The sequence below is a fragment of the Hippopotamus amphibius genome, chromosome 13, assembly GCF_030028045.1.
Source record: "Hippopotamus amphibius kiboko isolate mHipAmp2 chromosome 13, mHipAmp2.hap2, whole genome shotgun sequence".
In the NCBI taxonomy this organism is placed as follows: domain Eukaryota; kingdom Metazoa; phylum Chordata; class Mammalia; order Artiodactyla; family Hippopotamidae; genus Hippopotamus; species Hippopotamus amphibius.
In genome coordinates, this window is record NC_080198.1 from 99167457 (window position 1) to 100303822 (window position 1136366).

The window sequence follows — 1136366 nt, forward strand, 5'->3', positions numbered from 1 at the left end:
CCATTCTGACACTATCTTCCTAGAATAAGCCTCAGATCCCACAAGTTAAGCGCGCAGCCCCAGAAGACTACAACACTTCAGACTCCAGTCGAGAGTCCCAAGATGACACAACATTGTAAATCAACTATACTCCAATAAATAGAAAGAAAGAAGGAAGGAAGGAAGGAAGGAAGGAAGGAAGGAAGGAAAGGAAAGAAAGAAAGAAAGAAAGAAAGAAAGAAAGAAAGAAAGAAAGAAAGAAAGAAAGAAAGAAAGAAAGAAAGAAAGAAAGAAAGAAAGAAAGAGAAAAAGAAAGAAAGAAAGAAAGAAAGGAAGGAAAAGAAAGAGAGAGAGAGAGAGAAAGAAAGAAAGAAAGAAAGAAAGAAAGAAAGAAAGAAAGAAAGAGAGAAAGGGAGAGAAAGAAAGAAAGGAAGGAAGGAAGGAAGGAAGAAAGGAAGAAGGAAGGAAAGAAAGGAAAGAAACAGAAAGAAAGAAAGAGAGAGAGAGAGAAGGAAAGAAAGAGAAAGAGAAAGAAAAAGAAAGAAAGAAAGAAAGAAAGAAAGAAAGAAAGAAAGAAAGAAAGAAAGAAAAAGAAAGAAAGAAAGAGAAAGAAAGAGAGGGAAAGAAAGAAAGGAGCAAAGAAGGAAAGAAGGAAAATCCCGTGATGTCACCTGCAATACTTTTTTTTTTTTCTTTAATTATTTTTGGCTGCGTTGGGTCTTCGTTGCTGCACGAGTGGGCTTTCTCTAGCTGCGGCGAGCAGGGGCTGCTCTTCATTGTGGTGCATGGGCTTCTCATTGCGGTGGCTCCTCTTGTTGCGGAGTACGGGCTCTCAGCACTCAGGCTTCAGTCATTGTGGCATGTGGGCTCAATAGTTGTGGCTTGAGGGCTTAGTTTCTCCAAAGCACATGGGATCTTCCCGAACTAGGGTTCGAACCCGTGTCCCCTACATTGTCAGGCAGATTCTTAATCATTGCACCACCTGGGAAGTCCCTCGCCTTTCCCTCTGACTGATTGACCGTTCCTATGTCTGTGTCTACCTCCTTGGGTTCAGCAACTTCGTAGGATGGCTCACAGCACCCAGGGTTCTCAACTTACTTGGGTTTGCTGGTTTATTATAAAGAATATGAATGAGCAGATGAAGAGAAGCAAGGGTCCCAAGTGCAGGAGCTTCTGTCCTCATGGAGATGGGGTGCAGTAGCCTCGCAGTACCGAGATGTGTTCACCGCCCCAGAAGCTCCCACAACCCTGTACTGTTGGGATCTTTATGGAGGCTTCCTCGCATAGGCATGATAGATTATTAACTCCATCTCCAGGCCCTCTCCCCTCGCTAGAGAAGGCGGAATGGGGCTGAAAAGTCCAAGCCTCTGATCACGGCTTGGTCTCTCTGGATGGGTGCCCAGCCCCATTCCAGGAGCCCCTCAACAGTCACCTCATTAAAACAAAAGACACTGCCATCACCCAGGAAATCCCAAGGAACTGAGAAGCCCCATGTCAAGAACTATGGGCAGAGATATATATACACACACACACACACCACACATATTTTCACAAATAACAAGTGCAAAGATCAAACTGCAGGTAGCTATCAAAGCTATTGAATAAATAGTTGTGCTTGGTTGTGCTTTGAGAACTTGAAGGAACTTGAAGCACTTTTTGTTGTGAAACCAGCAACTTGTCCGTAATTATTCTGAGTTTCATTAAGAAATGGGAAGAGTGGGCACCCCAGACCTTGACTTCATGGAGCTCAAGAACGACAATAATAACAACAACAAAATTTAAGCAAAAGAAGAGGCAACTGAAGCAATATCTGGGTCTATTTTGAAATACAAAATGCCTACAACATCACATACAGTTTTATTTCACATTTATTACTGTAAATAATTTTGACATAGAGGAGGGAGTATTAAAAAAAATTATCCCTTCTGAGGGTCAAATATGCTCGGTTCTGCCTTAGAAGGGGGAAGGGGTCCCTGAGCCTCTGCCCCATTAGCTTCTTTAGCCCAACCTCTCCCCCTTTGAAAGGGGGGTAAGGCTGTACCTGTTGGTCTCCAGGACCTCTCAGAGACAACTGCTTAGGGGTCCCCGAGTGTCCTCTCCATCAAGGCCCAGGTAGCAGGTGGAGCCCCAGTGACCTGAAAGTCCTGCTGTCCTTGTGACTGCTCAGCTGAGAAGTGAGATGGGATGCAAGAGCAGGAAAGGAAGGCTGGAGGGAGGCCACTTGCTTTGGGAGACGTGGTGGAGATGTTCTAAAATGCCACACCCAGAGGCTCCAGAGATTACAACAAACTTCCCTCTAAATGCATTGCTGAGCTTGCAAGCATGTCAGGGAAGTCCCTAAAGGTGGCTTGGAGGGAACTGAATACTAAAACCAGATAGGTGAGCAAAGGTCAAATCCAGAGCTACCAACAGCAGAAACACAAAGGATGGGAGACCAGGTCTTGGATGGGTTGAACCAACCCTGCCACTGAAAATCTTCCAATCTGTGCAAAGATACCAAAAGGAATTAGTTTGTGTATTCTGGTTACAGGAGGAAAAAACTAATATAAATATATATATTTCAATCTGAAAAAAAATTCTGTGAATTTGTAATAATGGAATTGCTCTCAACCAGATCAGGAGGTTTAAACCCAACAGAAACAACCATAAATCCCTGCTGGAGAAGCTTTCTCAATCAAGCCTGTCAGGATTCCCTCAAATTAAGTTCAGCCAAATGTTATACACACATACACACACACACACAAACACACGGGAAAAAAGTATCATGAATAAGTCAGCAAAAACAAAAAGCAACTGATACTAGAATGATCAGCTACAGAATATAAAATGACTATTTATGAATTGTTTAAAGAAATGAAAGGTAATTGAAGGGAAAAAAAAAAGAAGCAAGGAACAAAATGCTATGCAAATTAACCTAGCAATGTTAGCAACAATCCTGGCCTCTACTTACTACATGCCAGTAGCTGTCCTCCCCTCCAAGCAGTAACAGTAAAGATGTCTCCAGACATTGCCAAATATACCCTAGGGGACAAAATTGCCTTCTAGAGGAAGGTACAGGATGATACTACATAAGAAAGTTAGATAACTGAGCAAGCAGCAAAATAACATTAAAATTTTGAAATCATATGGAATTTTGTCACATCTAAGAAGCCATGGGACTTCCCTGGTGGCGCAGTGGTTAAGAATCCACCTGCCAATGCAGGGGACATAGGTTCAAGCCCTGGTCCAGGAAGATCCCACGTGCTACGGAGCAACTAAGCCCATGCACCACAACTACTGAGCCTAAAGCCCACAAGCCACAACTACTGAGCCCACATGCCACAACTACTGAAGCCCGTGCGCCTAGAGCCCATGCTCCACAAGAGAAGCCACTGCAATGAGAAGCCCGTGCACTGCAACGAAGAGTAGCCTCTGCTTGCCACAACTAGAGAAAGCCCGTGCACAGCAACGAAGACCCAACACAGCCATAAATAAATAAATAAATAAATAAAGTAAATTTATTTATTTATTTAAAAAAATCTAAGAAGCCATCAATTTTAAGGTTCGCTGTTATTTTAAATAACTCTAAGAATGAGAATATACTACAGGTAAAGTGTGAATCAATGTCTTCTATCACAGCAACTGAAAGATGCAACACAATTTCAGAGAAATTAAACATGGAAAAAAAAGGTGCAATGAGAATCTATGAAAAATATTACTGGGGGGAGTCAAGGAAGGGAGGGAATACGGGGATATGTGTATAAAAAACAGATGATTGTACTTGGTGTACCCCCAAAAAAATTAAAAAAAAAGAAAAATATTACTTTAGTAAAACAAAAAAATCATCCAGGCAGACTTGAAAGAAAGAACCAAATAAATTCTGAATGAAAGAACACTTATAATGATTCTAACCCCTGTGCCCTGAATAAAATAGCTACATGTGTACATTATATGTTCGTGCAAAAAAAGTGACAGAATTACAAGGAAAAGTTAACAAAATCATCAACATAATGACATAATGGATAGGTCAGGCAGACAACAATTTAACAAGGTTATAGAAACTACGAACAAGTTTGAGTTTCATTCATTCAGCAAATGATCAAAGCTCTTAAGAAGGCGAGAGCAGAGCTTCACGTTGACCTCCGCAAGAAGAGCATTTCAAGCAAAGGAAACAGAATGCAAAGGTCTTGAGGTCAGAGGCTACCTAATACATTCCAGAAGCAGTATGGAGGCTGGTACAGCTGGAGTGGAGTAACCAAGGGGGATGTATTGGCAGATGTGGTGAGGAGGGCAGGGTCAAGACTAGGGTAAGGCACGTTGTGTATCTAGATGCCCAGGTTAGGCACTCACTCTCAGGGTCATGCAATTGCCTACCCTGCGGAGAGATCATGCAGACCATTGTAAGGACTTTGGTTTTGACACCACTTAGAATGTGTAAGGTTCTGAAGCCAATGAGTGACACGATCTGCTCTGTGTTTTAAAGGATGCCTGGACTTCCCAGGTGGCACAGTGGTTAAGAATCCACCTGCCAATGCAGGGGACACGAGTTCAAGCCGTGGTCCAGGAAGATTCCACACGCCATGGAGCAATTAAGCCTGTGTGCCACAACTACTGAGCCTACACTCTAGATCCTGTGAGCTGCAACTATTGAGCCCTCGAGCCACAACTACTGAAGCCCTGTGCTCTTAGAGCCCATGCTCCGCAACAAGAGAAGCCACCACAATGAGAAGCCTACGCACCACAGCAAAGAATAGCCCCTGCTCGCCATAACTAGAGAAAGCCCGCATGCAGCAACGAAGACCCAACACAGCCAAAAATAAATAAATAAATAAATAAATAAATAAATAAATAAATAAAGGACGCCTATGGAAGCTGTGCAGAGATTAGACTGCAGGGGAACAAGGGCAAAAACAGGAAGCTATCGCAGTAACAGAGACACAGTTGGTGGACAGGTACAGAACCCTGCTCGCAACAATTTGGAGAATGCTTTGTCTACTCAAGCACACACGCAAAATTTACTAAAATTGACCAGGTCATAAAGCTAGTCTTAACAAATTTCAAAGAATTAGCAACAAACAGAACTCCATTTCTAAGCATAATGCAAATTAAGTTAAAAGTCAGTAAAGGACCTCCTAGATGGCACAGTGGTTAAGAATACGCCTCCCAGTGCAAGGGACATGGGTTCAATCCCTGCTCCAGGAAGATCCCACATGCTGTGGAGCAACTAAGCCCATGAGCCACAACTATTGAGCCTGTGTGCCGCAACTACTAAAGCCCGCTCACCTAGAGCCTGTGCTCTGCAACAAGAGAAGCCACCGCAATGAGGAGCCCACACACCACAATGAAGAGTAGCCCCCGCTCACCGCAACTAGAGAAAGCCCGTGTGCAGCAATGAAGACCCAACACAGCCAATAAATAAGTAAATAATTAAAAAAAAAAAGTCAGTAAAAGAAGAGCATAATAGCTCCATGTGGTTGAAATTTTTAAAAAAATAATTCTAATAATTTATGGGTCAAAAAAATCATAGTGGAAATAGGATATACTTAGAATCAAATAATAATGAAAATATATATATCAAAAGTTATGGCGTGCAGCTAAAGCCATACTTGATGGAAATTTAAGAGCTCAAATTCTTATACTAGAAAAAAAAGAAAAGTATTAATGAGTCAAGAGAATAACCTAAGAAGTTTAAAAAAAGGAACATAGGATCAACAAAAGAAAGTACAAGGAAGGAGATAATGAAGAACAGAAATTAATAAAAGAAAAAATGAAGACATGCCAGAAGGCAGACCCTGCACAAAAGCACCTGGCTGAGAGGGGCCCAATCTAATTACATCCTAGGAAACAGGCACTGTTTTTCAATGTATCCACCTGGTGAGAGACATTTACTTTCTTTCCTTTCAAATAGACTTCATTTTTTAGAGCAATTTTAGGTTTGCAGCAAAATTGAGCAGGAAGTACAGAAAGTTCTCATACACCCCCTGCCCATACATGCACAATCAACATCCCCCACCAGAGTGGTACCCTTCTAACAATGAATGAACCTGAATTATAACCTCATCATCACTCAAAGTCCATAGTTTACATTAGTGTTTGCTCTTGGTGTTGTACATTCTGTGGGCTTGGACAAATGCATAATGGCATATCCACCATTACAGTATCACAGAGAATAAGTTTCACTGTCCTAAAAAATCCTCTGTGCACCACCTATTCCTTACTCCAGACTCCCAACCCCTGACAACTAATGATCTTTTTACCGTCTCCATAGACGTGTCTTTTCCAGAATGTCGAGGGCTTGGAATCGTACAGTATGAAGCCTTTTCAGATGGGCTTCTTTCACTTAGTAATATGCAATTGCACTTCCCCCATGTTCCCCGTGGCTTGATAGCTCATTTCTAGTTATTGCTGAATGATGTTCCACCATCTGGATATACCACAGTTACTTTTCCACTCACCTTTTGAAGGATATCTTGATTGCTTCCAAATTTTAGCAAGTATGAATAAAGCTGCTATAAACAACCATGTGCAGGTTTTTGTGTGGACCTAAGTTTCCAATACATTTGAGTAAATATCAAAGAGCACATTTGCCATATGGTATGGTAAGAGTATGTTTAGTGTTATGAGAAACTGACACATCATCTTCCAACGTGACGGTACTATTTTGCATTCCCACCAAGCTATAAGTGATTGAGTTCCTGTTGCTCCACATCCTCACCAGCTTTGGTGTTGTCCGTGGTCTGGATTTTGGGCATTTTAACAAGTGTGTAGTGGTATCTCATCATTTGAGCCATTTCTTTTCATTCACACGAAGAATTTACAAACTAGGTACCTCTGATATATCAAGAAAGCCCCAAAGTTGGATTTTTACAAGACAACCAAACGTAAAGAACCAAGACAAATCAACAAAAGACAAGCACTTTACCTACGTCTATGCTTGGTATTTAACAAGCATTTTCATGACTCTCACTTCTCTTCATCCTTAACTCTGCAACATTCAAAACTGGGAGTTTTGTCCACAGTGACTGGAAAACGGAAACCAAACCAGTGCACCTGTGCAAGCTAGATTCCTGCCATTTTTATTGCTCTTTTGTCACTGGGTCAACAGGCTCTGAAATTAACTTATCTTTACTATCTTGTGTTAAATGGAGGCTAAGGCAAATGTACTGACATGTGTCTAGCTCTGTTCCAGGCTTTAGAGACACAGAGCTGAATAAGACCCTCGAGGAGCTTTCAATCCGATAAAAGGCGTGAAGACCAGGCCAGTGGAACCTCAGGATAAATCAGAACAGGGCTTTTATGCTGGGGGTGTGGGGTTCGATCTGGTGAAAAGACACTCAGACACTTCTAATCGTTATCCAAAAAAGAACGAAAATAAGCCTGTAAGACCTTTGGGAGGGGTCCAGTCGTGGTAGTAAACAGGAAGGCGCTATCCGCGCTGGAGCAGGATGTTACAGACTTTGAGTACACTGTTTCATAGGCTCGTCCCCGTTTGGTGTAGGAAGGCAGCGTTTACATCTCCAAAAGATGGGAGGGCTTCCCTGGCGGTGCAGTGGTTAAGAATCCGCCTGCCAATGCAGGGCGCACGGGTTCGGGCCCTGGTCCAGGAGGATCCCACATGCCGCGTTGCAACTAGGCCCGTGCGCCACGACTACTGAGCCTGCGCTCTAGAGCTTGCAAGCCACAACTATTGAGCTCACGTGCCACAACTACTAAAGCCTGCGTGCTAGAGCCCGTGCTCTGCAACAGGAGAAGCTACCGCAGTGAGAAGCCTGTGCACCGCAATGAAGAGTAGGCCCCACTCTCCGCACCTAGAGAAAGCCCCTGCAGCAACGAAGACGCCACACAGCCAATAAATAAAAGTAAAATCAAATCAAATAAAGATAGAAATCCTTTAGGAGAAACCCTTCAGGAGGAACCCTTCAGGAGGAGCGAGCACCAGGAGTGCTCACCTCCGAAGCCAGGGTAGCAGACGCGCGAAGAGCAGAAGGGAGCTCGTGCATGCGCGCCCGCGCGTGCGTGGGTAGCAGAGGGGCGCGCACGGTGCTGAAGGAGGAGGGGACTACGGGAGCGCGGGCGCAGGCGCGCGTGTGCGGGCGCGGCCGCGGTAGAGCGAATGGCGTCGCCGGCTGTTGACGTGCGCGCGCCCGCGCCTGGGTCTCCCGGCGGCGTGACCGTAAAGCGGTTACGGCCGTGTCGTGAAAGGGGCCGCAACACGCAGGGCGCTGGTTGACGGCCGCGAGACTCCATTTTGTCCTCCGCTTCTCCCGCTCGTAAGCCGCTCGCCTTCGTGGCTTGTCTGAGGCGAAAAGTTGAAAAGGGGTGAAAGTTTGAGAGCCTGTTGCGGCGTCTCCGTCGTCTCTCCGCCGCCGACGCGCACCCTCGGTTCCGGAACAGCGGGGGACGATGCGGCCCTTGGACGTCGTGGAGCTGGCGGAGCCGGAGGAGGTGGAGGTGCTGGAGCCCGAGGAGGACTTCGAGCAGTTCCTGCTGCCGGTCATCAACGAGATGCGCGAGGACATCGCGGCGCTGACGCGCGAGCGCGGGCGCGCCTACCTGCGCAACCGCAGCAAGCTCTGGGAGATGGACAATATGCTCGTCCAGATCAAGACGCAGGTGGAGGCCTCGGAGGAGAGCGCGCTCAACCACCTGCAGGGCCCGGACGGCGGCGGCGAGGGCCGGGGCGCCCGGCGCTGCGAGAAGGCGGAGGAGAAGGCCAAGGAGATCGCGAAGATGGCAGAGATGCTGGTGGAGCTGGTGCGGCGGATAGAGAAGAGCGAGTCGTCCTGAGGCGGGGCAGGCGGTAAGGCGGCGGGGGCGAGGTGCGGGGGCCGCGAGTCGGAGCGCGCGCTCTTCTTCGCTTTAGGAGCTGTTAGCAGATACGCCGGGTGCTTGTTTGTTTGCTTGTTTTAAACCGCCGGGAACTCGGGAAGGAGGCAGGGGGGTGGGCTTGGACCGCGTGCGTGTGTGGTTGAAACCTGAGGTCGCGGTCGGTGGGATAACTGCAGGGCATTACGAAATCATCATACAGGCCGTTGAGCAAAGGGGGACTGAAATAGAGGATTATCAGAGGGAAGGCCGTTGTTGGACGGCCCCGGATTTTGCTGGAAGGCTGGAAGGAGTCAGATGGTATCCAGAAGAGGCGGTGTCCTGGGACGCTGAATTCCTGAGGGTCTTTGATTGGTTTGTTTCTCTCTGATTAACCTCTTAATGATGAGTTTCTCCCAACTGCATTTCAGGTTTACAGCCAATGGATTCTGGTCAACTGATGGAGATTGGCTGACACCCTGGAGAAGCTGAAACCAGAGAGCCTTTTGTTTTCTTTTTTTTTTTTTTATTTTTCTGTGTACACTCTGTCCTCACTTACACTACGTTTCTGCTATGGTCTGTGGTTAATGACCTCGATATGAGTTTTGACTGTTAAATGTTTTTGTTTGGGGAGGTAACTTTTATTTGGAAGATGCTGTCAACAAGAGTTAGGGCCTAGATTGTAAGCTCTTGCAGCAGCCACATTTGTTCCTGGGCTTTCGTTATTTCTAAATTTTTGAGGTGCTTTGCTCTTTCCTGTGTGACCTGATAGCTCCCTGGAACTTTGGGTCTGTGTGTGACAGATGACACTCAAGAGTTGGAGTTCTCCAGCTCTGAAGGTACTGAAGGAACTGCATTATTTCTAGAAGACGCCTCCATGCAGCGATTGCTAAAGAAGCTGAAGACGGGACCAGACTTCAACTGGGAATGTGACTGGGGCTGATCTGGCTAGGACTGATGAATCAGAAGAAGGGCTAGAGGATGGTATTGTGTTTGGGGACTTTCATTTCTGTGAGACCAAAGGAGGAGAGATGTATTTTGTTCAAAATTTAAGTTTTACACGGCACAGTGTCTGATGTAACCTGTCTGGTCAGTTTGTTTGGACAACCTAACTCAGCTTTATGTGACATGGAACCTAGAATAGGAGACAAGATAGGTCTTGGTGTTCTGTGTAATCGACATAATAACCTGATGCATTTCAGGGGATTCTGGACATATAATGAAAGCAACATTTGCAAAGGCCCTTGAAGGTCTGGGGAAGAAAAGCAAGGGCTGTCTGTTTTGGACCCTAAACTGGACAGGGACTAGGTATCTTCAAGATTAATCAGTTGTCTAGCCGTAAGTTCAGATCAGTAGCAGACCTGACAAGTATTTGAGGTCAAAACCCTACCGTGTGTTTAAAAAAGAAATTTACCGTGTTAATAAAAGTATTCATTTGCTTGAAAAGACAAAAAACCTAAAAGGTTATTGACTAAGAAGTTTTCTTTAAAAATGAAATTTTTCTCCTTGAATGTTATCATTGCGGAATGAGGGGATGAATGTCCTGGTTTTTGAGGCTCTCAGTAAGCCTTGGTCACAGGGAAGGTTCATCTCTGCACGCTGCTGTGGAATCTGAGGAAAGAGCAGGACGCCGCCTTCCCACAAAATCCAGGGCTGGTCCAGTTCGTTATGTCAGTGCAGTTGGCCCTCCAGCCTTTTGTATCCACGAGTCTGCCTCCTGCAAAACTTAACCTGCACTCTAATTTTTACCTTAAAGTCTGCTTCCTGGGGAATCTAGTTGATAGCAAGTATGAAACAGTTGTAAACCATGTGTTACAAGCTGGATGCCATGTCTTTGGGCACTGAGGAGGGGAGGCAGGGAAACCATTTCAGAGCAAGTAACTGGTGAACTTGGTCTTGAAGGATGGGTACAGCTTCCAAGGAGGAGGAGAGAATGGGGGACATCCCACACACAGAGAACAGTATGAGAAAAAGCCAGAGTTCTAGTAGCAGGGAGCAGTGGGTGTGATGACTAAAGAACCAGGAAAAACCACCACCAAAACTACATTTGGTACATTGGCCAAAACTAGGACATTTACTAACTAGAATATACTTTATTCTTATTTTATTAGTTTTCCACTAATGCTTTTTTTCTGTCTCAGGATACCACATTGCATTTAGTAATTTATTTTTAAAAGGGGTAATACAAATGGCACAGAATTTAAAGGGAAAAAAGTGATCCTCTCCTCTCTCTAGCTTCCCATTTCCCTGCTAGGAAGACAGCCATTCACCAGTGTCATATATATCCTTCCAAATATGTGTGTTTGCACATATGCATATATAACTTTTTCCAACCTGTTCTTTGTGTAAGTAGAAACACACCTGTGAATGTCCTTTAATTTTTTCTTTTCCACCTAAGACTACAGTTTGCAAGTTAACTACCCAAATATCCAGACCTGCGTTCTTGTTTTAATGGCTGCGTGTCGTTCATTGTACAGTGAATTAAGTAGTCAGAGGTGATTCTTAACACACCCAAAAGTTTTAGAACTATTGTCCTAGATTATTTTCTCTCCTTACTTCCTCTTGCTTGTGATTTCAGTAACAGTTGCCGTGCAGCCAACAATTCCCAATTTCCCCAGCTCCTGAAATCAGTCCTCCTGGCGCGCTGGCAATTGGAGGAGCAATTGAATCTTGCATTTTCTAAGCAAAGAATGTGGTAAGGAGCCATTCTGAGGCAGTCTTACAGGGCTGTATAATATTAAATTGAGTCTAGCTGGGGTTGCCAGAATTTTTATTACTGATCCACATGTTCCTCATGGGCCCCAGGCTCTCTGTCCATGTCCTGGCTGTTCAGAGGTAGGTCATGGACAGCTGTGCAGAAAGTCCTGCTGGGGTTCTTGGTGAGGTTCTTGACACAGCAGAGGCTCCCTGAAGCTGGGATCTATCTTTGCTCCGAAGTGACAAGTGTCCTTTTGCATCAAAGTGCCATCCCGGAAAGAAGCATGGGGGCTGTGGGAGCACAGAGGTCTGGAGAGGCGTGCAGGAGGAGTAAACAAGGTATTGCGTGACAGACCCTCTGATGAGGCATGGATGGGGGCAGAGTATGCAGGATGTGCAAGATCTGCTGGGCCCACACTTGGTCAGGATCAGGCCAGGGAGATCACAAAGCAGGACTGCAGCGCCTTCGGCACCTGGTTTCGTCAGCCAAGATGGCCCCTGGGAAGAAAGCAGATTTCATTCTAGTGGACACCAGTAGGACTGGCAACAGCCGAGGACACTCAACACCGTGGGTCAGTGGTGTGGGGAGCATTAGCGAAAGTCTGACTCCAGGTGAAGGAGGGTGAGTCTAAAGTGTAACCTCAGCAAAGATAAAACCTCAGAGTCCAGGCGGCTGCGGAGCAGGGGCTGGGAAGCAGGCTTCTCTCTGATCTTCCACAGGTACTGGCTTGTCCCAGGTTCATTTCCAGCCCTGGCGTTCTGTACAACTCCTAGATAAAGCTTATCTACGATAAAATGCCGTGGGCGTCACGAGTGCTGTTCGCCAAATTCCAATTCCTCATTTTCCACACATCTAGTCAAATTGTGTCCCTAGGTCCCCAGTGGTGGTGGTGCTGTGTGTGTGTGTGTGTCTCTCATTCTGGCCATGAGTTGTGAGCGAAAGTAACATCCAGTCACATCCAAGCTGCAGTCGCCAACATGAGACCCTCCAGAGCGCTCCCTTCCGGCACAGGGACCAACAGTCTTCAAGCTGGTGGTTGATCATCAGCCTACGTTCTTTGCCAACCAATGATGAACGTGTAGCGCCAACAAGGAAAAACTTTGCTGGAAAACCTTTGCTGTTTTGTCACTGAGATTTGGGGATTGTTACAATGACACGACCTAGCCTGAGATGACTGATAATTTTCATCCATTTCCTGTGTTTTGTTGAAAGGCTTGTCCTCCTCTCTGAGGCCTGTATCCTCATGTATCACATCTCCCACTTGCTCAGGGCATTGTCCAAAAAGTGATCTTTCTCACTCATTCATCTGTAGCTATTTGGTCTCCTCTGCCCTCAATGACCCCCAGGCAAAAGAAAGCCCAAATTCACCCTCCCTGTTCCAGGCAGCAGATAAACGAGTTTCCACCATCTTCCAGAGGTAAGTGGGGGATTTGGTATCTGCTTAACACTGTGGCCAGATAAATCTAAATCCGAACCAGGTTTGCCCAAAGTAAGATGCCCCATCCCGCCCCCATCACTTCTATTTTCCCCTTCTCTGATCCCCATAAGTCTCTGTAGTTCCTTTCTCCTGATTTATATTCCTATTCCTCCTTCCTTCAGACTCTCTGTGATTCACAAAATCATTCTGTTATTCCCACACTCATCCATATTCTTCGCCTCTTGAAAGAACGTTTCTTTCCCACCTATAACAGCTGAGACCAGACTTCCCCAGGCCTTGGGCTTTCCTGCAGCCTCCTTGATGATGGTCCCTAGCCACGCCCCAGTGATCAAGGTCTGCATTTTTGACTGAGAGGAGTGAAGGGGAAAAAGGAAACAAAAGAGGAGTAGGAGGTTGGGGTTGTGACCAGGGTGTTACTGCAGCCATGACTGTGCACACTAAGTGGATGATGGGGAAGTGAAGAGCAGGGCAGCTGTGGGAGAAAGCTGTTCAACTGAGCTGAGGGCCCGGTGAGAAAAGGGTGCTAGTGGACTTCCCTGGCTGTCCAGTGGTTAAGACTCCGTGCTCCCAGCACAGGGGACCCAGGTTCAATCCCTGGTGGGGGAAGATCCTGCATGGCGCATGGAGTGGCCAGAAAAAAAAAAAAGTGCTAGTGACTGTAGTGAAAGTGATGGAAGGATGGGGATGAGGTCAGAAAAGAGGAGGGTGAAGCAGGTACTGAGCAGGTTTGGGGCAGTAATGAGCCCTAAGTCACCCTTGGGAATGAGTCGCCAAGGGGCATGGAGTTGCTCATTGGACATGAAGAGGCCAAGGACCTGCGGGCCCAGGTGTGGAATGGTGGCCGTGTGAGCGTGGAACTCACCTAGGATGATGGCGACAGGATATGGGGTGGGGAAGAGGGCCAGGAGCCAGGTGGGAAAGCCTGCCATGAATGAGGGGCATCCAGTGGGGTGGGGGTGGGGGGTGGAGGATGACAAAGGCAACAGAGGGTCAGGTGAACAGCAAGGGATCCAAAGCCAGGTCACATTAGACAAGAGGGAGGACAGGAGCAGTGCAGCGACAGCCCAGGGAGGAGGCTGGCCCCAGCTCCCGAGCACACGTGAGGAACACAGGGAAATGAGCAGCTTTCCTTTCGTGGGCCTGAGTACAAAGTGGGCACAATTCTCTGTGGACAGTCCAGTGAGCAGCAAGGTGGGGGTGGAGGGCGGGGAGCCAGGCACGTGCTAGCAAAGGCTCACCAGTTCCCACAGGCCCAGGAGAGGGTTTGGGGGTGGAGAGCGTTATAGGAAACTTGTCATAAGATTAGCACCCTAGGCTGACGTCTACTTGCTTCATCCATGGGAGAAACAGGGTGATGGACAGTGTAAGTTTAGTCCTGAACTTTGTCTCTCTGGGGGGAGGGGAGCATGGCCTTGGCGCTGAAGATTGTCACTCAACTGTGCTTCCCGAGTAGCTTCTTTGAAGGAGGTCTAAGAGGCCACCACTGCTGGTCATCTGGGATTGAAAATGGCAAGGGTTTCTGCACCCCAACCTGAAACAGTTATAAGAGGTGGCTCCAGAAGAAGCTGTCTTCCAGATGAGATGAGACCGAGGCCCCAAAATCTTTTTTGAGCGTCTCCTTTAAAGATTCTTCCCTAGACAGTGAACACCAGCCAAGCAGCAAAGACCAGATCATAACGGTCACCTTCCTATCAAAGCCACTTGGTTACATGGACACCACTGAGCTGAAAGAGTCAAGAAGGACAGGGCACAGAGACCACTGAACAAAAAACGAGAGTCTTCAGAGATTTTTGCCTGTGATTACCTGCATGTTGGAACTGACTGAAAGTAAACAGAAAAGAAGCATCCTAGGGTATTGAAGAAATTACATTGCCAGATGTGTGAAATCCTGTGGTTGTCCAACGTCCTCAGGAACTCCTGGGTCTGGACCTGCAGCAGCAGGAAGCAGGCTTCCAAAGCTGCGTTGCCCCCAGAAGGGTGCACTTCCCAGGGCATATTTCATATGTGACCTAGGAAGAAAATGAGACACAAAGAAGAGCCTCCCTGAGTGGTTCCTCTTAGGGAGAAAAACAAGCGGTGCTACAAAGGCTGAGCTGGAGCTTTGCACTCCCGCCTGTGGACTCTGATGGCTCCTGGGGGCTAGAGGTGCTATGTGCCTCCCATTCTTCCCTTTTCTTTTTTTTTTATTGATTTATTTATTGGCTGTGTTGGGTCTTCGTTACAGTGCGCGGGCTTCTCATCGCGGTGGCTTCTCTTGTCTCTGAGCATGGGCTCTAGGCACACAGGCTTCAGTAGTTGTGGCACCTGGGCTTAGTTGCTCCATGGCATGTGGGATCTTCCTGGACCAGGGATTTGAAACCGTGTTCCCTACATTGGCAGGTGGATTTTTAACCACTGTGCCACCAGGGAAGCCCCCCATTCTTCCCTTTTCTGAATGGAAGTTGTGTACAGTTGTCTTATACCAACTCCACAGCAGCTGGTTTCCCCCAAAGGGAGTGATCCAAGAGAGAGAGAGAAAGCACAGGTGAAAGCTGCAGCTTTTTTTTTTTTTTAAACTGTGCTGCTGGGCTTGTGGGATGTTAATTCCCCAACCAGGAATTGAACCCACACCCTGGGCAGTGAGAGGGAGGAGTGCTAACCACTAGACTGCCAGGGAATTCCCAAAAAGCTGCAGTCTTTTGACAACTCAATATTACAAGTGAAATGTACCATCACTTCTGCTGTGCTCTGTCAGCAACAAGTCTGGCCCACACTCCAAGGAAGGGGAATCAAGTTCCACCTCTTGGGAACTCCCTGGATGTCCAGTGGTTAGGACCCGGCTCTTCCACTGCAGGGGGCACGGGTTCAATCCCTGGTCAGGGAACTAAGATCCTGCAAGCCATGTGGTGTGGCCAAAGAAAACAACAAAAAATTCCACCTCCCAACAAGGGAAGCAGCAAAGAATTTGTGGACGTATTTTTAAAACCACAACAGCTATTATCATTACATTCCAGAGAAATGTTTTTGAAGTATCATAGATTCGAAAGAATCTAAAGATTAATTATCAGCAATACTAGTAGAGTTTAACAAGTTCTCTAGAAACAAAATCAATACATAAAAGTCAGTAGTGTTTCTGGGCTTCCATGGTGGTGCAGTGGTTAAGAATCCACCTGCCAGTGCAGGGGACACGGGTAGAGCCCTGGGCGGGGAAGATCCTACATGCCGCGAAGCAACTAAGCCCACATGCCGCAACTAGTGAAGCCCCCGAGCGCACCTAGAGCCCGTGCTCTGCAACAAGAGAAGCCACTGCAATGAGAAGCCTGCGCACCACAACCAAGAGCAGTCTCCACTCTCCGCCACTACAGAAAGCACTGCACGCAGCAATGAAGACCCAACACAGCCAATAAATAAATAAATTTATTTTAAAAAAAAAGTCAGTAGTCTTTCTATTCACCAGAGGAAGTTACATATATTTTGTTGTTGTTGGCCGCACCACACAGGGATCTTAGTTCCCTGACCAAGGATTGAATCCAGGCCCTCGGCAGTGAGAGCCGTGGAGTTCTAACCACTGGACAGCCAGGGAATTCCCCAAATATATTTTCTAAAAGTTATCACTTGTAATATCCAAAAAAAATTGTTTTTTTTTATTGAAGTATAGTTGATGCACAATACTGTGTTAGTTTCAGGTGTACAGCAAGGTGACTCAGTTATATATATTTTTTTCAGATTCTTTTCCATTGTAGGTTATTAAAAGATATTAAATACAGATCCCTGTGCTATACAGTAAATCCTTGTTGCTTATCTATCTTATATAATATATATTGGTGTGTATCTGTTAATCCCATACTCCTAATTTATCCCCCTACTTTTCCCCTTTGGTAACCAGAAGTTGGTCTTCTATGTCTGTGAGTCTGTTTCTGTTTTGTAAATAAATTCAGTTATGTTATTTTTTAGATTCCACATATAAGTGGATATCATTTTGTATTTGTCTTTCTCTGTCTGACTTACTTCTGAGTAAGTCTGACTGAGTAGTATTCCATTGTATATATATATATACCACATATTCTCTATCCATTCATCTGTTGATGGACATTTAAGTTGCTTCCACATCTTGGCTATTGTAAATAGTGCTGCTATGAACATTGGTGTGCATGTACCTTTTTAAATTAGAGTTTTCTCCTTATATATGCCCAGGAGTGGGATTGCTGGGTCATATGGTAACCCTATTTTTAGTTTTTTAAGGAACCTCCATACTGTTCTGCATAGTGGCTGCACCAATTGACATTCCCACTAACAGTGTAGGAGGGGTCCTTTTGCTCCACACCTCTCCAGCATTTACTATTTACAGACTTCTTGATGATGGCTATTCTGACTGGTGTGAGGTGATACCTCATTGTGGTTTTGATTTGCATTTCTCTAATAATTAGTGATGTTGAGCATCTTTTCATGTGCTTTTTGGCCATCTGTGTGTCTTCTTTGGAGAAATGTCTATCTGTGTCATCTACCCATTTTTTGATTGGGTTGTTTGGTTTTTTGATGTTGAGCTGTATGAGCTGTTTGCATATTTTGGAAATTAATCCCTTGACAGTCACTTCATTTGCAAATATTTTTCCCAGTCTGTAGGGTGTCTTTTTGTTTTGCTTATGGCTTAAAGACTTTAAAATATAAGACTCCTAGAAGAGAATATAGGCAAAACATTCTCTTACATAAATCATAGCAATGTTTTCTTAGGTCAGTCTCCCAAGGCAATAGAAAGAAAAGCAAAAATAAACAAATGGGACCTTATCAAGCTTAAAAGCTTATGCACAGCAAAGGAAACCATAAACAAAACAAAGACAACCTATGGACTGGGAGAAAATATTTGCAAACAATGTGACTGACAAGGGGCTAATTTCCAAAATATACAAACACCTCATACAGCTCAACATCAAAAACACAAACAACCTAAATGAAAAATGGACAGAAGACCTAAGTAGACACTTCTCCATAGAAGACATACAGATGGCCAACAGGCACATGAAAAGATGCTCAACATGGCTAATTATTAGAGAAATGCAAATCAAAACTACAATGAGGTATCACCTCACGCCAGTCAGAATGGCATCATAAAACGTCTACAAATAAAAAATGCTGGAGAGGCTGTGAAGAAAAGGGATCCCTCCTACACTCTTAGTGGGAATGTAAATTGATGCAGCCACTATGGAAAACAGTATGGAGGTTTCTTAAAAGACAAAAAATAGAGCTACCATATGGTCCAGTAATTCCACTGCTAGGCATATATCCGGAGAAAACTCTAATTCGAAAAGATACATGTACCCCAATGTTCACAGAAGCACTACTCATAACAGCGAAGACATGGAAGCAACCTAAATGTCCATGGACAGAGAAATGGATAAAGAAGATGTGATATACATATTGGGTTGGCCAAAAAGTTTCCTCAGGTTTTTCCATAAGATGTTTCAGAAAAACCCAAATGATCTTTTTGGCCAATGCAATGTATACAATGGAATATTACTCAGCCATAAAAAAGAATGAAATAATGCCATTTGCAGCAACATGGATGGACCTAGACATTATCATATTGAGTGAAGTAAGTCACACAGAGAAAGACAAATATCATATGATATCCCTTATATGTGGAATCCTAAAAAAATGATACAAATAAACTTATTTACAAAACAAAAAACAGGGACTTCCCTGGCAGTAAGAAACAAACAAACAAAAACTCACAGACATAGAAAAACAACTTATGGTTACCAAAAGGGAAAGGAGGGGAGGGATAAATTGGGAGATTGGGATTAGCAGATACAAACTACTCTAAATAAAGTAGATAAACAACAAGGTCTTGCTGTATAGCACAAGAAACTATAGTCAATATCTTGTTAATAAACTATAATGGGAAAGAATCTGAAAAATAATGAATGAATGAATGAATGAATGAATAAATAAATAAATAAATAAATAAATAAATAAAATTCATATGTTGAAACTGTAATCCCAAATGTGACTAAGACTTTGTCTAACATCTGGGCTGTTATAACAAAATACTACAGACTAGGTAGCTTATAAACAACAGAAGTTTATTTCTCACAGTTCATAGATTTGAAAGAATCTAAAGCTAAATCCTCAGCATTAGTAGCAGAGTTTAGCTAGGGTTCTAGAAACACAATTGGCTGGAAGTCCAAGATCAAAGTGCCAGCATGGTCGAGTTCTGCTAAGAGCTCCCTTCCTAGTTTATAGCTCTTCTCACTGAGCCCTCACATGGTGGAAAGGGTTAGAGAGTTCTGGGGGGTCTCACTGATAACAGCATTAATCCCATTTATGGGGACTCCACCCTCCCGACTTTAACAATATAAGAGCCAGTTATTTTACCAGCAAAGCTGAGTTTATTTAGGAATAGCCTGAGGAATTGTAGTTAGAATATAGAAACTATGGCATACCATAAGCAAACCCAGAGAACAAGGAAGAGGAACTTGCTTTTATAGGGAAAGAAGGCTATTTGGGAGCGACTATAGTAACCAAAGAGCCCAGTGGAGGAGCTTGGAGTCCAGTCCAAAGTATGGAGGCTCCTCATTGGTTGGCTGGGCTGTCATCTGGTGGAGAGGTTTCTTCTTGCAGCTGGATAGCAATGTAGGCAACACCTTCCTGTCTGAGATGCAGGTATAGGTGTCTTCATGTTTGGAGTTGTTGACAATGCATGGCCTGTCCTGACTCCAATTTCAGCTGAGGCTTCTTGAATTAACTCCATAACACTCATTACCTCGCAAAGGCCCACCTCCTAACACCATCACGTTGGGAGCTAAGATTTCAACATATGAATTTGGGGGGAGACAAACATTCAGACCATAGTAGCCTTTAAAGAGGTAACTGAAATTAAATGAGGTCATTAGGGTGGGATCCTAACCCAATATGACTGATGTCCTCAGAAGAAGAGGAAGAGATACAAACTATGCTCACGCATATGAGGACACAGGGAGAAGACGGCTGTCTACAAGCCAAGGAGAGAGGACCCAGAGAAACCAACCTGTCCTCACCTTGGTCTTGGACTTCCAGCCACCAGAACTGTGAGAACATAAACTTCTGTCGTTTAAACTATCCATATACATACAATATATCCAGAATAGGTAAATTCATAGAGACAGAAAATAAATTAGTGATATCTAGGGGATGAGGGGAAGGGGAATGTGGAGTGATTACTTAATGGGTAATGGGTGGTTTCTGGGGTGATGAAAAAGTTTTAAAACTAGACAGCTGTTAGTCACATAACATTGTGGATACACTAAACATCACTGAATTCTACACTTTAAAGTAATTAATTGCATATTACATGAATTTTACCTCAATTTTTTTAAAGCTAGAGCATTAAAATTCACAGACACAGAAAGCAGAATGGTGGCCACCAGTGACTGGGTGAAGGGAATGGGGAGTTATTGGTTGATAGGTACGGAGTTTCAATTTGGAAAGATGAAAAGTTCTGGAGATTGATGGTAGTAATGGTTGCACAACAATGTGAATATACTTAACACCACTGAACTGTAATTTTAAATATTTAAAATGGTAGATTTTATGTTATGCATACTCTACCATAATTTTCTTTGAAATTTTAAACTACAATCTTGTGTTTATCAAAGAAACCTTAACCAAAGTGAAAAGTTGAACCACATACTCTCTACTATCTTCTCAACTTTTCTGCAAAACTAAAAGTGTTCTAAAAAATAAAGTCTATTTTGAAAAAATAGTCGTCTCAATTGGGTGAAGATACTTGGAACCCACATCTTAGCAAAAAAGAAAGACAGAGATAGACAAAGCCAGAGACAGAGGGTCCAGAATGAATGAAAAGAGAGGTCAGAGGGGAATTCCCTGGTGGTCCAGCAGTTAGGACTCGCACTTTCACTGCTGTGAGCTGGAGTTCAGTCTCTGGTTGGGGCACTATGATTCCACAAGCTGCTCAGCATGGCCGAAAAGACAGAGAGCGAGGTCAGAGGAGAAAAAGGCTGTGGCAAGGCATGGGGGTCTTTATTCACTTTCCCCCATCCTTAGGCTCATGATCAACTTTCCTCTAACTTTATATAAATGTTCTGCAGACTAAATTTCAAGCCCCACTTCCAACCAGACCCCTCCTGCACTAGTTTTCTATTGCTACTGTAAGAAATTACCACAAATTTAGCAGCTCAAAACAACACAGTTTGGGACTGACCTGGGGTCACAGTGATTAAGAATCCACCTGCCAATGCAGGGGACACGGGTTTGATCCTTGGTCCAGGAAGATCCCACACGCTGCGGAGCAACTGAGCCCATGTGCCACAACTACTGAGCCTGTGCTCTAGTGCCCGCAAGCTACAAGTACTGGGCCCATGTGCCACAACTACTGAAGCTTGAGTGTCTAGAGCCTGTGCTCCGCAACAAGAAAAGCCACTGCACTGAGAAGCCCAAACACCACAATGAAGAGTAGCCCTGGCTTGCCACAACTAGAGGAAGCAACGAAGACCCTACACAGCCTAAATAAATATTAAAACACACACACACACACACACACACACAGTTTATTATCACAGTTCTGAAAGCCAGAAGCCCGAGTCGAGTCAGCTTAGAAGCTTTTTCTGCTTTAGGTCTCTGACAAGGTCAAAAGCAAGGTGTTAGCTGACTGGTGTCTTATCAGGAGACTGTGGGAAGAATCTGCTTCCAGGCTCATTCAGGGTGTTGGCAGAATCTAGTTCCTAGGGGATGTAGGACTGCCGTCTCCATGTCTTTGCTGGCTGTTGGCTAGGGGCCACCCTCAGTTCCTAGTAGCCTCTCTCTCGTCCTTTTTAAACTCTCAGGTTTTCAATAATGGGCATTTTTAAGTCCTTTGTCATTTGTAGACAGTTATTGTTTTACTCTGATACTTTTACAAATATGTTTCATCTTAAGAGAGATCTGTGGACTTCCTAAGTGGTGCAGTGGTTAAGAATCTGCCTGCCTGGGCTTCCTAGGTGGTGCAGTGGTTAAGAATCTGCCTGCCAATGCAGGGGACACGGGTTCCATCCCTGCTCCAAGAGGATCCCACATGCCACAGAGTGACTGGGCCCATGCACCACAACTATTGAACCTGCGCTTTAGAGTCCATGAGCCACAACTATTGAGCCCATGTGCTGCAACTACTGAGGTCCACATGCCTGGAGCCCGTGCTCCGTAGCAGGGGAAGCCACGGCAGTGAGGAGCCCACTCACCACAATGAAGAGTAGCCCACTTTCACCACAACTAGAGAAAGCCCGCGCACAGCAAAAAAAGACCCAACACAACCAATAAAATTAAATAAACTTATTTAAAAAAAAAAAACTTTAAGAATCTGCCTGCCAATGCAGGGGACACAGGTTCAAGCCCTCGTCTGGGAAGATCCCACATGCTGCGGAGCAACTAAGCCCATGCACCACAAATACTGAGCCAGCGCTCTAGAGCCTGTGAGCCACAACTATTGAGCCCGTGTGCCACAACTACTGAAGCCTATGCACCTAGAGCCGGTGCTCACAAGAGAAGCCACCACAATGAGAAGCACGTGCACCACAACGAAGAGTAGCCCCCATTCCCTGCAACTAGGGAAAGCCCACGCGCAGCAACGAAGACCCAACGCAGCCAATAAATAAATAAATTTTAAAAAAGAGAGAGAGAGATTCATGGAAAGGACTCAGACACATACTTTAGAGTACAAGTTTCTAATAAACTTTCAGATCATACCATTGAACTGGGAATAATGATAGTTCAACGTCTTGAGATGATTAACCACTCCTATAAGATTCCTCCTTGTTGTCCAATGTGGCCATAAACTCTCTAAAGGCATACCTCTCACAAAACCGCCTCTTTCTCTCCTCCATGGGACATGACTCTCTGGGAATGAGCCTTCCCAGCACTGAGGGAGTTGATACTAATGCCAAGTAACCAAATGATTGCTTGTCAATGCTTTCTAAAGAAAGATCTCGATCAAAAGGGAGAAATGTGAAAGGAAAAATCAAAATGGAGTCAGTGTTGCTCAGAGTGCTCTCTAAAATGAAGTCGGAGGCCATTAAGGAAGTATGAATTATGCACATCTCCTAAGGATGGAAAATGACCTTTTGACCTGATGAAGATATCCAGAACACCTGCCAGAAACTCAAGATACTTATCAGAACCTTACCCTAAAATAAGTCGTGACAGGCCATCTACTTATCTGACCCTTACTCTAAAGCAACTTGTGATTCCTTAAGGATAAATGTTTTCTGACTCACGTCAGAGTCAATTACAATTTTTGCCAGGCAATTTTTTACATGCCTTTTTGTCTTTTAAGCCCCTGACTCTTTCTCTTCCTCAGAACACGCTTTTTGCGGTTACTGCGAATCTATGTCTCCCAAATTGCAATTCTTAAGATCCCAAATGAACTCTTTTCTTATTTGCAGCCTCTTGGGTCATTTATTTTGGTTGACACCTTGTATGTGGCTGCCTGCATCTCAGAGCCAGTCGTGGCAGCTCAGGTCCTTCTCATGCTTTAGATGTGTCCAAAGTCTCTCAGACAACAAGTTGCGTAGCTAGAGTCCAAACCCTATCTCAGAGCCAGCAACAGCACATCCATTTATCTCATGCTTGGAATATCTCTGATTCCTCCTGCTTTCCTTTTCGACCTCATTTCTCTAAATCCAGCCCGAGAACATTCTTTGCTTTACAGGGCAGATTGAGCCCATTCGGATGATCCAGGCCAGTCCCCTTATTTTATGACCCTTCACTTCAACGGCATCAGCAAAGCCCCTTTTACAGTGTAATACAGTCATAATTACAAAATATGCTACGTAATTCACAATAGAATCTCAGGTTCCAGGGATCAGGATATGGACATATTTGGGGTCACTCTGCCTACTACACCTCCCTAGAGGTCTTGATTCCCGACCGCACGAGGCACAGGTGGGGACACTGAGGCCCAGAGAGCCATCTTCTGGCTGGTACCTAATTTGCTCTAAGACTCCCAGCCAGCAAGCTGCAGAGTCAGGATCCAAATCCCAGATCTGTCTGATGCCAACACTTTGCCCTCAGCCACCCCATTATACAATCTAATAATACCACCACTTGCATCTGCCTAGTACTTTAGCAAGTTTACAAAGCACTTTTGCACCTTCTCCCTTAATCCTCTCAACAGCCCTGATGGGTATTCTGAAGTGGGACTACCGACTCCACTTGATTGTTGACATAAGGGAAAAATGCATAATGTAAAAGCTGAGCTCAGTTTTATTCAGGGACCTTACCGAGGACTAGCTAGAGCCCGGGAAACAGCCTCTCAGATGGCTCTTGACAAGCTGGGCTATACACCAATTTTCTGCTGGGAAAAAACCGGTGTTTCCAATATCAAAAGAGTACTGCTAATCCCAAAGAAGAGACGTCTCAAGTTAATGATTTTAGTGCTTTTCTCTGTGTGGGACGATGCAAGAATCTGAGGTGAATGAAATTTTCCCTCAGGCATGTATCTTCAGCATCTAGGGGGCTGGTCTAGCCACAGCACGAAACGCTTTCTGGTTCTCCACCCTGAGTTCCTCGCAGGGCGCCCCACAGCGAGATGAGAGGACAACCACGGTGGCTGACGGCTCAATCCTTGCAGAACTGGAACGGCAGGCAACAGCTTTTTCCTTCACACGCTCCGCTGGGAAACTGAGGCCCAAGTCCAGGGCACGGGTGCACGCAGGACCCACCGCGCCCCACTCTTTCCTGCCAGGGAGTCTGGGGCCCGCCCGGGGGCTGGAGCATACACTCAGCCTTCCAGACGGGGAGGGCAGACCAGCACTTCCTGAGCCTTTGCGGGGCCCAGGGAGGGAGCGCAGGCACAGAGCTGACGCCCAGGCTCGCTCCTCCAAGCGCTCTCCTCACAGACGTTAGGCTGGGAAAGACTTCGTGTCCACAGACGCTCCCTGAGCACCCGCTCCGTGCCGGGAGGCCTGGGCTGGGGAGCTCGGTGAGGCGGGGCAGGCAGGCAGCCGTGCGCTTCGCAGCCCTGGGACACCGTGCTCGGTGCAACTCGGGATTTCCGGTGTGGAAAGAGCACTTTTGCAACCCACAGTTAAAACCCAGGCCCTCAAGACCCGACGCCGAAGACGGGCCGCGACGGGTAAACGGGACGAGCTAGCACCACTGCGCACCCGCACGCCCCTCGCCCACCCCCGGCGGGCACGCGTCAGCCCGGCGTTGCCGCCCGGGGCGTGGCCGTAAAGGGGTCCCGGCGTGTCGTGAAAGGGGCTGCAGAGCCACACGGCGCCGGCCCACGGCTGGGGGTGTGGTTTTCGCGCGGAAAGCAAAGTTCTGTGGGACAGCAAACAGAACTCAAGAAGCCGTTGCTCGCCACAGGGACGCTCCGCGGAGCTCAGCCCCGCTCCCGGCGCTCGCTGTCGGCCGGCCTCCCGGAGGGGGCAGTGGGGGGGGGGGGGGGCGGTGACCGAGCCCCGAGGCCCCGGGCAGTGGGGGCGCGAGGTGGCCCGTGGACGCGCACCGGAGCGGGCGCCCGACGCCGCCTCAGAGGCACCCGGGCCCCACGCCGCCCGCGGGCGCGAGCACGTGCGCGCGCACCTAAGGGCGCGCCTGCGCGTGCGGCCGCGGGAGAGCGAGGCGGGGGCGTCGGAGGGCGGCGCCAGGCGGAGGGGCGGAGGCGGTGGAGCCCGCGCTGCCGGGGAGGAGGGCCGTGGGGCTGCAGCGGCAGGGGCGCGGGGGCGCGCGGCCTGGCCCACATCCAACCTCCCGCTGAGCTTCTCGCTTAGATATCATTTCATTTTTTCACGTTGGCAGTTAGAAGAAAATGACTTGGTACCTGTCGTGGTCCGAGCACGGGTTGGAAAAGAATTTGCAGACACAAGGCAGCAAGTAAGGAAGGTAGCGTGTATTAGAGAGAAGGGTTGCTGCAAGAACAGGGGACCGAGTGCCTGGAAGCCTCCGAAAGCCGACCCTGGGCATGGGCAGTTATCTGCTGAATGGGCAGAGCATGTATACTTTTAGTGTGCTGAGCGGGAGAAAAATGGGGCAGATATTTTTCCTTATGTGGGATGGGCAAGGGATGGGCACGCTGTTTCGGGAAGTTTGGGGACATTGCAGTGGTTACGTTGTGCAGAGTGCTAGGAGTCCTGCAGCTCTTTGCTCTGGCAGTATTGGCCCTTTGAGTCTATCTTGTTCTTTGTCCTTAGAGCACGCGGCAGTTATGTTGTTGTGAACCAAAAAGACCACTTCTAGTAAAATATTTGCAGAACGCGGACCAGCTCAGTCCCTAGGGTGAAAATCCCGGCCATAGGGCCAAGGAAAGGAGGAGGCGCTTTAGAGGCCGGCTGCAATGAGCCTGCACCGTCTCAGAGGACCTTAGGGCAAGTGGTAGCATTTTGCACGGGTGGTCGCGGTCGCTTGTTTGCCTACTTGATATGAGTCTTAGAATTTACAGTGTGGTGATGAACTTCCCCCACTTGTACTCTCTGTTACCGCTGATGGACTCTGTTCAGCTGATGAGGAGGGCTGACTGCTTGGAGAGGCTGAAACCAAGAGTCTTTCGTTTTCTCTCCTTAAGTTTCTATCTGCGTTTTCATCTTAAACACTAAATCTGTAGTACCAGCATGGTAGATGGTTTCAGTATTATATTGTCACGTGGATTTTGACTGTTAGATGAATTCAGCTTGGAAAAGACAGCTTTTAACTAAATGTTCTTACTTAATGAAACAGGGCCTAGGTTGTAAACTGCTGTGTAGTCCTGCTTTTGTTACTGTGATTTTATTGGGTTTTTAAAGTTTGAAGGTATGTTGTTGTGCTTTGCTGTTTTTATTGCTTCCTGGAATTTGGGACCCAAGAAAGAGACTTGCAGTCAGAGGTCTACAAGAAAGAAGACACTACTTGTCTGTAGCTGTGGAAGAAAGAACCCGAACCCCAGTCAAGGGTGTGGATGGCGCTACTTGGATAAGAGAAGGCCCAGGTGGCTGTTGGGCATGGAGAGTGGTGGTGTGTGAATTTGGGGGTTTTGCAAGTCCATCACATCAACGGAGGGGAGCTGTGTTCTTTCCGTTTTCTTTGTTTTTTCAGAATTGTAATTTTTCTGTGGTATGTTAACTGGTGCACATGATGTAGCCTGCCTGGTGAGTAACCTGAAATAGGGGATGAGTTCTAGGTACTACATGTGTTTGCTGACTTCAGGGTAAAATTATTTCATGTTGTATAATTATGGTTTCAGGGGCTTCTCTGCCACAGATGCTCGTGACCTCTGCAGAGGCCTGGCAGGGTTGGGGAGGGCAGCATGGAGCTGGCTCTGGTCGGCCCCAAACTGATAGTAGGAGGCATCTTCCAGGTGTAGGTGGTGTCCGGGCTGGGTCATCAGAGCAGACCTCACAGGGGTTGAGGTCAGAACTCTGGCTTGTTACGATGAAGTTCATTTGCTCAGAAAAACAAATGCTGAAAGCCAGGTTTTAGAGTCTTTGTGCAAATGACCAAAGCCGTTGAGCTGGGCAAGAAAAGCTGAGACAAACTTTTTTCAGAATGAAAGTTTCTCCTTGATTGTTGTCATGTCCAGAGGAGGCCAGATACTTCTGGTTTAGGAAACGTGTTCAAAACGGAGTGCCCCCAGGTGCTGGGGAATATCAGGGAACAAAATGCTTATATAGGTAAATCTGATATTCACAAGAAACTTAGAACTGTGCCTGACCGTAGTAAGGCGGGGGAGAAATAACACTGATAGTGGCAAGTTCTGTAGAAAAAGCAGAAGGGGGCTTTGGAACATAGGGTGCTGGGGACACATTGCTGTCTTGTAGAGGATGGTCAGGTGACATCTGGTATAGTGACATCTGGGCAAAGATGGGTATGTGGAATATACAGGGATATCTAGGGGAAGAGCGCATCAGGCAGGGGGACAAGCAGAGCAGAGAGGTGAGGAGCAGCCTGAGCCCCAGGTGGTACGGGATAAAATAGTAGTTGCTGGGTCAGAAGTAGTCGCTCCGACTGCCAGTGGCATGGGAAGGGGTTGGGGGGTGTAAGCAGAGGAGTGACAGGATCTGACCACATGTGCAGAGGCCTCTGGCTGCTGTGTTGAAGACTGATCGTTGTGAGCAGAGCAAGGATGAGCGTGAGGGAAGCAGCCCGCAGAGAGCTGGGGCCCTTTGGCGCGGAATGGTCGCCGCGGGCGCGGGCATGTGTGTGAACTGCGTTCTGAAGGTGGTGCCGACGGGATGTGCTGAGGGGCTGGATGTGGAGGCGCGCGAGGATTCAACCTTGGTCCTGGGGCTCATGGCCTGAGCACCTGTTTAGGGCGGTCATATCATTTGTCAGACCGAGGCAGTTTTGAAAGTGAAAGGTGTTGGGAATTCCCTGGTGGGCCAGTGGTTGGGATTCCGAGCTTTCACTGCCAAGCACACAGGTCCGATCCCTGGTCGGGGAACTAAGATCCCACAAGCCCTGTAACGCGGCGGAAAAAGGGGAAAAGGAAAAAGGGAGGGGGGAAAGAAAGTGAAAAGTAGCCCTGGTAACAGTTAGTCTGGGATCATAAGTGTAAACCAGGACTGCCGAAGGCATCAAGGAAGTGTGGGTGCCCTGTGCTTATGCTGTGGTGGGAGCACGGAGGAGAGAGTCACCTGAGCATCGGGGAGTTTGAGGAAAAAAGCTTTCAGACCCAGGGACTCTTGGTCTGGGCCTGGAAGCATAAGCACCACTGCCCAGGGACTGAGGGTACAGCACTGACCCCAGGGTCCATGGGCAGGTGGGAGCGTGGCATGGTGGAGAGGGCTTTGGGATATTTGAAGAGAACAGGGAGACAGTGTCTGACATAGGAAGCATGGTTGTGGAGGTCTTCATACGATTTGGAGGAGTTTAAACTTGATCCTGTGTGCCCATGCTTCTCCAGCTGCGGTCTGTGTTTGGGCGGTACCTAGATGTGCTGTAGGGTACCTGTTGCCAAGGAATATATTGGTGCATTCTGAATAGTCAATTTTGAATGTTTGACAGGAAAATTATTTTGTTAATTTTTAAAATGACATGCCACTGGCCAAAGAAGTTTCCCACTTGGAGCTGCTTCTTGCTTTGCCCTGAGCCTCTAGAGCAAAGCTAATACTCAAACTTGAAGTGCATCTGAACCCCTGGGGTCTTGTTAAAATGCAGATTCTAATCCTGTGGTTAAGGACCTGACTTAGGCGTTTCTAACAAGCTCCCAAGTGTTGGCTTTGCTGCTGGTTGAGGTGCCACAGTTCTGGTAGCCAGGCCCTCTGAAGTTCAGGGTGGTGTGCTGAAACCCTTTGCGAAGTGGAGTAACGGAGAGCCGTGGGTAGCTTTGAGCAGCTCAGCAGCACTCTCCTGTGTGTGGTTTAGAAAATGCGTGTGCGGCTGTGGAGCATGGACAGGCAAGGGCATGAGTGAAGGTGGAGGTGTCACTGCTGTGGCTGCACAGACGGGCAGTGAGGGCCTGACCCACCCCCGCCCTCACTTCCTCTACCTGTTTGTGATGTGCGTCAGGACTGGAATTGCAGCCGCCAGTTTCAGACCCAACCCACCCCCCACGTCTGTCATCCTTGCTTGTGAAAAGGGTACCTGTGTCTGGTGCCATGGCTGAACCAGTGAATGACGCCCAGGGCCATTGTGAATGCAGCCAGTCAGGGCTGGGGTTGCCAGGGCTGAGGACTGAGGGTCTGCACGTCCCCTCTCAGGAGCCCTGCGCTCCACAGTCCCGGTCCTGGCCAGACAGTGGATGATGGTGCCGCAGTGTCAAGTGGAGAAAGGCAGCAGGTGGAAATATGGGGAATTCTTTGTGAGTCCCTATCTTTGATATGGTGTCTGTTAAGGCAAATGTGTTTTTACTTCAAAGAAATACATTTTTTTTAATGAGTGGTAATTGGGATTGTTACCTTTGCTTTCAGCAAACTCATGAAGGGGAAAATCAGCCTTAGGATATGAATAGGATGGAATAGGTGCAACTCGAAGATCACTCAAGGGGCCAAAAGTGAAAACAGCGTTGATCCTGTTTCTGCTGTTACCCCCCAGCTGAGTTCCTATACCTCCTGGCCAATAACAGGATATTGGGTGTGTGAAAATGAGAAGCAAAAGTCTGTATTACAAGAATCTGTTTGGGATCAGGCACTTAATATACCTTAACTCATTTTCACACATTTCAGAGATCATTTTATTATCTTTATTGTTCAGGCAGGGAAACTTGGGTGCAAAAACTCTCAGGAACTTGCCCAGGAGCACTGAACTGACTGATGCCAGAGCTCTTCCCACAACACCGCTGGCACCTGGTGCACCTCTGCCTCTTCTCTCAGCAGCCTGGTCTTCAGCAGTTTTCTAAATAACAGTCCACGATGCTGAGGACTCTATAGAGGGATGCGGCAGCAAGCACAGGTTGTTTCTGGCCTTGAGGATGTTACAGCAAGGCCGTGATGGACCGTGTCTAGGCTGAGGAGAAGTGGGAGGAATCCCCAGGGGCCGGGTGGGATTAGGGAGCCCAAATGCAGGCATCCCTCCTTCTCCTCAGGATGTCCCATGTTCCAGATGTCTTGAGTCTCCAGCAGACACTGACCAGCTCATTTCATAGAGTGGATTCACTTATTTGTTTGTTCATTTATTCATTCAGCAAATATTTGTTTTGCTGGCAATACACTGAGAACAGTTGGCTCCCTGATGAGAGTCACTGACCTGTTCATTCCCACACTGGAGTACGTGTGTGAGAGAGCTAACGTGCTAGACTCTAGCTAGACGTCATAGCCCCAACTCTTCCACAGGTGCTGCCTTCAAAGGGCTTGTACCCTGGTGGGTGAGATGGCCAGTTTAACAGACCCCACAGTGGGGGGTGAGAAGTGCTGAGAGTGAGGAAGTCCTGGGGTAGGGGACAGGAAGGCAGTATTTAACCCAGCCAGGGCATGGGGAAGGCTCTAGATGATTGAAGCTGTATGGAGAGGTGGCAGCGGGGAGGAGAGGGTGTGTGGCAGGTTCCAGTCTGACTGGTCCGCAGCCTCTCCGTACAGAACTGCTGAGGCCTCTGCATCTGGGTGTTTCCTCAGCCAAGCTAGCCCCTTGGACAAAGGCCTGTTGGGTCTTGGGCACCATGAGGGTGAACTGGCGACAGCCAGGTGCATGAAGTCTGCACCTTAGGACTCCAAGGCAGTATCTGCTGTCCGAGCCCAGCAGGAGGGGAGGCGCTTGTGGGGAAGAGCTCCTGACTCCGCTGACGGTAGAGAGGACAGTGGATGGTGCAGAAAGCATGGTTCGAGCATGGTTTCTTGGGGTGTTGGCGTTCCATTTGTCAAAGATTCCTGTAAAGTAACCACCACCTCCTGGACAGTTTTAGCCCTGCCCCTTAAGGCAGAGCTTTGAGGACAGGTGTCTCAGGCCCTTTCGTAGCCTTTCAGGAGTTTATTTTTACGGTCCAGCTACACTGGGACTTCCAAATAGGTTCTGTATTTGACTGAGTCTCATTAGGTGGCAGAAGGTGCCTAGGTTCCAGGGAGGCCCTGAGACATTCTAACTGGAAAAAGGCTACAGGACAAATGAAATTGATCTTTGATCATCCTCCCCATGGCCATCTGGTAACACCCACGACATAGTTCTTGCTTAAAGGCATCCTGCACTTGGGTTGGGGTGCATAGTCATTCTTAGCATTTATTCAGAGTCCTGTAAGTCACACCCACATCACCCACGTTCCGTACCTCCCACAGTCATAGCTGTGTATATACTGAGGCAGAGAAGATGGATGAAGAGTTCCCTAGTGTGGTCCCTTAAATCCTCCCTGTCTGATGTCCCAAGTCTTCTTACCTGCCTGAGCGGTCAGTCACCTGCTCTAATGATGGTTTTGTCAGTCTTTCCTGTAGGTCTGTCAGGTTTTGATTCAGAGGGTTGGAAGCTATGTGATTAAGTGCATACAGGTTTAGAGATGTATTCTTTCCCCATTGAATTAAAATTTTTATCACTATGTAGTGACCTTCTCTCTCTAGTACTACTTCTGGCTGCTGCTAATATAAGCTACCCCAGCTTGCTTTTGATTACTCTCTGCCTTTTAATCATTTATTATTCTATTTTCAGTCTTTCTGTGCCCTTCTATATTGTGTTTCTTAGAAACTACATACATCCGGATTTTGTTTGGTTTCGCTTGTTTATCCAGGTCAACAATTTTTGTCCTTTGACATGAGAAATTTAATCCTTACACATTTATTATAATTGCTAATATGTTTGGGCTTATTTTTATCATCCTTTGACCTGTTCCGCTTTTCCCATTTCTTCCTTTTTTTTCCTTCCTTTCTTGCCTTTTTATGGATTATGACTTTCTTTTTAATCTTTAATCCACTCTCTGCTGGTTTAAAAGTTAGGTACTCTTTTTCTATTCCTTTATTTAATTATTAATAACTTAATAATTATGTGATTATTCTGTTCCTTTAATTATTACCCTCAGAATTTTAACGTGCATAGTTTACCAAAATTTAAAGTTTATCGGTATCTCAACCCTCCTCATTTTGTGTATTTACACAAGGACCTAAGAACTTCTGATATGCTATAGTTTTCTTTAACCTTACACATTAGAAATAGTGTTTTATTTAATCCATTTTTATTTATGTTTGCACACATATTTATCAGTTTCTTTGCTCGCCCTTCTTTCTTGCATGTAAGTCCTTCCCTCTGAGGTCATCAGCCTTCACCCTGAAATTCACATTTTAGAATCACCTTTTGTGAAGAGTGGTAACAGTGAACATCCTCGGTTTCTGTTTGCCCCTTTTCTTGGAAAATAGTTTTGCTGGGTATACAATTGTAGGCTGACAAATGTTCTCTCTTGGTACCTTTAAGATATTTCAGTAACTTTGTGGCATCTATTGTTGAGAATGCATCTGTCACTCTAATTTTTGACCCTTAGCATAAAATCCAAAGTCGGGACCATAGTGAAGAGCGAGCCGACTCCTGCAGGCTCCTCACCGCTTGTCGCACAGGCGGCTTTGCTCTCCCCTCACCACGGCAAGCTCAGGATGGCCTCAGGGCCTTGGCCCATGTTGATTCCTCTGGCTGGGACCCTCCAGTGTACCTGAACGGTGGTGAAAATGGAGAAAGAAAATGTGGGGCGCTCTCTGAGGGAGGTCTGCTGTGAAGTGGAGGAGAGAGATGAGGTGACTGGAGGGGTAGCTCAAGGGAGGGTTTCTTCCTTGGATGATGTGTGGTGTGGAGATAACATGCCTGCTGAAGAGACCAACCTGTTGCAGCACAACAGACACATGATGCAGGCTGGGCACGGCCCTGGCCCCTCTGGCTGTGGGGTAACAGGAGCTCCCCCCTTCCCCCCAGTTCTCTCTGAAGCCAGTAGCTAGGGGTGCATCAGCACTGACATTCCATTTCTAAAACATTCCAACCAACCACAGTCGAAATTTGTCTTTCCCTGCAACCCCCCCCCCCCCCCCCCGAACTCCCAAGCGCTAGGGATCTCCAGCCCAGCTTAGGCACGTCTCATGTGACTTGTCCCACAGTTCAGTCCACCCCAGGGTGGACCCTGTCCTGTCCTACTGACCACTCCATGGCATCTTGGGTCCCTTTCCCTCCTGGTGCAATCTGCTTAATTCTAAAATTCTGTGTCGGGTGATATGGATTTATGAGCCATGACCCACAGACCCTCCCCACCCTCCAGCCCACCCCCCCCAGGTCTCCTGGGTTCTTCCCCAGTGGTGCCAGTGTGCCATCCACAGGCCCTGAGCAGCCGTCTCCTGGCAGTTCAGAGGCCTCACCACCATTTAGTGATCTGGGGTGTAACCTGCCCCAGGTGCTGCCCAGCAGGCACACTTGCAGTGTTGAGCTGTGCAGGCAGGTACAGCCCACCGCTGGCCCTGGGGCGGCGCTTTTAGTCAAGCTCACAGTCCTGAGTCCGCAGCTCGTAGCTGTGGAGTCTGTCTGCAGATCTGTTCTCTCCCCTATTCCCACAGAAGGACAGCCCTTGGTGACAGCTGTGCGCTCACCCCACATGCTCAGCACCCAGGCAGCAGGCTTCTCAGGGCTTTTCCTCAGGAGCACAGACCGGTGGTAAGGACTTCCAGGTCCTTCTCAGTGCCCAGGCTCAGGGAGAGGCACCTGGTGCACAGCCTTAGAGGAGAATCACATTTTATGTGCTGCTTGAATTCCACAAAGGTCCGTTCAGAGAACTGTCACCCTACATGTCCCACTTCACCAAGGGACGGAGCCAGAGTTCTCATCAGTGACTAGTCAGGGGGGTGTTTTCCCAGCTTTTTCGTTAGTTTACTTAGGATGCTATGGTCAGGCCCTCCCAAGATGTCTGATTACTGTGATAGAATGTTTATTTTGTTACTGAAAGAGGAGAAGGGCTTGTTAACATATTCCCGGCTCTCATCCCAGACCTACTCACACAGATCCTCTTGGCGGGTCTGGGTCTTGCCCTGATGAAGGTGGAGCAGGTGAGTCTGGCAGGTGAGGTTTCTCGTGGCTTCTGCATCCGTGAGCTGTACGGCCCTGGCAGAGGCACCAGACCTTCCTGAATCTCACTTTCACCAGCTCTGCCTGTATTCCAGAACTGCTGGGAGAACTGGTCGGCTGGAGAAAACTTTGTCTGAGGCCCAGGATCAGCAAGTGTTTTCTGTAAGGAGCCAGGTAATAAAACCTTAGGCTCTGCAGAGCATAATGTCTCTGTCGTGGCTACTCAACCTCAGTAAGTCCCCTAATACAGTTCACCCCATTGGCAGACTTTTAGTGGAGGAAAAACCATATGAAGGTCTCACTAGACGTGGAAAAAGCATTTCATGCAATCCAGTGCAACAGCCTCCATTTAAAACCTTCTGCTTGCAGTAGCAGGATAAAGATATTCCCTTAAAACCTGAGGTAGCGGGCGTGGAGGTTAGGACTCCGTACTCCCAATATAGAGGGCCCGGGTTTGATCACTGGTCAGGAAGCTAGATCCCACGTGCATGCCGCAACTAAGAGTTCGCATGCCACAACTACGAAGCTCTCGGGCCACAATTATGGAGCCTGCCTGCCACAACTAAGACCTGGCGCAACCAAATAAATAAAACCTGAGACAGTCATTCTCCTTAAGCTGGAAGGTGATGAAATGATGTCATTGAGTATGAGAGCAGGCCAAGATATTTGTGGCTGGAGCACAAGGATGGGAGATGGGAAACATTCAAACATGGAAATGGTTGGTTTTAAATCTTTGCAACCAGGTACAATACCTGGGGAAACACTAGCCAGCCTTCCTCACCCAGTTGCAGGGAGCTCCACAAGCTTCTCAGGGGCAGCAGAATTTGACAAGATGCTGGACGTTTCACCCTGACCTTCACCTTGACCCTGCCCTTCAGGCCTGACTTCTAATGTCTGCCTCCTGGCTCCCTGCCTCCATCCCAGCCCTGGGTTGGGTCTGGGGCACTCAGAGGAGGGCTGGGCCCCACATCCAGCACCTTTGGCAGAGCTCCCAAGCCACTGGTGGGGCAGTACCATGGCACCAGTGCCAGTGGAGAGGGAGGCTAAAAGGACGAGTGGAGGCTAAGGAGGCTGGTCAGGGAGGCACTCTTGCCAAACGGGCCAGGAGAGCAAGGCCGCCGTGCTGGTGCTGGAACGGAACTCTTGCTGGGAGGGCCAGGGTGGGACAGTGCCATGGCACCAGTCTTTTCTAGTGAGGCCCACCCTGTTGTGAGGGTCACCTGCTTTACCCAGAGCCCACTGATTTAAATGTTAATCACATCTAAAAATACCTTCACAGCAACACCTAGGCTGGTGTTTGGCCAAACAGCTTGGCCCCCTAGTCTAGCCAGGTTGACAGATAACTGACCATCACAGCTGTCAGCGGGCAGCCTGTGGCTGAGGGACACCGTCACTCCTCCCTATAGCTCTTGGGGTGATACTTCACCCCATCCCACAGAGGACAAAATGGGCTCACAGAGGTCACCAGCCAGGAAAGGCAGAGCCCTGGGCCTCGGCTCCGTTCACCTCACACCAGAGGGCTTGGCCCAGAGTCTGACGCTCAGCCCTGGCAGGCCTCGGAAGTGCAGCGGAGGGGAGAGGCAGCAAGTGCAGGACGTCAGGAGGTCACAGCCTCTCTCCCTCCGCCTCCCAGCCCTTCTTCCTCCCTGTCCTCAAATGGGCCTCCCCTCTAGTCACCCAAGGTCCAGCCAGGGGAGGGGACCCCGGAGATGAATTCACACAGGTCAGGGCCCCAGTCATGGCTGGCTGGCGGGGCTGGCGAGGACGGTCTTGCCAGGAACCAGCTGAGTAGGCCTGGCAGATGGGAAAAGCTGTTCACCATCGGGGCCGCTGTTTCAGCTTAGAAGTTCATGTGAGTTTCTCTGTCTAAATAGAAATATTTCTAAAATCCCAGGTGTTCTAGTACACCCCGCATGGGCACCATGCTCGCCAAGGACCATGGGCCCCTCTGCTTGAGAAGGCAGGCTTCGAGAGGTCAGAGTCCTGGAGGAGTCTAACCTGAACCCCTCATTTTACAGATGAAGAGAGTAGTCCTACAGGGGAGAAGGGACTCAGGGTCGCTCAGCAGGTCAGTGGCCCAGTGGGGACAGGGCCAGGTAGACCTCGGGCTCCCCGCCCTGCACGCATGCGCAGGAGCCCCGTCCCACCGCCTCGCGGGCACTTCCCGGGAGCCCCGCGTGCTTCTGCTCTACACGAAGGTCATGGGGTGGAATTCGCGCTGCTGTGTCAGGAGGATCCGCTGGCAGCAGCCACCTGGAGGAACACGGTGAGGCCTGCGCCCTGGGGTCTGCAGAACGTGCAACTCCAGGCCCACAGAGATGGTGGGAGGCCACCGTCCAACCTGCGTCCTCACCAAGAGGGTGGGCTTTTGTCTCCATCAAGGCCCTTTGCCAGCACTTAGTATTTCACTGCCGTTACCAAACTCAGTCCGCGGGGGCCAGAATTGCAGACTTCCAGCTTTAGGTAAAACAAATTCCTCACCCAGGTCTCCAGACCACCTGGCAGCCTCGCCCACCTTCCATTCTGAGCCGCATCCTGGCCACTGCGGCCATGGGCTGCTGCAGCCTGCGTCCGCGCCACGCTGGCCCAGCTCCGGTCCTTGGCACAGGCTAGCGCCTCTGGTGAGGATCACTCCCTTTGTCCAGGCGGGTGGTTCTCACACCAGGGCACACACCAGAAGGTTTGTCCTCCGGTTCCCAGCCTCCCTTGTGGCTGGGGGCCCTGCCCCCAGGGTTTCTAATTCAGGGGACACAGATGCTGCTGGCCTTTGAAGACCACTGGTCTAAACAAGCCTCATCTTAAGCACCACCTCCAGAAGCTGTCCTGACCTGTCTGGGTTAGCCCCTCTTCGGGGCTCCCTTGGGCATCTGGTGCGTCACCTATCACTCTGTCCTGTCATTACTTCTCCATGTTTGGGCACAGGTCTGCCTTAGAGCATCTTGTCCAGAGCAGGCAGCTGGGAAACGTGGAGGGCAGAGGGGAGAGAGGGAAGGAGCGCTCATTCCGAGTGCGCAGGCTCCTGGCACCCTGCCAGCGGCTGGCCGTGCTCGGCTGCAGCTATCCTGCATCTTATGCCCCTTGGAGTCTTCTCCCCGTCACTGAGGGGTGATGGTTTCTGTTACTACTTCAGTGAAAGTTGATCCACGTTACAGAGCTTGCCCAAAGTGTCACAGAGCAAGTAAAAGACAGAGGCTGGAACACAACTGAAGACAACCTAGCACGACCACTTCAGGGCATTACTGTCAAGCGGCTGGGCTGTGTGACCAAGCCCCGCACCAGCGCACTGGGTTGAATAAGTGTCCCCCCAAATTCATGCCTTCCCAGAACCTCTGAATGTGATCTTATTTGGAAATAGGGTCACTGCAGATGTAGTAAGGTCATGCTGGAATGGACCCTTAATCCAATATGAGTGGTGTCCTGAAAAGAGACACAGAGACACACCAAGCAAGGGGAGGCCCCGTGATGGCAAGCAGAAATTGGAGCTGAGCAAATGCAAGCCCTCGAGCTCCACAGAAGCCAGCACAGAGACATGGAACAGATTCCCCTCTGAGGCCCCAAAAAGGGACCAGCTCTGCCGACACCTTGATTTTGGAATTATGGCTTTCCAATTATGGCTGCGGGAAACAGATTTCTGTTGTTTTGAGCCACCCAGTTTGTGGTGACTTGTTCCAGCGGCCCCAGGGACTCTTACAACCTGTTTGGAATGGTCTTCAGCACAAGCAAGACTCCATTATAGCCTCATCCATGTGGTTGTAACTTACCTGCTGCTTCTCCAGATACCACTTCCAGGTTTTAGGAAGGAAAAATGCAGAAGGCCACCTCCCACAGTCCTCAAGGAACCATCATTTGACCAGAACAGTGGTGCGAGGGCCTCCCAGCTATGAGGGGGGCTGGGGGACAGAGTCGTCTAGCTTTCTAGCCTGGAGAAAGGTTTGCTAGTGACCACCCTCGGGCCCAGGGCTCAGCTCACTGTGCCTTCCCCGGGAGCTGTGTGCCCAGGGTCAGACGAACCCCCCCCCCCAACCCCAACCCCCACACAGCCCCGTGGTCCGTGACCCCAACATTCACCTTGTCCCCAAGAGACTCATTTCCTCAGCTCTCTCAACCTCCTCCCTCATCAAGGAGGAGATGTTATCAGGGATTACCCCAGTTTGATCCCAGAGCTGTTTGTGTCCTGAGAGTGGAGAGGAGTCAGGGGGCCTGAGCCTGTGCCCCCGTGTCCTTGCTCTGAGCCTCATTTCCTTCCTGCAAAGTATGGAGGTTGCAATAGATGGAGAGACCCCCTCCTTTTCCTTCTCTTTTCTGCCCCCTGCTGAGGCTTCCACAGCTCCCGGACATCCTTTGGGCAGGTGGCTGCAGGACCCTGAACGGGGCATGGCTGGCAGGCTCCTTACTGTGCAACCTTCTCACTGGCCTCCCTGCCTCCAGCCTCACCATCCTCATCCCGTGTCTCACATCAGCTGCCAAGCGGGCCTCAAAAGGGCAACCAACCACGTGTCCCCAGCTGAAAACCCTCCAGACCACTGGTCTTAAGCTGACGGCACTGCAGGGTCACCTGGGAGGCTTTGGGCCAGCCCGGCCCAGACAGCTGGCCTTTAAATTCACCCAGGAGCTCTGCTGTGGCTGGGCTGCGAGGCTACAGTCCTGCAGGGCCTTTCCTGATCGGTACCCCCTACCTGGCCTCCAGCCCACCCCAACCTTCCACGTCCCCAGAGTATCGGCTCTCCGGCTCTCCGTGCCTCTGCTGCTTCGCCGCCCCACGCCCCACAGCTCCGTCTCCCCCGAGCCCACTTCCCTCTCCAAACTCCGCTTCATCCTTCAGGTGCTGCTTGTGGCCCGGGTTCCCCGCACCTCTCTGCTTCTCCCCTCCTTCAGTTGCCACCTGCTCTCTGGCTGGGGAGCCCCTGGAGTCAGAGTCTGAGGCTCTCTAATCGTGCACCCCCCAGCCCAGCCCAGGGGCCTGGGTAACACATGCACTTGCCGGACCAGCGTGGGGCCTGTGCTTGCTGGGTGCTGTGCTGACCTGGGGCCACGCGTGGGGCCTTTGAGCGCGTTTGCTGAGCACAGATGTCCTTCTCAGAGCCTCTCATCTGACCCAGGCTCCAGAGGACAGACGGCTGTTCCCGCAGCAGGCGCACCTGGCCTGCCCCGCCACACACTGTGGCTTTGCCAGACCCTCCCAACCCCACCACAGGGCTGGACCCACAGGAGACATTCCCTGCCTGCCTGCCCGTTGGCAGAAGCGGGGGGCGCGTTCTGAGCTCCTGGTGGGATGGGGATTACCCAGGGCCCTTTGTCTTTCAGTGGCTCCTCTTTCCCCGGCCTCCCTCATCGGACCTCTAGATACCAGATGGGGGGGCAGGGGTGGGGCCTGAGGCAGGAGTTGGATGGGCCCCAGGCTGAGCAGCTGGAGTCTGTCCCCTGTGGACAGATGCTCCAAGTTGAAGATGACGGCAGGAGCAAAGAGGAGCTGAGCCCGCCCAGACAAGAGATAAAGAGACCGCGTGTTTCTCATTCTCGAGGTCAAGGAGACCCTCCCAACTACACATGCACAGAAAGGCTCCTTGGGGGTCAAAAAGGGAGGGGACGCCACCCCATAGTAGGTGATGTCAGCCTTCCCACAGGCCTGTGCACTAGAACCCATCTTGGCTAAGAGATGTGCGCACGCGGGGAGGACCCTGAGAGGAACCAAATATGGACTGAGAGCCGGGCAGGGCAGGATGATTGCAGACCCGGAAGAAATGCCCCGTAAAACGGATGCAGACTACCGCGAGGGCACAGCTCAGCCCGCCTGTGTCAGTTTATTCACATGTGCTGCTTTCCTCCTCATAAACACTATGTGTTTCACTACTTTACATCTCTTTGTGGAAATTCATTTCTACAAAAACCGCCTGGCCAGAGCCTTGTCACTGGCCACTGTCTCTGGTGGTCTAGTGGCTAGGATTCAGCACTCAGTGCTGTGGCCTGACTTTAATCTCTGCCGCGGAACCAAAATTCCTATTTGAAGCCGCTGCAGGCCCAGGCCACCTGAGATCGGGCCCAGTGCCCAGATGTCTAGGTCAGCCAGGTGGGCAGTGCCAGTGAGCAGTGGGTGACCAAGAGCCAGGAGCTTGCAGGGGAAGCCTGGAGGCACGTGGCCCGGGGTGAGAGTAAACGTCTCTGTTTCCTCGACTCCTGACCACATAACACCAACGTTAAGATGATTATGGGGGGCATTCCCTGGTGGTCCAGTGGTAAAGAATCTGTCCTGCAATGCAGGGGACACGGGTTCAGTCTCTGGTCGGGAAAGTAAGATCCCGCGTGCTGCAGGGCAACTAAGCCCACACGCCACAGCTACTGAGCCTCAACTAGGGAGCCCTCGTACCGCAAACTACAAGAGCCTACGCGCTCTGGAGCCCACGTGCCCTGGAGCCCACGTGCCACAATTAGAGAAGAAAAGGCCCACAGGCCACAACTAGAGAGAATTCCACAGGCCGCAGTGAAATATCCCACCCGCCACAACGAAGACCCCTAGGCCACCATGAATAAATAAATAGATGATTATGGGGGAGCGTGAATTGTGTGTGTGGGGGGGGCATTTGTGCTGAGGCAGGAGCACTTTTCTTTCCCAGATCAGCGTGTTCAGAAGATCCATGCTGGAGCCCGCAGGAAACATCCTTCCCAACGTCTCCCACTCCCTGTCCTGCTTCTTTGCTGCTATTACCCGCGGACCCCACAGAATCTCACTGCTGCAAAGGAGACTTTGGGTGCCCACGCCTGGAGGGCGGGAAGAAAAATGCCCCTGACCTGGCCAGGGACCGAAAGGTCCTTCTGCATGATGTAATTCACAACCTCCTTTGGGGAAGAAACTGCTTTCCAGATAAATGCAATTTCTCCTAAATTTTTAATACAGTTAAGACGTGCTCTGTGAAGTTAGTTGTCTACCCACAGAGAGACGGTCTGCTGGCAGAGGTCAGGCGTTTAGTGATCCTTAGCTGGGCGCTCTTTCCTATTTGTGTTCACGCTGACAGTGGTGATGTAACCACTTTCACTTCTAATCCCTACAAAGATCTCCACCAAGAGGGGTCTTTGCATGGGCCTGCTTTGGCTCTTGCAGTAAGTTTGAAAACAAAACTTTGGAAAAAACACATATTCATAACCACGTGTATGGGAAAAGCATGCTTTTTTTTAAAGAGGTGGGAATGTGGGCTGCGACTGTGCTGCTGTGGGTCAGACCTGTGCAGGCACTGGCCTGCCTCTCGGCTGCCACGGGCTGTCCTGTCACCATGGGGACTGCCACAGGCCGGGCCTCTTCTGTCCCGTGTCTGGGCCCAACAGGTCAGAGAGCCGTCCTCTGAGTCTGCCAGACTCTCTCCTTGACCAAACTTTAGTCAGGGTCCTCTGAGTCCTCTTTTTTTTTTTTAATATTTATTTATTTATTTGGCTGCGCTGGGTCTTAGTTGCAGGCAGGATCCTTAGTTGCGGCAGGCAAACTCTTAGTTGCAGCATGTATGTGAGATCTAGTTCCCTGACCAGGGATCGAACCCGGGCCCCCTGCGTTGGGAGCACTGAGTCTTAACCCTTGTGCCATCAGGGAAGTCCCCTTCTGAGCCCTCTTTAACGCTGTGGCCTCATCCTCAGGACCTGCCTAGCCCAGCTGTAACAAATGTGAACCAAGATTTTTTAAAAAAAATGCGGAAGGCTGCAAATAAGAAAAAAGTTTATTTGGAGTCTTAAGAATTGCAATTCAGGAGACACAGATTCAGGTAAAACTAAAATGTGTTCCGGGAAAGGGAGAGTCAGGGGTTTATAAGGCAAAGGCCACGGGTGGTTAAAAGTGCTTGGCAGAAGTCAGGGAACACTTGCCCTTAGGGAGTTACAAGCTGTTTTAGGGTGAGGGCCCCGTAGGTAGAGTTATTTCAGGAGTTATTTTAGCGCAAGTTTCAGATACGTATCTTGAGTTCCTGGCAGGTGCTCTGGATGACTCCTTTAGGGCGATAAGTGGTCAAAAGGTCAGATTCCACCCAGGCTGAGATGTGCGTGAGTCACGCTTCCTCAGTGGCTTTCTGGCTCCATTTCTGAGACTCTGAGCACCACCAACTCCATTTTGATTTTCCTTCCACGCGAGAATCACCAAGTCATCTCCTGACTCTTGACTCTTGACTCTTGTTATATGACCAGGTTCCTCATCCCCCACCTTTGATGTGTAGGTCGTGGGCCTGCCTTTAGCAAGATACCCCCCACCAACACTCGCCATCTCCTGCAAGTAGTTTTCCACCCACTGACCCCTTGCTCTGCTCCTTGGCTATAAACGCCCAGCTGTCCCCGTCGTATTCGGAGTTGAGCCTGGTCTCTCTCCCCGATTGCCACAGTCCTGAAGAGTCATCCTTCCATCTTAACGAGCATCAGAATATTTTCTCTCCTGGGCCCTCTGACACAGGGCGTCCCCTATAACCCTTTCTTGGAACTGCGGGCCTGCCCCTGAGGAGGGGTTCCTGGGGCCGGCACCCATTCTTACAGGGCTTCCTGGTGAGTTACTCCAGCTGGGGCCCCCCCTGTGGTTGCTGACACTTCGGGGGTGGGGGAGGAGCTCCCACCTGATGTCCTTGTCCTGCCGCCACAGTCATGACGCTTAAAGTGAATGAAGGGGCTTCGCTGTGGGGTAAGCGCCCTGCTCCTGTTGTGCTGGCCAGGTCCCCAGCTAATGCACTCCTTTGGGAGGTCCGCCCTCCTGAGAATCCGGTCCTGAGAGGGAATTAAGTGCCCAGCACCAAGGTGAGTGGGGCTGACCTTTCCCTGCTCCCCAGATGATCACCAGCAGGGCCACACCGAGCCTGCCTTGCAGGAGACCTGGAAAAAGGCGGCGCGTCCACGGGAGAACCCTGTGCCGTTCCAGCTGGTGCTGAGCCCATGGTCCACATCGCCTGAGTTCCTCTCCCCGCCACCCCGACCTCCAGGTTCTGTCCGGGCTCTTCCTCCACCTCCACCTCCACCTCCACCTTCAGTGCCCAGCCCTGGGGAAGCGTGCAAACCTGACCTAGACCCTGCGGAGAAGGGAAGGGTGCAAACCTGACCTAGACCCTGGGGAGAGGGGAAGGGTGCAAACCTGACCTAGACCCTGGGGAGAGAGGGCAAGGGTGCAAACCTGACCTAGACCCTGGGGAGAGAGGGCAAGGGTGCAAACCTGACCTAGACCCTGGGGAGAGGGGAAGGATGCAAACCTGACCTAGACCCTGCGGAGAGGGGAAGGATGCAAACCTGACCTAGACCCTGCGGAGAGGGGAAGGGTGCAAACCTGACCTAGACCGTGGGGAGAGAGGGGAAGGGTGCAAACCTGACCTAGACCCTGGGGAGAGGGGAAGGGTGCAAACCTGACCTAGACCCTGGGGAGAGAGGGCAAGGGTGCAAACCTGACCTTGACCTTGGGGAGGGGGGGAAGAGTGAAAACCTGACCTAGACCCTGGGGAGAGAGGAAGGGTGCAAACCTGACCTTGACCTTGGGGAGGGGGGGAAGAGTGAAAACCTGACCTAGACCCTGGGGAGAGAGGAAGGGTGCAAACCTGACCTAGACTGTGGGGAGAGAGGGCAAGGGTGCAAACCTGACCTTGACCTTGGGGAGAGGGGGAAGAGTGAAAACCTGACCTAGACCCTGGGGAGAGAGGAAGGGTGCAAACCTGACCTAGACCGTGAGGAGAGAGGGCAAGTGTGCAAACCTGACCTAGACCCTGGGGAGAGGGGGGAAGGGTGCAAACCTGACCTAGACCCTGGGATCAGCGCACTCCTGACACGCAGAGGCCCAGAGGAGGCTCCACTTGTCTAACACCTGCAAGTGCCATGGGCTTGGGGAGCGTGGCTGGGGTGTAAGCTGGTCCACTGAATGACCCAGGTGCTCTGAAAAGCGGGCTACATGAGCTTAACTGTGTTCACGCAATGTGCTTTCGCTCAAACAACCTTTTCTCACGTCCGCCCACTGAGTGCCAGGCCCACCCCATCTCTACACGGACAGGGCCACTCCCTCCTCACTCAGCACCAGACACCCACTTACCCCAGAGACCCCACTGGTCCCCCAGGGCAGGGGACGCCACTGTAATTCAGTGACGACCACAAGACACAGGGAAGCACAGTAAAGCATGGGCGCACCAGGGTGGCCCATACCCGACCTGGGCTGGGGAAGGTTCCAGACAGGATGTTGCGTGGGTTTCATGAGCACTGAGCAAGACAGGATGGGAAGGCGCAGGGTTTGTTGGACGGTCTGGCCCTGTTTGTCCTGTGTTGATACGAGGCTGGGCCTCTTGAAATGCCGAGAGGTCTCCGGAGGGACATTTCCTGGGCCACAGCCCCCAGCAGGAAGGTGGGTCCGGACCCAGCACCAGGGCAGACCTGGACACAGCCATGGGCATGACCATCAGTGTCTCTGCCCCGTTCTCAGGTGCCAAGAGCAGCAACGGGACCCTGACCAAGGGAGAGCTGCAGGTGCTCATGGAGGAGATTCCGGGCTCCCTGCAAGTGAGGGCCTAGGGACAGGCTGGGGGCTCCACCTGGGGCAGGACAGGCTTGGTGGGGGGACAGGGGTAATGGTGGGGGCAGGAAAAAGAGCAGGGCGTGAAAGGCAGAAGGGACAGGAAGGGCCAAGACCCCGCTGCACTCAAAGAGCCGGCGCAGGAAGGGGAGGCCAGCGAGCCGCGGCCTGGACCTGCTGCCCCAGGAGCTTCTGAGCAGGGAGGGGCTGGGGCCAGGCTGATCCCTGACACGTGGAGCTGGAGCCCCAACTCACCGGCGACCAGGATTCTTCCTCTGCAGGGGCCGCGTGGCAGAGAGGAGTGGGAACCCGAGTGGGGGGCGGGGGGCACAGGGATGGAAGCCAGGGCCTCTGCGGGGCGGGTGTGCTGGTCTTTCCCCGGGGCTCCCTGCCCCACCACCTGCCTGCCGCCTGCCTCTCCAGATCCCTGGTTCCCGGGCCCACGTTGCCAGGTGCTGGTGAGACTGGCAGGAATAAGGACGGGAGGAGGCCCCATCCTGGCACTTGTCTGCCCGGAGCCATGGGGCCTGGAGGCCCACAGGGGGCCTCCGCAGGGACCTCTGAACCGAGGGCTGCCCTCCGCCACCTCCCCTCTCCCTCCTCTCCCTCCTCCCCACCCCTCGCCTTCCCTCACTTCCCTCCTCCTCCCTGCTCTTCACCCTCAGGCCCCTTCTTCACCGCTCCCCCTGCCCCCCAGATTTCACCTACCAGCCCCCTAAGGGGGCTAAGCTGAATCTTGCAAATGAAAGCCTGAGGCTTTCAGCCTGAAGAGTCCCTTCAAAGACACTGAGCACTCCAGCATGTTCGGTTCCTCTTTCTCTATATGCGAATGCCATGAAGATTTTTCTCCATTACAAATGTGTTTGTGGTAGAAAAATGTAAACATACAGCAATGTAGAGGGGAAAAAAATCCCCCCAACACAGACTCCCCCTCCCTTCCGGTCTTCTTCCCAACTTGCCATGCTAACGTGGATGTGAGTGAACTTCTAATTTACATGCAATTTAATTTCTTTTTGAACTCAATATTATAGCATGCATTCTCAAACTCTGGTGCTCACTGAACACCCTGCACCATTCAGGGGATCCCAGGAACACATTCTGAGAACGAGTGGATGAACCAGGGGTTCTCAGACTTGGGTTACATCAGAATCACCGGGAAACTGGAAAACTTCGGGGGCTCAGGCCCTTCATCAAGCCAGGCCTGCAGCTGGTGCTGAAGCCCAGGGAAGCTGGAGACGCTCCAGGCTCAGCAGTGCCCGGGCCTTGCGCCCAGCCCAGCGCCTGGCCGTCGGAGCTTCCTCCACACTGCTGGCTGTCCAGCTGCAGACTCCCTGAGCCTCCTTCCCAGGTACCCTGCTGCTTGGACACACCGGTTTGTTTACTGTCGAATGTGGGTCGTCAGCGCCCCCTGCTGCTGCTTTTCGGATCTGCACTGCGGTGCTGCGTGGTCCTTCCCTGAGGACAGCGCTCTCCCACGCACGTCCCGCGAGCCCGCTCTCAGAGGCCCCCACCCAGCCTCTCAAACAGCTGGGCCCTGGGGCCCGAGCTGGGTGCCTGAGCCGCGGGGAGAACAGGACTTCTGTCCCCTCAGGCCTGGTCTCCACCCCTCTGAAGGTATCTTGAGCCTTCTGGGCCTCATTTTCTTCTCTGGTACCTGGGGTGATGCATTTTCCTTGCCTGGCGGTTGAGTGGAGGTGTGTGTAAAGCAGCTAGTTTGGTGCCGGCAGGAGACGGGTGTTCAATAAACGTGATGCAAAGAACTTTAATAAAGTAACAGCCACAGAGCCGGTGGTACACAAAGGACAGAGGATTGAGTGGCTACATTTTCAGGGAATAATCATTTTAAAGCATATTGGGGAATTCCCTGGTGGCCAGTGGTTGGGACTCGGCGCGTTCCCTGCCGAGGGCCTGGGTTCCATCCCTGATTGGGGAACTCAGATCCCGCGAGCCACAAGGCTCAGCCGCAAAAAAATTTTTAAAAACATTCTTTAGTAAAAAATAAAGCCTATTATACAATCCAAAGACAATCCCCTTCAAAAGATAACAGTAAAATACATACTCCCTTCTGCAGAGCATAACACAGTTCAAGTTCGGCCTAAAAAGAAACCGTAGGTTAGCTCCTGTGAAGTCACAGACGCTGGGCCCGCTCACCGCGGCTCAGAGTCCGAGTGTTCTTTCAGGGGCGCCGCGTGCCTGGTCCTGGCATCAGGCCCGCGTGCAGCAAAGGTGGCGCAAACTCGGCTGAGGCCACGCCCCGCACCGGCACACGCGTCGCTGCTGCTGGACCCGTCCCCTCTGGACGGGAAATGACACGGATGCCGCGGACGACCTGCCCAAGGACCTGGACGCTGGCGGAGGCTCCGAGGTGGACGTCGGCCAGTTCCCGGCATTTGCGGCCGCTCCCCATAGCTGGGCACGGGCACGTGGAGCAGGGAGACTTCAACAGGGGCCCTGCAGACCCAGATTCCTGAAGGGGGCGGGGGCAGGGATCAGGCCACTGGCTTCCAGAAAGCCCGTGGTGATAATTACTTCCCTGGGCTGAGCCTGCTGATGGCCCTCTGATTAATAAAATCCTCACGAAATGATGCGGGTCTCAGAGAAACGGTCTCCTCAGACCTTGGCACCATCTCCTCACAGCACGGCTACATACACAACAAAGTTCGCTGATGTGTCACCTAACGCTCGCTGCCTGCCCAGTGGAGATGAAAACGACAGAATCCATTCACGGGCCATTTCCTGAGTGGAGTGCCCACCGTGTGCCAGCCTGATGGCAGAGGCACAGTCCCTGCTTTTGCTTCTTCATCACCACAAAGTAAGCACCACCCAGTACTGGACCCAAGGGAGGAGCGTGGTACCCACATCCATCCATCCATCCATCCATCCATCCAGTCAGTCATGTGGCCACTCATCAAACCCTGGCCCCTGCATCTCTCCAAACATGTTTTTTCAAGTAACATATTGATGGTACAATACAATTCTTTTTTTTTGGCCACCAAGACCATAAAACACAACAGAGAAGAAATTAATTACAGCTGAGGATAAGAATCACCAGTGAACAACTGCCCACATGAGTGTGTTTACAGTTTTATGAAACTGTCTTTAGAAAGCAACCAGTGACCCAAGTGAGCTCTTGAGTATTAGGTCAGTAATCTACCCTGATTTTGAGACTCCCATCTTTCTTTTTCTTTTTTTTTTTTTTAAATACCCAGCAGTTGAAGCTTCTTCTTAATATTTGAAGACATTTTCACCACAGCAGAAACGGGCATCACAGAGAGATCCTGGACTTGGTGGTGGACTCCTTGACCTGAGGCTTCGGCAGACCCTTCGCTGGGGAAGGGGTGGCACACGTGTTTGGAAGAGGGGGAGTTGCCTTAGGTCAGAAAGGAGCAGGTACACACATTTCACTAAAGCATGAAAAGTCAAATTAGTACGATGTGCAGGAGCTGAAAGTGTGGACCACAGTAGAAACTGTGTTTTTCCTTTTTTCTTGCTGCATCACCAGTTAGTCGCCACTCCATCCTGTGAATGGCACGTGGCCCAGCTTACTTGTGTTGGGGCAGGCAGAGCCTGCAGAAGCTGAGCCCTAGGTGCGGGGACCTCGCGGGTTTTGCAGCGTGGTGGTAGGAGAGGTTTCCAGCTATGCAGCCCTGAACACTGTTCTCCAGGTCTCTTGGTCATTCTGGACTCCTTAGTACCTAGAAGGGGGGGGGGGGGTACTCCTTTCTGAATCACCACCCAGGGCAGGTTTCTGTGCTTTCCAACTAAGAACCCAAGCCACTCAAATAGGAAAGCAGCGTCACACCACTTCCTTCAAGTGTCCTTCCTGGGGCTTCTCCATCCTTACAATTCCCGGCCTCTCCTCATGCGACAACAGGGCCCATCTCTGTCAGTCTTTCACCTCACAGGATGGTCTCCATCACAATGTCCTGCTGTGAAGATTCTTTTCCCAGCAAGTGCAGATCCCATAGCTGCCCCTGCTGCCCTGGAATTCTTTTCATCCCATCACGGCTGTTCCCCCTCATCCAACCAGGAGATCACGTCTGGTTTGGAGAGCAGATCCCGGCCTCCCGTGGTCCTGCCCAGGGTCCTCTGAGCAGGATCAGAGCGCCCCGTTCCTCCAGGTGAAGTCTGCAGTCCCCTCTCTGGAGTTCACAGCCCCCTGTGGCGGCGGGGGGCTATCTGGCATCCAGGTTGTCATGAAGCAAAAGCCCTGTCCAACCAGCATGTGTTTTTTTCCAGGAGCTGCCTTTTATTTTTTAAACTATTATTTCTGCAATGCCATGATTCTTGGCCCAGGAAGAAGAGGTGGTAAAAGTCAAGTCTAAAGCGGGCGGCCCCCAGTCTGTGTGGACATCCATTGTTCCCTTCCTCTCACTGCGCAACACAGTTGCTCGTGGGTGACCTGACCACCACCCAGAGTGCGGTCCAAGCAGCGTGTTTTGACGGCTGCAAGGAATTGACCAGCATGAGTGTAGCCACATTTGCTCACTATTAAAGATACAGTTCTCTTATTTTTAAAAGTATGCTACAGTTAATATTTCCATACACAAAGCTTCGTCTTAAGCTCAGACAATTTCCCAGAAATGAATTCCATTGTTAACCTAGGATTACCAGGTCAAAGGAGAATTTTTTATCGTGGTAAAAAACACACAAAATTTACCATCTGAACTATTGCTAAGAACACGAACACTTCAATATCGTTCAGTATATTCATATTGTCATGCAACCAACCTCCAAAACTTGTCCTCTTGCAAAACTGAAACTGTCCCTGTTAGACACAGCACCCCCACCCCGACGCCCACCACTCCACTTTCCATCTCTATGGATGTGACGACTCCAGGGACCTCACGAACGTGGAATCGTGCTGGATTTGTCTTTTTTGTGACTGGTCCATTTCACTCAGGATAGTGTCTTCAAGGTTGATCTGCGGCGTGGCATGTGTCAGGATTCCTTCCCTTTGAAGGCTGAGGAACAGCCCGTTGGGTGAGCAGACCACACTCCACTCTTCCATTCATCTGTCGATGGACACTTGGGTTGCTACCAGACTTTAAAAAAAAAAAAAAAATTTAACCCAAGTCCGCTGTTTCTCCATTATCAAGCTTGGGAAAACAAGCAGCAGCCATTTCCCAGATGAACCCCCCCAGTTCTGTCTGCTTGTTTCCAGCAGAAGCAGCCGCCTAAGCTGTCGGCTCTCCTGGCCCTCGGGGCATCGCCGGAGCCTCCCGCTGCTGATCTGCGGAACTGCTCCTCGGCTCAGCTCTGCCCCAAGTCCCCGAGCCAGGGTGGCGCAGCCTCACCTTCTCGGGAAGGCCGGGTGCTGTGGGCGCTGTGACCGCCTGCCGGGCCTGGTAACGCCCGGCTGAGCACACCAAGTCACCCGCCTCGTGCACTGGGCCCGGCCCGAACTCAGGATTAACCTCTCCAGGCCTGTCAGCCTGTCCTCCTCTCTGTGCAGAGCAGGAGGTGGCCTAAGGCGCCGCTCTCCTCCACAGCTTCCTCGCCCATCCCGGAGCCCATCTCCCCTCTTCTCTCCAGGGCTCCCTGCCTCCCTCTTGTCAAAGCCCAGCCCTCTCTCTCTTATCGCTCGCTCGCTGGGGGCTTCGGCACCTGCTTCCCTCCTCTCCCTCCAAGTCCCTCCACTGTCCCAGGTGCCCACAGGATGACCTATCGCACACCAGGGCATGTGGGCTCTCTAGTTGAGACGTGCAGGCTCAGTAGTTGTGGCGTGCGGGCTTTGCTGCCCCACGGCGTGTGGGATCTTAGTTCCCCAACCAGGGATCGAACCCGCATCCCCTGCATTGGAAGGCAGATTCCTTACGACTGGACCACCAAGGAAGTCCCCTGTTATCTTAACGTGTCTGGCTGTTTTCCCTGCTCCTGTTGGTATTTCCGTCTCGAAGTGCAGACAGGAGCCTGGTCATAAATGTGTAGCCCAGAGCCCACTTGCCTCCTGCCTCAGGAAATGTAAACAGGAGGCTGATAATAAATGTCCAGCCTGGAACCCATCTATCTCCCGCCTCAAGGCTGCTCCAAAGAGGTAAGGGAACAGCCAGGATATATAGGAGTTTTTACAACAAAGACCAGATAGTCGAACATCAAAAGATTACTGTTAACTAAAGAAAACCACACATCTCAAGTTAAGGAATTTAGCACTTTTCTGTGTATGGGAAGATACAAAGTCTGGGCTCACTGAAATCATTCCTTTGATATGCACCTCGGCTCTCTGGGGCCAGTATCCTGTGTTTTCTCATCCTCAGTCTCCTTGGGGTGCACTGTTGGCGGGTGACTGCTGTGGCTGACTGCCAGATGGCCTTGGCAGTCGTAATGTGATCTTTTTTTTTTAATAAATTTATTTACTCATTTATCTATTTTTGGCTGCATTGGGTCTTCATTGCTGCGCACGGGCTTTCTCTAGTTGCCACAAGCGGGGGCTATTCTTCATTGTGGTGTGTGGGCTCCTCATTGTGGTGGCTTCTCTTGTTGCAGAGCATGGGCTCTAGGCACGCAGGCTTCAGTAGTTGTGGTACATGGGCTCAAGAGTTGTGGCGCACGGACTTAGTTGCTCTGCGGCATGTGGTATCCTCCTGGGGCAGGGATCGAACCTGTGTCCCCTGCATTTGCAAGTGGATTCTTAACCCCTGCACCACCTAGGAAGTCCCTGTAATGTGATTTTGATGGCTGCAACATTCATTGGTTACTGATATGGCAGGTGTTGGCCTTAAAAAAATGCACAACGTGAGAGTCGTGAGTTAAGTTTTATTTGGGGCAAAATGAAGACTGCAGCCTGGGAGACAGCATCCCAGATAGCTCTGAGAAACTGCTCCGAAGAGGTAGGGGGAAGGTCAGTATATGTGTCATCTTGGTGAAGGAGGAGTACAGGCAATCAAACACATGTTTTTGTAGGGGGTTTCTGCTCGTCACGAGGAGCAGACGTCACCATGCAGGGATTTAGTGCTTTTCCAGAGGTGAGGAGGTGCAAAGATTGGCTCAAAATATCAGCTCCTGAAAACATCTATCTGGAGACCTGTTCCCCCATTTTTCCAAAGCACAGAGTGCCTCATCCCTGGTCTCCACCCTGAATTCCCTTCAGGGGTTGTGGAAGGTCAGCGGCTGCAGCAGCACGTGTGGTTCCATCCTTGTAGAGGTGGACGGCACGCGCCCATGGCCGGTGCCAGTTTATAGTTGACAGGGCCCCTCATGGTCATAAATTCAACCAATTTGTACTTGACACAGGCAACATTTTTCATTCACAGTCAGAATTTGAACCCAGAGCTATTTGGGTCCACAGTCCCTGCTCTTAACTACCGCACATGCTCCCTCTTCTGTGACAGAGCCCTTAAGTCAAAACCCACGGATGGGAACACGGCCCTTTCCTCTCAACTCCCCACCCCTCACTCTCCTACTTAGGTTCTCAGAGATTTCTCACTCACTGCCTTGGGTTGTCTGGTCAGTAGTTTCTTGGTCTTGAGGTAGGACGTGGCTGGGCTCCAGGCTAGGCATTTACAACTGCCCTCCTGTTTACATCTCATGAGGCAGAGAAGAAGATGAGCTCCAGGCTGGACATTCATTACCAGCCCCCTGTTTACATTTCTTGAGGCAAGAGACAAACAGGCTTCGGGACTACAAATGTATGACTGGACTCCTGCCTGTATTTTGATATCTGCACTTTGATATAAGAAACCCCAACAAGAATAAGGTAAATAACCAGACACTGGACACTTTTATGGCAGGGACAGAGAGGGGCTACACTTTGTTAAGAGAGCAAGAGGTCACACACTCCCCATCCTTGGGACAAGGGAGACATGACACATGCACAGAAAGGCTCCTTGGAGGTCAAAAAGGAGGAGGCACCACCCCATAATATGTCATGGTAAGGCTTTCCCATAAGCCTCTGGGCTGAAATCCATCTTGGAAAAAAGTTGCACACACGTGATGGGGAAGGTCCTAGGACAGGTCAGGTGTGGAGGAAGAAGCCAGATAATTGGGCAAAGGTAAACAAAGACCTGGAAGACCTGCCCTATGTAAATGATTTAACTGCCTCCTTATGGCATGCCTCCTCATTAGGGGGGATGCCCACACCCTTTCTTTCCGGGTGTGCATCTCTGCCTCGCTTCTGTCTTAACTAAACGAACTGTTTCTCTGTGAGCTCTCCCACTTGTTGTTGTGCTATATCTCTAATAATAAACTTTGTACCTGCTTTTACAGTTTTAGCCTCCATGAGAAATGCATTTTTCACTGGGGGCAAGAGCCAGGGAAACATAGCCTCTAGCCTCTCGCCCTTGCTGGTCTGGTGGCCAGGATTCCTGGTTTTCATCCAGGCTACCCAGGTCCATTTCCTGGGCAGGGAACTAAGATCTCACTTCACACCACCCCTCACTGCTGCCTCGCTGAGATCAGTCTCTCTTCACCAGACTGCAAGCAACCCAAGATGAAGGGCCACTGCTGATTCACCTCTGTCCTCGGCCTCTCCTGGCAGCCTGGCTGCATGCAGGACCTCAGGGCATGTATTAAAGAGAAGGCCTTCTTGGGACTTCCCTGGTGGCCCAGTGGTTGAGACTTCACCTTCCAAAGCAGGAGGTGCATATTTGATCCCTGATCGGGGAGCTAAGGTTCCACATACCTTGGGGCCAAAAAACCAAAACACTAAAAACAACAACAACAACAAAAAAAACCCCACAGAAGCAATATTGTAACAAATTCAATAAAAACTTTAAAAATGGTCCATATCAAAAAAAAAAAAAAAAAAGGGAGAAGGCCTTCTTCCCTAAAATAGAAGCCCCTCTTCCTAGTGGCAAGCTCCATGTGGGCAGCTTCTGGTCTTGGTCACCCCTGAGACCCCCTACCCACAGGGCCTGAAAAACAGCAGGGGCTCAGTAAATGCTGCTTTAATATTCATCAAACAAAATTTTATGACCACCCGTAGCATGCACTGTGGACTGAATGGAGTCTATCTCCAGGCTGTTTCTGGGCTTGCTATACCAGTATCGATTTGGAGGGATCCTGCGCACACGAGTGCCACAGATCAGGGCTTCAGTTTTCCAGGCTGATAAATAAAGACGACTGGTCCCAGCCTGAACATCTGTCAGTGGGAAGAGGCATAAGACAGACGAGCGCACGACAGTGTTTTGCAAATACCAACCCACCGGCAGATGTGAGTGGTGGGAGTTTCAGCAGTGTTACAAGTCAGTTTATGGAGATATTTGATGCCAAAGGTTTTGGAGTCAGACAAACCCAGAAACAGGTCCTAGTCCCTCCAGTTACTTGCTCGTTGGCCTTGGAGAAGTTGATTAACCTGAACACATCTCTCTGGGTTTCAATCTCCACCTATCACCCTAGGGTGGGCATTAGACCTATGATCCTTAGGAGTCATACTATGATCCACGTGGCCCGTAATAATCACAGGATATGGCTTACCCAAGATTTCACATCTCCTGTCCTGATGTGACTGTCAACAGTGTCCCCTTTCGCTCCCCAAACTTTCCTGGTTTGGTAAATAGGACTTTATTAAAATTACGAACTTCTATTCATCAAAAGACACTATGAAGAGAGTGAAAAGGCATATCGCAGAGTGGAGAAGACATTTCAATAGGTATTTCTGACAAAGAACTCATATTCAAACTATATTGAGAACTTCTACAGATCAATGAGCAAAAGACAAATAACTCATTTTTTTAAAAGGGGGAAAGACTTAAGCTGGCACTTCACAAAAGGGAATATCCAAATAGCCAAAAAGTATATAAAAATGTGCTCAATTTCATGATTCCACAGGGAAATGCAAATTAAAACCACAATGAGATAACGTAGTACATCCACTAGAATGGCTAAAATGTAAAATGTGACAATACCAAGTACTGGGGAAGACGTGGAGCATCTGGAACGCTCATACATTCTCAATGGGAGTCTCAGTCAGCTCAGACGACGAAACACCACAGACTGGGGGGCCTAAACCACAGACTTTCCCCTGCCCCCTCACAGTTCTGAAAGCTAGAAGTCCATAATCAAGGTGACAGGATATTCAGTTTCTGGTGAGATCTCTCTTCCTGACTTACAGATGGCCACATTCTTGCTGCAGTCCTTACATGACCTTTTTGTGTGTGTACAGGTAGGGGTGGGGTGGGAAGGGAGAGAGCAGTGAGCTGTGACGTCTCTTCTTACAAGAACCTTAACCCTATCAGATCAGCACTCCACTGTTATGACCTCATTTAACCTCAATTTTTGGACTTCCCTGGTGGCGCAGTGGTTAAGGATCTGCCTGCCAATGCAGGGGACACGGGTTCAATCCCTGGTCCAGGAAGGTCCCACATGCCTCGGAGAAACTAAGCCCATGAGCCATAACTATTCATCCCTCGTATGACAACTACTGAAGCCCACACACCTAGAGCCCATGCTCTGCAACAAGAGAAACCACTGCAATGAAAAGCCCACACACCACAATGAAGAGTAGCCCTCGCTGGCCGCAACTAGAGAAAGCCCGTGTGCAGGAATGAAGACCCAACACAGCCAAAAATTTAAAAAAAAAAAAATTTTTTTTTTATATATATATATAGAGCTTCAACATGATTTGGGGGAGATGCATACATTCAGTTCATAACAATACGAATGTACATTGGTACAACTTTGAAAGACTACCTGGCAGTGACTACTAAGACTAAACATATACCAACCCTATGATCTAGCAGATTTGATGCCTTGGTTAACACTCAAGAGATTCTGAGCACATGTGTCCACAAAACAATATACAGAAGAATATTCATAGCAGCTTTACTATAGTAGCTCTAAAGCTAAAACAACATAAATGTTCATCAACCAGAGAGTAAGTAAAACAAATAAATTGTAGTATATTCCTTCAAAGGTAGATTAATTATCTGTTGCTGCATAACAGATTACCCCCAAATTCAGCAGCTTAAAACAACAGATATTTATTATCTCACAGTTTCAGCTCAGCACATTTACTTAAGCTGCAGTCAAGGACTTCCCTGGTGGCGCAGTGGTTAAGAATCCACCTGCGAATGCAGGGGACACGGGTTCAAGGCCTGGTCTGGAAAGATTCCATATGCCACAGAGCAACTAATCCCATGCACCACAACTATTGAGCCTGTGCTCTAAAGCCCCTAAGCCACAACTATTGAGCCCATGTGCCACAACTACTGAAGCCCACACGCCTACAGCCCATGCTCCACAACAAGAGAAGCCACTACAATGAGAAGCCCACGTACCACAACGAAGAGTAGCCTCCACTCTCAGCAAAGCCCGTGTGCAGCAACGAAAACCCAATGCAGCCAAAAAATAAATTAAATAAATAAATAAATAAATTTATTTTTTAAAAAAAGCTGCAGTCAAGAGATCAGTTGGGTCTGCAGTCATCTCTGGGCTTCAGAGGGGCTGGAGGATCTGCTTCCTGGGGTTATCGGAAGGAGGCTTGTCTTGCTGGCTGTTGGTAAAAGGCCTCAGTTCCTTGCTATGTAGGTTTCTCCAAAATGTCCACAAGAAGTCCAAGCAAGTGATTTGAGAAAAAGAGATAATGAGATAGGCTGGGACCTGAGACCCTTTGCTGCAGCGTTTGCACTTGGACAAACATCTCCTCCAGCAACAAAATACAAAGAAACTATAAGGGACTAAAAATAACCATGTGCATGCAAAGTTGAGGCAAATTATAGACAACAAGATACAAAAAGACCAAAAACCCAGCTGCCACTTCTGAAGAGTGGGAGCAAAAGCAGGGTACTGGGCATGCCGCCTGCATACACCACCACCTAAGGGGTGGGCAAACCACCTAAGCCACCTCTCTGGCCCAACCCCCGGACACACCCTACGCTCACCCCACATAAGGAACAAGCTCACCCGGGCTGCACCTCAGGGAGCGAGCAAGGGAACATGTCTCTCGTTCTCATTTCCTCCTGCTGGAGCAGGAGCCTTCATACAGCCTGAATTTCTTGTCTGGCCTCTTATCAATTTATATTGATTAAGGAGGCTAAGAATCCTGGTTGGTAGCAATAACATACCTCCTCTTATGACCTAATCCCTAAGTCACACACCGTCACTTCTGCCTTTTTCTATTTATTATGAACAAGCCACTATGTCCAGGACATACTCAACAGGAAGGAGGTTGTGCTGTGGGGAAGGGAGACGGATTTGTAAACCCCGGAGCGAGGTTCTGCCTACCTGAGGCCGCTGCTGTGCGGAGACCCCGGGGGAAGCCACCGTCACCATGTCTGACCAGGAGGCAAAACCTTCAACTGAGGACATGGGGGATAAGAAGGAAGGAGAATATATTAAACTCAAAGTCATCGGACAGGATAGCAGTGAGATTCACTTCAAAGTGAAAATGACGACACATCTCAAGAAACTCAAAGAATCATACTGTCAAAGACAGGGAGTTCCCATGAATCCACTCAGGTTTCTCTTTGAAGGTCAGAGAATTGATGATCATCACACTCCAAAAGAACTGGGAATGGAGGAAGAAGATGTGATTGAAGTTTATCAGGAACAAACAGGGGGTCATTCAACGGTTTAGATATTCTTTTTATTTTTTTTTCTTTTCCCTTAATCCTTTTTTATTTTTAAAAATAGTTCTTTTGTAATGTGGTGTTCAAAACAATTGAAAACTGGCACCCCATCTCTTTAAAACATCTGGTAATTGGAATTCTAGTGCCCATTATTCATTGTTGTTTGTTTTCATTGTGCTGATTTTTGGTGATCAAACCTCAGCCCCCTTCATATCGCCCTCTCCTTTTTAAAAATTACATGTGTGCACAGAGAGGCCGCTTTTTCCAGGACTGTGCATTTCCAGGCTTGTGATAAATAAGATTGACTGATGCGAGTGTTCATAATGACTTTCCAATTGGCCCTGCAGTTCTAGCATGTGATTGCTTCACTCCTGGACTGTGACTTTCAGTGGGAGATGGAAGTTTTTCAGAGAACTGAACTGTGGAAAAATGACCTTTGCTTAACTTGAAGCTACTTTTAAACTATGAGGGTCTGGACCAAAAGAAGAGGAATATCAGGCTGGAGTCAAAATGACAGAGGTGGTGAGAATAATGACTAACTCCAAAGATGGCTTCACTGAAGAGAAAGCATTTTAAGATGAAAGAAAAATCTTGTCAGAAGATCCCAGAAAATTTCTAATTTTCATTAGCAGTTAAACTTATTCATGCAGAAGTGTATACAACAGAACACGGCTCTTTTTGACTTTATTTGTACTTTTGGGCCTTGGATATGGGTTTTAAATGGACATTGTCTGTACCAGCTTCATTAAAATAAACAAAATATTTGTAAAAAAAAACAAAAAAACAAAAAAACCACACACAAGAGTGTGAACAAGAGGTGGAGATCGTTGGGGGTCATCTTGAAGGCTGGCTACCACAGTCTGCTCTCTGGCCACTCATGATTCATGTCCCTCCAACACGAAAAGCACACCCCTACACAAGGTCCCCAAAAGTTACATCCTATTGTACCATCATCTCCAAGTCTAGAATTTTGCTCTCTAAATTAGGTCAGATGTGGATAAATCATCATGGTTGTAGTTTCTTAAATCCAGCACCTAGACTACAGCTCTATTTGATCTGTAGAACTTTAAAACTAGAGACAAGTTATCAGACCCCATACATCCAATATACAATTGTGGGACAGGCATAGGATAACCATTACAAACATCCCTGTTCAAATAAGGGGCAAAATGGGAGGCACAAAGGAGTCACTGGTGCATAGTAATTCTGCCATTCAGTCTCAAAGTCTAGGAATAATTCTCCATGGCTCTCAGCTCTATCATCTGGGCTCTTGGTTCCACCCTTTGAGTCATTCTTCCTTCTTCATGAAAGATAGTATGTATTTACAGATGAGAAATTTTCTCTGCCTGCTTCATGCTTCTAGAAATTTGGGGTGGGGGTGGGGTGTCCAAAGGCCTTTCATTTTGTACCTCTCTGTCCCTCCTAGTCCAAGCTGCAATGTTTCTTCTGATATAATTGTCTTAAAACACTTTGTAGGTTTCCTGTGAATCTCATTGGGGTTCACTCTATTAGACAAAAAGCCCACCTTCAAACCCCTTTGAGATAAGTCCATTTCTACATTGGGCTCCTGCTAATAATGCCAAGGGATAAGGCTTTTTTTTTTCCCTGTCCTTTTTTTTATATATAAATTTATTTATTTATTTAATTTATTGGCTGCATTGGGTCTTCCTTGCTGCACACAGGCTTTCTTTAGTTGCTGTGAGCGGGGGCTACTCTTCATTGTGGTGCGCAGGCTGCTCATTGTAGTTGCAGAGCATGGGCGCTAGGGGCGTAGGCTTCAATAGTTGCAGCACATGGGCTCAATAGTTGTGGCTCACGGGCTCTAGAGCACAGGCTCAATAGTTGTGGCGCACGGGCTTAGTTGCTCTGTGGCATGTGGAATCTTCCCAGAGCAAGGCTCGAACCCGTGTCCCCTGCATTGGCAGGCGGATTCTTAACCACTGTGCCACCTAGGAAGTCCGGGACAAGACTTTAATCATATAAAGAGCTTACTGTTTGATTGAGAGGCTCTGAGAGGCACATCTTTAATCTCCTTAAAGAGCTGTTATTCTGACTGAATGGTACTTTGACCTGCCATCTTTGATTTTTTTGAGGTTTTTTTTTTTAATTTTACATCATTTGCCTCTCTGTTTTCTAAGTTTCTCCATTCAACCCATAATGATGGAGCAACTGGAAAATGGGGGGAAATTTTTTAGACAAAGATGATGTTTTCTTATTCAACAATAAACTCGGCAACCAAAAGGGAGGGGGTTTGATGAAATACAATTACTTTTAGGGCAGGACAAGAAAAAAATTTTAAACACAATTCTCTCTCTGCCTATTTGGGCCACTATGCATCTTTAGTGTGCACTGTGCATCTGCATTATACATTAAAAAGATTCCTTTAGAAGACACTGGAGTGCCTGCTTGCCCCCCCCCCCAAAAAAAAGCAATTTTCTTTCTCAATCTTGTAAGGGGTCATGATGACCCATTATTTGCGGCGCACGTGCAGCTCTGGACTATGTAAACTGTCAATATGTTAGTTAGTTGTATAATCCTTTGTCTCAAAACCATGTAATTGTGCTTTGACCTCTAACTGGTGGAACAGTTCTCAGAGCTTTCGGAAAGACTGTCCTCGTGTTATAATCCTCAGGTGGGCTCAAATAAATTTTCCATTTCTTTCTTTGATTGACTATTGATTAAGAGGTATTTTATAGTCACAACTGCTTGTTTTTTTTTCTGACAGTGCCCTGGATTGATCTTTGCTATAAAGCCATGTCTTAATTTTGTCTCTTTATTTTAAGACATCAAAAATATCAAGGTTTAGGAATTGCCTGGCGATCCAGCGGTGAGGACTCTGCCCTTCCATTGCAGGAGGCACAGGTTCTATCTCTGGTGGGGAAACTACGATTCCACAAGTGGCACAGCCACAACAAAACAAATGAAGAAAAAACAACAACAACAAAAAAACCCCCAAGGTTTAACAGACCTTGCTGTTGCTTATCTCACTTCTCTTTCATTCAACTACGAACAGCAAGAAGAAACCAGGGACAGCAGTGGGGGAGGCCGTCATGGTTCCTGGACACGTTCTGTATCTTGACCTGGACAGAGATTACGTGGTTGCATGGATATGTAAAACATAATCAACGTGTACACTTACGATGCCTACACTTTCTCGTAATTCCTGTTACACGTTCATACTTTTAGAAGCGGTTCTGAGCGCGAGCACCTGCACGCGGAGACGTGCGCGCGCGCGCGTGAGCGTTCGGAGGCCGGAAGCAGAGACGGGTGCGCGGGCGCGGGCGCGCGGAGGCCCGGACCAAGGGCGGGCGCGCGGGGGGGCGCGCGTACGTGCTCGCGCCGAGGCCGGACGGGGTGCGGTGCGTGCGCATGCGCGCGCGCGCGCGGAGGCCGGAAGCGGCGCCGGCCGTCGGCGGGACATGGAGGGGTCGCCGCCGGCCGAGGAAGCCGACCCCCAGGGTGCGGCCTGGAGCGGGGACAGCGGCCGCGTGTCCCAGAGCCAGAGCAGCGCCTCGGGGCCGTGGGAGGAGGACGAGGGCCCGGAGGCGGGCGCGCCGAGCCGGGCCCTGCCGCTGCTGCGCCGCGCCGCCGCGGGCTACGCCGCCTGCCTGCTGCCCGGCGCGGGCGTGCGGCCCGAGGTGGGCGCCCTGGACGCGAGCCTGGAGGCCCTGCTCACCAGGGTGGACGAGTTCGTGGGCATGCTGGACATGCTGCGCGGCGACTCCTCGCACGTGGTCCGCGAGGGCGTGCCCCGCATCCACGCCAAGGCCGCCGAGATGCGGCGGGTGTACGGCAGGATCGACCGGCTGGAGGCCTTCGTGGGCATGGTCGGCGCCAGCGTGGCCAGGCTGGAGGAGCAGGTGGCCAGGGCGGAGGCCGAGCTGGGAGCGTTGCCCGGCCCGCTCCGCAGGCTGCTGCGCACCGTTCGCGCGCCCTCCTTCTTCGGCAAGGCGCCCGCCGGCGCGTCCCAGCAGGCCGGCTACGAGCCCCCCGTGGTGTTCCGCACCGAAGACCACTTCCCCTGCTGCGGCGGAGGCCCCCAGGCCTGAGCCTGCCGGACAGCGCTGCCGGAGGACGGGCCTGAAATGGCCGGGAGGGTTCCTCGCGTCGGATGGGACCCCTGTCGCTAGGCAGAGTGATGCTGGAGTGTGGGATTGTGACGTTTGCTTTCTTTGCGCGCTCGATTTCTCGCTGCCCTCGCCGTCTCATGGAGGATGTGTGATTTTCTGCGTCTTCCAGTTCACACTTGAAACTTGAAAGCTGCTTGGTGGGGTTGGGGGTGGGGGACCCGGGAGGCAAAATGAATGAACTTCCCTGGGCACTGCGGCAGAACTGTTATTTTTATGGATTTTACAGCTCAGCTAACAGTGTTAGCTTTCCAAGATTCGTATATTTGTATATTCTAAGGAAAACATACTGAGCCTTTAAAGCCTTGTTAATTCCATCCTGATAGTGATTCCGTTTTCTGTAGCTTGCTTTCAAGATAGATGGTAAATTATTTAAAATTCTGTTAAACTTTCCACGTAACGGATTGCAAACCGAAGGAAATTATACAGTTTCTGAGAAAACGTATTGATTTGTTGCAACTCATTCTGAAGTTGTATTTGCGAGTATGACCTCACAGTCTTAATATGTCCATAGTAAACTTGTCTGTATAAGATTCCCAACGTTTGGTTTATAATTTAAATATTAATAAAAAAAACTTAAATTTTATTGGAAAAGCTTTCCATCCGAAAAAGACTTTATATATTTCCTTTTTGTTTGTTTGAAAATAGACTTGTTGTATGTATGGTTTTAGGAATGGGATGGAATGGGATAAAGAAGGTTCACAACATTAGATTCTTCTCAAAACGAATAGTTCAACTATTTGTGTGGTGATATGACTGGCATTAGGATTCTGTTCTTTCACCCTAACGACGTGGACTCTTAAAGAACCCTTGCAGGTACAACAGGCTTTGATCTTGATTTTAATCGGTTGTATAAGGTGGTCCTCTTAGGTAGTAGACCTCAAATAAGCATACAGCTTAAGTTGCTTTTTTTTGTCATTTATCACAGATCTTTGAGGTTTATAAAGTCGGTGTATTCTCACTTAGCTGAGTATTATGAAAAATCCAATTGTGTAATCTCCAACCTTAGCTTTCATGGACCTTCTGTGTCACACATTTACATTTTTTACTCAGGTAGTTCACTGATTACAAATTAAAAAACTCCGAAATTTAGAAGTGGAGAGGACAAGTAACCTACATTTAGTATTTGGCAACTACTGGGTACCTGCTGTAGGTAATTAGTACATGCCTATGGCATGTTCACTGAATATGAAAATAGCTTCCTTACATAACATGTATTACTAAAATGGTTTTTTAATTTGTGGTTAATATTAAAAAGTAGTAATTAAGACAGATCATGAAAAGTTAGAATAATTGTTAAAGGTGAGATTTAATATCTGCATAATAGAAACCCCAAATTCCAGAAAACATAAGTGTGCTATAAAGTAAAACTTTTTAAATTAGGAATATATAATGTTTAGATGTTTGCTTTCATTACCTACAAAAAAGTAAATTGCGTTGAGAAAATTAAAAGTATAATAACCAGTAAAACATGAAATTCAGTTTAACAGTTTTTTATTCTTGCTTTTGGGGGTGGGTTTTGGCCATGCTGCACAGCATGTGGGATCTTAGTTTCCCAACCAGGGATCGAACCCGTGCCCCCAGCAGTGGAAGTATGGAGTTTTAACCACTGGACCGCCAGGGAAGTCCCCAGTTTAACAGTTTTTAAAGCTAATAATATGCAATTTACTTACTTTTTTCTTTTTCTTTTCGTTTTTTTGTTGTTGGCTGCACCACATGGCTTGCAGGATCTTAGTTCCCCAACCAGGGAATGAACCCAGTCCCTCCACCATGAAAGCGAGGTATCCTAACCACTGGCCCAGCAGGGAATTCCCTAAAAGTCCTGGTTTGGAAGATAATTTACTTCATTCTCCGTTTGCCTTGTCTCTAAGGGAACTGGGGTTCAGAAGTCCTCTTAGTCATTCAGTGTTGTTTCTGAGGTCTCTACTAGAGATTAGTGCCTCATTGGGAATGGGGACTTGAAGCTGGTTTGCATAGTACAAGACGGATATTAGACCAAGGTCATTTTCTGCCTCCGGAATGGAGGTTGGGGGAGCAAGGTACACCCTGCTCTATTTGGCACTTCCACCTTCAGAGCTTCTCCTGGTTCCCTCCTCTGCCACCCCTGACCAGCTGGAGAGTTCAGAGGGCCCTTCTGGATCTTGAAAAACTGGTCCTTCCACTCTTCCTAAGTCAGTAACAAGTTGGGAGGGCAGCCCCCATTCCTGGGGGGGAGTGTCATTCCCAGGTGACCCCTGCAGACCGTCTCTGCTGCTGGGGTCTAGAGCTCCCCCCCTTTCTAGAAGAATAAAAACAGGGATGGGGTCTAATAATGGTGGAGAGGAGCACCCCACCAATCACCCTAGAGTCAATTAGCTTTTTAAAAAATTTTTATTGGAGTATAGTTGGTTTACAGTGTTGTGTTAGTTTTTGCTGCACAGCACAGTGAATCAGTTATACGTATACATATATCCACTCTTTTTATAGATTCTTTTCCCATATAGGTCATTATGGAGTATTGAGTAGAGTTCCCTGTGCAGTTAGCTTGTTAATTCCCACAGCCAAGAGCACAATAGCCACTTAGAGGGCTCAGGAGTACCTAGGACATCCCCTCGTCCTTCCAAGGGCAGCCCAGACGCACTCATAAAATTGAGTGCTAATTAGTCACACACTTAAAATTCACACGTGTAAAATAAGGCTGTAAGCACCTTGTGGCTTTTTATCCTCCGAGCCAGAACTTTCAGGAATATGAGCCTTGGACCATGTGTGAGGAGGCGGGTCTTGGAGTCTGGCCCCTCAGTGTGGACCTTCTGGCTGTGACCTAGGACAGGGGTCAGCAGAGTCCTTAAAGGGCCAGACAGTGAAAAGAATTGCAGGCCACCTGGTCTCACAATTACTCCCTCCATCCTTGAGCAAAAACAGCCACAGACAACATGTAAACAAACATGCAGGCTATATGCAAATGAAACTTTACTTATAACAGGTATCTCTTGGGCTTCCTAGGTGGCGCAGTGGTTAAGAATCTGCCTGCCAATGCAGGGGACACGGGTTCAATCCCTGCTCCAGGAAGATCCCACATGCTGCAGAGCAACTAAGCCCGTGAGCCACAACCATTGAGCCCACGTGCTGCAACTAATGAAGCCCACGCGCCTAGAGCCCATGTTCTGCAACAAGAGAAGCCACGGCAATGAGGAGCCCACGCACCACACACAATAAAGAGTAGCCCCTGCTCGCCACAACTAGAGAAGGCCCGTGTGCAGCAACGAAGACCCAACACAGCGAATAAATAAATTTATTAAAAAATAAATAAACAGGTATCTCTTGAAACACAAGGGACATACTGAGAGGAAAAAACTAATAACGGTCAGGAACGTAAAGTTTTAAACTAGCTAAACGGCTGTGAGGAGGGGCAGCACAGGAAGAGGCAAAGCATAATTTTGTAAGGATTTCTTCCTGCTGCCGACAGAATAAGGAGAAAGACAGGCTCAGGATGGCAGGCGGGTCCAGGTCACCAGTCGTCCTTGGCTGTGACACAAGGCACAAATGAGTGCAGCCCAGCACAGGTCCTGTCTGCTTCATCACCCCTACTTTCTTTATCTGGAACTTTGCCTCATGAACTCACGGCAGTATCGTCTAAGGACTTTTTGACTGGGAGTGATGTGCTGTGAATAGTAAGAGTTCACACCTGATTCATCAGTGCGCCTGCAGGCACCACCCCAAGACATCCTCAGTGCATCCCCTCTGTCCATCCTCACGGCCACTGCATCTCACCTGGGCCACTCAGTCATCTCTTAAATGGTTTCCTGCTTCCCCCGTCCCCTCTCCAAGCCACTTTTCACGTAGCACACAGCGGCCAGAAGGGTCTTTAAAAAACAGAAATCGGATGTATTGGGCTTTGCCTAAAACCCTCATCAGTTTCTCTCGTTTTGTGTGAATAAAATCCAAGATCTGACCTGTGCCCTGCCGGGCCTGCGGGGTCTGTCTCCCAGCCCTCACTGGTCCCGGGCCTCTCTCCTCACACTCACTCACGTCCCTCCAGCTTCACCTGGATCCTGAGAGATGCCCAGCCTGTTCCCTTCACAGCACTCACCACAGTTGTGTCCGGGTCATTATGTCATGACTGTCTGCCCCCTCCAGGCAGGCGTGGGCTCCGGCAGTCCCACTCCTCCTCGGCTGTGTTCTCACGGTGCCCAGCACACTCTGATACCCGTTGAGGGACTGACTGCTGGAGGGAATGCGCCGCTGCACGAAAACCAAGCACCTGACGAGGAACGGGAGGCAGGCAGGTACAGGGGCTCAGTCACGTTTGCTGGGAAATCAGTCACCACAAGAGGGTGGAGGACCCCCAAGGGAACTAAGGCGCGGTTCCCCCAAGAGCTCGACAGGCCGGTGGGACGGAAGGTCGGACACCAACCTAATCCCACCCAAGTTTCGTGGACTGAACTTGTTAAATCTGTACAAGCAACCCTGTGGGCTCCAAGAAGGCTGTGTCGTTAACCGTGCCTCGGGAATGCTGATGTAGGACTTGTAGAACTACCTACCATCTTTCTAACGAGACGTCTTTCACGCGTCAAAAAGTTAAAAAACTATTTGTTAAAAAAACATTTTCCAAAGTGACCTAAATCCTTCGTCCCAGTAACAGAGAAGGAAAGGCACTGCTTTTAGAATGAGAGACTCTTAAGATGTTCACCCTCAAAGGGGAGGGGATCCGTCTGTGGTCCCAGGAGACCGTGGGGCTGAGGTAGGGAGTAACCAGGTGCTGTCCCCCCGAAACTGCGGGAGAGCCCTGGGCTGCAGGAGCAGCCCCTGTCCAGCAGGGGCGGCTGTGGGAACAGCAACGGCCCCCGGGAAGCCGCGGGTCCAGCCCCAGCCTCAGGGGATGCGCACACCAGCATCTGGCCGAGGCAGCCGCCAGCCCCGGCCCGCCCACCAGGCTCGCAGCGCGAGGACCACGGCTGTGCTCCGAGGCCCAGCGGGCTGCTCTGCCTGCCAGGGGCGCGCGGGGGTGGGGGGGTGGATGGGAGCCGAGGGCGACGCCCCTCAGTCCGTTTGCAGTCCTTGTCGCTCTTCTCTCTACCGGAACGTGCTCATTTATTTACTTGCTTGTTTTTTCTGTCTCCCCTGCGAGGACGAGGGGCTCGGCCTTTGTCCGCGTGCGAGGCACCCGGCACCATGCGGGGCACAGGGCAGGCACCCCAGCCGTGTGTGCTGGATGAAGGCAAGCGGACAGACAGGAGGATGAGCGGGACGCGGGGAACCAGGAGCGGGGATGTGCCGAGGCCCCGTCCTTCAGGCTCCTGCATGCTCGTTCAGCTCTTCGTCCTGGCAAAACCAGAAAAGCGATTTCAGCCTCTTCTCGGAAAAGAAAAAACCAAAAAACAGAAAGCAGACCTCCCCCCACCCCACCCCACACACGTGTACACATCAGCTCTCTCCCCCCCCACCCCAGATGTCTGTCACTTTCTAGACTGTGGAAATGCTTGTCCATAGACTTTCTTTCTTTTTTATTTATTTATTTAAAAATTTTTTTTTAATTTATTGGCTGCGTTGGCTCTTTGTGGCTGCGCACGGGCTTTCTCTAGTTGCAGCGAGCGGGGGCTGCTCCTCGTTGCGGTGCACGGGCTTCTCATGGCAGTGGCTTCTCTTGTTGCGGAGCACGGGCTCTAGGTGTGCGGGCTTCAGTAGTTGTGATATGTGGACTCAGTAGTTGTGGCTCTCGGGCTTAGTTGCTCCACGGCATGTGGGATCTTCCTGGTTCAGGGCTAGAACCCATGTCCCCTGCACTGGCAGGGGGATTCTTAACCACTGCACCACCAGGGAACCCCCCATAGACTTTCTTAATAGCACATAGTTCCCTATGACACTATTAATTAAGAACCAGCAGGATGGAAGGTTTGGGGGGGGTGTTACTGATGTAGCAATTCTCAGTAGTTTGGGACAGGCTGAGTTTCAAGTGCCAGCACTACTGCTTTATAGGATTGTCCGGGAAGGCATTTAAGTTGTAAATGTAAGTGTTCTTTTATTTTTTTTAACCGATTTTTTTTAATCGTTGTTTCTATTCTCCCCACCCCCACACCAAATTGTGGTAAAATAGCCATAACATAAATGTACCAGCTTAACCATTTTTCAGTGTGCGGTTTAATGGCATTAAGAACATTTACATGGCTGTGTACCCCTCAGCACCGTGCAGCCCTTCATCTTGCAAAACGGAAACTCTGTCCCCGTGGAACACCTCCCCGCTGCCTCCCCCCAGCCCCTGGTGACCACCACGACAGTTTCTGTCCCTGTGGACATGACTGCTCTAAGGACCTCATGTGAGCACCCTCACACAGCATTTGTCTTTTCGTTACTGGCTTATTTCACTGAGCATCATGTCTTCAGGTTTCACCCCTGTTGTAGTGTGTGACAGAATTTCCTTCCTTTTGGAAGACCGAATCATATTCCATTGTATGGATGGATCATGCTTTGTTTATCCATCTTTGTGTTTGTTCGTTTGCTTCTTTTGTTTTGTTCTCGCCACACCGCATGGCTTGCAGGATCTTAGTTCCCTGACCAGGGATCGAACGGGGGCCCTGGGCAGTGAATGCACCAAGTCCTAACCACTGGACCGCCAGGGAATTCCCAATATCCATCCATCTTTGATGGGCACTTGGGCTGCTTCCATCTTTTGGGCATTGTGAATAACACTGCTGTGAACATGGGGGTATAAAAATCTCTTTGAGACCCTGTTTTAATTTGGAGGGGGGTATATACCCAGAAGTGGAATTTCTGGATCATATAGTGGTTCTATTTTCAATTTCTTTGAGGAACCAACATACTGTTTCCCACGCGGCCGCACTGTTGACATCCCCACCAGCAGTGCCTGAGGGTTCCTGTTCCTCCGCATCCTCACCGACAATTGTTATTTTCAGGGTTTTTGACAATGGCCATCGCAATGGTGTGAGGAGGTGAGGAGGCAGAGGCTTTTCGGGGTAGATAATGGTGGTGGTGATGAGGAAGATGCCAACAGGAATAACAACAACCATAGCAGGCGCTCCGTTCCTCAGTCTTCCCGTCCACGCTCCCCCCACAACCCAGGGGGAGGAGTGATTTCTCTGGGTGCTGGATTGAGCCTCGGGCATCCCTGGTTCATCCCTCATCTGGGTGGAGTTACTGAGCTGCAGCCTTTCTGACAGGGGTGAGGTGATAGCTCATTGTGGTTTTGATTTGCATTTTCCTGGTGATTAGTGATGTGGAGCATCTATTCATGAGCCTGTTGGCCATCTGTGCTTACTTCGGATTGAATTTACGCTTCTTTTTCTAGCAGCTTAGATGATTGAATTTAGATGTGTCTTCTAATAGATGCATTCAATTCTATAAACTTCCCTCTAAGAACTGCTTTCATTGCATCCCACAAAGTCTGGTAAGTTGCATTTTCACTCTCATTTAGTTCAAACTCTTAGTATTTCTCTTGAGATTTCTTCTTTGACTCGTACGTTATTTAGAAGAGTGTTGTTTAATCTCCAAGCATCTTGGGGTTTTCCAGCTATCTTTCTGTTATTGATTTCTAGTTTAATCCATCGAGGTCTGAGAGTATACATTGTATGATCTGTACTCTTTTATTTTATTTTTTTTACATTTTTAATATTTGATTTGATTTTACTTTTTCTGGCCGCATCACAAGGCTTGCGGGATCTTAAAGTTCTCCAACCAGGGATCAAACCCATGCCCCCTGCAGTGAAAGCACGGAGTCCTAATCACTGGACTGCCAGGGAATTCCCAATCTGTTTTCTTTTACATTTAAGGTGTGTTTTGTGGCCTATCTTAGATGTGATCTATGTTGGTGAATGTTCCATTGATGAGGAAATTGAAACTTCCTCTCCTCTATCTTGCAAAGGCCTGCTCGCCACTCTCAGTTAAACAGTAAAATGAATTACTAAAAGTGATCAGATAAGGGAAGACTGTCTCGCTCTCAGGCACCCACCCCAAGCCTTTGTTGGAGACCCTTTGCACATAGACTCGTTAAGTGACCATTAACTTCAACCTGCAACCAATGTGAGAATGCAAATTGTGACCTTAGTCCTGATAGGAATGGAATGTCCGGCTCCTACAAGTTCCTGTTAGGACCCCCTACTATGTGTGTAACCCCTGGCAACTCCAGCACTCTGTAACTGCCCATGACCTATAGTAATTTGTAGCCAATCAGTTTGTACCAATTATAGCTGTATGTTTTAACCTATATAAGGAGAAGACTCCCCTGAAACGGGGCCCCAGAATTTTGGAGCGTTAGCTCGCCTGGGTCCGCCGGCTTAATAAACCTGAGTTCTCCAACTCTCCGAGTGTTGTGCTTGGTTTCTCGTGGGATCAGTTTTTTTTCTGCAACACCACGTGAACTTGAAAAGAATGTATATTCTGCTGCTGTTGGATGAAGTAGTCCTAGTGTTTGTACTTTGAAGTAGTTTTAGACTTGCCGAGAAGTTGCAGCAATAATTCAGAGAGCTCTCGTGTGCCCTTCACGCAGCTCCCCCAGTGAGGGCACCTTACAAAACCATCATGTGATGGCCAAGGCCTGGAAACTGACACTGGCATGATACTACTAACCAAACCACAGACCTTATGATTCCTGCTGTTTTTCCGTGCACTGACCTTTCCTCTTCGTGTGTAGTTCTATGAATTTTATGCACACAGATTTGTGTAAGCACCACCCCACGCAGAATACAAAGCTGTTCCATCATTCCAGAAAATCCCCTTATGCTGTTCCCTATGCTCATCCTCCTCACCATCCCGACCCCGGGCAACCACTGACCTGCTCTCCACAATTTTATATATAATTCTGAGAGTGTTATGTAAATGAAATTGCAGCATGCAGTCTTTTGAGAGCGGCTTTGTCCACATAGCACAAGCCCCTGAGCTCCATCCAGGCTGCGTCCAGAGTTTATTCCTTTTGGTCTCAGGATGTCTGCCTTCCCCTCTAGCGAAGAGGCCTTGACCCCTATTCTCCCCGAGGTTCCAGGCTCCATGCGGGCTGGATGCTCTGCTCTAGGCAGCAGGACCCTGGGCTCTGTGGCCTCAGCTCCCAGGGACCCCGGGCAGTGGTTCCCCTCAGCCTGTCTCCACGTTCCACAGCCAGCATAGACTCTACTAGATGAGGACCAAGGGGTGATCCCCACTTCCCAGATGGAGAGCAGAAGAAGCACAGAGGGAATGTCATGTGCTTCTCATCTGGCTGCGAGCAGAGATGCCCTGCAAGCTGGGAAACCACTCCAGCCATGCCCGGGGACCACCACGCCATCCCACTCCAAATGCAAGATGCGGTCCCACTCCCAAGATGGTCCAGGATGTAGAGGCCTCTGGCAGGAGGTATCATCCACGCTGAGACCTGAACCAGGAAAGGGAGGCAGCCTGACCATGATCGGGAGCAGAGCTGCTGAGGCACAAGGGAACAACAAGCGGTGGCACCCAGTGCCTCAGTGAGGTTTCGAGTGAACACAGGGACAGAGGCCCTGGTGTTGGGCATGTATCCCCTACATGTGGGGATTTCACTTCCTGGACACTCGTCCTGACTTTCACTGCATGAATCTGGGTCAGGGACAGTGCAGCTGTCACTTGCACAGTCCTGTGCACAGGACCCGTGCACAGAGAAAGAGGACAGAAAACCACGCTTTTTCAGGCAAAGACACGTGCACATGTGTGCATGTACATGCGTGCATGTACATGCGTGTGCACGTGTGTGTTGAGGCCCAGTCCACTGCATACTGAAGCCGAGAGGAGTGCGGGGGCTTTGGGGGACCCAGCCACGGCGGGCGGGCGGGAGGCTGAATCTCGAGAAGGCAGGGAACTGCAAACAGGGCGGGTGCTGCAGTGAAGCGGCTGAGTGCCTGGTTCGAGGGCCAGACTGCGTGGGTTGAAACCCCAGCTCCACCACTTTGCGCCTGTCTTACCCTGGGAAAGGTGTTTACCTTCGGTTCCTCTGTTTCCCCATCTATAAAATGTCGACGATCATACTCGTGAAGGATTCACTCATGGGAGGGTTCAATGAGCTAATTGAATTTCTGGCCCATAGTTAGCACTTCAGAAAGGCAAGACCTACATTTCCCAGAAGGGAGAGGGGAGGGGGAGGGGAGGGGAGCCACACCCAGCTGCGTCAAGGCTCCGACTCCAGGGCTCTTTCTCCATCTCAGCGTTCCAATTGTATCTTACGTATTTTTATGTTTCCTCCCAGTCTTAGAATCATCTGAGATTAAAAAAAAAATGCTCACTGTTTGATGAAAATATCTGGATAGGAGCTGGCAGACTCCTTTCAGACTCTCCTAGCCTTTGAGAGGACTGAGGCCCAGAGAAGCCAAGGAACGTATTGATATCTAAGGCCACACAGCCTATAAGTGGTGGAAATGGAAGCTGGACCCAGGCAGGCTGGTTCCAGCATCTGAGATCTTAGCCACGCACCTGGATGGCCTCATTTGACATGCAATTCTTTATACACGCACCCAACAAATACTGTCTAGAGTTTATAACATGTGCTGGGTGCTGGTCTGAACAAGGAGGACACAGATATGAATAAGACCTAGTCCCTGACCTCAAGGGACAGCAGGGAAAGAGACAGCTAAAGAGGCATCTAGGTGATCACAAGAAAAAAACTTAGCCTTCTATATGAGGTCTGGCGATGGGGTGGGCAGTCAGGAATGGATCCCTGGAGAAGGTGGTGACTGAGCTGAATCTTGCAGGAGGAGTCGAAGTTTGCCAGAGAGAGATTTAAGGGGAAGGGCACTCCTGGCAGAGAGAACGGCATGTGCAAACACACAGAGCCAGGACAGAGAGAGCGTACAATACAGTGGGGTCATCACAGTGCAATTAACTTATGAGAATTCAGTTTGGCAAACTGAATTTTACATTTTTGAAAGAAAAAAAATAGGCTAAGCACGAGACAGGAGCAAGGAACCTGCAGCTGGGCTGTTGGTCTGACTCCCACAGCCTGCAGAAGCTGGACCTCTTGTTCTTTTTTTTGGTCCTTTTTTTTTTTTTTTTTTTTTTTACATTTTTATTTATTTATTTATTGGCTGTGTTGGGTCTTCGTTGCTGCTGCGTGGTCTTTCTCTAGCTGTGGCGAGCACGGGCTACTCTTCATTGCAGTGTGCAGTGGCTTCTCATTGCAGTGGCTTCTCTTGTTGCAGAGCACGGGCTCTAGGCACATGGGCTTCATTAGCTGTGGCACACAGGCTTAGTTGCTCCGCAGCATGTGGGATCTTCCCAGACCAGGAATCAAACCCTTGTCCCCTGCATTGGCAGGCGGATTCTTAACCAATGCACCACCAGGGAAGTTCTGGGCCTCTTGTTCTGCTGATGGTGGACTTCAAGTGGTGGGAACCCCTGGGGTCTTGACAATTTGAGGCTGGGGGAGGACAGGGGGCAGGTGGGGCATCCCAAGACACTTCAAAAACTGTGGCCTTATATATGCATTACTAATAAGAAAAAAAAATCAAATTGTACACTTTAAATATATGCAGTTTATTGTATGTCAATTGTATCTCAATAAAAGTTCTCAAAGAGAAAAACAACAAAAAAAACGTGGCCTTTATCCTGGGGACCACGGGAGTCATTGATGGCTACCCCAAATAAGTCAAAGTGGACTTTGACCCTGTGGCCATCTGGGCTCTCAGGAGGCAGCAGGTCCAGTCTGTACCACACTGCCCCTTGGTGGAGATCTCTAAGGATGTCACTGATGGGGGTCACCAGGATGACGGAGCCTGATGACATACACGTGCATTGACCCCACTCTGTGTGGGACCTGCTGAGGTTCAAGAGTTTGCCCGCTGGTCCAGGAGGGGCAGGGCCAGCTCCCTGCCGTCAATGCAGATTCTCAGGCCCCGGCTCCTGGACATCCTGCCTCTAGCCACTAGGCGGCAGTGTCCTGCAGCTGAACTGGCATCCCCAGAGGGAGGGCCTTGGGGAAGTTCTCTGGGCCTCAGTTTCCTCTTCTGGAAGCTGCAGCAGGACTATGGGGGCTCAACAGAGCACAAAATGTCCTGAGAACCTGCTGGGGGCCGGCCCTGTAGCTTCCTAAATGACCATAATCCCATGGACCCTCCCTACACAGCTCCCACCAAGGTGGGTGGGTGTCTATGTTCCCTCACTTGAAGGACCCCTCCACCTCCCTCCACTTTCTTTTTTTTTTTTTTTTTTTTTTTTTTTTGGCTGCATGACATACGGAATCTTAGTTCCCCCACCAGGGATCGAACCCACACCCCCTTCAGTGGAAGCGCGGAGTCCTAACCACTGGACCAGCAGGGACGTCCCAGACCTGCCTCCATCTTGAGGGGGATGCTGGCCTCCCACATGGAGGGCCTACCTAGAGAGGAATGGAGCCCCCACTGGACAGCCAGCGTCGACCACAAGACCCGAACAAATCTCCAGGTGATTCCAGCTAAGGCCCCGCACGAGCCCAAACTCCCAGCCCATGGAATCTGTGAACTTAGCACATGGTTGTTTCAGGCCACGAAGTCTTGGGGTAAATTGCTCCGTAGCCAGAGTAATGGGACCCCCCACCCTACCGTTGCGAGGGCACCAGCCCCGGAGTGGGACAGCGGCCGTCCGTGTCCACCGTGACCAGTACTGGCCAGGGAACGTGCAAGGGCCCGGGAGCAGGGGTGGAGGGGAGAGGACCTGCCTGGTGGGGCGGCCGGGCGGGGCAAGGATGCCAGCAGAGCTTCCCCAGGAGCACCGGCAGGCAGGCTGGGCCTGGCGTGCCTGGAGAGCTTCCTGAGAGTGCCAAGTCCAAAGTCGGGGGAGGCAGGAGGTGCAGGCCCAGCGGCCTTGGAATTTGTTCCCAGGAAGCTCTAAACAAGAGGAAGGGCGGGGCAGATTTGATGAAGAGCGTTTCCCAGGACTAGAGATGGGGGAGGGCAGAGGGCGGAGAGGGCGGGGGAGGGGGAGGGTCCTGGTCAGAGGCCAGTGAACTGTGAAGAGGATACAGCCCCGTAACACTGGCTCCCCGCTTCCTGGCCAGGGGGGTCTGCCTTCGGGTGGGGAGGTACAGCAGGCCCCCCCCACCTCTACCCCCTCCCCCTCTCCAGTGCTCTGTTCAGTCTCCTGCCCACCAGCCTTCCAGGGCCTGACCCAGCTCCCCAGACCGTTGACCCCATGAAGGAAATGCCCTAGCCTGAAGCAGGTGCTCTGCTCTGGTCACGGGGGCGTGCAATTTGACATGGTACTTTTCCCCTACAGTTGCAGTGAGTAAGCCCACCCTGTGTGTCCTGACCAAGTCAGATTTCTGAATGCCCCCTAAACAAGCAGACCACCCACCCACACACACACACACACACACACACATGCACCCCATGATGGTGAACTACACAGGTGCAGGGTCCAGACAGGCCTGGGTTCCATCCTGGCCAAGTTCCTGATGCTCTCTGACCCTCAGTTTCCTCATCTGCAGAGTGGGGTTCCTAAGGGCACCTGCCTCGTGGGATTGCTAGGGGAGCAACTGAGCCCCAGGGCACCGAGGCCCCCACATGGCTGGCATTATTCACCAGCCAGCACCTTTCATGTAAGAATTTTAGAAATTTTCCCCGTGCTAGGGGAGGGAAGAGGAGGGAAGGGAGCCGGGCGTGTGTGTGTGTGTGTGTGTGTGTGTGTGTGTGTGTGTGTGTGTGTGTGTGTGAGATCACCCTGTGGATTATAAATGTGGACTCACTGTGTCTGTGTCCAGTCCCCAACCCCGTGAAGCCTCGGGAAGATGGACAGCCCGGTGTGTCCTCCGTTTCAGGCCGTGCCGGGCCTCCCTGTAATAAAGACCTGTTTCTTCCTGGCCGCACACTTGGCCTGGAGACTGAGGGCTCCGTGAGCAACTCTGAGCTCCCGCCTGCCCGCCCTGGACACACTCGGGCCTTCTGTTTGCCCGCGGCGGCCTGTGGGATGCTCACAGTGCAGCCCTGTTCTCCCCTCTGTGCAGCCACCCTCTCCTCTGGCCTCAGGGGGAGGAGCCCTTGCCAGCTGGGGGGAGGCTGTCCTTGCTGGTTTCCAGGAAGACACTTGCACTGTGTGTGGCCGGAGACAGGGCACCTCCTCGCTGGCAGCCTCTTGGAATTAGGGTGTGATTTGTTAAGGGCAAAACACGTGTTCATCAGGCAGGGCTGCCGGTCAGCTCACGCAGGCCCACTCGGACGCCGGGCCTTTGCACAGGCTGTTCCTCTGATCTCTGTGGGGCTGCCTCCCCCACACCTGCAAGCCTGAGCTTCAGTGGTTCCCCCTTGGGCTGGGTGGCCCACTGCTGTCTCACATTTTCCGCATGTATTTAGCATTTGTCTTGTCCCTCGAGAGGGTGAGCGTCACGGATCAAAGAGCTGTCTTGTTCCAGCCGGTTCCCCAAAGCCCAGAACAGTGCCTGGCTCCAGAACGCCACAGTCGAACCTAAAATGTGACACAAGTGAACTTCTCTACCAAACAGAAACAGACCGGCAGACTTAGAGAACAGTCTTGTGGTTGCCAAGGGGGAGGGGGTGGGGAGGGATGGAGTGGGAGTTTGGGATTAGCAGATGCAAACGATTACATATAGAATGGATAAACAACAAGCTCCTGCTGTGTAGTAAAGGGAGCTAGATTCAGTATTCTGTTATAAACCATAACGGAAAAGAATATGAAAAAGAATATATGTGTTTGTAAAACTGAATCACTTTGTTGTATAGCAGAAATTAACACATTGTACATCAACTATACTTCAATAAAATAAAAAAAAATAAAAGGCCACAGTCAAGATTTGCTAGCTGAACCAATGACTAAACCAACCGCCCTATTGAGAAATCAACCTATGAGTCAGAGGCTGTGATTCAACGGATCAATGACCGCGTTAATGAGCTCAGGGCACACAGGCAGGAATCCTTGTCTAATACATCTGTCTTTAGCCATCTGATCTTCCCCACTCACCTCTAAGCCCTTCCAGGGCAGTGGAGGGGCCAGCGGATGCAAAGATGGAGCTGAAGCTGCGCGTGAAGGAGACAGGCAGGAAAAGAGACCTGTGTTTCCCCAGAGTCGGGACCGGACAGGGCTCTCGGGGAGGGCTGGTCAGGGAAGGCTCCGTGGGGGAGGTGAGACAATCCCTGGGTGGGATCCCAAGAGAGGAACTGCCATTCAGCAGGGGCTGGGAGCCGGGTGAGCATCCCTGCAAAAGACAGCCCTCTGAGGGGACGTGGAGCTAGCCTCAGGCTCAGCAGGGTTGATGCAAGAATGAGGCCTGGATTTGCTCTGCATGGTGTCAAGAAAACCAGGGTCAGCGGTGGAAGCCCAGGAGGACCCATTTCATTTCGATTACAGGGGCAGGTGTCCCAGGGCAGAGCCATGCAAAGATGGAATGAACCGTGCTAGGAAGGAATGAGTTCTCTGTCCCTGGGGGTATGTAAGCTACATAAGGAGAGAAATGAGGGGTTAGCCTAGACAGGAAAGCTGCAAAATCTCTTCTAACTCAGAGAATCTACAGATCTATGATAGAAAATTGTCCAATACAGGCAGAGGAGGTATTTATCAGGTAATAGATACATACACAGATGATCATTACAGTTTTTTTTTCAATAATGGAAAACATCCTGTCTCCCAAATTCCACCTTTCCAACGTTATCTTTATGCAATCAGCATGTGTGTATTCAGGCCCTTGGCTGTAAGAATGCTGAACGCAGTATTGTTTGTAACAGAGGAAAAATTGGAGCCAGCCTGAAAGTTCATTTATAGGTTTATTTTCTGTCTCCCTCTAGACTGAGTTCCAAGAGGAACTCACTCATTCACTGCTGTATCTGTCAGATCTACACGAGATAAAATGCAATCTTTTCTCTTTTTTTTAATTTTTGCATTCTTTGACTAGAGGGAGGGAGAGAGAGAGAGGGAGAGAGAGAGAGAGAAATGCAAGAAACGCATCACGATGTTAACAGTGACTGTTTCTGGGAGATAGAACCAAAGGTAATTTTTGTTTTCTTCTTTGTTGTACTATCTACAAAAAACATGTATTGTGTTTATAATGTGAAAAAATTTTAAGTGAAAATAGAGTGACATCAGCGTAAAAAAAATTGCTTCATTTGCTGAGCTCCGAGAATGGATTTCTAAAGCCAAACTAAATCGTTTAAGGCTATCTGAAGGTCCCTGGTGGCAGCCTTTTGCCATCTGGCTAGGATAACATAAGAGCAATCCAACTCATGTGGGTGGGGAAGAAAATAATTTTCAGTTTCACAGCAGCCACCCCTAAAACCATCCCCTCCCCCCAAGGTGGCTTTTTTATAACCTCCTTTGAGTGCAGACGACATTTATCTGTGCAGACAAGGCGTCCACGCTGTTTGGGTGTTTCAAAGCACTTCTGCTCAAGGCAGATAACAAAACACAGATAACTCCACCATCAGGAATCTGCCTTTGAATTTGTCTTCCAAAACAAGCAAGCTCTCTCACTGTTCAGGGAGAAAACAACCTGTTTTGAATTGTTCAAGACTGTGAGATGGCCCTCTCCGTTTCTCCAGGGCCAGAGGGATTAGCCTCCAGGAGGGGCTGCTTAGAAGGATGGCAGCCATCCGCTAGAAGTCGCCATCACCATTTATCACCTGGGAAGGTACAGAGCTCCCTGTCACTGGAGGTGTGCAAGCCAAGGCTGGGAAACCCCTTGTCAGGGGCATTGTATAGGGAATTTGAGGGTCAAGTTAGGGGCAGGGCCAAGGGCTGTATTGTGTTCCCCCAAAATCCATGTGGTGGAGCCCTAACCACGCACCCCCCCAACCACACCCCCCACCCCCACCCCCGCCTGTACAGCAAAATGTGACTGTATTTGGAGATGGACCTTTAAAGAGGTGATCAAGTTAAGATGAGGTCACTAGGGTGGGCCCTAATCCAATAGGACTGATGTCCTCATAAGAAGAGATTAGGACCCAGACACACACAGAGAAGGTGATATGGAGACACAGGGAGAAGAGAGCCGTCTGCAAGCCATGGGGAGAGGCCTCAGAAGAACCCTGCCCTCAACCTTGATCTTGGACTTCCAGCCTCCAAAACTGTGAGAGCATGAGTTTCTGTTATTCAAGCCCTGTCTGTGGTCCTTTATTACAGCGGCCCCGGCAGGGTGGGTACCCGTGTCTCCACTGTCCGGGTGAGAGAGCCATGCTCGGGGGAGGGGGCAAAGTGATACCCCCAGGGTCTCACGGCTACTGGCAAGTCCAGATTCGAGTCCAGGCAGACCTGCCCCAAGTCTTCCCACTGTACTTGTGATTTGCCGTAACAGACACCCTAGCAGGACTTTGTACAAGATTCTAGAATTGTCTAGAGGAGGAAGGGGGCTTGGGGGAGACCCAGGGAAGCCTTCCTAGAGGAGGTGTCGCTTAAGCCAGGGCTTGGAGGAGTAAGCCCTCAGCAGGAGGGAGGAGGGGACCGTCATCCTCCAGGAGAGCACAGAAGCTGCCAATCCCAGGGCTCGGAACCTAGGAGCACGTGCACGAGGCCGGAGGTGACAGGATGTTGTGTCACGTTGCACAGAGAGAAGCACGTGCACAGCCCACAGGGGACCCCCAGGTTCTGACTCTTGGGAGGAGGCCTGGTTCAAGTCACAGCCCCGCCCCTTTCTGGCTGTGTGCTCTCAGAGAAGTTACACAACCTCTCTGAAAAAAATTGTTGCAAGTAAACTTTCTTCACAGGATGCATTCTTTCCTCAGGTATGTATTTCACAAGCACCTGCTACACGCCACTCACTGCTGTAAGCGCTGCGGAAAGAGCAGGGAACAAAGCGCTGGTCGAATGGACCCATCATTCTAGCACAGCACCCACAGGGAGGGGGGAGTGTAGCCACGTGGTCAGGGAGGCCTCTCTGCAGAGGGGTGCCCTGCGGAAGGCTGGGGTGGAGACGAGAAACAGAGAAACAGTGATGAGGGCACAGTGCTCACCGGCCAGGCAGCATCAGCGCTGTTGTTTCTAGTCACCCCTCCTCCTCCTCCAGCCACTGCTGCAGCTTCCATCCGGCCACTCCTAGGACCGACCATCCCAAAGCACCTCTCCAAAACCACCTGCTACTTTCTTGACATCAAATCCAAGAAACAAGCCCTCCTCTTGGCTTAAACCTGAAGTGTTGGCGACCAGAAGGGACCTCAGAAAGGACCCCACCTCTCTCTCACCTCCAATACACTCCTTGTTTGCCCGGACTTGGGGACCGAGGGCCCCTGTCTGGTGTCCCTGCTCTTGAGGAGATGATTTCCCAGGGAGCCAGCACCCCATGTGGAGGGAGACGGAGGCGGCTGCCGGGCTCTGCTGAGCCCTGCTCAGATCCCACAGGTGGTTCCCCCCACCCGCTCCCCCCAGGGTGACTGAGCCATTCCTGCAGCTGGGGGTGGGCAGAGTCCTTCAGTGAAGCCTGGAACCAGGCCAGACTGGGGCAGGGTGGGGGTGGGGGGACATGTGGAGAAGCTCATCAGCTCTCTCTGGGTTCTTACTTTTCTTTCAAAGCCCCCAGCCCATTGCCCTGGGGGACAAGGTGCACTCAGCCTGCTGGAAAAGTCCAAGCATCCTTCTTACCAGCTGCCTCCTCCTTGGAAAAACCTCCATGACTGGAAAAGCCAGGTGGGACTTAAAGATCAAACCTACCAAGCCCTTTGCCTGTTTTTATTTTTTCTTATTTTATTTTTATTATTTATTATTCATTTTATTTGTTTTTGGCTGTGTTGGGTCTTCATTGCTGTGAGCAGGCTTTCTCTAGTTGTGGCGAGTGGAGGCTACTCTTTGTTGTGGTGTGTGCTGTTTCTCATTGCAGTGGCTTCTCTTGTTGTGGATCGCGGGCTCTAGGCGCATGGGCTTCAGTAGTTGTGGCTCATGGGCTCAGTAGTTGTGGCTTGCAGGCTCTAGAGCTCAGGATCAGTAGCTGTGGCACACAGGCTTTGTTGCTCCATGGCACGTGGCATCTTCCTGGCCCAGGGATGGAACCCGTGTCCCCTGCATTGGCAGGTAGATTCTTAACCACTGCGCCACCAGGGAAGCCCCCTTTGCCTATTTTTTAAATCGGGTTGTTTGGGAACTTTGGGTTGTTGAGCTGTAGGAGTTCTCTATATAGTTTGCATTTTAATGTCTTATTAGATGTATTATCTGCACATATTTTCTTCCATTTCATGGGTAGCCTTTTCAGTCTGTGATGGTATCCTTTGATGCACAGAAGTTTTTAATCTTGATAAAATCCAATGTATCTATTTTTTCCTTTGTTGTCTGTGCTTCTGGTGTCGTATCCAAGAAATCATTGCCAAGTCCAATGTCATAAAGCTTTTCCCCAATATTTTCTTCTAAGCATTGTATATTTTCAGGCCTATGTTTAGACCCATTTTGAGTTAATTTTTGTATATGGTGTTAGATAAGGGTCCAACTTCATTTGTTTGTATGTGGATATTCAGTTTTCCCAACACCGTTTGTTAAAAAGACTGTCCTTTCCCCATTGAATGGTCTTGATACTCTTATTGAAAATCATTTGCCCATGTATGCAAGGTTTTATTTCTGGGCGCTCTATTCTATTCCATTGGTCTACGCATCTGCCTTTACGCCATTACCACACTGTTTTGATAACTGTAGCTTTATAATAAGTTTTGAAATCAGGAAGTGTGAGACTTCCAACTTTGTTCTTTTTTTAAAATTTATTTATTTATTTATTTATTTATTTATTTATTTATTTATTAGCTGTGTTGGGTCTTCATTGCTGCACACAGGCTTTCTCTAGTTGCAGTGAGTGGGGGCTACTCTTCATTATGGTGCGTGGGCTTCTCATTGCAGTGGCTTCTCTTATTGTGGAGCACAGGCTCTAGGCGCAAAGACTTCAGTAGTTGTGGCACACAGGCTCAACAGCTGTGGCACACAGGCTTAGTTGCTCCAAGTCACATGGGATCTTTCTGGAGCAGGGCTCAAATCTGTGTCCCCTGTGTTGGCAGATGGATTCTTAACCACTCCACCACCTAGGAAGTCCCCAACTTTGTTCTTTTTTTAAGATTATTTTCACTATTCAGGGTCTGTGAGATTCTATATGAATTTAGGATGGGTTTTTCTATTTCTGTGATAAAAGTCATTGGGATTTTTATGGGAATCACACTGAATCTATAGATCACTTTGGGTAGTATTGACATCTTAACAGTATTAAAGATAAATTTTTTTGAATACCCTTTAGTCATGCAGCTGCTGTGGAGGACAGTTTGGCAGTTCCTCAAAAAGTGGAACAGAACTACCAGATGAACCAGCAATTCCACTCCTAGGTATGCACCCAAAAGAGCTGAAAGCAGGAATCAGACACTCATACACCAGTGTTCAGCATTATTCATAGCAGCCAAAAAGCTGCAAGCAGCCCAAGTGTCCATCCCCAGATGAGTGGATAAATGGAACGTGGTCCATCCACGTGAGGAAATAGTATCCAGCCATAAAAAGGAGTGAACTTTGACACCTGCTACAAAACAGAAGTACCTTGAAAACATCATGCTGAGTGAACTAAGCCAGACACAAAAAGAACAAATATTGTATGATTCTACTTATACAAGACACCCGAAATAGACTAATTCACAGAGGTGGAAAGTAGAATAGAGGTTATGTGGGGTGGAGGGCAGGGAGGAGTAGGGAGTTACTTTCAATGTGTCAGAGTTTTTGTTTGGTATGATGAAAAAAGTTCCGGAAATAAATTATGGTGATGGTTACACAACATCAGGCTGTATAGGTGTTGTAATTTTAAGTGCTTTTTTAAATCTTGTTTTTCTCTTAGGCAAACTGAACATTCATCAGAAGGCGAGTAAGTGTGCTCCTGTTGGGGTGAGATTAGAGGTGAATTTTTTCTTTCTTTTCCTATTTTATTTTGTTTTATTTTATTTGTTATTTGTTATTTTATTTTTTGGTCATGGCACACAGCTTGTGGGATCTTAGTTCCCCAACCAGGGATCAAACCCAGGCCCTTGGCAATGAAAGCACGGAGTTCTAACCACTGGACCGCCAGGGAACTCCCTTTCTTTTCCTGTCTTAAAAATGTTGACTTGCCTTATTGTATTGCTGTCATGATAAACTCTACGTACATGATATTGTCAACACATCCAATGGAGCCACTTTCCTTATCACCTTTCCACCACCCCACCCCAAGCCCAGATGCCTGGGACCTAAGCTTATCTGGGGACCACAGTATGCAGTTGATGTCTTCTTGTTATTCTGAGTCTACAAGACTCAGGCAGGGAACAAGGCACACAGGTGAAGCCAGCAGGCCTGACCTCCCCACATCTTGGTGACTCAGTGGCTATAATCACTGCTCCTCCTCCCAGCCCCTGCCCTGCACAGAGCTGCCCCTGGGGTGGGGAGGATGAGCATAAAGGGTGTCTATTTCCGCACAGGCTGGGAAAGGCCTTCTCCACCCAGATGCACATTCCTGAAAATACCGTGCAAGGAAACCCTAATGAAGTGGGAAGGTGCCCTGTGTCTGCTATGGGTAACGTCAGAGCCGAGCAAGATCTGCGGGCTCATCAGCCCCACGGCTTCCAGATCAGGAAGGAAAAAAGGTTTAGGAGTCCATTTAGGGCTGGCGACTCCGTTCCTCCCCACCAAGGACATTTTGTTTAAGACTTTCATCTAGGGACTTCCCTAGCTGTCCAGTGGTTAGGACTCTCAGTTTCCACTGCAGGGGGGGCACAGGTTCGATCCCTCATCGGGGAACGAAGATCCTGCATGCCGCCTTACCATGCAGCAAGGCCAAAAAATTTAAAAAAAGAAAAAGACTTCCATCTAGATTCACCATCATTTCCTAAAAGAAAAAAAATTCATCCCAGAATAGGGAAAATAATAAGAAAGGAGAGTTCTCAACTGCACACTGTTTCCAAAATAATTTCAGAATGATATATCTTAAAAGTTTGTATCGCCAGGTGAATGGGTAAACAAAATGTGGGTTAGCCACATGCGGAATAATGTTCCTGACACATGTGACAATGCAGAGGACCCTCCCAGTGTTCACGGCAGCACCGTTTACAACAGCCAGGACACGGAAGCAACCTACATGCCCATCCACAGATGAATGGATGAAGAAGATGGGGCACATATACACAATGGAGTATGGCTCAGCCATAAGAAGGAATGAAATTGTGTCATTTGTAAAGAAGCAGATGGACCTAGTCTGTTATACGGAGTGAAGGGAGCCTGAAAGAGAAAAACAAATATCATATATTAACGCTTATATGTGGAATCTAGAAAAATGGTACGGATGAACCTATTTGCAGGGCAGAAGTAGACACAGAGAGACATAGAGAACAGACATGTGGACACAGAGAGGGCAGGTGGGATGAATTGGGAGATTGGGATTGACATACAAACACCACCATGCGTACAGTAGATAGCTAGTGGGAACCTGCTGTATAACACAAGGAGCTCAGCTGGGTGCTCTGTGATGACCTAGATGGGTGGGATGTGCGGGGAGGGAGGTCCAAGAGGGAAGGGATGTATGTATGCAAATAGCTGATTCACTTCCTTGTACAGCAGAAACTGACACAACACTGTAAAGCAATTATACTCCAATTAAAAAATTTAAAAACAAACAAAAAAACCTGATGCTCAGTGAAAGAAGCCAGGCACAGAGGGCCACATACTGTATGATTCCATTTACCAGAAATGTCCAAACTAGGCAAATCGAGAGAAACAGAAAGCGGATGGGTGGTTGCCAGGGGCTGGGGGAGGGAGGAATGGGTACAAGGTTCCTTTCGAGGGTGATGAAAATGTTCTAGAATTAGATAGTTGTGATGGTTGCACAGCCCTGTGAATGTGTCAAAAACCACTGACTTGTGTACCATACTTTAAAATGACAAATTTTATGTCTTGTGAATTTTATCTAAATAAAAAGTACAATTTAAAAAAGTAAATGGAAACAAAAAAAAGGTAAATGGGGGATTTCCCTGGTGGTGCAGTGGTTAAGTATCTGCCTGCCAATGCAGGCGACATGGGTTCGAGCCCTGGTCCGTAAAGATCCCACATGCCTCAGAGCAACTAAGCCCATGCGCCACAACCGCTGAGCCTGCGCTCTGGAGCCCCTGAGCCACAACTACTGAGCCCATGTGCCACAACTACTGAAGCCCATGTGCATAGAGCCCGGGCTCCGCAACAAAGAGAAGGCACCGCAATGAGAAGCCTGTGCACCGCAACGAAGGCCCAACGTGGCCAAAAATAAATAAATAAATAAATAAATTTAAAATAATTATAAAATAAAAAAGTAAATGTAGGAAAACAGTTTTGCGAGAGTACTAACATGACAACCTTGAGTTATTTGGTGATCCTCACTCTTCACTGACTGTGCGTCTTGAGTTGTTCTGCTGCATGGATTTTGTAACTGTTACAAATCCATTTTCACAGAGATGACTTAATCAAAACAGAACTGAGAGAACTCACTTGTCCACTCAAGGCAGAATATTCTGAGCTGTCAGGGGTCTAGGGCTGCTAGGATGGGGTCAACCCGGCCCTTGCAGTCTGCCCTGAACTTGAGTGGAGGGCAGAGGGGAGTGGGCCAAGGCACGGACCACGACGGTGGCGCCCTCAGATGGCCATCCACATCCGGATGTCTTTGGCATGGATGGTGGGTACTACTGTGTCCCCATTTGGCCATGTCTGTGCTGCTGTCCTGGGAAACCCCTTCTGCCTGCTCCTGCCTGATTCCCTGAGCCCTACTCTGCCCACAGATCCCCTGTCCACGATGCTGGTGGGAGTGGATTTTTGGTGTCCAGTGTGAAGCGGGAGCTGCATGTCACACCAGGACCAAAGGGGAACAGCAGGGTCACACAAGGCAGTGGGCCCACAACACAGAAACTCCGGGTAGAGGCTCTCCGAGGGGCGGGGTCCCAGCTGTCACCTGGGTTGTGCAATGAACGGGGTCAGGGTGGGGGCAGAGCATGCAGAATTGGCTCTGAGGCAGGGCTTGTGTGGCCCCTGCAGGGAAACACGCCCCCAGCTGAAGGTCCAGGAGGTTGCAGGCCCCTGCCAGGTGCTTCAGGGGTACTTGTGGGCGGTGGCACTGGCAGCCTGGGGGCGGAGAGTTGGGGGGTGGGACAGGGTCCCGGACACGGGCCTGCCTGGTCTTTTCTCACCTCCCCAGCAGAAGGGAGCCCTGGGTCATGCCAGCCACATGTGTGCGGGGCTGAGTTGAGCGTGGGCACACCGGCAGTCGTGAGTGATGGTGAGTGTGTGTGAGCATGTGACTGCCGCGTGTGCAACGAAGGGGTGTCGGCGGGCAGTGTGTGTTTGCTGGGGAGCGAGACAGAGTGTAAGGGCTGTCCACGGCTGGGAACAGGGAGGAGGGGACTGCTGGAGGGCCGCGGGGGCCTCCCCGTCTCCAGCTGCCGCCCAGGCTTCTGTGCGCTCTGGCGGGGCTGCCCAGCCCTTGGCGGCCAGGCTGCTCTCTCCAGGCCACCTCTCATAAGATTCCCCTCCTCCCTCATCCCCTCCCTGTCTGTCTCTCCCCACCCTCTGGGCTCCCTTTCGTCATCTCTCTGTCTCCAGCCCTGTCTGTGAGCCTTCCAACCTCCACCTCTCTCCCTCTCCCCCCTCCCTCTGTCTCTCCGTCTCTCTCACTCACCTCCCCTGGAAGGAAGGGCTGGCCCAGGGCCACCCTGCTGGGTTCTCCGGCGGCCGCAGCCCAGCTGTCCCTGGGGAGCCCGTCCTTCCCCCACCCCCGTGCCTGTTTGGTCGGGAGGCCTCTGCGAAGCCGTCTGTCCTCATGTCTGACGTGCCTTGTTGTCACGCCGTTTTATGGGGCCTCGGTGACTGTGTCCAGGCGGACGGGCCGCATAGGTGTGGGGACAGACACGATAATTAAAGAGCACGGCTGGCAGCAGGGGGCCCGGGAGCGTGAATGAAAGGGAGCCGTCTGCTCCGGATGCCCCCCGAGCCCGCCCACGGAGCCTGGGGGCTCCAGAGAGGCCAGACGGACAACCTCCGGGAGCGCAGCCTCGCTGTCTGCTCACCCTCCCACCCACACAGCACTGTGTGCGCCCGGCCCGCCACGGTCACGACCCGTCTCCTGGGTGGGAAGACCGAGGCCGACAGTCGGCCGCTGGCCTGAGGCCACACCGCACAGCAAGGGCTCCGGCTGCCAGGACTTCCCTGCCCCTGGGCTGGATAGACCTCACGAGTGAGAAGGCCTGGTAGCCAAAGGGGACTGTCCACCCTGCAGTCACCAAACGTTCCCGGACGCTTCCATCACCGCCGAAGAGGCCCGACTATGTAACCTCCCAGAGCTGAGTTCTCTCCCCAAGAAGAATTCTGAGTCGGATGTAAAGATACTAAAATGTTCTGCACCCTATTTCATTCACTCACTCATTCATTTATTCTAGGAACATTCACTGGACCCTCCCAAACCCCAGGCATGCGTTGGGCCTTGGTGGCCAACAATGAACTTGCACTTAACCCACGGTCCGAGGGGCAGGCACCCTGGCCGTGGGGCCCTCCAAGGCCCAGCCTGAGGGCACAGCCTCAGGAAAGCCTTGCCTGACCCCTCCCCAAGCCCCGCACCTTCCCGTCTGCCTTTTGGTGGAGGGCGCTGGCCATGGCTGTCCGTCTGTGTCCCCTGGCCCGTGGCCTTGAGGGCCCAGCACGGGGCCTGCCCACAGCAGCCCCTCAACAGCGCTGTTTGTGTGAGGGGCGCTGACAGCATCTTCTAGGTGAAACGCCTTGTGAACAGCGAGGGTTTGTGCACGGGAGAGGGATTCGCAGAGTTAGCGCTTCAGGCTGGTGGGGGGAGGGAGGGTGTGGCAGGGGCAGGGGTGGCATCAGGAGGCCAGGGCAGTGGCCTGGACTTGGTCCATGAGGATGCCGCTTCTGATTTCGCAGTTGCCCCACCCGGGCCCCGCCCTCCTGGGCTGACCTTGGCCGTTCCCGGAGCCTGGGCACCCCCATTGCAGAGTCTAGGGTGCACCCCCGCTAGATGGTCACAGGCGGGGAAACTGAGGTTCACAGGAGTGACCCGTGAAGACCCACAGCTGCCCAGAAGCAGAACTGGAATTCAAATCCAGACGTGTCTGACTTTTCCCACTGATCGGACCAGCCTCCCGTGTGCTAAGCATAAAGAGTAATAATAATCCTGGCACCGGCAACAGCAGTCCTCTGCAGATGAGCGTGCCTTGTTTAAACGCATTTTCTCTGGGACTTCCCTGGTGGTCCAGTCGTTAGGACTCCACATTTCCACTGCGGGGAGCCCACGTTCGATCCCTGATTGGGGAACTAAGATCCCACAAACTGCATGGTGCGGCCAAAAAATAAAAAAATTTTTAGAAATGCCCTTTTTCAAACATTGTCTCCCTGGAAGCTCATTGCAGAGCTGTGGGGAAACAGGCTCAGAGGGGCTGCGCTCTTGGCCAGCTCCCACCTCGCCGAGGGGCAGATCCAGGCCACACGAGGCTGGGCCCGGATCCTGGGCGGAGCTGCGTCAGGACTTCTGGGCAGGGACGGGGCTCCCACCCACGCTGCGGGCGACGAGGCAGCCCTCCAGCTCCTCCTGGGCCGGCAGGCCACAGCCGCCTGCAAACTCGCTGGGTGGCCTGGACGTCAGGGTGGGAGTGACAGCCCCGGAGAGGCTGGGGGGCCAGTACAGTCACACCCCTGCCCCGCTCACCCCCCTCCTCTGCTCGGGCTGCGTGTCCCAGCCGGGCTCGCGTGCAAAGCCGCCAGGGTCCTTCCCACTCTGACCTGTTTTCCTGGCAGCTGCTGTCAGGGTTGGGTCAGGCCAGCCCTGGGTGACCTGCCAAAGCAGAGGTGGCCATGGGGTCAGACGCAGCGTCCTCTGGCCTCCCTGCCTTTGCACACACGCCCCGTCCACAGCTGAGAAGTCTTTCTCTTCTCAGCTCTCTTGTCAAACTCGGCAGTCACAACCGTGCCAGAATGGCATCACCTCCAGGAAGCTTCTGGACTCCCCCAGGCAGGATCAGCCTGGCCACTGTCCCTGCTGTATTGCCATCATGGGTTAGCCATCTCCCTGGCCATCCTGGCCACAGCAGAGGTCCCCAGGCCTGTCCAGGGCCTTGACTCCCGCTTTTTGCTAGGTTGGGATGGGTCACTTTAAATCAGGGCACGTGGGGGCATGGCGGCTCCAGACTCAGGTGTGGGTCAGGCAGAGAGAGGGAGCTGTGCAGATATGCAGTCAGATCGAGGGGCTCTGCTCTGCCCGGAAGCTCAGCTGACCCCCTAAGAAGCTCAATTTCCTTTAATCAGCAAACATCATATATGCTCTGGACCAGGCACGGTTCACTGACTCCTCGCGGCTGTCCTACAAGATGGGTTGTACCACTGTACCCATTTTGCAGATGCGTAAACTGGGGGGCACAGAGAGGTTAGGAAGCTGGCTCGAGGTCACACTGCTTGTATGTGGCACAACCAGGATTGCAGCTCTGGCCATCTGGTGCCAGAGTGCATGTACTGCCACCCAGCTCCTTCACCAAAGCCCTTTGCCCATCACCAAGGACCAAATCCCCCTGGAGACCAGAACCCAGAGCCAGGAGGGCTGGCGTGGGGGCCAGGAGCACTGGTGTTGAATCTGACAGTCCAGACTCCACGGGCCAGCCTCGTCCTGCTTGTGTCGCTCTAGGTAAGGTGCCTAACCTCTCTGGGCCTCAGACATCTCCGTTCTAGAGTCAGAATGGGACGATACCTTCCATTCGGCATGTACCGAGCACCTCCCGTGCGCCTGGCCCTGTTCCAGAGCCCGGGAACACAGGCGTGATCAGGACAGGCAACACTGCCTCTGGGGAGGTGGGGAGCACTGCCCGAGACAGGGCTGTGGACGCACCTGTACAGCGCAGCCAGGACAAACACCTTCCCCTCATTGTGGGCGGCTCTGTTCAGTGCTCCACTGGGCCCTGCTAACTGTGCCCGAGGGCAGCGAGGACTTGGAAAACGCGGGGGGAAGGGACTCCACGTGGGAGGCAGTGTGCAAGCAAAGGCAAGGTGGCCGGGATGGGTGGGCAGCACAAGGACAGCCCAGGGCTGAGATGCCCTGCTCCAGGTGCTGTGCTGGAGGCCCTGGGGTTGGAGCGTCCTCACCGTGTCCCTGGGGTGCGGGTGAGCTGACAGGTGGCAGTGTCAGGCTGGCAGCCCCTGGGTGTGTCTCTCGGCGCAGGAACCCTGGCTGCCAGCTTCCCCATGAGTTCCCTGGACTTTCCCAGCAGGTCAAAGCCACCTGCCTGGCCGGGGCCAAAGCCGAAACACGCATGGGGTCCGGCTGAGAATGTCTGTCTTTTGCTTTTAAAATTACTCTCTCTCAGAATGTAAAAGTGACACTTGCTTGTTGTCATACGAAAGTTGGAAAAGCTGGAGAGACATCAAATTCGTGAAAAATCAGGTAATCACCTCATCCGGACCCCAGAGACAAACCTTATTCATATGTCGGCAAACAGCCCTGCCCCCACCCCCCGGGGGTTTCTTCTGCATTTTTCAACACAGTTGGGATCAAGCTGTGCCTGAAATCTTGTGTTCAGCTCTTTTCACATAACATATAACGTCAGCATCTAAAATCATTACTGTTTCTTTCCGATTACAAAATTATGATGTGCTCGCTGTGAAAACAAATAAATCAAGCACTTACAGAGATGTGGAACAGAGAAAGTCCAGGGGAGAAAAGAAAGTGAAAGTGCCGCACAGTCCCGGACCTGGAGGTGACTATCCTAAATGTCACTAAGGACAGCTGTGTCAACTATCCCCAAGAGTGTAGACCAGCAGAGGCTGCAGGATCACATGGGCTGAGTTCAAATCTTGCCTCCAAAGGCAACTCATTAGCTGAGCTCTCTGGGCCTAGTCTTTTCTGTTTGTTTGTTTGTTTTTCAAAGTCTTTTTATTTTTTATTTTATTTTTGGCAGCAACTCACAGCTTGTGGGATCTTAGTTCCCTGGCCAGAGATTGAACCCAGGCCCTCAGCAGTGAGAGACTGGAGTCCTAACCAATGGACCTCAAGGGAATTCTCCTGGGCTTAGCTTTTTTTTTAATTAATTAATTTATTCATTTATTAATTTATTGGTTGTACTGGGTCTTCATTGTTGCACACGGGCTTTCTCTAGTTGTGGTGAGTGGGGGCTGCTCTTCATGGTGGTGCACAGCCTCCTCATTGCAGAGGCTTCTCTTGTTGTGGAGCAAGGGCTCTAGGCGCTTGGGCTTCAGTAGTTGGGATGCACAGGCTCGATAGTTGTGGTGCATGGGCTTAGTTGCTCCACGGCATGTGGGATCTTCCTGGGGCAGGGATCGAACCCATGTCCACTGCACTGGCAGGTGGATTTTTAACCACTGTGTCACCTAGGAAGCCCTGGGCCTAGTCTTTTTTTATAAAGTGGAATTGATCAGAGAGGCCTACCTAAAGTTGCTGGAGGAACCAATGAACAAATGAAAGGCATTTCCATAAATGACTGAAAACAGGTAAGTGCTTAGAAATGTACACGGTAAGGGCTCAATCAATGTTAGGTTGTGCAGTGAACACCCACCGGAAGCTGTAGTGCAGTGTCACGGAGGGCTAGGCAATGGCTTTACATTCATAACTCATTTCATGCTCCCCAAACCCCACACACGAGATACCTTTTTAAAAAAAAATTTCAAAATCGAAGTATAGGTGCTGTACAATATTATATAAATTTCAGGTGTATGATGTAGTGATTCACGTTTTCTAAAGGTTATACTCCATTTATAGTTATTATAAAATACTGGCTGTATTCCTTGCATTGTACAATATATCCTTGTAGCTTATTTCATACCTAATAGTTTGTACCTCTTACTCCCCTACCCCTACGTTGTCCCGCCTCGGTGGGGAGAGGGAAGGGGGGGTACTTTTATTATCTGAATTTTCCAGACGTGAGAACAGAGGCTGAGAAAGAGCAGTGTCATAGCGGCCACTGCTCACAACACCCAGAAGGTGGAAACAGCCCTAAGGTCCGTAGACAGAAGGACAGATAAAACAACATACGTGGTCTATTCACATAGTGGAATGTTACTCAACCATTTCAAGGAAGGAAGCACTGACACGCTGCAACACAGATGAGCTTTGAGAACAGAAGACCACGCGTTGCAAGATCCCATGTACGTAAAACGTCCAGGAGAGGCCAATCCACAGACACAAAACGCAGACAGGTGGCCGCCAGGGGCCGGTGGGGGTGGGGTGGGGTGGGGGGGGGGCGTGACTGCTTCACGGGCACGTCTCCCTTGGTGGTGAGGAAAACGTCCCAGAAGCAGACAGAGGGGCAGCCTCATGTCGTGAGTGCACTAAATGTCACTGAATAGGACGCTTCGAAATAGTTAATTTGGTGTTATATGAATTTCACCTCAATTTTAAAACAAACAGAAAAAAAAGAAAGAAAAAAGAAAGGCCAGTGACTTGCCCAGGCTCAGGGTCACTCGGCCGGTGACAATCAAAGCAGCCGCGATGAAGCATGGGGGGTGGAGCCTCACCCCGTGCCGGCACCTGGGTGGGCACCTGGGTGGGCACGAGCGAGGGCCACCGGCCTGAATCCCGTGAGCCCCGGAGGGTGAGGACGGGCCTGCCCTCTGGCCTGCACTTCCTAGTGAGGCCGGGGCTTGCGACACTCACCTCCCGCCTGCCGGGGTTATCTTTAATCCTGCTCTCTTCCAGAAACCAGGACTTGAGGACAGCGTGGCCTCCCTCTGGCCCCAGGGCCCCACGGGGTTAATCAGGGTATGGAGTTGCCTCCGGTCACCGCCATGTGGACTCAGAACCCCACTGTGTTTTCTGGGCCTCAGGTTCCCCATCTGAAAATAGAGGTAACGGTGACTCAACCATAGGGAGGTTTCAACGGGATCCAGGCAGTTCTGACAAAGCTTGTGGGAAGTGTTTATTCGCGTGCCTCCCAGGACACACCAGGCTACTTTTGCAGTCTCTTGAAAAGCTGATTATGGATGAAGAAATACATCGGAGACATATTAATTGAAAAAAGCAAGCATCCTCATTGAGCCTGGCACCTAGGAAACATTCAGTAAGTAGGAGCTGTTATTATTATTTGTTTGGGCTTCTCGTGTTTTGCGCACGTAGGTCTGCATGCACACGGAACATTTCTGGAAGGCTACACGAGAAACTGTGGATACAATTTGGTCCCTTCCAGGGAAGAGCAGGGACGGAAACTTTTCACCTAATACCTTTCTGTTCTCTTGAAATTTTTCATCAGGAACACGTACTACGTTTATTTTATTTTTTAAGAACTTGATTATTGACATACAATTGACATACAATAAACTGCATATATTTAAAGTGTACAATTTGATATTTTTTTTCTTATTAGTAATGTATGTATGGCAATCCCAGTCTCCCAATTCACTCCCCCCAACCCCCCTCCCTCCCAATTTCCCCACTTGGTGTCCATATGTTTGTTCTCTACATCTGTGTCTCTATTTCTGCCTTGCAAACCAGTTGATTTGTACCATTTTTCTATAGTCCGCATATATATGTTAATATACGATATCTGTTTTTCTTTTTCTGACTCACTTCACTCTGTATGACAGTCTCTAGGTCCATCCATGTCTCTACAAATGTCCCAGTTTCATCGCTTTTTACAGCTGAGTAATATTCCACTGTATGTATGTACCACATCTTCTTTATCCATTCATCTGTTGATGGACATTTGGGTTGCTTCCATGTCCTGGCTATTGTAAATAGTGCTGCAATGAACATTGGGGTGCACGTGTCTTTTTGAAGTATGGTGTTCTCTGGGTATATGCCCAGTAGTGGGATTGCTGGGTCATATGGTAACTCTATTTTTAGTTTTTCAAGGAACCTCCATACTGTTCTCCATAGTGGCTGTATCAATTTACATTCCCACCAACCATGTAAGAGCATTCCCTTGTCTCCACACCCTCTCTAGCATTTATTGTTTGAACATTTTCTGATGATGCCCATTCTAACCGGTGTGAGGTGATACCTCATTGTAGTTTTGATTTGCATTTCTCTAATAATTAGTGATGTGGAGCAGCTTTTCATGTGCCTCTTGGCCATCCATCTGTATGTCTTCTTTGGAGAAATGCCTATTTAGGCCTTCTGCCCATTTTTTGATTGGGTTGTTTGTTTTTTTGATATTGACCTGCATGAACTGTTTATATATTTCAGGGATTAATCCTTTGTTGATTCGTTTGCAAATATTTTCTCCCATTTTGAGGGTTGTCTTTTCGTCTTGCTTATAGTTTCCTTTGCTGTGCAGAAGCTTTGACATTCCATTAGGTCCCACTTATTTATTTATTTTTTTTAAGACTCTAGCTGAGGAGCCTTTTTTTTTTAAGATTTACTTTTTAAATTATTTATTTATTTTATTTTTGGCTGCATTGGGTCTTTGTTGCTGCGCGCGAGCCTCCTCTAGTTCTAGTGAGCAGGGGCTACTCCTCGTTGCGGTGCGCGGGTTTCTCATTGCGGTGTGCGGGTTTCTCATTGCGGTGTCTTCTCTTGTTGTGGAGCACAGGCTCTAGGCACATGGGCTTCAGTAGTTGCAGCAAATGGGCTCAGTATTTGTGGCTCACGGGCTCTAGAGCACAGGCTCAGTAGTTGTGGCACACGGGCGTAGTTTCTCTGCGGCATGTGGGATCTTCCCGGCGCAGGGATTGAACCCGTGTGCTCTTCATTGGCAGGCGGATTCTTAACCACTTCGCCACCAAGGAAGCCCTACCACTTATTTATTTTTGTTTTTATTTCCATTACTCTAGAATGTAGGTCAAAAAGGATCTTGCTGTGATTTATGTCAAAGAGTGTTCTTCCAATGTTTTCCTTCAGGAGTTTTACAGTGTCTGGCCTTACATTTAGGTCTAATCCATTTTCAGTTTATTTTTGTATATGGTGTTAGGGAGTATTCTAATTTCATTCTTTTACATGTAGCTGTCCAGTTTTCCCAGCACCACCTATTGAAGAGGCTGTCTTTTCTCCATTGTATATCCTTGCCTCCTTTATCGTAGATTAGCTGACCATAGTTTATCTCTGGGCTTTCTATCCTGTTTCACTGATCTATATTTCTGTTTTTGTGCCAGTACCACGTATTACGTTTATGATAAAATTGTTTAAAATAAAATTATACTTCAAGATTAAAAATGTTACTTATTTTAGCCTTCTCAATTAACAGAAGAGGAAAAATGTGACCCGACCTCACCTCCTCCAAGAAGTCCTCCTAATGTCCACTGTCTGTCATTGTCTGTTTCCTTGGCTGCCTCTCGCATGAAACTGGGAGGGCCTGTTTGACTCACTCCTAAGTCCCCAGGGCCCAGCCTTGAGTACAGCTGAGTGAAGTAATGAGGCTCAGGAAGGTTAAGCCACCCGACTAAGATGACACAGTAAGTGGTTTTATAGGGCAAGACCCAGGTCTCTGGACTCGGATTCCACCCCACCCCGGACAAGACTCATGCTCCAGGTTGCAGGAATGTGTTTCCTGCCCACTCACCATAAATTTCCAAAACAGGCCACCTGGGAATCATCCAAATGGCTGCCCGCCCTGGTGCAGCTGCTATGATATTTGGGTTTGGGGAGGAAAGGTTACTCAGGCCCCAAGAGACAGCTGGGGATGCCCCAGGCATGGAAAATGCCAGACAGTGCTCCCAGCAGAACCAACTAGAAAAGCCACAAAAATAAGGGTGGTTTGTCCTCCTATGTTATCCGATCCAACACTTCAAAACTGAGATTTCAGCCTTTGAAATTTAGGCACAAACTTTTCTGGTATGGCAGAGCCCTTCCTGGGCAGAGCAGTTGCCACTGCCTGGACCTTTTTGTTGATGAGAAAACTGTGGATCAGAGAGGGTTAATGCCTCACTCAAGATCACAGAGTTGCAAGCAGAAGCAAAAAGAGTCAAATCGACCCTTCAGAGTCTAGAACGTGTCTGTGTTCACACCGTCATCTAATGTACGATGTGGCCTGGAGTCAGGCTGCCTGGGTTTCCAATTACTCCGCACTCACAGGCTGTTTGAGGATGAGATACCAGCACTGAGGTCAGTGCCTGGCACAGAGGAAGCCACGGGCTGTTTCTGCTCTTGCAGAGACAGAAGTTTGGGGTGTGTATGTCCTTCACGGGTGACCTTCCCAACATCTGCTCATCTGCCCTCTGGGAAAATCAACATCTCACCTCCCGTCACAGCAAGAGCTGGGACCAGGCTCCAATCTTGTCTAGAAAAGCAGGGGTCCTCCAGGAGGTCTGCCCATCTCAGGAGCAGCACCTTGGCCTTGGCTGCTTCCCTTTCACCCTTCTGGTCGGCCAGCCTGCCCGTCCAAAGGCCAACAGCCAGCCCGTGGTCCACCGGCGCTGCTGGAGAGCCAGGCCTACCCGGAGCAGGCTGACTTCAACCTCCCGTTACGCATCTACAGTTCCAGCACCTGTTTTGCACTTACTAGAAACACATAGAGACAAAGATAGGAAGATCTAGCTCCGTGCCTGGGCCAGCACCATGGAGTCTGATCCAGAATGGGGGAGAGAGGACCTTTCCTGCGTAGGATCAGAGAGGTGGGTGGTGGGAAGGGAGCCGGGAAGGAGCATCGCCCTGACTTCTCAACAGTGGACGACCTGGGAATCCCGGTTTAAACTCTGCCCATGAGCCGCTTGGAAAGTCTTTGCAGACCGCCAGCTCAGACACACCCCTGGAAAGGTCAATGCCCTGGGGGTACTCTTAGAATTGGAAGTACTCAATTGGAGGTCGCAGCTCTCTGGGACCCAGCCTCCCATCTTTTTCCTCCCACTTCATCCTCCTCTCAGACGCCAGAGGCCTTTCCCAAGCCTGACCTGGTGGCTCCTCGGCTTAAAGTTCTCCAAGGCTCCTGCTGCCCTGAGGCTCAAGGCAGCCACCCGGGCCAGGCCTTTGGAGCCCCACAGCATCTGGTCCTGCCTGGACCCCCAGCCCCATCTCCTGCTGGCCCCCAGTCCCTACCTCACACCACACAGTCTCTGCACCTGAGTGATTCCAGCTCACCCTCAGTCTGCATCTGTAAAATGGGCTGATAGCAGATCCATCCATCATCGGGCTGTTGTTAGAATTGAGCAAGTGCTCAGAGTGCTGGGGAGAGAAAGAACTCCTCAGTCGGAGTTCATATCCCACCCTCCCCCAGCCAGCAACAATTCCCACCCTACCACCCCCTGCTTTGGGCCTTGAACAGGTGGGCTTGTAAAAAGGAAGACAATTCAAACAGTGCAGGGTCTGTGGGGTAGACCAGACCCAATGTGTGGCAGCCTGGTCTGGACCCCAGACCCCATTTGCATGTGTGACCCCTGAAAAGACTTTTCTCCCTCTGGACCTCAGTTTCCCCATCTGCAAACTAGGGAGGCTGGGCTAAATGATGCCAGATGTCCCTAAGTGTTCAAGGTTCAAGGATTCTCCACCCACATCCCTCCCTGGACATGAACAGATGGCAATGACTCCATCTTGTTACTGACATGTATCAGGCCCTGTTAAGTTAGTGGGCTAAGTAACCTACAGGTGGTTCTTACTATCCCGCTGTCCCTCCCCCGCACCGCCCACATTTGGAACAGGGAAACTCTTCACCCCGTCCTCCAGCCTCTGAGGGGAGAAGTCCCCTGGCACACCGAGGGACAAAGGCAGCTCTGAGCCCAGTCCAGTGGCTAGTCAGTGCTCATCACAGTGTCCTTCCCTCCCACCTCCAAGCCTTGAGGATGGGCTGAAGCTCGAGCTCGGGCAGCTGACCTATTTCCTGCTGCAGAAACGCACCGAGAGCCTTCAGAGGCTTCCCGAGCTGTGCAGGGAGCCCAGCCTGGCAGTCAGCGAGGCCAGGGGCCAGGAGGGAGAGGTACAGGCTGAGTGTTCAGGGTTCCAATGCACAAAATGCCAGGCAGCCCAACTGGAATAGAGAAGCTGAAAGGCCTGCAGGGCTGGGATAGGCTGGGCCGCCCAGGCACAGGCAGGAGGGGGAGTCGATGAGAAAGGGATGTGAGGGCAGTGGATTTGGGAGGTGGAAATGCTCTTTATCTTGAAGGGAATGGCAGTAACAGAGTATCTATTTTTGGAGAAGCTGATCAAATACTAAAATTCTGTGCATTTTACTACATGAAATTATTGCTAAAAAAAGAGAGGGAGAAGGATGGGAAAGAGGAAGGAAGGAAGAGAGGGAGGGAGGGAAGAAAAAGGCAGTGATAGGATAAAATGGGATGAAGAATCAGAAAAATCAAATCAAATGAAGAAGCCAGCCTCATGACCTCAACCAGGTTGTTTAACCTTTCTGAACCTCAGTTTCCCCATGTCTAGAAATGAAACGCTCACCTGGAAGTCTGCGCACAGTGCCTGGTGCGTAGGGGCATGTACCAGGCTGTTCTGGTCCCCTCCCTCTCCCCCTCTCTGGACCACACTTTCCTCACCATGAACAGGGATGAGGGGCTGATGGTTGCTAACAGAGACCCCCATGGCCTGCAAGCATCTCTGCCCAAGACCGGCCTCTACACCCTGCTGCCTGCCTTGGCCATGTCAACTTTTAAAACATTCCTTCGTTTGCTTTCTAAGTGCACATTACAGTTCAGAGCTATCCTTAGCTGAGCCATGTTCACCTCCTGGGACCGTGCAGCCAGCAGTTCCTCTGTTGAGGGGCTGTGGCTTGGCCGTCCACCCCAATCTCTCAGAGCCCTCTGGCAGCTTCCATCTGCAGGAGGAGGACCTCTCAGGGACAGTGGTGACAACCAAATGACAGTGAACGGAACTGCCTCTTATATGTGGCTAATGACCCTGGGATCGTGCACAGCCCTAGAAAGCACCTCAACACCTATTCTTTCCATACACCTTGGCCTTGGCCTGGTGCCAGGCCCTGGTCAGGGCACTGAGGACACATGGAGTGACCACAGTGTGACTTTCACCTTGGGATGAGAATCATGTCTGGGGACAAAAGAAAGAGAGGCCTAGGGAGAGGTGGGACAGGGCAGTAGAAGCTAGATGGTGAAGAGCTGGCAGGTCTGAGCAAGAAGTCTGAATTTTACGTGTCCACACGAGAGGCGTGGGGGATTGTTAAGCCAGGAAGTGGGAGAACCATGGGAGAAAGACAGTACTGCTGAGATTGCTGCCTCTCCTCTTCCCTTCCAACAAAACCCTGATTTAAATGTGTCCCACCAAAGACTACATTTCCCAGCCTCCCTTGCAGCCAGGTGTGGCATGTGACCTAGTTCTGACCAGTGAGCCGTAGGAGAAGTTGGTAAGGGGGGCTTTGCAGAAAGCTCATTAAAAAGGGGACAGAGAGCTGATGGAAGCTTATTTTGCCCATCTTCACGTCTTCTTTCCACCTGGGATGAAGACATGATGGTTGGAGCTTCAGCAGTTATTTTGGACCCTGAAGTGGCCTCTAGGTTAGAGGCCAGGACTCAGGAGGGCAGAGCAAAGAGATGAACTAGTTGTTCCTAATCCCGAGCCAGTGGCCAGTAGTCCAAAGCTGTCTGGCAGACTGGTGGCTTAACCCTTTATCTGCCCCAAGCAGAAATGCATTCAGCTTTTCATGGTCCATTCAGAACTCTTGAGGCCCACCCCCAACACCTATCCCCCCACACCCTCCCCATCTCTGTCATTGCACCACTGTCCCCCAGTTTCTCAGGCCAGAAACAAGGGTGGCATCCTCCACTTCCTCTTTCTCATCTATAAGCTGCATGAGCAGTCCTCGAAAGAGATCCCTAATGCAGCCACTTCTCTTCTTTTACGTCATTGTCCATCTGACCTGGCCACTGCCCCCTCCCCACTGGATACAGCTCTTACTGTCTTAGCTGCTCTCCCTGTTTCCACTCCCCTGGCAGCCTCAGTGGTGCTTAAAAATATTAATCAGATCATGTCTCTATCCTGTGGCTTCCTATTGAGCTTGGAAAAGAATCTGCACCCCTTACCTTGACCTCAAGGCCGACCTTTCCACCCTCAGCTCCTGCCAGTCTCCCCTGGCTTTCAGATGAGGAAACCAGGCATGGTGACAAGCCCGAGGTCACCCAGCTCAGGGTGGCTCTGCTGGGCGCTGCAAATCCCCCACCAGGAGCCCCCCGTCTGGAGGGAAACCCAGACAAGTGAGAGGGTGATGAGACAACAAAGCTCTTTCCCTCCTCAGGGCCTCCTTACATGCTGTTCCCTCCGCCCAGCTGCCCTTCCCTCCATTCCCCACCTAGTTTAGTCCCTAGATTAGTCTTTGGGCCTCACTCAGACGTCACTCACTCCAAGAAGCCTTCCTTGATTCCCTCCAGCCCCTAATCTAAGTTGGTCCCTTGTCACATTCTTATAGCCAGTGGTGCACTGGTGAGCAGGGGGGACGGGGAGAACCCGAATTGGCAGCATCTGACAATGTCCGTGGTGTAAACACTCACAACCACAGCCAATGTCAAGTCACCGATGCGACATCGTTGAACGCGGAGTTAGGAAGGGATGTGCCTGTTGCGTGAGCTACAGCACACCGCGCACGCAGGAATCACCACTTACACCGAGTGTGTCTCTTCCCTGCTGGTCTGGACGGTGTCGGCCGTGGTCACCAGCATGTACTGGGGGTCTGGCATGGTGTCCGTGGCATCGTGGGCTCCAAGGAATGAATGGAAAGAAGGAAGGGGAGGTGAACCGGGGTTGGACGTCTGTTTCCTCCGTGCCAGCCGCAGTCCAGCAGAGAAATGGAGATTCAGTTTAAGGAAGTGGCGTATGTGGTTGTGGGGTATGGCTGGGCGAGTCTGAGATTTGCGGGGCAGGCCTGTGAGCTGGAGACTCAGGCAGGAGCTGCCATCCACAGGCAGAATTTCTTCATTTCCAAGGAAACCTCAGGTTTGCTCTTCAAGTCTTCAGCTGATTGGATGACACCATGTGATTGGGACGATCTCTTTCACTTGAGTCAACCGATTGTAGAACCACGTCGTCGGCAGATGCCTTCACAGCAAAACCCACCCGCACGTTTGACTGAATAACTGGGAACAGGAGCCTGGCCGCACTGACACGGAAACAGACCAGCACACTCATCTCAGGGGAGGATTCTCTTCCTCTCTCTCGGAGGTCCCTGCTGTAATAATTTCTCCCCCGAGCATGCACGGTGCATTCAGAGTAAGTGTCTGGGGTGGCCGGTCCCCCGCGTCCAGGGAGCTTCCTGGTGCACAGTGGGGCCTGAACCCCGAGAGCATGGCCATCCTCTCCTCTCTCCCAGGTCTGGCGGGAGCGGCCCATCTGGCTGGCATGGCACAGGGACTTTGGTGTCTGAGTGCAGAGCCCCAGTTGGAACCGACAAGGAGCAGATATGGGCAGAGTCCAAGGTTCACGGCTTTCAGGGCCATTGTCCCACCCTCGGCCCCTCTCTGAGAGCATCCTGGGCCCGTCAGAGATTTCTGGCTTCTCGTTTCATAGCCTGAGGCTGTGAGGTCTCCTTGTCCTCAAGACCCCTGCCCTTCCTCCTAGAAGACCCTCCCCTGGGGCTGGTGGAGCCCATTGGCACAGGTTCTTCTCCTCCAAATCCACTTTTTTCAGTTTCCACGTTTGAGGCATCCTCACTAGGCATTGCTATCTTTGTGAGTGCACAGTCTGCTATCCGGGTCCCCTCCCAAGGTCTTAGGCTTCTGTCCTGGGTGATGCTGGGGCCCTGCTACAGAGAGCCGGGTGAGAAAGGGTCCACCTCCTTGGAGATGGGTGGAAAATATTCTCCCTGTGTTGAGCTTGACACAGACACTGACTAACCTCTTCCAGGGTGATGAGTTATGCCATTTTCCAGGAGGAATCAAGCTTGGGGAGACTAAGTAGCTTGTCCACAGTCACACACCGGAGTCAGGACTGGATTTAGCTCTGACATTTCAGGACTTACTGATCCCCACGCAGGTCTGCCCCACAGCGGAAAGAGGTGCATCAGCTGTCCCATCTCAGACGTGAGCTGGGCATAAGTCCTGGGACCCGGGGCAGCAGGGAGGGCAGCCGTACAGAGCTCCGTGCCGCTAGGCACTGAATCAAAGTCAGGCAAATACAAGAGCCCTACCGGTCGAGTAAAGTTCTGAGGACGACCAGGCTTCCCAGTAAATCGCTCTAATCAAGATGAGTGATGGTAGCAGATGAGACCATTGGGCACACAGCAAGGAAGGGGTGTTCCCACCTGGGGATGCCTGAAGAATTGCCGATCTGCTGTCCTTGATGGGAAGAGGGTTTTCTGGAAGGAAGGGCTTTACAGTTCTTTCTTACTTAACACAGCCATGAGGAACAACTGTCATTGTGCCCATTTTATAGATGAGGAGACTGAGGCTGAGCGAGGTTGTTATTTGTCCAGAGTCACTCAAAGGTAAGGGGCAGAGGCAGGTCCACATGAAACCAAAACCTTTACTGTTGGAACCGTATCACACAAACTCTTTGCAGAAGCTAGTCCCAAGCTCCCCAGAAATGATCTTAATTCCAGAGGAGGCTTGGAAATCTACACCCAAGCTCTTAGCTGGAATGTGATTCTGTCCTGGGGGAGGGTGACTGTGGGCACGATTATTCTTCTCTGCTGTGCAGACATGTGGCTCATTGTAAATCAGCCCCTGGGCATCTAGATCTGCCATCGGGTCCCTGTGAGTCTGGTCCCTATGAGTCAGCCCTCCAGCGTAGAGGAAGGGGACCCCCTGGAACTGCAGCCTCTGACAAGATGGGGTCTATGCCTGGGTGCAGCTGAGGCAGAGGCAGGCTTCCAGCAATGCTCCTCCCCTTCGGCCTGCTCTCCACTCCTGTCCCCTATCCTGGGCGCCCAGCCAGGTCTGCAGCCGCCTCTGCTGCCTACCCAGCCTGGGCCAGAGCAGCTGCGGCCAATGCAGACGAATACGGGCCAACCTGGGTGTGCCCACTTCCAGGAGCTGAATGTGGTGCTGACAGCAGAGTCCCCAGGCCAGGCCTTGCCCAGGATGGAGCACCCCACACCCCAACTGTCTTGGGAGCCATCGCTTGGCCTGGCTTACACCCCAACCATGGTCAGTCTCCAGGTGCAGCTAGTGGGGCGTGTGTGGGTGGTGGACAGAGCCTGGAGTTCAGCAGAGTGACTGTGGGTGAGTCGCCTCCCTGGACCTGTTTCTTCCTAGTATTATAGATGGTGGTGTTGCTGCTGGCTGACATTCCTCTCTGCCGTGCACTGTGCTGATCACTTTAAAGAGATAACCTCATTTAATTCTCACAGCCACCCACGAGGCAGCTACTATTATCACCTCCATTCTACAGACAGGAAACTGAGGACCAGAGAGCTCGAGTGACTTGCCTGAGGTCACACAGCTAGTAGACGGCCGAGCTAGGCTTTGAACCCAGGCAGTCGGGCTCCAGGGACCACACTGTGAGCCTGTCCACTCCCCGTAGCTCCAGAGACAAACAGTGGTGGGAGGACTGTGGACGTGGTGTAGAGAGGAAGCCACACCTACCTAGCTGTGCCTCGGTTTCCTCATCTGTAAAATGGGAAAGAGGATGCCTCCCTTACCCAGCAAATCTTGAACAAGCAACTATCATGTGCTGGCCAGGTGGGTTCCAGGCGCCAGAGATGACTGGTGAACTGCACAGATGAGCCCCTGCCCTGGCATTTGAGTGGGGGGACAACAGATGGCAAACAATTAAGCAGGAATATTCTAGGTCAGGTGACTGAGTGATGTATGAGGTATGAAAGCTCAGAGCAAACCACAAAGTTTCTATGACTGACCCCGTCCTCCACAGAAAGGCAGCCCAAAGCGTATTAGGGTTGATGTGGTCAATACGATTTTATCCTCATCTGCCGCATGACTTTACCTGTAACATCTGATTTTACCTCTCCATGACCTCTATGGTAGATTTTATCCCTTCCATCTTACACATGAGGAAACTGAGGCTCAGAGAGGTTAAGCAACTTACCCAATGTCACACAGCTGATATGTGAGACAATTTGAATTCAAAGAAGCCCCCCGATTCTAAGTCCAGGGCCTCCTATTCCTGAGGGAACACAACATGTTACAGAATTTAAACACACCGAGAGTTCTTATTTTACGCGTTTAAGATTGAAATCAGCAATACCTGATGTCAGGGGAGCAGAAGAATTCTTTCATGTATTTGTTCAATCTTATTCCAGGCCTTGTCCCAAGAGCCCTGGGTGGGTATGGTAGGGATAGGCCCCTGGAGCCAAATGAGCTGTGGGTAGCCCTGCCTTCTAGAAGCTCAGGGTTTAGTGGGGGCAGCTCAAATGGCAACTGGAATCCCAGTGATGCTTTGGGGTGCCCCGACAAGGTATAGGTGAACACCCTTTCCACACTGGCATTGATTAAACACTTCCCATATGACAGGTAGGGCGGGGCTGGACCTACATTCTGGTTCTGGGCCTGTCACACCCTTGCTGTGTGACCTGGGGCAAGGCCCTGCCGTCTCTGGACATTAGGGCACCACGAGGGTGTGGGTTGCCTGGCACGGGGTCCTTCAGCCTGACACAGGTGACTGCAGGAGGAAGGTGGGGCACCATCGGATGTGTGGGAGGCTGGGCAGACACTTTCCTCCTTAATGATTGTCCATAGATGTGGGGCCCTCACGGGGACCACTTGGGTATGCCTGTCATGCCTGGAACCTGGGACACTTGCCTGGGGACAGGTCATCAGAAGCCAAGTGGTTCTGAGCACAGGCTTTGGGGTCCAAAACCAGGGCTTGATTCCTGGCTCTGCCACCAGCCAGCTGTATGACCTTGACCAAGTCACCCAGCCTCTTTGAGCCTCAGTTTCCTCATCCATAAAATGGGAATAATATTGGCAGGGAACCTAGCACAGTGCCTTGTAGCTGCTCAGTCAATGAACAGTAGTTGACACTGATAATTATGAAGCTGATGATGACAGAGGGTGAAGCATCAAAGCTAACATTTATGAGCATAGTCGTGTGTCAAAGCATATAGCCCAGAATAGGCACTCCATAATGGGGCCTGCGTGTGTGTAAACATAAGTGGAAACATATACATTCTCATAACAGCCTCTGGCTCCCTCTCTCTCTGTCCCTTTCTCTATCTACCTATCTACCTATCTATATATCTATCTATCCATCCATCCATCATCCATCCATCCATCCATCCATCCATCCATCCATCCACCCATCTTTTTATCTATCTATCCATTCATTCATCTATCATCTATCTATCATCTATCTATCTATCTATCTATCTATCTATCTATCCATCTACCTATATTTATCTACGTAATTATATCTGTATATCTATAGAGTAAGAGAAAAGGAGAGAGGGAGGGAGGGAAGGAAGAAGAGGAGAGGGAGAGAGAATAGCCACATTTGTGACTTCACGGAGGACAGCTGTCTGTCTGGAGATAAGGTCTGGATTGCACTGAGTAGATACCCCTTTCTATATTTCGAATTTTGAATTATGTGACTGTTTTGCCTATTGAAAATCTCATTCAGATTAGACATGTCTACCATATGGATCACTCTAGCCTCAGGATGACTTGCAAGAGAGAGCTAGACTCCTGCCCACCTGGCAGACGAGGTGACAGGACTTGCTCAAGGTCACCCAGAGAGTACGTGGCAAAGCTGGGCCCTGAACCCAGCTCCGTCTTATGGGACTCTCCCGGGGCCAGTGGGTTCGTGACTCTGAGCCTGCAGCTCCCCCCGCTGCGGTCAAGGGGCTGTGCTCTGTCCAGAGGAAGAGCCCCCGTGGCTACTCCTGCCGGCCTCCGGCTGGAGAGGCACTGCAAGTGTCTTTGCTCCGTCTGGCAGGTCTCACTGGCTCAGTTCGAGAACCTGCCCTGCAGGCCGCAGCTCTGCAGGGGGAAGAAGTAAAAATAGCCAGGCCGAGCGGCCAGCGGCTGAGCTGTGGGCAGCAAGGCATGCCTTTCCCATGACTTGGGTTCTGCAGAGCAGGGCAGAGCAGAGTCCTTCCTGAGCCCTCCTGTGTGCCAGGCCCGGGGCCAGGTTCCTGGGAGGCAGTGCTGAGTCAGGCGCAGCTGCGTGGGGGCGGGACACATCCGGGGTGGCACCATAGGGTGGGAGCCCGGGAGGGGCTAGCCCTGGCCATGTGCAATAGACTGTGCAAGAGAGGCCTCGCACCCAGCCACAGGGGTGGGGCAGGGAAGGCTTCCAAAAATAGGTCATATGGGTGAATGCAGGAATGAAGAAGAGGTGTGAGTATGGGGGCGCGTTCCAGGCAGTGGGAACAGCATCTGCAAAGGCAGAGACGTGTGACGAATACGTCCCATCAGCAAGTGCAAGTACCTGGGTGATCTGGAGTGTGGGGCGCCTGTCGGGGCAGGAGAAGGGTCTGGCGGGGGAAGCAGGCAGCCCCCATGACAGGGGCCAAATGGGCCTGTGGGCCACTGAGGAGCCCAGGGAGGATGTGGAACATGGGGTGAGATGTCGGGCCAGCATCTTAGGAAGACTGCAGATTCCTGTACTCAATGAGACCGTCACACCGAGGCTGAGACTCCACCGTCCGGTCCCTGCGTGTTCCTGTCACGGGTGCTCTGGAGCCCTCTTCCAGTTTCAGGCACCTGCAACTCTCTTCCTGGGGGCTCTCTCTGGCTGCCAGAATTCGTGCGCCCTCCCCACCTCCTTCCACTCCCACCAGGAGCCCTAGCGCCTCAGGTTGGGGGGACTGAACGCCAGGTGCTCTCTGGCCACTGGTTTGAGGACGCACCTGAACTAGGGGCCTCCTCATTTGTCTTGCTTCCCTTTTCTCCTGCCAGCCTTTACTAGGGTCACCTGCTGTGCTAGTTTCCTGTCACTGCTGTAACAAATGACCCCAAACATAGCAGCTGAAACAACACGCACTTATTACCTTATAGTTCTAGGGGATCAGAAGTCTGGCACAGACATCCCTGAATCAAGGTGTCTGCAGGGGTATGTTCCTTTCTGGAGGCTCTAGGGGAGAATCTTTTCCTGGCCTTTTCCAGCTTCTAGAGACGGCCTGCATTCCTTGGCTCGGGGCCCCTTCCTCCATCCTCAAAGCCAGCAGGTCAAGTTCTCTCATTGTGTCTCTCTGATCCATGCATCTCTCTCTCTCCTTCCACTTTTTTAAAAAAATAAATAAATTTATTTATTTATTTATTGGTTGTGTTGGGTCTTCATTGCTGTGTGCAGGCCTTCTCCAGTTTCGGAGAGCGGGGGCTGCTCTTTGTTGTGGTGCATGGGCTTCTCAGTGTGGTGGCTTCTCTTGTTGTGGAGCACAGGCTCTAGGCACATGGGCTTCAGTAGTTGTGGCACTCAGGCTCAGTAGTTGTGGCTCTCAGGCTCTAGAGCACAGGCTCAATAGCTGTGGCACACGGGCTTAGTTGCTCCAAGGCATGTGGGATCTTCCCGGACCAGCGCTCAGAACCTGTGTCCCTTGCATTGGCAGGCAGATTCTTAACCACTGCACCACCAGGGAAGCCCCTCTCCTTCCACTTTTAAAGACTCATGTGATTAGATTATTGGCCAGACAATCCAGGATAATCTCCCTATCTCAAGGTCTGTAACCTTATTCACATCTGCAAAGTAATTCAGGGGTTCCTGGTCAATGGCCTGTTAGGAAAAAAAATCAAGGCGGAATAATACCCTGAGGTTTCCACAAAAGCACTGAAAAGCCTGCTTCCATGTCCAACATCCTATCTTTGTGAAGCAGGGTTTTCTGCAGTGACAGCAACCAAAATGAAATTACAGAGTAGACCAGACGTAAGCAACACACTTCGGGTGCCACCGTCTCCCATCACTCCCAGATGGGACCATCTAGTTGCAGGAAAACAAGCTCAGCGCTCCCACCCATTCCGCATTATGGTGAATTGTATAATTATTTCATTATATATTACAGTGTAATAATAATAGAAATAAACTGCACGACAAATGTGCTTGAATCATCCCGAAACCATCCCACCCCCCCGTCCATCTTCCACAAAACTAGTCCCTGTTGCCAAAAAGGTTGAGGACCGCTGGTGTAATGTAGCAGATTCACAGGTGCCGGGATTCCCCAGTGGACACCTCTGGGAGCCGTTATTCTGCTGACTGCACCTCTATAATAAGCCATTCGCCCTGAATATTTGCCCCAAGGTCTGATAGGGGCCCCAAACTAAGAACCCCAAACCTTAATCCTGGGCCCCTTGCTCCCCTCCACATGCCCCAGCCCCGGCCAGCAGTGTTCCCCCTTCTCTGAGTGTCAGCCTCCAACAGGCATTGTGTTTTGCTGGACTTTCCTCCCTGAATTATCTCCTCCGAGGCCAAACCCCCAACCAAGGACTCACCCACAGCCCTGGGAGTCTCAAACTGGGACAATCTAGGTCAAAAGCCAGGCAAAGCCATCAACAAATGAATGGATACAGAAGATGTGGCATATATATACAATGGAATATTACTCAGCTATAAAAAGGGATGAGGTGGAGCTATGTGTAGTGAGGTGGATGGAACTACAGTCTGTCATGCAGAGTGAAGTAAGTCAGAAAGAGAAGGACAAATATTGTATGCTAACTCACATATACGGAATCTAAAAGTAGTACTGTTGGACTCAGTGACCAGAACAAGGATGCAGATGCAGAGAATGGACTGGAGAACTCGAGGTGTGGGAGGGGGCGGGGGGTGAAGGGGAGACTGAGATGAAGCGAGAGAGTAACACAGACATATATATACTACCAACTGTAAAATAGTCAGTGGGAAGTTGTTGTATAGCAGGGGGAGTCCAACTCGAGGATGGAAGATGCCTTTGAGGACTGGGGCGGGGAGGATGGGGGGGGCTTGGGGGGGGCGTCAAGGAAGGGAGGGAAGATGGGGATATGTGTATAAAAACGGATGATTGAACCTGGTGTACCCCCCCAAAAAATAAATAAATAAATAAAAAATTAAAAAAAAAGCCAGGCAAAGAATTGGAGCAACACTTAGGATAGAGAAAAGGGCGCAGCTTTGGCCACTGCCAGCGCTGGGTTCAAATTCTGCCCCTGCAGCTTCCTCGTTCTGTGGCCTTGGGAGACTCATTGGTCCTTTCAGAGCCTCGGTGTCCTCACCTGACAAAGAAATGAGGGGCCTCGAGGGGGTCACTAAGCAGGTTAGAGAGTTGGCGGTGGGAAGTGCCTGGCACGCAGAAGGCTCTCGGGGAAACGAGAGCTGTTGTCAGGGACCAGGTGGTTCTAGCCCTAGGTGGTTACCATCTTCTTTATGGAAAATAATAATGATAAATAAATAGGTGCTTTGCTACCACCCTGAATTGCTAATCTGATTAGGGGCCAAAGAAGTCTGTTTCCTGGATGCAAAAACCATCTGATTTCTCCAAGCCTGGTGCAACTGACAATTACCCCAGACAACGCTGACGCCGTCTGGAAGGTAGCTGAAATGTTAGGGCAGCACGGGAGAAGGAGGAGGCTCTTCAGAGGACCCACAAGCCCCTTTCCTTCAAAAGTGGGACCTGTGCCAGCCACCAGGGTAAGTAGGCCAGATGGTCTTGAGGTAGACATTGCAAACCTCCGGAAATGCTTATAAAACAAGCCACAGATGGAAAGGGTGTCTGATTTACAGCAACTTTCCCCTTCAGGTAAGTCTTCCATGGGACCCTATGTACTCTTCCTTCCATTTGACGGTGGAAATAAGTTAGATGATGGATTTTGATGTTTTTCGGCATAAAATTAATGTGCTGTTCCTTGTGAATACTGTTAGATATTCCCCTCGATCATGTCAACTGGATGGAATGTGGGGGTTTTTTTAGCCTTTTTTCCAAAGGAGATGGATGAAATAGGAGTTTCCACACGATTCCTGAGTGCGTTTCATTGTTGTTTTGTTTTTCAAAAGCTGGGTTGAAGGAACATCTACTTTGCAGGGACAACTGGACACGTTTCTGCCAACTAGATTGTCTGCAGAAACTTCTAGTGCTTTTCTCCATCTTCCTTCCCAGGGCAACCAGGACTGATCCCTTCGGTGGTTCACTCCATGCCACCAGGAATGCTTGGGACAAGCCAGGGACTCAGCAGTGGGGTGTCATGAGAACGGTCCCCTGGGAATTTGTGAAGACACTGCCCCCAGCACCATGGATGGGAGACACCGAGTCACGTGGCAACATATGTGACTGAGGGAGACCGGGCTTTGGAGCTGTGAGTCTCCGTCCCAGCCCTGCCATTTCCTGGCTGTTGGACCCTGGGCAAGGTCGTGACTTCTCTCTGCTTCCGTAAAATGGGATAGCAAGGGCCCCTGCCTCACAGGGTTGTGAGAATTCGATGCATCAACACATGTAAAGTCCAGAGGGGTACCCGGCACACAGAGAGCACTTAGCAGATACTGCATTTTTACCCTGCTTACGAGGCCTCCGTGGCTTGTTGAGCAAATGGCAGGAAAATTAATTCATCTAAAATATCAGGACAGGGACACCATTTTGCAAATGAGGAATGAGGTTTAAAAAGAAATGAACCATGGCAGTGCTCTTCACAGTAGCCAAAAGGTGGAAGGAATCCTCGTACCCATCAATAAACAAAGTAGATCCATATGATGGAATGCTATTGAGGCTTAAAAAGGGGGGAAGTTCTGACACTTTCTACATGGATGGACCTTGAGGTCATTATGCTAAGTGAAATAATCCAGTCCCCAAAAGAAAAACCCTGTATGAGCTCACTTACACAAGGTCCCCAGAGAAGTCAAACTCACAGAAACAGAAAGTGGAATGGTTGCCAGGAGTTCGGGTGTGGGGGTGGGGGTGGGGAATGGAAGTTATTGTTTACTGTGTACAGTTTCAGTTTTGCAAGATGAAGATTAAGGAGATGGATGGTGGTGGAGTTTGCACCACATCGTGAATGCATTTAATACTACTGAACTGGATACTTAGAAATGGTTAAGCTAGTGTATTTTATGTTATGTGTCTTTTACTGCAATTAAAATTTTTTTCAAAAGGAAAAAGAAATGGGGACTTCCCTGGTGGCACAGTGGTTGAGAATCCACCTGCCAATACAGGAGACATGGGTTCGATCCCTGGGCCAGGAAGATCCCACATGCCACAGAGCAACTAAGCCCATGCGCCACAACTACTGACCCTGCGCTCTGGAGCCCACGAGCCACAGCTACTGCGCCCACACGCTACAACTACTGAAGCCCACGTACCTAGAGCCTGTGCTCTGCAGCGAAGAGAAGCCACCGCAATTAGAAGCCTGTGCACCGCAACAAAGAGTAGCCCCTGCTCACCTCAACTAGAGAAAACCTGCGCAGCAACAAAGACTCAATGTGGCCAAAAGTAAAACAAATCAATAAATAAATTTATGAAAAAAAAAAAAAGGAAAAAGAAATGACCCAACTTGCCCAGGTCCCTCTTCTGGGGAGTGTGAGAGACAGGATTCAGACTCAGGACAGTGAAACCACCACCTCCACCCCCCACCCCCACCCTCGCCCTCAGCCAGATGTCTGTTCAATGGGTGGGATTCCGGGGAAGAGTGTAGCACCCAGAAAGAGAGCTGAATAATGAGGGAAGACACGAAAGGTGACCAGAGAGAGAGGAGCAATCAGGGGGCATGAAGTCAGGAGGATGGGGTGTCAGGCGACTTCTGCTGTGTGAGCTTGGGCACACCACTTACCCTCTCTGGACTCTTGTATGAGGCTTAGGTCAGGAGGGCATCCAGGTCCTTCCAGCTCTAAGGTCTAGGGAGCGGTGAGATGAGGTGCCCAGGTACGTGCCGATGGCTCCAACCCCCCGACTGAGTGCCCCCCGCCCCCCAACCTGAAGATCCCTGCTGGGTGCTGGGGACTGCCTTCTCGCTTGGGTACCTACCATGTACCAAGCTCCATTCTGGGCCAGTCCCCTGCCCTGGAGCTGATGTCCCATGAGGGAGGACAGGCAACAGACAAGTAAGTGCAAAGGAATAGAGCCTATGAAGGGAGAAAGACAGATGGTAGGGTAGGGTTTTTCTTTTTTTTTTAATTAAATTTATTTATGTATTTACTTAGGCCGGGCCAGGTCTTAGTTGCAGCATGCTGGATCTTCGCTGCGGCGTGTGCACTTAGTTGCAACGTGCGTGTGGGATCTAGTTCCCCAACCAGGGATTGTACCCGGGCCCCCTGCATTGGGAGCGCAGAGTCTTACCCACTAGACCATCAGGGGAGTCCCTAGGGTAGGGTTTTTCATTGGCGGGGCCACCGCAGTTCCCAGAGAGGGAAGGCAGCCCTCTGGTTGGGGCCCCAGGAAGGCATCCTGGAGGAGGTGGCATTTGGGCCCCCGAGCTTGAGCCTGGTTCCATAAGCCCTTATTGAGCACAGAGTGTGCCAGCCAAGCAGAGGGGCAAGAGAGAAAGAACTCGGGGGCCCAGTCTTGTGGGGAAGACAGACATAGCTGCAAACACATCACCACATAGCTACGGGGCAGGAGAGAGGGGGGCGGCAGACCACCTCACAGGAGATTTTCCTGGACAAAAGGACACATGAGCTGGACTTTGGAGGATAAATACGTGAATCAGAGCTGAGAAGTGCCTCCCAGGCTTGGGGTCAGACAGGCAGGGCAGGTGGAGGTTCCTGCCACCGAGGTCTCCCTGTCTGATCTGAAGGGGTCTTAGGGATCCACCACCCAGTCCAACTTTTCCATGTGGGAAACAGAGGCTCTGAGGTGCAAAACCACCTGCCTCGACAGCTTGCTCCATGGCAGGCTCTGTGCCGTGAGCTTTACCTGACATGTCTTCTCATCTAAGGTCACCTCTTTCTGGAAGATGCCAGCTTCCTGCTAAGGATCCTTGAGCATTGTCATCAGACTGTGACAGAATTATGGCATAGAAACATGACTGTAATGTCCATTTTAAAGGCACCCATTATATCCATTCCCTCTGTAAACACCATAGTATCCTGAGCTGTTAGTAACCGTTCTGTCTCTTAGGAATGACCCAAATCGGACTGTAAATCTTTGGCATCCTCTGATCTTTATTTATTCATTCAACCAGTATTTATTTTGAGCACCTGCTGTGTGTGAGGCCCTGTGCTAGGGCCTGGGAAGCAGTAGTGCTCAAAGTAGACAGAGCCCTGGGGACGTCCCTGGAGGTCCAGTGGCTAGGGCTCTGCACTTCCACTGCAGGGGTCACGGATTCGATTGCTGGTCAGGGAAGTAAGATCCCTGCATGCCATGTGGCATGGCCAAAAAAAAAAAAAAAAAGTAGACAGAGCCCTGTCTGCCTGCCCTCCTGAAGCTTACAGAGAGAAGGGCCAGAGACAAATACACATGCAAGGAAGCAGGCGGTGATTAGTGCTATGAAGATAACACAACAGGAAGGACAAGGGGTTGTGATATTTTGTGACCACAGAAGATTTTTAGGGCCATAACGTAGTGGGTTGAATGGGGTGCCTCAAAGATATGTCCACCCAGAACCTGTGAATGTGACTATATTTGGAAAAAAGGTCTTTGCCAATGTAATTAAATTACAAATCTCGAGACAGGTTTATCCAGGATTATCCAGGTGGGCCCTAAAGCTAAAGCCAAGGGTCCTTATAAGAATAAGAGAAGACAGTGGGGGGTGGGGGATGGGGTGAGATTGGATGAATTGGCAGATTGGGATTGCCATATATATATCACTAACAAGAAAAAAATATCAAATTGTACACTTTAAATATATGCAGTTTATTATATGTCAATAATATCTCAATAAAAGCTCTTAAAAGAATAAGAGGAGACAGAGATGCACAGAGAAGGCCACGTGAAGGCCCAATGTGACCACAGAGGTACCGAGTGGGGTGATGTGGCCACAAGCCATGGAATGTCTGGAACCATCAGAAGCTGGAAGAGACAAGGGATTCCCCCTCAGAGCCCTGGGAGGGAGTGTGGCCCTTGATGACACCTTGACTTTGGACTTCTGGCTTCTGGAACTGTGAGAGAATTGATTTCTGTTGTTTAAAGCCACCCAGTATGTGGTCATTTGTTACAGCAGCCACAGGAAAAAAATACACATAATTTCTGCCTGAAGCTTGAACACAGGGAAGAAGTAATCACGCAGGTGTGAGGGAGAAAAGCATTACAGGTCAAGGGAATAGCAAGTGCAAAGGCCCTGAGGCTGACTGTGCAGAATTAGGGAACAGCAAAAGGCCAATATAGCTATAGCAGGGGGCATGGTGGGATATGTGGGCAGGTCAGAGCAGCCTGGTGTTGAGGACCTTGTGGGAAAAGGACTTGACATTTACTCTGCATGATGTGGGAAACAGCTGGGGGGTTTAGGGTAGGAGAGTAACATGGCCTGATGTGATTTATAATCAGACCACTGGGCTTCCTAGGTGGCGCAGTGGTTAAGAATCCGCCTGCCAATGCAGAGGACACGGGTTTGATCCCTGCTCCAGGAAGATCCCACATGCCACGGAGCAACTAAGCCTGTGTGCCAAAAAAAAAAAAAAGTATAATCAGACCACTCTGGTGGCTGAGATGAGAGTAGACTGAGGGGATGGGGTGGAAGCCAATTTGACATGACCCCCAAGTCAAATCAAATTTCAAAAACATCAGGGTTGGGCTTCCTAGGTGGCGCAGTGGTTGAGAATCCGCCTGACAATGCAGAAGTCACAGGTTCGATCCCAGCTCCAGGAAGATCCCACATGCCACGGAGCAACTAAGCCCGTGTGCCAAAAAAAAAAAAAAAAAATACATCAGGGTCTCATGTTTTACTGAAGTTTTGACGGGAGAACAGAAGGCTCAGTTGCACGGCCGGCACCCAGGAAATGCTGTGCTCTTTCCTCTTTGAACATCTCATTTCCTTTCTGAATGTGTTTCCCATAGAAGCTACCAGTCCTCTCTCTCTCCAGGCAAAGTCTCTTACAGCCAAAGCCTCCTGCAAACCCCAGGAAATGACTCCAGCCTTCCTGATTATCCTTGTCAATGTTATCTGCTTATGGTTCAGATCTGGTGCCGGACAGTGAGCAAGTGTGTTAGATAGATTTTCTCTCTCCCTCCAAACTCACAACAACCTAGGAGGTGGAAAAGGTTATCCTCATACCTATTTTACAGATAAGAAAGCTAAGGCCCAGAGAGGGGCAGGGTCTCTGCCCAAGGCCATGCAACTTACAAGTGGAGGAGTCAGTCCTTTGAACTTGGGTTTTAATGTCAACTTAACTCCAATTGGACTCAAGTGGGGAAGTGTCCATATTGCACAGGCATGAACTGGCAAAGGCATCCACCAGCCACCCTTTTCATTGGGGTTTCACAGTGGCCTTGGAAGTGACCAAGTGCATCCAGGAGACTCAACAGTGGCCTGTCTGGTACCAGGAGTTTCCAGGCCTCTGGGTATATCCCAGCAGATTAGGAGTCAGCCCTCCAGGCTCCGACTGTAACCACCACCCTCCCTGCCTCCTCCTCAGGTTGTGGCCTAATAAATGCTCTCTTTAGCCAGCCTTCAATCCTATTGTCCAAACTTGCAGAGTTGGAGGGGTCCTTGGAGCTCAGCCTATCTAGCACATACCAAGTGCTTCAATAGCCCCTGCAGGGTCTCAGCTAAGCGATCAGGCCACACACACATACTCCATTTACAAGTTTCTCACCACTCCTGAGAAGATCGGTCCCATTTTGGGACACCCATGGCTGTCTAAAGTGGACAGAGCACTAGCAGGGAGAGGACGGTTTCCGATGCTGGGTCCACTCACCTGGGACAAGTCACTTAATCTCTCTGAACCTCAGTGTCCTCACCTGTAAAATGGGGACTCATGGGGCAGTGGGTGAGGTTGAAAGGAAATAGTATCAGGTAAAGTTCTTTGCACAGAAAATGCACATAGTAGGTGCTCAGTAAAAGCATCACTTGCTAACGGTCCAAACATGTACAGCCTTCCTGGAGGCACTTCCAGGTGTAGCAAGAGTTCTGAATGCTCATTCTCCGTACCAGGTACATATCATTAACCCTCTCTTACAGGTAAGGAAACTGAGGCTCAGTGGTGACCATAAGTCAGACAGCTTCGGCCACAATCTGGCTCTTGGCACTATACAAACTTGCCACTTCACATGAGCCTGAGATATGGTTAGAAGTCAAAGGCAGAGGGTCACCAGGAGGACCTTCCTCTTTTTCTCTCTTTCACAGGTTCTAAACGCACACATGACACTGGCGACTTTGCAAGGGAGGAGATGGGAGCCCTAAGAAAGGACATCACTTGTCCGGATCACCTGCAAGTGAGACCTGGAAGCCTGGCTCCTTCTCCTGATGCACAGCTTCTGAATGGTGGCCTTGCCTTGGGGACATTTTTGAACTGAGATTTGCCCTGGCACCCAGGAGATCTGAGTCCCATCCCCATGCAAAGACCTCCAGAACATGAAGCATACCATAAGTGCTCAATCCAAACGTGTTGAATAGGTAAACGAATTATTCCATAGCACACTCATCATAGATTCACAGCTCTCATCTGCACTACAAAGAAATTCCAAACTCCTTGCCATAGCCTACAAGGCTGGTCTTGATCTGTACTCTACTCACACACTCACACATACACACACAGACACACCGCTCCAATGTCACCTGGAATCCTCCAGCCCTGCCAAACTGCTCTCATTTTCTCAGTGCCCTATGACCTGACTCAGGACACTTGCATGTGCTATTCCTCTGCCTAGAACACTCCCTTCAACTCCCTTCCTGTACTGATCACAAAGACCTGAGTCCTTTCCATTTTTCAAACCTCAAGCTGAATATCACTTCCTCCGAGGAGCCTTTTGCTGATAAAAAACTAAGTAGATAGCTAAGTAGATTCCTCCTGTTTGTTTATTCTTGTAGCATTTATCAGGCTAGTAATGTTATGTTTCTATTTTTTTTATAGTCGGTCTCCATCCTTAGATTGTAGGTTCCATGGAGTCACACTCGCTTTACTTACCAATGTGTACCAACAGTCTAGCACAGTGCCTGCCACGTTTGTTGAATCAATGGACAGAGGATGGAATGGAAGAGAACTAGATTTGGGATCGACAGGGACCTGGCTGTTTCCCAGTCCTGAATCTATGAACTAGCTGAACTGTAAACTTGTGAAAATTACTTCAATTCTCTGAGCCTCAGTTTCCCCCTCTGTAAAACAAAGATAATAATAGCCCCTCCCTTCTTGTGAGAATTAAATAAGATAGTGTGTTTAATACACAAGACCAAGAACATAGAAGGTGTTGTGGGTTGAACTCTATCCCCCCCAGAAGATATGTTGAAATCCTAATCCCCAGTACCTCAGTGACCATATTTGGAAATAGTCTTTGCAGATGTAATTAGTATAGATGAGGTCATACTGAGTAGGGTGGGCCCCGACTCCAATATGATTGGTGTCCTTATGAGAAGAGAGGGAGACAGAGAAAAGATGGCCATGTGACAACCAAAGCAGAGATTGGAGTAATGCATCTACAAGCCGTGGGACATCAGAATGGCTGGAAAACAACAGAAGCTAGAAGAGGCAAGAAAGAATTCTCCCCCAGAGGCTTCAGAGGGACACAGCCCTGCTGACACCTTGATTTCAGACTTCCAGCTTCTATTGCCACGAGACAACAAATTTCTGTTGTACTTTTTACAGCGGTGCTAGGAAACGGATACAGTAGGTGCTGAACAAATGTCAGGGCAGTGTGCCTTCCTTCTTTTTTGCTCTGTCATGTTCTGTTCTGCACACGTAGTTCCTGGGAGATGGTGGGGTCCTCAAAGTGTCTGTGTCTGATCCATATAGCACAGCCCTGGCCTGAGAGTGCAGGAAGTGGGAGTCAAGCATGTCAGTGCCCTCGTAAGGGCCCTGTGCACTTAGCTCTTGGAGGACAAGGGCCGATTTCCTGTCATCCTGGCCTGGCTGGGAACCGCCCCACACTGTGCACTGACAAGAACGGTGCGAGAGCTGGTCTGGCCCAAGACGTGGAGGTAAATGGAGAGGATCTGGGTCTGCCCAGGCTTCCCAGTGGTGGGACCTGCTTTTCTTTTTTCTATTAAAATATTTTATTTAGTTAGTTAGTTGTGCCATGTCTTAGTTGTGGCTCACTGGTTCCTCAGTTGTGGCATGAGGATTCTTAGTTGCGGCATGTGGGATCTAGTTCCCCAACCAGGGATCGAACCCGCGTCCCCTGCACTGGGAGCTCAGAGTCTTAACCACTGGACCACCAGGGAAGTCCCGGACCAGCTTTTCTGAACGGCACCCCTCCTATGCTTTCCTGGACCCTCCTCCTGGTACAGCAGTGGGAGAGCCCCTTTCGATGGAGAAGAAGGGATGACTACCTTCCAGCTCTCCTGCTCCAGGCTTTTGAATATCACCTGGATAGAGCACCCTCTGCTATAGAAGCCCTGATTGCAGACAAGCTGCTGGTAGGCTATGCTCACAGTTTAATACCTTGATTAAAAATCACCTCCAAGCCCTTTGCATATCAGTCGCCCAGATGCAGGGCGTGGAAGAGCAAACCAGTGCAGAGGAAGCCTCTGTTATTAATAATAACAAGCCATCAGTGCTGAGGCCGGGAGGTCGGGAGGTGTGGTCAGGGTCCTATAGAGGGACATGGGCCTTGCCTCCCACCCAGACTCACAAGGGGATGGGGATGGTTTCCCCAATCACAGAAACGGGCTTCAGATCCTGGGAAGCCCAATCAACAGACTGGTGTTTGCTCCTGGAGGGCGCTCTGGTTATTTCTATCTTCAAGGTTTGGAAGCCAGCTCAGAGAGAGGAAGTAACTCGCTCAAGGTGGCACAGCTGCCGAACGGCGGCCCTGGACGCCTGCTCCGGTCTGCCGGCCCTCAGAGCCTGACTGCAAGGTCATTTCTGAAGCACATTTAATAGGGCAGAGCAGGAGGGCTCTAGCGCAGCGGCTGGGGCGAGGGCGAGGCCGTAAATCAGCGATGGGCGGGGAAGAGGGCACCAGCAAGGTGGCAAGGGCAGGAGGCAATTCTGAGGCCTCGGAGAAAGGTCAGAGTGAGGGGAGAGATACACATGCCCTTCAGCTCCATGTCAGCTCAAGCTGCGGAATGGATGAAACTGCCCCAGCAGCATGCTGAGTGATGGCGTGAAGCCGTGGAGTGATGGGGGGAGCAGGGGAAGAAGGGCCTGAGCTGGGGCCAGCGTCCATGGGCTGTTTCCTGTGCACCGGGCACTGTTCGGACCCTATACGTGGATTCACCTATTCCACCCACACTCCAGCCCCCGCACCACAACCCTCTCAGGTGGATACTGTTATTATTACGCCATTTTACAGATGAGGAAACCGAGAGGCCACATAGCTTACCCATGTCCGCAAGCTATTAAGTGGTGGAGCCCAGTGTCAACCTAGTGGGCTTAATCAGTGTGCTGCCCGACCACTAGACTGGCTGGTCGCTGGAGTTCTCCATGGATCGGGGTGGAGGGGTAGGGACGAGGAACAAGCCAGCAGCCATCAGAACAAATCTGGAAGAATGATGGCAAGACCACACCTCTGACTTTGGCCTTGAACACAACCAGCAGCTGAGCAGGGCAGGCCTATTACCCCTCCATCTTCTCATGGACATGGAAGTCCTGTGAAGGTCAGCGGGCTCCTCAAGGTCGTACCGTGAGGCTGTGTCAGAGGCTTGACCTCAACTCTCCAGCGGCTAGAAGGGTATCTGCCACCCCTAAGAGGAAGGCAGGGCTGCTTAGAGGTGGGGCGGTCGGTCAGGAGGAGCTGTAGGTCCAGCTGGCTTTCCTGAGTGACAGTGTCTGAGCTGAGAGGAACGCTAGAATCCTAAAGGAGAGCATGGGTTCCCAGGGGAGGTCACGGGGAGCGTCTCTGGTCAGGGATCGTTCAGGGAAAAGCTGGACTCTCAGGACCCAGTTGGGCAGTGTAAAGGGCAGGGCTACAGTCCACTGCTGCTGCCTGCCACGTAGCAGCAGCGTGGCCTGAGGCAGGCCACCTAACTCCTCCAGAGCCACTCCTGGCAATAACCTCCCCCTGCCGGCTGCTGTGGAGGTCAGAAGCGCATGACTAAAGCACCTGGCAGACAGCTGGCAGGGGGTGGTCCGTACACGGGCTGCTAGTGTCAGTGTTGGACACAGCTGAGGTTTGTACACGTTCTTTTATTTTTAAAATCAAGCTTTATTTTCTAGAGCAATCTAAGGTTCATAGCAAAATTGAGCAGAAAGGACAGAAGTTTCCCATGTACCTCCTGCCCCCTCTCCCCATCCAGCCTCCTACTTTGACCAAAGGGTAGCTGCATTGAAATTTTGTTTCCAAAGTTCACAGGCAAAGGGGGTGGGAGGGGGGAGGAGACTTTTGAAAACTTCCTGAGTTTCTTGCTGTGTTGAAGGGGAATCGGAGGCCCAGAGAGGGAGATTACATACCCAAGGTCACAGAGCCAAGGGGGCCTGGCCCCTGCTTTCTAACTGTCAGTCAGTGTGGCCTGCAAGGCATCACCAAGCATCCTGATCTCAGCCTCATCCCGCTGTTCACCACGCACGCGCGGGGTTACAGAACCACTGCCCCAGCTGGCGTCTGTGGGAATCCCTGCCGGCATGCAGAACATCCAAGTCAGAGGGCACTGGGAGTTGTCACATTCCCCCCTCACTGCCTTGTCCTCATGCAGGGGTTAGAGCTGAGACAGGTGGTTCTGAGACTGGAGAAATGAATGATTGCGGACACACAGAGGCCAAGATGGTTTCTCTTTAGAAAAATCCCCTGTTTCCACACCAGTTGTGCTTTATTGCCAGAGTCCTCTGGCCTCTTTTGCATTCCCTGGGGACCTTGGCCCACAAGAGCAAGGAAACTACTATAATACTGAGTTTGTGTAGACTGATTACAAACCCTAGAGGAGATTTAAGGAATGTCAAGGGCAGCGTGGCACACTAAAGAGAGTGGGTTCCTACTTGAGAACCCAGTTCCTGACTGCTCCCACCAACATAAGGTGGTTTTCTCTCGTATGTCCACTTGGACGACACTACAGATGACCTTTCAGTCATTCATCTACAAACTGGCAGGCCCTGTGGTGGGCTGGTGAACACCATGGACAAGACGACTGCTCTCCTGGGATACAGGTCTTGGGGGGAAGGGAGGCTGAGTTTAAAGAGTAAACAAAAGTACCACCGAGATAATTTCAGATACGGATAAGAGCTATGTGCAAAAACCCAAACAAAACAGGATGGTGGCATCATGACTGGGAAGTCAGGCTACTCTAAAGTGGGGTTTGGGGAAGGTGTCTCTGAGCCGCTGAGCCTTGAGCAAGGAGGAGCCAGCTGTGCGAACATCTGGGGAGAGCGGGTTCTGTGAAGAGAAATCAGCAAGAGCAAAGGCCCTGAGGCTGGATTCGGCCAAGCCTTCTAGGACTTTTATCAAAACAAATCATCTGAAGGCAAGGGGGCAGTTTTGTTAAGGAAACAAAGTAAACAAGATACTTTCATTCTCTAGCCTGTAATCTTCCCCCACCACCTTGGTTTAGGCAGGGTTGGTTCCAGGACCCTTTCAATACCAAAATGGGAGGATACTCAAGTCCCTTATATAAAATAGCACAGTATTTGCATATAGAAGCTATGCAAATTCCCTCCCTCCATACTTTAAATCATCTCTAGGTTACTTATACCACCTCATATAGTGTAAATAGTTATAAATACAATGTAAACGGTATTTAAATAGTTGGGACAAAGTCAAATTTTGCTTTTTGGAACTTCCTGGAGTTCTTTTCTCGAATTTTTTTTTTTTAATATTTCTTTCTCGAGTATCGTAGTTTATTTTTCATGTGCGTAATTAATTTTATGTTATGTATAACATCGTAATCTGATAAAAGAATTTTGCTAGGAGCCTTTTTTTCTGATTTCAAATGGTATATGTTTATCATTAACTTCTCAGAAATACTGACTTCTGCCAGTTTTCATTATCAGAACTTCGTTTTCATTAGTAGAAATGTGATTGTCAATAATGCCTTTGTAGCTGTGTTCCCTTCTCTACCTTAAATGATAAAATTAATTTTGTATCAGAAATGGTATTTTTTAACTTATTCTTGGAAAATTTAATTGATTAATTATTTTGAATGAAAAAATACCTATTTCTCTCAGCCGTGCTTGGCCTTAGTTACAGCATGTGGGATCTTCGTTGCAGCCTGTTTAGTTGTGGCGTGCTGACTTCTTAGTTGCGGCATGCGAACTCTTAGCTGTGACATGCCTGTGGGATCTAGCTCCCCAACCAGGGATGGAGCCCCAGCCCCCTGCATTGTGAGCACAGAGTCATAACCACTGGACCAGCAGGGAAGTCCCTTCTCTAATATTTTTGACCCATGGTTGGTTGCATCTGCCTATGCGGACCCATGTGTACAGAGGGGTTGGCTGTATTTTATTTTTTGCTGTTAATAAGTCCTTTTCACTACATGATGAGTGTAGATGACAACAAAATTAACAATGTGGCAAAAATTAAAAGCTGACTGCTCTTTGCAAAGCCCCTGTATCTGGGGGGAAATTTCACTGGTCTGTGAATCCCAGGTTGGGGGGAAGGGGCACCCGGAAACTAGACCCTGAAGCTCCATTACTTGCCCCTTCTTTGCACCCAGCTCACTCTGGATTTCCCACACCTTTTCATCCTCTCCCTCTTTTCGGAGTGCCACCCCTGCCTGGTGTTCAGCCAGGCCCAGAACAGGTGCTCAGAAGACACTGATTGAATGCGCTGTGATTCACGATGAGACACGTTCAACTGAGATGAACTTCACAGAATAAACGTGGGAGCAAGCTGATGAAGGGAGAGAGCTGTATAGAGAAGACCCCAGACCTCAGAGCCAGGAACCTGGGTTCAAATCCTGCAGGAGGCAGTGTGGTTTTGGGGAGTCAGGAGACCTCACCTACTGGGGAGCAGTAAAGTTTAGGTGAAATTGTTTACATTCTCTGAGCCTCAGGCGTCTCTCCTGTGAGATGGGGATGGTAACACTTTGACCCAGGATTCTTCTCAAAAGACAGGTGTACAGAAGAGCACTTTGTAGATAGCGAGCAAATAATTCGTGGTCCATCCCTACAGCACCCCCAGCCCGTAGTATCCGATTTGCCCCTTCCTAGCCTGTAGGTCAGCTTCTCGGTGCGGGAACTTCGCTTCACAAGTTCTGAACGGGAAAGCTCAGGGCCTGGCACCTAGCAGGTGCTCAACAAATAAATCAATGAACAATGACCCCCCAGGCAGCTTACGTTCCCTCTTAAGTAAGCGGGTAATCTCCCAGGATCTTTCCTCTCCGGTGCCTATGATATTATTTGCCTTTTTAAGGACAGGCCTCGGGCTCACATTTAGGAAAAGTGGGTGGGTGTGAAGACACTTTGATTAAAAGGTTAGTGCACGTTTTTGGTTCCCACTTCCGAATCTTCCAGAATTTATTTTTGCCTACTTAATAAAAAGAGCCATGTCACATTTCTTTAGCTTGTCTCCTGGGTTAAAAACATTTTTTTAAAGCCTGTATTTTAAACCACCCACTCCAGCCATCCCAGGACGCGGCGAGGAAGTGGGGGCGCAGACAGGTGGAGAGGGTGCCTCGAAGGCGGTAACCGAGGCGGCCCGGGCGGCGGCGTTCCGGAGCCCCACGCGTCCCTCGGCAGCGGGCGGCTCCGCTCCGAAGCCCCGCACCCTGGGTGGGCTCCCGCCTCCGGGCCTCCAAACTCTCGGCGGCCCCCGGACACCACCGGCAGCCGCAGAGCTCGGCCGGGCTCCAGGGCCCTCCGCCCGCTCTCCCGGAGGCCCAGCGCCGGCCGGAGGGGCGGGGCCAGGGCGGGGCGGCAGCGCTGATGTAATCCCGGCGCCTGGGCGGAAGGATATGGAACGCGCCCGGGTGGCGGGGCGCTGAGGCCGGTTGCCGGGTAACGGAGCGGAGCGGCCGCGGTGCGCCGCCTCCCGCCCTCCGCCGAGTGGCGCCGGAGCCGCCGCCGCTTTACGTAAGGCGCAGGCCAGGGCCGCCCGGCGCTCGGCAGCCGCTCGGCAGCCGCTCGGAGCCGTCGGAGCCAGGAGGCGCCTCCGCCGGCCGCCGCGCCGCCCGGCCGCTCGGCAGGTACCGCGGGCGGGCCAACTGGGCCGGGGCTCCTCGGGCGGGCGGGCGGGCCAGGGCTCCTCGGGCGGGCGGGCCGGGGCGGGCCGCCTCCGAGGCGGCCGAGTGGCTCCGGGGCCGGCCTGAGGGAGGCCGGGCCGTCCCGCCGGGCCGCGGGCTCCGCGAGGACGCCGGCCGGGCCCCGGGCGTGCGGTGGGCTGCGGGCCCGGGGACCCCGGCCCTGGGGACCCGGGCGCCGGCGCGCGGGGCGGACGATGAGTCCGCACAATGGGCCGGTGTCGCCGCGCTGGGAGCGGCTCTCCGGGGGCGGGCGCGGCCAGGCGGGGGCGGGGGGGGGCGCTCGCGGCGCGGGCCTCGCCCGGCGGCGCCCCTCCGTCCCCTCCCCTCCTGCATTGTCCTCTGGGGGCCCCGGCCGGGGAGCCGCCGGCGGGGGAGGGGCGGGGCGGGGCGGCGGGACGGACGGGCGCGCGGGCCCGTGGCGCTGCGCGCGCGGGGCGGGCCCTGGCGGCGGGGCGGGCCCTGCGGCCCGCGGTTCGGCGGAGGGTATGGCAGCCCGCGGGAGGGGCGGGCCCGCCGAGCTGCCCGCGGCCCCCTCTGAGCCCTCGGCGCCCCCGCGCGCGGGGAGCGGGTGGTCGCCGGGGAAATGCCCGCCACCCCGGGATGCGGCGGGCGGGGCGCAGCGGAGCGGGCCCGCCGGGCTGCTGGTGGCGGACCCCCAGACCGTGGGAGGACCCGGTTTTGGTTGCTCTTTCGCGAGCTTTCCGGTGTCGTCCTCCGTGGGCAAGCTGCGGAGACCTCGGCTAGGAAAACGCGCAGGCGATGAGGCGGGTGGGGGGACGTGCGGTTCTTTGGTACGGTTGAACTAAACGTACTTTCTGCTGATAATTACCTGGATTGGATTCTTGGATATCTAGGTCGGATTGTTGGTCCAAGTTCCTAAGAATGAGTTTTACGTGTTTGGGTCTTCGCTGGTTTAAAAAACCAGTGGTAGGCGATCGGTGAAGAGGTCGGGGCAAGCAGTTTTGATAATAGCTGATGCCGCGGGTAAAACTAACTGTACAGTCAAATCCCTGAGCTAGATTTCCCTGTGCAGTGTAAGACCGGTGCCAGAGCACCTTGACCGCTTCATAGACTTTGAATCCGACTGGGGGGAGGGGGGATCTATCGCTTTGCAGCCTGAAGGTCAAACATTCTCCAGTCGGTTATTTCGGATTGCTCCATTCATAAATGGTTCTCAGGATCTTTATGACATTTCCTTATGACAAGTTATCTCTGAAATTGTGCCTTTGCATACTTATAGGTAAGTTTCTTGCGGGTAGTACTTATGTTCAATATTCAGTTGCTGTACTTACTAAATAATGAATTTTTAATAATTCAAAAAACATTTACTGCTTCAGTTTGGGAACATGTATAACGGGTTTTACGTAAGCCTGTGTCATCAAGGAAATGCCAATTTGGCCACTGAAACATTGAAGGAAGGAGAGACTATTACTCTCAAGTATTTAATTTTGTAGAAAGTAGGATTAGAGGTACAGATATTTTGTTTTTAAAGAGAAGTACCAGTCTCTACTATGGCGTTAACGTAAGGCAAATCCGTAACTATTTTAAGGGTCGTTAGTTTATTTGTTATACAAGTTGCAAACATTTAAGAAAATTAAATGGATTTTTAGCACTTGTCTAATGATACCATAGATCACTGTGTGCTTTATTTTACAGGAGCACTTTTTGAAAGCAGTAAGGTTGTTTTTATTTTGCGTTGTGTGGAAAAGTACCGAGCCTGGGTGGTTCTCCTTGTTTTAGCAGCATTTGACTTGGAGCAGTTAATGCCCTCTGAGCCAGTTTTCTCATCTGTAAAATGGGAAGGGTGATGATACCTGTCTCACAGGGTGGTTGGAGTGATCAAGTGAGGGGAGAGGGGAGATTGTTCCATCAACATGCAGTCTCTTAAAATATTGGATAGTGCTAGTGTGCCAAAGCTTCAGATTCCTTTCTTGGCTTTAAAGCTTTCTTAGGCTCCTCCCCATCCCTTCCTATCTGCACTTTGCCTGGCTGTCAGGTCATCTTTCCTAAACGCAGATTGGATCTTGTCAGTATCTGGCTCAGAAAGCTTCTAAGACTGCCTGTTGTTTGGAGGCCAGAATCCAGATTCAGCAGCAGCACGTTCAGGGCCCTTCACAGCCTGGCCCCAGGTATCTCTGAACTCTACCTGTCTTCTTAGTTCCCTTTCCACACGGTTCCTCCAAGTGAGACTCCTCTTGGTTCTCTTAACAGGCCAGGCTGCTTCATCCCTTCTTTCCTTATATCTTTTTCTCTGATTGGAATGCTGCATCTCACTTCCAGCCACTCCACTTTTTAAAAGTCCACATCTGATTTTATGTCCTCTCTGGAGCCCTTTGGAAATCCTGTGAAAGTGAGTTATTCATTTCTGCAGTCATAATCCTCTGTTTACTTTCATGATTGCCTCTATCACGTGTTGTGTATGTTAAACTCTGGCTGTGGTCACCATGTCATTATTTTATCCCCAACACCTTGCTCAAGGGTTTAAACGTGAAAATGTTCAAAAGTTTGCTAAATAAAGTCAAAGTCTGTAATTTACCTTATGGAGGATATTACTATTATAAAGTATTTTAATAACAAACATCAGTACTAACCACAGTACTGGGAATGAGATTTTATTATGTTGAAGATAGTTAATACTTAGCATATTTCTTTTCAATTATTTTTGACCTCTCACCAAATACCAAGTGGTATTTTTATACAAAGTCCAAACAACCACCTCTCCCATGTGTGTTGAAACTTTCAAGGTCCACAAGCCGAGCACCGCTGACTGCAGTCGCTGCACCCTGTGTCTCAGGAGGAGATCAGGGCACATGTTTTAAAATATTCCTTACCTTTGAAATGTAATTGTGCTCCCGGCAGATTGTTTAAAGTATTTCTGGTGGGTTTATTTTTTGGAGATTTATTATACTCACAAAAAGTAAACTGTTTTTGAGGGCGCTTATTTAAAGTACATTAGATCTGGATTCGAAAGACTCGGGTTTGTGCGTTGGCTCATCTCACCCTGGGTCACTGTGGGCAAGTTGATTAAATCTCTCTTGAACTTCAGTTTCTTTATTTTGTGAAATGAGAGCAGTCTTGTCTGTACTATTTTTGCTCTGCGGTGTGACTTAAAGTGGCTATTCTTTGTGTACTGCATGTTATTGTTCAGATAAAAGGTGATAAAATGATATCACTTCACAGGACATTCGTCCTCCTTGTCACGCTTTTTGAGTCTTCCTTTTCTTGACCAGATTTTGACCAGGTCTACCTCAGTGTGTCTTTTCCCTCAACCTTTTTGCTTTTGTTTTCCCAGAAGTTCCTCTGCCACTGCCCTCCCTGGCCCTTGTCAGTCCTTGTGGAGGGTGTTCCTGTAGGCCTGCTGACTGGCCTGCCTTTTTCTAGTCTCTCTAGTCCTCCTCTGTTCTGTTGCCAGAATTATTCAATATGTAAATCAAATCATATCATGGCCTGCCCCCAAGGTATATACCAGAGGTTCTCAACATTTCCCCCCATTCCATCACACCTGGGGCTATGACTTAGTTCTGTCGGTAGGCTAATTCCTATAAAGATTTTCACCTTGGAGACATCACCACCTGGCCGGTTGAGAATTAGTGTTAAAGGGTTAGGAAATCATTCTAAGACCTGTGCCATCTGGCCTCATGCTAACTTAGCTTCATATTTTATTGCATCTCTCTCATTACCTGGTATTTCAACACTAGACCTCTGGCCACTTTCCTGGTTGTTTGTCCGACTTCTTGGCTCTGGAACGTTCTTTCTGCCTTTTTCTTATCAAAATCCTTAGTACTGCAGTCTTGGCTTAAATGCTTCTACGTCTAAGAAAGAAGCTTCCCCTGATTTTCAGTATTAACGCCTCGTTATTCTCCTACACAGGGCTTGATGATACCTCCACTCAGCTAGTTGTTGTTTTTGACTTGTTTATTCTTTATGTGGGTTATTGTCTCCTTAAGGGAAGAGGGGAAGATCTTACCCATTGCTGATTCCCTCTAGTGTGTAATGTAGTCTTTCACACGGTACTTTTTGATTTAAGTGCTTGATTGCGTTAACCCAGTCACTCTGCACTCTCTGATTTAGCAGAGGGGAGTGGGGTTGGAGTGACTTTCTGTGAGAGCTTCACGAATCCGCATGATACACTCAGAACAGCACGTAGTAAATGCTCAATAAGTGGAAGCTTTTAGCTATTAGTTGGAGCAGGTGTAGAGAACACTGGTGGTTGGGTATGTTGACTGATTGTATATGCTGGTTACTGTAACAGTGTTCACAGATTTATTTCTGGCTCCTTGTAAAGGAAAAAAAATCATCTGGTCTCTCCACCTTGGGAATAAGCAGAAAAGTGAGTATTTGGTTGGAGGGAGCACAAGCAGATTCATGGTGGTGGTCCTGAATTATTCTGAAGATGCACACACCTTCCTGTAACTGAGCCAGGGGTTTTGCAGTGGCTCAAGAAGTGGAAAATGGACTATCAGATTTTTATACATTATTTTTCAGTAAAGCACGTGTTTTTGTTTTAACCTTATATCTTGTTAATTATATATTAAGCAGTAGAATCTCCTTATTTACTGTTTGGAATGACTGTTGAAATTTTGTTTTTGACTTCGTCGCCAAAGCTTTTTCCTGTCACCAGGCTTTCTCTTAGAGTTTTCTATCTCTTCCTTTGTCTGCCCAGCAGTCTTGCCTGGTGGCTGGATAGGGAGAAGCTAGGTGAGGAAAACCAGCTATAATTTTGAAACTTTTAATTAAATATTTACTTACTGTTTTTAAGCTTTTATGCGTTACTGATTGACAAGTTGTATCCAGAAACCTTAAAAAGTGGTATCTTTGGTTCTAACATAATATGGAATTCCCTACTTGGAGCAACATAAGAATATGTATTGATTGCCACTTAACTTACATTGACTGTATTTATGATTATGAGCTTTTAAAAAATCATTGGAAATCTGTATATTCCTAATAAATCTCTCTTAAAACCTGCCCCAAAGAATTGAGGTTGATAGGCACATCCCAGTGGATGAACTAGTGTCAACTGGAAATGAAAGCAGTAGCATAGTTAGGAGAGTAATAATAGCAGACATGCTCGAGACTGTGTGAGTTCTGTGCATGCAGGCGCTGTTTGTGTGTGTGTGTGTATCCACCTGTGTGTATGTATGTGGTTCTCTCGTGGCGGAGCCGAGCCTAGGCACTGTGTGTCTGTAGTCTTTATAGTGCCTGGCACAGGGAGTGGTCCCTCAGCACACACTGATATCAGATGAGTCAGTCACACATGGAGATAAGTAAGTGTAAAGACATGGGCCTCAGCACATTTCCACATTTCTTTTTTGGTAATATGGTTGCTACCTCAGTCACAGGGAGAGGTGGAAAGTGGGGAGGGATTTATTTTCCCTTTCAGCCAGGAGTTTGTTTCTAGCTCAGTTACATTTTTCCAAGTGTCTGTGGAATCTTAATAGCCAGTCCATGACTATGTCAAAATTGTTTGCCCAGTTTGGGGGGTTATTCAGGCCCTTTTTTTCTTTTCTTTTTCTTGGTGTTTGATTAACATTTTGATCCTTGTTAGTGTCTTCCCTGAAGATTTTAATGGTGAGAAAGTTGAAAAAAAATTTTTGTTAAAGTATAAATGACTTACAATATTCTGTTAGTTTTGGGTACACAGCATAGTGATTCAGTTATTTTTATACATTACAAACTGATCACCACAAGAAAGTTGAAATTGAATAGACACATTTTTTAAAGAACTTTTATTGAGATACAGTTAACATACAATAAACTGCATATATTTAGAGTGTACAATTTGGTATCCCAGTCTCCCAGTTCATTCCCCCCCAAGCCTCCCCGCTTTCCCTGCTTGGTGTCCATATGTTTGTTCTCTACAAAGTAGACACATTTTTGGTCCTTCTTTGGTCCCTGTTATTGTTGTTACTTGCCTCTGCTTCCTTTGATTACCACCAGAGATAACTATTACTGATTGTGTTGTTAATTACCTTTTGCTAGTACCATCAAAGGAGTTTCTTGTTTTTATAAAACATAAAGCTTAGTTTAAAACTATCGCAATATATTTTGTATGATTTACCAAAACACTGTTTTGAATATAAGTAACTCTTATAAAGCCTATTTATTTTTTAAAAAGTGCATGTTAAATCTAAAAGGGCAGTAAATCATGAGATAAATAGTAAATCTTCTCTTTCACTCCCCTTCTCATCCTTGTACTCATCTTGAAAAATCACTGATAAGCTTCTTTGATGTCATAGAAAAAAAATTATGCCTGTACTTGTAAAAAGTGGAGTCATGGTAGAGAGTGTTCTACTAAACAAACACTAAACTTTGTATCTTGGAGTGCTTTCCACATCAGCGTGTATAGATCTTCCTCAGGTACAGATCTGCTTCATTGTGTTTTTTAAGGTGCTTCGTGTTCTGGGGTATTTAGTTAGTTGGTGGAGTAGGCTTCCATGTTGTTAGTGTAACACGGTGAACATTTCTGTACATAATGTTTTGGTGAACTTTGTGAGAAACCTCCTTACTCTAGGCAGCCTAAAAACAAAACAAAACAAAAACACAAAAAACCCAACAAGTTTCTAACTTCTCTAAATTATCATTGATCATATTAAAATTTTTCTTCTTGGCTCTGTTAGTTTTAATAATTGTAGTCGTTAGACTGGATATTTTCTTCCCTGAAGTAGTCCTGTGGGTATTTAGGGTTATTTGGGGCTTTACTTAGTCTAAAAGTGGTCAGAGTTTGTGGTGAAGGGTAAGGGCTTCTTAGAAGTAGCTGTAAGAAACGGGTAAGGAGGAGAAGGAGGCCACTCTTGTGAGAGCACTTCCTACGCGTGAGGCCTTTTGTCAGGGACCTTAGGTAAACTGTTTCCTTTAATCCTCCTGAGAGCTCTTGAGATAGGTGGTGTTATCCTCATTTTACAGGTGGTGAAGCTGCAGCTCGGAGGCCTGAGGAAACATCCCTGAGGTTACACGTAGTGTGTGGCAGAGCCAGAGCCCCAGCTTCCGTCTTTGCAACTTAATGTACTTTCTGCTGCCTGGCTCTTCCGAGAGATTCATTCATTCACACGGTACTTGGCTGCTCACGATGTCCTAGGCGTAGATGCCTAGATGGTCAAGACATGCAGGAGACTTACACAAGAAGAACGAGCGAGGGAGGGAGCAGAAGTGCTGGGAAGAGCCGTCGGCTTGCACGCAGGTGTGATCCTGTGCAAGGAGAGATGGAGGAGGGCTGGGCAGTTTGGAGACAGTCTTGGCCTGGCTGTCGGCTCTGCGGCAGGTCGGGTCTAGTACCCTCTCCGGGTCAGCATTGCTGGGAGCAGCCTGAGGGACACGTGGCCTGATGTCTTTGCCGTGGTGACTCCGACTGTGCCACAGCTGGAGGCTCTCAGGCAGCTGGGCCCCGCACGGCAGGCTGTCTGACCACCCCATGGCCACCATGCTGTTCAGTGCTGGTGGGGGTGGGGGAGACTAAGAAGATGCGTACGCATGCCAAGTGAAAATGCACGCTAAGAGGAAAAATAAAGTAGACGAGAAGGGTGTTGTGTGTTTTGGGTGGAAGGGAAGGGCTCCTGGTAAGATGACACTTGAGCTGAGACCTGAGGGGAGTAAGGGAGGAAGAGATGGAGCTGCCTGAGGAGCAGAACATTATCCAGGGGGCAGGCAGAACAAGCTGAAGACCCCAATTCTGGGTCGTTACAAAGCTGGAACTGAGAGGGCTTGCTGATGGGTTGGATGTGGAATGTGAGAGGAACAGGAGGAGTCAAGGAGGATGCTGGAGCTTTTGACTTGAGCAGTGGAAGCATGGAGTTGCCCTTGACTGACATTGGGAAGGTCATGGCAAGGGTTGTGGTGGTAAGAATTTGTGGGTTTTTGTTTGTGTTTTTTAAGAGATGTTGTAAGTTGAGGTGCTAGTTAAACATGTGTCTAGCTTGATGGCTCTGTAATTTTTAGGTTCATGAGAGAGAAGTGGGGGTGAGAGAGTTTGACATAATCTCTACTCAGATATATTTACAATCATGGGAGTAGAGATCAGCTAGGCCTGTGCCGTTCACTAAGCCTGAGCCACAGGCGGCTTCTGAGCACGTGAAATGAGGCTAATTTCACTTGAGATGTTCCGTGTCAGATACACACCAAATTTCAAAAACTTAGTGTGGAGAAAAAGAATGTAAAGTAGCTCATAATGATCTTTTACCTTGATTATATTTGGAGTGATAATATTTTGGGTCTGTTGAGTTAAATGAAGTAAATTTTTAAAATTAATTTCATCTGCTTTTCATTTTTAATTTGGCTACTAGAAACTTTTAAATTACATTGGTGTAACTCAGGTTTTGCTATTGGATGGCACTGAAGGGGGAAGTGAATGTGAATGGAGAAGTGCGAGGCCTAGCTGGGAGCTGTGCAAGAGGAGGGGCCAGCAGAGGAGGGGCCAAGAGGACAGCATGGTGGGGGTGGTAATAGTTGTGGTCTCTAGAGCTTGAGGAAAAGAAGAGGACCAGAGAGCAACTAGGACTGACCACCACGTACTGGAGGGACATGACTCTTTAGGCGTGAACAAGTCTTGGAGGTGGCCTGTATCTTTCCCTATGCTGTTTTGTTTTTGTTTTTTAAGTGAGTCTCATCAGAACAAGAATGCAACCTTTTCAACCAGAGTTATAAGGTAGCTTCTCTGCGGACACAGCCACAGCCGTAGGAAGAAACACACATTTAGAAGATTGGACACAGTTAATGCAGGCAAGTGACTGTGACCTCAAAGCCTTGCTCTCAGGGCTTTCTTTCATCTTGCAGCCTTCCCTTGATGAAACGACCATAAGAATTTCTTACCTTCCTTCCCCCAGTTCTAAGCCCTGGAGTGGACCTAGCTACCACGTTACCGTCCATTATCTAAACCTACAGTTTGGTTTTCTGTTTTACATGTAGCTCATTTGGTTGCGTTAGTCGGCCTGATTTGGCACCCCCTGCCCCCGCCCCTAGTCCGCTTCTGGCCTGATCACTGCACAGGGCTCCAGGGCTGAGGAACAGGCTTGGCCCTTCACTGGCAACAGGCGGGCCAAGGACCTTCCGGTGCCGCTCAGGGGCTTCTTTTTACCATGTGGGTATGTGTATCAGGCACATGTTTTTGCCCTTAGACATTATACTTTTTTGACCTGCGTTTCATTCTCCTATTTCCAGAAAAACACACTTGCACGTCTCAGAACAGTTTTTCACTACTGTGCCCTAGAAGCTGTCATGGAACCCGGAACTCCTCCGAGTGGAACTTACTTGAGCCTTGCCAGGGCAGGCCGGCGATCACCTGGAAAAGGCTCAGGTAGCGCCCTGTGGTCTACAGCGGCTGCGGTGGGGCAGGACTGGTCTCGCTTTCTCTCTGGCTCCGGCATCAGTTCTGTCAGCTTCTCGAGATGCCTCCAGGCCTGTGGGGACAGTCCAAACCAGAAACTTTGATTTAAAAGGATATGTTAAATGCAAAGTAAAAAGGCTTGGCTTTCATGCTTCAAAATTGCATGACGGCCAGGCTAGAAGTTAGATGAGGGGCGAATGGTATGATGGAAGGGGCATCAGCCCTGGACCTAGGCCCACACTGGCCCTGGTGGTGACTCACCTGGGACTCTGAACACACGTTTAAGTTTCTTAATCCATAAAATGAGGAGGTTTGGCTTAGCTCAGGGTTTGTTCATGCTGTGAAAGCAGTATCTGCACAAAGTAGGTGCTCAAAGATGTATTGAATGGATGGATAAAAGAATTCTAGAGAGCCCAGGTACTTACAGCCTCAGGCGGGGGTGGGACAGGGCCCCCACTCCTCACCTGTGCCCCTTTAGCCCGTCTCAGATATGCTACTGGCTTCTACTGCTTTGAGCAGTGTTGGCGCAACACTAGACTCGATGACCTCTCTCTGAACATGAAGATGGCATGCTGCTGATGCTCCCCGCTGTCACATCCTCGTCTACTTTTTACCAAAAGTCGTGGGAGAATAAATGCAGTTTCAGTCCTATGTAGGGTGGGAAGTGCCACAGAGGGGTTGTGTTGTTTCCTAGCACAGCTGTAATAAAGTGCCACAAACTAGGTGGCTTAGAACAACAGACGTTCTCTCTCAGTTCTGGAGGCCAGAACTTTGCAGTCCAGGTGTTGTCAGCAGGGTTGGTTCCTTCTGGAGGTTCTGAGGGAGGACCTGCTCTGTGCCCCTCTCCTAACTTCTGGTGGTTACTGGCAATCTTTGGCATTTCTTGGGTTGCAGGCACACCAGTCCAATCTCTACTTCTGTCTCTGTGTGACATTCTCTGTGTGTCTCTTTCCAAATTTCCTTCTTCTTATATGGACATCCATCCTTGGATTAGGGTCTGAACAGAGGTAGATTGAAAATGAATAGTGATTGTAAGAGAATGAAGAGTTGCTAGTTGAAAGTGATTACGTTGCCTAGAACTTTGGTTAGCATATTCATGTTCTTAAACATAAAACAGAATTTCCATAGGGTGCAATAGTGGATTCTGGTTTTTCTGCAGAGCAGATGATGTGTGAGGATGATCATTTCGTGAATGTGCTGAAATCACATTCTCTTAGCTTCAAAATTACTATCTAGGACGCTGCCATTACCTTCCAGGTTAAGCTGCCTTGTGTCTTGCACAAAGTAAGCCTAAACCAAACGGTGATTGTTTCTGGTATTTAAATACTCGTACAATTAAGGGGCATGTGACTGTGATGGGGTGGTCGGTTCCTTTATGAGTTCTTCGGTAGGTGGGTTCTCTGGAAGGGAGCAGTTTAGCATGCAGAATGTTGATTAAGGAGTACCCCTGGGGTCCACACCTGCAAAAGGAAGGGAGAATTTGGGCTGCTTTGCAGGTCCAGCTGTGGCCTTAACCTACTGCGTGGGGAGCTGTGAAGCTAGAACTCCCAGAGTTGCCCCGGGTTGGACCCGTGTACTCTCATCAGCCAGTCATCGACTGCGGAGCATTCCTGGGAAAGGCAGGGCATCGGGTGGGGTGGCTCCCTGCAGCCGAGGCAGGCAGTCCCGAAGGGGCCGTCACAGCACGCCCAGCAGCCGGCAGCGCATCCTTTGCTCAGGGGTCTGAGTGGTACATCACAGTGTCTGCCACAGTTGGACTACTTTTCTTAGAAAATTTTTGGTTGATTTGATTCTTTAGTTGTCCTTCTGGAGGAATATAGGATGTCTGTTCCCCTTTGTCTGTGACTCCCCTCAGTGTCCCCACCCCCCATCATGTATGTGTGTGGCAGGGGTGGGGTGGGGTGGCGAACAGGGTTATAGTACACATGAAGCTTTTCTTCTGCGGATTAAACACACTGGTTCCCTTAAGCTTACATTATTTCACATGGTATCTATGCTAAACTGCTGTTTTCTTGGTGTGGTTGAGACTTCCTTGGTTTTCTTTAGCCATGTGTCTGCATGTTTTCAAATATTTATCCGTGGCATTGAGGTCCTTGGAGCAATAGCTCAGTCTCAAAAATTTGAAACCTATTTCATGTGAATTTAAATTCTCATTTAATCCTGCCTCTCTCTTTCCCCTGTTGATTTGTCCTGCTTTGATGATTTGAAGGACCCTTTACAGAATCCGTGGTCAAGTTGGACTACATTAGAGCAGAATGTAATTCCTGGAAAGCCAGAGTTAGATGCAGACTGTTGCTGCTCAAGTCATCCCCTTTGGGGCCAGAAGGACCCTTCTGGGTTGTTGTGCATTGTTATCGGACGGTCTGTGGTGGTGAAGAGCTTGACCCTGGCCTTAGCTCAGTCTGCAATTCAAATCCCAACTCTTCCTCTTTTCTTGCTGTTTGGGGAAATTACTTTTCTAAGTTTCAGTTTCATCATCTGTAAAAAGGGAACACTTAGTGAGGATTCAATAAACGTAAGCTGCTTCTGCTGTTGCTGGAAGAAATTCACACTTATAAGAAAGTATTCACTCATTCTAGAAAGTTCACTAATTCTAGATATAGGTAACTGAGCAATATCCATGGTCTTAGCAAATGTCAAGTAGAAGGAAATAAAGCATGTCTACAGAAAACCTAGAGAGACATCCATCTTAGTGAGGAAGTGTGGAAACATTTCCTGTATAATCTTGTACAATACAAAGGACTCCCCACCGATACTACTTCTCTTGAGCACGAGCCCACACAGAAAGAACAGCATTAATGGGATTGGAATGCCGGGAACACAAAACTGTTGTCATATGCAGACAGTGATTGTGTAGAAGACCCGAGAGAATCTGTAATCTAGTGCCTGGGAGTGAATCTAACAGCCAAGGTCTGTGTGTTGAAAATTAAAACTTATTTGAAGGACATAAAAGGAGACCCAAATCAATGAGAAATGGCCCTTGTTCAGTATTGTAAAGCAATCAGTTCTCCTCAAATTGGTCTGTGTATTTAATGCATTTCCAATGAAAGTCACAGTAGGATTTCTCATAGAATGTGATGGCTGATTCTAAAATTATAAGAGAGCAAAGGGCCAAGATTGGGGAGACACCTCTGGAGAGAAATGTCGAGACTGTGTGGAAAGGTCTAGTGATGAAGGCAGCGTGGTGTTCGCGTGGGATGAATACACTGCGCACAAGACCTGTGATTGTATGGAACTTTGATAAGGGAGAGAAGTGGGTTACACATGGGGTTTGGAGGGCTGATCCTCAGTGATGCGGATGGTTGGTTTTACATGTAGAAAAAAAAAAATGAGGGCTTCCTAGGTGGCGCAGTGGTTGAGAATCCGCCTGCCAATGCAGGAGACACGGGTTCAATCCCTGCACCAGGAAGATCCTACATGCCACGGAGCAACTAAGCCCATGCGCCACACCTCTTGAGTCTGTGCTTTAGAGCCCGTGAGCCACAGCCATTGAGCCCATGTGCTGCAGCTGCTGAAGCCCACGCACCTGGAGCCTGTGCTCCACAACAAGAGAAGCCACAGCAATGCGGAGCTCGCGCACCGCAGCGAAGTGTAGTCCCCACTCACCACAGCTAAAAAGAAAGCCCGTACACAGCAAAAAAGACCCAACACAGCCAATAAAATAAATAAAATTTTTAAAAAATGAAATTAGATGCCTTCTTCACAATTCTACTTAGCTAATTCTAGATATAGGTAACTTGTAGATGGATTAAGGATTGAATATTTTATTAGATTTCTCAGGGTTTTACTTTGATGACCAAAACCCCAAATCTCAGTGGCTTAAACATCAAACATTTCTTCCTGGCTCTCATCACATACTGGCTGCCCTGAGTCGGCTGCTGTGGCTCTCTTCTAGGTGTCTTCTCATTCTGGGGCCCATGCTGTTCCTGTGATACCAGAAGAGGCCAGGCTGAGTCACATGATCACTTTTAAAGCTTCTGCTTGGACCTGGTTTATGCCATGTCCAACTGGTCATTGTGAATGGTGCAGGGGCATATACTGAGGCTTCAGGGAGGTACTGCCAGTCTGTTCCGTGGTGACAGCAGAGACCTGCTGGGTAAAGGGATGTATAAGGGAATGAAAAGGATAGTTGGGAACATACTATTTCAGTCTGCCACCAATGGGAGAAGAGAAACTTGAATACTTTCAGAAGAAAATACAGACAAGTATCTTTCTGATCTTGAGGTAAGGAAGGATATCTGAAGACAGTGTTCTCAAACTTTAACATATATTTGTCATCTGGGGGAACGTGGTAAAATGCAGCTTCTGATTCAGTGGACCTGGAGTGACGTCTTAGAGTCTGCATTTCTGACAAGCTCCCAGGGGACGCTGGTGCTGGTGCATGCACCACACTTTGAGTAGCAAAGTCTTAAGACAAAAAATGCCAGCCATAAAAAGGGAAGATTGGTAAACTCGGCGTATTAAAGTTAGGAGTTTTTATCAAAGGATAGTGTGAAGAAAATGATGAGCCACACACTGGGAAAAGTACTTCTGGTATATTTAACTAGTAAGGGGTTAGTGTCCATATATGAAGAACTTCTAGAAATCCACAAAAAAGAAACAGTTCAACAGAAGAATGAGTAAAAAACGTGCACAGATAGTTCAGATAAGAAGAAATATAGCCAATAAGTATATGAAAAGTTGCTGTCATTAATGATAAGGGAAAGCAAATTAAATCTCAACGAGATATTTTTCTTTTACATTCACTACAGTGACAAAGATTAATGTCTCTGAGTACCATGTATTAGAATGTAGATTAAGGGATAACTTGCATACATTGCTGATTAAAGTGTAGTACTGGTATGACTGCTTTGGGAAATACTTTTACATTATCTTGGAAAGTTAAGCATTTGTATATCCTGTAACTTGACAGTCCCACTTCTGGGTATATATGCAAGAGAAATGTATACCAAGAACCCTATACCGTACTGTTCACAGGTGTTGTATTTATAATAGCAAAATATTGGAAACAAATGTTCATTCACAGGAGATTGAGTGACATATGGTATTTATACAGTGGAGTATTATACAATAGGAAACGTGAATAAACTTCTGCATACAACATGAGTGAATTTTGGAAACATAATGCTGAGTGCAAAAAGGAATTTCCAGGAGATTATATACATTGTAATACCATTTTTACAGAGCTCAAGAATAAGTAAAACTGAACAAAATATTGTTTAAGCATATATGCATTTGTGACAAGTTTTATTTTTTAAAAAAACTAAAGAAATGACAGTAGCTATTGCTGGATGGGGAAGCAGTGGAATGGGGTAGGGGAAGAAGGGACAAATAAATGGTAATATGTTCTAGGCTGGGTGGTACTTATTACCTTTTTGTATTTTATAACTGAAAAATGTTATGCATAGGTGTTTTATCTGTAATAAAGGCAAATGTTAATACCACTAATAGGCTGCATTCTAGAAGCCAGGTGAAAGAGACAGGGCTACTCTGTCTTAAGTGATTGGGTTAGTCAGGTTCCTCCAGGGAAACAACCGATGGGATTGGGGGTGGGGTGGGGAACATGGGATGGCGGCGGGGGGGGGGGGGGGGCGGATAAGGAATTGGCTCAGGTGATGGTGGAGGCTGATGGTGAAGTTCCGGCCTGAGAACCAGGAGAGCTGATGGTGTACCTCCAGTTCAGTCTGCAAGCGGGAGAGGACCAGTATCCCAGTTCAAAGACAGGCAGAGAGAAAGAGAATCCTTTCTTACTCAGACTTTTGTTCTCTTCCGGCTCAGCTGCGTAGGGGAGGACATCTGCTTTACTCAGTCTACTGATTCACATGCTAATCTCACCTAGAAAACACCCTCGCACACAACCCAGAAACACGGTTAAGCGAGTATCTGGGCACCCAGGGCCCAGTCGAGTTGACACCTAAAATTCATCCTCATAGTGACTGTCTCCCCTCCTAACCTCAGTTGCTCCTCTAGTAAAGATCACAGAGCCCTGTATAGGTATCTTATATTTTAGTGAAGACTTTCTCAGAGTTTCATGATACCTGCCTCTTTCTGAGCAGCCGTCATGCTAGAGTACTTGTTGGTTAGCTTTGTAGGAGGCCTGGGTGGTGTTGGCGCTGCTGTGCTTCATCTTCAGCCCTCCCACAGGACATAGTGACACAAAGGGGGTTTTGCTGGGACGTAGTAGGGTTCACAGTGCTCATTCAGGTATAGAACAAGGCAGAGCAGGCTGGTGATGCAGGGGGTGCAGAAGAAGGAAATTACGTGACGTGAGATGATCTCAGGGAAGCGAGGAACAACGGAGCAGTGAAGAAAGGCTAGCAGTTAATATGAGCGCTCGTACGTACAGTTCTTGTACAAACTGCGGCCTAGCTAGCGTACATTCAAACAGAAACATCCTCTGCGTAGCTGGATATATTAGACTCAGGGGTCAAGGGAGGAGAATTGATTTGTAGGTGGTGACATTTGCATACATTACACAGATTTTTTTTTTTTTCAGATGTTCATTCTTGTTTTATTTGTTCATGTAATGTGGAAAAGCAGAGGTGAGCAAACGTGCCATTTCCTCATACATTAAAACTACTCGGCCAGCTTAGGCATTACTTACTTGCTGTGCTTCTTTCCAGTGAGTTTCTAAGTAGCTGTATAGAAATAATTTTTAATTGAATAATTTCACCCACTTTGACTTTGCTTCAGAAGTACTTTATCAGTATTGATCGGTAAGGAAAAATGACTGTATGATCTCTTAGGGGTATCAATGACTACAGCGCAGGACTGACCGCTAAAATAATGACACCCTCATTAAACAAAGATTAGCTTTTATGAGTTTAATGGGGTAACCTCAATATATCTGGATTGGTTTGTTATGTGAAACATCTTTTCTATGGCTCAGTTTAAATGAAGTCCTCTACTATTTGTAGAGCTCTTGGTCATGTTAAGTATTATAGAAGATATGCAGATTAGTACACATAAACCTTGTTTTCTCAGAGTGCTTAATTTTCTGATTCTTCGACATTTAAAATTTGGAAGCTTTTTTGACAACTATAGGATAAAATAGAGTAAAATCAAATGTAAATGTTTATAAGGAAGATGTTGGGAATCCCCGTGAGGTAGACATTATGGTGGATTTGTACTGTGTCCCATGAGTCAAGTGAAACCTTTTTTCATAGTATCCCTTTTTTTTATAATTTTGGGTTAAGGTTGGCGACAAAGGGAATTTGTGCAGTAGCTAAAAGGCAGAAATAAGAGAGCTCTGATGTGTGCACGCTGAAGGTTGGTATAGGGCAGGTGCTGCTGCCATTCTGCACGTTGTTACACAGATCTTTAACGTTGCCATTGAAGAGTTAAAACATAAATGTTCATAGGGTCTCTGACACAACTCTAGGTAAAAACCACTCCATAGTTATAATTACTGGTAGGTAGGTAACACCTGGCAGATGCGTTTGGATAAGATTACTCTCACTTTTTAAATATTTCAAGGGATGATAATCTCTTTCTGGAGTTGTCTAATCATATTCATCTGAGTAGAATACTCATTACTAACTCCCAAATCAACTATTTCACATGACAGGAAACTTGACCAGAATCTATAAGAAAGAAATAATCAATTTTATATTGGATATGAGTTGTTTGAAAGTTGATTTTTATGTTTAGTGTTAGGATAATTGACGATTTTTCTTCCATCTTTGTTTACATGCTTTTCCGAAGGATGCTGCGTATGTTTATGCTACTTTTTTCCTTCTTTTACATTTACCTTTGTAATGTAATACTTATGATTTGCATGTATCTGTGAAATTTTAAAGAGTTTTGACCTGTATTGGGCTCTACAGATAGTCATCTTGGTCTGTTTTTTTAGGGGAAGAGTTTTAATTAGTGTAAAATTCCAATCCAAAATGTATCACCTTTGTTGAGTATCATACTTTCCTGAATACAGTATTTTTAATATATTTTTTAAGAATGTTGCATTGTTAACCTATCTTTAAAGTATTGGGTTGGCCAAAAGTTTCGTTTGGGTTTTTTTTGTACGCTCTCATGGAAAAACCCGAACGAACTTTTTGGCCAACCCAATACTTATATTTTGGATTTTGAAGAGTATGTCTATTTCATTGATCTAGGGAGAATTCCATAGATAAGTAGTCACTTGAGCTCCAGTTGTAGTAGGGCTTCTCAGCATGTTTCCCAGATTCAGGAATGCCTCAAAGTACACTTTAAATTCAGTAGCATTTCTAAATTTTTTAGCAGCAGTGCTTGACGTCCAGCAAAAGTTTATTAAATACAGGTACTTTGCATTTAGCCTGCATCTCCACCAGACCCTGGAGCGTGCCCTCTGAGCACCATCCTCTTTCCTCCATTGTAGATCCACCTGCCAGTTGGATTCACTCTTGGTGGTGCCTCTACCATTAACATCCTGTTGTCAGATGTCTGTCTTGATCCACTACAAAATAGCTTGGTTGTTCTGTGATATAGAACAAACCCAAGACCATTTCAATGGCTGTAGGCACCCCCATGATGTTCAGGTGCCTGCCTTGCTGCTGTGCGTGTCGTGTGCACCGGTAGGTAGGTCACCGTGGACCCTGACCTTGCAGTGCTGCAGAGAATGCAGGCATCAACCAATAGCCTCTAGGTGTGTGTACTCAAAGGTAATAAATGAGGATAAGGCATGCCCAGGGGAAAAGGGAGATTCTGGAAGTTCCTGGTATCATTAAAAAAAGGAGTACTGATTGATTTTACTGTATAGAGCAGTACAATTTATGCAGATTGTTTAAAGAAAAGGAGAAGAATATACTTAGTGATCTCATTCCTAAATTATATCTTCAGTTTAACTTTTCAACCCTGGGAAATTGAGACTGTAAGGATTCTAGGTGATCTATGTCTTGCTTATAATGTGGGCCATAGAGAAAATGTTAATTCTTTCTGGTTAGAAGATTATATTTACCAAAGCATATTCTTAGGAGCACAGAAAGGGTCCTTAACAAGTATGGAAAATGCTGTTTACTTTGTTTCCTTCCTGGAAACATACCATATTAAAAGTTCAACATGTCCTAAAACAAACAAACCTGCTTTTGTTTCAGCTCTGGTATTTCCCTAATTTATGCAAAAGGAAGAAGTCCTATAACAAAAGTAATACATTGTTATATCACCTGGAACATACCTTCGGGAAACTGTAGCAGCTTATCTTTTAAATGATGACACTGTTTATTTAAATAGCTTCCGAGGAGCTATAACTGTGGTTATTATAAGAGTGACATCTAAAAACTTCATTTAATCTTTGAAGCATGTATTGAGTAATTAATGGGTGCAAAATGAAAATATGTACTTTGAACCTATTCTGAATTCTCAAACATACATCTTTTTGTGAAATGAAACAGAATTTTACTCTGATTCTTTAAACTTCCTAACTGCTAGGGTATGAGTCAGATAACCGACGTGCAATGTTTGTGCTGAATCCACTATCTCTTGTTGACAGGCACCAAACATCATCGAAGTATTGCTTGGTACCTAAGTTCATTTTAGAGAACTGTAACATGTATTACTTAGATTATGGCTTTCAATAGTAACTACAAAAAAAATTGACCCACTGTCTTACCAGTGAGTTGTAGACTGTCAGGCCATTTTTTTCCCCACTCATGGAAACTCAGAAGGTAGATCACTTTGTAGTTTTGAGATGCGTAATTGAAAGCTGTAAAATTTTTATACACAGACATTTTGACAAGCAACAGTATCACTTTGAAAAATTATTTTAGTACACAGTGATCTAGTATTTTACTTGATAAAGTGTTTCGTCCTTGACAAAGTGGGTTTCATCATGTTAGAGCTTTTTGCATTTTCGAAAATTCTAAAAATCTACTTGTTTTAACTTTGTGTTTCCGAATAAACTTGCGTTGGGTTTGTGAAAAGTTGCATTTCTTAGAGTGAAGATCAATTTACGTTTCTCCTAATGGATCTTTTAAGGTTTCTAAAATTTAGTTGTTCCATCACTTTTCCAGCCATTTTTCTAAAAGCTTTCTAGAATTTCATAGTAGTGAACTGTTTTGATTTTTGGATTTTGTTTGATAGCTGGTTTGTAATCTTTGACACTTTTTTTATTTTAGATGTAAGTGTATACATTTCCCCCTCCCTTTTGACCCAAATGGCTTTCATGCGTGTTTTTTTTATCCTGTAAATTGTGTGACATGAAGTTTTCCGCTTTTAGGGAAAAAAGGGCATTTTTCTAAATCCCCGTAAATACTTTTTTGAAGGCATAAAAACTACTGTTTTGTAGCCCTGCCACAAAATTCTGACATCTAATAAATCCTGAATTAAACACCTCATAGGTTATTGTACTGTGATAACCTGCAAAGAAATGATAACCTTTGAAAAGCAGTTCAGCTTTCCAAACTAGATATTAACAGGTGAGTATGAATCAGCAAATAATTGCCAGTCAGTTGAAAGTTAGAAATAAAGCAATGTACTTTACATAAGCAGTTCATCTCCTTAGTATTTATTTAGCCTATTAAAACTATAAGAACATAGAGGCTAGTCCAGACTCTCATTTCTATAAGCATTTGACAGCAGCACAGTCAGTAGAGGAGAATTCATCCAAGTTGGACAGAAAGCTCTTCCCTTTCATTCATTCTCATTACAAATTTGATCTACATCTCATTTGTTTTGCTTTAATGGAAGTCTGCTTAGTACTTCTTTTTTTTAATTTATTTATTTTATTGGCTGTGTTGGGTCTTTTTTGCTGTGCGTGGGCTTTCTTTTAGTTGTGGTGAGTGGGGGTTACTCTGTTGTGGTACGCGGGCTCCTCATTGCCATGGCTTCTCGTGTTGCAGAGCACAGGCCCTAGGCGCGCAGGCTTCAGTAGTTGCAGCACATGGGCTCAGTAGTTGTGGCTCACGGGCTCTAAAGCACAGGCTCAGTAGTTGTGGTGCACGGACTTAGTTGGTCCGCGGGATGTGGGATCTTCTTGGAGCAGGGATTGAACCCGTGCGCCCTGCATTGGCAGGTAGATTCTTAACCACTGCACAACCTGGGAAACCCTCTTCCTTATTTTTTTTAAAATAAATTTATTTATTTAATTTATTTATTGGCTGCGTTGGGTCTTCGTTGCTGCACACGGGCTTTTTCTAGTTGCTGCTAGCAGGGGCTACTCTTCATTGTGGTACGCAGTCTTCTCATTGTAGTGGCTTCTCTTGTTTTGGAGCACAGGCCCTAGGCGTGTGGGCTTCAATAGTTGCGGCACATGGGCTCAATAGTTGTGGCTCATGGGCTCTAGAGCACAGGCTCAATAGTTGTGGTGCTCAGGCTTAGTTGCTCCGTAGCATGTGGAATCTTCCCAGGGCAGGGCTGGAACCCGTGTCCCCTGTGTTAGCAGGCGGATTCTTTACCACTGGCGCCACCTAGGAAGTCCCTCTTCCTTATCTTTTAAACATAGATATTAACCCAGGTCTGTTACATACCTGCAATTTATTAAGACATTTGCTGGTTCCTGTTACTGTCAAGTAGTAGTCTTATCTATAAGAACAATCCTACATTCATGAAAAAATTTGTCACTGGAGAATATATACTGATCAGTTCATTTCTGGTAACCTGGCTAGTAAAAATGGAATTTCCTAATCTATTATGCAGTTCTTCCTATTTGCACGGAAGAAGCTCATGTCCCACAGTAGATTTATTGATTACATTGTTTTAAAATGGAGTCTCATTCATTTTCTGGGACTTGACACACTTCTAAATGGGGAAGAGACTGTAGGTCTGATTGTCCATTTCTACGTAGTTTTCCAGTTACGTGGCTAAACAGGTGGACATGACCAGCTTTTACCCTTGGTCCTGTATTCAGTGATAGAGTTGTAGGTTAGGTTATAGATTGTCTGTGGATTTTCTTTTCTGTCCATAAAGTGGCTCTGGAGCCAGCTTGCCTACTAAAGAGAATACACAGTACCTTGTGTTCCACATTGATGCACTGAGATCTGAAAATAACAGGCAAAGATTATATGCATATGTATAACTACAAGGGTGAGTCAGAAATTATCTGCACTCTGGTTCTATTAAAATTTCTGTTGGCCACAGTCTTATCAGCGCCTTCGTTCAAGGCTGCTTGTCTCCTCAGTCACTTCTGTGCAGTTGTGAACGTGTTACCTCAGTTCATTTGTAACTGTGGTGTGAGCAAAAATGGATGCCCACTTGTGATGTGCACGAAAGAAGAGCAGCGTGCAGTGACTCGTTTTTTGTGGTCTGAGGGTGTGCACTTCCACACTCTTCTGCCCACACTGTTGACACTCTGCAGAAACTTCGTTTTGAGGTGTTAAAGCATCCTCCCTGTAGTCCTGATCTCGCTCCATTGGACATTCACCTGTTTGGTCCCCTGAAAGCAGCCCTATGAGGACAAAGAGTCACTTCTGATGAAGAAGTGAATATGATGGTGCATTTGTGGCTCACAGCTCAGCCTAAAACATTTTTTAACGAGGGGATACGAAAGCTTGTTGACAGGTGGACAAAGAGTATTGAAAAGCAAGGAGGGGCTTCCCTGGTGGCGCAGTGGTTAAGAATCCACCTGCCAATGCAGGGAACACAGATTCGATCCCTGCTCCAGGAAGATCCCATATGCCACGGAGCAGCTAAGCCCATGCACCACAGCTACTGAGCCCGTGCTCTAGAGCCTGTGAGCCGCAACTACTGAAGCCCACTAGCCTAGAGCCTGTGCTCCGCCACAAGAGGAGCCACAGCAATGAGGAGCCTGCGCACCACAACAAAGAGTAGTCCCCACTCTCCACACCTAGAGAAAGCCTGTGTGCAGCAACGAAGACCCAACACTGCCAATAAGTAAGTAAATTTATTTAAAAAAAAGAAAGAAAAGCAAGGAGACTATGTCAAAAACTCATGTATTTGTCTTTTCTAAAAGTTAAATTCTACAGCCAGCATGCGGATAATTTTTGACTCACCCCTGTAGCTCATTTTACGAGTGCACGCTCTGGTTTGCCTGGCAAATATTATTTAGGAAATTTGAGAAAGTAGTAGAATATGAAAGCCAGAGTCTTTGTATTTCAGACATCTATTCTCTTTATTCTCTTTTCCCTGTTCTTTTTTCTATTTATATCTTATACCCTTTACCCTTCCCCTTCAAAGACTTTTCTTTACGTGAAAATCCTAAGGACACCCAAATTGAAGAATTATGGAAAGATAGTTGCAGGTAATGTAGGCCTGTGATGAATACTGAGCATTTTAACAATTTTTTGATGAAACTTATAGTGAAGAAGGACCAGTTAAAAATAGAGTGAAGGCATAAATTGCGAAAGCACCATACTAGTCAGAGGGAGGACAACGAGTTTCAGTAGGAAGAGGCCCCGGTTGGCCGCCTAAGGATGAAGAGCAAGGCCCACTGGTGCAGGACGGTGGCACCACAGGACCCGCCGCCTGTGCGACACTAACCCCGCGCAACGCCTGCCTCCAGCAGGTGTGTGGCTGGTGAGAGAACGTAGTCCTGACTTAGAGGGTTACTCCCTGCTGGGGGCGGGTAGAACTTGACTGGAGTTGAGTCCCCCTCAACATCCCCCTCCCTGGGCCAGTGTTATGAATATTGTTTTACTTCCCAGACTTTCTTCAGAATTCATTCTCCCCATTAGATTTGGAAAGTATTCGGCTAGACACAGTTTTGATCACTTGTCAAGGCCTAAGCATTCTGCTAAATAGCACCTGGACTATGTCCCAGTTTGGCCTCTAGACCATTTAGCTTCATTTGAGGGAACCCACACGCAGGAGGCAGTTGGAGAATGGATATCACTGAAAGGCGAGGGTGATGAGGACAGCGGGAGCCCTCAGTGTCGCAGGAGAGAGCAGTGCAGCCTGGCCTTACGTAGAGAAGGCTTCTTCGAGGAGATGGGGCAGGACTCAACTCCATTGCCACTTAGGTATGAATGTTTCAGTGGTGTTCATGCCATCCAAAACCTTTTTGAGCGTATTAGTCTCTTTTATATGAATTATTTTTCTTTTGCAATTCATGTGTGCCTTTGAATATTTCATCTAAGTTTACCAGATGGCTGGTTTCAACAGTGTTAGACTTTAGTCTTGCTTCCTATCAAGAGTCCCATATTTTTTGCCCCTTGAAGTAGTCCTTAGGGCCACTGACACCTGTTCCTGTTCTTCCCGCTCCTTCACAGGCCTGTGAGAGTGTACCTCCCCACCTTGTGGAAGTAAAGTGAGGCTGTGGGACTTGGTTTGATGGGAGAGGTGTGAGTGACTTGCTTCCAGGAGGAAGCTTTCAAAGCACTGGTACACACTTTGGTGCAGATCTTCTTTTTCTTTCACTGCTGGACTAGCAGGGGTTGAGACTGGCCACCGTGGTCGTCCTGTGTCCCAGGTGATTCTGCTGAGTGCTTGAGCCGAGCATCCCCGCCAACCTGAGGTGGGCTTGTAGCATGAGCAAGATACAGACCTTTGTGTTAGCTGTGGCAGTTTGGGAGTCGTTTCTGTAGCACATCTACCCTCTTTGGACTAAATAATCTTTCCTCCCAAATTTTGTCCCTTGGCCCTCATCCTGTTTATTCTCAATCTTCTTTCTGCTCTGTTAATAAGCTTCATCTCTTATTGCTGTTCTGTACAGTCTGGCTTCGACATTGAACCTTCCATGATTACATTCTGCTGTGATGAAATTTGACTTGACATTTGAGGCCTCTTAAAGGTAAATCTTTTCCAGTTCCCTCACACGGTTCCTCTTGGGCACAGTGTTATCTCAGAATAGCTGTGGTTGGCACCCCACCTTCTGGGTGTAAAGAAGGGTGTCTGGTACAGCCTACAGGCACATGAGGATGGACATGTGAAATCTTGAGAAGAGCTAATAGTCCTTTGTTTAGCCCAATATAGTCATTTGCTGGAGAGCGTCAAAGCAAGCATTGTCCAGTAGAGCTTCTGTGATGTTGTAAGTGTCCTGTATTTTATATTTGCACAGTATCCACTAGCCATGTGTGGCTATTGAGCACTTGAAAGGTGGCTGGTGTGGCCGAGGAACTGATTTTTAATTTAAATTTAAATAGCCACATATGACTAGTGGCTACTGTATTGGACAACGTAGTGAGGTCCTAGAGCAACACTGGGGTGACGTAATGTTAGGTGAAAAATGTAGGATACAGAAGTATATATTTGTATTTAACATGTTGAAATGATGAAAAATTTAAGGTTTTTTGGGCCTTTCCTTTCCTCCTCTTCCACCTTCCTTTTGTTTTTTCTTTTGTTTGGTTTTCTTTGGCTGTGAGGAATGCTGGATCTTAGTTCCCCTGCTAGGAATTGAACCCATGCCCCCTGCAGTGGAAGTGTGGAGTCTTAACGATTGGACTGCCAGGGAGGTCCCGAAAAATTTTAAGTTCTATGCGAAGAAAAAACACCAATAATCACACCAGTGTACTAACAGTGAATTATGTTCGGGTGGAGAAGGTATGTATGCGTGCCCTTCTGTTTTCATATTTGAAAAATACTTAAAAAAACTTTTATAATAAAAGTATATATGATAAACTTAAGCATAAAAAAAAGTACTCTGAGCCTAAAAGAGTGCTTCAGCAAGTGAATATATTGCTTGAACAGAGCCCCACAGATATTTCTCCACGAGATCTGCATTTTACATTTTGCCCAAAGAAGCCAGATTTACAGCTGTTTACCATTTGGTGCTCTTTATGATTAGTTGTGCTGTAACACAAGTAAATTGAGAAAACAATCCACAAATAACATGTATGTACCGTGTCAGAAAGAGATTATGCTTTTGGTGGGGGGGCTGCGTTGGGTCTTCGTTGCTGCACGTGGGCTTTCTCTAGTTGCAGGGATTGAGGGCTACTCTTTGTTGCGGTGTGCGGGCTTCTCATTGAGGTGACTTCTTTTGTTGCGGAGCATGGGCTCTAAGCGCGCAGGCTCCAGTAGTTGCAGCACATGGGCTCAGTAGTTGCAGCCCATGGGCTCTAGGGCATGCAGGCTCAGTAATTGTGGCGCGTGGGCTTAGTTGCTCCATGACATGTGGGATCTTAGTTCCCCAACCAGGAATCCAACTCGCATCCCCTGCATTGGAAGGAGGATTCTTAACCACTGGACCACCGGGGAAGTCTCTCTTATAGTTATTTAAGAACACTAACAGGAGCTGTAATTTGAATTATTTTCAGTAATGTATGTGGTGTTACAAAAAGTATAAAAAGAACTACATTTCTTAGAACATTGTTACATAGGAGATGAGATTTTGGAAGATCAGTGAACTTCTTCAAAGCCACTCCTCAGCAGTGTTTAATAATGAAACATGCTTCATTATTAAATTACTCATTTGAAGATTGTAGCATTACCGTGTTTTGTGTGGCTATTTGTTGAAAAAGTACTTATGTAATAACTTAAGTACCTAGATCTGTTTTCTTTTCTCCTTAATAAACAAATCATTTGGGACTAATTATGTCACTGAAAACATGTGGACCAGATAGTTAAAGAATTAAATGCTTTCGTTCTAAGAATTCAGTTTGTTATTCTACTTCCAAGTCTGATCATAAGCATTGCAGGCCCCGGGGCCCTGACTCCTGGAGACTGAGGGTGACATGGGGTTTCTTGGGGGGGGGGGCCGGGGCTTGACCGCATTCCCCCCTCACTCCACCACTTTAACTTCCAGGCTCACATTAATACTAGGCCTGGAGGTTTTCATCCATCCCCAAGCCTGCACAGAGTTGCCCCATTCTTTGGGAGCTGATTTTCATTCACCACCAGGGTTATTTTTAATTCTAGGGTCCTTAAAGTTTGCAGGAATTGTACACAAGGCTACAGAAGGAAAGGGGTGGGTGCTAAGCTTTTGAGTCTGTACTGTTTGGGGAGAGTGTGGCTTAAATGTGCAGAAGTTGCTCTACAGATGTGCACGTTCCAAAACACAGGAAGTGACAGCAAAGGGAGTCCTTAGCATTTCTGTGTTCATCCTTTGCACTTCACCACCTTGAGTCCTTTGCAGTGTTGCACTAGAATTTGTAGTAGGGACCAAACTATTACTTAATAAGAGGAAAGGCTTTGGTGTGACTAGAACTAAATTATTATAAATGAAAGTGATTTCATGGTGTGTTTTTTGTTTTTTTAAGGATAGTGAGGAAATGGAGTATTTTTTGCACTAAAAGCCTAATGTATTTAATATAATTAGGTTTTATTTAATATAATGTATAAATATAATATAATTATATAATATAATTATTCTTCAGATGATCATATTAGTGAAGATCCCTGTAAGAGTAAGCAGGTACAAACAATTTGAAGGGGTAGTATATAATAAGGCCACCTTCCATTGGTATGACATTTTGTGAAATGCAAAGGCCACAGATACTTGGATGCATGTCTCATTTGCTCATTGCAACAACCTTTTGAGAAGTTGAGAGGTAGGGAGAGCAACCATTCATTATTCTCTTCTACAGATGAGTTAGGGGCACAAATCCCAGCTATTCAGTAGCAGAGGTGAGACTGACTACAAAAACCTGAATGTGATGGATGGCTAGGCTGGTGCACTTTCTGCTCTTCCATTCTGTTTTCATGAATTAAAGAAGACATGCTTCTATGAACATTTAACTAGCTATATATATTTTTGGTATCCTTAATAGAAACCATTTAGAGTTTAGAGTAAAAAAGACAAAAGAAATTCTAAAATAAGTGTATTATTGTTGGACCTTTAAAATTATCATTTATACAGCCCAGTCTTTAGGATGATGCAGGTTAATTTCGCATGGGAGAGAGATGCTCAAGACAATTTGATGGCCCTTTTTCCTCAGCATAAACCTTTGGAGAAGGAAAAGTTGAAAAAAACGAAACAAAACCAAGACCATTTGAGTATATATGGTGGTGCTTTTTCTTTAAAACTCTTGTAGAGAATTTAAACTAAAATGCAGTGTAACTTCATTCTGACTAAACGCATTCGAAATGAGTTTGAAGGCGAATAGAGTTTGACATTTGGGTGTTTGCCAGCTCTGTTCTTGAACTTGCCAGGTGGATGTTAAGTGGGTTTTGCACGTGCCCTCCATTGTTTTGACCACATGGTGGATTGAACCTGAGATAAAGTAAACATAATTTTCAATTCAGAACTAGAAATAGAGTCTGTCTGTCAAATGTTTGCTTCGCTACCAAAGGCTTGCAGGTTAGGGGAGGGGATGCTTAGTTATGACCCAGTATTTTATACCTGGGTCATCTGTTTAGAAATTCACAATAAGGAGAACGGACACCCTTGAGCTCCAGGAACATTTAGACCTGTCATCATGCACAGGAGGAAGCCAGCTTGGCGTGCTTCTCGCTTAGTCCCTCGTTATTCATGTCCACTTACAGGTGCGTCTGTCTGTAAATCTGACATGGTCTGATGCTTACAGACTTAGCAGCCTTTCCTGTCTTTTCCTCAGCCCTCTGAGTCTGCTCTGTGCAGAGGGTAAAGACAAATTATAATCACTAATGAATAGGGGTGTGGCCAGTGTAAAAATTACATGGGGTCAGCTATTGAACATGTTATAATGAGAGTTCAGTTAGGGCAGTGATGCAAGGGAAGCTTTTAATTGGCTTTGATGAGATCGTGGGCATTCAGTGCGGATTGCTTTATTTTGCATCTCACTTCTTGAATCCTTTGACTTGGCTAAATCTGTGATGGTGACAGAATAGAATCCCATTGTTGGGTTGATACCATGTTTTAACATAAGCGTAGTAAACTAAAAGTTTTTCTTTATCAGCATTTACAGTGAACCAGGTCTGTCATATGTGAATTTAAGGCCTTTATGCATTTGCATAGTGGAAAACAGCCTTATACTAAGTTGTTCACATGAAACTAATTTTTAGAAGCTCTCTGGCAAAGGCAGTTATACACATTTCATTAATGACATTCTTCTGATACCACAGTGCTCTCTGGGTCTGGTATATATTGTTAGATTTAATTCTCTAAATTTGTGTTTAGAATTTTTGCATCTGTGTTCATGAGCCATATTGGTCTGTAGTTTCCTTATAATGTCATAGTCTGGTCTTGATGTTAGGATAATGCTGGCCTCTAACATGATTTGGGAAATGTTCCCTCCTCTTCATTTTTTGAGAAGAGTTTATATAGAATGGACATTATACTTTGCTTGAATATCTGGTAGAAGTCATCTTTGAAGCCACCTGGGCCTGGAAATTTCCTTATGGTAAAGTTTTAAACTGTATACCCAGTTCCTTTTATAGGTACAGGGCTATTCGTTCTACTTCTTCTTGAGTGAACTTCGGTAGTTTGTGTTTTTTAAAACATATATTTATTTATTTATTCATTCATTCATTCATTCATTCATTTGGCTGCTCTGGGTCTTAGTTGTGCATGTGGGATCTTTGTTGCTACATGTGGCATCTTTAGTTGCGACGTGGGATCTAGTTCCCTGACCAGGGATCGAACCCTGGCCCCCTGCATTGGGAGCAGGGAGTCTTAGCCGCTGGACCACCAGGGAAGTCTGTCATTTGCTCTTTTTTTCTAGTTTTTTAAGATGAAAACTTAGGTCATTGATTTGAGACCTTTTCTAATATAGGCTGTTTGTGCTATAGAATTTCCCCTAAATACTGTTTAGTGGCAGCCTAAAAATATTGATCTGTTGTGTTTTTATTTTCATTCAGTTCAAAATACTTTCTAATTTTTCCTTTGATTTCTTCTTTGCCCTATTATTGGTTATGTAGAAATATGTTCTTTAGTTCTCAAATATTTGGGGGATTTTCCCGACATCTGTCTGTTATTCATAACTTAATTCCATGTGGTCAGGGATTATACTTTATATGAGTTGAATCCTTTAAAATTTGTTGCAACTTTTTCTATAGCCCAGAACACAGTCTTATCTTAGGTCAAATTGGTTGATAATGTTACTTGAGTCGTCTATAGAAGGCCTTGCTGATTTTCTGTCTTCTATCAATACTTTTTTTAATGATTGGAAAAGGGATATTAAAATCTAGTATACTTGTGAATTTGTCTATTTCTCCATGTAGTTCTGTCATTTTTTATTCGTGTATTTTGGGACCCTATTAGAAATATAATGTATAGGACTGTTATGTCCTCTTGATGAACTGACCCCTTTGTCCTATGAAATGACCTTTTTATCTCTGTTTAGTGTTCTTTGCTCTGAAATCTACTGTCAAATATTAATGTAGACACTCTTGCTTTCTTTTCGTTAGTGTTGGCATGATATGTCTTTTTCCAGACTTTTACTTTTAACCTATTTGTGTCTTTATATTTAACGTAGAACTATATATATATATATTTAAGATAAATTTATTTATTTATTGACTGTTGGGTCTTCATTGTTGTGCACGGGCTTTCTCTAATTGTGGTGAGTGAGGGCTACTCTCTGTTGTGGTGCAGGGGCTCATTGCGGTGGCTTCTCTTGTTGTGGAGCACGAGCTCTAGGTGCACAGGCTTCAGTAGTTGCAGCACGTGGGCTCAGTAGTTGTGGCTCGCGGGCTCTAGAGTACAGGCTCAGTAGTTGTGGCACACGGGCTTCATTGCTCCACGGCGTGTGGTGTCTTCCCAGCCCAGGGATCGAACCCGTGTCCCCTGCATTGGCAGGCAGATTCTTAACCACTGCGCCACCTAGGAAGTCCATTAATATATTTTTTATAATTGGGTCTTGCTGTTTTAAAATCCGGTCTGACCATCTCTGCCTTTTAATTGGTTACTTAAGCCATTTAAATTTATTATGATTATTAACAGCTATCTTCTCACAGTCTGTCTTGGAGAGGTATCATACCATTTCATGTGATATATAAGGACCTTATAATAGTGTTCCGTCTTCCCACTCCTGGTCTTTATGCTGTTGTTGTCATACATTTTATTTATACGTATGTTACAAACCTCACAGTGTGCTGTTATTTTTGTCTCAACAGTTGTTTATCTTTTAAAGATATTTAAATAAAAAGAAAAATGTAGTTACTGTTTCTGGTGCTCTTTGTTCCTTTGTGTAGCTTCACATTTTGTTCTGTCATTTTCCTTCTGCCTAAAGGACTTCCTTTAACATTTCTTTTAGGGCAGGATTGATGGTGGTGAATTTCAGCTTTTTCATGTCTGAAGAAGTCTTTGTTTCACTTTCGTTTTGAAATATACTTTTGATGAGTAGAGAATGCTCATTTGACAGGGGTTTTTTTTTTCCAGTACTTTAAAGTTTTTGCGCCATTGTCCTCTCACTTGCATTGTTTCCAGGAAGAAATCTGATGTCATCCGCATCTTTAGTCTACCTAATATTTCTTTTTTCTCTGGTGACTTTTTCTCCTCTTTATCACTAGTTTGAATAGTTTTATTGTGTGTTGATTTCTGCATGTTTCTTGTGCTTAGAGTTCATTGAACTTCTTGTGTGTTTTGGTTTTTATCAGTTTTGGAAAAATTTTGGGCATTATTTCTTCAAATATTTTTTTTCTGTCCTCTCTCTCTTCCAATTAAATTTATGTTAGTTTTCTCAAAGTTATTGCACAGCTCACTGAAGCTGTTAATTTTTTAAAATTCTTTTTCTCTCCATATTTCATTTTGTATATTTTTTGTGTATGTGTGTGGTTTAAGATGCAGTAATCTTTTCTTCTCAGATGTCTAAGCTGCCATTAGTCCCATCATATATTTTTAATCTCAGGCATTGTAGTTTTCATCTTTAGACACTTGATTCTTTTCTTTTCAAACATATGGAATAGAGTCATAATAACTGTTTTAAAGTCTTCTGCTAATTCCAACTTTTGTGTCAATTCTGGATTGGCTTCAGTTAATTTTTCTCCTCATTTCCATTCCCTTTGTGTCCCATTTCTTTGCATGCCTGCTAATTTTTTGTTTTTTATTTTTATTTTTTGTCTGTGCCACATGGCTTGTGGGATCTTAGTTCCCTGACCAGGGATTGAGTCCAGGCCCTCAGCAGTGAGAGTGCAGAGTCCTAACCACTGGGCAGCCAGGGAATTCCCTCATGCCTGCTAATTTTTGATTGGATGCCAAACATTGTAAATTTTATCTTCTTGGGTGGTGGGTATTTTTGTATTCCTTTAAGTTCCTTGAGCTTTGTTTTGTGACCATAGTGAAAATAGTTGGGAACAGTTCGGTCTTTTGGGTCTTGGTTTTAAGATTTGTTAGGCAGGTCCAGAGCAGTGTTTAGTGTAGGGCTAATTATTCCCCATTACTAAGTCGAGACCCTTCTGAGAACTCTAACTAGTGTGCCCCGAATTATGAGATTTTCCAGTCTGACTGGTGGGAAACAGACACCATCCCCAGCCATGATGAGTCCTGTTTCCTCCTTTCTTTTGTGGTGATCCCTTCCAGTGCTGTGGCTGGGTCCTCCCATGCCATGCCCTGATTAACACTCTGCTGAAGGAAGAACACTCTCCTCTCAGTACCTTTTTCCTGTGATCTCCAGCTGCCTTAGATTCTCTTATCTACTTCCTTTGGCCACTGCTGCAAGTCTCCTCATCATCTTGGTGCATCTTCATTGAATGAGTACTGACTTGTCCACTTGCTTCAAGTGATGTCCCCAGAATTGAATATATTGTTTAATTGAGGATCTGTCTGGCATCCTGAGATCCAAACGTATTAAAGAATTTATGGAAAATGTTTTAATTTTGAAAGTCAGCTGGAGAATTTCAGCAAGTAAAAATTACAGAAAATCTTTGGTTTAATTTATCTAGTTTTTATAATTCAGAAAAGATAGTATGGTGGAGAAGATTTTGGAAAGTAGCAGAATACATGTTAGTGATACATTAATCTAGTAACTTGGTCCTGTGGTATTTTCTTTATATTTAATGTTTGTAACATTTAGTGTGTAATTCCAGATGAAATGCAAGAAACTGAGTCTTAAACCTTTGGTGAAGAGTGTCTTTCTGACTTGATGCTCTTACTAAAAATAGTTATTAGTACTTTTTTAAAAGTTACTTTTGGTAGCCCTCTTGTTATCTGCTAAAATTCATGCAAAAGCTGATCCAATGAGATTTACCTGTCACTGTGTTGGTTTTCATTGTCTAGTGGCATAAATTAATCAGAACTATAGCATAAAGAATATTAAGAATAACAAAGCCGTTGTTAAATTAGTTTGACATATTGAAAGTATGTTAATTTAGTGGGAAAAGCTATTAAAAGTGTCATCTGTCACAAGTAGTCAGAAAGTCAACCTAGGTATATAAGAAGTTAAAATAGATATAGTAGTATATATAGCCTGGCAGGGCTATAAGACAAAATGCATGTTTCATCTTCATTTTTATGAAATAAGTGTTGAGCAGTCCAAAGTTCTTAGCCATACAAAAAATTGATTACCTATGTAAAACAGATTTATGGGACTAATTTTTTTTTACCACTGTTTCAATGAAATTACTATGCAGCTGCTTATTTCTGTTTAACTTTAAAATGAACTAGTGATTTGTTACCAGATAAATTCTTTCAGCATAACAGATAAACAAAATTTTACTAGTCCAGTCTCTTGAGATACAACAAAGTAAACATCAGTATAATTAAGCACAAGCACAAAAATATAAATTTGAGTTTTCCTTACTTTTAAAAATTGAAAATGTCACTTAGCTTAAAATGTCAATGATTACAGGAAGAACAAAAAAAAATCAGTGTTCCAAGGTTACCAAAGGTATTTTAATAAAGAGGAAATGGTTCATTTCGATTTTTTTTCAAAAGACCAATAATTTAATTTATATATAATGCATACCTTTTTTCTCTCTTACTTTTGTAGGTTCTGCTGGAGACTTACATTTGGCCTCAATGTGAAATTAAAGTAGAAAGTCACATCTACATGTACGTTGCTATCAGGATATTGATTTACTGGCCATGCCTGAAGAGGGAGATTCAGTTCTAGATGGCTGACTGCCAGCAAAAATAAGTGCTTACCCTAGATGTCAAGCATCTCTCCTTTTTACTGGAGTGAAAATCCCCTCCAGATATCAACAGAACATCACTGCAGAAAATGCTTCACATTTTAAGGATGTCAGCAACCTAAATTCATGCGCCCTATCTGTACAGTGGTTGTGGATGGTTTACCATCTGAAAGCTCCTCAAGCTCTTATCCAGGCCCTGTATCTGTCTCTGAAATGTCTCTGCTTCATGCTTTGGGTCCAGTGCAGACCTGGCTGGGACAAGAGCTAGAGAAATGTGGCATTGATGCCATGATTTATACTCGATACGTCCTCAGTCTTCTGCTGCATGACAGCTATGACTACGACCTGCAGGAACAGGTATTTACATATTGTAAATGTTTTGTGAAAATTTGTGATTGTGTCTACATGTCTACATTTTCCTTCAGAGAGCGCTTTCATATTCTAGAACAGGTAGATGGCTGTGTTCCACAAACTTTTAAGCTGTCAGTGAATATAGATGAGCCGTGTCACTAAGCACACTGGTTCAGTCATTTTCCCTGAGACTTTCCCTGTGTCGATTACATTCTGGCACAGACTCTGATCTTGTCACGGACGGTAATAGTTTGATGACCTGCTGCCTTTGAGTAGCATTGCTCCAGAATGTTGGTTTCTACTCTTCAGGAAAGTCACACATTTTAATCATTGTATCTATTATACTTCTTAACATTCCAAAGTTTAATATTTCATTTTATTTCCAAGAATGATGATAAACTGCTTATTAAAGTCTGTATTTTGAATCAGGCAAAATTTTGGTAAAGCACATAACCTTAAATTGGCCTTTATACATTTTATTGAATAGTTGACTTAGGTGCTTAGGTGAAGAAAGCAACCAAATCTAGGTTCTTGAAAAAAATCTCAGCTTCAGTCTCACCGTCTAAGAGAAGCTGCTGGATGAGAAGCTTGCTGAAAGGGAAGCAGAGCCATCAAAACTGCTCAGATGGGCTCTGGGTGGCTTCTGGGTGCAGATTGTATATCAAAGGGAGTGTGCTGGGACTTCCCTGGGGGTCCAGTGGTGAGGACTCCATGCTTCCATTGCAGGGGGCACAGGTTCAATCCCTAGTCGGGGAACTAAGATCCTACAAGCGGCCTGGCAGGAAAAAAAATGAAAGTTTTATGGGCAGTTTTTGTTGTTGTTCTATTTTTATTTTTTTAACATTTAGTAATTTAATTGTTGGCTGCATTGGGTCTTTGCTGCTGTGCTTGGGCTCTCTCCAGTTGTTTTTTATAAACCATTGTTACTAACACTGAAAGCAGGAACAAAGTTTCATTGACAGAAGAAACTGGCTTTGACCTTCCAAACCACAGAGAAGTCTCAGAGTCCTGTAAAAACAGAGGGTTTCACAGCATGCCTAACATTTGTTACACGTCAGTTGTGCAGAGTATTTTTCACTGCTGGTGTTTCTCCTCCTTTCTAGCTGGACACAACTACGTTTTCCCTGCTTCCAGGTTGCTTACTGCCCTGGCTGGTGAGAATTGGGTCAAGTAAGGTTTTGAGGGAGTTGACTTACAACCTAATAATCAGAATATGTGTTATTTTCGTGGTCAATATTTTGTATAATTTTCTTACCAAAGCTCTATTATTTTCCATCATCTTTCCAGTACATGTAAATATACTTCTTTAGGGGCAAGTAAAATGTTAAATCTACCAACATGGAAGAATTTTTATTTCTAGAAATGAGGAAGATATTTCTCTTAACTCAGAAATCATGTACTTCAGTTGTAAATATGTACTTACAGGAAACTAATAGTTTTTTAGTAGCGGTCTAATAAGACTTCTCACTTCTTAAAATTGTATGTTAACAGTATCAGACTGTAATGTTTAATCAACGCCAATAAATTTATTAGCACAAAGTATATGTTAGGTGCTGTAGGACATTGAAAAAGGGATAAACATAGGCCTGCTATTAAGATTATAGCTGACTACCTCTATGACGAGACTTGTTTGTGAATCCCTCTGGTCTCTGGATTAGCTGTAGGGTCGGGAGAGGGATCTTGGAAGCTGTCAGTGCCCTCCTGTGTTGATCCTCCCTGGTCTGGTTCATCGTTAGGACACAGGACAGAAAAAGGTTACTGAAAACAGAGCATGTCTGGAATTACAAGGAGAACCCACAGGGAACTAAAAGGCCCCTAAAAGCCTTTTCTCCTCAGCCCAGGGTAGCAGAGTGCCAAGTCCCAAGCTGTTGGTGAAAGTCACATTGAAAATGACCTTTCATGGGAGATGACCCATAGCTTTTCCGTGATGTGAGGAGGAGGAAATGCTCACTGAATCCCCCTGAGAGAGTCAGGGTGTAGGGCCGAGGGAAGGGCCTGAGCTGACCTGCTGTGGTTCAGACTCCAGCTAACGGGCATGCTCCCCAGCCTGCTGTAGGCGCAGAAGCATGCCACCTCTCCTGATCCCTGGGTCATACTTAGGGAGGCCAAGCCCCTCAGTTGGAGGCCAAGTGACTCCACTTTTGGGTGTTTGTTTCCTTGCATCTTTTCTCACTCCTCAGTCCTTGAATTAGTCTAATGCTGACTTGAAAATGGCTAGTTTTAAGGCCATTGCTTTGAAGACTGGCCTTATTTGTCATGTTGGATTCATGGCTTTTTACAGTTTTGGTTAAAAAGAAACAAAGAGCTCTTGAGTTCTAGGAAACAGGTTTTGTACTTGTCTCAGCAGTCCCAGTGATTGGGTAGGAAGTACAGCTGATAAGGCCCTGGTCTTGGTTGAGGCTGACGAACTATCAGAGTTGTATGTGAACCTCTGATTTGGGCAGGGTTGTAACTACAGCTGTGACATCAGCTGATTACTATGTAGTTCTGGAGAACAACTGCCTTCTAATATGTAGATATTATAGTTGGGTCACAGTAATTTTATTTCAACGAATTCTTTTTCTTTTTTTCTTTTGGTTAAGATTACAATATTCTGATAAATGTATGCTTAGATAAATCAGGAATTCACTATATATCGTTTTTAGATGTAAATATAAACTACTTTTCTAACCCATCCTTTAAGGCCCAGGTCACCTTTCTCTATGAATCCACTTCTGATAATTCCCAATGAAAACAATGTCTTCTTCGAAACTTGACCATATTAGTGCTATAGAGCTCTTCAGTATAGTTATTAGAATGTATTATCTTTCCCAGTAGTTTATAAAATGCTTAATGGCAGAAATCATATATTCATCTTAAAAAATTTTTTGAACTTATTTTTTGAAATAATTTCAAACATCAGAAGGATTAGAAGAATAGGACAGAGAGCTTCAGTCAGCCACCAGTTGCTAATATGTCCCCACTTTTGCTTTCTCTCCTCTCCTTTTGATGCCTGTTTATACAACATAAATCAGCATATTATTTCTTAAGATTGGAAGAACAAGTGTCAAATTCAGGAAGTTAACCCTGGCACGTTGGTATCCAATGTACTGTCAGGGTTCAGTTTCTGTCCGTTGTCCCAGTGACATCCTCCAGTGTAATCCGTTCCCTCATCTGGGGTCATGCGTCCACCTCCATGGTCACACGACTTTAACTTCTTTTAATCGGGAAGAGTTCCTCATCTTCCCTTTGTGTCTCATGGCGTTGACATTTTTGAAGAGCACAGGGCAGTGATTTTTCAGAATACCCCTTATGTGGGGTTTATCTGATGTTTCCTCCTCCTGTGCTGGTTTGTTTTTTATTGATTGATTGATTGATTGATTGATTGATTGATTGGTTATGTTGGGTCTTCGTTGCTGCATATGGGCCCTCTAGTTGCAGGGAGCAGGGCTGCTCTTCATTGCTGTGCTCAGGCTTCTCATTGCGATGGCTTCTCTTGTTGTGGAGCACGGGCTCTAGGCACTGGGGCTTCAGTAGTTGTGGCACGTGGGCCCAATAGTTGTGGCTCGTGGGCTCTAGAGCACAGGCTCAGTAGCTGTGGCGCACGGGCTTAGTTGCTCTGCAGCATGTGGGTTCTTCCCGGACCAGGGATCAAACCTGTGTTGTTAATCACTGCGCCACCAGGGAAGCCCTTTCCTCCTGTTTAGAGTCAGTTTACGATTTACGGCACTAACATTACACAAGTGATGAGTTTCCTTCTTTTTTGTGCCTCACGACGGATGGCACACAATGTCAGTCTGTTTCGTTCTTGTCGGCGCTGACTTTGGTTCAGATGGTGGCTGCCAGTTTTCTTTTTTCTTTTTCTTTTTTTTTAAGGATTTCTTTCTTTTTTTTTTCAGGGTCTAATTGGTTTTATTTATTTTTTTAAAAACTTTTATTGAGATACAGTTAACAGACAATAAACTGCATATATTTAGAGTGTACAATTTGGTATCCCAGTCTCCCAGTTCATTCCCCCCCAACCCTCCCCACTTTCGCCACTTGGTGTCCATGTTTGTTCTCTACATCTGTGTCTCTATTTCTGCCTTGCAAACAGGTTGATTTGTACCATTTTTCTATAGTCCGCATATATGTGTTAATATACAATATTTGTTTTTCTCTTTCTAATTCACTTCACTCTGTATGACAGTCTCTAGGTCCATCCATGTCTCTACAGATGTCCCAGTTTCATTGCTTTTTACAGCTGAGTAATACCCCATTGTATATATGTGCCACATCTTTTTTATCCATTCACCAGATGTCTTTTGCAAATATTTCTTCCATTCTTTGGCTTGTCTTCTAATCCTCTTGACACTGTTTCCCACAGAGCAGTTTTATTTTAATGAAGTCCAGCTTAGCTATTTTCTCTTTCATGAATTGACCACCTGTTACTTTTCAAAAGAGGGTATTTGTTTATTTACTTGTTCAGTTTGGTGTTCATTTTGCTTGTCTTATCCTCAGTCTTCCCTTGACCATCATATTCAAAAAGAAATCTTCCATTCCCAGTCCTCTTTTTTACTATATTTTTCTTCATAACGCTTGTTACTACCCAGAATTGTATGATTATTTTTGATATTTTATGTTTATTTGTTTCCTCTGATGGAATATTCAGTGTACCGTGAAGTTAGGGACCTTGTCTGCCATGTTTTCTACTATATTCCCAGCCCTTAAAGCAATTCATGGGATGTAGAAGACGCTAAGAGATCTACTAAAGGAAGGAATAGACGTGTGCTTCTTTCTCAGGTGTGTGACTTGTGTGTGGAGGGGGAGGCATGATGGAGGTGAGCGAGGATGCCATAGCTACACACTGAGGCCAGCCCTTCAGAGAAGTTACTGGAGTTTCTTCCCTCATCACCAGCACCGTCTTTCCTGTTTTCAAGTGTGCTGTTCAGTGGTATTCAGTGCATTCACAGTGTTGTGCGGCCATCACCACCGCCCGTCTTCAGAGCTCTTTTCATGTTGTAAAATGGAAACTTTATAATCCCTCTCCTCTCAGCCCCTGGCAACCACCATTATACTTTTTTGTCTTTATGATTTTGACTGCTTTTAAGTACCTCATATCAGTGGAATCATATGATGTTTGTCTTTTTGTGACTGGCTCATTTCAATCAGCATAATGTCTTCAGGATTCATCCATGTTGTAGCAGGTGTCAGAATTTCCTTCCTTTTTAGGGCTGAATAATGTTCCATCATATGGGTATGCCACATTTTACTTATCCATTCATCCATCAGTGGACACTTGAGTTTCTTCCACGTTTTAGCTACTGTGAACAGTTCTGCTGTGAACGTGAGTGTGCACATATCTCATTGAGACTCTGATTTCGACTTTGGGGGGTATATATCCAGAAGTGGGATTGCTGGATTGTGTGGTAATTCTGATTTTTAATCTTTTGAGGAACTGACACTAGCTGCACCATTTTACATTCCCACCAGTAGTGTACAGGGTTCCATTTCTCCACATCCTCACCAACACTTGTTTCCTGTTTGCTTTTTTTCTTTTTTTTAAATAGTAGCCATCCTAATTGATGTGGGGGTATCTCATTTTTGTTTTGATTCACATTTTCCCTGGTGAGTAAGATGTTGAGCATCTTTCCATGTGTTTACTGGCTATTGTGTATCTTCTTTGGAGACTTTCAAGTCCTTTTCCCATTTTTGAATCTGGTTGTTTTGTTGTTGTTGAGTTTTAGAAGTTCCCTATAGTTTCTGGACATTAACCCCTTATCAGATATATGATTTGCAAATACTTCCTCCTCTTCTGTGGGCTTTGCCTTTTCACTCTGTACATAGTGTCTTTCAGTGCACAAAATTTATTTAAAAATTTTCGCGAAGCCCAGTTTGTCTGTTTTTGTGTGTGTGTCTTTGCTGTCGTATCCAAGAAATCTTTGTCAAAACCAGTGCCGAGAAGCGTTGCCCTATGTTTCTTCTAAGAGTTTTATACTTTTAGTTTTAGCTTTTACGTATAGGTCTTTGGTCAATTTTGAGTTAACTTTTGTATACGGTGTGTGATAAGAGTCAAATTTCATTCTTCTGCATGTGAATATCTAGTTTTCCCAGCACCATTGTTGAAAAGACTATCCTTTCCTCATTGGATGGTCTTGATACCCTTGTTGAAAATAATTTGAGCACATACGCCAGGGTCTGTTATTGGGCTGTCTGTTCTAGTCGTTGGTCTATATGTCTGTTTTTATGCCAGTACTTCACTGTCTTGATTTTTGTAGCTTTGTTGCAGTTTCTTTTAAATCCCTAGGTAATTGTATCTTCTACCTCATAGTCTGTCATTCTAGAAATGCAGCTAGATTATTGCGTTTTCTATTTTTGCCCACACATTAAATAAGAATAATGCCCGTACCAATTGCTAGTTGAGATGGACCATTTCTGTATTCAACAAACTTGTTTGTTCTTTCAGACCACTTGTAACATACTTTACAGTGTACCCCCATTAGTTTAGCATTTCATTGCTTGGAAAAGCTAGCACTTGCTGTGTTTTCCTTTACAAATTACTATAATCTTTAATAATAACAGCTGACCTATCCTGGGTTCCTTAGGTGTCTAGCTGCATATGCTGTTTTTCAACAATCATTCACTCAACAGACATTAATTTAAATTAACTTTACACATAAGGAGTATGAAAAAAACTTTAGAGTAGGAGTTAGTACTAATGGGGAGGTGCACAAGTTCATGTCCACAGACTCCCTCAGATACCAGAGTAAAAAAAGGTGGGGTTTTTGGTAAGATCTTTTCATGGAATAGAGAAAGTGTCTTGGAAATAAATACTGCATTTAATACACATTTGTGGGTTTTTACTTACCACATGAATGGCCATGAGGTGCTGGACACTGGTGGGGGCCCAGGACTTCAGGGATGACTGGGGATGGGCCCTGGGAGGCAACCGCCAGGTTAGGGATTTGTGACGTGCTCCGGCCATGCAAAGTCTGGGACATGCCTGGGGGGCAGCGGCAGCAGGAACCACAGAGGAGATAAGGGTTGAACAGCCTTGAAGGAAGAAGAAAAGAGTGCATGTGAGGTCACAGAAGCAGGAAGGGGCCTGATACCGGGAGGCCGGAGGAGTGTAGTGAGGGAGTGGGAGGAGATCAGACTGAGAGAGGCCAGCAGGGAGCCAATTCCCAAGAACCTGGTGTGCTCTGCTGGGGGATTTATATTTTAGTCCCGGAGACAAAAAGACCCGTTGCTATATTTAGTCAGCAGTACCAAATGGCAGGCATGGTGGCGGGTGAGCGGGTTGGCAACTGAAAGCAGGGAGGCCAGTGAGGAACTTGCTGGCTGAAGACCTAGTAAGAAAAAAAAAATGGAGGTGCTTACCCCGAAATTACACTTGTTTAGTTGGTGCTGCTCATGTTTTAGAGGCAATTTACAGTTCCTTTGAGCAATGAGAGGTGTATGTATTATTGAGGCCTTTCTTCAAATTCTAGCTGTATCTTTCATTTACAGGCACCCGAAAATTTGGCATAAATTGGCTTAATTGGAAAAAAAGGTCCAGAGTGAGGACACCCCCTGATTCAGTTCAGAGCTTCGCAGTGTCTTTAGGGCTTCTCTGCTGCCTCTCTGCCTGCCTCCCACTGCTGGCGGGTTTTTGTTTTTGTTTTTTAATAAATTTATTTATTTTATTAATTTATTGGCTGCATTGGGTCTTTGTTGCTGCACACGGGCTTTCTCTAGTTGCTGAGAGCGGGGGCTACTCTTCATGGTGGTGCGCGGGCTTCTCATTGCCGTTCCTTCTCTTGTTGTGGAGCACAGGCCCTAGGCACGTGGGCTTCAATAGTTGGCGGCACATGGGCTTAGTTGCTCCGTGGCATGTGGAATCTTCCCAGGGCAGGGCTCGAACCTGTGTCCCCCGCACTGGTAGGCAGATCCTTTACCACTGCGCCACCTAAGAAGTCCTGGCAGGTTTTTGCAGCCACTCCCAGGGGGGCCAGAGGGCAAATGACAGCACAGCATTTCCAGTATCCTGTTCTCACACAATCCAGAGGATGTATTCCCCGCATTCCCAGTGGAAATCTTCTTTGGGGGGCTCATTTTCAAGTGCTCATTTCTGATTGGTCACGTGCCTGCCCCTGGGCCAATCTTTGTGGCCAGAGGGATGAAACATGCTGATTGGTCTTAAGGTGATTAGGGCCCAAAGATGGGAGTGGCATTAGTCTCATTCAGATACTGGTGGTTTTGATTTTTCAGGACTCTGTTAAGGGAAGGTGTGGGAGGCAGGGGTGGGTGCTGAGCAGCAAGCAGCAGGCGTCACTGATCCCAGCTGTGTTTCAGAATGTTGTGTTCCTTTTCTTCCTCCAGCTCTCAATTTCCTTTTTGACAGAAGACAGCAAGACAAAGTCAATCAAAACTCTAGCCTTATGTTACCTCACAGTAGTATCTGGAAAAGTACCTGGTAATAGAGTCTCAGGCTGAGAAGTTCTTTAGCCATATCTTCTTTTGGCACTCGATAATTGTATTCTGCCTTTAAGGTTATGACTTTGAAAAATCATACTTGATTTACTGAGTTTACCTAGTAGATATTTGGCACATGCTTAATATTACATGTTTATGTCTACGTGGACTTTAAATCAGTATAGAACAGAAAATGTACCAAGTAAAATAGAAATATCTTGAGCTTTTTTTTGTACTGTTCTTTTTTATGTATATAAATTAATTAATTAATTTATTTATTGGCTGTGTTGGGTCTGTTGCTGCACATGGGCTTTCTCTAGTTGTGGCGAGCAGGGGCTACTCTTCCTTATGGTGCACGGGCTCCTAATTGTGGTGGCTTCTCTTGTTGCAGAGCACAGGCTCTAGGCACATGGGCTTCAGTAGTTGCAGCACATGGGCTCAATAGTCGTGGCGCACGTGCTTAGTTGCTCCGCGGCATGTGGGATCTCCCTAGAGCAGGGATTGAACCCGTGTCCCCTGCATTGGCAGGCGGGTTCTTAACCACTGTGCCACCAGGAAAGTCCCTGTACTGTGTTCTTTTAAAATCTGATCATGAGTTCAGCGCTATGATACCTGAGTAAGTCACCATGCATTTACACAGTTCACAGAGCCAGAAAAAATAGAATCGGGGGCTCTCAAATATAGTAAGTGGAAAGAGCAGAATGCGTGAAAATATATCTAATAGACTGTTGTTTGTAGAGCTTTTGCTGTAGACTTGGTGGTGTTTCTTAATGAATTCAGCCTAAAGTTACAAGGCAGAACAGCACTTGGATGCAAAATGCGGTAAAGTGATTCTGATATGTTAACGTCGTTTGAATCACAATATGTCAAGCTGCTGTATGCATTTTCATTATGTCAGAAGTTAAAACAAGAAGCAGAATCCCCATTCCCACACAGATTTGCACTGGATGTGTTGTCCAAGGTCAAACTGCAGTTCCAGCAGCATTTTTCACACTTTGACACAGCGCAAAGGAGATTTCTGTATTTCAGAATCTATTTAACTTCAGTGAGCAGCTCCCATCTAATTCTCACTTGGGAGTGATTGAGCTGCAGTATGATGACACGCTAAAAGGCACATATCAAGAGAAGCCGCTAACAGAATTTTATAAATGCCTTCGAAGCAATGAATGTGTTCTGTTGAATCCAAGCCTGTGGATTTACATCAGCAAAGACATTTTCAAACATGAAATACATAAAATCTTACAAATTAGCATTAAAAGGGCAGTTAGGTAAGAACAAAAAAAGACATCTAGATTGGAAAGGAAGAATGAAAACTGTCTCTTGATATATGACGTGATGTTGTATATAGAAAATCCTAAGGAATGAAATTAAGAAAATTCCATTTACAATAGTATCAAAAAGAATAAAATACTTAGAAATAAATTTAACAAAAGAAGTGTAAGACTTGCACACTAAAAATTAGGAGACATCATTGACAGAAATCTAAGAAGACCTAATAAATGGAAAAACATCCCGTGTTCATGATCAGAAGACTTAGTAATTGTTATCATAGCAGTGCTCCCCAAACTGATCTACAGATTCAGGGCCATCCCTATCCGAATAGGGATTTGCAGAAATTGGCAGGCTGGTCCTAAAATTCACGCAGAAGTGCACGGGGCCCAGAACAGCCAAAAGAATTTGAAAAAGAGGAGCAGAGTTGGAGGACTCACACTTCCCCATTTAAAACTTACTGCAAGGTTCCTGTGATCCTGGCATACGTGTGGCTGGCTGTATGTAATGGAACTGGGAGTTCAGAAAGAAACCTTTGTAGTTTCCAACAAGACCATTCAGTGGGGAAAGAACAGTCTTTTTTTTTTTTTTTTTTTTTTAATTTACTTATTTATTTATTTTTGGGGGGGGGGGTACACCAGGTTAAGAACAGTCTTTAACGGGAGGTGCTGGGACCGCAGGGTAACCACATGAAAAAGAATGAAGTTGAACTCATATCACATATAAATATGAACTCAAAATGGATTATAGACCTAAATGTAAGAGCTAAAACTATAAAACTTAGGAGAAAACATAAGAGTAAATCTTTGTGACTTGGATTAGGCAGTGATTTCTTAGATACCAAAGCACAAGCAGCCAAAGAAGACATCAATATATTAACTTCATCACAATGAAAAACTTTTATACTTCAAAGGACATTAAGAAAGTGAAAAGACAACTCACAGAGTTAGATAAAATATTTGCAAATCCTTTATCTGATAAGGGATGTGTATTCAGAATAGATAATTTAAAAATGGGCAAAAGATTTGAATAGACATTTGTCCAAAGATACAAATGGCCAATAAGCACATTAAAAGATGCTTAACTTCATTGGTCATTAGGGAACATGATGAGATACCACTTCATCCTCACTAGGATGGCTAAAATAAAAAACAGACAGTAACAAATGTAGATGAGGGTGTAGAGAAATTAGAGCCCTCACACACTTCTGGTGTAATTGTAAGATGGTGTAGCTGCTTTGAAGAATAATCTGGTAGCTCTTCAAAAGGCTGAACATATAGTTACCATGTGACCCAGCAATTCCACTCCTAGGTATATCCCCAACAAGATTGAAAATACAAAAACTTGTATGTGAGTGTTCATAGTAGTAGTATTCACAACAGCCTGAATGTAAGAGCTAAAACCTTAAAAGGTGGGAACAATCCGGATATCCCTCCGTGGATGAATAGATAAACAAAATGTGGTACTGATACATTCCACAACATGGATGAGCCTTTAAAACATCACATTAAGCAAAAGAAGCCAGGCAGAAAATGACATGGATTGTATAATTCCATTTATGTGACATGTCCAGCATAGGAAAATGTATAGAGACAGCAGGTTAGTAGTTACTGGTGACTTGGGAGAGAGAGGAATGGGGAATAACTGCTAATGGGTACAGGGCTTCTTTTTGGGGTGATGAAAAATGTTTTAAAATGAGGTAATGGTGATTGTTGCATAACTGTGAATTATACTAAAAACCACTGAATCGTATATTTAAAAAGTAAGTTCTATGGTATATGACAAACAGAACAAGTGCCAAATACCTGTTCTAGGTGGAGAGCTACAGGAACCCTTCTTATTTCTCTATTCTTGACTTGTAAATATTCCATTAAAACAAAACAAAACAAAATTTTTGACTGTTAAAAAGAAGTGTGACCTAGTTACAAGAAAAATTATAAATTCCTGTTCCTGCTCACCAAGAGACAAGCTCCTTGGTGGCCTCTTAGTACATTTCTCTCAGGCTTTTCTTTTTTATATATAAATTTATTTATTTATTTATTTATTTATTTATTTATTGGCTGCGTTGGGTCTTCGTTGCTGCACACGGACTTTTGCTAGTTGCTGCGAGCGGGGGCTACTCTTCATTGTAGTGTGCTGGTTCCTCATTGCAGTGACTTCTCTTGTTGTGGAGCATGGGTTTCAATAGTTGTGGCACTTGGGCTCAGTAGCTGTGGCTCACGGGCTCTAGAGCACAGGCTCAGTACTTGTGGCACACAGGCTTAGTTGCTCCGTGGCATGTGGAATCTTCCCAGGGCAGGGCTCGAACCCGTGTCCCCTGCATTGGCAGGTGGATTCTTTACCACTGCACCACCTAGGAAGTCCCCTCAGACATTTTAATGCACGTTAATAGGTGTGTGTGTGTATTTTAACCAAAAATGAAATCATACTGTTGTATGAACTAATTCTCTCATATATATATATATACATTATATATATATATACATATATATATAAATACATTATATATATATATACATATATATATAAATACATTTCATAACCTCTTTAATGGCTGTGATACCTTATTGTCTGGAAGAATTGTAACTTATTAACCAAGTCCTCCTTTTTGACATTTCGGGTGTTTCTACATGTTTGCTGTTATTGACAGCTATATGATCAACATCACTGTAGCTAAATCTGTGCACACTTCAGTGGTTTTTTTCCTTAGGCTAAATTCCCAGAAGTAGAATTATTGATTGAAAGTACATATACATGTTTAGGATATTTGATACATGTTGTCAAACTGCCCTCCAGAAGGACTGTGTGTCCATGTGAATTTTGAAAGTCCCTTCTGTCTAATAAAACTTTATTTGACCTTTGAATGTGTTGTTAACCCTGCCGAGCTTTAATAAGCTTCAGTAGAGAAACGTGTTTATAATGCTCAGTGAAGAGAAAGAGCCAACCTCAGCAACTCAGAGAGTTCTGTTTTCAGTTAATTGCACAGAACTTTTTCTGCCTTGTTTCATACACTGTGAACAGTAGAGGAAAATTATAACATTTTTCTCTGCCTTCAGAAGCTTTGAATCTGCATTGTTAAGGTTCTGTTTCTGTTCCTGTGAAGGGACAAGCTCTATCTCCGGAAGATATCACTGATGAGAAATGTCAGGTTTCGAGTGTCATCCAGCCAAACACGTTAGATAAATGGAAATATACCGAGTGAGAGTTCCTACTTGGCCATCAAGCACATTTTCCCTTGGCAAGTGGAATTGACAGCACGCAGCCAGAAAATATGTTTTTTGGGTTCATGAGATCTGCAAACATGCCCAAGAAATTAAGTCAAACAGTATGTTAATTATGATGAGTATAAAGGGAAGGCTACTCCCACTCTTGTCTGGTGGCGTAAAAGTAATTTTTATGTATTTGATCAAAGTAGAGATTGGTTACACAGTTGATGGCATATGATTTGCTCCTTAAAAGATCTTTTCAATTAATTATTACTGTGCTTTTCCTTCTGTATTCCATCTCATTCATTAATTCATATCTATTTCCCGAAGGCCCACTGTAGGCCAGATATTCTTCTAAGTAGTTTTCTTAATTTTGCCTTCGTCTTTCTTGCTAATCCTTTCTTTTCCCTTGTTGTCTGTCCACTAGTTTTAATAATAATTTATCAAATGAAAGGCAAAATGAAGTGGCAAAGCAATTAAAAATACTCAAGTCCCAGTTTAGGGAAGTAAAGTAAACCTATATCCTGGAATATTATATAGCCAAAGAATTTGTAGTAACACGGGGGTAATCTTTACAATGTAAGTTAAGTACAAAATTGTACAAATGATATGAATTCAATCGTGGGTTTTTTTTTTAAGTCTTTATTGAATTTGTTATAATATCGCTTCTGTTTTATGTTCTGGTTTTTTGGCCACGAGGCACGTGGGATCTTAGCTCCCTGACCAGGGATCAAGCCCTCATCCCCTGCATTGGAAGGCGACGTCTTAACCACTGGACCATGAGGGAAGTCCCCATGTGTTTTTTTAAAGCATGTGAAAAGGACCAAATGAAGCATACCAAATAGTTCTAATTTTTGCTGGGTGGTAGGATCGTGGAAGAAAGGTTTGCTTTCTTCCTGCTTTTAAAATTTTTCTTAGTTTTTATAACAGGCATATATTGATATACTCAAGGGAAAATAAGCTTAAAATACTGTCATAAAATATTTTATATCTGTTGTTTTTTAGACTGCAAGACACAGAAATAGGGATGAACCATTCAACATTAAATGTTAAAATCTGCTAGTAAGGGAATTCCCTGGTGGTCCAGTGTTTAGGACTTTGCCCTTCCACCGCAGGGGGCGCGGGTTCTATCCCTGCTCTGGGAGGTAGGATCTGGCATGCCTCACTGCTTGTCCAGGGGGAAAAAAAGAAAAAAAAAATCTGGTAGTAACATCAACACTTACTATTGACAAGTGGGAAGTACAGAAAAGAGGACATTTAATTGTGTGTATAGTTTAGGATTTATACTGAAATTTAAATGATAACATTTGCGTTTACATATGAAGTCTGAGTTATTTATTAGCATTTAGTGTAAATATAAATGGATCAGATTTATTGAGATCATAATTCCTAAATAATAACCTAATAAGAATCTCAGTAATAGATGTCAAAACAGTGGAGTATCCTGAAATGTTCTGATTGGCAGTGTCCTGTGATCTCTTATCAGTATGTACCGACTTGTGGATGAAAATACTTAGTAAGGGAATGTATGTGGAAGTATGTGGGAAATAGTAAGTGTTTGAAATTTGTTATTTAGTGTTGATCATTGAAACTCGTCCAATCTTATTTTAGGAGAATGACATCTTCCTGGGCTGGGAGAAAGGAGCTTATAAGAAATGGGGAAAGAGTAAGAAAAAGTGCTCAGATCTAACTCTAGAAGAAATGAAAAAACAGGCTGCTGTCCAGTGTCTTCGATCTGCTTCTGATGAAGTAAGTTTACATTTGATTTCTAATACTTGGGGGAGAAAAAAAGGAAGAGGTGTTTTTTAAAAGTTTACAAATAATACATCCTGACCGAAAACAACTTAGAAAAATTCAGTTCTCATTGTCTCACCACTACTATGTAAACATGCCATGCTTTCCTGTGTAGCGTGTTTCTATACAGATTGAGTTTTATATAGTGTATTCTTTTCTATGTACTATTGTAATTAGAGAATATATAAAATTTTATGTATTTTTCCCCATTTAACATGTATTTCATTTTGTTACTACAGTATCTTTATTCTTTGAGTGGCTAAGTTATATTTCATGAAGCAGTATTCCAGTAGCCATGTAATATGCTCTTTCTTACCGGATATTTAGGTGGCTCTTGGTTTTTTTGTTATGCTGTCTAGAATATTCTCATGCGTGGCCTTTTCCATTGTCTATATTATTTCTTTTGAATACATTGCCAGAAGTGGGTTAGCGCTTCTAACATTTAAGAACAGTGTATTTGCTTGATTCATAATTTTTTGTTTGTTTTTAAAGAACCTGTTATAAAGTTATTTTAGTGATATTTTAACATTACATGTAAAATATTTCTCATGTCCTTCAGTATCCTGAAATAACAACATAGTTTTAGGATATAATTGCCTATTTAAATTGATACTATGAATTCTTACTTTATTACTCACTGTAAGACATAATCTCTGAGATCATAACTACTTAGAAAATTATTTTGCTTTTACCATGCCATTTGAGATAGTGTGCTTTAAGTACCTTTGTAATGCAAAGTTAAATTGAGAAGATTCATACAAGGTGTCTAGAGAGGCTTCCAACCTCCAGAAACTTCCTTTCTAAATTATCTAACTGTCTGATGTTGGGGTAACTCGCTTCACTACATTGGATAATCTGCAGAAGTTTATTTTGTCTGACTACCACCTACCACACATGCCTTTTAAAGCTTGTTCAGTGCTTCCCAGCTGTGTGTTCTCATCCTGCTCAGAGCTGTCTGGGAGCCCGGCTCCCCTGGCCTGTGCCCGTGGTACCTAGTGCATTTCTTTCTTCCCTTCACAACTGTGCTCCTTGGGGGCCACGACTGTGAGTTCCCATCTTTGCATCTCCTGGTGCCTAACAGAATGAATGCCTATCGTATGGAAGGTACTGAATTTCTCTTGAATTGAATTGAACCTCAGTTTCCAGAGTCTTCCACTTTCATCCTATCCTTTTTCCCTCTTCCCACCATTTTCCTCTCCCTCACCCCTTTGGTTTTTTCTTTTTTTCTTTTTCTTTTTTTTTTTTAATGTCTGATTTCTTAAAGTTGCTGCCTCATAGGAATTTGGAAGTTACCGCTCATGTGGCTGTCCTTTTCATTACCAAGAGTAAGAACATAATTAACCTAGTTTAAGAAAAAATGGAAATATACATAAAGGATACAGGGATATCTCACTGAAACCCAGTGCTGGAAATGCAGCGGCCTCGGGAGTGGCCTGAACTCAGAACCAAGTGATTGGCTGCTGAAGTCATTTTCTGTAATGACCCACAACCTCTCATTCGCTTCTCTCTCTGCTTCTGGGTCATTCCCTGTCTACCTGAAGTCTGGCTTTCTCTCCTTCAGCACGCACATGGTGAAAAAATGACCATCTAGCCCCAGCCCAGCATGACTGCTGAAGTCTGGTACCCAGCCCCATTCAGTTAGAGGGAGAATCTGATTGGCTAGGCTTGGACCAGTTGTCCACCTGTGCTTTGATAAGCTGTGCAAGGGGGCTGAGTGACGGGCAGTCATCAGAGAAAAGGGGTTGGACAGCTACCCAAAGGGTGTTTTCTATGTGACACTGAAGGGGGTAATAGATTGGTAAAGGAATTCAGAGCTTTTAAAAAGGAATTCAAAACAGACTTTTTAAAAGTGAGAGGTTAGCTCAGGTAAATTCTTTGAGCAAAATCCAAAGAAGCAACTGCTGAGTCATGGTTGGGAGGAAAATATGAGTAGGGAGTTTCAGTCTGGGAAAGGATCCTATTTCTGCTTTGGACCAAAGTTGCTGAGAAATGACTCTAGCCTTCAACTCATGGTGAAGTGGAGTGAAAAACAAGGGCAGCTGCAATCAGCTGTGGGGGAAGGGGGAACACGGACACCTTGCTAGTGGGCCGTGCCAGGCCCTGCTCCTCCAGCAGCTTGTTGGGTGTGTGTAATTCATCCTAGCAGAGCATGATGTGTGGCGACAAGAACTTGGTGTCAGGCAGAAGCAGTGCAGGGGAGGAGAGTGGCTTGCACAGATCTTTGATTCTTTAAGTTGTTGCTTTAAAAAATGCTTTCCCCTGCCTGGTTGTCAAAGACGGGATTTTTGTTTTCAAACCCAGTGAAGCATATTTGTCCTAACTCTTTCCTTCTCATTTTATTAAAAATTATTGCATTGCTTTTTCCTTCTAAGGATTGTTTTTTTAATCTTATCAAATTTAAGTCGGCTGAGGAAGTTAATGTGCCAGGCATGCACCAGGAGCTCAGCTGAGTGCTTGGGGACCGAATGAAAAGGAGATAGGAAGTCCTCAAGCCCTGAGTCCTGTCCCGAGCTGCCTGCTATATGTGTGCATCAGTGCACAGACCCCTTAAGCCCCCCTCGCTTGGCTCTTGGGAGCCAGTGGGAAGAAGTTGAAAAGAACCCTCTTTAACTGTGGCCTGTAACAATGGAAAGGAATCACTGTGGTCATTTATGAACTGTAGGCTATTTGTGTGTCCCCTGGTTTTTCTTTCTAGAATCTGCCTGGTGGCGTCAGTGAAAAGAGAAGAGCAAAGAAGGGCCCTATGTGGGAAATTGTAATGCAGAAGTTCTATTTTATCTTATATTTTGGCTACAGTGAATGTTTGCATGTGGCTGTGTTGTTCATTCTCTAAATGCTGAGGATGGTAATGTTTGCAATTCTGTGCTTTGCTTTCCCACCCAGTTTTTTAACTTTTTTTTTTTTTTTTTGGCCACACCTCACCCACACCCCCCTGCATTGAGAGCAGGGAGTCCTAACCACTGGACCACCAGGGAAGTCCCCTCCCACCCCATTCTAATGCCTTAGAGCCCTTCTGAGTGCAACTCTGTGTAGTCACTACAAACTGTTCGGAGTCAAAAGCCACTAACAAGTTTACAGTGTGATTAAAATGTTAATGACATAATCAGAAGACAATAAAGTAGATGATGCTGTCACTGTATTAGGTAGGTAGTAGAGGCAATGTTATGCATTACATGTGAGATGAATTCTTCTCTCGTTACTTTCTCATGTGCATGTGTGACTATTACAGCTGCAGTGTTAGCTGTTTCTGTAAAAGCATCCACAGTTATCACTCTTTGCTGCGTCATGGTGTAATAGAATGGTGAACTTCTCCGACTGCACTTCCACCTCCCTGCAGTGTGGCGCTGTGCCCCCACTTAGTCCTTACATCCAGCTGTCCCCACATCAGAGCAGGTCTCAGACCTGCTCAGCCCAGTATTTATCAGAGAAACATCTCCAAAACCATATGGAAACTCAGTTATGTCAGAATTTTATTTTATACATTGATTATAGTTGGCAGCACCCGGGAAGATCTGTGAGCCAAAGTTTATTCCTCTGGGGGACCACGGCCTTTAATGGGCTTTGTTGAACGGCCTTTGCTAATACTCTTCGTTTACATATGCAGATAACATGGAATTCTCTTGGACTCATTTTTTTCTGTAACATCTTGCATTTGCTTTGAGTGCAGTTAGTAATGGGGCCTGTAAAGAAGAACGGTGCTATGACTCAGTGATAGGCCACTCAGACCTCCCTCAGGTGGGCATTTTATAGCTACACGATGCTGTTCTAAGCTGTTTTGTTTCTGTTATCCATGGACATGGACATGCCTGATACGGTTAACTATATCCAGATCTTCCTTCCTTTTAAAAACATAAAACAGAAAGTTGAACTGTGCCAACTGTTGTTTTTTGAATCCTCAGGTTTACTTGGTTCTGTTTTCTCTTTCCCCAGATTTAGAGCTTTCACTATTGTTTGTTTTCGTTTTGTTCTTAATAATTAGTTATAGTTCTGTTTTATTTTTATTGAGGTACTTAAAGCTGAATCAAAGCTAGTACTTCATCTTCCATTTTGGGAACAGTTAGAATATTAGAAACTCGGGAAGGTCCTGTTTGGGGAATAAATAAAGTTAGGATGCAGTGATAACTAATTTCAGTTAGTTTTGAAAGTTAACAGCACTCCTTCTTACCCTGGGTAACTGACTTGATCTGTGGTTATTTAAGAGTCTTGTAGGGGATTATGTCCTCGTTATAGTGGAGTCTTATTGCAGTTGTTCATAATTTTCACATTCAGCTAAGTTCACCAGTGAAATTCTTTTTGCCACTAAAAGTACACAGTATTAATACATCTCAGTATTTTGCATATGCATTGTTTATATGCTGTACAGAGTTGTATATAAAAAACCATGAAAAGTCGCTCTTAGCAGTTTACTTTCAAAGTTAATTTTGACCATGTGCATTGTTTTTTTGCATGCTGACATTTGAACTTAATTCATTCTAAAATAGAGCATCAAAACAATGATAGCTAATACTTACCGAGCCCTTAAGTGTGTGCAGTACCTGTCTGGGTGCTCTGTGTACGTTATAAGAGGTGATGCTGTGCTCCCTCTACAGGCCAGACCCCTGAGAAGCCAGTGGTTATTAAAGCCGAGAATGCTCACAGTCGCTGTGTTGTCACAGCCGGCCCTGCCTGAGGAAGCCTAGGCTTTATCTCCTTGGGCATAGATGGTGCTCGGCATTCAAGGAAGCCTGTTGGTCATTATGAGGGTTTTGTCTTTTCCTCTGAGAAGCCGCAGAAGTTGGAGAGTTTGGAGCAGAGGGGTAGTGTAACTTGACTTAAATGCTAATAGCATGCCGCTGGCTGCTGCATTAAGAGTAGATGGGCTGGGCGTAAAAAGGAACGAAATTGGGACATTTGTAGAGATATGGATGGACCTGGAGACTGTCATATAGAGTGAAGTGAGTCAGAAAGAGAAAAACAAATATCGTATATTAACACATATATACGGAATATAGAAGAATGGTACACATCAACCTGTTTGCAAGGCAGAAATTGAGACACAGATGTCGAGAACAAACATGGACGCCAAGTGGGGAAAGCGGGGGTGGGGGTTGGGGTGGGATGAATTGGGAGATTGGGATTGCCATATATACGTTACTTAATAAGAAAAAAAATATCAAATTGTACGCTTTAAATATATGCAGTTTATTGTATGTCAATTGTATCCCAATAAAAGTTCTTTAAAAAGAAAAAAGTAAAAGAGTAGATGGGCTGGGAACTTCTGGTGGCGTGGTGGTTAAGAATCTGCCTGCCAATGCAGGGGACATGGGTTCAATCCCCGGTCCGGGAAGATCCCACATACCGCAGAGCAGCTAAGCCCATGAGCCACAACTACTGAGCTTGTGCTTTAGAGCCCGCAAGTCACAACTACTGAACCCGAGTGCCACAACTACTGAAGCCCACCTGCCTGGAGCCTGTGCTCCACAACAAGAGAAGCCACTGCACTGAGAAGCCAGAGCACCACAACGAAGAGTAGCCTCTGCCCTCCACAACTACAGAAAGCCCACACGCACCTACAAAGACCCAACACAGCCAAGATATTTTGAAAATAAGTATATAAAGAGTAGATGGGCTGAGGTGAGGTGGGGTAGATGGGAGGGGTAGAGGCAGATGCAGAGAGAGCAGGTAAGGCGCTATTACCTTATTATTAATGCAGAAGGCCAGTGATTCTAAATATATTTTGAAGGTAGAGCTGACAAGATGGGGTGTAGTGTGGAGGAAGAGGGCGGAGTCAAGGAAGATAGCCAGGGTTTGGGGGCTGAGCAGTGGCAAGAATGGAAGCTTCATTTACGGAGGAAAAGAAAATTGGGGAAGGGACACTGATTTGTGGGGGGATGGGTATGAATTAAGATTTGAACGTGAGATGCCTGTGAGAGAGCTGGTCTTCGAGGTGTTGAAAACACAGTTGGATATGCATGTCTCGGGTTGACATGCTGGGTGGTTTGGGGCAGGAGGCTGACAATAGGCTGCTCACTTGCTTGTCTGGCCAGAGCCTGCCGCCTCTGGTGTCTCCAGGGGCTGAGTAGGACGCTAAACGAGGGAGGCAAGGGGAAGAGGGGAGGCCTGCGGGAAACACCGTTCTGGTCTTCTCTCTTCTTAGAAAAGGTAGAAAATTGGGATCTTTATAGGAAATTTCCTGAACTTTTAAATGATGAAAGTGAGGATGTGAAAAAGGAAACAGATGGGAGGGGCTGCTCTAAAAATTGGAGGGTGAGGTAAGCCTAAGGGCATGAAAGGAGGCGTGGGGCGTGTGGTGTGGGGTGTGACAGACTGAGTGTGTGAGGGTGGGGAGGTGGACACAGGGAGGGCTAGCGACCAGAACAGTGAGCACCTTGTGTACGTGGCTTGAGAAACACATAATTACGACAGCCCAAGCCTGCGAGTGCCCTTCGCTCATGGCGCTTCCCTGTCTCTCTCCGAGGTTGCCGGCACTCTGAACTTGGTGTTCATCTCTCCTGCGCACATCTTTGTGCTTTCACTAGATACTGTTTGAGGGGATACACACATGTGTGACTGTTCTGCATGTTAACTTTATATGAATGGTATCATACTGTGTGTACTTTGTAACTTGCTTCTTTTAGTTAACATTTTGAAAGATTTATCTGTGTTGATAGTATGATCTTACAATTTCTTTTCACTGCTGAATGTCCATTGTAACTCTATAAAGCTACTTATTCTGGTAATGGACCTTTCAGTTGTTTCCCAGTTTAGATTGTTATAAAGAACACAGCATGGACCATTCCTGTGCCCTGTCCTTGTGTGCATGTACAGTACTTTTTCTGGAGTATATACTTAGGCACCAGACGGCTACATTAAAGCCAGTTGTCTTTTCGCCATTTTAGCATCACAGGCTTGAGTGTCTGACGAAAGCTATGGACCAAACCAGAAAGATTATCTTTTCTTACATGCCTCCTTGGCCTGTAGTAGGTGTGCAAGAATGTTTATCCATGGCATGCTTCTCTCCTCCTCTGTACCACATGCTGGAGAGCAAATGTAAATAAGAGCTGGAGGCAGGCCAGTGGGTGGGTTTTTGTATATCCTCCTGTGTGAGCACGGGACTCACAGCCCTCACGCAGGTACCTTGGCAGACACAGCCTTTTGTTCGTTTGGCTTTTTTTTTTTTTTTTTTTTTAAGTATTTATCCTTCAGTGGCTGTAGGCCAGGGATGTTTATTCCACCCACGTAGCCACATGCCCCGCTGCTTCCTCTGCATTATACCTGGCTGTCACGTGTTTGTGTTATTTCCCTGGCCACCAGAGGCATGAGTTTATGAACCCTGGTACATATTCTCAGTTGTCTCACTGGTTTCTCTTTTGTTTATTGACTTAGCAAGTCTGTGCGTTGGGTAGGGCTCTGCTGGGAGGTTCTTCTGTTGGTCTTGGGTGAGGTCTCAGGCTGCTGTGGTCGGTGGCAGCTGGGACCGGGACACCCAGGATCACTCTCTTTGCTTGTCTGGCGCCTCGGCAGCAGCAGCTCGGAGCTGTGACCATCTCCACCCGGCTAGCTTAGGCTTCTGTCCATGGCAGACGGAGCCCAGGAGTTAGCATTCCCAGATGGCATGCGTCACACTTGCTAGTGTCTCACTGAGGAATCCCAGCAGACTTGGGGCGGGGTCTGCACTAGGGCTGAGCGCCAGGAGACATGGCTTACAGGGAGCACCAGAGTGACAGGCTTTCCCCATCCTGCCAGTACTTTCTGGAGAGGTGGAAACCAGGCAGGCTGGGGACACCAGGCCTCTCTGAGGGAAGGGAAGTATGAGATACCATGATGAAAACTGCGGACTAGATGAAAGTCGGCAAATTGGTGAATCCCTATCCCTTTCTTCTCCCTGGCTGCCAGAACTCTGAAGATTGGGGGATTTCTCTTTGAGGAAAAGGTTACTGCAAAGAAGAAGCAATCAGGGGACAAGATGATCTGTTGAAAATTCTAAACATGATAATAGAAATGAAAAAACTCAATGGAGGGTTGGAAGGTATAGCTGAGGAAATCTCCCAGGAAGTAGAACCAAAAGATGAAGGCATGGTAAATAGGAAAGAAAAAAAGAAATTAGGGGACCAATACAAGAAGTCCAAAACCCAGCTGTTTGGAAGTGTTAGTGGTATGCTCACCATTTTCCAGATGTGGAAAGTGAGGCTTCGATAGGTGAATGACTTACAGGCGGTCATGTGGCTAGCCCTGAGATGAAATTCAAACTCACAGCTCTCTGACTCCCACCTTGCCGCCCCTGCATGGAACAGGCAGTTGAGTGCTCCTGAGTACCACGGTTAGTGGTCACAGGGTTGGTATTAACCTTTGAGATGATTAACATAGCTGCAGAAACCTTTGAACATGGAGAAGGTAAGTCAGATTGCCTTAGTTCCCTTGATGCTCATGATTAAGGTCATTAGTTGAGAAGGAAGGGAAGCACAGAGAGGAGAGGGAAGCATTGGAAGTGCTGTGGGATGGGAAATGATAGAAATCCATCAGGGAACAAACAGGAAAGCTTTCCCAGAAGCAGTGGGAGTGTAGCTGCCATGTTTGACGTAGGCTCCATCATCTTGAAAGTGTCTTTGACCCCCTCCTGTAGCCTAGGAGAGGGAAGTGGCAGTGCCAGCACCATGCAGCCCAGGCAGAATCCAGAGGACTTTGCGTTATCTGGATCAGGTTAGTTAGCTTTCTTACTCTTCTAACCTCAAACTCAAATCAGAGCAAAAATTCAAGGCATTTTGAAAGCCATGAATCAAAACATGAGACTCTGGAAAATAAAAAACATATCCACAGTCTAGAGATGGCACCAGTATTTAGGTGACCAGTGTGATGGGCACTCTGATAGGTGCCTCACATGTGCATCATCTTAGCTAGCCCTCGGGGATCTTGAGAGAGAGGTGTTCCCAGACCAGCTGTGGCACCGCACCCTGCTGCCCAGAGAGTGTGGGCAAGGCAAGAATTCAGACCCACATACGTTGGTCCGGGTCATCTCCTCTGACAAGTGAGAGTCCCTAGAGTGTCAGCTCCCTGAGGGCGGGGAGCTCCTCTCTCCAGGTGTCCTGCCTGCCACGTTGGGGGATCCTGACCTCTTGTTGGCTGAGTGAGCGAGTGAGAAATAGACGTGTGAATGGCCGTGCATCTGGGCAACTGCTCGCTGAACATCTCCTGAAGAGTGCCCAGCTCCGTGTGTGTTCCCCAGGGTTCTGACGTGGGTGCCGCAGCTTGGGCTGTAGAGCGCTGCTGTGGTTCGCAGAGCAGTGTTTCAGTGTCTCATTCACCTGCAGCCCTTCCTCTCTCAGCGCTGTCACCTCCCTGAAATAGGGATGCAGTGTGCTTCCTCTTTCTTAGGGTACCACAGCCTCTCAGTAGTCTTGGTGCCCTTGTGGGCATGGCATACTATTAAAACGTGATTATTAAAATTGTCTAGTAGTTAATATCGTAACTGGGAAAGTGGATAAAATTTCTCCTTAGCAGCACCAAATCAGCCCTTCAGAATACCTGCCAGGAGAGGACACGGGCCAGTGCTGCTTCTGACGCCCCTTTTCGTTTCCCAGTTTGCTGTTATGATAACCCAGGGGTCTGATGATGTTTTGAAAAAATATAATTAGGATGCTGCAAGAATCAAGGAAGGAAGACAAAAGCCTGGTCGGTCGGGAGAGCTTGCTCTTGTGTACAGGGTTAAGGAGTAAGCGTGTTGTTTCTTTTCCATTTATTCGTGAGAGCAAATGTATATACTTCTAAGCTGTATCACTATTCAGAACAACTAAATTTTACAGTTGCTTGGAAGTAATTTCCAAGACAAAGCATAAAACATAACATCTGGTGACTGTGTTGTAATGATCGTTCTGTGGAGAATAGTAGACAGCCCGCCGTTTCAGAGCATTGAACTGAGTTGACTAAGCGATCCCTAGGGCTTGTGTTCTGCCCTGGAGACGGGCACCGCGTTTAGAAACACAGTGACACAGGCTTGCTGTACAGAACAGCGTGCAGCCGCGAGTCAGCTGACACTGGTGTTAGGTTCAGGGTCTGGAGGAAATGGAATAAAACGGCCCTACTCATCACACCTTGAACGTTATGGTAAGCAGAGTCTTTCCGATGGAATTGTGTAGTCAGAGCCGTGTGTATGACTAATATCTGCCATGGTTTTTAAGGAAAGGACAGCTCTCTTCTGGCCCATTTCCCTTTCTTCTGTCCTGTCTCCTGTTAAAAGCTGAGATATGATGTGGATAGGATGTGACTATCAGTGTTTACAGTTAACCATTTTCATTGTAATCTTTCTTGCTGCTCAGACTGTAGCTGTGCGGGTTCTTGTTGAGGATATCTGTAATGCTTGTGCTGAGTCATTTTGAGTGAAGTGAATGGGGTAGCGTCTATTTTTAGCCCCTCAAGGCCCTATGAGGGCGCGGGCGGCAGAGTCCTATGCGTCCATTCCAGTCGTGTCCACCCAGAGACTCGATTCCAATTTAAATAGGACTTTCAGCCACTGAAGAATTAAGAAGTTCCTGAGAAATACGTTCACTTTTTTTGTACCTTGTAAAAGATTTTTTTTCCTCCTGTGAGAAATAGAAAATTTTAAAAGTTCAAAAGTCTACATAGTAAAAGATCTGCTTATGCCTGTTTCCGTCATTCATTTTTCTTTAGAGTTTGACTCTTATTCTTTTCCTCCTGATTTCAGGCTCTTCCATGCACTCTCCTTAAATTTTACCCCAGTTCTGTACAGAGGCTAATACCCTGTTCATGACCCTTCAGGGAGAGCTTTCACGTTCGCTCGCAGTAATGACACATGTTTTCCATCTGCTGTTTGTTCCAGTTGTGAGTGTGCACTTTAAAAGAGAGAGAAAAAAAAAATCACCTGTTTTCTTTAGACTGTGAACTCTTGGAGGACCACGGGGAGATTTTTGTGATTTTAATTTGTATTGAGTCTGTTACAAGCCCTTGCTCACATAGATACTGAATCATGTTTCTTGTAGTGACTGACTTTTAACCGTAAAATGGGCATTTAGGTCCTCAGGCTCCCCCATGAGCAAGATGGTGTATCCCTGGGAGGCCACCCTGGGAGGCGCATTAGTATTTTCACATTTTATCAGGAAGCGCCAGTGATTGTACTTTATTATTAACATACACACACTAAATTGAATCTGCAAGTCTATAGTTTTTAAACTCTTACGTTCATTTAAATATTGATAATGTATTTCTTTTGAAACATGGAAGATTTGTGAAGCTTTTGTGTTAAGACAGAAGTGTACAGGTGCCTGACTGTCGTGTGCCTGGCAGTAAGTGCTGTGTGTTTGTGTCCCCACGCAGAGCTCTGGCATCGAGACTTTGGTGGAGGAGCTCTGCTCCAGACTGAAGGACCTGCGGAGCCAGCAAGGTGAGGGCACCGCCGCCGAGGGCTGTCGCGCACGGGTAGAGCCACCACATTGTAGAGCTGCTCAGAAAGAAAGGCAGCAGGGACAGCGTTTGTCTTCAGTGTGTCCAGGCCAGTGTCATTCTCCGTCTTTAGCCTCGAGTGGCTTCTGGGTCAGTCCATAGCCGTCACCCGTAGGTAGATCCCTGCTCTCAAAGGAGTGACTTAATCCACAAGTGCCCTTGTGAAGCGGAGACATTTCATATGTTTGTCTTCAGATTGAAGCTCAGGGGTCTGGAGCAATAATCTCTTATCTTTCCCATCCTCCCCCCCACCCCCAAATTAATATCTGCCTGTTCACATCAAGGCCTGCAAAGCTGTCAGCTAATTATTTCAGGTTTGGAAGGAAGTTTTGCCTTGACTCTTGAAGTTTTTGGAAAGGCAGACTTGACAGGCTCATGAAGTCATTCCGATTTGTGAACCCTCACAGCTTCTTTTCCCACCTTTTCTGCAAGCCCATGGGATGAGAAATACCTGTTAAGGTTAAAGATCTTTATTTTCCTTGTCCTCTTCATGGTCATTTTGCTGCCCACCAAGCTTTGAGCCTTCTTTTTAAGGGCACAGTTTGTTTCTCACCTGAGGGCAGTATCATGAGCTAAGCTGAGAGTACAGCCCTTTGCTTCTAGTTTAGCTGAAACGCAGCCCTCACCTAGACGTTAAGTAACCGAGAACTAATGGTAATAACTTCCTTTACAGATTAGTGTTAGTCAAGATGAGGCAATGTAAAGTCTGTGAGTGCAGAATTTTGTTAGAAAGTATTTTTGGAATCTAAACAGATGTTCTCTCCTCCTGTTGTAATTAAGAAATACACAGGGGCTTTCAGTCTTTTAATTAAGTGCCTCTAGGGCCTCTGTCGGTGATGAGGTGAACCTCTCAGTACTCAGCCCAGAGTTAATGTGGTTTAGCAAGAGAGTTCCCTCTGGCACACTGAAGAAATAGATTTTTATTAAAAAGATAAATTGGTATAGAGTTCTTTTTAAGCCACAAAAGCCTATGCAATTTCTGATTAAATTTACTTGAGAATCTTTTAAAAACAGCGTTTACTAACTAAATATGACAAGTCTTTCTGAATTTTTGTTTCATAACAGAAGAGAAGATTCACAAAAAGTTAGAGGGGTCTCCCTCTCCAGAGGCAGAATTATCCCCTACAGCAAAGGATCAAGTGGAAATGTATGTAAAATTGTATTCAGTAATAAAGTGTGCAGTTGTTAAAATCAGACTAATGACTGCTACATGGTTTACAGTTTTTGTTTGTCATATTCTCTTTAGTTTGATGTTTTATAATTCAGGAATTTATTGAGCACTTAACTGTGTGCTTGAGACTGAGAATTCAAAGGTGAATTAAGATGGCCTTGTCTTTTTCACACATGTTGAATCAATATTTGTGAAATTAACGAATGAAACAAACAAGGTTATTATTTACAGTCCATTCATATACGAACTTTGAAATTCACGCCAGCCCTTTGAGACAGCTGTAAGAAACTAGGCTTGTCCTTGTTTTACACACGAGGAAGCCAAATTCCCACTGCTGATTACAGAGGGAACGCAGGCAAGTCATCGGCCTTGTCAGACTTGTTTCCTAAAGATGCTTTTCTGTCTTTCTTTGTAAATGGTTCGTATATAAATTGGCTGCATTGTAGAGAGACTTCCTTATTATACATTTTATTTGAATCTTCTGAACTTCTAAATCTTAAGGAAAAAGTACTGTTTAGTTGGTTGTGTTGCGAGTGCTGTCCAGCGTGGTAGCCATAGCCGTGGGTGGCTGTTGACCACGTCGCTGTTTCAGATTGAGATGTGCTGTATGTATCGTACTCACCAGAGTTGAAAGATTTCATGTAAAAAAGAACGTAAAAACGATGTTAATATTTTTTACTTTTGATTACATGTGAAATGATAAATACGGATGTATTTGGTTAAGTAAAATATATTCTTGAAATAATTTCACTTCTTTCTTCTTACGCTTTTAATGGGATTCCTAGAACATTAAAGATTACTTACGAAGCTCACAGTATATTGCTATTGGACAGCTCTGGTTTAGACTGAGAGGAGAGTCAAGTATAGGCCCTCTGAAAACCTGGCCTTTTATCACTTCCTGTGTGACCTTGACGTGCCTCCAGAATGACAGTCCCTGCTTCGGCAGCCAGCCTGACTCCCAAGTCTTCCTTTGGCAGTCTGTCTTGCTCTGAGAGCGTCCGTGGCCGCCAGTTTCCCAGCAGACTGAAAACCCTTCTTTCCTGTTTTCAGGCCCTCTGGAGGCAGTGCCCTGGTTTCCCTGCTGTGTTTCCAGCAGTCTCTGGTCTCACGGGGCACAGCACCTTCGTGCCCTCACTCAGGCTCCCGTGCCTCACAGTTAGGAGGCACCAAACCGCTGCGTGTCTGGGACGTCAGGCCTCGCTATGGTCCACTTTGTGTGGCTGTTGTGGGCCTCACCAGCATCCCCTTTTCTGAACACTTGAATTCCATGATGCCTGCCATTTCTGAGGGCCTGCTTAACGCTGGGCATTGCACTTGCCTCCTGAGAAAAGATGCGATCACAGCAGTCACTGAAGGTGCCTTTCCGACTCACTTTGTTTGTTGACGCCTTTATTCCTCACACTCTGTGAGGTAGACACTATAATTAGCCCATTTTTCCAGGCCACAGAAGGGTTAAGGACCCTGCCTGAAGTCCCGTAGCTAGGAAATAGCAGAGTGAGGACTCAGACTCAGGCAGTGTGGCCTCAGAGCTCGTGCTCTCGACTGCATTGCTGTCCAGCGTTTCATCTACATCTGTTTCCAGTGCTCATGACATGATACCGTGAGGTAAGGCATAGTATCACCATTTTACAGGTGAGGAAACAGACCAAGACATTACGTAATTAGCTTAAAGTCACAAGCGTAGTAAGTGACTGAGCTGGGATTCAAATTCAGATATTTCTTAGCAAAGTATTACATTCTTTCCACTGTATTACATTTGTAATTTGTGACTTATGGAAATCCAAACTTCAGAGATAAAAGTCATCATCCTAATATATTTTCTAAATATTCCTGTAGTGCTTATCTCCGTGCTGAACATAAAGGTGCTTGATCTATAGATCTAAATATAAAGCATATTTGACTGTGTTATTACTTTTTTGAAAGTTATTAATTCATGGATGATGTAAACATTGACTATTGAAATGAAACATCCCATTTTTCCGGTCGTTGATGTTGTTTTACTGTATATGACCCATCTGAACACTCATTTTTGAATTCTCTGCTTATTTTGCAGGTACTATGAAGCATTTCCACCGCTTTCTGAGAAACCAGTTTGCCTGCAAGAAATCATGACTGTGTGGAACAAGTCAGCAGTCTGTTCTTACTCTAGCTCCTCTTCATCATCCACAGCCCCACCAGCTAGCACAGACACGTCCTCCCCCAAGGACTGCAACAGCGAAGGTGAGGTCATCAAGGAGAGAAGCAGTGACGTGCCCACCACCGTGCACGAGAAAACCCAGAGCAGAAGTCAAAACGAGAAGGAGAATAAATTTAGGAATGGCATAGGTGAAGAGAAGCCAGCTTTGTACAAAAAGCAGATCCGACACAAGCCTGAAGGAAAGATGCGCCCTCGCTCCTGGTCTTCCGGCTCCAGCGAAGGAGGCTCGAGCTCAAGTGGTAACCAGGGAGAATTCAAAGCATCCATGAAGTGTGTGAAAGTACGACACAAGACGCGAGAAATCCGGAGCAAGAAAGGGCGGAACGGGCAGAGCAGGCTTTCGTTGAAGCATGGCGAAAAGGCGGAAAGAAACATGCACGCAGGAAGCAGCAGCAGCAGCAGCAGCGGTTCCATCAGACAGCTGTGCAAGCGGGGTAAACGGCCGCTGAAGGAGACGGCGAGGAAAGACGTGGGGAGCACTGAGGGCAGAGACCTGTACCTGGAGAGCAGAACCGACCGGGAGTACAAGGAGGAGCCGCTGTGGTATACCGAGCCCATTGCTGAGTACTTTGTTCCTTTGAGCAGAAAAAGTAAACTAGAGACCACATACCGAAACAGGCAGGACACGAGCGATCTGACCTCAGAGGCAGTAGAAGAATTGTCTGAATCCGTGCATGGTCTTTGTATCAGCAACAATAATATTCATAAAACATACCTCGCAGCAGGTACTTTCATTGATGGTCATTTTGTAGAAATGCCTGCAGTTATAGATGAGGATATCGACCTCACTGGGACCTCATTCTGTTCTCTCCCGGAGGACGACAAGTACTTGGATGATGTTCATCTGTCAGAATTAACACACTTCTATGAAGTGGATATCGACCAATCCATGTTGGATCCTGGTGCCTCAGAAACAAGGCAAGGAGAAAGTCGGATTTTGAATATGATTCGACAGAAAAGCAAAGAGAGCACGGATTTTGAGGCAGAATGTTGCATAGTGTTAGATGGAATGGAGTTGCGAGGGGAACGTGCAATATGGACAGATTCTGCCAGCTCTGTGGGTGCTGAGGGCTTATTCCTGCAAGGCCTTGGCAGTCTGGCTCAGTTCTGGGAGTGCTGTTCATCCAGCTCTGGCGACGCCGACGGAGAGAGTTTTGGAGGAGACTCTCCAGCTAGACTCTCCCCGATCTTGGACGGCACAGCGCTCAGTCCGCACTTGCTTGCTGGCAATCAAGAGCTCTTCTCAGATATTCATGAAGGATCTGGTATAAACTCTTGTTTTTCAGTGTTTGAAGTGCAATGCGGTAATTCTGTTTTACCATTTTCTTTCGAAACGCTCAACTTGGGAAATGAAAATACAGATTCTAGTGCTAGTGTGCTTGGAAAAACACAGTCTAGATTACTAATATGGACCAAAAATAGTGCCTTTGAAGAAACTGAACACTGTTCTAATCTCTCAACAAGAACTTGTAGTCCATGGTCCCATTCAGAAGAAACACGTTCAGACAATGAGACGTTAAACATTCAGTTTGAAGAATCCACACAGTTTAATGCAGAAGATATGAATTACGTAGTTCCTAGCGTCTCCTCGAATTATGTAGATGAAGAACTTCTAGATTTTTTGCAAGATGAAACTTGCCAGCAAAACAGTAGAACTTTAGGAGAAATTCCGACATTAGTTTTCCAAAAAAAATCTAAACTAGAATCTGTCTGTGGTATTCAACTAGAACAAAAAACAGAAAACAAAACCTTTGAAACTACGCAAGTATGTAGTGAAAGCAGCCCACATGGAGATGGCTACAGCTCAGGGGTTATTAAAGACATTTGGACAAAGATGGCAGATAGAAATTCTGTAGCTATGGTAGAGATAGAACGGATTGATGATGAGTTGTTTTCGACAGATGTAAATAACTACTGCTGCTGTTTGGATGCTGAAGCTAAAATGGAGCCCCTCCAGGAGCCTAATAAGGCTGTGCAGAGATCGGAATACCATCTGTGGGAGGGACAGAAAGAGAACCCGGAGAAAAGAGCTTTTGTTTCTGGCGAGCTATCAAAGGTGGATGGTGGTGATTATACCACCCCCTCTAAACCTTGGGACGTGGCCCAAGATAAAGAGAACTCATTCATTCTCGGAGGAGTTTACGGAGAGCTCAAGACCTTTAGTAGCGATGGGGAGTGGGCAGTTGTACCACCCAGTCACACAAAAGGAAGTTTGTTACAGTGTGCAGCTTCTGACGTGGTGACAATAGCTGGTACAGATGTCTTTATGACCCCAGGAAACAGTTTTGCTCCTGGTCACAGGCAGTTGTGGAAACCCTTCGTGTCATTTGAACAGAACGATCAGCCGAAGAGTGGGGAAAACGGATTGAATAAGGGATTTTCTTTTATCTTCCATGAAGACTTACTAGGAGCTTGTGGTAACTTTCAAGTCGAAGATCCTGGACTTGAATATTCATTCTCTTCCTTTGACTTAAGCAATCCATTTTCACAAGTCCTTCACGTAGAATGTTCATTTGAACCCGAAGGGATTGCATCTTTCAGTCCTAGTTTTAAACCGAAATCAATCCTCTGCTCTGACTCAGACAGTGAAGTTTTCCACCCCAGGATATGTGGCGTTGACAGGACACAGTACAGGGCTATCCGGATCTCTCCCAGGACTCACTTTCGCCCCATTTCTGCATCTGAACTGTCCCCAGGAGGAGGAAGCGAGTCAGAATTTGAATCGGAAAAAGACGAGGCGGATATGCCTGTTCCCTCTCAGGTGGATGCATTTGAAGGTCCACAGGCAGATCTCAAGCCACTGGAAGAAGATGCAGAGAAGGAAGGCCACTACTACGGAAAATCGGAGCTCGAGTCTGGAAAATTCCTTCCCAGGTTAAAGAAATCTGGAATGGAAAAGAGTGCTCAGACATCGCTGGATTCCCAGGAGGAATCCACTGGGGTTCTGCCGGTAGGAAAGCAGAATCAGTGTTTGGAATGTAGCATGAGTGAATCTCTGGAAATCGATTTAGAAAGCTCAGAAGCAAATTGTAAAATAATGGCACAATGTGAGGAAGAAATTAATAATTTTTGCAGTTGCAAAGCAGGTTGCCAGTTCCCTGCTTATGAAGATAATCCAGCTTCTTCAGGACAGCCGGGAGAGGTATGTGTCAGTGTGTATTGTTATTTGGTAAAAGGATTTGATCAGACTTTAATTCTAAAGAACAGCCATTTCAGGCAATGAACGATAGGGATAAATTATTAGAAATTCAGCTTAAGTGTCTCAAAACTTAGCGTTCTGTTGATTTTTACATAGGACAGCATGGATTTGATATTTTTAAATTTGAACTAGTGCCATTTTCTGAAGAGAAAAGACATTTCTAAATAGATCAGGGTATGAGATGTTTCTGTGTTGTCTTAACGTGCATGTACTATGCTTAAAGCAAAGGCTGGTATGTAAGTGCTCCAGTTTTGAAAACCGATGAATCCGGAAGTGGCTGTTTACTCTTCAGAAGGTCCTTTGCCCTTCAGAAGTGGCAGCGAAGGGTTTCTTTACGTAGGAAGCCTGTCTAACTGCCTCTGAAACACTGATTCATTTATTGAAACTTAGCTTTTACATGTAAAATAAATTACATCTGTCTAGAATTCTCTAAAGCTTGTTGTGGTACATGCAAAAATTCACCCACAATCCAAACGCAGCAGAACAGCTTCTGCAGAACCCACGCAGAGGTACCTTGCTTTATACCACGTGCACGTTCCTGAAGCTACGGGAGTTAAGTGGGTCAGTCTGTCAGCCAAGGTTAATAGTGATGGTTTTGTTAATGGGAGTCATTGTACCATTTGACAATTGCGAAGAAGTGATTTGAGGTTACATTGAGTATACAGGAAAGAACTCTTAAGGCAGTAACCTCTTTCACAAAAAAAGCGTCGTGTTCTGCCCATCTTCACCCATCATTGCTGTAGCATTGCCTGGCCTTTTAGCGGGGACAGCTTTTTAAAGAGATAGTTGGAGCTGTTTAGAAGTCAGGCCTCCTGTTGCTGGAGAGCAGATGTGTCGCCCTTCCTCCCACCTGTCCTCCTGCACTCTCTGCCCACGCTTCGCACGGCTCAGCCCCATCAGTACCACGAGGCTCCCTCCGGCTCCCACGTCCCTCACTGACGCATCCCCTCGTTCCTCCTCTCCCCTGCTCTACCCCACCCGCACCAAAAATCATTTCTCCCTTCTTTTAACTCTCATGCGCTTTATGCCTCTTCTTTTAATTGCATTGCCGTTTTTCATGAGTCATTGCTGTGCTTTCTTCATTAGATTATAAGCTCCTTATGGATACAGATCGTGCCTTACTCGTTTGTCGGGTTGGTCCTGAGGTGCGGACCTGAGTGCATGCGATGGTAGGAAGCCACACAGGCACTCGAGAATCACTGGTCTGATGAGCTCACCTGGGCTCACCTGGGGGTCTTTAGACGTGAATTGAATCACATTGAAACACTGAAACCTCAACTGCTCCGAACAACAACAAAAAATAATGTTGTTAGCCTTTATCTGTTTGTTTATTGCCCCACTTTTCATCCGTAAAAATTCCTTTATGTACTTTGTATTTCACCTGGTTCCAGTTTGGGAAGAAAGAAGCAAGAGTCTACGTCACACCACTATCATAATCCTTTGCGTTCTAGTATGTTGACCTACGTATGTGTTACCAGAACTCTGGGTTGTCTTGCAAGGTCTTAGCTGCCAATAAAGTCCTCAGAGGATAGCAGGGTTGTCTGATAGCCTAGCTGTCGGCGGTACCAAGCCCTGGTGTCTCAGCAGCATCGCTTAGAGTTCAGAGCTGGGTTGGAGCTCATTTCAGAGATTCATCTGCGGTACAGAAAGGTTGAGTGGCCCGAAAGGACGGGCTGGGACCAGAATCTGTGCCTTTGCACTGTCTCACACTGTCCGTCTTGGGGAGCTCCTGCCAGGGTCTTCTTCCCCTCCTTTCCTGAGCGAGGGCAGTTTTACTGCCTGAGGGAGGGCAGAGCTCCATTTTAAAAGTCACTAGCTGCCAGTCTGTTTCAGAGCACATGGTCTAGAATGTAGGATTTCTAATAGAATCGGTACCCAGGAACATGAATTATGATCCTTTTCAAAAATGTAGTTGAATCAGTCAGTAGCCATCAGCCTCAAGGCAAGACCCTCCACCAGCAAGAAGATGACGGCTTGTTGAGGCTCAGGTGATGGCTAGCATTTCTTAGCAATAAAGTATTTTTAAATTAAAAAAATTCAGTTTAGCAAACGTTAATTAAACATTTACCTGTTCTGTGCCCATCGCTAAGGTGGGTGCCCTGGATGAACAAGATGCTATCCTTTCCCTGGGAGAGTTCAGTCTAGTCCTGAAGACCAGTCTGCAGACAGATCATTTCTTTTCCTTTATGTGGGTAATTCACTCAAACTCAGGAGTTACAGGAGGATATACATGCAGTGCACGCGTCCCTCCTTAGCAGCAGCTGTGAGTGCAAGTTCTGGCATGTGTCCTCTGAGGATACCGTGTGCTTGTACAGACATACATGTTCCAGTATGTTTCCTCCTGCTTTTGCTTTTAACTGAAGTGACTCTTTATTATAATCACATTTCCGTTTTTATTTTGTGCATATTATCCCATTGTATGGATGTACCAAAACTTCCTAGCCAGTTCCTTATCTTTTAGGGTGTTGGGGCCAACATAATTTTAGGTAACATGGTGGGTGGCAGGGAGGGTGAGCACAGGGTGCCGTGGGGTCCCAGAGGAGAACCGACCTGGCCTTTGAGAGTGGAGGAAGGCTTTTTGCATGTACCTGAGCGTACAGGGCAGAAAGGAGGCAGCTGGACACTCTAGGCAGAAGCAACACATTTCTCACATGTGCAGCAAAGCTGCCGGCTTTTGGGTCGTGGCTGCTGAAGTAGGAAGTGAAAGGTGAGGCGCAGTGTGCCACGGGTGTCCGTTTGTGCCTGAATTTGTGGCAAGACTGTCCTCTCTGGTATTCGCTGGATCGCTGACTCCACGTGCACTTTAAGGCACAGAGAAGCAGCAGGAGGCCGAGGCCCATCTCCAGGAGTTTATAGTCCAGTCCAGGAAGGGAGGCCGTTCCACGCCGCAGACAGTGTGCCCCACGGCAGGCAGCATGGCCTGGGGTCGGGGAGGCTCTGCAAAGTGGCCAGTGCGAGGGCCCAGCCCACCTGTGCTGGGCACTGTGCCCACTGCTTTGCCACCTTTTCCTACTGAATGCCCTTAGTGACGCACTGCGGTGGCTTTATTACACACACACACACACACACACACACACACACCCCGTGACGGCCAAGGACGTGTAGGCGGAGGCCCCGTGCAAGGGACAGAGCTGAAGTTCCTTCCACAACTGGGCACTTCCTGTCAGTAAAGGAAAATTTAGGACTGCAGTGTCCCTTGCTGGTCTCTGTTGCACAGGGTTATCTCTTCATTTACATTTTTTCTTTCTCCTTTTCCAAAGAACAAGACTTATTATATGAGGTTTTCTTTTCCTTTTGTGACACAACTAATAGAGCTGACTGTGGCAGAGGGCATTATTCAGTGCCCTATTCCCAGAGTCGAACTTAAAGAGGAGCACCAGACGCCTCTCTCCACAAGAGCTAGGAATATTTAGTGAGACTGTAAAATGGTGAGCCTTTACCTAACTTTCATCTTCTAAAGAATTACTGAGTATTACATCTGTTGCTAAAATGTTTCTGATAGGCTTTCTGGATTCAGTTCATTTTTTTTTAACTGTTTCATTCATACATTAAATATTAAGAGCCTCCTATGTCTGGGTGCTATTCTAGGTGCTAGGTATAAAGGAACAGACATAGACCCCTGCATCTGTGGAGGTATATTCAGTAAACAACATGAGGTTACACGGTATGTTAGAATCACAGTGCTGTGAAAGAGAAGAGCTGGATGAGGGATGTGGTGGGATGGGAGTGCTTGGAGGAGTTTGGCATAATAAGTGTGGGGTCAGGGCAAGCATCCTTGCCAAGGTACAGTTGGAAAAAAGGCTCACAGGTGGAAAGTGGGCCAAGAAGTTACGGGGGGTAGGGGTGGGGGGCAGCAGGGGGCATTGCTGAGGCAGAGGTGTGCCTGGACCATCCAAGGTTGTGTTCTGTTCCGTTTTCCGTGTCCTCCGTTCCTTCCGTCTTTTCATCCTCAACCAAACCAGAAGTTGCATTAATACATTAAACAGACATTATTTGGGCAAAGCCTGGTCATCTTTGCCGTGCAGCCTAAAAGTTGGAAATAGCTCAGTGGAGAGATGTCATGACGTAATGCATACCCATGGACCACGCGTTCGTGTAACTGAAAACAGGAAGAAGTAGTCCTTGCCATTGGAACTGATGCTTCAGTGAAGGATGCAGAGAAAATCCTAAGCCTGTGCCAGCAGCTGCGTGAACGGGCAGTGGTTTCAGCAGGGGAGGGAGAGTGGTGTGCTAGATAATCAGGGTCTTCAGCTGGGGGAACCTTTTGCTAAGTCCGTAGACGTGGAGTGTCTGCTTTGTGCCAGGCTCTGTTCCTGGAGTGTGAAGATCAGGAAGATGTGGTTCCTGCCCTCATGCTCACCGTCTGGGTCCACTTGTATCTAACCTCCTGTTCATGCTGACGGACCCTCCGGCTGTACCTTGGCCTCTGCAGCCTGCTTTCCCCACCACGTCCTGTCCGTCCTGGTGAATTCTCTCCCCTTTCCTAGTCTCTACCTAACTCCCACAATCTCAAGAAAGGATTGAAAGATAAGCAGTCTTATTGCACTCGCGCGAATAAAACACTGATCCTTCCATGGCCGGCCCCAGACATTTTCTTTCTCAAGTAGGAACTTGTTACCTTCAAATCCATATCTCTTCGGTAGTGCCTTGGCGATGCTGGAGAGACTTGTCCAGGGGACCATCCTTGCTCCTCCTGGGTAGCGCTAAGTAAACCGCTCACAGATAGGTATACTTCGGAGAGAAGGCACAGCCTTTCCGGGAAGGTCTTACCCTGCTGGGAGTTACACAGGAATCACCTTGAATTAACTGCAGGCCTGGCATGTTGCTGGCGTCATTTGCATTAACCCTGGCCTTGTCAGTGCTGTTGGCCTTGGTAACTGTTTATCTAATAGCTTTACTTTTATTGTTAGAATAAGCTGCAGGAAAAAATGGTGAAGGTTAACTTACCACTCTGGGTAGACAGTACAACTCTTCAGTTTCTAATTGAGGAGTATTTCTGAAAAGTTAAATGAAAGTGAAAATTTGAAATATATTTTCCATTTAGTTAATAAATTGGTTAGTTTATTAGATTCTTAGTGTAATAAAAGTCACATTACTGAATTAAACAGTTTTTGATAAAGTAAAATGATATATTTTGTTAGGGGAATAACAAAATCCTGTTAGAGAATTGAAGATCATTAGTTGCTAGAACGGTTCAGGTTTTAAATTTGAACACATAATGAAATGTCTTCTGAAACAAAGATACGCAGTGTTTACAGGTCGTATGTAGCGAGCAGACATTGTTGAGACTGTGAGGGGCGGTGGAAGGCTTTGCTTACTCTGGGAGGGCCTGTTGTCAGGAACAGTGAGAAAGCAGCATGGAGGAGGGTTGCCCTGACCCCCAGCAGACCCATGGTATGTACATCCAGGATGTGTCTGTGGTGGCCGCAGCTGGCCACATCCTTTAATGACTGCTCACCAGCACACTCCTTGATCATGAATGGCAGCCGCATTGCATTTGGTCCTCGCTGCCCGGGCGGGTGGGTGCGTCCAGCTGGGACTTGAGAGCTCCCCCGTGAAGGATGGAGCCTGGGTTTGGACCCTTCCGGGCATGGGTGCCTTCCACTCTGCCAGGGTCGTGGATGTGCATGGAATATGGGGTCTCTCCTGCTCTCAGGAGTCCTGCCCTCCTCTCACTCCAATGTCTGTTTCTTGTTTTGAATTTGAATTACTGTCAATTTTATTATTTGGTTTTAGTCTCAACTTCCTTCGGGTTCTCACTGAAGCAGATAATTGTTATAAAGACATTAGGGTGGTAACTCTGCCTATAAGACTTCCTCTGTCCCATTTCCTCTTTGACTCCCTCCTGCCTAAGTGTGTGAAGAGGGTCCTCCCTGCTCTCTCTCAAGCACCTAACACTGGTGGAGGCTCAGGGCCACCCCGTTACCTCTGCAGTTTCAGGCTCTAGAAACTTGCCTTACTTGAGGCTGTTTCTTGCTACGTTTTTGCCTTTTAAGAGTTTTGTTGTGTTTTTTAAGAAGATTTTTCATTCCATTTCCAGTATAAGTGCTTTTTAAGAAAAACTTCCTTTATATGCTATGAATGTGTTGGCTTTTTAAATTCACCTTGTCTAGAACAGTTAGAAAAAAAAACTCACCGATTAAAAAATCCTGGGTTTGTAGTCCATAGTTAATAAATGCTTGAATTTTTCTCCCTTATCTTGAAAGTTTGTGAACTTTGTCTGTATTTGGTTTAATCTAAACAGTTTCCTGTATTGAACACTGATGTACAAGGAATGAATAGAAGTCAAGACAAGCAGACCTGGTGGGAAAAAGCCTTGTACTCTCCTCTTTTTCCTGCCTCAGAGTGTGAAGGTAAGGAGACCTGCATTAGGGCATTCATTCATCCGCTCAGGTTTCTGATTCATTAAGAGCAATCTGAAAATCAGTCCAAAAACATTGTGTGTGGCTAGTGTTTGTCAGGCACTGGGGACACAGAGATGAATGAGGACCAACCCTGCGCGTCCACCCACCACAGCCTGGTGGGGGCGGGGCACGGAACATACCGGAGCCGCACTGCTGGCCACTCCCAGCGGGAGGTGGAGGAGTCCAGGGAGGCCCCCGCTGGGAAGGCTGGGGATAGGCGGGAGGGTCTGCGGCAAGCGGGGTGGGGGCCGGGGACCCACTGGGCCCAGCTGGGGCGTAGCTGAGGCTGGAGACGTCAGGCAGGGGACGAGCTGAGCTGGTCGGGAGGTTCGGGGGTTCAGCTCAGTTGGGTAAAGTGAAGCAGGCAGGAGAGAGGGCCACTTAAAGGAGTTCACATTGGAGGGTGTCAGGTCAGGTGTGTTTTTTAAATAATTCCAGCAACAGAATGGAGTAGGGAAGGAATTGAAAAACTGAAGGGCCCCTGCTGGGGTTCTTAGGCTCTTGCGGTGGTCTGGGCGTGACAGGATAGAGGCCTGGACTGAGGCCCTCGCAGGGGCAGAGAGAGCACAGAGCAGTATCGAGGTTCTGTGGAGGGTGCCAGAGTCTGTTTGACTTTCTGTGAGGAGTGAACAGGGGGAGACCGGGGCGAGAGGGACATGGGCGCGGTGACAGGCCTGGTGAAGCTGAGCTGCATCTGCGAGCCTGCCAGCTGGGCCTGCTCGGGGGCTGTGAGAGTCCTGGGCTGTGAGGGCGGGGGGAGTGAGAATTAGGAGGCAGCCTGAGTGGTCAGCTCCAGGTGCTGCGCTTGTGCAGACTGCCCTGGGCTCCCGGGCGCTGTCAGCTCCAGCGCTTCCTTAACAAGCTCTCAACAGGTCAGTCTCTTGCTAGTATTTGCATGTCCCCATAAGTCGTCTGTCCCCAGCTAATCAGTAGTTAACCTGGAGCAGTGATGTCCCTCACTGCCCGCGGGGGTTTGCGCACTCTGGGGGCTCTGGACGCCTGCGCTGGCCTCCCCTCGCAGCCTGGCCTCAGCCGATCGGGGTGGGGCAGGGGGAAGGCTGGAATCGTTTGCTTCTCTGTTCTATGGGCACAAAAACGGCTTCTCCGACCCTGCCTTCCTCCTTCCCATGGAGTCATGAGGGTAGCATAGAGCAGAGTTTTCATTGTTAGCATCTTTTTTATTTAGCAGCATTTATTAAAGGCCTGTTCCTCCATCATTAGCTGGTTGCTATTCATTATTTACAAGATGTTCTCAATCTTTTATATAACCCCCACGAACGCCTGGTGTTCAGGTGAGGTAGCTGAGTCTCAGGTTAATTGCCCAGAATCAGGCACTAGCCGTTGAGCTCAGGCTTGAGTCCAGGCTGCCTCCTTGTGGTCCAGAAGCTTGCTCTCTATATCAGCTGTCTGCACTTGGGGCCTGGGAGACGCCAGGGTGAGAGGAGTGCAAACCAGACCTTGACCTAAGTGCAGTCCGGTGCACTGAGTGAGTCCCAGATGCAGTTGATGGGAATGCCTGTGGGGAGGGCCAGGGGCCCCGGAGCAGTGTGGCGGGAGAGCGCGCCCACCCTGGAAGGAGGGACGCAGTAGTGGGGTGGGGGGTGGCGGGGGTGACCTCCGAGCACACTGCGTTGGTGCTTCCTCGGTGTGTGGCTGGCAGCCTGGGCCTGGTCTTCTGTCCTTAGTGAGAGCTGCGCTTCAGCGCTCATCTCTGGGTCCGTGGTTATCTGTGCAGTGCCTCGTAGGTGTCGTACGCGGTGGTTAGTACGTTCGGCTTTTTGTAGGTTGCGGAGTGCACGCAGGGAAACTTAGTGTGTAACTACAGTAACCAGGCTTTTGAATGGCTTGAAGTCGACGGTGAGTTCAGTCCCTGCACAGTTGCCTTGTGGTGACGTTATGAAGCGTGGTTCCCTCGGCCTGTGGGCTGGGGGTGCAGAGTCTCCAGAGACGCTTGGCTGAGAGCAGGGGGCCCCTCCTGCTCAGCAGCCGTGCCTGCCGGCCCTCATCCCTGCCCCTGAAGCTGCTGCCGTCGCTGAGGATGAGCCAGCAGCCCTGCAGCCCTGAGTCAGCACCTGACCTGGAACCCCGCCCCCCTGGGAAGCGGGGCAGGAGCGTTGTCCCTTTCTCCAGCGAGTCCGGGGACGGAGGCTCCTAAGGGAGGCAGTGTGACCCGGAACAGCGAGGGCACCCATCTGGCACAAGAGCCCAGCCCCTGCTGTGCCGCCCATCCCTGCTGTGTGTCCACACACACACACCCCTTCGGCAAACATTTCTTGCATGCTTACCTTGTGCTAGATGCTGGGAACACAAAGACCTTGTTCCTGCCCTCCTAATCAGCTGACCTCGGAGCAGGACCTGAGGGAGTCAGAACACAAGCATGTGGCCGCTGGGGCTACCTATAGGGGGAGGTCCATGCAGGAGCGCCAGCTGGGGCAGGAGCAGGGGTGCACTTGCTGTGGCCCCTGTGTGCCTGGCACTGGATGGGGCAGGCGGGGGGCCAAGACAGCCAGGCAGCAGGGAGCCCGACCACACCGGCCTTGCAGACTGTGTGCCACGGCAGGTCTGACCTGTGCTTGTGTCTCTAGAGCTCATACACTGGATTCAAAATGTTTGGAAGGCTCCCTTTGAAAACCCTTAGAAAAGTGTTTGTGTTATTTGAGTCTTAAAGGGAGAGTCCTGCAGGGAAACAGTATAGGTGATACTTAGGGGCTCAGGAGACAAAACTGAGCTGGAGCCCAGTGCCTCCATCCCCAGCTGCTGGACCTTGGGCCATGACAGACCTTTCTGTGCCTCCATTGTCGGTATTTGTGAAAGTGGCTAAGAGTAACTAGAGTATCCTCCCTTAGAGGAGAATTGTGAAGAGATCGAAGACACGGGTTCGATCCCTGCTCCAGGAAGATCCCACATGCCGTGGAGCACCTAAGCCCGTGCACCACAACTATTGAACCCATGTGCTGCAACTACTGAAGCCCATGCACCTAGAGCCCATGCTCTGCAACAAGAGAAGCCACGGCAATGAGGAGCCCGCACACCACAACGAAGAGTAGCCCCCACTCACTGCAACTAAAGAAAGCCGGCGCACAGCAAAAAAAAAAAAAAAAAAAAGACCCAACACAGTCAGTAAATTAATTAATTTTAAAAAAAAAGTAAAGTGCCTAGAACGGGCCTAGCACATGGTCACACCCGGAACACGGGAGTTGTCAACCTGCGGACCATGGACAGCCCTGACAGCAGTCCGCGTTGCCTTTTCCTAACTCCTGTGGCTTCGCTGACCCCTCCCGTCCGTACAGGATTCCTAAGGCAGGAAGAGAAGATGAGGGAGGTGGGAACGGGGAGACCCGCTCCATCTGTGGGCGTATCCTCGCCAAGGATGGTTACCTTCCCACCTCATACACGCGGTTACCAAATGCAGTGGGGTGTGGGGGTGATGAGGGCTTGGTAGGCGAGCTGCGAAATGATGACGGCCCAGAATGGGTGAGGGTGAGGGGTTCCCTGCCTCTTGGGAGTGCGGGGCACCTTCCCCGGCTGTCCTGAGGCGGGCCGGCCCCAAGCCCAGGGCTCTGGATGGTAGCGGCTGTGGAAGGTGTGATACTTGAGGCTGCACACCCATTCTCTCTTAACTTGCACAGAAATCTGTGAGGGCGGATGGTGATCCTGTTTTAGAGATGAGAGTACGGGGGTTCCAACAGGTTCAGTGATGTGCTGCAAGTTAAATTACAAGTACGTAGCCTCATCAGGAATCAGCTGACATCTGTCTAATCCCAGAGCCTGGGGTTTTCATGAACTGACACTAGTGTGAGGGCCCGAGGCTGTCAGAACTGAAGGTGGTGGCGAGTGCGGCCTTGCGTGGGAGGCCAAGCAGGGCCTAGGGGACCTTCCCTCTGGCACAGGCTGCCTGCCCCCAGTGACAGCAGGAGGGCCCACAGTCACTGAGCGGGCCCTGCTGCTGCTGTGACGCCTGGGTGGTGTGCCCGCTCCTGGGGCACCTCGCAGTGACTGACTGCTGCAGGCGGCCAGGCGGGCGTACCGACTCCTGGTGATGCCAGCCCCACCCCTCTCCCTGCACCTTTCCGTGGAGGTAAGGTGACTGGGGGCCGAGCTCAGTGAAGGCTGGTGGGCCTCAGCCCTGGCTGTGCGTCAGAATCACCCGGGAGCTTTTCAGAACATGCTGATCCCCGGACCCTCCCCCAGACCAAGTCGGTCAGAATCTCAGGTGTGGGCCGGGGCTTCCAGACTTTTCTTAAAGCTCCCCAGGTGATTTGAATGCGAAAGCAGTGTTAGAGCCATTGGACTAAATGATTTATTTGATTCCTTCCAGTTCCCGCTTACAGTCCCACCCCTACGAGGGCCGCTCCCCCGGTCACACCGCGAGCCCCCTCTCCTCTCGTCCCACAGATGGCTTAGTTTGTGCTGAATTGAGGAAGAGCAAAGGGGATATCACCTGGCTTTGTTTTCTCCACTGCACCTCCTCTTGTCTGAAATTCCTTTGTTCATTTGTTCTATGAATACATACATGGTCCCCCTCATCTGTCTCCCACACCCCATCCACGCGTGAGAGCTTGGACCTTGCCGGTCTTTTTCTCCTGTGTTCCCAGGGCCTGTCACTTAGAGGCGTGAGTGTGTACGTGTTGAATGAAAGTGTCATGGTGGGTTAAGAAGGATGTGTGGTTATGCTGGCCTATTTTCTTTCTTTGTTTTTTTTTTTTTTTTTTAACTCCATGAACAAATTGATAGGAGAATTTTTAAATTGGCCTAACGATTTCCTTGTACACACCTGGCTGGCTGACATTGACCACGTCTGCTTTTAATGACTACTTAAAATCTCCAAAGGGTTATAGACCTAACGAATCTGACTTTTCAGTGAAAAATGAAACAAGAATGTATGTTTCATAACTGTGTCTTAATGAAATTTCCCCCCCTTTCCCTCTTTTCCCTTCTCCACTCAAAATGACTAAGAATGTTATACAAATGCCAAGGGAGAGAATGGTATAGAAGAAAATCCAGATGTTAAAGAAATGCCCAGTAATGAAGAGCGTCTGTTAGATTTTAATAGGGTAAGTGGACCGCCCCCTCCTCACTGTGAACTTACCAACGGCCACCAGCGCCCCCGAAGCCTGGGAGTCCTGTGACTGCCTCTCCCCGTCGCCACCTCTTTGGACGTGGCCTTTCTCGTCTGTGGCCCTTTGGTCTGCATCACCTCCCACGTGTGCTCAGGCTCCCCTCTCTGCCTCCAGCCTGCCCGTCACACTGCCGCCAGAGGGAGTTTCTCCACACAGATCTGGCCCTTTCACTGCCCCTGCAACCCCTCGGGTGGGTGCCCTCTCACCTCCCGAGTGTTCCCCCGAGGGAGCCCGTATGGTGCGCACTCGCCCTGTTCCCGTGAGTGCCCTGGGGCGGGTAGGCAGGCAGGTGCGTGAGTCGAGGGAGCTTCATGGGCCTCTCAGTGTGACTGTCAGTGTCAGTTGAAGTCTTGTGAGAAATTGCTCCCAGAGCGCCCTGTGGTCTTGTTGTCCGTGGACCTGTCGGACTTAACACATCAAGACACCTGTTGGGGGCGTCCCTCCGTCTCCGTGGATGTCCGGCCCCCCAGCATCAGTCCCCGGACCCAGAACTCATTCTCAGTTCCTCCTCCTCTCACCTCCACACACAGTCTGTGTGCCCGTCCTGACCACCCACCTCTCAACCGGCCCTAGTCCTCCTGCTTCTCCACCTCCATCCTTCACGCTCCCTCTGCATCACCGCCTGCTGCCGGACCGCTGCCATGGGCTTTGCTGTGGGCTTCCTGCCCACCCCTGTCCCTCCCCTGTCTTCTACCCACACCGCGAGGCAGAATGACCTCACGAGTGTTCTTCGTTTAGTCTCACAGCTGCCCTGGGACATGGGTGCTGTTACGGTGTCGTTTTGCGGAAGCAAAAACTAAAGGCCCATAAAGATTCAGAACGAGTATTTAAGGTCGTGCGGGCCTGAGCCGTGACCCTCCGCCCTGAGTCTGACTCCCTCTGCCGACCGCACTGTCCTCTGGCCCTCGCGCACGCGCGCTCCCCGGCCGGCCCTGTGTTCACCCTCGTCTGCCTCTCCAGCCCACGTCCCTGCTCCCCCTCCTCAGTGTGGGGTCTTTCTGTGCTCCTTTCTCGGGGGCTCTCAACCGGGGACAGGACTGCCATCTGAAAGTGCGGAGTGGATGCTTGGGGGGTGTTGCTCGCCACTGTGACGGGGGGGCATTGCTAGTTATAAGCGGGGGGTGCTGCTTACTGTGACGGGAGTGGTGCTAGTTACTGCAACGGGGGGGCATCGCTCATCACGTGCGGGGGGGGGGGAATTAGCAGTCGCTCCTGGGGCGAGGTTCGTGTTGCTGGTAACTGCCGGGGTGCAGGGAGGCATTACCAGGTGTTACGACTGGGGAGGGACTACCACTTGCACTTCGTGTCCTGAGGGCCAGAGATGCTGACCATCTTGTGGGTGGGGAAGAGTCACACACAACCAGAAGTTTCCCTAACAAGTACCAGGTACCGATGCACCCCCAGGTCAGAAACACAGCCCCAAGGTCCCAAGCCAGCGCTGGCTGTTTCTGTGGCTCAGCTCGCTTCTCAGCCTTCAGGCGAGGGCACCTCTCCTCCAGGGAACCACCCTCCCCCCACTCCTCCCTGGGAGCCCCATCAGCCACAGCCCCGCTGTTCAGTGCAGCAGGAAGCTGGGAAGCCGTGCTGGTTGGCCTGCTTGTGGTCCTCTGCCCTGGAACATGAGCCCCAGGAGGGAGAGGCCGTGCCGTCTTCCCAGCTCAGAGGCTCGTTTCCATCCAGCCCTGACATCGGCAGCATGTTGTCCAAGGAGCTGAATGTGGAGAATTAGGATTTGGGATCCTGTACAGATCAGAGAGGAAAGCGTGTTTGTTTTGCTTTCAAACAGGAAAACTTCATATTTTTGTAACTCTGTACCGGAAATCATCAATGATTTGTTTCTTAATCTCTGTATATGAAGAGAATCAAAAATATCTGGCTTTTGACCTGTTGAAAATTGTCCCTTTAATCTTAGGTGTCTTCTGTTTATGAAGCAAGGTGCACAGGAGAGAGAAATTCTGGAGCAAAGTCGAACGGCTTCCGCAGAAAGATGTACTCCAGTGCCAGCTCCAGCTCGGAGGACACGGGCTCAGAAGGTGGAGGCGAGTGGGTGGACCCCGGCGAGGAGGAGCTCTTTTCTCGAACTCATCTCTAAACCTGCAGAGTAGTACAAATTATTTTTAAAAATTGATACGTGAGCGAAAAGTACCCTTTTGTGAGGCCTGTTAATCTAAAACAACAACTTAGGTTTCTTCTTCAATTAACTGGTTCAGATCAGTAATTATCTTTCTCTTCTTGCTTATTTTAGAGTTGAGGACAGCTATCCTGTTGAAGATTTTTTTTCCAAGCTGTTAAATTCTTGGCTATTTGAAATAGACTAGATGTGTTGTCAAACCAAGAATGGGTGTGCATGTGCTCGTCTTAGAAGCATCACTGCCTTCCGCATCTTCACTGCAGTTTCCTTCCTTCCAGCTGCAGTCACGTCACTGTCACCTTACTAGCACCGCGGTGTCAGCAACCACTTCCGCTCTTCAGAGACTTTAGCTTTGGAACCTTTAGGCTTTGTCCTCTCAGAACTGGGATGTGAACACTTACCCTGCAGTGGGTCAGTGCCTTTCTGACGGCAGGAGGGCAGCATGGGTGACACATGCCCAGTCTTCATTCAGTAAAATCTCATGTACATTAAAGTAGGAGCCACAAAGGGTGTGCTTCTAGAGACTTACAAATTACTGTGTTTTCTCTCGTAGGATTTTCCCTCTAGAGTATCATGGACAGTACCATGGTTTGTGACATTCTTGCTAACCGAGGCAGCCAGGGGTTTGAGGTGTGCGGTAGCGTGTGAGGCCACGTGGGGTGAGAGCGCACCCCAGCCTGCTCTTAACCTTGCAGTTACGTGTCCCCCAGACACCGTCAGGCTTATTTGCGGTGAGTCTTAAAATGCTCAGTGAGGACCTTAGTTGCAGATGAGATTTTTCTGGTGACCGACATTGAATCGAAGCCCCAGAACGTGAGATTGTAAACGTTTGGCCTGCAGTGAAGGCCACCTCATCTCCCCAAAGAGACCTGGGCTGCTGCAGCTGGCTGCTCTTGTGGCTGTGACTTCGTGTAGCTTAGGTCTCACTTTGTGTCTGAAAGAATGTTCTGGGCAAGTTCTGTGTGTGGCGGCCCGGGGGGTCGAGTGCTGATTGCTCCCTGCCTGTGGGACTGCTTCACGGGACCCGCCTTCCCGAGTCACTCGGGAGGGAACCCGAGGGTCAGTCCATCTCGTCCGGTCCTGTCCGTTCGTGATGGTCGACACTTCCTTGAGCTTTCATGCCGCCGTGCAGCAGGTTGAAGTTAAAAAGAGCAATATTTGCAAAACCTAAACGTTTAAAATTGTTTTTCTTTTTTAACCAGTTCATTGTTTTTTTTTTTTTTTAAGAAAAAAAAAAACAATGTGTGAAATCAGTTTAGCATGTCTAACATCAGGAAGTCTAATAGGGATGAGACAGCTTCACCACGGATCCTGGAGGGCAGCATAAACACGTAATTTACCAGCTGGGAGCTGAACAGGCTGAGAAATACATGATTTGCTTCTAGCATTGGGTTTTGTTGCCTTTCTCTTGATTGATGACGCAGAAAACTCCATCCAGGGCTGTGGAGTCATCCCCGGCGCTGTCTGTCCTCACTGTGGGAAACCTGACGGGCCGTCGGGTTTGGTCTCACCACATGTCAGGGTTTGTTTTTATACAGCACATCTTTGACACTTTAAAGTGGGTTTGTGTGTGTGTGCGTGTGTGCGTGTGTAAGGTTTTATGTTGCTGTTATTTATTTACAGACTTTATAAGGTTTTATGTATTTTTCTTTCTTCCAGAGCTTCCTAAAAATTGATTAGCATCTGCACTGAAATATAATTTAACAGCAAAGGCAAAAAAAGAATTGGAAGTTGTAAATTCCTAAAATCACTACAGTGACGATCACCCTAGAAATCGTTGCTTATGTAGCCGAGACCAAATAAATCTATTTCAGACACAGCCTTTAGCTCGGTTGATTTTGGACAGCTGCTTTTTTATCACGAAAGGGCTCCAGGTGGTAAAGGTGCGACTTCCTCACACGCTGGTGGGAAGATTGCACCTCCCACGGGGGAGGGGAATGGATGATAAGCGGGCAAGGGGATTCGCGGATTGTGTATTTATCTGTTTCACCGCTGAGTGGCTGCAGCCCGCGGCTCTCAGCCACAGCGTGGAAAGCGTGGTTTTCAGTTTTGGGAATGGATGGTCACAAAGAAAAAGCATTTTTTAAAAAGTTGGCAAAACGCTGAAACGCACTGTGGTATGAAGCGCATTGCATTTCCACAGCACTGAAGTATCAGTTTTCCATTCCTGGGCTGAGATTTTTTTCCCCGTGGTTGTATTGTTCTGATTTCACGTACACCAGAGTAACTGATTTTTTGTTTTCTTGTGGAGTTAACACCAAATAAAAAAAATTAAAAACAGTTGGTTGTCTTTATTTATCATAGCAAAGATTCTTTTATAAAGAATCCCAGCCTCCTCCTAAATTACACGTGCCCAGGTCACATCATTCCAGAAGACTGTTTAGCTCTAACTGTAGGCATTGCAGAAAGTATGGGCATCAGCTTTGCTGGAGAAGAAAGTGGGTGGGACCTGCTGAGAAAAGTCTGTCTCCCCATCCCCACCCCTAGGAACTGCTACCTGAATCTTGCAAAGAACACACCATTTCTGTCACGTGGTGGTAGACAAAGCTTAGTCTTTTTGTTCTGGGAGATAAAAAAATCCACGTGTTTATATTAGCACGATCACTGTACATTGTAAGAAAGGAATCAGTAGACATCTTTGCATGTCAATAATGAAAGATCTGTGTAATCAGCTGTAGGATTCTATTATATGGATTTAACAGGTTCCTTGTGGATCAGCATGTAGAATGTTTCTTTCATGTTTGCTCATTATTCTAAATAGCATTTCTGTGGACGTCCTGAAACATGGGTCTCCTCGGGCAGTGGCTCCGGAAGGGCCGTTCCAGCCTGCGGGACACCTGCTGCTGGGGGGTGGGGGTGTGGCCAGCATCACACGGACACGAGGCCCTTGAGATCCGTGCGTGAGCTTAGACGTCCTTTTCTCGTCGTCCCCGAGCTGAGCCCGTGCCCTTCATCAGCGGAGGGGAGGGTTCGCGTTGTGTTCTACCCATCTTTTCCTTTATGGTTTCTGGGATGTGTAGGCGTGTTTTTAAATGCTTTCTCCATCTTAAGAGCATAAAAATATTCTCCCACATCATGTGGCATAAATCTCTGAAGCGTACGACATGCAGACAAGGACCAAAGCTGAGGGCGTCGGCCTCACTTTCCCCAGCTAGCTGACTGGCCTCTCCCACACTGTCAGTAGGGTGCCCTCTGCCGCTGCCAGGACCTCTCCCTCGGTCACCTCTGTGCCCAGGTGTGCACCCCGTGGCCACACCGACCACTGGCTGCAGCTCTGCTGTGGCTCTTTGAGAACTGTGAGCGTAGCTGCTTCACACGCGCTCCCCCCTGCACAGGGGTAGGGGTGCCGAGCTAGACTTGAGAAGGGTGGCCGTGTGCACAGCCCCTCGTCACCCAGAGACAGGGCCCTGGCCTGTTACTGTCCCCGGGAACTGTGGCATCACAGCCAAGTGAACAACAAAGGGGTGTGAAGACCCCTGTTTGGGTGTCCCTAAGGTTCTGGGTGGCCGCTTCTGCCACTGTAGATGCTGCCCCGGTGGCCCTGGGCACATGGGCGAAGGGGCCGTGGCAGGGCCTGGGAGGCCCGCGTCTGCACAGCTGTCTAGGAGCAGGAGGAGGGCCCAGCCCCGGTTTCTCAGGAACAGCTGGGTGGACGGCCCCCCAGGCTGGGCTGTCGCAGGCAGAGACCAGGACGTGAGCTTCTGCTTCTGAGACCACTGCTGGCCTCTCGTCGCTGGCAGGTAGTTAATAACATTTTCAGGGACAGTTGCCTCAGTTTACCGAACCAGCAGCAGCACCTGACACGTGGGTGGGGTCAGCCGGTGCTGGAAACAGCACACGCCGAGCCTGGGGGCTTACCATGTGCCGGGCATTGTAAGCAGTGTTCCGTGTTTACTCACCACCCTGTGGGGCAGGTGCCACTGGCCCCATTTTACGGGTGAGTAAACAGACATGGTGAGAAGTGAGTCACGTGCTAAGGCCTCACACCTTAGGAACAGTGGACAGGATTTGAACCCGTCCCAAAGCCTCCATCTGGCTAAAATCCACTGCAAAAAGTGTGCCAGGGGGTGTTGGGCCGCTGTTTCTGCCCAGTGATCTCTTTCTGGCCCCCATGAGTTATGTAATCATAAGGATGGCATCCCCAGGAGTTCAGACTGCATCAGGATGCCAGGGCCTGAGTCCTGGCCCTGCCACCCGCTGGCCACGCTCTCCTGGGCGAGTGTCCACACCTCGATGTCCTCGCCGGTAAGTGGAGAGCACACCAGGACCTCTCATCAGGGTTGGCTGTAAAGATGAAATAGTGCAGCCACACGGGATGCAGCGAGCATCAGGACCCCTCCTGAAGCTGCCCCTCCCAGGAAAGGAAGAAAGTCAGCGCTTCTGCAGGCTGCCCCTCTTCCCTCCCCTCCTCCCTCCACCCATGGCAGCAGAGCCCTGGTCTCAAATTTAGGCCCAGCACAGGGGGTGGCTCACCACGGTCACGTGGCCATCAGGTGGCTGGCTCAGCCCTAGCCTTTCACCCTCACGAGATCACACCGTTCCTCCCAGCGGGGCCCAGGTCAGCAGCAGAACCAGGTGTGCCCATCGGGGCGGAGCCAGGGTGGCAGGAGGGCCCTGACCCTGTGACAGAGTGGCAGCTGGGACCCCGCCAGCCCCTGCTTCCCTGGCACGTGGCCTGCTGCAGCTCACACTGGGCCAGCCACTTCATGTCACAGTCCAGGGGACCATTGGGGTCCCAGAGCTGGGGAGGCCTGTTTGGGAGGGGTCGAAAGAGGCACCACCCTATGGCCTGCCATCCCAGCAGGCCCTGGCTTCCCTGAGCCCCAGCCTCGATCACAGAGGAGGCTGGGAGGGGGTAGGTTAGGGCTCGACGCCTGCCTGAGCACGGCCCCTCCCTCCCTTCCTGTTGCCCACCTGAGAAGGTGTGAAGTGACCTCAGCCAGCCGTGTGACCCTGAGCTGGTCACTGTGTTCCCGCGTGTGGAGTGAGGACACCCCCTGGGCCCTCCCAGGGCCAGGCTGGCCAGGTGGTGACAGGCAGGTAGAGCTGCCTCCTCCACCTCTCCCTCCCCTTCCTGCACCAGGAGCTGAGCAGGCCTGCCACGTGCCTGCCCGCTCCAGCCCCTCACTTGGAAAGTCCAGGGGCCTGGCCAGGCGCGCGGCCAGTGTGGGGAGCAGGCCTGTGCTGTCACTCCCAGGTCAGGCCACCGAGCAGCCTCTGGGCCCCCTGCCCCACCTCCCGTGTCCCTGCCCCTGCACCATCAGACCCTCGGCAGAGGGAAGAGCCCCTGGAGGAACCTGGACTGACTGCAGAACTGTGCGCTCGGGGCCCCCTCGAGGGCGCACGGAGGCCTGGTGGCCGCAGGCCATGAGCCCAGGGGCGACAGTACAGGGTTTGGGGCTGGCCCAGCCGGGAGCCTGGCTTTGGGGCACTTCCTCCCTTTGCCGAAGAGACACCCTGGACTCTGCTGAAAACCCCAGGCTCACTGAGGATCTCGAGCACATCCCGGCCCCTCTGGGCCTGATTCTCAGCTCTGCTCTTCCCAGCCCTGAGGGCACTTCCTGTGGCCCTGCTCAGGCCCAGTTCCTGCTGGTCACAAATGCCAGATGTGACCACAGCGTCCTCCCACACACCACAGTGTCCTCCCACACTCCGCAAGCTGCGAGCCAGTGATACGGGGCAGCCGCGTTCAGCGGCTCCCCCACTGGGCTGCCTGACCTCGGCCTCGCTCCATCTCGCAGCGAGGGCAGGCCCCGGGACTGCTCAGAGAGGTTGGGACCCTATGGGAGACACACCCATCGTGGCAGGCACACGCTGTCAGCAGCCGCACTGCACTGGTCCCCACCCCAGCACACGCCTGTGCCTGCCTCCATGCCCCAGCCTTGGGTGCCTACAGTTGCCTGGCACTCAGTCCCGCTGGCAACCCCACCTTCCCAGTTAGGCCCTACCCAGGGTGCTGGGTGAGCCTGGCCTCTCCTCCAGGAGCAGGTGTTTGTAGGATCTCAGGTGACCCTTCCTGACTTCCTGACTTCCCTACCTCTTCTACTTCCCCAGCCCACCCCTGACCTGGGCCTCCTCTTCCCGAGCTTGGGAGGAAGTGGGGAGACCTAAGCCTCTGGGCCACGGCCTCACGCTGAACTCGGGTCTCCTGCTCAAAAACGCTCCTCCCAGGCTTGGTGGCATCACGCTGGGAGTGGCTTTTGTTGCCTGGACAAGGCCGGAGAGCCGCGGAGCCTTGCAGTCTATGCCTTGCCCTTACTGAGTCGTCTCGTGGAAGTAGAGACAGCAGTTTGGGGCCTTTGGGAAGCCAGTGTGTCTTCGTGTCGGCATTAAGCTACTAATTAGGAAGAAAAGGAGGTCTTTGGGTCTTGGTTGCAAAAATAGGGTTTGGAAATATTCATTCATTCATTCAACAAACACATGGTAAGAGCCTACGAGACGCCAAGCCCTCAACCTAATGCTGGTAACACATTTTATTTTCCTACGTCAGTAAGCCTCCTTTGGCCCTAGTTGTCTGGTGATAAAGAGACAACAATTTCCTCTTTCTTCTCTCCTCGATACACTTCAGAGGGTCTCTCCAGCCTGCCTGAGCTCTGGCCATCTGAGTTTTCCAGCCGTTTGAAGGAAAGCGGCGATGCCTCTCCACCCGCCACCCGCCGACTCAGGCAGCCCCATGCATTAGAAAGCTGGCTCTTCCTTATCGTTCCCCCAAATTTCCCTGGCTGGCAGCCCCCTAGTCCCGCCGCTCAGAAGTCGGCAGGCTGGGGGTGCAAGGTGAAGCGTGTGGGGCCCGGCTCTTCCCTGGACGGCTGGGTGGCCTTGGCAAGGCCCCGCGGTGTCCCTGGGCGGGGCGGGGGCAGGAAGGAGGAGGGTCATCGATTTTACACACGCAGAGGGTGTACAGGCGGCCCTTCCTGCGCAACGAGCTAAGCGATTCATCTGGAAGAAACACACGGGGGTCGGTTTCCACCCCGTGACTCTGCAGATGGGCCGCGGACAACGCGGTTTCCTTCCTGGCAGTGAGCTCTCTCCAGGGCAGCTGCAGATCACAGAAAGCAGAGGAGACCAAGGCCCTCACGGCCTCCCTGACACTGGGCGCTCCGATGGAGTGTGCAGTGGGGGGGCCTCCGCCTCGCTTTCTGGGGCTGACCTTTCTCCAGCCCTGAGGATGTGGCTGCCTGGGGCACTGGGAGGAGCCCAGGGTGAGGCCCGCCTGGCCTGGCTCTTCAGGAGCTCTGGCCCCTGCAGTGTGGCCTTCGGCGAGTCAGTCACCCTCTCCAAGCCTCAGTTTTCTCATCTGAAAAACTGGGAAGGTGAAATCCATGCCCCAGAATTAAGAGCAATAACCTGTCTGCACGTGTGGGTGCCGGACAGGGGCTAACGCTCCTTAGTGCCCCCCAAGATCAGCTGGTCGAGCCGTAGCACAGTCTCCTGTTAGTGTATCGGAATCCCAGTTGGCTGTCCTAGTTGGGTTCAGCTGGGATGGGGGCAGTGATGTGGGGAAAGAGGGGAAGAGAGAAGTGGGGGGGGGGGCCTTGAATGCCGCTTGAGAGGGTTCGGATCTCATCCTGGAGATGGCAGGAGGCCTGAAGGGGTGTGAGTCAGGCCACCATTTGTATCGTGGGTGAGTGGCGGTCTTCCAAGGTGGGGGAGGGATGTTCGAAACAGCTGACGCATAGCAGAGAAACTTAGAACTTGCGTAGCTTCTAAAAGATCACAGGGTGTTTCCTCCCTTCCCTGCAGCCGGCTGAGCTCAGCATGCGCCTGTGAATGGAGCTCTGGGCGGCGGCCCTGCCCAGGCCTGGCCTGGTGCTCTTACTGAGCTGTGGGGTCTTGTGGGGTCCTGTGCCACTTCCCTCCTCTGATCTCAGCCTGCTTGTCTGGAGAAAATTATTAGAAGGTTATCGACAAATTGGGAGATTGGGATTGACATAGACACACTACTATATATAAAGTAGAAAACAAATAAGAACCTACTATATAGCACAGGGAACTCTAACCCTAACCCTAACCTATATGGGAAAAGAATCTAAAAAAGAGTGGAGATTATATATATATATATATATATATATACACACATATGTATAGCGGATTCACTTTGCTGTGCACCTGAGATTAACACAACAGTGTAAATCCACTATACTCCAATAAAAATTAATTAAAAAAAAAAAAGAAGATTACCAGACCTGCCTCCAGCACAGCAGTGAGTTTGGTTATTCCATCCTGGATGGGAAAGCCCTTTGTAAACAGTACGTGAGAAAGTATTAAAGTCATAATTGCATTACACTGACAACAAAAAATGTCTCACCATCCTGCAACCCTAATGGCTGATCTAGACACTGATCACGAATGACTGCAGATTCATCAGGTGACGTGCTGACAGCACCGGGACCCCCTAGACCAAGGGGACGTTGCTAAGAGTGGGAGAAGCCGTTCACTCCTGATGGGACATGTAGGAAGTACACATGCATGGATGCTGGGAGCGACCTCTAGACGCACACCCCTCTACTGGTCCTGCTCCCATCCCCAGCCCAGTGCCTCCTAAGGGACTCTCTTCAGAGGACACTGCAAAATATCCCTTGGGGCAAAATTGAGGACCACTGCTCGAGATGAAACTGAGCTTATAGGAAGTACTGGAGCTAGAGGAGCTTTTTGACGCCATCACAAGTATATAATCTGCTAAATCCATAATTCAGAAAATTCTACAAGACAAATAATGCGATGTCATCAACAAATATGTGGCATAGGAAAAACAAACCAAGGGAGAACGATTTCCAACTAAAAGAGATGTAACAACCCATCTACCAAGTGCAGTGTGTCACCTTTGGAACCTAGTGCGAGATCTTAGTTCCCTGACCAGGGATGCAACCCGCGGCCCCTGTGATGGAAGCACAGAATTCTAACCACTGGACCGCCAGGGAATTCCCTGGAACCTGATTTGAACAAACTATAGAAAGACATTTTTAGAGATAATTGGGGAATTATAAAACATCAAGGAATTATTGTTAATTTTATTAGGTATCTTACAGTATTGTGATTATGCCTCAAAAAAAAAAAAAAAACACTGCTGGAGATGTGCATAGAACAAGCTGAAGTATTTTCATGGGCTCTGATATAGCTGAGATACACTCTCAATGAACCCAGGAAAAATAAAAATAACAAGAACATGGAGAGGGGACAGGAAGAGCTGAACACGATCAGTGTTGAGACGGGTACACAGGGGATCACTACACTCTCCACTCTGTGTATGTTTGAAATTTTCTACAATAAAAATGGCTCTCGGGACTTTCCTGGTGGTGCAGTGGTTGGGACCCCGCGCTCCCAATGCAGGGGGCCCGGGTTCGATCCCTGGTCAGGGAACTAGATCCCACATGCCGCAACTAAGAGTTCTCATGCCACAACGAAGAAGCCTGTGTGCTGCAACTAAGACCCCACACAACCAAATCAATTAATGAATATTTTTTTTAAATGGCTCTCAAGATTTAAAAAAAAATAAGTTAGAAGTGGAGAGAGTGAGGTTTCAGTCAGCAGCGGAGCCTAATTCTGAAGAGTCCAGCTGAATCCCAAGGAGGGGAGCAGCAGACACTTGAGGCCCCGGCCCCGCCTCTCAGAGACAGGAGCGCTGCTGCTTCTGCGCTGTCCAGGGAGCCCAGGGGGTTCTGAGGCCCCACGGCCGCCCCGGCCCCCTCGCGCAGGGCACCCCACCTCCCCGCCTGGCCCTGTCTGGCCTGGGGAGAGTTCCCCATCAGTACTATAAATGGAAGTCCTGCCGCTGGAGAACAGAGTGTAGAATCAGTGTCCAACCCCTCCCCGGGCCGCCCTGAGCCATGCTGGGTGGCTGATGCGCTGGGGAGGAGAGAGCCCTCCTTCCACCCTTTCAGACCCTGAGCTGCCCCCCACACACCTGGGCGCAGGGAGAGCAGTGGCTGCAGGCTCCACGGGTCTGCACAGACCCCCTCTTGCCACTGGACTCCAGGTTGCCTCCACCTGCTCGCACCCCTCGAGGTGTGGCTTCCTCCTGGTCTTTTGAAGCTGTATCTTCAAGGTGCCCAGCTGTTCTTATACTGCAGACAGTGCGATCTTTGCAGAATGCAAATCTGATCTCACCCCCTCACATTTACCTCCGCCTCAGCTCCAGCCTTGCTGGTGGGCCCTCCCAACTGTGGCTCCCATCACCACCACAGGGCCTTTGCACATGCTGTTTGCTCTGCGGGATGCTCTTTCCTGCCCTTTTCCCCTAACTCCCACCAGCCTTTGGGTCTCAGCCTCCTGGACCAGGCCAACCCACTTCCCCTAATCCCAGTGCATGTTTTGGTGACACGGGTCTCAGTTTCTGTATCTCTACTTTGTGTGACTATATTTGATCCATGTCTCCCTTCCCCCTAAAACCGCAGGCCGCACAAAGACCAGGACTGTGCCTGCCTCTGTTCTCCAAAAGCCCAGCCCGGAGCACGTGCCCCTCACACTCAGGATGGGCCCTCCAGGAGGATGTGTGAACTGGGCAGGGGAGGGGGCAGTAACCTCCCTGCAACCCTGTAATTCTGCTCCCTTGCACCACTTTATTTTATTAAAGATTTTAAAAATCTGATTATAAAGACAAAATCAGATTGTAGGAATTTTGAAAATTAACAAATTATAAAGTATATGTGGTAAAACCGCACCACATGTATAGGTTTGATTTTACACCCAGCCCTTTTTGTGGAAGCTCACAAAGCATCATCTCACACCAGAAAGATGTTCTAAAACCTCCCGCCAGAGGAGCAGCCCCGCCTCCCTGGACTTTCCCCACTGGGGCTCTAGAACCACTGTCATTTATGCAAAAGCAATGCTTTGCCAACTGGCTCAGACTCACAGGCAGGCTTCCTGGAGAAGCAGGCACCTTCGAGAAACTCCACTTTTTGCTGCAGGGGCCACAGCACAGAAGGGGATGGATCAGACGTTCTAAGGCTGTGCCCGGCCATGGTGGGTCCCAGGCAGGAGAGGAAAAGGCTGGGTTCTCATCTTGGCTCCTTGTAACCCTTGCCTCCCTGGGCCTCAGTTTCTCCACCTGGAGAACAAGGTGTTGGGCGGTGATGTCGGCTGCGATAAAGAGAAATTAACAGCCTATAAACAGGCTGCTCATCGCCACACAGCAGCCTCTTTCCTCCAAGCACCTGCCCGCCCCGCCGGCTACACTGCGCCACGTTCATTGCTGCGCTTACGTCACACAGTCCCACAGGGGAGGGGATGCTTTTTAATCTATCTCAGAGATGAGGAAGGTGCAGCTCACAGAGGGGACTCGCACCGAATAAGCAGCAGGGAAGGACCGCATCGGGGCTCTCTGACTTGTCAGTCACTCACAGAGCATAGTACGTGGGATGTTTGAGCGGCTCACATCTCAGTGGCTCTCTCTGGAAGGCAGGATTGCAGGCGCCGTGTGTTTTCTTCTGTGGACACATCTGCATTTGCCAAATTTCCCACAGTGTGTATTGCTCTCACTTGAAGGTAAAGTAAAAGTTTGAAATAAATATATTTTACACATTTGTCTCCTCTATAAACTGAGAAGGGATTGTTTCTGAATCAATTCTGGGTCCTTAGCTTTTACTACACGACCTGGCATGCATGAGATAATTTCGTAAATATTTTAGTAATGATAAAAGATCCGGTTTTTTAACCCATAAAAAGTACCAGGGTGAAAATCATTCCATTGGCCGCTTAATAAGCAGGAGCCCAGGCTACCTGGGCGCTCGACCCATCGAGGGGCACTCAGGGTCTCCGTGAAGATGCTCTATATCGTCTGGAAACGTAAGGTCAGACTTTCCCTCTAATATTAATATCTTTTTTGGTCTTTTTTTTTTTTTTGGTCACACTGCCTGGCATGCGGGATCTTAGTTCCCCAAGCAGGGACTGAACCTGTGCCCCCTGCATTGGAAGTGTGGAGTCCTAACCACTGGGAAACCAGGGAAGTCCCCACCTCTAACATCTAAAGCACGTAAAATTGCAAGTGCTTGTTCCTGTACATCTGAAATTATCCTTGTGAAAGTCTAGCTTGTCTCACTCCACACACACACGTTAGAGCTCTGTCTGTGCCACACATTCTGTATCTCGGGTAAATCCCACACCTCCTGACATGCCCATTTCACAGAGAGGAGCCTGAAGTTCAGGCATGTTAAATACACCACCCCATCGTCACACAGGTACAGTGAGCTGCGCCACTGGGATGAGGACCTCGGTCTCCTGGCTCGCCTCTTTCCTGACCCCACGAGGTCTCTCTGCATAAGCCCCTAGAGGGGCTCGGGGGGGTACTTCTTGGGCCCCTCCTATGTCTTCGATGTGGACCTCTGCCGGGAGCCTGGATGGGGAGCCGAGGGTGGCTCTGTGTTGCCCAGAATGTGGGCCTGGGTGAGGGCCCCCTGGACCCAGATGCTCACCTCCTCTAGGTGGTGCTGCACCTGCCCCTTCCACACGCAGACCCCCACCTGCCACTCCAGCCCCATCTCTCCCCAGGGAGGCACCTCCCCACCGGCTCCCAGGAGCCCAGGGAGGTGGCGACAGTCATCCCCATTTTACAGATGAGGAAACCGAGGCTCAGAGAGGGGCACGGTCAAGAGAAGCCAGTGCCACATGGGTGTCTCCAGGCCCCACCGCATGCTGGGGGAGCGGAGACAGGCAGAGCAGGGCCGCTTGGCCCTGCATTTCAAGCGCCCTGAGAGGGCGGGCGGCAGTGTGGACCCGAGTATGCCAACTGCCCTTTCTGGAAGCTCAGCTGGGCAGGTTTGTGGAGAGGTGGCGGCCGCTGGAGGGCAGCTGGGAATGAGCCAGCCTTGGAAGAGGTTTATCTCCTGGGACAGGAGGCGGCTGAGCCGTGCTCGCGCCCAGGGGAGGAGCTGGTATTGGGGAGGGAAAATGGAGACTGACCCTGGGTGCGGGGAGGCTCCCGGGGAAGGGCCCGGGGCCTGGTGGACCCTGCGGGAGGCCAGGTGACCAGATTCTCCTTTCCCTCCCCAGAATCCCAGACCCAGCTCTGCTTAGCCCCACCCTCCTCGGGCAGCCCCAGGCCCAGCTTTTCTGGATGTCCCCCCCCCGGGGAGTGGTTGTGCTTGTTGGGTGAAGCCTGGGTCTCCCCAGAGGGCTGGGCCCGCTGGGATTGGGGACGCCTGGAGGGGGGACCCCGATGCCTGGAACAGCCACCCTCAAACCGTCCTGGGCACTTCCTGTTGCCAGGCTCAGTCTTACAGCTGAATGGGGGAGGCAGGCGGATGGACAATTCTAGAGGCCACTGACCAGGGCCTGAGGCTACGTCCAGAGGGCCCAGGGGGGGATCTCTGGGAGAAAACCAGAGGCCAGGGCGCTTGGCCTGGTCCCCCTGCGGCTCCAGAAATCACCCTTCATGTGTGGTTCTTGGCAAATCTCTTGGCCTATTCTAGAGTTTAGGGGCTGTCTTTCCCCACCCCAACCCCTGCAGGGGAGGAGGAGGACCGAGCACTTCCCAGGCCAGGCTGCGTGAGGTCCCCGTAATCCCGGGGCTGCCACCCCCTGGGAGGATCTTGTTCACTTGCCACATGTCCGCCACGCAGGGCCCCAGGGGGCGACGTGCAAGGGTGTCCCGGGCCCCTCAGGAGGGAGTGACCAGCTCTGCCCGGCGTGGGCACTGGCGGGTGGCACGTGGCAGAGGGGTACTGGGCTGTGATGGCTGGAGAGAGCAGGAGGGGGTCTGTGCAGAAGGAAAAGGACCAGCAAAGGCGGGGGCTGTGCAGCCAGGATCTTGATGCATCTGGAAGACTCCAGTCTGGGTGGGAGGGGCAGGCAAGGGTTGTAAGGTTAGGCTGGACCCTGATTTGGGAGAGGGAGGGCTGGAAAGATCAGGGTTGGTGGCCTGGTGGCGGTCGGGGGTGGGGTAGAAGTGAAGAAGCGCACTTTGGAAGCGGATCTGCCCCCCTCTGTCTACTGTGTCACCTGGCCGGCCTCCTGGGACACTGGGCCGGGCCCTGCCTTGGTCCTCTCGGGCCCGCCCACTCTCACCCTCACCTCTCCAGGCCCGTCCTTGGGAAGTGCCCCGACGCAGATTAAAACAAGAGCAAAAGCCTATAGGCCAGCTGCGTCCCAGCCACGCGCTCACCCTCCACACGAGGCCATGGGCAGTGGATGCTCAGAGGGGCAGCGTGATTAGCAGAATCTCACGCTTCTCCCTGGAGACTTCTGAGACCTTGAAAGGCAGGGAAGGACCCTGCTGGTGCGCTCACCTGGGTATTGCTGGACATCGGAGCCCAGAACCGCGCTCAGGGCAGAGGGGCTGCCTGCGATAGCTGGGGGATGCGGGTGGACGGGCAGCGGGAGCGACAGGCCTCCTGATGGGTGTTGCTCACGGGGGAGGAAGGTCAGCAGGCCCGGGGCTCGTGTGAGGCCCCTCCGGGCAGAGACCCAGAAGTGGGGAGGCTGAGGCCTGCTCCCTCCATAACGAGGAGGGTGCCGCTGCTCTGCAGGGGAAAAGGCAAGGAGCCGCCAGGGTGTCTTCCTGAGAGCTGAGAACATCTGCCCCTCCAGGTGCAGAACGGGGAGGGGGAGGGGGGTGCTGGACTGGGCGCTGGGACATTCAGGAAGCCAATTTCTTTTTTTAAAAAAATAATTTATTTATTTATTTTGATTGGGTACATTGGGTCTTCGTTGCTGCACACGGCCTTTCTCTAGTTGCAGCAAGCAGGGGCTACTCTTCATTGCGGTGTGCGGGCTTCTCACTGTGGTGACTTCTCTTGTTGTGGAGCACAGGCTCTAGGTGCGTGGGCTTCAGTAGCTGTGGCGCGTGGGCTCAGTAGTTGTGGCGCACGGGCTTAGTTGCTCCGCGGCATGTGGGATCTTCCCGGACCAGGGCTTGAACCCGTGACCCCTGCATTGGCAGGTGGATTCTTAACCACTGCGCCACCAGGGAAGCCCAGGAAGCCAATTTCTGTAGCTAGGAGGGGGCTGGGGCCAACTCTGTGTGTGTGTGTGTGTGTGTGTGTGTGTGTGTGTGTGTAGCTGTTGGTTGCTGGGAGGATGAGTTAGGAGGAAACAGGGGCTGAGGTTTGACAAGAAGAGGAACATGGGGTGCATTCAGCAAGCTTCCTCTAAGGCAGGCGAGATCTGAGGTTGTTTTAGGATCAAGGGGGAAAGGGAGAGTTTGAAGTTAGGGCAGGTAGTTGCTTCAGGAAGAAAGACAACACGTATTAAACCCCTCCCCTACCTGAGGCGTGTGGGACACCCCTTCCTCTGAGAGAGGAAACCGAGGTTCAGAGAGGTTAAGAAACTTGCCCAAAGTCACATAGTAAACACCAGAGCTGGGATTCCAGCCCAGATCTGCCTGACCTGAAAACTCACGTTCTCTCACATCATCACCTCCTTCTCAGGGGCTGGAAAAGAGTGGGTCACTGGTGGAGGACAGTGGAAGGAGGGGTGGGGAGAGGGTGGCACGGGCATGGCCTCACTTGACGTGTCCCATCTGTCACCACCAAACAAGCACCACACTCTACGTTACCTGGGGCCAGAGGGCCTGGGTGCAAATCCTGCCTGTGTCCTCAGCAGCTGTGGAGCCTTGGGCAGGAAGGGTCCCCCGGGGGAGCCTCAGTTCCTCTCTGCGAAACGGGCGGCTGTGAGGAGAAAGGGATGGACCCTCAGGGAGCGGAGCTCAGTCAGGCTGTGCTGTTACCCCTCCTCTGCGTGGGCCCTGGCTGCCGGGCACCTGGGGATGGCACAGAGACCAGGTAAGGCGATGAGGCATCTGGGAGGTGGCCCGGGGGCTGCCGGAGCCCGGCACAGCCTGGGGGTGGGGGTGGGGTTAGAGTTGGGGATGCCATTAGGGTACCGTTTTCTTTGTTTGGTTTTGTTTTGATTTTAATATTTATTTGTTTGGCCATGCAGGGTCTTAGTTGCGGCACACGGGATCTTCTAGTTGTGGCATGGGGGCTCTTAAGTTTCCTGGCCAGGGATTGAACCTGGGCCCCCTGCGATGGGAGCTCAGCGTCTTAACCTCTGGACCACCAGGGAAGTCAACACACCTGAGGGGCCTACGAAGTAAAGGGGAAGGGAATCCCAGGAGGTCCGGATGGAGGGCAGGGCAGGTGCAAAGGCAAGGACGTGACGGAGTTCGAGGTGCTTCCGGGGAGCCCCTGGGAGCTCTGGGAGCCTCACGCATGGGAGGGGTGGGAGAGTTGCCTGCAGTGGGTGATCGGGCGTGAGAAGGAAGCATCTGCACCCCCGCCATCTCTGCCCTCTGCGCCCACCTTACGTGGCTCCCACGTGAGACCTGATCCTGCAGCTTCTAAATCAGGTTTCGCTTTCTGATGGTGGTGGCAGCAGCAGGCAGGGCGATGCCTCTAAAAAACAAGGCTGTTTGGAAAATTCCACTGTGGTGTGTGTAGCACGCAGCCCTGCCCCCACGTGCTTTCTGCCGTTTCTTAGTCCCTGGAGCCTTAAGCCTGCAGCCCTGGGCTCCTCTTAAGCATCAGTGAGCCGCAAGCCACAGGGGGTCCCCTGCACCACACCTCCCACCCCTCCTCGCCAGGCTGTGGGTTCTATTCTTTGCAGGGTCTATTGGTTTCATTATAACATACTTCTTACAAGCAATTACTTGGGATGCTCTGAGACTTAGTGACCTTTGATTTGGGTACCAGACCCCCTGGTTCAAGCGTCCCCAGTAAAATGGGGCAACAATACAGCATCATGAGGCTGCTAGGGTGGCTAGAGACCCTGTTACAGACAGTGGGACACAAAGACCGCAGTCACAGGGCTCTGTGGTCAGCACTCCTATCACGGCAAGTGTGTTTGGCTGTGTATTGATTACACGTGTGTTCCTACTCATAAAATGGTAACAGGACTTGTTTTGCTTTGGTGAGGAGGGCCAGGGTGCAGAGCCCTCATCTGATGGCTTCAGGTTTCTGTGCCTCTTGAATCCTGTCAGTTACCCATCACTTGGCATCTTAACACATCTATTACAGGTGGCGCACACGGGGACTTCCCTGGAGGTCCAGTGGCTAGGACTCCGTGCTTCCACTGTAGGGGGCCCAGGTTCGATCCCTGGTTGGGGAACTAAGATCCCACAAACAACGTGGCGTGGCCAAAAAACAAAAACAAGAACAAAACAAAAAAACAACTAAAAATAGAGCATACGTTTGTTGCAGGAAATCTAAAAGTTTCAAAATACATAATCAGAAGGTAATCCTGTGTATTCTGATATTTCAGTGTTTCTTCCTGTTTATGTAACAGGGAAGAGCTCAATTGGACTCCAGGCTGGCTCTGTGTCTTTGACTGTAACCTTTGCTTTTCAAGGCTTTATTCATATAGGATGGCCTGCCTCAGGGAGCCCTATCCACCTGTGAAATTAACACATCCCTTCCCCCGAGGCTAGTCATTCCAGGAGATGTTTTGCAAGACTGATAACCCTTTTTACTCTACTTCCCTGCCTCTCCCTCTCTGATTCTATAAAAGAAAGTGGCATCCAGACCCCCATTAGATGGTTTTTGGGAGACACTACTCTGCCATCTTCTCAGTCTGCCGGCTTTCCGAATAAAGTAGAATTCCTTGCCTCAATACCTCGTCTCCGATTCACTGGCCTGTCGTGCAGCGAGCAGAGCAAGCTTGCACTCGGTAACATTTATTTTTGTGGATGACATTCCATATTCTTTGATTATATTTAAAATTCAGTAGCACTCTTACAAAGTATGCATTTCCTCTTTGCTATAGTAAACTATTTTAAGATTTTTTTAATGGCTGCATAGAAGTCTCTCCATTTGGGGGACTTTCCTGGTGGTCCAGTGGTTAAGACTCTGCCCTCCCAGTGCAGGGGGCCCAGGTTCGATCCCTGCCCAGGGAACTGCATCCCACATGCCGCAACGAAAGGTCCCGCATGCCACAACTAAGACCTGGCACAGCCAAATAAATAAATCAGTAAATATTAAAAAAAAAAGTCTCTCCATGTAGTTAACATTGTCCCATGGTTGGACATCCACAGCATCCCCATTTCACTGTTGTAGGTAACACAGCCATGAGCATCTTTTTACTATAGTCTCTGCCTGAATTTGGGGGTAATTTTATTAGGGGAGCTCCCTTCAAGTGCACTATTAGATGAAAAGGATTAGTGTGTTCATATTTTTGTCTTTTTCTCGAGCCATGCCTTCTCCCTTTTATGAATGTGCTCTTTTTAGGAGTTCCACCTGCCTGAATTCACTGATTTTAATCTCTGCAGGTAAGAAACAGGTAACGGCACTTGTTACAACCGAGTAAGATACAGGTTGATGGGCTGGGGTGAGGGTCTGGTGCTGCTTCTCGCAGCAAAGTGAAGAGGCTCATGGTTGCTACTCTGTTGTGACACTTTTCGGACTTTGCATCTCTGGCCGTCTTCTACGGGCCTGAGGTAGCTGCAAGGCTTGCCTCCAGCTACCTGGGCCAGTCCCGACTTTGTTTTTTTCTCATCTTGCGCAATTTTCAGAAGCAACAATAGAAACCCAAGTTTTAGGCATTGTGTGCTAAAAATGAGGACTCCCATCTCCACAGTGAATTCCTTTATTCCAAAGAACAAAGACAGAAAGGATAGGCTTTCCTGGATTTCTAAAGCCCTTGGGACAGAGGGGGGCTCTTTTGACATAAATGATGGTTTACCATCTGCCTCTGCCTGTGGCCTGCACTGCCTGAAATGTGACCACCGCAGATACTTTCCTTCACACTGTGGCCCGGCACAGACGCTGGGGGCAAGGAGGGTGGGAGGGAGGGTGGCCAGGGGATAGGAGCTTCTGGACAGTGGGGGGCAAGCTGTGAGAGCCGGGCTGAGTGGCCTCACCGCCCAGCGCCTGTTTCCTCACCTGTAAAATAGGAGTCAGTGTGGCCGCTTGGCAGGTGTGGGCTCGCCTAGCAGGCATGGCAGTGGGGGGTGAAACAGCACAGCATGGGGCACCTGGGAGGGCTCCCAGGAGTGCAGGTATGAGAAAGGTTTATTCATCCATTCAACAAATATTTAAGGAGCTCACATTGGGGGGGCTGGGGAAGAGTCGGGGGCAAAACACGCATTTAGGAGACTAGATCCCCATATCTCCCGAGGAGAGATGCAAAGGGGGCTGGCAGGGCAGGGGCTGCTGGCCAGGCTCCTATGCCCACCCGCTTTCCCACCTGACCTGGGGACTCTCCCCATGTCTCTCTCTGGGCTCATTTTCCCCACTGGATAATGAGAGGGGTGGGCTTGAGGACTTGTAAAGTTGCCACCAGCTCTGATGGCAGAGCTGTGGCCCTTCTGGGGTCTGCACCTGGTCAGTCACCATTTTCCTGGCAAGGGGATGTGGCTGCATTCGCAAGGTGCCACACCTCTCTGCGCCGTGAGACTGGGGCTCTGTGTGGGCAGGGACTGTGGGCTGTCGGTCATTCTAGTCTTCCCAGAGCCCAGGGGGCTGGCACAGAGTGGGCTCAGGGCTGGTTTTCGTGGGTATCAGACACCCCGGAAAGGGCTTCCCACTCCTGCTTGGCAAGCTTGGGGAGGCTCAGAGGTCGGGCTTGAAGTCCCTCCGTGGGGTCCCTGGGGAGTCACCGTGTCTCTCCTCGCCTTGGTGGGTTGACCAACACACTTTTTCTACGTTATAGTGCTAGGAAGAGCTCCCCCAGACGTGCCAGAAACTGACAAAACCAGACAGTTGGGTTTTTGTTTTTTAAGTAATTAATTAATTTCTTGGCTACATTGGGTCTTTGTTGCTGCGCGCGGGCTTTCTCTAGTTGTGGTGAGCAGGGACTACTCTTCCTTGAATTGCGCGGGTTTCTTATTGTGGTGGCTTCTCTTGTTGCAGAGCACGGGCTCTAGGTGTGCAGGCTTCAGTAGTTGTGGCACATGGTCTCAGCAGTTGTGGCTCACGGGCTTAGTTGCTCCTCGGCTTGTGGAATCTTCCTGGACCAGGGACTGAACCCCTGTCGCCTGCATGGGCAGGCGGATTCTTTTTTTTTTTATGAACTTTTATTAAGATACAGCTGACATACAATAAACTGCATATATTTAAAGTGTACAATTTGATATTTTTTTTCTTATTAGTAATGTATATATGGCAATCCCAATCTCCCAATTCATTCCCCCGCAACCCTCCCCACTTTCCCCACTTGGTGTCCATATGTTTGTTCTCTACATCTGCGTCTCTATTTCTGCTTTGTAAACTGGTTGATTTGTACCATTTTTCTATATTCCGCATATATTGTCAATATATGATATTTCTTTCTGACTCACTTCACTCTGTATGACAGTCTCTAGGTCCATCCATGTCTCTACACATGTTCCAATTTTGTTCCTTTTTATAGCTGAGTAATATTCCATTCTATATATGTACCACATTTTTATTATCCACTCGTCTGTCAGTGGACATTTAGGTTGCTTTCATGTCCTGGCTATTGTAAATAGTGCTGCACTGAACATTGGAGTGCATGTGTCTTTTTCAATTATGGTGTTCTCTGGGTATATGCCCAGTAAGGGGGTTGCTGGGTCATATGGTAGTTCTATTTTTAGTTTCTCAAGGAACCTCCATGCTGTTCTCCATAGTGGCTGTATCAATTTACATTCCCACCAACAGCGCAAGAGCGTTCCCTTTTCTCCACACCCTCTCCAGCATTTACTGTTTGTAGATTTTCTGATGATGCCCATTCTAACCGGTGTGAGGTAATACCTCATTGTAGTTTTGATGTGCATTTCTCTAATAATTAGTGATGGGCAGGTGGGTTCTTAACCACTGTGCCACCAGGGAAGTCCAGACAGTTGGGTTTTGTTTGCTTGTTTTTCTGGCAGCTTGTGGGATCTTAGTTCCCTGACCAGGGACTGAACCCGGGCCTTCGGCAGTGAAAGCGTGGAGTCCTAACCACTCGACCACCAGGGAATTCCCCAGACAGTTGTTTTACATTTAATCCTCACACAGTTTGGGAGGTGGAGATGCTATGAGCCTTGTTGAGATGGGGAAAGCTGGGGAAGGGAGTGGAGGGAAGATTTCAGGGCTAAGCCAGGCCAGGCCACCCCCCACCAGTCCTGTGCCTGGAACGGAGGTGAGGGAGCTGCAGGCATGGTGCTTCTCTCCATCAAGCAGCAGCTTTACAGCCCCCAAAGGAGGGACCCGGTGAGAATCAGCCTGCGACCCTGGTGGTTAGGTCTGCACAGGGGAGAGGGGGTATAGCTCAGGGGTAGAGCATTTGACTGCAGGTCTGCACAGGGGAACCGGGACGGCTTCCCTCAGATGGGCAGCAGTGAGCCTGCAGAGGGGGACACGGCACTGACCACCCTGTTACAGCTGTCTCCACATCAGAGACGGGCACGGAGGTACCGAGGGTCTGAGAGGTGACGTGAGTGCCACAGCCATGCAGCTCATCTTGTTCGCTGTTTTTTTTTAATTTTGTTAGATTGAAGTTGCAATGAGGATTTATCTAGAACCCTTCTGGGTGCTGATGACAAGAGGTAAGAAATGTCAAATCACACTGAGGGTGTGACAGATGGGCTCCAGGGGGAGCTCTGGGCTGGGGCAGGGGGATGGGTGGCAGCAGGGTGTCCAGAGGGTGAGGAAAAGGCAGGCAGAGGGCGCCAAATGCAAATCCGTGGACCACATACTTTCTCCGTTCTGGATTTAGAACAATGCTTCCTGTCATCATGGGGTTTTAAAACCCTACGCCTCAGAACGAGGGCTGGAAGGGATTTGGGCAGTCGCAAAGGGCACTGTAAAAGCAGATTTATTAATCTGATGTATTAAGTTGCTAATTAAGTCAGGCCTGAAGCCCGTCTATACTTTGCTGTTTCCTTAAAATAAGCTCAGGAGGGCACACTGGGGTTTGAAGGAGAGCTGGTATTATTTTTCCTTAAAACGTCCAGAAATGGAAGCATTTATAAAGCTTCTATTATGCCCTAAGCACTGTGAAGGGTGTTAATGTATCCTATTAACAGATCTCCTTTTTAAAGTTCTCCGCCCTCCTGCAATCATTATAGGTGCTAAGAGTTCTTAGAGCTACAACGCAGGCAGGAGGAAGAAGTCAGAGGTTCTCTGCGCCAGCGCTCGTGCCCACAGCCCAACCTCGTCTTCCACTGCATGCTTCCAGATGCTGTGAGGGAGAGCTCATCCTTCCTGTCCCCGACCGCTCTGCCACATGCAGCTGCTTGTCTGAAGTTTCCTCTCTGGTAGGTCTGCCTGTGACAGCCCTCAGGGCTCCCGGTTGGCAGGGACCAAGCCTAGCTTGGAACCCAAGCCTTCCAGCTCCCAACCACCGGAGTCTTTCCTGTTGCCTTGATGTCCTCAGGATATAATCACTCAAGGTTTGGCTCCGGAAGCCTACATTCTGGGAGCGGGACGAGGAAGGGCTCGGTAACCTGCGAACAGGAGCTTTCTCACTCAGGGCCTTGCATGATCCTGGAGGGGTCTGGGGCGGGCATCTGGCTCCTGCCCTTTCTCAGCTGCTGACCAGCCCTGGCCTTGGGCAAGCGACTTCATCTCCCACTCGGTCCCACCGACGGTTTTGATCACTGACCCTTGTCTCTGGAGTTTCTGCAATATGGACGGGAAATAAGGCACACGAACGCTAAGCCAGCGGTTCCTAAACTTGTCTGCACGTTACACAGCTTCCAAAACTGTCTTACCTCCAGAAGCTGATTTACCTGGCCTGGGGCATGGCCTGGGCTTTGAAATTTGCAGAGTATCCCCAGGTGATGCCGAAGTGCAGACAATTTGGGGAGGCACGGCGCTAGGCACTGTGTGACAGCTCAATAATAGAGAACTGCCAGAAAAGCCCGTGTTACAGATTAAGAGACAAGGCCGGGACTAACTCAAGGCGACGTTCCCGAGGCGGAACGTCCCGGGCCGACACGAATCTTGCCCACCTGACATCTCGCCCGCGGCCAAGTGGGGGCCGGGCCCCTCCTCCCCCACATACCACACCTGCCCAGGGGTGGGGTGGGGTGGGGTGGGGGATGGGGGGGGCGGGCAGGGGCGCCCATCGATGCGCTCCGCCGCTCGGCTCCCCATGCCTGGTCGCTGCCCGCTCGTGCCCCTTCCCCCTCCCGGCCGCTTCCCACTTCCAAGATGGCCGCGGGTGGAGCCGACCAGGTGAGGAGGCCCCTGGCGGGTGTCCACGCGGGCTCTGCGGGCATGAAGATCCCCTCAGTTCTCCGCTCGAGACTCCTCTCGGCCTTCGGGAGAGAAAAGGGCCGGCAACGCCGCTCCGAGGCCCGTGGCGGGCAGACGAGCGGGGCAGAGGAGGGGCAGCGGGACGAGCGACGAGCTGGAGGCACGGCGGTGCGCGGCGGGGGGCGGCAGCCCGGGCGGAAGAGCGGCCGCGCAGGCGGGGGGCGGGGCGAGGGCGCGCGGGGCGGGGCGAGGGCGCGCGGGGCGGGGCGAGGGCGCGCGCCGATCTCGGCCGCGGGCGGCTCGCGCGCACCTGCCCGCCGGGCCAGCAGCCTGCAGCGCTCGGGGCCCTTGCCTGTGCAGGGTGCGGGTCCCGCGGGGGCCTGGGCTGCGCGGGCCCCGGGGATGGCGTCGGAGCGGCGCTGACTCCGGTACTGAGGGCCTGCGGCGAGGGCCGGGCCGCGGGGGAGGGAGGGGGCCGGGGCGCGCGGGGCCGCTGCCACCTGCTGCAGCGACGGCCGGAGCGGGAGGCGGCCTGGGGCGGGGCGGGCCGCGCGGGTTCGGGTCCCGCCTGGGCGCCCCCTCGCCGCGCGGCCGCCGCTCCCTCCCGCGCCGGGGGAGCGCGTGGGGCCCGGGGGGCTTCGCGGGGCCCGGGCGGCGCTCGGCTCGCTCGCTCCTCCGTGAGACGCGCACCCCGACCCGCTCCTTTCCCGGAACTTGACGGAAAGTTTTCCCCCTCAGACGCGCGGGGCTCCCGGGCCGGGAGAGGGGCCGGCTGGGCGCGCGGAACCGCCCCCCGCGACCCGCGAGAGCCCGCACCGCCTCGGAGCAATCAGACCCCGCGTCCCGCCACTCAGAGTCCGGGACCCGCGGGACCCTCCACCGCGAATCTCCCCTCTCCTTGGAGGTCCCCCCACGGTGGAGCCCCTTCTGCCGCCGGGACCCCCTCCACCTCAGGGCCCCGATCCCTGGGACCCCCGGCCCTTTGGGGTTCCCGACTCCCGAGAGCCCCACCCCCCACCTCGGAGCTCCCCAATCCCTGGGCCCCCTCTACCCTGGAGCCCGCGATCCCCCGGGACCCCCTCCACCTCTGGGTCCCCGACCCTGGGGATCCCCCTCCACCTCGGAGCTCCCGATCTCCGAGCTTCTCATATCCCAGTCCTTGGGCCACAGGCGCCCCCCGTTCCCTGGGGGCCCCCTGTCCCCCAGGCAGGGACTCCCTTTTGCTTGAGAGACCCCTGTCCTGGACTGCAGCCCCCCTCAGCCTCAGAGACGCGGGCCTGGGGGTGCTTCCTACCGGGAGGCTGGGAGGCAGGAGCCCATGGGGGGCGGGGAGCTGCCGTGAGGAAGGAGTGGGGGCGGTCGGAGCTGCGGGGCTGAGGCCACAGGAAGACTCCTCCTGGGCCGAGTGGCTGGATCCTCCTCTGGACTCGTGAAACCTCGGCTCTTTCAACATTGCACAGGCACCATTTGCCCCAACGTGGAAGTGGAAGTGGACGCTTTGCTTTGGAAAGTTCTGTGTGCCGGAGGCTCCTGGGCACAGACTCATTTTATTTACTGAGGCTAGCTGAGGAGGGCGGCGTCCGCGGCGTGTTGGCACCTCACTGTTGTCTTGGCTGCCTTTGTAGAGGGTGGGCAGCTGCTGGGCACTGTTCGGGGCTTTGCATGGACCAAGCCAGACCTTACAGCTGTCACTTCTTCTTACCCAGTTTATCTGGCCAGTAGCAACCCGTGTCTCAAGTTAGGGTGTGACTTCTTCCCGACTTCTTACCTCCTGTCCCACCTGGGTTGCTCCTCCCCGCCACCCCCAACCACGGCCGTCTTGGTTGTGGTATGTTTGACCCCTTGAGACGGTGGGCTCCACCCGATTTGCAGCTGGAATGAGAACCTGGTATGTCCTCGGGGCTCAGGGTTATTGAGTGAATACACCCTTTGGGAAACATCAGGGGAGGTCAGGTAACTGGTTCAGGGTCACCCAGCTGGAAAGAGGCAGGGATGAGATGTAAACTGAGGCAGGGCACAGGGCAAGCTCTGCTCATCTCAGTGTCCTTCGTGGCCCCAGCAGGCTCTGGCAGGTCCCTGCTCAGCACTTTGCATTGTGCGGAGCTGGGCTTGCTCTATGCATGTGAAACTGAGTGTTTACAGTCCGCCCCCAGCCCACGCTCTCATATTCTAGTGGGAGCCGCCTCACCTGGCCTCCGCGGACCCCCGCGGTTCCCCTCAGGTACCCTCTCTCTCCCCCACCCTTCTCCTTCTCCACCCCTCCCTCCCACTACCCTAGTTCCCTCTGTCCAGAGGGTGGGTGCCTGGCCTTCCTACCTCTGCTTCCCCCGGCTTGTGCCCTGTTGAAGACCTCTCTAGTGGGAGGACACAGCTTATCAGAGCAGCTTATTTTAGACTGTGTCTTCCCTGTTGGTCAGAGCTTCTGACCGCCATGTCGCCACCCTCAGCACGGAGGATGCCTGCCCAGCACGTGGTGGGTGCTCATGGAGCTTTGAGACCTTGCAGGAGATTTGCTATCACAGTAGACATTTACACATAATATGTGAGAGAGGGTTTTAGGAAAATGGGTATGTCCTGTCTGTCCGTGTTTGTTGTAGGGAGGGTGTAAAATTTCTAGGGCCTGGATGTAGAATTGTAGATTGTCAAGTTGGAAGGACTTCAGATAGCTCGGCTGGGCTTAATCACCTCATTTGACAGATGGGGAAGCTGAGGCCCAGTGCTCAGCCAGTGCTGCAGCAGAGGTGTGAGGAGAGATGTTGGTGACAGGAGGAAGCTGTACAGTGAGGCTGTGCAGACAGGCTGTGTCTGGGCTTGCTCATGCAAATGAGTTGCTAAAACAGTGGGCCTGAGCTGGCTGGCCATGTCGGTGCCCGGGGAAGAGTAACACCAGTCAGCATCTTCTCAGGCCCGATTCTAAAGGCTTCACGTGGATTTCTTCCCCCCATCTTGTCAGCTGCCTAGTGAGTTAGGGCCTGTTATTGTCCCCCTCTGACTATATGGAAATTGAGGGACAGAGAAGTTAAACTAGTACAAAATCACACAACTAGTAGGTGAAGGAGCCAGGATTTGAACCTAGGCAGTTTACCTCCAGAACCTGCATTATTTTTTCCCCTTGTGTATTTTGTTTTAAAAACATCTATTGAAGTCTAATATACATGCAGAGAAGTCTAAGTATTGTTGTGTTTAGCTTCTTGATGATCACAAAGCGTAGGGTCTGTATTCTTAAGCACTCCAGCAAGCCGTGTCTGGCCTTTGGTATCAGACCTGGTTTGAATCCCGTTTCTCTTGCTGTGTGACGTTGGGTGAGTCACTTGGCCTCACTGAAGCTCACAGTTTCTTCAGTGTACTTGGCATGCTTGTGATGGTTAGAGCATGTGATAGCTCCTAGTGTGTTTGGTATATGGTAAATGTCCAGTAAATTGTCTGTCTTACGAATAATTGAGATCATAAATTGTGTTGGCTTTGTTAAGTGGTCTATCTTCCTGACCTGTCAGTTGCCTCTGAGTCACTTTACAGGTACTTATGATGATTAGTTTTGGTAAATCACTATATGAAGCTGAAACATTTTGGGATGGTGGGGAAACCCCCTGGTGCACTGAAAATCCTTAATTTAAAATCCCCCACCGATCCCTGATAAACATAACCATCTTTGGGCAGTGTAAGTTAAGTGTCTGTTCCTTAGGGTTGGGAGGGAGCCTTTGGGGACTCTCAACAGTTTAATGCCAGTTTCTGCCTGGTTTGCTGATGGACTGAAACTTACTAAACTGCAGTGTGTTGAATTCCGGGTGCCCCAAAGTTGCCATTCACCTTCCAGAGGACTATATTGGGCTTCTAGGAAATCCGTTTTTAGGATTGTTTTATCCTAAAGACTAACTCATTTAAAAAACAAACTACTTTTCTAGTTGACTTTCCCATTCTGTGTTTTTGGTTTTTTTGTTTTTTTTTGGCCTTGCCGCAAGGCATGTGGGATCTCAGTTCCCTGACCAGGGGTTGAACCCGTGCTCCCCGCAGTGGAAGCCAGGGAAGTTCTGACTTTCCCATTCTGTGTGATGCACATGGATCCAATACTGGAGGCCGCTTGTGCAGCCGTGGGAAGAGTAAGCACCACAGAGTCAGCCCCAGGTCAGCCCCAGCAGGACCGCTTCAGTCTGTGTTCCATCTGCACCTTGGTCTTGTCTGTGAGACGGTGATGACGGTGTCCTCAGCTCTGGGGGTTGCTGTGGAGGTTACGCAGGTCACAGATGGTGGGTGTGGACGCTGTACGTAGTGCTCAACACGCAGCGTGCACTGGGAAGCAGGGGCGGCTGCTCACAATAATTGCTAATGTCCTGTGCCTTTCTTCCCAGGCTCCTTTCTGCTCAAGCCAGGACTTGAATTAAAAAGAGAAAGAGACTCACAGCGGCTGGTGCTTGTGAGCCCTCTACACAAATGTCTGATTCTCATGGGAGATGTCTCATAGGTCAGTGGGTTCTCCTTGGTGTTCGGTCAAGGCTCGAGGTGAAGGCCTAGGGGAGCCACTCCTGTGGGGAGCCTGGCGGTCCCACCAGAATCCTCACCAGGACACGTGAAGGATCCCTGAGAGGCCTTCTGGAAGACTCGGTGGGGCCCTTCCTGCAAGACCTGGGGCAGGTGACTGCAGGAAGAATGAGGGTTTGAGGAGGTACTTAATGTCTGCATTAGGGCTGTAAGTAGCAAAGCTTACCAAGGGGCTGTGGGGTCACAGACTTTGGCTTAAGCCCCAGCTACTGCCACAGGAAAGTGGAGACCTGGGTAAGCTGTGTGCCTCAGTTTCCTCCCATGTGCAGTGGGATAGTACCTGGCACAGAGGGCTTCTGACGGCTCTAAGACAGAGTGGCATGTTCCGAGCTTAGAACAGTGCCCAGTACTCATGAAATGGTAGCTTTATGGTGATGCTGTGGTGTCGTTGGGAGTTGCAGACCTAGTTCCTGCCCTCTTGAAACTTGGGATTTGTGGCAGATGTGCCCTCAGGCCGTGGCTGACAGAAAGGAGCTGTGCGTGCTTGACTCTTAAGCAGCAGGGTAGCGGTAGGGCTGGGTTGATGGGAGGCTTGGCAGCGAAGATGAGCGCACCCTCTTTGAGGATCAGGGAGAGCGGCGCAGTCCCCATGCTGACGGAGGTGTGGCACACGCCCTGTGGACAGGAAGGAGCCACAGAAGATGAGTGCAGAGGATGTCTGCATGGATGGGCAGAATTATTTCTCCCTGAAACCAGCAGTGAGTGGATTTTTTTCCCCTGGGGCCATAACTAAATCATTTAATTTGGTTTCATAAACTGTTTCTTTTATTTACGAAGACTTGGTCAAGACTTAGTCCCATTACTTTTTTTTTTTTAATAAATTTATTTATTTGTTTATTGGCTGCATTGAGTCTTTGTTGCTGCACACGGGCTTTCTCTAGTTGCGGAAAGCGGGGGCTACTCTTCATTGTGGTGCACGGGCTTCTGGTTGTGGTGGCTTCTCTTATTGCTGAGCACTGGCTCTAGGTGCATGGGCTTCAGTAGTTGTGGCGCACAGGCTTAGTTGCTTCGTGGCATGTGGGATCTTCCTGGAGCAGGGATCGAACCCGTGTCCCCTGCATTGGCAGGCGGATTCTTAACCACTGCGCCACCTAGAATGTCCCCCCATTACTTTTTAAGTAGGAGAAAATTAAATCGTTGCTTCAAGATGCACTTGTTTTCCAGAGTCTTATTCAGAGTCACTGGCAGAGCTGCTGTCCACTCTCTGACTTGTATTTTTTTTTTTTTTTTTTGGCTGCATTGGGTTTTCCTTGCTGCGCGCGGGCTTTCTCTAGTTGCGGTAAGCGGGGGCTGCTCTTTGTTTTGGTGCACGGGGTTCTCATTGCGGTGGCTTCTCTTGTGGAGCACGGGCTCTAGGCGCGAGGGCTTCAGTAGTTGTGGCATGTAGGCTCAGTAGTTGTGGCACAGGGGCTTAGTTGCTCTGCAGCACGTGGGATCTTCCCCGACCAGGGATCGAACCCATGTCCCCTCCATTGGCAGGCGAATTCTTGACCACTGTGCCACCAGCGAAGTCCCTCTGACTTGTATTAAACTAAAGATGGGCCCCTGGTGAAGTAAAGGTTGTTCCATTCTCAGGGCACTTTTCCTCTTTGCTTCCTTCAGAACTCAGTTTTGTGGTAGGTAAATAAAATTCAGGTGGCCTTGCCTCCTGGAAGAAGTCTCCCTCGGACCCGCGCTTGACGTCTTGTGTGTTTCTCTCCTGCGGGCGGTGATGTTGCTCTCACCATCAGACTTGCGTCTGGTGCCGGGCTGTGCCTGCGGGACGTGGGAGCCCAGGTCACGTGCCATGGTGGCCACCGCGCAGGGGGTCACGTGAGACTTTGGGAAACAACTGCAGAGGGAAACTTTGTTTTACTTTCCAGAGCCGTCAAGTGTTGACAGTGTTCCTCGCCGTCTAGTCTAGCAGCCGACATGGCACGCAGGACGATCCTCTCTCACTTGCTGGGTGTGCTGTCCGCGTGCGCTGCTGGGAGCGGGGTGGATTTTCTTCCTCCTCTGTGGCCTCCCCAGCTCAGCTTGTTTTTTGAAACACAACCTAGCTATCAACAGGTGTTTCTTGGATGGACTGCCCCTGAAACCTGCCCACAACTAGAATGTGGGTGTTAGTAGTAATTAATTCAGCAAATATAATTTTTTGGGTTTTTTTGGCCGCGCTGTGCGGCTCGTGGGATCTCAGTTCCCCAACCAGAAATCAAACGTACGCCCCCTGCAGCGGAAGCACAGCGTCTTCACCCCTGGAAATCCCACAATAGATTTTTTTAATCCTTAACCATGCTAGGCATTTGACCAGGCAGTGGTATCTGGAGACTGTTAGCATGTGCCTGCCTGAAGCTTAGGAGCCTGGGGGGAGAGAGACGGAAACTGCTGTAGGTGGGGTGTGGCCACAAGGAGCCCAGGAGGAAGGAGGGCCTGCAGTTTCCTGGGAGAGGTGGGGAAGCCTTCTCAGAGGAGCGGCCTTGGAAGTGTGCTGCGTCTCCTTGTGGCACGTGCTCCCAGACCCCCAGGGGCGCTGATGGCCGAGCCAGAGAGGGTACCTGAGGCAGTGGTGCAGGACGGCTGGGCGTTGAGAGAGGTGAGGGTGACAGCACGAGGCTGGTGGGGCTGGCAGGGACGGAGCCAGAGGGCCCCGTGCCGGCCTGGAGAATTTAGGCGTACCCTGTCTTTAGAAAACGTGTGGCCTGGAGGCAGGCCGTCTGCATCTGGCCTTCTGGCTGGCTTCCAGAGTCCACCCCGCAGCCTCCCTCAGAAGCGCCCTTTTTGTGCAGCATCCCCCTGCAGGGCCCCGTGGGAAGGCAGGTGCTCTGGAGGGCGGCTCCTGGTTTTATGGCACTGGTGGCACCAGGTGAGAGGGCTTGAGGACAGATGGCCTTGGCCCTTTCAGAGTTTGGTTTTAGAGTATGTTGCCAGAGGAAGTACTTTTTTCCTTTTAGGTTTATTTCCCCGAAGGCTATTCTCTGAGGCCATTCCTCAGGTTTAAGGAACTTACACTGGGCTTGGAACCATGGGAGGCCTCAAAGGTCCCTCAGCTTCTCCCTAGAAGAGGCCCTCAGGCTGCTCTCTGTGGCCCGCAAGGCAGAGGAGAGCAGACAGAGGATGAGGCCACCACCAAGCGGCTTTGGACTCTGTCCGACCTTGTTTCTTTCTTCCCCTGTGCTTCCATCTTGGCGACTCAGAGGAGGAGAGGTCCTTGGGTTCACTTAACACACTTGTTCCATGTTCCTGGCTATTCTAGTGTCAGAATTTCAGTTTAGGACTTCCCTGGTCCAGTGGTTAAGACTCCTGCGCTTCCACTGCAGGGGGTGCGGGTTCGACCCCTGGCTGGGGAACTGAGATGCCGCGTGCCGTGTGCTGTGGCCAAAAAAATAAATAAATAAATAAATAAGAGAAATGATTATTAAAAAAAAAATTCAGTTTAAATTCATTTTTTCCCCAGGTGCTTCAGCTCTTTATGTGGCTAACGTAGAGGACATTCCCATTTATGGGGCACCTACCGTGTGTCACACGGGTATGCCGCTGCATCACCAAACCTCCTCATTTCATTTATCCTTAGCCAGCCTGTGGGTTGTATGGTATTGCCCCATTTTGCTCCTGGGGAGGAGGGAAGGCGAGGCTCAGAAAGATTAAGCATCTCCCCAGCGAGTGAGTGGCACGGCCAGAATTTCAGTTGGGCTCGTCAGAGGGTCTCAGCTCTGCTTCCTGAGAATGTTTCCTCTTGTGTTTATGGCTTTTTGCCAGTTTGACCTGTTGTTGTGTTGATGGTGTTTGGATAATTCTCATTACCTTTGACGTTGCCAAAGATTAGCTCTTAACTATGTGCTAGAAATGTTTCTTACTGTATTTTCCTTTAAATTAAAAAAAAAATGTGAAACTTTCAGGTTTGTATACAGACCTGTCTTCCTGTTGTGAATCCTGTTGTTTCACAGCATAGTTTGGTTCGGGAGTTTTCCCAGCGCAGAGTTCCAGGGATAATTCGCTGTGGCTTTGCCTGGGAGGAACTCATGGCTGGGGATTCAGGGTAGCGGCTGCGGCCCGGGACATTCAGGGCATTGTGAACTGCAAAACATCTAAAACGTGTTCCCGCGTGTCGAGGTCATGCCCAGATGCTTTCAGAGGATGGGCTGAGTTTTTGCTCTGTAGGTTAGGGAAGCACTTTATTTTGCTCAGTACGTGTATAAGCTCATTTTTTATATTAAGCTCTAATTTTGCTTGTAGTTTTGTTTTGGTTAGTGAAGTGTGGTTCTACCTTCCAAGAAAAATTGATAACCAATTAGTACGACACCACAGTTAAATAATCCTTCCTTCTCGCTGGGTCATGTTTCAGGTTTTTATATATAGTTCAGTCTATTTCTGAATTCTGCATTTGAGTTCATTCCTTCTTATTTCTGTTTTTCTCCAGTGCTGCACTGTGTGACTGGTTCCTTCAGTGTCTGCTGGGAGGGAGGGAGATTATCCCTGCCCCGTTTTCTGCTTTTAATGAATTTGCTTTTGCTGTGTTGACATTGAGAGGCAGGCCAGGCTTCCTGAAGGGGAGCGGGAAGCTCATTGCAAAAGCTGAAATAACACCCGAAAGGGAGTGGTTACCAGTGTTACTGCCAGGCTTCAAACCTCCAACTGCTTGCTATTTGATGATAGCAGTTTCCAGCAGAGAGCCCGCGGAGGGCGGGTGGGGGCGGTGCCTCCAGAACGCCTTCTCGGCACTGTGTTTAATTCTCCCGGGGCAATCTAGTGGGGCTGGGATTAGAACCCAGGAAGGACTGAGTCCAAAGTTCCCTTCTTGATGGTGTGTCTAGTCCACGGATCAAATGTAAACGCACCACCAGCTTTCTTTAGTTTTTGATGTTTTAAAAGGACAGTAGACGGTAACATAACACACGCCAGGGGTCTCAGGCTGCGGGGGACTGTGCTGTCCAGGCTGATGCGCCCACCCCCTCACCCCCGCCCCCGTCTTAGGCCAGGGAACCGCAGGCAGGGCCTGTGTGCCGCCGCCGGCCGCCCTGACTGTCCTCGCCCAGGTGCTCGCCGCAGGCTCGGGGCCTTTGTTTTTCCCTTTATTGATTACCTGTCTCCACGGAGCCAGCCTTCTGACCTGGGTTTTTTGTGTTCCTTTTTTGGACGGACCTGGGTGTTTATAACCCCAAACTAACCCATTCGTCCCCTGCTGTGGCTTATTTTGGGGTCAGTCCCGTGGAGCCCAGCTCTGCCGCTAAATAACCGTATGATCCTGGACCCATTTCTTACCCTGGGCCTCAGTTTCTTCTGTGGTAAAGGGGATAACATGCCCTGCCTTGTGGACCTGAGTAAGGAGACTAAACATTGTGGAGACCCGAGGCTCACTTGGTGTGTTTGGGGTAATCTCACTGCACGTGGCACACACAGCTCATCTTGTCTGCTGGCATGAGGAAGGCGTCTTGATGTTTATGCTGTCTCAGAACACGTTGAACCTTGACTCACGTAGGTGTCATGAACTCACGTATTTTTGACAGAGGTATCCTGTGTATCATTAAAAAAAACATGAAAACCAAAACCCCATCTCTCTGTCCAGCACAGTCCTCACCTCCTGGTGCTGCCCTGGGGATCACAGATGTGGCTGGTGGCACCGTGATGAGGATGGCAGAGGGGATTATTTTATATATTTTTACCCTAGATGTATCCTTTGTTTGAATTATCTTCCTGTTGTTTTATATCATGATAATGTATGTTAAAACTCTAGCTTCTGGTCCTGAATTAAAACTTGGGTATGTAGGACTTTTCAAGGATTCCTCTTTTAAAAGGGGCGTCAGAACATTTGAACGTGCATCAGAGGAGTTGCATCTTTAGCTTTTATATCCACTGTCTTGATTTCCATTTTTGTGGTTTTTCTAGTTTTTCCTTGGACCAAGATGACTGATGGAAACCTTTCCACCACTACAAATGGCGTAGCCTTGATGGGCATTCTGGATGGTCGACCAGGAAGCCACATTCAGAACCTGCAACACTTGAATCTCAAGGCACCCAGATCCCTCTCTCTGCCTGAGTATGGGCCCAAGCTGAAACTTGGTGCTTTAGAAGATCGGCAGAGCCTGAAGTCGGTGGACTCTGGCATCCCTACCCTAGAGATCGGCAACCCAGAACCTGTCCCCTGCAGCGTGGTCCACGTGAAGAGGAAGCAGTCCGAGTCAGAGGTCATCCCCGAGCGAGCCTGCCAGAGTGCGTGCCCCCTGCCTTCGTACGCACCGCCGGCCCCCACCAGCGCCGAGCGGGAGCAGAGCGTGCGCAAGTCCTCCACGTTTCCCAGGACAGGCTATGACTCAGTGAAGCTCTACAGCCCCACCTCCAAAACCCTGAACCGCAGCGACAATGTCTCCGTGTGCAGCGTGTCCAGTCTCGGCACAGAGCTGTCAGCCACGCTGTCCGTCAGCAATGAGGACATCTTGGACCTCGTGGTCACGAGCAGCTCCAGTGCCATCGTGACCCTGGAGAATGACGATGACCCACAGTTTACAGACGTCACCTTGAGCTCCGTCAAGGAAACCCGGGACCTCCGCCAGCGGGACTGTGTTGATGACAGTGAGGAGGGGAGGAAAGTGAAAAAATTGGGACCGTTTAGTAACTTCTTTACAAGGTAATGCCATCTCTGTCTCTCTAGAAGAGCCAGGTTTTTCATTTCAGACCAGTCACGTTGTTGTTCTTGTCTGACACGTGTCACGTGTTTCCTGCCCAATTGAGCAGACACTGTCCTGCAGAGAAGCCTGCCGCTTCCGCGCCCAGGAGCCTGTGGACTTGTGCGGAGGACTGGTGTGTTGGTGATTCTGCTGTTTGCTTCCTCACTGCTGGCTGTCACTTCCCTGTCCCTGTCACTCGCACAGTCTCGTCACTTCCTGGCCTCTGACCTGCTGTGGCTGAGGGTGACCTGCACGTGGCCACTGTTGTCAAGTCAGCAGCCTTTGTCAGCTTCATCCTCTGAGGGGCCCTTTATGCTGATGACTTGAGATTCTTGGGCCAAGCAGAGGGTGCTGATGAGGGTGCTGTCAGAGTCTGGGTAACTGCAGCCCCCACTGGCGTCACCCAGAGCTGGTATTCTGGGCGCCCCGGAGGTGTGGCTGTGCTCGGCCGTTCGTGTCCTGGCCCTGGACCTGCTGCTGAGAGGTGTGCTCTCACCGCACTGCGGTCCCACACGTTCCCACCTGTGTTAGCACCAGGCCACCACCCCACTCCCCATGGTGCCCCGTCACCAGGCGCCGGAGCAGGGATCCTGGGGTCCCTGCGCAGCAGCTCCCACAGCTTCTTTTTTGTGCCCTCGTGTTTTCATTCAACAAGTGTTTTGTGTTTGTGTCCTAGGCTCTGCTCTTGACAGGTAATACAGGAGTGATACAATAATGACTTTGGGTGGGCTTGCAGGCTTTGGGTGGTAGAAGTGGACACATCAGTCAATCACATAGGCAAACGTGAACTCCCACACTGTGGAGTGCTGTGCGGAAGGGCCAAGGGCCCTGGGGAGTATGTGCAGAGGGCCATCTGCTCCCTAGCAGCTCTGTGGAGGACCTGGGCCCAGAAAGCAGAGCCCGTGTTGGACACCTTGCGGTCTTGCGTGTCCCTTTGAGGTGGCGTGATGTGCTGGCTGGAGTCCCCCGGAGACTTCAGTGGTGTGGGGCCGCCTCAGCTGTGTCGTCAGCTGAAGGTGGGGGTCATCTTGGATGAGCCTGAGACCAGTCCTCAGTGGGAAGCTCTCCGATGTGGGCTGTGGTTTTGTGGGGCACCTCTTCTCTCCGACGCACCCGTAGATGGGTATTGTGCTTCCCCCAGGAGAATTCCTGGCTCCAGAGCTTGGCGATTCCACGATCGCCTTCCGTGGGAGGAACCCAGGAACTGTGGGAGAGGCTCACTGTCCCCGCTGAGGCCACAGCCCGAAAATAGTGCTGCTGCAGCTCAGATTTGTGTGGCTGAGCTGTTCCCTCTGCTCAAGTCAGTGTTTTCAGCTTTCCCTGTTTATATACCATCTGGGTGCCTATTAAACTTGGCTCTTCAGGATCCATCCCAGAACTCCGGGGTCAGAATCTCAGGGGAAGAGCCTTGGAGACAGGTTTTTAGGATCACCGGAGGTTGTTGGCAAATTTGGGAAACCTTGCTCAAAAATGGGGGTGCCTGGGAAACAGCATAGAGGAAAGAGCTTAGCTTTAGAATTGCACCCACATTCTATCTATAAGACCTTGAACAAGTTACTTCAATTCTCTGAGTTTTCTCATCTCTAAAATAGCATCAGTAAGTGCCTAGCACAGGATGTGTATTATGTTGTTGATGTTTTTCTAAATTAATTAATTAACTAATTAATTTACTTGTTTGTTGGCTACATTGGGTCTTCATTGCTACGTGCGGGCTTTCTCTGGTTGTGGCAAGCAGGGGCTACTCTTCATTGCGGTACACGGACTTCTCATTGCGGTGGCTTCTCTTGTGGAGCGTGGGCTCTATGCGTGTGAGCTTCAGGAGTTGTGTGGCACGTGGGGTCAATAGCTGTGGCTTGCAGGCTCTAGAGCGCAGGCTCAGTTGTGGCGCACAGGCTTAGTTGCTCTACAGCATGTGGGATCTTCCCAGACCAGGGCTCAAACCCATGTCCCCTGCATTGGCAGGCGGATTCTTAACCACTGTGCCACCAGGGAAGTCCTGTTGTTGATGTATTGATGCTGTGTGTGTACTTTTTTCTGCATTGTCCTCATCATACTTTGCTTTCTGTCTCAGCTTCTTCATCTGCAAAATGGGTATGATGAGGCCTACTCACATGGTGGTCATGGGGCCGAAGTGGGCTCACATGTGTGACCTTAGCACAGACCCAGACAGAGTAAACTTTGAAGCATCAAGTTGCTCGTGATGGTCGTGACTGCGTCTTGCTTTGTCTGCTGCCTTTGTCTTACTACTGTCTGTGTTGGAGCCTCTTTTCCTTTGAAAGGAAACACCATCATTTACTGCAGATGGTTTCTTGAAAATCTTTCGCAGCTTTGCGCCGCAGAGAAAATCTTTCTTGGCTTTGTGCCACATCAAATATCTCCTCTTTGTTTTATTTCTTAATTCTTGTCTCCTTACCCTTGCTTCAATGACTTTGACATTATTGTGAGCCATTGTTAAGTACCTTTGGGAAGCAGGTGGGCTATTCATGACACGCGAGTCAAGATGTGTGATACGATATCATGGGCCAAGTGTAGTGGAGTTTTTGTCCTAGAGTCTTAAGCGTTAGAGAAGAGTTTCGACCTATAATTCCTTCGAGGGGGAGAAAGGGGGGTTCTGTGCCAAAAATGTTTGGAACCCACTAACATTTTACAGGTGAATTATGGAGAGAGCCTGGCACACAGCAGGTACTCGGAGGACTGTGGGCCGTGTGAGCTTTTGTCGAGGGCAAGTCTGGGCCTGGAGCTGGTCCTTCGCGGTTCCCAGCCCAGGCTCATAAGTCATCCTGTGTCTCCACTCTGTCCTCCCAGCCCAGCAACTCCCTGGACCCTCGTGCCCATCTGTTCTCCTTGTCCTCACTGAGTCCACGTCTAGGCTGTAGAAAGCAGTGGGGGCAGTATTGTGGAAGGCCAGTCTAGGAGAACGGGGCTCAGAGGAAGCCGTAGAGGTGGTTAGGGAACTCGTAGCCTGAGGAAGCAGACCTGTTGGTGACCCTGACTGCTTGATGAGGGTGGCCTGGGCGAGTCACGAGCAGAGGAGCACCAGGAGGGCTGGCTGGGCCTGATCACTGAGCCGCGGAAGCCCAGGCCCAGCTCCCGTTTGTGCGCAGCTCCTCTTTGCCACTTTCTTTACACAGACTGCGGTAAGCACCTCTGTTGGAAACTCCACCCTGAGCTTAGAGTTAGTCCCTGCCCTTAAGGAGCTCCCTGCCAGTGGGGGAGATGGACACACACTGCAGGGGTGGGGGCACGAGTCTTGACGTGGGTGTGTGCGTGTGCGTGCGTGTTGGGGGTACTGGTTCCGGAGTGCTGGTTCAGGAGTCAGGCTGGCTGGGTTCAGTGCAAGCTGTCCTACTTAATAGCTGTGTGACCATGGGTAAGTTACTTCACCTCTCTGAGCCTTAAATGGGGCATAAAACTACTGTTCAAGGTTAGAGGTCAAATAGGTAAAGCATCTAGCACACTTCTGGCACTCTGTAGATAGTAGCTGTCAGTGATTCTAACACAAATATTGTTATTTCTAAAAAACATGTTTTCCAAAGCTTTCTCTAGTTCTTATCCGCACATTGTGCTTTACTTTGATTAGTCCATTATTGAAAAAGATCAAGATTTCTCCACTTTGGCTGTGTTGACATTTAGGGAAGGATGAATCTTTGTGGTGGGGCTGTCCTGTGCCTTGAAGGCTGTTTAGCAGCATCCCTGGGCTCTACCCACTAGATGCCAGCAGCACCTTTCCAGTTGTGACAACCGAAAATATCCTCAGACGTTGCCAAATGTCCCCAGAGGGCTGGGGTGGGTTGGGGTCGGAGAGGTGGGCAAAACCACCCAGCCGTTGAGAGTGGCTGAGTGGGCAGGTTGTGAATGTTGGTATTTAATTGCTTCTTTGAAGGAAAATGTGTGTGTGTGTGTGTGTGTGTGTGTATTACAGCACAGTTGACTTGCGGTATTACGGTAGTTTCAGTGATTCAGTATTTTAATAGATGCACTCACGTAAAGTTATAGAACGTTGACTCTCTCCCACTAATGTCGTGTGTCCTGAGCGGGACCCTCATGTCACACGGAAGAGAGGGGCTGCGGTGAGGGCTCCTCTGGGCCAGAGCGGCATAACAGCCCTCATCTAGGAAGCTGGGCAGCAAGCATGAGAGGAATTCAGTAACACGCGTGTTTTCCGCGGGAGACAGGGCTGGGGTTTCTGTGAAGCCCAGGCTTAAGGCTACTAATCTGCTCCGGTGTGGAAGGTAATAATTAGCTTTGACCACTTACATCTTCTCTTGTGCAGCCCTTTATTAAGCTCTCAGAAGAGATGATCTGAGCACCGTTTGCTGAGAAGAGGTGCTTGAACTGCATCTGAGGGCGAGAAGGAGCTCGCCAAGGGAAGGCGTGGGGCCGAGGGGACAGCTTGCGGCCGGCCGGGAGGTGTGGGCACCGGGCTGTGCTTAAAGGGCTGAAATGAAGCACTTTTCCGGTCTGCTTCCTGACCTGGCCGAGAGCCCCTTGGGGGCACAGGCTGTGTCTGGTTCGCCCTGGCGCTGTGTTGTAATTCAAAGACGGAGCCAGAGGAGGTGGTGGTTGAGAGCCAGAGCCGCGCAGACCCGAGTTGGAACCTCAGCTCTGCCATTTTTGACCTGTGTGATCCCTGGGGGCGTAACTGGGTGACAGGGGGTTAATTGCAACTCTTGTGAAGAGTTGAGGTGGGGGTTAAGTGAGACTGTGCAGGTGAAGCTCTGGGTAGCGCACGTACCCAACGTGAGCAGGTTGGATTCCTGGCCCTGCTCTCTGCTTTTGTTGGGTTTCACATAAGATTTCACTGTTCAAAAAAGGGTCTGCTATGTCAAAAAACTTGAAAAACCACTGGCTTAAGAAAAATAAATCTTTAGATGGGCACTTTGACTCCATGCGAGAGTGCTCAGTTAAAATTTTAGTTCCTGTACTGCTCTCGGCCTTTGGGATTTGACCATGAGCCGTGCTGAGGAACATATCTGCTCCTTGCTTTCTTTTTAGGGAGGGGAGTTAGTGTGCCGCCAGGGAGGATGCGCTTCAGAGACACGTGGCAGCCGGAGCCCTTGGCACAGGGAATAACAGACAGCGTCCAGTGCTTGCCGGTGCCACTCCCAGCAGTTGTGTGGGGTCACCTTGTTCAGTCTTTAACTACCACACCAGAGAGCGTGGTGTGTTAGGTTCTGTGGGCTGGCTTGTTCATCCTTCTAGGGGGCCTTCCTGCACTGTGGAAGCTGGAGAGTTACAGATGTGTGTTTCCCAGTGTTGCTTGCAGCTAGGGTTCTGGGCATAATTTAGGTCCCATTTGTGAAAGATTTGAGGCAGAAGTTAGGCGGAGACCATTTTTCTTCCCTTTCTGGCTGTTTTCTGCTGTTTAGTGATGTCATAGAGATGTGAGGCTTTCCTGCAGCATCATCCCTGAATGTGTGGAGGCAGCTGAGGTGGGGGAGGTGGCTGCATCCTGCATCCCAGGGTTGAGAGGCCGTTGTGGTGGCTTCCTGATCCTGTTGCATTCTCAGATTCTGTAGTCCCGGTGGCAGCTTGGATGTGGCATCTCTCCCGGTGCGTCAGTTCTTCATTGTTCAGGGAACCTTTCCTGGGGGCCCAGTTTAGAGCCGACTGCTTCAGCCCTTACAACAGTTTTGAAGTCATCTAAATCCTTGAGTTAAATCCCTTTCTGCTGAAAATTCCCAGAGCGGGTTCTGTATCCTGCACTGAAAGCTGAGGGATTCAGGTCAGTGCTGTAAATAATTCTCATTTATAGGTGAGGAAACTGAGGCCAGAGGTGATTAAGTAGCTTGCAAGGGATACACAGATGATGTGGGGTTTGGGGCTGTGACTCTTCTGGAAAACAGGAGTAAGATCATGCTTCAGAGGATTAAATGGGGAGGAAGTGGACATGGATGTGAAGCACCCCGCACAAGGCAGGCATAATAATGTCTCATTTATTTGTTTATTTTTTTTTGCCTGATTGTAGTTTTCTACTGCTTTGACCATTTCAGAATTGGCATCAGTGAATTGAGGTGTAACATTGTAACTATGACTTTTCTGTAAAGTCTGCTTGTCAGCATGCTTGGTGACTTTCACCTAGCGTTAGTGATATACAGAGAACACCTGCTGTATATCTGAGCTGCTGGGTGTGTGTACGTGTGTGTGTGTAACACACACGCACCACTGTGATATCTGGAAGGAACACTGGTTGGCGTTCTCTTGACCTACCTGTTTGCTGGCGTGTGGTCTTGGTGACAGACACTCAACCTCTTTGGGGCTTAGTGTCCTTGTTTGCAAAGCGAACTGAGGGTCTCCACCTTTCAGAGTTGTGAAAATGAAAGGAGGGATCCAATCAAGGTATTGAGCTCTGCAGGAAGATGCAAAGATGGGCAGACACAGCTGGAGGCGGCTTTGCAAATCCCTGTACTGTACAGTGTGATGAAGGTTTGACAAGAGATAGGGGCACAGCAGCAACCCCCCTGGGGAGATCCAGAAAGAAATACAGGGACTGACGCGCCAGCAGGCCCTAGAAAGTGTCTTCAATGTGTGCAGGGTTGAGACAGTGTTTCTTTGGCAAAGTCATAGCAGGGAAAAGCTCAGCATTTCTGGGAAAGCCCTGTAGCAGGAGGTGCTCAGGGCGGAGAGCTGAAGTGGGAGAGGAGATGGAAAGGTGGGTAGGAGCTCAGATTGGACGAGGCTTTTGGGACCGCGTTTAGACCCAAGACTCAAGACATGTAAGAGCCACACAGAGTAGGATACAGGTCTGCCCAGGAGCTGATGAACTGCCTTGGCAGAGGGTCGACCCTGGTTAGAGGGGGGCTCCCCTTGGGGGAGGGAGTCGCTGCCCCGTGCTGAGCACCCTGAGTCCACACCGGGCCCTTCATTCTCCCTCAGGTGATTCACAGCCCTTCAGCAGGGGTTGTGAAGGTTCGCTTGTCCATCTCCGAAGTCTGTGCTCTTTCTACAAAAGACACCGCACTGCCCCATGTCACGTGTGTGCCGTGATCAGAAAGTGGGGGGACTCGGGTAGGGAGGGCAGGAGGAGAGGAGCTGAAAGCAGAGGTGCAGTGGCCGTTCTGCAGGCTGGATGAGCAGAGGCTGCAGCCCTCTGCTGTGACCCGGCTCAGGGCGGGCGGTGCCTCGGGGCTCCTCGGGGCGCAGGAGCTCCTGGGGTGGGGGTAGCAGCCCTTGTGGGCACCCAGGTGGAGAACGCCTTTTCCTCCTGGGTGTTGGAGTTATCCGAGACGGTCCAAAGGGTGGGAGGGGGCGGGGGTCAGCCCTGAGTCCTGGGGCTTGCTGGCTCGGGCAGGGGAGACCACCGTGGAGCCGGGTCACAGACAGGTGCCGCCTAGGCCTTGAGCGTGAGAGAAGCGGGAAAGGTGGCAGCAGGCAAGGGTCCCAGTAGGGTGGTTCCTGTTGTGACTGACGAAGGATCTGTGAGGTGTCTCCGTTATGCCCAGCACCGTCCTTTCTGTTTTATTTCCATATTTTCACAGGCACACGTTTACCCTGGGTCCTCTGACACTGTTTTGAAACACCCACCCCAGGGTTTTCAGTTCCTCCGATGTGAGTTTGTGTACCAGATGGATTTCCAGTAGCTCAGCCCCCTTGATTACGGAATGCCTGCACTTCTTTTCCAACCCCTATTCACCCAGCTCAGCTCTCACCAACCGTCGTTTCGGCACCTGGGAGGTCATCGGTGACCTTGACTAGGGATGTTTCTCTGACTGCAGGTGAGCTTCAACTTGAGGTTGTTGGAGAGCGTGCAGGAGATGGTGTCCCTCTGGAGACGTGTGACGGGAGCCGCAGGAGGCCAGCTGTCTGTGCTGGGAGCTTGGGGGAGGTTGGGTGCCGCTGCGGGCACCGTTGGAGAGCCCTTCTGTCGGCGATGCAGCTGTGTGCAGAAAGAACAGCTGGGTGTGTTGAGGGTGTGTCGCCTCCCTGTGCTTTGCTAGGCTTCGTTTATTTTCTTTTGGCAGCAAATCACAGCCATAATTGTTTGTTTATTGAGTGCCTGCAGTGTACCAGGCCTTGTGCTAGGCCCTTAATTATGTTTCTCATCATACATTCTTTCCAGAAATAGTTACTGAGCAGCTGCCCTATGCCAAGGCACTATTCCAGGTGCTTGGGATTCATTTGTGGACAAAACAAAGAGCTTTGTCTTCAGAGAGCTTATATTCTAGTGAGGGGGGCAGCTAATCACAGTTAATAAATGCAGCATGTATGTTGGCAGTGATAAGTGCTGGGAAGAAGATAAGAGTGTAGAGGCAGCAGGAGGAACGGGGGACTGGGGAAGGCAGGTTGAGGAAAAGGCTGGTCAGTGTTGCCCACCAAAGCAGTGCCTGTCGGGTGAGTGAGGAGGAGGGGTTTCGGCAAAGACTTGAAGCAGGTAAGGAGGTTCACGGAGCGGACACCTGGGAGAGGAGCGGCTCAGGCTGGGGATGCATGGGCAGGCCTGGTGCGTCTGAGGAACAGCGAAGAGGCCCACGCAGTGGACTGAGTGAGCGATGAGGGGGGATGAGGTCAGTGGGACCAGGTCCCTTGTGGGCCTGGAGGCTGCTCTAGGTGAGGACAGAGGAGGCTGGACTTGGGAAGTTGGGTCTGAGCAGGCGATACAAGTTCGGAGTTGTTGGCATTGTAGGGGGTTTGGAGCAAGGTGAGGTCACCACGAAGTGAGCATGGACAGAGAAGAGGACCAGGGAGTGAGCCTGAGGCACTAGAGCGCTGAGAGGCCTGGGCGAGGGGGAACCTCACAGGAGGTGGGGCTGCCAGGGAGGTGCGGTAGCCTAGGGAAGCCAGGGGAAGACAAGTTGTCAGGGTGGGGGTGTGATCGGCTGGGTCACGGGTGCTCAGGGGTCAGGGGAGATGAGGACAGACAAGTGACTGTAGTGAAGGGACCTTGGCCAGAGCGGATCCCGTGGAGCGGTGCAGGCGAAGCATAATTGGAGCAAAGTTAAGGGAACGGGAGGAGGGTGGCTGCAGAGAGCACAGCCAGTTCTGGTGGGTTAGCTGCATCAGGGCCAAGAAATGGGGTGATAGCTGGAGGGAAAAGCGGTGTGAGGTTGCTTTCTCTCTTTTCTTAAATTTTTTTTTATTGGAATATAATTAAAAAAACATTTATTTATTTATTTATTTATTGGCTGCATTGGGTCTTCGTTGCTGCATGCAGGTTTTCTCTAGTTGCACCTCATCCTGGTGGCTTCTCTTGTTGTGGAGCACAGGCTCTAGGCGCTCAGGCTCAATAGTTGTGGCTCACGGGCTCTAGAGCACAGGCCCAGTAGTTGTGGCGCACAAGCTTAGTTGCTCCGCGGCATGTGGGATCTTCGTGGATCAGGGATGGAACCCGTGTCCTGTCCATTGACAGGCAGATTCTTAACCACTGTGCCACCAGGGAGGTCCTTATTGGAATATAATTGCTTTACCATGTTGTGTTAGTTGCTGCTGTACAATGAAGTGAATCAGCTATTTGTATACATACATCCCCTCCCTCTTGGACCTCCTTCCCACCTCCCCATCCCACCCATCTAGGTCATCACGGAGCACCAAGCTGAGCTCCCTGTGCTATACAGCAGGTTAAGATTGGAGAGATCTTTTTTTGTTTTGCTTTTGTTACTGTTTTTGTTTACTGTTAAGTAAAAGAGAAGTTGACCGTGTCAGGGGGAGGAGAGAAGCCTGGAGCATTGTCCTTGAGTTGCCTCCACAGGAGTGGGATCTCTGTGCTCAAGAGAGACTGGCTTTGGCTGGGTGGTGGAGCCGGGTGTGGGCACGGGTGCTGGGGGCTAGGTGCGGCCTGGGAGGCTGGAGTCCTCTCTTGCTCTTGTTCAGTGCATGGAGACTATATTGTTTTCAGTGCTGCTTCATTGTTTTTTGTGTGTGAATATAGATTTTAATCAGAATATTTGCTTTTTGAAAGGTAGACTGTATTTTTTAGAGCAGTTTTAGGTTCACTGCAAAATTAAGCAGAGATCCCGTGTACCTCCTCCCCATGCACAGCCTCCCCCACCGTCAGCATCCCCTCCAGAGTGGTACCTTTGTTACAGTCAGTGCACCTGCATGGACACCCCATTCTCACACAGAGTTTATAGTTTACACGCGGGTGCACTCTTGGTGGTGTACATTCTGTGGGTTTGGACAAATGCATAATGACATGTATTCACCATTCCGGTGTCAGACAGAGTCCTTTCCCTGCCCTAGAAATCCCTTCGCTCCACCTCCTCAGCCCCGCCACTAACCCGTGGTGACTGCTGATCTTTCTGACATCTCCACAGTTTTGTCTTCTCCAGGATGTCATGTAGTTGGGATCATAGAGCACACAGCCTTTTCAGATCGGCCTCTTTCACTTAGTGATGCGTGTTTAAGGTTCCTCTGTGGCTTCAGTGCCGTGCTGGCTCATCTCATTTTAGTGCTGAGAGGTAGTCACGGTCTGGAGGGAGCACAGTGTATTCGTCCCTTCACCTGCTGAAGGACATCTTGGTTGCTTCCAAGGTCTGGCAGTTCTGAGTAAAGCTGCTGTGAGCCTGTGTGTGCGGGTTCCTGTGTGGACGTAAGGTTTCAGTTCCTTTGGGTGAATACCAAGGAAGCCTGATTGCCGGATCGAATGGTAAGAGTGTGTTTAGTTTTGTAAGAAACTGCCAAACTGCCTCCCGGAGTGGCTGTCCCGTTTTGCACCCCCAGCAGCAGTGAGCGAGAGTTCCTGCTGCTCCCCGTCCTCACCAGCATTTGCTGTTGTCAGTGGAGGTCCTCTTTCTGTTGCTTCGTTTTCTTGGCGAGCAGGAAGTAAGATCCGCAGTTCACCGTGACGGTGGGGATGGAGGAGCAGGAGGAGGGGTGAACGCCGTCGAGGTGGTGGCCGGATAAAGGGCAGAGCAGCACGACCGCGGGCCCGTGACGGGAGGGCAGGCAGCGCGCTGAGCCTGTGCTCCCATGCGATCCCTGCACGGGCACACGCGTGGGGCAGGGGTGTGGTTTTGCTGAGTGAGTCCGGTGACATGAGAGGCAGGCAGGGAGTTGAGGGTATGTGTAAGAGTGTGACCTGGGCTTTAAGCTTTGGTCAGGGGTAGAGGGTATCTGGAGGCTGGGGGTCAGTGAAAGGAGGAAGGATTAGCAGAGACCCCGGTGGGTGGGGAAATTAGAGGAGCAAGTGGGAAAGACACAAGACTTGAGGTTGGGGGCCGGGGTGTTTTCACTTCGTGAGCAGACAGGCTTATGGTCACGCGGCTGGTTGGCAGTGGGGCCTGGAGGGGTTCAGGCCCCCCTGCCCAGCCCCAGTCTGTCTGACGGTAGAGGTCTGCTTGGGGCAGTCACATCGTGTTTGAGCTGCGTCTGATGAGTCTGGGTCGGGAAGGTGGATGAAAGGGGGTGAAGTGCCTTTACGCTGCTCCTCTTGCCTGCTGGGTGGGGGCGGAAGGCTGCAGTCTGTCCCAGAGTCATTGTTACGGTGGGTGCTGCTGGGCTGGCCGTAGGTGTTAGACAACCCCATTTGTGATCAGCACCCCATCCTCAGGGAGAGGTTGGTATGGGGTGCGGGGTCGCACAGCTGGGGCCGGGGGAGAAGTGTGGTAAATAGCACCGAGGGCTGTGCGGCTCCCCCTTCCCTGGGGCTCACTGCAGGCCCCACTGCTAAGGAGCTGTGTGGGACAGGGGTGCCCTGCCCTGGGGCGTTGTGCCCTGGAGTGGCCGCCCAGGCCGGGATAGCAAGAGGGGAGAGAGATGCCACGAAGAAATGTCTGAGAGGAGGGTGACTGTTGCCAAGCTGGGCACAGGGTATCCCTTCGTCTCCTTCAGTCCTTGGTCTCCAGGGGGCCCCACCCTCGCTCCAGCTGGCTGCCTGGGCCTTGGCATTGATGTTCCTTTGGCCCTCCTGGCCCAGACCCAGGCCTGCTCCCTCGGGGGCACCTTTTCCACGCTCGCTTCTCTGAGGATCTGCACCCTGAACCGTTTCTGCAGATGCTTGACCAGTGTCAGGAGGGCCAGTCCGGCCTCTGTGTGTTGACCTGCCTCACAGGGCTTCTGTGTGCCCCGAGGAGCCCGTGTTCACATAGAGGGGGCACACAGAAGATCCTGAGGGGGCTTGTGTGTGTCGTCACAGTTGCCCGGTGCTGGGGCTCTGGCCGCCCTCCCCCTGTGGGCCCCATCGCCCGGTTGTTCCAGGTTTGTGGGTGCCCCCCTGCAGCAGCACACCCCAGAATGTAAGTCGGGGCTGGAGCCCACTCGAGGACAGCGTGGGGGCTGCACAGGAGAGACGTGGACATGCAGTGACACAACAGCAGCTGCCGCTTCCTGGGCTGGCGTGGGCTCAGCTGGAGTGACGTGTGGGAGAGGGCCGTGGGAACCTGACTGAAGCCCTCCCAGACGTCGGACGGCGACCGCTTCCTCAGCCGCTCTGCCACTTACTCCCCCTGCACCTGTGGCGAGTCGCTTTGCAGGTGCCATGTTCCCGTGTGTGACACGGAGAGCTGAGCCAGATGGTCGACCTAGCAGAGGCGTCATGTGGAATCAGCATCTCATCTGCTTTCTTCCCCCCAGGCTTGCTGACGGCTCCAGGAGCTGGTTCCTTTTCTGCCCCGCGCTGCTGTGCACACGTGGAACAAGAAGTTTCTGAAGGTTCCCAGGGAAGAGTGGAGGGCTCGCCGTGCTGTGGTCCCATGGCCCCTAGCTCGTGCTGTGGCTGGGGCAGCTGCCCCTGTGCAGGGTCATCCGATGGCTCCCCCCTCGGCCTGGGTGCCCCTTGAGGGACTGCATCTCACCCATCCCATGCCAGCATCTAGTTAGAACTCTGTAGGTGCTCGTCAGGTAGTTGAATTCAGGTGTCATTCATTTCCTCAGTGGATACCTACCCAGGACCTGGTGCCAGGGTGTAGCAGCCCCTCCCCCCCAATAAAAGTACCGAGCGGCAGTTGTAGTCTACTGTGGCCACAGCATTGCAAGAGAGGCTCCATGTCAGGCTTTAACTGCTGGGGAGAGACCAAAAGCACATACCGGGAGAGGGATGAGGGATGGTGGGGGGTCGGGCTGGGGGAGGTTCCGTTTTAAATAGGTTGGTCAAGGAGGGCTCACCAAGCAGGTGACATATGAGCAGAGATCCGAGTGAGGTGAAGAAGAGTGTTCTGGTGGAAGGACACGGCAGGTACAGAGGTTCTGAGTCTGGCGGGGACTTGCCTTGCTTCTCTGATGAGTGTGTCTTATGGGCTCCACCAACCTATACCCATCTCCCCGAGATGCAAACCAGTGGGCTCTGTGTCCCTGGTCCCACGGCACCTCGCACACGCTTCAGCAGAGGTGCCCTGCTTGGCCGTCTGGGGCCTTATGTCAGGGCACAGTTGGTGCGTATGCTGGAGTCCACACCTGTGCAGTCCAGCACGCTAGCCACTGGCCACCTGTAGCGGTTTACATTTAATTAACACGGGAGCTTTGGTTCCTCAGTCACACCGGCCACATTCCAGTGCTCAGTAGCCACACGTGGCCAGTGTCTGCCTCATGAGACAGCTCAGATTGATACTCTCCCATCATTGGGGGACGCTCTGTTGTCCAGTGCTGGTCTAGATAGTCCAGATGACAATCTGTGACTTTATTTTTAACCTGTTTTCACATGGTGGTTGTGAAACAAGTGAATCAGTCATGAGGTGTATGAAGCCAGGGGAAGCCTGTAGAAAGAACCAAACTTGGGACCCCTGGGGAGAGGGTGGAAGCGGGCAGGGTGGCCTGCCTCCTCCTCTGGGGCGGCGGGGGTGGGGAGCGCTGCTTGCAGGGTGTCGAGGATCTCCTGTGAGGCCCTGCTGGACCCTGTCTGTGAGCTCTAGTGTGGGTTTCAATATCCCTCGATACTTAAGAGTGGAGGGGGAGGAGCCTGCTGCCTCAGAGGTGTGTTCTGAAGGTGTCTGTCGTGCCAGCAGCAAACTCAGTGGGGATTCAGAGAGTGCAGTTATAGAGCCTGGGATGCGAATGTCCGTTCTGCCCTTCTGGCTGGGCTGCGGGCAGGTTGCTTTGTTTTCCTGAGCCTTGGTGGCGATAAGGAGGCAGTACGTATAATGAAGTGCTTGGCATAGTGGCTGGGGCTGCACCCTCTCTGAAGTGGCTTCCTGCTTGAGTGAGTGAGTGAGTGAATGAACGCTCGTAAGTGCCAGCTTGCCCAAGAGAAGAGCAGCAGAAAAGGGAGAACAGAAACAAAGGGTTTGGTCAGTCCTGAAGGGTTCACATGATGGATTTCTTTCACATTCCTGGGGACTTGATTAAAATCAGGCCACTGGTTGGTTGTCTGTGGTCTAGCCAGTTCTCTGTACGGGGTGGAACTTAAGGGAACAAGAAGGTATTCTGGGAAATCCCAGCTGGGTTTGATGGTCTGTTTCCTTCCCGTTTGTGGGTTAGGGAACTTGGCTGTATCTGGGGAAAGGAAGCTTTTAAGTACAGACACTTATTGTTGGGTGCTGACATTGAAATGCGTGTTGGCCTCAGGTGGGGAGGGCAGGGACTTTTCACTGCGGAGTACTGGAATCAGTAACATTCGGGAGCAGCCTGAACTGAACCGAGAAAGGATGTCTTCAGCCTGCACATCTGTGTGTATGTCCTATCCAGCAGCCAGACCATGTTCCAGGTCAACCTCAAGGCTACACTGCTTTCTCTGCAGTGTTTCTGCCCTGGCTTCTGGAAGGTGTTCATGTCCTTAGAGATTTCACAGCCGTAAGCAGGGTAGTCTTGGGGAGTGGGGGATGGAGAGAATGTATTTGCTCTTTGCAAGATTCGTTTGGCTTCCTGAGTCGATGCACACCCTCAGTGTACTGGCCCCACTGGGAAATCATACACTGCGTCTTCGTGGAAATTGAAGTCAGGGTCAGCCTGGGAGGGGTGATTCGGTATGAAATGCAGGACACTTTATGGGGGTGTAGGAGTTTGTGGGGTTTTGAGAAACCCACAGGCAGACCCATTCCTGCAAAGTAGCCATCAGCTACTTTCTACTCATAAATTAACTTCCCTTTGCCCAGGTGGGTATAAAGTCTGTTCTACTTAAAAAATGTTAGTGGAATGATACAACAATTAAAACTGTCTTATTCTGTTTTCTGCCTTGAGTAGTGCCTGTTCTAATGTGATTACATGTTTGTTTGTAGAACACTGGATACTTGATGTAGCCAACATTAAACTCTTGTGCCTTTTGTCCTGTTCATGTGTGCGTCTTACTGGATTGCCACATCAAATCAGCTAGTTCCTGTTTATGTGATGTGAGCCGGGTTTGTCACTGAGAGTTGTTTCAATTCCAGTTTTGCTGATTCTTTGTTGTGAATAGTTGTGGTTTGTCTCAGGATTCCTGTAAGGTTCTATATATGGAAGGGTGATGAGTCATCCAGATTTGCCTAATAGCTGCTTTGGGCTCCGCAAGAGTCCAGTTTTCCTGTTAGTTCCCCTTTGCTTCCAGCCACAGGCTTTTAGAATCCAGGCTCTGTGTACGGTGTGACAGGGAATAGTAAATGTTTGTACAGGTTTGAAACTTATGGTTTTGAATTAAGTCCTAATTTCCTTTAGGTTTCAGATTTGGGTGGTTAAACACATTTCCTATTCCTACTGTTGCAGGAAGGAAGATCGCTTCCAGGGCCTGAGACGGGGCTCTTGTCTAACACTCAGAAATGAATTGTCCGAGGAGACACATGTGCTGACAAGGCAAGAGACTTTATTGGGAAGCGGCGCCCGGGGGAGAGCAGGAGGGTAAGGGAACCCACGAGAACCACTCTGCCACTTGGCTCACAGTCTCGGGTTTTATGGTGACGGGGTGGGTTTCCAGGTTGTCTCTGGCCAGTCACTCTGACTTAGGGTCCTTTCTGGTGGCATGTGGATCTCTCAGCCAAGATGAACTATGGCGAGGAGAGTTCTGGGAGGTGGGTAGGACCTGTGGACTGGTGTCTCCTTTTGACCTTTCCCATTTTCTTCCTGTTAGTGGTGGCTTGTTAGTTCCCTGTCGTGAAATAACTCATGCAAATTGTTCTTGTCTGCCTGGCAGGGTGGGCGGTTATAATGTGTTTCCCCTGACACTACCAGGATGGAGAGGTCCAGGGGAAAAGGTCGGGGGGCATGCGCTCTGCCTCCCAGTCCACATCCTGCAGAGGTATACTGACTGAAAAAAGACGCACAACCTAAAAGTTGAGAATTATGTTTCATTCAGTGGCCTTACTGAGGACTATAGCCCAGGAAGGCAGCCTCTCAGATAGCTCTGAGGGACTGTTCCAAAGAGATAAGCAAGGAGCCACGACATATAGGAGTTTTTTTGCTGGAGGGAAAAAAAAAACAACTTGTCGTCAAAGACAGAAGGTTATTGCTAATCACAGAAAAACAGATGTATCAAGTTAAGGATTTTAGAGCTTTTCTGTGTATGGAAAGATGCAGGAGTCTGTGCTGGTTGAAATTATTCCTTTGATATGCACCTTAACTGTCTAGGGCCAGTACCCTGGTTTTCTCCATCTTGAATCCCCTCAGGGCACACCAGAGGGTTGGTTGTAGTGGCTGGTGGCAGCATTCCTCGTTTACTGGAATGGCAGGCAGGCGGCATTTTTTTGTCCGCAGGTAGAAGGAAGCCCAGGGTGAGGAGGAAGAAGAGGGCGAGAGGCCAGTTAGATATGGAAAAATATTTCCTGATCAACCCTCACCCTAGCACCTGAGTGTTCATTTACTCTAAGTCTTTACCCTGGAGTGAACAGGTTTCATTCTTTTTAGAAGTTCCTTTGACAGCAGTTGTTTTTAAAGCAGAAAAAATTGAGCGGTGATCAAAATTTGTGGGGAGGATACGTGAACATGAAAGCTAGCTGCTGTGGCAAAGTTGAAATGTATATAATGGCTCGGACCCAGTGGAGGTTTATTTCCATCCTCTCCCGTGTTCTTTCCGTCCTGTGGCTGTGGATTTCCGCGTGAGGACTCTGGGCTCCTGTGCATCAAGCCAAAGAGGGGACAGAGCCTGGCGGCGCTGGGCGTGCGCGGTTTCCTGGGCTAGGCACACTGGAGGTGGTGCGCAGCACTCCGCTCAGGTTTATTGTCTGGAGCTCCGTCCTGTGGCCACACCTACCTGTGAGGGAGGTTGGGGAGTGGGACCAGTGCCTGGGGTAGTGAGGAAACGGGTTTGGGGAAGAGCTAGGAGCCTCGCCGGCCGTTTTGGGGGATCATTTTTCTTGATCCCCCTTCTTCATGGCAGTTGAGTGCCTGGAGTCGATGAGTTGAATGCTCTGTCGTTCTCTTGCGTACATGGCAGTTCTCACCACCTGCAGCATAAACTCCAAACTATTTGATGTGACGTAAGGAGCATTCTGGATCCAGCCCCTGCCCACCTCCCAGGCCTCCAGCTCCCATCTGCGCCACAGCCACAAAACCCTAATAAGACGTTACTTAGAGTTCTGTGGGGTCTTCCCTGGCAGTCCAGTGGTTAAGACTCTTGTGCTTCCAATGCGGGGGGCACAGGTTCGATCCCTGCTTGGGGCACTAAGATCCCGCATGCCGTGCAGCGCCCCCCACTCCCAAGGGAGTTCTCTGAATCAGCCGTGGCTTATCCCTGCACCTTTGCCCGCACTGCTCCCTCTGCCTGGCAAACTCCTGTTGTCCTTTAGGATTCAGCTTAAGTGACACCCCCTCTGGGAAGCCGTCTCTGATCACCCTGCCCCCTTCCAGAGCCTTCATTTGGATCCCACAGTCTGTGGACTTCTTTTGCGACAGCACTCACACCCTCTGCAGCCCCACCTCGACCATGAGCTTCTTTTCTTTTTTTGTTAAGGGTTTATTTTATTATTTATTTATGTATTTTATTTTTGGCTGCGTTGGGTCTTCATTGCTGCGCACAGGCTTTCTCTAGCTGTGTAGAGCAGGGGCTACTCTTGGGTGCGGTGCTTCTCATTGTGGCGGCTTCTCTTGTTGTGGGGCACGGGCTCTAGGGGCACAGGCTTCAGTAGTTGTGGCTTGTGGGCTCTAGAGCACAGGCTCAGTAGTTGTGGTGCATGGGATTAGTTTCTCCGTGGCATGTGGGCTCTTCCCGGCCCAGGGCTCGAACCCATGTCTCCTGCATTGGCAGGCGGATTCTCAACCACTATGCCGCCAGGGAAGCTTGACCATGAGCTTCTCGAAGGCAGGGCTGCGTCTTATTCTTTTTCCCTAGCCAGTGCAGGCACTTAGTAGATGTTCAATAAGTTAACTTAAGGGATTGAGGGGTAGACTATAAATCTAAAAAAGTGATAAAGAGATCTGGAATACTTAACTTTTAAAATCTAAATATTTTCCTTTTCAGTTATATTATTGTTCTAGAATTTGGGAGAAGCGCCCCCCCCCCCCCCGCCCCCAGCAGTTTGGTCTCCCTTATCAGGTCACCCATCAGAGTAGGTTTCAGATTGCTCCTGTGGCATCCACACCTGTGATGTCTGTGAAACTGGCATGTTCTTCTGAGAGGTTTTTGCTTTTTGGTTTTGATAATAAACTTTTTTTACGTATCTTTTGAAAGCTTCTCTTTGTTTAAAAATATGTGGGAAAATTTTGGCTTTTTATGTTCATCATTCTATTTTTGTCTTTTCCACTTTTATACCTACTGCTAGTTTTCCTTTCTACTGTATCTCCTTACAGACTTTCTATGAATTTTAAATATAAAAATGGGTATTGTTTCTACAGCTTGGTATCCTGCTTTTTTTTTTTACTTACAGAAAACATTTTCTCACAGGATTAAAAATTAATTGTTCATACACTTATTAATGTCTTTGTGGTATTCCATCCTGTGAATCATTTACTTATCCAGCAATAGGGAAATAGTTTTTGTTCCTGCTTTTTGGTGATAAAATTACCCGTGTGCACCTCAGTGTGTGCATTTCAGACGATTTCCTGGGACAGAATCCCAGCAGTGATTCTTGCTTCCCGACCATGGTCCTGACCCCTGGTCAGCTCTGATCTGCCCTCTCCTGAGGTGATGACGGCGAACCTCTGGGAGCCTCTGTCGTTGGCGCAAGTTCACTGACAGTGAAAGTCCAGCCTTTGTTTTGTCATTGAGGAAACTCATTGCTCGTAGCTCTGGCATCAGGTTACTGTAAACTGAAGTTTGGGAGGATCTGTCCTCCAGGTCCTAGGGTCGACAGAATGCAGAGATGCCTGTGCTTTCCTCCTCTCCTTCTCCTGGGCCCTTGCTCATGGGACTGAATGCTCTGAGCCCAGCATTGCTGGTTCACACTGCCTTGCCTTTACCTGAGATGCTCTCTTCCCCTCTGCCCTGTGTCCCCTTGGCCCAGCACAGCTGACTCCTCTTCTATGAAGCCTTCCCAGCACGGCCAGGGCAGAGCCGGCCTCCTCCAGGCATGCTGCTCTCTGCGCCTGCAGCCTCACTTAGTCTCGTCTGGTTGTGTTCTGTGTGTCTTGCTCTTACTGTGAGCCCCTCAGGGACAGGGCCTGGGTCTTGGTCATCCCTGATGCCCAACTGATGCCCAGCTAGTGTTCTTGACTGGCCCTGGCACATTAGAACATGGCTTGGCTCTGTTCGATTATGCAGTACAGACTCTTGTTCCTGGGGCCGCATGTGAGAGCCTGGTTTGTTTTAATCCCCACCGGCAGGGCCTGCTCTGTGCATGGCCTGGGCTAAGCGTTTTCCTGAGAGGGGACAGGGATCTGCTGGGTTCAGCAAGTCTGGGGGCATGGCCTGGATCTGCTGTGGTGGAGGGAGAGGGCACCCTCAGGTGAGCTCCAGAAGCTCCCCGGGTTAGGGATCTGCACGTAGCCTGGTCAGTGGAAGATAGGAGAGAAGTTTACGTTATGAGGCAGGTGTTCACAGTTTGGTTCACAGTTTAGTGAGTAGAATTGTTGGAATAGTTTAAAGCAAAATCTAAAAGTAATTCACTGTTCATGGAAACTGCTGGAAAGGAGTGAATCTTAAGTTCATATTTAAGATTAAAGCATCAATTAAAGAAACGAGATAGCATGGGAAGGGAACATTTATTAGTTAAGGAGCAAAGTTCTCAGCCGTTGCTGAGAACAATAGAATTGTTCAAGAAACTTAAAAAAAAACCAACAAAAAAACCGTTCAAGCCCTGCCCTCAGAGATCAGTTTTCATTGGTGGTTTGGGGTGAGAGCTGGGCATTAGGATTTTTGAAAAAGCTCCCAAGGTGACTCTAGTTGTTTTTTTTTTTTTGTTTTTGTTTTTTAGGGTGACTCTAGTTTGCAGCCAGGATTGAGACCTCCCAGTAGAAGATATAGACTTAAGTCTAAATCCAGGCCTTTTGGTTTACCGCGTGACTTTAGGCAGGGTTCTGTTTCTGCATTTCCTCATCTTGAGGAAGGTCATACACAGCCTGTCGAGGATGGGGACCTGTGTCTCTGGTCATGATCAGTTGTATTCCCTGAACTTGGCATAGCCTCGGACATGATCAGCGCTCAGTGTGTACTTGTCGAATGAAAAAGATAACATGTATGAGTAGGGTCAGGATGAAACCAGGGGAGATGCTTGGCCCTTCGTAATGAATGAACTGCCTTCAGTGTGACCGATAAGCACACTTCACGGTCACAGACCAGGTGACAGAGTGGTGGTGCCTCTGCTCCACTGGGGAAGCTGAGAGGCTCGTTTCTTACCACAGTCGGGCAGCTCGTTATGAAGCTGGGGTTTGAGCCCAGATCTGCCAGACGCTGAGTCCTGTTTGCCCTTTCCGCCTCAGGTCAGGCCTCACTCCTTACATTCCCTAAAACTGAAAGAACGCGGCCATTTCATCCCTTCTCTCAACTGTCGCCATGGTCCCCAGACCACTCATGATTTTCGGTGCGTACAGACTGTTGCTGACTAGCAATTCTGCTCTCCCTCTCTTCTTTAGTATTCCACTGGAGATTAAGAATAAATTTGTATTTTTTTCCCTTAACAACATTCTGTACTACATTACATAGGCATTTTCACCCTGCCTTCTCTTTCTCTCCTTGTAAAAGCTGAAGCTGATGTTAGAGAAGGCATCTCTATTTACTGTTTCCTTCCTGTATGTAGATGTTGAGAGCGTTTGAAGGAGATTTCAAGGAGGTTGGGTCGCAGGAGGACACTGGGTTTTGTTTTGCACCCTGACTTCTCAGTGAGAGGCACACAGGCAGGAGTGCGTTTCAGGGTTAGTTAATGAATGACCTGTTAGCGCAGCAAATCCAGCAGGTTTCATGCCAGGCCTTGGGGGTACAGAGACCGAGGAGGACCCGCCCCCGCCCCGTGCCCCCCCATGTGGTGGCAGCTGATGCATGAATAACTAACACAGCGGCCCAGCCCTCTGTCAGGCATCCATGTAAGAGTGCCCCGGGGCCAGAGGGGGGCCGGTGGGAAGGGGGCCCGTCAGCCTGAAAGGCTCCGGAGGAGAGTGGTTGGAGCTGAGCTGGTGTTTGCTGAACACGGACAAAGTGAGCCCTCACACGTGTGCCCCGGAGAGTATCCCCAGTGCCCCCCGCACGCCCCTTCGCAGTCAGCACTGGCTCCCCAGGGGCAGCCACTGTTCTGACTTCCGTCTGCGTAGATGAGTTTCGCTTTTTTTGATCTTCAGGTAAATGGAGTCATGGAGCACATACTTTTGTGTGTGGCCTTCTTTGCTCAGCTCTGTCTGAGGCTCACCCAGGTGGTTATGGGTGGCAGCAGTATTCATTTGCTTTCGTTCTGTGTAGGTTTTAGTTGTACAAATGTACCTCTTTGTGTTTGATGGATATGTGACGTGTTCCGCTTTTGACCACTGGGGAGAATGCTGACCGTAATGTCCCTTGGTGCACGTGTACCTCAGGTGGCAAGGCTGGGTCTGCTTCAGTGGACACCGCTGAGTGGTTTTCCGGCGTGGGTGTACAGTATACACTCGGACTAGCACCATGTAGGGCTTCTTGTTGCACTCCATCCTCTCCAAAACTTGATAGTGTCAGTTTTCTGTTTTTTTTTCTTTTCATCATTCTGGTAATAGGGTAAGGCTGTTTGGTGGTTTTTTTTTTTTTTTTTTAATAAATGTATGTATGTACGTATTTTATTGGCTGCATTGGGTCTTCGTTGCTGTACAGAGGCTTTCTGTACTTGTGGAGAGCGGGGGCTACTCTTCGTTATGGTGCACAGGCTTCTCATTGTGGTGGCTTCTCTTGTTGTGGAGCACGGGCTCTAGGCGCACGGGTTTCAGTAGTTGCAGCACGTGGGCTCAGTAGTTGTGGCTTGGGGGCTCTAGAGCGCAGGCTCAGGAGTTGTGGCACACCAGCTTCGTAGCTCCACGGCATGTGGGATCTTCCCGGACCAGGGCTTGAACCCGTGTCCCCTGCATTGGCAGGTGGATTCTTAACCACTGTGCTACCAGGGAAGCCCAGGGTATTTGGGTTTAATTTACATTTCTCTGATGACTAATGATTTGATACACTTTTTTGTATCATATTGACCATTTGGAATCTTCCATGTGACTTGCCTGTCTGGGGTTGTCTTACTGATTTGTAAGCGTACTTTCTGTATTCAAGTGGAGAGTCTTTTGTGAGATACATGTATTGCAATATCTTCTTCTGCACTATGGCTTACTTTTTTATTCTCTTAATGTTTTAAAATTTTGTTTTCTTAACTAACGAAAGTTCTTAATAGTGATGAATTCTGCTTTATAGATTTTTTTTTTTTTATGGGTAGTGCCTCTTGTGTCCTGTTTAAGAAATTCTATGTTATCTTCTAGGAGCTTAGTTTTTGCCATTACCAACTAGAGCCATGATCCATCGTAATTAATTTTCTATTATACTGTGAGGTAGTGAGCGGTTCATGTTTATTTATTGTAAAGAGTATCCATCCCACTGAACCTTTGAAATAAATCAGACGACTGTATATCCATTTGTCTTCTCACTAACATTCTTTTAGTATTACTTTTTTTAATAGCATTGCTTTATTATTATATTAAAAAATATTTATTTATTTGACGGCACTGGGTCTTTAGTTGCAGCACATGGGACCTTAGTTGCAGCATGAGGGATCTAGTTCCCTGGGCCTCCTGCATTGGGAGCGCGGAGTCTTAACCCCTGGACCAGCAGGGAAGTCCCTGATTACTATTACTATATAAGAGGTCTTGTTGTCTATAGAGTCAGCCCTCCTGCTTTGTTCTTCTTTAACATTGTTTTGGTTATTTTAGGTCCTTTTCATTTCCATATAAATTTAAAAATCAATTTGGCAATTACCACAAAAAAACCTGCTGTGATTTTGTTCGGGATTACATTGAATCTGTTGGTCATTTTTTTATTATATGAAGACTTCTGATCTCTGAATATGGTATGTTCTTCCATTTATTTAGGTTTTTAAAAATTTCTCCACAGTATTTTATAGTTTTTTTATGTAAAGGTCTTGTGTTTCTTTATTAAATTTATTCCAAGATATTTGTTACTTTTTGATGGTTTTTTTAAAATGTTGTTTTATAAATGTTAGTTGGAAATTGAGTCATTTTTTGTGTGTGGACCTTGAATCCCATGATCTTGCTAAATTCAGTTGTTCTGATAGTTTATCTGTGGATTCTTTTGAATTTTCTCTGTAGAAAATCATGCTGTCTGTGGATGAGTTTTGTTTCTTTTCAATTCTCATACCTTTTATTTAGTTTTCTTGCCTTATTGCATGACTAGGAACTCCCATACAGTGCTAAATTGAAGTGGTGCTGGCAGAAAGCCTTGTGCTGACCTCTGGGAAAGCTTTCACCATTTCCTCATTAAGTGTGATTTTTGTGGTAAGATACTTTTTATCAGATACCTTACTTTATAATAAGTATTTTTTTTATCAGATTAAGGAAGTTCCCTTTTATTTCTAGTTTTATGATTTTAAAAAGTCATGAATATGTTATGTTTATCAAATGCTTTTTTCCTGCATTTGTTGATGGTTCTATGTGTTTTTCCTTGCTTTTGTTCATGTGGCGAATAACACATTTTTCTAATGTTAAGTAAGCTAACTTTGCATTCTTAGAATAATCCCAACTTGTTCTTGATAGATCATCCTTTATATCTGTTACTGAATTTGATTTGCTAATATTTTGGGTTTTTAAAATTTTATTTTTCTGTCTCTATTCATAAGAGTATAGCCTGTAATTTTCCTTTCTTAAAATGTTCTTATCAAGTTTTGGTATCAAGATTATGCTGACCTCATAAAATGAGTTGAGGAATGTTCTTCCTTCTGTTTTCTCAAAGAGTTTCTATAAAATTTTTCTCTGGTGGTTAAATGAACTGACCAATGTGTTAAAACTCATAGAACTGTACACCAAAAAGTCAGTTTTATTGCATATGAATTTTAAAAAATAATGAAAAACTCTCATGGGAAATTTTAAAAGTGTACATACACACATGTGCACACATACACACACACACACACACACTCCATGTCAAATGATCCTTGGAGGAGCCTCAGAAAGTCCTGGTTTTTTCTTGGTGAATAATACCTATGAATGTATTCACTGAGTGACCTAATAAATTTGCTTTGGGAAGGCAGTGTGTGGGGATGAAAAGGTTTGTTCTCTGAAAGAGTTTGTGTGCTTCTTCCTTAAATGTTTGGAAGAATTCACCAGTAAGACCATTTGGACCTGAGTTTTCTCTGTGAGTTTTTAAATTATGGATATTTTTGGAAATTTTTTTTGTTGTTGAGGTATAATTATAAAACATGAATACGGCAGGTTGAGGAAGAATTTGGAAGGATGTAGGAACATGAAGCTGTAGGTTCTATAGTTAGGAGAAAACAAAGCATCCTGAGAAAGACTGAAGGTAAAGCGCGAGAAAGGGGGCTGTGTGTGGGGGGGGAGCTGACCCGCTGTTGCGGCTGCTTCGTGGAGGTCACTCTGCTCACCCCGAGCTGCGGATGTGCCAGACGGGAAAGGTTTGACTCCCTGGGTAGTGAGGAATTTGACCAGAGGTTTTATGTAGGATAGCAGGAATTTTGAGTGCAGAAACAGAGCAGTGCTTCTCAAACTTGAGCAGCATCAGAGCCACCTGGAGGGCTCGTTAAACAGAGGTGGCTGGGCCCCACCCCAGAGTTTCTGATTCAGTAGGTCTGGCTGGGGCTCAAGAATTTGTGTGTCTGGGGAGCTCCTGGGTAGTGCTGCCTCTCGTCCAGACACCCCACTTTGGGGTCCCCAGCATTGTAGAGTGAGTGTGTTAGTGTCAGCTGCACCAGGGCAGGAATTTTATCGGTTTTGTTCACTGGTCCCCGGGGCCTGGCACAGACGAGGTGCTCAGTACCACTCTTGTGCCCTCTTATCTCCCACATTTGATTGTTTTTTCTTTTTAGTTGCAAAAGTTTGATTTTTTTTAAAGCAATACAGAAATCTGTAATGTAAAAGTAAAATTTCCCTCCTCGTTCCTCACCGCCTCCTCTTGCCAGAGATGTCCATCTACTGACTGTGTCCGGTCACACTTTTTTTGTGTAGTTTCAAACATACCAACATGCCAACAGATGGTTTTCTTTTTTTAAAGGGACGATGGGGCTGATTATGAGAGAGAGGACCCTGGCCGGGCGCCTGGAGGGGTGTATTGCCATGGGCTAGTTGTTGGCACAGGATTGAGTAATGCTGCCCAAGGGTGGCCCTGCTGTAGTATCTTCTTGTGGATTTAGAATAGATCAGTTCTGTAGACCTTGAAGTTGTTAGTCAGATCGTGTCCTTTAAAATTTTTTAACACTATTTGAAGTCACGGAGGGAGAATCCCCCTAGTGATGGTTCTAATGCAGCTACTTGGACAGAGATTTATGTGAACCGTGTCTGTGACTCACCTAAATACCTGGTCGCTTCTTCACAAAGCACCGTGTCTGGCCCAAAGGAGATGCTCAGAGTTGTTCCAGATGTGATTTGCCTTGCTTTTTGGTCAGCAGTGCCTGTGGGTTTCATGGTCATGGGCCAGTCCTGGTGTGGTGTGGGGCTGGGTCTCTGCAGGGTGCCGAGATGCGCGAGCAGAGCTATGCTGGGGCCCCCGGGAACCGGGAACCGGTCACTCAACTTTGCTTCCCAGGCTGCCCGCACCCGCCCTCCCTGTGACTCGTTAGGCGTCAGAGCCCTGCCCACCCCCACCGCCTGCCTTTCCAGCTGGGCCGCTCTGCCCTGCATGCCTTAACCTTCCAGACTGTGTGGAGCAGGGCTCGGAAGGGCGCCCCTGGTGCTTCCTGGGACTGCGGCTCCGGCTGGTCAGGAATGTTTCCAGGGGAGGGTCCGCGCACCTGTGGCTGGCCTTTCAGAGCGGGGTACTCCCCGTAGAGGCCATGGCCTGCTCCCCTGCGTTCCTGTTAATGGACAGGTTTGTGGTCGCGGTCTTGCCTTTCTTGCTTTTGTAATTGGAGACTTAACGGGAGCAAGGTTTCTACCACGTTATGGAGGTTTTAAGGTGATTTAGCCCCCCGCCGCTCCACGGGGCAGAGTTGTTTCCTCGGATATTCCTCAGTTTGAAACGGGTGTGATCCAGCCAAGGGTCTGCTGTGTGTGCCGAGCTCTCGGGCCTGTGTGAACATCCATGCTCACTGCCCCCGCCCTTTGAGTGTTATCACTGTTTTTAGGGGATTAAATGTTTAGCGTCAGATGCTACTTGGGTAACATTTTCTGAGAGAGGAGAGACTCCTGGGTACTTTTAGTTGTGTGTGGAGCTAGGAATTTTGGGCATAATGATTGCTCGCAGTAATAACACCTCAGTGTCTGTCTTACTTCCTGTTCCCCACAGGGTAGGTGGGATTTTATCGCACAGGAGGTGTGCTTTGCAGAGTGCTGTTTTGTCTTTGGTGTTTCTGTGGCAGTCGAAGTGGGCCAGCCTCTTCCTTTTGCGTCTGAGAGCGGTCAGACGCCCAGTGTAAGTGTGTGTGGCTGTGGAGCGCGTCAGGCTTTGAGGGGTGGCGATCTGGAAGAACACCTGTGAGATGGGCTTTGGCGGAAGCAGTGGAGATTTTTCCCGTCTCTGCCTCAGATGAGGGTCAGGATTGACATGTCCCTTGAGGAGCAAATTTCTTAACCTCACCGAGCCTGTGTCCTGTCTGGGTAGTAGTAGCTATGGTAGCTTTCTTGTAGGGTTGTGTCACACGTAAAATACACGAGAAGTGCCTGTGCAGGACCAGTGCCTGACGGGTGGTCTGTGATCCAGGAAACGGTGACGACACCCACCTGGGCCAGGCGGTTCTCGGGGGAACTGAATGCTGTGTGTTTCCACTTGTTTCTGATGGCTTTGGAATCCGAAATTGCTAACAGTTTGTTAATGAGACGGGAGGGTGGGAGCCAGAGGCCCCACGTGATTACCAAATTACAAACAGGCGTTCACGCCTACAGTGTCTTGAAGGAGGAGTCTGAGAAGTTTTGAGGAACCCCTGAGGAGCGTCGTCTTGGGTGACTTGTGGAACCTGCCCCACCGGGTCAGGGAGGATGGCGTCCTTCCATCCCAGCCGCCCTCCGCCTCTGCCTCGCCTCCGCCCTCCGGGGCAGCCCGACTCCAGGTCTGCCGGGGAGCAGCCTCGCTCCGCGTCGCTTAGCCCGTTTAGCCGTGTCTCTCTGGGCAGGACTCCTCAGCCTCCCCGAATCCTAGCTGCTTCTGTTTCAAATGGGCAGGACTAATTCTCATGTAATCTTTATGAAAATTCCCTGAAAAAGCATACATTCAGTACGTTTGAGTCTTTTCCTACATGCCAGCAACTGTTCCAGACACTGGAGGCACCGCAGTAAGTAGAAGAGACCTCGGCACTCACCCTCCTGGACGCTACATTCTGGTGACGAAGACAGGATCACAGGGTGATACTATCTAGGGATGTGTTTGAGTGCCCGCTGTAGGGCCGCGCGAGCAGTGCTTTGCCGTTCCCAAGTGCAGGGACGCAGGTCCAGCACCTCGTCTCGTGGTCAGTCAGCATTTTTAATTGCTCCTGGAATCACCTTCTTTTGGCTCCAGTAACTTGGGATGGTGACGTTCGTGAGGGGCGGAGGTGAAGGTAGCAACCTCAGCCTCACAGCACCTACGGAGAAAGGGTACTGGTTCTTTGGCTCTATGATTCCTGGTCTAAAAACAGAGACGTGGGACGTTGGACGTGAGTCTGAGCTGGAGTTTCACCTGCTGGAGATTCATCCCCTGTGAGCACCGGCAGCCACTGCGTCATTTGTCCCAAGTTCTAGAAGTCAAAGACGTAGGATTGGGTTTATGACAATCTTAATGATACTTCAGCCTCAGAACCCCTCACTTGTACCTAATTAGGTACAATTTTGTGTACATGATTAGACTTTTTTCTTTAAAGGGGATTTTCCAAATTGTATAAGCTTCAAGGCTCCCCAATCCTTTAAGGCTGCATATGAATAGGTCATGGACCCTTGGGTTGTTTCAGTCTTTTTGTGACACTTGAAAGAAAATCTTTAAGCCAGTATATCATTGCAACACGATCGTGTACCCATTTCAGGTGCTCGGTGGCCACGTGTGGCTGGTGGCTCAGGTGTTGGCCAGCGCAGGGCCACACCTTTTCTCAGAAGGTGAGGGGTGCTCGCGTCTCCAGGTGCTGTTTTCTCCACTCACACTCAGCCACCTTTTGCCTCTTTTCAGATGTCAGCCTTCTTTGTACCTCCTGCCCGTGGGGCGCACTGGACAAGCCCTCGGCAGTAAGGATCCTGGTGACTTAGAGTGTAGAGGAGGCTGAGAAGAGGAAAGCTTCGGTTGGATCTGTGCAGGCTCATACTTGACTCTTCCTGGCGGGGACTGGGATCCTGCAGGTCCAGCTTGTCCCCGTTAAATGTCAGCAACCAAGCTTGCCCCTAAATCCGATGGCGCCGGTTTCTTGCGGCATGGCATCCGCAGTGCGGTGCGCGTCCAGCCTCACAGGGGAGCTGGCAGGACCTGACACGCCCTTATTTTTAACATTACTTTGTCATTGGTGTCCCATATCTTGTCCTCTGAGTTGGTGCCTGTTGAGACAAGAATAAATGTTTTGCAAGCCATGGGATACATGCCGGGAGAGACCCTGGCTCCTTTTTCTTGCCCCGGGCTTTCTTGCCTCCCTCAGGCTTTTAGGACGAGGCCCTTCCCTTGCAGTTGGATGTGGCTTAACCACTGACAGCCCCCCGAAGTGTGTTTCCTGAGATGGAGCAGGTGCCTCTAGGTCACCTTTCTTCGGCCCGCAGTTCTTGAAGCCTTGCCGTCAGGTGCAGGGCACTGGCTCGGCTGAAGGCGGTTGAGCCTGGAGACAGTCACTGCCTGGTCTCCAGCGCTTGGTCCCCAAGTGGTGTTTCCATGGCCAAATGTGCGTGCAAGTGCCCGTGAGGTCCAGCGCCTCCTTTAACCCTCATGACTCCCCGTGAGGCAGGCCCCTCCTGACTCCACTTTCAGGAGCACCTTGAAGGCAGAGGGAACAGTCTGTGTGATGGTGCCACGAACAGGTGGAAGCCACTGAAGGGGTTTGGGGGCTGGGCTCGCGGGGCCATCTGTGCTGACCTCTGTGCGACGAGATGGCTGCTGGAGTTTCGCAGGCACCCAGGGCTTGTTGGGTCATGGAGCTGTGCCTGAGGGACACCTGAGGAAAGGGGGGCAAGCACCTGCAGGGCGACAGGCCCTCAGAGACCCCGGGGGGAGGACGGGGAGGGGGCCAGACGACAGCCGCGTAGGGCTGAGCGTTAGGAGCTGACCTGAGGAGAGACTGAAGGTCTCTGAGCACACAAGACTGCCTTTGTTGTGGCTCAGTGTATGGTTGAGGCCCCATGGAAGCAGGGGGCTGGTTGGGCGTTAAGCCGTGTCCTCTCCCGTGTGTGTGGGGCGTGTGTGTGTGGTTGTGTGGGGGTGTGTGTGTGGGGTTGTGTGTGGGTGGGGTGTGTGTGTGTGGTTGTGTGTGTGGGGTGTTGTATGTGGGGTGTGTGTGTGGGGGTGTGTGTGTGGTGTGTGTGTATGTTGTGTGTGTGTGGGTTGTGTGGGGGCGTGGGGGTGTGTGGAGGGTGTGGGGGTGTGTGTGGGTTGTGTGTGTATGGTGTGTGTGGGGGATGTGTGTGGCTTGGGTGTGTGGGTTGTGTGTGTGTGTGGGGTGTGTGTGTGGGGGTTGTATGTGTGGGGTGTGGGGGGGTTGTGTGGGTGTGTGTGGGGTGTGTGTGGGTTGGGTTTGTGGGGGGTGTGTGTGTGGGTGTCTGGGAGTATGTGTGTGTTGTGTGGGGGGTGTGGGAGGTGTGTGTGGGATGTGTGTGGGGGTTGTGTGTGCGGGGGTGTATGTGGGGGTGTGTGTGGTGTGCGTGTGTGTGGGTGTGGGTGTATGTGTGTGTGGGGTGTGGGTGGTGTGTGTGCATGTGTGTGTGTAGCTGGGGTGAGGTTCTGCCGAGCCGGTATGCGTGCCTGTGTGTGTGTGCGGGTAGGACTCATCGTCTGGAGCGCTGGGTGGCTCCCAGGGACGTGGGAGCGGGCAGTTGTGGTAAGGTGGTCATCGTGCCCCGGGGATCGGGACGGGACGTATGCAGGAGCAGCACTGGTTGTGTGTAAGCTCTTGGTGGTTTGATTCCCTTCAGGTGCAGGTGAGAGTCTCCTCCATTTCCTTGTTGTTTTCGCTCGTCAGAGACGGAACTGCGGGCGACAGCTGCGGTCGCTAATGCTGCCAGTCAAGCAGGTGCTTGTTTTCCTTACAACAAAGGAATTGAGGTCTCCCGCGGAAGGGCCCTTTACGGGGGATGGCTGGGTCTCATCTCCTCCTTGGAAACGTCCTCAGGTGCTCCCCTTGAGCCGTCCCTCACCCCTGCTGGCGGCCTCCCCGAGGAGGCAGGTTGTGGTGTTCTACTCTGCCACCCCTCCCCCGTCTCTCCCAGCCCCCCACCTTCCACAGCCCCTTGTTTCCGGGGGACTGCTGCCCCTGCTCAGAGGTTCCCTTGTGTAGGTCTCGGTCCAGATATGTCTCGCCTTGAGGATGCCCATGTGTGCGCCCCACCCTTGGAGGTGGCCGGCTCCCACTGGCCTTGGGGTGGGGTCCCCCCCGCCTCCCCGTCGCCCCGCACTGCCTCCCCTGCAGACACAGAGGGTGGCTGCTCCGCTTGCTCCACGTTGAGCACTTGCTGCACGCAGGATGGAATCTGGGGATGCAGAGATGACTCTGCCCTGCCCCCCGGGCCACCCCACCCCAGGGGAAAGGTGTGTGCAGAGGGAAGGGCACAGAGTACATCCAACAAGCACAAAATAACTTGGTGAGTGCTCTCGAAACAGCTGGTGTGGGAGCCCAGGCCTGGGGGCTGGGTTGGTGGCAGCCAGACTGGGAAGGCTTTGCAGAGTAACCTGAGTTTAGTAAGCGAGGACTGGCTAAAGCTGTAAAGGTAGATTTGAAAGGAAGCTTGAATCAAACGGTTCCTGTGTTCTACCACCTGGTGAAGTGTCAGAGATGGTGGCTGTGACCACCGCCTTCTCCAGTGTCACGAGAGTACTCTTAGGCATCAGAGGGCCCAGGCTTGGGCTAACGCTGTGGTCCTAAAGCTCGCCTAGGGACATCACGAGGGACCCAAAGACATGGCTTCCCTCTGGGCCTTCCTGGACTGGGGAGGACCAGCACCACTTGTGGGCGTCCCTGAGGGCTCCTCCGAGACCCAGGTCAGGAAGACGGCACAGATGCTGAAGGGACTGGACAGGCTAACGGGCTGGCCCTGCTGCCTGTGTTCTCTCATTGCACTTGGCCCCCGGAGTGGGGTTGGGTCATGTGATGGGCAGAGGCGGGTCCTTGGCTCCACCTGGCTTCTGGGCCCAGCAGCCAGCCCCATGCTAGGCTCCCCATGACCCTCGACCGGAAAGGGGATCAGGGGGCTGGAATCTTTTTCTGGCTGGGCTCTCCGCTCCCTGTGCCGGCACCAGTGCTTCAGGTGAAGCTGGGGAGGGGTTCCTTTCTGCTCAGAGTTCCTGGTACTCGTGGTGACTTCAACTTCACAGAAAAGCATATATCCAAAGATTTTACAAATCTTTCAAAAGTCGTGGCCTATCATGTATAGCTTAAGCTCTTATGCTAAAAATAATTATGCAACTTGGATTTTTTTTTTTTTGGCCTCGCCATGCGGCATGTGGGATCTTAGTTCCCCAACCAGGGATCGAATCTGCACCCCCTGCGCTGGAAGCACGGAGTCTTAACCACTGGACTGCCAGGGAAGTCCCACAACTTTGATTTTTGATAAACTTTATCTACACTGCTTTTGTGTGAAATTATGTAGCCTTAGTGGACAGAGAAACCAAGGTTTCTGTTCCTCTTGGTTCATCTCCTGCTGGCCAGTCTCAGCGAACAGCACCACCGTTTACATTCAGCCCCCCAGATCACAAAGCCCAGACTTCTTTTGAGTTTTCCTGTACCCCGTTGCTTCTGAGTGGTTCTCTGCTGTTACCCCTCTAGACCCTCAGCAACTTCCATCCCTCTAGAGTAAGGTCAGGGTCCTTTAGGAGGCGTACCTCTCACTCCTGGCCCCTCCCTTTTCTGGGTGCCTTTTTTCCCCTCACCTTTTGTCCGTTGCACCCAGTTCCTTTCCTCAGAGGCAACTCCTCTTTAGCAAAATGTAAGCCCGTAGTGAACCCAAGCTCTGGATGCCCAAATTCTTAGAACCTTTCTCGGTGCCTGAGGCTTTAGCTTGGTTTTAATTGTGTAAGTCTTTCACCTCTGGCTGAATCTTAGATGTTAAACAGGTTGGGCCTGGAGACACCTCAAACTTCATTTCTTACAAATGTAAATAGAAATTGCCTTGGGGTATGAAACCATTTCTCAAATAAGCTCCATTATAACCACAACAGAGAAGAAGGAAGAGTACAAAGAAACCTTTTCTGAAAGTTTTTGTAACTTTTTTTGGATATAATTTCAAATTTATTGAGACTTTGCAAGAAAAATACAAGGAACTCCCACATATTCTTTACCCAAGTTCACTAGCCATTTACATTTTACTCCATGTGTTTTTATTCATGCTGTGAGTGTGGCATCTATTCTGTGTAAGCGTATAAGAATTTTGGAGAAGCGTTAGAAGAATCAGTTGAACATACCATGCCCTTTACCCCTAAGTATATCAGTACGTTTCCTAAGAACTGGGTCATTCTCTTCCCTAACGGTAGGTCAGGAAATTTAACATTAACCCAGTGCTGTTCTATAGTCTATGTTCATATTGCGTCAGTTGTCCCAATGGTTTTCTTTATACCTTTTTTGACCCTTGGCCCAAGATTTGGTACAGGCTCCACCTGCTGCATTTAATTGTCAGGTCTCTAACCTCCTTTTAATCTGGAACAATTCTTCAGCCTTTGTTGACTGAAAAAAAAAAAAAAAAAGCACAACCTAAAAGTTGAGAGTTGTATTTTATTTGGTGGCCTTGCTGAGGACTATAGCCCAGGAAGGCAGCCTCTCAGGTGGCTCTGAGGGACTGTTCCAAAGAGATAAGCAAGGAGCCAGGATACATAGGAGTTTTTGCTGGAAAAAACAAAAGCAAAAAACCATGCAGCTGAACATTAAAAGGTTACTGCTAATCACAAAAAACAATCTCAAGTTGGTGATTATAATGTTTTTATATGTATGGTAAGATGCAAGAGTCTGTGCTGACTGAAATTATTCCTTGTTATGCATCTTAACTATCTATGGCCAGTATCCTGGTTTTCTCCATCCTGAATCCCCTCAGGGCGTGCCCATGAGATGGCTACAGTGCCTGATGGCTTGATGGCAGGCAACATTCTTTGTTTACTGAAATGACAGGCAACATTTTTTTGGCCACATTTGACACTGACATTTTTAGTCAGATTCATTATTTCATAGGCTGTCCCTCAGTTTGGGTGTGTCTACGTTTCCTCATGGTTATATTCAGGTGATGCATTTTTGGTAACTGCCATCGACATAGTGTGTTGTTCTCAGCATCAGAACAGGGGACATGTGCTGTTCATTCTGACATTGGGGATGCCAGCTTTGCTCACTTGGCTAATGAGGTTTCTCCACTGTAAAGTTAACTATTTTTGCCTTTGTAATTAAGTAATTTGTGGGAGATACTTTGTTTTATTGATTTCAGTCCTCTCCCTCGTTTTCTTTTTTTTTAAAATTTATTTATTTATTTATTTTATTGCCTGTGTTGGGTCTTTTTTGCTGTGTGCGGGCTTTCTTTTTAGTTGCGGTGAGTGGGGGCTACTCTTCATTGTGGTGCGCGGGATCCTCATTGCCATGGCTTCTCTTGTTGCAGAGCACGGGCTCTAAGTGCATGGGCTTCAGTAGTTGCAGCACCTGGGCTCAATAGTTGTGGCTCACGGGCTCTAAAGCTCAGGCTCAATAGTTGTGGCGCACGGGCTTCGTTGCTCTGCAGCATGTGGGATCTTCCTGGAACAGGGATTGAACCCGTGTCCCCTGCATTGGCAGGCAGATTCTCAACCACTGTGCCACCTAGGAAGCCCCTCCCTCTTGATGAGCCTGGCTAAAGGTTTATGAATTTTGTTTATTTTCTCAAAGAACCTGCTTTTAGTTTTGATGCTTTTTGCTGTTGTTTTCTTTGTTTCTATTTCATTTGTTTCTGCTCTGATCTTTATGATTTCTCTCCTTCTGCTAACTTTGGGTTTTGTTTGTTCTTTAGTTTCTTTAGGTGTAAGGTTAGATTGTTTATTTGGAATTTTTCTTGTTTCTTGAGGTAGGACTGTATTGCTATAACCTTCGCTCTTAGAACTGCTTTTGCTGCATCCCATGGGTTTTGGATCATTGTGTTTTTGTTGTCATTTGTCTCTAGGTATTTTTTGATTTCCTCTTTGATTTCCTCAGTGATCTCTTTGTTATTTAGTAGCGTATTCTCTAGCCTCCATGTGTTTCTGTTACAGTTTTTTTCCTGTAATTTATTTCTTGTTTATTTATTTATTTATTTATTTATTGGTTGCGTTGGGTCTTCATTGCTGCGCATGGGCTTTCTCTAGCTGTGGCAAGCAGGGGCTACTCTTCGTTGTGGTGTGTGAGCTCCTCATTGTGATGGCTTCTCGTTGCAGAGCACGGGCTCTAGGCCTGTGGACTTCAGTAGTTGTGGCACATGGGCTCAATAGTTGTGGCTTACGGGCTTAGTTGCTCTGCGGCATGTGGGATCTTCCTGGAGCAGGGATCGAACCCGTGTCCCCTACATTGGTAGGCACATTCTTAGCCACTGTGCCACCAGGGAAATCCCTCCTGTAATTGATTTCTAATCTCATAGCATGTGGCCGCAAAAGATGCTTGATGTGATTTCAATTTTCTTAAACTTACCAAGGCTTGTTTTGTAACCCAAGATGTGATCTATCCTGGAGAGTGTTCCGTGTGCACTTGAGAAGAACGTGTAATCTGTTTTTGGATGGAATGTCATATAAATATCAATTAAATCTAGCTGGTTTATTGTGTCATTTAAAGCTTTTGTTTCCTTATTAATTTTCTGTGTGGATGATCTGTCCATTGGTGTAAAGTGGGGTGTTAAAGTCCCCCACTATGATTGTGTTACTGTCGATTTCCTCTTTCATAGTTGTTAGCATTTGCCTTACGTCTTGAGGTGCTCCTATATTGGGTGCATATATATTTATAATTGGTATCTCTTCTTCTTGGATTGATCCCTTGATCATTATGTAGTGTCCTTCCTTGTCTCTTGTAACATTATTTTAAAGTCTATTTTATCTGATATGAGTATTGCTACTCCAGCTTTCTTTTGATTTCCATTTGCATGGAATATCTTTTTCCATCCCCTCACTTTCAGTCTGTATGTGTCCGTAGGTCTGAAGTAGGTCTCTTCTGGACAGCATATATACGGGTCCTGTTTTTATATCCATTCAGCCAGTCTGTGTCTTCTGGTTGGTGCATTTAGTCCATTTACATTCAAGGTAATTATCGATATGTATATTCCTATTACCATTTTCTTAATTGTTTTGTTTATGTTTTTGTAGGTCCTTTTCTTCTCTTATGTTTCCTGCTTAGAGAAGTTCCTTTAGCATTTGTTGTAGGGCTGGTTTGGTGGTGCTGAATTCTCTTAGCTGTTGCTTGTCTGTAAAGCTTTTGAATCTGAATGAGATCCTTGCTGGGTAGAGTATCCTTGGTTGTAGGTTCTTCCCTTTCATCACTTGAAATATACCGTGCCACTCCCTTCTGGCTTGCAGAGTTTCTGCTAAGAAATCAGCTGTTACCCTTATGGGCGTTCCCTTGTTATTTGTCGTTTTTCCCTTGTTGCTTTTAATAACTTTTCTCTGTCTTTAATTTTTGTCAATTTGATTACTGTGTATCTTGGCGTATTTCTCCTTGGGTTTATCCTGTCTAGGACTCTCTGTGCTTCTTGGACTTGGGTGGTTGTTTCCTTTCCCATGTTAGGGAAGTTTTCAACTATAATCTCTTCCAATATTTTCTTGGGTCCTTTCTCTCTCTCCTCCTTCTGGGACCCCTAATAATGCGAATGTTGGTGCGTTTAATGTTGTCCCAGAAGTCTCTTAGGCTGTCTTCACTTCTTTTCAGTCTTTTTTCTTTCTTCTCTTCCACGGCAGTGATTTCCACCATTCTGTCTTCCAGGTCACTTATCCGTTCTTCTGCCTCAGTTATTCTGCTATTGGTTCCTTCTAGTGTATTTTTCATTGCAGTTATTGTATTGCTTATCTCTGTTTGTTTGTTCTTTAATTCTTCTAGGTCTTTGTTAAACTTTTCTTGCATCTTTTCGATCTTTGCATCCAGTCTTTTTCCGAGGTCCTGGGTCATCTTCACTATCATTATTCTGAATTCTTTTTCTGGAAGGTTGCCTATCTCCACTTCATTTAGTTGTTTTTCTGGGGTTTCATCTTGTTCTTTCATCTAGTACAAAGTCCTCTGCCTTTTCATTTTCTCTGTCTTTCTGTGGCTGTGGTTTTCATTCCACAGGCTGCAGAAGTATAGTTCTTCTTGATAATTTTGTGTGCCCTCTGATAGATGAGGCGATCTAAGAGGCTTGTGCACACTTCCTGATGGGAGGGACTGGTGGTGGGTAGGGCTGGGTGCTGCTCTGGTGGGCAGAGCTCAGTAAAACTTTAGTCTGCTTGTCTACTGATGGGTGGGGCTGAGTTCCCACCCTGTTGGTTGTTTGGCCTGAGGCAAGCCGGCACTGGAGCTTACAGGCTCCTTGGTGGGGCTAATGGCAGACTCCGGGAGGGCTCATGCCAATGAGCACTTCCCAGAACCCCCACCCCCAGTGTCCCTGTTCCTGTGGTGAGCCACAGCTGCCCCCCACCTCTGCAGGGGACCCTCCAACACCAGCAGGTAGGTCTGGTTCATCTCCTTTGGGGTCACTGCTCCTTCCCTCTGCGTCCTGGTAAGCACACTATTTTTTGTGTGCCTTCCAAGAGTGGAGTCTCTTTTTCGCCCAGTCCTGTGGAGGTTCTGCAGTCAAATCCCACTGGCCTTCAAAGTCTGATTCTCTGGGGATTGCTCCTCCTGTTGCCAGACCCCCAGGTTGGGAAGCCCCATGTGGGGCTCAGAACCCTCACTCCAGTGGGTGGACTTCTGTGGTATAACTTCTCCAGTTCGTGAGTCGCCCACCCAGCAGTTATGGGATTTGTTTGTGTCGTGATTGTGCCCCTCCTACCCTCTCACTGCGGCTTCTCCTTTGTCTCTGGATGTGGGGTGTCTTTTATGGTGAGTTCCAGGGTCTTCCTGTCAATGATTGTTCAGCAGTTAGTTGTGATACCAGTGCTCTAGCAGGAGAGAGTGAGCACACGTCCTTCTGTTCCGCCATCTTGAACCAATCTCGTGGGAGATGCTGTCAAATTGTGTAAAAATTCTTTTCTTCGTCCAGCTTTCACCTACTAGTTTTAGCATCCATTAACTCCATCAATCATTCTTTGCTTATTAGGGGGCATCCTAAGAGTTTTCCTTCCTCCTCCTTTTGTGTGTTTATTTATTTGTGTCCATGTCCATTTGGGCTCATGGATTTCTTGTTTATTTGATGGGTTATAATCCCTTGTCCTCATTATTTATCTTGATGATTAGGTTGTTCCGGATTTAGCCAGTGAGAGCCCCTGCAAGCTGGCTGTTTTCATTAAACTCATCCCCGTATTTCTTTGAGCACCTTCTTTTAAGCACACAAGATGCTTCCTGCTCATCTTACACTTTCCAGCAAGCCCTGGAAACCATTTGTTTTCAATGAATGCGCCAATGCAGTGCATTCCAAAACATAGTTTGTAGTACCATTTGGGATTTATTTCTGTTGTTTAGGTTTGTTTACATGTTGGGAGAGAAGACCTTGTGATGGTCTCGTGAGTGGCTTTCTTCTCATTATACATGGAGACCCTTTAGAAGTAGATAATACAGGTTTCCCTTGTAGATAATTTAAACTAAGCTAGAGGTTAAGTACTAAAGCAACTGTTATCCTTTGAGCCCTGATCATTACCTGTAATTTTAATTCATATAGTGACCCTTGTTAAACATGCGGAAACTGAGCCTCAGAGAGGTTCATATAGTGGTCAGAGTCACACAGCTAGTGAATGATTGAGCCAGGGTTTCAATTCAGTTTGGTCTGACTTCAAAGCTCACTTTTTCAGGTATACTTTGTTTTGCTATAACACATTTCCGTACTCTAAATGATAGTACTTGTACATGTTATCATTGAATTACAAAAAGCTTATTTATTGTGGTTCCGGGTCTTTTTACCTGCTTCATAATTCTGTGTCTACAATAAAATCAAGGCTGCAGAATTAAAGTTTGTGATTCATCACATTGTTCTCTCAAAGGAAAGTCTACTTGTTTTCATTAGACAGTGATTTGGCTGTACATACCCAACGATTCCCTAACCCTTTTATTTTCTTCCTATAGGAATTTGCTTGCTAGAAAACAAAATGCAAGACTTGACAAACAAAATGACTTGGGATGGAAGTTATTTGGAAAAGTACCACTCCGAGAGAATGCTCAGAAAGATTCAAAGAAAATACAAAAGGTATACAAGATACAAAAAACACAGAAATATGCTGTACGGCATATATTTATGAACCATGCAAAAATGAACATTATTGAGGCTTTGAAATTGGAAAGCTTTGTTTTAACTTGCATGCTAAGTACCTGAAATTTAAGTCTGTCTTCAGAATGTGGATAACTTTAACCTTTTTCATTTCTTATAGCTTGTATGTGCACCTAGGAAAGGTCAGTTGAGAGAGTTGGGCTTTAGATATTTATAACTTGATTAAATTTAATCAGTTTTTTTAATAAGACTTAAAAATGTGTTTATTATCAATTTTTTATTTGATATTAAAGAATTCTCCCTCTCTGACCCCAAGGGTTTCTTGGAACTTAATCCTTCCAGTGCTGCCTCGGACCAGGAAGCCTAGGGCCGTTGTTACCCCGGCTACAGGGTACCCCCCTTCCCCTTGCTGGCTGAAGCTGCCTGCGTGTCCTGGGGGGAGGGATGGGGTTCAGGGTCAGCCCAGGCCTGTGGTGTCTCACCACCACCGGGCCAGCTTGCTCCTCAGGCAGGGAATGCTGCCGGCCGCTGGAGGCATGTGCGCATCTCTCTAGGGAGGGGCTCAAGCACGGACTCAGGACGGCGGGGGTGTCTGTGGCCTCGGCAGTCCCGACTGCACCTGCGTCTTCTGCGTGGCCCTGAGTCCCGGCCTTCCTGGCGGTGTGGCGTTTGCCCGGTGCTGTGACACTGCTCCCCAGCGGCCTTGCCCCCCACCCTCAGTTTTGTATTCATTGGCAGTTGTTCAGTAAAGACGTCTAAGTGCCAGCACTGGGGTTAGAGAAATGGCACTGCACCCGTGCTGCAGAGCACCCCTCTGGTGAGGAGACGATTCCAGTGCCGGTGTCGCAGGGAGCAGCACAGTGTGTGGGGAGGGGGGCCGGGCCTGCTTGGGGCGAGGCCACACGGACGTCTGCGGATCACGTCCTGAGTGATTACTGTGTACTGGGGTTAAATGAGCCAGCACTTGGGTCCCGTGTGAAGAAGTTACTGTTACTGTTCCCGTCTTCATTTTACAAAGACACCCCGAGACCAGGCTGAGTGACTTGTGCAGCTAGTGGGCGGCAGAGCTGGAATTCAGCCCCAGGCATCCGGGCGCCAGGGCCTCACGGCTGCGCTGCCTCTGCAGGAAGTACAGGCAGGTGCTGGGCGGCTCGTGCTCAGGGGCCGTGTGCAGCGCGAGCCCAGGGAGCAGTGAGAGGGGCTGTCCGTGGGCCTCGTGGGATGCCATGTAATGCGCTCGGGGCCTGTCTCTAACCTGGAGGCTCTGGGGAGCCCCCGAAGGGTTTTCCTTATGTAGGGAGTGATGAGGTACCCCTGGCAAGAGTGTGGCTCTTGGACTAGTCCAGGGGAGAGAAAGCGGGGTCTGGATCGGTGCTGTGGTGGACGTGGGGTTGCAGAGTCCTGCGGCCCCTGAGTGTGAACACGTTAGGTCCAGAGGTGCCGTGTGTGAGCACGTGCTGGGGCTCTGGCTCGCACAACAAGCTGGCTTTGCACGCACAGTATTTCACTTTTTATGCTTCGTCAAATTAAAGATGTTTTGAGTGTTGTCTGATGTTCCTTATAGAAGTTGTGCGGATCTAGGAGACTCACAAATCAGTGTTGGAATTCGTTTTTGTAGATTGTTACGCTTAAATTTGAATCACTTACTGTGTAGGCTTCTTAAAATAGCATACAATTAAAATATGATGTGTTCCTATGCAGAGCTCAGCTATACATTTCTTAGGAAACTCAGTAGCTAAGCTGTTATAAAGTTTTTAAAGAAATCTACACTTTTCAAAAAAGTAACCATTATGCTAAATAGATTTTCCCATGGCTCTTCGCTGGGCATTGTGTTTGCATTTCTTTGTTATCTTTGTCGTGCCCCGTTTTTTTAAGGTGAACGTGGATTATGTTCTTGGACTTAAAGGATTTTTGTGAACTGAAGTGACTAGGTCAACTAATGATGTCGTAACACGATACTGCAAATAAGAAGACCATCTGGCCCTAACCATCAATAATGAAGGATGTAATTGTAGCTGCATGCGTCATACAGTCCTGCCTCTGTCCTGTGTGCTCGTGCTTTGTGTCTCTGGCCCTCTCATCTCTCACCCTGTTCCCCCCTCCCCCAAGCTGGCAAGGCCCGAGAGGGACCCAGAGCCAGGGACCAGCACCTGTGAGGAGGCTCCTGGGCACCAGGTGCGAGTTGGCCCCTGTCACAGGTGTCGGCTCATGCAGCTGCCCCTTCCCACTTTAGGGAGCCCATTGCTGGGGCCTGAGTGTCCAGACTTGTGATCCCAAATGGTGACAGTAACTCTAGTTAGAGCTAAAGCGTAATTAAGGTATTTAGTAAACTCCAATTCCTTTTCCCTTTCTCTTTGCAAATTTTTTATACTTGAGAGGAGTAGCTTCATGTAGTGATTTAAAAATGTGGACTTTGGAGTCAGACTTATTGGGTTTGGATTCCAGCTCTGCTACAGTTTGGCTGTGTGACTTTGGGCAAGTTACTTACCCCTTCTGAGCCTCATCTTCCTGCTCTTTAAAATTAGGAGAATAATAGTACCTTCCTCCAAGGTGGTGAGGATTAAATGGGTAAGTATACATCATGGGCTCCGAGCAGTGCTGAATGTCACAAGTGCTAGAAAGTGTTTGCTGTTATCATTGTTTCCTGTGAGCAGGAAATGGACTGCATTGTTGAGAGGGTGAGGCTGTGCCCTCTGTAGATCCCTTTGTTTGCTTCGTTCACCAAACCCTGCACCAGGTTGGGGCCAGGTCTTGTACTGGGCATTGGAAACACAAAAGCGGTTGGGTGGACGTGCCTCAAGGAGCCCATGGTGAGCCCAGGGGACAGGTACGCAGGGTTTGATTTCTGGCGTCCCCTCTTCCTGTCTGCATGACCTTGGGCCAGTGACTTCTCATCTGCAGAATGGGCTGTATGATTCCTTCTCACGGAATTGTTATGAAATAACAGATAATGTACGTGAAGTATTTTTGCCTAAAGTTTAGCACAGTGTGTGGCCCAGAATTAGTACTCAGGGTGTAGCTGTCATGACTTTTTGTTACTGAATAGGCCCATTAAGTGGACCGGGTGCTGTATGTGGTTTGCCCAGGGTACTCTGGGGCACAGCTGACTTCACTCTAAGTGGGTCACCTTTCTCTTGATTTGGGCCTTCTTTTTTGGCTGCCATTTTTAAGGAAATATGAAATGTTATTGATACTTTCAGTTATCTTTTCAAATTTCATAAAAATTTTGAAATGCAAGTAATTTTCTATTAGCTTATGTTATGATTTCAGAGAGATTTTCTTTCTAGGAGAAACAAAAATGAGCAAGAATAACTGTGGGACTCACACTAAACCAGTGGCTCTCAAGTTGTGGTCCCCAGGCTGACATGGTCATCACCTGGGCATCTGTTAGAAGTGCAAGTTCTCAGGCCTCTCACCCCAGACACACTGAAACAAACTCTGGGGCTGGGGCGCAACAAGTTGTGTCTTAACAAATGCTCCAGGCAGTGCTCATGCACTCTAAAATTCAAGAACCCCTTAAAGGGAGTGCTGGCTATTAGGAGGGAGATAGCCATCTTTGCCCACAGCAGGTTCAATAAAGGACCCAAAGTATACCATAGACGCTTCTGGCAATTGCTGGTGAACTGCAGAAGCTCTTGAGAATAAAGCTGGGGAGAGCATATTTAAAGATAGCTGCCTTCAGGTTTCCTGTCGTTGGGTTTGTATGGACCAGGGCTCTGGCCAGATTGGCGCAGATGGTCGCCATCTCAGGAGTACAGTCCTTTGCTTTGCGAATGAAGAGGAACCTTCTTTCTTGAATTCCACGGTCCTTTCACGTGTTCCACAACTTCGAGCCACTGTGTGGATCCATCCTGGTATTATCGTGAAGGGCAGAGACTTATTTGGCCCCTGCCTTCATTGGAACTTACCAGGGGTCAGGGAACAAAGATTGGAACAAATAACTCTGCAGATAATTGTAGCTGTGATAAATGTTGAGAAGGAAAAGTAGAGTGCAGCCATCCTGAAGTTTCTGTACCACTGAGCACATTTCTCTGAGGTTGTTTTTCAGGTGACCTCCAGTTGCCAGGTCCAGTGGTTATTTCTCAGCCCTTGTCCACTTCTCTGCTCCTTGGGAGGCTTTCTTACCTTGGCTTCGGGTCACCACACTCTTCCTGCTCTTCAGTTTCCTTTGCTGGGTGCCCCCAGCTTTCCAGCCCTCTGAACATTAGGGTGCCTCTCGGCGCTTCTCAGTCTGTGGGCACCTCTGGGAGGTCTCTGCTGGACTCAGGCTGTAGATGTCATGCCTGTGCTGACCACCAGCCAGGCTCTCACCCCGATCTCCAGAGGTCGGCATGCAGCTGCCTACTGGACAGCTCCACCTGGACATCTGATAGGCGCTTCCTGGTTAACAGGTGCTGAGCTAAACTCTGATTTTCTTTTTGCACTCTGTCAGACCTGTTCCCTTTGCAGCTTTCCCCATTTGGGTAAATGACAGCCTTAGCCTTCTCTCTCAGGTCTGAAACTTTAGAATTGCTCTTGACTTGTCTTTCTCATACCCCGCTTCCAGTCTGACAGGTGTTTTATTTGTTTAGGCTCTGTGAGTGCATCCGATGTGCAGTCGGGTTTGAGAAGCAGTGACTTGCTGGGAAGTTTTGAGCCTCTGCTCTAGCGAGGCTGTGCGGATGAAATCTTCTTAGAGAGGGGTTCCTGCTCTAGCCTGGCAGGAGGTGGTCATGGCTTAGTGGTCCCCCAGTTGCTCAAGTTATTGGGAAATGAGAAAGGATTCCTTTAGATAAGTTTGTAATACTTACTTCTAGGTTACATTAATATATAGAAGTTGTATAAGATATTAACAAATTAAAAAAAACACTTGGAGTCTTATTGCATGCAAATAATCACTGTTTGCATTTTGGTATTTTTCCTTTTGGTAATTTTTCCATGTACTTTATTTTTATTTTTTTTTTAAAAGAAAAGACCGTTTGAGAAGTAAAAGTGAGTTTTGGTAATTTGAGTACATGTATAGGGGCTCAGGACTGTAAACATTTGGGGATGCTTTAGAACAGAGTTTTTGAATCTTTTAGGCCTAACACACTGTTTACACAATCGTGAGGAATTGGCACTATTGCTAGGAAATGAGGCTGAGCAGAAGGTTTGAGTCCTGGTTGGGCTCTGAGGCAGCCGCTGGCTGTGGCAGGGGCAGCTGTAGGGAAGACAGGCTCGCGGGTTCGGTGTCCTGGATAAAACACTGTCGTGGGAGCACACATGAGTACATGTGTTTGGTTTGTATGACCTGGAATGTCTTCAGTGGCCTTCTAGAATTTCAAGTTAGCTTTCAGAGGTTGAAGAGAGAATCCCAGAAGAAGGCAAATCCAGGACAACTTAAAGTGTTATGAATATCACTTTCTGAGAACCTCTGGCTTCTCAGAAAATAACAAATCACCATAAACCGCAGGAAGAGTAAGCTTGGTAGTCAGTGCAAGTCCCCGGTGGCTGGCCGGTAGGTGCATTCCAGAACAGTTTCATTTCATTTAAAGACAAGAACTTTCTTCATTTTTATCTTCCCTTATGCCTTTGGAAAGTGGGTTTGAACCAGTTTACAAAAAAGATCAGGTCTCAGTTATGGGTAAGAAGGACCAAGCATACCCTGTGTCTCCCAATAAATGCAGCTATAAAACTTGAACAGGGACTTCCCTGGTGGTGCAGTGGGGAAGACTCTGCGCTTCCAATTCAGGGGGCCCAGCTTCCACCCCTGATCAGGGAACTAGATCCCACATGCATGCTGCAACTCAGAGTCCACATGCCACAACTAAGAATCCTGTGTGCCTCAGTGAAGATCCCGCGTGCTGCAACTAAGACCCGGTGAAGCCTAAGTAAATAAATATTAAGAAGAATAAAACTTGAACATAGTGTTCAAGTTGGAGCAGCAATTTGAGATTCTGAAAAGGCACTGGTAGCAGGTGGATTGGGGAAGAAGACTGGAATTCCAGGTCCCGCTGAATTGATTGAGTTTGCCATCCTTTCCCTCCTCTGATGTTTCCAGCTTGAGACAGGGTAGTATAAGTAATGGTTGACTGTGTCCCGAATCTTGCAAAAGACATAAACCTACAGATTCTGTGGGCAAGGGGGCTCAATGAACAAACAAGATAAAGCCAAAGAAGTCGATGCCCAGACACATCATAACCAAATTGCTAAAAATACAGAGAAAAAAAAATCTCAGAAGCAGCCAGAGAAAGTGCATCAGTGATTGGGGAATGGCAATTTGGATGACTGTGATTTTCCCATCAGAAACCGTGGGGGCCAGCAGGAAGCGAAACAGCTTTTTTAAAGTGCTGAAAGAAAAGTACTGTCAGCCCCAAATTCTATATCCAGCAAACATGCCCTTCAGGAATGAAAGCAAAATAAAGATCTCTTCAGATAAAGGAAAACTGAGAGAATTTATTGCCAGCAGATCGAAAAAAATTACTAAAGGAAGTTTTTCAGACAGTGGGGACATTATATTAGAAGGAAACTTGAAACATTAGGAAGGAAGAGGAACCACAGTGGTGAATGTGCAGACAAATACAGTAGACCATTGTTCTCTCTTTAAAAAAAAAAATTTATTTAGTTTATTTTTGGCTGTGTTGGGTCTTCATGGCTGTGTGCGGGCTTTCTCTAGTTGCAGCATGCGGGGGCTATGCTTCACTGAGGTGGCTTCTCTTGTTGCGGAGCACGGGCTCTAGGTGCACGGGCTCAGTAGTTGTGATGCACGGGCTTAGTTGCTCCACGGGCACGTGGGATCTTCCCGGGCCAGGGCTCGAATCCGTGTCCCCTACATTGCCAGGCAGATTCTTTTCTTTTTTTTTAAGCTGTTTGTTGGAATATAATTGCTTTACACTGTTGTGCCAGTTTCTGCTGTACACCAAAGTGAATCAGCTGTATTTACACATATATGCCCATATCCCTCCCTCCTGTGACTCCCTCCCGCTCTCCCTATCCCAGCCCTCTAAGTCATCACCCATCATCGAGGTGATCTCCCTGTGCTATGCAGCAGCTTCCACTCGCCATCTGTTTTACATTTGGTGGTGTATAAATGTCAATGCTACTCTCTCACTTCGTCCCAGCTTCCCCTTGGCAGGTGGATTCTTAATCACTGTGCCACCAGGGAAGCCCTGACCATTGTTCTCTTAATGAGCTCTTTAAAATATGTTTGGTTGAAAGCAAAAAGTATAACATTGTGTGGGGTTTGCAGATGTAATATATATTGCAAATAAAACATGAAGGGGGAGGGCACATGATGGCTACATTCCACTTGAAGTGCTAAAATATCAATTCTGATTAGGTTGCACAAAATATATATTGTAAATCTCAGCTCAGCCACTAAACTACACAAAGAGAAAGTGAAAAACACAGTATATTAAAATGGAATTGTAAAAAAGTTCCAAGAACTGAAATCAAGATAGGAAAGAGGGAATAGAGGAAGGAAAAATAGAAAACAAAAAAGATGGTAGAGGCCCAAATTGAAACATACCAGTAATTTACCTTAATGTCGATGTTGTGAACATACCAATTGTGTGTCTGAATGCTCAGTCCTGACAGATTGTCAGAATGGGTTAAAAAGTAATGACCCAACTATATGCTGTCCAAAAGAAATTCACTTCAAATATAAAGCAGGTAGTTGAAAGAATGGAAAAAGATAACCCTACCATGAAAACATTAGTCAGAATGAAGATGGAGTAGATACATTAATATCAGAAAAAGTAGACTTCACAGCAAAGAAAATTACCAGGGATAAGGTGGGATGTTACCAATGAAGACATAATGCTATTAAATGAGTGTGTACCTAATAAAAGAGCTGCAAATACATGGTACAAAGCCCAACAGACCTGAAACCAGTAGACAAGTCCACAGTTACACGTGAAGTGTCAGCACCCCTCTTTGTAATTGATAGAACTATTGACAGAATTAGCCAGGACATAGAAGAACCTGCTGTCAGTGAGCCCGGCTAAATGGACATTTAGAGAACACTCCACCCTCCAGCAGGAGCACAACACACATTCTTTTCAAGCACACACGGATGGTCGTAGACCGTAGCCTGCGTTATAAAAGAAACTAAAACAGAAAGGATTAAATTTACACAAAATACGTTCTCTAACCGCAGCGAAATTACACTAAAACAGTGACAGAAAGATAACAAGAACATCTCTTCAAACTTGGAAATTATACAAGTAACATGCTTCTAAATAAGTTTTGGGACAATAAGGCAGTCACAAGGAAAATGAGAAAATACTTTGAACTGAACAAAAATACAGTGTATCAAAATTTAGCTGACCTAGTCACTTCAGTTCACAAAAATCCTTTAAGTCCAAGAACATAATCCATGTTCACCTTAAAAAAAAAAAAAACAGGGTATGACACAGATGATGGAACTCAAACATGATTCAAGTGACATTAAGAGCCAAGTTGTCCTGTAATTATTAATGAAATGGAAATCGTAGTTTAAAATCTCCCGGAAAAGAAATCTCCAAGCCCAGAGGGGGTTTCATTGATGAGTTCTCCCAAATATTTGATGAAAAATAATAGCAATTTTAGAAGAGGAAGGAGTGACTCATTTTATGAGGCCAGTATTACCCTGATAATGAAACCAGACAAGGACAGTACAAAAAAAAGCAAACTGGAGACCAGTCTTCCTTATGAAGAAGACACACAAAGTCCTCAACATATTATTAGCAAATTGAATTCAGCAATACGTTTCAATGTGGCATTTATCGAGGAATGCGAAGCTGGTTTAGTATTTGAAAATCAGTGTAATTCACTATATCAACAATCTGGGGCAGATCCTCACTGTGTTATCTAACTGTAGGAATCCAGGTTAATCCTCAGAAGTTACATACGTGCTGTATGATTTCTTTATATGATGTGCTTGAAAAGAGAAAGCTGTGGTTCCAAGAGTGGGCACTAAGGGAGAGCGTAGATGCGGTTGGGGGAGGAGGGAACTATCCTGCAGCTTGATTGTGGTGGTGGCGGCTGCACGACAACATGTGTTAATAGTCATAGAACTTACACACCAGAAAGCTAACTATATGTTAAATTAACATATAAATTAAAAAAATAAAACTAACGTGAACGAATGACTTAACCAGTCAAGCAGTTAGGGTACTTTTGACCCAGCATTTCCACTTCTAATAATTTATCTTATGGATGAATTAGTATGTAGACAAAATGATGGTTTTATAAGGGTACTGATTGCAAAAGATTGGAAGATTACAAAAAAGATTGATTAGAAGAGATTGGAAGTGGGACTTCTCTGGTGGTGCAGTGGTTAAGAATCCGCCTGCCAACACAGGGGACACGGGTTTGAGCCCTGGTGCAGGGAGATCCCACGTGCCACAGAGCAACTAATAAGCTGGTGCGCCACAACTACTGAGCCTGTGCTCTAGAGCCCGAGAGCCACAACTACTGATTCTGCACGCCTAAAGCCAGTGCTCTGCAACAAGAGAAGCCACTGCACTGAGAAGCCTGCGCACCTCAGTGAAGAGTAGCCCCTGCTCTCTGCACCTAGAGAAAGCCCACGTGCAGTAACAAAGACTCAGTGCAGCCATAAATAAAATTAATTAAAAAAAAAAAAAGAAAAGATCGGAAGCCATCTAAATGCCTGGCAGTAGGGAACTGGTTAAATCCCGAAGTGCAGTACAGTGCACACCTTAAAAAGGCAAGCTGAATAACCCCCTGTATTCATGTGCTGTGTATACATAAGATACTTGCATATGCTTGTAAGTGCAGGTACTGTATCAGGAAGGCCACTTGTGAAACTGATGATAATAGCATTGCTTTGGAGAGGCGAACGAACTGGGGGAGGAGGGAGACTTGCTTTCACTGTTTACTCTTTGGTACCTTTTGAATTTTGTTTTGTGTGCATGTCTACTCTAAAAAAAGTTTTTAAAAGGTGTGCAGAAAAAAGGTGTATGCAGATAGAGGAAAAAATGTTGAGGAATTTGGGCAAAGGACCACAAGATGAAACCCAAGCCTAATGGATTCCCCAAAATACAGCTCTCAAATTCCCATGTAACTCCAGAGGCACACTACAGATTTGACACTGAGCTTCCTAGTGGTAGAGCAGCAGCTGGTGATCCAGAGTAGACAGCTGAGCCTGTCCTGGAAGTCTTGGCTTGTCAGGGTGGCAGATGACATGCTTGGGCAGGGTCAGGACCTTTCGGTTGAGAGTGAGTCTATCAGGAAGTTATTTCATAAATTTGTAGAGACATAGATGGATGTAGAGACTCATACAGAGTGAAGTAAGTCAGAGAAAAACAATTATTATATATTAATGCATATATGTGGAATCTAGAAAAATGGTACAGATCAACTGGTTTGCAAGGCAGAAATAGGGACACAGATGTAGAGAACAAACATGGACACCAAGGGGGGAAAGCAGGGTGGGGTGGGGGGTTGGGGTGGGATGAATTGGGAGATTGGGATTGCCATATGTACATTACTAATAAGAAAAAAAAACCAAGAAAAAAACATCAAATTGCACACTTTAAATATATGCCATTTATTGTATGTCAGTTATATCTCAAAAGTCCTAAAAAGAAGAAAAAAAATGTCTAATTCCTATTAATTTTAGATTTTAGAGAGGTAGCATGTTAATTACATCAAATTTCTACATGATGCCTTTCTGGAAGAGAAAGAAAAGGGGAAGAGAGAAGAAAGGGAAATGGCAGTGTGGTCATTTAATTTGAACTTTGTTTTTATTCTCTGAATAGGTTGTCTCCTGCTGTTGTCGTGGCAAGAGTTAGTTTATCTGAGAAGTATAACGCTCTTACCTCAGATGCCTTTAATGACATAAACTGAAATTCTAGTGCGTAGTGCTTCTTAAGATTTGCTTATTTTTCCTAATGTGGACACTTCTCCGTCAGTCCGAGAGGGCAGCATTCAGAGCACGCTTTCAGTCTTACCGCCGTGGCTCCCAGGAAGAGACAGGAGTTCAGAGAGTAGGAAATGGACAAATCTTTTCGGTGACCACTAACAGTGCTGGCGTCAGAGGGGTCTCAGGCTTGGGAAGGCAGGGGGCCAGGGAAGGACTCTGACTTTGGGATCATAGGGCCCCTTGTGTGTGTCCTGATTCTGTCACTCAGTCAGTTGTGTGACTTTAGGCCACCGACTTGACTTTGCCTCTCTGACTTTTGGTCTCCTTCTCTGCAAAGATAATGCCCATCTTGCCTGTGCTCATGAAGGTTCAGTAGGATAGAGTGTAGGTGTTCCTGGAGCAGTGGTTGCTCAGTAAAGGTCAGTGGTTTGCCTTGCTCTGGTCTTACCTCATGGCTACACCTTTACTCCTGTGGGTGGATAAAATTTTAAAACAAAAACTTTGTTGCTGCTAAGGTGTGTTCAATGTGTTTTGGAAATTGCAGTTGGCAAAATCAGTCCTGGATTCCATCTGAAATGGCTAAAAAATGATTTTTTGCAAATTATAAAAATAGTTCATGAACAAATACCCATTAAATACCCAAATGACAGAGATAGGCAGAATCAAACGGAAAAGCCTTCTTCACTCGAGACTCCACAGCCCCTTCCTGGTTGGAGTCTCTGACGGTTTAGTGCCCACCCTCCCAGGCCATTCTCTGAGCCACATTATGTTTGTGTACGTTTCACCGATGTACATACGTTTGTGATGGAATTATGCAGCTTCTCTCCAGTGCGTACACGATCGGTTCTGAGGAGACTTGCCCAATGCTGACCTTGAAGATTCCATGGCTGGGATTGTTCAGAGGGGACCACCCGTGTTCTGAATCCAGTTTCTGACTGACTGTGGGCTTGGGCGATAGCGTCTGCAGCTGGGTGGCCTTTTGAATAACCTGAACCAGAAAAGTGCATTTCATGGAAGTAGCCGAATCTAGGCAGCTTTCTAGGAATGCCTGGGGAGGTGGCTCTTGAGAGCTTTCAGATGCTTTTGCTTTTCCCTGAGCAGTTTAATGTGTTGATATGAAAATACTGACAGCCACAAAAAACTGCTTTTTTCACATTGATCTAATTCCCGATGGAAGGTTGAGATTTTAAAGTATTTTATAATCTCTAAACACTGTTGGATCAGCAGGGGAGATGCTTCCTGGGCCTTTTCCAGGGGTCGACAGGCACAGACCCAGCTGGCTTGTCTTGGGTGGTGGTGTGTGGTGCAGGGCCCAGAGCACAGCTGGCCATCTCCAGGAGGTGTAATTAGAAAGTGCCCACGTAGACTTGGAGAAATCTCAGATATGAGACGAGTAAGGCTATTAACCTTACTTTCCTTTAAGTTTCCTCTAAACTCTCCTTTAAGTTACTTGTCTGAGTTGAACTCAGAATATTACTTAACGTCTTGTCAGCGTGTGGAAGCACTTTGGGTGGAGTGCTCACTGGCGCTGGAAACTCCGTGGTATCCCTGATTAGTAGGCAAGTGCTGTGTTTGTTCTGTGATCTTATGCCTGTGTCTGGGAGTTAATGTGGCCTTAGGGCCCAAAGGGAACACTGTGATTTTGGGAGACTGAGATCCTAGTTCAGAGGCAGTGCATCAGGGGAGCTGACAGGAAGAGGCTCTGGAGTCAGACTGCCTGGGTTTAAATCCCACCTTGCATCTGACCAGCAGTGACTTAAGCGGGGAAGTTACTCAGAGCCTTTAGCTGCTGTATCTGGGGAAGAGAGGTGGGTAGGGGAGGTGACACTGATAGCACCTATATTCGTTTCCTGTTGCTCCTGTAGTAAATTACCACAAACTTGTTGGCCTAAAACAATTCAGATTTATTCTCTTAAAGTTCGGGGGTCAGAAGTCTGAAAAGAGTCTTCTGGATTAAAATCAAAGTGTTGGCAGGGCTGGTCTTTTTAGAGGCTCCAGGGGAGAATCTGTTCTTTCTTTTCCAGATTCTATAAGCTGCTGGCATTCCTTGGCTTGTGGCTGCATCACTCCAGTTTCCGTTTCCATCAACACATTGCCTTCCCCTTCTATAGTCACATCTCTCTCTGCTTCCATCTTTTGAGGACACTTGTGGTTATTTTCGGCCCACCCAGATGATCAAGGATAATCTCCCCATCTTGATACTTCCCTGGTGGCACAGTGGTTAAGAATCCGCCTGCCAATGAGGGGACATGGGTTTGAGCCCTGGTCTGGGAAGATCCCACATGCTGAGGAGCTACTAAAGCCATGTGCCACAACTACTGAGCCTGTGCTCTAGAGCCCATGAGCCACAACTAATGAGCCTGTGTACCACAGCTACTGAAGTCCGCACGCCTAGAGCCCATGCTCCACAAGAAAAGCCACTGCACGGAGAAGCCCTCACACGGCAATGAAGAGTAGCCCCTGCTCGCCACTAGAGAAAGCCTGCATGCAGCAACGAAAACCCAACACAGCCAAAAAAAAAAAAAATCTCCCCATCTCAAGGTCCATAACGTTAATCCCATTTGCAAAGTCCCTTGTGCCGTGTAAGGTAACAGTCACAGGTGCCAGGGATTAAGACATGGGCATATTTGGGGGCTGTCACTCAGCCTGACACAGTACTTACCTTGTGGGATTGTTAGGGTTGAATGAGACTCTTTGGGTCTTAGCTCAGATGCTCCCTCCTAAGTGGTGTCTTCTAAGCCGTTTTCCCTGACCACCCCACCTGAAGGACTACCCACCATCGCCCCACTGGCTGTCACTCTGTCACAGGACTTTCGGGTATTTTCTGCACAGCACTTTGCTCCATCTTAAATTCTTGCCGTTTGTTTGCTCCTTTTTTGTTTGTTTGTTTGTTTAAGGACTTTTATTGAGATATAATTGACATACAGTAAACTGCATATATTTAAATTGTACAATTTGATATTTTGTTTCTTATTAGTAACATATATATGGCAGTCCCAATCTCCCAATTCACCCCACCCCAACCTGTTTGCTTTTTTATTGCCTGCCTCTCACCCCCTCCCAGAATATGAATGCGTGAAATCTAGGACCAGACCTTGTCTGGTTCTCAGTCACTGTACCTCCAGGCCTAGAACAGTACCTTGCTGTAATGGATGGTCAATACATATTTGTCAAATGGATGAATGAATGTCAGAATTTCAAAACATACCACTTCGTGGGCTTTCCTCTCATCTCTGTGCCAACCTAGGCACTTCCCCATATCATTAAGTGTTCTTCCATGGTCTCAGCTTTACTCACTAAGCAGTGGCCTTTGTGTAGCTGTATCATGGTTTGCTTAATCATTCTCCTAGATTGGGCACTAAAGTCATTCCTTCAGTGACTGTCTGATCCCCTGAAACCGGTCCGTGGTCTGTAACAAGGCTGGGTTTGTCAGCCTGCTGTTAGGATGCTACATCAAACAGATCACCCAGTCTTACCTTCTTGACCTCACAGGATAGAGACAACAATTGTTGTAGGTTAACCAAATAAGCAAATAAATCCAGGGTGCCGGTGGAGATACAGGAAGCCCAGCAGTGAACTCAAAACCTTCAGGAGGAACAGTTCTTTACAGGTGGATTAAGATAGAAGTCAAATCTAATGCCAGATTGAGATAGAGAAAAGGCTCTGTTAACGTCTTATTTTTTTTTTAATATCTATACCATTAGTTTTCTTTTTAAAATTTATTTATTTTATTTTTGGCTGTGTTGGGTCTTTGTTGCTGCGCGTGGGCTTTCTCTAGTTGAGGGGAGCGGGGGCTACTCTTTGTTGCGGTGCGTGGGCTTCTCAGTGCGGTGGCTTCTCCGGCGGAGCACAGGCTCTAGGCGTGCAGGCTTCAGTAGTTGTGGCACATGGGCTCAGTAGTTGTGGCTCGTGGGCTCTAGAGCGCAGGCTCAGTAGCTGTGGCGCACGGGGCTTTAGTAGCTCTGTGGCACGTGGGATCTTCCCAGACCAGGGCTCGAACCTGTGCCCCCTGCATTGGCAGGTGGATTCTTAACCACTGTGCCGCCAGGGAAGCCCTTTTTTATTTTTGCTTTAAGTTTCAAAATTTAGTAAAAGTCAACCTGTCATCACATGGTACAATATATAGTTAAAACTTTATAAATGGTACCCAATTCTAAAATACGTGATGGAAACCACTGTGAAAGTACCTTGCAGGTTACAGCCTGACAGGGGAGATAAGCAGGCAGGCGTGTGTTAATGTGTACTTAACACATGCTTGATGCATCTCTCTCATATTTAAATTTAGTGAGTCTGTGGACCCCCTTGGCTGACCTCTAAAGTACCAGGTGTTGGTAGGAGGCATGGAGGGGCTGAGAACCCACGCTTCTCTGTGAGAAGGACGCTAGCTTTCTTCCCATTGCAAGAATTATTTCCGGAAAGTCACAAGTAACTCCTCAGGCTGGGTCAGCTGCCTCCTGGGGCTCTTGGACCCCCAGATTTCTCTCAGTTACAGGACTGAGCACTGTATAGTGTGGTAGTTGTCTGTTTGCTGGTCTGTGAGGGACTCAAGGGCAGGGACCTTGTTCATCTTTATTCCTAGGGCCAAGCACCATTAGTGCTTGTTACAGGGATGAAATGAAGGATGGGACAGTGGTGCTGAGGGTCTCCTCTGTGCTGTGAACTTCGTTAGCCTTCAGTGGTGAAGAGGCTACAGCAAGTCCCCACCCTCAGAGGTTTCGTAGTCTCTTGAGGGAAATAAACATTAATTAGAGAGTCATGTAATTACAAGCTGTGATTAAGTGCTACGAGAAAACAGAATCTGATGCTAGGAGAGAGAGGAACAGCGCCTTGCTGTAGTTTACATGGTAGGGCAGGAGTGTTTCTGTGAGGATGGGTATTTAAGTTGAGATCTGAAGGATTCGTCATCAGCCTTCTTACTGGTTTATTCCCCTTGTGAAGAAGAACTTCAACCCTGGAGAAGGGTTCACAGAGTAACTGAATGATGAACAGCCACATATGCTCCGCGTAGACTGACCAGTTGTTGACATTTTGCCATGTTCATTTTATTGTGCCTCTTTCTAGTTTTAAAAAATGGAATCATTTGAAAGTAAGTTGCAGATATCATGACATCTTACCTGTAAATGCATCAACATTCAGTGCTCTATACGACCATGAAGGTGTTATCAGGCTTAAGCAAATTATCAGTAATTTCCATATAGCTAGCATCTGGTCATGACATGTGCAGACCATGTTCATGACCAGGTCATGCTCTGCTTTCTCGCTGCACCCAGCTGTTCTTCGTGACGCAGCATGCAGTCAGGTTTGTGTGTTGCCCTTGGTTATTCGTCACTGTTCTTGTCACAGAACACAGTTATTCTACCATTCTTTCATGATATTTACCTTTTTTTTTTTTGAATGATCATGGGTTAAAGATTCATTTAACACATTAAGGAGATGCATTAAATGAATCAGTTAAATGAACCAGTAAGATGGTAAAATTGATTCCAAAGGTATTTGAGGAACTAGGTATTTATAGACATAAGAAAACATCATCTTTGGATTATCTTTTCTGTTGGACATAAATCCACAAGTTAATATGTCACTTCACAGTTTCTGGGCTCTAACTGAATAGTAAGTAGCACAGGCACATTCTCCTAGAGAGTTAAACAAACTTCAGGCAGGCATGTTCAAAACGCCTAGGTGTAAATTGAAAAGACACCGCTCCCCCATGCTTTTGTCTTATTTCTAAATTTTGAATAATTTTTTTAAACAAGGCTTTCCCTAATCCTTCCAGCTACAATCAGCCTCTCTTTATCCTATTACTTAAAAAAAAAAAGGCTTTATTGCGGTATAATTATACCATAAAATTCACTCATTGTACATGTTCATGATTTTTAATAAACTTACGCAGTTATGCAACTATCACTGCATTCCAGTTTTAGAATATTTTCGTTCCCTCATGCCTGTTTGCAGTGGGTCTCCTCTTCTGCCTGCAGCTCCAGGCAAACATTCATTTGCTTTCCTCTCGACAGGTTTGCTTTTTAGAGAAATTTCCTGTAAGTGGAATCGTGCACATTATCTTCTGTTTGGCAGCTCTCACTCAGCAGCGTCCCTGAGGCTCACCCGTGCGGTGTCCACGCGGCTGTGTGTCTCAGTGTCCCTTTTCATTGCTGTGTCCGTGCTATTTATCCATTCCTCACGTAATGGGCTTTTGGGGTTTTTTTGGTGTTGGATTATTATGAATAATGCCGCTGTGAGCATTTGCATGCCGGTCTTTTTTGTGGATGTATTTTTTTATTTCTCTTGGGTAGGTTCCTAGGACTGTGGTAGGTGTATAGTGAACTATATAATAAGAAACTGCCAGATTCTTCTAAAAATGGCTGCAAGTACCAGTGACTTGGGAACATTCCAGATTTTCCACATCCTTGCCATCCCTGGTCACTGTGGGCTGCTTATGAGTGAAGACGTCTCTGGTGGCAGCCTGGTCATGCCCTTCTCCAGAGGGCAGCTGGGGACGGCCTGGTGCCGTGCTCGGGCCGTGTCAGCCTCCGCCACGGAGGGAGAGCCTGTGTGGTCGCAGGCCCAGCGTGCTCAGCCCTCGGACAGGGGACCCACGGGCCGACCAGAAATAACCCTGCCCTCGGGCAGATCTGCAAGGCTTCCAGCGCCGAGGTGCGCTCCCCCGCCAGTGCGGCGCTGCCTGCCGGAGCGCACGCCTCGGGCCGCTGTCCGCGTGCTTGTGAGGGTGGTATTTGGGTGCCCCCGGAAGCGGCCCCGCGTCGGCTTTCTGCCTCTGCGGGCTTCCGCGCGCCCCGGCGCGGGGGTGGAGCGGCTCTCCTTGCGGGAAACGCCTGCAGCGCAGGGGACGCGGGGAGAATCCGAGGCCCGCGACCACCCGCGTCCCCGGAGGCGGCCAGCGCTGCCGTTTACGCGGTTCCTCCAGCAACGTGCGCGTCTCGTCCCTTTAAAGCCGCCGAGGCAGCGCCGCGGCGCACGCGGCTGGGCGTCCCGGCGCCGCCCCCGCGGAGCGAGGCTACGCTGTCCAGCGCGGTGCGCGCTCCCGCAGGACGCAGCCCTTGCAGCTGGCCCCCCGCCCGCGCGGGGACCCCGGGGCCGGGGGTGGGGGGTGGGGGGGTCCGGGGTCCTCCCGCAGCCCCGCCCCGGGGCCGGCGAGCCAGGCCTGACGCGCCGAAACCGAGCCGCGGATGGGCGGCGCGGCATCTGCGCGCGATTGAGCGTCCTGCCGCCCCCGCCCGGCCGCCGGAGCCGCCGCCCCAGGTGCGGCCGCGCAGCCCAGCCTGCCCGCCTGCCCGCCCGGGCATGGAGCCGCCGGCCGCGCGCCTCTGAGCCCCGCGGCGTTCATGGTGAGTGGGGCCGGGGCCTGCTGGCCCGTCGCCCGCCGGAGGCCCCTGCGCGGCGCGCCCGTGGGCGTGGGCGCGGGCCCCCCGCGTCTGCTCCCGCGGGCTGAGCTTGCGCGCGCGGCCGCGGCGATGCGCCCTCCTCGCCGCTGCCCTCCTTTGTCTGTGCCTCCGTGTCGTCCCCGCACGGGGCGGGGTGTCCATGGGCGCAGAGGGGGCGCCCGCGCGTCCTATGGCTCGGCGCCGCGAAGGGGACCGCGGCCTGGGTTCAGATCGAGGCCGGTCCCGGCCAGGCCGCCCTCCTAGAGGCCTGGGTGTGTTCGCTGCCCGTGACCCTGGGGGGAAGCCTCTGTTCGGAGGTCAGGCTGCACCCCGTTTGCGCCCGGTCCGAGTAAGCTGCTCAGGTGGCAACAGGAACCAAGCGTGTTAAAACCCGCGGTTCAGTTTTAATACGTATCAGTCACCAGTCCGCGGATGGACCTTTGTGTTCTGCATGTTTTGTAAGTAATAGGACAGTTAGAAAGGCCTCCTGAGAGTTGCTGTTCCACATGCCAACATATCCGGTACCCTAGAGGATGTTTTCTGGGAAAAAGACTGTGTGGTGAGTATAATAGATAAAAGAGTTGAAGTATGAGCAGCGCTGTCAGAGGGTTCCGAGGGGTCCTTGTTACTTGCTGTGAGGTCAGCCTTGTTGGTCACCAGGACTGTCGCTTTGAAAGTCCCAGCATTTGTAAGACCTGTTCAGGCCACTCTTACCCACTAAAAAGGGCGAAACAAAACATCTCCCAGATTGTGAAACAACAACCCCTCTCTCCCCAGGATTGCTTGTTACAGATGGCAAAGTGTAAAGCCAGCTGCAGTGTTCTGGGCGCTTTACTTTCATCTGCTCTCCACCATAACCTTATTAAGCACCCCTCTTAGCGGGAAATACTGTGAAAAGTAATTTTGTAGCAATACAGTGCAGTAATACTCCCTTTCATTTTGGGGGTACCTGGTATGGCTGTGTGCATTACACTAATTCATTCTCATTTAATAGAGGAAACCGGCTTGGAGGGGTGAAGGAACATACTCAAGGTCACACTGCTGGTGGTGATGGTCTGGAGGTGATGGTTCAGACCCAGGCCTGCTGCCAACTCCCAGTGGGTCCCCTGCAGGGTCCTCAGCCTATGCCCGCGTGGTTACTGTGTTGTCACTCATGGTAATAGGTGCCACGTGGTGACCTGTGATGCTTTATTCCAGACATACCTCTGAAACCCTCTGGTTATTTTAAAAGGCTAATCTTGCTACTGTAACCAGTTGAGTCCAAGACTTACCCCAGGTTTTAGCTGATGACCCTTTCTCCGTGTAGCTAACATAGATTTCCAGGAAGCCAGGGGGCTTCTGTTACCAGGTCATTTGGGCATAATTGGCTGTCTTTCACAGCACTCTTCCAGTTCTATAAGTAGCAGTGACACCCCTCCTGTCATCCTACCAGAATACGAGAATCTTGATCTTTTCCTCTTATGCAAATGTCTGTCGAGCTAGACTTTTTTTTCTTTTCTTCTTTAACTGGCAGATTATACAGTTTATTTAGGAGTCTAACGCCCTGTCCTCATCCCCAGCACGTTCAGATCATGGGCGGGAGGTAGACCTCGCCATTGGATGTATCTAATGGGCTCATCACACCTCACACTGCTTACTTTTTGGCTGTACACCAAGTCTGGCTCTTCCTCTCTCTCTCCTGCTTGCTCTCGGCTTGTCCCATCAGCTGTAGGTAGCTTGTTGTTGAGACCCTGAAATCTAGAACAGAGCTTTGACTCAGCGTCACTCCCCGTCTGAAGTGTTCATGGTGACCCACAAGAAGCCTGTTCACCATCATCTCTTGGCTGCTGCCTGTGCCGTCAAGGATGCCCTTCTTTTGTGGCTTCTCGCCCAGACCTCCCCTGTCCTTTGTCCACTAGGGTGGCACCTTTATGAGACGTTTCCTTTGATGCTCTCCAGCCATAGGTGTCCTGTCCTTGGGGTTCCCACAGCATGTGGCTTGCCCTCTCATGGCATTTTTTATTATCTGCTCTGGTTTCATAGCCTCTGCTGACATCTCACTGCCCCTGCTAGAGTGAGTCCTTCAAGCCTGGGGTCCGCAGGTCTCCTGAAGTGCCAGGCCCCTTGCGGCCTCTTCACAAGTGAGGTCCTGGCCCTGTGTGGCGTTGAGGCCTGCTCAGCTGCTCTGGCTTACTGCTTTGTCCCTGAACCTCTGCTGGGCTATCAGACCACACCCCCCCCTTCGCCCCCCCTTCTGTCTGGTGTTGGTCTTACCTCCTCAGCAGGATACAAGGTTAACTACTGGGGGCAAGGATTGTGATCTATTCTAAATTAGTGAATTGCAGACTTTTTTGACACAGTCCCTGACCCCCACCCCTGGGTTAGACAGTTTAGGTTGAGACTCAGTGCTCTCATAAAGGCATAGCTATAATTAGGTATAGAACTGAAACAAACTGTTCTTACTGTATGTACTCTGTATTTTTTTTTTTTTGCACTCTGTATTTTTGTATTATTTGATAAAAAAAATAGTCATGACCAGGTAAACTGATTTGCCACCAGAACTTTGAAGAACCCTGTTCTAAATTCCCTTTAGGGTTACACGGGGTGTTGGAATCTGTAGCAGTTCCTTGAATGGGTGGTTTATACTGATTGGACTGCAGGACTTGCGATGGGCACAGCTATGAATGGCATTGTTACTTGGTTTAAACCAGGAGACTGAAACTTGATCCCCCTAAGGGCCCCAAGAGGAGAAGAAACTTTGGAACCCTGCCCAGGGAAGGGCACATGGAAAGGGCTCCTACTTCATGGGCAGCCATCAAACAGATGTCACGTGATCTCATCATCAGAGGCGTCTTCACACTTGCTACTGTTTTATAGCTGAGAGAGAGGCAAGGTGATTTGCCTCAGATCAGAGCCAGGACTTAGGACTCAGTCTTTTTGCTTCCAAAGCCCCAGCTCTTGTCACATCACATGCTGACCTCTGTGTTGATAACTCGCAGCTGAAAGTTGTTTTTCCTGAGAGTGGATCGTCCTCCCTCTTGTTCCTGAAGTTGGTCTGTCTGGTTTGGAAGATGAGCTTACCATTGACGCCTCTAGGTAGCAGTCTGAGAACTATGTTTGGACTTAGGCTCTGTTAACAATTTCCAAAGCCATTCGTGTTCTGAAATGCCATTCAGAATTCTGAAAACGCTTTCCCTGGGCTTTCAAGTATGGACAGGCCAGGCCAGGCCTCTTCTACGTTTTTTCTTTTTTTTAAATCATGCAGTGCTCTGTGTGATTAAAACATAAGTCTTTGCCTTGCATATGCACTTAATTCACTATTACAGGTTTGTGTCATAGTTGAAAGCTTTATTTAGACTGAATATAAATGATTAAATTACTTCGGCCCGTGCATTCTAGCGAGTGGCAGTCTGCGGCGAGCAGTGTGGCTGCAGAACCAGGGCGCTGGGCTTCTGGTCCAGCTGCTCCAGCCCCAGCCCGGCCTCCACCTTGTGGCAGCTCCTCTCTCGGGGGTGGGGTGGGGGTGGGGGAGCGTGAAGGGGAAGTTAAGCCAATTCCATGCGTGTAAAGCCCTTGGAAAGCGCTTGGCCCGTTGCGGCTGTGCTGTGTGTTATCGTTTGTGATGGAGCCTCTGAGCTCCAACTGAAGAGACTGATTTTTTAAAAATCACAAATCAAGGCATGTAATTAACGCTGCAGCTCCTTTCATGTGTGTGCTCTTCGCAGACTTTGCAGGGCTCCTTGATTGTTGTTTGGCTGGGGTCATTTTCTCTGCCTTACACAGTTTCGAGCCTGAGGAAGGAAAGGGCCGTGTCGGACAGCAGCCAGGGCCGGGCTGGCCTTCATGGATGGAGCGCTTCCGCTGTTCCGAGGGCTGTGCTGACCGCTTCACGAGCCTCTCCCCGCTCCTTAGACAGTCCTCTCTGCTAGGGGCTGCTTCCCTCTCTGCACGCGTGGAAGCGAGGCACAGGGGTTGTAAGCTGTGCCTTGCAGGAGGCCGCAGTTGGTTCTCGGTGGATCTGAATTTGCTCCCAGGCCTGTCTGGCCCTGGAGACTACACTTAACTCAAGTAGGACCGGCCTTTTCCCTCCGGAGCCGCACGCCTGTTTGTTGAGTACATCCACAGGAGAGGTTGGGACTGCGCACAGTGGCAGAGCGGAGAGTCCTGCCGGCCCAGCTCCTTGCTGGCTGTGGACTTGGGGGCAGGTCACTTCGCTCTGAACCTCAGTGGCCCTACCTGTAAAATGCAGTGACACTTGCCATAGAGATTGTTGTGGAAATAAAGTTAAACTATGTGTGTAAAGCACACAAAAGCAAGTGGAAGTGGGCATCCACATTCTGGGGCGTCTAACTTTGGGGCTCAGCATCTTTGGCCTTGGCATATAGTGCACGAGACCAGGATCAGCAGACAAGTAGCACCTTACAGGCTGTTCATGAACAATTCTTGTTAATATGCAACGTGCCTCAGAACCTTCTCAGCACGCAGCTTTTGGTAGATTTCCTATAAAATACAAGATTTTACATCGCGTGCTACACGGGATGCTTCTGATGGCTGCTTAGTACCATGTTAAGAGCAGCCGAGTGCCCGGCACACGGAGGTGTGCAGACGTTTGAATGGGTGAAGAATGAGTCCATTTTCTCAGCTTTGGGTAAGTGGAGGTCATTTTAGATTTTAATGGAACTATTTTACACCAGGGTAAACAATGTTAAGACATCTAACCTTGTAGGTCCAGATGTACAGAAACTGCCCCACCCACCTGGTTCTTGGTGCACGCCCTTCTCATGGCTTGTGGGTTCTGAGGAAGTAATCTTTTCTTTTAAATTTTTAGAAGCCTCTATAGGCTTTTCTGTCTGAGAGAATAATTGCTTGTTGAATAATTTTACCAGTAACACCCCCACTTGACAACTAGTGTTAATAAAATTCATTTAGCAATTCATCATTTTCTACTCTTGATACTGCTTCTGTTGTATCTGGAGTGGTTATTTAAATCTTAGGCTGACTACTCAGTTGTTTGTCGTATCTTCCCACCTAGGGTGCCTTGCCTTAAGGGAGGGTCCTGAGAGCTTTGTCTATAATAGGTTACAAGAAAATACTGCTTTTTTATTTTTGCAGAGGGCTAAGGGTATGTGCACGCACACGCATGCACACACAGCTTCAGAAACTGGACTCTTTGGCACAAATTACTTGGCTCTCCTGAACTCTGCTGGTTGGGGTTTGGAATGTGGGTCACCAGGTGTGACTGAGGTTTTGTGGTTGCAATTCATAGGACAAATTAGTGACCTGGAAGAAGTGTGGAGGCTGCTCTTAGATTTCCAGGGCATGGCACAATTATTTATGTGACAACTTGCAGTGATGGCTTCATACAAAAATGTTAAAGAATTTCTTTTTTGATGTTTCTGCTTTAAACAGCTTTAATCATCTTCAAGCAAATGGTTTTTAACCCCTTCCTCATTTCAGAAAATATTTGAAAGGTGAACAAAAATAGATAAAATGCTGTGGGATTAAAGGAAATGCATTAGAAACTTAGACTGGAGTGGGAGATGAAGCCGGGGTGGGGTGGCTGTCACTCTGACTCTGAGCTTCCCGGTGGCCACTGCAGTAATCAGGAGGCAGCATACACACCTCTTGCCCAGAAGAAGCATAGAAGACCTGCGTCGATGCTCGTGGGCCCTTAGAGGGACGGCTGGGATGATGAGATCCTTAGTGACTTCCCTACCCGTATGGGAAGCCCATAGTCCCCATAAAGGGATGGCCTGAACTGCAGAGCTGTAGGACCCCTTTCATTGGCAGTTTTTCCTTCTAAAGAGCAAGAAATATTTTCAGTGCATCATCCTCAAAATTGCCTTAGAGGACTGCATAACGAAACACCTTTCTTACTTTGAGAAGGGCTTCGTAGTATCAGAATTGGCCAGGCCTGGAGTTATCCCTGGTTTCTTTGTCCTAGGAATATGAAGACAAGGCTGGACGACCTAGCAGACCACCCTCTCCAAAGCAGAATGTGAGGAAGAATCTTGACTTTGAGCCTCTTTCCACCACCGCACTCATCCTGGAAGACAGACCAGCGTGAGTCTGAAGAACTGTCTGTAGATTTGTTTTGGGGGATAAGTACGTTTGTTAGTCATTTTTTCATTAGAAAAGGCGAAGAAAAATTAGCACGTCACCTACTAAAAATGAGGGGCCCCTCTTCATTCCTTGCACTAATGTGTATTCTATATGATAGCATGACTAATTGGGAAAGCTTTCGTTTAACGTAGAAGTTTTGATCAGGATTTTCCATGTGGGTGATTTTGTACTTTAATTCAGCATTTGCAAATACTTAAATAGCTGTCATTAATCATAGACCAGCTTGTAACTGTGAGAAACACTAGGAGGTATGCTCTGAAGTGGGTGTTCTGGAGGTACCCCAGTATTGTAGAACAATTCCTGGACTAGCCTACTGGTTCTTTGGGACCTGCAATAAACAGGCTGGGTGATCTCAGCAAGTCCCTTCCCCCCTGGGCCTCTGGTTTCCATTGATCGGATGAAGAGATGGGTTTTGATGGCGGGCTCATAGATCGTGTTTGGAGACCTTAGTAAGGTAAAGGGATTGCGCCATCATACCAGGCCATAGCTTATCTCTCTTTAAGCATCTAGTTTCCATAGAACACTCTGTTTGAATAGAAAAATTCCACAGCTTTTAAAAAAGAGAGAGATTGTAAAACATTGGGCTAGAATCCCTAAAGTCTCAGCCAGCCCTGACATTTAAAATTGATGAAGTCTGAAGAAGATAGGTGTCTTCCGATGTTAATTTTTGGTCCTTGGAAATTGTGAATGTGTGGGTAGCTGGGGAGAGAACCCTGGAATGGAGGATTCAAAAGGTAGGTGGAGACTATGGGTAAAAGCTGCCACAGGGTGAGGACCAGCCCTTGTAATGCTCTCTAAACCGTGAGCTGTGGGAAATGGCACCCTCTTCTTCTGCAACAGAAACACTGTGAGTTGCACAAACAGCCAGACGTTGCCGCCCTCCCAGTTTTGAAGGGCCAGCACATTTCTGAAAGAGAATATGCATTTTATGTTTTTAACCAGGATTTGAAGCTGTACACCACATTTAGATGTTTAGAACTATTGTCTCAATCTGTGTGTGTGTGTGTGTGTGTGTGTGTGTGTGTAAATGAGATGAACCACATAGCTGGTATGAAACTTACACACTTAAAAAACTGGCCAGGGAATATATTCCTACGTCTGTGTCCATAACGCATGCTGTTAGGGTACCCGATTTCAGGGGTAACTTGACACTTATTGTATTCATGCATTGTGGTCAAATCAAAGTTTCTTTGGAGACTGGGGTGAAAAAAAACACCAGAAGATTAAGTGTTTATCTCTATTGGAGTTATAGGTAATTGCTATTTTCTTCTTTCTGCTAATCTTTAGACTTCAAGTTTTTAAAAATGAGCTTAATACTTTTGTAAAAAAATACTTTTAATTTATGAAAGAGCTGTGTCTTTGTCATCTAACAAATGTGGTTTTGGACTTCGAGCTTTTTATTTTTTAATAAATGATGCTTCAAGTTTCCCTTATTTAGTATTTAAAATGGTGAAAAATCATTTATTTTCTATCAAGAAATCTCCCGGCGAAGCCAGCTGAAGAAGCTCAGAAACACAGGCAACAATATGAAGAAATGGTGGTTCAGGCCAAAAAACGAGGTAATGGAATTCCCATGTGTTTGGTTATGTAAGGAAGCACAAGGTTTTGTGTCTTTCTGGATATTTTCTCTTTACGTTTTGGAGCTATAGAACCTGAACTTCGGTGAATGCTTTATTTAATATTTTGAAATTTATAATTTTTCATCGAAAATGCATGTTTCTACTAACTGCTCATTCCTGACTACTCTATTCAAGATGATAACACTTTGAATTTACATGAGGAAAGAGACTGTAGGATAAAAGTACTAGGCTGGAGAAAGCTTTAGCCAGTGATGCTGGAGAGGCAGATCTCTTTCCCTCTGTGGGCTCAGTTTTCCTTATTTACAAGAAGATGTGATGGGATTTGATAAAGTGCCTTGTAACACCTAAAAACCCTGTGATTCTTAGATGTTTAAAAAGTATATATAATAAAATATGGTCTGTCCATACAGTGAAATATTATTCAGCCTTAAAAAAGGAATAAAATTCTGACACACGCTCAATGTGAAGCTTGAAGACATTATTCTAAGTGAAATAAGCCAGACACAAAAGGACAAATACTGTATGATTTCACTTATATGAGGTATCTAGAATAGTCAGATTCACAGACACAGAAAGTAGAATGGAAGTTGCTGGGAGCTGGGGTGGGACGGGAATGGGAAATTATTGTTTCATGGGGACAGAGTTCCAGTTTGGGAAGATGAAAAAGTTGTGGAGATGATGATGGTGATGGTTGCATAACAATATGGATATCTTTCATGCCACTGAATGCATGCTTATTTTTTTTTTTTTTAATTTTTTTAATTTTTTATTTTTTTTGGGGGGTACACCAGGTTCAATCCTCTGTTTTTATACACATATCCCCGTATTCCCTCCCTTCCTTGACTCCCCCCCCTCGAGTCCCCCCACCCTCCCTGCCCCAGTCCTCTAAGGCATCTTCCATCCTCGAGTTGGACTCCCTTTGTTATACAACAACTTCCCACAGACTATTTTACAGTTGGTAGTATATATATGTCTGTGCTACTCTCTCGCTTCATCTCAGTTTCCCCTTCACCCCCCGCCCCCTCCCATACCTCGAGTTCTCCAGTCCATTCTCTGTATCTGCATCCTTATTCTTGTCACTGAGTTCATCAGTACCATTTTTAGATTCCGTATGTGTGAGTTAGCATACAATATTTGTCCTTCTCTTTCTGACTTACTTCACTATGTATGACAGATTGTAGTTCTGTCCACCTCTGAATGCATGCTTAAAATGGTTATAATGGTAAAGTTTATATTTTGTGTATTTTATCACAAAAAAATACAAAAAAAAAGTATGTATAAATGAAAATGCATGGTATTTCTCTGAGTTGCTGTTACACACTAAGAGTTATTCTTAAGCTGTGAGAAGTGAGGTTGCAGGTTCCATTGGAAAGGGTGAGGGGAGCACAGTGAGGCTTCTGATGTCTGTTCATTTTATGTCATTTGATTCGGGCTGTAGTTTCAAGGGTTTGTCTATTTTGTGATAATTTTATGTTATTTGTATACTTTTCTGTATATATGTTATACAGTATGTGTGTTACAGAAAGCTTACTAAAAGATGGATAACACATAACTTCTAAACTCTGTAAGGTGTGAAATGAGTCTTAGAAGGTCAGGTCTCGCAGCTCTACTTCATTGCCTTCTTCCTGGTCTTTCTGCAGGCTGACGCTTTGAGAAAAGTCACTGAGCTTGAAATCGGTGGATATCAGTTAATAGATGTTTCCTTCTTATTTTAATTGTGATTTCTAGAGCTGAAAGAAGCCCAGAGGAGGAAAAAGCAGCTAGAAGAAAGATGCAGATTAGAAGAAAGTATTGGAAATGCTGTCCTCACTTGGAATAATGAGATTTTGCCTAACTGGGAAACAATGTAAGCTCTCTAGACGCTACATCATTTCTTTGCAGAATTCATGGGAAGCAGCTGTATTAATTGTAGCTCCTCTCACAGCCCTTGAAAATTACCTGAGAAGTTTAAGTTGCACAGAGTCTCTTTCCCCTGCCTTGGTCCAGCCCTCCTCGTTTCTCACCTGGCACTGTGACAGCCCCCCTCCCACCCCTTCCAGTTTGTTTTCTGCTCAGCAGCCAGAGGGATCTTCTAAGGCATGAATCTGTCACTTCCATACTTAACATTTCAGGAACTTCCTGTGACTCAGCGTAAAATTGGAATTGCTTAGCTTAGCTGATGGGATAGCCAGTCCCTTTCCTGTAGCCTCGCCTTTCATCTCTCCTTTGCTTGGATAGAGCCCTTTCCTTAGGGAGCCTCAGGGCCTTTGCACATTCCATTTCTTCTGCCTCGAGTGCTCTTGCCCTGTTTCTCCTCATCCAGTTAACACTTTGTTCTTTAAAGCTCAGTCTTCCTTGGAGAAGCCTTTCCTGCTTCGCCCTGGCTCTAGGTGCCTGTAGGGGACCCCCTGGGTATGCTGATCTGTCTGTTCAAGTTTCTGTTGTCCCCTCTGAGGATGGTCGCCAGGTCTGCTTTGATGACAACGCCCAGTAGCCAGTGCCCAGGAGAGTCTGGCAGCTGCTATCTCCTTACATCTGAGAGACAGCTGTAGATCTTTTCCTCCTGCGCGGTCAGAATGGTTAGGGGCTGGTGTGCAGACAGCAGTCCTGGGGCCATGCACAGAGGCTGGTGGCTCCTTTGGGGCCTCCGCCCATCAGCAGGAGGTGTGGGGGAGCTTGGATGCCAGTTTCCTGTTTTCCCTTCCTTTCAACCTGAGCCATGTGTCAGGGTATTGGGGGCTTGCTTCTGGCACTTACCTGGGTGTCACTCACTCTCATTATGGGGGTGGAGATTGCCCTGTTGAGGCTCTGCACTAGGAGCACGAGCTGTGCCCAGAGCCTGCTTTTCTAGGCAGTGCCTTTATCGGCTGGGCATGGTCAGGAAACACTTTTTCTCAAATGGGACCCAGTAACAAGAGGTAAGCTCCTCAGGACTCTTGGACCGTCTACCTGTGTGGCTGCGGAACCCACCCCAGCCCAGCCTGCACTGACTGGTGCTTGATGTGACCCAGATGGTGCGTGCGTTCATAGAACTGCCACGTAATGACCACCAGCCGGGCGCCGGGTGCCTTTGTGATTTGTCTCACTTCATCACAGCCCTTTGGGGTCGGGGGAAGGTGCCACCCTCTTGGTTTGGGGAGGGTGGTACTGAGTGAGAGAGGAGAAGTGGTTGGCCCCGGGTTTCCCAGTGATGTTGTCACAGGGCTGCTGCCCTGGTTTCTGCAGTGTCAGCTGGTGCCCTCCCCCCTGTGCTGTGCCGAGAAGCACCATGTTGGGAGTCTTTGGCACCTTTACGTCTGTCCCAGTCTGTTCGCGGTGTGCATTCATTGTGACTGGCAGACCTCAGCAACTGTAGTTCAGACTGTTCTGAGTTAGAATCTCCAGCTCCTTGCCTGGGCGCTTCACCTGGGTGCAGCAGTGCAGAGGCTGGCAGCTGTGCTCTCGGGCTCCCTTCCCGAGGCCCCCTGGAGTCTGCCCTCCACCTGCCCCTCTGCGGCTGTGCCTTCTGCCCCGCCCCCCGCCACGCGCCCAGCTGTTCGCGGCTCCTGGAGCAGGCCAGGCCATTTCTTGTTGCTGTGCTTTCTGCTCAGAAAGTCCTTCCCACCCTTTATCCGCTTAAACTGCTACTGGTCACTCAGAATTGGGCACCAGAATAGCGCTCTGGGCCCCTCTGGTTTGCGGCGCCCGTCTCGGTGTGTGCAGTGCCTGTGGCGCACCCGGCACAGGAGTTACCCAGCGGAAGGTAGGCGTTGATCTCCTGGTCTGTATGGAACACTGGACTGTAAGCTCCCTGAGGCCGGGGGCTGTCACATACGACTGCATCCCCCGCTTCTATGGTTTGGGGGTAAGCATGTTGGGTAGACAGGTATTTCTTCACTGAGAACAAGCCTAAACTCATGTTTCTGTTTTTGTGCAGGTGGTGCTCTAGAAAAGTTCGAGACTTGTGGTGGCAGGGAATCCCTCCCAGCGTGAGAGGCAAAGTCTGGAGTTTAGCCATCGGCAACGAGTTAAACATCACCCACGGTGAGTGGCTTGCGTGATACTAGGCCCGGGGTCCGCCCCAGGTCCTGTGGCTGCTCCTGTCCTGTTTGCCCCGTTAGGAGGAAAGGCAGCCGTCGCCAGGCAGCTGTGCCTTTGGGGAGGCTGGTGAGTGTGTCTTCCAGGAAGGGAGCCGGAGGGGAGCCTGGGTTCACTCCGGGTTGCTTCAGTTGTCTGGTAATTCAGAGCAGATGCTTGCCTTCTTCCTGATAGCTGGCATCTCCCCTGAGTCACGGGGCAGCACACGTGGTCTCCAAGCATCAGTGGGCTGAGCTACGTTTGGGTATCCTCTCAGAGTCCTGTAGAAAGTAAGCCTTGATGGGGACGTGAGAGTGGAAGGGAGGGGGTGTTTCTTTCTGTAGAGGTGCTGTGTTTGGGGTACATTTGGTTTTTTGTGACATTTTTTTCCCCAGGCATCTTTTATGTAAGCACCTCAGAGGGGACAGCATACTGTGCTAGGACAGGGTCCTTGAGGGTCCAGTGGGAGGTGAGCTCTGTACCCGCCTTTCTTAGGGCTGTTTGTCCTGCCCCACGGACTCACACCGTTTGGGCGTGCTTCTCCTTCACCAGTGTGTTCACTGGTGCCCTCCCCTCTCTGCCCAGTGCTCTGTAGGCTGTGAGCCGAGTGAAACGGACCCTGGAAGCTCACAGACTTCTAGTGAGGTGCTTAATAAATGGTAATCCTTGCTTTTTCCCTTTTCCTCCCTGTCTGCAGTCCTCGCTTCCCGGGACAGGGAACCCTTCCTTGTCTTTGTGTTAGTGCCCAGCTGTGGAGTTGGCGGTGGCAGTTCTTAGCCAGTTGAAGGCCCTTGAGTTTAAAATAGATTGAGCTGGGGTTCGTATTGTTATTGTGATTTTTATCCTGTAAGTTGTTGCTCTTACCACGGGATCGAGATCGTAGCCTTGCCCGGCAGGGTGCTCCATCTTGAGTAATGATGGCTGATTGGGGGGACGGTGACTGGTTTCTTTTCATTGTGATCTCCTCAAAGTTCCGTTTTTTGGCTAATCCATAAGTGCCCAAAAATTAACATCTGTACGTGAGGAGATGCGTAACATTTACCTCGTGGAAATGGTTCTTCAGTAGCCTCCCTGCAGCTAGATGTTTGGGGAAATGGATGACCATGTATCTCAGTCCCTGTTCTTGAAAATTTGTAAACTGTATCTGCAGCTCCATGCCAGTTGGATATAACGCAGAGAACTGTGTGTGTGTGTCTTTAATTTTTGATTCCCACTGTTGGCTGCACTGATTTTATTTAAAAATCTTCCATAGATTTTATTTAAAAGCTTCCATAGACCATATCATAGTATATCAGGCTAAATGGCTAATTAGTCAGTCACATGCTTTGAAAGTGTGTTTAAATTATGATGTTGGCTTGTTTTATTTAAGCTGTGTCTTTCTTGTAGAATCTGCTACGTAATGTCAGTTTCCCACCTAGAGTTGATGCTCAGGATGCTGGCGTCTCACCTGTCATGCTTTCCATTCTGTCACCTGAGCCCAGCACAGCTCTCTGTGCAGTCAGGCCCTTGGGTCGGCAAAAAAGTTCCTTCAGTTCATAAGTAAAAGTAAAAGACGCGGTTTTCATTTTCACCAAGAACTTTACTGAACAATGTATTCACCCTTTTGTTCCACTACCTTCTGCCATTTTCCAGGCAATTTCATAATTCTGTCTTCCCCAAACTTTTTATTTTTTTGAGCAAAGAACTGTTCCTGGTGCCTTTTACAGTCTTCCAGGGAATTTAAATTTTTTCCGTTAAGAGAATTTTGTAAAGACCAAAATAAGTGGAAATCTGAAGGTGCAATGTCTGACGAATAGGGCGGATGAATCAGAACTTCCCAGCCAAGCTGTAACAGTTTTTCGTGGTCATCAAAGAAACATGTGGTCTTGCGTTATCCTGATGGAAGATAATGCTTTTTCTGTTAACTAATTCTGGACACTTTTCATCGAGTGCTGCTTTCACTTATTCTAATTGGGAGCAGTACTTGCTGGAATTAATTGTTTGGTTTTCCGGAAGGAGCTCATAATAGAGGACTCCCTTCCAATCCCACCATATACACAACATCACCTTCTTTGGACGAAGACCGGCCTTCGGTGTGGTGGGTGGTGGTTCATTTCACTTGCCCCACGATCTCTTCTGTTCCACATTATTCTACAGTATCCAGTTTTCATCGCCCGTCACAATTTGTTTTAAAAACAGAACGTTTTCGTTATGTTTAAGTAGAGAATTGCATGCAGAAATACAGTCAGGATTGTTTTCTGCTTAACGTATGTGGAACCCAAACATCAGAACGATTAGCATAACCGAGCTGGTGCAAGTGATTTTCAGTGCTTGATATTCTGAGTGTGTCGGCTGTCTCCCGCGTGGCGTAACACAGATTGTCCTCAGTTAGTGTCTCGATTTGATCACTGTCACCTGCAACTGGTCTACTTGACCGTGGAGCATCGTCCAGCGAGAAATCTCCAGCACGAAACTTTGCAAATCACTTCTGACACATCCAATCCGTCACGGCACCTTCTCCGTACACTGCACAGATCTTTTTTTGCATTTTTACCTTTCTTGAAATAATAAAGCATAATACGCCGAAAATGTTGTTTTTCTTCCATCTTCACTGTTAAAATGGCTACACAAAAATCCACCAATTTTGGTAAGTTTTTTTTAAATGCACGCTGATATGACAGCTGTCACATACAATCTAACAAAATTGTTTCGAATGAATTTCAAGACAGCTTAGCGCTACTGGAGCCAGCTTACGGGAAAACCGAAGGAACCTTTTGGCCAACCCAGTATTTGCTGAATGATGAGTGAGTGAATGAGTGGCGCCTTATTGGGTCCTTCTTAGTCTCAGTTTTGCTGCATATTCAAGCCAGTGTGACAGCACAGAGGATCTTGAAGTGTGCTGTGGAGGCCAGGCATCAGGTCAGGTTCTTTACTCACGTCTTAGTTAACATTGGCAGCACTCTGAGGGGCAGGTATTGTTGACCTTACTTCCCTACTGAGAAGGTCAGCCACTGGCTGACTCTGAGGCCTGTGTTGTGATTTGGGAAGCCCCAGGGTTTTGCTCTTTTTGTGGCTGTGCAATTGGAAACTCACCGAGAGTCAGCCTAATGGTACTGGTAAACTTTAGTCTTTGAGGAGTCAGCCTTGTACTTTGAAGCTTCGTCTGGAAAGAGCGTGTATTCATGGTTCTAACTCCCTCTCCCCCACAAATGCACGCCAGTAAAACCAGGGTGGTGTTTTAAAAACTGACACTTTGACCCATTTTACCCTGAGGCTGCCAGCATCTGTGCATTTAACTGTCAAGTACCTCATTTGGAAAGTGAGTCCCAGCGGTCAGGGCCCACACAGTTGTTTTCCTCCACCTCCTGCCAAAATGAGCAAAGCTGAGCCCACCTCTTGGAAACTGAGAGCGGGCCCGGGTTCCCCAGACCCTCTAACCTCCAGCTCAGCACACCTCCAAATCTGTCCCGTGGGCATTTGAATTAAGATGCTTGCAATCCTTCCAAGTGATGACATGAACATGAAGTTATATTTCATAATTGTACTGCCCTTGCAGACTAGTGTAGATTGTAAGTCAGATCCTTCACAAGGTTAGAAGGTCATTAATCAAAATTTAGCTTGTTGGAACACAATAGTGTTACTAGAACTTGACTTGTATTTTTAAAAATTGCATATACTGTCCAGAAGGCAGATGTTCTCCGCTTATTTTCCAGAAGTATTGATGGAAAAAATGACGTGGTAGACATTCTCTGGGTGGCTGCAGTTAAAGTCTTAGTGATTGACTGGTGATGGTTCGTGATCCAGGGCAGCCGGAGGCGCGGGAAGCGCCTGGGGCTGGATGGGTGGGCAGCGGGGCCTGGGAGGCCTCTCTCTGCGGGCTCAGTCTTTCAAGAGGAGGGGGCCATGGGTACGCCCATGAGGTCTGTGTAAGGACGTGAGATTTGTGAGCATGTTACTATGTCACTATTGCCAGGCTACCCAAAGGGAAGCATTATTGAAAAAACAAGTTGTGAATATGGAGGGGACGTGGAAGCTGTCTTGTGAGAGGCCTGTCTTGCTCCTTCTCTGCCACCAAGAAGCCTTAGTTTTTGAAAATTCTGCCTGTGTTGCACCCCTCCCCCATTTTCAGGCAGTAAGTTCAGGAAAACTGGGCTGGGGGTGGCGGGCCCATCTTGTCTTTATTTGAAACCAGGTTTTCTGCTTGTGTTGGGTTTCCTGCTTGTCTCTTCCTTCCTTCATCAGTCAGATACTCATTGATTATATTGATCTGGGTCAGTCCCGGAGCTGTTTGCTCTGGATACAGATATGAACTCGAGATCCTTATGGTCTTACCCCAGGGAGCTCACAGTCTAGTGAGGCAGTAGACTCACACACACATCAAAGCAAAATAGCTTTATAGGTGGGTTGTATAATAGAGTAAATACCAGGCATGGTGGCGTTTTGTGTATTTCTTTGTATATGGTGGTGTCTTTAGACGATAGAAGTACCTTACAGCCAAGTTGGGATTAAGTAGCCGTAATAAGCGTGTGGTCTGTAGTTGAACTTTAAATATTTGAATGAGGCAGTAGTGTCTTCTCTGGTGTTCCTGAGGAGACATACATGTGCACGTGATACTTACCCAAAGGCTTTTCTTCCAGAGCTCTTTGACATCTGTCTTGCCCGAGCCAAGGAGCGGTGGCGGTCCTTTAGCACGGGAGGCCCTGAAGTGGAGAATGAAGGTATATGTGATGCTGACACTGGTGGGCTCCTTCGGGCAGTTGTGTGTATCTATTTATTACATAAGTGGGAAAGTTTACTTCACTGAAGTAGTGGTTGGTACAAATTTATAAAAGCTTCTTGGGAAAGGGATTTTTTATTTTTTATTTTTTGGCATGCAGCGTGGCTTGTGGGATCTTAGTTCCCTGACCAGGGATTGAAGCTGGGCCACGGCGGTGAAAACACTGAGTCCTAACCACTGGACTGCCAGGGAATTCCTGAAAAGGGATTTTTTTTTAGAACAAACAAGTTAAAGAAAAAAACAATTATAGGGCTTCCTAGGTGGCGCAGTGGTTGAGAATCCGCCTGCCAGTGCAGGAGACACTGGTTCAATCCCTGCTCCAGGAAGATCCCACATGCCGCGGAGCAACTAAGCCTGTGTGCCACAACTATTGAGCCTGGGCTTTAGAGCCCGTGAGCCACAACTATTGAGCCCATGTGCTGCAACTACTGAAGCCCACACGCCTAGAGCCCGTGCTCCAGAACAAGAGAAACCACGGCAGTAAGGAGCCTGCGCACCATAGTGAAGAGTAGCCTCCACTCACCGCAACTAAAAAGAAAGCCTGTGCACAGCAAAAAAGACCCAACACAGCCAATAAAATAAATAAACAAAAAACAAAACAAAAAAAAACCTTATATATTAAAAAAAAAACAAAACAAAACTATTATAAGAAAGATTACACGAGTTCCTGAGAGTTGTTTGTGTCCTAACGTGCTGAAGAGCTGATTGTAACCAGTATCTTTTCCTGTGTTCACATGATGGACAGCAGCCTGGCACCCAGGACTGTGTGAGCGTTGTTTATAGGGGAGCATCAGAACTACTTCCAAAGAGACAAGAATACTGCATGTTTCCTAGATTGTGCTCTTAGAATTTTCCATGACACACAAGAATGGTTATGATTACTTCTCTTGGTTAAGTAGCACCTTTTTTGCTGATCTTTTTTTACACTGTCTGTGTGGTATTAGAATTTAAAAAATATAAAGCAAGTTACTCATAATTTTTTGTTAGAAATAGTACACAGGAGTGTTGTGCTGCAGTAACTCCCACATATTCTACATTCATACCAGTGACGTTGTGGATCAAATCATGATTCTTTTGGAGTTTTCTGTGCCTGGAATTCATTTGTGTCTGTTCCCTTACTTGTCCTTACGTCCACTGACAATTGTTAATAAAAGGTAATATCAAATTAGATTTTGATTTCAGACTCTAGAAAATATCTAATGATGATCTAGCATTAGATGGTGCTCTGAGATTTTTACTCCTAAAGTAAGAAACTCTACAAACTGTTGATGCTGTTGGTTCAAGTTGTAATTAGGTCCATGTGCTTCTGAAGAACTTCCTTTCCTTGTTCCATTCTTGTAAAAGTTCTAAGCCTCACAGTTATTTCACACACTCACCTCTGAGAGGTGTGATGTCTGTTGATCTTTTGACAGATGCTGGTTTTTCAGCAGCAGACAGAGAAGCCAGTCTGGAGCTTATTAAACTGGACATTTCCAGAACGTTCCCTAATCTCTGCATTTTCCAGCAAGTAGGTGGTAGTGATTTGTTGCTTTAAGTATGTTTTGTCTAAAATTCGTAATGCCAAATTGCATGTATTTGTAATCACGTTTGAGAAGTACTAGGGATTTTTGTTGGGGGGAGGGTCTTTCGTTAATACATTTAGAGTTTTAAAAATAAGGATAACTGATCCTTTCCAACAAATATTTAATATGACTTAGGAATGCCCAATCTGATTCTGTTATACCCATGTTTCCAGCATCATGCCTCGCACACGCTCGGTAACCGGTAAAGGATAGTGGAATAAATTACAGCAGATCAGTTAGTGGCCACCTAGCGTGAGCCAGGAGATGTCGAGTTTAGAGACAGTTGGGCTTTTCAGAAATGTGGTGTGCGCCTGTACTCTCCTGGTAGTGCTACAGCAGCTGGGAGAGGTCAGGGACGAGGGGTCAGGTGTGCTGTCACTGAGGAAACGGCTCTTGGGCTGTGGCTGGACTAAGTTTGAATGACAGTCTGACCAGAGAATGGGAAAGACATTCCGGGGAGAAGGAGGACCAGCATGGAGGCCTCACAGAGCTGATGGTGCAGGGAATCCCCACTTCCTTTTGGGAGAGGGAACCTCACTAAAGGAATGAACAGAGAGGATACAGCTCAGTTCCGTGGTCCCTACTTACAGTCTGTTGGCTGCTCTGTTTGAGGTAGAAACACACTTGGAGTATAGCCGAGAAGGGCCATCAGAGAACTGGGACAGGACCTGAGAGGGTATTTGCAACCTGTGGGCACTGAGGTCCAGCCTGTTCCGGACCCAGCACCCAGAATGTTTTCCGTGGAACATCTCTAAGGAATTTGGCATCATTGACTTTGAGGGTCACCTGGTGATGATCTCGGTGCAGAAAGATGTGTTCAGAAGAGGCGGAGGAGAGCTTTATGGATCTCTTTTGGGTGAGGTTGGGGACAAGTGGCTTTTCTCTTTGCTCTGAGTTCCTTCGGGTGTGTATCCCTCAGTCTGTGGTTCCCAAAGTTCTAGATTTCATAAACGGGCAGTATTTTAAAAAAAAAAAAAAAGGAGGAGTGTGGGGAAACTCGGAAGTGTCCAAAACAAGTTAAGGGCATTTAAAATAAGGAACTGCCATCTACTAGCCCTATGTTTTCATCAAAGGACATTTAGCACCAAAGTAAGAGGGACATAATCAGAAGGATGGTGGAAAATCTTTTAGGTGAAGACTATGTAGCTTTAAGCCAAGTTCAGTATAGCGCTTTTGCTTTTTTCTCATTTGGCCTTAGAGCAGATTTCACTTGGTGACAGTTGACGCTAATCCCCAGGTGGGCATTTGGTGCCACCGCAGGTCCCTCCTCGTCCCCTCTTCTCTTACCCGCTTAGCCCTGGATGTCGTCTTTTTTATCCTCCCATTGCTGTTTGCGTTTGTCTGTGATTCGGAAGTGCCTCTTCTCTGTGTATCAGAATGCGATGGCTGGACCACGGCATTCTTCTGTAGCTGCAGGGAGATGTGCGCAGGGAGCGTGTGCCGTGGGTCAAGCCCGTCGTCTCGGTGTCTTCATTCATGTTAGCATCAGCGTGAGGCACCTCTGTGCTCGCTTAGGAGAGAGAAATTCCAGCACTTACATTTTTGGACGAAGTTACAGGAACAGATGGAAATCTTGGAGGGGTGGCGGAGCTGGAGAATGCTTGGAATAAAAAGGTAGCTATTAGGACTCGAGAATTAGAGTGTATTTCCTGCACCTGCCATGCTGAAAAACACAAAAAGAAACACAGACAGTGGCAGGCAGGACAAAGGAGGCAGAAAAGGTCCTCAGGATGAGGGCGCACGCGGAGGCAGAGTGACGAGGGGCATGCACCTGCTCTGAGGGATCTGGGTACCTGTCACCTGTTGAACTTGAAGCGGAAATACAGTTACACAGCAGGAGCCAGGTCACAGGTCTTGTTCTAGCACAGTGCTCACACCTGGCCCACCAGCTTATTTCAGAGCAGCTTTGTAGGCTGAGCTACCGATGACCTGGTCAGCTGTGGGTTGGTAGTTAACGTGTCCAGTCACATGATTACGTGCTGAGCTGCTACGTAACGCGTGGCAACTAGTTCTCCCTGTAAACAGCAGGCGCACCTGGCGGCGGTGGCATGCACCCTCCGAGCACCAGCGCGGCTGACCTGTGTCTCTGGTGTGTTGGTCCTTGTAGGGTGGCCCGTACCACGACGTGTTGCACAGCATTTTGGGCGCGTACACTTGTTACCGACCGGATGTGGGTTACGTAAGTGAACTTTTCCAATATTTTATGATGTTTTCCTCTAGAAAGAAAGCCCCAGTATTGCCCAGCACATCGTAGCTGCGGATGTCGGGTTGAATGCCCCCATTTTTTGTTGGGCATGAAAAGTCTCACGGTAAATGACTCGCCTCAGTTTCCTCCTAGAGAAATTGAGCCAACATGGCTGCTCTGTGGCATGAACCATTTTAATTGGGTTTGATTTTCATTTTTGGCATATGCTTTTTTTCTCAGCATTAAATCAAAAAAGCTTTTAGTAGTAACCGTTTTTTAAAACTATGCTGCTGACGTTTCTGCAGCTTAGCAGACGTGTGCGTGCATGGCTTTAGAGTGACGTGTGCGCCTGGATGTGCCCTTCTGCGGCACCGGGAAGCTGTACATTCTGGAGGGCAGCGTGTCAAATGCAGAGGGAGGAGCGGGTTATGGTTTCCCGTGTGTTGGGGGGTGGGGCTGACGGAGTGCACACGGGTGGCGGGCGTGGCAGGGCGGTGGTTCTGAGTCAGGACGGGTGGGGATCCATGAGGCTGTCGGTCCAGCCTCTGGTGGGTGGCAGGGGTGGGTGCAGTGCGGGCCCTTCTGGCACGAGGGCGTTTGGGTCCCTCTTTCAGTAAGATGGAGGAGCTGCTCTGACCGCGGTGGGTGCCGTTCCTTTAACGCCCCCTTCTCTCCTCTCAGGTTCAGGGCATGTCCTTCATAGCGGCTGTGTTGATCTTGAACCTAGACACTGCAGATGCCTTCATTGCTTTTTCTAATCTTTTGAATAAACCCTGTCAAATGGCGTTTTTCCGAGTGGACCATGGCCTTGTAAGTATCCCCTGTGTGTGCTGTGCCCTGGATGCTGTGTCCTCACACAGCAAGAGTTGCCAAATCACTCTCTTGAGCGGGGAGAAGAGTACCTTTTCCCTCCACTGAGATACTTAGAGTAAGTAGCCCTGTATAACCTGGAGGATTATGTGGGGCACTGTATGAAACTTTAAACACTTGTGGTTAATAGCCATATGTATGAATTTCTCAATACACTCTTTCAGAGAGTATTTCTGACAATATATTCTTCACACGAGGGAGGAGGGGTGACTCCTGCACACTCATACATGCTTGGCGTGAAAGCAGAAGCTCAGGAGCAGCCCCCTCGTTTGGGTCTGTCATGTAGACCGTCGCACAGCGGGACTCCGGTGCTGCTGCCTGCTCCGCAGGGCTGCGCTTCACGCAGCGGGCTGGTACCCAGGAGGGGGGACACGTGTGAGGCCAGCGCCTCCGTCGGCAGCAGTGTGTTCAGGGAGGGGCTGGCAGTCCTGGCCTGCGGAGGCCCCACCGCCCCTGGCGCGGATGAGGGAGCGCGGCTCGGGGGTGACGTGGCTCCTTCGAGGCACCTCGATGGTCAGTGAGCAGCCGGCCTTGGGACCCCTTCTGCTTTCTGCAGCCCAGGAGAGGAGTCACCAGTTCAGCAAATCATCAGCTTTTCAATGAGCAGTGTCTTGATTTGCTGATCATTTGTTGATGGTTCACTGATAATTTATCACCAGTACTTTAGGACCAAAACAATTTTATAGTTTAGATCAGCTAGGGAATTTCTCTCCGTAATACCTTAAGGACTCCTGAGTACTTCTTGCCCGGGCCGTTCATACATTTGTTGTTAAAAAAATGTTTTCAGGCTGCTGCTGGACGCTGGCTGTGACGGGAAGCGTAAGTCGGCGGTCTTTCTAGCAGACAGTTTGGTGTTAGGTGTCAGTAGCAGTCAGTGGCATTGGTTGGTGATTCTGCTCGTAAGAGTCGGTTCTAAGAACGTTGCAAGTGTGGGCAGGGCACCCTACACAAAGGTGGTTGTCACACAGTTGTTTATAATTATTCAATACAGTTTAAAATTACTTTTCATTGTAAAAATGTGAACATTTAAAAATCGGGATTTAGGGGAATGCAGAATGGTTCATTAAAATCCGGAAATATATCTAGTGCAGTACTGATGTTTGCAAAGAATCGTATTGGAGAGACATTTAAGATAAAAATGCTGATTTTATAGACGACACCATCAGCCGTGTTGGTGGATGACTTTAGTTCGTTTCTGTGCCTCGTCAGTTTTTTACGGTGAGCGTTTTTACAGATATTGCTTTCACAGTCAGGAAGAAACTCTTTATATGTCATAAAATGATCTACATCTAAACGTCTCCTAATTTTGAAGATAAGACCCCAGCGTCCTCTTTGGAAACAGATGATAAAAGCTGTACTTAAAACTTTTTACTTGTATTCTTGAGGACAAATTACAGAATTGTGGTGCGGAGTGGGACCTGCGTTTACAGCAGGGTTTCTCTGTGGCTGCGCCGTGGGCGTTTGGGGCTGGGCGGCTGTGGTGTTTGCGGCTCTCCTGTGCATCGGAGGCGGGTTGGAGCATCCCTGGTCTCCACCCACCAGACGCCAGCAGCACCTCCCCCCTCGTTGGAACAACCAGGAACGTCCTGAGGCACAGCAGCCTGTGCCCGGGGAGGCGAAGTCCCCGCGGTTGGGCCCCCCTGGTTTAGGGTGCATCCCTTCATTAACACGTGCAGACAACACCTGGGGGGTGCCCTCTCCCCACGTGCATCCGGCCTCTCAGGTGCATACCACTCCCAACCCAGTCGTAGCCGTGCTTTCCGTTTCAGCATCGCACCCCTGCTCTGTGCGTTTTCCTGCAAACCCTGTGAGAAGGTGAAACACACGTGCTGGGAACACGCAGGCTGTGGCCGCTCCCTTTCCCCTCAGCGTTTTCTCCCCAACGGCACCAGGAGGGCCGCACTCTCGAGCCGGGGCGCCGTTGCCCTTGCCTCAGTGTTAGCAGTGTCATCCCCTCTGGAAGTGCCAGGGGTCGGCAGGCAGGTAGGTGTGTTTTTGGGATCACGTTAGACAGGTAACTCGTTCCTGGTTCTTAGAGAAGACTGAGCTGCCAGGAGCCAGCCTTTTCTGTGGGACTGGCACGGGTTCACGGCCCCGCCTTGCCACATGCTGGTGATGTGACCTCGTTAGGCGAGGTGCGTACCTACTCTGGGTTTCGGTTCTCTTAGCTAGTGCCTGGTTTCAGGTTGCTGATGAAGATGTGTGAGAACGTGCACACGAAGAGGATGCTTAGATTCTGCAGGTGTCAGTATGCTGACTTTTTTTGCAGGTTGGAAACGTGTGCTGATAATGCGTTTATTAGTGTATTTCACATTGTCTCCCTAGATGTTGACTTATTTTGCTGCATTTGAAGTATTCTTTGAAGAAAATTTGCCGAAATTATTTGCTCATTTCAAGAAAAACAACTTAACTCCAGACATCTACCTGATTGACTGGTAAGACTGCATTTTCATGTGTTTTCTCATCTCCGTGCCCCCGTTTTTCATTCCTTGCTGCCCGCGCCTTTCAGGGCTCAGGACCCCTGCGTTCTGCTAGAGTCCCCCAGCTGCCCCGAGTGTGAGGCGGCCTGTGTCCTCAGCCCCGGACTGCTGGTCACCTGCTCGGTCTGTTACTCTCTTGAGTACCGCCTGTGACTCTAACTGGTCCTCCTGAACTCTCTTGAGGGGAGCAGAGTGTCATGGACTCTCTGTTTCTAGGTGACGTTTATCCATTCCTTCCACGAGACGTCACTAAGCACCAGGTCTGTGCGGGCTGTCCGCTAGGATCAGAGACGGACACAGCGCTTGCCTGTCCAGAGCACCTGTCTAGAAGGGGAGGCTGTCTGTAGGCAGCGAGGCTGCGCAGCACGTGAGGCGTGCTGTCTCTGGAGCATGAGAAAGACCGAAGCCTGGAGGCAGGCCGAGGGGTCAGAATGCACAAGGGTAACACAGGAGTTTGAGCCAGGGCATGACACGAGGGTGCGGTGTTCCCGAGTCAGCAGGGCCGCGGTGGTTGGTGTGATGTGGGGCCTAAAGTAGAGGGCGGAGAGCGGCAGGCCAGCGCATGGGAGGGGCCCAGCTGAGGAGCTCAGACGGGATTCCGGGGGCCAGAGGGGGTGGCTGAAGTCTTTTGCTTGGGGTGAAGATGGAGGCGCGTTCTGTCCAGAAGTGAGGTTTAGGGGACTTGGGAGTCATGGAAGCCTGGAGGCAGAGACGAATGAAGGGGAAAAGACCAGGGCTGGAGCTGAGGCTACGGAAGTGGGCGGAGAGCAGGGAGGGAGAGAGGCAGGCTGTGGTCCCAGGGAAGATGCTGTGCCGTGCAGGGGGGGCGGGGGCGGGTTGGGGTGCTGTGCCACCAGCTGAGGTCAGAACACACGGGGGCTGGACTTGGCAGGACACAGTGGTTTTAGGGAACCTACTGGACATCGAAGTAGCCTTACAGATACAAGGTTCCAGGGAGTTCTGGGGTGGAGCAGCAGCCCAGGCAAGCCTGAGGAAGGGCTGGGATGTCACCCAGAGAGGGCTCCGTGAGAAGGCTGACGGTAACCAGGGAACACAGGGAGCAGTGTCTCAGGTCCCCGGAATCCTGCAGTCCCGCCCGAGCCCCAGGCGCTCTCGTTGCTTACCTGTGGCCTGAGTGAGGGCTGTGGAACCTCTCTGAGCCTGTTCCTCATCTGTCCACCCAGATGATTAACCTTTCAGGGCCTTGTAAGGTGATCACCCAGCATCCCCACCTCCGCTGTGCAGAAGGGGCTCTGCAGAAAGAAAGGTGTCCCTTGACTGAAAGGCCTGTTTGGGCTCTGACACTAACCTATGCAGTGAATCTAAAACTGCTGGGAACACACAGCTGGTTTGACTTTTTTTTTTTGCTCACTTTTTCAGGAGACAAAAGGCTTCTAGAAGGTAAAGTCCAAATGTCACCTGAAACGAGGTTCAGTCCCTTAAATAAAGCCGATTTGTCTGTACCCGTGGGAGCGAGCCTTCGGGACCGTTGGCGTTCGTTACTTCTGTCCTAAACCCTGAGACTCTTCCGACTCTGCTGAATTCTTGCTGGGAACAAGGGTTTGGAGGTCAGAGCTCGCAGCTGAGGCCACAAGTGCTGGTGTCACTGTGGCAGAGTACAGACGTCAGGCCATGAAGCGGGCGCCAGTGGGGGTGCTGGGCTGGCCTGTCTGGCTGTGCTGGCTGGGACTGTTTGGGGCCTGCTTTAGAGGCCACCAACAGGTGGTTTCTCCACAGTGTGAACACTCAGCTCTTGCATAGGCTGTACCTCTGCACCCCTGTTGGTGCACCTGTGCCGTAATTTGACTGTGACCCCTGACCTTGCAGATTCCCGGCCAGGGGCCCTTGACCCCTGCTGGAGGGTGTTGGGAGAGGATCACGTAGGACCAGAGTCTTCAGCTTCTGCCTTATCTATTTTAGGCCCCAGGTTAGATTCTTAGGATTCCAGGCTAAAGGGAAGTTTGGAAAACACTGTCCTGGAATAGTGTCTTTCACACTTTTTTCACCCCAACTTGCAAAAGGAGATAAATTTTATGTTGTGGCCCGGTGTGTGGCCGTGTGTGCGGCAGTATAACGTGTGTGTACGACAGAAACAAGTTTTATGAAACAGTACGTAGCGTTTGCTATACGCAGAGCACTCTGAAATTTCCTGCTTTGTTTGTTCAGATAAAGAGCTGGTGCTGATGCCCTCTGATGGTGTCACAGTGCGGTGATCAGCGACGGTCACGCGGGCGGTGTGAGGAGCGCCGGCCTGGAGGGCGCGTGTCTGTGTCTGTCCTAGGCGGGAGATGGCTGTCACCCGCTGGGGGCGGAGGCCAAGGGGGCTCCCACTGATTAACCGCAGCGCCTCTCACATCATCTCACTTAACCTTAGAACAAGCCCTCGGAGTGAATTGTAACACCTCTGTCTTACACGTGAGGAAACGGAGTCTTGGAGAGGCAGAGTGACCTGCCCACGGTCATATGGCTGGCTGAACCCGGCGCTGGTGGTCACGCTCAAGTTGCCTGCTCCAGAGCCTGCGCTTCCCCAGGGTCCCCTCTGAGGGATTTAGGTACGAGGCAGCACAGCCCACGAGGTGGGTCCCAGAGCTCAGGCTCCAAAGACGCGTCCGCACGCTGACGCGAGAGTACAGCGTGTGTCAGACCCGTGGGCAGGGAACGCGGAGCAGAGCACAGGGTGCCTAGTGGAAGGCAGCTCCAGGGACTCCTCTCCTGAGACCTTTGTGACGTGATGTGACGGTACCCTAAGGCCTGCTGAGTGCTGCCTGCTGTGCTTTGACGAGGCCTCTGCGGATGTTGGCTTGTTCTTGGTGGAATGCTTGACTGCTTTCTAGAATTAGGACCAAGAAGAAGATTGCCCGTGTCCTGGCCCAGGGCTGGGCACTTACTAAGTGCTTAGTAAGTATTTCAGTTGAATTAAGCACAGGAAAGCCATGCATTCATGATGGCTTTTTTATAAATCCTTGTTTATAGGTGGTTGGCAGTGCTTTAGGCTCACGGTGAAAGCTGAGGCCAGAACCAGGGTGGGCAGTGGGAAGAAGCCCAGGGAAAGAACAGGTGTTGCGTCTGAAGTGGGTTTGTCTGAGCACGAAGGAAGCCGCCGGGGCCCTCACTTCACATCACACCCGTAGTGAGTGGTCCAGGTCGTCTCACTCCAGAGCTTTTGCGTCTTCTGCCGTATCTCATCACCTTCCCCAAGCCACGTCTACGCTCCTGATGGCAGGGCCTGCCTGAGTTGCACACGCCTGGTGGAACTGCCCTGTGCACGTGGTCTGTGAAGGGTGCTGGTCGCTGCCTCTCCTCGTCCGTGTCGGAGGGGCGTGGGGCCCCTGTGATTTGACCGCTGAGTGTCCTGGGTGAGCTGTGTGGGTGCTCAGGTAAGATGACAAGGTCTTTCCTGCCCTGCCCTCCGCCCACCAGAGGCCACCTAGGGATTGTGCTTCCTGGTGCCCAGGACAGTTCTCCAGCCCCTGGGTTATAACCCTGTGGCTGCATGAGGCATCGTCTTGCCTCGTTAGAGAGCTGCTCTGCCAGGTTCCTCGTTTCTCTCCCCTCCACCACGGCGCCGGCCCCCTGAGAGCATGGTGGGTTTCTTGCTGCCCCGGGAACAGACTGAACTTTGTCAGTCCCCTCTGTGGCCCTAGTGCCTGGCCCCGTGCTTGGCTCGGAGTCCTCGGTGCGGGAACGCATCTGTGCCTGGGGCCCTTCCTGGGTTTAAAGCCCACGGAGTCCAGCCCGAGGCCCCCTTGGGAGCCCGCCCCCACGTGGACTGGGGCCTGCGGTCTGCCCAGTGTTGCTGAGACTTAGGTTTACTCACCGATGCCACCTTCCTGGCAAGGGGTCTTACTGAGGGTGCTCGTCACTCTTCTCTGCTCCCACGGAGACGGGAGGGTCGCAGCAGGGTCTCTCCAGCTGTGCGGAGTCTTGAGTGTTCAGGCAGTCGGGTGTCCGTGTTTTGTGGGAGGACTGACACGAGGTCATTTAACTTAGACTATTTTGCACTGCTGTCAAATGGCAGGATTATTCAGATGCGTGAGTGGGCTTTGTAATAAGGAATCCTGAACTAACGAAAGAGTCAAGCAGAACATTCTCTGTCCTGACGAATGTTTCTTGAGTGACGTTTGGCGATACTTGGAGGGCCTGTCATTACACCGAGTCTCTACCTTAAGGGCAGGTTCAGGGTGAAATGACCGTCGGAAGATGTTAGCTTCCATCGCCTCTTGCATGCATTTTGCTCGCAGCTTCTAACTTTCGGGATTCGGGGCTGCCTGAGAGCTCCTCCGGAGCCAGTGGTCGTGCTCAGCTGCGGGCACCCGGAGTAGCATCTGGCCTGAGGGCCTCCTCAGTGTGTGCAGGGCGGGAGGAGGGTTCCGAGCCTGCAGGTGGGAACCCTGCTTGCAGGAAGGGCCCGCACAGCCTGTGGTCACCAGCGCACCCCAGCCTGCCTGAAGATGGAGCCTAGGTGCTCAGGCAGGGGTCACTTATCTACCTCCCGTTTGCTGCCCCTGCTTGGCCCCGGCTCCTAAGGTGAGAATGCATTTGGGCTCAATTAGAGGGTGCGCTGGGGGCTTGGAGGTGGATCTGTCTGATTGCTTCCAGGATTAGGGTGGCGGTGGGGGTGGGCTTGTTAATTGTTTGAACTGAGACTTATGTAACTACCTTCGATTTTTTTAACAAATGCAATTCTGTATTGGGTGTTTAATGTTTGATTTCATCCTTACAAAATCTGAGGAGTCTAAGTAGCTATCTAGCAATGTCTACACTGCTTGTCCGAGTTTTTAGGATACTGGGAGCATCATAGTGGTGGTGGGTTGGGGTTCAGAGCCACTTCCTAAGCCAGCTCTGGGGACAGAGGCTCATTCTTAGGAACGGGTCAAGATGGAAAGATGTGGGCACAGCTGGAAGTTGGTGGTGTCAGGCCTTGAAGGTCCAGGTCTCTGGTTGTGGCTTCTCAAGGAGTGAGACTGCTAGGTGAGCTTTACCCTTTTGCCTCAGCTAAATCTCCCTTTATTTGTGGTTTGCTCACCCGTAAAATGGGGGTGATTGCACTTCCTCAAGGAGTGAACTGGGTAATCCTGTTGGGAGCGTGGAAAGCAGGGCCCAGCCCTGGGAAGCACATGTTCCCGGCGGCTCTGGGTTCCTGGCAGCGGGGGCCTGTGAGGAGCAGACCAGGGTGGGTGTGCGTTTCTGAGAAGGAGCTTTGCCTCCCCGCCTGGCTTTGGAAGTGGTGGACTCCCCATCTCCCTTCCCCGACTGTGCTCCCTGTTTGCAGGTGAGCAGGTAGATTAGGCGTTGCCAGATAAGAATGTTTTCTGGAAATTGTGAAGGCTTGACAGGAAGAAAACTGTTTCTCTTATATGTGTTATGGGGGAATAGCTACACACAATTCGTGCTTGTAGTCTTCTGTGAGCCTATAGCCACTCCATCAGTTCAGCAACGTAAAAAGACATTTTTTTGCGTTGGTTGAATTGGTACCTGAAGCCGTCGTTTTTGATATACAGTGCAGTAATACGCAGTGGTCCAGGGGAGAAAAACAAACATCTCTCTGGGGAGGAAAAGCCTTGAATTCTCTCTTCCTGCGTGGGAAGAGCACCAGCAGTCCTGGGAGGGCCAGTGGGGCTCCCGCCGTCCGTCCCTGTCTCTCCACACTCATCCTGGTTGGAGCCGGGTGAGGCCCAGGCTCCACCATGGGGAGCAGACTTGCAGGGCTGGGGACAGGGAGGGCCGTGTGCCCACAGCAGCCCTCGTGCTCCTGAGCTGTGACCGCGGCGTCCTGGGCTGTGGGCTGGTGCGGCTCATTCAGCCCCACAGGAGCCGAGGGGCCCCTCATGTGCACGAATGGTGCTGGATGAACCCTCTCCTGAGAGTAAACCAGGAGAGCGCTGCTTCCGTGTCCTATTCGCAGCTGGTTTTGAGTCTAAATGTGGTTTAAAATAGAGTCAAGCATTTGAAAGCTGCTGGTAATGAATGGTTTTCTAGTGAAAGGGGAGGTGGGAGGAGAGGGAGGGAGCCTGAGGACACTGGAGCATATCCGAGCAGCCCTGCTAGGAGGGGAGGATGCGAGGAGAACACCTTCCCTGCTCAGAGGCTGGCCGTGTAGGGCAGGAGGCTGGGAGGCAGTGACCCTGGACTCTTGGTGTGGAGCACAGACTGGCCCTGGAGCCCAGGGCCTAGGAGCTGGGTGTTGGAACGCTGGCCAGAGTCTGCAGGGCTCAGAGTCAGAAGGTAGCCAGGGGGGTCCTTCCCCCTTTGATGACTGATATGATGTATGAGGTGTAAACGTCTAACAGGAGAAACCCAGCCTAACCCAGTGGCCAGGAAACAGCCTCCCAGAGAGGGTCACCTAGGCTGAGCAGTAGATGAGCAGACATTTGCCAGGGCAAAATTTTTAAATGTTTTTCTTTAAAAGGCACATTTTATTTAAGATATAATAACATTCAAGGCCTTAATTTTAAGTATGTAAACAATAGTAAATGATACAGCATATGGCACAATTTATATCCTTTTCTACGTCAGGTACATGCTTGGGCATCAGTTCTCAGTCTTATGTGGCTTTTCAGCAGCAATTAACATTCTTCACTCTGATTCTAGATACTTCCTTTATCTGGTACCATCTGTACACAAGCTGTCGCCAGCCCAGAGCCCTCCTCTGAACTCCAGATTAATTCATTTACCCGCTTGGATGTCTGGCTTACAAAGTTAACATGCCTCAAACTCAACTCTTGACCTTCCTGTCCAACCAGAGATCCCCGACTCCTTGAACAACAGCTCCATCCTTTGACTGTATCTTAGACTCCTCCGTTGCATTCCGTGAGACGCGTGCATCGCGGTCTGTTCACGTTCTCTCTGCTGCAGCACCTCCGCTGCTCCCGCACCTCACTGACCTGCTACCCAGTGCAGCCTGCGCTTCCCTGCAGGCACTCCTCAGCACAGCGGATGGGACCCTCCCCCATCAGACCCTCCACTCGTTTTCCATTTCATGTAGAATAAAACTTGCAGGCCTGTAACAGCCTGTAAGGTCCTGTGTGCTGGGCCCCGCAGGCATCTTATGTGTTCTTCCGTCGGCTGTTCTTGGCTTCAGCCCAGTGGCCTCCTTGCTCTTCTGCAGACGTGCTGGGTTTATTCCATAGCTCGTGAATTCACCACTTCCTCTGTGTGGATACTTCCCTGATCGCTTCTCCTGCCTTGCGGCTTCCTCTTTGTGGAAATGTCACTTTTCAGTGATGCACTCTCCTTGACCATCCTGTTTACACACCCAGACTGGGAGTCCCTGTCTCCCACCCCTGCTTTTATTTAAATTGACATCTGACATTGTGTACACTTCATTTATCCTTTCCACCCCCGAGGGCTGTATATCCTCACCACAAAGAACAGTGACTGGCATAGGGCAGGCTTTAAAAACTATTTATGATGAACGGACTGACTTGCTTAGAACCAGCAGGACTCAGATATCACAAGTATCCTGACGGAGTGATGGGAATGCCTAGGATGGTTGGCAAGATCGAGCAGGTGGGCATCACAAGCATTGAGGGTGGTGTCCTTTTTTGTAGGGGGAGGTGGGCAGGACTTGGCTGTAGTCTTTATATCTTAAGTATAAGTTCATCCTAAGTTCAGGGTGAGTTTTTTGAACTTTGAACAGTTGACTTACCACAAATGCCACCTGCAAAGAATCCGTATTTGCTAACCCAGTAAAGCACATGGTTGATAACAGCTTGACTGATAAATTCTTGTGAATTTTTTAAAAAACGTAAATTGAGGAGGATTAAATTAATCATACTTCAAAGTTCATAGTAAACTAGTGTCACTGTTTCATGCAAGGCCCCTCTTGTTTGTCTGTAGTTATTCCTTTTTATCCCATCCCCATTCCATTCCCTGTAGACAGTACTTCTAATGTGTTTAATGTCTATCTTTTTCAGTATACTTTTCTTTTAAAACATAGTAGTAAATAACACTTGTATAGAACTTACTATGTGCCAGATGGGTGTGGCATTTTTCATCATTCGGATGGTGGCTTAATTTTACAAAGTTCAAAATATGTGTGAAGTAGTTTATGAAGACCCTCACACAAATCTGAACTCAAGAATGTTATGTTCAAGAATTTTTTCTTTTTCTCCCTCTTTGCCTACAGCTGCTCAATTTTCCCATCTTTTTTTGCTTAAGACTCTGCTTTTAAAATGTAAAGGTTTGATTTCCACCCATAAATTGGCAGGTAAGTAGTATTGGGGATTAGGTCAGTTCTTTTTCATTTTTTAGAAATAAAATGTCTTGGGCTTCCTAGGTGGCGCAGTGGTTAAGAATCCGCCTGACAATGCAGAGGTCACGGGTTCGATCCCAGCTCCAGGAAGATCCCACATGCCGCAGAGCAACTAAGCCCGTGTGCCAAAAAAAAGTAAAATGTCTTCTAGGTAGAACTGAGAATGTTCAGACTGAGACTCAAAGCAAAGATGTCTCCGTTCTCTCTTGAACTGTGTTTTCTGGACCGAGTAATGAGATGGTTTTCTGTTTTTTGAGATAGTAAGAGGCTCAGGCTGAAGATTTGTTGTGGCTTTTAAAGGTACGTCGTCCCCCTAAGAGTGTTGCCTGAGGGCACGGGCCCACTCTGGACATCAGGGCACAGGTTCAGGCTCTGGCTCTGCTACTGTTGGTGGCAGGACCTGGGTGACTTTCTCTGACATCTGCCTCCCTCTTCCATCATCTGAGTTGAAGTTTAAATGATCATGCCTTTCTTGAATCTCTTAGAGTTTTGAAGCAACGACAGGGGATAGCCCTGAACGTTGTCGGGTCTTAATTAGCGTGCCGTGTGAATGTTCCTTCGCTTCCCGGAGGAAAGGCTGTTTCTGGGGCAGAACGTCCTGTCTGGGGAGAGAGGGGAGTAAATTGCACCCGGAGCTCATGGCAGACAGGAAGCCCGTGCCCGTGAACCCTGTGAGCAGATTTGCCAGCATGGTGTCATATTTCTGGTAGAATCTGTTACAGGAAAGCAAGAGTCCTGCTGTTAAAGGTGTGGTGACATTACCCCTGACCAAGGCAGCCGTGCAGTCTGGGTCTAGCACCTGAGTTCAGGGGCCTTCACAGGCCCTGTGTGTCTCTCACGTCAGCACTGAGGAAATACTAAAACCTGTGGAGAAGTGATTTTCCAGGAGGGACAGAGAAGGTCCCCGCTTGTAATGAGGGCCAATACTGGTGAGAAGGCGGTGGGAGCCACTAGCGTCTGTGACATCCTGAGGGACACAGTTCCTCAGCAGAGATCACCAGGAGCTGCGCCTGGTGCTGAGCATGGAAATGGGGGGGGGGGTCCCTACTCTTGTGCAGTGTCCGTGGGGAAGACAGGAGCAGACCGCCCATTGTCCAGGCACTGGGGTGGAGGGAGGCCCGGCGTGGGGGGATCAGGGGACACCCTGGAGATGGTACCCGGGCTGCGTCTCACAGCGGCGGGAGGAGGGCTGGTTCACAGGGAATCAGCTTGGCCTGCATCTCAACTTGGACTCGCCTCGCTTTGGGACGTAGGCCAGGCCCAGGGTAGAGATGATTAGACCTGCTGACATGTTTGGTCCCCTGAGACGGTATTTGTTTGGTCGTCTGAATTGTGATTACCACAGTTTTGAAGGGAATACATACCTGTATTTCACGTATTTATTTTTCCATCTGATGGTTTGCATTATTAAATATAAGATCAATTTCTTATAATCCACTGTCAAATTTATTTGGAAAAATTTGCTCTGCTCCTTTGCTGACCTCTACTGGGAGAAAAGTGTATGGTACTCTTCAGAAGAGAGGTGTGCTCGTGCGCACTGAATTCTTTCTTTCTTTTTTCTTTTTGGTGGCTGCACTGCGTGGCATGCAGGATCTTAGTTCCCTGAGCAGTGATGGAACCCATGCCCCCTGCAGTGGGGGCGTGGAGTCTTAACCACTAGACTGCCAGGGAAGTCCCTGAATTATACCTTTCTATTTACTGTTTCTATTCCGCACTGGACTCTCAGCTCTGTCTGCCTTATTAACCTTATATCTAGGGCTTACCTCAGAGTGATAAGCGCATAGTAGGTACGCAGTAAATATGTGGTACATGCATAAATAATTGATGTCTAATTCAGAAACTGTACAGTGTTTGAGATTCTCTGTGAAAGCTGATAATGCAGTTTTAGAAAATACTTAAATTGGCCGTCAGAGTGAAGGCAGGCCTAGGGCTCCTCCTCCCCCCGAGTGTAAGCATTAAAGTGGCTAACTCAGGCAGCGTTTTAATGGATTCGACCCGAATGCAGAGCTCTTTCTTGGTGCCATCCAAAATGTGAGGAACTCAAACTTTTTCTTGCAGGATCTTTACTTTATATAGCAAGTCTTTGCCCCTGGATCTGGCCTGTCGCGTATGGGATGTGTTCTGTCGTGATGGGGAGGAGTTTCTGTTCCGCACAGCCCTGGGCCTCCTGAAGCTGTTCGAGGACATTCTCACCAAGATGGACTTCATCCACATAGCCCAGTTCCTCACGCGGCTGCCCGAGGACTTGCCTGCAGAGGAATTTTTTGCTTCCATCGCTACCATTCAGATGCAAAGTCGAAACAAGAAGTGGGCTCAGGTAAGCAGGTCTGCTGTTCCGCAGAGCAGTGGCTCCACAGTCTAATTCAGGGAGCCAGTTACACTGAGTGCCCTTCATGGAGACAGCCCTCTCTAAAGTAGTAGTTCTTGGGCTTGGAAGTGAGGTGACCTGGGCTTCAGGCTCAGCTCTGCCACAGGGGGTCTTGGGCAATCATTTCCTCTTTGGGTTTCTGGCCGAGGAAGGGGCTGGAGAATAAAAGCCCTCCCACCCATTCTTCAGGTGGCATTGGGAGGTCAGAACTTCTGGTTTGCCATCACTGCTCTCTGCACGTTAGATAGTATTTGGTAAAACAAGCCTTCCCCCCTTTTTGTAAATGCCAGAGACAGAAAGCAAAGGGAACTGACTTGTCCCCATCTCACTGATAAACAAAGGAGGCCCAGAGAGGTGAAATGTGTGTTCTCAGCAGTTGCAGAGGCAGAGGAGGGGAGGGGGGGGCAGAGGGGGAGGGCCGGGGGAGGGCTCCCCCGGATGTGGGGATGTGTTTGTTGCTCCAGCTTTAGCAGCAGGTGTTAGTGGAGCAGCTGAGCTGGTAGCATGGGAGCACGTCCACCCTGGGGCCGCTTCTTCCAGGTTCCTCACTGCTCCTCCGGACATTCCTCATAGGTTTTGTCCCCCGTGGGACTGGCCGGTGTTGTCTGGTTCCTAGTCTTTTTCATTCTAAAAGGGAAAAACACCAGTTGGTTCTTGACCCTGCATGTGCTCAGTTTGCCTGAGCATCCCGTCCAGGGGAGGCTTGTGCTGGCCCCTGTATGCCATACAGTGCTTGTTCCTGATTTGTGTGTCTTCTTAGTGGAAGATTTAAAGTACATTCAAGGATAGAATAAAATAGGATAACGAACCTCTATGTGCCTGTCAAATATCCAGTCAGTTTTCAGACTTCCAGCTGTTTTCAAATGTCAGCAGTAGCTTTACCGTTTGGTTAAATCAAAATCCAAATAAGGTCTACACATTGCAATTGGTTGAAAGGTCTTTTAAGTTTTTTTAATGTATAGGCTACCCACCTTGCCACTTCTCCCTTCCCCCTTTTTGTATGGAAGAAACAAGGTCAGCTGTCCAATAGCAGTTCCCACAGTCTGGATTTAGCTGGTTCTTTCCCTGTGCTGGTATTTTAAAGAATTAATTAATTAATTAAGGTCTTGCAGCACGGTATGCGGGATCTTAGTTCCCTGATCAGGGGTTGACCCTGTGCCCCCCGCGGTGGAAGCACGGAGTCAACCACTGGACCACCAGGGGAGTCCCCTGTGGTGGTGTTTAACGTGGTCCTTCTACTCTGTGTTTCCTGTAAATTGACAGATCTAAAGGCTTGATCAACTCTTAAGTTTGGCCAGATTACTTCATAGGTGATCAGACTCTCTCTCTGATCTTAGCAGCCTCTGTATTTTTATAACAGCTTTTTTAATTTACATACCATAAGATTCACCCTTTTCAAAGTGTACAATTCAGTGCTTATTTATTTACTAACCAGAGAGAGGTTCCCCTCTCACCTCCCTTTGGTCTGCCTCCTTAGCTGGTCCTTCCTTACCTCCCTGTCCTGTTATGTGATGCTCTCTGGCTGGTGGACTTCCTTCCCACCTGGGTCTTTCGGGAAGGAGCACAGCTGCTGTAGTGGGCCCTTGGGTGATACTGTGAAGTGCCCGCCTGGTTTTGCAGGGCAGGGTGGGCACTATTTAGTGCTTAGTGTGAAATGAGTTGGATTTCTGAAATAAATACATTCAGTTTATAAAAAGGAATGAAGTACTGACTTGTGCTACAGTGTGGATGCACCTTCAGAACATTATGTCACGGGAACAAGCCAGACACTAAAGACCACGTACTGTATGGCTCCACACATATGCAGTTGCAGGAAGGGAAATCTATAGGGACAGGAAGTAGATTAGTGGTTGCCAAGGGAATGGGTGAGATGGGGGCAGGGCTGTGATCGCTGGAGGACAGGGGCTACTTCCTGCGGTGATGAAAATGTTCTAAAACTGACTGTGGCGAGGGTTGTACATATCTGTGAATATACTAAAAGCCATTGAATTGTACGCTTTAAATGGGTGAATTGTATGGTATGTGAATTATGTCTCAATAAAGCTGTTAAAAAAAAAACAGCTCATGCGAGCAGGACTGGCTATATAATTATCGGCGATCTGGTGAGAGGGAAGAAGAGCCTTTTTCTGATTAAGAAGTAAATGGTCAATGCAGAATGAAACTACGGGGCCACGTGTTCAGAGTTAGAATTAAGGATTTCAGGGTCGCGACTACAGAGCATTCGCTGAGCAGGGCCCTGCCTGACTGCACAGGTGCACGCCCACGAAGTCGGCCTCTGCCTGAGAGCGTGCTGTGGAGGGTCCGGCGATTCAGCCACTTATGGTGATTTTCTGAAGTAGCTGCAGAAAGCCAGGGCCTTTCCTCACGGCCTTTATTCAACACACGGAGCTGTGACTACCTTGACTTTTCCTCTTGCACAGTCACAGGTCTGCTGACTTAATGTTGCTACTTCATTGGCCCTCCCTCCCCCCACCTCCCCCCCACCTGCATACCCACAGAGACTGGCAAAGAGAGAAGGATTAAATCCAGATCTGTCGTTTTGCTTCTTGCATTTTCAGTGAAAATTATCGGTTAAAACCAGCCAAAGGTTATTAAATAGGATATCCTCTAATAGTGGGACAGTAATAGGAGTTAGCCTGATGGTAGGCGTCAGTAAGTTTATTTAGTTCCGGGTCCCGTGGGACTTGTGGTTTGTGCACATTTCTCTTAAAAACTGTGCTTAAGGTTAAGATCCTGGTGCGCTTTACAAAACAGTTACATGTTTGTGTTTGGTTGGCAGTCTCATTTACTTAGAGGTAGAGAAGGGGGCTTTTCTCTACCAGTAGCCCTTCTATGCAGTTTATTTGAAACCCACATAAAATGTTTCTGCTTTACGCCTTGTAATTTGTAATTCAGTTAAAGTGGTGTAGTGCCTGGGCCAGGTCGTTCAGCACTGGTGCTACAAGGAGTCCCTTGGTTTTGGAGTCAGACAGATTGGGGTTTGAATCCATACGAGCTGTTTGGCCTCTAGTGGGTCACTTGTATGACTGTCTGTTGTTCAGGTGACTTACAGTGTTTTGGGGATTAAACAGCTGCTATGCTGGCGGTGCCTGGTGAGTGCCCTGCTTCAGTGGGCATATGATAAATGGGGCCTCTTGTGATGTCACTGCTGTTATTAAGCAGTCACAGTGGAATGTAATGTTTTTAAAAATAAAGGGGCTAAGAGCTGAGTGCAGGGAGGAGAGAGCTAAGTCGCCCTGGGGACACATGGAAGGCACGCGAGGAGCTGATGTCTTCTAGGCCTCAGAAGGATAAATCATTTGCTGGTGAAGAGAAGGGATAGGGCAGCGGGGGCAGCTGCATGTGACGGCCTGGGAGGGCACGTTAGCATCCTGGAGTGGAGAGTGTGGGGGCTGTAGCCAGACTGTGGAAGGAGCAGAGCCCTGTAGCCCTGCGTTGACATGGGTACCTGGCTGGTGGGAAGTGGTTGTAGGACGTTAGCCCAGAGATAGCGTGGCCGGATTACCACGATAGACAGGTGAGCCTGGATGCAGGGGTGGAAGATGGACCAGAGGAGTGGCAGGTGGGGAGGCAGAGATGCAGGCGGCATCAGGGCCTGGGCTCAGCGTGTGCTGCAGGTCACCCACCCACGTCTTCCTGTGCTTCTCAGGTGCTGACCGCCTTGCAGAAGGACAGCCGGGAGGTGGAGAAAGGAAGCCCATCTCTCAGACACTGAGGAGGCAGGTGGACTTGCACTCGGCACTGAAGCAGATCTCCAAGTGGCACCTGTGTTGTTTCAGGCAGACACACTGGCAGCTCCGAAGAACGGGCTGTTTTCATGTTTGATACCTAATGCTGGAGTTAGCCTTAAAACAAAACAAACAAAAAAACTTTTAAAAGAATTAAACCAAGGCTAAGCCTTAAGAAGCTCAGTGGAATGATGACCGTGGCCAACCACTGCATATTCTGCATGGTTTAAAAATAGGGCAGTGGCTAATTCCCTCCCCTCATTTCAGCAAAAGTTAATTAAATTGTAATGCTTTTATGTCAACTACTGGAAAGTATATTATAATTTTTCATAGCCAAGGTGCATGAGAAATGTTATTTGGGAGACCTCAGAGATGTTATTGGCTCATATCTGCATATTTTAGTCAGAAAGGGATTGCTGATGTAGCTATCGAGATAGTCTTTCCAGGGCTGCAGGTCACGTTTTTAAAGCCCAACTACCAAAGATGGCATTACCGGAGAACGGGCTCTCACAGGACAGCCGCTGCTGAGTGCGCCTGGGCTCCCCAGGACACGACCTGACCTTTAGGTTGACCTCTTACCACGTTGCCTTGACAAAACTCCAGCACGGGGGCTGACAGCGCCCGCTTAGGTTCCGGTGGGAGCCCCGCTGTCCCGGAGACGGCGCCCACGTCTGTGCAGTGTGGTGGCGCGTTCCAGCAGGGAGAGCTGCTCACGCAGGTGCTGCGATGGTAGAGACGGGCTGAACGCTGGTGGGAAGCAGGTGGAGGTGCCTGTAGGCCCGAGGGAGGCGAGAGGGTGTCCGGGCCTGCCCCGCCCACCCCCTGCCAGTTCCCCTGGAGCCCGGGTAGCACGGGCGGGGCGCTGCTCCCTTGCTCTGACAGCGCGCTCCTCTTGTCCCCTGAACGGCAGGCACGGTCCTGTGTGCGGCGACCCCGCCTCATGCATTTGACTTACAGATGGACGGCCGTCAGGACTGAGGTGCGAGCAGCGCGCTTCCAGCAGCCCAGACGTGTCGTCGGGATTCTCAGTGTCTGTGCTGGCAGCCTTTCCCCCGCATAGCTGGTTCGCCCTCAGTTCGTTAGCAGTTTTTCTGTTCTAGCTTTTCCTTGACTCATTTGAAGAACTTTGTATTGAGACCTTTGGTTATCCAAATTCAAAGATGTGAACAGTTTTGGCACAGAAAAGTCCAAAGGACAGGCAAATCTGTATGGAAACAGGTTCCCACGTGCGAACGAACGCATTGGCATGTTGGTCTCTAGCGCACTCAGTAGGCCAGGTTCAAGGGCACCTGCTGCCCTGCAGCCCTTCTCAGCCATACGTCCCACCCCCAGGGCATGCCCCCAGCTGACCTGGTTCCTGATGTTGGGGGTGCCCTCGGCTCGGAGGGCGTGGCGTGCGGCAGGGAGACGTGGGTGGGGGTAGAGCCTGACTATGGCATTATTTTTATAGGTTTTCTATATCTGCCATGTCCGCCGATGGCACTTTAGGTACAAAGCAAGTTGGCAAGCCAGTGACCATCCTCCTGCCCTGCGTCCCAGCTCCGCTCCACGTGTCGTTCTTTCCCTCATGTTCCCGGCTGAACCCTCCAGGGAGGCTGCAGAGCGTCTCGTGTACCACTTTCTGCCTCAGCCTTTAAATGCTGACTTGTCTGACCTCTCGGAGGAGGAGCTCTGTCTCCACCAAGCTCTCGGCAGCCTTCCAGACACAGCCGTTCGCTGACCTCGCGAGGCTGAGCGTAACCCGGGCTGAATCGGGCCGCGAGCCCTGTCACACCGTTCCTCGCGGAGGTACTTGGTTTTGTTCCATGACAGGGGCTTTCTGTTCTCAAAAGATGTATATATTTTCTTACTGTACATAAAGATGTTCTGTGAGTGGTGACAGAACGTGATGCAGCATGGGGCGTGGCAGTTGCTGAAAAGGCCTTTGTGCCACTTCACGTGCAGTCAGAGCGCGGCGCTCAACGTGGTTGCAGGCAGTTGACGTAAGTCTCTCTGGCTGGCACCATGTACACATCATGTTTTTAAGCAGGGCTCCAGGCCAGGCTGGAACACTTCCAAATCTTTCGTTCAGGGGCGGTTTCCGTGACCTGTTCAGGGACCACATGAGCTCTTTCTGGTTTGACGTGTCCATTTCAGAGGCCGGGACATTCTGGGTCCGTGTCTAGGGTCACTTTGCCCCTTTGCACAGAGGGCAGAGGGCAGCCGGCCAGCCCAGGGCCGTGCTTCTCTGCTTGACGTTCTCATTTAGGAAAACTGGAAACCGAAGTTGAAGTGCAGCCCCTGGGAAGTCTGCCCTCTCCACTTCCCATGCCATTGACTTTCGGGACGTGCGACTCCAGGTTTGGGACCTCTGTGCAGCCGGCACTTGAGCGTCGCACACCGTGTCCCCACCGGTCATTGAAATCCCATCTGGAAAAATGTTCACTTTAAAGGGTACTTTTTAACTGCTCAGTTTTTGACTATTTTAAATAGTTTGCTGATAGACAACTCCTGATAACACGTGCTACATATCATGTTTTAATTGCTTGTACAGTTAACCTTTAATTTTATTTAGTAAAGTGTATCAAACTAGGACTTTTTCAATTGTAAATATGTGGTTTTATTAAATAAAAGTCATGTAAAATTGTTACGTTCACTGCAGTTTGGTTTAAAGTTGGAGCCCTCACCCTGACGTATGGTAAAATTTTACTTTGAGCAGCATGCATTTTGAATATTTTCAAATCCACCTACTCGTCTCAGTTAAATAAAAAAGGTGATACAGTTATGATGGTGTGGTCAAGGGATCGGAAGGTTAGTGCTGCACCCCTTCTAGGCTGAGGGGAGCTGCAGGCGTGCTGCTCCTGGAGCCTGACCGCCTGCGGCTTTAGTCCCTCGACCCCCAGGCCCACGTGTCTGCCATACTCACCGGCTCACACCCCCGAGCCTGCCATCCAAGCCAGCAGGGCATCAGCCTTCCTCTGGGCCAGCTGCCGGGCTCTTCACACGCCCTAGAACCTGCTCACAGCTGTGTCACGTCAGCGCGGGGCCGTGGCCTCTTCCCTGGGTGCTGTGCCTCCGTTCCCATCTGGGGAGGGGAGCCCAGCAATGCTGTCCCTTTGCGGTGGCGGTGAGTGGGAAGCAGGCCTCCAGGTCCCGTAGAGCCGGGCAGAGCGGTGCTGACGTTTCGGTGTGCTTGTCTTTCCAGGACTCGGGCGCCTGGAGAGACAGTGGCTCGTGGGGCCTTTGCTTCGATGTCTTTGGCCCCCACGTGATGCTCAGAAGCGGTGCCCTGCCTCTCCACGCGTGCCCTGCCTCACGGCTCTGGGCCGCTGCCCTAGGGGCTCCATCCTCCGCGGGCTGAAGGTGGTCGAGGGTTGACTCCCTGGGGCTCGCTCACTGCTCCACCCACGCCAGGCCCTGCTCACTGAATGACCTCATCTATCTCCGCAGTCGTTCTGTCACTGCCCCGTGTCTGAGGTGTGGTCCAGAAACACCCCTCCCCAGAGAACACATAACTCTGGAGCCTTCGGAAGCCTTCCTCAGGGAGCTCTGACCTCAGCTCCGAGGAGGCAGAGCCATGCCCGACGGCCGGCCCCTGGGGAGGACCCCCGGGAAACGCACGAGCCGTGAGCGGGGGTGGAAGTTGGGGAGTGTTTTCCCCAGAGAAACTGGGGGGCTGACGGTTCAGAAACCACCCCCAGAAGTGTGCGGCCTGCCGAGAAGGCAAGAGAGGGAACGAGGCGCTGAGCCAGCAGGGCGGGGAGGTGGGAGCCACCCAGCTGGGGTGTGGGGTGAGCTGATGGTCACCAGGTGGACGAGGGGAAGGGTGCGGCCAAGCAGAGGGACGCCTTAGACCGGGGCACGTCCTCAGGTGGGACACGGCGGAAGTGGGCTCCTGGCGTCCTTTTCATTCACAGCATTTGCGTACCTCATCACTCTGACTTAAGACCATCTGAAAGTTTAAAACATAAACAGTACCAAATTGGGGTGCGTGAGCTCTCTTTTGATAGACAGGCACCCCTGACAAGTGGAAAAAGTCTAAATTATGGCTGCAGGTGAACGTATAAAAAAAGAAAGCATGTATTTCCACTTACGTGGTAAAAAATTTCCAATGTGATAAGTCACCAAAAAATGATTTTCATTTACCAATGAAAAAAGTGTTTCCTTTTCAGGTACTTTGGGCTCTCTCCAGGTAGTGCCTGCTTCACTCCTGCCACTGCTGCCAGAATCAAACAAAAAACCCTCTGTAACAGTGGCCACATCCGACTCAGACCCAGTTTTTGAAAAACAGGCTAGTTCACCCTGAATGTTCCTGCCTAGTAGGCTGCTCTCTGGCACGTCTGCATCTGCTTCCACGCGTTGAGTGTAAGTCGTGATCGCTGTTGGAAAGTTTGTTTATGCCACTGGTAGGAGTTACTGTATTTACATAATTTAATTAAATGTTATGTAAACCAATGGTGCAAAAGGAAACTGTGGTTTCTAAGAACACTAAAAGCTTTGAAAAGTCTCAATAAAGGCAAATCTCTTCAAAATGTTATTGAATTGGGTGTGGGTGAGACTACGGGGAAATAGTTAACATCTGTTGAATGTTTACTGTGTCAGGCGCTACATTAAGCCTTTGTGTAATATCTGTTTGATCCTCGCCATAACTCTGATGTGAGTACTGAGGAAACCGAGGCACAAAAGGGCCGAGCAATCTCATGATTTAGGAAGCGGTGCGGCCAGGATTTGAGAGAAAATAATCATGGAGTCTGCGCTGACATTATTTTATGAGAAATTTAAGTTTCTGAAATCCATAGACAATTCAACATGGGTGCCGTCATTCGAGAATCAAAGACTCTACCCTTAAGGAAAGGCCTTGGCTGTCTGAGGATTAGCAAGTGGCTGTGCATTTGTATATTCTAAATTAGAATACAATGTTGAAAAGAAAAAAACTAAAAGGCTAGTTTCACCTAACATGTCATTCAAATTTTCTCATGCCTGCGTTTTTCAGGCCCTGTACTTTTTGACAGGATGAAAAAAAAACTTTAGCCTTTTAGTGTTCATAAAAATAATCTTAGTTTTAGGGGTTTCTAGTCCAGACTCGGGTACTACTCGTTAACTTTCCCCTCACGGAAGGCAGAGTTTCTGCTGGAATGGACAGCTCTGCGTCTGTATGTCCTCCTTCCAAGCCTGCCTCCCTGTCGTTTTCCTCAGTGGTTCTGCTTGGTGAGAGATCGTCTTTTCTACCTGTAATTATTTTTGAATCCAACACAGGACTTGGTGCCTGACATATAATAGGCATTCAAGTAACCCTTATTTTCAGAAAATGAGACTGACATTATATTAATGTATTAATCCAACAAATTTATTCAACACCGATTATGTGCGTGGCACTGTGCTGGCCACTAGGCTGGATGAGAAGCCAACAGTCCTTGTCTTCTGGGGCCTTTGTCTCGTTGGGGTACAGCGGACACAGCAGACAGTCACAAAATGGTGGGTCAAAGGCTGGCAAGGCGGTAAACAGGCTGCCGTGGGGTGCAGAGGGCTGTCGGTGAGACAGCGGAGAGGACGCTTTAGGGTCCATGGCATTCTTCCTCAGAAGCAATCTGCCTAAAACATTTTAAAATGCGTTGCTATTTCATGATCAAGCGTTCTCTTATCTAATTAGAAACAACCTTGTTATGAAATAATGAACAGATTATTTATCTTCTAGTCAATTGGAACATCTCCAGCACAGGGAATACAATTTGAGATAACATCGGTAACTTTGCTGCTTAAAGCCAAGGCGGCCTCATCAGGCTATTTTGTATCTTTGTGCTCTCAGAGCAGGTCTCAGAGACCTGCTTGTCAATAGGTTGAAGGCTGATGGGGAAATGTTTGGATCCACCTGGGTAATTGCCAGTGGTTCAACATCAGCTGGAAAAACCTGTTCTCTCTCTAGTGAACCAAAGGGCTGGACACTTTTATAATAAAAGCCACTTGCTTGGTGAAGGCACCGAGCCTATTGGCAGTTTCACTTTGAAGCCTCGCCAACCACAAAAGAACCTAGTGGGCCTGTGTTGTTTTCATTTTGAGGCACAGGGAAAACCAGGTTCAATTTGTTGGTGATTCACTGCTTCGCTTTGGTCTTGATGAATAAGGTGGCGAGAAGACAAAAATGGTGGGGGATAAAGAGACTGCAAGCAGGAGGGCGAAGCTTTTTACTCCCCTCGTACGTTCGTGTGCTTTGATAGGTACCATATTATTTTTTTTAAAAAGTGTATTCATGCTGTGGAAGTTAGAAAAGGAATTTTAATCAATCTTTATCAGCTTTAAAGGGAACACACTTTAGAAAACAAAATCATGTCATCAAAAGATGAAACTTCTGATACTCTCACGACCGAGTCATCTGCCTAGAGTGAGGTTTCTGAAGGTGTTTAGCACCAAAAGCAAGATCACCCTTCTTATGACCTTTCTTATTCTTAAGTGTACGGGTGGGAGAATACTTTTAATCCCAAATGTGCACATCTCAAAATTCAAGCTAAGATTAAGAAGAAATAAAACCAAGCCCCTACCTCCAAAGGCATCAAAGAAACCTGAAAATTTTCATCACTGATTTCCGGGTTCGGGAGATAGACCTATCAGGTGTTTTTTACATTAACTCAAGGAATGATAGACATTTTAATATTTGATACAGGGTAAAATCATGTGCGCAGTCAGCGTCCAAGATCCGAGAATATCTCGCTGAAAACACAAGGCTTGTGGACAGTCAGCAGCTACCCTCCATATATTTTGCACCTGGCAGAACACAGTCACCATTTTGTCTTCCCTGGAAAACAAAATTTCATTTTTTGGTCCAGATCAATGCATTTCTTTAGTGGATCCAAGAAAACGTTTCATTAGAATTGAAGACTGTCATTGAGCCAGAAACAAACGTTCACAGTGAAGCAGGCAGACTGAGCCTCCTTTCACTGGAGAAGGAGAGATGAGGAACGTCGGCTCCTCCCCCTGGTGCTCATTCATTCTGCTCCTGGGTATTTTTTATTACCCCAGGAGCTTGTGTTACTTACAGGCAAAACAGTTTTAGATTGAGGGAATTATTAGTGAGGTTCAAACTGAGACGGCGACGCGGGAGCACACAGTTCAACACATTCAGAGGGGATTTAATACTGAGCTTACTGCACGGGATCTTTCCGGCACCCTGCCTGTCTGTTGACGCCTCTCACACATGGAGGAGGAACAGTTCTCCTCTGCGTCAGGACACTGAGACGATGGAGTTGCTCAGATACAAAAAGACTTCTGACAGCTTTTTATGAGGAGTCAGGCACATTAAATCATCCCTGTTTGTTTCTCTGTTTTACTTAACCCTGTATAAACTGAGTGCTAACTCAATCTCATGCTCGGCACTAATTTGGAAGCTGAAAAATTAAGAACACAAAACACAATTCCATCCTAAATGTCCCAGGCCTTTTTAAGAGTGGCGACAAATGGAGAATAAGAGTTAATGAAGGATGATGTTTTCTGAGATTGAAGACGTTCTGCTGACTCTTCCCATCAATCGTGTCAAGAGGGCAGAAAGGCCTTGGCCTCCCTAATCTTCTGCTTCACGCCTCTGCAGGACAGAATCAGCCCGGTGTGGTGGTGCTTCAGGGATCCCAAGCGCTGTTTGAGCTCCTCAGTCCTGTCCACTTTCTCTTCCATGTCCCGAAGGAGGGCTTCCTTGCCCAGGAGCCCACACTTCTGATTCAGCTTCAGGTTGCTGATCCGCAGGCTGTCTCGGGCTTGCTTAGTCTTGGTCAAGATGTCCCTCTTTAGAGCCACCTGTGCCTCGATCTCCATAAGCTCTGACTTTTTACACGCATTCTCTATGTCCATAAAGTGTAACTTTTCCTTCACATGGGTTATTATTTGCACGTTGTTGGTCACCTTGCTGCGCAGTTTCAAAAGCTCCTCATTTCGCTCCTCAACTTTCTCATTGAAGGTCTGGTTCTCAATCTTAAGCTGTTCAAAATCTATAAGGAGCAGGCCCTCTGTGAGGTCCTCCTGGGCCCTCATCCTGGTTTCAAAATGCACCAGACTCTGCTTCAGCTGCACGTTCTCTAGCCTCACAGCGCTCATCTCCTTCTCCTTCTTATCCTCCAACGCCTGGATCTGCTCCACCTCTCGCAGAGCCGCCTGGCGCCCGCCCCTCATCCGACAGCTGCCCATGGCCTGCATCACCACCTGCTTCTTGAGTGCCTGGAAGCTTCGCCATTCCTTCTCCACCCTGGAGAGCTTCTCTTTGCACTCCTGCTTCAGCTGGTCCACCTCGTGGTGGTACCAGCGCAGGTCGTCTGCCTCCTGCTGCCTCAGATCCTCCAGCATGGCCAGATGGCGTAGGTATGCTTGCTCTTTCTCGGGGGCCTCAGGCTCCGCGCCCTTATCGGGCCCCTCGGCTGCATCCAGGCCCTTCTTCCTGCGCAGCGCCTCGAAGATCTTGTGCTGCAGGTAGATGTTGTAGCGCTGGTAGCGGCCGCGCTCCACCATCAGGGAGCGGTACTGTTCCAGGAGCTCGGCGCGCAGCTGCTGCTCCTGCTGCTTCTGCACCTCCTCAGTCCAGTCGTAGCTCTCAAGCCCGAGTCCCTCGTCCAAACCGCTCAGCGCGTCCTTGCCTTTCCCCAGGCCTCCTTCCGCAGGCTTCCCTTCGCTCTCCTCGCTCTCTTCTCCCTCCTCCTCCACCTGTCCTTCCCGCTCAGCCTCTCGTTCTGGCACAGCCTCTTCCTTGCCGGCTGTGGCCTGCCGCAGAGACACCTGCGATGGGACTTCCTTCCTCCTCGGCTCCGCCGCCACCTCCGCCGCCGCCTCGTCGTCGTCCTCCTCCTCCTCCTCCCACTGCTCCTCCGGTTCCTTGGGGCCGCCTTCGGGCTCCGGCTTGGCTGGCTCCTCAGGCCCGGCCTCCGCCGGCTCGGCCTCCGCCTCGTCCTCGGCCGGCCACTCCGACTCTCCGGGCCCCTCCTCGCCAGCAGCCTCGGAGGCCGCCGGCCCTTCCTGGGACCCGGCCGGCTCGGCGCCTTCCTCTGAGGCCTCTACGGCCTCCGGCCCCGGCTCCGCGGGTTCGGCCGGGGACTGGGGGCCAGAGCTGGTCTTGATCCCGGACAGCCGCGAGGTCAGGCTCTCCACATCTCCATATTCCTTCTCCGGGTCCCCAGTGTGGTCGGAGCGCTCCTCCATCTCCCTGCCGCCGGGCGGGCGTGGTGGACCGGGGCTGCAGGCTGTTAGGTTTCCAGGGGCAACCAGGGGCGCGCGCGGTGGGCCCGGCGATTGGCTGGACGTCAGCCCGACGCCCTGCCCCCCCTCTCCCCGCCTCCCGGCAAGAGCAGGCCAATGGGAGGCCGCGAACGGACGACGGGTAGCGTTGATTGGCGGGCGGCGTAGGCTCGCTCCGCGAGGGGTGTAGCGTGCCCGCCTCGCTTCCTTTCCGCCCTTTTCCCCGCGCCCGGCCTGGGGCGGGGCGTCGGGGAGGAGCTGGGGGCGACGGGCGGCCGGCGCGGGGGGCGCGCAGGCGCAGAGCGGCGGGCCGGGTCTCCGCGCGGTGGCGCGCGCGGGGCGCCTGCGCGGTGCAGCGGGGCGACGGCGGCGGCGGCGGCGGCGGTGGCGGCGGCCGGGCCGGCCCGAGGGCGCCTGCGTGCTGAGGCGCGACGCGGCCCGGCAGGCCGGCTCCGGCGGCGCCTGGGCGGGGCGGCGCGGTGGCGGCGGCCGCGGCGGCGGGCGACGGTGGCCGGAGCGCGGCGGCGGGCCCGGACGGCGGCGCGCTGACGGCGGGCACGGCGGCGGCGGGCGCGGGCGGCGGGCGGGGGAAGATGGCGGAGCTCGGTAAGAAGTACTGCGTGTACTGCCTGGCCGAGGTGAGCCCGCTGCGCTTCCGCTGCACCGAGTGCCAGGACATCGAGCTGTGCCCCGAGTGCTTCTCGGCCGGCGCCGAGATCGGCCACCACCGCCGCTACCACGGCTACCAGCTGGTGGACGGCGGGCGCTTCACGCTGTGGGGGCCCGAGGCCGAGGGCGGCTGGACCAGCCGCGAGGAGCAGCTGCTGCTGGACGCCATCGAGCAGTTCGGCTTCGGAAACTGGGTGAGCGGCGGGCTCGGCGCACCTGCGGGGTCGGCGCGGCGGCGGAGGGCCGGCGGGCGGGGCCAGGGCGCGCCCCGGACCCGGCGCAGAGAGGTGAAGCCACCCGCCCAAGGTCACACAGCAGGAAGTAGCGGAGCGGGGGTTCGGGCCGTGGCTGCCTGACGCCGGGGCCGTTTTCCCAGCCTTCGGGATTACTTGCGTAGGTGTCAGCCGAGCGCACCTCTGGGCGAGACCCGGCGCCTCCGCGGACCGCGCGGGAGCCGGGGGACACAGGCAGGGCCGCGGACTTGACAGCAGCAGGCGCCGGGGGAAGGCGTTGGTGTCGCCCGGAGGACAGGGGTGGGGGAGGCCACACGAGCTTCCCGCGGGCCCGCGGCCTCTCCCCCCGCCTCGCAGGCGCTCACCTTGTCCTCATGGCCCCCGCTCGCTTTTGTGGCCTGTGCCCCCTGCCAGGCCCTCGTTTATCCTCGCGTCCCCGCGACACCAGGACGCCGTGTGAGGAGGGCTCCGTGGGTTCCGCCACGGGAGCGTCAACTGGGATGCGCCCGTCCTGGGTTTTGGGCTGTTCATCTATCAGGAGCTTTCTGTGGGGACATTTATCTGAGAGGGAAAGGCGAGAACTGGACTGGATTCGTTTACATTCGGCTCCTTGAGAGAGAGGCGTGGCGCCTCTACTCTAGCTGGTCTCTGCGAGCGGAAGCTTTCATCACTGTTAGAAGGGGGAAGCCTGCGTGTGTTCTGGTCCATAACCGCCAGGGATGTGCGGCCACCTCCAGGCATTGTGAGAAGTAGGGAGGAGAGACATGACCCCAGTTCCGTCTTTCCAGACCCTTCCACTTGATGGTCCTCCAGCTGCCCTGCAACCAGTATTTCATCTTGCTGTCACTTCTCCCCCAGTACAGCCGTCCCTCGGTATCCAAGGGGAATGGGTTCCAGAACCCTCCCAGGCCGCCAAAATCCTCCAGTACTCAGTCCCTTGTATAAAATGGCAAAACGGGGTTGAACCCACAGATACCGAGGGATGACCGTATGCCCCTCCTTCTGAGCTTACTGGAAGACGTTCCACACTTCTCCCCACATTCCCATACCTGCCCGGCCTTTATTTGTTTGCTTTTCCTTATATAAGGTGAACCAGTCTTCAGGGACCAGTACCCATTCCATAGCCCTGGAATCTTTACTCTTCTCCCAACTCCTTAGAGGCTCTGCTCTGCAAATTCTCACCTAGGCGCCAGCATCATGGTTGCCACCCGTCAGAACCCTCCATCTCATTTTGTCCTGAAGTACTGTGTATTGAGCATCTGCTCTGTGCACATTATACGATGGTGAAGGAGTCAGAAGGAAAGGCTTCCCCCTGGTCTTCAGGGGCTTACAGTGTTGTGAGCATTTGGTCCTGAGCCTGGAGTTCTGCCCTGAGCCCCAGCCTTCGATTGCAAATCCATCCCTGACGTCCTGGAGCTTATCTCCTGGACATCTCGACATTCCTTGACCCAAATCTCACACCTCGATCAGTTACTTGGGCTGCAAATGAAAAACCATCCTCAGGGCTTGCTTCCAGGTCCAGTTCAGCAGCAGCCCTGTCTTCAGAATATTTCCAGAACCTAACCACTTGTCACAGCCTTAGTCCAGGCTGATGTTTATCTCTTTCCTGACCACTTCGGAGCCTTGTGACAGGCCTCTGCTTCATTCTTGTGCCCTGCAGCCCATTCCAGGCAGCAGGATCAGAGTGATCCTTGAGGACATGTCCCGTCACATCAACCTTCAGTGGCTTCCAGCTCTACGCAGATGGAAATGAGGGCCTGCAGGGCCTTGCAGTATCTGCCTAGCCCTGGGATCTCAGCTGCTATTCTCCTTGATCATCTATTTCTGCTTAGAGAGCTCTTCCCCCAAATCATGGCTGGTGACTGGTCTTTCTAGTTGCATATCAGTGCCTCAGAGAGACTTCCCTTCCCCACTTCATCCTTGCAGCTCTTATCACTACAGTAGCAGCTAAAAATAGCTCGCGTGGACCAAGGGCCTTGCCGGGTGCCAGGCACCGTGCTGAGCGCTTGTGCGTTTCTTGCGCAATCTTCCCAGCAGCCCCGGGCAGCAAGGTTCGAACTGAATAGTTTGACTTCAGAGTCTGTGCTTGTGTGCTGCACTGTCTACACTGCCTTCCCTGCAGCACTGTGGAACATACTCGAAAAACAAGCCCCGGGGACTAAAACATTTATAGTGTGTTGGAGGAAGCTGGGAGGGTGTTCCTGAAAGCAGTACTTTTCAAACTTAAACTTGCACGTGAATCACCTGGGAGCTGCAGATTGTCATTCAAGGTCGGCAGCAGGCTCAGCTGTTGCTTCTCCTTGCTGAACCGGTGGTGGGTGCTGGGGGAGGCTAGCCAGGCCTGGAGGCCGACAGGCCACGCCGAGGTGCGGGCTCTGTTGTCTGTAGCTGTGCTCTCTGGGGCTGCTTTACCCTGAGCTTCGTTGTGCTTCATCAGAGCTCCTCTGCAGCTCTGAGATGTGTGTTGTTTCCAGGTGTGTGCTGGTCAGTGGTGTCCCACGCGTGCTGTTGTGAGCAAGGACCGGTTCTGGGTGAGGCTCCTCCTAGCAGCCCTGTGGGGTGGCTCTTAGTTTACAGTTGAAGGACAGCAACTCCAAGAACTTAAACTACCTGTGCGGGATGCCCCAGCTTCCCACGTGGTAGAGCCAGGGCTTAGACGCAGGCTGACTCCGGAGTCTGGGCCTTAACCTCCTGGTGTAGGAGCAACAGGGACTGTGGGTGGGAGGCTGGGAGCTCATTGGCGAGACGGGAGGGGGCTTTACTGAGGAGCAAGGTCTTGACCCGGCTTGGCGGGAGGTGAGTGTGTGGCACGGGCAGGGGGAAGGTGACCGGGTGGGCGCAGGACCCGGGTTTCACGGGCTGGGTGTGGAGTGTGCAGAAAGGCCGTGGAGACGGTGGTGTAGAGGAAGCTGCGACCGTTCACTGTGCTTGCTCCGGTGGTTCGGGTGAAAGCGGGGTCGTGTGGACTGTGTGGGGACGGGCCATTTGCTCGCACTTTGTCCCTGGGCGGGGGCCCGGCTGGGGAGTGCCGACAGTGACGGGGCGGGGGCGGGATGGGGACACCTGTGAAGGCGAGACCGGGGGAGGGTCGGCAGCTGGGCCCACAGGGTCTCGTCTCCGTGGGTGCTGAGGCCCTCCCCCGAGGGCAGCCGGTCGCGCAGTGGACGCAGTGCAGATTCAGAATTAGAAGACACACATCCTGCTGCAACACACACACGCGGACGTAAACGCAAAGGCGAAATGCTCTACGACAGCGGCGCACGTTCGGTCACTGGTTGCCGTAGCCTCGAACCGTTTGAGGGAGTCCCGGCTCGTGCGCACGGTGGGCGGGAGGATCCTAGGGGGACGTGGGCTTCCAGCCGGCCTGGAAGCCAGATTGCACGTTGAAAAAGGCTGCGCGGCTCTCTGTGGACTCTGCGGGGCCTTGTGCTCGTGCGCGTACGTTCGGAGGCAGGTGGAATGCCCTGCACAGGGGCGTTTCCTTCCGCGGGGACAGCGGGTGCCCGCGGGCTGGGCGGTGCTGCGAGTGCGGGTGACCGCCGAGCTGTGCGGGTCCTGCGTCCGGCACGGCCCCGGGGCCCGTTCCACGTCAGCCCCTGTGCTACGCACAGAGTATCCCCCGGTGAGGCCTGGAAATAGGCGCTTACAGAGATGCTCAGGGAGTTCTGATGTAGGGAGTCAGCAGAGCCTCGTTTGGGGACCACGAGAATGGTCACCTTCTCAACAAGGTAGAAGTCCCTTCTGCGTGTTGGTGGGAACGGGGAAGTCCAGTCCGTGAGCCTCCTGACAGTGGGGTTCTTGATTGCCATTAAGGATGGGGAGGAGGAGGAAGAGCCTGGGTGGAGAAACCAGCTGGAATTAATAGGGTTATGCAGAGCGGTGTGATTGAGAACATCCTGGAGGGCTCCTTAAACGCACGTCCTGCCCCCTCCCCGTCCTGGTTTTGAAGGCAGTAGGTCTGGGGCTTGGTGTGAGAAGTTCCATTTCCAGCAACTTCACAGGCGTTGTTGCTGCCGCTGGCCCAGGGACCCTACTTTAAGAACCTCTGATGCAGAGTAAGGCATGTGGCTTTGAAAACTTTCATTATTTTTAAAAATGTATATATTTTTATTGTGGTAAGATATACATAACATAAAATTTGGGACTTTCTAGGTGGCGCAGTGGTTAAGAATCTGCTTGCCAATGCAGGGGACACGGGTTTGATCCCTGCCCCAGGAAGATCCCACTTGCCATGGAGTAACTAAGCCCGTGTGCCACAATCACTGAGCCTGTGCTCTAGAGCCCGCCAGCCACAACTATGGAGCCCATGCTCCGCAACAAGAGAAGGCACCGCAGTGAGGAGCCCACGCACCACAATGAAGAGTAGCCACCCGCTCTCCACAACTAGAGAAAGCCCACATTCAGCAACAAAGACCCAGAGCAGCCAATTAATTAATTTATTTATTTATTAAAATAAAAAAATATATATACATAAGATAAACTCCACCGTGTTAACCGTTTGTAAGTGCTCAGTTCAGTGGCATCAAGTACACACACGCTGGGCAGCCGTCACCCCCATCATCCCCAGGACCCTTCATCTCCATGAACAGGAACTTTCTCCTCGTTAAACACGAACCCCCATTTCCGCCTCCCCAGCCCCTCATAGCTGCTCGTCTACTTTGTGTTTCTGCGGGTTTGTCTGTTCTAGGCACCTCACATAAGTGGGTTCGTGTAACGTGTGTGCTTTTGTGACTGGCTTGTTTCGCTGAGCATCATATTTCCCAGGTTGGTCAGTGTTGTAGCAGGTGTCAGAACTGCCTTCCTTTTTAAGGCTGAATGATATTCCCTTGTGTGCACGGACCACGTTTTGTTTGCCCGGTCATCCACTGCTGGTCACCTGGGTTGCTTCCGCTTTCGGCCCTTGGAGTGATGCCGCAGTGAGCACAGGTGTGCCGATACCTGCTGGAACCCTTATTTTGAGTAAATACCAGGAGGTGGAATTGCTGGGTCGTAAGGTAACTGTGTGTGTTTTCTTGAGGACCTGCCATGCTGTTTTTGCCGTGGGGCTCGCAGCTTTTAGAAGCTCTTTCCCAGGTAGCCTGATTTGACCTGAGAGGCTTTAGTCCCCTTGAGGGCCAGTCACCTATGTGAGTTGGTGAATTCTGAGTGAGTTTAGGGAGGCGGACAGGGAACCTGGAACTGACGGGGAGGCTTGCAGAACTTTCCAGCTAAAAAACCTAGCAGACAGGAGTGGTGGCCCCTGGAGTGGCTGATGACCTGGAAGCACAGACGAGAGACCAGTGTTAGTCACCGGCCTCTGGAGGAGGGGTCGAACGGGAAGGCAGGGCAGGGTCTGGGCCGAGGATGCAGAGTGGTGGCGAGAGGCAGGCAGGCTGTTCTCTTCAGAGTGAGAGGTGGCCGACCCGGGCTGGAGGAGGAAATGGCTGCGTCTGGGGCCCCATGTGAGTGCTCTGGACTCCAGCGCAGGGGGCTGGCTCGGCCGCCGGTCCTCGCAGCTGGTCCGGGGAGGAGGGTGCATGAGGGCACGAGGGCGCGGAGGCCCAGGCAGGGCTGCAGGCCTGGGGCCAGGTCCGAAGCCCAGGTTCAGTCCACGGGGAAGGAGGACTTGTGTGAGGAGCCACTGAGGGAGGCTCGTGCCAGGGCTCCTGCTCACATCCCTCTTCACAGGCCCGGCCGGGCTGGGCAGGGGGTGTCCCTCCTCTGGGCGCCAGGAGAGCTGTTGGGGGTGGGGGGCCGCGGAGTGCCCTTTGGGCCAGCGGCTCTGATGCTCCCTCCTCGGCCTTGGACGCTGTGCTCTCCTGGCCCCGCAGGCTGCGCTCCCTCTGCTGCCCCCGGGCCCCTGCAGCGTCCTGGCTGCTCCTGTGGTGTCTGCCACCCCTCCCCCCGCCGGCCCCCCTGGGCCACAGGTTCACGTGGTGGGCCTTCTGGTTGCTTCTGTCCCCTTGAGGCTTCTTCCGTTAAACAAAAAGGAAGCTGGAGCCCCGTCTCCCTCGGGAGGTGCAGCACAGGCCCCGCCCCAGGCCTGGCCCCGGAGCCTTGGGAGCGAAGCCAGCCTCCGGGCCTCCACCTCCGCCTCGCAGGCAGACGCTGCCAGCCGAGAAAGGGTGTGCGCGCCTCAGGGTGCTCCAGAGCGAACCCCAGCCTGCACAGGAAGGATGCTCTGTGATGCTGGAGGTAGTCGTTCTGTAAAGGCACTGGTTTGTGCACAAAGATTGGACTGAATTCTCTGCCTGGAAAAGAAGTAGGTCCCGCAGTGCCCCCCACGCATCTTGGAGGTTAGAGAGGGAGCCGGGGCCACCCTTCTGGGATGTGGGCTGTCTGGAGGGGAGAGCGGGAGCCCGGCGGTGTGGCCTTGTGGTGCCTTTTTTAAATCTCAGAAAGCAGTTGACTGCACGGCCCGCTTTTGGTGTGTGCTGTGCCACTTCCCCTGGGGTGGGCAGGTGCTGGCCTGTGCACTGGGGGGCAGCTTCACCGGTTATTCTCCTCATCTGTGAAATATGGGGAGTGAAAGTCGTGATGCCTCGTGGGAACTGCTAGGAGGATGAAATGAAGTGACATGCTTAAAAGCGCGTAAATTTTTTTTTTTTTGAAATTTATGTATACACACACTATATATATATTTTAATATTCATTTATTTGGTTTGCTGGGTCTTAGTTGCGGCAGGCAGCCTCCTTAGTTGTGGCATGCATGTGGGATCTAGTTCCCTGACCAGGGACTGAACCCATGCCCCCTGCATTGGGAACACAGAGTCCTTTCCACTGCGCCACCAGGGAAGTCCCAAAAGCTCGTAAATGTTAACTGTTATTATTCATGGTGACTTTTGTTTTATCCTGACAAAACCCTTTAAGATGGAGGAGTTACAGATCTACACTAGTAAGTAATAGAGCCAGTATCTGAACCTGGCTCTGGGGATCCTCAAAGCCTTCCTGGAGGAGATGATCTGGTCTTGAGGATAAATACTGGCTGTGGAAGTGGTGCTGACAGCTTGGTAGTAGTACTAAGAGCAGGCATCCGTGGGGGCAAACATTGCCCATCCCTGGCCGAGCCCTGTGCGTGTATTACCTCATTTAACCCCCTACTGTCCCGTGAAGGACGTAGCAGTGTTACGTCCATAATTCCGACAGGGAGACTGGGGCACAGAAAATGAAGTGATTTGTCCCGGTTACGCAGCAGTGGGGGGTGGCGCCGGGAGCAGGTGCCGAAGCCCAGCCCTGCCTCTGCACGTGGGGGATAGTTGGCCTTTGTCTGGCGGGTGTCGGCACAGCAGCCCGCGAGCACACGTCCAGGTCAGGAGGGGCAGAGGGGGCCTCGGGCGCGGAGCGTGGCGGGGGGACCCTGAGGCAGCCCTGCTGGCGGGCACTGCCAGCCTGCAGCCCTGATGATTCTCCCGACTGTTCCTTCTTCCTTGCCGTGCTCAGGTGCTGGAGGCTGGCACGAGTGCGCCCTGGAAGGGCCGGAGGGAGGGCGTGCAGAGCAGCCAGAGAGCGCGGTGGAGCTGTTGCCCACTGGGGCCTGCTTCCTTTCCTGGAGAGGCTGCGTCCTGGCCTGAGTCTAGTGACCTTGGAAGGTCAACCTCACAGGCCCAGTTCAGGGTCTGAGACATGTTTTGCTTTCTTTTTCAAAGGACTTAAGGAAGCAGCATACCTAAATCTCCTCATGTTTTTCCAAAGACGGGAGTCTCTTTTTTTCTAAATTAGTGTGTAGAAGACAAACCTCGTAGACTCTGGGCTGTTTACCGGCATGTTACGAAGTGCTGCGGTGGGAAGGGCCCCAACCTCAGGATGCAGGTGTGTTCCTTGTTTAGTTTTAGCTGTACTTGAACTTTCTCTTCAAATCTCTTTCCCCCAAACTCACTTCTGTTGCTTCTGCCTGCCCTGCTGTCTGTCTGTCTATCCCTCCTTCTGTTCATGTCCCTCCATCCATCCATCCTTCTGTCCATCTGTCTGTCCATCCTTCCAGGTTAAGCAACAACTATGACCTTGAACATGTGAGGGAAAGAACCTCCCTCCCAGTCAGTCTTCTGCTGTCACATGTGACGCTGTAATTCGGTGATGGGACACTTGTCTCCCTTGCATGGGCTGGTCTTGTGTGGCCACTGACACGTAAAGATTGAAGGACGTGACAACCAGGAGGCTGGGCCCCTGGCAGGAGTGCTGTAGCTGTTGCTGTTTTTAACCGTCGTCTTTTAAAATATGTTCATCACTATGGTTTCGCTTCCCTGAACCTGCCTGTCCTCCGTGGAGTCCTGTTAGAATCAGAGCTGGGTCATCGCTCTCATTTAGGCTCTTCTATCCTGACCCTCACTGTTTCACAGTCCTTGGAGATTAGGATCTTGTGTGCTTTCCTGGGCCTTCCTCCTGGTCATTAAGCTGACGTGCTGGTCCCTGGGGGGCGATTCTCTCAGCACTGGCTGACGGCCAGTGTCTCTCCAGCAGTGATCTTCCTTAAGCAGTGGCTAAGGTGGTTGCTGATGGGAGACCTTGGGCTCCTGGTGACAGGGCGCTAGCCCCACTGATTTGTGGCTTCATAAATACCCATCGCCTGGGTCCATCTGGAGCCAGAGACCCCTTTGTTACCCTAAAGAGGAGCTGGATAATTGAGGTGTCAGCGCAGGGGCCACAGCCGTCTGGCCTGCTTGCCTGGCGGGGCTGGGAACCCAGGCCACCCACCGCCTCCACACAGCCCCGGGAGTGTGAATGTTTGCAGAGCAAGACGGGGTGCTGTGAACACATCCGGGGTGTCGCCACCTGCCTGTGAACGCAGGGTAACCGCACCTGTGTGCTGCCAGGGAGCTGCCTCCCAGAATGCGAGAGGCATCGCTTTTAGGGCCTCTGCATTTTTTTTTTTCTTTAAATATTTTGGGTGAAGATCTTAGACCTGTTTAAACAGAGAATTGAGGCAGAGTTTAACTTTACTTAAAACACTTTTAGTTTTATTCAAAAAAGTGAAAAAATATTACGTAAAGTTCCCATATGCCTTCCCCAGATCCCTCCCGAAATTGAGCATCTTGTATCTGCTCAGTACGGGAAGTCAGTGTTGGCCCAGAACCATTACCTTGCGCACAGACGGGCCGGGGTCCTGCCAGGTCTCCTCCGGTCTGGGTCTGCACACTTCCTTCTACGTCTCTGCGCCTGGGACGCGTGTGAGGAGCACTGGCCTGGTACCTGTGGGGTGTCTGTAATTTGGGGTTGGTTGCTGTGCCCTGGCGATGCGGGCGGGGCGCCACGTCCTGGCCTCACCGTGGTGAACAGAGCATGGATCAGGGTCCCCTCTCCTGATGCTTCTTCCTGCTTGAGATGTTTCCTTAGCTTTAAAAATGGGCGATATACTCATAATGTGGAAAACGCTAAGTCATGAGAAGGTATGCAGTGACGGGGCCGCCTCCCAACCCTGCCCGATGCCCTGGGTAACAGGGCTGGGGTTGCGTGTCCTTAGAAAGGGTCTGAGGCACCACAGGCAGAGAGCATTCAGTCTGCCAGCCGCTTTTGCCCGAGGGCAGTGGTGTGTGTTCTCCGCTGTCTCACGCGGGAGGGAACCCCGCGAGGCCCCAGGAGCCCTCTCTGGGAGGAGGCGCCTCGTGTCCTGGCCTGGGGCTCCCAGGCTTGCTGCTGCCTCCACCCGCTGCTGTCTGTTCCCAGGGTGTCAGGACTTCAGACAGATCAAGAAAAATTCCTTGGTTTGGTCAGATGGGACTTTCCTACTCAGAATCCTTCTTGCAGGGTTTAAATTCACCCCCAGTGTGGTGCGCTGAGCACCTGATGACTTCTGGGAGGCAGATCACTGGGGCTCACGGCGGACAGCAGGCTTGTTGAGGGCAGAGCTCTCTCAGCACTGGACCAGGGACGGGGCCCAGGTCTGGAGCCCAAATTCCTACCCACACAGCCTTGGTGGAAGCTGCGGAGAGGGTGAGGCGGGCACAGCTCCCACACCTCTGGCCGCCCGCCCGGCGCCGGCAGCTCAGACCAGGTGCAGGTGGGCATCCCGCTCCCCAGACACCCCGCTGTCTCGCACGCGTGTCAGGGACAGTGTCTTCCCAGTGTATCATGGGGGCTCCTTGGTCCCAAGGTGGGGTGGGGGGAAGAGCGTGGCCATCCCGCAGCGCCTTGCCGGCTGCTGAGGGGGCCCTCCTGCTCCTTTACTGTGAGGACTGAGGCTCCGAGGTGGGAGTGGCCAGCCTGGGTCAGTGACAGTAGCTGTTGGGAATGGTCGTGACTTGCTTTTGTGTTGTTTTGTTTGGACGAAATGCTTCCTGGGAAGAATAATGACAGAGTTGATGCTAAGAGTGATTTTTGAAGCAGAAACCATGCCGTTTCTCCATGAGACAGCCTAGATTGAGCTCTGATCTTCCCTTTTCCTTTCATGGTGCTCAGATAGAGCCTTGCAGGTGAAGTCCTGGTTTTGCCTTCTCTGTTCCGGTGCCTTTGAGCCCCGCCCTCTGCGTGGCACTTTGTGGGAAGAGGCCGGCAGGGCCGGGTCGCCAGGTCTGGTCATTGTGCCACGGGTCCTCCCCAATACTTCCCTCCCGTCGGTGCCCGAGGGGACCGGCTGGTCTCTTGGGTTCCAGTTTGGCCTTTGGGGACGCAGGGACCATCCCTATCTCGGGGGGGGGTGCGTGTTTCTGGGGCGGAGGCAGCCTGTGCGGCGCCCCGGCCAGAGCGGGAGGGCAGAGGAGGGCGGGCAGGGTGCTGAGTGGCTGCCGGAGAATGAGTGCGCATTTTGGGCAGTGACTTTCTGAAGTGGCTTTAGCGGTTGACTCTAAGGAAGAGGCCTCTTGGCAGAAGGAAAAGATTGAGGGAGTTGTACAATTTCCTCCCGCTAATAACCCTGTGCTCACGGGCGGGTCCCTTCTGTAGGAGTGAACGCCTGCTTGCAGCCCAGGCAGGTTTCCAGCTGCCAGACCTTGGGGGCTGTCAGAAGTGATGGCCTGCCGCCCCCTTTGAGAGGCTCTTTCCCAGTCACCTGACCGCCACCTAGCAGAGGGACACACTGGCCTTTGGGGCTGGGGTGTCAAAGACGGAGCCTTGGCCCTTTCTGTTGGGAGGCGGGCAGTGCGGTAGAGACCCAGGCATGTCTGCCCTCTCTTCTGAGGATGCAGAGGTGGACTGGGCCGAGGCAGCACCCCAGGGCCCTGACTGCCCGCCCGAGTCCTCTCAGCCAGAGAGCCGGCGGGCAGGACGGCCGTGCCAGGGGCCTCTGCTCGCCCTCTTGGGGAACCAGGAGAAGAGCTGGGATCTCAGGTGTGGGTTCCAGCTCGCTCTACTGCCAACCCGCGCCATGACCCCAGGCACGTCAGCCCCTCTGCACCCTCCCTCCTCACGGGTGGGATCCCGGAGGTTCCCTTCAGCGCCACATCCACATGACCAGCCCGAGAGAGCTGCAGGAGCATCTCCGGGGAGGGGACCATACTGATGTCACAGGAAGTAGGTCAGGTGAACCTCTGTGAAAGTGTTAAGGGAATTCGAGCAAACCCGGAGTCTGATGCTGACTTTGAAAATGACCTCTGACCTTTGTCATTGTAGGAGGATATGGCTGCTCACGTGGGCGCTTCCCGGACTCCCCAGGAAGTGATGGAGCATTATGTAAGCATGTACATCCACGGAAACCTGGGGAAAGCCTGCATCCCCGACACCATCCCCAATCGGGTGACAGACCACACCTGCCCCAGTGGAGGCCCCCTGTCTCCCAGCCTCACCACCCCCTTGCCTCCCCTAGACATCTCGGTGGCCGAGCAGCAGCAGCTGGGCTACATGCCGCTGCGGGACGACTACGAGATCGAGTACGACCAGGACGCCGAGACGCTTATCAGCGGGCTCTCGGTCAACTACGACGACGACGACGTGGAGATCGAGCTGAAGCGCGCGCACGTGGACATGTACGTGCGGAAGCTCAAGGAGCGGCAGCGGCGCAAGAACATCGCGCGCGACTACAACCTGGTGCCCGCCTTCCTGGGCAAGGACAAGAAGGAGAAGGAGAAGGCGGCCAAGCGCAAGGTCACCAAGGAGGAGCGGGAGCTGCGGATGAAGCTGCGGCCGCTCTACCAGTTCATGTCCTGCAAGGAGTTCGACGACCTGTTTGAGAACATGCACAAGGAGAAGATGCTGCGCGCCAAGATCCGGGAGCTGCAGCGGTACCGGCGCAACGGCATCACCAAGATGGAGGAGTCGGCCGAGTACGAGGCGGCGCGGCACAAGCGCGAGAAGCGCAAGGAGAACAAGAGCGCGGCCGGCGCCCGGCGCGGGAAGGAGGACGGCAAGGACGGCGAGCTCGCCGCCATCGAGCACCTGCCGGGCTTCGAGCTGCTGTCGGACCGCGAGAAGGTGCTGTGCGGCTCCCTGGGCCTGAGCCCCGCGCGCTACGTGACCGTGAAGACCATCATCATCAAGGACCACCTGCAGCGGCGGCAGGGCGTGCCCGCCAAGAGCCGCCTGCCCGGCTACCTGGACAAGGTGCTCAAGAAGCGGATTTTGAACTTCCTCACGGAGAGCGGCTGGATAGCCCGGGACGCGTCCTGAGGCCGAGGCGCCGCGGGCCGAGGGCCGGGCCCAGGGAGGGCCGAGGAGACGCTCTCCCCATTGTTGCTCTTTTTTAAACAAAGTGAGTTCTTTTTTTAGGATATAAAGTCTTTTTACGGCCCTCAGAAGAAGCAATAGAAACACTCTTATATCGGATCGTGGGGGAGACAAATATATGTATATTTTACCTTAGTCCTAAAAGTAATACTTTAAGAGGACGATCTGCCATTAAGTGTTCAGTTTGGAGAATATTATGAGATTGGGTAATTCCCTTCTGTTTGTGAGTTTCTTCCCTTTGGTTCCTGACTCTCGTGCTGTGGGTAGAGGGACGCCCTCCCCTGCCGGGCCGCCAGCTCCACCCTGGGACCCGAGCCCGGGCGGCTGCCCCGCGGCCGCCCGCGACCCCCGGGCGCACTTTAGACGGGGGCCGGGCCGGGCAGGGGGAGGCGGCGGGGAAGGACAGGGCGGGGCGCCGCAGGGACTTGAGAGGAGGAATCGGGGCTTCAACAGCCTGGCCGAGCTGGGCTCCCCGGTAACCGCTGGCAGCGGCAGAGTGTGCGCCTGCACCTCCCGCGTCCGACCGCCCCGGCTTGTTTCTGGGGGCTCCCTGTGGGAGGAGTGGGGCCCTTGGCAGGCTCCCCGGGGTCTCGGGGGACGCGGGACCAGCACAGACCGCCAGAACGCTGGGGGTGCTTCTTGCTCTTAGAACTTGTGTGCATTTTACTTGGAAGAACTCATGTTAGAGAGGTCACGGCGGAGAGTTCTGGATTCTGGCACTAGCTCCCTCCAGGGTTTTCACCCCAGTTGCGAGTAACTCTTTTACTAAGATTGGCCACGTGTCTCACTCGGGGTGGCATCCAGTGCTCGGCTAGGGGAGGGTGGGAGGGGCTCCCGGGGGCCTCGAGGCCAGGGCGCAGAGGCGCTTCTGCCCAGCCCTGTAGAGATGTTTTCAGGGGCGCTGTTTCACGAACGTGCGTGGTACCTGCCTTCTGGAACTCGAGGAGTCCTTTGTCTTCCCGCTGCTCGTGCCTCTTGTATCCACAGCCCTGCCTTAGAGTCAGTGGACTGGCCAGACCCCAGCACCCCATTTCTCCCGGGGCCCATCCTGCCTCTCCCTCAGAGCTACTAAGACTGTTTACCTCCCAGAATGTTTGGGCTTGAAGTTACATTACAGTCAAGTTATTTGAAAGAAAGAAAGAAAAAAAAAAAAAACAAAAAAACACCTCATTTCCAAGAACGACTTAATTACGGTGCCTTTTCCTTTCTTTTTACATCCTTACACCCTAGGATAAGGTTTTCAGCATTAAATAAACACTTCAGATATACTGGGTATGGCTTCAGTTGTAAACTGCATTGCATGCTAGCACAGAAATGCTCCCTGTGACCTAGTAATGAGCCCAGGACATCCCTTTGACTGCAGGAAGTAGTAGGCGGTGGTTCCTCCCGAGGCCACCTCCACACTGTCCCTGCAGGTAACTGCAGCTGAGAGAGTGGGGCCTGTCTCCCACTGAGCAGAGATGGAGACAGTGCTACATTTTCACAGCTGTCCCAGCCGGTGGTTCCCACCTGGGGTTCCTGGACCATCAGTGTCAGCATCCCCTGGGAATCTGCTAGATATTCAGGTACTCAGGCCCTGCCCAGGCCTCAGAAACTGTAGGGGTGGGGTCCATGGAGCTGTGTGGGCTAAAGTTTGAGGACTGCTGGCTGTAGCTACGTTGATGTCATTGATTTTTCTACATCAAATTCCTAGTTTGGTGAGGTTTTAAATTGTCTTATTTTTATATAAAGTGATTGCCAGACTTTCATTAAGCTTGAGAAGTAAAAGCTCCCTGCAAATGTGCAAGGCCCTGGCTGAGAGCTGTCAGGTGAAAACCTCTGTGTTTAAGCAGGTTTTCCGTATGCATATCTTTCTGAGGGTATGAAGAAGTTATTTAGGCTTGACTGTTTTTAAACACCATGATGAATGTATAATTTATGTTGAAGTGTTCACACTTTCTTACAAGGGAAATGTAATTTTATGATAGGTTGCCTCTTATCCCATCAACTCCAGCTGTTCCTGTCACCTTAGTCTCTACCCTGCTGTTAGCGCGGAGCCTTTACATTTCTATATTTAATTCTTATGATGAATTAGTCACCATAATCCCATGGAATTAGGTCTTTTCAAAATTTAAACTCTTTGAGTCACAAAAGATAATCAGCTATTCAGAATAATGCTCTGGGTGGCCAACATTCCGAGAATGTATTAAAACCCAAACTCTGCCTACCGTTCTGATTTCCCTTTTACATATTAAACAGGTTGAGAACCAAAGAGTGTCACTGCTTGCTTTTTCCCGCCTGTCCTGGGGCCTCAGCCTTTCAGTCTCGTAGGTGGTGTGAGCCAGCCTTCAGAATCAGGATGGGGGACCGCCTGTGACATGGCTTAGTGTGGCACTTCTGTGTCACAACAGTTTTTCCTCCAAACTGTGAGTTAAAACAGATTTCAATACGCAGAAAACCCTTCACGCCAGCCCTCCTTGCCTGACAGTAGAGGAACACCCAGAGCTCCCGTGGAGCCAGGCTGTGAAAGGCTGTGGTGGGCAGACAGCGCTGGCTCCGTCAGCTGCACTGCGCCGCGAATCCAGGCCGCAGTGACGCAAAACCCAGGAACTCGACGAGAGTGTGGCCCACGGGTCTTTAATTGCCAGTGTCAAGTTTTCCTGTTAGTGGTGACTGTGGATGAGTGAACAGTAAACAAATAGTTCATCACATCTGAGCGAGACCACCTCTAGGTTTAGCACACCTGTCAGCAGGTGCAGTTACAGCTGAAAAGGGAGGGGAAGGGACTGCACACATTCACAGACATTAGTTTGAAAATTACTTTTCTTAATCACTCTCTTTTTACAGATGAATCCAGGGAAGCAAAATGATGCGCTCACAGCCCGAGTGTAAAAAGCAGGCGTAACTACTCTCAGCTGATTCTCAGTATGCCACGCTGCTGCCTTTAGTTCTGGGCTACGCTTTTGACCAAAAAATTATTTAAAGCAGCTTAAGAGGGGGAAGTGTCTTGAAATGGTATAAAATGGAATTTTAGTTATGGGAATATTACCTGCACCTTTCAAACAGACTGCCCACCTTTTTAATGCAGTAAATAGATGTAACAGTACTGATCTTTAATCCTAGAAGTACCTCTTAGAAGCAAAGCTAGTGGAAGGTTATTTTCTCTCGTTTCTAAGAGTACCTCAAGCATTCAACTTTTCCTCTAACGTGTGGAACGGAGGATCCTACGGCGAAAGTCACAGGGTCAGCGTTTGCTGGCCATGCATCCTTGCTGCTGCTCCTGAGTGTCTGTGGTCCCTTTCAGGGTCGCAGGGTCTGCCCCCAGCACAGGCCCAGTCACTCACCAGCCAGGGATGGCCCTAGAAGGAAGCCACTCTCCCTTCCAGGACAGAAGCCAACACGACTGCGTGTGTCAGGCACACAGCTGCAGGATCTGAGCAGAGACCCAGAAAACTAAGTCACGCTTTCCTTAGGAAGGATCTCCTCCACCAAAGCACACAAAATAGTTATCAGAATGTAGGAAAATAAACACCAGGGCTTTAATCCTCTTAAATAAAACTCAACATTTAAAGTATACCAAGCATGCAGTCCTCAGATTTCTAAGCAAGTCCATCTTACTAGGGAAAATACCTTCAGGTCATCAGTAACTAGTTGGGTATAGACTTCAACACGTCTATAAAGAAAGGAACAAAACAGGACAAAAGTAACTGACTGTCAAAATCAGTTACTGGCAAAAGGAGGAGGTGAGAATGTTAGGATGTGCCCACTGGTCTCACGTCTTCCAAAGCCAGAAGATGGTCATTCTCAGCAGCGAGATAGTAACTGATTATAAATGAACTCAAATACGTTCTTCACCAAGGGCATCATAAAAGTTTTCTTAGCAAGAAAAATGTTTATAAACTCTTGCCTTCCCATCACCGGTGACAGGCGGTGGGCTAGGCATTCCAGGAGCTCGCATGTGACAGTGAAACGCAGAGGACGTGGCGCGGCCGCGAGCAAACAGCGGGACTCCCGAAGACCTTTTATTCATCTCCAACACCCTGATGCCGCCAGGGTCTGAGCAGACACAGTGCTTTGCACGATACCCCGGGGTCCAGTCGTGTCCCGTGGGCCTGTTCTGTGAGCACGTGGAGCTATTAAACACGTGTTACAAATCAACGAACAGACTCCCGAATTCCAGTTCCTCAACACAGCTGCGCAACTGGCTTCCTGGTCTGTGGAGCCACTGGTTACTAAAGCCTCGCAGCAAGGTTTAGGAAAAGGTCAAGAGCATTCGTAGAGGAGAAGAGATGAAGCAGGCCGAGCCCCAGCGCGGGGGGCTCGCGCAGAGCGCCTAAGCCCCCTTCACCACCCCCACCAGGGCGGGCCTCAGGGTGCGCCCGTGCAGCTTGTAGCCCACTTTGTTAACCAGCGCCACCGTGCCCGGCTCCCTCCCCTCAGCCGGCGTGTGGAACAGGGCCTCGTGCTCGTACGGGTCGAACCTGGCCCCCACGGGGTCCAGCCGCAGCAGGCCGTGCTTCGTGAACACCTTCTGGATCTGGGCCTCCGTCATCACGAGCCCCTCGTACAGGTTCTTCAGGTGGGGGTTATCGTCTCTGATCTCTTCCTTAGGGACGCACTGCGTTGCCTTCTCCAAAATGTCGGCCACCTCCAGCAAGTCCTTGCAGAAGCCCTGGATGCCTACACCAGGGTGGAGAAGAACATCGTCTGCGTCCTGTATCCATTGCACGGGCAACTCAGAACTACAGGCCCCACTTACTTACGCCACATGCGGGCTATTTAATGACATCTTTTCAAATCACTAGTTTGTCCTAGAATTGCAATGGCTGGATTAAAAAACAAACTTTTCCAACGTGTAGAGAAAAGCCAATGAGGGATAAAGACCGGCAGCTGAAAACCTGCAGAACCACCATCAGCCCTGCTCCAGACTAAGAGGCTGGGCAAACTCCAGAGCACGTCGTTCCCACAGACAGCACAGCAGGGACACAGGGCCTGGGGCCACATCCTGGCTGTCACTGAACTGCCATGTGATCTTAGTTAACCACTCTGGGTCTCAGTTTCTTTGGTTATAAAACAGGGATAACAGTACCTAACACAGTGAGGTTATGAGGATGGAAAGCCACACACACACTCAGAGCGCCTAGAGCACTGTGAGTCCTCAATAAATGGTATTGGCACCTTGGGGTAAAATTACCGGGACAGTCCCCAAGCCTTAACCTTTATCCAACAGAAAAAAGAATATGTTAAAAATTTTTACATAAATACAAATGTTTGTGGTTTGAAGAAAACGCTTCAGATGCTGAATGAAGGGAGAGGCCCACACTTGTCAGCTACACTGCCCCCTGCACCTGGCCCTGGCAGTGCAGCTACTGAGGCTCTAACAGGCCCCCCTCAAGTCTTCTCACGTTTCAAAGGCTCCACACTTCAAAGGAGGCAGTGCTGGTTTAAAACGTTACTCGTATGGGTGGAGGTCTACTGTGGCCCCTCGGCCTGGGGTGTGGAGCAGTGATGCCAGAGCTGAGGCTGGCTGGACCGGGCGGAGGCCGCAGAGAGCAGTGGATGTGGCAGAGCCCAGGCGTCCCCACTCACAGGACAGGAGGGAAGTGGGCTGCGGGAGGACAGGGTAGTTTCAGATGACTGACCTAAACACCTGGTGGGCAACAGTACCCGCGACTCAAGTGAGGAAGAAGGAAGCCCAGGTAAAGGGGAGAATTCAGTTAAGATACCTGTGAGACACCCAGATAAAGACATACGGACTAGAACGCAGAGGAAATGTCTGAACCGGAAAGAGACCCGTGCGTGGATGCTGCTCAGACCTGTCGGAGGGCAAGTCAGCAGGGGAGACGGTGAGAGGAGGAGGGGAGGCCCGGTTCCAAGCCCTGAAAAACCCAGACATTTGGAGGGCAACAGACACACAGCCAGTGCAAGGGGATGACCAGAAAGAGGCAAGAGAACAGGAGCCGAGGTGCCGGCATCCAGGAACAAAGAGTGTTTCCACCAGGAGTGAAGTGCCGCTGCTAAGGACCCGTGAAGGGAGCGGGGCCATGGCAGCCTCTTGCTGGGCACTGCTTCCGTGAGCTCTGGGGGACCAGGTGCCCGTGCCAGCAGGCTGCCCGCACACAGAGGTGGGGCTGGAAACAGAGCCCTCTCCCTGCGCTGGGTGGATGCACGCCACTGCTGCCAGCTCTGTAACCTCAGCAGCGCCTGCGGGACATCTGCGGGGACGATGGGTGCTCCCGAGGTGGGGTGGGTCCGGCCTTAGCAGCTGTGGGCTTTGTGGGCACGTGCACCCAGAGGCAGGGCCAGGGTCTGGGCTGCTCCCACGGCAGGTCCAGGTGTGCACGACTGCTGCGGTCCTGGTACCTGACTTCAGTGGACCTGCGCTGGTGGTTTTGTGAACACAGCACCCGAGGGACACCAAGGCCGAGTGCCTGCATTCCCACATGGAGGCGGGGCTGAGGGCAGTGTGACCACGGTGTACTCTGCGAGCCTGCACAACAGGTAACAAGTGACACCACCAAGCACACTCCCTGGTGGATGGCTCCAGCGGAGGAATACTCAGCGATTCCTCGTCCAGTCCTGCCGACCTCACACTGCAGCTCAGAAACGCGTGTGGGGGCCTCTGTTCCAACAACTCGGGAGCAGAACCTGCCCCTAGCAGGGCTGTGACAACCACAGAGCGAAGAGGAGGCCCTGCTCAAATCCAGTGCGGACTCTGGTCACACCAGCAGTCACACCCCTGTTAAGGGGATGATGGCCAGCACACGCTGAGGAGAGAGGTGGCAGGCACCCGTGCTCAACACAGGCCTCGCACCCAAACCACCACGCCCGTGCCGGCCACACTGGGACACTCCCACATAACAACAGCCCTCTAGGACCACGGTAGGGAACTGCTTCTCCTGTCGAATACGTGATCTGGAAGGCGGAATAATGGAAATCACCCAAGCAGAACAGCAGACAGAAAGCCAAATAAAAAAAAAATGAAAGCAATACAGGAGACCTGTGGGACAGTTTAAAGTGTGCTCATCTACGCAGAGTAGGGATTCCAGGAGAAGAAGAGAAAAGGGGACTGAAAGTGTACTTGAAGAAATCACGGCTGAAGGAAACAGATATCCAGGTACAGAAGCACAGAGGGTCCCAAGACAAGATGGTCCTGAACAGACTTACACAGCGACACACTGCAATTAAAATGGCAAAAGTTGAAGAGAGGGTTCTAACGACAAGAGAACAAGAACTAATTACAAGGGAACCCCCACAGGACTATCAGCTAACTTCTGCACAGAAACACCGCAGGCCAGAAGGGAGCCACAAGATCTGCTCAAAGTCCCGAGAGGGAAAGCAATCCACAACCCAGGATACTCTACCCAGCGAGATTATCACTTAGAATGGGAGGGCAGAGAAAGAATGTCCTAGACAAGCAAAAACTAAAAGAATACAGCAATATTAATCCTATCCCCAAAGAAATATGGAAAGGTTTCTCTAACTAGGAAAGAAGCAAGAAGCTATAGGAAAGAGAAAAATCACCACTGGAAAGTAATATCACTTAAGCCAGTATGCAGGTTAAAAAATTTTTTTTCCTGTGGAAACACAACCACAATGAACAGCAGGAGGGTAAACGTGACGTGAGAGAACATCAAAATCATAAGATGTGGGGGAGGAGAGTAAGGAAATGCAGATTTTTTCCGGAATGTGTTTGAGACTCTATGACTAGCAGTCTAAACCAAGCAGATAGGAAGGGGCTAACACACTTGAAAAACAGGGTAGGGGCTTCCCTGGTAGCACAGTGGTTAAGAATCTGTCTGCTAAAGCAGGGGACACAGGTTCGATCCCTGGCTGGGTAAGATCCCACATGCTGCAGAGCAACTAAGCACGTGTGCCACAACTACTGAAGCCTGTGTGCCTAGAGCCCATGCTCTGCAACAAGAGAAGCCACCACAATGAAAAGCCCACACACTGCAATGAAGAGTGGCCCCCGCTTTCCACAACTAGAGAAAGTATGCATGCAGCAACGAAGACCCAACACAGCCAATAAATAAAATAAATAAATTTAAAAAAAAAAGAAAAAAAAGAAAAATAGGGTAACCACAAATCAGACACATAACAACAGATCCACAAAAACCAAAAAGAAGAGAACACAAGCATAATACAAAAAACACATCAAACCATAAGAGGAAAAACAAAAAGAAAAATGAAGAAAAAATACAAAATCAAAGGGAAAACAAGATTTAAAATGTCAATAAATACATATCTATCAATAATTACTTTAAATGTCAATGGACTAAATGTTCCAATCAAAAGACACAGAGTGGCAGACTGCATAAAAACTGAAGAGCCTACAATATGCTGCCTACAAGAGACCTACGTTAAGCCAAAGGACACACACAGACTGAAAGTTGAGGGGACAGAAAAAGCTATTTCATGCAAACGGAAGTGACAAGAAAGCGGGGTTGCAATACTCTCATCAGACATAACAAACTTTAAAACAAAAGCTATAAAGACAGATAAAGAAGGACACTATATGAGAGAAGAATCAATACAAGAGGATATTACACTCATCAACATACATGCACCCAATACAGGAGCACCTGAACACATAAAACAAATACTAACAGACATAAAGGGAGAAACTGGTGGAGATACAATAATAGTAGGAGACTTTAACAGCCCACTCACATCAATGCACGGATCTTCAAGACAGAAAATCAATAAGGCAGCAGTGATCCTAAATGACACAACAGAACAGACTTAATTGATATTCTCAGGATATTACATCCAAAAAAACCAGAATACAAATTCAAATGCACATGGAATATTCTCTAGGACTGACCACATACTAGGGCACAAAACAAGCCTCAACAAAATATTTCAAGCATCTTTTCTGACCACAATTGCATGAAACTAGCTATCAACCACAGAAAAAGAAAAAAATTACATGGAGATAAACAACATGCTACTAAAATACCAAAGGGTCAATGATGAAATCAAAGAGAAAAGTAAAAAATATCTTGGGACTTCCCTGGTGGTACAGTAGTTAAGAGTTCACCTGCCAATGCAGGGGACATGGGTTTGATCCCTGGTCTGGGAAGATTCCACATGCCGCGGAGCAACTAAGCCTGTGCGCCACAACTGCTGAGCCTGTGCTTTAGAGCCCGTGAGCCACAACTACTGAGTCCACATGCCACAACTACTGAAGCCTGCGCTCCTGGAGCTGGCACTCTGCAACAAGAGAAACCACCACACTGAGAAGCCCATGCACTGCTATGAAGAATAGCTCCTGCTCTCCGCAGCTAAAGAAAGGGCGCACACAGTAACAAAGACCCAACACAGCCCAAAAAAAAGAAAGAAAAAGTTTTTTAAAAAATTTGAAGAAAAAAAAAAAATCTTGAGACAAATGACAACAAAAACACAACCATACACAATCTATGGGACACAGCAAAAGCAATTCTTAGAGGGAAGCTCATAGAGATAGAGGACATCTTCAAGAAACAAGAAAAATCTCAAATAAACAACCTAACCTACCACCTAAAAGAATTCAAAAAAGAACAAAACAAAACCTAAAGTCAGCAGAAGGAAGGAAATAATATAAATTAGAGAGGAAATCAATAGATTAAAAAAAACATAGGAAAAAAAAAATCAATCAATCAATAAAACCAAGAGCTGGTTCTGTGCAAGACTAAACAAAATTGACAAACTTCTGGCCAGGCTCACCAAGAAGAAAAGGGAGAGGACCCAAATAAACAAAATAAGAAATGAAAGAGAAATCACAACTGATACTGCAGAAATAAAAAAATTGTAAAAGAATACTATGAACAATTATATGCCAACAAACTGGACAACCTAGAAGACATGAATGAGTTTCTAGAAACAAACAGCCCACCAAAACCGAATCAAGATACAGATAATCTGAACGGACTGACCGGAAATAGAGGTGAAATAGAATCTGTAACTTAAAAAACTCACTACAAACAGAAGTCCAGGATACTTATACCAATTCTTCTCAAACTCTTCCAAAAGACTGAAGAGGAAGGATGTTCTGTGAAGCCATCATCACCCTGATACCAAAACCAGACAGACACCACCAAAAAAGAAAATTACAGGCCAATATCTTTGATGAATATAGATGCAAAAATTCTCAACAAAATATTAGCAAACCAAATCCAAGAACACATAAAAAAGATCACACACCACAACCAAGATGGATTCATTCCAGGGTCGCAAGAATGGTTCAACACATGCAAATCAATATGACAGACCACATCAACAAAAGACAAAAACCACATGATCATCTTAACAGATGCAAAAAAAGCATCTGATAAAATCCAACGACTCATGATAAAAACTCTTATGAAAGTAGGCATAAAGGGAGCATATCTCAACATAATTAATGCTATTTATGACAAACCCACAGCCAACATAATATTCAATGGTTAAAAGCTGAAAGCCTTCCTGCTAAAATCTGGAACAAGACAAGGATGCCCACTTTCATCACCACTTCTATTCAACACAGCATCAGATGTCCTAGCCACAGGAATCACAAACAAAAGAAGAAATAAAAGGTCTCCAGAGTGGTAGGGAAGAGGTAAAACTGTCACTATATGCAGATGACATATTACTATATGTTAAAAACCCTAAAAACTCCACACAAAAACTACTAGAACTGATAAACAAATTTAGCAAGGTAGCAGGATACAAGATTAATATACAGAAATTGGTTGCATTTCCTTACACTAACAATGAAATACCAGAAAGGGAATGTAAAAAAACAATACCTTTTAAAATCACATCAAGCAATAAAATACTTAAGAATAAACCTGACAAGGAGGTGAAACACTTATATGCTGAAAACTATAAACCATTAGTAAAGGAAACTGAAGATGATTAAAAGAAATGGAGATACCCCATGCTCCTGGAATAGAAGAATTAACATTGTTAAAATGGCCATACTACTCAAGCAATCTACAGATTCAATGTGATCCCTATCAAATTTACCCAAGACACTTTCCACAGAACTAGAACAAATAATTTTAAAATTTATATGGAACTACAAAAGACCCAGAATTGCCATAGCAATCCTGAAGAAAAAGAACAAAGCTGGAGGCATAGCCCTCCCAAACTTCAGACTATACTACAAAGCTATAATAATCTAAACATCGTGGTACTAGCACAAAAACAGACATATGGAACAGAACAGAGAGCCCAGAAATCAACCCACACACCTTGGCCAATCAATCTTCAACAAAAATGGAGGCGAAGAATATACAACGGGGAGAAGACTATCTCTTCAGCAAGTGGTGCTGGGAGTGTTGGACAGCTGCATGTAAATCAGAGATGTTAGGACACACCCTCACAACACACACACAAATAAACTCAAAATGACTTAAAGACTTAAACATAAGACACGACACCATGAAACTCCTAGAAGAGGACACAGGCAACATCTGGTGACATAAATCGTACCAATGTTTTCTCAGGTCAGTCTTCCAAGGCAACAGAAATAAAAGCAAAAATAAACAAATGGGACCAGATCAAACTTGTAAGCTTTGGCACAGCAAAGGAAACCATAAACAAAAAGACAACCTACAGACTGGGAGAAAATATTTGCCAATGATGTGACCTAAAGGGCTTAATTTCCAAAATATACAAACAGCTCATAAAACTCAGTAACCAAAAACCAAACAACTCAATCAAAAAATGGGCAGAAGACCTAAAGAGACATTTCTCCAAAGAAGACATACAGATGGCCAATAAGCACATGAAAAGATGCTCAACATCACTAACTATTAGAGAAACGCAAATCGTAACGACAGTGAGGTACCACCTCACATGGGTCAGAATGGTGGGAGTGTAAATTGGTGCAGCCAATGGAAAACAGTATGGCAGTTCCTCAAAAAATTAAAAATAGAGTTGCCATATGATCCAGCAGTCCCACTGGGCATATATGCGGAAAAACTACAATTCCAAAAGATGCACACACTACTTACAATAGCCAACATGTGAAAACAACTTAAATATCCATTGACATATTAATGGATAAAGACGTGGTGTTTATGCATACACACACACATGAATATTATTCAGCCATAAAAAAGAATGAAATAGCGCCATTTGCAGCAACACGGTTGGACCCAGAGATGATCATACTAAGTGAAGTAAGTCAGACAGAGAAAGACAAATACCATATGATATCACATATGTGGAATCTAAAATATGACACAAATGAACTTACCTATGAAAGAGAAACAGACTCACAGACATAGAAAACAGACTTGTGGTTGCCAAGGGGGAGGAGGGCAAGGGACGGATGGACTGGGAGTTTGGGGTTGGTAGATGCAAACTATTACATTTAGAATGGATAAACAACAAGGTCCTACTGTAGAGCACAGGGAACTATACGCAGTATTCTGTGATAAACCATAACGGAAAAAAAAATACAAAAAAGAACGTGTGTGTGTGTACATATGTGTGTATATATATGTATACATATGTGTATATGTGTGTGTATATATATGTAACTGATCACTTTGCTGTACGGCAGAAATTAACACAACATTGTAAACCAACTATACTTTAAGAAAATTTAAAAAAGACAGAGAGATTTGTTCTCTGTGTTGAACCTGGATCGTACCAATAGTTTCCACTGCGAGCACCCAAGGTCACCCCTTGTGAACCTGAGGTCCTGCATCTAGAACAGGGGGACTGAAAGCTCCATCCCTGTAAGTACTCAAATGGCAGTCTTCTGTGTAACCAAACACGGCACGTGGGGTTGGGAGCCGGGCCTCAGTGCCAGCGCCATTACCAGATTCGTGCTGAATGGCAAATCACTTCAGCCTCACTGCTCTCAACTGTGACACGGGAAGGAGGATGACAGGAACATCCGAAGGTGACAATGCACACAGCATCTGAGGAGGTCCTAAGTGAGACTACTGTTAGGGCTGCTCTAGCTAAGGAACTGAACCTCACAGAGCCGGCCTGCTAGTTACCGGCAGGGTGACACCAAGGTCTTCGTGTAGAAGAGCAAAGGACACACTCCTCACTGAAGGAATTAATGCTCACCACTCCGAGTGTGAGCCACAGGGCAATTTTGTTCCTTCTAGACAACAGCTGACCCACCTCAAAAACTGGAGGGAATGCAACCAGCAGGCTCCCCACCTCCTTTCCTGGTTAATCATGTTGTCTGATACTATAATATGCCCCCCACTCCTTGTCCCATGTTTTCCCAGGATCAATATCATATAGTGTTTAAAGTTACCATATAGTTTTGCCTCCTCCACCAATTTCTGGCTCCTCTGCCGCAAGTTCTCAGTATCTGCTAAAGCTCGTTTATATTTTTCCTTAAAAAAAAAAGAAAGGGAGAGAGGGATGGAGGGAGAAAGAAAGAAAGGAAGAAAAATTTACATGAATTAAGTATGGAACAAATTCATAGGAAAGCAAATCTGATACAACAAACTCCAAGTCAAAATACAAATAAGAGCTGTCATCACTTTTGAGATTCTGGATTACAGACAGCTGCTACTTAACGATCGGAAATAAATTAACCTGCATCACTATTTCCACCAAGTGGGGCATACAATGGTCAGGTGTTTCACATTCACACAGCCCCCCAAGGCCATTCTCACTCGGCGTACAGCTGGGAAAGGACAAGAAAAAGCTTCTAGCTCCTCGTGGTTCTGATGGTTCCCCTCAAGGAAGGACCATTCAGTCCTTAGCAGAATCTCCAACTTAAGGGGACCCTGGTTAGGGGCTGACCCGCCTCGGCTCCCACACCCTGAGCAGAGGTTCAGGAGAACGACAAACCTGAGTGGACAGCTCTGGCCTCTACCTCACAGAACAGGAAAAACCCCATCAATGAACCTTGTATTTTTCACACTGCCCAGATATGGTTCCGTTGAAACATTTACTGCGTAATAATGATATGAGTTCTGGGATACTCCCCATTTTGTACCAGCTTTTCCTGTAATCTCACCCATCTCCTGGCATTTCTATCTCACATGCACTAGGTTACTGTTTTCAGCCTTCAGGCGATTCCAGTGCCATGGTTAAGAGCAAGGCCTCCCAGGCTCAGGCCCTGGTCCTGCCACTCAGTGGCCAGGTGACCTTGGGAAGTTTCCCAAACCATCCTGGGCCTCAGTTTCCTCATCTGTAAACACGGATATTAACAGCTGGTTCACAGGGGTGTTGTGAGGATTAATATAAATAAAGGGGCTAGAACAGTCCCAGGACGCAGTACTGGAGACTCTCATTCTTAAATGCTTACAGAGCTGGATCTGTGCCAGGTATGCTTTCCCACATGGGGTCATAATCCACACCACTAGTTAGTTTATAAACCTCCTACCTCCCTAGGAGAGCACCATGTGACCGCACCTCTGCCCACTCCGCCCCACTCCCTTGTCCTTCCCGAAGGCCCAGCTTAAAGGGTCCTATTGAATATTCCTCACTTGTAAAGACCACTTAAGTCTTAATTCCGTAGAATCTACGTAGCACATAAAAAGGGCTCTCACAACAGAACCCGAGCCACACAGGACTTGGATTCTTCCCTTCCTCAGCAGTAACGTGTCGTAGGACCCAACCGTAGTCCTTGGACAACGACGGAATCTGTCCAGCTCCTGCCTCTGTCGTCATGGAGGCTGGCCAGACATCCTCGGAAAAGACTCACCTGGAGGTGGAGAGACCACGTTCCCCACAAGAGCCCTACAGCCTTACCATGGTCTCCTTTAGCTGTTCTTCCAGCTTGACCTTCTCTTCCATGAGTGTCTTCTCTGTAGAGGGAAGATCTGTCTTCTGTTCATTCTGACCCACGTCCTCTTCCAAGTTTTGGCCAGTGTTCTTCTGTTTTGTAGCTGTGCATAGCAGCCGAGGAGAGGACCTAAAGACAAGTCCACATGCTAGAAATTAAGATTATGGTTCTTCTGCTAGTTAAGTCAGATGTATGACTTCAGAAATTAGAGATAATTTAAAACTATTTCCTACTGACTCATGGGGGAGGAAGGATGTGTCTTAGATCCAATAAAGGCAAACTTCATATGACGTATAGAAGCTCCTTGTTTATATAAAGTCTTCTACAACACATGCCTAAACTAACAAGTCAATGTACCAAGGCTACGGTACTAACCTCCTCTTCTCCCCACTCTAAACATCTCCTTCTGAGATACAGTCATCCAAGCCCACCACGTACTGATGTAGTAGCTACTACTGGAGGTGAGGCCCAGTGCTGATGCTGATTACAAAGCCGGACGGGCAGAGATCTTGCCCACAGGGTACTTACGGTCATGCAAAAAGGTATCTACACACAAAGAACTGTAACCTGGGGTTTGAAAGTGATACAAGAGGAACCATGCACTTTGGGAGGCTCAGAGTAGAATATTTCTAACTTTGGGGAAACAGAAGGCCATGAAAGGGTTTGTGCAGCAGGGCTTTGAAGGACAGGTAAGAGTTCATATACAGAGTCAGGAATGGATGGGAGAGACCCACTTCAGGAAGAGGGAAGGGACTGGACAAAGGCATGGAGGTTGGAAAGCATGGGGGTGGTATGTACAGGGGAAATACACAGAACTCTAAAACTAATGCTGGAAGTGACTTAAGATGTTACCCAATCTGATCCCCACATGAAAAAGGTTAAATGATAAACCCAAGGCCACAAGCCATTAATGACTGATACAGATCTCTTCTCCAGGCCCAGTGGAGCTCTTAATTATGCCACAGTCCAATCTGAAAATAAACGACATTCAATTTCTTCCCAGATTACCGAAAACTGCCTCAATGAGCAGGAAAGCTAGCAGCACACAGAACATATGTACAAGAATGTTTATGGCAGCTGGAAACTGAATGCTGGTCAGAAAAAGATGGCTGAACAAACTGTTGCTTCCACGACCTGGAGTACTGAGCACCTACCAAACAGAATGTGTTAAACTGCCATCTTTGGGCCACACCACGGGTGTCCTGTGCAGGAAGGAATGCAACTTAGAGAAATACACAAACCACCACCCCACTGCTACAAACACAAATCAGAAATCCTGTGCACGGCAGAAAGGAATAAAATGATCCATTACTCTGTTACCCTCTGGGTGAAGAACAATAACCTTTTCACTTTTACCTTTGTGATTAAAAAAAAAGTAATCATCTGAAACTGAGTGTGCTGTTGTGAAGCCTACCTTACTTTCTAGATGTCCTGACCTCGGGGTGCGACAGCCACAGCCATTCTGCAGGTCAGCTCCGCTCTGCTGACCCGCTCCTGCAGCGCCAGGGAGGGAAACGGAGGCTCAGGGAGCTCCCTCACCCCAAGACCCACGCATACAATTCAGCTATCCTGACTCCCCTACCTGAGCCTTGTTCCACAAAACCAGTTTTCAGAGGCAGAACTTCACGCAGAAATTAATTCCAGATACAAAATCACAAACGACTTGAGCCAAAGAGCTTGCACTCAGGCTTTCCAGGGGGGTGTGCCCCCACGCCGTCCGACACAGTGTATCAGGCTAGAATCACAGCTCCATCCCCCTGCACTCGTCCCCGCTCACCCACCTGGACTCCCCATCACTCAAGAAGCTCTTGCTTCGCGCAGCTTCTACCCAGCGCTTGGCCCAGAGCAGCTCCTCCAACAGATAACCTGGGTCTGGGACGCTTCCCCAAGGCAGAAGGCCCTAGTCACTTGCTAAACTACGATGAGGCTGGACTCTGAACACGCAGAAACCGCAGGTTTAAAAAAAACCACACACAAAAGGAGAAACACCAAGGTGAGGGCACTGCCTCGTGACCCCCGCGCGGTGTCGCCGCCCTCGCCTAAATGAGCTGCTGTCCCCACGGCGGGGGGCACGCGCCCCCGCCCTTCTGGCCTCAGGCTCCGGGGCACGCGGGCGCCGTCCCGCCCGCCCCGGGCAGCGCGGCCGAAGCGCAGGCCCCGCAGGGCGGCCCGGCCGTGCCCGCGCCCCGCGTCGGGGGACCGCCGGCCACGGCGCCCGGGCCGGAGCCGGGCAGGGCGGGCATCGCAGCGGGCGGGGCGCCACTAGCCCCGCGCCCCGCGCCGCTTACCTGAGAGACAACGCCAGAGCCGGGAGGCTGCGCCGCGCCAGCCTCACGCACCGAGCCGCCATGACTGCCGCCGGCACTGCGCGCGCACCGCGCAGGCGCGGAGGCTGCTGGCCCGGCCCCCCGGGCCGCTAGGTCACTCGCGCAGACTCTGTGCTTGCTTCCCCGCCCAACGACTTCCCCTCAGCCAATCCAGCACCGCATATCCTCTGATGGGCAGGCCATAATCACCACTAAGTGCGGGCCGGGACGGAGCCCTCGCCCCTCCCTCGGTGGGCGGGGCCCGAGGCCTTCGGGAACCTGAGGAGGTGAAAGGTGAAGGAAACCGTGGGAGGAGGCTTCCGTAGAGGGGCGTAGTCAAGGGAAGAACCAATAGGGAGGGAGCGCGGGGGAGGGGTGGGGCGCCGGAAGTGCGGACCCCGGGGGCCCGGAGCCTCGCCCGCGCGTTTTCCGGTCTGGCTGCGCGGGTCGAGTTCCGGGCCGCCTTCTGCTCCGGGAGCCAGCGAGGCGCCGGGGCTGGCAGGTGCCCCGTCCTCCCTCACAGCCCGAGCTCCCGGAGCCCTGGCCTGGCCCCTGCTTCGGCCCTGCCTGGCCTGCAGCCCTCCCCGCCGGGGTGGAGCCGGGGGCGTCCCGCGTGGAGGGCCGCCTGCACGTCGCCTGCGTGAGGACCAGACCTCTGTGCTTTCCCTTTGCTCCCCTCAAAAGCATCCTGTTGAATGAAGCTCGCCTGCTGCGGGCCAGGCCCTGTGCCACCTGCAGAAGGAGGCGGAACGACACATCCAGGATGTGAGGTGTTCTCCTGGACAAATGACCCGGTTTATGAGTGAGATAAGGGCCTGGAGGAAAAAAGGCGGTAAAGACTGAGGATAAAAGAGCGTAAAAGACATAGTGGAAAGGAATGTGTGGACCTTATCTGCATCGTGATAGAACATCAACTGTGAAAGAAGACGAATTTGTGGGGCGAAGGGGAACGTTGAGTATAAACAGTGTTAGGTGATGGTGAGGAGTTACTGATACTTTTGTGAGGGAGAGATGGCCTGGTGGTTAGGTAAAAACACCTTAACCGTTTAGAGATGCCAATGGAAATGTTTACTGTAAATCATCACAGTGTGTTGAATTTGCTTTTTGGTTACTAAGGTAAAAAAAAAAATGAGGATAAGAGAAACACAAGAGGCAAAATGTGATAATGGTTGAAGCTGGTTGATGAATAATGTGGGAGATTTCTTTTTTTAATTATTTATTTTTTGGTTGCATTGGGTCTTCGTTGCTGCGTGCAGGCTTTTGCTAGTTGTGGCGAGCAGGGGCTAGTCTTTGTTGCAGTGTGCGGGCTTTTCGTTGCTGTGGCTTCTGTGTTGCAGAGCATGCGCTCTAGGTGCACGAGCTTCAGTAGTTGTGGCATGCGGGCTCAGTAGTTGTGGTGCACGGGCTTAGTTGCTCTGTGGCGTGTGAGATCTTCCTGGACTAGGGCTCAAACCCGCGTCCCCTGCATTGGCAGGTGGATTCTTAACTACTGCGCCACCAGGGAAGTCCCTAGTGTGGGAGTTACGAGTATTTTCTTCTGTATGTTTGAAGTTTTCTGTAATAAAATTTAAAACATGTCATGTTTCTCACTGGCTGTGACCTTGGGCAAGTCATTTAATTGCTCTCAGCATTGATCTGCTCACCTGTAAAACGGGGATTATATCATTTATTGTGAGGTTTAAAAGAGGTCCAGATATTCATTTCGTAACTCTTAGGGCTGAAGGGAATCAGATGGGAATCCTGCTGTAAATAGCTCACAGTGCAGCATGGGGACAATCAACAGTGATAGCTGCTGTGTCATGAGGCAGAGACAAGCACTGGCTGTTGCAGTGGCGATGTTTCTGGGGACACCGAACCCCTGATCCCTTCAGGACAGCGGAGAGGCCATGCCCCAGATCTATTAATACCTCCAAAATGATAGGAGGCTGTCTGTGCTGCCACCTCGTGGCCGCATTGGGAACTACGCCCTTGGGAGGCTGCTCCTGTAGTTCCCAGAGGTATGCAAATTCAGCACCTCTTTGCAAGTCATCGGCACATGGAGATGAGGCTGCCTATATGGGAAGACTCCTGCATCAGCCCTTGAAACACCTTTCCAGCGAAGGGAGTGGGTGGCCCAGGCAAGGGCTGCAGGAAGAGTAAGCTAAACGCCCGTGGTGCCCCCAACAAGGGTGGGGCCGTGTTTAAAAGAAAATGTCCTCAGGAGAAGGTTGTGCAGAAGGCACAGCGGCATGTGGGCCGTGGGTGTGATGCACATGACAGCTGAGTGCCCGCAAGTGCCAGGCTCCATGCAGGTGTCCTCTCCTGCACCAGCCCGTCCTGCGGTGATGGGGAGACGGGATGGGGCAGGTTCGTCACACACTCGGAAAAAGGCAGAGCTTTTGCCTGTTTTTCCCGGCTGATTCCAGCCCATGTGACCATCAGGGCCAGAACCCTCATCAGAGTGTCAGCTGCTGCCACCAGCCGCATCACCATCTTTATTATTATTGTTATTATAAGTGTCCCTCAGCTGGAGCATGGAATTTCATCCTTTTATCTAACTCTGAAATAAGCAAATAAAAAAAAATATATGGGTGTGGTGGACAGAATTCTAAAGATGGGCTCAAGATACCCACCCCCTGGTTATTCAGTCAAACGCTAATCCAGGTGCTGCTGTGAAGGGACTTTGCAGATGTAGTTGGAGTCCCAAGCCAGTGACCTTCATGGGGAGTATCTGGTGGGCTTGACCTTGGTGAGCCCTTTCAAAGCAGAGAGCTTCCTCCAGTAGGCGAAGTCAGAGAGCTTCACAGCATGAGAAAGACTTGGATCACTGCTGCTGGTGTGAAGATGGAGGGGTGGAGTGGGACGGTGGCCTCAGGAAGCAGAGAGGGGCCCCCCTCTGGCCATCAGTGAGGACGTGAGGGCCTCAGATCTGCTGTCTCAGGGCGCTAGACTCCACAGGCCATCTGCACAGGCCCCCAGACCAGAGCCCAGCCCGGCCTTGTGAGACGCGCAGTGGAGGAGCCCGCCTGGCTCACTAAGCCACATCTCCATCCCATGAGGTGGGCATCACTTCTATCCTCTCTGCTTTATTTTATCTGTATTTGGGGCTCAGGGCACAGAATGGAGTAACCATACACCTTGTTCCCATTCCCATCATGGGGTCTCATCCTTTCCCCACTTTTGTTTGTTCATTTGTTTTGGTGCTACAGGAACCCCCCCACCCCAACCCCAAAGAAAAGAAAAACGAAACAAACAAAAAACCCCTCCATTTGGAGGAAACAGGCTTCCTGGTTAAGAGACTTTCCTGGAAGAGAGACCTGAAACAGTCAGCAGATTTCACTGCCATTCCTCCCAAGCACACAGGCTCCAAACTGAAATGTATGTGCTTGGTATGAAAATACCACCAGAAGGGGCCACAGATGTTCAGGCTGAAATAACTTTCTGCCAAAAAAGCCAAATCAGTTGCATGAGGAACGAGCAAACATGTTAACTGGCAGCCGTTTCCCTAAGAGCATGTGAAGGCCAGCAGGAGCTGCCTAGAACTAGCGGCCTCCAGGTGTCCAGGTGTGGCTCGGGGAGGTGGGGGGGCAGCCCTGGGCACCATAGAGATGCTGGAAGGACAGGGAGGGAGAGAGCAGCGGCAAACTCCCGAATCCCAAGGAGAGCATCTTAAAAAGCCCGTGGGCACGAGAGGGATTTGAATCTGATGCTGATTAAATGGTTCATCACAAGCGTTCATCACTGCGGTCGGAGCTCTCCTCCGTGTTGGTCAAATCAGCCCTTAGCCAGAACAGTCAGAGCTGTGCGAAGCGTGAGGGTTGGCAGGAGGGAGTTTCTCATTATAAAAATAATGGATGCTCATTATACAAAGGTGAGTCAAAAATTATCCGCCCTCTGGCTGTAGACTATTTTAATTAACTTTTAGAAAAGACACATACATCATTTTTTGACATAATCTCCTTGCTTTTCAGTAACACTTTGTCCATCTGTCAACAAGCTTTCATAGTCCCTCGTTAAAAAATGTTTAAAAGCTGTGAGCCACGAATGCACCGCTGGCTTCACTTCTTCATCAGAAGCGAATCTTCGTCCTCGTAGGGCTGCTTTCAGGGGACCAAACAGGTGAAAATCCTATGGAGCGAGATCAGGACTACGGGAGGATGCTTTAACACCTCAGAATGAAGTTTTTGCAGAGTGTCCACAGTGTGGGCAGAAGTGTGCGGATGTGCACACCCTCAGACCACAAAAACGAATCACTGCATGCTGCTCTTCTGTCGTGCAAATCACAAGTGGGATATCCATTTTTGCTCGCACCGGTTACAAATGAACGGATGTAACAACGTTCACACCTGCACAGCAGTGACTGGGGAGACAGTAGCCTTGAACGGAAAGCGCTGATAAGACAGTGCGGCCAACAGAAGTTTTAATATAACCAGAGTGTGGGTAATTTTTGACTCACCCTTGTAGAAATGTTAGAAGATGTAAACGGTAGGCAAGTGTGGACTATTAACCTTAACCTCTGAGTCCCTCTTTCTCCTGTCCCTGTTGGTACCTTGGGCATCTGCACTCTGTCTCCCCTTGACCCTGACCATGGATTGATTGCAAACCCAGAACTGGAGTCAGAGGCATCTTGAGGTGACAGCTGCGACCCTGTGACCAGCAGAGATGAAGTGGGTCCCTTGCCTGTACTGTGAGGCTAATGACATACATTATTGTGAGAAGCCTGGCTTCCCCTGAGCGGGGCTCGAGGGCAGAGGAGCACCTGGGAGCTGTGGCTGAACCCAGGATGCTTAGGAACCTTCTTCCCCTGCCACTGGTGGCCTGGGGTGGCTGTTAGGAAACACAGATCCGGATGCAGGGCCCACGCAGGGGAGCCATGGACGCAGTGGGCACACCTGTGCCTGCTCTCATCCATCCTTAAGCCCTCCTGGATCAAGAGCCAGAGCAACAGTCGCTTAAACCAGAGAGGTTTATTTCCCCCATCTGCGAAAGTCCAGGTGGCTCTGTGGCCCCAGGTCTTCAGGGGCCCAGGCTCCTTCCTGCTCTCGGCCCTGCCCTCCCCAGGGTGTGGCCCTTGCCTTCACAGGACAGATCTCCGGTCCTCACAGCAACATCCATCCCAAGCAGCAGGATGGCAGAGGTGGAGAAACGGAAAGGCCACACAGTCGGAGTCTTCTAAGGAGGTTGCCAGGGTGCCAGGCGCCGTATCAGCATGCACCCTATTGCCCTGAGTCCCATGGCCACACCTAGCTGCAAGGGAATCCGGGAAAGAGGCTCCTGCTCCTTATGATCCCTTCCCAGTGTAGAATTCTCGTCCCGCAGAGGAGCAAGGATGCCTGGGGACACCAGCGACAGCCCCACGCGCTCTGGGTGTGGAGGGTCTCCCACCCCGACACCCCAGGGATTGGCTCAGACCCCTCCTACGAGCAAGGGCCTTGCTCTCACCAGCCCATGAGGGCGGGTTCTCCATCCACGCATTCAACACCCCCACGTTCTGGGCTTTGCCCATTCTCCCCACCCCACTGATTGATAAACTGAGGCCCAGAGAGGTGAAGTGGCCCCCACCCCACAGCATCGTCCACAGCCAAATGTGTGCTGAAACCAGGACTCGAGCCGGGGGTCTGTGCTGGGCCCACAACCCAGCCCCTGATTCCCCAGCCCCTCTTGGCCGCAGCCCCCATCTCTGGCCCAACCCCCTGGGGTCCTCCCACTCTCATCCCCCAACACCCAATGTGTCAGCAGGTCCTGCTGCTCCTACCCCTGCCACCCCGTGCCACAGGCGGCACCACCCAGTCCATTCTGCTCCAGTCCTCGCTGCACGGAGTGCCCCCAGCCCACGCAGTCCTGGCTATGAGGCCAGCCCCACGTTGGGACCTACCTGCCCTCTCCCCTGTGCCCTCTGACGTCCACTAGCTCGTAGCAGGCACGGCAGACACCATTAGCCCCTAGGGTGCCTACGTGCCAGTTGGAGGTGCTCTCCCTGAGGGTGTGGCTTGCAGGGCTTGGCAGGGGGGCCCAGCCCGGAGCTCAGACCCCTTTGGTCCTCGTGGGCGATGTGAGAGGCTGCAAGCTGGGACGCTGGGTCACTGTGCACCTGGCTGGCCAGCTTGCTCCTTCCAGGCTTTGCTCCCCCCGTCCATCCACCCCCGACCAGTTCAGCCCGCTGCAGATCTATCTTGTGTATTCATCTCGTCTTCCGTGGGCCTCTCCTGACCAGAACGTAAGCTCCATGAGGGCAGGAGGGGTCTGTTTCATATGCTGTTGATCTCAACAGCTCACGACAGCCCCGGGGGCTCAGTGCAAGCCCTGTAGGTGAGTGGATGCATGAATAAGGGCCTCGTGAAGTCTGGGGAGAGAACATCCCTTTCGTGACCACATGAGAATTGTTTCCGTGACGTGGTTGAAGTTATAGCTGCTTCATGGGTGTGCCTGCTTTCCCTTAGGTATGGAAGCCTGGAAAGCACTTTCTCTAAGCAGAGTTTTCAAAACTGAAGATTTTCCTTCCAACAGAGACAAAACCAGTGCCCTGAGGCAGTAGGATAGTAGATTGGAGCCTGGCTGGGGCCAAGACCCCAGGGAGAAGTCCGTCCACTCCCCGCCGGCTTCCCCGCCCTCCAGCTGGCCCTCGGCCCACCTGCCCATCTTTGTGCTCTACAGATGGCCGGTTCTGAGTTTCATTTCTGAACAAGAAGTATCTTGAGTCCAAAGCAAACATGCTTCAGTCCAGATATTGTTTCTCAAAAAATTGGGTTCAAAAAACAAGCACCATGCTTTTAAGTGTTTTTTGGGGCGGATTTTCTGCTGGTAGGGGTGGCGGTAGGTGATGGCTGGGGAAGGGAACCTCACTGGTGTCTTCTCCATCCCAAGTTGAGGACCTACTGTGTGCCAGGGCTTCTTCCAGGGCGTCACAAACCTGCACTCATTGAGTCCTGTAGCCCCGCTGGTTGTTTTCTCTTGTTTTGTAATAAATAATTACAATTGGCTTCTTTGGGTTTGTTTGAACGTCCCAGCATGTGTTTCGATTCCGCTCTTTTCATGACAGACTGGGCGGAAGGCTGTGCCTGAAACCCAGGCTTTTATAGACGCCCATCTTTTTGGTCCAAGCACTGGCCATGTGACCCAGGCAGGGCCAGTCAGATCCTTCCCTGGCAATGCTGTATGGAAGCTGGGGGAAGCTTTCTCCCTGCCCGGGTTCTCATACTGGGAAATGCATCTGGGCCCTGTGATCCCTGCCTGCCCCTCCCCAGAGGGAACCAGCAGAGACAAGCCGAGAGGCGAGGTGGGGAGACTGAGGTCTGAGGGCCTGAGTCCCTGTTCCAGTGCCCAAAGCCTCACTTCTGGCAGCCCTTCCCTCACTCCTGAGGCATTTCAGCATCCGTCCCAGCCTTGAGAACCAACTTTGAAGCAGCCGCATCTGCTTCAGTTGGTCTGAGTTGGTGGTCTGCCCCGTAGACCTGATGGTCATCACTGACCTTCATGTTGACAGTCACATCCAAGGCAGGCCTGCCGAACCGCAAGGGGCAGGGCACGTGGTGCCTCCAGGATGTAGATCCCAGTCCCTCTCGCCCTGGACCTTGTGCTCTTCCCAGCACACACTGCCTCTCATGTAATTATGTCGTGACCGCCTCAGTGTGACTGCTTCATCATAGCCCTGCGAGGGTTTTCTCGAGGAGGAACCTGAGGCCCAGCGCCTAAGCCAGATGCACAGAGCTTGGGCCGGGCCCCTGCATGGTGCCAGCCACGGCCCCACACTGCACATGACACCAGCAGGAGGACCTCAGCAGGTGCATGGGCGGCCGAGCGTGATGTGCGGTGACAGAAATCAGAAACCCACAAACCCGCCCGGAGTGAGGGCGCTGCCTGCGACCGGCTTCCACTGACATTCTCACTGTCACCTCGTGGGTGTGAGGATAGTGACTTCAGCAGCAACAACGGCGCTGGTGAGAGCACGGGTGTCGCTGCCGGCTCCTGCTCACGCCGCCTACCAGCCACGCGTGCTGGGCCCTGGGCGGGGCGCTCCCGGTCTCAGCCCACGGCAGCTCTGCCCATCAGGGCTTCACCCCGTCCTGCGGACGAGGGATGGAGTGTCCGAGGGGTCGCTGGGAAGAGTGGGGGGAGGATCACGTCCGTCTGACCCAGGGCTCAGGGCAGTAGGAGGGCCAGCTACGTCAGCGTCAGGGTAAAATCCTCTGCATTATTAAAAACGTTTTCTTTTTTTGATTACACAAATAGTCAGTGAATACCTTCTTGTAAAAATCCGAACAACACAGAATGAAAGTCTGCATGCCTGAGATGGTCAACTACTTTTAAAGGTTGTCATATATTCTTCCAGATACATTCCTAGCCATTTACACACATGTGTATGTGGGTAGGTGATAGGTAGGTAGAGATATAGGTAAATATGTAGATTTGGTTCTATAAAGACAGGTTCATCATGTTATTTCTATGTTCTACACTTGCCTTTTTTTTTTTTTTTAATAAAAAGACTGATTTCCATGCCAGTAAATACATTCTTTACTGGTAACTACTGATTGTGTAACCATTTCCGTAATAATGAATAGATTGTGTTTAGGTTGTTTCTTTTTTCACTGTTAAAGCCACATTTCTTGAGCAAAAATGGATGCCCCACTTGTGATGTGCACAAAAGAAGAGCAGCGTGCAGTGATTCATTTTTTGTGGTCTGAGGGTGTGCCTGGTGCCGTTAGTTCTCGAAGACTTTGTGCGCAGTATGGAGAAAGGGTTTTGTCACGAAGAAGTATGTAGAAATGGTAGAGAAATTCAAGGAAGGTCACACAAGTGTTAGCTAACACGAAGGAACTGGACATCAAAACTACGGTGAGGTATCACCTCACACTGGTTAGAATGGGCATCATCAGAAAATCTACAAACAGTAAATGCTGGAGAGGGTGTGGAGAAAAGGGAACCCTCTTGCACTGCTGGTGGGAATGTAAATTGATACAGCCACTATGGAGAACAGTATGGAGGTTCCTTGGAAAACTAAAATTAGAATTACCGTATGACCCAGCAATCCCACTGCTGGGCATATACTCAGAGAACACCATAATTCAAAAAGACACATGCACTCCAATGTTCAGTGCAGCACTATTTACAATAGCCAGGACATGAAAGCAACCCAAATGTCCACCAAAAGATGAATGGATAAAGAAGATGTGATGCATGTATACAATGGAATATTACTCAGCCATAAAAAGGAACGAAATTGGGACATTTGTAGAGATGTGGATGGACCTAGAGACTATCACACAGAGTGAAGTAAGCCAGAAAGAGAAAAACAAATATCATATATTAACGAATGTATGCAGAATCTAGAAAATGGTACAGATCAACCAGTTTGCAAGGCAGAAATAGACAGATGTAGAGAACAAACATATGGAGACCAGGGGAGAATGTGGGGGAGGGGGAGTGTTGGGATGGGATGAATTGGGAGATTGGGATTGCCATATATACATTACTAATAAGAAAAAAACTATCAAGTTGTACACTTTAAATATATGCAGCTTATTGTATGTCAGAAAAAAAAAAAAAAGCCGGATTCACTTCTGATGGAGAAGTGAAGACAGCGGTGCATTCGTGGCTCGCAGCTCAGCCTAAAACATTTTTAAATGAGGGAAGACGAAAGCTTGTTGACAGATGGACAAAGTGTATTGAAAAGCAAAGAGACTGTGTTGAAAAATGATGTATTTGTCTTTTCTAAAAGTTAATTAAAATAAATTCTGCAGCCAGCGTGCGGATAATTTTTGACTCACTTTCGTACTTTTTTCCTCTTTCAGGTGAACTTTAGGGTCAGCTTTTTAGTCTTGTGAACTGGAACATTTACTTTGATAGGTGTAAATGTACAGATTAATTGGGGGAGAACTGACATCTTTATTAAATAATCTCTCCCGGAAGAATGATATAATTCTTTTGTTCAGATCCTCTTAAATGTTTTTTTTCCTTAGAAAGGGTTGTGTTGTTTTCTTGCATATACACTGTGTTAGAGTTACCCCAGGTGTTGCCTAGGTTTTGCTGCTTTTGTGAGCGGCTGTTCTGGGACCTTGCACGTCGGCTGCTGGCATGTAGGAAGCGTCTGAGGGTCACATGTTGACCTCGTGTTATGTAAATGGATTAAAGATGGCCCCATATTGGCCCCGAATTGCTTCCTTTTTCACACCGCCAGGGACTGTGCGCGCAACGCCTGCGGGCCTCACACTCAAATTTTTACATATCCTGTTACTTTAGATATATGGCAAATAAACATATTTTTGCCATTTGGTGCCTGCCTCCTCTGCACACCCCAGATCTGCTAGCAAACGGGGCCTGTGCAAGATCCCGGGTGGCCACTGCTCTTCAGAGCCCTCTGGCCCGGAGACTCCCCACGTGGCGCTGAGCGAAGTCACTGATTCCCCCCGAGGTCCCTCCTCCCTCTCTGGGTGGTGGCCCTGGGCTGCAGTCTCTGGAAGGTTTCCTGCTGTGAGGGTCTCGCCCTCCCCCATCCGCACGTGAAGAAAGGCAGCCCAATGATGCTCCCCCCGCACTCCTGCCACCCCGAGGTCAGACCTTTTCCTTGATCAGCCCCAAAATCCTCAGATGCACTACAACTCATTACAACGTACTGAATTATTACTGAAAGTTGTTTTCAGTTGATTAATGTTATTTTTCAAATAACTGTATAGTCAGCTATGGCGCTCTGTATCTTCCTTTCTGTTATTTACATCTCACTTTGTTACCAAGGCCAAGCTGGTCTTGCTCCCCGCACGACAGGCCAGTAAATTGAGTTTTCAGGGCAAGGAATAGGGAGACTTTATTCAGAAAGCCCGTAGTCTGAGAAGATGGTGGACTCGTGCCCCAAAGAACCATCTTGCCTGCATTAGAATTCAGGCCTCTTTTATACTAAAGGGGGAGGTAACGTCAAACACGTCCTGGTTCCCGTCAGCCTCCAGAGGGGGTGTGTTAGTTTCTTCCTCCCTGTAGTCATTCACTGGTGGGCCTGGTCCGGATGTTTTCTGTGAGTTAAACAAAGGTATTTTAGCGTAATGCTCTTTAGCTGGGAGGCAGGATTCCCAGAGATGGGCCATTATATGTAATTTAGGGCAACATCCTTTTAGTGCTTAGCGTGTACTAGATTACAAAGATTCTTCACTTTTGCAGAAGGAGGACCAGCATTGGCATCCCAGGAACAGAGGCCTTTCACGTTTATTTTTAATTTTTAATTTTTTTAAATTTATTTTTCTTTGGCTGTGCTGGGTCTGTGTTGCTGCACACGGGCTTTCTCTAGCTGCAGTGAGCAGGGGCTACTCTTTGTTGCTGTGCATGGGCTTCTCATTGCCGTGGCTTTTCTTGCTGTGGAGCACGGGCTCTAGGCGCATGGGCTCTAGGCACATGGGCTTCAGTAGTTGCAGCATGCAGACTCAGTAGTTGTGGTGCACGGGTTTAGTTGCTTCGAGGCATGTGGGATCTACCCAGACCAGGGATCAAACCCATGTCCCCTGCATTGGCAGGCGGATTCTTAACCACTGCACCACCAGGGAAGTCCCCTAATTTTTATTTTTGACATGGATAGTCTTTACCTCTGGTCAATGTGCCCTTTTCTTCAATAATTAAAGCAGATGTACAATATATGTGTGATAGGCTGCAAACAGGCTGAGTTAGCATGAAATTCAAGTTGACTTCCCCAGACCTCAACATGTGAGCATTGCTTTTATCGCTATACGTGGTGGCGGGGCGGGGACTCTGTGCTCCTGCCCTGCGTCCAGGGTCGGGGGCTCCGCTGCTCCCGTCACCCGGGAGCCCAGCGACAAGGGCCTGCCCTCGGGCAGTGGCACCCTCTGGGCCACATGGCCTCCCTGGTGGGTTCGCACAGTCTGCCCCGCTGACGGCCTCGGGGCCCCTGGGCGTGGCCGCGGCCTCTGGTCCCAGTGGTTTCCCAGGGCGCAGGCTCAGCCCTCCCGCCAGCAGCCATTCTCCGGCCAGCGCTGGGCGGCACTCAGGGACAGGTGCGGGGGTGATGGAGCGAGCCGAGGAGCCGGTGGGCGCAGGCGCTGGCCCGGCCTCTGGTTTGCGTAGCTCTCGTTGCCGCTCCTGCCTCTGGGGGCCTCGGTCTCTCCCGTCTCTGCTCGGTCACTCCCGTCACCACCCGCCCACCTGGTCCCTCCCGGGTCACAGAGGGGCCTCCGGTTCCTCTCAGTCGCCTCTCAGGGGTTCCGCTGCTCCCTTCACACCACGCACTCCACAGAGGGGCCCCTCCTGAGAGAGTGTGTGTGTGTGTGTGTGTGTGTGTGTGTGTGTGTGTATGTGAGTGTGTGTCCTGGCTCTAGGAGTCTCAGTCCTGCTGTTCTCTTACTTCTCAAACATGACAGACGTCTGACTTCCCCTCTGAGTTTTGTTGCCCATTTTTCAACCCAGGATCCTTTTCCTGCCAGCACTCTTGCTGGGCTTTTCGGAAAATTTTTTAAATTTATTTTTGACAAATACAAATTGTATATCTTTTTTAAATTTAATGTTATTTATTTATTTATTGGCTGTGTTGGGTCTTCGTTGCTGCATACGGGCTTTGCCTAGTTGTGGTGAGCAGGGGCTACTCTTCATTGCGGTGCGTGGGCTTTTCATTGCCGTGGCTTCTCTTGTTATGGAGCACAGGCTCTAGGCATGTGGGCTTCAGTAGCTGTGGCTCATGAGCTCTAGAGAGCAGGCTCAGGAGTTGTGGCTCATGGGCTTAGTTGCTCCGCGGCATGTGGGATCTTCCTGGAGCAGGGCTCAAAACTGTGTCCCCTGCATTGGCAGGCAGATTCTTAACCACCGTGCCACCAGGGAAGTCCCTCCTGCTGGGCTTTTATCCCAACTGAATTCAGCCTGCACTCAGGCAGGGCCAGAGAGTCCTAACGTTAGTTTAACAGATTGTGAACAGATTGCGTGGAAATCCTCAAGTCCACCCCAAACCAGTTTGGAGTCACCCAGGGGATTACCACTTTACTCCACTCTCCTTGAAGGATCAAAACTGAGTCAAGCTGTGCAGAGATGACAGGAAGGGGGTCAGAGGTCAGTCCTCACATCCTTCCCTCCAGGGAACATGGTCAGTTTCCCAGAGTTTCAGATTAGAAATCCCTAGGGAACTGTTTGGTTTCTACTAATTTGTTAGACAATCAAGTAAGACTCAAGTGCATAGACCTAAAGATTTTTGACAGTTAAATGTACCTGGGATTAAAAAAACCCCGAAAAACAATGACAAAAAAACATACCTGGGATTAGCAATTCCACACCCAGGTACTCACCCAAAAGAATTGAAAGCAGGAACTCAAAGAGATATTTGCACAGTCACGTTCATAACAGCGTTACTCCTAATGGCCAAAAGGTGGAAACAGCCCAAATGTTCATTGGCAAATAAATGGATAAACAAAATGTGTCATGTACATACAATGGAATATTATTCACCCTTAAAAAGGAAGAAAATTCTGACGTGCTACAACGTGGATGAAACTGGAAAACATAAATCTCTCTCCATCCCTGGTTCCGTTTCTTTGGAGAACTCAGACCTCTGCTTCTGGGCTCTGAGCCAGTGACAGGTGGCTGTCCTAGTACACGAAGACTGCCAGGAGACCGAACACACTTCTCTCGGCCCCATGAGGACACCTGCCCACACTGGGGAGGCCTGGGGCCGGCGCCAGGAGACCCACTAGCCTGCAGATAGAAGCCACATTCTCCAAAATCAACTCTCAGCAACAGAGGAGTATTTTTTTTTAAATATTTATTTATTTGGTTGCGCCAGGTCTTCATTGCAGCACGTGGGCTCCTTTTTAGTTGCAGCAGGCAGGTTCCTTAGTTGTAGCTTGAGGGCTTCTTAGTTGCAGCTCGCCAGCTTCTTAGTTGTGGCATGCAAACTCTTAGTTGTGGCATGCATGTGGGATCTAGTTTCCCAGCCAGCGATCAAACCTGGGCCCCCTGCTTTGGGAATGCAGAGTCTTAACCACTGCCCCACCAGGGAAGTCCCAACAGAGGAATATTTTGGTTTCTTATCTACCAAGTCACTTTCCTGATATCTTTTCTTGTTGAAAACATAGCAGATGAGCCATTGGCTGGGCCCCTGGGAATGCCTGATCACATGGTTCCTTTTAGCCACCATAGGTGGCTCCCTGCTGCCACCAGGATGAAGCTCACATCCCCAGGATGGCCAGCCTCAATTCCCTATGTGCCCCCCCAGGCCCCATCAGCACACTGAACTATCTTGCAGACCCTCTGTGCTCCAGAGTCTTAGCCTGGAACATTCCTTCCTCTCCTTCCCCCATCCCATAATCCCTTTGCCTGGCTGATAGTTATCTTTTGACTCAGGTCCCAACTTGGCTGTCACCTCCTCTGGGAAGCATTCCCAGATTGCCCAGTTTCCTCCTCTGTGCCTTCCTCCATCAGGGCCCTGGCCACACAGAGAGAGGTGTGTGTGTGGGAGTCTTTGCTCTTGTCTTGGCTGATTATGTAGGCTCAGCTTGACTCCTCTCAGGGCTGTTGAGCAGAATAGAAGGAACTGTCTTTCCTCCTGTCCTTCTGCCATCACTGCCCCCTCCTGGTCCCTTCCTTCCTTCTTGGCTTCGCCTTGTCCTCCTCCTTCCGAGCCACTGACACCCCCTCTCGGAGTCCAGCCTTCTCTCCGGGCCACTCCCGCCTTCAGTTCCATACCAGCCTTGATTTACTGGACAGGTCGGGCTGTTGGCCAGTGTCTGATCCTGTCTAGAAGCAAGCGATTTGCGTCGAGGTGATAGGTGCGGCTCAACGGGCCTCAGCCCAGCGGTGGCTCCCGGGGCAGCGCCAAGCCGCCTTGTTGCTCACCCCACCCCCCAGCCCCAACTCTGCCAAGAGTCCAGCCAAGAGAGATGGTTTAAGTAAGTGGCCCCCAATTTTCCTTTGTTCCTGGAAATGTCCCGCACACACTATGTTTTGGAAAGTCCATGTAACACGTGAAGTTCAATATACTGCTTAGCTGGGAAAGATGGACTTCTTTCTGCCCGTGCATCTCTATTCCTGCCGGCAGGGAAGGCATCTGGGCCGATGCATGCCCACCGCGAGAAGGACTGCAGGCTTCGGAATTTGTCTTCAGAGAGCCGAGGAGGAGCAGGCGTTCTGGCTGCTTTGTGCAGCCGGGGGAAATAGTACTCGTATCTCTGGGCTCATGAGCGTTTTGAGTGAACAGTGTGACCGTATGCCCTCAGAATGGCCCTCCCGGCAGGACCCCGAGCCAGGGCAGGGGACGTGCCCTTGTGTCACGAAGCCATCTCAGCCCGGATGCCCGCGTGGCAGGAACAAAGCTAAATAAAACAAAACACCCGATCATCAGGCAGAGAAGTGCAGCTAAGTGCCTCCCACGGCTCTGAGAGGGAATATTCTGTGTTCGATCGCAACACAGTTTACGATGTTCAAAAAGGCAATATATGAGGTAGTTTCTGTGGCAGAATTCTAACTGGTAGAAAATCACGGAGTGCGAGGGAGGGCGCTGCTTGGGGCGTGGAGCAGGGGGCTCCGTCTGCAAGCCCTGACCTGGCCTGTGCGTTGGCCTGACTTGCAGCTCCTGGTACCTGCTTCTCTTTGCCTGGTCCGCTTTGGGCTTCCGGGCCCAACTGTCATTGCGCACGAACGCCTGAGAACCAGCCCGTGCCAGGGCTGACGCCTGTTCAACAAACGTGACGGGTGACCCCCTGTGCCCGGCACTGCCATGAGTGCCAGCGCTGGAGGAGGGGTGAGACACCCTGCTCCTGCTCTCCAGGTGCCCCAGGTGAGACAGAAAAGCGATGTACGAGTCAGAACCCTCCCCTGTGACCTTCTCTGTGAGTCACCGTCACGTGCGGTGCCAGCTCTTTTGTGGGTTCATCCGGCCTCCAGACGACAAGCTTCTTGAGGCCAAGGACTCTGTCTGGTGCCCTCTGTCTCCCCAGCATTCACCCAGGGCCGGGCACCTGGAAGACGCGGATAGAGGAGAGTCACGTTGAACTAAATAAAAGCGGGCTTCTGAGCAGTCAGGGGTGGGAGGTGGTGGGTTGCCTGCTCCGGCCACTGCTGCCTTCTTCCAGCTGCGTGTGCACCCAGTAGAGGTGCTGACAGGTCTGGAGGAAAGAGCTGGAGAGGGGCCACCTGCTCCTCCTCTCTGCGTACTTGGTGAGCCAGACGGGTTCCTGCCCCTCGCTGCCACTGCAGGGTGCACCCCGGGCTCCGTTACCCACAGGAACTTCTCTGGGGTTGTCTGGAGCAGGGTGAGGGCTTGCGTGTTGGAGGTTTTTTGTTGTTGTGTTTTGTTTGTTTGTTTACTTATTTTAGGCTGCATTGGGTCTTTGTTGCTGTGTGCGGGCTTTCTCTAGTTGCGGTGACCAATGTGTTGCAGTGCGGGGGCTTCTCATTGCGGGGGCTTCTCATTGCGGTGGCTTCTCTCATTGCAGGCTAGGTGCACGGGCTTCAGTCGTTGTGGCACACGGGCTCAGTCGTTGTGGCACACGGGCTCAGTTGCTCCGTGGCATGTGGGATCTTCCTGGACCAGGGCTCAATGTCCCCTGCATTCGCAGGCGGATTCTTAACCACTGTGCCACCAGGGAAGTCCTTGAGTGTTGGAGTTTGATGGGCCCAAGTTTCAGCCCACCTCCACCCACCCTGGCTAGTAATTCCCCACCACCGAGCATCCACTTCCTCCCCTAAACACACAGGGGAAAGAGCAGCAGCCCCACAGGGTGCTGTGCAGGTTAGAGAGGGGACAGGTTCCAGCACTGCATGGGGCTCGGAGCAAGGGCTCGATGCATAGCAGTGGTCCCTGTGATTGATGTCGGCCCTGAAGGGCAGCGCACTGCGGTGAAGATGCAGCCGTGCGCTCCAGAAATGCGTCCCTGCTGAGGAGCCCGGGAGCTGGTTTCTGATCCGGACCCCGCAGCTAGCCTCTCCGGGGAGGCGGTAGAGGCAGAGAAGGCTGGCTCGCTTAGTTTATTTGAAACGGGCTCCATCCCTTCCTAATTGTGTGGTCTTGGACAAACTGCTTAACCACTCAAACCCCAGTTTCCTCATCTATAAGAGGGTGTGATCTTGACATTATATGGAGGAAGGTGCATGGAGGGAGCGGCCCCGGCATGATTTCGGCTGCTGCGTCTCTGGACAGCACATCCACATCCCAGGCAGAAAGATGGAGGACAGGAAGACCTTTTCCCTCCATGGTCTTTGCTTTTGGGGTCAAGAAGGGAAGCTCCTCCAGCAGAGTCCCCTTGCATCTCATGGGTCATCACTGGGTCCTATGCCCACCCTTTAACCAATCATAGGCCAGAGGAATGTGATGCCAGGAGTGGTGTGGGCCAATCACGACTCACCCCTTTCATGGGTGGACCTGCCTCTTCTGGGATCCTGAAAGCTCCAGGTGCTGCCTGCCGCCTGGGGCTGTCGGGGTCAGAGACAGTGTAGTGGCCGGGCGGGGGGCGGGGCAGGCAGTGAAACGTCCAGGCACATGTTGCCTTGCCTGCACAGGAGCCGCCTCTGTGCCTTGTAAAGATGGAGAAAAGAGGATGGGCGACCTAGTCCCGCGTGCAAGGTCACACCTGGTGAGGACTTGCCCCAAGCCACCACTGTCCACACCTGCTCCTGTTCCCCTGGCAGATGCGGAAGCCGAGACCCTGGCAGGGAGGGTCCCTGTGAGAAGTTGCTTAGGCAGTGCAAATCCAGCTGGGTGCCAGAGGCCCTGGGAGCCATCTCCATTGGAGGCATCCCTGGCTTGCCCGCCTGCAGCGACGGGGAGCTGTCCACTTGCCCAGGCCTGGCAGCTCTGGCCAGGCCCTGTGAGCACAGGGAGAACCTCTCAGTCCCCGGGGAGGCCGGAAAACAAACAGACAACGGAAACCCAGCCGGGAACGTTTCATGCAGCATCTGCACTCTGGCCATGGTGTCTAGAGAAAGAGCCTAGAAAAATGCAGCCTTCGAGCCAGGCCCAGGGGTCAGGGGATGGACGCGTCCAGCCCCTGGCTTTCAAGTTGTTAAGCAAATCTCTGCATCCCTCCCCCACCCTCAGGCGTGTCCTCGTCCCGTGGCTGTGAGGGATGAACCAGATCCAAGGGGGTCTTCAGATATCTCCCTCTCTGTCTGTCTCACCCCTCTTCTCTCCTCTTCCACTAAAGCTATAAGCGTACTTAACAAAAAACACATTGAAAATTTCCAGGGCCTGCATGGAGCTGCCAGACTCTGGAAAACAAGCAGTTGGCAGTGATCCTTCGGCCTGACCAAGGAACGTCTGAGGGGAGATTCACCTTCAACCTCCCTCCAAACTCCCTACCAAAGATGGAACCCCGTCCCCAGGGGGGTCCAAAGTGGGGCCACCAAGGCCACTCTTAGTGGGGTGCCTGCATGTAGAGGCTGGCGGGCGTTCTCCCAGGTGGATGAGAAAGGGGGTGCTGCTTTGTCGGGGGGAGAATGTGAACACCAGAGGAGACTGTCATCTTTTCCAGACCCTGGGCCAACACCAGGTCTGGCTGAAGAGCAGAAACGGCCCCCAGTGGGGAGGAGAGAAGCGGCCACAGGATGCGGGAGAGTGCGGACCAGCTGGGGAGCCACTCTTGCAGCCAGGAGCCCTGGGCCCTGTGGGTCCAAGCAGACTGGGAGGGGTCACCTCCGTGCCTCCCTCCTCCTGCACTAACAGGTGGCTAAGGCGCCTGCCCTGGAGCGGCTTAGCTCTGCAAGCGGACCCGCTCTGTCACTTGCTCCCTGAGCCTCGTGTCTGCAGGTCCAGACGGGATCACAGTTACTGGCTCGGTTGAGTTTTGCTGCTGTAACAAACAGCTCCCTAACCACAGGGGCTTGAAGCAAAGACTTGTTTCCTGCTCAGATCCCATGCCCCTCAGGGGCCAGATGAGGTCCCTATAAGATGTCTTTCTCATCCTTTGTGTGAGGTTGGGGTCCTTTAAAGCCATCTTTGAGATAAAGCTTCGCCTGCAAGCAGTTTACCTGGGAGATGATGGCAGGAAGTGCCAGTAGGGGAAGGAGAGAAGGAGGGAAGGAGCCACAGAAGCTGCTTTTTGTTTTTTGTTTTTTTTTTGAGGGCTCTGCAGACCTCAATCAGTAATTATTTTAATTCTTTTTGAAATAATTTCAGACTTTAAGAAGGTACAAAAACAGCACTAAGGATTTCTGTAAGCACTCCACTAAGATTCTTACACCATTAATATCTGACATAACAATCATGTAATTATAAAAATCAGGAAACTAACATTGATACAGTGCAATTATGTAATCTTACAGACATCATTCAAATTGCAGCATTGTCCCACCAATGTCCTTATTTTTGGTTCAGGATCCAATCCACAGTCACACATTGCATTTTTCTTCATGCCTTCTTGGTCTCCTCCAATTTGAAACACTTACTCAATCCTTCTTGACCTTGACGTTAAAAAAAAATTTTATTTATTCATTTATTCACTTTGGCTGCGCTGGGTCCCAGCTCCACACAAGGCTGCTTTATTGGGGGCAGACGACTCCAGTGGAAACGGGCTCAATCCCACGGGGCCCTGGGAGAAGGTGCAGAACCGCCCCACCCAAGGGCAAGGTTACCTAGCCCAGGGCAAGGAAGCTGTGGGTAGTCCTGCTGTCATAGGCCCTGGAGGTGGGTTGCCCATCACTTTCACCTGCCTGCAGAGGAACCCAGGCCAAACACCCTGAGACAGAGCTGGGCTTCTGGAAGGAAGCCCAAGCACCAGCGACACTGAGGATGGGCCCCAATCCCGTCTGCTCTGCTCTGTATCCCAGGCGGGCCAGGAGTCCACTCCCTGAAGTGCTGCCAGAGATTCTGCAGGACAAGGGGACAAGATGTCCAAAACTGGTTCTGAAGCTTCCGCCAGGAGTGACGGGGGCTACTGGAGCTCATGTTTTATTGGCCAAAGACTGGGACCTGCCCCTGAGTCCTCCTGGGTGGGCTCGACAATCCTCACACAGGGAAAGGGGTGGGGGGGCAGGCGGGGGGGACGTGGGGAGGAGTCTATCAAGTGTGATGGCAAGGGAGTAAGCATTAGCTTAAGGGACTATGTCAAGTAGGCGCTAAGCAAATGTGACTTTCTTTCTTTTGCATTAATTCAGCAAACCTTTCTCAGCCCCTCTGGGGGATCCAGCATGGAGCCGGGCCAGTCCCTGCCCTCTGTGAGCTTGGACTCAAGGGGGCAGCCAGGCTGGCACGTCATCACAGTGCTGTGGGAAAGCCGTGTCTGGGGTCTGCACCCTGGAATCCTGCAGGGAGGAGTCACGATAAACATCCCAGAGCGGGGATGTTGGGGTGGGGCTTTGAAGGATGCCTAAGAGCTCTTCTGGTGGAGAAGTGGGTCTAAATAACAAAGTCATCTTTTCTCAGGAAGTAAAATGCTGCCGTAACAACTCATGGAGCCTAGAACTTTGCAGTTTACAGCAGTATTTCTTTTCTTTTTAATTAATTAAATTAATTAATTAGGCTGCATTGGGTCTTTGTTGCTGCACATGGGTTTTCTCTAGTTGCAGAGAGCGGGGGCTTCTCTTCATTGCAGTGCACAGGCTTCTCATTGCATTAGCTTCTCTTGCTGTGAAGCACAGGCTCTAGGCGTGCGGGCTTCAGTAGTTGTGGCACGCAGGCTCAGTAGTTGCGGCTCACAGGCTCTAGAGTGCAGGCTCAGTAGTTGTGGCGCACGGGCTTTGTTGCTCTGCGGCATGTGGGATCTTCCTGGACCAAGGCTCAAACCTGTGTCCCTTGCGTTGGCAGGTGGATTCTTAACCACTGAGCCACCAGGGAAGTCCCTACAGCAGTATTTCTTGTATGTAATTTCATTTAAATGTTGAAATAGTCCTCTTTGGGGTAAACACTATTATTCCCATTTTATGGATGAGTAAAACTGAGGCTCAAGGTTAAGTCAATTTCCCAGGGTGACACGGTGAGAGGATGACTTAGGATTTGAGCCTGGGTCTCCAGAATGGTCCACCCAAATGTGTCCACTTCTGTCCAGCACCACGGCCGCCATCCCGCTGGTCTAGGATGGCTTCTACCAGCCTCAGCCTCGTCTCTCTCCTCGAACCCACCTTCCTTGCAGTATCCAGAGGCATCTTCCTAAAAGGCAGATCTGACCCTGGCAACCAGCCGCCCCAACCCTGCCAGGCCTACTCATTGCCTTTAGGTACAATACCTCTGCTTCACACAGCCCCAGCGCCCAGGGTCTGGTCCTCATTTTCCTCTGTGAGGTCACCTTTCTCTGCCTTACTCCCTAAACACTAGGCCGATGGAATGGATTTTGGCTCTGGTGGCTGAGCTCTGCACGCCATCTGAGAGCTTGTCTCCTCCCTCCCCCATCTGCTTCTCTGCCTCGCTCCCCACCCCCTGGCTGCCTCCCAGCCCTTCCCACCCACGTTGGGTCAGGGCCCTCCGTGCTCCAGCGCCTGTGTGTCCTGCACGCCCCACCAGCCCTGCCCAGGAGAGGCAGGTCAGCACCACGTGGGGCTCCAGAGCTGGGCTGCCTGGGTTCACATCATTCCCACCTGGAGGCCTGGCAGGTGGGTAACATGCCCACCCTCTGCTTCTGCTTCCCTCCGGCCCCTGCCCGATGGGGAGCTAGTGGGGATGCACAGGAAGGGCTTGGCGGTAGCTCCATGAGTGTCCGCAGTGCGCGCAGGGCTGGCCCCGTGGGCAATCAGGGAAGCTCGCGGTCACTCAGCGCGCAGTCCGTCCTCTGATTTTGCAGACACGGGCTCCCTGAAGGCAAGGCTGTGATTCGTCCACCGCACGGTGTGGCCAGAGCCAGGGCTCGGGCAGTGTGTGCGGAAGAGTCAGAGACCCTGCTGTCTCCTTGCTTCCTGGTCCTTGGAGTGTGGAATTGCTGTGTGAAGACACCTTGGTTCCTTTCCCTGCTCCTGTGACTCAGACTTGATGACTACTTTATTTTGCCTGGAAGACTAGCAATTAGAGATTTATGTGCAAAGCCCCTGCTGGGTCAGTACTAGGCTGGCAATTGTCCACCTAATCTTCCTCCCCTCTGCCTCCTCCACCTCCCTTCCCTCCCTCCTCCCTCCCTCTATTCACCCTCCTCCTCTCCCCTCTTCCCTCCCCACTCCCTCCCTCCCATCTCTATTTAAGTCTCTGGTTTTGGTGTTAGGTGCTTAGCGTTCAGGGCTGAATGAGCTCCCACCTGCCCTTCTGTTATGGTCTTACAGGTCATTCCACTTCTCTCCAAAGCAGACACCAAAGGTGGTGTGATGACACAGGTGTGAAAGGAGCAGGGAGGTCAGAGGTCAAGAAGGTAAGAGGCAACCAGGTGACAAGAAAAGTTCTGCCTCCTGAAATAGGAAAGTGCAGGTGCTGCTGGGCTGGCCCTGGGCTCAGGCAGATTCTTTCCTTTCTAGTTGGACAATGACAGAAACCTTATCACCTCCCCCCGATCCTGACATGGGCTAATCCTGCCAGGTCGTTTTGGAGACCAAATAAAACAGTGGCTGTGTAAGATCTCTGTAAATAGCAAAGCCTGTACCAATTTTTGATTTATGGAATTCTACCTTCCCATGTAAATGAAATTTTCTTGTTTAACCATTTTTTAAATTGCAAAACGTGCATTGAAAAAAGTTGAGCCACAGGCAAGCTGGTACACAAAATGCAAAAGGTTTCTCTCTGAATCCCAAGGTTCACTCCTGTTAACACTGTTTATGTGGTAAATGCAGAAACATCTAGAAAGTATGAAGGCTTGGCCACAGAGGCTGGGCTGGGCTCACTGCTGCGTGTTCTTAGCGCGTTCCGGATGGTCTCCGAGCCTCGGCTTTGCCAAGTTTACACTGGGGATGAGAATCGTCTACCTTTTGTTCAGGGATTAAACGATATTTACCAGGCACAGCCTCACGGCAAGCAGGGTCGGCTTCTTCCACGACTGTGGTTGCAAAGCTCCAAGATGCATCTACTGAGCAGGCGTGATTCTCGACTAGGGTTTTGCAAAGGCCCAAAACATCATGACTCCTGGTATGATCCCAACGGCGATTTTCACGGCAAACACGTTGCGTTGGGCTTCCCTATTTTCTTTGCTGAAGTTACTTGATGCCTCCCATTTAATGTGTTTCAAGTCCTGCTTTCCAGGTATTTTAAAAAGTTGTGATGAAATACCCATAACGTAAGACCATCTCAACCATTAAGTGTGCGGTTCAGCAGCATTCACACCGCTGTGCAACCATCACCGCCATCCGTCTCCAGGATCCTTGCATCTTCCCCTGCTGAAACTCTTCCCCCGTGAAACAACAACTCCCTGGCCCCCAGCCCCCAGCCCCCGGCCCCAACCATTCTACTTTCTGTCTCCAGGAATTTGACTGCTCTGGGGACTTATGTACATAGAATCATACGTATATAAGTGGATTTGTCCTTTTGTGAGGGACTTGTTTCACTGAGCATGGTGTCCTCAAGGTTCGTCCATGTTGTAGCCTGTGTCGGAACTTCCTTTTTTTTTTTTAATTTTTAAATTTATTTTATTTTTTAAATGTATTTTATTTTGGCTGCATTGGGTCTTTGTTGCGGCATGGGGGCTTTCTCTAGTTGCGGCGAGCGGGGGCTACTCTTCGTTGCGGTGTGAGGGCTTCTTATCGCGGTGGCTTCTCTTGTTGCGGAGCACGGGCTCTAGGCACGTGGGCTTCAGTAGTTGCGGCATGTGGGCTCAGTAGTTGTGGCTTGTGGGCTCTAGCACACAAGCTCAGTAGTTGTGGCACACAGGCTCAGCTGTTCCACGGCATGTGGGGTTTTCCCGGACCAGGGATCAAACCCGTGTCACCTGCACTGGCAGGCGGATTCTTAACCGCTGAGCCACCAAGGAAGCCCAGAACTTCCTTCCTTTTTAAGAATGGATGTGAAGGGCTTCCTAGGTGGCGCAGTGGTTAAGAATCTGCCTGCCAATGCAGAGGTCACGGGTTCGATCCCAGCTCCAGGAAGATCCCACATGCTGCGGAGCAACTAAGCCTGTGTGCCAAAAAAAAGAATGGATGTTACCCTGCTGTGTGCCTGGCTGTGTTTTGCTGGTCCCTTCACCTGTGCAGGGACCCCAGGCTGCTTCCGCCTCTGGCTGCTGTGAACATGCTACTGTGGACATGGGTGTGCAAATATCTGTCCTGGTCTCTGCTTTCAGTTCTTTTGGGTGTAAACCCACCCAGGTTTTTAGGACCTTCCAGGCCTGGCGCCAGGTGTCGGGGGCGAAGAGGTGAGGGGGATGAGGCTTCTGTTCTCAGGGAGCCGCAGTCTGGAAGGGGAGGAGGAAGTGAGGGACAAGTAGCGCCGCTGGATGGGAGACACCGGCTGTTCCTCTGAACAGGGCTTTGACGTTGTAGCATCCTCTCCCATCTGTCACTTCGTCACTTCCTCACAGGGGCTGAGAAGCAGCTCTGAATATCATCTCCATTTTATAGGTGGGAAGCCGAGTCACGGGAAGATGCAGTGCCTTGGCTGAGATCACCTGGTTAGTTGTGAAGCTAGTGCCAGAATTTGGGTCCACAGAGCCCAATTCACCGAGATGTTCTCAAAATTAAAAGATCCCCCGTGCAGCTAGTTTTAGACATATTTGACTGCACTTGGAGGTGACAGAAACCCAGCTCACACTGGCTCCAGCAAAGGAGTTGACGGCTCACGTAATTAGTAAGGCCAGGTGCTGGGCTGGTTCCTGGTGACACTGAACCTGGGGGTTGGGGACGGCTCTCTCTGCTTCTCTCTCCACCTCCTGGGTCCGCTTCCTCTGGGCCTTGACTTTATTGGGCAGTTCTTCCAGGCAGCTGGGAAAGCCGACTGCCTGAAATCCAGGCTTCCGTGGTCCCCAGGACTCAGATCCCAGAGCAAGAGAGCTTCCCCAGCCCTCCTGGCCCAGGGGGCCACTCTTCAGAGACCTTCTGGGGCCTAGTTTGGTTCCTGGGCCCGGGCTCAAGCTAGTCATGGGTCAAGAAGACAGACTGTGGATTAGGGTCCAGCAGACCGCAGGAGTAAGGGGGGAGAAGCAGGTGAGCAGGAAAGGCCCGGAGTCCTCGCAGGGTGGGGCGGGCCCAAACAAGAATGGAAAGGTAACATCGACAGTGGGCGTTACAGGCCCCAGGTGCTGTTTATCTTCATTAGGTGAGAGCCCCCTCTGACCAGGGGTGGAAGTAAGAATAGCCTCCTTTCTAAGCAGCTGGCTGAAGTTGATCATCCAAAGGGATTCTTGTTTGAAAACCTTTCTTGTTTTTTGATACAGTGGTTTAACTTTGGTTCTTCAATGTGCAGATACAGATTTCTGCCAGCTTGTTCTCCCAGGCAGAAGGGCTCCTCCAGTTCCTTTCCTGAGCGCCGCCCCCAGGCTGAGCTGGCCACGTCTGTCCTGGCACACCTGCTGCCTGGGGGCAGAGAGTGGGAGACCCCGAGCCTGGCCCCCGTTCCGTGTCCACGCTCGCCTCTGACGTGCGCAGCTCCTTGGGTAAGATTTTTTTTTTTAATTGATTGGTTGATTGATTGTGTTGGGTCTTTTTTGCTGTGCGCTGGTTTTCTTTAGTTGTGGTGAGTGGGGGCTCCTCTTCATTGTGGTGCGCGGGCTCTTCATTGCCGTGGCTTCTCTTATTACGGAGCATGGGTCTAGGCATGTGGGCTTCAGTAGTTGTAGCACATGGGCTCAATAGTTGTGGCTCACGGGCTCTAAAGCGCAGGCTCAATCGTTGTGGCACACGGGCTTCGTTGCTCTGCAGCATGTGGGATCTTCCTGTGTCCCAGGGCTCGAACCTGTGTCCCCTGCATTGGCAGGCGGATTCTTAACCACTGCGCCACCTAGGAAGCCCTCCCTGGGTAAGATTTAAATAAAAACAACAACCTCGGAAGATGAAGGGGTTGAGGAGGAATCGAGTCACCTTTCTGTTTTCTACGTCGGCTCTTGCAGCAGGGAGGCAGGACCCCCGTGGCCACCCCTTCCCCAGTGCTGGGACTTTTGCGCAGCTGCTGTCGGGGCCTCTCCTTGGCGTCTTCAAAACCTCCTCATCAGACAGACAAGGCTTGGGGGTCTGGACGGGGTGGTGGCAGCGCGACGGGGCAGTGGATGGTTGGGGGTCCCACTGGGAGATGCTGTGTCACAGGGTTACCATGGCTCGGAGCAGGGAGTGAAGCAGAACCTGGGTGGGTGGCGGTGCCCTGCGCTGCGCTGGGTGGAAGGGGCGGGAGGCCGGTGCAGGAAGGGACGAAGACTGCCCTTTGGACCTGCATGAGTTTGGACTCCTGTGGGAATCCAGGGGACCATCGGATCTACAAGCCCCTCTGCTTTATTTCTGGAGCTAGTCATTGCTTCTTTTCGGGGGGGCTCAGGAACCTCACTTCTGTTCCCTCCAACCCCTCCGATCTTCCCCATCTCCCAAATATGTTTTAAGCTCCGACTGGGTACCGGGCGCTGGCCTAGGGGCTGGGGATACAGCCGGGGACAACACAGACAGACTCCCTCCTGCACGTGGTGCTCACGGTCCAGTGGGGAGACGAGGCAGCAGCGAACAAGGAACAGAAGCAAGGAGGCAGGTTGCACCGAATGTTTGTTAGAAGATGCAGCGCTACGGAGAAGGGGAAATGGGGGTGAGGGTGCTGGATGAGATGGGAGCCGGGGCAGGCCCCACGGACGGACGGGGTGAGGGAGCTGCTCTCTGGGGGGGGAGAATGTTCTAGGAGAGGGAGAGGCCGGGGTAAGGCACGAAGGCGGAAGGGGCCTGGCTGGCAGGAGGGAAGTGAGAGGAGACCAGACCACACAGGGCTTCTGCCTTTTCTCCCAGGCAAACAGGGGCCATGGCATCTTTTTAAAAAAAAAATTTAACAGTTTTATTGAGAGATCATTCTCATACCATATAATCCATCCATTTAGTAGACAATTAAATAGATGTAACATGTTCGATCATTGTGCAATCATCACCATGATTATAGACCATTGTCATCACCTCGAAGAGAAACCCTGCACCGTTGAGTCATGGCCTCTGTCCCTCTTGTTCCCCCACCCAGGCCCTGAGCAACCACTGACCTGCTTTCCGTCTTGGTAGATTTCCCTGTTCCGGACATTTCTCAGGAATGGCCTCCCGCAGAGTGTGGCCTCTTCTGCCTGGCCCAGCGCCCCGTCCTCCAGGTTCACCCATGTTGTAACTGTGTCAACCCCATTCCTTTCTCTGCTGAATAATATTCTGCTGCGTGGATGGACCACATTCCGTTCACCCCTTCATCCCACGTGGACGCACGTGGTTCCCGTCCTTTGGTGACTGTGGGTGGTGCCGCTGTGAACATGCGTGTGCAAGGTAGCGTGTGGACACGCTCTCACGGTAGCGTTTACGTGGAGGAGACTCACGCTCTAGTGCACATCCGAAGTTCTTGTTCAGGTTCATATTTTCATCACTCTGGGGAAGGAGAAATAGGGAGTGACGGCCCTAAATGGGAAGCCGGAACCCAGGCGGCCCCTCGTGGTTGGAGGAGCTTCCCTTCCAGCCCCACCTTCGCTCCAGACATGGGCTCAGGTGCCCTGATCCTGGCTCAGCCTCCCCCTCTCTCTGGGATTTTTTTCTTTTGGCCATGCTACTTGTGGGTGGCGTGTGGGATCTTAGTTCCCCGACCAGGGATCGAACCTCCTGCAGTGGAAGCACGGAGTCCTAACCACTGGACCCCCAGGGAAGTCCCTCTCCCTCTCTCTCTTTACGTTTATCTTTGAGATGGTTTCAGAAGAGCTGAACATCAGCTTCCCCTAATGTTAACTGTGAGTCTCATTACAGTGTATCAGAAGAATTATTTAAAAAATTAGGTAACTCACGTACACAATACAAAACTCAAAATGTACGAAAGGTATGTCCTGAGATATCCATCCCCTCTTGGCCGCCAGCCCATCCTCAGCTGATCCGACAGTCATCAGCCCAGAACCTCCTGCTCTAACCTGGGAACAGGGTTGCCAGGTAAAACACAGGATGCCCAGTTAAACTTAAATTGCAGATAAACAGTGAATCATTTTTGGTTTTTTTAAAGGTGTATTTTTTTCAAAGTAGGATTTTTATTTTGCTGGTTTCTAGCCTCTTTCAATGACTAATTTACAGAATTGCAGACTTTTTATTTTGGCCACGCTTGTGGGATGTTAGCTCCCTGACCAGGGATCGAACCCAGGTCCCCAGCAGTGGAAGCGTGGAGTCCTAACCACTGGACCACCAGGAAAGTCCCAGGGAATCGTTTTTAGTATAAATACATCCCAAATAATATATGGGACATACTCATTACTAAAAATCATTTGTTGCTTAATTTGAAATTCAAATTTCGCTGAAGGTCCTGCATTTTTATTTGCTAAAACTGCAAGCCTGCCAAGGAGAGAAAGAGGCCCATGAGAGAGAGAGAGAGAGAGAGAGATTCAATGTGGGGAATAAAACAAGGGCTGCAGTGGATCAACCACTTCTGGGCTGCAGCTGTGTTCCTGATTATTTATGTTTGGGTTACTTTATTCGCATTTAGCAAACTGGTTCTACAGATCTCATTTTATTTTCCGTTTGTTTACTCATTTATTCAACCCAAGACACCTCCTGCGTGCAGGCCATAGTACAGGCAGATGCTGAGCCCCACAGCTCTTTTCCCAAGCTGCTGAGAGAACAGATAAAATAGCATCACCCTCCCCTGGCATGTCCTTCACTGTTTTCCTCTAAAAACGTCAGCCCCACGAGGCCGGGGGTCCTGCGTGTCTCGGTCACTGTTGCATCACCAGTGCCCAGAGCAGGGCCAGACAGAGCAAAGCTTTCAATCAATATTTGTTAAGTGAATGACTCTGAAAGTGGACATCAAGCATTAATGGTCACGTGACACTCAGCAAGGCGATGGGGGCGTGTCAGTGAATTCAGCGCGCCCCTTTCCTGGGTACCTTCATAGGAAATACTTGCAGGAAAATGGGTTTCTGCTAGATTGCATCTTTCAATTACTGCCCAGGAAAACAGCTCCGTTTCCCCTGTCATCGTGTGAGTGCGCATTGCTGTGCCTGGGGATTCTGGAATCTCTTCCAGGCAAATGTGTTATCCTGGGGACGCCTGTAAGCTTCCTACTTCCTGGGTTCTCCCCGCCTTCCCTCCCCTCCCCTGCTCCCCTGGTCTCCACATGGCCTCCACCTGCGAGCTGGGGGCCGGGATCCTGAAGCCAAGTCCTCACCTCAACTTTGCAAGGTGTGTGGACCAGAAGGAAGGACCCAGCAGGGAGGAGGAGTCAGGGTGATGTTTCTCCACGTGTGTATGGAGTGTGTGGCTTTGGTGGAGATGCACGTGTGTGGTGCCTCCCCATGTGTACGGTGCTTTCTGTGTGCATAGAACGAGGTAAGAGGGACCAGGGACCCAGCCCTGTTGCAGTACATGAGGCGAACACAAGACTGCCTGCTTCTCCTTGGCCAGGACAGCCCTCCATGCCCTGAGCACCCTGGTCGCCTGGTGTGTTCCCAGCTGGAACCTGGCAGTGCAAACGTCACCTTGAAGTGTGTGTGTGTGTGTGTGTGCGTGCGCGCGCGCGTGCCCATGCTTGCATGAGAGGACTGTTTGCGGGAAATGAGAATTTGGCAGTAACGCAGCCGAGTGGGTTTTTTACCCGGTATCTCCTGCTTTGGGGCCCTGCCTGCACCTTCTGCAGACCAGTGAGTTTCCGTCCAGACCCATTCCCCCCCATCTGGTCCACGCCTCCTCCCAGACCCAGATCCAGAAACCAGCCCTTCTGGAGATTAAGTTAAAACCAAGAGGTTTCTAGCCAGCAGCCAGCCTGGGGCCATGGGAAGGGCCTTTATTTGGGAGGGGTGGCTGTTGTTCTTTCAGAAAAGTGGACGAGCTAATCTCCCTTTAGAGGCAGAAAGAGCTACACAGGCACCGACCCAATGATTCTCATGGCTCCCACGCTGGGGAGACAGTGGCACACATGCCCCTGTGGTCTGTCCAGCATCCCTGAGTTTTTGGAACTCCCCACGCTTCCATGTGACTCCAGTGGGGCTGTCCAGGAGGGGCTGTGACCTCCCTGCCACAGGTGGGCACATGACCCCAACAGGCAGGTCAGAGCGACCTGTACCTCTGCATGCAATGATTGGGCCAAGGATGAGCTCAGGACTGGAGCAGAGTCCAGTATCCCTGTCCTAAGATGTGGATATTGAGGCTCAGAGAGGTTACGTGACCTGCCTTAAGACACACAGCTGGACCAGAACCAGAGGTGCCCCCAAGGCTGTGGCATCTACGGGGGGGGGGCAGGAGGCTGAACCCTGGGGCCGCGAGCTGGGAGAGAGTGATGGTGGAGTTCTGACTCTGACCTGAGAAGGGCCCTGGGGATGCAAGATGGGGGGGCAGTGGAATGTCCAAACACAACCAGAACTTTCTGACAGAGACAGAGGCAGCCAGACAGCTCCTCCACCAGCCGTGGAGGGTGGAGAGTTACTGCCTGGGGAGTCTGCTGGAGTCACGGGCCAGGACCATGGCGCCTGCATGGGGAAAGGAGCCCGGGGGAGGCGGCACAGCAGGAGGAGGCGTGGGGGGCCCACACTGCCTGGAGTGAAGCGAGGGGGAGAGGCCAGCTGTGTGGTGTGGCTGCAGCAGGGCCCCTGGGCCAGAGCCGGGATGGTCCTGGCAGGGTGGGTGTGGGCTGTGGTGGGCATGGGGGCGTGTGGAAAGGAGGGCGTGTGCGGGTGTGTGAGTATGCACACGTGAGAGTGTGTACATGTGCATGTGTGTGTGTGCGCACGTGTACACGTGCATGTCTGTACACATGCATATGTGAGATGTGCGTAGTGTGTACACATGCATACCTGTGTACCTGTGCATACATGTGTGTGCTGTATATGTGCGTGTGTGTACACGTGCATATGCATGTGTAGCGTATGTGTACACATGCATGTGTGTGCAAGTTGTGTGTGAACGTGTGTCCTTTCAGGGCTGGGGCACGCAGAGGCACCGCTGGCGGGGCTGCAGGGCAGACCGCAGGGAAGGGGTGATGGCGAGGCAGTGGAGGGAAACTGAGGCAGGCTTCAGGCAAACGGCTGTGTCAGGGTCCTGCTGCTGTGGACTCGGGGTGGGGGGTGGTGAGGGGGGTCGGGACAGGGTCCCCCAGGGAGAAGGCCCGGCTCAGGACCCCGCCAGGCCAGGAAAGAAAGCTGAGCTGCCTTCTGCCGCGGCCGCTGGAGATCTCCCAAGCCGGTGGCTTCCGAGGCAGAGGTTTTGGCAAATGCCGCAGAATGAAAACCTGGGAGGATATCAAGAAAACCACCCAAGCAAGCCACACCCACAGCCCTCCAGTCTGAGGCGGCTTTAACATGTGCCCGCTGCCTGCACAGGGAAAGGAGTTCACTCGGGAATTTCTAAAAAAGGCCTGTTCCCAGCCCCAACTGCACGGCCGACACTGCCTCCCTGGGCCTGTCCTGCCAACCTCCCCACTGCCCACCCCTCCTCTGGGCCTGGGCTGGGCCTGGGCTGTGCACCAGGACGAGGTCACCAAGGAAAACCAGGCGGCTGACTGGGGCAAGGAGGACGGAGGGGCGTGGCGGGGCTGCGTGAGGGGGGCGGGGCAGGCTGCTATGGGACTGTCCTGATGGCCCCACACAACCAGCTGCGCGAGGTCATGGGCTCCAGGGCACCTGCACGCTGGCTCAAACCCTGCCAGCTCGCTCCTCCCATGGACCAGTAGGAGGTAGCCCTGCTGTGTGGGGTGCTGTCCTCTCCTCCTGTCCCATCCCCATGGCCTCTCAGCTCTCATCCGGACCACTGCCCAGCCCCCTCCCTGGGCTCCTGTCTCCATCCTGAACCTTCCCACCCACCCTCCACACAGCTGGAAGATGAGTTGCCTACCCAATATTCCCTTCCCTCTTTACATCAGGCAGAACCCTGATTTTGTGTAGGGCCTGCATTGTGTCTGGATAAGGTGCAGATTCGCCAGGCTCTGGTGCAGTTTGGGTGGCCATGCGACTCAGTGCTGGCCATGAGATTTGAGTGGAAGTTCCCGAGTGGGGCTTCTGGAACATCTTTTGTACTTAGTCTGTTCTCATCCCTCCTGCCTGGAATGGCAATGTGATGCCTGGTGTTCTGGCAGCCATTTTGTGACCATAAGGAGAGACACTATCCCAAGGATCCTACTGACAGAGTCTGGGTCCCTGAACAAGTTCTGGGTCCTGATGAGCCCTGGACTGCCGTGTTTGTTATCTGAGAAAGGGTGGTGGGAGAGAGTGTTCTAAAACCTTACAGTGGAGAAAACAGCTGGTTCCAAGGAATGGAGATAATAACATAGCTGGAGAGTCCAGGGGGTAGAATGCATCCCCGAGTCTTCCTGGCTCTTTGCCTGAGGCAGTCTGCTCTGTTCCCTCAGGCCCTTGCTATCCCTGGTGGAGCACCCCAGGATGAACTCAGGAGAGACCAGCCTCACCCTCCTCCTGTTCTCAGCCCTCACCTCCAACTTCAGCCCCTCTGTGCCCCTGAGGGCCCCCTCACCTCCACGATGGCCCTGAAGCCCCTCTCTGACTCCTTTCTTCTTCCCCAACCAGAGGCAAAGCCTCTGCCCCCGGCTGCTGCCTGAGCCTGCCGGACCCTCAGCCCCAGGGTGAAGGCTCCTGGACCTAGGATGCGACAGCTGCACAGAGAGGGGGGTTGAGCTTTCATAACGTGGCAGCAGGGTTCACGGCCTCCCAGCATCTGCAGGCGGCCCAGGGACTCCTACTGCCCAGAGGCTGTGGTCCAGGCCGGTGGGGCAATGGTCTGCTGCATCTCTCCAGACTGCGTGGCTGTTCAAACACCTGATGACGGAAATCCTATACCCAGCAGCACCTTCCTGTGCGTCTCATTCCTGCACAGAGACAGGACTGTCCTGATTGTCCAGGTGTGGAGGGACACCACGGCAGCCACAGGTGTGCGTGAGCACAGGGGCGTGCTCTGCCTGCCAGACTGCGGTTGTCAGGCCCTGTCCCTGCGGCCTCGCCCCTCCTCTCCCACCACTGCACCGCTGGGCTTGCACGCAGCTTGGCCGTGTCCTTGGCCGCAGGACCTGTCCTTCCTGGACACTGGAAGGGCTTCGCAGCTCTGGCCCCTGAGACGTGCTGGTGCCCTTGTACTTCCTCCTGAGTCCGCTGTTGGGACCCTGCTGTTCCTCCAGTGCCGTAACTGGGAGTATCCACTGCGCCTCTGGGGAGGCACATGCTACATCTTGGTGTCCCAGGCTGGGCCTCATGGGAAGCTGACCTTGAAGTGGCGTTATTGTGCCAGGGCTGTATCAGGGAATGCCCTGGGGGATACCGGGAAAGGGAGGGGAGGGTAGCAGGATTCGGTAGGAGGAGAAGTGCAGTTGAGCTCAGGCCCGGGGGCAGCCCCGTCCAGCCTGACAAGGAGGGCTCTAAAGCTAAAAGGCCCTTCAGAGTTGTGAAATGTTGGGTCCACATGGTCAGGTCATCCTATTCCAGCTTGGACCATCCTTGAATGTGGGCTGCCCTGCAAGGGCGTGGCCTTGGGTGCAGGCCTGGCAGCCGAGGCCTGTCCTGAGGGGCCTGGGGATTGAGGGCCGGCTGCCTCCTTCCTTGATGTGGGGGGGGGGTAGTCTGGGGGTGATCTCCATTCCACCCTAGGGGATCAGTTCCTAAGATGTGGTTCTTGAAACCGCACCCGCTGGTGAAAGCAGAAAGTCCACGCCCCCCCCCCTTGGACCAGTCTAAGGACCAATTTGACATCAACTGTAATGCGTGCCCTTCCAAGGGCCAGTCGTCCTCCCAAGGTGGGTCCTGAGGGCCTGTGGGCACCAGCGGGGACAGCGAGTGTCCAGCGCGGCCCAGCCCTGCCTTGAGGCTCTGACTGTGGAAAGAAGGCCGCCATGACCAGCAGTTGAATGGAATCATGGCTGAAGCAGACGCGTGCCCAGAAGTGGACACCGTAACGAAACCAAAAATGTGGACTTGGCTGAATGGAAAAGGGAGGGAGCGGGAGGAAGTGCAGACTCATGGCAGGTTGGAAAGCTGGTGACCCCTGCGATGTGGTGGAGAAGTATTTTCTCTGACCGTCCTCTGCTGTGCTTTGGACACGTGCTGTCTGGGCCGTAGTATGAGGGGGGTAGGTGGAAAAGTTCAGATGTTGGCATGCACTGGTTCCTCGGGGTTTTTAGAAAGATCCCTCAAGAGGTGTGTGAGCTGAGACTACAGCCATTCCATCTATAAGGAGGGATGGAGGAGGGCACAGCGCGTATGAGGCCGTGCTAGCCATCTGTGGTGACCAGCGCAGGCCTCCCAGAGGTGCAAGGTCACACTGAAAAGTGATGTGGGCAGACTTGGGCCGGCGGGGCACAGGCAGAGCAGGAAATGGGCTGGATGCCCCAGTCCTCCTGCCAGCACGTACTCTTGAGAGAACCACCCAGGAATAACCTGGCTGAGGGTGGTGTTTATCTCTGGAGCCTGGTGTCTTGAATGACCTCAAGACAGAGACAGCTGGGCTAAGGCCAGGGCCCTGGGCAGAGCACAAGGTGGACACACTTGAGTCTTCAGGCTTTGAGCCTGAGCAAGGCTATAGAAGTGAGCACGTGGAATGGACTGGAAGCTTTCTAGGTTTTTGAGGGGATTAGGTTACTAAAGCAGCCCTGGGTCTGTCTGGGCTTGTGGCTATTGAACCCTTAAGGCTGTCCCCGGGTTCCCCAAGGTGCACCAGAAACAGGTGCGCTGTGAAGGGGTTGGTCCCCAGGAATGATGCATTCTCTCCAATGCCCATCTCAGAGGTGGCCATAGGGACCCAGGGACCAGCAGATTCTCTCCCCCAGAGCACTGAGCCAGGGCTCTGGAGGACAGCAGGCAACAGAACGTCTCCCAGGGGCAGAACGGGGGTGGCCACTGGCTCCCCAAGGACGAACTACTGCTCAGGCTTGACCATTGCCAGGGAGCATGTGGGTTTCCTGTTCTGCTGTGGTCCAGCGGGGCTGTTATTGTGATGCTTATGTCCCACGTGCTCTGGTTGCACTGAGCATCTCGTAGTGCAGCTTCCCTGCCAAGCGCACGTTCTTCCCTGCCTTTGTTCCTTTTCTGTGCTTATTCTATCTGCCTGGAATGTCTTCCAATTTTCTTTTCATACTCATCCTTCAAGGCTCAGTCCACATATCATCTCCTCCCAGAAGCTTTCTCTGACTGCTCAGGGCTTCCTCTGAGCTCACTTGGGTATACTTCCAACTAAACACTGGTTGTACCATTATGTATCAGTCAGTTATGGCCCCAATAATGCTGCATAACAAATTATCCCCCCCCCCCCAAATTAGGTGGCTTGTGAAGGGAAGTACTTATTTTCTCACTTATGGGTCTTTAGGATGGCTGCAGCACGTCTGGCCAAGGCTGTGGGTCAGCAGGGCTTGGCTCCCAGCCTTGGGTTGTTTCAGGTTTCCTCCATGCGTCTCATTCTGGGGGCCAGGCTCGTGGCAGATCACCAGAGCACAGGAGGCAAAGTCTCACAACGCAAGTGCATTTAAAGCCTCTGTTTGCATCACTTCCTCTAATATGCCATGGCCCCAAGTCATAGTGGGGCAGAGAAGTATCCTCCACACATGCTGCTTGTGTGTTGACTCCTCCACTGGACTGTGAGCTTCTCACGGCCTGTGTCTGAGTCTCATGTGGTCCCAGTGCCAGTGAAAAGCAGGTGCCCAGAGTCTTTGAAGAACTGACCCCACCCCCTGGGGCCACCTGCCTGCCTGTTGCTGCCCTCACCAGCTGCTGGGTCTGTCCATACAACCCTTCCTTCCATCGGGGGTGTCTTCAATTAATTAAATAATGTCTCCTCTTCCTCACTCGTCTTATTGATTCTGTCAGTTCCTTCTGATCTAGGAAGTAAATTCGTTCTCCTCATGGGGAAGGAGGCACAGAGACTGAATTCTTTGCCTCAGATACATGGTGGCATTGTGCACCCAGCAGGTGCTTTTTTAATGTTGGCTGGCCGGAAGGCAGACTGGGATTTGGGGTGTCATCCGGGTCAAGCAGGCTGCCAGGCAGGCGTGAGCAGCAGTACTGGTGGTGGTGCTTGCACACAGTAGGCGCTCAGTGGGTGTTCTTTTCCTTCCCTCTGTTGGGTGGCCCCACCCCTGGATCGGAACCCCTCATAGGCTTCCTTTCCTCCTTTTCCTTCTCTGCACCCACCCTGTCTGTTCACCACCTCCCAGGCCTCTTTCCCCGGCAGGTGTTGTGTGCCTTCTGTCTGAGCACATCGTTTCTCCCGAATGGTGGAGAGGCTCCGGGAAGGAGGTTGCCAAAAATACAGGCTTGAAACTGGAGATGTTTTTCCAAGAGGAAAAAGAATTATAAAATCTTGGCCTAAGAGTTTTGTTCCAGGGAGAAAGTGAAGCCCAAATCTTCCTTTTGGCCTTAGCTTCTTCCAGCTCCTCATCTTGAGACGAGTTTAAAAAGGGAGATTCACGGAGGCTGGAAGGGACTCCGTTTTAACCTGCAGCTTTGCCCTCCTGGCTGCTCACCTCTGTGCGTTAGCTCATCCTGCTCCCCTTTCCAGGAAAGGCCTTTCCCTGCCCTAAACGCCTCTGGCTCTTACTTACCCTTCAGGGCTCAGCACAAACACTTCCTCCTCCATGAAGCCTTCCTGATCACTCTGTGCTCACACGGTGAGCGGCAGGTGAGTGGTTTGGATTCAGAATTAGACAGCCCTGGACTCAGGTCCAGGCCCTGCCAGCTGTGTGAGCTTGAGCAAGTCCCCAGTAATCCTGGGCCTCAGTTTCCCACCTGTACCATGGGGATGGTTAAAGGCAGCACTTACCTTCGGGGGTGACCGAGAGAATCAAACAGCATCTATCCTCAGAGGGACTGGCCCTGCACATTGCAGGGACTGCTGCCTCTTCATCACTGCCCCTGAGTTTCTGCAAAAGCCTCACAGCGCCCATGCCCTGTGGACCCTGTTCAGACTGGGAAGAAGCTAGCAGAGTGCTCAGCTTGGGGCTTCCTGGCAGACTCCCCTCTCTGTTGCTGCCTACAGAAGCAGTACAGCTTCTGGACTTTGTCTTCCAGGCCTGGGTCTAAGATCTACCCCCATTCCCGCCCCTCCCCACCCCGCCCCGGGTTGCCCCTGAGACCCCGACAAAGTTTGACCTTTCTCCCTCACTGCTCCCACATTGCTCTAAAATGTCTTCAGCTTCCTTTATTACACACAGACAAGCACTGTCATCTGGCAAAGGTTTTGTTTAAATTAATGTAGCATAAAACGATGAAATTCACCTATCAGCCTCGGCAGTCATTGAGAGGAGACAGCCTTAAACCTAGTGACCTGGTCACTGGCTTTCAAGAGTTACAGAAACATTTTGCTGGTCTGTGTAGAGGTTTGTGTCTCCCTGAAGCAGCTCAGATGATTTTGGCAGGATCAGAGCTGGAGAGCAAACTCTCTTCTCATGCTTGGGGTTGCAGCAGGATGTGACTGAAAAAGCCTGGGTTTGGTGTCAGCTGTCGCTGTGCCCCTAACCAGGTGGCCTGTGTGAGCAGGCTGCTCCCTCATTTGCACCTCAGGCCCCTCATCTGGGAGAGAGATTACTCTCGCCCTCAGAGGCGAGCTGTGTGGATTCGCTGAGATGGTGTGGGGACCCGACTGGCCCAAGGTAGGAGCTCAGAGGATGTCAGAGTCCCCTCTCCAAGGCCCCTAAGTCCAGGAAAATTCCCTAAAATGTCAATTCCAGTAGGTGACCCTTTGGTCAAAATCTCATGACCTTAAGAATAAAGTCAAACTTCTTCTGCTCAGTGTTCAGGTTCCTCCAGGGTTTGCCCTCTGCGGTGTTCTTGCCCTGTGACCTTCCGGGTTCTCACCTGAGAGAGGGCAGTGAACCCCCGGAGCTCCACCTTCTCTCATGTCCGCCTCTAACCACACTCCCTTATTCCTGTCTGGATGCCACTGCTCCTTGGCAGACAGGCCTGCGTTCAGACTCTCTGTATCATCAGGGTTCTAAGCTGCAAGTAACCGAAATCTACTCTGGCTGATTTAAACACACAAAGAATTTGCTGCAAAGGTGAGTCACCATGGAATTGCTGGACAACGAGGTGGGGAGGCAGCTGGGGGCGTACAAAGGAAAAGAACAGCGGACTCGGCTCAGAATGACTAAAACAACAGGGAAATTCACAGGTCCCGCTAACAAGCCGAAATCCAAAGGCAGGGCAGCCCCAGGTGTGATTAATGCAGGGGCTGCGTGAGGGACGCTAAAACCCAGATCTTTCCATCTTCTCTGCTCAGCTGGGCTCTCCTGGTGGTCCCAAGGTGGCTGGAGAATCACATCCAGACACAAGGATGTCCACACGGAGAGGAGAGCCCGTCTCTCCCCGTAAGCCGTTCCTGGAATTAAGGGAATCTCCCAGCATCCCTTGGGCAGCTCAATCTCATTGGCCAGATGGATATCACATGCCTACGCACCGGCCAATCGTTGGCAGGGACGCGAACCTGTCGGGAGACTTGTCGGTAGCCGCGGGGCCTGGAAGCTGGGGGCAGGGCTTTGGAGACAGGCCCGGCGGGGTCTCCTGCAGGTGGGCGTGCAGTGCCTCAGGACCAGCAGTTCCACCCGCACAGCGGGAGCCGCGCGGCAGTGCAGCAGCCGCTCTTTGGTCCTCGCAGAGCCCGGGGACCAGCCCGGTGCCCGTCCCCCGGGGAGTGGACGAGTCGCCTGCAGAAGTCACCCAGCGGAATGTCACACAGCAGGCAGCCCGAACAGCCGCAGGTCTGTTTAAAGGTACGTTTAAAAGATTATAGAGTGCATAAGTGCAGTAACTTACAAATCTGAAAACAGAATTTGGAGCTTTTGCCAAGGAGGCCGACTTACCTGTGAAGGAGAGCGAGGGAGGGATGCAGCCGCATCAGGACAGGGTTACCTTGGGTTGCGGGTGGGGCAAGCCGTTTGGCCCTGCTGGGCTGTTTCCAAGGAGGGTAAGTGACATGGGATGGAGATGGTGTCCGTGGATGCCACCTGTGTCCCTCTGTTCTGGGGCTGGGGAGGGGCAGACCCTCAGAACGCGCCTCCTGGACGGCCCCAGTCTCCGACCTCCACACCTTTGAGCCGCGGCACCTCCTCCTTGTCTCTCTCCGCTGTGTCCGCTCTAACAGGCCTCCCTGCTGGGCCTCGGCTCTGTCTGCCCTGCTCTCCCACCCAGCACCCTCCAGCCAGGCAGGACCCCTCTGCCTGGAAGGGCCTCTCTTCCTCCATTTGACAAACCCCTACTCATCCCTCAAGGCCCAGCTCAAAGGTCATGTTCTCTGTGACATCATCACTGACTGCACAAAGCCCTGAAGGAGGGTGGAGCAACCCTGGAGTACTGAGGGGAGTGGATTCCTGATAGAGGGCACAGTACGTGGCAAAGGCCCTGAGGCAGGAGGGTACCCTCAGTGTTTCTGGAACAGCAAGGAGGCCAGTGTGGATGGTGCAGAGGGGGTGTGGGGGAGTAGGCGAGAGGGGCTCACAAGATGAGGTCTGGGTAGTGTAGGTTGTGGGTTTTAGTTTTTAATTTTTATTTTATATTGGACTCATTTATAATGTGTTAGTTTCAGGTGTACAGCAAAGTGATTGTTATACATATTCATGTATCTATTCTTTTTCAAGTTCTTTTTCCGTTTAGGTTATCACAGAATATTAAGCAGAGTTCCCTGTGCTGTACAGTAGGTCCTTGTTGGTTATCTATTTTAAATATAGCAGTGTGTACATGTCAGTCCCAATAGATTGTGGGGTTTTGTAGGACTGTGGCTTGTACGCCGCCTGTGATGGGAGGGAAAGGTCAGACTTTGGGTTTCAAGGGAGCCTCTGGCTGCTGAGGTGAGAGCAGATTGTGGGGGCAGTAAGGAGGTGAGGATGAAGTAAAGTCCTAGGTGTGGCTATCATGGCCTTGCAGGTGCTGGGCCCCAGTGTCACCTCGTGCCCTGTCCCTCCCTGTCCCCCAGTGTCTTGAGAAACACACACACGTACGCCCCAGTGACACCCACCATGTGGGCCCCTTTGTCTTACTTTCCTTCCTGATCTGTCTACCTGGTGAACTTCTGCCTTTGGGGCCCTAGGTGGGTGACCCTTCCCAGGGAAGCCTCTGAGCTCCTCTGTGTCCCAATGGCATACTCACCATTCCCTCCTGTCAGTGTTCCAGAACCTTCCACATCCCCCCTCCCCCCCCCCGGCCGTGTACCATAAGACCAGTGACACTTGACTGAACACCACCTATGACCAGGTCACATTTGACTCCAAAATAGTCCCACCACTGTCCGCATTTTACATATGGAAGAACTGAGACTAGGAGAGAGGGCCAGGCCACCTGCGGAAGAGCAGACAGCCTAGAGGTGGCCAGGGCACCGGACACAGTGTGTGTGTTTCCTCCGCTGGGCTGGGAGTCTCGGGGGGCAGGGGCCTGGCCCCATTCACCTCTGGGTCCCAGAGCCTGCTGCGGGCCATCTCTTGTGGGCAGCCTGTCTCTGGGTCTCGGGCCTGGGAGCATTTCCTCCCTGCGAAGCTGCATTCTTGCTCTGCTGGGAACGATGGAGCTTGTCTGCTTGCTTCCGTGTGAGGGGCTGACTCTTTAGCACTGTCTAGTGATCTATTCGTTTTCCTCATGTATGTTGTTTGCTGTCTCTCCCCCTAGAACAGTGCTCCTCAGCCTGGGCACTCTCGATATTTTGAGCTGGGTGACCCTGGGGCTCCTGTCCTGTAGGTTTAGCAGCTTTCGTGTCCTCCAGCCACCGGAGGCCAGGAGCAGCCCCACCTCCAGGTTTGTGAAGACCGGACACATCTCAACATTGTCAAGTGGCCTCTGGGGGGCAAAACCACCCCCAGTTGAGAACTACTGCCTGGAATGTCAGCTGCGTGAGGGCAGGAAGTTTGGTCCCTGTGTTCACTCTGGTGTCCACCCCGCCCCCTACCTGCCCAGGATGGGGCCTCAGTAGATGCGTGCTGAGTGTCGCTGAGCCGATCACATGCGGGCAGGCCAGGTCCCTGCAGGAGCTGGTGTCGCCCCCTTTCTCAGGTGAAGAAATGAGGCTCAGGAGAGTCGAGCGCCTGCCAAAGGCGAACGTGATACAGGAGGTGCCAGGAACGGGGCACACCTTCGGGTCACAGTGTCCTTGGTGTCCCAGTGCAGGGACAGCCTTCAACTGACCGATGCCAGGCCTGGAGGGGCCACGTGGTGAATGTGTTGAAGGGGCCAGGGGGTGCGTCTTCTCTTAGCTCTCGCGTGGACTGATGGTAGCCGATGGCAAAGTGCAGCAAAACTAATGGGAAAAAGAACCATCAAAACATCATCTAGCCGCGGGAAACAGCACATCCTGCCACTTTTGACCACATGGCTGGACCTTGAGGGCATTATGCTAAGTGAGATAAGTGAGACAGAGAAAGACAAATGCTGCCTGGTGTCACTTATATGTGGAATCTTTAAAAACAGTCAAATTCATAGAAACAGAGTAGAAAAGTAGTTGCCAGGGGCAATGGGGGGTGGGGTGACAGGGGAAGAGGGAGAGGTTGGTGAGAGGGTACCAACTTTCAGCCAGAAGATGAATGAATAAGGGGTGAGGATCTAACATAAAACATGGGAACATGATAACGTGTAATTGTGTGTGTAATTGAACTTTGCTAAGAGAGCAGAACTTAAATGTTCTCACACACACAAGAAGCAAAGAAAGAAATGAAAAAAAGATAAATGTGTGACGTGACGGATGTGTTAATTAACTAGAAGGGAGGAATCGTCTCACAGTGTATCTGTGTATCAAATCACCGTGACATACACTTCAACGATCTTACAGATTTGTCAATTGGACCTTGATAAAGCTGGAAAAAACCCACATCAACTGGAGATTTCTGGGTGGAAGGCTGGTGTGGACCCTGACCTCGGAAGGCAGGGCCTGTCTTGGCACAAAGCCGCCGCCTGCCTGTCTTGATGCTCTGGGCTCCTCTGGGAAAGCCACTCGCTCAGATGCCCAAGGGGCTGGCGGGCCGTGCGGGGACCAGGCACTGATTGACGGGCTCTGGAAGATGGGTTACAGTCAATCTGAATCAACTCCGGGCCTGATTTGAAATTCACATCCTGACTAAACAGAACATTAATCTGAATTTCATATTTTGTTGTCCTCACAGACCCAGCTGTGTCTGTGCCAGGCAGGGCGGGGCTGCGTAGGCTTCACTGGGGAGGACGGTGCCCACCTGCCTCCCTGCCCCCACCGCAGCCCCGTTGGAGGGACATGGCTTCTCTCTTTTTGGATGATTCAGCTGCAGGTAAACAACAAGACAGAACAGCAAAGACGCGTGCCAGCCTCCCCCAGCAAAGGTGAAGTGGGCACTTCTGAAGATCGGAGGTCCCAAGTCACCTCAGCACTACCACCGTGCTTCAGAGCATCCAGGAGGCCTGGCCTCAGCCCTGGGATGTGGGCTCTGGGAAGAGGGGGACGTGGGTCCCAGCTGGGCCTGGCAGCGGAGCTGGGAAGTGGGCTTGTGGGCCACTTGTCCTTGACCTTGTGATGAAGGGGTGGGAAATGCGAATCAGTGGAGGCTCACAGACGACTTCCATTTAGGGCCACAGGCCTGCTGCCATCACTGCTGAGCCCCGCGTGTGGCCCCAGCTCCGCTGTCCCAGTGCTGCTCCTCACTGCCGTGTGCGGGGTTGTGCCCAGGCCTCCACCTCCAGCTTCATCCTCCACCCATCTCCCCTCCACCCAGGCCCCTCCCTTACTCACTAACCTTCAGTGGCTCCCTATTGCCTGAGAGGCATTAAGGCACCGGCTTTGAGGGTCAAATCCTGTTCAGTCAATGTATGAGCCAAGTGGCCTTGGGCAAGTTTCTTAGCCTCTTTGTGCCTCAGTCTTCTCATCTGTACATGGGGATAAGAGCACTCAGCCCCAGGGTGATGTAGGGTCAGGTGAGTAAATGTGTGATGCCCTCGGGCAGTGCTGGCCTGCCCTGGGCCTATCTGCTTCCCCTGCTACCTCCTCCTCCTCGTCCTGCCTCCTCACTCTCTGGAGAGGACCAGGGAGCCCGGCCAACGCCCTTCCCCACACTCAGGGGGAGGGTTGTTGTTTCTGAGCCTCCTGAAGCCCACTGACACTCCAGCCCCCAGAGCTGGGGGCTCCGCTGGGATTGCTGGCAGTGGACGGTGGGCTGTCTGTCTGTGTCTGTCTCTGACGCGGCAGCCCCTTCCTGGGCTCCAGCACCTTATTTACGGCCAACCTGAGGGGCTTGCTAAATCTCTTGTGGGTTCATCTCTGTTTGTCAGCCCCTCTGACAGGGCTGATCATGGCCTCATCACTCTCCTGCCTTGGCTTCCCCGCCTCCCTTTCCCAGCCTTACCCGGGAGGAAGAGGGGCGGAGGGCAAGACAAGTTATCCTTATTAATGATTGTAACAACAGTGACTTCTTCTCATTCTCCTTCCCCTCCTCCTCCTCCTCCTCCTTGTTCTTTTTTAAAATATTTATTTATTGATTGATTTGGCTGAGTTGGGTCTTAGGTGCGGCAGGTGTGATCTAGTTGCGTGACCAGGGATTGAACCTGGGCCCCCTGCACTGGAAACGTGTGTCTTAACCACTTGACCACCAGGGAGGTCCCAACAGTGACTTCTTCAGGGCTCACCGTGCACCTTTTATGCATCCTCTGGGCCATCGCCCAGGCATTTTTAGGGCATCTCCATTTATTGTCCAGAAACAGAAAGGTTGAGGGGCCACCTGGTGTCATACAGCGCAGAGTCGGCAGGGCTGGGATTGGAATCTGGCAGCCTGGCTCCAGAGTCCATACTGTTTAGCCTCCACATCACTGCTTGGCAGGCGCAGTGTTATTACCAGAAAGAGGCCATGGCGAGGTGACCTGGGGCAAAGCTGTTTGCCCAGTCAGTCAACAAGTGTTTCCGAGACCTGGGCACTGGGGACACAGATGATAAATGTCAAAAACATTTTATATATATTCCCTCATTTAATTTGCTAAAGTAAAATACATACAAGTTAGGTGCTATCATTATTATTTTTTCTTTTCCATTATAGAGTATCCCAGGATATGGGATATAGTTCCCTGTGCTGTATGGTAGCACCTTGTTGTTTATCTGTTTTGTATATAATAGTTTGCATCTGCTAATCCCAGACTCCACTCCATCCCTCCCCTGCCCTGGCAACCACCAGTCCATTCTCTGCATCCCTGATTCTGTTTCTGTTTCATAGATTGGTTCATTTGTGTCATATTTTAGATTCCACATATAAGTGATATCATGGTATCTGTCTTTCTTTTGCTGACTTACTTCGCTTAGTACGATCACCTCTATTTGCATCCATGTTGCTGCAAATGACATTATTTCATTTTTTTTATGGCTGAAGAGTATTCCATTATATATATGTACCACATCTTCTTTATCCAGTCCTCTGTGGATGAACATTTCCATGTTTCCATGTTTTGGCTATTGTAAATTGTGCTGCTGTGAACATAGGGGTGCATGTATCCTTTTGAATTATAGAATTATAGTTTTGTCTGGGTCTATGCCCAGGAGTGGGATTGCTGGATCATATGGTAGTTCTATTTTTAGTTTTTTGAGGAACCTCTGTACTGTTTTCTACAGTGGCTGCACCAGTTTACATTCCCACCAACAGTGTAGGAGGCTCCCTTTTCTCCACACCCTCTCCAGCCTTTGTTATTTGTAGACTTTTTAATGATGGCCATTCTGACTGGTGTGAGGTGGTAAGTTCGGTGCTATCATTAACCCCATTTTACAAATGAGGAGCAGGCACAGGGGTATTAAGTGACTTGCTTGAGGTTACACAGCGAATAAGTGGGGACGACAGAGTTGGGGCCCAGCTGTGTCCTGCCTCGGAGATGTTCATGGTCCAGTCCAGCCAACACCATGCAGGGCTGTGGGGTCCCCAGGGAGCACTGAGGAGCCTGAACCTGGGTGAGGGCCTGGCAGGCCGACACGTGGAGAGGTGGCTGTACCGAGGGGGAGAGGGGAAGGTCTGTGTGGGGAGGCCTGAGGGTGCCCTGTCTCCACCCGCTACCCCTCTCACCCTGCAGACACGCCCTGCGGTTACTGACCGCTGGGCTCACGGCCTGAAGGGGCTTGGCTCCTGCCGTCTGGGGGCTCTTCCAGGACCAGGGCTGCGGGAAGGGCAGGCCCACTTCCATGACCTGGTGCTGAGCCCTGAAGGAGCTCTGGGCACAGAGTCCTCCACTCCTCTGAGGCCCACTTGGTCTCCAGGTGGGGTGGGCCGGGGAGCCAGGTACCCCCTCCTGCTGGGGACGTAAGGGCTTTGGTGGCGGACCTGGCGCCAAGGCCCAGAGGCAGCCGAGTCTCTGGTGTCCCTCCCACCCGGCTCACCCAGCCACCATGAAGTCGCCGCCCTCCTGACCTCATCTGGTAGGATTTAGACTTGCCATTGGAGGCCTGGTTTCACCAAACCATTTAAAAGTCACTGTGAAGCTCGTGTGATTTTTGCACTTTCCGCCCCTCGTTATCCTCTGTCCGCCTCGGGCCTCTGGGCTGGAGAGAAAGGCCACGAAGAAGAGCTCATGGTGGGGAGGATGCGATTGTGGCGGGGACAGCGAGGGGGTCTGCGGCGGCGGAGGGGCAGAGGGTTTGGGACTTCTGCCACCAGGTGCTGTGTGACTCTGGGTACATGATTTAACCTCCCTGGGCTTCAGGGTTAGCGGTTGGAGAAACCCGCAGGTGTGGGGAAGGCTGTTGTCTCACTACAGAAACATCCAACTGCTTTGTGCCTAAGAACCCGTTAGTTTCTATCCAGTAGGGTCACATTAACGGAACGTCTCCCGTCTGTCCTGTTCTCTGTTACCACTGACCCTGTCCTAGCTCAGCCCCTTGGTATAGGATGGTGTTGTCCTAAGTACCATACACATTCCACTGGTACACAGGCCACTGGGCCCAAGAGGACAGCTTTAGGGGCACAAGGGAACTTTTTGGGGTGATGGAAATGCTCTCCATCCTGATTGTGCTGGTGGTTACCTGACTCTGTGTATTTGTGAAGACTCAGAACCTTACACTAGAAAGGGTGGATTTAACTGTATAGGTATTTATCTCAAAAGTATTTCTCTGTAAATGTCTGGCACTTAGTGTTTTAGTTTGGTTTAACGTAACATTTGGGAAGCAGCAAGGTGCGGGACTATGCTTTACGTCGTTTACATACGTTTCAAAAACACAAGACAGTTCTCTAATTTCTCTATGGACACATAGTAGTGGAAGTGAAGGCTAGGTGTCTATGTGCTGACGTCACCGTAATTGTTGCCCTGGGAGAGGGAGGGAGGACAGGTTCCTGGTGAGGAGTGTGAAGGAGAGCTGTGTCTGCAGCATTTTATTTCTTATAATAAAAAGATCTCAGGCAATGACAGTAAGAACTGTAAGAAACTATTGTAAATTGTAAGAATTTAAAAAACTAGACGAGCTTCCTTAAACTGTAAGAGAAAGCGATCATTTGTGAGTTCTGAATGGTGAGTACCCAGGTGTGTGCCACCTTGCTCTGCCTGGGATGGAACGTTTTTGCAACTATAACTTTGTGGGCATTAGAGTAAGGGGAAAATAAAGAGATTAAGACCAGGCCTGAGAGTAGCCCCTACAGTGCACATTGTGGCGTCCTGAACAGCTGCAGAGGAGGCCGCTACCCAGCTTCTAGGCAGCTGAATTAAAACAAGGCTTTGGGCAGTGATTTATCACTGTTTCTCAAGAGCCTTCCTGTTTGGTTTAGGAATTCCACTTTGGGGAATTAAGGGAAGAAAAGGAATTTGGACACAGAAATAAAGAGGTGAGAAGATGTTTATGAAAATCATTTACAATAGTAAACATTTGGAAACAATAGAGGATTAATAAAGAAGTTATATATTTATGTGTTAGGAGATTTTGTATCGTTTTAATAAAAATGGGGGTGATAAAAATTTTAATAACATAGGAAAACGCTTATGGTTACATTTTAAGTGAAAAAAGCAACAGGCAAAATTATTTATACCATACCATACGTGTGTGGGAAGAAAAACAAACTTAAAGCATCCAGAATGTTATCAGGGACGTCTCCAGCTGGTTTTTATTTCCCAAAGTGTAAGAGTTTAGATCTGATTTAAGAACAGAAAAACTGTGCCACAGGGCAGCCTGGTAACAAGGAGCAAGCGAGAGCTCCCTTCTAGCCAGGTGAGCTCTAAGTGCTGCGTGTGTGATGGTCTCGTTCGAGCCATCCCTGTCGGTCAGCACTGGGATTGTCCCCAGTTACGGAGGAGGACACTGAGGCCCAGAGGAGTTCAGCGATTCACCCATGGTCACTCGCCTGTAAGTGGCAGAGCTGGGGCCCCAACCCAGTGTCAAGGAGAGAGAGCTGTCAGGTGACCTGCCCCTGGCTCAGAGCCCAGGTTCTCCTGGACGGGCCACTCCTGGCAGGCTCCCAGGTCTGCCTGCTGTGTTAATTTGGTTGAGCTGCGGCGCCCAAATATTTGGTCAAAGACCAGTCTAGGTGTTGCCATGAAGATGTTTTTCAGAGGAAAGTAACATTGAAATCCATAGACTTGCAGTAAAGCAGACCACCCTCTGCGGTGTGGGTGGGCCTCACCCAACCCGGTGAAGGCTTTGGCGATAAAAGGACTGAAATCCCTAAGGAAGAGCGAGGTCTGCCAGCAGACGGCCTTCAGCTCTTCCCGGAGTCTCCGGCTCGTTGGCCTGCCCTGCAGACTTTGGATTTGCCAGCCTCACCACTGCACGAGCCAGTTCCTCAGAATCAGTCTCCCTCTCTGCGTGTACACGTGCATGCAGTCTGCTGGTGCTGTGTCTCTGGAGAGTCCTGATGGCTGCAGGCCCCTTCGCGGGCCGGGTCAGAGAACCTCCTGTCACCTCTGTTAGGACCTGAGTCCTGCGTGTCCCCCTGGATGAGTGACCTTTGGACACTGAGGGCCTGGCTTCCAGACCAGAGAGGTGCGTGGGCAGTCCTGTGCTAATTGCACATGCAGAGCATGGCCTGCTGCTCTCTGCTGCTTGTGGGGCGACTCTCCGCTGCTGGCAGAAAATCCCCTCCCAATATTGCAAAGCCACTTCCTACTTTCAAACTGCATGTTCACCTGTCAGCTTTTCTCCTGGTCTCGCCCCACAGGTCAGCCCCAAGATGCAATTTCTCAGGGCCGCTGTTCCTCCGCTGCACGTCCCTCGGCTCTGGCCCATCTTACCCCCTCTAGCGATCCAGGCTGGGCTCCTCTAACATCCCCTCATAAATCAAAACCCCGGCTATTAGTCATACGTGTCTCGCAGAGCGGTCTTTTTCCTTCTCTCCTGTGGGTAACAGTGCTTGTCCCCTTTTCCTACCCCAAGTGGAGATTGACCATCCTCATTTGTGTACGGGGAGGTAAGAATCACTGTGCTGTGAGCGCAGACGGGGCCACGCAGGATGTGGGAGCTCCGGGGCGGGGAGTCTGGCTCCCAACACCCACTCCCAGTGTCCTTGGCCAGTTGGAGCTGAGCGCTCTGTCCGGCCAAGGCTGGGCCTCCAGGTGCCGTGGATGACGAAAGATGGTACCAACGCTTCCAGCCCCCAGGCTGCCCTGCGCCTGCCTTAGCGCATGCCAGCCTTGCTGTTTCTCCCTCTTAATAGCTCTGGTCTCTGTGGCATCCTCCGTCCGTCCCTGCCCAGATCCCAACACCCACCATCTCATTGCTGAATCCTCAGAGCCTTCTCTTTCCTCATTGGCTTCTCAAACCCCAGTGTGTCCTTCACACTTTAGCAAGAGCAAGTCCGCTCGCAGGCAAATCTGACTCTGCCATGTCTGTTCAAACCCCACTGCAGTCAGGAGGCCCTGTCCTGACCTGACTCTGGAGGCCTGTCTGCCACCCTCACCCGTGCACCCTTGCTCCAGCCGGGTCCAGCCATGTGGTTCTGAGGGCAAGGCCTGTCTCTCTTGCCTCTGGGCCTTTGCATGTGATGCTTCCTTTCCTGGTTCAGGTCTCAGTTTAATATAAAATAGCGGCAATAACAACCACGGCCTTGGTGGGTTAATGCGTTCGGCCTGACCAGCTGCACTTCAGTTTAAAGAAGTTATAATGTGGATGCATAAGTAAACTCAGGCAAGGAGAAAAGTATTTCGGGCAAAGTTTTGAATTGGGATCCTTGAAGGCATGGTCCGTGACTGATTCATCTCTGATTCCTTCCCAGTAAATTCTCAATAAATTCCAGTGAGTGGATGAAAAATAAAAAATAAAAATAAGTATATTCGGCCTATGAAGAAAGAGAGGCAGCTCTTGTCTCGCCCCCAGGCACCCCTCCCACATGAGCCACACCTGGGCCAGGTGCACTGATTCTCACCCAGCACGTGTGTCCACGCTGGCCTATAGGGCAGGTGGGCACTCCCCTGTGTGGAGTGGCTCAGAGAGGCTGAGAAACCTGCCCAGGGCACACAGTCGTGGGGGCAGCGCCCCAGACACGCTGTGCTGAGGGTGCAGGCCCGGAACTGGGCTCTCCACCCGCCCCCTCCCCAGCTCCCAGCCCTAACACAAGCTCCCTGGCTTGGCTCCTGGGGAAGCAGGCAGTTCTGGGTGGCGCTGTCATCCAGAATCGTGGGAGCCTCGCACGGAGCATGTCAGTGGATGTGGCGTGTCCCTGTTGCAAAGGCTCATGTCGTGTCCATGGTGACAGTCTGCTTGTGGGTGTGGGCTGCTGCCCTGGGCAGCGTTCTGGACCTTTGTGGAGTCAGTCAAGATTCCCAGCTATGGTGAGGAGGGAGGCTTCTCGGGTGCAGGAAGAACCTTGGAACTCAGCCGGCATGTCAGGGGACAGGCTGGTCAGCGTGGTGGGAGTGGTGTGTGTCACCCGCCATGTGTCGTGCTCAGCCTGGCTGTGGGCACCCGCTGGGACTCCAGCCCCCTGCCGTCTGGGCCCCTTCCACAGTATCCACTGCCCTGGGCTGCCGGTGTAAACAGTTCAAGTTTAAGTGTATTCACTGTGAATGCCAGCACACAGTAGGACACAGAGCTGGTAAAGGGACCAACGAATGGATGATTCTTCATGCTCTGCTCTGTGGTTTGGTGTGAGAATTTGGCTTAACCGTGGAGACCCCATGTGCACTGGGTGGGTGACCAGTGTCAGAGATAACAAAGCTGGCCACTGGCCACAGTGGCAAGGACAGATTTCAGCCAGTGAAAACTGTCTCATAGGGAGGAGTCCAGCGTGTCCTGAGCTTCACTTGAATTTGTGCAGAGGTGACTGGGCGTCGCACAGGGAGTAGGGAGGCGGGGTCTCGGCGGAGTCGGGGAGGCGAAAATTACAAAGATGGGATGGGTGTGGGTCCGTGTGACACCCGTCTGGGTTTTCTGACTGTGCTTCTGGAGTCAGGCCCTCCCATCCCTCAGAGGCTGGGACACGGGCCCTCCTCAGGTGTGGGCTGAAACAGTCAGTTCCTGTTGGCTTTCAGCTGCCCAGGCAGGCTCTGCAAGTGGGCCTGGTGTCCTCCGAGGGAGGCGGCCCTGAGCTGTAAGAAACTACGGTGCTGTTTGGCCGAGACTTTGCCGGCCAAGGTTGAGGCCTGAGAGAGGACTCCATGGAGGCTGTCTCACGTTGGGTTGGGGAGGGCTTCTTTGTTACCAGCCAGCTGGGGACTTGGGATTCTCATGGGGGTGAGCCTCCGTGGAGGAGGGGGCTTCTCTTGGCTGCAGAGACGTGTGCACCGGACCAAATGCAGAAGATGAAACCCCAGGAGGATAAAGATGCCTGCTATGGGCTGAAGTGTGTCCCCCAAGTTCACGCGTTGAAGCCACAACCCCCAGTGTATTTGGAGACAGGGCCTTAAGGAGGTGATTAAGGTTAAATGAGGCCATGAGGGTGGGGCCCTGATCCTATGGGGTTAGTGTCCTTATAAGAAGGGACACCTGAGCGCACGCTCTCTCCACCACGTGAGGACACAGTGAGCAGGAGGCCGTCTGCACCCCAGGAAGAGGGCCCTCACCAGATACGGACCCTGATGTCACCTTGATCTCCGACCTCTGGCCTCCGGAGCTGTGAGAACACACATTTCTGTTATTTAAACCACTCGATCTGCAGTATTTTGTTACATGACAGGCCCAGCTGACTCAGACAGTGACTAATGACACTGACAGGGAGGAGAAAGAAGACGAAATTGGCCAAACCCAGAGGCTTCAGCTGTGTTTTCTGCTGACAAGAAAGACCCTGCAGAACACTCACTTTTACTAAATAACAGCGTCCGTCTCCAGATGCGGCTTCACGCTGTTTTGAGCGGCTAAAGGACGAGGGAAAACTGCAGACACCCAGATGGATGTCCTGGCCCGAGGCCCCGGATCCGCCCCACAGGCCGAGTTCTGGCCGCGTCCACGCGCCCAAGAGTTGCAGGCAGAAGCTGCTGGGAGCTGGTGGGGCGGGGCTGGCGGGCCTGGCCCCCCTCTTGGCCATGTGATTCTGTGGGCCTCCCCCAAAGGCGGCTTGAGCAGGGCCGTCGATGGGTGAGGTGGGCCTGTGACACACCATGCAGAGCGGGGACACCTCTGAGACAGGTTTTCGGGTCCCCTGGAGAGAGGGTCCATTGAGCTGCATGTTCTGTCGTCTGTCACCGGTGACAGCAGCTTTGGGAAAGCGAGACCCGCCGGGTGCTGCATGCAGCTGTGATTTCTCCGGGGCGACGGGCCCAAAGCAGAGGGGGCCGCAGCCCTCTTCCGTGGCCCTGTGGTCACCAGGGCCCCAGAGGGTGCGTCAGTGTCCTGGAGCTGGAGGAACAAGTGGCCACACCCTGAGGGCCTTGAAACAACAGACATTTGCCAGGAGTCTGACACAAAGGCTGCTGCCCGGCGGCCCCTCTGGAGGCTGCGGGGAGGGTCCGTTCCAGACCCCCCGCCCCCCACCCGTTCCCGGCAGTTTCCAGCAGTCCTCGGGGTGGCACGGCTCTGCCTCCGTCTGCACACGGTCTCTTCCGCATGTCCCTGTGTGTCCGGTCTCCCTCCTTTCTCGCATGGCGGCACCGGTCATTGCATTAGGGCCACCTTAAGTCCAGGATAGGCTCGTCTCCAGAGCCTGAATTACATCTGCAAAGACCCTGTTTCCAAAGAAGGCCATGCTGGCAGGTTCTGGGGTTTAGGATGTGGGCGTGCCTTTCTGGGGCCCCCATGTAACCTCCTCCGGAGGGGAGCAACCGGGCAGGGGCTAACGAGGGCACCTCTCACAGGGACGTGTTGGGGTAAGGGAAACGCGGGGCCCTCCCTTCAGCAACCACGTCTGAACCCCCAGGATAACGAGGTGCGTGGACACCCTCGCACCGGGGCGGCCTCCAGACCCGCGGGCCGGGCTGACCCGCGCCCGGATGACGAGCTGATGCCTGCGGGCTGGAGGGCTGGTCCGTGGGCGGCAGCAGGGGCGGGGGATCCACCATGCGAGAAGGGGCGGGAGGCGGGCGGGTTGTTCTGGACCCAGAGGGAACCCCCCGGGCAAGGCCAGAAGCGAGATGCCAAAGAGCCGATTCCTCCGAGTTCACCGCGGCTGAGCCGGCCAGGCCAGCGTCTCCGTGCCCTCCGCTGCCCTCACGGTGGCTGATGGCCAGCAGGCAGGTGGGCAGCCCCAGGCCTTTCTGAGGCTGGACCCCGGTGGCAAGGGGCGGGAGGGGGCTGAGCTGGGGCGGTGCCCAGGGGAGAGGGTAACCGTGGGGGCAGGTTCTGACGGGCTGCAGGAAATGACCTTGTCCAGCTCCTGGGATGGCCATGTGCTGCTGAGCCCGGGCCGGACAGGAGGGGCGGGGTCACGTTCCCACCGCGGCTGGGAACCCAGCTCTCTGCTTCTCCTGCGAATACACACCAAAACCGAGTCAGAACGTGTTACTCCAGGCCCTTCTCACGACAAGGAACCTGGTGTCGCATTCAGCAAGCCCGTCCCTTCATCTCAACACTGCAGAAGCGGCGCGTGTGCTTCGAGGAGCGTGGGCATCCGACCGTACGGGGGAACCCTCCCGGCTGCCCAGCGCCGCCCTGACGTGACCGCCCCGCCGCTCGGCGGGCCTTTCAGATTTGCTGTGATTTGTTCAATAAATGGATGAACACTGAACCCCCCCCCCCCCCCGTTCCAGAAGTGGAACTTGGCGCCTCCTGTTCGCCTGCTGTCCGTGCGCGCTCAGTCCTGGTTCTTTGTCCGGTGGCCGCCAGGCCGCGTCGCTCTGCGGCGGCCGGGTCCCTGGCCGGATCTGGGTCTAACTTGTCCTCCGCTCACGTTGCGAGGCGGATGCGGAGAGATGCCTTGGTGTTTCTGGTGTCCCGGCTGCAGACGTCGCCGCCGCGGTGCCTCGGTGCCCGCCTGCTCGTGCGTGCCCACTGGCTCTCAACCGCTGGAAGTGGGACACATTGCTGGGTCAGAGCAGCCAGGCGTTTCATGCTTTGACGGAGATCAAAACATCGCCCGCCAGTTAGGGCTGAGCCACACTCTCACGGCTCCGAGGGTTGGCAGCCTTTACAACACGTGTCTGATGAGTGGAGGCTCTCACTGCAGCCCAGGACAGCCACGACGCCGTGGGAACCTCCTTTTCTGCTTCAGCCCCTGGTGCCTCTGCTCCGTCCGCAGGGGCCCAGGCGCGGGCTTGTCCTGAGTTCACCGCCTGCGTTCCCCAGTCCCTGCAGGGCCTCTCTGGTGTCTATTCATCTGTTTATTCCTCCAGATCTCCCTTCCCCGCTCTCCCCTCCCTCCCCGCCCCCTCCTCTCCTCCCCCCCCCCCCCCCGCACCCCCAGAAGACTGTTCTAAGTGTTTAATGCACGGCTTCGTCTTTATAAATTGTGCACAGGTCTTTTCTGGGCGTGGATTTTGAGTAAACTTTTAATTGAACAATCACACACATAGAACATACATGTAGAAAAGCACACAGATGGTAAGTGTATAGCTAGAAGGATTTTCACAGTGTTTGCTACACCTCTGTGATCAGCGCCCAGGTCAAGACACAGGGTGACCCCGTGCCCCAGGGCCCACGTCCCCTCCATGCTGGGCAGCGGCTGCTCTGTGGGGTGCTTCCGGTTGGCTGTGGCTTTTGGTGAGCACGTGTGTGTGCGTGTAAGTTAAATGCATGCCAGTGAAGTTATGATATACAGATGGCATGGTTTCACTGAGTTCTGTGTTTTTAAAGCTTTGTCCCTATTACTCTGTACATTGTGGAAATAAACAGAGAGCAACCAAGGCTGCTCGGAGCTGGCTGAGCAGGGGGTCGGCCACTGTCACTTGTGTTCGGTGAAGACTCAGAGGCAGGCAGAGGAGTGGGCGAGCTTCCCAGCGGCTCGGGGTGCCCTGATGGGGGATGGGGGGTCTAGAAGGGGGGCATCCTAGGTGACTGGTCAGGGGGCAGGAGGGCCTTGTCGGGTGGGTCCCAGGTAGGAAGCAGGACAACAATTAAGGAGGCTGCCAGTTATTGATTGAGCCCTGGCCGATGGTCCAGGGGTGGCTGTTTGGCTTCCTGCGTGGGCACGAGAGACAGCAGCCTGACCTCCTGCAGGTCTGCCTCCCAGCGGGCTGGCTCCGGGGCTTTTGGCTGCAGGCTGTGGGCTGTGGGTCAGAGCTCCGCTTTCACACGTGGTCTGGGCACTGTCTATACACTGATTCCCAGCATTGACCGGGCTGGTCCTCACTGCGCATCGCGCTCTGCGGCCTAACCCACCACGGGGCCCACGGAGGCCTCCAGGTCGCATCCAACTCCCGCCAGCCCAGCAGCGCTGTAGGGAGCAGGCTGCCGCCGTCCCCTTGTGGGCCAGTGTGGGGGTGTCTTTGGCCCACATGACCAGGGATGGCTTGCTGGTGACAGAGCACAGAGCAGCCCCCCGGCTGCTCAGAGCCACCCAGAGGGGCCGGAGGCTTCAGGGCGTCCCCCTCAGCGTCCCTACCCCGGGTGCTCCACCCCCTGGTCCAGTGCTGCCCGCGGTGTCTCCCCTTGTCCCTGAGTCAGAGCTGGGGCTCCGGAGGAGGTCAGAGGCCACAGGGACTGGGAGAGAGGCGTCAGCAGCCGGGACAGAGTCGTAAACCCCAGGCCTCACCTGGAGGGCAGGAGCTCCCCACCCCCCGCAGCACCTGCGCTGATGTGGCCCTGAGATCAGTTTCGTACCCAGGTTTATTTACACTCACTTCGCAACTGCATCTAGTGCTTGGTCTGGCCAGCGTCACGGCGGCCAGGGGTGGGATTTGCCGTGCCACAGTCGTGAGTTCTCTGTGCTCACGTGGACGCAGAGGAGGGTGGCCGGGCTTGCTGGTCCCTTTCCCAAGACAGATGTCCGCAGGCAAGGGCACCACCACCAGAGACTGGGGAGGGGTGGGGGCTTGGGGAGGGATGCAGCACGGTGCAGAGGGCTCCCTGGGGAGGCAGGGAGAGGCCGGGGGAGCCACGGTGGTTAAGCAGGGAGGCTGTGGTGGGTCTGGGCCACGAGAAGCCCAGGAAGAGCAGACCGTGGAGCACAGGTGGGCATGGTCAGTGTGCGGGGGACGGAGGTCCTTGTTGCAGGACACCCGCACCTGGCCCCGTCCTTGGCTACCCGGGAGGAGGAGAAGGAGGAGGAGGAGGAGGGCTGCCCTGTCCGTCGGCTGACTCCCTGGTCCGCGTTTCTTGCCATCAAAGGTCTAGGGTTGGGGGGGTCTTTGGGCCTGCACTCCCTCCCCCGCCCCTGGACCAGCGCCCGGGAAGGCAGGCCTCCTCTGCAGACTCCCTCTCCTCGGGGGGTTGCTTCCAGGCCAGGGGGCGGCGGCGGCCCGGCTGCTCGCATCAGGTCATTCCTCCAAGCCAGCGTCGTCAGCGTCCGTGACCGAGCTGATGTTTTGCTCCTTATCTGCTGGCTGCTTTGCCCTCCTTCTCAGTTGACTCAGCGCCAGGGCAGGGAAGTGGGGCGCCGCTTATTGGGCCCCCATCGCCCTCCCAGAACGCGCTGAGTCTTAACTCCACTGGGAGGTAATAGGAAGGCATCAAAGGACACCTGGTATTTTTATTTTAAAACATTTAGAAGCTTTAGAAACGTGGGAAGAATAGAACGATGTGACTCTGTGGCCTCTTTCCTAGGGCTAGTGATGTTAACCTTTAACCACAGCTGCCTGCCTGCTCTCTCTCTCTCCCCACAGACACACACACAGACACACCCACACCCCCTCTACCCCCACCATCCTGCACACACTTTCTTGTTTGCTGAGTCATTTGAGAGCAAGTTGTAGGCATCACGACACTTCCCTGCTAAATACCTGAGCCCACATCTCCTAGGAACAAGGAGGTTTTCCTACACAACCACAGCACCGTTGTATTCGCCAAGGCTCTCCAGAGAAACAGAAGCAACCAGGTGGGGGGATATATGTGTACATGTGTATAGATACGATTTCTTATAGGGAACTGGCTCATGTGATTATGGAGCTTGGCGAGCCCGAAGTCTGCAGTGCGGGCCCGCAGGCTGGAAACACAGGAGAGTCAGTGGTGCAGGTGGAGCCTGAGGCTCTCTGCTGGAGAATCCCCTGGTCCTTGGGGAGACCCGTCTTCCTTCCGTTCAGGCCTTCAACTGATTGGCTGCAGCCCACCTGCACTGTGGAAGGCAACCTACTTTACCCCAGGTTGACTGATGTAAATGTTAATCTTATCCAGAAACATTCTCCAAGCTGAGACATAAAACTAACCATCACCACAGTGATCACCCTCCAGAAATTTGGCATTGATACGATCTTATTATGTAGAATAAATCCATCTTCAAATTTCCCCGCTCATCCCAATAATATTCTTTATGGCTTTGTTTGTTTGTTTGTTTGTTCTTTTAAGCCAGGATCCAAACAAGGATCACACATTGCATTTAGTCATCATGCCTCCTGGTCTGCTTTAACCTAGCACAGCCCTGCCCCCCCTGCCACCACCTTAAAAGATGTGTATGACATTGACACTTTAGAAGAATTCAGGCCACTTATTTTTCAGAGTGTCTTGCACTTTGGATTAGCGGATTATTTCCTCACTGTCGATTTAGGGCAAACATTTGTTGTGTCTTTCTTGGTACGTCTGGTTAAGGTGGTTTCCGCTTGGTTTCTCCAGTGTAAAGATGCCTTTCCCTTGATAATTCATTGGTAACACATGAGGTGATGTTCTGAGACTGTGGAATAATAGTTCATGACCCAGCATCCCCTCACCAGTAGCTTCAGCATCCATCCATGGTCCTTGCCTGAATCAGTGAGTACAATGATGGCTACGAAGTGGTGATTTTCTAGTTATTCTGTCTCCATTTAATAATGTCCATTCTTCTGAAAAGAGTGTTCTCTCCCCCACTCCACACCCCATGTGTATGTTCCCTTTTTCCTCCCAGTGTGCTACAATCCCTCATTGTCATTATTTTTTGCAGTGTTCAGACTATCCCAGATTTGAGCAATGGGAGCCCGTCCTGCCCTTTAGCCGTGTCCCCATCATTTTGGGGTTCTTTGTTAGTTACACTGTATCACACCAGCAAGATGCCTCAGTTTCTCCACCTCATGGGGAGGACGATAGTCCTCACACTGCAGGCTCAGCGTGAGCGTTAAAAGCGAGACTAAACGGGAAAGTGCTTGCCCAGAATCTGGCACAAAGCTTGTAACTAATAAATAGTGCTGTAAATATTACTAAATGGAGTAACTAATATGAACCCTAAAGTGCTCTATAATTATTGAGTTGATCATTTAACCCTAAAAGTCAGGAACCTTACGACTCTATACCAATGCTGGCTCACAGGAAAACCTACCTCCCAGCCCTCAGGGAGCTCTCACGTGGGAGAGCATGGTGAACTCCCGTTTCCTAGAAGGGTTGGAGGACTATCCCTCCCTCCAAGGACAGCTAGGAAACGGAGCACTAATAATAGGTCAGGGTCTCGGGGGTGGGGGGATGCAGGCTCAGGGAGGGGAGCACAGCATGTGGATCCACGGTTGCCCTAGAGCATGCTTTCTGAGATGCTGAGTGGCTGAGTGGTGCCTTGACAGCCTCATATGGTGACAGGACAGGATCTGGAGTCCAGGGCTCCAGTCGGCTGAATAATGGCCCCCCAAAGACATCAGGTCTTAGTCTCTGGGACCTGTGAATGTTACTTTCCATGGCAGAGGGACTTTAAAGGTGTGAAGGGATCTTGAGGAGATTGTCCTGGACTATCTGGGCCCTAAGTGGTACCGCTTGCCTCATAAGAGGCAGGCAGAGGGAGAAGACACAGACAGAAGGTGAGGGCACGTGGCCACACTGCTGGCGTTGAAGGTGCAGGAAGGGGCCCTGAGCAAGGGATGTGGGAAGCCATCAGAAGCTGGAAAAGGCCAGGAAGCGGATTCTCTCCAGAGCCTCTAGAGGGAGTACAGCCCTGCCAACACCTTGATTTTGTCCCAGAGGAACTGACTTCAGACTTCTGGCCTCCAGAATTGTAAGAAAATAAATGTGTGTTGTCTCAAGCCACCAAATTTGTGTGTAGTTTGTTACGGCAGCCACAGGAAATGAATACAGGTGCTCTCCAAGGCAACCTGACCTGGTAAACCCACCTTGTTTTGAGTTAGGACCCCAAAGGGCTGTGCCTCATAAGTGAGGGTGAACAGGAGTAGACAGACCCTTGCAAACTTCACTGAAGCCTCACATGATCCTAATCCCTGAAACTGCATAGGTGCTGCCTCAGACAACCAGCAGACACATGTAAATCCTTTCTGGATAGAGATAACATCCTCCTAAGCCTCAGTTTTGTAAATACAGGGTTTAGACCCAATAGCAGTTTACTAGGCATGTGAGGAGACAAGACAACATGATGAAACCTACAGAAACAACAGACCGAAGAAGCAGACCCACAGGGAATTCAGATAAACAGGTGATCAGATGCGAGCTTTAAAATAACTACGTTTCCTGCATTCAAAGGGATAAAAAACAGGATTTCAGTGAAGAACGGAAAACTATAAAAAGGAGCTCACTGGAAATTGTAGAACTCAAAAGTACACTAAATGAAGTTAGGAACCTCATGGATGGGTTTTAACAGCAAGTTGGACAGCGTCGAAGAGAGAATTGGTGACTTAGAGGAAAGGTTGAAAGAAAATAACCAGAATGAACCACAGAGTCAGAGGACAGAAAATAGAAGAGAGGAAGAAACAGAGGGTAAGCTATGGTTAGAAATCTATCATACATGTAACTGAAATTCCAGGAGTAAAGGAAAGAAATGGGCAGAAGCAGTATTTGAAGAGATAATGGCTGAGAACTGATGAAAAACTCCATTAGTTTGCTCGGGCTGTCATAACAAAATGCCAGATTTTGGGGGGCGGGGAGGGGTGTTGCTTAAGCAACAGAACTTGATTTTATCATGGCTCTGGAGGCTGGAAGTCCAAGACCAAGGTGTTGGCCGGGGTGGTTCCTCCTGAGGCCTCTCTTGTTGGCTTGCAGACGGCTGCCTTCTCGCTGTGTCTTTACGTGGCCTTTCCTCTGTGTGTGTCTGTATCAAAATGCCCTACCCACCAGACAGCAGAGAACTGGGCTGGGTTTCCCAGTTATTTTTAACATCTATCAATGCATCCATCCATCTAATAAATACCCATTCACCATAACATCCATTCATCAATCTACCTATCTTGTTTATACATCCATCCATCCAACAGATACCCATTCATTCTAATGTATATACACCCATCTACTCGTCCACCCATCCACCTACCCACTCACTCATACACTCATGCATCCATCCACACACAATCCATCCACCCACAATCCATCCATCCATCCATCATCCATCCATCCATCCATCCATCCATTCACCATCCATCCACTGTTCATCCACCATCCATCCATCCATCCATCCATCCATCCATCCATCCATCCATCCAACCATCCATCCATCCACCCATCTATCCATCCACCATCCAACCATCCACCCACCCACCCACCCAATTCTCAGACTCTTTTCTTATTAATCTATACTTTTTACCTTGCAACCTCATCTAGTCTCAAAGCATTAACATGAACATGGACTATCACATGTCCATCTCATCCTCAGTCACCTCCCTCAGCTGGAGTCTTGCATGTCCAGCTGCCTATGTTATTTCCCACCTTGGGAGTAGGATCGATGCTCACACTTAATGTGTCCAAACACAGACTGCTGCCCTTTCTCCGCATACTGCGCCTCTCTTTTTTTTCCCATCTTAGTTGATGGTGATTCCATCCTTCCAGTTGCTCAGACTGGGGTCTTGGGGGTCGTCCTTGAATCTTATCTTCCTCCTGTGCTCCATCTTCAATACAGCAGCACAGCCTGTTCACTCTACCAACCGAATGTATCCAGAATTCCTCTTCTGGTCTCTCCTCTTTTGCCACTTTCATCCTGATTCAAGCCCTGGATTTCATCCTGATTATTGAATTATCAGGTCTCCCTGCCTCCCCGCTCCATGCCCCAAGTCTATTTTCAACTCCACAGCCAGAATGACCTTTATAAAGCTTTGAGCTGGATCAAGTCACCACCTCCAGTGGTTCCCACTTCCTCTCTTGCCTGCTCACGTGTTCCCTCCACGCTGGCCTCCGTGCTGTCTCTAGGAGCCACCAGAGATGCTCCTGCCTCAGGGCCTTTGCACTTGCTGTTTCCTCTGCCTAGAATGCTCTTTCCCCAAATATGCACGTGGCTGCTTCTCTCACCACTTTGATGCTTTTGTCAAATGCCCTTTCTTAGTGAGGATAGTGCCTTTTGGAACATTTAAAATTGCATCCTGTTTGAGCTGTGGTCCTCAAGAAAGCAGAGCCCAAGGCTAGGATTGCAGTGTTCATGCTTCATTTGGGAGGTGCAAGTCCAGGCTGGTGAGGATGAGGGGAAGGGACCACTGTGTCACCAGTTTCATGGTGAACCGTGACAATGCACAGGAGGCCACTTGGCACATAGGAATTCTCCAGAAAGTCTGCAGGAAGAGGTCGTGTTTTGGAGGAGTCCACAGGTGAGAGCACAGAGTGGGGTGTCTGCTCTCCTTTCTCTCCATCCCGTTTCTTACTGGTTGAGGTCCAGGCCCAAGGATTTCGCCCACTCACGGGTCTTGGTTGTTTCATCCAGACCTCGCGACCACTCAGGGACCCAGATCCCAGGCTCCGGGCATGATGTTTCCTCCCAGTTTGAAAGTGCCCGGGCCCCGGGCACAGGTGGGTGCCGAGGGAGAGGGGGGCAGGAGACGGGCCAGTGACCGGAGCGGTGCCCAAGGTCAGTGGTCAGACCCCCACTGCATCCCCGGCTCCCTTCCTGCCTTGTTTTCCTCCTTGGAACGCAGTGCCCGACACACTCCGGAGTTTTGCTTATTTCTCTGTTTATGGTCTCCCTCCCTCCTCTAGAAAATAAGCTCAAGAAGGCAGGAATGCCTGCCGCGTGCTGCTTGCTTCCAGCGGTCAGAGAAGCATCCTCTCCATGAGAGGCACTCAGTAAATATTTGTTGAGTGAAAGAATGAAACAGGATTCTCTCTCACTGACCCAAAGAAGAGTCTCTTTTGAGTGGTAGTTTTAATGACGTTGGGTTACATTTTTTCTCTGTGCATCTTAAATGCTTTCTTGACTCTGGGCAGTGGATAATATTTATTTAACCACATCATTACGAAGGCTGGGTGTCGAACTCCGTGTTTTAGAATCTTCTTTTAGACAAAGCACACAGGCTTTGTTGGAGTTAGAGGACAGAACTTGAATGCTGAAATCTAGGTGTTGTGAAATAGACGCTGGTGTGTGTGTTGGGGTTGGGGGGGGCAAATATCTGGCAGGGTCCACACCCACTTGTTCACAATGGCTGGGTGGGGGAGAGGATGGTACTCTTATTCTATTATATGTTCTTATTTATATGCCTCTGAACGTTGAGGTTCTTTTTCAACAAGCATACTGTTACTTCTACATTAAACAATTTGTTTCTAAATTAATAAAAAAAAGTCCAACTTGAGGCTCTGGGAAAGTGACCCTCAGTCTGAGTCTGGCTCAGGCCCCTGGGGTCAGAGGAACCCTGGACAGTGTGGCCATGCCACCCCTCCTGGGGAGCGCGGTGCCTCTGGGGCCCTGGGCATCCTGGCCCTCGGGAGGCTGGCTGGAGTGGAGCTCTGGTTCCTTCTGGAATGGGCATCTCGTGGAGTGCCATATGTAGGCAGCTCCAGTGGGGCTGGCGTGTTTACTGCGGTCACGCTGAGGGTACGCTTGGCATCAGGCGTACAGGGTCGCCCATTAACTGCGCATGTGACCTTGGGCAAGTCGCTTCACTGTCTTGTTCATGCATTCATTCATTCCTCATACCCTGAAGGCCCACTTTGTGCTGGGCCCCGGGTGTGAGGAATGAGACACAGCCACTGCCCTCAGGGAGCCCACAGACTAGTGGGGGAGACGACACACACACCAATGTCCTTCATTCCATGTGGGTGACGTGTGGGTGCTGCTCTGGCGGGGAGGGGCCCAGAGTCCCACACTCGGAATCAGGGCAGGCCTCCTGGAGGAGGTGGTTCCGGAGCTGAGTCTATGAGGCATGAGCCAGGCAGATGGGGGAGGAGGGGCATGGGGTGGGGCAGTTTAAGGGAGGTTGCAGAGGCAGAGGGGAGGCTGTGAGTAAGGGGTGACTTTATCTCTGCCCAGGTCGGGGGAGTAGGGAGGGTAAACAGACAGCACGGGGAGAAGCTGGCTGAGGACACAGAGTCCCATCCCCCAGTGGGAGGGTTGGGGCTTGATCTTACCCCACGGACGAGCTCGATGAGGTGGGCCTGCCACCTTCATCCATGAGACCTGCCAGCACCGGGGGCGGATCCTAACGTGCTGGGCTGCCCTGTAAGCTGCGGCACACGGGCCTCGCGCGACCCCGGGAGGTGGCATCGTGTGTCCTCGAGCTGCCTCACACCCAGTGCCGACCCCTGCGAGATCTAGGGCTCGATTCTCCACGAGGAGGAGCAAGGGCACCACAGTGACCTGCGAGTGGGCTGCGGGGGCTGCGGGTGGGGGTGGCAGTGCTGACCGAGGGATGGAGGGACCGGTCCACCCACAGGTCTACCAGACATTTGAAGATCTTCTCCAAGTTTGGCCAAGTCCTTGGATTATAAATGGCAGGCCCAGGTATTAGACGCAACTTAAATGTTTTAAAAACTCTTACAGCACGCAGAAAAATTAAGAAAATAACCCCAAAACACCCACATACCCGCCACTGATACTGTTTACAGTTTTAGATTTCTTTTTCTCCAGACCCATCCATGGACCTGAATCTTGCTGGTACGGTGAGGGTGCTGACCCTTCGTGCCCCTCCTCCCATCCCCATGCCCGCAGGGTGATGCCACATTCCTTGGAGGCTTGGCACTTGCACCGCAGGCAGTTTTATCTGTAGTGATACACACTGTCACCCGTGTTTACACAGAGTTATCCCCTTGGCCATTGGCCCGGCTCACTGCACACCACGTTTCTGGAGATTTGTCTGTGTTGATACACGTGGATCTAGTTCATTGATTTCAATTGTGATCTCCTGTCTGAATGGGCTTCCCGGCTCCCATGAGGAGGGGCCCCGAGCCGGCTTCCGTTTTCACATTGTTCTGTGTATTGTATGAGCTTCCCACCCCTGCGTAACAAATGACCCCAGCCTAAAAGCACACACACTCATTATCTCCCAGCTCTGAAGACCAGGGGTCTGCACAAAGTGAGCTGGGTCTCTGCTCAGGGCCACTGTAGTGATCCCCTCCTCCAGATGTCTTGTGATGTGGGGTTAGTACCTTTTCCTTATTGTTTAAGCCATTTGGGGGAGAGATTTAAGTATTTGCTGTCAAAGGCAATCTTAACTCTTAAAGACTCTGAAGCTCCAAGGAGGTGGGAGGCCCAGTCCAGGGTGCCTGGCCAGCAGCGTGGGGCCCATGTTTGGACTCCAGCCTCAAGCTCCTGCACATACTGCTAAGCAAAGGGCGGTGCCCTGCTGTCCTGCTGCAACAAGGTCTGCAGCCTGGGGCCTCGCACCACGTTGCACAGGCCAGAAGTCCAAAATCAAGGTGTCGGCAGTCTTGGTTCTCTCTGAGGCCGAGAAGGAGCCTCTGTCCCAGGCCTCTGCCACAGCTTCTGGGGTTTGCTGGTGAACTCTGGTTTTTAGAAGTATCAGCTCCATCTCTACTTCCATTGTCGCATGGCCTTCTCCCCATGTGCCTGTGTCCAAGTGTCTTCTTATTAAAAGGACATTGGTCACATTGGATTAGGTCCACCCTACTCCAGCAGGACCTCATCTTAATGAATTACTCTTGCAGTGGAACTTATTATTTCCAAATAAGGCCATGTTCTGAGGCACAGGGTTTAGGACTTCAGTGTGTGAATTCTGAGAGGACGCAGTTCACACCATCCCAGGCAGTTAATATTGTTAACCTCGCTGCTTCCGTAGAAGTGGTTCCCACCATGTCAATCCCCCACGCAGACTGGAAACTGGGGTTTCCTTGGTCCTGTGACCACAGTGCTCAGATGAGCCGTTGGGAAGAGCAGTGTGGTCCCAGCTCTGGCCCTGGTGTTAGCTCTGTGACCCGGTGGCTTGGCCAAATATGCCGTTTCCTTATCTGGTGAAACAGGGCCACCCGTTGCCTCCTCTGCTCCCTGTGAATGGGCTTTGTAACCTGAAAAGTGCTGGCCGAGGGTAACTTATCCTGGGTTGGAAGCCACTGTAGTGCCGCGGGGAGAGGGCCTGGTCCCGTGGAAGGAGAGGCCCAGAGCCATGAGGACAGACTTAGCGTGTTGACGATTTCACCAGGGTGCAAAGATGGGCTGGAGATGGGTCTCCAGTGGATGAATTAAGGGTTTCCAGTTAACTGCTGGCATGTCTCACTGCCCTGAATGGTTCTTAAAACCACTGCGTGAGAGATGATGAGGCAGTCAGGGAGCAAAGCCCAGGTTCTACCTAAGAATAAATTCTCCGAGACTTCCCTGGTGAGAACAGATCCTTCAAGGCTACCAGAAGGGAGAAGCACTGTCTGCTTGCTCAGTAGACCAGAAATAACTTGCATAACTGCTCCTTTGCCAACGTGCGCGCTGCGGCCATCTGACCAGCTTTCTCCAGGGCCTCATCTATAAACCATGAAACACAAAACACATTTAAATCGCCCCGAGGTTTTAACACAACTGGGGCAGCTTGTTGGAGTCCAGGAGCTAATAGTGTGAGGGATTCGGGGTCGGGGAGAATTAAGTGATATTGTGCCTGTTTGGAGATGCCATGTCCTGTTCTGCTCTCTCAGCTCGCTGCTGGCATGATGGTGTTAGATCTGAAAGCTTCTCTCCTCACGACTGCCTTGTGTGCATCCCCTTGCAGTTAGTTGTGCGCGGATAGGTCTGGGTTCCAAACTCATATCTGCCGTGTGACCCTGGACCAGTCACTCATCCTTCTCACTTCTCACCCCGGAAGTGGGGATATGTGGGCCACACGTCTCAGGGCCATTAGGAGAGGATTCCAAATGGACTCCCAGAAGTGGCCACCCTCCGGTGGATACCAGCCACCCCGCTCTGGAGAGCAGACGTTCGGCTTCCTCTGGGTGCTCTGCTCCGTTCTCTCCCCGAAACTTGCTCTCGGGCGGCGCCACCACTTGGGAAAACAGTTTGCCGTCCTCCAGGGAAGTCAAGAGGCCCAACCCCTTGGGCCCAGCAGCTCGCCCTGACATTCGTGGGCAGGGATGCACGGACAGCCGGAGAGGATGGTGCTGCGTCCACACGGTGGAAGCGGATGTGGACGGTGCTGTGTTCACGCGATGGGGAAGCCATGCTCGGCGACGGGTGAACCTGATGAACACGATGGGTGAAGGAAGCTGGCCTCTGTGTGTGACTCCATTCACATGACGTCATAACAGCTGAGCTCTGGGTCCAGATGCACGTGGGTTGTGGGTGCAGAACCACACAGCGCGGCAAGGCTGCCGTGATACCACAGTTGGGTCCTGGCTGCCTCGGGAAGGGCACAGGGGCCTCTGGGGCCACCAGTTCTGCTTCTTGTCCTGGGTTGTGGTCACTTGGATGAGAGTCCCAGTGAGGCTGGACATTTCCATTTCATGTACTCTCGTGTGTGTGTATTAGACTGTGTTGTGGGTTTAATTGTGGTTTCCCTGCCTGCCCCCTACCAATTCATATGCTGGAGTCCTAACCCCCAGGATCTCAGAATGAGACCTTATTTGGAGACAAGGTCTCTACAGATGATCAAACTAAAGAGAGGTCATTAGGGTGCGTCCTAATCCAACCTGACTGGGTCCTTTTAAAAAAAGGGACATTTGGATGTGGGGTCACACGCACACATACAGAAAGCCACGTAATGATGAAGGCAGAAACCTACAGGCCAAGGAGCACCAAGGATGGCCGGCAAACACCCAGAAACCAGGAGAGGGGCCTGGGACACATCCTCCCTCTCAGCCTCAGAAGCAACCAGCCTTCTGAGCCCTGATCCCAAACTTCTAACCTCCAGAACCGGGAGACAGTACATTCTGTTGTTTAAGCCAGTTGATTTGTGATGCTTTGTGACAGCAGCCCTGGTACTTCCAGGGTATGTTACACAATAGAAAAAGTTGAAGAAAAAGCCTTGTGTTCAAGTCTTGGGCCAGGTGCTTCAGTTTATGGAAATCAGGGTGAACGATGGAACCCACACCCCCGACTCCAATCCCTTGGGTCACTCTCACCACCTCTTTGGGTGGGTGAGGCCCTGAACAGACCTTTGTTCTCCACGAAAGGGACACGTGGGTTTAGGGAGGAGCCCTCACTGGTGATTTCTGGTTCAGGGTCACCCAATCCCCCAGAATTCTGACCTGGGGGATCGGAGGCTGCTGTGGTGCCACGCCCTCCCCCGGAGAAATGGGAGTGTCTGCTTAGCATCCAGTGTGTCAGGAGAGGTACCAGCCATCGTTCCTAATAAGGGCCTTTTATGGACTATCAGGCATGAGCCCCCCCGGGTTCAGCAGGAAGTAGGTACCTCAGTTCATTAACATGGGATGTGGTGACGGGAGGTAGCGGGGGAGGCAGCGTGGTGACGAGGACTGGCCTGAGGACCTGGGGGCAGTGAGGCCCGGCTGAAATCTCAGACGCCACTCTCGGGCTGTGCTGCCTTTGGCGAGTTCCTCTGTATGGTGGTCCCTGGGGCCACCATAATAGAGGACCATGGACTTTAACAACAGAAACTTCTTTCCTCACAGTTCTGGAGGCCAGAAGTCTAAAATCAAGGTGAAGGCACGTTGGTTTCTTCTGAGGCCTCTCTCCTTCTTGTAGATGGTTGTCCTCACATGGTCATCCCTGTGTGCGTGTCTGTGTCCTAGTCTCTCCCTGTAAGGATACCAGTCATGTGCCGTCAGGGCCCGCCCATATGACCTCATTCACCTTAATTGCTTCTTTTTTATCGTAATAAATTTATTTATTTACTTTATTGGCTGTGTTGGGTCTTTTTTTGCTGTGCGTGGGCTTTCTTTAGTTGCGGGGAGTGGGGGCTACTCTTCGTTGTGGTGTGCGGGCTCCTCATTGCAGTGGCTTCTCTTGTTGTGGAGCACGGGCTCTAGGTGTGTGGGCTTTGGTAATTGCAGCACATGGGCTCAATAGTTGTGGCTCACGGGCTCTAAAGCTCAGGCTCAGTAGTTGTGGTGCGTGGGCTTAGTTGCTCCTCGGCATGTGGGTTCTTCCTGGAGCAGGGATCGAACCTGCATCCCCTGCATTGGCAGGCAGATTCTTAACCACTGCGCCACCTAGGAAGCCCCACCTTAATTGCTTCTTAAAGGGCATTATCTCCAAATACAGTCACATTCTGAGGTGTTGGGTTTTAGGACTTCAACATGTGGATTTTGGAGGGACACAGTTCAGCCGATAATATCGTTCACAACTGTAAAGTGACAGTAAGAATTATATCCATCTCTTAGTGGTGTCATGAGGACCAGTCGCAGCCCTTGTACCTTCCCAGTGTGCGGGCCCTCGTCTGTTTGCCACCGCCGGACCCCAACCCTGCTCCTGCCCCAGAGGCTGACCTCTATGGATGTGCCCACCCAGGCGGTCAGCTCTGACTTCCTGTCGTGTTCAGCCAGTGGGAGGCACCAGCGGGAGGCTGGAAGGCAGGACCAGAGAGAGGCCGGGCTATTTCCCCCTCTATTCCTACCTGCCTGCTCTTGGTCCTGGAAGAGCCTGTGCTCTCCCGTCTGGAGGCCCTGCCCACGGCTACAGATGTCAGTGTGTCCACAATCAGCCCCTTTACCCCTTCAGGTCTAGGAGTGGGGACACTTCCGGCTCTTGACCCTGGAAAGCTACACCTTCCTGTGGGGGTCCCTCAACCCCAGCCCGTGCCTATGCAAAAGCCCTTCCACTGAACCCTTGTCAACACCTCTCTGAGTGAGGCACCCAGACAGCACCCCCGGGTCTTTCCTGAATGCACGGATGATTCCGGAATACCCAGTGCCCAGCTTAGTGAGGAGGTGTTTAGAGGATGCTCCCTGAGTCAAATGTGTGATTTTCAAAGGGCCTGAAGCCCTTGGATTAAAGCATTTTAAACGTGCAGAGTTATATGGTTATTCATATATTATTCATCCAAGGAGCCTTGGAAGTTTTGCAGCGTAAGTTCCCTGGCATTCTGGGGCCTCGTTTGTTTTCTGTAATGAAAGCCAGTGCCCTTTCCTGTCCTGGCCTGTGTGTTCTTTACCTGTGTTCTCCGCATCATTGCGTTGAAGGAGGAGGGTGGGGGCAGAGGCCGCTTGAGCGCAAGAAAGCCTGGAAACCCAGGGGAAGGGTGGCGGGTCCAGGTCTGGGGGTCCCCGGATGCTGCAGTGGGGCTGGCTGTGGTCAGCTACGCCTGGCACCCCCCGGAGAGGAGGTCTGAGCGGTAATTTAGGGACAGCACAAAATCGCCCAGCACCCCCCCCCCCCCCCCCGCTGAGCAGCCACCGGGGGCGCGTCCCGAAGGGCAACGGGGTGGGGGGGGCGCCCTCCCTGTCTCAGCACCCCGCGGGGACCCCGCGGCCTGGGGGACAGCGTCCGAAGCCCTTCATCGCTCTGCCTGGCTGGCCTCTCCTGCCTCGTGCCCGCCGCTGGCGGCCCCGCCCCGGATGAGTCTCGCCCGTGCTGTGCACTCCAGCTGGGATGCCGTCGCTTGCGATCGAAGTCATCTCAACGTAAAGAAAAATGTCAAAGGTAAGAAGAGAGAAGAGCGCGCTCCTTTGTGAGTGAGTGAGCGTCTGCAGGGAGAGCACGGGTTCCAGAGCCGTGGAAAATGCCGGACTCTTCCTGGCAGTGGCCCCACCCCCTTCTTCCCACGGACCCAGCTGCCGGTGGTGGTCCAGACGCGGGGTGAGGACCTCTTTCTGTGGAGTCAGACAGGTGGGATTTAATCCCAGCCCAGCCACGTGCCAGCAACGGGAGCCAGAACAGGTTCCTCCAGGAGCCTCAGTTTCTTCCTCTGGGAAGTGGGAGGATGATGCTGTTCACATAAGACGCAGGGAGGTGACCCATGTAAAGAGCTGGCACATGGGCTGGCACATAGGACTCACTCCAGAGGTGGTCCTGGCAGTGATTTAGGGCTGGTGTTCAGGGGCAGAGCTGGACCCCAGTACCTATCTTGGGCTGAGTCTGGACTGGGGGCTTGTTTTACAAAGTCACGATAGTAGGTCCTTGAACTGGAGGCTGGGCTGTGGACTAATGACGAGCCACTTGGCATAGACTTCAGGCTCCTCAAGTCCCCCCAGGTTTGGGGGATGGTCTGTTCCTGTCTGTCCCCAGACCTGTGATAGGGCTGAGCTTGCAGGTGGGGACCAGCGAACCCCATGTTAAGTGCAGGTCTCCAAGCATCTGTCAGTCCTGTTCTGTGCTGGATGCTAGAATGACTCCCACACTCTGCCCCAGATGGCTCCCAGTCCAGTGGGGGAGGCTGATGTGCAAAAGTCAGTGACCCCCCTGAGTGATGGGATCTGCAGGAGGCTGTGGGAGGATAGGGGGTCATCATTGTTCTGAGGGTGTGGGTGGTCAGGGCAGGCTTCTTGGAGGAGGTGATGTTGAATGAGCATCAGTTTTAAAAGGTGAGTAGGAAGTAATTAACCAGGGTGAAGGGGCCGGGGAATGTGTGCACAGGAACCAGCGGAAAACCAGGCAGCGATGCGTGGGTCATGGGAGAAGAGTGGTGGGAACTGCACGCAGCTTGGTGTCCGGCCAGTCCCTGCTTTTACCTGTGGGACTTCTGGGTGAGCCAACCAGAGAGAGGGCAGTGCTCTCCATCTGGGAAGCGACATGTCCCAAGGCTGCTCGTGGTCAGCTCAGGCCTGAGACCCGAAGCTACACCTCCCGACATCTCTGCACCAGGGCCCCCAGCTCAAACTTCAGAGAAAAGAGGATGTCTTGGTCAGGCCAGGCTGCCACAACACGACATCGCAGACTTGGGCTCTTGAACAGCAGACGTTTATTTCTCACCGTTCTGGAAGTTGAGGAGTCCAATGTCAAGGTCTAAGATTACTAGAAGTTTCAGTGTCTGGCGGGGACTCCCTTCCTGGCTTTGGAGGTGCTGCCTTTTCACGGTGTCCTCGTGTGGCCAAGGAAGAGAGGAAGGGCCGTGTCCCTTCCTCTTCTTGTAAGGACACTAATTCCATCCTGGGGACCCCACACTCACGACCTCAAGTAACCTACTCACAACCCAAGGCCCCACCTCCAAATACCATCAGCGTATAAATTTGGGGGGTGAGGGGAACATGGTTTAGTCCATAACAGAGAGGAAGACCCAGCTTCTGGCCTCTTTGTCACCAGGCCTCTTAGAGCATTGTGACGTTGGCTTTCTCGTGTATGTGAAATTTGCTGATTGTACCAAATGTGATCAGCCACTGTTAACTCATGCCCTCAAGCCCCAGGCCCCTTGCCTGTCACCTGCTCATCATCCCCACGGATGAGGAGGATTGCACACTGCAAAAAACCTGTGCTTTGGAGAGGATAAAACACCCTCTAAATGCACATTATTGTTATTTTTATTACAGGCATCAGAGCAAAACCACCCGTTCAAAAGAGCTAATTTAGTTAGATCAGGCATAAGTGCTACTTGAGTTGAAAACTCATCTCCTTTGCAATATTTTCTTTTGGGCATAAATCAAGAGAATGGCTTTTAAAATATTTTTAGTACAAATGTGTTTCAATCATATGGTCAGGCACCTCTCAGCACACTTACCTATCAGGATCTCCATGTGATTCCGGAAATTGACTTGCCTTGACAACCCTGCAAACCTTTCTCTGTTCAAACCATATTTGATTTCATCTCTTTGGAAAGGAAGCCCGGAAAATCACGCACAACTTGGCATTGAAAATCAGGTGTCCTGCAGGATGGTGGAAGGTTCCACTGCAGACCTGACCTCTACGTGGAATAGGAAATCACTCTATGGTTTCATGGGGTGGGGGGTGGGGCTCTAGGAAAGTTCCCTCCCCCAAATGGCCCCTCCCATTATACACATGCTGCAAATTCCACCCTTGAACACACAACCCTCAGATCCTCCTGTTAAAGTTAAATGTCCCTGGAGGCAAAACACCTTAAACCAGAACTGATAAACCAGAAATGATAAACCACACAGCTGCTGACATTCCCTAGCCCGAAGCAGACATCACTAATCAATCAGGCACAGGGTCCTGTTAAGCCCTGATCTTAAGATGAAGGTGGTGGTGGTAACTCATTATATTTTTTAAAAAATTGTGGTAAAATACACATAACATAAAATTTACCATCGTAACCACTTTTAAGTGTATAGTTCAACATCGTAAGTGCGTTCACATTGTCATGAGATCATCAGCCCCATCTATTTCCAGAACTCTTTTCATTTTTTAAAACTGAAACTGTACCCAGTAAACAACTCCCCAGGCCCCTTCCCTAGCCCCTGGCGACCACCGTCACAGTGTCTGTCTCTGTGGACCTGCCTGTTCTGAGTCCCTCATGTAAGTGGACTCGTACAGTGTTTGTCTTCATGTGACAGGCTTGCTTCCCAGGGCACGTGTCCTCCTGGTTCACTCAGGGTGCAGCGTGTGTCAGCATCTCCTTCCTTTTTAAGCCCAAATAACATTCCATCGTACGGACAGACCACATTTTGCTTATTCACCCATCCGTTGATGAACACTTGGTCCATCACAGTTTTATACTTTGTTTTTGCCCCTTACAAACCCCCTCTGTCTCATTTAGTCCCACAAATGAGATACAGGCGGGCAGATACAGGACTAGCGGTAGTTGGTTTTGATGTTATTGAATAGTCAGGGCCCCGGAAATGCATGCTTTGGGGTTTTCCACGCCCTTCTTCTCCTCCTGGGGCTCCTGAGGAGGTTGTGCCCACTTCAGTGTCTAGACACGAATGCCCAGCACCGGAATGTGGGGTTCCCGTGAGTGCTGGGGCAGCACACGTGTCCAGGGTTGAAACCCCTATGAGACCTTCCTCCCCTGATTCTAAGTGGTGGACTCACCACTGGAGACAGGGGACATGGGAAGCCCTGTCCTAAGCGCTTACCCACCTGCCACCTGGACGGCACGGCCACAGGCAGATTTGCACCATGTCTGATATCCGGGCCCCTGCCCACCGGTCCATGTGGCCCTGTCACCGGCCTGAACCCTGACTAATGGGCGGGTGGGTTAAGGAGGGACTGAGCAGAGGATGATGTCCTTTCCAATGCTGCGAACCTGGCAGGGAGATGAGATGAGACGTGTTGCTGAGAGATTGGGTGGAGATTCGGACATTCAGGGACCTCCTGAGTCACCCAGGGAGTCGGCGATGGACTGGTGGTGGGAGTCATCTGGTCCTCAACGGGGACGAGCTCACCCCTGAGCAGGGCGTGGGGCTGCAGGGCTGCAGGGCTTGGGCCGCTGGTTGGCCCGAGGAGGAGGAAGATGTGGGGTGGGCTCTGGGCAGCTAGGGGAGAGCAAGGAGCAGGTGTTGGCTGGGTTGGGGGTGTGTGTGGAGGTGGTTGGTAACGTGGAATCATCCCTCCCAGGCATGTCTGCGCCCTAACCCCCAGAACCTGTGATGCTGTTGCCTCACGTGGCAGAAAGGACTTTGCAGGTACGAAAAAGTTAAGGATCTTGAGGTGGAGAGGTTGTCCTGGATTATCCAGGTGGCCCAAGGTCATCACCAGGGTCCTGCTGAGTGGGAGGCAGGAGGTCTGAGAAGGAGATGTGATGCTGACTGAGAGGTCAGACAGAGACAGATGGGAAGACGTCAGGCGTCCGGCTCCGAGCGTGGAGGAAGGGGCCGCTGGCCAAGGACGACGGGCACCTCTAGAAGCTGGAAAAGGCTCGGAAATGGATTCTCCTCTAGAGCTTTTAGAAGGAGCCCACCTTGCCAACATGTTGATTTTAGACTTCTGGTCTGCAGCACTGCGAGAGAATAAATGTTGTTGTTTTAGACACAAGTTTCTGGTACTTTGTTACAGCGGCCCTAGAAATCCAGGACACCTGGCCACTTAGAAGTTAGTCCCCCATCACCACCCTGTGTCTGACCACAGGGATCGCGCTCACCTGCCAAGTCAGCGTGGCTGGTGTCCCTGTGATATCTGGACTCTACGGACTTTCTCCAGAGTCAGGCAGACACGAGGCAGACCGGCAGCAAAGGGAAGCTGTGAGTCTTGGCAAAGGTGCAGAGTCTCTTGAGGTCCTGCAGGTGAGGTCAGGGAGCTGCTTCTGTCACAAGCAAATGGGGAAGGAGAGTCTGGTGGTGTTGGACGGCGAGCGACAGAAGAACGGGGAAGCGGCAAGGTGCTCCCCGAAGAACGGGCTGACGTGGCGAAGCCCTCGGCTCTGCTGGAGAAAGGGCCCGCTTTCACGGCTCTATTCGTCAGGCTTCTCTGGAGAAACAGAACGAATAGAATATATTGTATCTCATAAGAAATCTCATTTCAGGTGTTGGCTCACGCAGTTACGGAGGCTGAGAAGCCCCGCAACCTGCTGTCTGCAGCTGGAGACCCAGCAAAGCCGGTGCTGTAACTTGAAGGCCTGGGAGTCAGAGAGCGGAGGTGTAGGTTCCTGTCCGGGTCTGAAGGCCTGAGAACCAGGGCACCAAGGGCGGGTTGAGTCCCAGCTCGAGCAGCCGGACAGCGAACAAATTCCCCCTCCCTCTGCCTTTAGCTCTATTCAGGGCCTCAGTGGATAAGGCCCGCCTACACTGGGGGACCATCTGCCTTACTCAGTCCACCGCTGCAGATCTCTTCCGGAAACGCCCTCACAGACACACCCAGAAGTGATGTTCTGCTCGCTCTCTGGGCATCATGTGGGCCAGCCAAGTTGACACAAAAAAACACAGAGTGGAGGATGTTGTATTTCACTATCACAGGATTTTCTTAGAAAAAAATTACACCAGAAAATACCCCACTGCAAGCCTTGACCTCTATCTGACTGGTCCTAAAAATCAGCGCTTAGTCCAACTATATCTACAGTTTTGTTACATAGAGGACAAAATACGTTTATGTTCATAAATCTTGGCTGCATTTGTAAGACATCTGATGGAAGTAGAGTACACATCCTGCAGAGGGCAGGTATCATGAGGATACAGCTCTGCGATTTCTCCAGCTGTGTCCCAGCACCCAGAGCAGGAAGGAGAAGGTCTGCTCCTTGAGTCCCTGGAGGCCCTTTGTTCTTTCCTTTATAACTGCCCCCCCCCCGCGCCCCCGCCTCACCATGACATCATCCCGCCTCGCCATGACATCATGACATTCTGATTTCTGTTCTCATTCTAAGTGGTTCTTCTCCTGGACCGATTTTGCTGTGAGGACAGAGCCTCTTGCTCTGCAATGGCGAGGAGCTCTCAGTAAAGAGGGGCAGGCAGGGACCGTGGATCACGGATGCAGTATCCGCTTCTCTAGAAAAGACAAAACCATCCCTCAAACAGCTCTGACCGTCTCAGGGAGGAAGCTCAAGTTGATGAATCAGAGAGACAAGGAGGTTTTGACTCAGACAGGCTTCTGGTTCACCTGGACGGGGCCAGCCAGCCCTATGCCCGGGCTGGCGGTGCAGACACGCACAGGGCACGGACCCTGTCTGTGTTTCCTGAGGCTGCTGTAAACAGATGACCACAGGCTGCACGCGTGAAAACCAACGGGAAGCTATTCTCTCACAGTTCAGAGGCCGGAAGTCCAAGACCGAGGGGTGGGCAGGGCTGGTTCCCTCTGGAGGCTCTGAGGGAAACCTGTTCCAGGACTCTTTCCTGGCTTCTGGGGGTTGCTGGCCACCTGTGGTGTTTCTTGGCTTGTAGACACATCACCCGATCTCTGCGTCCATCTCCATGTGGCCGTCCCCTCTGTGTCTTCTTTTCTGTCTCTCTCTCTCTCTCTCTTTTTTTTTTAAGTTTTGGCCGCACCGTGCAGCATGCGGGATCTTAGTTCCCTGACCAGGGATCGAACCCTCACCCCCTGCAGTGGAAGCACAGAGTCTTAACCACTGGACCACCAGGGACGTCCCCTTTTCTCTCTCTTATATGATTGGATTTAGGACCCATGAGGATCTCACCTCCAGATCCTTAACTAATTCCACCTGCAAAGATCTTATTTCCAAATAAGGTCACATTCACAGGTTCTGGGGGTTAGGATTTGGACGGATCTTCTTGGGGGACACAAGTCAACTCACTACAGACCCTCACCCCCTAGACCAGCCCTCAAGGTCTGGGGGTGGGGAAGACAGGCACCCCAATAACCAGGCCAAGGCAAGGAGATGTGCCCCCGCGTGGGACCCCATGCTGGAGGAGGAGGACGTTCAGGACCGGAGGGACACGAGAGCAGGTTGTGGAGAGTGGGGGGGAACTGGGAAGTGGGGGAGGTGGCCAGGGGAGGCTGTTGCAGGGCGAGGGGGGCGTGAGCAAAGGTGCAAAGGAGCAAGGGGAGGTCGTCACCCAGAGGGGTGGAGGCCAGCTTCGTGTGAAGGCTTTCGGGCTGGCTCTGCGGTGCCGAGATGGACCAGAACAGGGGGAGGTGTGAGGACCAAGGTGGAGGTGAAGGGGGTGGAGCGAGGGCTGGGCTGCAGGCTGCGAGGGTTCAGACCTTCGCTCTGACAATTATCTGGTTACTTTATGCAATGCTCCCCCTCGGAGCCTCAGTCTTCCCATCTGTAAATCGGGCTGAGGATCACAGGGCCCACCCCACAGGGCCCTTGGGAGGGCTGAGAGGCTAGGTAAGAAAAGCAGAGGCCTTGTAGTTCCCGTCAGCTACTTGTACTATAATTTACCCCCTGTGCCCAGCAGATAACAGAGGCCACATGTGGGAAACACTGAAGAGATGGAGGTTGAACGAGTGAAGGATGAAAGTCCGAAGCACTTTTCTTTCTTTTTAAAAAACAGCTTTGTTGAGGTACAATTTGTACACCATAAAATCCACCATTTTAAGTGTCACATCCAGCGGCTTTCAGTACATTTCTAGATTCGTGCAGTCATCCCTCAATCCAGCTTTGGAGCATGGCCATCCCCCAAGCGGGGCCGCTTTGCAGTCAATCCCCGTCCCCACCCCCAGCCCCAGGCAACCACGGGTTTGCTCTCTGTTCATATAAACTGGCCTTGTCTGCACATTTGAAATAAATGGAATCAAACAATGTGTCGTATTTGGAGTCTGGCTTTCTCGCACTTGGCATGATGTTTCTGAGGTTCGTCCGTGGTGTAGCACGCCTCAGATATTCATTCATCCCCTTTCACGGATAAAGAGCGTTTCCTTGGATGCATCTGCCCTAGTTTATCTGCCGCTCATTCGCTGGACATGTGGGTTGTTTCTACTTTGGAGCTACTGTGAATGGTGCTGCTGTGAACATTCACATCCTCTCTTTGTGTGTGGGGGATGTTTTCTTTCTCTTGGGTGGATTCTTAGGAGTGAAATTGCTCTCACATCCCTGCGAGGTGGGGGCACCCTTATAGTCACCCCATTTTACAGATGAGGAGAGTAAGGCTCAGGGCATTGAGTGTGTTATGCAGAGTTCATGTTAACTTTTTAAGACACTATCAGCTTTTTTCCCTCTAAAGTGGCTATGCCACTGTATATATCCACCCCAGCAATGTACGCAGCTCTAGTTTCCCCATATCTTTTCTATGTCTTTCTTTTTTATTATGGTCACTTTAGTGGGGGTGTAGAATGATATCATTGAGTTTTAATGTGCATTTCCCTAATGACTCATGGTGCTGAATTTTTTTTATGTACTTATCCGTTTGCATATCTCCTTTGGTGGAATGTCTATTCAATTCTTTTGTCCATGTTTAAATTGCTTTTTATTTTTGGGGGGTCTTCTCAAGTTTTAATAGTTCATATATTCTGGATACAAGGCTATCCTTTACCCCATTGAATTCTTTTGCCACCTTTGCCAAAAATCAATTATCTAATGTAAGGCTTTATTTCTGGACCCTTAATTCTGTTCCATTGATCTATACATCTAGCCTTCCATGAAGGCCCTGATGTCTTAATTATTGAGGCTTCATAGGAAGTTGGAAATCAGGTAGAGAAAGTCTTCCAACTTTGTTCTTTTGAAAAATTGTTTTGGCAATTCTAAGTCTTTTTGCATCTTGATATAAAATTTAAGATCAATTTATGAATTTCCATTGAAAAGTCTAATGAGATTTTGGTAGGGATTGCATTGGATTTATTGATCAGTTTGTGGAGAATTACCTACCATCTTGACAATACTGAGTCTTCCAATCCATGAACATGGAATATTTCTCCATTTATTTAGCGCGTCTTTAATTTCTCCCTCTTGGCAATGTTTGGTAGATTTCAGTGTAGGTCTTGCAGTTCTTTTGTTAAATTCACTCCTAAGCACTTTGTTCTTTTGGATACTCTTATAAATGGAACTGTTTTCTTAATTTCATTTTTGGATTGTTTGTTTCTAGTATATGGAAATACAGTTGGTTTTTGTATAGGGATCTTGTACGGTGAGCCTTGCGAACCTCGTTTATTAGTTCTAGTAGTGTTTTCATGGATCTATGGGGATTTTCCACCTAAAGGATCGTGTCATCTGTAAATAGAGGTAGTTTAATGTTATTTTGAATCTGGATGCTTTTGATTATTTACTTTGTCTTATTGCTCTGGTTAGAACCTCCACGAAACTATTGAATAAAAGTGGTATACGCAGATGTCCATGGCTTATTCCTGATCTTTGAGGGGAAAGCATTCAGGTTTTTTGTTTGTTTTCACCATTAAGTATGATATTGGCCATGGACTTTTGTAGATGTCCTTGCTCAGGTTGAGGAAGTTCCCTTTTATTTCTACTTTGTTGAAAGTTTTTATCAGTGGGTCCTGAGTTTTTTCCAAATGCTTTTTCTGTGAGATAATCGTGTGATTTTTTTTTCTTTGTTTTCTTGATATGGTATATTACATTAATTGATATTTGGATGTAAACTAACCTTGCATTCCTAGGATAAATCCCACTGGATCATGGTGTAGAATCCTTTTTACATGTTGCTGGATTCAGTTTGTTGACATTTTATTAAGGGTTTTGGTGTCAATTTAATAAGGGATAAATTGACAAATAAATGAATCAAAAGTGTTTTCTCCTCTTCTATTTTCTGAAAGGTTTTGTGAAGGATTGATATTATTTCTTCTTTAAATGTTTGGTAGAATTCACCAGTGAAGCTGTGTGGGGCTGGGCTTTTCTTGTGGGAAGATTTAAAATTATTAGCTCAGTTTCTTTGTTGCAGGTCTATTCAGATTTTACATTTCATCTTGAGTCAGTTTTGGTAATTTGTGTATTTCTAGGAATGTGTCCATTTATCTAAGTTGTATAATTTGTTGGCATTAGTTTCTGTATGATTGGTCATGATACCCCCTTTCGTACTTGATTTTGGTAATTTGTGTGTTTTTTTTTTGTTTTTCCTTGCCCATCTAGCTAAGTTACCTTTTTAAAGAACCAGTTTTTAGTTTCATTGATTTTCTCTATTGCTTTTCTGTTTTCTGTTTCATTGATTTCTGTTCTAATCTTTCCTGTTTCCTTTTTTCTCTTTGCTCTTCTTTTTCTAGCCTCTTTATGTTACTTAAGACCTTTTTTTTTTCTAACATAGGCATTTAAAGTTATCCATTTCCTTTTAAGCACTGCTTTAGCTGCATGCCGTACATTTGCATATGTTGTAGGGATTTTTCATCCATTTCATAATATTTCCTAATTCTTTTGTAGTTGCTTCTTTGATCCTTGAGTTACTTAGAAGCATATTGTTCAATATTGAAATATTTGAGACTTTCACAGATTTCTTTCTGTTGTTGATATCTAATTTGAATTAGTGTTTTTGTTTTCTCTGGATTTGTATTCAGGAATGAAATTTGTACTCATGTGGTAGTTCTATCTTTAGTTTTTTAAGGAACCTCCATACTGTTTTCCATACTGGCTGCACCAATTTGTATTCCTACCAACAGTGCACGAGGATTCCCTTTTCTCCATATCCTCACCAGCGTTTGTTATTTGTAGACTTTTTGATGAGAGCCATTCTGACTGGTATGGTTATTGTTTTTATGGTGTATCTTTGTTCCATCCTTTTACTTTCAACTATTTGTGTCTTTGAATCTCAGATGTGCCTCTTGTAGATAGAATATAGTTGTATCTTGCTTATTTATCTTGCCTGACAATCCCTGCCTTTTGTTTTTGTTTTTGTTTGTTTGTTTTTTCAGATTTTATTTTACATATACATGTATCTATTCTCTTTCAAATTTTTTTCCCATTTGGGGTATTACAAAATATTGAGCAGTGTTGCCTGTGCTATACAGTAGGTCCTTGTTGGTTATCTACTTTATTTTTGTTTTTTAAATTTTAAATTTTTTTAAGCTCTTTATTGTAGTATAATTGCTTTACACTGTTGTGCCAGTTTTTGCTATACAACAAAGTGAATCAGCTGTATTTATACTTATATCCCCATATCCCCTCCCTCCTGCAACTCACTCCCACCCTCCCTATCCCACCCCTCTAAGTGATCACCCATCATCGAGTTGATCTGCCTGTGTTATGCAGCAGCTTCTCACTAGCTATCTATTTCACATTTGGTAGTGTATATATGTCAATGCTACTCTCTCACTTCATCCCAGCTTCCCCATGCGCCCCTGCCCGCCCCCCCCCCCCAGGTGTCCTCAAGTTCATTCTCTACATCTGCATCTTTATTCTTGCCTGTCACTGGGTTCATCTGTACCGCTTTTTTAGATTCCATATATGAGTTAGCATACAGTATTTGTTCTTCTCTTTCTGGCTTACTTCACTCTGTATGACAGACTCTAGGTCTATCCACCTCACTACAAATAACTCAATTTCGTTCCTTTTTATGGCTGAGTAATATTCCATTGTATATATGTGCCACATCTTTATCCATTCATCTGTTGATGGGCATTTAGGTTGATTCCATGTCCTAGCTATTGTAAATAGTGCTGCAGTGAACATTGTGGTACATGTTTCTTTTTGGATTATGGTTTTCTCAGGGTATATGCCCAGTAGTGGGATTGCTGGGTCATGTGGTAGTTCTATTTTTAGTTTTTTAAGGAATCTCCATGCTGAATCTCTGCCTTTTGATTGGGATGTAAACATCTATTCACATGCAATGTAATTTATATCTATGTCCTTACACGGGCCATTTTGCTGTTTTCTCTATTTCTCCTGTGGGTTTTGCTGTTGTTGCTATTGTTCTCTGGTTCTTCTCTTCTTCCTTTATTGTTTTCTTTTGTGTTAAATAAATATTTTTAATGTCCCATTTTAATTCTTTTTTAAAAAAATAATACATTTTAAATTATTTTCTTAGTGGTTGCTCTAGGGACTGCAAAATACACTTTAATTTGTCATAATATACTTCAGGTTAATACTAACTTACTTTTAATCAAATGTGGAAATTTTGCTCTAATATAGTTTCAATTTTCCCCCTCTTTGGGCTATGATTATCACATATATGTTACATTTTTAATGTTATAAACCCAACAACAAGAGTTATGATTATTATGAATGTCTTTTAAAGAATTTAAGAGAGTATTTGGAGAGTATTTTATATTAACCCTCATATTTACCATTGCTGGTGTTTTTTATTTCTTCTTATCAATTTCATTTACCATCTGGTGTTACTGCTTTTCAGCCTGAGGGACTTCCTTCAGTATTTCTTGTAAGGCAAGTCTGTTAAGCAATGAGTTTTGTCATTCATTGTTTATCTGGAAATGTCTTGATTTCATATACATTTTTTGGAGGATAGTTTTGCTGGATATAGAATTCTTAGTGGCAATTTTTGTTTGTTTGTTTCTTTAGCATTTTGAATATGTCATTTCACAGCATCAGTCCTCTGTTTTTTTCCTGTTGATCATATTGTTCCCCAATACCTAATAAGTTGGTTTTCTCTTGCTTCTTTCATGCTTTTCTCTTTATTTTTCAGCAGGTTGATTATGATGTGCCTAGGTGTACATCTCTTTGTATTTAACCTACTTAGGGTTTCTTGAGTTTCTTGGATGTTTAAAGATTTGCATCAGTCTTGAAAAGTTTTTTGGCTACTGTTTCTCAAGTGTTTTTTTCAGCACCAATCTCTCTTTCCTCTCCACCGGGATCCACATTACACATAGGTTGGTGTGCTGAATGCTGTTCTATGGGTCTCTGAGGCTCTGTTCATTTTCACCAATATTTTATTTCTTTCTGTTTTTCGTATTGATAATTTTTGTTACTCTATCTTCAAGTTCACTGAGTCTTCTGCCATCTCAAATCTGCCCTTGGTTCTTTTATATTATTACTCTTCCTTATTGAGACTCTTTATTTATTGATTTATTACTGTCATGCTTTCCTTTAATTCGTTGATCATATTTCTAATAGCTGCTTTGAAGTCTTTCACTACCAAATCCAATTTCTGGAGACTTCTAAAGACTTCCCACCCCCAGATATTGGTTATATTTTCCTGTTTCTTTGCATTTCTTAGTAATTTTTGTTGTCGTTGAAAACTGGGCATTTTAGGTTATATACTGTATCAACTCTGGATTTTGATTTCATCCAGAAGGTTTTTGCTGTTTTTTGCTTGTTCATTTGTTTGTTTGTTTAGCAACATGCATGGGTTAAATCTGTGAAATCCATCTCCCTTGCTGTGTGCGGCTGCTGATGCTGTTTTTTTTTTTTTTTTTTTTTAATTTCTAATTTTTATTTTTAAGTCTGGCTTTTGACCCCTGTTTCTGCATAGCTCAGAGGTCAGCCAGCATTTGATCAGAGGTCATTCTGAAATACCTTGAGCTAGTAAGCCTTCTATCTGCTGTCAAGACCTGTGTGTGATAGAGGAGCACATTCAAAATTTAGGCATTTTCAAGTCTGCCTGCCTTTTACTTTTCACCAGGCTGTGTATGTTTTCCATGTGCATACACATGGCCGTAAGGTCAGCTAGGAGTCTGTGGCTGGCTTCGGCCCTTTCCAGAGGCACACTGCCTCAGTCGTTCTACACAATCTCCAAGATGGTAATTTCTTTGGACAGTGCTACTGGTCATGGCCATCACCCACTGTTCCAAATGGTGTGATTTCCCTTCACCCCTGGCACTGCAGCTGCTGGTCCTCAGGGCCTGCCCCATTTTTCAGAATCTCTGTGTCTCCCCAGTTGCAATGGTGGTGTGGCAGCAGCCCTGGGCCAGAATGCTGCAATCTTCCACTGCTTGTACCTGAAGTTCAGCAGTTTTCAAGCATAAGCACTTCTCTGATGGTTGCATGCTCTTGGATGACTTCCAAAGTGTGGAAATGGTTGTTTTTGTCAATTTGTGCAGTTTCATAATTGATTTTTGGAGAGAGGATTTGCCAGCCCTTCACTTGGCCATAAGTGGAAGTTCTACCTCCCTAAAGTGCACTTTTGACTAGGAGTGTTGTGGGCACAATTTAGGTCCTTGAAAGGAGGGGGAAAGGGGAGATGGGGCTGGATATGAGGCTATAACTGTTGGCTTGAGTGGATGAGGCCTCATTTCGCAGAGGAGGAAAAAATAGTAGTATCCACAGGGAAAGGGATTTTCCCAAGTTCTTAGAGCTCACTCCATGCAGTACTGACATGGGACCTGGATCTCCTGACTGCCAATCCAGTGCTCTTTCCTTCCACCAAATTGCTGTTCATTTTAGCAGCTGTAGTTTAGAAGTCGGAATGTCTAGGGGTTTCCAGTGTAACAGGGCTGGCCATCCATCCATCCATCGTGGATTGAGTGCCTAGTGTGTGCCCAGCAGGGTGCTGGATAGTGAGGATAAGTGGAGAACAAACCCTGACACAGTCCCAGGGCTCATGACCCTTATGGTCTCTGAGTGAGGACACTAGCCTCAGGAAAAGGCTTTGCAAGAGCCATTTGGAAGAAGCATCCCGTGCTTCTCTGTTAGTCTTGATAAAGGCAGGAGTACTTTCCAAGGAAAATAGTGAGTTTTGATTAACCTCCAAGCTGAAATCCCTCAAACTATGATTTTCAACCACAGTTTTACTTGTGGAAAATTTTAGTTTTGAAAAAAAAGTGTACAAAACATTTAAATAAGTATCAGTTTCATATTCAGTAATTTCGCAGCAAAAATTTTGATTTCTGAAGTGAATCTTAAAGGAAGAATAGGGTGAGTTTGCTTTCAAAATGTTTATTGAAATTAAAGGCTTTGACGATCTCTGCTCCAGACACATCATCACCGTGAGGCCCTTGGCCTTACACAGAGAGAGTGTTACGGACCGGCGTGGTACTCAAAGCCTTGCCAGCTGCTTTTGGCTGCCTGTGCGATGCCAAGGAACCATATGGAAACTGAAAAATTCAGGAAAAATCTGGATGCCTTGTCTACATGATGACAAATAATCAGATATTTGGAAACAAGAGATTTTGGACTAAATCTTGTCATCCTCTGGGAATTCCTAAATACCACCTTGGAGGTATTACCTATTTTACCCCTTGTTCTCTTCTCTTTTTTTGTTTTTCTTTCCTGGGTGATCTCATTCAACAGTCATGCTCAAATCTAGGTCCCAGGCCCTGATACTCTGTGGATCCCCATTTCCAGGGCCTCTGGAGCCTCTCTGCCAGTGTGACAGTGGCAAATAGGGCTTGCTAAATGTCCATGTGCTCCTATATCTGCCGCCTGCCCTGCAGGTAGGTGGAGGCCGTCAACCCAGACTCTGGCTAATGGGATGTGAGTGATGGGGCGCCTCCCAGGTCCGACCCCCACACAACATCTTGTGTGGTTCTCTCTCCTCTGCCACAGCGACCCTGGAGGTCACATGTTCCAGATGGCAGGGCCACAGGATGACCAGTTGACCTGAATCAGACTTTGTGAGTGAGCGAGATGCACCTTTCTTAGGTTACACATCTGAGATTTGGGGTTCTTTGTTACTGCAGCCCAGCCTGGCCTCACCTGACTAATACTCCAGGATGCCCTGCAGACACCTTCTCCTTCAAATTTTGTTCCCTAATGAGGAACATGGCATCCTTGTTTCCCCAAATACCTCAGAGCCTCTTTGCCTCCTCCCTCCTCCCCAGGTTCTGGGGACCCACCTCTACCTTCTCCTCTCCTCCACTGCCCATGGTTCTGATCAGGTCTCATCATTGCTCTCCTGGACCAAAGCTGTGGCCCCCCAGCTGGTCACTGTGTCTCTCTTCTAAGCTCCAGCTTTCAGAAGCTGCCAGGATTAGCTTCCTGAAACACAAATCTGATCACGTTACTCCTTTTCTGAAAACCCCAGAAGGTTCTCTTTGACCTCAGGAGAAGGCAAAAACCAGTAGGCCCTGGGCCTGCTTTCTCCTCCAGTCTGACGGCCACGGCTCCGTCCTGCAGGGGCCAGGCCCACGTGCCCACCCTGTGTGGACCAGGCACCTTTATTCCTCTGGGTCCCGACTCATCATTCAGGACCTACTCAAATGTATTTTTTTCTGACATCAACACCTCAGGCAGAATAAATTCTTCCCTCTGTCTCTTCCTCCGTGCTCAGCACATATTTCCATAATAGCCCATGTTCTCTGGGGTGTTTGTGCTGTTAAGCAGAAGTAAAGAAGTACAGGGTCAGAAAGTTGGGGGAAAAACTGAATTAATCAAAGTCAAACAGATTTTTAAATTGCAGAAATTTTCTGTCCTTAATAAGTACATGTCACAGGATAGAGTCAGGCATTTCCTAAACCACAGATACATTTCTGCAGGGTGTCTCATTGGGCTCATGTCCTGTTGAAGTTCTTACGTATCTCACCCCCTCATTCCACACGTGGGGAGACTGAGGCCCCGAGCACACAGCAGTGGGTGGTCAGGCTGAGGAAGCTGGCTTCCCGTGGGGCTGCCCTGCGGGCAGAGGGGGGCCCCTCCCCTCAGGGACCCCCACCCACCAAGCATCTGCGGGCCTTACTGCTCCGCCCCAGCCTCGGGGAACATTCTCCTTACGAATGAACACGCACTGCCTCCCAGCCGGGGTGTTTGGGGGTCTGGACTGAGTCTTCAGAGTGGACTGTCACGGACCACAGATGAGGTGTCTGTGACACAGACGGGACTTACTGTGGGTCATTCTGTCACTGTCCCCCACGCCGGCCTTCTCTCTGCAGCGCACCCCACAGAAACGCCCTTCTGAGCATCTTATAGACACACATTTATCTGCATGACAACCGATGCCCATTCTCACTGAACACACGAGGAGACAGAGGGATGAAGACATCCAGCGACTCATCTGCAGGGCTGGACCGAGGTCAGCTCCGGCCTCGCGGCCGCCCCCACTCTGAACTCATTTCCCCTGAAAGAACAAACGCTAATTACACACTGATGAGGCAGGCGCTTTCACACACAGGACAAGCGCCTGTGAGGCAGGTGTTGTCAGTGTCCTCACAGCCATGTCTGAAACATGACCGTGAGCGCCCGTGTCCCGAGAGCTGCTGCTCTCCAGCTGTGTGATCCAAGGCAGGTTACTTAGCCTCTCTGGGCCTCTCTGTATCTGAAATCAGTATAACTATGCACCAAAACACTGGCACGTGGAGGCAATTGGCACGTTCTGCCCCTCCCCCAATTCCAGTGAACCCTGGTGTGAGGTGTGGGGGTGGGTGGAGGGGACTTGCCTTCAGCCCCGTGGGTGGGTGAGGCTGACGGAGGCTGCGCCCACCGAGGCTGGGCCCACCGAGGCTGGCTGTGTCCCTCCCTTTTCCCTCCACCCTGCTTTGGTCCCTCCGTTACAGACATTCACGGGGCTCCTACCGCAGGCCAGGGCCTGAGCATTTGGCCTCAGTGGTGAGACTCCGGCCTCTGCCGTCTTCCCCAAGGATGGTTTCTGTTTGGTTGTATGTCACTCCCAAGTCCAGCCATCCTCCCATCCGCCCTGCCTGCTACAGTGACCAAACTGGGCACTGGCCCCAGATGGACCGATGGGGGATCCCACTTCCCTGGGCCCCTGGGGGCCACTTTCCCAGGCCTCCCCTGGTGCCCGTCAGGAGATGACCAGGTACCGCAAGTGCTCCAAGGCCCCGAGGGCTCACTTCTGAGTCACACTCCAACCCAGTAAGAGCGGGGTCTCTGGGGCGGCACCCTTGCTTTTCCTGGCCAGTGCTGGTCCCTGCCCCTGCGCTGTCCCTGCAGTGATTTGTGTGACAAAGTGGGGAGCCGTGGGGCTCAGGGCAGCCCAGGCTTAGGCGCTTCCCTGATGCCCAGGGTGGGCTTGTCACTGTCTCACTGGGAGCCTCGGTCTCACCGGTCTCAGTGGAGCTGATGACCATCCCAGCCTCACAGGGTCAGGAGAATAACAGATGTGAAAGCCTAGGCAGAGGAGCCTGGTGTGGGGGGCACCCCAGGCCCACCCCCCTCCCCAGAGCGCATTGGCTCATACGGAAGCACGAGCCCATGCGCGCTACCAGCCCCTTGCTGCTGGTGGAAACGTGGGCAAGCCCCTCTGCCTGGTTGTGCGGTGCCGCAGGTTCTTCCTCTGTGACAAGGAGATGGGGATGGACCCCTCCCCGCAGGTGTGGGGCGGGGGGCAAGGTAACCCTGCAGAGCACCTGGGGCAGAGCTGGTGGAAGCGTTGCAGTCTCTGCTGCAGTGTCGTTGACCTGCCCGTCCCCACTGCTGCCGTTGACCTCCCCGCGGCCGGGCGCTGGTTCTGGTCATCGCCTGGCCCCCGACACCGCGGGGGATGCTCCACGGACCGGGGAGCCCCGCTCTCACTGCCCCTGCCCTCCCTGCCCTGCACTCAGCTGCCCTGAAGCTCTTCGCCCCCTGGTTCCTCTAAAGTCCCCCGCGCCCTCTTCCTCCAGCTCATGCCACATGCTGCTCCCTCTGCCAGGACCCCTCTTCCCTGTCTCTCCACCATTTCCTGTTTATGCCTCCAGGGATTTGGTCTGGTTCGTTCCCTGCTCTCTCCCTGGGGCCTGGACTCATGCCAGGCACACAGTAGGTGCTCAGTAAACATTTGATGAGCAGAAGAAATGAACCAAGCCGTCCGCAGGCACTAACTGTGGGGCGTCCGTGATTAAAGAGAGCCCTGATGGCCGGGAAACGCTGATTGTCATCTGTTCTCTGTCCAGTTTGGGCCTCCTGCCTGGCTGGCCTCTCACACGGCAGGGGCTTGGCGGCCCACAGCACTGGTGCTCCGGGGATGGAGATCCCTGCCTCCGTGAAAAAGCGGCCACCGCCCCCGCCCCCACAGTGCACCACCCACGGAGCTGCCCCTGCCTTCTCCCTGTCTCCCCACCCTCTTTGGCTCAGGGCGGCCAGCCCACCGTCTGTCTCCCTTTGGGGCCTCACCTTCCTCCTCCGTCTGGACACGTTTCCCTTTCGTCTCGGGATCAGACTTTTGTCCTGGTCCGAGTTCACATCCCCACGAGCTGTCCCCGCTGCCTTCTCCCCGACAACCTGGTAATGAGACTGTAGCGCTGGTCCTTCTCAAAACCAGCACCTCTAACCCTTGTCGTTCACCAACAGTCATTGGGAGACTTGTCTGCAAGTCACCGCTGCCCCCCTGCCCCGGAGCAGGTACAGAACTTCTTAGTGTCACTGGAGGCCGAGCTGGGCAGCTGAGGGAGTGGCCAGGGCTGCCCTCTGTGGAGCCCAGCACCCCAAAAACCTGTCCCCTCAGTCTCCCTCCTGCCTGGTCCCCCAGGGTCCCTGGTGAAGGTGGCTCATGATTCCTTGACCCTCGGAGACGGGCCCGCGTGGGGAGCCGTATCTGTTGAGCTTTGTCACGATCATAAAGATAAAGTATTATCACTAGAGACCTTTGATAATTTAAAAAAGCTTGAGGCTTTTAATGAGCGAGTGGTCTGATGAAACGTTGGAGGGACAAAGTGTTTCTTCTCCTTTTCGGATGGGGAGGTGTGTCGTGGAACGGGGACGCAAGGGTGGATCCTGAAGCTAAAAGATTTGGCCGGGGGCTCAGGGGCCCCCACTCACCTCTCGGGAAAGGCACCGTGTACCGTGGTCCAGCCGTCGGTACGCCAGGCACCCGGCATCTGTTCTTTCACGAATCCTTATAGGAAGCTGTGCTGCAGGCCAGGGGCTCACGGCTGGCTGCACACCTGCGTCACCTGGGAGCTTAGAGATGCCCCCTCAGAGGTGGAGCTCGGGCATCAGCATTTTTCTAAAGTTCTCCACGTGACTCGAATGTGCAGCCTGGGCCCAGAACCGCCGGGTGTGTCAGAACCACCCAGAGGGCGTGTTGGACACAGACCAGGGCCCCACCTCGGAGTTTCTGGTTCAGTAGGTCTGGGGTGGGCCCAGAAACCAGCATTTCTAACCAGTTCCCATTAACGCTGATGCTGCGGGACCAGGGATGACACACTGAGAGCCACCGAGTCAGGGCCGCGCTGGTCCCGTTTCACAGGTGAGGCAGTTTGTGAAACAGAGAGGTGACGTTGGGCCACGCTCAGGACACCCAGTTGGTACATGAGGACGAGGGCCTTTGACTCCTTCGGGTAAATTACTGCCCCCGTGTGCTTTCAACTTCCTCACCTTTAAGCTCGGGGAACTAGTACTTACCCTAAATGGGCGTCAGAGGGTCACTGAGTTCTTCCACGAACAGTGCCTGGCCCAGGGGAGACGCGCAACATGTGGCGTTTTCAGGTATTATTGTTACTATTACCCGGAAGGGTGAGTTGAAGGGCATCCCCCTCTGAGCAGCCTTCCTCCTCAAGCCCCAGGCAGCGGCTCCCCTTTCCTTTATGCCCCCAGACACCTCCCTGGGAGCACCTGCTTCCCTGTTCTCACTGTCTGTTCACCCGTGCACCTCCCCTATCAGACCGTGAGCTCGCCAGGAGCAGGACCAGCCCTGATTTGTCTGGAGCCCTGTGGCCTGCGTGGAGGTGAAGACGGAGGGTGGCCGGGGCTGCTTTCTCTATCTTAGGATCTTGTTGTTGTGAAGATCGGGTGTTACAGACCTGGAAAGGGCATTCCATGCCCCCCGATGCCAGGCGCTGAGCCCCAGTGTCCACACGTGGCCCGCCTCCATCAGTGTTCATTCCCGGACACCTGCTGAGCTGTCCGTCACCTGGTGGGCACCGCAGACACTGCCTCTGTGGCTTCCGGCGACCCCTCTGCACTGGGGGTGTGGGACAGGATGCCTAATCGAAGCTCTCCTTTGTTTCTACTCTTGCCCATGTGTTTCTCTTGCATCCGTGTCCCCGAGTCCCTGACGTGAGTCACTAAGGAGGGTGAGCACAGAGGGTGGAGGGGTGAGATTGGGGGGTGGGGGGAGGGACCCGGAAGCAGGCTTCCCTCCACTTCACCCTCCTCCATCGCTGCCCGCCGCCTGTGCCCAGCCACCCTGGCCTGGACAGTCTGATCCTGGACAGTCGTGTCCTAAGTGCCTTCCTGCACCTGTCCTCCCAGCGGCCAGAGTGACGCGATAAGAACACCGCTGGTCTCGTCCCCTGCCTGAAACCCTCCAGAGGCTGTGTAGCAGTCTGTGAATACAAATCAAGCCCGGCAGTTCCTCCTCTGAACACCCAGCTGCTCTGCGCCGGGCTGGGGCTCACGTGCTCCCCTTCTGCTGGGATGGCTCTTTCCACCAGGCCCATGCTGGGCTCTCTCCCTCTCAGCTCAAAGGTACCTGGCCCCTAGCACCCCCCCATCGCCATCCCACGCCGGCCTTATTCTCTCCCGGGTACGGAGCCCTGTCTGGGTCCCCCCCACCCCCATCTGTCTATCTGCAGGAAGATGGATGCTCCTCCCCCCACAGGGGACTCGTCTGTCTCCCTCATCCCTGTGGCCCTAGGTGCAGCAATGTTTGTGAGCTGGGCCATCCGGGGGAACCACAGTGTCTCTAGATTTGGATTCAGAGAAGGGATGCATCAGTGCTACTCTTCCCAAGGCCTTGCGGCCTTTTCAGGCAGCTGTTTGTTCTGGAAAGAGCACTGGTGCAGCATCAGGGCCTTGCATTCCAGGCCCGGACCCTCTCCCCAGTCTGTTGGGACGTTAAGCAAATCACTGATGATGTGGCCTCGGTCTGAGCCTGGGGGTGGTGTGTGTTCACCGTGTCCTCCCTGCCTGGCTGAGCGCTCTCCAAGCCTCAGAGGGGCAACCTGTGCAGACCCCTGCCCGCATGGCAAGTAACGGGCGCGCAGTGGAAAGCACGCCATGTTGGGGCCAGAAAACCTGCCTGGAGTCTGGCCTCTGACTCTGGCCAGGTGGCCTCGGGCAGTCACCACTCTGTTTCCTTGTCTGTAAGATGGGAACAGCCTGGCGGTGAGAATTAAATAGGATAACCTGCCCACCCCAGAGAGCAGAGGCCTTCTCTTCCAGGACACAGCCAGTCCCTAGGAAAGTGCCCAGCACATAGTAGGTGCTTGATGGCTCGTCGCTGTCAGGGTTTCTTGAGGACCGTACGTAGAGGCCTTCCTTCATTTAAAAACGAGACAAAACAAACAAACCAAAAAGCCACTGGAAGAGACCTTAGAGATGGTGCAGCCCCCTTGCCTTTACAGCCGGGGCGCTGGAGACAGCCAGCGTCAGGGCCTGTTGGTGAGTTTGTGTCTAAGCTGGGACGGACCCAGCTCTTTTCCCACTGCTGTGCCGCACCGTGGCCACCAGCCCTCGTGGGCAGAGTTGGTTTGCTTGTAAGCTTTTTCTAGTGCCACCCCCCACCCCCTGCTTTGCCTCGGCTCCCCTCCCCTCAGCCCTGCACTGACCCCATGCTGTTCTCCGCTCCCTGTGCTAGACCAGATGTTCCCACAGCTGCCGGCTCCCCCTTCTCTCCTGACCCTGGGCCTGAGCTGGAGATTTAGACTCTGACACATGGAGAATTTACACCATGGAGGGGGCAGGGGCACATTCCAAAGGCGGAGGCTTCACAGATCGCCAGGCCTCCGTCCCCCACCACTGCACTGGGCACAGGACGAGCACAGTCTGCTATTGGATGTGAATTTGGGGTGAGCCTGGGTGAGCAAGCAGAAGAGGGAGCGCTGGGTGCCTCAGCTCTTCGGGGGTCAGCAGGAAGCCCCACTGTCTTTCCCGAACGTTCGAGGCTTCGCTCCTCTGCCCTGTTAGGCTCTTTGACTCTGTTCTCTCTCTCTCTGGAGCACAGAGGCCCAACTGGGAGGTGAGTGTGACAGGGACGCCGAGCCTGAGGGTTTTCAGCTAAGGCAGGGGCCACTGGTGAAGGGGAGGCGAGGGGCCACGGGCCTGGCAGACGTCGCAAGCTGACCCTGACCTTGGCCTTGCCTCGGAGCATCTCCTGCTCCTGTTTCTTCCCTGAGGCCTGTGTGGAGCACATGGTGGGCGCTCAGTGGAGTTATGTTGAAATCTATCTAAAGAAGATTCATGACCTTGGGTGGGGATTTTGTGCTCTGAGCCTCTGTTTCCCCACTCTGCACTGTGGCTTGCCAGCCTCTGAATGGGACGTTGCCCCGCCGGCCCAGTGTCTGTCCCTACTACGTTCAGGGGCTGCCCCCTTGGTGGCCCCTGGGGTTGGGACATAAAGCCACTGTCTGCAAGTCCTGAAGCCTAAGCCTCCAGGTCGTCTGGAAGCTGTCGTAGGGTCTTCGCAGTGCCCCTGGCTGCCTAGAAGGCCTCCTCTCCGTCCCCAAGGTGCCAGGTTCTGTCTCCCCTGCTGCTCCTTCAGAGGCTCCTACAGGAGACCACCTCCCCACTTAGGGTCTGGCTTCCTTCTGGCTCTCTGGGTGATTCTGTCCATGAACCTGTCCGCTTGGGTGTGCTCTGTCTCCCACATCAGACTCTCAGCTGCTGGAACAGGCACCTGGCTGTGTCCACCCCCAGATCGGTGTCCCCCAGTGCCTGGAACTTGGCTGGCCCGCAGTAGGTGCTCAGTAAATACCGGAAGAAAGGGAGGGAGGAAGACAAGAGGGCGGGAGGGGAGGGAAGGAGCGCGGGAGGGAGGAGAGGGGGCTCTGGCCTGTGGCCCAGGAGGGTGGGGGCGCGCCCCAGGACCTCCAGCGCCTGACTCCTGAGCGCCGGGCGCCCGCTCGGGCGCGCGCGGGGCCGGCCGGCAGGTGGCGGTGCGCCCTCGGCTGCGCTGGTGGCGGCGGCGGAGCGGCGAGTCCCCTCCTCCCGCCGGCGCCCTCCCCTCGCCGGCTCCTTTCTCTGCGCTCTCGCTCGCGCTCCCCAGCGCCCTCCGCTCTCCCGGCCGCGGTCTCCCTCGCCCGCGCCGCCCCGCCGCCGCCCCTCGGCGACCATGGCGCACCGGGGACCCCCGCGCGCCCCGAAGGGCCCCGGCCCCGCCGCCCGAGCCCCGAGTCCCCGGGCGCCGCCGCCGCCGCGCTGGCCGCGCTCGCGGCCGCTCCTGCTGCTGCTGCTGCTGCTGGCCGCCTGCGGGGCGGCGGGGCGCTCCCCCGAGCCCGTGCGCCTGGGTCCCCGCGCCCGGCTGAGCCGGGCGCCTCCGAGCCCTCCTGCGGGGCGCGCGCTGCCCGGCGGCGGTGAGGACCGGCAGGCGCGAGGCGCGGAGCCCGGCGCCCCGGGTCCCGCTCCGGCCCCGGGTCCCGGCGAGGACGGCGCCCCCGCCGCGGGCCAGGGGCGCTGGGCGCGGGCGGCGCCGGTGGCCGGAGCGGCTTCGCGGGCGCAGGTCTCACTCATCAGCACGTCGTTCGTGCTCAAGGGGGACGCGACGCACAACCAGGCGATGGTGCACTGGACGGGCGAGAACAGCAGCGTAAGTGACCTCCGCGCGCCCCCCGCGGGCCCTGCCCCGGACACCTCGGTGCCCCCACTTCCGGACGGCCCCGCGGTCACCCGGGAATTCTTGGAGACTTGGGGACGCGAGTCACCTCGGCGGCGCCCCTACTGGCCCCTGGCCACCGGTTCCTTGGGAAGAGGTCCCCAGATATGTGAGCACTCCGCCTCACCTCGGGGGACATTTCCTCTGATTTCCGAGACCCTGAGCCACCTCAGGGACGCCCCCACTGGCCTCCAGATCGCAGGTTGGGGGGGGTGTCTCCGGAGGTTTCCGGACCCCGGCCATCTTGGGGCGCCCCCAGGCCCTTTAAGATCACTCCCAACTCCGCGTTGCGCCTCGATCGCCTTCAGACTCCACCTGGTCCACCCAGCGTTGCTTTGGGATTTTTGGTTCCGTGACCCTCTCCACCCTGGGCTACCCGGGACCCCGCTCGTGGCAGCTCCACGGGCTCTAGGACTTCCCCGGTCAGCCCGGCATCTGATTCTGGGACCCTCGATTCTGGGGCCACCCCTCTCCCCGCGTTCCCGTACTGCGACCGGCGACTGCCTTGAGGACCCGCCGCCTGACGCACCTGGATGCGCGGGGATCTGCGTACCCACGGAGCGGGGCTCTGCGCCGCGCTCCGGACCGCTGCTGCGGCCAGCTCTCTGAGCTCCCTGCCCTCCCCCCACCTTCGCCGTTACTTTGGCCTCGCTCCAGCTGGAAGTTCCACACCCCTTGCCCTGCAAAGACACTTCTGTTAGGGTCCTCTGGCACCTCCTTCCACCAGCTCTGTGGGTCCCGGCCCCCTCCGGGATCCTGCCTCTTCCTTTTGGGTGGTGTGTCCCGGCAGGGGGATACCCTTATATTCTTCCCCGGGTGGGGGGGAGGGAAGGGTGCCATAGCGACGCTTCCCTCCCACCTCGTTCTGTTCCAGCCTGAGCAGATAACCCATTATCACGTTGGGGTCATCTCCACGCAGCCCCACGTGGGTCATCTCTAGTTTGGGGAGAGGAAGTGGTGCAGGGATGTGGCAGCTGTGTGTGTGTGTGTGTGGGGGGGTGCTGGTTGTGGAGAGGAGGGATGGGAACCCCTCCTCACTCCCCTGCGTCAATGTCCACTCACTGTCCAATGGCTGACCCCAACCCTTCTCCTTGACCACTGCTCGCCAAACTTCTGGGGAAGCTGCATAGGGCCAGGGCCCCCGCATCCCTTGGGAGTGGAGGGGCGGGGATCCAGGCGCTTCCCTAGTCCGGGTAGGAGTGTAGCCTGGGCTGGGCGGCCCTTTTACCCACCTCCTCTGTCCAGCCCTGCTTGCTGGGCTGGCCCGCGGTGGGGAGTTCTGTGAGAGAAGGGACAGGGCGAGTGGATGAGTGTGTTGGATGGGCAGCTGATTGGTCCAGAGGTCAGCTCGCTGCCAGCCCCCCTCCCCGCCGGCCCCCCTCCCAAACCAGCTTCTCGCGCAGACGCCAGGTCTCTGGTCCTTGGTCATTTCTGCCATCTCCAGTCAGACTGGAAGCCCTGGGGGAGGGGCGGGGTGGCGCTGACTGCCTGCGCCCCGCCGGCCAGCAGGGGGCAGCCAGGGCCCTGAGGGGCGGTGCTTCACGGAGGGGAGGGGAACAGGCGCCCCTCCCTCGAAGAGCCCTGCGGGGACCATCCCCCACCCCCCGCATCTGGAGAGAGGGGTCAGACCGCAGACGTGCAGCTCGACGTCCTGCCCCCTCCCCCTCCCTCCCTCTTCCACCCTCCCTCCCTCCTTCATCCCCCCTCCCCCTTCCTCCCCTCCCCATCCCCTTCCCCCCTCCCTCCCTCTCCCTCCCCCCTCCCTCCTTCTAATTCTCGGGAGCAAACCGTGTCCTGTGCACCTTAAGCTGCAATTCAGGGACTGCAGGGTAACCCGGACACCAGTCACTCAAAACAACAGACAGACAGTAACAGTCAGTCCTGTGGAGCCAGAACATCTAAACCAGCCCCCCCCACCCCCACCCCGTGTTCATCCAGCCCCTTACACATTTCAGCTTCTTGCCGGGGAAGACGGGGAGAAGTTAGGGAGAGACACGGAGGGGTGGGACCAGCACCTTCAGGACTCACTGACACCCTGCCCGCCCACCCCCATTCTGAGCGCAGAGCTTCCTTGGAGACACTGAGGAGGGGTCTGGGTCCGCGGGGCTGGGGCACTGGGGGCAGGGCCTGGCAGAGGAGCCCGCCTGGCTCTGCTCCTTGGGGACAGTGGCTGAGCTGAGTGACTCCATTGTGACTTTGTCCCCGGCTGGTGGCAGGTGAATGCCTGGAGTGTGGGGGGTGGGAGTGGGGAGTGGGAGAGTGTGTGTGTGTGTGTGTGTGGGGGGGGGGGTGCTGGCTTCTCTTTAGTGGGAGGTAGGAAGTCCAGATCTGGAGAGGAGCTTTGAGAGCGGCAGTGCTCCCCTGGCCTCTGGGAAGTGGGCGGCCCGGGGTGGCGGGGAGAGCAGGGTGTGGCCTGGCACTTAGCAGACACTTAGGAGGCAGAAGCCCAAGTACTCGTTCCTGTTCGCGTCTGTGGGTGAGAAGGCGAGCCTGTGCAGATGCTGACCAGGCGTTTGTCTCAAGCGCCTTGCACTTTGCTTGTCAGCCTTGCCCCCCCCCCAGCTCACCCATTCTCTGGAGTGGGAAGTCGGGGAGACCGGAGTTCTCTCTGGAAAAGCTCATCGTCCAGTGGCTTGGGGAGCAGGTGGTGCTTTAAGAGTTTCACTTACCTGGGAAAAACTCAAGAGGAGTGAAAGCTGTACCCAAGCGCCAAGTAAAACCATCTTCTCTAATCATTAATTTCTCAGCACTCCGCGCATGCGTTGGGTTGTTTTCTCCGCACATAAAGTGTCTCTTTATGCACTTGGGTCCCTCTGGCAGCCACAGGGCTAAGGATTTTCGCCAGGATTCTGCACTTGGTTCACCTCCGCTTGAAAGCACCATCTTTGAAAGCTGCAACAGAAAGGAAACTAACTTGAGGCTGATTTGCTGAGCAGAATCTTTTAAAAATTTTATTTCATCTAATTTGCTCAGGTATCCAAACCCAAGGAGCTAAGCTCTGCAGATGTGCTCTACGTGAGCAGAGGCAGTGTTTGCTTTACCCTGTAGGGTGTTTTTCAAAGTTAAAGAAAGCATTTGGAGAGGGATAGACTTTTGAAAGTGACATTTGAGAGCATCTGCAGAAAGGAATGGCAGGATTCGAGCTGGTGCCAGGGCAGGCGCCGTAGCTGTCGCCCTGGGAACATATGTGCATTTTCCTTCCAAAGGCTTGGTTTCTTCCTGTGCCCATGGAGATGCGGAAGGGCACTTGCTTGGAAGTTGAAACACTGCCTTTCTGTCTGCCGTTTTGCTGTAGAAATGAACTGTTAGGTGTGAAATGACTGTCTCATTGAGACCAACTGATGTTACCTTCCGTGGATCCAGAAAGGGTCCTGCACAGAGGCTCCAAGTTCTGGGTCGCCCGAACCACCCTCGGAGGCAGAGGTGTGATTTGGAGACAAGTATGACAGAGTGCAGGTCCCTGCCTCCGGGGTCCAGGTTTCCTGCTACCCCAGTGGGGTGGTGCCGTGCCCTGTCCCAGTGTTACCGTTTCTGGGAAATGGTGTGCTTGTTATACTTGTTTTAAGTACAGCTCACCTGTACGCCCTCCCTCACGGCACTGGGACTTCAGCTTTGGTGCGCCAGTGGACTAGAGTGCGAGCTTCCCACAGCCAGGCCCACGTCGTTCCGCTTCGTGACTGCTGGTCAGCATATGGGCACGCCCTCCCCCCATCTGCTCTGTGCTGTGTCTGCAGGGTTGGGGGTGTCGAGGGGAGCTGTATGCGGACACGATTCTGGCCTGACTATCCTTGCTCTCTGCTCAGGGATCTTCAGGGACCTAGTATTTGTGCATATTTTATACCCAGAGAGCCAGGGCTCCAAATCAGAAGTGTGGAGCTTCTGAAGGTGTGAAATGGGTCGCACCTAACACACCTGTCAGATGTCAAGTTCCTTGAGGGCGGGTGCAGCAGACTCCTCGAGCTGCCGTAACAAAGTGCCCCAGACTGGACGGCTTTAACCACAGAATGCATTCTCTTATTTTGGAGGCTGGATGTCCAAGATCAAGGGGTCGGTAGGGTTGGTTCCTCCTAAGGCCTCTCTCTTCGGCTTACAGTTGGCTGGCTGTCTTCTCTTTGTGTCTGTGTCCTGATCTTTTCTTATAAGGACACTGATCATATTGAATCAGGGCCCACTCCAATGGGCTCATTTTACCTTAATCCCCTCTTTAAAGACCATATCTCCAGCTACAGTCACATCCTGAGGTCCTGAGGATTAGGACTTAAACATATGATTTGTGGGGGGAGCAGGGAAGGGGTCTCAGTCACTTTTGCATCCCCTGAACTTAATGCAGGGGAGCACAGAGTAGTCCTGTGGGGAAAGAAGGGACGGACACAAACAGCTAGGATACGAGGGGTGAGCGACATCTTCCCCAGTGGGGAAATCAGGGAAGACTGCATGGAAGAGGTGGTATCAGGGTGGACTTATGGAATGAGGAGGGGGAGCATATGGGAGATGGAGAGGAACATTCTGGGGGAGGCACTGCTTAGCAAGGTCTGGGAGGTGGGAGTCTGAAGGTGTGTATGTGTCATACACGGAGATAGTGAATGCGTTGCGTGTGGAGAGAAATCAGAGGAAAGAAGTTTGGAAAAACTGGTTGATGGCAGCTCCTAATGGTCCCAGACCCAAGGCTGAAGGGCCCAGCGTGGCAGTGCAGAGCGGTGGTTCCTGGTGCTTGAGCTTCCGCTTGCCTGGGTTGGTACCTGCCGTGCTTCCTTCTGGCTCTGAGATTTGGGGTGGCTGGACTGATCTCTCTGGGCCTCGGTGTCTTAGATTTGGGGGAAGTGAAGGCTCATAGGTCTGTCTGTGGTGCAGGTTTGATAGGGTAATCCACGTGAAGTGCTTGGACAGGGCCAGGTCTGCAGTGAGGGCGCAGGGAGTGATAGCAGGGCTGGGCTGACTTTCACTGCTGGAGGCAGTGTGCTGGGTGGGCTTGGTGAGGGGCCGTGGAGGTGAGACCCTGTGCAGGGACTCAAGGAGAAGGCTGTGATGGTGAGGCCTGGCCCAGGACCCTGGAGGGGGCAGAGGGATGGAAGAGTGGGAGGGTTCAGGTGAGGAAGGACAGGACATGGTCTCCCCCTACCCCGGCCCACCCCGTAAGCCTCTCTCTTTCCTGGACTGCCCTGGCCTCATGGCTCACGGCCAGCCTCCAGCGACCTGAGGCCATACAGGCCTTCGTGGAAAGCCCTTCAAGTTCTTGAATGAATCCAGCGACAAAGCTGATTTATAGCCTTGCGATTGATGGCTGTGGTTTCGTGGTGACAGCTCCACTCCGCTCTTGTGGGCGGGCTTGGTGGCTCCAGGGTCTTATATTTAAGTCTGCTGAAATTTCTGTGAGATATTTTGGAATTCCAGGCCACGACGGTGCGGGCCTGCCAGTGTTTTGGAGTGGGGACTGGACTGGAGAGAGCGATCTGGTTCACGGATGGCTGAGCTGTGACTGCTCAGTGCTCGGCTGGTGGGCCTCGGCCCAGATGAAGCGCTTCTCTGTCATGGCAGCTTCACCAAGGGCAGCCAGCGGCCACCTAGACAGAGACAGAGGCAGACAGAGGTCGAGGGATGCAGTGACCAGCACTGAGCGCCTTCACATTTGTTGTCAGGAGGCCAGCTCTGCCAGCCTGTCGGGGAGCCTGGGCCTGGCGGCTGGACCAAGGATGAGGAGAGAGCAAGGGCAGCCTGTATCGTGGGGCAGGTGTTGGTGAGTGGACACGTACGCTGGGTGGGCAGAGTCTGGGAAAGTCTTGACGTGGAAGCCGGCAGTGTTGTACTTGGGGATGTGCTTGCCCTGTGCCCAGGGCCGCCTAGGGTCTCCTGCATTCTGTCTGTGCCTGGGGAGATCACACAAAGTTTGAGAGCCTCAGGTGAGAAGAGACCTCGTATTAGCCCTCAAAGCAGCTGCTTTCTAAGAGGGTCTGTTAGGTGCTGGGGTACAGCAGTGAGCAAAATCAATTGTGGCCGCTGTCCTGGGGGGACATTGGGACTGGACAGGAATTCTCTCTCTCTCTCTCTCTTTTTTTTTTTTTTGCTGCGCGACACGGCATCTGGGATCTTAGCTTCCTGACCAGGGATCAAACCCGTGCCCCCTGCACTGGAATAGCAGAGTCCTAACCACTGGACAGCCAGGGAAGTCCCCGGACAGGAATTGATTACAGAATTCTGGTGCCCTAAGGATCTGCCCTGGGGAGGTCAGGGAGGACTTCTTGGAGGAGGTGATGATCAAGCATCTGTGAAGGGTGGGCAGAGTCAGTGTCACCTGGGCTGAGGAAGAGGTTGGAATGGTGAGACTGTGCAGGCTGAGGGAGGGGCACGGGGTCCTAAAAAGCCTGGAGCACTAGGTGGAGAAAAACACGTCTGTCAATCAAGAAGCTTGGCTCAAAGGCATAAAAACAGCCCCGTTGATAATGTTCTGGAACACATCGCGCAAATCTACTTTTACGTTAATGAAGTGGCTATTTAATTTGTAGTTGCATGAGGGTTCCTGAGAGTGTTTTAAAGAGGTCATAAATACACTTCATTCTTCTGCACACCCCTTCAGATTAGGACGCGGCCCAGTGCTTGCACGGGCCTTCTGTAGAGTTCCTGTTGTTTTGACATTTGATTTTATTATAATTTGTCAGTGGTAGGCTAAGCCCCCAAGGATGACACCGGGGAGTGCAGAGGCACCCATGAGAACATGTGTTGGCAACACGCTGGGTGTCCCTGGGTGTTTCTGGTTCAGGAAGACCCAGAGGGCGAGCTTGTAAACTGCCTTCTGTTTGGGGGCTTCCTCCTTTTTTTTTTTTTAACATCCAAAGAGTGAGTTATTTATAGATTCTTACCAATGGCCCATTCCGCCCTCAGGCTCCTAATTCCCGAGTTTGCATGGGTGCTTTATGGAGTGTGGAGGGATGTGATGACCCGCCAAGCCAGCTGTTACTGTGGCCCTGTTCCTGGTCAGCGAGTGCCCAGGTGTGGATGCTCAGGGAGCAGGGAAACCCTGGTTCTCGTCATGGGCATGGCAAAGTCTCCATCCCGCATCTGGAGGGTGAAGCGTGCGTGTGGTTCTGTCCCCAGCCTGCTCCTGCTGTGGAAATCCTTTGAACGCCTCATCTGGGGTATGAGCTTGGATGCTGGGCTTAGTACTGCAATGCAAACATGCACCCGTGGCTCTTCTGGTTCCGCCGAGTGCATGGTGGGGGTGTTGAAGGCCCCGCCGCTGCCCCACGCGGGTTCCCACCGTGTGGCCCTCCCTGACCTGCTCCCCTGGGTTGTAAAGCACTGACTCCTGCAGCCTGTTCACAGTCTCGCTGTGAGCTGATGACTGACAGGCAACCCACTGAGGGCAGGCACAAAACCCTTTCTACTTCAGCCCCGTGATTCCAGGACACTCCCCAGAGCACAGGGTGTGTGCATCATTTCATCCCGATACGCTCTGTTTGTTGTTTTAAACATTTAATAGAAACACTTGAATGTGAGCTCTCACTGGAGAACCGGAGAGAAAGAAAATGAAAACTCTGATGTTCTTTTGAGGTGGAAAAGTTCCTTCTTATTTTGCATCTCTGTGGCAGTCAGTTACTGTATTTGCACAGAAAATTACAATCATTTAATTAGTTTCTTCTCACACCAGCTCAGAGATCTTAAAATAACAGCACCCTCCTTCCTTCGTGATTTTCTTGCAAAAGCGGATAATTTCCTGCCATGTCGAGCTCGCCTTGACTCTGACAGGGCACATCTCTCGCACGACGCTGTTTCCTGATGCTCAGAGATAAATTAAGTTCAAATTAAAGTAAGAAAAGAGCCAGGCTGAGTCTGGCTGCTTCTATTCAGATCACTTTTAATTCAGAAAGGGTTCTTTATGAGCTTTCTGTGCCTTGCATATTTTTGAGGTGTCAGCGGTAGAGATACCATCTTCCAGGCCTCAGCTGGAGAGATGGCATTTAGAATCACCTCCCTGCCTCTGCTTTGGAGGTAATTTTATCTTATAATAACAGTTTCTCATTATTTACACATTGCCTCTGATTAGTAGTAATGAAGTTAATAATCACAGTCCCCTTTTATGTGCCCATGGCTGTGCCAAGCTCATCACAGGCATTAACTCGTTTAGTCCTAGAAACAGTTCTAAAAAAGTAGATACGATTACCAGATTCATTTTACGGACGAGAAAAGAGAGGTTCACAGCGTCCAGGGGACTTGCCCAAAGTCACACAGCTAAAAAGGGTCCAAGATGTGGTTTCATTCTTCAGTCTTGAGCCTGAGTGCTACTTTAAGTGCAAGAAATATTTTTACTCTTTTTTTCTTTATTATTGTTTTTTTAATGGTGGTAAAATACAAATGACTTAAAATTTACCCTCTTAACCATTTTTAAGAGTACAGTTGAGTGGCACTCAGCACATTCACGTTGTCATGCAACCATCATCACCATCATCTTCAGAACGTGTTCATCTTCCTAAACTGAAAGTGTGTCCCCGTTAAACTCTAGCCCCCCACCCCCTTCTCCCGCCCGCTTTCCCTGGAAACCAGCATTCTACTTCTGTCTGGGAATTTTACCATTCTAGGGACCTCATATAAGCGGAGTCAGACATTATTTGTCTTTTTGTGTCTGGCTTATTTCACTTGGTATGATGTCCTCAAGGTTCATCCGTGTTGTAGCCTGTGTCAGAATTGCCTTCCTTTTTTTTTTTTTTTTTTTTTAATATTTTTAAAAAAAATTTTTTTGGGGGTACACCAGGTTCAATCATCTGTTTTTATACACATATCCCCGTATTCCCTCCCTTCCTTGACTCCCCCCCCCGAGTCCCCCCCACCCTCCCTGCCCCAGTCCTCTAAGGCATCTTCCATCCTCGAGTTGGACTCCCTTTGTGATACAACAACTTCCCACTGACTATTTTACAGTTGGTAGTATATATATGTCTGTGCTCCTCTCTCGCTTCGTCTCAGTTTCCCCTTCACCCCCCGCCTTCCTTTTTAAAGCTGAATCAGATTCCACTGTGTGGATGGCCCACATCTGTTTACCCGCTTATCCGTCCGTGGACACGTGGGCTGCTCCCATCTCTGGGCTTTTGTGAACAGTGCTGCTGTGGACGTGGGGGTACACATGTCTGTTCAAACCCCTGCTTTCCCTTCTTGTGGGTGTGTACCCAGAAGTGAGATTGCCAGATCATACAGTAATGCTGTGTAGTTTTTGGGTAGAATGAGGGCTTCACTACAGCAGACGTCACTCCTGTGACTGCCTTGAGTTTTGCCCATTTGCCAATTAGTTGCGTGGTTGCAATCCCCAGAGAAATCCGCTGCCCTGTGGTTTTGGAGGAGAAATATTCACAGCGCTAAGGACCATCCCATACCTGGAAAGGACACAGTGGCGAGATGGTGCTGTGGGAGCAGTGTTGTTTCTGGTTTCTTCTGATAACTGCTCCATTCTGCCGTGTGTGACCCAAGGGGAGGGGGCTGCTGGAGCCCCGGAAATCCACATCTATCAACGTTGGAAAGTCAGAAATGGGCTGACTGGTCCAGGGTGGGAAGAGGAGATGGTCCACGGGGGCGTGGTCCGGAGCTGCTGCCTTTACTAAGGTGAACTGTTTGTATCTCAAGTTCACGTGCACTTCACTTCCTCCCTGCTTTTAGGCCCTTTTCCTTATTGACTACCTCATTGACCAGTTAAATAATTCAATTTTCACTCCGTTAAAATAAAACACTCCGTAAAAAGTCTTATGTTTTTCTCGATTTATTCCTATCAATACTGCTTAATCCCATCCAAGTGCATGTTCTGATTTATCACTTGACCGTTGAGGGGCTTTGGATTTTTTATTTAATTCCTGCAGCCGTTCTTCGTCAGTGATGGGAGGCTGCTGCTGGGTGCCTTCCTGGGTGTCAGCGCCACGGGCTGCCCCAGGACCCACGTGGACGGGCCTCCCGGCTCCAAGGACGTGCCGCACCCCCACCCCTCCCCTGCCCTGCATCCTGGTCAGGGATTCTCAGCTCTCTCTGTGCTGTAGACTCCCCTCACCTCAAGTCTGGAGAAGCCCATGGAAGTGTCTCAGAATGTAGTTTTTATAACCAGCATAACATCAAAGAGATAGGATTAAAGGATATTTTTTAAAATTTATTATTTTTTGGGGGGTACACCAAGTTCAATCATCTGTTTTTATACACATATCCCCGTATTCCCTCCCTCCCTCAACTCCCCCCCTACCCTCCCCGTCCCAGTCCTCTAAGGCATCATCCATCCTCGAGTTGAACTCCCTTTGTTATACAGCAACTTCCCACTGGCTATTTTACAGTTGGTAGTATATATATGTCTATGCTACTCTCTCACTTCATCTCAGCTTCCCCTTCACCCTCTGTCCCCCCAAACCTCGAGTTCTCCAGTCCATTCTCTGCATCTGCGTCCTTGTTCTTGTCTTGTCACTGAGTTCATCAGTACCATTTTTAGATTCCGTATATGTGAGTTAGCAGGATTAAAGGATTATTATTAAAAAGTAAATTCTATGGCAATAAAGGTACCAAAATATTAAAGCGAATTTCTTTTTTAATTTTTTCAATTTTTTCTTTTTTTTAAACATTTCTTGGCTGCGTTGGGTCTTTGTTGCTGCACGTGGGCTTTCTCTAGTTGTGGAGAGCAGGGGCTATTCTTCGTTGTGGTGTGTGGGCTTCTCATTGCGGTGGCTTCTCTTGTGGAGCACGGGCTCTAGGCACGCGGGCTTCAGTCGTTGTGGCACACGGTCTCAATAGTTGTGGCTCACGGGCTCTAGAGCACAGCCTCAATAGCTGTGCTGCACGGGCTTAGTAGCTCCGCAGCATGTGGGATCTTCCCGGACCAGGGCTCGAACCTGTGTCCCCTGCATTGGCAGGCGGATTCTTAACCACTGCGCCACCAGGGAAGACCAAAACGAAGTTCTCTAGTAACACGTCAACAAGAGTTAGCAGCAGGTGTGATAGGACCACAATTGCGAAGTTGCCAAGAGCGTAAACGCTATTTCGAGATTGGCAATGATCCTCAGTGTGCCCTGGGAACACCTGTGATTTCTGCTGGGGGCAAAGTCCCAGGTCCTGATGACACCATTGTGACTTGTTTCCTACTTCATGATGAAGGAAATGCCCGATTTCAGTTGCAGTTGGTGAAAATAAAGAGGTTATTGTTTCTCCATCCAAGTTCACAGGTCCCTGGATTCTGTGGTCCCGGAAGAGCCAGGGCAGGGTGGGGGAATCACAGGTGCACAGCAGTGAAGGTAACGCCAGGTGGGATGTGGCTCCTGGGAAACAGAGGGGACAGACAGACTCTATGGGGGTCTGCCTTCCCTGCCACCCCCTGCCCCAGCGCCTGCTCCCAGCATCCTGTCTCCCCTGGGCCCCAGCCCCTCCTTGGCCCCCACAGGCCCCTAAGGGTGTGGACTCCAGGAGGCTGGGGCCTTGGCCTGTCTGTTCTTTGCTGTCCCCCAGTGCCTGGTGCTTGGCAGATGCCAAGTAAACATTGGCAACTTACCACATGAGTAGGATAGGAGGGGCTCACTGGTCCTAAAGGGCGGTCAGCTGGGAGGCCTGGCCCACCTCCTTCTCTGCTGAGGACCTGGGAAGGACCATATGGCCTGTGGGTGACAGAGCTGGCCTCCCTGTTCCGCTGCCTGCTCCCCACGTGACCTCTGAAGCTCTGTAAAGCACTGTTTTGTCCCCACCTGTGTTTGGAGAGGATCCCAAGCCTTTCCTGAGGGGAAGAGCACTTCCGGGGAGAGGGACAGACGGCTTCCTGCCCGGGAGGAGGCACGGGGAGAGAATCCAGAAGCTTCGATTCGCAGCAGTGGTCCAGCAGCCAGGCCATGGCACCCCGTGCCTCCCACCGGCCAGACCTCTGCCCTTTAGCCGGGGTGGGTCCGTCAGGAGCCAGGGTGCTCGGTGGGAGGAGGGCATCAGTCCCAAAATAAAGTTGGGGCTTTTAAATCGCCTCTCTGGTCCCAGCTTTACTTCATTCACATGCAACATCACACAGCACCCAGGAGATGGCTGGCTCAGCTTTTCACCAAAGATAAACGACTTCGGATGGGTTTAAACATGCAGGAGCTTTCTGCGGGGCAGCTTGGGGGAAGCTGGGAAGGTCTGCTTTCTGATGGGTGTCTTTCTCTGTGTCCCTCACTTGGTCACTCGTTTGTGCGTCCGTCCGTCCGTCAGACCTGCATTGAGCGTTTCCTCTGGGCCAGCCTCACGGGGATAACCAGGTTCTGATGTCAGCCCTGGGGTGGGGGGAGCCCTTGAAAGCAGCTTTTGTCCTTGTCACTTGGCTCTGTGTTTGCCTGTGTCTTTTCTTCAAAGTCGCATCAGCATGTTACTTTTTAAAGGCTTGAGAAGATGCCCCTTTGGAGGCTGTGGCTGCGTGTTCACACCCTCCTCTCACACTGGCGCCCCGGGGGCCGGCCCGAGGGATGCTCGGTGGGAGCTCACCCTGGCGTCTGGCCAGGGCCCCGTCCCCGTGCTGGGGGTGGCGTCCACCGGGGAGTTTTGTGTGGTTCCGTTTTCGGCCCATTTCCTGAGTAGTTTGCTAAAGCCAAGCCCAGCCCGGCCGTGTCGGCTCCGAGAGCCCACTTTTAAAGGGAGTGTTTCTCTCTGACGTCCAGTGTTTTGCAAGTTTCCTGGTATGGATTATTGCCTGGAATGCTCACCTCCTAAGGTCAAGTCAGACTTTCTTTCCATCTCGCTGAGCAGGGGCCGGGCAGCCGCGGGGAAACCCGAAACCCGTGGCCTTCCGGGCGGGTCCAGCGGGGTGGGTGCTTTGGGATTCCCTTCTCCAAGATCCTGCGGCCGCCCCCGCCCCCAGGGAGGGCCGCTGGCCCTGCGGTCACACGTGCCCGCCCCGGCACAGCGGAGCAAGCCAGACGGGCCCTGGACACTGAGATGGCCTCGTCCTGCCCTGCCTGCCCTGGGGCCTCGCCCTCCTGGGATGTGGAGACTTGGCTGACTGTGGTGCTGGTCACCTTGACCTCTGACCTGGGAGGCGGGTGGGGCTGGGGGCCGTCCACGTGGCATGTGCGGGAAGGACGTGGATTGCTCTCATTTTTCCAGGGCTCGTGAGGTTCCTGCTTTCCGGAGCATTTCCCAGTGACCCTGTGCACTGGAGTGATGGGGAATTAGCGTCAGGACGGGGTCTTGGTGGGAGGGGACCGGAGGGGGGGCTGTGGCTGAGGCGCCTGTCACGTGATGCTGCCCCCACCCCCAGCCCTGCCTGTCCTGTGCCAGCTGCAGAGCACGCGCTGCGTTACCCGCTGAGGTCCCCAGGCCGGAACGGGGCCCACACCGCCGCTGAAGGATGAGACAGGCCGTGCGCTGTCCCCGCTCTGCCTCGGTGGGACCCAGCAGGACCCCAGGGCTGGGCTTGCCGTGCCCTGTCTCCCTCGGGGTCTCCGGGGTCCTTGGTGGGGATGAATCGTCTCTCGTCCCTTAGATGAGCCTGCGGCCGTGCTCTGGTCTGGGTCTCGTCAGCCTGGAAAGCGGCTCCGAGAGCCTGGCTGGGTCTGCCAGCCGTCTGGCTCCCCTGCCTTGGCTTGGGAAGGGCAGAGCATGGAGGGTGGCCCTGTCTGCCTCCCCCAGCTGCCCTCGCCACACTCAGGCCCTCTTCCTGCCCACTGCCCTCCACCGGGGTGTCTGCTCTGTCACCTCCTGGCCACGTGTGGCCCTGGCCAGCTCCTAATCCCGTGCAGCTTTGTCTTTCTCATCCTTAAAGGGATGACGAGACCGGCCCAGGCCTGTGGACCTAAGGCTGGTGCGGGTGAGGGCTTGGCTCCCGCATTGGCTGTTCCTGAGAGAAGCCTTTTGGGGGAGGGGGAGGGGCAGGGGGTGGTGGGCTGCGAGCTGCCAGCACCGCGGTGTCCCCAGGGCTCTCCCAGGAGCTCCCCTGCTCCTCAGAATGCCTGAAAGTTTATAGCAGGCCTGCATCAGGGCTACAAAACCACTGTGAGAGAAATTCCACGTGTCTGCATTTTTGTCTTAAGTCAATAAATTCTGACTTTTAGTTCTCATCCTGTTGTAGGGAACAAAACTTTCCCCTGAGCTTCCCTGCCTGGAGAAATCTGGAAAGGCTTCCCAGAGGTGGTGGCGGGGAAAGGAGAGTGGGGGAAGGAGGGCACGCACGTGGTGGGAACAGCAGGGCAAAGGCTGGGCCTGTGCTGCAGCTTGGCCAGTTTGGGAATTGGGGGTGGGGTGGGGGAGAGAGAACCCAGGAGGGAGGGTCCCTGGGAGGAGCCAGGCGGTGACACTGGGACAGTCACTTCCCTAAAGGGTGCCTTTTAAAAGGCGTGGAGTTGGGACTTCCTAGGTGGCATCGTGGTTAAGAATCCGCCTGCCAATGCAGGGGACACAGGTTTGATCCCTGCTCCAGGAAGATCCCACGTGCCTCGGAGCAACTAAGCCCGTGCGCCACAACTGTTGAGCCTGAGCTCTAGAGCCTGCAAGCCACAACTATTGAGCCCACGTGCCGCAACTACTGAAGCCCATGCGCCTGGAGCCTGTGCTCCCCAACAAGAGAAGCCACTGCAATGAAGAGCCTGTGCACCACAACGAGGAGTAGCTCCCAACTGCCACAACTAGACAAAGCCTGTGTGCAGCAACGAAGACCCAACACAGCAATAAATAAATAAATAAAATAAAATAAAATAAAAGGCATGGAACATCTACTTGAAATTCCACCAAGTGCATACAAGTCATTAAGAGGGAAGTGGGTGTGACGGGGCAGAGGAGGCTGGACGCTAATCCTTAATCCCTTTTATTCTTGTTCCACCTGGAAGCTAATGTGATGGCCATTTTCTGCAGTAGTGCAGGTATATAATGATATGCCATCTGCTGTCTGTGTCTGCCTGGTTCTATCAAGAATGTTCCCAGCAGAACGTGTGCATGTCTCCTTCATACCCTGAGTCTCCAGGTGCCCTGGGGGAGTTCCTGTCCTCCCAGCAGGGGAGAGGAATTCTTGTGGAAAGAAGGGAGGGGGCAGAGTGCAGGGGCCCAGGAGTGAGAGCTGGCTCCTACCACTTGGCCCTCCAGGGGCTTCCTCTCCCAGCTTCGAATGGGCAGCATTGGTCAAACCGTGTGTCCCTGCCTGGTGTGTTTGGGCTGATTGGTCACATCTTCCTGGTTTGGTCTAAGGTTACTTGAGGGTGGGGTGCATGTTCTCACTTCCTGCCATTCCCTTGGCTCCTATAATGCTGTGCACAGAAGGGAGTGTGTTAAGCCAGATTCTTGGTCTCAAGTCACAGAAACCTGACTCCAACTAGCCTAAGTGAAAAAGTGGACTCACTGGCTCACAGGCCCAAAAAGGCCAGGGTTCTGGCTTCAGGCGTGGCTGGCTCCAGGTGCGGTCTCTCAGCCTCTGTCCCTCAGCCTCTGTCTCTGTCTCTGGGCTCTGCTTCCCTGTGTGTTGGCCTCCTTCTCTGACAGCCCACCTGGGTCATGGCTCCCCAAGAACCTGAGGCTGAAGAATGCTGCCGTCTGCCAGCGCTTCCCAATGGAAGGCTAGGACGGAGACCCACTGGCTGGCATGCGTCACATGCCCGCCCTGACCCATCATCTTGGCCAGAGGGCTGACAAGCTGATTGCCAGGCCAGGGTCCCAACCCTGGACCCACCAGACGAGACGGAAAGTGTCGTGCTGGGTAGGACCCTGCAGAGGGTGCTGTGGTGCGTCAGGGGACCACGCGGCAGCCTCGCTTCTCCCCCTGCTTTGTTGTTGGAGGGTCACCCGCCCACGTTGGGAGAACATCACAGCTGCTGCTGATGCCTCAGCCCCTCCCCCAATGCCCTGCACTCCCAGAGGGGTCAGTTACGGGCTGCGCGATTTCCACACAGTCAAGCCCAAGACAGTCCTGCACTTCTGCTTTTTATGGTGCGCTGCGCGGTGAAGCCCCAAGCCTGTCGTCCAGGGTCCCTCGGCTCTGCTGGGGTCCGCGCCCACGTCCACACAGCTCAGAGTAGGGGAGGCCCTTGGCATGTGGCCCTCGCTGCAACTCACCATGGCCTGCGTGCTCCTTCGCGGCTGCCCGTGCTGTCTTTTGGTCCGTGCGCACACCGTGGGTCCCCTGGGACCTAGTGGCGGTGACGGCCCATGGGGTGAAGTGCAGGCTGGTGCCCCACCCCCTGGTAGGGACACCGAGGGCTTGGCACCCTGCACGTGGCCCCCAGGACAGCCCAGGCAGGCTGGAGGTGGCCCTCTCTGATGGTGACATGAACGGAAGACCATCAGGGAAGTGGGGCCGTGACTGGGTGGTCGCCCTGGCCTGGAGCTGAGGGGCCCCCGTGCGCCCCCTCATTCAGCTGTGATTTGAGTCTCTCCGCCCCTGTGCTGCCCACATCTCAACCCAAAGAAGTCAAGAGCCACGGAGTTAAATCAGGGAACATGGGTGTCATGAGGCACCTCAAAGCCTGTGGCCTCATTTTACAGATGAGAAAAGTGAGGCCCTGGAAAGTCGAGTGGTTTCAACAGAGTCCAAAGCGGCAGGCGGCAGAGCGGGGCTAGACCAGGTCTGCAGGGTCCCCGGCCAGGGCCCTTTCCAGATGGAGACCCAGAGGGCCTTGGGTGGGTGGGGGGACCCTGGGAAAGGCTCTCAGATACCTGAGCAGCCTTCCCAGGCTTTTATTTCCCGACTCTACCCTGAGCTGTGGATTTCCTGCCGTGAGCAAGCTGTGGGCAGTGTTTGGATTCCCTCTGCCAGGAAGTCTTTGTTTTGGTGTCTTTGCCTCCAGTCTCCAGCCCTGGGTGTCTGACAGGAGTCGTAGGAGAAGGTGAATCACAGGCAGGTCTCCTCTCGTCTTCAAGAAGGAAGCCAGCCTGTGCTCACAGCTTCTTCTGCCAAAAGGACAGCTGTTGGGTGGGAAGGCTCTCAGGGCATATTCATTCAGCAAACACCACGTGGGTACCTACTGTGCACAGGATGCTTGCTAAGGAGGAGTTCCGGGGTGGACTTAGAGGTCTCAGAGTTTCCAGGATGCTCAGAGGTCACCGAGTCCCAGCTGGGATCTTTCCAGCGATGGGAGGCTCACCCCCTTCCTGAGACAGCACATTCCAAGGTGTCTGGCCTTGCTGAGAGCTGCTGAGGTCAGCACCGAGTTGAGGTTGTGTTAGAAGGCGTTCTGCAAGCAGGGTGTGTCGTCTGGATGGACCGAAGGCTGCCTGTCTTTGCTGGCTGGGTTTCCGGGCTGCGAGGCTTTTTGACTCATGAACTTTAGGGAAAGCAGGGTGAAGCCCAGCATGGCAGCGTGGCCCCAGCTTTGCCTCCAGGTGACGGCTTACATTAGAAAGCAGAGGTGAAGGTGAGATCAGCTTGCCTTGTCTTTGTGAAGGGTGAGCACTGCCCCCAGTGGAAACCCAGCCCAGGACCGGTCCACCTGGGGCCAGCTCTGGCGGGCAGAGGGGTGGGGTCTGGGGCCGTTCTCCCAAGGCCATGTCTCCCTGCCTTGGTTCCTCCTTGGCTGCTGTAACACACAACACAAACTTGGTGGCTGAGAACAGCACACACGTATTTTCGTACGGTCCTGGAGGTCAGAAGCCCAAAGGCAGTCTCACCGGGCGGACGTCCAGGTGCGGGCAGAGCTGGTTCCCTCTGGAGGCCCCAGGGGAGAGCCTGGAGGCGCCTGCGTTCCTTGGCCTTCAGCCTTCTGTGCAGCACCGCGGCTGTCTGTGCTGCTGTCATCGCTTCTCTGTCTCCTGCCTGACTCTGCCCCGCAGTCCTCAGCTCGCAGCTGCGGGACCCCAAGCTCTGCCTCCGTCGTCCCGTTCCCTCCCCCTGTGTCAAATCTCCCTCCGCCTCCCTCTCACGAGGACGCTCGTGAGTACATTGGGCGCACCTGGCTAGTCCAGGGGCCGCTCCCCATCTCAAGATCCCTCATCACCTCTGCAAAGTCCCTTACAAGGTAACCTTGGCACGGGTTACGGGCATTCGGATGTGGGCGTCTTTGGGGGCTGTTATTGGCCTGTCACCACCCTCTTCTCTCACCAGCCTCGCCGGGCCTTTGTGCCACAGCTGTCACCGACTTGTTCTCAGCTCCCTCCCTCCCCTTCTGTCTTGGCTGTGGCACCTGTGACCGCCTCTCCCCGACCTGGAAACTGCCAGCCTGGGCTCCTAACTGCTGGCCTCCCCCGACGTGCCCCCACCGTAGCCCACACTCGAGACCATCCTGTCCCGCCCTCTCTCATCTCCCTGGGACACTGTGGCCCCACTTGGGGCCCAAGGACCTCACGGCCTTGAAGGTGCCGGAGCCCTTGGGCATAGCAGGTCTCGGTGAATGTGTGTGGAACCGATGGGTGAGTGGAAGAGTCCGTAGTGAGTTGCGGACAAATGAAAGTTATTTTTAAAGCACCTTTAACCAACTTGCCTGACTCTTGGCCTCTCGGGTCCATCGTTCTGTCTGTAGACCTGCTTGGGTCCACGGGACAAACAGCCCCTATCATGAGTCTGCAGGCTTTTACTTAACACAAAGGTTTTTAAGCCGCTTGGAGGTAAAATTTGGCCAACTTTTTGTTTTTGGCTGCACGGCACCGCCTGCAGAATCTTAGTTCCCCGACCAGGGATCAAACCTCACCCTTGGCAGTGAATGCTCGGAGTCCTAACCACTGGACCGCCGGGGAATTCCCAAGGCCAACTTTGAATGATATCGAATCAGCAAATATTTATCGAACATTTATGAATGGAAGGCGGATCCCCCGGGGTGGGTGGAGGGATGTGTGCCCAGGGCCTGTGGCTTCTGCTCTCAAGTTACTTATTATTTAGTTGTGTGTGTGGGTGTGTGTGACAACAGTGCACAGACGGATGGAAAGGGGAAACAGCCGGTGGTTAGAGAATGAGCGGGAAAGGAAGCCCCCAGGTGGCTGGTTGGTGGGCAGCTCCTCTTGCAGGGTCGGGGTCTTGAATGGATGCCTGGTTTTTAGGGCGGGGAGGGGTGAGGGACCTGGGGGCTGGTTGAGAGCCCTGGAGAGGGGCAGCTAAGCCAAGCTGGGGTCACGGTGAACTTGGGGAACAGGGTCCCAGCCCTGCACCTCCCGCTGGTTAGCTGTGACCTTGGGCGGACCATCGCACTCTCTGTGGCCTGGCTGCCCCACGTGAGATGCCGGGCTCTCCCTGCAGACCAGGGTGAGTGGCCAGGGTGGGCTGAGCTGGTGGACAGACCAGGAGTCAGGAGGGCCCCTCCAGAAGCAGAAGTTCATCTTGGGAGCCGTCGGACTTGGCTGAAGCGGAAGGTTGGGCTAAACAGTGAAAGAAACCCAAACAAGGAGATTCTGTGCTCCTAATTGCACCTGGCCGGCTCACCTCCCGTCCGGCCAGGTGTCACCTCCTATTTGCGCTGTGTCAGTGGATTCTAATAGCTTTCTTCTCCTCCATCACTCAAAGAATGGCCTTGGTAGCCAAAAAGGAAATTAATTTCAGTGGAAGCCTATTTTTACCGTGGTGGAGGCCAAATTGTTAATTACCTAGAAATCACATGAGGGTTTTTAGCCTGAAAAAGTTTTTTTCTTGGGTTCAACTTTTCATAGATATTAATTATAGATATCGGCTTCAGCCCACTGAAATAATTCCTCTCTCCAGAGATTAAAGACATTTAAAACACTGTGCCTTGTTAAACGTAATGCGTATTCTTCCTCTGTTTCTGCTCGGCGTATGGGATGCAAATAGGAGACTGGGGAATTTAAAACTGATTTGATACCTTTTTCTGTCTAACTCATGCTTGGTTCCGTACTCCGTGTGTGTTTTCAAGTCTCTGAAGGTGGTGGGAATTTGATGCTAAAGGTTGAGAAGCCAGCCCTTTACTTTGTGACGATGGGTCCTGACAGGGACGTCGTGGCTCGTCCCTGATTTGCACCCATCCACCCACATTTGTGTCCGGAGAACCGTCCTGGGGCTTCCCAGTGTTGCTGGTTTGAAATCCATACCCTTGGCCTGGCCTCCACTCACCCTGCCCTCTGCCCTCTTCCCTCTGCAGAGCCCTGTTCTTCCAGCTTCTGCGACACGCCAGGCACCCCCCCCCCAACCCCAGCCCCCGTGTCCCCACAATTCCCTCCATCTTACTTTGAAGATCCTTTCAGCAAAGCCTTCCCATCAGTCTCCTTAAAGGTGTCCTTCTAGTCTCCACCTGTTTCCTTAATTACACTGTGCAACCTGTATTTGGTTTATCTTTTCATTGCATGTTTGCCTGTCTGTTTTTCTGTCTCCATCAGAGATAGTAGTTTTCAGGAACGGTGTCAGACTTCGGGGCCACGTTCAGTTCGAGGTGTCATGTGGGACAGCCGGGTGACAAAGTCCCGCAGATCCGGGGGGCCCTAACTTGACTTTAGGACATCTGCTGCCCGGGCCCCACCCCAGGGAGCCTGGTTTAGTGGGTCTGGGCTGGGGCCTGGCGCCTGGATGATTCTAACTTAACCTGCAACCACTTCTGAGAACCGCTGTCATGGGTTGGGAATTTGGAGGGTACGTGGGAGGGCCTGCAGGGCAGATGGGACCCTGATGTGGAGCCAGGAGCAGCCCCAGCCCAGCCCCTCAGGGGCCACCACGCAGCCTCAGAATCACGCCTCCGTGTCTGTGTGAAAATAAAGGAGCATTTGGTGTAAGAAGCTGGAGATGTGTGGGATGGATTTTAGTACTAGTTCCACGAAGAGCATTCTCAGCACGGAAACAGCAGCCAGCGCTGGCCGCCCAGCCCAGCGGGCTCAGGGTCGCTGGGGTCGGGCTGAGCCTGCAGGTTCCGAGCCTGGCTTTGTCATCAAGCCTTGGCCGCAGCCCCGATGGGGGGAGGCCGCCCTGGAGTGAGGAGGACCAGCTTCGCGCCGTTTTCCCTCTGAAGCAGAGACAGAGGATCGGGGACGTGTGGGGACCGAGCCACGCTCTCCCGGTGTGTGGTGCGTATTGGAGCTGGTGTGACCTCCACCGCTGGAGGGGGCAGAGTTGGAACAGGGGCCCCTGATTCACCTCTGCACCTGAATAGCTAAGTGAAGGCTTGGTGCTTCGTGGGACCTCAGGAAGTAACTGGGGTATAGAAATACGTGGATGGAGGAGAGGCAGAGGGAAAGGGAAGGGCCGGTTTTCCTAATTCCTAAACCCAGGAGGGGCCGTGGGCATGTCTCAGGCAGGCCAAGATATCGGTGCCCCTCCAGACTGATTTTCTGGCAATATCTACTCAGTGTTCATGTTGGTGGGTGGGAATGATTCAGGCAAGGGCTGGGGCTGCTGCCTGGCGCCGAGGGGAGGTGCCCTACGCGGTGCCCAGCGTGGTGCTTGGATGCTGCTCTTGTCTGTCCCTTCCCAAGTGCCTGCGGGGTCCTGGGCCGTGGGAAGGGATTTGGGGGGTGAGCTTGCGTGAAGCCTCCAAGGAATGATTTCAGCACGCTGCAGGTTTCCTTTGTGTCCAAGTTGCTATAGAAAGTAAATGATTAATTAAGCAGTACCCACACAGTGTTTAAAAAAAGGAATGATTTTCCAAAACAAAGTAATGCCCCACTGATTTGTCAGAGAGAGGAAAGGAGGCTTTAATAAGCAGAATGCTATTTAATAAATCATAATTACTTACGTGGGCAAATGCACCAGCTCGCGGAGGCGCCCAATTAGACATTGAACCACGTTGACTTTCTCCTTCATGCTGTCAGAGCTGGCCCACCCCTGGGGTCGGCCAGATGTCCCCAAGTTCTGGGGGCACATATTATCACCTTTGTTTCTGTGTGTCTGTTTGTCCCTGAGTTGCTGACCTGATGTTCTTGAAGACTTATTTCCAAACTGGTGTGTATCAGACTCTCCTGGGGGAACTTGTTATCAAGGCAGAGGCCAGAAGTCACCGCCTATGTCCTGAGTGGGAGTCGGGGGTGGGCCCAGTGCCGGCATTTCTGTGAGCCCTGGGCTGTCGGCAGTATCCCTACCCCCTCCGTGGGGAGCCAGCTCTCAGGCAGTGCGACCAGCGGAATCAGAGAAGTCCGTCGTGACTTCCTGCGTGGCTGGGGTTACGTTCAGAGTCCTTCCAATTCGAGGTGCACAAGAGGGCGAATTGGATTGGGAGACAGGTGAGAATCACCCCATTCTCTGAGTGATGTGAACCATCGCAGGGTGGAGAGGTATCGGGGGACCCGTGATTTGCCAGAACTCACCTGAGCCCGCTAGGCGCCAGTCCTGTGTGAGCAGGTGTGAGGCAGAGAAAGAAAACACAGAGATCCTGCCCTCCAGCCGCCCCGAGTTCAGTGAGCAGACGGACGAGTAAACACCAACCAGGGCTACTGGAGCAGAGGAGGAGGGGACAGGATCAGGGCAGGCTTCCTGGAAGAGGGGGCACTTCACTGAGACGTAGGGAATTGAATCAAATTACATTAAACTAAGCCCATACGCATTGAGTAATCTGTGAGTGTCCAGCCCTGTGCTAGGTGTAGAGATTTAGTAATGACCAAGTCAGACAGACCCCTGCCTTCATGGAGCTGGCATTTTAGTGGGGCAGACGGACCGAGAAGCTACAACCAGCAACGTAAGTTCAGGTGGTGGTAAATGCCATGGAGAAAAATCAAACTAATGATGACCTGCAGGGGACAGGGTGGTCAGGGAAAGCTTTGGAGCCTGTCGTGCAGGACCAGGGTCTGAGCTGGGAATGGCTTAGCAGGTTTAGGGGACAGAAAAGACAGTGCCTCACAACCCAGCAATCTCACCCCTAGATCGATCTGTCTATCTCTATCTATCTGTGTATCCATCCATCCATCCATCCATCCATCCATCCATCCATCCATCCATCCATCTGTCTATCTATCTATCTATCTATCTATCTATCTATCTATCTATCTATCTATCTATCTATCTATCTAATCTATCTGCCATCTGTAAGTATACCCAAGAGAAGTAGAAACCTATGTCCACACAGAAACGTGTGCTTGAATGTTCATTGTAGCATCGTTCGTAACAGCCCAAAGTGGAAACCACCCAAATGCCCACCAACTGGTGAATGAGTAAACTACGTGCTGTACCCATAACTGGAATATTATTTGGCCATTGAAAGAAATGAAGTACTGATACACCCCACAAAATGGATGAACTTTGAAAACATGATGCAGAGTGAAGGTAGCCAGACACAGAAGACCACATATTGTGTGGTCCCATTTGTGTGAAATGTCCAGAAGAGGCCAATCCGTAGAGACAGAAGGTAGGGAAGTGGTTGCCAGGGGCCAGGGGGTTGGAGGGATGGAGGGATGGGGAGTGATACCTAAAGGTATGGGGTTTCTTTTTGAGGTGATGAAAATATCCTAAATGAATATGGCGATGTTTGCACGACTCTGCACTAAGAACCACTGAATTGTACCCTTTAAACAGATACATTGTATGGTGTGTGACTTTTATCTCAACAGAACTGTTAAAAAGAAGGTGGTGCTGCTGGAGCAGATGGATGGGGGGCTGTGGGGAGGCAGGGGAACAGGTGGGGTGAGAAAGGACACCCCGGGCAGTGGCTAGAGAGAGAGCTGGAGCATCAGGAAACAACGGGGGAGGCTCGGGATGGCTGGGGTGAGTGTGGATGTGCACAGGTGGGCAGGGCCGGGCACAGCAGGTGTGAGCATCCCTGAGGGTGGGCACGGGGCAGGCCTGGAGAGACTTGCTGCACAAGAACCAAATGGAGGCTGGAAAATCACTCCTCTTCTCTCGCCACTCTGCCTCGATTAATCCACTAGCTACCCTGCAGGAGCTTCTTCTGTCTCTTGTTTGGGCAGACCCCTGCCGGGCGGGTGGAGGGAGGCCTCCTCTGCTTGGGTCCTGCTCCCTAACAGGGCCCCAGGGTGCTGAAATTACAGACCTCCCGAGCCCTGAATTGACCAGGGTGAGTAGTTCATTAAAAACCAACCACCAACCAAACAGCAGAAAATCCAGGCTCATGTTACCATGGATTAAGGATGACACCCATGCTCATTTTAGAGCTGGCAAGAGGAAAGGTCTAAGAAAAAAGACACGTGAAATTACCGATAATCCTCAGAAGTAACAGTGTCCAAGCTTTTGATCTTTCCCTTCCTGAGCAGAGATTAGAACCTTGTGACACAGTTTGGAATTCTTTGTGCACTTAACATTATATTGTCAGCATTTTCCTCCATCATTGGAAATCCTTTGAAAACGACAGTGACTGAACTATTACTTCTTCTGTTGTTGTTTTAGAACTTTATTAAAAACTTTTTTCTTCTAGTTTTATTGAGATGTAATGGACACACAGCACTGTGTAAGTTTAAGGTGGGCAGCATGGTGATTTGACGGACACGGTGAAATGATGACTGCAGTAAGTTGGGTGAAACCCATCATCTCATACAGACACCACCTTAAAGAAACAGAAAAAAAAAGCCTCTTTTCCTTGTGGTGAGAACTCAGGATTTATTCTCTTAACAACTTTCATAGATAGCACACAGCAGTGTTAACAGCATTTCTCACGTTGTACATTGCACCCCTAGTACTTATGTATCTTACAACTGGAAGTTTGTACCTTCTGACTGTCTCTATCCGATCCCCCCTCGCCACACTGTCCTGACTCTGGTCACCACAAATCCGACCTCTTTTTCCACGAGTTTGTTTGCTTGCTTGTATTTGAAGTATAATTGGCCTACAGCACTGTGTGAGTTCCTGTTACACAAGATAGTGATGGGATATTTCTGCACATATCAGAATCACCACCATGTAAAATCTCGATTCGATCTGTCATCGCCCAAAGATGTTACCTGATTGGTGACTGTGCTTCCCACACTGTCCATCCCACGCCTGTGACTGTCTTGCATCTGGACGTTTGTACGTCTTAAGAACTATCCTTTCTTTATTGTTCTCCTGTAGTTGTATCCTTGGAAGGAAGCTCCGTTTTTATTACCAACAATTGTATTGACATCATTAACCCAGTCAACACCCTTGGATGCAACTCTTTATCCATGCATCTGACAGTTTCCTAGGACAAATTCCCTGAAAGGGTCACCAGTCCAAGGTCATGAACCTCGAACACACCAGCTGCCTAGTTACGCAGATGCTTTCTGGAAAGATCCACGGATGTGACCCAGAATCACAGTGTGGCTCCGAGTGCTGGTGTCACACGGGCCCTCTGGTCCCTTGCTGCCAAGGGCTGGGCTTGGGAAGGGCTCCGTGGAGGCTGCATGGTCCGGCGAGGGCCACTGTAGGATGGTGCAAGGGGGGCCAGCTTGTGTGAAGTCTCCATGGCTGGAACAAACACCTTTGTCTGGTGGGGGGGGGGGAGGGAGCTGAGTGGTCCCCCAGGGATGGACAGACCGGGGAGCTGGCCGCTCACTTCTCCCTGCCCAGCCCTGCGGCTCAGCCTGCAGCCTCTCATGGGCGTGGCTGCTGAGGCTGGCCTCTGGGTTCTCGCTGGGCCCGGATCCACACAGTTATTTCTGCACGTGGGTGAAGCCCGTCAGCCTTGGCCTGCGCCTGTTAGACGCTGTTCTTTTGGGAAGTGCAGCCAGCCCAGAAGTGCTTTTCCTGTGATCTCATAGTGGCTGTGGTTACCCTCCTGCCACAGTCCCCTCCGCCCAACTCTTTGCTGAAGTTTTATTGAAAGATTAAAAAAGAAATCCAGGAATCTTTACTTAATTAAGGCTTTTATGACTTGCATAGCTGAGCCTTCAGACTCTTTCCTTTGGTGTTCTGGAGTGTCCTGAGTGCTGGTCAGCAGGGCAGCCTGGTTCCATGCGGGAATGACCTGCATTCCAGGAGTCATTCGTCGGTCAGCGCCTGGTCCAGCGAGTGTGGTCATCACAGGAGGATGCTGGGTGACTGAGAGGGTTCAGGGGCCCCCGGACACCGCCCCCACGTGGCCTACCCCGAGTGCTCAGGGCTGTGGCTCTCAGTTGCTACTCCAGTGGTCACTCCAGTGTCCCGGGAAGATGGAGGTCCCCCGCATGGGTCCCTGGTTTCCACGGATAACTAACTTGATTTGATGGTTGGTAACACGTGGGTGGATGGCTGTTGGGCGCGAGCATAGGTGCCCCTGGGGACGGCTCATATCTACGTGCCTGCGGGGTGAGGGGATGGTGGGTGAGGAGGCAGTGGTGGCCTGGCGTCTGATTCCAGGTGTGACCTTGGACAGGACAAGCTCTTTAACCAAGAGGCTGCTGCTTGAAAATCTTGCTGGGATGAAGGTTGGGATCTGCAGAGAAGGGGCTTTTTGCAAAGAGCCGGGGAGCATCCTCTCGGCCCAGACCTGAGCTGCTGCTGCCGGGCTGGTGTGAGGCGCCCAAGGAAGGAGGCAGACCAGGGCTCCAGGGGTGACAGGGTGACCCGGCAGGGTGGGGGCTCTCCCCTCACCCCCACATACGCTCACCCGGTGCTTTGTTGCTCCAGGTCTGTGCTCGGGCTTTACATGAATGAACTTGTTCAGTCCTCATGACAATCCCACGAGGCAGGTGCTGTGCTTACCCCATTTGCAGACAGAAGAGCCAAGGCACAGAGATGTTAAGTAAGTTGCACTGGGTCACACAGCTCAGTGGCCAGCCATGGAACTTGAACCTGGCCACCTCATTCTAGAATCCATGTTCTTAAGCAGCTGTGAGGTAGGTAATTTCTCAGGGCCTCAGTTTTCTGCCACCACCCAGGCGCAGAGCAGGAACTCGATGGCTGTTTGATCTTATTAATCGTATCAGCAAATGAATAGAAATGTGCAAAGAGAGCATGGCTGCCACAGGACGGGGGGACCCTGGGCTGGTTGGGGAAGCCTGTGGTGCCTTGGGGTGCTGGTTTCCAGGGCCCCCCAGGCACCATGGGCAGGAAGCCAACTCAGACCCACCTACTGGGAGGACAGAAGCTCCCGAGAGGCTCAGCCCTGGCCAGGTGGTCCAGGAGCCTCGCAGGCACAGCCCCCGGGGCAGCCCCCGGAGCCTGGCTGAGCAGGCTGGGGAAGGCAGGTCTGACAGCGTTTAATTTTCTCCTCTAAATCTGCCTCCTTTAGCCGAATCCTCGAGTGTGAGGCAAATGCACCATTAAGGCACCAAGCAGGGAATGTGGAATTACTTTTTAATAATTTGTGATGGGGGTGGAGTGAGTGGAAGGCAGAGCTGTGATCCCAGATCCACAGAAGCTGCATATCTGCAAGCACTAGGCTGCTGTCTTCTCTGTGCTTAAAAACCCTGCCTTTCCGTCTTTTGCTTTGGTCACCTCCTTCTTCTGCCCACACCTCGTGATCGTGGTGGTCCTGGCTGGGGGAGGTGGAAGCGTGAAATCAGGGAGGAGCTGGAGGTCATCCCGTCCGTCCTCCCCTCCCCTCTCCTCCCCTCCCCTCCAGGGAAACCATGAGGCTGTGACCTGTCCCACGAGCTCTCTGGGGGCCATGTGGGCTGATCTGAGGAGGCTGAGCTTCATTATGCATTTTATTTGTGGGAGACATTTAGTATCTTTGCTTGGGTGTTTCCTCTACATGATGGTAAACAGACAAATCTTCCCTCCACCTTACGGGGAGTGATGTGCACATGTTATGTCCCATAAAATGCTTCAAAGCTGGCGAACCAGGGTGGGGGGTGGGGCGAAGGAGGGAGGGAGGAAGAGGGAGTGATTGAGGGTAGGATCCAATTATACAAAATACGTTGGCAGACTCCTGTTCATCCTTTAAAACCCTAACTGGGTATTGCCTTCTCTATGAAGCCTTTCCTGATTCCCCTGGACAGAGTTACACTGGTTGCTCACACTGGTGTTTTGCTGTACACATGGTTTTATCATTGTAGAGTCCTACCCAGCCATTATTACGGTTCCTTGGTGTCTGCGTCTGGCCTGCTGGACCGGGAGCTATATCTTCATCTTTGTGCAGCACTGCTCTTGGCTAAGAATGGGCCACAACCACTGTTGGATGCAAAGGAATACTGACAACAGCCTTTGGGCAGACACAGAGCACGGCAGGGATGCTCGTTGCATCGTCTCCTGAACACTTCCTCTTTTCTCCTCTTAGTTGTTTGACCCCAGCCAGCCTGGGAGTTGTCGGGATGGGACCCTGTGTGTACTGGGACCAGTCCTGCGAAGCGGCAGAGACTGTCAGGTGGGGCAGCCTTGGCTTGAGCTCCCACAACTGGGGGCCAGAGGGGGGTCCCTGGGGTCAGTGCAGACGCCCCTCTCTTCGTGAGCTCCCAGGGTGCTCCAGGTGTGCTTTGCCCGTGGGCCAGTTTGAGCTTCCTCCCGGCACAGTGGCCTCAGAGCAGTGGGGTACTCACGCGGCTGTCCTGGGCTCCAGCACGGGGCTCCTGTAGAGAAGTGGAGGCCCAGTGACCTTTCAGGATGCAGCCTTGGAAATCACAAACTGTCACCTCCACCACCAACCTGCCAGGAGCCTGTCCAGGTGCAGGGGAGGAAACATAGGCTATGGGGGGCAAAGGCAGAGTTTGGAGCTGTGTTTTCAAATCACCAGGGTGAGAAATCATGGCTGTGGCAGGTCTGAACTGCGGTCCCCCCCGCCCCCTGCCATGCAACCCTCACAGCCCGGGGCCTTTAATCTTCTGTAACAGCTTTCCATCACGCCGGGAGGGGCAGAAGCCTCGGGTCACTGTTTATGGTGTGTGTGCGGAAGGAGGACCTTGCAGGCTCGACCCTCTCTGCTCCCAACCCCGGGAGGCAGGCCTCACTCACCTCCTTTACGGCCAAGGCGGGGGGAGGCCACGTAGCTGGCCTGAGGTCACAAAGCCTGAGGAACAGAGCCTGGCTTTGAACCTGAGTCCATCGGACCGCACGCCTGGCCTTGCTCAGCCCCCACACGCCCCTCCAGCAGAGGGGTCCAGCGTAGGAGGTGACAGAGCTGTTTTAAACGCACCCCATAGGTGTGGCCGGTGCCGTCCTGTTGGCTGAGGGTGAAGTCCTGATGTCTACGACGAAACAGCAAAGGGATATTTGTGACCAGATTTCTTCCTAACAGGTGGAGGGCGCAGGGCCGTGGTTCTGCAGGCCCTGACAGCCTGCTAGATGCCGTGCAAGATAAAGCAAGCTCTGGCCCCTCCTCCAAGACCCACTAATCCAGACCGCCATCTGTCCCTGCTGTCATAGGCCATCTCCTGCTCAGTGTCACCGTTCAGGTTAAGACCCAGTGGCTCCCCTGTGGGAGGGAATCTCGCTGGTCAAGGGTTCATGGCCAGGTCCTACTTTGTTTTGGGGTTGGGGGGGGGTGGCACCGCTGTTCCGTGTCTTTGAGGACCCCCAGGAAGTGCCAGGGCAGGGGCTTTTCCTGTTTTCGTGGTCTCATTTCTGGGCGTCCTTATCGCCAAGATCACAAGCATCTTAACTGAACGATGTGCTCTTTGCTAGGAATTTAGTTCTCTGACTCACAGGGGCGGAGCTGGATGCCGGCCGGGCATCGCGAAGATGCTGCGGTGGCGGCGGAGGGCTGGGATGAGTGCGTCCCTGCCGCCCACACACGCCCCCGCCGCCCGTGCACACTCACACGCACCGGACACCAGCTAGCGGGTCTCTCCGCGGCTTGAGCGATCCTGAGCTGCAGGCCAGACGGCGACTGAGGCTTTCCTGCTTCCTGACATCGAGACAAGACCGGCTGACGCCGCTGAGTCCACGCCTCGCGGGCCGGAGACCTCTGTGGTTTCTGTGCACGTCGGGGCGCCTGGCGCTCTGGTCACCGCTGGCTCTGGGTTCCCCTCTGCGGCTCCGGCTTTGCTTCCACCACAGGAACTGGGATGAGAGGCTCCACGTGGTTCTCAGTTTCTTTAGGAAACCCCATGTGACACGCTCAGGTCGGGAGCCCAGCCCCACTCTTGGTAGCGTGGCTGAGGGGGCAGAGTCTCCGCCAGCCCTGTCACCCGGGAGCAGGACCAGCGAGGAGGGGGTAGGGACAGGTGGGAAGGCCACCGTGGCAGAGGGGAGGAAGGTGGGAGCCCTGATGATGCCACGACCTCCACCCTGGGAGGCGGCTGCAGACGGACTGCGCGGTGCTCCTCCCAGGTGAGCGGCTCCCCGGGGCATCCAGGCCCTGGGGCCCTGGGCCCAGCGTGGTCCCCGGAGAGCTCCAGTTAGCAAGTGAGCCTGGCATGCATTCTACCTGCGCCAGTCCCCCCGGCGCCCAGGACGGCGGATTCATTCTTCTCATCATCTCTGACGCCCCCCAGGGTTTGGGTCCCGAGCTCTTAATTTGCTTCCCTGCCGAGCCTCGTGGTCCGTGACCTTTAGACTCCTGCTCAGCTCTGACAGACATTCCGACATTTCAATCGTGCCCTCGGCAGCCCGCCAGGCCTTGCACGAGGTGGGGGCTTCCACCATGCCAGCTGCGGCCATTTCAGGGGAAGGTGCCGTGGCTGGGTAGGCGCCTGCCTTCCTCCCTCCTGGGGCGGGTCGCCGTGGGCCCCTCCGTGGGAGGGGTGCCGTGAGTCCTCTCGCATCTGTGGGAGATGCTGTGGAGGAGCCCAGGTGCTCCGTTCAACTTCACTTAATGGGCTTTCAGGCACCAACAGGCGCCAGGGGTCAAGGTCAAGCGGGCAAAGCTCTGAACATCCCCGCCCCTGGGTATCCTGGGGTCCCACGGGGACATGGCTGTGTGGCCAGGGCGAGGCATGGTGGGGCAGGTAGAGGGATGGGTGCCGCGTTGCGGTAGCCCAACCTCACGGCTGCCCCGCCAGGTGCCGCTCTGGGGCTCCCGTGGTTCAGGCCAGTCCATCTGTTGTGATCACAGCGCCATGAGGTGGGCACTACCTCCTCACCAGCTGTGTACAGGCGAGAAAGCTGAGGAACTGAGAGGGTCGGTCCCACATCTGAGAGTGGCAGGGCTGGGGTTCGAACCCAGGAGTCTGACACCATAGCCCGTTCGTGGTGGAGGTGGGTGGGCCGGAGGCAGGTGTGGTCCCAGCCCCAGGTCGCAGGAGACGAGGCGCCCCAGGTGGTAGGAAGAGCTAGGAGGTGAAGGCCTGGGACGCTTTGGAGCAGGGGGAGGTGCAGGACAGCCAGAGAGCTGCAGGCACCGTCCGGGGCCGCCCGCCCACTGTGGACTTGATCTGCAGAAGCCACGAGGGGACGGGGGACCCGTGAGCACAGTCGGGGTGACCGTGACCGTATCTTCTGACCTTTGCTGAGCACGGCCTCCATGACGGACAGAGGCTGTAAGCGCATCACCTGGAGCCCCACTGCTCACACCTGCGGCCAGGACTTGGCCTTGGCGGGGAGTGCACCCCGTGGGGTTCAGAGGGCAGCTGGCTCCCGCGGCAGTGGGGCTGGGCATGCGCGGCCCAGAGGAAGATCCAGAGCGAGGCTGGTGGTTCCCGCGTGGCGGCGTACCTCTCAGGGCATCATAAAGTCCCCAGGTGGTGCTGGCACGGCCTCCCATTTTGTACCGTGAGGCACCTTCCGGGCCAGTCAGAGCCCGGCTCTGTGGCCACGCTTCCTGCGTTTGAGTCCTGTCCCCGGCCCTGCCTGCAGGGGCCTCAGGCGAGTCCCTGCCCCTGCCATCCTCAGTTTCCCCGTCTGTAAAATGGACGTCATCACCGCGCACACAACAGAGGGTGGTTATGAATGTTCTGAGAGTGACATGTGGTACACTGTCCTGTCCCTTCCTTGGGCCTTGGTTTCCTCATCTGTAGAATAAAGCAGCTGGACCTGACGGACAGGTTGGAAACGGTGGGAGAAGGCTACGTGAGCCTCTGTGTGGGCCGCATGTTATGACAGGTGGGCTCAGGCTCCTTGTGGTCCAGGGCTCGGGGAAGAGAGCACTGGGATGCCGGACTGGTCACCCCCGCTGAGCCCCCAGCCTTGTAGCCCGGTCACCCCAGGCACTGGGGTTCTGGGATGGTGACTCAGGATTTGGACTGTCACCGAGGTGGCAGGTTTGTCCATCACCCTCGAATGTGTCCATTCCTTTGATTGCTTGAACTGATTTTGAGTAGCTGGGGGAGGGGCAAGGGCGGCAGAGCTGGCTTCGCTGTTGCAGGGATGCCCCTCGCTCCTCTCTCCGCCAGCAGCTTGTTTTGCTGCTGCAGAAAGGAGGGCGCTGAGTTCTCTGAGAAGTTGACAGCTGTAGTCAATTTATTGGTCTTTTTTTCAGGAAGAGAGTATGACTCTGAATTATGTCCTGTGTCCTTGGAGGGCTGTGGGCCCGAGGATTCCCAGGAGGGCTCACCCTGGTGACGCTGCATGGTGACTGCTCTGGGGCACCCCTGGGTGGTGCAGCCCGGGAGGCAGACAAGCACCCCCCTGGGGGGCCTCCGGAGGGCGGGGAGACCCAGATTCACCATAGCTATGGGCTCTGAGGTCCAGGGGGCCGCCCTCCACCACTGTCCTTTGTGATCTGTCCCCCAGGTACCTCCTGGGCCCCTCAGGGCAGGGTCCGGAATCTGGTTGCCACGGTGCCTGGCACACAGGTGAAGCTCGGCTCGCGGCCCCTCAAGCTGCCTGACAAAGGGCCGCCCAGGCTCCGGCCGTGAGGCAGCTTGTCCACGGCAGCCACGTGTCAGGGGACACGTTCAGGGCCAGTGACTGCTCTGAGCTGGTGGCTGTGGACTCTTGCAGAGAAGATGGGCTGGGGCTTGTGGAGACAGTGGCGGGAGTTAACCGCCCGGACGGACAGAGCAGGGTGAGAAAGCTGTGGCCACTCGGCCAAGGTCACACAGAAGGTCCTGTCGTGGTCCCCTTGGCCTCGAAGCCCGTGCCTTAGCTCTGGATCACCACTTTTCTGCTGGAGGCATCTCCGGTGCTGTGGACACGGGGCGGGTGGATGGGAACCCCTCCCTGGGGGTGATTAGAGGGAAGAGTTTGGGCAGCCAGGCCCCTGAGGGCACAGCTTCCTGGGGATGAGTCCCTGGCTGAGCCCCCAGGGCCACTGGGATCCATGCTGGCTGCTTGAGTGACCATTGAGAGGCCAGGCCCTGGGTGGGCACAGGGACTGACCGTGCCCCTTGGGGTCCACTGGGGCCATGCTGATGAGTGCACAGGGGTGGAGACACTTGGAGTTCACGGCAAGGATGAGGCATCTGTGTCTGGATTCCAAGGGCAGCTTCTCAGGGTAGGTGAGCCCTTTCGGTCACATTGCTAGCGCCAAAGTTCGATTTGGAGACAGGCGTGAACATCTGTGAAGCATCAGCTGTAGGTACTGTCCTGGGAAAGTGTGCACACCTCCTTACTGAGCACTGACTGTGCACAGGCACTGTCCCAGGTGCCAGCACAAAGCAGGAAACCAAATAGCTGAAAGTCCCTCTCTCCTGGCATCTTCGTGGAGAAGGGGCCTGCTGCAAACGCAGGAATGAGAAAACACGTGCCTACGTACATTCACACACACACACACACATACGTGCATTCACCTGCGTGAGGGCGTGTAATGTGCAATGGAGAAAATAAAATGGCTTGGGGAGGAGCAGGAGGGGGAGGAGCAGGAGGGGGGGGGGAGGAGGGGAGGAAGTGTCTGGAAGTGCAGGTGGCACTTTAGGGAGGGTGACCAGAGGAGCTCTCGCTGTGGGGAAATGAGGGAATGAGCCATGGGGGTGCCTGGGGCCCAAGCGTTCAGGCCGGGAGTAAGTGCAAAGGCCCTGGGGCAGGAATGTGTCCATCTGTGTGAGGACCAGTGGAGTGAGTGAGTGAAGGGCAGTGAGTGAGGGGTTGAGGGTGATAGGAGACGAGGCCAGGCGGTGAGGGGGGCTGGAGCCTGTATTCTCAGCCCCCTCTGTGTGTTGCTCTACAGTTACTCACTGTGAACAGCTCATTAACTGTGGTTTTAACTTTCTGGCACAGTCTCACATGTCACAGGAGTGAGAAGCAGCTGTCATTTTCTAGACAGAGACCCCAAGCCTTCGGGGAAGTCGGACGGCTCCCCCAGGGGTGAAACGGGCTCCCGAGCTCGGATTCAGCCATCTGACGACACTGGCCTCTGTGGCTGGCCGCTCGGTGGCAAGAGGTGATTTTTAGTCACTTGCGGAGGTGCAGGGGCCTCAAGTCCAGCTGCGAACGGAAATGGAAATGTGGTTTCTGACAAGCAGCAGATAACGCGGGCAATTTCCCTCTTCTTTAGGAAATCCAACTTTAACAAAATTGATGGCAATAAAAATAGATGGCCTTTTCAAAATGCCCAGTGAAAGCTCATCATCCAAAGGGATTCCTGCTTAAGACAGTTTCTGTCGGGTTAGGGAAAAAGCCTCATTTTTCTGATGGCTTTCCTGTCACGCCCACGAACGCCTGTTGAGAAGAGACCCCTCTTGACTCACAGGCATCAACAGGGCCCCAGCTGTTTGTCCCTCTGATGGGACCCCACCCACGTCCGTCTGAGCAGAGTGGAGCCAGGCAGCACGTGGAGTGAACCTGGGAGTCCCGGGACTGGGGTCTGACTCTGGCGTTCACAGTTTTCTCTTTTCATTTATTCATGTATTTATTCAGCAATTTTATGGAGTCTTTCCTGCGGACCAGGTATTATGCTTGGTGCCACGGATGCCGTTGTGAGGAGAGCGGATGTGATTCTGTGTCCTGGAGTGTCTGGTCAGTCTTGGGTCTCTGAGCCTCTGGTGTCCCGTCCGTAAAGTGGGAATAGTAATACCCATCGGGGTGTTTCGAGGGGTCCCATCACGTCACGCATGGGAAAGCTCTTTGGAAGCAGTGGAGTGCTGGTCCCAAGGAAGGGGAGTTTTGGTTCCTCCTTTTCCTTCACTCATTCCATCGTGGACGTTTTATTGAGCTGAATTTCTCTAAGATTTGCACCATGGTCCACCTGAAATGTAATTTTTTTATACATATTTTTTATATATCTCTTTTGCTTCTAAATTAGAGAACGAAAGTGAAAGAACAGTGCCGAACCGTTCAGGGGTTTTAAAGATACGAATGGATTGTGGACCAAGGGTGTTGTTGAATGTCTGTCATCTGGAACGTGAAATGCATTTTCTTTCAGAAACAATGCTCTTTCTGACGCAACGGCAATGGAGACAAGATTCTATTTAACTCGCGGTGGGAATGAAGGGGCTGCGTTTGCCGAGGCAAAATGAAATGGTTGGAACACGACCGTTCAGTGCCCCAGATGTACTCAGAAGAGTGAACCATGATTTCATTAATCGCGGGTGCTGGGGCTTTTGGAAAGACAGATTTAATTAGAAGAGGTGGTGGAGGTAGAGGGAGGCTCTGCAAGGGATCCTAAGGGGATCTCTGGGTACCACAAGGGTATGAGATGCTGCTGGTGATGTTCTTTACTGTGTATAAAACCAAATGCAATCTGAGTCCATCTTTTTTAAAAGAAGTAAGTCGTACCCCCGCGCTGTTAGGAGAGCAGCTGGGCTCCCAGAGGCGGCGGGGCAGGCAGTTCTGTGGACCACTGAGTGGCGCTGTCCACGCGGAACAGCGTGGTCGCTCTCAGGAGGGAGGGGGCCGGCGTGTATGTGCACGTGTGCACGTGTGTGTACGTGTGCCTGTGCGTGCATGGGAGGGGGAGGGTGGAGTCGGCGGGGAGCACGTGTCTTCAGGTGTTTGTGTCAGTGGCCTGATGGAGCACGTGGGCTCTGCTGTCCCGCGTGGAGTCAGCATCCCAGTCCCGCGCCTCCAGTGACCCAAGTGCGCGCGCAGTGCTGTCATCCTGCCTCCTGCGCCGTCTGGAGTGCGTGGCCCCCTCTCCCCCGGCGCCCTGGTTGGAGCCGAGCAGGTGGTGCGGCCTGTTTGCTACCCGCTCTGCCACCCACCCGCCCCCTCCCCATCCTGGGCTTCCCCGGGCACGTGCGCACCTGCCTCACGGGATCCCGCTGCTCGGAGCCGCAGGCGCCCACCTCCAGGAGCCGGGACACAGCTGCCCCTTTCCTCCCCGGTGCCCACTTGTCCTCCTCTCCGCGTCGGTGGTCCTGTCCCTTGTCTCCTGGAGAGTCTCTCTCGACGTTCTGTCCCTCCTTTCCTTCTCGCTCTGGTCCTCTGCCCGCCCCCCCCCCCCCCGAGGGGCACTTCCTTGTGCTCAACCTGCGGTCACGGTCAGGGAGCCCGTCTCCTCCCCGCTGTCAGGGCCCCACGTGGGCACGGTGGCAGCGTCTGGGCCTCCACAGAGGGGACGGAGGCCAGCGACCAGGGGCTGGGGCAGGGCTGTGGCCGCAAGGTGACCCAGCCTCCTCTGGGCAGGGGGACTCTCTGTCTAAAATAGCTGTCCTGCGGATACAGTGTGCCTAATGGGAACCCTCAGGCCCTAACGAGTGACCCCCCCCCCCCAAAGCCATGCTTCTCTTTCTGCCTCTGTCTTGATGGCTTCCCTGGGGGGCTTCAGTTTCCCATCTGGAATCTTCCTGACCACCCCTCCACCCCCACCCCCGTGCCCTCCCCAAGGTGCAAGTTGGCCCCAGGCTGCTGCCCTCTTGGGGGAAGGGACTTGGAGAGGACGGCCTTCCAGGGTCTGGGCAGTGCCTGACTGGTCTCTAGGCAGGACCTGACCTTGGCATTGGGTCAAGCCCTTCGCATGCTGTTTCCTTCCTGTAAGCTAGAAACCAGAGGTTCTGGGTGAGAAGCCCACGGCCCCTTTCGGATGTTCACAGAGGGAACCAAAGGGGAAAGAAACAACTCTTTGATTCTTTTGTCTTTGAAGATAAAAGCCAGGTGTTTGTCAAAGAGGGTCAACGGGGCTGATGCTGCCTTCATCCATCCGTCTGGTCAAACAGCTCTGGGAAGACAGACCCTGTTCTGGAACCGTCGACAGAGGGCTGCTGTGCTGGTTTCCCGTCTGAGGGCAGGGCAGCAGCTCTGGTCACAGGAAGGAGCCTGGTCTGCACCCTGGACGTGGGTTCTCATTTCAGCTCTACCCCCTGAAAAGTGTGGGGACTGGATGCGTGGCCTGACCTCATAGCTCAGGGCTGGGGCAGTGATCCCAGGGCCACAGGGGCGGCGTCACAGGTGTGCTCTGGTGCGTTCAGGTATCTGCGAGCACCGTTGTCCCTGGTGGGGAGGAGACTTCGCTGTCTGGGGAGGGCCCTGGTCACCCAGCACTGGGCCCTGGCGGTGGCACTAACGTTTCACCTGCTCTGGAGGATGGAGGAGAGGAGTTCACGGGCGAGTTTTGCTCTAATCAGGTTTTGCTTCTGCAAAAAATGTTTTACCAGCAAATTACCGCGAGGAGCCCTTCCTGGGGATTCGTAATTTGTTTGATACAGAATGCGGAGCCATCCAGGGTGTCAGCTGGAATGAAAGATAAACTCTAATTTGCTGGGGCGCACGGAGGCTGGAGTGACGGTAATTAGAAGTGATTATCTGCTCCTGATTCTGCCAAAGCGCTTCTCCCTTCCTGGTCCTCGAGGTCAGAATGGAGCGGAGGTTGGCCACTCTGGGCCCTGCTTTGCGGCGTGGCTGCCTGAGGAGTTCTGTCCTGTCCTTGTCTCCTGGGCTGGATCATGCTGGATCATGGGGCACTGTCTTTCAAAGAGGACTTAACCTTCTCAGCCCTGGCTCCTGTTGGAGTCCTGTGGCCGTAACTGATAAAATTCTCCCTGGAGAGGCAGTGGGTGACTAAGACCATAGCCATCACAGGCCCTGCACCCCAGGCTCTGTTCACCAAGGCCGCAGCTGCTGCAGGAGACACATATTTCAGACCCAGCTTGACCCTCCGTTGGGGTCCAGATAAAATACAGGATGCTCAGTTAAATTTGAGTTTCAGATAAACAACAAATGCTTTTTCAGTATAGGTGTGTCCCCTGTCATATTTGGGGTGTATTTATACTTAAAAAGTTGTTTATTTTGAACTTCAAATCTTATAAGGGACATACTTATACTAAGAAACTACTTGAATATTCTGTAGTTTATCTGAAATCCAAATTTAACTGCGAGTCCTGTAATTTTTCTATTGCAATCTGCAACCTACCCTTAGCAGCCTGGGACCTTGGCTGGTTCCACAACTGCCGGGTCTCTGCCCTCCTGCCCTCAGGGGTGGTGGTGGTGATCGTTCTTTCTGTGCTTACTCCGCAGGGCGGCTGGAAGCAGTGAGGCGGTGGGACCCCACACGTATCTCTAAATGTCCACCCGGCTCTCTCATGCCCTTGTCAGCCTCAGAGCTCCTTCCAGAGGTCCCCGTCTCACGCTGCGGGGGAGGCGGAGGGGGGTTCGTGGGGGCCTGGCTGGAGGTCCGAGGATGCCCAGTTTTGTAAGGTCCTGGCTTCTCCCCTCTGTCCAGGCCTTGCTGCTGTGTCCCTCTTGGACCCTGGCCAGCATTGCAGAGAAGGGACTGGGCAACAGCAGCCCAGGAGTTGGGGCTGGTTGTCTTCTGGTGACCATGAACTCTCTGAGGGGTCCTGGTCAGGCCGTCTTTATTTTATCTTCCACTCGCCATTTTGGACACACCTCTCTGTATCCTTGCTGATATGATGGAGCTGCAGAGGAAACGGGTGAGCGTGTGGAGGGAGGAATGGAAGTCTTCCTGCGTGTGTGCTGAGTTTTGGGACACCCCCTCTTGGCTGTCTTGACCACGTCCCATGTCCTCTCTATGCCAGGTGGCAGGGATGCAAACACACCAGCAGAGACCACAGCGGCACCAGGGAGGGGCTGCCACTTTGGTGGATGAGGAAGCTACCTGCTGGGATGTCTCTCTTGGTTATTACATCACCCGGTCGGCTTCGGCCTCCCAGACCCACGTGGCTGCCATGTTGGTTCCACCGGGATGTCCGTCCACCCTCCGTGGGCAGCCAGGGTCAGGCTCGTGCCTGTGGAAGCAGCTGGATGAGGGTTGACGAGATGCTCTGCTCTGGAGCCTGGAGGCCCCGTTGCCTCCTGATTCAGCCCCTGAATCTTTAGCCCTATGTGCCTTGTCCATCCTGCTTGCCCCAACCCCGCCTTCCTCTCCAACTTGACCAGCTGATTGGACTTTCCTGTCCTTTGCTCTCTCTCGGGAAAAATTTCCCACCCCCATGCTGCTTTCCAAAGCCTGCTCATACTTCAAGATGCAGTGCAGACATCAGGTCTTGGGTACAGCTTTCCCTGGACCTCCCGCCCCGCCCTGACCACACTGCCCATTGTTTCTGCCAGGATTTGAGCTGGCACCTCGTTGGCCCTGGACCAGACTTAGCTGTGAACGTGTTCGCATGCCCACGGCTTGTCGCTTAGCCCAGGGCTCGGAAGTGGAAGACGCTGGGATGCTCCCAGGAAGCCCAGCGGCACATGCCAGCGAGTTTCCGGAGGGATGTCGGCCCTGGTTCTCTGAGTGCACCGTCGGAGACCGTGGAGTCCCCACCTGTGTGTTCGCAGCTCTGGCCCTGGGTCTGTTTCCTGGGGGTTTTCTCTCACTGCGGGGGGCCCTGTACAGACCATGCTCTTGATCATCAGATAGAATATTCTGGTCTCCCCAACACTGAGGCTGCTCTCTGAATTATAGAAATTGGCAGGGGCTGGATCTTGGCTGTGGGTCTTGGGTTTGGGGCAAAGGTGGGGCTCGGGGTGAGGAGACGCTAGCCATCCTCCCACCTGTTAGGCCTTGCCAGAGAACTGAGGTTCAGAGAAAGGGGTCCCCAAGACCAGTCCCACATTTGGTGACTTACAGGACTCATGGCACTGGGCATATAGCCCTACTTGGAGCTCTGATTTTATTACAGGGCAGGGTCCAAAGCCAAGGGGAAAGCTGGGCGAGGGGAGGCTGAGCACCAGATGTGCGCTCCGGGGGCATCTCCTGGTGCAGTGGCTCAGGGCGAGCTCCATTATCCTGCGTCCGGTCACAACAGCTCCTGGGAAGTGTTGTCCACCCGGGAAGTCCACCTGGGAGCTGGTCACATGCACACCGTTTGCCTGGCACGTTCCCAGATCCCAGGCTCCCAGAGGGATGGCGGGTGTTCAGTGTGGCCCACGCTGTTGCACAGATAGCTTAGGCACCGTGGTTCGCACTTCTCAGCCAGGGTGGGGGAACCCTCTGGACATCCAAGTGCCCAGATGCCATCTGGGCGAGCAGACCTCTCTAAGGGCAGTTACAGAGCCGGACCTCACACCTGCTCTCGGTCTTCAAGTGCCACCCCCCACGGGCACGTGGGAGGCCTGACCAGGGGCCAGGATTCTGGGGGAGCTGGCGGCAGCCCGGTGGCCAGAAGGGAAACCCTCGCCCTTCCTTTAGCGTTGAGTCGCTGCCCCCTGCCCTGCAGAGTCACCTCTGCCCTCTTTGCCCACACGGACTGGCAAGGAGAGCTCCCGTATCCGAAGCGTGTGGGAAGGGGAGGCCCTGCCCCCTGCCCTCCAGAACCTGCCATCTCCCACCTCCTGCCAAGGCTCCGTTCTCAGAGCCCAGTTTGGCCGCAGCCCGGGCACAGCCGCGGAGGCTCCTCCGCTGGGATCGCGTGCAGGGAGGCGAGGGTTCTTCTAAATGCAGACGCTGACCTGCGTGATGACGTGTCTCCAAGACCATCCTCAAGATTCACGCGCGAGGCTTCTCGCGGCCTCCTCTTTCCCGGCCGCTGGCGGCTGTCGGGGGCACACGATGTTGTTCCTCCAGGAGCGGGTGACATCCATCCTGGGCGCCATCCCTGCCGTGCTCTCCCCGCCCCCTCCGGCGCCTGCCCTGCATGTTAAGCGAGGGGTGCCTGGCAGGCCTGCCAAGGCCCTTTTCAGGGCCCGTGCGTTCTCAGGGGCGATGAAAAGCATGGAGCAGGCAAGTTGGGCCTTGGCAACGCACCCCGCCCCCCATTCTGAGCGCCCAAGGCCCCGTTCAGCCCCCCAGGCAGCCCGTGAGCCCTGGCAGACCTGCCTCTGTGCTGTTGCCCCCTGCACCCCCACCCACTCCCACCCTGACCCCCCGCCTGCCTCCCCAAACGCTTGTTTAAACAATTAGGGAAAACCCTTTTTAGGCAGTTAGGAAAAGGCAGGTGCAGCCTAAATAGGCTCCTCTGACTATATTGTTCTACCCAGCGGAAGGTTCCAGAACATGGGGGAGGGAGCCCGTGCGCCTTAATATGCAAGTCAGCCGGGCCAGGGAGAGAGGCCTGCGCCCCAGGCAGGCCCCAGGGCCCGCCCTTGTGCGGGAAGCGGGGGCGGGGGGGAGGTGGGGGAGAAGGAAGCAGCCACGGGAGCCCTAGGTGGCCGCCCTGCCCCTGCGCCAGGCGAGCAGGCTCCAGCAGGTGTGGGTGGGTGTGGGTGGCCTGGGCCCCCTGGGCCCTGCAGGGGCCGGGGTGTAGGGACGGGGGAGTGCGGGGGAGGTCAGGCCATCTCCCCCGACACCTCGAGTTCTGCAGGAGCCTGGAAGGAAGCCCCTTTGGTCCTAGTCACCGCTCCACCCTTACCAGCTGCTAACCTGTACGAACAGGGTCTCCTCAACCAGAAAATGGGCAGAATCACAGTAGTACCCACCCCACCCCGTGCCCGGGTGGTGGGGAGAGTGCTTGGCGTGGTCTGGCCTGGCGCCCGGTAAACGTCCTGACGCGTGTTACCGTCGTGGGTGGGATGCGGCCTGACGTTGCTCTGCGCACCTGCTTCAGGTCCCATGTAGGATTTTGGCTGTAGGACACGTCCATCAGTTCTGCCTGATTTCGTTTCTCTCTGCAGTAACTCGGGCTCTAGGCTCAGAAACAGCTCACTTCTGGCTCTCACGGCTCACCTGGCCTCGGTTTACTCCCTGGAGCCTCTGTTTCTTCATCTATAAAATGGGAACGGGGCCTCCGCGCAGGCCCGTGGGGAGGGTTTCAAATGTGCACGGTGCTGAGGGGGCGCCTCGCTTGGGGGGATGAGGGTCCAGCCCTGCTGTCTTGACAGATGACTGGCCCTGTGCTAAGTGGACAGAAATGTTCCCGCCAGGGGTTAGGAGACTGGGCACGGCCTGTGTGGTGGTGATGGTGGGGGGGGTGCCCTGAAGGGTGGGCAGGACCACCCTCCTTTCCAGATGAGGAAACAGCGAGTGACGTGTGCAGGGCCGCCCACGGGGCTCCCAGTGCTCAGAGTTAAATGCGCGGGGCTGCAGCGTTCACACCAGAGTGTGTGCTCAGCGAATATTCAGTCAGTGACAGAGTGGACAGTCACAGCTACGGCTGGCACAGCTGAGGGACACTCCCACGGGATTGGGCGACCACGAATGGGGGGTATAGCAGCATCGTTAGGGTTCCCAAAAGGCACTGCCTCTGAGCCAGGCTCAGACTTTACGTCCGTAACTGGCAAAGGGTGGCCCAGGATGGCCTCCTCTGGCCTTTGGAAACGATGTGCACCTGTCAGCTTCACAGAACCACAGATCCCTGTCTGGCCCACAGAGGGCTGGAGCGTTTTCTGTGCACAGGAGGGTGTGGGGGCAGGTTTGGTCTCACAGGTGGGAGAGGCACCGAAGTCCAGGCTCCAAGGTCACCGTGGAGTTCCCGCTGCTCTGGCCTGAGGGGTTGAGAAAGGCCTGGGGGCTGCGAGTGAGGCCAGGAGGGCCGGTTCCAACCCAGGCAGACGGAGGGGGCTGGGGGGCAGCCACAGGTCCAGGCCTGGGGCTGGGATTCAGCTTGGAGGCGACCCATCCTTGAGATAGAGGATCCCTTTGGGCCCTCGAGGCACTCAGGGAGTCTTGGGGTGACCCTGCCATCCACACACAGCCCTGCAGGCCCTGTGGCCCCTTGAACCCTCTTTCCTGAGGGTTTCCTCATGTCGTAGAAATGCAGGAACCCTAATATCCCGCGAGGGAGTCTCCCGTGGGTGGACGTGGGAGCTTCCAGCTCCAGCGTTCCTTCCGTTGTGCTGGACAATGCGCCCACAGCCGCCAGGGTACCGGGTTGGCAGCACGAAGGGGTGAGGTGCTCTTGTGTTAAGACCCTGGCTTTACCCTAGAACTCGGCTGAACCCTAGAACTCGGTGGGCTGAGGGATCAGAGGACAGAGTGGCCTGGAGAGAGCACAGTTGGCTCCAGAAATAGGAGGCATAATTCGGAAAGAAGGGGAGGTGGCGAAGTGCCCGCCAGGCTCCCTGGAGAGGAGCTCATCAGCACGTGGACCTGTCACGGGGCCTGGGAGATGCTGCAGTGAAGGGACTGAGCGAGTTCAGAGACCCTGATGTGCTTATGGGGACGGGGCTGGAGGCCCCCAGTGAGGGGCAGGAGGTGGACTACGATGCTTTAGTGGCAGGGGCGGGTCTGCCTGGTAGAATTTCTCTGGCTCCTGAGTTCCCCGGTGTCTAGAGCGGGGCCAGAGCCCAGGAAGACGCAGATCGTGGTCTCCAGGCCCGGCCCTGACCACGGGCCTGCCGCACCCTCCCAGCCATTCAGTCTGCTGGCTTTGGCCGAGACCAAGAGCCTCACTTAGAGATTCGTGTGGGGCTGCTGGGGGCTCCAGGGAGGGTGGGCACTTCAGGTCCCTTACCGTAAGCAGACTTGGGAAATCAACCAGGAAATGCGCTCTAACCCCTAGCTGTGTGCTCAGCACAGGCCACTCCACACAGACACAGGATCTCATTTGCTCTTCACGGCACTGGGTGGGGGGAAGGGGTGTCCCCCATTTACTGATGAAGAAGCTGAGGCTCTGAGAGGTGAGGTCCCAAGTCAGGGTCACACAAGCTGGACCATCCACGTTGTGTGGAAGGTCCGGGGCAGTCAGGGAGGACTTCCTGGAGGTGGAGACCCTGCTGACCTGGGACTTGCGTCCTGGTGTAGTGTTACCATAAACAGCTGCCTCTCAGAGGATGCTCACCTGGGCCTCCTCCGGGCCAGGTGCAGTGCTATGAGTGACATGAGCATGAACTCTCTTATTTTCACAGTAACCCAGCACGACAGGAGCTATCAGTGCCCCCATTTTACACACGTGGAAACTGGGGCTCACTTGCTCAAACATGCAAATGTAGAGGCTCCAAATAAGCAGTGGTGCCAGGACTTGAACTCAGGACATGATCAGGGCACCTTCCCTGGCTTTTGAGGATGTGTAGAGAGTGTAGAGGAACTTCTCTATCCTCCGAGCTCTGATTGCAAAGTGAAGCCACCACCAGCACACGAGGAAAAGCCTCTTGTCCTGAGGGCAGGGCCCCTCTGCTCCTGCCCCGTGGTCCCGTCTTCTGCCAGCTGCAGGGGATGCTGCAGCTGCGCTGTCCCTAGCTTCCCCATCCACAGCATCCCACCGTCCTCTAACAATGTCAGTATTTGGCAGGGGTCATAGTTGAGGGGTTGCCCATGAGATACTGGCAGGTCATGTGAATGAGGGAAGGGGGCCAGGGGAGAAGTAGAGAGTGTTGGGGGGGGGGGTAGGGCACACTGAAGAGAACCACTTGTCTGACGGTATTCAAACCTAAAAGAATTTAAGACCATGCCTTTGTCAAACAAAACCCAACTTTTGACCATATTTGGCCTGGGCTCCTGGTTTGTGACCTCTGACTGTTGGGGCAACCTCTGGCTTCTAGGAGACCCCACTAGAGCCTTGTGCTGGAAGTGGGATGGGGAGACTCTGTTGAAAGCGGGACACTGACCCCCAATTTGGCCACAGTCAGCTTTGTTTTTTGATTGGCCTGCGGTGATCTGAGGTCAGTCACACATTTTTGTCTCCAGCTATCAGAGAGACGGAAAGTAGCGGCTTCCAGAGATGCTGTGACAGAGCCCAGGTCTGGGTCAGAGGGACCAGGGTTCGCGTCCTGTGCCCCTGAGATTCTATCTTCGTCTGGAAGGTGGGAGTGACCGCTCTCCGTTGTCGGTTGTGGGAGGTGAGCGGGCACAGTCGGTGTGCAGGCTTGGCACGTGGTACACGCTCCGAGAAGGGGAGCTGCTCCTCCTCCCGGGGTGACACAGGAGGTAGACGCCACCTCCTAGGGGGACAGCGGGAACGGGCACTGTGCCAGCCCCCACCGGACAGTGCTGAGGGGCCGGGTGGGGGGCGTCCACGTCCCGCTTTATAGGTGAGTGAAGTGAACCCTTGGGAAGTTATGGGACTTTTCCAAAGGTGCCGGGGAGGCGGGGCCTGGGACGTGGGGGCCTGACTCCCAGTCCCGGCGACCGTGGGCTGCACTTCGCACCCAAGGGTTAGCCAAGGTCCGTGCTGCTGCCGCCACCCCCACGGGCTTGGATGCTCCAGCACAGTGGATAGGTGACTGGCCTGGGTACTGGGAGTTCCCTGAAAGCCCATTTTAAGGAGGCGCCAAGCTGCCCGTCGGTGATTCCATACCGTGTCGTTTCAGTCCTGGGCCAATACTGGAAGCCACAGCCATGCGGAAAACGCCAGGGCAGAGCGCTGGAAGGTTCCACGGCCTGGGTCCTCTGTGCCCTAGCACGCGCCCCCTGAGTCTGCGTTCAGGGTTCCCGGCCACGTCCGCTCAGAAGCCCGCACCCCCTCTTGTCCTTTTTTCTTCACTGGAACCTGCATTCTTGTGTCTCATCTGTAGGTTTCAGGGTTCAGAGGTTACAGGTCATGTGGCATCACCCCGCCCACCCAGCTCTTTCCTACCCTCTTTGGCACCAAATGCCTCTGGGTCCCTCCGGGGCGTGGTTAGAAAAGGAACGTACAGGCTCCGTCAGTGGCTCCAAGCCAAAGCGTTGGCCCCTGTGGAGGGATGGCACTGGGCAGGGCTGGTCGGGGCCGGAGGGGAACCTGCGGCTGCCATTCTGAGCTCCCGTGCAGCGCCCCGCCTCCTCCGAGAGAGATGCCGGTAGGGCGGTGTCACCCGTCCCTGCGTCGAGGGCGCGGGGGGTTTGTATGCTGAGTGTCCCACGGAGGGGGTGATAAGATCCAGCACTCTCTCCCCTGACCCTGATGTTCCTTCTGCCAGGGGTGCTGTCCACCCCCACCCTGCTGTCTCCACCGGCAGGACCCCCTTCCTGCCACGCGCCGCCTATGGGCTTCCTCCTCCAGGAAGCCTGCTCTGATGTCCCCCGTCCCCGCCTTCTCCACGGGACACACAGCTGGTGCTCAGGTGGGGTGTGCCAAGCAGGCAGAGGTGAGAACCTCACTCTGAAAGCCAGAGGTACTTGGTGGGGTGGGGGGGCGGCCCCGACTCGGTATGTGCTCCCCGAGGGCACCGGTCACTGGCGAACCCTGGGGCCCAGCAGGTGTGCGTGGCGGAGGGCGCAGCCTGAGTGCGGAGCTGCAGGCTTTGTTTCCAGTGGAGCTGATGCGGCTGAGTGAGAATTACACACTCTAGACGGACGACGCTGTCTTCAATGTATTTTTTTTGCGTTTATTGGAAGCTTTAATGTTTCTGGGTAATGAAATCCATTATCTGGTTTTCAGTGGAATACTTGGAAAAGAAAGTTATTGGAATGAATAAACAATGCAATATTTGTACCCAAACATACCTTTAAAATATAATGAAAAACATTTCTTCAACACTTGGAGCGTTTTGGTTGTTTGGCCGACCCTAAATAGCGTCGTAAAACGAAAAGAAGCAGCAAATTTATTAGTCTTCGTGGGGACGTTTCCTATGTGTTTTCTTTGGAGGATCTGGGGCGTAAACACAGAGTCTTGGAGGAGCTGGAGGGCTGGCGGCTCTCTCTTTACGGAGGTAAAAACTGAGGCTCAGGGAGAGCTGTCCTCGCCGCGTACGAACGAGGGGTCATGGCCAAGGTTCCTCCCTCGCCGGGCCAGTCTCCTCATCACCAGTGATGTCGACTGGGAGTCCATCTTGAGGACTGTCAGGGGTCAAGTACGATGGAGGCTAGGGTGGTGGGGGGTGGAGGGAAGTGCTTTGTAAACCCTTCTTGTAACCAGAATCCAAATCCTTGGAAAGTGTAATTCCTTCTCGTCCCAAACCCCTACCCCTGTCCTGCCAGTCACCGAAAAAGCCAAGCTCCTCACCCCCTGTGTTACATAAATTGGTGCCCTAAGGGCGGGGAGCCCTGGGCAGGGGTGTCAGAACGTGAGATCTGAGCCCAGCACTTACACAGCTGGGAGGCCCCAGGCTCCGTGGAGAGAGTTGCCCAGCCCGAGCTCAAGCACTAGCTCAGCTGCTCACCGTACGTGGTCACAGGCAATGGAGGAGCCTTCCCCAGCCCAGGATGCTCGTCTGTAAATCGGGGCAATTCCGTGACCTGCAGGTAGGGCTGGATGGAGAGATGTTGCCTGGAGGAGGTTTTGCCAGTTGGAGGGTGCCCTGCATATGTTAGCTGCGGTTACAGGCCACACCCTCCTTCTGCTGATGTACAGGGCGGCGTGGGGCAGTGGGTTGGAGTCAGACTTTACATCCAAACACCAGGTGTGTGGCCTCGCTGTGTGACTTTGGGCAAATTACTTAACCTCTCTGGGCCTCCAGTTCCTCACCAGTCAAAAAGAGGGTGATGGCCTTTTCTGGACGGTTTCTTGTGAGAAGTAGAGACCGCATCCTGAAGTGCCTGGCATGTGGAAGCATTTTGGAAATGGTGGCGGTTATCAGTATCCCTCTCTGTGACCTTGGCTGGGCACCTGGTGTGTCTCATTCTGTTTTCGCATCTTGACTCTTTGATGTTAAAAGGTCTCTGCCCTTTATTTAATTTTATTTCTCTTTCAAGGCGTATAATTCTCCTGTAGCAGTTACAGTATTTGCAGCCCTGTGCTTTAATCAGAGTTTTGCAAAAATATGTCAGTACCTTAAGAGATGCAGCGCTCCACTCGTGGTCTTAGTGGGAAAGGCTGGCCTCTGTGTTGGGCCAGGGCATGGAGAAAACTCAGGGGGCGGGACCCTTGAGAGCTCGTGTCCGCAGCTGGCGGGGCGGTGAGCCCGCAGAGTTTAGCCATCTTCTTCCGAAGCGTCTCGGGCCCTCACCTGTTGTTGGGTCACTTTGGCCGTGGTATGTGGCTGCTGAGGTTTCGCCTCAGGGTTTCTAGATAGTGATTTAGAGACAGCCAGCTCCAAACCTCCGTGTCTTAAGACAGTCATTTATTATTACCGTTACACGGGTTGACCGGACCTACCGGGTCTTGCTTGGTTCTGGTCGAATGGTGGAGGGGCTGGAGTTGTCCGAAGGCCTGACTAGGCTTCCTCATTCTTGCTTTGGGTGCCCGGGCTGGACCGGCCGGGACAGCTTGGGGTTGTCCAAGGTGTCGCTCTCTCTCCCTGCGGCCCCTCAGTGGGTTTGGGCTTCCTCACACCGTGGTGGTCACAAAAGAACAAGTACCCTAAAGGCAAAGAGTGGGAGCTGCTGGTCTCCCGAGATGTGGAGCCAGGTCCTGGCTTAGTGTCACTTCCGCTGTATCTTTGGTTGGAGGAGTTCCAGAGCCGGCCCAGGTTCAAGGGTGTGGGGGACATAGATTTCCCCCCCTTGATGGGAGTGATGGCCGCGCGTTCGTGGCCTTCTTTATTCCTCTGCAGCCACCATCTGCGAGAGTTTACCCTGGACCAGATACCCATCAAAGGCTTTTCACCTCATTTAAGCTTCAAAGTTTCCTAGGAGATAGGCACTAGAAGATGCCCATTTTACAGATGAGGAAATAAAGGTGGAGGGGACGTAACCTGCTCAAGGCCTCAGAGGGGTACGTGGGGGAGCCGGATTCGAACTGAGGCTCCCTTCCCGCTGCAGCACAGATGTGTGTGAACAACAAAAGAGGTGCTGGGGCCTGCAGCTTCCTCTTCTCCAGTGAGAGCTGGATTTATGAACGGACGTTTATCCTGCGCGCCCCCGAGCGGGCCCCCGTGCAGGACTCTGCCCTTGGCAGGCTCAGGCAGGAGCGCGTCTTACGTCTTACGTAAGAAAGGGGTGACAGTATGCTACAACTTAGCAATTATCCCATCACCTGGGCCTCCTGGACTTGGACGGTTTCTTTTCTGTAGGCTGCTCTGTCCATAATTTAAAAAACCCCAGAGATGCTCTTTAACGAGAAACACACTGGCTCTTCTGGTGTGGTTTAAAATAAGCAGCGTATTCCAGAGACATTTCGTTGTGAGTATTAATAAAAACAACATGCATTTTTGTGTGTTTCCATAGAGACTTCCCAAGATTTATGTCCGCGAGACATATCTTTGGATCCCATGGAATAAATATCTTCCAAACGTCCCCTGATATTCTGCAGGTCTCCCCGGCCCAGAGGCAGATGTTGGGGATATTTGGGTATGAAATAAAGACCGGGTGGACGCAGCCAGCCCGAGGTCTTTTGTGTACTTGAGAAGGCGAGTTGTTGGGTACAAAGAGGCAAGAAACATCTGGGCACGCGGGGCTGTCGCATCCGCGGTTCAGGCTGTTTAGAAGTTGGCGTATGTCTGCCAAGAACAGTGGGTTCCCTTTTGCTTTGCCACCTAATAAGAGAACCTCGGGCTTTCACTGAAGCCAGAAGAACTGAGCCTTTTTGTAAAGACTGTTTGCGTGAACCACCATGGCGCCAGGGCACTGTCTAGTCGGCTGAGGGCAGCGGCCCCGATGGCATGGAAGACGGCGAGGACCCTGGAGTGGGAGTTAGAGCAGAGTCCTTGTCCCTGCTGCCAAAAAGCTGAATGACTCAGGGTAAGATAGAGCTGTTTGGAGCTCAGTCTCTTCGTCTCTAAAGTGGGTGCATTAGATTAATATCCTTTTATTTGCAGATGACAGAAGGCCAGTTCAAACTAAGAAAGAAAAAAAGAAGAAGAGAGGTGTATATGGCTTTGCATAATGGAAAATTCTAGGGCTAGAACTCTAGTTTCAGGTATGGCTTGATCTAGGGGCTCAAACAACATCTTCTGAACTCTGTCCTTTCCTCTTGCTCTACCTCTGGGTTCTGCAAAGTGAAGGAACAAATTTTAGAGGAATTTGTGAAAAATTTCACCATAAAATTTTTCTAAGGAATTGAACAAATAGGAGGTTTTTTAAAAAAATATTTATTTGTTTATTTTTTTTTAAGAAATATACACATCTATATTAACAGCATGGAGGATGGGTTGGAGGATCAAGCCTACATTTTGTTTTGTCCAGTTGTTAGACGATCTCACCTAATGGTGTACAGGAAGCCTCACCATAAGCCATAACATGCTGTTCTTGGACAAAGGGTGGTTATAACACTGGGGAAGAAAATTTTGGACCCAGATGGCCAGGATATTGAATTTTGCTCTGGTATTTTCACGTCTGTGACTCCAGGTGGGAGAGCTCTCTCCTCCCTAAGCCTTAGTGTTCCTTCTCTAATTAGTAGAATACTATGCATTTGTGCCTTGATTGGGTAGTTGTGAAGAAATAACTTAGACTGATGCCTGGGGTGTGGCAGGTGCTCCCCAAATGGTACCTTTCTCCCAGACCTCTGTGTGCTTCAAAGCTCTCTTGGTCCAGCTGCCTCTTGTCCAACTGATTGGAATTTAGTTTAGCCCCCTGCTCTGGGGGGCAGTTGGCTACTGGTGGTTTAACTGGTTAGGAGTATACTTGTCCCATGCTAGAAAATGCCTGCGGTGAGCCAGCTAGTGCTGAGGTGGCAGCTTCTGTCTGACGCTCCTTCTGCCTTCCTGCTCTGCTGGCCTTGCCATGTGGCTTCATCCTTAGGTGTACAACGTGGCTGCCATACCTCCAGGCATCACGTCTGTATTCCAAACAGGAAGGAGCGGGTAGGGAGGTGAGGGGTAAAGGGAAGACTTCGGAGAGCCTAGCCTTTTAAAAAAGCTATTCCAGAAGTCCCACCCAGTGACTTTCACTTCTGTCTTGTGGATCAGAACTGAGTCACACGGCCACTCCCAGAGCCATGGAGTCTGGGAGGTTGGGGTTTCAGCTGAGCACACTGCCTCCCAGGACGAAGGGAGGTTATAACACAGTGGGGAGGAAAGTTTTGGACCAAGATGGCCAGGATACTGAGTTTTGCTCTGTACTCAGTTAGTTAACTCTGTTCTGAGTTAACTCAGAACTGGGTTAGGTTGGCAAGGAGGAAATGTGCAGACCTCAGTTTCCCCATCTGCGCAATGGGGAGGGATTGGGGTGTGTGTGCCGTTTAGCCAGTTGCCAGTTAGTCAGAGATTTGGGGCCCAGATGCCGCGCTCTGCTAGGAGCTCCGTTCTCAGCCCCCTGAGCCCTGAGCACATCCGTGAAGTCCCATCACTGCTGCTTCTGCGGGGGTGGAATTAGGCACATTCATCATAGAAGAGGAGGGACGGAGCAGGGAAAGCACCCACCGTGTGCAGGGCCCCCTTCGGAGGTGAAGTGGCTGAGCAGGGGGCGCTGCCCAAGATGCTTCCCCGGGAGGGGTCCCCACAAGATGCCCAGCAGTGGGGATGAGAGGGTGGGGCTACTGCCCCAGGGCAAGGCCAGGGTCCTCTGAGCTGCCGTGGCACACCCAGTGTCGGTCACGGGCACGTGGGGGCCGTCGAGGCTGAGACGTCGTCACCTGTCCCTTGTCTGTGAGGGCAGGCTGGCCGGATGGTGGCCGGGTGGGAGCGTGACTGGGGAGTGAGGGTGGCGTCCATGCGCTCCAGGGCAGACTGTGGGGTGAGCCTTCCCTGTTGGGGGCCCCACATTCCCTTGAGAATTCTCCAGAAGCGGTGGCTCCCTCCTGCAGTTCCGCGTACCGTGTCAGGGCTCCAGGGACGCTGCGAGGCCAGTTGATGAGCCCGCAACTCCAGGGCATGTGTGTTTTATTGTTTGTGTCCAGACCTACCACGCATGCTCGGACCGAACTTTACAGTGTAATGAAGTTCTGCAGAGCAGCCCAGACACCTGGACAAGTGACTGGATGTACGTAGATAAGAAGGTGCCTCTTGTAATTGTTTTTGATGTTGAAAAATGGGTGTCGACCCACACGGTTTCCGGCAGGAGATTGGTTAAAGGATGCCTCTGCAGCCATTGACACGGCACGTGTCTTTCTGCCCCAGGAACGGGCACCAGAGTGTGCTAGTGAGTGTGAAGCTGCTGCACAGACATTGGTTTAGTTTGGTTTTGTGTATATGATTGTGTTGTGCTGTGTGTGTCTGAGCAAATGTGTGCCATTAGCCCTTCCAAACAGCAGGTTCCTTGGGACGGGAACCCCCATCAGCTGCTCTGTGTAAAAAGGGATCCTCGGTCGTGCAAGTGTGGGGATTGGGTCCTGGGACCCCTTCGAGAGGTGCATTGTCCACAGGCCACTAAAGGCCCTGACAAGTCCTGTAAAGAAGCAGTTTACCTCCGCTTAACCCTCTGTCTCCCAAGCTTACGTGATGATAGGACACTTTTCCAGTCACCCCTAGTTCCCTCTCGGGGAACGTACTCCGAGAAGTTCTGTCACAGTATCTGCTCCACTCAGCAGATACGTACTGCCCTCCGCTGCCAGGCACTGTGCCCGGTCCTCGGGACAGTAGACATGACCGAGAGAGACCCAGCCGAGGCTGCCAGTGCTCTCGGCAACCGATGAGTCACCATCGTGGTCTGGCAGAGTGGAGGGGTGGGTCCTGAGCCCCATCTCAGGGCCTCCTCTGTGACGGGACAGAGGTGGGGAGGGTGTGGGTCGTCACCCATTTTTCACCGTCGCCTGGGATTGGGCTGGAAGTGCAGACTCTTGGCCCTGCCCCCGGCCCGCTGAATCAGGAACTCCAGGCTGCGGCCCAGTCGTGTCGGGGTGTGGACGCTCCTGGAGTTTGAGAACCACTGCTCTGGAGGGGGTGGGGGGCTGGCCAGGGGCGGCCTGAGCAGGAGGGCGGTGGGGGGGCCAGGGCCTCCCAGGCAGAGGGTGCTGCCCGAGCCAAGGCCCTGTGGGAGGCAGCTCTGGGGCGCTCACGGGGGTGGCTGGGAGGTGGGAGAGACACGGACGTAGTGCAGGCGGGGTCTGGGTGGGGCAGGGCGGAGCTCAGGGCGCTGGGGCCCGGGAGTGCGTGTGTCTGCAGTAGAATGTCTGCTCTGGGGGCGCGGGGTCGGGAGGGTGTTCCTTGCCCCCTTTTTAAAATATTTCTGTGTTGGTGGAACTCTTTTGGCATAGGCGTAACGGGGGCCACCGCAGGAGCGAGTGGTTCTCCCAGCCGAACTCCAGGTAGATGAGCGTTCTAAAACTTATTACAGACAGAAGTCTCCAGCCAGCCTGGGTCCTCAAGGGTGCACCTGAAATAGTCGCTGTATTTCGGTTTGAAACATTTGAAACAGTCGAATGGAAAATTCCCCCGGTGGATTGCCGGGCCGGGTGGCACTGTCTCTGTCGCCCAGACGGAGCCTCGTGGCCTCCCCATTCAGTGCCCGCGTTCCGGATGAGATCCCAGCTGGGACCCGCTGCGCTGCCCGGATTCAGCCCCCGCCTCACCCAGCTGGGCTCAGACCCCCGCGGCCAGGTTTCTCCCAGCCAAGAGGCACCTGGAAGACCTGGGGGGTCATGACAGCAATTAGGCATTTAAATAATGAGTCCCCTGGCCTTCCCCACCTGTGAGCTTCCTGAGCAGCCTGTTACCACCCACCCCCATCCAAGTCCCTTGTCTCCAGGAGTCCTCCCCACTGAGGTTTGCGGGAGGAGGGACCCCAGGGTGGCTCTGGGCGCGAGGGCCCCGAGGTTGCATCCTGAATCCGTGGCCGCATCCTGCCTCCTCCACCCCCTGGAAGTGACATGTTCAGTTTACGCTGAGCAGTGGCACCAGGCTGTCCTGTCCCCACCAGGGTCCGGCACTCATCCCAGAGCTGGCGGGATCTTGCAGAAAGGGGGATGGTTCTGTAGGGCTGGCGGGAGAGAGGGGAGGACCAAGAGCAGCAGAAGCACAGTGGTGGGAAGTCGGGTCTCTTGGGGGAAGGGCAGGGACCTCAGTCTGGGCCGGGGTGGTGGTGAGTTGGGGTCAGAGCGAATCAGCGGTGCTGGGACCACGACCAGAGGCTATGATGTCAGCTGAGGAGCTCAGACTGGCTTCTTCCTGGAGGGGGTTGGTGCTCGGCCAGGCTGGTCATCCTAAGAGACTCAACTCAGAAACGCCCAGACCAGGGAAGAGACAAATCACGCAGAACCCCCGGTACTTCACGAGGACCCTCCGCCCTCCAGGAAGGCTGCCTCCTCCCCGCCCCGAGTCAGGTGTGGGCTGTTCACCGCGGCTTCCTCCCAAAGAGCACAGGGTGGGTGGAGAAAGGAGCTGGACGGGGAGAATCCTGGCCGACACGACTCGGCCACGGGGTCAAGGTCAATCGCAGTGGTAGGTCATGTGGAAGGCAGTGCCCCTAACGTGATGGGGTGGGGGCGCCTCCTTTCCATGCTCTTTCTCCCAAACCCACGAGCCCGTCCAATCCTGAGAAAACATCTGACAAACCCCAACGGAGGACAGTCTGCAAAACACCCGACCGGCACTTTTCAAAACTGCCAAGGTCATGAAATGCAAGGGGAGTCTGAGAAACGGTCACAGCCCAAGGGAGTCTGAGGACGCGTGAGGACCCGTGTCGCCTGGTGTCCCGGACAGATCCTGGGATACAAAAAGGGTGTGAGGGGAAGAACTGAAGAAATCTGAATGAAGTACGGGCTCTTGTTACTTATAACGCATCAACCTGGACTCATTTGCTGTGACAAGTACACTGTGGGAACGCAGAATGCTAACACTGGGGGAAACTGGGTGCGTGGGATTCGGGAATTCTCTGTACTATTTTTGCAACTTTCCTATAACTCCAAAACCTTCTAATATAAAAAGGTTTATTTAAAACCAACCCCCCCAGATCCATCCCTGTCCATGCTTGGTCCAGGGGCAAAGCAAAGCCCCCTTTGTATCAGAGCCCCTCCCCCCACTCCCCCCGCCGCGGAACCAGCACCCCCTGTGGAACCAGCCCCGAGAATTTGAACTTGGCTTTTGTGAGTGGAGACGTGCTCCTGGCAGACGTTCTCACTCCTCCTCCCCGACTCCCCCTCTTTCCCTACCCCTCAGCCTTCTCTCCCTCTAGATGCAGACACACAGGAGTCCCTCCTCCATCTAGATCAGGGAGGGCTTCTCCATCGTGGGCAGTTTTCAGTTGTCATGACGGGTGTGGGAGGAGGGGAAGCCGTGCCTCTGGGTAGAAGTCAGGGCCGCTGCCTTACACCCTGCAGTGCACACCCACAGCAAAGAATGACCCGGATCCAAATGTCAGTCGTGCCCAAGTCGAGCGCTCCTGTCCTAGAAGGATGCCACGCAGGCCGACTGTGGTCTTGGCTGAGAAGCACCTAAGCGCTGACTTTCTGTACCAGCAACTGAATCTTTCTAGCAGACTCTGCCTTGCTTGCAAATTATAAGCAGCTTAGGGGGAAGATGATGCAGACAACTAACACTTATTGAGCATTTATTGTTTGTCAGGCCTTACGGTGAACTGACTCACAGGCGCTACGATTATTATGCTCGTTGTACAGGTGGGGATACTGGGGCACAGAGAGGTTAAGCAACTTGCCTCAAGTCACACAGCTAGCAAGTGGCTGAGCAGAGCTTCCCAGCCAGGCCGTCCAGTTCCAGAGGGCATGGTTGTACCCAGTGTGCCAGCGGCCTTTCCTGCGGGAGCGCTGGGGCCTCCCAGTTGCTGTGGGCAGGTGCTCTCACAGGGCTCTCCACCCGCGGTGGGGCAGGGGAGGGAGGGGCCCCGCTGTGAAAGGGGGACCCACCCAAGCTGTGCCTTCACCTGGGAGATGTCCCTCACCTTTGCGGGCTGCTCCTCCCCCAGATGTTGCTCCCATTTCACGCTGTCACTCGGTGCTCACTGGCGGGGTGTGGGCACCAGCCCGGAGCACTCATCCGCGTGCCCTGCAGGCGTGGGCGTCGGGGTGCCGTGGAGACCGCACTGGCGTCATCATTAATTTACAGCTCTGGGGCATTTGCTGGTGATTTGAGAAACTCAGTGGGAATTTCTCAGTCCTTTTCGAACAGAGCAGGTTTTGATATTTTCACATCTGGGGCCCCGCAGGGCAGGAGAGGGGGCAGGGTGTTAGGAGAATGTGCAAATCATGGGCCCTCTCCCTCCGGCCCTGGAGGCGGGCAGCTGGCCAGAGGATGGAGTGATATTTTCACGGAGAGGAGCCATCTCCCCTCCCCTTTCTCATGGCAGTAACCTCACCTGCAGGGGTTCCTGAGGTCAGCCTGTCTGCCCGGGCCCGGGGTGCCCACCAGTAAGAACACTTAACCGGAGGAGGCAGGATGGGCTGCCTTGCTCGGTGTTGTCCAAGGAGCAGGGCCTGGGCTGGCGTCCTGCTCCTCCGCCGACCGGGAGGGAGTGTGTCCGTGGACAAGTCTCTTAGCATCCCTGCCTGGACACTTTGGAGGCTCCTGCGAGGTGACAGTTGCTCGACACTCTGCGCTGCTCAAGCTCCCCTGTCTCCCCCAGACCCACTGGCCCGTCTCTGTCCTGCTCTGTGCCCCAGGGGGTGGCTGCCTTGCTCACCTGGGCCCCCTTGTCCTCTGCTCGGGCGTCTCCCCCTTTCCACGTTGGGTGGTGAGGCTGCGGGCTGTGGGCTCAGGGCGCTTCAGCAGCCCTGCTGTTTGCCCCGCTGCCACCCACACCCCGGTGAATCCTCGTGCTGTAGGTCCTCTGCCACTAACCTCTGATGAGCCTGCAGTTTCTTGCACAAACCCAGCTGACACAGACGTGTTATCTGTTTCATCTTCAAGACATCTCTTCCCAGTGCAAAAGCACCGTCATCTTTTACATGTGGACCCTGAATGCCAGGCAGTGAAGTTACTTGCCTGGGGAATTCGAACTCAGGACATCCTTAGGGCCCACCTTTATACCCACTGGTGAGGTTGTGGGAGCTCAAAGGGGTTATATTCCCAGGCTCACAGCCTGTAGGAGGAGCTCAGGGAAGGATGCTGTGTTGTGTGCTTCTCCGTGAGAGCAGTGGAGCTGCCCAGGGACAGGAGCTGTCCCTGCATGGCCAGCAGTGGCCTGAGTCCTTGGTGCTGCCTCTCCCAGAACCCCTCTGGCTTCCCGTGCCCTGCCCAGGCCTGTCCATTCTTTGGGGTAGGGGTTCATGCCCATGGCATCCTAGGAGGTGGTTGCATGCTCAGCTGTCTTGTGATTCCTGGTTCTCTCCTAGTCATCATCTCATGTACTCGTCACACCCCTTGGTGTTTGAAGCATCTTCCCCATCTTGCAGGTGAGGACCCAAGACTCAGAGGAGCAGCCAGCTCCCTGCATCGTTGAGGATGGAGCAAAGATTTGCCCCTGTGTTGGGCTGACTCTAAGGCCTGAGTGTTCATCATTGGGTCCCCCGCCTTCTGGGTGGGACAAGGGTTTCCCCTGATGCCCAGGTTAGGGCTGGCAGGGGTTGAGGGATATCTGGGAGGAAAGGCAGAAGGCCCCCCATCTGTGTGCACTACTGCTGCCTCCTCCCCCCTCCCCCCATCCTTTTCTGGGCCCCAGAAGGCCCAGGTGAGGAGGGGTAGGATGGAGAACCTCCTGCCCATTTCCTCCAGGACTCAGCACATACAGAGCACACACAGTTATCTTTGTCTGTGAGTGGGAGGGGCATCGGCAAGAGTAGGGGAGGGGGCTGCCCCTCCGGATGCCCCGGGGTCTCTGGGCCCACTGCCCCTGGGAGGCTGACTCTCCCCTCCACGTGGGGCATCCTGAGGTTGGAGGGGGCAGCGTACGGAGAAGCATGTCGCCTCGTGCCCACCTGGCCTTCATCCTGTGTCCCCAGCGCCAGAAGGTCTTCGGCAGGTGTTTGTGGAAGGAGTGAATGAATGGGGGGGGTGGGAACTAAGATTTAGTCCCCCAAATGCTTATGGGCTGTTCTGGGGGCGATGCACCAGCCGAATCACCCTAAACCAGGCAGGCAACACTCTGCCCTCCACAAGAGGTGCAGAGAGAGAGAGTCAGGAGCGTTTTGGGGAAAGGGAGTTTGCTCCAGCTTAGAGTCAAGGGGACAGGGTAGTGGGAGGCCAGAACCAGGAAGGCTGCCTGGAGGAAGTGGCTTTCCAGCAGGGCCTTGAAGGCTTAAGATGCATGGAATTGCACTCCCTGATGAGCCAACAGCAAAAGTGGGCATGGGGGAGGGACAGGCGGCTTGCTTTGCTGGGGCGTGTGCAGGGGTGGGGGTGGGGGGGTGAGGGGGCAGTGGGACCTGGGCCTGGGCCAAGGTTGGAGCAGAGTGGGAGGCTACCCCAGGTGATTCTGTGAGCCAGCGCCTGGCTGGGCTCCGGTCTCAGGTCTGGATGGGAATAGGCGATACCCAATGTCAGGGCCCCCGTCTTTGCCTCTCATCTGGCAAAGACCTGAAGGGTACCAGGACGTGCCCAGAATTCCCGAGGCCTGACATCGATTCTGCTGTCGTGACTCTACAACTGGGACATGGGCTCCTGAGGTCAGGATCGTTCAAGTTCCTCAGCTTTGCCCCCAGCGCAGCCTCAAAGAAGCCTCCCAGGGTTACACACCTGGGTCAGGCCCAGCCTTTGTCTCTGCCTCCTTCCCCCTCCCAGCCCTGATCCCAGCTCCGTGAGTGTGATCACTGCCTCTGAGCTCATCCGGCACCGCCTACCCCAGGAATCCCATGGAGGAGGCCGCAGGTGGCCCAGCTGGGGTGCTGGCAGCGTCCAGCCCAGGCCAGCCCTGGGTGGGCTCCCTTGGTTGGGCCAGAGTGTGGCCTCGCCAGCAGGGGAACCCTGGGCTGCACCCATGGAGAGTTTCCGGGATTAGTGACCCTGTGCCCTTCCCACCCTCCAGGGAGGCTGGCCTCATGTGTGACCCCCTCGCTCACGTTGTCGTGTGATGGCCGGAGCTGCTCCAGGACCAGGTTGTCTGGGTCAGTGGGAGGCAGATCTTCCTGGCTCGGCCCAGTCCCGGTGCCTTCCTCCTCGGAGAGCACAGGTGTGTTTGGGTCCGGTCGGAGTGACCACCTGCCCAGTGCTGCTGCTGCTCTAAGCGAAGGAGAGGCCGTGATGGGAGGCATCCTTCGGATCAGGGAGGTGGGTCTTTGGGAGCTCTCAGTTGCTTTCAGCAGCGTTTCCTGAGCTGAGCTCCAGGGAACAGTGGGTCTAGTTTCTCCTAATAGGTGTTGGGAAGGGGAAGAGGAGGAGCTGGGGGAGAGTCCCAAAGCCTCAGCTTGTCCAGCTGCCTTTAAAGGCTCTGACAAGTCCTGTAGTAAAGGAGTATATTAACTTTAACAGAGTGTCCCCAAACTTACTTGATCATGGGACCCTGGTTTCTCCCCCCACCACCCCTCAGGGCTCCTATAACATCTGTAGGACACACCAGATTGGGAAAAGCTGACTTATGGAGTAGAGTCCTCACCGCCCGTCTCCCTCTGTGTGTGCTGGGCACCGTGACAGCTGCTGGGACCAGCTGGGGGTTCTCTTACACCCTGTCCCCTTACTAGCTCGTGTAATTGGCCAATGTGACCCGCTCTGCTGTCTAACATTGTTTTGTTATTGTTTCCATTTTTTCATCTTCTGGGCCACAGGGCTTGCAGGATCTCAGTTCTGCGACCAGGGACTGAACCCATGCCCCCTACAGTGGAAGCGTAGAGTCTTAACTAGGACCACCAGGGGGGTCCCTCTAACATTATGTTTTTAAGGCAGGTATTTGGTCCAGCCGTGGGGGCGGGCGATTCCCGTGTAGAGGATTTTACGTGGTGGAATTTGGAGGTCCCTCAAAGGGGGGTTCTGGCTCAGGCAGCTCAGGTGCGGCCCCGTGAATGCCCCAGTGCACCACGTCTTGAGTTCTGGTCCAGGCCATCCACGCTGCTTCGTGAGGAAGCGTGCTGCTTGTCTGCCACGGCCCCTGGGGCCAAGGCATGAGATTATATCAAACGCGAATCATGCCGCGGAAATTTATTTCCCTGTCTTGCTTTTCCTCCCTCCTTCCTCCACGTCCCAGATTTATGAAACATATGGATCTTCTCTTTAAACAATCCCTCAAAAGCTCAGACTTGCAAATTAGTTCCTTGAGTGATCAGCTGTATATATCCTGCATTTAATAAATTCAGTTATTAAGGAAGCAGCAATTGATTATTCAATTACAGTGGATGGGGAATCAGACTCCTCAGCGAGCTGCCTGAGACACTGGGCTGAGAGAGAATACAAGGAAGAAACACCCTTTACAGCAGCGTTTCCTGGTGGTGAAAGAGGATGCAGAGGCTGTGTCCAGGCCAGGGTCCCCTGAGTGTGGCTCTCTGTGCATCCTGACATTGTAAAGAAATGGGCGAACCAGCCAACCACGGGCCTTTTTGTTTGATTTGTGTGGACTGGAGAATTTGCATTATGTATGAAATGCAATTTGCATTCCGTTCCAGGAAAAAAAACAAACAATATTGATAAATATATTTTATGTGTATACAAAATAGATTTGAAAAACATATAGGGGTCCTTGGGGGTGGAGGTGCATTAGGAAATTAGCTTTATAAAAACGATGTGAAAGCAGTGGAAAGATGGTAATGAAAACTCCAGAGAGCCTCAGCTGGAATGCAGGACCTGACTGCACCTTCCCCTTCTCCATCCAGCCAATATGTGCCCAGCATCCAGGGGCTATCTCAAAGGCCACCTCCTCCAAGAAGCAACCCTGATTTCCCTTTCTTCCTTTTGAAACTGTACAGGACTCCATTGTTATTCTTTACCAAGAGTAGCAGGAGCTGATGATGCCTCTTCCTTCCTTCTATCCTTCCTCTCTTCCTGACTTTTATTCTTTCTATTTATTCTTTCTTCCATCCATCCACCCACATGTCCATCCATTGGTCTATCCCATCTACCCATCCATTATCCACCCACCCTTCCACTCCGGTTACCATCCATCCATCCAGCCACCCACCAACCCATCCATTCACCCACCCTACCATCTATCCATCCATCACCCTCCCATCTATCTATTCACCCACCCACCAACCTATCCATCCATTCATCCATCCCTCCACCCACCCACCTATCTATCCACCCATCAGTCTGTCATCCACCTGTTCATCCATCCACCCACCCACGGTGCACTGAGGGCCTCCCCTCATAGACCACATTCTAAGCTCTGGGATAGAGAAATAACAAGGCAGATACAGGTCCCCGTCTGCTCAGAGTTTTCTGTCTGGTATGAGGGACACAAAATAAGAGGCAAATCAGCAAGCAGGGTCCCAGGTAACCGCTGGTGGGGTTACATGTTACTAAGGAAATACAGTTGACCTTTGAACAACGCAGGTTCGAACTTCGTGCCTCCACGTACACGTGGATTTTTTTCAATAGTAAATACCAAGTGCGAACAGACGTGCAGTCGGTCGAATCTGCCGTGCAGAACTGTGGATGTGCAGGGCCGACTGTGAGTGACACACGATTTTCGGCTGTGCAAAGGGTTGGCGCCCTCATCCTCCACGTTTTTCAAGGGCCCACTGAATATGCAAAGAGCTAGGCTGGATGATGGCCGGGGGTCTTTGGTGAGGTGGTCAAGGAGGGTCCCTGAGTGCAGGCTGAGAGCACGTGGCCATTCTTCTGAGGGTTCCCACGAGGGGACCACTGAGCACACGGTGGTGGTGACCTCCAGGACGCCCCTTAGCAACTGTGGCCACAGAAACCACTTGTCTGTGGCTTACCACGGCCCTCTGAGTGTGGATCGGCCAGGTGTGTGTCAGCACAGTGAATGGAGAGAGCGGCAGGGATGGTCCAGCTGCACGTGCTGTGCGGGGCTGGCTGAGGCTGGGCGGATCTGCAGCGGGGGCAGTGCCCCCAGGGACTGCGCCTGCCAGGAGGACCCCTCGGACCCTCTGGCCATGCAGAAGGCTCTGTATTGTCCTCATGGGTGGGGACTGTCTCTCCCCCAAGTGCTGCTCCTCGAGGCCGTGAGGTGTGGAGCAAGGACAGTCTGCCCCAGCCTCTCCACCGACCAGTGACCTTGGATGTGTTCTGGAACCTTCCTGAGCCTTAGCTTCCTTTGCGGGGAGATATTCCAAGGATTCGGACGATGGATCGGCCTGCGTCCTCGTCCTCTCCCTGCCCGGCCCAGCCGCGGGCTCCTCTGCCTCCACCCTCCACTCCCCCAGCCCCTCGACTGCTGGTCCCGTGACCACCTGGCCTCCCTGTGCCGGCTTCTTGGGATGTAAGCGAGTGATCACCGTTACCCCCAGCTTTCCTCACCTTCCTGTCGGGGAGGTGAAGGGACTCAGGGCTTGTCTTCAGGTCCAGAAGTTCTTGGTTAAATAGCTGTGATGCTCAGCCAGCCGATGTGGGATTTTGTGGTCCAGATTGGAGGAGCCCTGGGCAGTCCTGCAGCTGGAATCTTTGCCCCTTGGGGGTCCAGGGGCCCATCCCAACAGTTAACACATTCTGTTCCCAGAACACCGCAGAGGGAACCAGAGATTCCAGACCCAGAACCGAATTGAATCATGTCACCCCAGTGAACCTCAGTTTCCTTATCTGTGAAATGGGCCCAGTGGCCCTGAGAGGAGCAGATGCGTGTGTGCAGAATACCCAGACTGTTGTAAATACTCAGGGCAGCTGTGAGGATTAGCGGTGAGGAAGGCACCAGCCATGGTTGGAATCTGTAGTGAGGCCGGCCACGTGGTGTAGCAGGGAAACGTGGGCCAGGAGTTGGGAGACGGGCCACAGTCCAGCTCTGCCCTGACCGGCTGTGGGGTCTCCTGCCCTGGTCTCCTGTGGAAGTCGCCTGTCCGGGGAGGGGGTTTGGAGGTGACCTTCGAGCTGAGTTGTTTAGTGAGCAGGTGAAAAGGGGCAGCTGGCCTCTCCTTGCACCCTTGGCCAGGGGGGTCGGGTGTGTGGCTCTGCAGGTGTGGAGGCCAGGCTCCCCAGCTGGCCCGGCCTCGGTGTCTCCAGAGCCCGAGCCGCTGCTGTCACCTGGCCCCCTCTGTCTCCCCCTCTAGCCCTACGCGGTGGCTGGTGCTGGCCGGCCGTGCACAGAGCCGGGGTGGGGTCCTCCTCCCCTGGGACGCGGGCACACGGCACGTGTACAGATGGCGAGGTCGTGCAGTCCTCTGTGAAGTGCCCCGTGGCATGTTGGTTGGCAGGGGTCCATTTTCTCCTGTGGTTGAAAATGGGCCAGTCTCTCACCAGCCCTCGGACACTGGGTGTTGGGAGCAGGGGCGGGGGGTGCCCTCTGACGTGGGAACCTCCCGCAGTCTGCTTCCGGCCGTCCTGCCCTCCGGTGCCCTCAGGTGAGGACCGCCAGGCCCTGCCTCCCTGCTGGGACAGGAGGCCCCGGCCCACAGGTCGAGCCCTGCCTTGGGGGTGGCCTGTCCTGTTTGGTTCTGGTCTCGCTCTCCCATGTCAGAGTCCAGCCTGAGTGTGTGCTCTTCTCAAACACTGTAGCAAAGTACCCCACGCTGGGTGACTTAAGTAATAGGAGTTCATTCTCGCAATTCTGGAGACCTGGGTCATGGTGTCAGCAGGGCCAAGCTCCCTCCGAAGGCTCTAGGGGAGGGTGCTTTCTGCCTCTTCCAGCTTCTGTGCCTCCAGGTGTTGCTTGGCTTCTGGCCGCATCACCGCACTCTCTGTCTCCGTCCTCACGAGGTCTTCCACTCTTTTTCCTCTTCTGTCTCTTACAGGACACTTGTCACTGGATTTAGCGTCCACCTGGGTAATCCAGGAGGACCTCACCTCGAGATCCGTCACTCGCGTCGTAACATCTGCAAAGACCCTTTGTCCGCATTGGGTCACGTGGCAGGATCGGGGTATTAGGACGTGGACATATGTTGGGTGGCCGGCACTTGCCCACCACAGGGGCTCATTTCCTCCCCCAAGGGCAGGAAATGTTCTGTCTTCGTTTTCAGCCCAGGACCAGGGCCAAGGCTGCAGTTGTCTGTGGGAAAACAGACTCCTCCCCTTCCTCCTCCCAGCCCCACTTCCACAGGGCAGTGGTCTCAGTGGACGCACGTGGCATTTCTGCTCTCTGAGCTGCTGCAGAGCTCTGTGTGTGTGTGTGTGTGTGTGTGTGTGTGCGCGCGCACGCATGCGCGTGCATGGGGGGCTTTCCTGCTACCACCAGGTGGGTCTCAGCTCACCCCCGAAGCCTGCGTTCTCCCTGGCTCCATACCGTCAGGGCTGTAGAGGCGCTGGTGACCTGGCCTCGGCGGGCAGCTTGGCAGCTCAGGGTTTCTCAGTGGAAGTCAGGGAAAGGCTGTGGACTCAGTGGCTGAAATAACCTGAGATCTGGCTTTGATTCAGGGGATGGCTGTGAATGCTACGGGGGCTGAAACCTCCTCCTCCATCCCTCTCCCTCCCTCATTCTTCCCTTTTTTCAAGGGGCCTTTGCTCAGACCTTCCAAGCACCCTGTGCTCTGAGTTTGCTCAGGATGACCCCAGGTTGCCTCCTGGGATGGGTCTAAGATGATGCAGAAACAGCGATTCCTACCCAAAACGTTAGGACCCCTTTCTTTGCCTCCAAAGCCAGTCAGCTGTGATTCATCCATTCATTTATTCAGCAAACACTCCCTGTGCCCCGGCCTGGTCACCAGGGTGTGGCGATGAGCAGAGCTGCCCCTCAGTAGGTCTCATGTGCTGCGTCCTCCGGGCCGGCTCAGACGCCACCTCCTCCGGGAGGCTTTCCCTGATTGCCCAGGACCTATAGGAATGGTCCCTCAGGCGCTGCTGTTTTGGATCTCAGTTAAGATGTGGGTGACCTTCTGCCTCAGTTGTCCAGCAATGCAGGGCTCAGCCTAAAACGCTGGAGCCAGGCTGCCTGCACTCAGCCTGGCCCCTTGTGGTGGGGGCATTAGGGAAGGTCACAGGCCCCTGCGAGCCGCAGTTCCCTCCTCACCGTGGCCAGCTCCTGGGGTGTCCTGAAGTTTCCGTGGGAGGAGGCGTGGCAGGCTGGGGCATCCCCGGGACGGCCAATGAGCGTGGCTGGTATCAGGACCAGCGCGGGGCCGTGGTCCCCTCAGAGCACTTAGTAGTTTCTCAGTAAATGTGTATCGATTGAATGAATGGGTTAAACAAGCGCCTCCTTCCTAATTTAGCTGGAAAATCACTACCACAAGGGACAGACAGAGGGGTTGTTAGAAACGAGTAGGCATTTCCTTTCCCCTAAGCCTTTAAAATTTTGTTGTTTTTCTAGTACTACTATGGCTAACTTTTTTTCCCCTTTTCGCCTAAGAGTGGTGTGTTACGTACATGATGTATTAAAGTCATTTCAATTGTTTGCACAAGACACCTGCTTAATCAAGGGCAGAGCCTGGGGTCCTTGGAGAAGCCCCCACAGGTGGTTCCAGCTCTGAGGGTCCTGTTCTGGGGGGGGGTGTCTATCTCCCCCCTTGGAGCCGACTGGGGACATGCCTCCCTGCGTCTGGTCCTGGCAGACCCTGTGGCCCTACTTGTTGGATAAAGGAGGGAAAGATTGAAAGGATGAGAAGACAGGCTTGTCTTGGGCTCGGGGGGTGAGGGGCTGTCAGTCTGTCTGTCAGTAAGTCATAAGAGCAGCTGCTGGTGGTGACGGCCTGCCTTTGTGACAGCTCCGCAGGTAGGTGAGCTTTGTGCTCAGGAAAGTTGGCAAACCACCTGCCTTGGGCGAGCCGGCGCCAGCCGTGTGCAGAAGGGGCTTTCTGGGAGGGATCCTGGTCGGTTGTCTACACAGCCTGAAACATGATCTGAGTAGCGGGCCTGGCCTCCTGCAGGGCCCCCAGAGTGAGCCTCAGGTCTTCTCCCGCTGCAGGGTCTTCCTTGTCCTTGAAGGACCCTGAGACGCGGGCCCCTGGATGGGACGAGGTCCACACGTTTGCACAGAGCAGGGAGCTACAACGGGGGTGGGATGGGGTTAGGGTTAAAGCTCCCTTTCTTTTGTGCAACCCCTTCCCTTAGTGGGAGCTCCTGGGAGAGCTGGCAATGGTGTTTCTCTGGGAGGAGTTGATAATTTGCTCAAATAGCTCCCGGTTCATCCACAAACCAATCTGTCACTCACCCTCCCCTTCCGGCCCACCCACCCAGCGATGGTTGCTAACTAATTGAAGGCATTGGTGCCCAAACAGACAGGGTCACGTACTGTCATTAGCAGTAATGACAGCGATGGCTGAGGGCCCGTGGCTGAGGGCCTTGCTGCTTATCAGTGGCGCTGTGCAGGGAATGGGGCCTGGCGCTGTCCTCTGGGGCTCCCTGATGGGCGAGTGGGGACCTGGCTGTGTGTGAAGGGAGCTGGGAAGGTGGCAGGAGCACTGAGGAGGTATCAACCCAGCCTGGGGGACAGAGAAGAATCAGGGAAGCCTTCCTGGAGGAGGTGACACCGGAAACGTGTCTTAAAGCCTGTGTAGAGGGTAGCAAGCCTGTGGGCTTTCTAGGGAGAGGGGGTCAGCATGAGGAAGGGTCAGCCTGGGGCATGAGGGGAGGGGTGGCAAATGATTGCTGAGTTAGAATGTCGAAGGGGAAGGATGGGGATCAGGGCATTCTAGGATGGAGGGCACTTAGTGAGGGAAGGAGAGAGGAGTCAGGGACTGAGGCTGGGACTCCAGGAATGGGGGAGTGCGGGGGTCCTGGGAGAGACAAGGAGGCCTGGCCTGGCAGGGGGACCTTGGGAAGCGAAGGGGTTGGGACCTGGTGGTTGGCAGAGGGGAACAGAGTCCAGGAGCGGCCTTACGGAATGCTGCCTCCTCCGGGCCCTGCGCTGGGCTCGGCGACCGTCCCTGGGGCCGCGGGCCTGGTGGAGCGGATGTCCGAGTGCTGGGGCGAGGACCGGATGGCGCCAGGGTGCTGGCGGTGTCCCGGGAGGATGACATTGTCTTCACGGCAGAGGTCCTGGGTGGGGGAGACGGGCGACAGCCAGTGGCAGAGGAGATTGTGGGTTGGAGCAAGGGGCCTACGCTTGGCGGGGGCGGGGGTGGGGGTGCGGTGTTGACCGGGGCTCGTGTCACCCTGGCCTGATGGTGGGTGTCCCCACAGAGGCGTGCCCATGTCCTAACCCCGTCACCTGCGAAGGTGAGCTTGTTTGGAAGCAGAGTCACATTAGGGATTTCGGGGTGACATCATCCAGGCCTTAACTCCAATGACTGGTGTCCTTACCGGGAGAGGAGAGAGGATTTGAGACACGGGGACACAGGGAGGGAGAAGGCCATGTGGAGATGGAGGCGGAGATGGGAAGGATGCAGGCGGGAGCCGAGAGCCCCTGAAATTGCCGGGTGTCACCAGGGACAAGGAGGGGCCTGCAACTCCTCCTGCAGGGGACCCAGCCCTGCCCACACCCGGATTCTGCCCAGGGATCCTGACTTCAGACGTCCGGTGTCCAGAACTGCGAGGAAAAGAAATTTTTGTTGTTCTAAGCCCCCCAGTTTGTGGTTATTTGTACGGCAGCCACGGGAAACGAACACGGTGTGGCTTTAAAGCCTCGTCATCCCGTCCAGGGACATCTGTGGGTGCCGGGTCGCCGATGCACGGTGGTGGTGGAGCAGGCTGCCCGGGAGCAGAGTGCACGCGTGTGGGTGGGCGCGCCGTGCAAGCACACTGTGTTCCAGAAATATCGCGGCTCCCTGCTGGCACCCTCACCCTGACGGGGCTCACTGAGCAGGTCTGATCTAAACTCCAGCAGGAGGAGCGCCTGACAGCTGGCGTGCCTGTCCCTCTGTCCACGACACTCAGTGCAGTGGTGACAGTGTGGTCCATCTCCCAGCCCCTCCAGGGTGGGACCCCGACGCCTCCCTCCCTCCCCCTGACCTGGGGCGTGGTGGTCCAGCCCACTCACTTACAGATTCCATCCCCACATCTCTGCCAAGTTGGATGTTTTTAAAGTCACATCTAGGGACTAATAGTTGCTATGAAAATTGTTGCTTAGAATACTTAACCTAAAATTAAAATGTGCCTTTCCATGAAAAACTGATCCTGCCTAGATCCAACAGTCCTCCTTAAAGCCACTGTCAAGGAGGTGAGGACCAAAATAGAGCTTTAGTGTTCTTTTTGTGAAGTGTTTTACCAAATGTAAAATAAGTAGAAAAAAAGACTCTATTTTCTGAGTTAGAACCGTGCACCCCACTGGGGAATGAAGTTCCTGGTTAGAAGCCCAGCTTCTCTGCACTGGCCACGCACTGCCCCCAGCTCAGCTGGCCTTCCTCTTGGGCACCGAGAGGCAGCAGAAGGTTGGTGATAATACTGTCCTCTCCAGTGTCCCTTCATTCGTTCACCAGTTCTTTCATTCATTCATTCATGCCTGTGCCTGATGTGGTCATATGCACTGGGCAGACACTTGGAAGAGTGAAGCACAGTTCTTGCTAAGGGAACTGGGTGTTTCCATGACGACAACAGGCCGAACTCCAAATGCCGAGGCTTCTGCGGGAAGCTCTATGATGGAGGTAGGTGTTACTGTGACAGCTTTCCAGCTGGTCTCCCTGCTCCTGCCCTGGTCCCTTCGCTCTGTTCTGCACTCAGGGATCCTGTGAAAACACCATCCTGTGCTCCGAAGATGTCACTGCTCTGAGCCCTCCCTGATCTCCCCAGTTCTCTCAGAGAAAGAGTCACATGATCCCAGTGGACCACAAGGCCCTGCTGGGTCTGGTCTCTGTTTCTATTCAACCTCGTCTCTTGCTGCTCTCCTTCCCGGCCACGTCAGCCTCCTTGCTGCTGCTTGAATGTTCCAAGCATGATCCCGTCTCAGGCCTTTGCACTGGCTGTTCCCCCAGCCTGGAATGCCCTCCCCAGATGGCCACACGCCCCCCCCCCCCCTCGCCCCTCCTTCAGGTCTATGCTCCAAAGTCACCTTCTCAGGGAGACTTCCCTGGCCACTCTGTCTAAAATGTCAATACCCCAACTCTTCTTATGCTTCTTCCTGATGGTGTCACTCCAGAGCACTTGTTTTTCTTGCGGCTACTCCCCCCCCCCCCCACCAGAATGCAAACTCCAGGAGGGCAGGACTCTGCCTGTTTTGTTTGCTGTGGCTTCCTCAGTGCCTGGGATGGGGCTTGGCGTGTAGCAGGTGCTGAGTAAATGATGATTGCATGATGAGTAGCCTGGGGTCTTGAAGGATGAATAGGAGTTTCCCAGCTGGAGAAGAGCTGGGAGAGCAGCATGTGCAAAGGGACTGAGGCAGGAAAGAGTGTGTCTGTTCAGGGAAGGGTGGGGTGGACCCTGGGTGGGCGATTGAGGATGCAGAGCCAGCTCAGGATGGGGATGAGCTCTGGGAGTTTGACAGGAAGTGTTGATCTTACCCAGGAGCAACGGGCGGTTTCTGGGGCATTTAAGCACGGAGGCAGCAAGCTAGGCATATAGGAAGTGTGTGAGCATGTGCTCAGGGCATGTGGATGGGGTTGGCGGGGTGGAGGGTGGGGCGCGTCTCTATGATTTACCAGGGTCTGCTTTGCCACCTTTATTAACAATCTGTACCTCCAGTGTGAGTCCATTTTAAAGGACTCCATTCTCGTGAGCACGGGGCAGTATGAAAGGCCTGCAGTGAGTCGATCTGGATGAGGCAAAGTAGGGTGTCAGCAAGAAAAAGAGGTGCAGTCTTAGCCTTGCTGTATTTAAACATGTCAGCTACTGCACTTCACGCAATCGGAAAGCTCTCCTAGATGCTCTCTAAATCGCGTCATTATTTCATTCACCACTAAGGAATGGCATTGATTATAAGCCACATTCCAATTTCAAAGAAGTTAAAGTGTGGGAAAAAAGAGCCCGCAGGTCTTAGAGTCAGTGAAGTATGGTAGTAGTGGAATGTACAGATCTATGGGGTAGCACGCCAGTTTTTTCTTGTAAATGCATCCAGTCAAACTGGTGTTCTGGAGAACCAAGCCAAACAAGCTAGGACGAGCCCCACATCCCAGGGCACGTGTGTGCAGATGTCCTCAGGGGCATCCCCCCCCCCCCCCCCCCCGCCGTGTGAGGTGGGCTCGGGATTTCCCGGCGAGGGGCCGTTTGGGACAGGGTAATCCTGTCTGCAGCAGCCGGCCTGGGATAATTGCCGTCAGATCCTGTGCTCCGGGGCGTAAGCCGAACTCCGGAGCAGGCAGGAAGGAATGTTTGTTCAAAGGGAAGCAAAAGTTTCCAGAGCGTTTCCACTCCAACTTCCCCCACCTGCCCGGGCTCTCCGAGACCCCACTTTGCTCTGTCATCATTTCTACTTACCCCTGGGGCTGTTTCCCACCCAGCGAGCCCTGGACCAACATGGCCAAGTGTGAGGTCAGGGGAGCTGTGTGGAGCGGGAGGCTCTGGGCGTCCATCCAGGCACACGGGCTGAGCAGTGTGCTCCCTGTCGTCCTAAGTGGCTGTTAGAACCTGGGCTTCCAGAGGTGGGAACGGGACGCGTTCCAGAGGGCATCTGGCCTGCAGCTCGTGATGTAATCTCAGGGGTATTTAGGACGCAAAGCAGATGCAAAGGTGCCACAATGAGAACGAAGATGGACAGACAGTATCCCCAGGGTCAGGGGACGTGACCTGTCTGGGAAAGGCTGCGAAGGTGGGTGGAGAGAAGGAAAAGGGGTGCTCTCTGCCTGGTGGGACCACCAGGAAGCATGTCCTGTCCTTCGCCCCGTCCTCCCCGCCCCAGGGACCCACACGGAGACACCGCTGAAAACCGCCTCCCCGGTCCTGTCTCTTCCCCCATCGTGGTTGGGGTCCCCCAGAGGCAGACCCTGAGGCGAGGCTTGGAGCACACCTTGTTTATTTAGGGGAGCGGAGAGGGAGCGGGGCGTTGCCAGCAGCATGTGCGGTCACGCGGTCTCTGCTGTGGGCACCAGGGCTCAGTCACTGCTGGGACTTGGGGAGACATGGCAGAACACGCATCTCAGGTGTGTCCGGTCAGCAGCTTCAGCGTGTGGGGTGAAGCCGAGGGGGATGTGAGGGGGACATCAAGTCCTCGGTCCTTGGTCTTTGCATCTCCACTGAGAGGTGTGTAGACGCACAAACTTTGAAAGTGTAAGACATTGAAATGATGCCATTTGCAGCAACAAGGATGGGCCTAGAGATTGTCATACTGAGGAAGTAAGTCAGGCAGAGAAAGACAAATATCATCATTTATATGCAGAATGTAAAAAAAAATTGATACAAATGAACTTATTTACCAAACAGAAACAGACTCACAGAGTTAGAGAAGGAAGTTATGGTTACCGGGGGGGAAGGGTGCAGGGGATGGATAGTTAGGGAGTTTGGGATGGGCATGTACACACTGCTATATTTAAAATGGATAACCAACAAGGACCTACTATATAGCACCGGGCACTCTGCTCAATGTTACGTGGTAGCCTAGAGGGGAGTTTGGGGAGGGTGGATATAAGTATGGCTGAATCGCTTTGCTGTGCGCATGAAAACACCACAACATTGTGAATCAGCTATACTCCGGTATAAAATAAAAAGTTAAAAAAAAAAAAACCCATTGCTTGTTGATATCACATTTGCTGATACTGTTCTAACTCTGACTAGAGCAGTCGGTCGGATCCCTGCCTGGCCTCCTGGACACCTCTTTCCCCATCTATGAAATGGGGAGATTCGATTCAACATTGACCGTGACCATGAGGTGAGAGGGCTTTGTGCAAATGGTGGGGGCAGTGCTCACGGAAAAGGGGAGCGTTAGCCCCAGAGGAGCCTCGCTGACCTCCTGGTGTGTGCTGGGCTGCAGGTGCTGCGGGGAAGACCCAGGGGTGTGTGCACAGTTGGGGGGCAAAACACAGGAAGGGGAGGCCTTAGAGTTGCAGGAGCCAGCAGACGGGACCTGGGCAGTGGGGTGGCAAAGTTGCCCTGCTGACCTGTTCCCTCTGGCATCTGGCTGAGAGTCAGGCCATCCCTGGATCTCCAGGGTTTACCGCATGTGCCACTTGAGGGGCAGGCGGCACTTTAGCAAAGGGTTAAGAGTGCGGCTTTGGAACAGGACACCCCGGGGGTAAAATCTAGCTCCATCAGTTGAAAGCTGTGTGACTCTGGGCACCGTCCCAGCCTCTCTGAACCGAACCTCAGTGTCCCATGTGCCAAGAGAGCTCTGGCACAGTGCCTGTTTCCCAGGCTGTTTGGGAAGACTGGATGCTTGGTCACAAGAAAGCTTGGTGCCTGGTTGGGGGGAACCCAAGGGACCAGCAGGAGCACCCTGGTCTCCACTGCTCACAGGCCTGGCCTCCAACACACCCCTCGGGCAGAACAGACCAACCCCCTCCACCCTCAGACACCCGGTTTTAATATCCTAAGCTCCAAGTTTCCAAACGAAAGTGGATCGTCCCTGGCTGCCCTGCGGCCTGGATTTTATTAAGTCTGCAGTCTTCCCTCCTGTGACCTTTCAGCCCCTCTCTCCTCTCTTCCTGGCATCCAGTCACTGCCCAGTCGGCCTGAAAACAGCTTCATCACTTGGTGTCCTTTCCCCGTAGACGGTGGCTGTGTAATATTGAACTTCAGAGGTGCTGGTTTGGAATTGAACGTGGTTCCATTTCACGTCTCCTCACGGGGAGGGGGGGTTTGTTCGTTCATTCATTTGTTCACCTGAAAATTTTGTGTGCGGGGTCTGCTCCACGCGGCTCTGATATGGCACGAATCGGTGTTCTCCGGAGCGAGAGGCGTAGGCTGGCCTGACGAAGATGCCTGCACTGGGCTCGGAGCCCTGGGTTCGCGTCCCGGCCGCACCAGCCGATGTCGCGCTCGCTCCTCTCCGGGCACAGCTTCTTCTTCCCTCGACAGGCGTGCTGGTGTGGCCTTCCCGGGGTGCTTGGGGCGCCGAGGTGAGCAGGGCGTGCCCAGTGAACCCCGGCTCCCTAGGCGCGACCTTTCAGCGCCAACGCTTTTTATTTTCTTTTAGTGACTTTTGGTGACAGTATTTCCACAATGCCTCATGGGATTTTCCGGGAGGCATGGGGCAGCGGCGTCGATGGCCACGTGTGTCCTGGTTATTCAGTCACATGAGCCAGAGTCTCCTCATCTGTAAAGTGGGGGTAAGCGGCTCTCGGCTGCTGTGAGTGTTGGGTGGGCGCCGCAGCCTGGCACCCGGCGGGGGCCCGGGGCACCGGTCTCGGCAGGTTGGATTCTTGTGTCTCTCCGCGGCCTGGGTCACAGATCGCCTTTCCTTAGCGTGAAGTGGTCAGGCTGTCAGCTCTCACCTCCCGCTGCTGTCTCTGGGATTCCGCCCCCTTGCCATTTTGTGCTTCTCGTCGCCTGTGGTCTGGAAACCGGCGTTGCTAATCTACCAGCGTTGTGAGCACACTGGGTCCGTAAGCTCTGAGGGAGGGTTCGAGGCCGTTCTCCCGCGACGGAGGGGCGTGAGCCTCGGGTGGAACAATGTGGCATCTGCTGTGACACACACCGGGCTGCCCTCCAGGGTCTGACTGCCGTGTCCTGCCTCGTTTTCCCATTCATCCACTCCTCAGCCTCGCGCTAAGCGCCCGGTGCAAGCACGCAAGGCCGAGGGCGTCCGCACAGGCGCCCACACCCTGGGCGTGGAGAGTGGGAGGTGCCGGGTGGAAAATCCCCAGTAGGGGGAGGGATACCGCTGCTCCAATCATGTAACCGGGGGTTTCTGTCTATTACCAGACATTAACCCTCCCCCCCCCCCCCCCCCCCGCCCAGCCCCGCCCACCCCCGCCCGGTGTGAGCCGAGCGCTGACTGTTCCAGGTTCCCTTCCAGCCACTGGACACCCTTGTGGCCTCTGTTGCTCCCAGAGGCAAGTCCCACTTTGCTGGGCGGTGTGGAGACTGAGATGTCCTAGGACATTGGAAAGACTGCTGTTAACCCCCCGGCTCGAAAGGCAGTCCCTCCACACGGCACACGGGAGGCCCTGGGGCCCACATCTGGTGCTGCTGCAGCTGGCAGACGTGGGCAGGGGGGAGCGCTGGCCCCAGCTCGGAGCAGGGCCCCCCCACCCACCGGAAGGGCCTTTGTCTGCTGGTCCCGGTTCATTCCCCAAACCAGTCCTTTCTGAGTCCCTCCTGTTTCTCAAAGCCATCTCCTTCCCGCCAGCCCCTTTGCCCACCCTCTGGTGAGGGGCTTCTGCCCCAGGCCCCCCACTGGTTCCCAGCCTCCCCTCCCTCCAGGCACACGGCGCACAAGGTGGACCTGGTTCTCGCCCTCAGAGCTTACGCTGCACCCAGGGAGCTCCTAAAACCACTTCCCTGCCTGGGACCTTCCAGCCCCGAATCCCAGGACCGCTGGGCAGGACTGCCCGCACTGGAATGACCACGTGCCTGGTACCTGCTGTGGGCCTTCAAACGTCTCGGCTCTGTTGGTAGCGCCTCTCCAGACCCAGCTCAGTGGCATCTGCCTCGGGAAGCTTTCTCTGCCCCCCAGGCCTGGCGAGGGCCTCCCCCTCAGCTGAGCGGAGAGTAGATAGTAGGAGAGTGGTTCGTGCATGGGTGGGTGAGGCCTTTTTTAGCTTCCAAAAGCTCAGCTTAAACTGGACTGCAGGGGCAGGGGCAGAGGACGCGGGAGGGAAGCGGAGGCGAAGAGGGGGCAGGGCAGGGGCAGATTTTCTGACATACGCATATGCCACCGAGGAGGAGAAGCTTGAGGTTTCTGTGACCCGGGCTGACGGCGTCCCGTCACCAGCTGACGGGCACTGCGTTGCCCCCATATCCGAGCAGCAGCTCCGCACGTGGGTGCCGCCCCGCCCGCCGAATGCAGACAGGTCTGACGTGAGGAAGACGAGAAAAACAGCCCTAAAAAGGCAATCGGGAGTCCCAGGGAGAGGGTAGAGCGCTGAGCATCTGACATGCCCTCTGCGTTTTGGAATTCCTGGGGCAAACCAAGGTCTCATTATCTGCCCACGAAACTGTTAATTTGCTTGAAGGTCAGAAGGCGAGCTCGTTAGATTAAATGAGCGATAGGAGTCGCTGCCTGGGCTCCGGACTCTGCTCTCCCCAACTCTCAGCCGAGCTTCTGGAAGCAAAAACGTCCCCAGGCACCCATGCCCCCACCCCCCACCCACCAGGGAGCCCTCACTGCCCACGGCACAGGCTGGAGCGGAAGCCCAGGGTGCCAGGCCAAGGGGCTGGGCTGGGCCACTGCCGCATCAGGTCCTAGCCTGTCGGACACTGCAGCCCCCCCTTCTCTAACCCGAGATCCTCACGGCCTTCCTGGCACTGTAAATAAATCCTCCCCTGGGGTGGAATTTGCTCTGGGATGTCCTTCTCTGTAGAAGATTGCTCTTTGATCTGGAGGCTGGACTGAACTTGTGCTGTGAGCAAAACGTGTCTCACGACGATCCCGCTGGGCCTGTCTGCACACTCCCCCGCCTGGGTTCTAGCATCCTCCCCATTTCACGGATGAGGAGGCGGAGGCCGGGGGGTTAAACGGCGTTGCTTGAGGTCAGTAGGAAGGAAGTGTTAAGGGCAGGACGTGCTGCAGGCAGCCTGACCCCTGGTGCTCGAGGGCTGCTCCTGAAACTTACCTGGACGTACACAGCGCTTTATGAACCTGCCTTCACGTGCAAGGTCATGTCCATTCTCACGGTGGCCTCTGGGAAGAGGGACACAGCCCCAATTTACTGGTGAGGGGACTGAGGCTTGAATAAGTGTTGCTCAGCTTGAAGGTGGCAGGGGGCACCGTCCTGCTCAGGGCTTGCTCTCACCCCTGCAGCCTCCGGGTTCTCACCTCCTCTGAGCACCGGCATCCTGGCAGAGGTGCTGGCTGAGCCCTGAACTCCATCAGGCCCCCTCCTGGGTGATGTGGAGCAGCGTCTTGGCGGGGTGACTGCCCGCCCCGGCTCCTGGAGAGGCTCGGGTGCGTCCTTGTCTGGGCCAGGTCTGCAGCCGGATGGACCGTCCTGGGACGCTCTGAGCCAGCCTGTCCACCCGCCAGGCCCTCCCGCAGAGTGGCAGTGTGGCGGTTCCTCTGGAGGGCCCAGCTGTGCGCATCTGTGCCCCAGGGTTCTGGCCCCGAGATGGCTGAGAGCCAAGTGCTGGCTTTCTGGGCTCTGAAGTGTCCATGGAGCGGGGCTGTGGGGGCCACACCTGCATCCTGGATGCTGCTGTGCACACCTGGGGGTGGCTCATTTGTCCCGCACCCTCGGGGAGGAGGCCCTGTCACTGTGCCCATGCGACAGGTGAAGAAATGGGCTGGTGAGGTTCAGCAAACACTGAAGGGTGTGTGCAGGGGCGGGAGAGCTGGGTTCCCACTGGGCGCTCCTGGGCTCATGTCTCCTTCTGCGGCGGCCCCCTGCTGCATCCCAGGCTGGGCAGGAATCACAGCCCTCCCTCCCCTGAGCAACCTGGAGTCTCAGTGCTCTGCCAGAACTGGCATTTATCTGGTGGGAATTAATTCCCTGAACGTGACGGGGTCTCCATAATCATCACCTTCTCAGCCATCATTCTGGCTTTGCCTCTGTTTTTAAAGAGAGAGAGGCCAGGACTATTGCGATGCCCCAAGTGAGCTGTCCATGAGGAAGGAGGTTTCCGGAGGTACCAGCCACTCAGGTTCCTCTTTGCCCTCCCTTTTCGCAGGTCTAGTCTGTGTTGGATAATGATTGAAACAGGACAAGGTGCCAGGCTTGTGATGTTAGAGGTTCCAGAGAACAGCTGTTTATAGATCCAAGGACGTCCCTCCCTTCCTTCCTTCAGCAGGTGTTGTGGAGTGTCTCTGCTGTGCGGACTGGCATTCGCGTCCCTGGGGCAGCTCTCCTGACCAGGGACAGGGCGTTAGAGCACAGAGAGCAGCCTGGCATTGTGCTCAGCCTTTACTGCCACTGAAGGCTCCCTCTTTTTACACAAAATGGGATGCAGCTGCAGTGAAAGGAGACCCTTCTATCTGGCTCCCTGAAAGGAGATCTAACACAGGGATTACCTGCTCTTAAAATCCTTGGAAAGGCTCGAAGAGCAAGCCAAAGCTTGAATCTCCAAGGTGAAGCTTCTAGAAAACCCGCTGCCTGGTCCGAGGTCAGAAAGCCAGCAGTCAGCGTGTCCAGCTGCAGAACCACCCTTGCTGGCCACCATCCACCCCTGCAAAGCAGCTGCCTCACACACCACCTCCCTCCCCACCCAACTCAGCCCCTAATTTAAGTGTTGCTGAAGTGCTTCTGAGAACTGACATCCCAGGTGTGACCCTAGCTGCAAGAGAGTCCTGGAAATTTATTTTAAAGGATTTTGCTTACTAATGCACCTTCTCTTTTTTTGTTTGTTTGTTTTTCAAAAAGAGGAATTGAGGTGACTTACAAAGATGTGAAAGCAACATAAAAATAGACTAAGCAAGGGAAAAAGCAGAAAAAAGGTGGAGCTAGGGACAAGCTCAGCTCATAAAATACTTGCTGTATTGCTGAAGGTGGGTCACAGATTTGGCTCTGAGCTTCCTAGCAGCTAGAGTAAAGAGGGAAAGTGGAACAGATGCACGTAAACCCATAGCTCATGGGAGCTTTTCTGAACTGAGCGGTGATACCAATGGCTATTGGGGTGATCCCATATCCTTGCAGAAAATGCAATGGTCAGTTTCGTTCAGCTATTACCTATAATGGCTCAAAATGCAGTTTGGTGGCTTAATCCCCAAATCCAGTTTACCAGGGTGTTTCTGCCAGAAACCAAGACAGCAAATTGAAAGGATCTCTGGGTTGTCAAGGGGCAGCGAAGGCATTGTACTCCATGTGATAGAGGAAACATAGGTGGTAGTGTCCAGCCTTGCACCACAGGGAGACACACCAGAAGGAGCAGGGGATAGATGCTGAGGGAGACCGTATCCGGGGATACAGATCTGCCGCATTTGGAGACACGGATGAAGTGAATGTTCTACATGCTCAACAGTCCGTCATGGGTAACGTTTGTGTTTACAGCTAGTAGGACAAACTCAAAATAAAATTTGGTTTAAAAGTATCTATTTTGGGTCTTTCCCCCCACCCCACCTCCTGCCCGATTAGTCCACCACGTTGCATTTCTGCAACTTTCACCTCCGAAGTGTCGTCACTGCCCAGGAGACATTGTCTTTACACCTGCATGCCCAGCTGCCCTTAACCTTCGCACCTCAAACCTTTCTTTCTGAAAACTGGCTGCAGTCAGATCAGATGGCTGTCTACTGCAGCCTCTGACACCTTTGGGACATGTAGGGTACTGGGAAGTTACCTGGAATTCAGGCCTCTCGCCTCCTTTTTGGGTGGTTGCCACTTGTGTTCTCTAAGGACCAGGAAGTCAGAACTCGGGAGGCACGCCCGGCCACACCCCCCACCGGATTTTCATATCAGGCACCCACAGGACAATAGGGACTCCACACGCACGAGGCCACCTTCTTATTTCTGTGCCTCTTTAGGAAGGGGGACGATGGTGCATCTTTAAACACAAATGCACCCTCAGGAGGTGAAGATGCACGGATTGGACCAAAGTCGACCTTTGGAAAATCCTTGGGTTTTGAAACTGTGGTTGACATTTCCAGAATTTATATGAAAGAGTGTCTTTATTCTTAAATTGTGGCAGAATGGGCATTTGGGAACCCGCTCCACCCCTTTTCCTTCTTAAAGCAGGATAAAACCATCTTTCACTCATTGCCTCTCTTTTGTCCTCTGTGGGAGGGAACCGTGCTTGTAATTCTGGGAGGGCCAGTGTTTAGGGGGATATTTGGGTCTGATTTGACGTGGCAGTGTGGGTGGAAGCGGATTGGGGTGTGTTAGGACGGCAGGGGCTGGGATCCAGTCCAACTTGACCAAGTCACTTAACCTCTGGGTGCCTCAGCCTCCCCTTTGTAAAATGCAGAGCTGACCCGTGCTGACCGTGTCCCGGTGTAGTGAGGCAGGAAGGATTTAACCCGAGTACAGCGCTCGCCCAGCGCCTGGTACCCAGGAAGTGCTCACCAAGTGTCACTAACGGTTGTGCAGCAGGCATCTGACAACGATGAGAGCTACATAAATGAATTAACCTGCGACTGAATAATTGAGGCCTTTCCTCCCAGCTCCCGAAGAGCCTGGTGCGAGAGAGTAATTAGTTCCGTGAAAACAGGGCAGCCCTGTCACACCACAAATCAAGTCACTCACGGAAATGTGCTGCAGCCGGAATGTCCCCGGATTGCGGAAACGCAGCCTGGGAAAGGGGGCACATGGCAAAGCCCAGCAGAGGACAAGCCTCGGCCTTCCGCTCTGCACGCTGCACAGAACTGATTTTACTTGTCAGCCTCGCTGATGGAATCGGAGCGCGGGGGTCAATCTTGTGACAACGCTGACCCACTCTTGAGAGGGGACTGCTGTTTCGGGGAGAAGTCTCTGCTCGTCAGGTGCTGCCTGACATGTTTGAAGACCTCTCTCATTCCCTTGTAACCCCCTTGTTTGGGTCTGGGGCGTCATTTAACTCCTGAAGGTCTGAACTCAGCGGCTGCCCCCTGGCAGCCCACGTCCCCTTCTGCTGTCCTGCCTCCCTTCCCCTTGGCCTCCGAGCACAAGGGCTTTCTCTGGAGTCTCTCCAGCCTCCGGGATGTTCGTGGATCTGGTCATCTTTCTCTGATTCTAGAACTCCCCATCCTTGTTTTCTCACAGTCCCGTGTTGGGTACATTCATTTCATGCCAACCGGTTCTTGCAAACCTGGAGAACTTTCGAGCCTCTGTTGAGCCATTTGGTGGGCAGCATGTCCAGACCATGGTGATGCAGCCTGGCAGGGCCCTGGAGGGCTGTTCTGTTGGGAATAACTGTGTTGGTTCCTTGTCCCCTCCCTTCTGGTGTGAATCCTTATGTGCTATAATGGCAGTGGCCTCTGATGTTCAGTGCTGCCCGCTGGTGGGGGCTGGGGCATCTGCTTCCTTCTTACTCCTTTTCGGGCCAGGAATCAATGCAGAGGATCCTCATTGTGCCTCCACAGCTGCATGCGCTCCAGACCTCACAAACACATTCCAGCTCTGACAGTGCCTCCTGTGCTCGGAACTGGGGCAGCCCCTCTGCCCAGGGGCTCCGTCAGGAAGGTAACCTGATCCGGGCCCACTTTTGCTCTGCACCTGCTCTCACCACAGAGTCTGGTTTCACTACCTGGTTCTTCCCATGTTACTCAGCCCCAGGCCACCTTCCTGGCCCCGTGCCCAGGCCCGGCCGATAGCCCAGAGATGAAGGTTGATGTTTCTGACAGGGCGCTGTTATCACTGCCGGTTGCTGCCCCATCTGTGTCTGGCCTGGGGGGCCTTTGCCTCCCAATGCACGTTTAAATATCAACATATAATTATTCAAGCACTCTCCAGAGGGCTTAGAGCTTTGTTAGAACTATGGACATGTTTTTGAAACAGAGTGTCCCTCTCCACCCCTTTAAAGTAGATCATGCAATGACATTTGGGGGAAAATATCAAGGTTTGAATGCATAAGCCCATATACCTTGTTAATTCTGAGTGCAAAGGAATTGGGGTACAAGGTATAAATGAACTCGGTCTGTGTTACTGAACTGCTTGGTGCCGTGTTCTATTTTGACCTAATGAGGATGTGGCTGTATATTGTAGGGGCACCAAAGCAGCCTGGATTGCAGTCTGTTCTTAGCTCCTCCACTAATTATGTGGCGAGCCTGGCAAGAGCTGGAGGTTAAGGGCAGCAGTGCTGGTCTGTGTGTGTGCCAGGCATGTTAGGCCCCCAGATTGGATGTCCCCAGTATGCGGATGAGGAAACTGAGGCCGAGAGAGGTGACGTAATCTCGCTGCCAGGCTCACCCAGCAACAGGTGGTGGAGTTGGGATCACACGCAGGTGGGTCTGTCCTGAGGCCTCTATTCCCAGCCCCTGGCTACATGGCAGGCAGGGCCTCCATCAGCAAACACCATTCACTAAGCGCGCCTGTGCCTGCCGGCCCGGGGAGGGCGGGTATGAACATCTGCGGTGAAAAGTCAAGGTGAGCATCCTTTCATTGATGCATGGATTCCCTCCCTCCCTCCCTCCCTCAGTAAGTGGGGTATCACTGTGTACCAGGCACCATTCGAGGACGCCGGGATGGACCAGACCAGGTCCCTTCCTCTTTGGGCTTTGTGTCTTAGTGGGGAGGACGGATGATGGACAAGAACATGGATGAGATGATGTCGGGAGGCTGTGGGCTACAGGGAGTGCAGATACAAGTGACCAATGGCAGAGGGTCGGGGAGAAAGTGGAGTAGCTAGAGCTGGCCGTGGAGACAGTTTTCTGAGTTTGCTGTATTGGGGAGCAGAGAGTGGGTGTTGGCTGGAAGGGCAGTGGGACGAATGTCTGGCACTAGTGCACGTTTCTGTGTTGACTGAGTGGCGTCTGTGCTGAGTGAGTGATGCGGAGGCACTGCGTTCATCTGTTTGGGCTGCGTAACAAAATACGACACACGTGGTGGCTTCTCAGCCTCAGAAACTTACTCCGTCACAGTCGTGGAGGCTGTGAGTCCCACAGCGTGGTTCCAGCGTAGCCCGATTCCGGTGAGAACTCTCTTCTAGGCTGCAGACAGCTGCCCTCTCCTTGTATCCTCATGTGGTGGAAAAGGGGTGAGCTAGCTGTCTGGCCTCCTCTTATACAGACATTAGTCCCATTCGTGAGGGCTTCGTCTTCACAACCTCATTTAGCCCCCAAGGCTCCACCTCTTAATACCGTCACACTGGGGATTAGATTTCAACATGCACATTTGGGTTGAGGAAGGCACAAACATTCCGACCATAGTAGGCACAAGGAATGGATGAATGGAGGGCATGATGGATGATGGATGGATGAATGGATGGATGAGTGGCATGATGGATGGATGAATGAATGGATGAGTAAATGGAAGAATGGATGGATGGATGGATGAATGGATGGATGGATGGATGGGTGGATGGATGGATGGACGGTTGGATGGATGGATGGATGGATGAATGAATGGATGGATGAATGGCATGATGGATGAATGAATGAATGAAGGGCACGGTGAATGGATGAATGGATGAGAGGCACTTTGAAGTCGTACCACCCTGGCTCTGGGTGTCGGTGGAAGGGCTGCAATGATGCTCCAAGTTTCCCAGCTCCCAGGTGGGGTGTCTCTCTTGCATCCCTCCAGGGAAGGCCTCCCTACTCTAGGGTCATTTCGTTTGCCATTGCCTGGAGGTTGGCAGCGTGGCCTCCTTCCCTCTTTGCCGTGCTCACCCCGGGGGGCTGACGTGCAGTCAGAGGCAGGTTTTGAAGCACAGGGGCTCAGGCAGGTGATTTATGCCCATCTTTCTCTCCTATGATTTCCACCAAATGCAGGGTGGGCACCCTGGGGACCCAGGAGGAGCTTGGTCTGGCTGGAGCATCCAGGGTGAGGGGTTGGGGGAGGGGGAGGTGGGGTGGGGACAGGAATGAGGGGAGCCTTGGAGGCCAGTTTTGGCTCCTCTGGCCGGGACTGGGGAGCCAAGGAAGCGAGGGCATCCTTTGCCCTGTGGGCCTCATCCTTTGGCCTTGAGGGACCTGTTTGCAGGATCCTTCGCCAGCACCCTGATGGGGACCACCAGAGTGGGGGTTGTTGGCTCGAAGCTGGGGAAACCCGAGGCGCAGTGAGCCAGCTCGGAGTGAGATGGTTGCCTTGCACCATTTTGCCTGGGTCGCCTGTGACAGCTACAGGAAGGAGGCAGGACAGTGCCCTCCAAATGATACTTGTCACTGGATTCAGAGCCCACCTGGATAGGCCAGGATGCTCTCACCTCAAGATCCTTCACGAATGTCTTTTTATTTATTTTAATTTTTATTGGAGTCTAGTTGCTTTACCATGTTGTGTTAGTTTCTGCTGTACAGCAAAGTGAATCAGCTGTACATATACATGTATCCCCTCTTTTATAGATTTCCTTTCCATTTAGGTCACCTCAGAGCAATGAGTAGAGTTCCCTGTGCTATAGAGTAGGTTCTCATTAGTTATCTATTTTATACGTATTAGTGTATATATGCCAATTCCAATCTCCCAGTTCATCCCACCCCCCCCTTCCCCCTTGGTATCCATACGTTTGTTCTCTACGTCTGTCTCTATTTCTGCTTTGCAAATGAGATCATCTATACCACTTTTTTAGATTCCACATATATGCGTTAGTATACGATATTTGTTTTTCTACTAACATCTTAACATCTGCAAAGACCCTTTGTCCAGATCGGGTTGCGTCGGAGGGGCTGGGTGTTGGGATGTGAGCATATCTTTGGGGGGGACACCATTCAGCTCACCACACCTGCCGCCACCTCACACACCCCGCAGGAGCTCCTCGCCACGAGAGCCTGGTCGTAGAGGGGGGTTGATCTGAATTTTCTGTCAAGAGCAGTTTCCCTCCCCAGGGACGCGGCTGCTGGGAGCCCTGCCTTCCCAGGCTGTCTGTGTGCTTTGCAGCCAGCCCTCCAGGTCTTGACAGCTGGCCAAGCGGGGGCGGGGAGGCCCAGGAGGGGCGGGTGGGGGCGATTCGCCCTGGGGGCTCAGCCCTTCCTTCCTCTGGGGAGACAAGACCGCCAGTAGAGCCTTCTAGAACATTCCCACCCGGCTCACATCCCTTATTCTTTTGGTCTGGCTCAGGCTTCGGACTCCCAAGGCGGCAGGGAGCATGTGGGCCACTGGCTATTAAAGCGAAGCTGAGAGCAAATTAAAGATTCTCCTGCTGTGGTGGTGAGTTTCTCAGATGTGCGGTGCGGCCCTGCTGAGCCCAGGTGGCTCAGGCGAGGCTCACCTGGGGATCCTGGTGCTGGCGGCCCCGCCATTAACTGTCACCATGAGCAGGTGCCCTTCCCGTGCCCCGCTGAGGGCCAGCTGCCCTCCTGCTGTCTCCCCTCCATCCTCCTGGGTCCCCTCCACGGTAGGTGTTACTGTCCATCCATCCTTGCCACTCCTCCCCGACCCCGGTGAGCCCGGAGACCATTTCCCAGGCTCACCAGTGGTTCCCCAGGCCTGCGCTTGTTCTCACTGTACGACTCAGACCCTGAGCCTTCTCCCGTGTGACGGGGGGTGGGGAGCACTGCCCTGCCTCCTGGGAGACGCTGGGACAGGAGATGCTGCAGGAGAAAACGGGGGCCAGAGCAGCCGTGGAAGCAGCCTGTGCCCGGGGGCCAGGCGAGGCAGCCACCCACGTGGCCTGGCCAGGAAGACGAGTGCTTCGGGGAGCAGAGCGGGAGGGGATGCACGGGAAAGGAGGGGTCCTGGAGAGGCCTGAAGTTTGAGATGCACTGTCTGCCCAGGCCGTTTCCTTTCTCCTCTTGCAGGGCTGCAGGGCCAGGCAGGACGAACAGTGGCAGGCTGCCCTGGCCTGCAGCTGGGCTGGTTCCAGGGCTAGAAGGGAGCATGGCCATGGTTGGTCCCAGGACAGCCCCCAGTTGCAGAGGTGGAGGACAGAGGCCCAGAGGGAGGCTTGCTCATGGGCACAAAAGTCCAGACAGAGTTGGGACTGGAACTCAGGTCTCTGAGGGCTCATGGGCATTGTTTGACCAGAGCCGAGGAGAGCAGATGCTAACTGAGGCCGACTGGGAGGGGCCTTGGCCCCGGAGTATGGAGACTGTTGTAAATGGGTCTGATTGAGGAGGGACTGGTCAGTGGCAGCAAAGACAGGGGTCAGGGGGTCTTGGCCTGAGCCCTTCTTGCTTGTGGTGGCTAGGAGCCACCTCCTCCAGGAAGCCTTCCGTCCTCCTCTGAGTCTCAAGCTGCCGGTGCTGCCCTGGGTCCCAGCCCTCTGTATTGACTTGATCTGCACACTCCCTGAGGGTGGGAATGGGGGTCTCTGTGGGGGTCTTGGGTTTCTCTTCTCCATGGGAAGGCCGTTGCTGGAGCCCTGATGTGCGTCCACCTGCACACTGGCTCCTTCCCGCCAGCCTCTGGGGAGAAAGTCTAATATTACAGGTTTACAGTTCATCCAATAGATTATTTGTCTTTTTTTTTTTTTTTAAAGAACGACACTACAATACTAGTATTGACTGCCTTTAATTTGACACTTGACTGAGAGAAAAAAACAGCTTCTTAGGAATTCAAAGTATTGATTGGTGTTGCAGGCAGAGGTGAGGATTCCCGTCTCAGGGGATGAAAGGGTGAAGGACACAGTAGATTTATTTAAGGTAGTTTTCGCTTTGAAGGTAAGGCTGCTTCTTCTCTTATTTTAAAAATGGTGTCTTGTTTGGAGGAAAGCATTAAACTGTTCGTTGAAAGCCCCATCACATTCCCCTCCGGAGCCCTCTCCTGATGGCTTTGTTCAGCTGCTCTGGACGTGTGGGAGGAGGAGCCCGGGCTGTTGGCCCACGGATCCAGCTCAGGAAGGCAGGGGGCCTTTATGAAAACCAATTCATGCCGTTTGGCTGCATCTGATGGTTTCAGACAGCCGTTCCTGGGGCTCTGCTGCGCCGCTTAAAAATTCAAAAGTGCAGTATATTAATTAACGAGTTAATCCGCGGAAAAGCTCGAGGAATTAGCCAGAATCGTCACCCGTGTTCTCAGATGAGCACCTGAAGCAAAAGGCCGACTGGACCGTGAGAACCTGAACCCTCCGCCCGGGCCCGGGAGGCACCTCTTCCACCGCGAGCAGGTGCCTGCCGAGGACGCTGGCCTCGTGGTCCCCCTTGCTTGCGTTGAAGGGGGACTGCTTTTGTGTTGGAGGCCCCTGGAGGCAGAGAGGGGGGTGAGGGGGTTGGCCTCAATGTGCCCGTGCTGCTGTGACCGTAACTGGGGTTCGACAACAGACAGTTGTTTCTCACGGTGCTGGGGACTGGACGTCCAAGATCAAGGTGTCAGCCGATTCTGTAGCTGGTGGGGGTCTGCCTGCGCCCTGAATTGCAGACGCCGCCTCCTCACTGTGTGCTCACTCAGTGGGGAGAGATCTCTCTTGCTCTTACAAGGACACAGTCCTATTGATTTAGGACCCCACCCTAATGACCTCATTTAACCTTAATTACATCCTGTAATCACATTGGGAGTTTGGTCTTCAACATATGAATTTTGGGGAAGGGACACAATTAAGCCCATAGCAGAGTTGTGGGTATGAGCTCTTCTTGCCTGAGGTGGCTGCTCCCCAGTCCAGGCACCACCTCCTCCAGGAAGCCTGCCCTGCTCTCCTCTAGGTCTCGGGGTGCCCTGTGCTGTCCGGGTTGTGGCCTTCTGTGTTGACTTTATTGTCAGTAGACCTTCGCCGTCTAGGCTTGGCACTAAGGTTAGACCTCGAGGGGCTAACCTGGGGAATCAGCACGTGTCGCGTGTGGGTGGTACCCTGATATCTCCCATCCAGGGAGCCCAGATGCAATTCGGGGATTATTGGAGACTTGGGTGCTTTCAGGATTAGTGACTGAGCTAATCTGATTCTGTGATTTTCCGGACACACTGTGAGGCTTCATCCCTTCCGGCCCTTGCCTGCCTGGAGTGCCCTCTTTCCCTTCTTTTCGGCCCACTTCTCCTTGGGACTCAGCGGATGTTTCTTCCTCCAGGAAGCCTTCTGGAGTGCATGGCGCGGAGCCCATCATGCTGTCTTTGAGCGATCACTTATCTGTCTTCAGTGCCTTGCAGACAAGTCCTGGCTCTCCTCCCCTTTGTTGTTCAGTGTCTACCATCAGGGGGGTGCTGGGTAAATATTTGTTGATGGAAGGAAGCCTCCCCCCACATGCCTGGAACAGTGTCTAACACCTTGTGGGCACTCAGTACATGTCTGATGAATTGAACTCATTGAAGTCGGCACCACGGATCAGTGGAAACTGCCAGGAAGATCGAGCCGCAGTTAATAAAGCCCTCCCAGACCTGGGACATTCATAAAATATCACAATTTATGTAAAGCTTTTCATTATAACTCTGCAGGGAGTTTCCTCCCGTATTAGCATTTTTCAGACTCTTAGCAGCAGCTCTTCAAGGATGAAAGCTGTGAGCTGCAGGAGGTGGGTGTCAGAGAACAAACACAGGCTATTTGCACATCCCACATAGGAATCAGCACAGCCTGCCGGCCTCTGGAGACGCGGCTGGTCCTCGCCCCGGCTCCGCCTGTGAAGGACACGTAACACAGAAGCTCCTCGCCACCTGGACCCAGGGCCACCTGATGGCTACTGGAAGAGAAGGACAAGAGTCCCCTTCCGACTGCCAGAAAAGCAGCCTCTGAGTCGGCCCCTGACCCTCCACGGGGGCCTGGGGGAGGGCGCCACACAGGGGTGGGGGGCGGGGCCTGTCTTTGCCTCCGGAGCTTCACGACCGACCGGGGGTGGGGAGGAGCTCTGGGCAGCTGTGTGAACCCCTGCTGGCAGGATCCCCACAGCTGACCTCAGGGGAGGCCGGTCAACTCCATGGTGGCCCAGCTTTGTGGGCCCCAAGACTGTCTGGGATTTGGTGGGAGGGACTGGGGAGTCCCACCAAGCTTTCATCCCCACCATTGATGGGAACGAGATCAGCAGGACCGCAGAATCGCAGCTCCAGGGAAGACTTAAACCTGTCCCCAGACCCCACAGAGATGCATTCTCTTTGTCTAATTTCCTGCTGTCATTAGGGTAATCGTATATGCTCACTGCAGAAAAACAGGAAAGTACAGCCCATAGAGCAGCGGTCCCTTTAATGTTGAGGCAGCCCCTATCACCATCCTGGCATTCCCCCCTCTCCCAGCCCTTTCCTATTTTGGGGGGTGGAAGGGTGTGTGTCACACTTTGCTGCGAAATGAATTTTGGCTCCAAACTTGGGCCAGACTTTTAGGTTGTCACAGGACTTTTTTTTCCTGCCTCTATTGAGAAAATTTTATCTGTTTTCCTTTATACTGTCTGTGTGTGAGTTACATTAGTTTGTTTTTCAAACATTAATCTTACATTTATGGGATTTGCATCACTTATTAATAACATGGTTTTGTGCATTTTTGCATTAATTATCTTATTCTTATTTTATTGAAATATAGTTGATTTACAGTGCTGTGTTAATTACTGCTGTGCAGCGAAGTGATTCAGTTATACGTACATATATATACAATTCCATTTTAAAAAATATATTCTTTTCCATTATAGTTTATCATAGGATATTGAATATAGTTCCCTGTGCTATACAGTAGGACTTTGTTGTTTATCCATCCTATATGTAATAATTTACATCTGCTAAGCCCAACCTCCCGCTCCATCCCTCCCACACCCCTCCCCCCTCCTCCTTGGCAACCACCAGTCTGTTCTCTATGTCTGTCCCAGGACTTTTGATATTGGGGTGATGTGGAGGGGCTAAAGCCTGCCCCCACCTCTGCAGCTCTGGTTGGGTTAGAGTGGGGCGTTGGCATAGGGGTGGTGTGAAGAGCCACTGCCCTTTCCAACTTTCTTTGAACCTTTCATCCTTGTGAACCTGAACTTCTTCTCTGTGCTTGTTTAATACAATGAATATGGTCCCTCATCCCCTCCCCCTGATGGTGGCATCAAAAGGACAACAGAGGAGAACGTTCACGCTTACCACATGGCCTTGGCCCAGCCACCAAACCTCTCCAAGCCTCAGCTTCTCCATTTGTGGTTGGAGACAGTGTCCCTATTGTGTTGTGCAGTTGTGAGGGTTAAGTACAGCAGCATCTGTAAAACATAGGCCACGATGTGTGGCAGGCCCACAGGAAGGGCCCAGGGGGGTTAGGAGTACTGCCGCCTGTTGTGTACTAGTCAGGACAACCAGTGCTAGCTGCTGTAACAAGCATCTCCATGTGCTGACAAAGTGACTGTTGACTTCGCTGTGGTGCTGGTGGGCAGTGACCGGTGACCTGGGCCCCTCCATTGTGTGGCTCCACAACCTTGTGGCCTTGACTTCAGCCCTTTAGACAGGAGGGAAGGAGCACGGTCATCACCGGATCGTGTGGGGTGGTGACCGTCACCTGATCCCAGGGCTGTGGGGGGACATGCCGGGGCTTACACACCTCCCTTCACCTGCAGGCAAAGTCCTGCATCTGGGTTCACTTCTCACTCCTGGGAGATCCTTTTTCCTCTTCTCCACACTGTGGACAGGTCCTCCCTTCTTTTCCTCTGGCCCCACCATCCCTACTCTTCTGTCCCTGCACTCTGTGAGCTGGGGCCAGGGGGCAAAGGGTGTGGAGAGGGGAGACGTGGCTGCTGCCTCTGCTCAGACCTCATTTCTGCACCTGTGACATGGGAGCCTTTCTGTGCTCACCTCGTGACCAGTGGGCTCCTCACTAAGGCTCCTCCACGGCTGCCTCTGTGGGCTGACCCCTACTTCCTGCAGGGACTGTCGGGCTCTAAGCCCCTGAGGGTGGGCTGCGTCTTCCATGCCGCTGGGTCCCCTGTGCCTTGCACAGGAGTTTTAGCATCGTTGATAGAAGCTTAGTGCTGAGAGGCCCTTAGGGGCCCCCTGGTCCCATAAACCCATCGGCCAGATGGGGAAACTGAGGCCTGGAAAGGCCAAGGACTTGCTGCGAACCACAGTGACTCGGTGGGAGGATGGAGGCTGGAATCCAGGTCTGCAGACTCCCAGCCAGTGTCCCTTTCGCGCTGTCACACGCGCGTGTGTGCATGTGTGCATGCAGGAGGGTGGGGGCAGGGCTGGTCTCTGAGCTGGTCTGTTGACTGAAGTGACTGTACGAGGCAGAATATAGTCTTCATTCATTTGTTCAGTGACGAGGTTTGAGGGCCTGCCCTGAGCCCAGCGGTGCTGACGAGACGATGAGGAACAAGGCGGATGTGGTCCTGGCCCGGCCCGCTTGGCAGGGGGCACTGACATTAAAGAACTAATTTCACGGTTAGTGATTTAATTATGGCAGCCGTGAGCACTGCTGCAAAGGAGCATGGTGCTGGGAGAGTGGTTCAGCTGGGGGTCGGGAAGCCTCTCTGAGGAGGGGCCATGTTAGCAGAGACCCCAAGGACGGATGGGAGATGGCCGAGTGAAGCGGCACATGGAGGAGTGTCAGGCAGAGGGTGTAGCATGTGCAAAGGTCCTGAGGTGGGAATGACGGCAGAGGCGGATGGAAGAGAATACAAGCAGAGTGGGGAGGGGGTGCTCAGATGGGGCAGGATGGTGGGGGCAGAGCACGAGGGCCACGTAGCCAGTGAGAGGGGTTTTAAGCGAAAGCAGTGGGAAGTAGGGAGAAGGTCGAACAGCCAGACAGGCATACGATCAGGCTTGCTTTCCATACCATCCCTCTGGCTGCAGGTGCACAGTGGGTGACATGGGGCCTAGGAGGAGGCCACAGCCCTGGGCCCGAGGCAACCACTCTACCATCCAGCCAGGCCTGGGGCTTGGGCCAGCCTGGAGGCTGGGGTCTGGGGGAGGAGGACAGGGTAGAGAATCCACAGGACTGGCGATGGGGAGAGGGCGCCATGAGGGAGGAGGCTTCCAGGACGGCTTGCGGGTTTCTGGCTGGACCCTGGGTGCAGAGTGGTGCCCTTCCTGGGAGAGAAAAGTCTTGTGGAGATTGAGGACCAGGCCTCAGGGGATCCAGGCCAGCGTTTTTTCTACTGCAGCTGCAGAAATGCCGCAGCACGAGCATAAAGTGTCAGTGAACTGGGTCTGGGAAGGAGTAAGAGCGGGGGTATCAGAATCTCCGAGCAGGGAGCAACGGAGGAAGGTCCCTGAGATGCTGCAGGTGCTGTGTCCCCATCACGATCAGGTCCTTGCGTGTGATTCTCACCAGGGCCCAGAGAATGCAGCGTAAATTCTGTCTTTATGGACAAGGAGGCTGATGGGCAGAGAGGAAGGCCACTCGGCTTGTCCAAGGTCACCTAAATGCCTCCGTAGCCGGGTTGGGGACCTGTCCACACTGGTCCACAGGGCCGAGGAAAGGGGCAGGAGACAGCGTGTGGGGAGGTGGCGTGTGGTCTGGGGAGGACGTTCCTTGGGGCTGAGACTTGCACCGAGAACCAGACCAACCTTGCAGGCTGAGTGATGCCAGGACTTGGCTTTCCCACACCCGATGTGCGCTGAGATGCCCCATCTCCCACAGAGACAGGCGAGCCGAGTCCCCCTCCTCACAGGAGATGCACCGAGGCCGCTTTCTCCTGCATTTCTCATCACTCCAGCCCCGCCGTGGGCCGCCGTGGAGGCTACAATCACAGACAGACTCATGGGGACCCGGCTGCACCTGGGAGGAAAAATCACTGTGTCTTCAGAATGTGCAGAAGAAAAAGTGTCTGAAGTTCTCTTTGTTTATTTTCTCTGTTAGCATTGCACGTAGCTCATAAAGGGAGAGGAGGTGGGCTGCCGAGGAAATGAGCTAACGAAAGGAGGGGTTTGTGGACTTCGGTGACATCTGTCTGCCACCCAGCTGCATCCTGCTGGTCTGGCCAGCGCTGGGAGGGGGCTGCGTGGTGGTCCTGGTGGGCCGGCAATCTCCAGCCCTTCCTGGGAAAGTTGTCCTGGTGTCGTAAATGAAGATGACGTTGGCGTAGAGCCCACGCCGGCCATGAAACTTGGCAGCGTGCTGAGTGTTTTTGTCCAGAAGACACTTATTAATTAAAAAAGAAAAATAGTGTGTGCTCATTAGAAAAGACAGAAAAGCAGGAAGAAGGAGGGTGGCCGTGGCAACGGCATGCAGACAGCCCCTGGCGGGTTATCTTTGGTGAATTTCCTTCCAGTCTTTTTTCCTTTTAGGATTCTGGGGGTTGAAACTTTCCCGACCGCATGCATTTGTGTCCTGACTTATTTTTCACTTTGCTTTGTATCGTATGCATTCCCACGTCCCTCCACAGTCCTTGCGGGTACTGTTTCCGACAGCGGCCTAAATGTCCATCGAGTGTATATTCCCAAATTTGTTCCACTGTTCCTTTGCTGTTGGATAGTTTTAGTTCTCCACAAGTTTGGATATACCACTTTTGGAGTTTAAGACTCTTTCCTCAGGAGAGATTCCTAGAAGGGGGACCATTCGTCCCAGGTGTGACCATCTGGGGGATCTGTCTCACCCAGGCTGCTGGACGTGGGCCGACATTTTCGATGCCAGTGCAGGCGGCCCCTCCTTCCAGGAGCGTGTCCGTGAGTGCTGTTTCCTGGACAGCCACTGAGGTTGAGATGCGATGCTTTCTTTGGCTGAGAAGGACAGCAGGGGTCCCATGAGCGGCTCTCCTTAGCACTGCTGGTGTAAACTTCTTAGGTCTTAACCGTGCCGAGGACTCCTCCTGCAGGTTGCGTCACATGGCCTGGCCTGCTGGGATCTTTCCTTCCTTCCAAGGCAGTCAGCGTATCCTCCTTATTGCTGCTGATGGTCCCCTTTGTTTTTGTTCATGGTCTCACATGCTCCCAGGCCACGGTGCTGCCTTCCCGCCAGGCCCAGCTGTCGTCGAATCCACGCAGCGGTTGAGGAAGGCTGGCTGTGTTTCATCCTCATTAACTGAGAGGTCCTGAGTGTCACACACACAGGTCACACATCTGTGGCAACTAAGAGAGCCAAGAAGTGGTGCTGGGGAGTGGGGAAGGAGCGATCTGGGGGGCTTCTTGGAAGCGGTGTGGATGGGCAGGTACGGGGTGGGTTTCTTACGGAGGGAAAATCTGAAGCAAAAGTCTGTGATGGGGTGTGGGCGGTGACGAGCTTGAGAACAGCATGTCCTCTGGAGTAAGTAACGAGGATGGGGCTAGGAGGTGAAGGGAAGGAGGGAGGGAAGAGGAGGTGGGAGGTGGGTCAGGACCAGACTTGAGCAGCCTCACAGGTGTTGAACAGCCAAGGTGAGGGGTTGGATTTATCCCGTAGGTAATGCAGAGTTGTTGATGATTTCTGGACGGAGACGTCTCTGAATTCGACTGCAGATGTCAGTGACGCCAGCAGTGTGCTCTCTGGCCTGATTCGATTTCATTTCCCAGAAGTTCATTTGAAAAAAATAATCCCGTACTCCATTTCTTTTTTTATTTATCCTCTAAAACCACTCTGGTTCTTTGGGCTTCCTGGCCGTCTGGATTCTGGATGAATGGGAGTTGTTCTGGTCTTTAATTGTTGAGCCGTCCTGGACCACGTTGTTTGCACATAAACCCCGCGAGGGCCAGAACCAGGTGTCCTATTGCTCTTGGCCCCCAGGACGGAGACCCCAGGAGGTACCACTGAGTCCTTCTGGGAGGGGGCACGGAGACCTTCAGATCGCCAGCGTGGCCTCTGACCGTGTGCAGGGAGCACCTTTGACAGGGAACACCGTCACCCCAGGCTTGAAGGTGGTGGGGACGCAGGGCTCTGGAACTGTGGGGGGGAGAGTCTGCTCTGCCCTCTGGGCCCAACCAGTTTCTACCTTGGGAAAAGCCCTCCCCGCCTCCTCCTTTCCTTCTTCCTCCTTCCCTGCTTCTCTTCCTCCCTGCCCTCCTCCCTCTCCCTCCTCCTCCCCTCCCCCCTCCTTTCCTTCCTCCCTCTTCCCCCCTCTAGCCATCTCTCCTCCTCCTTCCCCTCCCTCCTCCTCCCCCCTCCCCCCTTCCCTTCTTCCCCCCTCTCCCCATCTGTGGTCTTTCCTCTTCCTTACCCTTCCTCTCCCTTCCTCTCCTCCTCCTTCCCCTCCCCCTCCTCCTCCACCCCTCCCTCCCCCTCTCCCCCACGCCCCCTCCCTCCCCTCCTCTCCTTCCCTTCTCCTTCCCCTCCAGAGACACCACTATGGCCACCCACACAAAGAGGCGATTGTGGATCCAGCCCCACCGAAGCGCAAGGAACATGGTGGAGGCCTGATTTCCATGAATAATCAGACTCCCGGCCGGGGCCACTGCGGACGACAAACTGAGCTGGGGCGGCCAGCCGGGTGGTTTGCTCCGGGGCTTTGTCTGAGGATGAAGAGCCCTGGCCGGGTGCCACGTTGCTTTGGCAGTGGGGGTGGGGCCCAGGGCCGGCCAAGGCTGGCTGCCCAGCCGCGGGGGTGGTCCGCAGGGATCTGGGATGGGAGATGCTGGCCAGGGACTGGACTGGACGCTCTGGTTTGAGACTCTGCCTGTTCCGGTCCCGTGCGTGGGGGCACCTGTGGGGCAGCTTTGGTACATGCGTGTGGACAGGATGACACCGTCCTCCCAATTTATTATGGGGGCTGTGGGGGGTGGTGGGATGTGCCCGGTGTGGGTGTGGCGCCCCCACTGTTCAAACAGATGCTTCCTGGGGCTGAGCCTCAGTTTTCTCACCTGCCAAATGGGCCTCCTAAAACCTCCCCAGCTGGGCTGTGGTGGGACCGCCCGGTTAGTGGACACGAGGGGCCCAGCTCACGGCAGGGGCTCCGTGATGACACTTGAAGGCAAAGATGACAACCCTCCCATGGCCGTGCAGTTCTGCCTCCCGGACAGGAGGCAGGCCTCCCCTGAGGTCCCCACGGCCAGGTCCCCACAGGGATGGATCGCCCGCCCCTGGGGCATCTGCACAGGGGAATTGGAACCCAGCACCCGCAGTGCCACCTGCTGGCTGGCCCCAGGCTGACCCCATCACTGGGGCTCCTCGGCCTGGTGTCCCTGTCTCCCCGGCCACGCAGGAAACCCCTGCGGAACCCCCAATCTCTCACGGCCTCCAGGAGCAGGAAGTTCCTTCCACTCGGACAGACACTGTTTCCTCTCCAGTGGTGACAGCAGAGAGCCTGTGTGCAGCCTCTTCTCCAAAGGCCCTTAGGGGGCTCCTGGGACCCCGCGTGGCCCCCTCTCTTTTGCCCCTGAGGACAGTCTGCACTGGCAGAATGTGGACCTTGGGCAGGTGATTGCATCTCTCTGAGCCTCGGTTTCCGCACCTGTCAAATGGGAATCAGTCTCACAGCCACGCGGGGCTGTGGGGAGGGGCGAATGAGTTAATATTTGCAAACACTAGACCAGGCCACCCTCCCCCCTGCAGGTCAGCAGCCGAAAACAGCAAACTCTGTCCAGAAGGCAGAGCCCTCTGCTGTGTGTGCCCGCAGTGGCCTTCTTGTCACTCGGCACCCCTGTCTGCTGGGGACAGGTGAGGCACGGGGCCTCCTCTTCTCAGCCACCACTGGGTAAAGTCCACGTGCCTGGCTGCATCTGAGATGCCCAGAACCAGCTTTGTGGCCACCGCCTCCCCAGACATCAGTATCTTCAAGGCCCTGAATTCACACGCACAGTGGCCCATCTGGGGCGCCCCTGCTCCACTGTCTTCTGCCTTCAGGACACAGCTGCCCTTTCTCCTTCACTGGGGGCGTCCTCCCCACCTCCCCAGACGCCTGTGGGTTCCCTCTCTGGGCCTCTGCTCTGTGCCTGCTGGAGAGGGCAGGGATCCCTCATACATGCCCCCACTTCCTGGGGGGCGGGTACCCCGGCTGAGTCACCCCCGGGCCCCCACTGCCCATCTTGGAGTCCCGTGTGGTGCCCAGTGGCTGTGGGAGGACCCAGTGAATAGGGCTGGAAGGAGAAGTGGGCCGCCCCCTGCCTCTGCAGCCCCGTCCCTGCATGAATGCTGCTTTTGTATTTGTTCTCCCGGGGAAAGTGCCGGGTGGGGGCACTGGCTCGGGAGGGGGAGCCTGACTCTGGTCCTGCTGCCCCCTGAGGCCCTGAGGCCCTGGGGGAGCCGCTGGCCCGGGCTGAGTCATGGGCGGGGGTGGTGCTGAGTGACTTGAAGGCCGCTCTCGGGTCTGGTGTTCACGGGCCCGGTACCCAGGTCCCTGTCTGAGCTCCTGGAGGGTTAGAATCTGTGTGTCAAACCCGGCGACAGGAGAGCTACCGAGGAGGCAGAGTTAGACATATTCTCTGTGACTCCAAGGTCAAGGCCAGCCCCAGACGTAGGCCTGGTCTAGGGAAGTGCTTGGGGCCCAAAATGCTGCTTGGGGGGCCCTGCCTGGCCCCACAGTTTGGAGGGCCCAGCTGTGCCTTTCCTCAGGTCGTGACCTCTCAGAGGGCCGGAAGGTCTCTGGGGGCCGGGGGAATGGGCCTCCCGGAGCTGGTCCCTCTTCCAGGCCACATCCGAGGTACCTGGGACCCTGTGATTCTGTGTGCAGATGGCCTGAGCTTGCTTCCAGGGCCTAAGAAACCTGTTCTCCGAGTCTGTCCTCCCAGAGTGGGCTGTGTGGCCAGTATGTGCCCCCAAAGCCTGAGGTCTGGCTGAGGGAGGCTACGGAGGGGTGGGGCACAGAGGGGAACAGAGCTGGGGGGTCCATGCCAGTGTCCACGCACATGTGTGCAAGGCCGCTTGGGGTCCAGGATGGGGCTGTGGTGGGAAGAGAAGGGGGGGTTTGGGGGCATCCATTGTCCTGGAATCCTGGGCTCTGCCCGTATTCGGGGGAGGGAGGGGTGAGTTCCAGGCATGGAGTGAACGAGAAAGGGCTGGGTTATTGGAAAGGGAGACATGGGAGGTCAGAGGTCCGTCTGGTCTCTCCTGGGATCTTCATCTGGCTTCTGGATGAGTGCCGAGGCCAGGAGGCCCCAGACTGTGGGCAACAATGCACACTTTTCTGGGGAGGGTGGCTGGAGCCTTCCCCAGCTCCCCGAGGGGTCGGCGTCCCCGGCGAGGGCAGCACCAGGGGCCTGGAAGCCCCGTGTGTTGGAGCTGGGCCTCTCAGAGGACCATGTGTTTCTCAGAGCCACCGGCCTCCCTTCATACAAGTGTTTGTCCTCCTCCGGGACAGGCCTGGTGGGAAGATCATTAAAAGTGACCCGGCACTGCAGAGTTGTGCAAATTGCGGGATTAGCGGGGCATTAGCGGGAGGGCTCACCGAAGGGCCACCCTGGCCCTGCCACCCGCCCCAGCCCCCAGCCCCCGGCCCCCGCTCAGTGGGGGGAGGTGAGCAGAAAGGGGGCAGGAGGACTGAGCCCAGCGTGCGGTGGGGGATGTACTCTGGTTTGGTTCGCAGGGATGAATAGGGACTTTGCAGACAAAGTGGGCGGCCTGGGGGGCCTGCCCTGGCAGCTGGGAGCCCGGAGAGGCGGGGGTGGGCTGTGAGCGGAGCCCGGGGCCCCTGTGTGGCTGGCGGGCTGGGCCTTGGGTGATGCACAGCCTGGGATGAGCCCTGCAGCCCGCACCCCAGCAGCTCAGTGCTGCTTGTTTCCCCCTCAGAGAGGCTCGCCTCCGCTGGCTCTCCCTCTGAGCCAGGCGAGGTTCCTTTTGGTATGAATTGCACGGCCCCGGATAAATCTCTCCGAGACCATCTGGCCTGTAACATCAAAGAACAGCTGGAGATAACATTTTTCCCTTCCTTTTAAAACAAGGCGAAAGCACCCACACTTCTCTGAAGTGAGAGTGTGTTAGATCCTGCAGAAGTTTTTACTCAGTTGATTTTTATTGTTCTTTCTTCTTAAAGGTATACGGGAAAGGCACCGAGGGCCTTAGACAGCCCTGGTTGTCCAATTATCTGAAAACGGGGAGTCGGGAACCCCGTGGCCCAGGGCTTGTGGGCACCCCTGACTTAAGCACTTCATCTGATCCCCTGGGGCCCGATGGGCCCGTCCAGCTACCCGTGGTTCGTTTCTGCTGCCTGGGCTCCAGCTCAGCACACCCACCCCTGAGCTCTCCGTAATCCCATCTCACCACCCAGCAGGCACTTGAGCCAGAGAGCTGGCCTTGACCTTGACTCGTCCTTCCCCCAGAGCCCCCAGACACCCACCCTGCCCTGACTCTGGCTGCCCTCTGAGCGGAGGCAGGGGTGTAGGGCAGGGGTGGCAAGGCAGGTCCTGGAGACCCCCCTGAGCTAGAAGGGCAGGAGTCAGGGTCTGATGGAACCAGCTTTTCTCGTTGGGAGCTGGTAAGACAACTAAAGTCTGGCAGATTTGGGTCAGGAGAGAGCGACCTGCCCTCTGCTGATCCCTTCGACGGGGAGATGGGAAAGGCATTGTCCTGTCCTTCAGAGCGACTGGCTAGAGGGTTGATCAGGGGGCTGAGCTGGATTCTTGTGGCATGGGAGCCTGGAGAGCTTCCTGGAGGAGGGGGCCCCGGAGTGAGAGGGCCTGAGGGAGGAGAGGGTCCTTTCCAAGGGATGGAGTAGAAGGCACTATGGGTGGAAGTGAGGGCCCCTTTCCTGGAGAGGGGGAGGGACACTGTCTATCTCACCTCTGGGTCCTACGACAGCCCAGAGCTCAGCCTTCAGCGTCCTTTCACCCACCTCATTCGTTTGTTCCTCAAGTATTTGTTTAGCACCTACCATGTGCCAGGCATCAAAGACACAGCAGCGATCAAGACAGAATCCCCACCCTCATGATACCTACCTCGTGGTGGGGAGTAGGGAGCCGGTGCTGACTGCGTCGTCCTCAGCACACACTCCGGGGGACCAGGGGTGCGGAAATGGGGTCTTCACACACCCGCGGGGATGAACGGACGGACGAGTGAATGGGCTGCGGATCAGTGTCACATGGGGTTCTCAGAAGCTGGTCTCTACGTCCCAGAGGACTGAGTCCGGGCTTCCGGGGGCGGGGGGAGGCTGACACCTGGTTGTACTCTCGGCCGTGGCAGAGACGCACACTGGCCTGGCCTGGGGGGCCCTGTGCACAGAGCTCGCCGGACCCCTCCTCCCCAGGGGGCAAAGGCCTAGGCTGGCCCTCTCTGCCGCCCGAGCCCCGCGGCTGGTGGAAATCCACCCAGCTGCCCTGACCGCCGGCTCTGCGTCTTTGAATCTTTGGGGTCCCAGGGGAGAGCGTTTCCTGACATCATCAAAACGAGTGAAAATGGGCAGTTTCCGTTCTTTTTCCATTCACTGAGCTGACCTCCCAAATGGTCTGTCACTTGGCGCATGTTTCTGGACTCTCGCTGACCTGGAAGGGTGTGGGTAACACCTAGGATCCGTTTTCCTGCATTATTTGATTCCTGCTTGGGCAAATCCACGGACACAGCACCACGTCCATGCCGTGGTCCCCTCTCGCCTGCCCTCATTGGCCTCTCCCCTCGCCCCTGCAGTGGCCTCTGTGGCGCACCTGGAACCCACAGGCAGCTCAGAAAGTGGGTGCTTGGGCCAACCGCCTACACTGCACTGTCTACACCTGCAGCCCATCTTTCCCGGCTCAGCACTTAATTACGTGGCATTTTGTTCACTATTTCCTATCCCTGGTCTCATCCCCAGGGCCCGATTGCAGGCGCCATCTCCTTTCCCTGGGATTTATGGGCCAGGTGTTTGCAAGGATGCATGTTGCAGATGGAGTCAGTCGTGGTCCCTGCCCTCAAAGAGCTTGCACTTTGCTGGAGAAAGGATGCATAAACGACCAATCTCTGTGCAGTGGCTCCCATCACTCAGGAAAGCCAAACTCATTACCGGGCCTCCAAGATCCACACCTTCCCCTCCCGCCCCCATCTCCTATCACAGCCCACTCCAGCGTCCAGGCCTCCTGCTGAGCACGATCCTGCCTCAGGGTCTTTGCACCTGCCATTTCCTCCACCCACATGCCCTTCCTGCGGCCAAACGCCTGCCCGGCTCTGCCTCCTCCTTGGGACACTGCACCGGCATCACTCCTCAGTGAGGCCTCCCCGACCTCCTTATTTAGAATCGAAACCCAGGGCCCACCCCACGTGCTCTGGGTCCCTCCTCCGTTCGGTGTCTCTCCATGCATTTGCCAGTTGCACATAACTGTGTCCTATTTATTTACTGTCTATCTCCCCCAGTGGATGGAAGCTTGTTTGTCCTTTCTGTCCACTGCTGTACCCCCAGCTTCTAGAATAGTGTCTGGCACACCGTGGGCAATCCGTGTGTGTGTGTGTGTGTGTGTGTGTGGTGTGTGTATATGTCTCCTTTTATATGCTATAATAAGGATATCAAATAGCATTTTATGGTGTCAATAAATGTAAGACTATCACCTGATGAGTGCTTCAAAGCTTGCCTCATCATGCATTAATAGCTTCAGTTTGTGTCCCTGGCTATGTGAGGGTCTCGGCCAGGCAGTGATTTCACCTGCAAATCTCTGTGGCTGAGGGTGTCCGTGGGCCCTGGGTGCCACGTTCATGATGGAATATTAACACAACAGCTGCTCTGGGCCCTCCTCCACGTGTGCAAAACAGAGCTCAGACAGGGTCATGAGAAGCAAGTCTAATTCGATTTTCCAAAATTAGTGCCCTGGAGGACATTTTCAAGAATGATCCAGTGAGCGTGGTCAAGGAAGATGGCCACAGCAGGGGAAGCCCCTCCCCGGGGACACACAACATCCAGATCAATGAGGCGTCCCCACCTTCATTAAGTGAAGACGGCAACTTTTAAATTGCGTCAGTGACTCAGATTTTAAGGAGTTATTAATGGATCTTATCTGTTGGCAATGATGAGGTCTTTTACGCTTTTTTTCTTTTCCTTTCTCCAGTTCTTCCTCTCCTATAAAGAAAGCCATCTCATTGCTTTCTGTTTCTTCAGTGCCTCTTGCTGGTCCTTGAAATGCATTAGGTGTGAATTGGCACCATCCCAGATGCAATCAAATGCTCTCGGTCCCTTCTTGTTCTTTCTTCTTTGCATCCATATTTGGTTTTTAACCTAGGCTGGGATGACCTAGTGCCACTGCCAAGTTTAACGAGACTTTTTGAAGAAGGGTTCATTTCGGCATTTGGCGTGGCCTCCGTACCCCACAAACTCCTTGGGGGGACTGAGGGTTTATGGTACTGAAGTCCGAGGATCTCCTCGTCATCTACCGCCTGCTCCTCGTTTCTGGGTCTTGAATGGGGTCCGCACACAGTAGGTGCTTAACCATCATTTGCTGAGTCACGGGTGAAGACAAACACCACTTAAAACCAGCCAAGCACTGGGCACAGAACTCGGCAGAGCTTACCATCCTGGCGGGGGATGGTGACATTCACTGGGGGACTCGCCGTGAGAACGCCCTGGGGGACGGAGGCCAGAGGCAGGGGGATGGAGGGGTCACCACGGCCGCTGCGCCGGGCTCGTCAGGCCCTGTGCGTGGTGATTCCAGGGGCTTCTCCCGAGAACTCTAGGAAGGGAACGCGATCGTCAACCTCAGTTTACAGCTGGAAAACCAACGCACGGCTCCTTTCCAAGACTCCATATCATTCATTCATTCATTCATTCATCACATACTTGTTGAGCGCCTACTATGTGCCAGGCATGGTCTCAGTGCTGGAGATGCAGCCAAGAGCAAAAGACCAAACCTTTCCTTTTTTCTTTTGGCTTTATATTCTCATCTGGAGGCGGGGGACAAAGATAAAAAACCAAGAGGTGATAAAGAAGCAGTCAACAGCTAGACAAGTGGATCTCTTGGGCTCAAAACTCTCCTCCTCGTTAGGAATAGGGGTGGTTTATGGTCTGGGGAGAGAAGTCCTTCCTCTGTCCCTCCGTCTTCCCTCCTTCTCTCCGTCCCTTCCTCCCTCTTCCTCCTTCCTTCCCTCTTTCCTTCCTTCCTTCCTTCCCTCCCTCCCTCCTTCCTTCCCTCCTTCCTTCCTTCCCTCCTTCCCTCCTTCCTTCATTGATTCACAGATACCTGTCGAGCATCTCTTCCAGGCTCTGCAGGGGGGAGGATTGATGGGGAAGAGGTGGGATGTGGATGGATGGGCGGCCTGCCTTCCTCCCATCCATGCGGTGTGCTCGTTGAGCAGATGGATCTTGAGGCTGTGCTGTCCACGGGCCCCGTTCTGTCCTCAGGACTGTGCGAGCGATGAGGCGTTCGTGACGCACCCTGAGTGTTCAGTAGAGGCTGGCCGCCTCTCAGCTTTCTCTTCTTCTCCAAAGAGCTGGACCCGGGCTGGGGAGAGAGCAGAGAGGCCGGAGCAGAGCAGGGCTGGGATTCCTGGTGGGCCCACAGAAGGGAGAACTCCCGGGGCTGGGGCTGCACATGGGGGTCACCCTCCGTTCCTAGAAGCTTGTCCTGGGGAAGGGGGAGACGGTCAGACATGTTCTTTGCTGGTCTGAGGGTCTTTCCTGCAGACAGATCTCTGCTTGGGTGCCAGGGGTGGCCCGGTCCCTGGAGGGGTGCAGGCACAGTGCAGGCAACCAGGACCGATGTCAGGTCAGTGGAACAGTGGGTGGGAGAACTTGTAGGGGACCCCTCAGATGCAGTGGGGGCTGGGCCGGGGGGGCCTTTCCAGTGCCCAGCATCTAGAGTTAGTTCTTTGACAAAGGAGGGGTCTGTTTGACTCCCTTCCCCCTGGGGGTCAGAGCTATTTTTGTGCCTGGGGGAGTCTGAAAGGGCACGCTGTCCACCTCCTGGGTTTCCTCGACGATCCGGTTCTCCGGAGTCTGCTGTAGTTTGGGGAGACTGAGGCAGGGAAGGCCACAGGGCTCGGCCAAAGGTTCCCAGGAAGGGGAGGAGCCTCTGGCTGACCATGTCCGAGGCCCTGTTTCCGTGCAGCCCCCTTCTTTCCCAGACCCAACCGCTCTCAGAGCCAGACAAAGACCTCGCTGTGCTGGAAGGACGCGCACAGGCCCTGGGAGGGGATTCCGGAAGATTCCTGGCATGACTCGCCTCTCCTTCACGTCCCAGCAGCCTGGAAGTTCCTTCCATAACTAAGTCACGCGGAGAAGAAGAAAAACAGCCCCTCGGATGTGCACAGCTTCCTGTGCTTTCTCTCGACACCCCCCGTGGGGAGCCCGGGGCGGGGGAGCGTTCCCTCACGTTGTCAACGAGGAAACGGAGGCTCGGGGGCCGCGCGCCTGCCCGGCCACGGCAGCCGCGCAGGGATGCGGACGGGGCCTTGGACCTGGGCCTCTGCCACCGCTCCTCCAGGCTTTGCCCGACTCCTTCCCTCTGTGCTGAGCTGTTCCTTGTTTCCGCGTTTGTTCTCCTGGCAAGAAGGGAAAGGGCTGCGGGTGGGCACTGACAGCTGCTCTGTAAACAGTGGCAGGAGGAGAGCAGGGCTTCAGCCGGCCGCACGGGCAGGCGCGACGCTGAGAGCAGCGTGGGTGTCTGTGCGTATGTGCGTGTGTGTGCGGGCGTGGGCGTAGTGTCCTGTGGGGCGTGGGCTTCTGCCTTTTTGCTTTCCCACCAGCCGTCTTGGGCCCCCCTCCAGCCCCTCTGTTCACGTCCCAGCTGCAGTTGGTCGTGTGGACCCTGCTCCAAGCCGGGGTGTCTGGGGAGCACCCCTTTTGCCCCTCACTCCCCCACCCCTGCAGGGGCGCTTCCTCGTCTCTGGCCCGACCCGCTCCCCTGCTCCACGATCTGTGGATGCTTGGCTGGCCTCGCGGTAGGACCTCTCTCCCACCTCTGTGCGGGCCTCACCTGCTGACCTGGGGCTCTGCCTGAGCAGCCACCTCCTGGTCACTGGTCACCTTTCTGGGCACACCAGGGGGCACCTGGGGGCTCTTCCAACCCACGTACTTGGGGTTAGTGGGGTTGAGCCGTGCCCACCTCCTCCCACCATGGGGTCCACAGCGGGACACTGGGTTCTGCATTTGGGGCGAGCACCTGCTCCTCTCCCTTCTTGGGTTTCTAGAACAGCATCACACTGGCTTGGTACTCGAGCACTAGCAAGTTGGGGACTTTCTGTGGAGGCTGATGGAGTTGGGGTTTACGCTGCAGACACACCAGCAACCTCAGGGCTGGACGCATCTCTGTCCCTAAAGGAGTCGGTTGGCTGCCCCATCCTCCCCCAGCCCCTCACCTGCCCCCAGCATGTCTGGTCCTCATGCACCAACCCCTCTCCCTCTCCTCCCAGCCCCTCCCTCCTGTCTCTCCAGGAGAAACCCGCAGACCCAGTCTGGCTTGTGTGAGCAGCTCTGTCCACATGCCATGACCTTGCACATTCTATGCCAAGGCCTCCTGTCCCCCCAACAGGCTCCTCCTGAATCCTGGGGCCCACTGTTCACAGGACCATATTTTCTGCGCCTCCGCAAGGCTCACCTGGTGGCCTCCTCTGTTATGGAGCTTTCCTGGAGCCCCCGGCGAATCCTCCCTTCCTCGGCCACATTCCACCCATCCCGGCCCTGCATGCTGGGTTGTGGGCCTCTGAGTCGAGTGTCCCGCCAGCCTTGATGGTGCCACCGCTGGCACGTGGTAGGGTCTAGGGCACCGTGCGCACTTTGGTGCACGGCCGTGAACTCCCTTGAACTGTGGGTGCTTCATCTCCTGCGTGTGAATGTACGAGCAGCCCAGAGAGGTCAAGCGACTCATCCAGGTGACCCAGTGAATTGGAGGCACGTGGGTGATGGAGTTTAGGGCTCTGATTTCTGGGTTTGTTTCCTAGCAACAGAGGACCCAGGGATTCAGAGTGCTTTATGTGCACCTGAAAACCACACAAGGACTTTGACCCTCCCGGCAGCCAAAGGTCAGCCCTCTTCTGTGTATGATGCCCTGGTCAGGGGCCAGCTTGAATTTCTCATTGACACCAGGAGAGAGGCGACTGGAGGATGAACTGAGCCTTCCACACAGGTGCGTGGCTTCTGCTTGCTGCTGAATGTTTTTGAGATATTTTCCTTTATTTGAGTTCTTCTGAAATGGAGCTGCAAAGCTGTGGGAATTGAATTCCATTCGATCAGTGGTTACGATGCATTTTCTCTCCTCTCTGCTCTGGGCTGGGTTCCAGGGGGAGGCAGGGACTCAGCCCCACCTTGTGTAGCTCCGTTGGGGGCAGAGGGATGGAGCTGTGTAACGCGGCCAAGATCAGATCTTCCAGGGAGCACCGCCGGCATATGTGCTTGGTGGGCACCAGGCAGGCGGTTCTGTGTCTGCTTGTTCCCTCCCTGCAGCAGCTCTGCAAGCCTGGGGGGGTCACCAAGGGGCAGAGCGGGGTACGGAGCTTCAGGGAGGTGGCCGAAGTGACCAAGACCACGGCGTTAAGAGAAGGTGGGAATTCCCACATGTGGACTTCACACTGTCTGGAGTGGGGAAGACTTCCTGGGGGAGGCTTAAGGGTGGGTGGATCTGGGGAACTTGGAGTGGGGAGAGCGGCACTGGCAGAGCAGGGAGCAGCGCGGACGGTGACAGGACGGGAGGGCCAGCGGGATGTTGGCGTGAAGAGCTAACGGTTATCCGGCCCCATCCCTGGCCTGGCCTCTGCTGAGCGTCACATTTCATCTCCTCAACAACTCATGGAAACTGAGTCACAGAGGGGCTAAGACAGGTGTCCGAGGTCACACAGCTACTACGCGGTGGACTGCGGCTTGAACCCTGGCCTCTTGATTCATTTACAAGTAGGTACTCAGTTGGGAGAAGAAGGAAGAGCACAGGCATCCCTCCAGGGCCGGGTTCCTTTCCTGCACCTACGACGTCGGGTAGGTCTCTGGGGAGGCATCCTCCAGGCCTCAGCTGCCCATCGACAAAACGGGACGTGTGCGTGAAAGGTGGATTCTGAAGCTTGGGCTTCCTCGGGGCAGACGTCAGGGGTGCCACAGACATTTGATTCGGATTTCAGTTTTAAAGTCACTTGACTGTTTAGCACCAGTGGAGACGTGTGCGCGCCCTGACCGCTGGGCCCAGACATCTTCCTTGTGTTTGTAGGGACCAGGCGAGAAAGCTCCTCCGGCCGTCAGTGTGCGTGTGTCTGCTCCCCGTGAATAGGGTATAGATCCCAGGCCTGAGTGTGTCTCTCGGGGAGGATTCCGTAAGTGATGCACCTGCCTGTCTGAATCAGGGTTTCCCACAAAACAGAGGCGGCTCGGGATGCGGCGAGGACACGGGCGGGGACAGGGCAGCCCCCAGGGATGCACGTTCTTGGGGGCGGCCTCCCTGTCCGCATAGATTGGCTTTAAACGCTGACTTTATTATGTAAACCTGCATACTGATAAAGTACAACTTCTGTCCACTTTATAAGTTGGCTTTTGCAAGTGGATTTCATTCTAACAATGGTTTGTGAGCCCCTTGGGCTAGAAACCTGCGGGAGACTTGAGCAGGCCCCAGTTCCAGAAACACAAAGCTGTGGACCCTGGGAGCCCTGGGCCTCCTACAGGCTCATCCCAGGCTCAGGGGCAAAAGGCAGACAGAAACTGGGTCGGGAGTCGGTGGGGGAAGGTCTTCCCTCCAGGGCCTCCACCTTCCATGTGAGTTTGTCCTGCCCTGGTCTGTGAAGATTTTAGGCTGCAAAGATGGATTTTAACAGGAAACCTTGGCAAGTCTACAAAGAGAAAATGGCGACTGGAACTACCCCTGTGTATCTGTGATGCTGCTCGTGTGGCCCAGAGTAAAATGCTCAGCATGAGCTGGAGGCACCAGCCAGCCTTCAGCAGGGTTAAAAAAAAAAAAGGTTTATTGAGGTTTAATCGATATTCAATTAATGGTGTGTATTTAAAGCGTACAATTTGATAAGTTTGGACACGCGCACACACCTGTGAAACCATCATCACATCCGGGAAGGTATCCTTCACCCCCAAGCTTCCCTGTGTCCTTTTACAACCCCCCACCGGCTCCCCGGATAACCAGAGCTCCATCACTGTCCCCTTTCCTCCCCACAGTTGTTTTGAGATTCACCCGTGTTGTCACGTCCACCCATCGACGGTTTGTTCTTTTCATCCCACTGTTTGGACATCCCGCAATTCGTTGATCCATTAGCCTGCTGGTGGACATTTGGTTTGTTTCTAGTTTTTTGCTGTTACGAATACAGCTGCCACGAGCATTCCTGCACAAGTCTCTGTGGGGACCTATGCCTTCCTTTCTCTTGGGTAAATATCTAGGCTTGGAGGGGATGGCTGAAGCCGGTTGAGCTTTTGGAATAGCTGCCAACTGCATGATTTTATATCCCCACCGACGATGAAGATGAATGAGATCCCAGTTTCTCCCCGGCCTCGCCCGCACTTGGTGTGCTCTGTCTTTTTGATTTCAGCCATTCTCGTAGGTGTGTGGTGGGATCTCACTGTGGTTTAGATTTGCGTTTCCCCGAAGACCGATGATACCTGCATCTCTTTTTGTGCCTGTCTGCCATCTCTCTTTCTGTCTTCTTTGGTGAGGTGTCTGCTAGAATCCTTTGTCCATCTTTGAAGCTGTTGCTTTTGTCGTTGTGTTTTGAGAGTTCTCCGTACAGGCAGGACACGAGTCCTTTATCATATGCGTAACTTGCAAATGTTTCTCCCAGTCTGTGGCTTGTCTTTTTCCTTCTCTTCTTTTGAAGAGAACAGTGTCTTTTGAAAGAGGGAAGTATTCAATTTTGATGACGGGCAATCCATCAGTTTCATGCCTGGTACTTTTGTTGCTCTTTCACGCATCGTGCTTTTGGTGGTGTAACTAAGAAAGCTTGTCCTCTCGCTCAGGCTCCCGTCAGTGCTCAGCTGGACACTGGAGACGTTCCCACTCTGGCCGGCTGGCTTTGGTCCTGGGCTGCCAGTGCTGAGGCGCCCACGTGGCTTTTCCCTGGGGTGGGGAGGAGGAGCCCTCCGCCCCTCTGTCCCTTGGCCCCTCCGTCCTCTTTCCTGTCCTGCCTCCTCCTCCTCCCATCTGTACCTGCCTCAGGTGTTAGCAAGACCCAGGCCTTCTTTCCTGGGTCTCACAGTCCCCAGCCGGGGCCACCATCCCCGGAGCTCGTGCTGCACCTGCTGCTATGGTGGCGGGGGGTGGTCTGTGGAGCCAGGCTACGCAGAGGGGGTCCCCACTCTTTATCTCAGGGAGCCCCCTCCACGCCTGTTGCCACAGCCCATGGCCTGGAGGGTGGTCTCTTCCCATTTCCACACTGTAAATGTTAGCTCTTCACAGGAAGAACTTGTTGGAACTGAGCTTATGGGCCCTGTGTGGAGGGGCTGCTGAACTCCCCCCAAAGCCCTGGGCCCGCTTGGGATACACCAGAACCTTCATGTCTGCAGGGGCCACGGAGAGGTTGGCCAGAGGCCACGGCTGGGATCCCACGTGGCCTCACAGAGTTGGCCCGGCCACGGCCAGGAGGGGCAGCTCCCCGAGGAGAGTGGTGGATGTGAACAGCTTCCTCCTTGGCCAAGAGCCTCCCCTTCAGATGTCCCGGAATGTTCCAGATGCGTGGGGACCCCAGTGGAGTTGGAGAGTCACCAGCTCCCCACGTGAGCCCACCTGACCTCCGGAAAGGAGCCCTGAGCTAGGAGGGAAGAGACGGAAGATCTTTGTGGGGAGGCCAACGGGCGTGACTGAGATGAGCTCCCAGCTGTGGAGAAGCCTGTTTTCCACGTGAACGGTCCGGCGGGGACCGGGGAGGGCTCTGCCGGGTTTGCTGGGAAGTGAAACGACAGTGTTTGTTCACAGCAGCAATGTGTGGGGGAAGAAGCGTGGCCTGAGCTGGGGTGAACAGTGTCTCCCAAGTTCACATCCACCCGGAACCTGTGAATGTGACCTTATTTATCAATAGGGCCTTTGCAGATGTGATCTAGTTAAGGCGGGGTGGGGGAGGGGGTGATGCTGGAGTAGGTGGACCCCTAATCCAATGACTTTATGAGAGAAGGGAGATTTGGACGCAGACACAGAGAGGAGGCCGTGTGAACGTGGGGCAGAGTTGTGGTGATGTGGCCACAAGCCCAGAGAAGCCCGGAGCCCCCAGAAGAGGCAGGAAGGGTCCTCCCCAAGAGCACCCCATGGGAGCCTGGCCCTGCCAGCACCTTGACTTGACTTCTGGCCTGCAGACTGTGAGAGACCACATGCGGTTGTTTTAAGCCCCTAGTTTGTGGTGTTTTGGTACAGCAGCCTCAGGAAGCTAAGATGGTGCCTAAAGCCAGACAGGCAGGAGACTTCCAGTCTCTGAGCCTCCGGGGTCACGATACCAACCCCATGCAGATGTTGTAAGGATCAGATGAGCTGCATGGACAGAGGAGGCAGTGCTGCTCAGCCTACCCTGGTGTCCTGCCCTTGGACTTTCCTCAGTTGGTGGGGGATGAGCAGATGTCCTACTATGCGCCAGGCACTCTGCTGCCCACCTGGGGGCCTGATGGGGCAAAGTCACGCCCCTACTGGGCCCTCACACGGTCCCGGCGGAAGCCCCAGGACCCTAGCTGGCTGCTCCGCCCATCAGGGCCCTTTCTCTGCCACGTGAAGTGTGTTCTGTATAATTGGACATCACGGGGCTCTGGCATGGGCGCCAGGTCCCCGTGGGTCTCCAGGCCTCCGGGCTGAGCTGGAGCCAGCTGGGCAGTAAACGTCTTGCACAGCCGGGCCCTGGGGCGGCGATCTCCCCAGGCCTCGTGAACGGGCCGAGCAGCCGGGTGGAGGCCTGCCGGGGCCTGAGGGGCCTCAGTGTGGTTTTTAAGGGTGCTGCAGCCTCCAAGCCACCCTAGACTTGTGGATCCCTACGGTGTGCAGTGCCTGGACTTGGGGAGGACAGGACGCTTAATTTCACTGAAGCAAACGAGCTGCCTTGATGACGATTCAATAACCGACCCACTGACTGAGCGCCAGTATGCGGGAAATTGATGGTATAAATGCAATTGGTTCAGAGCAGTGCACCGCGTGGCGTCATCTGGGTGGGATGCCCATACGTCATCCATCCCGCCGTTAGGCAGTCGCGGAGCGCCTGCTGTGTGCCAGGCCCTGGACACACAAAGGCAGCGAGGACACAGCCCTCCTTCTCTGGGGAGGAGGCAGCACAGGGGAGAGACGTACCTGAGGACGAAGGGCAGAGGAGCTGGGGCGGGCAGGGAGTGCAGGTTGGGAGAGGGTGCCCGGCAGGGGGATGGCTGGGGTAAGATGGGGAGGAGGGAAGGGGGAGCCGTGGGGACAGAAAGACCCCTTTGGCCCAAGCTGGAGGTCACTAAGGGCAGCAGGTAAAACTGGCCTGGACGTGGTCTCTTTTCTGGACACTTGCATGGCTTGGTCCACTTGCTTGGAGGGGCCTCACTGATTCTGGCAGTGGAATGGCTGGAAGATAGACCTCAGCCCTTGTCCTTTTTTTTTTTGGCCATGCCACATGGCTTGTGGGATCTTAGTTCCCTGACTAGGGATCGGACCCGGGCCATGGCAGCGAAAGCGCCGAGTCCTGACCGCTGGACTGCCCGGGCACTCCCAGTTCTTGTCGTCTTTGAAGAAGGAATTCAGCAAAGAGACCAAGACTGTGAAATAGAGACAGTGTTTATAAGAAGCAAAGCACGTGTGGAACACAGGTGAACTCAGAGTGAGTTGTGTGCAGTAGGGCAGCTGAGGTTGCTTTCACAGGGGCAGTGCTCCGGGTTGTCTCTGGTCAGTCGTCTTGCTTGTGCTGCATTTGATCTGACACAGAGTCCTTCCTGGTGGCCGCACTTGCATCTCTCAGACAGGATGGATTCCAGCACGAAGGTGTCTGGGAGGTTGGCAGGACATATTATGGGCTGGCGTCTCCTCCGTCCTTTGGTCCCTCCCCTAGACTGAGGACCTCGTCTGCACATATGGAGAAATCCCCTTGACCACAGGAATGAGGAAGTGGTGGTCTCTTTGTCTTTCACCTAATCAAGGCCGACTGCTGCTGCTGGTATCTTATTCAGCAGGAGACCAGTGGCAGGTGCTCAGCCTGGGGCCCGTCTGCCTCCTACGACACCCCCACTGGCTTTGCTGCTCCAGCCTCCCCGACCTGCATGCTGTCCTGGGTGATGTTTCCAAAGACGGCTCTGATGGTGTCACTCCTTGGCTCCAGGGCCTTCAGTGGCTCCCCAGTGCTATGGGATCCAGTCTGGGCCCCACCCTGCTTGCAGGACATCTCCCCCTCAGGGCCTCCCAGGCACCAAGCTCCCCTGGTCATTCCCCACAAGCCTGCCTTTGACGCACTGTCCCCTTAGCCTGGAAGGCCCTGCTTTTCCTCCCCAGTTCAGCAAACTTCAGTATCGTCTCCTCTGTGAGGTGTCCTGGGCCCTCCTGCAAAGCTGGGTCCTCTCCCTGGTCCCCAGTGATGAGTCCACACTCCTCTCCACACACCTGTCACCAGGACCAGCTGAGCATCTCTGATTCCTCACCTGCCCCACCAACCAGGACCTCTGCCATGGACTCAGTGTTTGTGTCCCCCAACCCTCACCAAATTCATGTGTTGCAATTCCAACCCCCAATATGATGGTGTTGGGAGATGGGGTTTTGGGGAGGTGATTAGTCATGAGGGTGGAGCCCTCGTGAATGGGATTAGTGCCCTTAGAAAAGAGACCCCAGAGAGCTCTCTTGCTTCTTCCACCATGTGAGGACACACTGAGAAGTCCACCCTGATCGTGGACTTCCAGCCTCCGGACCTGTGAGAAATAAGTGATTGTTGTTTAAGCCACACAGTGATGGGATTTTTGTTGTAGCAGCTCAAACAGACTAAGACATCCCCTTGAAAGCAGGAATGGCAGCACGTTCACCTCCTCCAGACCCCAGAGCCCACCCCAGCGGGCACTCAGGCAATACAGGAATGACACTCAAGGGACACACCTGGTAGCATTCTCTTCAGGAAGACTCCAGAAACTCATGTGGAGACTGGAGACCTCAGAGCCCCTCTTCTCCTTGCAGGAGTGGTCCTTTCAGCTGCACAGCCACCTTCTTTTTTTTTCACCTGGAGTCTGACTCCTTCATGGGCCACACTGCAGTGACAGGGGTGACAGCGGCCAAGCCAGCCCGCCAGGTGAGAGGGCAGGCTGGCCTCGTCCACACCTCTGCAGTGATGCAGGATGAGGTAGCAGAACGGGGATGCATGGCTCTGTATTCACACGGCCCCTTCCTCCAGCGTTCCTAAGAAAATTGTGGATTTTCTTAGTGCGTCCTGATGAATCATTAGGAACTGTTATGTGGAGAGTAAGCAGCTGAAGCTCTTGTAAATTGACTTTGCTGTGCTGCACAGGGGTGGGTGTGAAGGCCAGCGCATGAGCTGTGCCCGGGCCTCACCGCTGGCCCTATTCCTCTCCTGCCCCCATTGGAGATGGTCAGGGGCTTCCAGCCAGCTGCTCCAGGCTCAAACCCAGCCTCTCCAGCCCCTGGCTGTGTGATCCAGGCCAGGCCAGTCTCCCATTTGTAAGCATGACCAGGTCATTTCAAGGGTCACTGAGGTCAAGCATGTCAGGCACTTGGCAGGCAGTAGGCACTCAATACGTGCTTGTTTCTGTGTTCATGCATGTCATCACACCCTGGGCTCTGACCAGATGGACATGTGGCATGAGCTGAACCTGTCCGAGAAGTAAGTCCTCACCACCTGTCAGTACACTTCTTGGGTCAGGCCAGCGCTGGTGCTGTGGGAGGAGAGGGACGTGACTGGACCTTGACCTACAGGAACTCAGGGTCCTGGGAGGGAGCCAGGTGAGGAGGCTGGTGACTCCAAGTTGCACATCACCTCTCTCCCACCCTGTCACCTTGCTCATGCTCTCCCTCCTCCCAGGAGGACCCTTCCCCTAGATCTCTCATGGTAACTTTTATAGGTGCAGCCCAAATACCGCATCTCCCCGGAAGCCTTTCTTTCTCCTAGTTAGGAGGACTCTCTGTCACCTCTGAAGGCCCTTGGCTCTTCATCTCTCTTATGTCCCTCAGCTGCTTCTGCCCTCTACTCCTGCAAGTCATACCCATAGCTTCTCTACCCAACAAATTACCGTGAGCTTTGTGTCTCTACATCAGTGTCTTCCCTAGCACTGACAAGGGGACTAGGCTGGGGATCCATCCACCTATTCATCCATCCATCCATCCATCCATCCATCCATCCATTCCTCCATCCATCCATCATCCATCATCCATCCATCCATCCATCCATCCATCCATCCATCCATTCCTCCATTTATCCATCCATCTATCCATCCATCCATCCATCCATCCATCCATCCATCCATCATCCATCCATCCATCCATCCATCCATCCATCCATCCATCCATCCATCATCCATCATCCATCCATCCATCCATCCATCCATCCATCCATCCATCATCCATTATTCATCCATCCATTCCTCCACCCATCCATCCATCATCCATCCATCCATCCATCCAGTCATCTCTCTAACCATCCACCTATTCCTCCATTTATCCATCCAACCATCCCCTAGCCGTCACTTCATCCATCCTTTCTTTTGTCCACTTTTCCACCATCCTTCCAGCCTAACAAGCATTCATCCACCTGTCCACTCATCTATCCATTCATCCATCCTTTTACTCTTCCTCCCTTCCTCCTTTCCTTCATTCCTCCATGTACCCCAAAAGCAAATATTTATTGAGCATCTCCAGTGCTGACTATCTGGGATACAGGAAAAGATACAGAAAAGACCATTCAGTAGGCTTTTGTTGAGTACCTACTCTATGCCAGTGTAGCCCCAGCCCTCAAACACAAAGTGTCCAGGATAAACACATGAATATAAGCTAAATGCTTAGGACAGTACCTGATAATTGCTGTGGAAGAGTTGGCCTCATTAGTGCTTGTAACAAGACCCTGGACAAGTTATCAGAACTTCCTGAGCCTTTACATGGATGAAATGTGATGATGACTGTAAAGTGCTTAGCTTGGGAAATGTTAATTCTTGTTGTTAGCTATTAAGGGTGACAGGGTGAATTATGGGAGAATGCTAAAATGTTCTGTTTGTACAAGAAACAAATGGGGGACCAAGGGGCAGTGTCCTTGAATAGGTCCCAACCATTGTGAATGTGGTACCAGAAGTTCCAGCCCCAGCCCCTGTGCAGGACACACAGCTGGGTGAGAGGGGCGTGTGGAAGGGAGGGGAGACCCCAGAGGCTGGTGACCCCTCAGGCTCTGGAGCCTTTGAATGAAGGAACTGGGGTCTCTACAGGCTTCCATTTCATCACTGGAACTGGGTCCCCCCGAAGCAGACAGACTTCCACAAGTCCTTCACATGAGCCCCCAGGTCAGGAGGTTTCACAGAGAGTTTTTGTCACTGCCCCCAAGCAACCACAGCATCAGAGACCCTCAAGGGCACCAGACCAAAGCTTCAGGGGTCCCCAGTGCCCTGAGAAAACAGTATTAACAGATCAACAGCTTGCTCATTCAATACGTGTTCACACACCTGCTATGTGCCTGGTGCAGTGCTGCTGGCCGGGGACTCAGAAATGTCAAAGATGCCTGTGGCAGTAGTAACAAAGGGAGCGCGGGATGCACGGGGGTGGGGTGGGGTGGGGGGGTGGGGAGCCCAGAGGAGGGGCCCAGCCTGGGGGCGGGGGGAGGGGCCTCCAAGCTGAGATCTGACGGGTGAATGTGGCATGGGCAGGGGATGGGCTGGAGCGGGAGAAGACTCCTGTGGGTGCTGGGGGGGGGCCAGCATGTACGGAGGCTGGGGTGCTCACAAAGGGCGTGAGACCCAGCAGGGGCCCCCAGACCAGTGGGTTAAATGCTGAGCAAGTGCCCAGGTGCATGGGCCGAAGTGCACCCCCCCCAAATCCATACATTGAAGCCCTAACCCCTAGCACCTCAGAATGTGACTGTATGTGAAGTGAGGGCCTTTACGGGGCGATTACAGTAAAATGAGGTCCCTAGGGTGGGCCCTGATCCACTGTGACTGGTGAGGAGACCAGGACACAGACACACATGGAGGGAATTCCATGTGAGGACCCGGGGAGAAGGTGGTCATCTCCAGGCCAGGGCGAGGGGCCCAAGGGAACTGTTCCTCCCCACACCTTGATCTTGGGCTTTCAGACTCTGGAATAGACTCCTATTGTGGGAGCCACCTCGTCTGTAGTACTTTGTTACGGCAGCTCTGGCAAACTGATACCCCAGGCCCCAAGCCATGTTCTCCAGTGACAACTGGGCCGGAGCACAGTTTACCTGGGCCTGGAGTGCACCTGCCATTAGCTGCTGAAGATTAATGCTCCCTCACCATGCTGACCTCTCTCCTAAAAGCTTCCCCAGGGTTCTCTCCATCCTCTGCTGGGGAAACCGAGGCCCAGAGACGCTAAGCCACTTGCCCCAGGCTGCCCAGCCGGTGCATAGGGGAGCCAGGATTGGAGCCTGCTACCCTGTCCACACTCCTGAGTCCAAGATGGCCTGGCCCTCAGAGCGGGCCTGGTGTGACACCCCCACACCGCTGGGTACACGGGACCCTCCTTTGAGGGCCTGGGCCTCCCCATTTCTTATGCACTGTGATGGGAATGTCAGTGAGCAGAAGACCCCCAACACCTTGTTCCCAGCTCGGGTGCTGCAGGTGGGTGCTGTGTGGAGCTGCTCCAGTGGGTGCACGAGAGCCCTTTTGCCTTCAGCACGGGGCTTCTGGAGTCTGTAAATGACACAGGTGGGATTCACACGGTGGTTCAGACAAGCTCCGAGTGGAGGGGGAAGACCTGGGACCTGGTGGAGGAGGGGTCCCCCAGCACACCTGGTGTGTGTCCCACCTCCAGCCACCAGCCCAGCACGAGCGGTCTTGTGGGAGCCTCAGCCCTCTGGGCTCAGGGAGGGGAGGGGGCGCAGGTCAATATTTCTAAGTTTGCCACCACGCAAGGCTGCACACGGCTCACCTGGCTGGGGTAATTGACGCGGGTGGTGGTGTTGCTCAGGATGAAAGGTCATGGCCATCTAGCATGACGGCACTGACTGCCCTGTGGATTCTCTTCTGCTTCAGCCCTTACAGGAAGTTAACCCTTCTGTCCCCACCCAAGTCTTTGATGTTGTAGGGTCTTGGGCGTCAGTTATTTGGTATTTTCTATCTGTACAAAGCTCAGGAGGCTAGGTTGGCGTTAACATCCCCTGACTGCAAATACAGATGTTGGGGGACCAGCCATGTCTTCAGCAAGAAGGTGGACTACCTACTGTGTGCCAGACACAACCAGACACACACCTGCTGATTTGCTTTTTGTCTGTAGCTTTGCCTCTTCCAGGCACCATGTACGTGGAATCACACGGCACGTAGCCTTCGAGTCTGGCTGCTCCGACTTAATACAGTCATTTGAGATGCATCCGTGCTGTAGTACGTATCAGTTGTTTTTCCTTTTTATTTCTGAACAGTGTTCCATTAGAGACCACAGTTTGTGCTTTTCCATTCACCATGTAGATTGTTTCTATTTAAACAAAAAATGTGTCTTGTAGCTTTTGATTGAGTGCTAGACATTGTTTGTAGACTGGAGGTAGACAGTATTATGCCTGGAAAAGGGCCTGGCTCCTCTTTTACCAGGGTGCTAGTGTGGAGGGTTCAGCCTCTAGTGAGGAACTGAGCTGGGTTTGGGTTTAGTTGCTTAAAGACCAAACTGGACCCTCTGACCTGTCCTATCTGGCTCGTAAGGCATTTTGCAGCTTTTAAAGAGCAGGAACTTTAACATAAAAATCTGGAATTCTGGTTTCTTTTGAAAAATCAAGAGATTGGTAAGTCAAGTATTGGATAACCCTGGTCCTTCTTTACCCCATGTCAGCATTCAGCTTGCGCATAGTGGCCAGCCCACCGAGGGCAGGGCCTGTGCTCTCTGCTTTGCTGCGGGTCCCCCTTCTCCCTAATGTGCTCTCCCACCCTGCTTCTCCTTTGTGTTATCTTTCTGGTTCTCACAGATGGTTGGGTTTGTGGTGTCAGATACTGAATGATATTCAGTGTACTCTTCTAAAAAAGATAGGGAGATATATGCATCGCTTAAAAATAGGTTTCCACCACGCTGGTTACAGTTAAAGCAATATATGCTGGAGGTTTTAGAAAACTCAACTTCAGGGAGGCCTTCTTTCCATTTAGTGGGGCTCAAGGGAAGCCTCACTTTCGAGACGCCCTCTGGGTCAGCTCAGTGCAGAGCACAGGTGACGGGGCACCCTCTGCTGTCTGAGCTGTGGGTTCAGGGATGGACGCTGGATCCCCACGGAAGAGAAGGCTTTTTACTGATGTCTGGAAACAATGAACACGGAAAAGGCCAGGTTTTCCACCTCCACCTGAGGTGTGTGGTATTACCTGCTGGGAAGACTCACATTTGACAGTTTATTTAGAGGACACAGCTTTCCGAGTCTGCTGCCAGATGGCTGGGGAGACAGCTGACGTCCGTCCTCCAGACGGCTGTTCACGGGGGATTTAGAAACGCAAACACATCCACGCCTTTGGACGAGCTGCTGTTTCCGGAAGAAAGGGCAGAACCCGCGACTCTTTGATGACGTCGGCCAGGGTTACTCTGAACACCACGGAGCTGGGGCCCCCATGTCACTGTCCCTTGCCCGTGGAAAGGCCAGGGGTGGGACGGTGAGAGTAGTGTGAACGCCAGGCTGCTTGGGTCATCTGGTCACCCCCATGCACTGCGTTCACACATTCGCTTAAAGAAAGCGCCTCAACCTTACTGCTCTTCCATAGTGGTGAGCGGAGCAGAGTCCCTGCTCTCACGGAGCCCACATTCTAACAGGAGAAACAAAACTAGGAGGCTGACAGGTCAGCGAACAGGTGGTAATTTCATGTGGACGTGAGTGCTGTAGAGACTGAGGCGCAGGTCTGGAAGCTGAAGAGTGACCCGCTGGGCAGGGGCAGGAGGGGCGTGGGATTCCGCACAGTGCGGTCACGGTCAGATGCGGGTGGAGGGCGGCCAGCACCGTGGAGCTGGGCCGAGACTGGGCAGGTGCGGGCACCGCCGGGGCAGAGGCCCTGTGGCGGGAGCCGGGCGCGGGCGGTGTGCGTTCAGCGCCAGGGAGGGTGTGGGGGTGAGCCAGGGTGTGAGGGGGGTTCCGTCGTGTGGGAGGCGCTCGATTTTATTCCAAGTGCAAGGGGAGGCGATGAGTGGTGTGACGTAGGCGCTTCTCACTTGGGCGACTCTGTTGACCTTTGCTCTCGGGTGAAGAGGACAAAGTTGGGGCCACTTGACTTATTCCTGGTGAGATTTCACCAAGAAACAGGCCATCGTCCCCTGAGCTGTGAGCCACAGAGCGCGCCCCTGCCCTCAGACAGGCTGGGCTTGCAGCAGGCTGTCCAGTGGCGGGCTGATCAGACCAGAGGTTGCTTGACCGGAGGGGATGAGATTCGGTGGCCAGACCGGTGACCCGACGCTTGTCCTCAGGGACAGGGAAGGGTGTGGGAGCTGAGGGGACGAGGAGGACGAGGCAGCTGGTGTGATGGACACTGAGCCGGCGGCCAGAGGGCGGTCCAAACAGGCAGCAGGGAAGGAGGCGCATGGAGCCGAGAGCACAGCGGGCGGTGCAGAGGGGCTCTGGGGAGCACAGTGAGGGGGCACTGGGAGCCCCCGAGGCTGGGCCTTTTCACAACTGGACACGCCTGGGAGTAATTCTGAGCATGTCATTTATTTGCTTGAAGTGTGGCTCTCTGCCGCTTATAGAGTGAAGCTCCGGTTCCGGGGAGCAGCCCGCCTCCCTGCTGCCCTGTCCGGTGTCCCATCACGCCCTCCTCTGTCCTGGGCCCTAGCACAGGCTCTTCCTCTGGACAGAATGTGTTCCCTCCATCCTTCTCTCCACCTGGCTCGGCGTGGTCCCGACTCCTGTCTCCTGCCGGCCCTGCGCCTGCCTCCTCGGCCTCATGGCCTTGGTGTCTGTGAGGTGCCCGGCTCCCCACTGTGTGGTGGCTTCCTCCGCGGAAGCCCGTGTGCCCGGATCATCTCGGCTTTGCCAGGGTCTTGGGAGGTGTGCCCACACGGGCTGCTGGAGGGATGTCATGGAATGACTAACACGGAAAGGAAGTTGGAAATGCAGGGAGGGGGCAGGGATGCCCTGGGAGAGGCCGTGACACCCCACTCCGGCTTGTCCAGCCCCTCAGAAATCACAGCCCCCGGGCCCTCCCCCATCTGCACACCCTCCGTTAAGCTTTGCAAAGAGGTTTTTTTTTCTCTCTTGAGGAACTTGTGCTTTGGATTCAGAAAAAGGAGGACCTGTTTTGACTTTCAAATGAGGTGCTGAAAGGAAGGCTGGAACACCAGTGTCCTCCGCAAAGCGGCCCCCATGTGCCTTGTGCCTGCCCCCCACCCCCACTCCACCTGCCGCCAAGGGCTCTGTTGCTCCTGAAATCTTCCGTGTCCTTGAGGATCTCCTCAGCCTTTTTTCCCAACAACATTCTGATAGTTCTAGTTCCCATAACTGTGCATTTGCTGGGTGTTGTAACATGTAGGAAAAGTCTTTGTAAATTTTGCATCTTTACACAGTTAGCAGTGATATTGGATATTATTTATGTATTTATAACTGCCTAGTTCCACAAATGGCTTTAGGGGGCTTACTTAAAATATGCATTTATACTTGAAAATAACAAATAGTTGAGGGAAGTCGTACAAAGGGCACGTAATGGTAGGAAAAGAACAAAACCAAATGTAAGATGAGCATCCTAGCAACCAAAGCAAAAAGGGAAACAGGATTGGTTACAACATCCCCCCAGAGATAAAGCAAGCTGACTGTCCGAGAGAACCATAGCTTTTTTGGACAGTGGGGTTGAGTGAAATGTAGCTTGTGGGCCTCCTGATGGGGCACAGTGTGAAACTGCTCAGTGCAATCCGTGCTCAGATGCACTATTAGCCCAAGGATTAATTAAGAGGTTGCCCTTGACTTTGAGGAGGCAGGTTCAGACTCCCACACACATGGCTCTGGAGCTGAAAGCAGGTGGGGAGGGCAGACTATCAGGGTGGCTGGGAAGAGCTGAGGAGGCTCCTTTGAGGGGGTGGTTGTATCCCAGCCCATGAAGGAGGGACAGGGTCGTTAACAGCTCCGTCTTGGGTTGAGTAGCTGGATTCCTGCCTAGGAATCCTGTCAGTCACACGGGGACCGACTGCCAGGGGCCAGGGGAGTCAGTCCTTTCCCTGCTGGTGCCTAGTCCTGGTCTGCTACTTCCAGGTGAATTTCCCCCAAGGCCTCCCCATCTGAGAATAGGGAGCAGAACCCCCTTCTCCTCCCAGGAGGGGACCATGTCCTCAAAGATCAAGGAGACTGAAAGCATCATTCGACCTAAGTGCTTGTTGTTTGAAGGACTGTGCTCTTGACATAGATGTGCACCACACATCCCCTGGGAGGGGACAGGACTGATTTTGCTAACGGCCCTCTGTGTGCCACGTGCGCTACTTGTCCTTGGAGGCTAACGCTGACCTTGGGCAGGGCACGTCCCGCAGGGGTCTCCTGTTTGATGGACGGGTGCTCCAGACTCAGAGAGGTGGGTGCCCAGACCTCACTGCCAGCAGTGACGGGGCTGGGATGCAAACCTAGGCAGTCTGGCTCTAAAGCTCTTCCCTTTCCACTAAGCCAGGGTGCCACGGCAGAGTCCCTGGCCGGACGGCTTTGGGCTTTGCTCTGGTCCCTCTCGCCTCCCCCTCCACCGCCGCCCCAACCCCAGGGGTGTTGCTCTACTGATGACCTGTCACGTGGCAGGGGTGAGGCAGGGCTGCAGCTCCGGGAGGAATTCAGAGGTGCCAGAACCTCATGGGGCGGGCAAGCCGGACTCCTAACCGCTCCCGCCCTGCCTCTGGCGGGCACCCCAGCAGCGCAGACAGGGGCTGGCGGGTGGGGGAGGGAAGGACTGTCCCCCAGCATCACGCCCCACCCCCACTGCCCAGCCGTCAGAGGGGATGTCAGCTCGAGCTGCAGCTGAGCCCTTGAAGTGGGGTCTCCCTTTCATTCTCTCTCTCTCTCCCATCCGCCCCCCCCACCCCCCGCCGCCCCACCTCCTTTGTTCTCTCCGCAACATGTAGCAACAGTCCATCCGGGCAGGACAGGCGTGCTCCCCTGCTCTCTGGGACCCTCCAGCCTGAGTGCCCCAGCACCGGGGAGGGATGACTGGCTGGTTGCTCCCCCTTTCACCCTTAAATAAACCCATCTTGAGTTCCATTTGCTTTTCAAGGCAACCTCAGAGTGAGGCTGTGGGGGCAGGCACCGGGGTTTAGAAAGTCACAGGCTTGTCACGTGTGAGTGACAGCTGCAAGAGCTGTCATCTTCCTCCGAAGCAGACAGGGTGGGAGGTTGCTCTTCCCTGGGCCTAGGCCTCTGTCCCTGTTGTGTGGCGGTGCAGTGAGGTCGCGAAGCCTCTGGTGCTGGTGTCCTGCTCCGGGGTTTGAATCCGGCTCTGCTGAGCTGCCTGCCCACAGAAGAGTGGGTTAATCTCTCTGAATGTGTCAAAGAGGATGCGGGGTGGTTTCCTACCCTGTCAGAGGAAGTGGGTTGTCGTAGGAGGAGCCAGGGCTGGCTGGCTCAAGGTGTGGCCCCCGGGGGCGGCGCTGGGCTTTCTGACACCATCTCCTGGACCCTCTCAGCCCTTGGGTGGGATGGTTATGAGCTCCTCTTATAGACGAGGAGGCACAGGAGGCCGGGGCATGGTGGAGGGGCTTTCCACCTCGGTCCCTCCCTGGGATGAAGGCCAGCAGATGCTGGGAGGATGAGGTGCAGCATGGGGGTGAGATGGGAGTAGCAGGTGAGGCAGATGTGGCTCCAATGCCTACCTACCCCTACGATCCTCAGTGTGTCCGTCTGTAAAATGGGGCTTGTCGCCATTGTGAGGTTAAATTAGATGATGTGGGCGAAGACACCTCTTGTGGTCCCTGGTCCCCAGGGAATGAATGAATGAATGAATGAATGAAAGCGGGCAGGAAGGAACAGTGGAATAAAGTCACTGGTTCTCTGTATCTTGGAAGGGAGAAGTTCAGGGAATCATGCTGGCCTCACAGATCTGCACAGGGGCCTCTGCTGGGTGCCCCGAGAGCCAGGGTGGGGCTGAGAGGGGCTGTGGCGGAATGACGATTTTACAATTGTAACTCTATGGTATGGACTAAGTGTTCCCGGAGAGGGAGTGAGCTCACCATCTCTGGGAGCATGCAAACAGCTCTGAAAGCCCCCTTGGCAGGGCTTTTCAGGCACAGTCCTGCTCAGATAAGGGGGTTTCATGGCCACCAAGTTTCCTCCCAGCCTGAGCTCTGGGGCTTTCCCCTGTGCATCCCTGCTTATCAGGCACACAGCCACCCATCACCACTCAGCAAGCATCTACTGAACACTTATGTGTGCCAGGACCTGTCCTCGGGGGTCCACCCCCTGGGGTGGCAGGTGAGGGTGGGAGCCCCCATACCCCCGAGAAGAGGGTGTGGGAATGAGCAGGAGGTGCTTCTCAGAGGAGGCATTATTTGGTAGCCAGTTGGATTCCATGGGGTGGGAGAGCCGGGAAGGGTGTTCTGGATAGAAGGATCAGCACTGGCAGAGGCTCAGAGGCAGGCGATGAGGGGCTGTGTCCTGGCGTTTCTGGAGGGGGTCAGACCGAATCATAAGCTGAGTAGTGGGAGCCAGGGGGCTTCAGGCAGGTTCGGACGAGGTCACTGGGGGCCTAAGACACAGAGATCTTGTCCTGCAGGCAGGGGTGTCCATCCTGGGGCCTTGAGCAGACGGGTGTCAGGATCTGTTTCACCGGGTGGCTCCTGGGCAGACCCTGGGCTTTCTTTTGGTTTCCTCTCCTGCCAGTGGGGACAGGAGGGCCCCCATGTCGCCAGGCACCAGTGGGGCCCAGGGCGCATGGCCCCGAGCTGATAGACATTGATTTTCCTCCCTTCCCCTGCCTGAGCTTGTAACATCACTGCTGCCGAAACAGACGTGCACCCTGGCCTTTGCATAGGTCATTTTCTTGGGCAAACTTGGCACTTGAGCTGAAGCTCTGTCTTGGTCACCGTGGAGCTGCTGTCAATCCCTCGCGGGGCCTTGGGGCTCAGGGGGATCTGCCGCTCTGAGCCGGGTGGCGCCGTGGACCTCCCAGCCCGGCCCCAGGGCCCCCAGCTCTGAGATGCGATGCGTGAGCTTGAATGGTGCGTTCCCTCTGCCTCCGGCGGGGGGCTGAGTGTCTGGGTGCAGACCCCATGCTGGGCCTTGGGGCTCCCAGAAAGGCTCAGCCTGGTATCCAAGGCCGCAGAGCAGCGTGCTCACCGTCGCCCGTGCCTCCTCCCCGGGGTGCGAGACACAGGGACTTTTGTGTCCTTTGCCGGACACAAGGCCCGGCCCCAAGTAGATCCCATGACCGTGATCGGGGTTCTCACGGTGGAGGTTTCTTCCCAAACACGGACATCACGGTTCTCAGCGTCCAGTATCCGCTTTCTGGACAGTGAAGGTTGGCTCTGTAACACGTGAGCTTGTGTCCTCTGGAGCTGCAAGCTGGAAGGGAACCACGGGGCCATCCACTTGGGTTTTACAAATAAAGAAACCGGGGTGCCCTGAGGCCAGAGAGCGAGGCCTCCCATGTGCGGGGCTCCGGGGGCCCTGAGTGAGCACTGCCTCTTCTGACCCTGGCAAGCCCCGCACAGAGGATGTCTCCCCATTCCGTGGGGGAGGACGCGGAGGCCTGGCGTCCACCACACACTGCCTGCCCCAAGGCCTGCCCGCCGCCTCATTCACTGTTCCCCAGCAGGCCCCTCTAGACCCTCACGGCCCTGGCACCCTGGCAGGCTGGTGACGACAGAGATGACAGACTGGTGTCCTTGTCACCCTCCCAGCCCGGGACAGGAGGGAGGCTGAAGCGTGGTCCCTCTGGGCCTGGCCAGAGGCCAGCCTTGCTTGCGCGGGGGGCATCGGGCAGGAAGCGCGGCTGCGGAGGTGGAAGGGCGGGGCGGGGCGCCGGGGGCTGGTGCAGGGCCAGCGGGCCGCTCTGAAGGGCCCCATTGATGGGTGGGCGGCAGGAGTGGGGACGCGGCGGCCTTCCTGCTGTCCCCCCGTCCCCCGTGGTTCAGGGGCCCCCGGCCTCCGCCCTGCTCACAGCTGCTTGGCCAGCATGCCGGGGGCTGCGTCACCTCAACCAGGACTCAGCCATCCTGTTCCTGGTCTGATCTGGTTCCTGTGAGAGCCGGCGGCCCAAGCCCAGGGCTGCGCCGGTTTCCTAGGGCTGCATCAACGACCCCACAACCGGGGCTCAAGACAGCAGAATTCGCTCTGCACCATCGGGCAGCCATCTGAGACCTGGAGGTGGAACCGTGCTCCCTCGAAGGCTCTGGGAAGCACCCCTCCCTGCCTCGTCCAGCTTCCGTGGCTCCTGGCCATCCCAGGCTTCCTCGTCCTGCAGCTGCGTCGTGGCCTTCCTCCCCCGGTGCCTGCATCCACCCTCCTCTCCTTGCTGTTATGAGACTCCAGTCATTGGATTCAGGGCCCACCCTACGCTCACACGACCCCATCTTAACGTGGTCACATCTACAAAGACCCCATTTCCAAGCAAGCTCCTGTTCTGAGGAGGGGACATGAATTTGGGGGGACCCCATTCAACCCCCAACTCAGCCTCCAGGCCCAGGCCCAGAGGCGTGGCTTCTCCTCCCGCCCCCAGACCACTTTCTGCTCCCAAACCACCCGTGGGCTCTTGCTTTCTCCCCCAGGTTGGCCCATCAGAAGCTTTCCTGCCCTTTGAGACTCAGTCTCCACGTGGCTTCCTCCGCGAAGCCTCTTTTCTTTCCCAGGCATGTGAGGGTGGAGGCCCCCAGATCTGGCCTCTCTAGGGCCGCTCTGCCCTGTTGCAGGTGTGCGAGGTTTCTCTTGTCTCCTTGTGGACCCCTGAGGCTGGTGATGCCACCCTGACGTTCTCGGTACCTTCCTTCTCTTCCCTATTCTCAGAGGTCCAGCGCCTGCTCTGCTGGGCATCGTACTAGGCTTTTTTGTATGTTCACTGTTGAATCCTCATGGCCACCCCCGGAGGCAGGGCTATTGTCATTCCCATTTTACAGATGAAGAAACTGAGACTCTGAGAGGTTATAACTTGCCCAGTGGGACTGAGGCTAGCTGGGTTTGACACTCAGGGCTGTTCAGGTCCATCAGTGAGTTGGTCCTCGTGGACTGTCCTAGGACCAGTCCAGGCAGAGAGTCTGGAGTTGGTTCATTTATTCAAAAATTATTTTCTGAGCACCTTCCATGTGCTATGCGTTAGGGACCTAGCAGGCAGCTGGCAGCCCCTGCTGCATGGACTTCCAGTCTGTAAAGATGGAAAGACCAATATGCTTTATCATTCACCACACTGTGAAGGGCACTGGTTTTGCCACTGACCCCTTCTGTGATCTTGGCCAAGGTCAGCTCCTCTGGGGACATGTAGCCAGCTGATCCCTGCGGGCCCTTTCGGCCTGAGAAGGAACGTGCTGCGTCCAGCAGATCCGCTCGCTGTGTCCACCCTGTCCCTCAGCTCAGGCAGGCCTGCAGTCCTGCCTCCCGAGAGGCCCAGGCCAGACCACCGCTGGCCAACGACGGCAGTCAGGTGGAGTGCATTCTCCCCGAGGCCCCGGCAGACTCAGAAGCCTCATCCACAAAGGCCAGATTGGAGCAAAAGTGGCTTTTGAATCCCTCTGGGCCTGTGTCCTGGCTCTGGGAAAGAATCCAGAGGCTCTTTCCAAGTCCTGTGACTCACAGCTCCCAGCAAGGCCACCGGGTCAGGCTCCAGCGCTCAATAGGGGCTTTGAGAGTCCTGCAGAGCTCGCCTGCGGCAGGACCAGGCTGCAGGAGGGCGATCTGTCCGCTGCCCACACGGGGAAAGCGGAGTTAACGCTTGGCTTACCTGGGAAGACCCACGGGGGTCGGGGGGTTGAGGGAGTGGGATGACCTTTGGGCAGAGCCAAATGTCAAAAGGAAAGTCCGCCACCCACTGAGGTCAGCTCCTGCCAGCTGCTCAGAGCCACGTGAGGAACGGTTAGTGTCTGTGTTTCTGGTCATGCATGTAGATGAGGGGTCATCTGAACCACGGGTCATGGGGCCCCGCCCTGAACACGGGAGTTTAGCCTGCAGGAGAGCCCAGTTCACATCCACTTTTCTTTTTCTTTTTTAAAAGTTTTATTGGAGTGTAGTTGAGTTACAATGTTGTTAGTTTCAGGTGCAAAGCAAAGTGAATCAATTATACATGTACATACATCCACACTTTTTTTTAGATTATTTTCCCACATAGGTCATTACAGAGCATCGAGCAGAGTTCCCCATACGTTAGGTCCTTATTAGTTATCTATTTTACATATACTAGTGTGTATGTGTCCATCCCAATGCACTTTTCTTTAGCGAAAACCTTCAACCCAAATTCTTGTGCCAAACTCAGTTTAGGAGGGAAACATGAAGATGAATGTGTGAGTCTCCTGTGGCTGCTGTAACAAGTGACCACAGATTTAGTGACTGAAACAGCACCAGTCTCTCCTCCTGCGGTGCTGGAGGCCCAGAGTCTGCAGTGAGTCTTCAGGACCTAAGATCAAGGTGGGGCAGGGCCCCCGGGCAGAGCCCTAACCCTCGCCAGTCCAGCTTCTGGCGATGCCTGCGTTCCCTGGCTCACGGCCCTTCCTTGCCCCACTCCAGCCCGCCTCCACTGGCACGCGTCCGGTTTCCTCCTTTGCTGTCACATCTCCTTCAGCCTCACTTTTTTTTATAACTTTTTCATAAATTATTTATTTGTTTATTGGCTGCATTGGGCCTTTGTTGGTGTGCATGGGCTTTTCTCTTTAGTTTTGGCAGGGGGACGCTTCTCATTGTGTTGGCTTCTCTTGTTGCAGAGCACAGGCTCTAGGCTTGCGGGGTTCAGTAGTTGCAGCACATGGGCTCAGTAGTTGTGGCACATGGGCTCAGTAGTTGTGGCTCAAGGGCTCTAGAGCACAGGTTCAGCAGTTGTGGCCCATGGGCTTAGTTGCTCCAAGACATGTAGGATCTTCCCGGACCAGGGATCGAACCCGTGTCCCTTGCATTGGCAGGTGGATTCTTAACCACTGCGCCACCAGGGAAGCCCCAGCCTCACTCTTATGAGGACACTTGAGAGTGCATTTCGGGCCCACCTGGATCATCTGGGATAGTCCCCATCTCAAGATCCTTAACCTCATCCCACCTGCAAAATCCCTTTTGCCATGTGAGGTGACCTACTCTAGGTTTAGGGGATTGGGATGTGGATGTCTTTGGGGGCCGTTAGCCGACCGCAGAGTCTCTTGGCCAGTTCCAGGTCAGGCCAGCTGTGCCAAAGGCTTCTGTGTCCTTCCAGGAGGATGGGACTCTGACTCCACCACCACTGCCACCCCTGGGCTGTGGGGCATCCGTGTTGAACACAGCCTGTCCAACACCATCTCCCTGACGGGGAAATAGCATGTAGTGTCCCAGCCAGGCCTTGAACTGGGGTCTCCCACCTCCTTCTACTTGGTATAGTACCCCCAGAATTTAGAAACGAACTAAGATTTTAGAAATAAAATGTTGAATTTGGAAGCGAAAATCAGTGCCGCCGTGGACAGGCCTCTGGTCCTCGCAGTGCTGGTCGCACCCACGCTGGCCTGGGAGCCCTGCCCCTGCCTCTGCCCTGAGAAGCACGCTTCATTTTGCTCATAATATCGAGCAAAGAGCCCAGAGGGAGGGAATATCCCCTCGACCTCCTGGTGAGCCCATGGCAGCTGGGTTTCTCCCACCACGTTTATCCCACAAGTGGACACAGAGGGGCCAGCAGATCAGAGGCCTGAGGGAGTCCGCGCTTAGTGTGTTTTCAGGGCCCAGATGCTGGCGGACAGGGCGGAGGAGGCGCTGAAGGTCGGGGCACATGGTGGTGGCTCGGCCCACACGGAGGAGTCTGGGTTTCTTTCTCTTTGGTCTGGAAACCTCCAGGGGGCCAGTGTGGGACTCGTGTGCTCCAAGCCTGTTCACACCCCTGGCCTCAGGCTTGAGAAGGTTCTTGGGGCAGGGCTGGGGCAGGGTCTTGCCCCCCGAGCCCAGGGCTGGCGGCGTGAAGCTCGGTCAGGGCAACTGGGAGCTGGTGCCTGGTGGGTGGCCGTGTGTGTCTTTGCGGAGCTGGCAGCGACAGGACCCACAGGAGAGGGGGTTGGGGACTTGAGAGATTCTGGCGAAGGTGAAGCAGAGTCCAACCACAGGTGGGAGGGACAGGCACTGGAGCCGGAGCGAGTCGGGGATTGATTTAAATCCCAAGCGCTGCAGGCGGGTGGGGGGTGGGGGGGTGGGGGGGTGGGGGGGGGTGGGTGAGGGGGAGGTGCCCACCCTTCCAGAGCCTCCTGAGCAGCACTTCTCAGATTTTCATTCGCCCACCATCTCCTGGGATCTTGTTAAAATGCAGGTTCTGATTCAGTGGGTCCGGGTGAGGCCGGATTCTGTTTCTAATGAGCTCCCAGGTGACCGGCGGGGCTGCTCCGTGGGGCTCCGCGAGAGGCAGAGGGTCAGGCGGCTTCCGTCCTTCATCTGGTGTAAACCTCCAGACCCTGCAGGGTGGACCTTGGGAACCCCACGTGGCAGATGGGGACACAGAGGCTCCGAGAGGGGAAGTGAGTTGCTAGAGGCCTTGCAGGAAGGGGTGGGTTGGGGGCTTGAGCACAGAACTGTCTCCAACGTCCACCTTCCACCAGGCTGTCCCAAGAGAGGTGCCTGCCCAAGTCGCCTGGCCAGTCCAGGGGGCAGGTGGGAAGCCCAGCAAAGGCTCTGAGGGTGGGGACAGCTTCTACATGAACGAACATCCACAGGCTTACCAGGGCTCGGGAGGAGCAGGAAGAGGACCGTGTTTAATGAGCACCTCCTACATGCCAGGCAGCACGTGTGTTTCCTCGTTTATCCTTGTTAGAGGGACAGCAGCTTTCTCGTGGCTCCTGCAGCGTTCAGCACACAGTAGGTGCTCAGGAAAGGTCACGATGATGGGGCGTCTCCCAGCCAGGCCCACAATGGCCAGAAGCACCCGCTGGACGTGCCAACAGCCCTGGCGCTGCTGCCGGATGCTTCATGTGCCTCCCAGCTTCTCCGAGGCCGTTGGCTCGCCGAGGTCTCCCGCGGGGGGTGGCTGTTTTCCAGGTGAAATGTTGGTATTGCAGGGGCGAGGGTCGGCTGGCTCTCACACTCAACGTGCCTCCATTTGGGCTCAAGGGCGACCTAGGAGTCACCCGGAGCCTCGAGAAATCACCTTCCCCACCAGGCCCCCGCCCGGGGCCAGGTGACCAGAGTCACGTCTCAGCAGCTCTCCAGGCTGGGCACCTCCTCCAGGGCAGCTTTCAGCCCTGCAGAGCATCCAGAAGGACGTGGGGAGAGCCCACTGTGAAGGACTTAATCCTCGCCCCACCCACTGGCCCCAACTGGACAGAGGCAGATGGAGAAAGTGCGCCATGGGTGGGGCTAGAACTGCTCACGGAACACGTTGTTATGAACACAAGCTGATCGCCAGGGCTGAAACCTCTGTGGTTGCCCGTGGCCGTCGTAATCTCTGCCTTTGGTGGAGCACAGGGGCCCGGCCGCTGGGGATGGCAGAGCTGGGGGAGGGCAGTGGGGAAGGGGAGGCGGAATGAGGAGGGGCTCTGGGTTCTCATGCATCTGGCTCAGGTCCCAGTGCTGCCTTTTACTGTGCATGGCCTGTGGGCCAGACTCCGCTTCTACGTCAGCGAGACGGGGAGAGCGTCAGGCTTGCCAGGAGCATGGCCCCCAGGGCAGGCGTGACCCACGCAGGGTCGTGCTGGAAGTGTCGTCCTTCACACGGTGCGTCGTCCTGACTGTGGTCGTCACACCAGGACCGGAGGCCGAGGGGATGAGATGGCCGAGGCCATGCAGGCAGGACCCCCGCCGGAGCGCCCGTTTCTGACTTGCCTTGGGATTGGAAGGAGCAGCCGGGCCGGGACCCTGCGCCCACACCTGCCCCTGGGTGGCCTGTGGGCTCCCTCTGCCCGGGGCGGGGGGGCGTGTGGAATTAATTTAATGTCTGGGTCCCCCACTGTCCTCTGCTCTTCTTTAATCTCACCCCAAAGGAACTCGCCCAGCTGGCTTACAGGGCCTTCTTGCTACCGACTCAGTTGCAGAAGGTGCTGAGGTCCTCCGTGTGATGCCAGCGTTCCCGGGTGCAGGGCCTCTGACAGCAGCTGGTGGTCCAGCCCAGGGACAGGACATCCTCCTGTGCTCTGTTGGGGGCTGCTGGGACCCCCACGTGTCTGGGTGGAGGCACTTCCTGGACTGTGCAGGGCCTGGCATATCATAGGAGCTGATCTTGGAGACCTGCTGGTCCAGCCTTGGGGACCCTGAAGCCCGGGGTCGCACCTGCCCCCATCCCCTGGGACTGAGCCAGGGCCCTGACCCCCGTGCCCCTGCTTCCCTGAGACCTGGACCCAGACTCTGCCTCTGGGCCCCGCCACCCCCCACTCCCCCGACCCCGCTGCCCAGGTTTCCCTCCCGCAGGCTCCAAGCTGGTTATTTCAAATCATCTGTAAGTCATGAGGAAGCAGCTTATGGATGAAATACCTTTAACATGAAGCTGCATCGTGCGGTCAGCTTTTCCTTCTGTCAAAACATTTCTCCTCGCTGAGCTGGGCTGGGGAAGGGGGCCCAGGGAACTGTGGGCCTGAAACTGGCCGAGAGAAGCCCGCTCTGCACTTCACAGGGTGCGAAATGGTAGGGCTGGTCTTTGAGCTGATGTGCCCTGTCTCTTCCCCTTTGGTCCAGCCTCCACACAGCCAAGGGGAGCTTCCTAAAACCAGAGCTGACCAGACACAGCCCGGTGCCAGGGCCTTCCGTGGCGCCCCGCTGTTTCGGACGGATGCCTGAGCCCCGGGCGTCTTGGTCCTGTCGACACCTCCTGCCCCCCAGAACCTGCCCGGGGGGAGGCATCTGGGGCACAGAACGCGAGGGGGTCCACACTCAGGGACGGGCCCCGAGAGTGAGGCTCCCCTCAGATGCCGCGCCTTCGCTGCCCGGCTTCCCTCGCCCTGGCCCTGGCCCTGCTTCTTTCTCACCAGCCCCCTCCCCGCCGTGCAGCCATCCTGGGGTTCCTTTCACGCCCAGCCTTCTGCTGTGCTGGCTCCTTCACCTGGACCCCCCTCCTCCCCTTTCTCTTAGCCAATCGTGACTCCTACTCATGATTCCCCAGACCCCAGCAGGCACCCGCGGCCCCCAGGTGGCCCTGTCAGGCCCTCATCACACCTCCTGATTCTTTGTCGTCTGTCAGATCCTTCAGGCTGTGAATTCTGTGAGGGCCAGGACTTAACCTGTTGTGTTTATTCCCCAGGCCTATCTCAGGGCCTGGCACATAGTAGTTGCTCAAGAAACGTGTGTTGGATGGATGGGTGGGTAGGTGAATAGATGGATGGATGGATGGATGGATGGGTGGGTGAGTGGATGGATGGAAGGATGGATGGGGGGGTGGGTGGCTGGATGGGTGGGTGGGTGGCTGGATGGGTGGAAGGATAGATAGATGGGTGGATGGATGGATGGGTGGGTGGATGGATGGAAGGATGGGTGGGTGGATGGGTGGGTGGGTGCATGGATAGGTGGATGGATGGGTGGATGGATGGGTGGGTAGTTGGGTGGATGGATGGATGGCTGGCTGGATGGGTGGATAGATGGATGGGTGGATAGATGGTTGGATGGGTAGGTGAGTGAGTGGATAGTCTCAAGGCTGAGCTTTATTTGTGAGTAATTTGAAGCCCTTCACAGATGTACATGAATCCTGTGCTTAGCCAGGTAGGCGACCTGGACTTCATTGATTGCTGTAGGAGGCCACATTTCCCAGGGCCACAAACAAGGGATAAAAGCTGAGGAGATATGTCCAAGGCCTGGGGATACACAGCAGAGTTGGACACAGTGCCTGCCCTCTTGGAGCTCACCATCCATTGTGGGACGTGGGGTGGGGCAAGAACATGGTAGCCCACTGTGATCACGTGGTAGTGGTGGCATAATGTGCCCTGGGACACGGGGAGGGGCACCTGTTCTTCAGGACATGCTGAGGAAGGCTTCATGGAAGAGGTGGCATTTGAGCAGACTTTGTGGGATGAGTGGGTGTTGGTTGGTAAAGCTGGTGGATATGGGAGCTCTTGGCAGAGAGAGCAGCGTGGGTCAGGGTGCCAGGCATTTTCTGGGAACAGAGACAAGCGCTCTGTGGCTGGAGGTTAGGAGGTGAACTGAGATGCAATCTGCCAGGTTAAGGACTTTGAACTAGCTGTTGGCATAAAGTGGCAACGGGGAGCCACGGAGGGTTTTACACAGACGGTACTTGCATTCCTTCGCCCAGCCCAGAGCTGGTAAACAGTGCTAAGGCAGATCCAAGTTCATGCCTGAGATTCCCAAATTCCTGGACATTCTTGTCCAGGACACTCCCCACTCCCACCCCTCTAGTTCTCACCTCCATGCTCTTTCAGTTTTAGCCTCTGAGGCCCAACAACAGGGCAAGAGATGTTTTGTTTTTAGTGGGTTTTGTACAGGTCTCCACTTAGTCTGGGAAAGGGGGGGGGGGGGGAAGAGAAAGAAACCTACTTTTGTTCTGCAAAACCTGGGAGTGAAGGGCATTTTAAAGGGTGGGAGGGCGCTTTGATAACCCAAACATTTCTCAGAGAACCCAAACACGTGCGAGCAGCTCCTCCTCCTCCAGGCTCCTCCGTCAGACCCCCGACCAGCTGAGAGCTGCCTCCCGGGGACGGTTTTCTCCCGGTCGTGGGCCTCGCCACGCCACTCGGCTTCCCTCTTGCTCTCGCCCACGTTCTCATCTTCCTGCAGAGAGGAGGCGGCTGTTTCAGAAAGGCAGGTGCGTCTTGCCGGAGGCAGGTTGGAGGCGGAATTTCCAGGACTGTTCATCAGCAGCCCTCATCCTTAAACGTAAGCAGCCCCCGCCGGCTTTCTTAGCCACCCTCCCTCTGGGCTGCGTTGGCCCATTTCACAGCTGTGGAGGTGGAGGCTCTGTGAGGGTCCCAGCCGGGTGGGCGTGGCCAACCGGCTCTTCCTGCAAGTAGGGATGCCTGGGGAGCTGGGGTGGTTCAGGGCGCGGGGACAGGCGGGGGCTGCCTGACTCACGTCTCAGCTCTGCCCCCTACTGGCTGGGGCTGGCAGGCGCCTGGCTTTCTCATTTGTGATTCGGGGGATGGTAGCTGGAAACTCACTTCTTCCCCACCCCCAGCTATGCAGTCCACAGTTTTCTTTTTTTCCACACCATGCAGCTTGCAGGATCTTAGTTCCCCAACCAGGGATTGAACCTGTGCTCTTGACATTAAAAGCGCGGAGTCCTAACCACTGGACCACCAGGGAATTCCTCTCGGAATTTTTAAACTGGAGTCTCAGAGAGGTGACAGTTGCCTCGTTCCGTGTCCTGGTTTGCGCTGTCATTTGAGGGTGTGGACAGCAGCCTCTGAAGCTAAAGGCCCAGCCGTCCTGGAGGGGATGGACTCCCCCACCTCCCCAGGGAAGAAACTAGACCAGCTAGAGGAGGCCCCACCCACCCTTTTGTGACACGCCCCCCTCCCCGTCCCACTCTGCTGCAGGAAGGGAGGTGACAGTGTATCTGGCAGGTAGTTCAGTGACACTCGTTGGCTCCGACCACGTGGAGGGCTCCTGGGAGGAGGTGTGAGCCTGGCCTCCTTGTGACGGCTGTGCTCTCAGGAGTGGCTTTAGGGGGAGACCCTAACCTCTTGTAGTCCCTCCTCGGGGCTGGGGAACAAAGGGGGTTGCAGGGCCTTGGCCTGGGTGAGCAGGTAGCTGAAGGGCTCTTGTCTCCCAGGATGGGGTTTCTTGGGTCACGGGATATTCTCCCAGATCCTTGTGGAGTCGCCAAGGGCAGCTCGAGTGAGCCGGGCCCCAGGTGCTGTTCTGAAGCCCGAGGTGTGAGGCAGCTTCCGAGTTCAGACGATCTTTGTGCTTTGGGCTCAGGGCCGAGTTGGCTGAGTCAGAAAGAGCGTGGAGCTGGGGACAGATCGCCCTGGACCTCGCCCCATCACCAAGCTGCCCTGAGCCCTCGTTTCCACCTGAGAAACAGGAATCGTAGCTGTTACGGCCAGCGTGGTTGCAGGGGTTATTGAGATGCCGTGTGTGCAAGGGCTGGGCATACATTAGGGGTCTGATAAATACTTGTGACTGAAGAGGGAGGAAGGCTTATTTTGACGAGATCCAGTTCTACACGTCAGAGCCCCATCGGCCTGCGGATTGCTGTGGGATAGACATCCCGTCGCAGAAGCTCAGAATGGGGGGGCCAGAGGAGTTTTCGTTAATGGATTCATTCATTCCTGCGTTCCTTCAGCTCCAGGGATTTAGCAGATACCTGCTCCGTGGGGGCCTGGTGGGACCGGCCAGCACACAGCACCGAGGGGGAGGCGTGTGTCCCTGCCTGCTGGGATGTGCAGTCTGGTGGCGGGGAGAGACCCTAAGCTGATAATTGCTCAGGTGATTGGTGACAGTAGTGGTTGGCGCTCGGAAGAAGGAGAGGATGCGGGGGAGGGGCAGGAGCTGGACAGGGAGGGCGCTCCTGGAAGGTGACCTGTGTGCGGATACGTGATGGAAGTTCAAGCAGAGTCAGGAGAGGGGCATTCTAGGCAGCAGGACTGCAAGTGCAAAGGCCCTGCGGTGGGGGAAACCTGGCTTGTTGCAGGAACTGGCAGGAGGTCAGGTGGCCACAGGGGGGTGGCGGGCAGGCACACGGTGCCTTCCAGCCAGAGTGAGGGTCTCGGACTTTGAAGATTGCATGGAGCCCCTGAAGGGTCGGCTTTGCAGCCCGGCTGCAGTGTGGGGAATGGTTGCAAGGGTCTAAAGCCTGATGGAAGACTGGGATCTGAGTGCCCTCAGCCAACGTGTATGATGAGGTCCACGTTTCTCAGCAGGGGGTGCGTGGCTGCCCGGGAGCTGACCCTGCAGCCTTCTGCCCCGTCTTCCCCTCCAGGCACCCAGGGCCCCTTCGAGTTTCTGGAGCAAGCATACTCTCTGTGAGTCTGCATTTGCATATGCTGTTCCCCCACTGGAAACACCCTTCCCTGACCTCTGAGCTCTCTGTGGGGTCGGGTGTGTGGGTCCCTGCAGGTGCTCTGCAGCTGCCTTTATACCCCACCCCCACTTTGTGGTTGGGTCCCTGCTGGGGTCTGAGTTCCCTGGCTGTAGCACGGAGCCTGGCGCCTGGCAGGCGCACCGGGCATGTTGGTTGAATGAATGAATGAATGGCATGCTGGGCTGTCTAGCCTGTGCTGCACAGAGCTCATGCACTAAGAGGCCATCTGGTCCAAGTGTCTCTGAACTGGTGAGGAAACCGAGGCCCGGCGTCAGGGCTGGGGCAGGGCCGGATGGGAGGCTCTGGGACTCCCCGTCCAGGGCTCTTTCTGTAGCACTTTCCTGCCCACCCCTCCCCCACACTGCTGTCCCCATCCCTCAGCGCGCACATAAAACGTTCATGCCCTCGCTGATTCTTTAAAAATTAATTTTGAGATATTTTATGCACCGCCTCAGTCACAGTGAGAAACCATTTATTTAATCCCAAGCGGCAGGACGCCAGACAGCCGCCGTGATTGGTTACAATTTCTGGGGCCACCCGGCCTGTTTCGCAGCGGCTGCTTGGGGTGGGTCTGCAGCCCCTTCGGAGGCCTGTGGCCCGTGCGGCGCCAAAGCCCTTCCCGCAGCAGGAGCCGTTGCCTCCACGGAAAACACTCGGAGACCCGGCAAGACCAGACGCGCTGCTGCAACTTAGAAGCCGCTTAGGGCGGAGACAGACCTGGGTGGTCTGGGGTGGGAGGAGGCGCCCTGTGTGCGAGGCCAGTGCAGGGCTGGGGGTGGGGGCTTCTGCAGTGGGCCCACAGGGCGTCAGGCACTGTGCCAGCCCTGCCACGCTGCATCTCCAGGACCCAGAAGTGCCTGCAAGATGGGCGCCCACGTCTATATCCGATAGATGTGGAAACTGAGGCTGGAGGCAGGTCGACGTCGCCCGGGGCCCCACAGTTAGTAAAAGGCTGGGCCAGGACTCCAACCCGGGCCTGCGTGACCCCTGAGCCCCACGTGGTGCTGCCTCGCGTGGCATGTGAATGTGTCCGCCAGTGCCGTCGTGGCCGTGCGGGCTGGGCTGGGGCGGTTTGCTGGGACTGAGTGGCTCTCAGGATGTGGGCGCCCAGGGCCCAAAGTGGGATGGTCCCAGGCGGACAGGGACAGTCCCCCAAGCTGAGTGGGGCTTCTGTATCTCCTTGTGTTTGTGGCAGAGGCCCGACTTTCAGCCTGTGCCTGCCCTGAAAGGTGCCAGCTTCCCCCCTTCGAAAGGTTCCTCCCACGTGGGTTTCGTGAATCTGCTGTCTCTGCGGCCTCCCTCCCTCACTGCTGGGTCTGAAGGCGACGTCTTCCTGATGAAAAAGATGTGATTGTCCCTCTGCAGCCTTGCTCTCAGGCCGGTGGCACCCACACACCTTTCCCCTCCACCATTCCGTGGGTGTCAGCTCCCGGGGACCTGGCTGCAGGCCCAACCCGGGGCCAGGAGTGGGGCAGACGCCAGGTGAGGAAGAGGCAAGTGTGTCTCCCAACAGGAAAAGTGGGGTCCCATGGATATTCAGTGACACCCCCATTCCCATCCTGTGCTCAGGACCAGTTGAGAAGTAAGACACAGGAAGCAAAGGTCAGAGATCAAATGGCAGCTTTATTATTGTCAAGGGTGATGGGAGGATGCAGTTTTAGGTCTGTAGCCAAGAGCAATTGCTCCGCTCTCACCCCTGAGCCCCATCACTGGACAGTCTCTGCCCTCATCCCTCCTGCGTGGCCAGAGCAGCTGGAACAAACCCAGCCTGCAGGCCATAGCCATGAGCAGCAAGGCAAGCAGGAGGCGCAAGGAGGAAGTGGTCCCACCTCTCAGAAAGGAAAGTCGTGCGCAGCCTGGGAGGATGGTCTTGTTGACTGTTGGGTCACAGACCCGGGCTCCGTGCCTGGGCCAGCATCCGTGCACAGGACATGTTTGCTGAATGGAAGCATGTCAGTGGCATGGGGCTGACCCCTGAGAGTATTTGTGGGAAGCTGGTGAATCCTTCCACGCTTACTGCTCTGTTCTGGCCTCTGGCTGCTCCTTCGCTCTGGAGTATCCTTCCCCCTCTACCTGTCCAAGGCCCAGCCCCAAGGCCCCTCCTCCAGGAAGCCTGCCTGGTCCTGCAGATGGTTCTGTGTCTGGGCATCGTGCACCGTGACTTTCAGAAAGCTTTCCCTGGGCTGGGGATGGGCAGAGCCAAGTGGTCATCTTTCGAAAGTGGTCTGTGGCCAGAGCATCTGGCCCAAAGCTTGTCGCTCTGGGTGCCCCAGCCTCTAGGCAGCACTTCCAGTTCCATTGTCAGGGCCGCTCTACCTGCAGATGGGCTGCCCTGCAGGTCCCTGCACTCAGGCCCCTGCTGTGGGCTCCAGGGGGCCCTGTGCTCAGGAGGGTTCCACGCTCAGGGGGGCCCCATGCTTGGGAGGGTCCGGCATTTAGTTTACACTGCTGTTGCCATCTTGACGTTCTTAATCATTTTTTAACAAGAGGCCCTGCATCTTCATTTTGTATTTGGCTTCACAAGCTACACAGCCGGCCCTGCATGGATCCAATGGGGACGTGTGACTGCCTTCATTTCTTTGGACTTCATTCAGAGAACAAAAGCCAAGCGCGGTGTGTGGTGGGGATGCAAGGAGGGGGCTGTCTTGCAGGCCAAGCTGTGTCCTGGTGCCCTTGGAGACACGGATCTGAAAGGGGGTGTGCGGGGTGTGCTGCAGGGACCCTGGCCCGGTCCCCTCGGCATTCCGGAGCTGAGCCCCCGGAACAGGCCTCGAGAGGCTTTTCTCATCTTCCCTTTCCCAGACGGCCCTCCCTGCGGGGTTTCTGGAGCCTGGGTAATGAAGTGTCCCCTATAAAGTTTCATATAAAGTAATCTGCCTTAAAGGATGGCCCGAGTGGGGTAATTGGCCGCTGCCACGGGTAGTAACGATAACAGTTGTTAACTGAGCCTCGGAGCTGTGAGCAGGGAGGCGGAGCTGATGTGACGTGTTCAGTCGTAACTGCAGTTGCCAAGGCAGGAGGGAGACGCAGTGACAGTGAAGGTGGAGACGCCGTGACAGTGAAGGTGGAGATGCCCACTGCCTTGGGTGCCAGCCTGGCGGCGGAGGGGCCCGTGGGGGTGTGTGGAACCGAGGGACGTGGGGTGGATGCTGTGGGCAGGTGTGGGCAGGTGTGGGATAGCACAGGTGTGGACAGGTGTGGGCAGGTGTGGGATAGCACAGGTGTGGACAGGTGTGGGCAGGTGTGGGTAGGTGTGGACAGGTGTGAGACAGCGCAGGTGTGGACAGGTGTGGGCAGGTGTGGGCAGGTGTGGACAGGTGTGAGACAGCGCAGGTGTGGGCAGGTGTGGGCAGGTGTGGGCAGGTGTGAGACAGCGCAGGTGTGGACAGGTGTGGGCAGGTGTGGGCAGGTGTGAGACAGCGCAGGTGGGGACGGGAACGGAATGACATTTGACCACCCCTGTGCACGCCATCCTCTGCTGAGGCTCTTCCCGTCACATGACTCTGCCGTTGGGACAAAGTGACACTGCACCTGGGAGAGCCAAGGCTCTGGCCCAGGATCGCCTGGCTAAAAGTCTAGTGCCCGGTGTGAGCCCGGTCTGACTGTGCCGTTGGCAGACATGCCCAGGCGCTCGCAGGGCCTCTGAGCGCTGGTCGAGAGCATGGGTTTCAGAGGGATTCAGACGGTCTGGGTGGTCCTGAGTGGCGGTGGGCGCTGTGGTGCTGCAGCTGGGACTTGGCAGCCAGAGGGTCTCGGTTTGGCTCCTGGCGTGTCCATTCGCCCAGCTGTGACACCCAGTGAAGCAGGTGACATGTCTGAGCCTCGGCCTCGGCGTATACACGGTAGACGTGGCAGTCCTGATACCCGGGACGGGGCAGGTGTCCCTCGTCGTGGCCAGCACAGCCCTGTGCCTGGTACGCAAAGAGTGCCCGTGGGTGCGTCTTTCCTCCTCACTCCTCTGAAGAGAGACGTGACCTACATGAGCGGCAGGCGGCACAGCACGAGAATGGGGCTCCCGGCTCCCGCTGCGGAGCCCGGAGGGGCTGCTTCTACCTGGGTGACCCTGGGCACGTTTCCCAACCTGCCTGCCTCAGTTTCCCCATCTGGAAAATAGGGCTAATAGTACTCGTATCTGTGTCCATCGTGTTTGGAGGATTCAGTGGGTCAATACAGAGACGAGAGTAAGTATTCGAAATGGGAGCTGCTCTCCACTTACACAGCACCGTGCCTTGTCGCGCCTGTGTCCCCGAGGTGGGCCGACGGGTCCCCTCAGGAGGATCGCGAGGTTTCCGGGTTCAGTGGCCGGTCCGAGGCCTGCCGTTGGGAAGGGGCCCTGCCAGCAGCCTCCGGGTGGCCGTCTGCTGGGAGCAGCTGGTGAGCCTCCGTGGTGGCCGCCCTGGGTGTTCATTTCCCTAGGCCTGCGCGTGTAGACCGCCGTGGAGCGTTGGGGCGGTGCGGTTTGGACGCTGGGTCCTGACACTCCCTGCCCTGCGCGGTCCATCATGCGAAGACCGCTGCACCTGCACAGCCGCTGAGAGCTGATCAACCACCAGTGCCACTGCCCCCACCCCACCCCCAGCACGGGGCCTGGGATCTGAGGTCTCCGTGAGCTCTCTCTGCTGAGTCCCCCGTCGCTGGGCCCTCAGAGTAGAGGCTGAGCCTCCTCCAGGGGACACTAGGCCCCCAGGAGGCTGGGCCTCACTTATCCCATGGAACCTTCTAGAAATGGAGGAAAACCAGACTACTTGCCAGCACCCCCAGGCCTTTACTGCTGCCGCGGGTTGGAAGGAGACGGTTAGACGGGGTCAGGGTCAGGGTCGGCGTCAGGGTCAGGGTCACGGTCAGGGTGCTGTTCTGTTACAGCAGGGGTCCCCCCTAGTCAGCTGGGGGCCAGAACAGCCCTAGCGGACACACCCGATGGCAGCACCCCTCCCTCAGGGCTGGGAGCAGTGAGGAGCGCGGGGACGACTAAGACGTGTGACCCCCAACCCTCCTTGCACCTGGAAAAGGCAGAGTGGTCTGGGTGGTCCCTGCCACCCGATGGGCTGAGGGGGAAGCGTGAAGTGAGGGGCAGAAATGTGACCTTGACCATCGAGCCCTTTCCAGACAGGGCAGGAGGTGGGGGGTGGGCACTGTGCCAAACGGGAAATTGGGAGAAGGGGCTCTGGTTTGGAAGTGAGGCTGATGTCACAAGGCTGATGAAGGCCTCTTCCACTCACGTCAGGCTCCTCCTGTTCGTACTCATTGTTTATCCACACAGACGGTGATCCTGGATTCTTTCTGTGAGGAGCCCAGCTGAACTGGGGTGGGGCCCGGGGTTCTTGGGGGTCCAGGGTAGAGCTTTGGGCTCTACCTTCCAGCTCTGGGGCCACCCAGACCCCCAACCACGCCAACACTGTGGGAGGGGATGGCATGGTGGTCCTCCTTCCCGGGGTCCTTCCAAGCTGCTCTCAGCTCACAGGTGGTCCTGGGGCCTCCTTTGTATCCCTGGCTGGAAGAGTGTGCTGTGGCTCACCTCCAGGGGTTTGGATGGGGGATGGGTAGAGATTTTTATCTTATGATAAAAACGTCACTTATGTTGGGGCCTGATTTTCCAAGAATTTGGGCACCAGAGAAACATGTTCCAGGGAGCAGAGACTGTGGCATTTATTTCTGCTTGGTGTCTGTTCTGAAATCTTAAAACTTTGTAGTATGTGACACAGGAAAGGTTGAGTTGTGCTGTGCTAGTAACACCAATATAAAGTCTACCAAACATAGATCAGGTATGATTTCAGGACAGCAGAAGTTGTCTCTTTATTTAGAATCGTGCATGCCGTTGTTGGAAGGAGCTGCGGGAGCTTTACCAGCAGCCCTGACAATTTACAGCTGCCCCCAGTGATGGGCGGCGACTTGGGGGGTCTCTTGACTGCCCCTCCAGTACTCTGTCCAGGATGATTTGTTGGAAATTGCTATGTGCTGCAACAATGCCACTGGCAGCTCTGTGACCTTAGGCAAGTCCCAAGACCTCTCCAAGTCTCAGTTTCCCATCTTTGAGATGCAATGACCATAAAAACATCTGACCGTGTCTCTTTTCTGCTTAAAATCTTCAAGTGATGGCTTATTGCATTTAGGGTGAGCACATTGAAAAAGCCATAAGACAGCATTCTCCCCCATGCCATGCTTCAGTTTCTGGAGTGTCACCATATCCCCCATCCTCTCTCATCTCTGGGTTTTTATTCTAGCTGATTCCTCAGCCTGGAACGCTTTTGTCCTCCTTCCTTCATCTTCTTCCTGCTATCTTTCCTCTGGCCAATTCCTTCTCTTTCTTCAAGGTCAGTCTAGCTAAAAGTTTATCATTTCTAGTTACTTTCTCCAAGAACCATCTTTTGGTGTCATTGATTTCTTCCTATTGCTTTTTTTTTGTCATCTGTTTCATTTATTTCTGCCCTGATCTTTATTATTTCTTCCTTCTACTTACTTTGGGTTTGATTTTCTCTTCCTTTTCTAGCTTCTTGAGGTGGAGCTTAGATGATTGATTTTAGATCTTCCTTCCTTTTTAATATAAGCATTTTAAAGCTATAAATTTTCCTTTTCACACTGCTTTAGCTGCATTCTATACATTATGATGTATTGTGTTTCATTTTCATTCAGTTCAAGATCTTTTCTAATTTCCCTTGTGGTTTCTTCTTTGATCCATGGGTGTTTAGAAGTATGTTGTTTATTTCTCAATATTAGAGGGTTTCCTAAATTTCTTTCTGTTGTGACCTCTAATTTAGTCCCATTGTGGTCAGAGAACATACTTTGTATGGTTGTATGAGGCTTGTTTTACAGCCTGGCATGTGAGAGAATGTTCCCTGTGCCCTAGAAAAGACTGTTTTTTTTTCTTCTGTTGTTGGGTGGAGGGTTCGATAAATGCCAATTAGGTCAAGTTGGTTGATAGCATTGTTCAGGTCTTCTATATCCATCCTGATCTTCTGTCTAGCTGTTCTAAGTTATTGAAAGTGGAGTACTGAAATCTCTGACTGTGATTGTTGACTTTACCTTTTCTCCTTTCAATTCTGTCAGTCTTGCTTTATGTATATCGGGGCTCTGTTGTTAGGCGCATATACATTTGTACTTGTTATATCTTCCTGAAGGATTGACCCTTCTTCTCCTTTAGCCTCACTTAAATGTCCCCCTTCCAGCAAGGTCTTGCCAGACCTCGATGGCACCAGTTTCCCCTGCCACGAGTTCCTATGACTTCCTGTATTTTCCCTATCATAACATGCATCAAGCTGTATTATAATTGCTTGGAAGGTCTATGGGGCCAGGGAGAATGTCAAACCTACTCAGCTCTTCATGCCCGGCACCTAACATATCGCCTGTGCACAGTCGCAGGAGCTCTGTGAATATCTGCCAATTGAATAAAATCGTGTCTCTGAGGAATATTTTATTAATATTGTTATTAGTATTCCTGTCATGCAGCATGGTCTTCACCTACAAACGTGAAAAAGATTAGTGCTTGAGGACAGCTACGACCCAGTGACCTAGGTGCCACACAAAATGCTTCTTGAACAGAACTGAATTAGGATAAAGCCTTTGTCCCAAGGGAGGGTGTCAGGGCAGCTCCTCCAGTGTTTGGGACTGCTCAGGGTCACTTGTCTGAGGTGGGACACCTGCCCCAGTATCCCCCACTCTTTCTTTGGATTTGATTTGTCATTGGCTTGTCTGTTGTTGTCGTCTACCTGTCTCATTGCACCCGGTCTCCTTGGCAACCCTGGATCCATTTAAAGTGGACTTCCCATGTGCCATGCCTGATACTCAACAGTATCAGCTATTGAGGATGCGATGGTGAATAAGAATAAAAAGTACCTACTGTGTGCCACACATTCTGCTGGGCCTTCTAGTTACCTGTTTCAGCCTCATGACATCCAACGAAATAAGGATTCCTGCAGTCCTTTGCAGATGAGGAACTCAAGGCGTTTTGCCCAAAGTCACACAGCACATACACACAGAGCTGAAAAACTCACCTGAGCGGTTCCAAATCCATGCTTATTTCCATTCTTCCCTTCTCCCCTGGGAGGTGAGGAAGGCCACTCTGATTCTGTGGGTGTGTGTGGATGCTTTTGTCCCAGATCAAAGCACCATGTGTTTAAACCACGGCATCTAACATGGAGATGAAAAATTATGTAATAACAACACTTTAAGGCAAATTAACCTTGATAAGATCTTTAATGTCATGTATTAGACTATTTTCCCTCAGTAATGCATTAAAACTGTCAAACCTGATATGATCGCACAATTAATGCGATTACACACGATGTAAATTTCATTTCATTATTACAGTGTCTGTGCTAATAGACTTGCGATTAACACCCAGAAACCATGCTGGTTCAAAAGGACAACTTTTTGTGAATCGCATGAAATGAACAGGCAACCCGTTTCCACGAGCTGGAGTGAGGATGGTTTCTGCAATTGTCTAATGATGTCCTAAGATTAGCCGTAAAGATGGAGCTCATTGAGAGTCCTGCGTGTGAGGCCAAGCAGCTGACGTGAGATTGGCTCGCCTCCCTGGGTTTCCTTTTTGGAATTCCTGGGGAAATTACTTACCGTTAACTGCGTGCCTGTCCAGCAGCTCATTCTTCCAACGCTGCTGGCTCTCTGGCAAGAGTTAGGAAATTGGAGTTCATTCCGAGAAAGCAAATCGTGTGAGGAAGTTCTTCTGTGAACTTGAGGAATAATAAAAATAACTCGTATTTCTTGAGTTCTGACAATATGTCAGGCACTGGGATCAGATGTTTGTGGTGCGTTTGTGTATTCAGCACCTCGCCCCCCCGTCCCTCCCCCCTCCCCCCGCAACAGCCTGGCTCCTTTTGATAACTCCTACTTTGCAGCTGATGAAACTGAGGTTTCCAGGTGCTGAGTAACTGGACCAAGTCACATGGCTGGTTGGGATCAGATTTGAATCCCGTATTTTTAACAGTTGTCTTTTTCTGCCTTTTTGCTATTGGAAAGTGAGCTGTCATTAAAGGAGAGCGTTTACGTTGCTGGAATATGACGCTAGCATTCTCCTTGGTTCTAGACAGAGGATACAGGGATACACACACTTCTCCATACGTGTAATTTACCAACCCTGCAAAGGAGAAGCTCAGCTTCGTGGAACGCCTACCTCACGTGCCGATTGCTCAGCTAGCGCTCCAAGTACCTGAGATGCTTCGTCCTGACAACAAGCGTTTGAGAGAGGACCCAGGGGCTGCACAGCTGAGTGGAGCTGCTGGGATTTAAGCTCCAGTCCATATCACTCTAACACTTGCCTTTTCCTCCCGTCCCTGGGGGCGCCAAGGGCCTCTCTGCCTCGGTGACAGCTCTGGACAGCTGCAGGTCATCCCTGTGGTGTCTCAGCCTTTCTATTCTAAACGTCCTGAGGGGTGCCCTTTGCAAACCCACTGCACATCCCTTTGCCTTCCCCACATGCATTTTTATCAACACGTTATCATTTTCTTGGATGCCTTGGTGGCAGAAATACCTGGCAAGTTTTTACAAAGGGGCTGGGAGCACGTGAACCGAAGGTAGTATCTAGGGCTAGCAAAAGTGCAGTGGAAAGGGTATTTTCTCGCATTGTTCTGCAGTAAATTGATGTAGTCTTATGAAGCTCACTCACCCTGAGACTGGAGAATCCTACTCTGGGAATTCCTCTGAAGACACTGGATCACTCACAGTCAGGAAGACACTCCACGTGAAGCTGTTCACATCAGTGTCGTTTATGGCGTCCACAATTAGGAGACAATGTTGATGCCCTACGGTGGGGCTGTGGTTAAACATAAATCGTTAGCTTCTCATTATGATCAGTGTTAAATAATTTAAAATGATCATCTGAAGACTGTACAGTGGAAAAAAGAGCTTATAACATGTGGACGTCGGGATGTGTCCTTGAGCGGGTTCACTGGGTGTTGGATGCCGTGCTTAGGAATTTTGACCCCCGATGTTGGGTTGCAGGCCCACATCCCCACAGGCGGTGTGCTCCTGAAGGGTGGCCTAGCCGGGCCTAGATTCTGGGCGGCCAGCTCAGTGCCAGGGTGTAGCTGGGCTCCACAAGAGTATGCTGAATTCACGGAGCCTCCCAGGCTGTTAGGTAGGCGAGTTTCAAAGGAGCGCGCGGGGTGCTGGGTGGACCCAGCGAGTTGTCGGGGGTTCCCGAAGGCCAGACACGGGGAGGCAGGCAGGGTGGGGCTGTGCCCGGCGTGGCCAGGTCCACTGGGAGGGCTGGGCTGTAGAGACTTTCACCAAGGCCCCACGCAAGCCTCCTCTCCTGCCTTACTCATAAAATACCATTGGCCACAGTCGCTTTTATAATTGGCTCTGAAAAATTCACTGCTCTTAATTGCTGCTGTAATCACTAATCTCCCTAATAGAGTTGGGCTCACTTTGGAACGTACCCCAGGGGTCAGCTCCCTTCATCTGTGTTCGCTCTGCACAGACACTGTTCCCCGCGCTCCTCTGAACCCGAGGCCCACGCGGGTGCATCTTCCCTCGCTGTGTCATCCGGGGGAGGGCGTGGGGGCAGTGACAGGGGCCAGGCAGGGGCGGCCAGCGGGTTGGGAGTGCTCGGCCAGCCTGGGGCCGCCTGCGGCCCTGTGGGGGTGTCCCAGGCTGGGGTTTACAGACCAGGGCGCCGTAGTCTCACTGTGCTCACGTTTACTTATTGCCTGCCCCTTTGGGACCAGGTGGCTGGCAAGGGCGGTGGGGGCGCCGTGGCCGTGTCCTCGTGGCGCGCATGCACTGCCCCTACCCGCCCCTGGTCGCCTCCAGGCCCTGGACCATTGGCCGGTGGGAGCTACCAGCCCTCTGTTGCCCGGGTCACTGTCGCCTGCTGTGTAGCTTTGAGTCCGGGTCGCTGCAGTTGCTGCTTCCTGGCAGATCTTCGTAAAACAGCACACCAGCAGCCTGCTCAGAATGTCACCCGGTCATCAGCCTGGTGTCCTGGTTAACCACGTGGGCAGCGGACCGCTCCCGCCCGCTCCTGCCCCGCCGCCCGCCGCCCACGGCCGGCACGTTCCCGCCTCTGCTTTCCTCCCAGCGCCGTCCTGTCCCCCATGGTGTTCTCCAGCTCTGCTTCCCTTTCTGACTTCCCCGCCTCTCTTCTTTCCTTCTGTCTTTGGCTTATCTGTCTCTTCTCCCTCATCTCTGTCTGTCTGTCTGGTTAAATGGGTCTGGACAGCAGTTCTTGCTGAGTGAGTTTCTCTGGGGCCGCACGGGAAGGGACAGCGGAGACGTCACGCAGGTCCCCTGTCCGTCCGTCCACCCACCTTCTCACCTGTCTTCTCTTCCACCCAGCATGCACACGCACCCACCACGCACACGCGCCCAACACGCACATCTGCCCGCCACGCACGTCCACCTGTCCACCCGACATTTCCTGAGCTTGCTCTGTACCAGCTGCTGGGGACAGAGCGACAGACAAGGCAGATGGAGTACATGGCTTCTTTTTCTGGGCTCCCTGAAACCTTCTGTGTATCCACGCCTCACAACCCTGGTCACTTTTAAACTGTGAAATATTTTCGCAGCTCTGCCTCCCTCGCCAGCCTTTGAATGCTCCCGGAGCTTGGGCCGGGTCTCTTTATGTCCTCGTGCCCAGCAGTAAGCACGGAGGAACCCGGCGTGTCACGGGCTTTCCGTGAGTTCGGGTGTGGAGATGCCTGTGCTCAGGATCTGGAGGGTCTGGGCGTGGGACGTGCCTGGGAGTCTCCCTGCTGACAGCCTGTGAAGGGCCCACGGCCTTGCCCGAGCCCCTGCCCGCTCTCTGTCCACTTCTGCAACTTGAGCTCTGAGCATTCACGTCTCTGCTCTACAGGTGAAAACACGATTCCAGCAGCAGCTCTGTGCCGTGTGAGCCGGGGCCAAGGTCCCTACAGTCGCCGCAGGCCTGGACAGGACTGGCAGCAGCGAGGGGACAGCCCAGGCGCCTGGGGCGGGAGAGGCAGCCAGGAGACACGCACACTTCTTGGTGGGAAGGCAGACCTTGAACCCATCCAACCGTGATAAAGCGAGACCTGATTTCTATTCTTGTGACCTCCGCAGAGGCATCCGAGGGCATTTTACAAACCAGAGCAGGGAGGAAACATGCACCAATTAAATAAGAAAGCATGCCTAACATGGATGGAAAGGCAGGTGAGGGAGGGCGTGAGGGAGGAAAAGGAGCCCAGGTCGCGTGTGGAAAATCTGAACTCCCAAGTGTACGTGAAAACCAGATTCGACCTCATCAATTGGCCAAACCATCCATTGACTCTTTTTACACGATGGGGAGTTTTATTGTCGGTGATGTTTGGTGCCTCTGTGTAAAATATGATGCAGCTTTTATGAATGTTTTGTTTATCCCAATCTCATCTTTTGTTTTCAAACAGTATCAAGTGATGGAAAAACACAAACATACACAGAAAAAAAGAAACGCCCCACGTTTTACTGACAACACTCAATCTGTTCTGTTTATCTGTCTGTTAATGATTTTTTGTTGGTTTGCCTAATTCTGGAATTGTGGGGGGCGGGGACCCTGGGCTCACTTGGAGGGACCCCGAGCTGGGCCCAGGAGCCACACTAATGCAAGGCCCCTCTCCCCTCTCTGCCTCAGGTAGACTTTCCAGGTAACCCCTTCATGCTCCTCTGGCTTTATGGTGTCTCACAGGCCTCCCCGGGGCCTCCCCCGGCCTCAGGACACATCCCTCTTGTTTAGGACAATCTTCAAACATCTTTGGACAAAGAACTCTGCCACACAATCTGTATCAGCCAGCAGAGACTCACTGCTATAACAAAAATCCCCCCTCATGTGAGGAGCTTTACACACTAAGTGCTTCCTTTTTTGTTCATGCAGCAACAAAACGGGGTGGTCCCAGGAGGCTGGGGGTCCTGCAGGCGGTGACGCAGGGACCTGGTTGCCTTGACCCCGTGTCTCTGCCGTGTCCTCTGGCCTCGAGTCCTCCGTTCCCTCTGCGTGGGTGGGAAGGAGGGGATGGACAGGGCTGTGGGTTCGTAGCAAGGAAGTGAAGTTCCAGTGGAGGCAGCTGTGAATGAAACCGGGGTGGGGCGGGGGTTGTCCCAGCACAGGGAGCCTCGGGCTAAACATTGGGAATATAAACTCTGCTGGACAGGGAAACCACCTTCCCCTTCTTCCTGCCCCAGGGCTCAGCTCGACTTCAAGGGAGACTGAAATATGGTCTTGTTGTGCGTCCCGGGGAGGAGCAAATGGCCTCTGGTGAACACCGAGCCCTTCTTTACTCCAGCTGGTTGTTCTTGCTTGAGTGAGATCAAGAAATCAAGGGGCCTAGGCCAGCTGGCAGGAGGTGATTCATCCTATCCTGAGATGCCTCCAAGCCCCACACCCTCTCTGACCTCCCTTTTTCCCACCCTCCCCTGGTCTCCTGGCCCCTGCCCCTTAGGCCTTCTTTCTGTCCATTGGTTTGCCTAAGTTTGTATGTAGCTGCCTCAGGGCCTTTGCACTGACTTGTCTGCTTGGAACAGTTTTCATGGTTGTTTTCTTTCTGCAGGTCTGCCCTGTTGCTTCTTCAAAGAGTTTCTCAGCAGACCACCCAGAGTAGGGCAGTCCCCCAGCCCTCAGGGCCACTCACCGTGCAGGGCCAGGCCCCTTTTCTGCTGTTTCCCCCCATGGTTTATACCATCTGACATACTGTGCATCTGGCTTATTTGATTTCTGTCTTGGCCCCTGTCTTAGTCTACTCAGGCTGCTCTAACAAAATGCCACAGGGGCTTAAACAGCAGCTATTTATTTCTCACAGCTCTGGAGGCTGGAAGACTGGGGTCGAGGTATCGGCAGATTCGGTTCTCGGTGAGGACCCTCTTCTGGCTTGTTCAGAGCCCCTGTCTGCTCTCTGCTCACAGAACCTTTCCTTATCACAGGGAGGAAGCTATCTCTCTGTCTTCCTCTTCTTATAAGGACACTAACCCCAGCACGAGGGCCCCACCCTTACGACCTCATCTAAACCTTATCACCCCCAAGGGCCCCACCTCCTAGTACATCTTTAGGGCTTCAGCAGATGCATGTGAAGGGGACACAGACACTCAGTCCCCAGCGGCCCCCTCTGCATGCACTGCAGTGTGAACAGGAAGGGAGAGACCTGTGTGTCCTGCTCAAAGCTACGTCTTCAGGGACTAAGATGGCCCCTGCCACCTGGTGGCCCCTCAGGAATGTTTGCTGCGTGAGGCAATGCGTCCATGAGTGAATGCTTCCAGGGTTTCTGGAGACGCCTCTGGTCCTGCCCTGCTGATTGGACCCAGCTTTGTCCTGGAGGCGACGGGCCAGCCACCCGCTCTGCCCCAGTGTGGGCCAGACATTTTACACCCATCATCTCATGGAATCCTCCCAATGAACTGAGAAGAAGGTATTCTGAGCCCTGTTGTAGAAGTGAGGAAGCTGCGGGAGGGCTGGAGCGCGCCGGAACCCTGCCCCTTCCCTTGGCCCCAGGGCCTGGTGGGAGCCCTGGCTGCTCTGTCCGAGACCTCGCGCGTGCTTCTTTCCCTCCACTTGGACATCTCCAGCCCTGTGTCTCTGACCGTCTGACCCTGGGATTTGGGTAGGTTCCAGCTCAAATCTGCCTTTGGGGCTCAGCCTTTGTGCTTTTATTTGAAAAATGTAATTAAAAAGTCTAAAACGTGAGCATATTAGCATGGCCATTGCTTCCTAATCGCAGATGTGAAAATTTGGATGGCTTAATGAGGGGCGAGAGCAGATAACAGACTCGCAGGTCCTGAAAGTTTGTCTAAAACTTCAGCTGGTGGTGACGTGTGCTGGCAGGTCCCTGAGGTGGTTTTTGGAGTGGTCTGGCAGGAGCCAGGCCTGGGCGCTGGGATACTTAGCAGGGGCACTGGGTTGAAGGAGGTGCTAATTGCACACTTAAAGTGTTAATAACCGCTAATCGTGAGCAACGCTCATTGAGTGATAATTTTGTTCTTTCGAGGTGACTTAACCTTTCAGAGGCGAGGGTTTTTAAGAAGATTCTGTGAGATGATACGAGCTCTGTTGGGGAGGATAGAGAAATACAAATCCTCTCTTGGTGTGGAACGAGAGGTTTGATTTTGGCGTGATGCCCGCCCTCAGCTCCAGGCCGGGCTGGGGGGGGGGGGGGTTGGGGGCAGATCTGCAGGCCCTCCCCCTGGTCCGCTCTACCTTGGGGGGCGGGGCTGGGGCATCTGTGGACAGTGCCATCTGCCAGCATCTGCTTCCCATGGCCTCGAAAGGAGGAATGTGGTTCCTCCGGTTAGGGACTGTTTCAAGGTGGCCCCTTGGGACTCCGTTTGCGTCCACACAAGCAGCCTACTGAAAATGTTTGTGCGCCTCCGGTTCCCAAGGAGGGGATTGAGCAGGCTCGGGTTTCCTGAGCAGGTCAGAGAGGAAATACTACGCCGGGTGTCGCTGATGTGGAATCTGTTCTCTTCAGAAGGGTTTCAGAGACAAGTTTTCTTAACATCGGTGCAAGTTCAGATCCGCCCGGGAGTGCCTGGCGCCAGCGGGGGCGAGGAGACCAGCTGGTGTGACCTGGTTAAGGAGAGGGGTCACGGGCTGACATCCGTGAGCGCCTGCTGCATACCGGGTGCTTGGTTTATGTTATCTCTGCAATAGCCCCCTGGGTTGATATCAGTATTTCCATGAACCCCGTGTTACAGATGACAGCATGGAGGCTCAGAGAGGTTACCTGTCCAAGGTCATGATCCTGAGAGGCTGGTGGTGTTGTCATTATGATTATATTCTCTTTGTTCCCATTTCACAGAAGAGGAGACTGAGACCCAGAGAGGTCACGATGCTGAGGGCTGGCCCTTCTGTTATTATGGTTGTAATTATTCCTGTTTCACAGGAGAGGAGATTGAGGCATGGAAAGTAAGGTGTTTGCTGGGTCCACCTGTCCATAGTAAGCTCCTGAGACTGTGTTCTTTCCTCTTTTTGAGGCTGACTTTCGACCTACTTTTGAACTATTGGCTTTTAAATATTAGGCCTTTACACCAGTGTGCCTTGGTTCATACCCTCTAAGGGGTACCTATAGTTACAGATGTAGATCTCAGTCTGACCATCTGATGAGTGGAGGGGTGAGCTTGAAAACAGCGACATTCATTTTTCTGGAAGGGATTTTTGGAACGTATCGAGGTTTTTTTCATGGCCCATACCGGGTCAATGTTTGTGACTGTCCCACGGGCAATGGAAAAGATGCTTTGTTTTGCTCTAAGTTATCAGTTAACACTGTGTTTTTAATAATATCATTTAGGTCTTTTGGGTCCTTCCCTAATGTTTCCTCTTTCCATCTGACTAGAACTGAGAGCAGGAAATTGAAAGGTCCCACGTGAATTTCACGATCTCCTCGCGCCTTTTTTCCCCTGGCATCTGTTGTAGTTTCCACTTAGTGCATGTCGATGCTGTGCGATTTGGTGACAAAATACTCACAAATGTTGTGCCTTCCTCTTGAATCACAGCGTTTGCATCATGCAGTGCATTTACCAAGTACCTACAACGGGCCAGGAGCTGGCTTGGTGCTTGTTTTCTGCACGTAGAAGCTGTAGACGCTGCAGAACATCTGGAAAATGCATAAAGGTGCACAAAATAAAATAGAGGCATCTATGTCTTGGGACGGTGGTCATGACTCTATAAGGGTGTAAGTGTCTCCCTTCGTTATGAAGGAGGAGGACGCATCTGAGCTCAGAGAGGTTACGTGGCCTTTCTGGCCCTGCAGCCTGAGTGGCAGGGTTGGTGTAGCTGGGAACTGCTGGAGGGCCCTGAACTTGGGACTTTGCAGGTTTAAGCACCAGAGGTCTGGGACTGGCAAGGCCCCAACCAGGGCCTTGGCCTTGTTCTCTGAAAGTCTTTTTGTCACCCCGTAAATGTGACTTCACTCACTGTGCCAGGACTCCATGCCAGTGGAGCAGGGCAGAGGCTGGACCACGGTGCTGCTCTCTGTCAGCCATGGCACCGCAGACATTGGAGAGCGAGCGACTTTCTCAGTTTGCCAGGGCTGCCTGGACAAAGAACCCCAGCCTGGTGGCTTAGACAGCAGAAACGTATTCTCTCCCAACTCCGGGGGCCGGAATCCCAAGACCAAGGTGTCGGTGGGGCTGGTTGCCTGAGGCTGTGGAGGGGGTTCTGTACCAGGCATCCCTCCTCGTGTGGAGGTGCTGTTTGCCCTCTGTGTCTGTCTCTCTTCACACACGTACTCTTTTCTAAGGACCCTGGTCAGAGTGGATCAGGGCCACCCTGTGCCAGCCTGACCTTACCGTATCGAATTACATCTGTAACGATCTTATTCCAGATAAGGTTGCATTCTGAGGTGCGGGGAGGTTAGGACATCAATATGTGAATTTGGAGGAGGGACCCAGTTCAATTCATAGTAGTTACTGATCTTTAAAAAGTGGGAGCTGTTGCTTCAGAGCCTGGACGTTCAGGTTCTCTTGAAACACGGGAGGGTCCAACCACACTGGGTATCATCTCAGAGCTGTTGCCCGCCCTGCGGCCCAGTCACCTCGCCCGCGGGGTCTTCCTGCCCTCCGTACGTCGCCGTGTGACCTTTGGGAGGCTGGTTGCAGGCACAGGCTGTGTGGTCCGGCAGACCTAGACGCGAATCCCTGTTGACCCACGTCACAGCTGGATGAGCCGGAGCAAGTCACAGGGCCTTCTGGAGGCTTCTTGCTGCGTCCATCACGTTCACACAGCCTCCACTCTTGGGGTTGCGGAGGGGAGCACGTGACCCGACGCCGGGGAGCGCGGGATGGTGCACGTGGCCCGCCCTTGAGCGGCTGTCTTCCTTATCACTGATGATAATAGTGTGTCTGCCCAGGATGGGGCTGGAGAATCGGGATCAAGCTCAGACTCCAGACACCCCGCTGAAGGGTCCCCGTTTGCAGATGCACGTGTCGAAGCCTGTCCACCAAGGTATTTTATCTGACAGTTGCTGGCGCTCGCGGGTGCCGGGCTCAGCGATGTCGGGTAATTTATTTTTAGGGAAACCCACTCGGGAAAAGTGCTCAGGGACGCTGCTATTTGTTTAATTGGCTTTGTGCAAGCCGGGGCCAGGGCAGGATCTAAAAATACCCCAGCTGAGCTCCTCGTCTGCGCTCCCACTTCAAAAGGACCCATTCCGTTTCTAAAGATCGACGCCGGAGATCCCGGCAGCCTGGCGGAAACGGCATCCGTCTTTGACCTTTGCCGGCGGCTGTTAGAGCATCATTCTATAAGGATGAATTTATTTTTCCACGGAACGTATTCCATTCGATGGCTGTAGACGTTAATGTAGCGGGGATTAAAATCAGGTCAAGAGGCTTGAGAGTGAATAGCACTTTAACCTGAAGGATACAAATGGGACACCAAGGGGCCAGCCTCAGCCGACAGGCAGCCCTTCTGAGGTCAAGAGGGTGTCCCCAAGGGTCTCCCGCTGCAGGAGGTGACAGAAGGACAGCGCAGAGGGCAACCTGGGGCCGAGAAGGTCTGCAGCGGTGGCTATCGCTGGGACAGGAGCCAGCCAGAATAATAATTACGCAGAGCGGTGGCAATAGCAGCTCTCACTTTGAGAGTGTGCCCTGTAACAGCCAGCGTAGTAAAACGATCACAGGCATTATTTTAATGAATCCTCATAGTATTTTATTATTTTAGCTAATGCCCCATGAGGTGGATAATTATCTTTTTAATATTCCCACCATTGATCAATATTAAATGCTATTGATCTGCCTACTGTTTGCCTAACAGAACACACGGTGCTGTTTCTGCATTAATGTATGCCGTCTTCATAATATCATCATTGTATTGTTTTATTTCTGTTTTATGGACAAGGAAGCTGAGGCTCAGCGTGGTGAGGTGACGTGGCCCACGTGTCACAGCAGGACAGTGGCAGGGAAAGGGTCCAGCCCTGTCTGACATCACCCTCCCCCATCCTCCGCCCTCTCTGCTGGGGGGTCCTGGGTGGTCCCCCATCCCCTGTAAAGCCCATTCCATCCAGGGCAGCTGTCTCTCTAATTCCCGCCCCCTGGAGTCCTGCAGAGGCGTCCACGTCCTTTCCCCAGGACAGCATCGAGGTCCACTGACTGTGGCCGCCCCTCCATGGCCCCTTTTATCCTTCCCCTCACCATCCGGGCATCCTCCCCTGGACAGCTGCAAGGGGCAAGGCCAGCTCAGAAGGGCCCCCGCAGGTGGTCTGACCAGACCAAGAGGAGCAGGACCATTCCCTCCCTACTTCCTGCGTCACCAAGCCTTCATGAGTGTCACCCCTTCTGGAGGCCACAGAAAGTGGCCCATCAGACTGCCTGATGACTGACGCATCCTCACACCCACAACAGGGCCACGTAACCCCGCTCTGGACTGTGGCATCGACAGGGACCTTGTTGATGTCACCCTCATGGATCAATGCCCTCTGTGTCCTCCCAAGACGAGACAGATGGCCCCGTGGCCCGTGGGGGCAGCGTGGTGCTAGGAAAGAGCTGTCTCATATCCTGGAAGGTCTGTGTCTCCCACTGCCAGCTCCGGCTTAGGAGGCACACGGCAGCTGCCCTTTTGCTTAGGGCGTGATCTACAGCCTGGTGGGAGGGAATCCCTCCACTTGGCAGTTGAATGGAAAGCGTCAGGCCACAGGACACTGAAACTTACCATGTGTGATGTGTCGAGAGAGACTTTAGGCCAAGGCTATGCAGGGTGGGTACCATGAGGATGGGGTCAGGCCCCAAGGGGTCTATACAGGAGGGCCTCAGCTGCGGGGGCAGACACTCCCCTCTGAAACTTTACAGTGAGACTGCGTTTCACAAGTTGTTTGTGGATTATAAAAACAGCAAAAGGAGAAGAGATTAAAAATCTTTGAGCATAGGACTTCCCTGGCAGTCCAGTGGTTAGGACTTTGCCTTTCAATGCAGGGTGTGTAGGTTCGATCCCTGGTCGAGGAACTAATATCCCACATGCCTCGCGGCCAAAAACCAAAACGTAAAACAGAAGCAATATTGTAACAAATTCAATAAAGACTTTACAAATGGTCTATCTCAAAAAAATCTTTAAAAAAAAAATCTTTGAGCATTTACGACATGCCCGACTCTGTGCTAGGGAAATTGTTATTTCCCTTTTAAGATGAGGAATTGGAGGCTCAGAGAAGTTAGGTGGTTTACCCAAGGTCACCCAGCTAATAAGGGGTGAATGGGTGAATGGGCCAGTGAAGGAGATTGTAAAGCTGGAATTTGAACGCAGCTGTGTCTGGCCTCAGAGTCTCTGCCTGCTGAGTTCATTCACTGTTGTTGGGTCCTGCCTCTGACTGCCAGGAGGCAGATACGGGGGTCCTGTGGGCCACGCGGACAGGAATCCACAGCGACTCCAGAGTTCCGTCTTGTTCCCCTTCTGGTGCATCTTTCTGCGTCTTCTCTCTGAGGCAGCACTCGGTTTAAGGGATTTTGCTGGGACCCTTGTGTTGTGTGAGGCTCCGTGAGATAGAGACACAGGAGCTGTGGGGGCAGATCTAAGTGGTCTCAGCTCAGGCCACGTGCAGGTCCTGTGGGTGTGGTTCCAGGGCCCACAGCATCTCCGAGTCCACGAACACTGACCACTGAGCCCGTGGTCCCCCGGCTCCCTCCCGAGGCCACCATGTGTTCTTGGTGAGTCCATACTGGTGCCTCCTGACGGTCTCTCTTGGAAATCTCAAAGCTGTCTGTTTTACATTGATTCTATTATTGTGCTGGCATTGATGCCAAGCTCACTAGGCTGTTCTTTCTGGATTCAGATATTTCCACTTTTTTAAAGAAATGGGGACATTTAGCCTTCTCTGGGTCTCTGGCAGCCCCTCAATCCCACTGGGAGCAGGTGACACGGCCCAAAGAGTCAGCTGGATCCAGTCGGGGTCCCAGATCAGCCACCAGTTGTCTGATTTTGGACTGAGAGCCCGAGGCTCAGTTTTCCCATCTGTGAAATGGGTACAACAGCGCTCACCTCCAAGGGTGGAGGGTGAGCATTCAGTGAGGCATGTGGGTGAACATCTGGGGAAGGGAGAGCTCACAAACACTGGTTCCGCGCAACGTCTCCCTCTTCAGGATGTGGGTTCATGGTGGACCCTCCATGTTATCTCAGCCCATAGGGACGAGTCCCCGTCCCTAGAGGCTGAAGCTGCTGCACGGTCATTGCTTCGTCCTCCTGCTGGAAGACCTTGGTGCCAGACGGTTGGAGCCAGGCTGGCTCCCCAAACCCCGTCCTGGTCCCTTCTTCGTGCATCTTTCTGCTCTTGGGGATGATAAATGTCCTCTAATTTGGACACAAGAGTGCAGGCCTTGGGTCCCCGGTTTCTGTTTCTCCGTCCCCTGCCCGAGTCCCAGCCCTGGGCTCTGTGCCCATCCTCCCCCCGACCCCCGGGCTTCCTCGCAGCCACACTGGGATTTATGAAACCACTTCCCTTCCTTCTCCTTCGTGTTTCCTTCAGACTCTCTGAGACGGCCCTTTCCCCTTCCCCATCTGCCCCCCACATTCCCCACCAGTAGGACCGTTATTTTAGTGAAAATACGTAATGCGGAGGTAACTTCAACATGCCTGATTGTGGCACGTAGATGCCAGGCGGAGTTTTAAAATGATGATCACTTATGAGTTTCCTTGTGGAAACATTGTCAACACAATGACTTTAGAAATGAGCCTGCGTCTCCGGTGACTGCTTCCCCCATAAATGTCACTCCTTGCCAGGAAGCAGAGAGGCAAGGCAGCGGGACCTGATTTGGGTTTAGCGTGTTCGTTTGGAAGCGAACGCCTATAGCTGTTGCCCAAATTAGCAGCTGCTTGCCGGGAGCACGGCCTGGCTGCTGGGCCCCTGGTGCAGTCTCGCGAGCGGCCGCCAGGCACGGGCCGGACCCATCACAGCAGCATTGGCCCCCTGCCTCTGTTAGTACAGTCCCAGGGAGCCAGTGGGGACGAATAACATTATTCTATAAAGAAAAAATATAGAAGCTGCTTGCCTGGCTCCAAAAAAAAAGGAGGTGTCCCCATGCGGAGAGAGGAGGGGATGTTGGAGCACTGGGGTGCTGGGGGCCCTGCTGCTGGCAGCTGTAAGGCTTTTATTAAACTGACCTTCACACGATGGCTAAGGAGGGAAAGAGAAACCCATGAGCTGCTGCAGGTTGAATGCTAATGACGGAGCTTGTGCTGGAACGCAGAGGCGGTTCAGGGCCCTCCAGGAGCCCCACGCTCTCCCGAGGCAGCCCCGAAGGGCAGGCATGGAGCACAGCCAGCGGGGCTTGGCCCTGCCCCGAAGGGGCACGCACGCCTCCTCTTGGTTCTGACCTGGTTTATGACACGAGCTGCCCATGTCATCTGTCTGAGAGGTGGAGGTATGGGGCTAAAAGGGCACTGAACTTGGAGTCAGAGAGCCAGGGTCTGCGTCTTCACCCCAGGACCCACTCTGTGATCTTTTTAAAAAAAATTGATCTATTTTTATTTATTTATTGTTATTATTATTTTGGCTGCGTTGGGTCTTTGTTGCTGCATGCAGGCTTTCTCTAGCTGTGGCGAGCAGGTCTACTCTTCGTGGTGGTGCGTGGGCTTCTCAGTGCGGTGGCCTCTCTTGTTGCGGAGCACGGGCTCTAGGCACACGGACTTCAGTAGTTGTGGCTCACGGGCTCTAGAGTGCAAGCTCAGTAGTTGCGGTGCACGGGCTTAGTTGCTCCATAGCATGTGGAATCTTCCTGGAGCAGGGCTCGAACCCATGTCTCCTGCATTGGCAGATGGGAATGAGCCACCAGGGAAGCCCCCCGTTCTGTGATCTTGGGCCAGGAAGACAGAATGTGGAAGGGCAGAGGGAGCAGCCTATGCAAAGGCAGGGGGCTCTGAGAGAACAGGATGGCAAGATGAGACTGGAGGTGAACGAACCCGTAGCCCAGACTCAGAACCTGCCGGCCTGGTGTGGACCGGTTCCCTCGGAATGTGCACTTCAGGTAGGCATGGTAAGGGGTCCTGGCATTTTAACAAATGAGCTCAAGGCTTGCTAAGAAATGGTGTCCCTGCATTGTATCCCACTTTACCTCGTACCTAGTCCAGGTCGATAATTTTACCTGTCAAGTTGAAGATCAGAGACCTGGCCACAGGCCCTGGAGAAGATGCCACTGTGTTTTTTGCTTTCTTTGGCTTTTCATGATGGATTAATTAGTAGGTACTCCCTGAGCTGGTCCTATGTGCTCATCATCCGTCCAGCCACTGGACCAGCTCCTGGGCTCCTGCAACAAGCTTGTCTCTGCTGGGGGCCGAGCCCCAGGGCCCAGGAAGAGGGTCCTGCCCCACAGAGCTGTGCACCAGGGGGAGGCTGACCATGGAGGCTGACCTCATCACAGCAGGGCATGGGCCATGCCGACTGCTGGCCTCCTCTGCTGGCACCCCACTGCCCAGCCATGACATCTGAGCCCCCTGGTCTGGCCTGGCCTGCAAGTCTCACCTGGCCGACTCTAGCCACACCTTCTGCTCCAGAAGCCCCCACACCAACCCCCAGCTCAGGGACCTTCCTAAGGTTCCCGTAACCCATTGGGATCTTTTGTGACTCCCCGTTAATGTACTTCTCGCCCTGTCACATCTCCTCAGCCTGCCTCTTCAACCGGCAGACCCCCACTGTAGGCCCTGGGGTCAGACGGATCTGAGCGCAAATGTCAGCTCTGCCAGTGAGGAGGGACGTGACCTTGAGAAACATACCTGGTCCTTTGTGGCTTGTGTGTCCATCTATGAAATGGGAATGATAATAGCATCTACTCCTTCACAGGGCTGTTGTGAGAGGTGAGTGGGACACAGCATCTACTGTACTAGGTACAGTGCAGAGGGCTCAGTAATTGTTAGTGGTCACCTCCACCATCACCTCCACCATCACCACCACCACCACCACCACCACGGCAGCAACATCCACTGCTGCCACCATCACCTTCATCATCATCACCACCACCACTGCCATGACATCAACATCACCACCACCACCACCACCATCACCACCACGGCATCAACATCCACTACTACCACCATCACCTTCATCATTATCACCACCACCACTGCCATGACATCACCATCACCACCACCACCACCACCACCACCACCACCATCACCATCACCACCACCACCACCACCTTCATCACAGTCGCCACCACACCATCTGCAAAACTTGTAAAGCCCCATGCGCAGGCTGCAGGTTAGAATCCAGGTCCGGCACAGGTCTTGTTAGCAGGAGACGCCTCCTTACCCTGGCTGACCTCACATCAGCTGCGTTTATTGGAGGGCATCTTTCCACGTGGGAACATTCTGGGTTGTCCTTGGGCAGGGAAAGGCACCTGTCTTCATGGTGACATTTTGTTCTTGTGTCTCTCAGTGTGATGAAAGCCATGTGACTGACCTTTTCTCTGGGCTGACTCCAGATCCAGGGAGACCACCACGTGTCCACAAGGTGGGCTGTCAGGCAGCCCGCTGCTGCGGGGCTGGCGAGGGCCTCTCGTGGGGTCCGTGTGCAGGTGCTCCGTTTGCTGGGGTGTCTCCATCTCCTGCTCAGGGTGACGCACGGGGACTTAGCAAAGGGTCAGGCAGAGCAGAAGTCTTGGCAATAACATTTTCTCTCCCTTTAAGAATGGCTTTCGCTTGATTCCCTTTACAAAACAGAACGAAAGTCAGGGGTGGTGAACTAACCTTGGCTGGAGCACCTGCTACGTGCCAGACCCTGTTGTGCGGACAGCATTCACCTTGATTCCTTAGGCCAGGCGGTGACCACTGAGGCCAGCGCTTTCACCTCCAGTTTACGGAGGAGAAACTTCAGGTCATGGGGCTAAGACCCTTACCCCATGTCACACGGTGCGTCAGTGACAGAACCTGGCTTCATAAGCGTTCACACCAGTGGCACGTCTGGCTCCTCTGCTTTCCGGTTCCCGGGCAGAAGGAGCCTGGAAGAAGCCCATTCTGGAGCCAGCCGGCCTGGGTTCAAATCCCAGCTCTGCCGGGTCCCAGCTGCACGCTTCATAATCTTTCTGCGCCTCTGAGGTCTCATCGGTGGAGTGGGGAGGGGCTCGTCCTGCCTGGTAGAGATGCTGTCAGGCCTCACGAGTGATTCAGCAGCTCAGCAACGTCAGCTGTGGTTTGTGCTGTCATTGCAGAGGGCGAACCAGGCAGGCAGTGCTTTGCGGGCTGGGATGAAAGCTGTGAGGGGCCGTGGAAGGGGACCCGGATCAGACTGGCATTTGGGAAATAGGATCCTGGCTGCAGCGTGGGGGCTGGGAAGAGGGGGGGCCCAGGTGTCCCTGCGAGGACTGGGGAGAGCTGTAGTGGTCCAGGCGAGAGAGGGCGGGGGCTCCCTCTGGAGTGATGTGAGCAGAGCTGGAGGGATGTGGAGGGTGTGGGGGAGATGAAAATGGATGGGGATTGGTGGTAGCTTGGGCAGGGTGTGGGAGGAGGGCCCCGAGGCTTTTGTTTGGGGGCACCTGGGTAGACGGTGCTGCAGCCTGAGATGGGGGCCCAGATGAGGGCTGGGCTTGGGACATCTGGTGCAGTCAGGAGGTCCATTTTGGACATGGTGGTCAGCGGCTTTCACATGTTTTTAAGGTCTAGAACCATTTCTTCAAAAAGGATCTCAGGGACTTCCCTGGCGGTCTAAGTGGTTAAGACCCCAAGCTTCCAATGCAGGGGACCCAGGTTTGATCCCTGGTCAGGAAACTAAAATCCCACATGCCGTGCGGTATGGCCAAAAAATAAAAATTTAAAAAAGATTTTAAAAAAGGATCTCAAACAGCGCCTGATATGCAAAACAGAGATCTTGTGTCTACCAGCCGGCCCTGCCCGAGTGCCATGTGGAGCCCCAGGCCTCCCTGGAAGGGGCGGTGAGACTCTCTTATGTCGGTGGGGGGGCCCGCTTTGTGGCCCCGGGAACCCGACACGTACCTGCTCGTCCCCGTGACACTCACAGCAGCCACGGCTGCACTCATGATAATAAATGACGTGGACCGTTCCGCTGGGACTCCCCAGGAGCGCGAGCTGGTCACCTTCTTTGCAGAGTGTCACATAAATTCACAGCCACCCCCTCATCTGCCTTACTTGGCAGGGACCACGGATGCCACTGCCAGGGCTGCCCCCACCCCCTCCCTCAGACAGAACATGCCCAGGGCTGTCAGCGCGTGCGATTTGCCACCGACAGGTACGGGTCGTGAGCTCTCTGTCTCTTGTTCTTGTGTCACAGCGACGTCCACCAGCATGGGCGTGTGAGCCCCTGCGAGGCACACGCAGAGGGTCGGGCCTGGGTGAGGCTCTCCCCGCATCCCCGCATAACACCCTCGCCCTCCTCAGCAGCTCCGAGGTCTCCTGTCCTCCGGTGGACCAGGAAGGAAAGGCGGGGAGCCCCTCTTTGACCTTTCTCTCCTTCTCTTCCTTCCTCCCCTCCCCCTCCCCTGTGTCCCCGTCTCTGAGATGCTGTCCATACCCCTCACCCTGGCGCCTCCGCGGCCTTCGTCGCCATCGGTGGGCTGTGTGCTGCCTCATCTGGGCTTGTCCACCTCCCTCCCCCGAGGCGGTCTGCTCTGCGGGGCGGGGAGCTGTCTGGCTCACAACAGAGCCGGACGCACAGCAGGCCCTCGGGGTACAGTTGCTGGATGACGGCATTCCTTCCTTCATTTGTTCACTTATACTCTGAAGCGCTGATTGAGAACCTGCTCCTAAGAGGCCGCGGTTGGGCAGCCACTTGGTCAAGCCTTCAGATCCCCTTTTATAGTTAAGGACACCATGGCCCAGGCCACTGGGGGATGAGGGGAGGCCCTGGCTCAAGTCTGTGAGCAGGTTAATGGCAGATCCTGACCTGGCCGGAGGGACTTAGAGTCACAGAAGCAATCTTACGGGGATGGATGTAATTTGTGCACCCAGGTTCCCAATCCAGCTGCCCCAGAAGCAGGTGGCCCTCCTTTCCAAGCCGCAGAGGATGTTAGAGACCCCCAGGGTCTCTGTGGAGTACCAGCTCCCCAAAGGGGAATCGTGTGACGCTTCCGTACCAGGCCGCATTAACAGAAGTATAGGGTCTACGGCAAAGGAGGTGATAGTCTGCTGTACCTGACCACACCTGGAATACTGTTCAAGTGAGGTCACACCTTAAGAGGGGCAGCGATAATCTTCAGGGCGTCCAGAACACAGTGGCCAGAATGGGGAACCAGCAAATCCATAAACACAGCTGTGGGGCACAGAGCATTGCACTCCGACAGCCTGGGCTTGAGTTTCTGCTCTGATACTTGCTAGCTGTGTGACCTTGGGCAAATTCATTAACCTCTCTGAGTCTCGAGTTCCTCATCTGTAAAATAGGAATGATCTTATCTACGCTGCAGAGTTGTTGGAGAATTAAACAATAACATCTTTGTGGAGGTGGCTAGCACAGGAACAGTGGACAGGACACAACCGAAAACGGAGGTTGCCAAGCAAGTCCTCCGAGTGGACCCCCGCCACGTTTCTTTTCTTGGGGGTTGGTTGCTGAGCTCCTGGGAACCTCTGACAGGCCCGGGTGCGTGCGCGCTCAGGAGGTGGCGTTGGCTCTGACACTCGCTAGGAAATTGCTTATTATGGGGCTGTGAAAGCGTGCATTGAATTCACGCAGTTTATTTTTAAATAAATTTGGGGGAGTGGGAAAACAAAAAGAGACAATTTAAAAAGCACATTCTCCAAGCATAATGAAGGCTTTGGCAGGGACCCAAAACCTGACCCCGAATCCCAGCTCTTGAGCGCAAGCTGGTGACAGACGCCCCCGCCCGCCGCCTTCCCACGCCGTCCCCGGGGGCTGTGTGTCAGCTGCGCTTTCAGCTTTGCCTCTGAAAGGCTGAGCTTCCTACGGCCCTAAATCCTCTGCTCTGGGCTGCATGAAGATTTACGGGGGACTGGAGGGCAGCTTAACTACGGAAGGATCTCTCTTCCTACAGAGGGCTTTCCAGCCATCACCGCCTGCCCTCTTCACACACAGGGGGAGGGGAGAGCGTGCAGGGAGCCCTGTTCTACAGCAGGGCCCAGCCTCCTGGGGAAGATTTCAGACTCACCTTCAGGGCTCGGTCCTAACCCCCCTCAGGTGCAGCCCCTGGAGTCTCCCCTAAGGAGGACCACCCCTTGGTCTTTAATGACAGGTCAAGTCACGCCCCCCAGATGGTCTGAAAGATGTGACTCTTGTTCCCCGAAACAGCATTTAAGAGTGAAATTGACCAAGTGCAAGTGAAGTTCCTGACCTCCAGCCAGAGCTGTGTTCATGGCACCAAAACGGTCAAGAAACAGGACTGCAGTAGAGTTTTGCCTCCGTTTCGATGTATGAGCCTGGGCAGAGGGAGGGAGCGTTGGACCCCTGGTTTCCTCCTCTGAGTGTGCAGGTTGGCGCCGGGCAAGGAGGAGGAGGGGAGAAGTTTGTATTCAGAGGATGGACTGGCCATCTGGGAGCTTTGTCATTACAGTTCTTGATAATTAGTTATAAGGAAGCTGAGAATAGAATTAACAACTCGAGTAAAACTATTTAAAATTAGGGTCCCTGGCAGCTTGGCTGACTAATTTTTATTGAAAAATTATACACCAACACTATCAAAGCTTTTCCAAAAAGAAACAAGGTCGCCCGTCACCATCAGGCGGCTCTTTTCCTGCTCCAATGGCCCCTTCTGGCCTGTCTGCAAACGCGGCCGTTTTGTGGGGCTGTGGTTGGAACTCCGGGGCCGTCTCCTGCCCGTTCATCTTTCACTCCCCAACCCCCCGCCCCCGCTGTCCTGCAGCCCCAGTAACCGTCCTCATGCCCAGCTGAGGTGGTATTTCTCTGGGCAAATCGGCTGTATTCCGCGTGCCCAGTGCCTTCTGGCTGCAGCCTGGGGTTGCTGGCTTTTATGTTCTGCTTTACCCCAGCTGAGTCCCTGCCTTTGTGCACACGGCCTGTCACTTCCCCTGCTCATCACCCTGTGCTTCGTCCTCCTTCCCGAGTCCACCTGCCGGGAGCATCCCCACCCCCCCCCCCCCCCCCCCCCCCCGCCAGGCAGCCCTGCTGCTGAGTCAAGCCTCTCCCAGGCATCTCCCCTCCAGGAACCTGCCCGGGGCCTCGGTCTGACTCGGGTCTCTCCCTGCTCCGGGGCTCCTGCAGGCAGGGATGAGGCTTCCCCAGCACCAAGCAGAGCAGGGCATTTGCTGAACGTTCTCGGCACCTGGAGCATGGAGTCGTGCTGTTCGTCCTGAGGTCCTCAGTGTCCCGAGGACCCTTCCGCTGCATCTCTGCGGATGTTTGCAAGGGGCTGTGCCCGCCTGTGTACCTGCTGCAGATTCTGAGGACACAAGCCCCTCCCCCCCCAGTCCTGGTTTGAGAAGCTGCCCATTTGCACCCTGGTGGGTGGATGGTTCTGAGGCCGGCGAGGGTCCGGCCCAAGGGCTGCTTGCTCACTCATGGAGTACATCTGAAGGGCCCTCCTCCGTCCTCCTGGAGAACCTCATGACACTTCCCTGGTTTCCATGGTGATGTCAGTTTCCATCCTGACTGCTCTTGAGAGGGATTATAAATTCATTATTTCATACTCAGGTCTGGCACTCCACCTTCTTCAGCCTCCAGGTTTCAGTGTCTTGGTAGGTCTCTATTCATTTATTATCTGATGGAAAAAATGGATTGAGTCAGAGCCGGAGTTATATTTCCTTCTCCCCGGGGTCCAAGGATCGCTGTGTTCGAAGAGGAACCCGGACCCCATGAGATGCCGGGTGGGCGATTTGGAGTTCCCGGCATTTACCGCGGGCTTCGGAGCTGTAGGTTTTAATTACATGTAGATGAACTGAGCTGCCGTGGGGTCGCATACACACAGGCCCTGAAAGCCGCAGAGTTCAGGGGGCCCTCAGCTCACCATGGGTCCCGTCCCCGCTGGTCACTCAGTAGCTGGTTTCTGCTGAGTTTCTCCCATGGAGACCGGTTGCCATGTAGGCAGCAGTAGTGGGACACTCCCCACCCCCAGACCCCTGGGCACTGGTTTTTCAGATGAAATGGGCTGACCTGCCTGTTTCCTACCTTTCTATTCACACTATCTGACCAAATTCGCCTCTGACCTCACATGGCCTAGTCTTGGCCGGCGTCTTGGTGGCCATCAGCGCCTGAGGCCTCCAGTCACCGAGAAGCCCACGCTTTGCAGGCAGCATTCAGAGGGGGCCCCGATGGCCCTGCGTTACCCACCCCCCGCCCCACCCCCAGCAGGGACACAGGCCTGGGTCCTGTGCTGTCACCCTGCCTCTGCTGCGGCCGCGTGCTCCTGCCCAGGTGCACAGTACTCGGGGAGGGAGGGCCTTGAGCTGGGACACCCCAACCGCAGCTCGCCTTACGGTCGGCCTCCGTGCTTTGGTTGGGATTTGGCTGCAGACAGATCGACAGGTCGCTAACCTGGACTGGGACTGGAGGGAGCCTCACAGGGTTAGGGTCTGACCAAGTCCATCCATCACTGGCTCCTGGCATGGCCGTGAGGAGAGCCCATGTGCAGCACGTGGGCATGAGACAGGTGAGGCTGCCTGGTCCAGCTCCGGCGTGTGCGAACCCCCTGGACACCTTGTGCGGGCCCTCCCCAGGTGTCTGCTTGCTTGTCCCCAGTGATGAGGAGCTCACTAGTCTGATCCAGGGGAAACAGCCTGAGATGGGGCGCCTGTGTCTTCTCCTCCGAGTCAAGCGTGGGGATGCGGGATCACTGAGTAGGGTGCTGGGTGTCTGTATCAGTGTCTCATTCAGGTGAGAAACGGAAGAATTCCAGGAGCATCCAGGCCAGCTCCAAGGACCTCTGTCTCCGAGCGTGGAAACGCCCCCATTTCCCCCTCCTGGGTTGGGTGAGAGACCTGTTTCCAGGCCTGACAGCCTCGCGGGGCTGGCGGCAGTGCAGTGCGGTGGCATTTCTGGAGGGGGCTGGCCAGGGCCAGCGGGTGGGGATCCTTGTCTCACACGTCCAGTTCTTGTGAGCAGAGGTGGGGGGCGTGAGGGGACCCCAAGCCCCCCAGCCTCAGTCTGCGTGGAGGAGAATCTCAGTTCTGGCCGGGCTGCCCAGAACCAGCCTGGGCCGGCCCAGTGGAAGTGGTAACAGCAGCGAAACAAAAACACAGACAAAGCAACTCACGTTTGCATACTTCGGCTACACTGAAATAAGCATCCATCCACCCAAGAATCCTTAGAGGTGACTGTGAGGCTCTCGGGTGGCCAGAGCTGTGCGTGTCCACAGGGTGAGGGAAGGGCAGGAACAAATGGGTCTGATTTCTGGTTGGGTAGACCTGGCTGGTCCATCAGTCTCACTCCAGCCCCTTTCTCTACCATTGGCTGCGTGGTAGCTGCGTGCACGTTACTTAACTTCTTGGAGCATTGGCTGTAAACGGGGATAATAGTACGTAATCATAGGGTTGTTATCAGGATTAATTTGGGTGAATGCTTACAGCTTAGAAAGTTCCAGATAATGCCTGTGATATAAACACAAGAGCCGGGTGAATTCAACGCGCGAAGATGTGGAGGCGATTCTTGGTGCGTAACCGGGCGCAGTTGGATGGCGGAGTGTGCCTCTCTGGCCACCTCAAAGCCCACCTGGACAGAGCTCTGTAACTGAGCGCAGCTGTACCGAACACGACCTCTGCTGCCAGAGAATGTCCCCCCCAGGCTGTAAATACAAAGCATGCGTATTGCAGAAACATCTGCAAGTGTGCAAAAGAGAAAACAGTTCACTAACACCCGCTCTTCCACTCAGACACATTTCCGTCTGGCTCGTCTTCTGCGTCTGTGTGTGTACGTGCCCATGTCTTTGTGGGCTCACACGTGCGTGTGCGTGTAGGAAGGATCTCACAGAGTTACCAGGATCATCGCTCCTAGTTCGTTTACCAGGAGTGTGTGGTTCCTCCACTGGGTACTGGCCCTGCACCAGGGCTGGGGTCGGGAGGTGGGTATGGGTCACGGTGGTTGCCTTCCAAGAGTTTATAGACTCATGGAGGAAACAGACACACACAGAGATTTTCAACGTGTTTGTGCAAGCGTAGCACGGACCTGTGTATAGAATCTCAAATAACTCTTGCAATGTTGTGTATGCGCGTTTTCTCGCGTTGCTGTTTGACTTTGTTCCCGTGATTTGTGTTTGCCAATTGCGTTAAACAGTTTCACTGCAGTTACTCACCCAACAGTCGCTGCTCCTGCCTCGCTCGTCTAGGTCAATAGCGCCGAGATGACACGCAGACGCAGCTTTGAATGTTGACAAGCAGATGTGTTAGCCCAGCCCCAGAGCGGGGGGGCAGCGATGGGCTGACAGATCAGACCTTCCGCCAAGGGTCTGATTCTAGTGGAAGGGAGGGTCTCACCAAGCCACATGCCGAGACGTCAGCTGGAGCTCCGGCAACATCTGCCACTTCGGCCTCCTGTCTGAAAGCCGAGACCATATCGTGATGCGTGTTGGAATCCTTCTGCCAGATCTGCCCCATCATTAACTTTCAGTCACTGTTCATTCTAGACAGGGCGCTTAATTCAGGTTTTTTGTCTTTGTCAAGTTGATGGAGATGGGTCTGTTTTTAGCCCTGGTGTGATGGTGGCGGGATGCTCCTTCACCCAGGATGCTGGAACGCCCTCCGACACAGCTGGTGATGAAATGCCAAGCTTGTGATTTAGCTACATCAGCTCAGGAAGTTTCCATCTGGAGCCGGATTTGACAGGTCTGCTGTACAACAAGTCACTCCTGCGAAGGGAGCGTCCTGTCTGATGTACGTAAGGTACAGTTCAGCCAGACATGTGGGTCTCGACAGAACTGTTCACCTCCTCATCCTTTGGAGGAAGATACAGTGACTTTACCCTGGGGAGAGCTCATAAATTAGATGTCAAAAATGAAGATCTTTTTTGTGTTCAGGAACTCAACCCTTCCACCATTTTCTTCTCTTCAAACAAGTTACCAATATATGCCGGTTTTCATGATGAAGGATCTATAGATACAGTTTTCCCTCTGCTGTTAGCTATAATTCCATAGGCTAACCTGAAATATTTAGACAAGCAGGATCATATTTATTTATTAGAGGTGTATTTATATCAAATACAAATCTGGGAAGATGGTGGCTCTTCTTGGCCATGGAAACGAAACCAGTTTGGTTGATGAACGTGACCTTGAATGAAACTATCATCTCTGTTGAAGTTTACTTGATTGCTTCTCTTCTGCCTGGTGTTTATTATTGGGGGGGGGGGTCCATTCAGATATCTCAAAGCACCTTTATGGGGTGCCTTCTCTGCCCCACTGCTCAGAGAACCCCGTGCACCAGGCTTTGCCCATGGCATCCCACCCAGGCTTTGGTCCCTTCTGTGACGGTCTCAGTTAGAGGAAGGGTCACGTTTCTCTTCTGGCCCCGTGGTCAAACATGGACACAGATTAATTCTCGGCATTTTTAATTGACCTTGGCTGAGACAGGCAGCAAAAGGGGGCCTTTTATCAAATCCTTCTCAGTTTTCCAGTATCACACATAGCCCATCTTTATCTGATCTGGTGTGATGAGTGTCTCGATCACACATCTGAAGCAGGAGCGAGCAGTTATTGTGGAGTTCTGTTGCCCTGGACTCTGTGCCCGGGAGGGTGGCTGAGGGTGCCTGGGGTGGAGGGAGGCAAACTGGAGAACGGGTCACTTCTCCTGGTGGACCTGCTTTGAGAATAAGGACTCGTTCAGAAATCACACACGGGCTGTGGTTTACTCCCTAGTTTACGACTCTGTGGCAGGTTCAGTGGGAGCTAGACCACGTGAGCCTGGGGCAGGGAAGCGGGAGGGCAGGATCGCTGTGCAGTGTCTGTAGGGCGACTGCAGGGAGCAGATGCTGCCTGTGCGGTCCCACAAGGCAGAGCTGGGGCTGATGGGTAGAAACGCGGGGAGACGGGTCCAGCTAAACGCAAGGAGGGGCTTTGGGAAGTGGGGAGCGTCCCGTCATATGAGGTGTGTAAGCCAAACGGCCTCTTGGCTGTGGCGCTGCCATTGTAATGGTGTGTGAATGAGGCGTCACCATCCACAGGTGAGACTTACTCAGTATCCGTCTCCCCACTAAACATTCTTCTCACAATAGGCACGCAGATCTTATAGGAGTCCCATTTTACAGACCGGATGCCTGAGGCGCCCAGTGATGGGGGCCTTTCCAAGGCCGCTTAGCTGGAATGGGGCAGAATCTTGTAGACCCTGAGGGTTTCTGGGGCTCTTTTTCTAAGCAGAGGCAAGGGACTCGCTAGAACTATATCGCTTTGTTTGGAGGATTTTTACTGAGACCACTATGAAAGCCCCATGTTCTTTTATGCTGTGGCATGCTTAGAAAACATGGTGAAGACAGCTGTAGACATTTGCTTTTTAGAAACCACCAAATGTTATTTTTAAAATGCTTTTCTTAAAATACTTAGTCTCAGACGTTCAAAGCACGACTGGGATCATTTGCCTCTTCCTGGGGCTGGTCCCCCACCCCCCTTTCCCCCAAGTCCGCCAGCTACATTCTGTCTTCCCAGCTGCCCAGAGCTGGCTGGGGATTGGGTTAGGAGATGTGGGACATCTCTGGTCGCAGGGCCCTGAAGATTTCTCAGTAGCAGCCACTTCCAGAAAAGGTGTGAGCATCTGAGGCTGCTCAGGGAAGTGGTTTCTGGGGAGGTCACCAGAAGAATCTCCGTCTAAGGGGCACAGTCTTCCACAGGCAGCCTCGGTGACAGTGCTCGTGTGTCAGAAAGCCCAGTTAAGGGCTGACGGAGGCCAGGGTCACTGTTCTCAAAGACACACTCAACACCAGCCTGGGATTTGGGGCTTAACCTGAGCCTCCACGTAAGCCTGGCTCTGTTTGAAGAGAGTCACTGCCCACGAATACAGATCTTGTCTGCGAGCTCCCACAGCTTTTTGGCTTTACAGAAATAGCATTCGTAGGGGATGGGCTTTTGCTGTCAGCCTGGTTTTACAGAAGCTGAAGTTGCTGAGACTTGTCAGCAGTCTCACTGACGTTTCCCGTCCTGCTGGAGTTCCGTCGGCGAGGTAGTGAGCTCCCCATCCCTGGGTTCCTGGGCTGCCGGCTGTGGCGAGGAAGCTGAGCAGGGCAGGGATTCTGCGTCCTGAGAGGCTGAGTGTTTTCCAAAGAGCGGAACTTCTGCTGCCGGGGAGGGGCCGGGACAAGAGCATCCAATGACCCTGGAGGCCGGGAAGGGGGACAGCCTTGCTGCCGTCTTCCCACAGCCTGGCCAGGGGCAAGCACGCGTCTGACCTCCCTCTGGTTCCCTGTTCGTAAATTGAGGGCAGGCCCCAGGCCCGGGGCTCGTCTCGGGTAAACCACGACGTGTGGTCAGAGAGGACGCATTGTCTTCGTTGTGTTTGTCTTGTGGTTGCTTTCCAGTGACTGCTGTGTCAGACGTGCTCCCTTTTTCATTTATAGAGACGCTGTGAAACGTTCCTGTTTAGGTAAAAGACGTGGGTTGATTTAAAAAAAGAACGTCGTACGGGACTGTCCTGGTGGCTGATTGTGGTGCGGACGTGGAAGGTGACTCCTGAGTGATCAGACACGGGTTTCTCCAGCCGTTTGGCTGCCCGACGCTGACGAGCCTGCCTGGGCCTGTCTGAATGGGGCCAGGCGTCCACCATGACCTGCAGCGCGTTCGGGCACCGGGGCTGCCAGAGGGACGGGGAGCCCAGAGCCGGGAGACGAGCCCCAAGGGGAGCAGGCTGTGCTCAAGGCTGCCCCGAATTAGGGGCAGCCTTCCCCGGAGGTGCCATCAAAGGCCCCTCCTGTGCCCCACCCCCCCACCCCTTTCCGCAGAAAGCCCGCTTTCCCAAAGCCGTCTTCCTCCTCCTCCTCCCTGGGGAAGGCTGATTCCCCTCAAGCGTGGCACTGCTGGCAGCGTGGCCACTGCGTGGTGGGTGAGTGAGCGGGGTCTGGGTGCAGAAAGAAAGGCTCCTCCAGCTGCCCCACCCCCTCCACTGTTTCTTACTCAAAGTAGGATTTGAACTTTCTTTGAAAAAATGTCCCAGAATAGCGGGTACTCTAATCCCAAGCCTCCCGAGATGTCCCAGTGGGAGGGGCAGGGTCATTCCCGCCCCCTTCAACGTGTCGGCCCGAGGACGGCTGCACCAACCCTGGCCTGCAGCCACTGGCAGCCAGAGGGCCTATTGTGCACCAGGCGCTGGGGAGGCGGGATGGGCAAGCCCTTGGTCCTTGAACTCCGGGAGGGACAGATCTCAACTGTGGGCGTCAGAGGGGGCAGGATGCCATGCAGTTGGTGGTGATGAGGAGGAGGAACAAACCCCCTTCATGGCACCAGCCCCTCCCAATGCCAGGCCGGTGGGCACAGAGCCCACCCTCGAGGAGCCTCCAGGGAGAAAATGGGCCAGTGCACGAGGGTGGGTTAGAGGAAGAAAGGGATGCAGGTCACAAGACACGGCGCCGTCGGGAATGCCTGAGACAGGAGAGGCTCTGAGGTCTCTGGAGGACCCCGAAGGGCAGGTGGCGTCCCTTGGGTTGGGGACCGCTCTTCAGGGTGAGGAGTGGGGTAAAGCTGGCGCCTGGAGCTGAGCGGGGGAGCGATGCGGGGTCTTGTCCCGCAGGTCTTGACTGCAGGTGAGGGGTCTGGGCAGCGGGAGACGTCCGGGAGTGGAGGCCTTGTCGTCCTCCTTTGTGTTCTGTAGCATCACCAGTTGTAAATCGAGTTCCCGCGTGACATCTCCAGGCCACCCCCACACTTAATGGCCCAGTGAAGCACAGAGTCCAGGCCCGTCCGGAGAGGGCCCCAAGACCGGTCAAGGCCACCGAGGTGAGTTTGAAATTGACTTCCTGCCCAGCCTGCGGGGGAAATGGAAAGGGATTTTTGGCCCCATAGACTGATTGGGGCCCAGACTGGTCTGTAAACCCTGGAATGGGGTGGAAGATTGTGCTGATACGCCTACATGTTTATAGATTTCCTGAGATTCTTAACAGGGTCCCCTTTCGGAGGAAATGTGAGAGGCCCGGTCCTCCTAGGTGAGGGCTGGGTATCCTGACTCATCTGCACTCGAGAAGCAGCAGGTTGGGGGTGCTGAGGGACAGGCTGCAGGTCTGGAGAGCGGGGATGGGGTGCTGCCCAGGGGTCCAGGGAGGGGAGAACAGGCTGGGCTGTGGTGCGCTGCTGGGGGGTCTCCTGCAGGCACAGGGCTCTGTGCCGCGGGCCCACAAGACATTTAGAGACCCACAAAGATGTTTTAATTTCCTTTAAAATCAGAAGACGAGAAATAAATTTTTGGGTCAAGGACATGTTTTGATATATAACAGGAATATATTCTTTTTTTTTTTTTTTTTACACCAGTGCAGCTGTAAACTAGAAATGTTAATATTTTTTTATGGAGGAAGTGGTCCACAGAGGCGCAAATGCCTCAGGCCCCCAGAAGTCATTTTGCACCCCAGATGGCTTGGAGGAGCGGATTCTGGAAACAGGGACAGAATCCATTGTTGGTCTCCTCCACTGGCTTTCTCAGAAGATAAATTAGTCTTTGCAGGGCTCAGATGGGCCCTGGTGGCTTCCGCCGAAGCTGGTGACTGATCCACCAATCCCCACCCCCACCTCCGCCCCCACTTTCCTGACACTCCTGAGGGACAGGGCTTTGTGGGCGACCGGGCTGTCTGGACTCTGTAAGGTCAAGGGACCTTGTTCAGGGGCTGCCGTGGCCAAAATCGCCTTCCCAGTTGGGTGCAGCCAAAGGTTTCACGACCCCATCACCTGCGTTTCCTTTGTTCTGGATGCCTCTATCCTGATGTGACAACACCGTTGCCAAAGAGAAATTCTTGGAAGTAATGAACATGTGGTTTCCTGGCTGGAGACTGGTGGGGAGAAGGGAGAGGGCACTGGAGCCTGGGGTGGGACTTCTGTCTTAAAAACAGGATCAGCTCTTTCCACCCACCTCCAGGAGATACCCCGGGCACTCTTTATGTTGAGAGACGTGTGGTACCCGCCGCATCACGACTTCTCCAATTACCTTTTATTACCGTAAATAGATCTGAAAAATGCCAACTTTCCCAGGTAGAGACACAGAGCATCATTCTGAATAGGGATGGCCAAAAGAAAAAAATCCTGTAATTGTATTAAAAATTTTACTTACAGTGACTATTAAAAAGGAAGGATGGGTGAAATTAAAATTCAATCAGGTCATGAGAAATGGGGAGTAAATAATATTTTTAAAGGACAGATGAGGCGGAAACATCTACGCAGACCCACCTATTAAAATATACTTTATCCATTAAACAGATTTGATGTAAAAATGCCATTTTCCACAGATCGGTCATGTTCCTACATTTATTTTCTGCTGACTGATTTTGATTTATGGGGAGACTTTCAAAGCTTAGTTCTCCCCTCTCTTTCTTAAAACACTGGGCTCCGTGCCCGTGAAGGTGGCTGATTGATGGAGGCCTGCGCTCCCTTTCACCTGCTCTCTGTTGAGGCACAGCCCGTGGTGGGAGCCCAGCATCCTCCAAGGGGAACTTGGGGAGGGTGGGCGTAGGGACCCCCGGGGAGCTGGGCTGCTGTGTGGAGCCTCCCAGTTCCCCCTTCTGTCTGTGGCCAGCTCTATGTGAAGGGGCGCCTGGGGCAGTGATAGGGGTCCCTGACTGCGGAGTCTGGCAGCCCCCAGTGGAGACCCCAGCCACGCCCCTTCCCAGCTGTCACCTCCAAAAAGCTGAGCCTCGGTGTCCCCGTCTGGGAAATGGGTGAGTGCCTGTGTCAGTGTCCTGAGGCCGCCATAACAAAGTACCACAAACTGAGTGGTTAAACAGCAGAAATGTATTCTCCCACAGCCTGGAGGCTGGAAGTCCAGGGTCGATGAGTGGGCAGGGTCGGGTCCTTCTGAGGCTGAGACTCTGTTCCAGGCCTCTCCCCCAGCTTCTGGGGCTTTGCTGGCCATTCTTGGCATTCCTTGGACCGTGGAAGCATCACCCCGACCTCTGCCTTCATCTTCTCAGGGCATCTCAGTGTGTCGTTTCTCCTCTTCTTCATAAGAACACTTGTCACGGAGTCTAGGGCCCACTCATGTAACCCAGGATGATCTTGAGATCTCCCAAGTACTGATGCATCCTCAAAGGCCCTTTTCCCAAATAAGGTCACATTCACCGGCTCCTGGTGGACAACCTTTGGGGGGACTTCATCCAACCCACTACACCCAGGCTCTGTGGGGGCGCAGAGTGGGGGATGGGCAGAGGGTTCCGGAAGACTTCCCAGACGGACGTGCCAGCAGTGAGTTCCTGGGCGGAGTGGGGAGGGGCGGGGGTGGGGGCGGGGGGTAAGGCTGTTTAGGAACAGTGAGCTGAAGGCTGGGGGGAGGAGGGCGGGATGAAGGTGAAGAACGACAGGTGTGCGGGGGTGGGGCCTGTTCCGGGTGGGCGGCTGTCCGTCCTGCCTGACGGGCACGTGCTGTCCCCCTGTGCCTGCACGTGTTCATTCGTTCCCCAAACCCTGCCCAGTGCTGCCACGAAGGTGAGCCTGGAGGCCCGGCCCCGGCTGCGGATGCGCTGGGAGTCAGTCTGTTCGTGAGGTGCTTTTGAGACCTTATGAATAAATCAACCTTAACGTAGCATTTTGTTTGGACGAGGGCTCTCGGTGGAGTGGTGAAGTACATCCACGTCGCCCACTGAAATTGGAACCATAAAACATGCAGTGCAAAGCCGCTGGAAGGCAAACTGGGGACTTGGCTGGGTCACAGTGAGCCCGTGGCGGGCGGGGGTGGGCTGGCATGGGAGGCTGCCACGGCCCCCTGGTAGCCCCGAGCCCAGCCTGGCTCCCAGGGCCCAACCTGCCAAGGTCAAGGAAAGCCCGTGAGCACGCGGCGTCCAGCTCTGAACCAAGTGAGTGTGTTGGCCGTTGGGCAGTGCTGGGGTCCGTGAGCCCTGGGATCCACTGTGAGGGAGGAGCTCTGAGCCTGCTCTACTGGGCACCTCTGGGGGTCAAAGCTCAGGATGGGAGTTTGGTTACAGCGGGAAGCAGGCTTTGCTGCCCTCTGGCCCCACAGGTTCGGCTGGGATGCACGGGGCAAAGGGCCTCCTTTCTCCCGGTCAGGACCCCAGAGGCCTCGGGGCTGCATTCTGGAGTCCCACTGCTGAGCTGAGGGCAAGCAGACCCCCACCCCCGTGTGCCTCCATGTCCTCACCTGCGAAATGGGGGCAGCGCGTTTCCCAGTGACCAGGACTCCTGGAAGGATTAAATGAGCTAATGTCTGTCAAGAGCTTAGCATGGGGCCCAGGACAGAGTAAACCCATGTGATTTGAATGCACAGGGATGATACAGAGGAGCTTTGCGTGGCTCAGGCACCCAAGGGACACACACGCTGCTGTCCACCTGCGGTGGATTCTGTGGGCCGGAAGTTAGTCTAAAGCCACATCTGCAAAAAAAAAAAAAAAAAAAAAAAGCCACATCTGCCTCCAGGGAGGCTGGGCAGCTGTGCCAGGAAGTGGGTTTAGGTGAAGACACGTGCCTCTGCAGACCGCACTTCAGCGGCTCTGGGTGACGAGTGTCCTGCCAGTGTGGACACTGCAGGGGCCAGGAGGAGGGCCCCCAGGACCCTATGTCGGGGACCCTGCATCTTACTGTCTCCCCCAGGGAGAAGGGGCCATGGCCACTAGTGGGCAGGGTCACGGGTTCAAGGCCATGGCTCTTGTAAGTTGTTCTCTCTCGCCTCCAGCGTCCTCTTTTATGTCTCACATCCCTGCTTGTGTCTGGTCCTCACATGCTGGGGACACCTGGGCTGGGCCCTCCCATCATGCAGAGGGACCCCACCGTTGCTGCTGTTCTGATGGGCGTTTGTGACAGGCCTTGGTCTCCAACACAGGGCCAGCTGGAGAGTGGCCTTGAGCATGGCTGCAGGCCCAGCTGTGTCCCGGGGGGCCCTCTGGGTGGGCACATCCTGAGATCCTCGGGATGGGGGGAGGTGGGAGTTTCATAGTCTCAAACCATTTATTTTTGTTTGCATCTAGTTGATATGTCTCTCAAGTCTCTCTCTCTCTTTTTATTATACCTTTTTATTTAAAAATAACAAGAAGTTACAGAAATAGCTCAGAGGGCCATGTATCCTTCACCCAGCTTCCGCCGATGGTTACCGTCAGAAGCAGGAAACTGACGTCAAGCCTTTTTGCAGAGAATCCTGTGTTTGGATTAAAGCTGGTGCTCAGATCCAGACTGCCCTGTCTGCTTTGTTTGGCCAACATCCTCTGTGTGCACCTGTCATTCCTCCTAGAAGGGAGAGGAACCAGTGTCCTCCCACCCCAGACCCTCATCAGAAATCCTCCCCTCCGCTCCCCAAACCACGAAAATGCCGTCCTTGGATTGCCTCATTGTCTTGGCAAAAGCTTCTGAAACTCCGGGCCTTCCGTAGGGTCATCTGGCTTCTGCATCTACAGAGAGCAGCTGTCTCCCCTTCTGAGGTCCTTCTAGATCCTCCCAGATCCTCCCAGGTCCTCCCCGATCCTCCCAGGTCCTCCCAAATCCTCCCAGATCCTCCCAGGTCCTCCCCTGCTCCTGGAAGCACCAGCTGCTCGCTCCCGCCTTTCCTAAGCCTGTTGGTGGGGGGTGGGGGGCTGGGGAGGGAGATTGCACGTCACCACCAGCGACTTGGAGTGAGGTCCAACTCAGGACTTGCTGGGTGGCCTCTGACCTCTGTTCCTGCAGCTGGGCTGCTGCCGGGCCCCCTGCAGCCAAGACAGAATGGCCGGATGAGGTCACAGCTCTCTGGGGAGAAAGGGATCCTATTCGGGCCCGAGTGACTCAAGAGCGTGGTAAGGCATCCCTGAGGCCGGCCATGCCTGGGTCTCACCCTAGTTATTGAGGAGGGAAGTATGGTCAATGTCCAGCCCCCCTCCGATCGAGTCAGGGGGATGCCAGGCCCTCTACACGTTGTCACATTTCACCATCACAGCCACTAGGAGACGTGTGGCCTTTATCCTCCCGTGTTGCTGACCGGGAGGTGACGAGAGAGCAGGGAGGGGCCGCAGAGCAGTGAGGGCTCACCCGTGGGCTGGGCTGGGCCGGGTCCGAGGCTGTGCACCTTCCCCTGCAATGGGCCTCATGCTGGTGAGGGGATGGGGTCCAGCCCCCAAAACATCTTCATGCTTCAGCTCGCACCTGCTGGCAGAAAATCAGATGTAATCAAATCGCCAAGCTAGACTGGAGACATCCTGGATGGCTTCCTGAAAGAGGTGGCAGCTCTCTGGCCCAGGAGGTGGAAAGGTGCAGGGACTTGGGCCAGGGGAGACGGGAGGGTGGGCACAGAGGTGGGCAGGTGGGTCTGACCACGCATTAATTTATTTATTTAACAGACTTCTTACCGAGTACTTCATTGGACACAATAGCCCCTCACCTACACTGCTACACACAGCGTTTCTCACAAACATCAGTGAACAAGTATTGCCCAAACCGCCAGATGCAGAATGGTGTTTCAGAGAGATAGCACATGCGACTCTTGTCCCAACCTCAGCCCTGAATCTAGCACTTACTGTAACCCTCTTTGTACCCCCATTTTAAACCCAACCCTAAGTTTAACCCTAACTTTAACCCTAAAGCTCACACTAACTCTAACTTTTGTCCTAACTCTAGGCCTAGACCCCAACCCTGGCCCTACCCCAAGCTCGCTATAGACTCACAACCCTCATTTCATCCCTGCTCCAGCTCTGGAGCCGACAGCACCATCCCCGCGTCACAGACGAGGCAACTGAGCCCCTGAGAGGTTAAGCCCGGGAGTACACGGCTCGTGTGGTATGGGGCCAGCGTTCAGACAAGACCCTTCGGGCTCCAGGAACATGGCCGCCCCCTTGTGAAGTCCTCCAGGATCCGCAGAGGAAGGGACTGGCAGGTGGGGGGCACCCAGGCTCTCTGTTCTGCAGAAGATTCTGCTGGAGGGAAATGTCTGGTGCCACCCACAGTTTGCCAAGTACTTTCTTGCCCCACTTGGGAGTGAGAACCTCCAGGGAGGCTCTGAGAGCACCTGGGAATCCCCCCAGCTTGGAGAATCAAGGAGGGCTTCATGGAGCAGGTGGAGAGGGTGGTGAGGCTCCTGGGGTGGTGGCAGTGAATGAGGGCAGGCCGGTGGCAGCCCTGGGTGTCTGCCAGGTGGCGCTGGGATTGACCGAGGCTCGACTTGGGGAACCAGCACCTGCCGTGGGGCTTTCTGAGCCTAAGGGATTCCCTCGCCCTTCCCCTCGGCAGTCTTTAGCAGAGAGAAATAGGATTCCTCTCCCTGGTAAATAAATGCAAAATCAATTTCTCTTAAATGGAGTCGATTTCTTTGCGGAGGATGCATCTGGGGTGAAGGCGCCCAGTGCTGAGCCTGGTGGCCTTCCTGGGGGAGTGGGGAGTGGGCTGTCTAGCTGGCTTGTGGGTCAGCAGGAAGCCCCCTCCTCTTTTGTTCAGGCTGGGGAGAGCTTTCTGGGGGGCTGTTCTAGAAAGAGCCATGGTCTTGGCCTCAGGTCAACCCGTCTGGTTCCAGCTCCGCTGTCTCTCAAGTATGCCTTTGGGGTGGCCACTGCCCCCACCCCCAACTTCAGCTTCTAATCTGGGATGTAGGAACCTCGGTGCCCATTTACAAGTTCTTTGGTATCTGTTCTCCGATGCACTGTCACCTTTCAACGAGGTTAGGGAGGATGGAGCAGGGACTTTTGTTCCCATTTATTAGATGAGTAAACTGAGACTCAAGGGAACAGAGAATTTGCCCAAGGGATGGGGCATGACCAGCAGTGGGGCAAGTGAAACAAGCTGAGGCCTTCTCCACAGTGAGGGCCCCCCCCCGCCAGGGCCCAGGAAGGCCCCCATGGCCTCTCTGAGAACCTCATCTTCTTTGGAACAGGATGTAAGATGCCATGGCTGGATCAGGCCTCCACAAAGGCTCACCTGGGGTGCCTTTAGCTCACAGCTTGGTACAGAAAGCATCCCTTTGCATGTGGGTGTGTCCCACAATCTCTCCATAATATCGTATGGAAAGATCGCCACGTGTGGGTGGCCTCCCATGCTTTCTATACGTGAACACATGTTTACAGAGAGCGAGAAACATACCTACACCTGAGCAGTGCTCTTCTGAGAGTCCCAGAAGCGTACGTGCAGGGGGAATGTCATCATCAACGGGCTCTGGGTCCCTGGCTGCCTTCTTCTCTGTGGCTCTTCATGCCTGGCGTGTGGAGAGATTAGACTGTTTGTTGAATGAATACTTGAAGTCACCATAAAAAATCTTATTCTCTGCCTTCTTTCTTGACCTCCCTTTTCTCTTCCTAACATTTGATTCCTAATTTGTTTTACTTGTTCCCATATCCAAGGACCATCATGCACAATCTGTCATGATCTTGAAGCCATTGTTTTATCTTTCTGTTCCTCAACTTGTTCATCTGTGTAATGGAGCAGTTGGTGGATGTAAAGTGCAGAGTGGGTGGTGTATAAGCATTTGCTGTCATCACTGTTATCACTAGAGGTTTGGTAAAAGACCTTGACCTACTATAGTGGGCAGTGCATCACAGTGCAGAGAGCCAGGAGGGGGGTTCTGCCAGGGGACATACCTACCAGGTGACCCTGGGCTGGATCCTTCCCCTTTCTGTCCTCAGTCCTCAGGTGGGCTCCTAAACCCATGAGTTCTTGTTCCAAGATGGTGGACTGTCGTACACATTCCAGAGTCAACTTCCACACCTGGGCAAGTGGACAGGTGGGGTGAGGGTGGGGAAAGCCCACACAAGAGACAGTCTTGGCTTTTTGGAGCCAATTTTCTTTCTTTCTTTTTTTAATAAATTTATTTATTTATTTATTTATTTATTTATTTATTTATTTATATTGGCTGCGTTGGGTCTTCGATGCTGCACATGGGCTTTCTCTAGTTGCGGCGAGCGGGGGCTGCTCTTCATTGAGGTGTGCGGGCTCCTCAATGCACTCTAGGTGTGTGGGCTTCAGTAGCTGTGGCACATGGACTCAACAGTTGTGGCTCACGGGCTTAGTTGCTCTGTGGCATGTGGGATCCTCCTGGAGGACGGATCGAACCCATGTCCCCTGCTTTGGCAGACGGATTCTCAACCACTGTGCCACCTAGGAAGTACCGGAGCCAATTTTCAACTGATTAATTCACTCAGCAGAAGGAGGGAGCTAGTGCAGAGGGGCAGAAAAGCACTCTACATGCAGGTATCAGCACATGCAAAGGCCCTGGGGTGACTGAAAGTCATGGCAGTGAGTGCCTGCCTGAGGGTGGTGTGTGTTTGCTGCCAGTTCAGTGGGAACAGGTCAGCAGTGTGAGGATGGAGAGATCAGGGCTCTCCTGAGTGATATGAGGCGACCCAGCTTCTCATGTAGGTGAGCAGATGGGATCCAAGCCTGGGGAGGCAAGGACCTGCCCGTGCAGCTTCTCAAACATCAAAGCGCAGATTCTGAATCAGCAGATTTGGGGTGGGGCCTCACTCAGGTTCTGCACTTCTGGGAGCTCCTGAGGAGCCTGTGTGGCTGGTCCAGACCCCACTGTGAGCAGTGAGGCCCCAGGCTCGACCACACCATGGCTGGACCCATTCTGCTTGGCCTGGAGGACATCAGTGATGCAGGGGGCCTCCTAGGGCGTCAATTCTAAGTTTTCTGTTTTTCTGTTGGGAAGTTGATTTCAGAGTTCAGGATGAGCCCTGAGTTCTTCCTGCCCCCCCACCCCCCCTTTTTTTTTGCAACATGCTTATTGATTGACAGCAGAATTAAGCCTGAGTGTTTGTTATTATTTTCTGATTATTCTTGAGCTCTTGGGTGGCACACAAGTTTAAGGCTGCTTCGAAGTCCATTCCTATTAGCTGTTTGGAAGACTCAGGGCCCTGGATTGGAGGTGATCTGGTTGTGTCTCATTCTGAGATGGGCACATTTTGAGTGGCAATGCTGAGCACTCCTAATGGCAAACTTGGTGAAGATGAAGCTCGGTGAAACCCGTACAGGTGCTGGGGTTAAACCAGCTCATCTCGGCCCCTCAAAAAGCCCATCACTGCCTTGCTGACTCTGACCTGACTGGGTACCGACCAAGGGGAAGATGCTCCAGGAACTTTCCATCAGTGGTGATGTTCTTGTAAACCCAACCCCAGGATTCCAGAAATAGCTGACCTAGAAATGTGCCGGTGGCCACGCAGGGGGCAAAGCCTTAGCCCTGGTATCTGTGTTCTGATTTCTGGTATAAGCTCGTGTAGATGGACATCACCCTCCCACAGCCTTATGAGGTCATACGTGAATCAGCTCCATCTCACAGATGAGGAAACTGAGGCTGAGGGTTTAACTGATTCTGGCCACGGTCTCCCGACCACGCTGCCCCACTTTGTTTTATTCTAATGCATCTGAGAAGCGGTGCCAGAAGTGTGAGCGAGACCTGAGGGAGAAAATATAAGCAGCACAGCGGACGCTGTTAGAAGTGGGGACTGGCCTCTGTCAGCCCTGGGCAGCCTCCCCTCAGAGTGAGAGGTCTGTTCATGACACATCAGGGCCCTCGGCTGGTGGCCAGGGCTTCCTCCAGCTACCAGGCTGTTACCATGAGCCCCTTTCAGGGGCTTTGAGACACAGGCCCGATGCCTTGTTGCAAAGTGAATTTAACAGGTTCACTGGAGAGAAGAGAGAAGAGCACATTGAATGACTCACTGTTGGGTTTGGAACTGAGCTGTGGAGTGGGGGCAGGGCACAGGCTGGTGGTGATGGAGGTGGGGGCTTGGCTGCCCACCCGAGGGTCTCTCCGAGAGCGGAGCGTGGACACCAGGGTTTCCTTCCCTTCCTGGGGAGAGCGCCGTCGGCCACCTGCAATGAGGAGCAGGCTGGCACGGTCCACCTGGCCCGTCCCTGGAATCACTCGAGGGTCAGTGGATGCATGGCTGGGCCCTGGACCAGGATCTCTGGGGACCAGGGTCTGTCCCCACTGAGCCCCTTCCCCTCTCTGAACCTCACTTTCCCCACTTCTAGAATGAGGCACTGGGTGAAACGGCCCCAGGTTCCCGTGGTTTCTGGTGTTTAATCTATGCCCACGTGGGCCTCCTTCTGGCCCCTGACCTTGACCTGCCCTCCTTGCTTGCCTGCCCAGGGAGACGGGGCTCAGCAGGCTTGGTGGAACTGGGTGTCCAGCAGACGCGCTCTCTCCAGTGCATGGGGAGCTGGAGGGGCATTGAACTTGGGAACATCAGAGCAGCGGGCAGCTGCCTGGGGACCCGCTACTCTATTTGCAGAGTCCGGTGCGTCGTGAAAACCGAGGGCCCCTGTTCAAACTTTTTAAGCGTTTCAAGACACAATGACAGCAGAGCATGAAACCAAGCACAGGGCCTCCTGAGCGCAGGCCCCGCCCCTGCACAGGTCGGTGCCCGCCCACTGGCCCGGCTGCCGGGCACGCCCGCTGGGCTCTCGCTGGGTACGCGGGGTGGGGTTCCACGTGCGCCAGGGTTCCTGGGCTTCCTCGCCTGAGGGCCGGGCTGGGCATTGCCGTGAGTGGGCCTTGGGCCTCAAGAGCAGGGCGTGCTCTGCACCCTCGGGTGGTGTCCGCAGGGGTCAGGAGGCGGGGTGGCCCGGTGGGCAGGCTCTGCGGGGGACCGGGCATCGGGGTAGCGGGGCTGGCTGCGGCTCGGCCTGAAGGACAGATGCTGGTCCCTCTCGCCATCAGCTTCTATGCGGGGATGCTCCTTCGTTTTCTTACCGACACATCCACTCACTCCCTCATTCACTCAGCAAACACTTGGTGAACTTCTGCTCTGTGCTAAGCTCTGGGCATTTAGGGTGGATCAAAGGAGAACTCACCTCGAGTTTTCGTCACTGAGTTCATGTATAAAAACAGATGATTGAACTTGGTGTACCCCCCAAAAAAATAATTAAAAAAAAAAAAAAAAGGAGAACTCACCATAACCCCTGCCTTCACGAACCTTCCGGCCCAGCAGCCTCAGCCACAGGCAGGTTTGGGGAAGTCCAGAGAGGTTGGCTCCTCTGGGGCCACTGCCTCTCAGGGTGGAGGGCTGCTGGGCTGGACCCGGGTGAGGGCACAGGCAGGGGGCCGGGGCGTCGGTGCCTCCCGTGCCGGGAAGGCAGACGTCACGGGGAAGTCGGGGGATGGAAACGGAGCAAACGAAGGCCCTGGATTGGCCACAAGAGGCCCTGGTTCTGCCGCGTACGATGTCAAGCTTCTTGTCAGTTCTGTGCCTCGGTTTCCTCATCAGTAAAATGGGGACAGTAGTAGCGATCCGTCCCCGGGGCGGCCGACGGAGGCCCCGATGAGCCGATGCTCTAAACGTGCTGGGTGGGGGCAGCGCCCCCACTGTGAGGCTGCCCACCCCCAGGGCCCGGAGGAGCGGAAGAGAGAAAACCGGCCGCGCGGGTGACTGTGGTGACAGTGGTGCTGTGGCCTGTCCTCCCTTGGGCAGGGGCAGCTCGCAATCTTTGCCTTCTCCTTGGCTATTCCCTGCCATCCTAAAAGACTCCACCAGGCTGTGGGCTCAGGCAGCCTCTGGCGGGGGGAGGGGACCCTTGGCAAAGGCCAGGACACAGAAGCTCCAACTCACATTCTGGATTTTTCTCCCACCCAGATCAAAGCGCCCCATAGCTGTGGTAACACACCAGCCGCTGGAAAAATAGCTCCTGGGAGATTTCATTTCCAAACCCGCTAGCTGAGGACCCCAGAAGGCACTGTCATATTCTTTAGTTCTTTGAAACAACGTTGCATAGACATTTCTTCAGGAACATGGGTTTAGCCGGGCAGTTAAGAGCCGAGCTCTGAAGTCCCATAGTTCGGGATCACATCCCAGCTCGCCTGCTTCCTGGATGAGTCGTTTTGGGCACAGTATTTAAGCTTCTCTGCGGTAGTTTCATCTGCCAAACAGGGATCATAACAGGAGTGGCCCCTTAGTGTTCCCAGGGGTAGACACGATGGGGGGGAACCACGTGCCCCGGAGCCCACAGGTCGGTGACTAAGTTGGCATCAGTGAGTGTTAACACGGTGTGTGGGGTCCCTTCCCAGGTGCTGCTGACAGCTTCATCCTCATCCTTCCGGGGGATGCTGGGTATTATTTCCTCACTGAAGATCCAGAAACCGAGGTGCATGGGGCTTGAAGGGTCTGCCCCCAAAGCAGAGGGGTCCTTCCTGCTGCCAACTACAGAGTCAGGGGTGCTGGCCGGGGCTGCCCTGTTCTCTCCACCCCCAGGCTGACCAGCCAGGCAGCTTCTAGAATCAGCCCAGAGCAGGCACGACCTGGGTCCTGGCCTCAGGACCCCAAACTCTCCTCTGGCTTCGTGGGTCAGGGATGGTGCGTGACGGAAGAACGTGGCTTGTGAATGGGTGCCCAGGGCATCACCTCTGCCCAGCTTCATTGCCTTAATTATTGTCACTTTGGGTAATGCCAGCTCTGTTTCTTCCAACAAGTGGTTTGAGTGCTCATTATACAGCAGGCATTGTGCCCAGCATGGGAACGTAAAACAAGACCCAGTCCCCTCCCTCAAAGGGCTTGTTATCCAGTGGTGGTAACAGACCCCTTGAGCTGTGCAGGGGGAGCGAGAAGCACAGGGTCTGAAGGAGTTTGGAGGGCACATTGAATCCAGGGGAGAGGCCTGGGGGACTTCCTGGAGGCGGTGTCAATTAGCCTGAGATCTGAAAGCTGAGTAGGATTTAACCAAGGAATTAGAGATGGAGGGGGCAAGAGGATCCCAAGATGAGGACCCGTTTGTGCAAAGGCCAGGAATGGCTGCAGCTTAGAATGAAGGGGGTGGGCGTGAGTGGGGAATCTCACCCAGAAGGGCGTGGGAGGGGGAACCCCTCAGTGATCATCCCCAGTGGCAGAACGAGTCCACAAGGGCAGAAGTTACCAGGAGGCTGGGCTCAGCCCACGGAGGGACCCGAGCGCCGAGGTAGGGGCTGAGCCCCCCACCCCTCCAGGTGTGCGCGCAGAGCCCAGATGGCAGGTGCTCGAAAAGGATGGGGAGTGAGGGTTTCACCCTGGATGAGGCTGGATTAAACAGACTTTGAGGTCCCTTCCAGCTCTCACACTCCCGCTTCTTGAAATCCCCTCTGGGAACGGCAAGACTATAAAATATAAATCAATAGGTTAAAAATACGCTTGTCTCCTGCACGTCCAGGGCCTGTCATTCTGCTGCCTTCCCCGATCTTCAGAGGATTCCTGCGTGACTTGGGCAGCCTGAGAGCCCGGCAGGAGAAAATCGCTTTGTTCCCAAGCAAGGCAGGCTGATCGCGCCTCCAGTGACAAGACCTCAGGGTTTTTTTTTTAATCATTGCTGCCTCTAAAATGCACACTGTCCCGTTTCACTTGACATCTTCTCCTTATATCTTCCCCGCTTTAATCACCAGGGAAAGACCAGCCCAGCTGCTGTAGCGCCTACACCCCCAAAGATGGAGAGCAGAGCGAGTCCTGCTCGTGAGAAGGAAGGAAACTTGGGGATGGCCAGTGGGGTGACCCCAAATTAACCAGGCCAATGGCTCCGCTGGGACCCAGGGGCTGCTCCCACTTTACCTCCCGGGGTTCCCATGGCAACGGGAGTGTTAGGAGCAGCTAATAGGGTCTGGCAGTGAGTGAAATGAAATTTGATGTACGTGAAAATGCAGCGGCTTGTGAAGTCATTGGGGAGGGGGCTCTTTTCCCGCCCGGCAGGTGAAAGAAGCCTTGTTTCCTTGTTGTTCATACATTTTGTGGGGGAGAACTTTTGGATGCTCTTACACACATTTATTTTCATTTTTATAAACAGTTGCATTTGCTGCACAGGCATGAAATGAAGACGCCTTGCTAAGTGGGCCCAGTGTGTACGGTGAATAGTTTAGCACCAATAAAAAGTGTGTGTGCCGGCGATGATTCACGGGCCCCTCTGGCTGTCCCGGCTGTCCTCGCTCGTCTTCCCAGCCCACAGTCCGTGGCTCTGCCATCAGCCGCCGCTCCGGGGAATGTGATGACAGCACGTACTTCTGGGGATGCCCTTGTCTTTTAGCTGTTTCTGGCTGGCTGCTGGTCATTCTCGAAAGTGCTGGAGGGGCAAAGCCCCTCTTTGGATGCCTTGCCCGTTGTGTTCTGTGCTCGCCGGGACCACCGCCGCAGCACCCCTAGGACCACAGTTTGAGATAGTCTAGGGCTGAGATGGAGTGATTCCCGCCGCGTGGCAGCTGCTGGGTGGACCTCACAGGGCTGGGATGTCCCCAACAGCATTCTGAGGAGCAGAGTGAGTTCTCGGAGCAGAAACCAGCGCCGGGTCTGATGCTCAGGGGCAAGGTGGCCGGGACTCCCAGGGCTTGCCTGGGCAGCTGACAGTGGAGAGACCCCAAATCTTGGATGGGGGAGGGGGCTGTCATTACATCCCACGCTGAGAACCTCGAAACCCGCTGATTTCTGCCTTTGTCGTCACACAGGTGATCTTGATCCTGACGAAGTATTACCATGCAGACATGGGGAAGGTGCTGGAAAGTTCTCTGTGGCGGTAAGTCAGCCCGAACGTGGGCCTTTCCTCCTCACGTACCTGCGCCTCTCCAGGGCGGGGCACTGAGATCCCAAGGCCCGGCGGGAGCAGCCCCCTTTGGTTGGCGGCCACTCGACGTTTCTTTGGCTAGAAAATGCAGGTAGAAGTTGAAAGGTAATGACAAGTTTCGTCAGTGGCACAGATGGGGCTGAAGGACAGATGACCGTTCAGGAAGCTTCTTTGCTTTCTTCCCTTTCTGTCTGTGTTCTTTTCCCATTGCTTTTTTCCTCCCCGGGGGAAGGGGATTTGTGCTGTGAATTCAGGTCAGTGCACAATTTCCTTTGCTTGTGCTCTGAGCTTCCGACGCAGCCCCTGGCATCCCCCAAACATGCCGATTACCCTCACAGGCGTCTTTCTTTCTTCCTGGCTCAGCCCGAGAGCTCAGTGAATAAATAACCCGCCAGCGACGGGCGCTACCTGTTTATATGTGAAATGTGAATTCAGCCCAAGAACTGGGCAGCGTCTTTGATGTTTTAAATGAGGTGGGAGAGAAGGAGGCCTTGAGAAGTCATTTTCGGCATGAACATCTTTGTATTTACATCTGCTCACCCAGGAAGCCGAAGGAAGCTTCCCAGCATCTTGGGCTGTGGTTTCAAAGCTTCTCTTGGGCGAGGATGCTGCGTCCTCGGGGCACCGCGTGCCTTTCCCATGTTCTCTGGGTGTTGAACCGTTTTGCTTTCCAAGGTGTGTTTCTCAAGTAATAATTCATTTTTCTATTTGAAACCCATTAAAACACTGAAAGCTACTGATCAGGACTGCTGATTTGTGGGCAGCCACCTTGAGTCGATTTATTTTTGGCTTTTGGCTTTGCCCTCAGCGAAGGGGCTTCATGGTTCACTGTTGGTTCTCACCGAGGGCTCTCCATGATGCTTCGGAAAGTTGCTGAAATGACCCTTGAGGTGGGTGAGAAGCAGGGTCACTTTGGGCCAGCCGGCTTGGTTGCCCTGGTGCCGATGAGGCCGGGGCTGGGGGGCCGTGTGTTTTCCTCCCCCTTTCCAACAGAAACACCTTTCCAACCCCCTCCCCGCCCCCAGCCTTGGATTTGCCTCCCAAACTCACCAGCCTGCTTCCCAATTCCACCACCAGCCTCAGGACAAGGCATCTGCAAGGGGTGTTTTCCTGCCCTGACCCCCCACTTCTGTATGTGTTGGTACATTTTAATCTCGTGCCTTGAAGCGACTCATCTACCAAGGAGGTAGCTTTCAAAAGTGCCCCTCCAGGGTCGGATGTAAGGCTGTTCATTGTCTGGGATGAGAGCGGAAAGTGATGTGAGCATTAAAGTTCTAGTGAAATCTCCTCGGCTGCCCTTTGAAGATTCACATTTGGGGGCTGGCTTCAGGGCCAGGCTCCTTGGGAAGGGCCAGCCCCTTGAGGGCTCCCTCCTGCTAGGTGGGTGGTCCAAGGACAGGTCCCCTTGGCTGCCAAGTGAACTTGTCTGCAAAGGCACTTGTCTTCTCTTCCTGCAAGCAGAATTCCTCGACTAACTAACTGATTCCCCAACCCCACCTGTCAGCCCAGATCTTCATGAATGTTCGCTAATCCACCCGGAGTGTGGGTGCCGGGTTCCCTCTGTTCCCTCAGCATCTCAGTGTGGCTGGTGATGGAGGAAGTGATGTTATCATAGATGTTGCTTGAGTAGCCAATGGTCCTTCCTGGTGTAATCTGTGCTGATTCAGACAGAGTTGGTGGGTGTAGTTAAAATTTGCCACAAGTCCTCACTGGGGTTGGGTGGGGGTGGAAATGACCTAGGCCAGCCCCACGGCATGGGGACCGGGCCTCCAGACTCAGAATTCTGCAGAAGCAGGTAGGAAAGCCAGGATGTTACTGACCAGGGTTCTTGGTCTCCTTAATCAATAGAAATTGATCAGAGGCCTGACAAGAATTTCAGGCAAGGCTTTACTGGGGCCCCTGCTGCAGCAGGGCAAGGAGTGAGAACAAACAACAGGTTCCCTTGCTAGCTCACTCCCTGAGGGGAGGCGAGCTGATTCCTGACTGTGGGGTGAGGGTAGGGGTGTGTCCAGGGGTTGAGCCTGAGGGCTGGCCTAGGTGGTTTGCCCACCCCTTAGGTGGTGTTATGTGCGGGGGGGCATGTACAGGACGCTGCTTTTGCTCCGGGCTCTTCCGAAGTGGCAGCTGGGTCTTTTTGTATCTTGTTGTGCAGAATTTGCCCTAACTGCACACGCACGGCATGGCACGCACAGTTATTTTTAGTCCCTTATAGTTTCTTTGTATTTTGTTGCTCAAGGAGACCTTTGTCCAGGTGCAAGCCCTGCAGCAAAGGGTCCCAGGTCCCAGCTTGTCTCAAGGAAGCAGAACCACCCCCCTCTGAGCTGCTCCACAGGGGCCTCCTTTTCTTCCCGAGAGTCTCAGTCTTCTTGTCTGTAAAATGGGGATAAAACATCCCCGGATGGGAAGTTGTGAGGACTGAAGAAGATTACATATGAATCATCTCCAGAACAGCGCACTGTCTAAATTTAGTTTTTCTCCAAAGCGACTCAACAGATTTTAATTTTCCACATTCCTTTCTCATCACCGTCTCTAGACTCAGATGTTTCCTCTCCTTTATTAAAAATACATGCAGAAGCATTAGTCATTTCAAGAAAGTTCACCCACATCCCCACCCGTCGGGCCCAATTTCTTTCTGTGTTTATCTCATCCCTCTTATGCTGAGATAGTTGTACAGTGGGATATAAAGTTGTGCATCTTCTTTCTTTCACACACACACGCTGTTTCCATTTTTCCGTGTTGTACCACGGGCTGCATCACCATTTCTTATGGCCTTGCTCTCACCCCTTGAGTTGATTCATTCTAGTATTTGGTCCTGCTGCCGCCATCAGACATTTCGGGATGGCGCTCTGCTTTCTGTTTCGCTCCCTGGGAAGCACCTTAGAGGGTCCGATTTCTGAGCCAGACGGTCTGAGCAGATTTATGGCTGGCGTGCAGCAGCACCAAATTCTTTCTCAGGCGGAAAGCAACCCTCCTCCTGGGGCAGTGTCCTGCCTCCTGGCCGCCTTCAGGCTGACAGCTTTTCTAGAACCTGGTAACCGACCGGCCCAGAGGACTGCAGTGCCGTTTTCATTCGCATGCGTGTGACTCCTAGTGAGGGTGGGCAGTTTCTGTGTTTCATCGCATTTTCTCTTGCAAGCATCATTTGCTCACGTCCTCTCCATTTTGAGATTTGTGCGAGTTTGTTTAGAAGGGGAAAGGTCGCCATTGGTCTTTTGTTGGGATGCCACCTGGCCCTCTGCTGTTTAGGGCGCACGTGGAGGGAGGTTAAGGGTGCCGGTGCCCGGACAACACGTATTCAATGGGGTTATTAAACACAACTTATTGGATGCGTACCCAGCCTCCCAAGAATTCTCCTGTGTGATCCCAGTACGTACATTTTTAATGGCAGGTATGGTATTTGCATTCCGGAAATGACTCTCCGAAATCTAAGCTGAATGCATTTTTAATTGTCTGCACTTCATGGGCCGTGTGTTGGGAGTGTCTCTCCCTGGCTGGCTTCGGTCGTCCGGCACTCTGCCCCTTCCTTCTGCGTGGGTGCTGTTCTCGCTCAGACTCTGGGCCCCTTTGCATCAATGCAAGGGGGGTGGGGGGGAGGGAGCCCCTCCATGATAAGAAAGCTGCTGGTTGCCCTGAGGGGTTGGACGTGCACAGAGCTGGTCCACGTCCCCTCCCGGAGCCTTCCGAGGTGAATGGTGACTAGAGGAGCCGGCTGACCTTGCCCTGGCCTGCGTGTCCAGTCTGTGCAAGTGTCCTGAGGCTGCTGGAACACATGGCTGAACACTGGGGGCTTAAAAGGAGAAGAACAAGTCCTACAGACCAGAAGTCTGACATGGAGATGCAGGCAGGGCCGGGCTCCCTCTGGAGGCCCTGGGGGAGGAGCTTTCCTGCCTCTTCCAGCTCCTGGTGGCTGGGGGTGTTCCCAGTGGCCGCAGCTTTCCGATCTCTGCCTCCGTCTTCACAGGGCCTCCCCCACATGTCTCTCCTCTGTGTGTTCCTTATAAAGACACTTATCTTTGGATTTAGGACCCACCCGGGAATCCAGGGAGATCTCATCTCCAGATCTCTAACTTAATTACATCTGCAAAGGCCTCTTTTCCAAATAAGGCCGCACGCAGTCTCTGGGGGTTAGGACACGGACGGATCTCTCTGGTCCACCATTCAGCCCAGTACACAGTCTGTCACCAAGCTCTGCGCCGACACCTGGACCCGATTTCCTCCATGGCTCCCGCACCTGTCCCCATCCTCTGTCCCCTTGGCCATACTTCTCTTCTGCCTCTGCATCCTCAGCAGGTCCCAGCAGCTTTTCCCAGCTCACCCCCTGTGCCCCACCAAATCCCTCTCCTTGCAAGGCCTTAGGGATTTGACGTGCATACACGCCCAGGTCTCGTCCTGCTTACTGCCCTGGTAGCCCCCGTGGCCGACACCCGTGCATCCCAAACCCCCTGTCCAAGCCTGAGCAGGGGGTGGGAGGGGGCGTCGGAATTCCGTGGGCAGAGCCAGAAGCTGCGTTGGCGAGTATAGAATATGGGGCGGTCATTTGCAGAGACGTGGACGGACCTAGAGAGTGTCATACAGAGTGAAGTAAGTCAGAAAGAGAAAAGCAAATGCTGTATCGTGTATTAATGCATAGGTGTGGAATCCAGAAAAATGGTATAGGTGATCTTATTGGCAAAGCAGAAATAGAGACACAGTCGTAGAGAACAAACGTATGGATACCTGGGGGAAAGGGTGGGGTGGGAGGAATTGGGAGATGGATATTGACACATATACACTATTGATACTACATATAAAATAGATAACTAATGAGAACATACTGTAGAGCACAGGGAACTACTCAGTGCCCTGTGGTGACCTAAATGGGAAGGAAATCCAAAAAAGAGGGGATATATGTACATGTATAGCTGATTCATTTTGCTGTAGGGTAGAAACTAACATAACATTGTAAAGCGACTATACTCCAATAAAAATTAATTAAAAAAAAAAAAAAGGAAGAACATGGGTGCTCATGGAGCATCTAAAGGCCTCATGTGCAATTTGTATCTCTTCTGTGATAGAGCTGGAACGATTTTAAGATCAGGATAAACAGTCTTAGAAATATGAAAATTAGAACAAAACGACCTGTACATGTCCCCCTGTGTTCCCGCACCGCAGCTTGCAAGAAGATGTCAGAGGTCCTTCCTGTGGTTCAGGGCTCTCTGCCAGGTGCGGGGGTGACAGACGGGAACTGAGGGGGCTCCAGAAAGCTGGCCTCTCAGTGTGGAAATGGGGACCACTGTTTCTCCACGATCGCCCCTTCCCTCCTGCAAGAAACCTTCCTAGACGTTCTCCTGCTAATCACTCCTCTGCCCATCACTGTATTTCTGTCTAGGGTCTATGTGGGATGTGTGCTTTATACAAGAATGATGAGATTTTTCAACCCCCTCAAGAACCAATTTGTACCCCCTTGGGGGTGACATTGTCCCCAGCTCCCAAAGAAGGGCTTCTCCCACTTTCAGGGGCGTGTGAATCACCTGGGGTCTGGCTGAAGTTCAGCCTCCGATTCCCAGGTCTGGGCAGGCACAGAGACTCTACATTAAAAAAAAAAAATATATATATATATATATGTATGTATATATATATATATATACATACATATATAGGCTGTGCCGGGTCTTAGCTGAGGCACTCGGGATCTAGTTCCCTGACCAGGGATCAAAACTGGGCCCCCTGTATTGGGAGTGCGGAGTCTTAACCGGTAGACCAGCAGGGAAGTCCCGAGACTCTACATTTTTAACAAGTTCCAGGTGACATTGACCTTGCTGGGCCACCAGGCACACTCTGAGCAGCGCTGGACAATGCCCACCGCTCGCATTACTTGGTCTGGGCAGCTGCCGGGCCCAGAGTTTCAAGAGCCCATGTTGCTGCCGGCCAACCCGAGCTGGGGTCCTGAGAGGGCCATTTGGTGTTTCTGAAGCTGGATCTCAAAGGGCCAGTGAGGCTCATAAATGTTCCTAAAAAGGTAAATGCAAGCCATGGGGAACTGAGCAATGGCTGATGCATAGATAGCAGGTCCTCAGCAGGGGGGATGTAAGAGTCACCAAAAAAGCTCTTAAAAACTACTGCCGCTAGGACCCTGGCTTGGAAGATGTGGACTCAGTGTGGGGATCTCTGTGCCCCAGGGGAGAATGGCCCAGGAAGGGCTGGTCCAGAGCAGTGCTCCTCAGACTTCCCTGGTCTGCATTTCTGACAGGCTCCTGGATATGCCCAGGCTGCTGGTCCAGGGACCACACTTTGAGGAGCCAGGGGTTGGGCTGGGTGGGAGTGAGGCTCAGCATCCTGCTGGCTTCCCAGGGCACTTGGACCAGCATCCAAGCCCCACCCCCTGCAGAGATGCTGTGCGACTGACTCCTGTCCCATCCCCCACCGCTGCTCCTCCACTCTCCCCCTTACTCCGCAGTCTCCAGCCACCCAGCCTGCTGGCTGAACGTTGACCGTGTAAGGGCCTGTCCCTTCTGTAGCAACCTGCACGGCATGCACTTGTGCTGACCGTCAGGTACTGGCTCCTTGTGGACATTTGGTCTCAGCATAAACCTCTTTTCCTCAAAGAAGCCACCCCACTGCTCAGCATAAAGCCACCCCCAGGCATTTTTATCACACCTCTCCTTGAGTGTGGAGTTCCTGTGTGTGGTTTGTCCCCCTGTGCCGCCCACACGCCCCCCCCCCCCCCCCCCGGTTGCCAGAACATACACTGATTAAGGATGGAGACCTGTCAGGTCCACCTTGATGATCTCCCGATGCCCAGAACCTAGATCAGATTTGGCACAGAAGGTGATGTTTGGCATTGGATGGGTGGATGGATGGATGGATGGGTGGATGGGTAGACAGATGGGTGGATGGGTAGACAGATAGAGGGATAGAGGTATAGATAAACGTACAGCTGAGAGGATGGAGGGACAGATGGACAGATGACAGATGAATGAATGGATGGAGTATGGTGATGTGGTCCTTGGGAAACACTGCTGGGACCTAGAAGACCCTTCGCATCTGTGAGGCCATCCCAGTGGGTGTTATAGGAGCCAGGAGCAGAATTGGCTCCGATTCGTCAGAACAAGAGGGGCTGGGAGCGCTCTGAGCCAGAGAGAAAGCAGACCTCGGCCCACCTTTCCTCCGCTGTGATGGAGCCCCGGCCCATGGCCCCGTTCACACCGTGCCTGGGTGGTGTAAAGGCCACGCCAGCCCTGTCCTCCCACCTGCATGTGGGACCTTGGGCGGGACCTTTAGCTGGGGCAACCTCGGGAATATTAGGGTGGGGTGGGTCTCAGGTTTTCTCTGAGTAACTTGGTGGACCCCACCCTTTTGTTGGGGTGGGGGAGGCTGATTCTCTTCCACCATCTTCACTTTAATCACGAAATCTTTAACACACGCAGAAAGCTCAAAATGTGGTCTGCCAGCTACCTCGGTACCCATGTGCCAGAGGCAACTCTGTGCTCACCAAATAATCCAAGCTCTTGCTCCCTTCCCTGGCCTCCCTTGGGGTCATGTGTTTTGTCCGAGCCAGTGGATGGTGAGCAGGAATAATAAGGGTTAAGTCACTGAAATTTAGGGCTTCAGATGTTACTGCAGCAGACTAGTCTAACCCAATACTGGTTCCCGAGCTGTAATAGATGTTAATTTTTTTCTTTCTGGGATCTCCATGTCTTAAAGAAACACACAATTCCCGATTCTGGTCCAGCCCAGCTCTCTCCTCCCTCCTTTCACCTTCCCCACACCCCATCATCCTATCCCAGAAGTAACCCTGCCTGGATCAAGCCCAAGGGGGCTTCATGTGTTAAGTACACATGTACATGTCTATCCACAGTCAATATGTTCTATGGTTTAGTAGGTTTTAAAAATTAATGGCATCGTGCTGCCTTTAGAAATGTGATTGACACTCCCGCCAAGTCATTGGTAGTTTATCCCTGTAGCCCACATAAACTGGTTGAGCTATGCCTTCCCCTGCTGTGGGAACGTGAGGGTTTTTATCCCCCAGAGTTCGCTGATCCCATCAGGGCTCGGAGAGTGTCCGTCCATGTCCTCACCTTCCTTTTTCTCTCCCTTTGTCAGTCTGTCTGCAGAGTGATTCCTGCTTCACGTCTCTGGAATCATCAGATTTTATATGTCTGCATTCAAGTGGGTGTGAGAGCATAGTTCAATGTTATTTTATTTTGCATTTGCATGATTCTTTATGAGACTGAGCATACTTTCCTTTGTTTATTGACTATTCAAGTCTCCTCCTCTGGGATTTACCTGTTCATATCTCGTGCCCATATTTTTCTGTTGCTTACGTTTTCTTCTGCCCTGCCCATCCAATACAAATAGCCCACATCCTCTCCAGGACCCTTAATTTTAAGATGGGTGTCATCCAACTGTGTCCTGAGGTCCTACCATGTGCCATTCATTCTTTCCCAACACCTTCTAAGAATGTTTCCTCTTAAGAATGTTCTTCTATATCATATATTTTTATATGGGATTCTTAGAAGTGTGATTCTTAGAAGAGTATTTCTGTAGGATACTGTGTATTAGTCAGCTTCTGTGATGATGCTGTGTAACAAGTCACCCCAAACTTGGTGGCATACACCAGGCACTTCTTCTTACCCCCTGGGGCAGCTGTGGTTTGGTTGCCTTAGGCTGGGGTAGCCGGGCAGCTCCACCTGAGCTGCAGGTTGGTGGGCTTGGCTCTGCTACATCTGCATTTGTGCTAGGACTCCAGCTGACTGGCCAGAGGCCATCAGGACCCATTCTTCCCATGCACAACACAGGAGGGAGAGAGCCAAGCCCCCCACCCCACCCAGCCCCCTGCTGCAAGTACCTTTAAGGTTTCTGTTCACTCATATTTGCTGAATTTCATTGGCCAATGAAAGTCACAGGTCAAACCCAACACCAGTGGGGGAAGGGAGGGGAGTGAAGCTAGTGTTTGCTGAATGACAGTTTCCAGAAAATACATGCTATGTGGTCATGTACGTTAGGTAAATACACTTAGGTGGAAGAAAACCAATCAGGCTTGTTTGCGGTAGGATGTACTGGGGCCTCTCACACGCCTAGGGGTATCATACATCTCCAGGGAGAAGGTCGTGTGGCATTTCTCCACCCCATCTGATTCCAGGAGCTTTCATTTTTTAAAAAATTTTGTTGAAATTTTATTTTATTTAAAATGTTAATTTAATTTTTATTTGCTTCAATTAATTTTACTTGTTTAAATTTTGTTTTACTTTTACACTTTAATACTTAAGTATTTTACTTTCGTCTGCTGAACATTTTCTGGGGTTGGTTTCCATGGAACAAGCTTTGGGAAACTCTGCTGTATAGACTATATTCCAGGCAAGCTGGCCTTTGACACTTCCAGACCACTTCTGTCTACCTGTAATGTTAGTGTGTTTTGTTACTATTCCATTTCAAACCAGATTTGGGTCTCTGATCCTAGGGTATCTCCCTCTCTCTCCATTTTTAACGTAGAGTATTGTAGGGTTGTGTGTTGAGGATGCAGAGGCTAGGGAATTTGAGCTGTCAAATCACAGCCAGACAGTGACCTCTTAACATTCACTAACATAAAGAAGCATCAAGGTCCTTCTCTGTGGAGGTGGATGGCAGCCTGGAGGTGGGGTTGTCGGCCCGGCTGGACTGTCCTGAGGGTGAGGCGGGCAGAGCCAGGCTGTGTGCAGAGCATTCCAGAAGCCCGTGGGCAGTTCCGGGCATCACAGCCTATGTTTCAGGGGCCCTGAATGTCCAGGCAAACAAGGAGCTGTTGTGCCGTTAGGGTCCTTACAGGTGGACAGTGCTGAGTGTTCGTTGGGAACATTAAACAGGTGATAAGCCTTGCCCTTGGGGGCCTGGAAGAGGGGGGCTTATTTTAGAGAGAAAGTCTTAGACGGTGATGTGATTCACTGTAGGCTGACAGCAGGCGCTGTGGGCTGGGCGGCTGCGTGGTCAGTGCCCCCGGACAGATCCAGTTTCCACTCTGGCTCCGAGCCTTCCCTGCTTTGTGGCCTCCCCAGGCCTCATCTGTACCAGGAGCCTGGTGGCACAGACCTCATGGCGGCTGTGCGGATGACAACAGGTCCTGCGTGGATGACGCCTGGCACCTGGGAGGTGTCCGGGGCTGCTTCCTCCCTAGGCCTTTTCCCCTGAAGTGTCCAGCTGGCATCCCAGTCACGTTCCACCCCCGGGCCCATCTCTCCCTGTGTTTGCTTAAGCGTCACCATGGAGATCTGAGTTTGATTTAAACAAGACTCAGAGCAGATAGGGATCGAGGGAGGCACTGACTTAAAAGCTTCTAGGGTCTGAGTCTATTCAATAAATAATTCAATTGGAATCAACAGTTGGCTGAGGTCAGACCCCAAGGCCTCGAAGTGCCTGTAAAATGCTCTGGGACAGATCTGGGGTGGCTAAGAGATCATAGGAAGTTTGAGGAAATTCCTCAGCATCCCCAGCCCCCAAGCCCCTTCTTCTTCTGTCTTGACCCTTGGCCTTCCTCAGGTCCCAGCTCGCTCTGTCCCCTGCCAATCACTAGAACTGACTGTCTTCTCTGCCGACTGGCTTTCCCTCCCTTTCTGCCTCTTTCCTCTCTTCCCATCCCCCTTGCCTCCCTCTCTCCATCCCTCCCAGCCACCATCCATCCATCCTTTGGTCCATCCATCCCCTATCTGTCCATCTGTGCGTCATCCATCTGTCCACCACCCATCATCCGTCTACCCATCCTTCCGTCCAGGCTCTGTGTTTGCGGGAGCTACGGTAAATGACTCCCAAGGCGCACAGTTTAGTACGGTTAACAGATAAGCACATGACCCATGGTTATGCAGGGAGTCTGCACTGTGATGAGGCTGAGAGACCCAGGGGAGCACTGGAGAGCCCCACTCTGTTGAGCAGAGGAAGTAGCAGTCAGGGAAGACTTTCTGGAAGTAGATTCAGCTCCGGTCCTCGTGCACCACAGGCTCCCTGCTCTTCCAGGGCAGCTCTGGGGACTGCACAGTGTCTTCCATGTTGCCATGGCCACAGTGGCATCTCACTTGTGCTCCTCCTCACCCTCACCAGCATCCATCCTCAGATGGATGAGAGAGCTCTGGCAGATCGCTGAGCTCTGCCAGATCACGTGCAGCACACATCAAAACTCCTTTTGCACCCGCGGCTGCATCCCAGGAGGGCAGCAGCTGGCCTTGGGAGGTGATGGGAACATCTGGCCTCCTCCATCCCAGTCAGGCCCGAGTCCAAGCTTCCCACATGGTACCTACCCCTAGGGAGCCCCTCCCCACCTGGGCTCACCCGTGTGCCGTGTACCATCTGTGGTTTCCTCTCTCCCTCTCCCGCGTCCTGCTCCCCTGACCCGTTCCTGTGGGCTGGAAAGGGCTTCCTCGGGCTCTGGAAGAATTCTCCGAGGAAGAGCAGACAGGAGTAGAAGGCATGCAGGTTCCCAGTTTCCTCGGGACAGACCCGAGCAGCGTGTTGGTTCTGCACTGAGCTTTCTGATGGTTTGCAGGGGCGTCTGGCTCCTCTCACAGCAGTTATGACAGCCCAGCCCGCGCAGGCGACCCTGTGCGTTTTGAGCTGACGGCAGGGCTTCCCGACGCGTACGGTCATCTCAGATGCTTTTTTGAGAAACAGGAGGCAGATGTTCCGTGGGGAGAGGCAGCCCGTGAATTTCGTGGTGATGATCTGATTCTCGGGCCTGCATTCAGATAAGAACCATCTCGTGGGTCCCCCTGACACTGCAGATTCTCCCCCCACCCGCCACCCACCTTCAACCATCCAACAGGGCGGCAGCCGCCCACCCCCGGGCCTCAGCAGCAGTCCTTGAAGGACCCCTCCTGCTTCCCCTGTCTCCCCACCCGCTGTGCCCAGGTGTCCCCTCCCCCCCATCCTGACCCCACCCCGCCTCCACCCTGGATGGGTCAGGCCCCTCCTCTGGACTCTCCCAGACCCTCTCCTACAGCTCTCTCCTCATCTCTTCTTGAGATCCGGGTTTCCTGTGATCTCTGGACCTGGCAGAAGCTTGTGACAGACATGAGCCTAGGGCTTTACTGAGCTGGACTGAAATCCACTCCGCCACTCCTGAGTTCAGTGGTAACCACCTCACATTTCCTCAAAGCAGGACGCTGTATAACACTATTAAAACTTTTAAAGGTTTAATCATATATTAAAGATATTCTTGATAAGAGTGTTGCTAAATTCCTCTCCAAAAAAATTCTCCCTAAAAATTATCTTATTTTTAAAAACGATAATACATGATCATCGCAGAAATTTTAGAAAGTATAGAATAAATGAAGCATCGAAACGCTTCCGTGTTAAACCGCCTTAGGAGATTACAAATGCTAATGTTTAGCATGAATAGTCTCGCCAGTCTTTTTAAGATGTCCATATATACGTTTTATAAAGTTTGAATCCCAATTTAATATTATGTATTAAACATTTTCTTATGCGCCCACATATTTTCAAAACCACTGTATTTAGTGGCCGTGCAATATACCCTCAGCTGAAGGAGGTAGTATTTATTTAGTCAAATCCTCATTTTTAGGCATTTGCATCTTTTTCAGTTTTCGCTGACGTAAAGATGTAAAGAAAGCTGTGTTCTTGGCCTTGTATGTACGTTATTCCATGTTTCTGATTATTTTCTTAAGGTGAATTTTAAGCGTGAACTCTCCTGCCTATCGGATTACAGGGTATTGGGATTCCACCGTGTATCTGAGTGTAGAGGGGCTTTGTCTCTGAGGCTGTTATTGATTGTACTGGAAGCAGAGAAATTAAAGAGCCGTTTAGGCAAGAGGAAATAAGATAAATGTGCCTCCTTTCCTGACGTGAATTACCTCCAGCTAAAGCACAGCTTCAGCAGCAAGGTGAGGGCCTCCTTATTATTCTACAAATCCCTCGAATGGTTGGAGGCCTCTGACCCTGACCACCCCAAGCCCTGGTCACTTACCAGTTGCTTCCCCAGGTCCTGTGGTGTGTCAGACACTGCTCTGGCACCAAAGATTCAGAATCAACAGAGCACAGGCCCTTGCCGTCCAGGATCTGGCCGACTGGTGGGAGAGCAGAGAATCCAAGGTGGTGCCCTACAGTGTGTGCTGGGAGGCGCGGCCGAGCCTCGGGGGCTGCGAGGCCCAGGTCTACCCCAGGGCACAGGGTCCCATCAGAGGGACCTGGGAAACAGGTTCTGAAGGGTGAATAGGAGTTCACTAGGCAGAAAAGGGCAGATGAAGTAGAAGAAGGCAGTCTAGGCAGTGGGGCAACAGTGCAGAGGCTGGGCGATGCCCAGGGACTGGGAGAAGCCACGGTAAAGCAGCCAGGCTGGTGCACAGGGCGCGTCAGCTTTCTCTTGCTGCTGTAACAAGTTACCACAAACATAGGGGCTCAAAGCCACACAAGTTTACTATCACACAGTTCTGGAGGGCGGAAGTCTGATATGGGTCTCGCTGGCTAAAATGAAGTGTGAAAAGGGCTGACTTCCTTTCCTGAAACTTTAGGGGCGGTTCTCTTCCTGCCTTTTCCAGCTTCTGGAGGTGCCTGCCTTGCTTGGTTTATGGTCCTTTCCTCCGTCTTTGAAGGCACCAGTGCTACCTCCCTCTGATTCTTGTTTCCCCATCTCTTTCTCTGACCATAGCTTGGAAATGTTCTCCTTTTTAAGGACCAGTGTGATTTGATTAGGTTCATTTGGATAACGCAAGATAATCTCCCCATCTCCAAGTTCTTAACTTAATCACACCAAAGTCCCTTTTGCCTATAAGGTAACATGTGCACAAACTCCAGGCTTCAGGATGTGGACATGTTTGGGGGTTGATTATTCTCTTGACCACAGAGGGCATGAAGGCACCCAGAGGTGATGGCCCTTAGGTGGTCTCTGTTTCTGGTCAGTTGAAGTCTTGACTAGGGCACCAAGATTGAACATGAGATAGTAAGACGGTTTTCAGATAATCGAGTTCTGTAAACATTTTGAGTGTCTTCTTTTTCCTAGGCCACTTTGGCAGGCCTTAGGATTGGCCGTGAATGAGACATCAGCCTCGTTAGAGAGGAAGGGATTGAAGGAGGGACCAATATCTATCTATTGTTGAGGAACCCATGGAAGAGGGTGACTGGACACTTCAGAGGAGGTGATGTCTGAACGGGGCTTTGAAGGATGAACAGGAGTTTTCTAGGCAGTCAGGCAGAGGAAGAGCATTTCAGGCAGAGGAAACATCATGTGCAAAAGCACAGAGGCACGAACCAGCCTGGCATGGCAGGAATTGTAAGAAGTCTGGAGTGGCGAAAATGTGAGGTGGGCAGAGGAGAGCGGGGAAACACACTGGGGATTCCAGCTGGGGTTGGACCAAGGTCACCTTGTGTGTCAGCCGGAGAGCACTGAACTCTCTCCTGTAGGCAGTGAGGTGCTATGCATGGGCTTGTGGATTAGAGCAAGCACGTGTCTGCAGTGTTCAGAGGGGACAGCGAGATGGGACAGTGAGGCTGCAGGGTGTGGGGGGCATGGATGGGGAGCACCACGGAGAGGGGAGGCGGTATCTGACAAGGTGCTTGGACCACAAAGCCTCACTCCCCTTGTCCTCCGGGACCCAGCTGAGTACAAAGTCCCATTCCTTGTAGTTCCCGGAAGGGGCTGAGCCCGGGGTGGGCGGAGCCCAGGAGGTGGCATCCTCATCCCCCACTCACCTCCTGCATGCCTCCCCTCTGCCCCCCACCCCCACCGCGGCCCCAGCCTTCCCCTGGGGTCTGCCGAAGAGCAGAGCTGCATCTCCTGCCCTTTGCATTAAAGTCATACTCTGTCCTGGAGATTGATTGCATTTTAATAAAACTCCCTGAGTGGGAAACATATGAAAAGAACTATCTTTGTTTTCTATTATGTAATAAACCTCGCCTGAGTGTGCTTTGAAGGATGGAGCCGTAAACCAGGATGGAGCCGTAAACCTGTTTATGGGCCACACAGCATCCAGGGAACATGCCGGCGGCCGAGGGGCGTCGAGGGGCTTGGCCGGCTCTGCCACAGACCAGCCGGTGCCGGGGACGGTTGGGCCATCTTGCTAAGCCCTGGCTTCCTCGTCTACAAAAAGGGCGCTGCTGGGGTGGAGTGCACGATACTCTTGGTAAAGTTTGCGCAGCACAGGGTCCAAGACGCGGCGCTGTTTTTGTGATGCTAAGAATGTTACTTTGTTTTGGGGTAAAGACGAGTGTTTGTTGTATTGGGGGCATCACGGGCGCCTGATTCTGGATGTCCCAGCTCTGCCATGGATGATTTTCCCCAGGCAAGCGGCTCGCTGTTTCTGAGCCTGTTTGCCCACCTGTAAGATGGGTCTGTTTCCTCCCCGAGCTCTGCAGAGCAGGGGGGTGGCTACAGGGGAGTGGGGGGTGGGGCGGCACTTCTTGAGGAACTTGTTCTTCCTGGGCGTGACCCTTCACCTCTCTCGTGACTCTGGACACCTGTTCCCTGTACTCAGGCCGGTGTGAGCGCTGGAGGATTGGGAGAGGGAAGCGCCGTGGTCAGGTCTATGAGGCGTGGGCTGAGGACCACCCTGCCGCCTTGGGTGGGAGGGGTCAGCGAGGCTCCCCGGGCCTGGGGGAAAGGATTGGGGGGCGCGGCCCCTCAGGGGGCTCTGGTTGTAGAGCATCTGCAGCTGACAGCCCAAGAGCACACGGGAATAAGCCTGTGGGAGGTTGGAAGGATCCTGGATGAGGCTGAGGTTCCGGACTGTTTCACACAATCAGACCTGATTACGGAGCACCTGCTAGGTGCCCTCAGCCCGAAGCCCTTACCAGCCTAAGACACTGCCACCCTCCCTCCTCTCCACGCCCCCTCCCTCCCTCTCTGGGCACTTACCCCCTCCCGGTGCTCTCCTAGACCCGGAGCACGCAGAGTTCAAGGAGAGATGCAGCCTTTGCCCTCCCAGGGCTTCCCTCCTAGGGGGAGGCAGACAGGTGGCCAGGACGCTGTTCCTCATGGAGGAAGTGTGTGGGGGTGTCGAGGGGCAGGGTGCAACGCTAGACCAGAGGTTAGACAGGCTTCCTGGAGGAAGCGGCACCCGACTGAGACTTCAGGACGGACCCAAGCGAGTGAGCAGCTAGGGGAGAATTTCGGACCACCCATGCCAAGTCCTGGAACGGGAAAGAGTGGGGAGAGTTTGAGAAACAGTGTGGTAGGCCACGGTGCCAGGTGGCACGTGGAGGCAGGTGCGTGGAGGCCAGCAGAGGCCATGGTCTCCACTCTGCGAGGGAGCCTTTGAAAAATGATGTCACATCGCAAAGAAGTCTAGCTCAGAAATGGAGGGAGCTGGAAGCCATGCCCTCTGCAGGGCAAACCACTGAAGGAACAGGGCCGTTGATGTGTGGGTTAGCTTTTGCTGCGACAACTGGACCCCAAAGTTAGTGGCTTAAAATAGCAACTGTCCATCTGGCATATGCTTCTGTGGTTGGACAGTGTGGGCTGGCACCGCTGGGGGACTCCTGTTCTGGGCCAGGCTCCCTCGTGTGTCTGCAGCCCGTCCTCTGGGCAGCTGTGCCGCTGGGGCTTGGCTGGCTGGTGCTTGGGGTGAAGGGGATACTGGGCCACTTATCCCTCTCGTCCTCCAGCATGTGGCCCTGGCTTGTACACAGGACAGTTGGACGGAGGTTTGAGAAAGAATGGAAATACACAGGACGGCAGGCCTGGGCTTGAAACTCACATGACATCACTTCCACACATTGTATTGACCAAAGCAGGGGCAAGACCAGCCTCCATTCAAGGGTTAGGGAAATACCTCCACCTCTTGAGGGGGGGACCATTGCAAAGGGGCATGCATATTGGCCATTTTTGGCAACAGGGGGACTTGGTCTGGAGATGACTAGGTTTAAAGAGAGCATGATGGCTATTTCCAGACTCCCAAGTGCTGCCCTGGGGGCCAGGAAGTGAGCAGTGTGTGGGGTCCAGCAGGCAGAGCTGGGATCTGGGTTCCGTCCACGGGGGGCCTTTCTGTGGTGGCGGCCCCTCATGGGGACTGGGTGGCCTCAGACACTGGGGGAGGGGGTGAGTATCAGGAAAGATGTGTGTGCCTTGTCGGGGAGGAGGGGGCAAGCCCGGGTGCTAGGGAAAGCGTGCCCTCTGAGATTGCAGTGCTGAGCCGGGGTGGGGGGTGGGGCGGTGGTGTGGGGATTCAGGAGTGATCCTGGGGCCTCTTCTCAGACCCGGTCTGTCTTACCCTGCCAGCCAGAGCCCACATGGCATGCACGACGCCAAACAGAGCTGAAGTGAGTCTGCGGCTTGGCACCGAGCTGCGCGCCGCCGTGGGGAGGCGGGCCCCGTGCCCAGGGCTCCAAGCAGATGCTTGCCAGCACTTCTGCGGGGTTTTGCTTCCTCCGTGGAGACGGAGCCCTGGGCCTGGTTCCCGGTTCCCTCGGGACCGGGGACCCTGCCTCTGCTTTGCTCCTTCTCTGGCCTACGCGGTATTTGAAGTTGAAATTCTGCCTGGGTCCCCACACAGGATGCTGGCTGCAGACACCGGAGGGCTCTGGGCTCTGCCGTGTGTCCAAGGGAGCAGCCCCCCCAACCGCTGTGGCACTGTGTCACACGTTTCCCAAGAGACGCCCTGTTCTCACAGCTCCTCTGCCGCTTTCTCTCTCCTGAAGACTCCACAAGAGGTGCTAAAGCCCAGGCTCTAAGGCCTGAGATGAGTTCCTCCTGGCTCTGTCTTATTTAGCTGTATGGCCTTGGGAAAGTCACTTCCCCTCTCTGAGCCCAGGTTATCCCATCTGTAAAATGGGTCCAATGAGGTAATGGGTGAAAAATACATAACCCAGTGCCTAGCTTATAGGCAGCTTTGGCAGTTATGTCATCAGTGTCCTTCTTTAACCAGCCTTGTTGTGCTTGGCCAAGGCAGTGTAGAGCTGATGTTACTGAATCAGGCCTGAGTCCCTTCGTGCAGTGAATGTGGTCTCCAAAGCCACCAGCCCAGCATCTCTGCCCACTGGGCACTGGGGCCAGTGGGGTGACTAGGCCACAGTCCTGGCTCTCGAGGGGTCTCGAGGCTCTGTCACCATCTCCCACGTCCCCCCGTATCTGTGCCACCACCGTCTCTCTGCTGGACGACCGCTGAGGCCTCACCCTGCACCTGTCTCCTCTTCGGCCTCCTCCAGTCCCCTGGGTCTTTGTGAGGGTTAGATCGTGTCCCGAGGCTTCCTGCTGCTCTGAGAAGGACATCCAGCGGGGCGGGGCCGGCTTGCAGGAGAGGGCGGCCGGCAGTGGAGGGGTGGACCCGAGGCCCACTCTCTCCCTCGGTGTGACCTTCAGCCACTCACTGCCCTTGTTGACCCCCGACCCCTCACTTGTGACGTGAAGGACCAGACGGGTAGGTTCCAACCTGATCGGTGCCACCTTCCATCTTTTTTCCTGAATGCACCCCCTCGTCTTTTGAGACAGAGCCCACCAAACTATGTGGGTTGAACGGACACGCGACCTCCGTTCAACATCTCTGAACCGAACTCCACTGCCCCTGCCCCCTGTCCCCCGACTTGCTTCCGTTCCTGCACCTCTTCATCTCCGTGGACTGTGCCACCTCTGGTCCCCCTGCTAGACCTGGCAGCCCGGGCCCCCTTCATTGCAGGGCCCCCTGCTCTGGGCCTCCTCGGGCCACACCCGGGATGAGGGATGAGGGATGCCCCCCCCGGGCAGGCCCCTCCCCCGCCCTCCTGCGGGATGGGCAGTGAGTGGCTGTGTGTGGATGCGGAGGGGAAGCTCAGGTTGCCGTCCACACACGTGCACGAGGCCCCTCGCAGTGCGGGACAGAGCAGGGTCGGGGGAGAAGTGGCGTGGCCCCCAGCCCCCGTCTGTGCTCCTGCCCCAGGCCTGGTGTATGTCAGGGCTAGGATGTGTTCGGACTAGGACCCCCTGCACCCGATTCTGACTCACACCCTTAATCTCTTCCCCATCTAATCCACCAGCGAGCCCTGTTGGTTCTTCCTGCAGGGTCTGTCCTGAACGTGGACCCCTGCCCCTCCGTCCCCAAGGCACCTCCAGCACCTGGACGCCTGCACCAGCCACTGCTCTGGTCTCCCTACTCCTTCCCTTCCCCTTAGAGTCCACCTACCAGCAAAGTGAGCTGTCAGAGAGCAAAGGGGACTCGTCACTGCCCAGCTTGTAACCGACACACCTGGAGGTCCATGCAGCCCCTCCCTGTGCCCCACGGGGATCCCCAGAGAACGCCTCATACCTCTCGGGTCACTTCTCCCATGGCCCTGGTACCCACTCCAGTCACGCACGCCGCCTTCCCCACCCCGCTCTCCCACTCCCCAGCCTTTGCCCCAGCTCATCCCTCTCCTGGCGCCCTTCCCTGGACATAGCAGGCTCCAATGAGCCAGATGTCAGCTCAGGACCACCTCCTCAGAGCCACTGTCCCTGACAACCCTCTCTTAAGTAGCTCTTCCCATGAGATGCTATTCCTCCACACTCTTTTCTCTGCATTGCATTTATCATAATCTCTCAGGGTTTCGATGGATTATTTGTGATGATACTATTTTAATGAAATTTCCATTTCCAAGCATTGGTGTTATGTCTTCACAGATGGCTTGTCTGTCTGCCCCCATCAGGCAGCAGCCTCCGGGGAGCAGCAGCCTTGCCTGTGCTTCACGTGTGTGTCCCAGTGCCTAGAAAAGCGCCTGGCACACAGTAGGTCCACCCGTGGAGTCGCGAGCAGAGAGGCTGGATGTTCTTTTTGGCCGATCTGGGAGCTGCACTAGGGGGGCATGTCTGCCTTGGGCCTGGGACCAGCTCCCCCCTCGTCCAGCATTGGTTGCACTCAGTACTCAGGAAGGCTGGAGAGGCCTGGCAGGTGTCTCAGGGGCGTGAGGCTGCTTTTGGTTCTCAAATTCTGGAGCTTTAGGAGCAGTGGTAAATGTTTAACAGCCAGCACTCCAGGAAGACACAAAGCAAAAGAAAACCAAAACCAAAACCAAATAAATACATCTAATTTGAAGTGCTTGCCAATGTCCGTGGTGTAAATTTTCCCACCATGGTTGGTTTCAAGCTTCCAGCAGGAAGTCACTGAACACAACCTTGGAAGGAGATGAGCTCCATCAGCTCTGTTTCGCTGGTGTGAGCTGGTGTGAACTGGTGGGGCTGTTGGCACTGGTGTGAGCTGGTGGAGCTGGTGGAGCTGTTGGTACTGATGTGAGCTTGTGTGAACTGGTGTGAGCTGGTGGGGCTGGTGTGAGCTGGTGGAGCTGTTGGTACTGATGTGAGCTTGTGTGAACTGGTGTGAGCTGGTGGGGCTGGTGTGAGCTGGTGTGGACTGGGGGAGCTGGTGTGAGCTGGTGGAGCTGTTGGTACTGATGTGAGCTGGTGTGGACTGGTGGAGCTATTGGCACAGACATGAGCTGGTGGAGCTGGTGTGAGCTGGGGGAGCTGGTGGAGCTGTTGGTACTGATGTGAGCTGTTTTGAGCTGGTGTGAGCTCGGGGAGCGGGTTTGAGCTGGCGTGAGCTGGGGGAGCTGGTTTGAGCTGGTGTGAGCTGGCACAAGCACACCACCATTTAGGAAGATCCTGGAGCCCTCCAGCCTGCTAGGAGTCTGTAGGTCTGCAGGCACAGCTGGCTGGGAGGATGCTGCTGGCCCAGCCAAGCAGATGGGGTGCTGGTGGTTTTTCCCAGGAACCTTGGCCCACCCCCCGGCCCTGTAACCCTGGCCCCTCACGTTTTTTCCTGGACGGGTATGGGATGGAAGTGGTGGGGGCTGCACCTGGCCTCTGCTTCCTCTTCTGAGCAACGGGGTAATAATCACACCCCCCTTCAGAAAACCCTCCGCCAGTAGGAGCAGCAAGGGCGCTAAGGACTGGGGAGCTCCGTCTGCAGCCTAGGCCATCCCAGCTTGAGTGCCGTGTGACTTCGCGACGTCCCTTTGCCTCTCTTCTTCACTGCCTTTGTCCGCCCGGTGCGGACGCTGAGCCTGCCTCTTGGCTGAAGAATCTGGGTCTACACAGCCCTCTGAACTAGGTGGAGAGATAGAATGGTCCAGAGGCTTGCCCACAGCCCCCCAGCACGTCTGTAGCAGCGCTCTCCTCTGGGCTGCCCCTCCCCACCCCGGCCGGGCTGGCTCCTGGCAGCTCATTGGCCCACAGCCCCTGTGGGTGATGGCTCTTCCCGAGAGGGTCTCAGCAGGAGAAGCAGGGCAAGGGACCAGTGCTTTGTCACCCGTAAGGAGTACACGTAAGACCTGCTAAGTGGCTCCCACCTGTCCCAGGAAGGTCCCTGACCAGTGCCCATCACAGCCAGCACAAAAGTCAGGATGTAAGTCACATCGGACCACAGGCCCCAAGCTCCCCGACGCCTGGAGGTGCAGGGGCTGTCTCCAGGGACAGCTGGCCCACATGGGGTGTGGGATCAGCACACCTTGGCCCTGCGTGGGCTGAGCCCAGGAGCCTGGGGGCTGGGGGGCAGGTGAAGGCAGAGCCCTGCCTGGAGGATTCCAAGGCCGCCCTGATCCCTCTCCTGATTTCTTCATTGGGTCACATTCCAGAGTGTCAGGTTCTGCTCAACTAACCTCGGCACAGCGATGCCAGAGCCTGGTGTTCTCAGTTTTGCCGGGTGCCCCCAATCCCTGTCCCTCGATGGCTGTGGAGTGACAGTGTGGGGTCCCCCAGGACTGGCGGAAGGGCTCTCGGGCAATGCACACAGCTTCTCCATCCCATCCCCGTGACATTTAAGGAAGACAGCGCCTGGAAGGCCCCTCTCTCCAGCTCTGCTGTCCGGGGTTTTGTCATCTAGCCCCTCCCCTGGGAAGGTCAACCTGAGAAACTGGTTTGGGAGGGTGAAGCTTCCCCTCCCTCTGCATCCCTCACAGTGTCCTAAATAAACATGATCCCCTCCCGTCAGCAACCTGACACCAGAGGGTTCCAGCGCCTTCCGGGGCTGGATGAGGAATCAGACACAGGCTGGATATTGAATGTAATGGAAAAGAATATATTAAAAAAAAGAATGTGTGTGTGTATAACTGAGTCACTTTGCTATACAGCAGAGATTGGCACAACATTGTAAATCAACTCTACTTCAGTTAAAAAAATAATAATTAAAAAAAAAAAAAAAGACACAGGTCGGGCTTCTGAGCATCCGCGAGTTGTCAGGAGGCCCAGGCGCTGAGTTCCCACAAGAGATTCCCAGCCTGCGGAGGTCACGTGCTGGGGGCCTGCGGACCAGGCCTCATCTCCAGGCATGTTTGCTTTGGCCAGAGGAGGACTTTAAAATAAGGCTATTGGGCTGTCAGCCTTTAAGAATTTCGAGATCTCCCACAGGCAGCCTGGGGAAATGGGCCACATCCTCCAAGGGCCACCAGGCTGCCCCCTAGAAAGGGCCACCTTTGGTCATTGTCCACGACCCCTGGGCCCTGGGGAGTTTGTGCTCTGTCCCCATCTCATCCAAACTCTTCCAGATGCAGAAGGGAACCTGAGGCACAGAGGAGAGGTGGTCCAGTTCTGGAGAGGCAGGCCTGCCGCCCAGGCCCGCAGTGGGGTAACCCTGTCCTCTCCCCGTGGGACCCAGGAAGGGACAGTGTGATGGTTTTCAGACGCCATAGCTGTTACCCCTCAGCAGGAAGCATCTCACTTCTCTGGCTGCAGACCCGGGAGGATGCGTGAGGGGCTGCGGCAGGGGCCAGGGCCCAGTTTTTCTCGGGGAGAGATCTCCAGGTCAACCCTGCTGTTCCCGGGGCATCTTTTCCCACGGCCAGCGAGCACGTGTTTGGATCCCAGGGCCGGCTGGCTGGTGGCCCCGAGCCAGTGGAGAACTAGGGGGCTGTGTGGGCTTTGCTGCTGGGGTTTCCCCTGGAAAGGACCTTCCCAGCACACACAGCTGACCCGGGCAAGGCTCTCGGGGGTCCGTTATCAACCACGTGCTTTCAAAGTGTTGCAGGTGCCACGTTCTGGAGGGAAAACAGGATGCTTCACGGAGACGGGAAGATTCCTTTTTTCTCCATCTCTCAGGCTCCCTCACTTCCTCTCTCTCCTACTTGCTACCCACTATTCCTGTATCCATCAGGTTCTCCCAGCCAACCACATTTAGGCTTGGCTCAGCGGGACAGATTTCTGGGACTGGCCAGGACACCTGACCAACAGGCTGTCTCAGGCCAGCCTGGTGAACGTGAGCCCGGGTCTCCCTCTGGGCCTTGGCCCGGGTTCCGGGGCTCTCCGAGCTCAGGCAGGGACTGGTATCATGACTCCCCGGGGGGGCACAGGCACCTGGGGCCGTGTGAGCCCAGCTCTGACCTGGCACCTCGCTTAACCCTCCCGCAGGTGCCGTGGGAGGGGTACCTTTATCATCTGTTGTACTCACCGGGAAACCGAGGCTCAGACGTGTTAGGGAACTTGCCGAAGGTCACACAGCAGTGAGTGGGGAAGTCAAGCGGGAACTGGCCTCTCTGCACAGCCCGCGCGCTCTCTGCTCTGCTGCGTGGCCCCAAAGACTCCCCGAGTTCCGGAACTGTCCCATCGTGCTGCATCAGGCCTGGCCCCAGTGACAGTCGGGAGGTGATGACTCTGGGAGGCTTGAGAGCAACGGGGTGACGAGGGCGGCCTCCCTGGGGTGGCGGGGTGGTCAGAGGAAGCTGGGCCGTGCCGACAAGGAAGGTCTTTGGGAGACGGGGACGGGGGGCCATTTCTGGGCTTGGTGTGATGGCGACGGAGACTGCCTGCCGCCAGCGCGGCCTCTACACTAGCGCCCGGGTGTGGAGAGTCCTGGTTGTCCTGGGGCGAGTTCTCCAGGGTGGTGTGACGGCCACTGTGTCAGTGTGGGGGACACGATGCACTCCTTCGGGGCCTCTTGGGGAGAGAAGAGCAAATCCTCGTGTGTGTATGTGTGTATCAGGGGTGGGGCTGCTCAGGCCCCTGCGGGTCTCTGAGTGATCAGACGCAGCTGTGTCTCTCCCCAGCCCCTGCACCGGAGCCAGGCCCTAAATGCCATCGAAGCTTAAGTTGGGACCTGAACCCCATGGCCGGGCCCAGATACGACCCCGTCCCTCTCTGGGCCACAGGGATGTGAGCCTGCTGGGCTGGGCGTCTGCCCCATCCCTCATTCACCAGCGTTCGAACCCAGCAGGGAGTGAGCAGAACCAACGGTGACTCACGCTGGGGGTGGCCTCCTGCCCCCGCCTACCACCCACCGCCACGCCTGCGCTCCTGTGGGCCTGGGATGGGCCAGCGTGTCAGCGTGGGGGCCAGTGGGGACAGCAGTGGGGGTGGGAGGGCGGGGAGGGTCCAGGAGCTTGAGTGAGCCCCTGGTTCGGGGACCGGGCTGCCTCTGACGGTGACCTCATGGCGGGGGACGAGTACAGGCGCTGGCAGAGAGGGGCAAGGGCACGCTCACCCGGGGGTCTGCGTGGAGGGCTGCTAGGGGAGGAGCAAGCTCCTGTGCACACCCAGGCCCAGGCCGGCGGTCAGCCCCGGGTCCTCGGGATGCAGCCCCTCTGGCCACGGAGGATGCTCCTGTGTGTACAGCATCCCTGGGAAGGCAGCTGGGACTGAGCAGAACTGACTCACTTTCATTCACTGAAGGATTGACTATCCGTATGTTATACCTGGGGGGTCTGACCGCGGCTGGGCCTTTTCAGAATCATCTGACTCCCTGGAGACGCTCAGCCCGGGTGGTCCCTGCCCACGAAGGGCGGAGCAGTGGGAGGTTTAGGGTGAAGATGGTGGTCACATTCATTAATTCACCTGACAAACTTGGGGCCTGGTTCAAGGCTGGCTCTGTCCTGGGAGATGGGAACACACCGAGGCCCACTGAGGCAAAAAAAATCCCTGCCCCCCGGGGGGTCACGTTGCACGAGGGGAGACAGGCCGAAGACAAGATAGACACGTGAAATCAACAGGCCATCCCGTGGTGGGAACAGTGAAGGTAGAAGCTGAGCTGCGAGCAGAGCTAGGAGGTGTCGAGCTGGGAACTGGACCGGACCTGACCTCACTGGGAGGGGACATGGAGACAGAGGTCCACAGGAAGGAGAGACCCTCACAGAGGCCTGGATGAGGATGAGGACAGACTGGGTGGGGTGGGGTGATGGAGGAAGCAGGACCCAGGTGGGGCGTCTATTGCACTGGTCCCAGCGAGCCAGGGGCTGCCTTGTGAAGCATTCCCACTGCCGGGATACATTTTGGGGGTCGCTGGGCCCATTTCCCAGACAAGGAGACGGAGGCAGAGGAAGGGGCATGAAAGGCTGGCCTGCTCGCCCCGCCCCACCTGCCTTCCGGGGTGTGGCGAGTTGGGGCTGGCCCAGCCCTGACTCTGGGCTCTGCGCAAACCGTCTGTGCAGACGTGAGCGTGTGCACAGACACACGCCGTGCCGAGAGGTCTGGGGGTGGTGGTGAAGTCACGCGTGCCTGGGCTGAGCGAGTCCTTCCCCGAAGCCCTCCGTCCGCCCGGCGGAGACCTTGGCGGGCTCCCCGCGGCCGGGTATCCTGGCGCCCCTGCACGCTCGCTCTCACGGCCTCTGCAGCAGCAATCAGCTAATTTACCCACCCCAGCTTTCTAATCAAAAAGGAATTTGATGAGGGAAACGATAAGAAAGCAGCAGCAGAGAGTGGTTAAGACGCTAGCTCACTCGGGGAAAGTAAATCAGCCGTATCGGATCGAGAAATGTCAGTGCGTCTTAGGAGGAAGATATGCAGAAAGAAAACAATGAAACGCACTTTAAGAGGCAGCCGCGAAATGCAGAAGGACGTGTCCGATGGGAGGAAGGGGTTTAAAAGCCCCCATCCTTGCCCATGTATCCATCGAGTGGGCCCTTCTCATACATCGTCATCGGTCCTGCTGAGGACCCGGAAGGTGCAGGCATCCACTCAGGAGTGGGAAACTGAGGCAGAGGCCCTAGAATGGTGGAGTCAGGCCTTGAACTCCACCAGCGGGTGGGAGGGTCAGGAACACAGGTCCTGGAGCCAGCTCCTGCCTGGGTTGGACTCCTGGCTCCATTGCCTACTGGCTGTGTGACCTTGAGCCAGTTACTGAACCTCTCTGGTCTCTGTTTCTACCTCTATGAAACAGGGTGATAATGGTGCCTCCCTCAGGGTGGTTGTGGAGGGTGAGGAGTGAAGACAGGCAGAGCTCTCAGGACAGTGCCCCATGGGGCGGGTGGGAAGCCCTCGGTAGGTGAGCAGGGGTCCCTGTCCTTGGATGAGCAGCATGCCCGGGTGCATGGCTGGACTTATGTCCAGTCACAGCTCTGAAGTGGCTTAGTGGGAGCAGATGGTTCCCAGGCCTGGGAGTGGGGCAGGCAGAGGGAGGGCATGTGTAGACCTTGCGATGACCACCTGCTACAGGTCACTTTGGGTTGGGGGAGGGTGATGGGACAGCATTGCAGCTCTGCATGGATGGGACACCTGGGAGACGTGGTGCTCACCCCTCCTGGCCACTCACAGGCCGCCGTGGGTGACCAGTGACATCCCAGGAAGCTGAGATCTGTGGCACAACTGTCAGCAGGTGTCCCCCAGACAAGCCAGAGAAGGGGCCGCAGCCCCATCCTGTCCCAAGGAGGAGACACGCGCCCGAAGACCGACAGCCTCTAGGGCTGTTCCCAGAGACGTTGGCTCGTGCACAGTTCCAACAGTTTCCAAGTCCATCCGTCACAAGGTGTCCGTGTTGGGAACCTGGCCCGGGCTGCCTTCCCCGCCGATGTCCGGGCCCCCAGGTCGGTGGGGGGCCAGCACGATCGCCATCTTGGACTCGGTCCTCCTCTGGGACAGGGCTGAGCAGTGCGCCCAGCCTCAGCCAACAGGCACCAGCATTGAGGAGTGTGGAAACTCAGGCCGTGCACACCCGTCTTCCTGGGGCGATGGCTGGGGCCCAGGAGATTTACCTAAGAGCTCAGGTGTGGCTTCTCAGAGCAGGGCGCCCACGCAGATCTCTTTCATCCGAGGCCTGGGCACTTCTGTTCCTCCAGAGGAATTCATGTGAAGGTGACCACGGGGCCTCTCCAGGCCAGGCCTCAACTGAAACCCTTCTGTGTGTGTCCCACGAATGTTTCAGCACCTACTTTGTGCCTGCCCTGCGCTGGGCACGAGACACAGCGGGGGTCCCGCCCCGTGGCCACCCCAGAGGGACTCACAGTGTGCTGGGGGGACTGGTGATGGCAATAGGACAGGATGGGGAAACCACAGCGGGCGCCTAAACCGGGCCGGGAGCCTCAGGAAGGCTTCCTGGAGGAGGGGATGTCTGGGCGAGGCCAGAAGGAGGGGGTGCCACAGCGGCCCGTGGACCAGGGCCTCCTGAGAATGAAACACAGCAAATGCCGTTTGGAGGAAGCTTGCAGTTTATTCAGTCCCTGCACAGCCAGCTTCTGCCGGGCGTCCCTGAGCTGGGTCTTGTCGGCCCAGGCAGACCGATGGATGCTGGCCCTTTCGGGGAGAAGCTCACGGACATCGCCTCTAGTGGTCTGTCCCAGCAACCCCATGAGACAGGTGTGATCACCCCTATTCTACAGATTAGGAAAGCCAGGCTCAACAGCTGGAGGGATCTGCCCACCAGCGCCTGACCCCCGGGGCTGTCCCCATGGGCTCTTACCTGGCGCATTTTCCTCTCCTCACTTAGAGCGCGGCACCAGGCTTTCCTTCTGCCTGCCACCAGGGCAGCGTAGAGTCCGGGGTACAGGGAGAGGGTCCTGCAGTGGGCAGTGACATCAGAAGGGCGGCGCTGAGCCCAAGGACCCCTGGGGACATTTAGTCAAAGCCTCAGCCTCCTTCCCAGAAAGGTCCACAGACACTCACACCCCATATGCCCCTTTGAGGCCCCCACCGGGACCCCAGGTTGAGCAGTGAGCGGTGAGGTCTGGCCTGAGCAAGTGATGGTGGTTGTGGGTGAGACCTAGGGCCCACCCCCGCCGCCAGCTGTTTGACAGGAGGGGTGGGCCTCCATCCGTGGCGGCTCCTCTCCACCCACGCTCTGCCCTGCCACTGCTCGCCCCAGCCAGGACCCCATCAGCAAGGTATAGAGGGGGCCCCAGAGGCCACGGCCAGGCCCCCCACAGCGTCAGCCACAGCACAGTGAGGGAGACTTGGGGCCCTCAGCCGGGCGGGGGCGGGGCGCGGGGGCGGGGCAGTCAGTTTGTGTCAGTCCATCAGGGCAGAGCCGCGGGGCCCGGTGGGCAGGACAGAGCTCAGCTCCTTTCCAGCCTCCCTGCTGGGAGTCTCCCTTTCTCATCTGTGACGTGGGGATGGGACAGCACCCACCTCGCAGGGCCCCTGTGGGGTTCACGGAGACGAGGGCCTCCCGGGGGAGAGGGGTGCCCCCTGGCACCAGGTCTCGGGTGGCCGTGGTCACGCGTGCTCTCCGGCGGGGAGGGGCGTCCCTCTCCACGCGTGGCTCTGGCAGTGTTCCACGGCGCCGCCCATCTTGGCCGCCTCCTGGCTCTTGCACCAGAAGCTCGGCCCCAGGACGCACGGGTTGGTGCCCAGCAGCTCGGCCCTGGGGGCGTGTCAGGTGCCCATCTTCGTGCACAGGAGCGTGGGGCCCGTGATTTCCCTGAGGGTCTCGATGAACACGGGCGGGTCATCGCTCATGACGTGGTTACACTGCCCCGTGACGGGTAGGGGCAGGATGCTGCAGCCGCCCTTGAAGACCCTCAGGATGCGGTGCTTGGTGCGCTCCTGCTCCAGGTTGTGGGCGGACATGCCGAGCAGCCGCGTGCACCTCCTGCAGATGCTGTCCTGCTTCTCCGCGTCCTGCAGGGGCGGCAGGGTCGCGGGGCCCTCCTGCCCTGCCCGGGTGCGCCGCTGTCTGCCGCACAGCCGGATGGCCGTGCACAGCCCTTCTGGGGTGACTCTGCTCAAGAGCTCCACCAAGGAGGGGATGTAGGCATCTACTAAGCTGATGCACTCCTGGACCACGGGAGCGGGCAGCACTGAACACACACGCTCCAGGGCATGGCTGATGGCGACCTTGCTGCTGTTGGATTCCAGCCAGTGGTCCAGCTTCTGGACCATCTGTAGACACACATCACAGGGCACGCTGGCCTGCATCTGGACCTCGCCCTTCTTCCTCGGCCATGCCAACTCCAGGGAAGGGACCCCGTCCACAGCAGCCCCGGGAGCCAAGCGGGCTGGTCCCTTCGGCTCCTCACAGAAGCCCTCCATCCTGCAGATCTCATTCGGCGGCACGAACCTCAGTGTTTGCTTGGTAGGGGCAAAAAACTGGCGGATGTCGTTCTTGCAAAGGGGAGCCAGGCCCAGCCCCAGGGACGTGCACTGCTCCCTTGGGGTCACCTCTGCCAGGTTGGACAGGTTGGGCCCAATGGCATCCTGGAGCTGGGTGACCAGCCGGACACAGTCCTGGCACACCGAGCTCGCAGGGACTCGCCGAGGGTGGAAGCTGAGGGGCCCATTGGCCATGAATGGGGCCGCGACCTCGGGTGTGTCCTCCTCGGAGAGTGGCCCTGGGGTGGCCGGGAGCCTCTGCCGTGGCTGGCAGAGGGTGAGTGCCGCACACGTCTGCGCCGGGGTGCTGCCTGGGGCTCCGCCGAGCATGGTCAGGATGGCTAAGCCGTGGGCGTCCACCATCCCCTTGCATTTGGCCGAAGACTCCTGGCTGGGGAGCCACTCACAGGTCTTCTTCACCACGGCCAGGACGTCGGTCTCCGTGGCCTCAGGGTTCAGTCCATTGCTGGCGGCGGCCGCCACGTCCAGGCACACGACGCAGGGCAGGGGCTTGGCGACAGGCTGGCTCCAGATGGCGCTGCGGCAGTGCCCCACCGCCCCGCACCTTGTTGCCACCTGCAGGTCCCGACACGGCCCTGCCGAGCCCTCTGCACACTCCTCGGGGCCAGGGATGGAGCCGGCCAGGGTGGCGCCCAGGACGCCGGGCAGTAGAAGCAGCGCACAGAGCATGCTGGCGGTCACGGGCCAGCTCCACTGCGCCTGGCCGCCGGCCGCTGCTATAAACCCAGAGGTCCCGCCTGGCCCCTGAGCAGTGCACGGGGCAGCCCCGCCCTGCTGGCACCTCCTCAGCCTGACTCATCCATCACCCTGGTTCCCTGGTTCCCTGCTGCCAAGTGGAGGGCACTTCTACCTGGAGCACCCTTCTTGATAAACGCTCACTCATCTTCCCAAACCCAGCTTGTTTTTGGTTGAAGCACGACTCACAGACCCCTTTCCTAGAAGCCCATTCATCACGGCTCATCATCCCATCCTGATTTGTCTCCTGGCTGAGTCCCCTCCTAGAATATAAGACCCTTGGGGGCATTTTGGCCCCTCTCTGGGAGGTCCATAAAGGCATTCTATCCTTTTGATGCCAGGAGATTAAGTGAATGTAATGACCAACCAGCTACTGAAGCTCTGTTTTCTACATCTGGCCTTGAAATGACTTGGATGGCTGGCTCTCTTCCTAGCCCTGGCGCTGGCCGGCGGTGCTGTGTGGGGGACCCTCATGTCTTCATCCACGATGAGAGCACCCATCGGCCACCCAGGACAGCCACATGCGGGGAAGCCGCCAGAAGACGGGTCCCTGGGCCCAGTCCGTTTCTTCCTTCTGGAAACTTGGCCGAAAGTGCTGGTTGAAAGTATACATCCACGAGAGGAATTTCTTTCATTCCTGTGTCACTCATTATCTTATTATTTTCCTTCCTCAGTTTTTAAGCGAGTTATCAGGCAAGAGTGTGAGCGCTGGGCAGACACACACAGGTGTCCTGAGTTGGAGCCTCTTCATTAAATGGAGAACTCCGGAGCCAGTGTCGCCTGTGGCCCGATTTCCACACAGCTCACCGCTCCCACGGGGCCCTCCCAGGGATGGACGGGTCAGGGGCCCGAGGGTAGGGAGCTCCCTGGGGCCGCCTGCACCCCTAGGTGGGCGTGAGGCCCCTGTGTGGTGCCGCCTCTCAGATCCAGGGCTCTGAGTGCCCAGAGGGGGCATTCCACACCCCAGCTATGTGGGTCAGGCCTTGGGGAGAGGTTGCAGCGGCCGTGGTGGAGGAATGTGGCCAGGGTGGTTCCCTCTGCCTTCCTCCAGAGTGCGGGGTTGGGAAGAGCACACGGAAAATAGGATTTGCTGAGCTCTTCACACCGGCCCTCGGACTGTGGTCCCTTTGGACCAGAGGAGGGATGGACAGCCTTTGGGATGAAGTGAGCCTGGGCGCTTGGATGCCCGGCTTCTGGGCTTTACCCCCAAAGGGGGGGCTGGAGGCATGGCGCCCCATCTCGAGTTGCCTGGGGCCGACAGGGGTTGGTTCACATCAGCACACTTTCCCGGTACCTGCTCTTTATTCAGCACACGCCCAAGATTCCAGAGCACCCACTCGCATCCTACGAGGGCTGTGAGCACCGGGTGGGCCGGGCAAGCAGGAGGCCCTGCCCAGGGCCCTGGCCAGACAGCCCCCAACCTCCTGCTTGATGCTCAGGACTGCTGTCCTGGTCTCCGTCCCCCAACGCTGCACTTCCCGGACGCCCAGAACCTTCTCCCCGCTGATGAAACGCAGAATTGTTTTTTATTTTAAAAAAGTATATAGGAGAGTTTTCTCTCTTGGACTTTCTAGGTTTTTAATTTTAAAAAAATTGTTTGTTTGTTTGTTTATTTATTTATGGCCGTGCAGTGCAGGTTTCAGGATCTTAGTTCCCAGACTAGGGATCAAACCCAAGTCACAGGCACGGAGTCCTAACCACGGGACCGCCAGGGAATTCTCTCTAATTTTTAAATTTTTATTAAAATATCTTATGTATACAGGTGAAGGTACAAATTCTGAATATTTAGCTCCGTGGAGATCCACAAACCGAACCAGCACCCAGATCCAGACAGAGTATCCATCCAGGCAGCCCCTTGCCCAGAACCCGGACTGTTTCCTGTCTGGCTTCTTCAGTGCAATAGTGCACCTGTGAGATCTGTCCGTGCTTCTGGGTGGCTCTTCATTTCTGTGCAGAAACTGTTGGGTGAATTCACAATTTATGTATTTATGTATTTATTTATCTGTGGCGGGTCCTAGCTGCGGCAGGCGGGCTCCCCAGTTGTGGCTGGTGGGCTCCCCAGTTGTGGCATGCAAACGTCTAGTTGCAGTGTGCATGTGGGATCTAGTTCCCTGACCAGGGATGGAACCTGGGCCCCCTGCACTGGAAGCACAGAGTCACAGCCACTGGACCTCCAGGGAAGGCCCCTGAATTCACAGTTTATTAATCTAGTCTACCCTCGTGAGCTTTTCAGTTGTGTCCAGTTTGGGGCTGTGTCCATCTTGGGATGCGCATGTGCCCCATCTCTGCTGGGTTTTCTCAAGGAGCGGAATTGCGGGGTCCATGGGCAGATGTCCAGTCCATGCTGGCAGAGGCTTTTCCACGGTGGCCATGCCGGTCCCCACTACCCTCAGCAGTGTTCGAAGAGCTCTGTTTTCTCCACGTCTGTTTTCTTTGGGGGGAGGTTATGTTTTATTTTGATATGATTTCAAACTTAGAGAACCATTGCAAAAATAGAGCAAGGAACTCCTGGCCATCCATCACTCAGGCCCGTTTGCCCCCTTTGCTTTGTGGTACCCGCCCCTCCACACACCAGCTTTCCTCTCATCTATCTGCCCATCCCCACACATTTACATTTACAGATACTTTTTCCTAACCTGCTGACAGTATGGAGATGCCGTGACCCTTGACACCAACTCCTCCAGTGTATGTTTCCTGAGGACAAGGACATTCTCTCAGATCATCACAGGGCATTTATCAACATCAAGGACTGTAATGTTGACACAATACTATCGTTTAACCCGCAGCCCATGTTTGGACTGCACAGCGGTCCCAGATCTGCCCTGTGTCTCACTTTCTGGTCCCAGCCGCAGGGTCACGGGCTGTGCGTGCTCACCGTGGCTCCTCAGTCACCTTTCACGTGTCTTTTGTGACACTGGAGTCCAGGCGGGTTATTTGTAGAACACCCTCCCCTTGGGTCTGCCCAGGTTTCCTTAAGGACGGATGCGGCAGGAATTGCTCTGTGCACCACATGGGAAGGGTGTGGGCCAGTCCAGTACTGCTCATCTGGGGTCACTTGCTGAAGATCTGCCTGTTTCTTTCTATGTGAAGTGATGGTTTCCTTTTTGTAATTATTACTTTTTAGAAAGGTACTTTAAGAGTGTGTAAATATTCTGTTCTCACCAAAGGTTTACCCACTGTTAGCATCACCAATCATTTTCTAACCCCACCTCCATCTCTATTTATAAGTTGGCATTCTTCTGTAAAAATGCTTTTCCATCCCTCCCCACTTCCCCCTCCCTCCCTTCCTCCATCCCTCCCCACTTCCCCCTCCCTCCCTTCCTCCATCCCTCCCCACTTCCCCCTCCCTCCCTTCCTCCAGCCCTCCCCACTTCCCCCTCCCTCCCTTCCTCCATCCCTCCCTCCCTTCCAGGGTGGACTGGTGAGTGTTTCTTTGATTTAGTAGACTGTAATCCGTGACTACAATTTCTCTGATGCCTAAGTGGCTCGGACCAAATCCGTGGGTCACTCTGAGCTGGCCTGTGTGTCTCTGACGTGCGTCCATCGTTCTCGGAGCACGTCTGTGCTTTCTGGTGCAAGACTTGCTCCAGGCTCATATTGTGTGTTCCTTGAACCAGCCCTGGAATCAGCCTGTTTTCCGAGGAAGATGGTGTTTAGAAACCAAGACCGAGACACGAGATGTGCTCATGGTTTCCTGTGGTGTCATCGCGGCCGTCTTGGTGAACAGAGCGGTGGACATCTTACCTCTTGTTGATGGGGGTAAAGGAGGAAGGAGAGAGGAAGGCTGTACTCACACAGAAAGAGAGGCATTTGTAAATACAGAAACAGACACGTACATACATGTGTAGACACACATGCACCTGTAACATATCATCCAGGCATCATACGTCTTCATAAGGCAATGCGTTCACTCTGATCCTTAGACAACAACACCTTGGACCACATTCGAGTTTTCTTCCTTTCCATATTTTTAACTCACCCACTCAACAGCGAGGAGTCGGGCTCCCATTATCCTTAATAATATTTACTCATTTGCTGAACTCTAAAATATCGATATGAAAAAAGTAGTTTCAGAAAACCTAACTGCTACCACTGTGAAAAGCAAAACCTACTAACTGGACTTCCGTATTTGTACACATTTGTCTTTATCTTATTGAGATAAAATTTACAAATAGCAGAATGCACACACTGTAACTGTGCAGTTCAGTTACAAATAGAGCCGTGTGTAAACCACCCCTGCAGAGATGTGGGAGGCGCCTGTGCCCCCTTCCCATCGCTTTCCCGGCTGTCTTCACCGTGGATGGGTTTCACCTCTTCCTGAATCCGTATCCGTGGGATGGGGCGGCGTGTTCTCTGTGTCTGCTGCTTTCTGTCTCCAGACGAGATCCAGCCCTGTGGTGCCCGCAGCTCCCTGGGCCTCCACCGGGTGGTGTCCCCTGTGCCAGCTGCCGTGGCTGGGTTGGCATCAGGCGCTGCTCTGTACATTCTTGGGCACGTCTTGCGGGTGGGCCTGGGTGGGCACCTCTGTTGGGTGGGCACACGGGGGAGCTCTGCTGGGGCCTGGGGTCCGTGTTTGCTGAGCAGATGCACCAGGCACTGACACGGTGGCCCCAGGCCCTGTCACCTCGGCGGCGTTGCTCCACACGGCTCTGACGTCCCCCCACAGAAAGTGCTGGAAATGACATGAGGCGTGTTCATTCACCACCCACAGTCCAACACATGGCAGCACTTGCTGTATTTTTATAAATTTCTCTGGAAGCTATTTACTTTTTCTTCTGAAGCAGAGATAAGCCTGGTCCCAATGGGACTGGGGGGGCGTGAGGGGGGCATTTTGTGGGTGGGACCCTTATGTGGAGCCAGGGTCAGGGAGGGGACGCACAGGAGGTGGGGCTGGAGCTCGCCAACCACTTGCTTCCAGGGGGACCCGCGTGGAGAGGGAGGGAACCAGGAAGGTTTTGATGCTTCGCCGGGCCCTCTGGCCTCCATTTCACCATGAGTCGCCGAGGCTGCCCTGCCGTGTGGGCGGGAAGGAGCTGTCCCCAGGTGCACGGGGACACCTGCTCACTCCTCTGCCCACACAGAGTGACAGGGCTCCAGCCCAGCAGGGCTCCCCAGCCCGTGTCCTGGAATCTCTGGACCTGGAGGCAGCAGCTTCCCTTCATTCTGCCTCGGCCCTGCCTGGCACTGATGCCCGCTCCCCACTCCCAGGGCTGCCCCTCCTCCTCCCTGCCCCTCCTGCCTCTGCTGGGTGACACTCCTCTTGGGGGGGGGGCGAGGCACCGGGTGTGGGTATAGCACCTGCGACGCACCAGCCACTGGGTGTGTTTGCGAAGCTCTCCTGAGCCGGTGGCGCGTCTTGTAGGATCAGAGCTCAGCTCGGGGACACGCAGGCCTGAGCGGCAGGGAGATTTGAAGGGCAGCCCCTAGTCCTGGTCTCTGCAACCCGAAAGCCTTGGGAGGCCCTGGATCTTCCAGCCCCAGTGGCCTCCTCTCCAGGCACGTGGGAGCCTTGTCTTAAGGCTGTGAAGCCGTAGCCCCCAGGATGGGAGGGGCATAAAGAAGGGAGGCCAGGGAGTGTGCAGAAAGGGGTGTAGACACACGCGTGTGGGACTCTGAAGCCCAGGGCCTTAGACACACAAGTCTCCAGAGCCCGGAGACCCTCCCTCAGGGGCCCAGGACGTTGGTGGGGGCTGCGTGTCTCCCTGTGCCCAGCGTCTCAGGGTGGTCCTGTGCGTCCTCCCCTGAGTTCTGGTTCCTCCCGGCACATCCCGCAGCTCACGCAGGTGCTCTCCTGCCTGCACCCTCCCGCCCGGTGGGGTGCCCTGCCTCCCCGGGCCAGGCTGCAGCTCCAGGACGGTCCTAACATAACAAGCCCCACTCGGCCTGCCCACCCTGGGAGGGAGGTGGCCGCAGGAGGGCACCTGAGGGAGCTGGCAGGGCCTCCCCAGAAGTTAAAGTAGGTCGTCTCATCCCCACGGGTGCAGGCAGAAGGCTGATGGCATGGGCAGAGTTCTTTTTTTTTTTTTTTTTTTTGCGTTGAATGTGTGGTTTATTTATTTATTTACGGAGTTCTTATTACTCTGGTAGAAGAGGGAAAATAAGAAGATCCTAAAGGCAGACGGGCGACGCCGTATCTATTTGCTTGACTTTCAGGTACATATTTAGCAATTATATCTTGAGCCCCTACTGTGGGCTCTGTGCTGCTGTTCTAAGTACAGAGGACATTTGAATGAATGAAACAGACAGAAAAACTCCACGTTCCTGGAACTAGTGGGAGGAAGTAGAAATTAAACAACAATTATAATACATAAGTAGGTGTTGTAAGATGAAAAGAGGTGAGGATGAGAGAGAGAGAAATTAAGCGGGGGAGGATCAGAAGTGGGAGTGGTCAGTGATTCAACAATATCAGGGTAAAGACTTGAGAAAGTGAGGGTGAGAACCAGGTGGGTGTCTGGGGAAAGCATGGTCCAGGAGGTGCTGTGCAAAGGCCCTGTGGCAGGTGGGAGCAGGGACAACAAGGAGACCAGGCTGGCCAGGAAGAGCCAGAGGTCACTGCAGTGATCCACGTGCAGTCCAGGTGAGGGCCTGGGTGGCAGGGGTGGGTGGCGGCCGTGGTTCTGCATCTGTTTGAAGGTAGAGCCAACAGGATGTGCTGCGGGTTTGAATGTGGAACGTGAGAGAGAGGAATCAGGGACCAACCGTACGTTTGACCTGAGCAGCCAGGCAGCTGGTCTGGAGGAGGCGGATGCAGGCAGGCACACCTGTCGGCCTGTTGTGACATGCAGGTGAGAGGCAGGGGCCTGATCTAGGGCGTGGCGTGGAGGAGGACAGGGAGGGGTACTGAGGACCGTACCTTCGCCCTGGGTGATGAGACGGGGAGGAGGGGAGACCTTCTTCCCGGGAGGAGTGGGGTGGGATGGGGGAGGGCAAATGGTGACCTCTGGATGGAGGTGACCAGGGTGAGCAGCTTTGGAACAGGCAGTGGGGAGGTCCAGACCGGAGTGACAGCGTGGAAGTCACAGCCTCTGGGTGGTCTTTGAGGTTCCGAGGTTGAGAACATGCTGGGCAAACGGTGGGGAGGAGCCATGGTTGGTGGGAGAGGGGCACATGGGAAGGATTTGAAGATTTCAACTGTGGGGTGACTACGCTTCCGCCCTCATGAGGGACCCGATTTCTCACGTCTGCGCCCAGCCTGCAGCATCCTCTCCGTCAGTCCTTGGGTTAGTTTCCTCGGCGGCATGACTAAGAAGCTGGGCGCTTGGGCAGCAGATGTTTATTGCCTCTGGTCTGGAGGCCAGGAGATCAGGGTGCCGGCAGGCTTGGTTCCTTCTGAGGCTGAGAGGGAGCCTCTGTCCCAGGCCTCTGCCCTGGCTTCTGGGGTTTGCTGGTGATCTTGGTTTCTAGAAGCGTCACCTCGATCTCTGACTCCATCTTCACTTGGTCTTCTCCCCGTGTGCCTATCTCTGTCCAAATTTCCTCCTTTTTATAAGGACACCAGTCATGTTGGATAGGGGCTCACCCTACTCCAGCGTGACCTCATTTTAACTTTTCCTCGTTGAATTATCTTTGCAGCTTTGTCAAAAACTCAATTGACCATATACTGGTGGGTCTATTTCTGGACTGTCTCTTCTGTTCCACAGGCCATATGTCAATTCTCCTGTCAGTACCATACTGTCTTGGTTATTGTAGACCTTGAAAGCAAGCAGTATAAGTCCTCCTTTTGTAAAGTTGTCTTGTCTATTCTAGGGCTTTTGCCGCTTCCATATGTAGGATGGTAGGATATCTGCCCTCCCCCCGACGCTCCATCCTGCCCACAGGGTTGTGGGGGGCCTGCCTGGGCCAGGTGCTGTGCGGACCCCACCCAGGTACGCCCCCGTGTAGTCCTCCCTGCAGCCTGGAGGGAGGCACTGTGCCTGCCTCATTTCAAGGTGAGATCGGGCGGTTTAAGAACCTGCAGCTCACAGCGCTAGTGACAGCTGAGGCTGGGGTTCGAACCAGGCAGCCGCCCTCTGAGTCCCCAGGCCCCGTGGCTGTGGCTCCCTGGGGACCCTCTGCCCGCCTCCTGTCTCTCCACACACTGGGTTCTTTAGATCCTGGGGCAGCCCAGCCAGGAGGAGGGGGCTCAGGGTAGGGATTAGGGTTATCCTGGTTTTGCCGCTGTGAAACCGGGGCTGAATGCTCCCAGGCACGAACCCCAGGTCATCCTCTCCTTCCTCCATCCGGAAGGACCTGGCAGGGCACTGGGGAGTCATGGGAGCTACTAGAGCACCAGAGGGGCTTGTTCCAGGCGTGGGACAGGGCTAGATGGGCCTGGGCTCTGCTGGGAGACTGGCTGGCAGGGGGGCCCACAGGCCTGGCTCACCAGGGCACGGCCAGAAGACCTGTCCTTAGAGGGGAGGCGAGGTACTTCCTCTAATGGTGAAGGGGCTGCAAGCCACTGTCCCTGCCCTCTTCCAAGCAGCCCTGTTGCTGGGCAGAGGGGAGGGGTTCCCTCTGGTTTTGGAAGAAGAGGATGGGAGTCTGTGAAACAGCTGACGTGCCTGGATGGAGGCATTGGGCCGAGAGCCCCTTTCCGGGGCCCCCGGAGGGTCTGTCGGGCGGACGGTGCTCACTGTCAGGGCTCCAGCTCATGGGACCCACCCACGGTGGCTTGTCCTCCCCTTAATTGGTCACTTAGGACATGCAGGGCCCTGTGCTAACTGCTCACCCCTTAAAAACGATCACTGCTTCTCCAGGACGACCTCGTGGGGCGGTATCACAGTGTCCATTGTCACCCATTTCACAGATGAGAAAACTGAGGCTCAGAGAAGTCGAACCACTCTCCTCGGGTTCAGCCAGTGTGTGCTCAGCCCTCATCTTGGATCCTGTCACTTCTAGTTTGTTTGTTAATCCCATCTTGGAAAAGATCCTATTTTCCACGGAGGGATACACACACAGTTCACAAGTGAATGAATCCACGTGCTGGGAATGTGGGCTTCAGACCATGGCAGTCAGATGCAGCATCGGGGGTCCTCGGGCGCCACAGCCAGGGAGGAGGCTCAGGACAGGAACCCCGGCTCCTGCCACCTCCCCGGAGAACGCTGCCACCCTCAGAGGTGGATCCTAACGTTGAAACAGTGCAGTTATGAAACCATCAGGCCATGGGAAGCCACGTCACCGGCCCCTCTACGTCCGTGGACATTAGGCAGATGTTAACGTCTTGCACACGTGTTGCAGATTGTTGAGAGCAGTGAAGCGCTGCAGACACGGTCGCGGCGTTCCGTCCCCCGCACACGTGACCCCCGCCCTCACTCTGATGCGCCCCATCCTCTCCGTGTTTTCACGGTTTCACCACATCTGTCTGCGTCCATAAGCAAAGATGCCACTGTGTCGTGCGCCTTCAGTCCGCACGAGGGGTCCCAAGCTGGACGCCTCTGCTGGTGGCTTGTTCTTCACTCAGTGCTGTGTTCGTGAAACGCATCCCTGTTGATAGGTGGGATTCCGTTGTGTGAGTAACCCGCAGTTGATCTGTTTCCCTTCAGAGGAAACAAACAAAACAGATCAACTCTTTTGTTCCTCCCACTTTTTTCTTTCTTTTTTTTTTTTTTTGCTGTTTTGGCCAGTTCCACAGCCAACAGCCTTGCGTGGGGATCCTGGCGCACCTGCGACAGCCAGCCAGCATCTCAGGCGTGGTCCTCTGGAGGTGGACTGTTGCTCAGAGCACAGAGCATCTCTGAGTCACTAGATGTGGCCAGGCTGTGCTCCAGAGCCCTGTGCCAGCCCAGCGGAGACAGAGGCTGGAGTTCAAGTTCATCTACTCAAAAGAAGATTTCTGCGTCCCTCCCTCCCTTCCCCTCGTCCTTCCTTCCTTCCCCTCCTCCCTCCTCCCTCCCCTTCCTCCCTCCTCCCTTCCCTCTCCACCCGCCCCCCACCCCTCACCTGCACAGGGGTGCCGTGTAAGATTCATCCCGACAGACCAGGATGCAAATCCTTGCTTTGTCCCCCACTTGTGGGTGAAGTGGGACACGTTTCCACGTGGTTCTGTGCCTCTGTCTCCTGCCTCTAAGGTGGGGTGGTCACTCGCCCTAGACAGGCTGCTGGGACCCGGAGTCTTGCTCAGATGGGTGATGCGTGGGGCATGGTTTTCAGTAAACGTCGGACAGGGACATTCGTTCGTTCGTGGATTCATTGGCCCGTCCACCTCCTCGCTGAGCCTTCAGGGCTCACACGCGACGGCCGGCTCCCAGCCGTGGCTGGGCCCCCTGGTGCCTCCGGCGCATCCCCTTCCCCCACTGGGCCCTGAGGTCAAGCTTCTCTGGTGGATTCTGTGTTGTCTCCGCCGGTCTTTGGCCTGGAAAATCGCTCCACTTTTCCAGGAATCTGACGGCCTCCTCCCTGTGGAGCTTCAACAGCCAGAAATTCCGCCACACCCGGGGGCCCCAAGGGAGCCGCCCCTTCTCCCCCAGAGGGGTGTTTGTGAGGGAGGCACCTGGGGCCAGGAGGAGGGGCGGGACCTGGGGAAACATCTGGAAATTCTTGATCCTTGAAATTAGTTAAACAAATACCATTTGCTCTCTGCTTTACCCTCCAAACAACCCGAAGGATGGGGCCCCCGGGACGAGCCCGGCAGCTGCATCTTCCTGCTCGTGGTGGAGGGTCCCGCATGGATGTGGGCGGGGCCTGCAGAGCCACGGGTCTGGGCTCTGGTTCCCGGCCTGTGGACCGGCTGTGGCCTCAGGCCTGCCTGACCCCCACCCCCCCGCCCACCGGCCTCAGTTTTCTCATCTGTGTCCGGGGATTTGATGAAGGGTCTTCTCTGACTCCCGAGGTCTGCCTGGTGAGGCTGGGTTCCCTGCTGTCACGCTGGTGGGTGCCACATCACCTCCCCAGCCAAGGGGAGGAACTAGAGAAACCAGAGGAGCCACGGCTGAAACGGGGTGGAGGGGAGCAGCCCCGGTCCCCCGCCCCCCGCCCTTGCCCGGGACCCTGCGGTTCCAGCAGGGTCGGGCTTCACGAACGAGGCCTCAGCTGAGACCGTCTCCTCGTCACGCCTGCTCAGCAGCAGCCTGGCTCCTGCCCACCGAGGTCTCCCATGCCACGTGAGGGGCCACCAGGCCCCCCTCCGCCCCCGTGCAACTAGTTACACAGTCTGGAGGCCCCGCACCCAGCTGGGCAGCGCTCACCACGGCTGCAGGTCGTTTGCTTAATGATCCATCCTGTGGCTGCTTCTCCCAACTCACGTGGCCCTGTCGTCCAGGGCTCTCCTGTCTGGGGTCCAGCTCCTGCAGGGGGCCCAGCACCTGGCAGGTGTCCATCAGCCACAGGACGAGTGAGTGAGTGAGTGAGTGAATGGCCAGGTGAGTAGGTGAGTGGGTGAACGAGTGAAGTAGCCTGGGCCCAGACCCAGGGCTGGAAGGCCGCCGGTCCTGGCGGCTGGGCGGCTCCGCCACAGACCAGCCTGGAGCCCTGAGGCCAAGCCACGGCCCACACTGGGCCTCAGCTTCCCCTTAAGGCACAGGGGAGGTAGTTTCCAGGTTCCACCCACTCACAGAGATCCACAGGGCACCCCCGTGTGGGGCGTTAGGAATCTCCAGCCCAGGCCCGTCTGCCCTCACCCCTGAGAGCACAGGCCAGGGAGGGGACCCAGCCCCCGCACACCCGACACAGCAGGGACCTCGCCCACACTCCCCACTGGGACATCACAGCACTCTCCCCTCACGTGCGAGGGGATTCTCCCGAAGCTCTTGGCTGGGTGCACGCTTGGCCATGGCACTGGGGGCCCCGCTGGGCTGACCCCAAGATTCTCTTCCTTGGGCTCCTTCAAGCATCTTTTCCTCAACACACCTGCACCCAGCTCTTCTGAACCTTGGCTTCTGCTGCGCCTCCATCTGGAAGGCTCCACTCCCCCTCCTCTCTGCCTGCCAAAAGCTAAAATGCTTTTCCATGGCCAGCTCAAATGGTGGCCCCACCTCTGCAGTTTCTGACCCAGCCATGAGCCTCTGCTAGTTCTTTATCTGCACTCTGGACTCCTGGATGGGACATGGATGTCCTTGAGGGCAGGGTAATGCCATGATCATCTCTTTATCCTCAGTGCCTAGCAAGTGACTCACTTGCTCTGTGCCTCAGTTTCTGCTTCTGCAAAATTGGTTAATAACAGGCCCTATTTCATAGGACTGCCAGGAGGATGAAATGAGTGAACACAGGAAAAGCAATCAGAGCAGCGCCTGGCAGTATAGGCGCCCAGCACATGCACGTCAGGTGCTGCGTCATTTTCCTGTGGCTGCGATAGCAGTGCACAGCCTGGGTAGCATGGAAACTCATCTCCTTACAGCTCTGCTCGCAGTACAACAGGCCAACGAATCAGAGGAAACGAGGTGTTGAAGCAAGGAATATGACTTTATTCAGCAAGCCGGCAGGCCGAGAATATGGTAGACTAGTGTCTCCAAAAAGCACCATCTTATCGGAGTCTGGATGCCAGTTTCTTTTACAGAATCAGAGAGGGAGGGGCAGTGAGAAAGTAAAGTGAAGAGGCCATCAGTCTTGCAAAACATCACAGGGAATGACCAGCCTCTATGAGGGGATGTGTTAATTTCTTCTTTTCTGCAGCCATCCACACAGGTGGGCGGGGCAGGTTGTCTGCGTGTGAGCTGAACAGAGGCACTTTAGTTCAACATTCAGGCAGAGGGGTAGGGTTCCCCGAAGCAGGCCATCATGTATAATTATAATAACAAACAGAGCTAAAAGCAAAGGTTAAAGTCAAAGAAACAGATCCAACATGGAGTCCGAGTTAGCTCTTCCTGCTTACACGGGAGACTGGAAGTCTGAGCCCAAGGTAGGGGCAGGTTGGTGTCTCCTGAGGCCTCTCTCCTTGTTGTGTAGATGGCCGTCTTCATCTTCTCCCGGTGTCCTCATGTGGTCATCCCTCTGTGCGTGTCTGTGTCCTAATCTCCTCTTCTCATAAGGACACCAGTCAGATTGGGTTAGGACCCACCCTAATGACCTCATTTTACTTAATCACCTCTTCAAAGACCTGGTCTCTAATTACAGCCACTTTCTGAAGGGTGAGGGTTAGGACTTCAACATGTGGATTTGAGGGGGACATGATTCAGCCTATCTCAGGTGCTCCCTGCTGTTTGTGAGGTGAAGGAATGAATGAATGAATGAGATCCTTTCTGGTCAGGAAATCAGAGGCACCAAGGAAATGGTCTTCTGTTTTACATTCATGGCAAGTTACAAATCTGCTTTTATATGCATTTTTTCCACTCTGTTTCCCATCCATAAGCTTCTGTGTGTGGGTGGGAGGGCCCTCCCTTGCAGGACAGAAACCTTGATAGGAGAGCACGGGGATCCAGGAGCAGGGGGGATGGGGAAGCGCTCTTTCCGTGGAGGATTTGGTTTCTGTGACCACCACCTCTGTCTTCACCTGGAATGCGTAGGCGGAGGCAGGAAGGAGGCTTCTTGGTGCAAACGCTTGGATCTTCAGTGATGTGAATGGAAGAGTTCCCAACCTTGGGTTTGCGGAGCTGGAGAAACCTGATACCCAGTGGCCTGGACCCGGGGTGCCCGGCTGCACAGCCCCCCTTTTTACACCTGTTAACCTCACTGTCTGCTCCATCCTGGTGCTTCTTGGGTGTTGACCTTGGCCGGCCCCTTCACTGCTCTGAAACCATCTTGCCCCTGACAAAGAGAAGGGGTGCCTGCTGCTGAGTTTTGGGGAGGGGGGTGAATAAGAGGAGGTCAGCGTGAAGGCCCAGGCCCGGCGCCCAGCATTTCAGCCCCACATGGACAAAATCTTCCGGTCCATCCCTCTCCGCATCATTCCCAGGCCGTCCCGGGGCCCAGCACACAGTAGGTACTCAACCAATATAGCACCTGGTAGGTCCGCAGACAGATTTCCCACCCCCAGCCCTTCCCGGAGGGCACTTTCTCTTCCCGAGCACCTGTTTGTTTGGCCTGAATTCTGACCTCTCATCTCAGTGCTGTTTGGCCTCAGAGCCAGGCGATTTTATTCCAGAAAGGACAGGAGGTGGACCTGGAGGTGGAGGCCCAGCCAGGGGTGGGAAGGGGACATCCGTGCCCTGGCCCTAAGCGGCTTTCAGCCAGTGAACCAGTTGAGTGCCCCATGGACGTCATCCCAAGTGACAGACGTGGGCCTGGGGCAGGGGGCCTGCCTCAGCAGGGGCTGCGCCAAGTGCGTTTTCCTCTCGTGTCTCCGGCTGACTTGCTCAGCTTTCTTGGCCTCGGGGAAAGGCCAGGAAGGGAGACCGGAAAGTCCTTGTGCTTCACTTCTGAGCTGACGCGCTCTGGCCGTGGGCTGGGCCTCTGCAGAGGGGGCCTGAGCTCCAGGGCAGGGCCAGGGCTGGGGATCCCTGGCCTGTGGGCTGGCCATGTCTCATCGAGGGGATACCCATACGTAAACCTGTCCATTGACCTGGGTGGGTGGTACCCTACTCCCCTCAGGGCGCTGGGTGGCACCATACTTCTGAGAAAAAACGGAGAGAGGGAAGAGCATTCCAGAAGGAGAGAATAGAGAAGACTCTGTGAAGGCAGGGGTCCCCTGAAAGCCTTGCGGGAGGCAGGGTGTGTGGTGCTGCGGGGCAGGGCTAGCAGGGAAGTTTGAGGTCAAGGGTGGGGGCTCTGGAGACAGGCAAGGTCAAGGCACTGCAGGTACTGGGGAGACATTGAATGTTGTTGCGTGAGGGAGGCTGCGTGTAGAGCCAGTCTTACACGTTACTGTAGTGGTTTCCCAGCTGTGCTCCCCCGAGCCCTTTGGGGGTCCCTGAGCTGAGCAGGATGAGGGGAAGCCAGGCTGAATTCTGCTCCCCTCCTCATGTCTCTTTTGACTCCAAGCCAAGCAGCTCACTTTCATCGGTTTCATTTCTGATACACGAGCTTCTGGGTAAGAGTTTATTTGGGACAAAGGGTTCTGCTCCTTAAAAGCTGTTAAAATCCTTTGATAAGCGAGACTGATGTGGTATGATTCCAATTTCATTTATTCATTCATCATACACGACCTGAGCCTCCTTCCTCCAAGTCCTGGGCTTGGCCGCACTGGGAACTCAGGTGACCCAGACATGGTCCTGGCCAGAGAGGAGCCCACTGTCCTGTGGGGCAGCCCCAGGGCTCAGGGCTAGGCCAAGGGGAGCCCTGGCACCCGAGCCGTCGTCCTGCCTGGGAGGCTTCCTGGTGGAGGCGATGCTTACCCAAAACCCTAAAGGATGAGCAGCAGATGAAGGTGGGATGCGTGTGCAAAGGCATGGAGATGGGCAGAACAGCTGGGAGGACCCGGGTTCTGGCCTGTGGCATGCAGGGTCCGAGTGATGGATCAGTGGGCGGTGTATGGAGGGGCTGGCAACGAGTGTGGAAAAAACAGCCTGAAGCTGCAGCTTTAATCTCCGATTCCCATAAAGGGTCCGATTTATATACAATTACATGCGACGTCAAAAGCGCTTTTCCCTTTTGGCTTTAACAAGCCCTGACATGCCCCCTCATCCAGAGCCCTTCACGGCAATCCGGGCAGCTCGGCGGCGCGGGGAATGCCGTGTCCGTGGGAGCAACCGCAGGCTTGTCAGAATTACACGTGGAGAGCCGTGTAATCGAGATCGGGGGAGATTCGTTTCTTGTGAGCAGGATCTTGGTGGGAAAGGCAAGACGACTTGGCTGGGTTCAGATCTGGGAGCAACGGGTGCATCCCCCACCCCACATCCCAGCCCCCGTCCTGGTCCAGCTGATGCTGTACTGCGGCCTCAACCCCGCGGCAAACTCACCTTGGCCTTCCCAAGGGCTTGGATGGCGTATTCAGTACATGCAGCTGAGTTATTTAGATGTTTCGCGGCAGCACGCTTGAGAAGAGGCACCACATTTCACGTAACGACTTGGTTTCTCTCCCCACTGCGCCCTCTCCAGGCTCCTCTTCTCCCTTCCGGGCACCTCCCGCCAGGGAACAGTGGGGAAAGCCCACCCTGGAGGCAGAGCTGAGGTGTGCTGAAGGCCCCCCACCCCAGAAATGTCAAAAGAAGTTGGAGAGCAGGTAATGCCAGGCCTGAGGACGCGGAGATTCCATCAGCGGTGTAATTCTTTCTGCAAATTAAATTATTCATCATTCCCTGGCCCTTAATAAAATAATTACTGCCGTTGTTTTTTTTTTTTCCCTACTGTAAAGGGACTGACTTCATGTCTGAAAGTGAAATATGCAGTTAAAGCATCCCAGCCCCGAGAGCGAGGGCCAGTTCTGCGCCTCCTGCACCCCGACTTTCTCTGCCTGGATCCCACCATGCCCACCACTCCTAAGTGGCCAAGCTTCCCCTTGGCCTCTGGGCCGCCGGCCTGGCCATTCCTTCTCTGCACGGTGGCTGCAGACGCTGTGATCTCTAGCAAAGACGTGGAACATCCACTAGGGAGATGGACTCTAATTCATAACTAGGATTTTATGGATGTGACAAAATCATTCTCAAAACAGAGATTTTCAAAGGTGAGATAAAATGTGAAACGGAGGTCTGATATTTTCGCACGCCCGAGGCTCCTGCCGGCAACTCCGTGATCAGATGCCTTTGCTGAGGCTCTTCCACGGCTCGCTGGCCTCCTCCGGGGTCGGAGCCAAAATCTGGGCAGGGCGTTCTGCGTGCAGCACCTCTGACCCCTGCGTAACTCTCAAACACCTGCTACCCCAAATGCGGTCTGAGAACCTGCCCCCTCAGAGTCTGCATTTGCACCAGACCCTCGGGTGAATCTGGACACCTCACCGTGTGAGTAGCGTGGCTCTGCAGGGCCCCGGGGGCCTCTCCGCGCCCCGCCCCTGCCTGGCAACCCCGCCCTCCAGTCCTGGTCACCAGCCCTGGCGGGGTTGTCTGTGCAGCCCCACGGACCAACCCTCCCCAAGTCTCCTCCATCACAACCCGGGCCTCTCTCTCTGGAAGCTTCCCGGACCGATGGTCATCCATCTCTAGAACTCTTTTGGGGAGTTGAGGGGGTGATGGGGGCCAAGGGAAACTCTGTCCCATCGCTCACTCCCCATCCCCCTCGCCCGGCCCCCCGGCCCCACCATCCTGGTTGCTCCCTGAGTTTGACTCCTCCCGGGACCTCATGTAAATGGAATCGTATTTTTCTTTTTGACTGGCTTTTCTCACGAATCGTAATGTCCTCAAGGTTCATCCCTGCGTGCGGCAGGATTTCCGTCCTTCTCAAGGCTGAACGATATTTCATTGTGTACGTTGACCACCTTTTGTTTCTGCTTTCATCCATCGATGGACGCTTGGGTTTCTTCCACGTTTTAGCTACTGTGAACAGTGCTGCTATGAACGTGAGTGTACAAACACCCCGCTTTCAATTCTTTCGGGTGTATATCCAGAGGCAGAACTGCTGGATCATATGGTGATTCTACCTTTAATTTTTCAAGGACCCGCCATACTATTTTCCTTAGTGGCTGCACCATTTTATGTCCCCACAGCTGTATACAAAGATTCCAATTTCTCCACGTCCTTGCCAACACTTACTGTTTTCTTTTTCTCTCTTTTTTTTTTCTTTTAATCGTCGCCATCCTCATGGCTGTGAGGTGGTATCACATTGTGGTTTTGATGTTCGTTTCCCTGATGATTAGTGACACTGAGCACCTGTTCATGTGTTTATTGGTTGCTTGTATATCTTCTTTGGAAAAATGTCTCTGCAAGTCCTTCATCCATTTTTTAATCAGATTGTTTGTTTTTCTGTGGTTAGAGAACAACGCTTGATGGTATATGAAAGGCCGTCTATGTCCTCATCTGGTTTGCATGTAGACAGGGCAAGGGATTCTGGTTCCCATTTCACAGGCGAGGGCACCCAGCCGGGGTAATGCACCTACCTTGCATGGGGTCGCACGCCTCAGTAAGTGGCAGAGGCTCCGAGCCCGGGACATCTTCCTCACACATGCTGTGCCTGGACTCCTCTTGTCCAGGCTGAGTGAGAACCGGGGGGCCGTTAGCCTGTGTCCTGCCCGAGAGGGAAGGGACCTCGCCCTGGCACACCAGGGCCGAGTACTAGGTGGTGTAAGTGGCAGGTGTCACAGGTTTACTGGATCATTACGGGTGGCTGGGATCACTGACAACACCAGACATGTCCTCGAGATAAGTAGGACCAGCTAGAAATCTAGACGGTTGTGGTTTTGGTGTCCATCACCACCCCTGGTCCTCCTAAATTAGACGCTTGGATGCCGGGCTTTGGCGGGGGAGGGAAGACACGCGAGGGGGTCCTGGGGTGTAAGCTTGGTGGTTGAAGCCAAATCTTGACCCTGGCACTTGCTGATGTAGACCCCTCCCAAGCCTCAGTTTCCTCATCTGTGAAGTGGGGCCTCACAAACTCTCAGGAAAGAGGGTTTCCACGTGGAGTGCATGCCGTAATATGCAAAGCCACTTATAAACAAAGGGAGAGGAACGCACATCTGGTGGATGTGACGAAAGCTGCTTTCTCGGCCTCCTGATGCTTTGGGACTGTTGGGAAACAGCGTGGTGCAGTGCAAAGAGGGCGCTTTCAAATGAGAAAACTGTGTGCTGGTTAGCTTTTGCTGTGTAACAAACCACTCCCAAGTTTGGGGGCTTTAAAAACAACTCTTTCTGTAGCTGACCTTGGAGGTTAGCACTCTGGGCTGAGCTCGCTCAGGCATCTGCGTTCACTTGCTGGTCAGCTAGGTGTCTCTGCCCCCAGGGGGTAGGCGAGACTCGGCCACGTGCCTCTCAGATGCAGAATGCAGGTGAAGGAGCAGACTCACCTTTATGGAGGGGCTGTGACGTCCCAGGGCAAGGACACGGGCATTTTCACGACCTGACACACTGTGGAGTGAACCCTGCACCTGCACTTATTACCTGAATGTGTTATATTTTCCTAAAGCATCTGGTTTTGTATTTGTAAAGTGGGGTCGGTGACACCATCTAACCAGGGAGATCTGTGGATTACGTCACCGGCGGCTGTGAAGGAGCCCAGTGCTTGGCTTGCACGTAGTAGGTGGTCCGTTCTGCTCACCGATCCTCCACGGCCAGGCTCTGGGCCGAGGGCTAGAGACCAGGACGGTGCAGGGAGGGTCCATCTTGTGCTTCCTCCTGAGAGAGGAGGAGGGGTATTGAGCACAGAGACATTTGAGCCAGGCAGTGAGAACATTCCAGAACACTGCTGTGATGATTCCTCTCCCTGGAGGTGGGGGGCAGGATCAGGAAGAGGGGTTTGGATTTTAACGTTGGTGCTTTATGGAGACAGTGTGAAAATGAGTTTTCTGGGAAGGGCTCCGTGAGGCGGTGACACAGAGGTCACCTGGGTTTCCAGGAGGAAAGAGGTGATGCCCAGGTAGCAGCCCATGTGTCCTTGGACAGGTGTGTTCGCCAGCGATTGTGGCAAAGCGGCACTTCTGTTGGGCGCTTCCTTCCTGCACGTACCAGTCGGACTATGGCTTCTTGCCTGATGAGCCCAGTTCAGCTCTCCCTGGCCTCAGTGGCACAAGCTGGGGTCTCATCCCTCACATCCCCCGCTGCCCTGTGGCCGCTGGTAGCTTGAGTCTGACAGTCACCGCATCAGACCCAACTTCCTCGGGGCTCAGAGCTCCGAGCAATAAAACCAAACCTTCAAAAAAAGCTGCAGCACAAGCGTCAGGGAGAGGACGCCCAGGGGACCCTCAGGGAGCGTGTGCACTGGAGCCCCCTCTGCTGGCCCCGGGCTCCAGGTGAAAACCGTGAAGCCGCGGGAAGGGCAGGGGCTGGCGTTTGCTGAGGCTGCACCAGGGCCAGCGCCCCCACAAGCGCTCTATGGGGAAGATTGGGAGTCAGATCAGGCTGTGAGCAAATCACTTTTGTGAGCCTCAGTGGTTCCACCTGTGGAATGGGGTGAAGGGCAGCACGAGATCTAAAGATGGGCTTGGGGGGCGGGGGTGGGACTAAGAGTGCTGGCGTGTGCTCCGTGCTTCTTCCAGGCCGAGGGGTGGGTTGGGGATTCCTGAAGCACAGGAGACTAAGGGAAGACAGGCAGAGCACCCAGTATGTGGTCTACACTCCAGAAACGTCGTGCTGAAGATTGGATCAAAATCCTGGGCTCGTGGCCCCACCAGGGAGGCCACGCACATTCTCAGCACGCATGTGACTGGGGTCTGTTTCCAGGGTGCCCTGTGCTGCCCAGTGTGATCTTCTCCAAGGACAGGGCTCGGTGACCTCAGGACTCAGCTCCAGGTCTGGCTTGCAGGAGGAGCTGAGTAAGGGAGGCCGGCTGGTCCCTGGCACGCGCTTCACGTAGCACCTAGAAGCTGCCTGGCACGTGGTTGTCTGGTGGATGGATAACAATTGCATGTAGTGGGTACTTTGTGCAGGGCACACTTGTACGTGCTTCTCATGCAGCGCTCAGCACTGCCCTCCTGGGAGGCCCTGTTGTACAGGCGAGGAAACCGAGTCGCTGACCATGTATAGCCCGGGGGGCAAAAGACAGGGGCGGGGCCCCCAAGGCCAGCTCTGACCGGCAAGGTGGGGCTGGGGAGCCCTTCTGAGTGAGTGGTGGCAGGATTCAATGGGGGCTCCGGGAAATTCAGTCCCACGTTGATAGGATTTGCCACATAGCCTATCAGTGGAAAGCAAATGGGACCCTGATGTCAGAGCCCCGGCGTGGAATCCTAGACGTACTCCAGCTGTTTGACTTTGGGGGTGGGAGGGGGACAGTCACTGGCTTCCCTGGAGCCTCCCTCATGCATTTTGAAAAGGGGATTTTTAAAAGAGACACTGGCATAGTAGGTGCTTAGTAAACGTTTTCCTTCCCAGAGTGGAGGTGTGAGTTTTATCTGATCTCCATGGTGGGGGGGTGGGGGGCAGCTCAAGGGTGTCTGGGGACAAACCCAGATCTGCTGGTAAAGGCCTTGCTGTTCCCCATGTCCCGTTAAAACAGTGGACATTGGAGCAGTAAAGCAATTTGTTGTTTAACTTTGGGAAAAAATTAGATCAGTGATTTGTGCTTATTGAATGTGGAAATAGTAGGGAGGGAAGTTGGGCGGATTTGGGGAGATGGTGGGTGCCTCTAGTTCGCGGCCCCAGGGCGGCACAGCGCATACAAATGGGCTGATTAATTGTTCATCAGGAGGCCTGAGCCACCTGCATCCTGATGTGCACCGGGCCGGCATGATGTTGGTTTCCCAGGGGACCCACTGGGAGCCTAGATACCACAGCAGAGGGCAGGATGTGGGGCGGCTGTGATTTCAAACGGGCCACCCTGAGCCCCTGTGCCGGTGGGTCTCAGGACGTGGAAAAAGAAGCGGCAAGAATGTCATTTCTTGGTTTGGCTTTTGGAACCAACTGTGAACCACAGTATTAATTAATTCGGTCATTGCACTTAAGAAGCATGTGTTGAGCGTCTCCTCTGGCCAGAAGTAAGCTAAGAGCTGGAGATGTCACAGTGAATGGTCCAGAACTTTCCAGTCTAGAGAACAGAAATGGATGCAGACAGCTTCACTATCACGCAATGTTATAGTGCTGGGATCCAACCCACAGAAGCTGCCCGAATCCTCGTGGGTAAGCTGCTGACTAGCTGGGGTAGTCAGACAACACTCCATGGGAGTGGGACAGGTGGGGTCTTTTGTGATGGGCATTGAGGGATGAATAGAAGTTCACTGCAGGGGGTGGGAAGTGGGCACTATAGGAGGGATACAGCCTGAGGTCAGGATGCCTGAGGGGCTGTAGTGTATTCAGGGAAAAGGGAGCAGCATGTGGGTGAGGAGGAGGTTGGATGGGGTGGAGGGAGAAAGGAGAGAGCAGCCGACCAGAGGCCTTGAATGCCAGGGTAACCACAAGCCGAGGCCGAGTCCTGATGGCAGGGGGAGCCACGGCAGGACTTTAAGCAGAGGAGGGCCGTGATCAGATTTGTCGTCTGGGAAGGTATGTGTTGCATCAAGAATGGACTATTTTAGGGTGTTTGTGTTACCAACCAGGGTTCTTGGCCTTCTCCAATCAATAGAAATTGACTAGAGGCCAGACAAGAAATTCAGGCCAGGATTTATTGGGGCCCCTGCTTCAGCAGGAGGGGGAGCGAGAACAAACAACAGGTTTCCTTGCTCACTCCCTCCCAAAGGGCTGCAGGCGTACATGGGGTGAGGGTGGGGTGTGTCCAGGGGTCCAGCTGGAGGGGTGGCTTGGGTGGTTTGCCCACCCCATAGGTGGAGTTGCATGCAGGGGGTGTGCTCAGGACCCTGATTTTGCTCCCGACCCTCTGCTTTGGCTCTGGGCTCTTCAAAAGTGGCAGTTGGGTTTTTTGGTCTCTTGTATCTTTTGTCCAGAATTTGCCCCGACTGCGCACGTGTGCAGTTAGTTTTCGTCCCACGTAGTTTCCTTGTAGTTTGTTGCTGAAGGAGAGGTGTGTCCAGGTGCAAGCACCGCGGCACAGGGGCCCAGGTCCCAGCCTGTCTCATTTGTATACAGTCAGTGGTGTGGGGAGTAGAACTGGGGGACCCACACTCCTGGGGACCCCAAGAAACCGTGTGCTGTGACCATTTCCATTGAAATCAGTGAAAAATGGAAAACACAACGAAAGCCCACCCTAAATTCCCCCCGGGTACCCAGCCTTTCTGGAATGCTGGCAGGTACAGGGCCTGGCACAGAGCAGGGAGGAGCCCAAGTGTGTGTCTGGGGAGGGGAGAGGTGGGCAGCCGGTCCCACAGTGCCCTGGGACCCCCTGGCTCCCTCTCACTTCGGGCTGAGGTCCAGAGAGCCCTCGGGGGCTTTGCCCCACGTCCCGGGGATCCTAGCCAAGTTACCTGACTTCTCTGTAAAAGGAGGACCGGAAGTGCCCCCTCACAGGACTTTTGCGAAGGTGAAATGAGGCTAGTTTTAGCTTTCCCAGGGGCCCGGGCGGCCCGATGTCAGGAATGTTCTCCTATGTTTAGCCCTGAAGAGTCCCTGGGGCATAAATATTTAATCTGTGTGGTTGCGATTCTCCTTTGCACTGCTAATACTCCTTTTCTTTTTAATTTAGCAGAACGGTATTCTTTACAATGTACGATGCATGGTGTCGCGGCTTCTTTCCGCAGCTGGCTGGGACATGAGCCCACTAGGGTGGGGGGAGCTGGTGGGAGGAGCTGGGCTGCACGACGTGTTCTTATTTCTGCTGATTTTCATGTTTGTAGCGACACGTCTTTCATCCCCAGGGGGCTGTGCTACAGATGCGTTCATCATTTCTTTAAAGTTTGTTTTTCTCTCCTTTATAAAAACGCAGTCTTTTTAGAAAATGTAGGAAATGTTGACAAGAAAAAGATTCACCTTTAATCTCCCTTCCAAAGCTCAGAGGCTTCACTCTTTCTAACAGTTATGCATTTTAAAGTGGGGTTAATATATAATCTCTATAGACAAAGATAGAAAACAAGTCAGACAGAAAGCGGGACTTACCAGCAGTGCCCGTCTGGAGCTAAACAGCCACAGGGTCACTCGGGGGGAGGGGTTCTCTCTTGTTCCCATTGTGCAGATGAGGAGACTGAGATTCAGAGCGACCAGGGCAGGGCCAGGGCTGGAAGTCAGACTGCAGAGCAAGCTTGTTAGAAATTAAAACCAAATGGCATTTGTAAGGCAGAAATAGACACACGAACATAGAGAACAGACGTATGGACACCAAGTGGGGAAAGTGGAGGGGATTGGGGTGGGATGAATTGGAAGATTGGGGTTGCCATATATGCATTACTAATAAGAAAAAAAATCAAATTGTACACTTTAAATATATGCAGTTTATTATAAAAAACAAACAAACAAACAAAAAACAAATGGCTCCAAATCTCACTGGCGGGAGACCGCCGCTCTCCACGAGGGTAACCTTCCTCCAGGTAGTTTCCAAGCACAGGGGCACGAAGCCAAACATTGTCTCAGGGTGTTACCAGCTCTAACCAACAACCCCAAACCCCGGGTGTCTTCCTGGCCTTGTCCAGCCTGATGTGGCCTCTGGGGTGGGTGGGGCCTTGGGCTCTCCTCCCTGCAGTCATTCAGGGGCCCAGGCTCCCTCCAGCTTATGGCTCTGCCCTCCTCGAGGTCCCGAGGTCCTGGGGGAGGGGCTGAGGGTGGGGGGGCTTAATGGGCCAGTCCTGGGTGGCACCCATCCCACTGGCCAGGGCTCGGTCATAGGGCCACACCTCGTGCAAGAGGGTCTGGAAGATGTGGTCTGGGAGTTGGGGGTGGGGGGCAGGGGAGGCGGGGCGCAGCTTACAGAACAGTTTTGGGAAATTGCGTCTTCTCTGATGCGCCCACCTGCCCGCCTACACCCACCCGTTGCCCAAAGTGGAATCATGTCGTAAAGTCCCTCTGGCTGCTGGTGCAACATGGGTTGTGGGCAGAGTCTGGCTGAGAGCTGGTTCACCCTGAAGTGTGGGAGCAGGGACAGAACGGGGAGATTCATGACCCGTTTACGGGGCAGAACCAGTGGGTGGCTGACCTGTTCGACATGGGGTGACGGGGAGAGAGACGCTGAGGCGGGGCCTCATGGGGCTGTGGGTCCCGCGGGGCAGAGGCCCTGGGAGGGTCCAGGACACGGCGCCTGCCGGGAAGGGTCTGAGCCGTAGGTTGGGGGGACACCCTGTTGCCCTTCCCTCTGGAGGTGTGTGGGGCTCGTGGGTGCCCAAGGCTTCACGGATGGATGACACGGTGGCATGGTCCAGTGTCACCTCAGCACCTGGGGTCCCTGCCCCGGCCAGCCTGGCTCCCGTCCAGGTGCTGGCGGCTGCCGCTCTCTGGGCCGCAGCAGGTCACACCGGCCCCTGGGCATCCGGACAGCAGTCCGGGTGATCCGCGGGGTCTACGTGCTGCTGTTAGAGGCTGCCGAGCACGGCCGAGTGACCTGTCACCCCATTCTGCCACCATCGTCCGCGCGGACCTTGCAGGGATGGCAGCAGCAGGCTGGAACTTCCCCCCAGGGAGACTAGGATGTGTCATTCTTTATTCTCAGCCCCCTGACATGAGGAGACCACCACACCCTGGCTTCCATGGCCCCTGGGACCCTTATGCATCCTCCCTGGGAGACCTTCTCCTACTCAGCGATCTGTCCTGCTGGGAGGGCCTGACTGCTCCAGCCCAGTGGCGCTCAACAGTGGAGATGGCTACAGGCTTCATTAGGGGTGGGCACCTGTCTAAGGCTCCACCCTCCTGGCTTCAGAAGTGAGGTCTGTGCCCCTCACGCCCTCCCCCACCCCCCGCCCAGCTCCCACACCTGGTCCATCCCAACTGTCTCCTGCAGGGCATGGCTCTCTCTCCTCGGATAACTCTGCCATCCTCTTGTGAACATGCTCTGGTTCTGTTTCTCCCCAGTCACTGCACGAGGCCTTGGTATGACTAGCCCAGGTCCCAGTGGGAAGCTCCACCCTCCTTCTAGTTGCGAGGCTGTGTCTGTTAACGTAGCCTCTGGTTGCAGCCTTGTTTATGGAGGCCAGGTCCTGCACTGTGTCATGCTGACCTCACTGCCCAATAGCGCCCAAAGCCTTTTGCAGGTGGCTGCCCCTAAGCTGCCTTATCTCCCTCATCCGCGTCCCAGTCATCTCAGTATCCAGTATCCTGGGACCAGCGACTGGAACAGAGCATGTGTTCCAGACGACTTTGGGAGCCTGCTCTGCGAAAAGATGATGTATAAGCATCGTGGGTTGGAGTTACCCTCTGCCCATGTGAAAGCCAGAGTGGCTTCATGGTTCTGGATGCAGGGGTTGGGGGGTGGGACACTTGGGAAGATTTGTGGAATGCATGAATGCATGAATGCTTGAATGTATAAATGAACTTACAGAGCCCAAGAGCAGGGCCTTGCTTTTGTCCTCACCCAACTTCATCTTCCTCAGTTGAAGTGCACTGCCTGGTCCCAGTTGGTTGTTTTGGATTCTAATTATCTGTTCTACCTTGAGATTCTCACTGTCAGCATTGCGGGGGGATTCAATGAGGGAAAGGCAAGGCTGTTCCCAGACATTCAGGAGTTTGGGTCTTGACATCATCCCCTTCACGTTAAAAGCACCGAATCAGGTGTCAGGCAGACCTGCATCCAAATCCCCACCTCACAATCTCATGGCTGTGTGACCTTGAACAAGCTGTTTAAACTCTCTGAACTACAGTGTTCATTTGGAAAATAAGGAAAATAAACCACAGTATCCTGAAGACTTGTTGTGAGGACAGCTGTGAAGAACAACAAGGAAGCTCTCAGCACAGGGTTTGACAATGAACGTTAGACACGGCAATGATGTCGATGATGGTGATGGTGGTGGTGGTGATGGTGGTGATGATGGAGATGGTGGTGATGGTGGTGATGGTGGAGATGGTGATGATGGAGATGGTGGTGATGGTGATGGTGGTGATGGAGGTGATGGAGATGGTGGTGATGGTGATGGTGGTGATGGAGGTGATGGTGGAGATGGTGATGGTGGAGATGGTGGTGATGATGATGGTGGTGATGGAGGTGATGGTGGAGATGGTGGTGATGGTGGTGACGATGGTGGTGATGGTGATGATGATGGAGATGGTGGTGATGGAGGTGATGATGGAGATGGTGGTGATGGAGGTGATGGTGGAGATGGTGGAGATGGTGGTGATGGTGATGGTGGTGATGGAGGTGATGGTGGAGATGGTGGTGATGGTGGTGACGATGGAGATGGTGGTGATGGAGGTGATGGTGGAGATGGTGGTGATGGTGATGGTAGTGATGGAGGTGATGGTGGAGATGGTGGTGATGGTGGTGACGATGGTGGTGATGGTGATGATGATGGAGATGGTGGTGATGGGGGTGATGGTGGAGATGGTGGTGATGGAGGTGATGGTGGAGATGGTGGTGATGGTGATGGTGGTGATGGAGGTGATGGAGGTGATGGTGGTGTTGATGGTGATGGTGATGATGATGGAAATGGTAGTGATGGTGGTGATGGTGGTGATGATGGTGATGGTGATGATGATGGAGATGGTGGTGATGGGGGTGATGGTGGAGATGGTGGTGATGGAGGTGATGGTGGAGATGGTGGTGATGGTGATGGTGGTGATGGAGGTGATGGAGGTGATGGTGGTGTTGATGGTGATGGTGATGATGATGGAAATGGTAGTGATGGTGGTGATGGTGGTGATGATGGTGATGGTGATGATGATGGAGATGGTGGTGATGGAGGTGATGGAGGTGATGGTGGTGTTGATGGTGATGGTGATGATGATGGAAATGGTAGTGATGGTGGTGATGGTGGTGATGATGGAGATGGTGGTGATGGTGGTGATGGAGGTGATGGTGGTGATGATAGAGATGGTGGTGATGGTGATGGTGGTGATGGAGGTGATGATGGTGATGGTGGTAATGATGATGGAGATGGTGGTGATGGTGGTGATGATGGTGATGATGGAGATGGTGGTGATGGTGATGGTGGTGATGAAATTCACAGCAAGGAACTGAAAAGGGGATGATAGAGACAGAGATCAAATGCTTAACCTCATGGATGAGGATTGTTTCTCCAAGAGCTTCAGCACTCAACCCACAGTTGGCTTGGCGCAGACCCTGATTGTAAACTGTGTGGTTCATTTCTCTTCCCTTGGGTTCCCTGGACGAATCCCAGGAGAGCAGGAGGTGATGGATCAGAACCTCCAGGAGGAGTCTTGTTAATTCAGACAGGTTCTGCTCTCAAATAGCCTGTCTAGTCTGTCGCTTTCTTCCAGCTGCCGAGGGCTGCCAAGTCTCTAGCCGATTGGTCCCCAGTCTGTGAGGGTGCTTTAAAAATTATGAGCCTGGACCGCACCCCCCAGAGATTCTGAGTAAATTGGATTGCAGTGGGGCCCCTGTGTCTATTTAAAAAGCTCCCCCAGTGATTCTCATCTGCAGCCAAGGCTGAGAACCCTGCAAGGAATTTCATTCTTTTGCATCGCATTGCGGAGCTGTTTAAAAACAATCTCCCACCTGGCGTCTGGCGGGGAGGTGAGATTAGTGTCACAGCCAGAGTCTGTCATCAGAGAGCGGGAGGCAGCTATTATCAGACAATGGTCCTCACATTCAGCCATGTTGAAAAGAAAAAAGAAGAGGTCAGAGGTCACAAAGGAGGGGGACAGATCGACTGAAGCCACAAGACTAGGGTGGCAAGTCTTCCCTGGGCACGTTTGTGACCAAGGGAAAACCTTTCCTTCTCCTCCTTATCATCTCTGTTCCCCAGATGACTAAATGGGACTCAGATTGGCTAAGGGAGCTGCTCAGGGTCACACAGCAAGCCACTATATCTATGCAACCAGCTACCCACCCACCCATCCACTCATTCACCCACCATCCATTCATTGTCCTATCCATCCATCCATCCATCCATCCATCCATCCATCCCTCCATCCATCCATCCACACATCCATCCATCCACACATCCATCCATCCATCCATCCATCCATCCATCCATCCATTCTTCCATCCATCCGTCCATCCTCCCACCCACCCATCCACTCAGAGGTCACCGCAGGTAGGTGGCACCTGAGTTAAGTCTCTGGATAGGTTTGCAGGAGGGGGGGTCTGTGTGGGAGGGACACCCTGGGAGGAAAGAGAAGGCAGGAGTGTTGGGGGCAGGCCTGAGTCCAGAGGGTGGTGGGAGCGGAGGGGCAGGTAGGGGCCGGTTGGATAGGTGCACGGGTACACCGTGGTGGCCTTGGCTGCCAGGCAGGAAGTTAGTCTGCCTGGGGCTGAGGGAGCCACAGGCTGCTTTAGAGGGAGGACCTATTGTAATGGTCCTGGAGAGGTGCCTGGGGACACACGGGCTGGGCCCTGAGCCAGGAGGAGGGACCTGTGAGAACCATCAGGACTGAGCTTTTGAACAAAGCGCTCCAGCCCCACGGAGCTCATGAGCCCTTGCAGGAGACAGGCCACTAAAGGAAGAAATATCCATGCTTTACCCTGATGGCCCCACAGCGTCATCCCGAGCCCACGGCAGTGGTCGGTGCCGGGTGGGCATTTCGTGCGTGAAGACCCGTGACGTCACAGTGATGAGTGGAGGAGGCGGGTGACTGTGGTGGAGGGAACAAGAGGTGGTGTTTTAGATGGGAGGTCAGGGAGGCCCCCCTCCAGGAGGAACCATTCAAGCTGATCCCTCGATGAGGGAGGTGGCCGGCCCTGGAGGGGTCAAAGGAGAGAGAGTTCCGGGCCAAGGGAACAGCTGAGGCAAAGGCTGGAGGCCAGGGGACGTGTTTCTGTAGCTCTAGGTCAGGGTTCTGCAGGGTCCGAGGAGCTCGGAAGGGCTGCCTCTGCCCAGTGTCCCAACGAGCATCCTTCCCGTCAGCCCCCTCCTCTCCCTCCTCCATCTCCCGCTCCTTCTTCAGATTCACGGAACCCACTTCAGATTCCAGAGAGCAATCTCGTGCCTTCTCCCTTCGTGAGGCTCCCCTGTGATTATCTTTTCAATTAAACCCTGGACGCTGTCAGGGCTCCGTTTATGAATTCATAGGAAAAGCCTCAGACCCATGACTGCCACCCGGGCCCCAATTTGTTCTTAAAGGCACCTGTAAGTGATTGGACGGGGCTGGGCATCCCGGCCACGTCACCGTCACCTCCCTCCTAGGGAAGGGGCAGTGGTGCTCCCAGAAGAGGCTCGCTGGGCCCCCCACCCCACTGCCATGCAGCAAGCTGACCTGGCACCTATCGGAGGTCTGAAGGGATCCCATCCCCTTGTACGCGCTTGAGTCCTGGGAGGAGGCCGTTCCTGGGGGCAGACGTGTGTAGACCAGGCAGGTCCTCGGTGCTGCTGGGTCGGCAACGAGGCTCCTTCCTCTGGGTCTGGAAACAAGTCTTGCTTTGCAGAATGACCCCCGATGGGCGGCCTTTACACCAGCTTTGCTGATAATGGACGTGCAAATCAAGGTCCAAGCTGTCTCGGCCCCGCCCCCACCCCCACGCGTCCAGGACGTGAGGCTTAAGGAGTAGGAACCCGGGCTCTGGAGGAAGACCTGGGCGTCCGAGTCTGCTTGGCTGTTCCCTAGTCTGGGGTTCCATTTCCTCATCTACAGAGCAGGGATGAGTGGGACACCAGCGGGTAGCCCGGGGCACACGGGGACGCTCCTGCTGCCAGTTCTGTTTCCGGTGCCGCCTGGGCTGGCTGCCACAGGCAGAGCCCTCAGCTGCAGGGGACAGAGGGGCCCAGGGATATGCTGGGACAGGGGAAGGGCCGGCGGCTGGCTGTACGGAGGGACCTCCCTCCCTGCTGGCTGGGGAAGGTTCAGGGAAGGCGTTGGGAGGAGCAGTGGCCAGTGGGCATTCGCAGGATGGGGAAGGGTCAAGGAGGCGGGGCTGAGCTAGGTGGGCTCCCCACCCTGGGGGGACGAGGGGGGACGTGGAGCCTCCAGAGAGCCCACACCTGGGTTGAGGGGGGCAGGCATGGGGGGGGGCGCAGGTGGCAGGGACGGAGCCCAGGTCTCAGAGGACCTTGCACGTCGGTGCCAAAGCCGAGTGCTTGGTCGCTGCCCTCCGGGAGGGGCCTGTGAAGGGGGCACAGGGGTGGACAGAGACCCTCCCCCTTACCCATCACCTCCCCGCCCCGTGTTTCTTTCACGCTTCTCAGAAGGAGCCGGGAGCACAGACTCCGAAGCCAGGAGCCGTGTGGAGGGGCAGGGAGGGCGTCCAGCCACACCTCCCGCTGATCCTATTAGGAAGGGGCTCCCCGAGACGGGGGCGGGTGGGGCCCTCATGGCCTTTGTCATTAACGTCCCCCTGGGAGGCTCCCACCCTCTGGACCTGATTTGATTGGGGGGCAGGACGGGATGAGCTTCACCATCAAGACTTCCTCAGCCCAGGTTGCAGAGGGAGTCACGACGCGCGCGGGGCCGAAGTGTTCGTAAGAAGAAAAACTTCATCCTTAAGACCGTAACTGTCAACTAGCTCCTTCATTTCATTGATTTCCTTCACAAAAAAGGTGCGAGCCCCTGGCGCGTGTGGTTTTGCGAGCTGAGCATGGAGGAGTTTGCTGGACTGACACCTCTAGGCGCGTGATGTCAGCCAGCCTTTGTTCTGGACATTGATTATTCATTTTTTGATATTAAAGAATCTAAAGGAGGAATGTTATTAGGAATGCAGAAGCTCATGAGTAAACATAAACTATTTCTGGGACAAATATCCCATCAATAAAACATCAACAGATGTGTGTTTGCCGGATTGAATGTGAAGCATCGGGTCCACAGCCCAGGGCGAGGGGGAGACGGTCTGCTACATGCTGGGTGTCCTGAGGAGCAGGGGACAGTGTGTGTCCACAAGGAGCCCAGAGGTCAGTGGGGTGACTCAGGTTCCTAAAGGGACAGTGGTGTCCAACAGGGGGTGGGTGTGTCAGGAGGCACCTGGGGGGAGGAGTCTGCCTTGGCCAGGGGCGGCCCCAGAGATGGAGGTCAACCCGCAGGCTCAAGTAGGGCTGGAGGGGGGCTGCTCCAGGCAGAGGCAGCAGCAGGTGCCAAGGTTCAGAAGTGGGATGCCTGGAACCTTCTAGAAGGTTGGTAGGCTGACGTCTAGGGGTCATATTATAGGGATCCTGGTGGGATGGGGCTGGAACCCCAAGATGGGATTGGTTCACAAAGGGCCCTGAATGCACACGTATGTGTGTGCAAGCACACGTGTGCACGCTCACACACACACACACACACACACACACACACACACGCCCTGCTTCTGGCTTGGACTGTGGTGCTGCGGTCTGGGGCCTGGCCCCGGGCCTTCGGACAACAGCATCGGGGCTTCGGCATCTGAAAACACGGATCAGAAGGACAGACTGTGTGCCTGGCCCTGGGCGCCACTGCCATTTTCACGTTCTTGCCCCTCTCACAGGGCTTGGGCAAAGGACCCTGGTCTCCGTGGCTGGGGTCAGGGGTTCTGTGGCTGCTTGGGGGAGTGAACGAGGCACTGCAGGAAGGCACCGTGCCAACGCCCGGGGGAGCAGGCGGGGCTGAGGGCAGGCTCCGGCGAGTGTGCAGGGGTTCTCTTTCCAGAGAGGCTCCGCAGGTGGGCGGGGCTCAGGTGGCGGGTCAGCCAGGACTCTCCAGAGAAGAAGCAAAGGGAGATGGATGGGCAGGTGGACAGGTAGGTGGATGGATGGATGGATGGATGATAGATAGATAGATGATAGATAATGGATAGATAGATAGGTAGATAGATAGATAAATAGATGGTGGATAGATAGATGATAGATAGGAAGATAGAGACATAGGCAGAGCCTAGGTTAATAGATTTACTTTGAGGACTTGACCTCTGTAATTGGGGTTAGTGAGTCGGAAAGTTGTAGGGCAGGCCTGCAGGCTGGACACTCCGGCAGGAGTTGAACGTGCTGTCATGAGGCAGAATTTCTTTTTTGGGAAACTTGCTCTCAAGGCCTTGGGTGAATTGGATAAGGTGCCCCCACAGGATAAAGGGTAATCTCCTTACTGATCACAGACGTGAACCACATCGACAAAATACTGAAACAGGAGGCCAGGGACCCTGGTTGGTAACAGTACCTTCACAGCAATGCCTGGACGCGTGCTTGATAGAGTCACTGGGACTGCGCCCCGGCCTGGTTGACACATGCGCTGTCACAGGTGACCTGCCACTTTCCTCGACAACAAGCAGTGAGGACACGGGCCTGGGAAAAAGCAAAGTGGAAAGGCCCCAGGGAAGCCAGAACGCTGGCCGGCCAGCGGCACCCAGGTCGCCAGGCGGGCCCCTCCTCCCACCCCCGGCCCTCCCTCTGCTGCCTGTCCTCCCGCAGCAGAGCTCCATCAGCACCCGCTCCGAGCTTTCACTGCGCAGCCCTTTTCCCCGTGACCCCGGTCATGGCTTCACATCCTATTCCCGGACATCGGCCTGTTGTCTGCTTCCCTTAATGGAAAGGCAGGTCGTCTTCAACTAGCCAGCTCAGAAAGTCTGTCTCAGAGCTGGGTCGGGGAGGTGCATACCTCCTTGTCTCTTACAATTTCCTAAGATGCTGTGAACTTACCTGTCTCCTTTCAACCACCCTAGAACCCCAGGGCCCAGCTGGGGACATAGCTAGGGTGCCGACACCCCCAACCCAAGGCCTCACAGCCACGTGACCACGAGGGATTGGAAATAGCCATCAGGGTCCCCTCTGGGCCCTGGGGAGGGGCTCAGCTGGCCGGGTCAGAGGCAGGACTGGTATCTGGGTAGGAGTCTCTGTATGAGTCTCTGATGGGCATCACTCAGAGCGAAGGCCACTGGGCGATCCTGGTGGCCGTAAGGGGAGCTTGTAGGGGAGATGCGTGGTGAACCGTACGGTCCCACAGGATGGTGGAGGCCCAGGGCTCCTGGCAGGGAGAGCAGAGCAGCTAAGCGAGCCGATCCCGGGTCTGTGTGGAGGTCAGGCTGGGTGAGGGCTCAGCAAAGTGTGGTCCTGCACCCCAGGGAGGGAGAGGCTGGCCAGCACGCCCGGCCTCCCCTGGGTGATGGTGGGGTGACTGCGGATGACCAGGTGGAGGGGGCTTTTGATCCTGGATGCCTGAACGACCTTCTTCACAGAGACCCCACCCCCACCACCGGCAGAGGGTGCAGCCCTCACCCTTCCCAGAGTGGCACTGGTGCAGGGATTCAGTGCCAGCTGGGGGGGGGGGGGGGGCGCGGCCTGCAGCCGTGTACGTTACCTTGACCCCTGGGACCCACATCCCTGATCTTAGGCCCCCAGCCCCAGCCCCCAGGGCCCTCTAGCCCTCAGGCGGACGGGCACAGGGGCTCAGCAGAGGGGCAGCATGCTAAGAAGCCCCCCGTGAGAGGCTCGGGGCCTTGGTATCAGGTCAGCCTGTGGCATGAGCCCCTGCTAATGTGGCGGCTTGAAGTTTGCTCATTGAGGCAGTTTGAGAAGAGCCCTGGTGCGTAGTAGGTGTGCAGTAAAATGTGAGTAAAAAACAGAAAGAAATGGGCAAAGACTCAGTGATGGCCAAGGAGACTTTGCATGGAGGGCTTCCTCTTGGGGGCGGTGGCCAGCCCAGGAGGCCCTTCCCCTGGGTCTGCATGACTTGCCCCACCTCCTTGAGGCCTGTGTTGAAAGGTCCTTCTGGGTGAGGCCTTCCGTGTCCCCTTCTTTGAAATAGCCTCTGCAGCCCAGCTGCTACCATCCTTCCCCATCACTCATCACCGATCACTTCAACCACCTCTGGGCTCTATGATCTGGTTGTTAATTACATGTCTCCTGTCCTTCCCAGGAGGCAGGGGCTTGGTCTGTCCTGTTCTCTCCCCAGTGTGAGGACCGAGCACCTGGCAGGCCCCCAACACACGTGTCAGGGCCTCTCTGTGCATGGGAGCAGGGCCACTCCGGTCACCGCTGCACCCCCAGCACTTGGCACATGGTTTCCCGGCCATGGTGCCTGATGATTCTTTGGTCAGTGCCCAGAACATGGAGGAAGTGGCCTGGCGGCCCCCACTGACTGTGACCAGTACAGAGGAGACGGGGGGCAGGGCAAAGGCCAGGTGTGTTGTAGGTGCTCAGCCCTGGTGAGGTCCTGCCCCCTCCCCATACTGCTCTATAAGATGGAGACCGCTCTCCCCACAGCAGACCCAGACCCACCCAGTGGGGACCCAAAGCTCTGGGGCCGGGGGCACCTGCAGGGTGGTGCAGGCTGTGCCCAGCTGTGGGGACGGATTAGCCGCCCTCGCCCCGAGGCCACGCGTTGTCCAATGGTGGCACGGCTGGGGCCCTGGCTTCCCTGTCCGGTGGGTGGTTATTCCAAGGGGGACCACGTGTGACCAGTGCAGAGCAGAGTGGCGCTCGGAGGTGTGCACTCACGGTCGCTGCTGTGATTCTCTTGGTGATGCAGCTGCAGGCAAGAGGCTCAGCACGCCGGCCTCCACCTGCCCCTGGCGCGGAAGGCCAGCTCACGGGCCCGTCTCGCTGAGGCTCGGCCATGAGCTGGGGCGTGAGCTCCCTGGAGCTGTGTTTGCAGGGAAGGGTACGGAGCCCAGGGTGTCTGCAACCTTGAAAAGAGTCTATACCCACCGCGGTGATTCCATTTTATTCGGTGCACAGGGGTCTTCTCTGCACCGGGACCTCATCCTACCGTCCCCTCCCCCGGGACATCACAGCACACAAGGGAGCGGGGGCACAGCATGAGTGCCAGACGGTGGGCTCTGTCACTGGCGGGGGGACAATGCCGGGTGTGGGGATTCTGTGAGCCCCAAGCTGTGACCTCTGGGGGGGATCCCAGAGGCCCGAGCAGCAGGGGGCATCTAGCGAGATTGGAGATGCACAGTTGGGGCAGAATCCCTGACATGAATATTTGGGGAGGTTGGGGGACCTGAGGGTGGTCCTGAATGTGGCTTACTGGTGCCTCAGCTGACCTGATCAGGACCCGCTCCTGAGCCCACTGGGGATACTGAGATGTTGGGTTTCAACATTTGAAAGTTAACTTGGGGCCACGGCTCTGGTGCTTCTCTGGAACCTTAAGGGAAGGGCCTTCCAAGCCCCTGCGGTGGGGAAAGTGCTGTCGGGACACGTGGGTCTTTGTGGGAAAATAGAGCGGGTGCTCTGGGTGGACAGAGCCCAGGCCAGCGTTAGAGACGGTCCGGAAGGAGAAGGGTGCGCACAGTGAGGACGGAGGAGTGTCAGTGACGTGTCACCGGCCGTGCCCGTGGGTCTGGCTGGATGCGTTCTTTCTCCTCCATCAGCCACTGTTCAGACCTCCTTCCTTGCTAAGAATGCACTTTGCTTGTTGTACCAGGGTGAATAGTTTCCTCCCAAATCCGTGCCACCCGGAACCTCTGAACGTGACCATATTTGGAAATGGAGTCTTTGCAGAGGTAGCTTAGATGAGGCCCCAGTGGAGCCCGGTCCTGATAAGAAGAGGAGGGGCACACAGAGGAGGCCCAGAGGCCAAGGCCAAGGGAAAACGGAGGCAGGTTTGCTGGACGCGTCTACAAGCCAAGGACTGCCAGCAGCCCCCAGGAGCTGGGAGAGGGAGGAAGGACCTTTGCCTGGAGCTTCTGGATGGAGCCTGGCCCCGTGGACACCTTGATAGACTTCCGGCCCCGGACTGTGAGGGGAGAAATATGTGTGTGAAGCCCCAGCATGCAGTACTTGGTTGCAGTGGCCGAGCTGTCACAGCCACTCTCTCCTGTGTCGGCGCCTTCACCAGGAGCCCAGTTTCTTCCTTATGTGCAGCCATTGTTGAACTACGAGGGTGAATCAAAAATTATCCACATTCTGGCTGTAGAATTTAATTAACTTTTAGAAAAGATAAATACATCATTTTTTGACATAATCTCCTTGCTTTTCAATACACTTTGTCCATCTGTCAACAGGCTTTTGTATTCCCTCATTAAAAATGTTTTAGGCTGAGCTGCGAGCCACGAATACACTGCTGTCTTCACATCTTCATCAGAAGTGAATTTTTGTCCTCATAAGGCAGCTTTCAGGGAAGCAAACAGGTGAAAGTCCAATGGAGTAAGATCAGAACTATAGGGAGGATGCTTTAACACCTCAAACCAAGTTTTTGCAGAACGTGGACAGTGTGGGCAGAAGTGTGCAGATGTGCATTGTCGTGCAAGATCACAACACCCTTGGATAGCAGGCCTCCACATTTAATCCAAAGTTTAGGCTTCAGCTCTTCAATAAGCATCTCACTGTAATGAGCACTGTTGGTTATTGAACGTTTTTCCTGATAATGTTCCAATACTGGCCCTTGAGAATCCCAGAAAACTGTAAGCATCCATTTTCCAGCTGATGGCTGACTTCTGAACTTTTTCTTGGTCAGTGATTGAGGATGTTTCCATTCCATACTCTGCCATTTACTCTCAGGCTCGTAGATGAATCCATGTCTCGTCACCAGTAATGATTCTCTAAGAAACTTTCACCTTCCTTGGAGTATCAGTCCAAATTTTGTTTGCAGATATCCAAAGGCTTCTGTGTATGCTCTTCTGTGAGCTGTTTCGGTACCCATCTCACACAAACTTTTCGAAACTTAAGCCTGTCGCGGATTACTTCATTTTGGGGTGTTAAAGCATCCTCCCTGTAGTCCTGGTCTTGCTCCATCAGACTTTCACCTGTTTGGTCCCCTGAAAGCAGCCTATGAGGACAAAGAGTCACTTCTGATGAAGACGTGAAGACAGCAGTGCTTTTGTGGCTCACAGCTCAGCCTAAAACATTTTTTAATGAGGGAATACGAAAGCCTGTTGACAGATGGACAAAGTGTATTGAAAAGCAAGGAGATTATGTCAAAAAATGATATATTTATCTTTTCTAAAAGTTAATTATTAAGTAAATTCTACAGCCAGAGTGCGGATAATTTTTGACTCACCCTGATAGATTGTGCCAAACCCCTGACCCTGATGCGAGGGGCAGGCAGTGAGGCAAACCCAGCCTCTTTTCCTCAGTGAAATCCACTCCCAGTGCTACCCCCAAACCCCATCCTTGTTAGAAAGCCGTGCTGGAGGTCATCCACAAGAATTCACCCAAGTGGGCTCGCAAAGTGTGTGGTGGTGTGTGCCGCGGAGGGGGCCGCCCTGTTCACAGGGTCTGAGTCTGGTGGTGGAGGCTGGTATACCATGTGGGTAAGAGTTGGTACCATCCCTTCCAGCAGGCCGAGTCAGCTCCCCATCTTTGTTGGGGGGGGGTCTCAGAAATGGGTGGGCTTCATTGGAACCTATTGTTTGATACTCTTGGGGGCTGGGTCTGATTTGCTTTGTGTTGGATGGAAGATGCTGCCTCACCTTTACTGTGTCGTAGAGTCAGAGGTTGCCTTGGTGGGGGGCTAGTGGAGAGGTTCAACCGTAAGTTCGGGGGTGAAGCAGGTGCTGGGGGGAGGCAGGAAGAGGGGAAACCTCCAAACCAGATGCTCTGTCTGGGCCCCGGCCTTTCCTGGGAAAGGAGTGCTGGACCCAGGACTTGGGCTTTGGGCCTCGCCTTCTCTTCCTGTCCTGATGTTTTCCTGGAATCATGGAGGCTGATGTGCTGATTGCCTCAGCTAATTCAAAGCCAGCCCTGGGGAACAAGACTCAAAGTTATCTGCTGGGCAGGAGCCCACAGAATATTCTAGTTCAAACAGCACTTTCAGAGTACCTGTGACATTCCAGGGCTCGCTAGGCCTGGGGAATCCCAACAGGGACAAGAGACTTGGCCCTCTGGGAGCTCACAGTCTAGTGAGGGGATGGTCACACATGCCAAGAAGTCTTATGCAATGTCACCGTGCTTTACAGTGAGATGTAGAAAAGATGAAAGAGCAATCGATATTGGCCGAGATTGTGTGTGAGCTTCAGAGAGAGCCACAAGACGAGGTGACATTTGAGAAGGGTTTTGGGGGGTCGGTAGGAGTTTTCCAGGCCAACCTGGAGGATGTCATCTTTGAAAACAGAAGACAGAACATGCAAGGGCAGGGAGGCTGGAAAATGCAGGGCCAGCGGTGGGTATGCTGTTTGGGTGTGGTGGTGGCTATAGGAGGTGAGGCTTGAAAGTCAGGTTGGGATCAGGTTAAGAGAGGCCTGCATTCTAGTTAAGGGAGGTGGAGTTGATCCGGAGGTGGTGGGGAAGTGTGCAAGCTGGAGAGAGACATGTGGTCAGGTGGGCAGCCCCAGCGTGGAGGGGTGAGGGCACACAGGCATCTGGAGACCAGGGAGGAGGTGACAGCTCTGACCCAGGTGAGAAGGTCTGGGCCAGCACTGAAGCCTGCACAGGGCCCCAGAGGGTGGGAGGGCTCGTCTGGCCTCACTGATGCCTGTCCCTGGGATCGAGGGAGAAGGAACCTTGCCAGGCAGTCACAGGGACCCATGGGAGGGACCACACCATGACAGGCTTATCACAACCTGGACTTGTCACTTAGCAGGCGTGAAAGCAGGTGACTCGGAAGGTGGACACATAGGATATAGGGCCCTGGGGTGGGAAGGGAGGTAAAAACACCACCCACCCTGAGGCCGTGGCCAAAGCCAGAGTGCTCCTCTGTGACCCCCCTCCTCTCTCTGTCCGTCTCCCAACGTATAATTCTGCAGCGTCTGGGAGCAGAGAGCTGAGGCTGAACCATGCAGCCCCCTTTCGTGTCCTAGTTAGGGCTCTGCAGGTTGCAAAACAGAAAATGACTCCAGTCAGACGTGCTCCTGAACGCACAGGCAGGCAGCAATGGGGGTGTGAGCATCGTGGCGTGGGGACAGCGGGCTTGGAAAGCTGGGCGGCACCTGTTCCCTCTCTCTCCCTCTTCAAACACTGGCTCCTCCCTCTTCCCGTCGGTGGACTAGCTCTTCCCCTGCTGGCCCCACCAGCCGGGTGCTCTTGGCCTGCTCCACAGATGCCCTGTCTGACATGGCAGGCTTGGACCACCTGTCCATATCATGGAACAGCTCAGGAACCCGCTCAGCCAGCTTCTCCACACCTAGTTCCCAATTCCCAGGAGAGAGACGACGACAGATTTACCCAGGGTCGGTGTCCAGACCCAGTGCGGCCAGCTATGGCCCGATGGGCAGAGTCCTGGAGCATGTGCTCCCTCGGCGAGAGTCCTCCCGAGGAGGTTCTCATCACGGAGAAGGGACTGGAGAAAATCGTGTGCATCTCTGCTGGACTTGGGCGTGGACCTGGAGAGCTCTGGTCCTCAGCGTCTTGTCTGTGAAACACAGGGCTGGGCGCGTAGACCTCCCTCTTGGGGGGCTGACGGAGGAAAATGAGATAGTCTGTTAAAGTAGCGGCATGGTGAAAAGCACTTCGAATCCCCTGCATGTCGTGTCTGTTTTCTGTCACAGTCCTCCTTACAGTGTGCTTTCCTAGCAGGAAATACGGGCACGGGGTGCTCAGCTGGGGGAAGGCCCATCTTGGCTCCCCACCAGTTTCCCAGATGACCTCACCAGTTTTCAGCGCCTCTTGTCATTGTATCAGCTGCCCTGCTGGCCTCATGGCTTTGCTGGAAAGTCCAGTGAAATAAGGTTGAAGGGTACCTGGCTCACAGTAGGTCCCTGTGTGTGTGTGTGTGTGTGTGTGTGTGTGGGTGGGTGGGGGGCTATTTTTAATAAATGAGTGAATGAAAGGTAAGACATTTTTTGGTAATGTCTTCTACTAAGGTAAATATGAAAATAACTTTGAAATCAAGTCTAAGCAGAACTTTTTCCAGCTGGATTCTTTGAATTTGGGGACTTTGAGATAATCTAACTCAAACCTTTCATTTATCAGAAGTGGGGCTTACAGGGAAGAGAGAGGGAAACTCACATTTATTGAGCATTTTACAATGTGCCAGGGCCCAGGCCAGCCACCTCCCGAACATCTTCCCTTTTAAGGGGCTGACAACACTCCTCCTTGGCCCCTTAGAAACGGGGGTATCACTGAGTCCCTACATTTGGGAAACTGAAGCCAAAAAGGTTGATGTCCCGCTGACTTAGAAAGCAGCATTTCTGGAATTCAAAAAGCCAGGCTGTCCTATAGCTATAAATGTTATTTACCAGCCTATTTTTTTCAAGCGCTCAGGTGTCTTTCCCTTTCTTTGCTTTGCCGGTGTTTCCTAGAAAACATTGTGCGGTAAAAATCAACATGTGATGAGAGGCATCTTAGAGTTATCCATCCCCGAGACCCTGCCATCTACTCGCGGGAACTCACCCGCCGCCTGCGGCATCCAAGTGTATTTTCCAAGGTGATTGATTTCGGTGAGCTGAGAATTACATCTCCGTCTTCCCCACGAAAGGCCACCGCGCCTGTCACTGGCTCACACGTTCCCATATTTCTCAAGTCGGGAACAAAAGTGACCTGCGCCGTATCAAGTTCATCTTCTCCATACGTTATGGATTCTCTTCCTGATGGAGCCGGGATGGAGCGGCTGGCTGGGGACTACGGTGGTGTTGCCGTGGGAAGGGATGCTGTCACGGGAAGCCTGCTTTCGTGAGATTTGTGGAACAGACAGGAGTGCGGACCTCATAAGGATCTAAAAGGCTTTGGCCAGAAAGCGCTGATGCTGTTGCGGAGAGAACAGGGTTTTCGTCCTCAGCACCCCCGTGGGGTGTTCCTCTCCTTTTCACCTCCTCCACTCTGATCTTATTTAAAAGGAAAAAAACCAAAATGATGCTATCTTTAAATGAGAGGATGCTGAGCTGGAAGGGACGTTGCAGATTAAATGTCACCTCCTGAGAGCCGCCTTCACCTCCTCTGACCCCGTCCCTCTGGCTGATCTCCTCTCCCTTTCTCGTGAGTGTGTGTGTGTGTGTGCGTGTGTGTGTGTGTGTGTGTGTGTGTTGCCTGCCACCCCTGCTGCAAGGGGGGCCCCTCCCCAAGTGTGGAGCCTGGCTGCTGGTTCCCACAGGGGCTCGAGGTGCGTACTCAAGTGGCGTTTGTTGAATGAATGAGTGAGTGAGCAATGCAGGGCTCTGGCCGCAGGCAGGGCCTCCCCATGGGCACAGGCTCCCGAGAGTCCTGCCAGAAACCCCTGCACCCTCATTCCCTTTCTGGGGGTCCTCACAGCCCTCCTGAGCCTACCTGCAGTCCTGATCTCCGGGTGAGACCCGTTCGCCCCTTTTGCCACTGTGGACAGCCGTATCCCGCTATCACATGGACTCCGTGTTATGGGAACATGACTTCTTTGTGCAGGATGGGCTCCGGGCAGAGCACCGGGGTCATCCCAGCCCATAGCCTTGGCGGCTGCCCCACCCCCCCAACTTCTCCATCACATCAGGGGTCTAGCCTTGCCCTGAGGAGACCTTTTCATCCCCAGCAGGCTGGCTCTGCGGGCCTCTTCCCCACACAGCCTCCTGTCTACCTCCGAAGCCCCACGGGGAAGCCAGTGTCTCCGGCTCTTCTCTTACAAGTCCCAGCACAGTCTTCACTTTTCCTTGTAATGGAAAACACCAGATGGGAAACAGGTCATGGGGCTGGCTGGCCTCCAGGTCCTACGGATTGGGCCTTGGTGTGGACACCGCCACGGGGGCCAGGAGCTGGGGCACAGGGTGGGTGGCTCTAGGGCTGGCTCCTCTCAGAAGGGCAGCTTCCATGGCGACAGCCTGAGAGATGGAGGGAGAGGAGGGAGGAGCCTCTAGGAGGGATCCTGCCCTGGGCTCCAGGGAGCCAGGTTAGGTAAGGCCCAGAGGAGCATAGATGCTGGACTGAGAGGCTGGGAACCGAGAGAGACGGGAACGAGGCTCAGAGCTGGGAGGCAGGCGGCTCAGGACCTGGACTTCAGTGTGGCCACTCGGCCCCGGGGACTTCCTTGAACCCAGCCGGTACCCACAGTCCCATCATCACTGCCAGCATTACGGTCACCGTCCTGGCCGCTGGCTGATAGCTCGTGCCGGGTACCAGGTACCACAAGGCCCATTGAGGTCACCATCATTACAGGCCTGGATTCCCGCTCGTGGGAAGAAACATCTCTTTATAGTTCCATTAAATTGCTTGGAGCTCCGCATGCCCATAATAGCAGGATCTCCGAAATTCTTGAGGCTTTTTCCAAATGTTCTTCCCAGCGGTTGAAAGTGAGCCCTGCCCAGTCTGAGGGACCCCAATTTGCTGCCGAGCCCACACAGGCCTGCAGAGTGGCTGCCGGCAGAGCTGGAGCAGGTGGGTGCAGGTCTTCCGGCCCCAGCTGCACATGGGGCTGGACTCAGCCTCCTCCTCTGGGACCCCCTGGCCCCTGGCAGGGTCCCAGGATGGAGCCCCTTTTCTCATGAGGAGGTCCCATTCAGGGCCCTCCGTGCCCGTGCTCCCTGGGGACCTAGGGCCGAACCATCCCCTCCTGGCCCAGCTGAGACCCCCTGATAACTGTGAGCCTGGGTCAGTGTCCTGGGGCTGCTGTAACAAGTTACAACAAACTGGGGGCTTAAGATAACAGACTTCTCTCACTGTCTGGAGGCCAGACGTCTGAAATCAAGGTGTCAGCAGGGCGGTGCTCCCTCTGAAGGCTCTAGGGCAGGCCCCTTCCTTACTTCTTCCAGCTTCTGGTGGCCCCAGGCGTTCCTTGGCTTGTGGCTGCATCACCCCAGGCTCTGCCTCCGTCTTCCCACGGCCTCTTTCTTGTGTGTCCGTGTGTCTCCTCTTATGCCTCTTGGAAAAACACTTGTCATGGATTTAAGGCCCGCTCAGGTAATCCAGGGTGATCTTGTCTTGAGATGCTACGTTTTTTTCCCAAATAATGTCACATGCGCAGGTTCTGGGGGTTCAGATACAGACATATCTTTTGGAGGTCACTGTTCGACCTCCTACAGATCCCAAAGGGAAGAGGCTGAGGTTTCAGTCCCTCTCTGTCCCGGATGCTCCCGGGCCCCAGCCCGCCCCCGTCTCCCTCCTCCCCAAGGGCCAGCTCAGAGGACACAAAGCCCCACCGCCCTCCCCTCCTGGATGGGGCTGGATGACTCATCCTCACGTGTGCACGGGGGGCTCCGCGGTGACCTCTCTCTGAACCCAGAAGCGCATGACATCAGAGGCAGCCGGAGCCGTCTCTCAGGAGTAAATCCTGAGGTCCCTGTGACATTCTGTCATCAGAAGGGCCTTCAGCTGTGGGCCCCGCTGCCCCATCTTTCAGGGGACGGGATGGAGGCTAGAGGGACCGTGATGTGCCCGGGATCCCCGTGGGCAGAGGCGGGGCGTGGTCTGGAAACTGAGATTCCTGCCCCTTGTCCAGGCTGCGGGAGGATCCCTGCCAGCATCCACACTTGGGTGGCGGCTTGTTGGCTACGATCTAAATTGTATGGAAAAATTTGAAAATGGGGCTGTTAAAATGGTCTCTCACCCGCCCCTGTTGGAGAGACCGAGCTGCATTCCGCTGGCCTCTGCCCTTGCCACTGTCTGGGGATTACCAGCCTGCGGGGAGACGGCGCGTTAATATCAGCTTGCACGAGACTCACTTAATGTGATGGTCCGGCCCCATTTCAGGAGCTCAGAGCCGCCTTGGAGGGGCTCGGCTCCCCCGCCACGGCCCCGTGCTGCCCGGCTGCCTACCTCTGTGCTTCTCTTCTCTCAATTAAGCCGCAGCAGCTACGGCACCAAGCGGTGCCGGCTGTGTGCTCTCTGCGGCTTAATTAGGGGTCACGGCGCCTGGTAGTATTTCCCAGGCTTGCCAGGATTCTATTAAAATTCCTCTTTGTAGACCTCAGGCCAGCCTGATTCCACCCAGGGACAAAGGAGAAAGAATCCAGGGCAGAGAGGCTCGCTCACCAGCAAGTTGTGAGCTTTCTTCCCCGGCAGTTTAGCCTGGAGGGGGCCGAGAGGTTTCAACATTTAAGGTAATTCAGATCGTGCGGTACCTGGACTCTGTGCTGGGAGAGGTTCTGAAGTTAAGATGGTCTCAGTGACAGCGTGGTGATTAGTTAGTGACATCTGCTGTGGGCCCAGGGGAGGGCTACGGGTTCCGTGCACCATCGATTTACCTTCTAGGCCAAGTCCTTCAGGTCTGGCCAGCCTGGCTTTTGCTGTCACCAAGGGAGTGTTTCCAGCTCCCAGAGCTCACCGAGACCCACAGTGGTGGCCACAGCTGTGCAGCCTTTGGGAGGGTCCCACAGCCAGGGCCCAAAGTGGGCCATGGGGCTCTCTGGTCGGGGTCCCGTGGGTCAGTTTCAGCCTCAGAGTTTGGGAAATCAGGCTGGAAAGAAGGGGCAGTTGTCCCCACATGCCCTGCTTCCCCCTCCGTGTGGTATAAATGCCCCCACCTAGGTCCCCAGACCCACTCTGGTGTAGACCAGGCCTCCTGCAGACCTGCTGCCCAGTTTTCCCAGTGCCGCCGCCCCTTACACAGCACCCCCCAGACCTCCCTGCCTCGGGGCCCACAGCCCCTGCGACTCACAGGACAGGGCTGGCAGCTCATTTACAGGCTCCGTGATGGTGGTACCAAGCTCGGGTTTGACTGCGTATTGCTCAAGAATCCAGTACTGAGAGACACGTGTTGGGTAAAAGGAAAGATAGCTTTGAGTAAGCGGGCAGTCCTGGGGAGAAGGTGGACTCACGTCCCAAAGAATCAACTCCCTGTTGCTGATAGGGGGCAAGCGCTTTTAAAGGGGGGTATCGGGGTGTATAGGCTGGGGGAGGGGCTCCACGCAGAAACAGCACCGTCAGCTCTGACATTCGTCTTGAAACTGGTCCTGTGCTGGTCTGATCAGCAGCATCTCGATTGTTTTAAGTACAGTTCATCTTCAGTTGCAGGGTTGATTTGTTCACCCTTTCTTTCTCTCTCTCTCTCTCTTTCTATCCCCCCCGCCCTCTCTCCCTCCCTTCCTTCCTTCCTTTCTTTCTTTTGGCTGTGTTGGGTCTTTGTTGCTGCACGCAGGCTTTCTCTAGTTGTGGCAAGTGGGGGCTACCCTTCGTTGTGATGTGCGGGCTTCTCGTTGTGATGGCTTCTCCTGTTGCAAAGCACAGGCTCTAGGTGTGTGGCCTTCAGCAGTTGCAGCACGCGGGCTCAGTAGTTGTGGCACACGGGCTTCGTTGCTCTGCAGCATGTGGGATCTTCCCAGACCAGGGATCGAACCCGTGTCCCCTGCATTGGCAGGTGGATTCTTAACCGCTGTGCCACCAGGGAAGTCCCCCTTCCCATTTTCTTGAAGCCAGTTCTTGGAATTGTGGCAGCTATGTCATGGCTACAGTCTGGTCATCATGTAGTTAACCTTCCACATGGCAGGGGTTTTAGTCTCTACAAAACAGCTCAAAGGACATGGCTCAGAATATTACCTATAGCCCTTGAGGAGAAACTGAAGGTCCTTGACTTTGTTTAATGACTAAACTTATTTTGTCTTCTTTGACTATTTTCCTTTGCTTCTGCATTTTCTCACTTCTCTGATTAAATTTATTCTTTGGCTGAAGTTTTTCTATAGAGAAGAGGCAGGGGGAGGACATGGGTAGGGGAGAGGTCTGTCCTGGGAAGGCCCCATCGAGCCCTGCTCCATTACAAAGGGACCACTGGTGGCACCCACATCACTGCCACTTCACGTAAAAGCGTCACGTTCTGTTTGTGGACATGTAATCAGTGCTGACCACTGCCTGTCTTCTGTCTTCTGAGCACCTAGGAGATGAGAGGAGACCCTTGCATCTTAAAATAGGTATGATTCTGACACTAATTCTGATATGTGGGTTCTTTCCAACACCAAACAGTTCTCGACACCAGCTGGGTGTCCTACAGTCCAGCTCAGTTCCAACACTGTCTACCTGGACAGAGCCTCAGGCCCCACAGGGGAAGGGCTGAGACCCACCAGACTGCCCCCTACTCCCACTTCAGACACCAGCTTCTACCAACCAGCTACGGATTGGGGGTTCCAAACACCGCCTCCTTGGGTTTGATTAGTTTGCTGCAACGGCTCACAGAACTCAGAGAAACATTTTACTTATTAGATCATCAGTTTATTATAAAAGGTATGACTCAGGGCTGGCCAGATGGAAGAGAAGCACAGGACAAGGCCCAGGGAAGGGGCCAGAGCCGCCACGCCCCCCGGGTGCCCTGTCCCTCTGCAGATTCACCAACAGGAAGCTCTCAGAACACTGTCCTTTTGGGATTTTTATAGAAGCTTCATTATATAGACATAATTAAGCAAATCACTGGCCGTGGGCCGATTGATTCAACCTCCAGTGCCTCTCTGCTCCCAGGAGGTGGCAGGGGGCGGGGAATTGAAAGTTCCAACCCTCCAGTCACAGGGTGGGCTCCACAGGCTAGCAGCCCCCATCCTTCGGTGACCTAGGGTCTTTCCCAAAGTCACCTTATTAACATAACAAAAGACACAGTTCTGGCTGGGTCACAGAGGAAATTCCCGGGGTTTTAGGAGCGCCATACCAGGAAGGGAGGAAGAATATATATTTATCATTATAAATCACAACAGGGCATCAGTTTACAAAGCTGCACATAAATGAGCACAGAATTCAATGCTCAAACATCCTCAGCAGGTGTGTTTGTCATCCCGCACGCCCACGCTTACTTTCAGGGTAACAGGTTACTGGCTTCTTTCCTGTGTTCATGCATTTCTCATTCGTTCGTTCGCTCCTTCGTTCAGTCATTACTTGGCAGTGCCTCTCGCACACTTGCAACCATCTAGGGCGGGGGGACACCTTCCTGGCCCGACACTGGAGGTGGGGAGATGGATGCTGGTGGAATCACTGCGGAGACAGTGAGAAGGAGGCTCAGACTCCCGCCGTGCTGGAGCCGGAAGCCCTCTTTCCGCATCCTTTGGCTCCTTGACTTTCTCTCCAGCAGCCGGTCAGGTCTGCGGGGAGCAGGAAGCAGGGGCCAGGGGGCGTTGCCTGCAGCCCCGCACTCAGGTCTGCCTCCCTGAATCCGCCCTTCTAGACGCTGCTCTCTCTTTTCTTTTTCCTTTGTCTTTTTATTTCTTTCTATTTTTTGTTGAAGTAGAGTTGATTTACAATGTTAATTCCTGCTACGCAGCAACGTGATTCAGTTTTACATATATATACATGCACATTCTTTTTAAAATTCCTTTCCATTATGGTGTATCACAAGATATTGAATATAGTTCCCTGAGTGACCCAGTAGGACCTTGTTGTTTGTGCATTCTCTATGTAATAGTTTACATCTGCTAATCCCAACCTCCCCGTCTAGCCCTCCCTACCCACCCCGCCAACCCTCATTAACTAAGATGGACAGCTGTGTGCAACGTGACTACCATGACCAGCCAGAACATATCTTAAAAATCTTAATTACTCGTTTAGAATATTCATACGATTGACTAACATGCCTTTTCTTAAAAATCGAACACGTGACGATGTCAAAGTTTTCAACAAAAAAGTTTTGTTTTTTTTTTTAATTAATTTGTATTGGGGTATCGTTGCTTTACAATGCTGTGTTAGTTTCTGTTGTACAGCAAAGTGAGTCAGCCCTACGTATACATATATCCCCTCTTTTTTGGGTTTCCTTCCCATTTAGGCCACTGAGTAGAGGTCCCTGTGCTACACAGCAGGTTCGCCTCAGTTACCTGTTTTATACATAGTGGTGTATGTACCGGACGCTGCTGTTTCTAAGCACCGCCACTTCCGGATCCCCCCTTGCCAATCACTGCGGCTCTCCAGGCCGCGTTACGATTGCGGAGGGTCTTACACACGTGGGAATCCTTTCTCAAGACGCCGCCGTCCTCCTGGTGGCAGATAATCCACAGGCTGTGTAGCTGTACCCACGCCCCACCCCTGCCCCGCGCCGTGTTGTCGTGTGGTTGATTTGGTGTCTGTGCCGTCAAGGCAGCGAGAAGCCTGTTATTTGGGGTTTGAAAATCCTGTCTGTACACAAAATGTGAGGCATGGAATTTCATAGTCAGAGTAATTGCGCATAGGTCAGACAAACGTTCCATCTCTGATGTTCAGAGTCTGTGTTTGGAGAAACACAGGTGTCTCATCAAAGCCCGGTGATAAACCTTCCTCTTCAGGAGAATGCTCTTAAGTTGTCCCCTGCTGGGGCTCTCGAGCGCTCAGAAGTCCTGCTGGTCAGTGCGTGGACCTAGACGGGCAGGGTGAGCTTGGCAAGGGATCTCAGCCACGTGGAGGGGTCGGAGGGGAGGAGAGGGGCCCGTACGAAGGAGCAGTCCAGGCAGCAGGAGGGCGTGATGTGAGGGGCAAGGTCGGCCTTGGAGGGCAGAGGGAGGGTCCTGGAGCCCAGACCCCCGAGGGCCACACTCGGGCAGCAGGGAAAGGCTGTGACCCCCAGACTGAGCTGGGGAAGGGGTGCTGACCGGCGCTGGACTCTGCAGAGGAACCTGCAGGCCCCCATGCTGGTTATTTATACTCTGGGTTCTGCCTACCTTCCTGGGGGCCCCGGAAGCTGCTCTGTCCTCCCCTCGCAGTGGAAAAAACTGTTTCCCTTCCAATTCCGTGTGGGGAACCTGGCTCAGCTCAGGACCGGGTGGGGGCCTACACATGTAGCGCTCTGCCCGGCCTGGGCAGTGCAGGGCCAGTATAGGCGCCAAGGCCTTCACAGGCAGCCCTCCTCCTGGATGGGCAGAGCCCGGGGGTGCCCTCTGAGGAGGCCACAGAGCTCGCTCTCAAGAATGCTCCTGCCCCCTGGGTTGGTCCTTTAAAGCATCTGTCCTCAGGGCCATGCAGGCACCTTGGGACAGCCAGTGTCAGGGGACCGGCCTCAGAGCCCACTGCAACCCGGAGAACCCAGCCTGGAGACTGCCTTTCCTTGAAGGAGGTGGGGGAGGCCCAGCAGGAATGGGGATGGCAAACCTGCAGAGGAAAGACAGACAGACAGACAGCTCCACGAGCATCACAGCACCCGGAGCTTGCCTCCTTCCATACCCGTCTGCCCGCCCCTGTTGGGGGATCCTGTGAAATGGGGACAGGTTGCTTGTCCCCTTTCCTACCAGCTGCCTGTCCTCCCCGCCCCAATCCGTCCTCACTGTGCTGCGTTTTCTGTCAGTGAATCCTTTCACTGGTTTCCCTCTGCCCTCCTGTGGGTATAAACCAAATCCTCCCCCCAAGCTCTCCACCTCCCCGAGTCCGAGTTCCTCCCACCCTGGACCTCCTCAACATCCTCTGAGCACACGATACTGGCTTTCTTTTCCAGGCCCCAGCACATGCCGTTCCCTATACCCTCTCGCCTGAGTAGCCTGTACTCACTGTCCAGTCCTGCATGGATATCCTGTCCTCCAAGAGGCTGTCCCCGGTGCTGGGGGGCCCCTGAGGCTGTGTTGGGGGGGCACCCTCGCCTCTGCTCCCACAGCAGCTCTGCACCCTGGCCACGAGGTTTCCTGCACTTGCCTGTGAATCATACCTGCGGCTTCTGTCGCCTGATCCCTGGGAGACCACATCCTCCCTGAGGGCAGACACAGTAGCTGCACTTTGCACATTGGTGTCGCCAGATACCCAGGCACTAGCACAGGGTGAGGCATACAGTAGGTGCTTATCTCATGCTGGTTGACTGAATAAATGCAGGGGGACCACTACGATTAAGATCTACCCAGATTTGACTCTTCCTGATACTGTGTGACCTTGGGCACGTCACCTGACCTCTCTGAGCTTGCATGTTTGCATCTTTGGCAGTAACAGCTGGAGTTTAAGGATGTGTTAAGTCCCTGTGCCACACGCTCCTCTGAGCCCATTCTGTGTGCACAGCAGCTCATCCGTGCTTCACAAGCATCGTCTGAGGCAGCCTGGTTGCTGTTATCCCTGTTGGTCGTGTAAGTTCAGGCAGGCGGGAGAGGCCTGGCTGGCTCAGGGTCCCACAGGCCAGGGGCAGTGGGCTTGGAGACTGCTGGTGGGCTCTTGGACCATAAGCACCGTGCCCTCACCTGCCTGGATGAGATGCTGGACGCAGCAGAAACTCCTGGGACTCTGTCTCTGCTTGGACCTGCACTGATTCAGGCTTCAGGGTGTCTAGGGATCCGCTGGAGTAAAGGACAGGACGTGGTAGAAAACAAGGACTTGGGAGAGAGGCAAGGCTGGGCTCAAATGGTCACCTACTGCCTTCCAGCTGTGTGTCCCTGTAAGTCTTCATGCTTCTCTGAGACTCAGTTTTGTCATCTGTAAAATGGGGACAGTCACATCTTGCTCACAGAGGTCTGAGTGCCCATGGGGGGTTGCCCAGAACGTAGTTTGGGCTCCATAGATGTTACCTCTTATCCCCTTCACATGCAAACACACCGCCCCACACGTGGGTCTTTTAAAGCTAATTTCCTCCCAGGTCAGGGGTGGGGCTGCAGTCAGCTGAGGTCTGGAGGGAGAGGCTTCCAGGCTGGCCTTGGTTCCCACAACCTGCTTCCTAGTGAGGCCAGCGTGGCGGGCCTGGGCCAGGTCTCTGTTGGGCCGTGGCCTCCTCCAGCTTTCCCTGAGGCTGCCCCCTTCCTCCCTCCTGGTGCCCTCCCTGGCTCCAGCTCTCACTGGGATGTGCCCACTGCCCCTGCAGAGATGACCGAGCTCAGTGTTAGGACTTCCCAGACCCAAGCCCAAGCCTTGCTCCAGTCCTGACCAGCTGGGAGGCTGGGCAAGTCACTGCCCCTCTTGGGACCTCAGGGTCTTCATCTGTGAAGCGGGAGCGATCAGGCTGGCCTGGCCCTTCTCACAGGAGAGTTTGTGTGTGTGGATGCATCCATGGACTGGAAAGTGGGGGAACCTGTGATCACAGTGGTGTACCGACCCTGCAAGGGACCTCCTCCACTTCTGGTGCTGACAAAGGAAACACTGGCTTCAGAAGGATGGTGGACGCTGTGGGCAGTACTCTTCCCTGAGCCCCTGGTCTTGGCCAAGCACTGTCTGAAAGTGATCGAGTTTTAGCCCTGGCAGTGGTCCCTTGAGCAGTCGAGGAAGGGCACTCTCTTTTTTTGAGAACCTAGGGCACGCTGAGCCCTGAAGCATGCCTCCTCCCTTCAGCCTCAAGACAATCTCACCAGGCTGTGGCTGAGCCCCATTGGGCAGTGGGGAACTCAGAGAGGGTGTGCGACTTGCCCCAGGTCACGCAGCTGCCTAGCAGCAGAACTGGGAATCACATCACAGTTCATCTGGCTCTAGCGTGGTGCTGGTCCCAGGCCCCCAGGCTGCCTGCTCAGGCCGGGCCGTTAATGGTATGAGATGGCCTTCTGCTTCCTTTGAGGACTCCTGAGTACAGTCAGCCAGCAAACGTGGCCACTCAGCATCCAATACAAACAGAAGAAGAGAGGAGGATGCGGCCTAGCTGGGAAGGGAGAGAGCTCGGGAACCCCGCTCTGGCTCCGGGCCTCGCAGCCAGCCCACGCAGTTTGGGAAAGGGCCTGCCCTTACAAGTATCACACAAGACTGCACAGCGTGGACCCAACAGGCTGGAGTCAAAAATGCAGAAAATGAGAAAAACACACCGCAGAAGTCAGGACATGTAGGCGTGGGGCAGTGGGTGGGGCGCTGAGCCCTCAGGGCAGTGTCGGGGTTGCCTTTCAAACATCCCTCTTAACCCACCTGGGCCGAGGAAGACCTGGGGGCAGATTCCACCGCAACCAGCTGGGTGTCCTTCAGCAGCTCTCCTCCTTTCTCTGGGCCTCAGTTTCCTCATCTATTAAATGGGAACAGCAGTTGTGAGGTCAAGTGTGTCCCCAGCACAGCTGGCACCCATGAAGTCTCCCTCCTTGACACACCCGCCACCCAAGCCTCCGTGTTCCCAGTATTCCCCGTTCATCTTGGAAATGAATAGTTGCCCTGAGGACCATCAGCTCACACCATCTCACAGCTGGAGGGTCTGGCAGATGGTTAGGTCATTGTGCAGATGGGGAAACTGAGGCTCGGGAGGAAGGGGAGTGGCCTCTGGTGTCTGCAGTCCTGATGCCTGGGCCCAGGCTCTGGCTCAACAGGAGCCCTCTGCACTGACTCTCTGCTTCCTTATCTGAGCTGCGCAACAACCCTGTGGGGGGTTTTAGACCAACGGACCCAGAAAAGAAACTGAGACCTGGAGAGCTTGGGTACTTTATGGGGGTCACCCAGTGAATCAGGGCATCACTAAGTTCAGAATTTTGATATTTGATTGTCAAACAGCTGGTACAGCATCTGGCACATAAAGGTCCTTATTAGTGGTGGCTCCCTTTACCTTCCCCCAACACATCATACCAGCACCCTTGCCACCACCATCACCACCACCACCAGCACCACCATCACTATCACCACCTTCACCACCACCACCACCATCACCACCACCACCACTATCACCACCATCACCACCACCACCACCGTCGTCACCACCACCACCACCACTATCACCATCACCACCACCTTCACTACCACCACCATCACCACCATCATCATCACCACCATTATCACCATAGCCTTTACTGAGCATTCACCCTGTGCTAATTTGTTCACAGGAATTATTTAACACCCTCAGAGAAGCCCTCTGAAGTGGGTTTTTTAAATTCTCTTGTATTCTCTCCATTTTACAGAGGGGCTAAGTGACTTGGGAGGGCCATGTAGCTGGCTAGAGGTGGGCTTGGGGTGTGAGCGGAGAGCCTGAAGCCTTGACCAGAGTGTGGCACAGCCTCCCGTTTGCACAAAGGCCCAGCCAGTCAGGTCTTCGTGGGTAACAGGCTCTTCTGCTCAGATTCGTTCGTTCCTGAGCCTATTTGTTCATTTGCTCACCCGGCTCTTGTACTGGTTCGGAGCTGTGCTGAGCACTGGGCTAAGCTCTCCAGGAGGACCTGGTCAGGGCTGCCGGTGAGGCAGGAGGCCAGGCCGAGTTCCTGAGACTCTTGGAGCCTAAGCGTGTGGCGGTTGTTGGGCTGGAGAAGGGTGGGTGTGGGGGGAAGCTGATAAGGAAAGCCTGACATCGCAGAGCACTGAAGACCTGCGTAACCACAGCTCAGCCAGGATAAGAGAAGGGCCTGAATGAATGAGGGGTGTGTCACCAGGAGAGGCCTCCTGGCAGTGGCCTCAAAAGAAGGCGAGGACGGGACGTGAGGAAGGAGAGAGGAGCACGGGCCAACGAAGGGGGCTGGGCTTCTGCCCTTTGTAGCTCAGCGCTGTGTGACATTCGGGCATCCCCTTTGGCTGTCCCGCACTGCTGCCCCCATGGGACAGAGACGCTCCGGGAGCGCGGGGCCTATGTCTCTCCCTTTCCTGTGTCTTGGCTCCTGCCCAGGCCTGGCAGAGCAAAGGATGGGAGAGGGGGTGAGGCCTGGCCCCAGAGGGAGCATGGGAGGCACAGGTCAGCTCCAAAGTTCTGCAGGGGAGAGTGGACGGGGGAGGGAATTTGGAACTCTTAAGAATGTTCTGGAAGGTTCTGGTGCCTCCTGAAGTACTCAGGATAAAGGAGGAGACAGAGCTGTGGGCCTCACTTTACGGCAGCATCACCACCCAGCCATGTGTCCTTGTGTCACAGAACTCTCCCAGGAAGCCTGCAAAGAACATCCTCTCCTCCGTGTTGCTCAGATAAGGGTTCCAAAGCCCAGAGAAGTGAGACGCTTGCCCAGGCCGCCCCGGGAGTAGGGATCGGAGATTCCCACCTGGATCTGACTCCAAGGCCCATGCCCTTCCCACTGCACCACCCCGCCCCCAGGAGTTAGAGCTTTCTGGAAAGCTACTGGGGCCCTCCCTACCCCTTCCCTGACCCCCGACTCGGGGCAGCAAGCCAGTAGAGCTCCTCCGCACAGACGCTGTAAAATTAGCAACTTAATTTTGGTTGTCAGGAAATCCGTTGAGGGAAAAATGTGTTTTCAAGAGATCCGTTTTCTTACAAGCCAGCATGATAAAAATAAAGAGAAAGGCCAAGCTGCAGGGAGAAAGGACGTTTTCTAAATTTACAACAGGGATTCATTATTCATGGGTCACATTTGAAAAGGCCAAAGCCACAGAAAGGAAGTAGGCGTGAGTGGAAGGGGCTCGGCTGGAAAGGGGGCCTTGCCAGGGAGCCGGCAGAGGGACGTGGCCACGGGGAGGGACCTGCTGCTCAGGGAAGGGGCCGAGGGGCTTGGACATCCAGTGGCTACAAACACATCTGAGCTCTATCAGAGCGGCCAGGGCTGCCACTCCAAGAATAGCGGGCTTTCGTTTGTGCATTTACCTGCACATAGTAGGAGGGCCAATTAAAACTCGGGTGCGGGCTCTTATTGTTACACATGTGACCTCGTTTACTGCAAACATCAACGCTGTGAATGACTATTGGCATTCTGTAGAAGAGGACACCGAGGGTCAGAGTGGCAAAGAGACATAGCAGCATCACATGGCTGGTTTCAGTGGCTAAGGCCTCAGGCTTGAGCATTCTGCATCCCCCCGTTCCCCAACCTGCCATGCTCTGACATGCCGTCTTCCTTTGCTCAGGCTGTTTGGTCCATGAAGGATGCAGAAAGGAGGATGAGGGAGGCCTGCTGTGCCTCTTACCCAGCCCTGACTCCCACAAGGAGGGTCTTTTTCAGCCCTCCCCACAGCGCTGGGGGGTTGCTGCTATTGTCAGATGAGGAGACAAACATCTGACATTGTCTGGAAGATCCAGGACTTGCCCAGGGCTGTGCAACTTCCTAAACCAGAGCTCCTCCCTTTGCCAGCCCCCCGGCACACACGGAGTGGAGGACTAGGCTGTCTCGCTGCCCTTTGTGCCAAGAGCATGCTAGCTCTCCAGCAACAGCCTGACCCCAGCGGCTCACTGCCTGGCTGGCTCCCAGCCAAGGGTCGCAAGAGTCACACCATCACCTCCAAAGTATCCCAGTTTGGATTTCTCCGTTAGTTCATAGTCCCCATCCCTGCCACAGCGAGGGCTCTCTCTGTGCCCGGCCCTGCCCTCAGAAACTGACATATTTCATCCCCACACGACCCACGGAGGCAGGTGCTCCATTGCACAGAGGGGGAAACTGAGGCTCACGAGGGGAAGTGACTTGCCCCAGGTCACGGCCTAGTGGGAGAGCCAGGTCCAGACCCCACACAGTTTTCCTTGCTATCCCAAAGTGGAGCATTCCTACGAAACCTTTTTAAGCTCAAATGGTATAAAACAAAGTAGCAGTTACCTTAGGAGGTATCTTGCTAACAGATGCACAAAATACACGGTTCTCAGCTCTGGCGGCTAGATGCTAAGATGCTGAGTGTAGTTTCTGGGAAAAGAGCTGGGGTGCCGCTCTTGCTGCTTGGGGGGTACACTGCTTCTATAACAACCCTAGCCACTCTGGGCTGCCTCACAAGGGACGGAGCAAGGACACACTTAGTGCACTTGGGCCAAGTGTCCATCTCGGCTCCACAGACAGATTTCAGGCTCCTCAGACACCCATGTCTGCTGCTGGAGCCCACGCTTCCTTCCTGGGAGATCAGGGGTGACGGTTCTTCCAGTGTAATTACAGTAGAAATTAAGAAAATCACTAACCCTACTGTCAGGTGCATAATTAATTTGAGAAACTTAATTGTGTCTTAGTGGGGGAGGATCTCCCTGGTCGAGACATACTTGAAAAAAAGAGAAAGAGGAAGAAGGGAAAATACACCTCTGGATTCCTTCAGACTCAAGGCGCAAAGACACAATCAGACAATAGTCCCCTTTGTAGGCGGGGATGCCGGGGTGCAGAGACGTCTGCTGCCTTGCCCTGGGCCCGGTTTTGGCGTATTTGCCACGGAGGAAAGCGCCCAAGCCACAGTGCCCCACGAGGCTCGCCTTCTGTCCTGGCCACTAGCGCCAGCCCGATGTCCGAAAGCCGGGTGGTCAAACCGCACCAAAGTCCCCCTGAAAACCAGACTCCAGGAGGGTGGCGACGGCTGGCTCCCCACCCCCTAGGCTGCTTCCTGCTAGCACACGCCAGGGTGCCCCCCACCTACCGTCTCTATCCGTGTGCCGCCCAGGCCAGGTGGGAACCACAGCAGGAAATCGTCTCTCAAAGAACTCTTCCTCCCATGTGCGTTCATCTGCCTTTTTTACAAAGCTCCTGGCGACCCTCTGGCTTCTGTATTTCATGGCAAGGAGTTTTCTGGAAAGATGATAGTACAGGTCCTCCCATTTCAAAAGTGTGTTCTCCACCACTCCGGTTTTACAAAAGACCTACATCAGTGCCTGTTTTTGCTAACTGAAAGAAATCTGAGGTTGATTTTTGTTTGTATGGAAAAAAAAGTGAAAAGTGAAAATAACATTCGACGTTCTAGAAGCTGTTATGGAAGCAGTGCACCCCCCCAGGATCGCCTCGTCCCTCCCCGTGACTCCCCTGACAGGTCTGTCTCCCTTCTGGCCCACAACACCTTGAGGACAGGGAGCACAGGCGCGGGTCTGAGAATGGAAATGACCTGCCCAAGGCCGCTTGGCCGGAAGGGGAGAAGCTGGAGCCAGGTTGCTGATAGGATCCTTGTGTTCAAATTCGCTGTGCAGGAGAAAGAGAGGCTGGCGCTTCCCTCCAAGGCAGCCACTGGTACGCTTTGCTGCAAGGTTTATTTCTTCAGCCTCCCCAGCTGAGGGAGAAAGGAATATTAGGAAACCATTAGGAGGGCAGTAGGAGGCACCACCTATTTAAATACTTTTTCACGTTTTTAAAAAGAATCCGGCTACTTTATCCTTCCGTGCATTTATTGGATAAGTTCCACCCGATTTCATGTTTTAAAAATAAACAGCCGAGCAGAGAGGCTCTGCCCATAATAGCATCCTGGCACTTAGATCATAGGCCTATCTCCGTGCATGGGCCCAAACTCAGCTGAGGGCCTGGGGATTCAAAACCTAACAATACATTTTTTTTAATGTACGTCTTACATAAACATATATATGTGTGTTTAAGTAAACATATGTGTGTTTATGTAAACATATGTGTGTTTATGTAAATATATATATATTTTATCTTTGTCATCTTTTCAGAAGCCCCAAACAGGAAAATTATTACTTCATAGGGCAGGGAAATCCAAACTCGAAAGGGGAAAGAAAGGCAGACATATGTCACCCATATTCACAGCCTCGGAATTCCTGGCCTATTGAAAGAAAGTAGTGAGACTACTTGCTTAAAAATATAGTAACAGTTCTGGTACAGATTTCATCTTCTAGAAATACAAAGTTGGTCGTGACCTTGACTTGAATCTAGTCCATACAGATTCTTCAGCCCCAACCACAAGAAGATGAGATGGAGATGGAGATGGAGAAGGACATGGAAATACAGATATGGATACAGATACAGATACATGTACAGATTCAGTAACAGATGGAGATGGGTATAGATGGAGGTACAGGGAGAGATACAGACACAGGTACAGATGGAGATGGATGCAGATGAGAGATAGATATAGAAAGAAATGGAGATGGAGACGGAGGTGGAGATGGCATAGATGCAGGTGGAAATGGGCACAGATACAGGGCATAGATGCAGGGTGGAAATGGGCACAGATGCAGGGCATAGATGCAGGGTGGAAATGACCATGTGTTCCCCAGGGGCTAACGCAGGCCCAAGGCCAGCAGAGATGCTCGTGCAGCATGCTTTGAACTAAGCACACGGACCTGGCCCCTGGCTGGCTGGATATCACATTTCAATATTTCTCATTTTAAACTCCACCGAGAACCATAGGCTGGAGGCCGGGTGCAAAGGGCTTCTTGGTTGCCGTGGGAGACGGTTCTGAGGCCCCTCAGACGCTTGTTTTGGGGCGCTAGAAGAGAGAGGCTTCCCTCTGCCACCGCACCCTGAACGCTGACTCAGAACTGTGTGGTGCACGCCCACCCCGCAGGCCCTGGGCAGAGAGAAGGAGCTGGTGCTCTTATGAGCTCCTGCCGCTGGCCTGAGCCCTTCCAGAGCTCAGCTTGGTCCTGCCCAGCTCATCTCACTGCTCTCCAAGTGCCAGGGCTGAGGGGTGGCGCCTCGTCGCAAGGCAGCCTCTGTCATGGTCTCAGCATCAGGTTGGAGGTGGGAATGACAGGTCATGGGGGTGGGGTGGGGTAGGGGGTCCTGTCTCCTGCTCGAGGCTCTTTTCACTACACGTGCCGTTGAAATGGCTTTTCAGTTATTCATCAACATTCCTTTGGTGAATCTAGAACCCAGTGCAGAACCCAGAATATTTTCAGGTGGTTTTGGCACTCCGTTCAGCTCTTCTCTTGTTCTCGTGATTTTTTGGGGTACAGAGCAGAAGTCTTGGGACACGTATTAGGTATCTGTTGGGTGCTGGGGTGACACTAAATTCCTTGGCGATAGATCAGTTTATTTCATTTTAGCACTAATCCTTGTTCATTTTATAAACGAAGAAACCAAACTGTTCATTTTATAAACGAAGAAACCAAACTCGGAGAGGTTACGTCGCTGCTAACATCATTCAGTTAATGAGTGGCTGTGCTGGGACTGGAACCCACGTCCCTCCGACGACTCCTGGCCCTGGGGCTGGTGACCTGTGGGGTCGTGAGGGCCCCACCCTCAGCAGGATCCGGGACGTTAAATGCTCTCCCGCCACCATCTTGAAATTCCCAGCAACTCTTGACCAAGGGGCGGGCATTTTCACTTTGCCCTGGGCCAGTCCTGCCTGATCGTGTGATATTTCTGCCACCACGCGCCATCTTCTTGCTCTGGTCAAGCTGGAGCAAGAGCCTGGCCATCGGGGACGGTGAGAGACCCGTGGTGAGAAGGGAAGCCCGGGGCCTGTCTGATGGCGTGGGGATACGTTCTCCGGAGAACCCGGTGTACACGCGTCTTCTGGAAGAGGAGACATTCCACCCCAGAGCCAATCAACGGATTGAAACCCTGGCCTCTCACCTGTAAAGCAGAGTAAACAGGGTCCAACAGGGTGGGAAACTGGAGTAAAAGTGGGAATGGGGGTCATGAGCGTGGATCCCACGGCCAAAACTACATGAATCGACTAATATTATGGAAACTTTAAGGTGAGAAATCAATGAAAAGGTTTCCCTTCACGGAGACCTGCTTAAGTTACAGTATGATCACATCAGTGGGCCAGGCGACTTTCCCTGGAAGGGGTGCAGGGGATCCAACCTGGCAGTGGGGGATGGTCCACGGGGCGGGGGTGGGGGTGAGGGGCGGGCATGAGAGCTGCCATGTATCCCGCCTGCTGGGCACCAGGCACTGGGGTGGGGCCTGACCACAGTGAATAGTCTCATCCGTCTACCCCATGTGCCCGTGAAGACCGCTCGGCCCACCCGACAGCAGGAGGGGCCCTAGCCACCTGCCTCACGCTGGACCCCGGCCTGGCCTCTTCTCTTTGGGAATCTCTGCCTCTTCCTGTCTCTCCATGGCTCAGACCCTATAAGCATCACTGTCCAAGGTATCTCCCCGCCCACTTCATGCTAGTGCCCAAGGGAGCTCCTGGCCCCGAAGTGCCCCGTCCCCTAAGTGCCCCTGGCCTGTAAGTGCCCCTGGCCCCTAAGTGCCCCATCCCCAAGGGCCCCCGTCCCCTAAGTGCCCTGTCCCCTAAGTGCCCCGTCCCCTAAGTGCCCCGTCCCCTAAGTGCCCCGTCCCCTAAGTGCCCTGTCCCCTAAGTGCCCCATCCCCTAAGTGCCCTGGCCCCTAAGTGCCCCGTCCCCTAAGTGCCCCATCCCCTAAGTGCCCTGTCCCCTAAGTGCCCTTGGCCCCTAAGTGCCCTGTCCCCTAAGTGCCCCATCCCCTAAGTGCCCTTGGCCCCTAAATGCCCCGTCCCCTAAGTGCCCTGGCCCCTAAGTGCCCTGTCCCCTAAGTGCCCCATCCCCTAAGTGCCCTGTCCCCTAAGTGCCCTGTCTCCTAAGTGCCCTTGGCCCCTAAGTGCCCCATCCCCTAAGTGCCCTTGACCCCTAAGTGCCCCGTCCCCTAAGTGCCCCGTCCCCTAAGTGCCCCATCCCCTAAGTGCCCTGTCCCCTAAGTGCCCTGTCCCCTAAGTGCCCTTGGCCCCTAAGTGCCCCATCCCCTAAGTGCCCTTGACCCCTAAGTGCCCCGTCCCCTAAGTGCCCCGTCCCCTAAGTGCCCTGTCCCCTAAGTGCCCTTGGCCCCTAAGTGCCCCGTCCCCTAAGTGCCCCGTCCCCTAAGTGCCCCGTCCCCTAAGTGCCCCTGGCCCGTAAGTGCCCCTGGCCCCTAAGTGCCCCGTCCCCTAAGTGCCCCCATCCCCTAAGTGCCCCGTCCCCTAAGTGCCCCTGGCCCCTAAGTGCCCCGTCCCCTAAGTGCCCCCATCCCCTAAGTGCCCCGGCCCCGCTTTGGGACAGCCTGCTTTGCTCCCCCCGCTCACATGACTGACTCCCATGCTGGCACTATACCCCGCCTCCTGCACTGTCACCTAGGTTGTCCCTGACCAGCCCCAGGACACTCGAATGTTCCTTGGAGATCAGCCCACTTTGCTGGAAGTGTACCAAGGAAGAAAAAGTCCTACAGGGAAGCAGTTAGCACCCAGGCTCAGCAAGCGAGGCCATCTCTCCCAGCAGGTGGACAGCGAGGGGGTGAGCCTCAGGCTGCCTGAGTTAGAAGCCCGGTTCTGCTCTGCGACCTTTGTGAGTTAATGAACTTCAAGAGCCTCAGTTTTCTCATAGGAAAAATGGGGCGATTGTTGAACCATCCTCCTGGAACTAGAGCGAGGATTTGTTGGTGGCATGTAAATGACACTTAGGATAGAGGTGCCAGGGAATGCTATTAACCTCTGATCTCCTCTCTGCCTCCATTTCCCCATCTGTAAGAACAGGGTAATAGCACCTAACTCCCAGAGACGTTGCGAGGATGCCAGGCAAAGGAAACAGTCATGCAGCGCCCTGCTAAGGGTTAAATCCTCACCATCTAGCCTGGCATGAATTTGGGAGGGGAAGCTGCTGGGAGCTGGAAGGGACAACTGTGCACAGCACAGGGGCTACAGCTGCTGTCGGCCATGGTGTCTTACGTGCACGAACCCCAGGAAACAGCGTGTGGGAAAAGGAACTTTTTTCAGTCTGAATAAATTGCTTCCACCAAAGCGCAAGAGGCTTCTGTGGTCTGAGCCTAACGAGGGCTAAAGATGTCAACAGTGGAGGCTGTGGCCTCTGGTCAATATTTGGCATCCAGCGCTGTTTGGCATGGTTGTGTTTGCTCCATTGGGGGAGAAAAAGTAACTCCCTGTTTCCCACAGCAATGGGTTTGTGTTTTTCCACTTAGCAGTGTCCAGAAGCTGCAGACAGAGTTGTTTTATCTGTGTGTCTGTGCATCCCTTCATTCATTCACACCTCAGCGGACGTTACTGAGATCTTACTCTGTTAGGGCAGCGAGGTGACCAGTGGTGTGAGGGAGCCACAAGCTGGCTGTGTGTCCCTGGGCTGGTCATTGCCCCTCTCTGAGCCTCGATGCTCCTGCCTCTAAAGGGTGAGTCCTTGTTTCTGACAAAGTGGGGCTGTTGGGAGGTGCGAGTGAGACAACATTGATAAAGTGCACAGACTGTGCATGCAGTAGGAGCCTACGAAACATCACCTGAGGCTGCTGTGGTCCGGGAGGGCTTCCTGGTGGCAGCAGAGCTTGAAACAGGTCTGAGAGATAAATAGACTCTTGTTCCTTAATACACAGCTACAGAACAAAGCAGGGTAAGTAAGGGCCGTAAACGGAAAACCGCATTCACCTGCTGTATCAAGAGTTTAGGAATACTTCCTCCACACTAGCTGGTTTTTACTGGATCCCTTGCACCAATGAAAGCACCAGCATCTAATTGTCCAACACCCCCCACAAAAATCCATGATAATTGGCAGAAAGTTGTGACTGTTAGAATTAAGTGTGTTTCTGAGCATTTCTGGCTTAAAAAAGGATTGTGGCATTTTAAACCCAACATTTATTTAACCTCAGGCTTAGATGTTCTACTGTATACAAACGAATGTGGATAAAATTCTCTTAAAGTTGCTGTGAAAGGATAAGCATTCAAGAATAGCGAAAATTCCTAAAAATAGAAAAAGAGACCAAAGAAAGGGAACTCACTTAGAAACTATTAAAACTCACCATAAAGTAGTGGCCCTCAGAAATAGTCTATCAGTGGACAAATGAGTCCCCCTGAGATAGACTCCAATGGACACACTCGTGCGCTGACAGACAAGTATTGATGAGGAAGGTGGTTTATCAAGTCAGGGGAAAAAATGTCACTGGCCCATTCGGTACTTCCAATGGGGGGAAATTGTGCCCTCTTTTTGGGAAGGGACTAGGTGGGAACACGGGGTAGGGTGTCCAGATTGAAGCCGTGTGCCCAAATGGATTTCAGACACAAATTAAAGTAAGAAAATCCAAATATTGTAAGGATTTGGAGACTATTGTAAGGAAAATATTGTAAGGAAAGGAGAATGCATACAGTCATTTAAGCAAGACAGGAAACCCAGAATTTATAAGAGAAAATCTAGACACATTTGATAAATAAAACATAATTGTGTGTAAGACAAAAGCACTGAAACTGAAATCAACAGATAATATGGATTAATGAGAAATGCAACACTTCTGACGAGGACAGGGTTAATAGCGAATGATAACTAGCTCTGATGAGTTTCTAGAGAGCTCTCGTAAGGGGTTAGCAGGAGGATGTGAAGAGGGGCGGCACGGACAGGAGGTGAGTGGATAGTCACAAGACACCAGAATTACCTGGGGAAAGATGCTCCGTCTCCAGGAGGCAGGGAGGTGCAAAGTAAAGGGAGGATTTTGCCACTTTCGACTCGCCCAGCAAAGAGGCATAAATAAGAGGGTCAGGAAGAGAGAGAGAGAGAGGAATCCTCTTCTCAGTGAGTTCCGGAAACAGTGCGAGTGGAGCAGGCAAGGCTGCCTCGTGTTCCGGGTGGGGCCAGCCAGCCACAACATGCACCACCAGGAAAGATGCTCTGCTTCAGTACCACCCCTGCTGTCTCTCCTGGAGCAGTGAAAGCAGCGGCATTTAAGGTTCTCCTGGTGGGGATGTTTCTTACAGCCGGCATGGCTGAGAGTGACAAAAACGGTCACGGGCAAAGGGGAGCAAGGTGGATGCCCACAGACAGGGCGCCACGGGGAGGTGCCTCCACGCCAGGGCGGCTTGGGCAGCCAGGGGCAGGGGGGTGTTTGCCGTCGACGTGGCGGGGCTTCCACTTCGTGTTAAGTGAGAGAATAAAGACAGCCACCCAGGTGTTGACATTTGCGTGCACATGTACGTGAGCTTGGAGAGGGATCCAGAGGGGTCCTCGCTGGGATGTTTGTTTTGACTTGCTTGCCCGGGAGTGGGCAGAGGGAAGCTCTGTAGGCAGCGGCGGCAGTGGCGGAGGGGCGGGGGGGCGGACACTGAATTTTATAACAGGTATAGAAAGGGAGGGAAGGTGGCAGAGAGGAACATAAAGGGTGGATCCCAGACCCCACTCGCCAGCTCACCTACCATCGCGGTGACGTCAGGGCGATGGGACTTCAGACTATTTATCCTTCTTTTCTTACACGTGTGTGCGTTACTCAGGTTTCGACAATGCCCAAGTGTGATTGATACAACCAGAAATTCAACAACAAAGCCATTTTCATTGCGTGAAAAAAATGACTGTACCATGTGTCAGAGCTCCAAGGAGAGACCCAAAGGATTGAAATTAAACCCGATATTGATAAAAAGAGAATATCGTAGAAAGAAAACAAAGTAGACAAGGCAAGAAAGGGCTGTAGAAAAGGCAAGAAAGGGCTAGAGTGTGGTAGGCTCATGGGAAATCTGGACGTGAGCTATCAGGGAACCACGTCCCCTGGGAAAGCGTGTCACACCGAGCAGGACAGTGAAGGAGACCGGCCCCACGGCGGACACGCTGTGTTCGTGTAGCAGCATCATCGGTCACGTGAATTTCTGTGACGGCAACATACGTCAAGGCCCAAACAGGAGATCAGTACCTGCCCAAAGTACGTGGAAGAGAGACTGGGTTACATGGCGATGGTGAGGCCAACAGGGCGGCGGCTGGAGAGGAGGACTGTGGGGTTTGCCACCTCCTCTGGGGCAGGAGGATGGAGAGAGAGGGTGGTGTTCCTGCAGCTCAGGACCAGGACCCAGCAGGAGCTGGAGAAGGAGCAGACACCGCCCCTGCTGGAGACACACTGGAGGCAGAGGGCAGAGAGAGAAATACCCTGGCTTCTCCCTCCTCCCACCCTCCAGCCTCTCACCGGAGCCTCCCATTGGCTGAGCCCAACAGGAAGTCGGCTGGGAGTTGGACAGGCTGGGATGGGGTGGGGCTCCCATGGCTCAGACAGAGCAGGTCAGGCAGTGGACTTGGAGGGAAACAGGAGGGTGGCCGGCACAGCCAGGAAAAACGTTTCCAAGTCCATGCTGCTCATCTGCGTAAACAGGAGGACTCTGAGGTAGATACCGAGGGCGCCCTGACCATTCCCATTTCACAGATGGGAAACGTGACGCTTCAAGAGGGCTGGATACACCACCAGGAAAAGGCTCTGCAGGCTGAGGAAGGCTGTGTAGGATGAAAAGAGGAAACAGCCTTGCGGGGAGGCCGGGAAAGCCATGCTCTCCTGTTTGTGATGACGCCCCTGTGTTCTGGGGAGAAGGCTCGGCCTCCCCACTCTGACAGGCTGTGTCCTGGGGGCCCGGGCGAGGCTCTGTCTCTGGAGGGAGCCCAGACAGGGCGTGTGGGGCCAGAGTGCCGGGAGAGGAGACCCCCGCTCCAGCCCCGCCTTCTCAACCGCAAACCCCAGCAAGGCGGCCGCCGTCACTGCTTCAGGGACCGCGAAATTACATCTCTCCAAACACCCCTTTCTTCCTTTTTTTTCTTTCTTAATTGCTATGACTAGAATAATCCCAGTCTGTCTTCTCTTTCACCCTTGATGCTGAGTTTAATTTAATAGACTGTAGCTGCTGTGCCTCTGATCTTTAAATGCCATGTTTATTTGCCTTATTAGCGTGGATGTGATGTCTGAAGAAAGTGTGCAGATGTCTTGCGAAGTGGGTTTCGACGAGCGGTCTGATTGGTTCAGCGGTCTTGCTGTGTTCGTAGCCCCAGGTTGAGATCGACGTGGACGCAAAGCCTTCCCCTCCCGAGGGTTTGCCAGACCCCACCTGAGTGCGGGGCTGGCGGGGAGGTTGAGCAGGCAGTAGGGGGCTGAGGCTGCCCCTGCTGAAGGTTCTGGAGTCCTGCCTGGGAGAGTCCTGTTTGGAGGCCCGAGACTGGACGGTGCCCCTGCCCTCCCAGAGGTCAGAGCTCCTGTGTGTGTGGCGGCCCCCTGCCCTGACTCCTGCACCTCAGACATCACGCTGGCCAGACCAGCGGAGGTTGAAACCTGAAGGGCCCTGGCTTCATGATAGGCCAGTACGAGGTCCCTGGAATCCACTGGTCATGAGCAAGGAGCCCGGGAGGGGACATGTCCTGTTCCAGAGGAAACATGCCCAGGAAATGCAGCCTGGACGTGGAGTCCCACCTCAGGGCCTTTGCACATGCTCATCTCTTTTCCAGATACCCTTGTGGACTGACTCCTGGATGCATTCCAGCCTCTGTTCAAATGTCCCCTCACAGAGGAGCATGCCCTGGGCCACTTTGCCTGAAAAAGCGCCCCCCCCCACCCCACCGGCTCTCTGCTCCTTTTTCTTTTATTCGCAGTACATGGTGTACCTGACACTATAATTCACTCAGTTTACCTTTTGCCTGGTCCTCCAGGGTGTCGGTCAGCTCTCTGGGACCAGGAGCCCTGCAGGGGGTCTCCTGCTTCCCTGTGGCCGAAGGGAGATGCCACTTGTTGTCCCCAGGCCTTTCTGTCACGGGAGGTCTGCTCTTGAGATGACCTTAGGGGAAAGGGAACAGGGAGGTGGAAGGCGTGAATGGAGGAGAAAATGGCTCGCACAGAAAATTAGAGACATGTGGACAGACAGACAGACACACCAAAAGAGGCAAGGATAGAGCTGCACCTGTGGAGAGACCCTCAGAGACATAGAGAGACAGAGATACCAACAGACAGAAACAGAGACAGAATTATAGGTGCAGAAAGAGAAGCAGAGGCCCATGCCCAGAGAGACAGACGGAGAGGGTGTGTCCGGTGAAGGCCAGAGGTGCCCCTGGGGGCTGGGAGGCAGATGCCAACAGGGCCGGGAGAGGCCCGCAATAGCCCGTTTCTTCCTGGTGCTGAAAAATCGAGCGCCTCCCCTTCCCTGTGTCTGGAATCCCAGCTTCAGTTGTCTGCTCCTCCCCTAGACACTCAGACGCAGAGAATTCAGATGAGTTTTGGGCTGGCTCATTTCCAGGTAAGAGTCTGTCCTAAGGAGAAAATCTCCTTAATGGGGAGGAAAACAGAACTGACATCACCCCGGGCCCAAATCATGCAGGTTCTTCTTTAGCAGGTCCTGGGAGTTGGCACACGGTTATCAAAGACACGTGATGCACCAACACCCCCACCCCCACCCCCCTGGTGGCAGCAGTGTGGGCCCCGCGGATTCATTCATGGGCTACCTCTGAAGGACACCACGTGTGGCAAACTGGTGTCTTTAAAATAGAAAAGTTGAGTCACATCCTGAAATCAGTCCAGGAGCAGGTCCTGGGATACAGCAGACACAACGATGGCGTAAACAGGCACCAGAGATCACCTTTCAGGCAGACAGTGATGGGAGAGCATCCTAAAGACTTCCTCGGTCACCCGTCAAATGTCCCCTGTGCCCCTGGAGGCAAAGCCTCTCCAAGGCACTCTGTGTCCCCATCTCAAAGCCCAGCCTGCGGCCAGGCACGGAGCAGGGACCCAGTAATGTTTGGTGTATGAGCTGGAGGGAGGAGGGAGGAGGGAAGAAAGGAAGGAAGGAAGGAAGGAAGGAAGGAAGGAAGGAAGGAAGGAAGGAAGGAAGGAAGGAAGGAGGGAGGGAGAGAGATAAGGAAGGAAGGGATAGATGAGCAGGTAGGTGGCAGATGGAAGGATGGATGGATGGGTGGTTGGATGGATGGACCCTCATTGAGGGAAGCAGATGGAAAGTGTCCCTAGAGGGCCGGGGGTGTCCAACGGAAAATCAACCCAGAATACCATGAGGCACGGCTCACTGGTCTACAGCCCTCCCCAGAACTCCGCCCCTCGGACGCCATCCTTACCCCCATCTTGAAACCTACCCCCGGGCTTTCCAAGGGCAGGACCTGAGAGCAAGTCTGCTCCCTCCCTCCCCTTCCCCTCCTCCCAGGACCCACTCAGGCCTGTGCTCACCTCCTTTTCCACGTTACCGTGGGAGGAGTAGCGCCTCTGTTGATGGGCACATGCAGGTGTGGCTGTCCTTGTGGCTGTCCTTTGTGGGCACCACCCTCCAACCCCAGGAGTGTGCTACACGACCCCACATCTCTGCAAGGCCAGAGCACCAAGCAGTCAGAGCTTGTCTTCCAAGTCAGAGCCTGTCCCAAGGCGCTGCTGTCAGGGACCACAGGGCGTCGGCCCAGCTGCTTCTGGCCCCGGAACCTCTGTTTCGTTTCTTCCTTTTTCATGGCAGATCCTCACACCTCCCTCCAGGCTGCAGGGGAGACAAGAGTAGGTAAAGCCCGCGGCACAGTTTCTGGAACACAGGGGTGCTCGGAGGACCACAGGCACTGCTTTCTCTGCAGGCAGAAGGAGAAGGTCGAGGGCTGTAGGATCCGACAGGCCTGGGACCACCCTGCCTCTCCACTTGCTCTCTGTGGGTTTCTGGGCAAATCGCTTAACCTCTCTGAGCCTTGATTTTCTGGTCTCTAAAAGGGGACCCAATGTGGTCACAATGTAAGAGGGCACTTTGAAAAAGCAGGACGTGCACACAGGGGTCAGTTGCATGACTTTTAAAAATAGTTTTGCTGTGGACAAGTGGGAGTTCCAATCCCAGCCAGCAGAAGCCCCCACGCCCCGCCCTGCTGAGATGGCACTGCTGGCAGAAGCTCCCCTGGAGGAGGAAACCCAGCTTCAGCCTGGTTCCAGGAGTGGGCCGTGGATAAAGGGTCACGTTCTCCATTCACAAGCTGTGGAGTTGAGGGAGCCCAGCTGGGACCTTGGCCAGAGCCAGGGACTGCGGGCACCGTCTGGTTAGCACCTCTGGGCACAGCCAGGGCGCTGGGGAGCCCGAGGGAGATGCAGGGCCGGGGTGGCAGGTCCTGCTGCTGAAGTGAGGTTCCCGGGTCCGGGTGACGCCCGCGGGCTTCAGAGGAGCGCGATCCCAGCCTGAGCCACCGTTCGCAGCCCTTCCCCCCACCCCACCCGCCCGCCTGCAGACCTGCGTGCCTGCTGGATGACGTGCCTTCCCCGGGAACGGCTTAGCTCATAATTTTCCAGCGCTTAAAGGCATCGTGTCATTATTTAACTCTCAAATGGGATTCTTAGGAATTGGAGAAATACGTTCTGCCAATTTCCACCCGCTTTGGTTTCCTTGCCTGGAGAGCCAAGTGCATTAAGCTATCACAGTGCGCCCGTGGGTGGAGGCGGAGCGAGGGGGCCCCTGTGCGGAGACAGGGCGTTAGGGAGGCGGGAACGCGGCCGGCTCCTCGCTGTACTTTTCCTGTCATTTATTGCCATTATGGAAATAGTTTGGGCATCATTTATCCAGTTCAGCGAACTTTCACTCTGCTCGGCCGGGAGCGGGGGACACGGAGGGGAGGGCCATGTCCTCAGCTCTCACAGGGTCACAGGGGCCGGGGGACAGACCCACGGGCGGCTCCACGGGCCAGAGTGAGCTCGGACCAGCGCTGACTTACGAGCAAAGTTGCTGCACGGGGCGGCGAGGGAAGGAGGATGTTCAGTAGGTGCAGCAGCCCTTGGGGGGAAGGCAAAACTCGACCTCTGACCACACCTAACACAGAACCCCAAGAAAGCATCAGTGATGGGGCCCCCGGGGCAGGGAGATCTTGCTGCAGCTTCCCAGGGAGGAGGGAAACCGGACAACGGTGCTCTCCCCCGGGAGCCGATGTCCTAGAGCGAGACAGACGGTAAGTCAGCAAGACACATGTGCGGCGTCAGGTAGCAACGTGTCCGTGGACAGAAGCCAAGCAGGAGAGTTACTGGGGGAGGAGGAGCAGAGAGCTCTCCTCAGTAAGGTGACATTTGAGCAGAGCCTGGAATGCAGTGAGGCGTCCGTCCGTGTGGGTATCTGGGAAGGAGAACAGCCTGTGCAAAGGCCCTGGTCACACTGCCTGGGCCTTACGGACAGGGCTTCATTCTTTGAGCGACGACGTGTGATGACACACAGGAAGGACCCCAACCGGGGAAACTCACCCGAGCCCTGGTGTCCAGAGTTTTGCTGGGGGTCGGTCACGGATGATAGCTCTGTGGCAGGCCTCAGCCTCCAGCCCCTCCAGAGGTGAAGCTGAGACCCGTTGACCCAAGACCGCACCCGGAATCGTATTGTGAGGGTAGACTAACCTGCCGACCCAAGGCCTCAGGAAACAGACACTCTTAACACGCGGGATCTTCCAAGGACGTAGAGGTGACCTTCCAGGCGCAGGTCAAGGGCCAAACCTTTCTTGGGAATGTGTAGGGTTTGGACAACCCAGACCTGCTCAGTTAACCCCTTACCGCACCATCACCACACACCTTCTGCTCCCGAGATGGGTGGGCAGGGAGCAGAGGGGGAGGAAGGGAAGGGCCCCATCCCAGGCCAGTTACGGTGCTGGAAGGTTCCGTTTTGTCACTTGATTTAACCCTCGTGACGACCCCGGGGTGGACGGTGTGTCCCCATTGTACAGAAGGGACCCCTGAGGTCCAGCAAGTCAAACGACCAGTCCCGGTCGTGTCAGCCTGTCACCACGCCTTCTCCACGCGCGTGTGACGTGGACCACGGATGCTCTCTTGGAAGGATGCTTTATCCATGGAGGCGTCTGCAGAAGGTTGGTTCTGAGGAAGATGTGGTCCTCTCCTGGGCGGGCCCCCAGCGCGGCCAGGAAGGTGCCTGGAGTGGGTGGGGAGCTCTGTAGGACCCGCTCTGCTGCAGGTCCTCGGCCGAGCTACTTACATTCTCAGGTGGTTGCCGTGGCCCCAGCTCATCCTCTCCCAGGGTGCCTGGCGCATAGGCTCGGGCATTTGCCTGGTAGACATAGAGCTGCCTCCTGCGCATGTCGAGAGGACGCCTGGATGCCTGTCGTCCTGCCGACTCCCCGGGGCTGCAGGGACAGATGTGCAGCTGCAGACCACCTGTGCTCTGCTCCCCCATCACTCACCTGAGGCATTTTGGAGAAGCCTCTGGCGCTCAAAGGTGCGAGGAGTTGAGTCTTGTCTTCTTGACTGTAGGCAGGAGCGGGGAACTGTTCTAACATCCGCCCTGCAGCTGTCGGCCCATGACAACCTAGAGTACCCTGGATAAAGAAGCACTGACCTTGGGGCCGGGAGACCTCAGTCAGAGTTGCTCCCTCAGCTGCTCAGCTACTGCATGACCTTGGACACGTTGCTGCCACTCTCTGGGCCTGGGTCCTTTTCCCGGGAGGGGTGCGGTCAGGGGCCCAGAGGTCTCGAAGTCCCTCGCGGCTCTTACAGTGGGGCTGGGTGCGGACCGCTTGTGTGGGTGTCGCAATACCAGTGATGGTGCCTGGGTGACAACTGTGTCATTCACTCACCCATTTATTCATCCATGCCCTCGTCCACCAGCATCTACTGGCACTCACTTCACGTGAGGCGTTGGGCCAGAGAGCTGGCCAGATCCTGTCCTGGCCCTCGAGGAGCGTCCAGGTGGATGAAGGGACGAGGAAATCCATTTATGGTGGAGCAGGTGTCGCGGGGGGGCTGTGGGCGTCCAGAGGAGCAGCGAGGGGGCCTGTGTGGGAGGGTCGGGAGGGTCCGCAGGCGTCCTGCGTCCGGTCTTCACCTGCCGACGGCTCTGCAGTGAGTAAGGGTCTGCTCTCTGAGCCCCGCTTCCCTCCTGTGCAGATGGGTAGCTGTCAGCAGCCCCTCCCCGTGTGCTCTCCCAGGCCTGCCCAGGGCCTGCGGTTGTTAGGGACTCCAGCTCCATCCTCGAGGCGCTAGGGACACCCTGAAGGGTGTTCAGAGGGTGATTTGCATGATTTGGGAGAAGAGGAAACTCGTGTAGGTGGAAGGGTCAGAGAGCACTTTGGGCCTCTGGCTGGCATGCCTGCAGGTTCTATCGGCTGGGGAAACACAGGCCACATGGGTGTGAACCCAGAGGCGCTTCTCACCCTCCGTGGCCCTCGTATGTGGTTCGTGCGGGCCAGGCCCCCACAGGAGTGCGTGAGTGTGGGAACACGGTGTGCCCCCCACCCCCGAAGGAACCGGGCCAGGCTCACCACCTGCCCCCAACCTGACCGGGAAGGGGAAATTCCCGATTCACACGGAACCTCCACCTCTTCCTTCACACGGAAACTCCACCTCTTCCTCTGGGTGGTCTCCCTGCTGAACCCCCAACCCACAGCCACCCTTGCAGGTACAGGTTGGAGAAGTCTCTCCTCTCACACCCTCCCTTCTGGAAAGTGGTTCCTGGTGAGGATGGGGGGGCTACATGTGGTGGGCGTGAAGTTCATGGGCTCAGAGCCAGGCCGGTGGGGTTCTGACTCAGCTCCTCCTCTTATTACTTCACCTCTCTGTGCCTCAGTCTCCTCCTCTGGAAAATGGGATGGTGCTTCGTCCTCACCTGGTGGAGGGTTGGGAGGATGAACGGAGCTGGTGCATCCAAAGCACTTAGCATGGAACTTGACACATGGGGGATGATTATTGATGATTGTTTATTGATGATGATTGGTCACCATTACTCGTATTACTGCCACCTGATATCACAAGCAAGTGACGTCTCAGAGATGTTGGTTGACTTGTCCAAGGTCCAGGATTAGAAGAGAACGGAGGCATCTGCAAGCCCAGATCTCGACACGTCAACCCAGATCAGGCCATGGGGCCTCGCGCTGAGGAAGGAGAGGTTGGGGGCCTGCAGAAACCCAGGGGCAGGGGTGGGAGAGCATCTTTAAGGGCACAGTTTGGAAATGGACATCTGTAGGTTATTGGATTAACTATTCAGTTTTGTCATTGAATCAACCTTTGTTTTGTATTCCATGAACTTTTTGCCATTAAGACGTGTCCGTCGAATGTCTCCAACTTCATGACCGAAAGTATTTCTTTGATGTTTACTGAGATGGGGAGCTGTGTTCAACGTATCTTATTTCCTACTTAGTTTTTGTGCCTTGTATTGAAATATTCCTCTGAACATTTAAAAATAGGATTGCCTTCCAGATCACCCATATCTCATGTGCCAGTGCCTCTTTACATTCTTTTCCTCTTTGAAAATGTTCAATATATCATTTGCGCTGCCTTTAATAGAAACTGGATAGAGTCAACAGTTACTCAAAAAATCAATTTAGAGTGTCAGATTCTATAACCAGGGAATTGGCGTATAAAAATGTTACCATTTTATGCCAGGACCACCTAAGAATAAATGAGGACCCTTGTTTTTAAAATATTGACTTGTAAGAGTTTCTTGGATCTAAGAATACACTTTCTAAAAGCTGTGCAGAAGCTTAGAGCACCACTCCTGGGACTAAATCCTAGGGAACAATCCAGGATGTATTAAAGCAATGAAGATGTGTATAAAGGGCGGAGGGGCTTGTGATGGAAATTTTTTAAAAAATAAAAAGAAGGCAATTTCCAAAATACACAGCACATAGCAGGCATTCAGTATTTTTAGAAAGACTTTAGGAAAGTTTATCCTAACCAGTGACCCATCAATATTGCCACACGCACTGGATGGAATATTACACAGCAGGCAGCAGGCTAGCCATTTAGTTATACAATTACACCAAAATTCGGGCACAGGTTGCAATGGCCGTACTAGACACGTGTTCACCTGTGGACGAGGGCTGGACAGGTACAGAGGGATAAAGGGACCCAGCTGATGGTTGAAACAGAAGCTTCTCTTCTTGTTATTGCTGTCGCTGCTTTCTGTTGTTCTTGTTCTATTATTTTTTAAGTGATTCCAAGAAGCGTGGAGGGTGTGTCCACATATGACGAAGGAAATTTTATTGGATGTGGATGGCTATATTTTAAGCATTTTTCTAAGGATAGATTCCAGGTCACAAGGGTCGCCTAACCCGGTCCAGCCCCCAACCGGCTTTGACACTAAGCCTGGGTTCCCAACTTTGTGGCTCCTGCTTCCCTGCCTCCAGCTTTCTCCCAGCTCCTCTGCCCTCCCCACTCCTGCTGGGAATTCCTAGCTGCACCCCTTCCCACAATGAGGCAGCTGGTGGATTGGGAAGCTTTTGGAGCTGCATTATCTGGTCTGCAGCAGGTCATTTTGTGTTATGATTTGTCTCCTTCTATTTGGGTGCTTCCTATTGGAAGTGACACTTCTGGGCTCTCGAGGGGCCTGGCACCCTCCCAAATTGGCAGGTTCTCTGGGAGATTGTGTGCATCCATGCACGTCACCCTGGGCAGCAGGGCAAACAAGTCAGACACGGCAGGGCCTGTTCCTGGGTAGCGACTGGCCTGTCTCATTCATAGGACATGCTGGTGTGTCCTTCCTGACAAAATACAAAGTGACATGTGCTGCCCGGCCTCTCCACGCCCCCTCCGCATCAGGGTCACCAGACTCACTGTGGCCTTTGCAACTGTGCCTGGCTGAGGGCTTGCAGAGTAGCTGTCAAAGCAGGGACATCTGCTGGGGTTGGACGTGGCCCGTGTGTCAAGGTGAACAACAGGGGCTCTTCCCACTCCAGGTGAGCCCTGCCCACGTCAGGGCAGTGCCCAGGGACAGGTCCGAGGACACAGGCCTCATTTAGCCCTGATGGTTGTAACCCAGTTCTAAAGACCCCACCAGTTGGAAAAAGATCCATCGCAAAGGTCCCACCTTGGATCATCTTAAGACCTCCAGAAATAAAACCAACATAGAACCATTCACAGAACTGGAAGCTGGTAGAAGGTGCCCAGGTTAGAACCTGAGTCAGATACAGCCTCACTCTGTCCTTTATGAGCCGGGCACGTGAGTCCATCTGCTTGCGCCTGTGTCTACATTTGTGCAGAGAGAGTGGCTGGCTGGGATGGAGATTAGGTGTGGTCACCCACCCCGTGGCTTTATCCTGGGCCTGGAGCAGCCTCGGCCCTGGTGGCCCTGGCGGGGCTGAGGTCCCCGGGCATTGCTGTGTCTCCTCTGGGCTCTGGGCCGTGGCCGCTGCGTAGCCTCTGCCTGGGACCGGGGCCTGCACTGCTTCGTTACAGCTGCAGGAGGCTCCCTGCCAGCACCTGGGGCTGATTGTCAGGGCCACTTCGGGAAACATCCCCACCCCTTTGTCCAGTGCCCTCTTCTTCCCCTTCCCTTCTCAGTTCCTGCCGGCTCCTCTGCCAGTCGTCCCCAGACCCTCAGGCACACATAGAGCCCTTGCCAGTGTCCATGGGAGCCCCCGGCACCTCTCCCAGGTTCCCTGGGAGCCCCCAGCACCTCCCCCGGGTCCCCTGGGAGCCGCCGGCACCTCCCCCGGGTCCCCCGGGAGCCCCCGGCACCTTCCCTGGGCTTTGAGAGCCCCTGGCCCCTCTCCGGGCCCTGAGCTTCTCCCTGGCTGCACACCCAAGGTCCTTTCCTTGTGCTGCAGCCCCACGCCCTGGATCTTGGGCTCCCCAGGGGCGGCTCCCCTGCCCTGCTCCTCACCAGATGCGGCAGGAGCATTGCTCATTCAGAGGGGACACTGGCACAGCCCAGAACAGGCTCCTGGTGGCCCCATGCTAAGCGGGGTTGAATAAGCCCTTTGCTGCTGGTCTGTGAGGAGGTCCTGGGAGGGGCAGCATCCAGGAGGAGGGCCCGGGTAGCGCCTGCTGACTGACAGGTGTGGAGTTTTCAGGATCTGAACAGGAAGTACAGCTGCCTGGCACCACCAGCCGCAGAAGCCCCGCCCACCCCCTCCGCACGCTCGGCGCAAAGTCCGCACAGAAGAGAGCTCAGGAAAGGGGTGCTGGAAGGAAATGTTGAGCTGAAGGGAATTCTGAAGGGTACGGCAGGGGTTAACTGAAAGGTCCCCACTATGGAGTAAGGGGAGCCAGTGGGAGCGGAGCACCCTGCGGGCAGCCTCGCAGCGTGGCCTGGTCCCAGGTCCTGCCCCAATTTCCATCCTAAGGTGTTGGTAGAGCTGCAGGTGGAGATGCTGAGGTGATCCCCGGGACCAGGCCCTGCCCAGCCCAGCGCCATCCTGGAAAGAGCCACGGGCAGGTGTCATAGCACCCAACACAGGTGGGCACAGAGCGTGAGCAGTGCCACGGCAGTGGGGCTGGAAACCACATGTGGAGGGGCTGCTCAGGAGATGAGCTCCTGGGATGGACTTGGAGAGGTGGGCGCTGGCACGTGACTCTGAGTTTGGGCACGGAAAATCTGGGCCCCCTCTGGGCTGCTGGGAACACTGCCTGGGCTCATTTAGGGCTGGGCCTGAGTTCAAGACATGGAAACAACCTAAATGTCCAAGGATGGATGAATAGATAAAGAAGATGTGATGTATACACACAATGGGATATTACTCAGCCATAAAAAAAAGAATGAAATAATTCCATTTACATCAACATGGATGGACCTGAAGATTATCAAACTAAGTGAAGTAGGTCAGACAGAAAAAGACAAATACCATATGATATCACTTACATATGAAATCTAAACTGTGACACAAATGAACTTACCTACAAAACAGAAACAGACTCACAGACAAAGAGAACAGACTTGTGGTTGCCAAGGGGGAGAAGGGGATGGGGGAGGGATGGAATGGGAGTTTGGGGTTAGCAGATGCAAACTATCATATAGAGAATGGATAAACAACAAGGTCCTCCCGTGCAGCACAGGGAACTGTTCAATATCCTGGGATACACCATAATGGAAAAGAATATGGAAAAGAATAGATATGTGTGCATAACTGAACCACTTTGCTGTACAGCGGAAATTAACATAACGTTGTAAATCAACTATACTTCAATAAAATAAATTTTAAAAAAAGATTGGGCTTGAGGAGAAGCCCTAAACCAGGCAGGAAACCCACAGGTAATACTAACACAGTTCCTGAGTGAGATGGGCTGCGGTCAGCGTGCAAATGCTGACACGGCAGAGAGCGTTGCCCGCCAGGCTCTGCGAGAGGGGGAAATGGAGTCAGAAAGTCCAGACGCGCGGGGTGGGTCCCCGGCCCTGTGAACACCCCCAGGGACAGGAGTGCATGCCCGGGGGTGCCGCAGAGAAGGTGGACTTGAGCCGACAGTCTGGGCTTAAACTGAGATCCCTGTAGTTGCCCTGTGATCCTGAGCAAGGCAGGTGATACGCCTTGAGCCTCCGTTTCCTCACCTGTAAAATGGGAAGGCGGCTCCTGGTCCATGCAGTTATCCTGTCCCAGGGAGGCTGAGCTCCACCCTGGGCGTGGTGTCCAGAGCGTGTGAGCCCCTATGTCTGTTAATCCCCGCCAAGACGCCTTTCCCGTTGGAGGGAGACCATGCTCCCGGATCCTTGGGGCGACTTGCCCAGTGTCCCCCCACCACTGCCATTGCGCCCCCTCGAGGGCAGTCTGAGACCCCTTCCCTCGCTCCCCCACCTGGCTGGTACCAGACTCCCCGCATCACACTCGGAATCTCAAGCCACGGCACGGAGTGTTCGTGAATGACCTGACCTGCCTATCAGTGCCCAGGACTGCCTTCATTCTCTTTCCCTCGCTGGTCCCGTGAGGGTTTATTTGTCCATCCTGGGCAGTGGACCAAAGCCTCATCTTTCTGGGGCCCGTGGAGTTGTTGGTTCCTGAGGACAAGGGTGGCCCTGGGTGGTGGCCCCTCGACGTCCGTCCCTTCTCATCTTGCATCGCAGACTGGAGCTCAGCAGGACGGTCAGCTGGGAAACCGTTCTGACACACATCACCTCCTCTGGTGGGAGGGCCCGGGGGGGACACCCGGAGACCGGGGTTGCGTCCTGGCTGTGCCCCGGATCCCCAGCAGACTCTGCACACGTCCCTTCCTTTCTGGGCCTCGGTTTCCCCACATGTAAAGTGCAGGTGGTAATTCCCATCCCTGGCGCGGCTTTGGGCTCCGTCCAGGTGCTGTGCACGCCGACAGGGCAGGGCTGGCGCCGATCCTCGGGGTTCACGTCATCGGGCCGCGCGAGGCGAGTCCACGCAGCGGCGCCTCGGGCTGGAGAGAGGTCCACACGGATGCGGGGCGGCGTCAGCGCCCTTCAGGCAGCCCCGTGACGTGGGACCTGCCGCCTGCCTGTGACCACCAGCCTGCCTCAAGCTCACACCCCTCACGCCGTGTCCAGTCTCACCGTGGGTGTCTGAGATCTGTGCCGTCAGCCCCTTTTTTTTTTTTTTTGGGGGGGGTACACCAGGTTCAATCATCTGTTTTTATACACATATCCCCGTATTCCCTCCCTTCCTTGACTCCCCCCGCCTCGAGTCCCCCCCACCCTCCCCGCCCCAGTCCTCTAAGGCATCGTCCATCCTCGAGTTGGACTCCCTTTGTTATACAACAACTTCCCACAGACTATTTTACAGTTGGTAGTATATATATGTCTGTACTACTCTCTCGCTTCGTCTCAGCTTCCCCTTCACCCCCCGCCCCCTCCCATACCTCGAGTTCTCCAGTCCATTCTCTGTATCTGCATCCTTGTTCTTGTCACTGAGTTCATCAGTACCATTTTTAGATTCCGTATATGTGAGTTAGCATACAATATTTGTCCTTCTCTTTCTGACTTACTTCACTCTGTAGGACAGATTGTAGTTCTATCCACCTCATTACATATAGCTCCATCTCATCCCTTTTTATAGCTGAGTAATATCCCATTGTATATATATGCCACATCTTCTGTATCCATTCATTTGTTGATGGGCATTTAGGTTGCTTCCATGTCCTGGCTATTGTAAATAGTGCTGCAATAAACATGATGGTACAAGTTTCTTTTGGGATTATGGTTTTCTTTGGGTATATGCCCAGGAGTGGGATGACTGGATCATATGGTAGTTCTCTTTGTAGTTTTTTAAGGAACCTCCAAATTGTTTTCCATAGTGGCTGTACCAACTTACAGTCCCACCAACAGTGCAGGAGAGTTCCCTTTTCTCCACACCCTCTCCAACATTTGTTGTTTCCAGATTTTGTGATGATGGCCATTCTGATCGGTGTGAGATGATACCTCATTGTGCATCAGCCCCTTTTATAGATAGACAAACCGAGTCTTGTGGCGGTCCAGGCCTTGCCCGAGGCCACACACTTGCAGGTGCGCCCCCTTTCCCGCCGGTGTGGTTTTCCCAGGTAGCTGGGTGACGGTAGGAGCAGGGGCGCATCCGCACAGGGGGAGGGGCGGGAGCTGAACATACGTCCCTGCCAGTGGGATAATTATAGAGTATGAAAATGGCTTAATTAAATCATTTTTTTAAAAGTGCGTATGTACAAACACTCAGCAATTAAGCAGCCGATTTGCAAACAGCAATTTTCCAACTGTACTTGCCTTCCACGTATCTATTTGCCCGATTTTTAGTCTTTTTTTTTTTCTTCAAATTTTTTAATTTGGATGCATCTAGATTGGACAATCACTTTCTGAGTTGCAGTTAGAAGAACTTGGAGATGGTATTAGCGCTGGGGAAGGTGGGGGTGGGGGTGGGAGTGGGGAGGAAACCTGGCCCAGAGGAGGCCCTGGGTGAGTGCTGTTCCCCCCTCCCTCGCCCCTTCCTTCCCCGCCCTCCTTCACCCCGCCTCCCTGCTCCCTCCCTCCAGTCCTCCTTCACTTCTGGACACACTGAGCTCTCACAGGCGTCTTGAGGCTCCTGAGATGAGGGGGGGAGTCTCTCCCCAACAGGCAAGTTCAGGGGTCACTTGTTGGCTGGTGCTCAGACATGAATCAAATCCAATCCCCACAGTTTCTATGGAAAACTTGCCCAGAGATGGATACTTGCTCACCCGAGGTCACACAGCCTTCCGGTCTGGTACCTTGTGCATGTCCGTAGGAACCCAACGAGCATTTGAGTGCCGCTGGTGTGCCTGGCCTGTGGACCCTTGGATGAGCTTGGTGACTGCTGTCCTCACTCCAACTGGGTGATCTGTATGGACTTCGGGGGAGGCGGTGTTAGATTCAGGGTTGGTGTCCTGGGGCTGTGCGGAGGGTGGTTTAGAGAAGAATCGTATCTCAAGCTTGGTGAGCTCACAGCAGAGGTCTCCGCACTCTGGGGAGGAGACCGTATCCCCATCATTGGGCGTCTTGAGTGTCCCTGGGCATCTCCAGTTTGCATCCTGAGGAGTGGTGCTTCTTTTTGGCAGCTCGCAGACACACAGGGCGAGGCAGGGACCACATTAACAGTCCGTCACTTTCCACTTCCGTTTCTTGGAATAAATCATCATAAGACAGATATCATCCCTGCTAGACTTGTTCCTTCACTTGAATTTCTTTGAGAAACAGGTGGCCTGCGCAAGTAATGCAGTGAAATATGGACACTTTTGCAGTCCCCAGGAAGCAACGTCTGCCTGGGCAAGGGTTTCCCCAAGGACCAGCCTCAGGGCGGGGATGCCAGGAGGTCAGGAAACAGGCAGGGACACTGCAGGTGAAGGGCACGTGACCACCGCCCTTTTCCATTCATGGGGACCCTGACTCCAACCGTCTGATGCCTCGAGGGGAAACCGATGCCCAACCCTGAGTGTGTGCCCAGGAGCTCATACTCAGTGGCAGCAAGGGGGGCACGGCCAGACCCCCGACCACCAGGCCCCTCTCTCCGAGGTTCTGAGCCAGCCTGATGCCATGGTGCCTCTCGGCCTCATGGGGTCTCGGGACTCCCCTGACCAGTGCCAGGCGAGGAGGTGGCCCAGGTTGTGGACACAGGGAAAACGTGCTGCTCTGAATGCACCCATCTGGAGCCCCACCGTGTCCTGCAGGCTTAGTGGGTGCCAGTGAACCAGCCTCACCTGGGGGCTTTCCTGCCTCCCAGCCCAACCCCTCGCCTCCCCTGAGCTGTGTGCCATCAGAGCAGCATCCTCCGTCCTCCGTGTTACCCAGGTGACCCTCTGTCTCCTCCCTCGCCAGCCCCAGCTCCCGGGCATGTGTCCTCCCCTTCCTTTCTGCTTCTCCCTCCTGCCACCCCCTCCACCCCAGTCATTTGTGCCACCTGCAGTCACTGCTCAGAGTCTTCCAGAAACAGCGATGACCAGCTCCTACCGGGTACGCTTTAGACAATGTCTAACAGTTTCTCACGGTCACTCCACTCATCCCCTGTACGGCCCCTTCTGGACGGGGACACAGACTGGACCCCGCAGAACCCCACTCACACCACGCAGAGTCTGTCCACAGCCTCAGCCTGCGTCCAGACCAGCTGGTAGAAATAGGGTGCAAGCCACACGTGGATCGTCATTAAAACGTAGAAACAAGTGACATGAAAAGGCCTAGAGGAGCCTTAAAGGCATATTAGTCAGTGAGAGAAGCCAGTCTGAAAAGACTACAGACTATATGACATTCTGGAAAAGGCACAACTATGGAGGCAGTGAAAAGGTCAGTGGTTATGGGGGTGGGGCAGGGAGGAGGGGTGCATAGGTGAGCCCCGGGCGTTTTAGGGCAGCGACACTGCTCTATGACACTGTAACGGTGGATACATGTCACTGTACACATGTCCATAGAAGGTACAACCCAAGAGAGACCCCTCGTGTAAGCTCTAGCCTCTGGGTGATGGTGGCGTGTCAGTGCAGGTCCGTCAACTGTAACACACGTGCTGCTCTGGTGGGGGGTGCATGTCGTGGTGGAGATTATGCACGTGTGGCGGGGGGGACATGGGAAATCTCTGTACCTTCCTCTGTTTAGCTGTGAACCCAAAACTGCTCTTAAAAGAATAACTCTATTAATTAAAGAAACGGGTGCAATGAATCTTAATAATACATTTTATTTAACTCAGTATATCCCCAATATTATGTCAACATGCAGCCGCTAGAACATTATAATGAAATCGTTTACGTTCTTCTTATCTACTAAGCGGAGGCCGGAATCCAGAGCAGGTCCAGATCCTCTGCGGCTCTGGGGCCGTTCACACCTGCCCCTGTGCACCTCTTCAGCCTCTGGCCCTGCCATCCCGCTCACAACCCACGGTAGCCCTCCTGCCCCCACCCTGCTCCTAGCTGTGCCTCAGACCTGGCTCCAGTGCCCACCTCCTGCCCCCAAAGATATTGCAGCCTAATCCCTGGAGCCTCTGAACATGTCACATGGCAAAGGGGACTTTGCAGGTGTGACTAAGATGGGGAGATGGGGAGGGAGTTCCCTGGCGGTCCAGTGGTTAGGGCTCAGCGCTTTCACTGCCGCGGTCCCGGGTTCAATCCCTGGTCAGGAAACTAAGATCCTGCAAGCTGTGCGGTGAGGCAAAAAAAAAAAAAAAAACATTGGGGAGCTGACGCAGGATTAGCCATGTGGGCCCTGAGTACTCACAAGGGTCCTTACAGGAGGAGTCGGAGGGGGATTTGATGACAGATGAAGAGATGTGACAATGGGAGCAGAGACTGAAGGGGTTCACTTTGAAGATGGAATGCAGGAGGACTCTGGAAGCTGGAAAAGGCCAAGAAACGGATTTTCCCCTAGAGCTTCCAGAAGGTGCAGAAGCCTTGACTTTAGCCCATAAGACCATGTTGGACTTTTGACCTCCAGAACTGTACGGTCATGCTTGTGTCTTGTTTTAAGCCACTAAGTTTATGGTAAGTTGTTACAGCAGCCACTGGAAACTCATACCTTCCCCCGTGGGACGGCCACCCAGCCAGCAGCAGCCTCGCTCTCTGGGCCTGTCATCCACTGGGACCCCCTCAAGGACAATGGGAGATGAAGAGGGCCTGGGCGGGGCCGTGGATTCGTGGGGCTGGAATGTAAACTATTTAGGAGGAAGAGTCAGCAGGACAGATTAGGTGGGCTGTGGGGGCTGCGCGGGGCCGGGGGAGCTGAGGATGGCCCCTGGCCCTGGGCGGTGTGACGCCCCTCTTAGATTCTCCCAGGCTTCTCTGGACGTGTCCATCTGTCTGTTCTCTCTGTCCCACCAGCCAGCCTGTCATCCCCATGGAGCAGGACAGTGTCTGTCCTACTCACCAGGGGATGACGTGACCGGCACATAGTAGGTGTTCAAGAAACATATGTGGTGGCAATGAATTGGAACAAAGAAAGAAATCTGAATTCCCAGTCCCAGTGTGAAGCTTAAAGTGTAAAAGAGCTGAACAAATATTGAATGAGTGAATGAAGGAATGAACTGAGGTCCCCAGTCTCTGGCAGGTGGCCTGGAACCTGGTTGGGGTTAATGGCTATTTGAGGAATTGGATTTGCATTGTCCTGCGTGGGGAGGTGTTTCTGACGCCTCCATAGCTGGTGATGCAGTGGCAGGACTTTGCTTTAAACAGACCCCTCTTTCCCTGTCCAGAGAGGAAAAGGGGTGGGGGGGCTGACCTCAGGGCCTTTGTACCTGCCCTTCCCTCTACCTGGGATGCTGTACTAGTTCCTCGGGCCGCCATACAAAGTGCCACACGCTGGCTGCCTTTAGACAATGGAAATTGTTGTCTGCAGTCTGGAGGCTGGAAACCTGGGGCCCAGGTGTCAGCAGGGTTGGTTCCTTTCGGAGGATCTGGGGAAAATCTGCTCCGTGCCTCTCTCCGAGCTTCTGAGTGAGGCCAGCAATCCTTGGCCTCCTTGTCTGTCTCCTTGGTCACATGACGTCCTCCCAGTGTGTCTGTGTGTCTCTGGCCACATTTCCTTCTTTGCGTGACACCAGTCATTGGATTACGGTCCATCCTACTCTAGTATGACCTCATCTTAACTTAATTCTATCTGCAAAGACCCTATTTGCAAATGAAGGTCATAATCACAGGTTCTGGGTAGACATGAATCTAGGGGAGACGTTACTTAACGCAGTATAGGTGGCTTTCTTGCACCCAGGCACATAGCACCCTCTCCTCCTTCCTTCTCATCTCAGCCCAGGCATCACTGGGTCTGAGGGGCCTTCCCTGCCATACTCTCTGAGATGGCACTCCACTGCCCCTCCATCGCCCTACCCTGTTATTCTTCTTCCCAGCCCTGTTACCTCTGACTGCTGTATTTTTGCTTATCTGCTTATCATCCTCCTCCCCGGCCCCATGAGATTGTAGGTTCCTGGGCAGCAGAGCCTCGGTCCCGCTTGCTCCCTGCGGTGGGCCCACACCAGCAGGTGTCCTCGAGTGAGCAGGTGCGAACAGGCTGCTGTGGCCGCAGGTGGGGGAGCCAGAGGGGAGGCTGGATCCTGGGGAGGCTGCTGGGCTGGGCCAGGTGGGGGTCAGGATGGAGGGAAGGGGTGGACTGCCACGTGTCTGGGAGGCAGAGTCCATCACAGGTCTTAGAGACAACATCTGGGGGGTGGGTACCAGGAGGCTCAGAGGTTTCCAGGCACCCAGCTCCTAAGCACAGCTATTTGCTTCCGTGGGGGTTCTGGAATTTCCTCGGTCTCTGAATCGATCAGTCCTTGACTAATCCTTCCCTTCTTCCCAAAGAAAATCAATTCTCGGGGGTTTTGAGAGTAAGTGCTTCCCTAATTACACCTCTGGGGGTGGGGCGCTGCTTTGTTCTCTCCAGTGGGCCCTCCCTGGGGAGGCCGGGGGTGGGCAGAGGCCCAGGGGATCCTGTTGCGGGGGTGGGGAGTGGCCCCTGCTGGGTTCCCTGGGGGGTAGGGGGCAGGGGCTGCTTTCTGTCCTGGCCTGGGGAGGACCTTGTGACCTGAGGCCTTGGAGGGACACAGGGCCACTGAGCACCAAGGCTGGAGCCTCAGTGACACAGCAGGCTTAGGGGAGACTAGGGAGGAAGTGCATCCCTGTAGAGAGCACTGAGGATGTGCTCTGGGATGGAATTACTGCACTGCCGGGGGTGGGGCGGGGGGCGTTCATGCTGAGCAGCTCCAGGCCTCCCCCAGGGCCCCAGGCCACGCTGGGCACGTCTGGCACTCGTGGCCTGGTCCAGCCCCTCGGTGGACCCAGAGAGGGGAAGGGGCTGCTCGGGCCACCTGCAGGCCGGGCCCCACACAGCACTGGGGTCCCAGGATGGGATCCATCAGCTGGGATCTGCTGCCCTCGGCCCTGGAGCTCAGCTCCGTTCGGGCCGGTCTCAGCGGCCATCAGACAGATGGACAGGCCCGAGGGACACCAGCACCACAGGCCTCCGTGGCCTTGGGCTCCCATTCCTGTCCCTGTCCCCACCTTGGGGTGAGTTTTCTGACCGGTCAGAAGACAGGACTCTCTGAGAGAAGCTGAGGTCTCTGGAACTCCACATGTCGGTTTAGGGATGGGGTGGAACGTGCCGCTGGGGCCTGGCTGTGCCTCCAGCTCTGTGGTCACAGCACGTTTTAACCGGCTGGTCACAAGGAGTGCTGGGCCCAGGGTCACCAGGACTTGAGCTTTAACATGGTGTTAATTCCATGTCCCGATGTGTTGGTTGCTGTGAATGCCTTCTCTCTCTCTCTTGCTGCTGCGGCTGCTCTGGGCAGAGGTTACAGCTCGGAGATTCTCTCCTGCAGCCCTCGCCTTACAAACAGGAAAGTGGCCCCCCAGGTGGGAGAGACTGGCCCCAGCCTGGCTGAGTCAAGTGGGTGCCACCGGCCGGCACAGGGATTGGGGTCTGCATCCCAGCAGCTCCGGAGCTCGGGTACCTCCTGCTGCCCCTCCAGCCCCATGGGCGCACGTGGTCAGGGCAGAGGGTCAGCTCCCTGTGGGTCCCGAGGGTCCAGAGAGGGAAATGGACAAGCAGACAGACCTCAGGGCAGCAGGGAACGTTCTGTGGAGGAAACAGGATGCCAGCTGTTCGTGGGGCCGGCCAGCGCTCACATCCTGAGTTGGCCACTTGTTAGGCTGAGTGGTTTCAGGCAGGAATATATCCCCACTAAGTCTCCTCCTGGTCCTCTGGTCATCTACAAGATGGACAGAGTGACATAATCTGTCAGGGTTTTCTGAGGAATCAAGAAGATGGAAGGCCCTAGACGTGGTCGTTACCTATGAGACGCTGCGTAACCAGTGAGACGCAGATACAGTAGAGCTAACATAGCCCGCGGACAGGGCAGAGGACTGTGGACCGCCCCGGGCGGGTGGCTCCTGGGAAGCCTGGCTGGCATTCACAGCTCCAGACCTGGGAGGGTGCTCGGCGTCCCTGAGGGAGTCCCGGTCTTCTCCCTGGTGCCCTGGGGCATGCTGCTCCGGGAGCTGGAGAGGATACACCCAAGGGTGTCCTGGACGCTTCACCCACACTGGCGCACAGCCTGTGTGGGACGCCGTGTAGGCGGGATAACTCTGCACGTGGAGGGGCCCGTCGCTGACAGCTGTCGTCCTGTCCCCCCAGGTCTTCGGACTTCGGGACGTCCTACACCAAGCTCACCCTCCAGCCTGGCGTCACCACTGTCATCGACAACTTCTACATCTGCCCGACCAACAAGAGAAAGGTATGTGCTGCGCCGCTGTGCTGCTCCGCAGAGCAGGAGCCGCTGCCCGTTGCTCCTCTGGGGCCCTGACGCTGGGGAGGTGTCTAGCTCCCGGCTCCCCGCGTCACCCTTCCCACCTCCGCCTTAATTCATTTGGATGAATGAGTTTTAAAGCAGCAGCTGGGCCTTGGGGGGACGGTTATCCCGGTGCCTTTGTCCTCCCCCCACCCTGGGCCAGCATCCGTCCAGGCAAAGCAAGGGTGGAGGGCTGGTGGCCGCTCCGGAGGGGAGAAAGAACCTCTCTTTTTGGTCTGACGTCCCTGGAAAGCCACGAAGAGCGGTCGCAATCTGCTGCAGGGTTTTTGTTGTTGTTGTTGATTTGGCTTTGGTTTTTCATCTGAGCTTTACTTTCTGTTTTCTTGGTCTGAGCGAGTCTCCTGACGCTGCTCTCCACCTGCCTGTGGGTCTGGGAACGTTGCCACGTCCAGGCTACGGCCACCCCCACCAGGGTCCACGAGAAGACCCTTTTGCAAACCCGTGGTTGCCTCCTGACCACCTTGGGACCCCAGAATGAGGTCAGAGGAAGCACCCAGGGCGGAGCCATCCCGCGCACTTGACTCCCTCCAGGGAAGCAGACCAATGTCACAGAAAGGGACTCGTTCAGATCAGCCTCCTCCTGAGACACAGACGTAATCCCAGAGATTGGTGACACTGGGGATTAGAACCAGAGCTGACACTTGCTTAAAAGGCCAACCCATGGGCCCCGATAGATGCTCTGACTCGGTATAGAGCCCGAAAAACCTCTGTAGACTGACGAGCGTCCCAGGAAGGGAGTGGTTGATGCCAGATGGCTACGTGTGGAGGGCACTGGGGGGTCTGAATGTCATGCTGACGGCAGACTATCAGGTTGAGAGGAGTCAGCGTGCGCGTGAACTTGGCAGGTTCTGCAGGGACCAAGACCCCATCATAGAGTCTACGGAACTTGAGGACTGGTGTGCATCGCCGTTCACTGGGGGCTGTCCAGGGAATCCTGGTGGCACTTTCTAATGGGATGTTAGCTTTCTAAAGCAGGTCTCCCCCCACCCCCTTCCTTGACTTTTACTGCTGTAAAAGCTTCCTGATGGACAGGATTGGAATGCAGTGCTGGGGAGGGCTGCCTGGGACGGGGGAACTTCACAGGGACCCTTGTGCCTGCCTGGAGTGGACTCGGGACTGAAGGGAGAGAGGCAGGGAATTGGTTTTGCCGGTACTTGTATCTCCCTAGACACTGCCCAGGGACTTCACATGCATAATCTCACTCTGTCCCACAGCGGCCTAGGAAGGAGGTGTTCTTATCCCATTTTCCAGGGCAGAAAATTGAGGCATACAAAGGTGAGACGTACCACCCAATCACAAAGCTGGTGGCAGGAGGCCTGGATCTGACCAGCCTCACCCAGGTCCAGAGCTGAGGGTTTTTCTTGCGGAGGAATGAGAGTGAGTACGAGGGAATGACCCCGACCCCTACCAGCGGCTCCCCGGGCCCTCCTCATCCCGTGTCTGGTCAGCGCCAGCCCAGGTTGGTAAGGAGACGGAGCTGGAATTGAACCCTCGCTCTGCTGTGAGCTCTGCGCCTTTCCCGAGTGCCGCCCCCACCCTCTGGGCCACAGGGCTCTCCTGGGGGGGAGGGCAGCGAGGGACATGCCCAGGCAGCACCCCAGCCCAGGCCTGGGCGCAGCCGCGTGTGCAGAGCACGAGACCCTCACTGGCCTCAAGAGCTGAGTGCCTGGAAGCGGCAAGTCCGCCTCCCTGCCCGCTGTTACCTTTCTCCCTGGGGCCGCCGTGATTTGGATGGGAGACAAGGGAGGGCCCCTGGGGGCCAGCGCTGATCCAGGCCGGAGCCCCCCATCACCCCCAGACTCCAGCCAGCAGTGGATACAGGAGGCCATGCCACCCATCTCCTGCGTGTCCCCCAGTTTCTGTCTGTCCAGCCAGCCCAGTCCTGGCGCCTTCCCCCACACAGACCCCGCCATCTGTCACCAGCTGGGAGGACCCACAGGTGCCCCGGATGTGATGGTGGCTCCGGGGCCGGCCCCACAGTCTGTGTCCTCCTTTGGAAACGAGAAAGGCAGAGGTAACAGTGGCAGTTACAGAATGGGGGTCTCTGAGGCGCTGAGGTCAGGGAAGCTTCACGTAGAGGCCAGGCCCACAGCAGTGAGGACAGACAGACTCCCGTCCTGCACAAAGCCGCTGCCGCTGAGCCAATGTCCTGCTGTAAAGGGGGTGGTTGGGAGGTGGTTCATGAGACGATGGGTGGGGGCTCAGCAAAGGGGCTTCTAGGTCGGGTAGGGCGTCCGGGCAGGCCAAGGGCACCAGGAGTGAAGCATCAGTGTTGGTCACCTGGAGGCTCGGGGCAGATTGAGGGCTGAGGGCTCCGACCGGGGCGCTCCGCAGAGCCTCCTCTGCAGGCAACATAGGGAAGGGGGTGCAGGCAGGGAGACAGACGCATCTTTAGAAAAAGATAGGACGCTGATCTGCGGTGCCTGTGGGAGGTTATCAGATAATTTGGACATTTAGCCTGGAAATATCTCTGGGGGTAGAGGCTGGGTGCTCAGCCAGTATTAAAGACTGAAGGAACAATTGAACGGATGCCACAAGCAGCAGCTGGTCCCGCTGCAGGGATGCTATTGCCGTGTTGCCCGCCTGATCCGCAGACTCCCCCTGCACCTGGGGGAGCAGGTGCCGAGGGCCGGCTGGTGTGCTGCGTGCGAGCCTCCACCCCACCTGGATGGGGCCGGTGTGCGTGGAGCCCGGGGCTCCTTCCTGACGTTTTGTGGGGCACCCCGCATGTGCAGGGTGGTCCGGGGGGGCAGCACCCAGTCTGGGGAGCCCTGTCCTCAGTCCAGCTCTGCCATGGACCCCCTCCCCCGTGAGGGGCCATCAGGGAGGTCCCCAGGTGTCTCATGTCTTAATGCGGGCCATGATGGGGGGGAGAGTGGCAGGTGAGTACTGAAAGAACCTCACTCGTTACCGCCACTTAAGATACGCACTGAATCACGGCTCCCAAAGGGTCCCCTTCTCAATCTCTGGCACCTGCGAATGTCACCTTGTGTTTTAAATGCATGCAGAAGCAGAAAAGCCACAGTCACTGTTACAGAAAAAGCTGATATGAGACCACGTCAAGTAAAGAACGGGAAGCCACGGGGAGGCGGGGAAGGTAGAAGGGAGAATTGGGGGCCATGGGCTGATCTTCGAACTTCTGAAGGGTGGTCCTAGGGTGGGGAGACCAATCCAGGCAGGCTGCTCGGTGGAGGCTGCATTTTACTCGGGTCCATCTCCTCAACTGTGCACAGCCCTTAACACTCAGTCAACACTCAGGAAATACGGGTGCAACAGGCTGGACAGGGGATGGGGTGGGACTCCTTCAGGGAAACAGATTTCCACTTAATATAAAGCAAAAATTTCCTTTTGTCGTTGCATTAATGTATTCGCTCCTCTGTATCGTCTCAATTCCTAAGCCACGCCCTGGCCCTCATTCACAGAGTGCCGGGCCCTGGGCCAGAACCACATGTCAATCATAGTCGTTTATTTGTGCGGAGGTGGAGTGTGACTTGGGGGTCTGCATGATCACCTGTCTTGCCCAAGTGAGAAAACAGAGGCTCGGGGGAAGCTGGGAGAGTTGTCCAGGTTACCCAGCTGGTAGGTAGCAAAGCTGTCACTGATGCAGTACACATATTGTGTCTCTGAACTTGGCATTGACCAAGGATTTGAATCCAGTTCTGTTAGATGCCAGAGCACCTTCTGTCATGCCCTTGAGCTCAGCAGGCATCCTGCAGCAAAGTTCCAGGGAGCAGATGGGGTTCCCCATGTCTGTGCAAGCCCAGCCCAGACTACTGTGCTGGAGGTGGGGAGTCTGTAACGTGCTGTGGCTGGACCAGGCCCGATCTGACCACGGCTGAGCTGTGTGACTCTGGACAGATCCTATGTTTTCTCCAGGCCTCAGTGTCCCCAACCATAAGATGAGGGGGTTGACCTGGGGAGTTCTCCAAAGCCCCTTCCAGCTCCAGCATTCTGGACTCTCCTGGTCTCCTCCCAGTGGAAGAGCAACCGCTGGGGAATGAGATGCACGTGGGCAGAGTCCAGACTCTGCTCTGTTTACCGCACGTCTTGGCTTCTCCTCTGCAAGAGGGCAGGTTCCACCAGATCTCCAAGCTCCGTCTCAACTCCTACCCCCATCCATTCAACAGATGTGGGTCGAGGTCCTACAACATGTCAGGCTGCCTGCTTGTGCTGGAGAGCGAGAACCCTCTGTCCCATCTTGTAAATATCAGGTGCAGATTAAGCCCCTCCTATGTGCTAGGGTCCCTTGCTGGGCACTGGGATGTGGACGTGAACTGCACAAACAATGTGGACCTTCTTGAGCCTTTGAGGCTCTGGAGGAGCCCTGGGAAACTGACCCTCTCCGCTGCATTTTTGTGGGAGGAGTAAGAAAAGGGGCCAGAGTCGGCCTCCAGCACGAGAGGTTTACCCTAGAGTGAGTGTGATCTGGGAAAAGATCGGGTCCTTTATTTGCAGGGGCACCTGCTTGAGCGTGAGCGGAGGGCCTACCTCTCCAGTTATCAGTAATGGATAGGTTTTGCAGGAAGATGTGAATGCTATTAGGAGTCTATTTAGCAACAATTACAGGCTAAGCAGCACTTTATAGCTTCTTAAGAGACCACTTTGCAACCTGTCTTACAAAATGAATTCCCTTTTATTTTTGTCTCGCCTGTAGTATAACCAGAGCTCTCGGGCCTTGATACCCATGGGCAGGGCCTTCTACCATTGTCATGGCATGACCCGAGACCCTGGGGGCCCTGAGGATTCCTCAGCATCCGCTGTGTGCCTTCCATGCTGTCTGAATTCCCGGTTTAGCTTTGGACTAGCAGCACGTTTCTGACTCGGCCATGAGAACCCCACGGCAGGGGGAGAGGGTGGGAAGGCACAGCCCCGGGGAGCTGGCCGGGACATGGAATTGCTTTCAAGGGTCATGGTTTATATTAAAAATTCAAGTGAATTTTCACTTTACTTCATGACATATCGGTGTTGGTTTGAATACTAAAATCTCTAGCACACACATACACACGTACTTTCAACAAAAAGTCTCTGTTAACCTGATGATCCAGGAGAATGCTCTTGGTTTAAGCCCAGGACCCCTGGCCCAGCCACCAGCGTGGGCCCTCTTGGGTACATGACTCCTAATTTGAGGAGCACAGGGTCAGGACAAGGTCTCCATCTATTCATCTATTCGTTCACTCTGCTCACTCACCCGAGACGTTTTGAGAAACTGCCGTGTGCCAAGCGCTCAAGATGGAAAAGGGAATCAGACCAAAGTCTTGCCTTCGAGAAACAAGTGTCTCAGAGAGAAAACCATGGCTTGGAAGAGGCGGCACTGGTCGTGCTGAAGAGTGGCCCGAGTTCGGAAGGGTCTTTACGTATTAGGAGCGTTATGTACGTTATCTCTGATCCTTGCAACCCCCTGCAAAGTCAGGACTCGTGCGCCATCTCACAGGGGAAGGGACCGACACCAGACAGGTCCAGGAGCTCCTCCACGGCCACACGCCAGTGGACAGGGAAGTCAGGCTTTGCAGGAGGCCCGGGAGGACCCGCCATCACTGCCCCTCCCACTGCCTGCTCCACCTCTGAGGACGGGGTCACCGAGGCCTCCCCCTCCAGAGGATGGGAAGCCTAAGGGAGAGGGCACGGGCCTGGGAGCTGAGTTCAAATCCCAGTGCCATTTAGCCAAGCTCTCTGGACCTCAGAGCCCAGAGCCCTCCCCGAGGAGACGAGCAGCACTGCCTCCTGCCCCCGCTGCCCCGTCGGTGCCACTGTGTCCTGCAGCCGAGGTGAGGCCCTGGGCTTGTGATCATTCTACAGCCTGTGCCATGTCTGCTTCCGCGGGACTCTCGCAGCGTGAGAAAACACAAAAATAAGCACTTTCTTCCACCCCTGGTCTCTGGGTGCCTTTTCTGTTCCACGTGTGTAGAACAGGTCCTAGGCACGCTCTCTGTCTCTCCATCTCTGCCTCTGTCTGTCTCTGTCTCCTCTGATACTCGGTTCCCCTGCCCTTTATCCCAAACCTAGTCTCCAACCGTGAGCGCCATCCCTAGTATAGAGGCACCGACCCTTCGTGGTATGGAGGCCCCGCCCCCTTACCTGGCGGCCCCTCCCCCCAGTGTCGAGGCCCCACCCCCTCCCTGGTTTAGAGGTCCCTCCCCTCTAATGTGGAGGCCCCGCCCCTTTCTAGTATGGAGGCCCCTCCCCTTCCCTCGGTGGCGACCCCGCCCCTTTCTGGCGTGGAGCTCCGCCCCATCTCCCCTGGCAGCGGACCTTTTGGATCAGTACCGGTCTTGTTTCCCGTTTTGGCCTCAGCAGTGCCTGGAGGTGGTCGCCCTCAGGACCCAGCGGGGGTTCGCCCCGCCCCAGGGACGTGGCCGCCCACAGACCCTCCTGTGGCTCGGAGGGCTGCTCGGTGGGGCGATCTCTGTCCGTCCCGCCCAGGTGGAGCGCCCAGCCCCGCGGCCGGCTCGCTGCCCTGTGTCCTGCGGGAGCCCCCGACGCTGTCTCCAGGAGCTTGGAAGCCGGGGAGCGGCTCGTGTGCTTAAAAAGTATCCTACGAAGCAAGGACTCCGTTTTGTCTGTTTCTGCTCTCGTTGAGATGCTGGTGGGACTGTGTTGCATTTTGCTTTGAAATCTTCTTCGCGAGTGTTGACCAGCCTCTTGCTGTGACTCCAGCCCAAGCACATCACCAGAAAGGGCTGAGGCACCGAGTGGGGGTACCCCGGCTTGGAGGGGGTTCACATGCCAGTGTCTCCCCTTCCTGGCTCTGAGGTGTACTTTGGGGATTAAATGAGATGTGCACGACGTAGCACCGAGTCTGGACCCGGGGTCCAGGATGTGGTGTCCGCGCTGTACAGCACCAGGGGGTAGTGCCGCCACCGCTGAGCCGGGCCAGTGCATGGGGCTGCGAGCACAGGGTCTGGCACAGAGCGGGGACTCTGGGAGGGCCAGCCCCAGCGCTACGCACCTTTCCCAGGACGGGCAGTGTCGGCAGGCCTGAGCCTGGATCCCTGCTCTGTCCTCCCCTCACCCTGGGAGGACCTGCCGTCTCCTGTTGCCGGGAAACAGGCTTGAGACGCACACTGAACTTCAGGCAGCAAGCTCAGGGGTGTCCACGCCTGGTCTGGGCTGCTGCAGAGCTGGCCACACCTGTATCTGTGGCCTTCCGTGGCTCAGGAACATGGGCACCACGTGTGGCACCCTCGTGGGCGGTGCTTATGCTCAGGGTGTCTCTCTGGACCTGGGCCTGGACGGGGAATGCCACCTACGTGTGAAAGCCCTCCAGGAGCCACCAGATGACCCTCTTGGCATGTGCTCCACTGCCGTGAGGGGAGGCTGGGTGCCGCAGTGTCAGTTCTGTGGTGCGGGAGGTGGGCAGGTTTTGTTGATTTCCATTTCTGCAATAGATTTTTCCTATGAGGGAGCATTCGTGGCACCCTGTGCTCCTGCGTGTTTGCAAATTGAAGTCATGCACGGATGACAATCTCCAGGCAAGGATGCATGCAGGCTACCAGTGGGGGGACTCAGGCCTCCCTGGGAGTTGTGAGTGAGCTGTTCCCAAGGGCAACTCTGGGTCCGTGGGATGAGATCAGATGTGCTGCTTTGCCTATCTTTTAAGAAAGTTCTTTTGCTGTGGTGGGGAGATTGGAGTAGACTGAGGGAGAGTCCACTCTTCATCTACGCATCCATCTACCCACCCATCCACCCATCCACCCATCCATCCATCTACCCACTCACCCACCCATCCACCCATCCATCCATCCACACCCCCACCCACCCATCCATCCATCCACCCCCCCATCCACCCACCCACCCATCCATCCACCCCCCCACCCATCCATCTATCCATCCACCCCCCATCCACCCATCTATCTACCCACCCACTCACTCAGCCGCCTGATAGGCATCCGTGTGGCTCCGACACCTGTAGGGTCCAGTGAGTGATGATGAGGCTGAACCCAGGTGGGCAGCTTGGCGGGGAGGGCAGGGACACGGTCAGGAGACATGTTGTGATTAGATGATGTCCCCAGACTTCTGGTATGAGCAGTGGGTGAATGGGGGTGCTGTTTCATGATATGGGGGGTCCTGGAGAAGCGGCGGCAGACCTTGGGGGGAGCATGAGGAGCCCAGGATGGGATACACTGTGTCCATCGGCCTGTGGCATCCAGAGGTGATGCCCAGGAGGCCCTCAGGGCGGCCAGGCCGGAGCGGGAAACAGCCCAGGGCTGGCGGTATGGAAGAGCCACACGTGCCTGCTGCTGGTCTGATTCCATGGGGTGGGCTCTCAGGGGGCCCCCCTCAGCCTGGACAGGCCTCGCAGGTCTCTTTCCTTTCCCAGAGTTCCCTGGTCAGCCTCGGCACACAAGGCGAGGCAGATGGGGTGGGGTATTGATCCTCAGTGCCCCCGGCTCTCTGGGAACAAAGCTGGGGCTCCTGAAACCACCACCCCCTTAGGTGTTATGCGCCCCCCCCCCAAGATCGGTGCTCAGGGCGGGGCCAAGTCCCCCGAGGTCACTCACCAGGGGTGGGATCCCCTGCCTGATGGGAAGAGGAGCCAGACCGCAGGGGCCGGCGGGGGGCTGGGACGTAGACCTCTTTCTAAATGGGCCTTCGCTTCCAATCAGCGATGTTCTCCATGTCCCTGGAGCGCCGGGAATCTTCTCCTGTTCAGGAGAAAAATGGCTCAATTGGGCCTGTCGGTGTACAGAGCTTCTATCTCAGAAACAGAGTGAAACCCTCAAAACTTCAGCTAATGTGTGGGAAATGATGCCCTCTTAAAGGCAGTAGGTTATTGCGGGAGAGAGGAGAGAAAGGGAAAAAGCCTTGCTTCTCAGAAAACACGTCTCCTGGGCTCTGGCCTCTGGAACTAATAAACGGAGAGGGAAGGAGACTGGATTTACTCTCTCTTCTGCAGATGGAGCAGATTCTAAAACGCCGAGGACCACAACCAGGAAATCAACTAGAATGTAAAAAGGCCATCCTGGGGGCCGCCCACCTGTGTGTCAGGGACTCCATTCTCTTCCGCAGGGTCCCAGGGACCCCTGATGCACACCTACTGTGTTCCGCTCAATGTGCACGTGTCTGTCCATCCGGGCTGGACAGAGTGAGAGGGAGAGGGGCCGGGCTGGGGCCAGGGACCTGGGAGCAACGGGGAGTCGCCCAAGGGCACGGCGGCATCCCCAAGGCAGTGACGGTGGCCTCTTAACATTAAAGACAAGAAAACAAAGGCTCATGGAGTGAGACGATGGGGGTGGGGGTGAGCAGGATTTGGACACGTCTCTCTGGGGGCCCACACCGCACGAGTCCGCTCTTCCGTTGCTGCAGGCCCTGCGAGGCCCTGGTGTTTGCCGCACCTGCCGCCCTCTCTTCATCCAAAGATTAAAGCCTCTGGCTGACTCTGTCTTCAGGGCAAACGAGGGTGCCCATCCTTGGCCCAGAACCACATTTGCCGCATCACAGGGACAGGGGAAGTGGACAGTCACCATCCTGCAGAGCTTGGACACCTTGAGGGGCTTGGTCTTGGTCTCCAGGCTGGCCAACAGCAAGTGGACGCTGAACCCAGCGCCTCCCTCCCCCTCAGTCCTGCCCTCTCTCCCCCGCCCCGGATGCCTAGAGGGGGGTGCTTGCTCAGCTGCACCGCCAGCCTGCCCAGAGGGGGGCCCGGGAGGGGAAAGCTCCTTCCTCTTTATGTGTGGCGCCTCCGGCCCATCGTGGCCTGGTCTCTATATTGGACGTGGCTCCCATCGTGGTGACAGAACCCCTGGCTGGCTTGATAGGTGGTACGTAATGGACGGTGCGGTCCTCTGGGTGGGAGCGGAGGTGATGGGTCTATTTCCATCGTGCCTAAGGGCTGCCGAGGGGACCCGCGCGTGTGGGGTGACCACGCCGTGTGGCGCTGAAGGTCAGCGGCTGTGTCCTGTGTGGCCAGTGATGGAGGGGACGCTGCTTCTGGGCTGAGGATACTGAGATGGGCCTCCCGCAGGCTCCATCCTGGTTTTCCGCGGTGCCCCTGCGGGCTCGAGAGAACTGCTTCTCATCCGCTGTTGCCTGCAGCCTGAGTCTCATCCTTCTTCCCTTCAAAGACAAGTGCTCAGAAAATAGTGGCAGATGATGTGTTTGTCCTTGTGCAGTGGGCGCTCTTGGGAAGCTTGAAGGGCCATAGCCTGGTAAAACCGGCTTAGCATTGAAAGTGATTTCCTCTGTGGGGGAAGCTCGATCACTGAGGAGGCCCTTGATAGGGGAAGAGCACCTCCAGCTTCTGGCATCTTTTTTTTTTTTTTTTTTTTTTTTTTTTGCATCAGCACCTTTTTTGAATTTTTGAATTTTTTTTTTCCCCATGGCTCCACCCCAAGACTGCAAAACCAGCTCCTGTCTGATGTGTAAGCTGGTCTCCAGGCCTTTAGCCTCAGATGGTGCCACATCCCTGCGGGCACAGACAGAGCCCCCAGTGTAGTCCACAGCACTGCCGGTGTCCTTACCTCCACACCCCACCCACCGTGGACTCCTGCAAGTGCCCTGGGCCTCTCTCCATCTCCTCTGTACCCCTGCCCGAGCTACCCTTCCTCTCGCCTGGTCCACCCAGTGGCCTCCTCACCATCACCCCAGTCCCTCCCAACCCCTGTCCCTCAGCTTCCAGAGCTCAGCTCTGCCTGGACTGCCTGGACTTCTGTTGTTCTTCATGTGAAACCCAAGCTGCCCGCCTCCCCAGCCTCATCTCATGCCCTCAGGCCTGTGCCTGCTGACCAAATGTCCATCAGAAGTGGTGCTCCCTTCCAGCTCAGGCCCCCTCCGTGTTCCTTCCTCTCGGGGTGCACCCTTCCCTGCCACACCTCCCCTAAGGCAGTTAGGACAGATGGCACCTCTCCCTCCCCTTGCCAGGGCCAAAAAATGACCCCCAAAGATGTCCATGTCTGAATCTTCAGAACCTGTGAATATGTTACCTCTCGTGGCAAAGAGGACTGTGCAGATGTGGTTAAGCTCAGAATCTTGAGATGGGGAGATTATCCCGGATTATCCCCAGGGCCCGCGGTTGTCATGGTAATCCTTGTAAGAGGAGGCAGGAGGATAAGAGAAGGAGATGTGGCATTGGAAGCAGACGGTCACGGGGTGGTAGGGGGGAGTCGGGGAGAGAAGAGAGCAGAGAGACTGGAAGATGCTCCACGAGCCAAGGCACGCAGGCGGCTCTAGGCGCTGGGAGAGGCCGCGAGCAGATTCTCCCTTGGAGCCTTCAGAAAGCACCCGGCCCTGCCCACACCTGACACTGTTTTGGGACTCAGAGCTTGAGAACTGTGAGACAATACACCTGTGTTACTTTAAGGCGTGAAGCTGTACTAATTTGTCAGAGCAGCCCAGGAGACTCATGCACCCCCCCCCCCCCCAGGGCCCCAGGGTCCCTGTGCTTGCAGGGACCTGAGAACATCGCGGTGTCTGTGCCCATGAAGAGCCAGACACCATCGGTTCCACCAGACACAGGGCGTCTCATGTGCTTTTGGTCTCATTGGCATCCGGGGCGAGGGTTGAAGGGCTTCTCCTAGGCGTGGAAGGGGCTTTGCGATGTGAGGGCCTGAACCATGGGCGGGCGTGTGCTGGTGGGGATGCTGGTGGGCGTGGTGGTGCTGGCTCAGGCGGGGGGAGCTGTGGGAGACGAGGGTGCCGTCCTCCCACATTCCAGCAGTGGAGACGCAGGTCCTGGATCCAGGCAGACCTGGGACTTGGGGAAGTTTCCTGAGCCCCTCTGAGCCTTGTTGATAAAATGGGTGCCCTCGTCACAGGGTTTCTGTAAAGGCTGAACGAGGTGCTTTCCAGGGTGCTGGGTGTGGGGTCGGGCACCGAGCCATTGCTGACTCTGTGAGCAGTGCTGGTGACACGGACCATCGTCCACTGAGGCCACTCAGCCACTGAGCAGGTGTCCTCCACCTACAGGTGAGCAGCCTGCTGCTCAGAGATGAAGTCATCCTTCAGGGTCAGGGTGGTGCGGGAGGCGTGGCCGAGCTGGACCCCCACCTGGGAGGGGGTTCTTACTGCGCCCACCCTGCCACCCTGGCTCTGTGGGGGGTGCAGGCTGACTAGAGGGCCAGGCAGAGGGAAGCCCCGAGAAAGTGCTTTGTAGGCGTGCTTTCAGCATCTGTCTGTCACCCGGCTTCGGTGGTTGCATTCTGTAATTCACAAAGGAGCGGATCATGCCTCTCCTCCCCTCATACACAAATACCCTGGTTTCCGGGAATTCAGCACGTCACGTGGCCTATTCAAGAGGGGTGACCAAGGAGAAATCGTCAGAGCTGAGGGAAAATACAAATCAAGGGAACGAAGTATCTCATGTACGTACTTGGATCTGATTAGTGGGGAGGCTGGCACTTCACCTCCCTCGGAACTAGACGTCAGTTGGAAATAGGTGTATCACCGCCTGCCGACATCACTCCCTGCAGGTCTTTATGGGAAGGACTCAGGGCCGTGTTAGTGCAGTGGGAAGGAAGCCTGATTGGTCAGTGGTGTCAGGTGATGCCGCCAGAGGGCTAGAGTGGCAGCACCCGTGTCACATAGCAGCCGTCTGTGTGTGACCTTTGAGGGGCCTTCCATTTCTAGTGTTCTCTGTTCTACTTGTCTTCCTTTGACAAACCAGCCACCAAATTGAATATCTGTCCTCACCCCCCATGCTGTATTAATTAGGACTCATTTGATTGCAAGTAATATGAAGTCACTCAAACAAGACAAGTAATACATTGGCTTAAGTAGCTGTGAAGATCAGGGGTAGATCTTCCTACAGGCACAGCTTGATCCAGGGCCTCTAATAGTGCCAGACACCAGGTCTCAGTCTCTCTCTCCCCACCTCTCAGTTCTGCTCTCCTGGGGCTAGGCTTCAGTCTCAGACACAATTTGGCTGTTTGGTGGAAAGGATGACCTCTGAAGGCCCCAGACACACATGATTCTTGGCACCATGATCTCAGAAGGAGCAGGGGTCCTTTCCCAGTAGTTTCAGCACAGATCCCAAGGAAGACTCCCATTGGCTGAGCTGGGATCACGTGACCTGCTCCTGAAGCAGTGGGTGTGGCCAGACAGCTGGTTGTCGACCTCTGGTCCTGTGTTCTTTGGGGGTGGGGTCAGCCCACCCAAATGGAATATAGCGGAGAGAAGATGGGTCCCCACGCCAGGCAGGCAGGGCTTGTGAGGAAGAGCAGGTGGAAGCAGGAACAGCCCATGTGCTACGTCCAGCAGCGTTTACTGCCATTGCTCCTGTTGAGTTTCTTCTAACTATACTGTTAAAAAAAATTGTTCCTTATTTGAGGGATTTTTCTTTCAAATCTCAAACTCCCGCTTCCTGCCTCTTTCAACTCAGCAGCAAGTGTATATTTTTAGCTTGAAAAAAGGACCCCACTGCCAGCCTATTCAGCCAGCTTGCTTTCCCGTGGAGGTGCCCTGCCCTCACAGTGTCCCAGATGGGGACCCCAATGGGGCATGGAGCGGGGGGAGTTTGGGTGAGAAGCTGGGGGGGAGTGCCCCATGTCAGCAGGCCCTGAACCCAGGCCAGAACCTGGGACGTTGATAATCTACCCATCACTGGTCACTTCTCCGGCTCTTGTCGGCTGTGGGGTGAACTTTGGCAGTCACTGGCCTCTGGAGACCCCGTGTCCTCAGTGTAACATGATGCCCTCTGCACAGGAAGGAAAAATATGACAAAGTTTATGAGGGGCCCGGCACCCGCCCTGGTGTGTTGTAAGTGCTCAACTAACGCCTGTTGTTTCCTCTGCGCACCTGCAGCCCGCTGCTCGCACAGGGCTCATCGTCAGGGCGCATCTCATACATGTCTCCAGGCCAGGGGGGCTCCTCCAGGGTCAGCACCACGTCTTATCCATCTTTGCCCCCCAGGCCCGCCCAGGACGACCACATCATGGGCACCTGGGAAATGACTAGAATGTACTGCGTCACCTCCCAGCGCCGGGGGCACGGGGAAGCCAGCCCTGGGTGGCAGGACGGGAGCACGGGAGGGAGTGAGCCCTGGCGTTTGTTCCCAAAGACTGGAATGAGTCCCTAGCTCAAACACGAGTCAGCTGGTGAGCAGGGCTGGAGCAGGGCTGATGGCAAAAGCCTCTCCCCTTTACAGCTGCGGGGAGACCGTGTCTTTTTGTTGATGCACGCCGGTGTGTGTGTGTGTGTGTGTGTGACCTGAGTTCTGGGCTTGCCCCCACCCTGTCCTCCAGGGCTGCCTACAGAGGACAGCACGTCTCTGGGCCTCAGCTTCTGCAGCTTTATGTGGCTGTGGTTAAAATACGGTGGTGGCAGCTGGGGGGCTTTGGTGGCAGTCAGCAAAAACCATTGCAAACTGGTAGCAGCAGAGCAATTTTACTGGAAAAATGTCAGATGGAATTAGAGCCACAAGAAAGTGGCTGGCAAAGGGCGGGAAGCAGGGAGGCTGCGGGGACAAAGAACCCCAATGTCGCCCACCCCCCCATGTCTCCGAGAGATCACAGACTTGCCACTTGCGAAGGCAGGGGCCCTGGCGGATGGTCCCAAAGTGATAGTCCGCCGTGGAAGGTGGTTATTCTGTAAGAGAGAGGTGGAGAGTCCTCCCAAATGAACGGGAGTGGGTGCTTGTGAGCAGAGGGCCTCTACTACGAGGAGGAAATAAAATGTCCACGTGTCAGAGCCCCTCTGTCCATATGTCCGGCAGGGGACCACAGGGGATGGTGAAAGACAAAGTCGATTCCAATGCAACCCTCCTGTTTGTCAGCCAGGGTGCCCTTGGGCCTGTTATGTGACAGCTGGTCTCCTGGTTCCTCTGTGACAGAGACAGATGAGAGCAGGCTTGTGGGGCTTGGCCACTGTACGCTGTGGGGGCTGAATGATGCCCCCCAAAGGCGTCCGCATCCTAATCCCCACAACCTATGAATGTTACCAGAAGTGGGTGGGAACAGGGACTTTGCAGACGGGGTGAGTTTAAGGATCTTTTTTTTTTTAAATAAATTTATTTATTTATTTTAGTTATTTTTGGCTGTGTGGGGTCTTTTTTTTTTTTAATTAATTTATTTATTTAATTGGCTGGGTTGGGTCTTTTTTGCTGTGCGTGGGCTTTCTTTTAGTTGCAGTGAGTGGGGGCTACTCTTCGTTGTGGTGCACGGGCTCCTCATTGCTGTGGCTTCTCTTGTTGCGGAGCACAGGCTCTAGGCGTGTGGGCTTCAGTAGTTGCAGCACATGGGCTCAGTAGTTGTGGCTCACGGGCTCTAAAGCACAGGCTCAATATTTGTGGCACACGGGCTTAGTTGCTCCTCGGCATGTGGGATCTTCCTGGAGCAGGGATTGAACCCGTGTCCCCTGCATTGGCAGGCGGATTCTTAACCACTGTGCCCGCTGCCAGGGAAGTTCCTAGGTTAAGGACCTTGAGATAGGAGGTTATCCTGGATTATCCAGGTGGACCCAGTGTCATCACCAGGGTGCTTATCAGAGGGTCCGAGTGAGAGACTGAAAACGCTGTGCTGCTGACTTGAAGACGGAGGAGAGGCCCCAAGCCAAGGGATGCAGCTGGAAAAGGCTGGAAACAGATTCTCCCCTGGGGCCTCCAGAAGGAACCAACCCCACCTACACTTTGACACTTTAATTTTAGCCCCACAAGCTTCATTTCAGACGTCTGATTCCAGAACAATAAGATAATACATTGGGGTTGTTTTCAGCCACTAAGTTTATGGTGCTTTGTTACAGAGGTACAGGAAACATCACCTGATCCAGACACCTGCTGTCACCTTCCTTAGCATTTCAGTGGGGAGACACGCCCCACAACAGGTTCCCAACCCAGTGGCACCTCCCTCCACCGCTTCTCTATATGAGGCGTCAAGGGGCTGTGGCCACAGAGGCTCCCATCTGAGAGGCAAAGACTGCAGCCCTGAGACCCACCATCCTTGTCCTTGTCACGCTGAGGACGTTCTAAACTTTGTCACACTCTTGCCACTCACCATCTCTGGAGGGGCCCTTCCTCCTGCACCCGGGGAGAGCACATGTGCCTGGTAAATGGGGACCCAGGCTGCGGGCGGTCATCCTTGTTCAGGCCAAAGAACTAGCACCCTGGACCTGCAAGAGGGCCCCAGGGTGGGGACAGGCCTGCTAGGGACCAGGGGGCTGCCTGCCCAGCTGCTGTCTCAGCCTTTGTTTTCCACCAGGGGCGTCTGATTCAAGGTTGAGCTTTGCTAATTGCACTAACAGGTGTAGGGCTGCCAGTGACTTGGCCTCACCTTCCAGCTACTCCGTTCCTGAAGTTTTTTGTTCACCCCCTTGATTCCTTTTAGCCTGCCACGCAAGAGACGCTGGATGGAGCTGTAAAAAATGTGATTGAAATTCTTACAGGAAAATAACTTTGGTATCGCTGGTCTGAATCTCTCAGTACATCCTCCCCCTCTTCCCACCCCGAGAAAGGATTGCTTTTATAAATGGGATTCTCGGGCCACAGCTCCGTGGGGCCTGTCCCTCCAGCCTGGTTCCGTGGATGCACAGTGACCCCCCTATTCTGGTTCCAAATTCAACCCTGTGCGCTACCGACAAAAATGAGGACCCTCCTAGGGCCCTGCCGTGGTGAGTCTCAAAGTCCAGGAGAGCCGACAGACAAGGAAGCAGGCGGTCCTAACACAGGGTGGGTCATGAGTGCTGGCCCAGAGGGCGGCTGGGGGCTGGGACCTGCAGAGAGGCACCTAGCAGAGACCACAGCCCCACACAGCAGCAAAGAGCCCACCCAAGTCCTGCGGTCTCATGTCTCACGGTTGGGCTGGGTGGGCTGCGGCCGTGAACTTGGTGTCAGGTGTGAATTCCCAGCCCCCTCCCCCCGGACCTTGGCCGGCTCCCTGTGTGAACATGAGGCAGACTGATGGCTGAGTTTCTTCTCATCAGATGACTTTTATGTTATTTAAAGAAATTGATCAGCGCCTCCTGGGCCGGGTCCCAGTTTGTGAAAGGAGACTGTGATTAGGTATATGGATAAATTGTAATACACAAATAATACCACCATGTAATTACTTGGGTATAGGAGAATAATTACAGGGGTAATTATGCTCTGAGCCGCCAGCGCTGCCCGCTCCACGCATCCTGGTGTTCTTAATGGTTGCAGATGCTGTAACTGCTCCACGCAGCCCATAAATAGATACCTAAGGACACGGCCACGATAGGAATTCTAATTGTCATGTAATTAGAGAGCTATTAAATTGTTATTTGTCCCACATAAATTAGCCATTATATGTCCTCCAAAGTCCTGCAATACTTTGAGCAAAATGTGGCCATCTCCCTCACTGGCAGGGAAATATGTTCCTTTTCTGCCCTAGAGCAAGGGCCCATGTGAGATAGGCAGGGGGCGTTTCTAAGGGTCCTCAGCAGCGTGTGTGATGTCACTGGGGTTTCTGGCCTCTGAGTTGACCCGTCTTTTTCCTGGCCTTTGCATGGAAGATAAAGATTCCCAGAAAGGGGTCCTTGCCCCCCTGGGCACCGACACTTTCACTGAGGCATAGAGGGTGATCTTGTGCTAAAACCTGGATGGTGGGGACTTCCCTGGGGGTCCAGTTAAGACTCCATGCTTTTGGGGCTTCCTAGGTGGCACAGTGGTTAAGAATCTGCCTGCCAATGCAGGGAGCACCGGTTCGATCCCTGGTCTAGGAAGATCCCACATGCCGTGAAGTAACTAAGCCCGTGCATCACACCTACTAAAGCCCGCTCACCTAGAGCCCGTGCTCCACAACAAGAGAAGCCACTGCAATGCAGAGCCCACACACCACAATGAAGAGTAGCCCCTGCTCTCTGCAACTAGAGAAAGCCTGTATGCAGCAATGAAGACCCAAGGCAGCCAATAAATATATGTATATATATAAAGACTCCATGCTTTCAATGCAGGGGGGGGCGTGGATTTGATCCCTGGTTGCGGAGCTAAGATCTCACATGCCTAGTGGTGCAGCCAAAAAATAAAAAAATATATAACCTGGATGGGGACAAGAAGACTGCTAGGGCAGGCGTATCTCTAGACCACGGCACTGATTTCTTGGACAAAACAGTCAGCCCCATGCCCCAGGCTTCCTCAAGTTCCCTGTAAATTGACTAGGAAGACAGAGCATAGATAAACAGGCAGAAACAGAGTCGAAGCTAGTACCCAAGAGCTTCCACTTAGCGGAAAGCTCGTGAACCAGAGCAGCCCTGCCCACCAGCAAGAGGCTGGGAACCCCTCCGTCAAAGGCCCGGCTGGGTGGGCATCTCCACAAAGGGACGCTTCTCCCTCCCACAGCCCCACCTACACCCTGAAACTCTGTACTTGCACAGCCTATAAGGCAGGACGTGGGTGTGGGGACCACCGTGGGGAGATTACATCCTGTGGTGTGCGGTCCCTGCAGGGCAGTCACTATAGCTGGAAGGTGGAAGCTTAGGAGAAAGGACAGTGATGAAACGCAGCTCCTGGAGAGAAGGAATAAATGCGAAGAGAGCGAAGGCATTAAGGAACGCTTGTAAGACATCGAAATTTCAGCGACAGACCAAGGACATTTCAGAGGCGCGAGAGAGCAGGATGGACACCGTGGGGAAAATGAATCAGTGATGTGGAGGATAAACTCGGGAAGTTCTCACAAACGAAGACGCTCGAGACAAAAGGGTCACAAGAAGGAAGATGCTAGACAGGGAAGAAGAGAGAGGGCCTGCCTGAGAACCACAGGTGCTTTCAAATAAGAATCTAGCAACGGGACCAGAAGCAGGGATGGAGGGCAGGGGGTGGCTCGGGGAGTGGGTGAGTTCTTCCATGAACTAAAAAAGCCCTTGTTAAGCCTTCTGCACATTCTGAATTGTTTTCTTTCATTATGAGGGGAATATCTCTTTTTTCTCAAAAAAGAAAAATTCTTTATAAAAGAATAAAAACCAGTCCATTATAGACGTATTTTCAGTATTACATTTCAAAATAATTGAATGGATTTCAGAGTCAGATAAATACGGAAAAGCTGTGATCTCAGAATTTTATCCCCAGCTCAGCTGTCATTTGTAGGTTTACGGAACACAAAGGTGTCTAACTTATATGGCCGGGCATCTGTCTTGGGAGCAAAATGCCTTGAAAAGATATGCTAGCAGCAGAGAGATGGGTTTACCTCAGGGCTGTTGAAGGCAGAGAAGGTCTGGCATAGAAGCAGAGAGGACTGAGGCCAGGTAAACACCAGACTCAGCTGAAATAGGTGCTGTAACAATGGATAGAAACCAAATGCACAGGTCAAAAATATTTTTTGGAAAGGAAAAGCTATCATCCAAAATCTGCTTAATCATGCCGGCTCCTTAGTTGTGGCATGCAGACTCTTAGTGGTGGCATGCATGTGGGATCTAGTTCCCTGATCAGGGATTGAACCCAGGCCCCCTGCATTGGGAGCGTGGAGTCTTATCCACTGCGCCACCATAAGGACTGTGATATTGGGCAAGGAGAGAAGGAAGATGAAGGTGGGAGAGAAGCTTCTGGACTCCTTTCTGGACATCGAGGCAAGTCAAAGCCGCACTTCATCCCTTATTTTGGTAATTGGAAAAACGTAAGTTGAAGAATATTTTTTAGAAACTTTAAATAATCTTTAGTTGAATCCAATCAGGAAGTTCATTGCTCACATCCCTGGAGGAGAGAAATGTGTGTAAAACAGCCACGTGTCCGAAGACAGGAATGCTCAACACAGCAAGGGAGTATAAAACAAGGTAGCAGATAGGAGACACACATTGCTCATGACCGTGAAGTAGATGTTGACTCCTTGTCCTTGATCCTCTAGGGGAGCACTCAGCCTCCTGGGGAGGATGGACCAGGGACACAAGACACCAAAGGGGGAACTGCACCTGCTTTAAAATCCCCCCCGGGAAGCAGGACTTCCCTGGTGGTCCAGGGGTTAAGGATCTGCCTTCCAGTGCAGGGGACACAAGTTCGATCCCTGGTCAGGGAATTAAGATCCCACATGCTGCGGAGCAACTAAGCCCGTGTGCTGCATCTACTGAGCTCACGCGCTGTGGAGCCCACACACTGCAATGAAGATCCTGTGTGCCGCGACTAAGACCTGAAACAGCCAAAGAAATAAATATTTTTTTAAGTTTAAAAAAATATACAAAACTCTCCCAGAGGTCTCACCTAATAGGCTTCTAACACTGGAAGATTGAATACTGTGAAGCTGAAGATGCTGACTTTGAAGTGTGAAAGGTGTTTATTATCGTGGAAGGGTAGATGACACCAGTGAATGACATTATGGTATTATTTGAGGGACTAGGAGAAGGACCCCCCATCATGTCCTCTCCATGCTGACCCACCCCAGCTCCAGCCCATTTTTTAAAAAAATTAATTTATTTATTGGCTTTGTTGGGCCTTCATTGTTGTGCGTGGGCTTTCTCTAGCTGCGGCAAGCAGTGGCTACTCTTCATTGCAGTGCGCGGGCTTCTCAGTGCAGTGGCTTCTCTTGTTGTGGAGCATGGGCTCTAGGTGCTTGGGCTTCAGTAGTTGCAGCTCGAGGGCTTAGTTGCTCCGTGGTATGTGAGGTCTTCCCGGACCAGGGATCAAACCCGTGTCCCCTGCATTGGCAGGCGGATTCTTAACCACTGTGCCACCAGGGAAGTCCCAGGACACATTTTTTATGGACAAAATTATTGAATGTTATTGAAACACATTTAAGAAGATGCCAATAAAGGAAGACTATACTGCGTTGATGGGTAGTAGAGGAACCAACTTAGCAAAGAAGTCAGTTCTTCTCAAATGTATCTGTAGACAATGCAGTTCTAGGTTAAACACCAATAGATTTGGCGTTGTTTTCTTTTGTTTGAACTTGACAAGCCGATTTGGAAATGTATATCCAAGAGCAAAGGACCAAGAATAGCCAAAGAAGGCTCAACACTTCTGAAGAGCAAGGTGGCTGCCTTGCTTTACCAGAAACACCTGGAATTGTCACAACGCTTGGCATACTTTGGAAGGACAGATTGACCAATGGGACCAAATCAAATTGCCTGGAGACAGACCCAGATATGTGCAGAAACCTTAGGCCCTGCTGGTTGGCAGGGAAAGGGTGGAGTGTTTAAAATGGTGGCAGGGCAATTGGTGATGCCCTTGAAAATCAATGAGACTGAATCCCCATCCCCACCTTGTAACATCCATTGCCAGTGAATCAGACAATTTTACATGAAAGACAAACCAGTAAAACTCTTGGAAGATGAAGCAGGAGGATATTTTTATGACCTTGTTATAAGGAAGGACTTCTCCAACAAGAGAAAGCTCCAGTCTTGAAGGAGATGGAAAACTTGAATGCTTACATATGCTTGGACACGATGGGGCATTTGGATACCTGGCAGAGACACAGAGTTAAGTGCCAACGTTGAGATTTACAGAGAGTATGGGAGCCCAAGGAAGTCCATCTTCCTGAGAGAAACACTGGGAGGGCTGAGCTGGCCACACAAGGGAAAGCAGGGAGGGCAGGGCGCTTGAGAAAGGCATCATGACATAAATGTGCTGTGTGTAGAGACAGGTGTGTGGGGACAGGTGTGTGGGGACAGGTGTGTGGGGATGGTTGTATATGGACAGGTGTGAGGGATGCAAGCTAAAGTGCTTGGAGGCTGAGGTGCCGAGGCTCAGGGGAAGACGCAGAGAAGTCATCACAGCCGTGACTCTGCCTGGAATTCTCCACTCAGCCTGGCTGATCAGCGGGCTGATCACAGGAAGAGGACGGAGAAGCATTGTCCAGGTGTGTGTCCTGTTCAGGCCTCTCCTGGAAGCCGGGAGTTCAGGTCTGAAACACGCAGACGACCTGCCAGGACCCCTTCAGGGTAAACACACCCTGTTCGTGAACGTGATGGTAATTGCACGAGACAGGTCATTCCAGAACCTCTGTCTGTGTGAGTGGATAGCTATTAAACTGTCTCGTTTTAATGACCACTTTCCCAAGGAGCAGTTAGGTGCAACCCCCTCCGAAACTGTCTGGGAATGACTTACAGCGGGCGGCATTCTGATGGCGCTTTCTGGCAGGGGCCGCTTCCAAAGACACCCACGTGCGTGGGCTGGCAAGACCCAGAGAAAAATGCCAGCACCCCCACCAGCCTGGGATCCATTCAGCGGTGCCCTGGAAATCTCTCCACCCAAAGCCAGCATTTGGGAAAAAGCACCCAGTTCTCACCCATCTATCAATTATTTAGTGTTGGAGATAAGAAAAGGAACAAAACAGACGGCACCTATGCTGTCCTTCCCCCAAGGGAAAATGGCATTGACTCAAACAAATCCTGGTCACGGAGGAAATGAGCAAGTGTTAGGAGAACATATCACTTTAAAAGTTGCTCTGGATAGCTTCCTCCACAAGAGGGCAGACAGCAGATTCAACAGTATCAGCAGTATTTCATCTTGTGGAACTGAAAACCACAGCCACAGAAAGACAGAGAAAATGAAAAAGCAGAGGACTTTATACCAGATGAAGGGACAGGATAAAACCCCAGAAAAACAACTAAATGAAGAGGACATAGGCACCCTTACAGAAAAAGAATTCAGATTAATGATGGTGAAGATGATCCAGGACTTTGAAAAAAGACTGGATGCAAAGATTGAAAAGTTTACCAAAGACCTAGAAGAATTAAAGAGCAAACAAACAGAGATATGCAACACAATACCTGAAATGAAAAATACGCTAGAAAGAACCAATAGCAGATTAACTGAGGCAGAAGGGTGAATAAGTGACCTGAAAGACAGAATGGTGAAAATCACTAATGCTAAAAAAAATAAGGAAAAAAGAATGAAAAGAACTGAAGACAGCCTAAGAGACCCCTGGGACAATGTTAAACGCACCAACGTTCGCATTATAGGGGTCCCAGAAGGAGAAGAGAGAGAGAAAGACCCAAGAAAATATTGGAAGAGATTATAGTTGAAAACTTCTCTAACATGGGAAAGGAAATAGCTACCCAAGTCCAGAAAGCGCAGAGAATCCCAGGCAGGATAAACCCAAGGAGAAACAGGCCAAGACATATAGTAGTCAAACTGACAAAAATTAAAGACAGAGAAAAGTTATTAAAAGCAACAAGGAAAAAATGACAACATACAAGGGAACTCCCATAATGTTAATAGCTGATTTCTCAGCAGAAACTCTGCAAGCCAGAAGGGAGTGGCATGATATATTTCAAGTGATGAAAGGGAAGAACCTACAACCAAGAATACTCTACCCAGCAAGGATCTCATTCAGATTCGATGGAGAAATCAAAAGCTTTCCAGACAAGCAACAGCTAAGAGAATTCAGCACCACCAAACCAGGCTTACAACAAATGCTAAAGGAACTTCTCTAAGCAGGAAACATAAGAGAAGAAAAGGACCTACAAAAACAAAAACAAAACAATTAAGAAAATGGTAATAGGAACATACATATCGGTAATTACCTTGAATGTAAGTGGACTAAATGCACCAACCAAAAGACAGAGACTGGCTGAATGGATACAAAAACAAGACCCATATATATGCTGTCTCCAAGAGACCCACTGCAGACCTAGGGACACATACAGACTGAAAGTGAAGGGATGGAAAAAGATATTCCATGCAAATGAAAATCAAAAGAAAGCTGGAGTAGCAATAGTCATATCAAATAAAATAGACTTTAAAATAAAAAATGTTACAAGAGACAAGAAAGGACATTACATAAAGATCAAGGGATCCATCCAAGAAGAAGAGATAACAATTATAAATATATATGCGCCCAATATAGGAGCACCTCAATACATAAGGCAAATGCTAACAACTATGAAAGAGGAAATGCAAGGCAGAAATAGAGACACAGGTGTAGAGAAAAAACACATGGACACCAAGTGGGGAAAGCGGGGAGGGTTGGGGGGGAATGAACTGGGAGATTGGGATACCAAATTGTACACTCTAAATATATGCTGTTTATTGTCTGTTAACTGTATCTCAATAAAAGTTCTTAAAAAAAAAGAATATTTACATAATCCGAGAGCCCAATTTGCCATTCAATATTAGTTTGCAAAGTTTTTTTAATTTGAGTGTCTGTTAAAGGAACTACAATAACGTGTGGGTCTTGACCTGCTAACTGCTGGAGGCGAATTTTTCCTTTCTGAATTAATTGTCCCATTTTATCTAGATAAAGTTGTAGCTGTTTATTAACCTTGTTAGGGAGAAAGATCCACTCAATGATGGCCTCTTCCTGAATTAATATACCAGTTGGAGAATGTAAAGAGGAAAAATCAAAAGTTGAATAGGTTTATTTAAATCAATGCGTTCAAGCTGAGCTTGATGAATGTGCTGTTGTATCCATAAAGAAAAGAAAAAAGTTGCTCTGGTAGAGGGCTGTGGGGAGTTCTCCCTGCAAAAGTGGCACTTGAGCCAAAATCTGAAGGCAGGAGTTACATAGGTGAAAGGTGGGAAGGAAACAGCAGGTGCAAAGGTCCTGAGGCTGAGGGAGCTGGTGAAAGGCCAGCATGGTGGCAGGCAGCCGAGGCAGAGCCATCTAGGGAAACTGTTCAAAAGGAATAGAAGAGATGGTAATTAGCATAGCAACTGCCCACTAGTAAAAGGTGCAGCTAAAGTGGCTAAGGGTTCTGGAAAAGGTCTGTGTATTGCATACTCCACTAACATCTGAACAGTCATTGACTCCTGAGAGATGTAAGCTAGTAAAGGGTGTTAAACAGAGGATGACAACATTGAGGTTGTATTTGAAAAGGTCTACTATGGGGGGGTAGGAGGAGATCCAGCTGCAGGCCACTGCCATTGTCCAGGTGAGGGGTGATGGAGGCCCAGACTGTGGTAGTTGGGCGCAGCAATGGGAACAATGGGGTCACCCCTCTGAGGGGGAAGATGCTGGGGGCAGAGTGGGTTTGCAGGTGAAAATAATGACTTTTCTCTGGAGCATGGTGATTTTGGGGAACCTTGAGACATGCAAGTGGGAAGCAGGCATTTGGATGTGTGAGTGAGGAGCTTGGAGGAAGGGCTGGGCTGTAGACCCTTGTGCAGCATGTGTCAGCTAGAACTTGGACAAAGAGGAATTTTCCTGGAGGGGATGTGGAGAGCCAGAAGGGGAAGAGGGCTGGTCCCAGAGCTGACGGGCTGAGCTAGACTCCATGCAAACATAGAGGAGACTAAGACCCAGTCCTAGGCTGGTGGGAAATCTACACAAGTCCAGTCTCCACAAGAAGAGTTCAAGAACTTGCAGGCACAAACTAAGCTCCAGAATTTACTGTTCATCCACCCACCCATACACCCATCCACCCATCTACTTATCCACCCATCCATCCATCCATCCATCCATCCATCCATCCATCCATCCACCCACCCACCCATCCACCCATCCATCTATTCATCCATCTGTCCATGCATCCATGCATCCATCCACCCACCCATCCACCAATCTACCTATCCACCTACCCATCTATTCATCCACCTATCCATTCATCCATCCACCCACCCACCCACCAATCTACCTATCCACGTACCCATCTATTCATCCACCTATCCACCCATCCATCCACCTATCCATCCATCCATCCATCCATCCATCCATCCATCCATCCATCCATCAATCCACCCACCCACCCATCTATTCATCCATCTGTCCATCCACCCATCCACCCATCCACCCATCCACCCATTCATCCATCTGTCCATCCATCCATCCATTGAATTTTCCATCTATCCATCCACCCACCCACCCATCCATCTGTCTATCCATCTAACCTTCCATCCACCCATCCATCTTCCATCCCGCCCTTCCTCTTTTATTTCCACCCATCCTTTCTCCTACTTCACCTGTGCCAGATACACCATGGAGGTACTCTCTGCTCAATGGAGAGACGAGTGTGCAAACATCACATGCAAGCAGGGCAGTCAAAATGCAGTCCTCCCATGGAGACACAGAGGAGGGGCAGTTAAATCTGCCTTGTCGGTAGGGCTAGGGGATTGGGTGAGAATCTTCCCAGAAAAGGGACAACTCATCAGGATTGTGAAGAATCAACTGCGTGTGTGATGCTTCAGAGGGATGAATGCCCAGCTTGGGTCTGGCTCACCTTGGGGGTGAGGATTGAGAAGGAGAAGATAAGAACAGTCTGCCATTAGCGTATCAATTGTTCATGAGCAAACTGTTGCTTCTAAAGTGATGCAGGGACTTGAGACTCTCTGTATATTAAACTTGTCATGTACATCCTTAGAGTTACTGAATTCACTCATTTAGTTCAATTAATCACTCACTCACTCACTCAGTCATTCTTCCTAGAAAGTACCCGAGGTCTTTCCATCTTCCTTCCTCTTACACTGGTCTCAGATTTATCACCCAACTGGGCAGAGGATGGGGGTGAGCAGGAGACAAATCTCTTCTTGTATCTGAGCCTCCGTTAATTCCTCTGTAAACTGGGGTGGGTGACACTGTTGTGCCTTCTGCCTATTGTGGGACACAAATAGCATAAAGTTAAGAAAAGGCTTTGAAGACTGTTTTTTATAGACTGTACAGTGTCCTGGCAGCGCAAGGACTTCCATCACACTGATTAAGTAGATAGAGATTAATAGCCAAGCGTGGAGCCTGAGAACTGGATTCACTGCTCTGGGCTAGATTCTATTATCATAATGATAATCATTTGTTCACCCCATGAATATTTACCAATGGAAATATTCTGTGGGGGAGCCATTTGAAACACCTTGCTTTGCAGATGCCTCTGGGGAAAGCACAGGGGGTACCGGGGCTCCTCTGGGGGATGCAGTGGTTGGAGCTGAGCCTCAGTCTATGTGATGCCGCCACCTGTATGGGTGATGTCTCCGCTGGGGAGGGAGTGGAGCTGGAAGCACAGCGGCTGGTGTCAGGTGAAGAGCAGCTCCCGTTGGCCATGTTCTAAGCACTTTGTATCCGTTAGCACATTTCATGCTATAACCAGACGAGGAAAGTGAGGCTCAGGGAGGTGGGTGTCTTGCCTACAGGCACAGAGAAGGTAAGCAATGGCGCCAGGGTCCAGCCACATGGGTTCCCTGGTGAAGCCTCCGGGTTTCCTGCAGCAGCAGAGGAGGAGGTGGGTGTGGAGGGAGGAGGGGTCCCAGCACTTGACCGTGGCCGCCCCCCCCCCGCCCGCCAAGGCTGCCTAGCGGGGCTGGAACACTCCCTCTTCAGCGCACCAAGGTGACCAGAGACACTTGAATGGGAGAGGGAAGGATAAACATCTCCATTTGGAGACATTTCCTTAGACTGGCTCTCTCAGTCTTGGCGCTGTTGACAGTGGGTAATTCTGTGATGTGGACGCAGGCTGTCCTGTGCATTGTGAGGGGTTTAGCAGCATCCTTGGCCTTGACCCACTAGATACCAGCAGCACCACCCTCCCTGCGTGACGACCAAAAATGTCTCCAAAGGTTGCCAAGTGGCCCCTGGAGGCAAAATCCCTGCAGTTAGAACCACGGCTTTAGACTGAGGAAGACCCAGATGAACTGTCCCCCTTGCAGTCGGTGGGGACCCCTCGCCCAGGTGACAGGGGAAGAACCCAGCTCTCAGAGCAGAGAGCTACAGGGGGATCCCAGCTCCCTGGGCTGGGCCATGACCTTGGGCATTTGACAACATGATATAGGCACGAGCTAACGTAGGTGTGACCCCACCTGTGCCTGGCAAAGGGACACCTGCGCCCTGCCCTTCACACTGCCAGCTGGGTCTGCGGGGTCGTTTAGCATCTTCCCCAGGCAGCTCTGGGACTGGCTTGCCAACTCCCGGGAGGAGTGCTCTGGCCCCACGCCTCATCTGCGCTGCCGCCCTCCACCCCAGCCCATCCCCTGAGATCCCAGGCTGATTTTCCCCGGCCCCTACATGACCCAATCCCAGGGGTCCTCTCTGTCCTCCTCTGACCCACCCTGCCCTCAACCTCTGACCCACCAAATGTCACTCCTCCCCGGACCCTGGCACCCGTGTTCCTGGTTCCCTCCACATTCGGAAGCATGTCTCCTCTGTGTCTTTTGCTGTTGCCGCAGGGCTGGGGGCGAAGGGGGTCTCTGGGGTGCTCTGCCCCCAGCCCTCACTCTCCCCTTCTCCCCTGCTGAACTCTGCTCTGCCCTCCAAGCCCAGCCCGCGTGCCCCTCCTCCAGGAGGGCTCGTGGTCCCTGTGCCCACCAGCATCCCCTGAGCCCCTCCGGCAGCCCCTGTGAGCGCCGCGCAGACCTGGCCAGGCCTGCTTCATCTCTGACCCCAGTGAAATGGTCCAGGGCTGGGCCCAACTCTGCGAAGCTGGATTGAAGTGCAGTGAAGCTGTGGCTGGGCTGGCGGACACCCCGAGCCACCGTAGAGGGCCAGCGGTGACGTGGGCACCTTGAAATGGACAGAAGGAGGGCAGAACATGCCCGGAGGATGCCAGAGCCCTCCCAGCCGAGGACTCCTGCAGGGCTTCAAGGCGGCCAGGCCCGGAGTGCAGGGGCGGGCAGTCTCAGACAGGCAGAGGCCCCAAGGATGGCATCGGGGAAGGCCCAGATTGGCGGTCACCACCGGCACTGGGAGCTCCAGCGGCCTGAGACCCCTGGCTGGGGCCGAGGGGCCGCGGGAGGTGGCACAGTACGAAGGGCCTGGGTTGGAACCCACTGTGCCATCTCTGCCCTGTGCCTCAGTCTCCTCATCTGTAAAACGGGGGTGACGGCAGCGCCCTCCCCCGGGTGGGTGTGCAAGAGGAATGAGCTGCCCCCACACAGGCTTAGCCCAGCGGCTGGTACCCCGTGACCACTCACAAACATCCACATCTGCCGTCATCTGTGGTCAGGAGGTGCGACCCTCGGCCACACGGCAGACGCTGTGGAGCTGGGGCTTCATTCCCTGCCGTCCTGGGTGGGAAACAGGCACGGGACCGACTGTCCTTTCCATGCATGTTGGTGACGGGCAGGCTGACATGCGGAAGCCTGGCTGGGATTCCGGGGACGTGTAATGGCGTGACAAATGCTCCCATCCTGGCAGCTGAGAAGTGCAGGAGAAAGGCTGGCCGCCGAGCCCACCGAGAGGGCTGGTAATTACCTGTATCGATCTGTTTGTTCTGTTTGGCTGATCCCTGTCCAGTGGCCGGGGTTGGGGAGCTTCGGGCAGACTGTCCGGGTTTGGTTGTCTTTATTGACTCAACTGTCTACAGAGCCACGAAGAACACAGCACCTTAGGGTGGGGGTGGGAGTGGAAGGGGAGAGGGATGGGTTGGTTGTTCTTCACTTGCAAGGCAATTTCCGAGGAATTCTTTGGCTGGAGGCAGGGTGGTCGTGGGAAGAGAGAAGATGGACCCCGCTGCTGGGCAGACGGAGGTTGTGCCTCCCCTCCCTGATGGCAGGTGGCCCAGTCCCCACCTTTAAAGAGAGCATCCCAGCGCTCATTCCCGGAGCCCCTGGGAGGAGCGAGGGAGAGAATTCACGTACAGCATCCAGGGCACTGCCCAGAAAATCACGGGGCTCTTCCTGCCCCCACGAGCACAGCCAGGTTCAAAGGAAGGGAAGGAAGCCGGCTGAGGGCAGATGCAGCTCGGCCGCCAAGACCCTCACACTGTCACCTTCTCACGGCTCTCCCGGACACCGGCTGTAGGAGGGAGGGAATATGTGCAGCATTTCATTCTTTTCTTGATGTCAGTGCTTTCAGGACCAATGATGAGTCCCTATTAGAATGTGGGACATCTCGGAGAATCAGGCACTGGTCTCCTGTCGACAGAGGCGGGTGTGTGTCAGAACACAGCCTCGGTAGTGAGAGAAACTGAGGTTTGCCAGGAGAGATGGAAGCGAAGCCTTCTGGTTAGTGGCTGGGACAAGCAAGATGGATGTGGCTGCTGTTTTCAGGGACGGCGGTTCATGGGCGGCTGGGACAGGCACCTAGACTGGAACCCAGACTCTGATGCTATGTGTAGCTTTCTTCCCAGCCCCCCGGTGAACCATGTGACTGTCGCTTCCTCCCTAAAGCCTTCCCCAGTTCAGCTGCATCCACCTCCCCACCCCACCCCCACCCCCCCACATTGCCCAGGTCAGGGTGATTTAAGACATCTCCCAAAATAACAGCGGGTGCCTAGTAAATGTTTCCTCTTGGCGATGGGGGCCCGGTGGGAGCCTGGACCAGAGTGGGCACTTCCTGTCACTTTGTTCAAAGCCGTGCTCTTTTGTACGTAGTTACACAAAGTCACCAGGGCCTGGGAATTAGAGCCTTGGGTAGCTCCGAATCTGAGGTTCAGGTGAGTCTCCAGCCAGGTAGGAACCCAGGACTCGGCCTGCAGACAGGGAGCTCCTGAAATTAGGCTCTTTCCTCCCTCCCTCCCTTCCTTCCCTCCCTCTCTTCCTTCCTTCATTCCTTCCACAACCGTTTCTAAAGGGCTTACGTGATCTGCACAGAGCACTGCCGTGGGCACGGGTGACTTAACTCCTACCCCATGAAGCTGACAGCCTAGTGTGGGAGCCAGCATTGACTGAACAATTGCCTGATTAATTACAATTAACTATAGATTTTAACTAATTGTCACTCACTGTTAATTGTACTTAATTATCCCTGTGACCATATAACAAAGCACTTGATCCAGTTTGGGAGCAGTCGTGGAGAGAGAGCTGTACTGAGAAGGTGGTGGGTGATCGGTGATCAATTGCATGTGCAAAGGCCCTGGGGCCAGAGATGGGTGCAGAGAAGAGGAGACACCTGGGATGGAGCTGGGAGGTCAGCGAGCTCTGAGGCTGTGGTGGTGATGGCAAGTTTGGTTTTACTCAAGAACAGGGGTGGGCAAACTTTCTCTATGAAAGGCTGGATGGTAATGGCTTTGTGGGGCACATACTGCCTCTGTTGCATATTTTTCTCTCTCTCTCTTTTTCTTTGTTTTGATTTGTATTGTTTTAATGTATAACCTGTATTTGTTTCCTGTGGCTACTGTGACAAATTGCCACGTAACAAAGCACCACAAACTGGGTGGCTTGAAACAACAGAAATTTACTCTTGCACAGGTCTGGAGGCTAGAAGTCTGGAATCAAGGTGTTGGCAGGACCATGTGACCTCCACATGCTCTAGGGAAGGCTCCTTCTTTGCCTCTTCTGGCTTCTGGTGGTGTCCGCAAACCTTGGCTTGTGGCTGCATTCCTCCAATCTCTGCTCTGTCATCATATGGCTTCTCCTCCTCTGTGTGTATCTGTGTCCCAATCCACCTCCTCTTACAAGGTCACGGTCATTGGATGTAGGGCTCAGCCTGCTCCAGCATGACCTCATCTTAACTAATCACGTCTGCAAAGACCTTATTTCCAAATAAGGCCCCATTCTGAGGTTATAGAAAGGATGTGAATTTGGGGAAACACTATTCAACCCACCTCACAACCCTTTAAAAATGTAAAAAGAATTCTTAGTTCCCCCGCTGTACAAAAACAGGCCACAGACAAGATTCATCCAGCGGATGGCAGTTTGTCAAGTTCTGGTCTAGAGGCACAGGAGATGAGGATGGGTGTCCTGCCTTCTGTGCTGAGGGAGGGGCCGAGGGATGGGCCTGCAGGAGGAGACCACAAGGGCAGGCTCGCTGTGCAGGCCTCCATCCTCCCTCTGCTCAGGGATTGGGCAGACAGTTACCGTGTGTCACCATAGACCTGCCCTTAGGACTGGTAACACGGCAGTCAACACCATGGACAATAGCCCCTCATGGGGCCTCCATCCTTTCCTTCCATTTTACCAACAAGAAAGTTGAGTCTCAGGAGAGTGAGTGACCTGTCTAGAGCAAGCAGGGTACAGCAGGTGGTACGGGAGGTGGCTGGGACTGGTCCCAGTTCTGAATGTTACTGAAGTCCATGCACACTTGTCTCGACTACCCTGCACCATCTCCCCATCGGCCAGAAGGTCTCACCATCCTGGTGCGGATCAAAGTCTTTAGAGGGGATTATTTCCTCTGCAGGCTGAGTTCTTCTCTTCCTGCTGGGCGGGCATCACCACTGCCTGGGATGGGAAGCAGGCTCCCAGAACCCCAAGGTTTCGAAGGGAGTTTGACCATTCCCAGCCTCCTCCTAGAAGGACTCTCCTTGAACAGATACCATCCGCCTTTGCTTACATACTTCCACCGATGGGGGACTCACTGCCTCTAATGTACAGCTCGGCTGCGAAGCTCAGTCCTGCAGGTTCTAGTTTATGCAGAGCAAGCTTATTCCCTCTCCCCACACCAGCACAGATTCATCTGTTTATCTCATGTGCACGTACATGTTCTAGAATCCAAAACAGTCTAGTCATTTTTTAAACTGTTGTCAATACAGAGGGCCTTGTTGCTTTTGACTATCTCTAAGCAACACAAGTGGGAACAATTTGGCTAAAATGTAAACAACCTAATTCCAGTGAAACAGTACTTGTTAGAAATTACTTTATGAAACATAAAATGTCAGCTTAATTTATTTGATAACATGTTTCTCCTTTGCTTTTTTTCCAAGTTGGGTGTTTTTGCTTTAGCAGAAAGAAATCTGCCAGGGAAAGCACTTAAGACATGAGCTTAAGCTCAAAGGAGACTTCTCGGTGCGGATGGGGAGAATTTCGTCTCCCTGCTTTGCTGAGTACTTGTTGGCCGGGCTGTGTCCTGGCACAGGGAGGGCTGTGGGGCTGCAGACCCTGCCTCAAACCTCTGCTGTCCTCTGTCCAGCTGGGGGCGGGGGCGTTGGGCAAGTCTCATAACTGAGGCTGTTTTCCTGTCTGTGAAAGGGAGATTTTTCTGCCTCTTCTCTGGGCAGTTCGAGGACGAAGAGATGATTATATGTGAAACCGCACCATGTGTCTCCTTAAGCAGAGTTGGCGCTCAGCAAATGCTCTCCTTAAAAACATTTGTTCTGGTGGGTTACTTTCCAATGGTAAGAACAATGATTTTTTCCCTCCTGTGTCTCTGGAACGGGGAGCTGTCTTTAGCAGGAAGGAGGCACTCAACAAATACCTGATGGATGAACACAGCCTCATCCATCAGAGCGTTCTGGAAGACGCGGGCACTCAGAAACAAGGAGAACCGCTTGCACAGCCCTCACTTGCTTTGGCCAAGCATCCTCTGAGTGACTAGACCAAATCCCTGATGACCCTCCCCACCCTGTCGTGGACCGCGGTCGGAGGAGGGGCTCTGCCACGCTGGGGGCGACCACGGACAGCCATGTCCTCCTCTGGGAAGCCCCAGCCCCCGTTCCCTCCCTGTCTCTGTGCTGACAGCCCTGTAGCAGTGAGCCAGGTGCCACGTGCAGAGCCCTCTGTGGGGTCCCCCCGAGGAGGGGTGCCCACACGTACATGGCCTGATGCTGTTGGTAGTGCTCCCCACATCTTCCCACCTCCTCATGGTTCAGATGAGGAAGCCAAGGCTCAGAGAGGTCAAGTGACTTGCCCAAAGCCACACAGCTAGAAAGTGACAGAGCCGTGACTCCTGGGGAGGAGCTTTCCGCATCTTGTTGCCCACAGAGACCGCCAGCCAGCTCCTGCCCCATGCGGGCGTCGTGCTGAGCCTCCAGCCTTCAGCCCCAGACCTCAGGCCCTCTCCCCCTGTGCACCCCGTGCTGCAGGGCAAGGTCTTCAGGGATCTGGATTCCTGGACCCCGTCACTATCAACTCCATTTCAAGAGAGAGCCTCCCTTTTGCACCTTTCTTGAGCCTGGGATGGCCAACTCTTTCAGCCTGTTTCCTGGATCCCAGATCCCACCTGTGTCTTTCTCATCCATCTTCCTCTTCAGATCTCAGGGGACGCACTCTCCTGCCAGCCCCTGCCAGCAGCCACCTCTCACAGCTCCACGCCTCCCTGTAAATTCAGGGATGCTGCCACTCCCGCTGCCCTGAGAATAGCCTCATTCAGAGGATGTCACTCACCATCAGATGAAGCTTGGACCTTCCGTGGCTCCCTCCAGAGAGAAGGGCTTTCATCCTGCAGAAGGGCTGGGGCTGGAGGGGACGAATCAGGGGGAAATGCCACAGGCCTTCTGCTTCCTCTCACCTCCCTTAGAGTTTGTCGTTGGTCCTGGGAGTCCTTCTCTGGCCCTCCCAAGGCCCCAAGGACCGTCCTGGAGGCCTTCCCCAGCCCCTCAACCCCCACCCCCTCGGGATGCAGCACCAGCATCCTCACAGCTCCAGGATCCATCGCTCTCTGCTCCTTGGCTCAGGCCCTCCCCCTGCCTGTCTCCTGCGCTTTGCCCCCTGGACTCCTCCATCATCTCCAGGAAGCCTCTCTCTGCCGGAACCCTGGAGACCTTGAGGCCCGCCTCCTGTCTCTGGGTCCGCCTCCCTGCACTCTGTTCTCCGAGGAGAGTGAGCACCTGCTAGGCAGTGAATAGAGCGTGTACTGTGTCCTTGTGTCTGTCGTGTTGGCCGAGGCACCCTGCCCCTGCAGCACTGCCTGGCACACAGGAACAGTCACGGGAGGGAGACTAGGAAGGAGTGGGAGGGGCAGGAGAGAAGGAAGGCTGCCGGCCTGCAGACCCGCCGATGTTTGCTGTTAGAATCCTCTGTTTATGTCCCAGGACTGCTGTGACAAACCACCACAAACTTGGGCTTAAGCAGCAGAAGTGCCTTCTCTCAGGTCTCAGGCCGGGAGTGCAAAATCAAGGTGTGGGCAGGGCCCCGCTCCCTCCAAGGCTCCAAGGGAGGGTCCTTCCCACCTCTCCCGGGTGCTGGGGCTGTGCTGGCAGTCTCTGCCACCCTTGGCTTCTAGAAGCATCACTCCATCTTTGCACACACTCCCTGTGTGCCTGTTTGTGTCCAAATTGCCTTTTTTTGTAAGGACACCAGTCATGTTGGATCAGGGCCCACCTTAATGACCCCATTTCAGCTTGGTTCCCTCTGTAAAGACCGTGTCTGCACATCAGGTCACATTCCGGGGTGTGGGGGTTAGGACTCTTACATAGGAATTTGACCACATCCCTCACAGCGTCATTGGTCCTGGATGGTGGTGTTTCCGCTTCACGAGTGAGGACACCACAGCCCCGGGGTGGTGAGGAGGCTGCTGAGATGGGAACTGGCCCCACGAGGACTTCACCGTGTGCTGGTCTCTGCAGCAGCGGGCTGCACGAAGCATTTGTAGAAGGGAAGCCAGGACCACAGTGACTGTTATAGCAAGTGTTCCAGGAGGAAGGTGCACACGGTCCCAATAATCAGGAGAAAACACCCCAATTTGCTGGCTGTTGTCTGGCTTGCTCCCGCCTCCCTGCTCTTAGTCACAGGAGCTGACCTGGGGGACAGCCCTCGGCTCCCTCTGACACGACGCAGTGCCCCGCAGGCTTTGGAAATTAATGTCCCCCCTCTGGTGCACCTCCTTATGTCACCCTGATGGCTTATTTGTTCACTGCCGCAAGCTCGGAGAGAGGGCAGAGCAGGGGCTGCCTGACGTTTCTGGGTTCTGTGGGGACTCCACTGGCTCAGGCCGCGTTTGTTTCTTGTGACTGAGGATCGATGAGACACGATTTTAAAAATGAATAACTGGTCCCTGAAGAAGAGCGGTTTTACAACAGCTTCCTGGCCTGCCCCCAAGACAGGAACTCCCACCCTTCTCTCGGGCTGACACGCTGACAGAAAGCTGAGCAGTGAGAGGTTTGCCCTGCTCTTGGGATAAAGTCTGTGGGCCACATCTTCATCAGAAAGTGATGATGGTGGTCATGGAGATGATGATGGTGATGCTGAGGGACTTGTGAGGATGATGGTGGAGATGACGATGACAGTGATGGTGATGGAGATGGTGATCGTGGTGGTGGTGATGGTGGTGGTGGTGGTGGTGGTGATGAAGGTGGTGATGGTGATGGAGATGATGAAGGTGGTGATGAAAGTGATGGTGATGGAGATGATGATGGTGATGATGGTGATGGAGATGATGAAGGTGGTGATGAAGGTGATGGTGATGGAGATGATGAAGGTGGTGATGAAGGTAGTGATGAAGGTGATGATGATGGTGATGATGGTGATGGAGATGATGAAGGTGGTGATGAAGGTGATGGTGATGGAGATGATGAAGGTGGTGATGAAGGTGATGGTGATGGAGATGATGAAGGTGGTGATGAAGGTGATGATGATGGTGATGATGGTGATGGAGATGATGAAGGTGGTGATGAAAGTGATGGTGATGGAGATGATGATGGTGATGATGGTGATGGAGATGATGAAGGTGGTGATGAAGGTGATGGTGATGGAGATGATGAAGGTGGTGATGAAGGTGGTGATGAAGGTGATGATGATGGTGATGATGGTGATGGAGATGATGAAGGTGGTGATGCAGGTGATGGTGATGGAGATGCTGAAGGTGATGATAGCCATCATCATTACCTTTTACCAAGCCTGCTGTGTGCCACCTAACACTCCTGTCTTCACCGCCATTTTAATGGAGAGGAGAATGACCAGCAGAGGTCGCACAGCAGGGTGGAACTGGAGTGACTCACACCAGCTGCTGTGCAGACCAACCCCTGAATCTCAGTTGTTCAACACAAATCCATTTCTCACTCAGGAAGCCCAAGGCCACTCAGTTCTTAGCTCCCTCGGTCAGGAAGTGACACGCATGCTGTCTCTTAGCCAGCTGGCTAGAGCCAGTCACACGGCCCAGCTTGACCTGAGGGAGCCCGGGAGCCGTGGGCCCGTGGATGGCTGCTGGGTGCTAACTTTCTCAGCTGCCCGCTCCCCGCCCCCCGAGCTAAGAAGCACCTGAGCTTAGATTTGGACCCAGGCCTGCTGACTTCAACACCCATAGTTATTTTTCAAGTGTATTTTCTTTCCTGAGTTTTAAATTTTGTAACAGTTTTAAATTTATAGAAAATTGTGAAGCTGATGTAGAGAGTTTCCTCTATTATTAGTATCTTTTATTAGTATGGTACATCTGACAAATAAGGAACCAATACTGACACGTTGTTATTAGTGAAACTCCACACCATATTCCGATTTCCTTGGTTTTTACCTAATGTCCTTACTCTGTCCAGGATCCCACCCAGGACACCACATCACATTTAGCTGTCATGTCTCCTTACGTTCTTCTGGAGTGTGACAGGGTCTCGGACGTTCCTTATTTTTGATGACTTTGACGTTTCTGAAGAGTACTGATCAGTTTTTTTTTTTAAAGAATGTCCCTCAATTAGGATTTGTTTGGTGTTTTTCTAATGTTAGACTTGAGTTATGGGTTTTTTGAGAGGAAGCCCACAGAGGTAAAGTGCCCTTCTCATCATTTAACGTCAAGGTAGACACTGTCAACAGGACCTGTCTCCGTGGACGCTGACCTTGATCACCTGGCCGAGGTGCTGTTTTTCAGGTTTCTCGGCTGTAAAGTTCCTCTTTATTTTTGTTTTTATTTTTTCAGTTCCTCTTTAGTTCTTCTTTTCTGCTCTCTTTCCATCCTGTCTTTTTTTTTTCTTTATATAGGTGGTGCAGTTTCATTGGTATCGTTTCAATTTTTTTAAATTGAAGTATAGTTGATTTACAATGTCATGTTGGTTTCAGGTGTACAGCACAATGATTCAGTTATATTCTTTTTCAGATTCTTTTCCCTTATAGGTTATTACAAAATATCGAGTATAGTTCCCTGTGCTTGGAGGGAGTCACCCTGGGCAGCCCACACCTAAGGGGGTGGGGACCCAGGTCCCCTCTCCTTGAGGGCAGAGGGTCTCCATGAATTATTTAGAATTCTTCTTCACAAAGATTTGTGTCTTCTCCTCCATTTATTTATTCCATCGACAATATATATGAGGATGGAGCGTGGACGTTTTATCCTCTGGGTTGTAATCCAACACTGCGTTATTTTGTGGCTCAGATTGTCCCAGCTGTGGTGCTCGGGGGCTCCCGTGTCCCGTCAACACACTCCTATCATGACCCGTCATTGAGATTCTTGTGTTCAGGACTTCCTCACTTTCTGGTCCTACAGGACCCTCCAGGCTCACCTTATATATTTTCCACCCCAGTCCTAGAATCAGCCGTGTCTCTAAGAAATCCTGATTCCTTTTATTGAAGAACAATATTAGAAACCAAGATTAGAGTGCTAGGTAATACCTGTAATTTTCCCCCAGTATACCAGAGGCTCCTAGATTTTCTCAGTTCATGGTGCATTTAATGTCTCAGTAATCTTTTCACAGCGTGCCTAGACCAAAACAAAACCCCTCCAAACCCTAAAAGTGCTATTTATTAAGTAGGGCCAAACCACTTAATAAGTATATATGTCCTGATAACATAGCAATCAGTTTTTAAAATACACATAAATTGAAAGAAAAAAATAATATTTTTATTTCATCCTTCCCCACTGTTTAAATTTTTTTATTTTTAATTAATTAATTTTTAATGAAAATATATTTGATTTACAATGTTGTGTTAGTTTCAAGTGTACAGCAAAGTGATACAGTTATACATATATATATATTTTCAGATTCTTTTCCCTTACAGGTTATTACAAAATACTGAGTATAGTTCCTTGTGCTATACAGTAGGGCTATTGATTATCTATCTTATGTATAGTAAAGTATATCTGTTAACCTCATACTCCCCATTTATCCCTACCCACCTTTCCCCTTTGGTAACTGTAAGTTTGTTTTCTATGTCTGTGGGCCTACTTTGGTTTTCTATATAAGTTCATTTGTATCTTTTTTTTAGATTCCACATATAAGTGATAACATACGGAATCTGTCTTCCTCTGTCTGACTTACTTCACTTAGTATGATCATCTCTAGGTGCATCCATGTTGCTGCAAATGGCAACATTTCATCCTTTTTTCCACCATTACCTGCTGATGGGGTGTGGGCACCTTCTGGGCACTTTGCATCTTGTCAGACCTTGGACTCACATCCTGGTCGTACACCACCTCCCTCAATTCCTCCACTTAGTGTATCCAGGTCAAGTCCTAGGGTGGCAGCCGAGCCCGAAGGCCACCGAGGGAAGCACGTGGTCACTGAAAGGAGTTGGGAGCTGAGGGAGGAGCAGACCTGGAGCCCTCGGTTAGGGCTGGGCTCTGCCACTCTCTCACTGTGTGACCTTGGGCAAGGTAGCCACCCAGGCCCTCTGAGTCTCAGTTTACTTCTCTGCAAGATGGGTAGAAGTGTGACAATACAGGAGAGTGGCCTCATCCACATATTTAACCCAGAGGAACTCAAGTATGTGCCCATGGGAAGGGACACGGGTGCCGAGAGCAGGTGTGGCACCTCACAGGTTCTGTCCATCACGGCCCCAGGGATACGGGTGCCCCACCCCGAGCCTCTGCCCTCAGAGCCTCCCCAAGGTGACTGTCACAGGGGAGCCCCCAACTGCTGAGTGTGAGGCTGGAGCTTTAAAGAACGAATGCTGTAAGGTTCTAATTTGCAAAAGAATCTACGCTGTCCATCACTGCATGTCATGCACATGCCCATCACATACATATGCCCCATGGGCATGTGTGTCCACACGTATCGTATTACATGTGTGTGTAGCACATGGACACAGATACGTAGATGTCAGAATCCATTTGTAAAATGTGTGTGTCTTGCACACACAACACGGTGGTCCTTCTTTTGCAGAGATTTTTTAAGGCTCCTCAAGGTCAATTTGACTTTCACAAGCCTATCTCACGGGGGACGGAGAGGCACTGCCCTCTACCCCGGGGCAGTGGTCTGGGGGAGGCCGGGTGATATAGGACACAGAGCATCTCAAAACCAGCGAGACACCATCTAACTGCTCTCAGCACAAGTAAATGGTCCTTTCTGAGCCGCGGCATGGATGTAGCCTCCTCTTCCCCACCCTAATGGATGTGGCTTTTAAAGACAATTGGGGTGATGTGTTAGCGGGAGGACAAGGTGCTTTGTTCTCCAGCCCTGCCAGCAGGAATAGGAGCAAACAGCCTCTTCCCAGGAGGGAGGGGTGCAGTCCGCTGCTGCTGGGGATGAGACCAGCCCCTCCTCCCCCAGATGCGACCAGCTTTAGATGCTAATGGCCTGGTCTAAGGTGTTATTGATAAAGCCAGCCAGAGGGAGCAGCGAAATTCATCCTTTAGGGTTTCGATGGCTGCGGAGGGGATGGCCGTGAGTAATGGATTAGAAGCAGGCTGCCTCCTGTGGAGTCCCGATTTATGGGCCTATAAAGCAGGACCGGTGGAGCCTGGGGACAGGCGGGCACAGAACGTGCGTGTCCACAGTGGGGGCCCTGGCCATCTCCAGGCTCTGCAGGTGACTCAGATCCTTCAATGCCCACTGCCCGGGGCTGCGTCTCACGACTCAGTACCCACTCCGGTCCCCTCCTCTGAGACCCACCCTGCTGTGCAGGCTGAGGGGGCATCACCAGGAAGCCAGTGGGCCCTTCCTCATCCCTCACTTTTCACTGTTCTCAGAGGAAAGTGAATCCGATCCCTGAACCTCCCTCACCGCCCTGTGGGCCAGCTCCCCTTTACTGAGGACGGGGAAGGCAGTGGGGATCCTGGGCATTCTGGGAGGGGGGTGGGCATGCAGAGAGGCGCTGTGACTTGGGAAGTGGCTTCCTGGTGCTGATTTAGTCCTTTCCTTCATGCCAGACTACATCTGCCATGCCTTGGCACCAAACCTCTGGTCTCCAGGAGGCTCCAGCTTTCTTCCAGAGTGGGGGTTTTCATCGTGCAGGAAGCCACGGCCGAGCATTCAAATGTGGGCAGGGTCGGGGGAGCAGTGATATGAGAACAAAATTCCTGAGAGGTATTATTTTGAGTTTATTTGCGACGTGCGCAGCCTGGCTGGGAGGATGGGCTGTGTTCTCAGCTGCTGGCTTCCCGTTTTCATCCCGAGGCAGCCCAGAGAGACTTCAGAGGCAAGGCCGGGAACTGCTTTCCATGGAAATCTGTGCTTGCGGCTATAATGAGCATCTTGCCAAGCTGTCGGCATCTCCCAAGCTGGAGCATCCCATATTTATTAAAATAATGAATCCTGTTTGTTCAAGAAGCAGAGAGAATGGCAAGGAGCTTTTCAATATTTGTTCTTTTAGTTTTTTCAGCGAATGCTCTCTGTGTACCATCTCTGGGCCTAGAGCTAGGTGCTGCAGACACGGAGGTGGAGCAGATGCAGGCCCAGCCTCAGGAGTAGCAGACAAGGGAAGAGGTCTTTGCTGGCTGGAGAAGCCTTGAAAGATAGCCTTTAAGCTGGACCATGAAGGAGGAGACGTGAGCTGGGCAGGGAATAAGGGGAAACCATCCCAGGGGTCGGTGTGGCCAGGGTGAAGGTGCAGAGCTGGTCCCTGGACCCACGTGGGCTGAGAACTTCCTCTCTTCCCAGAGTTGCCGACTGCAGCTCTGCGCCAGGCCCATGTGAGTGGCTGCGGTGGACTCTGAGATGGATGAGACGGGGGAACTGGGACCCATCAGAGCAGCCCAGTGTGCATTGGAAGGAGAAAGAGGTGACAGGGAATGACAAGAGATGGTCAGAGTGACGGGGGGCGGGGAGGCAGGGCAGGGCTGCAGGAGGAGACTGTCCAGCCAGCAGGACACGTCATGGGGAAAATGCCCCCCGCCCCCACCCCGGGCCGGCCACTTCAAAGCCTCAGCCCCCAAAGAGGCACAGCATTGCAAAGCAGGGGACACAGGTTCAAGCCCTGGTCTGGGAACATCCCACATGCCACAGAGAAACTAAGCCCGTGCGCCACAAATAATGAGCCTGTGCTCTGGAGCCCATGAGCCACAACTACCGAGCCCACGTACCACAACTCCTGAAGCCCGTGTGCCTAGAGCCCGTGCTCTGCAACAAGAGAAGCCACCACAATGAGAAGCCCGCGCACCGCAACGAAGAGTAGCCCCCGCTCTCCACAGATAGAGAAAGCCTGTGCGCAGCAATGAAGACCCAACGCAGCCCAAAAATAAAATAAATAAAATAAATTCTTAAAAATTAAAGAAAAAAAGAGGCACGGCATGGAGTTATGTACCTCCCTTCACGTTAATAGCAGTGATTATCATCCCTAACAGAAGGAACAAGTTTATCCTGTTAACAAGCGCAGCTGCTTGGCTTCCTGGGACCCGCCAGCCCCCGGGGCGGTGAGGGGCCATCCCTTAATTGCTCTTTGGAGAGCTCCTCAGCCTCCTGCACTCAGTGCCGTGAGGCTGCGTTGTGAGCTGAGTACCGGCAGGCGCCGGGCATGGTGTGGCCACAGCAGGAGGACTCGGCAGTGTGTGTTCACAGGTTCAAATGCGGGTCTGCTTGGCGGTCCCTCCCGGGCTGGAGACCCTGCAGGGGCTCCCCGTTTCTTCCCAGAACCAACCTCGAGCCCCACCCTCTCTGAGAGCTCATCCCTCCCACCGGTCTGCTCTGGGCTCCAGGCTCTGCCCTTCAGTCAGGCCAGCATGGGGGCCAGAAACCCTGTGTCCTCCCCAGGGAGCCCCCTCCTCACCTTCAGCTCTCCTCTCAGAACCACTTCCTCCAAGCGGCCTTCCGGAGCCCGACCGGGCCTGGTCTCCCGGCGGGACCCTGCGTGCCGCTTCGAGGGCCAGCTTTCGTGTGTTCCATCTCTTGATGGGACAGTGAGGCTCTTTTATGTGTCCTCCCCCAGCCGTTTGCTTCCTGAGATCAGGGTCTGTGGCTGGTCTGGTTCACAGCTGGTCCCGTCCTTGTCAGGGCCTGGAGTCTGTGTGGCTTTACACCTGTCTGCTCAGTGGCTGCGGGCTGAATGCATGGGTGGCCGAGGGGAGGGGCGTCCTCCCCTGAGGCTGGCGGTCATCCTAACAGCGAGGGAAAGCAGAGGAGAATTCCCCCCAGAGCAGGGGGTGGACATCCTTTCCTCCCTCTGCACAGCAAACTCACTGACAAGTGTTGCATTTTTAATATTTTTAACAAGTGGGGTAAAACACACACTGAACCCCTTTGGAAGGTTTTGAAACAGGCTAGATGTTTTTGTTTCCAGGAATTTAAGGTCCGCACTTTGAGAGATTTCGTAAGCGATACACGTCATTTCGTAACTTTGGAAATACTGCCAAACATCTATTTTCAAAGCACTCCTTCTGCAGCCTGAATGTCTTTGGGAAGGAGGGATTGTCTCACTTATTATTAAAGCAGCTCTTGATGTGAGGGGATAAGTTGCCTCTGTTGATTCTTTTTGAAAACGCGAGCTAAGTAGCCCACGAGTGATAACAGCCTGCCTGCAGTTTTCATTTGGAACTTGTGTCTTTTGGTAAAAGGAAAAGCGCGGAATTCATCTTCAAGTTCAACAGCTCTTGAAAGCTCCTTATTTGTGAGATACTCGTCCGACTTCGGCAAGTACACATGCTCTCCGCGGCCATGCGCATCTCGTTACAAAAGTCGTCTATCGAAGGGTGATGTCTTTATCAAATTAAACTCTGGGACACCTCTGGGCAGGTCAGCGTTGGCGGGTCACAGTGGTAAGACCTTGGTTACTGCACGTGACAAGGCAGGTAGAGTGGGGACACCACTGTCAATCCAGTTAAGAGGAAAGCCAATTTCTTCCTTATTTTTCAGATCAAATAAGCATAAACAGAGTTATGCTAGTTTCTTGTTAGATAGCCCTCCCCCATCCTCAAGGAATTCCAAGGACAAAGGAAAACCTTCCTGCAAAGCATCTGACAAAAGCTACATGTCAGCGCCCCTGCCAGGCTGCAAACTTCCTGGTCTCTTTTGGGTAAAAAGTTGCCCCGGTGGCTTCAGCCTTCTGAATCCTTAACGGACTCACACCAGATGAATTTCAAACTGCTGTCCTGGCCCCCAGGGCCATGTGCCCCATGCTCACCAGGGTCCCATCCTCCCAGCTGTGCCCGGAAAGCACCAGCTTGCTCCTGCACCTCACCCCCTCTGCCCAGCGCGCATCGTCCCAAAGGTCCTCACAGCCACCCCCGTGGGCCCTCTTCCTGCTCTTCCCAAGCTTCACCTTCGCAGAAAGCTGTCTGAGATTGTCCACACCTCTCCCCCAGGTTTTCTCCAGCCCTTTTCCATTGCTCCTTTTTCTTCGAAGCGCTTGTCGTGCTTGGAAATCACCGTCCTCCCTCGGTGTCCATGGAGGATTTGTTCCAGGACCACCCACGGATGCTCAAGTCCTTTCCTGTCGGCCCTGCACATCCACAGTTTCTCTGTCTGCGGGTTCTGCGTTCACGGCTACAGAGGGCCGACTGGATCTTTTTCGTTTGTTTGTTTTGGATTGTTTACTTGTTTGTTTATTTTGGCTGTCTTGGGTCTTTGTCGCTGTGTGAGGGCTTTCTCTAGTTGCAGCGAGCAGGGGCTACTCTTCATTGCAGATCACGGGCTCTAGGCGCATGGGCTTCAGTAGTTGCAGCACACACGCTCAGGAGGTTGTGGCTCTCAGGCTCTAGAGCACAAGCTCAATAGTTGTGGCGCATGGGCTTCGTTATTCCACGGCATTATGGGATCTTCCCGGACCAGGGATCAAACCTCTGTCCCCTGCATTGGCAGGCAGATTCTTAACCACTGCATCACTAGGGAAGTCCTGGATCTTATTTGTGTGTTCCCTCATTCTCAGCCAGTTTTCCCCAAAGCTTGGGTGTGAGCCAAGCTCAGGCGGGCTCTGTCCTGTGTTCCTTCACGGCCCCAGGGACAGGATATACCTGGCAGCTCTTCCGCCCTTCCCCCCATGGATGACCTTGGTGACCTACTAGCCCATCTCAGAGGGAGGAGGGGTCCTCCCCGGGAACCGTAGCACAAGCTTGCATGTTTAGAGCCAAATGTGTGTCTTTACTTAGAGAAGAGCGAGCTGTTTGTATTCAGGTCTTAAGGAGTGAGATGTAATTCTCCACCTCCCCTGTCCTGGCCGCAAGCTTGTCATGACAGTTCCCCCCAGCCCTGACCGCACACGTGAGGCAGATGCCAGGGTGGGGCCACAGCTGGACCGTGTCTCATTAGAGGAGAGATGGGAGGGAGGACGGTCGCTTACTTGAGGAGGCAGAACGACCCTTTTCCTTCAGCTCAGGTCTCTTAACAGCCAGCTCACATCACCAGGAGAACCTGTAGTGTCGTTGCCTGAATCTGAAGAGTTGGCCGTGTTCTGTGTTTGTGTGGAAGACGCGGCGGGCCGTGCTGGTGCCGGCTGTCCTCCAGGGCGCCTGGAGTGGGTGGTCCAGTCCTGCAAGTCTTTCTTGTCTGCTGGCTCTTCTTGTAAAGATGCAGAAACGGCCGTCTCCTGACCGTGGGTGGCTCTTTTCTGGCCTGGGCTGACCGCTGTGTGCATTTCCAGTGTTTGAGATTCCTGCCGTATGACCTTAAAGGGGAGGAGACAGAGACGGAGAGGTCCTGGTGTGATGTCCCACCATGTAGGCCTCTACTGGAGACCCCGGGAGAGGGAGCCAGTCCCTAGAGCCTGCCTCAGCCACTCTCTGGTTAAAGGACGATCTCCTTCCACCCTTCCCATCCTAGTTCCATGGCAGCTCAGCCACAGACATATCACATGTGAAATTTCAAATTTTCTAATAGCCACATTCAAAAAGTAAAAGGAGAAACAGTGAAGTTGATTTTATTTTTTTAATTAATTTATTTTTCAAAATATGCCTATTAAATCTTTTTCTTTCTTTCTTTTCTTTCTTTCTTTCTTTCTTTCCTCTCTCTCTTTCTTTCTTTCTTGGCTGAGTTGGGTCTTTGTTGCTGCATGCAGACTTCCTTTAATTGCGGCATGTGGGGGCTACTCTTCATTGTGGTGTGCTGGCTTCTCATGGCGGTGGCTTCTCTTGTTGCAGAGCATGGGCTCTAGGTGCATGGGCTTCAGTCGTTGCAGCACGTAGGTTCAATTGTGGCTTGTGGGCTCTAGAGCACAGGCTCAGTCATTGTGGCACACGGGCTTCGTTGCTCTACAGCACGTGGACTCTTCCCGGACCAGGGCTTGAACCCATGTCTCCTGCACTGGCAGGCGGATTCTCAACCACTGCGCCAGCAGGGACGCCCCTGACGTTGACTTTAACAGGATATTTTATTTAAGGCAGGATTATCATGTCAATGAATAATGATGTGAAAATAACCAAGGAGGTCCGTTACACTCTTTCTCACACTAAGTCTGTGAAATCCAGTGTGTATTTTATTCTGAAGCGCATCTCAGTTCAGCCTCTACATTTTCACTGGAAGGACTTGGTCTGTGTTTAGAGTTCATAAAATTTGCAGTTGAAAAGGGTGGATTCGCATGCCCGCGTCACTCTAAAGATACTTGAGTTTTCCAATCATCGAATCAAATGTCAGTTTTTAAAATTAAATGTAGATTAATTAAAATTAAGCTAAAACCACAGTTCCTCAGCCACACAGGCGTGTCCGGATTGGACAGCGCCATCCTCGCTCTTGTTTATCCAGTGAGTTAACCAGTGTGTTCACGTGTCGTCTTTGGGAAGGTGAACTCACGCCGCGCTTGCTTTGCGTTTTCCGAGCTGAATCAAGCAGGCATCCGTGTCTGATTGCCGGGGTGTTTATGGTCCAGGGTTTGCCTTGCCGTGAGAGGGGTAAACTATCTGATGTTTCTGCTTCTGTCCAGTAATTTGACAAATGAATGATCTGAGTTCATAATTGAGAAATTAGTTTTCTGCAGAGCTCCATTGGCGCGTGAATGGATGACGCTGAGACGGTCACATTTCGGCGGGGGGTGGGGGATGGGTTCACATCTCAATGAACAGACGAGATTTTCAGGACTGGTGCGCAGCTGTCTGTTAGGCTGTGGTGACTTAGGAAGCACAAGGGCGGGCTCCCACGGCAGAAGGTTCTCCCTGGAAAGAGGGTTAGTCGGCACCAGGGAGAGCTCCACACCACATTCTCCTTTCTGACCAAAGCCGCAAGCTCGGCTAAAGCGCCGTAGCCGCCAAGAGAAACCGTGTGCCCAGGCCCCGTGAGTAGCTGGGAGGAATTGGTTGCCTACACGTAGTAATAAGTCAGTAGGGGGTCTATCATGAATAATTTCCTTCTAAAAATATGAGCTTACTTTCAGTAATCATTTTTTGGAAGATCTTTTTAAAAAACAAATTGTTCCTCAAGTAATATTAGCATCTCCTCGGATCTAGCAAAAGAAAGCAGTAGGAAAGGGCCAATCAGATAAGTGCCTACTGGGTGCCAAGCTCTGTGTAATGGAGAAGAGGTTGGATCCAACCTAGCGTGCATCTTACTACAGAGGTGACATTTGTACTGGGCTTTGAGGGATGAATAGGAGTTGATCAGAGAAAGACCCAAAGAGCCTATGTACAAAGGTTTGCTTATTTGAGAAGTGGTGACAGAGGGACACATTTGTAAGGTGTGACCATGGAGGGGTGGAGAGAGAGCAGAATCTGGAAAATGGAGCAAATGTCAGAGAGGAAGGTGAGGGGTTGAGACTCAGTCCTGGAGAACCCGAGGCTGCCGGCTCCAGTGGCTGCAGGGGTGATAAATGGAGCTGGCCTGGTCTGTGGTGCCTGCTGGGGCTGTGGCACTGGCGTGTGTGCCCCACCTGAGAAGCAGCAGCTACTCCTCTCCATTCAGTTTTTACCATCTGGGAATGGGGCCCAGTTGCCACTATCTTCTGAGATTACAAGAGAGATCAGAGATGTGGACATTCATATGAAATTTCACAATTGTTGAAACCCCGTAAGGACAGATGGGGTCATCTGGCAGCCTGTCTGCTGTGTCTGTTAGGTTTCAGGGAGCTGAGGTTCAGGCAGAGGCCTGACTGAGTCGGGCTTCTGCTTTGGAGAGATCCCCATTGCTGCCATGAGAAGGCTCGTGTGGAGGATGTGAGCTGCAGGTGGGTCCAGGTAGGAGATCATGGCATTTTCCCAGAGCAGAAAGGGGAGAAGGGAGGTGATAGGTGTGAGTAAGGAGGACTGAATGCCTTAAAGACAGGGCACCTCGCATCTCCTGGTACCAGCTTTCCAGTGGGCAGACAGGTGAAGTCAGGTGGGCAGGCAGGTGAAGTCAGGTGAACACAGAGATGAGCTCAGGTGGGCAGACAGGTGAAGTCAGGTGAACACAGAGATGAGCTCAGGTGAACAAGAAGTCAGGTGGGCACATAGATATACTTAGCTGGCCTACAGGTGAAGTCAGGTGGCATAAGATGAATTCAGGTGGGCATATGGATGAAGTAGGACGGACAGACAGGTGAAGTCAGGTGGGCAGACAAATGAAGGGGCTCCTGATCGAAAGTATCAGTGAACCACCAGCAGCTCACGTCCGCGCCTGTGAATTATGACCAAATTATCTATCACAATTACTTCCAGTTAACTTGTCCTGCTCAGCTTGAGCCGGTTGATGAGTTTTCTTAATTTTGATCATATGCTCAAGGGAGTGTTTAGTTCCCCTACATCTGAAGTGTGGCGAGAGGCAAACAGAGCCGAGAATGAGTACTGGCTGCCTCAGAGCCAGCCAGACCAGCTGGGTTCCGGTTCCAGCGCCATAACTGGCCTGTGACCTCGGCCATGACAGGTAACCTCTCTGGGACTTACTTTCACCACCTATAAAGTAGGAGTGGAGTATTCCGTCTCAGAGCTTCCCCCAGCCCTGGAATCCTACTCAATTCCATACTTCCTGGAAAATGATGATTTAAAATTTACGTTTCTGTTTACAGCATACAAGCCCATCTCGTGGAGCCCGACCAGGTCCACATATCGTGTATTCCCCTCTCGGCTCCAACACGAATCCACCAACCCCTCAGGCCCCCACCACAGGGTCTCCCCTGATCCTAGACTATGCCCTCAGTGAGGAATTCCCTTCTTTCTTTACTTTTCACACCCATGAATAATGATGCACCCATGGTTTTAGCGCTTACTTGTATCATTATAATTATTTTTAAATTTTATAATAGTGACCGCCTACTGAGGCCCTACAAAATCCCTAGGCCCCCTCCACACCTACACCCACATGTGTATAATTTCATTACAGTCACACAAAATTTGGAAGTGGGAGTTGTAATCCCCGTGGTATAGCTAAGCAAACCAGGATTAAGACAATAGTCTTGGTTCTTTCATACTCTTCAAGCTCTCCTGAACCCTACTCATCATTTAGGACTGCCTCAAGTATCCCTGTGGCCACAGAATCAGTAAGAAATGGGCCAAGCTTCTCGTTACATCTTCTGCATTATCTTGGCTCTCAGTAGAATGCACTTGGAGAGCTCTTGCTCTGCCCCAGGCTTTGTGTGAAGCATCGAATGTGCGGAGGTGAATGAGGCATGGCCTGTCTTGGGGAGCACCTTCTAGTCAGGGAGACAAATAGGTGCATGTCTGGGACTCCTAGAACATGGAGACACAAAGTGCCAGGGGAGCATAGATAAAGATCCCTTCCACCTGGAGGGATCCCGGACGCCTTCCTGGAAGAGGAGGCAGCTGTGCTCATAGTAAGATTTGGGCATGATTTTTTTCATGAGCTAGATGTATGTGCATATGAAGATTTGTAAATGGGTGTTTGGTTAAACCAGTTTACCCTGTCAGCTGGGCTTCCAAAACCCAGGCTTCATGCAGACTCTTCCAGTTCACGGCAGGTAGGTTTAACTTGTCATTTTCTATGCAAATCAACAAGCAGTCCTTTTTTTCAGCTGATAGAAACTGCTTTGTGTATTTACCCACTTCTTTGCAAAATTATTCCTTGATCTTTTAAACTTCTCCCATAGAAAGCCTCAAGGGAGGGACAGACCATCTCTAAAATCTACCTGTCTGGGAGCTACCTGTGGCAGCAGTGGATCTCCCCACATGATGGTGGGGCTTGGGGAGATGGGGGAAGAGTTAGGACAGCGTCTGGGGCAGGAGCCAAGCGTGGCAAAAGCACAGATCTCAGACTCCTGAGTAGGGAGAACTTCTTGCATCGTGTAGAAGTTAGAGACCTATGGGCCAGTTCTAGGAGGTGCAGGACAGTGGAAGACCACTCCCAAATGACAACAACACCTATGTGCTGGATTGTATGTTCTTTGTTTTATACGCAAATCCTTACAACAGCCTTACAAGGAAGATATATCACCCTTTTACAGGCAAGGAAACTGAGGCTCAGAGAAGAGATTTGCCCAAGTTTATCCAGCAAGAGCAGGTGGAGCTGAGACTTGAACCCACATCTAACACCAAAGGCTTTGGCCTTCACGTGTCCTTAATTTTTTAAAAAAGTTACAATAAGAATTTTGTAAGGAAAAAGGCATTTGAAAAGCATGTACAGAAAAATAACAAGTTAATACAAATTTTAATAAACACGTGAAGAGATGTGCAGCCTCTTAATGAACAGCGGACCACACCCCTAATGCCCTTTGTAGTTTTTACCTTGGATAAAACTAAGGTAGCACCAGCAATAATATCCCTTTTGACCAGGATATGAGGAAACAGGAACTCTGGCCGTATGTGCTTCTCCTCACCTTATTGCTATGTTTAAAACAGAATGTTAAACCAAAGTCAGAGATCTTTCAGTCGAAGACCGTAGCAGACTCTGTCCTAAAGAAGAAACCAGGCATCCGTCATCTTCTTGGACGGCATGACCTCTGGGGTGCAGGAGCACCTGCTGTGAGAGGGGACCCTGCCTAACAGTGGCTGGGCCTGGTCATTTGAGACCCAGCAAACCTCCCCAACTCGGGCCAGGGGTACCAGGCTGACCAGCGCCTGGGCTGCCCAGACCGCTGTCCGTGGTGCTGACCCAGCTAAGCCGCCGTGCCACCGGCTCGGTGCCCTTGGGAGCTCCAGCCAGGTCCTCCTGTGCTAAGCATGGACTCGTGCTGCCAGAAACCCCCCCTGGGTCTGAGTCCTGCACGTCGCTTGCTTCCTGAACACAACTCAAACTCTGAAAACAGTGTTACACCTGCAAATCCATCACCTAGAGGGGGCCTCTTGTGATATGTCGATATATTTCCTTCTTGTCTTTTTTCGAGGAAGTTTTAGTATGTCATTGAGGCACTTTTATACTTTGAATTTTCATCAGAAGAGTTTTTCCTCATGTTATTAAGAATACTTTATAACCATCATTCTAATGGCTTCAAAATAGTCTGTGATTTAGACAATGATGATGTAGCCACTTTTACAGTGAGCTGCCATTAATCGGAGACACGCTATGTTCCCAGTATGATCTCAAGGCATTTACAAACACGAGTTCTAATGCACAAAAGCACTTTGAAGTGAAAGTGTTATTATTCCAGTTTTACAGATGGCGAAACTGAAGCTCAGAGAGGGTAAGTTGCCCTAGACCACACAGCTCAGTAAGTGGAAAAAGTGGGTTTGAATCAGTAGGTGTCTGATGACAAAGGCCATGACTCTGTCACTGCACCTCACTGCCTTCCACAGTCCCTTACATAAAATGGTTCAATAAACCATGCATGTATCATGGGTAAGTTCACTTAACCATCACCGGCTAGCTGGACGACCAGATGGTTTTGCATTGTCACCTAGAATGTTGTTAAGGATGAAAAGATCACAGAAGGTTGAGACTGGGAGACCCCGAGGCGTAACTGATGTCTTTCCACGCCCGCCTCTATGGGATGCCACGTCCAGCAAGAGAGCGCGCAGCCCCTGCTTGAATGCCCTTCCCACTGAGGGCCGCTGCCTAGGCCAGTCAGTTCCATTAGCCACTCCAGCTGCGGTTTTAGCCTAGAAGCAGTCTGAGTGGTCCAGTCGATCACGGCCACCCACTCCCTACTTCACTGCCCTCCCTACGAGAGGGCTCTCCTCGGGTCAGTTCCCTGCCCGCCCTAGGCTCATCCGTTGAACGTGGCGCTGTGGCTTCCCAGCACCTGGCGCAGAGCAGATGCTTGATACACATTTGTTGACATGAAGACAATTGGCTCTATGTTCCTGAGGACCTTGGCAAACTTAACCCTGCTCCAGGGAGTGGCCCAGAAACACCCCTGCCCAGGACAACAGGCAGATCAAGGACGGTCAGCCTGGGACAGCAGCTGCCCTGTGCGAAGACGCGGGGGCTGTGGAAGGGCCCAGTACACCTGCTCAGCACCATCCTGACCCCATCCTAGTGTCTGACATGATTTCCAAGTGTCGAGTCTTCCTTTCCTCGTGATGTGAGGGGCGCCGCTGGAAAGCTTGCCTTCGGGAGCGGGCGGGCATCAAGGTGGTTTACTCGGCATAAGACATGAAAGGTTTTGTATTCCGACCTCCCTCTCCACTCTCTAGAGGACTTACACAGGTTAGAACATGGACTCAATTGGCACAAGTCACCCACTGTGTAAGAGCAAAGCAGGGCTACCTCCCAGGCCTCACCCTCAGCCCAGGAGTCCTTGCCCCCCTTGAGGCTCATGTGTGGTCGATTTCATCCTCAGCCTCGATACAGCCCAGAGAGCATGGTGTCTGGGGCCAGAAGACCCAGATTCTGCCTCTGACACGCTGTCTTACATGCAGTCCCGATGTCTCGATGTCCGCGCTTATTCATTTGTAAAACAGGATTCATAAGACCTACTCCGGAGACAGATGCTTGGAGGACCGAGCATGGTCTGTGGACGAGCTTTGCAGACTCTGACGTACGAATGTCTGTGTTACAGCAGCGTCTTTGTCGTCTTCATTCACAGTCCGTATGCTGGCCCCTCACACGGTGTCTGTCACGTGGCAGCTGCTCCAGAGGTGGCAGCGGAACAAACCGTTATTATTAATAGTAACAATCACTGTCCCTGAGAAGGAGAGGGAATTCCTTCTTGTCAGTGACAAGAGAGTGGGAATTCCGTGGCCTCTGACTTGGGCGTGGAGGGGGCGTGGATAAAGTGGAGTTAGGAATCCGAGGGGCACCACCTCCTGACCCTACAGCTGGGTCTGTGTCCAACACCCATCATGCTTTGGAAACTGAGGGGGTACATTTCAGAAAAAGATGACGGGCTGAAAGAGAGAGTTGCCGCCTAATAGACGTTTGGTCAGGCACTTAGATGCTCCCGTGTCTGCCCTCACCTTTCAGGAGGCGCACCGAGGTCTGCGGAATGTGAGGGACTTGCCCAAGGTTGTACAGTGACGGAAATAAGGATAATTCAGGTCTTTCGGGTAACAAGTCGGTCCCTTTGCCTCTCCTACTCCAAGGAATTTGGCTGTCTCCACAGTAGACACAAAAAGTGCTACTGAGACCATGTACCTGCCTCCCCTCCGCAACTCAGGGCTGACAGCACGAAACCACAGCCGGGCTCCACTGGAGGGAGTGAATCTGAGTCTGGGTAGGTTTGCAGGCAGAGTTCTGAGAGCGTCATGATTCTGCAGCCCTCAACAGACTGCGCGTGAGGTTTCCAAAGTGAAATGAATGCTGCCGTCACCGGGTGGAACCGAGAATGTCAATGTCATTTGCCTAATGATGTGGACTCTGTTTATAGCCTCCGATGCCAGGTGCTAGGGGACATCAAAATAAGGAAATGGATGAGGAGATTGGGGGAGGAAAACAAAGATCTGAGAGTATGAAACTGAAGAATGTAATTTCCCTTTTTGGGTCATATTTTCTGCAGTAGAAAATGGACATAATGGGCTGTTGAGGCTCTTGCATCTCCCTGATGTGGGGTCGTGGGCTCTCTCAGGAAGATGGAGAATTTGGCTGAACTGTCACCCCTAATGGGGTCGCCTTCCTGCAGCAGCACCTCAAAGCCATCAGACTTCAAAGGAAGGTCTGGGCCAGCTCGTGGGAGGGGAGCGCTGGTCGCAGAAGCAGCCAGAGAAGGAAAACCCTTATGGGCGGCCCTCCTCCCAGCATCCGACAAATCACTTCCCCCATCTCTCTGTGTCTCTTGTGTCCCGGCACGGCTGAAACTCCAGAACAGAAAACAGGACTATCAGGGCACCCCGGGGCGTGTACGGATTCTGGTCATTGAACCATTCTTTTCTCATCATATATCTTTGCGTTCACGAATTAACCGCAGCACCCTCGGTGTTTTGCTGTAATGGCGAAGGCAGCCCTGCGGTCAGCGGCTCCTCCCAGCAGATTTTATGCCGGTCCCTCCCGCCCTGGAGGCATGTGAGTCTCCTCTGGGCCAACCGGAATGCGTCCTGAAGGCTGTGTTAGGATGAGTGTGCGGGCTGTGACGAGGCACCGTGACAGCAATGGTGACAAAGTCGGGTTGTTCTGACTTTGGGTGTTGCCGTGCATTCTGGGAGTTTCTTGTTTTGACTCCCCTGGATGACAACCTGTGAAGACAGATTCTCGAGTCACCCCTTTGGTCTCAAGCCTCTGAAGGCGTTGCTGTGCACTTGAGTGTCCCTGGGCAGTGTGGAGGCGCCTTTCGCCAACCTGATTGTTCATTTACTTCGTCTGATTCTCCCCCTCCTTATGGCTAAACGTCTCTGGTCACAAGGATGGGTCTGACGTCTGCTCGCTCTCCCCACTGTGTCCTGGACGAGTTGAGCTGCTGCGACCTGTGAGATTCCTCCTTTGTCTTTGGTGATCGTCCCCTCACAACGGTTCTCGCCGCTTCCTCGGGAACAGTTATAATTCTGAGGATGGATCCCGGCTCTAATCTTTAAGGCCATTTTTCTCTCCGGTTAATTGTATTTTTCTGTCTGCTTCTGCTACCTTCTGGGAGAGTTTCACAAGCATTTCTGAATATCCCTGATTCTTTTCCAACATCTGCCTTCCCTGCCTGCCCCCCTTGACAATTTAAATCCCGCTCCTACCCCGAGGTTTTCCTTTCAGTCTTCTCTTTCTGAAAGGCATTATGTTCTCATATCCTCTTGAGGATGCCAGCTGGAAGTTTCCTTACATTTCACCCAGGTTTTGGAGGTAAGTCCTTTTCAGAGAGAATGCCTCTCTCTGAATTTTCAAGATAATCTTCCTTTAGCTCAGCTGTGGCGTTCTTTCACAGGCTCCATGCTGGTTTTTTTCCTCCTATTTTTCTATTTACCCATTTTTGACAAAGGAGAACGTTACCCAGAGCAGAAGGGAGGTGTGGGTTTGCTTAGCTCCACCTGTTGTCCACTTGGGTCTGGTCCTTGGGGCCCTGGCAGGGCAGTTTCCACATTTGGAGCCTGTGCCATGGCGCACACAGCACGGTGACCGGGGTCTTCTTTCCCTGCTGTGTGTCCCCCTCTCTGGTCTTGGAGAATTCACAAGAAGTTACAAACTCAGCATCCCCTGCCCCTGCGGTGCCATCTGCCTCTCGCCAGGATGCAAAGCTTCCCTTCCCAGATCGCTCAGCTCCCGTCACCTGCTCCTGGAGAGCTTTTGTCACCCAGGAGGCTTAGCAAGAGAGAGTCTGATGGGAGGGTCTGGGGCAGGGCTCGGGCCGCGTCAAAACAGCCCGCGCAGTAGCTGACGGCCCTGCCACTCCTGATGGGGATGTATCAGTAAGGCTGGGTGTTCTGGAGCCCCGTCCAGGCACAGGCTCTGAGATCCGCCCCCGGGCACAGCAGCCGAGCCCCCGATGCTGACGGTAATGCCGGGACCTTGGAGCTGGGCAAGGCGGGCCGTCTTCTTGACCCCATGTCTCCACAAAGAGATGGCACCTAAGAGATGGTCACACCTACACAATTGGCCAGCCAGGGACTGGAAGCCCAGAGCGTCCAATTCTTGGTCCTTGCTCTCTTCCCTGCTGAAAAAGAAGGAAAAATACAACCAGCGTCTCTCCATCTGCCTCGCTCTGCTTGTTGTTCTGCGCTGTTCCACGGATGATTAATTGCAGGCAATTAGCAAGTCCCCAAGCTTTCCTTTCCGCATAACATTATGCTCCTGTCACAACAGCGAGGACGAGGACCGGGAGGCTGCAGGATGAGGCGCCCACTGGCAGCCAGGAAGCGTATCTGGCGACATCCGAGCCCAGGCGGTGTTCAAAATGCGACAATGGGCTCGTTTTCTGTGGACTTCTGCTCTTATTCCCGTGGCGGCCGTCAGTACTCACGGGTGGGGGAAGGCTGGACCTCAGGAAGCCCTGGTCCCACAGGGTTAAGGCCATGCAGTGGAGAGTCAAGGACAGCAATGCAGCTAGATGGGTTTATGCGAGCTCTGGCTCTGCTGTGTGACCTTGGGCAAGTCACTTCACCTCTCTGTGCCTCAGTTTCCTCATCTGTAAAATGAGGATGATGACAGTTGCTTCTTCCCATGGCTGTGATGGGAATTATATTGGGGAATCCCTGAGAACAAAGCTGAAACACCTCCAGTTCTCCTTGTATAAAGTACTGTATTATTAGGAGAAATCATTTCTTGTGGCCCAATGCAAGGGAAGAAATCTCTTCCCCAGCTCTGCTGGGCGCATAGGAAGGCCTTCCTCCCCCTTCCCACCTGCCCCCATCGTTCTCCCAGGGGGAAAGTGACAATGCACACCCCACCCCCAGTCCTGATGTCCTCAAAGCCGGCCAGGCCATGCTCAGAGCTGAAACTAATCAAAATGGCAAGTGACACTCAACCCTCGGAGAGAAGCAAGAAGTGCTCAGACATTCAGACCCCACTCCTTCCCCAGATCTCGGGATGGAGGAGAGATGCCGTGAAAGGCAGCTGAGTGGTTTGTCTAGAGTCTTGAGTGAGTGGATTCGCGGTCCCTCTGATCTCAGAAAAGCCTCCTTGACTGTGAGGAGGGACCGCTCAGAAGACCCAGATTCACCGTGGCTGACGCCAGTGCTGTCCTGCTGCCTCCTCCCTCCTTTGCAGGTCACCTGTGGGTGACAGCGTGGCCTGCATCTCCTGGCACTGGGCACTGCCCTGGAGAAGGCTGGTGAGGGTGCATCACAGCAGCCCCTCTGAGGATAAACATGGGCCGGGTTAAATAGTTTGTGGTGCCTCCACATGAAGCTAAGTGTCCAGTCGCTTAAAAGCACGTTTCAAAGAAGCTTTTGGACTCCAGGAACGTACCTGAGTGAAAAAGCTGGAACCAAAAGTATGCATGTCTGTCTCCTAATTTACCAAAAGTAAGATACGTGTACAAAGAAAAAAGACAAAATGCCTCCATATACGATCATTTTCATTTTCCACTTTACATTTTTTCCCATAGCATCAAAAATTAACGTGTCTCTTCTAATTGGAGAGAAAGGACTAGACCTATATCTCTATCACTCTGTCTATAATATTCTTTATTTTTTTTTCAAGTGAGGTGAAATTCACATAACATACAATTAACCATTTCAAGTGAACGATTCTGTGGCACTTAGTACGTTCTCGGTGTTGTGCAATCACCGCTAGTATTTAGTTCCAAGAAACGTTCATCTCCCCGGAAGGCCACCCCGCACCCAGTAAGTGACCCCTCCCATTGCCAGCGGCCAGTCATCTGCTTTCGGTCTCTCTGGGTTTGCCTGTTCTGGACCTTGCACAGAGACGGGGTCCAGAGTATGTGGCCCTGGGCACCAGTCTGGTTTCTTTCATTTAGGCTCAGGTTTTTGAGCCTCTCCCATATTGTGGCAAGTGTCACAACTTCAGTTCTTATGCCCATTGCACATATATGCCACATCCTGTGTATCCACTGATCCACTGATGGACGTGCAAGTTGTTTCACCTTTTGGCTCTCGTGTACAGTGCTGCTCTAAACACGTATTTGTTTTTATAAATTTATTTATTTATTGGCTGCGTTGGGTCTTCGTTGCTGCACATGGGCTTTCTCTAGTTGTGGTGAGTGGGAGCTACTCTTCATTGCAGTGCATGGGCTTCTCATTGCGGTGGCTTCTCTTGTTGCGGAACACGGGCTCTAGGCATGTGGGCTTCAGTAGTTATGGCACATGGGCTCAATAGTTGTGGCTCACAGGCTTAGTTGCACTGTGGCATGTGGGATCTTCCTGGAGCAGGGATCGAACCCGTGTCCCCTGCACTGGTAGGCGGATTCTTAACCACTGTGCCACCTAGGAAGCCCCTGTTTGTTTTTAATTCTTTGGGGATTTATATTTCAGATATACGTTATTCTTTAAAAATGTAGAAGACCTGTGAACCTCCGTGTGATGACAGGCACTTCTGTGATGGACCCAGTACCTAGGTCCAGTTCTAAACACCCACAGGAGCATGTTCAACCCTTAGGGCAGCCCTACGAGGCAGGGACCACCATTATCCCTGTCCTGAGGTGGGGAAACTGAGGCCCAGGGATGTTGAGTAACTCACCTGAGCACATTCAACCAATAAAGGCAGAGGGGGGATTTGAACCTAGCAAGAGACACCCAGGGCCCACACTCTTCCCTCCAAACGCCACTCTGTTTTGAACTGGGGGCAGATGGATGGAAGCAACAGAGAAGCAGAGCTCAGCCAGAAATGAAGCACAAGCTCTTAGCAGCTACCAGTGCTCAGAGACGGGACGTATAGTGCCGGGAAGGAGGGAACGCCCTGTCTCGAGAAGTGTGCAAGCAGAGGCCAGGCAACCCCTCGGAAGAATATTGTAGAAATGGGTCTGGTCCCGGACGGTGGCCAGACGTCCTTCCGCTCTCAGATGTGGGGTTTCTGGATTGTGGTGGTGATCTGGGTTGGAAGAGCAGGCGGGCCGAGGGCTTCTGGGTGGTAGGTGGCTGCCACCTGCTCAGCTGCTCTGTGACCTCCGGCTGAGCCTGGGTCTCCTCTTCTGTCTGTGGGGACCATGCTCACTGGGGTATTGCTGTCGGGATCAGGAGGAGACTGACAGACAGCTGGCTCAAGCAGGTACTTGGTCCATGGGGCAGTGTGTTGGTGAGACCTAAGACGGTTGACCTTGGGGTTTCCATAGAGACCTGCTGCGCCTGGAGTCGCCGCCACAGACAGTCCAGTCTGGTGCTCACAGCAAGGGAGAAGGTGGGTACCACTAAAGGCTGGGCTCCAGCCTGTTTGCCTGCCTCCCCATCACTTTGAAAATAGGAAGTGGTCAGTCAGGGAGACTCTGTCCTGCTGCCCCCGCTTCCTGCCGCAGCAATCAGGGTGATGTCGGCTCAGCTGGCTCCACCCCTGCCTGGGTGAGCGGTCCTCTGAGCAGAGCTGGCCCGTGCTGGGAGCGCTCCGGCACCCTCTCTCTCGAGCACCGTGTTCTTATGAGCTGGACTGTCCACAGGGAGATGGAGCAGGCATTTTTTTAAAGAATCAATTTGTCATCTCAGTACCAGCAACAAAAAAAGACGGATTGCTCTTCTGTGACAACAGAATGCACTTTATCAGACCTTTAAAACCAATTTCTTTAACTGTAAAAAGTGGCCCCACAGGACTTGTCACAGCCCCCAGGGACAGTTTTCCTGTCTATCTGACAGCGTACGATGTCCTCTGCCCTCCCTCCGGAGTCCCCAGAGAGAGGAGTGAGCGGGCATGAAAGTGAGAGCGGCCGCCCGTCTGGTGTCTCTGAATAAGGAACAGGCTGATTAGTGAGAACAGCCTCCGGGGTCAGCAAATCCTTGCTTTTCTGTCAGCGGCCAAGCCGCACTGACATCCCATTTCTCAAGTATCATGCTGGAGTCAGCCTGGGGCTGTGAAATGTCTCCGGCGAAGCTGGCCTTGGGTTTCTGCAGGTTTACAGAACACGTGGCCGCTGGTTCATTTTTTATTAGAAGGAAAGGCTATATTTTAACTTGGACTCTGAGTAGGTGGCCTCTTGTACATGGAAATCTCTCCATATGTCCTGGGGTTGCTGGGCTTGGGAAGCAGGCCTTGGGTTTCGCTCTGGCCCCTGCACATTTGAGGACCTGAGGAACTGACTTTCCAGGTCCGATCTGGTGCTATGGGAGCTGCAGCTGGGAACCCAGTTTACAATCTGCTGAATAATACCCAGAGGACTTAGGTTTGTCTGTGGTTGAAGACCCCCTTCTAACTGCATTTCAGGGGACTTGCAAGGGCTTGCCTTGTCCATAGACACTCAACAGTAGCTGGTGTAAAAGTCCTTGTAAAGGCATTCGTTTTCCATCTTGGAAAATTGCCTTTAGGAAGAAACTAGTCAGGGTTCCTGCCTTGGAGGAGAAGCTGGTAGACAAGATGGACACGTGTCCATCCATCCATCCATCCATCCATCCATCCATTCATCATCCATCAACCATCCATCCATCCACTCATCCATTCATCATCCATCCATCATTCATTCATCCATCCATTGTCCATCTATTCATCTGTCATCCATCCATCCATCCATCATCCACCCATCATCCATCTATTCATCCATCCATCCATCCATCCATCATCCATCCATCCATCATCCATCCATCCATCCTTCCATCCATCCATCCATCCATCCATCCATCCATTGAAACCCAACACAGTGTGGTGAATGCTCAGATAGTGGTGTGGGCAAGACTTCTGTATTATTTTGCTTTCATTTTGTTCTGTTCCTTTTCTTTCTGAGCACAGAGGAGCTGGCTACTAATGCAGCCCGGGTTGTGACACTTCACAGAGGACATGAAAATGAAGTTGCTTCTCTGGGCGGGGGTGGGGGGGTCACTGGCAATTCAGAGATAAGTGGATAAGCATTGTGGGCCCAGGGAACAGCACGTGCAAAGGTGCAGAGGACTGAAAGAGTATAGCCTGTTCGGGAGATGAGGAGCCTCCCAGTGAGCCTAGTGCACGGGGAGGGGCATAAATCCATCCGGCAGGGCAGGGTGAGATTCTGAGGGCCCTGAATGCCTATCAAAGAGTCTGGGCTCCTCCTGGTAGTAGCCCACAAATCCCATGTGGGAGGCCAGTTAGACCACTGCAATAGCCCAGAGGTGAAATGTGACATTGACAATGAGGGTGGAGAGGTTGAGAGAGACTTAGGGCGTGGAATCTTGGTATTGGTGGCATTGGTACTCTTTAGCAATAATAACAATAATAACATGATGGTAATAGGTGACATTTACGGGTGTGACCTTTGGATAAACACCTTTCTAAGCATCTTGCATATAGGAAACCTCACAATGACCTATACAGGAGGAACTACTATTATCCCCCTCTGACAGATGAGGAAACTGAGGCTGAGAGAGGTTAAGTAATATAGCTGAGGTCACACAGCTGGGAAATGGCAGAGCAAGATTTGAAACCAAACCATCTGGATTTGTCTGGAGACAATTCGGTGGATCTATTCATGAACTGGGGTGGGTGGGGAGAGATGACGTCTCTGGAGGAGCCAGGAGACGTGGAGGGAAAGGACTGGCAGGATATTGAGAAAAGGAAATCAAGAATGGGAGTGACCGTTTACCACTGTTTCAAGGGTGCATCTCTTCAGCAAGGGTAGAACAAGAGAAAGAAACATGGCATTGCTGGGGCATGTGTACCCTGCTGGGGAGTCAGCCTTGCTTATTAAGAAAGAAACATTAAACCGAAAACATGACCTTCTTCTGTGATTTGTCCCAACATTAAATAATGACTAATTTGAATTTAAGTATGTGGCGGAAAATTATGCTGCAATCCCTGCTTCTGGAAGGGACTCGGGGTGTTTGACTACTCAGTGAGTCATGAATATTTATGGCTGCACTTTCATCTTGCCAATTGGATTCTCTTTGTTACTTGCTAACTCTTAAGGAAGAAAGGGCTTGTGAACAGCCATTGCTGGCCGGGGAGTCCAGGGGCTTGACTCTCCTCACAGGAGCTGGGGGCGGGGTGCTGGGTGCATCGTGAATCATTTTCCTGTGCTTTGTCACATCCAAACACTGTGGATGAGGGAGGGAGGTAAACATACCCATTTTTGAGATGTGGAAACTGAGGCAGGAGAGAAACTGGCAAGGTCACGCTGCTAATAGGGAATCAGGCTGGGCTCAGCACCACCTCATCCTGAGACCCCTTCCCTGCCCTGGAGACCTCCACTCACCCATCAGATTCACAGAGGTCACCAAACTCCCACCAGCCCCAGCACAGGAGGCTCTCGGCAAATACCTGTGGAAGTGAGATGAGTGGACTTGAATCGAGCTCTTAGCCTCACGCCTGGCCCACAGCAGAGGTTGCCCCAGATGAACTGGGTTCCACACCCCTTTCCCACCTGAAGGTTTCTGAGCAGAAAACCAGCCTGAACCTGAGCACAGCTGTTTGGCATTTGGCTTCATATTTACACACTGCTGGTGGAGCTCACTTTGGAAGGCCGAGTCATGGCTCCTCTTCCCTGGAAACTGCAACTGTGTCACCTGACATGGCAGAAGGACAGTCTCAGAGGATCCTGAGGGCCCCATCCAATCACACTGGCCCTTAAAAGCAGAGATTGTTTCTGGGCCTGGTTGGAGGGAGATGTGACTTGTAAGAATGGCAGAGCTGGAGGAGGGGCCGTAAGCCAAGACACACGAGGCATGCAGGCTCCCCCGGGAGCTGCAAAAGGCAGCGAAACAGATTCTCCCAGAGCTTCTGGAAGGAACACAGCCCACACCTTGATATTAGCTCAGTGAGACCATGTTCAACTTCTGACCTCCAGAACCATAACATAATAGATGTGTCTTGCCTTAAGCCATTCTGCTTGTGGTCATTTGCTAAGGAAGCAATAGAACACTAAGGCATCACTATATTTAAATGAGTTAACTTTCTTATCTTTTTTTTTTTTTTGGAATATAATTGCTTTACACTCTTGTACCAGTTTTTGAGGTACACCAAAGTGAATCAGCTGTATTTATACACATATCCCCATATTCCCTCCCTCCTTCGACTCCCCCCCACCCTCCCCGTCCCGGCCCTCTAAGGCATCATCCATCATTGAGTTGATCTCCCTTTGTTATACAGCAACTTCCCACTAGCTATCTATTTTACAGTTGGTAGTATATATGTGTCTATGCTACTCTCTCACTTCATCCCAGCTTCCCCTTCACCCCCCGCCCCCCCCCCAACCTCGTGTCCTCCAGTCCATTCTCTGCATCTGCATCCTTATTCTTGTTTTGTCACTGGGTTCATCAGTACCATTTTTTTTTAGATTCCATATATGTGAGTTAGCATACAATATTTGTTTTTCTCTTTCTGGCTTACTTCACTCTGTATGACAGACTCTAGGTCTATCCACCTTATTACATATAGCTCCATCTCATTCCTTTTTATAGCTGAGTAATATTCCATTGTATATATATGCCACATCTTCTTTATCCATTCATCTGTTGATGGGCATTTAGGTTGCTTCCATGTCCTGGCTATTGTAAATAGTGCTACAATAAACATCATGGTACATGTTTCTTTTTGGATTACGGTTTTCTCTGGGTATATGCCCAGTAGTGGGATTACTGGATCCTATGGTAGTTCTATTTTTAGTTTTTTAAGGAACCTCCAAACTGTTTTCCATAGTGGCCGTACCAACTTACATTCCCAGCAACAGTGCAGGAGCGTTCCCTTTTCTCCACACCCTCTCCAACATTTGTTGTTTCTAGATTTTTTGATGATGGCCATTCTGATCGGTGTGAGGTGATACCTCATTGTGGCTTTGACTTGCATTTCTCTAATGATGAGTGATGTTGAGCATCTTTTCATGTGTTTGTTGGCCATCTGTATGTCTTCTTTGGAGAAATGTCTATTTAGGTCTTCCGCCCATTTGTGGCTTGGGTTATTTGCTTTTTTGGTATTAAGCTGCTTGAGCTGCTTGTATATTTTGGAGATTAATCCTTTGTCCGTTGCTTTGTTGGCAACTATTTTTTCCCATTCTGAGGGTTGCCTTCTTGTCTTGTTTATGGTTTCTTTCACTTTGCAAAAGCTTTTAAGTTTCATGAGGTCCCATTTGTTTATTCTTGATTTTATTTCCATGATTCTAGGAGGTGGGTCCAAAAGGATCTTGCTTTGGTTTGTGTCATAGAGTGTTCTGCCTATGCTTTCCTCTAGGAGTTTGATAGTGTCTGGCCTTCCATGTAGGTCTTTAATCCATTTGGAGTTTATTTTTGTGTATGGTGTTAGGAAGTGTTCTAATTTCATTCTTTTACATGTTGCTGTCCAATTTTCCCAGCACCACTTATTGGAGAGGCTGTCTTTTTTCCATTGTATATTCTTGCCTCCTTTGTCAAAGATAAGGTGCCCATATGTGCTTGGGCTTACCTCTGAGTTCTCTATTCTGTTCCATTGATCTTCCTTTCTGTTTTTGTGCCAGTACCATACTGTCTTGAACACTGTGGCCTTGTAGTATAGTTTGAAGTCAGGAAGCCTAATTCCACCAACTCCAACTTTCCTTCTCAAGATTGCTTTGGCTATTCGGGGTCTTTTGCGTTTCCATACAAATCATAAGATTTCTTGTTCTAGTTCTGTGAAAAATGCCATTGGTAATTTGATAGGGCTTGCATTGAATCTGTAAATTGCTTTGGGTAGTACAGTCATTTTCACAATGTCGATTCTTTCAATCCAAGAACATGGTATGTCCCTCCATCTGTTTGTGTCGTCTTTGATTTCTTTCATCAGTGTCTTAAAGTTTTCTGCATACAGATCTTTTGCCTCCTTAGGCAGGTTTATTCCTAGGTATTTTATCCTTTTTGTTGCAATTGTAAATGGGAGAGTTTCCTTAAATGTAGAAAATATCTTCTTTGCAGCTTGCTGGCAATTTAAATCGAAAAGTGGTTTTGCAGACATGGTGTTAGCGTGGCCATGTTATCTGACCCCACCGCTGCTCAGTGATGTGTCGTGTCCAGAGGCCCGCTGTCTGTCTGGGAGACAAGTTCAAAGAGCCCCCAGGTGCGTGGCAGTGAAGCCAGGACTGGACCCATCCTTGGAGTCCATAGCCCACCCTCTCTGTCCTTCCTCCTTCTATCCTTCCAAAGGGCTCTCCCACCTCCTACCTCCTCTTCCTCCTTTCTCCCTCTTCCAAACCATCTCAGGTTTCTTCCCTCCGCTCCTCCTTCCTGCCTCCCCATCTCCTGAGGGTGTGTCCACAGCCTAAGGTTTCTCCCCCAGCTCCATGTTGCAGCCCAGCCTGGGAGCTGCCCGGAGTCCCCTCCAAGACTGGTGGCCTCTCTGCTCCATCTGGTCCAGGGGAGATCTCTCAGGAGGAGCTTCTGGAAGGCTTTTTGGGTTTTAGGCATGATTAGTGAGGCCTGAGTTCAGCCATTAATACAGGAAGCTCCAAGTCCTGGGCCTGGGAGGAGCAGACACTCGTCCTAACTTGGGGGGGTGGGGGAGGCCCTGTGGGGCTGAGCCTCCAGCTGGGTCAACCTTGGCCGCTCTTAGACTCCTGCCAGCAGCCCTTTGGAAGCTGTCTCACGGGGATTGCAGATGATATTGGGGGAGGCGGTGTTAGCTTTGAAGCAAATCCTATCCCACCCTCCGCCCCCTGCCCCACCCCGGAAGGCTTTCCGAAGCAGCCCCAAGGCACTAGAACGCCGGTGCAGGCCTGCAGCCCCACGGGTATCTGGTCAGGGGTGCCCCCCGCACGGACAGGTGGGTGGGTGGGTTTCCTCCAAGTGCCTGCTGCCCTGCTCTGGCCGTGGCTGTGTTTATCTGGGGCACTTCAATCAGCGGTTACACATCTCTGTGCTGCTGTGTCAGCCTCCAAGGGACATTGGAGACCTCCTCAAAGGTTTATATGGGGCCATTTCAGCGGACAAACAGAAAACCCCAGCAGGCCGTTGGGAGGGATTAAAAAACTTCCTTTAAATGGGCAAAGCAACCAGGAAGCTGCCGGACTGTCATGCTCGAGGCTTTTAAACACCACATGAAGCCTTGAGCATCTCTTCTTTCTAGTTTCAAAAGACCAGCTTCTGGTTTAGACCTCTCAACAAAGCTCCTTTCATTTTCGCCAGGGCTCTGTTGTTTACAGCGGCCGGTCCTGTTCATTATTTTTGTGGGCTCCACCAACTGGTCGCTTTCATCCCTCCGTTTCTACTCTAATGATTATCTTAAAAAAAATAAAAAAGAAAGAAAGCAAGCAAGAAAAAAAGCACAGGCTGCACCAGGATACACTGGTGTATGCGGAGCCAAGCAGGTCAGTTCTACAACCGACTCACTAACCCCGTGAGCACAGCAATGAACTTGGGCTCCCAAGCCTGGGCATCCCCCCCACCCCTCATAAAGCAGGAGAAGACGGGGGCAGATGTTTCTAGTGCTCCCCCACCTCTGGTTCACCTTTCTTTAGGCTGTGTGGACATGGGCACTCCCCAGCCCCTCACAGCAGGTGTGGCCATTTGGGAGGGGAAGTGATGGGGGTCTGTCTCTTCCAGGGGAGAACCGTGGCAAGCTCATGTGCAAATCTCCAATCTCCCCTCCCCATCTAACAACTGAGAAGGCCAAGGGTTCCAGAGAGCAGAGCCTCTGCTGGCCTGGGAGGAGCAGAGCCTTTGTCAGCCCTCGACTGACACACAGCACGAGCAAGATATGAGCCTTGGGTGTGTCAGGTCACTGGGACTGCAGCCTGAATTTGCAGCAAAACCTAGCCCATCCTTTCTAAAATGTAATCCTTATTTCATAATATTGGGAGGATTTATTGAATGAATGAATGACATAAACTACCAAGCAGAATGTCTGGCTCCTCGTAGGTGTACAATAAATGCTAGAAATTTCCCCTCTTGAAAGTAAATGCCGGTTTACAGGGGCTGCTCTGGTTCTGTACCACTGCATAACAAAGCCCCCTGAAACTTACTGGCTTAAAACACCAATTTATCCTTATCTCCCAGGGTTCTGTGGGCTGACGGGGCTCAGCTGGGAGGCTCTTGCTTGAGTCTCCCATGTGGTTTTGGTTGGATGTCAGCTGGGCTGCTCTCATCTGAAAGCGCGACTGGGCTGGATGTCCAGGTTGGTCCCTCCTTTGATGCTGGCAGTCGGCTGAAAGCTCAGCTGGGCTTCCACTGCAGCACATGTACACCTATATGCGACGTCTGCATCGGCTTTGGTGTCCTAGTGCCTGGGTTCTGAGAGGAAACATTTCTGAACATCCCAAGAGGCCCAGATAGACGTTCAAGGCTTCTTATGAACGAGCCTCAGAAGACCTGGAACGTCACTTCTGCTGCATTCCTTTGGCCAAGGAAGGCACCGAGACCAGCCCAGAATCAGGGGAGGGGAAAGAGACTGTGCTGCTTCGTGAGGGAGCAGCCAGGTCACGCTGCACAAGAGCGGGTGAGATGGGAGATGCCGCAGCAGTTGCTGGAAAATGCAGTCTGCCGCAGGTGCCTATACACAAGGGGCAAAAACACCCGTTGAAGTCATTGCAAATGCACTCATCCCGGGGGGCAGGCATAAGTTCACCCCGCTGTCCCAGTCCCCTTCCATGCCCTTCCCTCCTGGTCCCCAGCCTCTCACTCTCCACGTGTGGACTCTGCCGTCCTCGCCCCTGGAGGGGCCTCAGCAGCCCTTTAAAGACCATCAGATTGATTCCAGGTGATGCCGATGCTACTTAGCCCTGCAGGGACCGGGCCACACCGAGGGCATCTGTGAGGCGGGGGCGGCCCCAGGTGGGCAATGAAAACAAGAGCAGACTCTGCAGCAACGGGCGGGGATGCCATTCGCCAATTAGCACAGGAGCCTGCAGCTCAGCCGTTGGAACTTAGTGTCTAGAAATTGCCCAATTTTAAATGAATAATACCGTCATTATGGTTAGACTCGTCGACTGTGGCGATACCTCTGCCCCTCTCGGGAGCCTGTGCGGCAGAAGATGCCATGCGGAGAATCACTGCTCGTAAAGCAGAGAAGGCAGACCAAACAGGCGTTTATTGGAACCGCCCTGACGTTTTCCACTTCGAGGCGGTTTTCAGTTTGTTCATTTATTAAGACTTTCTCGAGCACGTTTGTCTGCCTGGACCTGGGGAAGACCAGGTGACACCAAAATAAAGACACTCAATCCTGCCTTCAAATGTTCCCAGTCTCTAGGGAAATCAGACAAGGACAGAGAGGGATGGGGTGGATTGTCCAGAGCGAGGAGGCTGGGCCCCCATCCCAGGGCGGATGCTGCCCGCTGTGTGCCTTGGGGAAGGCACAGTCTCCCTGTGCCTCAGTTTCCCCGTCAGCAAAATAGGTGCAATTGTCTACCTCGGTGGCTGTGAGGTTCACAAACACAAATGGTCATCGCCTGCCGTGGGGTCTGCACGTGGCCTTGAGTGGGAAGTCAGGTGAATGCACTTCTAGCAATTAGAGAACGAATGGAGGCCTGCCTGTCTTTCCCGTGGTCACGGAGGAGGCTCTGATTTGGGGTGCTGGGGGCTCTCCTCCTCAACACGGGCCCTGCACGGGTTCTAGGTGGAGTTCTGAGCATCTAAGAGGTGTGCCCTGGGGTCTGATGCTCCCTCATTAGCTGTTGATCATTCAAGGGATGCAGCAGCCAGGTGCCTCAGTTTCCCCATCTGCAAAAGCAGGACAATGACAGTAGCAGCTTCTCAGAGCTGTCTCGAGAACTAAAGGAGATGGGGCATGAACTGTACCAGACCAACACGTCTGACGCCAGATTCACAGCGCCCTCCCCAACACCACCTTTCAACTCTCCGTTCAGTTCTGACACTGTCACCTGGGGTCAGCGCAGATCCCACAGGTTAAGGGCTCCGTCCAAGAAAGCTGCCTCCCCTCCGCCGCTTCAGGCCATAGTTCCAAGTCCCAGGCTGTCACCTGTGCTTCTGACAGATCTGCTATGAATTCAGGGGGTTCCCACAACCCTCCCCCCAGGACAGATGATTTACTAGAACAACTCACAGAGCTGGAACAGAGCTCCACTTACTCCTACTGGTCTGTTAGAAAGGACAGAACTCAGGACAGGCAGATGGAGACCCCCATGGGGCAAGGTGGGGGGGGCAGGAGGGGGCTTCCACGCCCTCTCTGGATGCACCACCCTCCCAGCACCTGGATGTGTTCACCAACCAAGAAGCTCTGGAGACCCACTGGGGGCTGTACGGAGGGTTCGGCACGTGGGCACGACTGCCTACATCATTGGCCATTGGTGTTGACCTCAAGCTCCAGCCCCTCCCCCTTTGCTGGAGACAAGGGTGGGGAAGGTTGACAGTTCCGACCCTCTAATCTTGCCTTGATCTTGCTGGTGACCAGCCCCCATCCTGAAGCTATCCAGGGGCCCCCAGCCACCAGCCCTCTCATAGCCTAGAAACACATTCTTACCCCTCCGGAGGGTCCCAAGATTTTAGGACTTGTGTGGCAGGAACCTGGGACAGAGGCCAAATAGAGACTTCTCATTCTGCCCCAGTACCCGGATGTCAGAATTCTGTGGCTTGCTCATCTCTTCGCTCTCCTAGATGGTGGGCAGTGGTTCTGTTTATTCTAGTATCTGTGCGCTCACAGGTACTCATTGAACGCTTACTAGATGCCAGGCGCTGGGTTACACCTGGATATTTCATGGTGCACCGGGGACGGAGGCCAGTGCCTGCCCTCGGGGGTCGCTGTCTGGCGTCTGCATCGCCCGGGGCCTTTGGGGATGCGCAAGTGCCCAGCACTGCCCTCTCCATCTCCCCCATCCTGCCTTACTGCTCAGGAACCGGCAGGCACCCATTCAGGCTGCATGATGGCAAATGAGGCTTTCATCCGCGTGAGCAGCGTCCTTCCTCACAGATTTGACGCAGTAGCCTGTTGCAGCTTTTAATTAGTTCTGCTGCTTTCAGAAGACATAAAACAACTCCACGTTGGATTAGCAGAAACCAAGCATATCAGAGAGTGGATTTGTGAGCCTGGCGCAGATGTGTGCAATGGGGGATATTCAAGGACCGCTTTCTGGGAGGCATGAGGATGCCAAGGGATCCCATGAGATGCTAAGGGAAGAGGGCGTGGCTAATGGCTCCTCCCCCCAGGGCAGCTTCCTTTCCTGGTTGACACGCAGACAGTGCTCTCCGCTCAGGTGGCTTTTTATAGGGACTTGCCAGACCTTCGTGTCAGATTCTATCTGCAAAGTGCCCTTTGGTGCCAAGACTCAGCTCTCTGACTCAGGGAAAATGCTGTTTAATTAGCAGTCTCAAAAAGATACTTAATTATGGGTAAATTTGCCAGGAAGAACCTGTTCTTTCAAATTTCCTCTCCTTTTGTGTGGTAACCCATTTCCATGCTCCTTCTGACAAGCTCGTTAATTTTTTAATGTAATTTAAAAAGGATGTTCTAGGAGGAAGCCGCCTTCCTCTGAGGAGCAGTTGAGGCGTGCCTGCTCTGGCACCTCCTGGCTCTCGGGAATGGGTGTGTCCTCTGCCCAGGCATCCCAGGCTCCGCTGGCATTTGCCTCTGTGCTAAGGTCTTTGCCGTCCACACCCACTCGACCCAGAGTTACAGGAAATGTCCTGGCACCTGGCGCCGTGCACCGCCCGGGGTAGCTGGGGAGACAGGTGTCGGGGGACCCAAGAGGCCAGTCCAACCCTGCCTGTGGTGGAAAGGGGAGACACCCGCTGAGTGAAGAGACCCCACAAGCCCCCCTACTCAAGTGGTGAGGCGCTCACAGGACGCCCTGGGGACTTTCAAAGAGTAAGGGGCTCCGTTCACTGAATTTGGAAAATCCCAGTAGGAGACCCCAAGGAGCCAGGACCGTGTCACAGGCAAAAGAGACACTGTGCTGTGCCTGGTGGCTGGTTTCCTCTGTCAAATGAAAAGTAAGCCCAGACTTAGGAGAGATTTGATTTGAAAAGTCTCAGTAGGGGATGGGGCTGATGCAATAGGGGGAGGGGCTATTGCAATAAGGGGAGGGGCTATTGCAATAAGAGGGGACTATCACAACAGGAGGAGGGGCTAGTGCAACAGGAGGAGGGGCTAGTGCAACAGGAGGAGGGGCTAGTGGAACAGGAGGAGGGGCTATTGCAGTAAGGGGAGGGGCTGTTACAATAGGGCGAGGGCTCCTACTGTGACACCTGGAGCATCTCACAGGTGAGGGGAGAGGATTTCTTTTTCGGGGAGGGGAGGAGTAAATGGGGAGGAAGGACTAGACTGGGGAGGCGTGAGCAGGTGCGGTTCTGCTCTGCGGTCGGTCAGCTGACTCTCAGGAGGGGCTGTGGAGGAGGGGTCCTTAAGTGTCCCCAAGGTTGCTAACCTCGGGGGTGAGTCAGTTCCAGCCTGTAGACGGGAGAGAGGCCTGCTGGAAGCCGGTCAAGGCGCGTTGCCGGCATTTTGTCCGGCTCAGTCGGTGGGGTCTGCAGGTTGGCAGTTCTTTTATGAGCAGAGAATGGGAACTTGGGGGTCTGTGTCACAAGTACACAAGGGGGTACCCGCATCTCCTGTAAGTTACAGGGCAGGGGTTCCTGCAGTGGCTGTTTCAGGAGCACAGCCGGCAGGAGGTTCACCGTTGGCATTTCCGGGAGCACAGGCTCAGGTCAAGTTCAGCTGTCACCTCAGAGGGGGCCATAGGGCCACTGATCTGACTCTTGGTCAGGCTGCTCCGTGGGGTCCAGAGGAAGGGCTTCAGCTTCCTCACCTGAGGTCGAGGCAGGTGTGGGCTCTGTCGCTGTCTGCCCAAATCCCTCCAAGTTCTGTACATCAGCGGGGAAGGGGCTTCGGAGGGGCTCAGGGCCTGGTTAGCGCTCTGGACTTGTGATCCTGGTTAGCGCTCTGGACTTGTGATCCTGGGTCAGGCCGGCCTGCACCAAGCCTGGTCCAGCCCGGACGTGCAGAAACAGGCGGGCGGATGAATGTGCCAGGGCTGCTCCTTCTGTGCGCAGGGCGTGCTCTCGGGCTCCTGGGGGGCGGCGAGAACGCGGCAGAAGGCAAGAGGCAGACCGATGCCGAGGTTCCCTCCGCTTTTCTGCCACTGGAACGTTCTTCCTGCCAAGCTTGCTTGAGATCTGCCCCTAAGGACCTCCTGCAGCGGTTTCTTCTAATACACGATATTCCTACACTTCTCTGAAGTGGAGTGTGGAAGCCACAATGAGCTCCCCCGGGGCGGAGAGCACGTTTAGGGGGAGGGCGATGGGGGCTGCGATCTCCCCAGGCCGGGTTAGTGTTGAGCTGCCCTGTGCCCCACCTTGACGATGCCATTGCTGCTGCGTGTGGCGCCCCTGCCACGTGGGGGGCCACAGTGGACTCGCTGGCTTTGATGTTGCCCGGCACTGATGCTCTTGCAGGACTGAAGCACGGGCTCTTGGGGAAGGCAGCTGGGAGAAGAGGGGCCAGGAGAGGCTGCTGAGACCCGTCCTCCAGGGACACGGGCTCTGGCTCCCCCCAGGTCCTCAGGGCTCTTGAGCTGCTGAGCAGAGTCAGCCTGACTCCAGAATGCACCCCCCTTGCCCTTCAGCCCCTGCCCGCCTAGCCAGCCAGGGCTGGGAGGGGATTGGCGTGGCCTCCGAGCAGCGAATGTGAGGATGAAGTGACCACTGTCCACACGCCAGGCATGGAGCCAGGCACTTAGCTCTTGGCACAGATAGTTCCCTTGGCAGCCTTAGAAATACCTGTCCTCACCCCAGCCTGCCTACCTGCCCTGGGATGTGGATCTTGGAGGAACGGTCCCTGTGCAGGAGGTACTGGCAGATATCACGCAGAGACAGGTGTGCCTCTGGGGCCTTCAGATGGAAAACTGGGCCACCCCGGACCCCAAGCCATGCACCCCCAGGCCGTGGATTCCTTTGCTGCTCTAGCTTCTGCCGCCAGCCTGCCCCACACACCTCCTACAGTTTCATTTGGTAACTCTCCCTGTGATTCTGGTACAGCCCAGGGGCAGCTCCCTCCTCCCTCTGAGGAACTTGGCTAGAGCAGAGCATGGACTGGAGCATGTTGTAAGAGCCCCTCCCCTTTATTGTAAGAGCCCCTCCCCTTATTGTAAGAGCCCCTCCCCTTATTGTAATAGTCCCTCCCCTATTGATGGGGAAGAGCTGGGAGAGATGGGACTGCAGAAGGGGCGGGGTGGGGTTGTGGGGAGAGTGGGGTATTTGCTCTAGAGGTTAGACATGATTCTAAGAACAGCAGCAGGGCCAGGGAGGGCTTTCTAAATTTTTAAAGGTATGAGAGTTGTTGGGTAACGTTCTTTCTGGAGTCGGTTTCTAATCTGACGGCGTGTTGTACTCGTTTCCAGCAGCTGCGATGATGCATTAACACAAAGGTGCTGGCTTGAAACAGCAGAAATCTGTTCTCCTATAGCCTGGAGGCCAGGGGTCTGAAGTGGGTCTCAGTGAGCAGAAATCACGGTGTCTGCAGGGCCGTGCTCCTTGTACAGGTTCTGGGGCAAGTCTTTTCCTGGCCTTTTTTCCACCCTTGAGTCACATTCCTTGGCTTGCAGCTCCTTCCCCACCTTCAAAGCCAGCCACAAAGCATCTTCAGTCTGTCTCTCTGCCTCAGACCCTCTACTTCCATTGTCATACCTCCTTTTCTCACTCTGACCTCCCTGCCTCCCTCTTCTAAGGACGCTTGTGATTACATGAGGTCCACCCAGATAATCCAGGGTAATTTCCCATCTTAAGATCTTTTTTTTTTTTTTTTTTTTTACAATAAACTGCATATACCTAGAGCGTACCATTTGGCATCCCAATCTCCCAACTCATTCCCCCTCCAGTCCCTTTGGCCTTGGAAGGTAACATCCTCACAGGTTCCAAAGATCCTGCATTCCAAGGATGCAGGTTCTCAGGGTGGAGGGGGGCGCATTATTCTGCCAGCCACCTAGGTGGCCACACAGAGACTGTGACCTGCATGAGTCCTTTAAATCATAAGAAACTTGCTTTTTGACATAGTCTGTGGTGTGTTATGCTGACGGTTCCCTAAGTGCCCCAAACATACCCTTGGATCAAGCTTGCTTAAACTGTCGTTCAAATCCCCTGTAGTCTCACTGATTTTTGTCTGCTTGACTACTGATTGTTGAGAGAGGTATATTAAAATTTCTACACTGAGTGCAGATTTGTGACTTTGGGGCTTGTAGTTCTGTCAGTAAATAAACTTTTGATTTTTATATTTTGAGGCTATCTCCTATTATGAGATTAGAATGCTATATATTGTTATATCTTTCTTGTAAACTGAACCTTTTATCAAGTTAGTGTACTTTCATCTGTTTAGCAATGATTTTGCCTAGTGTGTGTGAGTGACTCGTGTGTGTGTGTGTGTGTACTTTACTCCTCTTCCCAGGGACAAGGTAAAGATGGGTAGGTTTCCTCCTGCATCATAATTTTGTCTCTAGGTCACCCTTACACCAAAGATGTAGCCCTCTGGGGTCCCTGTTTTAGGCAGAGGACTTCTTCCTGGGTTCCCTTTCTTGGCTTTGTCTCCTGACCCCCACCTCTCATGCAGCCATCAAAACAGAGATCCAAGATCTCCCACTGAATTGGGATTCATTTCAGATGTGAATAATAGCATACAAACCCATACCAGCGTGACTTAGTTAAGATAGATGTTTAGTAGTCTACTTCTCTCTTATGGCCAATAAATCTGGCAGTGGTCAATGGAGGGCTGGTTTGATGATCCTCAGCATAAGAGATCCGGGTTTCTTCTTTATGCTTTATTCAAGGTCCCTCACAGTCCAGAATGGCTGCTGCAATACCAGCCATTGTGTCCATATTCCAGTTATTGGGAAGGAGGAAGGGGGTGAAGAACAACATGCTGTCATTTTAAGGGCACTTCTACTCATGTTCTTGCATCCAACTTTTGTTACATGGTCACGCCAAGTTTCAGGGGAGTCTGGAAAGTGTAGCCTCTATTCTGTGTGGTCATATGTCACAGCTGAAAGTTGAGGTTCTGTTGTTAGGAAGAAGAGGAGGATGGCTACAGCTTTGGAGCCTGCCACTCCAGGATGTGGCTGATACACTGAAGGAAAGCTGGCTCAAAGCTAGCTCTGTGACCACCTTGGGTTTTGACCTCTAAACTTTCCTGTTTGCCAGCTCCACAATGTGCTTTAAAATATTTTAAGGTACAATTTAATTTAGCTTGGCTGTTGTTTGTGTGGTAAAGAATTCGATGTTATTTAGTCCGCCATCTCGCCGGTGAGAGAAAGTCTCCCCAGGTAGAATTTTCGGGAAAATTTGCTGTTTCACACCTGCCTCTACTCTGCATTCAGTTCCATTCCTCACACGTCGGTCAAACACGTGTGCATCTCCTTGTTGATCCTGGCAGGGCCTACGTCGGGATGGAGGGCAGGGAAGGCACAGCTGGGTCGCATAGACTGGCCCCAGGATGGGAGGCTGCTGCTAGCGGATGATCGAAAGTCTCGAAAGCCCACAAACAGTCCTCTAGGAGGTGGTCTCGGTGGAGATGGTCTGGGGACCTGCATCAGCAAAGTCACAGATGCTGAAAGAACACACGTGGGGCACCCGGGGTGGGGAGAGTGTGGTGCCCTGGGGCCAGAGAGGGGGCACCAAGCTGTATGAGTCAGGGTGCAGGGCTGCTTCTTTAATTCCAAGCCCTTGAACTTGGACCGGTCCATTTCCATTCCCATGAGCCATCCCTTCTTTTTTTTTTTTTTTTTTAATTTATTTATTTATTATCTTTGGGGGGGGGTACACCAAGTGAGCCATCCCTTCTTGATAATAATTTACTCTTTAAAGCTGAGTTTCAATGCCTGGGGTATAAAGATCTTACGACTCTTGAAGCTGAGCTGCAGTAGAGTTGTTCCAGTGAGAGGCTGCTCTAAATCACAGAACAAGTTGCACTTTATGGCCGGTTGGAGAAGAGAGGCTTGGGTCTTTTTAGCAATGGTTAATATCTACTCAAAACCATTTGACTGTGGATTGCATTTTTTTTTTTAGTATTTATTAAAGGATTGTCTCTGTGGCCTTAAGACTCCAGCAATTGTAATGCAAGCACTGAAACGGCGCGCTGGCGTTCTGGCCTCTCGTTCTGACTTGGCTTTTTGCTGGGAGTGGTTGCTTCCCAGACCTGTCGGATTCACTCACCCCTCTCAGAATTTTCCAGGGCGCCTTTTCCAGCGGCAGGCTTCTAAGCAGGCGTAGCTTCTACACCTTCTCCAGAACAGGGACGTGCGCGTCCTCAGGACTGCCTCTTCGGGCTCCGCTGGACCTGCCCCATCTGTGCCCGCTTCCTCCTGTATCCTGCAGAGCAGGCGTGGCACGGGTGGTGCGGCCAGGATGGCGCACGCTGAGCTGCTGCCTGCGACCCCAGGGGGAGCATCCCCTGCACACAGCCAGCGTCTGCGATCACAGCCTCCATCAACATGTTATCGGGGCCCCCAGGGCTGCCGGGGACCCCTTGCCTTCCTCCCTGAATAAACGGGGTGGGGCTGAGGCTGCTGCCGCTGGAGTGCACCCTCCGGGCTGAGCTTTCCTTTGAAGCTATTTAATTACGAGCATTGAGCTTAGTGCCCGAGAGCCGCAAGACCAGGATCAATCTTCCTGTCACCTGTTTACTGATGAAAAGCCCTGCCGATAGCTTTTGACTTTCGGTATTTTAATTGACTGTGTGTGGTCTGGCCACAGATTCACACTTAGGAAGACGTGGGTTGACATCCTCAAAAGTGATCTCTCTGGGTTTCTGGTGTTAGTTAATTTGTATCTTTCACTGGCCTTTCAATAATGAAAAGAAATTTGTGTCCAGTATTTATTTATGTATTTATTTATGGCTGTGTTAGGTCTTCGTTGCTGTGCATGGGCTTTAGTTGCAGAGAGCAGAGGCTACTCTTTGTTGCGGCGGGTGGGCTTCTCAATGTGGTGGCTTCTTTTGTTGTGGAGCACAGGCTCTAGGTGCGTGGGCTTCAGTAGTTGTGGCACATGGGCTCAGTAGTTGTGCACGGGCTTAGTTGCTCTGCAGCATGTGGGATCTTCCCGGACCAGGGCTAGAACCTGTATCCCCTGCATTGGCAGGCAGATTCTTAACCACTGTGCCACCTGGGAAGCCCCCCAGCACTTAAATGAGTGCGTTTTTGGAGACGTGCTCTGCTCTGAAGGCAGGGTCCTCAGGGCGAGGTGGAGAAGTCGCCTGGGAGAGTTCTGAATTTATGGACTGTCCCCTCCTCCCAGATCAGCCCCTGCCGCTCTTCCTCTGTGAAGCCCTCCATCCTCCTGCCCCTCCTGCTTTGGTTCCGAGCCCCTCCTGGATGCCTGGTGTTGCAGGGATGACCTCATCTCATCCACGCAACAGCTCTATGTGCCAAGAATCCATGTCCCGGCCTCACAGATGAAACTGGGGCTCAGGGAAGGAAGTGGCTTTTTCTCAAGGCAACACCATCCAGTCGTGGGTGGATCTGAGATTCCAGCAAAGTCCCTTTGGTTCTCTCCTCGGGGCCACCCTGTGTCACCAGGATTTCAGAACTGATGGGATCTCAGGGCAGCGTCCATCCCCGTGCTCGCTCTGTTGATGAGAATGTCAAGGCTTGAGCCTGCCGGGGCTCCGCTCCTGGGTGCGGGCAGGGAGGCTGAGGCGGGAGGTCTCGCTCTCTGGGCCAGCAGCTGGCCTCTAATCCACGCTTTAGGGGTCAGCCCTGCTCCAGAACCAGATCTGACCATGCCGCACCCTGCTTCCAACTCACTGGCCCTGCTCCTTCTCAGCCTCCACTTTCTCTACCCTCCCCAAACACCCCACCCCGGTGATTCCCAAAAAAGGCTTCTGTTCTCATAGCGTGTGATGGCCTGTCTGCGGAACCTGAAAGCCTGGGAACCAGGGCCCCTCCAGCCCGCAGACTTGCATGTGTGCCTACAATGCACTGTGTGTGCCTTCCCATTTTCAGGTCACTGCTCATCCCAGCAGAGCTACCCCCATCTCCCCCATCCTCTGCTCTCCCTGGTAAGGTCCTAGTCTTTGGCATCCTCTTTGGCTGTCACCATCTCTGGAAAGCCTCCCTGATACGCCCTACAGACTTAGATACTCCCCTTCTGGTCTCTCCCTCGAACCTTGGGCTTCTTCCCCTCACCCTTTCCCCACCGTGTTACAAAGGGCTTTCCTCCTCTAAACCCTGAGCTTCCACAGGGCAGGGACCATGTCCTGCTCTGTGTCTTTGGCCCAGGGCCTGGCAGATACATGATCAGAATGGAAGCGTCAGGGCCAGAGTGGCCGTGAGCCTGCACGTGGGCCCCAGAGGATGGGATGGGAGCTGTTCAAGTCACAGCACCCCTCCCCCCGCCATCAGCTCAGGATAAGCTTTGGGAGGTGAGATGGGATGGAGCCGGGGGGCGAGGGCCTCTGCTGGTCTCCCCCTCGGTGACATGTCTTTTGAGCATCACTGGTAAGTGCCCCCACCCCCAGCCCGTTTGCATGTCCATGACTCCGAACACAGATGCCCTCTGCCTCTCGCGTTGTATTTTAGTTTTGGCTAATGCGACCTGGCATCTTATTTTCCATCATTATTTGGCAATTGTGCTCTGGGCAAACAGCTCCAGTGGATTTCTGACCATAACCGTCCACGGGCACGGTTTTCAATCACGAGACTGCTGATCAGCCCACGAGTGCCCTCTCCCCGGACTGCCTCCTTGGGGCCTCCAGACTAATTATCGCAAGATGTGCTAAGTGGAGTTCACGGTGTCGGGGACTTTTTGGAAATCTCGCCAGCTCTGAAATTACTGGGTGTCAGGTCGTTCGGAAGATGCAATTAGCTGTGTATGTCGAGTGGGGACGTGCTGGAGAAGGAAAGTTTGGAAGTGGGTCTCACGCTCCGCCCCACCGGGGGCTGAGGACGTGGGGCTGGGTCCTAATGGCTGCGGGCTTCGTCCTTTCTCAGGACACCCACCTCTGCCGCTGCTCAGGTGGCGCTCAGAACAAGGCCCCACGCACTGCATTTCATGACTTCTTTGCAGAGTCGAAGCCGATTCTGCTCTTGTGCCAGCCGGGGTCCCCAAGACCAGCAGCTTGTTCTTGTCTTAAAAGCACCCAGTCCGCAGCTGAGGCCCTTTCTCCTGTGGCTGGGTGAGTGGGGGGTCCCTAGGGTCCTCAAGTGCCGTAAAAATGCAGACCAAGTGGAGTGTGTGTGTGTGTAAGTGTGTGAGGTGTGAGACGTGTGTGGAGTAATGTGTTGTGTGTGTGTATGTGACGTGCGTGGTGCGTGGTGTGTGTGGTGTGTGGTGTGAGCGTGTGTGTGTGTGTGTGTGTGGTGTGATGGGTGTGAGGTGTACGGTGCATGTGTGTAATGGTGTGTATGTGAGGTGTGTAATGTGTGGTGTGTGTGGGTGTGATGTGTCTGTGGTGTGTGGTCTATGGTGCGTGTGTGTAGTGTAATGGGTGTGGGGTGTGTGTAGCGGCATAGTCGATGCTCACTTTTCCTAGGCATCCAATCCAGCCCTCCCATCAGATTCTCTCAGGGTTTAGAACCATAAAAGGTCAGGAATCACTGACCTAAGAAAGGCTCCACCACGTGAAGAGATAATATTCCGACGTGATTGGTGCTGTGATTGGCACCTGTCTTATGGGAGGAGGGGGGGAGGGGGAGGGAGAAGCGGGAGGGAGAAGCGGGAGGGGTTCGCACGCACCCAATCCCAGGGTGTGCAGAGCCTGGTGCCAGGGCTTTTCAATGTGTTGTTTCATGCAGTCCTTCGGTTACTGGTGGTTCAGAAGGATTTCTAGTCAGTGGGCAGCTGGCCGTCCACCCACACCCACTCGCCCCACCCCCACCTGTGCACACACGTGGGTGCAGGAGAAGTGAGGGGGGTGCGTCCTAAGCAGGGTGCGCCCTATGCAGCACAGCACCTGGCACGTCGTAAGTGCTCCACTCCCGGCAGTCGCTGGTGCCGTGAAAAATGCAGACACCCAGGGGCGGAGCAACAGTTTTCTCCTAAGGACTGTGCGTCTCAAGACAAGAAACCATGACGGCTGGGCAGCCCGCGTGGAGCCTGCGTGGGACCAGTGCTTCCTAGCACTGGGGTGGGGGGGCTGTTGAAGGAAGCCGGGAACTTCATTTTGTAAATTTATTTATTTATTTATTTATTTATTTATTTATTTATTTATTTATTTTATTGGCTGTGTTGGGTCTTCGTTGCTGCACACGGGCTTTCTCTAGCTGCGGCGAGTGGGAGCTACTCTTCCTTGTGGTGCGCGGGCTTCTCATTGCGGTGCGCGGGCTTCTCATTGCGGTGGCCTCTCTTGTTGCAGAGCACGGGCTCCAGGCGCATGGGCTTCAGTAGTTGCGGCACACGGGCTCAATAGTTGTGGCTCACGGGCTCTAGAGCACAGGCTCAATAGTTGTGGCGCACAGGCTTAGTTGCTCCATGGCACGTGGTATCTTCCTGGGGCAGGGATCGAACCCGTGTCCTCTGCATTGGCAGGCGAATTCTCACCCACTGCGCCACCTAGGAAGTCCAAGAACTTGATTTTGAAGTCAGCAAAATCCAGAGGACCTTGGGCCACGGAGCCAGAGCGACTGGGCTCAAGTCTGGGCTGAGGTGGGTGGGGTGGTACACTTGGACAAGTCTGGGACTGCCTGCACGTGGGGCCCCTCGCACCTCCACACCAGGACCCTTCGGGAAACCAGCTGGGCCGACAGGATGGAAGCGGCCAGCTGTGCTGGCCCAGGAAGCACACAGACGTTCTCCATCCGTGGTTATTTCACTTGTGCGTGTGAATGTTTGGATCAAGGCGTCACTGCCCTTCCCATCCGTGTCCCTCCAGAGGGCCAGCCCCAGGAAATCGGGACGTGCACGGTTTTTCTCCAAATGATCGGACAGAAATTTAAGTGATTGAAAAAAATTAAAAGAATGATCATCTTTCTGGACCCACGAGCCGATGTCTGGTTTCAGCACATCCATGAAAGTTTATGGGCACATGCCACCCCTGTTTCTCCACCTGCTGCCCGTGCTGCGAATGTCCAGGCCACGTTCGCTCCACGGCAGAGCTGAGTAGTTAGGACGAGGCTGTGCGGCCTGCAGGCTGAAAGGATGACTCTCTGGTCTATTCAGAGCAGGGTCGCCAGGCCTAGTCCCGGGCTGCCAACTACCTGTTGGATGGGGCAAGGGTCTGGCCCTATGCCAGGGGGCTGGCAGGCTGCCGTCCAGCTCTCAGAAGGCTGCGCTGGTGCCCCATCTGAGTGGCTGCAGCCAGGATGTTGGAGTTTGCTCATAAAACCATGAGATCACCCAGACAGGACAGAACAGGAATCCAAGACGGTTTTGTGGAGGTCAAGGGGTAAAGGCAAGGTGGCTCAGGCCTGGGAGGGAAGAGAGGGGCATAGAGCCAGCGACTGGGGCAGAGATGCCCCCCACATCCCTAGGGCTCTGCCAGCTGTGCTCTCCTGCTGCCCCCTGCCCTGCCCATGGCCAGTATAGGGGGAGCGGGCTGGGCTTCTCCATCTCAGCAAGCACAGGTCTCTGCCTGAGTCACCCCGGTGTCCCCAGCAGTGTGGTCCTGCCCCAGGCATGCGGGCGGGGGACGAGGGGTTACGTCCACAGCCCCCCTAGAGCTTCCACCTGAATTCCCCAAGGAGCAGGCCTGCTCTGCTATTCCCTCCTCCCTCCTGCGAACCCTGCAAAGGAGTGGCTGGGCCGCTGTGTTCAGGTCCCTACAGGTGCCCCCCCTCCCCGCACCTCCCCTCTCCATCAGGGGCCTTTTATGTTGGCAGAAAGCAGTATCCGTAATAACCCCTTACATCACTACCGCAATTTCCAATTTGCTATGTCCTTTCACATCCGTGGTGCCTTTAACCCCGCCCTGCAGTTAGCTGCCAGCACCAGGGAGATAATACAAGTTAAGCCCTGGTACAGGCCTGCCCCACAGTAGGCACCTGAGTAAACAATAGCTTTGACTCTAGGAGGGGGAGAGGAGGGAGGGAGGGGGAGGAGGGGGAGGGAGGGGGAGGAGGGGGAGGGAGGGGGAGGAGGGGGAGGGAGGAGCCCGTCTTCAAGCTGGGCCAGGACCAATGCCAGCGGCACTGACCCTCAGGCCAGTGCTGCTGCACCCGAAGGCTGGACCCTCCCTCCCACCCCTGCCTCCTGGGGAGGAGCCACAGACGCAGCCTAACAGGCAGGCAGGGCCCCAGGGCTGGCCAGGCCCATAGACACTGGGGCCACCTAGGCTCTGAAGGGGAACCTAGCTTTCTGGGCAGAGGGAGTGTTTGTTGAATGAATGAACATACATCAGGGGTCCCAGGCCAGGTCAGCTGCCTTGAAAACAGATCTTTATTCCTATTGAGAAATTAAAATATATTTATTGATTCTCTACCTCTGCACACAAAAAAATGCAAGGGGATTTCTACAGTGACCTAAATTACCAGATGCATAAGACAAAAAGAGAGGAAAGGATTGAGGAAGAGAGAGGCAGCGGACAGCTGCTCAGTGGCGTTCTGTGTGTTGTCCCTCGGAGGCCCTGCGACCCAAGCTCCAGGAAGCCGCTGGCACTGCAGGGACCCAGCCGAGCATCTGTGTGTAGCAGGGCACACCCAGGCCACCACACCACAGAAGTAACACATCCCTGCTTGCAGGAGTGTGTCAAGTTACATCCAGCAACTAAGGGACGCTGGCCTCAATGTAAGGATAATTCTGAGGTTAGCATCACAGAAGAGGGGTGTTTAGGAGAAAAAGGGTACATGCATCCCACAGTTTCTCAGGGATGACTCTCGGGAACACTGCTCATGGAAAAATTTCAGGAACTGGAAAACCGGGAATTCCTCCAATTCCACACCCTTTCATTGGTTTCCTAGTGCAGGCGGCTACTCAATGACCAGGTGTGAGGCCCTGGATGGAAAGTCTGAGCCCTGCTATCCTGAAACTTGCAATTCATCTATTCATCCATCCACACATCTACCCATCCATCTATCCATGCACTTATCTGTGCATCCACTCATTCTTCCACCCATCTACTCCCCCTCCCCCTCTCAATACTAATTTATCAGAGATCTACCTGGCATTGCTGTAGGTTCTAGGGATATAACCTTCATCTGGAGGCTTCCTTGAACGGCCCCCTCCTCTGAGCACCCGCCTCGTGCACACCTACGTGCAAACACGTATGTACACACCCACACAGAACCATAGCCTCGGCTCCCGTCCTTCCTAGCTGGGCTGTCCTATGACCTCGTCAGTCACCCTCTACACCTCAAACCCCCCACAAGGCTCCACGTGGGCCAGGTCTTGAGGAAGCCCCATCTGTGTGGGTTGGTTAGATCACACCATGCCAAAAACTATGTTCAGTAAAGTGGCCTCAGCCCTGGATAGACTTTTTTTTCTGCCTAATTATAAAATCCATTGCAATAGAAATCACAAAACAGAACAACTCGGCTATTATAGGGACATGTTTTATACTCATAACTTAAAGAGCTTGTTTTAAAAACTGACTGTAAAACCACTTAATTACTTGGTTTTAAAACCAGCCATGTGGAAATTATGTTCCCTCAATGTACGTTTTGGAGGTGATTTCTGGCAAAGAGAGCCCTGCGGTGGTGCAGGCTGCGCTGGGCCACTGGGACCACCTCACATGTACATGGCCCTGTGCCATCCCTGAGCTGCTCTCACGGCCACTCTGAGACTCACGGGGTCCCAGAGGGTAGCCGACGGGTCACCCCCACTCAGGAAAGGCGAGGAGCCAGGGGACCAGCAATAGGAAACTTGTGATGCCTGCCAGGCAGCTCATAAGAGTGAGGCCAGGACAAAATTCTGAATATTTTGACTGCAAATCTTGTCTTTCTACCATGCCTGCCATCCATCCATCCATCCATCCAACTGCGTATCCAAGTGCCATTTATCTGCATCTTTATCTATTCGTTGATGGTCCCATCCACCCATACACCTACCCACCCATCTATATGTCCATTCATCCACCCATCCATGGGCCGTTTCTCTGTATGGTCCTCTATCCATCCATCCATTCAGCCATCCATGCATCCATCCATCATCCACTCACACATCACTCATCTAGCTGCTTACCCATATGTTCATCCTCCATTAAATCCACCCATTTTTCCATCTGAACACCTACCCGTTCCTTCACCTACCCACCCCCCACCCACTCATCCATCCTTTTATCCATCCATCCATTCAGCAGACCTTTATAGAACTCCTTTCATTTGAGTTCCTGGGCAAGTGGAGGGAGAGGGGTGGGAACAGAACCCATTCCCTGACCTCAAGGGGCTTTCAGCCCAGGGAGCTCATGAACCATGATCCTGAGGTGGACTAAATCCTAAAGTGGAGGTGTGTCTAAGTTTCTATGGAACTACGATAGGAGATTGGGCACCAGAAGGGAACAAGGAGTAGTTTCATAGAAGAGGGGATATTTGACCTGGCCTTTGAAGCATGTATCGGTGTTGACCATGTCGAAGAAGGAAGAGCATTCTAAGCAACGCTTCTGGTTCTGAAGTTCAAGGTTAAGGACCTTGAGTTCAAAATCTGGCTCCGGCGTCCCTGGCTGTGTTTCTGGGGCTGAGTCTCAGTCTCCTCGCCTGTAAAAGGGGAGACTCGCCTCCCACTGGCCCCCACGCCAGCTCTGCTCACTTTCCCTCTGGGATTCACAGCAGTGGGATTGGGGTATTCCCAGATCCCACCCAGTCTCATGGCTTCACATACCACGTATGCCCCCCATTTACCCCCGTCCCGGTGTCTCCTGCAGACTCCACACTCAGATCTGCCGCGGTCTCCACGACTCCTGCAGGGCATCACGAACAGGCACCTCGAAGCCGTCAGCTGCAGCTGGAACTCCTCCCATCTGCTTGCCAGAACAAGGGGCCTCCTCCAGTGGGGCCAAAAGCTTTGGGGTCACCCTCGACCCCCTCTGCCCCACCACCCACATCAAGTACATCAGCAAGTTCCATACTGATGTGTCCAAACCACACTGCCCTGTCCACTTCCCACGCCACTGTCAGCACCTGGGCCCAAGCCACCCCCGTGCCTCCATGTCCTCCCAGCAGTCATTTCTCTGTGAACAGCACAGAAGTTTTGGGCCAGGAGTACCTCACTCTGCCTGGCCACCTCTGCAGTCCATGCTCAGGGACGGGAGAGTCTCCTGTCCCGGCATCAGCATCAGGCATCCAGGGACCCCAGCTCGGCCCCGAGGGCCATGGGACGTGGACCGTGGAGAGGTGGCACTCACTCCTCAGACATTAGCACCCCCAACTGTAAAGTAAGGCATTTGGACTCTGTCCCAAGTCCTCATGATGAAAACAGCCAGCGGGATTTCCCTGCCTGCTCTCCCAAGGGAGTCCGGGGGCTCCGCCAAGAGCAAGTGTCTGGCTGATCCTCATGTGCCATCCGGCACCCGTGTTAGGGGCCGCTTTTAGGAACGGACGCGTGTGTGTGCACCCACGTGTCCATGTCTGTGAGGTAGGGTGTGTCAGGATGTCTCACCAAGAAAAATCAGAATGGTCTCAGCAGATTGTCAGCCTGGCCCCCGCTGTCCCCACACACCTGGTCGTCCCCCACCCGGGACAGAGCTACGTCCTCAGGAGTCTCTCGCCTGCCCCACCCCCACCCCCAGTGCCAGGGACCACTGGGCACTTCTCAACCCCGAAACCTCTGTCGCTGCTGAAGGTTTTGTTCCGATCGGAGAAGACCTTTCCCAGGTTAGCCCCCACAGTATCACTATTCATTGTTTTCCTCTGTTTTAAAAATCTGAAGCAATCGGCCTGGGCTCGTACTGTGAGCAGAGACTTGGGTGATCCCGTGATGTGGCTGCGATCTCTGGTGCTTTTCAGCCTTTTATGGACCCGCGTCTTCACCGTGGGTCCTCGTTCATTCCTGCGGCCCCCGTGGATCAAGTCCTACCTGCCAGACCCACAGGGACCGTGTGGCTGAGGTCCCCTGCTCTCCAGGACTCACCCCGCCTCGGGAGACCATGGCTGGGAGAGAATGCAGCAGCCTTAGGCCAGGTTCCCCCAGAGCAGAGCCTGAGGCAGGGATTAGGTGCCCGTGATACTGAGGGGGAGTTCTGAGGAGGGACCCGAAGGAAGAAGTGGCCGAAGAAGGAAGGCAGCTTAGGAGCCTGGACCACAGAGCAGCCCCTCCTTGAGGCAGGGGGTGGACTTTCCCCCCATCCATGGGGCACTACCTGGAGTCCTCCGGGGGAAGGTATACATTCCCAGACTTGGGCTCTCATCAGCTGAGGGCAGTTTTCTGGGAAGGGGCCAGTGGCCAACACGGTGCAGTGTCGGCCGCAAGGCTCAGGGCACCACCAACGCAGCGTGGGTTAGGAGCTTGATGCTGTGACAAAGCTGGTTTTATCTCAGTTCCTGTAGGCTGAGCTGCAGGTTGGCAGGGCAGGACTCATCTGTGCTCTTCTTACAGATTAGACACCGAAGTGCAGGCCTGGGGGTCGGAGCGTGGAAGGCCAGGACTGAGGGTCCCCAGGCAGGAGTCTCTTCCCCGGCTCTCCTGCCTCTCGGCCAAGAGGCCCACCCCGAGGCCGCCCTGAGTGGTCCAGCTCCCGCCATCTTTGTCCTGTCTGCCACCCCCGTAGTTAATCCACCAGCATGAGACCCCGGGAGGCAGTGGCCAGCAGAGAGGGGAGGTAACTGGCTGCGGATTAGACAGGCACACAGATTTGGGTCCCATCCAGCCCTGGCCACTGTGGGGAAGGGACCCCGGGTCCTCTGAATCTCAGGCGCCTCCTCTGTGGGGGGATGTGTCTTCCCTGGGCAGTTGATCAGGGCCAGTGAGGATGCGGGCAGCCTGCTCAGCGCAGAGCCGGTCCGTGGGTGGAGCTCAGTGCACAGGGGCAGAGGAATCTTCTCGGTTCTCCAGAAGAAGCTTCCCTTAAGCACTCCTTCCTCACATTTATGACATGTGGGGCGTGTGTGTATGTGTGTGTGTGTGTGTGTGTGTGTGTTGCATGGCGGTGATTGGACAAACTCAAATATGGTGAAATATGTCTTCATTTTTTTAACATCAATACCTTTTGCTGAACAAAATCTTACACAGAAACACCATCAATAGATCAGGTCAGATCAGAGATGGTGGCTTGGCTGGTGGCCTGGAGCTTCCCTGTCACCAGCGAGGGGTTCCTCTCTCTGGAAAGTGGGGACAATAACAGAACAGCTTCTCGGGGAGGAGCCAGTGAATGAATGCAAATAAAGCACTCAGAGCAGCTCCGCCCAGACCCCGTGCTCACCGTGCTGTTACCATTCCTGTTACGGCTGCGATTCCTGGTACGGCTGCGATTATTGCCTGGCTTGGTGAGGTCGGTTCACTGTCACATCTGCACACTGTGAAGGCAAGCCTGTGAGTTAACCATCAGTGTAATCAGGGGTGGGGTGGGATTTCACCGACATTTTGGTCTGAGTAGGGCCCAGAAATACCCACCCCCTCCCCAGAGGGCAGCCCCTCACCGAGGTCGGCCCCCAAGGGAAAGGTGCCCACAGAGAAGCTGTGGGGGAAGGTCAGGACCACCGTGCTCCTCCCCGGGACCTCCTCCCATCCCCCACCCTCCCACCTCATCCTGAGGCTTGGGTAGAAGAACAAGACCAAATAGGGGAGCGTGAAGGGTAGAGGGTGTCTCCCTCCTTCTTATAGGGTGGGCTCTGGGATCCTGGGGCCACTGAACTGACTCAAGTCACATTACTGTACGCTCAGGGCCAGAACTCAGCATAGGTCTGCTGGACTCCAAAGCCCTTTGTTCTGTGTCCTGCAGGGTTGAGCTTGTTTTAAAGACAAACATTCACACAGTCAGCAAGGTAGGGAGCCCCTCATCACCAGAGGTAACCAAGCAAAGGGGCAGGGATGCTATGGCGGTGCTTGCAGTATCAGAAAACATGCTGGTCCAGTGAGTGAGGTGTGGGCCCCTTGTCACAGGGTGTTCAGCAGAGGAACAGGGACCCTATCACAGCAATTCCAGCGTCAGGGATTGTGCCAGTCTGGCTGGGACCGTGGCCACCTCCGAGGCTCTGCGACTCAGTCTAGCACCTATTTCTGGGTGTCCCTGTGACTTGAGTGACAGAGAGGCTGGATCTGCCCCATCCCACCTCCCACCCCCTACTGTCTCTTCGGTCTGTGCCTGTTGGAGGGGATACGGCCAGGTCTCCACATGGAGGGCTGTGGGGAGGGGTCCTGGGAGCCTTCATGCAGGATGGACGTCCACACTTCTCAATCCAGAATCATCGACACTAATGGTTTTCACAGGAGATCAGAGTCTGGGTTCACCTCGGTCTCCACGTGACCCCGAGGCCTCGGGAATCTCCTGCCACAGAGCTCCGTCCCCAGGAACTTTAATTAAATCATCATTCATCTGCGGTCGGAAGGATGAGCAGAAATTGACAAGACAGGCTACGCGTCTCTCCCATCATCACCAAAGATTTGTTCAATTCACTCATCACTTATGAGGCATCTGTTCTGACATGGGCCATGGGCCAGACCCCAGGGCTGCTCCTTGTCCCTAAGCAGGAGAAGCCACAGGGCTCACTGGTGACTGATGGCACATGGTTCCGGGCAGAAAAAAGGGATGGCAGACAGCACGATCCCTACAGCATCCCTCTTCTGGTCATACCAGCGCCCCGCCTGTGACCGTCACGGTGCCCGGGGACGCCAGTGCCCCGCCTGTGACCATCACGGTGCTTGCTCGATCCTCGCCTCACCTGAGCTCTTTGTGGCCCTGCCCTGTGCCCGTCCCCTCTGGCCCCTGGCTCCCGTGGTGCTGTGCTCTGGCCGTCAAGTCACCTCTGTGCCCACTTCTTCTCGGTCTCCTTCTCAGGCTCTTCTCCTTTAAAGACGGTCCGTGCCACCAGGGAGGCACCGGGTCAGTTTGGTTCCCTGCTTTCCTCCCAGCACCCCAGGCAGGAGCTGAGGGTCCTTCCGGACTTGCTGTTGCCCCACCCAGTGGGCGTCCAGTCCCCCAGGTCTACCTTCTCCACGTCTCCCGCGGCCCTCCTGTTCCCATGCCCGGCCTCCCCACCCCCTTCCTGCTGGACCCGGCCCACCTCGCTCTCTCTGTGGTCTTGCCAGGGCCCTCTTCCCACCCCCCCATAGTTAAGTGGCTGGGCCCTCCTCAGAGTTCAACATCTCCTGTTTACGTGCTTCTCTGGTCATCGTCTCGCCACTGCACTGTGTACTCCATGAAGCCAAGGACAGCTAGGCTGTGCTCACTCTGTCCCCATCACCAGCCGACATTGATTCCTTGATGCATGACTAAAGAGCAAGGAAAGGGCCGTGTGCTTCCCTGCTCATCTCTGCAGTGTGTAAGGAAGAAGCTGCCTTGGCTGCATCCTGGCCTCAGCTCCCACCATGTGACTTGGGAGGTCACTGCCCTCTCTGGGACTCACTGGCTTCATCCATCAACAGGCATAATAACAGTAGCCACCTCACCGGAGGGTTGTCGAAAACATGCACTGAGCATTCAGTGCAGTGCCTGGCGTATAGTAGGTCCTCAATAAATGCCACGTAGGATTATTTTATTACCAATGCTGTTATCCACTCCATGTGATGCAGGATTTCCTCCTCCAGATATGAGGTAGCTGCAATAATGCACCTTTCAGTTCTGTCCTTACTTGATCTTATGAGCACAGAACATCTACAGTTCCTGCACTGATGACCATGGCCTTGGCCATGCTTTGTCAAACCAGTATGACAATAACATCTTGATCTCTAATCACAAATATTTGAAGAGAGAGCCTTTGGAGATTCCACAGTCATTTCCAAAAGCTATCATCTTTACCCAGGAGGCTGCCCAAACCAGCGTAGTAAAGCCACCCTGTGAAGGTACTGAGATCCAGTCCCTCGCTTTCTGCTGTTCAATTAGGGGCAGGTGAATGAACAAATTGTTCACAGATCTAATCATGCATTCTTAATACAACTGTCCTGATAAAAGACAATCTTCCCAAACGCAGTCACTCCAGAGAATTAACCGTCCGCCATGCTCTGCCCAAGCAAGCAGGCTTTTTAGCTTTGCCTGCAAAATGTCCTCAGACAGCCAAACAGAACACGATCACACCCTACTCACTCCGGAGCCTCAGCATCAGCCCCTTTGGAGAACTCAGATCATTGATAATTATGGGGGAGGCGGGGCCTCTCATTTCACGAATGCTGCAGACAGGATTATTAATGTCAAGGCTCTAAAATATTGGCGACGAGTTGTTTCTATACGTCCTGAAATATGTTTGCCTTATCTGGTTACTATCGATCAGACACAAGATCTTCCAAGTCAGCCTGCGGCCAAAGGGAAAAGATTTGCCTCTCCATTCAATTTACAAATGTTCTTGGGGATGTTTCCTGGCCTTTCAGTGATCGTCGGGCTGGCAATTAAAACTGAACCGATCCTTCCCTGACAATCAATTCCGTGAATGTGTTTGAGTGGATGTTTTACTAAAGTGTGTTGGATGCTTGCCGGTCTCGATACAGAGGCAGGAGGAGCGCTCTCAGCATCCGAGTCGGGTCCATGGCCGGGGCGGAGGCAACCAGACGTCGTGGGCTGGAGCAGGTCAATTCACTCCTCTGAGCTTCTGGGGTTTCTGTCTATAAAGTGGAAACAAAAATGCCTCTTACCTTGTCGCTGTTGTGGAAATAAAATGACAAAATGCCAGTGCCTAGTGCAGGGGCAGGTACACAGTAGGTGCTCAGTAAATGTTATTTCCCTCTTACTTCCCCACCCCTACTTGACGGAGTTCAAGTTTATGCAGAGACAAGACTGGGAGGCATGAGCCACTGGTGCCCACACCAAAAAGGGTGGATTCAGGGCTGGGCTGCATGGTGATGGTTACAGCTGGTGACTAAAGTGTGCACAGGGCTCAGAGTGTGCAGCACTCCCTTGCAGAGCTCTTGCAGAGCTCTTGTAGTCACTCCCCAGAGCAGTTTTCAGTGGGTTGATAGATGGAGGATGAATGGTGAATTAGGGGAGGGAAGAAGGGAGAGAGAGGGAGGCAGGGAAGGAGGAAATATTGAATGGATGGCTAGGTGGGTGGTGGATGGATGGATGATGGATGGATGTTGGATGGATGATGAATGGATGGTGGAAGGATAGATGGATGGATGGATGGATGGATGAATGGATGGATGGATGGATGATGGATGGAGGATGGATAGATGGGTGGATGAATAGATGGATGGATGAATAGATGGATGGTTGGATGATGGGTGGATGGATGGATGATGGATGGATGTTGGATGGGTGATGGATGACAGATGGATAGATGGATGGATGGATGGTTGGATGTTGGATAGAAAGAGGGAAGGAAATACAGTTGAATTTAAAATATTAATAACTGTTCAGGGATTACCTAGAAGTAAACCTTCATTTAAAAAAATTATCTTTCTGTCTTGCCTATTCAATAGAGAATGGAATATACATCCTTAGGTCTTTGTTCACAAGAAATTCTTCTTTTCGTAAAGGTATACTATTGTTTTTTCTGATTGCACACTTTTTTAAATTTAAAAAAAAATAAAAAATTATTCTTTTCTTTCGCTCTCTTTTTTTCAAATCCTTGTGTCGAGGGCTGACTTTCAATTGATCATAGCGAGGGAGCTGCTCTGCTACGTACGAAACCCGACCCAGAAGCAGATCGTCTACGAATGGTTTAGCACCAGGTTCCCCACTAATGTGCAGTGCGTGATGGATGGATTGCACACTTAACGCATTTTCACCTTAAAATATTAACTTATAAAAATGTATCTATTCATTCCACAAGTATATATTGAGTACCTCTCCCATCTTAGATAACACATAACATACTAAGAATGGAACCAGAAACACACTCTAAGAAAGAAAAAACTTTATATCCAAAGTTTCATCAGCCAGCAACAAACAGTGCTTTTATTTGAGTGAATAATGAATGTTTCATTCATTCTTTTTCTATATGTTCATGCATATATATCTCTTCATACATACATATATGGAAGCTTGTTTATCACACGTACGTGCAGGTGTTTGTGTATTCATGGACACACATATATGCATATGGTCATTTAATCGCCTGATTTTATTTTTCACGCAGTCCTTCTCGCTACCTGAAATCACTATACTCCTGCGTTTGTTTTACTCCTGTCTCCCCCACTCAGATGCAAGGCCCGTGGGAGGGGGATTTTGTCCTGTCCTGTTCGCCACTGTCTCTTCAGCATTGGTGCTCAATAAACGTGTGTTGATATTAATCAACGAATCAAAAATAGTCATCTCACGTGTATGTCTTTCCTCCTCCTCCTCCTCAGGGATGTCGGCCTTTGGTGCCTATTTCTCCTGACCTTCCTCCTTCAGGGGTTCTTACAGATGCCCTCAGCTAAGCGGAGGGCACTTGGGGGCATCCTGCTCAGAGCGGCAGGCTCTAAGTACCCCTGCTCCAGGATGGATGGGCAAGACCACCCACACAGACCTTGACCTCAGTCTGCTCAGCTCCTAATAAATTTCCAAGAGGTGTCCATGGACGAGCGTGCCCTGGTAGGGTGGGGGAGGCTTGCCTCCCTATTTCAATATATTTTGCCAGGCTCTTTTAGGATCCATGTTTTGAACAAGCGTCGAGATGTCTCTCCTGCTCCTATTTATAGTTCGCTAAGAGATCTTATTAATATTTTAGTTGGCAATGAAACACTCTTTAACTCATGATGTGTCTCTGTTGGTTGAGGAAGCACTGGAGGGTCTTAGCAAAGCTCCTGGACCTAGAGCTGAGAAGTCTCAAGACCTTCGGCAGGAGTGAGCCAAAAAAAAAAAAAAAAAAACGCTCAGAAGACACAATGGCTGACCTGAAGGCGTGCTGCCGCTGGTCAGAAAAAGGGAACAGGGACCGGCTTGTTGATTTGGTGAAAGGGTTCTAGATACATCACCAGCCAGGGCTTGATCAGGAACACTCGAGGCGACTGGAGTGGGGAGGGGTTTAACGTAGACACGTGGAGGCTGTCACAACCGATGGGGGGCGGGGCTGGAGGTGGCGGGGGGGGGGGTGGATGGGGGGTGGGGGGGGCGTGGAGCTGCTGACGTCAGGAGGTCAGGAGCCCAGGAACCTCCGGAAGCTGCTGCCAGTGATGTCATCTGCATGCTGCAGCCAAGCAGGTGTTCAGGGGATGCTGGAGACACTGATGGCCCTGTGCCTGCCTGGAGGTCCACAGCTTCTCCTTGTCTCACTGGCTTTCACATGAAGGCCGCCCACCCACTGGCAGAATCTAGGGGAGCCCAGGAATGTGGTCGCCATGCATCCAGCTCCTGGGCTCAGGAGTGGCTGAGCAGGGCTGAGATGGCCCGATTATCAGTACGCGGAACCCAGCGCTAATAGAACGCCCTTCCGTTAGATGTTAAACATTTGCCCAAAATGAGATGTAAATACATTCCATCAACAGGGTTCAGGAGATATTGACGGAGCACCTACTCTGTGGCAGGTGAGGGCTTGGGACTCAGCAATGAACAAGACACGTGTGTCCCCTGACAGCAGGGTGTCTGGTTGGGGGTGGGGCATCTAGACAGGAAGAAAGTGGACACAGAATGTGGAAGGAGGGGGTGGGGAGTTAGCGTTTCGTGGGGACAGAGAATCCGTTTGGGATGATGGAAAAGTCCTGGTGACGGATGGTGGTGACAATAGTAGAACAGAGTAAACGGTGTGAATGTCACTGAACTGTATGCTCAAAAGGGTTAAAATAGTAAATTTCATGTTGTGTGCATTTGCTACAATTAAAAAATAATGTAAATGGATGGAAAGTGTGAATAATTGCTTTTAAGACAGTAAAAGAGTACCTTGGTGTCAGGGCCTACTTAGACCGTGGGATCAGGGAGAGCCTCTCTGAGCAGGTGGTCTCAGAGCTGAGTCTCTGAAGAAGGTGGCAGCCCCACAGTCTCTGGGAAAGGCCTCCCCCCCCCCGCCCCCGCCCCAGAGCCAAATGGTGGAGCAGGAAGGGCCTGTGGCCATGGTGGCCAGAGTGAAGTGAGAGAGGGATGGCGGGTGTGAGGCGGCCAGGCACACGGGAGAGGGAAGAGGGGCACGGGCAGGGAAGCCTGTGGGTGCTGGCGGCTCCAGGCAAGCGTGCAGGAGGGTGGGGGTGGGGGAGCGGCGGGGGGACTCTCCCCGCTCCAGCTGCCCCTCCACGCTCTCCTCGTAGGCTCCTTTCTGTGGGGGCCCCTCTGGTCCCCATCCCAGGTCAGGTCGCTTCTCACTTTACATGACCCCTGGAGGGGCTCATCCACTCCCAGGCTCCTCCATCACGTCTGTGCACGTAAACTTCCAAATACCTACCCCAGAGCAGGGTCTCTGCAGAGCTCACCCCACAGACCAGCCCCCTGAGCCCCTCTCCACTTGGGTGATACTCGGGAAGCTCAGCCCTGGCGTGAGGCTCACACTGACCTCCTCGTCATCTCCCCTAGGCCAGCCCTCCCTCCTGTATCCCCACCTGCATCCACGGTACCACCATCCACACACTTGCCCGAGCCCAAAACAGGTGTGTTCCCTTATTTCTCCATCTGTTTCCTCCCCACCAATCACATTGAGCTCCGACTGTGAAATGTCACGGACTCCCACCCTCTCCTCTCCATGACCTCCGGCCCAGTCCAGGTCACCAGGTTATCTCCCCTGGGTGACCGCCTCTGGCCTGCCCCCTGCAGGCCCTATTCCTCACTGCAGTCAGAGAGCAGCCGGGCAGGGCGTCCAGGCAGAGGCAGCGTGCGGGTGCAGCAGGCATTTGAGGATCTGGAAGTAGTCCGGGATGGCTGGACCCGGGCGACGTGGAGACAAGGTCGGCAGGGTGAGGCCATGGGAGGGAGGCGTGGACGCCAGACTCAGGAGCATGGGCAGGAGAGGCCCCGAAGGGTTTCAAGCAGGGACATGATACCGCACGCTTGTGTTTACATAAATGCCGATTATCCGTCTTCAAGAACAGATCTTTCCAGTTTAAAGAGCACGAAAGTCATGAAGAGCCCTTCTATTCCTACAACAGTTTCACATGTTGTGCCTAATTCAGGACCTCTGCCCAGAAGAGAGTTTCTCCTCTCCAGTTACAGGGTGAGGAGAGTGACCAGCCCAAGGTCACTGAGCAAAGCTGCGTCTCCATCAGACTCGGGTCCTGTGGCCTCTCCTCATGGCTACCCAAACCGAAAGTATGGAGTGAGTTTCTCCTAAAACTCTGGGCAGTGATCTGAGTGTGCTGAGTGGCCCAGCGAAATGCACTCATCCCCAGAGTGAAGCCCTGGGTAGCAGAGTTATTTTCGCTCATAATGACTCACACCGGCGTATAAGACGCTCTGCACAGATTCTAATTTGAGACCCGGGGGCGGATGCTGCTGTATTTGTTTGTCTCCACTGTCTGCCTCTCCTGGCGTCAAAGCCCAGTTTTCCATGTCCCCAGCTGAGCACATCTGTCGGGCAAGGAATAGACTGGGCGATTGAGTTTTAAATAGAAAGGTAACTCCAGATGCCATCCATCCCCGGGGGTGGGGAGGGGACCCTTTGAGGGCTCCACTGGGTAAAGAGAAGATTAAAAGCAAATCCTCTCCTTGGTAAAGAGTCTGAATGGAAACCGAAGATCTATGGTGCATTCAGCCCGAGCTCTGGCGGAGGCGAGAAGTAGTTTCTGGAGGCTGTTTTCCTTTTTTAACTCAGAGGCTCGAGAGCTGTGATGTGCATGAGTTTGCTGCGCGGCAGACTGGCACGTTGGCACCACCTTTTGGAGGAGATGGGTTGGAAGCCCAGCAGGGGACCAGGGGAGGTGACTTGGCAGGTGGGGCCACACGCGGTTCGTGGAGGGCTGGTTCAGGAAGGCAGGTCCGAGCAGGAGGCCAGGCGTATGTGATCCGGGCAGGCAGGGAGGGACGGGCCTGTTAGGTTCAGGCAGGTCTCCTGACCTGGCAGAGAGGGAGACAGGAGGCCCAGGTCGGCGCTTCACGTGGCCTGCCCTCCGTCTTCCTGGGCATCTTTCTGCACATGGCTGAAAGCAGCTCACCTTCGTGGAAACTTTCCAGATGCGCCTTCTCTCCTCCAGTCCCACCTGGGGCACAGGCCTCCCTTCGCAGGGGTCCCCGTCCCAATGCACTGCTCACACCAGTAAAGGACTTCCCTTGTCTGCTATGAGCTCCTCGGGGCAGGGAACCCGTGGGATTCATCTCCCAGCCTGGGGCCCGATGCACAGCTGGATGAGTCAGGGAATGGTCTTAAAGAATAGGATGGTGGACCTAGGAGAAGAAGCAAAGGTGAAGAGGAACAGAAAGGCCCTCCCCCTCCACCCCCCGCCTCCCTCTGCTTCTTCAGTTGGTCAGAAATCATCCCCAAAGCTCAGGACGGACCTGCAGATGTCGAGACACCATGCCCAATAGTCTTTGGGGTGGGGTAGGGGAATCTGTCTGGACTCCCCCAAGTCTGTTGCGTCAGGACCCCCATGTTGTTCCTACGTTCCGGGCTGATACAGCCACTTTACTGGCCATGATGTGGGTGCTGACGGCTGATGCCGGGAAGAGCTGGGTGTGAACCCACAAGGCCCCTCTGGCCTCAGTTTCCCCATCTGAGAAATAGGGATGGTCTCACCTGCTTAGGTGTGATGTGAGTATTAAGTGCAGGAAGCATTCACTCCACCCCTCACCTGCCCCTGCTTGTCCTCCCTGCACCACCCCGAGCTGCCCTGCTAGTACTTCCTGCATCTCTCCAACCAGATGCTGGAGGGGCCCTGGGACTGGCTGCCGGGCTTGGAAGGGAAATAACAGAAAGGTTGTTAATTTCCAAGCATCCATGGCCAGGCCACTTCGCAGGCTTCCCGGCCAGCACATCCTGGCCGAGAGAGCTAAGCAGATCTGTTTTCAACACGGGTTCTTTCGGGAGGTGGTGCAGAGGCTGGGGGAAGACAGGGCCTGTCAGCCCAGCCACCTGCAGACTGGCCCAGGGAGCTGAGCCTTTGGGGAGTCGAGCGTCCCTGCCCTGCCCTTGCCTGGAGGGGACCTCGGGAAGCTCTCTCTCTCCCTGCCCGCATCCTCACTGCTTGAGGGCGGCTCCCATGTCACAGCGACTTGTGCCATGTTTGTGCCCCGCGCTGCACCGGCCCTCCTCTGTGCCCGCTGCCCGGTGCCAGGCCTCCATCACCCATTTCTACCATGATCCTGCATAGCGGGAAGCAAATCTCATCTATGGACCTGCTGATGCCCAGAGCACTTTGGTGTCAGTGAAGCATGTCCAGTAAAGCGCATGTCAGTAATGTGACCTGAAAAAAACATCCCCAAGCTGGCGGCTCCCTTTGGAAGAAGCGCCCTGCCTGGCCACTTCTGACGTGCTGGTCCCACTGAACTTCACCATCACTGGCTTCCCCTAGCGAACTCCTCTTCATCCTTCAAGGCCTGGCTCAGGGGACACCCCTTCCAGGAAGCCCCCAGCCTGAGGCCAGGCCTGGGGTGAGGCAAGGGAGGCTCTGGGGCCCACAGTTAGGGAGGCACTGGAACTCGGGTGCCCTGGCCCACCTCCCACCCCCTAGAGAGACAGCTCACTCACTCTGGGGACGGCTTCTCTGCCTCCTGTTCTCATCTGTCCTGGGGTTTCCTGGTGTGAGGGAGCCGTATGCCTCCTGTACCATCCCTCTCACCACTGCCTAGAGCTGCCTCAGCATCGGGACCCTGAACCATGGAGGTGTTTGGTGAACCAAACTTCTTGGAAAATTCTGCAGTAATAAACCCACTGTCACCCACGGCAGGTTCGCCCCGGCCCAGGACTGTGCGAAGTCTGGTTTTTTGTTTGTTTGCTTGTTTGATTGATTGTTTCTGCACCACTGCTCAGCATGTAGTTCCCCCACCGGGGTCAAGCCCACACCCTGCAGTGGAAGCCTGGAGTTTTAACCCCTGGACCACCAGGGAAGTCTGTTATAGACTTTGTTTCCTTTAACTCTTCAAATCGCTTCTGCCATGGTAATTCCTATCTTCATTTTACCGAAGAGGAAACTACAGCTCAGAGATGTGAAGTTATTTTCCCAAGGTTGCACAGCTCACAGGAGTAAAGGAGGGCTGAAGCCCAATTCCACGGGCCTCCAGAGCCTGTACTGCCCCTGCCCCACCGGGCCTCTGCTGTGGGCTACGTGTTCCATGAGCGGCATGGCCTCCCTGGACCCACATTCTTCAGGACACCATCGGGGTGGCCGAGAGCAGGGCCGGGAGGAGTCAACTCCCAAGAACAGGGCTCTAGTGCACAGTGGTTATTTCCTTGTCACTTGGTGGGGAAAGAGGCCTGTCCGCCAGCGTGCTCGAGTTGCACAGCTAGCGGGCACAGGACTGAAACCCACAGGAGCTGCAGCTGAAAGCAGCCCCCTCTCCAAGGGGAGGGCGCTCAGGGCTCACCTGGGGCTGTGAGAAAATGCAGACCCGACCCTGCAGGTCCGGTTGGGGCCAAGACAGGCTGCAGGGATGCTGCTCTCCTGATCCCAGAGTTGGTTAACTGAATAGCTCTGGAAAGAGCCCACGTCATGGGTGTATGACCTAGGCCGTCGCAGGAGAGTCTGGGCTTGGTCTGACGCTCTACTGGCGCCAGCTTGAAATTCCTAATTCCTTGTGGACAAGGAGCCCTGCACTTGCACTGTGTACTTGGCCTGGCAAATTAGACCCTGGGACTCATGCTTCAGGTGGGCTGGCCATTAGTCCAATGAACCTGTCAGACTTTTCTCTTTGATTGTGTTGCCTTTGATTTTGAGACACCCAGCCTCGCAGGCCCCCGGAACCCAGCTCGGGTGCCATATGTCTCCCCAAAATAGTAAGCAGTGAAAATACACCGTTGAAAATAGTCCGGTTCCCAATTTGGAAGAACAAGCTGCCAGCCTCCTCTCGGCACGATGCTAATTGATTTGTTTTCTTTGCTCCAATAATCCTTTCCTTGTCAGCACTTTTCCTTCCCCCGTTTTTCCTGGCTTATCCCACTCTGAGGCCGAAAATAGCCCATGATCCAGATTGCTGGGCCCCCGGCCAGAATCACTTCCTCAGGTTTTTTTTCCTTCCACCTTGGTTGCCACCATGGGTAGAGCCTTGGCCGTAACTGACGACTGTCGTAGAGAGGTGACCTGGTACCCAGAGCCCTCGTTCTTTGTGGAAAAACCAATACCCGTTTGTTGGTCCAGGCCCCGAACTCTGGGCTGGATGGCCGTGATGAGGACCTGGGCCCTGCCTGGGTGCACAGCCTCCTTGCCTGGAGGGAAAGACAGCTTCACCAAGGGAACCCTAGAGCCAATGAATGTACCAGATGCTGGGGAAGGGGCAGAGGATGGATGAGAAAAACTCTGTTGGAGGATGTTTATCATGGAGGGCTTCCTGGAGGAGGTGACCTTCAAAAGGGGCCTTGGTGGATGAGGAGGTGTTTGACAAGCAGATAAAAAGGGGAAGGATGTCCCATCATAAAAACACGCTAAACTCGTGTTGGGGGCACCTGCAAAGCAGGGATGCCAACAGTAAATGAGAAACATTCAGCTTTGTTGAAGTTGCCCAGAATTTGGAGCTCAGAAAATTTCAAAGAAGCAATTTTCATTTCATCACGCATAGATTTTGTGCCATTTTGAGATTTTAAAATCTGATTCTGAATCACCAGTGGTGAGGTTGGGGGTGTCTAGGTCCTGCTGTGCATTCCAGCCAGAGGGAGCGATACACACAAAGATGGTCAGGGTGTGAATGGTCTCAGCTGGGACCCCCGGCTGTCTGCCTTTGGTCATGCTGTCCCCTCCACCTGAGACACCCTCCCCTGGGTCTGGATCAAACTGCCATTCATTCTTCAAGGCTCATCTGGGTGTCACCTCCTCCAGGAAGCCCTTCCTTCTGTTCTGCACCTGAATGCTACCTTCCCCCTGCTCTGCTCCCATGAAGCCCTGTGCGCACCTAAATCCTGGCCTGACCCTGCAGTTTTAGCAACTGTGGAAGAACGAACGGATGAATGAGTGAATAAGCCCTAAATGGTGTTTGAAACTTTGAGTGGTGAAGGGGAATAAGTGAATGAGATTCTTTGTGACTCCTGCTCTCCAGGCTACGTGCATATCCCTAGGGATGCTTTCCTCCCAGAGGAGAAAAGCAAACAAACCTTTCTCTTGGGAGCCACACACTGAGCTGGAGTTGCTCATCCATGCGCACGTGCGTACGTGTGTTCCCTCGTGTATCCAGCAGGCCTGGGTTGACCAACAGCTTGGGGTCAGGCCTGTGCCAATGCTGGAGGAACCCGAGGGAGTTAAGTCCCTACCCCTGCGATCGGGGGGCACAGTCTGGTGGGGGAGGTAGATTCGTAAATAGTTATATTGTAAGAACACTGTGGAAAGCAGTTTAAGGAGCATCCCTGGCCAGATGGCCCAGATGGAGCCGGGTGTGAGGACGGCCGCCCTGGGGCGCGGTGGGTGCTGGGCGGAGACTGTCCAGTCAACGCTGAATGAACCATGCTGTATCCGGTAAAGACGCGGAAGGAGACGTGGTGATTTATTTCATCTTTCTTGATTATCCAGGGGAGCTGGGTGCTGTATAGAACATTTAGAAGTTGAAGGACGGTGGGGTTATGTCAAAGGAGACACAGGGCCCCAAAAGAGCTCCCAGTAGCCAGAGCTGCAAAATAAGAAAATATTATTGATATACAACTCAAAGCATAAACTAAATATTCATGGGTTCGTAGTGATATAAATACATGATTAGACAAGTAAATAAATGGGGGAGAAAAGACAAATCTCCCAGGCAGAAGAATTTCATATAACGTATGTAGCGACTCTGCCCTGCAGGGGGGCCACCTGTCTCCCCCGCCTCCCCTGGTGTGGGCTGCTGCGCACAGGGACTTCCTCCCAAAGGGTGGGGATGGAAGTGGGGAGGAAAAAGGTAACATTACACGCAGACTTCTGGCCAGCACCTCCCAGCCAGCAAGGGCAGCATCATCAGTGACAGGTCACACCCACGGCACGTGCCCCGGCTGTGCTGGGTGAGGGAGGCGCCTCCCCTTCAGGCTCTTTTCCCCCAAAACCCAGAACGCCAGCATCAGCGCCAGAAAAGCAGCAGACAAGCCCAAATGGAGAGGCCGCTACAACATACCCGGCCAGTGCTCCTCAAAACAGCCAAGGTCCTCAGCAACGAGGAAGGTCTGAGGAACTGTCACAGCCCAGAGGAGCTGGAGGAGACACGACAGCTAAATGTCCCAGGGGAACCTGGAACAGGGACAGAAGAAGACGTCAATGGAAAATCCGGTGAAGTGTGGCGTGTCGTTTAGATGAGACCAATGTGTGGAGGTTGGGTCCTCCGTGGTGACAAGTGCATGATGCTGACCTCAGCTACCAATAAAAGAGGAAGTGGGGTGTGTGGGCTGTGGGATCTCTCTGCGCTATCTTTGCAACTTTTCTGTAAATCTAAGACTATTCTAAACTAAAACGTTTATTTAAAGTTTAAAAAAATCCTAACCACACCACTTAAAACCAACCCCTATTAACATCCCCTTGTGTTTCTTTCTCTTTTTTTTTTAGATTTATTACTTTTATTTGAAGTTGCACCATTTTTTTTGGCTTTTTTCAGACTTCTATCCTTTAAAAGTCTGAAAAAAATATTTTTGAGCCATGAATTAGGAGTTCTTGCATACGTTTTTGGTAAATAAGAAGCTTTGAGGTAATATTTGGGCAGAGACTGGGGCAAACCTTGCAGACACCTGGCGAGTGCTGCAGCAAGGGAGCAGCAAGTGCAAAGGCCCTGAGGCAGGACCATGTTTGGCTATTGGAAGCATGACAAGGAAGCATGACAAGGTGGCTGGAGCTCGGTGAGGAGGTGGGAGAGTGTGGGAGAGATGGTCAGAGAGAGTGGGCAGAGGTCAGGCCTTTCCAGGCCAGCAGAGGACTTTGATTTTTAATCCAAGCGGGATGGGAAGATTTGAGGGTTTTGATCATTCTGCTGCTGCGCTGAGTAAACTGAAAGGATCCAAGGGGAGCCAGGGACAGCAGATCTTGCAACAGATCCAGCTGGGAGGTGCTGGCTGCTGAGATCAGAGTTGCACCAGTGGAGGCGTTAAGAGGTAGTTCAGTGATGGATATTCTCTTGCAGGAAGCAGGTGGAATCAGGGGCTCAGTTTGGGGCATGTGAAGTTTATCAGATATCCAAGCGAAGACGTCCTATAGGCATGTTGACAATCACGCCTATGACAGGAGCCCAGGGCCTGCCTGGGTTGGAGACGTATTCGGATGCGTCAGTGCAGAGACACTGTTTAAACCCTGCCTGCGCCTGCCCAGAGCCAGTGGTCCTCCACGCTCCCTGCGTCCAGTGAGACGCGCTGCATACCGACAGAGCAGACTTGGGCAGCGTGATGGTGGCCAGGCTCCAGCTGGGGCCGCTGCCTCTGGTGCTGCTCTTACCTTATGTTATTGACAGAAACTGTTGAGGATCCCACACGTGATTGGTTTGAAGAGCACGTGAAGGGTCTGAGCAGATGATGCGTGCCAGTAATAAATCCGCGGGAGCTTCCGCATCAGGTGGCTTCTTTACCCAGTCTGTGTCCGTGGTCCTGTAGCACGAGCAGTACGTGAAGTTTTCTGCTGGTGCTGGAGGGTTGCGTGCAGAGGTGGCAGGCAGCTGCAGCCCGCCCTGGGGACAGGGACACTGGCGGCGGGCGTCCTGGAAAGTACCCCCCGGAGTCCTCCACCAGCCCGGCCAAAGAGCCCGCAAGCTCCAGTTCTGGGTCGCCTCCGGCCAAACAACCCCTCCTGTGTTTCTTTCCATTCTTTTTTTTTTTAATGGAAGTGTAATTGACATACAGCGTTGTATTAGTTTCAGGTGTGCAACATAATAATTCGGTATTTGTTTATGTTGTGAAACGATCACCTCAATAAGTCCAGTTGACATCTGTCACCATATGTACTTATAGAATTTTTTTCTTGTGACGAGAACTTTTAAGATCTACTCTCTTAGCGACTTGCAGATATGCGTTGTCGTTCTATTCACTGACATTTGACCTCCTTCACCCGTTTTGCCCACACCCCGTCCTCCAACTCTGCTACCACCAGTCTGTTCTCTGCATCTATGAGCTTTTTTTTTTCCTTTTCTCCTTTTAGATTCCACATATAAGTGAGATCACATGTTTTTTGCTGTCTCTCTCTGACGTACTTCACTTAGTATCACGCCCTCCAGGTCCATCCATGTTGTCACAAATGGCAAGTTTCATGCTTTTTTATGGCAGAATACTAATCCTTCCATTCTTCTTTCTGTGCATTTTCCACTGACAAAACTGTACTTACTTTTATACACTTACCATTGACAAAATTATAATATACTTCCTTATAATTTTGTCAATGTGAAATGTACAGAAATTAGACTTGCTTATAATTTAGTGTCCCTTTTTTTCATGAGTGCATAAGCTCTCTCGTCACTAAATAGTCTCCGTAAACATCTGCACCCGCTCTCTGGCTCCCCTACCACCCGCCCCCATTTTTCCTGCAAGTAAACTACACCATGAGGACCACCTCCGAGCTCATCTTTGTGTACCTTTCGGGAATCAAAGTCACCGAGGAATCAGGCTCCACGACCCTCAGTTTGCCGTGGACAGAAGGCTTTTGTGCTGGAGGAGGGGAATGACCGCACCTGGGGAGCTCGTTAGGGTTTCCCTGGAAAGAAAGAACACATTGGGTTATCATTTGTTCATGCAAGACAGGAGTTTTGCGCAGCTCACTGATTTATGTTCCGTGTGTTTAATCGCCTTCTAGAGGAGTGTCAGGGTTTGGGAAGGCTGGGGTGTGCGGGCGTCTCATTACCCCACACCCTCCCTGGGAAAGCCACCCATTTTATGGGCGAGGAAACTGAGGCACAGAAGGTGTTTGGTCACCGAGACATGGACTTTGAGATGAGTTATCTGGAGATGGAGCGTGTGCCCCCAGGCGCCTGCTCCACCAGCACATGGTTCAGTCATTCATTCCCCCCTTCATCTGACGGGCGGAGTGCCCAGGCCCTGTAGGGGTGGAGTGTGTACGGACCTCCACAGACACAGCCCCTGGCCCAACAGGGCCTCCGTCCTTGGGGAGGAGGCCGCCTCCGTGAAACGGGGTGAGCACATGGTGGACACGTCCTGGGTCCCTGGAAGCCTTGCAGCAGGAGCTCAGCCCAGACCAGGTGAGGGAGGCCCACCCCAGGGTGTGCGCTGAGGTGGAAACGGAGGCACGGGTGGGGCCATGGACCACGCTGGGCACGGCCAGGGCACAAGCGGGGGCTGGGAGGGAGGCCGGTCCAGGAAGGGCCTAGGGACCCCGATATGGGGGCCGGTGTCTGTGGGGTAGTGAGGAGCCCTGAAGATTCTACAAGGTCCATGTGTAGGAGAGCCGCCCGGCTTCCCGAGTCGGGAACGGACCTTCCGACGATGCTGGAGGCCGGAGACGGGCCCCCAGGGCCGGGGGTGGGGTGACGCGTGGCTTGCGGCCCCTCCACGCTGCTGTCACCCCACCCGGCCGGTCGACCATCTCTGGCACCAGGGATGGAGGGGCTTGCGTGTGTCCCTCCAAGGGGCCCTGTCATTGCGCTGGGTGGCCGCAGGGCCACCCGGATCTGACCCTCGACTGGCCTTTCCTGACCTTTCTGTGAAAAAGGGGACACGCCTGGATGCAGCCCAGCAGGGCTTGTGCCTGTGTGCACAGGAGCCTGGAAGCAAGGCAAATCCGGAGGGCTCACGGGACGTGGCCGCGACACTCTGCGTGGGGCGGTGGCTTGCCCGGCTCTCCGGGCGCGACCCCCACGGGGCCGTCTGCTCAGGCGGGTGGGCGTGGCGGGGCTGCCTCTCGTCCTCTCCGTGGCGGCTAGCTGGTGATTGCAGAACCGAGTGGGGCCGGGGCTTCTCTCAAATGTCTGCATCCCCCGTCATGTGCAGTGTGGTCCCATGCTGGTGTCCAGGGCAGGGGAGGATCTCAGCTGGAATCCCACCGAGCCACCAAGGCCTCCGAGGTGGCCTCCCTGATGGCCCCTGCTCCTGGGTCCCGGTGCACGTGACAATAAGCTCCCCACCCCCCACTGCAGGGCTCTCGCCGGGCAGGTCGGTGTCCTGGGGCGGAGGTAACAGAGTATTTCCTGCAAACGGGGCTTCGAGCCACAGGAACCTGTTGTCTCAGTTCTGGAGGCCGGACATCAGGGGTCGTCAGGGGTCGGCAGGGCTGGTCCGTCTGGGGGGCCGCGGGGTGCCCGTTCCGGGCCTCCCCCGGCTCCTGGCGGCTCCCGCAGCCCTGGGCCTGTGGGCGCAGCCGCGGATCCCCGAGGGGAGCCTCACGCCCGCCCACCGTGTGTTTCAGATCATCCTCGTGAGCTCCTCACTGGGTGACCGGGACCAGAGCCTGTTCCTGAGCACGGACGAGGGCGCCGCCTTCCAGAGGCAGCTCGTCCCCTTCTCCGTGGAAACGCTCATCTTCCACCCCCGGGCGGAGGACAAGGTGCTAGCCTACACCCGGGAGGGCAAGGTAAGCAGGCCTTTCCATCACGTGGGACCCGGAGGCCCCGGGCAGCGGCAGGACCCCTCATCGCCCCCTTCTCCTGGGGCCGCGTGGTCGGGTGTCCGCCGGGAGCTCGCGGCTTTGCGTATGAACCGAGGGGGTGGACGTGAGGTATGCACGGGGCACTAACCGTTGATAGACGGTGGGTGATTATGAAGACGCTTCCACTCTGCCCCCCTCCCCTGCACTCCAGCCACGGGGCCTTCCTCCACTTCCAGAACATTCCACGCACCCTCCCACGCCAGGCCTTTCCCTCAGCCTGGAGGCCTCTTCCACCTCCACCAGGAGAGTGAATCGTCCTTCAGATCCCAAATCAGCGTCCCCTCCTCCAGGGGGCTGAGCCGCAGGGCACCTTCACGGGGCAACCGATGGGAGCACAGTGGGGGGCTCTCTCCAGGGTCGGGATGGGTGGGGTGGGAGAGATGGGTAGAGGCTGAGGAGGGAGCGTGCCCAGGGAGCGTGCCAAGGGCCTGTGGGGCGGGGGCTGCCTGGGCAGCAGGAAAGGCCTGTGCTGGTTTCCAGCAGCCGCTGTAAGAGATGATCGCAAACTTGATGGCCTAAAACAATGGAAATGTATTCTCTCCCAGTTTTGGAGACCAAAGGCCCAAAATCAGTTTCATGGGGCCAAAACCAAGGTGTCTGCCGGGCCGCGCTCCCTCTGGAGGCTCTGGGGAGGGGCTCTGCCTTGCCTGCCCCAGTTTCTGGAATTCTGTGGCTTGTGAAGGAGTCACTCAGGTCTTCAAAGGCAGCGTCTCCAACTCTTCCCGCTCCATGTTCACGTTACCATGCGTGCGTGTGTGCCTGTGTGTGTGTGCGTGTGTATGTTTGTGTGCATGTGTGTGTGTGTATGTTTGTGTGTGTGTGTGTGTGTGTGTGTGTGTGTGTGTGTGTGTGTGTGTGTGGAGTTCCCTCTGCCCCACACAGATAATCCAGGATAATCTTCCCGTCTACACATCTTCACTGAGTCCCACCTGCCGAGTCCTCTTTGGCTCCATCAGGTCACATTCACAGGTTCCAGGGGTTATAACATGGATATCCTGGGGGGCCTTTTTCAGCCAACCACTTTGCCCATTAGGAGGCCTGGCCCCCAGTCGTGAGGAAAGGGCGAGGAGGAGGCGGGCCCTGGAGAGGGTCCCTCAGCCCCTAGAAGCTGCGCTTGGGCGGTGGGAGAGCAGGAGTCATGGTACCCGGCGCTCTCCCCTCCCTCCCTCTGGTCTGCTGGCGCCTCCCGTGGTCTGAATCCCAGCAGAAGCCAGAGAGAAGGAGCCTGTGGACGCCGCCTACACAGGGCATCCCCCAGGGCTGGGAAAGGCTGGAGAGGGCAGAGCCTGGGTCTGGAGCGGGCGGGAGCCGTCCAGATCAGGAGCTTCCTTGGCAGCCTCCAGGCCTGCCCGGGCACCGATGTTCCCCACGCTTCCAGATTCCAGGGCCTCTTTTTGCCAGGACTGATCACAGCGTGTGACTACATATTTGTGCCGTTATTTGATTACAGTCTGAACCTTACGTACACACTCGGGGTGAGCTCTTTGAGGGTAGGGGCTATGCCTGGTTTTTTCACCATTTTGCCTCAAGTTCCTGGCTGGACATATTGAATGGATGGATGGAAGGATGGTGGATAGATGTGTGGATGGATGCATGGGGGAGGGGATGGATGGGTGAATGGATGGATGCGTGCATGGGAGGTGGGTGGATGGTGGAGATAGATGGATGGCAGTTGGATGTATGAATGAATGAGTAAAGGAATTTCTACCAGTAGGGATCACCCAGGTCAGGGACCTCCAAATGGACACTCCTGGCTGGCCTGAGCCACGGCTGTCTGCGGGACCTGGCCTCCTTGCTGGTGCACGATCTAGTGTATCTGCTTTGACCTGGAATACGTCACACCCACTCACACACCACTGGCCAAAGCAAGTCTTGTGCCAAGGTCTGGTCCTCGCTGACTGACTGACTGAAATTCCCTGAGCTGCAGGGCTACCTCCGCTCCGGGTGCTTTCCTTTGGGACAACATGTGCTTCTGGGTATTAATAGCACTACTTAGCCTTCCATGTAATTAGACCAAAGCACAATCACAGAGACTTATTTTCCCACAGAAATTGACTGCATTGCAATTGCTCTTTAATTTATGGTGCCCTGAAAAATTAATGGAGCTGAAATCTCAGTTATTTTCTTTGGGTCTTTTCTGTGGCTACCAGGAAAGAAAAAGGAGAGAAGAAAGGCTTCGTTGTGGTTGTAAAAGGAATGAGGAATTTGAGGACATTAATAACAATAACAGCAGGGCTTTCATTTTTTTAGGCTTTATGGTTTTCAAAGCTCTCTAATTCCCAAGAAGCAGGATAGCTGGTCAGACAACGCTGACTTTGATGCCAACAGACCTGGTGTGTTAGGTAGGCGTCTGCTGCTGTAATGCTGAGTAACACACAGCCCCAGACCTCAGTGGCTCACAGCAACAAGCATTCATTCTTATTCTGTGAGTCAGCAGGGGTCCTGCCGGGCTCGGCTGGGACTGGCTAGACAGACGTGGCTCCTGGCAGGGTTCAGTCTCTTGTTCTGGAACCAGTGGTTACTAGCAGACATGCTGTTCTCGCGATGGCTGGCAGAGGCTCTGAGGGGCAGAGGAAACCATGCGGGAAGCTTTGTGTGTCTGCTAGACCTGGAAAACATCACATCTTCTTCCGCTGGGCGAAACAAGTCATGTGCCAAATGCAGGGTCCACGGTCTGGACATAAATATCTCGCTCACAAAGACTTGCAGATTTTTACAACACCAAACGCCCTCCTCTATGTTCTCCCCTCCTTTTTCCTCCCAGATGCCTGTCTCTCCCTCTAGCAAACAGATTATCCTCCCACCCGTCAGACTGCCCGGTTCCCCTACGTCTAGTTCCCTCCTTTACTGTGTCATTAGAACTTGGGGTGCTCTGAGTCTACCTTATTTGGACCCTCGACAGCCACCTTGGGTGACAGCCGAATGCAGTGGTTTTTCTTTCAACCCTTAGCAAATTGCCTCAGGCTCCTGGGATGAAAAGGATGTGAGAGACGGAGAGTCTGTCCCCACGCCAGCTCGCTGGGGACCCCGGCATGAAACTGACCAGCCTGTTTCCCTCTGCTGGGACCTCAGACCTGCTCACAGGCAGAGCCCAGGGTGCTTACCTCTAAAACACTGATAGACTCACTCGTGTTTTACTCTGCTTTCCATCAAGAACCTCCTCTGCTTCCCAGCATGGTGAGAAATTGGTCTGAGCCTGAGACTGCCTTCCAGAAACCTAGTAGAAGAGAAAAGACACCTTGGGTGGCCAATCAGGGAAGACTTCCTGGAGGAGGGGGGTTGAACAGGGGCTTAGAGAATGAGTCAGAATACAAGTTTACTTTTTTCTTTTTAGTTGGAATGTAGTTGCTTTACAATGTTGTTTGTCAGTTTCTGCTGTACCGCAAAGTGAATCACGTATACATTTACCCCATCCCTCTCAGATTTCCTTCCCATTTAGGTCACTACAGAGGACTGAGTAGCCTTTGCTGTACAGCAGGTTCTCATTACTTATCTATTTTACACATATTAGTGCATATATGTCAATCCCAGTCTCCCAATTCATCCCACCCTGCCTCCCCACTTGGTGTCCATATGTTTGTTCTTTATGTCTGTGTCTTTATTTCTGCTTTGCACATAGGTTTATCTGTACCATTTTTCTACATTCCACATATATGTGTTAATATATTTGTTTTTGCCTTTCTGACTTTTCTTTTAAAGAATTTTTTTTATAAATTTATGTATTTAATTGGCTGTGTTAGGTCTTTTTTTTTTGCTGTGCGCAGGCTTTCTTTTAGTTGTGGTGAGTGGGGGCTACTCTTTGTTTTGGTGCGTGGGCTCCTCATTGCCATGGCTTCTCTTGTTGCGGAGCACTAGCTCTAGGCGCATGGGCTTCACTAGTTGCAGCACGTGGGCTCAACAGTTGTGGTTCACGGGCTCTAAAGTTGAGGCTCAATAGTTGTGACGCACAGGCTTAGTTGCTCCTCGGCATGTGGGATCTTCCTGGAGCAGGGATCAAACCCGTGTCCCCTGCATTGGCAGGCGGATTCTTAACCACTGTGCCACCTAGGAAGCCCCTGACTTACTTTTTGATACAACTTCAGAACAGCAAAGATGATGGCACAAGAAAGAAAAATGAACCCCCTCAATCCTCCAGCCCAAATGAAGCTGTGTTTGCGTTTCTCCAGGCTGGACAGGAGGAGGAGTGCTATTGAGAGTGTGGGGGTGGGGCAGGCACGAGCTCTCATAGGAGGGGCAAATAGAGGGTGCTGTGATGGTAACAGCTTTGTGAGCAGTGAGAGTCTTGTAGCTCAGAGTGTGCTCCTTTTGGCTCTGACCATTGTGTCCTACAGGGCTCAGGGCGGGAAAGAGTCCTCACTCTGGATATTTTATGCAGAAAAAGGCTTTAACGTGGGGGATCAGGTGCTCTCTAAACTGTTATGAAGGCTGGAGGGGGGGCTTCAGGCAGAAATCCCAAGGACCCAACCAGAAGCCTGTGAAGCTGGACCGGCAGGGGAAGGTGGGGGACTGGGAGCTCCTCTGGGGTCACCAGTGTCGAGACCACGCAGCCGAGACCTGGGTCCGGGCACCGGCAGTCACCACTGCTGCAGCCCACGCTGCCGGGGTTGTCCACAGAGCCAGCGACGGGTCCGACCGCTGCCTCCACCACACCTGCCCCTCCAGCCCCCACAGCTGCAGGATGGTTGCCAAGCGCAACCCCGTGACCTTGCTGGCCTGCAAAACAGAGAGTTAGCCTACGACCCAGCAAGCCCACTCCTGGGCGTATACCTGGAGAACACCATGATCCAAAAAGATACACACACCCCCCCCGTGTTCATTGCAGCACTATTCACAAGAGCCAAGACATGGAAGCAACCTAAATGTCCATCAACAGAGGAATGGATAAAGAAGATGAGGTGCATATATACAATGGAATACTACTCGGCCACAAAAAAGCATGAAATAATACCATTTACAGCGACATGGGTGGACCTAGAGATTATTATACTGAGTGAAGTAAGTCAGACAGAGAAAGACAAACACCATATGATATCATCTATATGTGGAATCTTAAAAAAAAGATACAAATAAACTTATTTACAAAACAGAAATAGACCCACAGACACAGAAAACAAACTTATGGTTACCAAAGGAGAAGTAAATTAAGAGTTTGGGATTAACAGATACACACTACTGTATACAAAATAGATAACCAACAAGGACCTCCTGTATAGCACAGGGAACGATACTCAATATTTTGTAATAACTTATAAGGGAAAAGAATTTGAAAAAGAATAGATATATACATATATACATATATATGTATATATATAAAGCTGAATCACTGTGATGTGCATCTGAACTAACACAACATTGTACATCAACTATATTTCAATAAAATAAAATAAAACAAAACAAAATAAAATAAAATAAACAGCCCAAGGAAGCAGGAAACTTCCTCCATGACACCATCGCCTTCCAACTGTGCATGAGTGCATCTATCAGACCCAGAATTCTAGCTGCAAGAGAGTCTGAACAGTGTTGGATTTCAGTTTTTCAGGCTTTGCAGTACGCCCAGGTGCCCTACAGCAAGGGAGGGAAGGACGCTGAGTTCCAACCTTTATACGCGACCTGCCACTGAAAGCCGGGTGGAATTGCAGTGCCTCTAATAATCGTGTGAGCCCTACGTGTCTGTGAATGGAATGCACCTTCCCTCGGACCTCATCCTCCTCCTTTCTCTTTATTTCTCCCTTGTTCTGACTTCTGATCATTTATCTTTACATCAGATCAGAGTATCTTCTGATCATGTTATCTTTCTTAGCAGAGTGATCTAGAGGAAGTCAACCATTCCCCAGGACATCATTGTGTGGGTTTTAGCTGCAGTAACTAGGATGTCCCTGATGGGTTTATTCTTGTTTGTTTGCCAGTGTTTGTCTTTTATTCAGCAGAAATGCTCTGTTTCTGCAGCAATTGGTTGTGCGTTACAAAGTCACCTCCCGTGAGAGCAAATTGGAAAGGCTTCATGAAGTTCTGGGGTGGATGTCATAAATACAGTGCATCAGTGGTGATGGCAATGATAACGCCACCCATTAATCTGGAGGTTCTGTAACCTGGCTGCCTGAGACTATGGCTGCAGACTCCTTTCCTATTAACTTATTGCCTGAGAATATGAGCTGTGCTCTCCCAATTTTCAGATGGGTAAAGAGAGACTGCCCTGCAAGGGAGGAGTCGGCCAGCAGTCAGGCGGGAGAGGGGAGGAGGGGTGCTGCAGGCAGAGGGAACAGCATGTGCGAAGACCAGGAGGCAAGAAAGAAAAAAGATGGGTCCAGAAAACAGCAAGAGTTGAATACATCAGGAGCCTAGGGCTTGAGGAATTCAGGGAGCAGACACTGGTTCTAAGTAGCCAGGATTTGGGGAGCCCTGGAGGGGTAGCTGGCCTGGAAGGGGCCTGGCACTGAGCGGAAGACAGACTGAGACACAGACTCTCAGCCTCTTTGAGTAAGAAAATCTCGCAGCCTGAGCGTTTTCCCCCTGCAGGTGAGAGCAGAGGAGAATAGCTTAATAAAGAAAACTCCCTAGTATGTTTAAGGAAAACAGACATATTTCAAGAATGTCACCAGGGTCACAAAGTGTCAATCAGACAGCTATTCAGAGTGACTTTCTTTCTAGAGGCACTTGGTGATTTTTACAGGTGGGGACAGCCATCCTGAAGTGGGGCCTCTTCTCACAAGACCCCGAGGTTAGGAGATGACCTTTTCAAGGAGGATTCACTCACACAGGAGCCTGTGTGCTCTTCTGCAGCTGCAGGGAAGAGGGAGGGAACATTTTCCTGATATTTCTCTCCTAGGCAGCTGGGGAATCTGTAGTTTTCAGGACCGTTGTTGGCAAGGGAAAAAGGCGATTCGGACACCCAGAGTGACCATGTGGGCGGGAGCAGGACGGAGCAGGATCGAGGGGCCAGGAGGGAGTGTTAGACTCACGTCCGCAGCTCACCCTGGACAGCTCTGTCCAGGAGGACAGTGGGCACGGCGCTCCGTCCGGAGGCTTCAGAGCCCCAGTTCAGCACATGGCTTGCCTTCATAAAGCCGCGTGAAGTCCTGACACGAGGACCCACCTGAATCCTCCTGACCTCCTGAAGGTGGATGTCACCCGTTTTACAGCTGAGAAAAGCTGAGGTTCACCTGGGACTCGCGACAGGGAGGGCAGGGATCTGAGCCCAGGTGTGCTGGCCCCACACTTGGGAGACATGGGCCTGGGTTTCCGTGCTGCTCCTGGGGGACTGCCCAGCCATTCTGGAGAGAGGAGGAGGCCAGGCCACCTCCAGCAGGGTAGGGACCCCTCCCCATCCCATTGGCCGCCTAAGTAGAACAGAGGGAGGCCCACCCCCTGAGTGGAGCTGCCACCACAGGCTTAAAAGGCTTCCCTGACTCCCCACCCCTGAGAGGTGAAGTCGCCGCTCTGCCCACCCTTCAGGCTCCGCCTGTGAGTCTCCCCTTCATGCCCACTGAGGCCCAGCCACTTGGAGCCAGACCTGCTGCTTGCTGAGCGAGCACCTCCCACCCCTACACCCCACCTCCTGCTCCTGGGCCTGTGCTCGGACCTCCCTCCCCCTGGAGCGGCCTCTGCCCTCCTCTGTCTGCAGACATCCCCACGCCCCGATGATGCACTGACGCCAGGCAACAGGCAGCGTCCGGGGGAACCAGGACCTCCAGGTGCTCATGGAGGGACCCTAACACAGGGAGCTGGTCACAAAGGAATCGGAAGGGCTGCAGGCGCAAAACAGAGGCTGCAGACACCACCCCCACCCCCAGGCGGGAGGGCAGGGAAGGGGACTACGGGGGCCAAGACCCCACGTGCACGGCTGTGTGCACACGCAGTTCCAGCCCCCGGGGGCCAGGACACTGGCAAGAGAGCCTGGGAGGGCACGTGCCGGCTCCTCTCGCGCCATCAGGCCCCACCAGGGACTGGAGGGCTCCGGGGGCAAGGGAGGGTATGTGTTTGCTCACACGTGCGGGTATGTGTCTGTGGGTGTGTGCCTGTGTGTGTGTGTAGGCAGTGCCCGTGCACGTGTGTGTTCACGTGTGTGTGTGTGTGTGTGAGCAGTGCCCGTGCACGTGTGTGTCCACGTGTGTGTGTATGTAAGCAGTGCCCGTGCACATGTGTGTCTGTGGGGGGTACCTGTGCTTGTGTGTCTCCCCGCGTGTGTGTGCTTGAGCGTGTGCGTGTGCATGTATACGTGTATCTGTGTGTAGGTGTGTGCACGCGTGGGCTCATGTGTGTCTGTCCCTGTGTGTGTGTGTGCATTGCACAGAGGGGGTTGGTGCAGGACGGGGCGGGCGCTCCAATGTGGCTGCTCCTCCCCCCACCCCGTCCTGTGATCCCTAGAGAGCTGCTCCCTCCCCAGTTGCGGGCGGGTCTCACACCCTCTCAGGACTGTCTCCTCCTCTTCAGGAAGGGGAGGCGCTGCCCAGAGGCTCTCTTGGGGAGGGGAGCAGCTTCGGGCCCTGCCCTGAGGTCCCTGCAACTTCAACGTGGCATTTGCCAAGCCCACTCTGTCCCCACCCGGGATCCCTAGGCCAGAGCCCTGGACACCAACCCCAGGCCTGCTTCCCGCTTCCCTCTTCCCAGGGCCTGTCCAGCTCTCTAAACAGGCCCTTTCTGAAGCCCTTTCCTCCTCTCCATGAGCCTGCAGCCCCAGGCTGGACCGAGGCCTGGCCTCCTCGGGCCTCCCTGCCTCTGCCCCACGGCAGGTGGCATCAGCCCTCCTGAGAACCTCATCTTGTTCAGTGACCTGGTGGTCTCAGGCAGGGCCGGCTGCGTATTTTGCAGAGTCCAGTACAAAATGAGAAACATTTAAACATCGGGACAAACCGTTTTTCCTTTCTTCTGTGGTCTCACTCCAGCTGTAACAGTGTTTTTATGAGCTATTTATGCCACACTCCCTGTGCACGGGGACACGGGCAGGGCAGACACAACCCTCCAGGCTCCCAGGGTCTCAGCACTCAGCATGATCTCAGCGAGGCAGCAGTGAGCGGTCTCGAAGAGAAATCTTAGTTCCCTGCCCAGGAATTGGTCCTGGGTAGCCTGGATGAAAACCAGGAATCCTGGCCACCAGACCAGCAAGGGCGAGAGGCTAGAGGCTATGTTTCCATGGCTCTTGCCCCCATTTCCTCTCAAGGAGGAAAACGGTAAAATCAGGTACAAAGTTTATTATTAGAGACACAGCACAACAAGTGGGAGAGCTCACAGAGAAACAGCCTGTTTATTTAAGACAGAAGCAAGGCAGAGATGCACACGCGGGGAGAAAGGGTGTGCGCGTCCCCCCTGATGAGGAGGAGGCAGTAAAGATGTGATTTAATCACATATCCAGGGCAGTTCTTCCGGGTCTTTGTTTACCTTTGGCCAATTACCCAGGTTCTTTTCCCACGCCTGACCTGTCCTAGTTCCCTCCCCATCACGCGTGCACGCCTCTTAGCCAAGATGGATTCCAGGGCAGAGGCCTCTGGGAAGGTTGACAACCCCCGTTGTGGGGTGGCACCCCCTCCCTTTTGACCCCCAAGGAGCCTCTCCGTGCTTGTGCAGTCGGGGAGGGTCTCCTTGGCTTCCAGAGGGAGAAATGTGGTCGCTTCCTCTCTTATGCAAGCAGGACCCAGCTCCTTGCTCCTGTGGTCATCTCTCCACAGGGGACAGACTCCCGCTGTTCAGCCTGGGGCCCCTCCCTCTCCTGCCCCCAGCACACGGCCACCCAACACGGACCCTCCCAGGCCCAAGCCCCGCCAGGGGTGGAGGGTGGCAGTCCCTCGGAGGAGGTGGCGGGAAGCAGGGCCACAGGAACCCGGGCCCTGAACCCCACACCAGCACATTGTTCCATCTGGCTTCACTCACAAAACTCAAGTTCAAAGATAACATCATCAGGTCCTTCAAGTCAGTGAGTGCAGAGCACGAAACGCCAAGCACGAGCCCTGGGCCACTGCAGTGGTGACGGCCGGCTGTGTCCTGCACTGACGTCTCACCCTTCCTGCTCCCTCCTCCCGAGGGCCCTCCCCAACACACAGATAAGGGACATCCAAGTCCCCCTGGGTGCCTGCGCTCAGACGCACCTCCTCCTGGGGCCTCCCCTGCCCCCGTCTCCGGGCTCCTGCCAGCTGGTCTGGGGTTGAGAATGGCCCTTTATGGGGCCCCCGCACCCGACCTTCCACCTCTCGGGGGCTGGTCTGTACCCACCTGGAAGGCAGGGCCTGTCCCCAACAGGTCCTCCCCCAGGCTGGACAGGACCGGCCTCTCCCCAGTGGTCATCCTCCAGGGGTGATGGAGCTCTCAGGAGAGGCTCACTCCTCACGTCACGACCAAACTTTCCTTTCTCCTCCTTGTGCCCTGAAGCTCTACGCATCGTCTGACCTGGGGAAGAAGTGGACGCTTCTGCAGGAGCGCGTGACCAAAGACCACGTGTTCTGGTGAGCACGCCCCCCCCACCCCTCCGGGACCCGGAGAGCCCCGGCAAGGCCAAGTCAGCCCCCCAGCCCCCAGCTCAGGGCCCCCAGCTTCTCCTCTCCACCCCAGCCCTGCCCTGCTCATCCCAGGGGGGCCTCTCTGCTCCGCTGGGGTGGCGTAGGAAATGGCTGAGAGCTGGACGTGGTGTCCCTCAGGCCACGTGTGCGCCCACGCACCAGCTGTGCAGCTTCACACACGTGAGTCTCCCGCTCTGGGCCTCCGCGTCCCCCACAGCAGGGAGAGGGGCTGGTGCACAGAAAGCCGACACCGTGCCCAGCACACAGCAGGCCCCCTGCCCCTCCCCCTCCTGTCCTGCTCCTGACTCCGCCCATGACTGCCATCCGCAGCCCCTGCCCGTCTTGGCCTCACACTCCTGCCCCTCATCGGGTGCCTGGGCCCCCTCTCCATGTGCATCACCTCCTGGGAGCCGCTCAGCAATGGATTTGCATAGAGCTGAAGTCTCACGGCCCCAGCCGGAGGCGCCGGTGCTCGGGAAACGCCTGTGGGATGAGTGAGGCCCACGAGAATGAGACTTGGCTGAGGTCCAGGGGCAGAGGGAGGGGAGGCCGAGTGCAGGGCTCAGAGCCCACGTTTGTGCCCCCAGCCGGCCGCCCCCCATGTCCCGGCTTAAACTGCCTGTGGAGCCGCGCACAGCGGCACGCGTGCTCTTTCCACCAAACTGCGTTTTCCCGAGTACGCACACGCGCACACGTGAGCACCTGCGCACACGCACATCCTCTCCTTTCTTATCGCATCTGGGCGCACACTGTCGCACAGCCCCCCGCCAGGCACAACCCTGTGTCCCCAGGACAAACGCCGTGGAAAGAACTCCCCATCACCCCCCGCTCCTTCCGTGTCTTCACGCTAAGCAGGGCCAGGAACTAGTTTGCTGCCTCAGGGCCACAGGCTGAAGGGAAGCCTTGGTCTCTCCTCTGGAACAATGGCCTGTGGTGCGCCTTCCGCCGCAGGGGACGCGAGGGCTCCCTCCACGTGGCCGCCCTCGAGAGGTCCCTGGTCCTTCCTTGGAAACTAGAGCACAGCACCAATCACAGGCCTTGTCACCCCGTCAACTGTTAGCCCCCAAGGGCTCAGGGAGATGGGGAGGGGGCGAGGAGGCGGGGTGTTGGAGCCGGGCGGCCTGGGAAATTGGTGGGTCGGGGGGGTCTCTGCCAGTGTGCCCAGTCCTGGGCAGCCGGGCTCACGGGAGACCTCTGGGGCCACAGAGATAAATGGCCCGCGGACGCTGAAAGATAAGCTGGCTGTCATCTCGGGCAAATCAAATTATTTCTTCCCGCAAGTTTCTCAGGTTGCTGAGTTGCTGTACACGAGGGATAATGGCGCCAGACCCTTGTCTGCTGGGGCCCGGGAGTCCCCAGGGACGTGGCGACAGCACAGGGATGGGCCTCTTGTGAGCAGTGACTAACACTGTTCTGACAGCACTTGCAAGGTGCTCTCTGTCCTTGAACTGACAGCGGGAACTGCCAAAGCCCTGTGTTCTATCTGGGACGTGGACCCTTAATGTTTTGAGAAGCTTAAGCAAGTGAGCTCATTAGCCTGACCTCGTGGGGCCACAGCCGGGGGCTGGGAGACCTACTACGTTCTGGGCCCACAAGGGCCCTGGCCCGTCACCTCCCCGCTGGTCTCTCAATGGCACTGGGACGAAATCATAAGGGCCGCCCAGCAGCAGCCACGCTGTGAGCACTGACCTGGCACCGGGCACCGGCCTGCGGGTCCGAAGGCCTCCTCTTATGAAACCTGCACAATAGCCCTCGACCGTCTTCCCCCGTGTTACAGAGGGCACACGGCAGCCCAGAGAGGCCAGGGCACTTGTCCTTGTTCACACTGCCTGTAAGCAGCAGGCCCAGGCCACGGCTGCCTCTGCCTGTGGCCGGTGGCTATGCCCTTGGCTGCTCCGCTGGGCAGTCTGGCTGCCTGCACTTCCCCGGCCGTTTCCACGTCTTCCTCCCCATCATGCCCGAGCTCACCCGTAAAGCCTCAGCCTTCCGCTTCCGTGAGCTCCAGGGCCTGCCCAGGTGTGGGGCAAGTGGCAGCACTTCTGTCCCGAAGGGAGGTGAGGGCACGACAGAGGCCATCCCACCACAGGCCTGGTGGTAGTGTCTTGGAGGCTTTACCAGAACCGCTTGCCTCAGAGCTTCCCTCTGCACCCAGGGGAATGAGAGGCAGCTCCCCATGCTCCCCGTGCACCACGCCCTGGGGAGCCTGCCTGGCCACTGGTCTTCTCACGTAGCTGCTATTTCTAAACAGCACACCAAGGGCCTCCCCAAAGGCTATCTTTGGGGACCTTGACAAGCAAGAAGGCCCAGGGCTCAAGGCTTGTCGTTTCCTGCAGGGACCTGGCTCTATTTGAGGCGTGTAAATGCCGTTTCATGTGGTCTACAAAACCTGTGACCAAGGGTCTCTGGGGCAGGGACCTCAGGCCTACGGTGCTGCCCGCCTGGTGCAGGTTCTGGTGTGAGTGTGCTGGGATGTGGCAGGGGAGAGGCTCTGATGGAGAGTCGGTGGGGGGAGAGGGAGTGAGAGTGAGGGCGTGAGTGGGTGGGTGAGGGAGGGAGGGAGGGAGGGAGGGATGAGTGACAGGCCGGGTGTCATCACCCCATTTACAGATGATGGATGGGCAAACTAAAATTCCTTCTGCCCATCTGAGGACCCACCCGTGCTCCTGGGGAAGGGAACAATGTCTGTCTTTATTCAGAAAAGAGAGAAAAATGTCAGGCAGGAGACCTCCCTCCAAGGAGCTTACAAATGGTCTATTCACGAAACCTAAATCAACACTTCTCCTTGCAATCGAGACTCTGCGGAGAGTCAGAGTGACTGATGCTGGCGCCCATGTCTGACACATCACAACTGCACATCCCACCACACGGAGCGTCTGTGGGGCCCGTGGCCCTCGGACGCACTTGTGCATGTCCCGTGTCCACCTGGGACCACCTGGCCCCTGGAGGAGGTGAAGCAAATAGGGACCCTGGCACCAAGCCCGTTGGGCGTCGGGTTGAGAACTGAGAGAGGCCAGCTGCGGGCCGGGGGCTGTCGGTGGTGGGGACTGAGCGCTCAGCGGGGGGACATCTCGTTGGCCTGGGGGGGCTGTGGGGATGCCTGTCCTGGGCTCTGAGTGGCCCTGGGAAGTGACCTCTGCATCAGACTCTCCGCTTGCTCTTTGACACAGTAAGGGTGCTGCCTCAGGTCAGTGTCCCTGAGAGGGTCGGCTTGGTGCGTGGATTTTTAATAGTCACGCGGGCTGGAATGTATGTTGTAACGAATATCACCAGCCCGTCACACCCGTGCTGTCCCGGTGGTCTCGCTCAGGAGACAGCCGAAGTAGATAGAAGGTCCTCAAGGGAGTCGACCTGCAGACCATGGTAGGGAGGTGGCATTCCAGGGGACAGTCCAGCTGACACGTGGAACCGGTAAAATCTGGGAAACCACGGACCACATCACATCATCCCTAAGGTTCCTTTCAGTTGAAAACCCGCACTTCACCTCCTGGGTGCCAGGCCCGGTGCTGGGTGAGCGGGGTTAGCACTGTCCCCGTCTCCCCTCGAGGACAGTCCCTGAGCCCCCAGGACACATCTTTGTCCTGTTCTTCTCGGGCCTCGTTGACTGTTTTGTCCCCCCTATGCTCCACGCGCTGCCTGAACCCCTGGAGCAACGTGGTCAAGGGAGGGGCCCGCGGCTGGGAGCAGCCAGGGATGCCCCGTGCTGGGGGCGCGGCGGGGAGCAGGGCGCGAGGGAGAAGCGTCCTGGTGTGAGTCTGCCTCTGCCGCCTGCAGCCCTGAGCCCTCCGGGGAGCTGTTTTGCTCCTCTGAGCCTCGGTGTCCTTGTTGGCAAAGTTGGGGTGATGCCCCCAGGCATCTCCTGCCTCCTGAGAGCGTCCTGATTGTTAAGACATATGTTCACGCACACACGCACACACACCCACACGTACGGATGTGCAAGTCTTCCCTAAACCACGACACGTGGAAGAATGCCCAGCAAACCCCGGGCCCTGCCAGGCAGAGGTGGGGGCTCCGTCGGCCTCCCAGGAGCAGGTGGCTCTGGGCTCTGGGGGACGCCTGTGTCCTCTGAGCCTCAGTTCCCAGAGGCCACGTGGCTGCCTCGGGCTCGGGGATCACGCGGGCCACGCAAGAGGAGGTAGGGGGCTCCACCCCTGATGCCAACTTCAGCCGTTCTTTTCCAGGGCTGTGTCTGGGGTGGACGCTGACCCTGACGTGGTCCACATGGAGGCCCAGGAGCTCGGAGGAGGTAAGCCGGGAGGGTGTGGGAGCCAGGCGTCCCCAGCCTGCTCACCCCGCGGCCGGCTCGGCTGCCCTTGTCCTTGGCGGCTGGCCCTGCGCGGCCGACCCCGCTGTGCTACGACGTGGCAGCATCTGAAATGTACTTGTGTTCCAGCCGGGGATAAATGGAAGTCGAGGAGCTCCGCTCCAGTGGAAAAGTCTGTTAAGAGGCCGATCTGTTCTGGCCCCTGAGCCCTGAGAGCTTCCCCATCTCTCGCCATCCCCGCCCCCCCGCACTTGCTGAGAGCTGGGGTGCGCCAGGGTCTCCGATGGCTGCCCCTCCAGTGGGGCAGGGGGCTCTGTGGCAGATGAGCCCAGGGGCCTTGTGAGCTAAGAGAAAGGTCCTCTGTGCTCCTGAGGGAGACACAGTGGCGGCAGGACCATGGAACATTCTAGAACATCAGAGCCGAGGGGACCTGCAGACCGTGACTTCATTCAGCAAACACTGGCTGAGTCCCCTGTGGTCGAGGCCCAGGGCTGACCCTTCTGGGGACACAGAGGTGGACGAGACACAGCCCCGCCCCTTGCCTGGTGGGACCTCCTGGTGGTTTCCCTCGCGGTGGAGACCCCGGGCAGGGTCACACTTGCCCAAGAGGGGAGCTGACAAGTGCAGACAGCTGTCGCCTGGCTGGGACATACCACGTGGAGGGCAGGCTCGGCACCAGGCACTGGAGTCCCAGCTGGGGACATGTGCCAGCCGCGTGACCCTGGAAGTGACCTCAGCTCCCCGCCCCTCAGCCTCCTCGTCTGTGAAATGGGTCCCACACGGGGTGCTCAGGCTGGGGACGTCATGGGGCCGCACGTGGTGGGTCCCTTTACCGTGTCCAAGCCCTCGGCTCTTCCCTGGACCCCTGTCCTGCTGGGGGTGGGGGGAGGGGGCAGCGTTACTGTTGCTTCTGCTTCACTGGCCAGGAGCACGGAGCTCACAGAGGCCCTGGGCTTGGCCACAGTCACAGGGTCACGGCCGGTGCAGACCCCAGCCCCGCCGCCTCCGTGCACAAATCCAAAAGCATCCCAGGCCGAGCTTAGGGTGACACGGCACGGGGACTGATGCCCAGCAGGGCTCAACATGGCAGAGGGGGCAGGTGTCTGGTGACTTCCCGCCTGCAGCGAGGAGGAAGGCCAGGCCTCCATCCTCAGTAAGGGGCACCGTTTTCACCCAGAGATGATTTTACGCAGCCCGCCTTCCCCAGCGGAGGAGGGACCCAGAGCCCAGCAGCTGCGAAGCACGTGAGGAGCCCACCGGGACGGAACGGCCTCCCTCCCCCGCCTCCAGCCACCCTGGCCGGGACCCAGTAGAACCCAGTCCAGCCAAGCCTGGCGGCACAGCACCCGGGCCTTGAGGACCCACCCCACTGGCCACCCCTACCTGCCCTCCAGCCAGCCTCAGCTACGGGCCACTCCTCGGGGTCACCGTGCCCGTCATCACCCCTGTAGGAAGGCTGCTCCCCATCTGTCCGTCTTCAACTTCTTTCTTGGGCCACCCACCCCGCCCACCACCTCCTCGGGCTCCGCAGCCCCTGGGCTGCCCCATCCCAGCTCCGCACACTCCCCTGGGCCTGGAGCTCCGTGCGGACAGGGCGGGGCCTGATCGATTCACCTCTGTGTCCCCAGTAGAGCCACCAGATGAATAAAGCACGTGGGCAGGTGCCAGCCGCCCTGAGCAGACGCTGGGCACCGCACAAACGTGGCAGGACCCTGCAGCCACAATCCGGGCTGTGGACGGGAGGCCGGTCACTGCCTGTCACACCACATTGTCACTGCCTCTCCCCAGAGCAGCAGCTGGTGCTGGTGCATGAGAGCTAAGCGTCCACCTTGTGGTCAGGAACGTCATGGTGGCAGCTAGAGAACGGCCCTGGGGCGTGGGGTCGGCGGGGGGCAGGGGGGGGGTGTTACCATGGAAATTGGCAAGCGCTGTGAATCAGCACTGTCCCCCTGCACAAACCATCAGCCCCGTGGAAGGTGGTCTCTGTCTTCTTGTTGGCCGTAGAGCTGGAACAGGGAGGGCCTGACCACGGGGAGATGTGTGAATGAATGATTGACCAGGTGAGCGAGCGGATGGTCCACTTTGAGTCTGGCCTGGGCTCAGCTCCATGGCGTGTCCAGCCAGGCGAGCCCATGACAGGAAATTCGGTGTTGACTGCGAGGAGTGACCAGGCCGTTTAGAGGGGAGATGGGCGTGGTTCAGGGGGCAGCGGGCCTGGCACAGCCGTGGCTGACCGTGGGCCGACGGTGTGCACTGTCTCCTGGACTCTCAACCCATGCTACAGTGAAAGGAGCTGAGACCCAGGGGACGCTGCCGGTGAGATAGGGCAGGTCCTCCGGCCCCCAGCCCGGCCCCCTGGTACTTTCCATGCTGCCGTGGGCAGGACGTGCCCTGAAGGCGCTGACAACTCTGAGTGCTCTGGCTGGGCCCCGTGTAGTCCCTGTGGTTAAATCCCGCTCCCGCCCACAAGCGGGAGAGACGAGCTCCCCCAGGGCACAACTCCACTGGGATCCCCAACCCAGGAAACAGAGGGCTTGACATAAGAGCAGGGGTTCAACTTGCTTGACTGTAGATATTTCAAAAGGGATGAAAGTGTTTGCCTAAATGTAGGAGGAAAAGAATCCCTGAGTCACACCCACAGCCGCCTGTTTCGGTAGGAGAGACTCCAGGAGGGTGGGAGGGGTCCCGAGTCATGATGGGTGCCGTGGGTGCCTGCCGTGGCCCTGCACGGTCCCTTCCCTGGGTGACCACACACCCAGCGTGCCAGGGAAGGCGGGCGGGTGGAGGATGTGTGGAGGTCTCCTGCCCACCATCTCTTGAAGTCACTCCGATGACCCTCTCCCAGAGAGAGGATCCAGGTGTCCTCGGCTGTGCAGGTGCCGTGCCCGCCACTCGCCTAAGCCAGGGGCGGAGGGTGCATGGGGCAGAACGTGGGTCGAGTCCTGCCCTCTCATAGCTGCGCTCCCCTGCATGACTTTAGCCCTGGGTCAGCAAACACTTCCCATCAAGGTCAGCTGGTAGACCGTTCAGCTTGGTCTCTGCCGCCAGTGACTGCCGTCATATTGTAGAGGCACCATGGGTGATGGTAAAGGAGCAGACGTGGCTATGTTCCAGTCAACACATCTCCGGGAAAAGCTGGAGGCAGTCCGGGTGGCCCCGCGGTAGACAAGTCTCCTAACCTCGCTCAGCCTCAGTTTCCGCTTCCGGAAGATGGGACCACCGCCGGAGGGTCCTGAGGATTAAAAGAGCTCCTCGCAGCAGAGCGCCTGGCACAGAGCTGCCCCCACTTAACAGCAGGTGTAATCACAGGCCAAACCCTTTAAAATTCAGACCCACAGACAAAACCGGCGGCAGTGGTATCTGAACACGGACCGAGCCAAGAACGGCTCAGCATTTGATCATGTCTGAGGCTGTGTCTGACTCCCTCACCTAGAGCCTGAAGACTGGAGATGTCACGCACTGAGTGGCTGGCTCTTCTCTCCTGCAGGTTTTCGGTACGTCACCTGCCAGATCCACAATTGCTCTGATAAGACGCTGACCGTGCCGTTCTCAGGCCCCATTGACCACAGTTCTCTGACCGTGCAGGATGATTACATCTTCGTTAAGGTGAGGTTGCTGCTGGGACTCTTGGAAACTGGCAATAGGCGACGCGGAATAGAAGCCACTCTGGGGAAATGGAATCACTCAAACAAGAAGCAATAAAATGGCTATTTTACTCTCAAGTGCTACTTAATTCAGTTTCCCCTGCCCCTGTGGTGGTGGCAGAAGGCACCGCCCAAACCCCATAAGGCCCAAATGTTGGCACAAGAATGCCACCTGCTCCTTCTCCCTTCTGCCTGCCAGGAACCTCCCACAGCCCAGGGCCCCCAAGCCCAAACCTGTTTTGTTCCATCTGGTTCCGGTGACTTTGAAGTGATATTCAAAGTTATTGTCTCTGGTCATTTCTCTTGGCCACCAGGCATCAGCTGTCCACAGCCCAGGGACCAAGCCCTGCTGCCTGTACACACAGGTACTCAGATCACAGTTGGGACCACCATGTGGTCTGATGGTTCAGAAACTCCAGGAAACAACTGGTCATACCACTTCTTGATTACTTCCACTGACAAAGAGCTCACTCCTTCTAAAACCAGCTACCCCTCTCCTGAATAGCACAAATCTTTGGAAATGTCATTCCAGCACTGAGATGAGGTGTTTCCTCTGCTCTCGTCCAGTGGCCCCTGCTCTGCCCTCTAGGACCCTGTGAGACAAATCCAAAGGCTCCTATGGAGACGGCCCCTTAAGGGCAGCTGCTGGGTGTTCTCTGCCCTGAAGTCTCCCCTGTCTCAGGGACGTTTCATCACCCCAGCTGCCCTTCTCCACACGCTTAGTGTACCAGGGCCTCCTGTGGAGTTGGGAACTGGAACTGGCAGACTGTGTCATAGCCCCCATTAGAGCAGGCCAGGCAAGAGGCTCCTGCCACTACGCCCCTGACTGCCACCCCGTGCCCTGTTCTCCTTTGCCCTCTGCTGATGCCCTGCCCCACAGCTTCCCATCCCTTCTGCATGTTTGCATGCATTGTTCCCTGAGCGTGGAATGCTTGTGGCCCCTTCTCCACCTCCTCCTCTAACACCCTGTCGTGCACCACCTCCTCCAGGAAGGCTTCCCTGACTTCCACTCTACTTCCAGCCCACTGGTTGCCTCCTTGGAGTGCCCCCAGCTCTGTACCTTCCTCTGTCACAGCCCAGGCCACACTCTGTCATCCTTTACTGTTTACTGTAGACCCTGCAGTCTGAGGTGGGGGTGTGGGGGGTCCAGGTCTGTTCTCAGCTCCACTGTATTCCCAGCACCTCCCACTGTGTTTCTGCAAGTATCTACCGAATGCTGGAGCAATGAGAGCATCAGCTTCTCTGGCCGTATCTCACGCTGAGTGTTTTCTAAATGTTCTGTTGTCTGTTCTGCCAGTGCCCCAGCCTGAGACCCCGGGGGCACAGCTGTGGCTGGACAGGCTGGGCTGGTCCTCATGCAGCGGGGTGGGGGGTGTGCACCCCGGGGCCTCAGGTGGGGTAGGGGCTCAGTTAGAGGTGCTGGGAAGGCCTGGCCGAGGGTAGGTCTGGGGAGGGGGCGGGAAGGATGGAAGAAGCCAGATGGGGTGCTGTTGGGAAGCGGGGCCATGCTGTGATTGGGCAGCTCCATGATCTGGTCTGGAAGGAGGGGGCTCGGGCCGTGATGGTGAAGGAGATGCCCCCGTGCGCTCAGCCAGGTCACTGCGAGGTCATCGCGGGCTGGTCTGTGTTCAGATGTGATCACGGCTGGTGCTCAGCTTTGTCACGGAGTCCTGGTCTGCCGCTGGTGACACTGCTTATGTTGGACGGGGGATGGCCCAGCCCCGTGGTGCGTGCCTGGCCGGGGCCAGAAGTCAGGGCCACTGTGCTCTGTCCAGCTCCTGGCCCACACCCTCTCCCGTCTCCCACTTGCCCCCTTGCTCCTGTGCCCCTCTCCCGCCCCCCTGCTCCTTCCCTAAGAGACACAAATGCTGTTCTTTTCCTGGCTCTTCTATCATCTCCTGTGGGAGACAAGTTACTCTGTCCCTGGGCCTTACTTTTCTCATCTTTAAAATGGAAATGATCACAGTTCATGGAGTTGTTGGTTTTGATACCAATGAGTTCTCCAGGACGGTGCTGCCCACACGACAGTCCCAGGAGTGTTCTCTCTCGTTTTGTTTCTCTTGCCTCGTGGTCTGGTGGTCATCTTTTGCAGCTTGAGCTTACCTTGGGCCTGTCTCTTCCTCCACTCAGTGACTCACCAAGCACTCTCCCTAAGAGAAGTTCTGCAGAACAGAATTTTCTTCACCTTGTTCTGTAATTCAGATGTAGGGAAGCCAGGTGCTGAGAGAGCATGGGGAGGGAGGTTAGTTCTAACTGAGGGAGGCGAAGGAAGACTTCCCAGAGTTGGGCATTTGGTATGGGGCTCTGAAGGATGAATAGGAGTCTGGCCATTTCAGGAAGAGCATATATAAGCAAAATAAAAGGGCATTTTCACCAGCTGAAATGCAATGTATTGTTTTTCATTCATGAGGATCTAGTTTGACAGGAAATTTATCCCCTTAAATACATGTTTTCCCCTCCTGTTAGGCAACCTCAGCAAACCAGACCAAATACTACATCTCTTATCGTCGCAATGAATTTGTCCTGATGAAGCTGCCGAAGTATGCATTGCCAAAGGTAAGAGTGGGTTCCCATTCCACCTGGCCCTGAGCTGGGTCCTGAGCCTGCATTGACTCGTGAGGCCACAGGCACTTGGTGGTGGCCAGGTCCGTATGGACAAGAGCAAGGTAGCCGTGCTTCCTCCGGCTAAGCCCCCCGCCCCCTCCACTTCATCCTCACGTGTGCCCAGCTTCATCCTGTCTTAGGGCCTCCACCATGCTCTTCCCTCTGCCTGCTCTTTTTTTTCCCCAAACTCCTGCACTTGTGATGTTTCAGAGAAATGTCTCTTCCCATTGACCCTCCAGGCTGGTCCAGGCCTCGGTTTCCTGCTCACACCTCACGCTTCTCTTTCCTGACATTCAGGATGCTGGGAACCCCCTGTGTCCATCTCCTGCTTTCAACTGGAGTTTCCAGGGCTGGGGGGCAGTTCCTGTTTTACTCACCCCTGCATTCCAACTGCCTAGCATGGTGCGTGCTACATAGTAGCTACGCAGTTAATGCTACTTCCTTCCCCTTGCCGGGCAGGCAAAGTTTGGGGACATGGGGGCTGCCTAGACCCTGCCCCACCCCCGCCTCAGGGTGAACTCCACAGCCCCCTCTCTACTGATATGTTATTCCAGTTTTACAAAGGAGGTGATTGATGTTCAGAGAGGCTGAGTGTCCCATCTGAGGTCACACAGCTAGTAAGAGACCAAAGCAGGTTTCAAACTGAGGTCCAAGGTCCAGGTGGGTCTGAGACCGTCCTCCTGCCACATCTCCCTCCAGAGGACGGTCTCCTTCCCATGTGCATAATTCAGAAGTGCAGACTGAAGCAGCCCTTCTCCGCCACATACTTACTGAGCATGAAACATAAGCTAGGAACCGATGCTACAGCTGTGAGTCAGACACCCTGGTTTCCTGTCCTGGCCGGGTTTTCAGAGGAAACAGGCAGAAAGTCAAGGAGACAGACGAACATGTAAAATAATTGCAAGCTGTGATTTGTACTGTGAGGGGAGTGAGAGGCGGAGCCAGAGAGTGAGGGCGGGTGGGGGAAGCTTCCCTGAGAGGGATACTGAAGACCGAAGGTTGGGGGAAATCTGTTCAGGTGCAGGACAGTGCATGTGCAAAGGCCCTGGGGCAGGAGAGACCTGGCTGGAGGGTGGAGAGCAGGGGCTGGATGAGAGGAGGTGGCCACCCTGCAGGCCCCGGTGCTGTGGCTTGCTGGAAGGACTTGGATGTAGAAGCTTCTGCTCGGGACAACTCAGACCCCTCCTGAGCCAGAAATGGAAAAAGTTCCTGAGACTTTTTAAAACTTTTCAAAAACGTCTCTTTAGGAAAAGAAAAGGAAGAGGAGGAAAAGAGGAAAGAAAAGGAAAGGAAAGGAAAGAGGAAAGGAGAGGAAAGGAAAGGAGCAAGCTTAATAGGGTCTCTCCAGTCTTGGCTGAGTAAATAAATGACAAGCTAATGGTTTCATGTAGGGCAAATGCCTTTGGCATCCCTGGGGGGGTGAGGGGTCTTTCAGCTTCTGAGAGGCTCTTCCTCCCCCCGGGGGCTGCAGCATTATCAGCATCCTGTGTCCTGGTGTTGAGGAGAGGGGCTGGGTGGACACCTGGGTCTCTCCCTGCTCCCCTCTGGCACTGGGACCGGGGTAGCTGCTGCTCCTCTCCTGGGACACGGGGAGCTGAACCAGCAGCCAGGCCATTTCTGAGGGTCTTCTGAGGAGGCTGCAGCCACAAGTCATGACCTCTGTGACCGTGAGCGTTGGCTGCACCTCCCTGGTCCACGGCTGAGATGGCAGTGAGTGTTTCTCGGTTTTGGGTGGAATTTGCAGGAAGCACCGCTTGACAACATGCGCTCCCTGCCAGCTTCCCGTTTCTGTGGAAATCGGGGGTCACTGAAAAGAATCACGAGGCTGCGATGCAAATACAGCCTCCACATCGTAAGTGGTGACAGAAACCAGACACAGACACGCCCCTCCCGTCATCCAGTTTCAAGGGGTGACCAGGGACCCATTTCCGTTGGTGGCATTTGCACTGGCATTAAGGGTCCTCACTCCGGGATCCTGCCCAGAACCCAGTGACAGGCAGTGGAGGACGAGGCCCAAGTCGGATGCTCTCAGGGATCCCCCCAACCCCACCCCACCCTGAGCCCTGTGGGGTCCTCAAGCCACGGACGTCCTGCTGAGAAAGTTGCCTATACAGAGAGACAGCTGCTTCCTCTCCACGGAACTCAGGAGAGCAGCCAGACCCCCGTGTGCCCACCAATAACATGGAGAGCTAGCTAACTGAATTTCCTAATCAGATTTTGTTGTTATACAGTGAATTTGTAAAACTCTTGCTTTTTTCCTCCCCTCAAAACACCCCCATCTTTTTTTCTCTTTAATTGCGGGAGTAACATCATGGAAACAATAGAAATCAGAGCAGAGGGGAACTCACCGCAGCCTCCCTCCCTCCCCGCTCTCCATCCCCTCCCTCCCTCCCCCCATCTCCTCCCTCCCTCCCTCCCTCCCGAGCCCTGTTTGGTTTCCCTAGGTCCTTGGCCCTGAGCCAAAGCGACATTGCTGCATTGCTGTGGCTGCGTCATGCAGGCACTCTGTCTACAGCCTGGCTTTCACATGACAATGTCTCAGGAGAATTTTTCCCGAATGACACATGATATCCTCTTTAAATGACTGCAAAACTCTCAACTCAGGAGACCCAGACCGTACCTTGCTCAGCTAAGCCAGACTCCCGTTGTTTAGACATTTGGGTTGTTTCCATATTTCATAATTATAAACAGTGCTGCCATGAATATATTTGGGCCTGCAGGTATTCCTTTTTTTTCTTTTTTTTTCTCAAGTCAGTCTAAGAAAGAACTGCTAGACAAAGGATAGAAATATTTGTGGAGCTCAGTTGCTTTCTAAAAGTTTCCACCTTGCCAACCGCAAAGGTAGAAGAGATCCGTTTCAACACAGTTTTGCCAAGTTTTGTGTTGTATCAGCTCTATTTTCCCTCTGCTTAAAAATGTATCCATGGTACCGTTCTTGCGCTTTAATTCCCCTGCCTCTGAGAGCTGTAGTGGGTAAACAGTCTTTATCGTGTTTGCTAGCACCCTTTGCTTAAATGGTTTACTTGTAGAGGTTAAAAAAAATACTCACGTCCCCTGACAGAAAAAAAAATAACGTAGGCAAAGGCTGTAAACAGACAAAAGAGGGGGAGAATCCAAATAACTATTGATTATATAAAAACATTCATAAGCATAAAGTAAATGCAAATTTACTTTAAAATAAAATAGTCCTTATCTCTGATCTGTTTACATAAAAGAAAATCAAATCCCTGAAGCATAAGAATAAAGGAGGAAGTGAGGTCAGGGAAGATTGGGGAAGAGGGTGGAGTGGAAGCACAGGAGTCCCTCTTCTCGCTTAGACAACAGTGAATCTGCCTGATGTAACTGTTTTGGAACTCTGGAGTCTATACCAGTAGTTCTAGTGTCATGTGCTTGTGATCTTCAAGTAGTTAATTTCCTCCACGTGGTGGTGGTCTTAGCATCTGTAAAACAATTCAGAAAAGGTGCATCAGATACTGTTATCTAGGTCCTTTAGGGAGGAGCTGAAACAGAGCATGTGGGGGAGGGGTCTGTCCTGGGAGGTCCCCATGGGGTCCTACTCCGTTACAGCCAGAACCTGTTTCCATCCCCAACAGACCTTTATTTTCCTTCTTTTCCCTTTTGGGAGCCAACATTTAAGGACTAGGACATTCAAAATCAACCACGCATATGGAGGAATTTAGAAAGTCACCAAGCATGCCCCAGGAGAAAGCTCGGGCTCAGAAAAGACCTGAGGAGAACTCCAGTTTACACCCCAGGCTGATCCCTGACATGCAGATAGCCTGCAGCAGTAAAATCAAAGTCAAAAACAAAAAACAGCAAACCCTGGGGAAGGGAGAGAATCTGATTGCCAGAGTATCACATTGTTAGATTCCAAGATCCAGTTTTCAACAACAGAGAAACTACAAGGCAAAGGAAGAAAGTTCAATCCATTCAAAGGGGAAAATACCAACAGAAGTTTTTTCTGAGAAAGACCGGATGGCAGATCTACTAGACAAAGACTTTGATACAACTGTCTTCAAGATGCTCAAAGAGTGAAAGGAAACGATGAGAAAGTCAAGAAAACAATGTACAAACAAATTACAAATGTAGGTATACCTCACCTTACTGTGCCTCACAGATATTGCATACTTTTTTTTCCCCACAAATTAGAAGTTTGTGGCAACTCTAACCCTGCATGGAACAAGTCTATTGGTGCCATTTTTCCAACAGCATTTGCTCGCTTTGTGTCTCTGTGTCACAGTTTGGTAAATCTCACAATATTTCAGACTTTTTCATTATTACCATATTTTACGGTAATTCATGATCAGTGATCTCTGATGTCACTGCTGCAATTGTTTGGGGGCAAACTTCATTGATAAGTGTGTGTTCTGACTGCTTCTCCAACCAAGCATTCTCTCATCTCTCTCTGTCTCCTTGGGCCGCCTTCTTACCTGAGGCAGAGCAGTATTGCAATTAGGCCAATTAATACCCTTGCAATGGCCTCTAAGTGTCCCAGTGAAAGGAAAAGTCACACTTTGCTCACTTTAAATTAAAAACGAGAAATGATTACGCTTAGTGAGGAAGGCAAGACAGGCAGAAAGCTAGGCCTCTTGCCCCAAGTACCCAGGTTGTGAATGCAAAAGAAAAGTTCTTGAAAGAAATTAAAAGTGCAACTCCAATGAAAACACAAATGTTAAGAAAGCAAAACAGCCTTATTGCTTATACAGAGAAAGTCTGGGTGGTCTGCATAGAAGATCAAACCAGCCACAACCTTCCCTTAAGCCAAAGCCTAATCAGAGCAAGGCTGTAACTCTCTTCAATTCTCTGAAGGCTGAAAGAGGTGAGGATGCTGCAGAGGAAAAGTGTGAAGCTGGCAGAGGTTGGTTCACAAGGTTTAAGGAAAGAAGCTGTTTCCCTGATATCAAAGTGCAAGGTGAAGCAGCAAGTGCTGATGTAGATGCTCCCACAAGTTATCCAGATCTAGCTAAGATCATTAATAAAGGTGGCTACACTAAATAACAGATTCTCAACGTAGACAAAAACCTTCGGTTGGAAGAAGATGCTGTCTAGGACTTTCATAGCGAGAGAGGAGAAGTCAGTGCCTGGCTTCAAAGCTTCAATGGACAGGCTGACTCTCTTGTTAGGGGCTAACGCAGCTGGTGACTTTAAATTGAAGCCAGTGCTCATTTACCGTTCCAAAAATCTTAGGGCCCTTAAGAATTGTGCTAAATCTACTCTGCCTGTGCTCTATAAATGGAACAAAGCCTGAATGACAGCATGTCTGTTTACAACATGGTTTACTGCATATTTTAGGCCCACCATTGAGACCTATTGCTCAGAAGAAAAAGATTCCTTTCAAAACATCACTGCCCATTTGACAATGCACCTGGCCACCCAAGAGCTCTGATGGAGACGTACAACGAGATTAATGTTGCTTTCATGCCTGCCAACGCAGCATCCATTCTGCAGCCCATGGATCAAGGAGTCATTTTGAGTTTTAAGTCTTATTATTTAATAAATACATTTCCTAAGGCTATAGCTGTTGTAGACAGTGATTCCTCTGATGGATTTGAGCAGTCAATTGAAAACCTTCTGGAAAGGATACACCATTCTAGATGCCATTAAGAACACTTGTGATTCATGGGAAGAGGTCAAGGTAGCAACATTAGCAGGAGTTTGGAAGAAGTTGATTCCTGCCCTCACGGATGATTTTGAGGTGGTCAAGACTTCCGTGGAGGAAGTAACTGCAGATGTGGTGGGAATAGCAAGAGAACTAGAATTAGAAGTGGGTCTGAAGATGTAACTGCATTGCTGTAATCTCATGATAAAACTTTAAGGAACGAGGCGGTGCTTCTTACAGATAAGCAAAGAAAGGGATTTCTTGAGATGGAACCTCCTCCTGGTGAAGATGCTGTGAAGATTCCTGAAATTACAACAGAGGATTTAGAATAGTGCATAAACTTAGTTGATAAAGCAGTGGCAGGGTTTGAAAGAAGTTCTACTATGGGTAAAACGCTATCAAACAGCATTGCACGCTCCAGAGAAATTGTTCACGACAGGAAGAGTCAATCAGTGCAGGAAACTTCATTGCTGTCTTATTTTAAGAAACGGCCACAGCCACCCCAGGCTTCAGCAACCAGCACCCTGATCAGTCTGCAGCCACCAGCATCAAGCCAAGACCCTCCACCAGCAAGAAGATTGTGACTCACTGAAGGCTCAGATGATGTTTAGCATTTTTTAGCAATAAAGTACTTTTTAACTAAGGTAACTTACCTTTTGTAGGATATAATGCCATTGCACCCTTAATAGACTACAGATAAGTGTAAACATAACTTTTATATACACTGAGAAACGAAAAAATCTGTGGGACTCACTTTATTGTGATATATTCTTTATTGTCATGGTCTGGAACTGAACCCACAGTATCTCCAAGGTGTGCCTGTACCAAAAAATAGATGGAACGCGTAAGTGGAAACAAAAAGAAACTCTGGAGAGAAAAGGAACAATAATTTAAATGGAAAATCCACTAGGGCGATTCAAAAGCAGATCTGAGCAGACAGAAGAAAGAATCAGGGAACCTGAAGATAGGACAATTGAAATTATAAAATTTGAGGAAAGGAAAGAAAAAAAGATTGAAGAAAAGTGAACACCAACTGAGAGACCCGTGGGACAGCATCAAGTGGACCAATACGTGCATTATGGAAGTGCCAGAAGGAGAAGACAGAGTGAAAGGGGCAGAGGGATTATTTGAAAAGATAGTGGCTCCAAACTTCCTTAAAACTGTTGAAAGACATGACTATAAATATCTTAAAAAGCTTGGTGAGCTCCAAGTAGTATAAATGCTGCCTTCCACACCAAGACATATTATCATCAAACTGTGGAAAGACAAAGAAAGACCCTGAAAGCAGCAAGGGAGAAGACACTTGTCACATACAAGGGGTCAACAGTAAGATTATAAGCAGATTTCTCATCAAAAACCTTGGAGGCCTGGGACTTCCTAGGTAGCACAGTGGTTAAGAATCTGCCTCCCAATGCAGGGGACACGGGTTCGATCCCTGGTTCGGGAAGATCCCACATGCCACGGAGCAACTAAGCCCACGCACCACAACTCTAGAGCCTGTGCTCTAGAGCTCATCAGCCACAACTATTGAGCCCATGTGCTGCAACTACTGAAGCCCACGCGCCTAGAGCCCGTGCTCCGCACCAAGAGAAGCCACGGCAATGAGGAGCCCGTGCCCCACAACGAAGAGAAGCCCCCACTCGTCGCAACCAGAGAAAGCCTGTGTGCAGCAACGAAGACCCAACACAGCCAATAAATAAATAAACAAATAAATAAAGTTATAAAACGAAGACAAACCTGGGAGGCCAGAAGGCAGTGAGTTGCTATATTCAAAGTGCTGAAAGAATTTGGTGTTCACTGTCACTGTTCCTTGAATTTTATGTAAAAATCTACGGGGAAATTTTGCCTATCATGCTTATTAAAAATGTTTTTAAACTTTCCAAAACTACCTCTTTAAAATGTTTTCACTACAGCTGATGGAATAATGCAAATCCATACACACAGTTTCCACCTGCTTACCTCTCCCTCCCTCCTTCCCACGACAATCTCACTTCATCATTCCTCAGAGGAACTGCTGCAGGAACTCTTAGAGACATCTCAGTATTTACTCTTAGCCTTCATCTTAGTTTAACACACCCCAAATTTTCGCTGGTCCATTGCTTTCCAGCTAGGACTTCTTTTGCATTCAGGAGAAATGAGTTTCTATCTTCTTTGAGTCACTTTTTTCCCCCAGTTTCTGTGATTTACAAACCTAATTCTACCTAATGACAAACACTGACAACTCTGATGTTTCTTTCAACAAATTCCTCCAGGCCATATAACTAACTGTACGCACTTGCCAACACATATACCTATGTGTAATTTTTTTAACGTCATTAGTTTAAAAATGGAGTCAACAAACGTCTCTGCTTCTAACTTTTCTTTTAAAAAAAGGATAACGTAAATGCAAATTTAAGAAAAAATTGCATACTATTTATCACTCTCTAATCGACAAAGATTTTTAAAACACAGATTTTTAAAAGACTGTTCTCGGTGCGTGAAGTAAAATGAGCGCCCGCTATCCCTGCTGGTGGGGAAGGAGTGTAAACTCTCAGGAGAGGAATTGAACAACATGTAACAAGAGCTTTAAAAATGTTCCTGTTCTCTGATGCAGCCATTTGCCCGCTTCGATTTATGTTGAGGAAATACAGGGATGCAGAGATCTATGTCTGGGAATGTTTATGACCGTCTTACACAGAACTTTGGAGATGCTAAAAGCTCTCCGGTGGGAAAATAGTCAATGAAATACGGTACATCCACAAAGGGAATATCACGCAGTCCCTAAAAGTGGTGTTTATAAATAATTTTAATGACAGAGGAAAACGCTCCCCATATAATGTGAAAGAGCAAGCTGCAAACCATACATGAGAAAGTCTATGAACCACACTTGGGAAAAAGCCCAGAAGTAAACATTTTTAAATGTTAATATCAAGTCTCTCTAGGGGTAGCGCTACAGGCACCTTTTACTCCTTTTACACATTTTCCTTTGTTTCCCAGATTACAGTAAACATTTACCCGGGTTATGTAAACAGTTACGCGGGTGCGGGTGCGGGGGAGACAGAGTCGGAGTTAATGCAATAACAGTAAACACTGATCACTCCCCATGTGACTGACGCAGGCCCGGCGTGAGCTGGGAACCTCGGGCAGATGGAAGGCCTTCTCTTGCGGAGGCCGCAGAATGACCGATACCCCGGTGGACACAGTGCAGCCTGGCCTGTGGCCGAGTGTGGAGAAACAGGAGGGGAGGCGGGTGAGAGGAGCAGAGATAACCTTGCTTTCCGGGTTTCACAGGCATCCCTCTGACGCCCCACCAGCCTACTGTCCCATTTCACAGATGGGAACCTCCAGACCTTGTGACCCCTGACTCTGTAACCCCTCCCTGGCTGTGAGCAGCTTGCGTCCACCCACGTCTGTGGGTTAGATTTACGGCCACAGACCAGTGCCCCGCTCGTGCTGCAGGCTTCTCCCTGGTTGGGAGGTGCACTTGGGTGTATCACAGCACGGCATCCCTTTTCTGCAAAGCCCCTTCTTTTGGCTGCATAGCTCGGGGATGGGGGTTGGGGCAGGCAGGAGGGGAGCAGCCGTCACCAGCCTGTGCCCTGTCCAGGTGACCTCTTCTTCTCATTTGAAGGTCTTGCTTGGCAGGGCAGAGTAGGGACCAGATCTGCTATTAGAGGAAGAAAAATGTTTCCTGTCTCTGTGTCCTAACATCTGGTGAGAAATGTAAAGGGAGGCATACCCCCAAACTGTACCACCCTCGGTGGGCGGGATGGAGGGCTGTGGCCAGCATTGCCCCCACCTCCCTCCACCATCCAGCTCCAGCTCCTGGACCTCGGCAGCTCTACTGCCCGAGAGGCAATAAAAGCCTTGCGTGATAGAAGGCGAACAGTAAAGGCTGCAGAATTAAAGCTCCTTATGGCTTTGAAATGGGCCTGTTCAGATGCCTTTTCACACAGCTCCCACGCAGCCTTTGGCCTTGGCTGGAGTGAACAGAAAAATAAACCACGCTTAGTCCTGGGTTTCTTCTTCCTTTTTATTTGACTGGTTTTTGGTTTTTATTCTGAATCGTACAATCTGGAGCTGAGCCTGAGACGGCCACCCAGCCTACTCTGGAGCTGCCTGGCCTCCTGCTCCAGGCGGACCCGAGGCTCTGGGCCTTGGCCTTTGCTACTCACCTGCTCAGGGCGGCCCTCCCGCCCGCCTGCTGGCCAGGCACCTGCCCTTGGCTCCTGCAGAGCCCTGGGCTGCCCGCTGCCCTGGGGGGCTCTTGTTGGCTCTGGTCCCAGTTGGGGCTGAGGGCAGGGGTGGCCTGGCCCGGAGGAGCTGTGTGCAAAGGGCAGCGCTGGTAGCAGGCCAGCCATGCGGTCCCCGGCGCGAGGCTGGAGCCAGTTCATCCATCCCTCTCGCCCAGTGTCCGTTCCCACAGGCCAGAGAACAGTGTGTGGCTCCTGGGGTAGCCCAGGGCCCAGAACAGTGCCTGGCACACAGTAGGCGCTTAATGAATACGTGTTGAATGAATAAACAACAGATGACTGGCCTGAACCTCAGGATGGGATGGGGGAGGGGCCCGGGAGGAGACCCATCCCGCTTCCCAGAGGTGATGGTCTGGGGTGCATTCTGACAGTCTGGGGGTACACGGAGGAAGAGCTCCTCCTCTCCTCGCTGCAGGGACAGACGGGAGGGGTGTTACTGTGCCCCACCCAGTGCCTGGGCATTCCTCCCACACCCGCATATAGAGGGTGGGAATGTTATCCCCATTTCAGAGGTGGGAAAACGGAGGCCCAGGAAGATAAAGGGACTTGTCCAAGGTCAGAGCTGAGAGGACAGAGCCAGGATGAAAATCTAGGTCAGCCTGACTTCAAAAGGCCTGTGGCGAAGCCAGCCCCCTCCCCCAAGGCCTGCCCCATCACCCCCCACGCCCCCACCCCCAGGCCAGCATCCCTCTCCCCCTTGGCCCCCAGCCCTTCTCTGACCCTGGCTCCCCGCCGTCCCTAGGATCTGCAGGTCTTCAGCACAGACGAGAGCCAGGTGTTGGTGGCCGTGCAGGAGTGGTACCAGACTGACACCTACAACCTGTACCAGTCGGACCCGCGTGGCCTGCGCTACTCGCTGGTGCTGGAGGATGTACGCAGCTCGCGGCAGGCGGAGGAGAGCGTGCTCGTCGACATCCTCGAGGTGGGACCCTCAGCGCGGGCTGCGGGCTCCAGGTCTCCCCCCGCCCCGCCCGGGCTCCCCCACCCCCGGCTCTAATGCTGCAACTTGAGGACCTGCCCAAATTCTGTCAAAGGCCGAATATTTTAGGCTTTGCAGGTCGGGGAGGGTACTATGTAGGTACTTTCAGAACAAGAGAGAAAACGTGCTCTTTTTGATGAAATTCAAGATCCAGTAATGGAGTGCTTTGTAATACAGGTCGACATGAGAAGAATGGAATTTGGGGGGGTAACATTTGGCTGAGTTGGGGTTCAGGTTAGAGATCCCCACCATCAACTCAGTTGCCAACTAGTACCTGTAAAGCGGTTCCTGCCTCCAGTGCCACAGGCTGAGGCCAGGTGGGGCCTGGGGGACAGACGTTAGGATCCGCCCAGTCCGTCTCTGGCCTCTCAGCCTCTCTGCCTCCCCCCGCCCCAGCCGTGGTCTCCTCGTCCGTCCCCCTCCGTGCATCTCATGTCGTCTGGCTGTCTCGCACTCCCTCTGTCTCTCCCTTGGCCCCGCAGCTCCTCTCTCTGAGGCTGGGGCTTGGGGCCTCCCCGCCTGCCGAGACCTCCCTGTGCCCTCCCTGGGGTCCTGCCCCATCTGTGTCCCACTTAAGCCTCCACTTGCTCTCGTCACGTGACACCAAGGGGCTGATGGGAGGCTCTGAACCGGGCCTCCTGGCTCCCGTGCTAGGCTCCCTCCGCTGAGAAAACATCCATGGACCATATCATCCTGTACTTGGATTCCGCAAATGTCAATCCCACAGCCACGGTGGGCCCAGCCTGGACCCGGCCTTTCACGGTCACCTCCCCTGCTCTTGTCCACACCAGAGCCAGGGAGGGGGTCCCTCAGCCACATTACAGCTGAGGAACCTGAGGCTCAGACAGGACAACGACCTGCCCAGGTAGACCGGAAGTAAGCAAAAACCCAGAGGCAGCCCAGGTGTGTCGGCCAAGCTCCGTCCATCCCCCTGGCTGGCACTCCCTCGGTCGGTCATTCACCCTTGAATTCCTCCCTCGTGCCCTGCCCTCAGGGAGCCCCCAGACAGTGGGATCACCTGCAGGGGTCTCGTGATCTCTAGTAAGTGCTGGTGGTGGGCCTGCCGGGCTCTGCTGTCCCCGCGGGGCTGGGGACGGTGTCCCGTGGGTGGCGACCGAGGCTTGGACAGACAGCGCGGGTTGATCACGGGGGGGAGGCGGCCCCCAAGACAGGGCCCGGGCTGCAGTCTGCACCTTTGCGTGGTCAACAGCAGCACAGAACAAGAAGAAATGAATGTAATCATTTGGTCACAGTGACAACCCGTCTGCCGGGGTTTACTTCCCGGGCCGCACAGCCCGTGGTCACTGCTGTTCGCTGAGAGTTCCACACAGGACAGGCGTGTAACCGACACGGGAGGAGGGCGCCACAGGCGGGAACGTCCACGGCCCGCTGCAGGTGTGTGCTTGGCCTGTACTGCACGCCGGGCCCCGGGCCCTACCCCCAGGACACAGGGAGGAGAGACCACCTCTCCCAGAGCTCCAGACTCTACAGAAAGACCAGCTCCCAGCAGTGTTCCCACCTGGTGTGTCAGCCTCTAGAGGACACTGAGGGGCACTTGGCCAGTCCAGGGTGGTAGTCAGGGAGTGCTTCCTGGAGGAAGGGGTGCAGACTGAGTTGAGGCCGAGCAGAAATCAACCAGCTAAGGAACTGCGGAACGGTGATTCATGCCAAAGACCAGGCAGTAAGAGGCCGTGGGGACTGCAGTTCACAGCGGCCAGATCCAAAGCTTGGCCTCCTCGCAAGTGACTTCGCTTCTCTGAAATCTGCCTAATGGGAATCACAGGAGGTGGTTACAAGCACAACTCTGGAGCCCCACTGCCGGGGTTCAAATCCCAGTTCTGGTATGTATTTGCTGTGTGACCTTAGGCAGGTTACTTAACCTCTCTGTGCTTCAGTTTCCCCACTGCAAAATGAGGATGACAGTAAGACCTTCCTCAGAGGGTTGCTGTGCAAATTCGAGGCCTCCATTTCCGTTAAACATGTACAGCAGCGCCTGGTGCCAACTCAGTGCTCAGCAAGCTTGCCACCGTTTCCACAGCAGGTGCATTTCTGGGGATTCAAGATAGTGCATGGGGAGGGCCTGGCCTAGAGGGTCTATGTACATGCCGGGTCCATTACTGTCGTGGCTGTTGCTCAGCCAACGGTGGATCCAGGAAAAATGTCTTGTCCCGGACGTCACAGGCAAATACTGCCCCAAGAGGCCTGGGCTTTCAAGGGCCTGTGAGCGCTCACCTCTGCAGGGTGGGTCCTGGTTCTAGACCAGACAGCAGCCCTTTTCTGGGAGCCTCTTTGCATTGGAGCCTAGGTTAGAAGCGGGGCTGAGGGGCGCCCAGTCTTGTGCCCTGACCCTTTGGAGCCCTGGCCACAGTCGGGAGACAGTCATTGTGGTGGGCGGAGCAGGGGCCCCCGAAAGATATAGCCACATCCAATCCCTCGAACCCACAACCATGAGCTTATTCGGGAAAAGGATCTTTGCAGCCGTCATTAACTGAAGGATCCTGAGATGAGCTTAGGCTGGGCCCTAATCCAATGACGAGTGTCCTTCTAAGATCAGAAGAGGAGACACAGACGCACGGGGAAGAGGGCCCTGTGAAGACGGAGCAGAGGTCGGGGTGACGTGGCCACAGCCCAGGAGCACCTGGAGCTGCGTGAAGCTGGGAGACGTGAGGAAGGACCCTCCCTGAGAAACTTCCAAGGGAGGGCAGCCCTGCCAATGCCTTGATTTTGGACCTCTGGCGTCCAGACCCTGAGAGGAGGAATTCCTGTTGTTTTCAGCACCACCCCCGCCCCAGTTTGTGATACTTCGTTACAGCAGCCCCAGGTAACGAGCACAGCCGGGAAGAGGGCAGTTATGGGAAGACGGCACATCGATGCTGGGAGCCAGCATCCAGCTGATCAGACCTGCCCCAGGGAGACCTGGCCCGTTCCCACCTCTCGGGGACGGGAGGGTGCATGGTATTTACCGCTGGGTGTCTTCATGGAGATCAGCCGGGATATAAAAGAGCGCTTTCATGATCATGCCAGCCGTCACTGCACAAATCAGCATCCTGTCTGCCCCTAGGACACTGGGGCAGGCGTCTAGGCTCAGCACCAGGCAGGCCAGGTGCCTGCCTCCTGGTGATGCCTCAGGCGAGCCGGAGACAGAGTGGTGTCACCATCAGTGAGAGAAGGGGCCACGGTCCTCCTGCCCCGGGGCTGTCCCCAAAAAGGACCATCCTCGCAGCCTCGTCTGTGGAAATGAGGGCCAGAGCCCTGTCCCCACCCCAGAGTGCAGCATCCTAGCAGAAGACACGGGCAAAGAGGGACTGAGGTTAGCATTCAGCAGATGGGAAGATTTCCCAGGATTCTCCACGGGGCCCGCTGTAATCTCCAGGGTCCTCACAGTGGAAGGAGGGGCAGAAGGATGGGCGGGAAAACACACGAAATCATAGAAGGATGGCCAGGGAGATGCTATATCGCTGGCTTTGAAGAGGCCGGAGGAGCCACAAACCAAGCACCTCGGCGCCTCTAGACTCGGAGAACGGCAAGGACACGGCATCTCCCGGAGACTCCAGAAGGAATCCACCCCACCGACACCTTGCGTTCAGCCCAGTGGGACCCGGGCTGAACTTCTGGCCTCCAGAGCTGTAACATAGTAAACGCCTGTAGTTTAAGCCCCTCTGTCTGCCACCTGCTGAGGCAGCCACAGGAAGCTCACACCCAGTTCACTGTGCGTCAGAACCTTCGGGCTTCTCCCTGGCCTGCCCCGCACCTGTCAGGCATGTGGCATCCAGGCTCAGGAAAGCAGCAGCGTCCCGGGGTCTGAGAATGTAATGAGGTGGCACTTACTAACTGCCTCGAGCACCACGTAGAAGGCACTTAATAACTGTAGTATCACTCTCGCCCTAAGCATCACCCTTGGCCGTGGAACGTCGGATAAGTCTCATAACTCAGCCTCAGCTGCCTTGGGTTCATGCTATTTATAGAGCAACAAAAGCTGCTTCAGGGGCTCCGAGGAGCTCAGGCTACACTGGCAGGCCCCAGTTACAGGGTCCGAGGCCTCCACGCCCAAGGAACTTGCTGAAAAATTTTATCTCTGTGGAACCCGAAGGTTGAACAGTTGAGAATTGCTGATATCTGACCATTTCTTATGAGCCAACTCAGTAACTGACTTTGGGTTGTGTGTGGTCACTGCCCTGGGCCCCTAAAGAAACCCTGAGAAAGGGGGCACAGGGAACTTGACCCCTCTCCAGGATAGGCTGGGACCAGCAGAGATCCCGTCCTTACAGCCTGGCATCTTCTTGTGTGGTGGAGCTGAGGGAGTCCCCGGAGGAAAGCCTGGAGCAATTGCATGGGTCCAGGCCCTGAGGGTCCACTGGGAGGGAGCAGGGTGGGCTGGGGCTCTGAATCAGGAGCTCTGGCTGAAGACAGGGTGACCGAGATGCACAGGCACATCAGGGGCCAGGGCTCTGCTCGCCGTCCAACAGCCGGGGTCTGGACCTGGGAGGACAGCTCGGTGTCGTGAAATGCACTCGGGATTCAGGGTCAGACAGAACCAGCTCCCAGTCAAAGCTCAGGCCAGCATCTCCGATCCCTTGTCCCCTAAGCCCCACGCGCCTCCAGGGTGTACAGTCAGCCTCTGCTCTGGGCTGTTGTTGGGGTGAGATGAGGCCATGCACACAGAGCACTTAGCAAGGGGCCAGGCAGGCTTTTACCATCCTCCTTGTACCTCTGTCCCAGGTCCGAGGGGTGAAAGGAGTCTTCCTGGCGAACCAAAAAGTTGACGGGAAGGTGGTGACGCTTATCACCTACAACAAAGGCCGAGACTGGGATTACCTGAGGCCTCCCAGCACCGACATGAACGGGAAACCAACCAACTGCAAGCCCGTAAGTGCCCTGTTCCCTGCACACACCTTCCCCGGGGTAGGCACTAAACATTACTGCAGGACTGGGGGTCAGAGATGCTGACATCTGAGAAGGGCCGTCTGGGAGACACGAACCACCTGTTTCTCTGGGTGTGACAGAGAGGGCCACGGGAAACTCCTTGCTTTACAGAAGAGGTCAGAGAGGGGAGTATATCGGTCAGCTCTTGCCACAACAGTGCTGTGTAACAAACCACCCCAAAGAGCGGTCACTCCAGATCTGTGAGAAGCTGGGTTCATTCTCACACTTGGCCGATTTAGGAGGGGATCTGGCATCCTCCTCCTGGGACCAGCCCAGGCACATTCTCGGACAATAGCAGAGGTGCAAGAGGACTAGCAGAAACATTGCAAGAGCACTGTAAGCCTGCTTGTGCTGCATCTGCTAAGCCCTGTTGGCCAATGTCAAGGGCCAGGGAGTACACTCTGCCTGTGGAAGTCGGGAGCTGATAAGTGGGGAGAGGGCAGGACACAGCCCAAATGTCATGAGCTCCAAGCAGGTCCTGCTGTTCTAAGGGTGATTTTCTACATGAATATGAGTATAGGCTGCCCCAATGTCTTGGCTGCCTTGGGGGTGGGGAGGGCTGGAGGGCCATTTTCTTCTTCATTCGGTGAACTTCTACTGACACCTGAAAACCCTGTCTAGATGTCCCCTCCACTGAGAAGACTTCACTGGGCACACTTGCTTCTGTTTCCCACTAGCCTCAACCAGAAGCCCCTCACAGTCAGGGACCACCATCATTGCTGTGCCTCTGTAAACAGTGCCTATTTTATAGGAATATTCATTCCACAAACATGTAAGGGGACCTACTGTGTGCAAGGCACTGTTGTGTGTGCTGGGAATACATCAGCACACAAAACAGCAAAATATCCTGCCCTCTAGGGATCTGCCTGGATCTCTGCAGGGCCCCTGAAGGTGGTAGGCACCCTGCCTGGCCAGCCACTGACCACCCCCCAGGGCCGGGGGTGGGGGGACTCTGTGCCCTTTGGGCAGAGCCTCAGCCTGGGCAGTGTGGGTCCCTCGATCCCTGACCTCACCAACTAGGGACCTACGCTCGGCCTCTGCATAAGCCCCGCTTCCACTAATAACAGAGGATAATAGCACCTGTCGACCAACGGGGAGAATTAATTACCTGCCGCTTGTAAAAGCTCTTCTGAGAACAGAATTGCTGTGAAAGGGCTAATTTTTGTATCATCATCGACAAAGTTAAGCCATATTAATCTGTCAAAGCAAGTTTTCGCTAAGAATAGATTCTTGTCTGCAATTATGCAGCTCAGTGAGGAGATAACCTTTCGAGATTTATGTCCCGGCCTTAAAATAATGAAAGTAGGAGTCAGCTGGTAAGTGCGTGGCCGCAGGCAGGCCTGCAGAGAGCCTGAAGAGCACAGCGGAGAGAGGACAAGTACGCAGGATGCCCCACTGGGCACCAAAGACAGAGATCTCAGCCTTGGCTCCGAGGCCTGTCACCCTGTGTGTGTGGCCCTGGTGGCAGCGGGAGGGGAGGATGCCAGGTTGGTGGGGGGGATGCGGGTGGGGGCATGCGGGTGGGGCAAGCGTGGCCCTTCTCCTGGGTTTCTTCTCAGACTGTGTCCCTCACTCAGCCACGCATCCCAAAGCACAGGGCAGACTGCACTTGAGGGTTTCTTTCTCCTCAGAAAGGTGATTTCTGCTTATTGCAGACTACTTGGAAAATGCAGAAATGTATAAAAAGGGGAATAAGTTACACCTGTACCCACATCACCCAGAAGTAACGGTCATCGGGCATTTTTCTTTACAATCCTTCGCCTCATATTCACGTTAAAAAGTCCTCTTTGGAATTCCGACACACATGTGATTTCTGTCTTCTATTTCTCTCTTCACTCCGGATCATGAAGATTTTCCAGGGCCATTTGACCGGCTCTCTGGCTGGGGAGATTTCCTTCCAGTGACGGGGAAGTGAGGGACGTTTTTAACGGATGAGTGTGGGTCAGACCTGTTTTAGAATAAGTCACGCTTGGAAGATGCTTTTGTGTCTGTTGACATCTGGATTCAGAATGAAAACCCATTTGTTTTGCTGCCCGCAGTAATTCTTCTCTGACACCGTGCTGAGCTGAGCCGTGGGGTGTCCGGGGGGGCGGGTCTCCTCGCTCACGGCGGCCAACATCACAGGCCTCCGGCCGTCCGACAGTCGCTGGTCGCTTCCGTAGAGCACCAGCCAGCTCCTGCGTGTAAGGAGCCGAGGAGGGGGAGCCTTGGGGCAGCGTGTGGCTCCCAGCTTGGCCCACGTCACATCCACCAAGCCCTGCAGGTACCTGGGTCACCCCGTCAGGGCAAGCACCGACTCCCCTGGCACCCGCCTGCCCCTGGGGTTTTCCCTCTCTTGCCCTGCGTGTCCTCGGGGGAACTGCTCCATGTCTGGCTGGGCACCCCGAGAGCAGCCTGGCACTCAGCGCTCCCCGTCCCGTCACACAGGCAGGGGCACATTGCCCTGGGGGTCGGCCTCTCCAGGCCTGTCCAGCCTGCCATGCCCTCCATCAGCTCAGCCCAGTTGGCTGGGCTTTGTGTCAGCTTCTCAGACACCAGCAGAGCACCCCCCACAGCTCCAAGACTGGCTGGAAGACAGGTGTGGCCCTCCACGGCGCCAAAGGGGTCCACAGCTCTGCCCGCGTCTGCCAGTGTCCAGTGGGCCACTGCTGACTGCAGGGGACCCTGAGGAGTGTCCCACTTCCGGCCCCGACAGGTGCCCGGCAGCCGGGGTGGAGCAGCAGTGGCTGGGGAGGGGGAGGGGCAGGCGGGTGCCGTGAGCCTTGGCTCCTGGCTCGCTCTGCCCACGGCGCACAGACAGTGGGACTGAGGGCACGGCGCATCGAGGACGTGGAAAAGGCTGGCTGCAGCCGAGGGAGACCAGCCCAGGAGCTCGGCCACTCCAGGCCCCGCCTGGTCCCCCAGGACCCCTGGAGCACCAGAGCAAGGCCGTGGCTGGGCCGGACATTCTCAGCCCAGGAGCCTGCCAGCGGGACACAGGAGGGCGGGCCGCGTTTCCTCCTGCTGTAGAGCTTCCTTCTGCAGATGGAGACTGGCCCTGCCCACAGAGGTCACGGGCACCCCTCCCCCTGGACGCGCCCTCCCCATTAGTGCCTGGCCATTGGATGGGTGAGGGGCCTGAAGGGTGTCACTGAAGGTATTCGGTCGCCAACCTGCTTCTCAATTGTAAGAAACCAGGAGAAATCCAGGACGGGTGACAGCTTAACCTTCCACAGTGGGTCAAGTTTACCCTGTTCAATCCAAGTGTTCCTGGATGGGGGGGCTTTCCTCCAGGGCAACTCAGTGACCAGGCTTCCCCACGCCACGGGCCTTGCCATCTTCGGCACGGGGCTCCCCAGGCTGCCCTGGGGAGAGTCTCTAGCCCACTGAGTCTGCTTCACAAGTGAGCCTCTTTCAGCGCATTTTACCACCTCTTATCTGTTTTCTTGTTTTTAGCCGCTGGACTGAGGTACCAATCACATCCCATACAATTCAGCCATTTAAAGTGTGCAGTTCAGTGATTTCTAGTATCGTCACAGAGCTGTGCCCCATCACCACAGTCCATTTTAGACCATTTTCATCACCTCAAAAGGAAACCCCATACCCTTCAGTCACCACCCCAATCTCCCCATCCCACCCGCTGCCCTGAGCAATCACTACTCCACGTTCTTTTCCATGTTCTTTTTTTTCTTTTTTTCTAAATTTATTTTATTTTATTTTATTTTTATTTTTATTTATTTATTTATTTGGCTGCGTTGGGTCTTCCTTGTTGCGTGGGGGCTTTCTCTAGTTGTGGTGAGCGAGGGCTACTCTTCATTGTGGTGCATGGGCTTCTCATTGTGGTGGCTTCTCTTGCTGTGGAGCAAGGGCTCTAGGCACACGGGCTTCAATAGTTGCAGCATGTGGGCTCAGTAGTTGTGGCGCACGGGCTTAGTTGCTCCGCGGCATGTGGGATTTTCCCGCACCAGGGATCAAACCCGTGTCCCCTGCATTGGCAGGCGGATTCTTAACCACTGCGCCATCAGGGAAGCCCACCACTAATCCACTTTCTGTCTCTATAGATTTCCCTGCTCTGGACATTTTCTGTGAGTGGAATCATACAGTATGTGACACCACTAATACATTTTTTAAAACTCTGGTACAAATAGAGTCCATCTTCCCCTGGATCAGGCCCTGACGGTATCTGACCCAGATCAATATCCAATTTACTGATCGTTTGCATTTCTAACTTCGGATCATCTGTATAAAACATACCTCAGTTCACGGACCAGAAGAAAGTGTTAAAGAAACATAAAATGTAGAGGAAAGACGTCTCTCGGATGGAATTCGGTAAACAGTATAATATAGCAATGACAGTGGGCTCTGGAATGACCCTGGAGGTGTGAGTGACAGGCGGTCCTGACTGGTGGCTGGCGGGTCACTGCTTGGGACCATGTCTGGTGGCCAGGAGCTATATGGGGACCTTGAGCCTCATCCCATGTCCTGGGGTCTGGTGGTTTATTGTGGATGTGACAGAGGGGTTGCGGCCTTGAGTCACCAAGGCCGGGGAGATGCGGGAAGGCCAGTCCAGAGGACATGTCCCTCTCAGCTCATCTGTCCCCCTGGACCCCCAGCGACACCTGAGGGGCTGGCTGTGGCCTCTGCCATCTGAGCAGAGTGTGGGGGTGCAGGCAGCTGGGACGGAGACAGACGAGGGTCCTGGCAGCACCCGACAGGAAACAGCTGGTTCCTCCTCATTCTGGGGGCTGCCGGCCCAGTTTGCCTGGAAGTGCGGGACCCCACAAGGCTCAGAGTGTGGACTTTGGAACCAGGCAGCCTCAGCTGTGGTCCCAGCCCCACCACGGCCCTGGCAAGTTGCTTAAACGCACTCTGCCTCAGTTTCCCCATCAATGCAGAAGGGATGATAGTACGGATGTTGAGAGCATTCAGTGACAACACCTTGTAAAGTGCTGGTGCTGGCCCAGAGGCAGCCGTCCAGCCATGTGAGCTGCTGCTGGAACTCTTATCACAGCCGGGGCTGTGTCAAGGTCACACTGGTGCTCGTGAGTCCCCTGGGCTCTAGCATGCCCACCTTACCCCCTGCTTCTCCCAGAGGGCACAGGGCTTACGGGGTGTCCCACCGCTGTCCCCTGATGCCCAGGCTACCATGGTCACCTAGGAGACCCCCAGTAAAGGTTCTGGGTGGACGAATGAATGAATGTGAGCCCACCCTCCAGTACCCAGGTTGGCGGAACTCTCCCCTGGAGAAGCCCGCCTGGCCCCGACCTGACGGCCTCCACCCAGCAGTCAGCCTCTGAGCCTCCTTCCCACCCTCTGAAGCACTCTTTTGGCCCCTCCTTCCCACCCCAGAAGCCACGGGGGTGGATTCAGCCTCCGTCTTACTTTTTCTCAGGTCACTTCTCCCTCCCCAGTGCTGACCATGGCCCCCTCTCCCCCCACAGCCCGAATGCCACCTGCACCTCCACTTGCGCTGGGCAGACAACCCCTACGTGTCGGGCACTGTGCACACCAAGGACACCGCCCCCGGCCTCATCATGGGCGCAGGTAGGAGGCTGCCGTTACCCTCAGGAGCCATCTCTGCCTGCGGGAAGCTCCAGTTTCAAGGGTAGAACTTGATGGTCAGGGGCCTGGGGCCATGGTGTGTCCACTGGGGACAGTGCCATAGTGTCTCCAGGAAGCCCTCTCCCCTGGCATCTTACCCTGAGGGCTGACTGCATGGCCCAGAGTGGGCATGTGATATGTGTGGACCAAATGGAAGAGTGGATAGATGGATGGATGGATGGATGGATGGATGGATGGATGGATGGATGAAAGGATAATTGGATAGATGAAAGACTGGATGGTCAGAGGGCCCATGGAAGGATGGATAACAAAATGGTGAATGAATGTATAGAAGGATGGATGGATGGGTGGATGGATAGATGGATGGGAGGATAATTTGCATCATGGTTGACTTTTATGGGTCCCTAAAGAAGGTTCTAGTTTAGTGGGAGAGAGAGACACAAAAACATCTAACATGAGGGAAAAGTATACATTGTAATCATGTCCATCTACCCCATTAAACTACAGGCTTCTTCGGGGATCACTAGATGCGTGCCAATCAAATAAAACTCTAAAATAAGGTTTATGTGAGTTAGAAGAATCATTCCAAATAAAATCACATGTTTTACAAGTTCATTGCCAGGCAGCGGCTGGCGTCTGGTTTTCCTTGTACACTTCAGCACGGGGACAGCCTCGCCAGCTCTCAGCGGCTCAGTCCAGGCAAGGGGCCCCAATGCCTCAGAGACAAAGGCAGGGAGGGCAGAGCCATGTCCCCCGTGTCCACAGTTGCCTCAGCGACCCTTATCTCCCCCGCCAGGCCCTGAACTCTTCTCATCACCGTGACGACCCTGAGAGGTCTGTACCCCCACTTTATGGAGAGGGAACTGGAGCTCAAGGAGGGGAAAGGACTTGCCCCAACTTGCAAGGTGTCCTCAGGAAGCTTGAGACCCACCCCAGGCTCCTCAGGAAAGAGAAGCCCCTGCCCTGGGAGGGAGCTGCTGAGTCTGTGGCAAGCGAGGCTCTGGGGCAGGCGGATGGGGTGGGGGGTTGGGCCGGGCTGAGGCTTTGCACTCCCAGGGGCAGATGGGGCACGTGGCAGTCAGAGGGACAGTGTCTCTGTCCCGTCACAGAGGGGGACCGTGGGGGCCTGGGCCAGGCTCTGTCATTCAGACGGTGGCTGGACAGCACTGCCCTCGTGCCGGCCTCCACATCAGGACCCTTCTACTGAGGGCCTGTCCACAGGTAGATCTAGAAAGTGGAGCCATGAAGTCAATGAGGAGTGGAAGAGGGGGGTTCAAAAGCAGAGACAGGGTCTCTGGCTTCTAACTGCCAGGGTCTAGAAACAGCCATAGTGAACCCAGAAATAAGCCCAGCGGGCTGAGCCTGCCAGCTGGAACGTTCTTCCCGACTGGGCATGTCAAGGGGACGCGTCCTACGGGGTCAGGGAGCCGCAGATGGGTGGGTAAGACTGAGGGCGCCGGGCCCAGTTCTGACTCGGGCCTTTCTAAGCTCTTGCTCTGGGGCCGGCTCTACCCCTCCCTGCCCCACCGCGCTGCACCCGTCCCGGGCCGCCATGCAGCACACGCGGCCTCCGGCTCCTCATCCGGACGTGAGTCCTCAGGACCACACAGAGCAAAGGCTGAACACGCGCCACAGACGACAGCCCAGCAGAGTCACGTGGCCGAGAAAACCCTGAGGGGCCGTGATGGGGAGCTCGGAGTACCCCAGCTGCTCTGGGCCTGGAAGGGCCCTGGGTTCCCGGGAGGGGCCCTACCTCCCCAGCCCTCCCTCCGTCCCTTCCTCTTTGACTCAGCCAGTCGGGGGCCCATCGATCCCAGGGTAGTGTCCTTACGTGAGGCCAAGGGGCCTGAGCGGATCGAGATCTGTCCTGAGTCCCACCAGCCAGGTGGGGTTGCCCGGCCCCTCTGGAGCCGGGGACTTGGCAGCGACCAGAGGACCAGAGGGGGAGTCCCTGGCTCCTGGTCCAGCCGTGGCTCAGTGGCTGGCAGGGCTTGCTGTGCAGCACTGGGGGCCACGGTGTGGGGGTGTCCAGGTCCCTGTCCTCCTCCACCAAGTGTGCACTGGGATGAATCTTGAGCTGTTGCTTTGCTCTGTCCTGGCCCTGGGGTCTTAGCCACTCTGCAACCTGGAGGCTGAAAAAGGACAGAGAGGAAATGCACAGCCAGTGAGCACTTACTGTATACCAGGCCCTGAGAGCACAGACATGGGGCAGAGGCGCCAGGGTGTGGGGGCAGGAGGCCCAAGGGGACCCCAGAACAGCCCAGAGGGGGCACGGCAAGGGACGTCCCCCGGGCCTCAGTTTCCTCTCTGTAAAGTGAGGGCAGCAGCCTTCGTGTTCCTGCAGAACTTCCCACTCTGATGGCCTGTGGACCCGTTCTGCGAATTCCCCCTTATTTTTCCCCGGTGCCTGTGAGGTGACTGGCAGCCTTGGTAGATGAAGCAAGGAAAACAGATCACATCGCTTAAAAGACAGACATCACACCCTGAAATCACGGACGGCAGATTTACCTGCGAAGTTGTGCTGACACCGCAGCCTTTGCTGCAGGGCTTCTGTATTTGATGTGCGGGTCCTGGCATCTCTGCGGGTGTCTGGAAGGACAGGGAGATAAAGGCACCCCTTCCTGCCTCTGCCCACCCCCCAGCTGTTGCATTCATTCGTTCCTCTCCCTCCTTCATTCAGCAGCCTTTCCTCGGCACATTTTGTTGGCCAGACTGGTAGAGGGGAGCCCAGCTCAGCACCTGCCCCTCTGCCCCACCTCCCCTGACCAGCCTCCCCTCCCACCTCCACGCCGTTGCCAAGGCCGGTCCTTCTGCCTGGCAGACCTGCCCCTTTCCCTTGGCCAGTGGCATTTGTCTTTTGAGGCTTAGTGCAGAGGCCGCATCCTGCGGGAATCTCTCGATTCCCCTCCCGCACGGGTCTGTTAGCTTTTCCTTCTCTGCTTCCACATTTCCCTGGGCTCCCAGGCATCCTGGCTCTGTGCACAATTGCAGGGCATCCTTCTTGCCCGGCTAGGCTGAGAGCTCCCTGGGAGCAGGTGCCGTGGTTACTCAGCTCAGACTCCCCATAATTCAGCACAAGGCTGAGCAGAGAGCAGGTGCTCAGCAAATGCTGATGAGTTAAGGGCAAGAGTGGGTGGAACTGATGAGGAAGAGACAATGAGTGGATGGAGGAACGATGATGGACGGATGGATGGATGATAAATTAACGAAGGATGGATGGATGGATGATGGATAAATGGACGGATGGATGGATGGATGACAAGTTAATGAAGGATGGATGGATGGATGGACGGACGAATGGACAGATGGATGGATGAATGATAAACTAATGAAGGATGGATGGATGGATGGGTGGATGGATGGATGGATAAATGGACGGATGGATGACAAGTTAATGAAGGATGGATGGATGGATGGATAAATGGACAGACGAATGGACAGATGGATGGGTGAATGATAAATTAACAAAGGAAGGATGGATAGACGGATGGATGGATGGACGGATGGATGGATGGATGGATGGGTGGACGGACGGATGGATGGATGGATGGGTGGACGGACGGATGGATGGATGGATGGATGAATGACAAGTTAATGAAGGATGGATGGATGGATGGATGGACGGATGGATGGATAAATTGACAGACGAATGGACAGATGGATGGATGAATGACAAGTTAATGAAGGATGGATGGATGGACGGATGGATGGATGGACGGACGAATGGACAGATGGATGGATGAATGATAAATTAATGAAGGAAGGATGGATGGACGGATGGGTGGATGGATGGATGGGTGGACAGACGGATGGATGGATGGATAAATGGATGGACGAATGGAGAGATGGATGGATGAATGACAAGTTAATGAAGGACGGATGGATGGATGGATGGATAAATGGACAGACGAATGGACAGATGGATGGGTGAATGACAAGTTAATGAAGGATGGATGGATGGACGGATGGATGGATGATAAATTAATGAAAGATGGATGATTTGATGGTTGATTGGACCTCAAAAAACAAGGCAGGCGCACACACCCTCTGCCACCCTGCTTGAACTCACTCTGCCTCATCTATCCGAGGACAACCCATCTCCTTCGGGATTTTCCACTGACCTCTAAACTTGGCTCTGGAGGAGATACTCCTGAGAGCACCGCACGAACAAAGCTCCAAAGGGCGAGTGGTGCATAGGTTGCCCAGGGGCCTCTGGGGCTGCAGGAAAGAGTCCAGAATGGCTTTGGTGTCCTCATAACAAGTGCCCTTCATCCTAGAAGCTCAGGCCCCTCGTCCCTGCCATTGTGTGGGCGCAGCAGAAGCCTGCCAAATCTGACCCATCAGGAAATCCTGTTGACCGAGACCCTTCCCCGGAGGCTGTTTCGGGCCACCTAGCCCAGCTCGGAGGCCGCTGTGATTGTCCTGTGGCTGTGTCTTCTGGGTGGCCGTCGTTCTTTCTGTAGGAGTACTCTTGGGCTCAGTTTCTTCCTCTGTAAGATGGAGTCACCTTGGATGCTAAGTGGGGGGTCTTCCCCCTCTGGCAGCACCCCCAGGATTAAGCTCCAGCCCTGCAGTGTGGCCTTCAAGGCTGGTGACCCACCTGCCAGGCTGGTGTGGGCTCACGTGAAACAGGAACAAGGAGGAGCCCCCTGGATGCCCAGCTGGTTGGGTGCCCGTCTCACCACCCTCCAAACATCCCCTCAACCGATATTTAATGAGAACCTACTATGTGTGTACCCCACCTCTCAGCTGGACTGCCCCACGCTGCCCTGGACCTGCCTCTGGCCTCCCCTGCACCCAGCCCCCAGGGGCTACCACCAGATGCAAACTCAGCTACGTCCTGCCCCAATTTAAAGCCCATCAGGGACTGCCATGTCCCCATACCACCCACCTGGGTGGCGTCCTCTCTAGCTGTCCCCAACCACAATTCCATGCTTCTTATTCCTGAACCAGATGTATCACCCGTGGGTCCCCTGAAGCCCCAAGCTCTGCCGGCACCTGGTTCGGTCGGAGCTGCCTGAGGTTGGCTTTCTCTGGGCAAAGTTAATCCTTTACTGCGCAGACTAGAACCCGAAGTGGTGACAACAGGCCCATCATTATACAAGGAGGGCAGAGAAAGGGCATCCGCCGGGTGGCTCTGGTGCTGGGAGGGTAGACCCAGGGTACGTCTAACACTAACCCGTGTTTGGGGACCTGGCTGCCCTCAGCCCTTGGAAAGGGGGAGAGTGGCCCACCCTAAGAGCAACCTTGCCCCTTTGCTTCTGGACCAGGTAACCTGGGCTCCCAGCTGGTGGAATATAAAGAAGAAATGTACATCACGTCGGACTGCGGGCACACCTGGCGGCAGGTAAGGTGGTAGGGAGGGGCCTGGCGCCGACCAGGCTCGCTCCGCCGAGACGTCCAGGAGACATGTCCGGTCTCTCATCCCCTCCCTCCCAGATGAGTTCGGAGATGCGCTTCTTCACCTTCCCCGGCCTGAGCGGCTGAACACAGCTCCCTTTAGCAGATGTCACGTTGCCACCTGTGACAAGGGAGCCCAGGCCGGGCGGGCCCCCACCACCCTGCTGTTCTTCCAGCAGCCGCTGCTGGGGACCTGCGGATCTGGCACATCTTCCCACAGTCAGACGGGTTACCACGCGTGTCAGAGCAAAGGGGATGAATGCCAGTGACGGGCGGGGTGCTGTCCCGGCAGGAAGCCACGTGTGGGCCTGGAAGCTTGACTGGGGCCTGAGCCCAGAGGCCAGGAAGCGGGGGCCGCGGACACACCCCCAGGTTCCTGGCAGGGGCAGCTGCTGGGTGGACGGCCGAGACTTGGGGGAGGGAGAGAAAATGGGGGAAGAGCAGGTTTTGGGGGGCCACAGGGAGTCTGGGTTGGGGCACCTGGGACACATCCATGGGGTGACGATTTGATGCTCAGTGTGGCCCAAGAAAAGAAAAAACAGGAAAGGGAGAAGAACAGGAGGGAGCAGTTGTGCAGGAAACGGCCCCCAGCACTGGGGGCCCCTCTCTGCTGCGCCCACACGTGGCTCAACTTCTCAGACTAGGGGGGTGGGTGCCGCTGGCCGGCGGGCGTCACGCGGAGCAGGGCGGCTGGGGGCGCGAAGGCCGACGGTCCAGCGCCCTGTGGAGCCCAGGAGCCGAACCCAAGCTCTGCACCCGGGAAGAGGCCGCATCTCCCTCCTCCTTGCTCTTTCTTTCCAGAAAAAAACCCTCGTCTGCTGTGCCACCTTCACGGACTGACAGTTTCTACTTTAATCGTTTAAGAAAATGCACTGAATTTTTGTGTGCCTCTCCCCTCCCGGTGGACGTAAGAAGCTCTGTTTTCAGGTCAACTTTTTGCACCCTGAGTACCCCACTTAGAGCCTCTCTCCCCGACACCACTCTGGACGGACACGTTAATCCCCAGGGTGTGAGGCTCACCTGCACCCTGGGTTTAAAGCCTTGGCGGTTTTTTTTTTAATAATGTGCAAGGAAACAAGGAATTCTGAAAAGGGCAAAAGAGATTCATTGTGTTATAATATGTCTATTTCACGAAAACTAGTGAAACATGTCTAAACTTTCTGAAAGGTCACCACCTGTCCATTTATTAGAGAAACCGCACCCCCCCCCCCAGCTTATTAAATTTAATAGACCGGGTGAAACAGAAGAGATCTCCTAATTTTATAGGAACCTACCGTAAGGTATTCACAGCGGACACTTCTGTCAAGCAGTTTGCTTAGACGTCAAACTTAGGAACGTGTCAGAATTAAATGGGAGAATGTCTGTTCAGCGCTGAGCTGAGGTGCTCGTTTCTTCCCCAGAGACAGGGGAGAGCTGCTGGGGGGATGGGGGGCTCGGGTGCCTGGCGGAGGAGATGCGGGGGTGCCCACGTGTGCGCGTGCGTGTCGGGGAGGGGAGCGTTTACTGCAGGGGAGATGTGGGGCAGGAGGCAGAGGCCAGGGTGGGAGAAAGGCATGAAGGCCAGACGCCCTGGTGAGCTCAGGCCGGCTTATCAAGGATGCGATGCGCTATCTCCAGAGGAGAACTCTCAGAATATGAATGACAGATGACCGCATGCGTGCTGTTTAAGAGACATATTATTTTAAAAGCATGACTTCCCTGGGGTGATCACAAAGAAACTAGCCAGAAAAACATTCAAGGAGCTCACAGTGCAGGGGAGGCAGGACAGGGGCGAGTGGGGTTGGGAGGCCACTGCCCGGGGGCTGGTAAAGGCACAGAAAAACATAGCAACGGATGTGACCCGCTGGTGGGGGTTGGAGCCCGCTGTTTCTTGAGTCCCAAGCTAACAAGAGTGGAATTGCCTGTGGGGGTGCCCTGGGATGGCTGTGACGCATCCCGTCTTCCGGGTAGGTGGATGGGGCAGACACCCCCCTGACTGTCCTTGAGGGAGGTGGGTGCCAGGGACGCCTGGAAGAGCAGGGAGTAGATGCTCGTTAGTAGTTGTTGTCTTAAAATATTTTCCCCGTTCCTGCTCCCTCGTTGCTCCAGAACAGGGCCCCTGGAGTCTGGGAGCTTTCCGGGTGCCCTCTACCAGGGCATGTGCAGATGCAGCCCGTTTGGGTCAGCATCTGCTTGGAGATGCACTTCTTCCAGCCTCGCTCGGCACCAAGCTCTGCAGGGGCCCCGCAGCCGGCGAGAACCGCAGGCGCGAAGGCTCAGCCAGGCCCCTGTGCAGAGCATGCTGGCCCCAGCGAGGGGCTGGCAGGGCGGAGTCCCGGCTCTGTCCCGTCTCCCCCTGAGTTTCCCTGCACCCCTACCACAGAGCCCCCAGGCCCTGTGACCATCAGAAGGGCTGGGAGGTGAGTGGGGTCCTGGCCCGCTCCAAGTGGTCAGTGCTGTGGCCATTTCCTGTAGGCGAGGTGCAGGGCAGGGGGACATGGCAGAGGACATTGGTGCCCCTCTCCAGCCGGGTGGGGTTGAGACACACGCTGGCTGTCTAGGTATTTGTGTTCATGGAAGATCTAGACCCCGCGCTTCACCCCCCTCCCACCCCCCACCCCCCACCCCCCGCCACCGCCACATCCTGGCAGGACTAAAGAGCCACACCCGGCTCTGTCACCGCCAGCCGTGAGCCTTTGGCTTGGCTTCCACTGCTCCAAGCCTCAGCTTCCTCATCTGTAAAATGGGACCCCACCCCAGGGCTGTTTGCAGACAAGCGAGGCCGCCAGAGGTATTTCCTCCTGCAAGAGCCCTGTCCGGGCTGCTTGACCTCCTGTCCCCTGAGGACTTGGCGGAGATTCTCTCCCTCCCTCCTTCACTCATTCATTCATTCATCCCCCACACACCCCCTGAGCACAGGCACCCCCAGCTGTGAGCTGAGCCATGTGCGGCCCACAGAGAGGACTCAGGACTGACCTTTCAGGAGCTCCCTGGCTGGAGGAAACAATGACAAATTAGCGCAGTAAGTGCTGGGGCAGGGGGCCCAGAGATGCTCCCCAGCCAGCCTGGCATCAGGGAGGGCTTCCTGAAGGAGGTGGCACATGGACTATCTTAATGTCAAGTAGAGGTTTGCTCTTGCTGGTGACGCTTATCCTAAATGCTTTTCTAAAGTCCACTCTTTCTTTCTCATCCTCACGTGGTCGGCCTTTCTGGTGCATGAGTTTTTCCTGTAGGCAGGACCACCTGCAGTGCTTATGTGCAATTTTCTCTCTCGTCAATGGTCTAGAAATCGCCATCGGCATCCCTTCATCCCACGTGTACTGAGTGGGTGGCGGGGGGAGCGTGGGGATAGCCTGGGGACACTGGGAGCCCTCAGATCAGCCCTGCCTCAGGGGGCAGGACCCTACTGCGGTCCCCCCACCGGAGAGTGACCCCCGACCCTGTACCAGCTCCGCCGCGCCCGGGGGCCCCGCCTCAGAGCCCCACCTGCTGTCTTCTGCAGGTGTTCGAGGAGGAGCACCACATCCTCTACCTGGACCACGGCGGCGTGATCGTGGCCATCAAGGACACCTCCATACCCTTGAAGATCCTCAAGTAAGGCCATCGGCGCCCAGCGCCGGGTGCAGGGTGGGAGGGGCTCCTTCTCTCCGCCTGGGAAGCCCTCAGAGCATTCCCCAGAATGGCTTGCCCCTGGGGCCCAGGGTGGTGGCACGAAACCCTACCAAGTGTGGGCAGCGGCAGGCTCTGCACAGGCCCCCCAGCAACGGCTGCTCCTGGCCAGGCCTGGGGAGCCAAGGAAATGATGGCCCAGCATGGTCAGGTGGGCCAGAGGAGGGCCCGGGGCCTCCCACCCAGCCACCCCATCCTGGGGGAGCAGGGAGGGCTTCCCAGAGGAGGTGACTTTTATGCACGGACAGGAATTAGCTAAGCGGAGGAGGTGGGGTCAGACAAGGAAGCCAGCAGCATGTGCCTGGGTGAGAGTGGGTTTTGGCATCAGCTTCAGACTTCTGAAGGGCTGTTGCGGGGACGTGAGGGCTGGTGTGAAATCTGGACTTGGAACGCAGAGCTGGGGGAGCTGCCAGGAAGCCAATATCACTTTAGTCAGAAAAAGATCTTTCTGGGGACTTCCCTGGTGGTGCGGTGGTTAAGAATCCGCCTGCCAGTGCAGAGGACATGGGTTCCATCCCTGGTCTGGGAAGATCCCACATGCCACAGAGCAACTAAGCCCGTGTGCTACAACTACTGAGCCTGAGCTCTAGAGCCCACGAGCCACAACTACTGAGCCCATGTGCCGCAACTACTGAAGCCTACACGCCTAGAGCCCATGCTCCGCAACAAGAGAAGCCACCACAATGAGAAGCCCACGCACCACAACAAAGAGTAACCTCCGCTCGCCACAACTAGAGAAAGCCTGCATGCAGCAACAAAGACCCAATGCAGCCTAAAAATAAATAAATAAATAAGTTTATTTATTAAAAAAAAAAAAGGAAAAAAATCTTTCTGCATTTCAACTGGCGACACTGATACGCCGCATTGGGAGAGAGCAAGCCCCCATCGGTGACCTGGCAAACCCTGGGCTGGGCTCTGGCATTGGGTGGGGCTGACCTGGATGTTTCCAAGGCCTGGATAGCTGCAATCCAGGGAGTACAAAGCAGCTCGGGACCCAGACCACACACCCAGGACTCCTTGACGGTGGTGTCACCCCGCAGATGTGGCTGCCACCTGGTGCTGGTGGGTGGCTGCTGTGACCTCCCAGGAGAGCGTGAGGTTAGGGATCCAGTAGTGGCCGGGATGCCGGCCCGGCCCTGGGGTCGGCCACTGCTCCTGCCTGTTCTCCCAGCTGCCTCAGCAGGACACCTCTGGTCCCTGGGCATGGGCAGGGCTGGGTCCAGCCGAGCAGCTGGTCCTGGACACAGGACGTGTCCCCACCTGCCCCGAGGTGGTGACTCCCCTTCTCTCGGCAGGTTCAGCGTGGACGAGGGCCTCACCTGGAGCACGCACAACTTCACCAGCACCTCTGTGTTTGTGGACGGGCTGCTGAGTGAGCCGGGGGACGAGACGCTGGTCATGACGTGAGTACCCACGGGAGGTGGGCAGGCAGGTAAGAGCCGATCCCCAGGCGGGCCTTGGTGGAGGGCCACCCCAGGCTTTGCTGCTCTAGGCGGGTTCAACAGTGATCCCCAGCCTCCCTCCCCAGCCTCCTCTCTCTGACCTCCATCTTCACACCTGCCTCCGTATCTCTTACCATCCACTGTTTTCTCTCACCTTCAGCCACTGGGAGGTGGCTGCTCTGTCCCTATTCAGGACATCTGTCACCTGCCCAGGGTCACCTGGCTGGTGAGGGGTGGAACCAAGAGTCCAGGGCCAGTGCTAGATCACTGTCCATTTGGCCTTTGGCAATGGTGATGCTGATGGTGATGGTGGTGATGATTATTGGCTATTGGCACCTGTGAAGGACTTGTGAGCGCACTGCACAGGGAGGACCTGAGAGCCAAATGCGCCAGTGAAGGGCAGATCCAGGCTGTGAAGCCAGCCCCTTGACCCTGGCTTAGGTCAAGGACATCCCTGTTCAGAGTGGCTTACAGCCCAGGAGCAGAGCCTGAGCAGACGAGGATTGAGAAAGGCACACAGGGCTTGAGCGTAGCCTGTGGCCCCACTGGGGAGAGAAGGCGCTCACCTGGAAACCCGGAGATGAGGGTCTGCCTGTGGAAGGCTCCTTTCTGGGCGTTTGCCCACCTGGGCACTTGTTGAGGCAGAGCTGATTCATGGGCCGGGAAGGGGCCCGAGACTCCGCGTTTCTGACGGCTCCGCGGATGCTGCGTGCGCCCGGCTGCACTGGCTGCAGGAGGGCAGGCCCTGTGCGCTCTGCTTGGCTTTTATTGATGATGCCTGTACTGGGGAGAGCAGTGTCCACCAGATCCACGTCCACCCGGAACCTGGGGGTGTGACCTTACTTGGGAACAGGGCCTTTGCCGATGTGAATAGTGGAGACCAAGCCACACGGGGAGGGCGGGCCCTAACCCAGTGACTCGTGTCTTATACAAAGAGGAGACACAGACGCAGAGACAACGTCCTGTAAAGATGGAGGCAGAGGCCGGGGTGCTGCGGCCACAGCTCAGGGACGCCTGGAAGAGGCAGGAAGGAACCCCCCCGGCGCCTCCGGAGGAAGCCCGCTCTGTGGATACCTGGGTCGCAGATTTCTGGCCTCCAGAACTGTGAGGAGATACGTTTCCATTGTTTGAAGCACGAGTTTGTGGACATGTGTTACGCGGCCCCAGGAAGGCACCAGAGGCCCCACGACCCTTCCCCTCGTGGTGGCCCATTGCAGGCCAGGGCCGCTGACCCTGGACAGGACCTGGCGCTTTGGACACCTCGGTCTCTGGTCGGCCTCCCGAGTTACTTCCTCTCTCTCACCTCAGCAGACTTTGAGGAACGTCCCACGTGTGGGGCTGGGTCTGAGTCCAGCCAGGGAGGGCGGGGACGGCCAGTCCATCGTGGAAGGGTCAGCCTCCTCCCACTGATCACGTCCTCCCGGCTCCACACCACGGCCACGGCCGTGGGGCCAGCCCTTCTCTGGTTGTCCCAGCCTGGCCTGCAACATGCCGCCCTCTGTCCTGGGCACCAGGGGCCCTGAGGACCTGCAGAGCTGGGCAGACAGATTAAATATTACCAAGACCCACGCGGTTCCTCACTAACGCGAAAGATGCCGGTGCAACGGGACCAGCCGGCAGCAGAGGCGGGTGCGGGAAGGGCTGCTTTTGGGGTGGGTGGTGATCAAGGCGTCTTGGAGCAGCGGACCTTTGAACCGGGACTGGGCCAGCGAGACCCAGACCCAAGGATGAGCTGTGGATCAAGGAGGAGTGACGCTTTTCTACGTGAGGTTTCGGACTGTGCGCCAGCTCCGGCTCCGCCCTTCCTGGAGCAGACGGGCCAGTTCCATGCGTTCCCAGAGGAGTGGCGGGGTGCTGGGTCCCCTCACCCTGCCCACTTGGCCTGGAGAGGCCCTGTGCCCAGCGGCAGCCGGAGTCATTGCCTGGGAGTGAGTCCCTGGTGAGAGAACCAACTCACACCCTCCTGTCTGCACGTCCAGCCACAAAGGCCTCCTCGCCCCTGCCCCGGCCAGCTCCCCATCGCCTGTGAAGAGCCAGGCCCTCCCCCTTCTGAATGCCCCGGAGGAGCCACTCAGAGACGCCCCCAGGGGCGCCTGGCCCCCAGCCTTAGGCCTGAACTGAAGGAAACCACCCAGCGTGGACAGTGCCCTCCCAGGCCCACCTCCACCCTGGGGCTCCTATGGGTCCCCATGTGAACACCACACCCCCCCCCAGGCTCCTCTGGCTGCCTGGGGGGGGAGCTGGGAGCACAGCCCTGTGAGCCCCCCTCTGCGGGCCACCAGGGACCACGGCCGCCTGTGTGCTCCCCGTCCAGGCCCCTGGGAACCGAAGATGGAGCAGAGCGGTGTGGAAACGGTAGCACGGATTCCTTTCCCGGGACGTTTGAGGCAGGACAGCCGTCTGAGTTCCTGCCAGACTTAAATCCGACTTCAGTGACCCCTCCAGGGGGTCTCCCCTGCCACCAGGACCCAGGCAGCCTGGCATCTTCCCTACATCTTTCCCAGTACCGCCTCTTGCAACAAGAGCTGCAATGAAGCTTTACTGAGCACCTACTATATGTTATGGGTCCATGTTTCACGTTATCGCATTTTATTCTCATAGGAACTCTCCGGGGAAAGATGTATTGCCCCCTCATCTAGAAGTGCTGAACTCTCAATAATTCTGCACCAAAGGACTTGTGGGAAAGGGAGCCCCCTCACATCAGCTCTGCATGGTTCCCAAGAGCCAGAGCTGGAGCAGGGACCCCAGAGGCTGTCCTATAAAAACTGGGTAGAGAATCATCACCTTTCTAATTCTCTAAACACCCCTCTTGTGCTTCTCCCTGGACACCTAATTCCCCTCCTCCCTGGCCCTAGAATTAGTTAAATCCTTCATGACATCCTGTATTTACACTCCTCTCATGCTCTCAGAGGCTTCAGTCCGGGCTGGAGAGGGGTAGGAGGAAGACTCCAGCCTGGCGGGACACAGGGCTCTCTGGTGCGGCAGCCGGGCTGAGCCTGGACCCTTTCCTGGTTGACCAGTTTTCCGGGACCAGAGTCCACAGAACAGAAGGGAATCTTCAGAAACGCCAGGGGCGATGGCTGGCCCGTGCTGGTTTTGCAGAGGTTGAACCAGTCAGCTAGGTCTGAGGCCTCCGCTTCCCCAGCTGAGAAATGGGAGCATTTTCTACCCCAGGGCATTGACCTGGAAGCTTCAGAACATCAAGCCCTTTGCTCCCACATCAGGGCTGGGTTTGGCCCCAGAAACAGCCGGATTTTTCATCTCCCACCAACAGACGGGGCATTTTATCCCCGGAATGCTATTGGCAGAATTCAGAGCCAGATGCTATAACCTCAAATATTTTTAAAAAAGCATCAGAACTATTCCTACAGGCCTCCTACTTCACCGTGCCACATCTTCAGACCACTTTCAAATTCTAGCTGACACAGAAATAATTCAAAGTGTGGAAGAGGAAACATACTGGCTTGTGAGAACAAAGGTTCATCCCTCCAGGCTGCCGGGAGTGCCCCCACTCAGACCCAGCATCCTCTCTGCTCCCCTCCCTCCCTTCCCGTCTCCCTCCTTCTCTCCCTCTCTGTCTCTGTGTCTCTCTCCCCAGCTCTCCTATTTCCTGCGCACTTGAGAGCATTTCCCAAGGTGGTGCTTTATCCAGATCTGCCCAAAGGTCACGTCCAAGCTGACCACAGCCGGCTTTGGGGACGTTTCCCTCAGCTCAGCTCACGCTTGACCCCCTTCCTGTCCCCCCAGTGCAGCCTCAGAGGGTGAGGGTCCCCCAGCCCTGCTGGGGACAGTGGGGCTCCCTGATCCTCCCCGCCCTGCACCAGGGGAGGGGAGGGGGAGCGGAGGGAGCCATTTGAAAGGTGTGGGAGGGTCCTCCTTAACCTGCACAGACTGGCCCACATTTTCCTTATTAATCGTAAGGCAATACCTAGCCTCCCTCCGGCATCACCAACAGCTCAGAATCAGCCAGGTGGCAGATATTTCTCAAAGTACCAGCTGAGGTTTTAGGTTTCATAAAAAAGGACTTCGGAGACACGGAGGGGATTAGTTAGATCAAGCAAACCCGCCTCTTTTCAGAGACCTCCCCGGCGGGGCCTGTGCAGCCAGCCTGCGAGGCTGCATGGTGGTCACTGTGCGTGACCAGTGCGTGTTTCCCGGGCAAAGCATCCCAGCCCCGTGGCTGCCAGCCCGGGGACCGATCCCGGCTCCCCCCGGGAGGTGGGCCATGGCCGGGCCATCCTGGGGGGGTCCCTTGCCTCAGTCTCCTGGTCTGTAAGGTGGGGCTAAGAACAGTACCTTCCTCTCGGGCTGGGTGAAGAGGAGAGGATGGAGGGTCGGGGGTAGCAGGTGCAGCGCACCGGTCAGCAGTTACCGCTGCCGTCACCTCCACTGTAACGAGGCTTCCAGAAGAGCCAGAGACGCGGCTCAGGCTGTGTGAGGACCCGGATTTGTCCCTTAGAGACGTCTCTTCAGGGAGCAAAGACTCTCGCACTCTGTTTAAGTAACCAAGCCAGAAAGCTTTGCTTGGGAGAAGGGTCACTGTGGCAAAGAAAATCCCTGCGTGGTGACACTCCCAGGGAGTGGGCGGTCTGTGTCAGGATGGGAGTCGGGACAGATGACCGGCAGGACACCTTCACGGCCACGGTCACCACCATCCGGGCCTCCCACGACCTCTCCGTGAGAAATGGCACCTGCGGGAACAGCTGGACCAGGCCGGGGAGAAGCGGGCCGTTTCTGGTCCTTGCTGGGCCGCGTCCGCCAGCAGCGGGAGAGGCCCCAGGCCGAGAAACAGCGGCGGAGGCTCTGATGTGCACCGCGGGCAGGAGCAAAGCAGAGTGGATGGTGGCAGCCAAACACGAGCGGGCGAGAGGCCAGGGCTGGGAGGAGGGTCAGAGGGTGTCTCGGCACCGAGGCTGCCAGTGGACAGGGAGGAAGGAGCGCACGAGCCCGTGGAGAGCCGGGAGGACGGAGGAGGTGGACCACAGAGAGGGGTCAAGGCCGAGACAGAGGGAGGCTCCAGGGCTGCGAGGGCCAGAGGCCCCTGCGGAGGCTCGGGGTCCTGTCTGTAAAATAGAGATGATAATATCTGCTTCGGGGGATAGTTCTGGGCAGTAGAGCAGTGGACTGCGTGCACATGACAATGTGTGAGCGTGTGTGTGTGTACACAGGTCCATGTGCGCAAGTGTGTGCGCGTGTGTGTATATAAAGCTCCTGCTAAGTGCCAAGCATCCTGCACAATCCTTTGCTAATTCACCATCGATCCCGAAAGGCCAGCATTATTGTCCCCATTTTAAAGCCAAGTAAACTGAGGCACAAAGAGGAATGGACCTGCCCGAGGTCACAGACTTAGTAAATGGATATCAACCCAGGCCTGTCTGGCTCAGAGATGCCCTGTGGAGTCAAAACTCCTCTTCAATTATCAGCCTCAGACATTCAGAGCCAGCCACCATGTTTCCCAGAAAACACTCCAAGACCCTTCTCAACTACTCTCCTAGCTGGCTTCCCCCAGGTGTGCTCCAGTCGGTGTGCGTGGAAAGGGAACAAGACCAGGCTGGGTGAATCACCTCCTCAGTCCAGGTGCTCAACCTCTGGTAATATGGCCCGGGTGCTATAGGGTGGACTGGAGAAGGACCAGAGATGTGCAGGCTGGGCTCCTCTTCTGTAATGGCATTTGGAGCCCAAGTGGGAGGTGTTGGGAGGATTGGGTAGAAATCCCTTAAGCAGCACCCTTCCCAGAGAGCAAGGGGTCTGGGCACATGGTAGGCACTCAACAAATGCCTGCTGAGGGAGAAGAAATGGCACAAACAAGTTGTGTGACCTCAAGCAAGTTACGCAACCTCTCTGTGCCTCAGTTTTCCTTTCTGTAAAGTGGGCTGTAGTGAGGATTAGACCAGACAGCATATACGGGGCTCCCCGCATATTGCCTGTGTTCTCTGGAGGACTGGCCTTTACAGAGCCCCACAGTGCTTGTCCTCTGCCACCTCCACCCACTGAGGCTGCGGCCACGTGGCAAGGACCACACTGAGATCCTTCCCACCCCATCACTCTGAGCCGGTGTGATGACCTGTTACTTCCCTGGACTGTTGGATCTGCTTGGGATGAAAAGCCTGTTGGCCCAGCCACGCGGAGCTGGGTTTCTGCACCACCGGCCCCTGGCGTGGTCAGGCCGACAGAGGCGGGGAGAGAGGCGGGGAGAAGCCAGACAGCACAGGACACAGACACTTGACCACGAGTCATTCTGCAAAACAATTCTGCAAGGACCACCATGCGGGCTGAGGGAGGGCCCGGGCTCCTGACCCTGCTGTGCCGGCTTCCTCGTCCTTCGGGGGGCCGTGTGGGGTGACCCCACCAATGCCATCGCCCAGCCATAGGTAACACGCGGTGGTCGCGGGAGCACTAAGCTGACACACAAATGCCTGTGGCCGCGGGGCCCAGGGCGGGTGCCGTGCGTCTGGTCCTGGGCAGCCCGGCCGGGCAGGGGAGGCGTGGCCGGGCCCGCTGCGCAGGTGGGAGCGGAGGCCCGGAGGGGAAGCGGTGGGCACGGGGGGACAGGCCAGACTAAGGTGGCTTCCCGCCCCTCCCCCCTCCCTCCCCAGCGTCTTCGGCCACATCAGCTTCCGCTCGGACTGGGAGCTGGTCAAGGTGGACTTCCGGCCCTGGTTCTCCAGGCCGTGCAGCGAGGAGGACTACAGCTCCTGGGACCTCACAGACCTGCAGGTGGGCCCGGCCGCAGGCGGGGGGCGGGGGCCCCCTCTGCCCAGCAAAGCCCCGTCCTGCGGGGCCGCAGGCCTCCCTCAGATGCCCCGTCCTCCTGTGGGGCTTTTGGGCCCCTTTGGGGGCCTGGGGCTGCCTGGGCCAGGGTCTGCCTTCACACGCAGGGGACAGGGGCACAGGCCCAGCCCACCCTGGAGTCAGGTGTGCTCAGGTCCAGGGTTTTCAGATCGAGGGGAGGTAGCAGAGTGCTTGTATCATATATTAGGTAACACCCCAGTGAGTCTGGGGCAGCCCCGACCCCGTAATCTCAAACACACACGTGTTTCTACAGCAAAATGTATCCTGTTCACACGGAGGGGGGTACATGAGGACTAGAGACGGCCTCCCCGTGCAGCTCAGAGCAGGTGGTGCTGCCTCGGGACAGCATTTCAGAGTCTGGGGGGGATGCTATGGAATTGCTGGGGGGACCCCACACCTGCTACTGCCATGGCGCCTGTTCGCACAGGGGGGGCCTGTTCTGATCATTGACTGAGGACCTACTGCGTGTCCCGGAGGCCGAGCGCGTCCCAGCTGCACAGGGCCCACCGGGCACCCTTCGGCCTGGGGAGTGTCAGGGGCCTCTTCTCCAGCAGCCCTGCCACCCCTCAGGGCCCAGACAGAGCCTGTGCACAGTGGGTGCTCAGTGAACGCTTGGGACAGAGTGGGATGGGAGCAGGATGCCCCAGGGTGGCCTCAGGCAGGCGCGCCCCTCCCTCCGGGCCTCCGTTTCCCTGCCCCGAGGGCTGCCCGGGGGTGAGGACCCTGCAAGACCAGCGGCAGGAGCCTGTGCAGAGCGGCCCCTCACCCCAACCTTCCCACGCAGGGCGGCCGCTGCGTCATGGGCCAGCAGAGGAGCTTCCGGAGGAGGAAGCCCACGTCCTGGTGCGTCAAGGGGCGCAGCTTCACGGCGGCGCGCACGGCCCGCGTGTGCCAGTGCCGCGAGTCGGACTTCCTCTGGTGAGGGTCCCCTCTGCCACGGGCCCCTGGGGCTGCCTGAGCGGCCTGGCGACCCGGCGGCCGCTGCCCCACGGGCGATGTGGGAGGAGGTCTCAGAGGCACGCTCCACCACTTCCCTTATTCTGCGCCGTAGGACCCAGCCGCTGGGGCCAGCCCGCAGGAAAGGATTCGTGGGTGTCATTTCAAAACCAGCACAGGTGGCCTGTTCACAGGTGGGAGGGGAAACTGAGGACCAGGGAGGGCATCCTGGGGGCTGGATGTGCCACCCAGCCCTCCTCCTCCATCCAGAGACTGCCAGGAGCCCCCTGACCACTCCCCTGCCTCCTCTGAAAAGCTCCCGTGGCTGCCCGCTGCCCACAGGAGGGTGTCCGAGTTCTGGAACCTGCCTCCCTCCCCCTCCATCCTCACCCCTCGCCACCCTGCCACTTCCGCCTGCATCTCCCTGCACCAGCGTTGAAGGGGCTGGTCCCTGCCTGCAGTGCCCTGCCCCCCTCTTCCCCGGCTGCCTCTTGATCTTCCACTGAGATTTAGCCCACCTCCTCCAGGCAGCCCTCCAGGACACCCAGGCTGGGCTGAGGGCTCTCCTGTGATTTCCCAGAATCCCCTTTGCATCCCTTCTCACCTGGAACATAACTGTGAGCCTTCGGTCCCGTCTCCCCTCTGGGACAGGGCCCTGTGGCCGGCCTCTGTGTCCTCGGCATGAAGCCCCTGCCCCTCTCTGCCTCCTGACCGCCGTTTTTCCTCCTCCCAGCGACTACGGATTTGAGCGCACCCCCTCCTCTGAGTCCGACGCCAACAAGTGCTTTGCCAACTTCTGGTTTAACCCCCTGTCCCCGCCTGATGACTGTGTCCTGGGCCAGACCTACACCAGCAGTCTCGGGTGAGTAGCATGGGGCAGAACCGGGGCGACCCCCCGCCTTCCTGCCTGGGGCCCACGGCTCCCTACGTGGAGTCGGGGAAAGAGAAGTCGGGGCCGAGCGCCCCGTGTGCTGGGGCTCCTGTGCGTCCCCCCAGGACTGACCCCGCAGGGCTCTCCGATCACAGCCCGTGTGACACAGCATCGGGAAGTGACTTGAGTTGGCTCCAAACAGAGAACAACAGGCAGAGAAGGTCCAAGGGCCTCGTAGCTCACCCCTGCTGCAGGGGCTGAACGTACCCAGAGAAGCAACATGCCTCCCCTGATCCTTCTGAGCCCCTGCAGTGCCAGGGCCCGTCCCCATTTGCCAACGCTGAGTGAGCCAGGCTGAGCTGGGCCGGAGGTAGTCATACTCCCTTTAGGCCTCAGCCTCCATGGTGCCTCCTCCAGGAAGCCTTCCCTGACTCACCCTGGACTCACCCTGGGCCCTGAGCTGACTTTGTCGGCGCAAACATCCCAGCTATTGTCACACTCACCCAGTTGCCACCCCCGCCCCGACTGGATGGAAGCTCCACGACACAGAGCGGGTCCCTCAGTGAGGGGTGTGATGGACACACACTGTGCGTGAGGGTGCGGTGCTCCGCAGGTGTGAGCTGTTGTGACAGTTTTCTCTCACCAGAGGCTGAGCATGTTGTGTGTCACGGATGAGTGTCATATAACAATGTTAGGTGCATAAAAGCCATGAACCTGCCACTCCAGAGGCCCTACAAGCTTCATCTAAAAGTCTCTTCTTCCCTTTGGGGAAGTTTTGAGAAGGAGTAAACCACCTATGCACTTATTAGACAATCGTCATTACTGCCTCTGGGGATGGGGCAGGGCAGAGCCTGAGAAGTAAGAAGCAGGACCAGAAATTGGTCCACTCGCACCTCAGTGGCATAAGTTCCAACATCCATCCATCCATCCGTCCATCCATCCATCCATCCATCCATCCAATTATCTATCCATTTATTCTTCCATCCATCTGTCATCCATCATCCATCCATCCATCCATCCATCCATCATCCATCCTTCCTCCCATCCCTCCAACCATTCATCCATCATCCATCTATCATTCATCCATCCCTGCCTCCACCAGGGAGCCACAGCAGCTCTTCCAGGCCACCTGCCAGGGCTTGGCAAGCAGGGGCTCTTATATGAAATGCCAGAGCCAGGACCCACATCAAGGGCAGAGGGTTTCATTTCATACCATCTGCATACTCTGGGTGCCAAGGGGCTGTGGCTGGGTACCTCGTAGGAAGCGCATTTTCTTCCAAACTAATCACATGCGTCTTTGCATGATAAACTTCTGAACGTTCATTCAGCAGCTGAGCCGTGAGGGCAGGAGGGGCACCGGGCACAGGAGGTGGGCAGAACCAGGCACTTTTGCAGTGATGTGAGTTTTGTAGACTCAGAATCCCGGTGTCACCTGAAGGACCGTCAGGTGATGCCACCCACCCAAGCAGTGGTTTTCCCATCATCTCCTAAAAGTTCACTAGAGCTCATCAGGCTCTGCCCACCAGCCCCTCTCCACCCTCATCCCACCCCTGCTGCCCACTCTGGGCTTCACCCCACCACCACCACAGGCCCTTTGCACACACTGGTCCCACTGTCCAGGATGCTCCTTACTCTTCTGCTCACCATTCTGGTCTCAGCTGAAAGCCCCCTTTCCAGGGACCAGATTCCCAGCTGCTGCCCTTTCCCAGCACCTGTCACAGGGGTGATGCTGCCTTGGTGCCGGGGATGGTTTGGTGAGGGCTGCCTCCCCCACCGAACAGTCCTCTCTGCAGGGGCAGGGGCTGTGAGCGATAACCTCGTACCCCAGCAGCTGGCACACCACAGATGCTCAGTAAATTCGTGTTGCATGAGTGAGGTGGTAAATCAGGTGTCATCTGGTCCCACTCTCTTGACGTAATAAGGCGAGGAGCCCCACGTTGCCCACAGCCACGTGGTGCATCAGCAGTAAGGCCCGGCCCTTCCCGGGTTCTCTGTCCTCCTGGGACCACATTTCCCAGCAAAGCCACGAAATTCAGACTGGCTCCTTCAATCCGCCCCTCAGCAACAACAGCTGTTATCACTATTGTGATAACGATCGGAGCAAGGAAACGTCCAGTGACGGAAGCAGGTCCTGCCATTACTGGTCATTCCTCCCTCTGAGCCTCCGTTTTCCCATCTCCAAAATGGGGCAGAAATAGCAAACGGGTGGAGTCGGGAAAAGGGAGGGAGTGGAAGAATAGTGGTCGCAAGCCAAGAGCCACGGCCCGGTGACCAGCAAGTCCGCTGGGCAGCAGGGCACACCCCCCCGCCCCCCGCCTGCCTGTGCAGACCCTGCCCCGCTCTCTGGCCGCAGGTACCGGAAGGTGGTGTCCAACGTGTGCGAGGGCGGCGTGGACCCACGGCAGAGCCCGGCGCAGCTGCAGTGCCCCCTCCTGCCGCCCCGGGGCCTGCAGGTCAGCATCCGTGGTGAGGCGGTGGCTGTGCGGCCGGGGGAGGACGTGCTGTTCGTGGTCCGGCAGGAGCAGGTGAGGCCCTTTGCCACGGCGCACAGTGCAGGCGGTGTTCTCTCCGCCTCCAAGTCATTGAGTGCAGGGTCTCGGACCAGCGTTTCCCAACCTGCGGGAGGTACCCATGGGCAGGAGACCCCTTCCCAGGTCCAGACCAGCACTGAAACCATACGTAGAAAACTGAGAAGAGAGTGGAGAGGCAGGGCGGAGACAGCAGCATGCCGCCGGCACGGGCCCGGGGACACACGGCTTCAAACATCTCTGTGTGCGTTCACCGCACGGTGATGTCAGATCTATTCACTCCTGTGCGCGGCAATAACAGTTTTTAAACCTTTCATTACACTGATTCAGTTAATTTAGAATCTTAAGAAAAGCAGGGAGTTTAGAAAAAACCATTATTTATAATCTCATAGCCAGAGACAAATTCTGTAATAGATGATAAATAGATGGGTAGATAAATGGATAGATAGATAGATAGAGATGATAAATAGATACAGATAGATGATAGATTGATAGATACATAATGGATTGCTATAGATACAAATATAGATGGATGGTATAGAAATATTGTGTGTGTGTGTGTATATACACACACATATACATACACACATATATATACACATACGTATATATAAATATATAAATTTCCTCCCTGTCTCCTAGTCTTTTTTTTTTCTTTAGTACAAGTATTACATTTTCTTCTGATTTTAAAAACAGTATATACTCATTGAAGAACCTTGGAAAAACACATTAAAAACATAAGAATATAAATATCACCCAACATCCTATTCTCCCAAGATAAGCACTGTTAATTTTTTTATTTCCTTCTAGTCTATTTAAACTAATACACAGCATTCTTATTTTTCTGACTATGGAGGTAACAAATGCTCCCTGTAGAACATTCAAAAGCAGAAATTAGAAAAACTTACAAAAGTACAGGAAATTCAAAACGACAGAAAAGCACGAAGGGGAGGTCAGAGTCTCCTGTTCCCACCCTAGGGTCCCAGCCGAACCCTGGTGCACGGCTCTCTCTTGTGCATTTGGGTCTTTGGTTAACAAATATGTAGGGTGAAGTGAGTGGGGCTTTGTAACTACATGTGCTTTGTTTAGAAGATGTCCTTCCGGGCAGGGGGCGAAAGGGAAGCTGGGACGAAGTGAGAGAGTAGCATAAGAAAAAAACAAAAAAAAGAAGAAGATGTCCTTCCAGATGCGCCCAGGCGGGGCAGAGTGAAGCTGACAGAGGTCTTAGGTGCTGGAAGGCGGGGTCTCTGGTCCAGTGCAGAGAGCTGCACGCTTGGGTACCTGAGTGTCATCCCTCCCCCACCCACGGGCGGTGCTCCCATCAGCCGGCTTTGTAGCTGGGGAAACGCAGGCTCAGACAGGTGCAGCCGCTCACCTGAGGCCGCACAGTAACAGTGACAGAGCTGGCGTTGGGTCCAGGCCTGGGGCTCCGTGTGGACAGCGCCTGGTTCACAGCCCCCAGAACTAAGCCGGTCCTGGGGCAGCCTCCCCGCCCCCCTTGAACCTGCCCCCGTGAAGGGTGAGCCTGGCCCTGGGAGTCACGCTCCAGCCTCAGGCAGCCCTGGGGTGGTGGGCGGCTCTGTTCACAGCAGAGGAGGATGCAGCCCTCTGCCCAGCCTGGGACCACCCGGACCCTTGGAGGGGACCCAGCTGCCGCCTGGAGCTCCAGGGGAGACTTGCAGGATAAACGGCCGCCTGCTGCCCCCTAGAGCCTGGACTCCAGGCAGCTAAGTCGCACCAGCAATGCCCCATCCAGAGCCAGGACAACACGGCCAGCAGCCCACCCCCCGGCGGGCCGGGACCCTCCACTGTAGGGGGCGGAGGGGAGGCAGTGACAGACAGAAGCTCCTGGAAGAGAGAGTCCAGTGCACACCGCTGCCGGGAAGAGGCCACTGGCTCCCGTGTCGGAGGCTTGGGAAGGAGTGGGTGCACGGTTGGGGTGGGTGCACGGCTGGGGTGTACGCTCACGTGGTCACACCCACAAACACAAACACGCGCGTTCACGCACTCACATTCATACACAACCGCAGACACATACACCCAGCCCCGGTGTGGAAAGAGCGCTGGATTTAGGCGGACCCACGTTCTGTAAATATCTAAGAACTGAAAACAAGATCTGATGGAGAAGCCAGAACCAGACCCGCACAGACAGGCCCGGCTGATTTTGGCACAGGAGCAAAAGCATCTCAGTGGACCGAGGGTGGGCTTCAGCAGGTGAAGAGCCAGTAAAGATGAAGCTCACACCTGATGCAGAGTCAACTCAACGTGGGCCACAGACTTAAACGCAAAATGGAACACTGTAAACCTTTTAGAAAAAAGATAAGGGAAGAGAGCTGGGATCTAGGGCTGGGCAGAGTTCTTAGAGGTGACACCACAAGCACCGTCCATGAAGGAAATTTGATAAATTGGATTTCGTCCAAGTGTGACACTTTTGCTCCGTGACAGACCCTGTTAAGAAGATGAAGACAGCCACAGAGAAAATATTTACAAACCACATCCAACAAGGACTAGTACCCAGGATATATAAAGAACACTCAGAATGCAACAGTAAGAAGATAATCCAATTAGAAAATGAGCAAAGGACATGGAGAGACGTTTCGCTGAAGAGGGTGTACAGATGACAAACGAGCACAGGAAACCATGTTCGGCGTCGTCGGCTGTCAGAGAAATGCAAAGCAAACCCTCACAGAGGTGTCACTGCGCACCTGTGGGAATGGCGCAGCTGAAAAATAGTGACACCACCAAATGCTGGCGAGGATGCAGAGAAACTGGGTCCCTCCTGCCTGGCTGATGGGAACGTGAAATGTGCGGCCATTCTGGAAAAGCTGGTCGTTTCTTTAAAAGCTAAACATGCAACTACCATAGGACTCAGCAATTACATTCCTGAGAAACAAAGACTTAGGTTCACAGCAAAACCTGTACATCCAGGTTCACGGCAGCTTTATTCATAACAGCCAGACACTGGAGATAACCCGTTGTCCTCAGTGGGCAAGTGGATAAGCACACGGTGGTATGTCCATCCCATGGGTGGTACCCTGAAATGAAAAGGAACAGACTGCACTCCACAACCTGGGTGAATCTCCAGAGAACTAAACTGAATGCAAAAGCTGATCCCAGTGACTCCATACTGTCTGATTTCATTTACAGAACATTCTCAGGGGGCTTCCCTGATGGCGAAATCCGCCTGCCAATGCAAGGGACTCGGGTTCGACTCCTGGGCCAGGAAGATCCCACATGCCGTGGAGCAACGAAGCCTGTGCGCCACAACGACCGAGCCTGCGCTCTAGAGCCCACAAGCCACAACTACTGAGCCCACCTGCTGCAACTACTGAAGCCTGTGCCTCTAGGGCCCATGCTCCGCAACAAGTGAAGCCACCGCAACGAGAAGCCCAAGCATCGCCGTGAAGAGTAGCCCCCACTCGCCACAACTAGAGAAAGCCCGCGCGCAGCAACAGAGACCCAACACAGCCAAAAATAAACAAAATTTTTTTTAAAAGAACATTCTCAAAATGACAAAATTATAGAAATGGAGAACAGTGCTACTCCCGTGGAGTCAGGGATGTGATGGAAGGGGCGGGTGTCACTGTGAAAGGGCAGCAGGAGGGACCCCCTAGTGGTGACTGAATCTTGGCTGAATCAGTGTGGTTCCCTATTTGTGACACTGATGTTTTGCGGGATGTCAGCACGGTGGGGACTGGGTACCAGGGATGTGGGTCTCTCTGTATTATTCTTTACAATTACATGTGAATTGGCAGTTGGCTCAGCATGAAGCATTTGAATGTTTTTGAAGCACTCAGTAATACACACACACACACACACACACACACACACACACACACACAGAGATCTGCATGGAAACACCACAGTGTGGGTGGCAGGTGTTGAGGTGATGTTACCGTTTTTCCTTTCTAGCTCCTTCTCTTTGCATTTTCTCCTTTTCCTACACTGACACTGTATTGCCTTCCTGATTATGACGAGGTGCTTATTTTATTTGTTTTTTGGCCATGCCGCACTTCATGTGGGATCTTAGTTCCTGGACCAGGGATCGAACCCGCACCCCCTGCAGTGGAAGCACGGAGTCTTAACCCCTGGACCGCCGGGGAAGTCTCTATGACGAGGCGTTTTAACCAAGGAAGAGTTTCAGTAGTTAAACATTCACCTATCTTAGCTGCTCTCTGGCAGAACGCCGGGTCCCCAGGCGGGTGTGGCACCTGCCCATCAAAGCCGCAGGTGCCAACTCAGCCATAAGTGCCTTCTGCTCCCAGGACGCAACATGGAAACCCCTCCCTCCCGGAGCAAGTTGGACTTGAGACCGCCCCCCTCTACGAGGCAGCCTTTAAACAGAGAGAGCACTGGCCCATGGGCCAACCTGCGGGTTCTGGACTCACAGAGCCTCAGTCTTCCAACCTATAAAATGGGGGTCATAGAAGATACTTGTATAAGGTCCCTGAGGCCATCACAACGGTGGCCACATACTGGGCGGCTTGAAACAACACATATTTCTCCTCTCACAGTATTAGAGGCTCGGAGTCCAAAATCAAAGTGCCAGCAGGGCCGGGCTCCCTCTGGAGGCTTCTTCCTTGTCTCTGCAGCTTCTGGGGGCTCCGGGCATCCCTGGGCTGTGGCCACATCCCTCCAGTCTCTGTCTTCACATGGCTTCCCCTGTGTCTCAAATCCCTCTCCTTTTTTCTTATAAAGACCCCAGTCAATGGACCTCATCTTAACTAATTACACCTGTAAAGACCCTAGTTCCAAATAGGGTACATTCTGAGGTTTCAAGTAGACTGAATTGGGGGGTGGGGCAGGGATGGACACTATTCAACCTATTACACCATATTTGTGAAGAAAGTTAGAGAACATGATTTATATAAAAGTAACCTATCACATTTTAAGGTTTGGCAGGTGTCAAATAAGAGGATTGCTACACAGTTAGTGATGAACCTGCTTCGTTCTTGATCACCAGGAAATGGTTTTCTGGGTGTTCCTGTGGCAGGGGGAGGGGTGGCAGGAAGGGATGATAGTTGGGGGGGGATGGAGAACATGAGACTGACTACGAGAGCTCCTTTTCGCCGCAACGTTGAAAAAGTTATTGTTTCCTTTACTCGATTTCTTTCACACGAGTCTAGGAGGAAAATACGGTTGTTGGAAGGATAACGCTCATGGTGGAGAGTATACGGGCGATTCAACAGCTTGTGCGGGTGGGGAAAACGCCTGGAAGACGCAGGGGTGGGTGGGAGCCCCTCCCTGCACAGACCCCTTGCATCCGAGCGTCACTGCTGGCACTGCATAGAATGAGATGAAAACTGCAGGGATCACAGCATCAGAGAGGGAAAAATAATGTTTTCTTAATTTCCTGGGAGACTACGGGTCTTTATACACACACACACACACATCTTCCTAGTCGTGTTACTAAAACCATCCAGCATGTGCTAGGCCCCTTCCCGCCCTCCCGGCTCCTGGCTCAGGCCTCGGTGGGCCTCCCTGGCCCCACCCCTGCACTGCCTCCCTGCCCTCACCCGTGGGCCCTGACCCCTCTCCCTCTCTGCAGCTGGGTGATCTTTCTAAAATGCAAACCTGGCCCCCGCCCCTGCTTCCACCTCCCTCCTACAGCTCTCAGCCCAGCCCTCCAGCTGGGGTCCCCAAGGGCAGAAGAGACCTGGTTCCCTGGGGTCCCCAGGCCCACTCACATTGAGGAAAAGAGTGAGGGAATGAAGGAAAGCGTGAACAAGTGAATGCCGCACGGCTGCGCCCCAGCTTTGCGGCCCACTCTTAAGTGGCCCAGTGGTGTTTCCTGCAGGGCGATGTCCTGACCACCAAGTACCAAGTGGACCTGGGGGACGGCTTCAAGGCCATGTATGTGAACCTCACGTTGACCGGGGAGCCCATCCGGCACCGCTACGAGAGCCCTGGCGTCTACCGCGTGTCCGTCAGGGCGGAGAACATGGCGGGACACGACGAGGCGGTGCTGTTTGTCCAGGTCAACTGTAAGTCCATCGTCCCTTTGAGGCCAAGCGTTGCTCCCTGTGACTGAGAGACCTGGTCCCTGGCAAAGCACAGGGAGCCCAAGGGCAGGGAGGCAGGCAGGCTGGGCTCCAGTCCACACCCATGGTGGTCTGTGCAGCAGTGGGGTTGGTGATTGTGGTGGTGATGATGGTGGTGATGGTGGTGGTGGTGATGGTGGTGGTGACAGGGGTGATGGTGGCGGTGGCGGCAGTGGCAGTGGTGGTGATGGTGGTGGTGGTGGTGACAGGGGTGGTGATGGTGGTGGTGGTGGTGGCAGTGGCGGCGGCAGTGGTGGTGATGGTGGTGGTGGCGGTGGCGCTGGTGATGGTGATGGTGGTGATGGTGGTGGTGGTGGTGGTGATGGTGATGGTGGCGGTGGTGACAGGCGTGATGGTGGTGGTGGCGGTGGTGGTGGTGGTGATGGTGGGGTTGGTGGTGGTGATGGTGGTAGTGATGGTGACAGGGGTGGTGGTGGTGGTGATGGTGGTGGTGGTAGTGATGATGACAGGGGTGATGGTGGCGGTGGCAGTGGTGGTGGTGATGATGGTGGGGTTGGTGATGGTGGTGGCGGTAGTGATGGTGACAGGGGTGGTGATGATGGTGGTGAGGGCGATGGTGACAGTGACTGATAGCAGCCTGTGACATGGCCAATGCCCTGATGCCCTCAAACCCCTAACCTTCTTCTGGCCCTTGCAGCCCCCCTGCAGGCCCTCTACCTCGAAGTGGTTCCTGTCGTTGGCATCAACCAGGAGGTGAACCTCACCGCTGTGCTGCTGCCCCTGAACCCCAACCTCACCGTCTTCTACTGGTGGATTGGCCACAGCCTGCAGGTGCGCTGGCCCCGGGCCCTGACGGCCCTGCTCCCCGCAGGCTCCCATCTGGGGTGGAGAGCGGGGCAGGCTCTGCCCTCCATACCGGGCAGGACACGGCGTGTGACACTGTGGAGGTGAGGAAGGTGCACACCAGCCCTTCCTCCACCCTGAGCATCTGCTCGGGGTCTGACTGTGTGAGTGTGGTGGTCGGGGGGCGAATCGGACCAAACCCTGCCTTTTCCTGAGGAAAGACGTGTGAACAGAGTAGGTGACCTGAGTTAGGGTGTGACGAGTGTCACAGAAAGGGGACAGGTGACATGTCTCAGAACTCCAGAAGAGACCAGGCCATTTCTAGTTTGAGTGTGGGGGGTGATCAGGGAAGCCTTCATGGAGGAGGGGCTCCCTGGGCCTGGACCCAACCTCAGAAGCCTCCCCCAGAGCTGTGGGTTGTGTCCTGTGGGCAGTGGGGACCCGAGGGCAGATGCCTGGGGGGAGGCCCTGAGGGCCTTTGCGGGCGAGGCTGCCCATCCTTAGCCTGGGCAGGGCTCCAGGACCCAAGGGGGAGATCCTTCACTCATTCAGCAAACGGCAGCCCTGCAGCCCCAAGCAGAAAGCCCCTAAACAGGGCTGAGGGCCCAGACCGGGAGGGGCTGTGGGCTCTGGACTGTGTCTCCCTGGCGTGTGGAGGTCGAGGGAGGAGCTCAGCCTCCGGGTTCGGGTGGCAACCCAGCCACCTGCAGCCGGGCCCTCGGGGCCGGTCACCGCCCCTCCCAGAGCCTCTGTCTCCCCGTCCGCAAGGTCCGAGGTGACAGTGGGGCCCAATCAGGTGTGTGCACCCACCGCACAGGGTCCAAGGATGAAGAGGCTGCAGCCCACCTGAGCGCGGGCAGGGCGTCGGGGAGGGCAGGTGAAAGGGGTCGGGAGGCCCCGTCCGACAGCCACCAGGGGCCTTTGACACCGTCCACAGGAGGCGGGCTCAGGGCCCCTGGAGGGAAGGGGCCCCGGGGGATGGTGTCTGTGCTGGGCAGCTCAGGACCGGGCGTCTCTGGGGGGGCCCGTCCCAACCCCCTGGGGGGCTCTCAGGGCAGCCCTGGCCGTACCCCGACTGCAGGGCCCGGCCCTGACCCGCACGCGTGCCCACAGCCCCGGCTGTCCCTGGAGAACTCTGTGACGACGCGGTTTGGGGACACGGGAGACGTGCGCGTGACGGTGCAGGCCGCCTGTGGGACGTCAGTGCTGCAGGACTCCAAGGTGGTCCGCGTGCTGGGTGAGTCCCCTCACCCGCCAGGGCGGGCATCGCAGCTTCTCCCTCCCGGGAGCTCAGGGTCGGGGGCAGGCGGTGTATACACCACCGATGTCCTGGTCACCCCGGGGCGGCCCCGGCTGGGCAGAGGGGCCAGCAAACGCAGCTCTGACGCCCCCAGCCTCGCTGGCCTCGGTTTCCCCATCTGTAAAATAAACACTGATGCCTCCCGTGTCCATGGCACTCACAGGCCCCACACGGCACAAATGAGGGTGCGGATGAGGGGCTCGACAAGGTCACCTATCGGTGACAGAGCCGGGATGGGGCGCCAGGTCTGCCCGCCTGCTGGGCGCCTGTCCTCCACGCCCCCGTCACCTAAGGATTATCACGTGATCGTATTAGCTTTGTTGGGAGTCCTGCTCTGAGTCTGTGCCCCATTTATCTGTGCTGACTGGGAGCTCTGAGCCCCCGGGGAAGACATTTACAATAGAAAATTAGTCCTGAGAATGGAAGAGACCACCCCCCTGCGCCACCAGCACCATGTTACCCTCATCATCACACCAATAAAACCTCATTTTGCTTCAGAACAGCCTCTCCTGTGGACAGCAGCCATCAGTTAAATATTTAGGAGACTGCCCTTGGGCGTTCCTTCCTTCACGGGCATGTGGGCACCATGTCCTGAGCCCAGAGCCTTGAAACAGTCATCTGTACCCACACTGCATATTCACAGTTCACAAGACACTTGTCCCTTGAGCTGCTCATCCCTGCAAAACCTCCTCCCATTTTACAAATGAGGAAACTGAGGCTCGGGAGGTATGTGGAGAGGTTGTAGTTCACTCTGAGGCTCCTCGCCACCTACTGCCTGTGGCTCTGGAATAGTCTTCTGAGTCAGAGACCCTGGGGAATGTGAGAGACAGAGAAGGCAGGGACTCTGCTCTCCAGGGACTTTTACTCTGGTGGGGGGACCATGTGAGAGACAGAGAAGGTGGGGACTCTGCTCTCCAGGGACTTTTACTCTGGTGGGGGGACCAGCCCAATCAAAGTCCATGGATCCCTGGCGGACGAGAGGTCAGCATCATAGGGTGTGTATGTCCCTGCGCGCTGACGAGTCAAATCACAGAGCAGGCTTGGCCCTCCCTCCAGGCCGCGCTGTCCTCATCGTCATCTTTGTTGCTGTTGTTATTACTGTTATTAAATGGCAGCCAGTACAGTGGGCCCACCCGGGACGGCACACAGACAGGGAGGAATCCTGCTCTCTGAAAGCGGGTCACAGGATTCGCACCCAGGGCCGGCCCTGGACCATCTGGGAGGTGTGGCCACCGCCCGTGGAGGAAGCAGGGCTGGGCACCCAGGACTGACCCTCTCTCCCATCTCTGCCTCTTTCCAGATCAGTTTCAGGTCGTGCCTCTGCAGTTTTCCAAGGACCTGGACGCTCACAACCCCAACACCCCCGAGTGGAGGGAGGATGTTGGCCTCGTCGTGTCCCGGCTCCTCTCCAAGGTGCCTCCAGCCCACCAGTGGTTGTGGGTGCCTCAGAGATTGAGGGTGGGGGCCGAGCCCCCAGGGCAGGGCAGGGGACGGCGGGCGGGTGGGCTGCCCTGCAGTCCCGATGACCTGTCCTTCAGGCCACTGACAGCGGTGCTTGGAAGCCACTTAGGGCCCTCTTACCTGGCCTTGGGGGACATGCGGCCAGAGTGTCACCTTGCAGGGGAGGGACAGGACTGCATCCTCCATGCACATCTAGTGAGCACCAGCTGTTTGCACAAGACACAGTCACTCTCCTCCAATGGTCCAGAATCTCTTTAAAGTGATTTTCACTTACTCACTGCATTTCTCTTCTGGGCCGGATACTGCAGTCAGAGAGACAGGTTAGAGTGATGGTTACCGTCAGGGAGCTCACAGAAAGCAAAGGCAGTGCATCAGGGTGGGCACAAGGCACTCGAGGCCCTTGGCCCCTCAGTGGGGGGAAACCCAGCCCCCTAGAGTCATCCAAGGCTGTCACAGAGTGAGGCTCACCCTGGCCAAGCCTCCCTTTGGCCCATTAATAATTTGGGTAACATTGTCCTGGGCATTGAAGGATGAATAGGAGTTTGCCAGATGAAGTGCATGGAGTGGGACTTCCAGGAGGCAGAGCTGTGTGGGTTGAGGGGGTTGCGTGGTCAGGAGCACTGACAACCTGGGAGGACAGTAGCCAGGGAGGGGCCTGCTCACCTGGGCACGGTGAGCCCTGAAGGGGGCAGGCCTGGCCGAACAGAAGCTGGTGTGGGGGTGAAAGGCTGAGGGACCCTGAGCACTGCGCTACAGGAGGTGGAAGACAGCGCCATAGGATGCTGGGGCCATGACCCCAGATGTGCAGGGGTCGGAATGGCCAGGACTTGGACAGGCCACGTGGGGAGAGGGGGTGTTCCTGGGGCCCTGGAGGGTGGCAGGGAACACAAGGCCGGCAGATCAGAGTGGCCCTCTGTGTCCCCGCAGGAGACCAGCATCCCCGAGGAGCTGCTGGTGACCGTCGTGAAGCCGGGGCTGCCCACCCTGGCTGACCTGCATGTGCTCCTCCCCCCTCCCAGGCCCACGAGGAAGAGGAGCCTCACGGGCGACAAGGTATTTCCTGCGGCTGCTGGGCTGGGTCCTCCCTGCGCCGCCAAGGGTTTAGTGGTGACTCCGACCAGCCGATCCTCATCACGTGGAGGCTTATCTCTCACCAATCACTGTCCCTCCTCCCCCTTGTGGCTACACAAAGGTCACGGTGGTGGGGGGGTGGGGAACCAGGGCACTGGGTTGGACCACACCCGCAGGGGGTCGCACCACTTTCACTCCCATTTCATTGGCTGGAGCTGTGCACACACCCCTGTCTCGCTGTGAGGGATGAACAGCATCCAGGGGACCCGGGTCACGGTTTCAGGACATCCGACTAGGATGGGGACTCAACCGTGAACGGGAAGCACTTCACACCCTTTAGGACGGCTGTAATTCTGTAACAAGCAGACAGGAACGAGTGGGGACGAGGATGTGGAGAAATTGGCCCCTCATTCACTGCTGGGGGGAGGGGAAAATGGTGCAGCCGCCACGGAAACAGTCTGGCAGGTCTTCAAACAGCTAAACACAGAGTGACCATATGACGTGGCAGCCCCACCCCCGGGAGTGTACCGAAGAGAATGGAAAATGTGTGTCCACACACACGCGTGTGCGAATGTTCACAGCCCCAAAGCGGAGACAACCCAGATGTCCACCCACAGATGAGTGGGTGAGCTGAAGGTGGTCCAGCCACACGGTGGAATATTATTCAGCCTGAAACAGGAAGGGAATTCTGAGCCAGGCTGCCATTTGGATGAACCTTGGAAACATGATGCAAAGTGAAAGAAGACACTCACAGAAAGCCACAGATTGCGTGATTCCATTTATATGAAATGTCCAGAATAGCCAAACTCACAGAGACAGCGCATTGGTGGATGCTGGGAGCTGGGGGTGGGGGGGAGCGGGGAGTGACTGCTGGCCATTTAGGGGGTTTCCTTTGGGAGGATGAAAATGTTCTGGAATTAGATAGTGGTGGTGGTTGCATGGCTCTGAATATACTAAAAACCAATGAATTGTACACTTTAAAAAAGTAAATGTTATCTCAAAAAAAAAGATGAATTAGAACCATAGCCAAGCTCTGGGCTAGTCTTGGAGACGGATGCTCATTTGGACGGTGTGGAAAGAGTGACCTGAGGCAGGGATACAGCAGGACCTGCGGGACCCCTGTGGGGGGGGCGGTAGCTCCCCATTTTACAGACGACGGAAGCGGGGCTCCGTGAGGACACCACCAGGAAGCACAGGGAGGGCGTGGAGCCCCAGCGCCAGTCTGGCCGCAGAGCCGCTCCCGGGCGGCCTCCTGGTGGGCCCGTGGCTGTGCCAGCCGGACCCACAGCCCATCCCCGAGGGCATCCACACCCACACCCGGGGGCTCCCAGCCAAGCCCAGCCCCTGCTGATGCAGCATCTCTGGAGGGGGCCCAGTGGCGGACTGAGAGTCATCCACCCCGTTCCCAGACAAGGATCTGGGAGGAGAGGCTCAGCGCAGCTTGGGGAAGGCTGTAGGGGTCCCAGTTGCCAGCATGGAGCTCAGGGGCTGCACCCACTCGGGGCGCTTTGAAGTGAGGGTTGGAAGGGAAGGAGGTGAGAAACGGGGACACCCGCCCCCCTTGTCCTGAGTGCTCGGAGTAAACCTCACGGCCAAGGTCAGCAAGAAACCTGAGCCACGCATCACGGCCACGGACAGCAGCCACGCCCGCCGAGCCTTGCTGTGTGCGGCACGCAAGGCCCAGGGTGCCACACACTGTGCTCCTACGAATCCTTACGTCGCCCTGAGAATAGAAAGTTACCAAGACTCCTCCAGGCCACAAGGTCAAGGGGCAACCAGGTGTCTTCCCGGATCCTTCAGGTCTGGGGCTGTCGGCCTGTCCTTTACGCAGTCCCCGACTTAGGACCCTCTTTCCGTGAGCAGGGAACGGGCTTCGTGGAGTCCCAGGTGCTAAAACGCTGCTCAGGGAGGCAGCCAGCAGAGTCCCCAGGGAATGTCCTCCCTGAGGCCCCGGGAGCAGAGCCACAGGGACCCCCATCTCTGGAGGGGCCTCCTCCCCCAACAGCTCTGCACCCACCTGTGCAATGGGGTGACACCTGACACCCACGTGGGCTGAGTTGTTCCCTTCTGAACACCAGGAAAGCGTCCCCTCCTGTACGGCCAAACCAGCTGGCCGCCCCAGAGGCCAGCTGCTCCCCTCCCCCACCCCGTGATCCAGCAGCGTCATCTCCTGCGATTTCTCTGCCTCAGGTGTGGGGTCACTCGCCTGCCTGGGTCACCTGTCCTGTCCCTATCTTGTCCTCTTCTTCGTCTTCCACCTCCAAGAAGCCTCCCCTGATTACTTCAGGGGTTGGGGGCCTCCTTGGGCATCCCTGGGATCCCCGACTTCGCTGCACTCCACGGTGCCTACGAAAACTAGAGCTCTCTGAGGGCAGGCCCAGGTCTGCCTTTGTGTCCCATCATAGATTCTTGGTGAGAGTTGGTTGCTGGCGAGTATTCCCATGTTACAGATGAGGAGACGGAGGCCCAGAGAGGCTGAGGGGCCCTCCCCAGCCCCGTGACTCCGGAGGGTCAGGGCAGATGCCCGTCAGCTCTCCTGCTCCCTCTGCTGGGTCGTCGAGGACCTCTCACTCCCCGCTCTGTGCTTTCAGAGGCTCACGGCCATCCAGCAGGTGCTGACCGCACAGAAGATCAGCTTCCTCCTGCGTGGTGGGGTCCGGGTCCTGGTGGCCGTGAGGGACGTGGACACAGGTGAGAGGCCCGGCCTGGGCTCACCTCTGCGGGGTGGGGTGGGCGTGTGTCCGGGCCCCTCAGACGACGCCTGTTACTGTGGACGCTGGGGGCAGAGGGGCGCCCTCTGCTGCCCGCACACTCCTCCTGGCCGGGTGGTCGCCTCCAGTCAAAACGGGGTCAGACCAAGGCCTCGCTGTCCTCCCTGCAGACGCTGCCCGGAGCTCTTGTTGTAATTTCTGTCATTGAGGGTCTCAGGTGATCTCTGTCCCCGCCCCCCACCGTGGACTGTCCTCCCCCGTCTTGGGCAGGAATCTTAGCAGGAGCTGAAGAGCTGCTTTCTGCTCTGTGAAGCCACGTGTCCACACCAGCAGCAGCCTGGACAGAGGGGTTCTGTCCACTTTCTAGGAGGAAGGACCAGGGCCGGGATGTACACAGTGGGGGGCCTGGGTGCCAGGGGTGGGCGGTGCCCCACTGACCACTCACAGGCTGCTTCGCTCACAGAGTCTCCAAGCCTGGGAGGAGGCGGCGGCTACTGGGCGGTGGCGGTCCTCTTCGTCATCGGGCTCTTCGCGGTGGGAGCCTTCATCCTCTACAAGTTCAAAAGGCAAGACCACCTGGCCTCCCTGGGCTGACCGGGCATGAGGGTGGGGCCTGGGGGGCACCTTCCCAGCAGGGCTTGGAGGGTTGTGACTGTGCCTGCGATGGGTCGTGGGGTATGGAGGGACCTTGTCTGGACCAGCTTCCTGGTTCTGAGTCACCTTGAACCCAGAGGGAGACAGCCAGCCACTCACACCCCAAGGAATGTCTTCCACCCCCAGCCTCCTCTCTGCTCCATCCACCCATTTTACAGATGAGGAAACCCAGACTCAGAGAGGTTAAGTGATTTTCCCAGGGCCACACAGCTAAGGAGTGAGGAGTGGGGATCTGACCCCAGGCCATGCCCCTCCACACTCCCCTCGGCACTCATCCACCCCTTCCCCCCCGTGAGCACCATCCAGAGTGGCCGTGTGCCAGGCGCTCCACCGGGAGGGGCTCCGGCGTCCAGATGGAGGGGCTGCACGGGACACCCAGGGCGGGGAAGGGGGACGGTGACACCCAGGGCGGGAGCGGGCAGGGGCTCGAGCCGCAGCTGGGTGGGTGGCAAGCACACCGTGCGGTCATCGGGAGGGGTTATGGGCCTCTCTCCCTCTCTGACCTCATCTGTGGAAGGGGTTTAATGACCCGCAGTGCTGGGGTCACTCGTGGGCACCTCCAGAGGCTGGTGACTCTGCACGTCCGCGGATTCTAGGCCTGGGAGTGAGCAGAACGACCAGAAATTGTCACCAGACTCATTTTCTGCAAAATGCAGCTGCGAGATTTGACCCCGGTGTGTCTCCCCATCTTGCTGGCCCGGCTCCAGTGGCCTCGGGGTCTCCCTGGTCGGGGTCGCCCTTGGGAGCAGTCCAGAGACACGGCTGACCCTCCCCTCCCTGCTGCTCTGAGGCCAAGGGTCCCTCCTCCAGCCCCACTCTTCCCCCAGCCCTGGACCCTTCTGGGTCTCTGTCCTCGAGCACCCTTCCCTCTGGGTGAGAGTCCCCCAACCTGCGGGGCGGCCCAGATGGCAGCAGGGCTGGGTCAGCCTTGAAGACCAGGCCACCATCCCGCCCTGCTGCTGGCCAGCTCTGTGGCCCTGGCCAGTCTCTTTCCCTGAGCCTCAGTTTCCTCATCTGTAAAAGGGGACTAAGCAGGAGGGGGGATGGGAAAGGGGGAGAAGAAGAGGGGGAGGAGGTGGGCAAGAGGAGGAGGGGGAGGGGAGGAGAAGAGGGAGGGGGGAGGGGGGCACAGGGGAGGGGGGAGGGGAGGAGAAGGGGGGGAGGGGGGCACAGGGGAGGAGGGGAGGGGTGGGCAGGTGCGGATGCAGGCCTGCAGGTCCTGCAGACTTTCTCCTCTGCACGGCTCCCTTGTTACCACGATGACATGTTCAGTTGGGACTTTGTGAAAACCGCCCGGCTCAGGCCTGCCTCCAGGCCATGGGGTGTGAGTCCTGAGAGGCTGAACAGAGCACAGTTACAGGCTGCCTCCCAAGTCAGAGCCGAGTTGGAGGCAGCGGCTGGAGTCGGGAGTTGGCCCCACCCCTTTCTCTTTCCCCGTGGACCTCCGTTTGTGCCCAGATGCCCATCTGGGCTTCTCCCCGGACACCTGAGAATGGCAGGGTGGCTGGAGCTGCTTGGGGAGCGAAGGCAGGCCTGGCAGGCTGGGCGTGAAAGGGGCAGAATTCCGGTCTCTTTCAACTGCCTTCTTCAGACCCCCTGAAGGCCAGATTGCTGTTTCCACAAATTGCTCCAGATTCATCGCACACCGTGTACATGGTCCAGGAGGAACCTGCCACTTCATCCTCAGAGGAGGGGGAGGGAGGAGGAAGGGGAGGGACCTTGAGCCGGGCCCAGAAGGCACAAAGAGAGGCAAGGGTGTAAGCACTGGCCTTGACCGGCTTATTACTGAATTAATGGGGGGGGGGGGTTGCCATGGAAACAGTGGATGGAGCACAGTTCTGGGGGACCACCTGGGGAGGAGAGCAAAGCAGACAGGAGCCGGGTAGCAGAGAGAAATGCCCTGTTTGTCCAGGTGCTTTACGCTCTGTGGAGTCCGGGGACCTGAACTTTCCTGGCTGGTGCAGTAGTCAGCGTGGGCTGGGCCTAGCTGCATAACAAACAGCCCCTGAGTCTCAGAGGCTCACAGCCACCAAGTGCTACAGTCCACTGGGGCTGGCCACATGGCCCAACCCTCCCTGGAGCCTGAATGTGCACCTTGCCATCTCATTATGTCCAGAGAACAGCCAGTGTTGGTGAGCGGCTCTGAGGAAGCCCACTCTCCTCCTGAGTCTCGGTTCCCTCATCTGTAAAATGGGACCATGGGCCCTTTTGGGTTTTGCTCTAACTAACTGGAATGTCAAACATGAAGGAGCCTGGCCCAGGGCCCCTGAACCCAGTCCCAGCTGAGGCAGAGGGGGCTGTACCCTCACTCTCCTTTCCCTCTGCCCTGGAGGGGACAGGAACTCGAGGACAGTGCAGCCCCAGAACCCCGGGCAGGGCTCAGCAAGCACCTCTCAGAGCTGGTTGGCATCACATGCCACGTGGGAACGCACGTCCGCCAACCCAGCCAGAGCCCAGACGTGCCGGGTGACGTAGACCTAAAAGAATAAAACACCCTCTCCTTACAACATGCCTCAGGGGAAAGAGACGGACAGTGAGCACCGCACGTGCTGGAGCAGAGGGAAACCCAGGGCTGCGGGAGCTCGTAGGAGGAAGGGCTTCCTGGAGGAGGTGGCTTAGAGCGGAGGCGGGGCGGGAGGCGGACCCAGGAGCGATGTCAGCACCACAGAGGAGTGGCCCGGTGCTCGCTGGGGGCTTCGGGGGGCAGGCATCCCGGGCAGAGCCCTGAGCCCCCGCCTCTGCCCCACAGGAAACGCCCCGGCAGGACCGTGTACGCCCAGATGCACAACGAGAAGGAACAGGAAATGACGAGCCCTGTGAGCCACAGCCAGGACGTGCAGAGCGCCATCCAGGGTGAGGAGTTTATAGATGATGAGCTCCACTCACAGACTCTAGGTAACGCCCCCCTGCCCCGCCCACCCCAGCGGGTCCCTCCCCCACACCCGCCACCTCCAGGCCCAGGGCCAGGCATCCCTTGGGGTGTGTCCCCTCCATCCGATGAGGTGATGACAGGAGCCCCTGGGGTGAAACCAGACCTGTGGACACCCCGCAGCCCCTCAACACCCTGTCCAGTCCCCATGGGGGGACAGAGGGAGAGCTGGCGAAGCTGATCTGTTCTCGGGATGCTGGGGGCCTCTTCTCACAGTCACCCCCTCAGTGCTCCCAGCCCTCCATCCTTGGGGATGGTGATTTCCTGAGCCTTGTGCATGTGGACATAACCACCTGTGCACAGCTCTTTGCAGTTTACAAAGCATCTCTCTTCCGTGATCCCGTTGGCTCCTGCCGTGCCTGGTGGGGAGGACACAGCACCCGCCCGCCCAGCGGCTTCCTTGCGCTGGTCTGGGTTGACTGCTCGTTCTCTTGGGGCGTCTCATGAGGCAGCGTTTGAGGGCTGGGCTGAATCATCTCGAAGCTTCTGTGCTCAGATGTCTGGCAATAATGAGTGCGGTCAGCTAAGCCACTGTGCTGTCCACCTGAATGCCCACCCGGGGCATCTCCGTGGCCGGAGGACAGAGCGGGGACAGCCCGGCAGCGGCCATCACCTCTGCTGACAGTCACACACGGTCCCTTGGGTCTGGCTCTGTGGTTGAGGTGACCACAGTCTGTCCATCTTTGGGGGGCCAGGACACGGCATGATAGGACAGCAAGGCCCCATTCCCGCTCCCCCCCTCAACCCGTGGGGGCACTGGGGCCTGGGAGCCCTGAGACCTGCCTGAGGCCACGGACCTGCGCTGGCCTGGCCACGTGTTGGGCGGTCCGGGCAGGAGTGCATCTCTCACCTCCGCGGCCCCAGGAAGGGCTCCTTTTCAGAGATGAGGACTTGGAGGCTCAGAGATGGACTGTCCCTGCCCAGGGCCGCACAGCTGGTGGGGGAGGGGGCTGGAATCCAGACCCCGGCCCCGCCTCCCCCACTCTCCCCGCCCTTAACCGTCGCTCTCGGCATCTCCTACCCGGCCACCACCCCACCCCCGGGTGCTATGAGGTCCCCAGGGTGCGGCAGGAGGACGCGCCAGCAACGTGTCCCCTCGCGGGTTGTGCTGGCACTGCCCCTTTATCCCCTCTCACCCGGATCTGCTGTGTCCCTGGGACTGTGGGAGGCGGAATCGCTGTCCTCACCTCTTCAATGATTGGAGGTGAGGCTCGGAGAGGGGACATCGCTCACCCAGGCAGCACAGCGGACACGTGGCTGAGCTTGGATCCAAACCCAGGCCGGCTGGACCCCGAAGCCCGTGTCCCTCATCTTCCCCTCGCGTGGCTGGCAGCGGAGCCCCACCTTTCCTCCAGTCCCTGACCTCGTGGGGCCCCTGGCAGTCGGCACCGCGGCCCCGCCGTCTGCCACAGCCACCAGCGCAGCCGGGTTCCTCTCGGAGCAATGCCTGCAGCCTCCCCAGGGCACGGTAATGACAATGCCAGTTTCCTGGGGACTCGCTCCTCGCCAGCCAGGCCCAGGCCCCGTGCTTCCGGACACAGCCCCACGGCCGTGTGTCCATGTGACAGATGGGATGGCCGAGGGTCACAGCCGTCACTCAGCCTCCCAGGTCACTTAGCTGGTAAGAGGTGCAGCCGATTCTGTGCCCCTCCCCCGTGCCGCGGCCCAGGCTTGGGGCCAGCTCCCCACGCGCCCCAAGATCCCTCTGCCCGGGGCGGTGGTGGTCGAGCGCGTCAGGGCCCCACAGGACCTCCCGCACGGCCCAGCCCCCACCTTCGTAGGTGGTGTCACACCCCACGTAAAGGTGGCGGCAGAGGCTCCCAGCGGACCCAGCCTTCCCCAGCTCGGGCAGAGGGGTGGGCGTCCCGGGCAGACGAGAGCACGGCCCTCCTGCCCCCGGAGCCGTTTGCTGTCAAGCCCTGGAGAACAATGACAGCGTAATAATAGGGGATTATTTTAATGGAGCACTTCCTGTGCGCCAGGCCCTGCCCAGATCCTCAGGGGCAGATCCCTCTGGGCCCCCACTGTCCTCCAGGGAAGGCCACATTATAGTCCCCAAGTTTCAGGTGACAGAACCGAGGAGAAGGGGTGACAGGCCTTGGCGAGGTCCCCCCTGCAGGCGGGACGCGTGCCCCCGTGCCCCCGCAGCCCCGCTGGAAGCTCTGGGCCACTTGCCCGTGTTGCACCTGGGAGGTGGGGGTCCCGGGCCAGCTCCTTCCAGCGGCCACGCCTCTGCCCCCGGTCTCAGGCCGCAGCCCTGCCCAGGGGCCCGGCTCACCCCCACGCTTCTGATCAGCACTGTGCCCTTCTCTCTCCTGCCGCCTCCCGGGGCCTCGCCTCGCCGCCCTGCAGTGCCCGCTGCCCGGGGGGGACAGAGCCCCTCCTACATTCCCCTGCTGCCGATGCCGGGGCCGGCCGCTGCAGGTCAGTGGGTGCAGCGGGAGGTGGCGGGCGCGGCCTCACCCCCGGAGGCCCCCTGGGTCCCCTGCTTGTGCCGGCACCGGGAGACCCCACCCTCCATCACCCACTCAGGAGACCTAGGGACCCCCACCGCCTCCGCACCCGCGTCCAGGCACGACCCGCACGGCTGAAGGAAGCACGGGATGCCCCGCACGTTGGCCGAGGCCACACCGTGTCCCGCACGGCCCTCCGACCGTCTCTCTGCCCCTCGGCCCCGGGCGTGTACTCATGCCGGCATCTCTGTGCCTCCAGGGAATCACTCCGGCGTGGTCCTGAGCGTCAACTCCCGAGAGATGCACAGCTACTTGGTGAGCTGATGCCACCGGCGGCAGCGCCCAGAACTGTCTCCTCTCCGCCGCTTCATCCCCCGTGGAGGGCACAGAACCACACGCGCCACCGGCACGAGGCTGCGACTGGCATCCCCTCAGAGACCTCGGAAAAGCCTCTTCCTCCAGCTGTGTCCACACAAGGCGACAGATGCCCTCTGTCCAGCTCAAGCCCGCACAGCACGGCCTCCCAGGGGACCCGCCGGCTCCCGCCCTCCCTGGACACCAGGCCCACGCGCCGCCCGCTGTACCCCACCCCCCGACTCCGGGTATTTCTCTGCCCCTGGACCCCAGACCACTGCCCTGGATGCCCACGCCTGTCACCCCAGCGAGGCCTGACGTCTTGTGGCCGAGGCCGGTCCCCCTGAGACCGGGAGGTGAGCCTGCCGGGCTCTCAGCACCGCAGACCCGCTCTGTGGCCTGCGCCGGGGGCTCCTGTCCCAGCAGAGGGACGCTGGAGCCCGCTTTCTTCCTCATAACCTCCAGGAAGGCAGCTGCCTCTGCAGGGGCATCCACCACCCCCTGCAGAATCCAGAAAGTCTGTTGCAGGCCCTCCCAGCACCACCCTCCATGCCTCCTGCTGTCCTTCCTCTTTTTAAACTGCGGATAATGTAAATACCTCTCTAGGTAGCTGTTTGCGTTTGGTGGGGGCGGCGGGGGGTGGGGGGGGGCGGGTTGTTCAACTTTCTATTTTCATTGCCAGGCAGTAGCCCCACTCTCGGGAACCCCTCTCCCAGAGTGCCCAGGGATGCTGCTCTGCCCTTCCTGGTGGCCTCCGCTCCCTGAGGCCCACGAGGCAAAGGCTCTCCCTGGCTTCCCCCCAATCCAGCCCCCAACGGGGTCCAAGGGATCCAGTGCCTGCACTTCCGCAGGCAGCCAGCAGGCGGCACCCTCGCGCAGGCGTCCCTCCCGCGGGCTCTTGGAGGCCGCAGAGGGACCGGCCTTCTAGATGCCCCGCGTGTTCTGTGCTTCCTCGTTGCTTGAGGGACCCGTATACAAACCCAGGAACCAGGCGAGGTTTCAAATGGCAGAGCCTGAAGGGCCTCCAAGTAGTGTTGCCCCTCAATTTGAAGATGGAGAAACTGAGGCCCAGAAAGGGAGTGACTTTGCCAAGGTCACACAGCAAGACGGCAGCAGAGGCGCCCAGGAGCCAACCCCTGCTCCCCGTGCCGCGCGATTCCACTCGCTCACAGATGCCTAGAATCAGGGACGCTGGGGATATACGGGGGCCGATGTTCACCTTTTGCCTTGAAACTGGAAATCAGTATCCCCTCCCCCCCCCTTCCCCTGCCCCCCAGGCTGGGCTCTCAGGGGGCCGGGGCCTTCCCCCCAGAGGTGGGGACACCAGAGCCCAGGCTAGGAACGCGCTGGCCACGGAGGGTCAGAATGAAGCCTGGGAGCTTCATTAAACCGCCTGCCCAGCAAAGAAGCGTGGCGTGCGGGAGAGAGGCCGGGGATGCGTCCTCACGTCCAGAACACGCGGCCGGCCCTGCATCCTTGTGCAGTGGGGGGCCCTGCAGTCCGGCCCCCTCGCGTCACAAATGGGGACGCAGACCAACCGAGACCAATTCAGAAGGGGTCACTGCAGGTCCCGGGGCAGGCAGCAGAGGTGTTCCTCTCCCCACCCTGTGGCCCGGCGGCTGGAGCTTCCACCCCAGCCCCACGAGCTCGCCCTGCAAGCCGTCCTCAAGACCCTCCTCGGGGAAGGGCTGGGGCAGGGGACCCAGACAGGAGCTGGGGCCTGTGTGGGAAGAGGCTGGGTTCTTGGGGACCTTTGCCTCCTCCCAGCCTGTCTGCAGTCTCCAAAGATACCTTAGGGAACCCTGTGTCCTGCCGTCCACCGCCCCCCCCCCTCCGGCCTGTCCTGTGAGCGTCAGGCCAGGGTCATCCGTCAGCACCGTCCACGTCCGAGGTCAAGGTCAGCAAGGAGTCCCCTGGACACAGCCCCCCAGCTTAGCAGTGCCTGCGGGTGACAACCCCTTTGACCTCCCTTGACCCTCAGCTTCATCCTCCCACTGCTGGGGTAGGGTTTTCCCCTTAGCTATTTGTGTTTTTTTTGTATTTTGTGACATTATTTCTATTAAGAGCGTTTTGGGTGTGTGGACCCAGGAACCTGGGAATAAGTTGGCATCTATACCCTTATACTTTTCCATCCCCATAACTGTACAGGTCGGCACAGAGGTCTATGGATTTATCTGGCTCCACAACCGAGGTTCTGTGTATTTGATGTACAGGTACACGCAGGCCCCTGGGGAGAACAGGCTGGGTTTGGGCAGCTAACGTTTCCTTCAGCTGAGGTTGAGCCCGTACTTCGTATATGCACATAACAGAGAGGCCATCAATTCTTTCTTATTTTTCCTTTTTAAAAATCAATAAATCATTTGTGATGCTTTTAACAAAGATTCAATGCGTACGATCAGCGTTTGCCTTATTACGAACCTATTTGTCAACATTTCCCTAAACACACACCCAGGCCCTGGAATTGTGGCGTCAGGGACCTTGGGGAGGACCGGGAGGACTTCCCGCACTTTGGGGGGTGGGTGCCGTGACAGTGACCATCTCTGCCACTGGATCCGGGACGTGACACCCACAAAGCAGTGATGTCACCACGTCCTCACACCCGTGTCACCTCACTCGCCCCCCAAAGGCCGGCTGAGGGGCCCCAGAGCACAGCCCACTTGGCAAGTGAGGTGCGGAGGCCGGGGCTTGAGGGCCCTGCAGGTGCCCCCGAGCTGGACAGAAGCCCCTCGTCCCTGAAATGTTGTCAGCTTGTCCTTGAGACAGAGCAGCCAGGGGCGGACAGAGGAAGCCCTGACGTGGGCAGATCACCACCCCCATGCACATGTATGCTCACAAACACACACACACACACAGACACACTCACACACACTCACACAGACACACACACAGACACACACACACTCACACAGACATTCATTCACATACTCTCTCTCACACACAGTTACACAGACAGACACACTTATACACACTCATACACATTCACACAGACACAGACACACCCCCTCCTTCCCTGGACCGTAATACATGAGTTCAGTGTCTACAAGCTCAAAACCTTCCTGCCAGATCTCATGCCCCTTTGAACGGTGCCAGGCCCCGGGCTGGAGCCGTGAGTGAAGGAGATGAGGCCACTGGGCCCTGCAGGAGACCCCGGGCGGTTGGGGAAGCTGATGGTGACCACAGGATCCAACAGGGAGGGCGGGGCTGCAGGGGCCATGTTTGAGCCTGGCCAGCAGCACCAGGACCAGGAGGAGGAGGAGGAGGGTGCATGGGAAGCAGGTGGGAGCCGGGGCCATGGGCGGGGGGGTGGGGCGGGGATGCTGTGCGGAGGCCAGAGAGGACTGTAGATGTGTCTCTGTGTGTGTGTTGGGGGGGTGTGTGGGTGTGTGTGTGTGTCTGTGTGTGTGAGATGTGTGATGTGTGGTGCGTGTGGAGAGACAGAGACAGATGGCGAGAGCCGGCACCGTGGGCGTGTCTGGAGAGCTTCAGGACGTGGCCGCCTCCTCTCCCTGCTCAGGTGGCCTCGGGGGGAGGGGAGAACCCCCACTCTGGTGGACGACCTTAGTTCCCACTTCCGCATGTGGGCTCTGTGGGGGCGGATTCCCTGGGGGAGGCTGGTGGGTGTGATAACATCTCTGCTGCTCCCATGTCGATCCATCTGGAACCTTTTCCTGAACGATGGACCAGACTGGGGGCGGGGCACCACGGAGGGGCCACGGCTCTCAGGATGGCCCGCGTCGCAGCCGGTGACGAGGACACAAATGCACCCACGTGGCCGGCTGCAGGGTGCAGGTGCTGTGATCACATCTGCGCTTCCGTGAGCAGGGCAGGTATGCGTGTGCCCTGTTCACAGCCGAGGAGACTGACGTGCTTGGAGGCGAAAGTTATTTTTAGTCCAAATAAGAGGCATTGCTCTAAAGCGCCAAGGAAGCCTCAAATCCCAGGGGACCCAAGTTGGTTTTCTTCACCCAAGACACCAAGTTTGGCGTCCAGAGTCATCAGCTAGCAATGAATCTCGAAGGAGGAACAGACGGACGTGTCAATGTCCTTGACGAATTGGAATCAGGGGAACAAAAACACTTCCTCTAATATCCGCTCTGCTCGCCCCTGCAGCTCTGTCAGTAAAACAGAAACCCAATCAGTTTCATGTTGTCAATAACAGAGGCTCCCCCCTCCAAGGGCCTGGGGGCCTCCTTCCCGCCGGGGAGCAGCTGTAGGGCCAGCGGGCGAAGCTGGGGGCCGGAGGAGCACCCCCTGCCCACAGGGGACCCCCAAGAGCAGGCGGTCACCTCCTTGCTCAGCTGCGAGGCCCGGAGCCCCATCTGTGCGGCAGGGCCCGGGACCCCGGCAGAAGATGCCACGGCAGGCCACGACGCACCTCCCAGAAGGCGCCGAGCCTGGGTCAGACCCACACTTAGTCTGGTGGGGATTCGGGGTCAGGGCCCTTTCGAGAAAGACCCCACTGAGCTGAGAGAGCACAGCAGCCCCTGACCTCTGGCCACAGCTGGGCGCGCACCGCGGGGCTAGGCCTTCCCCTTCCAACATAATCAGCGTCACCAGGCCTCTGTGACAAAGCTGAGCGCCAGCCGTGAGCACATCTGAGCACAGACCAGCCAGCGATGACCTCGCACGTTGTCCCGGGTGAGAGCATGGGGGCGGCTCCCTCACCATCATGGCTCAGCCTCCCGAGCCCCCTCCTTCCAGACCAGATCACAGAGCTGCCCAATCACAGCGTGGCCCCGCTTCCCGACAGCGCCCGATGCGGCTTCTTCCATCCTCCCCTAGCCGCTCCCCCAGACCCACCCTCCGCCAGGCCTTCCCAACCTCTACCCGAGCTCCCTGCCCCACCCAGAGCCTCATGGTGCACGCCCCCACCCCGCTGCACAAGGACCAGCCCAGGCTGTCCAGCCACAGCTGTGCTCCCGGCAGCATCCTTGGTCCTAACGGGGCAGGGGTGGCCTGGGGTGGGGGAGGCTCTGGGAGCTGCACCCCAGCCCCTGCTCACCCCAATTCCATTAGACGTGAAAACATAGCAGGAGCCTCAGGCTGCTGGAAGCATCGCCACACGCCGCCGCTTCCACCGGGACGTGATGCCCACGGGTCACCCCAGCCACTCCCAGCCTCCCCCAGCACCCACAGCCCATCTCCCATTGCCTTGTTTCCACAACCTGGGCCCGCGAGGCCCCGGGAGCTTTTGCAGCCCATCGAGCTCAGACGTGCCAGTCGCACTAAGTGCGCCAGCCCAGGCGTTTTAACAGGCTGTGCCCATAATGTGCTGGCATTTGCATGATGTTTTAATTAGGTTGTTAATCTCCGACAGGACCGGCTCGGCAGACAGCACTTCATTCCAAAATCCGCCCTGGCTCCGCGCTGGGACACAGGACCATTCTCACCGTTTGCAGCTCACAGACTAAGGCCCCAGTGCTCGGCCCCGTGCCGTCGGCAGAGCCACGAGCCACGGTGACCGCAGTGGTGACAGCCGCGTCCACTCAGTCTCTGCCGTGTATCAAGTCCGATGTGGGCACGCTCCACGTGTGGCTGTAAACCACGCTGGCAGCAAGTCCACGAGGTAGGTGCCACCACCCCCACCCCTGAGTCAAGGGCAGCAAGGCGCAGAGCAGTCTAGAGGCGGGATTCAGGCGGACATCACCCGGCAGCCCAGGCCCTCTGCCGCCCGCGGCGCTTCTGCAGGCAGGGGGAGGCCACCATGTCCAGACGTGAAGGATGAGTCAGAGCAGGGCTGGGTCAGCCGGGCCGGGGCTGCCGAGAGGGTGAGTGGTGAGGATCGAGCACAGGTGGGTGGGAGGACAGACGCCTCCTGGGAGCCAGTCAAGGGCATCATGGGAGGCGAGGAGCTGGATGGCCAGTGCACGTGATAATGCTTTTGTAACAGGGAAGAGCCAGTTCTGACTCCATGTTGGATCTGCTTCTTTTACTTTAACTTTTGCTTTTCGATGATTCGTTATTACACTCACTGTCTGCAGCTGTAAGCGTACACGATGGCCCGCCACAGGGAGCCCTGCCCCTCTGCCTGGTGGTTATTAAAGTGCCTTTGTTCAGCTCACAGAGACACACTCTGACCCTGCCTTCCTATGAATGGCTACAGAAAAGAAGACATTAACACGTCCCTTTCCATGGGAGGAGATGCTTTGCAAGATAAATGGCCTTTTTACTTTGCTTCCTCACCTCCTCCCCCTCTCTGTTCTATGAAAGAAACTGGCATCCAACCCCCATAAGATGGTTCTTTTGAGACACTAGTCTGCAGTCTTCTCAGTCTGCCCGCTTTCCGAATAAAGTTGTATTCCTTGCCTCAGCACCTTGTCTCCCAATTTACTGGCCTGTCGTGCAGGGAGCAGAGCAAGCTTGGACTCCGTAACACTTTCTGGAAGTTTCTGGCAACTCAAGGGCAGAGAATAGGGGCAGTCCTAAGGAGGTGTGTGGATGGGAATGAGCTAATAGATGTGCAGAGACAGAAGGTGCAGGAGGGAGAACAGGGGATGCCTAGCAGCAAGTCCTGGAGGGGTGAGGGGGATGGAGCCCCAGCATGAGCAGCGGGGCCGGGTTGGGTGGGAGCAGGGACCACTCACCCTGGGGAATGGGAGGACTCAGAAGCATCAGGGTTGGGAGCTTCTCTTCCAGCTGCTCTGTGTTCTCAGGGAGGTTACAGGTGAGGTCATCCCTAAAAGTGAGAAGAGGGAAGTGGGCCACGGAAACAGGAGAAGGTGTGAAATTTTATCAGGACAGTGAGAAAGTGGATTGGCTAAGCAAGTTGTTAAAATTGCCAACAATGTGGAAGTCTCACTGGATATCTTGCACAGTGTTATGTGGAGACATTTTGGTGTGGCTCTGTTTCTCCAGGCCACAGTCCACCACCTGAGCACAGAGCCACAAAGTGTCCTCAGGTCACAAAGCGGCTGCAACAGCTCCAGTCTGGGCATCTTCCTCCCCTAAAGTCTAGAGGCTCTGTCAGGTGACATGGCCATCCCAGGAGGAATCCCTATAGCTCACTGTCTTAATCTTGAGCCACGTGCTCCCCTACCCTCACCCACATGTCCCTGCATGTGGGACAAAGAACCACCACCGAGGGCTGAAGATGATGCAGAAGTAAGTGCTCAGCCTGTGGGCTTAAGCTCAGACCACAGCATCCATTGCGGAGGTGCACACACGGCGACGGCCTTTTAGATGCCCACGATTTGTCTGAGGTGCCCATGACACTGCCCTCAAGATTGACGTGGGGAAAGATCCCACCAGCAGCTAAGCATGCAGTGAGGGGGATTCGGGGCGCAGTTCGTGAACCAGAAAGCACTTGGCCTGGAGCGAGCATGTCTCTTTCAAGGATAAGTACCTGGAAAGAAACACCACCACAGCTCCAAGGGCCAGGGAGGCGATTCTGCCTCTGAGACAGCTGCAGGGCTGCCCTGCGATTCAGAGAAAGGCATAGTCTGCGCGTTAGAGTTTATCGAAGGAAACTGGAGGAAATTTTAGAAATCGTGTGCGCCGTGTCTTGATGTGGAATGCCAGAAGATGTGCCCTCTTGCAGGTCAGATAGTAGAGGTTTACAGGCTGAGTGGGCAGGGAAGTCACCGGGGTGAGAAGGAAAGTGAAAAAGCAGGAGCGGAACCAGCCCTTATTTGCATTAAAGGTCATGAAGAGCAGAAGGTGGAAATGGTGTCACCACGGAAGAAAACGAATCCCACGTCTCCAAAAACAAAGCAATGGGAACAGAGTCAATAAAACCTTCTAAGAGACGGAGGGAGGGAGCTCCTGTGAAACCCAGCCTTCCTGGGGAATCGGGGCGCACAAGCTGAGCTGGAAAAGTCTGAGCCCGTAGATCTAACGGCCTACGTACTATCAGGCCAAAGTCCATCCTGTAAGAATTTCAGAATTTGAGCCATAAAGATTAAAAAGTCCTATAACGTTCTAGGGGGCTTCCTAGGTGGCGCAGTGGTTGAGAATCCGCCTGCCAATGCAGGGGACACGGGTTCAATCCCTGCTCCAGGAGGATCCCACAAGCCGCGGAGCAACTAAGCCCGTGCGCCACAACTATTGAGCCTGCGCTTTAGAGCGTGTGAGCCACAACTATTGAGCCCATGTGCTGCACCTACGGAAGCCCATGCACCTAGAGTCCTGCAACAAGAGAAGCCATGCAATGAGGAGCCCGCACACCACAACGAAGAGTAGCTCCCACTCACCACAACTAAAAAGAAAGCCCGCGCACAGCAAAAAAGACCCAACACAGCCAATAAAATAAATAAATAAATAAATAAATAAATTTATTAAAAAAAAGTCCTACAAAGTTCTAAAGAGAATAAACAGAGTGCTTGGGGGATGGGGTTGGGAATGAGTAGAGCTGCGGCTTCTCTACTGTTCTGGAGGCCGGGAGATGGGGGTGGGGGTGAGCCCCCTCTGGGTGTTACTCATTTGTGAAGGAAGTAGAAGGGCACACGCAGATTTCTATATTTGAAAGTGTTCAAAAATGTATCATTTGTGCATCTTCCAAGGGAAAAAAAAACCTCAAAGACACCCTTTTATCAAACTTCAGAAAGCACTCTGTCATGGACGATGTGGGACACAGAAAGGGATGGCGGTAGCATCAGTACCACGTGGCAATATTCAACGTAATAAATGTGCAGACACGAGAGCGAGAAGCTCAAAGATCTCCGCACGCCTGCCCGAGACCCAAGGTTTGGTGTGAGGTTCAGGACAGCTGCAGGCTGCGATCGGGGGCTTAGACCGGCTCCCACGCCTTCTGTTTTGGCGTCGTGACAGGAATGGCCCATGGGGATGCGGCGTCGCTGCCTTTACGTGTTCCGCTGTTCTGCATGCTGCACTGTCTGTCATCCACCCAGGTGACATCGCTAACGTCCCCTTGGAAGGTCTGCTGAGCAGCTGGGGCAGAGGCGGCATCTGCCCAACAAGAGGCACAAGAGTGGATGCGGACAGACCGGGGCGCCGTCATCCGGGGAGGCGGCCACAGGCAGACGTGTGGGCGCACACAAGGTTGGGGGCGTTTGCTTTGCTGCCACAGACTTGGGCCGTTACTGGGAGTTTCCCAGAGGTTCCTGAGATTCTCAGCAGCCTCTGGCCAAGCTCCCGAGAGCCGCCCTCTTAGTGCCAGAGACGGAGGGACGCAAAGGTGATTCCTGACTTGCTTGTCGCCAGCCCTTCTCACAGTTGCACAAGCCTCTGGCCACCTTTCCTAAACCCTCCGTGTGCGCAGTGCCCAGGGCCGAGCTGCTGCTCATGTGCGTCCCAAAGGCTCCGAGAGAACGTGCTCTTTCCTCCTCTCCAGACCCAATCAGCATGACTGGTGCTGCTGAGGTTCTGGGGAAGGAGAGGCCAGCCTCCCTGGCCGCTTAGAAAGAGCCGGAGTGTTTGCCTAGACCTGTGAGGTGCACTGATTCCCACCAGGTGGAAGCAACTTCACCAACAGGCACAGAACACAAAGAACCACCTGCATCCCAGGCACGGGGCGCTGTGGGTATTCCCATAAAAAGCACCACACCTGCATCAGCAGCTGTGATCGGATGGCGCTGTGGGCGGAGTCACCGCCCCGCCATGATCTTCAGGTCCCAGATGGCGGGACTGACATCTGAAGCTCCTCTAGGGAGGCAGGATTTCTTTGTTGGCTGTTTTAGGAGGAAGACGACTTTTGGGGGGGCTTCCTACCATAGGAACAAATTGGGTTTGGAACCCAAGAGGGGGTTCTTCCTGTGGCCCAGGCTATATTCCGCCCACAATTTCAGGAAAAAGGGGACTCACCACACCAGACCCCTGTGACCCAGGCAGGGGCCAAAGCTCCACCAAGAACCCACCCCCTGAAAATGCTGCTCTGGCCGGGGGCCCCAGTGGCACTGGGGATCCCCAAGAACCTGCTTCAGAGGGGCGCCAGTGTCCACCAACCCCCCAGAATGTGCGGGCTCTCCCCGTCCCCAGGGCAGTCTCTCCCCTCCCGCGCATTTTCGGGGAGGGTTAGGAGGTGATGCACCTTACAGGTCCAGGTCAACATCAGGCTTCAAGGGGATGCAACCTCCCCTGGACTCCAGGGCTCAGGGTGTGTGACCATCCAGGTCTGGGAAGTGGTAGCAGTCCCAGTTGTCGTGGTGACTCAAGTAGGTCTTGGATCGCCAGGTCCAGAGTATGTTTGCAGTTTGCTCTGAAGAGGTGAAGTTGGGAACTTAGTGGGATATCCGTAGAACCCAATCCTAGGGACACCACGATCAATGAGTCACCCTGACATCACCTGGGCGCTCCCCCTCCTCCAGAATCCCCTTCGTCCCACAGAACCAGGGACCCAAGTTCAGGGGTGAGAGCTCTTGCTCTCAGCTCAGACTTGCAAAAAGCAACCACCACGGAGCTTTTCAAAAACACCCCCTGTGCCAGAGACCTTCTCCCAACACTGGTGCAGGAGTGTCCCCAGGACGCGCAAGGCCCCTGTGGCGGAGGGCTGGGGACGAGGGCCCCGGGACTCCTCCCCGTGTGTCCCACGGAGGGCGGCCCATGACGCGAGTCTGTCACCACCAGAAGCTGGGGGGGGGGTCACCCTTCATGGCTTTTCACGCTTGACAATCACACGTCTACCCGCCAGGTCCCTGGGTCACATGTGCGTCCATTCGCAGCTGCAGTGAGGAGCCGGTGCTGACAGTTTTGTTTACAGGTTTGTCTCTCCAGCGCCCCAGGCACAGTAGGTGGTCAATAAATAGTCCTCGAATGAATAAATAAGTGAATGATTAGAAGAAAATGGCGGCGTTTATCCTGCTGGAAAGATAACCCACAGGGAGAAGGATTTCCGCTCAGTCTTACGGGTGTTGCAGGATATCTCACGGATGGGCTGTCTCCCGTCACTTGATACGTGTGAAGCTCAGCCCGTGCCCTTCCCACAGGACCAGGGGGTTTAAACCGTAGGCATTCGCATCACCCAGGACGGTGGGGGGGCCGGCAGATCGGCAGACACTGCCGTCGGGCAGGTAAGGGTGTCACGCTCCCCGTTCCCCATCAGGCCCCACGGGGAAGCACCAGGGCAGGGCAGGACGTGGAGGGAGGGGAAAATGGGAACAGGAGCCTTTATCGTGGTTTTCACAGGAACGAATGGGCGAGGCCACGCAAGCAGGCGTGTGATAGGCTGGTCCACATAATTTCAGTAAGCTCTGGGACCAGGGGCTGTCCCCAGCTGTCGGGCACCTGGCCCGGGCGTGATCAGGGCAGGGGATGGTGGTCCAGAGTGTGTGAACCTCAGAAAGGAGGTGGCTGGGGTGTGGTCTCTGGATTGGTTGGTTCACGGATGAAAGCCCTGTTTGTAGGCAAGTCCTTGACATCTCTAGGAACTGTGTGGCCCTGAGAAGGGCTGTCCCTCCAGGGTCAACGAGTTCCCAGGTGTCAAAGCATCAGGATAAGAAGATGTGTATCACATGGGCAGCCCTCCCAGGCAGAGGCTGGCCTCCCCAAGGAAGGAAGCGGCCAGTTCTCAGCTCTGCCGCACTGCCCGCCCCCCCCCCCCGGGGGTGTTTCCAGGACAGACCAATGTCCCAGTGTCCAGGACCAGCTCGAAATACCCTCCCAGGTCGGGAGGTGAGGATACCTGACCCACTTCCCTGAGTCCTCATCCCTGCTATGTTTCCTGCCCTGTTTTCTGACTAATTGGTCCCTTCATGTGAAAAGGTAGCCATTTTTAACAGCATCATAAAATTGATGAAGTTTCCGTCATAAAATTTCTGGGTCACAGACACCAGCTCATGTTTTCCCTGCTTCCTATGAAAGAGCAGGGCTCCTGTTTTATGCCAGCAAGGCTTCAGGTCGCCTGCTCTCACAATTATAACTCACGTGATGAATATCCCTGAATCGTCTCTGTGGTTTTAAGACACAAAACCAAGAGCTCTGGTGTCCTTTCGCTAAGTTTTAAAAGAAACTAGAGGCACTTCCTTTTCCTTTGTCAGCCCACCAGGACGTGACCCCCGTTCAAGCCCGAGGAGGGGCATCAATTAAAATGGGTCCAATGGAGCGTAATGGGACCCCTGGCTGAGACGAATGACCCGCCACTGGACAGCGAGTGCGGGGGAGAGGACCGCCCTCGCGGATGGCTCGCAGGGCACCGAGGCAAGCTGAGAGCAGGCGGACAGCGACTTCCTGCCGTCTGAGGTGGCCTGCAGAAATGCCCTTACCTCCCACTCAGGGTGGCTGCTTCTCTCTGGAAATGGAAGGGGCCTCTCGTTATCTGGGACGTGACCAGCCAACGCCCACCCCATCCCCTGGGAGAGGAGAATGGGCGCGAAGGAGGCACCACTCACCTGGTCCTCGGCCTCTGAAAGGGGGGCCCAGGTGGGTAATGTGTCACCTGGACGTCCCCAAGTCACACACACAGGCCACGCCTCCTGCCATCAGACCTGGCCGCCCCTGCCTGACGACACGGGTGTCCTGCCGGGCCCAAGCGGCCACCTTATCCTTGCAGCTCCGGCCAAGCTCTGCTCCCCCGCGTCCTAGGTCAGCTGACAGGTCAGCCAGCGGCAGCACCAGCCCCTCAGGGCTCCTCCATCTGCATCTCCATCAGCCCTCACGTGGCTGCGCACCTCTGGCAGCCTTTCTGCTCCCGGCACTGCAGCCACACGCCTGCCTGGGTCTCATTCCGACTCAATACCGTCCTGCTGGCGGTGGTCTTTCTAAAACCAGAAACCTGGCCCCCCCACACTAGAGGCCTTGGACGCACGCCACAGAGTCCCCCCTCTCCACAGTGGCCTGATCCAGCCCACTCTTCCACACCCGCCTTCCCCACGGCCCATGCACTCACCCTCCACGCTGGGCTCCTGCTGCACTTCCCGTCTTCTCTCCCTGCTGAACTCCTATTTAAACACCAAGACCCAGCTCAAAAAGCCACCCCTACAAACCAGGCTGCCAACTGCCTCAAAGGCAGCTGCTCTTTCTCCTGTGGTTCCGGAACTCTCCGTACAGTCCCTCACTGAGTTACCTGTCGACACGTCTGTCTCCCTGGCTGGAGGGCGCACCCTGAGAGCAGGGTCACATCCCGTCAATCCTGTTTCCGGCACCGGGCACAGAGCTGCACTCAGCAGGAGCACAGATGCTCCTGGACCCGGATATTCGGGTCCTTGGACTAAAAGCTACTTTTTAAAAGACACTATGTTTCATGAAAGAAGATCCTTGCTAAAAAAACACGTGCTCCACCTCGATCCGTCTTACCCCCCGCCCCCCCCCCACTTGGCAAGCAAAATGCCTCCCTTCATCAGAAAGTCCTCCCCGTCTGCCCACAAACCTAGTTGGTCAAGACGCGGAGGCCAGGTTGGAAGAGCCGAGTTTATTAGTAACACACAAAGGCGGCACGCCCGAGGGCGCCAGTCTGCAGGCTACACTGTGTAAAACTGTAGAAAAATCCATTGGTAAGGCAGAAAATTCAAGTGAGGTCACTACAAAATCCGGGCAAATGGACTGAAAACGAATTATTTCCAATGCAAGGTTCTTCTGATAAAATTTTTTACTTTATGAATTAAATACATTGCAAAACACAGTGAAAATATATTTACAGTTATTTAAAATGGACACTGCCAACATATTTAATTAAAAAAATCTTTCCTGTTTCTTGCCTGTTTCTTTCAAAGAGAATTTTAAATATGACTTTAGTTTTTTAAAAAATACAATAAGGAAATAATTACATTCTTAATATGAAAACATTTTACAACTTATAGCCATGGTCAATTAATGCTGAATATAATTTAACAGTTGATGCTAAAGTTTAAAGTTAACATCGCCTTTCTCATTAAAAAAATCAAATACAAAGATTATCTTATTAAAAAACACCTTTGGTCCCTAAGAATTATGATCTGATGATCCCATCTCGAAAATTTCTTCCATGGCAATGAACAGAAATACCTGGTAATACTTGTATGCTGTCAAGTTGGGCTTTTCTGGAAAGAAAACTGAATTATTTCACAAAAGACGGGCAAGAGCGTGCACGTGAGGCCAACCCTTCACTGGGCGTGAAGCTCTCTCGTCTTCACGAATGACACGCTAACCCCCCAGGGCTCGGGGGTCACCAAGAGGCTGTTCTTCTCTGCTGCTGCACCGTGTGTGCGGGGGACGGGGAGGGGGCGTGAAAATGTCTAGTTTTAGTTTATTTCACAGTATCAACCCAGCCCATCATGGGGATAAGTAATGACAAGAACAATAAAATCACCCTCTTTAAAACTCTGCCGTGACCTGAAACTATTTTTTCCATTAAAAAACTTAATTTAGAAAGAAAGAGGAACGCAATATTTAATACTGAAGTGTCCATGACCTTTTCCTGAGCCACAGTGGAGCCGGGCGGGCCACCTGCTCCTGGAAGAGGCGTCCGCTGGGCTGCGCGGGGCCGGGGCTGGGATGCAGCCGCCTCAGCGGCCCGATTTCTCCGGCGGGAGAGGCCCTGCCCGGATGCCCACCCCCGTGCCCAGCCTGGGAAGCTTCCTGACATAGGAGGTGGTGAATAAACAGACAACGCTGCCTGGGGGACTAGGTCCGGGGCAAACTTTACATTTCCTTCAAAATAGCATGCTGACAGTTATTCTCCTGGAAAGAAAAGATGGGACAGTAAACAGAGGAGTTTTGCCCACAACCCTCGGGCCCACCCCAGCTTCTAAGCTGTCGCCTTGGAAACCTGTACACAGATTCCAAACTGTTGCCACGATTAACAGCAATCTGAAACTCCTCCCTGAGGGCGGCCTTCAGGGCCCAGGACACAGGCTTTTTGAGACAGACGTTTCAAAGGCGACACATCTCCATCCTATCAGGCTTGTCTTGGGTTTTCAGAAATAGCCCAAAATGACTCAGGGACCGACTAGTGAGATGAATAAGGGGAACGGTCAAGTTGGACAACGCCAAGGTGTCCAAACCGAGGGACCACAACTAGTCCTACCTGTGTGGCCGAGAGAAGAGCCCCGCGGAGACCGTGTACAGAGGCCCCAGCGTCTGGGTCCATCCCCGGGGCCCACCAGCTCCCGCAGAGGCCCGTCCCGAGGCCCAGGGCGGGGGAGTGCGGCGTTGTTATCTCGGACACACAGGCCGGCCCTGCCCGACCCTCCCCGGCCTCTGGACAGAGGTGGGGGTGGGGGGGAGTTGCCCCCACCTGAGCCCATGTCGGGGTAACACGGCGCGCCTCTGACCATCTATTTCTGTGCGAAAGGTTGGTGAGTGAATGAAAACCATTATAAAAATATAAAAATGGAGGGAATTTGCAGGTCGACAACACGTCACCAAAACAGAGCCAGGAGCAGAGCCTGAGGCTGATGGTGGCCTCTGTTCTCAGGGAAGGGCCCACGGCCCTGCAGATGGTGGCAGCCTCACACCAGCCCTGGTCCTGCCACCACGTTCGTCTCGTTTCGGTCAGGATCTATATGAGAGTTTGGCCAGCACTCTGTGACTATGACTGCCTGTCAGAGGGATGGGGACATTTCTTGAGAATCCACTTCTCCCAGGGGACGGTGACCTGCACCCCCGAGCGGGGGCCGAGGCCAGGCCCCCCCAGCCTGGCTCTGGCACGATGTCTCCGGCCGCCCCAAGAGAGGGGGTGCAGGTCCCTGGGGCACATTTTGGCGGGGTGTGGGGTTATGAGATCACTGTCAGGGTGCTAACAGAATGTCCACAGTGTGTCTAGTATGTACAGATATAAGTTAAAAACTATATTTATTGAACATATACAAATAAATAACTTATTTTGAAGCAAATGCTTTAAACTAACTTTCTGATCAAATCTAAAGACATCGAGGGGGACGCATGATATCAAAGGAGCCCGATGCCGGTGGCCTCGGCTTCCGCGGGGCCCGTTTCACATGGCTCCAAGAGAACGCGACAGGATCGAATCCACCATCCTCCTTAAAGGCTTATGGTTGTGAAAATGAATTAAAAACCTGGGTTTTTTAAGCACAAAATATATACGCCAGGAGTCTGAAGGCCAGGTCCAAATCCTGGCTCTGGCCCCACTGGCAGTGTCCTTGAGCGCGATCCACAGAGATGGTCGAGGTGACATCTGAGGTGACCTCTGCTGGCGGCCCACCCACCTGTGCCTACCTGCGCTGGGCTGAGGTCACGTTTTCCCTTCTTGGTAACAACTGGAATCTGGCCGTCGGCTTGGGCAAAGCTGGCTGCCAATCAGAATGGCCTGAGAGCCTTAGGTGGAAACCATTTATTTGACCAGAAGGCAGCAAAAATCTACGGGAGGTCACACTCTCCTCCTTTACAGGAAATCAGCTTCCTATGACGCCAAGCGGTCGAGCTTCCTATGCTGAGGGATGACCGGGGGAGAGTGGCTCCTCGTTCCCAGCCAGGGCTGGGAGGATGGGCCTGAGCTGGGGGAGGCCCCTCCTCCACTCCCTACTTGGATTTCCTGGGGTCGGGGTGGGGGGCCCCACCTGCCGTATAAATAGCGGAGGAAGAGCTTGAGCGTTAGGGCACCAGCGGGTAGCCCAGGCACCTGGCAGACGGCTTCAACGTAACTTCAGGTTTCAGGTGGACTCCAGGCGACCGGCTTCCAGGTCCTGCTGCAGAACTTTCTTAGGGGCCAAGATCGCTCTCCTGCTCTGCTCAGTAAAGCCAGACAGGGCCCATGCTGGCCTCGAAGGCCACTCCGGCCCTGACCGGCAAGGCCTGCGGAAGCCGCGGCCGCCCCGGGATGTGCTTGCAGGCACGTCTAGGGGAGACACACGCACCCCGTCTTCTTGCCTCCTGTTCCTCTATCTGATGAGCAACACCTCCCAGGCAGCGGAGGACAGGCCGCATCCACCGCAGGTAGGAAGAGCCCATCCCCGTGTGTGACCTGGTCCCATCGGCCAGTCTGCAGAGGGCTCCAGGTGACAGACGGGTTTTCTGGCCAGTGGCTGCACAGGGAGGATCCCTGAGAGGTCCCTCTGCAGACAGAGGAGAGCCGGCCTGGACGAGCTCCACCTACGAACCGGCCTGTCCCCTTCACGCCTTAGTGTCTGATCCCTTCGCGGCCACGCCCTGAGGGAAGCAGCGGACTAAGCCCCCTGGCGGGTCACGGGGCGGGGGTGGGGCAGAAGCTCTCCGGGTCCTGCTTTTGCCCCAAAGCTGCCCAGTTCCCAGAACCTGCTGCCTTTCAACGGGCAGACTCGCACCTTGGAATGAGTGTGACCGCGACCATCACCATGACACCGCCCGGGGCGCTGAGGACCACCCGCTGCTTCTGAAGGGGTAGAAGGGGGTTGGATGCCGGGAAAAGCAGGGAAGGACACACATGCGGCAAGTATCAAAAACACTGCTGCCTTTCAAAAGCAGGACCGATCACCAATAAAATATGACTCAGAATCTGAAAACCCTTGGAGGGAAGCACAGCACATGGTAACAAGAGAACATCTTTTAAAGTTTAAAGGAGAGTGGCAGCTTTTTGTGTCCTGGTGACCAAAGCATCTGTCCAGAAAATATTTTTTAAAAAAAAGGTAAAAAATGCTTCACAGCACAATTCTGTTGCACCTTCACCCCTAGTGACGGGGGGCCCGGGCGTGTGGGGAGGGGGACGCCGAGACGGGGGCGGGTCCACGCGGCTCACGCCACCCCAGCAACATCCCCAGGTCCTCCGGGCCGAGGAGCAGGCAGCCCGCCGCCCACGCGCACCCCCGCCGGGCGCGGAGCACGTCCGAGTCCGAGGTCCCGTCCAGGGCCCGCTGGCCGTTCATCTTCAGTCTGTGGGGGTGGGCGCTGCGCCCGGAGATGGCGCTGGTCTCACCACACCTGCCGTCCCTTCCTGTCTCTTAACAGATGAAGGTGGAAGCCAGAGCGTTACAAGTAAATCTCTTTAGAGGGAACCATTACACAGTAGAGAGGAGACAGCGGGCGGGTCTGGGTCCTGGCACCGGAGCGCAGCCGCCAGCCCCGTGTCCCGCTGCCGGAGCCCCGGGTCAGTGCCCTGCGGGCACGCGACGGGGCATCGCTGCGCGAGCCGGGCGTCTGCGAGCTCTATGTCCCGTTCTTCAGCTCCCACTCCTGCCAGGCGAGGTGAGAGGAAGCGTGTACAGGTCAGAAGGGCACGTGTGGGGCTGAGACGTGTCAGGCTACCTCCCAACCCCCCGTGCCCTAGAGTGAGGAAACAGCGCCGAGGGCCCCAGCAACAGACTGCGAATCGCCACAGGGTCCAGAACTGACACCTGCGTGGGTCCCAGTGAGGACTCCGGGCAGACCCGAGGGGACACGTGCATGGTGTGGCGGTCCCCCTCGAGGCCTGGCACCAAGCAGGGCTCCCCCTCTGTCCCGGGGGCACCGAGCGTGGCGGTGCTGGCCTGACGCAAGTGCTTGACTCCTACTGTATGCCCAGGGGCTCACTAACTGGGCTATGAGGACACAGCACACCATCTCACATACAAAACTAGGAATTTCTCACCTTTCCTAGAACCAAACATACAAGCTTAATTAACGGTTAAAAGCAAGGCATTAGCAAATGTGGCAGAAAGAAAACCAACACTGAGCCGACCTCCACCTCGTGAGCACCTGAAGATGCCTGGTTCTGCAAAGGCATGGACAACTTTGGGGTCCCACCTACTGCAACCCGGCGTCCCCCCCACAGCTTCCTCGCTCCCAGAGAGGATGCTTGGCCGCTGTGCAAAGAGGAGATGCCCGGGCGGCAGGAAGCCCAGCGTCCCTGGGCAGGCCTCCCTCCACAGCTGGCCAACCTCCAGGGCAACGCAGGCTTAGAGAGAAGTTGTGGGTATGTGTCTACACACGCTGCCAATGTTTCACACACACAATTACACGTGTGATCACGTGACTGAGCACAGGTCATGCTGGCCTCCAAGCAGGGAGCTCCACAGACACGTCCAGCCAGGGGGACGTGGAGAGGACCCAAGCCCGCCATGCGTTTCTCTGAAAAGGCTGCACAAAAGCAGGTGTTCCGTGCTTGGGGTGGCCCATCCCTGGTACCCTGGGACCTGGATGTTGGGGCCCTTCAGCCTTCTTCTCGGCGGGGAAACCCTGTGACCAGTGACTTGAAACCCTCTGACTTTCAGGAGTTCGCTCTCTCACACTCAGAGCATCCCTCATGGGGAACTGGAAATTATTCTACGAATACAGCCTGGGATAACAGTTTGAGAGCCCAGAACGAGTCAGAGTCAGCAAAGTTCTCAGGAAAAGGCCGGGGTGGGAGAGGAGATGTGTGGGATGTGCCTACAGGCGGACTGATGCTCCCAGAGGCAGAAGCCCAGGACTCCACCCCTTCCTCCAGCCGTGGCTCTCCCGTCACTATTCTCAGGAGTCCTGGGAAGCCTCTGTGTGACCCCATTCCTTCAGGGAGGCTGTGGGCCGGTCTGAACGGCCAGCTGTGCATCTGAACCGGCCGGGAAAAGGGGGCAGGACGTGCAGAGTACCGGACCTCAGGACGATGAGAAGGGGCACAGAAAATGGAGGCTTTCAGAGGCTGGAGTTACAGAACTGGAAACCGGTTTCTTTGACAGTAAAGAAATAAATGACATATTTTCACTGCATTTCCCTTCTGCAAATAATTAGGGGGACTTTAGGGGACAGCTCTATTCTAAACATCTCTCAGGCAAAACATATGCCTCTGCAAACTAAGAACACTTAATGGACGCCAAGGAAAGTAACAAGGGATGCAGAATAATTCTTCTTTTCCCCAAATTTACCCACACACACAAGCTCAGTCAATCCACGTGCTATGAAGACAGATATTCCAGGATGCTGTTTATAACCACCACTGGTAGGGACCCGCCGTGAACGCAGCGGAGTGCAGCCGGGGGTGAGCACGCATGTTCTGACCTAACACCACATCCACTTCTCAGAAAATAACAGGTTTCTAGCCAATCTGGAACGGGTTGCAAAGCTGCCAAAGAATGAATGTAATGACAGCGCAGGGAGGGCCCCGGAGATGGCGCGGGGAGGACGTCCACCTCTGCATTCATCGGCACAGCTTATACTCATCCGGATGGATGAGCGTGGCTGGACCAGGTAGGGTTCCTTCAAACCACACACGTTCAGCTACACCGTCAGCAGCTGTTTGCTTTGATAAACTATAGCTTTTAAAATTTTTCTGAGATTTTTAACTTTCATAAAATTGTTAGTGGCCCGTCCCATCAGAAGACTGGAAGGTGCCACAGGGTGCCCCCTTGAGGACAGGTGTACAGGCTGCGGGTGGGCTGGGAGGGGAAGGGAGGAGAAGAGTTTATGCCTCGACGTTTGATTTTATAAAGGATTCCAGTGGTCACTGGCCAATCTCTGCTTCACCGAATGAAGAAACGGGTCAGCAGAAGCCAGGACACAGAACCAGAGCTGCTGGTTTTCCTGACAATAGATGGTCCAGGCCTATCGACAAGGTTTTGGCTTTTTTTGCCTTTGAAAAGGTGGATTCCTGAAAGAGGGTCTGACTTTAGGAAGAATTGGGTAGATATTTGTGAAATGGCATCTAACATAGAAGCTGTAGAGTTGGAACAGAAGGCCACGCTTAGCTCCTGCACCCCACCCACACACTGGGGCTCAACTGCCCCCACTCCACCTTTCCTAGGTCAGTGCTGGTTCTATCCCCTCCCCCAGGATGGCTGCTCCCCCATCAGTGCTGGAGTCCCCTCCCCCGGGATGCCTGCTCCCCCATCAGTGCTGGTGCCCCCCCTCCTCCGGGATGGCTGCTCCCCCATCAGTGCTGGCGTCCCCTCCCCCAGGATACCTGCTCCCCCATCAGTGCTGGTGTCCCCTCCCCCGGGATGGCTGCTCCCCCATCAGTGCTGGTGTCCCCTCCCCCGGGATGCCTGCTTCCCCATCAGTGCTGGTGTCCCCTCCCCCGGGATACCTGCTCCCCCATCAGTGCTGGCGTCCCCTCCCCCAGGATACCTGCTCCCCCATCAGTGCTGGTGTCCCCTCCCCCGGGATACCTGCTTCCCCATCAGTGCTGGAGTCCCCTCCCCCGGGATGGCTGCTCCCCCATCAGTGCTGGTGTCCCCTCCCCCGGGATGGCTGCTCCCCCATCAGTGCTGGAGTCCCCTCCCCCGGGATACCTGCTCCCCCATCAGTGCTGGTGTCCCCTCCCCCGGGATGCCTGCTCCCCCATCAGTGCTGGCGTCCCCTCCCCCGGGATGACTGCTCCCCCATCAGTGCTGGTGTCCCCCCTCCTCCGGGATGGCTGCTCCCCCATCAGTGCTGGCGTCCCCTCCCCCGGGATGGCTGCTCCCCCATCAGTGCTGGAGTCCCCTCCCCCGGGATACCTGCTTCCCCATCAGTGCTGGTGTCCCCTCCCCCGGGATGGCTGCTCCCCCATCAGTGCTGGTGTCCCCTCCCCCGGGATACCTGCTCCCCCATCAGTGCTGGTGTCCCCTCCCCCGGGATGGCTGCTCCCCCATCAGTGCTGGTGTCCCCTCCCCCGGGATACCTGCTCCCCCATCAGTGCTGGTGTCCCCTCCCCCGGGATGGCTGATCCCCCATCAGTGCTGGTGTCCCCTCCCCCGGGATACCTGCTCCCCCATCAGTGCTGGTGTCCCCTCCCCCGGGATGGCTGATCCCCCATCAGTGCTGGTGTCCCCTCCCCCGGGATACCTGCTCCCCCATCAGTGCTGGTGTCCCCTCCCCCGGGATACCTGCTCCCCCATCAGTGCTGGTGTCCCCTCCCCCGGGATGGCTGATCCCCCATCAGTGCTGGTGTCCCCTCCCCCGGGATGGCTGCTCCCCCATCAGTGCTGGTGTCCCCTCCCCCGGGATACCTGCTCCCCCATCAGTGCTGGTGTCCCCTCCCCCGGGATACCTGCTTCCCCATCAGTGCTGGTGTCCCCTCCCCCGGGATGGCTGCTCCCCCATCAGTGCTGGTGTCCCCTCCCCCGGGATACCTGCTCCCCCATCAGTGCTGGTGTCCCCTCCCCCGGGATGGCTGCTCCCCCATCAGTGCTGGTGTCCCCTCCCCCGGGATGGCTGATCCCCCATCAGTGCTGGTGTCCCCTCCCCCGGGATACCTGCTCCCCCATCAGTGCTGGCGTCCCCTCCCCCAGGATACCTGCTCCCCCATCAGTGCTGGTGTCCCCTCCCCCGGGATGGCTGCTCCCCCATCAGTGCTGGTGTCCCCTCCCCCGGGATGGCTGCTCCCCCATCAGTGCTGGAGTCCCCTCCCCCGGGATACCTGCTCCCCCATCAGTGCTGGTGTCCCCTCCCCCGGGATGGCTGCTCCCCCATCAGTGCTGGTGTCCCCCCTCCTCCGGGATGGCTGCTCCCCCATCAGTGCTGGCGTCCCCTCCCCCGGGATGACTGCTCCCCCATCAGTGCTGGTGTCCCCCCTCCTCCGGGATGGCTGCTCCCCCATCAGTGCTGGCGTCCCCTCCCCCGGGATGGCTGCTCCCCCATCAGTGCTGGAGTCCCCTCCCCCGGGATACCTGCTCCCCCATCAGTGCTGGTGTCCCCTCCCCCGGGATGGCTGCTCCCCCATCAGTGCTGGTGTCCCCTCCCCCGGGATACCTGCTCCCCCATCAGTGCTGGTGTCCCCTCCCCCGGGATGGCTGCTCCCCCATCAGTGCTGGTGTCCCCTCCCCCGGGATACCTGCTCCCCCATCAGTGCTGGTGTCCCCTCCCCCGGGATGGCTGCTCCCCCATCAGTGCTGGTGTCCCCTCCCCCGGGATGGCTGCTCCCCCATCAGTGCTGGTGTCCCCTCCCCCGGGATACCTGCTCCCCCATCAGTGCTGGTGTCCCCTCCCCCGGGATGCCTGCTCCCCCATCAGTGCTGGTGTCCCCTCCCCCGGGATGCCTGCTCCCCCATCAGTGCTGGTGTCCCCTCCCCCGGGATGCCTGCTCCCCCATCAGTGCTGGTGTCCCCACAAGCAGGAGGGGCGGGAGCTCACCTTGGCCTTCCGAAGCACGTGTCCCCGGCAGGGGGAGCTGGCGGGCGCCAGCGGGCTCTTCTTCAGGACGGCCGCACTGTTCACGGGCACCGGGCCCTCTGCATCACTGGTCTCACAGCTGGACATGGGCGAGTTCTCCAGGGTCCGATGCCTGAAAACTGGAGACTGTTAATGGAAAGAGAAGACGCTGGGTGAGGTGTGGTTTCCAGGCCATCGGTATTTTTTTTTTTAGTTCTGTTTTCCTAGTTTTTAAATTTTATTTATTTATATTAATTAATTGATCTTTTGGCTGCATTGGGTCTTTGTTGCTGCGTGAAGGTTTTCTCTAGTTGCGGCGAGCAGGGGCCACTCTTTGTTGTGGTGCATGGGCTTCTCATTGCAGTGGCTTCTTTTGTTGCGGAGCACGGGCTCTAGGCGCGTGGGCTTCAGTAGTTGTGGTTGTGGCGCATGGGCTTAGCTGCTCCGTGGCACGTGGGTTCTTCCCAGACCAGGGATCGAACCCATGTCCCCTGCATTGGCAGGTGGATTCTTAACCACTGCGCCACCAGGGAAGTCCCAGACCATCAGTGTTTCCCACTAGGAAAATGGTTTATTTTAAAGAACAAAATGGGTTCTAGAAATAGGCAAAAACGGTAACAAGAGTAACAAGGACCACCTCGCAGAGCCCCATTCTAAGAGCAGCTTTAAAGTATCTATTTCACAGGTGGAAAGTCCAAGGCTCTGAAGGGCCCTCTCCCCTGCCAGCCTCAGTGGGGAGGGAGTGGAGGAGTCCAGGCCACATCCTCCGTGCTCGGCATGGGCTCTCCCCCGTGAACACATGTGCAGAGCTCTCCAATTTCAAGGAGCTCCTCCATGGCAGCACCAGGAGCAGAAACCACCGGCGACCAGGACGGGGCACGCGCCCGCAGGCTCCAGCCCTGCAGTGAGCAAACGCATCAACACCAAGGATTCCCAGCTGTTTACAGCATGGTCTCTGCGGGCCAGAGCAAGACTCAAGATGGAACAAAGTGAATCTGCAGTGGCCAAGTCCCCACGTGAGATTACAAGGTGCTCTTAGGGGGGAAAAAGTCGGCAATTTGCTGTGCTGTCCCCAAATGAAGCCTCTGATGACTGACCTCTCCCCACTCGTGCTGTGTAACGTGTGACTTAAAATACCGGTTAGACCACACAGAACGTCATTTTAGGAGAACGGTGTTTCAATGACCATTCAAACAGGTTGCGTAGAACCCCTCTGGGGGCTACTGACCACAGGTCCCCGGCACCCAGCTTTCCCCATATGCTCGTCCTTGGGAGTGCCTGCAAAGGCCACACTAGCTGAGGGGTTGGGGGTGCAGCAGCTGGCAGGAGGCGAGAACAAGGCCATCCACCCCCGTGAGGCTGAGCTGGGCTCTGAGGAGGGCAGCCCGTGACCCTGCTCTAGGAGGGGTCTGCCTAACGGGCCGCTGTTCCGAGGATGTGTTCGGGGTGGGGACCAGGCAGAGAGCTGCACGCCGGGCAGATGACGGCACCGAGGTCTGAGGAGGGGCCCGGAGGGCTGAGAGCAGGAGCTTGATCAAGCCGGTCCTGCACCCCCAGCCGGGGCACAAGGAAGGAGACCTGATGAGAGGGGGCGAGTGGGAGACCCCTCAAGAGGAAGAGAGCGTCCTGGAGAATGTGGGGTCACCCCAGACAGCGGCGAGTGGTGCCTGAAGACATCCAGACCTGGGGAGGTGAGGGCTGAGGTCACGTCAGTGAAGGCAGTTCTGGGGCAGCTGTAGCGCAGGGTTGAGTGAGTGGACACCTGGGCACACAGGACAGTAGCTGCAGGGGACATGGGGCCGGGGCGGAATCTACAGCCTCTGCCGATGTTCTGAAGGAAGCGAGGAGGGAGGAGGGGGCAGATACAGGAGGGTGCAAGGCAGGTGCCTGAGGGGTCAGCAGGGGGCAGGGCCTGCAGGGGGCGGGGCCTGCAGGGGCGGGGCCTGCAGCCTCATCTCCATCCAGCAGGCCCAAGGGCGGCGATGCCAGTGGATCCTCAGGCCCCTCCTAGAGGTCAAGGGGCTTCCTCGCCTCCAGTCTGCCCCCGACAAGGGTCCCCAGGGACAGACCGCTGCCGCACAGGGCCCGCGCTCGCAGCCCTGCCACCGCTCTCCAGGCAGGACCGGCCACCTTACGGCACCTGTGGTGCCTGGTTCCGCTGGACACTGAGAGGAAGCCCCCTCCCCTGCTGGACTGCTCCCCACAGCACCTTTCAGCGCCTGACGTGAGTGTGCTTTCCTGGGCTAGAATACGAGCTCCACAGAGGCAGAGATTCTCATCGACGAGGTGCCCCGCTGCACCTGGAACCACTTCTGGCACGCAGACGGGGCACAGGGCACACGTATCCAATTTCTTGGATGAAGGAAGATACACAGATGAGCGGGTGAACGTGCAAACAAGTGGGCGACACTCTCTTGGCCCAGGTGCTGTGCCCAGAGCTTTCACACACACAGCAGCTCCTGCAGGAGGTGACAGCACCATCCCCGTTTCACAGACAGGAAATCAAGGCCGAGAGAAGGGACGTAACCTTGACTCCTGGCCTCTCTGCTCGCAGAGGCTGCTTTCCTAACCCTCCGCTACGCTGTGCCCCAAAGAGCGGGAGGCACGGCTGGTACCACGGTTTTGGTGGTGGGAGCCCCAACCTTGCTGCTGGAATTCGCACTGCCAAGTGGCGGGGGTGGGGGGGGCATCTTCTGAAAGCGCAGGGTGGTGGCCGGAGAGGGACAGGCGACTGGGGAAGTTCTGAGATGGTCTCTGCGGACAATGGGAGAACAAGGTGCCCGCTGCTGGGGGGCGAGGTGGGCGGTGGGACCACAGCGCTGCACATACCCGTAGCCCAGGAACCTCGCCAGCGTGTGCCCCGTCCCCAACCCCAGCCCTGGTGCTGCAGGAGGGGCCGGCCCAGGCTGTGCTCTTAGGCAAGTTCTCTGGGCCTCCAGCTCTGCTGCGGAACAGAAGCTATCGCGTCTAGCTCACGGAACAGCTCGTGAGAAAGACCACAGCCAGTTCTCCAACGAGAGAGTGCGTGGCAAATCACTCAAGGTGCTCATCCATGTCTGAAAAGTGACTCCGTCCGTTCGGTTAGATTCCGAGGGTATAGACAGTTTCACTCATTTCCGTGTCCCCGGCACCAGGCATGACTCTCAGGGCGGACGTGCTAGACATTTTTAAAATTTTGCCACATTGAATGAAGGTTTCTATCTACTGAACCGGCATCAGATTAGGACGTGGTGCAGAAGAGACAAAAACAACCGTACTTCTCATACTCAGATTTTGCAAAAGGGAAGAAAATAGACTCAGTGTTTCCACCACCTTTAAAAAAGTTCAGCAAAAGAGATAAGAAAATTCCACGTCCGTGAACTTAAAACACAGCGGAGGAAAGTGTCTGAAGCGGACGGGTCAGCTGCGTCTGCGTGGCGCTAACGCCGCGGGGTGGGGCGCCCCGTGCCTCTCCCGGGCAGCGGCGCACATTACCTGCGGGCTCGATGTCCCTGAGCGGGGCTCAATGGCCAGCCCCAAGGTGATGCCGCCAGCCAGCGCCTTCTTGAGGCTCTCCTTGACCTCCGTCAGCTCCAGCTCCAGGTTGACGCGCTCCGTCTCCCTCTGCTTGCACTCCTCCTCCAGCTTCCTCAGCTTCTCCTCCAGGGTCACCTGGGTCTTCCTGCCTGAAACCCCAGACAAACGCGGTTGCTCCAGCCAAAGGCAAAGACTTCAAAATATCTGAGGACGGACATTCGGTGCCCCTACAAGGAGCTCGGCACGATTTGGGGGGGCTGAGCACCCCTGCCTAGGGTCCTGCCCACAAAACTCAAACCCAGCTCTTCCTGAAGGGAGCAGGGTCCCCTCCTAACTGCTCCCCTCTGCTGCAGCTGGAAGAATACGGACCAGGAAGCACGGGACCGTGGTTCTCACAAATGCCAGGAGTTAGGGTCCGGGCCCCAGTACTCTCATTTTAAAATGAGGAACTTGGACTAGGTGGTCTTCAAAAGTGCCACTGACTTGAAAAGTCCAAATATTTTTCTGTTCTAATTTTTCTACTATTGAGTCATCTAATTTGCCCCTATGGTCAAGACACAGTACAGCCTGCATCTGCGTAGAATACGGCATGTTTGCTTTATTGATCTTATTTCAAATGTGCTACAGTGACATCAGTAGGCAGGCAATGTGCCCACTGGACAGATGAGGAAACTGATCCCACAGTTAACCGACTTGTGGGCGTGGTCTAGTGCCCGGCAGCACCAGTCTCTTTCTCGAGGCCCAAAGCTGGTCTAATCTTTCTGTCTTCACTATCCTGCAAACTGGAAATAACAGTGGGGAGAAAATCTACTCCTGTCCTGATGACCTGGAAGCTCCTCTGATCCCCCAGGGGCACCTCAAGAGAGAGACCACCTCCTGCCCCTCCCATAGGCTGTCTTGGACCAGCTTACACCCCACTTCCCATTCTTTAAACTCTGAAAGCACTTTCCTTCTTAAAAATCATTTAGGCACAAAGTCATGATGGCTGGAGCTGACGACTAACTGCTGTCTAGACGCCAACTCCTCCCGCACAGAAGCTGCTGGAAAGCAGGTCCTTCCCCTGGGGACCATCCTGGTCTCTGCATTCGCCCCCCGCCCCCCACCCTGAGGCCAAAACATCAAAATCTAAAGAGTCGGCCTTGCCCCAGGATCGGACTCAGTCTTGAGCTGAGGGGACACACATTTCAGCAGCCCCACCGCCAGGATCAGGAACCACAGGTTCAGCTCCCGCCTCCGAGAACAGACAGCCTGGCCCAGAGACACGGCTCCGGGCCTCACCCCGGTCTCCCTCTTTCTCCCTCTCTCAGGGCGGTTCCCACTCCCCGGCCTCTTCCCCTAGTCCCTTCCACGAATCCATCACCATCTTGCCCTCATCAGTCTGTCCTCCGGGAATGGAGGGCTCCTGCTACCCCCGCAGAGACCTCTCAACTGGGCTTCTGAATATTACCTGTCCTCCTGCTGAGACACCACCCATCACACACAGTGACCACAACTCCTGAGCCCTGAGCCCCCGACAACCCCTGCTGTCAGCACCCGAGGCTGGGACAGCTCCCCGGTACCAACCCTGCCAGGCCCGGCCTCCTCCTGCCTGGTCCGTATTCCACACCCTGGCACCTGCCCTGGGCTTACCGGCAAGGCTTCCAAACTGCAGGAAGCACTGCATGGGAGGACACGGTCTTTCTAAGACGAGCGCCTCATGAGGTTCAGACCCCATGGGCGGAGCAGGGTAAGCCTAGACTCCAGCCCCAGCACAAGCAGGGTCCCCATACCGGTGTTCACTTCGATGGCGGCCCTCAGCCCCTTCCTCTCCTTCCGCAGCTGGGCCAGCCTGTCCCGCAGGCCTTCCCTCCTCTTCAGCAGCTCCTCCTCTTTGGCCTGCAGCCGCTTGGCATCTGCTTCTACCCGGTTCTTGCCATATTTGTACTGGTCAGCATCTTAAAAAAACAGCAACGACAGAAAAACATCAATAGGAAATTAGGTTTAACCAAGCAGATGACAGGGTAATTCATAAAGCTCGTTTAATCAGCCAACACAGTAAGATAAACTCAAAGCTAGTTATCTGGCTAATTCAACAAGAAAAACAGGACAGGTCTGAACAAGCAGAAAAGTGACCAGTGCAGATTATGCAATGTTCATTGAAACAAAATTTTTAAATGAAAATAGAAAATTAGGAAATTCCTTTAATGCCTCCCTTTGCCACATGCAATGCATAATCTTCAGTAAGGTCAGGAGTGAACAGAGCATTCTGTAATCTGAAAAAGAGAGGGGGGGGTCCATCAACATCAACATCAGAAATAATCTCTTGATGTGTGCAGTTCTCTGCATTTTTCAAAACACTTCCATCACACCATCCGTCTGATCCTCACAACTGTGCCGTCAGACTCCTGCGGACCTCAGGGCAGCGATGCCCCCTCCGGTGGGGTGGGTACTTGCGTGGACGGAGCACACGATAACTACCCACTGAGGGAGGGAGCAAATCAGAGATGCAGGGGCCCCCAGAGCAGTGTCTGGAGACCGCCGGGGTGGGAATGCCAGCTTGGCACTTGCACCGTGTGACCTTCAACAAGGCACCTCATCTGTGCCTCAGGTTCCTCATCTGCGCAGTGGGGGTGATGAGAGCAGGTAATTCACGGGGGTTGTTCTGAGGATTCAGGTAATACTTACACAGAACTCTGAGCAAGCACAGAATGTGCACTATGTAAATGCTCATTAAACAAAAAGAGCGAATGAATGAAGAGGAAACTAGCCTCAAGGAAAATCTGGAGATTTGGCCCACGTCGCACCAGTAGTTAATACCGTTAAAATCCTGACCCCATGCTCTTGTGCTCGAATTATTCTGGCCTTTCCATAACAGTAAGGGCTCACAATTCTGCAGCTTCTCCCGGAGACTCCTGACAGCTAAGGGCTCACCCCTGATGACGGCGCGAGGCCTCCTGCACCTCCTGCAGCCGCGAGCTCACGTTCCACGACACACCGTGGCGGCTTATCTGCACGTCTGACTCCCTCACTAGACGGGAAACAGCTTCTGGGAGAAGCCGTGGAGGGCGGTGTGATGGTTAATAATAAAGGCAGTGGGCCAGGGAAGAGGCCACTGTGTGGACAAGCAATTAGCCCCCCAAAGGCTCAGCTTCACTCTCTGTAAAGCGGAAGTGCTGAGGGCCACCCTCTGGGGTTAAAAAGAAATTCCACACATGTAGGGAAACCCCTCTGACAGAACGCTGTGCCGCCTGGGCCGTGGGGGACACCCCCCCGGCAGCTCTCATCTCATCCCTGTCAGTGGTGATGGAGCCCCCGAACCCTGTCCACTCTGCCAGACAATGGTGAGCCATTTCTAGCCGTTTGTACCGCCAGTCCTAAGTGCTGAACGCACCGGTTCTCGCAATGCAAACCATCGTGACTGCATGAACACTGCATTTATGAAGCCAGGTACAAAGTCATCACTGCCTTCTCCATCTTCCCCTCCCTAAACACCAACCAACCCCACACACAGAATGACAGTAAAAGGATCTCAGTATGAGGGTGACCAGATCAACAACCTGAAACAAAAGCATGGCTCTTAGTGGCTCGCGTAACCACATGGTCCACAAACAGAGCAAAGTCCAAACTCTGTCCACTCATCTCTGATCCAAGCTGTACGCAGCCACCTACCACCTTCCACATCATTTGGTCCCCATGCAATAAACCCCACCCAGGCTATAATGCAACTAGCTGAATTTAGCAAGAACACAGAATGCAATTATTTTTCTCTTTTTTCGCCATTGGCTGTCACCAAAGTTAATAAAAATTCCCTACAGAAGGTCCCGCAAGATAAAGGAACGAACCATCTAAGAAAGAAAATAAGCACAGGTGCTGAGAGAGGGATGCCACAGAGACAGACTCCTGCGGTTCGGTCCCACGTAACAAAGCTTTTCAGACACGTTCCTCCCCCCACCTCCCCTCCACAAGTGGGTGACCCTAAAATTTTAAGTGACTATAAACACCCCCAACTGTGTAAAGGAAGGAAGATTTGCCAGAAAAATAAGGTAAAAAAACCACATTAAACGAACGATGAGGATGAGGGTGTAGCCCAATCGGCTGCTGGAGACGTGTTTCTGAGAAGCAGGGACGCCCAGGTGAGTGGATGCCAAGACAACACAGCTGCCTCGGGGCGGGAGTGCGGGCCCTGGGGGACGACGGCGGGCTGGTCCACGCATGAGGCCCAGGACAAGGCCACCTTGCACCCGCCCCGTGTGCTCTCTGACTCTGAAATCCAATCGCCAGGCACACGGGGAGGTCAGCCTACGGGTGACATGTCACCTGGCGTAGGGCTGCTACCTGGAGGGAGCCTGGCCCACCAGGGACGCTGAGCCAGGTTCACAAGGTGTCCACATCAAACTCACACTCGAGGCTAACGAACTCCCATCTTCCTCCCCTGGAAAGTGTCCCCGACAGGCCCACACCCATCAAGGAGCTCCTGAGCCTGGTGAGAGCCTGTGCTGGGGCCCGTCTAGCCTGCGTCTGCGTGTGGGACCCTTGGCTGGACCGGTCCCCCTCGACGGCCACTGCTGTATCTTATCTTTGCAGCCCCACAGCGAGCAGAGGCCTGGAACGAACAGACACTGCTGGGCTGGATGGCTGAAGAGGAATCCACCCAACACAGCCAGGGCTAGAGCAAATGCAAACACAGCCCAGTCCCAGTACCCCCCAGTCATGAACCTGCAGATCGGGAAGGAGGCTGGGCGCGCAGACGGGCTGCCTCACTGGAGTCCCGCTGCGCCCCTGCCCGGTCCAGCCCCTGCCAGCTCCGGAGGCTGCGAGCCTGGTGCTCACACCGGGTCTGTCATTTGCCAGCGGTGAGACCTCGGGGAAGCGCACCATCTTGCTGAGCTTGTGTCTCCAGTTGCACGACGGGGTAGGTGATGACACTGCCCTAAGTAAGTGGCCAGGAGAACGACACGGGAGGAGAGAAATCACGGCGGGCTGAAGGCTAGGATGCACGGCGGGAGCAAGACTTCCTTACAGGTGATGCTGACAGTCCCCCGTGCCCAGGGACACGAGGCGGCACCCCAATGATTTCAGCCACAGAAACCACGGCAGCCGCCCGTCTACACCCCGAACACACAGAGGCTGAGTTCAGAGAGTTGACGTGACTCAACCCAAGTCACTCCCTCAGTCAGCAGATCACGGACACAAATCGAGGTGTCCCGACCCACGGTCCAGGGCCACTCCCAGCAGCACCGCCACCTGCGCCCACAGCTGCCTCACACGTAAATACGCGTGGCCAGTTCCACAGTTCAACCAGCTTTGTCCATCCTTGTATATGCAACAGTCGTAAAATAAAAGCTGGGTTAAAAATCGTGGCCATTCTTCAACCCAGGAAATGAGGAAGGGTGTGGATGCAAACGGTTCCATCTCTGCAGCTGGCCCCCCACCCGGCGTTATCCACCTGTGCAGGGGAGGAAGGAAGGTGGCTCTACAGCCCCAACTCCGCACACTGCACCCGAAGCTAGAACGCAGGAAATCGAGGATCAACTTACTTGAAGGCGTCCGCTTCACGCCAGCCGCAGAATCAGCTTTTTTTAGCTGACCGCTTGGAGCCTTGCTTTTTCCCGTAACCCCAGTGGATGCCACCGGGGGCTTTTTACTCTTCACCTGTTGAAATAAACATATGAGAGAACTAAAAACAGACAGACAAAAGCCTTGGGGTTTTTTAGCAGTAAATTGTTTCAGACTCTGACTCTTTAAGTAGAACACAGCATAGACAGAAAAAAAATGCAAGTGGTAGAAAACCAATTTGGTCTCCCAACATTGCACTGCTGTGACTTTCCCGGAGCAGCTAAGAAGGTGTTAGCACTGAGGTTCAAAGCAAATGAGGAACACTAGGATGTCTTCAGTTGGAAGGCATCACCAAAAGTAGCCAATTTCTGCCAGGAGATCACACACGCTGATTAAGAAACTGGCACAGACAGTGGGTATCTGAGAGCTTTTGGTTGAGATTACTAAAAGTCTATGTTTGCAAAGATAAACAGCTTTTATTTTAGAAGAATGCTCTTCGGGAAAGTAGCACGACCATGCACTTAAGAGTTCAACTTCCAGGACTTTATACTGACGTCCTAACTGGATAAACAAATACCTTTTGATGGGGTCTGAGGAAGGAAGAAAAGTATAGAAATAGCATGAACTAAATTTTAACTAAACACAGGTTTTAAAAGAATTCAACATACCCTTACTTCTTGGATAACTGCAAGCCGACCTGTGTTGCATTTTGCTTAAGTGACGTGTGTATACCTTAGTTGGGTCATAAACCCAGCAGGATGGCAAAAGCCGACTGTACACGTCCAAGCCTGGGCTCCTCATGACACCACATTTCTTACTGTTGTGGCCTGGGTTTGGGGGGCTTCAAATTCCCACTCCATCACAGGAGGCGCTGAGCACGTCACTAAAGCTTTCTGAACCTCCGTGTGCTCATTTAAAAATGGAAAGATACTGATGCCTCCCACAGGGTTCCTAAGAAGGTTAAATGACACAGCACACACACCTATAGCACACACATGGTAGGTGTGTGGTAAGTGTGCGCTCTCTCCATTAAACAGCAGGTACCCATTCAAGTGGCCAAATATGGACCTGAAAACTAAAGGTACTGTAATTCAACTTGCAGGTGTGTTTCCAACTTAAAAGAAAAAAGCATGAAATACAAACATACATGAACCACATATCAAATGATTCCAAACTAATCGTGGGACAACCCAAATGTGCAAGACAGTATATTCTGTCCCGTAATCTGTATCCAAGGGAACTCCAGTACCACTGAAAAGACAGATGGATACGCTGCCAGAGGAACTGTCACTTAGTGACACACACGCCCCACGAGACTTCTCACCTAAGTACTCACAGAACACTAGAAGCCAATGGCTCCCATGTCTGACTATACATCGGCCTGGGGCCCTCAGACTCACTGGATCAGAGTCTCCAAGTGTTGTTATAAATAAAAAACTAGCAAAAATCTTCCCATGTGATTTGGATGAAAAGAATTGTTCTGAAAGAACCGCTCTAAGCTACCACTCTCTGAAATTCTAGCATCTTACTTGGCATTCATCATTTTCTTAAGATTACCCCAAAAATGGAGGGAAAAGAAAATAATTTAAAACGTGCCCCTCCACTTTACGTTCATAGAATATCCTTTCATGTGGTGCTTAGATCTTTATGCAAGGTGTAAAAAATTCTTAGGTTGAAGTGCATGAAAACAAATGAATATTTGCCCTGAAATATTAGCATTTGTCACAAATGTGAGGTGTGGGATGGACAACGGCTCAATGTCAATGTTACGGACCCTTCATTGATAATCCAAAATCCTTATCATCTACTCGGTTTCCGGAAGTATACTTTTATAGTCATTACGGAAACATACTGTCGTTCTCTGAATAATCCTATTTAATGTTTAAAGATTAAAAAGCAGTTGCCAGGGGGAGGCCACCATTCCTCACTTACGTGTTATGGAAACACAGCAAAGGAACCTGCAGTTCAAAAATCTTCTGAAAACTTTTACTGCCCCATCCTCTTTCCCGTCTTTGCCTTTAGTGGCCATAATTCACAGAACTCACTGGGGAATTTTCCGAGAATGGAAAGAGAGGCAGGCACAGAAATACACAACGTAAACCATGAACTAGCTGGGCGTACAGTGTGTCCCCTACATACGGACGAGTCCTGTTCCGAGAGCGCGTTCCTAAGTCCAATTTGTTCCTAAGTCCAGCAAAGTTAGCCCAGGTACCCAACGACCACACTCGGCTATGTGGTACTGTACTGCAATAGGTTTATAATACATTTCACACAAATAATACAAACAAACACAAAAAATAAAGAGAACGTTCCTCATCTTACAGTACAGGACTTGAAACGCACAGCAGTGCCGTACAACAGCTGGCACACAGGGCCACGTTCGCATCTTTGAAAGCTCGCAACTTGGAGGTGCGTATGCAGGGGACTCACTGTATTTCACCCGCGCCCGGGTGGCCAAACGTTGAGCGTATCTGCAGGTTACATTCTAGTTGGGGGAAAAAAATTGTGCTTTACCCTCGAGGGGGCCCACTGCCCACAAGCTGGTGAACGGGCTCCCGCGGCAAAGCCCTGCAGGAGGACCGCGACTTGAGACTATTCTGGAAGACGGAATGAGATGCTGTACCTGTGAGCCGAGCCCGAGAGACGCCCTCCCCAGAGAAGAGGTGTTAGTGACAGACGGGGAGGAAGGCAGGCCGGAGGAGGCAGGGTGTTTGTAGTGGTTACAGGACAGTGTGTCAGGAGACGGCCTCGCAGCCTTCCTGTCAGCAGGGGGGCAGCGAGCAAAGATTTTCGGAGACGGCAAGTTATCGTACAGCACGGCGTTATCATAGAGCGCCTCTTCTCCCAGGCCGCGGCCTCGGGGAGCGGGAAGGCCGTCGTCGGGTCCCCACTGGAATACACACAGCTTGTCGTTAGCGCCTCAGCCGCAGGAAGCAAAGCACACGGAGATGTTATCAGCAGGCACCCCGCACACGTGCACAGCCCCCCACGGGTGTTACCAATACAACACACACGCCTGGTGGACTGGTTCAGAAGAACCTTTCTACCTCTGGGGACTTAGGGAAAGGGATTTTTTTCCTCAAGTCGTCCCCAGGGTCACTGGATTATGACATTTTTGTTTTGTTTGTTAAAGCAAGGGGGATAAAAAAGGTCTGACATTTCTTTAAAGAACCAGCTTTCAGAAGCCCTCCTGACACAGAAAGCTGAAGCAATGTGATGTGAGGAAAGGATGCTGGACTGGGGTCCATCCAGAGACCCAGGGCTCTGGTCCTATTGAGAAAACACACTAAGATCCCAGCAAAGCACTTTATCTTATTTCACAGTAAAACTGACTCTCATCATTCTCATAAGAATCTTATGAAGTGGGGGGAAACTGAGGCAGAGAGGTCACACAGCTGTAAGAGGCAGAGCTGGATGAAGAGCTGTGCTCATAACTACACACTACTGGGGGTCTGAGCCTCGGGCTCCCCCAGGGTAGGACGAGGGGCTCGATGCCAGGCCACCTCCGTCCTTCCAAGCCCTCCACGCGGGCATCGGGGATTTACGTTCTATGGGTCACGTGACGGTCAGCATCTCCCGCGTTCCATACTTGGTTAGGCCTGAAGAAAATGCAGTAACCCAAAAACACAGGTTATTAAAAGAAAGAAGTCAAACCATCACAGAAAAGAGGGCGTTTCAAACTGTAATTGATATAATGGCATTTAACTTTAGTGGAAAACCTTTTTACCAAGGATTAAAATAGCTACAAGCCACTTTACAACATGGGCATTAAAGTATAAATTAAAACCCAAACTCACAACCACAGCCACATTCTTTTAAGTTTTAAAGGTCTTTATAAATTGCTTTGCATTTTTTTTAAAAAAAGAGAAAATATTAATTCATATACTATGCTTCTTTTCCTCTATTTTTATATCCTTCTTGCAGAGTTCCTTTCTGCCAGAATGTAATTACAGGCTTTTGTTATAAAAATAGGAAAGGCTTAAAATTTCATAGTAGGAGTGTTTTTATTCCTTTGCAATCACTTCAGTGTGTCTATTTTTGTGGTGCCGGGGACCTATCTACACCCTAAAAATAACGCTACATGAAGATAAACGTGGATGTGAGAGTTTCATAATCACAGCCCAGCATATATCTGTCCAGGGTTATTAAGATGGTCTAGACCAGACTATCATTTTCCTAAAATACCAAAGGATTAAGTCACATGGAAGACTTAGAAAACAAACTCCACAGAACTTCTAGATTAAAAGTGTGTGCGTGCCTGTCAGAAGGTCCTTTCTGAGATTCACTTTCACCTAGGCCTCAGGGGGAACGCTGTATGGGTGAGAATTACTGAAGCTGAAACACTGCTAAAATGTCAGGTATTGGCTCAAAAGTAAGAACTTAATAAAACTGAGAAATGAAGCTTCCCCTAAAACAGAGGGCCGGGTCACAGAGCCCGGCAAGTAGAACAGTAGTTTAAAGAGAGGCCAGAACTTCAAGGAAGCCCTTAACAAGCAAGAGGGCCGCACACGGAGCACAGGAAGCTCTGTCTTAATCACCTGTGCTGCCCACTCAGGGACGTACACAAAGAAGTGATTCCTAGATGCAGAGCCTTGGAGAACGGCAGCTTTTCATTTACAAACCAGCTTAACCTGCACTTGACCTAAAGAAAGCTCATTCCTGGGGGTGCCTGAACCCGTGCAGTATTAAAGGGAAAGAAAGGGTGGGGGAACTAGACCGGCGTCTGGGTAGGTCTGTGATTTCTCTAAACCACGTGCATGGGGAGAAACCCCTCTGGGGAAAGGTACACGAGGGCGCCTTCGGGCAGGAAGATTCGGAGACAGGTCTGCGTGTTATCCTTCCAAAGATGCTGGCGCTGACATCACAGGCTCGGAGGAGCAGACTGTCGTACGAGGCTGGGGTGCCGGTCGGGTCTCCGAGGAGGGGGAGGTTCTGGTCAAGACCAGCGAGGGAGGCCAAGAGCCGGGTCCCCTTGGAACGGGCGCAGTGACCAGGACGCAGAGGCGCAGTGACCAGACCGGGACCTGCTCCTGTCAGGCCACCACGGGCTTCCCCGAGCACGGGGCTCCCCGAGCCTCTGTGCAGGGTGGACAGCTACAGCCACAGTGGGTGCCAGACCCCCTCCGGCCCTGGAGACCCCGAGGCAAAGGTGGTGCTGGGAATGGGGAGGCAGGGCAAGGAGGAGACTGACTGGGCCTCACGTGCTCTTGTGGGATAGCGCTCATGTCCCGGCCACCCCCGACCACCCTGGACTCAGACAGGACTCCATCCCATGGGCTGTGCAGCTGGGACAGGATTTCAAAGTCTGCCCGCACCCCGACACCCACGTCCTAACACAAGCCAAGCCCCTTTCATCTTAACCTGCACCCGAGCACGTCCCTGCCAGGCCGGCCGCCGCCGCCTCCTCCCACCCCCCTTCCTCCTCCACTAGACGCGGGTCCCAGCTACACTGAGTCCACCCTGCGGATGCGGGAAGGTGCCTGGGGCTGGCGGGAAGGTCATTACCCCTCAGCAACACCTTTCTGATCATGACTTCTGACGGTGTTTAGTTAATGGCATTGACAAGAATGACACACTGTCTACTGGTGTCCGATTACCTACGTGCTCAAACGTGCATTAAGATGAACGGGGTCTCGAAAACGAGAGAGACGGGGTGGAGTTTTCCTCTTGCCTCTGAGCGTAAAAGACGCGTTCTCTCACTTGGACAGAAGGGAGGGTGTAAGTGGCAGAGCCCCGCCTCCCCGCACGGCTGGCCTCGCTCTGCGCGGGCACTCACCGAGCCGCCGATGCAGGGGACGTCGTCGTAGTGCAGCGCCGTCCCGCTGGGGTGCGCGTAGCCGTTGGCGGTGCTCCCTACGTATGGGTTCGTGGACAGAACACGCCTGTTCAGGAAGCTGAAAGAGAGGAGACAGTGACAACCCTCCCCGCCGATGACCACGCCTTCCGGGGGCGCCGGTGGACGCTCGGGCTCGGTCCGAGGCTGCGGGGTAGAGCGGTGTCAGGACCCAGGCAGAAGTGGGCGCTCCTACAGCCACGGGGCAGGCTCCGCACCTGCAGGACAGGACACCTACCGCCCGCCCGCAGGACTGCGGCCCAGGCCGGTGACCACCCTGCTGGCTGCACAGAGCCAGGCCCGCGCGGCCGGGACTCGGCAAGTAACCACCTGCCGTACCATCAGCAGTCTACAGCAGGGGCTCCGGCCTGCTTCTGTCCATAAAGCCTTGCTGGAGCATCCTTCTTCACCTGGACTCTTCCGTAACGAATCACCTGTGGCTGCCTTTATTTCTTCACATGCCTCTTTCATGAGCCTATTAATTCTAAAGGCAGAGACCATCTGGCCTGCAGTGCTGAAGTTCTGGCCCTCTGGATTTTTTCAGGGGAAGCGCACAGACCCTGTTCTATAAGCACTTTAGAGCGTTTACCCTACAGCATTCCTTGAGTCCTCAGTGCTTGTCCAGTGGCACTACCCACCGTCCCCTCTGCCCCTCACGGCCCTGACCTGCCGGGAGCCTCTGACAGCGGCCACCTCCATCCCGTGGGAGGCAGGACTCTGCTCAAAGCCTCCAGGGGCTCCCGTGTCCGCGGCCGCCCGCCCCGTGCCTCCCGCCCTCCAGCCCAGGCTCCTGCGGGCTCTCGCGCGCTGGCCAAGGCCCCCCACCTTCGGCCTGCAGCTCTCCTCCGAGACCCCTCCTCCTTCCGGTCTCGGGGGCAACTCCATTAAGACGCCTTCCCAATCGCCCCACTTCCCAGCTCTGTGTCCCTGTCCTGTCCCCCAGTCCTTCCCACCACTCCCAACCACCTGTCACATCACATAACCGTGCGTCCGCCGTCGGCTTTCCCCACCAGGACGTGAGCTTCAGCAGGACACGGCCTTTGCCAGCTGGGCGCGGCGTGCCCTGGGCGGCGGCTGGCACACAACAGGTGCTCGGCAAACGCGAGCTGCGGGAACGGAGGAGTGAATGCGGGAGGAAGGGCTGCGTGAGTGGTTCGCTCCTGATGTTATAAATGCAAAGCCTCAACGCCTAGGGAAGAAACGACCTGGATAAAATTTTCCCCTAATCGGGAAAACTAAAACAGCCTGAAAGTAAAAAATAATTTTTTTTCAAATGTTGCTTCTTCTTGGGATCTTACCTTTCTACGGTAACTACGTGAATAAAAAAGAGAGCACGTGAGAAAAAGTGAGGGCAGCAAGGGGGAGGGTGAGAACTGCCTCCCTGACAAGGGGTCTTGCAACGAGCTACACTGGGACTCCTGGTTCCGAACAGAATGCGGAAGGGGCTGCGAGGAGTCGGCCCCCGGCGGCCTCAAAGCGGCAGTTTCCACCCGCCCAGCCCCGCGGCTGCAAGGCGGCGCAGGTGCACGTGCTGCCCTCTGCTGGGAGAACACAGGACGCGCGGCGAGTCCCGCCCTAGACACGACTCCTTCCTTCACAAAATAACTCTCCTTGCTTTTTTTCTGATACAAAAATATATATCACTAGTCTATCCTTAAAATACACTAACGTATATTTTGGATAAGATAATGTGTAGAAAAGAAAGAACACAAGAAAGAAAGATTCGCCTTGTTTTAGATACCTATTTAAAGTGTTCTGGTTTAAACATCCCGTTTGAGGGCGTTTTGGGGGTGGGGTTTGGTGAGTGACAGGTAGGACATGGGATGACCACGCCCTCCCCGTCCAGCGCCTGTGGCCTGGGCACTCCACTGCCTGCAGGCACGGACACCCGGATGGGTTCTGCGTCCTGGCAGCCGGCCCCCTGCCCAGGGGCTGTCTCCTGCCTGGTCTGTGTCCCTGGTTTCTGGAGCCCAGCCTGGCACTCACACGGGGGACACAGAGGCCAGGAAGGAGCGTGGACCATGAGGGGTAGGACGGAAGCTCACTCACTCGGAATAGACACCAACAGGATGCTTCTGACCCACAGGACATAAACGGAGGTCACAGACACACAGGAAGTCCTGTCCCAGCTGGAAGAGATCTCGGCCACCAGCTGGGCTGCCCCTCACCTCACAGAGGGGACCTGGGCCTGAAACGGCACATGGATCCAAGACCAAGCAAGAGGCCCTCGCCTTCTGGCCTGGCACTCTTCCTATAATAGGATTTTCAGCCACAAAGCAAAGTGGAAATGAGATAAGAGACTATATGCCATGTGTTAAACCAAAAACAGAAGACATAGAAAAAAACATATATATTGGTAAAATATACGTAACAGAAATGCTAGCCTCTTAACCACTTTGAAGTGGACAGTTCCGGGGTGCCAAGTGCATCCACACTGTTGTACAGCCGTCACCGCCACCTGTCTCCAGCATCGGTCATCTTCCCCACCCACCACCCCACTTCCTGCCGCTGTGGCTTTGCCTGCTCTGGTGCCTCACGTGAGCGGGACATCCAGCACGTGTCCTCTCGCGTCTGGCTTCTTTCACTTAGCATAATACCTTCAAGGTACATCCGTGCTGTCAGGAAATGTATTTTAGAATAAAACCCGCCAGGGACTCAGATGAGAGGGTGACTCAAGGTGACAGCTTCCTGTCCGTCTGTCCAGGCCCCCTCTGGGTCCACACTGGTCTACAGCTTCTGTTGTCATCAGTGTCACAGGGAGACACTGGAGAAGAGTTCCAGAAGAAAGCGTCAGAACATGTGCCTTGGGTCCTAACACTTACGTGCGTCTCATTTCACAACAGGCTGCAGGAAAGTCTGCTTCAACTGCTTCCCATCACTGGTCCTCTTAAACAGACCCCTTTTCTGAGAGACGTTTACATTACTATTCTTTTACTGTCCTCTTCCCAAAATATACCATGGCCCTTTCTCCCTCAGACAGAATCCAGTGCACAAAAAATCCCCCTAATAAACCCGAAAAGATGCGTTAACTGGCTGCCAATTTACATAAAGGCAAAAATTAATTTAACCTTAGATTATGCGTCACACTGGCAGGCGCCCATATTTTGTATTTTGAACACTCTTTCCCTGTTAAATCTCTTCTCTCTTAATTTTTACAGAAGGTTCAGCAGAAAACTAAAAAATACGAATAAACTTTACTGCTAAGTGGCACCTCCTATAAAGGTTTTAATGGGGTAGCAACGACTCTGGCAGCCGTAAACCCATTACGTGCATACTTTTGATAAATCGGTTTTCAGAATTACAATCTACATTCCTGTCTCGAAAATGTGACCTTCCCACATTGGTTTCCATCCATCCCATTCATTTGTGTTCTAGGGGAAATATTTTTAGTCAGGGTTTCTCTTAAATGTGGTTATCAGTTTGCTTATTATTGTTGACATTACATGTGGACTTAAGAGAGGCTTTTTGGAAGCTAATGAAGTCCAAAAATAGTACAGTTAACAACCGTAAACCCCTTTATTTCATGTCACTCTAGATGCGTCGATTCTGCAAAAGTGAACTTAAGAATATTACCTTTCTTAAAAAGCTACTGTAAATGTGCTTTATTTAAATACTGCACAATTAGGAGGTTCATTGTAATTTACCTACACTTTGCTGATTAGATAGAATGTTATGATGGAAAAAATAATGAGGGTGAACAGTCAGCACTTGACTGTGTCACCCTGGTTTTCACACAAAAGAACAGTGGTGAGACTAGGTAGTTTGCACTTCAGAAATCCTCCAGCATTACTGGAGATTTCCCGGTAAAGTTGTACAAGATCAGTTCATTTCGCCAAGACTATGTACCTTAACTGGGTGGAACATGGAGGCTTCATTCCTAACTAACGGTGTCTTCATTTTAGTCAGCCTCAGAATGTCCTAGCCAAGCAGAAAATAAACGTTCGCTCTACAACCCCATTCAAGACCCGAAGGAAGACTGCTCCAATCCCCTAGGAACACCGCTTGTGTGGAAAAACTAGATGGTGGTGTTTGTATTAAACAGCAAATAGCAGCATAAACATTTGAGTTCATCTTCTTCCTACTCAAATGGTAGGAAGTTGCTGGAATGTCTATCATCACTTGCTGATCACATAACTCCATCCACTGCTCTGTTTCGATCTGCCTCTGCTCGGCCCCAATCCAGCCTCTCTAAGGACGAGAGAAACAGAAGCAGGATCAAGGGATCAGCGCTATGAGCGCTAGATGGCTCAGACACCATGTCGCCGAAACTGTTTTCCACACAAGGAAGCTGGAACACTGACAGGTTAGGAATGACTCGCCCAGACTTTCCACTTAGTAACTACTGCAGCAGGACCAGAACCCGAGTTCCTTCCTCCTGGCCCAGTGTGTCCCCTCGTAATCCCACGAGCACGCTCTACACCAAGGACCAGCAAGCTCCCGCCGAGCACGGCCACGTCCACAGGTTTCACGACTGTCCTGCTGTTCCCGCCCGGCCACGAGGAGCTGAGCGTGGCAGCAAAGAGGGGTCGTCACAGTGGGGAACATGTGGTCTGCACAGCGGAGAACAGTCACCATCTTGCCTTCACAGAAAAGGATGACCAACCCCTGCTTTGGAGAGTGGACAGCGGACAGCATGAAAAAGGAACCAGCCACTTCTTAATTTCACAGACACATTCCTACAAGTCAGCAACCCTCAAGCATTTCAGCCTTTACATCCTTCAAAGTTACTGAAGACACTCAAAGAGCTCTGGTTTACATGGGTGTGAGCGATTGATGCTGACTGTACTTGAAACTGAAACTCAGAAATGTATTCACTTTTATTTATTTCAAAATAACAGGAACAAATCCACCATATTTCACCATATTTTTATGAAAATTAATGATATTTTCCAAAATTTAAACAGATGAGTGAGAAAAGTGGTACTGTTTTACATGTTTGTAAATCTATTCAATCCCTGGCTTAATAAAGGACAGCTGGATTCTCCCACGTTCATCTACATTCAACTGGCTACAATGTGTTGTTTTGGTTGAAGTACATGAAGAAAATCTAGTTTCTCACAGACATCTAGTTGGGAAAGTGGGGCATATTTTAATAGCTTTCCCAGGTCACGGCAGATATTCTTTGATGCTACACCACAACTCGACGCGTGGCAATTACTTAATGATTAGTTGCCGTGTAGAATCTGAAATTGTGAACTTTCTGTCCTCTCTTCCATGAAAACCCGTTCGTTTATCTTGCTCGTGGGATGGACCTTTTACTCCTACATGACTTTTGCGTACCTTTCAAATGCACACGCGTCACTATACAATACCAAAAACATCCACTCGACGTCACCTCCAATCTCATCAGAGAAGTCTGAGTATTGGGAAGGCGTCAGCTCCCAGTGGCAGATGCAAATCTCCTAAAAGTCTCATTTCTGAGCGAAAGCTCAATGCCACCACAGGCAACAAACACTGCCAGCCACTTTCCTTGAGATGAGAGGCTCACTCGGTTCATTTTTGAAAAAGGGTCTGAAAACACCTACGTCTGAATAACCACAGTTCACCTGTTAGTTGTTCCTTCAAGTAAAAATGAAAACACGGTGGAGGGGAGGCAGCTAGTCGAGCCAGCAACTCAGTCTCACAAGTGTCTCCTCAACACAACACCACAGCTCAGTAAGGGCTGTCGTGTCCTGCCCACCACGTGACGTAAATGTTAAAGAGACACGTACTCGAGAGACTTAATAAAAATATCTACTATCTGGCCCTTCACAGAAAAAGCAATAACTGCACTGCTTCATCACGGACATCTTTTTTTCTTTTCTTTCTTTTTTCTTTTTTTCTTCTGGTATACCTCATGGCGCGCGGGATTTTAGTTCCCCAACCGGGGATCGAACCTGTGCCCCCTGCAGTGGAAGCGTGGAGTCTTAACCACTGGAGCGCCAGGGAAGTTCCCATCACAGACATCTTAAGTGAACACAGCATTTCCTTTGACTACACGTGTGTGGCGGTGACAATGGTCCCAGCACAGTGTGGTGCGACCACTGATGGTGCTAAGGCATCTGCCCATCCACCACACCCCCCTCCCCGCCCCCACTGCTTTTGCAGCATTGATGCAAATGTCACTACACCGAAGAAGAAAAAAAGTTTCTTAGCATCCTTATGCGAATAGTTTTGACCTCTGGGACTGCCTGAAAGGGTCTTGAATACCCCAGGGGTCAGCAGAGCATACTTGGAGAACAGCTGCTATAATTCTCTTGACTTCATTATGTTAAAGAAATAGACACGGTTCAAAAGAGTGTTTTTGTACCAACAGTCCTTCTTTTTAAGTTTTAAAAGTATGTGATTGACGGCTTTGAAAACTCATTCACTACAGCAATAGGTAGAACTAGCTCTGCTGTATAGAACTGTTCCCCTAATACAGGGGTCCGCAAACTACAGCCCATGGGTCAAATCTGGCCCCCTGCCTGTGTCTGCAAATAAAGTTTTATTGGCACACAGCCTCGTCTGGTCTATTCACTTATGTACGTGACTGCGGTGACAGAGCTGAGTGGTTTTAACAGGGAACATTTGGTCCACAAAACTAAAGATATTACCATCTTACTTTTTGCAGAAAAAGTTTGCCAAGCCCCATTCTAATAGAAAACACAGGAGACTGAAATGAAAATATTTCAGCAAAGTCTGGATCAATAAAACATTACACAAAAAGGAGTATCTTTAGCTGCTCCCCCCACTTAAGGCTACATACTTACACAAAAAGTAAAAACAAAAACAAAAATTAGGGAAAAAACAAAGTTGCTTAACGTCAGTGCCGCTTTGCAGGGCAGGGGATCTTACCAGAAGGTCTGCTTGGCCGTCTGAATGACGTTTGCGGACATCTCCACGTCTATGTAGTCGTAGTGCAGGGCCCCGGGGTCTGTTGAGGACCCCGTCTCAGCCAGCAAAATCCCAATCCATCTGCCCATGTCTTCAGAAGAAGACGCCTGTTGAGGCGAAGAGGGGAGAGTGCATTTTACTTAAGTAACGTAAAGAGTCTTAACATTTTCATAAAAATGTCAAAAAAGAGACGACATAACAGGAAAGGCAGGGAAACACAAAGCACATGAGGACGTAGATGACAGCAAGGATGCAGTCACTGCCTGAGTCACAGGGTTGACATCACATTCACTCTAAGCCTTACATTCACTCTAAGCCTTAATGCAGAAGCTGCATAACAGTTATTTCCAAGGAAATAAAAACCTGAGGTTCTAAAATGCCTCCCAATTATTTTGGGGAAAGGCACTAGGGTGTAAGACATGGAAATTAATGGGATTATTTAAATCTCAGCTAAAGGAAGTGTTTTAGAAAGCCTCCTTAATTTGGCAACAAAATCTGGGCAGCAGAAGGAACCCCTCCCACCACAGCTGCCTAACCTGGAAACCACGTCAGGCCACGGCCCCTGTAGGTCACCAAGTCTGGTGACCAGGAGCCCTTGCTGTGGTCTCCTAAATGGGCCCGAAATGGCAATTTTATTTTCCTGATTAGATAGTATACAAAATTAACCTACTTTCATATTAGTTGCCTTTATCTGGGTGTAGTAATGTTTATAATCATTGGGCTGCTTTGTGCATGTCATTTTTTTTTAATAAATTTATTTATTTATTTATTTAATTTATTTTATTGGCTGTGTTGGGTCTTCGTTGCTGCACACGAGCTTTCCCTAGTTGCTGCAAGCAACTCTTCATTGTGGTGCGCAGGCTCCTCATTGCAGTGGCTTCTCTTGTTGTGGAGCACGGGCTCTAGGCGCGTGGGCTTCAATAGTTGCGGCACATGGGCTCAATAGTCGTGCTGCACGGGCTTAGCTGCTCTGTGGCATGTGGAATCTTCCCAGAGCAGGGCTCGAACGCATGTCCCCTACATTGGCAGGTGGATTCTTTACCACTGCACCACCTAGGAAGTCCTGTGCGTGTTATTTTTTAAGATGTTTTAAATATTCTCCAAATGTCATCTGCCTAATTTGCAAGTCTGAAATACATCTTTAAGATTTGGTGCATTAAAATTTTAAGCCATCCTTGTTATGTGATTTAGGAGATCAATTACATTACATTCGTAATGGCATTTCAAATGTCTAAATACTTTTGGCTAATCAAATATGTAATATTTAAAGTTTAGGGGAAATTGAGCTGTTAAATGTATGCGTTCACTGAATGTCAAAGAAAAAATAAATTTTTAACTTTTTGAAAAAATTACAAAGTTTTTACATAAAGAAAGATCTGTAAGTTTAGCTTAAAGACTTAAAGAAAATTGGTTTCATCATTATAACCTTGGCGAGTTGAACACTGATCAGAACACAAGTAATCACATACACCCCGGGGCAGGCACAATGACCTCTCTGGAGGGAGAGCCGCTGATGAGGGAGAAGTTGTGTTTTGTGTCCTGATAGAATTGTCTAGTGACATTGTACAAGCCACAGGTCACCCCCAGCAGTAACACACGAGGCCACTGGACAAAGGGAACAGATTCCAGGTATGTGCCTCACAGAGAGGAAGAATGTAACCAGTGCTTACTAAATGGAAATGCACTAACTTGACTACTTGGATCATAAAAAGATATCACAAATACGCTCTCTTCACTGGTCTTTTGTCCTTCTTGAGACAAAATCTATGTCAAGAATGTATCTATGACTGAACTTCTATCCATGTATCTGTAACTATTTCATCTAAGCGTTTTCAAAACTATTTTAACATAATGTCTAAGATGTGGTTGATACTATGACACTATTAACTGTTTTCTACATTGTTCATTTTAAGAAATTTCCTCATAGGCTTTTAAAAAATAACTGTGCACTGAATTTAGAAGTATTAGTTACAATCTTGTGGCTTTTAGCATATATAGGTATAGATGTGGGTGTATACGTGTATATATGCATATACATGTATGTAACACACACAACATAGAAACATGCCTGAATATATGTATGTACAAACATACTCATTCACACCATTTCCCACGACTACGAACAGGCCTAGGAGCTATGACACCCCAGCACCTCTGAGCACACCTTCCACCCAGATCCTGGCTTCTAAATACCATTATCCACTAGGAGGAGCCCACTAAGAGCTCTTGGGAGCATGGCTGATTCCAAGAGGCCTGGGGCAGGGAAAAGTACAAGACAAGCCTGGAACATCTTGTTGCATCATAACACGAGGAAAGCGCTCAAAGAAAGATGGGGACCGCAGACTGCGGTGTCCTTATTGAGGGACATAGCAAAGGCCACATAGCTCAAAGGGCTTTCTGCCGGCCAACTCTGTTCACTGGACCAGGATTAATCATGACAATAAAGGATTACAATCACCGATTAAAACAATCATCTACAACCCCCCACTGATATGCATACATATATAAATGAATGAATAATTAATTGAAAGGGAAACTTTCCTTATAGCAGATACTACCTCGTACGTATAGAAGGAATAATGGAATTAGAAAGTCCCTGTTGAGTAGCTGTCATTATAACTGCTTCAGGCAAGAGTCATTCATTCATGGAAGCTAACAATTAGTGGGAGGAACTGTGAGTGACAGGATATTGAAAGAGTCTCGAAGAATCTTCCCACGTTAAGCTTATTAAGGACAAATGGGAAGCACAGCTAACTCTGCAGTAGGGAGGCCGTGCAGACACTCCACCCATAGGATCAAAGTTAACATCACCAGTCGTGGGACAGAGTAACGGGTATGCCTGCTGATGTGATGTAGCGCAAAACACACCACGGCTTCCGTGGGCCCCGCCAAGCGTGCCCACCCCAGATTCAAATTTCAAGAAAACAGCAGATATGCCCAATCTGAGGGACCTTCTACACAATGACTGCTCTGTGCCTGTCCCAAGTATCAATGTCATGAAACCAGATGGAGGAAGCTAAAGAGACTGCAGCTGAATTCAACACACCAGCTGGGGTTTCCTCCTGCCGACAAGGGACATTACCGGGGTAACTGGGAAATCTGATTAAAATCTGTAAGTCAGACAACTGTATTGCATGAGTGTGAACTTCCTGGTTTTGATAATTATACAGTGGTTTTGATAAAAGAATGCCCTCATTTTCAGCAAATTCACATTGAAGTGTTTAGGGATAAAGGGAAAACATGTCTATAAAAGGGTCTGAAAATTTTTACATACAGAGAGAGCGAGAAACAGAGAGAAAGAGAGGGAGGGAGAAAGAGGGGGAGAGACCACGCAAGAGATATCACGCGTGGTGAAATGTTAGTATTTGGGGAATATGGGTGAAGGGTACATGGGATTATCCGTACTAGTTTCACAACTTTTCTGTAATTCCAAAATTATCTCAAAGGTTAAGATAAAATGGTCTCAGAAAAAGTACAGAATACAACTTGATTGGCCGGATCTCTGTATTTCCTCACGGATTCAGGCAAATGCTCTGGTTATGTTGGAACGCTGAGTGTGGTTACTTGTGTGTGTGTGTGTGTGTGTGTGTGTGTGTGTGTGTGTGTGTGTGTGTGTGGCTCAATGACTTCAATCGGGAAAGGGCAATGAAACACAACCACTGTCTTTCAGGGATGTGAGGCTGCACCTACAGGGCCGGGAGCAAAGACAGGAGAGGCCCTTCCCACCCAGCCCCTTCCCACCCCTGCCGCTCCCCACGGGGTCTCCTGTTTCCACCCAGGGTCCAGCCAGCGGCTCACTTTCACCCCCGAATCTAGCCCATGCCAACCCACGCCTTCCAGTCCTCGCAGCCTCTCTCAGATCTGCTGCCAAAGCTCTCATGGGACACCTGCATTGTTTTGCATCAAGAGTACAGTTTCCTCATTTACATTTTCAGCTTCTTCTGCTGCCATCCAGCCTACCGCTTTCAGCCCGCATAAATGCTTACAAAGCACACCCACTCTAGCCCAACGCTCTGCTTTACAGACAAATAAAGAAGCCGAGAGAGGTCAACAGATTGGGTGGTGATCAAAGTCTGCAACAGAACCAGGACTGGGGCCCAGAAATCCTGACCCCAGCCGGGCCTGGCGTCCTTCCTGTGACATCGGCCGCTAGGGCAGGCTCGGTCCTTCAACCTGTTATCTAAAACTATGGGGCAGGACCTCTGTGGGAGGAAGAACTATGTTGTTAATCTTTTTTTGCCCCCACCAAAAAAAAGCAGTCTCTGAAGCAAACTCCTATCCTACCAAGACCTTGTGGGTTGGCTAATGGGGCCCCTCTGATCTTGGTCACAAGCCCCTGCCCTGTGCTCCACTGGCAGTGTCACTGACGTTGTGTAGAACTTGGTTCTGCTTCTGATTAATTTAGAACACACGTCAGCCATTCCACCAAACCCAAAATATCCTCATTTCTATTGACTGTATAGCATAAATACATGGACTCTGGAAACTCTACACTCTGAAATCTGTGTAAACATGGAAATATGTGTATATACATGTGTGTATCTTTGTATTTTAATCACGATAATGCTAAGTGGGAAAAAAAAGACAAATGAAAAAACTGGGCAGAAAATAAATTAATAATAGACGGTAAATTAAAATTTTAAATTTCAAAAATGAAAGTTTTAAGTGTGTAGCTAAGAAATTAGTTTTTATTGCCTTTCTCTGCTTCCGTGAATGAGACAGTCTGAAAAAGCAGCCAAACAAGTGACAAAATGCATGCAAAGCCAAGCGTCCTTACACACTAAAGGTGTTCTCTTTGTTCTTTTGTGATCTGGCTGTCTGGCCACTGTGCATAGGCAACTGGTGGTCAAAAAACACCTGCTCCAACTGTAAAGAAGCCCAGAACATTCCGAAGGACAGCTTGAAGGAAATGCCCAATTCAGAGGCAGACCACGGTTAGGGGAGAAGTTTTACTGGAAATTTTTTTAAAAAGTTGTTCTGTGGCTGCTTTTAGAAAGCGGCCTACTGCCTGGAATTGTGTCCTGAATTTCCACGCAAACACGAACAGAGAGGGAATCAGACAAGGAGGTAACCTGGTGAGCAGCCTGCCGTGGACACTGCACGGAGAACTGGCTGTGCCGTCCACATGGCTGGGGCCCCTCTGGAGGTCAGCCAGGTGCGAGGAGTCGACGGGGGAGCCCGCGGCTGGACCCTGGAAGGCAAACCACCGCGTGCGAATGCCGGCAGCCCCTACCTCCAACACGGCCACCTCCTGGCCGTTTCGAAGCAGCCGGAACGTCAGCGGGTGTTTGGAGTCCAGCCCCGGGATGACCTCGCAGCCGCGGAGCGGGATGGAGACGAGGTGGGCCTTCAGGTCGGCCCTGTCCTTGTGGAGGATGAGCTTGTTGTCCTTCACTCGGCACCAGCGCTCCCGCCAGCGGCTGTTGGACAGCACGTTCAGGTAGCCTGCAAGGAGAGCCTGCCCGTCAGCCTCCCCGGAAAGATGCACCCACGTGGGGGTCTCTAAGGAAGGCCGGGGAGGCTGGCAGGAGGAAACGATCCCTGCACACGGCCCCCCCGCAAATGCAGGCTCCCGAGAGCAGTGAGAGCCACCACTGCAAGGTGACTCCTGTCCACCGGCTCTGGGGGCTGAGACAGCACAGACCACCCAGGAGCCCGAACACACTGCACGGTGTCACGTGTGCTGAGGACCAGCTCCCGGGTGTCCACGGGAGCCCAGAGCACGCCTGGACGGATGCGCGAGAAGTCGCTGAGCCATGGGTAGTTGGAAGGAGAGAGGCGATGAGGACGTGCTGCTGTCCTCAAACAGCTGAAGGGACCCCACCCAGGAAAGGGTTTGGGGTCATCCCAAGTAGCTGCAAATGACAGAACTAGTGCAAAAGTGACAGAGAGGCAGATTCTAGCTTCACATGAGGAATAAGACCGCCTGAAAATGAAAGCTATCCGAAAAACAGGCAGCCCTGGGAGGTGACGAGTGCCCCACCACTGGTAGTTTTCCAGCAAACGATGGCAAGTCCTTGGGATGAGACGCCTGCCCAGAGGCCAGAGGTGCCCTTCCTCAGTGCCCTCTGACTGGAGGATTCTGTCTGACTGCTGAGTCTGATGCATGTGGGATTTCGCCACCCACGTCTGAGGCTGCACGACATCCTCAGTGCATTACGGGTGGAATGTGATAGAATTACAAGAACTGTCCTCATTTTTGAAAAAGGAAATCTCCTCAAATACAAGAAAGAAACAGATCATTTTCACTTGTCACAAACACACACTGCATTTTTCTGGACATAACAAAGCATGTAAAACAGACTTCTCAGGGTGGCTGTTGACTTCTGACCAGCCCATAACGCTAGTAAATTACTGCCCTGCAGACAGAAGAAGCGAGTGGACCAGCATATAGAGTGCAGGTCAACAAGGAAGAAGCGAAACAGAATTTCTGATTTCGGTGGCTCTTTAGATTCACACACACATGTGCACACACACGTGCACACACGTAAACACACGCACCATCGCCGCACGCCCACGCAGCTCAAGAAATAAATAAATAAACAAAATCCTTTCTGAGCCTGATTTTTTAAAATGTCTTTCCAAAAGGGATTTGGACGATGCTTTTTGCTTCTTTTGTGCTCTACACACTTTATTAGCGATGGATAAATGCTATAAAGGCAAAAACCAAATGAAAACAAAAAACCCCAACAAACAGGTGTGTTACAGGGTCCAGAATGATGCTTTCTGTTTTATGTATAAATATTACTCTACGTAACTGCTCAACGAACTTACTAGGAAAATGTTTACAATACTTAAATGTTCCTTCCGCTGAATGTGACATCAGTTCTGCCAACACATCCTAAAGGGTACCTGGAACTAAAACTTCAGTTTGGGACACAAGTTGCCATATGTGTAACATTACAGAGAAAACGGAGGAGCAAGCCCATCGGCCCAAGTGCCTGGGACTCCAGGCTCCCTGTATTTTGCACAATTAGGAGGAACTGGAGGGAGGTGAGCACAGGCTGGGGAAGCAGAGCTCAGCAGGGGAAGGAGGGAGCTCACGCCCTGATCCATGAGTCCTGTTCCCGCCTTGTTCACGGCCACCCAGCAAAGACCAGCCTGAAAGCTTCTCTAACAGGTAAAGACGGCATAGAAAGGGCTGCGGTTTTCATTCTGTGAAATGGTACTTGCAAACGGCACAGTTCGGATACACTTACTCTTCTTTTAAAAGCTCTGCTTAAAAAACTATAGTCAACCTCCCCGGCGGCCCAGTGGTTAAGACTCCACGCTTCCAGTGCAGGGGGCGTGGGACTGACCCCTGGTCGGGAATCCACACGCCTCACGGAGTGGCCAAAAAATTAAAAAAAAAAAAAAAAAGTAGAGTCAACTATAACATCTGAACATCTGAGTGACAGCTATCCGAACTACCCGCTCTCTCTGACTTGGGCGTAGTCATCAGCACGCTGAGGGCCCACGTCTTCGCACGTTTACGAAAGAGCTGCCATCCGGGTCCATCGCAAGCACGTCCCGCGCGTGAACAGACACACGGCCTACGGACAGCATGACGGCGCAGGAGTAAGAAGTAGACGGAAGGCGGGACAGCTCTCAACCAGCTCGATCCGCCTGGGCACAAGAGGCCGGCGCCCGAGGGGACGGTCTGCAGAAGGAAGCACGGAGGCCCAGGGCACGGACGGACCTGACCCCTGGGGCTGGCGGCGTGGAGGCGCGTGTGTGCTCTGGGGCGGGTCCTCCCCTGGGCCTTGAGGGGGTGGGGGAGCCCCGCAGGCCTGGAGAAGTGGGGAGTGCCACAGACGAAGACGTGAGATGTCCAGTGACCGGGTCATAGAAAACCTCAGAAGCTACTGCGGGGACCTGTCCTTGATGCAGGAGACAGCGGGCATCACAGCGGGGAAGGAGACGTTACTGTTCATTGAGGAATTTAAGCACGTCTGCCTTCTCGGTAACAGCAGCGCGATTCCTCTGAAGTTCCAAGGACGTCTGGATTTTAGAATTCACCATGTGGGTGCACGTGTCCCCAGCGCCGGGGGCCCGCAGCTCCTGCGTGCGGCTCGGCCAGCCACGCGAACGACACGCCTCCTGAAGAGGTGAAGGGGCTCCCCAGCTTTTCTTCCCTGACCCGGTCACCAAATGCTATGAACTTCCTGACGTGTGAGTCACAGAAGGAATGATGACATCGGTCGGACCCACACTTTATTTAGAGCATGACTTCACAGGAAATTACCATATTTTAACGCCTTCCTCACATTTAGTTACAGTTGCCCAAAGGGGAAAAGCAAAACGAGAATCACAGCAGGGGAACAGGCCTGTTTCTGTAAATAGCAAACTCCACGGAAACGAGCCCACGTCTGGCACCCGGCCGCCCCTGCCAGGCCCACTGCCTTCTCCAAAGAGGTGGCCCACGTCCCTAGTGGCCGGGTAGGGACCCCGGATGAGGGAGAGGCCCCCGCAGTGACACAGCAGGCAGCCCATCCGAGGGTCCGGAGTCAGAGGGCAGGTCCCGTGTCCCCTAATATTCTTCCCCCCACCCCCACGCCACGGCTAGTCTGTGACGGAATCCCTGCTGACACAGGACCCCATCGGCCCCGAGACGATCAGCCTGAGCAGATGCCCACCGCCAGGTGGCACCGAAGAGCAGCCGGGCCCTTCACAGGCTCCCCTGGTCCCTTCAGGGCCCGGCTAACAAGGCGACTCCAGTATCATTTGTTTATTTTTAATTTTTTTTTTTTTTTTTGGTTCCCACCTATCATGCTATGGCGAGATGTTACTGTATCGTAACCACTGGGGAATTTCGATTGGATGTCTTGAGGTTATCTTTGCTCTCAATTCTGAAGAAAGAACGCGAAGGCTTCTTGCAAAAGTGTGGTGGTGGGTGTGCGTGAGGTTTCTGGAGACCGGCCTGAGGCTGACCACGCACACAGTTACAGGAGGAGGGGACAGCCGTAAACGCCCCCGTGGTCGGCTGCGTGGGGACCCGGCGTCTCTGGCCCCAGGGCCAGGCGGCTCTCCAGTTCCAGCAGCTGCAGAAGAGCAGGCAGGGCTGCTTGGCAGAAGGGGGCCCGTGTCCACTGGCTTCTTCTCTAGGATGGGAAGGGCGGTGTCTCCTGTGCTCCGGTCACACTTCTGTGAGGACGTTCGTTTCACTGCCCATCTCCTCTCAGCAAGGCTCATTTTGTGATCGGCTCAGAGAAAAGGGGCCGCTGGGGGGAGGGCACCACACACCCAGACTCTACCCACAGCTGATCCGGCCCCGCTGATGCCGAAACCCTCCCTCCCACCCGAGGCACGTGCCCCCCGGTGGGCACACGTGTCGAAGAACCGGAGACACCCCTGACGTGGTGCTGCTGCAAAGAACGCCTCCCTCCCCCTTGACTAAATGTCACCTGATCTTCCGTGGGGTGGATTACAATAGAATGTGAGAGGCGTGTAACTTTCCTGCACATCCACCAAAAATCCTATTGCTGAAAACTTCACAAAGTCACGGACATCAGAGCCAGAAGGGGCCTGAGAAATAACCAGAAAGTCCTTCCAACTAGCTCAGGTTACCCTGCCTCCAGGAAGCCCTCCATCCTAGCACCTGGGGACCATCCCTCTTGCTCAGCTTCTGTATTTCTATTAGAGATACTATCTACACCACTCACCTGGCATCATCCTTATGTTGCCTTGAATATATCTGGTTTGCTGAGGGTTTTTTCAGGTGAACAAATGAATAACAATAGCAACCATTTACTGAGCATAAATTGCGAAGTCAGCAATGAGCTTCGTGTTTCATGATTTTATCCTTAATTGTAAGGAAAAGAAAGTAATTTAAGTACGAGCCCATTTTGTAGGTGGGGAACCTGAGGCTCAGAGAAGTTTGCACTTTACTTAAGTTCATTCATTTAGTTAACAAGTCTTTACTGAGCTGCTATTATCCGCCAGACTGTGTGCTCAGTGCTGGGGACACAACTGGTGGGTGAATTTGACCTTCGTCTTAGCCCAGTAACAGAGGGAAAAGCTGGAAAATTCAGTGAGACAAGACTGTTAGGGGCCCTGAACTGACTGAGCACAGGATGACATGATTAATTCAAAGTTTCAAAACTCCGACCGTATAGCCTGCAGGGAGTGAGAGGAGACGGTGGACAGCCGAGAGGCTCGTGGACTAGTCCAAACAGTGGGGTGGGGAAGAGAGAAAAACGTGAAAGGCACGTCCTGATAACCGCAGCTGAATTTAAACAGGGACAACACTTCTGGAGCTCCTGAGCGCTGGAGACGGGAACATAAAGGACCCGTCTCCGCTCATGCCTCTGTGTGCAAGTCTCCGACCATCCTGTCCAAGTGGCTGTTTGGAGAGTGGACCTCGCCGATTCTGAACGCGGCACCCGCTGGCTGAGGGCCCGAGAGAGGGGTGGGAGCCGGGCCGGACAGGCAGAGCGGGGGCCTGGTCACCAGGCTGGTGCGGGCGCCCCTCCCCACCCCTCCGTGGGAACCTGCAGAGAATGTCCTCCTGCCTGCCGGCACTTCTACTGCGCACGCAGAGGCCCGGCTGCATCTCTCAGAAGGGCTGGGATTTGAACGCGGCTCCCAGTCGCCCCGGGGGCCCCTCTCGGGTCTGGGGAGCTGCCGCCCGCTTCCTTCCGGCCCCGCCTGCTCGCACGGCCCCTCCCTGCAGCGCGCGGCCAGCAGCTGCGGAGACTCCACCAGGCAGGGGCAGGGTCCTGGGCCTTCATCCAGCTGCTTTTCCTGCCTGAGGCTTTGCAACGGTCCTCACGTAACTGAAAATAGTCATTCTCCCCTTGACTTCTCTGCAGGCTCCTCCCCTGTCCCCCGGCCCAGCAAAGAATGAGACGAGAATTTTCAAACCTTCTGGACAGAGGATGTTCTCTTAGTGGAGGCGAAAGACGTCCACTGGGTCTGGTGGAAACCCCACGTGCTGACGCGGGGCTGCAGCTCCACCAGGCCTGTGGCTCCACTCAACTGTGCCTCCCGGCAAGCGCCTGCCAGCTGTTTCTTAGGGGTCACGAAGGTGGCGAGCCCTGGGCGACGGGAGGGGCACGGGGAACACCTGTGCTGCAGGGCAGAGACAGGGTTGGTCAGCGGGCCTGGCCTTGTCCCCAGGTGGCCGTGTGACTCAGGCAAGTCCCACAGCCTTTCTGAGTTCAGTGTCCTCTTTGTGAAACGAGGGGTCTGGACCACAGTTGCTAAGTTGCTGTCCACATGAATGTTTAATTGTTTTCCATGAAAGAACCTCTATTTCCTCCACTGATCTAGAGCAGTTTTAAGGAAAAAAAAAAAAAGCTAAAAAAGTAGTTCCCTTTTTGTTGGATAATTCCCTCTTTCCATTTTTAACCCCTAACTTCCATCTCCTCTCCAGGGCAGAGGTGAGGGAAGCCCACATCACCCAGTGCTGTGAGCTGTTCCAGGAGACGCAGAGGGCACCGGCCCCTGGCCTCTGCAGCTCCCCCTGCCCCTCTGCGAGGGCTCTGCCCAGCTGGCTTAGCTTCCACAGGGCGGCTGCTCTCGCCTTCTCTTTAGGGACGGGACGTGGGGCAGTGGACAGAGCATCGGTCAGCACGCTCCTGTGACCCAACTGCCATGTGACTGGGGCAGGTCCAGATCTCTGCATGCACGGGGCTCCCAGACCCCCGGCCTCCTGCTGGGGTCACCACTTCCCCTCCCAGCTCAACCCACGGGCAGCCACTTCACGGGGCGGGGGGCCTCTCCGGGATGACCCCTCAACCCTGCAAGGCCTCACCACTGCCTGCCTGGCCATCTTCCGCCCCACAAGCACTTCCGCACAACCACCCAGGGGGGTTACTGTGTCACCAAAAGTCTATCACGACTTCCTAGGACCATGCCTGTGAAAGCCAGAAGGGAGCTGCGCATCCACCCTGCCCTCCCCTCAGGACGCCCCCCCACCCCAAGTCTACCTGCGCCACACTCCGCAATCTACCCCGCTCCCGACCAACACAGCTCCGAGCTCCCATCCTCCTTCCAGCACAAGCCACACCCTGGGACGTGATGTCGGCTGAATGAATTCAGGCCCCACTTAGGCCCTTATGGGCAGCATCTAAATGCTGTATCTTTCGGCAACCCCCAAATAAGCCAACACCAGGACAGAACAGATGCTCAACGAGAGAGGAAAAGAGAGAGAGAGAGAGGTAGAAAGGGTAGGCACATATAAAAGGCATTACGGGACTGGCGTAGATGTGCCCTGCGGTCCACAAGGTCAAGTACAGCCCATTCTTAATTTTCTTAAAAGGTAAACATCCATCTTTCAGCCTCTAAAGCGTCTCTCCTTAGAAGAGTCGCATGGGTCTCAGAAAGGCGGCTGCCTAGGAAACGCGCCGCCTGCCCAGTCTCGCTTCTCCAGGGGGTGGTCCCTGAGGTCGCTCCATCTCAATCCCATTCTGGCCAGACCCTCCCGTTGCCTCTCGTTTCCCCGTGTGTTCCTGACCAGTCAGTCCCCACGCGTTCCGCTCTGTGACTCGCTGCTTCAGGCCAACCCTCCGCCGCTCGACCGGGCAGGTGGGACAGCAGGAGCTGTTTGCTCACCACCATCTCCGCCCCTGCGCTGCCCCGGCCCCGAAACTGCAGCTGCTCAGAGAACACGTACTGAGGAAGGGAGGGGTCCGCCGGCCAGACAGGATCTGAAAGGGACGTTTGAGAAGCGGAGCCTCCCCGGAACGGTGAGCTGTGTGACGTCAGGCCGAGGGAGGGGGCTGCTGGGGGCTCCGTGAGTGTCCTTACACACCCTACCCCGCCTCCTTCGCTGGCCGACCGCCCCAGGGGAACGTTTCCCCCTAAAGACACTTGAGAGGAATCTGGAAGAACCTCACGGGATCAAAGGGAGAATTTGTTTTTCATCTTGAAAGAAGCTCAGAGATCACCTCAACCCCCGCGAGGCTTTCACCGACCAGCAGCACAGGCGCATGCATTCCCCACCACGTAACCGATGGCAAGCGCCACGCGAGAGAACCCAATCAGCGGGACTCCGGAGCGCGACGCAGCGCTCTCCCCGCAGAGTCTCTGCACGCTGGACGTGGCAAGCCCCCCACCCCTCCACCCCCTCTTACCACAAGTAGGCACGTCTTCCTCCGCTGAGGAGGTCTGTTCATCCGTCGATGGCTTTTTCTTTCCCAAACCGATGATCTTGGTGATTTTCTTCCCAGTGACTTTAGACACAGTTCCTTTGGCCTCTGATTTGGAACTCTTTTTCCTCTTAACTGTGAAGAAAGATGACAGCAAAAAAGCATGTTTCAACGATAAACTTTAATTGAAAAAACATCAAGATACAGCACGCTTCGTGGCCAGTTTTCTTTCCCCAAATGTCCACTTATTGAGCACCTGCTGTGTGCAGGTATTGGTCTAGACAGTAGAGAACACAGCAGAAAACAGGCGCTCCGGGAAGCCTGTGCACCACCGCAGGCTGAGCACACACACACACATCCCCGCACACACCTCTGGAGGAGGTCGGATGATGGCAAGGCCTCTGCAGACCTAAAGCAGGGTTAAGTGTAGAGTGACCGGGCGGTCAGGAAGCAGAGGCGCTAAGTACCAGCACAAGGCAGCATCTGTGCAGAAACCCGAGGGAAGAGCCGTGCAGGCAGGAAGAGCATCAGCTAACGCAGAGCCTGTGACGCTGGAAGGAGCTGGACACGTCTAGAAACAGAAGGCAGGCTCGCGCAGCCGCATCCTGGCCGGCACGGGGAGGGGTCCCGCGGGTGAAGGGGGCGGGGGGGGGGGGGACAGGTGTCCTCAGCGAGCCTCCCCAGCCCCTCACTGACCTGTCAGACTCACACGGGATTCTGCCCCATCCTCAGCTATGAGACCAGCAGCCTGCATCCCAGCCCCGTGTGTCCTGTTTGGCCTGCAGCACTAAATCGTATGCATAAAACTCTTAAATGTTTTATATAAAGGCGACTTCTGGCTTCCTCTGGGAAAGCAGACGGTCTGGCAGCTCTGAACCCACAGTTTGGTAAGCGATGAAGGGGAGGGAGGCGGGCAGGGCCCGAGAGGCGGCAGCCACGCGTGAGGCCCTACATGCCCAGCTGACCACCGTCCTGGGACCCCCGGCAGACTGAGGGCCAGCCGCCGGCCGCTATCCGGTGCCTGACCCAGGGCGGCCATCCGCTCTCTCTCCAGCCCCCGCGGGCTTTGTCCACGACCTCCGAAACAACCACAGGGCTGGGGACCAGGCACAGAACCAGAGTGGACGCCGAGGATGTGCCCGGACTGATGGACAAGACCCTCCCCGCCAGAGCACCTCTGGGGAGGGGAGCCGTCACCTGAGGGCTGTTCCGTGCCTGGCGCTGCAGCCAAGGGTCTCGCAGGACACTGAGCCTCCAGGTGGGTCAAGAACAGCCTCGCGCAGGGTGAATGGGCTGGGAGGGCCCCGGAGGGACCCACAGCATCAAGTCCAGACACCATCACCTGAACCCCCGAGACCCCAAGAGCCCCTCCCCCGTCCTCTCCGGGTGACCCCTCACCCCTCTGTCTGTAACCCAGAGGGTGGCACAGACCCTCTTGAAAATGGAATGAAAGTCAAGAATTCCTTCCCTGCCCGTCTGCCCACGGACACAGAATACTCACAAACATCACACAAGGCAATCTCAGAGGAGGAGGATTCTGGGACGTGAGGTCATACACTATGGACCTAATTCCTACGCCCGCCCTCTGAAAGCAAACGCACTCCCCACCCCCCCTCCACATCAGCCCTCTCGGTGGGGGTGGGGAAGCTGTCACCTCCTCTGGTTCCACTCCGCCACCCGCCCCACGGGAACGAGGCCACCGTGGCATCCGCCCGCGCCCGGCCCTGCCTCATCTGGGCTCTGCAGCGCCTCATCCCCCCCGCACCCCCACCCCGGCCTCAGGGAGGTCCCGTGAGACCAGTCACTGTGCTTCGACCCTTATTTCCTCTAGAAAGAAATGACAGCTAACAAGGCCTGAGGCAGGAGGTGCTACGTTATGCTTAAAAAGAAGCCGCGCTCAATCTCGGGGTGGGCAGTGCTACGGACTGAATGTCCGCATCTCCCCTGAACTCACATGTTGAGGCCCTAACCCTCGGCGTGGCTGTTTTGGACATGGGGCCCCCAAGGAAGCACTGAAGGTTAAATGAGGCCTTAAGGGTGGGGCCCTGATCCGACAGGACTGGTGTCCTCACGGGGAAAGGCCACGTGAGGACACAGTGAGGGGGTGGCCGTCTGCAAGCCGGGAAGGGACCCTCAGCAGCCCCCGACACTGACGGCACCCTGATCGCGGGCTTCTGGCCTCCAGAACCGTGAGAAATAAACTTCTGTTGTTTAAGCTGCCCAGTCTGTGTGGTATCTTGTTACGGCAGCCTGAGCTGACTAATGCGAGCACTTCTGTGTTATTTTAAACAAATCACGTCATATTAGAAACACAGAACGTGGCACTGTCACTCTGACGCCCTGCTGACACTCTCCCACCACACACAATCCCTTGTAAAATAAAGCACCAAGAATCCACTTAAATCTCTTGGTCTGCAGGCACATCTCCTCCCCAGTTGCCATCAGACACGTGTCTGAGGTTGGAAACCTGTATCACTGATTTCAGTTCAACCAAACCCAAAGTGACAGCAGCAGTGGGTGACCCCGCTTAGCTGTTTCTAAAGAGCCTGAAGATGATCTTTAACCAGAGTCCCACTCAAGCTAAGCTTAAAAAGAAGATCCTCTCAGCGACCGCAATCAGTGCCTGGAAGGCACTGCACCTTCTGCAAAGCTCGGGAGCACGAATCAGTCCTTCCCTGCACCTCAAAGTGGTGAGTGACAGAGTGGGTTGTTAGATTTACTTCCAGTTTTACTAGGACTTGCTTCTGTTGGGAGAGTACTTGCTGGACTCTGGCTACAAAGAAAAGACATAATAAAGACTTTTAATTCCTTGAATGACCACGGATTAATCTTTTGCAAAGGCAGAAGTGAGGCCATCCTTGGAAGAAAAAGCCAAAGTGTGTAGGAAAGTGAGAAAGAAACCACAAACCATTAAACAAAAGGCAAAATTTAGCACATATAATAGAATTATGAACAACCTAAAAATTCAGAACTCTCACTGATGTTATAGAGCAGAAAGGCTGCAGAGTCCAAATGGCATCACTGTCAACGTGAGGGTGGAGGGGGTGCTGGCGGACACTGAAGCAGAGCTCATTCTCAGCATGTTTAAAGCCATAAATGTCATAAACCCAGACAGTTCTCTCTTATCCCACATGAATGGGAGTCTAGGTGTTTTGGTATTTAGGCAGGTGGGAGGAATATCATTGGACTACTATTCATTTACTAAGTCTACCGACAGACCCATTAGCCCGTGATTAAATGGTACACACGTGCAACGCTAGCTGGGGACAACTGTCTCTTCCACACAGATCAGCCCCAGGGACTCAGTTCTCTTTCCTCACGTCAGCTGCAGTATCAGTAGCAACTCTACTAATTCACCCAAAATCACACACTCATTACACGCCAGGGCCCAACACCGTGAAGAAGAAAGCGGAGTGTTAGAGTCCCTGCCTTGTCACAGAGTCTGGATCCTGTCCATGGTCAGTGGAGAGTCTAACATTTGGGAGAAGCTGCAGGAGTTCGGGTTTTCCTCCACACAGCCAGCAGAGAAATCTGCCTGAGTCATGACATGGCTGGGATTGAGGGAGCTTTACTGGAATTTCTCAACTGCAAATTAGTCAAGAGTGCGCAGCAAGGATAAAAGCTAAGGTAGATGGTCAGGCTGTATTTAAGCGATTGGCTTCCTTCCATGACTCTTCACTGGGGGGCGACTACAGGCCAAGCACCATGCCAGGCAAAAAGTGTCTGGACCAAGCTCACCTCTACAAAGCACAGAGGCTGCTCCTGCTACAAGGAAACAGAAGAATCTCAGATGCAGACATACTCACTTACCTGTGTATCTAGACACATACATCATTCTGTAGAACCTAATTCCGTGCGGGACACTGGGACAGGAAATCGCAAACGAGAGACCAGCCAACGCCACGCCCACCGGGCCTCGGCGTCTGAGCAGGAACCCTGAGATTGTATGTTGTTCTATTTCAGGGCAAAACTTAAAGATAGCTTTCCTGGCTGTGATTACACATAATGTGCCCTGTGAAGACACAGATGATACCTTCCACGGAGTGGCTTCCGATGGGAAGAACTAAAATTACACTCAGATACGACCGAGCTAGAAAATCACATGGGCCCAGGCAGAGGTCATGACCCTCTGCCGTGACCTTGAAATATCACAACAGCCCCGATGATTTAGGCGCCACGATTCTTACTGGCCTGGACTGCTGCTTGGTTTAAGGCCAGGAGACCTCAGCGTCTCTCTGAGCAAAGACGTCTGCGCCACCCCCCACAGTGACAGAGTGCAGGTGAGCCAGGGGCACAGAACTGCTCGCCTGGGAAGCACAGAGGCTGCTGGCCTTGCACAGGGGACGCTTCCCCACCACCCACAAACCCCACACACTGCGAAGGAAACTAGAAGTCAAGCCATAGACCGGGACAAGATGAGCGCAAAAGACATCTGAAAAAGGACTTGCGTGCAGAATGGATAAAGAATTCTCAGAAGTCAGTAAGGACAAAAATCCAGTAAGAATACGGGCAAAAGATTTTAACAGACATTTCCCTAAAGATGATGCACGGGTGGCCAAAAAAGCACATTAAAACACATCCGACACTGTTAGTCACAGGGAAATGCGTGATAAAGGCACAATGACACAGCACTACACACCTATTAAGATGGCCAAAGTCAAAAGAACAAAACAAAACAAAGATGACAGTACAAGGCTGGGGAGAAGGCGTGTGAATGCCTGTGACCACAGAGCCCCACTCCGCAGGATCAGCCGAGAGAAACGAAAACACGTGCACCCAAAACCCGGTCTGTAGGTGTCCACGACAGCTTTACTCGTAAACCTGGGAACAACCCAGTTGCTCTTCAGTCGGGGAATGGAACCCTAACTGGTCCATCCACACTGGAATCCTCTCAGCCTAGAAAAGGAACAGGCTACTGACCCACCCCAAATGCATTTCACCGAGTGAGAGAAGCCAGACCCAGAAGGCTGCACCCCGTGTGATTCCACAGGCCAGTGGTTGCCAGGGAACATTTTGGGGCGCTAGAAATGTTCTACATCTCCATTGTGATGAAGGTTACGTGCACGTGTTTGCGCAGGAACTGTGCACCAAAAAGGGCGAATCTGACTATATGTAATTTACACCTTTATAAAGCTGACTTAAAAAGAAAAAGAATTCGATACTTGCACCCCCATGTCCACAGCGGCATGATTCACAAGAGCCAAGAGGTGGAAGCGACCCACGTGCCCGTCAGTGGATGACTGGATAAACGAAAGTGGTCCACCCACACGGGGAATACTATTCAGCCTTAGAAAGGAAGGGAATCCTGTCACGTGCTACGTGGACGAACCCTGAGGACATCGTGCCAAGTGAAATAGGTGACATCAGCCAGTCACAAAAATACTGTATTACTCCATTTACATGAGGTTCCTAGAGAAATCACCAATGACAGAGACAGGAAGTAGAACAGCGACTGCGGGGGGCGGGGGTGGGGGTGGGGTGGAGAATGGGGCGCTCGTGTTTCCTGGGGACAGAGAGGCAGTTTTCAAGCTGAAAAGAGCGCTCGAGGCACATGTGACGGGCGCACGACACGGTGAAGCTACTTCGTGCTGCTGAACTGGGCTTAAAAATGGTTAAGATGGTACGTTTCATGTAATCTGTATTTTACTATTACAAAAATTTTTTTAATGAAGGTGAGATAGACATTTTCAGACAATCTTTTAAAAAGATCAGACATCTGCGAGTCTGGTCTCATTTTAAAAAGGCGGAAGGTGAGGCTCATCCAAGAGGAAACACTTGCTCAAGATCTCATTCTCCAGCAGAGGCTGCGCTGGGATGGGCACGTGGGTGTCCAGTCTCATCACCCAAAGCTCTTTTTCCCTGAAAATCACATCTCCCAGCAAGATGCTGGCACCCCCTGCCCCCCACCCCGCAAAGCTGTCTCAGTGATAAGCCAGGTAAGGAAATAACCTGCTCTGAGTCATAAATCAAAATACACCCAGGGGGATTCCCTGCTGGTCCAGTGGTCAGGACTCGGCACTTTCACTGCCAGGGTCCAGGTTCAATCCATCCCTGGTTGGGGAACTAAAATCCTGCAAGTCTCGCAGAGCGGCGGAAAAAGAAAAAAAAAAAAATACATTCAAGGAACATATCAAGACAATAGGAGAAAACCTAGGCCAAGGTTTGGCAGGACTGAAATGAAGACCTGGAGAGATCGTATTAACCAAAGGGGTTTCTCTGTTTTTCTGCCAGAGTAACGCACAATGACGACATCTGCACAACCGAATGAACAAGGACACGTTCCGCATGATCGGGGTTTACAGACCTGGCTGCCGTGTTTTTCTTTTGGGGTGCTTTTTTTTGCTTTATATATTTTGGGCAGGAGCAGAACTCACCTTGTTCTTTTCCGTTACACATAGCAATTCCATTTTCTGCAACACCCTCCCCGTCTGAGCTGGGTCTCTCTGAAGACAGTTTCTGTGAGGATAAAAAGATGAAGTGATTCTCACCGTGGCCACACGGGCCAAGCGGTGTATCACGGATGAATCAACCGTTATCTCAACAGTGAAAGGAAACGTGGGCTGTGCTCCAAATAATCTGGAGACAGTCAGGGCTCAGCCATGACACGGACTCTCCGATTGGTTTGCTACAAGAGCTTTACAAACTTCAAAAGAAAAGAGAAAACACTCGCTGAGGTTATACGAACACATGCTATGGTATCAAGCCTGTTTCAATCAAATCACATTTTCTTGCAAATAATTTTGAAAAAAATATTGGACTGGCCCAACACGTCGTGCGGGTTTTTCCATACAATGTGACAGAAGAACCCGAAGGAGCTTTTTGGCCGACCCCATGTCAGGATTACATAGAACATTCCCCTCACCAAGCCACACGACCCTTCCAGAAACAGAGCCCACACCATTCATGTAACTTCCTCCCGGCACGCAGCACTAACTGGGCAACAGCCAAGCATCGGCTCCTGACAGCAGGCTCAGAGCATACACAGAGAGACAAGCTACGATCCAAACCAGCAGAGGGCACGGGGGCACCTGCAATTACGTCAGTCCTCATACCTGGATCTGAGGAGCATAATTAGGACTCCAGGCTCCCACCAGGAGAAGAGACACCATTCTGAGCACAGCCCCTTCCGTTCCATCCAGAGACCCCGTGGAGTCACAGAGGAGGAGATGGCTCTCAACGCCCCTCCTCAGGCCCACAGAGACTGGCCATCGGGGAGACACTCAAAATACCCGGATGATACCAGGACACAGGGACACGGTGCTCACCTCGTGGTAAGAGGTCCAGGCAGTGCTGAGCCAGGATGGCCGGCAGGTGCCAGCAAACCTCAGGGGTGCCAGGAAGGGCCGCAGGGAAGGCATTATGGCTTTAGGGGGACCCTAGTAGGTGCCACGTTCCAGTGGTAGAAGGACCGAAAGCCCAGCTCTTTGGCCAGGACGCATCCCTGGTCAGCAGGTGCAGCCAGGCACCAATAGTACAGCTTCAGAAACCAAGAGAGTAAAAGAGAACCAACCACCAAGTCCCCAGTGAGTGGGTGAAAGAGGAACCCTGACCTACCGCTGATGAGGACCAGAACAGGATCAAACTTTCTGGAAAGTAACTTGCTTAGCACATGAATCAAACGCTTAAAAAAATCCTATCTTTTGGTCTAGTAATTCAGCTTTTAGGAATCTATTCTCAGGTAACAGTCAGAGAAGCAGCAAAGATGTCACAGAAATGTCAGGTTATTTCACACAACTCAAAAAAGATAAAAAAAAAAAAAGAGCCTAGGTGGGGGGGGGATATAAATGATAGTAGAGTCATATGAACCTGATATTACTCAGGTGATAAAAATGCAAACATGCTTGTTGCATGTTATGTGTCTTCAAAAACCTGGAAAACTGCTAATAATATAAAGGTAGCTTAAAAAAAAAAAGGAAAAAGCAGCATAAGAAATTTCATGCATCAGATTATCCAGACTATAAAAGAAACACATGAATAGAAAAAAACTCATTTAAAAACACACCGAGCTTTGAGAGGAGGTGCCTGCCCTATGCTCTCACGAGTGACGTCACTCACCCTATTTCTGTTTCTCCACTTTCTAAACTTTCCACAGGGAGTAGGTATCAGTTCCGTCATCAGGAAAAAGAGAGACATAGGCCTGCTATCTCACAATACCAGGGTGAGGGGTGTGAGGTTAATGTTACATGTCAGCTTGGAGGGTGTTTGAGGATGAAAGTAACATTCAAATTGGCGAACTTCGAGTAAGCAGGTTGCCCTCTGTAACGTGGGTGGGGCTCACCAGAGCAGCTGAAGGCCTGAATAGAAAAGATAAAAAATGGGCCTCCCAAGGGTGGGGCGGGGGGGGGGGTAGTTCTCCAGAAGCCTTCACCTGCACCACTGGCTCTCCCGGGTCTCCAGCCTGAGGGCCCACAAGATATTGGACCCGCCTGTCTCCATAACCATGTGAGCCAATTCCTCATAATAAATCTCTCAGTATGTATATAATTTCATATGTAGAATTTTATTTTTATATGGCGATTTTATACATATTTTATAATATATATAAAATCTGTGTGCACATACATACACACCCCACTGGTTCTGTTTTTCTGGCGAACCCTAACTAAAACAATAGACAAAAAGGGTCTGTTCCCTGGTGGGTGGGAGTCAAACAGGGAGAGCTCAGAAAGTTCCTGGGACAGAGCCTACCAACAGAACACGGGGGGCAGGAAGCCAGGGATCTCCACGGAAACGAGCCCCTCACACAGATAGGCCAACAGAGTGGGATCAGATCAGGGAGAGAGCGCACGGTGGCGGGTTCACACGCCCTGGCAGGAAGGGCAGCCCTGCCGCCTGCTGCGTGCACAGAGGACCCGCGCACAGAGCAGAGGACAGGATGCATGACCCGTCTGTCGGGAGTAAGCCTCTGGGAAGGTGCACTGATGAAGCACCTGCGGATCTCATGCTGCCGTGTAACAGCCAGTGACCTTGGCCACCTCGAGTCCTGTGGCGCCTTTACACCCATTCCTGCACCTACAGCCGGGAAGAATTCAACAAACCACGCCGTCGGTAACACAGCGAACTCGAGCTTTGAACAGAGCAGGCAAAGAGGAAGCAGGGGTGCTTTATTTTTTTCCCTTTTTTTTTTTTCCCAGCTAGAAGTGCTGAAATTCTCAGAAGTGTTATGAAAACTTCGAGGAAGGCCTAAATCAACCCTAAGGTTAATTCCTAGAAAGAAACACGTCCCTTACCTTCTCCAGTTCTGCCTTGTGCACCGGGGAGCTCGAGGGGGGAAGACACTCCGAGTCTGCTGGCCCACTGCAGCCGCTGTAGATCTCTCTGACCACCTGCGGTGAGTGCACAAGGGCAGAGACACTTACACAAGGGTCCAAGCAGAGGCAGCAGGTGCCGGAGGAAAAGCCAAGGGGTCAGAGGCATCTGGATTCAAGCTCCAGGATGCCAGGCACTCGTTTGTTCACTCTTTCACTCATTCACCAAACGTCTATCCCATCCTGGTACCGACAGAGGTTCTGGGATACCGAAGGGAACAGTATACATGAGAGTCCTGCCCTCATGGGGCTTCCACTCTGGTAAAAGTTAGATACCACAGTAAACAATGAGTACCACCAAAAAAATGGAGGTAAGACAGCAGTCAGCGCTACAAAGAATAGAAGATGGTCTTTAACAGAAAGGGGTGGCTGATTTAGATCAAGAGAGGCCTTCCCGGGATGACACGTAAGCTGCCAGCTGAGCTAAATGGCCAGAAGGACGTGGTCATGAGAAGAACCAGTGGAAAGGGTTCTAGGCAGAGGGACAAGGTGCAAAGGCCCCTCAGTGGATGTGAAGAACTTACGGAAAACCCGGAGTGCCGTGTGTCTGCAGTTGGGCGGGAGAGGCCGGCAGGAGCCGGGCAGTCACGGTCCACAGGCTGAGGCTCACAGCCGTGGATGGGATAAGTCACCGGGGGGCGGGGGGCAGGTGAGACAGCAGGATGGAGATTCAGGAGAAGACCTCGAGCCGGTCAGTCCACGGCATGGAGCCCAAGGAGAGAAGCGGCTGGAAGAGTCCACGCTGCAATGGACAGGGACAGGGAAGCCGGAAGCACATGAGGAGAGTGCCGCCGAGGAGCAGGGAGCAGGAGGGAGGGAGCTGAGAGAGATGGCGCCGGGAGATGATGCCTGGAGGGGTGTCTCTGTGAGGGAGGCGGAGGGCCTGGGAGGGGGTGGGCATGGCCGGAGGGGACACCTAAGGAGGAGATGAGCAGAGGAAGGACTCTGCAGAGATAGGAGGGGCACTGGGTTCTAGAGAAGCAGGGGAGGACGCAGGAAGGCTGGTGCAGCAGGAGTCTAAGAAGGCGCCTTTCTGGCTGCTCTGTGAGGCAAGCACATCCGTACAGGCTGAGAGTGGTCACTGCTCTGACCTCAGCATCCGCACTAGCAAAGGAAGGCATGTCAACACGACCTGCCTTGTATTTATGGTTGAATGAAGAGAAGCCGTTACCCCATACGCAAGACACCTGGGCCAGCATCTGCACGTGAACACTGAAGACACAGTGGCTGCTGTCACCAGCTTCAGCATCACATCAGCACCCAAACGGTTTATGCTAAGACCTCAGAAAAGGGTCCCGGCCCAGACCCGCGGGTGTGAAGACCATCTTGCGGCACTACTGGTGATCACAGCCACCCACGGTCCCGTCCACCCTTCCTGGGCTCCTGCAAGGAGCTGGGCGTGGTTCTGATCCCTGGGGGCACCCAGCAAACAAGACAGACAAGCTCCTGGGCTGATGCAACTTACACTCTTGTGAATGAACAGCTAGCAGGCAAAGCTTTCAAAATGTCTTCTCTTCTTTTTGGAACTAAGCTGCAATCTGAGTTCAACCCAAGTGCCTTCTGAGCAAAAGAAAAAAAACCAAAAAACAACAACAAAAAAAAACCCCAGGCAATGCCAAAGCCCCAGCTATCTGTGTTCTGTGTAGTAACTTTGCAATACGATCTCAGCGGACACTCCAGCTTCCCTGGCTTGCTCTCAGCTTGCTCTGGGATTGGGACGGGAGCCAGGAACTGACAGGAGGCCAGGACAGCGTTTCCAGCCATCCTGCTTCTCAGCTGCTTTATGAAAAAGCAATGGAGTGAGGTCCACATTGGAGACTAAGGCAGGAAAATAGGAAAAGAAGAAACCCAGATTGCTTGCTGCAATGCTTTTCTCCTTGTTGAGTCTGAGATGTGAAAACATAAGCAAAGGTAACCCCAACCTGGTGACCTGGGCCTCCTGAATGTCTCTGAGCAGAAAAGGTTCCCTCAGTTTTGCGATTTCATGCTGATTTCGCAGCTACTGATTTTGCAGCAGGTCTTCATTTTCTCACCTCCCCCATGTGTATCAGACCTTCAGCTGACAAGGCACACTTTCATCTGATCTAAGGAGGAGACTTTTCTCCCCTTTTGGGAAAGAATATCACACAATGGAAAACTCCTGGGCTTTCGCATCCGACAGGAGCTAGGGTTGAAACCCCAGTCCCACCACAGACTCCAGGTGCACGGCTGAGCCACCCAGGCTGTGAGCCTCCGTCCCCGCCCAGAACACGCGAAAGCGACGCCCACCGTGACAGCTCAACGAGGATGCCAACGTGTGCTCTCTTCCCGCAGTCAGAGCCGTACATACACGATGATGTGTTCAGTGGTACCCACACTCCTGACAGTCTCCAGGTCCTCATTTCACACTAAAAGGCTAAACCCCACGGAACACAACCTGTAGAAACCTATCCCTGGCAAAAGCTTTTATGCAAAACACAGTTGTCTTTTTTCTTTCTCCTTTTTCTTTTTCCAAAGGGGGAAGGATCTAGGGCGCTCCGGCCAGACCGCAGGTGTCTGCTAGAGAAGGTGTGCTCCCCTCTGGGCTGAATGGGACTCGTTGTTGCAGAGCGGCCTGGGTGTCCTGTGACCGGGAAGCCTGCTCTGACCCTCCCGCGTGGGACACGGTGTGGCTGCCCCTCCTCGGGCCACGCGCTGTGCTCCGGCCCTGGTCACGGGCATCCTGGACCTGCAGGTCTACTTCGTCTATCAGGCGGGGCTCATTTGCACAGAAGGGGCTCCGCCTTGCCTAGGCTACTAGTCCCCATGCCCAGCACATGACAGCGACTAAAAAAAAAGTTTGATGAAAGAAAAAAAGAGGAGGGAATGAAGAGATAAACTGGACTTGAAATTCCCTGTGAGAAAAAAAAAAAAAGGTGTGAATGAAAAACAGAAGCAAAGAGACTAGGCCATCACATGAGATACGTCAAGCCTGGTGACAAAGTCCTCCTGCAGATTCCTAAAATCCTCACGGAGTGGGGACGTTTTAAAAAATAAGAGAGAGAAAGGAAAAAAGCATCTGCTAAAAGCCATGCCTGCAGCACCCACACGCCCCAGCCTCGCTAACCTCCTCCCACTCTCCTGGCCACGGGACTGTCCCCTCCACTCGCCCTTGTCCCATATCAGGTCCTTTTTCTCCAGCAAACAAAAGCTGGGGAACTGAGGAATCTCTGAAGCCGGGGGGGGGTGACGGAGCCATCCGTGCCCACCCACGTGGGGCAATCGCCCTCCTGATGAAGCCAACACGCGTCATCGCACCTGCACGCTTACAGCACTGTCCGCAGAGCCCCCCCCCCGCCCTGTCTTCCCTGTCAGTTTCCCCTCCTAGAACTTAAATTCCTCGTGAAGACAACAGATTGAGGTGGATGCGGTAGACACAGGAGACCCAGCACACCTGGGGCCGGGCGGTCACTCATGGTATCCCAGCATCGTGAGACTATTTAATAACAGTAATTACGTCCCAGGTACAGAGAAAGGCGCTGCTGAGAAGAGCAATGAGAGAAGCCACGGGTTTCATCAAACGGTTGGATTATTTCAGTTTGTCTTCATGAAAATGTCTTTCTTCTCTGATCGCTGTTTACTGCCATATTGTCCCTGCAGAGTTCATTCGGGAGTCGTAAATAAAGGGCTTTTCACCCCATTTCTTACATAGCTGCAAATGAGGTTTCTGTATTAATATATTTCTTTTGAAAGAGACACGTTCTGTGAGAAGTTCAGGAAGTATTTAAGAGAACTGGGTCCAAACTCAGAATCACAAATCCTTCAGAAAACAAATTGTTATATGTTCTGTGGTACTTTTGTTTGCTTTCAACTTGAGCCGTCATCTCCAGAAACACAATCTCAGCACATTTTTTAAGGAAACCTGACCACTCCGTTTCTGGGAATATTGGCTCTTGTCTTCTGAGTGACCCCAGCAAGATGGCTCATGTTTTCAGCATCTATACACACACACACACACACACACACACACACAGAGTCAACTCTGGCAGGAGCTGCTGGTAATGGAAGCTGCAGACCAAAGGACAGAAACAAATCCGGCAGCAGTCCTTGAAGAAGTGTCTGTCAAGTCCTGTACTGGCCAAACACAGGCCCCAGGGTTCTCATACCTGGCAGAGGCGTACGTGTCGCTTACTGAAAATTTTGGTCTTTAATTGTTCCACCGAAGCCACATTGCGAAATACTAAATGGATGATGGGTTTGGGACAATCTGGGAGAAAAGGAGTTTATAGGAATTAAAGACTTGGCATCTGCTTTAGAAAGCAATTCATGTTAGAGCGTTGTTAAGAGTTTTCACAGAAGGAATCCTAAGAGGTGGTCACACATTTTAACTGTTTATTACAGTTCTAAGAGCATGTTTATATAACTTTCTCATTCCAGCTTTTTGACCATCCTGATCAGTATTCTGTCCACTTGACAGCTGAACAGGAAAGAGTCTGCGGACTGAAAATGTCATCATGAGTTAAGGCATTCTCAGGATATACTCCAGATTTCTAGACTTTTCATTCCATCTTCTGTCACTCCAACCCGCTCCCATCAAGATACACAGGGTTGTTTCTTTTATGATAGTTCTTTAATGTAAGAAAAAGAATCTACTTCAGTTATAAAGACGTGGCCTTGACAAGGTGAAATGAAAAAAACCATGACGGCAGCAGTGACTTCTTACACATAAAACTATGATTTCAAAGTTTGTAATCATTTAGAAAAAAAACAGAACAAGGCTGGAAGCCACCTACTAGCTGATTTCAGGGCTCTCTCTAAAGCTGTAGTGATCAAGACACCGTGGCATTGACATGAGGACACACAGACTAGTGAAGCAGAACAAGAAGCCCAGAAAAGGACCCACACATAATACAGTCAACTGACTTCCAATCGAGGCAATTAAGGTCACTTTGATGGTCCTAAAACAACCGACTACGCACGTGCAAGAAAATGACGCTTGACTCCTACAGCTCATCCTGTGCGTGAAAGCCAGTATGTCTGAGTCAGACACCAAGATGCAAAGACATAGCCAGAAAACTTCTGGAAGAAAACACAGGTTCTATTCTGCTGACCTGGAATATGCTAAAAATTTGGGGGCAGGATGCAAAAACCACTGACTGCAGAAGTAAATATGGATATGCTGGATTTCAGATTTTACAATTTCTGCCCATCAGAAGGTACCGTTAAAGAAGATAATTAATCTATAGATTAATCAGAGACTCAGTCTTGAAGGCAAGAAACACTGAGAGAAAGAGGGACGTTTCAGGTTTTAACTACCAGTAAATATGACCATTTAAATTTTGTATGCAGAAAATAACTGCTTCAATAGAAGCAGTTCTAAAGATGAGATGACCTAAATATTAGAACTACACAAGACTTTAAAATAACTATGATAGGAGGTCAAAACAGATCATGAAAGAGGCATACAACGTGTGAACAGATAGGGAATTTCAGAAGAGAGATGGAAACTATTTTTTTTGAAAGCAAAAGAAAAATGCTAGAAATGAAAAAATGGGATATCACAAAGAATAATTCATTACATGGGCTTTTATTAAAAGCACACTAGACACAGAGGAGGAAAGGACCAGTAAACTTGAGGAGGGGTACATCTAAAGTATCCACCCAAACTGAAACACACAGAAGAGGGAAGAGAAACAGAACAGAGTATCCAAAGTCCATGGGTTCTTTCCAATGAGCTAACATACACGAATGGAATTTTAAAAGGAGAGGAGACTAAAGGGAGGCAGAAAAATGTTTGAAGAGATAATGGCCCAAAAATGTCAGAACTGATGAAAGACATCGACCCAAAGAACAAAAAACAGCTCAACAAACACTGAGAAAGATACAAACCTACAGAGCTACACCCAGACACCTCACAGTCAACGGATGAAAACCAGAGATTAAAAAAGCAAAATCTTAAAGGGAGCCATGAAAACAGAAACGACACATCACATTCAAAGGCACAACTGATACACGTGATGGCTAACGTCTCAGCAAAAGTGACGGCGAAATAAACACATTTCCAGTCAAAGCTGAAAGGAGTTATGTCCAGAAGGCCTGCTCTATAAGAAATAATTTCATTTTAGTAACTTCTTTAGGGTGAAGGGAAATAATGATACTACATGGAGAACCTTATTCAGGAAGGAACAAAGGGGAGGTTCCTGGGTGAATACCAAGGACCTCCCCTGGGACGTCCCTGGGGGTTCAGTGGCCAAGACTCTTGCACTGCAGGGGCGCGGGTTCCATCCCTGGTCGGGAACTAAGATCCTGCATGCCTGGCAGTATGGCCAAAAAAAAGATAAAAGGAAGACCTTTCTTAAAGCACAGACAAGAGTCGGGTTCTCCGAGCTAAAGTATCAACAATCAACTTGTCTGTGATCCTCCGTGAGAACTCTGGCAAAACCACAGCAATACTCTCCGAGCACAGTACTCTATTCTCTAATTTGGAAAAAAAACTCCAAGATACTCTGTTTAGGCAAAAAAAAAAAACCTAAAAAAAAAAAAAAGACAAGGTGCAGAACACGGCACCTCTTTTATGAGGGTGGGGAGATGGGTATTAAAATCTGCACTTCTATTCATGTGCATATGCAGAAAGAAACTCTGAAAGGATGCACACAAGATGACCGCTCTCACCCACTGCTGGCAGAAGTACAATTGTACAAACAACCCCGGAAAGCAATCTGTCAGGCTCGAGCAATGCTGACGACGTGCACATACCAAACCCCGCAATTCCAATACACGGTCTCCACCCTGGAGAAACCAGGACACAAGGCCAGCTGACAGGCGTGAGAACACTCACTGAACACTGCCCGCCACGGTAAGAGGGTGCGAGCAAATCAACGAGCGAAAGACGCAGGCTGCGGGACACGTGCAGTTTGAAGCCATTTACACGGAGATTTTGAACAGGAACAAAAATGTCATTTCTTGCTTATGAGCACACACATCTGTGAGTAAAAAGTGTCTCTAAAGCATAGCTAGACAATAATAAAGGCCAAATGCAGGATAAAATGTTACCTTCGAAGAGGGAGAGAGAATTTTTATCTTTTTTAATGATTATTTTTTAATAATACTTAATCATTTTATTTTTTAATGATTAACAACTTTACTAATAAGAAAACCCTTACCAATGGTTCAAAAAGAATAAAAAGACACAATCGAGGGAGAATTAATAGGGAAGGCATGTTTCAATTACATCCGTGGCTTTTTGGATCTTAAAGAGAGTAACAGATATAAAGTAAAAACAAAAATTCTGAGGTTCTGAATGAATCCAATCATTAGGAACCTGGTCTTTTTAAATTTCCAGCTGATTCTGACAAGGCAGCCAATCTAATGACAGCATCTGGACGGAACTGAATTATAACATCTCAGGTCTCTGCTGGTTTTAAAAAATTAAAGCTCTGTAACTGATAGATTAAAACTAGTTTTGTCACCTGACTTTCATTTCTAACCAAGACTTCCCAGGTTCTTGTTTTATAACATGCAATGGAAGTAAAGCACAAACATGAGATGGAGTAATTAATCAACTTAAACCCTCTAGAAAATGATAATTTACCACGTATTTACTTCTTTTAAAGAAATTTCTTCTTTTTTACTTATTTTTCTATATTTGTTTATTTTATTTATTTATTTATTTTTGGCTGCGTCGGGTCTTAGCTGCAGCACACGGGATCTTTCCTTGTGGTGCGCGGGCTTCTCTCTAGTTGCAGCGTGCAGGGTTTCTCTCTCTAGCTGTGGCGCACAGGCTCAGGGCACGCAGGCTCTGTAGTTTGCGGCACACAGCCTCTCTAGTTGATGCATGCAGGGTCAGTACTTGCGGCGCGTGGGCCAGTCGCCCTGCGGCATGTGGGATCTTCATTCACTGACCAGGGATCAAGCCCGCATCCCTTGCATTGGAGGGTGGATTCTTTACCACTGGACCTCCAGGGAAGTCCCCGAAATTTCTTCTCTTTAAGGAAATATCAGCAAATGCTAAAAAGTTCTTGCAATTAAGCTCTCATCGACAGAGTCATCATTCTATAATTAGGTAAGCACCTCTGATCTGTATCTCACATCTGCTGAAATAAGATGTAAGGCTATTTCATTCCATCAGCTCCTGACCTCTTGAAAAAGTTTTGTCTTTAACTGTCTATTTGTGAGCTGCACTGTCAGCTCAAGGCTATTTCCCAATGAAAGAGTAAAACCCAGTGAACTCTAGAGGACTTCATGTTAGACCAATAGCCATCATTACGAAGGGAGCTAATCATTAGTGTGCATGAAACAGTCAGCAAACTGTGAGAACAGAGGGAAAAGAGAAGACAGCTTAGGTTTCACAGTGTCCTTTCTTGGTTCTCCACTAGGGAACAGGTAAACACAAAAACGCAGAAGGCCAGATACAGGTAACCAAGGGTGGAACCAGGTGAAGAAAACAGAATCATAAATAAGGCTCCTCACTCTTTCCCTCCTTATGGAAGGAATGGTGCTAAGAACTTAGACGTGAGGGAAAAAAGGAGAAAATGGCAACTTGTCAGATGGCCCAGCAGAACGAAAATGAAAATGAAGCCAGGGAATTCTGAGGTCATCTCCTGGGGGCATCACTGGTCCATCCCTGTGTCATCTTGTCTACCTGGCACTTGGCATCTCACCTGTAAGGTGAAATGGCTGACAGTGACACTTTTTCAGGCAGCTGTTTTGAGGATGAAGAGATACTGATGATGGGAAGTACTTCGGTAACAGCAGTGGTTGACATGTCGCATACTAAGATTCTGTACCTGGGAGGCTAAGCAAACTCAGCAGCAGAAACACCTGATCACACGACTCCCCTTAGAAAAGAAAAAAGTGCTCTGCTCCATCTCCCAAATGACAGACGTGAGAAAAGCCACATCTGTGTGCTCTGCTCCAACAGAAACTCACTGTTCTCATCATAGGGTCTGATCCTTATACTTTCCTGGGGGGCAAGAGGGAAGCAAGGCTCAGGGTTTAAAGGACGCTGGCATATTATAAGAACCATTGTTCTTTTTTTCTTCTTCTATTTATTTATTTATTTATTTATTTATTTATTTATTTATTTATTTTGAGGTACACCAAGTTCAATCATCTGTATTTATACACATATCCCCGTATTCCCTCCCTCCCTCGACTCCTCCACCCTCCCCGTCCCAGTCCTCAAAGGCATCATCCATCCTCGAGTTGATCTCCCTTTGTTATACAGCAACTTCCCACTGGCTATCTATTTTACAGCTGGTAGTATATATGTGTCTATGCTACTCTCTCACTTCGTCCCAGCTTCCCCTTCACCCCCTGCCCCCCCAACCTCGTGTCCTCCAGTCCATTCTCTGCATCTGCGTCCTTGTTCTTGTTTTTGTCTTGTCACTGAGTTCATCAGTACCATTTTTAGATTCCGTATATATGAGTTAGCATACAATATTTGTCTTTCTCTCTCTGACTTACTTCACTCTGTATGACAGAGTCTAGGTCTATCCACCTCATTACATATAGCTCCATCTCATTCCTTTTTATAGCTAAATAATATTCCATTGTATATATATGCCACATGTTCTTTATCCATTCATTTGCTGATGGGCATTTAGGTTGCTTCCATGTCCTGGCTATTGTAAATAGTGCTACAATAAACATTACGGTACATGTTTCTTTTGGGATTATGGTTTTCTCTGGGTATATGCCCAGGAGTGGGATGACTGGATCCTATGGTAGTTCTACTTTTAGTTTTTTAAGGAACCCCCAAACTGTTTCCATAGTGGCTGTACCAACTTACATTCCCACCAACAGTGCAGGAGAGTTCCATTTTCTCCACACCCTCTCCAGCATTTGTTGTTTCCAGATTTTGTGATGATGGCCATTCTGACCGGTGTGAGGTGATACCTCATTGTGGCTTTGACTTGCATTTCTATGATGCTTAGTGATGTTGAGAACCACTGTTATAAAATGTCTCATCAGGCTTTCCCACCCCCTCCCAACCCTCTGTTCAAAGCAAGTACTTGCAGGCAATGATGGAATAGAAGGTTTGGACCAACCCTCCCTAGAAAGACAACTGGGAAAGCACGATGAAATACACATGGCATGTTGCTAAGAGCAGGAAAAAGCTATTATCATAGTGTGGCATTACCCGGCCATGATTCAGAAGTAGATGGATATCTGGAGAGGTAGCCTAGCAACTGTGACTGCCTTTGCTACCTCCGCCCCACCCCAGAGGAGGTAGACGAGAAGCCAGGGAGCACTGCAACAGCTCTGGTGGAATAGGGACCAAAAGTTGGGGTCCAGGGGCATACCAAGCAGGAGGTCCCTGGCAAAACCCCCGCACTTAATCCCCAAGGAATGTATCCTGGAGCAAGACTGAAATAAATATAAGCCTGCCCTTGAAGGGACTGCAGGCTGACTTCAAGCCACCTGGATGGCTCTGAAAATCTCAAGCTCTGAGATTAGACTAAACTCCTGACCCTGGAGACTAATGCCCCCTCCAGCACGTAGCACCAGCAAACGAAAATGCCCTCAGGTAGAAGAAAGCATTGTGCTAAGAATCAGGTCATTTCTACAGGGACAACAAGATACCCACAAGAAGAGGAATGAAATTGGAGCCCCACCTCACACTACAAGCAAAGATTAAATCAAAATGTATCACAGACTAAATTTAAGAGCGAATACTATAAAGCTATTATAAGAAAATAAATATAGGTGTAAATCTCAGGGCCTAGGATTAAACGATGATTTCTTAGAAATGACACAAAAAGCAATAAAAAGAAATGACATACTGATACGTATACAACATGGATAAACCTTGAAAGCATTACACTAAGTAAAAGAAGACAGTCTCAAAAGGACACATAGTGTATGAGTGTGTTTGTATGAAATGTTGAGGATGGGTAAATCTACAGGGACAGAAAGCAGGTGAGTGGTGGGCTGGGGCTGGGGGTGGAGAAGTGACTGCCGACATAGAGAGGACAGCTTTTCTCCTTGGGTTGATGAAAATGTTCTGAAATTAGATTATGGTGAGAGTTGCACAATTCTGTGAACATAATAGAAACCACTGAATCATATCTTAAAAGGGTGAACTGCATGATATGTGAATTATACTTCAATAAACTGTTCTTAAAAATTATTATAATAATCTTTTTCCAAACATAATGACCAGCATGATTATCAGATAACCTAGCACACGCAAAGACAAAACGACACGAACAAGAAAAAGGCACAACGGATAACAGAACCAGGTCCAAACTCAACCAAAACCACTGTCAAAACAATCATGACTGTTACAGGCTAGTTAGAGAAAAGCCAAACAAACATTCCTAAAAAGAAAGAACTAGAAATCCCATAACTGGAAACTACCATAACCAAAATGAAGACCCCAGTGAACAAGAACAGACTTAACAGCAGACTGGACACAGCTAAAGTGAGCCGGAAAGTAACAAGAAAAACCCAACCAGACTAAAGGGGGAAAAAGGATAGTAGAACACAAAGAGAAGATAAAAGTAGAATATAGTGAAAAAGTCTAAAATATATTTAAATTAGTTGGGAAAGAGGAGGAAATGGGGCAACATTATATTTTAAGGGAAATGGCTGAAAATTTTTTCCAAAAGTTAGAAAAATACCAATCCACAGAGTTAAAAATCCCAGGGAATTCCAAGCAGAATAAATAAAAAAGAGTCTACATCCAGACACAATAAAGTGAAACCAGAAAATCAAAGTAAAAGAGAAAGTTCTAGAAGCAGCCTGTAAACAGGAGGCATATTGCCCTCTGAAGACAAAATGTAAAGTGATTAACCTCAAAGTAATCAGAATATTCCGCTATCAAAGATGAAATGATTCAGGTTAATCCACAGTTTGCCTATACTTGGAAAAAAATACAAATTAAATAAGACAGATCTCAGAAAGAGGTTTGGAAGGAAAATGGCTCAGAAATAAAAGCAACGCGTTACCTTCAGCCACTGCTCAGCCTGCTCCTTACTCTGGACGGCAAGAACAAGTGGGTCTGTGCCCTGCTGAGTAATTTTCAACTCGTGCTTCTTCTTTTTGCTGTCTTTCGGAATATAGGTAATGTGGCAGCCTTGCAGCGGCAGTTCCATCTGGGGCTGCTGGTCCTTGGAACTTTTGTAGCACTGCATTGGACAGGAGAAATCCCGGTTAGGCTATAAGGAAGTCCAAGCAGAAACACTGATAAAACTCTGGCACAATGACAGCTGGAGCACTGGTGAAGCACCTGGAGGTCCGACCGAAGGCTGGAGAAGCAGGACTGGGCAGAGGAAGAGGCAAAGCCTCAGTGCAGTTCAAGTACCAGGCCCTGACGGACCCCGAGGGAGCTCTGGAGCTGGACCACGCCAGCAGGCTGGTACCACGAGGCGGGCATTCACACTCAGGCATCGCATGGGACGCAGACCCGCTGGGAAGGGACACAACCTTGGGCAGCTTCTGCCAGCAGCCCTCCCTGCAAGGGAGGGAAATGAAGGGGTCTGGGCACATCACAGAGAGCTGCCTGGGCACAGAAAGGAACGGGTTCTGGGAGGACATTCAGGAAAGCTGGTAGTGCTGGTGCCTGTGGGAGGACGGGCTGGGAACACTTAGGGGAAGAGGCTGGCTCTGTTTTCTGTTTATAGCTTTCTGTCCTGTTAAACTTTGAAAGCACTTGCTTTTATTACTGTTAATTTTTTTTTCACCATCAACAGGGGTCATTTGGGTGGTTGGATCATAGGTCATTTTTGAATGAAAAAAGCTTCATAATGAAACGATTCTGCATTTCATCAGTGCTTTCATGTGGTTTTCCATTAATTCTTCTTAAATATTCACAACTACTCTAAATGGTAGGTGTTATCATCTCAATTTGGAAGATGGGAAACCTGGTAGGTGATAGAAGAAAAAGAAGATGAGGAAGGAGGGAAGGAAGAGACAGGATGGGGGGAGCCAGGGCTGGGGCAGAGGGTCTGGCAGGTGCTGACCCGACCTCAACCATAGGCTTCCTGCAGCGTGTTTTAAAACTTCTCTTTTACATAAGAGTCGACTGTGTATTTTTAAAATGTTTATATAATACATCCACATCTTGCAGCCATTATGTCAGATTGTAAATACGGACCATATTAATCTTTTTTAATCTTTTTTTTTTTGTTCCTTACTTTAAAATTCCCCCATGGCATCATCATTTTTGGCATACTCTAAATCTGGGAGAAATTCAGGCCACACATGTGGAAAAAACATGTACTTACACTGTTTAAAAAAAAATTTTTTTTTTTTTTAACAAAACCATCAATTAAAAAACATACAATGTCCTAAGAATCTAGTAAAGCAAGATTCCCCTAATTCACAGATGAGACTCTTTGTTAGAAAAGGGTGTTGTCTGCTCCACTGAGAGTGAGAGAGAGGACCATACATCCTCATGGGTTGTTTTAATGACAGAATTTTGAGTGACTTCTTTTCCCAAGGTTAATTTGAAGGGAAAACAAATACAAAAACATACTCTAAATTCATAATTCCAAGCACCAGCCATGGTTTCTAAAAGAAGGAGGACGGACAGACGGCGCGTCCCTGGTGGGGGACGCGCTTCCTAACGAGGCGCCCTGGTGGACTCACGCCTGCAGCAAAGGGTCTGGTCCTCCTGCCCCCGCTCCTCTGTTACTTACTCTATCTGCCTATTCTGCCTCTCCAAGCTACAAGGAAAGAAAAAAAAAAGAGTCAGCCCTTAGCTTTCCAAAAGAATTTCCTTTCCCGGGCACTCTCCCCCGGACCTCGGCTGGCCTGCCTGGCCCACTGCGATGACAGGGCTGTGAGGAACTCAGTGACTCACTGCACATGGGAAAATCCACCCTGCGACTTCCGGCACGTTAACGCGGGGCGTGTGTCCACGGACACGGGCCGCAGACGCTGGCCCGAGCTGGGGGTGGTTTTGCCCGCTGGTTGCTTCAGCGGGGCTGACGAAACCAACAGCACTGAAGCCATGGTGGCCTCGGCCAGGCTCGCTGACGGCCTGTCATGGGCCGGCGGCCCCTGACCGCTGCTCCCTCTCCCCTCCACCGAGGTTAACGCCGCCGCCTGGGTACACATTCCACCCGCTCAGACGGCTGACCACATCTTACCAGCTCTATGCAAGAGCAACCAAGTCGCAAGGCTTTACCAGTAGTTTGGTGTCTTTGATGACGCAGAGCAGCTTGGTCCACTGCCCGAAGCGCTTCTTCCGCAGCAGGAAGGCACAGATCTTGGCGTCCTTCACCAGGTCCATGGAGGCCTCCTCCGAGGGCCACTGGTGCCGCGTTTTCTTCCCCTTTCCATCCTCCTCCTCCTCATCGTACGACTCATAAGAGCTACTCATTGCATCCGAGTCATAATCTGTCAAAAGCAAGAAATACAAGTAAAAAACCTAGTTACAGAAACCTTATCTTGAGGACGACCGGTGGGCTCCAGGGTACGTTACTGTATTAGTCCCTGAGGAAGGGGCTTCTGCCTTCAGGGAACTGGGGAACCGTTAGTTAGCAAAAATGGAGAGAAAATAACTGAGGCGTGGGCACTGGAAACTCCACGACGAGTTTTCAACCTAGGTGACTAAGAACTCTGCATTTATAAAAACCACTTCTGGACTGTTCGATAGGGGCCCAGCAGACGCTACATGGCTGAATCCTCGCTGCGTTCTTTCCGGGCCCTCTGACTCCCATCCTGCAGCGAGTTTCACCAAAGAAAACTCCCATCCACGCCTCTCAAGTTCTTTCAAGCCTGCAGCGCCCTCCTCCCTCCCAGCACTGCCGCACACACAAAGGCTTCCTAAGGTTCGAGACCCAAGCCCAGGCCACCCCTCTCCCTCAGTCATCCTTGGGGTTTTCAGAGACGCTGACACCTGCCCTTCCCATCCTGCAAGGCATCAGCACTTAAATACCGAGTTACTGGTAGGGTCCCAGCTAGATCCCATTCTCCCCTGCCTCGGGGTCTCTGCACACCCCACTCTCACCCAGGTGTCCTGCTCATCCCACCCAGGCTCCAGCCTCTGCCTGGACATACGCTCTCATCACCCGGGATTTGACTCACGGCACCTCCTCCACAAAGCCCTCCCTGGATCACCAGAACTGACAGCTATACACTGAACTGTGTGCCCCCCGCGCCCAGATCCATGGGTTGAAGCTCGAGCCCCAGTGTGACTGTATCTGGAGACGGGACTTTTAGGAGGTAACTGTGGCTACATGAGGTCCTAACCCACTTAGAAGAAGAGGAAGAGGGAGAGCCTGCTCTGTGCCCTCTCTCCCTGCCCGGTGAGGACACGGGGGAAGGCGGCCAGATATAAGCCAGGAGGAGAGCCCCCACCACAAGCTGACCATGCCCGAGCCCTGACCTCGGACTTCCCGCTTCCAGCCTCTAGAACGGTGAGAGAACAAACGCCTGCTGTTTTGCCACCCAGCCTGTGCTGTTTTGCTATGGCAACCTGAGCGGACACCTCTGCTTCCACACGACCCAGCACAAACTCATCCCACTACACTGGGACCTCCGTCCGTCTGTCTGTCCTGCATGAGGCTGCGCGTCGCCTGCAGGAAGGGAGGCCACCTTGTCGGATGTGACTGTGCCCGCACTTAACAAACTACCTGGCACAGGGCAAGCAGCAACTACCTGTAGAAGGAGGAACAGTTAGATCAACTTAAATGAAATGCAAAGCCCTCGGAAGCGTGGCTGGCACCTTAAACGTGGTGAATAAACCCTAGCGACTGCCAGTGAGATCATTCCCTGCGGCCCCGCGGGCTCCTAAGGCCCTGGCACTCATCGCCTCCGCACTCCCCACCCCACGCCACCCCCGCACACACCTGGAACACACTCGCTCTTCACAACGCACGTGAGGCACGGACACCGGAATGAGGAATGAGCCGCAGACGAGGGGAACCCGCGGCTGGAGGAACCGGCCGCACAAGGCGGAAAAGGCGCGTCTCGGAACAGAGCTCACTGGGAACCGGACTGTGATTTGTACTCAGTGGACACGCGTGCAGGTTAATGTCCTCAAAAAGAATTATTTACTGAGCGGAGGGAATAGAAAGCTTGGCGGTTTAGGTTGACTTTTAAGTCCTGATGAAGAGGTCAGGAAAGGGCTTTAAGCAGGAGACGAGGGCGGCCAAAGAGATAACTCTGGCAACAGCATCGAGAATGGGCTGAAGCTGGGGGCACACACAGGGACCCGTCAGGAGGCGTCTCAGTGATGTCGGGAAGGGTGCTGGGACTGCGCCCCGAGTGGAGGGAGGCAGGGACCCGAGCGGCCTTACGGATCTCGGTTACAGACCTCCATGGAGAGAGAAGGAGACAGCAGAGCCCAGAGTCCCCTCTTGTGCTGCGTAAGTCAAGGTCTTTCTCCTCCTCCTCCCACGCCCTCCCCGATAGTAACACATGGGCGTGCACACGCATACTCACCCCATACGCCAGCATCTACATCTACCCAACGCTGCCTGTTCACGGGGCAGCCATGGTGGCCATTTACATTCAAATTCCAAGTAAAGTAAAGTAAAACTGATATTCAGTTCCGTAGTTCAAGTACTCAAAGGCCTGGTGGCTAAGGGGCCGCTCTCCCGGGCAGCACAGAGAGGGGACATTTCCGTCGCCAGGGAAACACAATGACACACAGGTGCCTGGAGAGCAGCACCTGCGGGACACGGAGACGCCTGGGGGAAGCGGCTGGTCCCCACTGCTCACGAGTCGCGCCAACCAGACACGAGGGTCTAGAAGGAACACGATTTGCAAAAGCAATGAAAATAATAAAACATTGTACCAACAGCGGAGAGCCTTGCATTTTTCAACAGTGTTTACATCATGGCCACTGAAGCCAAGTTAGTGGCCACCCTCGTGCGGAGGGGGCTGTGAAGAGGAAGGGGCAGGCGGGGGGCTTCGGGGCTGATGAGCTTCTGTTTTTGACCTGGTGGTGGTTCCTCAGAAGTTTCACTTTATGGTAAGTCATGAAGCGTACAGTCATATTTTATGCACTTTTTGATGAAGATATTTTATAATAAAAGGCTTTTTTAGGTGCAGCATGGCTGGAACGCAGGACGCAAGGAAGGAAGCGTGAAACTGTGAGAGACCACGTGCTGCTCCGTGGCCTGAGGTTCGCGAAGAGATTTCAGACAGGCGGTGGACCAAGTCCTATTTTATCCCAGGAAGGTGCTCACGACAGCTTGGGGGACCACGAACCCCTCCGTGCTCAACTCATTTTCTAGAACATCAAATTCAGTAAACGCTGAATGAACAAATGAACAAAAGAATTAATGACTAAATCAGTCAGAAATGGGAAAATGTCATCATTCATGCAACAACTATTTGAGCGCTCACTAGGTGTCGGGCGGTATTTTTTATACTTGTATTTGTATGCTGTGGGGCAAAGCCATGAGAAGAGGGGACCAGCTCCGCGTTTACACCCCCGTCCCGCGGGTCCTCTCGGCCGCCCAGAGGCGGGCGCAGGGCAGCACCCTCACCTCGGAGGAAAGGACGGGTGATGCCGAGCGACCCGGAGACGCGTCCCAGACCACCTCCTGATGCAGCACGCAGCCGAAACCGGATTCTCAACTGAAGACAGTAGACCGTGCCCCTGGCCGCCCTTTTCATCGGGGGAGTGAACAGGTTGAGGGCCACAGCTGAAGAAGACGCTAAGTGCATGGCCCGCCTTCCTCTGAGAGAGCGAGACGGATGGAGTCGCGTTACAGGAAGGTCGGCCGACGTAGCCGCAGACCCAGCAGCTGGGAGCGAGCGTCTGAGCCCACAGGACAACCCGCTGGCTGGCAAGGCCCCTGGCCGGTCACCCAACAGTCCCGGCTGCCTCCCGGGGGCTGCAGCAGGACGTCAAGGGGCCGAGCGCTGGGGCCGGGGTTGGGACCTCGCGGGGAGGCAACGAGGGCCTGTGGAAGGTCAGGAAAGGCACAGGGCGGGGGAGGGGAGGCGCGCCGAGCGGCGCCGACAGCCTGAGTCCAGCGCTCGTCCCAGGCGGCCCCTCCGACCGGGTGCTGGGGACAGCCGTCCACGGACGCCTGCACCAGCCCCGCCACCACGTGAGGTCGAACCCCTGGGACACACCTACTTGCACGTCATGCTGCTTCTGCCCCTCGGCCCCCACGCTGCTCTGGAAACGGGACAGAGCCCCCGGCAGCCGCTCACAGGAGAAGCTCGGCGCCGACCCGGGGGTCCGGGGCTCGGCCTCGCCAGCCTCCGAGGAGAGCCATGTCAGCTCTGCGACACGGCCCTGGCTGGCGACACCCCGGGGGAGCCTAGATGCTTGACGGACCCGCGCTTTAGCCCCGTAGTCTAAAGGCTCCGACCGACCCCAGCTGCCCCGCACAGGCTCCGGGGCATCCGACCCACCCAGGGGCACGCGGCCTCGCTTCAGAGCAGGCGCCTCTCCGTCGGGCTGCATCGGGCCCATGAGTTGCAGGCACCCAAGGCGGGGAGTGTGACTTGGCCAGAAGAGAATGAGGTCACCCTAAAGTGGACAGAGGACGTCGTACCCTCGGGGGGAGTCAGGGAGTTTCCGACACACCAGCAATAGTCGAACACAATACGCTGAACCGTGACTGCGCCTGTCTTTGCACATTCACTGCCGATAAAGAGGGCTGTGCGGATGCCAAACTGACCCTAGAGGAATGGTGGTGTCTTTTTTTTTTTTTTTTAACAAATTTATTTAATTTCTGGCTCTGTTGGGTCTTCGTTGATGCGTGCAGGCTTTCTCTAGTTGTGGTGAGCAGGGGCTACTCTCTGTTGTGGTGCATGGGCTTCTCACTGTGGTGGCTTCTCTTGTTGCGGAGCATGGGCTTCAGTAGTTGCAGCATGCAGGCTCAGTAGTTGTGACTCTCGGTCTCTAGAGTGCAGGCTCAGTAGTTGTGGTGCACAGGCTTAGTTGCTCTGTGGCATGTGGGATCTTCCCAGACCAGGGCTCGAACCTGTGTCCCCTGCATTGGCAGGTGGATTCTTAACCACTGCACCACCAGGGAAGTCCCAATGGTGATGCTTTTATACTGTATCACCTCAGCAACAATGGAACACATTCCCCCAAATTCCCTTTCCTGGATGCTTCTGGGTTAGGACTGGCCACAAGAGAACTTTGTGAGCAACCTGGAAGGCAGACATGAGGCGGATGCAGGTCAGGAGGGCTCCAGGCACTGCGTCTCGGGCTCGCTGGTGCTGGGCTGCAGGCTCTCCTTCTTGGCGCTCCCTCAGGGTCCCCTCCCTGGCCGCCTCCGGGTCCTGGCCAGGTGCGTGCAGCTCCGTGGAGCTGCAGTTCAGCCTCGCGTGCAGGGAAGTGAGAGGCAGGGGGGTTGCCAGTGTCCTTCCTCACCCCCAGGCCTCGCCCAGCTCGCCCTGCCCCCGGCCGGCCCCACCACCATACAGGGTCTCACGTCTACAACACGCCCCTTACCCCACGACACTCCTCATGGTTCTGCTTCTCCGATAAACCGGGCTCGCCTCGGGGCTCAACAAAGCTACCCGAAGCCCACAAGTAAGAGAAGGCGGCGTGACCCTGGCCTGCCCTGGACTCAGCCCCCCAGCCACCATTCCCCACGGGGAGGGGTCCTCAACGGCAGTAAAAGTGTCAGGACTGCCGACCCGCCATCTCCCGGAGCAGCGGCCCTTCCATGACTTCCCTCTGCAATCAGCTCAACCAAAGGGGCCTGCCCACCAGCAGTGAAGGACATGACACACCAGTCGCCTGGGGCTTCTCAGATCGAAACTGACCAGAGGCTCCCACGAGCCAGACAAGATTACGATCCGTTTCTGGTCTTGAAAGTATGTTGGGGGAGGAGGAAGGAAGGTGGGAGAAGGCCGGGACCGAATGTTCCGCACGCTGGGAAACACCCTCATCAGACGCTCTCTTCCTTATTCACTGCTTTCAGAAAAAAAGGGCTCCGATGAAGTTTTGAATTCTATCAAGCCGTTTAATTTTTTGTTTTCTAATTAATTTACTATCATCTGAAATAGTGGACACTTAGAAATCACTTGAATGCATTTTTCCCACATGGTTCTCAAATGAAAGAGAAATTAAAATATTTAACGTTCGGATCTCAATACCCAGTACCTCACAGCCTCCTTATCAGAACTGTCCCTTCTCTCCTTCCGCGCTCACTCAGAACGCAACAAGGCTGGGCTGAGGCTGCGCCGGTCTGGTCCCGAGCAAGCCGAGGAACCAGGCGTGCGTGCGCGGGCAAGGGCCCTGCCCTCCAGGCCCTTCTGCCCGGCTCGCCCGGCTTCTACACGTCCCTCTTTGTGGTCAGAAAATATCCCGAAGGGGATTTCCTATAACAATCAAGTGAGATTCCACTCTGCTGAGATGGCTCTGCTCGTTGGCTGCCACGGGAGAGAAAGATCAGAAAACCCCAAGTCTGCGTGAAGCAGAGACTTCAGGAGACACGCAGGCAGCGAGGGTGAAGGAGCGCGTTTCCAGAAGCAGACAGAGGTCGGGACAAGAGGCCACGAGATGCCAATGCACGGCAAGCCTCTCCCTGACGTGAGCAGGTCACGCGTTCACTCCCCCTGTACCCACGTTCCGCAGGGAAAGCAAGCTGGATTCCTCGGTCAGCACATGCGGGTGTGCCACGATAGCCTCATTACAAGACAGAAAGCACGTGGCCTGCCGCCAGGGTATCGGGGGCGGGGCAGGAGGGAGAAATAAAGCCCAAGATCTAAAAACAAATTCCAGAGGTTTTTACAAAACAGTGTTCAACGCCAGCCTGTCCTTCTTTCCGTGAATGTGGAAGCTGGCTGCCAACAAAGGGGTACTTCTGAGTCCCCCGCAGGAGGCTAAAGGTCATGTCATGACAGCCCTAACGTAGGTAAAAACATTCTGGTAAAACCTGTATGAATGAAAAAAAAGGAAACAGGAAACAACCTAAATGTCCATGGACATATGAATGGATAAGGACGATGTGGTACATACATACCATGGAATATTACTCAGCCATAAAAAAGAACAAAATAATGCCATTTGCAGCACCATGGAGGCAACTAGAGACGATCATACTAACGGGAGTCACGCAGAGAAAGACAAATGCCATACGATATCACACATGTGTGGAATCTAAACTATGGCACAAATGAACTTGTCTGTGAAACAGAAACAGAATCAGGCACACAGCGAACAGACGGGTGGTTGCCAAAGGGGAGGAGGGCGGGGCGGGGATGGAGTGGAGTCTGGGATTAGCAGATGCAAACTGTTAGATACAGAATAAACAACAAGGTGCTACCGTAGAGCACAGGGAGCTATATCCAATACCCCGGGATACACCATAATGGAAGAGAATATGTGTACGTATAACTGAGTCACTTGGCTGTACAGCAGTAATTAACACAACATATTTCAATAAAAAATAAATTAAAAAAAAACCCCACAATGAACAGCTATGATGAGATGCCTGCTTGTTCTGTATCTGTGGTGCAGACGCTCTCTTGCTGGCACCGCGAGTGCAGCCTACAAGGGATGTGCCCTGGTCGAGGTGGTGTGGACCCCGAGAAAACAGGCCTCAGAGAGTCATTCCCTTCTGACAAAGGGAACACGTTTCACCGGCTGCCGCGTGTTCCCACAGCAACAAGAGTCCACAAGAAAGAAATCTGAATTACCGAAGGTCCTTGGAGGACACCTTAGACTCTTCAAAGCCCTTCCTGCATGTCCCTCCTTGGGCTCAGGACTTCCTGAACTCCACGTTTCCACGCTGCGCTGTGTGTGCCCCTAAAGCCCCATCACCCGGAAAGGGGGTGGCTCCCCAACAGCCCGGCAGGTCAGGGGTCCACTCACTTGAGGTGATGTATTCTGGGGCCTTCCCAGGGCTCAGCGGCACGGCCTCCTCGTAGTAGCCTTCTGGGAGAGAGGACGTGGGCAGCGGCGGCGGCCCGCTGTCAGGTGGCTGAGCGAACAAAGGAAGAAACAACAGAGCACAAGCATTAGCAGAAAATTCCGGATTTGCACTTCACAGGTGTCGGCGGGCATTTTCCTCTCGCCTCTGCAACATCCCTGGAGAAAAAGAACATCATCCTATGAAGAACTTCCAGAGTCCGGCTCCTGGAGGGATCTCCCCTGCCCGCCCAGCCCCAGCCCGGCCACTCGATCCACAGGGCCGCCACCAGAGGCACGCCGACCCTCACAGACCCCTCCCCGGGGCGAGACAGGCTCTCTCCTCCCCTCTGCCCCGTGGCCCCCCACACCACGGCCCTCCCACATCCCCACGCTGACGTCCCCCCTCCACGGCCCGCCTCCCACGCTGGAGACCCCCGGGGGGTAAGAGATGGTTCAGATCCGCCCGTGCTTATCACAGACAAGTGACAGAGCGACTGAACGGATGGGTGTGTGTGCCCGCAATCTCACCACCCTCCTCACGTGTGCCAGGGAAACTTAAAAAGAGAGAAAAGGCAATCGCCGATGAGTCCACTCTGAAGGAAACTGGAATGTGTTCTCGGAGGAGGCACCTGCGTGACTCAACCCAATCACATCACAACTGCTGGACAAACTCCGAGACAACGGTGGTTTTGAAGCCGTGGCTGCAGAGCGTGGTGAGCCGGCGGGCTCAGGACCACCCGGCTTCCAGCAGCACCAGCTGAAGCACCGCTCTCTCACACGGCCCTGACGGCGCGGAGGCGGACCCACCTCTCCTTCCCACGAACACGTACGGCACCTGCAGCTTCCATCCTTCACTGGCCCCGAGGTCAACAGGAAGAGCGGAAGGGCCGGAAACCTACACCCTCCGCACACCTGCTGCCTGCCTGGCACTGTCCTCAGCAGCCTCTGCACTGGTTTCAAGCCACCTCAGTCATCCATCCAGGGGTCCTTGCAGGTTGCTGCTGCATCACCTTACATTTTACAGAAACAGAAGGTGAGGCTCAGCGCCTGAAACCGCCTGCTCAGAATCAGAAGCTGGCGCTGTCCAGTGGAGACCTTTTCCTGCTCATATTCTCCTTCCCTTTCATAACTCGTCCACACCTCCTACATCCCATAAACAAATGGGAAAGATGAGGCCCCAAACTGTGGATCGACCGAGTTCAGTTCCCGAGGAGAACAACACTCCACAGGATGTGAGGCTCCATCACTGTCCCTGTGACTCGAGTCTGAAGCCAAGATGTCCTCTGTGAATGACTAATCACTGTGCACTCAACCCACTCCTTCCTCTCACCAGAGGAAGAGAGATAATCTCCTCCAGGTCGTCTTCACAGCGTCCCCTCCACCCCTGGCCCCGATTTCCCTGCGCGGCCCTCCCCGGGCTGGGCCCCAGCCGCCATCTCCCCGGGCTCTCACACTGGACCACATCCAGGCCTTTCCTGCATCTGGAGAGAAGAGGGGGCGCTTACAACGTAAGCTGATGCGTGGTCCTCTCGGGGGGAGGTCTGAACGGGAGGCCACGCCAGGGTTAAAACCTCCGCTTGGTGCTTTGACTCCCTGAGTGTTTTTATTCATGACCTGAGAGTGTTTCAGCTTCCTCCTAGTACGACGAAACAGCCGGATTATTCATGTTCTGGGAAAGCATTACAAATGGTGAATCAAACAGACATTTGTGAGTTAGCACAGGCCCTTCCTAGGGCTGCAAAGCTGTGTGAGGCAGAAGCCGACTCTCAGCCGACCGGCTGCTCAGCACACGTGCAGACCCCGCCGGTGGTCGTGCATTCAGCACAACCTCTTGGTGTGTGTGCCCTAAGAGCCACACTTCCACGTCTAGAAATATACGCCAAGAAGGTCAACTGGTCACATGAGCAACGATGTATAGGGACGTTCAATAAAGTTTCCCTCCAAATATAAAAACAACCTAAACATTCCCCGAGAGAAGAACGCTTAGATATTCCGACACACCCGTGTACAGCCATGTAATAGCACGGTGCATGTCTGCAGTCACTTACCTGAAAAATCTCTACTAGAAACTGTTACGTGAAAGAAGACAGGTACCCTATTAGCCTTTCTGTCAGAGCCGTGCTTGCGCTCACAGCTATACACAGACAGGTCACTCGCTAAAACGCGAGCACAAGCCTATCGCTTCTTATTCACAACTGTATAGCCTGGATTTTCTCTATAATAGTCATTGTTTTTAAAATCAGAAAAAAAAAACAACTTTCATTTTGAAGTAACGCCCCTCAAAAACTAATACCTCTAGAGAAGCACCCGCTTTCTCCAAAAAGGATCTCACACTTCATGCCCAGATACCACTCATCCTTGAATTTCTGCCACAGGGGTTCCAGACCCGGGCAGAGCCTGAGGGTTTGCTAAAGGGCAAATGAGGGAGAGACAGAAAAGAGGTACCGGAACCCCTATTCAGCACCACTGCTTTCAGAGGAAAAATGTCCTTCGGATCATTTCCAGTAGGTTAGAATTCACTGAAATCACATTTCACAGGAATTTTAAACAGTACAAAATGAGGAAGGCAAGCTTCCAAAGGGGGTCATGGAAACCAGAGCACGGGCAGGAAACCAGCATGTAGGATAAGGAAGACGAGTGTCCTACTACGTGGCACGTGGCAGGCCTAGGTCCAGCCTTGGCCTTGGTCTACGCAGCCTTCCTAGAACTCTGAGTCCCAGTCTCCTCCCTGTACGTGAGGGCCTGGGATCATATAACCTCTGATTCCAACTGTCGTATACTCATAAAGTTGCAGGTCACGGGGCAATAAAGCCAAATCCATGCATTTCGAAACTGTAGTGAGAGCTGCCTTTGGGTCCTCACTACCTGATTGATGACACTGTCATCTCCGGCCAGAGCAGGTACTCCGAGGTGCCTTCCGACAGTAAGGCTACACGCCCACGTGGCATCCCTCCCCCTGGTTCTGGCAGCTTCCCCTTGATGCCAGAAGAGACCCCGTCTGCGCACAGGGCTCTGGCACCATCTCGCACCAGTCACTAGAGTCCTCCTGGACTGACTCTCAGAAAACATACGCTAACAGAACAAGGGGCTCAAGATCAACCCCCACAGCCGCCTCAGATACTGAAAAAGAAGGATGAGAAACTGCTTTCCTCAAGGAATGACTGATCTGTGCTGCGCCCTAGACACAGAAATAGAAACGGCACGGCACCAGGTACTCAATAACCTTCAAGTTCACTGAAATATTTCTCTCACGAGTTAACGCTTAAATGGATGTGTCTTTTTAGCTTAGGAAATCTTATCTGCCTTAGGCGTTGTAAGTTTCTCTTTTAGGGTGTCCGTGTCTTATTAGAGAAAACCAGTACTTACAACTGGACAGGCTCGCTTGGCTCACAACACTGGCCATGATTTAATCCCCATCTTTTTGGAAAGCAAAGCCCATTAGTATTGGGTTGGCCAAAGATTTCTCTCGGGTAACGCAAACGAACTCTTTGGCCAACCCAACATCTGTCTTTGTTACTTTAAGGAAAAGCCTCATAGAAAATTCTTTCTCCATTAATAATAATAAATATTATGTGTATATAATTATAGGCACAAATACAATCTATTACTGTTATTGCTATTATTTCATCAAAATAACAATAACTACTATTTACGGTCTGCCTTCTGTGTGTCACGCACCGTCCTGCAATATTTTAGTTTCTCTCTTGTTCAGAAAACAACGCTGAGACGTTGGCATTTTGACTATGATCTTACGAACAAGGAAACTGAGGCTCAGGGGATGAAAGACCCTGCCCAGCGCCCCCCGCGCTGCCGAGGGGCTTAGCGGAGGAGCCCGGAGCCAGCCGTGTGGGCACAGCCCGGTGCCAACTGCTGCGGTGGCTGAGCCATACAGGACGCAGGGAAGAAATCACCCAACCCACCAAGGCCACGGGATCCAAGCCGACGCTTCCAGCCCCTGCAGCACAGCGGGATCTGTCCTTTCCCCAGGAAGGCGCGTCCACACGGACGGTCACCGTGCCCACTCCTCCGCCCTCGCTCCCTCCCCTACCGGCCCTTTCCCTCCCTGCTGCTCCGGCCCCAGTTACCCATCAGTCCTTTGCACCAGACACACCAATGAACCATGAGACCTGATTTTAGCAGAGAAAAATACCAGCCTAGAATTTGGAACCGCTTTCTGACTTAATTAAACATACACAGTGGTACGTTCAGATTCCTTCCGGCTACAGTGATTAAAACCTGTTAAAGAGTAGCAGCCCAAAAAGGATATGCTCTGACAGATGACAAGGAGGGTTCAAGCTCTAGTTCTGCCACGTTTCAGCAAAACCCTTTGCAGCTGATGTGAACACCTCAGCAGCGCCACACAGCATCACCTAAGCTTCCTAGGGACAGGAAGGGAGGGACTGTCAACGGAAAACAAAAGTTCATGGTCTAAAGGGCAAAACACGGCTTCAACCCGAAAGTCAAGAATTTTGAGCAGGTACGCTTCTGGGCAAAATAAAAGTTTTTATCCAAGTGACACCCCCTTCCATTCTCCTCACTATTTAATCTGCATTCCAACATCACTCGAGTAAACACTGGGAAATTATTCACACCTATTTTCTCAAGTTTTCTCAAGTTTTATTTTATACACGACTAAGAATGAGAGCCCGTGGGGGCACATCCCCTTCCCTTCCTTCTCTCCCAGGGGCATCTTCCATCCTCGAGTTGGACTCCCTATGTTTTAAATCTTGGGCTTTGGTCTCAACTCTGCAACTGGTAAAACACCTAATTGTGTCATATAATCTCAAAGAATCTCACAATCCCAGCTGTCAAATAGAGATAAGAAGTCGCTGGGAAAGTACTTTAGGGAGGATAAAATGCCATCAACAGGCAGGTGGTAAAGGCCGGGACCCAAACGTCTTTGTTTCCTAGAGACAGGAAGTAGGATGCTGGTTGCCAGGGGCTGGAGGGCTGAGGAGGGTGGGGCCTCGCTTACTGAGGACAGAGTCTCAGTTTGGAAAGACGAGACGTTCTGGAGGTGCACAGTGGCGATGGTAGCACAACAATGTGAATGTACTTTGTGCCACTAAACTGGACGCTTACAAATGGTTAAAATGGGAAACTCTGTGTGATGTATATTTTACCACAATAAAAAAACGGCCTTGCTGTTATCTGCTGGTATAATAAGGTGTCACGTTTACATAAGGTCTGGCCTTAGAATATCAAAACACTAAACTGCTGTCTTCCGCCCCATCTAAACACAATGCAACCCCCTGCTGTGTAAATGATCAGAGAGAAATATTTCCATAAAAAGCACCGACGGGGTGTCACACGGATCACATACAGCCCTCTTCGCTCAGCCGGGAAGGTCTGAGCCTCCCTGTCCGCGGACCCGCTGCTCCTCTGAGGCGGAGGAGGGAGGGCAGGGAGCACAGTTCCCCATTGTCTGCATCAGACCTGGCTGGTGGGCCGGGCGCTGGGCCCGGGCGGCCAGTGTCAACACAGATGGGACCCATTTCCGGATGAACCGGCCGCCTTCGCAAGTGCTCCGTCCGCACTGGCTGCCTGCTAACCAAGTACCAGTCCCTTGATAGCGGCGCGCCTCTCAGTGCGAAACCAAAACAATAACCTGTTGAGAAGCACAGCCCTTCCCAGAAATGTCTTCATTATGCATATGCATATTTGGGCCTGCTCCAACCTCCCCTGGAAAGCAAGGGAGCCAGATGGGTCTGTAAACACAGCATACCGCACCGTGATCGCCCCGGGATCTCAAAGGTCCAGGGAAGCTCTGAACCCCGAGCAGCGCACACCCACACTCCCGCCCCGGCCCAAGCTCCCCCCGCCACACGGAAGGGGTCGCCGGTTCACCGGCACCCCGGGCTGCAGCTGCACTGACTCCAAGAACAAAAGAGAAACACTCACTACTCCCTTCCTGTACAGAAGCATCATCAGTGTTTCAAGATGGACTTTCTGTCGTGGCCCCTGACCCTGAGGGGTCGTTGGCATGTTCCGCTTCGTGATGTGAGGAACACAAAGAAGGAGAGAAACAAGCGTCATCTTCAAAAGGTTAAAGGTTAGTTTAATTAAGAGAATGTCAAAGTGAGACATTGCTGATCAACAGGCATGATGTTTCAGCTTCGCGAAATGGGTAAATTTGAGAGATCCACTGGATCCCCCCCTTTTTTTCTTTTACTGCTACCACCTGAGTGTAACTCACCAGCTATCCGAGGCAGGGACACCGTCCGGGTCTCTGCCACACCTGGGGCGGGGAGCCCACCTGGGTGTCAGCCAACGAGAGGGGAGCGCGGATGCCCAAGAAGGGCCGCAGAGAGCCGCGTGGGGGCCCTCAGCCAGGGGTGCACAGGCCTGGAATGGGGGGGCCGCCGAGCATGCTCAGGAAAGCAGCCAGTGCCACCCCGCCTGCTGCCCGGCCTCTTGAGTCGCCAGAAAAAGAGCGGGACATCAAGAGGTAGTTAACAATAACTAGACAAAGCACTGTTTGACACGAAAAGGGATGAAAAGGTAGACGCTGACTCATTTCTCAGAGACTGTAACACACGTAGCTGGGACAAAAGACAGAATTTCTTCCATACCTGCCACAAAAGTTAAACATGCGATCGTGGTTCAGATGAATGAGAAATAATATCTGATTGGCGCATTCTAAGTCTTACACTAAAAACAAATCCTTCGGTTATTCAGAGTTGCTTTGAGGACCATTATGAACTGCTCTGCAGGCCCACAGGCTGCTTGCAGTGTAACCCCTGCAGTGTCCTGGCCTCATCCGCCGACGACCCACCAAACCCTATGATCCAGCCACACAGAGAGGCTTGCAGTGCTCTGGTCCATGGGGGTCTTTCTTGGGCTGGTGCCTTAATCTGTAGTACGCCCTCTGCCTGAACCCACCCCATCTGTACTCCACCACCAGCCGATTCTCCTGGAAGTCAAGTTTCAACATCAAATGACCAACTGGACAAAAGCCAACTCACTAAAGGCAATTTACTGAACGACGGGCTTACTTGCTGAATAACGAATTCCCTGAAAAACTACCAGGAAAATACAGGAGAGCTGTCTTAACCCCTCTCCACTTCACTGACTCACTGAACTGACAGATGTTCTTCATTCCATCTGTAAGATGCCCTGACGGAGGTCTGCACAATGCTAAACCTTCGTGGTCGACAGGCTCCTCTCCAGAGCGCCTACCAGACAGTGTCATCAGCTGAGTCTGCACATTTACTAAGAGTCAGCTTCGTTCTTTAAACTCTTACACTTGTAATTATTTACTTTACTTTATTTGATTAGCTACTACATAAATAAATCAGTGAAAAAATGACTGCAAAAAGAGAGCTGCTGATTCTCTGAGATGCTTTAGAAAGGTTCAGTCAAGACAAACTGCAAAAAAAGAAAAGACATAGTTATTCAATTAAGGGTGGTCAAGTCAGCTATAAAAGAAGAGCAGCACTGGTAAAATTCTAGGGACTCTAAAAATCAGATTGTTTCACAAGTGTCTACATTTAACACCGCTTTAGGGAAAAAAACACTGGGAATTATCATCGATGTACTGGGTGGGCCAAAAAGTGCCTTCGGTTTTTTAGGTAAAAATAAAAGACATATTTTTCATTTTCACCAAGAACTTTATTAAGCAATGTATTCACCCTTTTGTTCCACTACCTTCTGCCATTTTTCAGGCAACCTCATAATTCCATCTTCCCAAAATTTTTATCTTTTTGAGCAAAGAACTGTTCCAGGTGCCTTTTACAGTCTTCCAGGGAATTGAAATTTTTTCCATTAAAAGAATTTTGTAAACACTGAAATATATGGAAATCCGAAGATGCAGTGTCTGGTGAGTACGGCGGGTGAATCAGAACTTCCCGGCCAAGCTGTAGCAGTTTTTTGCCTGATCATCAAAGAAACATGCAGTCTTGTGTTATCCTGATGGAAGACTATGCGTTTTCTGTTGACTAATTCTGGACACTTTTCGTTGCGTGCCGCTTTCAGTTGGCCTAATTGGGAGCAGTACTTGCTGGAATTAATCGTTTGGTTTTCCGGAAAGAGCTCATAATAGAGGACTCTCTTCCAGTCCCACCACATACACAACATCATCTTCTTTGGAAGAAGACTGGCCTTCCGTGTGGCCGGTGGTGGTTCATTTCGCTTGCCCCACGATCTCTTCTGTTCCACATTATTGTACAGTATCCACTTTTCATCGCCCGTCACAATTTGGCTTAAAAATGGAATGTTTTCATTATGTTTCAGTAGAGAATCGCATGCGGAAATATGGTCAAGAAGATTTTTCTCACTTAACTTCTGTGGAAGCCAGACATCAAAGAGAGTAACATAATCAAGCTGGTGCAAACGATTTTCAATGTTAGATTTGGATGTTTTGAGTATGTCAGCTGTCTCCTGCATGGTATAACGTTGACTGTTCTCAATTAATGTCTCGATTTGATCACTGTCAAGTTCAACTGGTCCACCCGACCGTGGGGCATCGTCCAGTGAGAAATCCCCGGCACGAAACTTCCCAAACCACTTCTGACACGCTCGATCAGTCACAGCACCTTCTCTATACACTGCACAAATCTCTTATGCGTTTCAGTTGTGTTTCTACCTTTCTTGAAATAATAAAGCATGATATGCCGAAAATGTTGCTTTTTCTCTTTCATCTTCAATATTAAAATGGCGACACAAAAATTCACCCATTTGGATGTCTTTTTTTTTAAATGCACGCTGATATGACAGCTGTCACATACAATCTAACAAAACTGTTTTGAATGAAGTTAAAGACAACTAAATGCTACGAGAGCCACCTTACGGGAAAAAAACCAAACGAACCTTTTGGCCCAGCCAATACCATGGGTGTGGATTATGTAGGAAAGCCAACCTGTAGCCTCACACTCAAAGGATGCAGCTCTTGGCCCTACGTGACGGTCTTAGGAGCTTCATATCAAGAAACAGCACGGCTTCACGGCTGAGTTTGGAAAACTCTCTTGAGACCCATATTCAGGCACTAGAAGGGACAAATGACCCACTGGTCAAACCCCTACTCAAAAATGATTTGTTTAAACAAAATATTTTTAAAGCACATGGATACTTTTTTTAGAATTCCTCACTTTAACCAACGTTTCTGATAAGCCAACTACCAGTTCTGACTCCGTTGGTAGGCAGGTTTCTCATCTACCTTAAACCGCGGCAGTTTGCCACACTGTAGCCAAAGACAGGGAGAGCAGGAGACAAGGAGAGAAGAGTGAGAGAAAACAGGGGATGAAAAATAAGTTGCATTCAAGGAGATATCCATAGAGAGGGATCGACTATTCAACGGTCAAAAATGGTAAAAAAAATGCTGACATCCAATGAGTACTCTTCGTCTGAAACTGGCATTGAAACTGATATTCACACCACCTGGCACTTTGAGGACAAGCATTTTAGTCCAGACGAGTGGGATGGCACTGCACGTACCACTAAAGAACTGCCCATGAAATCTGTAAAAGCATCACCACTCTTTCGTCTGCTTCTAGAGGTCTGCATTTCACCTTCACTCTTAAACACCTTTTCTGACCTGCAATGGGATGATGAAATACGAGACAAAGCATCTTGGGACATATCATAAAGTCAGTTTAGAAAGAAAAATAAAAGTAAACCGGAGCACGAAAACCAGGAGATTCATGAACTACTGACTTCTCATATCTAGTTCTTTACCTTGTAGACAAACAATATATCAGTAAACAGGATTAATACTACTGATTCTGTATTAAACCTAAAAACATCAAATGAGACAAAAGCTAATCGAGTCACAGTTTCTACAACAAACAGGAAGAGCTTTGTTTTAAAAAAAGGAAAACAATCATTGAAAAGAAGTTTATAAAAGAAGAAAAATACATAATACATGTTAAAAAATAAAAACAGCATATTAAAATCATATGTTCAATATGCTCTCCACAGTGGAAAGATTAAATGTCTAAAACAAAAGAAAAATAATGCAAGCTACAAATGTGAGCTACTTATGTAATTTAAATTTTTCTACTAGCCGTAGAAATGGATGAAATTGATGTTACTAATGTATCTTCTTTAACTCAATATATACAAAATATAATTCACGTGTTATCAGCGTGAAAATTATTGAGATATTTTACATCCTTTTTCTCACAAGCCTCCACATTCAGGTGTATTGGACACTTACAGCCCATCTCAATCTGAACCAGCCACGTGGCAAGTGCTCAGTGGCCACCTGAGGCCAGTGGCCCTTGCACTGGACAGCACGGGTGGGGAAAGACACCAAGAAAATGTGCCTGAATGAGAGCAGTGGCTCTCCTTGGAGGAAGGGCATACAGAGGGCTTTCCTTTCCTTTTAGGGTTTTTTAACCTATTTTCTACAGCATCTTGTTAGAAATGCAGCACCTGAGGCCCCATGCAGACCTGGCGGATTAGGATATCCATTTTAACAAGCTCCCCAAAAGTCTGAGAAGCGCTGCCTTACAAAATAATAGCTGCTTCTGCATGGGGCTCAACAGACGCAAGGCACGTACTCCAAGCACTTGGAGGCACAGCGACGCGTCTCATCTCACAACCACCTCACTAAGCGGGTACTGTTAGTGCACGCGTTTTAGAATGAGGCATCTCAGGCATCGCAGGAGTGAAAGCTACAGCCTGGACTCACAGCGTAAGTGTCAGAGCTGGTGCTTGGATGCAGGAGCCATGCTCCGCTGGTACCCCGGACCCCGCGGCCTCCCCGCAGCCCAGCGCGGGAACAGGCTTAGGTTCCCAACAAAGCCTCCTCCCACCTGTCCGTCGTGCTTGCTCACGCTTTGCTGCCATGCCTCCCCAGACGGTATTGCAGAGGAAAGGCTGGATTTGAAATCAAGAGAACACACTACAAAAAATGGTATTGCTGCGTCTCCTACCGACCTTGAGCAATCACATCTTCACTAGAGCCGCGATGCCTTCTCTGGAAGATGGATATACACTCTAGTCACATGTTTATAGGTATTTCAGGGGTTCTCTGAGGTCAAGTTGTAAGGATTAAACAAAATTATAAGTGAAAAGGGGGCAAACATGATCTGTGACAGGTGGCAGGAACCCGGTAAGCACTGATTTCCTTCCGTCCCTTCTACATTGGTAACTACCGGGTACCCAACCTGACGTCAGCCACATGCTGGGGCCCAGGAGGGACCGAAACAAATGAGACGTGGCCCTGCTCTCCTGCGGTTCTTATCCTGGTGGAGAGATAATCAGGTGATTTGCAGAGAAAGCAAACATTAGGAAGAGAGTTGCTAAGCAACTGATTTTGCTCTAATTTTGAATGGAAGTCTGATTTCCCTGAGTAAGCAAGTGAGCAAACAGCAAAAGGCAGGAAAAGCTGAATGGTCCGTGAACAAGGGCATCCGTGAGTATCCCCGGCTTGCAAAAACAGCAAAAGAACTCCAACACAAATTTTGAATGCGGAAAGTCAAATAAAACACACACTCCTGGGCTATGTACATATTTTTCTTCTGAGGGGAGAAAACGCTATTTAATCCCAGAAGAAGCATAATAATGAATGTTAAAGTTTCAGGCTGCGGTATTCAAATTCTGAGTTAACCCAGAAAAGGGGGCACGTCCCTAGGCTCTACTGTCACTGTTTGCCTGCTGAATCATCTGATTTTTATTTTTTTAGCTCACTTAAGAACAGATTTCCGTACACCTGTAGCTCCGGCAATTTTCAAAGAACCATCAGCCTCCTAAAAGAGGCTACATTTACAGCCCCCCCCAGCCATTTCTAGCAGCCCCCAAACACACTCAAAGGAGTGCCCTGGGCAAAACGAGGCCTCCTTTCTTCCGGAATTGGGCTTTTATCACCTGCCTCCGGAACCCAAAGTAACCCAGGCATCCGGTGATTCTTGTGATGGTGGGGCGTTGACTCACCAGCCACGGCTGCGGGATCTCTGGCAGAGGCATCTGGGGAGGGGCCGGCAGGCTGTTGGGGGCCTCTGGCTTCGTAGCATGATCTCTCACCTCAAAACCTGTACCAACCAAAACCACAGCACTGGATGAGGAGGGGGAGGAGGGTGGCGCTTCTAGCAGCGATCACCTCCGCGGCCCCACGCTGAATCCTCCACAAATAGTTATTCTCTCTAATCCTTCACAACAATCCCGCAAGGCAGGTATTCTTCTTCCCCATTCTATAGGTGAAGGATCTATAGCTGAACAACAACAAAAAAAGGTTAAGGAACTTCAGTGGAACACTGACAGGTATAAATAATGCAGACGGCAGCAAAGTCGACATCTTTCCCTGTGCCGGGCAACCTCCCAAAGGCGAGCTGCCTCTCCTGAACTTCTGTGCAGGTTAGTACTGACACTCACCCACATACAAAGGGGGCAGACGCTTCCCTGGGGATCAATAAATCTGTATCAAGCACCCTCCCGAGGTCAGATGCTGTAACAGACACGCTCATCACTGCCATGCCTGATAGAAGCTCATACCCTAGGGCATCATATTCACGTTGGAAAGACAAACATACACAGAATGGACTCTCAGGGAACGTGGTGAGCACTATACCAGTGAAGCCAGCAAAGAGGAAGAAACTACTTTAATTTGGGCACAATGTTATGTATGCCAAGAACTCACCTTTCTAGACCTAGAAAAATAATCGCTCCCCAGTGATGACCTACAGTGGGCCAAGCACAATTGCAGGCTGGGAGAAGACAAAGGCCCCGACCTGCAAAAGCTACAGCAGAGGCCAGAATTTTGGCAGAGGGCAGGAAAGGAAAGGAAAGGAAAGGAAAGGAGAGGAGAGGAGAGGAGAGGAGAGGGGAGGGGGGAGGGAAGGGTGGGGAGGGGGGAGGGGAGGGGTGGGGAGGGGGGAGGGGAGGGGTGGGGAGGGGGGAGGGGAGGGGTGGGGAGGGGAAGGGGGAGGGGGAGGGGAGGGGGAGGGGAGGGGAGGGGAGGGGAGGGGGAGGGGAGGGGAGGGGAGGGGAGGGGAGGGGAGGGGTGGGGAGGGGAGGGGAGGGGTGGGGAGGGGAGAGAAGCGAAGGAAGCGAAGCAAAACAAAGCAAAACAAAGCAACAAATGGAAACTCTACCATCAAAATAATCAGTGGATGAGTTTTAAGCAACTTAAAGAGCTGAAGAGAAAATCAGTGAATTGGAAAATATCACAGCTGTGTCCAGAATGAAGCATAGAGAGCAAAAGGGTTGGCACCCACTGGGCAGAAGAAGAGAGGAAGGAAAGTCAGGGGAAGCAAACAGCAACTCCAGAGGCAGGAGGCCCCTGACTGTGGCATGTTCAGGTCTCTGGTCTGACGTGGCTGAGAGATGAGCGTAGGCAGAGATGAGGGTGAAAGAAACGCTACCTCTGCCAGTAAAAGCCATAGTAGGAAACAAGAGCCAACAGTTGCCGAGTGTCTGCCGTGTGTCAGGCGCTGTCTGGAAATGTTTTACATCGGCTCATCAATCCACACAGCACCCCTCCGGGGTAGGTGCCACAACCCTCCCTTCTTACAGGTGAGGAAACTGAAGTGCCGAGGGAGTATGTAACTTGCTAGGGCTGGGTAACAGGCAGAGACAGAAAACAAAGCCCATGTGCCTGGAGAGCAGACACAGGCGACTACACGTCATAAGGGGCCGGGGGTCCATCCATGGGCAGCGGCAGATACCGAAAGGGTCCAGGCAGGGAAGTAGCAGCAGCATTTCCAAGTGAACTTTCGTCTCCGTCTCTGTCTATCCTACTGGTTCTCTCTGTCCTACTGCCCCTCAAACACGGTTCTCATCCTGAGCTCCTGCCTCAGAGATTGGTCCCACCATCCACCCGGGGCCTCATGTAGCTCTCATTCTGCAACCTGGTCCTTGAACCCATGGCCCAGACTGACGAGATGAGCTCCTGGAATGCAAACCTAACGGTGTCAGTCACAGCTTCGTGTGCTAAAAATCAAAGAACTGGACCTTCAAATGGGTGAAGTGCACGGTAAGTGAGTTACATCTCAGTGAAGCTGTTTGCAATAAACCTCTGCATCTCATCCAAGTGTCTCCTACCCAGCCGTCAAGATTCTAACACTGCCTCCTCTGAGAACGGCCCCCAGGCCCTCCCCCACTCTCCCTCTCACTAGATGGGTTTGGATCCCCCCCTTAGGTGTTCTCCTGACACTGATGCTCTCTCCCTGCTGTTCTGTCTTACTCACCGCGCACAGAGGAGTTATCTAACACAGCAGGCCTGCGGCTGCTGTCTTTACAAGGGCCGGCGTTGGGGAACGCGGATTTCAGACGTGCTCCTGCTGTTCCCTAACCAATAACGGTGGTCCACTCTGCCCAGACTGTCTGAGCAAACAACACGATCTATGCCAACCACCTACTGTGACGGCTAATGCTGTGTGCCAACCTGAGCGGGCTCAGGGGTGCTCTGAGGGCTGGCAGAACACTATTTCTGGGGGCATCTGTGAGAATGTTTCTGGCAGAGATTAGCATTTGAGTTGGAGAACTGAAAAGGGGATGGTCCTCCCCAACGTGGGTGCCACCATCCAACCTGCTGGGGACCTGGATACAACAGAAAGGCCGAAGAAGGGCGGACGCGCTCGCTCTGCTTGAGCCAAGACGCCCGTCTCCTCCTGCCCTCGGACACGTGTGCTCTTGGTTCTCTGACCGGGACTTACACCGTCAGCCCCTGACTCTCAGGCCTTTGGACCTGGACTGATTACAGTGCTGGCCTTCCTCGATCTCAGGGTGGCAGAGGGCAGATCGTGGGTCTTCTCAGCCTCTGCGACCACAGGAGCCAATCCCTACAACAAGTCTCCTCTCTGTCTCTGTCTTGATCCCTCCATCCTACTGGTTTCTCTGGGGAACCCTGACTAATAAACCTGCCTTCCTGGGAGTCTGGGACGTGGGGACGTGCCAGGCAGAGGCTGCCATGTGACCAGCCCCCAGTAAAGTCCTGGGACACTGAGTCTCCAGTGAGCGTCCCTGAACAGAAGCCGCACACCGGCTGCTGCGTCTGTGCTGCTGAGGAAAGCGTGTGATCTGTGTGGCCCTCGTGGGAGGAGGAGCATGGGAAGCCTGAGTCTTCTCCCCTTATAATCTGGCTGTGTACCCTCACTACCCCTGTGCTAAATCCCGGCACGAGAAAGTACAGCTCCATGCTGAGTCCTTCCAGCGAATCTCCCAACATCGGGGTGCTCTTAGGGACACCCCCCAACATGCCCACGGTTCCATTAACTTCCCAAAGGCTTTATCTTTCTAAACCCAGAGACTAACAGTACCTGGCATGTAATAAGGCCTTTGATGACAACTTGATGAATAAATACATTCATTCATGAATGTGTTTTGGGAAGATGAGAATTAAAGATGGCTTAGAGGCAAAGGGAGACTGGGAGGAGAGAGCCCGCAGCGTGAACGAGACGCACCTCTGGATGACTGTACCCTCAGCAGGATGTCTGTGATGACTGCCTTCTTCTCCCTGACAGTTGAGGTTAGATATTCGTGGTCCAGGAGTTCAAGGAAGAGACGCAGTTCAACAATTAACTCTTCCATTGCTGAAAAGAAAGGGGAGAGGGAGGGTTCCATGAGACCCATCGATGTGCAGATGTCAAAACACGAACGCTAAATTTTACTCAGAGCATTTCATTTTCAGCTTGATGGATAAATACTGTTTTCCAACAGGAAACGCAAGTGAGCTGAAACCCAGGCGCCTAAAAGATTCACACATCATCTTCTAGACAAATGTGCTACTCTTTCCCTTCTGCTTTGAGGCAGTGGTGTTGGGAGAAGCTCCAAAGCCACGTGGCCAACAGACGGCTCATAGCCCAAGAGCCTGACAGCATCACCTGTGGTCAATGGCGTGATATGAAATTTCAGTGTCAAGAAGGAGACGGGAGTTTAAAATGCCAGTTTTCAGATAACCACTAGGAAGTGGAAACTCAATACCCAACTCTGTGCCTTCGCAGGGCTGGCTCCGTCCCCAGGAAGGCTGTGCGCACGTTTACAGCTACAGCAAAGATGCTGGGTGCCAGGAAGGACCTCGACATACGTCCAGGTTCTTGACGTCCATCATGTCTTTTCTTCCTGGGATTACAGCAGACTTTCCCTCTGACACCCACAAGACTGCACTACGGGGCTGATGTCAGCAACTTTTACGCCATCATGTGAACCTCTGAGTGACGCCAACACCCTTTCAGGGCGTCCTCAGGTCAAACTATTTTACTAATACTATGACATTATTCACTTCTTCCTGCATTTGGTGCAAATGAAAGGGTGGTTAAGTTGCTAGCATCTTAGTGCGAATGAAAGCAGTGACACCAAACTATACCAGCATTCACCGTACTCTTCTCTTACGCATTAGCAGTAAAAATAAACAAATAAATAAAATTTTTGAAATGCTACTTTCACTTAAGAGTGTCTTTGATGAAGCAGTAAAAATCATTGCTTTCATTAGGTCTCAGCCCTGGAAGGATACACCTTTCTCACATACTGTGTGGTAAAATGGGAAGCAGGCAGGAGACACTTCTCTGGCAGACTCAAGAACTAGAGTCGTCTACAGAAGAAGCACGTGCACAACTGTCTGAGCTGTGGGTTAACACTAAGCCACTTTTTTCATGCAGCACCAAAGAAGAAATGATAGGCAAACCACAGTTATTCACACGAGTGTGTGACCGACATTTTCTCAAAAATGAACAAAGTAAGCCTAGCGCATCCAGGTAAACAATGACAGCATTTGTTGCCAACAGTACAATTTGGGCTTCCAGGGGAAAATAAGAATTTCAAACATGTGTATCCACCGCTAGGAGCATGACAGCTTCTCCATGGAGACTTTTCTAACGAGATCAGGAATGACACAGAGGAACGTGATCTCCTGGTGTACGAAGCAGTAGATCTTTTGACATTCGGAAGATCTACGCACCTCAGGAAACCATGATGTCATCAAATCACAGGTGGGTGAAGACCCATCTCATGTAACAGAGAATTAAGTGTTCTTCGATACAGCGTCAGATTCCATGCTGCAACTAACCTTTAAGAAACTGCCACTCGTTGAGTTTTGCTGTAGTGTCAATTTTCTGAAAATGTACTAAAATACTCTGCTCTTTTCTAAGTACATATCTGTTGAGGCCAGATCGTCTTTATGTACTTCCACCGAAACAATGGTTCATCACATCAGAATGTAGAAACAGATCCGAGAACTCAGCTTTCTCCTGTTAAGCCAGCTACTGAAGATACTTGCAGAAATATAAACAATGCCACTCTTTCACAGATTAGCTTGTTTTGGGAAATGCAGTTACTTTTCACAAATATATTAATAAATACCTTTAAAATCTGCCAGGTTTAAATTCTAATATGACAAATATCTACAGATACAACCACATAAATAAAAGCTCTTCGGGGTCCTCAATATATATTTTGAGAGCAAAAAGTCCTAAGCAAAAAAGTTCACGAACCACTGGTCTACGGGATTCTTCTCCTATCTACTACTGTCCTAGTCTACAGCACCCTCCAGAATACAAGATCCTAACGGAGGCCACCCTTTCACACATACAAAGCTCTCATAATTTTAGACAAGTGGGCAGAGAAATGGCAAGTGCGTTCAGAGCAGAGAAGGTGTGCCCTAGGCTGTTCACTTTTCCTAACTGGGCAATTTCCTAATTTCCCCTCTCTGAAATGAAGAGGCTGGATTAGGTTAGTCTTTAAGGTCTTTCTCAGTAGGAAAGCAATTTCCTGATGATTCTAAGTAGAAAACAATCTCATCTAATACTTTAAAAATGACGGGCTGCTGGTACTGATGTTATCCCTGACAGCCAAAATGCGGAAACAACACAAATGTCCACTGATGGCTGAATGGATAAATAAAATGAGGTCCATCCAGACATGATATATTATCCAGCCTTAGAAAGGAAGAAAATTCTGACACCTGCCACACCACAGATGAACCTGGAGGACATTCTGCTGAGTGAAATAAGCCAGTCAAAAAAGGACAAATACTACATGATTCCACTTACGTGAGGTCCCTAGAATAGTCAAACTCACAGAGAAGGCAGAATGGTAGGTGCCAGGTGCTGGGGGAGGGGGGATGGCGAGCGAGAGTTTGACGGGGACAGAGCTGCATTTGGGGAAGATAAATGTTCTGGTGACGGATGGTGGTGAGTGGATGTGCTTAACGACACTGAACTGTACACTCAAAAAGGTTTAAAATGGTAAAATTTATGCTATGTATATTTTATCACCATAAAAACAAAACCCTGTCCAAAAATTGAGGCTGCTTCAAGCTAGAAGTAAAAACGTTAAAAATGTTTCTGGGTCTATATGTTAAACTTACAGAACCCATTCTCCATGTCCATTCGTATACTCTTTTATCAAAAACATTCTCTTACTTGCAGCCCAATCGTATTTATCCTGCAGGATTTCACGTGGGTTTCACCTAGCAGCATCACAGTATCTGAAGAGGACCGAAGACTGCACCTGCCCTAACTCGTCTTCAACCTGAGCTTCCCTACAGAGCTCCCACGGGGGATTTCACGCAGGCCCCTCCGGGCTGGGAGTTTATCATAACCACAGCTGGGCTCCTGCCCAGCCCGTGCTCCTCAGAGAGCAGCGCCCTCAACCGCAAGGCGGACTCTGGGCAGCTACACCTACCCCACCGGGCCCTGCAGGCCACCTCCCGCTCCCAGGTCATAATGAATCAGACCACCTGAGCCCAAGCTGGTCAATCAGATTCTCTTTCTGGTGTATTTCGCCTGGGACAGGAACTCTTAGTCAGTTGCCATCTCTTGAACGGAAGACACATAAACTCAGGAGCTACAGAGCCACTGTGTTTAGGAGATGCTGCGTTTAGGCCCGTACGCGCCAGTGGGTGAGAGTCATTGATGGAGGCAGAAAGAAGGCAGTTCACACCCCCAGGAGCACAGGCAGACACTCAGAGGCAAGAGACGGAGTGCCAGACACACGGGGCGCTGGACGGATTCCTGATACCTTCCTGACTGCTTCTGCTACCTGTGAACCCGGGCTGCGCTGAATTCCCTGAGACACCTGCATCCTCCTGATAAATTTCTCAGTTCATTGTTTATCAAGCTACTGGGTGATTTTCTTTTCACCTGAAACTGCGCCCAAGAGATTCTCAAAGCAAAGCTCTTTGCACCTCAGAATGCGAAACATCCCCAAATCGGAGAGCTGCAGCTGCTAGAAAAGTTCCTCCTTTCTAGGACCTGCACGGACTAAACAAACCACCTTTTATCCTAACAGGCCCTTCAAACACCTGAACTCACACCCCCTCTCTCCTAGCCTTCAACACCCCCAACAAGCTCCTCCCAACTCAAACTCTCCCAGGTTACTAAATCAGGAGCTGTACTGATAACCCGGTGCTGAGTGACCTTAAGGTTTGTGTTTTTCTCAAAATAGCTAGTCAGCTGGTTAAGAGCAGGCTTTATGCTTTGCTTGTCTCTGAGCACCTGACAGCAGCCTAGCGGTACAAGCCACGTAGAAAGCACGCAAAGGTTTTTGATGAGCGAATGACTAATAAAGTGAGAGAATTCACATTTTCTGAGAACCCGTCATGTGAAAGGTGTTGTTCCAAGTATCTACATGTGACACAATTCTCATTGCAAAGACAAAATCGTCCCCATGTATGGGGGAATTGGAAGCCGGGGCCCGTTTGTTTACTTTTCTTTAAGCAAATGCTTACACGGCAATCGCAGGCATGGGACACTGTTCTCGTCCCTTTACACGTATGACTTCATGTGTGTTCCCAACAACCCCAGGAGGCAGAAACTGGTCTTATCCCCATTTTGCAGGTGAAGAAACTGAGGCTCGGAGAGGTTGCCTAAGGTTACTAAGCACCAAAGTGGCTGCGCGTTCTCCAGGTAATAATATGCTCACAGCCACACAGCTGGAACGTAACAGACGAAGCTGAATGCAGTTCTGACTCCAAAGGCCCCGCTTTGACCATTTCATAATAATCACTCCATAGATTACTTTCTGAGTACTGAGTACTGGCCTGATGAGTGGCTATGGCCTTTTTTGAAAAATTTTTATTGAAATATAGTTGATTTACAATGCTGTGTTAGTTTCAGCAGAGTGATTCAGTTTTATATATATATATATATATATATTCTTTTTTTAATTCTTTTCCTTTATGGTTTATTATAGGAGATTGAGTGTAGCTCCCTGTGCCCTACAGTAGGTCCTTGTTGGTCATCTATTTCGGACATAGTAGTGTGTACAAAACTACTTAATCCCAAACTACTGATTTATCCCTCTCCCCTCCCTTTCCCCTTTGGTAACCATACGTTTGTTTTCTCTGTGAGTACATTTCTATTTTGGAAAAGTGGGTAACTCCCCCAAATTATGTCATCCTTAAAATGAGATGATTATTATGTAACTCAGGACTGTAACGAGGCTGAAGTGAGCTGACATCCACACAGAGGCAAGCGTTTCACAAAAGGCAGCTATTACCACTCTCACAGCACATGCTCCTCTTACTAGAACTTCACTTTAAGCCTTGGGATCCACGAACACAGCAAATGGACACAAACCACAACTACTTATCTTCTCAAACTAGGAAGTCCTTATATATCTACCCTGCCTTAAGAAAAGTCACGAAAGACTATTCTGTACAACTCTATCAAATACACTTGAAATTAGGTGAGATAGACAATTTCACAGGAAAGAATACAATTTACCAAGTTGTTACAGAAAGCTTACATAGAGAAAGCAAAGAAAGTTATCGAAGAATTATCCTCACAAAAAAGCACCAGACCCAGACAGTTTTCCAGGGGAATGGTACCAAACCTTAAAAATCAAGACTACTATCAACACATAAATTGTTCCAGGAGATGGAAGCAGATAAACCATTTTCCAATTCTTTCTCTTTTAGAAGCAGGTATAAAAATGATGCTGAGGGGCTTCCTAGGTGGCTCAGCGGTTAAGAATCCTCCTGCCCATGCAGGGGACACGGATTCAAGCCCTGGTCTGGGAAGGTCCCACATGCCACGGAGCAACTAAGCCCGTGTGCCACAACTACTGAGCCGGCGCTTTAGAGCCCGTGAGCCACAACTATTGAGCCCATGTGCTGCAACTACTGAAGCCCACATGCCTAGAGCCCGTGCTCTGCAACAAGAGAAGCCACGGCAATAAGGAGCCTGTGCACCACAACAAAGAGTCGCCCCCACTCACCGCAACTAAAGAAAGCCCGCGCACAGTAAAAAAAGACCCAACACAGCCAATAAAATAAATAAATTAATTAATTAAAAAAAACAAAAAAAGATGCCTAAACCTAACAAAGATAGCACAAAAAAGAAAACCAGACTGATCCTTCTTATAAATAGCCAAGCAAAAATCCTGAATAAAGTTTTAGCAAACAGAAACCGACACAAGGCCTTAATAGTACACATGACCACATGAAATTCATTCCAGGAATGAAAGGATGACTCCACTTTAGATCTACTGACATCATTCACCATATTCACAGGTCTAACAAGAAGATCACACGCTCCTCTTCATCCACAGATGACGAAAAAGCCTGCAAGGAGATTCAGTACCCGTTCCTGATTTTTTTTTCAGTCAACAAAATGGGAATTGATATGCGCCTCCTCAGTTTGATAAAATACAGGCGCTCCATGTTATAGGCTGAACGTCTGTGTCCCCTCTCCAATTCTGTTGAAACCTAACCCCCAATGCGATGGTATGGGGGCGGGGGGGTGCTCTGGGAGGTGACCTGGTCATGAGGGTGGAGCCCCCATGGACAGGATTAGTGCTCTTACAAAAGAGGCCCAAGAAAGCACTCTAGTCCCTTCTACCATGTGAGGACACAATGAAAAGGCAGGCGTCTGCAACCTGAAAGAGGGCCTCCAGCAGAAGTGGACCGAGCTGGCACTCTGACCTTGGAGACCCAGCCTCCAGAACTGTGAAAAACTCATTTGTGTTGTCTACAAGCCACCCTGTCTGTGGTATTTTGTTACTTCAGCCCAAACAGACTAAGACATTAATGTAAAACAAAAACTGCTTCTTAGATGCAGAGAATGGCCTGGAGGACACAGGGTTGGGGGCGGGGGTGAAGGGGAAGCTGGGACGAAGTGAGAGAGTAGCACAGACATAGATACACTACCAACTGTAAAATAGATAGCTAGTGGGAAGTTGCTGTATAACAAAGGGAGATCAGCTCGATGATGGGTGATGCCTTAGAGGGCCAGGACAGGAGAGTGTGGGAGGGAGTCATGGGAGGGAGGGGATATAGGGATATATGTATAAATACAGCTGATTCACTTTGGTGTACCTCAAAAGCTGGTTAAAAAGTGTAAAGCAGAGCTTCCTAGGTGGCGCAGTGGTTGAGAGTCCGCCTGCCAATGCAGGGGACACGGGTTCGATCCCTGCTCCAGGAAGATCCCACAAGCCATGGAGCAACTAAGCCCGTGAGCCACAACTATTGAGCCCATGTGCTGCAACTACTGAAGCCCACGTGCCTAGAGACCGTGCTCCGCAACAAGAGAAGCCACGGAGCCCGCGCACCACAATGAAGAATAGCCCCCACTCACCGCAACTAAAAAAAAAAGAAGAAAGCCCGCGCACAGCAAAAAAGACCCAACACAGCCAATAAAATAAATAAATAAATATATTTTTTTTAAAGTGTAAAGCAATTATATTCCAATAAAGAGCTTAAAAAAAAAAAAAAAAAAAAAAAAAAAACTGCTTCTTACTTCATGAGGAAACACTCCAGGCATTCCCAGTAAGGTTGCAAACAAGTCAGGGAACCTGCTTCCTCCACCACTTCTAACACTGCACTGGAAGTATTAGACAATGCAATTAGAAACTTAAGAACAGAAAAGAATAAAATTATCTCTATTTACAGCTGATGTGAAAGTATACCTAGAAAACCCAAGAGAATCAATGATAAAACTACTACCAAAAAAATGTTAATAAAGTAGGATATATCAAAACTATCACTTTTGCACGTGATTTTTATACCAAACAATAAACAGAAGGTATAAATGGAAGACAAAATTCCATTTAAAAAAGCAATTAAAACAGCGAAATACTTAAAATAATTTAGCAATAAACATGTAAAACTTACAGAAGGAAGATTTCAAAACACTCCTGAAAGACAAAGAAGTAAACCTGAACAAATGGAAAGTACCCCTTATCTTTGGACAGAACAACTTAACATCAGAAAGGTGTCCATTTTTTCCAAGGTAACAGATAAATTTAATGCAAGCCCAATAAATATATAACCAAATTTTGTTTTGTTTCATTTTGTGTCTCGAACTAAACAGACCGATTCTAAGGTTCAGAGGGGAAAACACGGGCTTGTCTAAGAACAGTGGAGGGGAACCAGCCATACCCTCTATTAAAACATAATATAAAGGTTCTATCATTTAAAGGGCATTACACTGACATACAAATTCCCAGTAAGATCAGCAGTATAGAGTAGAAAGTCCAGATATAGACCCAAATACATACAGAAATATAGTCCACGATAAGGAGAGTATCTCAAGTCAGTGGGAAAAAGATGGACCTCTTAATAATTGGGGTCAGCACAACTGGTAGCCATTTGGGGGAAAAAAAAAAGAAGATAAAATCAAGTACATCTTACACAAGAAAAAAATGCCAAAGATACTTGAGAATCTAATGTGAAAAATGAAACCATTTCAGTCCCAGAAAAAAAGAGTAAGTGAATTCCTTTATAACCTTGGTATGGGAAAAGATTTTCTAACTATTACTCAAAATCAGACATAAAAGAAAAGACTGACTGATGAGACTGTAAGAAAATAAAAGTCTGAGCGCCTAGAGCAAGGACTGACTTATGGGCTTCACCTCCTCCACCCGCCCTGCACACAACTCACACAGACAGCGCATCCCGTAAACTCCTGGGGGCCAATGGAAAACCCCGGCCTGCCGCGCATCTGCCTTTATGCTGACTGTCTCCAGAGGCTAGGTCCACAGTCAGGATCCCAGAGAACTGGTGTCATAAAACCCCACCTCTTCTCTCTCACTAAGGACCACTGGGCAACACTGGGGGCTCCTCAGAAAATTTCCCTTGGCCCCCACATTCTTCTTTTCAATGACTTCTCCTGACCTAGCAGCAGAATCTTAACTAGTCCCCGCTTATTTTTCCAGACTCACCTCTTTCCACCCCCCGCCTGCGGGTCTTCTGAACGACTCAGTTTCCCACATCCACCAGGCTTGCTTTTCCCTGGACCTCGGGTCGCACTGCTGCTCTCTGCCTGAACCCTGTGCGTCCCTGTCTCCTCCCCAAGACACACCCTGGCACCCCTCTTCTACCAGTGACCTCTTACCTAGTCACCCTTGGAGACTCTAGCCCACGTGCATCACAGCTCTCACCTTCTGCTGTAACCAGGGATTAATCTGTCCCTCCCTCCACCCGTCACAAGGCAGGCTGAAGTCAGGGACCACGTCTGAGGTCTCTCTGTGCCTAGAAAGTGAGCACAGTGCCTGACGCGGAAGCTGGAACACAGCAAGACACTCAGCACGCGTCTGGTGAGTTAATTCACTTCCTTGTTTCTGGATCTCTGTAACAGACAAAGTTTCTGAGATACGTTCTGAAGAGAAAGTTGCAGAGAAAAAGACTATGGCCTGTCCTCTCACAGTTTACTATGTCTCCTGGGATATTCTTAGAACGTGCACATCAAAAGTGGCAAAAGAAGGATTCTGACAAGTTCATGTTCTCATACAGTTCAATCATCACCTGGTCGGGGCCCGGCTCCGCTGAGGCTGCGGAGACATCGCAGGGCAGCACGCGGAGGAGGCTTAGGGGAGACAGAACTGGTGGGGCACTGAAGCAAAGTGGCCAGCACTCAGGCAAAGCACTTGCATATTTTCCCTTATAGGGTTGCAGTTAAGACTCTTCATGCAGACTCTTCCAAATATTTCCACAGCCTCCGCAGATAATCTAAATGGGCTGCCTAAAGGTTGATCTGAGAAATCTCAGAAAAGCAGCACAGCTTTCCATGCTGTCTGGCTGGAAAGCCTCACTCGGCTAGACTACATCTCAAATTCCTTCAAACTCTAGGTGACCGTTATGTGAGCGACCAGATGCCTCCGAGTATACACCACTAAGCGCCCTTGACCCCTGGTGCCCTCGTCTATAACGCGGGGATAATAACAGCCCTGGTCTGGCGAGACCGCTGCGGAGATGCCAGAGGCCACTGTGAATAAAAGCCTCTGGGTTCAGGGACATTCAGTCAAGAAGCGTTTCATCTGAATCTGAAAAGAGAAAGCAAATACGGTCTCTACGTGTCACGGGGTCTGAACAGGACTTAGAACAATCACAGCTCGGTTTCAGCACTGACTCTGAATCTTTAAAAGCTTTACCAATATCCTAAAGGAAAGCCCGTGCCTCTAAAAGGGTAGGTGTGTATATGAACATATATTCTGAGTCCTGAGACTCTGCCCTCCTGGACTATATACAGCTAGCAAGAAGTCCCCAAAGGCACGGGTATAAAATCCACAGGACAAATTCTTTCCGGAAGTTATCAAGACTCGTAAAGGTCAGATGGATCCAGGGGTGGATGATGCCAGCCGTCACAGAAACATCCTGGTAATGTTTTCTAGAAAGTGAAAGACAAAACCTAGATCTGGACATGTTTTTTATTAATCACAATAACATGTGTAACCTGACGACACCACAGGAACCAGACTTCCTGGCCCATGAAGCCTGAGTCCGAGGCTGGAATAAGAAGACTTGACAAAACCTCCAGCTGGTGGCTGACAATGGTTTTAAACATGATATCGAGAGCATATATTTTCATTTCACTTCCATCAGCTCAATGAAATTCAGTAACAAGCTGTTAAACAGGACCTTGTTTAAGACACTGCACTCGGTGTCTTCAAAGGCAGGTCTCTGACATCCGGGGGTTCACCACCTAGAGCAGTGGATAAACGTGTGGACTCACAGAACCGTGATCCTACGAAAGGCAGAGGCACAGGCTGTCACGGACGGACCTCCACCTCTGAAAAAGGGATCTGCTCTGGTGGTGCTCTGAGGATGAGCCGGTGCAGGGCGAGCTTGGGGCAGGAAGAGGCGCACTCAGCCAAGAGCACGTGGAGAACGACAGCAACAGGTGGGTGGAAACGAAAGGTGCAAACACACGCTCTCTTTATCGTAAGATATTTTAAATAGTTACTAAAAAACACTCACAAAAATACTTGAGGACCTAATTGTGGGTATACAGGATAAAACAAACATGATCTTACATTCACGTCAGAGAGACAAACAGTATGCAGATAAAAGCAGCCAGAAATTATGATGGGTACTATGAAAAAAGCATCCACGACAATCTCATGTCCAAGCTTCTAGCGCCAAATCCCTACGTCGTCTCTGAGGTCCTCTGCTTTCAGCAACTGCCAAAAGGTGGAAACAACACAAGTGTCCACCAATGGATGGGTGAATAAACGAAATGTGATCTATCCATACAGCGAAATCTGATTCAGCCTCAAAAAGGAAGGAACTTCTGACACGCGTTAAAACCCGGCTGAACCTTGAGGACATCATGCTAAGTAAATAAGCCCGTCACAAAAGGACGAATACTGTATGATTCCACTTACGTGAGGCCCCCACAGCAGTCAAACTCCTGGAGACAGAAAGCAGGAAGGTGGCTGCCAGGGGCTGGGGCGGGGGCGGCGGCGGGGGGTGGGCGCTGCTGTGGCATGGATGCAGTTCCAGTTTGGGGAAGATGGAAAAGTCCTGGAGATGATGGTGGTGAAAACTGCACAACAACGTGAGTGTAATTAACGCCACTGAACTGTGCACGTCAACCTGGTTAAGACGGTAAATTTGATGTTGTATACATTTTACCACAACTTTTTATAAATAAATGAAAAGAAAAAAGAATGGCTTATTTCCTGGGCTCGTAAACCCATGAGGGCTCCCAGGCTCCCACTGAATAAAGTTCTAACCTTGTCCAGCAGTAAACCCCTTGTCAACCTGGCCCCAACGTCCGTACACGCTCCCCATCTGCCACACGCCCCCTCTCGTGTTTCGGGGTGGCTTGACACAGCTACCATTCCTTTTCAGAGATTTCTCGTGCTCCCCCTGACCTCAGCGCGTGCTGCTGAAACACCCCCGCCCTGGCACTCATCTTCTCTGCCAGCCGAGATTTCTGTAGGGGCAACCATCACCACCTCCTCTGCAAAGCCCTCCCAAACCACCTCAGTGGAGAGGGAATGCCCCCCATCCGTCTACTAATTTGTCAGTTTCTCTGTAAAACAGTAAATGCCTCACTAGCAAGGGACCGATGAAAAGCGAAAGAGAAAGAAAATCCAGTACTACGTGTAATAGCATTAAAATACAGGAAAGACTTAAGAATAAATTTAACAAAATAAGTGAGAAGCCTATAAACTGACTAGTATGAAATGCTGCTGAGACAACTGAGTGAAGATCTAAATGAAAGGAGAGATACCACAGTCATCGATTTGAGAGAGTCTCCCCCAAATTAATCTATAGACGCAACACAATCCCAATCAAGATCCCAGCAGCTTCTTTTTTTGCAAAAGTGCACTGACGGGCTGATCCTAAAATACGTGAAGATGAAACAGCACAGCCAAATGCTGGCGAGAAGGAAGAGCTGCGTCGGAGCACCCAAATCACCTGGTTTCGAGGCTCAGTATGACCTACAGTAACCGACCACTGTGGTATTGGCATCAGGACAGATGAGATGGACCAAGTCCCGAAACCAACCCCCAAACGGCCAAACGACTGCTGACAAAGATGCCAATTCAACAGGAAAGGACAACCCGGGAAGAAACGGGGCCGAAGGAGCGGATTCCAGTGTGGGAGAAACTCAACTCACCCTGCGCATTGCACCACACACGAAAATCAACTCCAACGGGCCAGAGCCCTAAACGTAAGTAAAACCATCGAATGTCGAGCAGAAAACATAGGAGACATTATTTATGACTTTGAAGTAGGCCAAGATTTCTCAGGACACCAAAAGTAGTGACATAAAAGAAAATAAGTCATAAGTTGGACTTTTTAAGAGAAATCGTTAAGAAAATATTTGCAATGCACGTGGCTGACACAGCACTTATAGCAACACCAAGTTGGAATTCTGAGACTATATACAAACAACTTAATTCTTTGCCTAAAGAATCAGGCAGGACTTCCCAGGTGGCACAGTGGTTAAGAATCTGCCTGCCAATGCAGGGGACACGGATTCGAGCCCTGGGGCCAGGAAGATCCCACATGCTGCACAGCAACTAAGCCCATGTGCCACAACTACTGAGCCCGCGTGCCTAGCCTGTGCTCCACAACAAGAGAAGCCACTGCACTGAGAAGTCCACGCACCTCAACGAAGAGGAGCCCCCCACTTTCCACAACCAGAGACAGCCCACGCAGCAATGAAGACCCAAAGCAGCCAAAAATAAAAATAAATTTATTAAAAAAAGAAAAAAAAAGAATCGGGCAAAGGAGGTAAATACATTTCACACACACACAAAGGCAGGAACGGCCAATAAGCACATAAGAAGATGCTACTATCATTAAGCAACAGGTTCACGTAAATTGCAATGAGATCCCCCTATACACCCACCAGAAAGGCGGGAATTTAAAAGGCTGCTCAATCCAAGCCCGAGCAGCACAGTCCCCACTCTCCTGCTGGGAGCCCACAAGGTACAGCTTTCGGGAACACCTGGCAGTCTCTCATAAAGTTAAACGGACATTTACTTGTGATCCGGTAATTCCCCTGCCAGGTATCTACCCAGGAGAAATTATTGCCCATGTCCACACAAAAATAGCAGCCGCTTTGCTTATCAGAGCCAAAAACTGCACACAACCTGAACAGCCAGTAACAAACACAGGAGTGACCCAGTAGGAAGTATTCACACAACTGAATACTTCTTAGCAATCAAAGGAAACAACGTATCCAAAGCATAACTCAGATACAAAAAAGAATCTAAGTGAAAGAAGCTAGACACACAAAAGGCATACTTGCATGATCCCATTTTTATGAAATTCTAGAACCAGAAAAACTCATCTGCAGTAACGGAAAGCAGACCAGTGGCTGCCTTGGTCTGAGCAGGTGACAGTCAGGTTTCCCGGTCTTCAAGGACCAGGACTCTGGGCTGAAGGAAAGCACATCAGAGGTGGGGAATTAAGAGTCGGGGGGGAAGAAAACCTACCTAGTGAAGGTAAGGTAAAATTAAACAGAAGACACTGTATATTTCATCCGATAACGCCGCATAGATAGGATTTTAAGAAAATCTAGGTAAATGGGATTTTAAGGAAAGTTCCTGCCACACAACAGCAGTAAACAGGGAGTAAGTGCTGGACTGGCTTACCAAGTGCAGAACTAATTCTGCTTTTACAAGGAAGAAAGCAGGGTTCCTAATCTCAGGCAGAGACTCAGAAAGCTCGAATAAGCTGAGTTCTCTTCATTACCATAAAGCTGCACTGTATCTTTACTCACGAAAGGAGTTTTCCTTCTAATCAGAGGAAGGAATAAAAACAAATAAAGAGGAAAGGAAGGAAGACTGAACATATAAGCACCGTCTTGTTGAAACAACAACAGGTGAGGTGGATGAACACAGCCCGCACGCCTGGGAGGAAGGAACCAATTCCACCCCAACCAGTCTGTCTCCTTCCAGAGGTGACAAGACCCCGCTGCAGCGCAAGCCCCTCCTGTGGGCTAGGTCGAGGGGAGGTGCCTGGCTACGTGAGTTCACGGTCCCTCTCCCCCAGGCGTGGAGACAGACCACATGCCGCCCCTGGTCCCCAAAGACCCAGCAGAGGAAGCGAAGACCAAGCAAGGTGCACAGAGAAGGGGATGCTTCCCGGCTCCCAGCCCTGCAGCCCCCCCAGCCCCCGCCCCAGGCATGCATCCCTCCTGTGCTGAGTTTCACACAGAAGCAGCGAGGGGCTGAAGCATTTGCTAACACGCCTGCCATCCTACTGGCTGAATTCTCCCGACATGACAAGGGCTTCTTACCTAAAACTCGGGGTTCACAGATGCAGCCCTGGAAGCTCCAGGAGGAGCAGGGACTTCCAGGCCCAAGTCCAGCTGACAGCACACTCGTGCGTGGCTGGTTGCTCAGCCGGTGTGCTTCCTGTGACAGCGCCCTGCCTCGAAAGCCCTCGGGGACGGTGCTGATTCAAGCAGTAGGGCACAAAAGGGGCCGGGCACCACCTCGGAATGGAGAAGCATCACTTAAAGAGACACTGAGGCCTCTCTACTCGGAATGAAAGACTACCCTGCCAGCCTGCACTGCGGCCAGCAGCTCGCCAGGCAGAACACCTGGCTCTGCAGATGTCCAGAGTGGCCCCTGGGACAGCAGGCTTTGTGGAGGAGGGAGTTGAGCGAGGTTCCAGGATGAGAACACTGTTCTGTCCGCTCTGCACCCCCCGGGGGGGCGGGGGGGGGGGTCCAGGGTCGTAACCGAGACGATAGACACTTCCTATTGAACGCCATTTCACACTTCCAACTAGATTATAGGCACCTTTTCCGCCACTACTTTATTTGAATCAAAAAACCCGCCCTAATTAAGTCATCTGAAACCAGACCTTGGGAGCTGGTGGATGAAGCCGAGGCCAAGGCTTCAGGGACCCTGACACCACCTCCAAGACTTCAGACCTTCCCAGCGAGCAAGCCTCCTCCGCCTGTAACTCCCAGAACTATGACATAAGGACAAAGGGAAATGGCGACGCCTCAGCACGCTGGCTTTTCTTTTCAGCAGCTCCGAAGCTCTACAGTTACAATGCATCTTAGGTCTCTCCCTTGACCCCGGCCAGCTGTGCTGAAACTGCAGACCATCAGCCACAAGTGCAAAGGGAGGAGGGGGTCACATATGAGAACGGGGAACGGAAAGCTCCCCCTCGAGGTGGCGGGGGCAGGAGGAGGATCAAAGCCAGGGCCTGTAAAAGATAAAACAGAACGCTTGCAACCAATGAGAGCTTTACACATCCTCTGTCCCAAGTGTCTCATACCACGCAGGAGACACGCAGGCACAGAGGGGTGCAGGGACTTGCCTGGTCGTGCTGCGACGGGGGCGGTGCTGCGGTCTTGAACCTTTGACTGGTCTAGAATTTTTACACCACGCTGCTAGTGGGCTGTGACATCCCTTTCCACTCAGGAAAGGAACATTCAATTATGACACTTACAGGATGTGTGACAAGACATAAGACTGCCTTCACAGCTCTACAGTTGATTATACGTTCAATATTAAAAAGCTGAAGATAAAAGGGTCTTTTTTATGCTTCCTTTCTGTAAACGAGTGCTTCTCAGACTTTCAGGGGCTGCAGCTCCCCGGGCGGTCTGGTGAGAATGCAGAGGCTGACTCAGCAGGTCTGGGGCGGCGGCCTGGGAGCCTGCCTTTCTCAGGAGCTCCCAGGCCACGGGTGCCTCTCAGAGAAGCCCAGCCTTCAGCCACACTGAGCTGGGTACACGGAGGAAGGGGTGTGTCCAGTGCAGGCTTGGGGAGAAACAACCCTCCTTAAAGAGACAACAGGCGCGTGGCTGTACCACTCACCTCCCCCCACAGCCCCAGTGAGTACCAGGGCCTCAGCAGATCCTGATCCCAAACTCTCAGCAGAGCAGGCTGGAGCGGAGACAGCCACGTAAGGAGTAACGTCCCCAAGACGTGCCTGCACCTGGCAGGTGTTCTCCACACAGTCAGGTCGAGCCAGATCTAAGACGACCCGATACCAGGGTCCAGTCTGTGCCTGAGCGGGTCCCTGTCTTCACCCATCTCAGCCGGGGGGAAACAGCCCAATCTGGCCCGAAGCCTATTTCTGTAAACACAATTTCATTGGGGCACAGCCCGCCACTCATTTACGTGTTGGCTAAGGCTGCTCTCGCGCGAGGAGAGCGCAGTGAAGTGGTGGCAACAGTGACCTAAAGCCTAAAACATTTACAATGTGACCCTTTACAGAAAAAGTTTTTTCACCTTTGATCTGGGTATTCAGGGAAATAAACTCGGAAAAGGAAAACCTGAAATCCAAGACACTGGAAACAATTCCAACATCGCAGAAGCAGCTATAGCAGTGCCGACTCGGGGACAGATAAGAGCTGTGTTTTAGGGGGCTTCTCCTGATAGGGACATAGCATAACTGAAGTGCTCAGTCCACTTCTGACAGGCCCAATAAGAGGGACAAGAAAACACTTGTTTTCAAAATTATGGTGGGGACTTCCCTGGTGGCGCAGTGGTTAAAGCTTGAGCTCCCAAAGCAGGGGGTCCGAGTTCGATTCCTGGTCAGGGAACTAGATCCCACATGCGTGCCACAACCAAAAGTTCGCCTGCCACAACCAAGACCCGGCACAACCAAATAAATGCATAAATAAATAAATTAAATAATTTTTAAAAAAATTATGGTGCAGTAATTCTAAAAATTCAATATGTACCAATATTTACAACAAATAAAGCATACATTAAATGGGGGGGGGGGACTGAATTTTAAGGCAAGCCTGGTAAAAGCTAGAAAACAGGGATGCCAGTTAGAAATGAGAGGCCCAGTCCACTGCACAGGTGTGGTCGTTTTCCTACTATTAATGCTGACTCTGCGTCACAGGCAGACAAGTGAGTGTGATCTGTGTCTGAATCCACCAGCCTCCGTAACTGTTCCCACTCCTTATGGGAATCTGGTCCATCATCCTTTCCTTCACGGCCCCCTATGTGACAGGCCTCCAATGCAAAGCCTGAAGTCGGGCTTCTGAATTAATTTGGTTCCTACCACACGTCAGTGTGAAAGGCCCAGGCCCCGGGCTCTTCTTCCATCCCAGTCTCCTCCGACAGCAGAAGAGGACAAGCCCCCGGGGCTCCCGACAGCAGGCACAGAAGAGGCTCAAACTGGGGGGGGCGAGGCGGGGCTGCCGGGCTCACCCCCAGGGAGGCGGCAGGACGGCCGTCTGTCTCCCGGCCCCTGCTCCCCTAGCAGATGGGGCCCAGCACTGAGATGTGTGGATGGGGAGGGCGTGGGCACCCAGGCCTGGGTGACATATGTCGGTGTGTTAATGGAAGCCAATTAAAGAAGGCGGCTGGCCTCACAAGAGCGTTCAGGGTTTAGAGCTTCGGCACCCAGAGAACGCGTGTGATCCGGGATCCACGGAACTGTGAAGGCAGTACAGTCTCTGTGCAGCGAGAGAGCATGGACCCTGGTGCTGAAGGGACTGGGGTGAAGTTCCGCTCCACCGCTTCCTGGATGCAGCCTGGAGTCACTGGGCCATCGCTGTCCCTCCCTCCACAAAGTGAGGGTGAGCAGAGCCTTGCCAATAGGTTCTTTTTGTTTTTTTTAATGTCTTTTTGTGAAGAACTCAGTACAGAAAAGGTCCTCAAGTTTTGACTATAACCACCACCATCATCAGTATAATTATTATCCGTAAGAAAATTTTTTAAGGATAATCTCCACCTTAAAGAGTAGTTATAAGGGTTAAACAAAGACAATATGTAACTTGCCTTATTTACAGAACATTCACAGCACGTAGTAAGTTCTCAATAAACTATACCTGTTCCTCCTCCAGAGAAACCGAATCTAGTCTCCCTCGTATATTTCATGAACCATCAATAAACCAAACAAGCACTGCTCTTCCAAACAAGTCATTTAAAAAATTTTAATAACAATGCAACCTGCAGGGTAGATACCGTCATTTCACAGAAAACTCTCAGGAAGGAGAAATAATTTACCTAAGGACACAAACTAATATATAACAGACTGACATCTCATTAACAACAGCTATCTCACAAAAATATTAGCAGTTTTAGCGACTACCAGCTCAATAATCTTTGCTTCAATTAAAAAAAACAAACTCTACTCTCTCACCTTAACCATTTACATGATGAAGTGTGTATCCTTCTGAAAAAGATTTCTTTTCAAAATTAATCCAAAGAGCCCCATTTCTACAGAGATAATTTTCTTTGTAAAGCCCCAAACACCTACAACCCACAATTAAAAGAGACTTTTTTTGTACACATTTGGTTTCCTGGCTAAAGGATGCCCCTCTGCTCCCTGGGGTGAGGATCCGGAGGTTACGAGATAAACCGAACCACACTTCACGCCGGTGGCACAGACCCCCTGAAGTCATAAGCCTCACTGGGTACAACCAGCCGCCTCCACGGAGACGTCCCGGTCACTCCCCTCCCTCCCTTCACCCCCTCATCCCCCCCACCCCCCGCTGGCAGCATCTGACCGCGTACCCGTCACCCCGTCAGCCGCTCTTCTGGAAACAGTCCCCAGCCTGGTTTCAGGGCACCTCTTCCTTTCCTCCTGGCGCCTGGCTTCCTCCACTGTTTTCATCTTTCCAATCTCCGAACGTGGAAATGACCCGGGTCTGGACTACTGGCTTTTTCCTCCTCCGCTAATTACATTCATTCCCTGGGTGATTTCCTCCAAGCCCGTGATTTTAACTACAGCGGTCACCCCTAAATGTCTGTCTTCAGTGTAGACCTTGCCCTCAACTCCAAACTCCTATTTCCAATCGCCTTCTGCGGGAAGGAAACTGAACTTCATCTAAGCTTCCTGAAGGATGCAGAAGGAGACAGCCCATCACAGGTGCCAGACATACTTCGGGGGCAAACGACAGGAGGTGGTGATAAAGAACCATGAAAACAAAACGTCAGAGGAAAGCGATGAGGACGTATGAAGACCAGGAGGTCAGAGCAAGCTCAGCACAACGGCTGGTGCAACGGCTGACTGACGCAAGGTGAATACTGGCCGTTTACTACTGGAGTGAAGCTGTGTAGACACGGCAGGTTCACCTCCAGGTAAGCAGAGCTGGAAATACCCGACAGCTTCGGAGCCACTCTGCGTGCAGAGTATTTGTTTTGCTTAATGATAAAAGCAGCTAATTCCACCTTTGTGAACCGCTTGTGCTCTTTGGTGTCCTGTTTTCTACTTTTTTCTCCCCAACACTTCATGGCCTCTGTACTTGCACCTCAGATCTAGCATGCCTCCCCCAACCAGCAAAACCCCCTCCCCCTGCCCCACATCTCCCCCATCCTGATAACAGCACATCTTACAAGGTCCCTTTAAAATATGGACCAGGCCTAACCATATCTCACCTCCCTCACTGTTCCCAGCCAGACCCAAGCCACCACCTCCTTGCACCCAGAAAGGCTCCCAACTCACCTCTTGTCTTCCACCTCTGCACCCCACCCCATAACCCATCCTCCACTCTCAGCATTTCAGGAAAACACACACACACACACACACACACACAGAAACAGAGAGACAGAGAAGGAGTGAATGCCGTACAACGTCTGGGGAATCTGGGTGAAGAACATACAAGAATTCTTTGCACTGTTTTTGCAACTTTTCCATTAAGTCTGAATGATTTCAAATGGAAGAGTTGTAAACCAAAAACCACTGTCTCCCTCTGTGAACCTGTCTCCCCCAGCCAACATGGGGACAAACTCCCTCAAGCCCATCTATTTTTTCATGAAACACGAGTGAGCCCTTGCCTATCTTGTCTTACTGTGCTCGATAGCGGGAAAATTAAAAAAAAAAAAAAAAAAAGGATCCATGGCCAGCAGCCTGTCCTTAATTTTCAGTTGAACAGAAAGGAGAGACACATGAGCAGAGAATTTCAAACCAACGCGGGGAGCACTGGACAGGGGGTGCGGAGCCACGGGAACGTGTTGATAAGACGTGGAACCTCCCTGACGAGGTGGCACTTGAGCGGTCTTGCACCTGCAGCATCCCCGGGACGGCGCCTACAAAGCTCTAATGTCGAGCATACGCGGTCCCTGCGCCACCCATTTCCTACAGGCGGGACCGAGAGCCTAGCGGAGCACCTGCCACGGCAGGAACACAGGCGCTGCCCAAGAAGCAGTGGCTGAGGGAACGAGGAGGGTCAAGGACAGCTGTCAGTCAACGTGCAGGAATACGAGATGTGCTGATAGGCAAACTGCATTTCTCTTGTTGGAAGCAAGGGTAGGTTCACAGGCTGTCGCTCCCTAAGAAGGGAGAAGTCAAAACATTGCCCACTCTACTAAGCACACTGTGAGTTTCCTGCGCAGAATAAAATCTCGTCATCAACAAATCGCATATGCACCTAACAAGCCCAGCCTCCGACAACTCCCTCCCGTCCCCAGGGTGGGATAAGACCCTGGTAATTGTGAAGGCGGCACCCAGTCCCCGGGGCCTCCACCTCCCCCGGAGCTGCGTACAGGCGGCAGAGGTAGGCTGACTGGCGACACCAGGGAAGTGAGAGAGAAACAGAGGGAGCCCTGGGCTTGCGACACGTTTGAATCAGAGACGGCAAACGGGCCTGAGAGTGTCCGCTCCAGGGGCTATGGTCTTTTAAACGTGTGTGTGTGTCTGTGTGTCTCTGTGGCTGTGTGTGTCTCGGCGTGTGTGTCTGTCTCTGTGTGTGTCGGTGTCTGTGTGTGTCTTTTGTGCAGGAGGGCTCCGGAACTCATTAGACCTGACTGAGAAGCACAGCAGTGATTAGTAAGCGATACAGCCAAAAGCACCTGGCTGTGTTTCAGTTATTCATGGTTTAAACTGTATTCAAACTCGTGTACTTTCCCGAAGTCTGAGCCATAGCAAACACCTCCAACAACCCTTCCAGGAGAACATCTGACTTACGTATCTGGCCGGGAATAAAGCTCTCAATATCAAATTAACACTGAATACATCGCGACTTCTTAGAACCTGCAAGAATGACATTCTTGACAATTACAATTATCACAGAACCCTCCAAAACTCTGGAACGCGGCAAGGAGGAGGAGAACACGGCCACACCCCCGCATGCCTCCCATCCTGCCCAGTGAAACACCAAAGCTCTAACCCTCCCGAATAAACGCCTCCATCCAGGTTTACTCAGCATAGCGTCCTTCAAGTGCGTCTCTGTGCTAAATGGCCACCCTTCTTCACGGCCTGAAACTGTGTGCTAAAATAAATAAGGAAGGAGACCCAGACAAGGCCAGAAGTGGACAGATGGTAGGAAACTGATACAAAGTGAGCAAGCCGGGGTATGGCAAAATGATGGGGAAGCAGGTCACCTCTCAGGAAACAATGACTTCATCTCTGCCCGTGAAGCAGGCAGCCGTCGCCAACTGTCACCCTCCCCCAGCCCCACCCTGCTTGCTCTAAGTAGGTTCTAACCAAAGAAGCCTTTAAAAAGAAATACAAATACACCACACAGAATTTGCTTCTGAAAGGATGTCTTGCAACCGACAAGAAACTGAGCACAATTTCTAAAACTGTACAAGCCTCACAAACGTATAAATGTCACCACGCTTCGACTCTGGCCTCTGTTACACAGCAAGGATGCACTAATTCACCAAAACAAAAGAATGAACGAGGGAATAAAGTCATGTAGGAATCAGAGGAGGCGAAACTCACGTTTAGAGAAACAGGTCGAGACACGGCCTGGTTCCACTGCTGCAGTGAAGGACCGTCAGGGCCAAAGGCAAGTTCGCCTCCGTGGCCCTGCTTCTGCACTCATCCCATCGAAACAAGGGCCTGGACTCGTGACCTCCACTACTCGCCAGCCCATCGTCCTCGCTACTGGCCCAGCTTTCGGTACCGATCTCCCACTTGGTACACAAAAGTATTTTCTATGTAGCAAGAGTACATTTCTGTGTTAAATGCAGTTTGAGGCCTACCATGTGAGGAAGAACACAGTCATGTAACTTTAAACATGGTTACAAGGCAAATTCATAAATAAGATGTGAAGTAGAGCCATCTGTCCGCGTCGGCCTCGTGGGAGGCGGAGGAAGGGCTCATCTAATGAAGCTGGTGCACCTGTTACACCGGAGCTTTCTCTATTCTCATTCCGCATCCCTGACATCCTTCCGGCATCAAATGTCAGGTATCACAGACTTTTCCACGGCTTTCCACCCATGATTAAAATACCTCGTGCACCATGATGAAGGGATGCTAGTCCCACCACCTTCATCTCTCATTGTGCGGAATGACATCCTTCCCGTGCTACACGAGGACCACACGGCAGCAGCAGCGTCAAGACTGACCTCCGCTGGGTTGGCAGGTGCTGTAGCAGCCCCACGCTTCACCCTGCAGTCCTGCCCTGACTCGGAAGACCACAGTGGGGCCATCCCTCCGATCAGAAAGCAGAGGAGGGAAAAGGCAAGGGAAGGTAGGCAGCAGGACAGGTGCGTGGCCAGGAAAGGACCTGGGATGACTGAGCTGTCTAACTCCCAGAGGCAGGGAACTCTGGGCCCTGCGAGCTCCTTCAGGCTTTACGGAGGTATGAGCAGCAGGCTGGACTAGCTCTATTGCTGTTTTTCTAAACACTGATGTAAACTCTGAACTCAGACAAAACAGATCTCTTTAATAAACGTACGTCTCTGGTGTGTGATGTCATGCCCGGATAATCGTTTAGAAAATCCAATTTATGTTCTAAGTTTCACATCTTTGTGTAAACAAAGTCCCAGGGCCTCTACAGTGGAGTTCACCTCTCATTCACATCAATAATATACACAATTAACGATTAAAGAAGACTTTCGCTGTCATACAGAGTGAAGTAAGTCAGAAAGAGAAAGACAAATATTGTATGCTAACACATATACGGAATCTAAAAATGGTACGAACTCAGTGACAAGAACAAGGACGCAGATACAGAGAATGGACTGGAGAACTCGAGGTTTTGGGAGGGGGCGGGGGGTGAAGGGGAAGCTGAGACGAAGCGAGAGAGTAGCACAGACATATATATACTACCAACTGTAAAATAGATAGTCAGTGGGAAGTTGTTGTATAACAAAGGGAGTCCAACTCGAGGATGGAAGATGCCTTAGAGGACTGGGACGGGGAGGGTGGGGGGGACTCGAGGAGGGTGGGGAGTCAAGGAAGGGTGGGAATACGGGGATATGTGTATAAAAACAGAGGATTGAACTTGGTGTACCCCCAAAAAAATAAATAAATAAATAAATTTTAAAAAAAAGAAGACTTTCGTTTGGGTACGTAATTAAAAAAAAAAAAATCACCCAGATTTGAACTACCACCAAAAAGAACTTCTGATCGTTCTGCATCAGAATTTGGGTGGGAGGGGGCAGTGCAAATAAACTTTCATGCTTTCAAAACAATCAGCAGTCTGACTTTACCGCCTGCTACAGGAGCCATCCTTCTGGACCCCGTAGGCGACGAAAAAGAACCCAGCTGGCGAGGGGACAATCACCAGGGCTCCGTGGGCTCCAGCAGTCTCACATCCCAGGGCGACGCGCGGAAGTCAACGCCATCGGTGGCCGAGCATCTAAATACGCACCCCACCTCGCCATCTGCTCCCCCGTCATGCCAATTTAAAATTAATAAGGCCACGATTATAGAGAGGAGGGTCGGCACTGCATCTGCTGTTCTCAAGTTGTGGGCGGTGACCCGCCACACAGGAGCTCCGCACCAGATCCGAGCTGTACCTCGGACAGGAGCCTGAAGTCCCAGACGGAGAAAAAAAAGAGAAAGTGTAATTCTCCGGTCTGATTTTTTTTCCTTTTTCTAAAGTTGCTGTTCCCCCAACTCCTTCTTTGGTCTTATGTGTTTTATAAAATTTATGAGAAAATGAAAGGCGTTGTGAAATGTAAAGGTATTGTGGGAAAATCACCCCTCTCTCTGGATACAGGACTTGTGAATGTTGTTTTCAGCTGCTGGGTTATTTTGCTTTTTTTGTTTGTTTTTTTTTCTGCATTTGTGACACCTAAGAACACTTTCTCCCTTGTTAGTACACATTCAGAGTCAAGGCAGATGGTCTCAGCAATAAAGGAGGGGTGTGTGAGCAGTTAAAAGGCACTGGGAAGACAGCATAGGTCCTGGGCCCAACTCTACCCGGGCGACAGTGGGCAAGTCACTTTCTCGTGTCTCAAGCTTTATTTTTATCTGCACAGGGATATATAAGCCTGGGATTCTGGGTTCCAGCAGCTCTTCCCACAACACAGACGGCATCATCACATCCCCACGTGAAAAGCTGGGGCACTCGGCAAATTTCCTGAAGGAACTCCATCTCCGTGTTTGCACGCCAGCCCCATGCCTTCCCCCAGGTGCAGTATCGGGGATGAACAGCCCCAGCAGCTGCCTGCACAACTCCAACCGCTGATGCTTCTCCCCGCTCCCTTTCAGACCGGTTTGTACAAAAGCATTCTGCGTGATGTGGCAGAAGGAGGAAGACGAACAGGTTTTCCTCAGCCCATTCATTCAACAAGCGTTGACTAATCCACGTGCCAGGCACCGGTGACAAAGCAGTGAACACGAGAGATGGTGATCTCGGCTTTCAGAGAGGTGGACAGGTGGAGACAGACAGGCGGAAGAGCACCTTAGAGAGTAAGAAATGCTCTCAGAAAAATACAGCAGGAAAGGGAAGAACGAATCTCTACCGCCGGACACGGCTCATGTCGCAAAATGTAACCAGGGAACAGGGTAGCAGAGGAAGCGCAGGACACACCGACGGGAACAAAAGCCTTTGCAAACTGACACTCTCCTCCCCTCCATCCTCCCTCCTCATAATGGAAAAAAAAGTGTGTGTGTGTGTGTGTGTGTGTGTGTGTGCGCACGCACGCGCGCGCGCGCGTGCGCTGGGGAGGGGGAATTCATCAAAATTAGGGCAATGTTTTAAGACGGCTTCAGATTTCAGAGGTCTGATAGTCCAACTCACACATTTCAAGGAAAAATCTCTAAACCATATGGCCAATGGCTGAATGCCTTTCTTTTTTTTAAGAGGAACTTCCGAATAGGGGCAAATGTGTTTGTTCACTTGACTGCCTGGTGCCTGCACACGTGCAAAGCGGGCTAACAGACGGTCTGTGTTTTGCTGCCTTTGCCGGCTGGCCTAAACAGGCTTCCACGCCTTCTCTAATTGTTTATAAATAGCACAAACACCCAAATATGCAGATCAAGGCAAGCTGTCCCTTCAGCAACTGCTGCTGTGATGACAGCAAATGACAACTGGCCAAATCAGACGGCTGTCGGACGGACTCCACGAGGCCACGCCTGCTCCCTGGACACGTGAGGAGTAGGAGGCAGCAGCTCGCTGCACAGACAGCACTTGGCTCTCCGGGTAAACACCACTCCCTGCATGTTCCAGCTCTGTCCGCTCAGGTGACCTGCATGTTGGTTGCATGCCCTGCAACCCTCCCAGCAGTCCTGCCATACGTGCTCCCCTTCTACAGGTGAGAGGAAAGGGGAGCAGAGACGCCAGAAAGCTGCCCGGAGCACCCAGTCGCAGTCTCCCGACACCCAAAGGGAGGCTCTTCTCACACCCAATTTATATGGAGTTGAATTCAAGCTCTTTCCAATATGGCAACAGCCCAGTGATAGTTACACGACATAAACCATAAGACTTTTTCCTCTGAAACTTGAAATAATAACAACTGTGCCCTGACGAGGTGCCAGGCCTGTGTTTTCTCTCACTCTCCTCTTGCGACAACCCTATTGACTCAGCACCACGTCATCCCCACATTATAGGTGAGGAAACTGAGGCAGAAAAAGTTTACATATTTTCTCCATGGTCACAAGGTTATTCAGTTTTTTTTTTTTCAAATTTTCAAAAGTAAATCTTGCTTTAGTTGCAAATGGCATTAAAACGTAAACATAGTCGAGACTCACAGAATAATAAAACAGCAATAAGGAAAATTCAGAATTATGCAGCACAGTGACGTCTGCCCCTTCGCCACAGTCTCCAATTCCCAGTCACATCCTCAGAGGCAGCTAATAGTGACAGGACGCCACAGGTCCCTCCAGGGCATCCTCCTCACACTCAGAAACACCCGCACACCCGTGTGACGCACACGGCACACTGGCACTGCTGCATCACCCTGCGATACCCCACAGGGCACCTCCACACCACCTCAAACGACCAGAGTGCAGACAGTCCGCCTGGCCCTCGAAAGGGGGTGAAAGGCCAGGCCGCTTTGGCCAGGCGGGGTCGCTCTGGCAGCTGGTCCAGGCCCGCGTCGCACGGCACGGCTGATCCTAGCAGACACCTTCTCGCAGTCACAGGCGCCTCCGCAGGACGCAGCTGCGCCAGGACCCCTGCTCCCCTCAAAGACCCCCCGGCACAACCGACGTCTCCCTTCTGTCTCCACGCATCTCCTGAGCTGTTTTTGCAAGTCTGCAGGATGAGTTCACTTAGTCAGGCTTTCACTTTGCGGGTCTTTTTCATACTTCCTGATGAACGCATGGGGCCATCCTGGTGGAGATACGTACACTGTTACAGCAACAGTAAACACATGGAGTGCCGCCTCCTGTCCAGCGTCTCCCCAAGAGCGGCCCCTGTCATCACGCCTGTTCACAGGATGTCACTGGCTCTTTCCCACGGCGGTTACTCACTGCGATGCACCCATCGGAGCCTTCTTCTTTAAGGATGTGCCGAGTCGACGGGCAAAAGATGTCACGCTTTTCATCGTAACCAAAGCCCACGTCTTCAGCACCGACCATGGACGCCAGGCCTGTGCAGGCCTGTGGCAGACACAGCAGAGGGCGGGTGCAGGGCCTTCTGCCTCGGAGATCACCGCCACAGCCCAGAACAAGAGTCAGAAAATATCTGGGCAAAAGGTGGACGATCCCACCACTCTCAATCCAAAAAATATGAACAGATGAGTTAGAAAAAAGAGCCAACGAACATGTGACAAACCACTCAACCTCGCTGACACTCAAAAGTGCAAATTAAAACATACCATCTGTTATTTACCAAATTGACAAATAATTGTTTTAAATGATCGTACTTAGTATCAGTGAGGATGCAGGGAGAGGGCTGCCCGTGCACACTGCTCACAACGGTGTAGATGCAGACCACCTCTTCCGTGAACCGTGTAACGTGTCTATCAGATCACACACGTGATCACGTCCTGTCATCTTCTCACTCCAAGAACCCTCTCCCAGGAAAACAATGAGATGCACACGAAGTTCTCCAAACAAGGATTTTCATTACTTGTAATGGCACTATATATTGCAAAATTCAAACTCCTAACATTGCATAAACCTTTAAGACACATTTTGAGATAATTATAAATCATGTTTTGAAAGAATATTTAATGATGTGATAAAATGGTCATTGGTATTTGTTGAAAGAAATAGATCTCAAAAAGATACAATACCCATTTTATTGAAAACATATATATACACTTATTAATGCGTAGAAACGAAAGAGACCTCTTGTCAGGGGTCCCCACAACCACCCCCAGGCTAGGAGGACTCACAGGACGGCGTACAAGCGCCCTCAGAGCTGTGATCGATTACAGCAGGAAGGTACCAGGCAGAATCAGAGAACCAAAAAGGCACACAGGGCGAAACCCAGAGGAAACCAGGCACGAGCTTCCAGAATCCTCTCCCAGTGGAGTCACACAGTGACAACACATGTGACGTCTGTCTCCCAGGGAAACTCATTAGAGACCCAGGGCCAGGGATGTTACCAGGGGCTGGTCACACGGGCCCCTCTGCCTGGCATGTCAAGCTCTAGAGTCCCAGGAAGAAAGCAGGTGTGGAGGCGTGAACCCTACTGGCAGCACAACGGCTCAGGCCCAGGGAGGCAGCTCATCAGCTAGGCTGGTGGCACCGTCCTGAGACCCAAGTCCTAGAGCCCAGCCAATTACTCATGCTTCAAAAATACATACAGGCTTGAAATTTCCCAAAATTTAAAAGTACAGAGGAAGAATCAAGATGGCGGAGTAGGAGGACGTGCACTCACTCCCTCTTGCAAGAGCACTGGAATTACAACTAACTGCTGAACAACCATCGACAGAAAGACACAGAACTCGCCCAAAAAAACCACCCCATATGCAGAGACAAAGGAGAAGCTGCAATGAGACGGTAGGAGAGGTGCAATCGCGTTAAAATAAAATCCCATAAATGCTGGGTGGGTGACTCACAGGCTGGAGAACAAATATACCGCAGAACTCCTGAGGGTTCTGAGCCCCACGTCAGGCTTCCCAACCTGGGGGTCCAGCAACGGGAGGAGGAATCCCCAGAGAATCAGACTTTGAAAGCCAGCAGGATTTGATTGCAGGACCTCCACAGGACTGGGGGAAATGGAGACTCCACTCTTGGAGGGCACACAAAAATGTGTGCTCACCAGGACCCAGGGGGAAGGAGCAATGACCCCATAGGAGATTGAACCAGACCTACCTGCTGGTGTTGAAGGGTTGCCTGTAGGGGTGGGGGGCAGCTGTGGCTCACCAAGGAGACAGGGGCACTGGCAGCAGCGGTTCCTGAGAAGTGCTCACTAGCGTGAGCCCTTCCAGAGTCCACCATTAGCCCCACCAAAGAGCCTGTAAGCTCCACTGCTGGGTCACCTCAGGCCAAACGACCACCAGGGTGGCAACAGCCCCACCCATTGGCAGACAAGCAGATTAAGTGCCACTGAGCTCCACCCACCAAATCAGATTAAAGTTTTACTGAGCTCCACCCACCCAGCCCAACCCACCATCAGTCCCTCCCATAAGGAAGCACCCACCAGCCTCCTAGACAGCTTCCTCCACAAGAGGGCAGAGAGCAGAATCAAGCAGTATCAGCACTATTTCATCTTGTGGAACTGAAAATCACAGCCACAGAAAGACAGAGAAAATGAAAAGGCAAAAGACTTTATACCAGATGAAGGGACAAGATAAAACACCAGAAAAACAACTAAATGAAGAGGAGATAGGCACTCTTCCAGAAAAAGAATTCAGAATAATGATGGTGAAGATGATCCAGGACTTTGAAAAAAGATTGGATGCAAAGATCGAAAAGTTGCCAGAGAAGTTTACCAAAGACCTGGAAGAATTAAAAAACAGACAAACAGAGATATGCAACACAATAACTGAAATGAAAAACACACTAGAAGGAACCAATAGCAGATTAACTGAGGCAGAAGGGCGAATAAGTGACCTGGAAGACAGAATGGTGAAAATCACTGATGCAGAAAAGAATAAAGAGAAAAGAATGAAAAGAACTGAAGACAGCCTAAGAGACCTCTGGGACAATGTTAAACGCACCAACATTTGCATTATAGGGGTCCCAGAAGGAGAAGAGAGAGAGAAAGGACCTGAGAAAATACTGGAAGAGATTATAGTTGAAAACGTCCCTAACATGGGAAAGGAAATAGCCACCCAAGTCCAGGAAGTGCAGAGAGTCCCAGGCAGGATAAACCCAAGGAGAAACACACCAAGACATATAGTAGTCAAATTGACAAAAATTAAAGACAGAGAAAAGTTACTAAAAGCAACAAGGGAAAAACGACAAACAACATACAAGGGAACTCCCATCAGGTTAACAGCTGATTTCTCAGCAGAAACTCTGCAAGCCAGAAGGGAGTGGCACGGTATATTTAAAGTGATGACAGGGAAGAACCTACAACCAAGAATACTCTACCCAGCAAGGATCTCATTCAGATTCAACAGAGAAATCAAAAGCTTTACAGACAAGCAACAGCTAAGACAATTCAGCACCACCAAACCAGCCCTACAACAAATGGTAAAGGAACTTCTCTAAGTGGGAAACACAAGAGAAGAAAAGGACCTACAGAAACAAAAACAAAAGAATTAAGAACATGGTACTAGGAACATACATATCGATAATTACCTTGAATGTAAATGGACTAAATGCACCAACCAAAAGACACAGACTGGCTGAATAGATACAAAAAAAAGACCTATATATATGCTGTCTACAAGAGACCCACTTCAGACCTTGGGACACATACAGACTGAAAGGGAGGGGATGGAAAAAGATATTCCATGCAAATGGAAATCAAAAGAAAGCTGGAGTAGCGATCCTCATATCAGATAAAATAGACTTTCAAATAAACAACGTTACAAGAGACAAGAAAGGACACTACATAAAGATTGAGGGATCCATCCAAGAAGAAGAGATAACAATTATAAATATATATGCACCCAATATAGGAGCACCTCAATACATAAGGCAAATGCTAACAACTATGAAAGAGGAAATCAACAGTAACACAATCATAGTGGGGGACTTTAACACCCCACTCACATCAATGGACAGATCATCCACACAGAAAATTAATAAGGAAACACAAGCTTTAAATGACACAATAAATCAGCTTGATTTAATAGATATCTAATGGACAGTACATCCAAAAACAGCAGATTACATGTTCTTCTCAAGTGCACATGGAACATTCTCCGGGATAGATCACATTTTGGGTCATAAATCAAGCCTTGGTAAATTCAAGAAAATTGAAATCATATCAAGCATCTTTTCTGACCACAATGCTATGAGATTAGAAATCAATTACAGGAAAAAAAACTGTAAAAAACACAAACACATGGAGGCTAAACAATACGCTACTAAATAACCAACAGATCAATGAAGAAATCAAAGAGGAAATCAGAAAATACCTAGAGACAAATGACAATGAAAACACAACAATCCAAAACCTATGGGACGCAGCAAAGGCCGTTCTAAGAGGGAAGTTTATAGCAATATAATCCTACCCCAAAAAACAAGAAAAATCCCAAGTAAACAATCTAATCTTACACCTAAAGAAACTAGAGAAAGAAGAGCAAACAAAACCCAAAGTTAGTAGACGGAGAGAAATCATAAAGATCGGAGCAGAAATAAATGAAATAAAGACAAAGAAAACAATAGCAAAAATCAATAAAACTAAAAGCTGGTTCTTTGAGAAGATAAATAAAATTGATAAACCTCTAGCAAGACTCATAAAGAAAAAGAGGGAGAGGACTCAAATCCATAAAATTAGAAATGAAACAGGAGAAGTTACAATGGACGCTGCAGAAATAAAAAGCACCATAAGAGATTACTACAAGCAACTATATGCCAATAAAATGGACAACCTGGATGAAATGGACAGATTCTTAGAAAGGTATAAACTTCCAAGACTGAATCAGGAAGACACAGAAAATATGAACAGACCAATCACAAGGAATGAAATTGAAACTGTGATTAAAAATCTCCCAACAAACAAAAGTCCAGGACCAGGTGGAGTCACAGGTGAATTTTATCAAACATGTACAGAAGAGCTAACACCCATCCTTCTCAAACTCTTCCAAAACATTGCAGAGGAAGGAACACTCCCAAACTCATTTTATGAAGCCACCATCACCCTGATACCAAAACCAGACAAAGATATTACAAAATAAACTACAGACCAATATCACTGATGAATACAGATGCAAAAATCCTCAACAAAATACTAGCCAACAGAATCCAACAAAACATTAAAAGGATCATCCACCATGATCAAGTGGGGTTTATCCCTGGAATGCAAGGATTCGTCAATATATGTAAATCAATCAATGTGATACACCATATTAGCAAACTGAAGGATAAAAACCACATGATCATCTCAATAGATGCAGAAAAAGCTTTTGACAAAATTCAACACCCATTTATGATAAAAACTCTCCAGAAGGTGGGCATAGAGGGAACCTACCTCAACATAATAAAGGCCATATATGACAAACCCACAGCAAACATCATTCTCAATGGTGAAAAACTGAAAGCATTCTCTCTAAGATCAGGAACAAGACAAGGATGTCCACTCTCGCCACTACTATTCAACATAGTTTTGGAAGTCCTTGCCACAGCAGTCAGAGAAGAAAAAGAAATCAAAGGAATCCAAATTGGAAAAGAAGAAGTCAAACTGTCACTGTTCGCAGATGACATGATACTGTATGTAGAAAATCCTAAAGATGCCACCAGAAAACTATTTGAGCTAATCAATGAATTTGGTAAAGTTGCAGGATACAAAATTAACACACAGAAATCTCTTGCATTTCTATACACCAACAATGAAAGATCAGAAAGAGAAATTAAGGAAACAATCCCATTCACCATGGCAATCAAAAGAATAAAATACCTAGGAATAAACCTAACCAAGGAGGGAAAAGACTTGTACTCAGAAAACTACAAGACACGAATTAAAGAAATCAAAGATGACACAAACAGATGGAGGGACATACCATGGTCTTGGATTGGAAGAATCAACATTGTGAAAATGACTATATTACCAAAAGCAATTTACAGATTCAATGCAATCCCGATCAAATTACCAACGGCATTTTTCATAGAACTAGAACAAGAAATTTTATGATTTGTATGGAAACGCAAAAGACCCCAAATAGCCAAAGCAATCTTGAGAAGGAAAGACAGAGTTGGTGGAATCAGGCTTCCCGACTTCAGGCTATACTACAAGGCTACAGTGATCAAGACAGTATGGTACTGGCACAAAAACAGAAATATAGATCAATGGAACAGGATAGAAAGCCCAGAGATAAACTCTGGTCAACTAATCTATGACAAAGGAGGCAAGGATATACAATGGAGAAAAGGCAGCCTCTTCAATAAGTGGTGCTGGGAAAACTGGACAGCTACATGTAAAAGAATGAAATTAGTAGAACACTCCCTAACACCATACACAAAAATAAACTCCAAATGGATTAAAGACCTAAATGTAAGGACAGACACTATAAAACTCCTAGAGGAAAACATAGGAAGAACACTCTTCGACATAAATAACAGCAAGATCTTTTTTTATCCACTCCCTAGAATAATGGAAATAAAAACAAAAATAAATCAGTGGGGCCTAATGAAACTTCAAAGCTGCTGCACAGCAAAGGAAACTATAAGCAAGACGAAAAGACAACCCTCAGAATGGGAGAAAATATTTGCAAACGAATCAACAGACAAAGGACTAATCTCCAAAATATATAAACAGTTTATCCAGCTCAATATCGAAAAAACAAACAACCCAATCAAAAAATGGGCAGCAGACCTAAACAGGCATATCTCCAAAGAAGATATACAGATGGCCAAGAGGCACATGAAAAGCTGCTCAACATCACTAATTATTAGAGAAATGCAAATCAAAACGACAATGAGGTATCACCTCAAACCGGTTAGAATGGGCATCATCAGAAAATCAACAAACAGTAAATGCTGGAGGGTGTGGAGACAAGGGAACGCTCTTGCATTGCTGGTGGGAATGTAAATTGATACAGCCACTATGGAGAACAGTATGGAGGTTCCTTGAAAAACTAAAAATAGAACTACCATATGACCCAGCCATCCCACTACTGGGCATATGCCCAGAGAACACCATCATTCAAAAAGACACATGCACTCCAATGTTCATGGCAGCACTATTTACAATAGCCAGGACATGGAAGCAACCGAAATGTCCATCAACAGATGAATGGATAAAGAAGATGTGGTACATACATACAATGGAATATTACTCAGCTGTAAAAAGCAATGAAACTGGCACATTTGTAGAGACATGGATGGACCTAGAGACTGTCATACAGAGTGAAGTGAGTCAGAAAGAGAAAAACAAATATTGTATATTAACACATATATGTGGACTATAGAAAAATGGTACAAATCAGCCGGTTTGCAAGGCAGAAATAGAGACAGAGATGTAGAAAACAAACATAGGGACACCAAGTGGAGAAAGCAGGGAGGGCTAGGGGGGGAATGAATTGGGAGATTTGAATACCAAATTGTACACTCTAAATATATGCAGTTTATTGTAAACAAAAAAAAAAAAAATAAGGACACGTAGCACAGGGAATTAGAGCCATTATCTTGCAATAACTTTTAATGAAGTGTAATCTATGAAAATACTGAATCACTATACTGTACATCTGAAACTAGTATAATGTTGTAAAGTAATGAAACTTCAATGTTTTAAAAAGTATAAAGCACTTTCACACATATTACCTCACTGACTCTTGCAAAAACCCTTCGAGGAAAGCATAACAGAAAAGGAAGGTTGCTCAGTGACCCCATGTGACTTATTCAAAGTCAGAGAGCCAGGCAGGAGAAACAGACTCCAGCTGCGTGTTCACCAGGATACCTTACTCCTTACTGTCTGTGTACACACACCCACTCAGCTCCTAAAAGCTCAAAGAGATGCCAACTTAGAGACATGAAACAGCAGTGGGGAAGGACCAGGACACAGATATGTGTCTTATTTTCCAGCTCTGACAGAGCCCCTCTCCCTCTGGCTGTGAAGGCGGAAACCAGACCCCGTTCCCAGAGCTGAAAGCAGTGTGTCTGGTTCTTGGCGGGTCATCTTTCGGGCTGAACAAGCAGGAGATCATCCCATAAAATTACTGTTAGACTTCTCAAAAAGGAAGTGTGACTTTTATAGAAAAAAATCTACTCCATTTGGGAGAAAGGTCCAGTAAAGCCACAAAAGGATAACACAGTCATACAACATCAAATTAAGTTCATCTGTCATGAAGTGAAACCCCAAAGCCCTCTGGGCACTCCGCTGCTTCTCAGAGCTGAAATTAAACCCCAGCTGAGAAACAGGTCCGCTTTTCTAACAGGATTTCTTTTGCAAATGTCTTCAGCAAAAATTCCTTTAACTGACCTGTCATTTTCCAGATTTACTACCTCTGCTGGCCTTACATTCAGGCAGCAAGCATCGATCCAGGCAGCACTGACCTTGACCCAGGCACCAAGTAGCACTGCGGTGACAACACAGGTGAACATGGCCCGGCCACAGCCTTGAGGAGCCCACACTCGGGAGGGGAAGATTCTACATCACTAAGGCAGCTCGCTAACGGCCATCGCAGGTTTCCGCCCTGGCCCTCACTAGCATGAATTAAAAAGAGAACCCAGCACACACCATATCCTGTGCCTGTAACAAAAGTGATGTTCAGACCGGTCCAAGCTGGGGGTGTGGAGATGGGCACAGGGAGTCCCTCCTGGTGGACAGCTCATTCGGAAGGTTCACACACACCCCCACACAAGGTCAGCCTGGGGCCTTCAGGAATGCCCACTCGTCGGGGAGGCGGGAGGCAGAGGACGGAACATCTAAAGGCTCTAAAATGAACTGAAACCTCCCGGAACTCCTCCCCAGAGGTAAGGGACCCACAGAAGAATAACCCGAACATGTGCCGTCCGTCACAGGGTGCAGAGCACTGGTGTGACAGCAAGGAAGGAACAGAGTCACCAGAGGCCCGAGATCAACTCCCAGCTCGGCTGCTAACTCAGCTCACGACCTTGACCAAGGCTCTCAGCTTCCACAAGCCACAGGAAAGTCATTGGAAGACAGAAGGCATGGCATGAACGTGGACCTGCCTTTTTCACAGAACTGCTGAGAGGGTAAACGAGAAAATGGATTTAAAAGTTCCTAGTGAACGGAAGCAAAACACAACCTTAAGAAGCCACGATTACCATTAATAACAACCAGGTAAAATCGAGTTAATGTTGCAATGCAAATAGAAGTGATTGTGCTTTTTCCTCTTGAGAGTACGGAAAACAAAGAGAACGCTGCACAGGCTGGAGGAGAAAGATTACCTGGCCTAAAAAGAGTTAATCATTCCTTGCTCTACTGTAGCTGTCACTAATCTGTAAAAGGAGGTCCCCAGCAGACAAACCATAGACAAACAGACAATCAACAAACTGCCAGACCCCAGTCGCCGGGTGGCCTGATGCCAGCTACAACTGTTCTGAAATACTGCAAAGGAAAAAGAAGAATACTGCAAGGGAAAAAAACATAACGCGAAGGAAAAAGAATGCAGGCCCTCCGCCATCCTGACCCTTATCGCACACCCCAGACCGCGAGCAGAGCCCCCACGTATAACATCTTCCCTGACTCCCAAGGACGGGGGGCACAGTTCTTGAGGCGCTAGCCTGCTGCGTCTTCCCTTTGCCTGGCAAAGAAAAATAAAGCCATCTCTCTCTTCCTCCAAAATCTCTGTCTCCGTATTTCTATTAGGCCTTGGTGGACAGAGTAGCCGCTTTTACAGTAACATGAAGACCAGAGCTCTTCCTCCCACCTTCTCCCAAACAAAGGCAACATGACAGGCAGCCAGGGTCTAGGGCTCGGGTGCAGCAAACAGCTTGAAGTCACCCAAGCGCACAGCAGGGCTGAGCGGAGACGGGGCCTGCCTCCCCTAGACTCAAGGGCTGTGCGTGCGCATTCCTGCAGCAAAGGTAGAAGAGCGTTCGCATGCCACGTGATGCTATTCAATCTCCTGCGCTGAATCCAGAGACATCACGCCGGGGGGGAAGCCTGAACGTGTATTCACGTAAGAGATTGCGTGAGCTCTGCGTCCACGCGCTCAGCATCGTCCACGCGCTCAGCATCGTCCACGCGCTCAGCATCGTCCACGCGCTCAGCATCGTCCACGCGCTCAGCATCGTCCACGCGCTCAGCATCGTCCACGCGCTCAGCATCATCCGCGGCACTCGGCGCTCCGCCTCCTGCCAGCTGCCTCCGCGGCCGCCCCGCGCAGCATGCTGCCTCCGCTAACACCCAGGAGAGTGAGGGCCCTGCGGACCCCTCACAGCTGAGCGCCAAGCAGACCGCTCGCGGATGCTTCTCCCTGAGCTCGCTGATGGCGACCTTCATCCAAAATCAGGCTGCAGAGTCCCAGTACCACAGGTAAACAGTTCCCACAGTGCCCCGTTCTTTCTCCACTCCCGAGGAAGGTGGGTTGAAAGGATCCGTCTTCGGTCAGAACTCAAAGGTGCTTCAACATCAGAGGGCCCAACCCTCCTGGTACAGCTGCGGGGTCTGGTGCCCGGGTAACGGAGGTACATGGTCTGGCTTACTGACAGGGCCAGAACCAAAGCCTCCTCGCCTAGCCTCTCGTCCACAGCTCCCGCAGCAAGGCTTCCTTGTGTTCTTTTTTTTTTTTTTTTTCCTGACGAAGGAAAGGAAAACAAGGTCCTGGCAAAAGGCATGCAATCCATACTAAAGCCATCTGAGAGTTATTTAAAATAAACTCGATAGGGCTTCCTAGGTGGCGCAGTGGTTAAGAATCCGCCTGCCAATGCAGAGGTCACGGGTTTGATCCCAGCTCCAGGAAGATCCCACATGCCGCGGAGCAACTAAGCCCGTGTGCCAAAAAAAAAATAAAATAAAATAAAATAAACTCGATAAAATATACAAGCATGACTATGTCACAAGTGACTTCCATTGTGTTTGGACTTGTCACCCGTGTTCACACAGCACAGACTCCACCCTCTGCTCCAAGGCCCCACAGTGAGCCCCTTTATCGCAGCCCTTACCGTCTTACAGCACAGCCGAGTGTCCATCCACCCCCCGGACTGCTGGTTCATGAGGGCAGGGATCAGATACTGTCCTTCTCTCCCCTAACCCTGTACAACGCTCAGGGAATGACTACTGAACTAAGTTAGCTCCTAAAACACTTCCAACACGCATTGACAAAACCGATGCACTAAGCTGCGTTGATGCTGCCTGCACAGCACACAGCTGAGACCTTAACGTGTGGCTCTGTCCTGTGTGCTGCTGGATTACCCTTCGCTAAATACGAGTGAGCATCTGCTACGTGCGAGACATCGCTAAGCGCAGAGCACCCAGCAGCGACAAGAACTTCTAGTCTAATGGGGAACGGACGAAAAAACCATCAGCTTGATGAGAGCAGGCTAAGAAGAAAAGGCAGAGGCAGCCACGGGAGCACCTAACTTGCCCAGCTGGCACATCGATGACACCATCACAGCACCTCCTGCAGCGTAAGATCACGTCCCCTGAGGCCACTAACGAAGCCGCAATACAACCATCCCCTCGGTGCCAGGCTCACCACGGAGGAGCGTCCGGAAAGAAACCAGAGAAATAAATGGAGTCCCAGGACTCATCACTCGCGCAGATTAAAATCAGCTTTCCGAGGCAAGCTTCCAATTGTGAAACCCCTTGGCTACACTCCTGGGAAGCAAGGTGCTAAAGAGGTCAGTATTTAAGTGGTGAATTAACCCTACCACTCAAAACTAGAGAAATCCTTGGATCAAGGGCCAAGGATGAATTATCTTTGACAAACTGATTAGCTTTGAATATGTGAATTGAAAAACTATTTTAAAAACGTAATTAAAAAAAAGGAAAACTATGAAGATGACCTAATCGTGGCAACTTTGCTGAGCACTCACTACGTGCTGGGTACAGGCGCTAAGCTATGCACTTTACATACATGTTTGCACTTAAACCTCAGGACCGCCCTGTGAGATGACGATGACACCTGTTGCCCCACTTCACAGATGAAGAAAGTGAGGTTTAGATAAGTTTAACAATTTTCCCCAAATCGCACAGCTCGTCAGCAAGACCCAGGCAGCCTGACTCCACAGCCCTTGCCTAGAGGTGACATTTACCAGCTGCTGGGCCCAGAGATGGAACAAATACCTATACAGCACTTCACACCCCAGGTCGTCCCATGCCAATCAAACCAGACTTGTAAAGTGAGAGGGTAGCACTGACGTATATACACTACCGAGGGTAAAGTAGATGGCTAGTGGGAAGCGGCTGCATAACAGGGAGATCAACTCGATGATGGGTGATGCCTTAGAGGGCTGGGATAGGGAGGGTGGGAGGGAGTCACGGGAGGCAGGGGATGTGGGGATACATGTATAAATACACCTGGTTCACTTTGGTGTACCTCAAAAACTGGCACAACAGTGTAAAGCAATTCTATTCCAATGAAGAGCTTAAACAGACAAACAAAAAACCAGGCTTGTAGTTCTGCATAACCAGCTGCCAAGTTATTACTCCCTGAAGAGAAAGCAGAATGCGCAGACATCAGAATACACGGAGTGACTGCTGAACACACGCATGGTGAGTACTAGCAGGATACGGCGTTTATGGAATGTCCACACCTTTTTGCACAACATTCTTTAATCACCCCAAAGCATCCAAAACCCTCCCAAGCTGATGAGCGCAGAAGACACGTGCGTTACCTGGGGCGCCCACTCACCTTGGACGGGGGCGCGCAGCCCTCACTGCCTACCATCATCAAAACTCACACGTGCCGAGCCTCCGTTCCCGGGGACGCTCTCAACGTGTGTGCAGTGAGCGTGCGTCCTCCACTTCAGGACGGCGGGTGCAATCCGCCGCCCACACTACACACGTCCACCCAGTTCACCAACACTCACGGAGACTCTAAGCACTAGGAGCCCGGGTCAAGTAAGACACGTCAGGCTCAACCCCTAAAAAAGCGTGTGCCGTTCTCTGTGCTTTTAGGATAAAGAAACCAATGCCAGAGATTTATTCCAGTCCAAACCAAATAAACTCCCAGGTGGAAAAATACTCTTGTATAAGTTTACATACAAAACAACTTCCTTTCTCTTCTCCGTCAGTAGCCAGGGATTCACTCTGAGCCATGAGAACCCTGCGTGAAAGAAAAACTCAGGTCTGGGCCATCGGCCGTATTTAAAGTGCACCCTCCCCCAAAGAGAGCGCAGCACGTTGTAGATTTACTGTTTCGTCGCGGATGGAAACAGAAGAGCAGCACAAGATAGAGAACAGAGCAGCTGGGAGTCAAGGGGCTGGGGACTCCAGTCGTGTCCCCAGGGCCAATTAGCCATGTCACCTTAGGTAAGTCCATTCTCCTCTCTGGTCTCAGGGTGGCCAACAGTTAAACGAGAGGGTCAAGTATAAAAACACAGGTGTTCCTTCAAGCTCCGGAGTCTAACAGTGACAAAAAGGAATTTCTAACATTGACCAGAAAAAAAACTCAAGGACCTTTCCCCATTCTTAAGAGGCCAGAAGTGAAAGCAGAGAACGCAGCACCCATCCTACCCAGCGGCCTGGGACAGCAGGACACACGTGCTCTGACTCTCACTCCGACAGCTGAGGGATGATCCTTCGCTCATTCATTCACTCCTCAAACATCTGAAGTACCTTCTACGTGCCAAGTGCTCCTCACCGCCCCGATTCAAGCTCCTTTCCTGCAAGTCTCCTACATTTCCACATACCTTACTACATTATCTCATCTCATGGTCAGAGAAGCTCTTTGCTGTAGGTCCCCGTTGCAGAAGAAAATTACTGCGGCCTAAAGAGCTTCGGAAACAGACTCGCGAGACCCCACTCAGGCGTCTCTTTTTAGTAACCACAGCCAGGCCGGAGCGGCAGGGCGTGGACGGGCTTCCCTCCCTTCCCCAGCCCTCTGGCTGACCCGGCAACTCCCCAGAAAGCTAGCAAGTTCTGGCAGCCCTGTCACAGGCTGCCCTGAGGCCACAGAAGCCATCAGTGTACGGGACTAATACAGTCCATCTGCTTCCAAGAGATCTGTTACTTTTCATGCTGGTCACTCCTGTGAGCAGATGGGTTCAGAAAGGCTTTGGCAAAGTTACCGAGACCTGACTCCCCCTCCCCGTTCTCCCCACCCCAGCCCCAGGGGGTGCAGGCGGACTGGCTAGTGGGCAGGGAGCTCTCCTCTCCACAAAGCAGGGCACATTCCCGTCGTCCCCCAAGCACTGAGCTGATGCCACCAAATATAGGCAGGAAAGAGCCTCCTCCTTTCTAGGCTGGGGGTGGGGGAGGGGCACCCTCCCGGGCATCTCTAACTCTGCAGTAAAAGAGACCCTGAGCTGACCTGGGCCTCCCCTGTCATAGAAGGCACAACACGCAGGTACCCACGGGTGTCATCAGGCAGACCTATGACCGAGCTTTAAAGCGTTTCATACAATTATTCCAGAAATGCTGTTTACACCACGTCACCCCTCACATGCGCCTAACGCCTTACAGACAGCAAAGCATTTCCGCCCTGCGTCTCCACTGCTCCTCCCAGCAGCCCTGTGTGATTGCACTGTAGGTTTCATCACTCCCCTTCTTTAAGAGAGTGAAACCAAAACTCAGAGAAATTAAGTAACTTTCCCAGCCTTCGAGCCAGGACAAGAGACCCTCCTTTTTTTTCTTTGACTCTTCATTTTACATGGGAGTGTAGTTGATTTACACTGTTGTGTTAGTTTCAGGTGTACAGCAAAGTGGTCCGGTTATATTGATACATCCACTCCTTTTAAATTCTTTTCCCAGTTAGGTTGTCACACAATACTGAGCAGGGTCCCCTGTGCTCTACAGTAGGTCCTTGCTGGTTATCCACTTTAAATACAGTGGTGTGTGCATGTCAATTCCAGAACCAATACTGTGGCCAACATTCCACGTGGTCCCTCCAGGGATTCTTACCTGATCTTAGAAATGAGCAGGTTTGTCTCCCTAGAGTCCTTGGGATGCCCAAAGACAGGTGATACAATTTCTTAACAAAAAGCATACACTTCTTGAGATGGCTAGGCAGGCTGAGTTCGCCTGTGTTTCAGAAAGATCATTCTGGTGGCGATGTGGAAAACACAGTGCAGGAAGTATTCTCTGATGAGGCGGAGAAGGAATTAAATGTGTATTACAACAATTCAAAGGCAACACCATGAGGTGCTAGCCCAGGGCCGTAACAGTGAGACGAGAGAAAAATGCACTTGAAAGAAATGTACAGTGAGGTCCAATTAGACCCAGAGGTGAAAGAAGGGGAATAAGAACATGGAGGTATGTAGTCTGAAAGACAGATGAGTAAGGATGCCATTAACTGAGTAAAAACAAACCGGGCAGGAGAAGCAGATCTGGAAGAACGATGTGAACAGGTTGGATTTGAGATGCAGGAGCAACTCCAGGCGAGGGACATACTCGATCATTTTTGATTTCCAAAGTCCACCACAGACCAGACTGGATGCTTAATAGGTGTTTGTGGAAGAGAGAAAGGCACGTAAATGAGCTCAGTGGCAGTGACTCTTAGGCAACTGGTCTCCAGATGCCGGAGGCTGGGACAGAAACTGAGTGATCATCAAATGTCAAGTTCACCTGCCCCTCAACCCTGTCGACAAACTGTCTGATCACCCTGATGAGCTAGATAACCCTGCGGAGCCCTGCTGTCCAGCGCGGAGCTCAGAACCACGCAAAGGAGACAAATGGCCAGACGATTCCCGAATCTCAACAGAAGGAAGTGCAGAGAAGGAACAACAGAAGCAGCGGCGAACAGAACGTTTTCTGTTTCTTCACGTGCATCAGCCTGCTCTTCAAACACCACCGTCAAGGCAAAGCACCTTCAACCCCGCAGAGCATCCTCAGAACCACTCAGAGGCCTGATCAAAACAAAAATTCTGATTCCATAGGTGGGGGCACGTGTAACAAGCCCCAAGTGACAGAGATGCGCTGGCCGGAGGACCACACTTGGAGAAACCCTGCTCCCAGGGGCAAGGAGAGGAAGGGGCAGGGCTGGCCCGAGACCAAGTATTAGGAAGGACCTGAACGCAGAGGAGTCAATTCCTCTCCTGGCCACTAACTCGGCATTCGCCCTTGATCAAGTCACCTAAATTCTCCGAGCCTTGGTTTCCCGATGTCACAAAGAGAGTAATTACGGCCAAGAAAGTCTTCAGAAGGAAAGTGAATTGAATGTGTGGTGAAGGAAATGTACTTTTCAAATTTATGGTAATTTCTTAAGGGTGGGATTGGAGTGATTTTTAAAACACTCACGTGTATACTTTTATGCATTGTTTGATTTCTTTATAGTGTGCACAAAAAATCTCAGAAGAACCTTAATGATTTTCAAAAAGCCAAAAGTTCTCATTTAAATTCCTCTAGAAGAGTTTTCCGGTAAATGACGAAATCAGTTAAATGCTTAACGACCAGCATGTTTTTAATAATTAAACTTTTTATTTTGAAATGATTGCAGATTTATACGCAATTATAAGAAAGAAGAAATCCCACATATTCTTCTTTTTAATTTTTATTTTATATTGGAATATAGTTGATCAACAATGCTGTGTTAGTTTCAGGTATACAACAAAGTGATTCAGTTATATGTACACATATAATCCCATCTACTCTTTACCCATTTTCTCCCAGTGGTAACATCTTGCAAAACCATAGCGCAATCTCACACCAGGATGCTGGCATCAAAACAGTCAAAATACAGACCATTTCCAGCACCACAAGGATTCCTCAGGTTGCCCTTTTATAGTCACTCCCACTCCCCGCGTGCCTCTTCCCCACTTCTTAACCCCTGGCCCACTAATTTGTTCACCATTTCTACAATTTTGTCATTTCAAGAATGCTATATAAATGGATTCATATACTATGTAAACTTTGGGATCTGGCTTTCTTTTTCACTCAGCATAAGTCTCTGGAGATTCACCCAGGTTGTGTGTATTAATATACATTCCTTTTTATCACAGGGCAGTGTTCCATGGGGGTGGTGTACCACAGCCCTTCAGGGATAAACCCACTCAGCCCCTGGAAACATCTGGGTTGTCTCCAAGCTCTGGGCATCACGGATAAAACTGCTATGAACAATCACGTTCAGGTTTTTGTGTGAACGTTAGTCTTCATTTCTCTGGATAAATTTGTCCCAGATTGTAACTGCTGAGTTCTATGGTAGTTGCATGTTTAGGTTTTTGTTTGCTTGTTTTTTAACTTTTTATTTTATATTGGAGTATAGTTGATTAACAATTTTGTGTTAGTTTCAGGTGTACAACAAAGTGATTCAGTTATACATATACGTGTATCTATTCTTTTTCAAATTCTTTTCCCACTTAGGTTGTTACGTAATATTGAGCAGAGTTCCCTGTGCTCTACAGTAGGTCCTTGTTGGTTACCCACTTTAAATACAGCAGCGTATACATGTCAATCCCAAACACCCTTTTTTTAAAGAAACTGCCAAACTGATTTCCAGAGTGGCTGCACCACTTTACATTTCCATCAGCCACGCAGGAGGGATCCAGTTTCTGTGAATCCTCACCAGCACTTGATGGTGTCACTATTTTTTATTTTAGCTGTCTTGCAGGTGTGCAGTCATACCTCACTGTGGTCTTAATTTGCATTTCCCTGATAGCTAATGATGCTGAAGATCTTTTCACGTGCTTACTTCTAATCTGTACATCTCTGTGATGAAATGTCTCTTCATGTCTTTTACTCATTTTCTAATTAGATTATTTTACTGTTGAATTTTGAGAGTTTTTATATATTTATATTCTAAACACTAGTCCTTTATCACATGTGGTTTGTATATATTTTCTCCTGGTCCGTAGCTTGTCTTTTCATCCTCTTAACACAGTCTTTTTCTTTTTTTCCCCTCTGCACAGGTAACAGACATGTTCGATTTACGTATTTTTATTAAGGTAGAGTTGATTTAAAATATTACATTAGTTTCAGGTACCACACAGTCATTCAGCGTTTTATAGATTATACTCCATTTAAAGTTATGATGAAAAGCTGGCTATATTCTCTGTACTATACAATAGAGCCTCGTGGCTTACTTATTTTATATGAAAGCAGTGTGTACCTCTCAATCCCCTACTCCTATCTGGTCTCTCCCCACCCTTCCTTCTTCCCACTGATAATTAATAGAATCTTCAGCAGAGCAAAAGTCTTAATTAATTCTGATGACGTCCAATTTATCCATTTTTCCTTCTATGGTCTGTGCTTTCAGTGTTGAGTCCAAGTAAGAGTTTTCTGCCTAGCCCTAAATCTCAAAGATTTTCTATGTCTTCTTTCCTCAGAGCTTTATAGTTTTACATTTTACATTTAAGTCTGTGATCCATTTTGAGTTAATTTCTGTATAAGGTGTGAGGTTTAGGTCAAGGTTCAAGGTTTTGTTTGTTTTTTGGCCTGTGGACGTCCATTTACTCCAGACAACGAGCTCCATTTTTTTTAATGAAATTAAAAATTATGCTAGTGTATCACCCACATTACAGGTAACCATTGTTCTGTGAAGCTTTAATTCAGTATAATTCTATACGGAACAACGTAAAATGTCCAGTTTGAAAGTTTGAAAAATATAATTCTAAGTATTCTTTGCTTAATATTCTGATTTCTACCTACGATATCAGATCCAGTTGACATGAGTCCCACAAGGAAAGCCTGAACAACAGCTAAAAATGTGTAACAACTAAAGCATGTGTGTCTATTAATTAGGGTTTTATTTCCTATTAATTGTGGGGGAAAACGTCATCATTGTAAAACCCTATGACTGGATAATAAATATCTGTATCCAAAGCAAGCCTAAAGGGTTATATCTCTATATTGCAGAATTCAAGGCTGAAATTTAAACTTTACAACACTTCATATTTATTGAAGGTGGGGAAAGTTTAGTTCAAGTAAATGTCCAGGGTCAGTAACAAAGATACAAAGAGGCCCGCCACGTCATGGCCAGTCCAACCCACGCTTGGCTCTTCGGCCTCCAGGATTTAAGAGCCCATTTTGGAATCAGACCAACTGACGCACACAATCTGTGTTTGGTTCTGTTTTGCCACTTGCTGGCTGTGTTACTTGGGAGGGCCCCTCAAGCACGCTGAGCGGAACACACTCCTCGTTCGCTGGGGATAAACACCACCTACCCAGCTGCTTGAGTGTGAGGACTGAAAGCCGCTTCTCACTGCCTGGTACGTGGTCAGTCTCTCAGTTAAGAGCAGTGGCTAACCCCATGGAGGAGCAGGAAAAACTCTTTACCATCCCAGGCTCACTCACATGCAATCAGCAAAAAACAGCAAACGAAGGAAACCAAAACACTTGTGCAACTGTTAATAAGAAATGTTTAAGAAAGAACGAAAGAACGAAAGGAAGAAAGGAAGAAAACAGGGAGGAGGAGGAGAAGGAAGAGGAGGCAGAGGAAGGACGGGGCTCCGGCGCCTCCCAGATGCCGGGACGACACAGGGCAGACCTTGTAGCCCTGCACAGGCATCAGAGACCACCAGATGGGCGGGGGGGGGGGGGGGGGGGGGGGTGTACTTCCTCCACCCAGAACCCCACCTCCCAGGTGTTCAGAGATCGGGAACACCTGGAAACGGGTGGCGTGCTTTGGACAGGAGAGCTACAACATCCTTAAAGAAACCACAGCACAAAAAGTGACCCATGTAGGAGGGACCAGCTGCTATAAATACCTGGTGGCAAAAGCTGATGTCATGCCTTCCGCACAGGAGACACCTGCATAAAATTTGCCAAAATAGCAGCGAAAGCATGTAGCAGAAACCCACGCTGTTGTGTGCAAGTCTGATGCCGTTCGTACAGAAACGTTTATAACCAATGACCCACTGCACTGGGTGCTACTTCTTTCCACATTTCCCAAAGCTCTCTGACTGCACTCGCCCAACACGTGTATCAACCAGCAAACTGCCAGGCCCTGCTGTAACCCTGCAGCCCCGCAGCAAAACCCAACGAGAAGTGAAAAAATTTCTTCCAAGTGGGAAAGAGGAGGAAAGTTTGATCCCTGACAACCAGCATCAGATCCACGTACTAGGAGATACCCACACGGATGCCTGCAGGTCTGTCACACCAGTCCCTGGCTGGCTCCACTCCCACAGGAGTTGGGGGGATGACAGCAGGCCAGCTAGAGGGCCACCAGCACTAACCTTTGAGGCCGAGACCCAGGCAGTTTTAAATCAGTGGTCCCTCGGTCTCAGGTGAGCCGTAATCAAAATCAAAATCAAGTCTCTCTGGAAAGTGTCTGTATAAGAACTGGGCCTCAGGCCAGACTGGCACGAACATCGATGTTGCAAGTACTGTCCAGAGACCCCCTCCCTGTGCCCTCTGCCTCCCAGAGGGCCCCTCCTTGCTTGCACAAGCAAGGCCCGTGTCTGTGGGCCATCTCCCCTTTACCCCAGTCCAAAGTGCTTTCAGGAAAAGCTTCTGGGAAGGCACCCAACAACACACAGGATGCACTCGATAAATACTTCCTAAAACGAGTGAATGTACATTACTTCAATTTAACAAGAGTTTTTTAACATGTGTTGCCTCTCTTGGAAATAATGCCACGAGCTTCAGCAAGCAGCTTAGCCACTCTCCAGTACAGTTTGATCAGGCAAAATGTTTTAACAGCAGCAGTGTTCATCCAGAGGGCTGTTGGGGAAAATCGTAAGACCCGATTCGTGTGACAAGCTTAGCAAACAGGACCAGGCGCACGGCGCCTGCGCAGTAAATGCCAGCTGTCATGCGCTATTAGTACGTGGCCCTTTACGGGCAAAAGGAGTCTATTCCAGCCAGAGGTATCATCACCGAAAGCTGTCCCTGTGTGCCGTTGGGGCAGAGCTGTCGAACAGTGTGTATCAGATGCTGTTTTATTTTTTCAAAATACCCCCAAAATGTACATTTATATGTGCATGTATACTGGAAAAGATGTGAAATAAAATACACCCATTGTTCATAGCGGTCACTGCAAAGACAGCGAGAAAAGAAACATTCACCTCTGCTCTTCACCTTACTTACTAGCTGAATTATGTTCAGTGAGCATCTATTCCTTCTGTAAAGTTTTTCCTAAAACACTGCAACTTGTCTGGCGAAGCAAGCGGGTGCCTCAGGAAGGTAGAAACAGAGGACTAAACTGAATGAAGCTGAAGCTAAGTGTGCAGTCCAGGCTGGGCGAGTCCTGGTGAACGACAGCACAGCTTTCTACAGCCTCAGGACACCACTCTCCACCTTCCTGCCGCAAGATAACCCAGGACACGCACGCTGAGACGTTCCCCCAACGAACTTGTGCTTTTTGCATGTGTCTTCCTCACATCCCCGAGGGGCCTGGAACCACCCTCCCAAATGCCTCCAGTCTGTCCCCCTGCCCAGCACTGCCGGCTGCCCTCCTGTCTGAAACCGGACAGCAACCCTAGTGGTTACAAACGCGCCTTACATTTCCTTGTCATTTCCAGTGCACCTGGCCCAGTACAGAGAACAGGTCAGTGGCGGACCTCGCTGGAAGCACCTTAGGAAACACGCCATCCGCCATGCTACTGACAGACACAGACGGGGGACTGGACCTGACTTGTTTCTGGTAACTCAACTAGTTGCCTGCTTGTAGCCGGGCAAAGCCAGGTCTCTGGACTCCCAGGTTAATATGCAGCCCCATAAGAACTGCTGATATGTTTTTCTTGCCTTGAAAAGATGTCACTATGGAAGATGATTTCTCATGAAACTGCTCGGCCCAGAGCCCTGAACTCGTGTTGTGAGAAAAGCAGTAAGTGCCGTGAGACAGAAAGATGACCCATCGGAAAGAGCACGCGGCCAAGAGGGGTTCCGCAGGTTATCACGAGCTCGAAACTAAAACAAAACCCATCAAACAAAAAACCCCACCTGAGTAGCAAAGATTCAAGACAGATCCACTAGTGACATGATTGTTAAAATACAGAGCCACCAGGTAAGCGCGTGGACACTTTAAGGATGAATGTAAAATTTCCACACTTTTGGAATAAGAGGGCTACCTGGAATTTGTTAGAAAGCTATTACAGTGTTATTTGATTCCTACATCATAAATAAATAAATACACATGTACAGTCATATACACACACAATTCATGCATGAATTACATTATTCAGTTCACATGTGTGGGAAAGAAGTTTGACAACTTCAAAATAACCACTCACAATCTTTATGGACCAAATTTATACTGTGGTATTCAATGGTGTCCCTATTTGGGGGTCACCCTTCTCTGGACGACAGCAAAACCCAGTGGCTTTAGAAGCAGATTTTATGCTGTCACTATAACGGATAAAGGAAAGAAGGAAAGATAACTTAATTATCAAGGAAGTGAACTTCATTGCTAAACTGTACTTGTATCCCAAAACAATCTTCTAAGTCCTACAGAAAATACAGTTCACTGAACACAGACCTTTCCAAATTAAAAGGGTTACTAAGAAAGTTCCCTCTCTCTTACCAAGAAAATTGCAATCTTTCAAAGACAAACGGCCTGGACTTCTCCCTTAGAATATATCTCTGTATCAAAAGGTTTGCAATGTCCAAAGACAATTTAGATATGTTTTAAGAGTAAAAAGCAGAAAAATCTACATTATTTTATTATCTGCATTGCCTTTTCAGGACTGTCCTAGACTCCCAATAAAAAAAAACTCTCTAAATCAGAAAATTCCTACCCCAAAAAAGACTTATAATCCAGGAGAAGGACTAAATAGGGCATAATTATTATCTTGTCAAAGGCAATATGTACTTCATACCAGCTTGCCTCCAAAGAAAACAAAACTTGAAATTAGAAAACCAAGTTCAGGCTGGCGCTTAACCATCTACCCTGGGTTCTGCCTAATCTCTCCTAGCTTCCGTTCTCTAGTCTTTAAAATAGGATCAAGCCCAACAGTTTAGAGTCACCCTGAATGTCTGTGTGAAAAACTTCTTCCAGCAGGCGTGACATTCAAGCAACTCCTAACGTATCTAATTTTTTATTTAGTATCTTTACCAACAAGAGAAAGATGAAAGATAATATACAATGACAATGGCCAGACCATATAAAAGCAGAGCTCTGACCCTCAGCCCGCAGCCACCGGCCCCGGGAGCAGAAGAATGTCAGGCTGCTGTCTCTAGTCACCATCCAGGAAGCCAAACAGCCACCCCTGGACAGTCAGCCAGGGCTCGATCAATAACTGATGACCTCCCTAATCGCTGTCCTGCTTCTGACTCACGACCAACCTGAGAAGGCCCCACCTGCCCCCCGACCAGTCACCCGGGTGCCCCCTCCTTCTAGACCCACCCCCCTGCCCCAGCCCCCATCAGGGCACCCTGAGCCCCCTTTTCTCCACTGGGAAGCTCGCCCAGCCCTCTGCCTGCCCCTGAGTCTCTGCCAAGCACAAGTGAGGGAGGCCAACTCCCTTGCTACAAGCCAGCTCTGAAGAGACAGCTTTCGCCTTTTTCATGTGGTTGCTCTTTGTCTATTTCCACAAAGAACAGTCTTAAACCAAGGGCTTCCCTCCGGATGGTCAGTCCCAGTGCAGCAGATTCCAAGTCTGGAGAGACCCCATGTTCCCCAGGCCCTCCTCCCACAAAACCTCATGTTCCGCCTTCCGGCTCCGAGCTCCGTTCCACTGCCTCCACCTTCCGCCCCGCGCCGGCTGTCGGTGCGACCGTCGCCGCGTTCCATCGTCGCTCGGCCCTGGCGGCGCCCGAGCCCGCAATGTCGGGCCCCAACGGGGACCTGGGCATGCCGGTGGAGGCGGGAGCGGAAGGCGAGGACGACGGCTTCGGGGCAGCGGAATACGCTGCTGTCAACTCCATGCTGGACCAGATCAACTTCTGTCTGGACCACCTGGAGGAGAAGAATGACCATCTCCACGCCCGCCTCCAGGAACTGCTTGAATCCAACCGGCGGACACGCCCTGAGTTCCAGCAGCAGCTTGAAGAGGCCCCCAGCAATGCCAGCCCCTAGGCTCTGGGAGCCCCCAGCCAGGCCCCAGCCCTGCCTCCCTGGGCCAGGCTCTGGCCTGAGCACTCATCACCTGGCTTAGATACCTTCTCAAGGGCTGGCCTACAGATCTCCTGGGGGTCTGCCTACCTAGGCACCCCCTTCTGGTACTTCCCTTGGCGTGCCTGGACCAGCCCCCACCTCCCGGCATCCCTTCCTGGGGCCAGGTGTGGGCTGGCGACCCACCCGCCTTGCCTGCCTGCCCCACTCCTGGACGCTCCCCACTCTGCCCAAGCCTTGAGTGTCCACACCAAACGGGTCTCCAACACCACAAAAAAAAAAAAAAAAAAAACCCTCACGTTCCTGAGCTCTTAAAACCTCCCCCATCGTCCAGGAAAGTAATCGAATGTTCAGGAAAGATCAAGGACTTTGAGGGCGAGCCCCTTAGTTCATCAAGAATTTCATTTTTCCACTTTAATATGGGACCTTGAGCAACTTTCTTAACATCTCTAAGCCTCCGTCTTCATCTTTAATACAAATATTTACCTCTGGGATTATATTAAATGGACCCTTATGTAAGGTAGCTGATGAGTACTGGGTGCTCAGCAGGTGTGGGCCCCTCCTCCTGGCCCCCTTTCCCCCCAAGGGAGAAATGCAAGATACCCCAAGGGAAGGCTGGTGACCCCCACACCCCGCGCCTTCTGTTCACACAAGTCGCAGTGGTGTGCACAGTGCCACCAAACACAAGATCTGTTCCCAGCGTTCAATGGGTACAGGTCGCTTCTAACTCACATTATATGATCCGTAATAAGGAAGTGATTTTTCTACACTACCCCATACCTGTATTTTTAGTAGCCTTTATTAACTCTTAAATCCCCTTCAGGACCAAAAACAAAACTTCCATCTGTGACACTGTTATAAGCAGAAAAGATACCTATGAGACAAACTGAATTTTTGTCCAAAAAAAAAGCACTTCTGGGCACTGGGCTGGCTGGGAGAAGGTGGGAACATCCCTTATGTGCAGAGGGGCTGGGCAAATACCTGCCCTACCCTGGCAGGTCAGGAGTTGGGTTTCTTGGCCTCCAAGGGGAGAATGCACCTCATCACCTGCTCCAGGAGAAGGCCCAGCACACAGGCAGTCAAGCTCACCCATCACAGGTAAAGCTCTTCCTTCTTCCCCTTCTGTCCAAGTGGTCCAGGTCACGCAGCTGCACCAGGGCCTCTTTGTCAGAAGAGCGAGCCAGCCATCTCGGCCTTTTTCTCTGGCAAAATTACCTCTTCTCCCTACACCTTCCAGCCAGCTGGACCAGCCTGAAGAGGCCCAATGCTCAGTCCTCAAGGGGTCCCAGGTGGGTTTGGGAGGATCCCAAGATTTAGGTTCAGACTTAAAGAGGTACAGAAACCTCAGGTATGTCTACCACTTCCACAAATATCGTGTGGACTCTCACGGAAGGCAAGGTTTGCAAGCCGGTGTGAGGTCTCCACGGGCAATCCAGAAATATCACTAAGCGCTCTGGAGCCAGGCTGCCTGGGCTCACACCCCAACTCCAACACTTCCTGGCTGTGTGATTTCGGACAAGGACCCCAACCTCTCTGTGCCTCAGTTTCCTCGCTGTAAAGCAGTCACAGTAATAGGGCTGCTCTATAAATAAAATGAGTTGGCACGGAGGGGGCGTTCAACAGACACATCCTGAATACCGAATAAACGTGAGATATTACTAAATACACACGTAAACTCACGTTGTATTTATAACGCACAAAAAATGTGCAGAATACACACTTCACTATTAACGGTTACTCTAGAGAAAGCGGGGTGCAGACTTCAGCATTTTACTCTACACATCTATGTCTATATCACCCGAAATATTTAATGTCATACATCTGCTCCAAAACAGGGAGCTGGACCATGTGGCTTTGACCCAGACCTTCAAGTCATGATGAGACAGCTCCAGGAAGGTAAAGGGACAGGAATCAGAGAAATCGAGTCTTCTTCCAGCGTCACGTGAATGAACTAGCACACAACCCGATGCAGGCTCTCCAAGCCCCTCCTTTCTGTCACAATAAAAATTGTCTGAGTTACGTGTGTGTCCCTTCACAGGCTAGGCCACAGTTCAAGTCACAGACCTAGAACTTGGACTCAGCTCTGCTTCACGTCACATCGATGCCCTCCTCGACCAGCAGTTCTAGCTGAACTGAAACGGCCACCAAGCCCACTGTGACGCAGCCTCCAGCTCTGTCTCATGCGACTCAGCGAGTCCCGGGATGAAGCAGGCACCTGGCCGTTCGTGAACAACCCCCGGCTCTCCTCGTGGGCTCTTCCTGAAGTCACCATCTTCTAAGCTCCTTCACTGGCTCCTACCTCAAGGTGGCCCAGCCAGGTCACATACTCACCGGTCTCTCCATGAGTACAACTGGGAATTACTGTCAGGAGCGCCAGTCCTCCTCCCTGTCTGCCGCCCACAATCCATCCGTTTACCCTGCGGAACAGGGACAGCACTGCGCTTCTATGTAAGCGGCTCACGGAAGGTGAGTGACCAGCCCCAGATCGCACGCTGCTGATGACAGCGTGGCAGAGCCGGCACATCTGGTCACCCTCCCCGAGGCCCAAGGGATGCTGACAGATCGCCAGTACTCAGGGGCCTCAGAAATGCCTTCCACTGTGGCACGAAGGATGGTCCGGTCTCGGGAAGGAAGCGGGGTGGGGATCAGTAAAATCCCTTCTGTTCTGAGAGGCTATCTCATCAGGGAGACAGGCCGAATGGTCTGCGCCTTGTCTTCTCAGGTGAACCGTCTCTGGGCCCTGGTGGCAGGTGTCTTTGTGCAGCGGGAGGCTCCAGGGCCGAGGCCTGGTGACACTGCTCTGCACTGTGCCCCGTGGGTGTCCCGCCGGCAGGGGACGCAGGCTCCTCTCTCACGGCCGAGGCTGCTCTCACCTGCTGGACGTCCAAAACCAAACGCAGGACGCGTAGAAATTAACGGCACAGAGATGATGCCCTTTGTGGCACTAAGAAATAGAGATTTTAGGAAAAGGCATCCGCGTGAGACAGGGTGGCTGGAATTTTCAGAGCTGAGAAAGCCTCTGGCGCCTCCGTTCCAGAAACTGGGTTTCGTGGAAACCCAGCACCCCCTGCACAGTCCCCCTCAGAACCACCCCCTCGGCGGTGCCTTCCCCTCCCTCCCCCCACCGCAACCTGTGCATCCCTCCCTGAGAGCGCCTGTCCCGGCCTCTACCGCGAGTTCCCGTCCTGCTTCCCACAGTGTGCAGCTACAGGAGCCGCCTGGGGCCGGCGGGACGGGGTGGGAGGGCCCTGCACACAGATCCTCTGAGCTACTGAATGGCGGAGGGAAGGGATGCAGGGGTGCAGACGGTGAAGACCCGCCAGGACCTCCGGGCAGGTCAACAGCAGGCACAGCGACCGGGCTGCCCATCGGGGCTGGCCGGCTCTGCCCACAGCTGTGCCCTGAGAGGCTGCCTCACAACGGCAGTCGGCGCACCAGTCACCTGGGTGGCATCCCCAGAAAGTCCTGGCAAATACAGAGGTCGTGCCGCACGCCCGTCAGGGTACCAGGGCTTCGGAGTTGGCGTCGGAATCCCATCTACCACGTGACCTTGAGCGAGTTCCTCCCTGTCTCTTCACCTCATTGCTTTTACCGTGGTGTAACGGACTCACAACACTGTAACTCACAACACTGTATTCGTCTCAGGCAGACAACATAATGATCTGATGTATGTGTGTATTGTGAAAGGATCACAGGAAATCTCGTTAGCATCTATCACTGCACGTCGTCACAGTCTCTTTTCTCGTGATGAGAACTCTGAGGATCTACTCTCTCAGCAACTTTTAAATACACAATACAGCACTGTGAACTCTAGTCACCATGAGTCTCTGTCTCACTTTGTCAACTGCAAAATGAGGACATGACCTACCCCATGGAGTAGCTGAAAAGATGAGAAGACACACAGATGTAAAGTGTGTCTGGGACACGGTGCCTGGGACAGAGTACGGGCTCGACAGACAGTGCAGGTAGTGACGGGGGGTGTGATACAAACGCCAAAAGACTATGAACATTAGCCTTTTTGAACCACTTAGTCTCCCTTATCGTGAAGACACAGCACGTCTGAGCTTCTTAGAGGCTCCGACAGACTGAATGTCTGTGTGTCCTCAAAATTCCGATGTTGAAACCTAGTCCCCGATGTCAGTATCTGGAGGTGGGGCCTCTGGGAGGTGATTAGGTCATGAGGGTGGAGTCCCCCGAAAGGGATTAGTGCCCTTATAAAAGAGACCCCTGTTGCATCCCTGTTCCTTCCTCGCTGTGAGGACACGGCTTGAAGATGCTGTCTGTAACCAGGAAGCAGGTCCTCAGCAGACACCAAATCTGCCAGCACCTTGATCTCAGGCTTCCAGCCCCCAGAACCGTGAGAAACAGATTTCTGCTGTTGATAGGGTCAGACCACCTGAACAAACCACCTGAACAAACCACCTGAACAGACCACCTGAACAGACCACCTGAACAGACCACCTGAACAAACCACCTGAACAGACCACCTGAACAAACTAAGCCAGAGGGTCACTCTTCAAGCACAGGAAAACTCAAATAATTAACCCATCTGGAGAAAAAAACCTCACATAATTTAGGCCCTCCCAACACACAAATCTGTATTCATTGGGAAGAGACGGTTTTAAAAGAAAGCATCGAGCGGCACACGTCCTCAAGAGCCGGCCTGCCTGTCACGGGTAACATAACTCAGAATCACATGCTGTCAATGTTCAGGAAAACCCTTTACAGGTTTCAAAATTCATTCAAAACATATGGCTCTAAAACAATTTCAGAGGTACCCTCCTTTCTCTGGACACCTGCCACAAACCTCTTCACCTCACACCCGCCAGGAGGCACCATGTCCTGCTCCCAATAGGCCATTCCTGTAAACTCCTTCTGACAAGAGAGGTCCAGGCTAGATGAGGGTCCCCAAACCTAGCTCCACCTACCATGGCTAAAAATACCCCTCGTTTGGGAATTCCCTGGCAGTCCAGTGGTCAGGAATCCAAGCTTTCACTGCCGCGGGCCCAGGCTCGATCCCCAGCCAGGGAACTAAGATCCCACAGGGCACACAGCACAGCCAAAAAAAAAACACCCCTGGTCTGTCACATTCTTAGCTAATGTCCAGAGCAAGAATCCATCACTACTACTACTTCTTTTTCCTTTTCTTAATAAACTTATGATTAAAGTACAACCCCCAAAAAAGGAGCCTTCTCAATGCTACTGCTTCCAGAGACACTGCATAGGCCATGGACACTGGGTCAGGTAAAAGGAAACAGGATTTCCAAACCCTGAGCTCACTGGTGGGGGCTCCTCACAGAATACTGAATGGACAATCTTAACTACACAAAGCAGAGGGCAAAGTCAGCTGTAGCGTGCGCATGGACGGAAAAGAAGCGTTTTCATCAGAGGTGTTTGAGGACATACAAAAGCCATCTTCTAGGGACTTCCCTGGCGGTCCGGTGGTTACGACTCCGCGCTTCCACTGCAGGGGGAACGGGTTCAATCCCTGGTCAGGGAACTAGGAACCCACACACCACACAGTGTGGCCAAAAAAAAAAAAAGCTATCTTCTAATACCACCAAGGACTGAAAATTAAGTCTTTTTTCCATATTAGAGAATAAATAAGGGGTTGAACGGAAATTTTTCCTTTGTGTCATGAAACTACTCTCAAATCCTTTGGCTTTATTAGATAATCAAGCTGAAAAGCCATGAAAAGATAACCCTTCCCTCCAGGACGCAGGGAGTAATGAAACCTCTGACCACAGCCTCGAAACATGCGAAGATGGTGTTTTTTTAAAAAATATTTTCAGGGACTACAAGGGATCTTTTGAAATTAAAATAATCAAAGCGATACAAAATTCAAAAAAGGGTTTAGAGGAGAAGTTGGAGAAATCTCCGAAAAAGGAAAACAAACAGAAAAAGAAATGGGAAAAGATCAGAAAAGAGAAGACATTTAAGGAGATTCAGGATCAGAATAGGAGACAGGAGCCTGCAGATGGAAGAGGCCCACCCAGTTCCCATCACGATGAACGAGACAAGACCCCAGTCCGGCGCAGCCACCACACATCTGCAAACACGAGGAGTAACGAGAGCCTAAAAACTTACACAGAGGAAGGCACGGGTCACATACAAAGGAACGGCTCTGCACACATCGGCAGTCACGCTGAAGCTGAAAGTCACCTGAGGACCATCTTCCCAATTCTGCAGGAAAATGATTTCCAACCCAGGATTCTATACTCGGTTGAGCTATCAATTACACTTGAGAATAAAACATCCCAACATCATACACGATCTCAAAACAAATTATTTCTAATGGTACAGATCAACCCGTTTGCAAGGCAGAAATAGAGACACAGATGTAGAGAACAAACATATGGACACCAAGGGGGGAAACCGGGCGGGGGATGAATTGGGAGATTGGGATTGCCATATATATGTTACTAATAAGAAAAAAAACCCCAAATTGTACACTTCAAATACATGCAGCTTACTGTATGTCAATTATATCTCAATAAAAGTTCTTAAGAAAATTATTTCTTAGAAAGCTACTGGTGAACACGCTCAATCAGAATAAGAGAGAAAACTACAAGGAGGCATCGTACCCGGGAGAGAGGCGGAAGGGATTCTCGAGGTGACAGGGATGTGCAGGTCTAGGAACCACCCAGCTTAGAGGAAAGCAGGCGGGTGAGAGGTTCAGGAAGAACTATCCTAAGAAAAGGACGCAGTGGACGACTACCTGTCGTGTGTGAATGGAGAGAGAGAGAGGGAAGGTTTACGCTTTGAGGGGTGGAGGGTGAGAAGCAACAGCACAGAAGACAAAGCAAAACAAAGCAGGGCAGTTCTCAACTCTAGAAAAAAGAAGAAAAACTAGAAAAGAAGGGAAATGTAATCAAAATAGACTACGGATCTCAGCTGCGAATGATATTGCCGTAATCATAATAAGCGCTGCCGAATGTTTAACCAAAACCTTTAACATAATTATACGGAGAGGACGGAGGGAAAAGCAGTGGGCGGTGCAAGGAGGGGTGGGTGACCCAAATCGTCTTCTTCCTCAGCAGGAAGTCTCGCACAAAATCTGGAAGAAACAGCTAAAACACTGAAAGCGGGTGCCTCCGGGGAGCCGGAATCGGGGTGGAGAAGGGTGGGGTAGGTGATGGCTGTTTTTCTGTTCTAAGCCCTGTAGAACGTTTGACTCTCAAAACTAATGTGCCTGTATAACTTTGTTTAAAATGGGGTATTTAATTTTTAAACAAAATCTGATACTTGACCGGCAAGAATATCAGCTTCAGCAGTGTGTTCTTAAACTTTTTGGAATCTGACCCCTTCGAAAAAGAAGGGAAAGCTATAAATCCTCCCAGCAAGAAACTCACACACACAGGCACAGACACACAACATTTTTGCACAGGGTATCACGCAGTTGGTAAATTCCTGAAGGCCAGGTTAAAAGCTTTGGGATCCTAGACTCTGCTTTCATATAGAAGGAAAAAAAAATCTTGATGAAAAACTAATAAAAACACCTACATGATCAAATAAGGTGATGCTTGGTCTTAGATGCTGGAGATCATCACCTGCTGTTTCCTTGACCGCAAGATGCACCACTCATTCCTAACCATCAACAAAGGAATCAACTCTTTCCTGGGCTTTGCTTCAGCCTTGAAACAGATCCTCTAAAACTCAGGAATGTGAATCCCTGTTGGGTTGACTCAGCTGTTTCCATTCTAGAACCGGACATGGAATTATGCACTCTTCACCCCGTGAGGAAAAAGCCCTTCACGTCCCAAATCCCCCATGTGGGTGTTTTTTCTAACAGAGGAATTACTCTAATGACTTCTTGGCAAAACTTCTGTAATCAGAGCGGCCCATTAAACACTCCAAAACATAAAGTTGACTCTGCTTCTGACCAACCTGCCACTATAAATCCCACCATCAGCTCAACGGCGAGTCAGAAGAGCTGTCGTGTCATTGAACAGGTATCTTAACGGTCCTGCCAATTTGCTTAAAAATATCGATGCCTTTTATTTATTCGTGAACGGAGGGTAACAATAAGAGTGTCATTGGACACTGTCATACATGGACTGGGTAATTGTGGGAGGCAGAAGAATGGCTCCCAAAGACGTCCACGTGCTAATCCCTGGAACCTGCGATTATGCCCCAATACCTGGCAAAAGGGACTTTGCTACAAACCTTAGACGGGGGTCTTAGATGGGGGATTATTCTGGGGATCTAGGTGGGCCCAATCTCATCACATGAGCCCATAAGAGCAGAGACCTTTCTCCAGGATGAAGAAGAGGTGAAGCAGAAGGGACACTAGGGAGTGGGAGCAGGACTCGCCGGCCCTTGCTGGCTTTGGGGTCGAGGAGTTCCATGAAAGGGCCAGAAGACACCTCTAGGGGCTGGGGGCAGCCTCCCAGATGGCAGCCAGAGAGGAGACGGGGCCCCGGTCCTACAAGTGCCAGCAACTATTGATATAATCCAAAAGCTTGCAAGCATTCTCCCTCAGAAGCTCCAGTAAGGAACACAGCCCTGCAGACACCTTGTTTTTTGCCTGATGAGACGGGAGTCAGACTTCTAACCAACAAACTGTAAGATAATAAATCTGTGGTTGTTTTAAGCCACTCAGTTTGGGGCAATTTGTTACAGCAGCCACAGGAAACACACACAGTGACATATTATACATGAACATACCCAGCGGTGTCTGTCACATCATCGACATTCAACGAGTCCACTGGATTCCTTAAATCAAAGGACACCAACAGCCATACTCCATCCAAAACAACAGATTATAGACTTGTTCTGATAAATGCGGATTTGGGGAATTATAAATTGCCCAGAATATCTACATAGTCTAGGCTTCAGATAATTCACTGCCCTTCCTTTAACTTATAAACCTGTCACTGCCTGTCTTGCCTAATAAACTCCAAGTACCGTGAAGGAGAGCAAACAACCCAGCTCCCAAACTCTCCTGCGTACCCCTGGCAGCATCTACCACCACACTGAGTGATACCAGGTCTGCTCTCCCGCTACACTGCGAGCCCCCAGCTCTTCTCCAGCGAGGCGCAGGTTCCCACCTTCGAGTCTCCGCAGGCAGCCTGTCCTCGGGTACCTCACAGGTAACCTATATGAATGTCTGTCAAACGGCATGACAGTGTAACTGATCATAACTTATCATCTGTGTCTAAAGTATAACCTAAAGTGTAACTTCAAAGGGGGCTTGAGGAGAGAAGGCCCAAGGACACCATGGTGCTGAGGTCAGGTTCACCCTAATGCCCGCTGCTCACTCTGCTGAATGTTTCAGATGTGCACAGGCCAGCGCTCCGCGGATAGGGACCTCACACTGCCTATGCCTTTCCCGACCTCAAGACAGGTCACTTGGGAACGCAAGTGCCCAGCAATTATGCTTCGTTAAAGGAAGGTTCATAGGAACATACGTATAAGACAGACTGTTAAAGGCTACATTCTGCACATTCAGTAAGCCTTATTTACACAAGACTAACACCACTGAAACTTGAATTTGATGTTCCCCCAAAAGGCTAAGATATCAAACAACACTGGCCAACTAAAGACAGAAGAGAATCCTAAACGAAGTTGCCTGACACCCTTCAAGTGAAGGGTCATCTGTACAGTAAACATTTGGAGCTTTAAAAAACCCAGATTCATTACATTCTTAATGAAGCTTTTTCTTTTAAATCCTTGGCAACATAATATTTACAACTCACAAAATTCCATTACATTCACGATTCCATTTTATCCTCAAAACAATCTCTTGAGCTAAATAGAGCAGACACTACCAGCGACTAACTCCACTTTACATGTGAGGGAACTGCAGTTCAGAGAAGTTCTTGGACTTAACAAAAGCCTTACTGGGGCCAAGTTTCCTGTGCAAAAGAACCGGAGAAAGTTATCTTTACTACTTTATTCATATTACATCCTGTCAACATTCAAAAGGGTTTTGATGTAGCCTGCAATAATAGACACGTGTATGATAAGATCTTTAAAATGGAAAAGAAAGGAGGAAAAACCATTTGGTAGGTGATGTGGGATGGGGAGGGATGGGGCGTAGCAGCAAAGACTTAGATTTACAGTCTAAGAAAAAATTTCTCTCTGAATTTCTAGTTCTAGGCAAATAATGGTTAAACAACATGATTTATAGACTATCATAATCTAATAAACAGGTGAAGAGCCATCAGTTCTTTAAGGTGGCGTGAGTTCTGCACTCTGATTAGGCCGCCAGGGAAGAGCTGGTTAAGCCTCTTCCTCCAGGAAAGAACAAGACGGACAACGTGGAAAAGCAGAGCTCAAACCCTATCCTCTCCATCCCCAGGAGTTCTCTTCCATGAGACACCCCTCTTCATTTAATCCATATAAAAATCAGGCCTGCTGCAGAACAAGTAGTAACTAGTTTTCAGTGAAAACATTAAGACAATCTAAGAAAACCACAAAGAAAATCCACTTGCGTTTCTGAAGACCCCTCCCCAAAAGTGATTACTAACAAAACAAACCACATGGAGTATGTAACAAAGCACTTAAAAAAAAAAAAAAATCAAAGACTGCAAATTAAAATAAAGACGAAAATCCTCCTTAATGTGAAAATATAATTAGGTGGCATCACTCCTTGGCCAAACAGCTACCATCTAATGTTTAATCCCTGTAAACATCCAAATAAGAATAGCAGAGAGGGAATTCCCCGGGGGTCCAGTGGTTAGGACTCCATGCTCTCACTGCGGAGGGACCAGGTTCAATCCCTGGTAGGGGAACTAAGATCCCACAAGCTGTGCAGCACAGCCAAAAAACAAACAAACAAACAAAAGAATAGCAGAGAAAACTGTACATCTTTTCGACAGAAACATGTAGCTTTAAAATAATCAAGCACACCAAATTCCCATCTTGCCAAACAGATAAATTGGGAGATTAATATTTTTAAGGATTAATTACCATATTCCTTAGAATTGGAGCTTCCTGACAGGTGATTTAACATATGCAACTTTTTTGCAGGTAATAATTTCAAACTATGCTTTAAACCATTATACAAAGCCACATACAGTTACTCAAGGTACTCCCCAAATTCACTTATTTCAGAGTCTCCAAACTAAGAGCTCTGTTAGAGACTGGGGCACAAAAAAGCCTGCAGTTGGCCGACTTTGTATGACACTCAAAAGATCAGCCAACCTCATTAAGGAAAACTTCAGACCAATCTGAGAGCACAGACGCAGCAGATAAAATGTAATTATGAATTATGAAGAATATGCAAGACAACAACAGGAAGCTGCCTAAGCTTCCATCACAGATGTGCTCCTTCACCTCTGAGGCAAAGTATACACCCATGCAAAGAAACCTGGTGCAAAGAAAAAAGAAAAAAAAAAGGAAAGACAAAGAGCTTCCACTTTAGAATCTACACTTTCAAAGATCTCCATTATTTATACAACTGTCACTAAGAGAACTTTCCTCTGCTTTATTTGGTAGAAAGAATTAAAGGTTTAGGGCTGACAAGGTTCTTACCTAGTTTAAAACCCTCAAAGGTAAGGAAACTGAAGCCCAGTGGTTTTGCAGCAATAAATGGCAACTTAATTCCAGAGCCAGAATCAGATCAAATAAATCTGAATCAAGTCCTCTACACTGTGCAACAAACACTAGGAAGCAACAGCAAATGTTAATCGAAAAACCCTTAGGAGAACTGAAGAACTGCAGATTTTACATCACAGGAAAGACTTGGATCCGTGGTACAGGAAAAAGACCTCTCCTTTAGATACACCTCTTCCTCTCTGGGTACTACAGAGAACCACCCTGTCCCTGAAGACCGCAGCTCTCAGAGGGCAGGGCGTGAGGATGTCAGGGGAGGCTTCAGAAAGAAGTCACCTACACTGAGACTGTAAGAGTGGCTGAACAAAGCTGGCGGGCCTGGAGCTGGGCGTGGGGGCCATGGAAGAGTGAGGTCAGAGAAGGCAGAAGGAAGGGCCTGCAGGCTAAGTCTGGACTTTATAACCGCGACAGCTGCAGTTATGACCACATTTTCATCTTGCATTCCTGTTATTTATACCCCATCTTGTTCACAAAGAATTTCCATTTGGATATTAGAGCTACTTCTGCCTATAGCTCAGTTTTCTGTCTTGGACCAGAGAACACTCTGAAAAGGAAAAAACCGACTTGTTAGACTTTGCATTCCCCAGGGAAAAGAATCATCCCTGGAGCATAATAGGTGTTTTCATAAGTTTGATAAAAGGGGAAATGGCTGACCCCAGTTTATTTAAGAGGCTGAGAGCTACAGCGCCTGCAGGGTAGCATCAGATCTTGCCATCAAGCTGAAATCCAAGCCTCCCCATCCACAACCTCACCCCTGGTATTCCTTCCGCAAACCTGACCTCTAACTGTAACTGCCTTGGCCTCATTCCGTGGGTGTGGGTTCCCTTCCTTCAAACGCACTTTCCAGCCCGCCAAATTCTTGGGAAAGTTTCTTCCACTCTCCAGGCGCTGAGAGCTGCAAAGTTAAATCTGGCTTTCCAGACTTTTTTTTTTTTTCTTCTTCCCAATCCTAACGGAAGAAATCAAGAAGCGCCGGGCAGAGGAACCAGGCTCCCTCCAATCAGAGCCGGCTCCCGCCCGGGCCGGCCGAACCTCGCGCCGGAGCAGGAAACGCGGCGGCCTGACTCGAGGTCCCGGGGCGCGGTGACAGCCTCCGCGCTCCCCGGGGACCGGGCCGGGGAGACGCGCGGGTTTCCGGGGAAGCGCAGCCGCTTCTGCTCCAGCGGCAAACAAGACAGTAAATAAAACAGCGTGCTGGCTGTCCCACGCAAGCCAACTCCGTGCCCCACGCGCAGCCCGCTGCACCCAGACGGGCGCCACCACCCGCGCCAAGGCACCCCTCAACACAGGGAGCCCCCCAACACGCACGCACGCGCGCGCGCACACACACACACACTGCTGGGGAAAGGGGGGAGCCTGCCCCCGGGACTGATCACACCCCACGAGCCGCGGGGGGAGGGGACGGCGTCCAGCCCCCCAACTCGCAGGGTGGCCGGGACACCGCGCGCGCGGGTCCACGCACAGCCACCCTCGAGGACACACACTCAGTGAACCAGTCGTGGGGCTGAGGAGCGAGAAAAAGCCCCCCCCCCCGAGAGGCCAGGATCCCCACGACCCAGGGTCCACGCAGTCACCCCCAGGGAGACACCGCGAGCCAGTCGCTGCACGGGGCAAGGGGAGGGGGACAGCGGCAGTCTCCCGCTCTCAGGACGCCCGGGATCCCCACGCGCGAGGGCCCACGCGGAGCCACCTTCGGGGACACCCGGCGAACCAGCCGCTCCACGGAGGCAGACCTCGGGGTGACCGCGAGCCCGCGAGGGGGTCCAGGCGCGGATCCACGCGGAGCCCGCTCGGTGCCACCCCGAGGCCGAGACAATGCCGGCGCCCGGACGCGCGACGGCCCGGTCAGTGCCGCTCCGCGTCCCCGTCCCGCTGGCGCTCAGGGCGGCGGCCGCCACCTCGGGCAGCGACCCCGCGGGGCCCCGCTCGGACCGGCCACACCCGCGGCGACCCCCGCCCGGCCCGGGACCCTGCCGCCGGGGACCCCCGGTCAGCCCTGGGACCCTCTCGGGACCACCGCCCGGCCCGGGACCCCTGCCTCCCGAGGACCCCCTCCCGGCCCCGGGACCCGCGTCCTCTCGGGACCCCCGCGGGGCCCCGGGACCCCTGGCTCCCGAGGAGCCCCCCCGCTCCGCTGCGACCCCTGCCGCCCGGGCCCCCGTCCGGCCCCGGGACCCCGCCTAGCCGCGGACCCTCTCCCCACCCGGAACCCACGTCCGCCGAGGGACCCCCGCCGCCCGGCCCCGCCGCCCGCCGCCTCACCTCGAGCGGCCTCCTGGGCAGCGCTCGCCGCTTGGCGGAGGCGCCCTGGCCGAGCGACGCGCAGCCGAGCGGCCCGCAGAGCCGGAGCCGCCGCAACAATGGAGCCCCGGGGCGGGGCCGCCTCGCCGCCGTCGCAGCCCGTCCCCCTCTCAGGCCGGGCTCCGGTGCCCGCTCCGCGCCGAGCAGCAGCCGGCGAGAGGCTGCGCCCCGGCTTGCGCACCGCGCAGGCGCACTCGCCCCGCCCCGCCCCGCCTCCCGACCAATGGGGAGGGAGCTGCGGGCAGGGGGCGGGGCCCTGGGAAACAAAGGGAGGTGGGGCGGGGCCGGGAGGGGCGGGGCCGGGCGGGGCGGGGCGGGTCCTGACCCAGAGCGACCCCGTCCGCGGCCCAGTCCGGTCCGACCCGGGAGCGCCAGGCGTAACGTCCCCTTGGAGCCCACCCAGAAGGCCGTGCTCATCCCAAACCCGGAACTCAAGTGTATCGGATTGGCCTGTCTTACAGGAAGGGAAACTGAGGCCGGAGGAGCGAGACCACCTGCCTCCCACGTCGCAAAGCCGCGTTCTCTCGTTCGTCTTTTATTCGTTCTGCACACGTGTTCGCAGCCCGGGAGATGTGCGGTCGGAGCGGAGCGCAGGCCGACCTGGCCCTCCCTTCAGGCTCCGTGAGTCAGGACCGGAGATTTCTCAAGGTCGCTCTAGCCCAGGATAAAGGAGCGCCTAGCAGGGCGGTGTCCCTTCCGGCCTCAAAGCTGTTGTGGCCGCGCGGTTCCCCGCCTGCAGCGCTCTCCTCTCCCCACCGGTCACCCCGTATATCCAGCTACCAATCCTCGGAAAACCTCTGTCCTCACCGTCTTTGATCTTTGGGCATCTGTGACCCCGCATTCCCGGTTTTCCTCTCCATCGCGGCTCCCTCGCAGACTCTCTGGGATACACACCCCTTCTCTGCCCCACCTCTCCCTGCTGGGGTTGTTAAGGTGGCCCGTGGCTCGGGCATGGACCCTCTTACCTGGAAATCTCAGGCTCTCCCAGGCTCTCAACCAACCACCAGCTCTGTGTCTCCAGCCCTGACCTCCCTTCCCTGCATCTCCAACTGGACGCCCAGGAGGCATCTCAGACGTCTCACCATCAAAACAAGGCAGGGGCCTGACTGGGTCATTTCTGGTGAAGAACAGGGCCTGGTGCCCTGAAGGCACTCTGGGATGTGGTAGGAGGGATGGGTGCATGGATAAGGTCTGGACAGTGGCAGGGGCAGACCCCATCCCCCATCTCCCTGCGCACACACACACACTGAAAGCCTGGTTTCCAGTCTGATGTGCCAAATTCCTCTCTGGACATAGCAAGCTTCCCTGCACCTCTTCAGCGAGGCCCCCATGTTTGGGGGTGTATCAAAGATCAGGAACACAAAATCTCAAGAAGGGAAGTAGTTACTGCAAAGCACAGCACCCCAGACCCAGACCTCTCTGCTCCTGCCACCCTCTAACTGACACTTTTCTCCCTCTACCTGGCCAACTCCCACTGACCCTTCAATATCTCACCATCAGTGCCACTTTCCCCAGGAAGGCTTTGTAGCCACTTCCGCACCAAGTACAACTGTGGCAGACAAACCTCAAGGTGACCCGCAATTAGTCACACCCTTGTAAGATCTCCCCATCTTGGGTGCAGGCAGAACCTGTGACAGCTTCTGGCCAATACAGGTGGCAAAGGTGATGAACTGTCACTCCCTGGGGTCACAGTATGTTACATAAGAATTCATGTCAGATTACAAATGAACTTATCTACAAAATAGAAATAGAGTTACAGATGTAGAAAACAAACTATGGTTACCAGGGGGTAAGGAGGGGAGGGATAAATTGGGAGATTGGGATTGGCATATACACACTACTATGTATAAAATAGATAACTAATAAGTACCTACTATATAGCACAGGGAACTTTACTCAGTACTCTGTAATGGCTATATGGGAAAAGGGTCTAAAAAAAGAGTTGTGTATGTACAACTGATTCATTTTACTGTATAGCAGAAACTAACACAACATTGTAAATCAGCTATACTCCAATAAAAATTAATCAAAAAAAAAAAAAAGAATTTGTCTTAGACTATAGGGAGAGGCTCTACTTACAGGCTTTGGAGAAGTCACTTGCCATACTGTGAGGGCACCTTTTGAGAAGTCACCTGCGGATAGTCATAGGACCTGAGGACTGCCTCCAGCCAACAGCCAGCTAAGAGCTGGGCCCCCAGTCAGGCAGGCCCTTGGAAATGAATCCTGGCACCAACCTGAAGCAGCTTGGCAGGGACGCTTGCCTGGTCAAGCCTGCAGGTGAGGACACAGCCTGGCCAAAAGGTTGAGTGAAGCCTGGTGAGCCCCGAGCAGAGGACCCAGCTAACATGAGCTAAACTCCAACTCACAGAAACTGAGTTAAGAAATGTGTGTTACAGTTCTCTGTATTTATTTACTGTCACTCTCTTGCCACCAGCGTGGAAGCCCCATGAGAACAGAAACGGAGTGTGTCTTGCTCATCGCTGTGCTTCTCATGCTGTCAGTTCTGTTCTAGGGAAATTGGTCAAACGTAGACCGATCCATCAGTGGGTCATCTGGCCCCACTGTCCTTCCCAGCTCCCTTTTCCCTGGGCATATTCCATTAGAGACACTCGAATAGTTTACTGCCTTCCTAGCCTCCCTCATAGCCCAAGGTGGCCGTGTGTAATTGTCATGGCCAGTGAGACACAGGGAGTGTTGGAGGAAAGGGTTCCAGCAGTGGTGTCCTGGAGCCAGTGTGGACCAGACTATGAGAGCCAATTGCTCATTGTTTAGGAATTTTGCAAGTCAGTTGTTAAACGCAATCACTACTCAAATTAAATTACATAAACTTACAATGAAAAGTCAAATTAAAGATAAAGATGAGTACACAAAATTCCTTCTTCCTAATTATTTTACTGCAGTTTGCAGTGATCTATGTACATCTATTGTAGCTGCACAATAGAAATAGTGTATAATGATGTGCCACAGCCATCCCTTCCCATACCCTCAGCTAGCAATGTCATGTTGGTAGCTTGAAATCAGCTGTGGTAGGAGAATATATACCACAGAAATTGGTAATTGCGACAAATCAGGACTTTCTTCCTTTCCTCCTATCCCCCAGGATGCCAGTGATTGAAGATTTACCAGGCACATCACTGGTTTCTGGGGAAAATTTTGCTCCCCCAGGAAAGGAGTAGATACAGCTGATACTGCTTTTTCTAAGCAGCAGGGATTAGTACTTTGAACACACATGTGATATCTGGAGCTGTAGTAGCCATCTCACAACCATGAGCGAAAGTCAGAACCAGAGAGATTCTGACTCTTCTACCCCTGAGCCACTGAATCAAGACCAGGAGTCATCTACCATTTTCTATTAGGTAGGAGAAACAAATCCCTTATTGATGTAAGCCACTGTCAGTCAATTTTTCTGTTACTTACAGAATTCCTAACTGAAGTGTATACACATTCAAGAAATGTTTGCCAAACTAATAAACTCAGCCTGACCCTCTTTCCTCATCAGTGGTCATCCTGTTTGGGCTTATGTCCACTAACAAGAAACTCACCACCCATTGAATCAGTCAGGGGATGATTGCACAGCTCTGATTAGTAGAAAGTTTTTCCCTAAATAAAACTGAAATTTGGGAACCTCTTGAACCTCAGAAAATAAGTCCAATCCCTCTTTGCCACCACAACCCTTCTGAAGTATAGAGACCGTTCACTTGATGAGAAAATAAATCAGGGTTTATTGATCTAAGAGCTGGACCAACACTCTTTGTAGAAGCTCCTGACATAGTTTGATACTGTGAAGGGCTACGAGGTGGGGTTAGTGACCAGAGATCTCTTCCAGATGCTTCCAGTAACATGTCTCTTGAGGAAGAAAATGAATTACAAGCTATTTATATCCCCAAGGAAGCTGCATTTCCATGATACTTTTGATGCAGTCTTCCTAGATTCTGGAGCCTAGAGGGAGCAAAGATCATCTATGGCAACTGGGTACCTGTGGGAAATCCAAGGCCAGGTTAGGATATGCTGTGAGTTCACCAAGGCACTGAAATCCCACGGGGCTGCGACATTGGTCATGTATCACTACATAACAAGTTACCCCCAAATCTAGTGGTTTAAAACAACTTACACTCATTATCTCACAGTTTTAGTGGGTCAGTAGTCCAGCACAGCTCAACTGGGTGCCTCTAGTTCAAGGTCTCTCACAAAGTTGTAACCAGGCTGTTGGCTAGGGCCATGGTTTGATGTGAAGGTTTGACTGGGGGATGATCTGTTTCTGAGTCACTCATAGGGCTGCCTGCAGGCCACATTCCTCAGGGGATGTGAACCCTACACAGGGCCACTCACAGCACAGCAGCTGACTTTCCCAAGATCACCTGAGATGGAAGCCACACAAGTTAGTGGAACTGACAGTCCTTCAACTTCACTGTGTTCCCTCAGAAGGAAGTCAGAAGGTCCAGCCCACACTTGATGCGAGGGGACCACACAGGGTGGGAACACCAGGAAGCAGGGATCATTGGGGGTCTTCTCAGAGGCTGCCTACCAAGCTGCTGAAAACTCATGATTAAAACAACATCTTAAAAGCAAACCTAAGAAACAAACACCATATTCTATGAATAACAATAAGACTTACAGATAACTTCTTACCTGAAATAATGGAAGTCAAAAGACAATGGGATAAGTTTTATAATGTTGAAAGAAAAAAGAACAAAAACAAAAACTGTCAATCCATCTCCTCCAAAAGCTACAACCACTTACGGGCACTTTCTGCCTCCTTCATGTACATGGCATAATAGGAAAAGAACCACTTCCCAGCTGGCCCTAAACATGTCATTCTTCTGCTCTGCTTGGTGCCTTTGCAAACACTGGTTCTTCAAGTTAACATGGTGGCTTGGTGTTTGGAGAAAGCATACTTTTGAGAACAGTAATAACTATCTCTTGAAACCCAGCTGTAATGCCTGTATGACCTTGGCAAATCTCTTAGCTTCCCTGAGCCTCAGTAGCCATAACAGTCAAATATGCATGATACCTACCATGCTGGATTTTCCTGGGAATTAAAGGAGATCATGTTTGTAAATTGCCTAGCACATAGGAGGCACCTTGTAGATGTAAGTTCCTTTCTGGCTCAAGCTCTGACCTGGCAAACTCCCACTTAATCTTCAAGACCCAGCTAAAGTGTCATCTCCTCCATGAAGCTGCCTCCGCCCCCCAGGAAGGCCTCCTTGCCTCTGCCATGATCTCACTGCTGCTTGAACAACCTGCCCTATATTTTGGGGTTGGCCAGAATGTTCGTTCGTTTTTTTCCCGTAAGATGGCTGTGGTAGCATTTAGTTGTCTTTAACTTCATTTGAAACAATTTTGTTAGATTGTATGCGATAGCTGTCATATCAGCGTGCATTAAAAAAATTATCAAAATTGGTGAATTTAGCTATTTTAACATTGAAGATGGAAGAAAAAGCAACATTTTGGGCACATTATGCCTTATTATTTCAAGAAAGGTAAAAACACAACTGAAATGCAAAAAAAAAGATTTGTTCAGTGTATGGAGAAGGTGCTGTGACTGATTGAACGTGTCAAGATTTGTTTGAGAAGTTTCCCGCTGGAGATTTCTTGCTGGACGATGCTCCACGGTTGGGTAGACAAGTTGAAGTTGACAGTGATCAAATTGAGACATTAACTGAGAACAATCAACATTATACCATGCAGGAGACAGCTGACATACTCAAAATACCCAAATCGAGCACTGAAAATCATTTGTACCAGCTTGGGTGTGTTAATCTCTTTGATGTTTGGGTTCCATGTAAGTTAAGGGAAAAAGATATTCTTGACCATATTTCTGCATGTGATTCTCTACATAAATGTCATGAAAACGTTCTGTTTTTAAAACAAATTGTGGCGGGTGATGAAAAGTGGAATAGAAGTGGTTGTGGGGCAAGCAAAATTAACCACCACCAACCACACCAAAGGCCGGTCTTCATCCAAAGAAGTTGATGTTGTGTACGTGGTGGGATTGGAAGGGAATCATGTATTATGAGCTCCTTTTGGCAAACCAAATGATAAAATTCCAACAAGTATTACTCCAAATTAGGCCAACGGAAAGTGGCACTTGACAAAAAGCATCCGGAATTAGTCAACAGAAAACGCATAATCTTCTACCAGGATAACGCAAGACCGCATGTTTCTTTGATGACCAGGCAAAAACTGTTACGGCTTGGCTGGGAAGTTCTGATTCACCTGCCGTATTCACCAGACATTGCACCTTCGGATTTTGATTTATTTTCGTCTTTACAAAATTCTCGTAATGGAAAAAATTTCAATTCCGTGGAAGACTGTAAAAGGCACCTAGAACAGTTTTTTGCTCAAAAAGACAAAAAGTTTTGGGAAGATGGAATTATGAAGTCTCCTGAAAAGTGGCGGAAGGTAGTAGAACAAAAGGGTGAACACGTTGTTCAATAAAGTTCTTGGTGAAAATGAAAAATGTGTCTGTTTTGCTTTTACTTAAAAACCAAAGGAGGGCTTCCTAGGTGGCACAGTGGTTAAGAATCCACCTGCCAATGCAAGGGACACAGGTGTGAAGATCCCACAGGCTACAAAGCAACTAAGCCCATGCGCCACAACTGTTGAGCCCGTGTGCTGCAACTACTGAAGCCCACGTGCCTAGAGCCCATGCTCTGCAACATGAGAAGCCACGACAATGAGGAGCCCGCGCACCACAATAAAGAGTAGCCCCCGCTCACCACAACTAGAGAAAGCCCGCGCGCAGCAACGAAGACCCAATGCAGGCAATAAGTAAATAAATTTACAGAAAAAAAAAAACCCCAAAGCCGAAGGAAACTTTTGGTCAACCCAAAATTACACTTCACAGCCTGCACGGTCGTGATCTCTTTCCAGACCTTTCTGTCCTGGGTGACTGTGGGATGCCCCGGAGCAGGATGTGTTTCATTCACACTCATCGGCTGGGCAGCCACAGGCTCTGTTTTACATCCTTGATGGACATTTGTTATTTGACTGGGACAATTTAGGGACATGTGTCATCCAGAACTTGTCCTCACTTGTGCCTATTTCTGCCACACACGAAGCAGTGTCCCAGCCTTTCTTTCCTCCTCCCTTCCCTGTCACCGTGCAAGAAGGGGCTTCCCTCCCCCAGGACTGATCGCCATGAGTATAAAGCAACAGGCTCTCTTGCCACCCTCTCCCCTCATCCCGTTTGTTTCTTCCTTAGTATTTATCTTCTTCCGACACGTGTTATCCGTCTGCTCCTTCCACCCCAGACAGAAGATAAGCTCCAGATTTTTATCTGTCTTGTTCACTGCCATATGCTGAGATCCCCAAAGCGTGCCTGGCACACAGTAAGCACTCAATAATTGTTGCCTGAGTCGGTGAATCTCGTGGGGTTGAAGAGATTCAGATCGTTTCCAGTCTGCCTGGCAGGCACGTGCTCCCATCCACGCTGGTTTCTCATCCTCTCCTCACTTCCTCCCTCCCTCCGTTGCTCCCCTGCCTCTTTCCCGCTGGTGATTTTATGCTCAGGTCTCTATCATTAAAAGAATAACACCTCCCCGACACCATTATCTATGCCAACAGGCCTCCCCCCCGTCTCATCCTTCGCCCTTCCAGCCACTGCCCGGGGCCTCCCCGCCATTCAGACTCAGATGTGTATTCCCAGGGTGCCTTCTGCGCCTCCCCCCAGGCCTCAGTCCACTCTGCCTGCTGTCCGCCTCCTCCGCCCCACACAGCTCTCCTTGCCAAGGTCACCGGCAGACCCAGGGTCCTACCGGACTCGCCCTCCCTTGCCATTTGCTCTCTGAATCCCTCCCTGCTTGGACTCCCTTTCTTCCCTGGACCTCCGTCGTGCCCCCCCTCCTGGTTCTCCGCCCACGTCGTGCTGCACCTGCTTAGTCTCCTCTGTACTCCGCTCTTCTCCACCAAACTCTGGAAGGTCCACGTCCTGGAAAAGCGGCTTGGCTCTGCTCCCTTGGCACCACGTCCCGGATGCTCTCCTGCGAGCCTGTGACCCTGCGCATCCCTCACAGACATCCGTGAGGACATTGGCGACGTCACTGAGCCTCACGTCCAGCTTGCTCTTGGGCGCCTCCCGCTGGGGGTGGGTACCTCTCAGGTGACACGAGATAGACGTGTCTGTCTTCCTCCACCCCCCCCAAACCTGCTGTCCCCCCCATTTCCTCGCCCATCTCTCCCGTTGCCACGAGGGAAAGCAGGGCCCTGTCTGCACTCCTCCCGGCCCCTCATCCTCCAGTCCAATCAGCAGGTCCTGCTGAATCTTCTTCTGGAACCCATGTCCTCCACCCCAGCCTCCCTGGCACAGCCTCCTCCCAGCCTCTGCATCTCTCGGAAGCATCACGGCAAAAGCATCCGTATCAGTCTCTCTGCCTCCAGGCCCGGCCCCTCCAAACTCTTCTCCACAGAGCAGTCCGAGGCAAAGGAAGGGGGAGGAGACAGTGCTTTAGGAGGAAACCTCCAAATTCCTTTCCCAGAGAAAAGCACCTATGTGAGTCTGGGAAGCCACTTTGAAGGGTAGCTTTCATTATGAAGACCTGCTGGCCATCGGTGGAGGGGCTGAGGCAGAGAAACAAAGAGAGCTAAACTGCTCTGGACAAGAACGGATGGGCAGCTGTGTTTGGGGGCACCCAGAGAAGGGGAGGTGAAGACAGCAGAGAGGAGGGGGCAGCCGGGAGAGAAGATGAAAGGAGCTGTAGGGGGAAACCGGTTGCTGGGAAGTATCTAGTGGCAGGGACAGCCCGGGGTGTTTTAAACAGGGCCATGCAGAGGCCAGTCCCCCGCCCAGCACCTCCACTAGCCCCAGGCTGCAGAGTGACCCTCAGCACTTGGCCTCTAGCCCTGTTCCTCAGCGGAGTCTAGCCTTGGGTGAGCAGCACTGAGGTAGGGGAGGTCTTGGTCAGTAAAACAGGGGCTGGTCCCTGTCCAGGTCAGCTTGGAGTCCAGAGAAGAGGCTGGTACAGAAGGTGAAACACCTGTTAAATCCTGCAGTATTCACACCACATTGACCAGAATCTCACACACTTTTGCCCAATAACTGGATGAAGCCACTTCCACCAAAGCCACCAAGCTGTATTTTGCTATTAAAAAAAGTGTAAATCACAGGTTGGTACCTACGTGGATTTCTGACCAGCCAGCCTATCAGAGTCGAAATAAAGGTGTGAGTGACCTTGTCCCCCAAGCCCTAAATATATCCCCGTATGGGACCAGCGAGTCTCCAAGGTCCTCTGCACCACCAGCGTCACCCTGATTCTGGACTAGGATTGAATGTGACTGATTGAATGTGAAGCCACTGTGCACGCAGGCATTCATCCAGTGCTCATTTTCGGGCTGTGATAATTTGTGTATCTTTACACAAGGAAATGATTCACACAAAGACTTGTGCCAATAAGTAGTTTTCCCTTGGGGCTTTTTATGAAAAAAAAAAAAAAAAAAAAAAGCAACACATAACAGGCATCATTCAATGAATGATGAATTTGAGCCTTGTGTGGGGGAGGTAGGGAAGGAGGAGGGTGCCGGGCTTAGAGCTCAGCGGTCCTGGGCTGGAGTCCCAGCACCTCTGCTAAGCAGCTGTATGACTATAGATAAGTTACCTAACATTTCTAAGCCTCAGTTTGCTCATTTGGAAAATGGGTGCTTGTTAAGCTAGATGGTAAGGTGTGTAAAACTCCTTGTCCCGTGCCCCACATGCAGTCAACATGACAATTACAGAGAATACAGACATGGGCTTTGGTCTGAATCCCTGTCTGCCAATTACTAGCCATACGTTCTTGGGCCGTGTATTTAACTTCTCTGAGTCTCAGTTTCCTCAGTTGTCAAATGGAGATGCTCTTACCTAGCTTACCAAGCTTCCCATGCGCAGTCCAGAGGGACCCATCGTGAGACGCGGAGAGCATTTTCTGTAGGCTAGAGAGAGAAAGAGCTCCAGGGTTCGCGTTTCTGGGGCCAGCAGTGGGGGTGCAGCCACGGTGCAGGGCCCCTGCCCCATTGCAGAGCAGCGGCAGCAGTCACCCACGTTCCCCCGTGGCCCTGGATGGTTATGTCAGATGGCCATGCTTACTCCTGGGAAGGCCAGGGCACAGGGGTGGCTGTAAGAGTAACAGCTTTCCACCCCCTAGCAGGGGAGGCCGGGTGAAAGGCAGGTATCCCCAGAAGTACCTCCAAAAACCAGGACTCCGAACAAACGGTTTAAGTGGGAAGAGGGCCCAGAAAGCACCGGGACAGAGGAGGGACGGGTCAGGGAAGGTAGGGAAGGCACCAAGAGACGTGTGTCCAGGAGCAGGTGGCCGCTGTGGACAGTGGGGGCTCAAGCCCAGCGGCGACAGCCTCAGAGATGTCCCACCTGATGGGGGAGGCTCTGGAGAGCCTCACTGGTTGAGGGCTGTTCTGGAGGTGGTTTACCTCCCGGAGGTTCCAGGCCTGCCCCTCACACAGGCTGAGCAGAGCCCACGGCCAGAGAGATGCAGATGCTCTCACTGGGGCCTCCAGATGATCTGAGGATGCTGCGGGCCCCAGCAGGGTGCACAGATCACTATGAGCTGACGTGGAAAGTACCCCAGGCACGGCCAGGCTATTGTGGAGCCCAGGGCACACCCCGGATGCACCATGTGGCTCCTAGAGGCACCAGCAGCTTCCCGTCCTAAGCTTTTGCCTGTGCTGTGTCCTCGGCCTAGAATGCCTGTTCCACCCGTCCTCACTCTGGCCTTCACTGGCCGACTCCTGCTCACCCCTCTGGACTCAGCTGTAGTGGGACTGGGTGTTGGAAGCCTTCCCAGACCCCCACCCCACTCCTGGTTAGGGTCCTTCCCGTGTCCCCACCCTCCATCACAGAATTCCTACCTGTGATGCCATTGCCTGTGCCTGTGACCCTTGCACCAGTCAGTCAGGCTGTGTAACAAAATACCCAGATAGGGACTTAAACAACATTATTTTATTTCTCATCATTCTGGAAGCTGGGAAGTCCGAGTCATGATGCTGGCAGACTCAGTCCCTGGAGACAGCTCACTTTCTGGCTTGTAGATGGCTACCATCTCCTGTGTCCTCCCATGGCCTTTTCTTAGGGCCTGTGCAAGGAAATATTCTTCCTCTTCTTATAAGGCACTGACCCTATCAGATTAGGGCCCCAACCTTATGACCCCATTTAAACTTAATTACCTCCTTATATGCCCGTCTCCCAGTACAGCCACACTGGAGGTTAGGGCTTCAGCATATTAATTGGTGGTGGGTGGCAGGGGGATGACACTCTAGTCCATAGCACCTCCCTTCCATGGGTTTGTGATCAGTCCTTCAGGTCAGGGGCAGTGTGTCCCTCATCTCCATTTTGTCATGCCCAGCTCAGTAAATATTTGTTCATAAACTGGGTTATCTGGGTGGAAGGAAGGGTGGTAACAGTTTGGGGAGAGGGGTCATATCATGGAAGTCTTTGCAGAGACGGTGGCATCTCAGCTGGGTATTGAAGAATGAATAGGAGTCCGCTAGAGGGAGCAAAGCAAAGAGCTCTTGCTAAGGGTGCCGTGTTTCGGAGGGAGGTGAGAAGATGCTGCTCAAGAAACAAGGGTGCACGAGGGGAGGAGTAAAGAAGAGCCCTGAGAGGGGATCAGTGGCCAGATGGTGACTGTGAAGGAGTCGGAGGACAGGCCACGGAGGTCCCGGCAGTGAGGTCTCCTGGTCAAGCCTGCACCTCAGACCAGTTGCTGCTGAGCACAGGGTGGACTGGAAGAATGACGTGGTAGGTAAGTATCACGACAGAGAGATTCGGGGTATTGGAGGCAGGAAGCGCGGGTAGGAGGCTCAGAAACCATGGGCAGGAGAGGAGGGTTCTGCTGCTCAGGCCGCAGGCAGGAGAAAAGGAAGCCTCTATTATATTCATGAAAGCTGGTTCCGTAATAGCCTGGCAGCCCCGGCGGGCACCAGGGAGGCACTGATCTCCTTTCTTATTTAATTTGTCAGATGTGCTCTCATGCTTGGGGACGTGCCCTCTTAGCCCGGGACCGGAACGGCGCCAGATCCTGGAGGGCGCAGCCCAGGTGGGTGACTAACCGGACCCCAGGGTTTCTTCCTCCCTGGAAGGTTGGGAAGGTGGAGGCTGGGGATGGGGAGACATAGACCTTGGGAACTCGCTTCTGGAATGACCCACTGGCACCTGTGAAGGAGACAGGTTTCCCTCTGGAGCGGCAGCCTGGGAACTAAGGAAGACAACAGCAAGGGGTGGAGGTCACGTGGAGGGGGCTGGAAAGGAGCAGAAGGAAGGCTGGGGGGACGGCCTTGGAGGAGGGAGAGACGGGGGCAGCGGCAGTGGGGGGGGGGAGCAGCTGGGGCTCGGCCAGCAGGAGGCCTGAGCCCCGCCTCCACCTGCGGAAGCCTGAGCCCCGGGCGTGCTCAGTGCCCTCGGGGTCGGCGGGCCCCCTAGGGACCCTCGGGAGCTAAGGGTGACCAGAAGTGGCCTCTGTACCGTAGGGCCAGGCCTCCTGGCCTGGGGCATTGCCTTCGCCATCCAGGACACAGCTGGCCTCCGCCCTCACTGGCACGGTGCGGGGTGTCCCCAACTGTCCACACAGAGGGAGGCTTCTCTGGGTGGGGAGGTGGGGCAGCCGCTGGCCTGGTCTGAGGGTGACCTGCGTCCAAGTTCTGCCCAGGGATCTCGGGGCAGGCATGCCTGAGATGATGCCCCTTATCCAAATGCAGAGTGTGGGCTTTAAATCCTTCACCTCACATTCCCTGTGCCTCAGTTTCCTCATCTGTAAAGTGGGGATTATGGAAGGGTCTGTCTCATAGTATTATGGTGAGGACTCCAGGGGCTCAGAACAGGGCAGGGCAGAGAGTGAGAGCTGTAAATGGTGATTCACTTCTCCACCTCGCCCGGGAGCTGTGTCCAAGCCGGGTCCCAGGCCTGGGTTCTGGGGGTGGGCCTGGAGGCCCTTCTCCTCCTGCTTCCCTTGGAAGGTGGGCTCACAGGCAGGGCCCCTCCTGGCTGCGCTGGCCGGTGGGGGTGCTTCTACCTCCCATTACAACCCCGGCTGTAGCCCGGGGGGACCCTGGGTCCAGGTGCAGTTGGGGTAAGAGGTGGAGCATCCTTGCAGACTTTTCTGAGCTAAACACACTAAGCAACGTCTTCCAGCCCTGCGGGTCCTGAAGTCCGTACTGGGGTTTGGGGTCTGGTGCATTAAGGAGACTGACCCAGTCCCTGGGTCCTCGTCCGTCTCCTGTTCCTTCTCAACTGGCTCAGCACCTAGAGCAGGGGTGGGTGGGCTTAAGGACAGACTCGAGCCGCCCACAGGGCCACTCATGATGTCCCTCCTGCTTGTGCCAGGTCCCTCCAGCTCTGTCTCCTTCCTGCTTCCCCCTCTTGCTCTCCTGAGCGACGGTTCTGTGCGCCCTCTCTTCACCGCGTGGCCCCCGCTGGCTGGCGCTCTGCCAGGGTGTGCCCTGCTTTTGTCCACCTGCCTGTGGACTCATACACCTCATGGCCCAGCTCCCCAAGAGAGTGCCAGCTGGGTGGGCCATCTCCACGCAGAACAAAGCCTCTCAGGCCAGGGGGAGGGGGCGGAGATATCACACAGGGTTGCCAGGGAGTCCGCTCTGCAAGGGGCTCAGGGGCCATCCTTGGTCCAGTCACCTGTGCTGGGGGCAGCGGGACATGGGCAGGACATGATGACTTGTGGGGAAAGCGCCTTCAGGAGGGTTCGCTGAACATAGCAAAGACTTGGAGGGACTGGTCCATGCGGTGCTGGTGGGCAGAGGGGCACTGATGAATGAGGGCAGCTGGGGCCTCCTGACTGTTTGTGCAAAGAGCCATCGGAGGCACGGGGTGGGGGGGTGGACGTGGGGACGAGAGGGCCTCGGGGAGCCTGAGCTGTAGAGTTGGGCGTGCCCACCAAGAGCACCGGTCCTCTCCCCTCCTTGACATGTGGGTGCTAAGCTTCCTAGATGCCTTTGCAGTTTGATGGGGTCACATGACTAACTCTAGCCAATAGGCCTGACTGGTGGTGACACGGGTCACTTCTGAACCCTGGGGTGGGCTGTGTGCTTCGCCAGGCTCTCTTCCTCCTCTCATTCAAAGCAGTGAGTTCTGAAGCGTTGGGTTGAGCTTTCAGTGGCTTAGAAGGCACAGCTACCCTGGGAGAAGGGAGAAGGGAGGCCTGTAGGCTGACGTCCCCCTGCCCCATCGGTCCAGGGGCTCCTGACATAGGTCCAGGCTGGGGCCATCGGCAGACACAAACGCTGGCGTGGAGAACAGGGCTGGACTTGGCTCGGGGCCTTGGGGTGGGCAGCTCCTTAGAACCTGGGACAGCCGGGGCTCCGGTGGTGGACATGGGCTGGCCGTGCACACCTCCAGCCTCTGAGACAGTGCCAGATGCAGACAGGGGCTCAGCACGTGTCACCCTCCACACCGGGCACCACACGGACACCCCACTAGACAGGATGACAGGTCCTGAGCCTCCTGGGGGAGCCCATCTCTCCGGTCAGGACACTAGAGGTTTCTAATCTTCCAGGTCTGCACTGTCTAATCGGCAGCTGCTAGTCTCACGTGGCTACTTAAACAGTACTCTAAACTAATTAAAAATTCCCTAGTCACACCTGTCATGGGTCAAATGCTAGCAGCTGTTGTACTGGACAGTGTGGGTACAGAACGCTTTGCGGAAGGTTCTACTGGGCTGGGCTGCTCTAGAAGCACCGATACCAGGAGAAACTTTGGGCTCCAGTCCCGTTACCAGATATTCCAATGACGTTCCGGGTCACCGAGCGCTGTTATAAAACTGCCTGCCCTCTTGGAGGGAGAGCATCAGTGCACAGGTAAGAAGAGTGTGCTGGGGAAGCATATGCAATGCCCTGTGATAAACCGTGATGGAAAAGAATATGAAAAGGAATGAACGTATGTGTATAACGGAGTCACTTGCCTGCACAGCAGAAATGAACTCCACATTGTAAATCAACTATCGTTCAATCAGATACATTTTAAAAATAAAAATAAAAAAATTTATTTTTTTAAGTTAAAAGAAGAGAGAAAATACAAGATGTCCTCAAATCAAAGTGAAAATGTGACTTGGGGGGAGAAAAAGAAAGAAGAATGTGCTGACACAGGGGCAGGCGTTGGTGGGGAAATTCCTGGAGTCAGCAGAGAGGCCTGAGGTGGGAACTTCAGGGCTGAACAGAGAGGGGAGAGAGGGGCCCCGTCTGGAGAAGAACAACACCCCTGCCCCCACAGGGAGGGAGGAGAGCGCGGGTACAAGCTCAGGGCTCCTGCCCAAGAAACTCAAAGGAAGGCAGCAAGGCTGTGACGTATGGGACAGGGGCCGACCCGCGTGGAGCAGGGAGCGCGAGAGCAGCGGTCGTAGGAGGTGCTGTTGGGAGCGCGACATGATCTGCTTGATGGCTGTAAAGCATCACTCCGGCTGTCAGGTGGGACGGGACCGGTTCGCAGGTGAGAGCGGGAACAGAAGGCAGATTGGGAAGCTGTGTTCACCCAGGGGAGAGGTGAGGGTGGAGGGTGTAGGGGTAGGTGACCACGTGTCTGGCCTGGCCGGGACAGGCCAGGTGTACGGTGTGTCCCAAGGTCATTGGTAACGGCGCCACCTTCCACGCTCGAGACGTTTTCTGCTCTGGATAATTCCGTGACGGCGTCCGCTGAGGTGGAGAGATGCGGAGAGATGCTTCGGGGTGGAACCAGGACCTCTGACGGGCCGTCCCTGGGGGTGAGGGAACGTGCTGCTTTCTGACCCG

At 52.6% G+C, this 1136366-nt stretch overlaps 13 protein-coding genes across 26 annotated transcripts; 8 read left to right on the forward strand and 5 right to left on the reverse strand.

Moving 5' to 3' along the window:
• The first annotated feature begins 8188 nt into the window (after nt 1-8188).
• Nucleotides 8189-10218, forward strand: LOC130835258 (MORF4 family-associated protein 1). The gene is made up of 2 exons (XM_057706697.1): nt 8189-8758; nt 9195-10218. The coding sequence occupies exon 1, from the start codon at nt 8362-8364 to the stop codon at nt 8743-8745; it is 384 nt and encodes a 127-aa protein (XP_057562680.1). The 5' UTR covers nt 8189-8361; the 3' UTR covers nt 8746-8758; nt 9195-10218.
• A 46756-nt stretch (nt 10219-56974) lies between these two features.
• Nucleotides 56975-57351, forward strand: LOC130835024 (small ubiquitin-related modifier 1-like). The gene has a single exon (XM_057706226.1). The coding sequence runs from the start codon at nt 56975-56977 to the stop codon at nt 57278-57280; it is 306 nt and encodes a 101-aa protein (XP_057562209.1). The 3' UTR covers nt 57281-57351.
• A 3061-nt stretch (nt 57352-60412) lies between these two features.
• BLOC1S4 (biogenesis of lysosomal organelles complex 1 subunit 4) lies at nt 60413-62923 on the forward strand. Its single transcript, XM_057704657.1, has one exon. The coding sequence runs from the start codon at nt 60413-60415 to the stop codon at nt 61319-61321; it is 909 nt and encodes a 302-aa protein (XP_057560640.1). The 3' UTR covers nt 61322-62923.
• A 10086-nt stretch (nt 62924-73009) lies between these two features.
• LOC130835278 (uncharacterized) lies at nt 73010-75690 on the reverse strand. The gene is made up of 2 exons (XM_057706727.1): nt 75048-75690; nt 73010-74190 (listed from the first exon to the last, which is right to left on the reverse strand). Exons 1-2 carry the CDS (start codon nt 75475-75477, stop codon nt 73700-73702), a joined length of 921 nt encoding a protein of 306 aa, XP_057562710.1. The 5' UTR covers nt 75478-75690; the 3' UTR covers nt 73010-73699.
• A 47150-nt stretch (nt 75691-122840) lies between these two features.
• On the forward strand, nt 122841-205170 carry KIAA0232 (KIAA0232 ortholog). 9 transcript variants are annotated; one of them, XM_057704371.1, is made up of 11 exons: nt 132265-132383; nt 146992-147069; nt 147641-147818; nt 156062-156560; nt 171053-171190; nt 182543-182609; nt 183734-183815; nt 185893-189178; nt 195480-195588; nt 200596-200693; nt 202672-205170. In XM_057704371.1, the coding sequence occupies exons 4-11, from the start codon at nt 156330-156332 to the stop codon at nt 202849-202851; spliced, it is 4191 nt and encodes a 1396-aa protein (XP_057560354.1). In that variant the 5' UTR covers nt 132265-132383; nt 146992-147069; nt 147641-147818; nt 156062-156329; the 3' UTR covers nt 202852-205170. The 9 variants fall into 9 exon arrangements, 7 of the variants coding, with proteins under 7 accessions (XP_057560357.1, XP_057560358.1, XP_057560353.1 ...); XM_057704374.1 differs by lacking the exons at nt 132265-132383; nt 146992-147069; nt 147641-147818 and adding an exon at nt 122841-123037 and having other exon boundaries at nt 202672-202860; nt 203005-205170; XM_057704375.1 differs by lacking the exons at nt 132265-132383; nt 146992-147069; nt 147641-147818 and adding an exon at nt 122841-123037 and having other exon boundaries at nt 202672-202798; nt 203005-205170.
• A 30643-nt stretch (nt 205171-235813) lies between these two features.
• On the forward strand, nt 235814-332153 carry TBC1D14 (TBC1 domain family member 14). Of its 4 annotated transcripts, XM_057706489.1 has the most exons (15): nt 235823-235946; nt 236358-237096; nt 252680-252811; nt 275755-275875; nt 300024-300142; nt 301679-301761; nt 303511-303628; nt 305678-305784; nt 310434-310514; nt 311986-312080; nt 314243-314314; nt 315002-315130; nt 317516-317625; nt 327983-328241; nt 331942-332153. In XM_057706489.1, exons 1-15 carry the CDS (start codon nt 235907-235909, stop codon nt 332005-332007), a joined length of 2271 nt encoding a protein of 756 aa, XP_057562472.1. In that variant the 5' UTR covers nt 235823-235906; the 3' UTR covers nt 332008-332153. The 4 variants fall into 4 exon arrangements, 3 of the variants coding, with proteins under 3 accessions (XP_057562472.1, XP_057562473.1, XP_057562474.1); XM_057706490.1 differs by lacking the exon at nt 252680-252811 and having other exon boundaries at nt 235825-235946; XR_009048843.1 differs by lacking the exons at nt 327983-328241; nt 331942-332153 and having other exon boundaries at nt 235814-235946; nt 314161-314314.
• Nucleotides 332154-338878: 6725 nt separating this feature from the next.
• CCDC96 (coiled-coil domain containing 96) lies at nt 338879-341394 on the reverse strand. The gene has a single exon (XM_057706308.1). The coding sequence runs from the start codon at nt 341168-341170 to the stop codon at nt 339524-339526; it is 1647 nt and encodes a 548-aa protein (XP_057562291.1). The 5' UTR covers nt 341171-341394; the 3' UTR covers nt 338879-339523.
• A 326-nt stretch (nt 341395-341720) lies between these two features.
• Nucleotides 341721-356946, forward strand: TADA2B (transcriptional adaptor 2B). The gene is made up of 2 exons (XM_057706309.1): nt 341721-342069; nt 353629-356946. The coding sequence occupies exons 1-2, from the start codon at nt 341800-341802 to the stop codon at nt 354619-354621; spliced, it is 1263 nt and encodes a 420-aa protein (XP_057562292.1). The 5' UTR covers nt 341721-341799; the 3' UTR covers nt 354622-356946.
• Nucleotides 356947-358156: 1210 nt separating this feature from the next.
• GRPEL1 (GrpE like 1, mitochondrial) lies at nt 358157-371791 on the reverse strand. The gene is made up of 4 exons (XM_057706834.1): nt 371680-371791; nt 369358-369520; nt 367907-367988; nt 358157-359337 (listed from the first exon to the last, which is right to left on the reverse strand). Exons 1-4 carry the CDS (start codon nt 371739-371741, stop codon nt 358991-358993), a joined length of 654 nt encoding a protein of 217 aa, XP_057562817.1. The 5' UTR covers nt 371742-371791; the 3' UTR covers nt 358157-358990.
• A 92111-nt stretch (nt 371792-463902) lies between these two features.
• Nucleotides 463903-952957, forward strand: SORCS2 (sortilin related VPS10 domain containing receptor 2). Its single transcript, XM_057705965.1, has 27 exons — nt 463903-464376; nt 648910-648977; nt 764114-764213; nt 868475-868639; nt 879074-879147; nt 883380-883444; nt 886950-887068; nt 889573-889662; nt 900284-900463; nt 905240-905386; nt 910864-910966; nt 916255-916331; nt 919866-919957; nt 921328-921435; nt 928071-928191; nt 929051-929184; nt 929936-930064; nt 932427-932598; nt 938399-938585; nt 939301-939434; nt 940560-940683; nt 942047-942159; nt 943135-943260; nt 945870-945969; nt 946453-946555; nt 949393-949496; nt 952285-952957. Exons 1-27 carry the CDS (start codon nt 463903-463905, stop codon nt 952347-952349), a joined length of 3474 nt encoding a protein of 1157 aa, XP_057561948.1. The 3' UTR covers nt 952350-952957.
• Nucleotides 672729-679644, reverse strand: PSAPL1 (prosaposin like 1). The gene is given in 1 exon segment (XM_057705966.1): nt 672729-679644. A coding segment is annotated over 1 exon segment (1566 nt). The 5' UTR covers nt 678835-679644; the 3' UTR covers nt 672729-677268.
• Nucleotides 952958-965669: 12712 nt separating the features above from the next.
• Nucleotides 965670-1120788, reverse strand: AFAP1 (actin filament associated protein 1). 3 transcript variants are annotated; one of them, XM_057705779.1, is made up of 18 exons: nt 1120608-1120788; nt 1056404-1056532; nt 1052937-1053034; nt 1041024-1041132; nt 1033410-1033621; nt 1031227-1031406; nt 1019240-1019335; nt 1016384-1016465; nt 1009995-1010144; nt 1002173-1002384; nt 996901-997046; nt 990028-990145; nt 986875-987141; nt 984233-984347; nt 980486-980650; nt 978675-978865; nt 975183-975347; nt 965670-970352 (listed from the first exon to the last, which is right to left on the reverse strand). In XM_057705779.1, the coding sequence occupies exons 2-18, from the start codon at nt 1056528-1056530 to the stop codon at nt 970326-970328; spliced, it is 2460 nt and encodes an 819-aa protein (XP_057561762.1). In that variant the 5' UTR covers nt 1056531-1056532; nt 1120608-1120788; the 3' UTR covers nt 965670-970325. The 3 variants fall into 3 exon arrangements, with proteins under 3 accessions (XP_057561762.1, XP_057561760.1, XP_057561761.1); XM_057705777.1 differs by lacking the exon at nt 986875-987141; XM_057705778.1 differs by lacking the exons at nt 986875-987141; nt 1052937-1053034; nt 1120608-1120788 and having other exon boundaries at nt 1056404-1056504.
• On the forward strand, nt 1106429-1106948 carry LOC130834839 (bublin coiled-coil protein-like). The gene has a single exon (XM_057705780.1). The coding sequence runs from the start codon at nt 1106499-1106501 to the stop codon at nt 1106748-1106750; it is 252 nt and encodes an 83-aa protein (XP_057561763.1). The 5' UTR covers nt 1106429-1106498; the 3' UTR covers nt 1106751-1106948.
• Nucleotides 1120789-1136366: the final 15578 nt, after the last annotated feature.

Excerpts from the sequence above, each read along its gene's own strand:
- AFAP1 (XM_057705779.1), bottom strand. The coding sequence starts at position 1,056,530 with ATGGAAGAGTTAATTGTTGAACTGCGTCTCTTCCTTGAACTCCTGGAC. Across the intron at positions 1,010,145-1,016,383 it reads GTGTAACGGAAAAGAACAAG|TTAAGAGGAAAAAGAGTTCC; the intron begins GTGAGTTCTGCT and ends CTTTCTTCACAG. Across the intron at positions 990,146-996,900 it reads ACGGCCAAGCAGACCTTCTG|CTTCCTGAACAGGCGTGTTC; the intron begins GTAAGATCCCCT and ends CCTCTCTTTCAG.
- TBC1D14 (XM_057706489.1), top strand. The coding sequence starts at position 235,907 with ATGTTTATGCTGTCTCAGAACACGTTGAACCTTGACTCAC. Across the intron at positions 301,762-303,510 it reads GGTTCAGGCCAAAAAACGAG|AGCTGAAAGAAGCCCAGAGG; the intron begins GTAATGGAATTC and ends TGTGATTTCTAG. Across the intron at positions 312,081-314,242 it reads ATCTCTGCATTTTCCAGCAA|GGTGGCCCGTACCACGACGT; the intron begins GTAGGTGGTAGT and ends TGGTCCTTGTAG.
- LOC130835258 (XM_057706697.1), top strand. The coding sequence starts at position 8,362 with ATGCGGCCCTTGGACGTCGTGGAGCTGGCGGAGCCGGAGGAGGTGGAG.
- LOC130835024 (XM_057706226.1), top strand. The coding sequence starts at position 56,975 with ATGTCTGACCAGGAGGCAAAACCTTCAACTGAGGACATGGGGGATAAG.
- LOC130834839 (XM_057705780.1), top strand. The coding sequence starts at position 1,106,499 with ATGTCGGGCCCCAACGGGGACCTGGGCATGCCGGTGGAGGCGGGAGCG.
- TADA2B (XM_057706309.1), top strand. The coding sequence starts at position 341,800 with ATGGCGGAGCTCGGTAAGAAGTACTGCGTGTACTGCCTGGCCGAGGTG. Across the intron at positions 342,070-353,628 it reads AGTTCGGCTTCGGAAACTGG|GAGGATATGGCTGCTCACGT; the intron begins GTGAGCGGCGGG and ends TTGTCATTGTAG.
- KIAA0232 (XM_057704370.1), top strand. The coding sequence starts at position 156,330 with ATGCGCCCTATCTGTACAGTGGTTGTGGATGGTTTACCATCTGAAAGC. Across the intron at positions 182,610-183,733 it reads GGACCTGCGGAGCCAGCAAG|AAGAGAAGATTCACAAAAAG; the intron begins GTGAGGGCACCG and ends GTTTCATAACAG. Across the intron at positions 189,179-195,479 it reads CTTCAGGACAGCCGGGAGAG|TTTCCTGTATTGAACACTGA; the intron begins GTATGTGTCAGT and ends TAATCTAAACAG.
- SORCS2 (XM_057705965.1), top strand. The coding sequence starts at position 463,903 with ATGGCGCACCGGGGACCCCCGCGCGCCCCGAAGGGCCCCGGCCCCGCC. Across the intron at positions 910,967-916,254 it reads CGGCCTCATCATGGGCGCAG|GTAACCTGGGCTCCCAGCTG; the intron begins GTAGGAGGCTGC and ends CTTCTGGACCAG. Across the intron at positions 945,970-946,452 it reads CGTGAGGGACGTGGACACAG|AGTCTCCAAGCCTGGGAGGA; the intron begins GTGAGAGGCCCG and ends CTTCGCTCACAG.
- LOC130835278 (XM_057706727.1), bottom strand. The coding sequence starts at position 75,477 with ATGAACACGTGTTTTGCCCTTAACAAATCACACCCTAATTCCAAGAGG. Across the intron at positions 74,191-75,047 it reads GGGGACTGGACACAGACACA|AGCTTCCTGGGAACAAATTC; the intron begins GTGAGTCCACAT and ends CCTCTTGTTTAG.
- CCDC96 (XM_057706308.1), bottom strand. The coding sequence starts at position 341,170 with ATGGAGGAGCGCTCCGACCACACTGGGGACCCGGAGAAGGAATATGGA.
- BLOC1S4 (XM_057704657.1), top strand. The coding sequence starts at position 60,413 with ATGCCTACACTTTCTCGTAATTCCTGTTACACGTTCATACTTTTAGAA.
- GRPEL1 (XM_057706834.1), bottom strand. The coding sequence starts at position 371,741 with ATGGCGGCTCGGTGCGTGAGGCTGGCGCGGCGCAGCCTCCCGGCTCTG. Across the intron at positions 369,521-371,679 it reads GCTCTGGCGTTGTCTCTCAG|GTCCTCTCCTCGGCTGCTAT; the intron begins GTAAGCGGCGCG and ends ACTTGTCTTTAG. Across the intron at positions 359,338-367,906 it reads GGAGGAGGCAAAACTATATG|GCATCCAGGGCTTCTGCAAG; the intron begins GTAACTTTAAAC and ends ACCCTGGTGTAG.